Source organism: Crotalus tigris, unplaced genomic scaffold, assembly GCF_016545835.1.
Source record: "Crotalus tigris isolate CLP2741 ecotype Arizona unplaced genomic scaffold, ASM1654583v1 scf7180000019173.45859301935:6455823, whole genome shotgun sequence".
Lineage (NCBI taxonomy): Eukaryota > Metazoa > Chordata > Lepidosauria > Squamata > Viperidae > Crotalus > Crotalus tigris.
In genome coordinates, this window is record NW_024097414.1 from 886,495 (window position 1) to 1,948,465 (window position 1,061,971).

A 1,061,971-nucleotide genomic window follows, 5' to 3' on the forward strand; every position below is an offset into this window, starting at 1 on the left:
AAAAGGGGTTATTCCCAGGGAAGCTTCCTTGAGCTGGAGAACAAGCAGTGTTTTTTTTTCAATAATAATAATAATAATGAGGAGGAGGAGGAAGAAGAAGAAGGAGGAAGAAGAAGGAGGAAGAAGAGGAGGAGGAGGAGGAGGAGGAGGAGGAGGAGAAGAAGGAGAAGGAGAAGGAGAAGGAGAAGAAGAAGAAGAAGAAGAAGAACACCTGGCCATTGAAACTGCCGATTATGGATGAAGCGTGTAACAGTGGTACCCATTGTCATCGGGGCACTGGGAACTATGTCCAAAAACTTTGCAAAATACATCAAGAAACTGCAGCTTCCTGCAATAACTCCAGCAATATTATAAAAAACTGTGCTACTCGGAACATCTTATATTTTAAGGAGGTACCTGGTTGACACCTAGGATGCTGGTAGCAACCCGTGTCAACCATCAGTGCCAGCCAATTTGAATGCTCAGTTGACTGAGGTTCATGTTTAATGAATAAAAGATTATTATTGTTGTTGTTGTTGCTATCATCATTCTCCTCCTTCTCTTTCTCTTATTAGTCTTTCAAGGATCACGTGTATCCACCCCATCGACTCCAAAGAAAGTTCGGAATGGGCCAGGGGAAGAGGGTTGGACTAGAAGACCTCCCAGTTCCCTTATTCCTCTCTGTTCTACGTTCTTGAAACTCAGCAACTCAGGAAAGCCCTTGTTGTTGTTGTTGTTGTTGTTGTTGCATCCCCCAGCCCAGGCGGTTCATGAAGGAAAGCCCCATCCCTGGGCCGGGAAGGAGGCTCCCCAGAGACCCCCTGCTCAGCCTCCCCTCCGGGAAGAGCCGGCGCCCGCCCGCCGCCGCCGTCTCTGTCTGCTGCGCCTGTGCGCGCAGGGCAGGAGCGCCGGGGAGAGGAGGAGGAGGAGGCGGCGGGCGGGCGGGCGCCGGGAGTGGCCAGTGGCGCAGGGCCGGGGCGAGCGGGGGTGGGCAGAGCCGGGCGAGGGAGCGCCGGAGAGGTGGCGAGCGAAGCCGAGGCCGGGGGAGCATCACCGCCGCCGTCCTTCGTCTGCAAGCGGGCCGGCCGAGCAGGTGCGGCGGCGGCGGCGGCGGCGGAGGGGAGAGCCCGGGCTGCTGCTGCGGCGGCGGCGCCTCCGCCAAGATGTTGGAGATCCAGCTGGACGATGGCGGCGTCGGCGGCTACCCCGGGGACGACTACTGCTCGGGCTCGGTGATGTCGGAGCGCGTCTCGGGCCTGGCCAACAGCATCTACCGCGAGTTCGAGCGCCTGATCCGCTGCTACGACGAGGAGGTGGTCAAGGAGCTGATGCCGCTGGTGGTGACGGTGCTGGAGAACCTCGACTCGGTGCTGACCGACAACCAGGAGCACGAGGTGGAGCTGGAGCTGCTGCGGGAGGACAACGAGCAGCTGCTCACCCAGTACGAGCGGGAGAAGGCGCTGCGCAAGCAGGCCGAGGAGGTGAGCCGGACGGGCAAGACCCCCCACGGCCATCCCTCCCCCCCCCACCGAGGGCGAGCCGGAGGCCCGAACTTGGCCACGGAACGGGGGTGGGAAGGGTGCGAGGCCTTTCCGGCCCTCTGACTCGCGAGCAGAGCCGCAGGGCTTCCCCTCCGTTGCATCTGAGCATCCGTCCATCCTTCTCATCGGATCGGAGCCCTCAAAGGAGAAGCAGCTGCTTTATTATGCTGTGAGCCTTCGTAATCTTTGCCCCCGTTCTTTGGGCCCGAGCTCCAGCTATTCAGCTGTTTTCAGCCTGGCCTGTGTCTGAAAGAGGGCTCTGGCTCCTGTTTCTCTTAGGGTGGATTAAAATTAAAAAAAAAAAAAAAATGAAAGCAGGCTTAGAAAAGCATTGGATGAGGTGGCCTAAATCTGGAGGCATCTTGGAGCTTGAATTGGTTGGGAATTGGCTTTCCTGAAGGGCAAAGAGGAGAGAGGGTGACTGGGAAATCTTCCTTGATTTATGGAGAAAAGAAGGGAAAGGAGATGAAGTTGGCTTCCAATGAATAAATGGCATACTGGGGATGATTGGTTTTCCCCATCACTTTTCCCCCAAACCCCTCAAACTAACAGTTCTGGTGTCAGCCATCCCTTTTTCCTAGCTCCAGCGGGTCAATCATATTTCAGAAGTTTTTGCTTCTCATTCTCATCATCAACCTTGATCTGTTCTGCTCAAGATAATAGGAACTGTCATCCAACAGCTTGAGAGCCCCTTTTGGTCTAGTAGTTAAGAGACCAGGTTAGAAACCAGGAGATGGTGAATTCTAGTGCCGCCTTAGGCATGTAAATTGGCTGGGTGACTTTGGGCCAATCACCAGGAGACCGTGAGTTCTAATGCCCGCCTTGCGCATGAAAGCTAGTTGGATGATTTTGGGCCAATCACCAGGAGACCGTGAGTTCTAGTGCCCGCCTTGCGCATGAAAGCTAGTTGGATGATTTGGGGCCAATCACCAGGAGTTGGTGAGTTCTAATCCCACCTTAGGTATGAAAGCCAGGTGGGTGATTTTGGACCAATCACCAGGAGACCGTGAGTTCTAGTGCCCACCTTGCGCATGAAAGCTAGTTGGATGATTTGGGGCCAATCACCAGGAGTTGGTGAGTTCTAATCCCACCTTAGGTATGAAAGCCAGGTGGGTGATTTTGGACCAATCACCAGGAGACCGTGAGTTCTAGTGCCGCTTTAGGCATGAAAGTTGGCTGAGTGACCTTGGGCCAGCCAGTCTCTCTCAGCTCAGCCCACCTCACAAAGTTGTTGTGGGAAAAATAGGAGGAGGAGGAAGTATCATGTATATTCACCACCTTCAGTTATAAAAAATAATAACAGTGGGATTAAAAAACCCTTACAAAAATCAAAATCAGAGGTTGCTAGATGTGGGAACTCTTGGTATATTATGACGGCATTCATCCAAATGCCTTTTTCATCCCTCTTGGCAGCCAACCAAATAGATTGGCTTGTCCCTGTATTAATTCCTGTCTGAAAACTTAATAATTTATCTTTGGAGGACATCAGAAAGTCACCCAGCTGGTCTTTTGAAAAATACGTTTTATCTGTCCCAATTTTTGAAAATATGCTCTCTCTTTTTTTCTCTTCTCTAGATTTTCAATTTCAGAAGTTTAGCTTGCTTCCTAGCAACTGCCTTTTCTTCCACTTAGCATGTGGATGTACCATCCATGCCTTTCTTAGCCTAGTGAAAAGAACGTGTTGGGGCTGATAAAAATGCCAGCAAAAATATACTTTCAATCATTGCATGGAATAAAAAGATACATTTGTAAACATAGGAAGAACCAAATACAAAAAGGGCTTTATTTGGTGGTGGCAGGTGGCCAGAAAGCACATCTGAATAACATAGTAGATGCACTCGATCTGCAAGGATTTCTTGGCCCTGCTAAATTATGTGAAGTGCTATGTGAATCCAGCCGATCCAGCAACTTGGATTTTCTTGTTGAGAACAAAAACCAAAATGGAGTTACAAGACTGAATTCAATTCATGTGACCGATTCATTTAGTGTGCTCTTCTTAATATGTTAAGCGAGTTCAGATACTATTAGTTGCGAGCAATGGTTTCAATTTTCATGTGCCATGCAATCTTCATCAGATTCTTATTTTCTACACACCGTGTTTAGGCAATAAACACGTCTGGCTTTGGTGAGTGAATATATTTGGGACTTCCGAGAATCTTCAGATTGCTTTCGTACATCATGTTTATCTTCTAAAGTCCTCCAATTGCGTTCTGCAGTTTTGTAGATTGGAGTGTGGTTTTGATTTCATTATTTTAAAATGTTGCTTTATGGATGATGTCTTGCTGAGATGGAAGGCTAGGAGCTTTAATGTGGAAGATGGTGCTGTCAGGATGGATCTTTTTTTTATTTTTCAAGATTCATCTTTCTTGGATGTGTCTTTCTATTAAGTCAGCGGGGAGGCCTAGTCTCCCATTGTATTTCTACCCGTGGTGTGGCTTGGACTGTGATGGGCAGCTGTGCATTGAAACAGAAATGAGAGCTCCCAAATAATTACATCCCCATTTCTGTAAAAGCACTTTTGTGGCTAACGCACTCTGACAACCACTGAATTGCAAGTGTATTAATACAATTCCTTTAATCTTGCCCAAATTAGAAACAAATCCAATTTCTCATTCTCGACAAGTTTCGGTATATTTTTATGGCTGTGATCTTGCTTTATGTGAGGTAAGCTCACAAAATATTATCATCATGCTCCAGGAAAAGTCAAAACCAGTGGGATTTACCTTCTGTATGGGCATGTGTGTAGGCTTGTGTTATTGAGGTTGTGCTGATTTCAAATAACCATGTTAAAAGAGCTATCTGCTTCTTTGGATAAGACAATTAGAGACATTTGATGCTTTTTGTTTGGGCCAGGTCTCTAGATCCTAAGATTAGGAAAGAATTGGTTGGTTGTTACAAAATTATGACTATTACAGAAGTACAGAAAAAGAATGAGTTGCAAGGTGTTTTTATGTTACCTGGGTAAACACCTTAGCATAAATAATCTGGATATTTTGGTTTTTGTTTAGTTTATACTTGTGAACTAAAAGTATGTAAACCTATCAGTTATGGCTTAGTGCCATGTGCCTGTGCAACCATTATGACTCAATGAACCACGGTTAACATGAACTACAGCATAGTGGGAAATATGAATCTATGGTTTGTCAAACAGGTTTTTATTTGTTAATTTTTGCAATTTTCTGATGGACAGTTGTGAGAATGGTAGAAAAAAATAAGTGAAGTTGTGGTAGAAGAGGGGTGTGAGATGCGTATCTCCCCCAAATCCATAGAAATACACATAAAATTGTCCTGAATTGTTCTGAATTTTCCTGCTTCCTGAATTGATTTTTTCTAGGATTTCCTCTTCCCCCAAACTACCAGAGCAGAAAAGAAACCAACGCTGTGTGCTTTTCTCTTCCTTTTTTTCTTCGTGTGAACTAGGAAGGAGCTTGTCTTGAGATGTTTTCTCAAATTACTTTCTTGGCCCAAGGTCAAGCAACTTTTATCTGGCTTGGCTGTCCTCTTATCCTTCAAATCCATTTCCTTTGCCCTCTACACAAAGGTGTGTATATCTATTACAAACATTAAATTCCTGAAATTATTGATGGGGAAAGAGAATCTGTTAATCCGTGCATACTATACACATCTTTATTCACCTCAATGTCTGTATAGCAGAGTCTTCCAATCTAAGCAAATTCCAAATATGCTTCTTGAGGAATTCTGGGAGTTGAAATCCATACACTTCAAGCTGGAACTGGTTTAGTTTGGGAAACCCTGTTACCTATATGACCTCTACTGTCAGAATAGAGTAGATTTTAAGCCTTGATCTAATTTGTTTGATTTTGGCTTGGCTTCATAAATTTCACACATTTCAGTAAATCACGATTAAGCAAACCTAGACAATTGGGAACAATTTTGGTATTCCGTACAGTCATTGTACCTATTTAAAGCAATGTTAATTACTGGGTTGAGTTGCAGTGTTCTCAGAGATGTCCAGTGCTTTTCCACTACTTGGTCTAGCTAGAGACACCAGATATTCCACTTAGAAATTACACACACACACACACACACATACACACACACCAAGAAAAAAAAGCTTATTAATACTTGTTAATTTGTGAAACTGATTGCCACTGACATTTGAGAGAGGTCAAATTTAGAATGAGTTTATGCCTTTTGCCTATTTAGCAGCATATTGTTTAAACAGGAATATGGCTGTCTGGGACACAGCCAAAGGATTTTCACATCATCTGCTACTAGATTTTTTCTAAAATCAAAATATGTATTGGATCATTTTATCTTCAAAGTGTATACAGTTTCCACTGAGCTGTAATCCCTCCCCAACTAGGCATTTGCAGCTTATGACTTAAATAGGCGGAAAAGAAATAAAACTCCGGGGTGCTGAGACTCTGTAATAAAAGATTTTAGCATGGTTTGGCTTTGAATGATAATCACGTTTGTAGACATTGGTTCATTTCCACTTCTTTGCTAGCATAAAATTAGAATTATTCAGGTAGTCAAGATCTCTGGATTGGTCTGTTTTTATTAAGGATACAGTAGCATCATAGACTGATTACGAATACGTTGTTTTTACTATGTTACTATTTTGAAAACTAACTTTTCTCCAAGTTTCCAGCCAAAGAAAGGACAACAGAATAGAATTCAGTATTTTACTGACAAAAAATAAAGAGACCATAGGCATGTAATAGACTAGATTCCTTACCGTCTCCTTTCTCTGTTGGAACTTTCTGAAAGCCAGTGATGGATGTTAAACAAGAGTTTTTGTTGATTACTTGCCACTTCCCCAAATTTATCAGATGTAATCACTCTGTCATGTAAAAACAGTGAAGAAAAACAGTGTCATTCTGTCTGATCACAGAGCAGTGTCTTGATGGATGTTTTTCCACTAGGTAGTGTAGAGCAGGGGTCCCCAACCCCCGATCCATGGACCAGTACTAGGCCGCGCCATGCCGGCAATCGGTCTGCACAAACAAGCAAAGCCCCATCCACAGGATGCAGGCGGCATACAAAATCACGCCCCCTCTGGTCCACGGAAAAACCTCTCTCCGTGGAACTGGTCCCTGCTGCCCAAAAGGTTGGTATAGAGTGCTAAGAAAGGTTACAATTTCAAGGTGCTGGTTATCAGCTTTAAAGCCCTACGTGACTTTGGGCCAGGCTGTTTTGAAGGACTGTCTCTCCCCTAATACATCTACCCAGCCCACCAAGATGGGAAGGCAGGGTAAGTGACAAGGGGTGTACATCTGGTGGGACCACAAAAATGGGCCTTCTCAGTGGTGGCTCTTCTTTATGGAATATCATTGTCCCCAAGGTACAGGTGGCCCCCACCCTGTTGCTTTTTTCAAAGGGCCATTAAAAACATGGCTTTGTCAGCGAGCCTGGGGCCCTGAATGGAGCTGGAGCCAACCCAGTGGTTGATTTGATTGTGTTGTTGCTGTCATGGAAACTGAGGGATTGGGGGGGGGGTTAATGGGTTTTTACTATCTGATGGATTTTTTTTTTTTTAAAGAAATTGTAAATTTTGATGGGCGGCTGTGAAACTTCATTTAACAAATAAAGGGGAAATGGCAGAGCCAGAGGGGAATCAGCCGGTGACACTAGAATGGTTCAGCAGGGGGTCCCAACAAATGAAACCAAGATGAAATAGAAATCGGTAATGCAAACAGCCGGTTTTATAATGGAGACTTTTGTACCAGCATAAGGAGTGGGGGATAGATCGATAATGGGGAACTGGCCAAAGTTATGCAAGGCCTAAAGATTGTAGATATCTGTTACCGTCTTTGTGTTTGCCTTCGAGTCTGCATCCAGCACTGCAGAGAAAGGAAGAAATGTTACAGTGCAGACAAAGTTTTTTTCTGCAAAGCCAAAACAAAAAATAATAATAATATTTTTTTATAAAGAACAAGGCCTCAAAATACTGATTTGTTCCGATGACACATGCTTAAAAAACATGCATTTTCATAGAAAAAGTGCACTATTTGTAAGAAGAGACCGTCTTTGAAATGATGACAGCTCGTAGTAAAAAGTCACACTTTATCTGCTCACTTCACCCGTTTCTGTTATTTATGTCTTTAATAGAAATTCATTGAATTTGAAGATGCACTGGAACAGGAAAAGAAAGAGTTGCAGGTTCAGGTGGAGCACCTGGAATTTCAAACACGGCAGCTGGAGCTGAAGGCCAAGAATTATGCCGACCAGAGTGAGTAAAGCCGTTCCCAGAACTTGGCTATTCTACTGCATTCTGTATAGAGATTTTATTAAATTTGGTTGGATTTCCCTGGGTGCCTCATGAACTGCATCATGACAAACCCCTGGTTGGCTTCAGAGATAAAACATTTACTGGAATGTAAAAGGTTCCTGCTTCAGTGCCTGGCCCTCCAAATAAGTTTGCATAGGGAACCTAATCCAAATCTGTATAAAGAAGCCACTTGCATTAAATCAGCCTGTGGTCTGACTAGGCTCAGGGTGTGGCTATTTCTAGCTTGATGTAAAAGTTCAGAGACTGAATATAAGAAGTCTACCTGAAAAGTATGTGCTGTATCAATTAAGCCAGTGGGAAATCCGGGCACTACCTATTCTTTTGTTCATTTGTAATTTTATAACAAGGCCTTGGGAGTAAACCAGAGCAAGCTTGAAGACGTATTCTCATTCCATTTATAAAGTTGTTAGTATCATCTTTCTCAGAGTGCTCTGTTTCTCCTCAACCCGCTTTATTTTCTTTTTAAATAATGAACAGTTTCCCGGTTGGAGGAGCGTGAATCTGAAATGAAGAAAGAATACAACGCCCTACACCAGCGGCACACAGAGGTATCTCCTCTTTACTAGGAGTGGATGAAAAGTTGATTATTATTATTATTATTTGGAATGTACAGATCTAGGAGTAAATGACAGCAGTAACCCTAACTCCTTTCAGATTTGTGGGACTAGGTTCCCATCTTCTCTGATCTTCTGTTCTAGTGTGGTGGGTATTGGGGTACGATCATAGCTGGAAGTTTGTAAGTTCTGGTTCTGCTGTATAGAAAATCCAAAACAATTATTATTATTATTATTATTATTATTATTATTATTATTATTATTATTATTATTATTATTATTATTATTACTATTATTATTATAAAAGAAAAGCCATTTTCCAGATCAGTTAAAATGTTGGACTCTGGGTTGAAAAGCCATTTTCCAGATCAGAAAATGTTGGACTCGGGTTGGACAATTCTAAAGTGGAGTGGAAATCCGGATTAAGTACTATCTTTCTTTTTCTCCCCCTTCTTCTGCAGATGATCCAAACCTATGTGGAGCACATTGAGAGATCCAAGATGCAGCAGGTCGCTGGAAATAGTCAAAACGAGAGTGGTCTCTCTGGGAGAAGGTAGGGGGCCCCTTGGCTCTGCCCCCAAGGAAGTAGGGTTTCAAGGCGAAAACACTGTTCTGATCTTGCGTAGATGTTTCTCTTTAAGTAACTGAAATGAGCATCTTGGGAAGATACCTGAACCGGGCTGCATCCTTGAGCCTCAGCCATTTGGGAACAGGCTGGATTATGATGGTGGGACCCGCATGGGGAGAGAGTGAAGGAAAAATGCTTGAAATGCCTGTAGTTGTGTGACACAACATGTTTCACTGTCCCAGTTGGCACGGTCCTCGAAAAGCTGGTTTAGGCTTTTGTCTCCAGGGGTTCAGTACTTGGTCCAGATGTTGTGAAGCATGATTTCAAACAAAAGGATAGCGAATGAGAATGCATTTCGTATCACAGCAGAGTTAAAAAAAAAAACGATTTGAAAAGTTTGAATGTAAATTCCTTTAAGAAGTTTCCCCCCCCCCCTATTTTTTCCCCCAACTTACTATTTCCTTCTTAAGAAGTCTGGCTTCTCTGAGATTAGAAACAAACATTTTAAAGTAGAGTCCCAGAGGCCAAAAGGTTGCAAATTATATTCGTGTCTTCCCCGTCTAGCTGAAGAGCTATAAAGGTTATGCACACTTTGAAAATAATTTGGAAGAAGGACTTGCTGAGCACGAGAGTCAATAAATCCCCTTGAAGTTAAGGCAACTCTTAAAGCAGCTGTACCTTTTTTTAGGCTTGCAAGAAAATTATAAAAGGGCCAGGCTCCTTCACTGAAGAGCTATACTTGTACAGGCAGTCCTTGACATATGACCACAATTGAGCCCCAAATTTCTGTGGCTAAGTGGGACTGTTGCCCAGTGAATTTTGCCCATTTTATGGCCTTTCTTGCCACGGAATCACTGCAGTCGTTAAATCAATAACACGGTTGTGAAGTGGAGGTGGCTTCCCCCATTCACTTCGCTTATCAGAAGGTTGCAAAGGATGATCACATGACCCTGGGATGCTGCAACCGTCATAAATACGAGTCAGTTGCCAAGCGTTTGAATTTCGATACCGCAACGGTCATAAGTGTGAAAAACGGTCATGTCGCTTTTTCCAGTGCCGTTGTAACTTTGAACGGTCACTAGATGAATTGTTGTAAGTCGAGGACTGCCTGTACAAGGTCAAAAGCTCTTCTGATTCAGTCATAACAGCTTACAGCCTGTGGTGGGGAATGGATCCCAATAAAAATTATTATCGGCACTCTCTGGCTTTCAGCTGCCTTATGTCTTCGGCAGGGACAGACCCCCCCACACACATAAAATGCGGTTATAAGTTACAAAAATGGGGATAGAACTGAGATTGAGATCATGGAGGCAGCAGGGCCATTAATTTCTTCTACATTGGACAAGTTGTCCATCTTTGGAACGAATAGATGGATGACTTGCTTCCGGGGAAGAGAAAAGAATGTCATTTAATTAAATCCCAATGGGCTGTGGGGATTGGTATCCTGTGTAAATCTTCTGTGACCCCCCCCCCCCCAACCAGTGTCAGGAGTCTTTTTCCTTCATCCCAGTCAGTGCATGTTCTTTTGGATTTGGCTTGGGTCTGGCTGTGCTTGTATTCCGCAGTTCCTGTTGCTTATCTCACCTCTGCATGTGGTTTGCACTGTGATTGTGCTCAGGTTTTTATTTTAGAAAAAGCGGGGACATATGGTACCCTTCAGCACGTAAGTGTGTGTATGAGCACAGAACATGTTCCATAACTCCTGAGGTTATTGAGGATAAGGACATTTTTCCATGTGATGATGGGACCACGCAGACGTGCATTTCTTGGGACTTGCTTCCATTGGAGTTTCTTTCTATTTGTTCAAGAAGCTTACCTTGTTTTGTGCAAGCCAAAAATAATACGGCAACAACTGGTTCAGACAGGCAGATTTACTACAGGGTGAGCACAGGGATCGAGGATCCCTTTAAGACAGTGTTTCCCCATCTTGGCCACTTGAAGACGTGTGGACTTCAACTCCAGAATTCCCCAGCCAGCTCCCAGAATTTTGGGACTCGGGAGTCCACACTTCTCCAAGTGGCTGGGAAACCCCACCTTAGGAAAATATTATTGGAGTGTAATGAGATATAAGAACATATATTTTTCTGGTCTGCTTATGAAATTTGAATTCATCCACATATCTTGTGGATGAGAGGAACTCCTGAGATTTCAAAAACTGTTTATTTTATTGAGTATGGGAGAAGCTAGGCATAGGATGCATTAGATCAGACATGTCAAACACAAGGCCCAGGGGCTGGATGCAGCCCGCGAAGTGGTTTCATGTGGCCCGCGAAGCCATCCTGGAAGCAGTGAGGGAACGGCCCCCTCTGCCTTGGCCCTGGCCCAGGCTGGCCGGAAGCCAATGTACAATTTTGTGGTGGCCATCTATGCTGAAACGCATTCAGTCTTAGCTTCACAAGGCCATCTGGAAACAGCGAGAAACCAGCCCCTGCCACGTCGGCTCCGCCCCCTGGGTGCATGGTCTAGGAGAAACTTATCCTAACTCTAAGAAGATGTTGATAGTTACCATTGGGACATATAAATGTGGAATGCTGATCATTAAAATGTGAAATAATATAAAGCCAAACTTAAGAGTCATCCACCCTGTTTTCTGCTCTTTTTTCATTCTTGCTCTTTTTAAAATTTTGAGTTTTTCTCTGAAACTTTGGTAATTTCTAAGCCTTTTGGGGAATTCACTGATGGAATATATACCTCTGCCCCCAGTAAATAAATTTCTTGAGTTTTAGATGAAGGCAATCAGAAGCCAACCTATGAACTTACTTGCTTACCCAGTTGTCATCATTAGAAGGAAGTTGGCAGTTCTTATTAGCGCATACAGTATATCTACCCATGTGTGTTTCCAGGTACAACTTTAGGAGACTTAGAGAAAACTATCAATCTGCCAGATGAAATATTATATTGGAAAACCATAATTAGAACTTCAGAAGTATTTATTTCCACATAAAAGAAACTGATTGATTTTGGAATGTTTAATCTTCTCTCTCTCTCTCTGCTTTCATCATCTAAACTTAGCTCCATTGGATTAAAAAAGAAATCATACAGAGAGAAATACATATTTATATATCCCTGGGATTATGAAGAGAGTTGAGCATTAAGGGTTAAGTCCAGTGTGAGTCTTCCATTCAAGTCATCTCTGTCCTTCAATGTAAAATAACTACATTATGAGATCTAGTCATAGATCTTTCACGTGTAACTATTATCAAGTCCCAAAAAAAATATTCTTATTTGTCCCACTCCTAAGAAGAAGCTAGAGCTAAAAACTATGATGTGTTCCTTATTTCTGATCTCTGGCTTGTTTCAAATAATTCTACTCCAACACAAGAATTCTAGAAAACTTTGGCTTACTATATTTTGCAAATGCTATACAGTTGCCATCTTCTGCCATGAAAGCAGAGACCATTGGTTGAATGATAAAAGCGTGGAATCAGTGTCGAAACGACTATTTCCAATCTTTGCAAAATGTCATATGCTGATGTACACTAAAGAAACATCATTTTTCTTCAGATAAGAGACCAGCAATGCAGTGTAGCTATACATATGATAGTATCATCCTTGCTTCACACTGTGCTTGTGAGACTGTGGGCCGGTGTGTCAATCTCTATTCAAAGGAGCATGTTATCTGAGCATGTCGGTGCGTGCTTGCATGACTTTTGCACTCTAATGGTTATTCTCTTGTCTTGCTTCTTGTGCCATTACCTCTCTTGTGTTGGCTGTTCTCTGTTTGTCACTTCAGTCACCACCCATCATGGAGAAAAAGGTAATTTGACAGACTCTTCCAAAGGGGTTGAGTTTTCTCTTATCATCATCATCATGTTCATCATCATCATGAAACCTCTGATCACCAACCATATTTTGCTGTTCTGTACTGTTTTCTGAAGATCAGAGAAAAACATTCCTGGGCCATATTGAGCACAAGTTCAGAGTGTGAATCAGGCCTGGTAGCCATACCTATCGCTTCCATATGTTGTGTTTAGAGTGTTGGGAGGCCTACTTGCCCCAGTGTCTGCGCTGATCATCATATTTGAAGTAGCAACAATAGGCACCGTTTAAAATGGTTCTTATTTAGATTGGTAAGATCTCAATTCTGCAGTATTGGGTGATCTTATACTATTTACGGAGATCCCCCCCCAGTTTTTCAGCACTGGTGGGGTGTTGCAACTGTTGTTTTGATGCCCAGAGACAAAAATTAACTGGGGTACCATAAAATATAGGGAAAAGATAATTCTTTTTTTTTCCCTAAGAAGGTTGTAAGAGCCCCTCTTAGCCTTCTGCTAGGGCAGAAGTCCATGTCCTTGTGTGACAAAAATGTTGGAAAGGAGAGCAGTTTGCAGATTTTGTTGACTACCCACTAGTCAATTACATTTGTTCCTACTCATCCCCTTAATCTGACTTCCTCTCCACAGGGCAATTTAAGGGAATCTCATCGGCCTTTATCCCCACTGTTTCTTCCAAAACCTTCAGTTTTACATTTGAAGTTCTGGTTTGCTTCTCAGTTGGATTCAGTCCCCATTTGGAATCAGTCAAATGAAGCTGAGTCACAGGAGGAGAAGTTTGACTCTCATTTCAACAATCTCCACTCTTATCTTTAGGATAAGAAAGAAATATGTTTATAAAAACCTGGTTGAAACTGGAGTTCATTATCGTATCCAAATCTCTTCCTCCCTCAAACAAACTAAAAACATTGGTGAGATAGGGCTGGAAAAGGGCACTTTTTTGTGTGTGTGGGGGGGGAAGTCACCTCCTCCCCACATAGAGCTCTTTGGAAGAACCCTCCTCCCTGTTTTTTTTTTGGCTTGGCTAGCAGAAGAGATTAGACAAAAATGATGTTCGATATTTAGCATTTCAACGTGCTTTGGCTGTGTATAAACCACATTCTCATGTTGGGTCATAATAGGATTTCTTGAGGAATTCCACGTTATTTGAGCACATCAGTTGTATTTTGCTAAACCAGGAACTGGAGAATTTATATTTTTGCCCTTCTACTTTCAACTTTGAAAATGACAGCAACTGGAAGATGAAACACATCCCCACTGGGAAAAACAAGGGAAAAAGAAAGGATAGGAACCAGTCTTGGATAGATTTATGCTATCTGACTTTCATTCTTATCTGTCAATCTGTCCTAACATAGTCAAGATGGATCAAGCTACATATTAAGTGTCTTATAGCACCCCCTTGTTCTTTCTATTGTATTTTTATCTTATTTCTGTGTCAAAGTATTTGAGTCATGGGCTGAGCTTCTCCTTCTCTTTTATTTTCATAGCAACTCAACTAGCTTAAATAGGATGTTACTGAGGAACTGAACCCAAGATAATTTCAAGGCTAATCAAGGCTCTGGATTCTTACTTGATAGCTCCCCAAATTGTTGTCCATTGCTTTTAGCTACTCTGCCCCAGCCAATCTGTACTTGAGATTGAACAGAGAAAGAATAGAATGTTCTGTGCTTCTTGTCATGATTTAATGAATATGATTTGGGGCCATTTTTCATACATTCTTTTGATCTTAACAAGATCTACAATTCAGTGGCAGAGCACGTGTTTCGTATGCAAAAGGACTCGGTCTACCTCCTTGCACTTCCAAGACAATCTGAAAAAGGGTCTTGTTTAAAATGCTGACAAAACCCACATGCCATTTAGAGCAAGACAAGCAACGTTTGTTCCTAAGGGCATGGGCAAGATTTGAAACCCATTTTTCAATAAGCCAGTTACTAGCAAGGTCAACCTGTGCCCCTCCTCACAGCTTCCTGGTGAAGAGAGTGGCAGAGAAAAAAATGGGAGTAAAGATGAAAGATATTTTCATCTAGTTTTGGTGGCATCTGAACCCAGCCTGCATCAGTTTGCTTTAGTCTTGTCCATCAGACAGGCTTTAACAGAAGGCAGCCCTCAACACACCTTGAGGATCTGGTCTCTGTTAAACGTGATTGAACTTGGTTAGTACTTCGATGGGAGATCATAATTCTAGTACGACACCTATATTACTGCTACTTTGTCTATTAGAATGTGATAGAAACCAGAATTATTTGATATCTAACAGCAAATATAAGTGCTTAGCTAAATGTCATTAACCGTGAAAAGCTAAATGGAAAAATCCAATGACTGAGCACCTATGTGCTGTTGTCAAAAAAAACTCATATGGATGCAATCATTACACCACCAGAAATTGCACCCAGTTTCGAAACTTGAGTTTATTTGACTAAAAAGAACTAGTAGAGCAGCTTGCTGTATGCCTCCCAAGATTGCTTTTCGTGAGATGGGTGGCTATACAAATTTGATTAATAAATACACTTGGAATAAGGAATATTCTTACCTTAGTGATCAGGAATGTGGATAGGAAAGATCACCATGAAGTGTATTTATTCCCCAAGTGCTGGTGTTGAAGATTTCAGCATCTAGATATTTTCCCCAACTAACTTGGAAGTTGTTCTTTAAATGGGAAATGGCTGCCATTGTGAGACAGTTAAATCAGTTACCTGATGCCTCTAAGACAGTGTCTCCCAACCTCAGTAGTTGCAGAGTCTGAAAGACACTGCTCTAAGGAATGATATGGAAGCTTCTCTGGTATGCTCATCTCCCAAGAGTCTGTTTTGTTACGAGCTGGAATTACAAGGATTCATTTCAGCTCAAATTCAAATAAGAGGCAGGTTGATATACAATGGATCCTAAAGAGCACTTGAATGCAATTTCTAGGGTCCTGGATGCTCTGTAAGTTTGGTGGTTTTCTTGAAGACGTTTCATTACCCAACTAGGTAACATCATCAGGGCTAGGTGAGAGTGGGCTTACCACTGATCATGTTATCTAATTGGGTAATGAAACAAGCTCAGAGAAATCAAGGACCCCACAGTTCAACCCTAAGCTACAAATACTCTCTTCTACTGAGCATGGTCTCCTGTTTGAGCAGGGCGTTGGACTAGAAGATCTCCAAGTCCCAACACTGTTATTCTGAATGTTATTTACTATGGCAAGTTTTTTTTTTAAATTTTGTTGCTTTTCATACATTCAAGCCTTCCAGGCTTCACTGACAATTTCCCCTCTCTTTTCTCTTGCTCTCTCATTCTAGCATGAAGAGGCGTCCTAATTCTCTGAACATCCCCCTCACAGATGATATGGTACGTGGGCAGGTGGGGGCCAAGATTGCCCCCGCAGTGGACCACTGGCACCTGAGTGACCTCAGTCAGCTGCAGTCCAACTCCATCTACAAGGTTTTTTTTACAACTATCATGGAAATGAGAGCTTCCCGCCTACTTGTTGAATTGTGTTTTCCATCAGGGGAGAAGGACCCTTTGTGTCTGTAACCCTTTGCAGCCTAAACCATTCCCCCCCCCCTATCTTTTTCTACCTTTTGAGGAACAGGCAACGTACGGCCCTCCTAGAGGTGAAACTCGAAAAATTAGAATATCGTGCAAAAGTTCATTTATTTCAGTAAGGCAACTTAAAAGGCGAATCTAATATATGAGATAGACTCATTACATGCAAAGCAAGATAGTTCAAGCCGTGATTTGTCATAATTGTGATGATTATGGCTTACAGCTCATGAAAACCTCAAATCCACAATCTCAGAAAATTAGAATATTACATGCAATCAATAAAATAAGGATTGTACATAGAACAATATCGGACCTCTGAAAAGTATAAGCATGCTCAGTACTTGGTATGGGCCCCTTCTGCAGCAATTACTGCCTCAATGTGGCGTGGCATGGAAGCTATCAGCCTGTGGCACTGCTGAGGTGTTATGGAAGACCAGGATGCTTCAATAGCAGCCTTCAGCTCTTCTGCATTGTTCGGTCTCACGTCTCTCATCTTTCTCTTGGCAATGCCCCATAGATTCTCTATGGGGTTCAGGTCAGGCAAGTTTGCTGGCCAATCAAGCACAGGAACCCTTTGCAGGTGTTATGGCTTAATTAGCTGATTAGAGTGGGACACTTTGAGCCTAGAATATTGAACCTGTACACAATATTCTAATTTTCTGAGATTGTGGATTTGGGGCTCAGGAATTCTGGGAGTTGAAGTCCACAAGTCATAAAAGAGCCAAGGTTGCCTATCCCTGGCCTAGGCCTTGTATTTGTAAGATCACTTTAGACTAGTGGTCCCCTTGCCTTGGTGATATTGTTGGACTCAAAATTCATATCTGTCTCGGCTGCTAGAGTTGATTGCTATTAACGCTGTGCAGTTGAAAGATAAGCAACCTGCTGTCCCCCAAATGTTATGAACTTTTGATTTAATGCCAAGGGTTAGTGGGAATTGTTCAGAATAAGCAGAGGACAATGAGTTGCTCACCTCCGGTTTAATATATTGGAGGGTTTTTTGGAGATGATGAAAAGGAAGCAGTAATTAATTATGCGCCGTACCGTGAGTGGGATACGATACGGATTTTATAGCATATTTAGAGGCCTGCTTTAAGTCTCAGAAGAAGTTGTAAGGAGGTGCAGCCACTTCTAGGTACCGTGCGTGATCACTGACTTAATTTTGGAAACCCATCGCAAGCAAATAGAGTTGTAGCCAGAATAACCTGGCCCATTTCTAGCAGCCTGCTGGGCAGAAGGGAAGTTGCAGGGGAAAAAAATGTTTTGGGCACTTGCTCAGCTGGGCTTTGGCAATGCCAGCAGTCAGGCTCCAACAGATTCATTGCAAGATGTTACGGTCCTGACAACCAAAATGTTCCTCGACCATGAAACTTTGTGTCATATTGGCCCCCGTTGTTCATTTCATGGTTTCCATTACTGCTGCTTGGCGTCTTATGCTCGTACTTCTTAATGCTCCAAAGGCAGCAAAAGAGCCAGGAAAAAAATTGATTGGTGTGGCTATCTTGCCTTTTTTTTTCCCCCTTCTCCCCTCTCTGCAAACCACATTGCGCGCCAGTGCCCACCTGATGAAATGTCAGAATCTGGACAGTCCTCTGCAGCTGCCACGCCGAGCACCACGGGAACAAAATCGAATACCCCCACGTCATCGGTGCCCTCTGCTGCTGTGACGCCCCTGAACGAGAGCCTTCAGTCAATGAACGACTATGTCACTTCAAAAAATAACAAACGGTCACGGGAGAAACGGAACAGCCGAAATATGGAAGTGCAGGTGGTCCAGGAGACAAGGAACGTGAGCATAGGTAGAGTCGGTCTATCTGCTTAACTCCTTTACTGTGGGCACAACGGCACACCTCAGAAATGAAATTTAGTTGCCCGCTCTCAAAGTGAAACACATACATGATGCACACCTAAAACATACTATGTACAACAGAGGTATAGACCCACACCCCTACATATACATATACATAGCCAATAAATATTAAATACTGTCCATCTTGAATATATAATGAAAGGAGGAAGCTTGAGAGTGTCCAAATGTTAATCACGTGACTGTCGGGATGCTGTGAAGTATGAGGAGTGATTGTAATGTCACTTTCTTCAGTGCTGTTGTAACTTTGAATGGTCACTGAATGAGCGGTTGTAAGTCAAGGATTAACTTGTATGTATGTGAGAGAGACAAGATGACATGCCTTCTGGATTGAGGCCGGGTGATATTTCTGATGCCCTAAAACACAGATTGGGTTACTCGGTGTTTTTCAAGAGAAGGAGAAGAGCAATGACACGTGTTTAGTCCAAGTGCTTTGTGGGCTCCAGAGCATACATGGTTCCCCATGCCTTTGTTACAGGAATGGGAAGCAGTGACGAGGGATCGGACTTCCAAGATATTGACTCTACTCCAGAGTTGGACATGCAGGATCCTAGACTGGAGCGCACAGGGAACAGGTTGGAAAGCTTTGGGGGCAAACTTCATCATTTAAAGGGTTCAAATAGTGGGGAATCATTGAATCAGACACAGATAATTTACGAAGCTGGTCTGTTTCTACGCACTGTCATTTAAATCAACTACTTGTAGAGTAGCTGTCCTTCTTAAACAGTGTTTCTCAACCTTGGCAACTTTAAATGTGTGGAGGTCAAATCCCAGAATTTCCCAGGCCGGGGAATTTTTTTTTCCCCTCCATGGGATAAGGGTTAAAAAAAAAAATAATGGTATTTGGGGAGAAAAGCTGCCTTTTGTGATTAAGAGAGGAGAAAAATGACAATATTTCTTGCTGCGATGTATTTCTGACTTTTCTTCTTATGTAAATAGCCCAACACAAGGGATAGTGAATAAAGCCTTTGGCATCAATACTGATTCCTTGTATACCGAACTTACTGAAGTGGGCTCAGAGGCCATCGGAGACGTGGATGAAGGAGCAGATCTACTAGGTAAAGGTTATTTCAAAGGCATGGCTTTTAAAATCCTTGCCTTGATTATATCCTCACAACAATACTTTGAAATGGGTTTTTGACACAAATTTGTAAAATTTGTCGGTAGATATTTAACTGGATCATTTAAATATCTAGAGAAAGGGAAGAGGTGAAACCAATGAGTGATATTTGGATTCAAGTTTCAAGACGTATCTAATGTACGCCAGAGTGTGTAGGTATGAAAAAGGCAATTATTTACTCAGCAGGTTTATGCATTCTGCAGAATTCTGCAGTGGGAATAAATGCAGCCTCTTAAAACGTGCATGCATATTTTGTGTTCTGCATTTTCTAATTAATTTGCTTAATTTATTCCATTAGTTTCAAGATTGGGAAAGAGCTTTGTGGTATAATGATGCCTTGTTAACTCTTAGGCTACGAAGAATCTTGCCTATGCAATTCTCTTACATTTGAGGCAGTTATTCTTCCAAAGGATAGGACTTATATACCTTTAAAAGGTGTTGTTGTTTTCTTAAAAAAGCTGAATTTTCTGATCCGAATCATGTTCTTTTGTCACTTTTTCTCTATTTGCAAGGAATAGCAACCTATGTTAGAGGGTCAGATTTGTAGCAAAGATTTCAAAAAGCATTTAATAAAGTAAATAAACTATAGAGAGGATAGCTGATCAAGGAGTTTAAACAAGGCAAGTAGTTTTGTACAGTTGCAGTCACACCTAGCAACCACTTTATTTAACAATCAAGTTCCCGGTTCTAATTGTGGTCTCTAAATGAAGACGACCTTTATGTTGGGTGTACCCAGCCATTTTGATTTGTGAACAGTGTTTTATGAATTAATCTCAGCCAGTTAGGATTTATTTAAGAAACTACGATTAAACAAACCTTAGCTTACCAGTTGTTGCTTTTATATCTTTATTTGGCTTATAGGGCCGCCTATCTCCTATAATGATTCTAGGGCTGTTCACAAGCATCTATAAAACAAAGATTTATCAGACGAAACAGCCTCCCAGCTCAACCACCTCAACCTGGGGGAAGAACCAGGTTTTCACAGCACCTCACTCAGCTCATTTGTTCAATTCCTGGTCGGTTCCTTCCAGTCTTTTATTGTTGTGCTCATGTGGCATCTTATCGGATAGTTAGAAGGATGTTTGAGGCCCAAAGGAAACCCAAGAACAAACCAGAAAACTTAAAAACAGACCATACTCTCCATTTGCATGTCATGCTAAGCCACAGTTGCAATCAGTAAGCCCGTAGCAAGCCATGGTTACAGACTGCTTGCCCTCAAACAAACCATAACCTGCTCCATTCTCCTTCCCTCGTCCACACACCGTAGAAAGGTAGAAACGACAACAACAACAAAAAAAAACACATTAGACCATAATGTGATGCCTGAATCCAAACAATTCAAGAACACACATGAATATCCTATCGTGGGATGAGACAATGTCCTTTATAGACTTCTAAGGCGACATGCTTGAGGTTTTGGTGGAGCTGATGGGGACATTCCTAAGCATTTAGTGAGATTTCGGTTTCAAAAAATCATGTTTTTTTAACCTTTTGCTGTGCTGAAGCAGAACAATGCAAAGAAAGCAAGAGAAAATTCTTCCTGATTCTGGCTTAATGAAAACCAGATACTACGTGTGAGAAAACAAGGTTAAATGAGGGACCACATTTTCATCAAAAACATTAACCCTTCCCCTCTCACACCCCTCATGCTTTTTCCTCATGTAAATTCATGCTGTTTATGCTCACAGTGGACTTTGTCTTTATGATTTTACGCCTTTTGGTATGGAAATGGCAAAATCATTGTCTTGGGTTTGGGGGAGGGGGAGAGAGTTGTTTAAAAAAAATATATATCCAAGAATTATTTGTTGTTGTTGTTGGTTTTAGACATTGATTGACTTTTTTTCCCTCCCCCCCCCCCACTCCATTCCTTCCTCTCTCTGTGCTTCGTTGGACATGGCCCATAGGGGAATTTTCAGGTGTGTATTTCTCCTCTCCTTAGATTCCTGGTTTATTTTCTCTTTTTCCTTCCCCCCCCCCCCCTAGAATTTTAAATCACATGAAGAGGGTATTCATATGTAATATATCCTGTCACAGTTCATTTTGTTGACTTGGTTTCTACCTTTCCCTACTTTTATTAGCTTGGACAGTGGATGTTGGGAACCTGCCAGCTAGGCTGGAAGGAGGGGGTCAAGCAAGGACCTAGCTTGGAATCATTGTGCAGCCTACATGCAGCATAAGCTTGACCTCACCCAAGATCTATGAACCCTTATCTGGTCATTCCCAGGGAAAGGCAAGCAGTCTGGAGGATTCTTGTAACGTATGTGGCAAACAACAAAGTTACTGACTGGGTATTTTATGAAAGGCTATGGTTGCTTGCTCCTGACAGTTAGGTATCTGAGCAGAATTGATCACTTTCTGTTTTTTTGCTTACATTTCCTTTCTGCAATCTCCATCCACTCTGTCTACTTGAGTCCCATCTACTTTGGGATTTAAGATGGGAGGTGGAATATCCTGATAATATGGGATGAAGACTATACTTCCTTTGCTAATTGAGGCATGTCAGGACTCAAAGTCTGAAATTCAATATCCATCTCTTCTTAGGTGATTTTAAAAGAAACGTATTTGGGAGAATGGTGCTTAAGGCACCAGTTTCTAAAGTATAGCCCTGGGATGTAGTTGGGCTACAGGTTCCATCATCCCCAATCAGGTTAGTCTGCAGCCAAGGATAATGAGGATTATAGTCCTAGGGGTTGCCAGAATGAAATTACTGTCTTAATTAGTGCTAATTGGATGGGATCTGGCGCTACTTCTGATAAACTAACAATAAGGGGAAAAAAACTACTGGACAAGTGAGTTGGTTTGTGATGTTCTCCTTTTTTTCCAATTCTTAATAACAATCCTGGGACTTTTAGAGGAGAATACAAGAGATTGTTTTTCTTTGATCTCATATAATCAAAGACTAATTCACCTGAACAGTTGTAATGTCCCTTTCTTTTTGAAGGGGATATATATCTTTTCATTATATCTCTGAAATTGGAAGGTTGTTGGCAGGATAGGTAACCTGCAGCTCTTGAGTTATTTAGCCTCAGTCAAGACCCGGTTCTGTAGTTCTAATGGGCCAAACCTCATAAAGGGAAGAAGATAAGGAAATGGTACAAAAGAAAGTGAATTCCCAGGATGTGGCAGAGAGAGAGAAAGAAGCTGTGCTTTCACTTAGTGTTCTTCTAGCTCCTGGGAACATGGTCCCTGAGACATCATCCTCCCCCACCCTAAAAAAATTCAGCCTTCAATAGAGAAATCCCGGTTTGCTCTCTTTGTTTCTTCCAGTTTATATTCCTCTCCTTCTCCGAGGAAAGTAAAAATACTAGCATCTGCTCCTCCAAAGAGAGTGAAAATGCTAGGACTTTCCTCGTCCCATCCTCCTTCTCCTCCAGGAGAAGTTGAGATCTTCCTTAGTGTTTGGGTGTTTCTACTTTTTAATACTACAGAAGTGGGACTGCAACCTCAGGGTTGAATCCAAGCTATTTTATGATTTTGGTGGTTCCTCCACCACCGCTACCTCCCACTTTTTGTTTGTCACTTGGGCAGGCATAGAAATCTTGTTCAATAGGAGGAAAGATTCTGGCTGTTGTAACACACACAAAAAAAACAGGATCCTAGAGCAACAACATTCTTCATCTGCTATGCTCCAGTTCTCAGAGGTGGACCAAGGCTACACCGTGAGACGGATCCCCCAATTCTTTGTTCCTTGAACGCAAGGATCTGTTCCCAAAACCTCTCTTCCTCAAAAGGGAAGAACATTTGGGTCTAACCCACAAAAATTGGCGTATGATTTTGATTTGGGTTTCTTTAGAATTCGTTAGACAACACTTTAGAAGATAATATTGGTAGCTCAAGGTTGAACTATGGACTCCTTGGTGCTTTAGACCCAGAAGTTATAGTCTTCTGGAACTTCCCTGTGCTGAATTTTCTATTGCCATGTCCCTAATGAGCTGGAAACTGGTGGTTATTCAGCTGGAGAGAACAGTGATAGCCTCAGGAGTTGTCACTTGATTGGTTTCGCTCAAAAACCAGGTCCTTTCTACTGAGTTGGATCAGTCCGGTGAAGAATTGCCTTGCTGTCATGTAAATGATTTTTCCATACACATACGTGCTAAGACGGTGTCACCATTTGCTGAGTTGTATTTAATGGCTGCTTTTTCTCTCTCTCTCCCTGTCCTCCCCCTTTCCCCCTTTTTTTTCCTCTTCTGTATCTCTTCCCCTCTGGATCCTTCGCTCCTTCCCTTCCTCTTCTCTCATATGCAATGACTTTCATAGTACGGGATGATTTCTTTGGTAAGGCGAAAGCCAGTTTTAAAACATATGGGTGTTCCCCTTTCCTTTCACTTGGCATCTCTTCATTCTTTTTTTTTTTTGTCTTCTTTCTGGGATCCCTTGGGACTTGGTTTGTTTTTGTATTGATCCCCGTGATGGTAACGAAGGTGCTTTTTCGAGAAGCAGATCTTCTTCAGTTGCCATCGTCTAGGACAGTGTTTCTCAACCTTGACAATTTTAAGGCACGTGGACTTCAACTCCCAGAATTCCACAGCCAGCATTGCTGGCTGTGGAATTCTGGGAGTTGAAGTCCACATGCCTTAAAATTGTCAAGGTTGAGAAACACTGGACTCTAGGAGGTATTGTCCTCTGCCTCTTCTCTTGGGACTTTGGTGGTTATCCACTTTGATGTTTCAAGCAGCTTCCAAGAGGTGGCCATAAAATGTCTCCTTCCCTGTTGTTGTTGTTTTTTTTTTTGTTTTTGTTTTTGAAAATTGTGCCCCTGGGGCAACCTGATGGGAAGATTTGTCTAAGCAGCCCGCTTCCTTGTGATTCACTTAGCTTGACATACATGCTGATACTCTGGCCAGTTTTTCTTCACGCATGCTCTAAACTTTCCTTTTGAAAAACCACACCTTTCAGAAAATAAAGTGGGGAAAAAAAGGCTCTAGCTGGCTTTTTCTGAATTGCTAGCTTTTTTTTTTTTTTTTTGCAAGTAGAGATGTTCTATCATAGCTTCTTTCCACCTGAAGTTTGAAACAGCATCAGGTCATCTTCATCACAGATTTTTTAAAAAAAGAATATTAAAATATTGGCAATTAATTCTGAGGGATGTACTCAGAGATGACCCAATGATACTTGGCGCAGCAGCTGAGATTTCAGACTCCTATTTGTCTAGCAATACTGTTGATTAAAAATATCTTCCTATTCTAAATTGGGCTTCTAGAAGGACATATCTGAAGAAACTTGCATTCAGAGTCTTCATTAAATGTCAGGATTGGATGGCATGGACTAAGAGCCCCATTCTTGCCAGGGGCCCCATTGCTCACCTTTTCTCTCTGAGTCTTCAAAGTGAAGAGTAGACGTGTCATTCTTGGACTCTTCCACTATCCAGACTGGACTCGGAAGGAAAAGGCAAGACAAGGAACAGTTCCTTGTTAATGTCCTAAAAGATTTAGTTCTTGGTTGTGCTCTAAGAAACGGTGTGCAGATCAAATGCTGCCTGAAACATCAAAAGGGACTAATCTCCATGTCCCCTCAAAACAACTGCAGCTGCTTTTCCATTCTCCCTGGGAAGTGGACATTCCTCTGCCATCTCCAACTCATCTCCATCTGATTGTGGGAAGAAGGTCTGTGTACTGCCCTGGTGTGTTGTGATGTGTTCTCACTTCCTATGTATGCTGCCATGATTCTCTTGTTAGCTTTTCATTTGTCCTGAGTGTGCATTTGTCCCATGAAAGCAACCTAAACAGACCCCGCATTAAAAGAAAACCGAGTTTATTTTCCCTACACAGTGTGAAGTAGAAGAGAGTTTAGATGCTGGCAGAGGTTGGCTAGTCATTGATCCCATGCAGACCTCTTCTTTTAACATCTGGAAATGGGACAAAATTATTCAAAGTAGTGCCATTTTCATTTTGTGATTGAAGACATCTCTTTTTCTTCTCTGTTGAATTTTCAGTGCTATGAAGCAAAATCTGTCCCATAAAGAATGGACAATAGGACCATCCATAGGAACTTTTTCTTTCTATGAGCTATCTTAGATAAAGCTTAGGTGGTTCCAAGGTCACCAAATGGCTCTTCCATGGTTTGAGGTCCATCTAAATCAGATGTAGCATCTCAGTTTGTTCAGTCGCTGAGAGAGAAAGGTTGTTATTTGTGAAAAATGCTTAGAGATTCTCAAAAACCAAAGACTGCCATGTTTGGAATGCACCTATGGATATTCCTTCTCTCAGTACTGTATAGGCCTCTAGATTTCTAGAAAAGGAGATTCAGTACAGTGAGAATACAGACCTTTCAATGGCCTTGATAAATTCGGCAGTTGTCCTCTGGTTTAATGCATGTTTTATGTAAAGGAAGAATTAGGTTAAGAAAGAGCCAGGCGAAAGATGGTTTATAAGAACCAGAAAGCCTTGCAATGAGAGCATCAATTTAACAATTACAAGCCAAAGTAAGAAATGTGAAATCTCCTTCACGTTGAGCCTACGTTTGGTGGACTTCATGACCACCTTCATGTACATTTTTTGGGGGAAAGTAAGGACATAAGAAACGGTACTATTAGGATCTTTTCTTTCTTTCTCAATCTGGTCTATCTCCCAGAATTTCCTTCCATGTATTTCCCCATCTAAGAGCAAATCGGGACCAGTTCTATTTAGTACTTTTTTAATTCAGCCAAGGTTGGCAAGGTGTTGCTACCTGTGCAGAAGGCAAATTAAGGTTCCCTTGATGTAAACTCTTGATAAATTCAAAGACAAATTTGATACTCTTTCTTGCCAAGAGTATGAAGGTGATTTGCCACTGTCTTCTTCTGGCAAGTTTTTTTTGGACTTCCCACCATAGCTTAGTGGTTTTCTGTCCAAATAAGGACCAGGTCAAGGATGCTTGGCTTCCCAACCTTCCCATCAAAGGGGCTGCCATCCATAGTTAAGGTCCAAAGAAAATATTCATTATAATTATTCCCTGTTTGTATCAACTTTCCTTGAAGAGTAGCTTATATTATCGTTTTCTCCTTTTTTAAAAAAAAAAAATGCACCATTTCTTCTAGATGCTTAGACTGTGAATAGGTTCCTCACTTTGCTTCTGGGCTAAATGAGGAAATGAATCTAGGTTGCTGAATTCAGTGTATTGACCTCTGCCCCATTCTGCCTTCGCAGAACCATGATTATTTTAATCCAGAGTGAAAGCAAATCAGGGTAGTGTGAACTGGTCCTTGCCTAGACTTTTAAAAAGGACAGCCGTTTAGAGGATAGGCAGCAGATCTGTAGTCCAGCATTTCAAGCCCCCCCTCCCCCAAAATAATCTTCCACCTTAACTTCTGAAGGAAGTTTTGGGAGGAATGGGGTCCATCTTCTGATGCCATTCCTTCCATTCTTTGCAGCTAAGTAGAAGCTCTTGAACAAGAAAGTTATATCTCTTCAAAAAGGAAAGAGTTTTTTTTCCGCCAAAATGTGTGTGTCAAAATTTGTATGGCTCTCATTATTATTATTTATTTATTTATTTATTCCACCTCCCCCCCCCCAGGGATGGGCAAAGAAGTGGGGAATCTCTTGATGGAGAATACACAGCTGCTAGAGACCAAGTAAGCATTCTCCCTTTTTCTAAATAAAAGTTTTGTGCTTCCTTGTGAGTCTAGCATGAGTTTGTAGTTGATGAGATGCTGCATGTGGCTGTTTTGTTCAGTTTGTCTTGTCCTTGGATTTTTTTCATTCTGCTGAGATTGTTGCCCAGTGGGATTTTGCAGTTTTTTTGACCCAACCTACCCAACTAATTGTCAAAGGGAGAGGTGAAGAGCATTTTTAGCCCATACCACAGCCTTTCCTGTGACCCCAGGTATTGGTGGACTTCAACACCCAGACCGATAGCCATGCTGGGGAGGATTGTAGTTGACAATTTAGTGACCTGATTAGGAAAGACTGGAGTCTCTTTGTTTTTGTTGCATTGATAATTTGGCCCAAAGGTAATCCGAGTAATTAAAATGCAAGATCCAGTTTAAACGCCTGATGCTTTATCTGTGACTATCCATGATATTCTGTTGGTCCTTATGTTACCGATAAATATTTTTCCAAAAGCGTTCCCTATGATGTTAGCTGTATTTTGAGGCCAAGTATATTTCTGTTTCTGTTACTTGCCATGCTCCAGAAATGCTCTGAATATTGTGAAGGATGATTTAATTGCAAAAGTGGACCAGCTTACAGGAGAACAGGAGGTGTTAAAAGAAGAGCTGGAAGCAGCAAAGCAGGCAAAATCCAAAATGGAAGCACGTATCAAGGAACTTGAGGAAGAACTTAAAAAGTGAGTAGCCAGCTGCTTTTGGATTCATTTCTCCAGTGCTTTTTTTGTTAAAAAAACGGTGCCGTAACTCACATGTCATACAACCCGTCTTGCCTACCCTACAAGGTTCCATCCAAAAAAGGTGCCGGAACTCCATTCTGGGCGTTCTGTGAGAAAAAAAGCCCTGCATTTCTCAGGTGGGATTATTTATCTAGAGGTGAAACAGAGGCAGCGGAGATAGTAAGCACTCCTAAGTGTAACCCTATAAACCTACACATGAACACCAACATTTAAAACTGTCTAGGTAGAACCCCTTAAGTTGTGGAGGAAAAAGACTTTATGAGTTCCTTAGTCCATTTTAAAGTCCTTTTGAAAGATTCACAACATTTTACTGTACAGCTTTTATCTGTGTCCTATTTAATGTTCCAACTTTTCGTAGTTTTATTTACAATGTCGTAAGCTGCCCAGAGTCGATTGACAGTAAAATGGGCAGCATATAAATTTAATTTTTAATTTTATCTTCCAGATCTGATTCTCCCTCCATACTATTATTGTGAATGCAATTAAGAAATAAAACTCCACTGAATTGGGACTGATTGATCACATTCGGGGGGGGGAATGACTCTTAAAATTCTTGGTTACTCTTTTATATTTTTATTTATCTATTCTTTATGCCCCCCGAACTGGTTTACATCTTCAAGCTCCTCCGTTTTTCATAATAAAGAACATCATTTTATTTATTTATTAAGAAAACATATATGTCCCCCCCCCCACTCACAGTGACTCTGAGTAGCTTACAGAAATAAAACCCCAAAACCCAATAAACCCTCAATCTTTTGGTACCAACAATCAAATCAACCACTTGATGGCTCCATATCAACCTGGGGTCCCTAGCCCACTGGCAAAATCATGTCTTCAGGGCCTTTTGAAAGAATATCAAAATGGACCAATCTTATCTCAAGATGATGCAAAGATTTGGGGGGAAAGAGCCCCCCCCGCAACCTATCTGATCGTTGGAAATTCAAGTTTGTTTCAGTTCCGCCTCTATGTAACGTCTGAACTTGTTTCATAAATTTCATTCTTCTCCCCCCCTCCAGAGTGAAATCGGAGGTGATAGTTGCCCGCCGAGAGCCCAAAGAAGAGGTGGAGGATGTAAGCAGCTATCTCTGTACAGAATTGGTATATTACATTATTAAAATGCCTAGGGAAAGAGGGCTATGGGGAGGGAGGGTCTTTCTTTCCCATTTCCTTGGATAATGGCCCTGAATGAATGAATGAACGAACGAACACTGAGCATTTACATCAGAGCATTACCATGTCCACGGTCCCTGCGGTGGGGTGTATTCTCATGATCATGGGAATGGGTACCTTGTCATCCAGTCATTCCTGAGTGACATTCGCCTTATAGGTTGAGTGTATTGAAAACATCAGGAAGACTCATGTTAGAAAAACTGAATAGTAGTTACAGGAGGGCACTTTAAGAGTTCATCCCTCCTCCTCCTCCTCTTTCCTTTTTCTGATCTCATACTGTCTCATGCACAAGAGTCCGTGGCTTTAAAAAAACACACAACCACACTTAACTAATAGTCATTGACTACATGCTTCATCTTTTTGGGCCCTTTGAATTGCAAGGTAAAATAATGTAATCATCCAACTCACAAGCAACCAATGAATGTTCTCAGGAGAGCAGGCTGATTTTAATTTTGTGTACTAACTGCATGTTTCTTCAATCTTCTTTCTCATGTGGTTCCTTTTTGCACACCTGTATGCTGTTTTCTTTTTCTGATGCAAATCTCTCCCCAGTGATTCACGGTGTTATGGAATAGGCAGATATTATTATTACATTATTAAAATAATGTAAATAAAGAGGAGCTATGGGAAAGGAAGGTCATTTTCTTCAATAATGGCCCTGAAATTATGGCAAAACCATTGCATGTTTTATATTGGAGCATTGCTAAAATAGCAAGCCCTTATAAAACAGTCGTGCTACTCCCATCCCAATCCTGGAACTAAAATATCAGTGAAATTATTTCTGGAGAAATTAATAGTTGAATATAATGCATGGATAAGAATCATAAGTTACAGGAGGGAATAAAGTGGAATTTAGGCTCAGCTAAGCAATAATTGAATAGAAATTCAATCTACTGCTTTAAACAATTTTCCCTTCAGCAGTTCATCACATTTCCCCCAAAGCATCTCTCCTCCGTGTTAAAGCTGTTCAGTGGGTAGATTTAACTTAATTTAATTTCAACCTACTAACTCTTATTAACCTCTGAAGACAAAAAATCAAACCTGGGTGTTAATATTAGCTTGCAGAAAATCTGTAGGTTGGTGCAAAATGTTCCATTCCAGGGACTTCGAAAACATTCTGTTTCTTAAGATGTTTCTGAGCTGACCAGGAATTACGTTGAGAAAAATTGCTTCCAGGAAACTGCTGGACCACTTTGAGCAATCTGATTGGTGTGGTCTAGAGGAGGAAACAGAATCTGCCAAAGTCTCCTGAAACAATTTTACCTCCAAAATAAGATATTTCTGCCCATCCTTACAGTTAAGTTAACCTTTCGGTGCTTCCCCAGACAGAACGCTAGCCTTCGCTGAATGGGTTTGGAAGTAGGTTTTTCAGAAGCTCCAAATAAAAATCCATTGTTGGGAGTGGGTGGGATGAACAGAAGACCCAAAGGGAACTAATGTTTTTAACCTCCTCCTTTGGTGTTGTACTAATCTCCGTCCCCTTTCATTTCCCATGGGTTGAAGTCCTCCTCCTCCCCCCTGCAGGACAACATCCCTATTGCTCAGAGACGACGCTTCACCCGGGTGGAGATGGCTCGCGTCCTGATGGAGCGCAACCAGTACAAAGAAAGGTTGATGGAACTGCAGGAGGCTGTCAGGTGGACGGAGATGATCAGGTGAGGATGACCTCTCTGGTTTCAGCATTAGAGGTGGGGCTTCCCCCCCCCGTTACTGTTAATAACCTCATTACTATTGGTGGCTGCGCCAGACAGATTGCATTGACCTAAATCAGCCTAAATCAGTGATAGCGAACCTTTTAGAGACCGAGTGCCCCAAAACCGCCCCTGCTCCACCGCCCGACCCACTCCCGGCCACGCCACGCCCCTCAGGGCCACTTACCACCTCCATGGCCCGCTGCAGCAAATCACCCAGGCGGCCGAGCAGTGCCATGGTGGCCACGCCCTCCGGCTGCACCCCGCAGCATCGTGCGCAATGGGGCATGAGGGTGGAGTCTTGTCCCTGCTGCCCGGCTGCCATGTCCTTGGCTGCGCTGCTCCATGCGGGCATGACTCTCCTCCGGGGGGGCTGCTGGTGAGAAGGGGGCCGTGGGGGGAGGTGTGGCTGGGGCGACGGCACGTATGCCCACAGAGAGGGCTCTGAGTGCCGCTTCTGGCACCACTGGCCAAATTATAGGTAGTTCTTGACTTACAACCATATCTGGGTCCAGAGGTTCCATGGCAAGGCAAGGTGATTGTTAACCGAGTCACCTCTGATTTTTATGACTTCTTTTGCTATGGTTATTTGACAGCTGAAAATGCGAGGATTTATTTATTTATTTATGAGACTTATATACCGCTTTAAGTGCAGGCACTCTCTAAGCGATGTACACCAGTAAGCAATGTGTGTGTATATGTATATGTATATGTATATGTATATGTATATGTATGTATGTATGTATGTATGTATGTATGTATATATATATATATATATATATATATATATATATATATATATATATATATATATATATTATACATTGCCCCCAACAATCTGGGTCCTCATTTTACCTACCCCGGAAGGATGGAAGGCTGAGACAACCTTGAGCCGGTGAGATTTGAACCGCTGACCTGCTGAACACAGTCAGCTAAAGTGGCCTGCAGTACTGCACTCTAACTGCTGCGCCACAAGTGATTATGTCACTTTTTTTTACTGCCGTTGTTACTTTGAGCGGTCACCAAATGAATAGCTGTAAGTTGAGGACTACCTGTATTTCTCCCTTCCTCACCCATTTTTTATTATTATTATTTTCACGGTTCTTCCTCCCCCCCCCCACCCCAATCACCAAGTCTGTCAGGAATCTCTCCTTATTGCTGGAAGTCTCAACTGATTATGCACAGATGTATTTTGAATTTATGCTGAGGTTCAAAGGGGGTCCCCACCTTGGAGGTTAGCCATCTCTTTCAGCACCTTGGACAGAGCCCAGCAGAACTAAATGTCTAATAACTTCAGTGGCCATATTTAAAAAAAAAACAGTAAGAATTTAGATCTGGAGAGTTCAGGGTAATGTTTGCTAAAGAGGAAAAGTGAGCGAGTACTGAATGCTGCCCAATGACCCTAAAAATTGTTCACATTTTCACAAAATTAAGATGAACAGCTAAATTACTAGATGCCTCCAGGAATGTTGGACTTCTTTTGCTCCCTGGCTTTTTTTTAGTTCTGGCATTTGAAATAGACTATCAGTAGCTCCACACAACCATTAATAGCATTTATCAGGGGATATAGACTTCTTAGATCAGCAGTTCTCAACCTGTGGGTTGGGACCCCATTTGGGGTCGAATGACCATTTCACGGGGGTAGGCAAACAATGCAGTCCGCCATTTTTCCCCCCTTTTCCTTAGCTGTGCTACTCCCTTTTATTCTACTGGCTTTTGAAAGCCAGTAGAAGAGACTCTCTTGAATAGAGTCTAATTCTATTGGCTTTCAAAAGCCAATAGGAATTGTCCAGGCTGTCTCTGCCCTGCTGAGCCCGCCAAAAGTCCCATTCTGCAAACGGTGCTGCACCAGTTGAGTAGTCCTCGACTTACAACTGGTTGAGTAGTCCTTGACTTATGACTGGTTGGGGGTCGCGGCATTAAAAAGGTTGAGAACCACTGTCTTAGATGGTCAAGCTGTCCCAAGCTGGTGATTATGACCGGTGAGCTGGTAGCCATAGAAAAACTTTCATCAGTAATGTGAAACACAACATACAGATGATATAATTTAGCCCAAACTGGGCTCTTTCCCCAATTTTCTCCTTTTGATCCTCTACTTCAGTGTTTCTCAACCTTAACAATTTTGAGATGGGTGGCTTTCAACTCTCAGAATACCCCAGCCTGCAGTGCTCTACTTGGAGAGATGTTTTACATCTCCACATCTAGTGAGGCCACCTACTTCTTTCAGGCAAGGCATTTAAAGGAAGAAATAGCCGTGGCAAGGGTCATTGTGAACAGAAAATCAGCTGAATTTGTGACCCTATCCAGGGAGGGAGGGGTAGACAACTCGTGTTTTTGCCACACCCTGTTTCTGAATTTTCTGTTCTGTTTGTCTGCAGAGCCTCCCGGGAACATCCTTCCGTTCAAGAGAAGAAAAAATCCACCATTTGGCAGTTGTAAGTAGGGGAACTTACTTGTGAGATGTCAGCAAAGAGATTTGGGCAGATAGGATATTCTTGCAGTACAATATAGTATTGGAGGCATTTGGCATTTATGTCCTCTAAAGACAGCCTTTTTTTTTTTTGCAAATGGCACCCTGAATAGCACTGGGGAGAATCCTCCAGTTAAGGAGGATTCAAATAACTTTTATGTAGAAATATAATAAAGACTGATCAGAAACGATGTCAGACGCCAATCATCTTATCTTTTTGATAACATGGGTTAGGCTTTCTGCTTATTGTGAGAATACCCCATTAATCAACCAAAGGTCAGTACAGTTCTGTTTTTGTGGCTGGTTGCTTCTTAGTCTGCATTTAAAATACAAGTGCTAACTTAAGACAGTGTCTTCAAATGCCTAAGCAAGCAAGTAGGGAAGTCTATTTGAGGAGCCTCAGAAAAAACCCTACGCTGCCTCAGGTCTGTTTTGAGCAGGGAAAGTGTCAGATTTGGAATTCAAAACACCTTGCCTTCATCCCCTCTCCCTCCTCCCCAGCTTCAGCCGATTGTTCAGTTCCTCCTCCAGCCCTCCGCCAGCTAAAAGAAGCTACCCATCCGTGAATATTCACTATAAGTCTCCCACAGCAGCCGGGTTAAGCCAGCGCCGCAGCCACACCCTGTGTCAAATCTCTGCCGGGAACCGAACTCTTGAGTTTTTCCCAGATGAGTAAGTTTGGCTCTGATATTTTTACTGGAAACCAGAAGTACGTACATTTGTCGAACAGCTGAGTTAATCTATGGTAGCCAAAAAAATGGTTGAATGGTTGGAACGCTGGGCAGGAGGTTAGAAAGCCCGCATTTGAGACCTGAGCCCTAGGGCGGGATTGAGCTCTTGTCGTTCACTCCAGCCCCTGTTGGAGACATAACAGGAGCCCCCAACTGGGTACCCCTTCCTTGTCCTCTTGGTCTGTCCTTATCTTCCTCCCGATCCTTCTCTCCTCAGTGATTGCACATCTTCGGCACGTCGTGAGCAGAAGCGAGAGCAATACCGCCAGGTCCGTGAGCATGTCCGGAACGATGATGGCCGCTTACAGGCCTGTGGGTGGAGCCTGCCAGCCAAATACAAACAGGTAACATTTCTGTGCTGAGAAGGAGACAATTAGGGAGATACGTTAGGAAAGCAAGGAAGAGCGTTGTTCCCTTTCCACATTGATTCCTTCGTTGAGTTCCCAGTCCTTTATCATCAATACATTGCAAAGGATTGTAACGATTCTGCAATTAGCAGGCAGATTTATGTTTTAGGTTGCCATTTTAAGCACAAGCTAAGCATGGAAATTAAAAGATGCTTGCTCCTGGGGAGGAAAGCTATGGCAAATTTAGACAGCGTACTAAAAAGCAGAGACATCACCCTGCCAACAAAAGTGTGTATAGTCAAGGCCATGGTTTTCCCAGTTGCAATGTATGGCTGTGAAAGTTAGACTATAAGAAAGGCTGAGCGCCAAAGAATGGAGGCCGTTGAACTCTGGTGCTGGAGAAGACTCCTGCGAGTCCCCTGGACTGCAAGGCGATCAAACCGGTCAGTCCTAGAGGAGATCAACCCTGACTGCTCTTTAGAAAGCCAGATCCTGAAGTTGAAACTCAAGTACTTTGGCCACCTAGTGAGAAGGAAGGACTCACTGGAGAAGAGCCTGATGCTGGGAAAGATGGAGGGCAAGAGAAGAAGGGGACGACAGAGAATGAGGGGGCTGGATGAGTCCCTGAAGCAGGAGGCGTGAGCTTCAATGGACTCCAGAAGATGGTAGAGGACAGGAAGGCCTGGAGGAACGTTGTCCATGGGGTCGCGATAGGTCGGACACGACTTCGCAACTAACAACAACAAAGCATGGAAAATGTGGATATAATTGTTCTGATGGAAATTCCGGTTGGAATTTTGAGGAAAAAGGAAAGCTTGTGCTTTCCTTACTGATACCTTGAAGAAGAAAAAATTTTTCTTTCGCTGGGATAAACTGGAAGGAGTGATATTTACATATCAAGAACACGAAGATTTAGACTGAATTCTATAGAAAAAGCCAAGGACTTCCTGAGTAGAAAAATGGTCATCTTGAAATAGATTGATTCAGGTTGATCTTATAAGTGTGGGTGTTTGGGTGATTTTAGGCTCTAAAAGCCAAAAAATGGTGTTAAAAGACAGTAAAAGTGAAGAGCATGCTTTTCTGCCCCAAAACAGCAACACTTTGGACTTCGATAAAAATCTAACGTTTTGTTCCTTATTTCCTTATTTTAAGCAATATACAGTGCATATTTACCAATGGTTGCTCAGGACCCCCCTTCCTTCAGAGGAGCTAATAGAAAGCATATTTAAAATAGCAACTTCACTTCTTTGGTCAATGTTCTCCAATTTATCCCTCTATTAGTAAGGTGGGAGTACAATTCATATGGTTAAGCTTGTCACCTGAAGATGACAAGAATCAACATTTCCCAAAACCTCCCGCAACTTTCTTGCTGTAGAAACACACAGCTTTATGACATGAATGAACTGTGCTGTCTCTTCATCCTCAACAGTTGAGTCCCAACGGTGGCCAAGAAGATAATCGGATGAAAAATGTCCCTGTCCCTGTTTATTGTCGCCCCTTAGTGGAGAAGGACCCTACCATGAAGGTAATGTCAACCCTAAGCAAATTTTTCCCTTTCTTACATGGGAAGAGTTCCACCCTGCAGGTCAAGTGTGATTGCTGAATCACACTTATAGAAGACAGTTCACATCTCTTTAAGCGTTTCATTGTGACACTGTTCCTATCATTGTTGTGAACCACAACCTATGGGCAATGCAGAAATAAAGCCTGCATTTGATCTTCCATGTTTTCTCCTTTCCGTTTATAGTTATGGTGTGCAGCTGGTGTAAATTTGACAGGCTGGAAGCCCGGGTTGGAACCGGATGTTGCAAATGGTCAAAAGCCTGAACTGGGATGTGACCCACTGACATGTGATCGAGAGGTAGAAGGAGAGAATATGAAGAGTAATCACACTTCTCCAGAAAAGAAAAAGGTTGGGCATATAGTTGGCTCTGCTCATTATGTGTAGGCATTTTTTCGTTCAGGGCTGGATAATAATATAAAAAACCATTAAAATTTTTCTGGGCAGTATAATTAGCATAATAATCAGTATAATCAATAGAAGACAATGTCTTCCTTCTATTTGGAAACCGCTTCTGGACTTTGTGCTTGAGGTGGAAAAAAATGATGTCATGATTTTGGGTTTTACCGATTAGACCAGTGGTTCTCAACCTTTTTAATGCCGCGACCCCCAACCGGTCGTAAGTCGAGGACTACTCAACTGGTGCAGCACCGTTTGCAGAATGGGACTTTTGGCGGGCTCAGCAGGGCAGAGACAGCCTGGACAATTCCTATTGGCTTTTGAAAGCCAATAGAATTAGACTCTATTCAAGAGAGTCTATTCTATTGGCTTTCAAAAGCCAATAGAATAAAAGGGAGTAGCACAGCTAAAGAAAGGGGGGGGGGAAATGGCGGACAGCCTTGTTTGGTGACCCCCGTGAAATGGTCGTTCGACCCCAAATGGGGTCCCAACCCACAGGTTGAGAACCACTGGATTAGACTGATTTGCCGATGCAGAAATGGCTCAGGAATTATGGGAGTTGAAGTCCATGAGTCATCAAAGAGCCAAGGTTGCCTACCCCTGGGCTAGTGCATACTACTATAGAAATGTAAAAAGTTGAGATTTGATTTTAATGTCTGATTTTACTGCAACAGAGAGTCGGAAGTCAATGCCTTTTGTTTCTCCCCCCTCTTTCTTCACACCCTTTTTGTTTCCCTTTTTTCTACTGTTGTCCCCTACCTACTATTTGCTTTTGTATTTTCATATTTGATGTTATAAATGAATAAAACTTAATTAAAAAAAGACAGTATCTTCCTGAAAGATAAAGTCACACTGCACTTCAAGGCATAGCAGTGTTATTCACTTAATTTCTACACATAATGAATATTGAAGCTTCAGCATTCCTAAACATTTAGTTCAATAAAATTAGTGGCAGCTGAATTTCGTTGCTGAAACAATTACTCTTGTTCAGGATTTGAAGAATCTGACTGAAATTCCAAGCCTGCAGATTAGTGGGACAATCCACAGACGAGTGAGAAATACTGTACAGGGAGTAGACAGACCTCCCCAGATGTATTTATGATTTGGCTTGGCAACCAGCTTCATTTACAGCCATTTGCAACGTCTCACAGTCACGTGACTGTGTTGTATGATGTTTTTGCTGAAAACAATTGGTTTGCTTACCAGCATTTCCTTTGGGATTGCAGCGTTTGCTTAATGATTCCCGTAAAACAGGCCATAACGTCATAAAATTGGCCGGTGTGAATGACCCCGTTTTATGACCGTCATGACTTATGACCGGACAGACTCCATTACGGGTCGTAAGTTGAGAACTATCTGCACATTCTTGAACTGACATTCAATGGAATATCTTTTAGCAAGCTGATATTGCTTAGCTGTACTGCAGGAACTGTCCCACTCTAGATGGGTTCATTCATAAAGCAGAACCACAGTCAGCACAGGGAACATATCCAGTGATAACAAATGTGAGATGTTACTCTGGTAACATCCTGGAGCCAACTGAGAACTTAGGTTAACTGATACTGGGGTTCATTTCAGCAACATTTGGAGGCTCCCATGTCCCCTATTTCTAACTTATACGACAAAGTGCAGGAGCTGTAAGTTGGCCTTGGATGGAAGTCTGTCCAAAATCATGCCACAATATGATAGTCCAACGAGAGTTTCAGCCTGGAAGGTTGTTCTGATGCAACATGCAACTTCCCACTCTTTGCCCTCCCCCTGGCTATGTGCCTATTACCTTTTTGCTTTCTCACAGACCAAAGAATTGCACGAGATGGATGCCACCTCCAGTAGAGTATGGATCCTCACCAGCACCTTATCTACTAGCAAAGTGGTTATCATCGATGCCAACCAACCAGGAACGGTGGTGGATCATTTCACAGTTTGCAACGCCCACGTGCTTTGCATCTCCAGCATTCCAGGCAAGCGAAGACAGATCTTGGACTTTAAAAAAACAATTATTATTATTTACCACCTACCAGGCGACTCTGGGCAGCTTACAAAGGCTTGTCATTCCCTATCCTGGATAATGCTACGTTGGTCCATCAATGTTCAGTTGTTGCTTTCAAAGCTTGTAATTCATGAGGAATAGATTTAGAATAATATAGCAGTCTAGAATCAAAGATACTTTACAACATTCATAAAAAACAGTCGCCTTTTTCCATAAAACACAATACAGACCTTTATGGGCAAGCTTGAATGTTAATACGGAAGCTGGGACTTTATCTCCTGTATCTGTTAGTTTTTTGGGGGAGAAAAAAAGTCCTAGTCCTTATGATCTTCAGAAGCTTCCCAAGGGAAACTTGTTGTATTGTTAAGTCATATTTAAAGGGAAACTAGCTTTGGTAGCTAACATCCAAGCCTAAATTTGATTTGGTTAGACATAGTGGGATGGGATGATTTTTTAAACCCTGAATGTGAAGTAACTTTCATTCTCACTTGTTTCCAAATATAAATCCTAATCTTTTGGAAATTGAATGGATATTTTGCCTGGAAAAGTGGTGAATGGCAGGGTGAAGTTCACGGTATTTTCCAAACCTTAAAATACCATTGAGATTGCTTTACATGGATGTGACATGCTCACCTTGCCTGCAGGCTGGGGAATTCTGGGAGTTGAAATCCACTTATCTTCCAATGGCCAAAGTTACTTAAGATATCAATGAGGTTGCTTTAATACAGTGTAGCTTAAGATACCAATGATGCTGCTTTACGTAGATGTGGCCCGCTGATCTTGAAGCCTTCTGTTTCTCATCTTTGCAGCGGCCTGCGATTCCGACTATCCTCCTGGAGAAATCTTTCTGGAAAGGGACTTGAATCCTGAGGAATCTTCAGGAACGGATGGAGTCTTAGCAGGCATCACTTTAGTTGGCTGTGCAACTCGTTGCAATGTTCCTAGTAGCAATTGCTCCTCCCGTGGAGACACCCCCGTGTTGGATAAAGGACAAAGTATGTTTCCACTTGCTTTAAAGGACAGTTCCCCTCCCCCCAGCTTGCTTTTACTTAATTAAGCCTGTTTGCGGTTCGTTTACTAGATGAACAACCTTAAATTTAATTGTACAGGATTAAAATAGATTGACCAAATGGCTCAGTATATAATAAAATCTTGCTGTCCAGAACTAGCATATGATTATAATTATGAATGTGTCCTGCTTATCAAGAGGAAAAAGAAAACAGAAAACTACACACATTTAAGCTAATCACCACTGAATCTGGATCTGATCAGGATAATCTTAGTGAAGGAAAAAAGGCCATTGACGATACATTTTGGGTTGCAGTAGATTGTCCTTTTCAATGATCAGTATTCTGATAGAGATGATTTTTTTCTTTCTAATTAGCAAGTGCAATTCACTTATGACTCTACTTTTCTTTGTTGAAGCCCCCAATAAGTGACAATTAAAATTGTCTTCCATTTTCCTTCAAGTTACCAAATTATTTTAATAATAATGCAAAATCGCCACCTGTCAATTGCAAAAGCCATACTGTTTGGGTGCATTACATACTACACGGATACATTACAGCATCCTCTTGGGAAGAATTTGATGCGTATGAAGGCCAACACTAGCTAAAGAACTGGAAGCTGTCACTTCACAGTGTTGTGAACAGATAATAACATCTGTCTATCCAATTGGATAGTTGGATAAACATGCCAAACCCAGTCTAAACACCTGGATGACTATGTGACCAACCACATATTTTTAAATTTATATCCTGCCGGATTCCCAGCAGCTCTGGATGATTTTGTCTTTTAAAACTCATGATGTATTTTTGAGGGATGGGGCCTGTCTTCTCCGTTGGTAGCTGGACGGATATCTGTTAAAGGTAACCATTCTTTTTGTTCGTCTTTTTCTTCATCTTTAATGTCAGATTTTTATTTTTATTTTTTGCCTTTAGATGAAGTGGCTGCAACAAGCAATGCTAGGATTGATCAGTCCCAGTCCACTGAGGAGGCCACCGAAGCCACGGAGGTGCCAGAGAACGGCGGGAGTGAAACGGAGCTAGCCCAGGTCCGGACTGGCCCCCTTACAGAACATGTGTTTACCGATCCAGTTCCAGCTCAGGCACCTACAAGGCAGAACAGGTATAAAGGAGACGTTGCGTGTTCTTGTCCTGGAAAGTTCCAGCAACGAATTAGAATAAATGGAAAAGAGACAGTCAGTTACAGAATAGAGAACGCCATGTGAAAGAAGATCAAAGCTTGGCCAAATAAAAGTAGTTCCCAGCTTACATCCATTTGTTTACTGATTGTTCAAAGTTACAGTGGCATTGAACAAAATGATCTATGACCAACCCTCATACTTATAGTTGCAGCATCGCCAATTTTATGATTAAAATTCGGGCACTTGGTAACTAGCATGTATTTATGACAGCTGAAGCATCCCAGGGTCACTTGATCATCATTCGTGACTGTTGGCAGCCGGTTTCCTACAAGCAAAATCATTTGATTAAGCAAACTGCTTGATTCGCTTAAAAACTGCAATGATTCATTTAACAACCGTGGCGAAAAGGCCATAAAACCGGGCCTTGCTTAGCAACAGAAATTCTGGCCAAACTGTAGTCACAAGTCAAGGACTACCTGTATAAAGCCTTTTCTTTTCTGCACCAGCAGACACTTAAAAGGGGTATTTTTCTGCCCACAGTGAGAATGGACATCCAAAAATGGAGTCAAGCACAGTAGTGCAGGATCAAGAGGCAAATGGCAATACAGTGGGTGCTACCACCAGTGCTGCCCCCACCATGTGGCTTGGAGCACAGAATGGGTGGTAAGAATCTCAACCTTTGTTTGTGCAGCACACCTATTACTAACTCCGTCAGATCTCAGTTGGAGAACCAGTTTGGTCCAGTGCTTAAGGCACCAGGCTAGAAAGAAAGAGACCATGCGTTCAATGAAAGCCAGCTGGGTGACTCTGGGCCAATCACCGGGAGATGGGGAGTTCTAGTCCTGCCTTAGCCATGGAAGCTAACTGGGTGGGCCAATCACCAAGAGATGGTGAGTTCTAGTCCTGCCTTAGCCATGAAAGCCAGCTGGGTGATCTTAGGCCAGTCACTCTCTCTCAGCCCAACCCACCTCATGAGGTTATTGTTGTGGAGGAGGAAGGACTATTAGATATTTATTATTATTTATAAATAATAACAAAGACAGGATATAAATAGATAAGTCTCTCTCATAGGTGGTTCTGGTAGAACACTGTCACACAAATGATGTCACGAGGCTTGAGTGTCATAGGAAATGAGACTTTGGGTGGAGTGTTCTCTGTTACACTACATTTGAGGAAAGTCCTTCACAAACTGGACCTTCATCCAGAAAAGATCTATAGCGTTGTTTTTCAAACTCGGCAACTTTAAGATACATAGACTTCAATTCATACTGGATGGGGAATTCTGGGAGTTGAAATCCAGCCATCTTAAAGTTGCTGAATTTGAACAACATTGGTTATAATTAGGTAAAAATGTATTGTAAACTCTCCTTCAAATGGACTCAGTTTTTGACCATTTCACAAATGGTCAAAATTTTCTTGGCAACTTACCATTGGCTTATTTTAAGGGGTGTTTTTTTTTTCAGTGTCACATCTGGCTTATAGTAGAGAGTTTTGTTGATGATCTCCCATCCAAGTACCAACCAGAACTGGTTCTATTTAGCTTCTGAACCCAAAGAAGATTTACCAGATGCTTCTACTTGACTGCCAGCCTAAACCTATCCAATATTCCCTCTTGCCAGGTTGTATGTGCACTCAGCAGTGTCCAACTGGAAGAAGTGCCTACATTCTATCAAGTTGAAGGATTCAGTATTAAGTTTGGTGTAAGTAGACAAGATGAATTTGGGGGTCTTCTGGATAAATACGTATGGCATTACATATGACATTTCTTGTTAAAATAAAATGAAAAGAATCAGAACTTGAAAAGTCTATGACCGCCCATGACTTTGAAGAACTTGAGGTGGTAGAAGGTAGTGGACCAGATCAGACCTGATAGAAGAAATATAAAGAGGAAACCAGAATTCTGTACTATATTATAATATCTTTCACATCTCCAGTTAACAGGATAAAATAGCAGGATTAGAAAGTGACCATCAGTCAGAGCGGACAATGTTAGAATATATTTTGGCTAGATAATCTAAAATGATCTGGTAAAAGATAGCATCTTCAGAATGCAGGTCCATATTTGCATTAAAACTCTCTCTCTCCCTTTCCCTCTCTCCCTCTCTCATCTGTATCAAATTTATACACTGCCTAGCTCACCTGACTGATTCTGGGTGGTTTATTATATATATCACCTCCGGTCTCAAAAAAGCTAAATTAAATCCTACATTATTGATACTTGAAACTTTGCTGTTATTTTTCGCTAAATCCATAACTTGTTTCTATGATTGTCATAGAATTCTCAGATGCACATCATTCTGTTCTCTCTCAAAGATATCGCCTGGAACCTCCATGTAACCTCCCAATTTATGTTCCCCTTCCTATGTCCATTTAGGCATGTAAAAGGGCGTGTTCTTGTGGCTCTGGCAGACGGGACCCTTGCCATATTCCACCGGGGAGAAGGTAAGAGTCAGTTGCTATAAATGATACCCAGTTGCTGAAAATGACTGGAAACAGTAATTAATTAGGATTAATTACTTCTGGGGATATACTTGTAAAAATTACCTTGTCTCATGGCCACTTAACTCTGCAATTGTCAGAATCTGGCAGACAGGAAACATTGTGGTATGTTCCATAGAATTTTGGGATACGTATGCTCATATTTAGAGCTTCAGTTATTAACCTTGGCCTAGATTGGATTATGCTTCCAGAGTTCAGAGCGTGGAATAGTGGCCTTAAGTTACAAGAAAACAGATTCCAATTCAGTTGTATTAAAAAATGTCATACTATATGAGTGATTCGATTGTAGAACCAATTACTTCCTTTGCTGGACCAGGAGCTGGAGAAGCATGTGTTAGAGATGCTTTAATGAAGACTCCTAAAGCCAAGGTTGGATCCAGTCACCCGAATGGACCCTTTCGATTCAGTGGTTGTGTAATTCTTAACAAAGACGTGCTTGATTTCTCAAGAGGATGCCAGTATCAAAACAGCTCTTCCTCTTTTCTCCCCTTCCAACCTCTTTCCATTTTCCTCCAGATGGTCAATGGGATCTCAGCAACTACCATCTCATGGATCTAGGCCACACCCATCACTCCATTCGCTGCATGGCTGTGGTATACGACAGAGTGTGGTGTGGCTATAAGAACAAAATTCATGTCATCCAGCCAAAGACGATGCAGATTGAGGTACCAGGCGTATCTGATCAGGATTACTTTTAAGCAAGACAGCTGAGATGATTACTAGAAAAGCTATAATTTTAGAATATTGTTGCTGATACTTGAGGTTGTGATGTGCTGGTGGACATACAGGAAACCTAAGAAAGTTAGGTTTGTAACTCTCATGAAATCTTCCTTCCTTCATGGTTTTCCAGAAGTCCTTTGATGCACATCCTCGCCGGGAGAGCCAGATCCGGCAGCTGGCCTGGATTGGAGATGGGGTTTGGGTTTCCATCCGTCTGGACTCCACCCTACGGCTCTATCATGCCCACACTCATCAACATCTTCAGGATGTGGATATTGAGCCTTATGTCAGCAAAATGTTAGGTAAATTGAAATGGCATTGGAAACATCCATCCTTTGGAATCCTTTTAATTCTTTTTCCTTGCTGCTCCGTGTACTTAGCACTGCCTCCCACAACATTGTTCTTCTATGGTCCTTGAAGTCCCTGAGGAGCTTGGGTTAAACAGCTGTTAGGCCCAAGTAACCAGGAACAAGAGTTGAGTTCAAAGCAGTAAAAGTTTATTCCATGCTACTTATATGCAAGAATCTGACCCACTAATGGTCAAGGCAAATTGGCGATAAATCAAAGTCAATGGAATTCACATTGCAGGGCCTGGGTCTCTGGTGGCTATGTAAGGATTCCAAACTAATGATGTGTTTGACCCCGCCGTCCAGCTCCATCTGATGATTTCCTACAGGAGCTGGCTGATTTGCAACAGTTTGTTGGTAGATCTTTCTGGAACTTTGGGGGTTTGCTTGCACAATACCAACCAATGTTCATGTCGCTCTTCTGTTCAGGGACTGGAAAACTAGGTTTCTCCTTTGTGCGGATCACAGCTTTACTCATCGCTGGCAATCGCCTGTGGGTCGGCACGGGCAATGGAGTGGTCATTTCTATCCCTTTGACCGAGAGTAAGTGCCCGACGCTTTCATGATTTCACTTTTTTCCTCTGTTGTATAAAGAAACGCAGGATCTTCTCTAATGCATTTAATTCTCTCTCTGTGGGAAAAAAAAATAAATGACTTACCGTAAAATGATACGCGATTCTGCCAAGATTCCCTTTTAGCTGTTCTCCCAATAACCACTTTTTTCTTCTTTTCTGTTCTTTCTCTCTCTCCTCGCTTTCTCCTCTGCCTTAGCTGTAGTCCTTCACCGAGGTCAACTTCTTGGGCTCAGGGGTAAGTGCTAAACCAACAAGGGATTTCTAGGTTCAGATGTTAAAGCTTTCCATTCATTTTTCTATTGGTTGATTCGTCTGCTCGCGTGTCTTCTTTGGACCATTTATTCATCCCCCCCTTCTTTCACTCAAAAATTGCAGGGAAATGGAACAGCAGAAGTAGTGGGGTGAATCAGGTCAGTGGGTGACATGGATGGGAATGATTATAACCCACACTGCCTGAAAGTGTGAGATTAGGAGATTGTCCATAATATTTGGTAATTTCCCTTTCATTGTCTTTGAGCAATTGTTACAGGCAGTCCTCACTTAATGGCCTGTTGCCGGGTTGATAGGCTGCCCCCCAAAGGGACTTATGACCACCTGATTTCGAAGTGCAGATGGCTGCACGCACATATCCTCATGGTCGTTGAGCCAATCCAACTGTCCTTGTGGGAAACCAGGAAGGTCACAAATGGGGATCACATGACCCTGGAATGCTGCAAATGTTCTAAAAAAAAAAAAAAAGCCAGTTGCTAAACACCCAAATTTTGATCATGTGATTACGGGGATGCTGCGACAGTCCTAAGTGCAAAGACTGATCATAAGTCCCTTTTTTAAAATGCTGTTGTAATTTTGGTCACTAAATGAATGGTTGTATGTTGAGGACTGTCTGTATTGCTTGTCCTTGAGTCAGTTGGGTTTGCTCACAGAGCTCAACCTAGAAAAGAATGCCGTTGTCCTGAAGCATCCGCTTCTAAATAAGCCACATCTCTTTGAGGGTTAATGCCAGCCTTTCTCCTGGCATTAAACCAGGAGTGTCCAGCTTTGGAAACTTTAGAGCTTGTGGATGTCAAGTCCCAGAACTCCCCAGCCAGCCATGCTGGAATACTGGGAGCTGAAGTCCACAAATCTTAAAAGTTGCCAAAATTAGACCCCTCTCCATTAACCTCTTTGGAGCTTCCTAGAAAGAGACAATGGGCAAAACTACATTTCCCAGATGCCCCGTGAAATGAAGCTATGAATCAATCAGTTTTACGCCTGCAATGGGGAGATAACCATCCATCTTCTTCCATCTCATTTGTTGACTTCTGTTTCTCTTCCTTTGGTCTCAGCTAACAAGACCTCGCCAACATCTGGAGAAGGGAACCGCCCTGGAGGTGTCATCCATGTCTACGGCGGAGATGACAGCAATGACAAGTCCACCAGTAGCTTCATCCCCTATTGTTCTATGGCACAAGCCCAGCTCTGTTTCCATGGACACCGTGATGCAGTCAAGTTCTTTGTCTCTGTACCTGGTCAGTAGAATAGCTCTCGGTCTTTATATGGACAACTGCAACACCAACTTTCCCCAAGCAATTTGTGTTCCATGTATGCAGGTCCCAAAATAAGAGTAGCTTTCTGGAAAGACCTTACTGTATGCACAGTCTGAAAGATTTTTACACTGATACATAGAACCCTGGTAATCTGTGAACTGGATATATTTTTAAGTGTCCTGCAAAAAAGGGAACAGGTACTACATTTGACCTTAGCCAAAACACTGAAAAACAAATAGTTTTTATTTATATTTTATACTTATTAATGTTTTAGATGTATCATCTGGGTAACAACTGAGTATTGACATAGTAACAGAGAAGGGAATGTTATAATGTGTGATTTATCTTGCTAGCTATTAGTATATTATGTTTATTCGCCCGCCCTCTTTTTGTTTGTTTTGGCCTTCTAAATTTTTCTGACCATTGACTGAATAAATATTGATGGATTGATTGCAAAAAAAAAGGAACAAAACAAGTGATAATGCTGTATTTACTTCTACTATATGTTTGAATCACTGCATCTGTGACCCTGTGGTCTTTTTAATCAGAGTCATAATGTTCATATTATGGTGTTAGTCTTGCAGTTGCACGTCAGAGAACAGCGGGGAAGAGACAGGCTTGTGATTAGACGGCAAGATAGGGATCTCCACAAAACTGCTACACTGTGTAGAAGCATTTCAGATGAATAAGGAAGAACTGGCAGGGAAGAACAAATAATTATTTGCACAGTTGCATTTTCAAATCTTCACGGGCTGCCACATAGCTACTCAATTGCCCCGTGGTTTAGAAAAATAAATAATAATAATAATAATAATGAGGAGGAGGAGGAGGAGGTGGTGGTGGTGGTGGTTGGAAGGGACCATGGAGGTCATCTAGTCCAAACCCTATATCATTTCGGACAAATGGCCGTCCAGTCTCTTCTTAAAAATTTCCAATGTTGGAGCATTCACCGCTTCTGGAGACAGGCTATTCCACTGGTTAATTGTTCTCTCAGGAAGTTTCTCCTTAGTTCTAGGTTGCTTCTCTCCTTGGTTAGTTTCCGTCCGTTGCTTCTTGTCCTGCCTTCAGGCGCTTTGGAGAATAGCTTGACTCCCTCTTCTTTGGGGCAGCCCCTGAGATATTGGAAGACTGCTATCCTATCCCCCCTCGTCCTTCTCTTCATTAAATTAGACATCCCCAATTCCAGCAACTGTTCCTTATATGTTTTAGCCTCCAGTCCCCTAATCATTTTTGTTGCTCTTCTCTGCACTCTTTCTAGAGTCTCAACATCTTTTTTACATCGTGTTGACCAAAACTGGATGCAGGGTTCCAAGTGCGGCCTTACCAAGGCCTTGTAAAGTGGTATTAACCCTTCACGTGATCTTGATTCTCTCCCTCTGTTAGTATTTCCATGTCAATCCTGTTTCGCTTTGCTTCGAGCTGCTCTTCCAAAAAGCCTTATCCTCTTCTCAAAAGGTTGGGGTGGAGCTGCTACTAACCAGCTACTACGTCCTTGTAGGAAATGTCCTTGCCACTTTGAATGGGAGTGTCCTGGATAGTCCTTCAGAGAACCCCAGCACAGATGCCGTGGAGGAGGAAGAACAGAAGCTGAAAAATGTCCTGGTGTTAAGCGGTGGTGAAGGATACATTGACTTCCGGATTGGTGAGTTTCACGGGGCACTTTTGCCGCTGCGGTGGATAATGACCCGACGCTTATGGGATGGGGAAAGAAGAAACCACACAGAGGATTTGCTGATAAGGGCAGAACTGAGCTTCCCGTCTTTTCTTTCTTTGTGGCGGCCCTTCTTACACGCTCACTGTTTCTTCAGAGGTCTCAAATACTCGTTTGTCCACAATACTATCGCTGCTGTACAGGTAGTTCTCGACTTACGACCACAATTGAGCCCAAAATCTCTGTTGTTAAGTGAAATGTTTGTTCAGTGAGTTTTGCCCCAGTGTATGACTGCTCTTGCCACAGTTGTCAAGTGGATCGCTGAAGTTGTTAGGCATGCTAAGTTAAGTGACTCCGGCTTTCCCGTGGACTTTGCTTGTCAGAAGATGGCGTGACCTCGGGACTCTGCAACCGTCATAAGTACATGCCAGTTGCCAAGCATCCGAATTTTGATCACGTGACCCTGGGAATGCTGCAACGGTCGTAAGTGTGAAAAACTGTCCTAAGTCCCTTTTTCTCAATCCCCTTGTAACTTTGAACAGTCACTAAGTGAACTAGTATAAGTTGAGGACTACCTGTACCGCGCGAAACATAAATTCCTTGATAGTGAAAAGCTCTCTTGCAAATGCAAGGTCTCCACAGGGTTGCATTTGATCATCTGCTCGGTGGGATTTTGCTGCGAACGGAACTCCTCCATGCTCTGTTCTTTGGTTCCTCTCCCCTTTACAGGAGACGGAGAAGACGACGAGAGCGAAGACAACACGGGCGATGCTGTCCAGGTGAAGCCTATTCTCTCCAAGGCCGAACGAAGCCACATCATTGTCTGGCAGGTGTCCTACATCCCGGAATGAGCCTCTCTTCCGCCTCCAGCCAGTATAATGTTCCTCCCTTCTACCGACACCCGCTCCCTGAATGCCAAGATGTACATACAGAACTTTTGCATAATTCCTACCGCTGGCCAGTCCGACCCCGGATAACTACAACTCTTCCTGTGCCATAAAGTGGCTCCCTCCCTTTCCAGGTTTACAGTGATTGTCTTGAGCTGATGGACTTTCTAGACTGGCTGGGTTACCGTTGGTTTTCCGGCAGGAGGGAATCTTTGGATGAAGGCTGTTGCCATCAGAAGTCAAGACACAAAGGAAGACCACCCTTGGCTCAGAAGGACTGGACAACTTTTCCAAGGCAGCCCCCTCCTTCTCTTTTCCTTCCTTCCTTCCTTCCTTCCTTCCTTCCTTCCTTCCTTCCTTCCTTCCTTCCTTCCTACCTACCTACCTACCTACCTACCTACCTACCTGCATGGGGAAAAGTACCTGTGAACTGCTTAACTGGCTTATTCCCTTTGCCACCATGGAAACTGGGTTGACAGTTGGGGTTGGTCTCCAAGCCAGTACGAGTGAGATGTTTCTGAGAGCAAGCAACATCCCTTGTCCTTTCTCCTTCACTATTATTCTGTGAGGTCCAGACACGAGAAAAGCATTTGGGAGCAAGCTTGGCTAAAGTATCTTAAAATCTGTACCAGGAAGGTTTTGCAGGTATGTTTGGGGATTATAGCCACAGGTCAGCAGTTGGCATTGTATCTAGAATAGGGGCTCTGGGCACAGGATGAGTTCCCGTCACTAAGTTTATTTTAATTGGGCACTGGTGGGTTGGTTCACTGCGGTCTAGGCACCAGTCTGGAAGCTCTTGGGAGGAGCAGAAGGATACAGATGCAGGAAAGACAATAAAGCTTTACCAGGCAATCAAGGAAGCAATCTGAAAGAGGAATTGTCTTCTTGCGATTCTATACCTGCCTTATAGCAAATGACATTCTGAAGGATGGGAAGGCAAATGTACATGCTTAGCATCCTGCCTTCAGCAAACCAGAAAAATCTGAACTTCTTCACCCTTGAAATATTGTAGTATTCCAGAGCTGTGTTGGATGGATATTTTGGAGGCTGAAACGACCGTCGATGTATCTGGGGGTGCTCTGCTGGGAGCTGCTGGGATATAAGTCACAAAATGCGTCTTTCAGGCTATCTATCTCAGAAAAGAGAAAAATCAGGTTATAAGCCAGGAGAAATCAAGCAAACGTGGAGGACAAATGGATCAGAGAAGGTAGGAATGGAATCTGCAGAGAGATAGGCAATTGTCCGGGAGAAGGAAGTAGGGAAGAGGAGAAGTGAAAGACAGTTGGAGGTTGAGAAAGCCTTCCTTCTCAGACCACGACTGGTAGAAGTAGCAAGAGGAATCTGAGGCAGATGACGAGAGTGTTGTTTGAGTATAGTGATGTCCAAAAAAGCTGATCAGGAGATGAACTTTATCTTCCATACAGTGTTTGGAGGTGGCTCAAAGGATGATGAACTTGATCAGATTCCCATCTTGACAGCAGGGCCACCTCAGATGTGAAGAATGTCCTCTTCTAGCCTTTCCCAACTGGGTGCCTTCCAGCTGGGTCTACAAAAGCAATTACTCATTGAATTAAGGTCAGCTTCTAGGGTCTTCATCAACATGTCCGCGTGGCCGCCTTCTTCCCCTTCTTTCAACTGCCCAGTCTAGCCTACAACCCTGGGGTTTGTTGGTGGTCTCCCATCCCAGTCTGACCTGCTTGGCTTTTGGAGATCAGCCATGCTTCGCCAGGTGCTACCACCTATCTAGACATATCAGGACTACCTTTCCCCAAAGCTCTAAATCCACCTGGCCAAAAGGGAATTCAGAAAGTTGTACTTCCAACAGGAAGGGCAGCCAATTGAGGAAGGCTGATAGAGCACGACAACCCATCAAGCCAACAAAAAACGGCTCCACGGTTTAAGAACGAAAGGTTGATTGGAGCCATAGTGCTATTCATGTCTCATAGTTTGATGGGACGTGTTTTTGGATAAAGCTACAGAGCACTGCTTTTTCCCAAGGGAGGATGAACAAATGAACAAGCAAGCCTATATAAAGAGAGACAGAGTGCGCATGGGATGGGTACCCAGTGTTTCTGGACTACTTTAAGAAATTTGGACTTCCAGTGAGGGAGAATTCTGGGAGTTGAGGCCGACACTTCTTAAAGCGGCCGAGGTTAAGAAACTCTGCAAAGAAAAAAAAAACTAAGCAAAAATAAAACTTAGCAAAGGCACGAGAGCATATCCCGTTCTTACATGCATTTGAAACCACATTTGTTTCTGTCTTTGTTTTTAAAGTTTGACGAAGCCTCCAGCCTCTCTCATTTTTCTGGCACTTAATTAATTCTAACCTTGCTTGTCTGCTGCATCTGCTCCCAAGCCTTTTGCAGTTGGAAAGAAGCACACGTGTGACGGCATGGAGAGGAGGAGACGGTGAAGGAAACAGCACCCAAAGAACGGGCTCCTTTTTAGGGGTGATCAGCCAGCTTGGCGAAAGGCTGACTTGGTGGGCCTCACAGACGGACTTTTCCTGCTGCAATTCCACTGTGATGTATGTAAAGTTAACTTGTACGTTATAAAAGGATTTTTTAAAAAATGTGTCTTGAGGCTGTAAACTCTCTGCTGTTTGAAGATGTAAAGAGACGGCTGTATGGAAACACACCTCTCCCATGCTTTCGCCCTGATGTGCTACCAAACAAAGTGAAAATCATATCTGTTCTGTATGTAATAAAAATGTATTATCGTCACGGGTCTGAGAGCATTGCTGAGCCCCTGAGAAAGATGGAAGCATCCCACTTGCAAACCGCCGAGGCCTCGGCTTCTTATTGGAATACCCACCAGTGAAAAAAATGACATTGTCAAGCGTGTGTTCAGAGTTCTGATTGACTGGGGCATATTGTGCAGGCCACGGTGCTCTGAGCTGGCTTGTTTTCTTGCAGACATTTCGTGACCCAACTAGGTAACATCATCAGTGCTAGAAGGGAGTGGGGTTTGTGAAGAGAAGGGGAGGGGGAGGAGGAGGAAGGTGACTGTGGGCTCCTTGGTGCTCTCTGAGCTGGCTTGTTTTCTTGCAGACATTTCGTGACCCAACTAGGTAACATCATCAGTGCTCGAAGGGAGTGGGGTTTGTGAAGAGAAGGGGAGGGGGAGGAGGAGGAAGGTGACTGTGGGCTCCTTGGTGCTCTCTGAGCTGGCTTGTTTTCTTGCAGACATTTCGTGACCCAACTAGGTAACATCATCAGTGCTAGAAGGGAGTGGGGTTTGCTCTCTTTTTAATGTACTGGACTAGTGGCTTGCTTTGTCAGCATTCATAGGAGTGTTGTTCTTTCCTTGGTAGCTCCTTGGTTAGGCTGTTGTTTACTGTTTGTCTGAATTGGTAGCTTCTTCACTGTGGTATTATTGTTTGCTGCTTGATTTTTGGTGTGGTATTAATCCTTGTGTTAATTTCGGTTTATCTGGGTGTGGATTGCTGGCAAGGAAGTGTTTTGGTGAAGTAGATAAGCTAATCAAAGTAAACAGCCTAATCAAGGGGCTCCCAAGGAGAAAACAACACACTCACTGACAGGCTATATAAACGGAAAGCAAAGCCCTTCTAGCAGTGATGATGTGACCTAGCAGGGTAATGAAATGTCTGCAAGTCAACAATTGAGCTCAGAGAACATCATAGTTCAATGCTGAGCTACAAATATTCTCTTCTATTGGCTACTGGATTTATGAAAATCCAGCTGTGCAATTGCCATGATATTTGCTTGCTGAGTCCTCATTTTGCAATCCCTCAAGGGGGCAATCCTATTGTTGCCTTGCCTTCTCCAGACTCAACAATCCACAATCTCTAATTATACAACCTCTCTGAAAACAGAAGGAATGAAAACGGCAATCTTTCCCACATTTATTTTACAAAACAAAAGGCACTGTCGAAAAGCAATAGGCTTGTACAGCTAAACAAATATCCTTGGAAAGTATTTGCAAATAGAGCATTGTGTCTTGTTCCAGCATTTCAGTTGGTAATTTACTAGCATAGAAACCTAATAGATCTTGCAGGCCGCTCTCTTAATCAGGCATTAATTTGTTCCCTGTTCTATACATTTTTTTTTTTTTGCAATCCCAGCGGCTGAGCATAGCAGTAGAAATGAATTAAAGCACTTGTCCATCTTGAAGTATTAAAAACTCACTTTAGATAGGTGGAAAAATCAAACGGGGGGGAGGGGGGCAGAAATCCTGCCTTTTCAGCCATCATTATTTCCTGCCCCTTAAACTGAATATTTGCTTTAGCATTTAAACTGGAAAATAAATACCCCCCCCCCCCAAACAAAATCATACGGCTTTATTCCCTCTGCATCCTGCTAATTGGGAACAAGTTATTTTTCACTGCTTGGCAATCAAACTGCTCTGCTTTCTTTTATCCTGACGTTAATTAAATGAAAACTTAAAGGAATATTCCCCATCTTTGACCAGACAGCTCAAGCAACGAAACAACCAAATAAGAGATTGGAGTGAAGAACTTCATGGAGCCCTGTAAGAGGGACATTTGAAGAATAATATCTGATTGGAAGACTTCTGCGTATTTGTGCTTTTGTAGCTCACAGATATTATTCTAATGTTAGACTCCACAAATTTTCTCAACCAGGGCTCTATTCGACAGGAGTCAGTGTGCAATACATTCAGAAGATTCCGAGCAAACCCTGAGATTTTTTTTTTTGTGATGGTTATTCATAAATCCAGTGCTCTCTGCTATCTTTCCAACACACCAGCTCCTCAGAACGAAACCAGAGTGCAATTTCTCGCTGAGCGCTCTCTATCGAATCGCTGCCGTGAACGACGTTCCTGCAGAGAAGGAAACAGCAGTGTGTAAGGAGAAGTTGAATCCATTTGGAGAAAAACATATTACATAAAAGACGAGGCTCACCTCGCTCTATGTTACCCAGAAAAGTTCCTTATAATTCTACCTCCCATCATTTACAAGAGACGGAGACAAGGAGAAAGAAAAAAGCTACTTGATAACCACCCGTGCCTGGCTGAGGAATTCTGGGAGTTGAAGTCCACAAGTCATAAAAGGGCCAAGTTTGAAGACCCCTGTTGTAGAGACGATTCAAAAGGCACCAGGAGAGCTTTGCTTACACACAGGTTTTACAGTTGTAGCTATTTTTACGTCTCTGAATGACATTCTCAAGCTAAACTTGATAAACTTATGCAGGCTCTGTCTGGTGATGATAGTTGGGGTGTTCAAACAACTAATAACGTAGGGTTTGTTAATAAAGATGAAGCCAAGGGTACAGCTAGAGTGCTTTTAAAAAAGAGCAGTTTTTATCCCTTTAAATAGCTTACTTGCTAGGGACCGGAAGAGAGCCTGTGAACAGAAAGAAACTACAGGTAGTCTTTGACTTATAACAGTTCATTTAGTGACCGTTCGAAGTTACAACGGCACTGGAAAAAAGCGACGTATGACTTTTTCAGGCTTACGGCCAATCACATCCCCATGGTCACGTGACCAAAGCTCAGCCACTCATCAACTGACTCATATTTATCACTTAACAATTGCAATGATTCACTTCACTGTGGCAAGCAAGGTCATAAAATGGGGCAAAACTCACGCGACAAATGTCTCCCTTAGCAACAGAAATTTTGGGCTCAACTATGGTCGTCAGTCAAGGCCTCTACCTGCCATGACTTCGACTCACTTGTCCACTTCAATGCAGAAATCTCCTCGGATGGTTCCCGGTTTGGAATCGGCCGGGTTGGTTTCTCCAATCATCATCCGTGCAGTTTTCACTACCTCTTGCCCTTGCCAGACCTACAGAAAGCCAAGAAAGAACGGTGAAAAGCAACGATTTGGATACCTCTCTTTCAGCTACCTAAAACCTCTTGCAGGAATAATGTAACTTTGGTAAACTTTGGTCCTGTTTTTTTTTTTTGAATATTCTATTTTAAATATTTTATAAGGATGGGGAAGGGGTAGGATCGGTAAGGGTGTTGGATGGGGCTGGGGAGTGAGGTTGGGATAAGGGTAGGGAAAGATACCATAGTGGGTTTACCTTCCCCCCCCACACACAGTAATTCATCGCTTTAGCAAGGAGACTGTCATCTGGGTACAAATGTTAAATAACAGTAACGAAAATAATACTAAAAAAATTTATAATCACAAAAAATAATCGTAATCATAAAAAATAAAAGTTAGTTAATAAGTATCGTTTACCTACTAAATAAATAGTTAATGTAATACTGAGTAATTATAATCACTAATAATAAGTCATAAAAAACAGCTTAGTCAATAAATGTCATTTATCTTGTTAGCTTTAAATTAAATAACCTTAGTTAATATAATACTAAACAATTATAGTCGCCAAGAATGACAATGATCATAAGAAAAAAAAAAGAAAAGTTAATCAGTATCATTCATCTTAAATAGCAATAATTAACATCATACTAAATAATCATAATCGCTAATAACAATAATCATGAAAGTAAAGGCTAGTCAATAAATATCCTTCATCCTATTAGGTTTCACAATCCATTCCTGGTTTTTTTTTTGTTTTTTTTTTTAAATATAACTCTCCTGATGAAATAGAGAAGGCACACAGGTTAGTCCTGCCTCAATTGGCGGGTACGACTATGGCATCTCGTGAAAAGCAGTTAAGGCCAAGAAAAAGCCAGTGCCCAATAAAGACACAACAAAGCCTCAACCAAGTGCGCACCAAGTATTTTAAGTCACGAAAAATGCCAATATTGTTTTCAATTCAAGCTGTGTTGAAGCTGCCCTAGAAACTTCAGACGACGGATCAAAATATTCCAGGAGAGAACATTTGGGGCGTCTATAAATAGAGGAGGAAAAATTCTTGCAACTCAAAAGTCGCACTTGGCCAAGGTTGCTTGCCTTAACAAACGTCTCGGGCTGGGTCTGGAAAACTAGCTGAGCCCTTGGACTTCTGTTGTTTCTCAGTGAGGAGCATCTGACCGCAGGAAACTTAATGATTTGATATTTAGCATCTCATATCACTGTTCCTCACCATGGCCACAATGGGTCCCGAACTCATGAATTTCACCAAGCGGCTGAAGAAAGGACGCCCACGGAGAGAGATGTAATGTTCCTTCAGCAATTCTTCTGAAGCCTGAGCAAAAGATACATCAGATGCGATCAACGTGTTACAGACTTTCGTAAAAACACTGGATACTAAGCTCCCACCTGCAGATTGGGAAGGAATTAAGAATGCTGAGTGGGTTCCTCATCAAACTCAGCTTCAACACGTACTTGAAAGTTCAAAAGAGACTTTTTTTAAAAAAAAAATAAGGTCAACTGTTCTACAGAATGCATAAGGAACTATAATACGATGATACAAGATAAGGGATAAAAAGATCTCAGCCAGATTAGATCTCTATGTTTGTTACCTATCTGGCATTTTGCCTGAATCCGGTAGGAATGAAATGTTTTGAATTAGCAGATATAGAATGATAAAATGTTATTTGCCCCAAGTATCACCAAAGCGCCATAGAATTGAGGCCTTTGAACTCTGGTGCTGGAGAAGACTCCTGCGAGTCCCCTGGACTGCAAGGCATTCAAACCGGTCAGTCCTGGAGGAGATCAACCCCGACTGCTCCTTAGAAGGCCAGATCCTGAAGTTGAAACTCAAGTATTTTGGCCACCTAATGAGAAGGAAGGACTCACTGGAGAAGGGCCTGATGCTGGGAAAGATGGAGGGCAAGAGAAGAATGGGATGACAGAGAATGAGGTGGCTGGATGGAGTCACTGAAGCAGTAGGCGTGAGCTTCAATGGACTCCAGAAGATGGTAGAGGACAGGAAGGCCTGGAGGAACGTTGTCCATGGGGTTGCGATGGGTTGGACACGACTTCGCAATTAACAACAACAATCACCAAACCAGAGGAAGACTAATAATTATAATTAGTTTTGGTTTGATCAGCTTTCTCAACCTCAGCAACTTTAAGAGGGGTAATCTTCAACTCCAGAATTCACCCAGCCAGCATGACAATTGGGGGAATTCTGGGAATTCAAATTCACTCATCTTAAAAGGTGCTGAGATTGAGAAGCACTGGGTTAAATGGACAGAATCCATGATCTGCAAAATGGTATGAAAAAAGGATAATTAAACAGAACTTGGACTGGACATACCATGCCACTCAAGGCTGCTGTTGGCTCTGATTTTGCTGGCTTTCCAGAAAGTCCTTAAGATTGGCTATTTTCCCAGGCACGGAAGCCAGGAAAATAGTTGAGGTCATATTCACTGGCTTCACAGTTTCCTTGATGGCCATCTTGGGTTTTTGATCTCATTTATTGTTTTGCCTCCATCTTTGCAGGATCGATTCTGGGTCAGTCACCTGGACCAAAGGTTTAGTCTTCTGAGCTTTTGGACCTGTGCTGGAGTCCATCCTTGCAGAACCTCTCTCTGCAAGAGTGTGCTAGAGAGAAGTGAACTGACTAATTGGATCCTGCAACATTATCCTGGGACATATGTTCCCCTTCATTTGTCTTAATTTCTGTTAACCCGCCAGAGTTGCATTTAAAGAGATGGGTATTATTGAGATCTGTGAACTTCAATAAATAATAAAAGCTTCGTTGACAGTTGGACACCTCTAATTTAAAACAGATCAGGTCGCTCACAACGGGAAAGATCTCAGCTGCAGTCCTTGAGCGCCAAAGAAGCTATTTGGGGAGGTTTGCTGGCTGTTCTCACCTGCATGAGCTTCATCGCCACCAGCTTGAAGCCTTTCTTCTCAAAACGCCGGATGATCTCGCCGACCAGATGCCTCTGTACGCCATCTGGCTTGATGGCAAGGAAAGTGCGTTCGTTCACACCCGTAAAAGCTGGAAACAAGAACCAGGCGTTACGCATGAGCAAGGCCTGAAGACTCCAAGAATGGAGAGCCATCTAAGGCCCACCCTTGGTCTGGTAATCACGGATACCAAGTCACTCTCATTGCAGGTGGTCCTCAACAAACAGAAGCAGAACTTCCACTGCTAAGCAAGCCGCTTGTTAGGTTGTTGCCACGGTTACTGCGAACCACTGCAGTGGTTAAGTGAATCTTGTCGTCGTTAAGTGAACCCAGCTTCCCCCATTGACTTGGTTCGTCAACTGGAAAGGTAGCAAATGTCAAATCGACGTGACCCCAGGATGCTGGAACTGCTGTAAATACGTGCCAGTTGCCAAGCAGCTGAATCATGTGACTGGGGATGTAGTGATGGTTGTGAGTGTGAGGATTAGTCGCACATCACCTTTTTTTTTCTGTGATGTTTTTTTCAAGGCCATTTATGATCTTCCCAGCTGGCTTCTGACAAGCAAAGCCCATGGGCAGGGGTAGGCAACCTTGGCTCTTTTATGACTTGTGGACTTCAACTCCCAGAATTCCTGAGCCAGCATGGCTAAGCATGGAAACCTCTCCCTTTCCCCTCAGTGTGGCTGGCTCAGGAATTCTGGGAGTTGAAGTCCAGGAGTCATAAAAGAGCCAATGTTGCCTATCCCTGCCCTTGGGGTAGCCGGCAGGAGGTAGCAAGTTGCAGTCATATGTTGCACTTAACAACAAACAGTCCAGTCTCTTTTGTGATTGTAAACCGAGGACTGCTTGTAATAGCTTGTCTGTTGACAGCATCTTCAAGCCACGATAGCTCTGGGGGAAAAGGGTGGAGAGCTGCTTTTTCACAGCAAGGATATAAAGATGTTTTTTTTTTTTTTAAGAATTACTGAAGGCCAGCATCCCAAGGGCCTCGTCACCTTCCACACTCCTTCCTGCCCAGCCCAATCAGGCTAGCAACGGAGAAAAGGCGAATCCCTCCCGTCTGAAAGGGATCTGACCCCCTCGCCCTTTTAACGCCAGATTAACCTGCAGAGGCATCAGCCACGTTTGCAAAGGGGAGGCTTCCATTCCCCTTCGTTTTTTCTGGACTGAGGGTTGGGGTCGTTTGCACGTGGGGAGAGGAATACACACACACACACACACACACACACACACACACACACACACACCATCCGAATCTAGAAAGGACTAAGGGGTGTCAGGAAGACGCGACACGCAGCTTTGGGAGATCCAAGGGCAAGCAGCAGCAGAACAAATCACGATTAGTAGTTACTGAGACATCGACCTGGCGCCTTCCACTCCCTGCTCACCTGTTTGGAAGATGCTGGCGAAAAAGGCCAGCAAGAAAATCATGATGGGACCAGCGGCAACTAGCAGCGGCGGCGCCGGCGGCGGCAGCAGCAGCGGGGACGCGCAGGAACCCGGAAGGGAAGAGCAGGCCGGCCGGCCGGCCGGCGTCTGGATCTCTGCGAGTGCGCGTGCACGCGCCTTCGGCAGGGGCGGAGCTCTGCCCAGGACTTGGCTTTGGCGCGCGCGGCTGCCGCAATTCAAAACCGCAGATCTGCACCCTCGGAATGGGACTCTCTAAAGCCGGGGTGGCCTTAAGACCTTCAATTCCCAGATCCCACAGATCCTAAAGTGGCCAAGTTGGATATCCCTGCTTTAAACGGGGATATCCTTCCTTCCTTCCTTCCTTCCTTCCTTCCTTCCTTCCTTCCTTCCTTCCTTCCTTCCTTCCTTCCTTCCTTCCTTCCTTCCTTCCTTCCTTCCTCTCTTCTCCTTTCTCCTTTTCTCCCTTCCTAAAAAAATGGCAACATTGGATCCTGGATGCGGGGTGGGGGGTGGGGGGACTCCTGGCCATCCAAACCACCCCTTCCCTTCTGCTGTCTTAATCGTGGTGCAGGTCTTGACCATCCCTTCTGGCTTCTTGTGTTGTATACTTTTTAAAACTCTATTCCGATGCTCTATACTTATAAAGCCCTCTAGAACGGAGTTTCTCAACCTTAGCTACCTGAAGAAGTCTGGCTGGAGAATTTGGGGAGTTGAAGTCCAGACTTCTGAAAATGATTAAGAAACGCTGCAGAATATAATTGGCGTCCGGAGAGGCTAGACTAGATCAAACAATTGCAATAAAGCCTGAAACGATCAACTCGCTGACCGCTAGATGGCAGCGGAGTTTTCTGTATCTCTAATTGACGAGAGCAGCTCCGGCCGTTCCTCCTTTCGCAAGAGCCCTGCCCTCCCCCGCCGCATCCACAGAGGAGCTTCCGGCCTGAAAGGAGCGTCACCTTCCCACCACAGGAAGTTTCCGTTCGTGCGTCGCTCTACCTTGCGAGCGCGGGGGGTCCTCCCGGCGCATGCGCAGAGGGGGTGCTGGTGACAGCTGCCGGCCATGGCGGCCGGGCCGCCTCTGGAACACGAAACGCAGATTTTCTTGGATCTTTTCCACCAGGACGGGCTGGTCATCTGCGCCCGCGGGCTGGGCGTCGACCGCCTGCTTCTGCGCTTCCTTCGCCTCTACTGCGAGCCCACCCGGCTGGTGCTGGTGCTGAACACCAGCCCTGCGGAGGAGGTAGGCGCGACCCTCGCCCTCACCCGGGCCGAGTTCCCACGAGACGCTCAACCCGGGTTAACGCCGCGCCCTAGAGGAAGCCGCCGGCCCTGAGCGCCTGTAGAGGCCTAGAGGGCTTCTGTTCTGGGTTGGCCCAATTTAGGTGGGAAGGCCAGGCCGGTCATTGAGGGAGGAGGGAGGGCAGAGGCCTGTCCTGCCTTTATTTTGGTACAGGTCCAATGCTCCCGCTCTTATTTTCCCCACAAGAACAACAACCCTGTGAGGTAGGCTGGGCTGAGAGCGAGGGGCTGGCCCAAAGTCACCCAGCTGGCTTCCATGCCTAAGGCGGGACTAGAACTCACGGTCTCCTGGTGATTGGTCCAAAGTCACCCAGCTGGCTTTCATACCTAAGGCGGGACTAGAACTCACAGTCTCCTGGTGATTGGCCCAAAGTCACCCAGCTGGCTTTCATACCTAAGGCGGGACTAGAACTCACGGTCTCCTGGTGATTGGTCCAAAGTCACCCAGCTGGCTTTCATACCTAAGGTGGGACTAGAACTCACCGTCTCCTGGTGATTGGCCCAAAGTCACACAGTTGGCTTCCATGCCTAAGGCGGGACTAGAACTCCTACTCTCCAGTCTTTATTATTTGTATCAATAACTTGAGGTGGCAGACATATCTAAGACTGCTTCCTCCTGTTATTTTCCCCACAACAACAACCTTGTGAGGTGGGTTGGGCTAGCCTGTTGCTTTAACTTCTGCCCCAGCTTACTGTCCATCCATCCATCCATCGTGGCAGTTTTCTTAGCAAGATTTTCCGACGTGGTGGGCCTGTGTGCCTCAGGCCCACCTTCAGTTTCTAGCCTGGTGCCTTAACCACCAGCTCCTGAGGAGGGGCTGACATGAAAGGGGTTGAACCTGAGGTGGGCCTGGCCTTGTCCTGCCTCCTGGGTCCTTCCGAGAGTAGTTTGCACCAGTTATCTGTCTGAAGCTTAGTTCCCTTTCCATTTGAGCTGGTCTTTCTTGCAAGGAGCTCAGAACAAGTGAATTATTCCCGTTATTATTATTTTTATTAGAAACAACCATACAGTTTAAACTCAGAGGCAATTAAAGGAAGAAATAAATGTGTAATCAAATGTTAAAAATGTGCCAAATCTTAAGGCATCATCGAGGTTGTGAAATATTTAGTAACGTATAACATTTTATGTCTCCTAATGTCAACTAATGATATTCAAATGCCTACAAGCCTATGCATATCGACTCAAGAATAATTCCTCTGTTTAATTCAGTGGGCTCCATTACTTGACAAATATTGTGTAGCATTTTAACCTAAGGATGCCATAGAGAAAATTCAGATTTATAACATGATCTATGAATGCTTGCTTAGAAGTAAAGTGCACTTTTTCAATGGGGTTGCTTTTCCTATATGTGCCTAGAATTATGTCCAAATATAGATGAATAGATAGATAGATAGATAGATAGATAGATAGATAGATAGATAGATAGACAGACAGACAGACAGACAGACAGACAGATAGATAGATAGATAGATTCCTTAACTTCTGGATAATCAACTATATATATTAATAGCAAACATATTTGCTGAAAACCAATTCTGATATAGCCAAAATCCTCCACTTATGCTTAATAGTTGACCCTGAGTTTGGGGAGTCTAAGGTTTGTAGAAATAAAAAAAGAAATTTTTAAATAATTGCTCTAATAAGGAATTAGCCTAAGGAATACAAATCCTCAAAGTGGAGGTTGGGAAATATTCTGGAAAAGGCCAATGGGTGACCCAAGCTAGCCATCCTCGATAAGATCAGCCCACGATTCTACTGTAATGTTATTGGCATGTTACTGGACAATGCATTCAAAAAGCATCCTTTTTTTGTCTACCTGGCTTTCTCTGACTCATTTTTCCTTTTATCAGGTACATTTTAGTGACCAGTTAAAGACTGATAATGTTGCTTATCTTCCTCTTCACTCTGAATCATTTGTCGTTTGCCAGGAATATTTTATTGACCAGTTAAAGACTGATAATGTTGCTTATCTTCCTCTTCACTCTGAATCATTTGTCCTTTGCCAGGAATATTTTATTGACCAGTTAAAGACTGATAATGTTGCTTATCTTCCTCGCCGAGTTACAAATGAAATTGCCAGCAACAGCCGCTATGAAGTTTACACCCAAGGAGGAATTATTTTTGCCACTAGCCGAATCCTGGTGGTGGATTTTCTGACCGACAGGATTCCTACAGATCTTATCACGGGTAAGGAGTTTACAGCTGGGTGTCATTCCGGCCTCACGGCATGCCTTGCATAGTTTTGAGTCTAGACTGAAAAAAAATGTAGGTCTATTGTTCCTCTGGGTTCACATGAAGGCAAATTTCAAATAACGTTCTTTGTTTTATAGGGTTCGTTCCCACTAGAGGTCAGCATGAGAGAAGGTCTATTAAAAATGCAGCGTAAGCTAATAGCTTAGTCATGGGGACATGCCCAGGACATTCTTTCCTGCATTAAAAACCTGTGCCGCTTAGTTAGAGATAATGGCTGGAATTAGGTCATGAAGTTTGCAGGATCATCCTGAACTAGTCACTTTCTGTCTTTCTAAGCCAGGGTTTCACAATTTCTGCGACTTGAAGAAGTGTGGATTGCAACTCCCAGAATTTCCCAGCCAGCATGTGTAACATTTACCGCGCTGGCTGGGGAATTCTGGAAGTTGAAGCCCACCTATCTTCAAAGTTGGAAAAGACTGCTCTAAAGCCAACCGCTAAAACTGGAAATGGAGACTGCTGACCAGTTTTGAGGAAAGGTGGGAATAAAAATATCACATAATTTTTGGTCTGTGACTGTAGAATAAAAATTATTATTATTATATCACATAATACCGTAATCACAGCATTTTTGTGGCTGATCTGTAGCGTTAGGACAAAAATAGCTGGGTTCAGTCTTGGAAATCTTTATGATCCATCGATTGAAGATCTTTTTATTGAGAGAGATGCCCAACTGTTTAAAGGCGCATTCTGAAAAGGAAATGCTTTTCTGTGTGGCTTGTGGCTTTTCCTAGAGATTCTAGTTCAGGGGTCTTCAAACTTGGTAACTTTAAGACTTGTGGACTTCGACACCCAGAATTCCTCAGCCAGCCCTGGCTGGCTGAGGAATTCTGGGAGTCGAAGTCCACAAGTCTTAAAGTTGCCAGGTTTGAAGACCCCTGTTCTAGCTGATCATAGTGGTTGCTTCTTAATCCTATGAGCTTTTATCTGAGAGTAAATCCTGTTGTATTCCATGGGTCATATTTCTGAGTAGAGGCATCCCATAAAGCTTTGGTACTTCATTTGAATAAAACTTCTAAGACCAGGGAATACTTCTGCTTCTTGTTTGAATTTCATGAGCTGATCCTGTCCATCGCTGTCCTGAAGAAGGAATGAAAAGCGTCCCTTCTTGTCTCCCTGGAGGAGGTGCCAAAGGATAGTTAGAAAAAACATCTTACGCTGTTTCGTCGGCAAAGCCTTTAAAACTTCTTGACCTGTCTTGAAAAAACATTATGTCCTCTCCGTCTGTTTTGTTCTGGATTCCCCACCACCATCACCCCTGCTTCCAATTTATTCTTGTTATCCCGCCAGGAATTCTGGTGTACAAAGCCCACAGGATCATTGAGTCTTGCCAAGAAGCTTTCATCTTGCGGCTTTATCGGCAGAAGAACAAGCAAGGTTTCGTCAAAGCCTTCAGCGATAACCCGGTGGCTTTTAACACCGGCTTTTGTCACGTGGAAAGAGTCATGCGAAACCTCTTCGTGAGGAAGCTGTATCTCTGGCCAAGGTAAGGTGGCTTAAGGATGGAAAGGCTCCATGGAGATCCTCAATCATCCAGCTCACGGTTTCCCCAAAGGTGCTTTTTCCAAAAGGCAACTGGAATTCCTTGGGTTTTGTTTTTTTTTCCTCTGAAAACATTCTGCTTCTCATCCAGAACCAAAGAAGCTTCTCGGATAAGGAGCGAAACGTTTTCAAATAAATAAAAAAAAATCCCCAGAAAATCCAATTGTCTTTTGGAAAAAGCGCCTTTGGGATTGAAAAGATCCTTCCAACCGGAGGACTTAGATCATGTCAAGGTAATGATTTAGAAGCTAACCAGCTTGCGTAATGTGAGACGAACGATGCAATGTTAGGAATGACTCATCAGGAGTCTGTATCCCTTGAAGAGCTTGAGTACAAAAGGGAAGGCCTTGCTGGAGTCTTTCTCGCCTGTTTCCTGCTGTCATTGCTGTGCGTTGGAGTTTGCTGCGTTATCCCGTGTATGTATTTTATTTCTAGTGTACATTTGCAGGTAATGTGTGACATGAACCACGTTTAATACAAACCACTGTTTACTGTATTTACTCCTAGGTTACCTCAGCGCAATAAGACGGTGCATGCTCTGACAGATCAACTGTCCACAGCTAGAAACCAAGGACGGGGGTTGATTTGTGCACTTCGTTGCTGAGATCTTCCTGTCTTTCTCTTCTCCAGGTTTCACGCGGTGGTGCACTCTTGTTTAGAGCAACACAAGCCTGAAGTGGTGGAAATCCACATCACCATGACTTCAGCCATGCGTGCCATTCAGAGTTCCATATTGGACATCCTGAACGCGTGTCTGAAAGAACTGAAGCAGTGCAACCCTGCTCTGGAAGTGGAGGACCTGTCGTTAGAAAACGCCATTGGCATGGCATTTGAAAAGGTACCCCCTTCTCAGCTTGCCATATGGATTGTATTGATTTGTATGGGCATCGTCAGTCTGAGAGGAGTGGCGTCTCTTCCTTCGAATTGAAATGTTCTACTTTTAAACGGGCATTCTAAAGTTGGATTCACATTCAACTCTTGTTCAGTGAAGTTATCAAGGTTTCTCCTGACGAACCCAACCAAACAAACACCTTCGAGACATTTCGATCTTTTAATGTAAAATGTTATTGAGTACATCACTTTGGCACTAATGAAAGCAAAACCAGCTCTGGCAAGACCCCTCCCAAACCCATATAGTAAAAGCATTGAATTCTCCCTCCTCCCTCTGGGTCAGGTCACCTTGCCCAATCAAGTGGGAAAATATTGTTATGAGAAAGCATCTCTAGGCCTGGCCAGACACCTGGTGTGACGGCCTTGAGTCTCACGGTCTGGCTTCTTAATCTTTGAAGTCTGCGTTCCAAACCTCTCTCCTCTTCCCAAGTTCGTTAGGCAAGCTGAGTAGCAGTATTTGTCGCACTACAGCAAAACGCTGCTTCGAAACGTGACAGATGTTTCTGTGCTGCATTTGCAGGATCGAAGTTGGACTTCATTGTGGTTGAGCCTGGGGAAGCTTGTCGGGAGGGGGGGTGATCATTTAGTAATGAGATAACAGTCTGTGGAGCTGGAATGAAGAGCCTTCAGCTTCTCAAGCTTAGCAGTGGCATTTGAAGGATATTCCAGGACAGAATCAGCTCAGGTGAAATGTTTGGCTATAAGAAGGAAAAAATAGGTTTCTGTTGATTGTTGGCCATCCTAAGATGTGCCTCTTACATTCATTAATGGCAGTTTCCCTTCCCTTAATTTAGCAAAAGTCTCCTCAGATCATGCATCTGTTTCTTTTGGAAGGAATTCCGCTGTTTTTTTTATTATTATTATTTTATGGTTTGTGAAATGTCATGAGCTTCAGCAGCACCTAGTCAAAACTCTCCAGCTGAACTTTTCTCCTTTCTTACCAGCTGTGTTTAGTTTAGGGAGCGAAGTTTATCTTTTTTTTTTTAATGGAGGGGCTGACATCTGGTAATACTTGGACAGTGTTTTTATATAAAGGAATGTTTTATTAGTTCTCCAAGTCCCTGGCTTGCTTATCGTAAGCTCGTTAACAATGAAATAAATGTTCTTTTATTTGCCAGTTGTGTGCCAGGATCATAACATCATTGGAATCGGGATTCTTTTTATTTATTTATTTTAATAAGCACATTTTGGGCTAAACAGCCTTAATCTAAGATCCCTAAAATTTCAATGGAATCAGGTGTGGCTGTGAATGGGCAACACTGAGGAATGGAAACAAATCCATGATTTGATTCTTTTTAAAGGTTTGCAGGATCTCAATACTAAATACTGCATTAGAATGCCATATTGCAGGCAAACTCTGCCCACAGCCTGGAGTTCAATCCTGAGCGGCTCAAGGTTGACTCAGCCTTCCATCTTTCTGAGGTCAGTAAAATGAGGACCCAGATTGGGGGCAACAGGCTGACTCTGTAAACCGCTTAGAGAGGGCTGTAAAGCACTGTGAAGTGGCATATAAGTCTAAGTGCTATTGCCCTTCCTTCCTTCCTTCCTCCCTCCCTCCCTCCCTCCCTCCCTCCCTCCCTCCCTCCCTCCCTGTGGTTAGAATGCAGCGTTATAGGCTGACTCTGCCCATAGTCAGAAGTTCGATCCTGACTGGCTCAAGGTTGACTCAGCCTTCCAGCCTTCTGAGGTTAGTAAAATGAGGACCCAGAATGTTGGGGGCAACAGGCTGACTCTGTAAACTGCTTAGAGAGGGCTGTAAAGCACTGTGAAGCGGTATGTAAGTCTAAGTGCTATTGCTAAATCTGTTAAGAGGTTAGCTGACTTGGATCAAGTGTAGATCACTGCACCACACACTAACCATTATTCCCAATGCTGTACCTCCAGATAATTCGTCACTATTTAGATCCTCTTTGGCACCAGCTTGGATCCAAGACCAAATCTCTGGTCCAAGATTTGAAGATCCTTCGCACGCTACTACAGTACTTGACTCAGTATGATTGCGTCACTTTTCTTCATCTTCTGGAGTCCCTCAAAGCGTCGGAAAAAACTTTCGGTCACAATTCAGGTAGGAATAGCTCGAATGAAGGCAAATATACGTGTCCCAGGATAATGATGCGAAATAGAATTTGGGGCCAGTCACCGGGGACCAGAGATTTACCGGTGAATAATATAAACCAGTAAATCTCTGGTCCCAGTGACCCACCTAAATTCAAATTTTGCAGGAATCGTTCAGTTCACCTCGTGATAAAAAGCCAAGTTTTAATTAGAAGCAAAATAACAAACACATGCGCACAAATGTCCCCGAGTGTTCCCATCTATCCAGAAGGCTGGAGGACATGAAATATATTCAGCCTCCCACTTAACGGCTGTTGCTTGAAAAATGTATGCCGTTCGGATCAGATGCCTTAGTCATTATATAAGGAGGGCCACTGGGAGAAGAAGGGAAATGCAAGGATCTGGAAGCTGTGCTGTTTCAGGACATTTGTCCCACGTGGAAATTATTAGCGTTCCTGAGGCCATCCATCTGTTGGGGCAGGTTTCACGCCAAAAGCAAAATTAAAGTGGTAAATCTTTTTCTGGATTTGTAGGGAGGAGATCATGGCACATATGCCTGGCTCAAACCAGTATGTTGGGGTAAAAAAAATACTGGCTTATCCTTTGAGCTTTTTTTCTTTTTCTTTTTTTGAAACCCCCTCATTCTATTGACATATCAGTTTTGTCACAGTCGTGCACGTGTTAGGGCTCAGAATGAATTTCCTGGCTTGTTACACTGCCTGTGATAAGCGCACTTTATTAATGAACCATACACACTTTTTACGGCAATTTGTCAGCTTTGTAGAATCTTTGTTCCAAAGCAAAACTTGAAGGGTCAATATGGATTGGATTAGATCCCGGATTGATTGGACTAGACCTTTCCCTAGCTGGGGAGTTGTGGGAGTTGAGACCCACACCCCTTGAAATGGCCAGCTTTGCGAAACCCTTGATTAGATGGCGACGAACCTGTGGCTGGGTTTACACATTAAGCTAAGCCGTGGTGTGAATTATTTCCTTTGGGTTTCGTGTGAGATGGGAATGCCGCCATTGGCGAATAAGCCATGCCTTCCTTTGTCATAGGATTTTGAATGAATAAACTAGGCCATTCTTGCTTGTTCAGACAAGTGTGGGAAGTCACGTTAAGACTGTTCCCTGGCTCTATGCCAGTGATGGCGAACCTTTTAGAGACCGAGTGCCCAAACTGCAACCCAAAACCCACATTTGTTGTCGGGTGCCAGGTGGGCATGGCCCACTGGATGGGCATGGCTGTGGTGGTCATGGCAGATTGGGTGGGTGTGGCCAATGTTGGTGTGATCACCTCGATGTTGCTCGTGGGGAGGGACGTCTATGGGGGCCGGGCAGGGTTGAGGGAGATCCAGGGGGTCTCTGGCAGGTGGGGCGGTGGGCAGGAGGCTTGTCCTGTGGGGTGAGGCAAGGCAAGGCAGGGTGGGGGTGCCATTGTCACAGGGAAAGGTGCCTGGGATGCATCCAGCCATGTGGGACCTCAGCCAGTTAGCAGGCGGCTGGTTGAAGAGGGACGGTTGCCATCGCGGGCATGGCGTGCGTGCCCACAGAGAGGGCTCTGAGTGCCGCCTCTGGCACGCGTGCCATAGGTTCGCCACCACTGATCTATGCTGTGCATGCTAAATAATGGTGATTACAATGAAGCTGCAGCAAGAGAAGCTTAAAAAAGTCAATTAGGAGGCTAAGTACAGTAGTGGCCAAAAATTGTGGAAACCTTTTGGGAAAAGTGTATTTTTGAGGTTTGATGGCTAATAACATCACTTTTTTTTGGAGTAAAATTACATATCAATGGAAAGACAATTTAATCAAGAATGTAATGCAACAAAGTTTGTTCAATTATCTGTACTGTATTCTATGAAACGTTATAGTCAAATAACCAGAAAAAGGAAGCACCACTTGTTTAGGTTGATATCGGGTAGCTTTCCTTCATCTGATTGTAGCCAATGGGCATGAGTGTTTAGAGAGCCAATCGGCGATTTGCTTAACAACCACCATCCAAAAATTTTGTAAAATCGTATCAGTCACGTGAAGACCCCATTTACTCACGACTCACGAGACCCCTGCTCTATAATCTTATCTTTACTCATCTTCATCTCCTAGGCTGGCTTTTTCTCGATTCCAGCACTTCGATGTTTCTGAACGCCCGGAGCAGAGTTTATCGCCTGCCGGAAGATAACGCGAGTAAGAAAAAAAAAGCCTCCGAAAAAACGGACACAAAAGAAGTGAAAGGTACCGCACGCTCTTCTTCACGGACGTATCGCAAGGTGGACAGGTAGTCCTCGACTTACCACAGCATTTAGTGACTGCTCAAAGTTACGACGACACTGAAAAAAAAGGGACTTATGACCGTTTTTCATACTTAGAACCGTTGCAGCCTCCCCCGTGGTCACGTGATTTACATTCAGATGCTTGACCACTGACTCGCATTTATGACGGTCGCAGTGTCCCGGGGTCACGTGATCCCTTTCTTGCGACTTTCTGACAAGCAAAGTCAATGGAGGAGCCAGATTTACTTAACAACTGTGTTACTAACTTAACAATTGCAGTGATTCACTTAACAACTCTGGCAAGAAAGTTCGTAAAATGGGGTAAAATTCACTTGATAAGTTTCTCACTGAGCAACATAAATCCTGGGCTCAATTGTTGTAAGTTGAGGATTATCTGTATTAGGGTGGGTTTTTTTAGGGGGGTGGGAATCTGAGTATATAGGGCACACTACTCTCAAGGAATTTTTAATATACTTCCAAAATTGTGCTGGTGCTTCCGTATAAGCTTACATTCAGGAAATTAAAAGGAAAAAAAAAAGATTTGATGTTGAGCCGATGCTGAAAATCGATAAAGGTCATAATTTGTGTTCTCTTTCAGAACAGAAGCGGGAATTGGTCCTGGAAAGCAGTCCGAAGTGGGAAGCTCTGGGAGAAGTGCTGAAGGAGATTGAAAAGGAGAACGCCAACAGCGAAGCTCTGGGTGGGCCAGGTGAGGACCTGCATCCAGGCAAGGATGGACAGGGTGAGACAGCCAGGAACATCATTTGAGCATCTGCCCTGTGTATACACACCCCAAGGGGAGAGGCCTCTTTTAAAATTTGAAGTAGACTCCGCTCTACCTTGGAAAGAACTCTGTTGCCTCCAGCAAATAGTGTCTCGATGTAAAGATGTTTTGGGATGAGGAAAAAAATGTGATGTTGAAAAATAATCTGGGAGTCCTATGAAAACAGCTCAAAAGTCACCTGGTTGAGGCTTCCATCCCTAAGGCCCAGCCTCAGAAAGACACCATCTCTTGAGTCAGCCTGGACCATTAACTTTGCTGAAATCATAAATTTGTTGAAATCATTAAAAAAAAAATAGTTTTGGAGCTGTGTAAAGGGAGAGATTTTTCAGGGAGAATGGGAGGGAGGAAGCTATCATGGATGGATGGAAGGAAGGAAGGAAGGTATGGATGGAAGGAGGAAGGAAGGAATTTAGCTAGAAGGAAGGAAAGAGTTTATATGTATTCAAGGAAGGAAGGTATGGATGGAAGGAAGGAGGGGAGGGAGGGAGGGAGGGAGGGAGGGAGGAAGGAATTTAGCTAGAAGGAAAGAGTTTAGTTATATTTATTCAAGGAAGGAGGTTATGGATGGAAGGGAGGGAGGAAAGGATACCCCTTTATTTCACCCTGAAATTTCTTCAGTTGAACTTCAGATATAAAACTTTTGTTTCATGCTGTCTGAATCCCAAAACAGTAGCACTTTGGTTAAGGGATGAGGACAGCTGCACTATTTTGTGAAGACTCTAGACCAGAGGTCCCCAACCTTTTGGGCACCAGGGCACCGGTTCTGTGGAGGGAGGTTTTTCCGCGGACTGGAACATGCGTGGTTTTGTGTGCTGCGTGCATCCCACGGATGGGGTTTTGCTTGTTTGCGCGGACCATTTTTTTGGCATGCTGTGGTCCCCGGACCAGGAGTTGGGGACCCCTGCTCTACAGTTATTTTTTCGGTTAAAAATACAGATAGTCCTCGACTTAACAACCATTCATTTAGTGACTGTTCAGCGGTACTGGAAAAAGTGGACTTACAACTGGTCTTTGCCCTTCTGGCTGCTTCAGCATCCTCCCGGTCTCGTGATCCAAATTCGGTTCCTTGGCAGTCAGCATGTATCAGTCATGTGATCCCCATTTGTGACCTTCCCAGCCAGCTTCCATACCAGCAAAGTCCAGGAGGGAGGAAAGCTGGATTCGCTTAATGATTGCGTGACTCACTTATCAACTGCCACATTTCACTTAATCTTGGCAAACGTCATAAAATCAGGCACAGCCCCCTTAACACCTGGCCTAGCAACGGGAGTTCTGCTCCCAGCTCTGGTCGTTAAGTCGAGGACTATCTGTATGAGGTGGAAGGTTGACTCGCTTTCAAGCCATGAGCATGGGAACTCTCTCTCTTGGCTGCAGGGCGGGTGCTGGTTTGCGCCAACGATGACCAGACGTGTGCTCAGCTCAAAGAATACATCACTATCGGGGCCAAAGCCTATTTAACGAGGCTCTACCACAAAAGCTTTGGGCTGGAGAAGGAGGCTGGTGGGACCTGCCTGAAGAACAGGAGAGAGGCCAAGGGCCACGACAAGAATGGCCGCGAACCGCCGGCCAAAAAAGCGAAAACGGAAGCCTCCAAAGTGAAAAAGAGAAAGAAAAAAGCAGAGTTAACCCTGACGCAGATGTTGAGCAAAGAGGAGCAGGAAAATATCAAGGTGGAGGAGAAAGAAGAGGAAGAAGATTCTCGGGGCCTCAGCAGTAGCCAGGAGAGCAATGGGGAAAGATCAGAAGATCTCCAGTTAGAACTCTCCTCCTCCGACGCCTATTACGGCATCCTAAAGGAGCCGCTGACTGTGATCCATCCTTTAAACGGTTGTGGGGATCCATACGCCCTCACCTCCGTCTTGCACGAGGTGGAGCCGAGATACGTGGTCTTGTACGATGCAGAGCTGACTTTCGTTCGCCAGCTGGAAATTTACAAGGCTAGCAGACCAGGAAAGCCCTTAAGGTAACTTGGCATGAAAGGGAACAACGGCGGGAAGAGATTGTTCTGGCTGTGTTTGTGCTCCAGGCTAATTTGGACCCAAAAAATAAAAAAGTGAGGTCCTTGGTGCTCTCTGAGCTTGGCTGTTTTCTTGCAGACATTTCATTATCCAACTAGTGGCACTAAGAGTAGTAACAATGCCGTAGGGCAGAGATCCCCAACCTTTGGGGCACCAGGGACCGGTTCCGTGGAGAGAGGTTTTTCCATGGACCGGAGAGTTCGTGGTTTCGTGTGTTGCCTGCATCCCACGGATGGGGCTTTGCTTGTTTGTGCCGACCGATTGCTGGCATGCTGTGGCCCGGTTCTGGTCCACGGACCGGGGTTGGGGACCCCTGCTGTAGAGAACAGCTTAATCAAGAAGCCACCAAGAATATTCCCACCAACATTAACAGGGCAAACCATTGTATAAACAGAGGGCAAACTCCACTCCCTGTAGCTCTGATGGTGTTACCTAGTCGGGTCATGAAACGTCTGCAAGAAAATAACCAAGCTTAAGAGAGCGCCAAGGACCCCACAGTTCAACCCTGAGCTCCAAATATCGTCTTCTATTTATAAAAAAATAATGCAATTTCTTTTTTAAACAACAAAAAAAAAACAGACACAACCACATTTGGCCTGGAGAAATGAATACATGCTTATAGTCATTTTGCAGTATTTATCCAGAGTCTTATATGGAGGGAAGGATGTGTAGATGGGTAAATTTGATCAGGGCCTCTCCTTCTACAGAATGAATCACAGGCTTTAATTCTTATTAATGAGAGAGTCTATTCAAGAGAGTCTATTCTATTGGCTTTCAAAAGCCAATAAAATTAAAGGGAGTAGCACAGCTAAGGAAAAGGGGGAAAAAAATGGCGGACTGCGCTGTTTGGCGACCCCCGTGAAATGGTCGTTCGATCCCAAATGGGGTCCCGACCCACAGGTTGAGAACCACTGCCTTAACCTGATGTCCATTTGGTAGACTCTGGTCTTGTGATATATATGGTTCAGCATTATGAAGGTGCCCAGCCCTTGTGGGTTATTTTGCCAGCCAGGATTGGGTGTATTTGCAATCCAGCCAACGTCTTTTGGATTTGAGAAGGTCTTCTGTCTTCTTACCTTGCAGAGTTTATTTCCTTATCTATGGAGGATCGACGGAAGAGCAGCGCTACCTCACCACGCTGAGGAAAGAGAAGGAAGCCTTTGAAAAACTCATTCGGTAAAAGCCCTCCCGTGGGTTAACCTTTCAAAAAGATTCCTATTTCATGTTGTGTCAGCCACAGTTGGCTGTGGGGCACTTTGAGCAGCGCCCAACGGGGTTGGTGCTTCAGATCACTTGATCACTTGAGACAGCCTCTCTCCAGAGTACAACAAGGGAGAATTTGCCCGATACAATTACGGCTCGTCAGACGGTCTGCCAGATGTTCAGACCGGATTTGGCATTTTTGCTTACCTATCGAGTCTTTTCCAAGGGCCTGGGATAGGCAGATGTTGTTATTACAGGTGGTCCTCAACTTATTACAGTTCGATTAGTGACCGTTTGAAGTTACAGCAGCACTGAAAAAAAAATGACATGACTGTTTTCACACTTATGACCATGATGTTCGTGATTAAAATTCGGATACTTGACCATTGACTCATATTTAGGACAGTGGTAGCGTCCCGGGGTCATGTGATCCCCTTTTGCGACCTTCTGACAAGCAGAGTCAATGGAGAAGCCAGATTCACTTAACAACCGTTACTAACCGAACAGCTGCAGGGATTCACTAACAGCTATGGCAGGAAAGGTCATAAAATGGGGCAAAACTCACTTAACAAATGTCTCGCTTATTAGCAATGGAAACTTCCAGCTCAGTTGTGACTGTAAAGTGAGGATGACCTGTATTAAATGTGTTTGCTGCCTTTCCCTGGGGCTACTTTAGGTAGTTCACAACCATTTAACCCCCCCCCCCCCCGAAGAAATAAAAAAAGGAAGTTTAAACAAAGCAAAAGTAAAGAACAATAAAATAAAACAAGGGAAAAAAACAACAAAGAAAAGACACTGATATGATTAGTGGAAAAATAGATGGGTGAATTGGGAGGGGGGGAGGTGAAGAACTGCTGTCAATCTAGCAGCCACTTCAAGAGTCAAAATCCCCTATCAGGTCCCCAAGCCAATTTGAAGAGCCAGGTCTTTAGGTTAACACAATCAGTATGGTTTCCTAGACTGGTCTACCTCAAAGGGCTGAGTAATTCCTCCTCCTCCCCCCCCTTCTCCTCTTCCTCCTCCTCCTCCTCCTCCTCCTCCTCCTCCTCCTCCTCCTCCTCCTCCTCCTCTAAAATTGTCCAAGTTATAATGCCAATTCCTATCAATGCAATTATCTGCGAGAACTCCTCAAAAGATTCCCACCCATTTAGAAGACTGCTAGAGCTTTCTGTTGCTAGGAGGCCCGTGTCATTCTCCTCTCTTTCCATGTTTCCAAGGTAGCAAACTTATGTGAAAAGATGGAGAGGGGGAGCGATGAATTATATAACAAGTTAGAGGAGGGGTGCAGAGGGAGTCTTCCCGAAGTCTCTCCCATCCCTTTTATCGGCAGCAGCCGTAGGAGGCAAGCAGGTGTTTGTGTTTCTCTCTTTGGCGATGAAATGGTTTCTCTCTCTTTGGGATGTTAGATGGAGGGAATGGCAAATCATCGAAAGACATCAGAGGGATCTGAGCCTCTCCAGTTTTAATCCAGCGCTCTGACCGCTGCTGTGCGCTGTAATGCAACAAGAGAATGAGTCATTGGATAAAAGATGGGCAACAAATAAATTAGATAGGTAGATAGATAGATAGATAGATAGATAGATAGATAGATAGATAGATAGATAGACAGACAGATAGACAGACAGATAGAAGATAGATAGATAATAGATTAGATAGATAGATAGATAGATAGATAGATAGATAGATAGATAGACAGACAGATAGAAGATAGATAGATAATAGATTAGATAGATAGATAGATAGATAGATAGATAGATAGATAGATAGATAGAAGATAGACAGACAGATAGAAGATAGATAGATAATAGGATAGATAGATAGATAGATAGATAGATAGATAGATAGATAGATAGATAGATAGATAGATAGATAGATAGATAGATAGATGGGTGATAGATAGGCAGGCAGGCAGACAGACAGACAGACAGATGCTTGTAAGTCAAGGACTACTGTATTAATTGCCTACTAGTAAATTAAAAATATTTTTGTTACTCCTTCTTTCTCAGCTAGTGGTGAGTTACAAGCCAAACCTTCCCCAGTCAGATACAATATAACACCGTCCAATATCTTCAGGCAGAGTGGCCAGTGGCCGTGCACATTTAATACATATTTATTTATGTATTAAAACTTTTCTATAGACACCTATCTTATAACAAACTCTGGACAGCTCTCAGTCAAGAATTAAGACATGTCAATGGCTCTGGAGTAGACTCCCACATTCAAGCTGTACAGTTTTAGTGCTTAAAAATTAATTAATACTGTTGCATCCTCTTCCTCTTCTTCGTTTCAGAGAGAAAGCTGGCATGGTAATTCCAGAAGAAAGAGAAGGGCGAGATGAAACCAACTTAGATTTATCAAGAGATTCCACGGCAGCCCCCCTTTCGATCGATACCCGCAAAGCAGGTCTGTTTTGGACTCTCGGCAACCGTTCTTAAGACCTAATCTCAGTCTCTGTCCTTTTGGGGGTGGGATTCACATTGACTCATGACTCATTGACTCAGGCAGCAGGGACAAGACTCTGCCCTCGCACCCCGCTGCGCACAGATGATGCTGTGGGGTGCGGGTGGAGGGCGTGGCTGCTATGGCGCTGGAGGGCCGCCTGGGCAATCTGCGGTGGGCTGTGGAGGCGGTGGGTGGCCCTGCGGGCAGGTGGTGCAGGGGGCGGAGTGGGGAGCGACGTGGTTTTTGGATACTCGGTCTCTAAAAGGTTTGCCATCACTGCCTTAGGTGGCCAGCAGCAGAGCGTCGTGCAGCAGAGCATCGTGGTAGACATGCGTGAATTTCGTAGCGAGCTTCCCTCCTTGATCCACCGGCGGGGCATCGACATTGAGCCCGTGACGTTAGAAGTTGGGGACTACATTCTCACCCCCGACATCTGCGTGGAGCGGAAGAGCACCAGCGACCTCATCGGCTCGCTCAATAGCGGCCGGCTGTACACTCAGTGCGTTTCCATGTCTCGCTACTATAAACGGCCGGTTCTGCTCATTGAGTTTGATGCCAGCAAGCCCTTTTCTCTCACTCCCCGGGCTTCTCTCTACCAAGAGATCTCCAGCAGCGACGTGATCTCCAAACTCACCCTCCTGACGCTCCATTTCCCGCGCCTCCGGCTCCTGTGGTGCCCCTCGCCGCACGCCACGGCCGAGCTGTTTGAGGAATTGAAACAGAGCAGGCCTCAACCGGACGCAGCGGCAGCTTTGGCCATCACGGCCGATTCTGAGACTCTCCCCGAACGGGACAGATACAACCCTGGTCCTCAAGACTTCCTGCTCAAAATGCCTGGGATCAATTCCAAAAACTGCCGGGCCGTAATGAATCACGTCAAGAGCATCGCAGAGCTGATCGCTCTTGCTCAGGAGAAGTTGGCAGAGCTTCTGGGCAACGCTGCCAACGCTAAGCAGCTTTACGAGTTCATCCATCTGCCTTTCACAGAGGCCGTTTCTCAAGGCAAAACCAAGAGGTGATGATGTGTCAGGCCAGGCTTCAGAAGGTGCCGTGATCCATGGTGACTGTAACTTAGGAGTGACCCGTGCATACAATCTCTTTAAGGTGGGCCAGTTTACAGGGGGGACCTTTGACTGTCCAGATGTCCTTTTCTGATCAGCAGCCAGTCGCCAAACGTTCCCTGATATCAAAAAGTTCCTTCACCAAGTTTTTCTCGTGGATGCCAAGCTGTCTACCCTACCCCCGGTTTATTTTTAAGATGAGGAGCTGCAGTTTCTCCTTTGGCTTTTGAAGAAGGCGATTATGGATTCTGACAGGTGCCTGGCTCCAGGAAGCATTGGGTAAAGATATCTACAGGGGTGTGTGTGTGACTGCCTGTGTGTGTGTCTGTGTGTGAAAATCTGCAAGATGCGGTGTCTGCCATTTTGCAAATCTTAACATTCTTCCAGATGCTATATTGGAGTTTTTTTTTTCTGGTTACAAGTTTTAAAGCAAGGGTGTGCAACTTTGAGATGGTGTAGGTCAGGGGTAGGCAACCTTGGCTCTTTTAGGACTCGTGGACTTCAACCCCCAGAATTCCTGAGCCAGCCATGCTGAGGGGAAAGAGAGGTTTCCAAGCTGAGCCATGCTGGCTCAGGAATTCTGGGAGTCGAAGTCCACCAGTCATAAAAGAGCCAAGGTTGCCTACCCCTGGTATAGGTTCTCCTACTTGAGCAGGGGGCTGGACTACAAGACCTCCAAGGTCCCTTCCAGCTCTATACTATTCTAACTATGGCAATTTTATGACCTGTGGACTTCAACTCCCATGCTGGCTCAGGAATTCTGAGAGTTGAAGTCCATAGGTCATAAAATTGCCATAGTTGCCTACCCCTGCTTTAGAGGAAGTGTTTTAAAACGAGCAGATAGTTTTGGGCATAATATCTATAATAAATTCATTCCTAATCTCTTTTTTTTTTTGTCAGACTTTGTCACACTTCACTTTTTTCACTTTTTTTCTTCTTGCTTGCTTGGCTTTGGAAGTTATATAACACGCAACTGCCGTAGGATTATTGTTGAAAGAAATAGCTGTGTTTCGCAGTCCACATTTACTTGAAAAGAGGTGGGAGGATAGACTAAGTAGATTTCAGCTCCTGCGCCTTTTGAGATTCATCCACATTTTATTTAAACATAAATGAACATTTTATAAATATTGACTTAAAGGGCTTTAAAGGCTGTCAAAAGCTATACCGAGGATATCACAAATGCCCTTTATTAGTTAAAACATCTCTAACAGAAATAGGTTTCATTTTTGTTTAATTGATGTTTCGGATAAAAAAAAAGGAAAATTGCAGATATTTAGGACTTTTTATGCATTGATACTTGTTTGGATTGCCTATCATCTCTTTACGGCTGCTGGCAGCTGTTGTGAGCACCAAATGTATAACAAGTGTGCTTTAAAAAAATATTGAATGAATTACTCAAATTGATCCAAAGTTTTAATCCGTAAAATACAGTACAACCTTATTGATCAGATTTTTAATATTATTGCTTTTCATATTCATGTTTATGGAAACAATAAAGGGAAATTTTCTATTTTAGAAGATGAATTGTATAAGCTGTCATGCAGAAGAAAGTAAGTGTATTTTAAGATAGTGCCTGGACTTATTTATAAACAGTACTCTATTGTCTTTCTTTGTATTGCAACTATTTTTATTCCAGGCAAATGTATGCAGATTTACTTAATTTCACATATAGGCCCTGAAATACTTGCAAATCTAATTCTTTGTCTTTACAGGATCTTAGCATATTTATCTATCTTCAACTTCCTATCATTTCTGCTCTGCAAATCTAAGAAATCTAATTCATGCTTTAGGTGCATTCCATTTATGTTTAAATCAGCTTGAGATAGTAAAACAGATGAATTTCTGAGAGGAGATAAATTGCCGGCAGATAAATAATCATTGTTGGGGGGGGGCAGATCCAAATGCCCTTAATGCATTGCTAAAAATGAATTCAGTTATTTATGTGACACATACAGATATGTTTACACAATATTTCTCAACCTTGGCAGGACTTCAGCTCCCAGAATTCCCTATGGCTGAGGGATTCTGGGAGTTGAAGTCCGCCCATCTTAAACCTGCGGAGGTTGAAAAACAGTGTTAAAGTATAGGCCTAAATGTATGACTAGGAATAATTATTCAAACTATTGAAACAGAAATGCAGTACTTGTCATTAAAGGGAAGTCTTTTATGCATGTCCAGATAATTGCCCAGAGTCCTTGCTAGTAGGGAGTACCATCGGAGAGAGATTCTGCTCACTCTTTTAAAGTTATTTATCTGTAAACCAGGTTTGAGCTGTGCAGCCTAAATGAAGAACTCTTGTAGGATGAAAGACTTTTTATTGGTCTTCTGTAAAATAGGCACAATGCTTTCCCCCATTTTTCTTACTGCCAAATCTCTCTCTGGAAGGAGAGATGGTATGCCAGTCATTTTGTGTTTTTGGAAACTGAATAGGAATGACTTTTCTACTGCAGCCCTGGGGGGAAAAAACTGTAAATAAATAAAGATAAAGAAGAGTGGACATGCTTCTTTGTTCATAATAGGCAGTACGCAAAAAGCCTAAAAACTGCTCATGAGCCCAGTCAGCGCTTGTTTTTAATCCTGATGATAAAGGCAGATGGAAGATTATTTTTTTTTTTGTTTCTGAATATTTCACATTGCGGTGGGAGGCGTTTGGTTTTTGTAGAAATCACAAAAATGCAAATATCTGGGATTCAGGTCTACTGTGGATAGGATGTGCATTACTAATAGAATTTGGATTTTTATACGATTCTGTAATGAATTGGGATATCTACCGTTTTCAAGTGTCCTACCAACATTGGAATTTTTGTGATTAAAACTATTTTTTGTAGTTGCATTAAAAGAAAGTTCACCATCGGAACAGTTAATTTCTGCTCCATTTAGAAATAAGTCAAGGTGGCAAAAATACATAATACTCCTTCCTTCCTCCTATTTTCTCCACAACAACAACAATCCTTTGAGGTGGTTTGAATGAGAGAGAGGGACTGAGCCAAAGTCACCCAGTCAGCTTTTATGCCTAAGGTGGACTAGAACTCACCGTCTCCTGGTGATTGGCCCAAAGTCACCCAATTGGCTTTCAAATCTAAGGTGGATCAAGAGCTCACCTCTCCTTGTGTCTAGTCTGATGCTTTCACCACTAGACCAAATATTAGCCTGATTCAAATCCGTCTTTCAAAGGGGATCTGGGCATTCTCAGGCCATATATTTGAATTCGAATTCTTTGATTTGTATCCTATCATGACCCGAAACCCATTGGTAAGCATTAAGCCATACAAAGCCAACATGTACTATTCATAGACAGAGCTAAGTTCATCAGCATGGAAACCTGGGAATCTGCAGAAGTATAAAAATATATATGGGTTAAAAATTCTAAGATGTTTAAAGTAGTGGACACTGGAACAGTCAAATGAGCATTAAGCACGTTTAGCACTGACAGATTACTAAATAGATGATGAAATGAATAAGTAGTCTTCATGTAACACTGAGTTGCAGATCCACCATGTCTGCTCCTGTTTGTGGGTACACCCTGTGGAAACCAGCAGGGCTTGACAAAATCTGCACGAAGAATCTTAAAGGAAAACCATATGGCCTGATATCTATGTTATTTTAAGCCCTTCTTTTGGCAAAGAGCCAATGTGGTGTTAATGACGTGTTTTTCAGAAACGAAGGGAGAAAAATGTGCTCCATTTGCTGATTATCAATAACAGATGACTCTTTAAGATCCTCTTAAAAATTACCTCATTATTTATTCTGGGTATCGTCTGCAAATTAAACAAACCGTTTCTATATTTAAAGCAGAGTCACCGGAGCTAAAGTTTCCAGGCGTCGTTCTCTTAAAAACAGGTATTGTCTCACATTACCAACACAGAAAGAATCCTGGCTTTTGTAGAGTTTCTGTTGTCAGGCTAGGGCAATCCTCTTGGTGACATTTCGGAGGAACCCCTGTGGATGACGTAGCCTAAAAGACTTTCACTGCTTTGGCTTGAATGACTGATCTGTGCAGGCCATTAATCTAAATCCCAGGAATTCTAACATGGTTCAACTTAAGTTGCATGGGTTGGCCAGCCCCCAAAAGGGAAATGCAGCCGGCCTCACCCGCTTTCCTTTGCTTTGAAGAAATTGGGCGTTGAAGCCTTTCATAGCATGAAGATAAAATTGGGCTGCTTCAGATTTTTCCCCAATTAGTACTCTGGAACAAAAGGGTCCTAACCTTCATGGGGGTTAAGAAAGTTCTGTTTGGCAGGAGAAGAAAGGAAATTGGAATATATCCTAACGCTGTTTTTTTCTTCAGTAACCAATGACATATTTCCACTTTTCTAGAGCTATGTCAATAAATTGCTTTCAGATCTTCCTGCCTGGGATGTTTTAGTTGTTTTATACCCCATCTTTCATTCAGGAGCTCAAGGTGTACCTAGTACAATTTGCAACAACATACAGGGTTGTTTGCACTGGCAGTCAGTGTCACTGTGAGAGTTTCTGTGGCTGACATTGGATCACAAACGATCTCCCTGATCCCTCCTCCGAAAGACATCATTAGAAAGAGATCAAGAGCTTTCTCTACAAGGGCCACACCCTCCAAAACAGCTTTGCTCTGCAAAGTGAAGAAGGAGTTGTCAGTTATCTGCTCATTCAGTTATAACTGATTGCTAGTCATTTATTTATTTATCCATTTATCAATCAAATTTATTGGCTGCCTATCTTGCGTTTCAGGCTACTGAGCAATTACGATTTATTGTATTAATTCTTGAGTCAACTAGAGCAGTGATGGCGAACCTTTTAGAGACTGAGTGCCCAAACTGCAACTCAAAATCCACTTATTTATCGCCAAGTGCCAGGGCTGCATCAGCATTGTGTGCCCTCGGGGACGGGGGGCATGGCCAACTGGGTGGGTGTGGCTGCAGTGGTTACTGCAGACTGGGTGAGCATGGCCGGGGCCAGAGCAGTGGGGGCCAGTCCCTTGCCATCTCTGGGGCATCCCCGGGGGGCCAACGCCACTTGCTCACTCACTTCCTGCCCCGTCACTTCCAAACGCCACGTGCTGGCTACTCTGGAGAACTCTGCAGGGGCAACGGCACACGTGCCCACAGAGAGGGCTCTGAGTGCCGCCTCTGGCACGCGTGCCATAGGTTCGCCACCACTCAACTAGAGCATCTAACTGAAGTGCCCTAAACATTTTATAAGTAAAAAAAAACAACAACCCACCAGATTGGGGGCAGTTAGTTAAACTTACCTGTTTTTACCAACAGAGATTTGGTCATTCTCCATCCACAAAAAGAGCTTTCAAAATGTGGCATTGGTAGCTCAATTATAAACTGTCAGCTTCTTTCTCAAAGTTCTGCTCAAATCTCACTTTTTATAAAAGGCTCTAAGTGTCGCCTCCCTTTCTAACACCTGGTGTGGCCCTTGCCCTTGTTTTGTTCCCAAAGGGTTAAGTGGTTGTAATCTCTGGTTACAACCACTCCAAACATAATCTTATGGCCTATTACAACATCCTTTTTACGCTCCTAAAAGATGATGTTATCAGGCAGGTAGTTCAAACTTGCAGAGTAAAAAGCCTGAGGCTGGGAGCAAAATTTCTTAGGAAGTTACTGGAGAAATCCCCTGGAAGGAGGCAGTTGATTTCAAATACTGACTTATTTTCTTCCTGGGTCAGATGTGCTTATTTCATAATGCCTACACTTTGCCTCTTCAAATTCTTTGATCCTCTGGACTTTTACAGATTAAAGTTTTGTACTCAGTCTGATACAAGCATCTTCCTTCAATTTCTATTTTATGTTGTCTTTTTTTCCAATGACTGCTTAGCTGTGTCCTATAAAAGGGAACAGTAGTTTCTGAGAGAGAAGGGAGAAAGAGAAAGGAATGTCAGCAGTAAGTACAATTGAGGATAACACTAAGGGGTCTAACTTATTGGACTTTCTGTTCATAAGAGTAAATTATTCCTCTGATCTCTGCTGATCTCTGCTAATTAGCCAAACATATTTTCCTTTCAGAAAAAAAAAAAGGAAATCTGGTTGTTTAAATGATACTTTAACCCCAGGATCCCAGGCCATCTAAAAAAATGGGGGGTAGGAAAATACCAAATTTAATTAGTAAAATTATTGCTGCAAACAATAGATATTGTCCAATTAATCCCTCATACATTTTCCTATTCCAAATTTATGATTTCTTTAGAAAGATCTAACAAGCCTTTCATCTTGATTTTGTTTTTGAAAACTAGAATCTTTCTGAGAAGCCAGGTTTATTATGCAATAAAATCTGTTTGCTTACTTTTGGAAATACACAATTGTAAGGGACTTAAAGGAGAATCAATTGTAAGACTTTGTTTACAGAAAGGTTAACTAGTTTAGCCTTGTTCCTTTGGGCGTTCTTTCAAATCTCTGCACATAGTTTATGAAGCTTATTCAGGATAAATCTAACTGAATTTTCCATAAAGTACATGCAGAGATTTACAAGTGGAGACCTGCCACAAAACATTGTTTACAAAGCATACAACTACAGGAATTATGGAACACCCTTCCTACGACTTCTTCCTGATATATTTTATATAAATGGCTCAACATTGGGGGCAGTTTTCATATCATTAAAATGTCACCGAGAAAAGCATTGCTTGCACAGTTCTATTCTTTGTAGTTATAAATATATCACTGCATCTGAATATCTTTTCCCAAGTGTTAGTTTGAAGCATATTTCTTCATTGTTGGTTCCTTTATGATGACGATCCTAAAAGGCAGAAGATATCCATCACTTCGGTGTTTTCATTGTCCATTCAAAGGCCAGTTGCCTTTGTTGGTCTAATTATTAGTTTGGTTTTTACATTTCACCTTAGTCCCATTTTTTCACTGCACTGCTTGACTTTTATTCCTTAGAGCCTGAAGATCATTTGCATTTTCAGCTCTTAGGGCGGTGTCATCAGCATAGCCGAGTTACTCATTGTCTTCCTTGTTTAACACACCCATCTCTTCTTCCAGTATTAAGTCAGTGAATAAATAAAAAATGTAGAGCATTGTCTCACTCCTTTGTTGATTTGGAGCCAGTCTGCTTCACCATCTATTGTCTAGACTGTGGCTTTATGTCCTTTGTATAAATTTTACCTAAAGACATGAGATGTCCTGGGATTCCCATTTTTTTCAATCCACATTCTACATGTCTATGGAGATTCTCAGTCATCCAGGTCATAATTATCCCCAAAATGCTTTTTCATGAGGCAACTGGACTTTTTGTTTTTCTTTGAAGACGCTTCGCTTCTCATCCATTCCCCACCATCTAGTCAGAGCGGAAGAAGCTTCTTGAATGAGAAGTGAAATGTCTTCAAAGAAAAACAAGAAAGTTGAGTTGCCTCATGAAAAAGCACCTTTGGGACCACATTCTACAGTTTGATAACACAGTTGGAGACCTTTCTATAATCGATGAAGCAAATATTTACTACTTTTTCATGGGTTTCTCAATTATCCAATGTCTATCAGCAATAATGTCTTGTGTTCCTGTCTGAACTTCTGGCACATCTTTTTTCCATGCAAAGTTCAGATCTTTATGGGAAGACCTTAGAATTATTTTGCTAGCTTGTGAAATTAAAGATAATGAATGACAGCTTACACCCTCTTTTTTTGATACTAGTGTGAAGACTGACCACTTCCAATCCGTTGGCCATTATGTCATTCTCCAGATTTGCAGGTTGCAAATATACACGTATCCGTATATATTCCATAAATTCCTTCTAAAATTTATCTGAACTTGAGAAAGAAGCTAGGCAGCATCTGGATACAACATTTATCTAGATTCCATGACATAAGCAGGTCTAGGAGGCTTGGGGATTCTGAAAGTTGAAATCTACGCATCTTGGAAGTGACCAAGTTTCAAAAACACTGGTTTAAGGCTTGGCATAAACCCAGGCAGTGTAATGTAATTAATATGCAATAATCAGTTTGATCAGTTTAGTCTGCCTTTCAGGGGTGACAAGCTTGGATAGTGATGTCAATATCGATGAAGTCCAACTTTGTACAGTATTGCACGGTATGGGTTACGTGGGAATTGTGAAGAGCACTGAGAAAATGGAAGAGAAAAAGCTCCCAAAAGCTTTTGTTGGCTCTAATGCTGTTTACTTTCATTCAGTATGAAGAGGCAGTCAAGAACTCTTTCTAGATATTAATATTCCTTAGTCCTAAACTTTTTTCTCCAAATCCTGTTGTCCACCACAGTCTTCTTGTGGAAAACGAAAGACTTTTACGAATTCCAAAGGGTATAACAGAGAGGTTTATTTGCGCACGGTTCAGAAGCGATTAACAACCAGCAATTCTGAACAAAGGGGACGGGTCCAAACTACAGTTTTATAGCTGTCCCTTTCTCAGGAACAAAGAAGCACACATGGAATCTACATTGTATATCATTCGGTTAGTTTCTCACACATTAGGTTCATTTCTCATGGGAATACAACGAAGAGAGTTTTACTTTATACAATGTTTTTCAGTGTGCATTAGGTCAGTCACGTATTGTTAACACAGCTTTTGCTAACAGCTTTCTTCCAGGAATTGTGCAGACACATCATTTTACTTGAATAATGATTTTTCGTCATCATTATTATTATTCTACTTTATTCTTCACTATTCTACTTTATTCTATTTCATTCTACTTTAGTGTTGCCAGGCTGCTTTTCCTCAAAATTAAAACATACTGCCCTTAATCCATAAATATTTCTGAAGGATACAAGGGACACCTCCAGGCTTTCCTGCTTAAGCAGGGGGTTGGACTAGAAGACCTCCAAGGTCCCTTCCAACTCGTCATTCTCTAATTTCAATTTTTTTTTTTTTACAAGACGGAGAAACGAAAAAAACGACCCTTGACGAAGGACTTTGTTCATTTATTTTGCTTTTTATTAACCACAAAGGCAAGACGCCCTCTCCATCACCTCAGACAGAGCTACTCTCACAACCTGGCTCGAGAGGCATCTGAGGGGGAAAATACCCGGATGGAGGAGGCGGAGCCCCTTGACACGAGAGGGAAGCCTAAGTCCCTTCCCTCCCCGACGCCTCTTTGCGCCAATCACAGGGCGAGGCGCGCAGGCCCATCCTCCACCGCGCCTTCGTCCCGCCTCCGGTTCTAAACCGCCGGGCGCGCGCCTCTGACCGCTCCCCCCTCCCCCCCGCGACGTGCGGCTAGTACAGTATTCTTTCACCCTCTCCTCCTCCTCCCGCACGCGCTAGGGCCGAAATCCCGCCACCAAAACTCGCGAGAGGACATGTCCGCGGCGGCGGCGGCCGGAGAGGGTGAGTGAGGGCGGATTTGAGGCCGGCGGGGCTTTGCCTCCGGGACACGGTAGCGACGGGCGTAGGGTTGGCTCTCCTTCGCGGGCGACTCAGAGCGGTTGAGGCAAAAGTCAAGGGGAAGGAAGGGAGAAGAACTTCCCTCCCTGCAGCCCGCCCCCTTGGGCGGCTCAGGCGAACGGCTGCGGGGTTTTGTCCCCGGTTTGGGGTATTTTTTTTTTTTTTTTGGTCGCCTCAGAATGGGGGCGGAGTTTGAGGCTGAGCACGCGAGGCCCCGCCCCCGGCGGCTGCATTCCAAGCCCCGCCCCCTGACATCAGGGTGGGAGGGGCTGGCTGCACGTTGCCTGCCCTCTGCGGGCTCTTGAGCAGTGATAGGCGGAGGAGGAAGATAGGGGCGGGATCAGTGGGCATTTAATTAATGAAATTATGTAATTAATATTTAAATGATTGCCATTTCTGGGCCACCCCACTTCAAAACCTCTTTATTAGGCGTGCCACTCTTTGCCTCCTTGGTGCCATCAGTAGTGGTCATTCGGATAGTAGCCTCAATGCCTCTGCTGCTTGCCATTTAACCATAGCTTAAAGGACCTGACCATTTAAAAACAAAAATGTCATAGTAAAATCAACCGGTACAAGCCCCGTAGAAGAAATGTTGAATAAAGTGGTGAGATCAGGAGAAAATCAAGTCCTTTACTTCCCCCCTTTTATTATTATTATTTTGGATCATCGCACAATCAGCCAGATGTTCAGACTGGATTTGGCATTTTGTCTACCTATGGAGTCCTTACCCAGGACCTGGGATAGGCCAGTGGTTCTCAACCTGTGGGTCGGGACCCCATTTGGGGTCGAATGACCATTTCACGGGGGTCGCCAAACAACGCAGTCCGCCTTTTTCCCCCCCTTTTCCTTAGCTGTGCTACTTTTTATTCTGTTGGCTTTTGAAAGCCAATAGAATAGACTCTCTTGAATAGAGTCTAATTCTATTGGCTTTCAAAAGCCAATGGGAATTGTCCAGGCTGTCTCTGCCCTGCTGAGCCTGTCAAAAGTCCCATTCTGCAAACGGTGCTGCACCAGTTGAGTAGTCCTCGACTTACGACCGGTTGAGTAGTCCTCGACTTACGACCGGTTGGGGGTCGCGGCATTAAAAAGGTTGAGAACCACTGGGATAGGCAGATGTGGATGTTTGATGGTATTACAGATATCGTTGCAGGATGGAAGCAGTTCCTAGTAAGGCCATCTTTTGCAATTGACTAATAGCGAATTTGTCAATGCCAATGGTGTTCAAGTGGTGCTCCAGTTGTTTTGGGATTGCACCCAAGGAGCCTATTACGTACTATTGGTACTTCCCTTGCTTGCTTTTGCCACAGTCTTTCTATTTCTATTTGTAGGTCTTATTGGTATTGTTGTTGTTGTTATTATCATCCTCATCATTATTATCCTCATTATTAATAATAATAACAATGTGGCTTTGCATCTGCATCTGCATCTACACTGAGTGCTTCTTTACCAAATTCCATGTGTGTCTAATCACACTTGGCAAATAAAGTAGTCATGTCAAGTCAGAAAGATTCACTGGACATCCTAGGGATCGGTTTGGTTAGGCAGGTCGTAAAATGGATGTCAGGATACCGTGATGCAAACAAACATTGTCACTTTCTACAGGTAGTCCTTGATGTGCGACCACATTTGAGTCCAATATTTCCAACCAAAGAAATATAGATTGTGTAAACTTGGCCAATTGTGACTTAATCAAACCTGGTTAACCCATGACTTATTACACAGTCTTTAAATTAAGGCCACTGAGGAAGGCTTTTATGAAGAGAATCAGAAAAAAGTTGTTGTGTAGCTTTTGTGTTTATTTCTTATTAGATAACAACAAGTATGGTTGTATTGTTAAAAATATAATCTGTAGTAAAGGTATATTTTTATTATGCATTTGATCTTTATTTACCTTTATTTGATCATATTTTAATTAAATAAATAATATTTATTATTTACATTTATTTGATCCTATTTGCTCTACCCATAGATTGATTACTAAATAAAATGCTTAACTTTATTACAGTTTAAGAAATTCAGTTTGTGTTTAGTAACTATAACTTGCAGCTTTGTGTGACTGAATTATTCCTGGCTTTTAAAAGTATTAGAACTTGCTTTCTTTTTTTAAGAAAGGATATTTTGAGATGATCTTGCAACATAATCCTGGCTTCATTTCAGGCAAAATTGGAAGAAATTCGTGAAATAGTGTATCTCCATATTTGCAATGACTTTCATTATTCAATTTATGGCAGACTTTAAAAAGGGATGCCAATTCCCATGAAGGGAAATAGTAATAAAATCATGAAAAATACCAGTGTCTTGGGATTTTTGTATGCCAACGATTAAAAGCCATTTTTTAAATCTTGATGACCAAAGTTGGATGCTAACATGACACACAATATTCTTGTCAGTATGAGGGCAGTGAAGATCTATTATTGAAAGGTTAAAAACCCATTTGACTTGACGAACTGGCAACCACAATGGACAGTTGTTTCCTTCTGTGATGATGGTGGCGGTTAAATAATAACAATAACTGGATTTGGACTATCACTTTCTCTCAACCAGAGCAGAGGGTCATCATTGTGGGGGGAAATAGTTTCAGACTGTGCTTAGACATAAGCAATACCAGAGGAAATTACTATACTACATAGTATAATACAGTGGTTCTCAACCTGTGGGTCGGGACCCCATTTGGGGTCGAACGACCATTTCACGGGGGTCGCCAAACAACGCAGTCTGCCATTTTTTCCCCCTTTTCCTTAGCTGTGCTACTCCCTTTTATTCTATTGGCTTTTGAAAGCCAATAGAATAGACTCTCTTGCATAGAGTCTAATTCTATTGGCTTTCAAAAGCCAATAGGAATTGTCCAGGCTGTCTCTGCCCTGCTGAGCCCCTGAAAAGTCCCATTCTGCAAACGGTGCTGCACCAGTTGAGTAGTCCTCGACTTACGACCGGTTGAGTAGTCCTCGACTTACGACCGGTTGGGGGTCGCGGCATTAAAAAGGTTGAGAACTATTGGTATAATAGAATATGTCCATTTTACCCCTAATATAATAATCTTGAATGAGCGATTGGCCTGACGTCACCAGATTAATCTGTGCAACCTGTTGACTTCTTTTATCTTGCATGTATTCAAGTCTCGCTGAAAGTTTCTCGAACAGATTTTAAAGATGTATGATATATTTGATATGTTAGGGTACGTACTCCTGCTGGGATGGGCAGCAAACAAATTTTATAAATAAAATAAACATATTTGCTTTATTTGAATATTGAACATCCAGTTCTTGTTCAATAGCTTACTTCTTGACTGAATCCTTTACTGTTGATATAGGAGTATTGTGGTCATGTAGTAGGGTGGTTTGCCTTTTTGCTATTCTCAGAATCCGTTATTGTTGCTAGGGCCTTTAAAATGTGATGCTGGGAGCCTCCTTATAAAAACAACGGATTTGTTGGTAAACTCATGGCTGAGCTATAGCATTTAAATTGCAGTCGGGCACATAAATTGAATGTTCCTACACAGCAAAAGAGTGCAAAATATTTGAACCCCAAATCTTGTCGTGCAATGTTGTATCAAGTAAGTTCCCTCCTATGGTTTTTTTTTATGTGTGACTGAAAGAACAATTATAATCACTGCTGCCAGTCCAGTATGTTTGCAGGAAATTCAGTGGATGTAGGAGTATTGCTGATGGTATTCCTGTTTGCAATCAGGATGTATGTAACATTCTTTGATTTTATCAGAGGCGATTTTGAATTTTGGTGACTTTGAATCTTCTAAATGCAAAAAACACTCTTGCAGTTTTGAAGGTCCAAAACTGAATTTCCTAGTTGCACTAGCCTGAAATTGCATTTCAGGGGTCCCCAAAATCAAAATTGCTCACCAGCCTATGTTGAAAAATGATACAATTTTAAAATCCCACCAACAACTGTGAGAAGTGGTAACAGCAGTGAAAGTATCTGATATTTTTAATAGAGTAAACATCAGTGAATATAATCCATACAAATGGAAAGCTCTTTGGGGTCCTCCATAATTTTTAAAAGTGGGAAGGGGTTCTGAAAAAAAAAACATTTAAGAAACACTGCATTAGACCATCTGAACAGATGGTTTTCTAGCCTGTTTGAAGATTTCATTGTACAGCCTTTCTTGCCACAATTGTTAAGTTATAATCACTGCAATTGTTAAGTTAGTAACACAGTTGTTAAAATGAATCTTGCTTCCCCATTGACTTTGCTTGTCAGAAATCCCAAAAGGGGATCACGTGACCCCGGGACACTGCGACCATCATAAATATGAGTTGGTTGCCAAGCATCTGAATTTTGATCAAATGACCACGGGTGCAACAGTCATAAGTGTGAAAAACGGTCATAAGTCACTTTTTTCAGTGCTGTCGTAACTTTGAATGGTCACTAAATGAACTGTTGTAAGTCGAGGACTACAGTATATACACGTGAACAAGATCTGTAATAATTAAAGTATCCTTTTGATATTATTTATTTGTGTATATCCTGTATTGAGAAATATACAAGAACCTAAAATACACAATGCTGTTTGCAGCCTGTATATTTGGACTGGGATTTTAAAAAAAAAAAACCCTAAATAACGGATAGGAAGCTAACCAATAATATCCTCAAATGAACCCTTATTCATTGAGGTTAAGTTTAGATATAGTGCATTTTTTTGTATATTGAAACAAAAGTTTGACACAAAACAGTTCTGCCCAGAGCACTATTCACATCTGCTTCATAACAAAATGTACATATTTCTACTCTTGTTTTTTCATTTGATACATTTTGCTTCAGTAGCATTTACTGCTATATACAATTGTCTAGTATTTCCCACAACAATTTTAGCTAAAGCTAAAATAGTTGGAATGCAAGTGTTTATGTATCATTGAAAACATTCCCAAGTATTTTACTGAAAATTCATGTTTTAAAATGTTTATTATTATTATTATTATTATTATTATTGAGCCCCAAACAAAAATAATACAGTGAGACAGCTATTAGTCCAAAATGGTATAGGGTCTCCTGCCTGAGCAGGGGGTGGATTAGATGACCTCCATGGTCCCTTCCAACTTATTATTATTATTATTATTATTATTATTATTATTATTATTATTATTATTTGGGACAAAGTGCAAATACTAATAAAATTACCCCATAAGTATAGCTTATGAAATATCTGTTTTAGTTAACGTTCATCATCCAGTTAAATCATTAGATGCTGTGCTTTGGTGTTATAGTCAACTAAGACCTCACAAATCTATTAAAAATAATTCTATTTTTTCTGTGTATTAGTTCAAAAAGGAAAACAGGGTAGCTCAGCTATACAAAATACTATAGCTTCCTGCACTAGAAGCTAGGATTATTTTTTAAAGAAAAAATGTTAAAAGCTTATTTTAGATTTTGTCTTTTCGCCTTTCAGATTGACAAGACAGTGGGTTGAAACAGACTATAAGGAGCATTGTTACAAGTGATTATTACCCAGGTAAGTGGTTTTATGTTTTGGCATGAATTAGTGAACTTTGTACTGTATAATTTTTTGAAGCTTATTACTGAAATTGAGAAATTTAGTTTGCAGACCTATCCAGTTCATCACCTCTCAAGATACTTAATAACATTTCTTCATGGCGTGAACTTTTGATAAGACCGCAGTTTTCATTATTTTATTTATATAAAATATATATATCGTATTCAAAGAACATTTGTGAAACAATATGACCATTACTGCCCTAGAACAGAAGTTCCATATACTTCTAACCTTTTTTGGAATTTAAAACATACCCATAAATGGAAGGACAGTAATTTTAGTGCATCTTATATTTCTAAAACTATTTATTTATCATGCTTAGGAAATAAAAATCTATTTGCCTTATTTTACCGGGCCATTAAAAAAAACACCTGTGGAAACAGTACATAATTCATGTGTTCAGTAAAATGATGCATCATGAGATAAATACAGTAGAAGAAAAAAATATATAGTGACTTGGTATCATTTATCTTAGGCTTGATCTAACGTCCACCAAAACAAACTTTTATGTAGAGAAAGGTGCTTTGGTTCCTTCTGCTTTTATGTGGGGCTGTGCTATAAGAATTTCTACCATCATGAAGGGAGTCGTTTTTACATGGGTACTGTAGATGAAATGTTTAAAACGCCTCTTCTAGCCTATAAAAAAAATCTGTTTGCATGGATAAAGTTAATGATACAAAGAAATACTGCGCTTTGGAATAAATGTTTGAAAGATCAAACCGGTAACACAATAAAAGCAGAGGAAAGATAATTGAATGTAGGAGTTTCGTTTCGCACATTCCTTTGTCTTTATTATATGTGAGAGAGGGAGCAGAGATGGGCACTTATAAAGAATCTCTGTGAACTCTTTTGGCATTAAAATATCACTTTCTTACGAGGCAGTTATTGTCAAATAACAGCTTAAGTTGTTTACTGTGTATTTTTTATTGAAACTCTTTTTGTCTGTTCCCCCACCTCCCCACTAAGTTATATCATCATCCCTTGTTACTAGGCTTGCAATCCAAAGGAGCATTATATAAAAGAAAAAAGGGAAGGGGGAGAAAAGATAAATCTGTATAGTCCCGTAACAGCCATCTGTAATGGCTGTTTCGGGGGTGGAATTAAGTACCAGCATCCTTGACTTACAACCATTCATTTAGTGTTCATTCAAAGTTACAACAGCACTGAAAAGAATTGACTTACCACCATTTTTCTCAATGCTTGTAGCATTGCAGCCCCACAGCATTCCCACGGTCACATGATCAAAATTTGGGCGCTTTGTTTAATACTACACGTACTAACGGCAGCAAGAATTGTATTTGCCCAAAACTGGAAAAATGAAAACTTACCAGCTGAAGAAGTACTAATTAAGAAAATTCTAGAGTGTGCAGAAATGGATAGATTGAGTTTAAAGATAAAAGAGAAAGAAGACTCAGTGCACTTTAGAACATGGGATAATTTCTATCAATGGCCAGAATTAGAGAGAAAGGAATGTGATATGTAATTCTGAATATATATTAGCAAGAGTGAGTGGTTAATTAACATATTGTTTATGACAATTAACTATTTTCTATTATTGTTTGTTAAATACACAAACCCAGACATTATGCTGTTTGCTAAATATTGAGAATTTTACTTGGAAAAACCCCAACCCTAATCTTAATCCTAACCTTAACCTAAATCCCAACCCTGACCCCACTTTATTCCTAACTCCATAAAAACTAATAAAATCTATACAAAAAATAAAAAAAACCTGGGCACTTTACAACTGGCTTGTATTTACAATGGTTGCACCGTCCCAAGGTCACGTGATCTCCATTTTTAACCTTTGAACAAGTGTGGGGCAACTAGATCCGCTTAATGACTGCATGATTTACTTAACAGCCACAGTGATTTGCTTAACAACGGTGGCAAAAAGGGTGCAAAATGGGGCAAAACACACTTAACAACTGCCTTGCTTAACAATGGAAATTTAGGGCTCATTGTGGTTGTAAGTCAAGGACTACCTGTATTCTTCTCTCTTATGTTCTTGTTCATAGGACATTTAATTATGAGAGCTTCCGTGAGAAGGACATATTGATCCAGGCGGCAATAGCAATAGTCGGCAGTCAAAATTACAATTCTAGCCCCAGATTAAATGTTGGGTAGTAAACGAAATCTAATTCCATGTATAACAATTGAGAAATCATAGCCGTGTTAGCTGGGAGCTTTAACTGGATGTTTCAGAGACATGCATTGGTAATTAGAGATTCTTGCTCTGGCTTTAAGGATCTAAATCTTCATCCCATCTTTTTACAGTGAATTAAAGATAGAAACTGATAGCATGAGCCCCATAAGAGGCTTAATACTTGTGTGGAGAATGCTCTTTAACATTTTTGTTGGTTATTTAATCGCCCCTCTTTCAGCTCTGTAGTCATAAAGTTGAATATAGAAATAAAAGGCCACATGCTTTAAAATAATTTATATTAGTTTATCACCAATAAATACCATTAGCGTGAAAATATAAGCAAAATGTTCATTTTTATAAGTGGAAAACATCTCTCACTAGATTTAAAAATTTTAACTATCCAAGTCTTACACAAGGTTGCAGCATGTATTAATGGGGATCTTAGTGCACAAAATAGAATTTATTAAGGTGAAGATTTATGAGAATTATAGAGAAATAGGGTGATGAAAACATATTTGCTTTCCTTATTTAATAATTTGGGGTATCTTATTCCTGGAACAAGCATCCAAATAGAGAGCAGGGAATATATGCAGAAAAAATGAACCTTTAAGTGGATTTGTACTTGGCTTTTATAATTCTTCTATCACTAAATAAAATGTTCACTTATAACGTTGGATCAAGCCTTAGGCAGTTGGACCTGAGTGTCTTAATCGGCAAAAACATTCTTATAATTCAGAGAATCAAGGGAGAGCCAAAAATAGCTTCATCCTTATGTAATTCTACTTTAAAATCTCCAAGTCCCCCACACTTGGAAGAAAATATCTGCTAAGCTTTTATTTTATCAGGATGATAAAATATTTTATTTAGCAGTGGTAGTATATAGTTCTCTACTAGGATTAACTCAGATTATTTGCAGAACCTAATAAAAGGTGCTTCTGAAATTATGTTTCTAATAGGCCATTAGTACTGAGAATTTTACTTACGTTTTTAAAATGACTGCCTTATGAAGTATGGATTCTGCAAAGCCTGAAAGCAATTAGCCCCATATTAAAATTAACACTTCAGTTTAAAATATAAAAGCAGATATTGCAGTTAGAATGTTCTACAGAAATGCGACCTATAAATTAACATATTTAACACATGTTTTATTTTTGTCTGTTTGATTAAAACAGTTACCTTCCACTACATTTTTCACAAGGACATTTTCTTCAGAAAAAGAACCCTCCTTGTTATAAGATTCACATTGGTAAAGTCTTTTTCTAATAAAAATGGGATTTAGGTTTTAAGGAATGTTGGATTGCACTCGGAAACAAATTGGAAACCAAAACATGCTATCTTAATGCAAATTATACCCCTTGTAATTCATGATTCTGTTTCATGTCGAATTAATAGAAGGTTTTGGACAGTCTCCAGATGCGACCCCAATTAAAACATGTTATAATAATTTATTCTCATTGGTTATGAAGTCACAGGTATCACCAGGCTTGTAAGACATTTGTCATGGCTTTGTAGAAAAATGTGTCATTTAAAAATATTTCTGATTGTAGCAGCCATCTAAGGGTCCAGGACCTGCCCACAAACCTCCCTCTTCACATATGAAGTTCAGGCTGGTTCAGGGGAAACTCAAGTCATGAGTCTTTTCAGTCATCTTGAGAGGAGTGAACCACAATTTATTCACCCGTATCCACTTGGTACTGATATCAGCATTTCCTGTGCTATCCCGAATTAAGGATTTACAGGGTGATCAAAAAGGAGCAGAAACAGCAAAGTTTTCAGTTCATTAGACTGTCTCTGAAACATAAAGTAGGTGTGAGAAAGCATAAGGGGGGGGGGAGGATAACATAAATCTCATAGAATTGAACAGCAAACTCAACTTCTGACCTCTGCCTGAGAAACAGGAACAGAATCATGACAATAAAGTTTTTCCTGCTCCCAGCCCTACTGTAAGAGACAATATCGCACGCAATAATGTGGAAAGCAGCTGAGATGTTCTAGTCTAGAGAATCCAAAGCTTTATGCCTCTTGTATCTTTTCTGGCAGCAAGTAATACGTTAAGCCAAACAGGATAGTTTCAGTCTAAAAACAAGTCTGAAGCCAGATTGAGCTGGATCACTTTAATCTGCATTTTCCAAAAGACTCTGGTGCTTTGTGGCCATCATCTGCTTGATAGCCTTGGTTTAAGACAGGGGTAGGCAACCTTGGCTCTTTTATGACTCGTGGACTTCATCTCCCAGAATTCCTGAGCCAGCATGGCTCAGCTTGGAAACCTGTCCCTTTCCCCTCAGCGTGCCTGACTCAGGAATTCTGGGAGTTGAAGTCCACAGGTCATAAAAGAGCCAAGGTTGCCTACCCCTGGTTTAGGATGTCAGAGTGTATCTGGTGCAAGAGATCTTAATGTCCCCTGCAGAACTTTTCAAGTTTTCTCTTTCAAGGGAAGCAAGTGCAAATTCCTTCTAACGATCAACTGTTCTGTCTAATACAAGCCAATAGCAAGGCTCCTTTGGTCATCTTTGGGAGAACTTAGGTGCCTCTGCTAAGTGGACTAAAGACAAGCTTCAATGAAGAGGTTCTTAGTTGTGGGTCCTCAACTTACGGAATGTCCACACTAGAGAGACACGTCTAGCAGTTTGGTTCCGTGCTAAGACAATCCCTTCTTGCCAGCATTTTTAAATTTGTAGTCAGATCGGGTGTGACTACAATATATGGCAGTAGTGGCTTTTCTATTTTTATTTGTTTTTCTGTCCTGTATTCATTGTGTGTGTGGCTTTTCATTCTGGCTTTTAATGTTCTTAGTAATTCAATATTGACAGAGAACTTGTGAAGTGGCTGAGAATAATAATCGCCACCAGCGCTAACTCCTATTCACAGAGCACATTAATATGCAGGAATGAAACCCACATCCAAAAATCACGTGCAGCATACATTGGCTACTTTCAAGACAGAGACAGCTTTAAGATGGTGCAGTGTGGGCATGGTTTGCTTTCCTCCCTCTTTTAAATTGCTTGAGTTACAACTTTGGTGTTACATGGCTTGGTTATTACGGGATCAATTCTCAAAGGAGCCGTACTGCTTAGGGTTTTGTGGAACGCCACAGGGCATGCTTTGCTGCTCCTCCATCCTGATAAATGACCTCAGCTGCCTTGTAAGACCATTGGCTAATCTAAAATCACCAAATGAGCTTCCTGAACAAGTAGTGGTTACCCCCAACATTTCTCGTTCATGATAGGCAAACATGATCTGTTGACCATACCACTAGCCATTAGTGAAGTTTCATGTGCAAGACCTTTTGTCAAATCAGTATTAGACCTGGAAAGGATTTTAACTTAGTTACAGAATAGAATTGGAAGGGACCTTGGAGGTCTTCTAGTCCAACCCCCAGCTCAAGCAGGAGACCTTATACCAGTGATGGTGAACCTTTTAGAGACCGAGTGCCCAAAAACTGGCCCCGCCCTCGCTCCACCCCCTGCCCTGCCCCCGCTCTGCCCCCTATCCCCTGCCCCCCCTGACCTCAGGACCACTCACTGCCTCCAGGGCCCACCGCAGATCGCCCAGGCAGCCCAGCAGCACTATGTCGGCCACACCCTCTGCCCGCGCCCTGCAGCATCAACTGCATGATGAGGTGTGAGGACAGAGTCTTGTCTACGCTGCCTGGCTGCCATGTCCTTGGCTGCGCTGCTCCGTGTGGGCCACGCTCGGGGGCGACTCTCCTACAGGGGGGCTGCTGGAGAGGAGGGGGTCATGGGCGGAGGCAAGGCTGGGGCAACGGCACGGGTGCCCACAGAGAGGGCTCCGAGTGCCGCCTCTGGTACCCGTGCCATAGGTTCGCCACCACTGCCCTATACCATTTCAGACAAGTGGCTGTCCAGTCTCTTCTTAAAAGCCTCCAGTGATGGAGCACCCACAACTTCTGAAGGCAAGTCCTCCCACTGGTTAATTGTCCTCACTGTCAGGAAGCTTCTCCTTAGTTCTAGGTTGCTTCTACCCTTCATTAGTTTCCATCCATTGTTTCTTGTCCTGGTGCTTTGGAAAGCAGGCAGCCCCTCAAATACTGGAATACTGCTATTATGTCATCCCTAATCCTTCTTTTCTCTAGGGTTTTTTGGGGGGGGAAATTAGCTTAATAATAATAATGATAAAGTTGGAAGGGACCTTGGAGGTCATCTAGTCCAACCCCCTGCTCAGGCAGGAAACCCTATACCATTTCGGACAAATGGCTGTCCAGTCTCTTCTTAAAAACTTCCAGTGTTGGAGCATTCACCGCTTCTGGTTAATTGTTCTCACTGTCAGGAAGCTTCTCCTTAGTTCTAGGTTGCTTCTACCCTTCATTAGTTTCCATCCATTGTTTCTTGTCTTACCTTCTGAAAATGTACAGATCTTTCAGAAGGCAATTGAATGTCTTGCCAGCTAAAACATGTACAAATGCTTCATGATGCCACTTTTTAGAATTTGGTAATAATAAACATTGAAATTACAGGTAAGTGTGAGCTTACGTGCCCTTTGGATTCTTGATATCACTTCTGCTCAACTAAAATGGCTTCTATAATTAACAGCTCCGGTTCTTGGGTTTCAAAAATCTGTTTCACATGTTGCGGCTAGTAAACATATGAATATAATTAATCAGGTACCAGAGTAATATGGTAATGGCAGTCATATAAATATATCTGAAAGAGATTTCAGGCTATTCTTTTTGTGACAAGGCAGAAGAGGGAGATGGCATAAGAGCTGGTGGTGTTATAAAGTCCATGAATGCTGCTTGTAGTGTAGGTGTGTGTTTGTAGCAAAGAATTGGGAAAAATACAAGTTGTGTATCGCCCTTAGGGAATAAATAGGCGAGAAATTCAAAGAAATATTCAAGATTAGATGTTAAGTTTGATCGTTAATTTTGAAAAGCAGTTTTTAGTACTGCAGTAAGTAATGGGATCAATTTTCGAGGAAGCCGGTTCTTAAGCCTTGCATCTTTTGCAAACTGAAAATAATTACAAGGGTATAAGTCACAATGGTTCAAATGTGTGGGAAGCGTGTTCTTTGGCTTAAAAGTATTAATTATGCCCTCTTAATATAATAGGTAAGTGATGTATTGGTATGCTAAACAGTTATTGTGAGGACAGGGGGGCACAAGGCTAAGTAATCCTATAGAGGCAGCACTTTATTAATTAAAAGAAAAGTACATTTTCCTCAATAACTTCCAACCAATGAGGGTTTGCGAAAAAGTGCTGTCAAGAAATGGTGATAGTGAACAGGCCGTCATCCTACAAATCTTTCCTTCTCAAAAACCGCTCTTTCGCTGTATTCCTACTGTCTTTGTAGGTGTTTGTTCTATTCATACCTTGAACCCAACACACACACTATTGTTTGTGGCAATAGGATGGGACAGAGAGAGCGGTGTCTTCTTTTCTCCCTGAAAGCCACCATGGGGCTGAAAACTACCACTGCTGACATTGGAACCACTGGACTGCTACAGAGGAACCACGGCTGATTTTCCCAGTGAATTCCAGAAAGCCCGCGTTAGGCACTGTGTGGGATTGTAGTATCTCAGTTAGGTGGAATTTTAGAATTCAAACAAAGGGTTGCTTTAACACTTGGGGGAATGGAGACCAAGGGTATCCTCCGAAGCTTGCACTAGCTCAACATTTATTTATTTATTTATTTATTTATTTATTTATGTGACTTATATACCGCTTTAAGTGCGAGCACTCTCTAAGCGGTGTACACCAGTAAGCAATGTATATATATATTTACATTGCCCCCAACACTCTGGATCCTCATTTTACCTACCTCAGAAGGATGGAAGGCTGAGTCAACCTTGAGCCGGTGAGATTTGAACCGCTGACCTGCTGAACACAAGTCAGCTAAAGTGGCCTGCAGTCCTGCACTCTAACTGCTGCGCCACCTCGGCTCATTTTTAAAGACTGCGGGGGAAGTTTGGTTTGTGGGAAAAATGACTTTGAATGTAGATAAATATTTGCTTTCCCGTAGAGCAGCTTGCACAAAATGTGCTTATGCATTTGAGGTGGAAAGAAGACATGCTCATTCTTTAGGAATAAATATTGTTGATAAAATTTCCACTGCGGAGTAGACTTGGTCAAGAAAACAGCTGGAAATGTGCTTGTTGTACACATGGGAAGCAAACCTGAACTTCCTTCCTCCCTGGTTGGATTCTAATGTTTTCCTCACTTTGTTTGGTTTAAGAGCTTGCTGGATATGAATCAACAGGGGAACACCTGCAGGTTGTCCTTAAATGAAAATATCTGGCCAGCTTAGCATAACGGTGAAATCATAAATAAATTTAACCAGCAAATGCCCAGCACCATTAAGAGAGTTCAGGCATATCAGTAGCATTGTAGATCATCTTGAATGTAAATGTGAAAATATTGTCAAAGATTTTTGAAATTTGAGCTTATCCCAACATAATGGAAGAAGTTATGCCCCTTTGTTAAAGTAAACACCCCTTGGTATAGTTCATGTTAATCACTCAGACCGTTACTTCCTTAACAAAGAAAAACTCTTCAATATTTTTAGTTTTTGTGAGTGCAGTTGAGTTATAATTAACAAGGACAAGATATCCTGAGGCCTTGTTAATCACAGCTTGAGGTGTCTATGGCGATTCTCAATCATTCAGCTCAGTTGCCTTTTGAAAAGCACTTTTGGGACAGGGTTTGAGATACATTTTGAATAAAATAAAATATTGTTTTGGAATCCAGAGGGAAAAAGACATAGTCTATCTGCTTAGAACCAAAATGAATGGGAGGGAACCCATAAGCTTGATGATTGCTATGAACACATGCTGAGGGTCATACTTTTACATGGATAGTTTTAATGATAGCTGCTAGTTTTAAAGTTGGTGCACTACTTTCAGAAACAAAAGCAAATCATAGATAATGGTTGCTAGGAAACAACAATAAGGAAGACTATTTCTAAGGACATCTAGGGACATCTGGTTGCACAAAATGCTGGAGTAGATAGAACGTCACTTGACTACAAATAGCTCTTCTTAAGGTCTTGTGTTTGCTTCTAATGCTTTGTCATTAGCGTTTGACCTGAGCCTTTGCCCGCCACAGGTAGACTTACAACAGTCTGTTTAGTGACTGTTTGAACTTACAAAAGCACTAAAAAAAAAGTGACTTACAACCATTTTTCACACGACTGTTGCTGCGTCCCCATGGTCCCGTGATCAAAATTCAGATGCTTGGCAGTTGACTCATATTTATGACGGTTGCAGTGTCCCGGGGTCACGTGATCCCCTTTTGCAACCTTCTGACAAAGTCAATGGGGAAGCCAGATTCACTTCACAACCGTGTTACCAATTTAACAACTGCAGTGATTCACTTAACAACGGTGGCAAGAAAAGCCGTAAAGTGGGGCAAAACTGACTTAACAAATTTCTCACTTAGCCATAGAAATCCCGGGCTCCATTGTCGTTGTAAGTCAAGGACTATCTGTATTTCTACAGTACCTATCCTAAGAAGAAAGCAAATTGTGTAATATTTTTCTCTGGTTAAACAGCTTTGGAATGCTGTTTATTCCTTGCAAAATGTCTCAGAGAGATAATGATGCTTAGTATTTTTTTCCTTGTGTCTATATTTCCTAGGGAGCTGTTTATTATGTATACTGAAAAAGGCTACACGTATCAGTTAAAAGGATTAGGTTGCGTGGACTAGCGCTTATTTAACTTAATTGTGTGCAAACAGTTTTTAGTAAACCTTTTTAAAGCTAGCACACTACGTTTAGTTTGTAGAATTAGCATTTGTCAAAGAGGAATTTAGATACTTGGAAGGGTAAACCTTGTAGAATATGTGCTGCCTTAAATTTTAGATATGGAAAGTCTCATAGTTCTTTTTTTAAAAATGTGATTGGACAGCCAAGGTACCTGATAGCTATATTTTTGTTTTTGTTTTTTTGAGTGAGGAAAATATCACAATTCATTTTTTTCCTTTAAAATCATTTTGTGAGTGGCTCCTAAAAAAAATTAACCTGAATACTTTATTTTAACCTGAGCACCTGAAGACTGTATTTTTAAAATTCTGTGCATAAGGTTTGAAAACTTGCTGCTAAATTTTGGTTCTTTGGAATTTGCAAGAATGTGTAGTTCTGCATTGGAGATATTTTGGAATGAGCAACTTAATTATTTTTCCTCTCCTTGACTAGCTAAATTTTCATATTCTCTTTGTAACTGTTGTCCAGTTCTGCCTCTATTTAATGTAATGCTAGTTTCTAAAGAGTTCGCTTGCTGAATCTTTTTTCTTACTCATACAATTTGCTTTTCTCTAATAATGATTCTTTTTATATTACATGTAACCATAGTAATGAGAATGGGAAGCAACTGTTGCTAAGTACCATATTTCAATGCATATTTCAATAAGCAGGCCTCTTTGCCTAATGAATATAGCAAAGATAGCAGTTAAATCATGAGTTATATAATTAAGCACTTCAATCAGAGGAAGTTTGGAATTTCAAAGCAAGAGGCTAATTTGCCTATTTAATATGGTTCTAGCTTTATTTAGTTAATTTCATTCAGTTTCTGATGGCACAAATGTACAGCACTGTTGATTTGCTATCAAATAGATTTCTCGATCTTAAATAGTTTCAGTAAAATGTAGACTCGTATGAGCTTGTGCAATTAAAATAACTGCTTTTGATGGATAAGATGCTGAAGCTACCAAGATAGTAATTTGCATTTACTTAGAACTTTAACAGGGACTCTTCTCTGAAATGACTCTTCTAATGAGCTACCTGTTCGAACGTGCGTGGGTGCTTGGGAGAACATATAATGACATAAAATGGAACTGACAGGAGGAATATAGAAAGCTAATTGTTAAGCAATAGCAACCGCATATTATTGTACATTTGGTTAAATTCCAAAATCCTATTTTAATGTTTCTTTCCTGTATCTGTAAATCTAATGCTTATGTTTAACAGGAAGTTTTGGTTGTTCATAAGCTACAGCTACAATGTGCAGGTTGTGAAATGCAGGAGTGCTTAGGGTTCTAAAATACAGGTAGTCCTCAACTTACGACCACAACTGAGCCCAACATTTGTTGTTAAGTGAGAAATCGGTTAAGTGAGTTTTCCTCCATTTTACGATTTTTCTCGCCACACTTGTTAAGTGAATCACTGCGGTTCTTAAATTAGTAACACTGTTGTTAAGAGAATCTGGTTTCCCCATGGATTTTGCTCGTCAGAAGGTCACAAAAATGGGATCATGTGACTCTGGGACACTTTGACTGTCATAAATATGAGTCAATTGTCAAGCCTCCGAATGTAAATCATGTGGGTATACTGCAACGGTGGTACCTCTGAAAAATGGCCATAAGTTGCTTTTTTCCAATGCCGTTGTAACTTTGAATGGTCACTAAATGAACTGTTGTAAGTCAAGGACTACCTATATGCTGTCTTCTTCTTCAGAGCCTCCACTTGATAGACAAAAATCTAACAAAAAATGGCATCTCGTGACTCCAGCAAAGAATATGTTGGAAGACTAGGGGGCAAAGCATTCATAAGCTACGGCAGCACTCAGATCAGCACATCAAGGCCAGGCTGGTATGTTTGAAAATGATGGATAGTCAGTAAATAGAAGGAATCAAAAGAACACTTTGCAGAAGAATGGAAGAGAAGGAAGGTAGAAAATGGAAAATACTTCGGAAGCACCGTGAAATATAAAGAGAGAAAAGCTTGACAAACAATACACCCACCATCTACCATGAGTACCATTTTATCTCCTGAGTACATCCTTTGAGAAATTATGTAAGAATTTAAAATGTTCTTACTTATTACGAGAAGAAAAAGCAGATAGCTGAAATGTTATTATTATTATTTTTTTTTTTTTGCAGTGAACATGCTGGTTACATGAAAGCAGGTAGTTCTTGATTTGCGATCGTTACTTAACCGTTCAAAATTGTAATGGACTCAAAAAACAATTACTTGTGACCCTTCTTTGAAATTAAGACTGCTTCATCTCCCCCGTGGCCACACGATTGCATTTTGGGTGCTTGGCAACAGGCACGCATTTACGAGCGGTTGCTGTGTCCCAGGGGCACACGATCACATTTTGCAATTCCCCCATTTTTCAGCAAAAAATACCCATTGGGACAAAATGGATTCACACTGATGACCACATGGTTTGCTTATTGACCACGTGGTTTGCTTAAGGAATCCGGTGACTTGCTTAAGGACTGTCATAAAAATGGTTGTAAAATTGCCTCCAGTCATGTGGTGCCTTAGCCTACGATTGCAACAACATACGGCCAAAATTCTGGTCTCACTTGAGGTCATAAGTGTGAAACTACCTGTAACTTTGACAGTTGAATAAGTAGTTTTGATGCCGAGTTAGGCTTCAAAATGAGGAGTCACGTGAAGATAGTAATATGACATTCTTTATGGTACATGGTAGATTTAGCAGTAATAATTCAACTCTTGGTGTGAATGGGTTCCCCCATCGTGCTGAACTTCCACTAAAAGTTTAATTAGTTAAGATACCTATCAGTACTGCGTACAATATTTGCTCTCTCCTTCCATTTTCCTGTTGCCTTGCTCAAGCAGCAAATAACCCAAGATTCGGCACTTATTGTAAATCTACATTCCAGTTGTTTGTGAACTGAGAATTTTAGATCAGTGTTTCTAAACAAGTGAGGAACTGTACACTGAAGCTAAAATTGGGTACATTTTAGCTTTTCGGCTTTCCATGTCATTGAAAGTGTCTACTGTGAAAGATTAGGGTAAACCCCCATTTTAAAGAAGCTGCACTTCTGAATTCCAAAGCAATCAGAATCTCTATCAGAATTCAGTCAGAATTTCACGGGCCCTGGTGACGCAGTGGTTAGAATGCAGTATTGCAGGCTAATTCTGCCCGCAGTCAGAAGTTTGATCCTGACTGGCTCAAGGTCGACTCAGTTTTCCATCCTTCCGAGGTCAGTAAAATGAGGACCCAGATTGTTGGGGGCAAGAGGCTGATTCTGTAAACCACTTAGAGAGGGCTATAAAGTACTGTGAAGTGGTATATAAGTCTAAGTGCTGTTACTATCCAAATCATTTTATTCTAATCATGAAGCTTATATATTGTCCAATACCATTACCTCTTGTCTTTTTCCCTCTTTTGTTGTAACAGTCTAAATTTATAGTATTTCCAGCTGATTAGTTAACGTAAGCACCTCTTGTGTCTTTGGAGAAATATATTTAATGTCAGGTCCAAAGTTAAATAGGCTACTGGTGATACCCTTGTCAATTTACCTTGTTTGAAAAAAAAAAAATGGTTTGTTTGAGGATTCTTTAACTCACATAATTAACAAACAAACTGGATTAACACCTAACAAACTATTTCTCTGCTAGTGGAATGAAATGGTCCTAGTCTCATAACTACAATTTGATGCCTTTTCCTTAGATGGTGAATAGAGAAATGATGCAGAACAGGCTGGGAAGTGTTTAGCACCTTCTCCATCTGCCATTGCTCTATATCATATTCCACTTAGACGTTCAAATAAACACCCTGAAAACTCCTTAGAGCAGAAATAATATAGCTTGTAAGAAAAGACTAAAACCACCTGTCACTTTCCTTACATTTCTTCAGTCACTTTCTCTCCGTTTCTCAAGTTTAAAAAGGATTATGGCTGTACATGTTTGCATTATCGTTTATTTTGTTTCTGAATTGGTGTCTGCTTGGTTTTATACTGTAATTTAAAACAGTATAGTAGATTGATGGTCTTCTCTGGCAGCTAAGAATTCCACCTTGCTCTGCATAACATCTAGATTTGAGAAGTCTAGTTTATTGTTTTGTTTCTGAATGTTTAAATACTTGGGTTGAGCCAAAAAGGAGTGCCAGATCAACCTCCCTGTAGTCTTAAAAATAAAATATCGAAGAAGAAGGAAAAATGAAATGGGGAAGAAAAATACATACTCAGGCACCACTTTTTAAAGTAGTTTCATCAGTCTATAATGTTGTGGTGGCAATGAGTTTCTTAGGAAGGGCTGACTATTTTCTTAGAGCCCAGTGTTGCTCTTTACAACACAACTTGTGCCAGCTTGTTTTAAATAGCTACGTAGTTACGTTAAGACAATGTTTAATGAATCCATCTAGCTACCTGAAGTTACTAGGACAATTAATATTATGCAAAGTGTTGGAAACAACACTTTTGTGTTATTGTATTTTTCTGGCTATAGCAAGAGTTCCCCCATAGAATCAAAGCTGTTCTTGAACAATTTATCCTCAAATGAAGGAAAAGTGAGTATCACATATGAGCCAGCATATCAAAATTGCCCATTTTTGCATGTTTTTAAAATCTCTCTCTCTCTCTCTCTCTCTCTCTCTCTCTGTGTGCGTGTGTGTGTGTGTGTGTGTGTCTCACACACACACACACACTTTGAATGTTGGGAATTTTATTCCAGTCAAGTGCTCCTTCTTGCTAAGCAACATTCTTTCAGCAGATTTCTAACCTCGGCGTTATTTGTATATACCAACATGGTTTGTTTTTAATTAGTCAAAATTTAGCAAAAGCCAAGAACTTGGTGTTCTGTCAAGGCTGAATTATCTGTATTAAGTTTAAAGGAGGTCCCTTGACTGGATTGAAGAGGAAGTATGCTGACAAAGCTGCTAAAGAAAAATTATAGTACTGATATCCCATAGATACATATGGTATTATTCATCAAGAGGTTATTATTAAACATAATACCATTTATTTTCAGCTGTGCTATTTGACTGTTTGTGCATTGTTGGTTATTTTTATTATAAAATGGAGGAAGATGCAATACTGTATAGGTTGCACGTTGGACTAATCTGATGTAATCTGCCAAGAGGATTCACATGATACAATTTACTTGGTTTTGGGATAGTTTATTACATATCCTCACCTTTGGTTTACATATCACGATTGATAGTGCATTAATCCAGCCAACTATGTCCAGATAAGTCCATGTGAAGGAATAATTTTAGTTAACTGATTTGAGGAGATAAGCCACATTTGATTAAAAGGCAATCAATTTGTCACAGAAACGGATTGTCCTACCTATTAAGATTTTACAAACCTCAAGAAACTAAAACCCACAAAAATGGAGTTTGGGGATAGAGTTTGTCCACATGTACAAGCAAGGCAGAGGACATGGTCTAAAGTCCACAGGATGTGACTTCAGTCATAAAAAAGAGCAGAGCATTTTCGAAGCAAGAAAATCTTTTTAAGTAGCTGAGATGGTTGAGCTGGAGAAAGAGAATTTATAGCCATTTACTATCTGCAAACAAGCGTAGAAAAATACATGGCGTATATCATATAGAGTGCTGAGTGCTAAACTGAAGAATTGAATATTTGTAATTATTCTGTGTGAACAGCTTTGTCAATCTGCTTCCAATAAGTCATTTTTTGTTGTCACTATCTCCAGTTGCTAGACCACAATGGAACATAAGGGGACAGTGGACCTGGAAGATGATTTGGGATTATTATCACGCCTTGCCCCTAGTCCTCACAGTGAAGCAGTTGCCCATGAATTTCAAGAACTCTCTTTGCATCCAAACCAGTATTTGCCTCCTCTCAAAGAAAGGAAGAATGGTAAGTATGCAACACGGCTGATGCCAAGTTTAAGTTTGTTTTTTTTTAACCAAAGTAAGCTACCCTTTGGTTTTATACCCATTTACAAGAGAAGTGGCTAAACGTTCTGTAATGTTGCAAAATGTCATAAACGTAGGATTTCCAGATGCAGCGATCCTCCAGTGCTTACATAATGTACTAATTACTCATGTAGGCAGTGCTCCTCTAATGAACGTTCTCTATATTTTAATATCTAGTTTTGGAATGTTAGTTTCATTGGTCATTTATAGAACTTAACGGATGTTTGTTTTCATGTCTTCCTGTACTGTTTCTTTTGGCGAGAAAACCGGAGGCTTAATCTGGGCATGTCTAGTCTGAAAACTGAACATGTTTCCATTTGGTGTGATCTTCATTCTTTGCATCCGTTTGGGAAAACACACACTTGCATATGGTCTTTTACTGCGGCATGCTTGTCTAGCGATTCCTTACATCTTTTTAACAGCTGTTTTAGTCTGAAATATCAGGGTTTATCTTGAAAAATCTCCACGACGTCAGGCCTTCTAACTTTGCCTCTTCCTAATAGTGAATTTAATTCTGCTTCTTTAACTACCTTTTTTTAAAAAAATCTCATGGAGATAGCTATGCAGATATTTGCAGGGAATTGGACCTGATATGTTAAAGAAGACTAATAAATCTCTCTTTCTGTAGCAGCACAACAATTGTGAGACAGTTGCCTGTGCCACTATGGCTCATGCTTTCATAAAAGTCAGATAGCAGTAGTGCATGCGATGTGTAGTAACTGTTTTAGATTGTGGGACCATGATTTCACTTATGCCCCCTGAAAGGTATTTTAATGCAGTACTCATTCAGGCAGTTATCTTCACCTTCTCAGATAATGCCAAAGGTAATACAGTTCTAGAGCCTGTGTTTAGAATTACAGGAGCCAATGTTTACTTGAGAATGAACTATTAAAATAATAGTCTTGTGCAGCTTTCTAATATTCCCTGGCTTTGTCCTTTTCCAGCATAGGGGAGTTAGCTTTGCTCAAGAAGCTCTAACAAGTCCATTCAGATCCCGAAAATGTATGCTTAGAATGTATAGCTTATAATTGGCCATGTATCCTGAACTCTCTGGATTTCGTCCAATAAGCTTTTCATCCTAGTTTTCAAACAGGTTTTATTATAATCCCTTTTGCAGCCTGAAATGGATTATTCATCCTTTGCTCGTTGTGACTTGATTTTACAGTTCACATTAATAATCAACAGTTTATTTTTTTTGGGGGGGGGACAAAAAAAAAGCAAAAAGCAAAAAAAAAACCAAAAACCCACCCCAAACCATTCTTTATGATGTTGGCAGAATTGCTTGTGCACAAAACTTTGATTAAAAACTACAGATCAAACAGTGATAGGTTCCAATTTTTTTTAAAAAAAAAAATACTTTCTATATTCAACATTTATTTCTTTCATTTTAGTCATCCCATTTGACTAAAAATCTATTCTGACAAGGATCTCTTTATGTCTTAACAATACAGTGGTATCAGATGGGACTGAAATATATTGTGTGGAGCCCAGTGATTTATTATTATTATTATTTTTGCCCCTGTTTGAACATTTAAACTATTATTGCAGCAACTCATTGTTCAGCTCTATCTTTTAGGCTTCTTTAATGGAGGTTGGTCCAATATATTTTTTCCATTGCTGCCTTAGTTTGAAATACAGAGCATGAAAACAATGTTGTATATCTTGTCAACGGGAATTCATTGTGTCATGAGGCATTGCCTTGTTTTTGTATTAAAAATGCAGGCTTAAAGTTCATTTATCTTCTTAGCATGAATTTAGGAAATGCAGTATGTTAAGTTATCCAGAGTCCATAGGGAATTCCACACAAATTAGAAGTGATCTAAAAGGAAGTATGACATTTTTTGGCTTCTAAGCTAGTTGTTATTTTATAAAGTTGAGTACAAATCAACTGTTGGCAAGAGCAGTCTTCCAAAAATATAATTCCTCCAAAGTCTTTCATCAAAAAGCTTTTAGTACTGATCCGAGATTTTGGTTTTGAAAGTTACTTTGCTTACAGTTAGTCTTCAAATCCTTTACTCTCCGGCTTTCATTTTAAAAATCACCGTTTTTAACCTTTATCATCCCAAGTCCACTGTTCCTCGTGGTCTTTAAATGAGAAAAAACAAATGGTCGCAAATAAATTTGATATCCCCCTGATACGCAAACCTATCTTTTAAACCCAGTTCTGTTGTTTTTAAAGTTTTAATATTTTAATTATTGCTGTTTAAGCCCGTATTTTATGATCAGTGCTGCTCCATGATATAAATACAAAATTGCAGTATGTAATGAAATTCACTCAGGGTCCAATATTATAAAAATGGAGGGGCAGGAAACTGTGACGTGTGAATCATTTGGTCAACGTGGGCTTTTTATCTAAGCCAGTGGTTCTCAACCTTTTTAATGCCGTGACCCCCCCCCAACCGGTCGTAAGTCGAGGACTACTCAACCGGTCGTAAGTTGAGGACTACTCAACTGGTGCAGCACCGTTTGCAGAATGGGACTTTTGGCGGGCTCAGCAGGGCAGAGACAGCCTGGACAATTCCTATTGGCTTTTGAAAGCCAATAGAATTAGACTCTATTCAAGAGAGTCTATTCTATTGGCTTTCAAAAGCCAATAGAATAAAAGGGAGTAGCACAGCTAAGGAAAAGGGGGAAAAAAATGGCGGACTGCATTGTTTGCCTACCCCCGTGAAATGGTCATTCGACCCCAAATGGGGTCCCGACCCACAGGTTGAGAACCATTGGTCTAAGCCATGACGTCTCTTAGCTTATAAAGAAGGAGGAGGCAGTTCTTATATGTGCTATTTCCCATTTAGCCTGTCATTGTTCTCAGTACTGCCAGTTCCCACAACTCCAGCATTCCCAAGGCATCTGTCAATGTCTGCAAGGAACAGATTTCAAATATTAAAGCATGTGAAAAGACCCACAGGCCAAGCTCCAGTGGTCTCCAGAGATTTGATCTCTAAAATCAACTCTCTTCTAACATTTTCACAGGCTTCTTTAAAAGAATTTCTGTACAGTCGTTTCATTTGGTAAACACTTAAGTTAAATCTCTGTCACTTTTAGTGAGATTTATTAGCGACTCTGTCCCCTTGCTTTAGCAAAATAACCAGAAATGCAATTAACGTCCAAATTTTAACAGTTTTAAAACAACAAGAAAAAAATTATATTGATATTTAATCTTAATGTAAGTTTCCAGATCTTTTTTTTTTTTTTTGGGTGGATAAAAACATTATTTATTTGGAAAGTAGTTTAGCATTTACTGAAAGAGTTTTTTTTTAAAAAAAAAAAATCCCCAAAGGAAATCATTGAATTCAGGATGTTCCTTTTCCTGAAATATTAAAAATCTTGAGTGTGGAGATTGGGTGAATGAGGTTTCAAACAAATGGCTTGTCAAAATGCTATGATGCTAATATCATATAAATGACCTAAAAGAAAACAGTAACGGGAAATAACTTCCAATGGGTCAGAATGTTTTTCCTTCATGTGAAAAATGGGTTGCAGCTTAATATATATTCAAGCGAGGCAGTAAATAAAACGCAGAAATAAAATAGGGCTGTGAATAAACTTGCGAAGATTCCTGGATATTTATGATTAGGGAGAATGGAGAAGCTTGACATTAAGTTCAGTAAGCAAACATAAGGTGTGTGGTTTGTTTGTAAAACATTTCTGGGGAAAGCCCATTTAATTGAGACATCAAAGTGAGAGTAGCAGTAGATACTTGAGACATTTGTCTCATACCATGAGGTCATTGGAATAGCATCTTCCTTAGGGCAAATAGGGTTTTAAACAAGAACTGTGTGTGTGTGTGTGTGTGTGTGTGTAAGAGAGAGAATGAGGGAGAGAGAGAGAGAGGGATATTGATCTAATACAGGCACGCTGGCTGAGGAATTCTGGGAGTTGAAGTCCACAAGTCATAAAAGGGCCAAGTTTGAAGACCCCTGATCTAACAACTAGGTACAATAACTTTGAAGCTGCTGTATTCTTAGTTAATAAAATTAAATGTTAATTTTTAAAAGCTGAATATTTTTGGTTTCTATCAATCAGACTATCAGTTGAACTACGGTAAGAATCTTTTTAGGATACATTTGTAAGACTTGTCACAGAAATATTTTTAGAATGTCTCTCTTCCTCATTCCCAGTTGAAGAAAGGATGCTGTTTCATGTTGGCCTTGTAAAACGTGTGAGTAATATTGTTTCCTTGATAGAAAAGTCCCATTTGTAAAAACAAAAAAAAGGAGAAATTGAAAAGCTTATCTGTTCGGAAAACAGCTTCAAGTATAATTTTTTGGATTCCTTCTAAAATCAGCAGTGTCATTGTCATTAAGGTTTGTGTTCTAAGAAGTGGAGTTAATTAGCTCACAAACAAGAGGTATATAAAAATCTCATGCCTTCTGTGTCATCTTTAGCTTTAATTTCATTTAAAAGAGTCTTCTATCAGCATCTTTAAAGCACTGCTCAAAAGAGGGGAAGTCAATTTGAGCAATCCTGAGTAATCTCTTATCTGGAAGGAATGAGTTAGTAGTTTTCCACCAAATGGCATAGTAGTTGCTCAACCAGTTTCACCATCTCCAGATGGGATAATAGCTTTCTTTCATGCGGTGGGATAATCTCTCTTTAGATTGTGTGTCTTTCAAGAAATTCTATTATTAACAGACGGAAGCTGATGTAGGTAGGCTTCGTTTCTGCATTCTATGAAGCTGAGCTGTGTGATCTGATGGCATGGCAAAAACATCTTGCTAGCTTATTATCTAGCAGCTATGTAAATGTTTTAAATGAAAAAATAATTCTTGAGCAGATATGAGATAGTGGCACGTTAAGATGAATACTGTACTAATAGCTTCTAGCAGGGCTTTTTTTCTCATAGAACGCCCAGAACGGAGTTCCGGCACCGTTTTTGGATGGAACCTTGTAGGATAGGCAAGGCGGGTTGTATGACGTGTGTGAGTTCCAGCACCTTTTTTTTTTTTTTAAGAAAAAAAGCACTGGCTTCTAGTACTGACAGCGTTGTACATAGTAGGATGGGATATAGGGGTGATCAAGCTTGGATACAATGCATTTTAAAATATATCTATATATTTTAAAGTATTTTTTGCCACCACAGAGCAAGCAACATAAGCATTTAAGAAGAGACAATCAGTCTTCAATTTACAACCACAACTGAGCCCAAAATTTATATTGCTAAGTGAGACATTTGTTAAGTGAATTTTGCCCTGTTTTATGACCTTTCTTGCCACAATTGTTAAGCAAAATCACTGTAGTCAAGTTACTAACGTGGTTGTTAAGTGAATCTGGCTTCCCCCATTGACTTTGCTTGTCAGAAGGTCACAAAAGGGGATCACGTGACCCCGGGACACTGCGGCCGTCATAAATACGAGTCTGTTACCAAACGCCTGAATTTTGATCACCTGACGCTGGGGATGCTGCAACAGCCCTAACTATGAAAAATGGGCCTAAGCCACTTTTTTTACACTGCCATGGTAACTTCAAGCGGTCACTAAATGAACCGTTATAAGTCGAGGACAAACTGTACCAGAGGCAACTTAAAAACCTTTTTCAAAACTTGGTATCCTAGAGAGCTACCTACATAAGTCTGGGAAGAATGGAAATGATATAAATCCAGGAAAGATGGAAATTGTTGCCATTTTTTTTCTCTATGGGTTCCAAAATAATGCTGTTGAAACAACATGGTGCAGCTGTCTGTGGCAAAGCAGAAATCCTGGGGAATTTTGCATTTCTGCTTTTGTTCTGTGCTCTCCTGCTGTCTCTATATTTTGTAAGAATTCTACATAAATATCCAGTGATTGTGAATGAGCCAGGAAGCGTAAGAGTATTATGAGTAAATAAATAGAAACCCTCTAACCAGAAGTCCAGTAGAGAAATAGTACGTGTTCTTGGTCAGTGCTATAAGAGCAAGTGCAAATAATGGTAAACATAAAGGAAGTGGCCTTTATTTAAAGACTTTATTTAAGACTGAAACCCGCAATAAACACATTGGTGTTTCACAATTATGTTTGGTTTCTAATTTTTCTTTGTTGCCTTTTTTTTTAAATCCCACCAATCTGAAACGTTGTTCCTTTGTGCACCTGAAGATTCAACAGTGTGCATGTTATCCATCTTCTTCGAAAATCAGATGCTTTCCTAATTTGTTCCATAAAACAGTCCTTATTTATTTAATTCCATATTTTTGTTACCCGTTTCCCTCTGTGAGTTCAGGGCAGAGTTGCTTTTCAGGGTAAGATGGGCGGCATGTAAATTTAATAAACAAATAACTAAATATGATTGATCACGCACTCCTCCAATTTTTCCGTTACTCTTTGAAGTCAGAAGGGGTCTGAGTGACTTGCCCAGAATTACTGCGTCCCCTGCCCTAACTCCATAACTGCTACATCACATTGGCCCTTTACTCATCTTCAACTGCAAAAATTGGCTAAAGAAAAAAATCTTTCACTCGTGAGAATAAAAGATGCTCTCAAGAGCTATGCTACTAGAAATATCTCCTTGAGTTAATACTTAAATTTATCAGGGTCTGCTATTTCTAATAGACCTCTGTCCTCCTTGCCCAACAGTTAAAGAGTTAAATAAACTCTTTTTATTTTAAGTGGAAAGTTTAATTTCATTTTTAATTGGAAGGTGTTAATCGGAAGGACCAACTTAAGTTGGTCCTTCAATAATATCTTTTTTTCATGGGAGAATTTCTCTGTGACTGGACAGACAATATTGTCTGTAGCTTCACGTTCTGAGCAAACACAGAATTTATCATTATTTTCTAAATTGCACCATTCTGTTAGATTCAGAATGATTCATTGGTTCTGAGGTATCTGTATTTGTTTAAAATGCTTTGAATTCCATTATTTCTCTTCCCCATAGTTTTTGTACTTCTCAGAGTCTACATGCTTTGAAGGTATGTCATTATCCATGTAAGTAAAATCTCCAGGATTCTTTTCTCTCTCAGGTAATTCCACTTTCATTTTCATGGTTAAAAAAAAAGAGAGCAAAACTTCTCTTTATTTTAGGACACCTGATGGAAACTCATTCTACAATTCCTTCTTTAAAATGTATTTGAAAAGATACTTCCATGTTTTGAAAGAAGAAAAAAAGGTCAGTTTTGAAATGGCAGTGTGTCTTTGCACTATGCAAGCAGTTAAAAAAAAATAATCTTCAGCTGTTGCAATTATGCCAGCATTTCCATTAAGGCAGGAATAACTTCATTTGCGTAAATGCCAAGCGTTCTGTCAAACTGTGCTGTTAATGTTACTTGATAAAATGTTCTGGCTTTGAAACGACGTGGTGAAAATTGGCACGCCTAGGATCTTTTCAAAAGACGGCCTCCTTAAAATGTGTCTTCTGTATGTTTTTTTTTAAAAAAATACCTGTGCACTGAAATACAATGAAATAGCTCTTTGTTAGCTTGTAGTGAAAAAGGCTCACTATATAAAGATATGTAAATCGATGTTATGAATAAAATCATATTATATGTAATAAGATGTCATGTAATAAATGGTGTACAGGTAGTTTTATGTATAGTGTGCAAACTAACCATTTGGTGATTAAGTTGCAAAAAACTATGAATCCTGCTTTAGGGAATAGAGACAAGGGATGCAGAAAGTACTTGGCTCCCATTTGAGAGTGAACCACTATAATTTAATTTGTTTTCAGGTGCAGTTTTTCCTCGATTTGAAGAGCAGTCTTGGCTCAAATATTCAAATTACAGAAAGATTCGTGCAAAACTGTATGTTAGGAAAAGATGCGTACATTAGCAACTGGGTTGTTCTATTGTTCTAGATTTTTAAAAATAATACAGTCCAGAAATATAGAACAACAAAGAATCAAACGCATGAAAAATAAAATAATTGGCTATAAAGTAATTTGTATACTGTACATTGAGTTGGGACAGCTTCGGTTTCAAGCGTGGTCAGAACGTGTACACACAATGGATACGTTTTATTCATTCCCATTGACCTGGAATATGATCCAACTATATATTTTCTTAACTGGTTTTTGCCATAGTGGGCAATTTCATCTTGAACGGAGTCCCCAGTAAAGGTCTTGGGCTATGCTCAACTGAAAGCAAGTTCTTAATTTGGAAAATCTTAACTTAATGGTGGCCAGAGCTGATTGAAACACTTTCCTACATGTGGCATCCTTTTTTCTTAGAATTTTTCAGTGTACTAAACTATACAGAACAAACAAAAACAAAAGACAGAAAATAAGAATAGAGAAAAAAAGATTTTATTTAAAAGAAGAAAAAACCATCCAGTTATGTCTTCCACCCTTCTTTCTGTCAAATATCATCTGAAACCTTTCCCCAACCTCTTTGTCCATATATGGATTCCAGTCTTTTAAAAAAAGTTTATCCTTTTTTTTTCTGACCAAACTGATCAGCTTCAACCATTTCTGCAAGTTCGGTTAATTTTTATAAATGGGACAGTCCTAACATGGTAACAAATATATTGCATTTCATGTAATTATCATCTTATTCTGTCAATACTGTAATTTTTTTTCAAGAGGGCATTAAATGTGAGGGAGAATTTAGATTTAAACTATGTCTTGCACTGAACTCCTTTGGTGATAACCTGCCTATATTTGTCTGTATTGTGCTGAATATACAGTGAAGAGTTTCATACGAGGAAAATAATCTTGTTTCCATGGAGACTTTGAACTATTCTTCTGCAAATTCTGTCGTAATCATTTTGTTTGACTAATTTTACTTCAGATTTCCTTTATGTATAATGTTTTATTCAATTGTTTGATTTGTTTATAACTGCTGAAATTTAAGTCGTACTGTATAACTCTTGAGTGCTTAATGTTGATTTCCCAGTGATTATAATTTTTTTTATTGAAGAATTTGTTTGCAAGTTATTGTATACAGATGCATTTGTAGGTTGGAGGCAAGAGGTGGAATGTGATGTATTTATATATTTAATGACTAACAGCGTCTAAAGGAACTCATCTACAATATATATTGAAAAGGCTAGAGAGGTAGATCCAATCAGAATATTAGCTAGACTTGTAGTGAAATATGCATAGCCATTAGTGGGCTAGGTATGCATGTTTTGCTAAGTGCCAGCCTCTGATCTCAATCCAATTCTAATTTTATTTGTAGAAGTGAGAAGCTGGCATTGTTTTTATTAGCAAGGAAGGATCTACCTAAGTTACACATTCTTAGAAAATTGAACATGGATGCATGGCTGTCAACCAAAACTGTATAATAGGGATCTAGAAATATCTCACTGATTCAGAAATTCAGTGTTTTGGAAATTTTAGAACACTGTGTTTCCTATAAGGACCATGCCAAACTTGGACTGGGCAGGGAAATAGATCATTCAAGAACCCCTTTTAGTTTTGAGGATTTATTTGCAGACGTTGCAAAACACACAGTAGTTGAGGTGACTTGCCTCATGGCCTGGAGAGAGGTTTTTCAGTTCGTGAGTTGGGTGCTTCGCTATTTCAGAAATATGTGCTTGCTCCCTCTGCAAATCAAGTTAAAAGAAACTGTAGAGTTAAAGAGCCTCCAAGGGAGATAAAAGACGTAGTGGGAAAGAATTGATGAGTCGATATTTTGTAACAAGCTACAATTCCATATTTGTCTCCATCAATACCCAGAACATCAAATCCGTATGTAGGCATCAGCCAGAAGGATGTGGTCCAACTAATACTAGGACTTTCACATAAGTGAATTTAAGCTTTCTGCTGTTAAATATAATGTATCTCCTCTGAAAAATATTTTTTCCCTGTTGATGCTCTATACTTCTTATTGGTAAACAAATAAACAAACCACTTTATGTAGTTGGAAGATAGACCAGGGATAATGCAGCTATTGAGGGCATAGAGTTTTATTCTGGAGTTGATTCTCTTGGAGGAGCCTTGCTTATTAATATGCATTGATTGTGATGTCATTTTATGGCTGATGTCTTTATGACAAATCATTGTCTCGTCTGCCTTTAGTCAACGAAATAGGCAGTCTACTAATAACTAACAACTAATAACTAAATTCCAGATGACTTCAGGGCATTGCTGTCAATCTACGAAATGACCTATTTACAATATAAAGTACTAAGACTGATGCTTCAGTTGAAGTAATGTGTTGCTAGTGAGCTATATCTTGCTTGTCTGAACATGTCTGAAACATGTTTGAAAATCTCTTCTGCTCCCAAATTACTGACTTATGGTTTTTATAGAAAAGAGTTGTTTCTTGTTCCAGTAAGACGTTTTGCAAGCTTCTTCTAAGAACATAAGAACAAGGCAGCTCAACTCAACGTTTAGTTGCTGTATAGCAAATGCTCAATTGCAGCCATGTAGTGTTTACCTCATGGATGATTGTATGATTTTAATAAATTATCTGTCCATAAATTCCTCTGGTATTTATTGGTGTTCATTCTGGGAAGCCTTAGAAAAGATCATAAAAAATGAAGAAGCGATTAAAGGATTGTCACTGTTGATTCAAGTTTGGGCTTCATGAAGGGATCTTCATTTTAATCTTGCTATTTATATACCCATTTTGGAAAACATTTGTCTTGTGTTTCCTGTTTCACTTTAAATTGTTCTGGCAATGCTTGATGGTAACTCCATTGGGATAAAAATAGCCTTAACTAATTTGTAGGTGGTGACCTTTGTTAAAAGAAAGTAATTATTTCTAAGTTTGTAAAAAGGCTCTCTGAAGAGAACTAACCACAGAACATTGAAAAGATATGTGTAAAACTGCAATTCCTTTTCCAACTTGCCTTGTATCAGTCCAAGGCGTTGTAATCTATTCAGATAATATATACTTTATCTTCATATGTTAAAAAGCTTGAAACCAGAATAGCTAATGTAAATGTAAAAGAGATTTGAATTTGTCCTGTTAATTTGAAAATATGTTATGGTTTATTGGGGGGAAAACTATGCAGAATAATTACTTTAGTTTTTCTAGATGCTGACCTTTAAAAAATTCATTGCTCACTCTAATTGTTTATGAATGAGCTTAAATATAAATATACAATTCATTATAGTGATTCCATACAATGCTGATTTATTGTATTAGATGAATTAAAAGGAACCCAAAACATATGTGCAGTTGCTTTTTTGTAAACTGAAAAATTAACGAACTTTTTAGTATAACTTTTTAACGTAACTCAAAAGCATATAAATGCTTGCATCAGAGTCCATTTTAATAATTCCTGTGTCTTTGATGGGACATTAAAATCTAGAAAATTCAATGGAAAAAAACATTTAAAAGTGTTTCACTTCTTCCCTTCCCTTCCTAAATCATGTTAAGAACCCAAGTCTCTGGTACATTACCAAACTGTTATTTTTATCTATTGAAGATAAGCAAGCAGATACATTATTTAAAATCAATACTATATACATATTTCTTGCAATTAAATATGTGGGCCAACAATTCTTTCTTTAAAAAAATGAACTTGTAAAAAATAATCATCTGGAGTAATTGTCTCAGCATTACACTGATCCTGCCAAACTTGATAGATGTCCCTGGGGTATTTGTTTGTTTTTTACTGCAGTTGCCAAGAAAACTTTTATTTAGGTCTACTTCTAACTTCTCAACAGTAAGAGTTCTTCTTCTCAGGCTCACAGTGAAGTAATGGGAAAACAAAGTTGATTTATGTACCAAAATGTTTTTTGATGAGTAAGACATCACCATACAGTATACAAAAGAGAGTTTTTGCACTGATTCATCCCTTTAGGGGTAGAAAGATGAGGTCGTCCGAGAAACATATACTTGGTCAACATATGTTGTTCATGTTACTAAAGGGGAGAATGGGTTCAAAATATATGACATGCATTCTGTATAAATCGGTTGCGGCATTGATGGCAGTGATGTATGACCATCTCTGTCACGATAACCATAATTAAAGCAAATTCATGTTTTATAAATGCAGTCTTTGAAATTCAAATGAATGCTCGGTGGAAAATTCTCTGAGCTTGTGCAGATGTAATATACTGTATATGTGGTAGAGTAAATCCATACTTTAGTGTCGTGGCAGAGAGAATACTGATCTTAATTTTGAGGGTCTGGGGGATATTTTGTATTATAAAAGTTGCCCATATTTGCATGTTTTTAAAATCAATCTCTCTCTCTTCCTCTCCCTCTCTCTCTCTCTCTCTCTGTGTGAATATGTGTACAATTAATTACTTTCAGTTGTTTGTAGTCTGATGCATATCATTTACTCAGTATTGACTGTTAAACTCTTGTGTTGTTATGAGCCTATGTTGCTTTTTTTTGTTGTTGTTGTTATCCAAATTTTCATTTGCTTCTAGTTTTTCCAAGCACAGGTAGTCCTTGATTTACGGCCACAAATGAGCTCCAGATTTCCATCGCTAAATGAAACATTTGTTAAGTGAGTTTTGCCCCATTTTATGGTCTTTCTTGCCAGTGTCGTTAAGTGAGTGACAGCAATTGTTAAGTGAATCTGGCTTCCCCATTGTCTTTGCTTGTCAGAAGGTTGCAAAAGGGGATCGATATAAGGGGCAAAGGGAAACACTAGCAGGCTTTCAAGTTTGTGTTAATGTACCCAGAACAATAAAGAAGCATTTTTGTCTTTTTCCTGCTGTGGTTTATCTTGAAGGGCTGACAGTAATATCCTTCTCTGATATATATCCCTAGTGTCCTCAGGAATTTTCTCCAACAGCAAAGTTCAAAAGCAGCAATGCTTTTCTCTCCAGCTCTCTCCAAAGACCGTAATTTACACTGTTTATACTAATTATAACTGGATTGATTAACTTGGATGGAGAAGGAACTATGAATTTGGTAAAGGGATTGGATGAACCGATAGCCTATTATATCGCTCCCAAAGTGGCAGGACAAATTAACTGGCAGTAAAGCACAAAATCATTTCTTTTTCTCTGAAAAATTGGTTTTCAATAATAATTGCAGGGACCCATTAAGGAAAATTGTTTTCGCTGATTGGATGGCTTATTTCAGAAGCTGCTTTTGATTACTAACTGAAAGGATTAAAAGAGTGCTTATGTTGAAAATAAGAGATTAAAAAACCCAAAGAGAGGGAGGAGGTAGTTATCTGGAGTGATTTAATGAGGATAAGTGCTGCAGCATAAAGGAAGTATTAGTATTTTGCCACTTAAGAAATGTCATACAAAATAAAAAGAGAATAAACTCATGAAACTCATCCTAGAAGAGAACCTTTTTATGTTATTTAGATGTCATTCAAATGTTGGAATTGCCTATTAATTCCTGGTCGAAAAGATGGACTTTCAGCTAAGTTAAATAATACCTCCCTCAATTTTATTATTTATTTAATTTATACCTAGCTTTCAATACTGCAAGGTGCTCAAGTGTGTGTGTTGTGTGTGTGTGTGTGTGTGTGTAGATAGATAGATAGATAGATAGATAGATAGATAGATAGATAGATAGATAGATAGATAGATAGATAGATAGATAGATAATGCCCCCATATTTTATTTCCCCCCACAAATCTGTAAGGTAGGTTGGTTATTAAGAAAGATGTCTATGGAGGTTCTTAATCATCCAGTCATGGTTGTCCCAAAGGTGCTTTTCCAAAAGGCAACTGGACTTTCTTAGTTTTTTTTCTTGAAAACTGAAGAAGTTTCTTGGATGAGAAGCAAAACCTTTTCAAGGGAAAAAAAATCCCAAGAAAGTCCAGTTGCCTTTTGGAAAAGCCCCTTTAAGTCACTCAGAGAGAGGGACCAGCCCAATTTACCCAGGGAGCTTATGTGGCTGAGCTCAGGGCCCCCCCACCCCTTCCCCAACATAGATAAGATAAGATAAGATAAGATAAGATAAGATAAGATAACCTTTATTGTCATTTTTTTACTGTGGGCACAACGGCACATATCAAAAATGAAATTTAGTTGCCCGCTCTCAAAGTGAAACACATACATGACACACACCTAAACATACTATACACAACATATGTATAGACCCACACCCCTACATATACATAACAAATAAATATTAAATACTGTCGATCTTGAATATATAACGGAAGGAGGAACACAATACAACAGCTCTCTCCTTTTTACTATTTGGTTGGCTGAACTGGTGGTTCTTGATTGGGTGGTTGGTCATTCCTTGGATTTATAGGCGGATAGAATGACTGTCGAAACAAAAAAAATAAATGGTGAGTACTTGTACAGTCACCAAACCTCTGGGGTGATGGCATATCTGTTGTTGTTTTTTTTTTTTTTGGTCTTTCAATAAGTTTCTTTCCCTTCTACATTATATCACTTGAGTCTGTTTCCATTCTGGAGCAGCTGTTTTGTTTTGCCTCTGCATAACCAGGTGAACATTTTTTGTTGCACAAATGAACAGGGGTTGTTGTGCAGGAGCAAATCTGTTTGTTGTTCTTGTGGTCTCTTACACGTGCCTCTATTTATTTCCTACTGACAGCTGAGGTGTGTTGATTGAGTGGGGCGGTTATCTGCTATCCCGGGTGGCTTGTAGAAAAAAAAAAAGCTGGCTTTGCACAAAGATGGTGAAGACTTTCTCCGCAGGAGGTTTTAAACAAGGGGTGTGTGCGTATGCTTGTGCGCAGGGAGCTCCTTTCATTCTTTTTGAGATTATTCCACATTGCTCAGGCATTTTTCTTCCCCTGGTCAAAGCCAGCAAAATAGACCAGGAAAAGGTGACTGGTAGATAGGCAAAAACACACAACATGTTAATACTCTATAATTGGCGAATCAAATCTCACAGATCTCTGTTTAAATATAGTTTTAACTTATGACCACTTTAGCTTATGTACAAACCTCTTTTCCGTTAGAATATTAAGATTAGTACAATCCGTATTCGAAATTGAAGAAAGAATGCAACACGTCAGGCAGCCTAAAGTCTTTCTTAAAAAAAAAAAAAAACCTTCATGAAAAAAAGAGACCCCAGTAGGAGTTTTGTCATCTCAGGTACAGCTTCGCCAAATGTTGCTCCTTCTGCAAGGGCTGGGATTTATTTATTTTTTTTCCCTTTGGGGGGGGGGAGATTTATTTTTAACTGCTTGACTCAGTGTTTTGTCAGATGATTCTGACCATCCAACTGCATATTGAATGCAAAGCACACCGGAGGAGAACCAGGGTGGCTGAAAAGGGGAGGGATCCGGAGCAGTTGCCTGGGAAAGGAAGGTGGGGTTTAGGAGCTCAGCCTTCCTCCTTCTCCGAGCGCTTTGAGTCATTTGAATCTTTCGGGTCAAGCTGGGAAGTGAAGGCTGATGGCTGCTTTCAGATGCTCTAAAGACATAATTGCTCAATTATTGCCAAAGTGACTGGAAGGAGCAGCCACACAGCTGGCTCGTAGATTGGTTTCTTTCCCCTCGCTAGATGCTGCCTCTCTTAGGAGTCCCACCATGATCGATAGCTCCAAGAAGCAGCCACAGAGTTTTCCACAGTTTTTACCTTTGGAAGATATTGAATCGTTAAAGGGAAAGGAATGCCTTGATCCAGACATCCCGAAGTGTCTTAAGGAAGGTCAGTTCTGGGGTTGAGGAAAGAAGAACACTCCGCATTAAATACTGTTTTTTTTGGAGGGGGGGGGGGAGCGGGGAAGGGAGGCATATAGATAGGTGGCTATGGAATCTGTGCAAAGCGATAGTTATGAATATGAAGAGGGGGGTGGTGGATGCATGGCTGTTCTCCAGTTCCAATTCTTGAAGCACAATTAATCTTTTCACAATGTACTCTCTTTAGTTTCTGTTGGGTTTTACAGCTGAGACCATCCAGAGCAAATAGAACCGAAGTATTGAAGTATTTTTGTGGTATCGTTACTGTTGATTTCCTTGAGTGTCTCCTGCTTTGATAGAGCTTGGTTTTTCTGCCCGTGTATTTTGTAGTTCAATTTTCTAAAGCTTAGAGCCTTCTCATGTTAAAGGATTATAATAAAAATGATCGAGTAGGGAGATCAATAAATATTCAGTGATGCCATCTGAGCTAATGAGAGCTGATGTGCAATACTTTCAAGAGTAGGAAAAGGTATGTCCGTTCCCCGAATCAACCTGTGCATGCATTTATATTTTACAAGCTAAAGCGTTTTCGCAGGATTATTTTATCCGTCAAGTATTTGTCTTCGACATTGAATGTGTGTTACCTTAGTCTTCCATGTATAATGCAAAGTCCTGTTAATACCTTTCCTCCTGCTCATACTTCTCCCAACAGAGACATACAGCTTCCTTTACCAATCTCAGTCTAGTTTTCTCTTTTGGAAAAGGCTGAGAAGTATTTGGTAGAGAGCCAAAGAACAGGGTTTGTTTCCTTTGATATACAATTGGCACTTCCTTCAAATCAGCTAATGTTTTTTTTTTTTTTCCTACTGAACCATATACCGTAAATGTAGAGAATAAATCTGGTAAACACTGAGGAAACGGCAGCTGCTTTGTGGTCCACGCTAAGCAGAAATATATATCTTAATGTTGAAATTTTGCAATTGCATCCATTCCAGTCTGAAAGTTGTCTTATATTTTTCACTGTCATCTTCCTTAAAGATCAACATTTTTCTTGCATGAGCGGAAAGCAATAGAAAAACAGGATGTCTGGAATATCCATAATTTAGTCCAAGACAATAGCTCTGCCTTATCATAGAAGGACATAATACTGTAGTTAATAAAAAAAATATTAAGAGAAAACCTACACTGGATTGTGGGAAAGTTGGAAGTGGTTTTTTTATTGGTTTTAAGATTTTGTCTTACTGTTACCTTATATCTCTTCCTTATTACTACAGAAGGGTATTTACAATTATTCCTAAAATTTTCCTGCTAGAAAAACCCAAAGGACAGAGAAATTATTTGATTTGTATCAAAATTTTCTCCTTTTCTGTGATTATAGATAGATTGTGGAGATGATCAGAGATGCCTGATACCACGTCAGTTTAATTTGGTTGCAGCTGTCATTTCTTCCTGTCTGTTTGTCCTTGATAATCACCGTAGCATCCCATTGTTTGTCCAAAGAGTTCAGAATAGTTTATTTTTCATGCAACTACTCTTATGCAATAAGTTAGACTGAGATGTACTGATTGACCAAAAGTCACTTGTTGAGCTTCAAGATTGACCAAAACTTATGCTGAGACATGTTATGTTAACACCCAACTTAACAGAGCAAATAATAGAGCAACAATGGGTGATTTCTCCCTTAAAACCATGAATGTTAGTTGACTGTGACAGTTCTTGTTTCAGGCTAAGTGCCAGGGTCTTCTTGGAAGATTAGCTGAGTAGCTGCAATAGCTTTCTGTCTTTGAGGCAAAATTGAATGTGTTGGCTTTTGCAAATATTTTTTTTTGTTTAGTTCTGGGGTATATTCAAAGATTAATGCATGTGTTCTTTTACTAAGAGATAATTTCCTTCTCTAGATGTCATTCTCTTCAATTTTCTTTGTAAGATGCAAACAGCCACCTCAGGATGGCATGACTTTATTCACACATTATTTGAATTGGTTTTATTGAAAAAAAAAAACCCATAGCTGGCTTGGCTCATGCAAGACAACATAGCAATAAAACACAGGGAATGCGTTCAATGCAACGTGCTGAACTAAGATCAGTAATTGTATAGCTAAGCACAGTGTATTCAGTGCTTTTCATAGTTAAATAGTTTTAATCTCTTACTGATTATCTTATAACTGTTTTGAAAGGATTGTGTTAGTCATACTTCAATGCAAGGAAAGCTAATCTGCAGGTTCCGTGCACTTCCATGTGTTTGCTTTGATTCTTAAAATAATCAGAATGTGTGTGTGTGTTTTAATTCTTATTGCAAAACAGCAACAAGATTCTAGCACCACAAAATTTAAGAAAAAAATATTTAAATGATTGTCACATTTCATATTGTGCATCCATTTGGAGATGAATATTTCTAATAGCTCATGTCAAGATTGTTTTTGTTTAAATCTTTTTATGTAACAATTCTGCTTTAAGGGTAACAAAATCAATCCAGCCTATCACCCTTCTGTGGCTTGTCATTTACTTCAATTGTGTAAATGTTTAGCCGGTTTCTTCTAGTACTTTGTAATACAATTCCATCGTGGCCCTTAGTTTTGGCATCAAGTTATATCCACTGCTGATTCCTCCGTACTTTTTCAGTTTTTCATCTTCCATTTTCTTTCACGCATCAGAATAGAATAGCTAACATTTAATCAAGAATTTATGCACGCTTATCATTCTTTGCAGTACATACGATGCATTTTTTAAAAATCTGTTGCTAAAAAAAAGGGAAATAATTCTATTTACATATTTTATGATGCGGCTAAAAATGGAGTGCAGGATAGTAGGTGGAGAATTTTCTGAATTTCTTTGCTGCTGTTTCGTGGCCAGCTGGATGCAAGGCAACTGAAAGGCTTCTTGTCAATTCCCCACTGTTTGTCCTACTGCTGAAACATCTGAATCTGTTTCCATCTTGTTTTGGTCAAACCATGAAGCGCCAAATCAACTTCATTCATTCTATATTCATTCTAGAATAGGTTGGTGGAATCTTTAGATCTCAGTGTTCTTGTTTTGAGCTTGAAAGAAAACATTTCTGCATAACTTAACCACCGTGTTATGGATTTAACAACTGAAATGATTCACTGAACAGCTGTGGCAAGGAAGGTCGTAAAATAAGGGAAAACTCACTGAACCACAGTCTCGGTTTGCAACAGAAATTTTGGGCTCAATAGTGGTCCTAAGTCAAGGGCTACTTGTACGGTCTTGTGAAGGTGGCCAAAAGGGCAAAAGCTGGTAGAGCTTTCTCTGACCAGAGAGTTGGAAGGTATTCTTGTGGAGGCTGAAGTGTTGGATTGCAACAGTTGATGGATGCAACAGTTGAGAGTCTAACTCAGGGTCTTCAAACTTGGCAACTTTAAGACTTATGGACTTCAGCCAGGGGAATTCTGGGAGTTGAAGTCCATAAGTCTTAAAGTTGCCAAGTTTGAAGACCTCTGGTCTAACTGGTGTCTGTTCCACCCCTGCTGCAAGTCTTCTCAGGAGGTTCTGGCAAGCAGGTTGGGCTTCAGTTGTTGGCATGGTTAGATTCCTACTTAGATTGTCCTGCTCTGGAGCTCATGTTGTCTTTGGTTTACCTGGGTGAGCTATGAGATCAGATGACGTGTGACCTTGCAGAGTGAGAAGTTCCATCCTTCATCCTTCTGGGCACTTAGTGAAGGGGGGACCTAAAGAAGAGGACTGACATTAAATAGTTTGGGGAATAGAAGGGAATATCAGGGATGGAAGGGACCTTGTAGGACATCCTCATCCAACTCCCTGCTCAAGCAGGTGACCCTAGACCTTTTTCTTTGGCAAAAACAACCCGGTGTGATGAAATGGCATTATGATATTGTTTGGGGCCTGGTTCTTCCAGTGGAGTTTGCCCATGGCTTAGGTAGCATTGGGTTTCTGGCAGCAATAAATATTTTGGTAATCCATATAACAAATAGGATTTCTGCTTAGCTATGTCATTTGTACTTTTGGCAGCAGTTGTTCTTACAATTGCTAGGGTTTTTTTTTTTTTTTGCAATAGAGTCAATACAGGTCGTCCTTGAGTTAGGACCACAGCTGGGCCCAAAATTCATGTTGCTAAATGAAACATTAGATAATAATGATGATGATGATGATGTTGGAAGGGACCTTGGAGGTCATCTAGTCCAACCCCCTGCTCGGGCAGGAAACCCTATAGTACCATTTCAGACAAATGGCTGTCCAGTCTCTTCTTAAAAACTTCCAGTGTTGGAGCATTCACCGCTTCTGAAGGCAGGTTGTTCCACTGGTTAATTGTTCTCACTGTTAGGAAGTTTCTCCTTAGTTCTAGGTTGCTTCTCTCCTTGGTTAGTTTCCATCCATTGCTTCTTGTCCTGCCTTCAGGTGCTTTGGAGAATAGCTTGACTCCCTCTTCTTTGGGGCAGCCCCTGAGATACTGGAAGACTGCTATCATGTCCCCCCTCCTCCTCCTTCTCTTCATTAAATTAAACATGCCCAATTCCAGCAACCGTTCTTCGTATGTTTCAGCCTCCAGTACCCTGATCCTCTTTGTTGCTCTTCTCTGTATTCTTTCTAGAGTCTTAACATCTAGTTAAGTGAGTTTGCTTCATTTTATGACTTTCCTTGCCATAGTTGTTAAGTGAATCATTTCATTTGCCATGTTAATAACATGGCTGTTATGTGAATCTGGTTTCCCCATTGACTGCTTGTCAGAAGGTCATAAAAGGGGATTGTATGACCCTGGGACATTGCAACTGTCATAAGTACGAACCAGTTGCCAAGCATCTGAATTTTGATCACGTGACCACGGGGATGCTGCAACGATTGTAAGTGTGAAAAACGGTCGTAAGTCCCTTTTTTCAGTGTCGTAACTTCAAACAGCCACTAAATGAATTGTTGTAATTTGAGGACTATTTGTACTAAGAGCAGCAATCTCCAGTGACTTTCTCAATACCTTAATAAACGGGTAGATTTCGCAGCATTGTGCTAGATGCAGATGTTTGGCATTGTAACACGGCTGAACTCTTTGACATAATTGTAACTTAAATAGTTGATGTTCAAAGTTTTTAAAAGATTAGTTACAGTTCTCCAGCATGATGACTGAAGAATCCACCAATGGTTATTTCAGTCCTCCTGACCAATCAGACTATGTTGTCAAGTTGTCATGCCCCTCTTTGACCGGGACCTCCCAGTTTCATCTTAGTTTTTCACCCATGAGGACGTGATAACTCCATCATGTTCACAGGCCCCAACTGATTCCCACCCATAGGGACTCCTGGAGCTTTGGTACGACCCATTGGTGGATTCTTCAGCCATCATGCTGGAGAAGGAGCGTTGGCTTACCTGAATGCCTGTTCTCAGCATGATGATGAAGAATCCATGCCCTCCCTTCTAGTGGTTAATTAGGTAAGGGTTGGGGGCCTGTTCCCTTTCTTGTTTTTTGGGGGGGGGATACCTGCTTGTCATTGGCTACGCCGTCGATGAAACTAGGAGATCCTGGTCAAAGAGGGGCATGACAACTTGACAACTTAGTCTGATTGGGCAGGAAGACTGAAATAACCCATTGGTGGATTCTTCATCATCATGCTGAGAACAGGCGTTCAGGTAAGCCAATGCTCCTTTCCTAATAATTTGTGTTTGTTCTTAGGCCTCGCTGACTTGGCCTCTGCAAGAAGTGGACAGAGTTACAGCCCAACTTCCTTTCGAGTTATTTTCTGTTGCCAAGGAAAAATTAGCACAGCATACAAAAGGCTTTGAAAAAAATAAGGAAATGAGTCGCCTTTCCTTATATTAAAAAACTGGCTTCTGTTTTGACTTTTTATCCTAACTGTAGCTATATATGATGAAGTTTTTTCCTTTTTGTATTGTGTCTTAATATTATGGCATAGCTGCAGGTTGAAATCCTCCAGAAATACATTCAATCCTTACATGTGTTCGTTTCTGTGTTTGTTTGTTTTTATTAAACAAGATTACTGTATATAGCTGCCCAACTCACATTTAGGTGACTTCAAGAAGCTTACAAAATTTCAAAATTCCATATATAAAAGTCTTTGCTGATGGAGGTATACTAGCTAATTCTGAATTGAAAAATAAATTTGTGTACTTCTAGGTAGAGAAGTCGTACATTTCTTACTTTTGGATAAAGCAGTGGTTCTCAACCTTTTTAATGCCATGACCCCCCAACCGGTCGTAGGTCAAGGACTACTCAACCAGTCGTAAGTCGAGGACTACTCAACTGATGCAGCACCATTTGCAGAATGGGACTTTTGGCGGGCTCAGCAGGGCAGAGACAGCCTGGACAATTCCTATTGGCTTTTGAAAGCCAATAGAATTAGACTCTATTCAAGAGAGTCTATTCTATTGGCTTTCAAAAGCCAATAGAAGAAAAGGGAGTAGCACAGCTAAGGAAAAGGAATATATTTATATTTTTCTTTCTGGAAAAACGAGAATACCATTCTGTGGGGATTGTTTTTAATATACTTTAGCAGCAAGATTACTTATTTTGTTAATTGGATGCTTTTGTTTTTAATACCTTAATATTATTTTGATTTGAATGTACCGTACTCTTTTTTTTTTTAAGGAAGAGAATAAAGGTATTGTACATAGATTCCCAGTTCAAAATATTTTGCAACCATTGCTAAAAAGAGAGATAAAGTCTTGCTTACAAAATTTTATTTTCCTACTGTAAATCAGATCCAGGGGTAAACATTAACATGTAACTGGAAACTGATAAAAAGTAGATTGCACAGAAAATAAAATTCTCCTTTCTGTTGATCTGGAACGCTTATAAAATTGTGGATGCTATAAACATGTGGCTCTCCCTTATTCCTCTTTCTCCATGTCCCTGACTCACCCCATAGGTGTGGTAGAGAGAATAGCGCTGTCCCAAAGAGTCCAAGTTTTTTGCTGGAGACAAGCCAGCTAGTATTCTTGTCCCGTTTCCAGGTTGAACTCTAAGGGCTGTTGCAAAGAACATTGATGACTGAGATTGCCTTTGGCTTATGATGCATTCACAAGCGTTAATAGCACCAGACAAGAGCATCTGTAATAATTATGCTAGTTGGGTTTCAGTGATGTGTTTGTGCATATATACATGTTGATCAGAACAATGTCTTCTCTGTTGTTGTTAGTTGCGAAGTCGTGTCTGACCCATCGCGACCTCATGGACAACGTTCCTCCAGGTCTTCCTGTCCTCTACTATCTTCTGGAGTCCCTTGAAGCTCACGCCTCCTGCTTCAGGGACTCCACCCAGCCACCTCATTCTCTGTCGTCCCCTTCTTCTCTTGCCCTCCATCTTTCCCAGTATCAGGCTCTTCTCCAGTGAGTCCTTCCTTCTCATTAGGTGGCCAAAGTACTTGAGTTTCAACTTCAGGATCTGGCCTTCTAAAGAGCAGTCGGGGTTGATTTCCTCTAGGACTGACCGCTTTGATTGCCTTGCAGTCCAGGGGACTCGCAGGAATCTTCTCCAGCACCATAGTTCAAAGGCCTCCATTCTTTGTCACTCAGCCTTTCTTATGGTCCAACTTTCACATCCATACATTGCAACTGGGAAAACCATGGCCTTGCCATGGAGAAGGAAATGGCAACCCACTCCAGTATCTTTGCCACGAAAACCCCATGGACAGTCTTCTCTGTACATTGGCTTTAATATTTGTGGTGCCGAGCTGTGTGTGTGTAGGAGAAATAACGCCGGCCTAAGTGTTTGTCTATTGCAGAATGTGACTCTTATGAAGCCACACTGGAGAGACTGTATATTGTTGCCCATAAAAACATTTGTATCTTAGAGATTCTCTATCCTAATCACCAAAACATCAGATGATAATCATCTGTGTTGTGTACACACACTACCGAGAGTCCTTGACTTAGGACTACAGTTGAGCCAAAAAATTTCCGTTGCTAAGCAAGACAGTCGTTCAGCGAGTTTTGCCCCATTGTATGTCCTTTCTTCACCTCTGGGACATGCAGCCGTCATAAGTACATGCCAGTTGCAAGCCTCTGAATTTTGATCACGTGACCCTGGGGGATGCTGCGACGGTTGCAAGTGTGAAAAGCGGTCCTAAGTCACTTTTTTTTAGAGCCGTTGTGACTTTGAACAGTTGTGATGAGGGTTGCCTGTACACAGTCTCACTATCTGAGCAGTAAACGTATCCTGGATCCGATTAAACATTTAATTTTAAGGATTGATGCCAGCTAGTATTGAGCTCTCTAAAGAATGCAGCCGTTATAACTGTGGGACAGAGTTCCCATCTTGTCAAGTAATAAATCCCTTTTCTCTGTTGCCAGTTCTTCAGTTGAAGCTACAGCAAAGGCGCACAAGAGAGCAGCTGGTGGACCAGGGAATCATGCCACGTAAGGCTAATTTTATTTTCTGAAGCTTGCGTAACCTTGAGTGCTTAGATGTCTTATTAAAGATGAAAGGGAATAGATGATAATATTCAGTCCCCAGCCAAATTTAAAGGCAGGGTGACAACTCTGTAAATACGACTTCTGCTAATATCTGAAAATGAAAGGAAATTGATAGAAAATATATTACCTTATTAAACCCGGAATTCATTACAATTAAATTATGAGCAATTGGAAATTAAATAAGGGGGAAATGATTTATAATAATTTAATCTGGTATGCAGAAATGAGACTCTAATTTTTTGTGTCTGGACGAAGCAAGAGGATCAAGACTCGACAGATTAAAGACAAACCCTGGGTTTGTTTTCTGCTGTCCTCTTGAGTGGAGGTTCCCTTCTCTTGTACCCTAAAGTTGGTGAACTAAGTTTCCTGTGGCTTCATTTTTTTCCAAGCATGTTCTGCAAGGGTATGCAGATGTATTTGCCACTCGTCTCTTGCTGTGATTGAGTGCAAGGATTCACTATTTTTTATTAGCCAACATAGTTGGCTAATAGTTGTGTTTCTTTGCTTTTCATGTATCATGCAAGCGCCATCTTGTTTACCTTGTGCTGTCATAGCTGAGGTTTGCCTGAGAAAAATATGGCTGTAATGGTAACAGATCCATGAATACGTCAGGCTATATCATGGCATTAAACAAGCTGCCCTAATTTGCTTCCCGTCTCATGTTGGACCTTGAGTTGAAAGAGATGCCAAAAAGAGTATCTTAATACTCTAGGGCAGGGGTGTCCAACCTTGGCAACTTTAGGACTGGTGGAGCTCAACTCCCAACATTCATGGCTGGCTGGGGAATTCTGGGAATTGAAGTCCAAAGGTCTTAAACGTTGCCAAGGTTGGACACCCTTGCTTTAGGGCCTTCAGTGACCACCTAACGAGGAAAAAAAATATTACTGGGATTGTTTATCTTGGTCTGGCTTGAAAACTCTAGGAAATAGCAGAACTTTGTTCGTTATTATTGGGCCTACTTGCCATTCTGCCAGGTTGCGTGGAAATTACTCACAATGGCCTTAGGATCCCGTCATTATCTGTTGTGCTATTTGTTTATATGGTGTAACTGTATTGCTGGGGTGTTTTTGTTTTTTGTTTTTGTTTCCAACCTAAAGCATACAGGAAATGCAATACTATTTTTTAAAAATACTTAGTAAGCAGAGTACAGAATATGAAAAGAGAGAATGAAGAAACTATGCCGGTGTTAATTATCCCTGTTCATTTGACACCAGGCTCCTGATGCAAGACAGATATTTTTACTATTACTACTATTATTATAGCTGTTACATAATTGGTCTACATATTAAGAGTAGTGTGAAAAGGCCATTTTCTGCTCATCTTTTAGCTAATACTCCATATTTATGAAGTTAATTAAAGTGTTTGGAATCCAGCACAATGCAGCTAGGGCGATTTTATTACAGCTACTGTCAGCCAATCTTTCTGTACAGGTCAGTTAGCATCCTACTAAGCTAGCTGAAACAAACCTACTTGAATGTAAGATAATTCATATATGCCTTCATGATCTCCTGGCTTCATGACTCTTTTTCATTTCCTTCTTTTAGCTTTGAAGAGCCCAGCTGTGTTTCATGAGCAAATAAAGAGTTTGGAAAGAGCCAGGGTGAGAAATCAAGTCGGAACATGATATTTCATTCTTTGCATATGCTTGTCTTGGGGGAAAGTGTTATACAAAGAGCTTTTGGAAATGAGGAGAAATTGTTACAGATTTTTGGAAAAGAAACTTGAGTTCTTTCTGTAATGAAATTGAGGGAGAACTGATTCAAACCATTCAAACATCAGCAACAGCTTGAATAACCACATATTCCTACAAACACTTTCAAAATTAGTTAAACTAATCCTTGCGATGAGACAATATATACTCTCTAGTAAGGTGTGCTTCATACCTGGCCGTTGAAGTATTGCATTTGGAAGCCAATAATTATTCATGATATATTTAATTATTAACTCTCAGAATTCTTTTTGGCAAAGGCCGTTATAGTAATTATCTATTTCTTCAACTAAAGATAAAGAATTGAAATTATTTGTTAAATAGTTAAAACCAGGCCATCTTCTCTCATAGTTCTAAACTTGAGAAGTCAAAGTATAAGTTTAAATTATCATCTGAATTTTCAAAACTTAATTGATGAGGATACAAAAGTGCTACACAATTGTCTTCACTTTTTTCTTGAAGGGCAATCTCTTTGTTTTATTACATTTGCTTAGAAACCAAGAGAAATAGGGAAATAGCTTGGTGATTTATTATTAAAAACAAATTTAAAAACACCCATAGGTATATGGACATTTTTTAATGTTCATAATGTTTTAGACTGTGTTTTGATACTTGTAATATATTGTAAGCTTTTGTGAACAAGTAATGCAGGTTAAGTGAAAAAACAACTCACATTTCCTCTGATAGATACATTAATACAGCTTAAAGTACTCAATATAAATGCTCAGAAAAATAAACTACATTATAAGGAAAAATGACAACTGTTTTAAAATTCAAAGTCTGTTCAATAATATCCCTGTGGTTGCATCTGTGGCAGATTTGGTAAGAATTTCAGATTATAGACTAATTAGCATTCTACTTCTGTATAAAGATAGAATTCTGATTGTGTTATTGCTTTGAAAAGTAGAAGCACGTGATCTGTAAGAATAAGTTTCTTGTTCTTGAATGCAGCGAAATTTGGAATATAAAATTTGAAGTGGTTCAGTTTTCATTTTACACCTTGCGGAATGGATGATCAAGAACCTGAATTTTTGGATGATTTAAAATAAATAAATAGTAAACATAGTTTTGTTATATCGGGCAACATCTTGCAAAGCATTGTCAGATAATGAAATTGCTGTCAGACAGTGCTTTGCGGTTTCCATCAATGTCAGCAAAACGGGGACTATTTTGTGCTTATTACCAGTTAAATGTAGTGTGAATATTTTTATCTGTTTTCTTCCAGACTGAAAACTTTCTGAAACATAAAATACGCAGTAGGCCTGATCGATCAGAATTAGTCAGGATGCATATTCTTGAAGGTGAGAAATCCCCTTTGATTTCCTATTTCCTGATTAAATTTCTGAATAGATAAATGAAACTTCTCAGCAAAAAACGCAAGGCTGCCTTTTTACCATATGTTTTCCCACATTACCAACCCCAACAACAGGTTTTAAAAAGTGTGACTTTCTACACCAGGGGTCTTCAAACTTGGCCCTTTTATGACTTGTGGACTTCAACTCCCAGAATTCCTCAGCCAGGCACGCATGCCTGGCTGAGGAATTCTGGGAGTGGAAGTCCACAAGTCATAAAAGGGCCATGTTTGAGGACCCCTGTTCTACACCAACTAAACGGCAGTGGGTATATCCAAGCACAATATGGTTTGTTGGACTTTGGTTTAATATGTTGTGCGTGTGAATTTAATTATTACAGGTTATAAGCTGAAGGTTATAGTTCACCTTATTGTCAGAACCAAGCTCAGCAAGTGAGAACTGGATTTAAAACCCAGATTTAAAACAATTTCTTGCCTTCATCTGGGATGCAAAATGTTACAAGTTTAACTAAGTAGGATTAAAACGTAGTTCATTGGAGCTGTGATTTTTACATAGAAAGTGTCTCACTTCAGATTTGTTCTGTCTGCTGTAATAGGGAAGCTCTGGAGTGTTCTCTTATTCTCTTTTTCTAGTTCTACACTATCTGCTTTACTATCTCCATTACAACTTTAGATAAACATGCACTAAACATTGAAGGTAGAATTTATGTAGCATTTCAGAGTTTTTTAACCGTTGTAGTCCTTTTCCCCCAGAAACGTTTGCAGAACCCTCTCTCCAGGCTACTCAGATGAAGTTAAAGAGGGCGCGACTTGCAGATGACTTAAACGAGAAGATCGCTCAGAGGCCGGGCCCTATGGAACTGGTGGAGAAGAATATTCTCCCTGTAGACTCCAGCGTCAAAGAAGCCATTATAGGCAAGTAGGACCGCCAGGTCTATTGTTGCCAGAAATCATAGATCGTGAAAATCTGAAGCCTGAAGTGTTGCAATACCCATCATAAATGGGCCTTTGTGTTATTGTGACACTTCCTCTAGAGAGCATTCTTGGTGTGTCACTCAAGAGAGCAGTCTATTAAGACTGGAAACATAAATAAAAATAGACGAATGGAAAAGGAAAAAAGAATACGCAAATGTGTGTGTATGTCTCTGCGTGTGTCTGTCTAACATAATTTTTTTTTTTTTGTATTTCAACAAAGTATTCATTTTGGAATTGTATGGAAGAATATTGTTCAGCTTTTCTAGTGCACTGGTGGAAGTGATTCTACGATTCTAAATCGTAGGCAGTGAGTGAACACGTACCATCTGGATGGTTTTCCCCTGTAAAAGAATCATCTATTCTACTCCATCACCTTGGCTTGATAAAGCCATTGTCTTTTTCTAAAAAGAGATAACAAAAAGAAAAATCAGAAACAATCTATATGTGAAGATCTATGGATTAGAATAAAAGCAATTGGGAACACAAGCCTATACTTCCAGTTGTACAATAATCACTGTACAATACGTTCTCTGCTTACAACCACTTATTTAGTAACCACTCAGAGTGACAATGGCACTGGAAAAAAGTGACCAATGACCAATCTTCACAGCGTCCCCATGGTGCCATGATCAAAATTCAGGCCCTTGGCAAGTATTTATGATGGCTGCAGCATCCTTGGGGTCAACGCGATTGCTATTTGCACTCCCCCAGTTAGCTTCTGACAAGCAGAGTCGATGAGAGAAGCCGGATTCGTGAGTAATTGTGATTCACTTAACCCTGGCGAGGAAGTTTGCAAAAACGGGCTTGACTCATTTAGCAACCGCCTTGCTTAGCAACAAAAATCCTGGTCACGATTGTGCTTGTAAGCTGAGGACCACCCGTATTCGCCCGTGTCTCCTCTCTCTGTAATGACTTAACTAAAAGAAGAATCCTTGTCTTTTCTTAGCGGTTGGTCAGGAGAACTATCCTCAAGCTGTGGATGATTTCTCGTTTGACGAAGATAGCAGTGATGCTTTATCTCCCGATCAGCCTGGTAGTCAGGAGTCCCAAGGGTCAACCGCTTCCCCCGGAGAGCCCAAAGCGAAAGAAGTACCCTCGCCAGTCACCCCAGCTTCTTCCGCCACACAGGTACGCTGCCAGCCATTTGAAATGTTGCTGTCTTCTGATATGAACCAAGCAGTTTCTCTCCCGCTAATACAGGGGTGTCAAACTCAATTTCATTGAGGGCTGCATCAGCACTGCGGTTGCCCTCGGGGGGAGGGTGGTGTGTGTGTGGCCAGGGTGGGTGCGGCCTACTGGGTGGATGTGGCCAGTCTACATTGTTCGCATCAGGGGGGCCTGTGGGGGCCTGGGCAGGAGTGGGACAGATCTGTGGGTCTCTGGCAGAAGGGGGTGGGACCGGGGCAAGCGCCAAGGCATGGTCCATTTCTTCATTCCTCAGAAAGGGTGACACCTCCCCAGCATGCATCCAGGGGGCGGGGCCGACACGGCAGGGGCCGGTCCCTTGCTGTTTCCAGACAGTCTTGTGGAGCTAGGACTGAATGTGTTTCAGCATAGATGGCCACCACAAAATTGTACATTGGCTCCTGACCGGCCTGGGCCAGGGCCAAGGCAGCGGGGGCCGTCCCCTCACTGTTTCCAGAATGGCTTCGTGGGCCACATGAAACCACTTTGCGGGCCGCATCCGGCCCCCGGGCCTTGTGTTTGACATGTCTGCACTAATAGCTGTGTCTTTCTAGCTTCGGATTCAAATATTACCCATTTTTATATCCTCATATCCCCCTCCAGAGAAAAGTCAGAGGTCCAGTTGGACACTTTTGTCACAAATAAAGAAAGAGCTAATCAAATCAGAAAGATGGCTTGTTTATGGTTGAGCATAATTAGCCTTCCAACCTATGTGGGAACAGCATTCAATACTTCATTATGCCAATTTGTTGAAATAGGCTGTTTCCTATGCCTGAATTTTTTCTACCCATTTTATAATAACGTCTTTAGTATTGAGAGTAAAATACCTTCTCAATCATCATTTCTCTGTCCTTACAATTAGCACAGCGGTCCCCAACCTTTGTGGCTTGGCAGCTCGGCTGGGGGGAGGGGAGAAGAGACCAGGCTGCATGAGTGGTGGGCTGGTGCATGTGTGCACCCAGGGAGCTCCATTCACGCAAAAGTGTGATGTGACGTGTTGCATAGGAAGCAGTGCAGAGTTGTTGGCTGTAAACGGAAAGGTTATTCTGGCACGATAGCTGCCTTTATATTTAATAGTTCTTTAATATTAAGAGCCATGGTTGTACAATAGTTAGAATGCAGTACTACAGGCTACTTCTGCTGACTGCCAACTGCCAGCAGTTCGTTTGGCAGTTCGATTTTCACTGGCTTAAGGGTTATTCAGCCTTCCATCTGTCTGAAGTCAGTAAAATGGGGACCCAGATTGTTGGGGGCAATATGCTGACTCCATAAACTGCTTAGAGAAGGGCTGTAAAGCATTGTGAAGCGGTCTATAACTCTAAGCGCTATTGATATTTATCAGCTAGCTAGGAAAGAGAAGAAACTAGCTTTCATACAGTTGATATATAATAAATAAGCATTTTCTCCTTCCAAAATATGATTAAACTTTCATGCAGTTTTCAGAATCAAAAGGCATATACAGGTAAGGCATACAGATGTTCCCAAATTTATTTTAAGGAAAAGAAAAGCTTACTGCACAAAGCAAAATTAATTCATAAATATATTTGGATTGATCATTGAACAATGACAGTTTTCCTGAATTTCATTAGACAGCTTTTAGGGGAATATAGCTATAATGAAATACCATGATGTCGCTGTGAAAAGCTGACACTTACTGAAGGCCGGAAAATGTTTAAATAGCTGCTTCTCATTTTGTTTTCTTCTCAGTATCCCCCCATAGCATTACCAGGACCTGACTTTTTGAAGCCACCTGTCACAGATCAGCATGTCACACGCACAACTGCTGCTCCTCTTACCACAAATTCTGTGACTGCCACAAAACCCTGCAGTGGGCCAACACTAATAAAGGTAGGGCAGAACAAAAACAGTGGGTGTTGGTTTAATTATACCACTTTCCTCAACAAAAAAAATGAACATTTTAAACAGGAATAATAAGATATATAATTAGTTGGGCAAGAGCTTTTTAAAACTTTAGGGGGGAAAACCCACATGTATGCATTGGCAAGCAAGCATGAAATCTTCATCGCCATCCAGCACTGCAGTAACTATTAATCATTTTCCTAAAATAAATATTTTTTACCTCGGGTATTGATATTGTAAATATAGTAATTGCATTTTTCAGAATGTCGCCAGCTGGATTAGTGGTTTTGCAGATGACTGCAGGAAAGGAGCTACATCTGCCAGTTTCTATAAAATTGTTTTTATAAGATATCTCACTGAATCGAGTAGACAAAAGGTTGACATCACCTTTAAGTTATGCCGACTTTTGCTAGAGTCCTTAGCCTGGAGCTAAGCTTTTAACACTTAAATCACAATTTAAGAGACACTGACCTAAATTTTAGGATAATAATTTCTGACTGGTGAGGCGAAGCTACAATTCTGACAACCTACATTATTAAAGTACTAACGTTTCAGTCTCAATAATTAGCAAGACAGAATGCAGAGCAGTATTTTCCTGTTGAGTTTGGTCTGCTTTGGAGAGATAGTTAAGTGAAATGGTTAAAAGCAGCTACTAAAGTGAAAAGAATCAGCTCCAAAGATAATCATCTTCTCGATTATAGATAGATAACTGAATTCAGTCTGGAATTCTTACTGTTGAATCTATAAATATCCCTCTTTTCCAAATCAAGAACCAGTGCAGTATAATGGTACGTATACAGATAGCCCTCAACTTACAACCATCCATTTAGCAACCATTCAAAGTTACAACGGAACTGAAAAAAGTAACTTAGTCAGTTGGTCCTCACACTTATAACCATTGCAGCATCCCCATCGTCATGTGATCAGAATTCGGGCATCTGGCAGTCAACGTGTATTTACAATGGTTGCCACATCCTAGCAACATGTGATTTTCAATCTTTCCAGCTGGCTTCCAATGAGCAAAGTCAAGGGGAGAAGCCGGATATGCTTAACGACTGCATGATTCACTTAACAACCGCTGCAATTTGCTTAACGACCGTGGCAAAAAAAAGGTTGTAAAAATTGGGCATAGCCCACTTAGCTTTCTTAGCAACAGAATTTCAGATCTTCCATTTTGGTTGTAAGTCAAGGACTACCTGTATTGGTCAAATCCATGCACAGCCATGAACACTCACTCGGTGACTTTATAATGATAATATTAAAGTTGGAAGGGACCTTGGAGGTCATCTAGTCCAACCCCCTGCTCAGGCAGGATACCCTATACCATTTCAGACAAAGGGCTGTCCAGTCTCTTCTTAAAAACTTCCAGTGTTGGAGCATTCACAGCTTCTGGAGGCAGATTAACTGTTCTAACTAATTTCTCCTTAGTTCTAGGTTGCTTCTCTCTTTGGTTAGTTTCCCTCCATTTGGAACTTTGGGCCAATCATTTATCTTCCTCACATTCTTGTAGCTGTTGGGATGAAATTGGAGGGCAAGGTCACTTGCCTCTTGACTTCCTGGAGAAAGGAATGTAAGGCAGAGGTCTTCAAACGTGGCAACTTTTAAGACTCGTGGACTTCCATTCCCTGAATTCCCCAGTCAGTCCACGAATCTTAAAGTTGCCAAGTTTGGAAGCCCCTGGTCTTTACGGACAAAGGAACAAACAAACAAACAAACAAAATCTCTACTGTAACACAGAACGGCAGTTTTGGATTGAGCTTCAGCTCTGGATCAAAGCGTCGCTTTTTATTATTCTCTTTCTGAAAATAGCAACTTCACCCCAAGAACTCCAGTGACAGACCTCGGAGCAAGAAAAGCAAAGAACCGAAGCCCAGAGTGAAGAAACTGAAGTATCATCAGTATATTCCCCCCGACCAGAAAGGAGAGAAAAACGAGCCCCCGATGGACACCAACTATGCTCGTTTGCTGCAGCAGCAGCAACTGTTTTTGCAACTGCAAATCCTGAGCCAACAGCAGCAACATTACAATTACCAGACAATTCTCCCTGCACCACTCAAGTAGGTGAATCTTGGACGGTTCTGCGTTTGTTCGATTTCCTCATCTCTCCAGTGAGTGTGAAGAGTCCCTTTCCTCCACTCTGTCAGCAGTCCTCCTCCACTGGTGTCAACCAGCCTCTTCCTCAGGGCTATTTGCACTTTGGCTAAATTTGCACTTTGGGATCCAAGCTGTTCTTTCCATTTCTCCTCTTCGCCAATGGGAGGAAGGTTTGGCAGGACATTGGCAAGGAAAGGATTAGGCAAGAGGTTAAGTTCTCCTCCCCATGGCCAGGAGACAATCATACTTCCCCAAAACTAAGTGGACAACAGGTTGTTGTTGTTGTTTTTTAAAAAGTAAATAAATTGCGTTCATGCAAACGATACTGCATCTAACTTGGTCCAAAGAGTACCTAATGCAGATACTGATCATATAGCTTTCCTATATTGTATTTTGGTATAAGCTCTATACCAGAGGTCTCCAACCTTTTAGGCACCAGAGACCGGTCCATGGAGAATGTTTTTTCCATGGACTGGAGGGTGCCTGGTTTTGTGTGCTGCCTGCATCCTGCAGATGGGGCTTTGCATGTTTATGCGACCCAGTTGCTGACATGCCACGGCCCGGTACTGGTCCACGGACTGGGGGGTTGGGGACCCCTGCTCTATACAGCGGCTACACAGGATAAGCATGGATTGTACATGTTTAGAACCTGCTCTGCAGGATGGTAAAATCCCTCCTGAACAGCTTGATCAATAAGAGAAGTAGATCTGTTCCATTATTGATGAAAAGTGGGCTGGAATAGAGAAATTCTTTCCCCTATTTTAATTTTTAATTTTCCGGGAAAGGCCAGGCCATTCATTCCTTGTATGTCTTTTTGTGTGATGAATGTGGTCTATCTGTCTCCACACTGCAGTTTAGTCTAGGGAGTCACGTTAACAGAATAAAATAATCTTCGAAGCTAATAAACAAGATTATTTTGAAGCTTTCAAATGGCATTTCTCTATTCTGGCCCACTCCTAATAGATAGAATGTTTGGTGGCTAAAGGGGGGGAAAAAATGGCAGGACGTGTTGAACGAAATAGATGGAAAAGATGGTTTTGAAGGTTGATCTTCTTCTTCTTCTTCCTCTTTTTCCTTTGAAGGCCAGTAAATGACAAACAGGGTAACACTGGGAATGTACCACTGACTACTTTGAACAACAGCACATCTCCAGTAGCGGTCAGCACACTAAGACAGAACACTAATATTTTAAACAGAAAGCCAGGACCACTTCCTCCCAGCTTGGATGATTTGAAGGTAAAATAATAAAATCAACCAGTGTAGTGTGAAGCGTCTTCCAAGGGTCCAGAAAAAGGTGTTCCTTGTGACCCCAGAATGACTTCTAACTCACCTGACTTTTGAATCATTTCATTTTTCCCCAGTTTATCCCTCTGGCAGATGCCAACTCACCCACATGGAAAATGGTCAAAATGTAGTATTGTTTTCAGTTTACAAAAAAATGTAGCTTTAGATCTAGAGCAGGGCTCTCCAACCTTGGCAACTTTAAGACTTGTGGACTTCAACTCCCAGAATTCCTCAGCCAGCTTTGAAGTCCACAAGTCTTAAAGTTGCCAAGGTTGGAGGGCCCTGATCTAGAGTGTCTCCATACATTTCTGCATGCCAGATTTCAGTGGAAAACGATGGGGAATTTCAGATACGAAGAACAGCCGAGGAGGCCGGTCCATATCGCATGTGGGTGGGGCTGTGTGAGTTTTTTTCTCTTTTTTTGCATGACACCCAATCACAATCTTGCTGTCTTCTTCTATCACAGTGGTTCTCAACCTGTGGGTCAGGACCCCATTTGGGGTCGAACGACCATTTCACGGGGGTCGCCAAACAACGCAGTCCGCCATTTTTTCCCCCTTTTCCTTAGCTGTGCTACTCCCTTTTATTCTATTGGCTTTTGAAAGCCAATAGAATAGACTCTCTTGAATAGAGTCTAATTCTATTGGCTTTCAAAAGCCAATAGGAATTGTCCAGGCTGTCTCCGCCCTGCTGAGCCCGCCAAAAGTCCCATTCTGCAAACGGTGCTGCACCAGTTGAGTAGTCCTCGACTTACGACCGGTTGAGTAGTCCTAGACTTACGACCGGTTGGGGGTCGCGGCATTAAAAAGGTTGAGAACCACTGTTCTATCACAAGCAGGGTGTTTGCCCAAGAAGAATGCAATGAGAAGTCCATGAATACGTAGAAATTAGATTAAACAAGTTGTGCTAATTTGCTTCCCTTCGGTAGAGGATAACCACAGCATTGTCTCTCCAACTTGGCAACTTGAAGATTGTGGGCTTCAGCTGCCAGAATTTCTTGCCAAGCTTGAGAAACCCTGAGGGCCTTGAAGGACAGAGGGAAGATCACTTACTATGTCAATGAAATAAAAGAAAGGAAGCTTAAGTCCAGGTCAAGGAAGTTCACAAACACCTCAGACAGTCCTTCCTCCCCATTTCACAATTAGTTAAAGGAGGGAGATAGAGGGAATCTCATTCAAGATTGCAAGATTCTGTTACCATAGCTAGTCTGATGGAAGTAGCTTTAGGTCTACATGGTGTCTGATTCTTAGTCTGGTCTACGTTATAAGGCTAAACTCAGACATGTTGGTGCCGAGTTGAAAAATATGCTGAAAAGAGCACTTAACTACTCTAAGGACACAGGCAACTACCTGATTTTTTGGAGCGGAGGGGAATGGGGAGAGAAATATATTGCTACTTTAAAAGCAATAATAACAACATAAGAGACGTTAATAAAATTATGCACAATGCAGGGGAGGTAGATGACAACAAATTCTGCAAATAACAGCTATGAACTAGGGTTAGAATGGCAGAGGAGATCGTTCCCTAGATACGGACTGCAGAGAGCTGGCCATGATCTTTCAGCTTATCTTGTCTGTAGTGGTGATTAAGTGGATAAACGGGATCGGATAGCAGGACACAAAGGATGTTTAACCCAGTGATTTAGAAAGGCAGGCAAGAGGGGATAATTTTAGCATTCTGCCTTCAAGTACTTGCCTATTAATAGTTCTGCTTCATACAGCTGGGAAAACGAAATTGCAGCTGTTAGCCGTTAACGTTTTAAAAAGGATAGAGGGTTAATCCCTCAGATGCAATTAGACCCGCTCTTTTTGGTATTGACCTATTCTGCTATAAACAGAAATATTTTCTGTAGCCTTTTTAGCGTGGAATAAACTCCTGGGGCAGAGATTCTTAAACTGTGGATCAGGGCTTGTTTTGGAATCATGAGCACTTCCCGGGTGTCCCATTTTTTATTTTTTTTAACCTGATCAGGCATGCCCAGGCTGAGTGAGCCTTGCCAGAATTCATTCCCGCCTTTGTGTCTTGTTTTGCCTGCTGCAGCCTCGTGTCTGGCTGCAGGACCACAAAGTGGGGGACCCCCGCCATCAACCGATTAAAATTTAATTGTTAAAAGTAAATGGTATGTTTATTTCTAGCCCAACCCTAACCCTAAAGAAATAATGAGTCTTATTCGTGTGGGCTTTACTACAAATCCATTGTTCATTTTAGGGGGGATCTGCTCGTATTAATTATGACAGGGAGAAGTGAAGCTGATGGACTATAAGCTTCTACAAAAGGGTTCAAGTATAAAAAGATTGCCATCTTTTGAGTCTCACTCCCTTTTTAAACTATAGCTGAAATCCTGTAACTTCGGAACGCGTTCAGTTAACATTGTAAATAACCAAACTGCAAGGACTGTCCGTAGGGATATTACAGAAGTCTTTTGGCAACTACACAAATTAATGCTGCTGTCTGTATAGCTGCCTCTTCTCTCACCTCCGGAGATTATACCTATAAATAGTAATATTTTTCACTGTTTGGATTGAGATGGTTTCTTGGTTTCAGGAACCTCACTCAGTAAGACTTTGGAACTATTAAACCAAAATAACCTGTTTTTCTTCTTGGCTTTCAAATACATGCAGAATTGAAGCTGCTCTAAAAATGCATTCTTTCAAAAGGGAATGAAAATTAAATATTATCCAGCCCAGACGTCAGAGCTCTGTTGGCATTCTTACTGTACAGCTTGTCCATCAGCAGAGAGGTAGATGTATACAGAAGTAGAGATGTACAGGTATAGATACAGGGAATTTTCAAAAAAGCCCTGAGTTCGAACATCTTCTTTAGGCGGGATCCACACGGCTCCATTGCTTCTAGTCATTTTAATATTTCATGCCCATTATTCAGGGCACGTTAGACCAGCGGTTCTCAACCTGTGGGTCGGGACCCCATTTGGGGTCGAACGACCATTTCACGGGGGGTCGCCAAACAACGCAGTCCGCCATTTTTCCCCCCCTTTTCCTTAGCTGTGCTATTCCCTTTTATTCTATTGGCTTTTGAAAGCCAATAGAAGAGACTCTCTTGAATAGAGTCTAATTCTATTGGCTTTCAAAAGCCAATAGGAATTGTCCAGGCTGTCTCTGCCCTGCTGAGCCTGCCAAAATTCTGCAAACGGTGCTGCACCAGTTGAGTAGTCCTCGACTTAACGACCGGTTGGGGGGTCACAGCATTAAAAAGGTTGAGAACCACTGCGTTAGACTTTTCGGTTTTATTCTGCAGGATTTAAGTAAACGATCCATTGCGGGTGGTGTTGCCTCCAGTGGTGGTCATTTCTTCATTGGATTGCTTCATCCTAGTGACTTCATTTCTGTTAAAAAAAATCACCCTCTCCTCTTCCCTCCCCCCTCCCCCATTTCAGGTAGCTGAACTGAAAATGGAATTAAAGCTTAGAGGATTGCCTGTGTCTGGAACTAAAATAGATCTCATTGAGCGCCTGAAACCCTATCAGGATCTTAACAATAATTCTGTTGGCACAAGTAACACAGTGGCAGCAACTGCTTCCAGTAACGGAACCAGTAAACCTGGAGAAGTCACTACTCCATTCCCCGCCGCGCCATTAAATAAGCAGGCCATGAATTCTGCTCCCAGTTCCTCTTCGGAAACGACACCTGTTGCGACTGGCAACAAAATGGGACCCCCGGAACACGTGGGCTCCCCTTTGCCCATCTCGCCCTCTCCTTCGGAACAGTCCAGTCTCAGAACGGACGATGCTAACATGGCCGACACTTTGACGGAAATCATAACCATGATGTCTCCGTCGCAGTTCCCAAGCGCTTCCCCTCTTCGAGCCGCCGCGAACGAAGACCCCGGAAATACGTCCGGCATGGACTTGGACACCACTGAGAAGGACCGCAAGCTTCAAGAGAAAGAGAAGCAGATCGAAGAGCTGAAAAGAAAACTGGAACAAGAACAGAAGTTAGTGGAAGTGTTGAAAATGCAACTGGAGGTCGAGAAGCGGAGTCATCCTCCTCCTCCTCAGGCTTCTGCTCAAACGCCGATGCCTTTGAACCGGCAGCAGAACAACCCCTCTGTTAAAGAAGAAGGCACCCTGGCAGACAGCGCTAAGGCAAGGCAGTTGCTCTCTGATACCAGCCATGTTTTAGGGCAGCCCAGGCCAGCCGTTCTCCAAAATCTAGTTGCTAAAAAGGCCCTGGTTATCAAGCAAGAGATACCTTTAGCCAAAGCTGAGCCACAAAAGGTCATCTCTCAGTTCTTTGTGAGTTCACAGAGACAGCCACAAACGGCGGTCGTGGCCCATCCCCAAGCGCTTCTGGCTGCCCCAGGAACTGCCCAGCTGTTACTGCCACTCTCTCTGCAGGGTCCAAATTCAGCCACTTCAGTGCAGCTGCCTGCAAGCAACATCCAGGTACATTTGGGGTTACCTTAATCTGCTGGCCGCTACTAGTCAAGGAGAAATTCGGGAATGCCATTTGAGATACGCTAGCAGCTGTTCCTCCCCAAGTTATGTGGAGGAACCTGGAAGCTTCCTGTTGTATTTTGTGGAAAAAACAGATTCTAGTTCTGGAGGCAAATGAATCGTGGTTTAATATCCCTTGGCAGAAACGTGCACGATTGTTTGGTGTAACATGCTGTCTCGGGGAATTACGGTAAAAGTTAAACAACTCCCTGTAAGCCTGATTGCCCTTCAAATCATCTCCAGTATTGCCTAACAATTACAAGGATTTTGACTGATAAATTGATGCAATTGAGGGTGCTTTGTGTTCCTTCATTTTCAAAGAAATTACAAGTTCTTGTCATGAGTGGAAAACTGACAACACCATAAACTCAATCCTTCTACCTTTTCCAATGAAGTGCTATAGAATTGGGGCTGAAATAGTAATAGGGAATCTAATAGGCAATCTAAATGGGATTGGGGGTTTATACCACCTCTGTTTTCTAAGGCAAAATTAGTGAGCAAAAATCCAGATGCACACTTTGAGCTAAAAAAGGTTCTTATCCAATTAATATATTAAACAGGTGCCTGGTTTTGACTATACTTTTTCTATTATCCCAAAAAAGGGTCTTATCATCGTAAGGCAATGCATGTGCATACAGGCAGACACGCACATTTTCCATGTGATAAAATTTCTCTTTGAATTTAGCTGCAGAAAAGGTTATTATGGCATCCCCATGTGTCCAGTTCACTAGATTGTAGTATATGGTAGTTGATACATAACCATTTTATTCCATATAGTTTTGCGCAAAAATTTCAGAGGGGCTTAAATTTGATAGAAGTCCTGCATAGTGGGTTTTTTTTTTTCATTTTAAAATAGATTTGAGGTCTGCAGAGTGAAAAATAATGCCATCTTGGCTGCCTTGATGTTAATGCAATTATCTTCTGTATCCGGCAAATTGAAGACGTACTTTTTTTTATCCTCTAGGTTCAAACACAAGCTGGTATTCCAGCCATCGCACAAGTCTCTACTTCTGGTTTGGCCCCCAAAGTGCCACAGATGCACATGTCAGCCCCCAAGCAAAATGTTTCCCCACAGCATGCAGCTGGCCAAACCTCAGAGAACAGAAAGGTTGGTGAAGGTTTATGTACAAAGGGATTATGTCCTGTACCTAAAGTTCTGTATTCTATTACTTGTACGGGCTCATACAGTCACTCTTCAATAAAATAAGATCCAGGATGGAATAACATGCAGATTTAACTATAGCAATAGCCCTTATACTTATATACCGCTTCACAATGCTTTACAGCCCTCTCTCAGCGGTTTACAGAGTCAGCTTATTGCCCCCAACAATCTGGGTCCTCTTTTTATCAACCTCAGAAGGATGGAAGGCTGAGTCAACTTTGAGCCGGGTCAGGATCGAACTCCTGGCGGTGGGCAGTGAGTTAGCCTGCAGTACAGCATTCTAATCACTGCGCCACCACGGCTCCTTTATTTAATCATGCGTCGTCCTGTTGTGATGTTCAAATTTAGCCAGAATCTTTGTCCCCTGTTTGAAAAATAAAATGCTTGATTTACTTTGCACGGACAAGCACATGTGTTTTTATGTTTTGGGTGCAAAGACAGTAGGAATTTTCCTCTGCAAGTTTTTGGCCGTTCGACATCTTCACACCTCACACCCAGGGAGAGTCATGTTGTTTGGAAACAATACAAGGGCTAACTAAAATAACCTTCTTAAGGAAAGTATTCGGATTCTTTTCTGGACCGATTGGGCTCAGTTTAAGTTTTATTATCGTGCTAATAAATATTAGGGGTCCTTTTTAGTGTTTTGCTATCCACCCTGCCTTTTTTAGTTTAACATTTTTTACAGAGAGGTTTCTCCATCATGTTTTTGGTTTTTTTACAGGTATTTCCCCCTACCTCACCTAACACAGTGTTTTCCTATCAGAATCCGTCGGCTCCCAACCTGCAGCAACCTTTGTTTAAGCAAGCCTCAAACACGACGTCTCACTCAGGGAACCAAGCATCCTTAGTGCAAAATGGACCGAATCCTCTTCAGAAGGTAGAACTTATTCTCCATTGTAGAGACCTGTCCTGCCGAAAGAGCACTGCCTGGAAGTTAGGGTGATCCATGGGATGCCTCTTTGCACTGTGGGGGAGCAGAACAATAATTAACACTATCTTTGCATAAGGGCTCTTAATCTCAAGGACATGGTGGAAGAGAATGAGATTTATTTATTTATTTATTAAAAAGGTAAATTCATAGCAGGCTACATAATCACTTAAGCCCTGGGATGTATCTCGTTCTTACATTGTAGGGACCATGTGCAAGGGGTAGGCATTTGTCACAAGCATGAACGCTCTTGCACATACAGGCATTTTACATACCTAGAACATTCTTTTTTAGACACAGGCACATATCCCCTATCACCATCACGGTAATAGCAATAGCACTTAGACTTATATACCGCCTCATGGTGCTTTACAGCCCTCTCTAAGGGCGGTACAGAATATCAACACCTTGATTTGAGATGGCTTTTAAGGACAAAGCGGGATCAATATGCCACATGTCATAGTGCAGTGATGGCGAACTTATGGCACGTGTGCCAGAGGCGGCACTCAGAGCCCTTTCTGTGAGCACGCCTGCCACTGACACCAGCATCTCACACAGGTCCATTAGGCTGCCACCGGCGCCCGGAGCAACAGCCCCGCCCAGCACAAAGGAGGCAAAGCGGCCGGCTAGCAAGCTCGAGTAGAGGTGCACTCGCTGGCCTCTGTGTGTGGGGGCCGATGGTATCAGGCAGCAGCCGCCCCTGCCTCGCCTTGCCTTGCCCTGCAGCAGTAGCACCCCCACCACACACTGCAGGAAAAGCCTCCTGCCCACCGCCCCACCCACAAGACCCCCTGGATCTCTCCCAATCCTGCCCAGCCCCCACAGGCGTCCCCCCCACGAGCAACATCGAGATGGCCATGCCCACCCAGTCTGCCATGATCACTGCAGCCACACCCACCCAATGGCCATGCCCCCCTGCTGCCCCCTGAGGGAACCACAATGCTGATGCAGCCCTGGCACTTTGCAATAAATAAGTGGGTTTTGGGTTGCAATTTGGCCACTCGGTCTCTAAAAGGTTTGCCATCACTGTCATAGTGAGTGAATTAATAAAATAAAATAAACAAGGAGAGCCGGGTCTCTTTAAAGACATTATTTAAAATCTGTCTGCTGACTGAATCCGTTGTTTCTGACAGCCACCTTCCCCAGCTCAGTCCCAACAATACCTTTTGCACCAGTCCTTGTTCAACAGTTCAGGAACCAAAACAAAAGACCCTCCACGCTACGAAGAAGCCATCAAACAGACTCGCAGCCTGCAGTCTTCTCAGCGAGAAGTAAGTCGAATAAGCAGTTAACATTTACTCTAATATGTGTTATTGGGGCACCCAGCTTCAGTAAGGAACCAATAAAGAGATGTGATGAGCAGCCCATTGCTGCTCAATCCTAAAAAAAAAAAAAAAACAGAGGTGAAGATGTTGAGACTCTAGAAAGAGTACAGAGAAGAGCAACAAAGATGATTAGAGGTCTGGAGGCTAAAACATATAAGGAACGGTTGCTAGAATTGGGTATGTCTAGTTTAATGAAGAGAAGGGCGAGGGGGACATGATAGCAGAGTTCCAATATCTCAGGGGCTGCCCCAAAGAAGAGGGAGTCAAGCTCTTCTCCAAAGTGCCTGAAGTCAGGACAAGAAGCAACAGATGGAAACTAATCCAGGAGAGAAGCAACCTGGAACTAAGGAGAAACTTCCTGACATTGAGAACAATTAACCAGTGGAACAACCTGCCTCCAGAAATGGTGAATGCTCCAACACTGGAAGTCTTTAAGAAGAGACGGGACAGCCACTTGTCTGGAATGGTATAGGGTCTCCTGCTCAAACGGGGTTGGACTAGAAGATCTCCAAGGTCCCTTCCAACTTTATTACTATTGTTGTTATTATTATTATTATTGCAATTTTCTGAAATCTTAAAATGAATTGGTTTCTGGAGTGTCTGCCATGTTATGCCATGTCAACATTCCCTCAGAGGGCAGGCAAAGATAGCCATGCCAAACCGTGGAATTGGGGTTTGGCTCAATTAACGCTTCAAACCCAAAGAGAGTTTTCTTTGTAAAGGGAGACCAAAAATGTGTTAAGAAAGAAAAGCAAGGTCGTCTAAGGACAGGGCCTCTGGGACAAGATAAAATCCCTGCTTACTCGCGGGTACAGCTGATGGAATATGACTTTTAACAGTCTCAGGCAGCCAGTTGAGCGACCCGCTTTTTCACAAGGCTGTCAAGGATCAAAGAGAACGGGGGGGGGGATTTCTAGTAGGGGAGGAAGGAAGCCAGATACTGGATTGCTTCAGCAAGAAATTCTGCTTGGCAGATCATGACAGATGCTGCTGTTAGGTTCAGTACTGAAGAAATTGTACTTTCTCTCTCCTTAACGTGGGCGAAGAATCTGCCAAGTTTTGCTAAAAACCACCAGCTGGAAGGGCGTTGGCACACAAAGCTTTTTAGTTGGCATTACCCAATGGAGCTTGCCAGCGAAAAAGAGAATTTATTTCGATTTCTTCACAAAAGTACTTTAAAGCTTTGTCCCTGTTGTTTTTCTTTGATTTTTGTTCTCCGTTGCTCCTTTCTGATGTTTTTGCTTTATTGGCCAGAAGACTAAAAATTGCAAGCGACTGTATAACTAATTCTGAAAATAAAGGTGCCCGAGCAAATAAAAAGCCAGTTCAAAAAAGGAGTCCTGTGGTACACCATACAATTAGACTCAGTACTATTCTCAATTATTTTGTTCCGTTAAAAGATCAGTGCAGCTTTCAGATAAGGTGGTTTTCCTTATTTGGATGCAGGTTGACTAATATTAAGGATGCCACTATGAATTTACTGGCAAGGTAGAGTCTGGCAGTCAATAGATATTGTTGGCAACAGACATGGATGGGAGCTGGTCATCCATGATATGATGATCCATGGTCATCCAGTGGTATGATCTTTCCTGTAGTTGTTCCACAAGACAGAACAATATGAAAATTTGGGACAAAAGTCAATGCACCTGGACATCCATGGCAGAAAAGCATCTTACCTGACTAACTGTAATTGGCTTGCTGCTTTTTTTCTGTTATAGTAAATGCTGTAATGAACATGCTTTGAACGGATGTTCCTTGCCAGGTCCTTTTATTTTGATTTCTGCTATCTGTTACATAGTAGACCTCTTTGTACCATAGAAGACTGTTGTTGTTGTTTTTTTCTCAGAAAGGCTGTTTTGCAAACATATTTCTCAGAAATGTGTTCTGCGAACATATTTCACGTTTACTCCAATTGAATTCAGCGGGGCCTATTTCTAATTAGGTATGTGTTTGGACTTTAGTTTTAGCAGAATGAATTCTTAGCAATTAATCTCGAATCTGCAATATGTCCCTGGCTTTCTAATGCATTAATAGAGATACGTATCAGACTATTAATTCTTCAGGAGCTAGTGGGATTTTTTTGTATACCTGTAGCTTAAATGCAAATGATAATAATGAAAATAATGATAATGAGGAGGAGGAAGAGGAGGAGAAGGAGGAGGAAGGGAGCTTGGGGGTCATCTAGTCCAACCCCCTGCTCAGGCAGGAAACCCTGTACCATTTCAGACAAAGGGCTGTCCAGTCTCTTCTTAAAAACTTCCAGTGTTGGAGCATTCACAGCTTCTGGAGGCAGGTTGATTCTAAGCTATCATAGAATACAAATCATCGTTGTACTTTGGGAAACGGTATGGTAAAATAAACAAGAATTTTCCTTTGTTGACAGATTTCCAATGCCCACAGCCAGCATATGGACGATCTTTTTGATATCCTCATTAAGAGCGGAGGTGAGACGCATATGACTCTGTTTGAGGGTTTGGTTTTTGAGTGTCTTTCATCCAGACTAGAGGACCATGTTATGAGTGTTCTAAAGAATAAGATATAGAATCCATTGCTTTTATTTCAATGGGAGAACAACTTGTATCTGTTATTGGACAGAATTTATAGCACTGCAAAATTAGTCCAGGAACAGAACATTGTTCCCTCTGGACCACGCCAAACCTCCTCCCAAACCATAGTGTTCCAGGGGCATTTTGGCAGTTTCTGAAAGTGAATCATTTGAACTGGAAGTGGTTCCCAGGGATCTAGCCAAGCCATCATGTTTTGAATGTAACAGGCAGGCTTAAGGCCAGAGGTTTTTCAGAATATCCTGTGGCTGGCACATCTGTAGGTGGACCATTTTGGCTGAATCAGGTCAAACATGGCGATTCACTTTTGTTGCTCTGGCCAGGAGAAGTGATTAAACAGAGTGTGAAACCTCCAGTCGCGGTTTAATGTAATATCTGAATCAGGATTCCTAGATGGTTTGTTTTCTGACATCAGAATCTGAATCCAGGAATTTGGTCCTTTGGGATTCAGCCTTGCGAGGAAAGCAGCGAAATGGGGAACCTGAGTCAGATGTAATGCTAACCAAAAGGCAAAACCTCTGATTTCTTTGGCCAACTCTCAAGCGTTCTGTTTTAGGATTGTATCAGTACCAGATTATTTGTGTTGTTTGTTATTCAACACCGAAAATTGGTTTATTATCTCTTTATTTGTCTTGGTATCTTGAAACCATCTCAATTTGGCTTGGTCACAGTTTCTGTCTCAGATCAGACAATTATTGATAATTGGCAAATGGAAGGGTAGTCACAAAAAAGTCTTGGGAGGAAAAAAACTCAAATAATTGATTTGCTGACATGGTTATCTGTTTAATAATAAACAGATAACAATTTCAGTTCAATTCATGGATTATAGTCCTAAATTATTTCCCTTGATAGAAGGCAATAATAATGTTTTGTGGCAAGCTTTTTCCCAGGGGAATCATTTAGGACTGTAGTTCCTGCAAAAATCTTTTTGTATACCAGTACTGTTGGTAAGTTATTTATATCAAAGTACAGAAGTCAAGATTGACTCAGAGGCTTAAGAATAATGGAAGTTTAGGGCATCCAAAAAATTACGTATTTTGTTAAAGCAATCCATTAAAGTGAGCTGTTTTGCTTTTACTTTATGGATTCAGTGAAATATAGAGCTGGATAGGTCTAGTACAGGGGTCTACAAACTTGGCCCTTTTATGACTTGTGGACTGCAACTCCCAGAATCCCTCAGCCAGGCACACTGGCTGAGGATTTCTGGGAGTTAAAGTCCACAAGTCATAAAAGGACCAAGTTTGAAGACCCCTGGTCTAGTGGTTAAGGCGTCAGCCTGGAAACCAGGAGAGGAGAATTCTAGTTCCACTTTAGACATGAAAATTTGCTGGGTGATGTTGGGCCAATCCCCAGGCGATGTGAGTTCTAGTCCCACCTTAGGCATGACAGCCGGCTGGGTCTGTTTCAGGCCAACCCATCTCACAGGCTTTCCTGTTGTGGTCAAAATAAGAAGAGGAAGGAGCATTAAGTTTGTCCACCAGCTTGAAATATTTATGAAAACAATAAAGGCTGCATAAAAATAAAATTACTGATTTTATCCGCCACTGTCTTTTCTGCAGAGATCTCTATGCCTATGAAGGAAGAACCTGCTCTGATTTCCAAGATGAGGCCAGTCACCGCCAACATCAGCACCATGCCAGTCAACACCGTGGTGTCACGCCCACCCCCACAAGTCCAGATGGCCCCTCCTCTCTCCTTAGAACCCACCAGCAATTTCTCTTTGTCTCTGGAGAATCAGTTAGAAGCACTTTTGGAAGGAACTCTACCCTCAGGTAACGGGATGCCTCACCTGACCAGCGGTAACGAGGACAAGGAGTCCTTCTCGGTCATTGAGGATCTACAGAATGACCTCCTTAATCATACTGGTATACTAGATCACTCTCACTCCCCAATGGAGACTTCTGAGTCACAGTTCACTCCCAGTTCGTGTTTATCTCTGGACCTCCCAGATCCCAATTTAGACAATATGGAGTGGTTAGACCTCACCATGCCAGCCGCTTCCTCGGGATTAACGCCGCTCAGCTCGACGGCTCCCAGCATGTTTTCAACAGATTTCCTGGATCCACAAGATCTGCAGTTGCACTGGGATTAAACCGACTTGGCCCCAGGGTTTTTCAAAGCTCCACTTATAACAAGGTCCATTGTTTCACTCTCCTTTTGTTCTCAAGCTCATCTCTATAATTATCTTAGCGCAAGATTTTTTTTAAAAAAAAAACAAAAGATTTAAGAATGTTCCAAGAAAGGATTGTGATTGTTGTAAGCTTATGAGAATGTGTCGCGAGCAACGATTCAGGTGAGTGGGCACATTGAGAACAAACTGCTTGGCTTAAGAACGACGACGTCGCGCCTTTTCTGTCTCCGCGGACACCCTCGACAAAGCGTTCGTTTGCATTGTGAGAAACCTTTTGACTGAGCTAAAACCAATGGGGATTTTATACAAGGGATGAAACTAGACTTACGTTTGGATTTCTTCATGATTTAAAAAGCTTCTCTCTCCCACTAGTCTATTCTTTTAAAAAAGACGAGCAGATGTTTCCTTTTAGACTTGCCGCTTTTATTTGTGGCGCTGCTAAATCCTATGCATCTTTATTCAGAAATCACCCCCATTCTATTCTATTCAGCTCTTTCTCCTATAACAGGGGTAGGCAACCTTGGCTCTTTTATGACTCGTAGACTTCAACTCCCAGAATTCCTGAGCCAGCATGGCTAAGCATGGAAACCTCTCCCTTTCCCTTCAGCATGGCTGGCTCAGGAATTCTGGGAGTTGAAGTCCACCAGTCATAAAAGAGCCAAGGTTGCCTACTCCTGTCCTATAAGAATGCATAGAATTTCAGCTTTAAACTGGCCGTATTACTTGAAAATAGTATTTGACAGGTTAAAAAAAGGTTCTTTCAGTTCTTTTTGACCTTTTTTATGATTAGTATTATTTTTGTGATACCCATAATTGTATAACCTGCAGTCGGAAAGTGTGCCACTATGGAAATCTTCTTTCATGCGTGAAAAAGGGACTGTCTTGTGTGCAGCATCGGAAAGAAAAATAAAGGAAGTATTTTTTTTTCTTCCCCTTGACAGTTACTGGCTTATCTCAAGGGCAAACCTCTGTAAATGTGTGCATTGTCACGGCGTGTAATAATCAGTTATATTTATGGTAAAACTTTGATTCAGTTTGTGCAGAGGGTATGCAGGAACTGGTGTATATTGGGAAAAATATTTCACACACTTCCCCCGCCCTGGTGTTTGGGAGACCTCAGTTGTCATCTTAAAATATTTAAAGGACTTAAAATCAGTATTGTTGTTTTTTTTAGTCTGCTGTTCCCATTAATTTGGATTAGAGGATACCCTCAATCTTTTGGGCACCAGGGACTGGTTGCATGGAGAGAAGTTTTTCCATGGACTGGAAGGCGTGATTTCGCCTGTTGCCTGCATCCCGCGGATGGGGCTTCACATGTTTTCTCAGACCAGTTTCTGCATGCTGCAATGCTGGTCCACGGACCAGGGGTTGGAGACCCCTGCCCTGTGGCATTTAAAAAACTAAAAGTATTTCTATTCTAGGAAAGCTGCTTTCTTTTACAGTTATTTTTACTAAGCCCTTTTGAAAAAAGAAACATAAACCAAGAAAGATAAGGGACATATAAAAAGAATAGAGTAGTAAAAGACAAATAACGAAATATAAATAAGTAAACATGGGATCTAAAATGTCTGGGAGATTATGTTTTTTTTTTCCCAGTATGCCATTATTTAGAAAACAATTGAAACCCCATTGTTAAAAGAAAATTAAAAATCACCGTTAAACTTTAAATTGAGGATAATCGGTTAATACAGTAAAAATTGCTAACTGAATTATTAAAGGATGGGGGCTGTTTAAATGTTACATTTCTTTAAAATTAAAGTTCTTGGAATGTTATTCTTTATTCTAGAATTTAGTATTGTGCTTATGGAGCACTGCTCATGATTAGGTGTTTTTTCCAGTTGATCCATCCTATGGATTTTGAATTAAGTTTAATAGTTTACCTTTTAAATGAAACCTGGAATTTATAACTGCTGTGAAAAAGAAACATGGAGGACAGAAATTCTGTCTGACAAAAGTAGTGTCATCGCAATGCAAGCCCCACTCCTTTTGTGCATAGGTTGTGAAGTTGCACACCTATCCCAAAGGAGCTGGCAATGCTCCTTTCCTAGATTTGACAAAAGCAAGCAGATCTGCAGACCTCCATGTTCCAGTGTGTTCATTCTACCACCATAGTCCGGTTGTTCTAAAACTTCTCAGAATTTCCCATTTTTTATTTAAATATCATATGTATTAATGAGGGCCATCACCCATATAACAGTTTGAATTAGTTCTATCCAAAAGGGAAGGGAGCATGTGCTTCCCAGTAGACTGCAGAATTCCAGAATTTCACAACACGGGTTGCTTGATGTCCTTTGGATATGCCAGGAATTTCTGCATGGAATGAAAAATTGACAAAAGAAATCCCTTCAACATCATCTGCTTTTGAACACCATCAGAGCTATTCAGATCTTTTATATTGGTTTTTTCTTTTTCTTTTGAAGATGGGGATTTTAAAAAAACTGTCAACAGGTTCCAGCTTCTGTTTGTAAATCTCAGTTAGCGGTCTTTTTAATCATGAAGAAATTTAAAGCGAAATCAGCAACCTTCTACAGTAATGTTTCCCAACCTTGGCTATTTCCAGGTATGTAGACTTCCAGTTCAGTCCCATAATTCCACATGAGCATCACCCTTGACAGAATTCTGGGGGGTGAAAGTCCACACACAAATGAAGCTGCCAAGGGGAAGCACTGCTCTAAAAGATTGCTCCATCGGGTTTTTCAAGCCAAAGTTCTCTTTTCATTCCCCAGAACCAGATGAATTTGATTTTTTTGAGAAAAAAAAAATAGAACTTTGTCAAAATTTGGATGGTTTCTCGTTAAAACAGTACTTGGTTCTGCAGGTGGGAGCTTTTTTGCTTGTGCCCTTAGGCACCCCATAGAATGGTCATTGATTCAAGGAGAACAAATCCAGTCGTGTCAAGCAGTGTCAAGCAATGCACAATATTTTGAGCCGATTGTCTATTTGCAGTGCACAGTTGCCGTTTGTTTTCTCCTAAAAGGCATAACTGTGAAGATGCCAATTGTTGAGACGAGACGAGGAAATATTCCTGGTGTCGAGGTAGCTCCAGGCCAAAGCCAAAAACATCAGCAACTTTCCCCTAAATACCAGTTTGGGATCTTTCTTTGGAACAACATCTTTATGCCATCTTGCGTTTTGTTTTAGAGCTAAACTTTATTTCTGGTTTAGCCTACAGCTAGGAGTGTTTTCAGTCAGACAGTCTGAAATGACTTTGAGAGAAAGTAAGTATTTTTACCTTTACCATTCCATTTCCCCATCCTTTGAGGGAGAACAATCTTTTGATATGCTAAGCGTCTTCCACTAAATACCTTTTTCTCCCACAGACACCAGTTTGAAATAAGATATTTAATACTCTACCCTGGCTTCAATAGGAACAGCTATGAGATACGAGCTCTACATTGCCGTCAATTAGAATATTTCCATAGATGCATCACGTATGATGTTTTAATCCAAAGAAGAGCAGATCTGCTGACTGCATCTTTATGCTTAAATATGGATGTTTAGCAAATCTGACTCTCCATCCCCAACTCCCATTGGATTTAAGGGACAGTTTGTCTTTTTCGGCAGGATGTGCTGATCTACATACCTCTTTTCTTTGAATTCTACCCCAGAGCAAATTGAGAACAAAGAAAAGTCCCCAGAGAAACCAGGAAAGGCTGATATAAGGCTGTTTCATTAGCTTTCCCTGGTTTGGTACTTTTAGCAGTGACAGGCTTCTAATTTTCTGATCTCCTTGGCCCCTTAGCAGTTACAGAAACATGCTAGGCTGGAGAGTTGACGTACATCATTACATAATATTTGTTATACATGGTGCATCTCACTACTTTCAAAATTGGTTCTACCTGAATACCCGTAAATGTAAATGAATCCTCTTTTCCAAGCAGCTCCCCTCCCATCCTCCTGACTGTCAGATCAGTTGTTGACACTGAACAAGCTTCTTCATCTTTTGCCATTTTAAAATGTTAATACTGTATAGGCAGCATGTATTGGAGTTAGAATGGAAGCATGAAATCCATAGAGCTTATAAAAACGTGTCACCAGCCTGGCTTTCAAAAGCCTCCCCTGGTAATGCGGGTGTGTGTCTCTCTCACTGTGTAATCCAGTTGGAACCTATCAAGGATCTGACTATTGAGCCTGATCCACACAGTTAGAGAAGTTAATTTCTTATAGCTTGTAAGCAATAGCTTGTCCTTTCCTGCTCATCGGCTACATCTCTCTTGCTTAGAATGTGCCACAATTGTCAAGACTTTTTTTGTCCTCTTACTGACCAGGCTGCCATTGCAGAGAGCATGTACATAGAGCTTTAAAAAATTAAATAGTATTATGTGGTGCCATGCTACACAAATGCCTTCATGCCCAGAGTGCTATCCAAGCCATGCGGGAGCATGTACAACAACAACAAAAAAAAAGCAAACTCAGCCTGGAATAAAATCCAGACAGCAAAGTGTGATAACCAGTGTGAAACTTCCTTCTATGGGGAAAAAAACAAACATTAAGGGATCATGAACATTTATAACGGAATCTTATTTATTTTTAGGTTAAGAGTGTGTGTTGTTTTCTGTGCATTTCGAAGCAGAACTTTATTATAAAACATATCTGGGTAATGGTTTGCTTTTAATAAGACATCCTGAGATGTGCAATCTTTACCAAGTGTATGTGAATCTGGTATTTGTGAACAGTTTCTTTATATTTATATTTATATATATATATATATATACAGACATATATATTATTGCTTGGATAATTTCTGTACACTTGATTTTTTTTTTTTTAGTAATATGAACATTTGGCTCCTTATCTTTGATTACAAATTGCACTGCTAGCCTCGTCTTTCTCTGCACACAAACACTTGGAATTTGTTTAGTAGCACTAAGCATGCCTTCTGATCAGATATCAAATTTACTGCAGCTACGTGATTCTTCATTTGCTTAGTTTTGCCTGCTTTTTTTTTTTTCATTTATGAGATTGGTCCACTCATGGGAATTTCAGGATCACCCCACCTGCAGTTACAGCATCTGGAAGATCATATTTTGAAGAGTGGGCTAGAGTGAAAACTACTGTTGCCTAGGTCTGCTTGCTTCTTTCTAAAACTGTGAAGGAAGAGAGTAGCAAAGATTATTGCAGGCTAAGCTTATTTGCCAGCTGTTCTTGTGTGTCTAGAATATACATGCTTGCAATGTAATCTCAAACATGGCTGCTCAGAAGTCAGATAGGGATGACTAAGTTGTAAGTTTGAGATAAGGCTATGGCACCCTTCTCCATATTGCAAATTAATTTAATATAGAAGCATAGCTAGATTTGCTGTTTGCAGGTATACAAAGGAAGAATAACTTTGTCAGGTGTTCTGTCTGTTTATGCCAGTCTCACTTTCCCATCCTAGATGAAGTTGTGAAATGGATCACAAAGAAACAACGGTTACCAATTTTTCTGCAATTCATTTCTGGTTATAGTTTTCTTGTTGATTGCAGAAAAAAAACATAAGAGAACAAATAAGCAAAATGAGGCCAGTTTCTGCTGTAGGGATATATATTTCTTCAATCTCCTCCAAGATAGAGGTTTCAAACTAGCATGTTATTGTTATGCCTAATCGTGTACTGTATATCTGATGCCATGTGATATTTCAGTGATGGCATTCTATTACTGTTTTCAGAAACTAGAAATTATGGACATAATTGGATAAGTCTGTGCACTTGTGCATGGAGAGAAAGTTAATATTTATGTCATGGTTATGATTTCCAGGTTGGAGTTTTTTTTATACAGGCAAAAAATTCTGCTTAACAAATCTATTTGGGTGGGCATTTCAAGCTGTTGTGTAGCCAAATAGGAACAGACTATAAAAATGTTACTTATCAGCCTCTCTTTTTAAAAATACTTCAGATTGTTGATTCAGCAGCAGCAGTTAAGAAGAAAGTGGGTCGACAGTCTTGGTTCCTTTGACTAAGAAAATAAGTTCAGTTATTTTATTGGGACTGACTTCTGAGTAAACTTACTTTGAATTGCACTGCAGGCATATATATATTGCACACACAAAGATGACTTTTATAGTCATAGCTATAACTCCAGAACCAATTAGTTAATCTCTTTATATTTAATGGGTTACTCTCCAAAACCTGTTCTTCCTCTAAGTTTTCAAACTGCTTTTTATTCTGAAAAGCAGAGGGTCATCAAGGATTTCTGTAATACTTCTGGACAAAGTAAGTAGTAGTTGATGTGCACAGTCTGTACACGGCCTAGACCCACTAACCACGATAAAGCCAAAGTACTCCAGGTAATCCATGGGATTCTAAAGTGTTTTATTTTGGCTGGATGATACCTCATTGATCAAGTCAGCGGAACTATTCCTAACACACTGCATTGGAATTCAATTGCTATCAAATAATAATAGTTGTAAAGTTCTGTTAGAACTGGAATACGGAAATGAAGTTGCACCTGTTTTCTGGATGAGCAAACGACGTAGTTAGACAAAGCTAATATACAGTAGTATTGAATTTTGATTGTCCTTTTTTATAACAAATCACAGCCATTGGCAGCTCTTTACCTCCTTGCCCCTTCCCAGGTGTTTTTTTTTTTTTTGTACAGCGAATTATAGTCTACGTTGGCAGGACATGCAAAGTATGGTTTCTGCATAATTGTCAAAATTGGGAGGAAAATACCTTGTAAAAACGGAAGCGATTTGTTTCATGAATTAGGTTTATAATCTGCAAACAAATGGTGTAGTGCGTTGACAAACCTAAAAGGTCTTTCAGATATATGCACATCTAATTGGAGTTTGGGGAGCCTTTTAGCTCGGTGTACAGCCGAGATCAGAATGTGTCTGAATTAATACAAGGTCCTAGCCTAAAACAACAACAACAACTGGCAAGTGCCATCACAACGGAAGGTTTCTTTGTGCCTTCGTTGTTTTTGTAACACGAATCGAGAAACATTTTGTATTTTTTTTCCCAATTTTTCATGACGATGCAGATTCAGAAATCCAGAGCCTTAAAAGAAGTGGTAATTGCAAAAATTGCCAGGGAAGAACCAAAGCATTTTTCCGCTTCTCTCGCCAAGGCCCACACACACCCCTTATTATTTTTTTTAATCTACCAGGAAAATAAAATAGAAGTTTTTTCTGCACTGTCCTCCGGAGGAGGAAGGGATTTTATTTTATATTGAAGATGTAGATATTTCCGAGGTCGCTTCTGTCTTCGTGTCAAATAATAGGAATACCCTCTTTTTTTGATTGTGAAACTGAATTAAGACATGAGCACAGATCTCTGTGGTCAGGGAGATTTATTTTTATTTTTTATTCCACTGTACTGCTTGCGGTAGACATCGTGCTTCGCATGGCAAGTGTTCCTCTTCTTCTTTTCATACTCCCAATTATGTCTAAGCATCTCACTTTATGAAAATAAGAAGATGAATACACCGGTCTGTAAAAGGTTGCCTCGTTAACGGCTAGATTTTTTTTTTTTTAAGGAAAAGGAAAAAAAAAAAACCCTCACGCTGGTGAGCTGAGCATCCAGTGGTTTTATTGCCTTTGTAAAAGAGACCATGATGCCTTCGTATTTGCTGTTTGCACCCCTACAATCAATTCCATATGTTGACTTTTGCCATGTTTTGCACATTGTACTGTATATATGTAATGCATATTGTATTTTTATATGTGTAGTACATTTATCATATATTTTGTACATAGTGGCAAGATTGTAGCTAAGGAAAAAAAAGATATCTCAGCAATTTTGCAATTGGTGTGTCAAATAAACAAGTTAATAGACGTGCTGGTGATTTGTTACGTTTGTTTAACAACTCTTGTCTCTTAAAATGGGTGTTCTAATGCCATGGAAAAATGGATGGGCCTTACACCATCCAGGTACAAGGAAAAGTAGATGCTAAGTATTATATGATAATATTATAAGTCATATTTAATTTCTCTAAAGTAAGGTGAATGATGGGTGGGGATGAGCGGCTGAACAGACAGAACAAAGTTCCTGAATCTCCATATATACAATGCTGGATCCAGATTTAGTCATACATTTAGCACGCACTTTGAAATTAACTGGAATTCAATTAGCCGTTAATTGAATTAAGTCCTGCTGATTTCATTGAAACTGTTCTAAACCTTAATAGTTGCATTGATATAATTTTCATTTTGTCTTTTGGTGAAAGGTTGAAGAGTTGCTAGGTTATTATGTATTGTTAGGTTATTATGACGAAAGGAATGAATGAATGAATAAAGGAAGGGAAGGAAGGAAGGACCGTGCAAGGAAGAAAGGAAGGAAGGACCGTGCAAGGAAGAAAGGAAGGAAGGAAGGAAGGAAGGAAGGAAGGAAGGAAGGAAGGAAGGAAGGAAGGAAGGAAGGAAGGACCGTGCAAGGAAGGAAGGAAGGAAGGAAGGAAGGAAGGACCGACCGTGCATACAACTCCTGTAAGCAAATGATGGAACAAAGAAGATGATCACATGTTTAAAACATGAATTTCCTAATAGAACTAAGAAAACTTTGTATTGACAGAAAAGGGGAATGGGAACATAGTATAAATCTAGCCCCATGGAAGCAGCTCCTGGGGGGAGAAAAAAGGATGGAGAAAGAAAGGGATATATAACAGCCCCAATTTCAACTGAAAGTCAGGGCTGTTACCTCACCTGCTGACATCACAGAGATACTTACATAATCCAGATATTTCTCTTTGTTTCCAGTGCTCCTCATCTGAAGGGAGAGTTTGAGTATCGGAGAAAGAAAAGGGCTCCTCTGTCGATATGGAGGTGACTCGATATCAGTTCTCTAGGTCAGCCAACAATTCTGAGGAAAGGTAAATTAAATTAAATATATCCAAAATAACAGGGGTAAAGACTGTATTACTGGGGACAGGGAAAACGTGTTGATTTAGTTCAAACGTGGAAATATCTAGAATTGCTCAGGATTTGATTTTCAATATTTAACGGGAGATTAGGCTGTATTAAAATAGGTTGAAGGCTAAAAGCTAGAAACCATAAGAATAGATGGGAGAGATATTCAGTATTATTAAAATGGCAATTGTTTATGCATTAGGAAAAATGAATATTTTGTGGAGCACAACAAAGGAGTGGGATACCGTTTTTAACATATATTCCAACGCTGTTTAAAAAAATACTTAGAAAATATTTAGAATGTCAAGTAGGTATAAACATCAAGGGTGGTGATAATGGACAATTTACATTATGCACATTATGCTGTTCTAAGAAATACTAAGCAAGATTTGTAAATTTTATTCCAGTTAGTTATATGAATCAAGCAAATGTTAGGAGCTAAACATAAATCAGAAGAAAATATTTAAACTGGTTATTATGCTAGAAGTAAAAGCACAGACAGTGGGACAAGATAAATACTTGAGCTGCATTTTGAATAGCAGATATAAGAAGAGCATAAAAAAATGGAACCGGACTGAACAGAGGAGAGTAGCTTTTAAAATAAACAAGTGTGCATGTTTGCTGTTGGACTTAAGATTGGAACTGAGTTGTATGCCTGGTGGAGTTCCTTGGTGCTCTTTGAGTTTGGTTGTTTCATTGCAGATGTTGCATTAACCAACTAGGTAACGTTATCAATGCTAATGTCTGCCCCCCCCAAAAAAACCCAATTAAACTCAAAGAGCACCAAAGGCCTCACTGTTTACCCCTGAGCTAGAAAAACAATGTAGAGAGCCATGAAGATTGCTTTGAAAGAAATATTCCAAAGTTGTTACTGAAAAAACAAGGCAGTAGCGTTGCTTAAGTCCAGTGGTGGGATTCAAATATGTGAACAACCGGTTCTCTGTGTGGATGCTGCTTCTGGAAGTCCATTCTGGGCCTGGGCAACCAAAAATTATCTAGTGGTGTGAACTGGCTGAATCCCACCACTGCTAAAGTCCCAGAAAAGGAGATAACATCAGGAAGACACTCATGGTGACTCCTTACTGGAATAGAAGAAAGAAGAAAGGGAAAACACAAACTTTCAAAATCATTCTGTAATCTGTCTCAATAAAGTAGAGTTTCAGTCTTCCTTAGAGTTGGTTTCCTGGTCTGGTGCAGCTCAGAAGGCTGACAGACAATGAGAAAACTGCAGTCAGGAAGGTAGAAACCTCTCAAATCCAGAAATGAACAATTAAAGTATCTTCAATGAATTATACAAGAAAAGTTTCAAGGCACACACAGCACTGGAAGCTGACGCATATGCAGGAAAAACGGAGTGCGTGGTTTGGCAAAGATAAGATTGTCCCTGTCTCAAGCAACAACATCAAAAGAACAAAGAATATTGAATGTCCTCTTTAAGACAACACTAACAGGAGAAGAAATTTCTGGCAGTTTTCTGTATCAGTGTCCTAACATCTCACTTGGACAAGTTGAGATGTGGTTGCAACCAAGGGGCAGGTGTTCATGGCACTAGGACAACAGAAAACAGTTTCTCAATCTGGACAGCTTGAAGAGACATGGACTTCAACTCCCAGAATCCCCTAGAGAGTCCACATCTCTTCAAATGGTCCAGGTTGGGAAACACTGCAGTAGAATGATCTAGCTTGACTTGTCCTTCCTAGGAAGTCTCCCTCTCTTCCCCTTGAGGTGCATTATAATCTTCTGCTCCATCTGTTGTATTTCCAGGGTCCTCGCTCACTATAGTGAAGTGGTATTATTTCTGGAAGGAGAACCAGATATTCCAGAAGAACTGCGAGGAGCCAAGAAGGGGATGCTGTACCTCACTCAATACAAAGTAAGAGCTCTTGGCCCAGAGGCTAAAACATATAAGGAACAGTTGCTGTAATTGGGTATGTCTAGTCTAACGAAGAGAAGGACGAGGGGTGACATGATAGCAGTGTTCCAATATCTCAGGGGCTGCCCCAAAGAAGAGGGAGTCAAGCTATACTCCAAAGCTCCTGAAGGCAAGACAAGAAGCAACGGATGGAAACTCATCAAGGAGAGAAGCAACCTAGAACTAAGGAGAAACTTCCTGTCAGTCAGAACAATTAACCAGTGGAACAACCTGCCTCCAGAAGCGGTGAATGCTCCAACCCTGGAAGTTTTTAAGAAGAGACTGGACAACCGTTTGTCTGAAATGGTGTAGGCTTTCGTGCCTGAGCGGGGGGTTGGACTAGATGACCTCCAAGGTCCCTTCCAACTTTATTATTATTATTAAGATGGCTGAAGAAGGCAGCAGCTTCTCTTTGATAAGAAACATAATAGTCCATCTTTCATTTCTGGTGGGTGAATTTGACCAGGACCATTATTAGTCTTTGAGAGAGCGTTTGAATAAGTCTCCTTATAGGTTAGTGATTTCCTCCATCAACTATCTGAAATAGTATAGGGTTTCCTGCCTGAGCAGGGGGTTGGACTAGAAGACCTCCAAGGTCCTTTCCAACTCTATTATTATTGTTGTTGTTGTTATTATTAACTTGTAAGCAGCCCACCTTGTATGGAAAAGGACGTTAGACGTATTTTACACGTAGCCCTCAACTTACAACCACCATTGAGCCCATTGCTAAGCAAGGTAGTTGTTAAGTGAATTAGGTGGTCATTAAGCAAATCTGGCTAAATCTTTGCTTGTCAGAAGCCTGCTGGGAAAGTCACAGTCTACCTGTACTTTCCTTAAGGTAAGCGTTGGAGTGGGTACATTTGCAGGCATTTGCTTCCCAGGCTAACTCTCGTGAAATTATCCTGATTTCTCGAGATGGACAGTGATTAATATTTATATGTTACTTATATGTAAGGGTCTAGGTCTATACATATGTGGTATATAGTATGTTTTAAATGTGTGTTGTGTATGTGTACACTTGAGAGCAAGCAACCGAATTTCATTTTTAATGCGGGCCGTTGTGCCCACAGGGGAAAAAAATGACAATAAAGGTTATCTGAATTTGAATCTGAATTACATTCCTAGATAATATTCCAGCATAAAGATAAGGGGTCGACCATCATTCGTTTTCCTCTGCAGCTGTTGGGAGATTGCTTTCTGGAGGAAGAGCCCGACTCCAAACCTCAACACATCCAAGGAACTCTGAGTAGGTTCCATAATTGGTTTATCTGTTTATCCGTCTTTTCAGCTAAATGTCTAGTTCTGTTCTCTTCTCTCTCTGATAAGACAGCCAGTTGGTGGAAATGGTCAGGGATTGGGACAGAAAAATATATACCCCATTGGTATAATATCCCGGGCTCACTAGGATGACAATTCCCTTTATTTGTCACCCAATCCCTTGATAACCAGAACGAGTGAATCAACAGAGGAAAGTAATAGCAAACTTGGGGAAATCCTAAAGTTTTTTCCCAAAAACGCAACATTTTATGCAGGAGCTCTGCAAAATCAGGAGACAGACAAGTTCACGCTGCAGGCTGGCTATTTGTTGCGTGAAAGAGAAAGAACAGGCAGGTGGGAAAAGGTTGGGAGAGAGAGAGAGAGAGAGACCTTGAAGACCCCACATCTGTACAGGTAGATATTATCTACCCAAAATATCCATCAAGAGGTAAATATATTTGATAGAGATCAGTAGTTTTGCCCATCTTTTGATTTCCTTTGTCTTTAATTGTATTTTTTCAACTCAGCGTTCTCAGCCTGGCAGCTTGGCTGGGTTAGACTGAAACAAAATAAGGCTTCCTCTAGCTCAGTCTTATTCGAACTTGACCTTGAAAACTTGGAAGACCGGTAGTCCTCCATTTGCAACCATTCGTTTAGCGACCAGCCGCCCTTACGACAGCACCGAAAAAAGGCACAGTCAGTCCTCCAAATTACAACCATTGCAATCTCCCCATGGTCACGTGATCAAAATCCAGGTGTATGGCAACTGGCATGCATTGTAACATCCTGGGTTTATGGCAGGGGTGGGGAATCTTGGCTCTTTTATGGCTCGTGGACTTTAACTCCCAGAATTCCTGAGCCAGCCATGCTGAGGGGAAAGGGAGAGCTTTCCAAGCTGAGCCATGCTGGCTCAGGAATTCTGGGAGCTGAAGTCCACGAGTCATAAAAGAGCCAAGGTTGCCTACCCCTGGATCACTATTTGTAACCTAAGCCAAGATTCACTTAACCGCCGCGTGATTCATTTAACAGCTGCAGTGATTGGCTTAACAACCGTGGCAGGAAGAGGTAAAATGGGTTGCAAGCCACTTAACAACTGTCTTACTTAGCAATGGAAAATCTGGTTCCAATTGTCGTAAGTTGAGGACTGCCTGTACAGTTCTCATCGTTGTCTTTTGAACACATCTGGAAAGGCCCAGGAGAGAGAGGCAGACAGGACAGGAAGAGGCCTAGATTATGTCTTCTGTAATGATGCCTCAGCCTTGATTTAAGATCTCAGCATAGACTTTTCTTCTCAGCTTCCACCCAGGGACTTCTTGTTTTCAAATTCACTTTCCAGTATGGAGCTTCGGATTGCCTAAACATGATTAAAGATCTAGTAGATTCAGGTAAGTTGTTTTTCCCAAACAGTTATCTAAGATTTATTCTTTCTCTTTTGCTCTCTCTGGCAAGAAAGGAAGGGGCCTCCTGATTCAAAACGCACAAATAGTTGAAGGGCAGCAAGTTTATTTTATTTTATTTTTTTATATTTCTACAGAGAGCATTTTACTTTACGAATTATTATCCATCCAGCTTTCTCCAACGTGATAGCCACGTGGGAGATACAGTCCAACAAAACGGGAAAGAACGAGGTTATGGAAGGTTCCACAAAGCCACCAAAAGAGAGTGTAATAGTGCCACAATTAATTAATGCCCCTGTGACAGCATGTTAGACTAGGATTCAGGAAAGTCTGGTTCAAATATTCATAAAGCCGTAACATTTGCCACATGATGTGGTGAAGAGAGAGCGTGCTGCTTACCATAACTACATTGATGTTATTCCTTTGGAAGAAGATAGGATAAAAATGGGGCAGATGAACTGATAGATCAGGGGTCTTCACTCTTGGCCCTTTTATGACTGGTGGACAGGCACGCTGGCTGAGGAATTCTGGGAGTTGAAGTCCACCAGTCTTGAAGGAGCCAAGTTTGAGGACCCCTGGCGTATGCATTTAATCTCAGTGATTATGCAACCTTTACCTTTTTCCTTAACACAACAGATATTTTGAAAGAGGCGACCAATCTCCAAGAATACCCCACCGCCTCCATCTATACCTACGCCCACCCTGCGGCGCCACAGACAACCCGTGAGTGCCGGCGTGCAGGATTTGTGTTACCAAATGCTACTTGTTTGTTCTTCTCCCCAGAAAAAACGCTTAACGAAACCAGCCTCTTCCCTGACTGCAGAAAAGTTTAGCATCCTTATCGCAATGAAAGGAACGTACAAAGTGGGTTTCCTTCTGTTTTGCCCAGTCTGGTTGAAATTACAGGCAGTCCTCAACTTACAGCCAGTTGTAACTTTGTAAAGTCACAGCAGCACTGGAAAAAAAGGGACTTAATGACCAGTTTCCCCACTTAACGGCCGTTGCAGCATCCCGATAGTCACATGATCAAAGTTTGGGCGTTTGGCAACTGGCATGTACTTATGACGGTTGCACTGTCCCAGGGTCATGGGATCGCCCTTTGTCACCTCTTCCCAGCTGCTTTCCGACAAGCAAAGTCAATGGGGGGGGAGTTGGATTCGCTTAACGACTGCATGATTCACTTAACAACTGCAGGGATTCACTTAACAATTGTAGCAAGAAGGTCGTAACAAGGGGGAGGCGATTCATTTAACAACCACCTTACTTAGCAATGGAAATTTGGGGCTGAATTGTGATCGTAAGTTGAGGGCTACCTAGACTGGCGATGATTCTCCAGGATTTATGACTGATGTCTTTTTTTTTTCACCCTTACCTATGCAACATTCTCTTGCACGCAAAGCTTCCTTCCACCAAGCTATGGCTCCTGAAAGCTTTCTACTTATGTCAGTGTCAACGCTGCTAATATCGGATGTTTTTGCACTGACAACAGATGGAGATGCAACCATTTTCTTCTTTTTGCTTTTAGAGTTAGATGGTGCTGGGGAGGGGGGAGGAATGTGCATGAGAGTCTATCTAGACATAACAACACTGAACCTAGTGTGAGAACCAAGGTTATTGAAACAAGAGATGATAAAGAATTGGCGGGCTGGAGAGCTGGAGGGGAAGCTGGTGTTTCAAACTAATTGGGGAATGTGATTTATGACTGTTAACTGGAGGAGAGAATTGTGCTTTGATACCACGTGCTCAGGGGAGGGGAGTTCAGTTTTTGGCTTCGACTGTGTTAGTGCCGATGCTATGCTATTCAAATAAAGATGCTTTAAGGTAAACAATACCTCGAAGTTTTTTGAAGAATTTCATCTGTCGGAACCATGACAGTCAGCTTTTCTTTGCAAAAAAACCCAAATCAATTCTCAACAAGAAGCATTTCTTTTTAGGTGCAGGGACCCTAACCCAGTCAGCCTTGTGTCTAAGGAGCATGGTTCTTCTCTCCGTGCAGAGGTCGTAGCAGGGAGGGAGGAAATAGAGACCACCTCCCTCCATTTCACACCACACAGACTGTTCATTCCCAGTTCCCTCTGCTGAAGGACAGCGTTGTCCCCAGTCCTAAGGGCAGCCAGCTGAGAAAGATATGAAGATAGGCTGTGGTTCAGAGGTATCTCTTTAGGCTGGTTATCTGCCGTCTAAGGCATCTGAGACTGGGCATAAGAGGCTAAGTCAATATCCACTTTGGTCTGCTGCTCGGGGAGAGTGACAGTTCAGTGAGAAAGCCGTGTGGGTTCTCTGCAGATCTCAAAGGCCTGATATTAAAGCTTGCAAAGTTCTTGTTTTGTAAGTTGCATCCTCAAAATCTGGAAGGCTCCAAGCTAGAAAAGTTTAAAGGAGGCACTGCCCTAGCCAGTTAAGTCGCTGTTCTACAGATAGTCTACAGGTATATGTGTGTGTGCGTGTGCGTGTGGGTATATGCATAACCTTTTGTCATGATTATGTAGTGTATATCAGAGGTGGTTACCCTTTGAGAGCTGAATGCAATGAAATTTCATTTTAATGTATGCTGATTAGTGTACATTTAAACTGATAGTAAAGCTATTCTGTTCTGTTCTGTTCCGTTCCATTATTCTATTCTATTCTATTCTATTCTATTCTATTCTATTCTATTCTATTCTATTCTATTCTATTCTATTCTATTCTATTCTATTCTAATACTGTTCTATTCTATTCTATTCTTATACTGTTCTATTCTATTCTATTCTATTCTATTGATACGATGATTTTTTTTAACCCCGCAGGTTCTCTCAACATGTTACCACTGTGGCCTCCCCCTTACCCTGGCCCCCCAGAGCTCCCCCCACCCTATTCTGAAGTGGAAGCAGAATCTCCAGGAAGAAGCAGAGAGACAGGTAAATCAGCAAGGCAGAGATCACCCATCAGATTGGAGACCAATTGGTCCGATCACAAGAAAGGGGATTTTGACTAAGCGTTTAGAGGTACCCGAAAACTGGATAGGTTGCTCTGCAGGTTCGTGGCTTGTGCTTCATTACTGATTTGTAACAGAGAAGGGACAACCAGAACATTAATGAGAGCCAGTTTGGAGTAATGGCTGGTGTAGCATTTATTCCACTTTGGAGTAAGGTGCTGGCCTAGAAACCAGGTGCCTGTGATTTCTAGGCCTACCCTAGGTATAAAAGCCAGCTGGGTGACGCTGGGCCAGTGTCTTTGTCTCTCTCAGCCTAGGAAGAAGAAAGTAAGGGCAAGCTCCTTCTGTTGGAAAACCCGCTGGGTATAATGCTTGAAGGCACCAGACTAAAAATCAGGACACCCTGGCTTGTAGGCCTGCCTTAGACAAGCCAGCTGGATGACTTTGGGCCAATCCCTCGCTCTCATCCCAAAACTATCTTGCAGAGATGTTCTTTGGAAAATAGATGGCAGGGGTATTAAACATGTTCACTGCTTTGCGTTTATTCCCCCCCTCCCCTCCCAAATGCAGGATAAACAGATGATGATAGATGGCGGCTTCCAGAAGGCCATCTGCCAAAGATACTTGGGCTGCAGCCATCACCCAAAAAAATAGTAGGAAAAAGCCAGGGTTTCAAAGAACAGGAGAGAGAGGGAGGACCAAATCATGATAAAGCGCTTCGAGATTACCCACTTGCATGTTCAGGAACGTACTCATTCAGTGCACGTCCTTACAGTCAGATCTAGTTTGCCCCTTTAGAATACGTCTATAGCTCAGGCTGCCTGCATTAGTTACGGCAGGATGTAAACCAAAGGAGGGAATGAAAAACGTATGATGTTTAAAAAAAAAACAACAACACAGAAGTCAGTATTAATTTTCTCTCTCTTTTTTCCCCCCACTTCATAGAGATCCAGGAAACCTGTTGCCATTGCAGAGGACAAATGGTTCAGAATCCAGCAAACAGGCTGGACTAAACATGTTACAGGTGCCTACGTGTTCCTTTTCTGTAAGAACGAGGGCCGGTTCTTACTTTTTATTTATTTATTTATTTATTATTTAATTTTTACAATTTTCCCGGTCGGGCTGCATTTCAACCGTTAAGATCGCTCTTATTAGCAGGAGGAAGTGAGAAATCCTTGCCAACGTTTTACAATTCATAACATACCTTGAGGTATGGCCCAGCATTGCTGCTGCTAAGCCAGACAGTTGTTAAGCGAGTTTTGCCCCATTTTACCATTTTTCTTGCCATAGTTGTTAAGGGAATCGCTGCGGTTGTTGTTAGTAACACGGTTGTTAATTGAAGTCGGTTTCCCCATTGACTTTGCTTGTCAGAAGTTCACCAAAAGGGATCACGTCACACACACACACACACACACCGGGATACTGCAACCGCCGTAAATATGAACCGGTTGCCATCTGAATTTTGATCCCGTGACCCTGGGGATGTCGTACATGTGAAAAACGCTTACAAGTCACTCTTTAAAGTGCCGTTGTGACGTGGAACGGTCACCAAACGAATAGTTTTAACTCGAGGACTGCCTGTGCCAAATCTAGATCCACTTTCCGTCCACTTCTTTGGCTGAGAGAAGCCCTGCGGGGTTTTAAAACAAGCTCTGCCGGGATTTGGAATGGCTAAAGGATTCACATTGAGGTTATTCTGAGTGTAAAGTGAATGCTTACCTTGATCACGAACCCATGTTTGTTTGGATAGCTGACTTTTCATCCCCACACCCTCACTGCCCAGAAAGTCAGGTAGTCACAAGGACGCCTGTTTTCAACAAAAGGTTGACTTCTTTTCTCGCCAATGTCAATTTTACATTGGACAATGGTTATCTAATCTGATTGGGCAACACACCCTGTCCCTACAAACGAATTCCTAGAAGAAACAATAATGGGAAGCGCCCCCCCCCTTTGGGCACCAGCAGAAGCTGATTGCAGCCTGAGGTGAAATGTGATGACGCACACCCTACAAGTCCACGCCACAAGGGAGTGTCTCAGGACAAACCTATCTGGGTTTCGTTACTTCCAGAGATCACATCCCTAAAAATATGCTGACCATATTGGGAGGTGGCCTTCCATAAAGGAGGCTGTTTGTAGCTTGGGGTTGAAATGAGGGGTCTTCAGTGCTCTCTGAACTTGGTGGTTTTCTTGCGGACGTTTCGTGACCCAAACTTGGTAACATCACCAGTGCTGCTGATGTTATTAAGTTTGGGTAAGGAAACGTCAGCAAGAAAACCACCAAGCTCAGAGAGCACCACGGATCCCACAGTGCTCCTCCACTTCCTTCTCCTTCTCGCCTTCCTCCTCTCCGCAAACCGCTCTCCCTTCTAGCACTGATGATGTTACCTAGTTTGGATAACGAAACGTCAGCAAGAAAACCACCGTTCAGAGAGCACCAAGGACCCCTCAGGATGCTAAGAATGCTGTCCTAATTGTAATCAAGTTGTGTCTTGCAGTCCGTTGGCCAATGTCTTGGCTTGGCTCTTGGCTCCTCTTTCCACTGGGAGTGACAACGCAAACTACCAAAGCTCCTTCTATGGTTAAGACCATCACATCCAAATCAAGAGTCTTTTTCAAACAAACCAGGAATGAGAAGCTAATAGCAAACTATAGTTTCTGGGACTTAAGGGGAGGAGTAGTCTAGTGTCAGGGGTCATGATCAGCAAACAGCAGGAGGCATTTCCGCAAGTCTATTCATCCAGTCTCGCCAACGGGGCTGGCACCAAGGAGGAGCCAGATAGAAATGCTGCTTGCTTAATGCCCTACTACATGAACATAGTCCTAGTTTTGTAACCTTTGGTTTTTCTTAAACTACCACTTGAACGAAACACGGAAGTCAGCTACTAACCTAGTTGTAGAACCTCGTTAGTGGTTCTGGCAATGACACTTAACAACTCCAGGGACCTGGAAAACAGATAATTCACTTCTTTGAGTCTTGTCTGGTCTCTTACGAAACCTTGTATCTCAGGCGAGTAACGGCAAGCATCGTTGCATCCTCGTTGGCTCAGTAGGCAATAGGAGGTGTGATTAAGTAATGTTTGGAAGGTGTTTTTTGTGATCTGTTATGATACATTTTGAGCGTGAGTTCAATAATGGAGAGACTTGCCTTTTCGGATCTTCATGACCATCCTTTTTTTCCTTCCGGTGACTGATTGGGGACAGTCATGAAATTGCCCCTACTTTGATGAGTTGCGCCAAAGAGTTTGCAAGGCACAGCCAAGTGGAGAAGAATCTCACGGCTGTTTAAGATGACCACTAACCATCTCTTGCCCCACTATTGTGGTTTGAGATTCACCTTCTATAGTCACCCTCCTTTGATATAATGAAATGAGTGGTGTGTGACCCCAACTTTCCAGTAAGACAAAAGCGAACGAAAGAAGCACTCTCTACCCCTGAATGTCATTTGGGAATTGGGAATGGCTAGTCTAATGAAGAGAAGGACAAGGGGTGACATGATAGCCGTGTTCCAATATCTCAGGGGCTGCCCCAAAGAAGAGGGAGTCAAGCTATTCTCCAAAGCCCCTGAACAGGCAGCACAAGAAGCAACGGATGGAAGCTAACCAAGGAGTGAAGCAACCTAGAACTAAGGAGAAACTTCCTGACAGTTAGAACAATTAATCAGTGGAACAACCTGCCTCCAGAAGCAGTGAATGCTCCAACACTGGAAGTCTTTAAGAAGAGACTGGACAGCCATTTGGCACTGTACCAGTTGGATGGATGATTGTTCTAGAATAAATAGATGGGTGTTTGACGCACATCGCAACTTTACGTTCCAAAACTGTCGAGTTAAAAATGATTGGCTTTCAGTTCCCTGGAAAACCAAAGGATTTGTTGGAAGTGTTGAAGAGGAGAGAGAAGGGGGGGGGAGGCAAACCCACGACTCTCAAAATGCTGCTGAATTATAATTCTCAGAATTCCTCCCTTTATTTTATTATTTTACTTTATTATTTTATTTTATTTTATTTTGCTATGTTTCCAACCCCATCACAATCCAAAGATTCTAAGCAGATTACAAAGACGACGGGGGAAAAGAATATCTGTGGTAATCAAGATTATTAAAAAATAACAAAGCAACCTAAGCGAAACCTACAACAAGCAATTAAAATAGAGAATAAAGATGGCCTAATCAAATAGGGAAATGAGCCATTCCTGCTGGCAGTTGTAATTCAGCAACAACTTTAGGATTGCAGATCTCCCCCCCCACACACTTTTCTTCTATATGTAATAATAATAATAATAAAGTTGGAAGGCACCTTAGAGGTCATCTACTCCAACCCCCTGCTCAGGCAGGAAACCCTACATCATTTCGGACAAATGGCTGTCCAGTCTCTCCTTAAAAACCTCCAGTGTTGGAGCATTCACCGCTTCTGGAGGCAGGTTGTGCCCAAGTGACTCCTGTCAGCTGCCTGCAGTTTTCTTAGCAAGACTTCAGAAGTGGTTTCTCACTGCTGCTTTCCTAGGGCTAAGAGAGAGCAACTGTACCCAACAGACCTTGTGCGCCTAAGGCAGGACTAGAACTCTCAGTCTCCTTTCCAGCCTGGTGCCTTAACCACCACCCCAAACCGGCTCTCCCTACCTATTTACTCCCCAGTATTTTGGCTAGCATCGGGCTTGAGGTTAGTGCCCCTCACAAACCCTGTTTCGTCCTACTTTATGAACTTAACCTGACAGCCATGGCGAATTTCAACGACCTGCTCTTTAAAATGTCAATCGCCTGACCTAACGTTATTGTGGAGGGCCTGAAATCCTACACTTGAAGTCTGAAGATGAGACTCTAGAAAGAGTACAGAGAAGAGCCACAAAGATGATCAGGGGACTGGAGGCTAAAATGTATAAGGAACGGTTGCTGGAATTGGGTATGTCTAGTTTAACGAAGAGAAAGACAAGGGGGGACGTGATAGCAGTATTCCAATATCTCAGGGGCTGCCATAAAGAAGAGGGAATCAAGCTATTCTCCAAAGCGCCTGAAGGCAGGACAAGAAGCAACGGGTGGAAACTCATCAAAGAGAGAAGCAACCTAGAACTAAGGAGAAACTTCCTGACAGTGAGAACAATTAATCAGTGGAACAGCCTGCCTCCAGAAGCAGTGAATGCTCCAGCACTGGAAGTCTTTAAGAAGAGACTGGACAGCCACTTGTCCGAAATGGTGTAGGGTTTCCTGCCCGAGCAAGGGGTTGGACTAGATGACCTCCAAGGTCCCTTCCAACTTTACTACTATTACTATTACTGGCCAGGACTTGCTAACTCTGTGTCGCTTTTAGAGAAAGCTGCCATTCATGGTTCAGTGTGGCCCTTGAAAACTAGTTTAAGGGCAAAATTCCAGGTGGCGGTTAAATTGCCCACTTGAAGCTCTTGAATGTCTCTTCCCATTGATGCCTCCATTTGTAAGTAATGCAGAGTTTCAGTCCTCCTATTAATATTATTTCAGCTAATACTCCTACTGTTGACACTCCTTACGATATAGAATATTTTATTCTATTGCTACTTATGTGCCACTGTTTTGTTTTTCTTCTTTTACAGATCCTGTGGAAACAGGGATAATTTATGCTAATGGTGTATTAAAATGAAAATTAATAACAACTTACCAACAAGTGTAGGATGTTTTCCCCTTCCACTAGTCATTTTTGGTAGCCTTCCTTCTAATCATGCAGAAGATTCAAGACATTATAATCAGGAGTGGAATTCATTGTGCTTAATTATATTGTTCCTCTTGCGTTTGAAATCCGGCTGGTTAGCAAATTAGGAAGATGTTTCTAGTTTGACTCACCTGGTTAGTACATCAAGTTCTGTATTATTGATATTGGCTAGCAGAGGTTCTCCAGAGTTTAAGGCAGAAATCTTTTTGAGCCATTCCTAGAAGTGCCAGGAACCAAAACTGTATTTGTTCCATATCTTAGTTTAATATTTGAAAAGATATTCCCTGGAGCAGAACATTTGAATGAATTGGAAGTGACTGCAATTGAAAAACTAGGGTGGCACATTTTGAGAACATGACACTAGAAATCAACTTACGTATTGCTATGAAACATTATTTAGGACAGTTCCATATATCATCTTTGGGTTAACTCAGATTGATTTGATTTTGACTGCCTGCTTCCTTCTGAATGGTGAAGAGTTTCAGCATCAGTGAACCACCCTTGGGAGGACAAGACAGTTGAGGTTCAAACATTTATATAACACCTGGGTTCCTTTACAAATTGCAGAAAAATAACAGAGCTTCTACAAAACTATTGTGATTGCTCCACATTAGATTCTTAGAGAGAGATTTCATGGTAAAAATTGTCTCTCTATATTTTTTTTAAAGAAAAAATCAGTTATTTTACAGACAAACACACACACATGTGGAATGTGAAATGGTATGTACTTGTTTCCTATAAGGTGGATGAATTAAGGATCTATGTAAAAATCAGCTTTGCCCGTATAGCTTCCTAAAGATATTTCCAGATTGTTTCCATTGTAAACAGCATACAAGTATCCCTCACTTACTAACCACATGTTCAGAGATAGTTTCAGTGGTGCTGAAAAGAATAGCATGCTACACAGCTTATGATATTCTCTTGAAATCTCTTTCTCTCCAATCTCTCTGCTTTCTGGGTATGTGTGTGGGAGACGGGTCAGTCAAATGAGAGATTTGCCTATAGAAATTACTTGCCTTTTCTCTCCCCCTCTCCTGCAGAGCAGAGAGATTGGAGAGAAAGGGATTTCAAGAGAGCAAGCTGTTTGCATAGCATTCCATTCTAGCTCCCAGCCTCCGGCTGCCAATGCATCACAATGCTTTTGATGTATACAAAACAGTAAGCAGGCACTCACGCATTTCAAAGGGTAAGGAAGTGGCTAGGAGACAAAAAGAAACTGAAGGTGGGAAACTGAATAGTCTCTTTCTAGCTGGAAAGCACAGTTTACGGCCATGTGATTTCCGACCTAGTAGTAAAGTTGCAGGTCCCAGTTGGGATCATTAAGGACTACCTTACTTTTTTTTTTTTAATAACAGGAATAATTGTTGAACTTGAGGGTCAGCTATTAAGGAACTTTAATCCAACTTGGATTTCAATTCTCCATAAGCATAGCCATTGCTCATGCTGTCTAAGGGTTATTCGAACTGATGCCTAACACATCTGGCTGCTTTAATAAGTCCTTTTCTGGAATCTGGCTCCTTTAATAAGTCCTTTTCCTATTCTCATCTCCTGGTCACCACCTCCTACAGATTCAAGTGGTAGTGATTGCACAATTCTTCCATTTCCTTTCAGATTGTCTTGGGTTGTCTAATTGCTCCTAATTACATTTACTACCCGCTTATATCACTCCAAAGGCAGCCCTCTGTGTAGGACATGCAAAAATAATGCCCTCAAATACAAGGCAATAAAATCTGAAACCAATCAGAAAAGTCACAGAAGGAAACTCAAACTGACCAGCTAGGAACATCATACATGCAAGACACCCCAAGGGCATCACAAAAATCACAATGCAAATGCATTCAGTCTGCAATCCGTGTCTTTGTGGGATGACATCACAATGCTTGACGTTACTTGCTCTCCCATAAATCCATCCCACCGATGTCCACGATACAGAGCTTAAATTAAAAGCACAAATAACGGTTCCTCTGTCTTATTATTAGATCTTATATGCTACCTCCTTCATACTGCTCTGATCCGCTTGCATAATCGAAGACCAACAAAAAAATACAACCTAACTAAATCAATACACCAGTAAATAACCTAATAACATTCCTAATTCAGCACGTATGGGGGAAAAGATCACTGTAAATCAGGAAACGCTTCCATCCTCTGTAATGTTTGAATTGTTTTCCTGGATATTATCACGGATGGGGCCCTTTGTGGTGGTCTCGACAAGCTAAGCTATTCTGGGAGAACAGACCCCTAGCTTTCCATAAAAAAAGCTGGATTCTAGTCCCTTACCTGTTTTACATCCAGGTGTGTCCAGATGGGTGTGGATGAGGATGGGAACTCACAGCATGTCTGCATTCTCTATGCCTACAACATAGGAGGCGGGTAGATTTTTACCTGGAGAAGGTAATCTCAAGAACATGCCTTTTTCAAGGCTTTGTGAAACTTCGGGAATTGTCATTGCAAATCAGTAGTTCAGATGCTGCAATCCCATGCCAGGAAAGTATAACCATCTTAACAGTTTCTGCAAACCAGTTGAATGCAACCTGGCTTTCCTTATCACTCCCTTCCCTGACTTTGTCCCTTAGTTTATTTCTTTTGTCTGTAGGGCCTCTGTCTTTTCTCCTGCCGAACACGGCGATTTTGTTGACAGCTAAAATCAAAAGGCAACCCGGAGCTACTTCCATTGCCCAGAGTTGTTTTTCAGAGTGAGATGGGTAGCATATAAATTTTTAAAAATAAATAAATCGAGTGCATGGAGAAAGCTGTTTATTAATTATAAAAGGTGCTGTTTTGCACATCATTTTTAAAACAAAAAACAAAAAAAAACCAATAACCCTGGATAATCCTATAACTGTCTATAGAAATGAAGTGCCTAATGAAATTTCAGATGTTATCTTTCTTGGCTCCAAGGTCCCTGCTGACTCAGGTTTTTTTTTTTCTCTCCTCTCTCTGTCTCTCTTGTCTGTCTGTCTGTCTCTCTCTCTCTTTGTTTCTGAGCACTGTGTCAATATGTACTTAGCGTCTATGAGATTGTATGTGTGTGTCTCTCTCATTTTGCCCTTTTGGTCTATAATTTCCAAGAATAGAATGTTAAAATAGACAAGAGAAGTGGGGGGGGGAAATGTAAATTAAATAGAGAAGAAATGTGGAATGACAGGAAGGACAAACTGTGGAAGGCATGTATCTCCATTCTCCTTTTCTCTCTGTCTTCCTTTCCTTCTAAAACTTCATGCTCTTGCAGATCCGTGCATGCCACCTTCCCTAAAGAGCTTTTCAATGTTTGAAAACTTTTGTCAAAGCAAATACAGGAATAGGTGGTATTTCATTAACGAGGTGGGATCCTGCACCCTTTCAACCAGACCGTGTTCCTTTCTTAAGCAGCCATACATACTTTGAACACTCAGACACCCCCAGGCTGCATTCCTGCCTCTGTGATATTAAGTATAGCCAAGGGAAGCCAAGCCAGAGATAGGCATCTCCATGGAGCTTCAAGTTCTTGAATATTCCTTTTGATCAGTACTAATATCTGGATTAATAGTTTCTTGTTAGATCTTTCCTTCTCAAAGAAGTTGTCTTGTATCAAGTTAGATCACAATCCATGTCTGCATATCACAGTAAGCCACATAAGAATTGTGGGTTACGTTCTGGGGTCCTCAGGCAAGTAGATCATTCTGCTTGACTCTTCCATGGTCAGACAAACTGCAGGAACCTGCTCTGTGCTTTGTTTTAGCAGCTGGATGGGCACCTAGAATTTGAACAACACCTTGATAGTTGTTGATTGTGTATGCAGCTGAGCAGGACACCCAATGTGTCTACCCAGGGAAGAAATATCCACTTTATCATCGTCATCCTAATGGGACCACTGTAACCTTAAGAAGCAGGATGGAATCGGATCTGTGCTATAAGAAGGAGGCCAAGAGAATTTGCCTTTTCTTTAAATGGCTATGGCGTTGATATTTGATTTCTGGCTAGCACTAGAAATGGAAACCCGCAACCTGTGCCCTATTAGTAGGGGAAAGAATGTGGGAATCTGTGTGTTAACAAAAGCGCTACAAAAAGTTCAGTTAAGGACTGTGTTAGTCCTGTAGGAATTGGCAATTCAGTCTGTTCCTTCCCCAAAAGTTTAAGCTGGGATGTGGACCTGTTTACATGGAGTGATTCATTTCACCAGAAGACATGGTTGAAGTCCTAACCAGCATATCCAATAGCAAGGGGTGATGGGAACTGCAGTCCGCTTTTAACCTTCCCATCCATGTCATAGTCACTCCAGCTAGCAGGGTAAGTAGGGGATAACTAAGCAGTAGGAGCCAAGATGGCGAAGAGGCAGCAAAGGCTGTAAAGAGCTCCTCCAAAAGTAAAAAGGGTTTTTTTAAAAAAAATATTTTATTTTAGCAAAAGTAACTCAGCAGTACAATATGCCCCAGCATCTGTTCACCAGTTTATTGTGTTATTCATGCATTCAAATCTGGCTTTCCTAAAGTTGCCACATTGACCAATGGCAGCTCCCTGGGCTTTCATGTCTTTTGCAAACCTATCTGGAAAGGTGGGGGTTAAACCAAAGGGCAGAGTTACGGCCCTTTCCCCTCCAAGAAACTTTTAAGGAGGACCCATATCTTCGATCTGTTCACACCTTCATCCCCAGGAGAATTAATACATGGCCCTTGCCCTAGGGTTGATTCTTGGAGACTGCTACACCCAGGACTCACAGTCATAAGAACCCAGCCAACAGGCGTACCAGCATTTGGCCCCCACCTAGTGCCCCATTCGCATGCCTCTTGAGAAATCCAGAAGCCACCTCTAACGTCTTTCTAGGCTTCCTCTCCTCCAGCACCCCGCTCTCCATCCCCTTTGACCTCGTATTCAAAAGATCAACCTGGAGATTCCACTTCGCTGCTCCAGCAGGCCAGAACTTTGATGAAGCAGGATTAATTCAAAGGTCTACATTTTTTAAAAAAATATTTTTGCAGTGGCCAACCAGATGGCTTGGGAAGACCCCCTTGCCAAGGCAACTCCAGAGAGACTTATTCTTCAAGCATCGTCCCTTCCCAGGAGGTGAACACTGTCCAGGTTCCTCTCTGGAAGGCATTCAGTGCTCCGTGCCAGTAAATGATGGGTTAAAAGCAGACAGCCGGACAAGGCACAGGGTGCTAGAGGCTGAACTGCTCTATTTGTATCAGGGGTGGAAACACAGAGGACAGCATTACCTGAGGTTGCTTGCAAGACCGTTGACTTTTCACACTTCGGCCAGAGAGTACCAGAATGCGTGAAGGTAGGAACATTCCCGCCCCCCCCCCTAAAAATGCGATCCAGTGTTTTGGTTTTACTTCGGCCTGGGCAGAAAAAGGAAAAGATTTTGCAGGCTTTGCCTGTTTGTTCCTACAGTTTTAATTTTTCTCCCTACGGGGGGGGTCTAAGGTGAAGCATTCCACGGTTTGGACTGCAGCACAGAATTTGTGCAGCTCTTTTTGGAGTGGGATTCGTTTGCAAAGGGTCCTAGCTTTACCCCGCTGTGTGTTGCCAGTTACAAAGATCAGCGTTGTAGGAAAAAGGGCACACCCTGGGGAGATCGTGCCAATGTGTCCCCTTTGCCCTATGGTTGTTTTAAAAGACTGCAAACTGCTTAAACGTTTTGTAGCAAATGGGCAGGAGCATCAGGTCGGAAAAGAAGAAATTGAAGAGGAATATAATAATAATAATAATAATAAAGTTGGAAGGGACCTTGGAGGTCATCTAGTCCAACCACCTGCTCAGTCAGGAAACCTTATACCATTTCAGACAAATGGCTGTCCAGTCTCTTCTTAAAACCTTCCAGTGTTGGAGCATTCACCGCTTCTGGAGGCAGGTTGTCCTTCTGGTTAATTGTTCTAACTGTCAGGCAGTTTCTCCTTAGTTCCAGGTTGCTTCTCTCCTTGATGAGTTTCCATCCGTTGCTTCTTGTCCTGCCTTCAGGTGCTTTGGAGAATAGCTTGACTACCTCTTCTTTAGGGCAACCCCTGAGATATTGGAGCACTGCTATCATGTCCCCCCTCGTCCTTCTCTTCATTAAACATATATTAGAGCAGAATTGAGCAGAAATATGATGCAGGCAGATGAAGCTGTTCGGTTTGGCTCAATTTCACGAGGGAAAAAGAACGGGACCAAAAGAAAAAAGGGAAGGCAAGCAACACAACTCAAACCCAACCATGTGCTTCTTATGTCCTCATTGCCATATTGACCTGCATGGTATTAAAATACCAGTTACATTCTCAGAATGTATATGAAACCTTCACAGCCGCCAGAATGATTTCCTTAATTCTTGGGGTACTATGGGGCACATAAAAAAACCTGGCCACTGGTTTTGCCTAACCTTGCTCTTGCAATGATGTATGGAAAATAATTGCCAGGGGCTCCATAGCACTTCTGTTCCTTATGCATATAAGAGGAGGGGGAAAACCCTACAAGCTTGAAGCGATGATTATTATTTCTCAAAATGTACATTTCTTAGTGTTGGCCATGTTTGGAGGATGTGTTGCAGGGTGCCTGAATTAAATATGTGATATTTTATTAAGTCTGAAAAACTCCACTTTAAAAACTTGAAATGCCCCAGATTGCATCCACTACTTATTTCTTTTTGGTCTAGTAGAGGCTTTTTTGAATGGAAGATGAGGGTAGGTAATTTTTAATCCATTTCCCCCATTCTCTTTCACACAATTTCAATATTTGTAGCCTTCTGAACGTTTCTGCCAATTGCCATTATATCATAAGCACGATAAGTATGCATTTTGCCACCTTATATGCACTTCCATAGCTTGGAAATGAATGGCTGTTGGTGCTTATCTCCATAAGGTTCATGTCCACAGAGGTTTATATTTTGGATTTATGGATACTGGAATCTATAGCTACAAGCCTTGGTTTCAGATTTCAGTTTCTGTAAACCCCAAATGGTGGTCATTTCAGATTTGAATGGTGCTATCTATGTTGGCAGTGACATAGCGAAGTGTGGCAGTAGCACGCTTGGTCTGAATTATTATCACCTGAGCATGTTACATGGCACACATTAAACAACTGTTTAATCTTTTTTTAATTACTGTATATTTGTTATTTTATTTTTATCCTCTAAGCCACCCAGAGCTGAATTGGATTCAGGCAACATCTAAGTCAAATAAATAAATAAAACTGAACCAGCTTCTTTACTGGCTGATAAAAATGTAACTTCTATTAAATACTGTCTGAAAAATTATTTATTTGTGGATTTTAACTCGGTTTTAAATGCATTAGATTGCATCCATTATTTCACTCTTGATGAGTCCTTCCAATTTTTTTGGCATTTTTTTTTTCCAGCAGTGGTTTGCCCTCGCCTCTTTCTTCCCAGGGCATAGAAAGAGGGTCTAGCTCAGGGGGGTCTTCAAACTTGGCCCTTTTATGTCTTGTGGACTTCAACTCCCAGAATTCCTCAGCCAGGCACGCTGGTCTGGCCCAAGTTTACCCAGCTGACATTGTGCCTAAGGAAGGACTAGGACTTATGGTCTCCCACCTTAAGTGCCTTAACCACTACACAAAACTGGTTCTCCGTAAAAATATATATATGCTGTGGTGTTTCCTAAGTGCGTTCAGTAGTATAGGAGGACCATCAACTCACTGCAATCTTCTGTGCACAAATCTACCTTGACCTTAAAACTATCCTTAAACTATCCTTAAACTATCCTTATGCATTCGGGTTAAAAGTCTCTCTTCGCCCTGTCGCACTGATAACTTTCAGATAAATCACAAGGGTGTAGTAACATACTCATCACCTGAACACCCTTGCGTGTGCGGATGAGCGAGGAGGGATTTAATCCCAGCGGTTTCATAATGATACCTCATATAGAAGTTGCCGGCATTCTTTCTCTCTGTTAACGCTGCCTTTTCGTTCAAAATTTAGAATTTCCTTCTACCTCATCCTTTCTCAAATTGCGTCCCGTTTTAAAAAAAAAAAATAGTTCAGAGATTATTTTGAGTTTCCAAGCTTCTGTCGTTTAACGGATTATTTTTTTTTTATGTAACACATTTATTTAAAAAAAAAAGTAGCGGTAGCAGGAAATGCCAAGTGACATTTTATTTAGGATTCTTTCACTAGATCACTTTGGAGGAATGGGTGGTGACCCTCAATATTTCTTATCGACTGTACATTTTAAATAATCGTGTGCATGTGCGAAATCTCACTGCTCCCTTCTAAGAGGACAGCTTCCCTGTACACAATAGTATTCCCCCAAAAATATGTTGCTGTTGTGAGTCTCCTGTGTTGTTTCCTGTTACACTGAGCACCAGGAGACATCAAGTCGTTAACTTCATCGTCTTTGAGATGAAGTTAGACGTGGGTCAGGTGTAATTCCATGGGGCTCAAGTGCTCTACTGAGAATTGAACATAGGATATACCCTGTGTGTATCCTGTGTGTAAAGAGGATGAGGGTATGAACATCATGTAAGACCTTCTTCATGAGGCTATCACATAATGGAACATCTATCTATATTTGTTCTGAGATCTGAAGGGAAGATGGGCTATACATACCATTCTGCTAGATCAGTGGTTCTCAACCTTTTTAATGCCGCGACCCCCAACCGGTCGTAAGTCGAGGACTACTCAACCGGTCGTAAGTCGAGGACTACTCAACTGGTGCAGCACCGTTTGCAGAATGGGACTTTTGGCGGGCTCAGCAGGGCAGAGACAGCCTGGACAATTCCTATTGGCTTTTGAAAGCCAATAGAATTAGACTCTATTCAAGAGAGTCTATTCTATTGGCTTTCAAAAGCCAATAGAATAAAAGGGAGTAGCACAGCTAAGGAAAAGGGGGAAAAAATGGCGGACTGCGTTGTTTGGCGACCCCTGGTGAAATGGTCGTTCGACCCCAAATGGGGTCCCGACCCACAGGTTGAGAACCACTGTGCTAGATTCACTAGGACAGAGTGAGTATTGAGCACTACCGATTGAATACTATTAAGGAAGAGCTGAGTTGCTATGATTTTTGTGTGCTTCCTCGTTTCCATTATCTTCTCCTTAGCTCCCCTGTTCACCACAAGAGAGGACAGACCAAAGAGGTTGTGCTTTCTTCTCTTTTTCCTGAGTATTGCTTGTGAAGTTGGAGATGGCAAGCACAGCGGCAGGGAAGGCCCAGGCTCGAGATGCCTCCCAAGAAGCCATGGACTCTTTTTGAGATGTGGCCCTCACGATATTGATCTGATATTTGCCTCCCAACAACAACCCCGTTCTTGAGATGTGCTCAAAATTCTTCACACTGTTCTACATCTGCTTGCTTGCTTGTCCCAAGTTTGATAGCTTTCTTATTTTTTTTCCCTCTCTTTTAATTATCCATCCAGCAGGAGCAGCCTCCACGTGGACCCTTGTTTGGGCGTTGGTGACAACGCTTCTGCATCCTGAAGCAAGAATGCTGAAAGAATGCACCAGTCCTGAAGGTCAGAAATGCCCCACCCTATGCGCTTGTAGCTTTGACGACTGCAACGATGATCTGAGTGTCTACTGCAGTGCACGGAACCTTACCACCTTGCCCGAAGACGTGCCCAGAAGTACAAGGATGCTGTGGCTGGATGGGAACAATTTCACAACCTTGCCCGCTCTTGCTTTTAGGAACCTCTCCAACCTGGAATTTCTTAACTTTCAGGGCAGTCAGTTATCAGGGATTGAACAACATGCCTTCCATGGTTTGGAAGAACTGTACTCTTTGCTCCTGGAACGGAATCGGCTGAAGTCACTGGCACCCAATATCTTCCTCCACCTTCAGAATTTGGCTTCCTTACGCCTCAACAACAACCAGTTCAGCAAGATCGAAGAAGGTGTGTTTGCTGGACTTTCCAACCTCTGGTATTTAAACCTAGGGTGGAATTCCTTGGTGGTCCTGCCAGACAAAGTGTTCCATGACCTACCCAATTTAAGGGAGATGGTCCTGGCTGGAAACAAGCTGCACTATCTCCAACACCAATTGTTCTACAGTCTCAGCGAGTTGCGGGAACTGGATCTGAGTTGGAATTCCCTCAAGGGCATCAAAGGTAACATCTTCACAAAGCTTCAAAAGCTGCTGAAACTTTACCTGAACCAGAACCAAATCAACGCCATCGCTCCGAGGGCCTTTTGGGGCATGAAATCTTTGAGATGGTTAGATCTCTCCCACAACCGTCTTGCTACCCTTTTTGAAGACACGTTCCTGGGTCTTTCGAGCCTTCACGTCTTGCGTCTCTCCAGCAATTCCATCACTAGCTTGAGTCCCCGGACTTTTAAAGACCTGCAGTTCCTGGAAGAACTGCAGCTAGGAAACAACAAGATTCGCACCTTGATGGAAAAGAGCTTTGATAAATTGGCTCAACTGGAGGTTCTTACTCTAAACGACAACCAGATTCAGGAGATCAGGCCTGGGGCGTTTCTCGGACTCTCCAACGTGGCTGTGATGAACCTATCGGGGAATTGCCTTACCACTTTCCCTGATTTCACTTTCAGGGGTCTCAGCCATCTCCACAGCCTCCATCTGGAAAACTGCTGCCTCACCAGGATCAGACCGCAAATGTTTTCTGATCTCTCCAGTCTGCGAAGGCTCTTTTTGCGATTCAACCCCATCTCCGTCATTGAAGATCACAGCTTGAACGATTTACACGAGCTGCTTGACTTGGATCTCAAGCACAACCGGCTGAGAAGTCTCTCCCCAAATCAGTTTGCAGGCCTAAGGAATCTCGAATATCTCCTCCTGTCCTTCAACCAGCTGGTAGATCTCTCTCCTGAGGCCTTCGTCCCGTTGTCGCGTCTCTCCTGGCTTGATCTCTCCAACAACTTCCTGGAGACCTTGGACGGTGGCACCTTGGCGTCTTTCTCAAAACTGACCTATCTGAACATCAGGAACAACTCTCTGAAAACCTTCTCGGTGGATTGGCTCGGCCCGTCACCTACACTGGTTCAGCTGTGGCTAGAAGGGAACAAATGGGAGTGCAATTGCTCGCTCAAGGATCTCCGAGACTTCGCTCTGCAGCAACCCAGTGTGGTCCTGCGGTACACACAATCCATCACAGAAGAAGCACCTGAATATACCTACAACAACATCACTTGCCTTAGCCCAGCGGAAGTGGTAGGACTTGATCTACGAGATATTCAAGAAGATCATTTTGCGGATTGTTAAGTGTTTTGTCGCCTTCTTGCTTTCTTTCAAGAAACGTTCTCCTTTCTAGGGAACAGTACCAACTCAATCTTCTACGGGTTTGGACTTGCGAAGCCATCAGGAACCAAGCACAACTTGAATGTGTATATTCAAGCGTATTCAAGTCATCACAAAGGTCTATTGCAAGTGTCCTTGGCTGGTCTCAAAAACACTATCAGACCAGATGTTTTTAGAGTCCAGCAGGCCTTTCTAGAGTTGTAGATCAGACTGGGAAGTTAAAACAATTCAGGTGACAAACTTTGCATACTGCTTCCACAAAATCTGCGCAGACTTCATTCAATCACCTACTCAGGTTTGATTTAACGGAGAATGACCTTAACATTTAGGAAAATTAATTAAGGAAAATAATTAATATCAAGTAATGTTCTGAATCACAGAGTGGTATCATTTGCAACTTCCTTAGATATATTTAAGCCTTTAGGACTCAAATATCCCAGCAAGTTGGTTAATATTTCCTTTTCCTCCTCCTCCCCTTTATAAAGTTTTTTTTTTTTTTTTTGGATTTTCTACTGCCCCTGGAGATGGGTGGGGAATATGGGTGCTGCCGTTTTCTCATAATGCCCACTTATCACTTGGAAACAAGTTTTTTTTTTTCCAAACCAGGTTCTGCAATAACTTGATAGGCTCCATAACAGGGGGAAAAAAAGGAATTCAACTAATTTTGATATATGCATTTGCCTGTCAGTGGTGGCGAACCTATGGCATCAGTCAATTTCAACTTCTCGTGGGAAAAAAAAAGATCTTGCAAAGTTGGAATTGATTGATTGAACTTTTTAGTCCCACCTAGTCTGCCGTTACCACTGCAGCCACGTGAGATGCTTAAAATAGAGACGAAAGGTAAGTAAACCTTTTAAGGAATCCATAAACTGCATTTCTTGATAATTCCTGTACAAGGAAATCAGGCTGTTGTGGTTTTCTAAATTATCACCTAAGGGAAGCCCTACTGTTACACAATCTGAACTTACTACTCTGTGCATGTGTGTCTGTGTGTGTGCGGGCGCGTGTGTATAATCTTAGACAGCACCAATACAGGTTACTTGCATATGAAAAATAAAGTAGAATACACAGGCACAAGCCTTGATTGCAGTTGGAAACAATTTAATAGATAATTCAGTTACTAAAAAAAAAAAAAATCCTGATTCATGATCAATTAGGCACAGCAATAGAGAATGCTGACTTTGAGTTTCACTGATTGACATGCACTGATTTAAAAGGCCTCAATGCACGGTGATACAGGATGAGATCCAGAATGTAAGCACCCACAGTTTTTTCCATCTCTGTCTGTCTCAGAAACATGTATCTAAATAAGGCCATATTCTCAGATGTAAAACAGGTTCTTCATGGGTGAAATTGAAATAATTTAAGGACCGACAAAATTAACTACAGGATAGATCACTCCAAAGCACAAAGTGGGTCACTTCGTCTGCCAGGGGAAGAATGCACCAATATCCATTTGAGGGATCATAATTTGCTCCACTGAAGTCTCCTTCTGCAAGAGACGGTCTCCCATTTCCCGATCAGATTCATTCACTTCTGCTTGAGCAACAAGGAGACGTTAGCCGTTAGGAACTCCACTCTTCGTTGCTCTGGAGCTATGGGGTGGAGGCCTCAGCCAAAAGATGCTGGGCAATATCTGTTAATGCCGAGAAGGCTAAACTCTTGGGGAATTCCTGAAGAAAGTCTCTGCCTTCTTCCAAACTTTGTGTAAGTTGTGGATCCAGAGGTACACAGCCTGTTGAAAGGAGAATGCCAAAAAGCCAGCATGAGGAGAAGCGAACAATGCTTTTCTTCCTTCCACTCCCCAAAGGAAAAATACGTCACTTTTCCATTTCTGATGCCCTGGTTGTCCTTCTACATCTCCTGTTTTATCACTGACCAGGTTTAGATATTATGCTAAGTTAGAGTTGGCTTTAAGTATGGTTTCTAGAAGAAGTCACAACCGGCAGGGTTTGCAAAGAACGCTAAGTAATAAGCCACAAAGATTATGTCCATGCAACTTGCTAAGATAAAACCAAACACACCGTATTATTATATTAGTGTGCAAGTTACATGCAAATACAGAAATTGCCTCTTGAAATCTCTATTCTCCCAGCTGTAATTCTAGGAGAAATTTGGCAATTGGACAATATGATGTTGAAAATGATTGTTCTCCACCGAGACACCCTTGAATAGTGGAGTTTGCACAGTTGTGTTGGCTAGTTACTAGCTAATTACAGGTTAATATTCACTGAGAAAATACTCACCCAGGAATGGGACGCCTGCATGTTTGGCCAGTTCCTGCCCACCTCCTTTGGAAAAAACATTTGTGCATTCCTGGAAGGATACAAAACTTTTGTTATAAAGGCAGGTGACGACAAAGGCTGTATTTGTAAGAAGAATGTTAAAAATTCTTTTTACACACAAATTCATTTTACACACATCCATACAGTTATGGCCGCTTTTTCCTAAATGCAAGAAGAGAGCTGCTGCTGCAATGGGCAGCTGGATCCATCTCTGTATGCCACAGAAGCACCCAGCAGATGCTTCCTCAAAGTTTCCCAGCAGTTGTAACTGAGAAGTTGCTCTGCTCTAGTACAGCTTAAGTTTAAGCCACGGATACCCATCATTTACAGAGTCTGGCCATCAAAATACAACTGCACGTCTCTAAAAGTGAGGATTTAACTTTTCAGCTCGTGCTGCTTTTGGAGAGAGAGTCTGGTGTGGTTAAGGCATCAAGCTAGAAACCAGGAGATGTGAGTTCTAATCCCCCTTAAGCATAGAACCAGTTGGGTAATATTGAGCCAGTCACTCTTTCTCTGACTTTGGAAAGAGGAGGCAAAGGCAAGTCACTTCCAAAACCTTGCCAAGAAAACCACAAAGACCTGTTGGGTGGAAGCTCAGATTTTCGGATTTTTTTCAGATTATTTTTTCAGATCTTCACCTCTCTAGGCAAAAAGGGCCCAAGATTAAAAGAAGCTTCCCCTACATGTAATTCAGTCTGGTTAAGGTGCAGGAGAGCAATTAACTATACCCAAGCACCATTGGAAGTAATTCTATCTTTCCTTTTGGCCCCAGGTTTAGAAACCCTTAAGCTGCCACTAGCTTCAGTATCAGATCCACCATCCAAACAAGGCTTGGCACCCAATCCTCACCGAGCAATGGGGACAGATGAAGCCGCTCATGTTCTCCACAATCCCGAGGACCCGCAGGCCGGTTTTCTTGCAGAATGTCAGTTCTCGCCTTACGTCTCCCACCGCCACTTCCTACAGGAAGGAAAGAAACTCAGTTAAGGGGGAAACGGTTCAAAGCATAAACTGCTTTGGCTAGAAACTTATCATTCGCCATCCATCCATTGTAGGTACACTGGAACGTATCTACTAAAAGATCATCTTGGAAGGGAGAGCTATCCAGACGGTGAACTTTGCCAGATCTTCATGTAGCACCATGGAATGGCAGAAAGATTACATCCAGCCATCCCTGCGTATCATGGACAAGTGAGGGATGTAGCACTCGGTATCATGTTCCTCAAGATCTCCCAGATAACTGCTGGCTTCTCACCCTGCATTTCAGTTTATTTTATTTGGACTTGATTCGGGCCAGCTGATTAAACCTCACTAATCACGGTTAATTACTTTGTTCAGAGTTTAGCACGAAAGGCTAACCCCGCCAACAAGGCGTCTGCTGATTTCAGAAACTTCAGACCCTGCCTTGAAACCCAGATGCTGCTCCAGCAGTTGCACTGGAAAAATACTGGAGGGGGAATCATCTCTTGTTCTTAGTGAGACAGGTACAAAATGCAGAATGTCAAGATTTGGGGCGCGAACATGGGGATGCTCAGATAAAGGGTCCCATTTTTTCTGGATCCTGGTGATGTGAGTCAGCGGAATGTCCGAAGCCGGCAGTGCCTGTACCTGGGGTGTGGTCACCAAAACTGCCCCAAGAGGTTTAAAAGGCCGGAGGGATTCGACTGTGGAAATGTGCTCGTCGGAAGTCCCAGGCGGCGTGTCCACAATCAAGAAGTCAAGTTCTCCCCAGGTAACGTCGGCGACGAATTGCTTTATTAAAGCTGTGAAGGCACAATATGCAAATGAGGACCACTGACCGGAATACGAGAGACACGTTCCCACATTTCGTCACCAAAGTGGTACTTGCTTTGCGGGGGGGGGGCAGCGGAAACATCATTCCGTACCGTTTTTCTTTGGTCCTCTCCACACCACGGCGTCATCTGGCTTCTCCAGAAGGAAGCCTATAGACATCAGAGCAATGCTTTTGTCCTGGTCAACGAAGACCGGCACCCAGCCACTGTCACACTGGTGGACATCTCGGTCCTGCGCATTCAGCATGCGAGGGATGCTGGGGCCACAAAGGTCCACATCCAGGATCCCGACCTAGAAAAACAAGCAGTCGGTTTTTTTTTTTTTTTAAAGAAAGATCTCAGGAGGCTTTTGCCTGGAGTAATGTCCTCCAATCCACAGTTCAGACACTGCTGGTGGTCTGCGAGGTTTAACAATAGTACAGGGAACTACGGAATCTGTCCAAAAGTTGGCACTCTTGCCAGACATTGCCCATTTACATGAAATTCTGCAATTCCACAGATACGACGGAAGTTGAGATCAGGTAAACTGTAGTTCCCTGTGAACACTATACAGTTTACACGATCTCGACTTCCCTTTATTTTCCTAGGAAATGAATAGAAAATAAGGAACGGACTTCTAAAACTCCCGAAACCAAATCGACCGACCAACTGCAAAGGAAATCTGGGCATCTAGAGTTGTCTTCGTTTGGGAAATGTGCATAGGAGCAGGCAAGGCCGAAGACTAAAGAATGAAATTATCAGGCTAGAGTAATTAGACGGCTAGTGTGGGAGCTGTGAAACAGTTGGGTCAAAAGGTACACACTGTCTATGCAAAGCTCAAAAGGTAGAGCAAATAATCTTATCACGGATACCTCTTGCATTTCACAGATCTCCTGACACAATGTTTACCTCCCCCCCCTTATACAATAAGCTGGCAAACCTATACAACTTCCAATATTAGACCAGCTGCCATCAATCCCAACAAGTACAGCCAACAGCAAGAAACCCTACATCCCTCTGCTCCGTGCTTTGACTTGCATTGGATGTGGATCATCTAACTTTCTGAGGCTGTACTTACTGAGCAGCTAACAACTGCAATGGGCAGGGCAGGCATTTTTCTTTAACGGGGATCTGGAGTGTTCAGTTCATTTTTCTAAATGATGGCAGGCTTCCTTTAAAACCTATCACAGAGGCTTTGTATGTTTTCCATTTCAGAACAGCAGGAAACCATGCCACTCATTTTGGCCAATTGAATCAGCAAGATGTCTCTAAAAATGGAGGGGGGGGGAGAAACAAGAACCAAGTGCAGCTTTAATGCCTCACTCTATCCACCATGCCTTAGAGCAGTGGTTCTCCACCTGCGGGTTGGGAACCCATTTGGGATCGAATGACCATTTCACGGGGGTTGCCAAACAACACAGTCCGCCATTTTTTCCCCTTTTCCTTAGCTGTGCTGCTCCCTTTTATTCTATTGGCTTTTGAAAGCCAATAGAATAGACTCTCTTGAATAGAGTCTAATTCTATTGGCTTTCAAAAGCCAATAGGAATTGTCCAGGCTGTCTCTGCCCTGCTGAGCCCGCCAAAAGTCCCATTCTGCAAACGGTGCTGCACCAGTTGAGTAGTCCTCGACTTACGACCGGTTGAGTAGTCCTCGACTTACGACCGGTTGGGGGTCGCAGCATTAAAAAGGTTGAGAACCACTGCCTTAGAGGGAGATGACTCTACCACAGGTAAATGACTCATGCCATCCGCTTCCTTAAGCTGCCTTCAGTCTAAAGCTTCCTAAGTTGAATGTTGGAAGCCTTCTGTTTCCCAGTCCAACCAGCTGTGGTAATCCTAGCAGAATATACGGAAACAAACTGGTATCAAATCACATTGTTGGTCTAATACGTGCAGCACTATCAAATCTGTAGATTTCCAAGTTTCAGCCAGAAATCTCTAACCTATATCGGGATGTCCAATCTTGGCAATTTTAAGACCTGTGGACTTCAACTCCCAGAATTCCTAGCCAGGCATGCTGCCTGGGGAAGTCTAAGAGCTGTAGTCTACAAGTGTTAAAAATTGCCAAGTTTGGAGAGTGCTGGCCTACCACAAAGGGCTGGGTGTGGACAACCTGCAGCCCTTATTTCTCTTTTTTGTGACCCCCCCCCAAAAGCTTCTCTGAAATCAATGGAAATTCAGTGGAAAACACTGACTGGCAGTGGAATTATGATCATCGCTGTAATAAAGAAACACTCGTCAAAGTAGGAAATCCTAAAGGCTGAATTTCTCAGGCAGTGTGGCTAAATCTGGAAGCTCCAAAGTTTGTGTATGGAGGCAGTAGGGCTGCTCTAACGTTTGTACCGCACTGTCTTGGAATGGCACATACCTTTTTCCCAGCGTGCTTGAAAGCCAAAGCCAGTTCAGTGGAGATGGTGCTCTTTCCAACACCTCCTTTCCCTGACAGCACCAGGATTATGTGCTGGACTCCAGCCAAATTGCCTCTTTCTGCCAGGAACAAGAGAAAATAAGCAGAGACAATTCAAGCAATGTCTGACAGAAATGGGAAAAGGAAAAATAAGCTGAGGAGGATCAACGACAACCCAAGCCTTCTTTCCAATGCTGATGGTGACTAGAATGGCATTCTGTACATTCCTATAACTTACAAAATCAGGGCAAATCAGGGCAAAATACGCCCCGATTCAAGGTGATCAGCTAGTGTCTGGGCCAAAATAAACTTAAAATCCAAATCAGGTAGTGTCTGGGCCAAATTAAAAAAGAAGCAGGACTGTGCTCAAGCAGAATACAGTCAAGAGTCTGGTGTACCCAGAAGAACATTTGAAATATATCAAGAACAAATCTATTTATCCCTATAGGTGCACAAGACCCTTGTTTGATTTAGCTATCAAAAGCTAATAAAAGTTTCCAGGGTGGAAAGGGCTGGAGAATATTCTTTATAACTGCACTGCTGGGGCCATTAGGATACTGATGATGTTGATGATGATGATGCCTAAAACACAAACTTCCATAATTCAGGAAGCAATTCCTTCCCTTTTCCCAGAAGTCCAGCAGGGCAATATTTACCAGCCGGAAATACAGTAGATTTTATATTTTATATTTCCCAAAAAAGCCGGAAACTTTTTTTTTTTTTAACTGGTATAGAAGCAAGACTCTGGATTACAAAGCGCCACTGTAAACAGGTGGCTGTAGAAGTGACAGGAAGTCAAGAATGGATTCATATCCCACACTAACCTATGTGGTTAACCGTGGTTGGACCAAACCACAATTGGCCAGGATCACACACTGCACTAAGTCAAAGCCAAATAAGACAAGTTATGATTTAATCTGAGGCATGAATGCAACTATACAACAAGCTTCCTGAAACTGAATCAAACGTGCACTGTGGACTACAATTCCTGTCATTCCAGCATGAAAAATAAAAGTTGTCATACATCAGCCGACTACCAAACTGGGAAGCTGGTCTAATACGTGAGGGCATGCTGCAAAAAAATTGAATGCCCTTTTTTCTGACATTCTCTGTACCTCCTGGTGTCATATTAAGTATATGCATTCCTCTTTGCATAGCCTAATGAATACTTCTGAATAGAAACTCAAGCCTTATTGTTGGCTAATAACAGAAAGGTCAGCCAGCAATTAGGTTGATATACAACCTTACCCTACATGGCAACCTGAAGATTTGGGTGTGCAGTTCCCAGAATTTCCTATTCACATGACCTTGTTGGCTAGGAAATTCAGAGAGCTGCGCATCTGGATTGCATCAAACTGGGAAAACAATCAAACAGTGTAAATTTTTAGATTAGAGAGATTGCACAACTAACCGAAAACATTTATTTCTCTGATTTATCACCCAAAAGCTCTCTGTGCGGGCTACATTTTCACCAAAACTTTCATGTTTTGTCTATATCATCCAAGGACAAATGAAATCAAGTCCTGAGAATATGATCAGAGAACAGAGCAACTGTCTTAAAATGATTCCTGCCCTATATTTCGTGCTTCTATATATTTAAATTATAAGCAAGATTAGCAGAAAAACATTAAAAATAATAAACAGATTAGGTAGAGAAAAAAAGCAAAAAGGTAAAACCTCATAATTCTAAGCACAAGTGGATAGCCAACAAGCTTAACTGGGTTATTGAGTTAACCCATTTTCAGAGTCTGTATAATGGACTGGATCATAAATTCACCAGAAAAATTGGCTTTGCAGAATGTATGAAATTATACAAGACTAGTCAAGGCTAAAACCATTTCGTTGAATGCTGCCTCAAGGCCTGATCTGGTTAAGCAAGAATAAGCCCAGCTGTTTGTTCGGATCCAAATTCAACTATCTAGATTTTGTTTGCCATTAAGTCACAAGCAACTTACTCCACTGATTTCAGGAGGAACCAAGTTCACATAATTTAATTTTGATTCAGACCGCCATTATTGGTTTGGAATATGTACATTAGAATTAATTTCTGAATTAACATTTCAGTGTTCAATGAAAGTAATTTCATTATGTCTGCCTTCACTGGCATGTTTAAAACTCAAGATTCATAAATTACAATATAGAACAAGCATGCCTAGCTCCTCTGCTGTCCATATTCACAATGCTCTCATTTAACAGCTGTAATTGGTACTAACATTTCCAACACTTCCTATATCTGGTGGAAGCCAAATTCCAAACAACCCGATGATTAGAATTCCATGGCTTCTCAGTCATTGGGTCTTATAATGAAGACATCCAAGATGTAAACACGTCTAGTATGTGATCAGAGACTCGGAGAAGGAAAAGGTGAATAAGTATGTAGATGCTGAGTCACCCAGGAATTTCCTGCAATTTAACCCAGCTAGGCTGAAGAACATCATAATGAGTTACTCAGCTGCATTATAAGAGGAAGAAACCGTCTCCCGGACAGAGAATTTTGAACACCCCAAAATGTATGAAGAAAATGAAAACTAGCAAACAGGACTCCTGAAACCCTGGTGGGGGACAAAGCTATTCAGTGGGAAGGCTGGACAATTTCCTGGAAATGGAGCCTTCCATGACATTGGCGGAACTCATCAGAAAATCCACAGAAGGTAATGTTGGGGGGTAACTGCCTCTCTTTCTCGGCTACTAAATTCATTGGGACAAAGGTTCAGCTGCCATTCTCTTTTAAAATGGATGTCGTCCGAAGAGAATGCCTTGATTGGAATTTGTTATCAAGTAGGGAAACAAGAAGTCGGGACTGGAAATATAATATTCAACAGCAAAGGCCAACTAGGAGGACATCTCTGATAGTTCTCGGCTTACGATCGTTGGTTTAGTGAACATTCAAAGTTACAATGGTGCTGAAAAAAGTTAGGACTGATCCCCGGACTTACAACCGTCATAGCTTCCCCATCCTCATATGATCACCATTTATGACCGTCCCAAATGGCTTCTGATAAGCAAAGATAATGAGGAAGCTGATAGGAGGTTGCAAGTCATAGTCATGTGATGTTTCGCTTAACGACTGTGGCAAAAGGATATAAAATTGAAGCAATCACATGACACCTCGCTTAATGACCACACGTTTTTCAGTCCCTATTGTGGTCATAAGAAGTACTGTGTTACTATATGAACAGCACACTGACCTATCATTTTGATCCGTGTTCAAAGATTTAGTCAATGTATACACTATTCAAAGACTGGGCAACCTTTACAGAACGGGGTGGTGGAATCACCAAAGGGGAAGTGGAGAATTTTTTTTTCAGACTTCTTTTATTATAAATTTCTTGGTGGCATTACCATCGAGAAAAATGCTCCATTATCCCATTGCTGAAATTTGGATATTTGTTGCCAAATATCACTAGCACAATCTGGAGATCCAGATGGACCACATCCAGACTGATGGGTAAATAAACGATCTAAACAATGTGTACACTTAGGCAAAACATTAGACATGAAATGTTATACTGAATACCAATAGAGAATATTTGTAACTCGGGGTTGAACTGTGAAATATAACTGCAGAGCCTAATGAATAATTATAAATAAGAGCATGCATTTTAATTGTGTTTATTTTATGCCTTAATGAATTCTATTTCCCATACAGTCCTATAAGGAAAATCTCAAATAGATAACAAATTATTGCAGGAACAGCTGATTAACTTAAGGCTATAAACTAAAATCCAGAAATAAATGCATGGCATCTGTGCTTTAAATGCTTATGCCATCTGGTCTCTCTCCTGATTCTCCCACTTCCCCTCCAATTAATCACATGGATTTCAATTTAATTAAATATACTCACATTTGCTCTGTCATTGTTAGACATAATGGATTTAAGTGATGACAGTATTTAGTTTGAGTTGTGAGACCAGATATAATTTTTCGCTTGGCCATTAGCAGCACTGACCAGAGATTCCAATATGTCAGGCAAGTTACCTGATCAGAGAAACTTGGCTTGACACTTATTGAAAATAACTCTGCTAAAAAAATGAGTTATGAGTATTTTTTGGTTTCAAAGTAAGAATGGTGTTGGTTTGCCTCCTAGAGGCCTCATTCTCATCTTTAATTCACCTATTGGTGACATCACCTTGTCAATGAATAATTTCCTGTACTCTCCTCTAGAAAACTGGGGGACCATTAGTTTGCAGTCTGTCAGAAGTTAAGCATCCCTGCATTAAGGCAAAACTTTAGGAAATAGAAACATCAATAATTTCTGCTGACGCTTGTCCTAAGAATTTACTGTTTTCTAATGGTACTTTTTGGGATGCAACTGCAAAATATTTTCATCTGTTATTCTTATAAAAAAAAGGCTTTTATTTGTATACTCCCACTATGGATAAAACCAAGACATATTATTAATTAACCCCACTGATAGAATAAATATTGGGTTAACCAGATTTACATCCCAGAAATCTCATGTTTAGTTTAAGCAGATGCCACAGGTATTACAAATGGGTTCAGAACAGGTTCTAGCCACTTAAAAAATATAAGTGAACTTCCCACTTCAATTCCATTTTCTGCCAGTCACCTCTGTGCAACTGGATAGCCATGTGGTTGGTTGTAATCTCATACAATTTGATATTGTGACAGAGCACAATGTTAATAGGCAAGGAAGGGCAGATAGGTTGATTGCAGTGATTGTATAAGTGTACCACAGCAACCCCAAAAAGGAAGAAAAAGGTCTAAATCTGGAACAAAGACAAAAGGACTGAGCTGAGTTCATGTATGTAACACTCAACAAAATGCAAGGGCTGAGTTGAAGTAATGTGCTACATCCCCCCACCAAAAAAATACTACCAATGTTTTAAATGTATCAATAATTTTGAATGTCTTAATATATTTTTAACCTTGGCAACTCTGTGTTTTTAAACTTCCAAGTTTTTTTTTTTAAAAAATCTTTAAATCTTTTTAACTTTGGCAACTTTAAAATGCCATGGACTTCCAACTCTTTCACATCTTACTTAGCACTTCCAAGATTGAAAAACATTTTGCACTCACTGTATTTACTTATTCTCTTTTGCAATCTGTAGTAATTTACTCTGCTCTAAAGCCTTTAATTTAAGGCAGGGGTCTTCAAACTTGGCCCTTTGATGACTTGTGGACTTCAACTCCCAGAAGCACATGTGCCTGGCTGAGGAATTCTGGGAGTTGAAGTCCACAAGTCATCAAAGGGCCAAGTTTGAAGACCCCTGCTTTAAGTGGTCCACATAAAGAAAAGCATTAAACTCCGAATAATTATAACCATATTAAACACGATCACAATCAGGGGCAAAAAAAAATAACACAAAGATGACAGATCCATTAAACGGATAGATAGATAGATAGATAGATAGATAGATAGATAGATAGATAGATAGATAGATAGATAGATAGATAAATAGTTGATAGGCAGGTAGATAGATAGATAAATAGTTGATAGGTAGGTAGGTAGGTAAATAGTTGATAGGAAGGTAGGTAGGTAGGTAGATAAAAGGTAGGTAGGTAGATAAATAGGTAGGTAGGTAGATAAATAGTTGATAGGTAGGTAGGTAGGTAGGTAGATAGATACAGGACAGCATCTTTATCCTCACGCGACCCCCTGGTTCACTCAATCGCCGCCCACCCCAGTCCGGTTCGCAGTCCACCCCGAACCAACCTCCCCCATTGAGTCCTGACACGCGTGTTGGCTTCAGGAGGCCGACCCAGGGCTGGTCGTGTGAATAGGGAGACCTCCCTTCCCGAACGTGGGGCGATCCCGTCCCCCCATCGCCCGGATCCCAGGGGCCGGGCCAGGGCAGGGCAGGGCGTGGGTCAGAAAGGGGATCCTCGGAAGGTTTCCCCACACGAGGACCTCGAGATCGGAGGATGACAGAGGAGCGAAAGGGGCAGCAGGACCGCCACAGGCCGGTGTTCGTCGGGGAAAGCGTTTCTCCCTGAGGGGGCAGAGCTTCACCTGTTGAGCTTCGCTCAGGGAAGCCCCCCCCCATCGCGGGGCCTTCCCTCACGTACTCACCCTCCTCCTCCTCCTCCATGTTGCTTCCGTTCGCCTTCCCTCGCGCTGCCCTCTTGGGGGAGGAGTGATACCACTGTTGTCCAATCAGGCGTCTCTCCTGAATGACCACCCCCTTTTTCAGGCCAATAGGAAGGCAAGCGCGGACAACGTCTCCCGCCTTCGTGAATTGGCTCAAAAGGCGATTGGAAGGAGGGAGATACTGTGGGCGGGACCGAGTCCCCCCCTCTTTTCTCAGCCAGTCAGCTTTTATTTAATTACACGAGGAAGCCGCTTGTCCTCCTTTACTTTCGGCAGCTGAGGGGGGTGTGGTGTGGTGGTGGTGACGTCACTGAAGCAGCCGCCCACACACCGCTGGGAAAGCCAATGAGAACCCGAGAGGCGAGCGTCTCTCTCTCGCGCGCGCGCGAGCCTTCCTCTTGCGGCCGGGGGAGGGGAGGAGCGAGACTGAGCAACGACGCCCCTCCCCACATGGAAGCGGGACGTGGGAGCCTCTCGCGAGGGACGTGCCCAATGGGAGGAGAGCGAGAGGGCGGCTCCGCCCCTTCCTCGCGCGAGAAGGGGCGGGGCGAAAGCAGCGCGATGACGCAGGTAGGCGGTGTGGAGGCGGAGGGAGTGGAGAGGCCGCGTCGCCTGGATTTGGGGGTGACGCGCCGGCGGGAAGGAAAGGCAAGGCGGGAGCCCGGGCGGAGGTCCCGGGGAATCAGGGAACGCCGGCGGGAAGAGTCGTCCTCGGAGAAACGAGGCCGGCGGGCGCGCCCCCGTGAGGTAAACGGGGCCTGCGGCCTACCGATCTTCCGATTAACAGTAAAGCGTTTCTAGCGCCTTTCGCAAAGCTTGCTGGGAATTCCCGCAAGGGATGCTGGGTAGAGAATTCCCCCCCCCCCGGAGTCCAGTACCCCGAGCTCTTCCCTCCTCCCCCGCCGATGGGGCGTCTTCTGCCCCCGTAAAGGGGGAAGGAAGGAAGGAAGGGCGGCCTGCGCGTTGCCTTCTCGGGCAGCCCCGGAGGGCCCGCGCCTCTCCCCGTAATTGAAACCCGTTGCCGTCGGGCGGGAGGACGCCCTTCCTGAAGCCGCCTAATCCTCTGTGACCTGCATTGGCCTCGTTTCCTCCTCTCTCTGCTTAACGCTTCCCCGCCTGCCTTCTTCCTCCTTGGGGTGTTACCACGCCTCGTTCTCTCGGACAGTCGCCGCAGTTTTATTTATCGGAGGCGGCTCTTCCATCCTGACTAGGCGGTGTGGCTTCTCTGTGTCACAGAATATATGTGGGTATATGCAGGTTGTTTTGGGTCCTGTATATTGGAGGGGGGGGGAGACCCTTTGCCAGCTGCGTGCAACGAAATGTCATTTTGCTGTATGGCGGTTAGTGTGTATTTAAAGGGACAATAAAGTTAGTCTAAGTCTTAAGTCGTCCCCTACCTGCTTAGATTAGCTGTATAACACGAAAGGGGCAGCTGCACCCTCCCCGCCTTGGAAAAGTGCATTGAAATGCTAACCTAAAGTTATTTTAAGGTTTTTAAGACAAATGGCTGTCCGGTCTCTTCTTAAAAACCTCCAGTGTTAGAGCATCCACTGGTTAATTGTTCTAACTGTCAGGCAGTTTCTCCTTAGTTCCAGGTTACTTCTCTCCTTGATTAGTTTCCATCCGTTGCTTCTTGTCCTGCCTTCAGGCGCCTTGGAAAATAGCTTGACTCCCTCTTCTTTGGGGCAGACCTTGAGAGATTGGAACCCTGCTATCATGTCCCCCCTTGTCCTTTTCTCCGTTAAACTAGATATACCCAATTCCAGCAACCGTTCTTTATGTGTTTTAGTCTCCAGTCCCCGATCACCTTTGTTGCTCTTCTCTGTACTCTTTTCCTGCCTGAGCAGAGGGTTGGACTAGATGACCTCCAAGGTCCCTTTCAACATCATCATTATTATTATTATCATCATCTTTTATTCATTAGACATGAACCTCAGTCAACTGAACATTCAAATTGGTTGGCGCTGATAGTTGACAGGGTTGCTACCAGCATCCTAGGTGTCAACCAGGTACCTCCTTAAAATATAAGATGTTCCCAGTAGCACAGTTTTTTATAATATTGCTGGAGTTATGACAGGAAGCTGCAGTTTCTTGATGTATTTTGCAAAGTTTTTAGACATAGTTCTCAGTGCCCTGATAATGGGTTACACGTTTCATCCATAATCGCGCAGTTTTGATGGCCAGGTTGCGATATTTCATAATTTTTTCCAGTTCTTTTTTTTTGACTTTGGCATCTCCTGGTACAGTGATATCAATCAGCTGTTATTATCATTATTATTATTTACGCGATGGTCTTTATTAGTCTGCTTCAACAGAACATGTGGATTTTAATAAAAAGTTGGGCACAGAAGCCCAAAGTCCCCCCTTGGAAATGATTTTTTTTCATGGATAATTTGGACTTGGCAAGGAATGAGGGAGGAAAAGGCTGTTAGGATTCTGAATCTCAATGTTCCTTTCCAAGATTTTGGAAAACGTGGGATTGGAGATGGTATGGAGCATGATAATTTTCTTTGGTAGTTTGAGTTGATAATTTTCTTTGGAAATAGAATAACAGAATAAAAGAGTTGGAAGGGACCTTGGAGGTCTTCTAGTCCAACCCCGTGCTCAAGCAGGAAACCTCATACCATTTCAGACAAATGGTTGTCCAATCCCTTCTTAAGAACTTCCAGGGTTAGATATATGCTTGATTCTTGTTTTCATATTTTCACAGTTAAAGCTATTTCATATTCTGCTTTCAGTTTACAAGGATGCTATCTATCCCTGGGTTTGAAACAAATTGAAAAAAAAATGCCTTTCAAGTGAGGACTAAAATAAACAAAAAGCCCATATTTTGCAAACAGAAATTTTGTTTACAGTTGGTGGTGACTATGTTTTTTGCAGCAAATATATTGAAGCCTGGCTGATATCTATTCTTTTGCATTTGTTTGCATATGGAAGTCATTGTTCATGGTTCCAGAAATGCAAATGTGCTTATCAAAGGAAATATGCTGTACATCTGTTCAGCTCCAAAACACAGAAGCTCTGAAAGACTCTCACCCAGCTTATCACCCAACATTGTTATGGGAAAAAATTGGAGGAAGGAGTGGTATGCACTCTTCTTGAGGGTGAGATATTAAAAAAAAGATACTAAGGCATTTTTTTCTGTTTTGAAATACTTAAGAGGGAAACTATCCATATCTGTAATAGATTTTGTTTGTTCTGTGATGCTAAACATTGTGTAGGACGGAGACCTTTTGCTGTCTTCACTAAGGTTGATCACTATTTTTTGACATTGTGAAGACATGCCAGCTAGACTAGATTATAAATCTAGATAGCCTGAAATATCAATTTTAGAATTATCAGAATTATTCTTATATCTTTTTCTTTCTCCATTCATATTCAAGCTTTTTTCCTTTTGATAATATAAGTTTTCTTACAGTGAAAGGCAGCTTTGGAACTAGCTGATTCAAATATTAAACAATTGATGCTTTGAATGTGCTTTAGTATACTTAGATTGCGATTAGTTGTTTGTGTTTAGCTCATTTTCTGTTTGGTCACTTTATCCCGCCCTAGTTTTTAACTACTGCTTTTACATACACTATATTGTTTGCAGTAATCTTCTCTCAGGCCAGCTCAGTTGTTGAGTTGTCTAGCAGAATTTATTGGATCACTGATTTGAGTCACTTTAATTACATTATAGTTTGCTGTTCATTATATGATGCTTGAGTTAGGCAGATCTGGGAGCATTAAGTATTGAGTACTCATTAGCTCAAGTAATGTTTAAGTCTCTCTCTGCTAATCATTGTGAAATGGCTGGAAGTGAGGAGTCCTAGAAAACATGTGAAAATTGGTAAGTTATGGGAGCATTTTGACACACTCCGGGAATGGTTAGGGTAGCTGTTATCTGCTGATCCATATCCCTACTACTATGGACTGAGATTAGAAAAAAGATTCATAAATTGCTTTGAAATTTTTTGAGTTGGATTGATTGAGCTCTGAAATAAATGGGAGAATATTGTAATAAGCTGGATATTATCCATATGCAGGAAGTACACATGGTCATTTCCCTGCTTACTAAACAGTGATTGAACTCAGTGATTGATCCAATGTCCTTAATAAGTACTTCAGTCTTATTTAAGAGCAGCTGTCTCATTTCCTGCTTTTGTATAACTGATTGCTTGTCTTCTACTGAAGGAGAATTTTGTTGGAAGAAAAAAAAAATCTGAGAATTGACTTTAAACATTGTGGGTTATTTCAAACCTGTTTGGAAACAAAATCAGTATTCTAGCCTTTGTTCTGTTCTGGTTGGTTTTGATCTCATTTGTCTTGGCCAAAGATTATTTACTGTCATATTTCCTATCCTTTTTTGTGATGGAATGCAAGTTTCTCAAAGTCTAGGGCAGTGATGGCAAACCTTTTAGAGACTGAGTGCCCAAAAAACGCCTCCACCTCACCTGCCCGCAGGGCCACCCACCACCTCCATGGCCCGCCTCAGATTGCCCAAGTGGCCCTGCAGCGCCATAGCAGCCATGCCCTCCACCTGTGCCGTGCAGCATCATCTGTGCGCAACAGGGTGTGAGGGCAGAGTCTTGTCCCCATTGCCCAGCTACCATGTCCGTGGCTGTGCTGCTCCATGCGGGCCGCGCCAGGGGGTGACTTTCCTCCAGGAGAGGAAGGCCCTGGTGAGGAAGGGCCACAGGGGGAGGCGGGGCTGGGGCAATGGTGTGCGTGCCCACAGAGAGGGCTCTGAGTGCCGCTTCTGGCACGGCGTGCCATAGGTTCACCACCACTGGTCTACGGTAATAAAATTGGCACTAGCTGATAAGTGGAGATTTCCTATGTATATAGTTTACTATATCTTCTCTCTCGGCACAAAATATACCTTAATATGTAATGTTTGTATGAAGGAAAAAAAATGTATGTTGAACTAATTAATTTGAAGAGGGCATTGTGAGTAAGATTTTGCTATGCTTTCCAGATTACCTCTCCAAAGAGGCCATGGCGCGACGCATGCGCAATAGCAGAGCTTGGCGATACGTTCTGAGTGGGGTACGCCGAGAATCGGATTCACGGACTTTAACAACGGCTTCTGGGACGCCTGGCTGGTCATCTGACACTGATGGGCAGGTGAAGTACCATTTGTTTTCTTGCAGGACTGCCTCAGATGTAATATCCCCTCGGACACTTGAGGCACTTTTGTGAGATTCTCATGATATAACTCAAGATTTTCCAGCATGCATTGTCAGGTGGTCTTCTCTGCATCGATAAATGGTTGTAAATTGTGACATAGTGGACGTTGATCCAGTGAACTGAATTCAGAGACCATACGCAGTGCTTAGAAGGCATGTCAATGCACACGTAATGCCTGCCAGGGATACGTTAACTTCAACACACAGGTTTTGGACTCATGCTTCACCTATGTGAGCCTGGAAAAATATGCAACTTCTTTTGCCTTAAATCACGTTTTCTTTTGAATATGGATCTCTGCGTACCCTTAGTTGATAACTAGGTTGGAATTGAATCAAACCTAAAAAAGTTTTAATGTTTTATACTGCACCTACTTCTTACCTGAGATACTAAATTGCTGGTTTTGTTGCTCTTCCCCCCCCCTCCTCTTTGGTTACTTTTTACCTTTTTTTAAACAATGGAAGCAGCTAACTAGAACAGGAAGGTCCTTTTATGGCTTATTAACAAAACCATCCTCATTGGGATTCATGGCTTCTTCCTTTTGAATAAACAATGAGAGTTTTTTTTTTTAAATGGAAAAAGCTTTAAATTTATACAAGCCATGGAAGGAAACAAGTTGCTCTTGCTGATAGAGTAAATGATCAGGCACAAAGTCAACTTTTTTTAGAATTATGCCTTAATGTAACTAGTACAAAGGCAGCTTGAGTGAAATATTTGTCTGGTGCTCTAACAGTTGTCCTGGAAAAAATAACGTGAGAAGTATATCTTCTACTTTTTTCTTTAATTTAGAAAAGGTAACAATGATTAAACCCTATTTTTAAAAACTATTATAAGCAAGACCCAGTGCTATGACTGTTTTATATGCTTGGTTATCAAACATCGATCTTTGTGTGTTTAACACTTCTTTAGCCCAATCTGCATAGAATCAAATATTTATGTTGCAATTAACTCCATGCTTAATCCTGGAGTTCATTAAGGCCAATTACCTTGAGTTTGGCAGGATTTAGTTTGATCCTAGTCAGAAAGATTGTTTAAAAATTAAAGACATATGGACTTTAGGACATAAGCATAGGGCTACGTGACATCCAGACCACATGGACCTTAAACGTTTCTCAGGGACACCTGTTGTTGCTAAATGTTTTCTTAGAATGAGAGGAAAAGGTAACCATTCTTTTTTCTTTCTCCAGCAGCACAGCGACTCTGATTCAGAGTCAGAATTTCCTTCTCAGTTGCCTTCCATACCCACAGCCATACCTGTGACAGGAGAATCTTACTGCAACTGCGAGAACCAGAACGAAACTCCATATTGCTCTAGCTTCCACATGGCTCATCGGATGAAAGATTGCCAGTGTGGAGAGGAAGATGATTGTGAGAAAGATCCTGTATTCCTTCTCTTGTTGATCATTTCAGTCTCAGCTTAGCTATAGGCGTATGAGTATATATTCTGAAAGAGACACACATGCACAGGAGAACATTTTGGGGGAATAGAAATCTCCCGTTTTTGCTATAATATGTACTGTGGAATATCCAGGAATATAGTTATAATTTTAGCCACTAAATCACTGTTTTTCAAACTTGGCCACTTTAAGATGTATGGGAGAATTCTGGGGGTTGAAGTCCACACCTCTTTAAAGTGGCTGCATTTGAAAAACACTGAACTATTGTATTCTTCAGCTAAGGGAAAATTGACACAACTTGAGGTGAAATGATTTGAAGTGTTCCCCATTCACATCACTTTTATCTCCCTGTCTTTCTCTTCAAAGATTTTGACTGGGTATGGGATGAATTGAACAAATCAGCAAATACTCTTTTGACCTGTGACAATCGTAAGGTAAATTTCCACATGGATTACAGTTGTGGGACCGCTGCCATCCGGGGGAACAAGGAGCTAGCAGAGGGCCAGCACTTCTGGGAAATCAAGATGACCTCACCTGTCTATGGCACTGACATGGTATGTTGGATAATACCTGAAAATAAAAAATAAAATATTTTTTAAAAAATCCAATAAGATTCGTCAGTAATTACATTTCAATGCTTTCTGTCACTGGGAGTTGGGCAACATTTACATCCAGTACATTATGGCTAGTAGTAGTAGCACTAATTGTTGTCTTTATTATTTTTTTTTAAGATCTATTTTGCTCCTCCAGCTCCCAAAAGTTTGTATCCAATTTTTCTTTTTTCTTTTAAAAAAAAAATGCAGTCAGATTTCACAGAGGATGGTCAAGTATCAACAAGGCCACTGTCTTGCTGGCATAAGCACCAGATAGCATTGAAATGGTGCCAGTATAGGAGAAGGGCAGGGACTGGATTTTACTGGTAGGAGGTAATTATGCTACATTTGTGTGAACTGAAAGTTTCTGTGAAGAAACCGCTTATATACACACGGACTGTGTACACAGTATACAGTAACATTCAGGCTGTTGTCCTTGTGACAGTCTCAACTAGAGTCCTCACAGTTTTTCCATATAGTGTCTTTGCTTTCTGGATGTGACACTGTTGTGGGAAGAGAATAATTGAATGGAGCCTTTTTAGTATATGGAAGATTTGGCATTTCTAGCTAAAAAAAACAGAGGATAAATATGTCTTAGAACACAATAGTACTGGATTAAATCACTAAATAAACCTGCTTCCTATAAGGCACGTAGCCATAGATCGTGATTTTTAAACCTCCAGAAATTGGGCTTGTATAGCATGCGAAATAATACATGACAGTGCCCAACTTACAATAACAGTTTGTCAGTTGCAGGTGCACTCATTAGGTGAATCACCGTGGGTTATTCATTATGATATCACGTGACTTTGACTTGTGACTTCCTTCTGGCTTTCCCACTGACATTGCTGCTTGGAAATCGGCTGTGAAAGATAGAAATAGTGATCACAGGACCTTGGGCTCCTGTGACTATTGTAATTGTGTCCAAGTGCCAAACACCCCAATTACGATCATGTGACTATAAGGATGTGCCATGCTTCTAACTCCTGATTTAGTGCTGCCTTAACTTTCAGCGGTCACTGAATGCATGGTTATTAAATAAGGACTACTTATATTTGACTCTGGTTAATGATCACTTTTGTGTTTCTTCCTTCCATCCCACGCCCTCTAGATGGTGGGAATTGGAACATCAGATGTGAACCTGGATAAATTCCGTCACACATTCTGTAGTCTGTTGGGAAAAGATGAAGACAGCTGGGGTCTTTCCTATACGGGTAATAGCAGCAAAGGTTTTATTTATTTATATCTAGATTTGTAACTTACATGTGAATTTTTGCAGGTATGCCTGAATATAAGAACTGTTTTTTTCCTGAAGTTTTGTGTGGATCTAACTGTCCCTTTGTAATAGTTGATTTGGAAATATTCTTTAGTTAATGTTAGAGAGCATTTTCTGACATGTACAGAGATCAATGGCTAAACATTTTGGGGGAAACTATTTTGGTGAAACATTAATAATGTTGAAAGGAAATGGATTGTTTTAGAAGATCTTAGACTTTGCTAAGACTTTAGGTAAGCAGATAATATCTGGTGAGAATATTGTTTTGCCTCTTGCATTACAAACTATCTTAAACAGAGTTAGATGAACTCTATAAGGTCCTTTTTACCTTTGCAGAAATTAGAAACCTACAAGGTTATAATTGCAAATGTCCCTTTCTCTGTAGGACTCCTCCAGCACAAGGGGGAACGGAACAATTTTTCGACAAGGTTTGGACAGGGCTCCATCATTGGGGTGCATCTGGACACATGGCATGGAACTTTAACCTTTTTCAAAAACAGGAAATGTATAGGTAAGGTGGAAGAGGCCAGATGAAATGTGGGAAATATATAGATAAAATTTATGGGAAGATTTTTAAAAGGCAGTTGATTGGTTCCCATTCCAGAGTCATAGACTTGTTTATTTTAATAGGGGAAAGATGGCATCTTGAGGTACATCTATCTGGAAAGGACCATCTATCTACCTGTTGAAAACTATCCTGGCACAGCATAATGTAGAGTAAAATAGAAGAGTATAATCCTACAATAAATCAGTTTAATTGATTGGTTGAGGGAAGGTGTCTCTGCTGGAGATGAAGCAAATAAGATTTTGTACCTATGTAAAATAATTTATGTCAGCTGCTCAGATACCGCACTTGTACAATTTCCTCAGAAGACTAAAAAAACTGTGCCTGGTCACTTTTCATTATTGGGTCCAGAGAAAAGGACAACAGAACCAAGCAGCTGTAATGTTGTTGTTAGTTGCAAAGTCATGTCCCATCCATCGTGACCCCATGGACGATGTTCCTCCAGGCCTTCCTGTCCTCTGCCATCTTCTGGAGTCCCTTGAAGCTCACGCCTCCTGCTTCAGTGACTCCATCCAGCCACCTCCTTCTCTGTCGTCCCCTTCTTCTATTGCCCCCCATCTTTCCCAGCATCAGGCTCTTCTCCAGTGAGTCCTTCCTTCTCCTTAGGTGGCCAAAGTACTTGAGTTTCAGCTTCAGGATCTGGCCTTCTAAAGAGCAGTCTGTAATGTATTTGTGGCCTAAAGTGAAAGATCCCATCGTAGAAACGCTAAGGAAGAAAGGTGGTGCAAACTTTACCCCCAGATAGTCTCTGTGTTGTCTCTTTTTCCCCCATCCCACACCTGCGTGTTAACCTGGGACCTCCTTGCTGATCTTTCGACTCAGGTGTGGCTGCCACCAAGCTCCAGAACAAGAGAGTGTACCCCATGGTGTGTTCAACGGCAGCCAAAAGTAGCATGAAGATCATCCGCTCCTGTGCCACCCCCACCTCTCTGCAGTACCTCTGCTGTTACCGTCTCCGCCAGCTGCTTCCCGACTACGTGGACACGCTAAAGGTTCTCCCCCTCCCTCCAGGACTCAAGCAGATTTTGCATAACAGGTTGGGCTGGGTGTTGAGCATGAACTGTGGCTCCCTCCAGTCCTCCTCCTCCCCCTCCCCCTCTTCCTCTACCTCCTCAGGGAGCGATTCAGACAGCTCTTGCGGCTCAGACGCTGAGGCGCGTCATCGGAAGAGATGCAGGTGGAGGACTTAATTCCCCCCCCCCCAATTTCAAAAGACGGTGTTGTCGTCGTGAAGGATGAGCTGTCTCCCCCCCCCCGTGTTACCGAGTGACGTTTACCTTCCTGATTGTTCCCTGTTTGAACACTAAAGCCCATTTCAACCTACCATTAAGAGACAAGCAATTTCCACGACGTTATTCTACCACCTAGCCAGCGGGTCATCAACTCTGCTTTGCCAAGATTTCTGGGACAGGTTGTTCGGCAGCCCAGTGTACCGATCAGATATCCTTCCTGAAGCGAAAGGAAACCTAAGAAGCTACCACGTGTGCTAGGTGAATTGCAGTAGATGGCGCCCGTGTTTTGGAGCGGAGCAGGCTATCCAAAGCCAAATGGTTCTCCTCGATCGTCAGTGCTTCGGCCCTTGATGAACATCCAGAAGAGAAGAACATTGACAGCGTAAGGGGTATCGTGAGCCCTGTACCTCTTCCACTTGCTTTGCATGTCTATTACTTCTCTTGTATTGAACTATACCCAGACGAATTAAAATATATACAGACTTTGTTCCCGTGATGATAGGCTAGTCCATCAACCTAACTGTCCCTCTCATCTAAGGTAATTCTAATCAGGTTCCCTAATTCTTCATTATTGGGAGTCAGACAATGCCAGGCTAGTAGTTGGAATTATGTGAATGAACTTCAGCGGTGGATGTCCCCCCCCCGCCACCCTTTCTTTTGGATCTTGAATCCTGCATTTCCTTCCACAGCTAGCCATAATCTACTTCTTTAGAGGTATTCCCATCCCATGTGTATTTAAATATTCCAATTCGTTCTTCGATTTTTGTCATAAAAAGGAACTGCAACGATGTGTACTGGCGGGGCATTTTGCAGTTTCAAAGCCAGTATTGGTTATGGTTTTTCCCTGTTTTACTTAACAGCTCTGAGGGGAGCCAGAAAAGGCTCTCTTTGATATTTTTAATGTATGGATAAGCACAAGGGCAATTACGTTCCCTTCGGTTTCTCCTGCGCATGACGAAGTGTGGTTCATTGTGAAAGGAGGTGTATGAAGGGAACAAAGCTGCATCATTTTGTAATAAACCATTATTAATTTCCGAATTTAACCATTGTGTGATTTGGCAGTATAACAGACTCCCAACTCCCTTGTTATCGTCTGATTAAATGAAAGCAGCACTGAGCTTTAGTTTCAGTGGAATTGATTATTTAACTGAGATTAGGGTTGCACTATAATAAGGGATTAGGTGTTCCTTTTTTATATATAATGTTTTCTGCAGCTAAAATAACCATTAGCCCTTTTACACACAAGCTAGGTTCTCTCAGAAATATTGCCACCATGCTACATTATGGTTTAATATATGAACCCCCAAAAATATGCCAAGGATGTCTTTACAAATTCAAACATGATATGTAATAATAGCGTAAAATAAATTATTCAGCAGAAGAATGGAGACTTTTAAAAAAAACAGTCAAGAGAATCTCATTTGATCGCATTTGTGCACAAAGACATTTATTGATTTTGCCAAACTCAATTTCTGCAATAAATCCTACAGCTTTGGCAGGAAGCTATAAGGCTAAGGAGCCATGACCCGGTGGTTAGAACAGCATAAGGTGCTTCAACAGCTTAAATCTAGGACAAGCTCTGGGTTTGTAGATACCATGAAAAGGTAGACCCGGCGAGATAGGTCTGGGCCAATCCGTCTCTCTGTTTTATTGTCCTCGGTCCTGATCTGGAGGTTGCTTAGGAGAAGTTGTCTGTCTGCATCTGTATTGCATTCTTGGTAGGCCTGGAAAAAAAAGGAAGGATACCCAATCGCCATGTATATCTGGTAATCTAGTTTCTGCCTGCTTGAGTTATTTCAGTGTTAACCCCCTTTCTCCCTAGCTTCGTTTTAAAACCATTGTCTAGTGCTTGATAGCAAAAATGATGGGACAGCTAGCCTGGTTTGCTACTAGAAGAACAGATCTGGGGCATCGCTAACAAGCCTTTGGCTTTGGGTTAAAAGATTAGGCAGAGTCCAGTGGAACCAATCAGTTCAATTACAGCTTCTCTTATTAGAGATCTAATCTACAGTTTGTTTCCTTAAGGAGGATCCTTAGGTAAACAGAACCCCCATAGCTAACAGGAAGCAAAGCCAGGGAAACAGTATTTACAGCAGTGGTTCTCAACCTGTGGGCCGGGACCCCATTTGGGGTCGAACAACCATTTCACGGGGGTCGTCAAACAACGCAGTCCGTCATTTTTTTCCCCTTTTCCTTAGCTGTGCTACTCCCTTTTATTCTATTGGCTTTTGAAAGCCAATAGGAATTGTCCAGGCTGTCTTTGCCCTGCTGAACCCGCCAAAAGTCCCATTCTGCAAACGGTGCTGCAAGTTGTCTGCAGCGAAGGTGAGCTGTCTGGAAGTTTCCACCCCACCCTGCTGAGCAACTACTAAAAATGTAAGTAAAAGAGGGCCAGGGGTGGGAGGTGGGAGGCCGGCGGGCACAGGGAGGGTTGGTGCGCGTGGGGCCCGGCGGGTGCCTTACCTCCCTTGGGCTGGGCCAGCTGGTGGCCCAGCTGGTGGTCGGCCTGCGCCATCTCTGCCGCTTGCCAGCTACGCTTCGGCCGGCGCAGGGGGCGGCACCGGCAGGGAAAGTCCTCGACTTACAACCGGTTGTGTAGTCCTCGACTTACGACCGGTTGTGTAGTCCTCGACTTATGACCGGTTGGGGGTCGTGGCATTAAAAAGGTTGAGAACCACTGATTTAGAGGCAGGGGGGAAAAAAAAACCCTAGCCCAGAAATGCTTCTTCACCCAGGAGAACTCAACAGGCTTGGAATAATCAGAGAAATATGGAGGGAGAATGGAATGAAGGTTATTAGGAGTCCCTTATCCAGCCTCCATAGTAATTCTCGACTGCAACATCTGAGTAAACGTCCCACCAGTATGATTTTCCTCTTCGCTGATGTCTCCGTGCCTTTTGCTTGCAGTCTACTTAACCCTACGCTGAGACAACAGAAACCTGGCCCCTATTCTTGAGAATCGCCTCCCTTGATTTCCCCTCTCTACCGCCAAGACAAAGCGACTGGTGGAACGAACTGACCTGTAGCAGCAGACTTGGCGAAGGGAAGGCTTGGGCAATGGCTGCTGCCATGGCTGGACTGACTCGATTGAACTGCTGGATCTGTTTCAGCCAGGTCTCCTGGAGCCCTTTCCCGCCCTTGCTAATATGCACACCACTAGCCCACTTGCCTTTGGCGCAGAAGGAGAAAAGCTGCTTTTCCTGATGTTTCCTGTCGAAGAAACCGTTACGTACAGGTTATACACAGGTTACCATTTTGGCTTAAAATGCCTGAACTGACCTCATAGTAACCTGTTCCGAGGGTTGTCTTGAGTCTTGACTGTTTCCGTGCTGGTCAGAACGTCCCATTCCTAAGATTGGGCTGGGACCATTTGGGGCTCAGAATGTTCCCTGCCAAAATACTGTTTAACGCGAAGTAAATACTATCCACGGACCACGCAAGACTAACTGTTGCAAGCGAAGCGGAACAAAACATGCAAAAGCATACTTTGTGACTTGTTCTGAATACAGTACAACGTAAATCAAGCAGCTGTACCAGTATAACGCTAAATGTTTTTTAAAGAATCTCATTGTATTATCTTTGGTCCTGCAAAGACAAAGTCACACAAAAACCTTATTTACAGGTTAATGTTTTTTTTTTAATGAAAGGATTGTGGGATAGTCTTTTGGTTCCTACTTCACGGCTCCAAAGCTTTGCCAAGGCAACACGACAACTGACACTCACTTATAGGGACGCTGTGCTACAGCTCTGGTCACTGCAGAAACATGCTGGGCCAATTCCTGCCATGTTTCCAGGAATAAGACGTGTATGTTACCCCGGAGTTGCAACACCACCAGAGCCTGCAGGAGAAAGTTGTAGAGACTCAAACAAGAAGAAAAAAAAATATATTTGGCTTTCTGCATACCGGGTGAAGTTCTGGGGTTCAACACTCTTCCCATCCATCTCGGCTAAGGTTCAGCAATGATGAACTGGTAATTCCTATTTTAGTGTTTTTGCTGTATTATCCTTGATGTGGTGTAGGGGTGTAAATTAAATCAGGCAAGGAATGAGAGTGATAACCCGGATGCCCCCGAGGGAATGGACCCCTTTGTTGTGGTTGATAAAGTCATCGTTATGTTTACCTCCTCAATTTGATGCCGTGTCATGGACTGTTCTGGACCAAGTTGCAATGTTGCATTCTCCAGTCCAGTGATCAGTTCTTGCGGAAGCTGACGATTCTGGTTATACCTAGGCAGTTCAGAGGAGAACCACAATTCGAGAATTAATATTTTGGTACAATGGTTAAAGGTACCAAGCTAGAACCCAGAAGACTAGTTCTGTCTTAGGCACAAAGCCAGCTGGCTAATTTTAGCCCAGTCTCTTTTTCCATCCTGGGAAGAAGGCAGCATGAAACCACTTCCAAAATTCTTACTAAGAAAAGAGCAAGGACTTGTTCAATCACCAAGAGTCAAGACTGAGTCGAAGACCTAAAATTATTTTTGTCGAGCTACTGTAGCTTGGAAACTTGCATGCAAGGAAAGTATGTTAATTTAAAAACCACCGAGGCAGTTGATAGTAAAGAATGAACTTGTCTTACTGCCTTTCGTTGTTAGAAGTGTTGCTGCTGCTTCCTAAGAATCTTACATGAGCTTGAAAATGCTAAGCAGGATTAGATTGGTTAATACTTGGAAAGGATGCAGCCAGGAAATCCCAGCATTATAAAAAAGACTGGAAAGCTAAATTAACATCCGGAAGAAGGTAACAGAATCGGGAGACGTGGTGCACTTGAGTCTTCCTGTCAGTATTTGAGTTTGTTCTGTATTTAGTACCAGTTTATCCTTTAACCAGAAAGCCGGCTATATGGCTGAAATCGCAGAATCCGAAGCCCAGAGCTAGACTTAACTACTTCCCTGCCTCAAATAGCCTTAAGTGAAAAAGCACAAGCAAGACTGTGTTTACACAATACCTTTTGAATTAATTTTCCCCAGTTAAGTGGGGGGATAGCATGTTTATACTATCTGTTTCCATTATTTGTTGGAAATCTGCAGTATAAAAAACCCAAGATTGTCATGAAACAAATGTAAGGGTCAACAACGAAGACCTGCAATTCTGTATGTCAAGAACACCGTGAGAACGTGTTGCTCTTTGGGACCCACAACTCAAGACAGCCCTTCCAATCCCATGTACCATTGGTAGGTGTCTAGTCCGATGACAACCACGCTGTAAGATACTATAGAAGGATCTTCCAAATTGTGAAAGGGACACAGATGAGTAAGATCTGGAGCACTCTGCTGGCTATCAGGATTTGCATTCTAAAATTAGAACAAGATTTTAGAATAAAAAAATCATCCACTTTTACATATGAATTTAAAAACTATTTTGTATTCCACCGGTGAAGGAGTTCCAACCTCAAATGGGTTTGCATTAGTTTTCTTAGGTGGAAAAGACAACATTAAACTCCCAGGTAAGTGCATTAGAGTCATTTTACCAATGGTTATCAATGGCATGAACCTCCCCTGGTGTGCCTTTTGAGGTTGGATTATTGTGATGGATTCTTTTCAAAATTGGTTCCTCTCAGCATAAATACTGTCATAATTGTTTGTAATTTGAACCATCTTCCTTTGTATTAATACCCACCACTTGGCTATCTTTCATCAGTCAGTTGAATATACTTGTGTTCTATTTCCAGGTGCAACTATAGTACGCCAGTACCTATTATATCTCACTTACAAATTTGAACAGTAAACTGAGGCAGAGCAGGGGAACCCTTTTACTCTCCTGGCTGAGTCTATGCAGTGTACATTTTTTTTTAAATGTGAGAAATAAAATTACCATACTTTTTTCCATCATATGTCTTGGCTCACCTTTTTTCCCTGCTCACCTTTTTTTTTGCTTAGTGATTCCAGTACTGTCCTCTTGGATTCTGCCTGCTGTCAATCTAGCTTTCTATTGCATTTCCTCTCAATTATTAAGCTTCATCTCCCTGGGTGTTTGGAAATAAGATAAAACTCTGAAACACACCATCATCTTCTCTCCTCATCCTTCTTGTCATGTAAGGCATAACAAGCAGAGAATCGGGGCAAAGGGGGCCAGTAAAAATGGAGCAAAAGAGGACAGTTAAGCAACTGGGAAGGAAAGCTTACGCCATTTAGATTCATATTCACAAATTAAGGGTATTGTACAGCACCTGCACCGATGATGACAGTTGTCTGAGGAAATATGAAGGCTGCATCACTAACAGGACCTCCTTTTCCACTGCAGTCTCTTCTTGACAACCATCCTGCAGAAATAAAGTTAATCTTTTGCCAGAAGAGAAAAAAAGAATAGTTTTGCTAGCTCAAACTAAGAACTTACTACACCCAGCATCCGCTCCCAACGGTGGTTTACTGAAACAGAAGAGATCCTGAAAGTGCTCTTAGTTTAGTCTTCATTCACCTCATGCTTGTATTCTCTTATCTACTCTCGTGGATTTCAAATTGTTTTAAAATTCACGGTCATAGACTAGCTCACATCCCAGTTTTTAGTGCAAGAGTCTAAAGATGTCGCCCATTTATAGCAATAACGGAATCAATGATAAAAAAAGGTTCTGATAAAAGTTGACTGCCCTTGCCTCCCGCAAATCATAACCTGTAGTAGGTAAACCTAGGTTTTAAATATATGGGCTTTAAATACTAGGAAGTTTGGCAAGTCAGACTGATTTATTAATTGAACAGCCACAGAACTATCAAAATCAATGAGTTTCATAGCTGACACATCCATTAGGGAACAAATATGGCGTAAGTGAGCCAAGCCCAACAGAGACTGAGTCTGGACTCTCGTTGTAGCTACTACTATCTTCCTTGACTGCTTTGTGTCGGTTTCTTCTATTAATCTCTGAGCTGGAATTTAGCAGCTATGGCAAAACAGGTTAATGAATCAGCAGTAATCCATATAGGCCACAGAGAAGCACTTTGCACATGGCTGTCCTCCACTTCCAATAGAGAAATCCATTCTATATGAAATATGTTGCTGGATTTTCCTTCAAAGCGCATCAACAATAATGTGTTTATTGGAGCTGGGCCAACTCCCTTTGATGTGATGCAGAAGCAACCCTAAATGAATGCAAACCTTGAAGGACTGAAAAGCAGATGAGCAGAGTAAGGAATCAGTTGTAACACACACAGAGACACACACGATGTTGTTTCTTTGGCTATCAATGGAGTTTTGATTCAGATGCTTACTGAATTAGGCGTCCTGCTGAATATTTTTCTCTTCCAGGTTATGCTATGTGGAATTCTCTGACTTTCAATATAGTATTTACAGTCCAAAGAGTCCAAAACTTCCAGCAAGTTATCAGAACCAAGGTGCTCTAGAAGACCTGAAGAGGAAGGATAACAAATGATCTTTTGATGCCATGTAAAATCTACAGCATAGTACTATGCCAAAATCTTTCCCCCTAATTCCCTCTCGGTAAAATACAGGCACAAAATGGATAGGTTGGTGTCGTCTTTAAGGCAGAGGTCGCCAAACCTTTGGGAACCAGGGACCGGTTCCGTGGAAAGGTTTTTCTGTGGACTGGAGGGTGCGTGGTTTTGTGAGCTGCCTGCATCCCACGGATGGGGCTTTGTTTGTGTGGACCGGTTGCTGACATGCCGTGGCCCAGTACTGGTCCACAGACCGGGGGTTGGGGAGCCCTGCTTTAAGGCATTGAAGACTGAGTTCTGGTCCCACCTTAGGCACAAAGCCAGATGAATGATTTGGGCCTGGTCATTTTCTTCACCCTAGTAAGGAGGCAATGGCTAATTGCTCCCAAAACTCTTGTCAAGAAAAGTGCCATTTGGGTGTAGTGGTTAAAGGTACTGGGCTAGAAATGAAAGCGTTTTAAGTTTAGTCCTGCCTTAGGACTCTAGCTGGGTTTTCTTCTGAAATCTTGCCAAGAAAACTGCAGGGACTGATGTAAAGGCACTAATAATACCAAACCAAAAGTGGAAATGAATAATCATGCAATGTAAACAAACTACCTGAATCCACACAGACAATCATTTGCTTCATGCACTGATCAGGCCGAAGGAATTTTAAGGCAGATGCTGCTTCCTTTTGTCTCTGTTTCTCAGCTGCAATCTGCTGTTTTATCCTCATTTTCTCTTCTTTTTTGTGCAAGCTCTTCTGTTTTTCTTCTGTTTTTATCTGGGCCATCTTGCTTTTTTCCAGCGACTGCTTTTTCTTCTTTCTCTCTGGCGTTGAATTACAGGATACTATTTGTGTCAACGGTGTAAGCAAAGGTACTGCTTTTGCCTCCATCAGTGCCACTGGGCAGGGCTCTAATTTTTGTTTGTCTGAGCAGCCCTCCTTGTCAACATCTGAATAATTAGCAAAAACAGTTGAGGATTCTGGTTCAACATCACTGCCTTCCTCAGAATCAGAGATTTCCCATGTGATCGCTCTTTTAACAAACTGGCAGTTTTCATCAAGAGCAACACTCTTTTTTCCCTCCATGGTTTAAGTTTACCCTCTTGCTAGTCTATATTTTCAACTGAAAATGTTAAGGAAATCAGCAGCAGTCACAGAATCGCAGCTATGTAAAACTATCAAAAGCTGGGCATTTAAGGAAACTTGCAGGAAAGCTCCCATGTGTAATCAAGATAAGAATCTACGTTCTCCTCAATATAAACAGGCTATGGTCATTGCCAAGCCACTCTTCAAGTACCCTAATTAAATGTTGGCTACCAGTCAACACACTCAATTTGATCAGAAAGACAGGCTCACCTGATTTCCTTTCATTAACAGAAAGTTTTTTTTTCAAACCAAGTCCTACTCAAAGAGCTCTCTCTCTCACACAATTTGGATCCTGTGGATACAAATACTGTAAATAGAAGCCAGCTTATTTATAGAATCTGAAGTCTCTACACTTGGAAATTTTTGCTTATGCCCTCCAGTTGAGCAAAGTTTTTCCCCACCACTAGGCATTTCCATCAATGCAGCAACAGTTGATCAAGTGTTTTATCTGGGTCGCTTGAGCAGGACCAAGGTAGAAAATATTGTAGGTCATCGCTCGGGGAAGGGGCGGGGTGGGGGAGATAAAAGGCAGCAAGGAAGCCACACGTCCAGAGTGCCCCTCGGGCGTACCCGCTACAGCATTTCCAACCCTGGAAGTGAAATAAGACGATGCATTTCACTAGCAAAGGCAGTTTCTAGGCACACGTATCCCTCCATCTATCCTGGTCTCAATGATTGAGAAAAGGCTTTTCAAGCAACCTTTTGCTACTCGGAGCGTGACAAAAGGACCATTTCGCCGAAGAGGAAAAACAGCCGCCAAACACGAGGAGGAGGAAAGCGAAGAGAAGAAGCAAAGCAGCTCGGAGGAGTCATCGGGATCGTCTTTTGAAAAAAAATAAATAAAATGAAAATCCCTTTAGGAAAGCAGCGGAAGTGTTGCCTGCCGGATCGTTTATAGCGACGGACCTCCCTTCTTTCCTGAGCGTCTAACAACCTAAGGCCGGAAGCAACAAGAGCGACTATTCGTGGGCGGCCGGATGATTTATAGGGACGGACCAGCCTCGGCTGAATTTGAGACTATTCAAAAAAAAAAAAAAATGCCGGGGCGGAAGTGTTCTTCGCCGGGCGTCATATGAGGTTGCACCATCCCTGCCGGAGCTTCTGCGAAGGTTTGGGATTCAAGCAAAGGCCGAAGAGGGGCGGAAGTGTGGCTCGGGGGAGGATTTAGGGAGCGGGGCCGCCCTTGGTCGGAGCGGTGCCTTTGAGTCGCCGGGGAATCAGGAGCGAGAGAAGGAAGCCCAGGGCTGCTAAAAGGAGCCGGGTTTGTTAAGGTGCAGGACTTCTTTGGTCTACCCAACAATAACCCTGCGAGGTAGGCTTAGGGAGAGAGAGAGAGAGAGAGAGAGAGAGAGACGGAGGGACGGGGAGAGAGAGGGAGGGATGGAGAGAGAGAGGGAGGGAGGAAGAGAGACGGATGGAGAGAAGGAGGAAGGGAGAGAGGGAGGGATGGAGAGAGGGAGGGAGGAAGAGAGACGGATGGGGAGAAGGAGGAAGGGAGAGAGGGAGGGATGGAGAGAGGGAGGAAGAAAGGGAGGGATGGAGGGAGGGGGAGGGGGAGAGAGACTCAAGCTTTCCCTGGACAACCATTTGCCCATTTATAGGGTCCCCTGCTTGAGCAGGGGGTTGGACTAGAAGATCTCCATGGTCCCTTCCAGCCCTGTTATTATTCTGTGTTCTAATTTAAACTTCTGGAAGGAAACGAAGGCAATGCTTTGGCGACATTGGGTGTGTTAATAGAATAATGCCGGGATTTGTCTAAAACTGGTAAATGCTAACAGAACTGCAGGCACCTGCCCAGGGCTGATTTTAAATCAAAATTCGTTTGTAGCATTAGAATGGCTTAACAATCCTGTGTTATCATTCCATAGGCAGCGATGGGTCGTTACAAGGGATATCGCCCGATTGCAGCCAAGGCCAAGAAAATCCGCGAATACTGGGCTTTAAAAAATCGACCTCGTGACTCCCAGCGTTATGAGGTGGACTACGAAAAGATGACCCGGGCCTTCACAGGCAAGCGCCTCCCTGTGCTGGCCTGGGAAGATGTGAGGAATGAGAACCGGCTTTTTATGCTGCTCTCCCGCTTGCACCTCTTCGGTATCGGCAGGATGGTCACACGCAAATCCTGGATATGGGAATACGATGAGCCTTGCTATTGGGTCATTACTAAAGTAAAACTGGATTATACAGCTGAGGTGAGTGTTTCCACTGGCTGGAGAAAGGGGAAAATTCAGGCATCCTAGAACAGGGAGTCCTCGACTTACAGCAATTAGTTTGGTGACTGTTCAAAGTTACAACAGCACTGAATAAAGTGATTTATGACTGTTTTTCACACTTGCGACCATCACAGCATCCCTCCCCCATGGTTATGTGATCAAAATTCAGATGCTTGGCAACTGGTTCATATTTATGACGGGGTCGCAGTGTCCCGGGATCATGTGATCAATCTTTTGGGACCTTCTGACAAGCAAAGTCAAGGGTGAAGCCAGATTCACTTAACGAAGATGGCAAAAAAAAACCTTAAAATGGGGCAAAACTCACTTAACAAATGTCTCATTTAGCAACATAAATTTTGGGCTCAGTTATGGATGTATATCGAGAACTACCTGTAAACAAGTTGTTTATTCATTCACTTTATTTTTATTTGTAAAATTCATTAGCTGCCCATCTTATAATAAGATAACTCGGGTCGGCTTACAATATTAAAAGATGAAACTGTACACAACCTGATGATATAAATAAAATCAACCTCGCTAACAAGATGGGGAGTAAGGGAGTAGGATGAGAAGAGGAGGGGGTGGGATCTGTTGTAAATCTGTCGACCGCATCCAATGTGAAAATCCTTAGTTGGAACCCCAGGCCAACAGGCAGAGCCAGTTCTTTTAAGCTCTTACAAAAGGCAAGGAGGTTTGGAGCTTCAAGATGTTTCAAAGGGCAGGCACAATCCTCATTTAACAACCTTAATTGGGTTGGAATTTCTTGAAAATCGACTTTTAGTTTTGGTTTAAATTCAGACACTCCCTCTTCCCTTCATCTTGAATGGACTATAATCATTTGATGTTCTTTCTTACAGAAAATGGAACATGGGAAGGCCTGGGGATATTTGACATTTAGAGGTAAGGGAAGATTTGCTTTTATGGATGAAGATTTCATGATGAAGCCTTTAGCAAGGACGAGGTTTCATGAGAGAGAGAGAGAGAGAGAGCAAATCTTTTGGGCTCGGGGGATCAAAAATTAAGAAATGCCTAATTTGATTCTCCTGATGTATCAACTCCCCCCCAACTCTGAACAAAAAAGAATTCTTTATGCATTTATATATAAAAATGTACAGTCAAATCGTGTGGCATTGTGCATTATGTAAAGAAACATAATTTCAGAAACATAATCCAAGTAAAACCAACCGCATGCAGTCTATGCTTTCAGATCTGTCTTTTCACCGCGTGTTCCATCCTGGCAAGACTTGCCTGCATTTATCAGGACCTCTCTCTTCCTCTTCTCAATTGCTTCTTAGGCAAGCCCGAAAACGAAGAGAAAGAAATAGACAAAGTAATGTACCACGACTGGCGCATGGTACCCAAACATGAGGAGGAAGCCTTTAAGAAATTTACCCCTCCCGTGGAAGAAGAAAAAATCCGCTATGTCCTCTATCCCCCGCTGCTGCGGGCCATGATCCTTGCGCAGAGGCAGAAAGAAGGTAAATCAACGGAAGAACCATTGCTTGACTTAGAGCCAGCTGTTCACCTCCTAAACGCGTCCCCCGGAAACCAAGCTGAAGGGACCCCGGTCTGAAGACTTGAGGACTTCGAAATGGCACTTGGTTTGTTACCTTCTCAGGTGTGATCACACAGCTCAACTTTCTTATTCTGCCTTGCACTGAGGTGTTTTTGGGAAATACGATCCTGTCACTGAGGCTGGGGAAAAAAAAAACCCCACCAGTAAAATTATAAGATAATTTTGCTACTGAAATCTTCCATTGACATTTCCCCAATTATCCTGTCTTGTTTTTTAGATTTGTTTTTATTTCCCATTCCTGTGTTTCTTGTGGCTACCTGATCAGGTCCGAGGAGAGCACAGGGCATCAATCTATTTGTTTTAATAATGAGGCAATATAAATTAAAGAGAGTCCTAATTAAAATAACGGATTGGAACGGAGATCAATCTCTGTCCTAGCACGGCACCATCTTCCTCTCCTGAATCCAGTCACAACCTTAAAATGTGCTGTTGTGTTACTGAATGCCATTTAAAAAAACAACAACAACAACAGCCTCACTCTCTTCTTTATGATGTGGCATTGTTTTTTCCTGCATTTTCAAATGTATTGGTGAAATGAAACGGGGTTGTTATGGGGAAAAGAAGAGGACAAAGGAGTATTAGGTATGTTTGCTGCCTTGAGTTATTTGTAAAAATAATAAAAGTAGGATACAAATGAATAAAAAAATGTTAAAATCGCTGTCCTCTGAAACAGACGCACACTATGAACTGGATTGGTGGAGAAACGGTGTCACTCCTGAATGGGAGGATTTCCTTGGCCAACATTGCACTGCAGCATCACTAAGTTTTTTACATGTGTGTTTCATGTATGTATTAGTGTTTCTAAATGCCTCCGCTCTTTACCCCAGAGCACATAACAGTAAGATCACCGCCCCTTAGAAAGTAATCAAATAGAAAGCCATGGGACTCTTGCTAGCTCTTACAGTGGCACCCACTGGAAATGTTGATGAAACTTCTTTTCCAAAATTAATAACTGACCGTCTTTGGTTTTCTTTTTAATGTGCAATTTAATTTCATTTTAAGGGCAAAACAATCAGCAAAGAGGGGAGGGGTTGACGTTGATGGACCCCTCATCTGCATAATAACAGGGGTTCCCCTGAAAAGCCAATAATGTCTTGTGCTTTTGGTTGTTGTTGTTTTTGACGATAACCTTGATGTTATCTATTCAGCTGTATCCAATTCTTTTTTTCTAATTTTATACAATTAACTTTCCATTACTGAATTGCGGAAGAGTTGATTCTTCTGGGAGAAAACAGATCCTGAACCAACCAGAAGCTTTGAAGAGCTTTTTCATCTTAGAAACCAGGACAGATTGTTCATTTTTTCTTTTTCTTTTTTTTTTGTGGCTGATAAAATAAACAATTTTGAAGTGCAAAATCCTCAACTTACGATCATAACGAAGCCCAAAATTTCTGTTGCTGAGCAAGGCAGTTAAGTGAGTTTTGCTTCATTTTACAACCGTTTTGCCACCGTTGTTAAATGAATCCCTGCCATAGGCACGTTAATAACACGGTTGTTAAATAACGTAGCTTCCCCATTGACTTAGAAGGTGATCACATGACCCCAGGACATGTCATAAATATGAGCCAGTTGCCAAGGGTTCGAATTTTCTTCATGTGACCATTAGGGATGCTGCAGTGGTCATCAGTGTGAAAAGCCCTCATAAGTCACTTTTTCCAGTGCCGTTGTAATTTTGAACAGCCACTAAATGAACTGTCGTAAGTCGGAGATTATCTGTACATTGGGGGTTTTTTTTTAAGCTGCCCAGAGCTTGAGCAGGTGGCCATTCCAATTTTCTTAAATAAATATAGAAATAAACTTCCTTCCTGAACCTCCCGGGAATATAGACCAGTCTTTTAGATTCTGTGGCCTGGAGATAATTGGATTTTAGTGGCCAGTAGCTCCTGCCATTATGTCCAAGGATGATGGGTGCTGAAATCTAAGCTTTGGAGAGCCTCTGGTTCCTTAGTCCCCCCTCAATATCCTCTGAAGCTTTTCATCTGGATTAAGTATGAGTGGTTTAAGATTTAGGCTTGAAAGCAGCAGAAGGAGTGTGAAAAATGACACCGTATTTTGAATCTGCGTATCAGTGTTAAATATAATGCTGCTTTGCCGCTTAGTACAATGCACACATTCTATCAAGCCTCTTTAACATTCTGTCAACCGTCTCCCCTGTTAGGAGGTTTAATTTTCTCCAATGAGAAAGTAATTTGGTACGAAAACTCGGCAGCCTGACAATTAAAAAAAAACATTTTTGTATTAATTTGAAACCTGCGACTGGAATTTTAGGCGGTGTGATTGACTTTGCTAATCGCCCTGCTTGTTTATATCCTATTAGAGCCGAGGCGCGCCACCACAATCATTTTACACAATGAAAGACAACAATGGGAATTACTCTTTGCCGTTATTCACCCCGTTGCAAAACTGGCTTGGTTTGAAATTTAAAAAGGTGGTGTGACACGTACACCAAGAAAATTGGGTTAACTGAGTACAACACAATCCGAAAGCTCGTAAGATTCCATCTCTGGTCCCGGTGACCGACCCAGACTGGATCCTGAGTACAACACTGTTTAAAATGGAGAAATCTTCGGGCAAGCAAGTTTTTTGGATCCAACTGAGCTTTGGAAAAATTATAATCAGGTCGTCCTCAATTTGCAACCATTTCTTTTTTTAGTGCCCATTCAAATATAATAATAATAATAATGTTGGAAGGGACCTTGGAGGTCATCTAGTCCAACCCCCTGCTCAGGCAGGAAACCCTATACCATTTCAGACAAATGGCTATCCAGTCTCTTCTTAAAAACTTCCAGTGTTGGAGCATTCACCGCTTCAGGAGGCAGGTTGTTCCACTGGTTAATTGTTCTAACTGTCAGGAAGTTTCTCCTTAGTTCTAGGTTGCTTCTCTCCTTGCTTAGTTTCCATCCATTCTTTCTTGTCCTGCCTTCAGGCGCCTTGGAAAATAGCTTGACTCCCTCTTCTTTGTGGCAGCCCCTTGGATATTGGAACACTGCTATCATGTTCCCCCTCGTCCTTCTCTTCATGAAACTAGACATACCCAATTCCAGCAGCCTTTCCTTTAGCCTCCAGTCCCCTGATCATCTTTGTGGCTCTTCTCTGCACTCTTTTTAGAGTCTCAACATCTTTTTTTACATCGCGGTGAGCAAAACTGGATGCAGTATTCCAAGGGTGGCCTTACCAAGCCATTGTAAAGTGTAAAGTTACAACGGCACTGAAAAAAGTGACTTCCAACTGTTTCTCATACTTACGACCATCACAGCATCCCCACAGTCTGTACTTAACGACTGTTGCAGCGTCCCAGGATCATGTGATCACCGTTTGCGACCATCCCAGCCGGCTTCTGATCAGCAAAGTCAATGGGAGAAGCCAGATTTGCTGAACAACCCCAAGATTCGCTTAACAACTGCAGTGATTCATTTAACTCTACAGTAGCAAATGTAGGTCATAAAACTGAACATGACTCAACGTAACAATCGTGTTTAGCAAGGAAAATCGTGGTCTCAGTTGTCGTAAGTTGAGGATTCCTTGTACAGGCGTAAGGAGGAATATTCTGTTTCCCTATGGACTTTGTGTGTGTGTGTGTGTGAGTGTTAAAGCCTCTTTCTTTGCTGGTATCATAATTAAACACATTTGTAACTGGCCATTCTTTGATTTTTGGCAAACCTTTTTTCTTTCTTTCTTTCCCCCCTTCCCCTTCCTTCAGCTGCTTATCAAAAGCGAACAAAATACTTTAATTCCTTTGTGAAGCCTGTCTGGAGGGTTAATGAATTAATGTCGTGTCAAGTGCTCTGCAAATTACAACTCCTTACAGGCTCTTTAGGGCTGGCAGAGTGCTGCGTTGAATATGCAAGAACTCTGCAGTTTGTCTGCTTTTGATGCCAAGCTTTTCAATCCTGCTGCACCTTCCCCTTCTTTCAATTCCCCTGGTACTCAGAGGACGACAAACACTGCCAAGAAAGAAAAAAAAATTCCCCAAAGAAGAGATTTTGTTTTAGATGGAAATAATAGTAATCCTTATCCTTATCAGCACATCTTGAAATATATTAAACTGGCAAGGCTGTCTTCCCCCACCGATTGGAGGGCATCGATATGCTGTAGAAATGGAGTGAAATTTTACACAGCGGCGTTAATAGCACAACTTCCCTATGGGCAATGAACCAAACATTTTTTTATTGATTTAACAAAGGAAATTTGAACGAGAGAGACTTGAATTTATACCCGCACATATCATAGCAACTGTTAGATGGCAGCAAAGAGATTCTGAAGACCTGAACCCTCCACTGCCATCTAGTGGCTTCCTGTTTTCTTGCAGCCTAGATGTGACAGCTGCAACATAGTACACAGCCCTTGATATTTGGTGATGAATGCTGAATATCGATAACAATATTATGCAATTCCTATTATATGTCGTCATGCAGGTTTTAAAGAAGAGACTGGACCGTCACTTGTCTGAAATGGTATAGGGTCCTGCTTGAGCAGGGGGTTGGACTAGAAGACCTCCAAGGTCCCTTCCGGCTCTGATTGATTGATTGATTGAATTAATAATTGATCAGATTAACCCAATGAGAGCTAATGAATAGATTATTTAACAAACCATGATTGGCTGGCTTAACCTAGCAAGCTAGGCCAAGCAGCATATTTGGGCTATGTTTATAAGATATCCCAAACCATAATTTGCTACTTAATAGCTTTTCAGCAAGTCACCATTGATTGCATTTGAGCCAGAAACCAGTTCACAAACCACAGTGTCTCATTCAGACAACATACCAAGATGAAACCATAGAGAAATAAATTCAGATTAGAGACGGGGGAGAAATTTCCAGGTGATGACACCTGTCAACCAGCGGAATAGATTGCTTCGTTGGATGGCGTGTTCCCCTTCATTAGTTGTCAACAGAACAGGCCATTTCTCTAAATACTTTACAGATCCTGCACTGAGCAAGAGATTGGACTGCTACATGACCTCTGAGATCCCTTTCCAGTTTATGATTCTATGAAAACCAAGGAAATCACATTTTCAATGGGCGTAGGTTATCTAGGACCCAACGGTACAGCCTACAACCCAAAAACTAGGAAAAAGACCAACAAGTCCATTAGAAACAAGAACAATCTTGTAACATTATACACAGGTAGTCCTTGATTTACAACCACAATTGACCCCAAAATTTGTGTTGCTAAGTAAAACATTTTAAGTGAAATTTGCTCCATTTTACGACCTTTCTTACCACAGTTATTAAGTGAATCACTGCAGTTGTTAAGTTAGTAACATGGTGGTTAAGTGGATCTGGCTTCCTCACTGACTTGGCTCCTCAGAAAGTCGCAAAAGGGAATCACAAGATCCCAGGACACTGCGACCGTCATAAATATGAGTCGGTTGCCAAACGTCTGCATTTTGATCACGTGATCATGGGGAGGCTGCAACGGTCATAAGTGTGAAAAATGGTCATAAGTCACTTTTTTCAGTGCCATTGTAACTTTGAATGGTCAAGGACTACCAGTACATGCTGGGGAAAAAAAAAAGATACTCTTGTTTGAATAAACTCACTTCCTTGGCCATCTGTGCTCGTATAGAAAAACAAATCTTAAAACTCATAAAACAGATGATAAAAAAGAAGCAAAATGAGGTTATAATGACAGTGATGTATTAGCTTTAAAAATGCACCTTACTTTGATAACCACATAAAAAGTCTACTGAAAACCAAAACTTAGAGAATTAATTCTGGGCAAAAGGAAAAAAAAAAATCTACCTCACACAGGTGTTTGCAATTTGCATTATTGACAAGCACCTGCAGTGGCAATCCAGAAGCGTCTGTCGGCAATTCCCCTTGTGAGGAATTGTGTAATGGTCAAACCCAACACTGAGAAATCCTTTTGAGAAAACCTTGAAGCAACTTCCACCTCTCCAGGGAAGGCAAACAACTCTCCTGGTAAGTAATTTATGGATTACCTTTGTAGTATTTAACTGGGAGTGATTAAAACAAACAAACAAACATAATGGGGACGAGGGAAAAACATTTACTGTAGGGTTCTTGATCTGTCTAGCCCACCATTTTGTTTTTTTTTTAGGGCATAGAGATGCATTGGAAAGTTTTGCTTGTCACAGTTCAAATATTTTTCTCTAAAGCCTACATCCCCCCCCCCCAATGTAGTAAAGTATATTCTTTGTTCTATTGCCAGTAGTAAATACACAAAGGGGCTGTTTCATTACTGTGCGATGAAATTTCTCTGGACTTGTTAGGTGTTTGTACTTCAATGTCTCTGGAGAATGTGCCTGACACTTAGATACATACATTGCTTCCTTCAGTTGTGTAGTTTGGAGACCGACCAATGTTGGGTTGTATAAGTCAGGGCTGTCCAACCTTGGTGACTTTAAGACTTGTGGACTTCAACTCCCAGAATTCTAGGAGTCGAAGTCCACAGGTCTGAAAGTCATCAAGGTTGGACACCCCTGTTCTAAACTAAAGGGCTGACTGGGGAATTCTGGAAGTCGAAGTCCACAGGTCTGAAAGTCACCAAGGTTGGACAGCCCTGATTGAAGTTGATCCTTAGAGGGAATTAATACAATCTGCAATGAAATATTACAGTATTTTCTCATGGGGAAGGCGTGCTTTGATTCAGTTTGCTAGTCAGCCTGCCCCACAAGTGGGTATTTCTGTCAGGCTGTAAACCAGAGGTCTTCAAACTTGGCCCTTTGATCACTAGTGGACTTCAACTCCCAGAATTCCTCAGCCAGGCATGCGTGCCTGGCTGAGGAATTCTGGGAGTTGAAGTCCACAAGTCATCAAAGGGCCAGGTTTGAAGACCCCTGCCCTAAACCAAGAACAACATGAGGCAGTTCTTCCAAGCTGGCTATTGTTTTCACACCTGCGGTCAAAATCTTGCCAGACTGAGCACTCTACTCTCTGCATCTACAATATACAGGTCATCCTCGACTTGTGACAGTTCATCTAGGGACTGTTCGAAGTTACAGCAGCACTGAAAAAAAGTGACTTATGACCATTTTTTCACACTTACGACCGTTGCAGCATCCCCAGGGTCACCAGATCAAACCTCAGATGCTTGACTCGTAGTTATGACGGTTGCAGTGTCCCAGGGTCATGTGGCCCTCTTTTGTGGCATAGTCATTGGGGAATCCAGGTTCATTTAACAACCGTGTTACTTATTTAACAACTGCAAGGATTCACATAACAACTGCGGCCAGAAAGATTGTAAAATGGGGCAGAACTCACTTAAGAACAGTCTCACTTAGCAACGGAAATGTCGGGCTCTGTTGTAGTTGTAAGTGTAAGATGAGCTGTAGTCTGTGAACTATTAGGGAGACGCTTTCTTTGCCCTCTTTCTCTCACACTTAACATCCAGACAGAGTTGCCCCTTATTCCTGTGGGTTGCTCCCACCTGGAGGTCCACCTCCCCTTTAAATTCCACCACATTTTAATTTCTTCTCTCCAATTTCTATAAAAAAACAAAATGGCTCCTGGGTGTGAAACTGGGGGTGCCCCATCCATATATTCTCTCTGCAAACTTGAAAATATGCAATTCTCTCCTCCACCATCCTTTCCTTTCCCATTAAGCCTGCACGAGCTCCGATGACCTCAAGGTGGCAATTCTTGAGAAAACAAATTACACAGTCCAATTAGATCACCGAAAATGAGGGAGCTTCATTTCCTTCGCAGGTTCAATGCTCTTTCTCATGGATTAAACATAGATAAAGGCTATTTGTCACCCCTATTAACTAATTGCTAGTTTGTGTGCTGCCAAAGTGAGCACAATTAATTGTTAATTAACTGCTCAGTGCAAAGACTCTGGATCACACCTAACCTCTATTAATATCTGGCCATTAAAGCAATTTCGGACTTCTGCTTTCTCTTCGCTGGTTCCATTTTTTAAAAAAAAAAATCTCCGTCAAGGCAGGATGAGGTGTTAAGAAATTCCTTTGTCCCTGAGATGCTGTGGGATGGTAGTTTTTTTTTTATTGAAGAGTTTTATAAAAGTTACAATATAAACCCCAAAACCAACCCACCCTAACCCCCCCCCCTCTCCCCCACTTCCCAGAGCTGAGTACAGGGTTACAATTATAATAATCATAATCTAACTAACATTAACCAATTATATAAATAATCAAGTCCATAATGCGCTTTAACTCCCCTTTAGCATAAATATAAACAAATTAAAAGTAAACATAATACTAATAAAAACATAAACAAACATAATATCCTAATTATTAAACTAGTTATTAAACAATACAATATCCAAATTGTTAAACAATACTAATACTAATAATATATAATTAAAACTAAAATTCCACTATAATAAGCTATTAATAATAATAATATTCTAAAATTTACTCATAAACTAAGTGGAACTTTTTAATCCCATATTTATTCTGAATATAATCTATCCATCTTCTCCAAACCAAAATGTATCTTTCTTGTGAATGATCCTTCAAATAAGCAGAAATCTCAGCCATTTCTGCTAAGTTTGACACTTTGAGGTGGGATTTTTTAAAATTATTGATCGATTGATATAAAGGTAGCCATCAACTTATGACAACAACTGTTGCTAAGCGAGACGTTAAGTGAGTTTTGCCCCATTTTATCACCTTTGTTACCACAGTGGCTAAGCGAATCACTGCAATTGTTAAGTTAGCAACACGGTTGTGAAGTGAATCTGGCTTCCCCGTCTGAAGGTCGCAAAAAAGGATCACATGAGCCCTGGGACACAGCGACCGTCATAAATATGAGTCGGTTGCCAAGCGTCTGAATTTTGATCACGTGACCCTGGGGATGCTGCAACGGTCGTAAGCATGAAAAATGGTCGTAAGTCACTTTTTTCAATGCCGTTGTAACTTTGAACAATCACTGAGCCAACGGTTGTAAGTCAAGGACTTATTACGGTCACTATGATCGCTTTGTGAAGTAAGTTGGCCTCTGTTTCCTGTGGTTAGAGCAATTTTGCGCCTTTGTCTTTGACCTGTCAGCTCATCAGTCTATTTCCAACCCAACGTGACTATCCCATCCATGTCTATTGTCACTTACTACCTGAATGGGCTATCAGAGTTAATTGAAGTGGTGGAACATGAGCCAGTATTTTAAATTTACTGGTGCTTTTGGGTTCTGCAGTAGAAAAATGGATTTTTTTCCCCCCAATTGGGAAGTCAGCATTTTCCAAGAGACCAGGAGCTATCTTGACAGTCTTGAGATGGAGGTAATGAGCTTAGAAGGAAGTTGTGAAGCTGGAAAGAAGCTAACAAGAAGGAAGGAAGACGTGGGAAAGGATGGTGTTATTAGGAGAGAGCTCCTGCTTAAAGACATCATGGTGGGCCAGGCAATTATTGTGGAGACCGCTGACTGCCGTGTGACACACAAATTATTCAAAGAACAAGCACAGGTCCTGTCTCCCTAGGAATTAAAAAAAAATCCTTCCCCCCCCCAATATATCAGGACTTTGTTTCATTAAAACTCTATTGTTCATCTGAGTTAACTGCCTCTTGACTTACGATAATGACTCTGCCTTTTCTTAATTGACAAGTAAACTCTTCCAAAGATTCCTGTTTCAAAATTTTAAATAAATCTATGGGTAAGCAAAAGCTGGTTTCTTGTTAGTTCGGTCCCAGAAAGAGATTCTAGGTCTGATGCACAGTCCCCTCCCCAAAAAAGGAATGTTTTCTTTTTTCTTTTTAAAATACTTTACATATATTTACTTGCATTTCTGCATCTGTGGTATTTAAAATTGTATTCTACAAAATTTGCATACTTTCTATTTGTGCTAGGCCAACTATTTATTTTAGATGATATTGATTTTGCATTTCATGTATTCACATCGTCTGGACGTTTATTTTATATGCATTTCTGTGCGCTTTCAAATCAGACTAAAACAGAAAGTTTGGAGGTAATTGTGGCTGTAAGTTTCTACCTGTAGAAGGAACCTGTACAGGAAATACAAACCAGGAGAATATCTTGCAATAACATATTATTTTTGGAGAAAACCAATCTCTTTGCAATGAAAAGCTTAGTTTCATTGTTTCCTGAGTTTATATATCTTTGATGAATGTTTTGTGATATAAGGTTGGTGAACTTACTATTATGTCCTTGCCATAGAAATAATAAATGTCCCGTTCTTCCTAAAATCAAATCTATCAGGAACATGTTTCCACACATTGGATGTATTTGAGCTTATGGCAAAAGTCTTACCCACTTACCCAAAAGCTATTCCCCATATCAAATTATTTTCTAATGACTTGCTCTGCATTTTTTGTAAACATAGAAGAACACCACTTTAAAGTTTAAAAACAAAAATAAAAAGGTGCCAGTAACAAGATCTTTCGTACATGTCTCAGATTACATCATCGAAATTTCCCTATTTCCCTTGATGATTATACCACATTCAAATGAATGCATTTCTAATTATAACTCAATCAATTAAGGCATTTATCAATATATTTTAACTTATACATATCTGTGTCCTGTTTTTAAATTTTACCCATTTTCAATTACAGTATTCCAATTTAGCCTTTAATATCCATAATATTTAGATTTCAGGTATCCCAAATTTCCCTTATTTCATTACAAAATAATTGTCATATCTAAAAATTGTTTACTTAAATACATTCTTACTTTATTTCACAAATATATTCTATTTCTCATCCTAGTACATCATTACTTACTAATAAAGTATCGTTTATGGTCTCAATCCAATTTCCATATTATAATTCAAAAACTATATTCTAATGGCTAATTTTCATTTCTCTTATAAATCTAAGTCCTAAATATTAAATCAATTAACTGGACTATTGATTACCCAATCACCACGCTGATTCCTAAATATGTGGATGTAAAACTGGAAAATTAATAAAACTTGTTTTTTAAAAAAAGGTTCCTTGGATGGCAGTATTTGTTTTCATTCAGTTGAATGTTGAACTGTCAGGCATAAAGAACCAGGGCTACACATTAAGTTCCATTTAAGATTAATTATTTTTCATGCCGATACACAAGAATCTAGTCAACCAACAGTCAGAACTAGATTGGTGGTGGATAAGAATCAACAGAATTCAAGAGAGGTTGAACTTAGACCGCTTGTAGGAATGTAACGAGTCCAGGTTGATTCCTCTCTTGACTCCACCCCTAGTTCTGCTTGCTCTTCTCTTACATGAACAGAACGAACTTTGATAACATGCTAAAAATTGTAATTGCATTAGATTTTCTGAAAGATCACTGGAGAATTAAATTCCCCAAACCAAGTTTTTCTGTTTTTCTCCTGAAAAAAGCTCGGCGCACTGTAGGAGTATGTTTTTTCCTGCCTAAAGAAGCAAAAAAATACATTTGACTCTCAAGAAAAAAAATCTTTAACATATAGGCTGACTTGTGATACCCACTAACGTACCTCTGTTTTGGCATTTATTTATTTTTAATTTTTTTTTTTTTTTTTTTTTTATTGAAATTTTTCAAAAGTTTTACAAATAAAAATCCACCCCCCCCTCCCAAACCACCCCACCCCCCCCCCGACTTCCCAGAACTGAATATAGGATTATTTAACAAATATTTTAAAAATAACATTTGCAATTTATAAAATAATTAATAATAATAATAAAAATCACAGTAATAATATATATAGAAATAATATACATAACATAAACTTTAAAATGAATAGTATATACTAAAAAAGAAAAAAAATAAAAAATAAAAAGAGAAGAGAGAGAGAGAAAGAAAAAAGAAGAAAGTAGACGAAAAATAAAGCATATATATATATATAAAAAAAAAAAAATATATGAATAATAATACATTAAAAATGTATATATATAAAAAAGAAAAAGAAGAAAGAAAGAAAGAAAAAACAATCATTACAAATTATAAAAAGGCTAAATAATATTTTTCCATATCCAAATTATGTTGTATAAAATTTATCCATTTTTCCCATACCGCAAAAAATTTTTCTTGAGATTGCTCCTTTAAGAAAGCCGAAATCTTTGCCATTTCTGCCAAATACGAAACTTTATGAAACCATTCTTGTAAAGTAGGCAAAGATTCCTTCTTCCAATATTGTCCTATTAACAACCTAGCGGCTGTAATCAAATTTAACATCAATATAACCTCCTTAGCATCACAGTCAATAACAATACCTAGTAAAAATAATTGCGGAGTAAATTTTACCCTCCTTTTAAAAATTCTTTGAATATTCCACCATATCTTAATCCAAAAAGCTTTTATATGCTTACACGTCCACCAAATATGGTAATAGGTAGCATCCAAATATCCACATCTCCAGCATTTCGGCTGTAGATTAGGGTACATAATGGACATTTTCTTTGGGTCAAGGTGCCATCTATAAAACATCTTATAAAAATTCTCTCTTAAATTTTGCGCTTGTGTGAATTTAACATTTCTTATCCAAATAAGTTCCCAAGTATCCATTGAAATCGTTTCACCAATATTCTGTGCCCATTTAATCATACAATCTTTAACTAGTTCAAGTTCTGAATCTAATTCCACTAAAACCCCATAAACTCTCTTAATATGGGTTGGCCTTTGATCTCTTACTTGTTTTAAAAAAATTCCATCTTCTCTAAGCCAGCCCATTTTACAATCCATCTTCCATCTATCCACTATTTGTCTATATTGGAACCATGAATAAGTTAAGTTTTCATGTGTTAATTCTTCCAAAGATTTTAACTGCCAGTCTTGGCCATCCCATCTTAGTAACTGTACGTAAGAGACCTTGTCCATATTTACCCCTTTCCTTATACCTTCTATGGCATGCCGAGGTATAGCCCATAATGGTATTTTGAAGTCACTTTTATAATACTTTCTCCACACTCTTAGCAAAGAGTTTCTTATAATATGAGACTTAAAAACCCAATCCACTTTTTTATTAAATATTAAATAGGCATGCCATCCAAAAAATAGGTCCCAGCCTTCCAAATGAAGTATTTCTGTATTTGTTAAATTCACCCAGTCGCTAATCAATGTCAATACTACAGCATCATAATACAATTTCATATTTGGTACCTTGAGTCCACCTCTCTCACGAAAATCTTGCATTATTTTAAGTTTCACCCTTGGTTTTTTCCCTGCCCAAACAAATTTATTAATACCTTTTTGCCATTCATCTAAATTACGTTCGTTCTTTAAGATAGGTAACATTTGGAACAAAAAAATAAACTTTGGCAGGACATTCATTTTAATAACTGCAATTCTGCCCATAAGGGATAACTGTAAATTATTCCAGTTTTTTAAATCCTTCTGTACCTCCATCCACAGCTTTTCATAATTATTTTTATACAATTTTACATTAGAAGCAGATAATGTAACCCCCAAATATTTTACCTTATCAACAATTTCAAAGTCTGTTAAGTTAACTAGAGCCTGTTTATCACCAGTAGTCATGTTTTTAGCTAATATTTTGGTCTTATTATTATTAATTTTAAAGCCAGAAACACGTCCATATTGTTGAATCAATTGTAATAATTTCACCACCGAAGAAACAGGTTGAGACAAAGTAACAACCAAGTCATCTGCAAAGGCTCTTAATTTATATTCTTTTTTATTAATTTCTATTCCTTTTATTTCTTGAGACTCCCGAATTTTAATCAACAAAATTTCCAGTGTTAAAACAAACAATAACGGAGACAACGGGCATCCCTGTCTTGTTCCTTTTTCTATTACAAAAGCCTCTGACAAACCCCCATTTACAATAATTTGAGCAGTCTGTTTTTGATATATATTGGATAATACTTGTAATATATTTTGTCCAAAATTCATCTCCTTGATTAAACACAGCATAAACTGCCAATTCACTTGATCAAAGGCTTTTTCAGCATCCAAAAATATCAAGCCTGCAGAGACTTGGTTATTCTTTTCTAAATACTCTAATAAATTAATAATTTGTCTAACGTTATTCTTCATATACCTTCCAGTTATAAAACCCGATTGATCCCTATGTATAAACTGCTGCAAGATCCCCATAAGCCTGTTAGCTAAAATTTTTGCAAAAATTTTATAATCCACATTTAAAAGAGATATAGGCCTATAATTTTTAGGCAAAGTAAGATCTTGACTATCTTTTGGAATCAATGATATAAATGCATTACGCCAGGATGGAGGGATCTCTAACCCCTGTAATAAATTATTAAACAGTTCACACAACGGTTGGATCATCTCTTCTACTAAAGCTTTATAATAAATAGATGTCAACCCATCCGTACCCGGCGCTTTGCCCAATTTCAATTGTTTAATAGCTGTAACAATTTCTTCCTTAGTAATTAAACCGTTAATCTTTTTTTCCTGATCTTCTGTTAATTTAGGAAAGTTGACTTTGCCTAAATAATTATTTATATCTGTAATTTGAATATTGGTACCCTTATATAATTTTTGATAGTATTCTAAAAAAGATTTCTTAATCAATTCTTTCTGATAAACCAATTTACCATTATAATTTATTTTATCTATATTCCTCTGTTTCTGTTTTTTTCTTAACTGATAAGCCAACCATCTCCCTGGTTTATTAGCATTACAAAATGTATTTTGTTTCATAAATAGCAAATTAGTTGCAGCTTGATCAGCCATCAGCATGTTAAATTGTGTTTTTAACAATTTTAAAGCTCCTTTAATCTTTTCATCTAAGGGATTTGAAATTAAAAGTTTCTCTTTTAATTTAATCTCCTCTTCCAAGTCTTTCCGTTTCTGAATCTGTTTCTGTCTATGCAAATTATTCATTTTTATCAAAATACCACGCATAAAAGCTTTACTTGCATCCCAGACCATTGACATTGATGTTCCCTTGTTCATATTTAAAATAAAATATTCCTTTAAACATTCCTTTAATTTATGAACATTTTTTTCTTGTTTAAATAAATTCTCATTCACCCTCCAGGATCTCCTATCTTCCTTCTCTACAAACAGTTCCATCCAAACTGGACTATGATCGGACAATGTCCTAGGAAAATTTTTTACATTCTTCACCCTGTTGTATAAATCTGTTGTGATCAAAAAGAAATCAATTCTTGAGAAAGATTGGTGTCTATCTGAGAAAAACGTAAAATCCTTTTCTTCTTGATTACGTTCACGCCAATAGTCTCTCAATTCCCAATCTTCTTTCATATCAAAAAAGGCTTTAGGTAATTTAGCCTGTTTAAAAAAAGTAGAAGAGCCTTTTTTGTCCATTTGTATATCTAAGACACCATTCCAGTCTCCCATTAAAATCACGGATCTATAGTCCAACAAAGTTATTTTCTGATGTCGTAACCTATAAAATTGCTCCTGTTGCTGGTTTGGTGCATACAACCCCACAATAAGAATTTTCTTGCCATATAAACCAAGTTCAAGCATAACATATCTTCCATAAGGATCTGATTCTAACAAGGTAGCAAATAAATTCTGTTTAACATAGATTACCACACCCCCTTTCTTCCCAGGGGCGGGAGATACAAAATGAGATCCCAAGCGAGGATTATTTAAATATTTGTGATCTTTAGCTGTAATATGAGTTTCTTGCAAGCAAATAATATCATTGTTGTGTTGTTTCAAATAGTGGTAAATTTTTTTTCTCTTTTGAGGAATGTTTAATCCATTAACATTCAAGGACAGGAGCTTTGCCATCTCCCTTGGCCTTCAGCCTGGAGAAGATCCGATCAAATTCTGCTGCTGATGAATATGTAGCAGAGCTTTTGGGTCTTGCTCCTCCCACCGGCACTGAAGCAATTTGCTGAGTAGATTCTTCAATTTCTTTTTCTTTTTCTTTTTTCTGTTGTTCTTTTTCTTTAAGTTTATGTGCTGCACGGGTCATTCTCTGTTCTTTAACCTCTGGTTGAGACATCCATACCACCTGTCCAGCAGTCATCATCCCTGTACCTTCAGATTTCTGTTCCATCTCTTTGTCACTCAAGACTTTATGCATCATGGGCAAAGGAGAGCCTGCTCCCAGGACCGTTTTATAAAATTCCTTAGCTTTAGCAACTGTATTAAGTCTATAACGTGTCCCCGCATGGCTCAAAACAATGCCCATCGGAATCTCCCATCTAAATGGCATTTGTCTTGCTTTAAGTTCATTTACTAAAAAAGCAAAATCTTTTCTGCTTCTTAAAATTTTAGGTGGAATTTCCTTTAAAATAATAATATCTTGGGCAGCAATCTGAAATCTTTTATTATAAAAAGTTTGTAGAATCTGATTTCGCAAAGACTTCTTAGCAAAATATATCACCACATCTCTAGGCAAATTCCTCTGTTTTGCAATCCAAGAATTAACTCTATAAATTCTTTCCACATCCCCACGTAACTCTTCTTTATCAATATTCAAAATAACAGCCAAGTCATTAATCACCATTTCCATCAAATCTTGAGTTTTATCTTCTTTCAGACCCCTTATTCTCAAAGCATATTCCATCTGTCTATACTGGAACATAAGAATATCATCTTGTGAAGTCTCCACTTTTTTCTCCATATCTTGAAATTTATAATCCAAAAGTTCAACTGTTTCTTCAATTTCCTGAAGAGTTTTATAAAAGTTACAATATAAACCCCAAAACCAACCCACCCTAACCCCCCCCCCTCTCCCCCACTTCCCAGAGCTGAGTACAGGGTTACAATTATAATAATCATAATCTAACTAACATTAACCAATTATATAAATAACCAAGTCCATAATGCGCTTTAACTCCCCTTTAGCATAAATATAAACAAATTAAAAGTAAACATAATACTAATAAAAACATAAACAAACATAATATCCTAATTATTAAACTAGTTATTAAACAATACAATATCCAAATTGTTAAACAATACTAATACTAATAATATATAATTAAAACTAAAATTCCACTATAATAAGCTATTAATAATAATAATATTCTAAAATTTACTCATAAACTAAGTGGAACTTTTTAATCCCATATTTATTCTGAATATAATCTATCCATCTTCTCCAAACCAAAATGTATCTTTCTTGTGAATGATCCTTCAAATAAGCAGAAATCTCAGCCATTTCTGCTAAGTTTGACACTTTGAGGTGGGATTTTTTAAAATTATTGATCGATTGATATAAAGGTAGCCATCAACTTATGACAACAACTGTTGCTAAGCGAGACGTTAAGTGAGTTTTGCCCCATTTTATCACCTTTGTTACCACAGTGGCTAAGCGAATCACTGCAATTGTTAAGTTAGCAACACGGTTGTGAAGTGAATCTGGCTTCCCCGTCTGAAGGTCGCAAAAAAGGATCACATGAGCCCTGGGACACAGCGACCGTCATAAATATGAGTCGGTTGCCAAGCGTCTGAATTTTGATCACGTGACCCTGGGGATGCTGCAACGGTCGTAAGCATGAAAAATGGTCGTAAGTCACTTTTTTCAATGCCGTTGTAACTTTGAACAATCACTGAGCCAACGGTTGTAAGTCAAGGACTTATTACGGTCACTATGATCGCTTTGTGAAGTAAGTTGGCCTCTGTTTCCTGTGGTTAGAGCAATTTTGCGCCTTTGTCTTTGACCTGTCAGCTCATCAGTCTATTTCCAACCCAACGTGACTATCCCATCCATGTCTATTGTCACTTACTACCTGAATGGGCTATCAGAGTTAATTGAAGTGGTGGAACATGAGCCAGTATTTTAAATTTACTGGTGCTTTTGGGTTCTGCAGTAGAAAAATGGATTTTTTTCCCCCCAATTGGGAAGTCAGCATTTTCCAAGAGACCAGGAGCTATCTTGACAGTCTTGAGATGGAGGTAATGAGCTTAGAAGGAAGTTGTGAAGCTGGAAAGAAGCTAACAAGAAGGAAGGAAGACGTGGGAAAGGATGGTGTTATTAGGAGAGAGCTCCTGCTTAAAGACATCATGGTGGGCCAGGCAATTATTGTGGAGACCGCTGACTGCCGTGTGACACACAAATTATTCAAAGAACAAGCACAGGTCCTGTCTCCCTAGGAATTAAAAAAAAATCCTTCCCCCCCCAATATATCAGGACTTTGTTTCATTAAAACTCTATTGTTCATCTGAGTTAACTGCCTCTTGACTTACGATAATGACTCTGCCTTTTCTTAATTGACAAGTAAACTCTTCCAAAGATTCCTGTTTCAAAATTTTAAATAAATCTATGGGTAAGCAAAAGCTGGTTTCTTGTTAGTTCGGTCCCAGAAAGAGATTCTAGGTCTGATGCACAGTCCCCTCCCCAAAAAAGGAATGTTTTCTTTTTTCTTTTTAAAATACTTTACATATATTTACTTGCATTTCTGCATCTGTGGTATTTAAAATTGTATTCTACAAAATTTGCATACTTTCTATTTGTGCTAGGCCAACTATTTATTTTAGATGATATTGATTTTGCATTTCATGTATTCACATCGTCTGGACGTTTATTTTATATGCATTTCTGTGCGCTTTCAAATCAGACTAAAACACAAAGTTTGGAGGTAATTGTGGCTGTAAGTTTCTACCTGTAGAAGGAACCTGTACAGGAAATACAAACCAGGAGAATATCTTGCAATAACATATTATTTTTGGAGAAAACCAATCTCTTTGCAATGAAAAGCTTAGTTTCATTGTTTCCTGAGTTTATATATCTTTGATGAATGTTTTGTGATATAAGGTTGGTGAACTTACTATTATGTCCTTGCCATAGAAATAATAAATGTCCCGTTCTTCCTAAAATCAAATCTATCAGGAACATGTTTCCACACATTGGATGTATTTGAGCTTATGGCAAAAGTCTTACCCACTTACCCAAAAGCTATTCCCCATATCAAATTATTTTCTAATGACTTGCTCTGCATTTTTTGTAAACATAGAAGAACACCACTTTAAAGTTTAAAAACAAAAATAAAAAGGTGCCAGTAACAAGATCTTTCGTACATGTCTCAGATTACATCATCGAAATTTCCCTATTTCCCTTGATGATTATACCACATTCAAATGAATGCATTTCTAATTATAACTCAATCAATTAAGGCATTTATCAATATATTTTAACTTATACATATCTGTGTCCTGTTTTTAAATTTTACCCATTTTCAATTACAGTATTCCAATTTAGCCTTTAATATCCATAATATTTAGATTTCAGGTATCCCAAATTTCCCTTATTTCATTACAAAATAATTGTCATATCTAAAAATTGTTTACTTAAATACATTCTTACTTTATTTCACAAATATATTCTATTTCTCATCCTAGTACATCATTACTTACTAATAAAGTATCGTTTATGGTCTCAATCCAATTTCCATATTATAATTCAAAAACTATATTCTAATGGCTAATTTTCATTTCTCTTATAAATCTAAGTCCTAAATATTAAATCAATTAACTGGACTATTGATTACCCAATCACCACGCTGATTCCTAAATATGTGGATGTAAAACTGGAAAATTAATAAAACTTGTTTTTTAAAAAAAGGTTCCTTGGATGGCAGTATTTGTTTTCATTCAGTTGAATGTTGAACTGTCAGGCATAAAGAACCAGGGCTACACATTAAGTTCCATTTAAGATTAATTATTTTTCATGCCGATACACAAGAATCTAGTCAACCAACAGTCAGAACTAGATTGGTGGTGGATAAGAATCAACAGAATTCAAGAGAGGTTGAACTTAGACCGCTTGTAGGAATGTAACGAGTCCAGGTTGATTCCTCTCTTGACTCCACCCCTAGTTCTGCTTGCTCTTCTCTTACATGAACAGAACGAACTTTGATAACATGCTAAAAATTGTAATTGCATTAGATTTTCTGAAAGATCACTGGAGAATTAAATTCCCCAAACCAAGTTTTTCTGTTTTTCTCCTGAAAAAAGCTCGGCGCACTGTAGGAGTATGTTTTTTCCTGCCTAAAGAAGCAAAAAAATACATTTGACTCTCAAGAAAAAAAATCTTTAACATATAGGCTGACTTGTGATACCCACTAACGTACCTCTGTTTTGGCATTTATTTATTTTTAATTTTTGTTTATGCGTGTGGCGGTGGGGAGTGGGAGGTGAGGGAAACAAACGAAGTCCTGTCAAATTTTGCATGCACAAGGAATATTCTCATTATCTTCGCAAGGCAAACAAATGGGTTGTTTTTCTCAGTCAGACAGGATGTTTGATGCATGAAATGAAGCCTTATTTTCTCTCTTCCCACAGAGTTCTTTGGACTTTCTATTAAAACAGGCTGTTACAACTTTACTCTCCTCTAGCATTAAGTTACAAGTGGAGAACAGTTGGTGCACTATGGGGATTGAAATATAGTTCCCATCATCCCTGGCTAGAATGGCACCAGAGGAGGAAGCTGAAAATTTTGTTTTAGCAGTATTTCTGCTCTAAATTTTAGCGGTGTGGTGGCCTAGAGGCGAAGATGCTCACCTCACGGTTGGCAGGTTGTGAGTTCAATCCTAGGCAGCGACAGGTATTTATCAGGGTGCAAAGAGAAAAATATCTGCTGTGAACTCCATGTAGGCGTCAGGAAGGGCATCCAGCCAGTAAATACTCAGCTCCATTCAGTCGCCCCGAGTCCATTCAATCAAAGAGATTATAGGGTGGTAAAAAGTTTTAAGGACAGTCTGTTGCTGAAGCAACATTTCAGTTAATTTACAAATGGTGTTGTTTGTGTCTTCCATGGAGTTGTCTGGGATTCTGCCTCTTCAGCATCTTGGACAGCTCCACAGAAGACCCAAGAAGGGCCCTTCTGAACTGATTCAGGGACTGTTTGTAGTGATTGTCTGTTCAGTACATTGGACAGCTCCATGGAGCAAAGGCCCCCAACCTTTTGGATATCATGGACCGGTTCCATGGAGAGAAGTTTTCCACAGACCGGAGAGTGCGTGGTTTTGTATGCTACCTGCATCCCACAGATGGAGCTTTGCTTGTTTGTGCAGACCGGTTGCTGGCATGCCCAGTACCGGTCCATGGACCAGGGGCTGGGGATCCCTACCATAGAGCAGGGCTTTTCAACCAGTGGTATGGGTACCACCTGTGGTACATTGGCACCTGGCAGGTGGTACACGACCATCCTAGAAAAGTGGTAGCAGGGGAGGGGAATGAGCTGAACCGATGGCAGCATTGCACAAGCCTGAGCGAGAGATGGCTGGAGCTGCAGGGCTGTCAGGGCTTAGCGGAAACACCAGGATCAGGGCCACTTTCCAGCTGATCAGCGCTTCTTCGGGCTGTCAGGGCTCAGTGGAAGCACCAGGATCAGTGCTAAGCTCCAGCTGGAGCTCGGCGCTGATCCTGGCGCTTCCGCTGAGCCCAGAAGAAGCGCCAATCAGCTGGAATGTTGCAGCCTCTCCAGGGTCTTGTGATTTACATTCAGATGCTTGGCAACTGATTCATATTTATGACGGTCACAGTGTCCCAGGGTCATGTGAAATGACCAAAACCTGCTGCAACCACCCAGTAGACGGGTGGAATAAAAACCAAACACCCCTCACTCCACCCCTGCTGCCAATCTTCAACAGAAATATTCACAACAATGAAAACCTCGGACAGGAGGAAGAGCATCGCCGGGTGGGCAGGCAGGTTTCTTGCTTGGCTGTGCCTTGGGGGGCACTTTTTTCAGTGCCATTGTAACTTCGAACAGTCATTAAGCGAACTGTTGTAAGTCAAGGACTACCTGTACTTTATCACTTTTTTGGGGGGGTCATCAAGTTTTTGACACCTTGCTAGCGACTGGTGGTACTCGGATGTTGCCATATCCTAAAAGTGGTACAATGGGTGAAAAGGTTGAAAAGCCTTGCCATAAAGGATCCATGCAGATCATTTCTTGCCTGATTCAAATGTTGCTTCTGCAGCAGGCTCCCCAATTGGAGAATTCAAATTTTTTTCACTTGACTCTTTCAGAAGCTTTTGGTTCCAGAAATTTCATGACAGAATTAAAATCCTTTTCCATCTCAATCTTGGACCTTTGGATGGCAAATCCTTGTGTGTGCCTATGAAGTCTACATGATTAAAGCTTTAGATTGCAGCAGGAAACAGCTCACAGCATTCTCAGCCCCAAAATCCATTGGGGGGGGGGGAAACCCAGATTTGGATGGCCTTTCCTTTTTTTTTATTTGTGAAAGGAACAGAAATTTAATTGATTGGGGAAAAGATTTTTTAAAAGTATTGGTTTAGTTCTTCAGTGGCCAGTAAGATTTTTCTCTACTTCTGCAAAATGCGTTTGATCATTTCTAGAACAACAGAAGGTCCACAAGATGGCACTGTCAGATTTCTGCATCTGGATTCAGCCTTCTGACTCCCAGGCTTTCATTGCTGCCTCTTCCCATTTTTCATAGTAGTAACTATTCACTGCAGCACACACTTGTGCTTAAGGTTTTTATCCTAGCTTTTTGTTGTTGTTGAGAAACCCAAGGCAACCAGAAGAGAGAGCCAGAGGAAAGAGAAAGCTGCTCAAACTTGCAGATGTACACTCACCTGGGATTAAGGGCTGCGTTGTAAATAAGAAGTTCACAATTACGACCGGCTTTCATGTCAACGCTTCACAATAGTCTCTTACAAGTACAAAAGACTTAGCATTTCTCGTTTCCTATGTTACAAAAGGAGAAAAAGAGAGGGAGAGAAATAAAAATGTGCATATCTCTAATGAGTTCTCTATTCAAACTTGGTTGAGTAGGGGGTGGATACATAACTCTTTGTTTTAGCGATGTTCTATATCAGGGGTCTTCCAACTCGGCCCTTTGATGACTCATGGACTTCAACTCCCAGAATTCCTCAGCCAGGCACGTTGGCTGAGGAATTCTGGAAGTTGAAGTCCACGAGTCATCAAAGGGCCGAGTTGGAAGACCCCTGTTCTATATGCTTTTGAAACTCTACTAGGTTGATTTGGCTGAGCTCTACTATTAGAGTATTTTTACAATGGGGATATGAACCTACCAGCTTTATGGAGAGGAAGAAGAGACGATCTTGCTCCAAAGATCGTAAAATAACAACCATCACGACTTATGACTAATGGGCAGGCTCCCTTAGGGCTGTAAGTTGAGGACTACTTGTATAGCGTGTTCATTTTACAGAAAGATACAGATATCCATTAAAAAAAAAAGCAGATGAATCTAGAGAACTGCTTTAGCCACTTTCATTTTAAGCCCTAAAACGAAAATTAGAAATAGCTAAACTGTTCAAGGCATCGGTCTAATTTCTGCAACAGGAAATAAATAATTTTGCTACATTTAACGAAGAGGGTTTGCTGGGCAGCCAAGTTAAACAACCTAACAGATGTAAAAGCAAAAACACTATATATGTATTTCAAGGTATTGTAAGTATAGTGCAACCCACACACTTCAATCAACCAGCGGTAGGCTTTAATAAGCAATAATAAAATAGAAAAGGGGTGGGTTTTCTCAGATGGATAGAAAAGTTATATCCTTGTATAATTACACACCCCGAAAAATTCAACAAATGAAAACAGACACACCATGTTGCCTGTTATTATGCCACTCAAAGTCAGCAGTGGCAACTGGGTGTAAATTAGAATGAGGCAACACTGGATCCAGTTGCTAAGACTCCAATGGTGAAAGATGGGTTACAAGAGATTGATGCGAAGAGGTGACAATTAGTAAAAAAAAAAAAAAGGGGGGGGGCAGCTTTTCTCAACCAACTGAAGTGACCTCAGTTGCATGACTGCAGAGCATTTCCATGTGAAAGGGGACCGTAGCTATTTAAGGTTCTTATATAACTGAGGCAAGCCTTTGCACAAATGTCTGGGCATACAGGCCAACTTTGTTTGTTGAACTGCTAGAAGAAGAGCTAACCAACACATCTGGAGTTGGTCAAAGCCAGGGGTAGGCAACCTTGGCTCTTTTATGACTCGTGGACTTCAACTCCCAGAATTCCTAAGCCAGCATGGCTCAGCTTGGAAACCTCTCCCTTTCCCCTCAGCATGGCTGGCTCCGGAATTCTGGGAGTTGAAGTCCACCAGTCATAAAAGAGCCAAGGTTGCCTACCCCTAGTCAAAGCCAATAGGTTTGTTCATAGTATCTTTAGAAATTCATCTCTGAGGGTGTATATCAGAGTGTTAAAAAAATAAATTGCTCTGGAATCCCTGTGAACAGAATAAGAGAATCAATTTGGTCCAGTGGTTAAAATACGAAGTTAGAAACCAAGAGTCCGTGAATTCTAGTCCTGCCTTATCCATGAAAGCCAACTGGGTGACCTTGGGCCAGTTATTCTCTCTCAGACCAATTCACCTAATAGGGTCATTGTAGGGAAAATAGGAGAGAGAAGGTGTGTTGGATCTGTTCACGGCCTGGAGTTATTCGTAAAAATAATAAAGGCAGGATACAAATAAATAATACAGGTTGCATTCCTTTCAATTGCAGATATTCTTGACGGTCCAACTTTTTGGATCTAAACATGTGGAACGTCAAAGCTTGAACATCTGGATGAACAAGAGATCTTTCCATACAGTTAGGACACAGCCGACGGAGCACCAGAATCTGTGGATAGCTCTTGAAGTCCATATAATTACGTCTCCCAAGTCCTTCATGCGGAAATGTTGCCAGTGGCATCCTTTGAAGCATGGTCAAGGCCCCTTTAAAATATATCGAGGATTTCAATCAAGAGATGCTTTTGAGGGAGAAGCAACACTGTCACACTATCAGATACAAGGCTGTGGTGAGTCTTAATTTCCTGCAGCTGTCTCTAAAGGTGGAGAGGGCTGCTGGTGGTTGTCATATCATGTGAATTAAATCTCCTTTTTCAAAGGATCGGGTTTCTCTCGTCGTCAGGCATGTCAACTGAAGCAATTTTCTTGCCAACCACTTTGCAAGCCAAATGGATATGTTTTTACCATCTTTGATTTCCTTGGATATTTTGCGGTTGCTTTCCATTGCTACCCCAATAATCAAAGGCAGGTCACTCCGGTCTTAGAAAGCAACAAATGTGAAGGAAACAAATGTTGTCTCCCTTCCAGGCTGGTGTAACTGTCAAAGTTCAGCCAAATTACTGAAAAACTTTTACCCCACAGGCCTTTGGAAAGGGATTGTCCATATACCTGATGGGTTCTTCTGCTAGGAGGTGAGGTCCACAAACCGGGGGTTGGGGACCCCGATCTAGTCAACGAATGGTCATCACTAAATTGGCGCCAGTTAAGAGTCAACCATAAGAAAGGCTGAGTGCAAAAGAATGGAGGCCTTTGAACTACAGTGCTGGAGAAGACTCCTGCGAGTCCCCTGGACTGCAAGGCGATCAAACCGGTCAGTCCTAGAGGAGATCCACCCTGACTGCTCTTTAGAAGGCCAGATCCTGAAGTCGAAACTCAAGTACTTTGGCCACCTAATGAGAAGGAAGGACTCGCTGGAGAAGAGCCTAATGCTGGGAAAGATGGAGGGCAAGAGAAGAAGGGGACGACAGAGAACGAGGTGGCTGGATGGAGTCCCTGAAGCAGTAGGCGTGAGCTTAAATGGACTCCAGAATATGGTAGAGGACAGGAAGGCCTGGATTAATGTTGTCCATGGGTCGCAATGGGTCGGACACGACTTTGCAACTAACAACAACAACAAGAGTCAACCAAATTCAAGAGGGATTGGACTTGGAATGCTTGTGGGAACATAACGATGTCAGGCTGATTTCTCTCTTGACTCTGACCCCAGGCTCTGCTGTACTTTTCCTACAAGCACTTTGATTTTGTAATACCCATTTGCTGCAAAATTATCTTCCTTAATTAAACGGTGTAATTCAGATGAATTCATTGTAGCTGGGCAAACCGCAAAAAACTTGGTAGAAGATCAGTGGATTTATTTCAGTTGCATCCACAAGCTCTACTATTCCATATAAAGTATATCAATAGCCTTGGAAAGCACTTTTAAATGTCTGCAGGAATTTTATTTTTTAATGTCCTCAGTATTATCCTCAGTAATGTTGTTATGTGACAAATGTACACATTTACAACATCTACAGTCATTCAAGCCTAGTCATTGAGCTTTTTTGACGTACCAAAATGATCTCTCAAGCGCTCTAAACACCGATGATTAAGAATTGTGTAATGTGTTATAATGAATTCACAATATTTATGGAAAGATGCTTTCTCCCCATATTTTAATATTTCTGACCTTGTCATATGCTTCGGATTAAGTACAGACATCTATGTGAAAAAAACACCCACAACTGAGTTTGGAGAACAAATTGTCTAAACATAAATTACGTAAAATGAATGTATTATATTCAGACCCCAGCTAAATACTAAATAATACTAAAATGGAATGGAAGAATACATATAAAAATGGAAGAAAACATATAAAAAAGGTGTGTGGGGGTGCGGTTAAATAAAGAAGGAAGAATGTTTTTGGATGTTTAAAAATAAACTAACTAATTTTATTAGCTTTATAAACAGCAGGCAGAATTCTGGTTTCAGAGCAGAGCTACTGCATGGTTTTTGAACTTGTCCAAAAATTGGTATTATTAATTGCCTTTGGGATGTATATGCCATGCCAGATATTGATAGCTGATAGCTCAGCTATTGATAGAGATTGATATTACATTTTTCTCAGGTTTGACAGAGTTCTGTAAGGGAATAAATCCTTTCGGTTAATTTTATTTTTTTATTGATGAATATGCATGTATATATTTATACAGATGGTTCTTGACTTATAGCCATTTATGTAAAAAAGTGAGTTATGACTGGTCCTTGCACTTTACAGCCATTGAAGCAAACCCCATGGTCACATCAAAATTTGGACACTTGGTAACTGGCATGTGTTTACAATGGTTTACAACAGGGGTCTTCAAACTTGGCCCTTTGATGACTTGTGGACTTCAACTCCCAGAATTCCTCAGCTGGCATGCCTGGCTGAGGAATTCTGGAAGTTGAAGTCCACAAGTCATCAAAGGGCCAAGTTTGAAGACCCATGGTTTACAGTATCTTGGGTTCACATGATTTTCGTTTGAGACCTTCCCAGCTGACAAGCAATCAATGGGGAAAGCTAGATTCACTTAACAACTGCATGGTTCACTTAATGGCTGCAGCCAAAAGGGTTGTAAAATTGAGCATGATTCATTTTATGACCGCCTGGCTTAGCAACAGAAATTCTTCATCCCAACTGTGGTTATAAGGTCCACCTGCGTCTCTGTGTTTGTCTGCAGCCACGTGTCTTCCTATAATCTTTGTTTTTTTTTATATGGCTATTCCAAGTTTATGCTATCCAGATGGCTAATTTTAATTTCTTCTCGTATAGGTTGTAGCCTGAGCAAGTCTTTTAGCATTTTTGATTTGATATTTGTCTTTTAGCCATTTTTTTTTTTTTTTTGCCTGCATGTGCTTATCCTGGCGATGTCAATGTGGATGTTTGGATGTTTGGATGTTTTCAATGTTTGAATAGCAATTATCTTGTGTGGCTTAATGACCCCAATAAAGTTAAGTAAGTAAGTAAGGTTAATTTTGGAATGGAATTCTAATTCAACAAATGGTAAGATAACAGCTGTTTGCTAACTCTAAAGCTATTTTACAGCACGGGAAAGATAAAAAAAATCAAGCAAGGAAATGGAAAACTGACGGAGACATACAGGTAGTCCCCGACTTATGACTAGACCAGAATTTCTGTTGCTAAGCAAGATGATCGTCATGCCTGATTTTTTTTTCTTTTTTGCAACAGTTAAACATCTGGTAGTTAAGCATATCCAGCTTTCCCCATTAACTTTGCTTGTTGGAAGTTGACTGGGAAAGTCACAAATGAAAATCACACGATCTCTGGACGCTTCAAGCATTGTAGAGACATCGGTGGCCAAAATTACATGACCAAGGGATTGTATGTGTGAGGACCAGTCGTAAAGTCACTTCTGACAGTAACCTCGGTCACTAAACGAATGGTTGTAAGTCAAGGACTATTTGTATTAATCAACCCAATGCATTTAATCCATTATTAACAAAGTCATTAAGTCTTCTTTCCGTGGGTCAGAAATATCCAGCTTATGAACGGAGTTAATTTGATCGCCAGACAATGGACACATTTCTGCAAAGAGCTTCAGAGATGAGAAATTTCAAATTAGGACACGATTTTATAATATTGATTTGATGCTCGGAGTTTTGTGTAGCGACTGGGGAGTTTATAATTACAGCGTTTGAAAATGATCAGGAACTAAATGATAATACTGCAAGCCTATGATTAATACGGCTTCTCGCCGTTTGATTTTTTGCTTTCTCCCTTTGTAGGAATTTGCTGTTCTTCAAGGCAGAGATAGTAGTAAAGCAAGGGGAAATAACATAAAAGCAAAACTTTAGAAAGGAAAATGCCCTAATATGTGAGAAAGGAATTTGCTAGGAGTTCCCAGCAGAGCAAGCATTTGTTACGGACTTAGGATGCTCCCTGGATAAAACCTTAGCCTTGGCCTCTGGATTTAGTGAAAATTAATCCTAGATCATAAAAAACTCTCTGTCTTTTCCTCTATGTCAAGCTAAGCCCAGGAATGAAGTGGAACAGTTCGGGTTGAGTTCTGTCCATGGCTGACAGACAATAGACAGAATCTTGCCATACTCAACCCTTATATTCTCACCCTGATGGATACACCCTGGGAGATTCTAGGGAGTGGCTATCCTGACTCTCAGAGAAGAGCAGCAAAGATGATGAGGGGACTGGAAGCTAAAACATATGAAAAACAGTTTCAGGAATTGGGTGGTTGTTGCAAAGTCGTGTCCGACCCATCGCGACCCCATGGACCACGTTCCTCCAGGCCTTCCTGTCCTCTACTATCTTCTGGAGTCCATTGAAGCTCACGCCTCCTGCTTCAGTGACTCCATCCAGCCACCTCGTTCTCTGTCCTCCCCTTCTTCTATTGCCCTCAATCTTTCCCAGCATCAGGCTCTTCTCCAGTGAGTCCTTCCTTCTCATTAGGCCTGGTGGTACAGTGGTTAGAATGCAGTACTGCAAGCTAATTGTGCTCACAGCCAGGAGTTTGATCCTGACCGGCTCAAGGTTGATGCAGCCTTCCATCTTTCTGAATTTAGAAAATTGTTGGGCAATAGGCTGCCATTGTAAACCACTCAGAGAGTGCTGTAAAGCACTATGAAGTGGTATATAAGTCTAAGTGCTATTTCTTTCATGAAGAGAAGGACGAGGGGTGAATATGATAGCAGTGTTCCAATATCTCAGGGGCTGCCACAAAGAAGAGGGAGGGGTCAACCTATTCTCCAAAGCGCCTGAAGGCAGGACAAAAAGCAACAGATAGAAATTAATCAAGGAGAGAAGCAACCTAGAACTAAGGAGAAACTTCCTGAAATTAAGAACAATTAACCAGTGGAACAACCTGCCTCCAGAAGCGGTGAATGCTCCAACACTGGAGGTTTTTAAGAAGAGACTGGACAGCCATTGTCTGAAATGGTATAGGGTTTCCTGCCTGAGCAGGGGGTTGGACTAGATGACCTCCAAGGTACCTTCCAACTCTCTTATTCTTCCTATGTCTCCTATCCAGCTCTGGGCTGTGCTGCCTCTTAGCTTGACCTCCTTTCTGAAGCCTTTTCCCTTCCTTCCTTCCTTCCTTCCTTCCTTCCTTCCTTCCTTCCTTCCTTCCTTCCTTCCTTCCTTCCTTCCTTCCTTCCTTCCTTCCTGGGTATCTTTATGTCCCTATGTTCATGAGTAGAGCTGAACATGACTAGATAGTCAAACCAAACTCATTAAAAAATGGACTCACTGATCATCTCATAACATAAGCTGTGTCTCAAGTATACTTAAGACCCTGACACCAGGGCCTTGGAAGTATAAAACACTTTAGAGTAATTTGGGGCCTGTTCTGATTTGCGTGGAAAGATTTTTTGTTTTTCTGCTCTTGCTCGAGCTCCTTAATTAGACTGATTCCCTGTGTATAATTAAAAAGAAATGCATGTATGTTGAAGGCAGTAATTTTTACGCGTGTGGAAGCTGTGATTATTCAACGGCTAGGGCTGCCGGGTGGCTTGCGCAAATGCAGAACGTAATTAAGCTTGCTACTTCCCCAGAATAAAGTTGGCTGCTAATCTTTATAAAGAAGTTAGAGAGAAACGAACTGGATGCTGAGAACTTTGTCCAAGTGTCCTTCCTTGATCTCTTGTAACTTCATCTTCTTATCCACAGAGTGTCTGCCTATCAATCAGTGTTTTCTTTAAAAAACAAAACAAAACAAAACCCTAAACAAGATGCAAATGAAGCTACGTTCTTCCAGATGTAACTCTTGTGAAGCTCCATTTCTGGAGCTACGATTTTCCAATTAAACACAGTTTGAGCGAGATTTGCAATTCCAGGGACATAGTAGCCAAAGATGTATTTATAGATGAAGCAAAGGAAGGGGAAAGGAATAACTGGGCCTGCCTATCTGGCCACAGAATCCCAATAAAAGGCTTTTCCGTTGAGTTCCGTTTCCCTTGGCAACGATTAGGCAAGTGTCTTGCATAACCTCACCTAGATGCTAATGGTTATTTTATTTTATTTTCCCCCCCTCTAGCGTTCTTGGTTTTCTTTTCTCTCATCTCTCTCCCATGGACTAAAGATGAATGAGTTAATATGTGCGGAAGGTACAGTGTGAGTGCTAAGTGTTACCGTAATACGGAGGGCATAAGCGAGAGAAGTTTAAATGAATCACAGATGTAGATAGCCAATTGCAGCTTCCCCCCCCCCCAGAGAACAACCACAAAGGTTTGGATAAGGCCCCAGAGACTAATACTTTAATATTAATGTCAGATGAATCATAAGTGCAATTCTTATTTCAGGGAAAAATTCCCCAAAGGAATGCTTCTGAAATATTCAGTACTCTTGGATTTATTAGGACTGGAGGGGGGGTAGTTTTCCTCTTGGTTGAATTGCTTCTACATCACCAGCAATTGCTCTTCGTCCCTTGGGAGACCTCAACAGGGATCTGGATTAACAAAATTTGGGGTGAACGTGGAGGGAGGGAAGAGGAACCCCCCCAAGTTTTTTTTAAGGGAGTTATCATTCTTTGAGTGGTTAGAGTTTACAGTATTTATTGTTTGTTTATTTATTCAATGTATTTGGGGCTACTCTAAGCAGTTTACGATAAATAATCAGGAAGAAAATGAAAGACGTGTAAACAGAACAGAAGTAAAATACAGTAAAGGAGAACAGGGTCAAACTGTGGGGTCCTTGGTGCTCTTTGAACTTGGTGGTTTTCTTACAGACGTTTCATGACCCAACTAGATAACATCATCAATGCATCATCACTAGCGCTGTTTGGGTCATGAAACATCTGCAAGAAAATGACCCAGCTCAGAGAGCACCAAGGATCCCTCCGATGCAAAATAATAGAACAATAAAATAAACAAGGGAAAAGAACACAACAAGGATACATCCACACGACAAGCAATTTTTTTTGCATTTTGCTTTTGGCAGGGCTAGGCTTCCTCTCCTGTACTGCAACTTTAATTTGTTTGTTTGTTCATTTAATAAATTTATATGGCCGCCCAACTCACAAATAGGTGATTCCAGGCAGGTTCCAATGTTAAACATCATAACAACCCCACCCCTTCCAGAACACAATCTGTGGAAGCAGCAACACAATCAAATCAACCACAGCTCCATCTCCATTCGTGGTTCCCAAGGCCACTGACAAAATCACATCTTCAGAACCTTTTGGAAAAGCAGCAGGGCGGGGGCCAGCCATACCTTGGTGGGGGGAACGTTGTTCCATAAAGAAGGAGCCACAACCCAAAAGTCCCTTTTTCATAGTCCCACCAGATGTACATGCCCAACTGATGGGACATGTAGCACACCCTGCCTTCCTGTCTTGTTTGGATGTAATAAGGGCGAGGCGGTCCTTCAAATAGCCTGTCCCATTTTGCAAAGCATGTATTTACTTTAAAGAGTTTAGTTGGGTTTGCCCAGCATCCTAAACTCCGATTTATTTATTTGTAATGATTTTTTGTTGGATTCACGCAGCTTTTATTGATCTGCAGCGGATAGTGGAGACACTTGAAGTCAATCAATTGTACTGTTGAGATGGTTGCATTCTATCAATATATCTCTATCTCTATCTTATCTATCTATCTATCTATCTATCTATCTATCTATCTATCTATCTATCTATCTATCTATCTATCTATCTATCTATCTATACATATATAGACACACAAACACACACCCCAAGTTTCCCCTCCATTTATTTACATGTCACATGCAAACTGTTAACCTAAATACAGATGGATAATAGACTGTGTTCTCAAGAGTTTGGGATTGCCGTGGTAATAATAAGCATACTTGAAAATGCAAAATCTCAGCAAGGGAAGTTTCATTAAGATAGCTTTCTCTTGCAATTATGGAGAGATTTTCAGAAGCACGCTGTGAAGCAGCTTCCCTCCCCACACCTCCCCTGCTCAAAGTAACTTAAAGACACAGAGGAGACTCATTTATCATTGACAGGAAACTGGGAACAGATTGCTCCTGGAGCACAGCCTCCAAAAGATAAGCACACCACACAACTGACAACCTTTTGGCCAACACAACTTTGACATGATGGTTGATGAAGTTCTAGAAGAGAAGAGCAACAAAGAGGATCAGGGGACTGGAGGCTAAAACATATAAGGAACGGTTACTGGAATTGGGCATGTCTAGTTTAATAAAGAGAAGGACGAGGGGGGACATGATAGCATTCTTCCAATATCTCAGAGTCCAAATGATAACAGATCTGCAGTGAGTCTGAAGGAAAACCTTAACTTCTTCTGCACTCTACTTTTTCAAGCCTTTCCTTTCCTTTCCCTTCCCTTCCCTTCCCTTCCTTTCCTTTCCTTTCCTTTCCTTTCCTTTCCTTTCCTTTCCTTTCCTTTCCTTTCCTTTCCTTTCCTTTCCTTCCCTTCCCTTCCCTTCCCTTCCCTTTCCTTCCCTTCCCTTCCCTTCCTTTCCTTTCCTTTCCTTTCCCTTCCCTTCCCTCCTCTCTGCCCAGTAACATTAACCTAGTTCAAAGGAGCATGGCTAATCAATCACACTAACCCCACATTGCTTATCTGCTCCATCTGTGAGACTTTCCCAAGCAATCAATTGATTTTGGGCTTCTAAAGACCATCCTCCCCTACCTATTCTGCAGACTTGCTGTGTATAAAAAAGATTAAAAGCTATCCAGAATTCACCCTTCAGCCTGGCAACTCGGTTTTTCAACGATTTAATGTGTGTGGAACAGACTTTGGGCAGGCTTGCTCAGCTGTTTAATAGCCACCATCAGTCAGACCTTTTCCAGCTCTTCTGCCAACACAGAATTATATTTTTCCCCTTCTCCAATAGTGTGACTATTGTTTGAGTCAAACCGCAGCTGCTGGTAAGAACATCTTAGAAATACTAGAGAGTGCATTAATTAAGAGAGTCAAATACGGCAGATGTTCAGGATAGAAAGGAGCAGAAAATATGGTAATGGTTATCACCAACAGTCAATTATGTCAATAGTCCACTTCTTTAAAATCTCCATGTAGTAGAACTTGACTCTGATCTCTTTATGGACATCCCCATAAAAAGGGCCTCTTTATCTAAGGGTGTTTGAGGAAGCCACTGCAATTCCAAATTCAGAACTTTCTTCTGATGGGGTACCAGGAAAAGATCTGGTAAAAAAGATGGAAAATAAAATATTTTGGAAGCTAAGGACTGCCTGTGGTTTAAAGTAGCAAGCAGTGAAAATAGGGCAAAAATTTAATTTAAGATAATTGCAATGACTGTGGCATTTTGCCAAGAATTTAATGCTTTTATTCTTTTCTTACATTGAGCGTTATGGGAAGGGCTGGGATCCCACCATGTTAAATTCTAACAAAATAACCTCTGTGTTCATATAAGGATTGATTGATTGATTGATTGATAGATTATGTGCCATCAAGTGGCTGTTGACCTTTATCAACCACTTCTATTTTTTCTATGACAATCTATCCCTAACCTGATGTTTCAGATCTTCCAATGACTCTTATAACTTGTAATGTCCCGTCATATCTAATGGCTTAATATGATGCCTGGGGTCAGAGAGCATGCAAAAACAGATATCTTGTCTTCCCCTGACATCCTGAACTACAAACCACACTACCACAATTAGAGTTAACTTGCGCAAGTTCAACCACTATTGTTTTTGCTGATCTTTTGCTGGTTAGAATCCAACTGATTAAGATGAACACCTCCAAGAAACAGGTCCGTGTTGCTAACTTAACAACTGCAGTGATCCACTTAATGACTGTAGATTGCAAAATGGGGGCAAAACCCACTTAACAACTGTCTCTCTTGGCAACATAAATGTTGGACTCAATTGTGGTTCGTAAGCTGAGGATGACCTCCATGTGGAACATCTTGAGAAGTTCTCACCCCTCCTGCTAGAGGCTAAGTCTCGCCGTGTTCAACTCCCACCCCCAGCTCCACTTTCAAATGTTCCTTTTTCTTATGAAAGCTTTACAGAGTTTCACATCCTGAGTCATAATTTTATTTCAAGTGTCCCTTCTGCGGGTGTTCTGGCATTAATTTTAAAGAGAAACCACTTGGGGATTAACCTATTGAGCAAAATACTATCTTTGGTGTGCATGCTAATAGCATGTCATGGCTCTTTTGTTCTTGCTCTTAACTTCCTCATCTTCTGCCGATCCTACACTATAATCAGCTCTCCCCATCTTTTTCATCCTTATCTGCTGTATTATTATTATTATTATTACATAAAGTCATACTGGCTCTTTTTTATCGGAGAAAAAAAAAGTGTGATGTGATGAATTAAGGCAAGGAGTTAAAAAGCTTAATTTATGCTTCCCTCCTTCCTTCCCATAACTACGGTCTGCCTACTTTGATAGTGAAGACATTCCCCACCCTACATTGAGTTAGTACAGGGTCTTCAAACTTGGCCCTTTTATGACTTGTAGACTTAAACTCCCAGAATTCCTCAGCCAGTCATAAAAGGGCCAAGTTTGAAGACCCCTGATTTAGTAGTTTACTCCTATATTTTCAAGGAAGCAGTCAGGTTTTTGTAATACAGGTAGTCCTTGAATTATGACAGTTCATTTAGTGACCGTTCTAAGTCAGAACAGCACTGAAAAAAGTGATTTATGGCTATTTTTCATACTTATCACCATTGCAGCATCTCCATGGTCATGTAATCCAAATTCAGATGCTTGGCAACTGGCTCGTATTTATGACAGTTGCAGCATCCACTTTTGTGACCTTCTGACAAGCAAAGTCAATGGAGAAACCACATCCACTTAATGGCCGTGTCACTAGCTTAACAACTGCAGTGATTCTCTTAATAACTGTGGCAAGAAAGATCGCAAAGAGGAAAACTCACTTAACAAATATCTCACTTAACAACCTAAAATGTTGGGCTCAATTGTTGGGAACTGCCTGTATGTCACCATTTATATCACAGTTTAATACCTGCTCAGTATTTATTTGCTTATTTTTGAAATGAGGTTTGTTTTGTTGACTCTGGGGAAGGAATGGAGAGATTGCAAATTGAATCTTCTATAGTTTAAGGGCCCTAAGTTATTAAAAAAAGGAAGCAAATAGAAGGCCAAATTGATAAAAACCAGAAATTGCCAATTTCAAAGTTTCCTCAAATGAAACGAAGCTTGTGTAAAAACAAGAACTGATTGAAGTTCATTTCTTTTTCTTTTTTCCCATTTCTCTATCCTGCAGCAAAAGAATAAAAGGAAGATAATTTGCTTGACTTCTGGTAACTTAATCATAGCTTTGAGGTTCTCATAATTGGTTCACTGTCGGAGGGGCTAACCCTAAGGACAACTTCCTTGTCATCACTAACGTATGGCTGAAACCTCCTGTCAAATTAATAGTTTGAATTTTAATTTATGTTTTCCTTGGGATTTTTGGAAGGTGTAAAATAAATATAACATATTTTAAGGACATTATTTCTTAGGCTTTTCAAGAAGCAGAAAATAAAATTTCCTTCCTTCCTTCCTTCCTTCCTTTCTTCCTTCCTTCCTTCCTTCCTTCCTTCCTTCCTTCCTTCCTTCCTTCCTTCCTTCCTTCCTTCCTCCCTTCTCATTCACTCAGGACATTCAAGTGGTTTCATCTCAGGCAGATGTTGAATGGTTTCTGCTTTTTAGAAAACCAGAGATAAACTCCGAAGGAGTGCTCATCATTTCAAGCACCCAGCCTGGCAGGGAGGAGGGATGAAGTGCAGAGCTAGCCTGGAATCACTGCACAAAACCACAAAAACATAAACTTCCTCCAAAATCACTTGGAGGAAGACTAGAGAAAATAGAGAATAGAGCTGGAAGGGACCTTGGAGGTCTTCTAGTCCAGGCCCCTGCTCAAGCAGGAGAACCCATACCATCTCAGACAGGTGAATGTTCAGTCTCTTCTTAAAAACCTCCAGTGATGGAGCGCCCACGATTTCTGGAGGCAAGCTGTTCCACTGGTTGATTGTCCTCACTGTCAGGAAGTTTCTCCTTAATTCCAGGTTGCTTCTCTCTTTGATCAGTTTCTCGTCGTTCCCTCTGGTGCTTCGGTGAACAACCTGGCCCCCTCTTCTTTATGGCAGCCCCTCAAGATACTGAAACACTGCTATCATGTCTCCTTTATTTCTTCTTTTCTTTAGACTGGCCAAACCCAAGTCCTGCAGCCGTTCTTCATATGTTTTGGCCTCCAGGCCTTTGATCATCTTAGTGGCTCTTCTCTGAATTTTTTCCAGACTCTTTCTTGAAGACTAGACTTGCTGTTTGTTTGTTTCCTTGTTTGTTTGTTTCATTATCCAACTAGATCACATTATCAGTGCTAGAAGGGGGTGACCTGCAAATCAATGATGTTACCTAGTTGGGTAATGAAACATCTGTAAGTAAACACCCAGGTTCAGAATAACATCAAGGTCCCACCTGTCTGAATCTATTGAATCATCCACATGGTGTTACAGTAGTAATTGTATTTCATTGACCAGATTCTCCTTGTTATAATCATGTGGCAGATAGTGGCAACTTGGAGTTTTCCCTGTTGAGAAGGATTTATCTCTTGCACTGAAGTTTCTTTGATTATTCTGATGTTCATTTCATAGTAAGACACCCTATAAAAGTAGAGGGAGGGTTATAATGAGGTTTCCTTTTTCAGGGCGCATACTGTTACTGTTAACACTTCTCATTGTGCTTGAAAGAATTTAATGTTATCCTAGTTTGTATGAAATCCAGAATGAGTCAAAAAGATTATAGAATGAAGGTGTGTGTATGTGTATGTGGGGGGGAGAAATCTTGTCATCTGCTAATTTGACACGGCTTTAATTATCTATTGCATAAGACTTCGGAGAAGGCAGATGGTAACCAAATCAGCAGTTTAATTGTATTTGGGATATTAGCTTGCCATGGTTTCACATTCTATAGAAAATTGAGCCTTCTGACCAGGTGGCATAAGGCAAACAATAGATGAATACTAGTGGAAGATGTGGAATAGAATAGAATAGAATAGAATAGAATAGAATAGAATAGAATAGAATAGAATAGAATAGAATAGAGTAGAGTACAATAGGACATAGAATAGAATAGAATAGAATAGAATAGAATAGAATAGAATAGAATAGAATAGAATAGAATAGAATAGGACAGAGAATAGAGTAGAGTAGAATAGAATAGAATAGAGTAGAGTAGAGTACAATAGGACATAGAATAGAATAGAATAGAATAGAATAGAATAGAATAGAATAGAATAGAATAGAACAGAGTAGAGGAATATGACAGAATAGACAGAATAGAATAGAGTAGAATAGGACAGAGAATAGAGTAGAGTAGAGTAGGACAGAGAATAGAATAGAATAGAATAGAATAGAATAGAATAGAATAGAATAGAATAGAATAGAATAGAATAGAATATAGGGGATTGACTTATTCTTCAAAACATCAGAAGGTGGAAGCTTGTTAAGGACAGATCCAGTCTAGAAATAAGGAGAAATTTCCTGACAGTGAGAATGATTAATTAAGGAATAGCTTGCCTCCTGGGGTTGTGGGTGCTCCATCCCTGGAGGTTTTCAAAAGTAGACTGGACAGCTATTTGACTAGGATGGTATAGTGTCTCCTGCCTTGAGTAGGGGGTTGGACTAGAAGACCTTTGAGATCCCTGCCAGCCCTATGAGTTTAGGTTCTATGTTCTAGCAGTAGCAATGACAACAGCACTTAGTGCTTTTGTTCACAGTGCTTTTACAACCCTCTCTAAGCGGTTTACAGAGTCAGCCTGTTGCCCCCAACAAGCTGGGTCCTCATTTTACTGACCTCAGAAGGATGGAAGGCTGAGTCAACCTTGAGCCAGTCAGGATCAAACTTCTGACTGTGGGCAGAGTCAGCCTATAACGCTGCATTCTAACCACTGGGAGGGAGGGAGGGAGGAAGGGAGGAAGGAAGGAAGGAAGGAAGGGCAATAGCACTTAGACTTATATGCCGCTTCACAGTGCTTTACAGCCCTCTCTAAGCGGTTTACAGAGTCAGCCTGTTGCCCCCAACAAGCTGGGTCCTCATTTTATCAACCTTAAGGTTGACTCAGATGGAAGGCTGTCAACCTTAAACCCTGCCAGGATCAAACACCAGACTGTGGGCAGAGTCAGCCTGCAATACTGCATTCTAACCACTGTGCCCCCAGGGCTCCTATGCTTCCATGTTCTACATCCATATCTATGTGCGTACACACACACAAACACACAAACTTTACTAGCTGAGCGTGCTCCAAGAAATTGGAAGAGTTCATCTAGGTTTTTGACAGCAATCCATTGTGAGTCAGGCTGGCATAACGTATCTGTTGCACCCTAGAACTTCATCCTACTTGTCCATCTCCCTCCGCACCCTGGAACTTAAAACTTGTATAATGTGTATAAACAATAGGCACTCAGCAAAAGTGAGTGTGTCATCCTGAATTCGGCTGAGCGTTAATTTGTAATGGAAAGTTAAGTATTGAGCTAACGCCCCTGCAGCTAATGTTTACAGAATCTTTCAAAGAATGAGCAACACTTTTTAAACGATACGGAAAGAACACGTTTTTGCTGATTTCAAATCTGCTTCTTTTGCTCTGCCAACTTGACGGTCTCAAAAGTTGTGATTGATTAAGGCTGATTAAGAGAGGGAGAGAGAGAGGGAGCGAGGGAGAGGGAGAGAGGGAGGGAGGAAGGGAGAGAGAGAGAGAGGAAGGGAGAAGGAGAGAGAGGAAGGGAGAGAGGGAGGGAGGAAGGGAGAGAGAGAGAGAGAGGAAGGGAGAAGGAGAGAGAGGAAGGGAGAGAGAGAGAGAGGGAGGAAGGGAGGGAGGGAGAAGGAGAGAGAGAGAGAGGAAGGGAGAGAGAGAAAGAGGGAGGAAGGGAGAAGGAGAGAGAGAAAGGAAGGGAGAGGGAGAGGGAGAGGGAGAGGGAGAGGGAGAGGGAGAGGGAGAGGGAGGGAGGTTATCATTGCATTATGGACAAACGCTGCTGACATGGCAGCTGAAAGGGACAACAGGGCATTATGTAATTGTGTTAGGATGTTTAACCCAAGTACCTGAGATGTGCCCTTAACACGATGACACGATGCTCACATTGGCATTGGCTGCCCTTGTGATGTCTTCCTGAAAGGACGTTACACTGGGATCTGAACCAAGGACTGTCCTATTTCTTCCTGGACTCTAATCTACGTATACATTGTGAAAAGAACTGCTGAGTTTATACTTAAGGCGGTTGCGCTAAGAACCCCTCATATTGAACAGATCGGAGTGTGCTATGAAGGTGACGTGCTTATCTAATGGTTAATTCTCTTTATTTATCACATGTATATTTTACGACTGTTATTTTTTAAATCTATTTTATTTGCTAGAAGACCTCTGGGAATCACATAGCTCTTGCATTTGTTTTTGTTTTGTTTTATTTTATTGATATGATGGCAAGACTAATCATTCCATAAAATATCTACTATCTATCTGCTTTCCTCGGATCTCTGGATAGTGAGATGGGCAGCATATAAATTCAGTAAGAACCAGTTTGCTGTAGTAGTGAAGGTGCTGGCCTAGAAACAAGAAGACGGTGAGTTCTAGTCCCACCTTGGGCATGAAAGCTGCTGAGTGACTTTGGGCCAATCACCAGGTGATGGTGAGTTCTAGTCCTTCCTTAGCCATGAAAGCCAGCTGGGTGACTTTAGGCCAATTGCCAGGAGATGGTGAATTCTAATCCTGCCTTAGCCATAAAAGCTAGCCTGGTGAGTTTGGGCCAATCGCTCTTTCTCAGCCCAACCAACCTCACAGGTTTGTTGTTGTGGGGGACAAAGAAGAAAGTATGGTCGTGTGTAAGTCTTTAGCCCCAATTACACAAAGGCTGACTCATCTACCCGAAAAGCTGGCCCAGAACCAGCCGTTTCTGGTTGGTAGTTGCAATTATGTCCAGCTAATGAGTTCATCCTGTATATTTTCCTGGAGCTTTTTCCTCTCTAATGCGGGAGAAGACCCTAGATTTTAACATATGCAAGCAGTAATATATATTATGTACAAACAAGCCCAGGTTGCATGGAAGTAGGACCTTGAAATCTTTCTGGAGCGTTTTCCTCCTCTCTGTAGCAAACATTACCTTAGTCTTTGATTATTGAAAGCAGACTCCCAGGGTTTTCCAGGCCCTGAGATGAAGCTGAGCAAATTGCCAAGAAAAACAACATCCATCGGCTGCCAAAAGCTGTTGCACTCAAAAACGCTCGCAGAGAACTTGAATAGGGAAGCCGACTCCTGCCGACAAAGCTTAGCCTCCGTGCAAAAATAAGTAGGATGCTTGACTTGTCCATCAACACACCGATAACCTTGAACATTGCGGTGGGTTCCACCCATTTCGCAACGCGATGTGTTTGTGGGTCAGGAGCGTCCACAGGAAAAGCCAATGTTTATTGGAAAAATATACCTATGTGGTTAGAAAAAATATTGGGCGAACAAGTGGATTTTAAACCTGAACTTTTTCTACTAGGCATTATCCCTGAAAAGACTAATAAGCAGAAATTATATTTAATTTTACACATCACCACAGCAGCAAGAATAAATTTTGCACAATACCGGAAGAATGAAGGATTGCCATCAGAGGAAGAAATAATCAGGAAAATACTGGAATGTCCAGAGATGGACAGATTAACTATGAGGTTGAAAGACAAAGAAGATACAGACTACTATCAAATTGGGAATTTATTTTATTCTTGGTTAGAGAAAAAAATGAAGGATTAGGAATTGAACGTGTATTAGCTTACCAAACTCCAGACAACTTTGTTGATTGGAAAAAGTAACATATGTTGATGAAAAAAAATTAATAAAAAATAAATAAATAAAATAAAGGAAAAGCCAATGATGGCAGCCATATTGAAGGTCAGCACATACAAATCAGGCATATCCCAACCACACCCCATGGACATCCCTGGTTTGTGGGCTTCCCAAATGCTCTTGGTTGGCTATTGTAGTGTAGGAGATAGCCAGGCTGAGCCTGAGGGTGGGGCCAAATGCCTCATCAATTTGGGGTCTCCATGTCCCTTAAGACAGAGGTCCCCAACCTTTTGGGCACCAGGGACCGGTTCCGTGGAGAGAGGTTTTTCTGTGGACCGGAGGGTGCGTGGTTTTGTGTGCTGCCTGCATCTCGCAGATGGAGCTTTGTTTGTTTGTGCGGACCGGTTGCTGGCATGCCGCGGCCTGTACCGGTCCACGGAACTGGGGGTTAGGGACCCCTTCCTTAAGAGACCTAAATTCAGCCCCCCCCCCAGTTGAAGTGAGCCGAGGTGGCGCAGCAGTTAGAGTGCAGTACTGCAGGCCACTTTAGCTGACTGTGTTTAGCAGGTCAGCGGTTCAAATCTCACCAGCTCAAGGTTGACTCAGCCTTCCATCCTTCCGGGGTAGGTAAAATGAGGACCCAGATTGTTGGGGGCAATGTAAAATATATATATACATTGCTTATTGGTGTACACCGCTTAGAGAGTGCTTGCACTTAAAGCGGTATATAAGTCTCATAAATAAATAAATAAATAAATAAATAAATAAATTGCGTTGACTTCTATCTGGCATTAATTCTCATTGACCTTGGAGATGTTCTGCTAGACGGAATCAAAGTGAGATCATTTTATGGCACGTGGCACTCCTGACGAGTGGTTAAACACAGCCCTTTCTGGGCGGGATGCGCTGATTGTGGTACGCAGGGGTGCTATTAAAATCAGTGCAGGGAGGAGAGGGAGGCACTGAGAGGTGGGAAGGAAGGCTGATGGGTGAGGCCAATGTACTTCCTGCAGTGTGAGTGTAGGGAAGGATTTTGTAGGCTTGAAGAGATGGACCAACAGCTTCTCTCCGAAGCAGGGCTGTCAAACTTGCAACCTCACATGATGTGTCGTGACATATTGTGACTTTTTTGCCATTGCCGGTTTTGCTAGGATGCATCCGGCCTGCGGGCCGGCAGTTTAACACGCCTGCTCCAAAGGGATGCAGAAGAATGGAGTTTTGATAGTAGGCATCATCTCCATCCTCTTCCTCCTCCTCCTCCTCCTCCTCTTCCTCCTTCTCCTCCTCCTCCTGAGGTCCATTAGCCTGAGTCCCTAGGGGAAGACAGGATAGAGATTGTAGAAGACACACAACATACCTTTGGAACTTCAGACTTCTGCCTTTATATGAGGTGACATGTTGCTGACAGATCATAAGTAGCAGCCACTGGCCCTCAAAAGCCTTTGAAGGTCTGTTTGGCATTAAAAATACCTCTGGCAATCTATGGGGGGGGGAACTCCAGAAGAGGCATTCCTAGTCCACCCTGCATTCATCGGGCAGTGCCTTTTTAAGGGTGGGTTTTACGTGTTTCCTTTTTTTCATTTATTTGCTTCCATCCTAAATTTTGCAAACCATTTCATCTATTTTTAAATGTTGCATACACCTCTCTCTCTCTCTCTCCCTCCCTCTCTCTCTCTCTCCCTTTCTCTCTCCCTCCCTCTCTCTCTCCCTCTCTCTCTCCCTCCCTCTCTCTCTCCCTCTCCCTTTCTCTCTCTCCCTCCCTCCCTCTCTCTCCCTCCCTCTCTCTCTCCCCCTCTCTCTCCCTCCCTCTCTCTCTTCCTCTCCCTCTCTCTCTCCCTCCCTCTCTCTCTCCTCTCTCTCTCCCTCTCTCCTCTCCCCCTCCCTCTCTATCTCCCTCCCTCTCTCTCCCTCCCTCTCTCTCCCTCCCTCTCTCGCTCTCTCCCTCCCTCTCTCTCTCTCTCCCTCCTCTCTCCCTCCCTCCCTCTCTCTCTCTCTCTCCCTCTCTCTCTCCCCCTCCCTCTCTCTCTCCCTCTCCCTCTCCCTCCCTCCCTCTCCCTCTCCCTCTTTCCCTCTTCCCCCCCACTGTCTGTGTTTCTGTAGGGCTCACATTTTGATCTCTTTCTCTCTAATAAAATGGCACTGGCAAAAAAATGAACACTGAAAGGAAAAGGTGCAGTTTGGTTAGAAAACTGTAGATTTTGGAAGCGTTGGAATTAAAAATAAAAATGGAATGGATTTCCTCTTCCTTTCTGTTTCTGTACACTCACTGCTCCGTGCTTAGTTTATGACTGGATAAATTTTAAATAAACATGTTAGATTAGGGCAAAGCAATGCAAACAAAATCTATATTTCATCTACAGCTCTTGATCTCCGCCTGAGTTTTGTTTAATCCCAAAAAAGTGCTTAGGACGAACAGTTGCTCCCCTGAAGACAAAAATGAGTAAATGTTAGGAACTTGGCTTCGATTTTAAAGGAAGCAATTTTTAATTAGGTTGGAGAGATGGCAAATTAATCAACGTAATTAATTTATAACACAGTGCTTCTCTTATACAGGGAGTCCTCAGCTTATGACCACGATTGGAAACAGAATTTTGTTAAGGGAGGATTTTATGAACTTTGGTGCCATGGTGGTTAAATGAATGACATGGTTGTTAAATGAATCCAGCTTGCCTTGTTGACTTTCTTGACAGAAACCAGCTGGGAAGGAACGTTGGATCATGCGGCTTTTTGCAATTTTTCTTGCTTGTGCCACTTCTGGCAACTGAACAGCCATTAACTAGGCTTATGTCCCTTAAGTTCCAGCTAAGCTGATTTATTGCTTATGCCTATGCAGAAGAATCTAATCAACTGACTGTCAGCACTGAGTTGGTGCTAGAGAGGAATTAACAGAATTCAAGAGGATAAAATCAGTGGTGGGATTCAGCCAGTTTGCACCACTTTGGCAGAACCGGTAGCTAATTCTTTGTTGCCCAGGCCCAGAATGGACTTCTGGAAGTGGCATCCACACAGAGAACCGGTTATTCACATATTTGAATCCTACCACTGGATAAAATACATGGGAAAATCCCATTGGGGATAAACTCACTTAGGGTTACGGACACTGTAGCTCTCCATGAATTCGGAGAGCCGAAGGATTTGTAGCAGATCAATATGCTTTGGAGGGTTCTGACTTTTTATCTAGGTCTCCCAGTAGAATACATGGGAAAATCCCATTGGGGGCAAAATTCACTTAGGGTTAGCTCTCCATGAACTCGGCGAGCAAAATAGACATCTCCAACAGATTCATACTGGATCTGTCAAACAAGGAATATGAGATGTAGAGATGAAATTGGCTGTAGCGGATAACACAAGGATTTGTTCTTGGCTTTCCCCAAAGGCAGGGTTAATGGACCTCTGGCCTTAAGTTACAAGAAGGTAGATTTTGATTGATTGTGAGGAGAAACATCTAGAGACTCAGAAGAGCTGAGCAATGGAGTTTGAAGATTACAGCACAGCTGGAACTTTTGGTTGAGAAGAAGGAACAAGGCTGGCCATCCTGCCTTGGGGCCTTTCCATTCCTGTTCTTCTGCTACAGGCTCAGAGGGCTATCAGCTGGAGCTAAAACTTCCATGGGAGAAATCCAATTGAAGATAGCCAGATTTCCTTTGAAATTCTTTTTTGATTAAGGAGAGGAGTCTATCTTGCATGGATTTTGCCTGGAGGTTGGTTGGTTGTCGGGTTTCCCCCCACCCCTTTCAAACATTGATTGGCAAGCTGCTCTTTTTTTCCTTTCCAAAAGCATGCAGAAGCAAGCATCAGTTGGAAATGACTCTCGCAATGCAAAGAATGGAGTGTTTCCAGTCAACAGCTTGGCACAATTGATAAGGAACAGAGAGCAAGAAATATCAGTGCAAATGTATTTTAAATTCAACAAATGAGAGAGTCTGTTTGTGGGCCTGATACAGTGGCATTCTAAATTCATACCTCCCTTATCTTCAAAAGTAGATGTTTCTTTGGCTAAAATAGCTTTTAATTTAGTATATCTGTTGGGGAACTTGCTTAGACCCAGATGACAGTGTCTACTGTACATGATAGTGTATGTTTGTAAAGAAGAAGAGCTACTGAATCTTGTGAGTCAGTAAAGCAAAGCGGAGAACTTAGTTCTCTTTTCTTGCATCTCCTATGGATCTTGCTTGGGTTTAGACATGATTTCAAAGACACAGCAAATATGTTTTTTAACCGAGGGCCACCCACTTTCTCTTGTGGTCTGTGTTAGCCATTGTACACAATGGAGAGGCAGACTTCTCAATCTCTTTTTTGTTCTTTCTCTTCACACCCCGTCTTTTTGGGTAGCAGACAACTGAGCTGGAATTGCAAGCTCAGCGTTGAATGTTGGACCATTGCAGCTCAGAATAGATTCAGGTTTGTTGGGATGAAACGGGAAGCCATGGCTTCTCCCAAGCAAACCATCACTAGCGTCGTCATGAGAAGAATGACTTAGGTATGGGTTGGTGTTATTGGTAAAGTTGTATGACTACAAGGTCCTTTGTGAAAGGGTGAGATTTAGGGCAGGGGTGTCCAATCTTGGCAAACTTTAAGACCCATGGACTTCAACTCCCAGGATTCCCCAGCCAGCCATGCTTCATCTGGGAATTGAAGCCCACAAGTTTTAAAGTTGCCGAGATTGGACAGCCCTGATTTAGGGCAAGATTCCAGCCCTTCAAAGACCACCCCTCATCACCATTCTTTTCACACGTCTTTAGATTGCCTTCCCTTTGGAGATTGTGTGTAGGCTGGCTTCCCTTTGATATGGGTCAGTCTAAACACTTGTAATCATTCTCCCCATTAGGTGGCTTTTGTGCCACCTTCATAATGAGAGAGCTTCAATCTTAGACATAGGACTGTAATCAGGCCTTGTTGGGTCCCACCACGCTCTATTAAATGCTGTGTCGAACCTGGTGGCCAACTTGGAGCAAATCATTCCAAGCATCTACTGATCTCACATTCTGCATGTGGGCAGCTTTCCACCAACCCTACCCAACCCTGTGTTTTGGGCAAGCTTGGCACCGTTTTCCTTGGAACATTTGCCAGGCATCTGGTGGGATCTTGTGCAGAAGGCCATGACAGGTGTTGAAAGTTTCAGAGACCCCACGGCTTCCATTGGCCTGATCTTGTCATTCTACTTCTGTCTCTGATAGTGTAGAAGAGCAGGCAGGGCTGGGGGGGGGGGCTGAGTTAAGCAGGTAATCAGCTTTGACTCATTATGTTGCCACAAGCGATCCAGGTTTGGCCTCACCCTCTTGAATTCTGTTGACCCTTATTTGGTACTGATCCAGATTTGAACTTTAGTTGACTAGATTAACGTCAGGTGCGAAGGATGAGGACCATTCAGTAAGTTGCAGTTCAGAGAGATTTATTGCCTATACACAAGAATTTAAGTAATTAAATTCAAATCTGAATTGGTGCCAGATGAAGAAGGTCAATGGATTTCAAGATGTGGCAATGTAATGACTCTAAGCTAATGACACCCTTCACTCCTCCCCCCAGCTCTGCCTGCTCTTCTCCTACACACACACACACACACACACACACACACACACACAAAATGAAGCTGACCACAGTGGTTTATTTCATAATTAATGATTACATAAGCTTACCTGTAGCCCACCATCTTGGTCTAAAAATAAAATCTGTTCCTGCTGTCTGATCAGACCAGAAGCAATTAACAAAACATCAGCTTGATCAGAGGCATCCACAAGATATATGTGTCCATGTAATAAAAGCCACAGTGAGCATGCCATAGAAATCCTGCCCTAGGCCGCTATGTTGACTTATTTTGAGTTCTGCAGACACCTTTGAGTTCCATTCCTGTGGAAGGTCTCCCGTGGCTCAAAAAATAAAGCAGGAGAGAGATATAGCTACCACCACCCAGTTATTTTAGAGTCGATTCTAAAACTCTTATTAGCCATAAATGATTCCTTGGCTGGCATTCTTGAAAAGCCGGCTTAATTCCGAGTCCAATGTATCTGTGATCAGCGTTAATTGCAGAGTAGCTGTAGCCAATAAAATGTAGCGGGGTTATGACATGAAGGCAAATTATATAGCTTTGATCCCCCCCCCCAAATTGCATTGTAAGACCGATTAGTCATATTCATTTTGAGTGCTAAGTACCCAACAGCCAGCACTGGTCCAGGCTGTGAATTGTAGCTTTTGATTTTATTCCAAATTGGGGCTGGGATATACCCTCTGAGGGCAATAACAGCCTTTCTTTTTGATGGGATTACTGATGGCTTCACCTTCCTAGTTTGACAGTAAAGGAGGCATTCCAGGGCACTTGTTTACATAGTGTGAGTAGGCAGTTGTCAGGCTTCTAGGAACTCTTTTTTGAAAACAACAAGAAGAGATCCATCAGTACAGAATAACAGAACAGAACAATAGAATGGGAAGGGGCCATGGAGGTCTTCTAGTCCAGCCCCCTGTTCCAGCAGGAGACACTATACCATTCTGGACAAATGGTTGTCCAGTCTCTTCTTAAAAAGCTCCAGTGATGGAGCACCCACAACTTCTGGAGGCAAGTTGTTCCACTAATTAATTGTTCTCACTGTCAGGAAATTTCTCCTTAATTCTAGGTTGGTTCTCTCCTTGATTAGATTCCATCCGTTGCTTCTTGTCCTGCCTTCTGCTGCTTTGGAGAACAGGTTGATCACCTCTTCTTTGTGGCAGACCCTCAAATATTGGAACACTGCTATCATGTCTCCCCTGGTCTTTCTTTTCATTAGACTAGACATACCCAATTCCTGGAACCCTTCTTTGTATGTTTTAGCCTTTAGTACAATAGGAAAGGAGAGCGATAAACATTCTTCATCAGATTTAGCCTCCAGACCCTGTATCATCTTTCTGCAGAGAAGAATGCTGGCTAGGGAATTCTGGGACTTGAAGTCCACAGGTTGCCAAGTCTGGAGATCCCTGATCTAGTGCAGGGGTAGGCAACCTTGGCTCTTTTATGACTCGTGGATTTCAATTCCTGAACCAGAATTCTGGGAATTGAAGTCCACGAGTCATAAAAGAGCCAAGGTTGCCTACCCCTGGTCTAGTATATAATAAATTTCCATCTCCCCATCCGATGCACAGGCATTCCATTACTCCTGGTGAGTGGTACATGCACATTTGTGTGAACCCTGTTCATTTATTCATGGAGGTGCCACGGGAAGTGAAAGCTGGCACGAATGCCACAAGACGGGCTTTCAAACGATCCTCTGCTCTTTGCTTCGTCTCTCCAGAGCTCTGTTGGCAAAGGAAGAACATAGGATATTTCCATTTCTAAATGCTGAATTCCCCTTTCCTAAAACATCACCCCAAAAGATAAATAGCTTAGAAAACCGAGTCACATGGGGATTCTTGAGAAGCATCAAAGCTTGCCAAAATTCATTAAGAACCACATGGAATTGCAGAAGCAGCCCGCACTGCAATAGAGGGACTGGATAAAGAGACAGACGTGCAAACACGCAGACACAGATACACAGACATAGACATGCACAGACACGTGGACATAGAGACACACAGACACACACATACGGATAGACGCACAGCCAAGTTTCTTGTTTTATCATTGTTTTGGTGTTTTTCGTGACCTGCCTCTGCTTACCTTGATCTCAAGGTCAACGTTCCATTCACATATATTCTACAGACTGAACACTCCACTGCCCTAAAATGAACTTTGGCTTTTTGTACCCAAAGATGACCATGCCCCTCCCCTGTAAATTGTGCTTGTGTAACAATTAACTTTATGGTGTAGGTCTTGGTAACTTACAGGACCACTTAGTCAAGAAAGAGAGAGAATTTATCCAAAGAGGATAAAACTGCCTCCCCTTGGCAGTTACAGAGTATTGATCCCCCAAGCAGGGCTTTGCTATCATGGCCCCCACCCTTCTTTCATGTATTACCCTTGGAGGAGAACTCCCAACTCTGGTCATTTTACTAAATGTCTATGATCTGCTTCTTTAAGACAGGCTAAGAACTATGTGTGGGATTTAATTTTAAACCCATAAGTATGGGTTATTTTCAAATGCTGCGTTGTTATTTTATTTTCAAATGCTGCGTTGTTATTTTATTGTCAGATGTTTTAAAAGTACCTGATAGTAACTTCAGTTTTTGGAGCAGAACAGGACACACGTGGATAGATGAATAGATAGCTAAATAAATGACTGGTGATAGATGGGTGGATAGATGAATAGATTTATTTATTTGTTTGTATTCCGTCTATATTATTTTTTTTACAAAGAAGTCAAAGTGGTGAACATATCCAATGCATCTTCCTCCTCCTATCCACCCATCTATCATCCATCATTTATTTACCTATCTATTCAGGTTGGGATGAGAAAGGAGGACTGGCTCAAAGTCACCCAGCTGGCTTTCATGGCTAAAACAGGACTAGAACTCCCAATCTCCTGGTGATTGGCCCAAAGTCACCACCTGGCTTTCATGGCTAAAACAGGACTAGAACTCCCAATCTCCTGGTGATTGGCCCAAAGTCACCACCTGGCTTTCATGGCTAATACAGGACTAGAACTCAAGAGTTGCTTGCCTTAACCACTAGACGCCCCCAGGACAGTTTTGTGATTGGCACAATCTACTCCCTTCCAGTAGCATTTGTCTTTATAGGATGCAAATCAAAGGATTGATGATATCAACTCTACTGAGTTTTAATTGAAATTTAAATGGGACTCAAGCAAAATTAGATTTTTGTCCTGACCCCGCTCGCTATTTTTGAAAACAAAGTCTAGTTATGTCACTCAGAAATGAAATATGGCCCTCAGCCCAGGAAAGGTTACGATACAGACAGCTTTCCCTGTTAAGAAGTATTTATTGTCTTGGAAGATTCACTGCTCATAATTTGTTCTTGTTTTCTGGAAGGGGTGGGGTGGGATTTCATTTGAAGAACGGGATAGAAATAGATCAAAGACAGGAAAAATCAAGACAGAGGGGAGGGGAAAAAAGATATCCTTTCTTCTCCATATCCCTTTCTTCCTTTTGACTGGCAGCCTTGCTGTTTGGAAAAATGTATTTTTGAATTGCTTTGCCTGCTTAAAATAACACACTGGTAGCCTGCAGAGTTTCATTGCCGAATGAGGAATGTACAGATCCTTTAAAACTTGTTGATGCTATTTTTTCCTCTTTCTTGCATGAATTGCTAAGTGATGGGGAAGGGAAGAGATGGAGAAGATGGAGAAGGAAAAGTCTCTCTCTCTCTCTCTCTCTCTCTCTCTCTCTCTCTCTCTCTCTCTCTCTCTCTCTCTCTCTCTCTCTCTCTCTGTATTACTGCACTGGTTCATTTCATTTCTCTCTTAAAGAGATTAGGCTAATCAAGACTGGATTCAGTTGTAAAATCTATATAGCTCGTATATGCTGATTGACTACATTGGTGGCGTTGTGGAGCTGGTAAATGTGTTCTCTTGTAAATATCTTAATTGAAGGTAACCAAAGCATAACGTCACAATTTGTTTTGGGATTATTCAGAGAGGAATAACAGTCAAGCTTTAATGAGATCGTCTAATGAGTATTGAAAACTGCTACTTGCTCACTTTGATACATCGTCTTAACCAAATGAGACTGTCCACAAGGGGTGATAAATGTAATATCTTAAAACGTATGTAAGGAATGCGAAAAATAATGCTTCTAATTTCCTAGGAGAGTGATCTTTTCTATCTTGAAAGAAAAGGCTCAGAATTTGCGGTCAGGGTTGGCTGATGTAGATCTGTTTTATTCCCAACTACTTCAAAAACAGAAAAACGGATGGAAAATAGATGGATTCTTGCCAAGAAATGAAAAAAGCGATAGCTTGATGATAACCTAGTTAATTTCTTCAGGTAGGCTCCAAATGTCCATAATCTGAATGTGGTCAAATAGATGCTGTGTTGAGGAATGGTGATTGATCCTAATTGTCATGGATAGAAACAGAATTCCACATTCTTAAGGATTTTTTTTTCTCCTTGATTTGGGAAGGGAAGCTTCTAGAAACTATTCAAAGCTGGATTCAGTCTCGAGAGAAAAAGCTGAAGCTGCATCAGATCTTGTCTGTTATTTATTTAAAATAGAACGTGTCTGTTATTTATTTATATATTGTATCCCGTGGTTATTATTTTTGCAAATAACTCAAGATGGTGAACATATGCAACACACTTTCCTCCTCCTCCTCTTATTGTTGCTGTTGTTGTGGTGGGGAAAATAGGAGGAGGAAAGCATGTTGGATACATTTGCTGCCTTGAGTTATTTATAAAATTAATAAAGGCAGGATATATATGAATGAATGAATAACGGATGAGTGAACGCAATCCAGAAGGTGAATATCATACAGTAGTTGCGTGTTCAGCACCATGGACAAGTCTCTTGATTGAGCCTTTGGAAAGTTGAAAGTCGTTTCACTAAGTCATATTGTTGGCCTCTATTGCTCAGCACCACATGGCTAAATATATCCCTCTCCTTGAAAAATACCATACCTTTGCTCCAGGAGCTCAAGCTGTTCTCTGTGGCTCTTTCTTCTTCTCCCAACCCCCCCCCCTAGCTCTATTATCTGGAAATGACACCGTGAAATAGATTGAGCTGAGAGACGGCAGCTCTATTAAAATGAACTAATGTGACATTCTTCCAATGTCCGGCAACCGAACCAACTTTCCATTAAGATAGAACACCCTGTACAATGGAAGCTGATTTATATCAGCTCGGTAAATTGGCCCATTAACTCCAATGAGTAGGTTTCCTTGGACTTATAACAATAGATGTCTGGAATTTTAGGTAGAGAAAGAATTCCTGCACAGGGAAGTGGGTTGAACTAAATATAAGGACAGCTATGGGGTTAGTTTAATGGATTTTTCCACATTTTGCAAAGGGTTGGGCTACATTATTCCTTCCAAGAGTTTTATGATCTCTTCCCACTTTTTCTTTCTATTGTTCTATAACTGTCAGGACCTCCGAGAACTAAGAGAGAGACACACATAATTACTTCTGAGTAGTTTCCATTATTGTTCCTAACCTATAGATAGAAATCTTGCCAAAATAAAGCATCTGTTTGCATTACTATAGATATATTCTGGGAATCACAAGGGAAGATCAGGCTTAACCCTCTTCCTCCCAACCAAACATTCGCTGCCTCTAGAATGCAGCCCCTCCCTCCTGGGAATCCAGACTACATTCACCACAATAATAAGATTAAATATGGAACTTCAGCATGTGTGGCTTTAAGATGGAGTTGGGGAACTAGCTCCTGAATAACAGAATAACAAAGTTGGAAGGGATCTTGGAGGTCTTCTAGTCCAACCCAGGAAACCCTATAACATTTCAGACAAATGGTTGTCCAGTCTCTTCTTAAAAGCCTCCAATGTTGGAGCACCCACAACTTCTCGAGGCAGGTTGTTCCACTGGTTAATTGTTCTCACTGTCAGGAAGTTTATCTTTAGTTCTATGTTGGTTCTCTCCTTGATTAGTTTCCATCTGTTGCTTCTTGTCCTGCTTTGAAGGGCTTTGCTCTTCTTTGTGACAGCCCCTCAGATATTGGAACACTGCCGTTATGTCACCCCTAATCCTTCTTTTCATTAAAGTAGACATACCCATTTCCTGCAACTCTCTAGAATACATTGGGACTTGGATATTGGAGCAAAGAGAGGAAAAAAGAAATATGATAGAAAGTATAAAATCACACATAGGTTGAAAATCATGATAAGGGAAGTGTTTTTCTTACTTTAATGTTCAAATTTGGGATTGTTTATTGAAATCCTTGTGATTTGTTTCAGGGAATGCCTTTATGAACTGTTAGCCACGGGAACAATCTGCCACATGAAGTGGTGGCTCCCTTTTTTTTACTAGAGATCTTCAAATGGAGGCTGGATGGTCATCTGCCCAGAATTCTCTAGTGGGTCATGTACTGACCAGGGGTTAGGCTAGATGACTCTAAGGTACTTTCCAATTTTGTGATTCTACGACTCTGGCAAGTCAAACACACCCTTTGCTCCTAAGTTGTGATTCCTTCTCAACATGCTCCAGTGGCTGTAGATGACTACATATTCTAAATGTAGGACACCAAAAGAGCCCTTGCTAAGAGTCACCAGTGCATGATGGAAAGTAGCTTAATAAATTATGGATTACCATCGGCTGTTCAATTTCAATTACAGAAAAGCATCATTTGCACATGTAATTACCCAAGAAATTACCATAGAAGCAGCTCTGTTCACTGAATTACAGGATATTACATCTCTGTCTGATTACATCTTTCATTTCTGGGACAGCTAGCAAGAAAACAGACTGAGATTCGACAATTCAGGGTTTGGAGAAACACAAGCAGATTTAGGAATGGGAAAACAGCTGATAAGAAACCATTGATTTTCAACTTGCTAAGAAAATGAAGAAATGAAGTCAACTGTAGCTTGAGCACTCTGTTGGAAGCAGTCATGTTGGTGAGAGGTGTAGCTAAATTTAGTTATCTTTTTAAGTGGTAGTACTTAGATGGTTCTATCTGGGATTGAAAACTTGGTAGGGCTGGGACTAGGCTGGGCTGGGGCTTGGTAGGACTCTGATGGGATCTCATCAGAGTAGGACTTCTCAATCTTGACAACTTGAAGATGGGTGGACTTCAACTCCCAGAACTGGGAACCAGTTGGGGCTGGTTGGAGAGAATTGGGAGCCACTTGGCTGGGGAATTCTGGGAGTTGAAGTCTACCCATCATCAAGTTGCCAAGGTTGAGAAACACTGCTTCAGAGAATACTAGGGTTGTAGATTAGATTAAGAGGTTGAAAAAAAAAGAACTTGGTAAAAGATGGCGGCAAACCATATGGATGGGTCTATGAAATCATCTTTGACTTGAAGGAGATTTCCCTTCCCCCTTCCTCCTTTCCCCTTCTTCCTTCCCTTCCCTTCCCTTCCCTTCCCTTCCCTTCCCTTCCCTTCCCTTCCCTTCCCTGGAAGTGAGATAAGAATGAGAGACAATTTTTGAATCCCCCAATGCTAACAGAGAGATAATAAATAAAATTGGCCTTAGTTACAAAATCAGACCCTAGAAAGAAATTATAATCAGACTCCTAAGTGGTTGTAATCCATATCGAACAGAAAAGGAAGTTATTTAAATAATGCTCCAGCTGCAGGCATTTTGATGAGCTTATGCACGTGTCTTGATGTCTTCATTTCTTTATGTTGAAATTACAATAGTGGATGTCCTGTCCTGTTTTGTTTTTTAAAAGGGGTTTCTCATCTCTTCCCTGGCTGAATGCACACTAGGACTTTCCGACTGTGAAAGTATCTAAAAGATTAAGTAGCTGATTTCCATACAGAAGAACTGAGCATTGGACAACCAGGGATCCTACATTCCTGGCTACCAGGAAAGCATATTCTGTAGAGCTTTGTGCAAATGATCTCTTGGGGTTCTCCAGAGTCTAAATAAAAATGAGGACAAGGATGGGAAATATTTGATTCCATTTTTGAAACAGTCACTTTTTAATATCTGTGGTTTGACTGGATTCAGCTCAACTATGATACGAAAAAAAGAGGAACTTGTAAAGAGGAAGGAGAGGAAGCACAATCAGACTTGAAAAAGTATGTTCTCAATTAAAGTAGGTTTTAGCTTTCCATCTCTTTCTTGATCTGCTGACAGTTCCCTTGATGATATGATTGATGCTTGCTGAATTTTGGATCCATTTTCTCTTAGACATTCTCGATGGGTTTAGGGTTTTGATTTTATAATTGTTGTGAACTACCACAGAATAATATGCAAATAGTTGTGTCACACATACTGTTATATGGGGAACCAATCATATCCTAAACCAGTGTTTCTCAATTTTGGCAACCTTAAGATGGGTGGACTTCAGTGCTCAGAATTCCCCAGCTGAATGTTCACACTTCTTAATGTTGTCAAGTTTGAAAAATGTAGATATAGAGGTTGGGTCAGTCCTAGAAGAGATCAACCCCGACTGCTCTTTAGAAGGCCAGATCCTGAAGTTGAAACTCAAGTACTTTGGCCACCTAATGAGAAGGAAGGACTCACTGGAGAAGAGCCTAATGCTGGGAAAGATGGAGGGCAAGAGAAGAAGGGGATGACAGAGAATGAGGTGGCTGGATGGAGTCACTGAAGCAGTAGGCGTGAGTTAAATGGACTCCAGAAGATGGTAGAGAGGACAGGAAGGCCTGGAGGAACGTTGTCCATGGGGTTGCAATGGGTCGGACATGACTTTGCAACTAACAACAACAAGAGGTTGGGTTGGACTAAGGAAGACCAGGTTCACAAAACTTGACCACTTATTCACAAAACTCAGCGACAAGTTTATGGATTGTTGTGAGGCTGAATGAGTAAATGAGTAAATTATCCATAACTGAGTGGAATGGATTTTCTTTGGTTAACAACACACAAACCCATTGCCTATCACAACAGGGACACTTAAATTGGCTTAAAGATTGCCATGTATGCTAAAATATAACTAGTGCAAGATCGGAAGATGTGGAGAGACCCGGTCCATAGAATTGCCAAATGTCAGACACAATGGATAACATCATCGTCACTCAAATATAGTTGACAACCTCTCAAGACAAACATTGATGTAGTTACCAATGGCAACTTGTTGAAATGACATAAAGATCATTCAATCAAGTTACGAGTTACAAACATTTGTTCTGCAACTGTTTGAAGTTACAATGAGGATGAAAGAAGAAGCTTAGAACCAACCCTTGAAGTTCCATAAGTCTTTCTGATAAGCCCCTTTTTGGCAATAAAGAGAAAGCTTTGGGAAGCCCTGGCTGGGAGAAAGAAGTGTAATAAATCAAAATAATGACATACAGTAAATCTCTGTTCATTGATGATTTGACTGGAATATTGGCAATCTCATACCTATGTCTCGCTTTTGACTCTGTTGAATTGCCTGCGCAACTGTATCCCTGTCAGCAAATTAGTTAAGTCTTCGTTGAGATATATTCATCTTATTTTCAGCTTCAGTGAGTGTCCCAAGAGGTTTCGTGACAATTGTTTGAAAACCAAAATATAAGCAGAACGGAATAATGATAGAGTACAGCAAACTAGAGTGGGACAGGAACCATTAATAATGACAGGTCAGGAAGGACCTGTGCTTAATCAAAAAGCCAGCAAAAACAAAACAAGAATAGGCAAACTTTAGCCCTGTTTTTACATGAAAGATAGGTTCCTTACCTGGAAAGAATTTAAAAAGTAGCAATAGCAATAGCACTTAGATTTTTATACCGCTTCATAGTGCTTCACAGCCCTCTCTAAGTGGTTTACAGAGACAGTGTATTGCCTCCAACAATCTGGGTCTCATTTTGCCAACCTCGGAAGGATGGAAGGCTGAGTCAACCTTGAGCCAGTCAGGATCAGAAAGAAGGAAGGAAGGAAGGAAGGAAGGAAGGAAGGAAGGAAGGAAGGAAGGAAGGAAGGAAGGAAGGGCAATAGCAATAGCACTTAGACTTATATACCGCTTCATAGTGCCTTATAGCCCTCTCTAAGTGGTTTACAGGGTCAGCCTATTGCCCCAACAATCTGGGTCCTCATTTTGCCAACCTCAGAAGGATGGAAGGCTGAGTTAACCTTGAACTGGTGAGGATCGAACTGCTGAACTGCTGGCAGGCAGCAGTCAGCAAAATTAGCCTGCAATACTGCATTCTAACCACTGTGCCACCAGGGCTCTTATGAAGTGGACACATTTCTGTATTCTTAATTTTCACTTATACAGGTATAATGTATTGATAGAGACCATGTATCTATGAATGCCTGAAAATTTCAGCTTATGAGAAGCCATTGTGGTCTGTCAACCTTGTCTTTGTGCCTTAATGTCCTCTGTGAGTCATCCAGTTGTGGGTTTGTTTAACAGACTTCAATTAAGATTGTCAACGTGATGCCCAGACATGATTATAGCGGTCTGGTTCACACATTGCACTACTTTTCTGCTTCCTTAGCCATGGCTTTTTGAATAAACCATCATTGTCTGCATTCCCACATCACAATAAGCCACGAATAATGGTTTTAAAATCACAGCGACTGCTTTTAGATGATTAATGCTTCAGCACAGTCTTTGGACTCAATCCAAACGTGTATCTTCCTTGGAAGTATCTCTATGTTTAAGCGTTTAAAAAAAACTACATTAGAAACCATAAGCATCAAATTACCTTTTGTGCAGCTGCACACTTAGTATTCAAACACAATTATCGCCTAATCAGAAAAAAATGCAAATTCAGTCACTGGATCTGTAAAGCTGAGGATACCCCCGCCCTCCCCATATAATCATTTTAATAAGTTTTCTGTTTCTATAGAACGCTTCCTGAAGAATTTAGATCTTATTAATAATCTCCTAATTTATGTATTTGTTAAACTATATGTCCTGGCATTATTTCAGAACTGAAAGTTTCCTTCTTTCAGTGTCTGTCTGTGTGTCTGTCTGTTTGCCTGTCTGTCTGCCTGCCTGCGTACCCGCCCGTCCGTCTGTCCATCTACTATCTGTCTGCCCTGCCCTGCCCTGCCCTGCCCTGCCCTGCCCTGCCCTGCCCTGCCCTGCCCTGCCTGCCTGCCTGCCTGCCTATCTATCTATCTATCTATCTATCTATCTATCTATCTATCTATCTATCTATCTATCTATCCATCCATCCATCCATCCATCCATCCATCCATCTATCTATCTATCTATCCATCTATCCATCTATCCATCTATCTACCTATCTACCTATCTACCTACTTAAGTATCCGGGCTTCTCTGCTTCTTTGCTTTTGGCAACCAAGAACCTCCTATTTATTTATTTATTTATTTATTTATTTATTTATTTATAAAATTTATTTGCTGCCCATCTCATCTCATCTGGGTGGCTTGCAACCTAGAAACACTGAAAAACATTAAAATCTTACGCCGTTAAAAAAAACATAGCAGATAAAAAACATTAACAGATAAACAGTTATTCCACAACATTACCTCTGTAGGGCCTGGTTGATTTCCTGCGGACATGGAACATGAAACGTCCGCAAGAAAACAAGCAAGTTCAGAAAGGACCCAGGATCCCATGGTCCTCCTCCTCCTCCTCCCCACCACAAATCCCCTCCCTTCTAACACTGATGATGTTCTCTAGTTGGGTAATGAAATGTCTGCAGGAAAGCAAGCAAGCTCAGAGAGCACTCCACCATTTCATACAAAGGGTGAGCCCAGCCCTTAGGGGTGTGTGTGTTTGTGTGTGTGTGGGGGGGGAGGAAGTGAGTATGGACATCTTACCCATTCAACCATATTGTTCCATAGAGATGAGTAGATCAGTGGTACCTCCAAAGTAGGTCTGGATACAGATTTCCAGGGCCCTCTGCCATGGACTGAGCTTTGCTGAGTCTGAAATAAAACACATTTCCATCTGCAAAGCAGGAGATTCTTGGTATACATTATTTGCACCAGTGACAGATTGTGCAATTGACAGCTAAACTTGTGCAAATTATGTTGACTTCATGCTGGATGAACTTGATAAACTGAGGCCAGGCAAATTTTCACCCCCCTCCCCATTTTGGGCTACAGTTTTATTTTCTGACATTGGAGGTACATGGCAGTGATATCACCGGAGCAGCTCCAGGCTGTGATTGTCCTTCTTTCTTAACTTTTTGGAGTATGTTCTGACCCCTAAAATAAGTGCATTAACCTTGCCATGCTGTAGACTTAAAGTGTCTGTTTCATTTCTGTTTACAAAAAAAGAGAAAAAAAGAGGAACAAACCAAAATAAAACATCTCATTACAATGATTTGATGCTGTAATCTATGGGGAGAAATTGATGGAAGTGTAATAACAAATTAAGATGCTGGGGGTAGGCTGTAGGTTGCCCACCCTTTGATAAACAGATGGTCTTCTAAATATTTTAGACAACAACACATAGAACACATAGAATAATACGGTCTGACCTTGGACAAATGGCTGTCCAGTCTCTTCTTAAAAACTTCCAGTGTTGGAGCATTCACTGCTTCTGGAGGCAGGTTGTTCTGCTGATTAATTGTTCTAACTGTCAAGAAGTTTCTCCTTAGTTCCAGGTTGCTTCTCTCCTTGATTAGTTTCCATCTGTTGCTTCTTGTCCTGCTTTCAGGCGCTTTGGAGGTTGACTCTGTCTTCTCTGTGGCAGTCCCTACTGGAAGATTGCTATCAATGTCCTCCCGATCTGTCTTTTCACTAAACTAGACAAACCCAATTCTAGCAATCATTCTTTATATGTTTTAGCCTCCAGTTCCCCAATCAACTTTGCTGCTCTTCTCTGCACTCTTTCTAGAGTTACAACATTTTTTTTATATTGTACTTTGGAGAACAAGTTGATCCCCTCCACCTCTCTGTGATAGCCCCTCAAATATTGGAAGACTGCTATCATATCATTCCTACTCCTTCTCTTCATTGGACTACTAGACACACCTAGTTCCCTCAATTGTTATTCTCCATCTGTGCTGCTAGTTGGGGATGATGGGACAGTACCTGCAGGGAAAGCTGGGCGTGCGTTTGTGTATTTATCCTGATCTGTAATTAGCTGCATACGCAGATCAGCATTAGTTCCACCAGCTGGGAAGGAACAGCAACAGAAGACGCGATCGTTAAAAATGGTTCCTTTCAGCTGCCAGCTGAGTGAAATTGTTAACCTGTCACTCCAGAACTGTCTCTCTTATTTAAATGCCTTGTTTTTATGCCATGTTTTGTGACAGGTGGGCCTCTCTTGGCAGGGTGGACCACCAGCCACAAATCACCAATGAACTAGGTGGCCAAAAGTATTTGCAATGCAAAATATTTGGGCCCACCCGTTGGTATTTTGCATACAGGTCAACCAACCAAACAAACAAAAGTCATAAATTGTGGTCTTGTGATCAGGAAATGCTGCAAATAGCTGCATAGGTGAGCAGGTTGCTAAGTACCCAAACTGTGATTATGTATGTACAGACATCATGAGCCAAAAAATGGTTGATATGTAGCTCTGGGAATGTCTGTTGAAACTTTGACCAGTTAAGTGACTAATTGTAAGTCAAGGCTTGGGCTACCTGTACTTTAACTTAGAGATTTATTACATTGCATTGAGATGGTATGAATCATACAAGAGAGTTGAATTAAGACTTTTTCTGCTTTATTCCCACTTTTTAAGGAGAAGGAAGGAAGGAAGGAAGGAAGGAAGGAAGGAAGGAAGGAAGGAAGGAAGGAAGGAAGGAAGGCTTTTCCCAAACATATATATGATGGAACAGAACAACGGATTTCAGAAACCCTTTTTTCCAACAACTATTAACTTCAGGGGGTAAGTACCATTTTCTCTTTCTTAAAGTTTTCATGCCTTTGCTTTAATACTCTGATACTCTTAGTGTGCTGCTATGCTTTTTCAACCATGTGCTGTGGGGTGTTTTACCATCTCTATGACAACTGTGGTTTCCCGTGATGCTTCATCTTAAAGCAATTGGATGACTTTTGGAACATATGGAGATGTTTGGTGCTATTGCTGGAAAAAGCTCAAGGAAGTTTTTTTTTTCTTTTTTAAATGTCATTAACAGTTGCTTACAAAGGAATGGGAATTGCACAAATGCAAATCCTTACTTGACAACTTACTACATATGGAATATAATGGCACGTGTGCCCAGGTCTGCCCCATGATCCCTCTGTTGTGCAGTTGTGCTTCTGCCATATGGGACCTCTGGTTGTGCAGTTGCAGTTCTGCCATATGGTATGGTATTTCTGTTGTGCAGTTGTGGTTCTACCATGTGGTACCTCTGTTGGGCATTCCAATTGAGGTTGTAAGTCAAGGACTACACATACGTATGCATGTGTGTGTGTATGTGTAGATAGATAGATAGATAGATAGATAGATAGATAGATAGATAGATAGACAGATAGACAGACAGACAGACAGATAGAGATGGAGATGATAGAGATAGAGATGATAGAGATAGATAGATAGATGGATAGATAGATAGATAGATAGATAGATAGATAGATAGATAGATAGGAGAGAGATGTAGATAGATAGATGTAGATAAATATGGAGAGAGAGAGAGAGAGAGAGAGAGAGAGAGAGATTCTTTTTTGATATACATTCAAAAACCCTTGGGAGAAAAAAAGATAGAACAGGATTCCCCCCCCCCCAATATCTGTCTTCTTAACTGTCCTCAACTCCTGCAGTGGTGCTTGTTTTGTTTTTGCATTTAAAATCAGGTAGCATTTGGTGCTAAAAAGCATGGTCCTAGCTTCATTAAAATTATTACATAGCTTTGAGTGCATTGCAAACCTTGTGTCAGTGGATAATATTACACAGCATTTGCTGCGTTGGAAAGCTTACTCTTGTCTTCGTTAATATTACATATCCTGACAATGCATTTGATGTTTTTTCCCTAAAAAAAATAAATAAATCTCCCTGCGTATTTATTCTGTTGCAATCTATTATAAATGTGCTCCCCCACTCCTCCCCTTACTGAATTCCATTGTTTGAATGCAAAGCACAGCTCATTACCAGGCAACATTTATTTTAGGACACTGCTTTGAGAAATATTATTTACCATGTGTGGAAAGTTGCATGCTAATGTTGGGAATGGGAAATAACACCGCCGCCACCAATAACAGCAACAACAATATAATGTATCGTGAGAATAGGTGTTTTATTTAAACTTGGGAAATGTAAAATTAAATCTTTAGGGCTCTATTTTTAGCTCTCTAGTTGAGGAGCCGTGTTGCTTATTTGCTAATTCTTGAAGCTATATGGTGGGGTTTTGGCGGAAGGCAATGAAGTTGTAGATAGAAGATGCTTCAAATTGGAGCAATTGGGTTGAATTTATATCTCACAGGATAGCTTGAATGTCAACAGTTTCCATGATCTACTCAAATGGATGGGTTTCCCCCCACAAACTGTTGAAAGAACCGTGTTTGGTGATGCTCTGTGCTGATAACACTCAAAGACGTTGGACACGTTTGCTCCCACAAAGGTCACACAGCCAATTTTGCCAGGTTGCGATATCTCACTTTTCATTGTAAATTTCTTGATTTCTGGGATCCAACCACAAGTGGGGGACTTCAAAAGGATGTGATGGCTAATTCCTGTGAGAAACCACAGGATAAATAATCTGATGATTGTAAAAACTAAGGCAAGATGGAGGTACACCACCAAGAGGTTCATGACTTGCAAGAAACGAAAACAACACTCATGTTTTTAAGCTTTGTATTTCTGTCTCTCTCTCTCTCTCTCTCTCTCTCTTAGGGCTTGTCCTTGACTCATGGTCTTTCTTGAAATTCCTTAGTTTTGACTTCTTACTTTCCTCAATAAATCTCACTGTTCTGAAGTTCTTGGATTCTGGTTGCCTAAGTTATCCATTCCTCTCTGAACCCAGCCTACATCTCAGAGCTATTGTAACGAAAACTTGTAGAAGGAGCTATATGCACACATCTATATAAATATAATTGAAAGAATAATTACTTTGGAAAATCAATATGATATGGTGGTGAAGGTGCTGGAACAGAAGCAGGAAGAGCTCTGTTGACATCTACGGATGCTGGATGACCTGGGTCAGTGCCTTTTACTCAGACCGGCCTACTTCACAAGGCTTTTCTCGTGAGAAACACTGAAGGAAGTTGCGTCTACTCCTTGAGTAAAACACCTTTTATTTCTGAGTGAGACATGGCCGAGCTTTTCAAAGACTAAAATGCTCTAAGAAATACACAATAAGCCAATAAATTTTCTTTGGGCAAAGTTTGAAGAAGTGAATGAGCTTTTTTATTGTGATCATGAGAGTTGTTTCAGTTTTTTAAAAAACCAAACATCTTCCAAAACTATATTTTTGTCTAGACAACGGTAAAAGGTAATCATTTGGATTCTGCGTGAGCAGAACTGTATCATTAGCTGGATGGTAGCCATCTCTTTTTGACTTTTGAAATATTGATACCTTGGGTATTATTGAATAGCTGCTGTAAACTTTCAGCTTTTTCCTTCTTCCTCCCCACCTTGCCTGCACATTTTTATTTTCAGCCAGATTTTTTGTTGTTGTTTGTTTGAGAGCAGCTGGCCCAGCATTTATTTTCCAACTGCAAAAGAGCGGACAGAAAGGGCATTTGAAGTGGGAACTGACACAGAGATTCATGTATTAATCAAGAATGTTTCTTTTAATGTTTCTCTGTCAGAGTTTATTAGAAATTTGATTTGGAATGCTTTTTTTGTGGGGGAAAGGTGTGTGTGATTTATTTGCAGGCATGGTGGACGTTATTTGCAAGAGGCATTATATGCATTTTCCTCTCGGCTTCCCACAAATAAATATTTCTGTGAAAGCAAACAAGCCCCTCTTTTTCTGATTGCAAATGAATATATTATTTCACCAGCCAGGGAGCTTGTGAAATTCCAGACAGAGAGATTATTAAATTATGGGGTCTCTAAGCTTGTTTTTTTTCTTACAGGTATTTCATTACCCAACTAAGTAACATCTTCAGCGCTAGACCACGTAGTGCTCATCTAACTATTTTAATCTAGTGCTGAAGTTATTATCTAGTTGGGTAATGAAATATCTGCAAGAAAACCACCAAGCCCAGAGAGCACCAAGGACTCCACAGTTCAGCCCTGAAGCTACAGAGATTCTCTTTTATTGGAACAATAAGTGGTTGTGAACTCTGACAAGTGTCGCCTGCAATTCAAGAAGGTGTTCATTTTGGTAGATTCGGAAATCTAACAAAAATAGATTATGAATGGTATCACCAATAAAATATACAGTTAAATGTCCTTCAGCTCACATCAACAGGAAGAACCTCTTTGAGAACTTGTAGGCTAACTCTTCTCTTCTTTGGGAGAAATCTGAAGGAATCTTTTATTTAAGTTGTCTGCCTTCAACCTGGGTGAAGGATTTCAAAATTGATGTCCCTCACAGAAAATAAATGGAAAACAATAATTTTCCTAGCCAACCCCCCAAAGTCTTAGGTAGTCCATATAAACAAGTTCACTTTGTTATGGGAACCGTCTGCTTCAAATCCACCCCTGTTATGATGTCCTTGAAAAGGTTTCAGGCTCCCACAGTCTTCAGGGGGAATCATAGAAGTTTTGTTGCTCCATCTAACCCACTTGAAAGTAACATCTCCCCCTCCTTACTCTAAAGGCAAGTTGAAACACAGAAGCATGTAATTGCCAAAGTTTCATCCTTGACAAAGACATAGGGAATAAAGATGATTTAGACTGGGAAGAGACATTGAAAGCCCCTTAGATTGTGGGAATAGGCCAGCTCAGCACTATCAACTCCACACCGAGTCTTTGCCATTTAATTATTTTAAGGAATCATTTGTGCTAGTCCTTTAATGTGTGAACAATGTACTTCACTTGGCTTTAGAAATTCAAGGTAAAGCATCTTCTCTCTCTAAAAAAAAAAAATTGGATGTAATTACTGACTGGGACACAAAGCAGAGAACCAGTGTGATTCAAGGTAGAGCACCTCCTGTGTCTTCAACAGAGGGTTCAGAAATGTATGCTCTGCTTAAAAATGATTTAATTGCTTCTCCTTTTCTTTGAAAAAGAATAATGCTCTAAGCTTTCCTTCCCTGTAGTGGGATAATGTTTGAAAGGTTCTAAATCAAAGCAGAAAATCAGACATATTAATTGAATCAGGTCAGAGGGATGCAAGACATTGCAATTAGCCTCGAGTTCTGCTTTTGAAATATTAAAAGTGTGTGTGTGTGTGTGTGTGTCTCTGTGTGTGTGTTTTCTAGAAGCATTGGAAAGTAGAAAGCAAATTTATTCTCTTCTCATGTTCTTCAGCTCTTGAGCCATTTGCTGATGCCAACAACAAAGATATTCCGCAAGAAATGTACTTAACACAATGTTAAACACTGACTTGCCATCTCATTGTTTTATGATCAAGTGGATATGGCCTCTTTTAAATTGCTTCAGAGGTGAAGATTGAATGATAAGATATGGCCTCTTAATACACAATTACCAAAGAAATATCCCGTGCAGATAAATACAGGTAGTCCTCAACTTACAACAAGGGTCTTCAAACTCGGCCCTTTGATGACTTGTGGGCTTCAACTCCCAGAATTCCTCAGCCTGGCACATGTGCCTGGCTGAGGAATTCTGGGAGTTGAAGTCCATAAGTCATCAAAGGGCCAAGTTTGAAGACCCCTGCTTGTGGACTTCAACTTCCAGAATTCCTCAGCCAGGCATGCCGGCTGAGAAATTCTGGGAGTTGAAGTCCGCAAGTCATCAAAGGGCCAAGTTTGAAGATCCCTGATGTACAAGAATTGAGCACTAAATCTGTGTTGCTAAGCAGGACACTTGTTCAGTGAGTTTTGCCCCATTTTACGACCTTCCCTGCCATAGCTGTTAAGTCAATCCCTGCAGTAATTAAGTTAGTAACATGGTTGTTAAGTGAATCCGGCTGTCCCACTGACTTTGCTCATCCGAAGATCACGAAAGGTGACGCCAAGACAACGCAACGGTCATAAATATGAGTCAGCTGCCAAGTGTCCAAATTTTGATCATATGACCCCAGGGATTTTGCAAAAGTCTGAAAAATGGTCATAAGTCACTTTTTTTCCAGTGCCATTGTTACTTTGGACAGTCACTAAAAGAACTGTCGTAAGTTGAGGATTACCTGTACTATGGAAGAGGTAGAAATTTGGGATTGCTCAGAAAATGATCTATTTGAGGGAGACAGGCTTCCAGAGAGGTTAACAGTGATATGGAGCAGCTGGAAAAAAATGAAGGTGACTGGCAGAATCCTGCTCAAAGGAACACTGCTCTTTTAATGATTTCTGTTTTGAACACATATTCATCATTTTTCAAATGGCAGCTTCCATTAATGCTGCCTGAAAAGCACCTCTTATTTTAATAAAGGCTGTTAGCTGTTCACTCTGTTGACAGGGTAATCTTCTAATGTAAAAGATAGGCCAGTGACAGGAAAATCTCATATGGGTAGCCCCCGAAATAAATTCCAACTTAGTTTTGTGGGATCTGCACTCAGACGAATAAAGCCCAGGGCCGAATAGCGGCTAGACTAGGATGTCAAGAAACTTAGTTTGTGCCGGATGGTGTTACATGGTTGGTAAATGAAATGTCTGCAAGAAAACCACCAAGCTCAGAGTGGACCCCAATGATAAATATTCCCCATAATAATAGAGAATATTTGTAGCTCAAGGCTGCACTGGGGGATCCTTGGTGCTCTCTGACCTTGATTGTTGGCTGGCAGGCAATTCATTAGCCAAGCAGATAATATCTTCAATGGTGGTGACCAATGTAAAAAAGATGTTGAGACTCTAGAAAGAGTGCAGAGAAGAGCAACAAAGATGGTCAGGGGATTGGAGGCTAAAACATAAAGAGCGGCGGCTGGAATTGGGGATGTCTAGTTTAATGAAGTCAACTGGATGTTGAAGCCAACACATCTTCAGATGGCGATAGGTAGGTAGATAGGTAGGTAGGTAGGTAGGTAGGTAGGTAGATAGATAGATAGATAGATAGATAGATAGATAGATAGATAGATAGATAGATAGATAGATCAGGGGTAGACAACCTTGGCTTTTTTATGACTCATGGACTTCAACTCCAAAATTCTGGGAGTTGAAATCCACGAGTCATAAAAGAGCCAAGGTTGCCTACCCCTGAGATGATAGATAGATAGATAGATAGATAGATAGATAGATAGATAGATAGATAGATAGATAGATAGATAGCAGGAGGTTGGATTGGAAGACCTTTATGGTCCCTGCCAACTCTGTTATTCTGTTATTCTGATCACATAAAAGCAAGCATGATAGTCATTTAAAGCTAAACGTAGGACATTCTCTTTTGTTTCCACATACGCACGTAATAAACTCCTTCTAGTCCAGAGGCTGGTTCTTTTCCAAGTTCTAATCAAATGCCCTTCCTTCTCTCATTCTAATGCCCTCAGTTGAAGAAAGACATATAAGTGCTTTGGTGAGACGTTTATGAAATACACCTACATGGAAAAGATCCTTAATTCTCTGATCAGTCCCCACGGAGATGTGAAGTAGCAACAAATATAAATTTTGGAAAAAGAAAAAAATAAGCAGGCTGAAGACTCTAGGACTGTGACTTTAGAAGCAGACATATCTGTGATTAAATCATTTCTTCTTAATGACAACACTTGAGCTCTAAGTCTGTGTGGGATTATACTCCTAAAATGGGTGCTAATAACTGTACTTGTTTTCCCTTTCTATTTTTCCCAAACAGCAGAAGACATTCTTTTCAAGGGAAAATTACTTATAATTTGATGAAATTACTGTATTTAGATATGCTTTGTGACAACACCGGAATCTTCTATTGCTTTGGTATTTAAATAAGTTCATGCGAAAGATGGATGCCACAATTATAACCTAATGCACATTTCTCTCTCTCTCTCTCTCTCGCCTACCCTTTAAGTTTCCTGTGTGACAAACACAGTCGATAAATTTCACTTGAGAATCCTTCGGTATTCTGTTTTTGGAAAATTGACCTGGATCGAGAAATCAAATGGTAGAAAATACTTTACAACCTGCATGAAACCTCACAGTTATTTTTACTAATTTCAGCCTACTATGATGGGTGAATTCATCCACAATAGCTTAGCATTATGGGTGAAACACATCTTTATATCTTCCACCAATTACAGCTGCAACAAACCATGATGAAGTGCCTGTAGCAATGAAGTGATTAGCTGGACGTATACACTGCTTTTAGCTATATTGCCGTTTCTTTGACTTAACATCACATATGAAGCCAAGCTGTGACTATGGCTTGATCCATTCATGCATTGAAGCAAATCATGGCTTGCTGTAACAGGTAAACAATTGTTTATAGAGGTTAGCGAAGCTTATTGTGATGGAATGTAGTAAGGAGGAAGATCCAAAGGAGGAGGGGTGCAGTCCAAAGAAGCAATTAGGCTGCATCAACAGAGGGCTAGTTTCAAGATCTGTTGAAGTGAAGTGGTAGTACTGCTTTAGATTGCACTGGTGGGATTCATTTGAAAACTAAACCCAGTTCTGGCCATCACAATACAAAAAGAAAGATGTTGAGACCCTCGAAAGAGTGCGGAGAAGAGCAACAAAGATGGCAAGGCATCTGGAGGCTAAAGCATACAATGAACAATTGAGGGAACTGGTGACTATTGGTGACATGATAGCAGTCTTCCAATATTTGAGGGGCTGCAACAGAGAACAGGGGATCGACCCATTCTCCAAAGCACTTGAGGGCAGGACAAGAAGTAATGGGTAGAAGATCATGAAAGAGAGATGCAACCTAGAACTAAGAAGAAATTTCCTGACAGTGAGAACAATTAATCAGTGGAACAGCTTGCCTTCAGAAGATGTTGGTGCTCCATCACTGGAGGCGTTCAAGAAGAGACTGGACAGACATTTGTCTGAAATGGTATAGGGTTTTCTATTTGAGAAGGGGGTTGGACTAGAAAACCTCCAAGGTCTCTTCCTATCCTATTATTATTATCTATGGTCTGTGTTCTTTCACTTTCTCTGACTATTGTGTGGAGACCTTGGTGTTCTTTGATTGTTGTGTCCCTAAAGGTCCCCAGTTCTTTGACCTGGGACTTTTGTCCCCCTTGCTAAGCCATATGATTTCTTCTCTATCAAATTCAATCTGGGGTAGTCACAGTCTAATAGTCTTGTAGAAAAAGGGTTAATGCAAATTTCAGACTGTTAATGCAATCAAACTGAGCCCAGGGCATATGGGAATGGGCTGAACATTTGAACAGAATAATATTTTTTTTAAAAAAAAAATCATTTCAAGTTTCTCCTTACCAGCATATATCTTCTGGAGGGCAGCTCTCATACTGGAATTCAATTATTGAAAAGGTGCCCTTCCTTAAAAGAAAAAGAAATGCAATTAAAAGACTGAAAATACGAATCTCTCACCCCCCTCCCTTTCCTTATAGAGGTTTAAAAACCTTCCTAAGTGGGTTGAAACCAAATGTGCCTCCCATCTTTTGGAGAGGAAAGAAAAAAATGACAATAAGGAAAGATGTACTTTGATGAAATGCCAAAGAAGACCAACCTGGGGCAATAAAGAAATTGCATTCTTGTTTTCTGTTTTTTTTTAAGACTTCAACATCTTTCAAAATTAAAAATAGAACATGGAACAGTGATTTATTTATTACCTAAATATGATACATTTTACATGGAAGATGCCTGGGCATTTGACAAGCAGGCTATAAGCCTGAAGTGAAGAACAGTTTCAGAGTTTCTGATTGACAGGGAACACAGCTAAGTAATAAAGTATAAAGCGGTGTTTTCCAAACTTAGCGACGTTAAGGTGCATGGAATTAAGGTGCACGGTCAGCATAACTGGCTGGGGAATTCTGGAAACTGAAGTCTACTCATCTTAATATAGCCAAGTTTGAAAAACGCTGTTATAAAGCATAATGTAGAACAGTGGTGGCGAATCTATGGCACGGGTGCCAGAAGTGGCACTCAGAGCCCTCTCTGTGGGCACGTGTGCCGTCGCCCCAGTCCTAGGCCTTCAGCTGGGTTTTATAAAACCTTTTCGCTTTAGGCCTCCGCCGCCATGTGCAAAAATAAAAAAAAAGTTTCAATCAATCAGTCAATTTCAACTTCTTGCAGAAAAAAAAAGATCTTGCAAAGTTGGAATTGATTGATTGAACTTTTTAGTCCCACCCAGTCTGCCATTACAACCGCAGCCATGCCCACCCAATTGGCCACGCCCACCCAATGGGCCATATCTACCCAATGGGCCACACCCACCCGGCACTCGATGATGCATAAGTGGGTTTTGGGTTGCAGTTTGGGCACTCAGTCTCTAAAAGGTTCGCCATCACTGATGTAGAAGGTCAGTTCTGCTGATCTCTTACAGCGACATAGCACATCTATCTAATAATGGTTGAGACAAGGACAGGTAGGGGAAAAACATTGCTAAAACAAGGCGTCTGACCGTACCCACCTTTCAGTTTTGCTCTTAGCTGTACCAGCGGGCAGAAGAGAAAGCTGTAATCCTCAGGTATCTGAACAACATTTGACTGGAGATGGTAGATATTAAAAACAAATCACCTTAACGGAACGACAGCCAAAGTCATCCAAGCTGATCATCGCTTGCCTTGTTACAAGGATAGATCCGATTACAAGCAATTAGGGGCTTGATCATAAATTGTTTGTCAGCCTGAAGATGATATCCTGAAAGCCAGGGACTCTCTAGGTATTAATCAACCGGGCAATTGTCTGCCATATAAATCTGCTCTAAGCTGATGGGATTTCCCCCCCCCCAGGAGAAATGAGGGATGCAAAACTAATTTCACACACATACATGCATGCCAGAGGTGGGGAAGAAAGGACTGCATGAGATCTTTCCATTTAAAGAGAGAGGGGTCTAGTTGTTGTTTTTTTAAGTGTGTCCCTTAAGCTAAGACAAACCTCTGGAATCAAATGATGACCCTTTGTCTCCGGAGCTCCCCAACAATCTGAATGTTGGGCTGTCGGTTTGACCTCTGAGCTTGGCACTTTGGATGCAAACGTTTCATCTCCGTTTGGGGGGACATCGCCAAGCTCAGAGATCAAACCAACTAATATACTAATATTCAAACACATCTCAATCTGAATGTTCCTGGGCTGCCCCACCAAGTTTAGAAGAAAGGAACGAGAAGCTATCACCTTCAATCTCTCCCTGTGGAATCTTCTGAGCCAGAAGACTTTGCCTTACTAGGTCTAATGGTTCCTAAGAGAAAGACAAGATTGATTGATTGACCAATTGATTGTAATGGCTGTGAAGTCCTTGGTGCTCTCAGCGCTTGGTGGTTTTCTTGCAGATGTTTCATTACCCAACTAGATAACATTATCAGTGCTAGAAGGGAATGGGATTTTGCAGAGAGGAGGAGGAGGAGGAGAAGAGGATCTGGAGGAAAAGGAAGAGGTGAACAATGACTGTGGGGTCCTTGGTGCTCTTTGACCTTGGTTCTTTTCTTGCAGACATTTCGTTATCCAACTAGATAACACCGTTAGTCTTCAAGGATGGGGTTTGCTGTCTGTTTCTATACAAGTGGCTTGCCCTGTCAAGGATTCTTTGTGATTCCTTGATCAGGCTGTTGTTTATTGCTTGACGGTTCATATATTCTCTTCTCTTCCTTGTAGTGATTTGTGGGAATCCCTGTCAGCCTTACAGAAACCTCAACCTTCAGGTGGGGTTAAAATTATCCATGGTGGCTCCTTGAAACTTGTCAATGAATAACAAACCTTCAAAACTTAGAGAAAGCACCCATAGTATCTCTTCTGTGATCTACTGATCTCATATTGGGTTTAACTACCAGTCATGTCATGGAGTTTGAGGAAATGTGAAGAGGCTGAAATTTACACATTAAGGTAGGCTGTACACTTGACACTACTTATCTAAATCTCATTCAAACTCTTTCATTATAGTGCCAGGTTGCATATTTTATTCTGAAATAATTGCAGGGATTCTGAACTGGATACAAGATAATGGAGTTCCCTCTCTCTCTCTCTCTCTCTCTCTCTCTCTCTCTCTCTCTCTCTCTCTCTCTCTCTCTCTCTCTCTCTCTCTCTCTCTCTCTCTCTCTCTCATTTTTTACAAAAATAAAGAGCTTTGGCAGCAATTCAGCATGGTGGATACATTCCATCATGATAGCTTACCTTTAATTAAAAGCTAAAAGGCTGGTGGAGTAACCTTCAAAATATTAAAGAATAGGAAAACCGTTGCACAAAAAAAAATTAATCCTGCCTCTTGGCTAGAATTTTTTCCCCCCTTTTTCCTTCCCTCACCATAATTATATCTATCTGCACTGGCCCAGAAAGAAGCAATTATGCATATGAGCAGGTTAATTTACTTAAAAGGTATGCAAATTCAGAATTATTTACTGTAGGGCTCTTTTGGATGCTCCTCACTTCAGTTTCTAATTCAGAAATGGTTATTTGATAAGGCTGGCTTTTCTGGGGCCATTATAACCGAAAATATCTCACGCATACACAAAAATACATATATTTATATTTAGAGAAGTCATAATCGGCTCTTTTGCTTCTAGGGCTTTGGCGACGCCGTTCTATAGGTTGGGTTTTCTGAATATGTCAGATGGCAATCAGGAAATATATAATAGTTTCTAATTTCTAGCAAAACATACAGGTAGTCCTCAACTTACAACAGTCCATTTAGTGACCGTTCAAAGTCACAAAGGCACTGAAAAAAGGGACTTATGACCTTTGCAGCATCCCCAGGGTCACGTGATCAAAATTCAGAGGCTTGGCAACTGGTTCATACTTATGACCGTTCCTGTGTCCCAGGATCATGCGATCCCCTTCTGCGACCTTCTGACAAAGCAAAGTCAACGGGGGAAGCCAGATTCACTTAACCATCAGGTTACTAACACCAGAAGGAAGGATGAGAAACAATGGTGGGAAGCTGACCAAAGAGTGAAGCAACCTAGAATTAAGGAGAAACTTCCTGACAGTGAGGACAATCAACCAGTGGAACAGCTTGCCACCAGAAATTGTGGGCGCTCCATCACTGGAGGTTTTTAAGAAGAGCCTAAACAATCACTTGTCTGAGATGGTGTAGGTGCTCCTGCTTGAGCAGAGAGCTGGACTAGAAGACCTCCAAGGTCCCTTCCAGCTTCTATTCTATTCTATTCTATTCTATTCTATTCTATTCTATTCTATTCTATTCTATTCTATTCTATTTTCTATTCTATTTTCTATTTTCTATTCTATTTCATTCTATTCTATTCTATTCTTTTTTCTGTTTTCTATTTTCTATTTTCTATTCTATTCTATTCTATTCTATTCTATTCTATTCTATTCTATTCTATTCTATCCTATTCTCTGTTTTCTGTTTTCTATTCTATTCTATTCTATTATTTCTATATTCTATTCTATTCTATTTCTATATTCTCTTCTCTTCTATTCTGTTTTGTATTTTCTGTTTTCTGTTTTCTATTTTCTATTCTATTTCTATTTCATTCTATTCTATTCTATTCTGTTTTCTATTTTCTATTCTATTTCTATTTCATTCTATTCTATTCTATTCTATTTTCTATTTTCTATTTTCTATTTTCTGTTTTCTGTTTTCTATTTTCTATTCTATTTCTATTTCATTCTATTCTATTCTGTTTTCTATTTTCTATTCTATTTCTATTTCATTCTATTCTATTCTATTTTCTGTTTTCTGTTTTCTGTTTTCTATTTTCTATTCTATTCTATTCTATTCTATTCTATTCTATTCTATTCTATTCTATTCTATTCTATTCTATTCTATTCTATTGTTTTCTGTTTTTTGTTTTCTATTCTATTTCTATTTCGTTCTGTTCTGTTCCGTTCCGTTCCATTCCATTCCATTCCATTCCATTCCATTCTATTCTATTCTATTCTATTCTATTCTATTCTATTCTATTCTATTCTATTTCTATATTCTATTCTATATTCTATCTGGCTTTCCCCACTGATTTTGCTTTTCAGGAGCTGGCTGGGAAAGTTGCAAATGGCAATTGCTTCACCCCAGTTGCCAAGTACCTGAGTTCTGATCCCATGACGGTGGGGAATGCTGTGACGGTCGTAAGTGCGAGGACTGGTTATAAGTCCCTTCTTTTGGTGCCGTTGTAACTTCAAAAGTTGACTAAACAAACGGTGGAAAGCTGAGGGCCACCTGTAATACGGACCAATGCGTGGATATGTACACAATGAATGCCGGCAGGTTTTATTTATTTATTTATTTATTTATTAAAAATTGTTCATTTGGAGTGGCATTGTTTAATAAAATAAAACTGCCTTACCCATTGGAATTGCATTTCAAGGAAAGAGGCCCGGTGCTTAATATAGATCGATTAGGTTTTCTAGGCGAAACAGCAGAGATTTTTTTCCCCACGGTGAACCCATTCCTCTGGAATTTGCTTGGCCATGATTTATGGTGATTGTCCATATTTCATTTCATTTCACTTCACTTCATGCCTTTATAGCCTGGTCTACCTCTAAGGGGGAGAAAAGGCATCATCCCTCATTTTAGAACCCAGCTAGTTCTAAAATCGTCCAATTGAAAATAAGTTCTCCCAGTCTCACTATTATGGTATCCTAATCTGTGAAATGAATAGAATATAATAGAGCTGGAAGGGACCTTAGAGGGCTTCTAGTCCAGCCCCCTGCTCGAGCAGGAAAACCTATACCAACTCAGACAGGTGGATGTCCAGTCTCTTCTTAAAAATCTCCAGTGATGGAGCGCCCACGATTTCTGGAGACAAGCTGTTCCACTGGTTGATTGTCCTCACTGTCAGGAAATTTCTCCTTAATTCCAGGTTGCTTCTCTCTTTGATCAGTTACCAACCATTGTTTCTCATCCTTCCCTTTGGTGCTTTGGTGAACAACCTGGCCCCCTCTGCCTTGTGGCAGCCCCACCGTAAAAGCCCGCTTTGGATTCATTTGTTGACTTAAACCTATTCTCCATTATTGTTTCCATATTTCTTCTCTTTCCCACCTTTCCAACTCCAGGTCTTATGTGTGTTGATCCATATCCTGAATTCTTCAGCTTTGCGGTGTTTGGAAACCCAGGATTATAAATATTGCCCTAATTAATCTTGTGGTATTCCAACCACTAAACAGTTTGTAAAATTGAAAGCAATAACCTCATTTTTAGTAGGACAACGCCTACATAATCACTAAAAGATATACAGGTAGTCCTCAACTGAGCCCAAAATTTATGTTGTTAAGTGAGAAATTTGTTAAGCGGGTTTTGCCCAATCTTATGACTTTTCTTGCCACATTTGTTAAGTGAATCACTGCAGTTATTCAGTTCGTAACATGGTTGTTAACTGAATCCAGCTTCCCTACTGACTTGTCAGAAAGTTGCAAAAGATGGTCACATACCCCCGGGACACTGCAACTGTCATAAATATGAACTAGTTGTCAAGCATCTGAATGTAAATCACATGACCATGGGGATGCTGAAACGGTCATAAATGTGAAAAATGGTCATAAGTCACTTTTTTCAGTGCCTTGTAGCTTTGAATGGTTACTAAATGAATTGTTGTAAGTCAAAGACTATCTGTACTTTATGCTCTATGTCAGTGGTGGCGAACCTTTTAGAGACTGAGTGCCCAAACTGCAACCCAAAACCACTCATGTATCATCGGGTGCCGGGTGGGCGTGGCTCATTGGATGGGCGTAGCTTTGGTGGTAATATCAAACTGGGTGGGACTAAAAAGTTCAATCGATCAATTCCAACTTTGCAAGATCTTTTTTTTTCCCCAGCGAGAAGTTGAAATTGACTGATTGATTGAACCTTTTTTTGTACACGGTGGTGGAGGACTAAAGCGAAAAGGTTGTATAAAACCCAGCTGAAGGCCTAGGACTGGGGCGACGGCGCGCGTGCCCACAGAAAGGGCTCATAGGTTTGCCACCACTGCTCGATGTTGTAATACTGATTGTCAAGCGCTGGGAAAATCAGGAGATTCGGGCCATTCAAATTAGTATAAAGATTTATTATAAGCTTAAGCTCTCTACAAAAATCTGAACTATTAACCGTCAAGGGAAATGATCGGGAATAAGGAAGGAATTCAAGATGGGCTGGGCTTAGGCCTTTTGTGGGTGCGCAGAGATTCATGATTGATGACGCGTTTGACCCCTCCCTCAGGCTCACCTTGGTCATCTCCTATACTGAACTTTATGTAGCCAAGATGGTACCATGTTCCTGTAAGAGATGGTATCATTTCATGGCAGATGTAACAGTGGGGTGAAGATGTTAGTCTAGGAGTGAGGAGACGCTCATCCAGAAAAGGTCCCTGGGGAATTCTGTGCTAGTCTTTCTCTCAACCCAAGAGCCAACGTAGGGCTGTAGAAAGTCAAGACAAATAGATCTGTTAACAAAGCAATGAGGAGCTTGAGTCCAAATCAAGAAGCTACGAGTAAACATCTTACTGATTGATTGATTGGTTGATCATATGCCATCAAGTCAATGTCACCTCTTGATGACCACATACTGTAGATAGATCTTCTCCATATTGACCTGGGCCCAACATGGTCCTCCAGACAGACAGTACACCCATCATTGCTGTAACTGAGTCTATGTATTTTGCTATTTGAATTAACATTATTTTAAACACTTCTGTTGATATAAATCATCATCCACTTGTATGGGGTCAAGAGAAAAAGAGAGAGTGAACACATGCTTTCTGAACGCTGCAGTGCAGAAAATCAGCATTCATTTGTGGCGCTTTGACGTTCTTGAACAACTTACACTCTGAAACAATTCTATCCCCTTGAGTGTTTTTTTTTTAACTTCCCACATCCTTTTCTTTACACATCCAACTATCTCAGACCATTAATGCTACTCAAGATATGATCTGAATAGTCCTTTCATTATAGAATATCTCAGAAAAGTCCTTGGATAACAAGGAAGGCAATTAAGGCTCCACTTGCAATGCGGGGCTCAGAATAACAACACAAGAGCTATAAATGCATATGTTTCATCTTGTAAATCAGCCTAAATTAATTCTCAGGGAGTGGCGTCAGATTTGGGCAAAGAAGCTTACAAACCTTCGGAGCATGCAAGGAAGCAGTTTTTTTTTTGTAGCTGCCTCACTCTTGCGTTTGTAAGGATCATGTCGCCAACGTTGCATAAAATTGTCCTAAACCTGTATTGAGCAATCAGCTGCTCCCGGTGTGTGGGAAAAGTTCGGGATCTAGTCACCTGACCCCCTCCTGTTATTGCAGTTGGCACGCCAGCAATAACAATGGGAAGAAGAAATAAACAGGGCTGCTATAAATCTATTAATAGCCAGGCATGGATTGATGTAGCTCTATTGATTTACTCAACCTTGGCCCAAAGCTATTATGAAGTGATCACGGAGAGGTGAAGAACTGCAAATGACATTATGGGATTTCCCTCTGCCAAAGAATCTTATCGGATTTACCAGCTGAGATACAATTAAAGGAGGCTGGAAACTTCTTCCTCCAAAGAATTGGAAAGGAGAAGCCCCTGGACACAGGCTTCAAAAGATGCCTCCAAGTGGTTATCTTGCTTTTGCCACTTTGAGCTAGGGTAGACAAGCTATGAGAGATAGACAGTAGGGTTGTAAGTCCAGTTCATTTACAAAGTTCATTTAGTGGGCGTTCAAAGTTGCAACGGCACTGAAAAAATGACCGTTTTTCACCCTTACAGCCATTGCAGCATCCCCAGGGGCCACGTGATCAGAATCCAGAGGCTTGACTCGTATTTATGACGGCCGCCGTGTCCCGGGATCATGTGATCCCTTTTTGTGACCTTCTCACAAGCAAAGACAACAGAGAAACCAGTTGCACTTAACAATTGTGTTACTAACTTAACAATTAATAATAATAATAATAGTAAAGTTGGAAGGGACTTTGGAGGTCATCTAGTCCAACCCCCTGCTCGGGCAGGAAACCCTACACCATTTCGGACAAATGGCTGTCCAGTCTCTTCTTAAAAACTTCCAGTGTTGGAGCATTTACTGCTTCTGGAGGCAAGCTGTTCCACTGATTAATTGTTCTCACTGTCAATTGTAGTGATTCACTTAACAACTATGGCAGGAAAGCTCGTAAAACGGGACAAAGCTCAGTTAACAACTGTCTCACTTAGCCACAGAAATATGGACTCCACTGCAGTCATAAATTGAGGACAACCTGTATTTCATGTGGTATCAGGAACTTAATGAGATGTGATAGTCAACAGAGGCTCATCACTGATGGCAGATTTGGCCAGGCTGAAGTGAAGCTAGGCCTTGAGTTCCAAAGGGTTTTGGATTGACAAAATGGAACATCTGTGTCCAATTCTAGGAATAACAACAACAACAAAAAAGTCTCCTGGGAGTTGTACATATTCCCAACATCCATGTAACAACTAAAGAAGCTTTTAGCATGCAAAACATCCTTATCTTTATCCCATTAGTTTCCACATCATTCTTGTTTTTATGGAGAGGAAAAATTAGCTAGCCACTGGGACCGTATTGTGTCATCTGTGAGAAATTCAGAGCTTTGGGCTCATGGCTAAGGTGCAATGATTAAAAAGGGAGAAATAAAACAAAATAGAGGTTTTGGAAAACACTGGTCCATTCTGCCCAGAGGATCTTGTTATCTGCAGCCAACTGGCGAATGACATATTGTAGATGTACAAGCAAAAAAGGCCCTAGGAATTTAGAAGATTGGTTGGTTAGGTTTGGGCTGCTTCTGGGAAATTCTTGCTGAAGTAATTCTTCTTTTTTTAAACCGAGCACAGAAGCTAAAAAGGGTGCATTTAAGAAAACAACCTGTTTGACAACAACTGGGGACTTTGAATAGCTTTTGGGGGCTGTCCCCCAAATTTTGATAGAAGTTAGATAGGTTGGCCCAGACCCTTCTCTTTCACATTTATATGGATGATTTTAAACAAATAGGATCATTTATTAATGTGTTATATAAAGGTCATCTACATATGCATGAATCTATTTGTCCCTCCTTCCATATATAGGTAGCCCTCTACTCACAAACTTTGGTTTAACAACCATTAAAAGTTACAGTGGCACTGACCAAAGTGACTTACAAGCGGTCCTCACATTTACAACCACCGCAGCATCCTCTGTGACATGTGATCAAAATTCAGACGCTTGGCGACCCTACCTGTATTGATTACGATTGCATGATTCCAGGGTCATGTGGTCACTATTTGCGACCTTCCCCAAGCAAACTCGAGAGGGGAGGGGAAATTCATTTAATAACCAGGTGATTCTCTTTAAAGTGGCAGTGATTTACTTAATCATGGCAAGAAATTGTAAAATCAGGTTTGACTCATTTAGCAACAGCAGCTGAAATTCTGGACCCAGTTGAGGACTACCTGTGTATAATTTTACTGCTCTTGTTCCTTTCATTGCTTCCGTTTCCTTTTGCAGTTGTTTTATTTATTTTCTCTTTGTTCTGGATTTTTTTTTTATGTTTCTGAAAACAGCACCCTATAGCTACAGCTGTCCGTTAAAGCAGGGGTCCCCAACCCCTGGTCCATGGACTGGCACTGGGCCATGGCATGCCAGCAACTGGTCCACATAAACAAGCAAAGCTCTATCCGTGGGATGCAGGCAGCACACAAAACCATGCACTCTCTGGTCTATGGAAAAATCTTTCTCCACGGAACCGGTCCCTAGTGCTGTCCAAAAGGTTGGGGACCTCTGTCTGAAAGAGATGGTGCCCCCTGAAAACTAATCTGCATTTCTGCATGGCTGATACGGATCTATGAATGAACGACTAAACTCATTGCAAAACTCACATTTTGTTCTGCCTTTGCTTTGTTTTCTTTTAACAATAGGGAAAAACCCTAAAACTAAAATGAGGCAAGGCACGAGATGCTTAGAAGAACAGATGCTCTGATTTCCATTTTTTCCAACATTAAAGAATGGGCCTCTTTTGTCAAACTGTCTGCAACGCTTGTCTCAGGACCAGTGTGATGAGACATCAGCCTTCTTAATGGGCGCAAATCAATGCTAACCTGTTTTTGGTTGGAATTTCATCTTTGAAAGAGTTTTGTCTTAGATGAAGAATGAGGGCTGCATGGCGTATACTTGCCGAGATGTTTTCAAGGGGAGGAATGATGTATTAGTGTGAAGCACTTATCTGGTCAAGCTTTCTCTCTCTCTTTTGAAAAATTACAGATAGTTCTCGACTTACAACCGTTTGAAGTTACAGTGGTGCTGAAAAATGTGTCTTAGGACCAGTGGTGGGATTCAAATGTGTGAACAACCGGTTCTCTATGTGGATGCTGCTTCCGGAAGTCCATTCTGGGCTTGGGCAACAAGCATAGTGCCTCGGTAAGAATATTACATCCAGTTTTGTCATCATGATATAAAAAAGATGTTGAGACTCTAGAAAGAGTGCAGAGAAGAGCAATGAAGATGTTTGGGGGACTGGAGACTAAAACATATAAGGAACGGTTGCTGGAATTGGATGTGTCTAGTTTAATGAGAAGAAGGACTAGTGGAAACATGACATCGTGTTCCAATAGCTAAGAAGTTGCCACAAAGAAGAGGTAATCAATCTATTCTCCAAAGCACATGAAGGCAGGACAAGACACAACAGATGGAAACAAAATTAAAACAAGAACTAACCTAGACACAAGGAGAAATTTTCTGACAGTTACTCACTGGAATAACTTGCCTTCATTAATTGTGGACAACCATTTGTCTGAAACAGTATAGAGTCTCCCACTTGAGGAGGGGGGTGGACTAGAAGACGTCCAAGGCCCCTTCCAACTCTGTTATATTCTGTTACACAATGAGTAATCAACTACAACCACATTGGAAGCTTTGCTTAATCCAGTAAAATTTGGTTGCTTGGCTTGTGTTCAGGGTCTTGTGTGAACATAGCTTGGATATCAGCAGGTGGTGAGGGCCATTTTTATTTCTTTGCAAACTATGGCTTGGATCACATTATGTTGCCTCAGACTGATATTCTGAACACTAGCCTGCCAAACGTTTAAAAATATGAGCTGAAACCGTGCCAATCACAGTGTTTTGTCCTTTTAACAAATGGTGTAATAAAGACAAATGCCACTTGACCAATTTGTGAATTACCCGCCCAGTTTTGCCAACATCCTCTGAAAATGGTTTGGGCCTAGTCTTAGCTAGGATTAGAGGCATGCTCCCTGGTCACCTGTGGCTCAGGTCCCACACTCCCAAATAGCTCAACCTGCAAACATGTTTTATTTTTGTTGACTTTCTCCAAGATGGAGAAGGAACTTGTGAATTCTGAGTGGAAATGGAGAACTGGTAAATAATTATGTCCCAGGACTATTTTTCTAATAGCAAATCCCCCAGAACTGGGAAATAATCAGAGATGAGGAGTATTTTTATCTCTCTGTAGCTCAGCAACTCTCAACTTTGGCAGTTTTAAGATGTGTGGACTTCAACTCCCAGAATTCCTCAGCCAAAAATTCTGGGAGTTGAAGTCCACACATCTTGAAGCGACCAAGATTAAGAAGTAATCTTGGCATCAGAGAAATTAATAGCTTTCCTGAAATGGTCTCCTAGTTAAAGCAGGGATTCTTAATTTGGGGGGGGGCTGTGGACCCCGTGGAAAGTCTGGTGAAATCTAGGGGCCCTTTCAGAGAAATGGATTTGAAAGGATAGCGGAAAACTGGAAACAGAACTGGACAGTGTCAGTAAAGTGGTAGTTGTACACTGAATTTCCCCACAATCCTACTTGCAAGCAAGAATCAAGTTCTAGATCAGGGATGTCAAACTTGCAACATCACCTGACGTGTCACGACGTATCGCGACTTTCCCCCCATTGCCGGCAATGGGGTGGGCGCAATTTTGGTGTGACACATCCGGCCCACGGGCCAGCAGTTTGATACCCCTGTTCTAGATCATGGCCATAATCTAAAGCCAACAAGGAGAAGGAGCAGAGAAACACTAACTAGTTTTTTTTTTAATGCTTAGCTGCTGGACAGCCCCTCTACGAATTTAAATAAGTATTTCTACTTTATAGGCAAATTCTGTGTAAAATTTGGATTAACCCAGCAAGGCAGACTGGGATAGAACTGAAACCACAGGCAACAGTAGCAATTTTGACCAATTTCTTGCTTTGAAGTGCATGCTTTCCTGATGCTTCAAATGGGGTAGAGATTTATCACACAGAGGCTACTGTGGTGTCCCATTTAAAGCATGATTGAGATGTTTTTCAGGTCTCCTTGGGAAATGCAGAAAGAATTTATAATAGCCCCTCATGTAGCCTTCTGAAAGAATGCTCCTGTTCTGTGATATCCTTTATTTTGTGAGTTAATTTTCCTTAACTGGGCTTTCCTCAGGATGTAGATAATGAATTTCTCTTCAGAACTGCTGAGGCAAATCGTCAATTATCTGGAATCACATTATTCTTCACCCTCATGCAAGTGCCTATTTGTAGATTATCTATTCTCCTCCTTCGCAGGACTTGGTTGAAATTAGAACAGCTTGTGGTCCATATGGCCCAGGAGACTTCCTCCTGACCTTGTGAAGAAATGCTCTTTGGGTCAACCTATATGTTGCATTAACTTTGCAGCATGCAGATGACCCGGACAATTCTAATTAGCACAGAGGTAACAAACATAGGGAAAGCCCATTGGATGTAGGGATGGAAATATCTGTCCAGAAATCAGGAGATTGTGAACTCTACTTCTACCTTAGATGCAAAGCCAGATGGGGTGATCTTGGTCCTTCTTTTTCATAAAAGGACACCTATTTCCAGAAAATGCCACCAAGAAAACTACAGTGGGAATCCTGAAGAGTCCAGACAGACCTGAAGGCACTATCTAGAAATATAGGTAGATGACCATATTTGGGCTACAAACATCTGGATGACTCCTAGATTGCAGCAAAGAAACCTTTGCTACAATCTAGTGCAGAGGTCTCTGAACTTAGCAACTTTAAGATTTGTGGTCTTGAACTCCTAGAATTCCTCAGTCAGTCTTGCTGGCTGGGGAATTCTGGGTGTTGAAGTCCACAAGTCTTCAAGTTGCCAACTTTGGAGACTCCTGATCTAGTGGCTTCCTGGATTCTGGCAGCCCTATGTAACTCATGGTTCCGACTAATGAAAGAACTTCCAGGCATGTCTATCCCAAAGCCTTTATTATCAGTGTTACAAATTGACGGCACATCATGGAGGTTTATGCCAGAATCTGAATTCCTCTTGCTGGCATCTAACTTTTCTTGCTAAGCCCCTCCCTTATCTTGCAGTCACAAGTCACATCTTCCAATTAGCCCAGAGGGCAGAGATTCACTTCCCTTCCTTTTCCCGGGCTTTTGTTATTTCCCCTCCCTTTTCTCTGTCATCTGAATGAACTCTAAAAATACCAGACAGTTCTACATATTTTGTCAAAGCAAGAATATTCAACATTAGCACCGTAGACACCCTAACTATACAGAGTCCAGATCTAAACTGATTCAGCAGGGATCATTACGCTGTCTACTCTGTTTCCAAAGCCTCTACCCTTTCGTTGCGAAGACCACATTTTTAGCTTTACATTTTAAACGGGAGGATAACTTCCCAACAGGGGCATAGGTTGAAATCTAGGCCACCTTATCCTTTTTTTTTTTCATAACTTTTTAATATAAGGCTTTTAAGGCTTCTAGACACTTAATCCGCCTAATGTCATTTCCTCCTAAAGATAGGTAAGAAAGCATGCTGGTATTACTCCAAATTTTGCTATTAAATTTTGGTGAGGGTGCTGGAAAAACAAAACAGAGACTGTTTTGCCCAATCCTGCTCTAGAAAATATTCAAGGAAAAAATAAAAGCTCCATTTCCTAGCGATAGGAATAGCAGTAACCTTTGAAAAGTTGAGAACGATGGATTGCAAGGAAGGCTCCTGGTGACTGTGATATTGTCCAGACACACACACACACACACACACACACACACACACACACAACTAGAAAGGAAGAGCTAGATGTCACTTAACCTGGCACTCAATTGCATTACATTTTCCCTCTGAATAACTCCAAAGGGTGTGTGTGTGTGGGGGGGGAACACAAGGCATGTCCATGCTGCCTTAACTATTAAGAGTTGTACAGATCTTCAAAAGGCTGCTTTGCTTTGATGGCTTACATGAAGCCCTCTTTTGAAGCTGCTCTATAAAGTAATATACTCACACACTTCTAAAAGCAAAAGGGCTACCCGGCTTTCTTTTCGCAGGCCTCTTGCAATTGTTTCAACAGTTTTAAGAGGCTTTCCTGCATCTGTAACCACCTCTTTGATAGCTTCTAGGCAACACTTGAAGATTTTTCTGGCTCCTAGAATTGCGGGCAGAGGCTTTGAATCAAAAAGAAAAAAACCTTTGTTAAGTGGTATTGTATTGTCACTTAGTTTTGATGGGGACAATTACATTAGCTCTGTAAGGTGAAAATGCCTTCTACGGACATTCTAAGAACAGGAATTGGAAACGGGGAGGAGGGAAGAATCAAAACGGAAGCCAACATGAAGGCAAAACTCAACAGAATGAAGGGTGGCCTCAATTGATGAGACGACTAAGCTGCAGAAGAGGGAGAGAGAGAGAGAGAGAGAGAGAGAGAGAGAGAGAGAGAGAGAGAGAGAGAGAGAGAGAAACAGAGAGAAACACACACAGAGAGAGAAACAGAGATAAAGAGAGAGAGCGAAAAAGAGAGAAAAAGAGAGGGGGGGGGGCAAAGAGAGAAATAGAATAGAATTAAAGCAGCTCCCATAAATAAAAATTGGAGCCTATTTGGGCTTTCCATGAATGCTTTCAAATATGCCACTTAAAAGCTGCATTAAATGCCTGTTATTGGAAAAGATTAGATGTCATGGTGATAGGAGCTTTTAAAGCGCCTTTAAATGCTATACAGATTAAAGAAACAATGCTGCCCAGTATAAAACAGTTTTTAGCTTTCTTTCCTGTAAAAGTAGGCTCCTGTTATAATGAATCGCTCCAGATTCCTATTTCAGGAAGGCTATTGAAGGGCACTTTGAAAGCCCGAGCCAGTCATAAGGAAAAAAAAATAAAAGAAAAGAAACATGAAAGTTATTACATGATTGATTCCATGCCAATCCTCAATAAAATAAAACAAAAAAACAAAACAAAAACAAAAATGAGCAAACAAATGCTTTAGCAGCTTCTGAGAAATGCCACTTTCCAATGTATATATTCTTGATGGTTTCAAAGCAGGCTCTCCTGAATTCTGCTTCCCTCTGTTATTTATTTTGCTATCTTCACGGATTGCTTGTTTGCAAAATAAATAAATGGAAGGAAAGAAAGAAAGAAAGAAAGAAAAAAATTCCATTCCTGCTATTGTAAAGTTTGCTAGGCTGCATTGGGAACCCAGGAGGGAACGTTTCTGAATAAGACTCGTTGAATTGCTCCAAGATGCCTAGGAGAATTTAGATGCGCCTCTTCCTTCCGTCTTCTCCAGCTGCCACGAAACATCAAAGCGGCTTTTCTTCCCCTGCTCCTTTCCTGCAAGAAGAAAAATTGCATGTACCGGTGGGATGTGGGACACAGTTACAAACAATTTCTGATGTTGCCGTACATGTTGGTTGTGGCGCAAGGGCTTGTTAAGCACCGTCTCTCTCTTTTTTGTTTCCCAAGCACCCGAGACGTGAATTAAAATTGCATGGGAAATGCGTAGATCGGTGTACCGTGCACAACACTCAAGAGGCTTCAGATTTAGAACTAGAGTTTGCTGGGAGCTCTCCCAAACTCTGCAATGCTCTTATTTAATGATGGGGAAAACCTCAGCAACCTCTCCCCTAAATACAACATTACATTAGGGTAGTTGTTGTTTCGATCCCTCCGTTCGCAGATGTTTATTTATTGATTTAATTGGCAACCTGTCTTTATTATATTTACAAATAAGGTGGTAAAAATATCCAACTCAACTTCCTCCTCTTATTTTCCCACATCAATGACCTTCTGAGGTAGGTTGGGCTGAGGGTTACTGGCCCAAAACCACCTAGTTGGCTTTCACACCCGAGGCCGGACTACTGTAGAATAACATGGGACAGGAGGAGTGCCGGCTGTCAGAACTTTGAATCGAGATCTTTTTTGGGTCCATTGTAACTTTGAGCTGTTGCTAAGCAACCCCTCGTAAGTTGAGGACGAACCGTAATATGAGTAGTTCTACTCTGAATGCTGGAGAAAGGCGATGAATTCTGTAGCACCCCGGGAACTGCCGTATTGTGTCTTTTAGAAACCACAATCTATTTGGCTAGGTTTCCGAGCTGTTGCTTCACATTCCTTGCAGTGCTCTGCTCCGACGTTATTCTGTAGCTTCGTGGGAAGTTTATGTGGCCATTCTGTTACCAGGCTGAATTCTCACAAGGCCCTGGAGCAAAGACGTGTTATGGGCACAGTGGGTCATTTAAAATGACAGCTCATAGATGCTTGCTGTTTTGGCCAGCTGAGTCTAGGAAAAAGGGCCAGAACTGTCAGAGAGAACTACCGGATGGTGTTACATGAAAAGCCCTTCAGATCCAGAATGAAGTCTGTGGTGATATCTGCTCGGTGGCTTCTCATGTCCTCTCCCCATCTGAAAGTGGGGCCTGTTCTTCTTGATGGCTTGCAGGAGCTTAAAGACTTTCTTCTTGAGAAGTTCTCTTGCTTTGGAGCTCACGTTGAGGTTGGGATGTGTAGCAAGTCGTTTGCTGTTGTTTTCTGTTCTGTAATGCACCAATGAAGATTCTCAGTCACCCAGGTGGACTTGTCTGGAAGTTGAGTCAAGGCAACCAAACATTTATTCTTCTTCTTTTTATTTGGTTTGAAACAGTCTGTAATTTTTGTCCCATGGTTTCCCATTGCTATCAAGCTTCTTTGACTCCCCTACATGTTGGGAAACTACCAGCCAGGCAGGGAGGGAGGGGTCAAGTGGGGAACTAGCTTGAGTCTTTGCACAGCAACAAAAGACATAGGCCTGATCCCTCCTCCCCATGTCCCATGAATCCTGATCTATTTATTCCCAATAGAAAGTAAGCAGACTGGGAAGATTCTTGTAATATAGGTAGATTGCAATAAAGGAGCTAGTTTCAACCTTGCATGAATGGAACAGACTGCTTGCGCCTGACCACGTATTTCCCTGTGTAAATAATGCCCCACAATGCTTCTTACTGGGGACCTGAATGGGTTTAAGGGAGTTAGGTATTGATGATACTTTAATTTGAATTGGATTCTTTTATGGAACAGTGGCTGTGTCTTAGTGTAGCCTCTTTCTAGTCAGTGATTCTATGAAGAATAAATGTAAAGTGATTATTTGAGCCAACACTCTACACAAATAATGTAGCCCACATTATCTGGTGATTTATACATCGCAGATTCGTAAGTTCTCTGATCAATAGTTGTAAATGAAAGAAAAATCTTTTATAATATAATAATCCAAAGGATTATATGAATAATATAATATCTGGAAAACTAATGTTGGATTGTCCGTCATCTGAAGTGAAATTGCTTGGAGTGTTTTCATTAAATGTTAGCAGAATAACAGAGTTGGAACGGACCTTGGAGGCCTTCTAGTCCAATTAACAATTAACCCTTTGACAATTAACCCCCTTAATTGTCAAGAACAAAGATTGTGATAAGGGGGGTGTAAATGCAATGATTATATCCATGTATCCACAACCAACTTTAAGGTTATGAGTGATACTGTACTCCTATAAGCATAATAATTATATTGCGTATTCTAGGGCTTGTTAACTTCGACCATGAATTAAAATTAAAGAATTCAGTAAAAAAAATAAAGCATCTTTTTTTCCTTCTATTTAAGCTCCTGATAATATTTAATAACCCTAAGTTCAAAAAGCGAGTCAAAGACATATAAAGAAAAATATGGGATATGTATGATGTTAAAGAAAATAAACTGTTTTGATATCTGGAAATAGCTCTATTAGAACGTGAATATTTATGTCTCATAATACTCTGGGTATCCAGCTAAATTGTTAACGAAACAATAAGATTTCATGAGCTGAAGCATTTCTTTCTGCTAATTCATAGGGATTCATTTTCATTGTAACCGTAAGATACATTTTGCGGACACTGCTTATAAATAACACAGAACAATAGATTTCATTTCCCTCTCCCTTAATTTTTGCTAGATAGCATCCAGTTCCACAGATAGTACTATTTATTATAAACGCAAAACAATGCTAAATTAATATTGGCTTATTAAGCAACTGTGGAGAGGCGTTATCTGCAAAAACTTTCTTTCCTGTTATTTTCATTATTTAAAGATTGAATATTGATTGATTATTGAATACGCTTAGTAAAAGAAGCTGAGATTTGGTCTGTAGAGGTGGGGTTTTTTTTTTTTTAAACTCTAAAATGGAATCTGGAAAATCAGTTAAGCTTATTAACTCCTCCCTCTCCTTATTCTTGTGTAGCTGTGAACTTCACAAAACAAGCAACTCAGTTACAACCTTCAGGTTAAGTTTTAAACTTGTTCTAAATTGGGTAAAGCTTCGTTTGTGCCATTTAGCAAATATTCCTTGGATTCTGAAGCCCCAGTATCTTGCACACCGATCTAGAAATGGGTTAATTCTTTAACCAGGTTAAATAGGCTGCATAAAAGAGCTACTCTCTCCCTGGGTCGGAGGTTTCTCTGTTTCTCAATTTCCTCAACATATGATTGAAAAAGAAAAAAAGCATGCTTGAGGTGATCTTTCATATAATCACATCAAGATTCATAAGGGCAACATTTAGTGAGGGCACAGAAGCATTTGCTGTGCATTGATGGAAGAGAATTCCTGATGCAATTATATGGCAGAATGCATCAAGATTGGATGGAAAAGCTGCCCTGGCTTCTATGTGTACTTCCACACATGGGTATCGGGGGGGGGGCAGTGGGGGTGGGGAGAGAAAGGAAGAAAGTGTCAGAAGCTGATCTGGACAAGGTGTGCCAATTTTGGTTGCGACTGTAACATTAAAAGTTAGCTTTAATTTCAGGAGCTCAAGGTGCAGAGTGAAGAGCAGTTTCAGACCATTGTAGGAAACAAATGCAGGTAGTCATCAGTCAATCAGAATAGAGCTGGAAGGTTGGTCCTTTGTAACCTTGAGTAGTTGCTAAGAAACCTGTGCTTGCTTCTACTTCAGGGGCAGGCAACCTTGGCTCTTTTATGACTCGTCGACTTCAACTCCCAGAATTCCTGAGCCAGCATGGCTCAGCTTGGAAACCTCTCTCTTTTCCCTCAGCATGGCTGGCTCAGGAATTCTGGGAGTTGAAGTCCACCAGTCATAAAAGAGCCAAGGTTGCCTATCCCTGCCCTATACCATTTCAGGCAAATGGCTGTCCAGTCTCTTCTTTGAACTCTTCAGTGGTAGAGCATCAACAATTAAATTTTGGACCTAGTAGGTGGCTGGTGACAAACCATGAAGATGTCCAAAGAGTAACATGTGTCCTGAAGTCACACGTTGTCCTTTGACTCCTCTTGTGGAGACCTATGTGCAGTCTTTTTTTATAGGAATGGTCAAGCTAGCTGGAAGTGGCTCAGCTGGCATTCGGCTGTCCTTTGAACCTAGATGACAATGTCTTCTTTTATTTTTCCATGATCTTCCAGCACTGTCTTGTCCCTTGTCTCCTTGTCAAGAGTAACAAATGCCTCTCTATCAAAGCAATGAAAATTAAGCAACGAAAGGAGATACAGGAAAAGAAGCATGCATAATAATATTCCAATAGGTTCAATATTATCCTGTGATGCATAAGCTTACCTTATGCCCTCCTGGGGAATTTTAATGATACAGCATTCCCTTTGGAGTTTCTAGCATATGGCACATGCCCATAACATTGTCTGTCAGGATATATTGTTCCAGAACCAGTAGGACTGATCAACCTGTCCCTTTTGGTTCATCTTAAGCTTTTCTTGGATAGGGACACTCCAAGCTAATGACACATTTGGCCCCGCCCTCAGGCTCAGCTTGATCATCTCCTACATCATGTTTTCAGATCAGTTTTGGCCCGCTTTACTCGTGCATCCCCCAAACTCCTAATAATGGTCCTTTACTTCCATGAAATGAGAAGGATGGATGCCCACAGGGATTGTTTTTCTATTGGAACACCTGGAATTTGGAACAGTGTCCCACTCCAAGTTTAATAGGCTCCTCATGTTGATCTGGAAAGTTTGGTAGGCCACGAGCTTCTTCTTGTCTCTGTCCTAAGGTATGGTGGATTATGTTTAATCCAGATTTGTGTCCAGATTATGCAGATTTGGTTATAGTTCTCTTCAGCCTTTCCAAATAGACATGACCTTAGCCATCGTTACATATTGTGCAGATGGACCCCAAATAAAAACTCCACCATACCATGACGGAAATTTTGCTCCATTCTGCAGGGCGACCGTTTACAGATCTCTTTTGCCAGTTTATCTTTGGCCTGAGATGAGGATTTATTACAAAGTGGGATTTTAAATACAGCTCCTTTACTAGGTCCATTACATCGCAAAGCTTGTCAACATGGAGAATTTGATTTCTTGCTCCTTCTTCCGTGTTTTGGCACTGAATACCTTGAGCCGAGATTATATCACGGAGTCTGAAAAGCAAGAAAAACCTAAAGCCAGTGCACGTCTCCCAGAATACAAGTAGGAAATCCTTCTTTACGTGAAACGAAGGAACTGTGAATCAGAGGTGAACAAACATACATCAAGATGCATTCTCGTGGTCCATCTGTTAGCATCCTGAGAATTTAGAACACAGTGGTGGTGATGGGGAAAGGAATAGTATTTTTTTTAATGGATGGATCCTTCTTTTTTTTAACCCCTGTTTAAAAAAAACACGCTATAATTAGCTTAAAGACATCCATATGGTGACTTTTACAATCCCAGATGGGTTTCTGTCATCTTGCTCATGATCTTTGCTTCTCTTATGAAAGAAAAATGAGTAATCTTGGAAATATTAATCTGACTCTGGCTATATTTATCCTTTTGAACAACAGCAAGAGATGACACATGTTTGAATTATTTTGTGGGATGGCTTGACGGAAGTCCTCAGTTTGATTTCGTTTACGGCGAGGAGATGTAACATTGGTAGGTGGAGCAAAACTCAACAGATGCTTCACCCTTCTTTGAACCCAAGGAAGCCAGCATAATGGAGGACTTGGGGAGAATACTGGGGGGGGGAGAGATGAATTTCACACACGTGTCATCATGTTAGTTCTTTCTACTCAGCTGGTTTAACACTGGAGAAGAGCCCTTTGAAAGAATTGTTTTTAGTATTTGTAGAAAAGCAAACAATGGTGGTGGGGCCTATTAAACTTGGAGTAGGACACTGTTCCAAATTCCAGGTGTTCCAGTAGAAAAACAATCCCTGTGGGCATCCATCCTTCTCATTTCATGGAAGTAGAGGACCATTGTTAGGAGTTTGGGGGGATGCGCGAGTAAAACGGTCCAAAACTGATCTGAAAACATGATGTAGGAGATGACCAAGCAGAGCCTGAAGGCGGGGTCAAATGCGTCATTAGCTTGGAGTCACTATGCTCTCACAAGAGGCCCAAGTTGAGCCCCTCCCAACCGCCATGAATTCCGTTCAGCTCCAGTTGAATGAGATTTTATTTTTTTCTCCTTCCAAGAAGAGCACTGAAAACTTTGGACAAACATGAATTTCAGAGGATAATTGCAAGCCATTTCATATCGATCTTAAAAAAAAAAAGAATGGATTTGCTGACTTCATATCCAACTGCACACAAAGATTTTCCCCAGTTCACAGATACTCTGCAAACTGTTGGGGAGCAATGGCACAATTGAGGTGGCTATTTCAAAAACACATTAGGAGATCACCAAAGGGCAGCAACAAAGGGAGAGGGGTTTGCAGAAAGGAGGAGGAGGAGGAGGAGGAGGAGGAGGAGGAGGAGGAGGAGGAGGAGAAAAGGATTGTGGAGTCCTTGTGCTCTCTGAGCTTGGGTGTTTTCTTGCAGATGTTTCATGACCCAACTAGGTAATATCATCAGTGTCAGAAGGGAGTTATTGTTAAAATCAATATCTTTAGGCCAATTTGTATTTCAAAGTATTTAGAATCCTAATACATTGGGGGGGGGGGTCAGGTCTTCTAAAGTTCCAAAGCAATGGAATAAAACTTAAGAAAGGGAAGGAGCAAAAGAGGAACTGAAATGAACAGATAGGTACTTGGTAGAGAAGTCGTATTTATATTATTATAGAAGTATTATTTATATTATTTATTACAATATGCATAGACTGCCCTCAGTCTCTGACAGCAGGACAGTTTACAGCAGGGGTCTTCAAACTTGTCCCTTTGATGACTTGTGGACTTCAACTCCCAGAATTCCTCAGCCGGGCACGCTGGGAATTGAAGTCCACAAGTCATAAAAGGGCCAAGTTTGAAGTTCTGTGGTTTACAGTCAGTTAAAACAATAAAACGGCATACCATCTCATAAAACTCCAACATCATTTCCAAGGCTTCTCATGAAACTGAAATCAGGTGGATATAAATTAAGCCGGGAAAAGAAAAAAAAATGCTTATTATGTTGCCTAAGCCCCCAAATCATCTTTGAAATAATATGCAAATATATATATCTTAAAATAGTCGAGATAAAGCTGTGTGTTTTGAAGTAATAGAGCTGTTTGCGAGGAGGGTTCAAAGAGTCAAAAACCCTAAAGGGTTTACAATTTTTCCTTCTCACAAAGGTCGAAGCAGGTTGGGAAACATTTGCAACTCAAAGGTTTTTGACAGGCAAGGTGCAATTAATGTCAGCAAGTAGCAAATTAATTATACAAAAGCCTAATGCTCAATAATTTTATTGAGTCTAATTTGCTCCCATCACATTTGTGTCAGCCAAATGCATTCTGAATTAGCAGTGAAGGTGAATTTATTTTTATGTTGTTTCCCCCTCCACACCCCCACCCATGTTCTTCTATATTCCTTCATCAAGCCTATTTCTTTAAAAAAAAATGTTTTGCACCAAAAGGTCTTAAAAAAACTGTAACAATCAGAAAATTGAGACTGGAATTTCCCATGGCACCTAATTGTGGCATTCACTGCTTCAGAAGGATCCCTGTTGGCTTAAGGACTCTGCAGTTGTGAAATTAGGTTTCGTTCTGTTTCCTACACAGTTATCTCCGCCATATGAAACTTAGTTCAATAGCAGTAACTGTGAGAGGGATTTCAGAGTCCTAGTGGACGGTCCAATATCTAAGAGACTGCCACAAAGAGGAAGAGATCTATCTATTCTCCAAAGCCCCTGAAGGCAGAACAAGAAGCAACGGATGGAAACTAATCAAGGAGAGAAGCAACCTGGAACTAAGGAGGAATTTCCTGATACTGAGAACCATCAACCAGTAGAACAGCTTGACTCCAGAAGTTGTGGGTGCTCCAACACTGGAGGCTTTTAAGAAGAGACTGGTCAGTCATTTGTCCAGGATTTTATAGGGTCTCCTGCTCAAGGAGATAGGTTGTACTAGCGGATCTCCAAGGTCCCTTCCAAATCTGAAATGTATAGTGTGGTAAAATCTACCTTACCTTTACATTTTCCAGATTTTTTCCCCTGCAAAAGAGGCATCGCCTGTTCTACTTTCCTGGTTTTATCAGAATTTATTTTTGAGTTCTCTTGGCCTTTTTAATATAACTTTTGTTGTTGTTGCAGGTGTTGGGAGATGTTAGTGCTGAAGCCTTTTGCTATTTTTTTATTTATGTGTTAAATTTAGTTGCCTCCTATCTCACCATGGGGCAACTTCAGGAAGCTTACAACAATAAAAAAAAGGAAGAAACAGAGTATAAACAAAACAGAAGTAAAATAAAGAAAAACAATAGAACAATAAAATAAACAATAGAAAAGAAAACGTGAATTCATCAATACGATACTAATATAATAAACAATAAATAATCAAGATGATAATAAGTGTTATTGTCTGTTGGACACCTTTCCAAAATTTTCTGGCTGCTTACATTTCCTACAATGTGAATAAGCCTCTTAGAGGGATTTCTCCTATATCAGCGGTGGCGAACCTATGGCACGCAGCTCTCAGAGCCCTGTCTGTGGGCAGGCACACCATGCCCTAGAGATGGCAATCGTCCCCCTTCAATCAGCTGCCTAACTCGCTGAGGTCCCATGTGGCTGGATGCATCCCAGCATGGCTGGTTTCCCTCCCCCCCTCCCATCCCTCCTGGCCTCGCATGCTCTCTTTTCCTGGGCACAACCCACTGCATCGCCTCCTCAGCTGTCGGGCGGCCATCCAGCTCAGAGGCAGCTTCTCTGAACTGCTGGCGGCGGGCTGCGGAGCCCCAGAGTGTGCCAGTCAAGGGGCCAGTAGGCTGTGGCTGCTGACGGACACTGTCAGCCCCCATGTGCTCGCTGGCCTCTGTGTGCGGGGGCCGATGGTGTCAGGCAGCAGCTGCCCCGGCCCCTGCCTCGCCTTGCCCTGCGACAATGGCACCCCTGCCCTGCCTCGCCTTACCTCACCCTGCAGGACAAGCCTCCTGCCCACCGCCCCACCTGTCAGAGACCCCCTGGATCTCTCCCAACCCTGTCCGGCCCCCACTGGCATCCCTCCCCACAAGCAACATTGAGGTGACCACACCTAGCTTGGCCACACCCAGCCAGTCTGCCATGACCACAGCCATGCCCACTCAGTGGGCCCCACCCACCTGGCACCTGGCGATAAATAAGTGGGTTTTGGGTTGCAGTTTGGGCACTTGGTCTCTAAAAGGTTCGCCATCACTGTCCTATATTGTCATTTTTAAGGATTTACCAGTAGTATGGGAAGCCAAATGATTGGTAAGCCATTAGAGAGACAAAAAACATTCACACATACAGTATCCCTTGACGCCTCATTATTCCATACGTTCCAGAGTCTCCCAATCCACCCAGGAGAAGTTTACTCAAAGTTTCTTCTTTTCTGAAAGCAAAACTTAAAGTCAATTCTTTATTCAAAACCGAAGAAACAGAGTAAGAAGAAACTGAGAAGAACGCTTACATATTTTAATCTGAAAATGACAGGGTCCACTTGATCTTGTGTTTTCTCCTCTAGGCTCCATAGGCTACCATCTAGAACATCATGCACCATCTCTAGAGAAACTTGAAAAAATTTACTTATGACTGTTTTTCACATTTACAACCGTTGTAGCATCCTCATAGTCAGGTGATCAAAACTCAGATACTTGGCAATTGACTCATATTTATGATGGGTTGCAGTGTCCCGGGGTCATGTGATCCCCTTTTGACAAAATCAATGGGGAAGCTGGATTCACTTAGCATCCATGTTACTAACTTGACAACCAAAGTGATTCTGTTAGCAACTGTGACCAGAAAGGCCATCAAATGGAGCAAAACGCTCTTAACAATTGTTCTCACTTAGCAACAGAAATTTTGGGCTCAGTTGTGGTTGTAAGTCAAGGACTGCCTATATACACATAGCTACTACTTCTTCCCTCATTGAAAACTTGGAGAAATCGTACAAATATAAAAATGGCAGTTTCCATTTTTTAAAATTTCCTATCCAATATTTCCCATCATCTGATGATTCTGGGCCAATATTATCAGCCTCCCTTTACCAACCAGCGATGGTCAACCAGCAAGGGTGCATAACAATGCCAATCCATGCCTAAAATAGCATCCTTGGGAGCAAACTCCCACTCCTTGTGACATCACTGTTGTCCTCAATCACTGAAGAACATCTAGCTCAGCTCCATTCGTGGTGGATGGAACACACACCAGCTGGCTCTTGCGAAAGCCTACTTCCTGGCATGTGGGCTCCAGACTCAAGGTTGTCAAGAATTCCCTTGCTTGCTTGCCTGCCATATGTGCTGTGGGTACATTTTTGGTGCCCACCGTCTTCCCTCGGCTTTCAGCTTGTGCTTTGTTTTCATCAGTTGGGAAATGTCAGAGTCTGTCACGTTTCTTCCAGTATCACAGTGGCCAAAACTGTTGTGGCCTTCCAGAGGCTCTGCAGTTTTATTCAAATAGGGGAAATGGGAGGGCTGGAACTCTTAGACTGGTGTCCTGCATGGATCCCATGGTTCTTATGGGTGTGTCTACTGATCTCTGGTTGACTCATGCACCCAAGCTGATGTGCTCCAGTTTACTATTCTCCAAAGCACCTGAAATCAGGACAAGAAGCAAAGGGTGGAAAGTAGAGGAGAGAAGCAACTTAGAACTAAGGAGACATTTCCTGACCGTGAGAACAATTGACCAGTGGAACAACTTGCCTCCAGAAGTTGTGGGTGCTCCAACACTGGAGGCTTTTCAGAAGAGACTATTTTTATAAATTACTCAAGGCCGTGAATCCCCACAACACTCCTTCCTCCTCCTATTTTCCTTCGAATAACGAACCTGTGAGGTGAGTTGTCTTAGAGACAATACTGGCCTAAGGTCACCCAGTCAGATTTCATTCCTAGGCAGGACTAGAACTCACCGTCTCCTGATGATTGGCCCCCCCCCAGCTGGATTTCATACCTAAGACAGGACTAGAACTCACAGACTCCTGGTTTTTCGCTTGGTGCCACTAGGCCCAATTGTGTGTATGCCTTCAAGTCATTGTTGGCTCCCATCCTTGAAATTTACTTGGCAAGATTTCAGAAGTGGTTTGCCATTGCCTCTTTCCTAGGGCTGAGAGAGAGGGACTGGCCCAAAGTCATTCAGCTAACTTCGTGCCTAAGGTGGAACTAGGACTCACCATCTTCTGGTTTCTAACTTGCTGCTTTAACCACTAGACCGAAGTGGGTCTAAACTCACTCAGTTTAGCATTTTAATATGGTTCCTGAAGTTTGTTTGTTTTTTCTTTCTTTTCCAAATCAGACTGCAGCTGGGATGATCCTTTCTCCTCCACGAGTCTCCTTACTAAACATGCCTTATACTTTAATCCTCCTCAGGACTTTGAGGCTGAAATAGGAAATAAATCACAGTGGCTCTCGGGTGCCAAAGTTTCTGAAACGAACAGCAGTTGGGTCTGCAGTTTTCCTCCTCTTTTCCTTCCTTCAACTCTATTTAGAATTCTGGACAGCGTTTCAAGCTGATCATAGCTCCCAAATCAGAAAGTTCAACTAGTGAAAAATTTGTGAACAATTTGATCCTTAGGACACTCAATAATGCTACTCTTATTCTGAATAAAAATGGCCAGATTGATTTTTTTGTTTGTTTGTTTTAAAAGTTTGAGAGTAAGACAAGATGATCCTTCCTCTTAGCTCTTAATCAACCCACCAAAAGAGACTACCGGAGGGAGGGAGAGTTGAGCCTTTGTCATAGAAGATGCGACCATCATAGCTTCTCGTTCTTCCACTTTAATCTCATTCTTCAAGTACAGGTAATCCGCGACTTCATTTGGTGCCTGTTCAAAGTTACAACGCCACTGTAAACAGTGACTTATGACTGTTTTGCATGCTTAGGTCTTTACACAACTTGCTTGAAGAAGGATAACTTCAGCCTGGTCCTTTGTCCCTTGAGTAAGAATTCATGGTTGGATTGTTGAACAATCCATTTGTTCATAATTGTTCTCCTCAGAAGTCTTCTCCAAGACCAAATTTCAGAAGCATCAATTTAAGAGTATTTCATACTTCTTCAGCTCTGACTGGATGGTGGGGAATGGAAGGAAGGACCAGTTGTCTGCAAGGAGTATAAATCCTGCCATTCCCCATCATCCAGTCAGAGCTGAAGAAGCTTCTTGGATGAGAAGTGAAATGTCTTCAAAGAAAAACAAGAAAGTCCAGTTCCCTCTTGAGAAAAAACACCTTTGGGTCAACCATGACCTGGATGACTGAGCATCTCCATACACATTTGAAACCAGAACATCATGGAAAACCTAGCCATCCTTCAAAACCCAAACATTTCTGGATGCTTCATGCAATAATGCCAATTAAAAAAAGAAAGAATACACGTCTTAAGGAAACGTCTGTAGAATAAAAGTATCTTTGTAGAAGCTTCCATCCCATTGGAGAGTTTGCTTTGAAAGCTGCCCAGCTGCAAAGCAAAATCTGTGGGAGAAGACACGTATCTCAAATGAAGATCGATTTGTACCTCAGTGTGTGCTTTTTTTGAATACAGAAGAGAAAAAAAACCCTACAAAATAATTTTCAGAAATTGGAAAACTGAACTCTGGAAAATGGAGAATAGAGGGGAAATTGGGGTTCCTGAGATGGGAAGTGACACCTGTCACTGCTGTGACAAACCGAACTGAATCCATTTCCATTTTGTCTTTGTTGCCACGTATTTAGTTAGAAGAAGGAATGGGGGGCTGCAGTTCTCAGTTAGCCAAAACAATTCATATGCATGGGAATCAAGGTCATCACTGATAACATTTTGGCAGGCTGGAGAGCTGGAAGGAGTGCCAGAGTTTTGTAACAATTGGTGAATGTGATTTATGACAACAAATTGTGATGGGAATTGCAACTTGCAACTTTGTAACCTAGGGGAGGGGAATTTAGTCTTGGGTTCACCTTTGTACATGCCATTATGTTGTAACCAAACAAAAAAGTTATTTAAGGAAGAATTTCTTGCCTTGAAGTTCTTTTAAATGGCCTCATCTATCGGAACTATGACAGCATCTGTATCACATCTGGGCACGACGGGAGTTGGACTGCTCTCCTTTAACCAGAACATGATGGAAAGGCAAGCTTGATTTGACTTGGAAGGAAAAAGAGTGGGTGGGAAAGGGAAGTGATGGTTAATCAACAGATCCAGGCTGACATCAAAGTGGTATCTTGTCTTCATGCTGTCTAATTACGGTGCATTTATCTTGCTGGCAGTGCCTTGTAATGAATTCAAATGAATCACCCTGGAAGTTGAGACCTAGATAAATGGTAGCTGACATAGCCCGGCTGGAGATGGCCAACAGGACCCAGCAATCAGGGGGGAGGGAAGAAGGAGCCCCCCACACACTGCTTTTCTGCCTTTCCGGTTACAGCTCGGCCTGGAACGGGAGACCAGAGAGAGGAAGGAGAAAAACATACACTAAATAATCTTTGTGCTGGCAGCCAAGACTGATCGGATGCCCCTTGGATGCAAAGAATTGCGAATGGTTTTAAGATCACATGTCACATCCATTCTCCATCCTTTCTGTTTTATTCCAGCAGCCCATGAAGGGAAGGAAGATGTAGGCAACTAAATTAAACATGAGAACTGCAGCAGTGCCTGCTGTCTTGTCATCCTGAGGAGCTGTCAAAAAGCTGGAGTTTTCTTTGTTTTAACCAGGTGAGGGATTTTTCATCTGCTGGGTGCTGCTTTCCCTCATGAGGCCACTGGCAAGTCACAGATGGGTGGGTGGAGCTACAGCTAAATTTGAAGACACCACCTCAAATCTCTTGCTGATACCACCTTCTCTTCCTCTTGTTTGCTCCAGGACATGACGCAAACATCTTGACACCGATCTGATTATTTACCCAGAGATTTTCAAATTAGATCAAGAGATGCATGGCTGCATTGTCTGTTTCTGTTGAGGAAGGTCTAGAAAAGCTTGGCGAACAGTAGCTGCGCTGTGCGTAGAAAGTCCCTTAATTTCTTCAATTGAAGGATCAACTAGCATAGAACATAGAACCATAGGGCTGGAGGGGAACTTGGAGGTCCTCTAGTCTAGTCCAACATCCCTATACCATGCCAATCAAATGGCTGTCCAATCTCTTCTTAAAAACCTCCAGTGATGGAACATCCACAGCTTCTGGAGGCAAGCCGTTCCAATGATTCATTGTTCTTTTTTCTTAGTTCCAAGTTGGATTTCTCTTTGATAAGCTTCCATCCATTGCTTCTTGTCCTGACCTCAAGTGCTTTGGAGGATAGTCCACCCCCTCTTCTCTGTGAGAGCTTCTCAACTACTAGAAGACTGCTATCAAATCACCTCTAGTCCTTCTCTTTGTTAGACTAGACCTACCTAGTTTCCTCAATAGTTTATGGTTTCTGACCTACATTTTTTAATCTGTTGGTTCCACGGGAATGTATAATTTGAGAGACACAACAAGTATCACTCCATTGCTGACTCCTTTGTGGCAAACCGTCTGTATCTCCATGGAGAATTAAGGATCTCAGCAAGAACTGCTGAACAAATGCAGCATGATAGGTCTGCAAACATCATGCCAGACACATGGATGGAAAAGAAAAAATAGAACGCAATCAATTGTTTTAATGACAAAAAAATACAGGAATGTTAACTTAAGTTCATTTGACCCATAGGATTTACAAGAGCTATGGTAAGAATGCAGTATTGCAGACAAATTATGCCCACTGCCAGGAGTTTGATCCTGACCGGCTCAAGGTTGACTGAGCCTCCCATCCTTCCAAGGTTGGTAAAATGAGGACCCAGATGGTTGGGAGGGGCAAATAGGCTGACTTTGTTAACTGCTTAAGAGAGGGCTGTAAAGCATTGTGAAGTGGTACATAAGTCTAAGGGATATTGCTAGTGCCTTCCTTCCTTCCTTCCTTCCTTCCTTCCTTCCTTCCTTCCTTCCTTCCTTCCTTCCTTCCTTCCTTCCTTCCTTCCTTCCTTTCCTCCTAGTAGTTAGAATGCAGCGTTATAGGCTGATTCTGCCCACAGTCAGAAGTTCGATCCTGACTGGCTCAGCCTTCCAGCCTTCTGAGGTCAGTAAAATGAGGACCCGGATTGTTGGGGGCAAAAGGCTGACTCTGTAAACTGCTTAGAGAGGGCTGTAAAGCACTGTGAAGCGGTATATAACTCTAAGTGCTATTGCTAAGTGCTAATAGTCAGCAAAGGAGATTCTCAACTCTGGCCAAATAATAATCACATTCAGCAACTCTTTGATCTATAGTGGTGGGATCCAAACATTAGGTTATGACCTTGAGGGAAAGTAGGTCACAGACTACCAAGTAAATTGCTAGTTACGGCCCATTACTCCTGGGAGTGAATTGACTGAGATGTTTGCCTGACTCACAAAGCCTCTTAGATTCACTCTCCTGTGATATAACGTACCCATTATCCTTTGCTTCCAGCTTTGCCAAAAGGCACATTTTAACAGGCAGCTTTCTTCAAGCAGTTAGTCCCAAATCGCCGTTCTCCCCATTGCTAAGTGAAGCTCTGAACGAGAAGTTGTGGAAAGAACATGTAGGACTGTTAATGCTTCTGGCGGCTAAATATTCCAACCAGCCCACCTTGCCTTCTTTCCTAATTTCCCCCCTCCTCTCAGTTTTATTTCTCTCCCCCTACATAATCAGCTGTCATTCCAGGACCCATAAATACCAACCATCTGGACCAGCCTTGGCACTAGCAGAAAATAAAGCAGGCAGTAGATTTTAGGAAGTCATGGTGGTTGTGTTGAAGTCCTGTTCCGCATATTATATCTAAATGGCCATGTCGGCATTGAAGAAACGGGACCTGCTTACCCAGCTTATTGAACATAGAGTGGAAAGGGTAACAAAACAACAGTGTTGGAGGGCATTTTGGAGGTCTTCTAGTCCAACACCCTGCTTAGGCAGGAAACCCTCTACCATTCCAGACAAATGGCTGCCCAGTCTCTTCTTGAAAACCTCCAGTGTTGGAGCATTCACCCCTTCTAGAGGTAGGTTGTTCCACAGGTTAATTGTTCTTACTGAGGGGTCCTTGGTGCTCTTTGAGCTTGCTTGCTTTCTTGCAGATGTTTCATTACCCAAACTAAGTAACATCATCACTGATAGTCTGATATCATCACTGATAGCAGTCGGTGCAATAACCACTGCTAGTCATCAACGTACTGATGATATTACCTAGTTTAGGTAATGAAATATCCGCAAGAAAACAACCACGTTTAGAGAACACGAAGGACCTCTAATTTCAACCTTGAGCTACAAAATTCCAACTAACTGTTCTAGGTTGGTTCTCTCCTTGGTTAGTTTCCATCCCTTGCTTCTTGTCCTGCCTTCAGGTGCTTTGGAGAATAGCTTGACTCCCTCTTCTTTGGGGCAACCCCTGAGATATTGGAAGACTGCCATCCTGTCCCCCCTCGTCCTTCTTTTCACTAAACTAGACATACCCAATTCCTGCAACCGTTCTTATACCATGTCTAGACTAGTACAAAGTCTCATGTTTGAGCAGGGGGCTGGACTAGAAAACCTCCAGGGTCCCTTCCAACTCTACTAGGTTTTATGACTTATTTGGAGTAGATATTGTGACTGGAGATAGCTCCCACAGCAGCCATTTTGTGAGTAGGTTTAGAATGTTCAAGTTTGTGACAGGGCCTGCTCTTCTCTTTAAAGTTCTCAACTCTAGTCCTGAATCAAAAAGTCTGAAGAGACATTAGCATGTTACCTGTTTGACCAAGTTAAAAACCTAGTGCAGTGATGGCGAACCTTTTAGAGACCGAGTGCCCAAACTGCAACCCAAAACCCACTTATGCATCATCGGGTGCCGGGTGGGTGTGGCCCATTGCTGGGTGTGGCCCATTGGGTGGGCATGACCAATTGGGTGGGCATGGCTGCGGTGGTAACAGCAGACTGGGTGGGACTAAAAAGTTCAACCAATCAATTCCAACTTTGCAAGAACTTTTTTTTCCCACAAGAAGTTGAAATTGACTGATTGATTGAACCTTCTTTTTTTTTTGCACACGGCGGAAGCCTAAAACGAAAAGGTTTTATAAAACCCAGCTGAAGGCCTAGGACTGGGGTGATGGCGTGCGTGCCCACAGAGATGGCTCTAAGTGCTGCCTCTGGCACCTGTGCCATATGTTCGCCATCACTGACCTAACAGATACCAGCACCCAACATCCTTAATGTAGTTAGTGTTAATTTTGGATCGGTATTATGTTTTAGGAGATTGTGTGCTAGCTGGAGAATTCTGGGAGTTGAAGTCCACACATCTTCAAGTTGTCAAGGTTGAAAAATACCAGTCCAGTCATTGAGTCATAAACCAGAGTTTATGAGTTTAGCCTCCGAATGAGATCGTTAGTCCTCACCTTTCCATCACATACTGTGTTATTCAAAGTTTCACCACTTATTATTTCTTGTTCCACACTTTGCAGCTCTAGGTCATCAAATCTGAAGTACACTTGAAGTACGCATTACGTCTTGACATTTATTCTACTAATTATTCACCTTCAGAAAATCTAAAGCTGAGGACGGGGAGGAAGAAAGAAGCATGTCATAAATAAACAGTATAATTGGTAGAGTAATTACGCAGTGTCAAAGTGACACTTGGAGTCACAATGTTCATTTCAAGCTGTAGAAAACTTTCAGACTTTTAAGTCCACTCTGTAGGAACATGGAGAGATAGATTGTTCAAGGTCCCATTACTAGGAAACACGATCAAAGGAGCAGGGACCAGAAATAAAGCTTACAACGCAATATGATAATGAGAATCAGTCTGGTATAGTGGCTAGAACACTGAGCTAAAACTAGGAGGCTGTAAGTTCTAGTCCCGCCTTAGGTATGAAACCAGCTGGGTGACCTTTGGTCAGTCTTCCCTGGGAGGAAGGCAGCAAGGAGTGACCCCCTCCTGAAGTTCATGCATGGACCTATCCAGGCAGTTGCCAGGAATCAGGACAGGTGCACAGAAATATACACAAACAAACATATAACATCCATCCACAAACAATACCTACATCAGCTTATTCCTATGATACGAGTCACAGCAGGTCTTCAATCCTCTGTGTCAGATTTGCCACCATGTTGCTTCAGCCTTGCTTTGCTTTGATGGCATCCTTCCATAAAAAGAGGGAAGAGGGAGAGTAGGAGAATATAGGGAAGGGGGATGACAGGAACAAGAGGTGCGGTCCTGAGACAGGAGCCAACAGTTGAAAGATCCATGAAAATGGAATGCAAATGCCCAGCAAAGAAGCAACACACTTCAGAACTGTTACCAGAACACTTAGTTTCAATATCATTGGACGTTAACAAAATGACCAAGGGGAGAAGGGCCCGGCAGGAGAAGGGAAAACCATTGGATTTACACAGGAATATTCAGATCTGGCTTTGCTTACACTGTAAGCACTTGGCTTTAGTAAAAGTGTACCTTTGACTATGAAAGGAGGAGGGTCTATCTTTCCTAAATGCCCAGGCTGGAACAGGCCTGACACTCTTGAGTTGGGTTCACATATATATGGATCTTTCCAACTTTTCTCTAAAATGTATACAAAATCCCATCCTGTGACCCAAAATAAATAAAATAGAGGAAACCCAATTTGGGTGTGTGAGTTAGGCTCGGCCTCTCTTTTGCCTTCGCATTCAAGTCCAGCTCTTTATCGGTGAACTTTTGGCTCAGCTGGAGATTTGAGCACATAAAACAAGAAGAATAGAAGACAACAGCGATGCTTGAACGATGAATTGTTACTCCCCATCCGGACATCACGCCTCTGAAAAAGAGAGCCCGGCTCAAGCAGGAAACAGGCTTTCCCATTCTGCCACCTGCAATCACTCACCAGCCCAAAGGAAATCTTGGCTGCAGAAAAATCAGCTCTGTTACTAGCACAAAGCATTTTCAAGAGGCCCTTGGAAACAACAAGAGAGATAAGGGGAAACTACCGCAGCAAGATAAACATTGCAGATTGCTCATGGGTGGTTTTTTTTTTTTTAAATGTCTGTGCAATTCACTACAAATATAAAAAGCCTTGAATCCCTGTAAAGTTCCACTGCAGTGTTTCTCAACCTCAGCAGGTTGAAGATGTGTGGATTTCAAGTCTCAGAATTCCTCAGCCATCATTACTGGGGTAATGAAATGTCTGCAAGGAAACATCCAAGCTCAGAGAGCACCAAGGACTCCATAGTGCAGCCCTGAACTACGGATATGTTGGAAAGAGACCAATAAACCAAGCAGTAAACAACAGCCTAATAAGGAACTTCCAAGGTTAAAGCCAAATTCACACTGATAGGCTACTCTATATAAACCGGGCAAACCCCATGCTCGCTATCCCTGATGATGTTACCTAGTCAGGTAATGAAATGTCTGCAAGCAAACAACCAAACTCAGAGAGCACCAGGCACTCCACATGTGGATGAACACTAGATGGCAGCAAAGAGATGAAAGGTAGCTGCCACCTGCTGGTCACCCTAGTACAGGGGTAGGCAACCTTGGCTCTTTTATGACTCGTGGACTTCAACTCCCAGAATTCCTGAGCCAGCATGGCTCAGCTTGGAAACCTCTCCCTTTCCCCTCAGCGTGGCTGGCTCAGGAATTCTGGGAGTTGAAGTCCACGAGTCATAAAAGAGCCAAGGTTGCCTATCCCTGCCCTAGTAAGTATAAACTGCGGGTGTCTTCTCCTCTGTGCCCCTATTGGTATGCCCTAGATCAGGGGTCTTCAAACTCAGCCCTTTTATGACTCATGGACTTCAACTCCCAGAATTCCTCAGGCAGTGCGCCTGGCTGAGGAATTCTGGGAGTTGAAGTCCACGAGTCATAAAAGGGCCAAGTTTCAAGACCCCTACCCTAGATAAATGACTAGATTCCTATTTGACCACACACCAGCCATGCAGAAGATCACAACATGGTTGGGGTTTTTTTTTCAAAAATCAAAGGACTGACTGGGGTCTTCGGTGCTGACAAGTCCCAAAGCAGCTCTGAACTCCTCCTATGGCTGATGTTACTTAGTTGGGTAATGAAATGCCTGCAAGTCAACCACCAAACTTGGAGAGCACCAAGTACTCCACATTCATGAACCTTTGAGCAGGATCAAAGCTTGAATCAACTAACCACTCTCTGGCTAAGAAGCCTAGAAGAAGAAAAGGACGCTGTAGCTAATGAGATCTTGACTTTAATGTTGAGGATTGAAAACCGATGGTGCTCTGTTGAGCTGTAGGCCTTCTGAGAGAGTCCAAATGAGGGGTCTTCAAACTCGGCCCTTTGATGACTGGTGGACTTCAACTCCCAGAATTCCTCAGTCAGCGTGCCTGGCTGAGGAATTCTGGGAGTTGAAGTCCACGAGTCATCAAAGGGCCAAGTTTGAAGATCCCTGGTCCAAACAAATGAAGTCCTCGCTGGAGAAATCTCTGGATTTCTCATCCTGAGAAATCTTCCCTTTGTCTTATTTTCAGAGCAGATTCCTGCATCCTACAAGAATGAGCAGTGACATTAGAATGGATTTTATGTCTAATTAGTACCATTCTTTTTTTTTTTTTTCCCCTTATTCCTAAGCTGGGATGGATAGGCATTTCCATACTTGGTTTTAAGGAGACAGATTTATTTCTAAGAGGAGGATATTGATCCATTTAATTTATGGGCAAATTGAACCGATCACCTGCTGATTGTTTAGACCAAAGCTGTATTTGTTAAGAAGTTAATTACTTCTTAGGAGGGATTCCTGCTAAGAGTATTAAGTTGGGTTTGCAGGCAATCAATTATCAGAGTGGTCTGTTGTGGAGCCTCTTCTACTGTGTGTGCGTGTATGGTCAAGCACTCCCTACAGTGTTTTTTAGACTGGAGGTCATCTCTTTTGATTAATCGATTCCTATATAGATTTCTCCAGGGTTTTTCTGCATGTTGCTAGTATTTGCAGGCAAGGCTGCAGCATCGCTCGAATTGTGGGCATGCTACACAGGATATACGCCGTGAGAAATGAAACGTTCCTCAAAAGATGCCAGCAATATTTTTCACACTGAAATGTGAAAAAGAGTGTAGCAACTCTTTTGCTCCGTTTGTTTTTAAGAAAAGGGGATTCTTTTTCTTTATATATGCATACGTTTTTATGAAGGATTTTCACAGAAGCAAAAGATAAACATGGAATTGTCTAGAGACTGTAATTAAGAAAGAAAGATAAAATAGAAGAGGCAGAAAAGGCAGTGCAGATAGGAGGGGAAAAAAGGAAGAAAAAAAATGTATGAAGAAGGGACTTTTGGAAGGTTGGTCCGTTGTAACCTTGAGTGGTCGCTAAGAGATCTGTGCTTGCTTCTATTTCAGGGGTAGGCAACCTTGGCTCTTTTATGACGCGTGGACTTCGACTCCCAGAATTCCTGAGCCAGCATGGCTCAGCTTGGAAACCTCTCCCTTTTCCCTCAGCATGGCTGGCTCAGGAATTCTGGGAGTTGAAGTCCATGAGTCATAAAAGAGCCAAGGTTGCCTACCCCTGTTCTAGTTGGTAAACATTTTCTTCATTTTGCAAGTCCTCCAAGCTTTCGTTATAAAACCAAAAGGGAGATCAGTTAACCCACACCTGGCTGAGGAATTCTGGGAGTTGAAGTCCACAAGTCATAAAAGGGCCACCTTTGAAGATCCCTGGGTTAACAGAAGCAACATTTTTCTGGAAACATTCTGGCTTTGCCATGGAAAACAGCCACCTGACAGTTTTGATTGATTCAGATCAAGGGTGAGGGAACGCCCGTGTGGCAGCAAACAGAAGACTGTTAATTGGCTCACCCAATTAACTTGCTGGAATTAGACTGAATCACCAATAAATACTTTAGCTGTCTTCTTTGGAGCGCTAGTAACATCCTCTAGCGATCTGTGTTGCAGAAACGAGTGTAAAAAAAAAAAAAAACCAGCAGCACATCAATAATTCAGTCGCTCCGACTTGTGCAGTGCTGGTGAATGGAGGTGAGTCAACTGACTGAGCAGAATATTCAATGTAAGCCAAGGGAGGGAGCAATAAGGGACTTCTGAGCTGGCAGAAGCCTAAGTATTGAGCTTTGAGTGATGAAATTTAGGGCACTCTTGGTCATGTATAGCAGGGGTCCCCAACCCCTGGGCCATGGACCGGTACTGGGCCACAGCATGCCAGCAACCGGGCTGCACAAACAAGCGAAGCCCCAACCGCGGGATGCAGGCAGCACACAAAACCACACCCCCTCTGGTCCTCAGAAAAACCTCTCTCCACTTAACTGATCCCTGGTGCCCAAAAGGTTGGGGTCCTCTGGGCTAAAATATTGGGCTAATAGTCACCAGACTACCCATGACCCATTGGGTCATCCTTTCAGAAGTATTTCTTCACCAGACTCCTCAGTCCTTTCAACAATGACGGAGCTTCTAACCTACAGCATTCCCTGGAAAAGTTGGGAATATGTTCAGAGATGGATCAGCCTTGAAAACATAGCACGTTGAACTATATAGCAAGTCAAACATCAGCATAGGAAATATTCTAGGACATTTTGGACTATGTCAGAAACTCTTTATGATAATGTTTGTGGCAAGGGTCTCCAACCCCCGGTCTGTGGACCGGTACTGGGCCGCAGCATGCCAGCAACCGGTCCACACAAACAAGCAAAGCCCCATCCGCGGGAGGTAGGCAGCACACAAAACCACACACCCTCTGGTCCTCGGAAGAACCTCACTCCACATAACTGGTCCCTGGTGCCCAAAAGGTTGGGGTCCTCTGGTGTATAGCAATTACAGGCAGGTGAGAGGGATGTCAAAATGATGGAACATGTATTCCAGTGTCACAAAGCAAACTATGAAGCATCTGATATGAGGACGCAGGTCTGAAAAAACCATCGTGTTTTATGTTGGCACCTTGTTATACATCTTTCATTATTTTTTCATCAGGCCATTTGTATCAGACACCTACCTGCTTTCCATGAAAAGAAAGCAGTGTTTCATGTCTTTATCCCTCCCCTTCCTCAGCTTGTGCACTACGAAAGGCTTTTTCCTGGATAAGTACCATGGATGGGTTCTGGAGCCCTGGTGGTGCAGGGGTTAGAATGCAGTATTGCAGGCTAATCATGCTGACTGCTGGCTGACAGCAGTTCTGCAGTTCAATCCCAACTGGTTCAAGGTTGACTCAGCCTTCCATCCTTCCAAGGTCGATATAATGAGGACCCAGATTGTTGGTGGCAAGATGCTGACTCTGTAAACCACTTAGAGAGGGCTGTAAGGCACTGTGAAGCAGTATATAAGTTTAAGTGCTATTGCCCTTCCTTCCTTCCTCCCTTCCTTCCTTCCTTCCTTCCTTCCTTCCTTCCTTCCTTCCTTCCTTCCTTCCTTCCTTCCTTCCTTCTGATCCTGACTGGCTCAAAGTTGACTCAGCCTTCCATCCTTCCAAGGTTGGTAAAATGAGGACCCAGATTGTTGGGGGCAACAGGCTGACTCTGTAAACCGCTTAGAGAGGGCAGTAAAGCACCGTGGAGCAGTATGTAAGTCTAAGTGCTGTTGCTATTGCTGTCAAGCCATGTAGTTAATGATGACTTTCAATGGGAGGAAATGACTGTATGCAGTTCTTGGTGCTCTGAGGCATCAACATTAAGAGCACTGATGCTGATGATGTCACCTAGTTGGGTAATAAAACATCTGCAGATAAAGAACCAAGCAAACAATGAAACTCTGAGACCATCCAGAACTTTGCAATGCTGACTTTCTACTGATTTGCCACTGGTAGTTTTTTCTGAACTTCCTTTTTGGAACCTTTTCTCAATAGATCTACCTTTCTCTCTACTTCATGTGAAACAATGTGAAGTTAAATTTTCTTTTACTTTCAAGTCCCAGCATATTCTCTGCTTACTGTCAGGCAAAGTATTCTTTCAAATCACAGACCTTATGATTTTAACTTAAATATTTATCACCATGCTGAACATAATTAGGGTTCAGGGATGTTTGGGTATTGTTTTAGCCTAGTTCGACGGAATCCACAGAAAGAGGGAAAAATATATATTTCAATTTGGGATTGTTTTAGTTATGAGGGAGGCTCCCACTGTGTTTTGACTTGGCACTGTTCTTCTGTTGGTGTGTACAGCCAGGAAGATGTTTTCAAAGCATCTCCTGCAAACACTTCTCTCCTAGTTTTTTCCCTCCCATTTCTATTGACATTTTGGGAAGTTGAAACACCTTGCAATATTCAGGAAAAGAAAAGAAGACCTATTAATTAGCTGGTAGCAGGGCAGTGAGTCATCCCTGTTTATTCCTGATCCAGCTAAGCTCAGATGTCTATCATTGCACACTCTGAAATTGGAGAGGGGGGGGGAAGGAGGACTGATAGGGGGAGATATGAACAATCATAGGGGGTATGGGGTGTTAAGGATGGGAGAACTTGTCCTTTGGTCCCACCTAGGACTCAGCTCTCATCTGTGGCTCCCTGCAGCTGTTTTCATGCAGCAATATGAGTAGAGTAGCCTAGAATAGCCCATGGCAAGATAACAGAATAACAGAGTTGGAAGGGACCTTGAAGGTCATCTAGTCCAACCCCCTGCTCAAGCAGGAGCTCCTATACCATTCCTGATAAATGGCTGTCCAGTCTCTTCTTAAGAACTTCCAATGTTGGAGCACCCATGACTTCTGAAGGCAAGCCGTTTCAGTGATTAATTGTTATAACTGTCAGGAAATTTCTCCTTAGTTCCAGGTTGCTTCTCTCTTTGATTAGTTTCCATCTGTTGCTTCTTGTCCTGCCTTCAGGTGCTTTGGAGAATAGCTTGACCCACTCTTCTTTGTGGCAGCCCCTTAGATAGATATGGAAAAGTGCTGTCATGTCACCCCATAGGAAAAACCTTTGCAAATAAAGATAACAGCAACAATAACAGCCTTCTGGGCAATGGCTTTGACAGGTGAAGGTAGCTGATGGGTCTTGAAAGACCCTATGTCAGCAAGTGAAGACATATTGTGGAGAATTGATTTATAGAGAAACTCACTGAGTTTTTTTTCCATTTTTCCATTATTATTATTTTTTGGGGGAAGAAAGGATCCGTTCCTCAAGAACTTCAAGATGCTTCTACTCTATATCCCTACAAGAAAAAGGGCAATCAGCAAGTATGTGACAACCACTGTGGAATCTTGCTGTGTTCTCCATCACAGGAAGAATCCTTGCAAGAGTCATGCTAAATCATTTGGCCACCTGTCTGGAGCTGGGCTTGCTGCCAAAGCCACAGTGTGGCTCCTACAGAGGTTGTGGGTCTATTAGCATGCTTCAATTTCATGAGAAATGTCGGGAGCACTTGTAAATTCTGCACAATCTTTATTGACCTCACAGAAGCTTTCAATACTGTCAGTTGTCGAGCCATCTGTCTGCCTGCCTGTCTGTCCATCAATCATCTGTTCATCTGTGTGTCAGTCTGTATGTCGCTCTGTCCTTCTGTCCATCCACCCATCTGACTCTCTGTCTGCCTGTCCGTCCATCTGTTCATTTGTTCACCCATCTGTTTGCTTGTCCATTTGTCTGTCCATCCACTCATCTGTCTAGGTGTCACCTATAGATCCTTTGCCCTATGCAGTAGATCATATTTTTGAGGAGGAGTGAATTGATATGGAGGGGGGGGGGAGAGCCTCGAGCTACCCATTTTGTGAGATAGATTGCAAACAACGGAATGGTGAACAGACAACATGAAAAGCCAAGCACAACTCAAAGCAGCCAACACCACCACAGCAACAGTTGGACTGTTCCCTATCACAACCATATAACAAGCTTATGTAGAAAAAAATTGAGCAGGCTTGGGATTCTGGAAAGCTCCCAGTTCAAATTGGAAGGAGTAAGAAACAACCAATTTTGCTAAACAGAGAGATTTTTAGATAATTCTGGGAAACAAAACAGGCCAGAATGAAGAACTCTTGAGTTGTTATCAACTGAAATTTTTGAAGCGTTTGGTGAAAGCAGAAGAAAACAAAATGAAAATGGACCGCTGGTGTTATTGGCCAAATCTTCTGGAAGACATTTGTCCTTGTAATCTAGAAGTTGATTGTAGCACTACTGTGAGATCTTCTCCTTGTAATTTGGCCCAGAAGCAAAATTAACCACTTCAAGAGTCCTTGAGGAAATACCAGGACACCCAATCAAATGAAAAAAAAAATATATTGTTCGGAGCTCTAAAAACCCTTGTGTGAATCTTGACAAAACTGCCTAAGTTTTTAAAAGAGACTGGACAGCCATCTGTCCGAAATGGTGTAGGGTTTCCTGCCTGAGCAGGGGGTTGGACTCGATGACCTCCAAGGTCCCTTCCAACTTTATTATTATGGATCATCGCACAGTCAGCCAGATGTTCAGACTGGATTTGGCATTTTGTCTACCTATCGAGTCCTTACCCAGGACCTGGGATAGGCAGATGTGGATGTTTGATGGCATTACAGGTATTGTCGGAGGATGGAAGCAGTTCCTAGTAAGGCCGCCTTGCGCAATTGACTAGTGGCAAATTTGTCAATGCCGAGGATTGTGTTCAAGTTGTGCTCCAGTTGTTTTGGGATTGCACCCAAGGCACCTATTACTATTGGTACTACCCTTGCTTGCTTTTGCCACAGTCTTTCTATTTCTATTTGTAGGTTTTTGTATTTTGTCCACTATCCAGACTTTTTTGTCTTTCTTATCAACAATTGTTAAGTCCAGGGTGTTATGTTGCAGGTGCTATTATTATTATTATTAAAAAACTGAGGTGCACTCCAGTCCTCTTGTCAATAATTTTGTCGTCTAGATAATTTGCCTTCTACGAATTATTGGAGTTGATGACCCATCTTCTCCAAAACCTCAAGGGTGAAGTCAATGGAGGGATAGTTGCTGATGATGGTTTCCCCATCAAGAATGTCAAGCGATACAGTTCTGCTTTTGAAAGGGTGCTAAGGCTGGTCCAAGCGATACTTTGCATTTTAGGTCAACGAAGTTGACACCTTCCACACTTGCCCAAGGGCATGTATTCTATCGCAGCACTTTGCTAGGAGAAAAATGTAAATAGTAACTAGAGATAGCAACACATTTTTTTCCCCCGACGTGTGAAAGTTATATTTTGTTTGGCTTCAGTTGTTTTTTTTCCCTTTCATTGTAGAAACCCACTTTCGGACACCCAGGATATTTTGAGCTGCAAGATACATCTCTCGAGATATCACTTCTACAAGTAGAAAAACGGTATGGGCCTATGTTTTTTTCTCTCTCTAATAAATTGGTACTTTGTAAGGCATGGCCATCCCTATCAAACTGACATCCAGCGGCTTTAAATAGAATAACAGAATAACAGAGTTGAAAGGTACATTGGAGGTCATCTAGTCCAACCCCTGCTCAAGTAGGAAACTCTGTACTATTTCAGACAAGTGGTTGTCCAGTGTCTTTTTAAGAACTTCCAATGTCTGAGCAACCATGACTTCTGAAGGCAAGCTGTTCCAGTGATTAATTGTTCTCATTGTCAGGAAATTTCTCCTTAGTTCTGGATTGCTTCTTTCCTTGATTATTTTCCGCCCGTTGCTTCTTGTCCTGCCTTCAGGTGCTTTGGGGAACAGGTTGACCCCCTATTCTTTGTGACAGCTCAAGTAGGAAACCCTGAATGGCAATGAGCAGGTGGGCACGGGTAAATTCTGCCTTTGGGAAACTGCTGGAGAATTTATAAATAATAATAGTAGTAGTAGTAATAGTAATAGTAATAATAATAATAATAATAAAGTTGAAGGGATCTTGCAGGTCATCTAGTCCAACCCCCTGCTCAGGCAGGAAACCCTATACTATTTCAGACAAATGGCTGTCCAGTCTCTTCTTAAAAACTTCCAGTGTTGGAGCATTCACCGCTTCTGGAGGCAGGTCGTTCCACTGGTTAATTGTTTTAACTGTCAGAAAATTCCTCTTTAGTTCCAGGTTGCTTCTCTCCTTGATTAGTTTCCATCTATTTGTTTCCTGTCCTGCCTTCAGGGGCTTTGGAAAATAGCTTGACTCCCTCTTCTTTGTGGCAGCCCCTGAGATATTGGAACATTGTTATCATTTATCCTCCTCTGGAGGAATTCAGAGAAATGGCCCATCCAAACGAACTAGTCGTAATTGCTTATGTTCAGTTGTTCAGCTGCATATTTTGTGCCTTACAGTTGTTTCAGGCAACCCAGAGTGTTGCGTCGTGGTGGTTTCGCAAATAAGATGCTCTTTTCACTTTCCTTCCCTAAAAATGGTACCCAATGAAAATTCCCACTGAGTCGTTTCAGTGACACACATTTTAAAAAAAGAAATTCAGAGACGATTAATGCAGGGTGAGTTGCTAACCGACAAAAAACATCTTTCGAGATAGACAAAACTTGGTAGAAAAAAACCCATGAATCTTCCTCCCCCACCCCATTGATTGGATGCTTTCAGATCCTCCAGATAATGTTGATCCAATCCATACTTGAAGGAAATTCAGGCCAGGAGCTGAAGAGCCCATTTCTAAAGTATTTTTTTTTTCAAGCAATGCACGGAACCAAAGCTAGGGAAGAGGAACAGAAGAACAGGAGATATTCTGCAGCAAAGGCAGCCTATTAATAGCCACCCTGTTCCAAATCTAGAATATCTTGAAAGCCAATGAACCAATCAGGGGGACCGATTAAGAACCAATTGGAATCTGAGAATGCTCTGTTGCCATCGGACAGACTTAAAGCCCATACCCATGGCAACTGTGGGATGTAGAAATATAAGTTCTTCTGAGCCATTTCTGGTTTTTAAAAAGCTCCTTCTTTTGAAAACACTATTGATGTTTCAGTAAGAAGATGGTTCCCTGAAACTATGTGTAAATATTGCAACACAGTACCAGATTTTCATAATTCTTGAAAATCTATCTATCTATCTATCTATCTATCTATCTATCTATCTATCTATCTATCTATCTATCTATCTATCATCTCATTCATCTATCTATCTCTCTATCTCTATCTCTCTACTATTTTATCCTCTATATCTATCTATCTATCTATCTATCTATCTATCTATCTATCTATCTATCTATCTATCTATCTACCTACCTACCTACCTACCTACCTACCTATCTAACTATCTATCTATCAATCATCTCATTCATCTATCTACTCTATCTCTCTATCTATATCTCTCTACTATTTTATTCAATCTATCTATCTATCTATCTATCTATCTATCTATCTATCTATCTATCTATCTATCTATCTATCATCTCATTCATCTATATATCTCTCTACTATTTTATCCTATCATCCATCTATCTATCTATCTATCTATCTATCTATCTATCTATCTATCTATCTATCTATCTATCTATCTATCATCTCCTGGCTTATTCTTTCCAATTCCTGTTTTGTATTGATTGACACCCACTGCTGTTTAGTCTGCTATTAAAATAACATCGCTTTCTTAAATGAAATATTCCTTTTAGACCATTATCCTAGCTAACCAGGAAACAGGACCTAGAGAAACGGACATGGAGAGGCATGGAACTGTATGCAAAATTTACCCACATCCTTTTAGTTCTGCTTGATGGCCCAGCAAATCTCAGTAGGGTGCTACCAGCTTTATTCTGCAGAAGTTCACCAAAAGCACCATTATATGATGGTTTAATATTGCTCCCTCATTCCAGATGTAAGTCAAATCTCTATCTGGAGCAATAGCAAGCAAAGAACATTTTTTAAAGTAAAAAGAAAAGAAAATTAAAATGCGGTGCCAGAAACAGACAGTGAGAAAAGGGCAGGAATGCAGGAGGGCTTAATTCAGAAAAGCTGCTTTGAAAAGTGCAAAGTGTTAAGATGACAATGGAAGTGAGGGGCTGGAGGGGAAAGGGAGGGTTTCACCAGGAGTGGAAGCAGAAAGTTCAAATGGATGTAATTAATCACCTTGGCAGAAGTTAATAAAACCCCATTAAAGAGATTATCCAGAGCTCTGAGTTTGTCGGAGAGCCTCAGAAGAAACTCACTTTTTTATGAACCTTCATTTCAGGGCACAAAAACCTTCTCAATCTCTACCTTTGCATTGGGACGGGAAATCCCATTCTGCTGGGGTTTCAGATCTTTGTTTGCTCCGATTTTATTTTATTTTACTTTTGGCCTTTAACTGACTGGAAAATCTAGGCATCCGTTGAAAAGGCTCTGCAGTTGCTGTGAAGGTGTGAGCTGTGTGTCAGAAAGAAAAGAGCGAAACGCAAAAAAATTTCAAGGAGGTGACGTAGGAGAACATTTTAATAGAATATAAGGCTGGAAGGGACCTTGGAGGTCGTCTAGTCCAGGGCTTTTCAACCTTTTCACCCATTGTACCACTTTTAGGATATGGCAACATCCGAAGACCACCAGTCGCCTAGCAAGGTGTCAAAAACTTGATAACCAAAAAAAGAAAAAAAAGGAAAAAAGTGATAAAGTACAGGTAGTCCTCGACTTACAACAGTTCACTTAGTGACTTTTTGAAGTTACAATGGCACTGAAAAAAGTGCCCCCCAAGTCACAGCCGAGCAACACAGTGCCCGGCGGCGCTCTTCCTCCTGTCCGAGGTTTTCATCGTTGTGAGCATTTCTGTTGAGGATTGGCAGTGGGGTGGGGTGGGGGGTGTTTGGTTTTATTCCCCCCCCCACCCGTCTGCTGGGTAGTTGCAGCAGGTTTTGGTCACTTCACATGACCCTGGGACACTGTGACCGTCATAAATATGAAACAATTGCCAAGCATCTGAATGTAAATCACAAGACCCTGGAGATGCTGCAACATTCTAGCTGATAGGTGTCTTTGACCATGTGGCTAAAGCCATATCCTCTAATTCTATGCATCACATTCTTATAAAAAAGGGCCTTGTACTATGTGATCATGGCTGTCATCTTGAATCATTGTTGGGGTGGGCTTTTTTTGGCCAATCTCTTTTTGTGATCGCTTGATTTCTGGAGAACAGTGGCATTTGTGTGCCCATCCTTGGGAAGAATGTTAGAAGGTGTGTATGCATCTAAAATAGCTGTGTATTTGTGTAAATACCCTGTGGCAGATATTGCCCTGGAGATAATGTAGCTGTGAAGAGGAAAAATCCCAGAAAATTGCCATAGCCACAATGGAGTCACTAGTGGCTCAGGTTGGCATTTACAGATGGACCTCACCATTTACACTCACATAGAATCGGTTTTTATTGCCCAGTAAGAAATTCATATTAATATAGTGAATACATATGTTTACAAATAAACAAATTTAAAAAAACAAACATATTTTTTTAAGGGTAGGAAGTGATCTCAAACTCTGTTTTCGTTAACAATTATTAACACGTGTACTTACAGAACATACATTTACTAAAGTTGCGTCCACATAAAAAGATGCCCAAATTTACACAAAGAAAACCTTGAGGGGGTTGTTTGAGTGCAGTTGCAGTGTGTTCCTTAAGCACGTGAAGGAAACGGCGACATTCCACTTGGGGGGGGTGGTCAAAGGTAGAGTCTGGTTTCACATCGCAAGGAAATGGCAGCTGAGAAATGCACAAGCTGTGCGCTTCGGCCAGGGGCTGTGTGCAAATAGCCTTTCACATTTCTCTGTTTCCTTTGCAGCTGGAGAAGTTGGAAGACAGTCATTGCACTGACAATTTCTCCAAGAATTACACAGGAGGAAGATTGGGAGGTTGAGTAGAACTCTTTGAGTCCCAAGGCAAAGCTCTCTGGTGGAACCCCCATCCATATCATTGGGGTGTTATGGATGTATAGTATCTGGAGAGAATGTATTTAGCTCAGAGTTGAACAGTGGAGTCCTTAGTGCTCTCTGGAATTGGCTATTTGCTTGCAGATGTTTTATGACCCAACTAGATAAATTCACCAGTGCTACAAAAAGACCAGAATGCATCCTCCCCAGATAAGCAGGGATTAACACCAGACAAACAATCCAGCAGAAAACAATTCTTAAAGCAAGAAACTAACAAGGATAAAACCATACCCCCATAAGTATTGGCAATGGAAGCTACTGTATACAAACAGGGAGCCCATCCCATACCCAGTAGCACTGATGATGTTAGCTAGTCAGATAATGAAACATCTGCAAGTAAAAAACCAAGCTCGGAGAACACCATGGACTCCATATGTGAATGACCACTTGAGGGCAGTAAAGAGATGAAGTGTAGCTGCCATCTGGTGGTCATTCTAGATGTGTTGAAAAAAAAATTGAAGGACTGACTGGAGTCTTCTATGTTGACAAGTCCCAGAGCAACTCTTTACTCTTCCTGGACTATATTTCTGCTGAAGAAGATAATTCTCCAACAATTTTCCCAGCACTTTTTCTAGGAGTAAAATAATTCTCTAAGAATTGTTCTTCAAAAAAAATCCCAATATTATTTAACAGTTTCTCCAGCAAATTTCTGGGATAAAAGGCAATCCAGCAATAATCTCTGAAGGCAGAGGGGAAAATTTGGAGACATTCTCAAGACTATCTCTAGGGTGGGGTATCCATTTATTTTTTAAATGAGGAGAAATTCCCCTTCAGAACAAAAGGTGGACAGGTTCCCAACAGTTTTAGAGTAATAATGATATTTTAGGGGAAAGGTGTTACAAATAGAAGAGACAGAAGCATCAATATTTTACCATTTTGCAAACTGACCCTCTACTTTAAATTTATCATAATTCTAAATTGTGGAAAGGACACCAGAAAGTTCAATAAATAACGGCAGAGGATATTTATAAAAATCATGTAAAGCAGCGTTATTCAAACTTGGCCACCTTAAGATGTATGGATTTCAACTCCCAGAATTCCTCAGCCAGCATATAAAATATCCTTGGAAGATGGTGAAGGACAGAAATCAGAACATCTAAAAACGCATTCTGAAATACTTTGGTTCAGATCTATGTTTCCATATGACGAAGTCCCCGATTTCCTTTTGAATAGTAACCAGAAATAGAGAAGGTAGGAAAATAGGACGGTTGAAAATGGGATCATTTTTGCCTTTGATCACGTTGCTCTTTTAGCATTCAGTTGGAACGAACCGGGAGGCAGGCCCTAAAATTGACAAAAGCAGTTGAGTTGGAAATGGTTTAAAACAGGGGTGTCAAACTGCCGGCCTGTGGGCTGGATGCGTCACGCCGAAACCGTGCCCGCCCCATTGCCGGCAATGGGGGGAAAGTCACGATAGGTCACAACACGTCACGTGACGTTGCATGTTTGACAGTCCTGGTTTAAAAGGAAAGGGTGAAAGGATCAGAAAAGTAGGAGGGTGGATCTGTGGCAAGATGATCTAACCAGGACTGTGCTGGACTGCTTCGGGCTCCCCTAGAGATATTTCCACCCCTTTTTATGTGACGGAAGTATATGATATTGTACGCAGATACTCCTCGACATACAACCACACATGAGCCCAACATTTATGTTGCTAAGTGAGACAGTTGTTAAGTGAGTTTGGCCCCCTTTTACGAGCTTTCTTACCACCGTTGTTTATTGAATCACTGCAGTTGTTAAGTCAGTAACACAGTTGTTAAGTGAATCTGGCTTCCCCATTGACTTTGCTTGTCAGAAGGTCACAAAAGAGGATCACGTGACCCTGGGACATGGCAACCGTCATAAATATGAACCAGTCGCCAACTGTCACGTGACCATGAGGATGCTGCAGTGGTCGTAAATGTGAAAAATGATCATAAGACACTTTTTTCAGTGCGGTTATACCTTCGATCCCTAGTTGAGTGGTTGTAAGTTGAGAATTACCTGTGTGTACAATACATACATAGAAACAAATGGATTTTATTCAGGTCCTTTTCATTTCTTGGCTGAGTTTTGGGCTAAGGCTAGTCTAAAAAAAAAGAAGGAGACATGATAGCAGTATTCCAGTATCTGAGGGGCTGCCACAAGGCAGAGGGGGCCAGGTTGTTTACCAAAGCATCAGAGGACAGGACAAGAAACAATGATTGGAAACTGATCAAAGAGAGAAGCAACCTGGAATTAAGGAGAAACTTCCTGACAGTGAGGACAATCAACCAGTGGAACAGCTTACTCCCAGAAATCGTGGGCGCTCCATCACTGAAAATTTTTAAGAAGAGACTGGACATTCACCTGTCTGAGACTGTATAGGTTCTCCTGCTTGAGCAGGGGGCTGGACTAGAAGACCTCCAAGGTCCCTTCTATTCTATTCTATTCTATTCTATTCTATTCTATTCTATTCTATTCTATTCTATTCTATTCTATTCTATAGAAGCTTCTTCAGTTCTTCAATTAGAACTGAAGAAGCTTCTTGGACGAGAAACAAAACATTTTAAAATTAAAAACCAAAGGAGTCCAGTTGCCTGTTGAAAAAAGCTCCTTTGGGACAGAAACTCTGGAGTCCTTTTTATTCCACCCATACAACAGACTAGTCTCTGCTGGCTGCAAGCTGTTTTGTCATCGTTTTTCTTTTGGGTTGCTTCCTTATGCTGTGTTCTTCCTTTTTTGGAGGAAAACGGTGCTTGTGTTTCTAGACTTTCTGAAGCAATTAACCGAGAAATTAATTGCAAAAGCTTCTGGAAGTTACCCCGTTTCCAAATTGCTTTCAGCCAGCAGCTTTCCAAACTTCACCGGAGGTGTTGTGGTATGCCGGGCTCCAACTGATTTTAGCCCGCTGAAATGGCTCTTAAGCCAGGCATGTTCTGAAGGCCTGATTGCTGGTGAGGGGGAAAGAAATTCCAAAATCAAACAGATTTTCTACACATTGTTTGAGAAACGACGTTTGTTTCCTTGACTGGAGGTTAAAGCCATGTAAACCAGTGTTTCTCAACCTTGACAATTTTAAGGCATGTGGACTTCAATTCTGGGAGTTGAAGTCCACATGCCTTAAAATTGTCAAGGTTGAGAAACACTGGTGTAAACCAATCTTACGAGAAGACGAAAGAGGGACCTCAGACTAAGGAGCTAGGAAGGTGCTGTGGATAGAGTTGCAACTCTGCAGGGTTTTTTTTGAGGATGTGTGTGTGTGACAGCACCAATGAGATCAGCAGGGCTTACTTTGGAACAGATATGTATAAAACCACACTGTTAAAGACATTGAGAAATGAATTAGAAAGTCCCTGATTTCTGTTTGGTCTTCACCTGAAGAGAAGGACTGTAGCTCAGCAGGAGAAAATGGGTGCAGAAGCTCCCCAATGAAAGCCCTGAACATCTACTTCCAAAGCAAGCAGGAAGTAAGGGATGGGCAGTACCCTTCTCTTGACATAGAAAGTCACCACCAGCAAATGCTCTTTAGATCTTGGTTTCCGTCCTTTTAGCCACAACAACTAGAGCTAACGGATGTGGTAGTCCGAAGCTTCAGAGAGAGGCACCAGTTTGGGCAAGGGCGAAGCAGCCTGTTAGGAATGAGATGTAGGGACCAACCAATCTGGTGCCAGGCGAATTTCTATATTCTTTCTTTGAACTTCCCATTCGCTTGAGGCCTGATCAGTTGATCTTCCTTCTTCTACTCTTTCCCACAAGGCAGGGTTACAAACACCACTGACCTACCAGGAAGTTTTTGCAAGATCAACGACATAATGAGAGAGTGAAGCACTTATTTCAAGCAAAAGGTTAGCCATTACATTCAGTAGAGGTGGGGAAGCCTTTGACTGGCTGGTAGAAGCCAACAGAAACCCATCAGAAATCTATAAAAGGGGCAGAAACAGCATAGAAAAAGCTATTTCCCAGATTTAAGAGAGGACTGCCATGGAGTGCCTGATCTAGTACAAGCTCTCTCCAACCACGACCCTTTGAGGGATCACATTTTTACGATAGGTCGGCAGGGTGCCTCTTTCATACGGGCTTTGCTGCTTAAGATGCAAGCTTAAAAATTGGGGTGCTGTTTTTCACAAAACTCTCTTGAATGAACGAAGCTCAGAAATTAACTCCACAAAGCTTCAGACCAGGATTAAGCTTAGAAAGTGCCCACATTCTTCCCTAACTAGGATGAAGCTCGGTCATCAAATGAGATTAATCTTTGTTACAGACGTAGATCGGCTGATTCTCAACCATTGTCACCTCCCCCTCAATCTTCTGAATGTGGTCCTCAGTCCAGGTTCTTCACCAGCCCTTTGCTCTTATAACCATCCTGCTGCCCTTCCACTTCTGTCCTGGTTTTTTCAAGGAGCCCATGTGCCAAAAACGGATGAAATGGGAATAAATTTATCTCTAATTCTCTCCCTCCCCAGCCCATCTTCGTAAGGGTGTAAAACAGTGGATCGAAATGACTAGCAACGAGCATCGGTTTAATGTCAGCAAGTACAATTCTTTGGCAACCAATCCATAAATACTTCTATCTCCCCTGGTTTGTCTACTGGAAAAGGGCAGGAAGATGGATTAAGAGTCAGACGGGAAGTATGGCAGAAACAGTGAGTAGCCCTACTTAAAAAAGCTTACGAGTTTTCCATTGGTGGCAACGGCTCCAGTCCTAGTAGCAAGCACTATCCATTAGGGAAGAGGGAAAACCAAGTCACCCACTCTTGGGCAGACCAGTTCTGGGGTGAAGAAATCCAGATGATCCTTATTTGGCCAAAACAGATACAGGAAGTCCTCGACTTACGATCACAATTGGGATCAGAATTTCCAGATAAGTGAGTCACGCCCGATTTTAACAACCATTTTTTTGCCTGCGGTTGTTAAGTGAATCCCTTCCATTAGTAAGTGATCCATGTGGTCTTTAAGCACATCTGGCTTCCCTCACCGAAACCCGGCTGGGAAGATCACAAACGACACTCACACGATCCTGGGGCTCTGTAGCCATCACAAATTCACGCCCAGTGTATTTATTTTGATCCTGTGAATTTTGATCATGTGACGCGCGTGGATGTTCAGTGGTCATAAGTGTCAGGACTGGATGTGAACCACTTTTTCCCAGTGCTGTTGGAACTCTGAATGGCCACCAAGCAAATGGCTGTAAGTCGAGGACTCTCTGTAGGTGTCACGCAGGGGTCATAAGGACTTTCTGCAACTTGGATCTGATAATACTAGATCAGGCCTAGAGAACTAGAGAACAGAAAGACTTGCTGGTCAAGATATTGTAAATGCACAGTGATTGTGGAAATTTTGAGACCACCAAAATCAGGGGTCCAGGAGACACCCTTTGTTCAACTTTGGTGTCACCCATCCAAGCAGTCCCTTAACATCCCCAGCTGTTTCTGTGGGTTTATTTACATGAACAAACACATTGAAATAACTATATTTTTAAACAATTTTTTTTTTTACATACAGCCTTCTTTTAAGGGGAAGTGATCACAGGCCACATTCTCCAACCCGCGTGTGCCTTTCTTCCCTCAGAGACCTGCAAATAACAATCAGCAGAGAGAGAGAGAGAGAGAGCGAGAGAGAGAGAGAGAGAGAGAGAGAGAGAGAGAGAGAGAGAGAAGGGAAGGGAGGAAGGAAGGAAGGAAGGAAGGAAGGAAGGAAGGAAGGAAGGAAGGAAGGAAGGAAGAAGGAAGGAAGAGAGAAATATTCAAAACAGACTTAAACAAGTTTTAAGGGAACATAAACAGCAACAACAAAATACTCCGAAAATCAGAGGGCAGAGGAAGTCAGTTTTCAACAGGAGAAAAGACCATGAAGGAATGACAATTCCAGGCTTTGCAAACAAAACAACACAAAATCCATTGTAAAATGTGACGTTCTCAGCTTTAAAAAAAGGAAAAGAAAGAAGGACATTTGGGAATAGAAGCCTTAGAGGTGAGGGAAGCATCTGAAATCGGTACAGATTTCACTTAAAAACAAGACAGTCATCAAACATTAATAATACAGTAAAGGCACCACCCACGCTTAGTTATTGTCAGTCCCAAAGTAATTGAAAACTTGGAATAATTAACTAGGTTAAGAAAAAAAAATGCCAAGCAGGCTGGAGAGAAACTAACTTGAGTGCACAGCTGTGGGATGAAGGGTTTAGGGCAGGATAAGGGGTTCCTGACCATGTCACTCTTGGCCTGTACGAATCTGGAAAAACGGATGACATAAGACTGAAAAACACAAAGCTTTTCAATTGATGAGAAAGTCTTAGTAATTCCTTGAATGGTAACAGTCTTGTAAAGTTTGCACAAGAGTCTCTGCTCTTTCGTAACGCGAGATGTGTGATCTCCACGTTTTTTTTTTTGCTTGCTTGCTTGCTTTGTTAAGCGGTGGTACCAAAAACAACCGGACACTCATCAGGATTATGCCCTGTCGGTCTTTGCTCTCAGTTTCAGCCTTCTGTTGTTCATAGATTGAGTGACTAGAGAACATTCTGAAAAGTTGTAGCAAAACAAAATAATAATAATCCTCGTAATAACAGGAATAATCCTGACTGTATCAAAGTCTTCCCCTCCCCTCCTGGAAGGCGGAAAGATTTCTCAAGCCAATGGATGGTGTCTCTAAATTGTGCTACTTTCTCATCATGGATCTCAGTTTGGAGAAGGAAGAGAAATTCAGTTGGAAGGGGGTCAGTTTCCCAGGTGAAATAGAAAAGTTTCAGCAAACTTCGGAATATTGCTATATAGCGCTGACCCAGTCTTTGACAAGTGCTTTCCTTGAAGAGATGCCCCCACCTGTCTTCAACCAGGGACGTTGGACTTGCCTCCCTTCAAGTTAAACCTGGGTTGTTGTTGTTGTAGTTGTTCCATGGTGGTCCTCTGACAGATCTTTGTTTTATTTTTAATTTTTTAAAAAAGGAGCCCAGAGGGAATTTGTTCTCAAACAGTCACTTCTGTCTTGCTGTTAGTGATGAAATATGGCTGTGTGGGTAAATAGTGCTGACTCCGTGTGGTCAGTGGGTCTCTGGCGGTGGGATCGCCCATGAGATTCCTCCCTTTGGTGGCGTAGGCTTGCCTCCGAAGGGACTGGTCGCTAGGATCCCAGGTCTTGTAAGCCAAGGGGTGCATATGTGGCCTGGCGGCTTTGGACTTCTGTCCATTTTGTTTCATGGTGCCCCCTTCCAAAATGTAGGGCCGGTCCTCTTCCACGTGAACCGGGTGCAGAGGTAAGCTCCCTTTCGCAGCCAGCTCGGCCAGATGACGCCGTTTGGAGTAGAAATCGTCGCTACCTTTGTCTGCTAGTTTTGAAAGAAGGAGAAAAGAAAGGGAGGGTTAGCCCTGAGGTAGGAAAACGAGGTTTTAAAATAAAACATACCATTGCCAGACTGCAAGGTATAAATAGACAGTGGGGTGGGCTAAAATTAAGATCTCCTTCCAGATGGAGATAACAGCCGGATCATAAATAGGATTTGTAAGAAATTACAAGCCTCTTTCCTTGTAGGGACCAGCGGAATCTTAGCAGCAGAGAGCATTGTAAACTCCTGGCAGCTAGTCAAGAATTCATATAGTTATTGGAGGCTTATCTTACACACACATGTGTGTGCGTGTGCACGCACACACACACACAAGAGAAAACAAATGAGAGAGAGAGAGAGAGAGAGAGAGAGAGAGAGAGAGAGAGAGAGAGAGAGAGAGAGAGAGAGAGAGAGAAATTGTTTTCAATGGCTTTGCTCTCTCATTTATCTGTGCAAATGAAAGACTAATTCAACCACAGCACACTTCTGCTGGGTGGATCCCTATCTCTGGAGCTTCCCTTTTGAAGAAGTCCAGCACCAAGATAGTTCTAGACATTCTTAATATTTCTCAGGAAGGTGGAGGAGAAAGGCTCCTTCACCATATGGTGGGAAATTAAAAATAAAAGCAAAGACCCAGTTGCCTTGCACTTCACTGCAGGCAACATCTGCAGCAAACAAGTCACAGATGAACAAAATAGGTCACTAGAGGATTCGGCACCCAAGGCCTCCATCCTGTATCCAGGATCAAGCTTGGAACTAAACCTGACTTTTTGTCATATGCAGTTTCTTGCCCAAAAATGTCTACTGAAGAGTCTTGCAGTCAATGGGGAACCACTTTCTAATTCTTGAATTTAAGTGGAGTTGAGATGTTACTTGAATCTTTGTGAAGCATAAAAGATGCTAGAGTGTTTCAATGCTTCTAGTTATCTGGAAAGGGACTGTAAATCAGAATAAATAACAGAATAACAGAGTTGGAAGGGACCTTGGTGGTCTTCTAATCCAACGCCCTGCTCAACCAGGAGACCCCATATCATTTCAGACAAATAGCTGTCCAGCCTCTTCTTAAAAGCCTACACTGATGGAGCACCCACAACTTTTGAAGGCAAATCGTTCCACTGATTAATTGTCCTCACTGTCAGGAAATTTATCTTTGCTTCTAAGTTGTTTCTCTCCCTGATTAGTTTCCATCCATTGTTTCTTGTCTTGCCTTCTGGTGCTTTTGAAAATAGGTTGACCCCTCTTCTTTGTGGCAGTCCCTCAAATACTGGAACACTGCTACCCTGTCACCCCTTCTTCATAAAATAGTTTTAAAACTGAAAATGTCTGGGTAATCAAAGGTTCTTCCTATAGATAAATGGACTTAGGACATATATGCTGTGTCCAGGATCAAATTTGGAACCAAACCTATTTTTCATATGGTAGTTTCCTGCCCAGCAGTGTTTACTGAAGGATCTTGCAACCAATGGAGAACTCACTTTTTAATAATTGAACTAAACTGGAGATGGGATGAGATGTAACTTGGAATTTTGTGAAGCACAAAATATGCTAAAATGTTTCAATGCTTCCAGTTATCTAGAAAAAGACTGTAAATCCTAATTTATTAAATTGTATTCAATTTTAGATATATAGACTGGGGACTGGAGGCTAAAACATATAAAGAACGGTTGCTGGAATTGGGTATGTCTAGTTTAATGAAAAGAAGGGCTAGGGGTGATGTCAAGGTATTGATTTAACAGCTAACAGCTTACGTAATGTAAGATTTAAGATGTAATGATGGGAGTGACTCAGCAGGGTCTGTGTCTCTTTAAGAGCTTTTGTATAAATGGAAGGCTTTGCTGATGCGTTCTTCCTCTTCCGTTTCCTGCTGTAACTGTGGTTTGTTGGCTCCTGCTGTATTAGCACATATATGTATATTGTTCCTGGTGTATGATATTGTAGATAGTGTAAGATAAATCACAATTTAATATATACTACTGTTTACTGTGTTTACTCCTGTGTTTACTCCTCACACAATAAGACTGTGCACACTCTGACAGCTGACATGATAGCATTGTTCCAATATCTAAGGGGCAATGGATGGAAGCTAAGGAGAGAACCAACCAAGAAACTAACGAGAAATTTCTTGACAATTAGAACAATTATTCAGTGGAATGGCTTGCCTTCAGAAGTTTTGGATGCTCCAACACTGGACATTTTAAAGAAGATATCCTTTGTCCGAAATGGTATAGGGTTTCCTGCCTGGGCTGGGCATTGGACTAGAAGATCTCCAAGGTCCCTTCCCACTAATTCTGTTATTCTGTTCTAATAATATTAAAATAATAGTTTTAATCTTGAGAATGCTCTCTGGATGCTCAAAGTCTCCTCAGATGGAACCCTGGAAGGAGTTAATGAGTTCCAGATCCAACAGATGGGCCCTGGGCTCAGTGTAAACTTCATCTGCAGCTCTGGCATCTTAGCCTTTATTGGCAAGGAACGAGGGCATGTAGCTGTTTAACAGCCTCCTACATGGGAGTTTCTTTTGGGTACCATAATGCATGTCTTCTTCAGAGGGATGCTTCTTTTCTTTTTGCTTCTTCCTCCTCCTCCTCTTCCAGATGAATTTAAATTGCTTCTGAAAAAGCCCATGTTGTCAAATTATACTCTACATGCTTTACCTGCCTCCATCTGTCTCCTGGTTAATTGGCATCTTAGTGCTTTTATATAACATGCAGGTGCATGTTTTAATTAAAACATGGAATGCAGCTAATGGCTCGTTCCCATTTCAGAATAGGATCTGAGATCAGAAGAGAGAGCATTCTTCAATGCCTCCTCTTAGAGAGATCAGGAACTGATTAACCAGGCATGTTGTGTGGGCTAATCTCATTCTGTTGTGCCATGTTTGCAACTAGGATGCCATGGGGGGTGTCGTCCTTATTTACAGTCATGCCACGTGCAAATGGAAAACCTGGCAACAGGAGAAGCTACCTTGGCTAGACTGCATATCCCCTGACAAAGGACGCAGCATCCGTTCAAACGGCAGCAATATATCCTGAATTTTGCTGAAAAGGCAGTGCTAAGTGACAGCACTCAGACCTCGATTTTATCATTTTGTAACACATTTTCTACTAGGTGAGAAATCCCCAATGGCTTGACAGACAAGTATTCTAGAAAAGTTAATAAAGATGACACCAGATCCTGACTGAGTTGAAGGCAACCTACCTCACCATCAGGTTTCTCACGAGAGCCAAAAAAAGTGCCTAGATTGGTGGCTTAAAGAAAAGCTTAATTATAATGAATCTGGGGGGGGGGGTTTCTTAAATTCTTTGAAAGGCATTTGATGCCCTCATGCATTATTGTTAACAATGTTAGCTTGGTGATTTCCTCTTTGTTTGCTTCATTTGACTGCATACTTTGGGAGACACCGTTTCTTATCATCAATGGATATCCTCGCGGTATTCCAGGATCATGAACTGATTACTGTATGCCTCTATCAGCAGTTGACCTAAAACTGCAAATGAAATATTGGCTGCCTTCATTTGGCTTATATGGATATTACACATATTTAAGGTGACCAACTTTTTTACAATAAAAAGGAGGACTACAAATACATTGAAGAAAAAAAATTGTAAATAAAAGAAACATTTTATTCATTGCAACAATAATAGAGACAACTTGCATGTGCAAAGTTTGCCAGCCGGGTGTTTTGGCACGCTCAGCAGCAATTCCTATTGGCTTTCGAAAGCCAATAGGGGGAGAAGCACAGCTCATACAAAAGTTAAAAAAAAAAACCCATCAAAAAAAGGTGCCGGAACGCCATTCTGAGCGTTTTATGAGGAAAAAAAAAAGCCCTGCAGATTAGTCTTCAAATATCGAAAAGGAGGACATGAAGGAGGACACTTTTTGAGGGAGGACAGAACTTACAAAAGGAGGACTGTCCTCCCTAAAGGGGGACGGTTGGTCACCTTAACATATTATTTCCAGAGGGGGAAAAAAAAAACATATTGTTCCATTAATCCTAAGGAGTTTAGTTTTGGCCCCAAACAGAGGTGAACTTGTTGGGAACTGAATTAACTTCTCCCTCTGTCAACTAATGCTCAGCAGCGGTGTCCAACCTTGGCAACTTTAAGGCCTGGGGACTTCAATTCCTAGCATGCCTGGCAGGGGAATTGTGGGAGCTGAAGTCCCCAAGTCTTAAAGTTACCAAGGTTAGGCACCCCTGATTTAAAGGTAGGGGTCTGTCTTGACAGCGGTCATCAAGTGAAAAGTCCTAGAGGGCCCCCATACAGTAGACCTCTCTGGGCAGTCTTCTCTCTATAGCTTTTAGGGATTTCATATTTTGCAACCACAGACAATTGAAAAAAAAAAAGAGAGGCAGAAATGAGTGGTAGGTTCCTATTGTGCCAAACCATTATTTTTTTAATCATTGGGAAGGGAAAATGAATGACAAATACAGGACTTAGATAGGGAAACAGTAGCTTCCTTTTGGGGACTGTTAGTAGCTGGCTGATCAACTTACTTATCCAAGATTGTATGGGGTAAATCTTATCATGGTCTTTGACCAGGATGGAGATTGTATGGATTAAACCAAGGGTCTTCAAACTTGGCCCTTTTATGACCTGTGGACTTCAACTCCCAGAATTCCTCAGCCAGCATGTTTGGCTGAGGAATTCTGAGAGCTGAAGTCCACAAGTCATAAAAGGGCCAAGTTTGAAGATGGCCGGATTAAACCCATTTGGATATGACATTTCATGCCCCTCTTTTTCTCAGCTAAATTTAAACATTCTCATCATTCCAGTTCAGTTCCATTCCTTCATTCTGTTTAATGCTGAGACTGTTTTTCTTTGGGGAAGATTTGGAAGAACATTTCAATCTTCATAGGATTTTATTTTTTACATTTCCTCCCATTAAAAACAGGTACCATCTCCAAGGAGCACCTGAGAGTAACAATCGTTTCCATCAACCTTGATGGCTGACTTTTTCCCCACTATTGGAAAACTGCTCAGAAACGCTGAGAGATATCATGGGATGGGCTGTTAGAACTAATTCATCTCTGGATATTTCAGACAGATATTTCTTAGATAAAATATCGGAAGGGAAAACCCCGCTAGTTTAAAGCAATTCAAAGAGTTTCCATTCAAGACTTCCTAAACACTCGTCTTCTGCCAGCACAATGTTCTCCATATCGTGCTAAACAATTTCTTTTCATGACTAAAATGTTCTTTCTGATTCAGTCAAAGTGGAAAAAAAGTGGGATATGCAGCTCCCGGGGACTGAAATGCCTGTTGTCTCCCTGACAGCCAGAATGTCTTCTTAATGGATCTTAGTAACAGAAAGACAACTTTTTAATGTGCAGTTTTGTCACATCAGCAAGAACATCTCACTAAGTGCTTGGAGGGTGACTCCATGTTTCTTTTCTGCAGACAATGGTGCACTGAAACTATTGGGCCTGTTGGACTCCCCACCCTTCCCCCCATATATACACATAACTGGATAGTCATTTCAAAACCTAGCTAGTGAAAAATACCTTGAGTTTTTCCACAAGAAAAATAATGGAGACCAAGATCACCACCAACATAGGAGTCAAGTACAGGAAATTCAGGAAATCCAGAAAGTTCAGACAAATATAACGGTTTATTGTTAAGAATCTGAACTACTAACGATCAAAGCAAATTGGCAGTAGATAAGAGCCAATGGAATGCAAGGTGGGCTGGATTTAAATCTTTTGTGGGTGCAAAGGTACTCGAGATTAATGACATGTTTGACCCCTCCCGCAGGCTCAGCCCGGTCATCTCCTACAATAGGCTTAATTCAGAATGAAATGGTAGACCTGCCTCTTGTCCAAATCGCTTCCAATTTTTAAAAATTATTATTATTATCACGAAACTTATCAAAGTACAAAATACAAGTAAATATAAAGATAGTTGGAAGGAAAGGAACGGATTTGGGGAGAGAGAAGTGTAGGGTGAAGGGAAAAAAAGAATTTCAATTCTTTTCAGCTCAGGGGAATAAAAGTAATAACATTACAACCTCAACTTTTTATTTTTGTGTACTTAATATATATTAGCCATTTCTACAACAACAAATTTATTTAAGCAGCATATCCCAAATTCAGAGTTTCTTTTCCCCCTGCTATCTGAGGCATAAAATTTAGAAACGGTTTCCAAATTCTTGATGGTTCCTCCAGACCAAAACTCAAAATACCAATGGATGAAATGAATGCTGAATTCAGTTCCAGCCCAACAGGCATACAGTCTTGAAAATGACATACAATGCTGATGGTATTCAAGAGGTTATTATTATTAGAAAAGATGTTAATTTGCTAACTAGGTTATTTATTACCCACGCTCCTTACAATGTTTACAAGCCATCATAAAACCTTCCCAACTATCAAACATTCATGTCCAGTTCCAGCAATACAGTCTTCATGGTTTTATGGATGGTTGTAAACAGCTAAGAGTCCCTAAGGAGATGGTGGTATATAAACATTGTAAGAAACATCTCCACATAAATAAAATGTGAGCTCTATGGCTTTCTTTGCCTGCCCCCCTCTCTGAATTCAAATCCCAGTTTGGAATTCATCTCCTTGATAGATTGGTCAAGCCAGTTTGTAGAGATGAAGCAATCAATATGCGAGGAATTATGGATAAGCAATATGGCTGGTCTGGGAACACGTTTTCCAAAACAGCTCTGCATTTGAATTATTATATGCAGCAGTGGTGTCATGAAAGACAAATACTAATGACCCAAATATTGTTGCCTTCTGGAAAGACTTGAAGATCGGGATCTGTCATCTAATTTGGGCAATATGGTATGGAGCCTGTAAAATGATTGTGTCACTGTTAGAAGCAAATTTTTGTAGCTCAGGGTTGAACTGTGGGGCCCTTAGTGCTCTTTGAGCTTGGTGGTTCTCTTGCAGATATTTTATTACCCTTAGCCCTGATGATGTTATATAGTTTGGTAAGGAAATATCTGCAAGAAAACCAGCAAGTTCAGACAGCACCCCAACAGATGGTTGTATTGTCAGCAAAACTCATTTTTTAAAATGGTTTTATTGTTTTAAATGGTTTTAAAACCTTTTGGCTGCTGTTTCTTTGTCGTTTGTTGTAACTTTATGCAGTTTTAACTTTATGAATTTTGATCACGTGACCATGGGGCTGCTGCAATGGTCGTAAGTGTGAAAAACGGTCATAAGTCACTTTTCCAGTGCCGTTGTAACTTCAAATGGTCACTAAATGAACTATTGTAAGTCGAGGACTATCTGTATGCTCTCCAGTGTTTCATCTAGGAGATGGGGGGGGCTACATAAATTTATCAAATAAATAAATTAGTCTCAAAAGCTCTATCAACTGATGAATTTCCATCAAAACAGAGAAGAAAAGGAGTAAAGATAGAAGGAGCTGCCCATCTTTAGCAGATTCTTTTTTAACCTTCCTTCTTCTCCATCTTACGATGATCTATTGGTTGAAGGTTTTTCTCCCTGGCTTCATTCATCTGGTACCCCAAGAAGACGGTGACAACAATTGCTGGGCAAACATACAGCCCTATCCCACATCCCTGAGACAGATTGGCTCCTTTGCCACCTCTTCTAATTCTTGATATCCTTGAAACATCTTGCGTGAAATGATGGATCCCTTGAGTGTTTTGGTCTGATTGTCCTCGTCCTTGAAACGAGTTCTTTAAGTCTACCCGGAATGGTTTCCTTTGATCTAATGGTTCCCAGAGCTATTTTCACACCACATTTCAGACAAGGATGCTCTGAAGTGTAAATGTCCAGTGTGAAACTGTTGAATTTCTCACCCCTATCCCCAATTCTTCCCAAAGGACGCCTGCTGGAAAATCAGTTAGGCACACTTTAGTCTGAACAGAGAGCATCCATTTATTGCTGTCAAATCCAGCTCTTCCTTTCTCCACTCCCTTTGTATAGGGGACTCCATATTTTAAACCAGAGTTAGGGAAAACAATGCCTGACTGCCTTTAATGTGGCCTCTGAAATTCTCAATCTTCTTGACCTATTCACTTTTAAAATTCTTTTAATTAAAAGACAAGTGAATTGGAAGCCAAGCACTTGAAGCTTTGTTCCTAGCAGTTCCTAACAATTTGAGGCCCAGAATGGCCCCTCTGATTTTATCCATCTGTTATTTCTGGTCCTGCCTTCAGATGCTTTGGAGAAATAGGTTGACCTCCTCTTCTCTGTGACCTCTTCAAATGTTGGAAGGCTGCTATTGTATCACCCCTAGACCTTCTCTTTGTTAGACTAGATATATTCAATTCCTGCAACTGTTCTTCCTATACTTTATAGCCTCCAGCCCTCTAATCATCTTTGTTGCTCTTCTCTGCACTCTTCGTAGAGTCTCAACATCTTTTTTTCTCTCATGGGGATCAAAACTGATTGCAATATTCCAACAGGTAGAATCAGTTCTTTCCTGGTAAACAAGTGCATCACAGTTGGCTGTGTCCTTCAAAAGTACAATTTTGCCCACTACGTACTTTGAAATTCTACACGTACTTCAGTTTTCAAGGATTTGCCTATCCTTATTAATATTCATCTCAGATGTTGACAATCAAAGCAGGTTTACTTTGCTCTTTTCCTTTTTTTGTAAAAGAAAAAGGTAGAGGAACAGGGAGAAATCTGTTGAGGATTTAAGAAGAAAGATGCATAGATGCAACCAGAAAGATGGAAGGATGCTCCAGAAATTGAGGCGATCCTTCTGACTAAGACTTTTCAACATTATTTCAAAATCATTTCCCCTCCTACTGGACATGGTTCCCTCATTTCTGCTCTGTATCTTTACATCTGAATCCAAATAGATATCTAGACTTGTTTCAGGCATTTTTTTTTAAGCGCAAAAGGCCACATTTTCTTCTGTATGACCTGCCTCTATAACACATCTGTGATGTGATATTTTGTCCCCATTAGCTACATAGTTCTGAGGACAATTCGCCCTAATAGACAGGTTTTGTTGTGCAACTTTTCCTGATGCACTTACTCATGTAGGCAAGTTTTGAACTGGGAGCTGCATTGGTCAAAACAGAAAATATAACTGGGAATGGATTTTATGTACGTTATCAACGCTGCAAATATTGTATATTCTTGCTTTTGACAATATGCAGAGTTGTCTGGTAAATATGGGGTTAATAAAGAGCAGAAGGGGCGTTGGGGGTAAAGCCCGGGAAAGAAAGAGGAAGAAAACATTTGACCTTTACACTAATTGGATAGTATGAGATATGACGGCTAATTTAGGGAGGGAACATGCTGATAATTTAACTGCTCAGAGGAAGAGAACTTAGATCCTAGCATCCTTTCGTTATTCATGTGCTGACATTTTGTAACAATAAAAGTCTTTTAGGAAAATCAATGCCTGGAAGTTCTTTGGAACGTTTCATTAGCCGGAACCTCAACATACGTATTATTGGACCCAAGGAAAAAAAATAATAATTGAAAAATCCAAGTGCTTCATTTGAAACGGAAAGGGACAACTCACCCCAGTCCCCTCTTGCAATAGCCAATTCACTGCAGCCAACTTGCCAGGCGGCTACTCACTGCAGAACAATTCAACAAGGATTTAATGATTTAAAATCATTTTAAAAAATATCTCAACAAGCAAAGACATCAACAAGATAATTCACTCTTTGTGTGTTGAGCTGAAAAATAAAATAATAAAATATCAAGGGCAGAGACAATTCTCTTGAGAACAGTGTCAATCCGACTAAAATATTTCCATCATATAAATAAAGGAGCTGTCAGATTTGTAAGCTATATAACTGAGAAGCAGATTACCTTTAACCTTTCTTCTGGTTTAAAACTGTCAGCTAATCTTTGGTTTATCTTGACACTTGATTTAACCAGATTTCCATCCTCCCGGAGCCCTTTTCAGATTTGTTTGTATTATTTCTTTGCTCATCTAAATAATTTGAGCTTGCTTTATCCAGTTGATGCACCTCTGATTATTCTCTATCCTGTTTAAAACTTCCTCTGGGTTTATACTCAACTCTTCATTATTAGCTGTCACACAGACACAATTCGTTGCTGCGTGTTTTTTTTTCGTCGTGGCACTACTGTGGTTGAATCAGTAGGCTGAATCTGGACACCGAAGAGAGGAAATCTAGATAAGAACAGAGCATTCTGACTGTGTTTTTCATATTTGGCAACTTGAAAAATTTGTGTAGACTTCAGCTCTCAGAATCCCCTAACCAGCATGCTAGCTGGAGAATTCTGGGCGTTGAAGTCCACATATCTTTAAGGGAGCTTGGAAAGATGGCATATACGGTGTGCCTGCATGTGTGTACACTTGTGCTAAATTTTGAGAGAATTGGTGATGCCTATATGTATCAGGCAGAACTGTCTATAACTGATTGATTTATCTTTATCTGGCCTTTTATTATTTTTATAAATAGCTCAAGGAGACAAACATACTTAATACTCTTTTCCCCACAACAATAACCCCATGAGATGGATTGGGCTGAGAGAAAGGGACTGGCCCCAAGTCACCCAGTTGGCTTTCATGCCTAAGGCGGGACTAGAACTCAGCATCTCCTGGTGATTGGCCCCAAGTCACCCAGCTAGCTTTCATACCTAAGGCAGGACTAGAACTCACCCTCTCCTGGTGATTGGCCCAAAGTCACCCAGCTGGCTTTCATGCCTAAAGCGGGACTAGAACTCACCGTCTCCTGGTGATTGGCCCAAAGTCACCCAGCTGGCTTTCATGCCTAAAGCGGGACTAGAACTCACCGTCTCCTGGTGATTGGCCCAAAGTCACCCAGCTAGCTTTCTTACCTAAGGCAGGACTAGAACTCAGCATCTCCTGGTGATTGGCCCAAAGTCACCCAGCTGGCTTTCATGCCTAAGGCGGGACTAGAACTCACCATCTCCTGGTGATTGGCCCAAAGTCACCCAGCTGGCTTTCATGCCTAAGGCAGGACTAGAACTCACCATCTCCTGGTGATTGGCCCAAAGTCACCCAGCTGGCTTTCATGCCTAAGGCGGGACTAGAACTCACCGTCTCCTGGTGATTGGCCCAAAGTCACCCAATTGGCTTTCATGCTTAAGGCAGGACTAGAACTGACCATAACCTCTGGAGATTGACCCAAAATCCCCAAGCTACTTTCACATCTATGATGGAACTAGAACTCACAATCTCCTGATTCTAGTCTGATTACTTTCATCACCAGACCAAACTGGTTCTCAAGGTTTCTTTCTTTTTTTTTTGCATCATTTTACTTTGATCATCAGCATAGCAAATATAATATTTGAAATGGAATCCTTTAAATCTCCGGTACCTGTGCAACTTTCCCCCCCTCCTGATGAACATTTGGCTGTACTAAAACAGTGGAGAACTTTATTCAAATGAAATAGCAGACGCTCAGCTCTTGCTATTTATAAGAGAGAAAGGAAGGTTGCAATGATTATTTGCTTAATTATTCCATGCCCGTTATAAAGCACGCATATCTGACGTCTACATCTCTCCACATGTCAAAATCTGGGGAACTATTAAAAGCATCTTTGGGTTTTTGAATGGTTTCCTATCATGTGAAGAACAAAAGAGCACAGATCTACACACCTTCCTGGACTTTAAAATTGTGCATTGTAGACAAATGGCTCTTATTACATCCTGACGAGATCATAAAAACAGCTTCGCCTCTTTCTTCCGATTTAATTTTGGTTCGTCCCCAATGTATCTCTTCTTAAGTGGAGCCTGTGGCTGCATTCATTAAAAAAAATGTCAAGCTGGCTACTGAATTAAGCCATTGTCTGGCTTCACACAATACAGCAAACCACAAACTACCCAATGGACTTCCTTCATAACACTCTCAGCTAGAAGGAACCACATTAGATGCTGTAATTTGCTGTGAAGTCTGCTTTAGTGAGGGCAAAAACTCGAAATGAAGATGCTTACTAATATCACCTTTGCATCACATCTGGCCAAACCAATTTTGTACGGTAATTTTGAAAATCGCTCTAATCTGTTGTCATTAAGACTGATTTTTTTTTTTTTTTGCAAAGCATGAGTATTGTAATTCCCTAGTTAGGAGTTGTGATTTGGACACTTTATGCAAGAGAGGAGATCTAATGCTGGGAAGGATGGAAGCGAAGAGAAAAAGATAATAATCAACAGATGGTGGATGGACTGTTACAGCTATGATGGTTGCACCAATGGAAGACCTAAAGATTAGGGACATCTCCTCCTAAAGCAGGGGTAGGCAACCTTGGCTCTTTTATGACTCGTGGACTTCAACTCCCAGAATTCCTGAGCCAGCACAGCTGGTTCAGGAATTCTGGGAGTTGAAGTCCACGAGTCATAAAAGAGCCAAGGTTGCCTACCCCTGCCCTAGAGAAACCGTATCTACATGATGGTAGGAATCTATAATACGTTGATGGAACATAATGAATTGAACAATGGAAAAGCTCATCTCCCTTATGAAGGCCACGGTGGTGGGAAAGGTGGAAGGACAGAGAAGAGGATGACCAAAAGCAAGGTGGATGGATTCAAATTAGAGCAATGATGGGTTGGAAGACCTGAAGACCAAGTTAGGGACTGATCATCATGGAGAAAACCATTCTGTGTATTCGCTAAGTGTTGACACCAACTTGATGACACACAACTGATGTTGGAGAGCAACTGTCCCCATTAAGAGGAAGGCTCAAACTACACAAACACAAAAGAGCTAGGTCTGCTCTGCCCTGAATGTCTTTGAACCTTATCTGGTCTTCCCCAGATGAAAGCTTTCAGTTTGGGGAGGTTCCTGTGGAACAGGCATAGAGAATAAAGTAGCAGGTTTAAACTCTACATATGTAGATCTAGTTGTTGCCCCTGACAATCAATCGAGTTAGACGTATGGAAATATTTAGTGCCCAATGATAGCTGAGTCTGGAAAATGAAGGTGCTGGGGGGAGGGTCCCATGTTTCCTCTTTTTGACATACTTTTTCCTACCTTCTATTTTCCTCTTTTCCCCTTCTACATTTCTGTTTCTCCACACTGTAGGAAGAAGAGTTGGAACTTCTTCTGAATGATTTAAACTGATAGCTTGCAGTAGACTTTTGAAATAAGGCTGAGGAAAATGTGCCCCACCCCCCGGGAGCTACCAATTGCCAGCGCTTTCCACCTTGATCTACCAAAGATTTTGATCTCCCTTTGGTCTTCTGCTCAAGCAATTCACTCAGAACACCAGAGGAAAATAGTGATGATACAATCAGAAAAAAATGCTCTCAATTTCTTCCCCTGGAGAAAGTACTTTCATTTATGACCCTCATTTTTTCAACCTGGTCTTTTAAACACATCTCTCCATGCTCAGAAGCTTGTCAGGTTGTCTGAATTCCCTGAACTGGAAGATCAGGTCAAACTCAGCTTGGGTGTCCTGCCTGCTTCAAATGGTGAGAATACACCGAAGTTCACTAGCATTGTTGCAGATTGATCTGGTCATACAAGATAGAAATATGAGGAGCCATGGCTCACACTGATTTGATTAAATTTATTTCCTCTAGGTACTTCTAGAAGCTGCAAATTCAAGAAATTGCAGCATAGGCAAAGAGGAAACCGATGATCTGCTACTTAGTCTGCAGAGCCTGACGGAGATCACATTTTTACAAGTCTAGCATCACAGAGGTTAACAAAGGGGGATGTGTTAGAATGCACAGCCTCAATTCCCCCTTTTCCAAACAGCATCAAAACAGATTTTGCCCTGCAGCCATGTTTGGGTTTCCCCTTTTATTGACTTTATAAGAAAGCTGTGCAGTTTCTTAGAGGGCAAAACATCTTCCATTCTTCTATTCCTAAGATTTGCTTTATATCCACCCACAATGTAGCAAAGAATAACAAAATTGGAAGGGACCTTGGAGGTCTTTTAGTCCAGCCCCTTTCTCAAGCAGGAGACCTTATACCCTTTCAGACAAGTGACTGTCCCGTCTCTTCTTAAAAGCCTCCAGTGATGGAGCACCCACAACTTCCGAAGGCAAGCCGTTCCACTGGTTAATTTTCCCCACTGTTAGGAAGTTTCAAGTGCTGATTGGAAGGACCACGTACTTATTCCATCTTCCAGAAGTAAATCTCATATAGCTTCTCAGATTTATTGATATGGAGGCATCACAAAATTGCATCTCTGGAAGCAATGTTCCCTGTCCTCTTCAATGGGGAAAATTTTCATCCCATTCTTGCAATCCCTCAAATTAGAGAGAATATATTTGCAAGGGATAAGCATCTTGAGCTGTGATGGCATAGTGGTTAGAATGTAGTATTGCAGGTTAACTCTGCCGACTGCCATGAGTTCGATCCTCATCAGCTCAAGCCTTCTATTCTCCTGAGGTCAGTAAAATGAGGAGCCAGATGGCTGGGGGCAACAGGCTGACTCTGTAAACCACTTAGAGAGAGCTGTAAAGCACTATGATGTGGTATATAAGTCTAAGTGCTATTGCCCTTCCTTCCTTCCTTCCTTCCTTCCTTCCTTCCTTCCTTCCTTCCCTCCCTCCCTCCCTCCCTCCCAGTTGTTAGAATGCAGCGTTATAGGCTGACTCTGCCCACAGTCAGAAGTTCGATCCTGACTGGCTTAAGCTTGACTCAGCCTTCCATCCTTCTGAGGTCAGTAAAATGAGGGCTCAGATTGTTGGGGGCAACAGGCTGACTCTGTAAACCGCTTAGAGAGGGCTGTAAAGCACTGTGAAGTGGCATATACATCTAAGTGCTATTGCCCTTCCTTCCTTCCTTCCTTCCTTCCTTCCTTCCTTCCTTCCTTCCTTCCTTCCTTCCTTCCTTCCTTCCCTCCCTCCCTCCCTCCCAGTGGTTAGAATGCAGCGTTATAGGCTGACTCTGCCCACAGTCAGAAGTTTGATCCTGACTTTGGGAAAGAAGCCCCCTCCGCCACCCACCTCAGAATTATCTGAGTGACCAAAAGCAAGCCAGGTTGGAAATAGTTATGCAGCCCTGGACCTCAGAATGATCAACAATGAACTCCTTTCTCCAGCCAAATGTGATGAATGAATTCAGCTTTGTTCTGCTCACATCCCGGGCATGTGAATGAGCAGTGACCATTTAAATACGAGAGTAAAAAAAACCCCAACTGCCCCAAGTTTGATTAATCAGAGGGAAAAAAAAAAGAATCTTTCCACATTCAGCAGTTTTTCCACATGAATAATAAAGTGCTACAGAAACCCCCAAGAGACCACCAAAACCCTAGCACGAAGAGAAGCCTGAAAAGCAGGCTTTTGACTTATTATTTTCTTTTAACAATCTCACTGGGAGAAGTGAGTAGTGCAATTAGTTATTCGTCTTCCTTCGGTGCTGGAGAAGTCAAGGGGTTGCAAGACATGCAATTTCCTTGTGCTAAGAGAAAAACATATCCTGCGTTTAAATAGGCTGCTCTTGGATAGCAAATAGATTTCCCCTAATTAATGGGCCCATCATCCTCGGTGGCATCTTCATAACAGCCACAAGTATTCGCATTGTTCACGAGAGCATTTGCAAACACACACTTATCTGACTTCACTCATATCCACAACTGACAGGAAGTACCGTATTTTCCGGCGTATTAGATGACTCGGCGTATAAGACGACCCCCGACTTTGGAGCCGATTTGCATGCTTAGAAAGTCGTCTTATATGCCGGAAACTACCGTAATTTCCGGCGTTTAAGACGACTCGGCGTATAAGACGACCCCCGACTTCAGAGCCGATTTGCATGCTTTAGAAAGTCATCTTATACGCCAGAAAATACGGTAGCATAATTTTGGGAAGGCAGCATCTTCATAACCGCCACAAGTATTTGTATTGTTCGCGAGAGCATTTGCAAACACACACTTATCCGACTTCACTCATATCCACACAACCGACAGGAAGTAGCATGATCTTTGGAAGGCATTTGTGGAGCACATCCTGAAATGGGGAGGACAGGAAGTTGTGAGCAATCTGTTTGGCGGGTGGGATTATAGTGTACTGCTTCTTTGGATGATGGGTCCACTAAACTAAAGGTCAGCAACTCCTACGAACAATAACTTCTCTTAGTAATAGACAATGAAATCCCCAGACGGTACCCCTTCGACACTAGTTCTTCACTTCTCAGTTGAACGGATTCAACCGTGGGAAATAAAGTTCTTATAGAAGAGAATCTTTGTAGCTCAGGGATGAACTGTGAGGATCTTAGTGCTCTCTGAACCTTGTTGTTTTGTTGCAGATGTTTCATTGCTCAACCAGGTAACATCATCAGTGGTAGAGGAGAGTGAGGTTTGTGGGGGGGGGAGGAGGAGGGAGGAGGAGGAGGAGGAGGGAGGAGGAGGAGGAGGACTGTCAGGTCATTGGTGCTTTCTGAGCTTGCAGACATTTTATTATCCAGCTAGGTAACATCATCAGTGCTAGAAGGGAATGGGGTTTGCAAGGAGGAGGAGGAGGTCTATGGGGTCCTTGGTGCTCTCTGAGCTTGGCTTTCTTGCAGATGTTTCATGACCCAACTAGATAACATCATCAGTGCTAGAAGGGAGTGGGGTTTCCAGAGAGGAGGAGGAGGAGGAGAACAACTATGGGGTCCTTGGTGCTCTCTGAGCTTGGCTTTCTTGCAGATGTTTCATGACCCAACTAGGTAACATCATCAGTGCTAGAAGGGAATGAGGTTTGCTGTCTGTTTATATGCAACCAAGTCACAAGCAACAGCTCAACAAAGCCTCAATCAAGGAATCACCAATCAAACAATCTTCTAATCCAGGATCCACCAAGAACATTCCAACCAACACTGACAGGGCAAGTCGCTTGTATATAAACAGAGAGCAAACCCTCTCCCTTCTAACATTGATGATTTATCTAATCATCATTGCCTAATGAAACATTGCGTAATGAAACATCTGCAACAAAACAACCAAGCTCAGAGAGCACCAAGGACCCCCGCAATAAGACACGTCCTAGGCTTCACTGTAGACAAGGCCTTTATGCATGCTCCAGTCTTCAAGACCATGTCTCTGTCTTCACAGCGTCCTCCCTTCACCTCACCCTTGCTTTGTTTTAAGCAAATGAAAAGTTGTGAAGCCGAGGTTCTGTTAGGCAGAGTGAACCTTCATGTCTCCCTTGGGGGAAAAAAAAAAGTGGCTTAGCCTTTCTGGAAGACCTTGGGTTATTTTGCACGAATTCTTAGAGCTACAGCTAATTACAAGGTGAAATTACAGGCCTGGGGAGGGAAAGAGGTCTGCTTTTGTTCTTTGAAATGTATCCATATAAAATCTCGTGGTATTTAAATCTGAGACACATAATAGCCTTTTCAGCTCTGACCGCCCTCTGGGAGCTGAAACAGGTGCTCTCTCCGCTTTTAGCCTCCTCATTAATTAACAACACTCTCTCCCCCTTTGATAACTCCTCTGAGGTTCTCTGAGCACAATACTTTCTCTTTGCATACTCCTAGATGCCTGGCGGTGCCAGTCCTGAGGAATGGAGGTGGTTAATTTGCTTAAAGGTTAAGGATTCCCTCCCCCCCCCACTTTCCAAATTTTGCTGGACAAGCAAATTGTAAACATCAGGTAGAGACACTTGATCCTCCAGATGTGACTGGAAGACAAGTTGACTTCTACTTTCCATTCTTTTCTCTTCCCTTGCTTTTTCACCCTACAATGGGTGAAAAAGCAAGGGAAGAGAAAAGAATGGAAAGTAGAAGTCAACTTGTCTTCCAAGTTGGAAATATGCGCACCTATCGGGATCAAACTGGAGGTGGGCCTAAAACGGAATTCAGGGCACCCTAATGGTTTGAGCCGAGTATTCTACTCAGCTCAGCATTTTCATAGCCTGAATACATAATCCGGTCTTCAGTTTTGGACTTGCTTTCAGGATTGTTTTCCCATAGCTTGTCCTGCTGCACAGATTTGCTGGCGTCTTGGATTATAGAAGTTAACATAACTCTTTAAGAACCAAAACATCAAAAGGCAGGAGTTATATGAATAGCAAGCCCTGTCAGCTTATCTATCAGCTTATATATCAGCATCTCTCTCTTCTCTCTCTCTCTTTCTTTCTTTCTATCTTCATTATTATCTACACACACAAACATTTAAGAGACTTCTCTCTCTCTCTTCATCTATCTATCTATCTATCATCTACCATCTATCATCTACACATACTTAGGATGGTACTCTCTATCACTATCTCTCTCTCTCTCTCTCTCTCTCTCTCTCTCTCTCTCTCTCTCTCTATCTATCGATATATATCTCCATCTTCTATCTATCTATCTATCCATCTATCTATCTATCTATCTATCTATCTATCTATCTATCTATCTATCTATCTATCTCTACATATACATCTATCTATCTACTATCTATCTATCTATCTATCTATCTATCTATCTATCTATCTATCTATCTATCATCTACCATCTACACACACTTAGGATGGTACTCTCTCTCTCTCTCTCTCTCTTTATCTATCTATCGATATATATATCTCCATCTTCTATCTATCTATCTATCTATCTATCATCTATCTATCTATCTATCTATCTATCTATCTATCTATCTATCTCTACATATACATCTATCTATCTATCTACTATCTATCTACTATCTATCTATCTATCTATCTATCTATCTATCTATCTATCTATCTATCTTATCTATCTATTACCTATTATCTATCATCCACACACACAAACCCCACTCATGAATCTGAACATACCTAGCATCCCTGCTTCCTGTTTTTCCCACAACAACAACTCTAGACAGAGCTGAGAGAAACCTAGCTGGCTTCCATGCCTAAGGAAGGTCTAGAACTCATGTTCTCCTGGCTTCTAGGCCAGCACCTTGACCATTACTCCAAATTGTTACTCTTAATGCTTTATTTGTTTTAAAATCATTGCTGGAATAATGACTCTGCTTATATATTCTGGACAATGATATCCTGGGCTATGTCCACCTGTAGAAGGGGTAAAATGATTAGAATATTAGATTTTTCCAGTTTTCTTAGGGCCCGTTTGCATTACACAGCCAGCTCCTGGCTCTCCTAGTCAAAACATCTTCCTATACTCGCAAGAGATATTCCAGGATAACTGGGAAGGTTTGGCCAATAACTGTATTTTTAGTACTCACCGCTGCTGGTATTCTGGGGAATATAGGGCTTCACTGCCCACTTCTTTTCTTTCCAAAAATGGGGGGAAATCGTTTAAAAATCCTACTTCAGTTAGAGTTGCAAACACTACCGAGGATTGCCTTAAGCACCCATGTCCATTTCTGCCACTTTGTCACCTTCGTATGGCACCAGACAGCAAGAACTACTTCACTGGAGAGAGACTGGAAGAATTAATTGGGTTTTGGAGTTTACAAAACACATGCAACCTTATGTTTGAGTCAAGCACATTGGGCAAATAGTCTTAATATCTCTCTTTTCCAGACTTTTGCTGAAGCAGCATCTCTGCTAGCGAGAACAAACACCAAGATCAATTTACCCCCATTAGCGCTGTCAAAGGTCCTGAAGTTTCTGGTCAACTGCACAAAGCAACCACTCATTTAATCATTTTGCTAGTTTGAAGTTCCAACAGTCATGGAAAAAGTGACTTTAAAAGAGAATATTTGCAGCTCAGGGTTGAAATGAAGGGTCCTCATTGCTCTCTGAGCTTGGCTGTTTTCTTACAGATGTTTCATTATCTAAACCAAGTAACATCATCACTTTACAACCGATCCCTGTACTGTATTTATGATCTTCTCAGGTCTGTAAAGCAAAGGAAAGCTAAAACCAGATTGTAAGCACAGTTGTGTCTATGGAGATTCTCCATCATCCAGGTCCTGGTTGTCCCAAAAGTGCTTTTCAACAGGCAACTAGACTTTCTTGTGTGTTTTTTTTCCCTCGTGAAATTATTTCACTTCTTATCCAAGAAGTCTCTTCAGTTCTGAAGTGAACTGAAGAAACCTCTTGGATCAGAAGTCAAACATATTCAAAGAGAAACCAAGAAAATCCAGTTGCTTTTTGAAAAGTACCTTTGGAAGCAATTAGTGATTGCTTTGCTTAATGGCCAAGTTGCTCTTCCCGATTGTTGGTCAGTAAAAGAGGATGCCCTGTAATCCATCACTCCCATGAACGTTGAACCTGCAAAATTGATCTATCTAGAGATTTCTTCTGGAATATTAAAAACCAATGAGATATTTTGAAACTGCTGATGGGACACACAAAGTCAAGAGAAAATGGCATTTTACAGTGCTTACCTACTGCTTTCAGGGATGCATACTTATTCAGCTCCTTTCCTGGAGGCTGCTGTTCATATGGATTTGTAATCTGCCCCATGCTTGGGAAAGAATGTGGGTGAGCCAGTTGTGGAAGTAGAGGTGATGTCGGCATAACATTATTCATCTGGGTTGCGTCTGTGGAAAAAAAATAAATAGAAGAAGTCACCTTTCTGAAAACAAATAGGAGTTCAACCAGAATCCAAGCACGTACCCCCCCCCCCAAAAAAAACCAATTATGATTAACACTGCAGGCCAGCTTATTAGCTTGGCCATACCAAATAGTCATTCGTATTTTTCCATGTCTAACTGTTTAATGGGTGAGATATAAACACCAAACAACCCAGTCCTTTAACTGACTCCAACCTGTTCATTATTATTATTATAAGCCAGAAGGTGTCCCTGTGTTTCAAGCCCTGTGTGAAAGGAACTTGAGCACTCCTCCAATCACTATGCCATTTTTCCTTTCTTTATTATATTGCATAGTATCACTAGAAGATAATGCTTATAGCTCAGGATTGGACTGTGAGGTCCTTGGTGCTCTCTGAACTTGGTTGTTTACTTGCAGACGTTTCAATATCTAACTAGGTAACATCATCAGTGCTAGGAGGGAACGTGGGGTGTCTGGAGAAGAGGAGATGGAGGACTATGGAATTATTGGCGCTCTCTAAACTTGGTTATCTGCTTACAGACATTTCATTACCTAACTAGGTAATATCATCAATGCTAGAAAGGAACGGGGCTTGTTCTCTTCTTTGTATCGTATTTAAACATTTGTTTGCAACCACAGCTATTAGCAAGTTGCGTACAGCAATCATATCAGTTCAATGCATCTGCTTTAACATTAACAGCACTATTTGCCAGAAGATGCCTTCGTACTTTCTTTGCAGTCATTGCCAACAATGCAATTCGTTTTATCACATGCTTCTCTTCATCAGACAACAACAATGGAAAAAAATAGATGTTTTTTCTTCTTCTTCTAAGCTAGACTGATTCCATTGGATTAACAAGGGCGTAATGAATTTAGCTCTAGGTTCCTAGCAAAATTTGCACGGTAGTAAGTAATGGGTCATATTACCATCAAAGATGATTAGGGGACTGGAGGCTAAAGCATACAAGGAACAGCTGCTGGAATTGGGTAGGTCTAGTTTAACGAAGAGAAGGACGAGGGGGGACAGGATAGCAGTGTTCCAGTATCTCAGGGGCTGCCCCAAAGAAGAAGGAGTCAAGCTATTCTCCAAAGCGCCTGAAGGCAGGACAAGAAGCAATGGATGGAAACTAACCAAGGAGAGAAGCAACCTGGAACTAAGGAGAAACTTCCTGACAGTTAGAACAATTAACCAATGGAACAACCTGCCTCCAGAAGCGGTGAATGCTCCAACACTGGAAGTTTTTAAGAAGAGACTAGACAGCCATTTGTCCGAAATGGTATAGGGTTTCCTGCCTGAGCAGTGGGTTGGACTAGATGACCTCCAAGGCCCCTTCCAACTTTATCATTATTATTATTACCTCTGATTACAAGCCAGAAGATGTCCCTGGGTTACAAGATGACTGTGAACAAAGCTTGGCCATACCTCTAACTACTCTACCATTCTCCCTTTCTTGCGTTCAAACCCTCTTCCCAGAAGCCCACGAGGAAAACAGCCCCAAAAATAAATAAAAATGAAATGATTGCTCGGGGCGTGCCTGAGTTTGGCTGTGTTTTTCTCTCTCTCTCAATGGAGCCTCAAGTGCTTATGCCCCCCAAAGGAGGAATTGTCAACAAGAGAAGCAGAGAGCCGGGTGTGCCTGTGCCGAGTAAGGCGAGACAGAGAAAAGAATCAGGAAACAGAATCTATTACTAAATAAGCAGTTGCAAAGAGAGTAGAAAATGAAAGGAGACAAGAAACGGAAGAAAACAAGTCGGGGAGTTAGGAGAGGGTGGAGAAAGAAAGTTAAATATATTTTTTTCCCCTCCTTCTCTTGTATCCTTGAAGTCAGCTCTGCAATTTCACCCCGTAATCTTTAAAGAGAGATGGAGGAAGAGAAGAGATCGTCACCTAATTTTTGTGGGGTCCGCATCAGAAGGATATTACAAAGTAGAACTGGCTTGCAAGGGGGAATATATATATATATATTCTTGAATGGCTAGATACACATTCTGGAGGATGTAATTAAAAATGGGGTGAGGATCGTTTGAAAAATGGCAGAAAAGTTTCATTCAAATGTCAAACCTTGACGGATCTTTGAAATTAATCGGAAGGGGTTTTAAATACTACAGCACATTAGAGGCCACAGTGTCAACCCTTGATACGAAAAGATGGTGCCGTCTGCAGGAGTTTGCTGCCTTTGTCAGAAGGAAGCAACAGAAGTACACATAGTCCTTGACTTATGACCACAGCTGAGCCCAACATCACTGCAGTTGTTAAGTTAGTAACATGGTTGTTAAGTGGCTTCCCCCCTGACCTTGTTTGTCAGAAGGTCATAAAGGATGATCACATGATCCCAGGACATGGCAACCATCATAAATATGAGCCCGTTGCTGAGCATCTGAATTTTAATCACATGACCACTGGGATGCTGCAAAGGTCATAAGTGTGAAAAATGGTCATAAATCATTTTTTTCACTGTTGTAACTTTGAACAGCTACTAAAGGAATGGTTGCAACTCAAGGGCGACCTGTACAGAAAAGCCTGAGCTTGCAAGGTGATGCTGCCGTACCAATTTTATCATTCTTCTGCCATCCTTGCCCATCCCCAGATTGCATTATAATGTCTGGACATACTGCAGTCCTGCCCATGTGTTGACAACGGTCTCTGAGGTCTGGCTCCCCATCAATCAGAGCATCTCATTCTGCTTTCCCATCTTGCTAATGACAATTAATCAATAAAAGCCTCCCAGTGGATGACAATAGAAAACCATTTTCATCTCCCTGCCAAGAAATGACGTGGACATGTCTATGAAATCAGCCAATGGAGCAAACAGAGAGGAGACGTGACAGTTATACCATTACGTCGTCCAAAGGTTTATTTTTAAAGGCCTCCTCCCCAAATTCTGATCACTCAAAAGAGTTTTGATCCATCTAGGTGTATGACGTGGTCCTGCCCACTTTGCAGCGCCATTCCATCCACTGTGATCCTCAAGGCTGTAGGCAATCTACATCACAGACTGTATAGCAAGGGTCTTCAAACTTGGCTTTTTTATGACTTGTGGACTTCAACTCCCAGAATTCCTCAGCCAGCGTGCCTGGCTGAGGAATTCTGGGAGTTGAAGTCCACAAGTCATAAAAGGGCCAAATTTGAAGACCCCTGCTGTATAGCATAGATATCAGTGGCTAGAGAGTCATCGTGGGAAATGATGTCAGCTCTTTTGCCCATGCTTGTGAGGTTCATTGATCCCTTTGGTTGGCCACTGTGAGACCTAGAAGAATTAGATGGGATCTCTTTAGGTTCTTCTTGTGCTCTTTTGCTCATTCTGGATAAGACGCGTGAGTCCTTTAAGTATCGGCATCTACATTTTGAGTTGCAGAAGGCCCAGCCTTTAAGAATAGCAAATATTTACAAGTATTGTCAACCGAAGAGAAGGTCTAACACAGTCTTGTTTTGCTGTTCCTATTCTCTATTAGGAAAGGAATCCTCTTGTCCATCATCATCAACAGCCTGTCCTCTGGGATCGCGTTAGAATTCACAATGTGAAAAAGGCACTCGCCCATACAGCCTCTAATTATTTGTCATGTTCAAATGCTGCTCAGGTCGTTGTATACCAGGAAGAAAAAAAGAGAGAGAAGCAGCTACACAAGATATCTGAGATCATCTTTTTCTTCCTTTCTATATCCAGAGATTTAAAACAAGCTATAATACATCAGAGAGAGAGAGAGAGAAAGGGCAAGAAAAAAAATGGAGTCCATAGGCAGAAGGACAACATGATGTAGTAATCAAAAGTAGATTTAATAAATGCAATTTTGCATTTACGGTTAGCTCTCAACTTACAACCATTCGTTTAGTGACACTGAAAAGAAGTGACTTGCGACTATTTTTCACACTTATGCCTATGGTAGCATCCTCCTGTCCAAGGAATCAAAATTCAGGTGCTTGGCAACTAGCGTGCATTTATGACAGATGACACTGTCCTGGTCTCCTGTGATCACCGTTTGCAGCCTTCCCAGCTGGATTCAGACAAGCCAGGTTCATTGGGGAAACTAGATTTGCTTAACAACTGCATGATTCACTTAGTGGCAGTGATTTGCTTAATAACCATGCCCAAAAGGTGGTAAAATGGAGTGCAACTCATTCAACAACTGTCTTGCTTAACAATGGGAATTTTGGCTTCAGCTGTGGTTGGAAGTCGAAGACTGCCTATTCTTTGTAGACCAGCCTAACATAAAGGACTGGAGGAGCAGAAATGAAAACTTATGGTGGACCATTAATCTATGGTCTTTTGAAATTCACTGTTTGGTAGTCTTCCCCGGATACGTTTAATCAAGCAGCGTTGATTCATGTACTGTTGGCATGTCCAAAAAGGGTCTAAGGCAGGGGTCTTCAAACTTGGCCCTTTTATGACTTGTGGACTTCAACTCCCAGAATTCCTCAGCCAGGCACGCGTGGCTGGCTGAGGAATTCTGGGAGCTGAAGTCCACAAGTCATAAAAGGGTCAAGTTTGAAGACCCCTGGTCTAAGGGAACTAGACTGAATCCAAAGAAGACTAAATCTTTCATAGAATTAAACCAGCTCCACCAAATCAGCTCTCTTACCCTTCCCATGTTATGTAAAAAAGATGAAGACAGCCCGCTAAAGAGCACTCCTGCTGATTAAATCTCCCACCCCAAATTGTGTGTTTCTGCATGCACAGGAGATGTTTGATCACCATCTATAAAATGTTTGAAGGCAGGGGAACATGTTATCTGTGAGCTGTCTTTCTCCAATTGTTTTTTTTTTTTTTTTTTTTTTGCCATCTCGCCAGATCTAGAACAACAAAGATGATTAGGGGACTGGAGGCTAAAACATATAAAGAACGGTTGCTGGAATTGGGTATGTCTAATTTAATGAAGAGAAGGATTAGGAGTGGCATGATAGCTGTCTTCCAATATTTGAGGGGCTGCCACAAAGAAGGGGGGGGGGCAACCTATTCTCCAAAAGCACCTGGGAGCAGGACAAGAAGCAACGGATGCAAACTAATCAAGGAGAGAAGCAACCTAGAAGTAAGGAGAACTTCCTGACAGTGAGAACAATGAACCAGTGGAACGACTTGCCTCCAAAAGTGCTCCATAACTGGAGGTTTTTAAGAAGAGACTGGACAGCCATTTGTCTTGTAATGACATAGGGTTTCCTGCTTGAGTAGGAGGTTGGACTGGAAGATCTCCAAGGTCCCTTCCAACTCTATTATTGTGCATGCTCTGGATCCCACTTATTAAATAGTGCCATCTAGCAGGACCTGGGTTTTCCTACCTGGCCACCGCCAGCATTCCTGCCACGTTAGCAACAGCAGCTTGCAGTTGTACACATTAATACCCTTCTTTAATGTGACTTTATTGTGCTGAACTAATTGGCAAGGAAGGATATGTGCATACAGCTGTGTTAATGAATAATATAGCTTCAATAGTTCTAATGAAGGTAGAAAAAAGAGGGGAACAGGGGAAGAAAAATTGTTATGTACAGAACAAAAAAAATGACTAAATTGCTTGGCAGTTTTCTTGGTGCTCTTGTCAAAAAAGAAAACAAAAATGAATTCAAGTGCTGACAGTCAACACATGTCAACAATCTATTGCTGCAAATTAGATGATGGTTCTCCTTCCCATGTGGCCGGATCGTTCCTTAGCCCACCCTTGTGCCTGCAAAATTCACAGTTCTTGAGATTCTGATGGATTCCAGACATTGAAGATAAAGCCAAGAAATATGTACTAACACCCAGAAAGTGATACCAAGAGACTCATTTATACCCATCTTTGCATCTCTCTCTCTCTCTGTAACAGTAGCAGAAAAGTCTCTATTTTTAATTAATTAATTAATTCATTCATTCATTCAATGGTAGCCTTGAGTCTACATCCCCAAATTCTTGCCAAATTAATTACACACTTTTGGTGAATGGGTCTACCAAATCTCCAGCTCTATGTCCCCCATCTAAATAATAATTAATAAATAATCATTTCCCCAGCTGCTATGGGTCCTAGATATGGAGAAATACAAGTGTGAGAGGAGAATGCAACATAGAAGAAAATCTTAGCTTTTCACACGAGCCCAAGTGGCAACCGCTCTTTAAGGGGTTGAGAGATCATTCAAAGGAATCAGTTTGTTTGATTAGCTGTAATTCTTGAAGATGGGAATCTGAACGTTGCAAATTCAAATCTGGTATCATCTTAATTAGGATTAAACAAAAAGAAGTGTATCTGTCACGTATACTGTATAAACCATGAGTCCATCTGTGCCGTTTCTGCATTAGGAAGTATGCAAATATTAGGATTTTAAAATATGAAAACACGCCCCACACAAAATTAGCCCGGTTTGTCATTCTTGCCTTGATTGTTACTACAATCTTCTGTAGCAACATAATTCAAGCTGAGACTGAGTGCGCCTCCCTTTTTGATCATGCACATTATATGACTGAGAATTGACATCCCATCTTCTTGCGCGTGGACAGGTATTGATGGCTAAAGGCAAAGGCTGTACAAAAATAGCCAAAGATCCATAAAGCTACGTTCTGCAGGGAGAGCACCATGCTATACACTTCCTGATGATCAGCCTGGATTAGAGGCAGTGAATCCACTGGATAAATCACTGAGAGTTCGGACGAGGAATATTTATTAAGAGAAGAACGCAAGAGCAGAATTCCAGCAAGGACCTAAGATGCTTAGACATGTAGCAAAGTGTAATTAATATGATAATAAGAGGTAGTCCTCGGCTTACCTCATTTGGTTCATTTAGTGACCGTTCATAGTTACAACGGCACTGAAAAAAGTGATTTATTACCATTGTTCACAGTTACAACCTTTGCAGCATCCCCAGGGTCACGTGATCAAAAATTCAGATGCTTGGCAACTGACTCGTACTTATGAAGGTTGCAGTGTGTCCCCTTTTGCGACCTTCTGACAAGCAAAGTCAATGGGGGAAGCTAGATTCACTTAACAACCAGGTTGCTAACTTATCCACCGCAGTGATTCACTTAACAACTAGGGCAAGGAAGGTGGTAAAATGGGGGGAAAGTCACTTAACAAATGTCTCGCTTAACAATAGAAATTCTGGGCTCAGTTGTGGTCATAAGTTGAGGACTACCTGTATTATTAATAGAAAGGTATAACTGATGTATGGAAGCAAAGCCATTTTCTTACGCTTTTAGGATAAAAGAGGCTGGAAGTTGTTTTTTTTTACGACAGAAGTTTTTGCAACTGCTAGTTTGACTATCTAGCTGTTGCATTGTGTCAGTGTGAGAAGTAAAACTCACACAAAACACATTCCCATTGAAGGATTTGGGTGATGTTTCTCTGCAAATGAGAGAGAGAGAGAGAGAGAGAGAGATTCCTATTATTTTTGATCTAGTTAATTCCCATTTTTAAAAAACTAACAATGTAGGAGATGAACAGGTTGAGCCAGAGGGAAGGGTCAAATTTGTCATAAGTCATGAGTCCCTGCATGCCCACAAGAGATCTAAGTCCAGCCCACCTTAAATGCCTTCTTAATTCCCGCACATTTCCCTTGACCGTTAGTAGGTCAGATTCTTGCAGAGACCTTAAGCTTGCAATAAATTTTTATACTCATTTGAACTGCCTGAATCTCCTGGTTTCCCCGGCGCTTGACCGACATATAATATTTGATGGACAAAGCAGAATCTCAGTCCCTAATTTAAAGAGGTATCTTTAAATGCATTGTTTCCATTCTACCTGGGTTTTTTCTTAGAATGCATCCTTTTAATTGTATTTTAACAGAGCTGAAACATGCTAGGATAGTGGTCCCCAACCTTTATGGCTTGGCGGCCCGGGGGGGGGGGAAGGGAAACCAGCCCACTGCTTGTGCGAATCAAACTGTGCACAGTCATGTGCTGGCCAGCCACTCGCCTGGCCAAATTCTGAACAGACCATGGTCCAAAACAGAGTCACAGCCCAGGGGTTGGGGACCCCTGTCCTAGGATGTTCAGAATGGACAGCGTGGATCAATTTGTTTCAGTCAGGATATTAGGCTAGGCCATCACCTAGTGCAATGCCCAAATATCACATCCCAACTTCTGCCTTATTTTAATATTCTTCTCTGCTTCTTTCTCAATTCCTTGCAGGGATCATTTAGTGTGGGGGAAAAAACTGCTCAGCTGGCAAGGTGAAAGAGCTGCTTCTAGTTTTTAAAAAGTCATTTCTGAAGCATTAAACTTCATTAGTCCTTATGTTTTTGTTTCTGTATTACTGCAGAGAGCTCTCAATTGCAGGCCTCCGATAATGATATTCAAGAATATTTGCTGGTAGAATAACAAATGACCCAACGAGAGATTAGGAGATGCATTATTAAGCTCCGGAGAAGTAATTATATCACAAACATGGGTGGTGGGGGGGGAAGGGGGTAGACTCACCAAAACACTTTAAATATTCTGAAGATTAAGTTGTTATGATTTGAAGTCAGAGACCAAGAATTTGTCTCTTTTTATTTCTTTATTTATGAGACTTGAGAATGAATTGGCTTTGAATGGCATGCAACTTCCCAGCTCTGCAATCTGAATTAAAACAAAAGCCTAATGGCCAAAAATTAAAAATTGAAAATGCCCAGCATGTCACCAGGGGAACTTCTGTTGAGGTCATGGTGAGCTAGACTTCCTTGAAAGATGGCATTACAGTGGAGATTGGCACCGGAGGGTGGATCCTGGTTTGCAAAATCTCCCTGGAGAAAGGAGAGATTATGAGATTGCCCAAATGTGCTCCTTTGCTAGTAGATGGCAGGAACTGAGATTTCTGGTTGGCTGGTGAACTGAGTAGCTGGGAGTTGAGGGATTCCAACAAAGCTCATAATAACAAAGTTGTTATTCTGTTACTTGGTTGGTATTCTGTTATTCTGTTGTTATTCTGTTATTCTGTTGTCATTCTGTCATTCTATTATTCTGTTATTATTCTGTTATTCTGTTGTCATTCTGTCATTCTGTTATTCTGTTGTTATTCTGTTATTCTGTTGTCATTCTGTTATTCTGTTGTTATTCTGTTATTCTGTTTGGATGGAGACTATGCCATTGCACACGTTTTACTGTGTTGTGATTGACGCTAAGATTACAAAATCCTGGGATAACCAGACCAATGTTGCTTGAACTAATATATGGAAATTTCCCGTATTCATGTCTATAACTTTTGTTATTAAACAGTGGCCTCATTTGGGGCACCACAGCCTCGAGACCAAAATGGGCGATTTACTCGTCACTGTTCATCTCCTTTTCTCTCCCACCAGGCCTTTAACATTCTTGTGCTTTGCAATCCAAACAGCAAACATTCCAAATTATTTATGAAAATGACCCCTTAGTCAGGAAAACATAAAAGCTTGATGATCGTAAAGCAAAACTTCCCTAATTAACACCACTGGGATTTTCCACCTCCCCGCCTTTCCACCCAAAAGTAATGGTTTCTTCATGCTAAACTGTTTTTAATGTTATGGTAAAATATGTTAACTACGGAAACAGCCTGACTTGATAGATGAAAAGATGCAAAAAACGTAATCTGTCACCTGCCGCTCTTATGCCACCTAGAAATGTTGCTGTTTTCTGTATTTACATAATGTGAGGACATTTAGCTTGGTTACTAATTGCACCGGCATCTGAAAGCTATTCATCTTCCCTTTAGGTTATTAGCACCGAGGGTACCGTGGGAGAAGAAAGTGCACCTAGAACTGAGAAAAGTAGGATTATACAGGGAAGAGAGTTTTTTTGTTTTTTTGTTTTTTTTGAGAACATCCAGGCAAGTCCCTTCCACAACAGAGAAGCTGCATTGCCATGGTGCAAAGCTTTGATCTAATCTAAATTTTCTTGATTGAAATGGATGGCTCAAATTGCCTGGGTGAATCAAAAGAGAACGCTTTGTAGACAATCAAATCAACCTGATTCAAGCCTTTGTCACAAAGGGAGAAAGCGAAAGGGCTTCATATTTCCAAAAGTATGCAGATTTCGGCTAAGGGGTTGGGGTGCACGAAGTCTTCCCCCCAGAATCTGTTCCCCACCAGAAGCATCCCACGGTCTTCTCAATAGAGGTAGTCTAATGTGCAGCTGAAGCCTATTCAAGTCCCATTTAGACTCTGAAAAATCCCCCCCTTTTCAAAATGCCCCCTTCCAAAAGCATTGGGGTGGGGTGGGAGGAAATGTGGGCTTCTCCATTTCTGGGGAGCTCTGGGGAAAGAGCAGAAAAGTGATGTTGGCACTCTCCATTTCTGTACCTCTGCTTTAAGACTTGGCTTCCTACATGACTGCTCTGTATTACTTTTTCAAATTACCTGCAAATGTTCTCTCTCTCTCTCTCTCTCTCTCTCTCTGTATGTATGTAGATCTTTAGTTATTTGGGTTTTCTCCCGTGTCAAATTGGAAGTGTCTTGGCGACGTTTCGACGAAGCACGAAGAAGCACGAAGCCGAAGACACCAGCCTGAAGATGACGAATGAGACTTATATATATTTAAATGCAAGCCTAGATATGAAATTAGTTCTGGCTAGGCACAGGGTATTAAATATGAAATCCAACCTTCAGAAGACAAGGGTCCCTCCAAGCAGAATTGGAGGAGAAGTTAGGATATCCCCTTTTTTCCTTTGAAGAAACCGAAGCTGTGCCATGGCAGGATGGCGGAGGAGCAATATTAAATTTTCAAAGAGGAACGCCAAAAAAGGAAAAATAATAATAAAAAAAATCCTTTGAGGCACAGAAATCCTCGCTGCACCTTGGCGTGGTGGGTACATTTGTCTCTCCAAAGGGGGCATCTCCCCATGCATGTTTGAAAAGATGAAAATGAAGACTGACAACTCGGCACGCAAAATGTGTCCACAGGGCTGTTTGGCGGGCGTGCTTTTCTTTCTACCTCGATGCTTGATGAGAAATAATTCGTTCCCAGAAGACACCTCCCCAAATCCCTCATATTCTAGACTCTCAGGGGTGGGGTGAGGGCGGAAAGTTAAAACAAAAAACCCAGAAAAACAAAAATAGAGCGCTCGTCATTCTCATTTGTGATCTAGATAAAAGAGAGAGTTCTGATAGCAAAAGCTTGTTTTTCAGCCATTTGAGCTAAAGCGCGGCGGTCAAATGAAGGAGAGGAAGCTGCAAGGATAGAAAGAGGAGGAGGAAGCCGAGAGTGACACAGCTTCTCAGCTATGGACGCTAGTTTTGTGAGTTGGGGCTATTTAAAGGCCTTGGGAGACCATCTTCTGGCGGACTGATCTAGCTCATTAAACCAGACATACCCAATTCAAACCCTCAAATTTAATGACTGGAGGGATCTTTTGATTTGGAATACCTAGATCAATGTTCCTTGACTTCAGCAACTTTAAGTTGTGCGGACCTCAACTCCAGACTTCTCTAGCCAGCCATGGAATTCTCAGAGCCGAAGTCAAGAGATTTTAAGCTTGCTAAGGTTTTGAACTTTAACCCAAGTTAAATAGGTTATATCAAGAGCATCAGTGGAGAGAACGCTTTTGAGACTAGACTAGACTAGACTAGACTAGAAGAATAGAATAGAATAGAAGAATAAACTAGATTAGACTAGACTAGAAGAATAGAATAGAATAGAATAGAATAGAATAGAATAGAATAGAATAGAATAGAATAGAATAGAATAGAATAGACTAGGGAATGGGGTATAGAATAGAATAGAATAGAATAGGGAATAGAATAGAATAGAATAGAATAGAATAGAATAGAATAGAATAGAATAGAATAGAATAGAATAGAAAATGGGGAATAGAATAGAGAATGGGGAATAGAATAGAATAGAATAGAGAATGGGGAATAGAATAGCATAGCATAGCATAGCATAGCATAGCATAGCATAGCATAGCATAGCATAGAATAGAATAGAATAGAATAGAATAGAATAGAATAGAATAGAATAGGAAATAAAACAGAATAGAAATAGAAACCGAATATTCTTTTATCAGTCGACTGTGATTGGATGCCTGAGGAATTTGTCTCTGGTGCCTAAGCTGTTAGCAACAAAGTGATAAATCATAAATCATAAGATACAACCATAAATCATAAGATACAACCAACAAGTGATAGTCATAAGATACCAATAGGAGTATCTTACAGAGATCTATGATGTATCTAGTTTCCATTGCTAGAGAATTGTTATGAGAGGGCTGAATTATCTGAAGCTGAAGGGATCTTGCAATTCTAGCCGAACCGTCGTTATAAATTGTTCTCTGAAGATGTCTTGTAACTGATACGTACTTCTTTGGAGGAAAACCCTGGTGGGTTTAGTAGAGCTTCTTTAGTTAGTACATTTAGTTAGTTCATTTCTGTACATATGATCAATTTATATGGCTTTCATTTCTGAGAGATCCCAGCGAGAACTGGGATCTCTCACTCTATTCAAAGGCATCCAGTACAATCCATGATGAAGGCTCCTCCATCATGTCATCATTGTGCAAATGAAATAATCCGTACCATTTGTGTGAGGATGTCATGATACTCATGAGGTCACATGGATTATTCGCCAACTCCTGTGGGAAAAACCCTTAACTACAACCAAAAGTCTTCTTTAAAAAGAGCCAAATAGAACTCTTTTTATTAGCCTGTAGTTTTCCCCTATACAGAGATATACATGCAGATATACATTTCTTAATTGTATACTAATTATGCAATTAAGAATCCAGTAACCAAGAATAAATTAGGAAAATGATTCTCTTAATAGGATAAGCATCTCTAGGGAGGTAGAGGCTGCTGTTTGTTGAAACCCGCAAAAGGTTGTGGTAGTGAACTTGGCTGATCCATCAAGGGTCAGGTTGCAGGTTGTTGCTAAGGAAGAACCTTGATAATCAGGTGCTAAGGTCTTGTCAGGAGGCACATCAGAAGCCATTAATTCTAGGGCACAAATTACACTCTCCGGTCTGAGCAGTTGTGTGACGAAGCACTCATGCAATGTGCCACAATTATCCTCTAAATTTAGTTATCTAATTATAGGAATAGCATCAAGAGGAAGAAGCTTAACTATGACTTATTGAAGCTCAGCACTTCTTTTATTGCATCCGGAAAGAAGAAGAAGATGTCTTGCCACGTTCCTCAAGCTGCCCAGATGCAGTGGAGTGTGTGTTTGTGTGTGTGTGTGTGTGTTTGTGTGTGTGTCAAACAGCCTCCTTCAATTATTGTGACGACACCCATCCCAACCCATAGGCATAGACACTGAGACTGGCAGATGAGTCATCTTTCAATATGGACAGGGTTCTCCACCTTAGGTGAGATGTTAGCCAGTTGCAAAGTGGTGGGAATTTTCAGTTCAGAAATGATATTAGCAGGTGATACGGTCAGATCTTTGAACTGAGTTGACTCAGTGTGGTGATTCAGAAGGTCTTCTGCCTAGGTGTCAGGACCCTTTCATTCACTGACTCAGATTGACTTGATTTTCCAAATCAAATCATATTTTCAGACCAAACTGAATCAACACAGTAGCCTAAACTGAATTAATGACCCATAATGACCCTTAGAGACTTGGTTAATGGGGACAGAGCAGGACAGTCTTCCAACTTCCAAGACAGTCAGAGGAAAAAAAGAAAAGCATCCAGACCAGAGAAGGAACTTGAGAAAATGTCTCAGACTAGACCTTCCCCAGGTCTCCTGAAGATATGGAGAAGGAGAGGGGGGCAAATTCAGATTCTGTTACCCTAATCTTATAAGAAAAGTAGTTTTAGTATTTTTAGTTTTCATAACGTTGGTTTCCTAGTCTGGTCTACTTCAAACGGGTGACATCACAGGACCCAATTTTAATTCATTTAAAATCAAATGACAGTTCCTATCCACAGAAGAAGATCTACCATACCCTTCAGTCGTACCTGATCCAAACCACATGCCATTAATTCAGTGTGGTGGAGAAACAATCCTTGTTGCATTAAGACATCTTGACAACTATCATATTAAAACGTTCTCCTGCATTTTCCCCTTATCTTTTAATGACAGTGAATTCACGTTCAATGTTTTCAGCAAAGGAAAAATTACCAACCAGGCAATGAGGGGTTATCAAGTGGGGAATTAGCTTTGAATCTTTATGTAGCCACCAGAGAGCAAGACTGACTGCGGAACATCTACAGCTTCTGAAGGCAAGCTATTCCATTGGTTGATTGCTCTCACCATTAGGAAATTTCTCCTTAGTTCTGGGTTGCTTCTGTCCTAGTTTAGTTTCCATCCATTATTTCTCATCTTGCCTTTTGTTGCTTTGGACAATAGTTTGACTCCCACATCTTTATAGGAGCCCCTCAAATATTGGAACACTGTCTCTCCTAGTCCTTCTTTTCATTAGACTACTCATACCCGATTCGGGTAACCGTTCTGAAACCACCAAGAGAAATTTGAAAGAAATCCTCATGCACTCTGAGAATATGGGAATAAAACCGAGACTGCCTTTGCAGACAGAGGATTTGCAAAGCCAATCCTGGCAGTCTTCAGAAGCAGCCTTCTTTGATTTCTCCATGAAAGCAACACACTGGCATCAGAATGCTGAAGACGCTCTTTGGAAGGTGCCTAGGGCTATGATATCAGATGCCAAAGTGATGGCTTTTGAAATGTCATAACATTGATACAGATAACACAGCCAGTGAAACACTGCCACGGGAAGCTTATTCATCCCCAAACACTGCACAGTTCTCACAAACTGCCGCAACAACAGCACTTCTAGAATCAGGCTGAGAAATCACACTGCTTCATTAGTTCTCGTAATTGCATAATCCAACAATGTTTGGCCAAAAGCCTAAACCTGGGCCGTGGGATACAAGAATACATTGCCGTCAAGTCCATGAGAGGCCACTCTGGTTCAAGAGAAGATGGCAATAAGCAAATTAAGGATGCAAATGAGCTCAAGCGGATCACCCGTGGATTGTCCATCTTTTAGACGGGACAACTCAGCGAGACTGACTTTTCAAAAAATCAAACTAGGTCAAGAACAAGTCTGAAGCCTTAAGAAACACAGAAAATTGCTGACAAAAATCCAATCCACCGTTAACTCGTGAAGAACATTACATTTTATTGGATTTTTGTTTGCTGGTTTTGGAGTTGCTTCCAAAATCTGACAGTTTAAGTGGACTATCAATCATATGTATCCATGTAGACACCCACAAATGGAATGGAGAATGGAGAATGGAGAATGGAGAATAGAATAGAGTAGAGTAGAGTAGAATTCTTTATTGGCCAAGTGTGATTGGACATACAAGGAATTTGTCTCCGGTGCATAAGCTCTCAGTGTACATACAAAATAGTAAGTCATAGATCATAAATCATAACATACAATCATAATCATAAGATACAAACAAGTGATAATCATAAGATACCAATAGGAGAAGGTAGTAGGAAAGATGAGAAGATGAAAAGGATAATAGCAATACAGCCCTACTATATGGTTAAATATCTTGAGGCATAAGACAGTGCTGTGGGAGTTAGGTGTTTAGCAGAGCGATGGCATGGGGGGGAAAAACCTTATCTTTGTGTCTAATTGTCTTGGCATGCAATGCTCTGTAGTGGCATCCTGAGGGGAGAAGTTGAAACAGTTTATGTCCAGGATGTGAGGAGTCTGTAGATATTTTCTCAGCCCTCTTTCTGGTTCGTGCAGTATATATGTCCTGTATACTGCATGAATAAAAGGGATTTTGTGCATCAGTCCAGACTGTAGGAATTAAAGAGATAGGGAAAAATAAATCCCCTCGATTGGACAACCAACCTACTAATGCAACATTATTTTAAAAATCGGTTTGGCTGGATAGAACATGTTCTACCCATTTCCAGGACTGTTCCTTTTTCCACCCAGGATCTGATCAAACACTTCCGAGGATTTTAAAGAAAGAAAGAAAGAAATTCATTAATTCCTGTCTTTTGAGCTTGTTCTGGCTTCTGAAGTTTGGCATTTGGAGGTTTATAAAGGTTTATAAAAATTATAAGAGTGTAATCCATACGCAAGCAACCTTTGCAGGCTTGAGACACACTAGGATTGTTGAGAACCGGTGGGGAGGGGCACTCACAAAAGAGTTGCAAGAGGGTGTTTGGGTCTTGACCAGTCACAGAACCGATTGAGCCCTTGCTTGAAAGTTTGACTATTGATTTTTATTGTTTGCCTTTCGATGCGCTCAGCAGTTGCACATTATGTATTTTTATTGGATTTCATGTGGATTTGGGGGAGGAAGCACCCTGTAAATTTCTTTGATACTCAAAAAGAGCCATCAGCATGCTAAATGAATGTTTGCAAAAAAGACCCTCTTTTCAAGGACAGTTCTATTAATCCTTTACTCTGTTCCCAAATATTTCTAAGAGCAGCATGAATTCCAAATGGAATAGACACAGTTTCTTGGTCATTTATTTTCATGAAAACCTATATGTTTAAAAACTGAACGTTTTCTGTATTGAAATTAGATGGGGAAACCAAAGGTTACTTCTGGGTTTTTGGCAAAAGTATGTCATAGCGAAAGCAACGGGTTTGCTTAAAACTCTGGTATTTGTTTAATGACCACTGCAAAGTGGTCATTAAACTTCAGGCTCTATTATGTCTGTATGTTGAGGACTACCAGTACTACAATCAAACTATATAAATCCCAAAGGAGACACGGATTTTTTCATACATCAGTATACACTGATTTTTGCAAACGTTACTAAGCAGAAACAAACTCAGCAGATTACTCTGGATTTATTACTGCCACTGTGGGCTGTTGCTGAATCTACTTCAGCAGACACAACTTTATACATTATCAATCCACGATATATTTATTTTATATCCTGAAGCTGCAGCTTCTGCAGCTCATGCGTTCCCTTTGGTTTTGAAGTCATTGTCTCTGCTTCGAATTACTATTTCAAAAGCCCCTTCCTTGAGCAACAGCTGATGAAATAGCTTACTGCCTTAATAAACCAAGCAAATAAATAAATACAGATAGCCCTCAACACTGGATGTGCCACTGATTTGCATGAAATCAGCAATGTAACTCGCCTTGGCTTCAACACAGAAATGTGATTTAGCCTAATGAGAAATTAGCTGTATTTTAATAGTGAGAGCTTCTACTGTATTTTCTTTTTCCTGAACCCAATATATTTGCATACACTTTCTCCTAACAAACACAGTTTTGGAAAAAAAAAACCTCTACAAAAGGAATTCCCCTCTCAAAGGAGGCGTGGGAAGTTAAGGAGGCTGGAGGAGAGACAGAGAGAGACAGAGAGAGAGAGAGAGAAAGAGAGAGAAAGAGAGAAAGAAAGAAAGAAAAAGAAAGAGAGAGAGAGATTGTATACAAAAGATTGGATAATCATATCTACTTCAGTTCCTTTATTATTAAATCGATGCAAAAGATCACATTCCCTTAGGAGAATTTCACCCACGGTGAAATTTTCTTTTCCTTGGAGAGCAATTTCAAAAACAACTCCCCTTTCATCCAAATTGAAGATGAACTTCGGGGAGAGAAAAAAAGGGAAATTTATCTGCTTAGCATTACCCTTGCTTCCTGGGATGAATTCTCCCTACAAGCATCCCTCTCTGATGGCCAACACTAAATATGTGGTTCCAGGTTTTCACCTGGTGGCTCCCTACAGTTTGCTACACCTGGTGAAAGACACAGAATCTGTTTTGGTATTGGGAGATTGTCCTTACCATCTTAGTTGGGGAGATAGTACCAATCTTTCAATATCTTAACTGTTTTGCTTTTGCTTGAAGATAGAACATAGAATCACAGGGCTGGAAGGCGGTTGGAGTAGAAGACTGCAGAGGTCTACTCCAATCTCCTGCTTAAGGCAGGAGATCTTTTACCATCTTGGTCAAATGGTTGTCCACACTATTTTTGAATAGAGCACCCACAACTCCGGAGGCAAGTTGTTCCACTGATTAATTGTTCTCACTGTCCAAAAAATTTCTACTTAATACTAGGTTGGACCCTGTTTTGCTTTTGCTTGAAGATAGAACATAGACTCACAGGGCTGGAAGGCAGTTGGAGTAGAAGACTGCAGAGGTCTACTCCAATCTCCTGCTTAAGGCAGGAGATCTTTTACCATCTTGGTCAAATGGTTGTCCACACTATTTTTGAATAGAGCACCCACAACTCCAGAGGCAAGTTGTTCCACTGATTAATTGTTCTCACTGTCAAAAAAAATTCTACTTAATACTAGGTTGGACCTCTCTTTGACAAGTTTCCACCATTGCTTCTTGCCTTGCCCTCTGGTGCTTGGAGAATCAATCAATCAATCCCCTTTTCTCTGTGACAAAGTACTGGAAGACAGTTAACTTGTCTCCCCTAATCCTTCTCTTTGATAGGCTACGCATACATAACTCCCTCAACTGTTCTTCATATGATTCAGCCTCCAGTCTCTTTATGAAGGTGGTTAAGAACAGTCTAGTTAAATGAAAAGAAAGACTAGGGTTAATGTGATAGCAAAGTTCCAGTATCTAAAGGGCTGCCACAAAGAAGAGGGGACTGGTCAAGTTATTCTCCAAAGCACCTAAAGACAGGACAAGAAACCATGGATGGAAACTAACCAAGGAGAGAACCAATCTAAAAATAAGGAGAAATTTCCCAACAGTGAGAACAATCCATCAGTGGAATGAGTCGTGTTCAGAAGTTGTGGGTGCTCTAACCCTGGAAGTTTGTAAGAAGAGATTGGACAAATACTTGTCTGAAATGCTTGAGTAGGGCGTTAGACCAGAAGACCTCCAAAGTACCTACCAATTAGTTAGTTGTTAGTTGTGCTGAGTTTGGCTAATACCCATCTTAATTTCTCACAGAGGACAATCTGGCATGCTGCTATGATCAGAGAGACAATATTGTTCCCCCTCAACTAATATATGGAAGTTTGCCTTCCCCAATGCAGAAGTAACACTGAATCTTGATAGATAGATAGATAGATAGATAGATAGATAGATAGATAGATAGATAGATAGATAATGATAGATAATAGATTGATCAAGGGATAGATAATGATAGACAGATAGAAAGATAATGATGATTGATTGATAGACAAATAGAAGATAGATAGATAGATAGATAGATAGATAGATAGATAGATAGATAGATAGACGGACAGACAGACGGATAGACAGACAGACAGATAGATTGATCGATAGATAATAGATTGATTGAGATACATAGAAATAGACAGATAATAGATTGATATAATAGATAGATAGGTAGCTAGGTAGGTAGGTAGGTAGGTAGGTGGGTGGGTGGATGATAGAAATAGATAGATATTTAGATAGATAAATAGATAGATGGATGATAGATAGATAGATAGATAGATAGATAGATAGATAGATAGATAGATAGATAGATAGATAGATAGATAGATAGATAGATAGATAGATAGATGACCTTTATTGTCATTTTTTACTGTGGGCACAATGGCACACATTAAAATGAAATTTAGTTGCTTGCTCTCAAAGTGTAAACATACATAACAGACATTTAAATATACTATATACAACATATGTATAGATCTACACTCTTACATATAAGTAACATATAAATATTAATCACTGTCCATCTTGAATACATAACGGAAGGAGGAAGCTTTAGAGTTCACAAGGTTAATACTGTATGGCACAAAACTGACTGTGACCCGATCTGGATCCTCTGATGATCCCCATTGAGGAACATTTTGCTTCTATATGAATTCCACCTGCAGTCCTTCTTAGGCATTACTTTCTCTTTTTGAAATGTAAATCTGTACACAATAAGACAAAGTTACTGAAAAACCGTATGTGTTTTTTCAACGTGAGCTCTGAAAGACACTTCACCAACTCTTTAGATTTTTCATTTAAATCTACCTGTTGTAAATAAATGGATTATTTGTAATAAAATCTTTTAAAAATGAGGAAATTGAATCCTTGGACAAGCTCAGCAAGGACCAGTAGATAAGGCAAAGAAGGTTATAGGCAAAATGCTGTCAGTTGGTCATGAAGATCTTTAGATACAATGCCATTTTCTTGCAGTTTAGAAAAAGAAGACATTTATACAAGTTGTTTCCTTGAGAACAACTAATCAGTGGAACGGTTTGCCTTCAGAAGTTGTGGATGATCCATCACTGGAGGCTTTCAAGAAAAGACTCGACAGCCATTTGTCCAGAATGAGTCTCCTGCTTGAGCAAGGAGTTGAATTAGAAGACCGCCAAGGTCCCTTCCAACTCTCTTATTTTACCTTCTGTGTTCTGTCTATGTAGTTGCAGGAGTCCACATTGTCTCTAAGGTTCATACTGAGAAGAAATAATTTGCATTTCACCAAGGAGAACAAAAGAAGGAAATTAATTTAGACCAAGATGAGATGAGGTCTGTTGAAGTTCCGTTCAACCCAGTGATTCCCCAGGTGGACAACTGGAAGGACCAGGCTGGCTAGGAATTCTGGGATTTGCAGTCCACACAGCTGCAGGTTGCTCAGATTGGGAAGCGCTGATGTGCAACCCCTTCTGGATGAAGTGGCTGGATCAATCTGCTGAGTTTGGGAGTTCACAGGGCGCACTCACCAATGCAACATGACCCAGTTAAGCATGTCATGCCAACAGGACTCAGATGCATTAACCCACAGCAGGCATGCCAATCAATTTCATGCCTCTGTATGCAGCCTACAAACAGTTTTTCAGTTGCCACACTGTATGATTTCTAAGTGTTCCTAATGTCATTAAAAAGGGGAGATCTTTTCTTCCCCCTGAGTTTATTTTCTTTCCAAAGTGTCTCATTTAATTTACAAAACAGAAAATCTGAGCATTATTCTTAGCATCTCTTTTGAAGACACCCTTGTGTGCAAATGGGAATGACTACAACACACACATTCCAGAGGCTCATGTTAATAAGATGGCGGGCAGGATTTGAAATGCTGTCATTTGGGGGGGGCTGGGGGGGGCAAAGGGGGTGTTTCTTTGAGGGCTGATGCAACTTTCTTATTTTTCAGGGAACGTATGTGGTCTTCAAGAACCGATGCATCGAAACAACAACTGCAGTGATGGGCAGAAGGATTAAAACAACCCTGTGTGTATTGTGTTACCACTGCATGATGTTGCTCATACTCTATGTCTAAAGCATGGGTGTGCATCTGATGGGCTGCTATCATAGGGAGATGTATTTTGGGACAGCAGGAAGTTAGAACATCGATCTATTCTGGACCACTTTCAAAGCAAGGATGATCCATTTGTGCCACAATGTTTGTGATAAGGCAATTTCAGGGCTGGAAAAAAAATGCTAAGAGATGGGGGTATATGGTGCGTGTTTAACAAAATCTAACAAATCAGACATTTTGGCGAGTCTCCATTTTCACCACGTGTACGTTTCAGTTGGTTCCCGTTTCACGTTATGCCAAAATGTAAATTGTTTGGCTTTGACTTCAGATTGGATGTGAGTGCCGCCATTATCATTTGCAAACCATGATTTCAGGAGTTAGAGCAGCCTAGCCAATTTATAGAAAAAACTATCTTTCTGTGATGGGCAGACCCCACTGTGGCATGCTAGAAGGATTTTACAAGGAGTTTGAACAAACTGTGGGTTTCCTTTGGCCCAGAATGGAAAGAGCAGAAGAGATCTCCCAGGCCGGAAAAGATTGAGAACCACTAGAGCAGTGGTTCTCAATCTTTTTAATGCTGCGACCCCCAACCGGTCGTAAGTTGAGGACTACTCAACCGGTCGTAAGTCGAGGACGACTCAACTGGTGCAGCACCGTTTGCAGAATGGGACTTTTGGTGGGCTCAGCAGGCAGAGACAGCCTGGACAATTCCTATTGGCTTTTGAAAGCCAATAGAATTAGACTCTATTCAAGAGAGTCTATTCTATTGGCTTTCAAAAGCCAATAGAATAAAAGGGAGTAGCACAGCTAAGGAAAAGGGGGAAAAAAATGGCAGATTGCGTTGTTTGGCGACCCCCGTGAAATGGTCGTTCGACCCCAAATGGGGTCTCGACCCACAGGTTGAGAACCACTGTCCTAGAAACAAGTGTATTTGCAAATCTCTTTCTTTTCAACAAGGGTTGGCATCATTTTCACATCTGTTTGGTGCATGTGTGTGAGAGAGGATCCAGACACACACAAACGCACACACCAAGTAACACCCCTCATAAATAGGGCAAGGAGAGCTTTCGCTGTTACTATGGTGATGCTTGGTGCACAACTCTTGAGATAGATGGATGTGCAGAACAAAAAGCCTTTCAGAAAGACATCTCGGCGATTTCAAGGGGTTACCTAGGCAGATGCGAAGCACGAAAGTGCTGAGAAATGCACACTCTGGAAGATAATGCTCTCCCTCATGGTACAGCTTGCACGAGGGTCTTCCCTTCGCAGGAGAAAGGTGCAGATCATGGGGGGGGGGTGTTGCAGAGAGACACAAAAGGCTGCTCAGATGCTCCAGAGATTACAGATTTTTTTCCAACAGTCTATTAAATCTATCTATCTATCTATCTATCTATCTATCTATCTATCTATCTATCTATCTATCTATATCTAACTACCTGTCTGTCTGTCTGTCTGTCTGTCTATCTATCTATCTATCTATCATTATCATCATTATCTATATCTATCATCTATCAATCATCTGTCAATCAATCATTATCTATTGATCATTATATCTATCTACTATCAATCAATCTATTATCTCTCTATCTATCTATTTTTATATGTATCTATCATCTATCATCAATCAATCATTTTCTATTGATCATTATATCTATCAATCTATTATCTATCTATCTATCATGTATCAGTCATTATCTATCAATATATCTATTATATTAATCAATTATCCGTCTATTTCTATGTATCTCAATCAATCTATTTTCTGATCAATCTATCCATCTGTCTGTCTATTATATCTATCTATCTATCTATCTATCTATCTATCTATCTATCTATCTATCTATCTATCTATCTATTTGTCTATTTATCAATCAATCTATTTACTATCATTATATTTCTGCCTATCATTATCTATCTCTTATGATGGGGTCAAGAGGGAGGTCAACCTATTTTCCAAAGCACCTGAAGGCAGGACAAGAAACGATGGATGAAACTGATCAAGGAGAGAAGCAACCTAGAACTAAGGAGAAACTTCCTGACAGTTAGAACAATTAACCAGTGGAACAACCTGCCTCCAGAAGCGGTGAATGCTCCAACACTGGAAGTTTTTAAGAAGAGACTGGACAGCCATTTGTCTGAAATGGTATAAGGTTTCCTGCCTGAGCAGGGGGCTGGACTAGAAGACCTCCAAGGTCCCTTCCAACTCTGTTATTCTCTTGCGCACATTTTTTTTACATCCACAGCTTCACTATTCCACCAGGACAAAATTTTCTGTCCTGCTCTGTCATAGAATTCCTGTTCTAGTAGCTTCCATGCTGTTTTTAATATAGATCCACTTTCTGTTCATTCTAAATAATCAACTTTTAATTCTACAGGGCTCATATTTTCTCTTCGTCACAGAACTTTTGTTGAAAAAAACTCCTTTTGCTGAGTCATGTACTGGGAAAACAAATTTTCAATCCAAATGCCTTTCAGTTGCTTATACTTCAGCCACAATTAGATATTATTACAGTAATTAAATCTGGCTCATTGGAGCATTAAGGGATAGCTGCCCTGAAAGAATCAGTCTTGAAAAATGCTTTTATAATTTCTATACTGGAAACTTTTTCTGTTCAGCGTTGAGCTCTTCAGGGCTATTTCATAATAGTATAATAGTATAAATCAGTGTTTCCAAACTTTAAGCTGTGTGGACTTCAACTCTTAGAATTCTCCAGCATGTATGCTGACTGTAGAATTTTGGGAGTTGAAGTCCACACATCTTAAAGTTGCCAAGTTTGAAAAATACTGATATAAATAGTGCATACAGATAAACAAGCATGTATATATCTTCAATGTCTTATCCTTATGTTTAATAATGGATAAATAATTTTGATCATCACTTCAGGTAGAGATTCATCATGGTTCTTAAACAATCAAGTAACTTCAAAAAGGAAAAACAGGAGATTCCTGATTTTTCTTTCATAAGATTAGCACCAATGAAGCCTATGTCCATCTCAAAGAATCTGAGGAATCTACCACAGGATTCCAATAAGTGGATTCCAGATTCCAGAAAAGATTGGGAATAACTGAAGTAGCTCCACTAAAGAAGTCCTTACCACCTTAAGCTCTGTTGCCTAGGAGATGCCAAAAGCAGCAGTTATAGCACAGATGTAAACAACATCTGTCAAAAGTTTTTAGTCATTTTAGTTCGCAACTTTCCCTAATGTATAGAGATTGGAATGGAACGGAATGGAATGGAACGGAATGAAATAGAGTAGGGTAGGATAGGATGGAAGAATATAGAATAGAATAGAATAGAATAGAATAGAATAGAATAGAATAGAATAGAATAGAATAATAATAAGAATAATAACAACAATAATACTACTATTACTAGTACTACTACTAATAATAATGCTACATCCATACAACATGGGATGCTGCAATGCTTAATAAGTGGGAAAAACAGTTGTAAGTCACTTTTTTCAGTGCTGTTGTAACTTTGAACAGTTGCTAAGTGAACTGTTGTAAGTCAAGGACTACCTGTAGTTCCTATTACCTTTTAAAAATTATTTTTTGAACAACAAAACAATTAAAATTACATCCCACAAAATTCTCTCTCTCGCTCTCTTGCACCCACCCATTCACCCACCCACCCACCCACCTACCTACCTACCTATCCCTCCATCCCTCCATCTCCCCATCTTTCTCTCCCTCTCTCTCCTCTCTGTCTGTTTGTTTCTCTCTCCATCTCTTTGAAATGCTTATGAAGACAACCCCCCTGCCCAAAATAACCTTTTGGCAAACTTCAGAGGAGTTTGTCAGTTCAGGAGCCATAAATTTGGATTCAACCCATAAACAACAAGCCTGCATTTTCTGGTCCCCTTCTTACTAAATCATATTTGACCCATTTACACAAAGCACATTCATCGCACAATCCTAGAAGGCCCACTCAGAAAATAAATAAATCTCGTTGTGCTCAGCAAGACTTTGCGTCTACCAGCTTGGGAGCAATCCTTCAAGATAATCAATCCCACCAGGTAGAGCATTCTTACAAGAGCAGAATTAAATGAGGCTGCTAAGGGCAAAGGAAGAAATCAGAGTGTGGTGTGCAGAAAACGCACACCAAGTCGTTGAAAAGGAAAATTCGATGGGGTGGTCTTCCTCCATAGCATTGTCCACCTGCAGAATTCTTTTGAATTTGACCAGGGGTCTTCAAACTTGGCCTTTTTATGACTTGTGGACTTCAACTCCCAGAATTCCTCAACCAGCGTGCCTGGCTGAGGAATTCTGGGAGTTGAAGTCCATAAGTCATAAAAGGGCCAAGTTTCAAGACCCCTGGATTTGACCCTGCCTTATTACTGACCTGATCCCAACTCTCATGGTTTCTGACATTAGGTTGATGTTAAAGATTTTGGATGATTTAATTTGAAGACACACATGCTTACTGTGTCAAGTGCTCCATTCGCTGTGGTGGAGCAGTGGTGAGAATGCAGTATTGCAGGCTAACTCTGCCCACTGCCATGAGTTCGATCTTGTCATGTTCAGCCTTCCATCCTTCCAAGGTCAGTAAAATCAGGAGCCAGATTGCTGGGGGACAATGTGGTGACCTTTGTAAACCACCCAGAGAGTGCTGTGAAGCACTATGGAGTGGTATATAAGTGTAAGTGTTATTGCTATTTCTGAAATGGTATAGGGCTTCCTGCCTGAGTAGGGGGTTGGACTAGAAGACCTCCAAGGTCCCTTCCAGCTCTGTTATTCTGCTATTCTGCTATTGCTATTATCTCTTGGGAGTGCAAAGGCAGCCAAGCAAAATCAAGCAATAGGTGACATCAAAACCAAAAGGAGTGCAAGGATCTGTTCCTTCTTGACGAACCCTTTCTTTCCTTCCTGGCCACCTTCTTTTCCTTGTTCTGATAATGAAGGGATGAGTTATCATTCAGTGGAGAACGTCTTCCAGGACCGAGATGCAGAAGATGAATATTAAAAGCAGAATTAGTGCCCGACTCTGAATATGCTGTGGAGAAATACTCTGCATCAAATATCCACAGCTTGGCTTCCCATTATTGCCCAAGATTATTGGGGAATCAGGTGTGTTTTGAAAAGAGTTTTGAAAAAAAAATTAAATGAAAGCTTGGAGCAATTGAATTGCCTGTGCAAACTTCTTGCTGTGCAGCTTTTCAAGGTTTCATTCTTTCTCTTCTTCTCTCTTTCCCTGGATGAGTTCCAAAAGCAATGATATTTAGGTGGCAGCAAATAATATTTGGAAACATAGCAGAAAGGTAACTCAAGAGACTTACTAAACTATATACCGGTGAGACTTTCCAAAGTTTTTTTTTTTTTTGACTCAGTGTTTGTTTATTTATTGTCCACCACAGAGACAGAAGAAGTCAAGATGGTGGCCACCCTCACAGAACTGAAGCCCTGCTCCTCTTATATATACAATACTCATAAAAAAAGGACGGAATTTCCTGGCAACCAGCTTGATTTGATCTTCCCCTAGATACCCCCGGTTCCCATCCATTTTGCCCCACCACAAAGTTTACCCCACTGAATGTGGAAAATTTTTGTGGGGACACATTTGCTGCCAAAATTACTCTCTTTAACCAGCATTTCTCACACATCTCTGGACTTTATAAAATATAGACCCGGTTTTAGGAATGTGGAAGGCATGTAAACCATGAAAGGATTTGTGGGGACCAGCAAAAGAAATGACATGGTACTAGGAAAGAAGAAAGGGTGAGAAAGAAACTCTAAGACCTGCTCGATTCTATTTGGCATAAGGTGGGACAAAGAGAAGCCTAAACAAGCTTCCAAGATTCAGTTATTCTACCTTACAACAATAAAACATTCCTGGAAGCTCGACATGCCTGCCACCTACTACATGAAATAGCCCCAAGAGAGAGTCTGTAATGGAATGAGAGGATGAACTTGGAAGATGAGACTGGGGAAGAGAGGCTGCATGGGGAAGGATCAGATAAAAAGGTAAGGAGCCCTCAACAGAGTAACATAGAGAAAGAAGCTTAGGAAGGATCCACCCAAACTACTGTGTTTCCCCCCAAATAAGACCCAACTGGAAAATAAGCCCTGTAATATAATCCCCCCCGCCAAGCATCAAAGAATTGAGGCCTTTGAACTCTGGTGCTGGAGAAGACTCCTGCGAGTCCCCTGGACTGCAAGGCGATCCAACCGGTCAGTCCTGGAGGAGATCAACCCTGACCGCTCTTTAGAAGGCCAGATCCTGAAGTTGAAACTCAAGTACTTTGGCCACCTAATGAGAAGGAAGGACTCACTGGAGAAGGGCCTAATGCTGGGAAAGATGGAGGGCAAGAGAAGAAGGGGACGACAGAGAACGAGGTGGCTGGATGGAGTCCCTGAAGCAGTAGGCATGAGCTTCAATGGACTCCAGAAGATGGTAGAGGGCAGGAAGGCATGGGGTTGCGATGGGTCGGACACGACTTTGTAACTAACAACAACAATGATATAAGCCCCACCCCACGAATAAGCCCCAGTGAAGATTGTCAGCCAGATGGATGCATTTAGTCCCGTATTTCCCTGAAAATAAGACCTAACCGGAAAATAATCCCTAATGCGTCTTTTGAAGCAAAAATTAATATAAGACTCAGTCTTATTTTGGGGGAAACACGATAGGTGGTAGAAAAAAGATTTGCACTTTCAGATTTGCAAGGTTCTGGTAATGTAGCCTTGTAACAAAATAGAAATAGCTCATCTGGCCGTCTGATCTATTTGGGAGGCTGACATCAATCTTGCATGTCTAAAAGCATGCCGATGAAAGCCTGAAAAGATACAGCAAACAAAATCTTCCTGCCAAGATCTGAGGCTAAACTGTAACTTTTAAGAACACAAAGGAATCCGGTTGGTCTGGTGGATTGGGTCAGCCTCCATCTTTTCAAAGCAAATTGCTCAGAATAATCCACCTTGACCGACTTCCCGGATGGCCAGAGAATTTAATTCATTGAATTAAGAGCTCATACACATGTACAGCATGCCTAATTTAAGTACATAATAGCTATAATCACGGGCGTTTTAAAGATCACCCGACCAAGCTTGATTTCCCCCCAATTTGCCTCTCCTTCCAATGGCGAAACCGCCCCATTCTAAAATTTGTATACGCTTCTTTACAAACTGTTTCTTTTTCACCGGAGGTTTTTACGGCCTCGAGCAAAACAGGGCTGTGGACTTCTTACCACTGTTTCTGCCCTGAGCAGAAACCTTTCAATCTTGCATTGGCATAAACACAGAGGGGAGGGGGGTTATTTGCTGACAACACAGATGTAATCCAGAGCAAATAATGACAAGCTGTGTTCTACTTTAATTACCCATACTGCCCTGCCAAGCCATGGATTGATAGCCGCGTTTTATTAAATAAAGCATAATCAACTGCCCATAAAACACGCCATGTTTTGCATCCCATCCCATTTAATGAAGAGAAGGACGAGGGGGGACATGATAGCAGAGTTCCAATATTTCAGGGGCTGCCCCAAAGAAGAGGGAGTCAAGCTGTTCTCCAAAGCATTTGATTAGAACAATTAACCAGTGGAACAACCTGCCTCCAGAAGCGGTGAATGCTCCAACACTGGAAGTTTTAAAGAAGAAACTGGACAGCCATTTGTCCAAAATCGTATAGGGTTACCTGCCTGAGCAGGGGGTTGGACTAGATGACCTCCAAGGTCCCTTCCAACATTATTATTATTATTATTACTACTACTACTACTACTACTACTATCCCCACTCCATTAAACGAGCCGAACTGATCACAAGGAATGGAAATTAGTACTATTGCCTTTTACAAAATACCATAAAAATTGTATCCCTCTCTCTGCATCTCTTCCACTTTCCCCCCCCAAAAGATATTGTGGGTCTTTGTGCCTATGGGGATTTCAGTCATCCAGATCACAGTTGTCCCAAAGGTGCTTTTTCAAAAGGCAATTGGACTTTTCTTGGGGTTTTTTCCCCCCTTGAAAACATTTCACTTCTCATTCAAGAAGCTTCTTCAGTTCTGGGCTAAAGAACTAATGAAGCTTCTTCCCAGAATAGCAGAGCTAGAAGGTACCTTGGAGGTCATTTAGTCCAACCCTCTGCTCAAGCAAGAGACCTTATACCATTCCAGACAAATGGCTGTCCAATTTCTTCTTGAAAGAAGAAGTGATGGAGCACCCACAATTTCTGGAGGGAAGGCATTCCACTGGTTAATTGTTCTCACTGTTAGAAAATTTCATATTTTCCCACTGTTATTTCCACTTTTTTATTCCACTGTCATGACATTTCTTTCCTTCCTTCCTTCCTTCCTTCCTTCCTTCCTTCCTTCCTTCCTTCCTTCCTTCCTTCCTTCCTTCCTTCCTTCCTCCCTTTCTTCCCGGAATAACAGAGTTAGAAGCGAGGAGAAGTGAAAACAAAAAACAAGAAAAGTCCAGTTGCCTTTTGAAAAAGCACCTTTGAGACCTTGTGGGTCTTCTTTTTCATATAACATAACTGACCAGCCTTGAAGTTGCTTAGTCCTTAATACAAGACCCACGCTGGGTGTCTTTGGATTCTCCTCTGTCATTGATATTAGAACCATACCAGCATGCAGTGGGCTTTTCATTTGAAAAATCTGATTTACCCAGCAGGTAATTTGGCAAAGGCGTTGAACCATTCCCTCAGAGGCCCAAAGGAAATGGTGCATATAGCAGCCTAGAGGGCAATTCTTGTGGATTCCTGTTTGTAAGCTCAAGAGAAAGGAGCATCTCATGGAGAAATCAATGATACAGCCAACAATTTCTTTCGCAGAAGGACATGCCATCCTCGTGATTGATGCTTGCAACGGAGATCGACCTCTGAATTTTGTCCCAAGCCAAACTTCAAGGCATCTTTGGAAGACCCAGCTCAGATAGAACATGGAAAGAATGTTTGGGAGGGGAGATTAAAATGAAGAGAGCAGAAGATCTTTATATCTTGGCCCAGGACCCACAGAAAAAAAAAGTCCATCCTTCTAAAAGGGAGAATGGAACTTGTTAATGTGCATTCTTGTCTTTCACCAGCATTATCAAGAAATGATTGCAGCATTCGGTACAGCTTTCCTTTTTCAAAAGAGGATGAAACTATTTAGAGACCTTTAAGTGACTTTCTACCACCATTTCTAGTAGGAAATACAGGTTGTCCTCAACATGACCACAATTACCTCAACATTTTGTTGCTAAGCAAGACATTTGTTTAAGCGAGTCACTTTTTTCAGTGCTGTTGTAACTTTAGTAACAGTCACTAAATGAACAGTTGTAAGTCAAGGACTACGTGTACATGGGTCTGGTCCCCGTACCTAAGTAACTCGTTGACAAGGATTCTAGAAAAATGTCTATGATTGAGAGATGCCTTCTTGCATTTATATAGTGATGAAGTAGCCAAGCAGATCTATGAATGTCTTGCCTTTGTTGTAATGCCTTCTCCCCTTTGGTCAGCAGCTTACACTTGTGTCCAATCCTGGGAGATAATAGCAGAAAAGTAATCCATTAATGGATCTTCTGCATTAGTAGTGGTGGTGTTCCAAAGATCAGCTAACCCCAGTTTTATAAACATGCCCTTTGTGAGAACAATCTGAGCTTACCAAGTGTATTGACTACAGTTGTGTGGAATGGATGGATGGGTGGATGGACAGACAGATGGAAAGATAGATGATAGAAAGGTAGAAAGATAGAAAAAGATGGTAGAAAGATAGATGATAAATAGCTAGATAGATAGATGATAAATGATAGATAGATAGATGAAAAGGTAGAAAGATGCAGAGAGAAATAGATGATAGAAAGATGGATGATAGATAGATGAGAGAGAGAGAGAGAGAGAGAGAGAGAGAGAGATTTACTGTTGTTGCAGACCAACAATCCAATGGTAAAGAATACATCAAGTAGACTCTTTACATTCTAGACCAAGTCAGAATCCAAAAATGCTACAGAAGTTCTGGAAACTTGCCATTCAGACAAACTATGTCCATAGAGATAAACGTCATCTACAAAGCATTTTTTAAAATAAACAACAAAAAACAAGGAAGAACAAACAGTCTGGAGACTTGTCCTGCAGCAGCCAACAGTCAGATAAGCTAAACAATCACGGAAAAAAACAACATCCTAGTCAAGGAACTATCAAGGAAGAAGCTACACCCCAAATAGAGCAATTTGTATATAAACAGCCAGAAAATTGCATTCGCCACGATGTTACCTACTCCAGTGATACAACATTTGCATGGAAACAATCTCAGAAAACACCAAGAATAGCAGTTCATTTAACAGCAACGTTATGTTTTCTAATCATTTAATATTTTCCTTGACATAATCAATTAATGATGCCTACTTATCTTGTTTGGTGAGATTAGTAGATTAAAAGGAATGAAAAAAGTGTATAAGCATCTCTGCATAAAACTCAGTATAGACTATTTCAGTGTATTATTTTGGCTATTATTGTTGCTGAAACAGGATATCAAAGTGCTGCACATAAAAATACATATCTTGACATTCAAAATGAGCAAGTTTACAATAATGCTTTTTTTTGGGGGGGAGGGCCAGTTCCATGAAATTTATCTGCTCCTTGAAACCAAACAAGCGAAAGATGTTACGATTAAGTGGATTGCAAAATTTGCAAGAGGACAATTATCATTCAACAATGTTAATTTCAATGGAAGAAAAATATTAAATTTGCAACGAATATCAAGCTTAAAGAAAACTGACAATTAGACATTTTACCAAAAATGTATAACTACAGCACTGGTTGCTAAAATTGATAACTCGTTTTCTGAAACTTGATGGAAATGTAACATTCAGGTTAAACCATTCTTATTTTTGTAAATTGTTGTAAAGTCCAACCATTTTTAAAGTAGAATTAGGCAATCCATGCCCCCTTTGGGTCATTGTTTCAGAGATATTTCCTTACCTAAACAGTGAAACAGAATAACCATAAACAGTGGAAGCAGGAGCAACTTCTGATTTCCTGCTGGCTTCCCCATTGAATTTCCTTGTGGTAATTTGGCTGGAAGCATTGGACATCTCCTTTCTCTTTCCTTCCCTTCTCTTCCATCTGGATTTCTCTTAATATAGAGCTCTAACATTTAAGTCATTTAACATTTTTTTAAAAAGGGTAAATTTCCTATTGACTAAATAAGACAGTTGTTTTCCACTTTAACCTATATTTCTGCTGATTACTGTCACCGATACTCATATTAACTTGATTTTAATAATGATCTGTGGTTTAATGATGTATTCAGCTACACGAAACTTAATGTTATTCTGAAAAGGTGTATTTTACTTAATCTTATGATGCTCATTTTTTCTTTTTTTTTATTCTGCCTTTTTTATGTTCAGTAACATGCTATATGTTCAATAAAATTCAATCAATTTTTCGGCTTGATTTTAACTAACAAAACAAAACATAAATTACTTCCCACTTTTTATAATATGTGTCTCTTCTTAGGAGAACCAGCTCGGTATTGTGGTTAAAGGTACCAAGCTAGAAATTAAGAGACTATGATGAGAACTTAGGATCATATGACTGGAAGGAACCTTGGAGGTCTTCTAGCCAAACTCTTGTTCAAGGAAGAATCTTGCACCATCCCAGTCAAATGATTGTCTGGTCCATTTCTGAAAACTTCCAGCGATGGGATATCCAGGAAGCGAGCTGTTCCATTGATTAATTGTTCTCACTGTCAGAAAACTTCTCCGTACTTCTAGGCTGGATCTCATTTAACAAGCTCCCACCAATTACTTCTTGTCCTGCCTTCTTCTGGTCCTTTGGAGAAGTCAGTCCCTCTTCTCTGTGACAGCCCCTCATAGTCCTACTTTAGCCCTGAAGGGGACTGAGTGACTTAAGATCAGTTTACTCCCTCTGAGACTTAGGAAGGAAGCCAACGACAATGCCACGTCCAAAAACATTGCCGAGATAACTGCAGGGACTCATCCAGGCAGTTGCTAGGAATCAAGAATCCACACAAACAAAATTTCTGCCTATACTTTTTTCTCCAAAGAGATGATTTGTTGTATTTAAGCATGATCACTGTTTCTTTAGGACCATCTAAATTTCTAAGAAACAGCTGCTTTTAAAATGACAGATGCTCCATTACCCTCAATTTTAAGGTCCTAAAGAACTCCATTTCAGCAGTAATTGAAGATTGTGATAGAATGGATTCAGATGTTTCCCCATCTTTTCCCTTCCTTGGGGATATTTAAGAGACTGATAAAGGAGAATATTTGTAGCTTAGGATTGAATTGTGGGGTCCTTGGTGCTCCCTGAGCTTGCTTGTTTTCTTGCAGACGTTTCATTACCCAGCTAGGTAACATTATCAGTGCTAGTAAGGAATGGGGTTTGCCTTCAATTTATAATCTAGTGGCTTGCCCTGTCAGTGTTGGTGGGGGTGGTCTTAGAGATTCTTTGATTGGGTGGTTTGCTGTTGGCTTGTTTGGCAGTTTCCTGATTGGGGTGTCACTTACTCGATTGTTGGCCTGATGTTAACCTTGGAGTTAATCTATGCTGATCTGGGGCATTGATTGCTGGTGGAGAGGTGTTTTGGTCTTTGTGTTGCCTTTTTGATATTGTTGATTGTCTCTTTTGCACAGCACATAGATGTGGTTTATGTCTATGTGTCTACTGATGACCAATTTGTCAGAGTGCCAGGCTTCCAGGAGTTCTCCAGGGTTTTCGGTCTTAGCGTGATCTAAGATGGTCCCAGTTTCCGACTTTTAGGAAGGGAAGTTCTTTCCTCGCTCAAACGCTGTCATACATATTCCGTAAAATCAGAATGTACAACTTTTTCTAAACTCCCAGACAACTTGATCTTTGAGTTGTGTGCGGTGACCTGTACTTCTAAAAGAAGAGACTGCCGAGAAGGACAACTAAATTTGGTTATGCTTCTTTTATCTTTAAACAGACAGGAAATACCCTTGATGGGGCTGATCTCCCGGCAATTATTGAATCATTTCTCCTTTAAAACATGTCAGTTTGGTAGCATTGTTTGGAAACCTCTGTGGGGACAGTCTGCCTCCAAATCTTATCCCAACCACACATTGCTTGAGGAACCTCAAGAGACGCAACACTGATTTATCCTAACATTTAGCTATTTTTATTTGGCAAACAATTAAAGCAGGCCTCCCGAGTTGAATTTTTTATCAAAGAAAACTATAATCTCTCTCTCCAGAGTCATTTTGGCATAGATACCAACTCTCTTCTCTCCCCGTTTTGCTTCTCAATCTTTTATCATTTTGCAAGAAGCAAGTGTAAGTAATCTGCCACTTACAACCACAAGTTGGGACTAGAATTTCCATTACTAAGGAGAACAGTTTATGACCTTTTTTCCATGGTCGTTAAGTGAGTCACTGTGGCTCTTAATGAATCATGTAGTCATTAACTGAACCCAACTTCCCTCATTGGATTTCTTTATTGAAAGCCGGTTGGAAAGATCACAAATGGTGATCACAGGACCCCGGGATGCTGCAGCTGTCAAAATACATTCTGGTTACCAAGTGCATGAATTTTGGTCATGTGACCAGGGCGATGGTGTGACAGTCATAATTGTGAGGATTGGTCATAAATAGCTTTTTCAGTACCGTTTTAACTTCAAACAGTCGCTAAAGCAATGGTTGTAAGCTAAGGACTACCTGTAGTGAACTAAGGACTTTAGAAGGGAGAATTCGGAGGTGTGAAGGGATCCGATGTGATCCAACTCAAATGGTAGATGTAGGAGAAAGACAGGCAGAGCCTGAGGGAAGAGTCAAGAGAGGAATCAGCCTAGAGTTCCTACAATTCGTCTTGAATTCCGTCGACTCTTATCTAGCACAAATTTATCTAGCACAAAGTGGGCACAGCAGCCCCTGCATTTTCTGTGTCACATTGGAAAAGCACATCTTCCTTCCCCTGTCCTGACCACTTTCTACAGAGGGACGATTGAGAGCATCCTGTCCTACAGCATCACAGTCTGGTTTGGAAGCATCACCGCTTCAGACAGGAAGATGGTGCAGAGAGTGGTGAGGATTGGCAGTTCCCTCCCTTCCATCCAGGACGTAGCACAGAAGCGTTGCTTAGGGTCCATAAGATTGTCTGGGACACGACACATCCTCTTCACAACCTGTTTTCCTTGTTCCCTTCTGGGAGGAGGGGGCTCCGTGGTATCTGAAGCAGAACATCCAGATTCAGTCACAGTTTTGTGCCATACAGTATTAACCTTGTGAACTCTAAAGCTTCCTCTTTCCGTTATGTATTCAAGATGGACAGTGATTAATATTTACTTTTACTTACAGTATATGTAAGGTCGTATGTTTAAATGTGTGTTGAGTACGTGACTCAGCCTTCCATCCTTCCGAGGTGGGTAAAATGGGGACCCAGATTGTTGAGGGCAGTAGGCTGCTTAGAGAGGGCTGTAAAGCACTATGAAGCGGTATATAAGCCTGCTGCTATAAAGAAATAAATCAGTTTAACTGGAGCTTAATGTATGGGGCTGCTTCTTTGCACCTGACCTTACATGTGATTTGGTTTTCTTATTCTGTTGAGAAAAAGACTTGGATCCCTGCCCAAAGTATATCGGATTCTGCTTGACTAAGTGACTGACTCAGTCCAGAGATTCAAACGGGTGGCATTCCAAATTAATCTTCAGACTAAATCCTTGCCTCCTCTTACTATTTCCACCCACTGCTTCGTCCTAAGACTGTGATTTTCAAAAACATGGTCCTGGATGGGCTTCTTAGGTTCACCTCTGCTTTGACTTCCTCTCTGCATCTGTGCCTCCTATGCCAAGATGCCCTTGTGCAAATTTCCCTCTTGGACTTGTTTCTAGCAACCGAACCGCCAGCTGAACTCCCATTAGTTTATGCCAAGCTGTTAGTCGGTACATCTGCCGCAGCTGTGGCCTAGGGTGGCACTGTGTTCTTGTAAATAACTGCTTTTCTTAGAAACCCTTTTTCAGAGGGTAAGGCTTAGCACTTTGCCGTTTCCCCAGAAATAGGCTCTTTCAAAGTCAGCTGGCAAGAAAGAGGGGGAAGAACAGGGGAGGAGGGGGTGAAGAAGAGAAGCGAGCAATGTCCCAACCCAAACAGTCTCAGATCTGAAAACCTGGAGCTTACAAGGTTATAGATCTCTTTCCAATCTCGTTCTTGTTCCATCGTCAGCCGTGAATCTCTCCAAAAGCGCAGTGGTTTCATCCGGGCAGAAATTGGAAATATTTTTAAATGTGCATGAAAAGATCATTTTGTCTTGGAAGAAGAGCAGTTAGCTCCTTCTGAAATCTGGGTCGGATAACCATTAATTACTGTGTGAATCTTTGTCAGTGTCATTTCTGGCAACTGCACACTGTGCACTTATTTTGGCAAGATTTTGGAAGTTTTTTGCCTGTGCCTTTTTCCTAGGGCAAACTTAAGAGAAGGGGGACTGGCCCAAAGTCACCCAGCTGGCTTGTACATTCTGTCTAGGACAGAAGTAGAACACACTAGGTTTATGGAACTAGAACTCCTGGTTTATAGCCTGGTGCCTTAATCCCTACACCAAACAACCATTCATTTAGTAACCGCTTGAAGTTACAACAGCACTGGAAAAAGTGACATGACCCATTTTCACACTTATCCCCCACAGTCACCTAATCAAAATTCAGACGGTTAATATGGCAAAACTCACTTAACAACTTTCTCACTGAGCAACAGAAATGTTGGGCTCAGTTTGCAGTCATAATTCAAGGTCTACTTGTATGCACATTAAAAGGTGCTATAGCCACGGAAAACCCTGCCCAATAAGTACAGTAGAGACCGATGATGAATTCCATATATATATATACTCATTCGTCATCTTCAGGCTGGTGTTTTCGGCTTCGTGCTTCTAGGAGCACAAAGCCGAAAACACCAGCCTGAAGATGACGAATGAGACTTCATCGAAACGTCGCCAAGACACTTCCAATTTGACGCGGGAGAAAACCCGAATAACCAAAACCTACATATAAACACCCGCGAAAACCTCAGAAAACACACACATACACACACACACACACACACACACATATATATGTAGGTATTTGGTTGTTCGGGTTTTCTCCCGTGTAAAATTGGAAGTGTCTTGGTGACGTTTCGACGAAGTCCCATTCGTCATCTTCAGGCTGGTGTTTTCAGCTTCGTGCTTCAAGGAGCAATTTTACGCGGGAGAAAACCCGAACAACCAAAGACCTACATACAAACACCTGCGAAAACCTCAGAAAACAAATATGTATGTATGTATGTATGTATGTATGTATATATGTATATGTATATATGTGTGTGTGTGTGTTTTTAGTTTGAATGAATTGGTTTTAATCCATGAAGGAGCCAACTGCTAAATATGGGAAGGAGTGGAGTGGGGGACGTGGAGAGAAAAAAAATGAATGGTAGACCTTAGAAGGGCCCTCATTCTCCATTCTTCTCTGCTGGGTTCCTTAATTGCCACAACTTGGTTGCTACGTTATTAAGGCAAAGAGGAAGGGGAGGGTTCTTCTGCGCTACAGAAGTTTTATAATTATAGTCTATCCAGGTTTATCCGTGTGAAATGTTGTAGTCACGTCCCATTAAAGAACTGCGGATGTGGGGGCAGGGGACTCATTAAAGCATCAATACTTCAGCAAAGCATGGTGTCGGACGTGTGTGTGTGTGTGTGTGTGTGTGTGTGTGTGTGTGTGTGTGTGCATGCGTGCTTGAGGATGTGTACTTTCTGAAACGGGTCTGCAGAGCATAAATCCTGGGGAAAAAAAAGCCTTTGGAAGCTATCCTTTGAAGTTTTGGAAAGCCCCTTTGATGTGGTTAAGTATGCAAATATTTCACTACATTAAGCTCTTTTGTAAGAGAACGAACTACAGCGCTTAACTATATTTCAGCAAGAATTGGGTACCTTTTAGGATCACAAAGGCACCTGAAAGATGCCCCTCAGGACACACACACTCACACACACACAAACACACACACTGCGTTGGTACAGCTGGAATGTCTGATCAGCCCTCCCCAAACCTTTGCTAAAACATGGAAATGAAAGCAGAAGTTTCCCCATGATAGAAGCATGGTGCAATGGATTGGGGCCACTGAGAATCCAGTGGATCTCATTGTTGACCACAGCATGATCCTGATCAACATGATTCTGATCCATTGATTCCACGAGCAGCACCAGACAATGAAGGCTCCTGAAATCTAAGCTTTACAAAGAATTGGGAGGTGCTTGGTGATTATTATTTTTTTTGCAGATGTTTCATTACCCAACTAGGTAACATTATCAGTGCTAGAAAGGAGTGGAGTTTGAGGAGAGGAAGAGGACTGTGGGGCCCTTAGTGCTCTCTGTTCTCTTACAGACTTTTCATTACCTAAACTAAGTAACATCATCAGTGCTGGGAGGGAAGGAGGGAGGGAGGGAGGGAGGAGGAGGAGGAGGAGGACAACTGTCAAGTCCTTGGTGCTCTCTGAGCTTGATTTGATTTTTTGCAGACGTTTCATTACCCAATTAGATAACATCATCAGTGTTACAAAGGAATGGAGATTGCTCTCTGTTTATATTCAGGTGGCTTAAACACTTGTTTATGCCTTAATGTCTTTTATGAATCTAACATTTTTATCCAATCGGTAAATCACGGTTAAAGTAAGTTGTGGTTTAACTGTTTGTCTTGTTATGTTTTATGTGTTTTTATTGTTAGCCGCCCAGAGTCCTCCGGGAGTGGGGCGGCTTATAAATTTTAAAAATAAAATAAAATAAAATAAACATGAAGTGTGACCCAATCCCTGACTAACGCTGATTTTCAAATATACCATCTCGACACTATACGCCAGATCAATAAGGACTACCTCTGCTACGTACTCCCTAACCTAGTGCAAATGTGTAACTAATGGTCCTTTTAGTCTATAAGAAACAACAAAAGAGTTTTGTGTTCCCACATTTACATTTAGAGGCCCTTCATAACGAATGACTTTTTTTTAATTGAAAATTTTTACAATTTTACAATAAAATAATCCCCCTCTCCCCCCCTTCCCCCCATACCCTCCTCCCTCCTTCCCAGAGCTGAATACAGGGTTAATAAAAACTAAAAAAAAAAAAACCTTACAACTTAAATAAACATCAAACAATTAAATACATTCAAAAAACAAAATTTTAAATACTTTAACTCCAATATATCATAACGAATGACTTTTGAACTATCTTCATTTTATCTTCCTGATGGCGCCAGGCTTCCAACTTTTGGGCTATTTTTTTTTAACAAAAAAACAATCCAAAATCTCAGAACAGAACCAGGACTTGTTCCAAACCAATCCAGATTCAATCAGCTGATGAGATAAAGGTTATCTGTTCCTACCTCTTGTTTCCATCCCTGCTCAGACCTGTCAACTGTAAATATACATTTTTAAAACAAATACTTAAGATGTTCTCTGGTCAAAGCGAGGTCATAATTCATCCACAGTTCTCTCCATCAAGCAGCAGCCTCCAATAAATCATCCTAGCACCTTCGAAGCAACAATGTCATTAACTACATTTCAGTTTCCTGTTCCTTATGGGGGGGGGGAAACTGAGATGGATGCATTTAGTAATGATAAACAACCAGTTCTGTCACCTGTAATTAAGCCTCAGAAACATTGTCAGTATTCACTGTGGAGAAGGGAGAAGGAAACAGTGAGATATTATTTCAGTGCTTTGCTGGATGTCTTATTTATTTTATTTATTTATTGAGAAAATGCATATGGTCACCCAACTCACTCACGGTGACTCCTGGCGACTTATAGCAGTAAAACCCCAAATACAAAACCCAATAAACCTTCACACACACACACACACACACACACACACACCATTGACAACATTCAAACCAATCTCTTGATGGGCTCCGTATCATCTTGGGGTCCCCAAGTCTGCTGGTCAAATCAGTTTTCAGGGCCTTTGAAAGTGTATCATGGTGAGAGTCAATCTTATCTCCAAAGGGATGATGTTCCACAGGGAGGGAGCCACCACGGAGAAGGCCCTTCTTCTTGGTCTAACTAGATAGGCCTCCTTAAGAGAGGGGACCCATAATATCCCCTGCCTCCCTGATGTGGGTGGCATGGGTCAACATGGGGAAAAGACAGCCCTTCAAATAACCCCAAGCCATGAAGGATTTAAAGGTGAGAAGCAACACTCTGAATTGAACCCAGAAGCAAACTGGCAACCAATGCACCTCCTGCAAGCGAAATCACACCTGTGAAAATCTAGACTAGCACTCAACCATGGGGGCTGCTGCATTTTGAGCCAATGGAAGCTTCCGAATACTTTTCAAGGACAGCCCCATGTAGAATGCCTCACAGTAGTCAAGGTGCAAAATGATTAGAGTGTGGATGACCATGAGCAGGGCTTGTTGATCCAGGAAAGGGCATTTATTGGCTTATTATCATTTTAAACAGTTGTATGTGTAACCCGGAACCTTCCGCAACAAGTCTGAAAATCTTTGAGAAATGAAGAGACAAGACAGTTCTAATATGTAGTTGTCTGTTTAGGTCAGAGTCTACAAATCTTCAGATGAACCATTCCAGGATGATCTACCTAGAGTCTGATTGTCAAGAAGTTCCAAATGCAAACAACAAAGGTAGGCCTGGATCATCATCCTGGATATTTCCAGCAGTGGTGAGCTTTGTAACATCCCTATGTTGTCTGTAAAGTTGTGTTGCTCTTAACTCACCAGTTATTGAGGCAAGGCAAGTGACATCTTGTTACTGAGGCTGAAAGAGACTCATACACTTGGGTAAATGATCTGCCAAATTTGCCCCCCAAAATACAACTACCAATTTAACACCTAGCCATTTTGGTCTAATGAGTAAGACACAAGACTAGAAACTAGGAGTCAGTGAGTGCTAGTTTCATCTTAGGCATGAAAGCTGCTGGGTGACTTTGGGCTAATCATCAGGAGACTGTGAGTTCTAGTCCTGCCTTAGGCATGAAAGCCAGTTGGATGATCTTGGACCAGTCACTGCCCAACCCGCCTCACAGGTTTTTTTTCATGTAATGTAAATAAGAGGAGGAAGGAATATTAATTATGTTTGTTGCCTTGAGTTATTTACACAAATAATAAAGGGGGATAGAAACAACCAAATGAAACTAAATAAATTTGGCAGTTCCACTTGGGATATTTGAATCAGTTCTGAAAATGCCATTTCTGTGCCAAGCCTTTGAGGTTGTTTAAATTCAATACAGAGGCCATTCAAATCAGCTTTCCAATTTGCTTCAGAAAGTCAATGAGTTCTATTTTTTAATTATTTACCCTGGCGTATTTTTCATTATTTCCATCTCGAAAGTCCTTGTTGTATATTTTACTTTCTTCTTTCCCTCCCTCTGCCCTCTGTTCACATTTAGCATTTCCCAACTTGCTAAGCTATCTCACATCTAAAAGATAAAAGAACAAAGCTTTACAGAACACATCCTTCCGAGGCTGTGAAAATAATTGCTTGCGACATCAGAGGGTACCAAACTTTTATATATATATAAAAAATGAGGGCAGGCTTTCTCTTTGACGTTAGTGAAATGTCTTGTCTTTGTTAAAGGTGAGGTCAGATTCCCGTTCCTAGTTGGACCCCCTTGAAGAGATTAAAAATTATATTTGTCTTCAGGCTTAAAGGATGCACGAAAGGTGACATTTGTGTGAACCCATCCACTTTTATCCTCTTAACAACAACTTTCTCTAACAAACCATTGGTGTTTGTCTCACAAGGAACTCAAACCGGGCAACTCAGGGTCCCAGAGCATATTCTGAGACAATTCTGCTATCGGTTCTTTTTTATTTAGTTATAAGGAAGAGGAGGAAAGAAAATAAAGAATCTCAAATTATCTCAAGTAAAAATTAAAGCTTTTGGAAGGACTTTTTCTCTGCTGTAGCACTGACTTTGGCTTTAGGGGGGATGAAAATGATTTCAACCGACTACAGCTAACCAGTCACCAATATATTTTTTATTTATTTATATAGAACATAAAATAATAAGTCTTGTAGTCCAACCCCCTTCTCAATCAGGAGATCTTATACCATTCCGGACAGGGCTGTCCATTCTCTTTTTGAAAACTTCCAGTGACGGAGCACCCACAACTTTTGGAGGCAAGCCGTTCCACTGGTTAATTGTTCTCAGTCACAGTAAATTTCTCCTTAATTTGGACTATCTCTGTGATAGTCCTCCAGCCATTACTTCTTGTCCTGCCCTCAGATGCTTTGGAGAATGGGTTCCCTCTTCCCTGTGACAGCTCCTCAAGTATTGGAAAACTGCTGTCATGTCACCTCTAGTCCTTCTCTTCATTAAACTGGACATACTTGAGTTCCCTCAATCGTTCATGGTATGGTTTAGCCTCCAGACCCCTTATCATCTTTATTCTTCTTCTCTGCACCGTTTCTAAGGTCTCAACATCTTTTTTTGTATCTCGTTGACCAGAACTGTCAAACTGCAGTATGAAGTGATACTGTTGTTTTGATGGGAGTCATTTGAGTTAAGTCCACAGGCAGTGATGCAATGACTAATGACTAGTTTAAGTAGTGTGCATCAGGGAGCAATTGGTTTAGTGTGATTCTTCTTCTCCCCTCCCACGTTGTATGTTGAATATGCAAGATCTACATTCTCCCCCTCTCACTAATCACTAATCACTATCAGACTTCAGAAAGACAGCTGGTTCTGAAGCTGGAGATGATTTAGCTGTGTTCCCTTTTTGATAGTGCTAGCAATCTTCTCAAAGTTTTGATCTAATTTTCTTGCATTGCTTTGATTTTTCTAGAACAGATTTCCCCAACATGGTGTCTCCTCCCAGTTATGATGGTGCTCCTGTTCTCTGTTTTCTCAACTAAATGTACAGTGCAAAGAAACAAAGAAAAGCATAATATGCCAAGCTCAGCTCCTCTCTCCCTTCCTCTCTCCCTTCTTCTTTCTTTCTTTTTCTTTCCTTCCTCCCTCTCTCCCTCCCTCCCTCCCTTCTTTGAATATCTATAGCTAAATTTCCTTCCTTCCTCCCTCCCTTTCTTTCTTTCTTTCTTTCTCTTCCTTCCTTCCCTCCCTTCTTTGAATATCTATAGCTAAATTTCCTTCCTTCCTTCCTTCCTTCCTTCCTTCCTTCCTTCCTTCCTTCCTTCCTCCCTCCTCTTTCTTTCTTTCTTTCTTTCTTTCTTTCCCTTCCTTCCTTCCTTCCCTCCCTTCTTTGAATATCTATAGCTAAATTTCCTTCCTTCCTTCCTTCCTTCCTTCCTTCCTTCCTTCCTTCCTTCCTTCCTTCCCTCCCTTCTTTGAATATCTATAGCTAAATTTCCTTCCTTCCTTCCTTCCTTCCTTCCTTCCTTCCTCCCTCTCCGCAATCAAAGAGACTCTTAGTAGCTTCCACAGACTATAGAACCCTCCCATAAAAGTGTTACTTTTAATACAACAGCAACCATCAACCAAACAAAAAGAATGCAACTTATAAAACAGAAGTTAGAGAGGACACGTTGAAACCAGGAGAACACTCTTTGAAACAACAACTCCATCTTTAGTATTTTCTGAAAAATTAATAAGGAAGGGAAGAGAATAGTGACCTAGTTCACCTTAGTTGCAGTTTGAATAAATCATACTTGGCTGGGCTCCACATTTCCCCCCCCCCCACACACACACGCACACACTTTCATTTGGGGCTTCTTAGCCACTGCCTGACAAAGCTATCGGTCCCTTAGATCTCTTTCCATGGCTGTTCCTACGTCTACACTCTGAGTTTAAAAGTTTGAGCTGGATTGTTGGTTAGTTTTCTATCCTGCTCTACTTGGTATTGTAACCAACCAGGCAGTCTTCTGACAGCATGTTTGCTATAATCCTTCCCACTTAAAATAGTAAAATAACCTATATTAGCTTATTATGTGAATGCATCTGCTGCGTCTGGGGTGGTTAAGATATGACCTATCAGCAAAACCCAACAGACACACACAGCCACCCCCAGCACTTCAAATAACCCATCACTGAAATTCAGGGACCATATACCGTTTCCTGATAGTGAGAACAATTAGCCAGTGGAACAGCCTGCCTCCAGAAGCTGTGGGTGCTCCAACACTGGAGGTTTTTAAGAAGAAACTGGACAGCCATTTGTCTGGAATGGTATGGGGCAGGGGTAGGCAACCTTGGCTCTTTTATGACTCGTGGACTTCAACTCCCAGAATTCCTGAGCCAGCCATGCTGAGGGGAAAGAGAGAGGTTTCCAAGCTGAGCCATGCTGGCTCAGGAATTCTGGGAGTTGAAGGGTCTCCTGCATGAGCAGGGGGTTGGACTAGATGATCTCCAAGATCCCTTCCCACCCTGTTATTCTGCTACTTTAGGAGAACATTGAAGACATAAATGACCAGACTTAAACTATCGTATTTGAGAGACATTTTTGTGAAAATCCAGCTCCCTTGAGAAGGAGCTAACGCTGGAAAGAGTGGAAGGAAAGAGTCAAAGAGGATAACCAGGAACCAGGTGGATCAACTCAATTTCCCTAAAACAGATTTAAAAAAAAATTAAAAATCTGTGGCTTCTCAGATGTTTTTGCACTGTAATTCTCGTACGCCATTGCCCGTGCCAACGTGGATTGTGGTGCTTCATCCCAATGACAGCTGGAGAAGACTCATCTCCTTCTAATAAGCATCCCAATGTCAATTTATAGACATAAAAGGGGGAAGGGAGGCCTTGTGGCTATAAATAGTCATGGAAATGGATAACGCAACATCTGTGATGCACAATGTAAGGAATAAAGGATGGAGAAGAAGTACTTTCCCTTTGGAAATCTCAAAATATCACATTAGAGTAATGCAACATGTGCTGCTAACATATTGTGATTATGCTCAATTAATGTTTTCCATACTTTGCAGGCCATCATAAAATGGTAAATTTCTATTTTTGTTGCCATTACAGACAGCCAGAATTGTAGAATACATATTGTCATGTATGCATATGTATGAGCGTATGGAGGTGTGTGTGTGTGTATGTTTGTGTGTGTGTGTGTATTTTAAAAAAACTACTAAAAGACTGCTAAAATGCTGGTCTCCGGAACGAAAAAAAATTATTCAATACTAAGCTTTCGTCAACAGCTGTTGACGTTGTCAAAGTGTGAGCTAGGCTCTCGGTCCACCCACCCCCTATGGATGTCGGCTAGCACAGCTGAATCAAGATCAACACAACCAATTATGGGAAGGCGTGGGGCAGGTGGATTGACGATACGCTCAATGGCCAGGTTGTTAACATCCAAAGGGCTATAAGGATGAACATTCCCAAAGCCTAGCTCACACTTTGACAATGTCAATAACTGTTGACGAAAGCTTAGTATTGAATAAAGTTTTTTCGTCCCAGAGATCAGCAGTCTTTTAGTAGTCTTTTTAAATGGCTATACCTAATTTTTAGAATAATTGCAGATATAAATATAGATATAGACATAGATGCATAGACACACATACTTGAAGCTGAGAATATTTGTTCTGGATCGTGTAACCCTGACTAGAGCATGTAGATCTGTATGTTAGAATGTTTAGCATTTATTGCATTAAGTGCTGTCTCCTTAAGAGATGGCTTATGGGTAATGTAGTTTAGCTAGTCAGCAATTCCATGTTAACAGGTATGTGGGAGGAGTTACTGAGCTCTTTACAGTTTGTCAATGCCTTTGTCTCATGCAGCCTCATGGCTCCTAGACCCACGGCTTGGAGGTCCTATGCCAACATGTGAGTCTTATGCAAAAGAAGAGAGGAAAATCCATTATCAAATTACCTGTGTTATCAATTTTGCCCAGACAGACAGACAGACAGAACTTTAATATGGTCATTGACAAAAAAAAAATACAATCAATAAAATGAATAACACAAAGCTATCCCCTAACAATAAGAACTATTGGCAATCATTTGTGGGCAAACATACACATAATGTAACAAAATTTCGCTACTTTTAGAGAAATAAATTTATCCTGATTATTTAATGGATAGTGCAAATAAAAGCTATCAGGCTACTCTGATGCTTGGATGTTTTCTTGCAGACGTTTCATGACCCAACTAAGTAACATCATCAGTGCTAGAAGGCAGTGTGTTTTGTCCTGCTTGAACTGAAGATGTTACCTAGTTTGGGCAATGAAACGTCTGCAAGAAAACAAGCAAGCTCAGAGAGCACCAAGGACCCCACAGTCCTCCTCCTCTTCCTCCTCAACTCCGCAAACCTAATTTAAACCTAAGTTAACTTACATTTAATCAAGCTTCTCTGCCCTTTCAACTCTATACCCTTCACTCAACATTAACTACTTCACTTCACTAACATTATAATAGCTTTATATTGTTATAAGAATTGCTATTAACAATAACAGTAATAACACCCAGTTAGAATGCTTGTTATTTAGCTCACCTAACTATTATTCTCTCTCCTACACAATCCCCCCTCCCCCAAAATCAAAATGCTCAAAAAATGGATAGGAAAACCAGGACTAGATTTTTGTATGGAAAAAAAGAAAGAAAAGAAAAAGGCCCCAAAGATCAATTCTAATGCTTTTTTAAAAAGGAAACTTTTATTTTTAAATGTAAATTTTTAAATATAGCCAGCAGTCCGCATTGGACCCGCCAATTCTCCCCCCAAAAAGCTTAGCTTTGTCTTCATCTACTTTGCATCATCTGCCTTCCAGTCGTAGCCATCCTTTCTCCAAAAAACATTTTAAAATGTTAATCATTTCCCCTGGCCACCAAAAACATTGCCCAGGCCCCATTAAGGCTTTTGAGGCAGACATCATTTCCAGTCTCTGTCTGTCTCATTTTCTTGTACGAAATCCCATCCATGTAATAATGTAATACTTACCAGGGGGGAATGGATGTAAAATTGCCTAATCAAGGAGAGAAGCAACCTAGAACTAAGGAGAACAATTAACCAGTGGAACAACCTGCCTCCAGAAGTGGTGAATGCTTCAACACTGGAAGTTTTTAAGAAGAGACTGGACAGCCATTTGTCTGAAATGGTATAGGGTTTCTTGCCTTAGCAGGGGGTTGGACTAGATGACCTCCAAGGTCCCTTCCAACTTTATGATTATTATGGTTATTATTATGGTTATTATTATGGCTATTATTATGGTTATTATTATGGTTATTGTTGTTGTTGTTGTTATTATTATTATTATTATTTTAAGTTGTCAGCCCTCCAGGGTAAACCAGACAGGAAACATGAGTGGTTGAGCTAAATCGACTTTATTGGAAGGCTACATTAGCAGAACCTTGCAAATTTGAAAGTGCAAACTTCCCACGGTTATTTTTAACTGCCTGATCGATTAGAGCGGCGTCTTTTCTAACTTTCTTCCTGTGACGGTTAAGCCACTGGGGACTCCTCCCTCTCTTATCTCAACAAAAGATGTTGAGACTCTAGAAAGAGTACAGAGAAGAGCAACAAAGATGATTAGGGGACTGGAGGCTAAAATATACAAGGAACGGTTACTGGAATTGGGTATGTCTAGTTTAATGAAGAGAAGGATTGTGGGTGACAGGATAGCAGTGTTCCAATATCTCAGGGGCTGCCACAAAGAAGAGGGTGTCAAGCTATTCTCCAAAGCATCTGAAGGCAGGACAAGAAGCAACGGATGGAAACTCATCAAGGAGAGAAGCAACCTGGAACTAAGGAGAAATTTCCTGACAGTAAGAACAAATAATCAGTGAATTAATCAACTTGCCTCCAGAAGTTGTGAGTGCTCCAATACTGGAAGTTTTTAAGAAGAGACTGAACAGCCATTTGTCTGAAATGGTGTAGGGTTTCCTGCCTGAGCAGGGGGTTGGACTAAAACATCTCCAAGATCTTTTCCAATTCTATTATTCTGTTCTGTTCTTTTCTTAAATGTCTTGGTTTCTTATAGTTGCCTGGTTTGGCAGCTGAACAATGACCAGAGCTGGATGGTTGAAAAGGCAGGGGAAGGAAGAGAGGGAGACAAAAATAAAAAAAAATACAGACCTCACTCTGTTTCTGGATGTAGACAAGCCCATATGCCTGCTGAGATGTAGTGTCAATGGAGCGACAATTTCATTTATTTAACACTCAGTGGAAGACACCCCACCCCAATCTCTGTCTGATGTTCTTTTCCGAACAAACAATGCCTTCATTCCAGCCCATTGGAAGATTCAAAGCTTTGCACAAAAACCATCTATCCATTTCCAAGGGGTTCCAGATGCTACGCCTGATCTTAGCCAAAAGGTCACACGTTTAAATAAATAAAATAGTTACATCCAAAGTTTGCTATTGATTCGTCTCTACTTTCACTGGTCCAGTCTGAAAAACTAACGTCTAGCTAAACTTGATCTACCAGTCCAAGATTTCACGGCTCATACAAACTTTGGATGCTTCGTTTCACAAACCCACTGCTTGAGCAGGAGACCCTATACCATTCCAGACAAATGGTTGTCCAGTCTTTTTTTGAAAGCTTCCAGTGATGGAGCACCCACAACTTTTGAAGGCAAGCTGTTCCACTGGTTGATTGCTCTCACCATTAGGACATTTCTCCTTCATTCTAGGTTGCTTCTCTCCCTCGTCAGTTTCCAGCCATTGTTTCTTGTCTTGCCTTTTGATGCTTTGGAAAATAGTTTGACCGCCCCCCCCCCAAATATTGGAACACTGACACATTGGAACATTTAACTGGAGAATAATTGCATCCAAAACATTTCATTATTATTCTATATAATCATTAGTGCAATGAAATCCTTTTTCATCTTTCCTCTAGAAGAGAAACCTTGAAGCACAGTTCTCCACATAGGCAAGGCAAGACGCTACTCGAGTGAGATGACTAACTCAGGGCTCCTGATTAGCATTTAATCAGCTCAATTATGGATCTAGTGGCTGTGATTAGCCAACATGTGATGCTTGCTTGAGTGTTAACCTCAATTCAGCTTTCTTGTAGCTTCATCTGGGGTGGAAATCCAGCTTACTCGGTTAGTTTTTAATTCAATATGTTGTGCAAAGCCAGAAATAAAAATTAATTCAGCAGCCAAATGGAGCATGTTGCCGTCTTGCTTTACGTGTGTTACACAACACAGCCAGTTATGCATTTCTATATTGTGGCTGAATTTAAGCTGCGTCTAGGTTTATAAGTGTTTGGAAGCAACACCAAAAGAGCTAGATCCCGGTGCCAAGGCGCGCGTCTTCTCCTTCATTGACAAAGTCATATGTTTTAAAATGCACTAAGTGAACGCAATGTAAAGATGTGTTCTCTGTACAAATCATTCTTGACTTAACAACGGTTTATTTAGCGACCGTTCAAAGTTACAACGGCACTATAAAAAAGTGACTTTGGACTGTTTTTCACCTGTACGGCTGCTGCAGCCTCCCCAGGGTCACGTGATCAAAATTGACTCCTATTTATGACGGCTGCAGCATCCCAAGGTCATGTGATCCCCTTTTGCAACCTCATGACAAGCAAAGTCAGTTGGGAAACCAGATTCACTTAACAATCAGGTCACCAACTTAACCACTCTAGCAAGAAAGGTCGTAAAATGGGGCAAAAATTCACTTAACAACTGCCTTGCTTAGCAGCAGAAATTTTGGACTCCGTTGCGGTCGAAAGTCAAGGACTACCTGTTTTTCTCTCCCAGTGACAAAGTCACACATTTCAGAATGCACGGAGTGAACATGATGTATAGTTGTGTTCTCTGTACGTGGCAGATTCTGATTGCCTATTTATTTATATTCTGCAAAGTTATCACACGGTATGACATTTTTCTTCCATGCATATTTTGAGCCAATCAACCAGGTAATAATGCTACACATATTAATCTGGGAATAAGGTCCACCAGATTCAGTGATGGATGCTTTTAAACTCCTGAGTTCAAGTAAAATGCAGCGAGCTTTGCCCAAAGATGCTCAGCTAAGTGAGATTCAGCTGTAATTAAACTTGGATGACAATCTTGCAAAGATTTCCCATCCCCATCTGTTTTCTTTTCTGTGTCATTGCTTTTTCGATTGTAAGCTTACGAGCAGGAAATCTCTTGGTTTTGTTTTGTTTTATTATTAATCTTGAGGCCACTTCTTGAGGGCTCTCGCTGGAGAACAGGATCTAAATTCTTCCGAGCAAGCAAGCAATCTTGATTTTTAATTGGATAACAAAATAACAGAATGGGAAGGGACCTTGGCAGGGGACCCTATACCATTTCAGACAAATAGCTGTCCAGTCTCTTCTTTATTTATTGATTTGTATCCTGCCTTTATTATTTTTACAAATAACTCGAGGCAACAAACATATCCAACAGACTTTTCTCTTCCTCCTATTTTCCATCAACATCAACCCTGTGAGGCGAATTGGGCTGAGACAGAGGGTCAGACCCAAGGTCACCCAGCTGGCTTTCATGGCTAAGGCAGGACTAGAACTCCCAGTCTCCTGGTGATTGGCCCAAAGCCACTCAACTGGCTTTTGTGCCTAAGGCAGGGCTAGAAGTCATCATATCTTGGTGATTGGCCCAAAGTCATCCAGTTGGTTTGTATGGCAAAAGCAGGACTAAAATTCACCGTCTCCTTATGATTGGCCCGAAACCATCCAGCTAGCTTTCATGGCTAAGGCGGGATGTGGTAGAACTTGAACTCATGGCCTCCCATTTTCTAGCCTGGTGTCTTAACCACTAGATCAGTGATGGCGAACCTTTTAGAGACTGAGTACCCAAACTGCAACCCAAAACCCACTTATGCATCGTTGAGTGCCGGGTGGGTGTGGCCCATTGGTTGGGTGTGGCCAATTGGCTGGGCGTGGCCAATTGGCTGGGCATGGCTGCAGTGGTAACGGCAGACTGGGTGGGACTAAAAAGTTCAATCAATCAATTCCAACTTTGCAAGATCTTTTTTTTCCTACGAGAAGTTGAAATTGACTGATTGAACCTCTTTTTTTTTTTGCACACAGCGGCGGAGGCCTAGAGCAAAAAGGTTTTATAAAACCCAGCTGAAGACCTAGGACTGGGGCGACGTGCCCACAGAGAGGGCTCTGAGTGCCGTCTCTGGCACCCGTGCCATAGGTTCGCCACCACTGCACTAGACCAATGGTCTTCAAACCTGGCCCTTTTATCACTTGTGGACGTCAACTCCCAGAATTCCTCAGCCAGGCATGCTGGCTGAGGAATTGTGGGAGTTGACGTCCACAAGTCATAAAAGGGCCAAGTTTGAAGACCCCTGCACTAGACCAAACCAGCTCTCCAGATATGGAGGAAGGAGAAACATTTTTCCCTTTGACTAAGTTTAATATCTCAGCTCCATGCTTGGATCATGCCTGATGCCAAGGGATGTGAGGGATGTGAGATTTTGAGTAAAAGCACCAAACAGAACCAGGGAAATGGACCAATTCTGCAGGATGGTTGTCCAGGAGCTACTGGTGGGGAAAAAAAGCAACTCTCTTCCAGCACATAAAGAAACAAAGTGAGTTTCATCTCCTCTGTCCCCATTACAGTATCCAGAGATAGAGATTTGACACTTGTCCTAATTTCCAGTCATTCTAGAGAGTGGCGCACATACACACACACAAAAATCACCTGCGTGGGTGGCCGTGTGGAGTGGCAGAAGAAAAGAACCCAGCTCGCTGAAGCTGATGTGGAGTGGGTTGCTGATTGGGTTGCTGCTTCATCAGCCCAGCCACAGAAGGAAGCCTGCCAGACTCAAAAAGAGAGATGTTTCCACTAAATTTCTGGTGGAAATTCCCTGAAACCTAATTGCTATCCTTCTCCTCGCCCCACCTCTCCCGGCTTCAAAAAACACCTCCATCACCTCAGCACATCTGTCTCGGGGATCAACAAATGCTGGTCCTCATTTTCCAGTTTGAAAAGGCAGCCAGTCCCATCCTCTTTGATGGCTGTTTCCTAGGTAACCAGTACATACGGTATCTATGAGAACTTCACGGCGATGCACTGAGTTTGAAAAATATGGGAGAAAAGCTTGCAGGGTTTTACACAAGCAGGCAGATTCGGACACACACACACACACACACACACACACACACTTTTGAAAGAAATTGATAGTGGTGAAACTCTAGGTAGGTTAGCTATGCCTTAGAAGAGAGATTTTAGAGAACAACATCCTTGGGGTCAGCTTGAAGCTCCATCCAAATTAAAATTTGCAGCTGAAGCTTTTGGGAATCTAGAGATGCCTCTTACATCTATTGGAAGTTCTGGAGAAGCTCTGGAGAAGGCCATAAGGCTTGGATAGAGGCTCCTCTGAATCCTTTGGCTGAGCAACCTTTCAAAACTTTGAACAACAGGTGGTTAATAGAAGCCAGCACTGGAGTGAAGGAACATTCCATTTTCTTTTTGTCAGTTGGCCAAGATCAAATCTAAATGTATTTATTAGAGCCCTGAGGCCAAATAGAAACAAGATATTGAAAGAGGTATTACTGTAGGAGGTAGAATGGCAGAATCGGAGGGAGGGGTGAAAAAAGGAACTAGCCTAGAATCCGTACACAGCTGCAAATGAACTAAATCTAACCCATCTTGATTGTTGTTGACCCTTATCCAATTTTAATTCGGGATAGAATACCAGGTTAAACAGCAAGACCAAACATCTCTGATTTTAAGCCACATTGACAATGAACACCACCAGTTCTTGGGAAGGAACAAAAATCATTGGGCATGCCGCCACACACATGAATTCTGACGTTTTTAAAAAGAGACTGGACAATCACCTGTCTGAGATGGTGTAAGTCCTCCTGTTTGAGTGGGGGGCGGGACTAGAAGACCTCCAAGGTCCCTTCCAGCTCTATTCTAGCTTATTCTATTGAAACAAGCTTGGAGAGCAAACCACCGCCAAAATGTAAAAGCTGAGATACAAGTATTTTCTATTATTTCAAAGTTTATCTGAATTCCTGTTAACTATTCCAGGGCAAATGGCTAATAGGTAGCTTTCCAACTAATTGGCAATATTTCCAGATCACCTGGAAGTGGTTAGTTTCTGGGTGAAAACTAATCAAGGAGAGAAGCAACCTAGAACTAAGGAGGAATTTTCTGACAGTTAGAACAATTAACCAGTGGAACAACCTGCTCTAGAAGTTGTGGATGCTCCAACACTGGAAGTTTTTAAGAAGAGACTGGACAGCCATTTGTCTGAAATGGTATAGGGTTTCCTGCCTGAGCTGGGGGTTGGACTAGATGATCTCCAAGGTCCCTTCCAACTTTATGATTATTATGGTTATTGTGATTATTATGATTATTATGATCATTACCTATCTATAACATCCCTAAATTTTGCCACTTAGCTTTAAGACTCTGACAGGAGACTCTTCCTAATGATCATGTTCCACCCATATAAACCTTGCTTGTATTTATATTCCTCTTTACATTTGTCCGCCTTCCTGGCTTCTGGCCACGATCATGTTTTATTCATCTGTCTAATCCAGCATGGTGCCTTTCAGACATCTTTGCCTAAAATCCACATAGCCCTCTGCTGTATTCCCACAGGAATTCAAATTTATGACAGTCTTTAAGGCCAGATGCAAACAAAATATTAAGTAAAAGAAGGATTACCCCCGTCTATAGGTATAAATATCTACGTGTGTATAAGAGAAAAACGGTAAGTACAACTGTGTCCAAAAATAATGAAGAACATAGCTACGAAAATAAATCCAAATAAAATACTATCTATAAGACATCCCAATCCTAACTAATGGTGTGGCGTTATCATACAAATGGAAGCACAGAACTGGGTGACTCGAGAAGCTATTGTCATATCCTTATCTGAGAATAATGGTCTTAAACAGAAATCACATTTCCTACCTGGAAATTTCTTCAAGACGGTATGTGTAAGGGTGTCAGGCACAAAAGACCAGTTCCATATCTGAAAGTACAATTACCGTATTTTCCGGCGTATAAGGCGACCCGGCGTACAAGACGACCCCGACTTCAGCGCCGAGTTACATGCATAGAAAGTCATCTTATATGCCGGAAACTACCGTAATTTCCGGCATATAAGACGACTCGGCGCATAAGATGACCCTCGACTTCAGCGCCGATTTCAACGCTTTAAAAAGTCATCTTATACGCCGGAAAATACGGTAAACTAATGATTTGCTGAAAGCCTGTGCGCAGGAATCTTCTCAGCTAATTGCTTAGAATTACATACGGGCTAATGGCACTCAAGGAGAGTTTGACTTAGTTCTGTTGTGGCTACGTAGGGATTCTAGGCTGATTCCTCTTTTTCTGCCACCTCCAGGTTCTGCCATTCCTTCTCCTATAAAGGATCTCCCTAGAGTTCTTCTATAAGGAACAGTATAATAGCCTGCGGCTGAGAGATTTCTACGCAGGAGCCAGTTTCTACTTTTCTTGAATTATTGTTCTAGTTACCACCTAGAACAGGTGCCATTTTTGGTGCTAGGTAGGGTCCCAAAACGTACTGTGGGTAGTTTTCCCACAATGCACTTTGGGGCCCCATCAAGCACCAGGATGACACCCTTTGCAGGCGGCAACTAGGTCAGTAATTTGAAGAAAGTAGAAACTGGCTCCTTGTATAGAAAACAAGAATTTGACATTTTTGATCTGACAGCAAAAGGTTGGCAAGTCAACAGAACCAATTGACAAACTGGCAAATGAAAGATTACTTTGGAGAGGTGTGTGTGTATGTGTGTTGGATAGCTCCAACTGAAATTTGTTACATAATATGAAGAGAGATCTTAAAATATCTAAATACATAACCTTGAGAGCATCTGAGGACAAGCTGAGCAGAAGATCGCTAGCCTGGGTAGAGAAGGGAAGCACATCAAATTCCAAAGCAACTATAAACTACAAGAATTTCTCTTTTGGAAAAAAGAAAAAAAGTAGCTGTGACTTCTCAGTTTGGTTAAATGTGTGCTCGGCGTTCACATCACAACAAGCTGCTTCTCTTGCAGAACGAAAAGCAAAAGAGCTGGCCAGAGCGAGCATACGGCAGGGATCCTGCAGTGTGCAAAATCCGAAACCAGATACAGATACTCCTTGAATGACAACCACAAGCAAGGCAGTGGGTCTTGCCCGATTTTACAACCATTTTTACCACGTTTTTTAAATGAATCGCTGCAAATCTGGCTTCCCACATTGACTTAACTTGTCAGAAGCTGGGAAAGGTCTCAAATGGCGCTCACATGACCCTGGGACGCTGCAACTGTCATAAATACATCCTAGTTGCCAAGTGCTTGAATTTTGATCATGTGACCCTGGGGATGTTGATATTTTGGGTGCTTAGCAACTGGCCCACATCTACAGCCATTTGGCAGCACTCCGCCATCAGGGTAATGGCCATTTATAATGATTTTGACATTTACTTACAGTTTCCAACAACAAATTGGAAATATGAGCCAGCCGTGTGCTGCAGCTGCCAAAAAAGCCAACACACTGCCAGGCTGCATTAACAGAGGGACAGAATCAAGATCACGTGAAGGGTTAATACCACTTTATGATGCCTTGGTAAAGCCACACTTGGAATACTGCATCCAGTTTTGGTCACCACAATGTAAAAAAAGATGTTGAGACTCTAGAAAGAGTACAGAGAAGAGCAACAAAGATGATTAGGGGTCTGGAGGGTAAAACATACAAGGAACGGTTGCTGGAATTGAGTATGTCTAGTTTAATGAAGAGAAGGACGAGGGGGGACATGATAGCAGTATTCCACTATCTCAGGGACTGCCCCAAAGAAGAGGGAGTCAAGCTATTCTCCAAACACCTGAAGGCAGGAAAAGAAGCAACAGATGGAAACTAACCAAGGAGAGAAGCAACCTAGAACTAAGGAGAAACTTCCTGACAGTGATAACAATTAACCAGTGGAACAGCCTGCCTCCAGAAGCTGTGAATGCTCCAACACTGGCAGTTTTTAAGAAGAGACTGGACAGCCATTTGTCTGAAATGGAATAGGATTTCCTGCCTGAGCAGGGGGTTGGACTAGATGACCTCCAAGGTCCCTTCCAACTTTATTATTGTTATTATAATAAACGCCCAGGGCAAACAATGGGTTTGTTTAATGACCGTGGTGTTCGCTTAACAATTGTGGCAGAAAAGGTCATAAAACTGGTCCCATGATGACTCACTTAATGACTTACAACCACAATGGTGGGCTCAGTTATGCTCGTAAGCTGAGGACTACCTGTATTTATAAGGAGCTCACAATCACAACACAGATCGCAGGCCCACAGTAGTAAACAAATGGTACCAGTGGGCTCGGTTAATCGGATAAACACCTCGACACAAAGACCAAACTCACAACCTTTTATTTTCTACGTGGCTTGGTTTTTGATTATCTTTCCCCTCTGATACCAATATAGCTTTTTAAATATATATATATTGTGGCAATTCATAACACAGACACCTTGTTCAGCTTAACGGTAGGCGAAGGGATAATTACAGTGTGATGGGCCAGTGGAGAAACACACACAATCTAGACTGTATCAAAATATAATGCGAGTGGTGGATTAAGTAGGGAAGCAACGGTTCAGAGCACCTATTTGCTCAGGTCTTAAATAAACCTGCAGCCAAGTTAGAAAGCAGAGAATCTTGAACCAAACCCTGAAGAGCACCATTATGGCGAAGAAGGGCAGGCTCAGAAATTAAACGCACCCCTTGTAAAATTCAGAGTAGGCACATCCCATTGTCCTTTTTAATTGCCCACAACTGGAGCCAAATTCTCTTGGTTTCTTCCTCTATATATTCCAGCCAGGCTTTAATTAGCAGAGCTTAGTCTGTCCAATTCTTAGGCAAAAGCAGGGTTTTACCGAATTTGGCAACTTTAAAAGACTTGTGGACTTCGACTCCCAGAATTCCCCAGCTAGCCTGGGGAATGCTGACTGAGGAATTCTGGGAGTTGAAGTCCACAAGATGCCTCGTTTGGAGTGCCCTGGGCAGAAGCTATGGATTTCACCTGTTCATTTAGAGCAGTGGTTCTCAACCTGTGGGTCGGGACTTCATTTGGGGTCGAACGACCATTTTACGTGGGTCGCCAAACAACGCAGTCCGCCATTTTTCCCCCCTTGTCCTTAGATGTGCTACTCCCTTTTATTCTATTGGCTTTTGAAAGCCAATAGAATAGACTCTCTTGAACAGAGTCTAATTCTATTGGCTTTCAAAAGCCAATAGGAATTGTCCAGGCTGTCTCTACCCTGCTGAGCCCGCCAAAAGTCTCATTCTGCAGACGGTGCTGCACCAGTTGAGTAGTCCTCAACTTACAACTGGTTGAGTAGTCCTCGACTTACAACCGGTTGGGGGTCGCGGCATTAAAAAGGTTGAGAACCACTGATTTAGAGGGTTGCAACTGTTGGAGAAGACCTATCCAGCTCCCAATGAGTCTCTTTCCAGCTGGCACATTTTATGAAAAATTAATAAGCTTTGGTGAGCTACGGCTACTCTCTTCAGATGCATGGAGCGGTTAGATCAAGAAAAAGAAATGGTAAACGGAATAAAACCCAGCAATGAACGTGACCAATGTTATTTCCGATTCTCATTTTCCACTCCTAGGCTGTTCCACCACTATCCCAACTACCCTTGAAATTCACAATTTACATGTTGCTTTTTAACTGCAATTGGTACCTTTAAAAATATTATCAAATCTCACCATGGCAACATTGTTCAGCTAATCTTATTTATAGTAAGAGAAAGAAAAAAAGAGAAAGAAGGGGGAAAAAAACAGCCTGAAAATAACAATAACAACAATAATCGTGATGACGTTGATATTGAGTCCAGATTGTTCAGACTAGACCCATGATTAAACTCACACAGGTCGCAATGATTAAACCTGTGGGGTTAAATCTGAACCCACCCAATAATAGCAATGATTTGCAAAGGTAGGCTAAACTGATCAGATTTACCAGGAAACCAGATATGACCTATTGATAAAACAACACTACGGGTAGTTCTCAAATTACGGCCAAAATTGAAACCAGAATGATTTTACAAGCTTTTCCCTATGGTTGTTAAGCAAATAACGGACACAGTTAAGTGAATCATGCTGTTGTTAAATGAATCCAGATTCATCCCATTGACTTTGTGTCCACGCTGCTAACATCGGATGTTTTGCATTGACAACAGATGGAAATGTAGCCATCTCTTTCCCTTTCGCTTTTACAGTTGGAGGCAGGGGGGATGTGAATGAGAATCTAGCTAGACATAACACTAAACTTAGCATGAGAATCAAGGTTATTGAACCCAGAGCTGATAAAGAATTGGCGGGCTGGAGAACTGAAGAGGAAGCCCGTGCTTCAAGCTAATTGGGAAATGTGATTTATGACTGTTAATTGGAGGAGGGAATTGTGCTTTGATACTATGTGCCCAGGGGAGAGGAATTCAGTTTTTTGCTTCAATTATGTAGTGCCGATATTATGCTACTTGAATAAAAGATTCTTTAAGGTAAACAATGCCTCGAAGTTCTTTCGAAGAGTTTCATCTGTCGGAACTATGACACCTTGCTTGTTGGAAGCTAGTTAGGAAGGAATGGCGATCCCATGACTACAATCATTGTAAATTCATGCCAGTTGCCAAGTCCATGGATTTTGTTCACTTGACCTTGGGGACGCTGTGACCATCACATCGCTGCTTCTTTTTAATTAAATTACTTTTTAGTATGAGTTTCTATCGTGCCTGTTGTTGTTGTTGTTGTTATTTATATGTTCTCATTTTATTTTAATGCATTCCATAATTTGTAATTTACCATGCCATCAGAATGCTGGGCAGGACACCATGACAGATAAGACTTGACTTACGACCACAGCTGAGCCCAACATTTCTGTTGTTAAGCGAGGCAGTTGCTAAGTGAGTTTTGCCCCCATTTTACGACCTTTCTTGTTGCATTTGTTAAGTGAATCACTGCAATTATTGAATTAGTAACCAGTGGAACAGCTTGCCTTCAGAAGCTGTGTGGCTGCTTCATGGCTGGAGGCTTTTAAGAAGAGATGGACAGCCATTTGTCTGGAATGGTATTGGGTCTCCTGCTTGAGCAGGGGGGGTGGACTAGTAGACCTCCAAGAGCCCTTCCAGCTCTATTCTGATTGAGTGGTTGTTAAGTGAATCTGGCTTCCCCAATTGACTGTGCTTGTCAGACGGTCACAAAAGAGGACCACACGATTCTGGGACACTGCAACTGTCATAAATGTGAGTCAGTTGCCAAGTGAATTTTAATCCCGTGACCCTGAGGATGTTGCAACGGTCGTATGAGTGAAAAAGGATCATCAGTCACATTTTTCAATGCCATGGTAACTTTGAATGGTTGCTAAAGGACCTGTACCGGTACCAATCATTTGGGGGGGGGGGTTTCTGATAGCTGTGAATACCATCTCCGTTAAACACAGCAACAGAAACATTTATTTCAGCACTTTCCAAAGTCTTCCCAAGAAGAAAAATATTTTTGCCTACCTATATACGCCTCCAACTTGTTTAAACAAAGACTTTCCTTATTTCCAGTAAATGGAGAAGAGAGTGAATGAGGAATATCCCTTGCTTAAAAAAAAAAAATCACCAAAAAAAGAGAACTCCAGTTATTTTTACCCTTCCATGAGTCTTTCATTATTTCTTCCTACAACTCACCTCCTGTTGTTTTCCAGCTCTTCCATAAATTTGTTCCTCTTTTTGATAGGAAAAGCAACAATAGCCGAAAGAGAGCTAAAAGGTCTTGTTTTTTCAATCAACAGGTAAACGAAGGGCTTTCTCACAGTCTCTCTCTCTCTCTCTCTCTCTCTCTCTCAAATCAGAGATATAAAATTATCCATTTTCTCACTTTCAGGTGAACCTGTGAGTCAAAACATATGTATCCTTCAAAATTCACACTTCTCAAAATTTAGCACGGTGGTTCTCCTATTTTATAATTATTATTATTATTATTTAAAAGGCACAAAACTAAATCCATTAGGAAAAAGTTAGTCAGAAATGCATTTCGGTACAAGCGGTACATAAAGAGCATTCATATTAGCAAAATATTGCTTGCTGAACTGCGTGTTTTAGGGGAAAGAGCATGAAGAGGAAAACAAATGAGCTTCAGAAATGAAGACTGAGCAATCTAATGCGTTCGTCACCAGAAGAAATGAGCAAACGAGTCTTCACCACCTTAATTTGAAGAGCAACAAGGGATCATTTAGTTTTTCTTACTTTAGACTGTTTTTTTTTAATCTTGCCTTTATTATTTGTCCTCTTCCTCCTCCTTTTTGTAAATCCCACCCCCTTCTAGCACTGCTGATGTTCCCTAGTTGAGTAATGGAACGTCTGCAAGAAAACAATCAAGTTCAGAGAGCACCAAGGACCCCACAGGACTCACCACCTCCTGGTTTTTCACTTGATGCCTTAACCTCTAGATCAAATGGGGCTCTGTGATCAGTCCTTGGGTATTTGAACACCACTGTCACATCTCCCCTTAAGGTCCTAATAATAGTATTCATTAATATTTTTCAGTGGACCACCGATTTTGATATCATGTTTTGGATACACTGCGGTTTGTCAAACGTCTCCTGAAAACGCGGCTTCCAATATAAGTCAGTAGCTATGTGTACACAAAACCCTTCCCATATTTATTACAGTGACCCACTTTCCATCTTTTTTCCCTCATACCCTAAACTATAAATGAATCAAAAGGGCCGAGTGTGCAAACTATATGGAGCCAGACAACACAAGGCAGAATCAACACTTTGCAAGCTTACCTGTCTGTCTGTCTATCAATCTATTTGCAGTTTTTCTATACGGCTTATTTCAGCTCAAAAACTGCTGGTAGTTTACAATACACATAAAATGATGCATAAAAACCGTAGAACAATACAATGAAAACAAATTCAGTTCAGGCATCCATAATTCATGAGGGCAACTTTTACATATCAAAGGCTCCACCAAGTAATTCTTTGACAGCCTTCTGATATGTTAAATAGGGAGCTGCCATGTTAGTCTTCCCAAGAAATGGGGTAGCAATAAAAATATATTATCTCCTTGACTTCTTCACACTTTTCCCCAAAGCCTCAACATCTTTTTTGTAATGTGGTGACGCGGCAGGGGCTGATTCCTCGCTGTTTCCAGACGGCCTTGTGGAGCTAGGACTGAATGCGTTTCAGCATAGATGGCCACCACAAAATTGTACATTGGCTTCCGGCCGGCCTGGGCCAGGGCCAAGGCAGCGGGGGCCGTTCCCTCACTGTTTCCAGGATGGCTTCGCGGGCCACATGAAACCACTTTGCGGGCCGCATCCGGCCCCCGGGGTTTGTGTTTGACATGTCTGGTCTAGTCCCTTTGCTTTCTTCCTGGCTTTTTAAATTCTCTTTTTTGAATGATGTCTAAATGCAGTTTACCTCTACATGTCTTGTTGTTGTTTAAAGCTTGTTGTTCAAGTTTTGTTCATTTAAAATTAGAAAGTAAATAGTAGTAAGAGGTTCTTTGGGCATCCCTTTAGAGAACTGAATAGAATAACTGAGCGGTATTAATTATTGGAATCAACCAAAATGAAGCCAAGGTTTATCAATAAGATGATTACTGTCTTCTTAGGTATGAGAACGAAACAGACAGCGATAAACACAGGCCCACACACAAAGCCTGGAGGGATCTCCACTAGGGTTTTTGCAAAACTCAAGTTGGCTTAAGATGGTATTTTAATATGTGACTATTTGATGATCCGCAGTTTGAATGACAACAACTAAAAGATTTTGCAGGTTATTAATCCACAATAAATAGATAATCAATGAATTTAGGGACCTTCTGGGAGCTTTCGAAGCTTTTATCCTGAATCAGATTATACCGCAGGCTTCATGCAAGAACAATAGCGATTTTAATCACTCGAAAACAATCTTATCACTGAAACCTGGAAATGAAAGTTAAGGCAGGTTTGAAACCGTACCGAAGAAATTAATTCTTTCCATTTTTACAATGCCTTCAGGTTTGTTTAACTAAAATTTGATCATTTGTATGCTTCTGGAATAGCAAACTCATTAAAGAGCATTAAGCTGACTTATTGGAAACAGGAGGAAGAAAATGGTTGATTTCTTAACTAAAGCAATTGAAACAACATAATATAATATCTACAAACAAAGATGCTAGGTGTGACTCATGATGACTCAGGTGCTATTAATTTTCAATTCTCAGGTTTGAAAAAAAAACAAAACCAAACACTTGATCTGCTTCCCAAACTCATCTCAACTGAACTAACTGCCAAAGTTTGGGATTTCTGAATGAACTGTTTTTAATTCCATAATGAAACCCATTCCGATTAAAAAAAAACCCCAAACTTTCATTTTCCTAACTGAATGCCATTGTCTCAAAATGCCACTTAAAAAAATTAATTTCGAAAAAGGGGTAACTGTTTCTATAAAATCATCTTATATACCATCGCTGAAATAAGTCAGTCGCACCTCAACTGTTTACAGTAGAGATGGGGGCTTCAGAATTTTGTTTTTTTAAAATGTAAAATAAAATTAAAATGTGGTATCTTTCTTTTGGCTGAAATTCCCAAGAAAGCAAGTTATTACGAGAAAGCTCAATTGTAATATTCATTCCTTCTTTTAAATAAAAATACTAATCTTAATGCTTGATGTTGCTAATAATAGCGTATTTCACCGATGAAATGTCACAGATATTGCTCAAATGCAGAAAATCCTCTATTTACAACTATTTGTTTAGTAATTCAAAGTTGTGATGGACCTATCTGGGGGTACTTAAATGACTGCATTTGGGACCACCTTGATGGCTGTTTACAGCATCCCTATGGGCAAAATCACGCCCACAGAAAAACATTGGTTCCCTTAATGATCACTTTAGCAAAAATGTTTAAAAATATGTCAGACAGATGTTGGAAATGCAAACACAAGTCAAGTTCTTATTATCATGTATGGTGAACATGTGTTAAAGCAAAGAGGTATTGGACAAAAATACATACTTGGCTAGAAAAGATGTTTGGAAAAGATGTAGATTTTAAACCTGAACTTGTTTATTAGGTATAATGCCAGGAAAGATTGATAAACAAAGCGCATACTTGATTTTACATGGGATAACAGCGTCAAGAATCATGTTTGCACAACACTGGAAAATGAAGAAACACCACCAGAGGAAGAAAAAATTAAAAAAAATACTGGAATGTGCCAAAATGGACAGACTCACTTTGAGTTTGAAAGAAAAAGAAGAAACAGAATACTTTCAAACTTGGGACTTATTTTATCAATGGCTGGAAAAAGAATAATGGGTTAGGAATTAAATGTGTACTAGTGAACGATAAACTCAGACAACATGTTTGTTAAATAAGTGCTCCTGAATGGTATGAAAATATTAATAAAAACTTTATAAAAATGATCACGTTGATTCGCTTAACGAATCAGGTCAGTTTGACATCTGTTGTGCGCTATGACCATAATGGGCAGGATCCATTAGAGCAGGGCTTTTCAACCAGTGGTATGGGTACCACCTGTGGTACATTGGCACCTGGCAGGGGGTACGTGACCATCCTAGAAAAGTGATAGCGGGGGAGGGGAATGAGCTGAACTGGTGGCAGCACCGCACAAGCCTGAACGAGAGATGGCTGGAGCTGCAGGGCTGTCAGGGCTCAGCGGAAGCACCAGGATCAGTGCCAGGCTCCAGCTAGAGCTCGGCACTGATCCTGGCGCTTCTGCTGAGCCCCAAAGAAGCGCCGATCATCTGGAATGTTGCAGCATCTCCAGGGTCTCGTGATTTACATTCAGATCTTGGCAACTGATTCATATTTATGACGGTCACAGTGTCCCAGGGTCATGTGAAGTGACCAAAACCTGCTGCAACCACCCAGCAAACAGGGAGAATAAAAACCAAACACGCCCCCACCCTACCCCCCCGCTGCCAATCCTCAACAGAAATGCTCACAACAATGAAAACCTCGGACAGGAGGAAGAGCGCCGCCAGGTGGGCAGGCAGGTGTCTTGCTCGGCTGTGGCTTTGGGGGGCACTTTTTTCAGTGCCATTGTAACTTCGAACAGTCACTAAGCAAACTGTTGTAAGTCAAGGACTACCTGTACTTTATCACTTTTTTCCTTTTTTTTTTTTTTTGGTCATCAAGTTTTTGACACCTTGCTGGGCGACTGGTGGTACTCGGATGTTGCCATATCCTAAAAGTGGTACAATGGGTGGAAAGGTTGAAAAGCCCTGCATTAGAGTCATAATTCAAGGACCTCTCTATAGTATTTAGCTTTGGGAAGGAAAACTTGTGGGAAGAATCCAAGGTAGGGCTCCCACGGTTTGTCCTCCTGATCATCGGAGAACTGTTGACGGAAGAATGCCTAGCCTTCTCTTTGGCTTCCTCTTGTGTCCTCTTGGTCTCTCCTAGAGCACATCCTCAATAATTCATGACCGTCACAAACTGTAAACGTATGAAAATTTCATGCCCTCTCCAAGCCTTGGCAGCGCTGAAAGGCACAATTCACAAGGCGACAGATGAGGCCCAGCAAATGAACCTCAGTGTTAGGAGGAAGGTGGACGGGTTATGGAATTCAGAACATTCTACTTGACAATTTACCTTATCAAGCAGCTTGAAAAGAGTCGGTTAGCACCAAGGAAGCGGTAGGCCTTATCAGCTGAAAAAAAAAACAAACCCAACTCTTTTTGCTCGAGTAGCACAGACAAGCACGGCAGATTATTCTATCCTGGATCCGTTAGAAAAATAACCTGGGTTGTTGTTTTTTTAAGCTCTTGTATGGACTTATTCTTGTTTCATCCGTGCAAGATAGCCATGATTGGTTTTAGCCGAGATTTGAGTTTGCTGAAGAAACGATCACAGTTGCATTTACGCCTACCACGATAATCTATAAATCACATTTGATCAATCACACAGTGTCAGACACAAAAGACCCAATGCAATTAAACTGATTTATTGCTAAACTGCCTGCGCATAGGAATCTTCTCAACTAATGGTTAGTACTTGCTTAGGGTTAGATAAGGGTCAACTGCAAGGTTGGTCTTAGACATTTGTGGCAATGTAATGACTCTAGGCTGATGACTTGCTTAACACTGCCCCCTCCGCTCTACCAGTTCTTCTCCTATAGATTCTGATCCAAGAGGCACTGTTTATTATGTAAAGGAAACTTAACATAGCTCCATGCTTCTGTGAAGCTTTCTGAATTAAACCAAATTAAGAAGGATTGGAGCCCCAGAGCCAAGAATCGAAGAAGGAAAGGAAAGTCATTCTTTCTTTTACACTCACCTCCCTGGACTATAAATTTCTCCGTCAGGTGCTAACTCAGAGGATAAAGATTTTCTTCATCAGACAGACCCTAAATGGTCCTATTCGTTTCCCCTCCATTTAATTCAGGAAATATTCAGTGATGAATGCTGCAAACAAGATTAAAAGGAAGGATGTGATTATATACTATATGCTTGGAGGGAGAGGGGGGGGAAATAAAAAGAGGTGAGGAGATCATTAAAGATGTTCTAAATAAATACAAGGCTCTTCTCAAGATTAATGTAGTGTTTCTAATGAGATTGTTACTTGGAAAAGCAACCACAGGCAGAAGCCTTGTTTCAGAGATTCAGCTTCACAGCTTGGACATTGTCCCAACCTGAGGTCCCCTAAGATACATTGGAAGTACACATCCTATAATTCCCACCTCACACAGCCAATTGAATGCTGGAACTTGTCATGCCTACCTTTCCAAAGAGCATTAAATTTGCAGAAGGCTTAATTGAAAACTCCCAGAGGCACTGGTCCTAAGTCATCCAACTGACTTTATATCTTCCTTCCTTCCTTCCTTCCTTCCTTCCTTCCTTCCTTCCTTCCTTCCTTCCTTCCTTCCTTCCTTCCTTCCTTCCTTCCTTCCTTCTCTCCTCTTCTCTCCTCTCCTTCTTCCTTCTCCTTCCCCCTTTCTCTTCCCTTTCACTTTCTCTTCTTTTCTCCTATCCTATCCTATCATCTTATCTTATCTTTCTTTTTTTTCAATAGTGCTGTTCCTGCTGCTGTTAGGTAGAATGGTGCCCTTGACAAATAGTTGAAGAACTCCCCGCAGGATAAATGTAGAGAAATTATCCAGCCAATTTGTCTGGCCAACAGTTGGAGGAGAATTTCCAAAGGCTCTCTGCATCCATTACTGGCCGCAGCCTTGTCCTTTGGGTTGCAAAATTGCTTAGAACCATGTTATTGTGCTTTGCAATCATCTCAGCTTTTTTGCTTCCTTGCCTTTGGATCAGGGGACTGACCTGGCTCTTTGACTTTGTTGGTTTTGTATTACTGAAATGTGGTTTTCTGAACTCCAGCCTGCTTAATTGACTTTGCTCCTGGCGACCGACTTCGCTCTCATATAAACATTGGAACTAGCAAGGAAGTTGACATTGCTGTGACACCCCCCCCCCCCGAGGATTGTGCTTTCTCTCGTGACTCCCATGGACAAATATTTCAGCTGAAGAAGAGAGGCAGGGAGAGTTGTATGGGGAAGACCTAAAGGTTGTGGAGGGCTCAAAACCGGTATCCCAAGAATGGTGTTGCTACTGTGTGTCAGACCGCCAACAACCGGAACCTCTAAATAGAAATGATCCATGGCTCCATTTGTTGAGAACGGTATAGTTTTATTAGAGATCAAGTATATTGCAGTACTGCAAAGTCAGAACTGAGAATCGTGCGCCAAAATCCCTAAGTTCTACTTGTCCTTCCTTTCACCATCTCTCATTGCTCCTCTCAGTGTAACCAATCTGGTTCAGGCAAGATGTTTCCCTAATAGTCAGCTCAAACGCAGTTGAGTCAGTGGCTCCATCCTTCTTCCAACTGGGTGACCTTGAGGCAGCGTCTCAAGGAGCTATAGCACCTACTTTCAATTTCCCAAGCATTCTCCCCTCCCCACAGTTCATGGCGCTCTGTCATGGCATAGCAGCGAAGTACAGCAAGCCTAAGGTGACCGCTGACACTGTGTAACACAGCAAGAAAGAGAACAGGGCAGAATGACAAGGCTACCAAGCTAGGTTCCTTAGAATTACTGTTTGTTTGGGAATCAGGACTTTCTCTTGGGAAAACTGTTCTCTATTGTGGGCTGAATTTGGGCTGAGTTTTCAGTGGCTTTGGACAAAAAGCATCCAAACCAAGCTTGATAAAAGTCTCCTTGTATTTGCATAGAGAGGACATACAGTAATATTATTGTAGATACTTATGTGGCCAAGAGATACAGATAGTTCTCAATTTACAACCAGTTGCTTAACAACTGTTTGAAGCTACAACAGTTCTCCCCAGGGCTACCTATGATCCATTTTTTCAAGTTACAATGGTTGTACCTCTCCTGACCCCATGGTCAGGTTATTACCTTCCTGATTTATAAGAAATATTCTAGATTTATAAGAAATATTCTAGATTTCTGCTTTTTGATCCCTGGAACACCATTAAGGTATCCTTACTATTTGCTCTCCTCTGAAAGGATGTTGGGTGTCCTTAATTACAACTTCTCAGCATGTACTCTGTCACTTGCACATCCATGGGCAGGACACTGACTTGGCCAAGTAGGATAGCTGTATATCTCAGGGGGAGACATCCACTGGTCCTCACCAAAGAAACGACGGAAGATCCTTAAAATTGTAGGGTCCTTGGTGATTGCTGAAATTGGTAGTTTTCTTGCAGAGGTTTCATTATCCAATTAGGAGCAAATCGTAAGAGCAAGCCCCATTCCCTTCCAGCATTGATGATGTTACCTAGTTGGGTAATGAATCATCTACAAGAAAACCACCAAGTTCAGAGAACACCAAGGACCCATCAGTCGTCATCCTCCTCCTCCTCCTCTCTACAAAGCTCACTACCTTCTAGCACTGATGACATTCCCTAGTTGGGTCATGAAATGTCTGCAAGAAAACCACCAAGCTCAGAGAGCACCAAATACCGCAAAGCTCAACCGTCAGCTACATATATTCTCTTTCATCAATCCTTCAAATGAAGGCATGGCAAAGGAAGGACATGGGTCCAAGTACCCACAGTTTGCTTCATTTAGTCTCCTCCTACCCACCCATCATCTCTTCACAGCCCTTGGGTTTTCTAGCCATCACCACCCGAAGGGATGGGGAGGAGACATGAACTTTGCAAAGCTCTTTAAAGTCAGGGGAAAAGAAACGACTCACCAATATTGCAAGTTTCTGAAAGTCTGTCAGACAGAAACTTTGAACAGATGGTCAATATAAATTACATCTTTTTGAGGGGGGGGAAATGGGGGGAGGGAAATGAAACCCTCCTGTAGGTCTTAAAAAGGCACCTTGCAATTTCAAAGACCAGGCGATGGAAACATAAGGAGCGCTCGCACAATCTGCCGATACTCCAGCACTCCTCTGAAGTTTAATGCAGTAGAAGGTATCTAATATCTAGGTGGTTCCAGATGCCCTTTGCAGAATTTGACAATATGCCACTACATAATGGATGTGAAACCCTGTTTCATATGTTCAGTTTGCCATCTGGAGGCTTGGAGATGCAAAGTTTGATGGATGGAGTTTTCTCGAAATATATGTTGCTTCCGTGAAAGACTTATCAATCTCTGTCTGCAGCGAGCAAATATCTTCCTTTGCAAAACAATGTGGGGTTTTTGAAAACCGAAGGGAACCAAAAGCTGCTGAGAAACGCTGGGTAGTTTTCAGGGAGAGATTTTGTTGCCGAAGAGAGAAATAAACTGGCAAGGTCCATTCCAATTATTATTATTATTTTAAAAAAAGCAAGTCAGGCCTTCTTGTTCTGATTTTTTTCTGATTTTTTTTTAACTGGAGTTTTTTTTAGGAAAACGATTGGACAACCATTTGTCTGGAATAGCTTGAGCAGGGGATTGGACTAGAAAACCTCCAAGGTCTCCTCCAGCTCTGTTATTTTGTTATGTACTCTAGATATACTGGAGGTTGACCTTCAGATTCACTATCATCATGGTTAATAAGAATACTGGGATTCGTAGGCCAACTTACCTGGAGGGCCTCAGGTTGGGAAGTGTGGTTTTGAGTCCAATATGAAATACATTTCTAAATTCAGGAGGGTGAATGCACATTGCACCTTCTTCCCAAGGATGGATCAGGAGATTCTAGTAAAACAATCAAAGAAGCTTCAAATCTGCCGATTCTAATCAATACGCTAAGAACCCTATAAAATAAACCAAGATAAAATTAACCAAGATTAATTTGTTGCTATGAAGGAACTAGATCTTGTCCTATCTTGATTATTTTTTTTTAATGTAGACTAAACACTACCTTCCCATATCCATAATTGTTTTGCTTTCTGTTGGGTTTATCTGGGGTTTAAATTTCCGTTGGTAATTATTTTGGATGGTTGACATTGTTTGGAGGGAAGGGTTCTATTTATTAATGCTGGATTCTTTAAAAAGCCACCAACCAGGGTATCTTCTTGCCTTTCTCTGCTCTATCTGCTTTTATTTTTTATTAATACATCTCTGCTTTCCAAATGTCTAAGACTTTAATTCCCATCCTTTGGAGTCAGCACCCCCCAATGAGAATTTGTTCAAAACACACTGAATCAAAACAGAATCAAAATTCCAGAGTTAAATAGGGGACACTGAGAAAGGCCCCCAGCTCTGCAGTGTGATTGAAGGTGGGGCAAAACAAAAATTAAAAACCACATTGACCCAAAACAGTTGGATTGGCACAACGTGTCAATAAGGAGTTTGTTACTTGTAATCCAATGGTTGTATTCTCTAAAATATATATATATATATATATATATATATATATATATATATATATATATATATATATAATCAGCTTGGTGGAACAACACATTTTCGCTTTGATAGTGAGATGGGCAACATATAAATTTAATAAATAAATAACAATACACTAGACCCCCCAAACTAGGTAAACCATGTGTGCGCAACACCCGAAGACACCTACTCTGCAAAAATAATAGAGTAACGACGTTGGAAGGGGCTTTGGAGATCTTCCAGTCCAACCCCCTGCTCAACCAGGAAAGCTTGTACCATTTGAGACAAATGGTTGTCCAATCTCTTCTTAAAAACCACCAGTGTGGGAGCACCGAATATTGGACCGTGATTTAGCCTATTCAAGATGGTATGTACATGCAACCACAATGTCTTCACGTGGCTGACCTGCTTAAGCCACAAGCCAGTGTCAGCACAAGCCAGTATATTGTGCAGATCCATTCCCTGGATGTTCAGCTTGAACCCAACGATGGGTGAATTTCGTCAATGCATTAGTTACATTGAGACTTCTATTCTAGAACTGTTTCCTTCTACCCATAGGACTGCCTCTCTCTTATTCCCTGGATGATTCAATTAAATTTGAATTATCCCTCTATTTTAAAATAACAAGTCCGCTGAAAGGACACATCTGTCTTGCACCGAGGAGGCTCTCGAGAGAAAAATGGCATATTTTTTTCCCTTTTGCCTTTTCCAAGCCTTTACAGCATCTTGAATAGTTCCATCCAGCAAGAGTAATTAGGCATATTGCATCATTTATCTCAATGGAATGAGGGCCATCTTTGACAGCCACTGCCTATTGCATTGGAAGCTTAAATCCACTTTATCACAGAAAAAGCTTTAAGCAAGCAGACTGCTCAACAGCTAAATGTCCCGAAAGGAGGCTGATGTATTTACTTGGTTTTGGCCTCTTGACAAAAAAACAAACGTAACATCTTTTGTCCTCCCTTATTACATTATCCTAATTTATCTGCTAGACATAGTTTTCTCCTTACCTGTCATCCGGCCTTAAACATTATGTGTTGAAAACTAATGCACTTCAGAATAAGATAAAAGTCAGAACAGGATGTTATTTTCCCCTTTATTTTAGGAACAAAAGCAGGGAAAAAAAAGCCCACCTGCCATAAATATATATTTGAACCAAGAAGTTAAATTGGCTCTTTTGACCTTAATAGACCTTCCTTCTTCTCCATATACAAATTGCAACATCTGGATACAATAAAAACAGACAGACTGCGGACTCCCAACACCTCGGGAAAGACCAAGAGGTCCTTCAAGGACCAAGATCAGGAAGACCAAGAAGAGGGGAACAAATTATTCTCCAAAGCATCTGAAGGCAGGACAAGAAGCAACGGATGGAAACTTATCATGGAGAGATTCAACCGAGAAGTAAGGAGGAATTTCCTGACAGTGAGAACAATTAATCAGTGGAATGACTTGCCTCCATCATTGGAGGTTTTGAAGAAGAGATTGGATAGCCATTTGTCTGGAATGGTTTAGGGCAGGGGTCTTCAAACTTGGCCCTTTTATGACTTGTGGACCTCAACTCCCAGAATTCTGGCTGAGGAATTTTGGGAGTTGAAGTCCACAAGTCATAAAAGGGCCAAGTTTGAAAACCTCTGGTTTAGGGTTTCCTGTTTTGGGCAGGGGTTGAACTAGAAGACCTCCAAGGTCTCTTCTAACCCAAAGATTCTATGATTTCCTAAATCTGAATCTTACCGCATCTAAAACCCAGTACTGCATCCATTCAAGTTCATTTAATGAGCTTTACGCTTTCCTTCTCAAGAATTATGCTGCCATCTCGTCATCCCCACCCATCGCCTCCTGTCACACAGACTCTCTGAAGTGTTTGTGTTCTTCTAAAGCCCTGATGTATTTCTCTAAGGAGGACAGAAACTTGATTTTCAAGGTTCGCCCAGAAATAACTGCTCACATTTGAAACCCAACCCCCAAAAAGCAGGATTACTTGATCCTTTGAAAATCGCCCAGCGTCCTTGGATTGAAAAGGAAACACAGCACCTCAAAGGAATCTCTGCCTCTTTGTCATGATTATTAGTCAAATGCAAGAAACAAAGGTGTGATTAAAGCAGTCTTTGATCCTGTCTAACTTTGGAATTCTAATTTGAGAGGGGAATCAAGGAAAGGAAACAGATCAGTGGAACGGGATAATAAAATTAGTGGCTGCTGAAATCCAGCTATTGATTTTCCAAACATCAATCTCACTTCTGATTTTTGGATTGGGGGGAGTTTCTCTCACTTGATTTCACAGAACCACAGAAGGGAGGTGTTGGTAGGACCGTGAAGACCATCTAATTCAGGGGGTCCCCAAATTTGGCAGCTTTAAGACTTGTGGACTTCCTCTGCCAACTTTAAGACTTGTGGACTTCAACTCCCAGAATTCCTCAGCCACCAAGTCTTAAAAGTTTCTGAGGTTGGAGACCACTGATCTAATTCAATCTCCTCCATCTCTGAGCACTTAGCATCCCAACTGATGGCTGTTTAAACATCTCCAGTGAAGGAGAGGTCACTAACCAAACGGCATTTTTCCAATGTTGATCAGCGCTAACCATCAGGGATGCATTTTCCTGCAAATACTTCCTTGCAATTTTGACCTAACCGACTGTTTTTGGTCCAGTCCTCTGGAACAACTCCAAAGAATTCTGCCTTATCTTCTAAATGACAGCCTTTCAGACAATTGAAGACAGCTACTATATCATGTCTCCCTGTAGATTTTTTTTTTCTCCTGTCCAGCCCACTCATACCCCAAGTGTCAGGGGCAAGATATATGGGGCCAGGATAGAGTCCAAAAGCACTACAGGTTTGTTTCATGCTACCTCTACACAAGAATCTGATCTACTAACTGTCAAGGCAAATTGGTGCCAAATAAGAATCAATGGACTTCAAGAGGGCTGAATGTAGATCTTTTAGAGGAGTGTAGAGATTCCAAACTGATGATGCATTTGACCCTCCCCTCAGGCTCAGCCTCTATCTTCTATATATATATCATACCTCAAACCATTCCTCATGGGTTATCCTTTCCATGCTCTTGGGGATCCAAAGTGGGTACAATATTCAAGGTGTGGACTGACCAATGCAAAATAATAAAGAATGAGCAGAATAACACAGTTGGAAGGGAACCTGGGAGTCTTCTAGTCCAACCCCCTGCTCAAGCAGAAAGCCTTATATTATTTCAGACAAATGCTTGTCCAATCTCTTCTTAAAAACTTCCAGCATTGGAGCATTCCCAACTTCTGGAGGCCAATTGTTCCACTGATTAATTGTTCTCCCTGTCAGGAAATTTCTCCTTAATTCCAGGTTGCTTCTCTCCTTGATTAGTTTCCGTCCGTTGCTTCTTGTCCTGCCTTCTGGTGCTTTGGAGAACAGGTTGATCCCCTCTTCTTTGTGGCAGACCCTCAAATATTGGAAAACAGATATCATATCTCACCTAGTTTTTCTCTTTATTAGACTAGACATACCCAATTCCTGCAGCTGTTGGACTGTTGATGTTTTCTTGGAATCTTCTCTTGATGCAGCCTGGAATTGCATCTGCTTTTCCCCCTCCCACCCCTTTCTTTTGCTGCTGTATCACATTGCTGGCTTGTTTTCCTTTTGTGACCAATTCACTTTCATTTTGCATGAACTGCAGTCTTGGGTGGTTCCTCCTCTTCATGCTCTTTATTATTCTTCCTGAATGCAGGAATCTGGCTCACTTTGCTGCTAAACCAATATCCGGCCACCACACTGGACTATCATTTGATTTATTTGGCTCTTGTGTGTTACATGAACACAAAATTGTGGTTTCTTAACCAAGGTTTACTCACGGCAATTAATTTGCTACCTCCCACTCCCTAGAATTCTGTTGGCGAAGTTCAGTAACAAGGGGGTCAATTTGCTGTTTTATTAGGGTCAGTTTTGAGGGGGGGGGAGGATTTAACAGTGTTGCATAAGGGTTCCAATCTTGACACTTTCCAAAATGAAAAAAAAAACCTTGAAAAGGTTGATTTTTGAGAGCTGAGCTATTCAAGATTCAGATGATCTTGCAGAGGTATACCCAAAAAATTTTATTTCCTAGACAACCTCATTTGTTGCAGCATTATTGGTCTGAAGCAATAAAAACTGATCAGCGTAACTGGGAGGGGAAAAAAATCTGTTCTCTGAAGTACAAAATAACCACAGCAAGGGGGCACATCCAAGGCGTAAAAAGAATTCTAGTCTTCCTGCAGTGACTACTTGTCAGGAATTTTATCCCAAGCAATTTTGTCTCATTTTGGCAGACCAACATTTTATTTTTCAACCAAGACACTGCAGCTTCTTTCACTGATGGCGACAAAAACACTGCAGAAAAATCCTTCAGCTCATTTCACTTGCAGTCACAATGGGAAGAGGGAGGAGGAGGAGGAGGAGGAGGAGGAGGAGGAGGAGGAGGAGGAGGAGGAGGAGGAGGAGAAGGGAAGCTTCCAGAAAAAGCTTTTTATCAGTAGAATTAATAGTGGAACATTTACTTTGCCACTACAGAATAAAAGAATTGGAGGGAAACTTGCAGGCTGGGGAATTCTGGGAGTTGAAGTCCACAAATTGCCAACATTGGACACCTCTGCTTTAAGAGCTGTTACAAATGGTAGCAAACTTCAAAAATAGTTAGACGGAGCCACCAACCAATTTGACCGGCACTGCTGACCCAACTTTTCCTTTCTACTGATCTACTGTCAGAATGCTCCATTCTTCTCTAATGTCTTACTGATTTTGGGAAGACCTCCAAAAGCAACAGAATTGGAATAATCATATGAGAAATGTGCCAGGTTTGCATAGCCAGGAGCATTTCATTTCTTTCCTAATCTTCGGCATGCCAGGTTTCCCCCCCCCCCCACCTAATTCCATAGCTTTTGGTCCCGACAAGTGTTTGTTCATTTCTTTTATTTGATGAATAGGGGTAGAAAGATGGTGCTTCCATGAAACTGAGCATAAACAGGAGTTGGTAGTAATTAAAATACTAGAGTGAATGAATTATAGACTTGGAAGGACTCATAAAGATAATCTTCCAATTCTCTGCAATATGCAGGACAATCCATCCATCCATCCATGCATCCATTGTCAAGAGAGGTCTATTTACCCTTCTTAAGAAAATCCAGAGAAGGGAAACCACAGCTTTCAAAGCTAGATTGTTCCACTGTCGTGTAGATCTTAACAATGAAGACATTTTTCCTTACAGTGTATTTAAACAAAAACCTGGTGAAGTGGAATGTAATCTGGATTCCCGGGAAGGAGGGGCTGCTTTCCATAGGGGAAAGAGGCAACTGAGCTTGGAAAATTTGGTCGGCAGGATGAAGATTCAGATGGCTCCTCCCTAGCTATTCCCAGAGTATATCAATAATTGCTTTAGTCTGTAATCTGTCTGTAGGTGAAGAACAATAAAGGCTACTACTCTTAAGTAACTCCATGTGTCACTCTTGGTTCTTGAGGCCTGACACCTGGGTAGCTACAACTTATAGCATTGCTTCTGGTCCTAGTTTCCAAAGCGACAGAAAATAGCTCTTGGCCGTTTTCCTTGTACATGCATACATATTTAAAAAATAAACACTAAAACCAGTACAGGCAATAATAATAACTAAACACCTGATAAAAAAAGAGAAAAGGGGGGGATGTTGACTAATTTTCTAAAAATGAAGAAAAGGGGAAAATGCATTCCAAGGCTCAGGAGAAGACCTCTCCTGGCATTATGGAGCAACAGCCCACGGAAAAGAACCATTCCAAAAAATAATTTTTCCAAATCTTTGGGATTTGATGAACTTTTCCACAGCACTGGTATCAAAGCAAGAACACCCAATGTTCTATGAAGAGTTTCATATGTCGGAACCATGACAACTGGATCATGTGATCCAAGTTGGACACTTGGCCACCCTCATGCAGAATCCGAGGGGGTCTCCTGATCCCCATTTGAGACCTTCCCAGCTGACTTTCAACAAGTAAAGTCAACGATGGAAAGCGGATTCATTTAACAACCATGGCCAAAAAAAACCCCACTGTCAAATCGAGTGATTCACTTATCAAACACTCTGCTTAGCAACAGACGTTCTGATCCCAGCAGTGTTAATAATTCAAGGACTGCTTGTATTTGAAATGTTGACATTATACAGCAAACATAGTTAGGATAAATGGTGCATTTCAAAATTGTTTTCTCTCTGTCTTTTTTTTTTAGGAGGGGGGGGAATCGTTCAAGGAAAGCTCTTTGCAAGAAGTACCATGGAAATCAGTGAAACAATTAGTCATCATGACTAATTTAAATCCCATTAATTTCAGTGGGACTTCATTTAAAAAAAATGTATTGATGAAATACAATAAGAAGCAAAATAAGGAGTACCACGGCGAAAACGCAATCATAAAAAAAATACAGAATCATGATTTGAAAAGTACTGCAACTGAAAATAATATCCATATAAATTAGCACCGAACTAGCTTAATCATATAGCTTAGTTCAGTATTTCTCAATCTTTCTCAACTTTAAGCAGGCTCGGGAATTCTGGGAGTCCACCCATCTTTAATAATAATAATAATAATAATAATAGTAACAACAACAACAATAAAGTTGGAAGGGATCTTGGAGATCATCTAGTCCAACCCTCTGCTCAGGCAGGAAACACTATGCCATTTCAGACAAATGGCTGTCCAGTCTCTTCTTAAAAACTTCCAGTGTTGGAGCACCTACAATTTCTGGAGGCAGGTTGTTCTACTGGTTAATTGTTCTCACTGTCAGGAAGTTTCTCCTTAGTTCCAAGTTGCTTCTCTCCTTGATTGCCAAGGTTGAGAAACACTTGCTTGGTCAAATGCATCATTAAATCTGGACTATATAGAAATATATGTCTCCATTATCTTATATTTACAATATAAAGACACTTCAAAAATCAATAAGAAAAGCATCTCTTGAATCCACTGTTTAATATCTGGACTCTTAGTTTCTTTCCACCAATGTAGGAAAATTCTTTTTACTAAAGCTAAGGGCTGTTATATGTTCGAATGGTCACCAAGCAAATGCTTCTAAATCAAGGACTACCTATAATGTATACAGATGCCAGATTAAACTAAAATTAGTCTTTGCACTTATGATCCACATTTCCCAAGGCCAGAATTGTTTCTGTCAGGAGCAAAAGATCAGGTTCACAAGTGAAGTTCCAGTTAGCAATTTATTGCTACTCATGCCTATGCACAGGAATTTTTCTCAAGTAACGGTTAGCATCTGCTAAGAGTTAAATATGGGTCAACAGAATTCAAGAGAGGTTGGACTTATTAGCTTGTGCCTATGTAGAGATTCTATTCTATTCTATTCTATTCTATTCTATTCTATTCTATTCTATTCTATTCTATTCTATTCTATTCTATGGTGCTGGAGAAGACTCCTGCGAATCCCTTGGACTGCAAGGCGATCAAACCAGTCAGTCCTGGAGGAGATCAACCCTGACTTCTCTTTAGAAGAACAGATCCTGAAGTTGAAACTCAAATACTTTGGCCACCTAATGAGAAGGAAGGACTCACTGGAGAAGGGCCTAATCCTGGGAAAGATTGAGGGCAATAGAAGAAGGGGTCGACGAGAATAAGGTGGCTGGATGGAGTCACTGATGCAGTAGGCGTGAGCTTCAATGGACTCCAGAAGATGGCAGAGAACAGGAAGGCCTGGAGGAATGTTGTCCATGGGGTCGCAATGGGTCGGACATGACTTTGCAACTAACAACAACAAATGTAGAGATTCTAGGCTGATTCCTCTTTTAACTCCACCCCCCAGATTCTGCCAGCCCTTCTCCTACAGTACCTTAATAGCTTGAATATTTGAACCTTGTACAACACCTAAATCTTACAGCACAAGAAACACAGAAGAGGGGGCAAATCTATTAGGATTGCCCAGTTTCCATGTTCCACAGCAATCTCTGTGACTTCCAGATGGGAAAACTTTCTTCTGGCTCCGGATTTATATCCATTTCATTCTTCACGCGGATCCTCCAACGTGGGAGAAATGCCCAACTTTTTTTAACAAGAAGAGACCCAACACTTTTTAATGTGACCAAAATTTAAATATACCCCTTTGCTGGAAGAAGTTGGGTAAGATCATCCCGTCCAGGTTGCTAGCACTTGTCCTCAAAGCAACTGAAGAACTATCACTTTGAATCTCAACCCAAGAGAATTTCAACTCAATCAGTTGCGACACTTCATCTGATCCGCTTATATGTGGGAGTGTTAAGTCAATCAGGTGAATTAACGAGGGCAAAACAGACAAGCTGAAACTCTATCGCAGCTTCATCCTATAAGGCAGATGCATAGAAAATATCTAGTGTGACATTTCCTTGGGAAATTTCATTTTTTTCAAAATGAGAGCTTTCAAAGAAAATGGAAAATGGAAATCCTTGCTAGCGGAACAGAAGCAGCCAGCAATGGCGTGCCTTGGGTTAGAAATGCCTGTGCTGAAATTTTAATCTTTCAGGGAGGTTAACAGAATAACCAAATAACAGAGTTGGAAGCGACCTTGGAGGTCATCTAGTCCAACCCGCTGATCAGGCAGGAAACCCTATGCCATTTCAGACAAATGGCTATCCAGTCTCTTCTTAAAAACTTCCAGTGTTGGAGCACCTACAATTTCTGGAGGCAGGTTGTTCTACTGGTTAATTGTTCTCACTGCCAGGAAGTTTCTCCTTAGTTCCAAGTTGCTTCTCTCCTTGATTAGTTTCCATCTTGTCCTGCCTTCAGGCGCTTTGGAAAATAGCTTGACTCCCTCTTCTTTGTGGCAACCCCTTAGATATTGGAACACTGCTATCATGTCATCCCTAGTCCTTATTTTCATTAGACTAGACCTACCCAGTTCCTGCAACCCCTCAAATATCTGAAGCGCTGAACAATCGCACCGCCATTATATTTGGGAAGGCTAGTCTAAAAGATGGCAAATACATGTTATTTTTTTTTACTGCAGCAAGCTACACTAGAACTGCTGGTTTGCTGTTTATATTTGCCACCCGTTGGAAAAAGATAGAGGTTTGGACACCAGCCCTTAACTACTTTTCATGGATTTCCCAGAGGCATTGGCCAGAATGCTAACCTTTGATCTGATCCAGAAAAGATTCATTTCATCTTCTTACAGGAACAAGTTTAACTGGACCTTAAGGACTGGGTTTTTTTTTCAGTACATAATTATTTAGTTGAGATCAGTTATTGTGGAAACAAGACACAGCAAAATTGTTCCATAAAGTGGTTTGCGCCAGGCAGACTTCATAAAAATGATGATAAATCATTTTCAGGAAGCAGGACCAAGTAGGCACAAAACCTGTGAAACCCACTTCAGTATCCATCCGTGTTCTTCCACATAGCCCAGATGTTTTGTTAAGTTTCACATCCGCCCTGTCTGTTGCATGCATCTTTTTCCTTTTAAGTGCTGCTTTGTGAATGTTGTGAGTCAAATGCCTCCCTATCTTAAGCCCTATGACCCATGGAATGGAATGGAATGGAATAGGATAGGATAGGATAGGATAGGAGCAAAATAATAGAATAGAATAAAATATAGAATAGAATAAAATAGAATAGAATAGAATATGGAATAGAATAGAATAGAATAGCACAGAATAGAACAGATTATAGAATAGAACAGATTATAGAATAGAATAGAACAGAACAGATTATAGAATAGAATAGAATAGAACAGAACAGATTATAGAATAGAATAGAATAGAATAGAATAGAATAGAATAGAATAGAATAGAACAGAACAGAACAGAACAGAACAGAACAGAATAGCTTTATTTGGCCAAGTGTAATTAGACAAACAAGGAATTTGTCTCTGGTACTTGTAAAACAACAGAAAAAATAATAGTAATTATATTAAAAGAATTCTCTAGACCAGTGATGGCGAACCTTTTAGAGACCGAGTACCCAAAACCCACCTCCGTCCCTGCTCTGCCCTGCCCACTGGGCCACTCACCACCTCCACGGCCCACCAAAGATCACCCAGGCAGCCCAGCAGTGTCATGGCGGCCATGCCCCCTGCCCATGCCCCGCAGCATCATCTGCGTGCGACGGGTCGCAAGGGCAGAGTCTTCTCCCGGCTGCCTGGTTACCATGTCCTTGGCTGTGTTGCTTCACGTGGGCCGCACCCAGGGGTGACTCTCCTCCAGGGGGGCTGCTGGTGAGGAGGGGGCCGTGGGAGGAGGCAGGACTGGGGAGACGGTGTGTGTACCCACAGAGAGGGCTCCAAGTGTCACCTCTGGCACCCATGCTATAGGTTCGCCACCACTGCTCTAAAACCTTCAACCCTCAACCTGTTCTTATCCAGGATGGAGGAAGGACACAAAGCGTGCCTGGATTCAGACAACATGCAAAACCCTAAAACTAATTGAAGAAACCCAGCTGAGGTGTTCACAAACGTACTCCAACTAACCAAATTATGGCATAAAATGATCCAATGTACATAACATTCAAGAGACTGACAGGGACTCCACAATACACTGGTCATAGGCTGTGCAGACCCCAGAACTGGGCCAAGGCATGCCAGCAACCGGTCCGCACAAACAAGCAAAGCCCCATCCACGGGATGCAGGCAGCACACAAAACCACGCAACCTCCGGTCCGCGGAAAAACCTCTCTCCATGGAACCGGTCCCTGGTGCCTCTGGTATAGAGAGCGTTCTTACTAGAACAAAATCCTTACTCGTCCTACAGCTGGACTTTTCCAGATATGCCAAACGTTAAAAAAAGGAACGAGAAACACAAAAGCTTTCAACTCTCACTGACTGATCAAAACTAATCTGAAATAATTAGCATGGCATGAATAGACGCCCAGACAGGCATAACTGCAATATTTCAGTTTACTGAAAAAGAGGAAAGGGGAAATGAAGCTTATAAACAGAATATACCCATACTTGTCAGGTTGATCCCTTTGGGGATAAGCAATGATGTGCAAAGGGCAGGTAAGGAGGGAGAAGTAGTAAGCCAAAAGAGAGAGAGAGAGAGAGAGAGAGAGAGAGAGAGAGAGAGAGAGAGAGAGAGAGAAATTACAGGCACAAGGTAAAAGAAAGGAATATAGCTAAATCGCATTTAAATTAGCACAAATCATTGTACATCCCCATAACTTTCTGTCCTTGAAGTCGCAATTCTTTTTCAGGGTTTTTTTTTTTTTTAACAACTCATTGTCTCCATGCAACCCAAACACTAGTGGTCCTCGACTTACGATCACAGTCCAAAATTTGCATTGCTAAGCCAGACAGTTGTTAAATGAGCTTTGCCCCATTTTACAACTTTTCTTATCCCAATGGGTTCATTTAATGACTGCTGTACTTACTTAATGATTGCCACAAAAAGTTCATAAAATTTGGGCAAACTTCATGACTGACGTAGCTTATGACCAAAATTCTTTCTTATTTTGACTTTGGGTCTTCCTCTGTAAAACTCCCACCCATTGGTTCTTGGTCTACTTTTCAGGAATTACTAAAACAAAACAAAACACCACCTACACTAGGGGTAGGCAACCTTGGCTCTTTTATGACTCATGGACCTCAACTCCCAGAATTCCTGAGCCAGCATCCAATATCCTAGGATCCTTTAACTCTTTCTTGCAGAATTTGGCCTCCAAGCCCTTCGCTATCTTCAGTGTACAATTTTGCACAGATAACTGATCGGTTAATTGCTTTCACTTAAAAAGAAGCGGACTCTGCAAATCCTACACACCTCTGAGCTGTAACCTCTTTTACAGATTGTGCCAGTTTGCCTGGAAGGAAACCTGTAGTAGATTTTCTTTTACATCCTGTAAAGGCCCCCATAAAGTATACACAGACCCCAGCCCCACCACATCTTTCCAGGTCTAAAAAAATTATAGGAAGCCGTTTGTTCTCTTTGTCCTTGATTCTACAGATTGCGTCGCTTTGCCTGGTCTGAAACCAGCCGTAGATTTTTTTTTCTCTTTTACATCCTTAATGTGCATATAAGGCCCCCATACAATATGCAAAGACCCCAGCCCCTTCACACCTTCCCCGTCTAAAAAAAACTATAAGAAGCCGTTCTTCTCTTTTGCCCTGTTCTCCTTTTCCTAAGATCTCCAAAGTCGACAAGGAGACAACAGCAAAGTCAATCAGGTGATCAAAGATTAGCTAGAGACAAACTCCCACGGGTTCAAAGGACGCTTGGGAGATATGCAAAAGGAGTTTGACAGCATCTTTTCCAACTAGCCTATTTGAATAAAAAGCACAAACTTCGCAATCTGCAGCTCATTGTGTCAGTCCACGCCAGTTTGAATCACTTATCTCTGTCTAGCCATTCTCTACATCTGAAGATTGAAGTCCGAGCAGGAGATGGAACTTTATTACCTAAATATCCATTTCCCAGGCTAAGATTGTATCGTTTTATGGTGTCCCCCCCCCCCCGCCTCTCTGCACATGTACATCCTTAAGAAGAAGTACAACATTATTGCTCAAGCCGACAGAGAATTCAAGGTCTCCTGCTGTGATTTCTCACACCTACAGCAGTTTTTGACTGTGAAATACTAACAAGCCAGCAGCCCACGTGATCCTGAATCCCCTGACTTGGAAAAAGTTTTAAATTGTGCTGTTGTGAGTTGTACCGTACAGGTTTAGGTACAAGGTTTTTGTTTTTGTTTTTTACTCAATGACGCCATCCATAAAAGGCCACCACGGAAACTTATCCTTTGGCACGGCAGTCCAAAACCATGCTTGACCCTGCAATTTAATTAACTTTTTTTTCTGGCTCTGCAAAATGCATTGAACCGCGCATTAATCAGTCAGCCCAAAGTTTGCCCAGCACAATCAACTTTCCTGCCCCCCTCTCCCCACAAAAATATTTCATTAAGTTATCACACCGTCCAATGTTTCAATTAAGAGCAGCCCACGGTTTACTGTAAGACGGGCAGGTATATAAATAAAAGATGGGATTGGGAGGGACCTCAGAGGTCTTCTAGCCCAACCCTTTACTCAAGGCAGGAGACCTCATGCCATCCTGGTCAAACGGTTGTCCAGTCTATTTCTGAAAACCTCCAGCGATGGTGGTTTTAGGTACGTAGATAAAACTTAATGTTTAAGTAAATAGATAAAATAGCATACAGTACAAATGCAGCTTCTTTGTTGGCCAAGAGGTTGATGGAAGGTGCTTCCTGTGGAGGAGTCCTATGGCCAAAATTCACACCCTTGTTGATCCCAGGACGCTTGGACCTCCAGAGACTTGAGTGAACCTTCTATGATGGCTCTTGAAGGCCACTTATAGTCCTCATGGACATTAAAAAGTGCAGCAGCCCTGATTTAGAGGGGTTGTCATGAGGGCTGAAATGTCTACAGACATGAAGTGAGCAAGGGTACTATCTGTCTTCTGCTCTAGGGGTCCTTGGTGCTCTCTGAGCTTGGTGATTTTCTTGCAGACATTTCATTACAAAGTAGGTAACCTCATTAGTGTAATTGTTACTTGGGGAATGAAATGTCTGCAAGAAAATCACCAAGCTCAGAGAGCACCAAGGATCCCATAGTCGTTGTCGTCCTCCTCCTCCTCCTCCTTCTCCTCCTCCTCTCGATTCCATTCCATTCCAGGAATGATGATGTTACCTAGTTGGGTAATGAAACGTCTGCAAGAAAGCCACCAAGTTCAGAGAGCATACAGGACCCCACATTTCAACTCTGAGCTACAAATATTGTCTTCTACTCTAATTTGTTTTCAATATCCCCATTTCTCCCTAGCCGTAGCATCCATGGCTACACAAACTTCTATATTTTGATTAAGAAGATGACACAGGTGTATTTGCAATAATTTTGGCATCCAAAAAGTATGTGCTACCAAATGCAATATTTCAGTTGCAATAATAATTAGTTTCTAATGAAACTAAAGGGAAATATAGCTTTCTTTTTTACTCCTTTCCATACATTGCTGAACCTTCCCTTGGAGGAACTACTTAATTGAAACAATTAAGCTATAACAGAAAATGTCACAACATCATTTGAGATTAAGAAAAAAACAAACCAATATCAGCCAAGGCAATTTTAAGGGAATTCTCAAATCTCCTGAGAATAAGATACAAAAAATGACCTCTGTATACGTGACTCTGTCAAGGATTGTCTTGCTTAGACATTTCTAGTGTTGCCCTCTGTTGCTTCTGGAATACCCTAAAAGTTTATTTTACTGTTATTTTCCAAGAGAGGGGAGAATCTGGCTCAATTTTTGATTAAAGCAAAATAACAATATTTTTGACAGCAATGTCGTCAGGGTGCAGATATCTGACAGGTTGGATAAACTTGCTAGCATTTTACCCTTGAGCTGTACAATTCTAGGAGACTATCCTTGTTGAGCTGGAGTTGTATTTTGCTATGCTCCACAATTAATGATCACAATAAAACTCAAAAGCTGCTAATTATAACCTTGGTCCAAACCACAAGGGAACCCTTGCTGGGGTAAAGATTGGTAATAATTCAAGAGAGTACCAAACTATGAGGAGGAGGAGGAGGAGGAGGAGGAGGAGGAGGAGGAGGAGGAGGAGGAGGAGGAGGAGGAGGAGGAGGACAAAGAAGAAGGAAGAAGAAGGAAGAAGGAAGAAGGAAGAAGGAAGAAAGAAGAAGAAGAACAAGAAGAAGAACAAGAAGAAGAACAAGAAGAAGAAGAAGAACAACAACAACAACAATAACAACAACAACTTTGGTCTTGCCCATAGATGTACCCCAATTCTAACTATGTTACTCATCATTCTGCAGTTTATAGTTCCCTCAAAGTTTTACGGTACTTCCTGCCATTGAATGCAAAAATATAAGCAGATAAGCAGATACTGAATACTGTTTAAAGTGTCCTGCAGAATTACTTGAAGTACAAAAACATAAAAGCAGCAGAGAAAGGGAAAGAAAGCAGAAAAGCTAACTCTAACATTCGTTTTATCATTGAGCAGAATTTTCATTCATAACAGCCAATAGGAAACAGTTGGGAAAAGCAACTGACAGGGTTGGTCTCTCCAGATGCATACCAGAAGTAGTCCTTACCCCAAGCTAACATTCTCTGTTGCCACCTGGTGTAACGGCTGCTATCTGGTGACAGCGGGAGGGATGCCCTTTGAAAGATTATGAGTAGCTGCCCAATCTTGTTCTCTTTGCAACCTCCGTACAAAAGAGACAAGTTACAAACGATGACAGATAAAGCAACCTCTCCAAGCGTGAGTCTTGGGTATCTTCTACCTGACGCTCGTCCTATCTCATTTAGTTCCACATTATCTCTTTTCATCCCGATAATTCAACAACAATGCTGGCTGCCATTTTGAAACAAAAGCTCAATCTGTAAGTGTCAAGACAACCTCCGAATGAAGGATGGCCACACGGCCTCAGAATTTGAGGAATGAGCGGACGAACCTTCCAGGACTTATTTTTTGTGATTAAGCCTGTTTCGCATTTGCTCATTAATAGCTGAATATTAAAGCAACCCGGCTTAGTCTCCTCTTTTTGCCTGATTGATTAAATTTAAATTGCTCCGAAGATAAATGCTCTGGCAGTACAAGATGCTAGCAAAACTTTTGATTATTATTACAAGCAGGGCCCGTAACTTATCAGCAGTGCAGTGCAACAGCTTTTTCACAATACAGACAATCCTCAACTGAGTCCAACACGTCCGTTCTTAAGCAAGACAATTTCCTGCCACAGTTCTTAAGTGAAACATTGCAGTTGTTAAGTTAATAACGCGGTTGTGAAGTGAATCTGGCTTCCCCATTTACTTTGCTTGTGAGAAGGTCCCCCCAAAGGGGATCACGTGACCCTGGGATGGTGCAACCGTCGTAAATATGAACCAGTTGCCCAGCGTCCAAATTTTGATCACCTGACTCAGGGGATGCTGCAACAGTCGTAGGTGTGAAAAACAGTAAGTCACTTTTTTCAGGACCCTTGTAGCTTTGAACGGACACAAACGAATGGGTATAACTTGGGGACTAGCTGTATACAGGTTTGGATTGTGGGGTTGTTCTTGTTGTTGTTTTGTGACCAACCAGATTATTTATGTAGAAGTTTTGGGAAGAGGGTTGTATTAACCTACGACGGCATTTGATGAAGTGAGCTTCGATTCGCAAACGCTTTTAACTTTTTATAGTGTCGTCAGAAAAGATCCTACCAGATTCCTCCTGGATGTGTGTAGAGGTAGTCACGTAAGGCTTCCAGATCTATGATCATAACCAAAGATTTTGGTTTTGATTCATGTAATGTTTTTGAAAGCCGGGGGGGGGGGGGAACGCTGTTTGTCTCTTTCTTCCTGCAAACTTCAAAGGTGCGAAAGGTGACCGAAAAGTGTCATCTATCACAAGATTCAGCAAAGATCAGAAGACATCTTCATGCACACCCATCAAACAAAAAAAAAAATGCCCTTCTGCAGTGTTTTTAGTTTAGTAGCCTGTATCCTCACATCTCATCTAACTAAGCTGAGCTAAAGAAATAAGGAGAAACTTCCTGACAGTGAGGACAATTAATCAGTGGGAAGACTTGCCTTCAGAAGTTCTGGGTGCTCCAATTGGCAATTGTTGTGGCATTGCAATGGAGAAGAAAAGGCTTTGCATTAGACCCGGGGTAGGCAACCTTGGCTCTTTTATGACTCGTGAACTTCAACTCCCAAAATTCCTGAGCCAGCATTGCTGGCTCAGGAATTCTGGGACTTGAAGTCCATGAGTCATAAAAGAGCCAAGGTTGCCTACCCCTGCATTAGACCAACTAACATCTATTGCACACCCAATTTTTTTTTTTTAGAGGGAGGGATATTGGACAACAGAGATATTCATCAACTCTCTATCCGAATGGAAATTGAGTCCCTGAAGGAGCAATATTTATTACTGGGATGAGCCTCTTAGGAAACACGAGAGGTCTTCCTTTCTTCTCCTTGCCTTGGGGAAAAGGAAGATAAAAATGGTTCTCTGTTGTTCCCCAGCCTAGCAGGTTTCCTAAGACAACAGAACCAAACCTCCCTTGCATAAATACAACAATGTGAATTTAATTAGCTCGGATGCTTATTCGGCATGTATAAATATTTAATGAGTCTCATTCAAAACCCTAACCTATTCCCAACTCGCTATTTCGCTTTTTTCCCACATAAATCCATTCCAGGGGGTTAGCAGGGAGGAGGAAGCTGTTTTAAAGTACCTTAAAATATTTTTTTTTTTAACCACTTGGGCTTAGCTCATATGAAATTAGAACTAACAAATTTCAAAGTAGGGCACACTCTAGCTGCAGCCTTTGTCATCTCAAGGCTCCTGGTTTTCAGACGGTTCCTATTATTCCCTTGTTGTTGTTGTTGTTAGTTGCGAAGTCGTGTCCAACCCATCGCGAGCCTGCGGACAACGTTCCTCCGGGCCTTCCTGTCCTCTGCCATCTTCTGGAGTCCATTGAAGCTCACGCCTCCTGCTTCAGGGACTCCATCCAGCCACCTCCTTCTCTGTCGTCCCCGTCTTCTCTTGCCCTCCATTTTTCCCAGCATTAGGCTCTTCTCCATTAGGTGGCCAAAGTATTTGGATTATTCCCTATTAACAGTTTAACAGAATAACAGCACCTCATCTGAGATAGAACATCAAATAACAGAGTTGTAGGGAACCTTGGCAGTCTTCTGGTCCAACCCCCTGCTCAAACAGGAGATCCTCTACCATTCCAGATAAGAATCTGCTACTGTGGCTTTACAATAAAAATAGTACCGACGTACACGACATAGAATTCCTTAACTGAGCTACCTTGAAACTCTGACAGTGCGGATGTTCCCATTGGTTGTGACAGACTAGCCAGTAAATGCACATAAGGCGGTGATTCTTAAACCGAGGGTAATTACTCCCAAGGGGATGATTTGGGCATATCCTGGGGGTAAAGGAGCAATTTGTAATAGCTTGTTTGTGAATCAAGGATCCAGTTTGGGACTGCCGTTGCTAAGACACTTGTGCAAAACAACAGAGTCAGGGGTTTTCTTTGGTGGGATTCACGATTTTATTCAAGATCAGGAAACAGATAATTGGGTCAGGCTGTTTAAGAACCACTGACATAAACGAAATAGATCATTTTGATTAAGATAGCAACAGAGACTATTTGCTGAAATGGTGAGCACATATTTAACTCTGCAAGCAATCCAGTGGGGTTTGGAAGTGGGCTCAACTGCCCCCCAAAATCCCGACAAGGAAACAAGGATGCTGTCAGGTGCAAAGAATCAAGACCACCCATTAAGTTCCAATTCAGCTGATTTATTGCTCATGGCTCTACATAAAAATCTAGTCAACTAATGGTCCTAGACCATTTGTGGGAACATAATGACTCTGGGATGATTCCTCTCTTGACTCCGCCACCAGGCTCTGCCTGTCCTTCTCCCACAGATGGTAAGAAACACTTATAGGCTATAGGGAACAGCAAGGAGCTCCTAGCCAGCGCACTAGTCATCAAATTTCCCATTTTCTCTTCTCCCTGGGCCCCCAATCAAATTCTCTACTAAGGCATTATGGAAAGAAAACACGCATTGTCAAAACAATAGAGAACTTTCTCTCATTTGAAATTCTTTGGGTGAGGTTAGCAAAAAGAAAAAATCCTAGACACTTACTTTGAGATAAGGTAGGGAGATGCATTCTTAGAAATTTCAGCTCAGCTCTGAAAAGAACAGTAGAAACATTTAATTTTTCCTGCCCTAGGAATCAATGCCGAATACTAACAGCATCCTTATTTAAAACAAACGCTGATTGCTCCCAGAGTTAACTTGACGGAGTTGCGGTAAATGATTGTGGTTTTTTTTTTGTAGGCATTCTCAGTAGCATCCTTTAGTTCACTAAATACAGCCTGATTTGTCTCAATTTCTATGGCAGCAAAGGCTCATTGGCTCAAATTGGGTCAATTCTAACGCAATCAGCTCTTGGTTTGGAAATTCATCTGGCAAATTAACTGGAACAGCTAGTAGGAGTTATAAAGCACAAAGTTGTGAGTCGGCACTCAGCCTGGGACAAAAATATTTTTTTTTCTCTAGGTATGTCCTTTCATTTTGTTATTTTGGCATCGAGCTCCAAAACGCTAAGCAGAAACAGTCTAAAAATGCATTTAGACAAAGACAGCTTTTTAGGCTTCTTTAATGTTATTTGTTTGGTGGCAGCAGCCATTTTTCTCCCATAATACTCTGGGACAATCACACAAAAAGGAGAGGGGAAGCAAATTGGGGCCTGGGGAGCCAACTGTGGCTTCTCCCAGCACTTCCATCAGCAACAAGAAAAAATTCAACAGTCACCTGACGTGTATTATCCAAACTTTGAATCACTGTGAAAGATTGAATCACTGTGAAAACAGAGTTGGAAGGGACCTTGGAGGTCATCTAGTCCAATCCCCTGCTCAGGCAGGAAACCCTATACCAGTGATGGCGATCCTTTTAGAGAACGAGTGCCCAAACTGCAACCCCAAACCCATTGTCAGGTGCCGGGCAGGTGTGGCCCATTGGGTGGGTATGGCCCATTGGGTGGGCGTGGCTGCGGTGGTAACGGCAGACTGGATGGGACTAAAAAGTTCAATCAATCAATTCCAACTTTGCAAGATCTTTTTTTTCCTGCAAGAAGTTGAAATTAACTCATTGATTGAACCTTTTTTTTTTTTTTTGCACACGGCGGCGGAGGCCTAAAGCAAAAAGGTTTTATTAAAACCCAGCTGAAGGCCTAGGACTGGGGCGACAGCGTGCGTGCCCACAGAGAGGGCTCTGAGTGCCGCCTCTGGCACCCGTGCCATAGGTTCGCCACCACTGCCCTGTACCATTTCAGACAAATGGTTGTCCCATCTCTTCTTGAAAACCTCCAGTGATGGAGCAATCTTTCCTTTTGAGAATGTTTAGAGCTACTTTAGAGTTCGCTTTTATTGTTGGGAAGGTGGCGAAAAGTATGATTGGGATGTTTTTATTTCCCATGATGCCCTCCACCATTCTATAAGCTCTTTTCAACCATATTAAGAGTACAGACAGTCCTGAACTTACGAGTAGGTGCTATGTGACCGTTCAAATTTGCAGTGGAGCTTTCTGGGTTGCCTACAACCCATTTTCATTGTCAGGTGACCGTATATCAGACACTCGGCACCTGGCCGGCACTTAGGGCGGTTTGCAGCATTTCATGTTCATGTGACCATGTTGTATGATGGTTTTCCTAAAAATCGACTTTTACTTCCACTTTTTGGCAAAACCAGCTCATAGTGAACAAAGGTAGGTAAAACAAGTAATACCTTCAGTGATAGAAGGAAGTGGGTTTTGCTTCATTTATATACTAGTTGCTTGCCCTAATCAGTGTTGGTGGGAGCGTTGTTTTCCTCTTAGTAGTTCCTTCATTAGGCTGTTGATGTAGGAGAAGAAATGGCAGAACCTGGGTGTCATGGTTCTGACAGATGAAACTCTTCAAAGAACTTTGAGGCATTATTTACCTTAAAGAATCTTTATTCAAGTAGCATAACTTCGGCACTTATATAGTCAAAGCCAAAATCTGACTTCCCTTCCCCTGAGCACATAGTATCAAAGCACAATTCCCTCCTCTAATTCACAGTCATAAATCACATGATCCAATTAGTTTGAAATACAGGCTCTCCCTCCAGTTCTCCAGCCCGCCAATTCTTATCATCTCTTATTTCAATAACCTTGGTTCACACACTAGTTACAGTATTGTTATGTCTAACTAAACTCCCATGCACATTCCTCCTCCTCCTCCCCCCCCCAGTATCATCTAATTCTATCTCTAATTCTAAGAGTAAAACACAAGAAGGAAAATGGTTGCAACTTCATATGTTGTCAAAGCAAAAAATCCGATGTTAGCAGTGTTGACACTGGGGAAGGAGTCAAAAGAGGGATCAGCCTGGAATCTCTACATAGCTACGAGAGAACAAATTCCAACTCTCCTTGAATTCCATTGTCTCTTATCTAACTCTAAGCAGGCGCCAAACATTAGTTGAGAAGCTTCCTGTGTGTAGGCTTTTAGAAATAAATCAGCTTAATGGAACCTTCACATGTGGACCTAATCTTTTGCGCCTGGCAGTTTGTTTCTTATTTGATTGTTTGTCTGAGCTGGTAGTTTCTTGACTGAGGCATTGTTTACTGCAACAGCTATTACTGAAGTGAAAGGGGCTAAAGCAGATTTTAAAGTCCAACCTGTCGAGATAACATTTGGAAGAGTCTCGGACAGAGATCTCCCTCATTCATTGAAGCAGGGGGAGGCGGCACAGCATGATTAGACTTGCAAAAATCTGTTATTATAGTCTATTTCCATAAAAGTAGTTTAGCCTTCCTGTGGAGTTGATTTCATGGGCAGTCTACCTAATGGGGCTGACATAAAGAGGAGACAGCAGCAGCAGCAACCGTAATAATACTATATATGATATAGCATTATTAGCCATGCTGTTTTCTTTTTCCCAAATATTTCTGGGAACAACGCCATGTCAGATGATGTCCCTATCCTCAGGAATACCATTTGAGCAGATGGTGGAGCTTTATAAAAAGAAAAAGGAAAGAAAGGAGAAAAGCAACAACAAATACTCCCAGTATTCTAAAAGGAGTAAAAGCACAATTTCATTGCTCTCTGTTATCCAGCCTCATTTCCACTGTGAAGTAATGATCCTGACTAAATAGCCCCGATTTCCAAATCTTTCACATTGCTCTGGGGAAACTTGGTTTGGAAAAATGTACTACTGTCTTTCGATTCAAAGGCTGGGTTTGTGTAGGATTGGATGCACAACCTAACCACACCACCAATAAGTCCAATAACGTTAGCTCAGAACCCAGTAAACAAATATTAACACAAGAATGACCAATAAGCAATATAATTAAAGCTATCAAGTGCCAGGGAAATCAGGAGATTTGGGCACTTCAGATGAATATAAAGATATATTGCAAGTTTAAGCACTCTACAAAAATCTGACATACTAACAGTCAAAGGAAATGCGCGGGAATTAAGAAGGCATTTAAGGTGGGCTGGAGATCTCTTGTGAGCTCACAGGGACCCTTGACTTATGATGCATTTGACCCCTCACTTGGGTTCAGCCTGTTCATCTCCTACACAAACATACCCTAGGGTAGGACTGAGTGTATGTACTGTAGAGAGTAAGGAAGGTATTCTTGATAGATATGTAAGAACAATTGCTATAGAGAAGGGGGGCTGAAATATTTTTTTAAGTCCAGAGCATTAAGATATGCTTGGGAATGGCTCAGACTAACACTGTCAGGTACAATAAACCAGGAATAGAACTAGACTTCAAAACACTAAAAGTTTATTTCATGCTATCTATACACAAGAATCTTATCTACCAATGGTCAAGCCAAATTGGCACTAGATAAGGGTCAACGGAATTCATGGAGGCTGGACTTAGGTCTTGTGGGAACATAATGATTCCAAACTGATGAGGCACTTGACCCACCTTCAGGTTCCGCCTAGTAATCTCCCACAGACACCTTCCTAATTCACAGAAGCCTAAGGAGGAGAAGGCAGTTCACACAATAAGACTTGCATGATGCTATTATAGACAACCTCAGTAAAAATAGTCTTAGCCGTCACATGGAGTTGATTTCCTGATCTGATCTATTTAGTGCAGCTGACAAAAGCATGCACGTAAAAAAGCTATAGTTTCCTCCATTCCTCCTTCAAAACCCCCAAGGTTGAGACAAATGCAACTGGGGCAAGTTGGGAGCCCTGAAGATAAAGAAGAGAGAAACTCCGAAGATGATGGGCAGTATATGATCAGCCTCAAAACATGACTTTCTTGGTTTGACTTGCATTTGACTAAAGGTAGCAGAGAACCGGTGTGAGGATATATTAGTAAGTCATTCCATCACAGTTAACCATGCATCAAGTTGACCAGTTGATCAAGCATCAAGGTCAGTTAATCAAGCATCAAGATCAGTTGACCAAGCATCAAGATCAGTTGACCAAAAGATGAGTCTCATCAGCATAATAATGATACCAGGAGGCCTGGTCATTAATCAGGGCACCCAAGTCAAAAGTATAAAGGGACACAAAAGAGGCTCCAAGTCTGATCCCTGGTGGTTACCTGCTTCAGGAAAAAATCCCCAGGACTGAAATCCATCCTGCAAAGTTGCAAAAATAAATAAATCCATTGTCCAAAACTGTATAAACAAGCAACCCAATGCAGAAACAACAAAAATCAAACCAATTACTGATGCTCAAAAATTGTAACCTAGACAATATCTAATAACCAAATGCTTCTCTCAGATCTAACACTGAAGTAAGGTGCTGGAACTTAGTTATCTGATTGTCGTTCAAAATTTGAGAAGTCATGTCTCAGCTGAGCAGTCTGCTTGAGGCCCCGATTGATACCAGTCAAGAAGGTGAATAGAGGACAAATGAAGACTCAATGATAAGTTGGAACTCCATCAAAAACTTAAATAACAAAGGAAGCAGAGACGGAGATTGGTAACGTGAGCCCCAAGAAGGATCCAAGGACAATTCCTTCAGTAAGGGACCAAAAAAAAAAGCATGTTTAACAGAATGTAGAAAAGTAGAAGAACAACAGTTCACCAGGCAAGCAATTTAGGACAAGAAACCAGGTCAGGGAAAAGGAGAAAGGAAGAAGGAGAAAGAATCACCAAGAAAAGTTATATAAGTGTTTTGTTCAGTTTGGAAACGTGTTAAGGTTTTGGAAGATCCTACTGACCACTGGAGTGAAGGCTGAAAGGCACCATGGAGCAATCAAAATCCCATAAGCCACTGATTCCCAACCTTAGCAACTTTTAGTTGTGTGGACTTCAACTTCCAGAATTCCCCAGCCAGCATGCTTTCTGGAGGACTTCTGGATTTGAAGTCCACGCATTTTAATTCTGAGAACTGAAGTTTACTGGGAACTAAATTTGTCAAATGTCAACCTTCAAAATTGAGATAAATCCAGAATCAGGAAGACTAGAAGAAGACAGAAGCACGAGAAAGACAATCTTAGCAGGACAAAAAAAACCAAAACGGAGCAAAATTCCTCCACTATTAAAGGACTAATTTTCCCAAGCACATAATAATTTTAAAACGCTGGGTTTATACAATATTCTGAACCATAAACTGCTGAAAAAGCATGTTATGGCTTCTCTAGACACCCTCGCCAATTCTTTGTACATCCATTTTTTGGTACTTGGGCAAAAGAAAATAAAATTAATTCCTTTATCCTGAGATGCCATGAATTCAACTCCAGCACATTTCAACTCTTGCTGCCATTTTGCCCTGGGTACATGTAATTATTTTTTGTAGAAAAGCTCTTTCTGATTATTTCTGCAGCAGTATGTCATTCCAGCAAGGAAACAAAACAAAAAAAGTCATAGCTGTGCTATTTCTAAAAATGAAACCGGGCAGGTGAGACCAGGCAAAACAGCGAGTTCAAGAAGACTATGTTTTGGGGTCATGAGATGAGACGGGAAATAAATCATGTCGCATGCAGGGATATATCGCACCAGACACATCTAAATAGAGACTCCTTACGAGCTCAAACTAAAAGACACAGGTATATGCAAAAGAGGGGATATTCTGTGCACCTGGCTGGGCCAGCTTCAAATATCCTAAGCATATACTAAGCCCAAGGAGCTGTTGATGCAATTCTACCGAGGAATTATTGAGTCTGTCATTTGTACCTTGACAACTGTCTGGTTTGGCACAGCAGCCACACAGGACAGGTACAGACTTCAATGAATAGTTAGGACACTTGGAATACTGCATCCAGTTTTGGTCACCACGATGTAAAAAAGATGAGACTCTAGAAAGAGTGCAGAGAAGAGCCACAAAGATGATTAGAGGACTGGAGGCTAAACCATATCAAGAATGGCTGCTGGAATTGGCTATGTCTAGTTTAACGAAGAGAAGGACGAGGGGGGACAGGATAGCAGCCTTCCAGTATCTCAGGGGCTGTCCCAAAGAAGAGAGAGTCAAGCGATTCTCCAAAGCCACTGAAGGCAGGACAATCAAGGAGAGAAGTAACCTAGAACTAAGGAGAAACTTCCTGACGGTGAGAACAATTAACCAGTGGAACAACCTGGCTCCAGTGGCCAGTAGGACCTTTCAAAAACCTTAAAAGACTTTCCAATTTGAAACATTTTCACTTCCACCCATAGCACCTGTTGTGACAGCCATTTCAATATTTTTATGAATGTTACTTTCATATAGGTATTAGAAAAGAAAATTAAAGTAACACCCATTTATACCAAAGGAAGCCTTTACCAAAAAAAAAAGCTTTAATAACATACTTGACGAAACATTAAAATCAATATTATGAGAATCTGTGATTATTAATAACACTTGGCAAGCTATCATTGGAGATTTGTGGCTGTTATACTGTGCATCATCCCCCACCAACAATGTAGCAATTCATAAATATTAAATATATTCCACCCCCCTTCCTGGTATTCTTTTATAATAATTGAACTAGCAGCATGATACATTTCAGGGCAAATCCTATTATAAACCAGCAAACATGGATTAAAAGGATTAAGAGGTACCGAAGCATCATAGAAAGACACGTGCAGGGAAAAAATACTGCATTCATATTTCACAATTACTACAATGTGTAATTGTGTAACAGTTACTAAACTGGGCATTCATAAGCTCCTCGTCTTCGGCAGCTAGCCCTTTCCATTTATTTTGTGCACACTAAAATCGAATGCAGGTGGTAAATCTGGGGTGGACAGATTAAAAGGCTGAAAGAGGACATTCATCACTAAAGGGGTTTTAAATTTAGCTTTAAGAATTTAGTTAACACCATTCCAAAAAGCTACGAGTCAAATTTCTGCAGTCTGACCATTTCAACTTGGCACCGATTCAGCTCTGCTCATTTATATTTTTAGGAATTTGCGTGGTCACCCAGCTCACACCGGGCCCATGAGATGGGCGTCTATTTATAGGGTTTCTTGTTGTCCTCTACTGCTGTTATATGTACATTTGCCATGATAACTATTTTTATTTATTTGTTTATTTTTTATTTTTTGCTTTTGGGAGATTGGCTGCCTGTGGTTTTCTGGGCAAGAATTCAGAAGTGGATTGCCATTGTCTCCTTCTTAGGGCTAAGAAAGAGGGACTGGCCCAAGATTAATCAGCTGGCTTTGTATTGCAGAGGTCCCCAATCTTTTGGTCACCAGGGACCGGTTTTGTGGAGAGAGGTTTTTCCGCGGACCGGAGGGTGCGTGGTTTTGTGTGCTGCCTGCATCCCGCAGATGGGGCTTTGCTTGTTTGTGCGAACCAGTTGCTGCCATGCCCGGCCCTGTACTGGTCCACAGCCCGGGGATTGGGGACCCCTGTTGTATTGCAGTTATGACCATAGCAGCATCCCCAGAGTCACAGGGTCACCGTTTGTGACCTTCCCAGCCAGCTTACAACAGCTCAAGTCAAGGGAGGGGACGGGTGGGGGGGACAGTTAATAACTGCAGTGTTTTCCTTAATAGCTATGGCAAAAAAAAAAAAAGGCCATACAATCAGGTCTGCCTTCCTTAGCAACCAAAACCCTGGTCCCAATTGCAGTTATTAATCAAAGGCTACCTGCATAGCATTCTTTTCTAATTTCTCTTCTTAACTCTCTGCAACCCGTCCTGATTCTTCTGAGTCCCAGCTGAAGGAGCACCGAAGAATCAATGGCTGCTTTGCGTCAGCTTTTAATTTTTTCCTAGCCATATGTTGCCTCAACAACTTTTTTTTGACTCCTTGCTCTCCAAAATGGCAGAATTGCTCTCCAAAATGGCACGGGTGGTCAGTCACCATTTTTAGGGACGTTGTCGTTTTGAATGGTTGTTAAATGAGCGGTTGTAAGTTGAGAACTAGCTGCATTAGGAGAAGAATCCATGGGGCACATTTGCCCCCCTCTCCCCACAAAGTTTTCTATAGCAGGGGGTTTCCAACCTTGGCAACTTTAAGACTGGAGGACTTCAACTCTAGCTGAGGAATTCTGGGAGTCAAAGTCTACAAATCTTAAAGTTGCCCACATTCAGTGGTGGGATTCAAATACGTGAACGACCGGTTCTCTGCATGGATGCCACTTCCGGAAGTCCATTCTGGGCCTGGGCAACAAAAAAATTAGCTACTGGTTGTGCCAAAGTGGTGCAAACCAGCTCAATCCCATCACAAGAAGGAAGGAAAGAAGGAAAGAAGGAAAGAAGGAAGGAAGGAAGGAAGGAAGGAAGGAAGGAAGGAAGGAAGGAAGGAAGGAAGGAAGGAAGGAAGGAAGGAAGGAGAGTAGTGGTGGGACTCAAATACGTGAACGACCGGTTCTCTGCGTGGATGCCGCTTCCGGAAGTCCATTCTGGGTCTGGGCAACAAAAAAATTAGCTACCGGTTCTGTTGAAGTGGTGCGAACCGGCTGAATCCCACCACTGCCCACATTAGAGAGTCTTGTTCTTCAGCACTGCCCCCTCTGCTCCTCCAATAAAATGTCGAGATTCAGAAGACCATAGGTGACAAATCTGTCTGACATCAGGCCTCTGGAAGAAGACAAAGCTTTTAATCCCACCCAAACACGTTCTTTTAGTGACGCTTACAAAGAAAACAAAGTGGATGAATAAAATCGTTTACATCGCTCCTAGCCAACAGTTTGACTTCTGGAGACTTCATTAAAAACATCCATACAAGTTGCCTGGCATGTTCCCAGCAAAGGAACCAAAACAGAACAGAGACTATGGAAGTCGCAGAATGCAGCATACAAAAAAATAAAAAAATGAAAAAAAAAATAACTCCCAAAGCATAATACAGCCGCCTACACAACATTAATTATGTTAAAGCAATTCATTTTTAAAAAAATAAAATAAAATAAATAAAACTTTAATTAAGCTTTGCCTAGGTGGAATTATTTTGATATATTGATCGGTCTCATCCTTAGGCTGATAGTCAGTTCTAAAGCTGTACATCAGGGGTCTTCAAACTTGGCTGCTTTAAGACTTGTGGACTTCAATTCCCAGAATTCCTTAGCCAGCCAGGCATGAACACGTCGCTTCGATCACCAGATGTTGAGCACCCTGGCGCAGAGCCGAGCTAATCATCTGGACTTTGTCTCCAAGTGCAGTCATTGAACCAAATGTACTGTTCAGCTACCCATATGCTGAACGCTACGGAGATCTTGTCACAGGCGCACACCCACAACGCAGTGCCATACACACCCTGCTGTTCAGAGGAACAGTAATATTCCTCAGAAACAATAGCCAGACCTAGCTCGTCGTATCTCAGCAAAATCCCCAGCATCAACGTCTTATGAAATGTAAATTAATTATATTTTACATTAAAGAGCTTGCAGAAAGTGGTTAAATACAAACTCAGGAGTAATTAATCAACAACATGGGGAGATTAATGAGGCTGAGTAAATCACGAAGGAAATCAAGGAGATAAATAATCATCCTCCGAGAAAGCTTGTGGAGTCTTTCTAGAGTTCCAGACTCTAGGTATTAAAGGCATAGTCCAGGAATTCTTAAATAAAGGTACTCCGACCCCAGAGGAGCCATGAGTAAATTTAGAGGGAGGGGTTGCACTCCCTCCCACTTTGCTTGGACCTGAATAGCCTCTAATGAATTTCTGGCACACAAGGCAGAAGATTCAGGCTGTCCTCCAACAGCCTGGGTGCTTATCGGAGAAAGACTGGCCAAGCCAAGGGAGGAGGAGTCAAATGGGGAATTAGTCTGGAATCTCTAGGTGGGCAGAAAAGGGCAAAGTCCAAGCCCTCTTGAATGTCATTGATTTAGTTTTATTCAGGGGCAAACTGTCAGCCTGAGAAGAGCAATAAAACAGCTAAGGAAGTCTTCTCCTGTGGACAGTTTTTGAGATCACAGCCAGTGCAGAAGTCCCGTCTTACCTCCATCCTGCTCCAAAGGCATCCAGCCAGGATGACGTTCTTGCATAGTCTATGTGTTGTTCAGTGGTCTTTTACTCTTTGTGATCCCATGGACCGTAGCACACCAGCCCCCCCCCCCCCCGTCCTCCACCATCTGCCAGAGTTTACTCAAATTCATGTTCATTGCGTCCATGACCCTATCTGGCCGTGTCATCTTTTGCTATCCCTATCTCCTTTTGCCAGTCTTTTGGTACAGGCCATGGGGTTTTCTTGGCGAGAATATCGGGGTGGGTTGTCATTTCCTTCTCCAATGGACCCGTTTTGTCAGAACTCTCCACCGTGACCCAAAGGGTGGTTTTCAAAAGGCAACTGGACTTTCTTGGTTGTTGTTGTCTTTCTTTTTTTTCCTCATTCAAGAAGCTTCTTCGGTTCTGATTGAATGGTGGGGAATGGAAGGATTTGTTTACTTTGCAGTCACCTGGTCATTAGTACTCTGAAGATTGCTCATTAGGTCTCATTTTCAAGGCGGGGGACCCCCCCCAAAAGTCCTGTTCCCTTTTGAAACGCACCTTTTGGGACACCTGTGACCTCGATGAGGGAGAATCTCCATAGACATCGCCACTGTCAATTGTCTGTTTTGGGTGGCCCTGCACGGGCTTAGCTGATGGCTTCTTTGAGCTGCGTAAGCTCCTTCAGCACGATAAGGCAGTGATCCATGAAGGAGTCCATGTGACTAGCAAGTTCTATCATTGGGAGGCAACTTTTGGAGATTTCTAGGGTCAAAGCAAAGTCTTTGAGAAGCAACTTACAGCCATGGGGGATCAGATAGGCAGCTTTAATGGAGAAAGACAGGTGGAAAAGAGAAATGGGAAACCAGAGTGAGGGCAAGGAAGAGAAATGAACAAGGTGTCTTGCTTAAAGGGACTTGCACGTCAGCCAACCTGAACAGCGTTATTAGAAAGGATGCAGAACATTTTGTAGTAGGTCAGGTCTGGTTGTTGTTGTTTTTCCTTAGCGACAGCTGCTTTGGAAGCTTGTTATCAGGCAGAAGGATGAGACAGATGTATTCTAGATACATAGTCCTTGGTTTACAACCAAAATTAAGCCCAATATTTCTATTGCTAAGCAGGACAGTTGATAAGTGAATCCTGTCCTGTTTTATAATATTTCGACTCATATGGGCCTTAAGCAAATCTGAACAACTGTGTTACTAAGCAATAGCAATAGCATCTAGACTTTTACATCACTTCACAATGCTTTCCAGCCCTCTCTACGAGGTTTACAGAGTCAGCCTATGGCCCCCAGCAATCTGGCTCCTCATTTTACTGACCTCGGAAAAATGGAAAGCTGAGTCAACCTTGAGACGGTCAGGATCGAACTCCTGGCAGTGGGCAGAGTCAGACTGCAATACGGCATTCTAACCACTGCACCACCATGGCAGTAGAATAGAACAGAACAGCCATAGCAGTAGCACTTAGACTTATATACCGCTTCACAGTGCTTTACAGCACTCTCTAAGCAGGTTACAGAGTCAGCCTCAGAGTCAGAGTCAGCCCCCCCAGCAATCTAGGTCCTTATTTTACTGACCTCAGAAGGATGGAAGGCTGAGTCAACCTTGAGCCAGTCAGGATCAAACTTCTGACTGTGGGCAGAGCCAGCCTCTAATGCAGCATTCTAACCACTGGGGAGGGAGGAAGGAAGGAAGGAAGGAAGGAAGGAAGGAAGGAAGGAAGGAAGGAAGGAAGGAAGGAAGGAAGGAAGGGTAATAGCAATAGCACTTAGACTTATATACCGCTCCACAGTGCTTTACAGCCCTCTCTAAGCAGGTTACAGAGTTAGCCTCTTGCCTACAACAATCTGAGTCCTCATTTTACTGACCTCGGAAGGATGGAAGGCTGAGTCAGCCTTAACTTTACTAACTTAACAACTAGCAGCGGTTCACTTAAAAACTGTGACAAGAAAGGTCATAAAATGGGGCAAAACTCCCTTAACAACTGTCTTGCTAAGCAACAGAAGTGTGGGGGCTTCTTTGTGGTTGTAAGTCAAGGACTGCCTGTAATGGGTATAAGGTGCAGCTGCCTTTTTTAAATTACATATAAGGGGAAAAAAATTACTTTCTCTAATTCTCTCAGTCAGCTCTATGCAACAGTAGAACAATCTATCAAAAAGATTCTGGGTTCTCCATCTCTGGAGATTTTTTTTTAAAGAAAACATTGGAGATGAACCCTTCATGGGTGGTTTAATTGGTTCTCCTGCCAGTGGCAGGATTGGACTTGATAATCCTGCGGTCCTTTCCTGTTCTATGAATCATGCCATTTGTGCAGAAGCCACCTGTCAAACTTCCCACATGCTAGAATTCATGGATTTACCTCATTGTTCTTGGCCATTTTTCAAGCTACAATTAACTTTGCTCTACCAGCAAAGAGAGCAACGCTGATCATCTCAACCAGCTTCAGATAGGTCGAATAGGAAAGATGCTACACAGAATCCAGCACATCAGGAAAAGAAAAACATGCAGGTTTTTTTTATCCATCAGGCTAAGCTTATATAGATTCCCGAGACCTCATCTGGTTTGTTTTGCTCAGCTTGCTGGGTAAATTGTGCCACTGGGCCTTGGAAATGTGGCTTAAGTTTTTCAGTACATGAACTCCGTCAGTTACTCCAAAAACAAAGGTAGGCTAATCACCAATTAGAGAATGGAATGGAATGGAATGGAATGGAATAGAATAGAATAGAATAGAATAGAATAGAATAGAATAGAATAGAATAGAATAGAATAGAATAGAATAGAGAAATATAGAATGGAATGGAATGAAATAGAATAGAATGGAATGGAATGGAATAAATATAGAATAGAATAAATATAGAATAGAATAGAACACAATGGAATGGAATAGAATAGAATAGAATAGAATAGAATAGAATAGAATAGAATAGAATAGAATAGAATAGAATAGAATAGAATAGAATGGAATGGAATGGAATGGAATGGAATGGAATGGAATAAATATAGAATAGAATAAATATAGAATAGAATAGAACACAATGGAATGGAATGGAATAAATATAGAATAGAATAGAATAGAATAGAATAGAATAGAATAGAATAGAATAGAATAGAATAGAATAGAATAGAGAAATATAGAATGGAATGGAATGAAATAGAATAGAATGGAATGGAATAAATATAGAATAAATATAGAATAGAATGGAACAGAATGGAATGGAATAAATATAGAATAGAATGGAATGGAATGGAATGGAATGGAATAGAATAGAATAGAATAGAATAGAATAGAATAGAATAGAATAGAATAGAATAGAATAGAAAAATATAGAATGGAATGGAATGGAATGAAATAGAATAGAATGGAATGGAATAAATATAGAATAAATATAGAACAGAATGGAATGGAATGGAATGGAATAGAATAGAATAGAATAGAATAGAATAGAATAGAATAGAATAGAATAGAATAGAAGTTGGAAGGGACCTTGGAGATCTTCTAGTCCAGCCCCCTGTTTACGCAGGAAACCCTGTAGTACCATTTCAGGCAAAGTAGATTAAAAAGGGAGAGTTGCCAATTGGGGATATGGAAAAAGAGAGAGGGGCCCAGTCATTAAAACTGCTGCGTGAAGCTATCAGTCAACACATGTATTTTAATAGCTTGTTCTTGTCACAAAAACCTGGGAGACAGGAGTGACGGAATACATTTCATTAAAAGTCCTAAAACACTTCCCGCTATTTAATGTTGTTCCCCTACTTATTTCCTTGTATCTTTGGGCATAAACTAAATTTGGAGCAATGCTCAAAAATGGAGGAAGGGCACTTTAAAACAGCTTGGCTTAATAAATTGCAAAGATGTGATTCAGAGATGCAGCTCACAGATTGGAACCCATTCTTATCAGTCAGAAGAAAAGGCCTATTAATGTTCATTCTTTTAATATCACCAATGTCAAACGCCATTCAGTTTGTTTCCTGATTTGTTTTGCTTGGTGCAGAGATAAAAAAAAAATAAACATAAGAAATCAGGATAAAGCCAGATTTATCTTTACCTGTAGCAAGAGCAAGGGATGCTGGACACATTCAGAAATGAATGTATAAACTTATCTGAAAGAATTAAGTCTTGCTGTATCAGCTTATTTTAGACTAAGAAAAAAGCTGCACAGAAGATCAGGTGGTATGGGAAGAAGAAGAATTTTATTTCAACAGATTTAAAAGTTAGTGGAGGGAGTATGAGAATGGCAAAAATACATCATCCTGAATGTATGTTCATAAACATCTATAAATGTGGGTCAGGATCAAAGATAATTACATGCCTGTAGCACAATTTATTCACTAGGTTTCTATCTGGCCTTTCAATCAGGAAATCCAGGCAATAAATGTTTCTTCTTTCCATCATCTCCAACCATCACTCTGAACGGTAGAATGGGCTAAGAATAAGTGACTACCCAAACTCCCCCAGAGAGTTTTGATGATTGAGTATCAACTCAAAGTAGAGTCCTTCTATTTCTAGTTGGGCATCTTCACCACAACTCCACACTAAGGTAGTCCTTGTCTTACAATTGCTCAGTTAGTGACCATTCAAAGTTACTATGGCACTGAAAGGAGGAGGAGGAGGAGGAAGAAGAAGGAGGAGGAGGAGGAGGAGGAGGAGGAGGAGGAGAAGAAGAAGAAGAAGAAGAAGAAGAAGAAGAAGAAGAAGAAGAAGAAGAAGAAGAAGAAGAAGAAGAAGAAGAAGAAGAAGAAGAAGAAGGAAGAAGAAGGAGAAGAATAGAATTACTATTGCGAGGTGTAGTTGAACAGGGACGAGAGGCCAAGACAGCTAAAACTAAGTCATCAATGTTCTTGGATTCAAATAAAACAATTCTCGGAAGATCCTTTTTTTTTTTTCCTTCTCCCTCTTTCTCTTCCCATGCACAGCTAGGGAGAACTTCAACAGCATCTTTCTCTCTTTTTAAAAAGACAATTAAGAAAGAAGCCGAAGGGAAAGGTCAGGGCCATAAAAATGCCATCTGTCTGAATGAAGATGTTCATGGAATATCTTACTGGCCTTTGCTAGACCCATCATCATTGGCATTCAAAGAGGAAAGGGCAGAAAGAGAAAGCAAATTTCGAATCCCTTTCTGTTTTTAGACCCAGGGAGAACACTTTTATGTTTAAGTGGCCCACAGCCCTTGGTCCACACCATAGGCATTTTGTACCCATGAAGAGCAAGTGTCATCATCAAAATCCATGTGCCTTTTTTTGCCATCAGCCCCTGTTGAAATACTAGGTGGAAAGATGTACCTGCCCTTTGGGGGTTTATGTCTTATTCAACTAGAGGAGAGACAATCGGATTTTGAGTTAACGCCTGCGCTCGACTCCTGGACCGTGTAATAGGTCCATGTCGGCCAATCCTAGCATAGTCGAGCGCAGGCGTTAACTTACATATAATGTTTACTCCCATTGATTTGTGTACGCCCTGATGAAGTTGGCAGGAGCCAATGAAAGCTAGGTTGCTAACTTTTTAAAACTTTTAATGTTTTTATTTAAAACTTCTGTTTTATATTAAAACTTTTAATGTTTTAACTTTTCCTGGTGATCATATTTTATTCTCACCATATACACACCCAGGAATCATGCTTTTATTTTTAATATTCTTTTTAATATGTGTATATATATATATATATATATATATATATATATATATATATATATATATATATATTTTCTGAGGTTTTCGCGGGTATTTGTATATAGGTCTTTGGTTGTTCGGGTTTTCTCCCACGTAAAATTGGAAGTGTCTTGACACTTCCAATTTTACGTGGAAGAAAACCCGAACAACCAAAGACCTATATATATATATATATATATATATATACACACACACACACACACACACATACATACACATACATACATAGATACATACCTTAGGGGCAGAGATAAGAAGCCGAAGGCAAGATTGGTACAGCGGTAGCATCTTCTCCGTTAATTCACCAGCCACGTCCAATATTGAACGCCCCCCTCAAGACCCCATGCTAACTGGCAAAGCCAGGTTTTAATGCTCTTCCAGGAGGTCAAAGCAGTGGTGGGATTCAAATAGGTGAACCACTGGTTTTCTGTGTGGATGCCGCTTCCGGAAGTCCATTCTGGGCCTGGGCAACAAAAAAATTAGCTACCGGTTCTGCCGAAGTGGTGCAAACCGGCTGAATTCCATCGCTGTATCTATTTCTATCTATCTATCTATCTATCTATCTATCTATCTATCTATCTATCTATCTATCTATCTATCTATCTATCTCTATTCAGTGGTGGAATTCAAATATGTGAACAACTGATTCTCTGTGTGGATGCCGCTTCCGGAAGTCCATTCTGGGCCCGGGCAACCAATCATTAGCTACTGGTTCTGCCGAAGTGGTGCGAACCGACTGAATCCCACCACTGGGTCAAAGGGATGGGGGCAGACCTCACTCTAGGCAGAGAGATATTCCAAAGAATTGGGAAGGGTCAAAGTAGAAAAGCCCCCCTTTTTAAACCCCACCAGTCAAAACTCTTTGAACAGCTGAGCCCATGACATTCACCCAATATGACAGGCTCAGTTACTATTGAAGTATCTTTGAGATTATGCTCAATATGCCAAACCAGAGTGTTTGGTTAATGGATGATTCAGTATATAGAAAGTCCTTGACTTACAACAGTACATTTAGTGACAGCTCAAAGTTACAACAGGACCGAAAAAAGGGACTTATGGCCATGGCAGTATCCCTGCGGTCACGTGATTGAAATCCAGATGCTTGGCAACTGGTTCATATTTATGACGGTTGCAGCATCCTGAGGTCATGTGATCTCCTTCTGTGGACCTTCTGACAAGGCAAGTCAATGGGGGAAGCCTGATTCCCTTAACAACTGTGTTGCTAAGTTAACAACTGCAGGGAATCACTTAACAACAGGGGCAAGAAAAGTCGTAAAACGGGGCCAAACTCACTCAACGAATGTTTCACTTAGCAGCATGAATTTTGGGCTCCATTGTGGTCATAGGTCGAGCGCTACCTGGTCTGTGTGAACATCCAAAAATGAGTTAATTCCAGAAACACCTTGAACAGATTCCACAAAAAGCCTCTAAGCACCTTTTCCAACCAATATCAGCAGCAACGTTAGTCTGGTGTTGGTTCTTACAGCTTCAACGTGCGTTTCCTGTCACTCGTATTTTAATCAACACGCAGTTATTTTCGGCTTCTTAAGTTCTAGTTGGATTCATCCAATTCACACAAATGAAACCCATTCATGTCACCCAATTTTCTTCTTCAACACCTCCAGAAAGCAACAGCCAAAAAACAACTATGAACGCATCAATTAAAAGTGGCTGCCTTAAAATACTCCACTTTTCAAAGACCGGCAAAATTCTTCATCAGGAGGGAGACAAATCCATTAAAAAAAAAAAAACACTTCTCCAGGTAGCATGGATAAAAAAGATGATTGAGAAACAATGCCTACTTAACAACGACAACACACACAAAAAAACTCATTTTCAGGAGATCATCAGGGAGTGGTGAAGAATTGCTCAAACAAGCTGTTTTCCATAAGATCAATGCAGAGGTTCCAATTTTGACACCTACCCTGAAAATATAAACGTGCAGCAGTAACATCTTGCTCTGCTGAGTTGCGTTTTCACAGTCAGTGAAGGAACCCTGGATGGCTACAAATCTATCTATCTATCTATCTATCTATCTATCTATCTATCTATCTATCTATCTAGATGTAGATGTAGATAGATAGATGATAGATAGATAGATAGATAGATATGGATGGATGGATGGATGGATAGATAGATAGATAGATAGATAGATAGATAGATAGATAGATAGATAGATATAGATAGATAGATATGATATATATCATATTTTCTGGCGTATAAGACGACTTTCTAAAGCATGCAAATCGGCACCGAAGTCGGGGGTTGTCTTATACGCCGAGTCATCTTATACGCCAGAAATTATGGTAGTTTCCGGTGCATAAGATGACTTTATAGGTATGATCCAGAGCAGGGGTCTTCAAACTTGGCCCTTTTATGACTTGTGGACTTCAACTGGCTAGCTGAATCAGGATCACCTGAGTGGTGCAAATGGGTGATCTATCTATTTCCAGTTTACAACACAGTCCTTTCAGCAGTTCTAAGAAAGCTCCACACCTATTTGCACACCTATTCAGGTGATCCTGAAGACACAGATACACCTCCAAGTGGCCTCAACGGCTCTCTAGAAAAAGGCAAATGACCAGCTGTCTGCAAGGACTATAAAGCCTTCCATTCCCCACCATCCAGTCAGAGTCGAAGAAGCTTCTTGTATGAGAAGAAAAATGTCTTCAAAGAAAAACAAGAAAGTCCAGTTGCCTCCTGAAAAAAAGCACCTTTGAGACAACCATGACCTGGAGAATCCCTATAGACACCAGCAACTAAACCAAAGGTCAGAATTTGGCCAACTCTTAGTGCTGGATTTAGCGAGGCAAGACAAAGCCTGTCTCTCATGGGCATTAGGGAGGGATGCCAAGGTCACCAAGTGAAACACCAAAACTGTCACACTTACGTAAGTTGTTAGCAGGTGCTCTCGTCTCCATGTTCTCGTAATGCTGCATGTGAACCACAATATTGAGATCGGTTTCCATGTGATCTGTCATGCAGGCACCTTCTGGTCGCATCACATCTGCCAGAGCTCTGAGGGGTTGTGAAAAGAGAAGAGAATTAAGTTCACGCGCTTCACAACTCTTGTGTCCTGGTTCCAATAGATGAGACCAGTAGAAATAAGAACTCCGAGGCAATTGCTTTCCTCAAAGAACACATTTAATGGCTACATTTTATCTGCATGAACAAAGGTGAAACCAAGACTGAAAGTTCCCCCTCCCAAGGTTCAAAGTAAAACATTGAACTTCCCATCCCTGCAGTAGATCATAAATCACAACCCCCAATTAACTACTTTGGTGGGCTTTCTAATGGAAACTTCAGCCTGCCAAAACTTAAATAACTTGACCTTGGTTCCCACAGAAATAACAATAACTGTTCTGTGGGAACCAAGGTCAAGTTACCGAAGTTTTGGTGGGCTGAAGCTTCCGTTAGAAAGCCCGCCAAAATAGTTAATTGTAGACATAACAATGTCTAAATTAAGAGAATGCATCTTCTCCCTCCCATCACTGTGGCAACCGCTCAGGCTTGTGCAGTGCTGCCACCGGTTCAGCTCATTCCCCTCCCCCGCTACCAATTTTCTAGGATGGTTATGTACCACCTGCCAAGTGCCAATGTACCACAGGTGGTACCCGTACCACTGGTTGAAAAGCCCTATATTATATGGACTACAGAATTATAGAAATTAATTGTTATTGAATGTTTTTCTAAAATATTAACCACGACAACATTTACCAAATGTTAAGGTGTATGTTAAAAATCAATAAAACATATTTTTTTTTTAAAAAAAAAAGAGGAGTATCAAACCACCGCAGAGAGGATGGTGCCATGAAGGAGATGAAAAACCCTCAGCAAGCTTGTAACTGAAGAAGCGAACAAACGCTCTTATTCTCCACTCGGTGAAAAACCCTCAGCTGTTCCCTTTACTTTTAACAGAACTATCAAAAGCAAATTCTGTGATATTAGAATGAAAGAGAAGTAGAAATGGAATAAAAAGCAGGTTTCTCTCTCCCCAGCTTTCACCTCAGTGCTGGCCAGAGAATCTAGATGTCTGCATTTGTTTAAAACAAATAGCTCCCTATCGTGGCAAATTGGGGGGCTTTGGGGGCTGAAAGCATTGAAATCCCAGAGTTCTAGAACTGAACTTCTAGGACAGTGGTGGCGAACCTATGGCACGGGTGCCAGAGGCGGCACTCAGAGCCCTCTCTGTGGGCACGCACGCCGTCGCCCCAGTCCTAGGCCTTCAGCTGAGTTTTATAAAACCTTTTCGCTTTAGGCCTCCGTTGCCGTGTGCAAAAAAAAAAAAAAGGTTTAATCAGTCAATTTCATCTTCTCACGGGGAAAAAAAGTTCTTGCAAAGTTGGAATTGATTGATTGAACTTTTTAGTCCCACCTAGTCTGCCGTTACCACCGCAGCCACGCCCACCCAATGGACCACACCCACCCAATGGGCCACGCCCACCCGGCACCCCACGATGCATAAGTGGGTTTTGGGTTGCAGTTTGGGCACTCGGTCTCTAAAAGGTTCGCCATCCCTGTTCTAGGAAAAAAGAAGAGGGATGAAATAGGCTGCTTTGGAAGAATACTAGATTGGTTCCTTGGGTTTTTCTAAAGGTTCTGAATATTCAGATCCCTTAAGAAAAACGAGAAAAGGATGAGTCTGCCTGATCCAAAAAGGCAAATTAGGGAGGGAGGAAAAAGAAAGGAAAATCTTAAAGGAAAGACTCAGAATAAGTTGAGGAGCTTAGAAAGCTGGAGTGTTAGCCTACATAACAGAGAAAAATCACAGAACTGGCCACAGCTTCAAAGAGCTGAGCAACTGAGCTCTTAAGAGGGAAATGTTATTATACTGTGATCTGCAGTTCTGGGCAAAGCCTAACTCCTGAAAAATAAAAATCGCATACATACAAACACCTGCCTACAAAGAAGCAGTCAATTAACCCAGCTTTTTGGACAGATGAAAAAGAAAGTAAGTAAGTTGGCAAAGCTAGCTATAAATATATTAAAATGCCAGAGACAGCAACCCTGTTTAGTAGGAGAATGTGAAGTGCAAGAAAGACCCAAATCTTATTTTCAAATGGGAACAAAATAAATAAAGGGCACCATCTTTGCAGAAAGGCCTGCAGAGCTTCCTTTGACTCTGTGCTGTATTTAAAAGCCAAGTAAGTGACATTAAGCACATCCAATTGTCTAGGTATAAAACTCATAACCAGCTCTGAAATTTCCCCCTCCAAATTTTCATTCCCTTGGAGAGAAATTTCCAAAGCAAACTTACATAGAAGATTTTGGGGGGGGGGAAACAAGGGATGTTTTTTGAGCAGATCTAGACTTTGGGAAGGTACTAGATCAGCTAATCCCAACCTAACACATCCACTCCAATCTTTTTTTGAAACCCAACTTCCGTCTCCATTAAGAAACAGCGTGAAGAAAAAGCATTAAGGCAAGCAACAGTAAGTCAAAATTCTGGCTGGATTATGATTTAAAAACATAAATTTAGTGGGATCCAATTTGAGTCGGTCACCAGGACCAAAGGATCCTGCTACATTATTGTGGGACACATATATTTGCCTTCATTCACATAAATTAATCCCTATGATTATGAGATTAAATTTGAACAGGTAGTGCTTATTCTAAGAAAAGCATCCTTGGCATTCTAGATTTAATTGGTGTTTGAAAATGCAACAATTAAGTGGAAGGAGGAGAAGGAGGAGGAGGAGGGAGGGAAGGAAGGAAGGAAAGGAGGGAGGGAAGAAAGGAAGGAAGGAAGGAAGGAAGGAAGGAAGGAAGGAAGGAAGGAAGGAAGGAAGGAAGGAGGAAAGAAAGAGAAAAATGCAATTTGAAATTTCCTAGAATTGGGAATTTCTGCTTGTGCCTCTCCCAAATCATAAGAAAATGAGCAGCTACACAGAAAGAGAAGCTGAGCTAAATAGATGAAAAAAAAAAAAAAAAAAAAACCACCAAGCAGTGTTCATGGCATGAATTATAGCTGAACTCCTCCAGTTTTCTCTGCCTTTTTGGATGGGAAACCCTTCTGAATCCTCCTTGGCAGAACTCCCATGTTGGTGGAGATATTCCCACGTGGCTAATGAGTAACACCAAATTCTTCTATCAGCAAAGTATTATGAGTGTATCACATTTTTCTTTGGCATATATTTTAAATCATGCTTTAAAGCAGAAATGGGCAATCATCAGACTTGTAAGATCTAGGCTAGGTTCAGATTCTAAGTCGAGAAGGTGGATTCGACCAGGGTTTAATGAATAAACAACACGGGCTGGATTCAGACCCCAAGCTAAGCCACAAGGAAGCCATCCTTATTTCGGTTTAGTATGATGTTGGCTTCTCGGAAATCTTGTTCTATCTTCTTGCAGATGTTCTTACGGATGTTTCGTCACCAGGGTTGGTAATGAGATGTCTGCAAGAAGGAAAGCCAGTCCAGGAAACACCAAGAACCCAACAATATAGATCACCCAGCTCTTTATTCTCCATTAGCCCAATTTTCCAGCTGGGACTCAAATCCCTAACAATGCTTATCTTGAGGAGCAGATTATAGCCATGTCTGGGAGAAAAGTTGAGGAAAATGACACTGGGCGGATAGCCAGTTTAGGCCCAAGAGAATGGCACTAGAGCAAAGCTTACAAACAAACAGACCACAATCGTCTCTGCCGTTTTCCCTCCAGCCACGTAGCTCATCGCTTTTTTAAAAAAATTTGATTCTTGCAATTTTTAGGTCTTTAGTTATAAGACATTTTTACTGAACTGTTGCATATCATGGAGATGTCACTGTGGACCATAGCCCCTTCTTGCCTCCTCACCTATTGGCCTGGTTTACGCCATACAATCAACCCTACACCAGTTGTTACATTTATACAATACATGATGCCTATTGAAATAAACCTTATTATGGGCTGCTCTTCCAACCTGGGCTCAGCAGTTAAGACACCCAGCTTGTTGGTTGGAAAGCAGTCATGGTCGAAACCCAAGCACCATGTGGTGGGGGTGAGCTCCCGTTCCAGGCCCAGCTGCTGCCAGCCTTGCAGTTTGAAAGCATGCAAATGCGAGTAGATAAATAGGTATCACTTCGGTGGGAAGGGAACAGTGCTCCATGACATACATCATTCTGGTCACATGAACATGGAAATGTCTTCAGACAGTGCTGGATCAATGGCCTTGAAACAGAGATAAGTATTGCCCCCTACAGTCAGAAACAACAATCGGAATAAAATTTGCAGGGATTCCTGTATCTTTTACCTTCCAACTTGTGAAGCCACAAACAAACAGATGACATACAAGTTTAGCTAGCTTTTCAAGGATCTACAAGGCAGATCATCACGGTCATCCCTGACAAATCCTCAACACCCATTTCAGCTTGAAGTCTATATCTTCACTACCTTCCACGTCATCAACACCCAATTTCACAAGTACTTTGTTCCCTTTCCTCTCTCTTTTTCAATCTACATCTGTCTAACGTTCAGTCAATGCTATATGGCTTTAAAATATCTCAACTTTCAACCTAGCTCAAACGTTTGACCTATGTTTTTATTCTTCTTTTGTTCTTCTTCTGGAGAAAATAGCTGGGATCTTCCCTTATGGGAGTTTTAGACTCACTTAAGTCACGATAACTGGCTGGGTGACTTTGGGTCAGTCATCAGGAGACTGTGAGTTCTAGTCCCATCCTAGGCACAAAGGTTGGCTGGGTGACTTTGGCCCATCATCAGGAGATTGTGCATTCTAGTCCCACCTTAGCCATGAAAGGCAGCTGGGTGAGTTTGGGTACAATTGTAAGTCCCTCTTTATAGGAGAAGGACAGATAGAGCCTGAGGGTGGAGTCAAGAGAGCAATCAACCTAGAGTAATTATGTTCCCACAAATGGTCTAGATCCAATCCCTCTTGAATTCTGTTGATTCCTATCTAGCCCATATTTAGTGCTGGCCATTAATTAACTAGATTCTTATGAGCAATAAATTAGCTAACTGGAACCTAATGTGTGGTCCTGATACTTTGCATCTGACATGCTCCGTATTCCAGCAAGGCAGCATCAGGAATCAGAGAACCGGGGGGCTCCACAAGGTATATGATCACTGACAAAATCTTCTTCCCCCCACCCCACCCCTAAAGAAAAAAAAAGCATCTGAGCCCAGTAAAAACACCCTAGAATCCATCTCCATGTAGTAGTAACTATGGAGTGAGCAGGTGCACCCCAACCGTTGGCACCAGCTGGCTGCTTGGAAACAGAACGTGGAATCACAACAGGGAAGAAAGATGCAGGAGGCTTAGCCAAGGCCAGTGGTGGTTGCAGCCTTTAACAAAAGCACAAATCCAAACAAAGCCTGAGAATTCACACACACATGGCATCCAGCAATCTCTGGAAGAAATCAAACCATCTTCCAGCAGAGAGGACTTTGAGAACCGATTTTGCAATGCTCTGCCCACAGCTTGGCTTCAAGCGATTAAACATCTTTACCCACAAGCAGAGTTCTGCCTGGGAGAAATTATCCCCTTTGATTTCTTAGATGGATCTGATTTCTCCTGGCTATGGATGGGGCCTATGTTCTCCAGTGCTTCCACTCGTGGGTAGCTCAACAATTTCCCACAGAGTAGGCCGTCTATGCTGGGTTCATTCCCACATGCTGGTGGTCAATCAGACCTTGTCTCTACCCATTGCCAGGGTTTGTACAGCACTCAATCGTAAGCTAACTACCTAGATTTGAGATGCTGGCTAAAAATGGTTGGCTAGTTTATGTTTTATTGGTCATATGAATTCGGCCCAAAGATAAGAGATTAAGATTCCTTTCTATCTCTCTGTTGTGTTCTGATTTAAGACTAGAGTTAGTCATAGGCAGAGATAGATAAAGATAGAGATAAATAGATAAATAGAGATAGAGATAGAGATGCTAGAGATAGAGATAGATAGATAGATAGATAGATAGATAGATAGATAGATAGATAGATAGATAGATAGATAGATAGATATGGTAGACAGATGATAGAGAAATAGATGATAAATAGATACATAGATACTGTAGATAGATAGATAGATAGATAGATAGATAGATAGATAGATAGATAGATAGATAGATAGATAGATAGATACTGTAGATAGATGATAGAGAAATGAATAGATGATAAATAGATACAGAGATATGATGGATGGATGGATGGATGGATGGATGGATTAGATAGATAGATAGATAGATAGATAGATAGATAGATAGATAGATAGATAGATAGATAGATAGAGAGATGTTTCTCCTTGTAAAAGCTTTGGTTATTTTGTCCTCTAATACCTATTTTATCTTCATATCTATTTTCTATTTTATCTTCATATCTATCTGTCTGTCTGTCTATCATCTATCTATAATCTGCCATCTTTCATCTATCTATCATTTAAGTCCAGAATTCACAGTCTTCCAGTTTCTAGCCTGATACCTTAGCCATTACACCAAGCTGGCTCTCCTATTTTTTCTACAATTCCCTTACAATTCTATAGACTTATTTCAGATTTTTTTTTCACTAGTGTTCTGTTGTATGCTTTGTTCAAACTTTTCCTAAGTTTTTCTGCCTCTTCTCTTTTGGGCTGCTGCTTGCCTTTCCATCAGTCTAGGTTTGTCCAGACTTTTCACTGTCAAGAAGGGCTGGGAAACAGACCAGAACATTCCTCTTTCTTTTTTCCAACCTTCAAACCTCCAACCATAACAGACCCAAAACAGAGTCAAAGGGAAGGTGCCAGGAACAGAGAATTAGCTTAGCCAAAAGAACAAGATTTCAGAATTGAAGGAGAGTGAATCCCTTGCTTGCTTTCGTGCACTAAATAGGTGGGCATCCCGCTATTTTTACCACTGAAGATTTATTGGCTTATTGAGAGTGATTGGCCCAAGTGTTACCCAATTGGTTTGTGAACTAGAATTCACTTTCTCCCAGGTTCTAGCCTAATGCCTAAGCACTACAACACCAAATAGAATATATCACAAATCCCCAATGGGGTGATTAAAGTTGAAAATAAGCAATGTAGAAGCACAAAAGAAGAAGACAAAAAATGCCATTAATCTCAACTATTGCTCCATGATGCCACATGTCCACGGAATAATTAACCTTCTATTCTATCTCCATATGTTCTCTTAAAGATCTAATTTTCACCCCCTTCCAAAGTACCAATGGTTCTAGCTTTCTAGGCCTTCAGATCTAGAAAGCTAACTTGGACAGAGGCAGGACTCAAGGAGGACTCAAACACCTAATTTCTTACCATTTGCAGCCATATGTATTAATGCCATTAATAAATAGTCACATTAATGCCTGGTGAATGCCATGCAACATCTCCGCTATAATGTGTTTAATGCTAGCAAGGAGTTTAAGCTTGGATCAATGCAAAAGCTGTTAAGTATCCTCAATAAATAAAAAAAAGGAAGATTGAGTTGTATAAATTGCCCTTTTTCAGCCTGAAATGATTATCTTTCAACTACACTCGCTGCACTAGCTTAACCAGGTCAGAAAAAACCTTGGGGTCTTCTTCTCTGTGGAAAGCTCGGTATGTGTTTATCGTGATTAGGCTAGATAGATGGTAGAGAGGAACAGACACACGTCCACACGTGCAAACATCCATGCACAAAACATACACATTTACTAAGAGAAAGAGGCTTAATGTGTGAATCCGTTCTATCTGGTGAACTTAGGATGGGTTTTGCACATCTGTAGTGCCAACCCAAAAAAAAGATTAATTCAGTTACCAGGTAAAATAAGTTACGTGAATGATGCGTTCATCATTGTAATAGTTTTGGATGCTGCAAGAATGTGAAACTAACATGAAAAGTTGCCTGGCTGTTAGAGAGGCCAAGGAATCATAGGATGGTTTAAATAAAGTTCTGCCTTGGGCACCTAGCAAGGAGCCCAACTGCTTCTTCAACCACAGAACAGAATAACAGAGTTGGAAGGGACCTCCAACAGGGACATCTGTTGGAGGTCTCTCTTATTCTGTTCTGTCCATTCTGTCCTGTTCTGCTTTGTCCATTTTAGAACACAGAATGTAGAATAGGAAGGAACCTTGGAGGTCTTTCAGTCCAACCCCCTGCAAATGGCAGGAGATCCTATGCTATTTTGTTCAATATCATCTTCTCAACACCTTGACCTGTGGACTCTTTAACTGGACATTGTTTGAGATGGAATGTGGGATACACCAGCCTAGACTTACTCGCGACTCTGCCGCTCAGGTTGAAGAGATGCCCCCATTCACCAGTTCCGTTTTGTACCCTTAGACTCCTGAAGTCAGAGGTGAGATTGTCTCCATTACAGATGGCCGGTCTCCTGATAAGAAGAGGTTTTAAGGCCGGGGTGGGTCAAAGGCCAGTCAAGATCTACTGTCAAGTCTCTGGCAACTTAGATCAGCAGGAATCTTGGATCCCAACAGAGAACAGCAAAATCCAACAAATCTCCTCTCCACACACAGCTGAAGGGAGTGAGCTTGGAATAACCAGGAGAAATTTGGTTGTGAAAAAATTAGGAGTAAAATACATTTTGGAGCATCTGAAGAGATTCCTGACTTCCGTATAGTCTTACAGACATTCTGTTCAGAACCAGTTCACTGTTGCTTATAATGTACTCTACTTGATTGATCTCAGGACTGTCGCAATCACAAAACAGACTCTAACGAACCTTGCCATTGCCTTTCTCTGGTTTAAGGTGTCCTGTTTGGGCAATCGTAGCTTCCATTCCTTCCTTTAGTCCTCAGTCAGGATTGCCTGCAGGAAGCACACACACCCAGCCCACTAGTCCCCAAGGAAATTATTTTCTAAAAGTTAGCTTTTTGGAAACAACAAGCAGTGGATATAGGCAAATAACACCTTACAACGGTGGAGGGGAAAAAAATGGAAGAATGTTCAGTTAGGTCTTCCTGGAGAATTTAGATTTCAAGGAAAGGTTTGATCACAGAGAGGACAACTCCCTTCTGGAAAGGAGAATTAAGCAGAAGGGACGACGACAGCCAAGAAGCAAATGATCAAAACTGGGGCCTTGTTTAACTGCACCGAACCTCAGATTCTGCAGGATGTGTGTAAACACATCGGTTCCCATTCTTTCTTCTTTCCGCAATAACATGATATGGTGACCTCGGTGTTTTACATTACACCTGTATTGATATAATATAGAGACTACAGAAACACGGAGATCTGAATAAGGGGAAGGAAGGATCTTTTTCCAATCTTTTCAAAAAGCAGAAGACAGAAAGGCATCCTTGAACTTTCTTGGCCTGGAGTTAGTGGATTAGATGCCTCACCATGGACAGGAGCAAGCTCTCTCTGTCTCACTCTCCCCCCCCCCCCCTAACAAACCTTAGAGAAGATCACAGGAGCTTTGGGTCCCTACCAATGCCTGTACTATGGCTTTCTTCTTGGTAGTAAAAAAATGATCTCCCATCAGCCAGTTTATAAATAGCAAATAATTGCTAGTGAAAGGAATGGGTGATGCATTCTGAGAACTATTTTGGGTGCCTGAATGCAGAGGGGAGCTGTTAATCACAAAGCAAACTGCAGGATCCCAGGCTGGAAAGGTACTCCAGGTATTTAATCCATCCTGAAGGTTGGGGGATGGAGGAGAGAGAGAGAGAGAGAGAGAGAGAGAGAGAGAGAGAATGGGAAGGGAGATAGACCCCAGATGGAGAACCTTGACTGGCCATCACTCACTTCATCTGCACCCAATAAAAAAGCATTTTCTGGTGAGACCATTGTTCCTCTTGAGAACTTCTTCCGTAAGCAGATATCCATCTGATATGGCACAGAAAAGCTACCTGGTTGTTGACAACAGTTCTCACCTCCATTACCCAACCCAAGGAGAACACGCACCACAAAGCACCCTTGCTTTCTTACTTCTCCAATGAAGCTATTTGCTCTGTTTCTCTCTCCCCCTCCTCCTTTTTTTTGGTTGCTTTTAATTGTTTTTATTTGATCTACAAAATGTCTCTCCCCATCTGCTTTGCTTTCATGTGTTGGGGATTAGCATAATGAATCAGACAGACCCTCTAACTTGACAAATGCATTGCAACTTTGAGTCCCTCCTGTTGCCATCAGGGTGGGGGAGAGCAGGGAAATTTGGTGGGGAGATGCTGGATGGAATTTCAAGAAGAGGCAACAGGCCAAAAACAGATTCCACCAGCCCAGTCCTTGCCCCCTGAGGCGGTTGGAGTTACAAACAGCTTGAACCCAGCAGCATTGTTTGGCAAGAGAAGTGAGTGTAGGTTTGAACTAAGCCAGCCATTGCTCAGTGGGTATAGCTCTGAAATAAATGGGTGCACCACAAACACATCCACACACTGCTTTTCACCCAGTGTCTGTTCTCATCAGACAGCAGAATATGCATGTGATGTTATCATGCTATTGAGCATCCCTATCTTTACTGTAGGGACCAAGCTTTTGCAAATTTACACCTCCAGGGTGGGTTTTTGTGAATTGGACCACCTGGAATTGCATAGTTATCTGATGGATTCCATGTTAGGGTATATCTCTGCTTTTGTTGAGCTCTGGATTGGAAGGAGACTGATTGGGAATTACAGGAAAGGCCCCCATTTTTTTGAGCCCAAGTAGCAAAGTGATAAAAGGGGTGTGTGCATGCAGACACATGTGAGTGTATGTGTGTGTTGGTGGATGGGCATACTGCTGGGTGTTGATTTGTCCCCCGCAGAGGATTTGGTCCTACACATCCATCAGAGTTCCAACAGATGCAATGGGGAAAAATCTTTCTATGGTTCTGGCTACCTTAACCCAACAACCTTAATGGTTTTCGTCATTGCTGCTTCTCCAACATCTGCAAGTGCATGTGACTTCTTTCCTGTCCACCTCACTCTTGAAGCCACAATTGCACAAGACCGTGTGTGTTGACTGCCCCTGCAAAACCTCCCCCTCGCTTTTGACAGAGAGGACATGCACTTATCCCCACAGACACACTCCAAGAAGAGAAGATGTTCACCCCATCGTGGCTGGGAGGGGTTTCCCTCCCCAAGGCCAAAACAGCAGAACAGGCCTGCAGCAGGTGGCATATGGCATCGGGGGGGGAGGTGGAGTGGGTTGGGAAGGGGAGGATCCCTGAAAGGAAGGAGGAGGGAAGGGGCTCAGCTTACCTGGACATGTGTTCCCGCTGGGGCCGGTGTGCTTTCTCCAGCCCCAGTTTGGTGAAGATGCCCACCAAAACCATCACAGCAACCACCCCACAGATGATGTAGACAAGGAGATTGGTCTTGTCACGGGTGGGGTCATGGGATGAGTCCATGGGGCGGTTGGTCATCTTGCGCCCGTTAAGCCAGGGGGGCTTGATATAGTTGGTGCAAACGTCCTGGTCCAGCCGCCTCTTCTGATCCTGGCAGCAGAAACGGAAGCCACACGTGCCACAGCAAAATGGGTAGCCGCGGACGCTGCAGTTGAAAGCCTCGTCCCACTGGCCCATCACATCAAAGTAGCCCCGGCATGCTTCCGGGCTGGGGGGCGGCTCCGAGGCGTCGGCGGGTGGAGGCTCACCCGCTCGGCTGTGGTTCCCGCCGGAGTCGAACAGCATCACGATGCTGCCCAGGTGTTGCCCGACTTTCTCCTGCGCCTGACACAGGAGAGGGGGGAGGAGGTCTGCTGCCAGGTAGCCCAAAACCAAACGGAGGAAGCCCTTCATCCTTCGCAGCGCAACACCAGGACACCTGAGGTTGCCTCTCCTGCTGCTGTCGCCGCTGCCGCCGCCGCCGCCGCAATTCAAGGCTCCCGACGCTCCGGCGCTGCGCCAAGGATTGTACATAAAGGGGGGTCTCTCTCGGGCAGGCTCCGTCGGCACGCTCTTCCGCTTTTCTCCCCGCAGTTCGTAGCTAGGGCTGGCTGTCAGCACCGCGGACAGCTCCGGGGTTTCAGGACCGCGGACAGCTCCGCGCAGCTTTGCAGGGCCGCCTCTGCCGAGCATGCGGGGTTGGGGGGGGCGGGGTACCCCTCCTCCTCCTCCCCGCCAGACCCCCCTCCTCGCCTCTTCCCACCTTCTCACAGCTTCCAAAGCTGGGGAGGGAAGTGTGAGCGCGGCGGCACTTGTAGAGTGTGGAGAGACACCCAGAGAGAGTGAATGAGTGGCCAAAAGAAGGAGGGGGGAGGAGCAGGAGCGGCAAGAGTCGGGGGGAGGGGGGAACTGGGGGGAGGACTCACGCCGTTGGGAAGGCCGGGGGGGGGGGAATCAAAAGACCCGCCAGAGACGGAGAGTGGAGGGGGAGGAGGTGGAGAAGGGAAGGAGGCTGGAGAAAGAACGGAATGGATTGGTTTTGGGGTTTTTTTTTTTGCAAAGGGAAAGCGGATCGCGGGGAAGGGGGGGCGAGGAGAAAAAAAGAGTCAAGTCCCTTCTCTCTCCCTTCTCCCTTCAGTGTCCCCACTCCTCCTCCACCACCGTCGGCGCCGCCGCCGCCACACACCCCCCGCCGCCAGAGCGCTGGCCAAGTTCTCCAGCGGGGAAAAGTCTTGCTAGGAAACGCGCGCCCCCCTCCCCTGCAAGGAGGAGGGGCGGAGACTGGGGCTGCTGCAGCTTCTCTAAAAAAGACCTGCATGGGAGTCGGGAGCGAAGCGTGGGTCTCTTCTTCTGCTTCCCTCCCCCCCAACTAAGGCGCACGAAGACACACAAACACACACACGCACGCACGTGAGCGCCCGCGTCCTGCCCATGGAGAAGGAAACGGGCAGAGAATGGAGTAAGAGCCAGAGGCAATTTTGACGGGGGGGGGGCGGTAATGGGGGGCAGGCGCCTCTAGTCTGCTTCCGAGTGACTTTCTTGCACCTTTAAACCTTCCACCAAGGTCCTGTAGAAGGAGTAGCGGTGGCAGTGGGGTGGGGGGAGAAGTGGGGCTGTTGGATCAATGACTAAAAAAACAAAAAAAATAACTGGAAGGAGAAGCAGGAATGGGATAGCGACCTTTAGGACCAGGGAAGGAAAGGTCTTGGTTGCAAAGTGACCCCCCCCCCAAAAAAAACCAGTCAAAGGCACTATTCAGACAACATGCTTAAACCAATTAAAAAAGCAAAGCAAAATTTGATCCGAGTTCACCTCCCTTGGGTTCTTCCTGGCCTGACATTGCAAATAAATATTTCCTGTTTGCTTCGTGCATGGATCGGTATATTGTGCCCAGTCAGAAGTGGGTTCCTTCTGAATACAGATCTGAGCATCCGGGGTGAAAATAGCATTTATGTCCAATCTCAGAGCGTTACTAAAAGGGGCAGAGGAAAGAATATATCAAGCTTCACACAGCACTTTAAAGCCAGGTTTTAAAAACACCTTTCTTGTTTTCTGGCAGACGTTTCATTACCAAACTAGATAACGTCATCAGTGTGAGCTCAACCCTGAGCTGCAAATATTCTCTTTTATCAACACCTTTCTTGTGTTTGCAACCAAATGACTTCATTAGTGGTCTGGTTCACACTCACTGCCAAGACAATGGCCAGGTTTCCAGGAGATGCCAAATCATAGGCTAATCATTCCATTCCATCTAGCACGCTTTGCAACTGGGCTTGTATGTAGTCCTGCATGGTAAAGATAGAATGTAAAGGAAATGAGTAGGCACTTATGGATTCATTTAAGACAGTGTTTCCCAACCTATCGTCCTCTTTCTCAGGGTTTCCTCAATCTTGGCAATGTTGAGATACGCGGACTTCAACTCCCACAATTGGCCAGCCAGCATGCTTCCCACAGTCTGTTGAAAACACCTGGTTGTAGTGGCTTGGTTTACTTTTCCAAAATGTGGACTTTCTAGTGTACCGACTACAACACCCAGAACTCTGAACATTTGGGGCAACTGAAGTCTACCCTGGAGGTTGTCTAAGCAAAGGTGATTCAGATAATAAGCTACTGTATATGAATCCGGGCATTGGGGTTAATTCTGAAAACCAGGATTTAACTTGCTAAGTTAACCTTGGGTTGTCATGTTGAACTCGCACAAGAAAAGAAGAAGAAAATATATTATTCATGTGATTGACAAACTGTGTATTTACTCAGAAAGCACTTCCTGGCAATAATAACTATTAATGATTTTGTTTCTTACCATCCAAACCAAACCATGTGTAACAGCCAAACTCAACAGGTGCATTCAGCTCCTTCCTTCCTTCCTTCCTTCCTTCCTCCCTCCCTCCCTCCCTCCCTCCCTCCCTTTCTTTCCTCCCTCCCCCCTTCCTTTCCTTCTTCCTTCCTTCCTTCCTTCCTTCCTTCCTTCCTTCCTTCCTTCCTTCCTTCCTTCCTTCCTCCCTCCCTCCCTCTCTCTCTCTCTCCCTTCCTTCCTCTCTCTTAAATTATAACCTTTTTGATCAGGCTTTGGAACTTTCTTTATTCCTTATTCCCCTATTATATATATATATATATATATAAACCCTCAGGACTCAGATTGAGTAGAAATGGCTCACACTTTCCCTGTTGTGGTTTGGGGACAATCAGCTCTTGAGATTGCAAAAATGGATCTGGAGAGGCTAAGCACAAAACGACTTGCTGAGATTGTTGCAACAGACTGATAAAATAACCCCTTGGGGTGCCAGCATTTCATTGAGGTTGGGTTGGCACTTCCATCCAGGAGGGAAGCAGAGGCTCTATTGAGCCTCCGCTGAGACCCAGTCCCTCATCTGACATTTTACAAGAAGGATCGAAGTGAAAACATCCACCATGAACTCTTTGGCGTTATCCTGTTCTTACAATCAACTTAAAAGGCACTGGGATAAATGACTTCTATATTTCAGCCCAGGCAGCAGCCTTCTGTTGTAGCAAGAAGAACAGGGCAATCAATTAAGGCACAATAATTATGAGCTAAACTGAAAGCTGAGTGAAGTGTAATGGGTTATAGATGGAATATTCGTTCTCAAGGGACGCTCTGCGTTCCAACTGCAATCACTATACGAAAACATCTATATTTCAAGATTGAGTTCACATTCCAGGTTTCAGGGCATTCCTGGGGAAAATGAAAGGCTGTTTCAGGATCAAATCCAGAAATAATCATTTCTACCCAGGCAATTGTTATAAAGAATCAAATCGCCTCGCTGTGATTTTTATTTTATTTTTTGAAGTGAAGTTTGTGGTGTAAAGATAGTCCTAGATTTATGACTAGAATTTCCATTGCTAAAACAAGGTAGTTGTTCAATGAGTTGCATCTGATTTAACAACTTTTTTTGGCATGGTTGTTAGGCAAATCACTGCAGAACAGAATATTAAACATATGCTAACTCCGTAAAGCAATGGCTCTCAAAATTTGGGCGTCAGGGACCAGTTCTGTGGAGACAGGTTTTTCCACAGACCAGAGAGAGTGTGATTTTGTGTGTTGCCTACATCCTGTATGTTTGCAGATGGGGTTTTGCTCATTTGTGCAGCCCAGTTTCCGGTGTGCTATGGACTGGTGCTGGTCTGTGGCCCAGGGGTTGGGGACCCCTGCTACAAACCACTTAGAGAGGGCTGTAAAGCACTACGAAGCAGTATATAATTCTAATTGTTATTGCTATTTTAGTGCGGTGCTTCTCAACTTCAGCAACTTTAAGAGGTGTGAATTTCAACTCCTAGAATTCCCTGGCTGGGGAATTCTGGGAGTTGCAAGTCCACAGATCTTAAATTTGCTAAGGTTGAAAAACACAGCTGTAGCGATTCCCCAAGGGGGGGGGGGAATACAAGTTAATAAAAGACTTCTGAGCTTTCTTGATTCTTTCAGGATATCTGTTTTCCCCGAACCAAGCACGAAAGAGGTCTCAGAGGCCTTTTGTTAATAAAATGAACTCTAATATGATTCAAAAAAAAAAAAAAAAGCAAAATTCCCCACATGAAGCTACCGGTGAGTATAATCTTGCATTTTCTGTATTTTCTTAGAGCCCTGCAAATAAAAAGGAAAAGCAGAGATTCATGAGAAGCCCTGAAGAATTCAGCCCTCATGCACAAAAATCCCCCCTAAAAAACAGATTTTCTTCCCTTCCCCCATTCTTCCCTTGTTTAGAATCCAGTCAATCTTCAGAATATCAGTTGAATTAACTCTGAGAGATTTGTTTAGCTGGTCTCCAGGGTGATAACTGGAGTTGCAAACAGCGGTTCTCGGTTCTCGAAGGAAAGGCACAGAGGCCGAAATGGGGGGAAAAGGAAGCAGCTGAAGAAAAACAGGCATTCATTCATTCTCTCTCTCTCTCTCTCTCTCTCTCTCTCTCTCTCTCTCTCTCTCTGTGCTAAGTGACCCTTTTAATTTGGATGCCAGTTGGGGGTGACCTTCTTCAAAATGGGGGAGGGGGGTGAGCCCAAACAAATGGCCAAAATTGGTCTGATCTTGGTTTTTCACTTGGTTTTCAATGGTTGTGCAGATAGTTCTTGAGTTACAACCATTCGTTTAGCAGCCGTTCAAAGTGATAACGACCCTGAGGGAAGTAATTTATTGAACGATCCTTGTGCTTACAGCCATCTCAGCATCCCAGCTGGTCAAAATTTGGCCACTCGGCACCCAGCATGTGTTATGACAGTTGCAGTGTCATGTCATCACCGGTTGAAGGATCATGTCTAGTATAATGAAGAGAAGGACGAGGGGTGACAGGATAGCAGTCTTCCAACGTCTAAGGGGCTGCCCCAAAGAAGAGGAAGTCAAGCTGTTCTCCAAAGCGCCTGAAGGCAGGACAAGAAGCAACGGATGGAAACCGATCAAGGAGAGAAGCAACCTAGAACTAAGGAGGAATTTCCTGACAGTGAGAACAATTAACCGGTGGAACAACTTGCCTCCAGAAACTGGAAGTTTTTAAGAAGAAACTGGACAAGCACTTGTCTGAAATGGTATAGGGTTTCCTGCCTGAGCAGAGGGTTGGACTAGAAGACCTCCAAGGTCCCTTCTCTTCTTCTCTCTCTTCTCTCCTCTTTTTTCTCTTCTCTTCTCTTCTCTTTTCTAACCTTTCCTATCCATGTTATCACCATTTCCGATCCCAGCCAGCTTCCAACAAGCAAACTCAATGGAGGAGTCTGGATTTGCCTAACAATGATACTCTTAACAACCAGTGATTTGCTTAACAACTGTGGCAGGGGGAAAGGTCATAAAATTGGGCACAACTCACAATGTCTTGCTTAGCAACGGAAATCCTGGTTTTAATTGTGGTCAAAAGTCAAGGACTACCTGTAACCATCAAGCACCATCTTTGACAGCCTACTCCTGGCAGGAGAGAAGACTGTTGGCCACCAAATGGTGGACTAAGGTGGTCCTTGACCGGATTCAATTGGGCTACTCTGGCATTTCTTATGATTTCAGTGTCTTGGAGGACTTAGACATTCTGCACACGTGTCTTTATGGCAATATTTCGTGACAATTTTCAGGCCATCAAAGAAGAACATAGTGGCTGGGCACCATCAAAGCTGACACCAACCAGAGCACAGAAAGACTCAAGTAGTACAAGACAGGAAGATGCGGAGAGATCTGGCCCATAGAATTGCCAAGATTTGGATTCAACTGAAAGGATAACGTCATCATCAACCTTATTCATGACAATATAATGAAATGGTTCTGTGTTTCAAAGGTAGCCTGCCAGCTGACCATCTAAGTCAAATCTTGCCTGACCTTCAGTTTGACTTTCTGAAACTCAATTCTTCTCACCGCCCTGTGAAATCCAGGATCACCTTCCACGTGCAAGGAGATATCCATCATTGTTTTGGTATCTCTTACATGAATTGTGTCAGCCTGCTGAAAACAATGGCAGCACTTGGGAAATCATCCATGTTCTAGTCTTTCAACTCAGGATATAAATTAGTTTTGCTTTCTTTGCCCTCCGGAGGAGCTTGAAAGAAAGCAGTCTCTGGACTCCAAAACAAAGGGCCAGGAGAAAATGTTATATCCCTTAAAACTAAACTAAACTGGATTAAATACCTACCCAGTTTAACCCCCAGAATGCCTGGAGAGAGGAATGGTCCAGGCTACCTTCTTGTGGCCTGACCATTAGTGATCCCTCTACCAAACCACCTGGTTTTCACCTACCTTGCTCTGCTGGTCAAAACTGAACAGAATTACGTATGATACCGAAAGGGCCTCGGCCCTATAGCAGTGGGGACTGGAAATATTCCCCTTGTTGCAATTGTGATGCTGATGTGCGAGCTGTTAAACAAATTGTGCGAGCTTGCCCACCATGTGCATCCTCTGGATCCCCAGAAGTTCTGCACGAAGCCACCCCAGAGGGATAGCTGAATGGGACATCCAGTTACGAGGACACTGCCGTAGCCCTGTAGACGTTTTGCAAATAATTACGCGAATTGTATGTATGTTTACTTCTCTTGTGTCATGTTCTCATCATGCGCTAAATAAATAAATAACCCCCGGTAAAAGCAGGCTTATGAGTTCAGAGAAATGGCCCAAGAATCTTGTTTTGAGTCCTTCCAATTAGGACCCTCTTTCTACCCTTTGAAATGGTTTCAGATGTACTTATTTAATAACATGCCTTTATTATTTTTACAAATAACTTAAGCCAGTGACCGCATCCAGCACACCTGGACGTAGGCTTAGGTTTAGAATGCGACTTAGATTTTTAGATTTGGGTTTAGATTTAGAGAAAAAACCAACAGTTTTTTGCTTTTTAAAAAGATATACATTTCCAGCACTTTTTTTACATCTAAATTTATATAGTGCCTCTTATTAAATATCTCTTTTTATCGCCGCTGTTTGATATCAAGAACGAAGCACAGGTTGTTTAAACTCAAGTCATTGTGGCTTGGAAACCGCCGTTTACGTTCTGACTGTCCAGCAGCTGAAGTGTTCGTGCATGTCCTGGATTTTATTCAATTATGAGATGATTCTTTGGTTCAGTCATGTATTTAAAAAATGAAGGTTTTCACCAAAGGAGGGAAGTTATATATTCTGATGCTGTAATTTGCTGAAGACGGAGAAAGGGTTAGCAGAAAGAGAATATTATCCAAGGACAAATAAAACGGATGTGTGGCAAGGAACATTTCTCTCTCAAAATTATGTTCCTAATTCCCGTATTTTGTTACACCGTGAGGGTTGAGTATGAATAATGAATCTGCAGCTCACCGTCAAAAGTATGGAGGGAATATTTTAAATGTTTAATTATTCAAATGAAGGAATTAACGTGCCATCCTCCCCTTCACAGTTCTGCTAGTGATCTCAGGCTCCATGGAAAAGCTAGTGAGGAACACGGGAGGGAAGGATAACAAAGATGGCAAACAATGAGAAGCAAAATAAAATAAAATATGAAAATATTAATTACTTCGAAATAAAGAAATTTGGATTTCTGGAAAGTCCACCTTTCTTCCTTGGAGATCCCAAAGTAGTATGCGCAGATTGAATGTCCGGTTGACAAGATTCAATGCTTCGTTTGGAAGGAGGTCTGTCTTCTCAAGAGAAAACAAGAATTGGAGATGGTCAAGAGCAACCTAGAGAGTTATAAACCTGGCAGCAGATAGAGAATACCAAAGTTGGAAGGGATCTTGGAGATCTTCTAGTCCAGTGGTTCTCAACCTATGGGTCGCGACCCCATTTGGGGTCGATCGACCATTTCACGGGGCTCGCCAAGCAAGGCTGTCTGCCATTTTTTTCCCCCTTTTCCAGCGGGTGCCTTACCTCCCTTGGGCTGGGCCAGCTGGTGGCCCATCCGGTGGTCGGCCTGCTCCGTCTCTGCCACTTGCCAGCTATGCCTCGGCCGGCGCAGGGGGCGGCACCACGCATGTGTGGTGCTCCCGCGCAGGGAAAGTCCTCGACTTACGACCGGTTGGGTAGTCCTTGACTTACGACCGGTTTAGTCCTCGACTTACGACCAGTTGGGGGTCGCGGCATTAAAAAGGTTGAGAACCACTGTTCTAGTCTAACCCTCTGCTTAAGCAGGAGAATCTATACCGACTGCCTACTAGGCAGTCGTAAAGCGAATCCAACATCCCCCCCCCCCATTGATTTTTCTTATCGGAAGGCACTGGAGGTCACAAATGGGGATCACATGACCCCCGGGACAATGCAACCGTCGCAAGTACATGCCAGTTGCCAAGCGCTTGGATTTTGATCACATGACTGTCGGCTTGCCGCAATGTGTGAAGACCAGCCACCAGTTCCTTTTTTCAGTGCTGTCGCTGCTTTGAACAATGACTAAATGAATGGTCATGAAGTCGAGGACTTCTTGTACCAGGGCTGTTATCCGGGGACTCAGCCAGCTATCTACAATTCCAATTAAAGTATCGATGTTTCTCTTTTCTTCTCTTTGACCTTGGCAGTGAAGTACTGTGACCAGAAACTGGGCGTGGAAAATTCCAGTGATCTAGAACAAAAGGGACAGGAAGCCGAGGTCTTTCTCCTTCCTGATGTCTTTGGGAGAGTCGGTGGTCATCCTGAGCGACGTCTCAGGGTGAGCCTAGCCTGACATGTGTCCGCCAGAGATCTCGGTGACGGGCTGGCTGCTCAGAGACCTTATAAGAGAGAGAAATTGAATGTTTGCCTCACCAAAGGGAAATCCAATTAAGCCGAAAATTGGATTGCAAGTGCTTGTTTAATTTAGAAATGCATTTTGAGATGAAATATTGGCAGAGGAAGACGCCAGCAAATTGTCCAGCAGGATAAATTACGCAAGGTGGGAATACAGACAGTTTAACGGCTTTCTTGGAGAACGATTTTCCTTCCTCCAAGAGGACGGAGAACTTGGCCAGGGTTCTACAAGGACCTTGTTAGAATCGTCGCATGGGAAAACGGGAGGCTGTACATGTCATAAACAGCTGGGCCAAAACACTCCTCAAAAATCTTGGCCAGAAGACAGAAGCATTCCATTCACCTTTGGAGTCTAACAGGAGAAAGGTAGTCCTCAACGTACAACAGTTTATTTAGCGACCGTTCAAAATTGCAACGGCACTGAAGTGACTTATGATCGCTGTTTACACTTACGACCGTTGCAGCCTCCCCAAGATCATGTGATCAAAATTCAGACGCTTGGCAACTGACTCCTATTTATAACGGCCGCAGTTATTCAGAGTAAAGGAATTTCTTCTTACTTCCTGTCGGAGTCTGATGGTTAAAATTAGGATACTGTCACAATTTCTGCCATTGACACGATAACAAAATAGTACCAATAAAGTAGAATATTTATAGCTCGGGGTTAAAATGAGGGGAAGCTTGGTGTTTTCCGGGGTTGGTTGTTTTCTTGCAGACATTTCATTACCCAACAATATAACATCATCCGTGCTAGCACTAATTCATTTGGGTAATGAAACATCTAGAAGAAGAAAATGAAGCGCAGAGAGCGCTAAGGACCCCTCATTAGCAAAATAATTGATGACATAAGGTTTGGAAGCAGTTTTATGAACATATTCTGCACCTTCAACCCCCAGCTAGAATGTAGCTCAGGCTCACTCAAAACACTTCATCACAAGCTCACATATCATGTTGGCTTAGCACAAAGGTCCAGTTCACAGTCGCTCCGTGATAAAATACAAGCCTTGCATACAAAACGCCTCCAGTTCAATCCGTGCTACTTCTTCAGATACGGGTCCAGAAAGAAGACATTCTAGCACTACGTTTTGACAGGTAGAATATAAAAAAAATTCAACGACAGTCCCTAAATCAATAAGTATGCTGAAGCACAGTCTACCCAAAGACAGAATGGCTTCGTTTATAGTGTGGCACAACTCACCCCCCCCACGCACCATAGCTGCCACACATCAATGCAAAGACACCGTCGTACATAATGCAGTTTAGAATGTGACAGCTGAAAAAATAATAAGCCACTGAACAGAATAAGAGAAAGCCTGTTAAATGCAATCCTGTGGAACGATAAGTATTATCCGAGGTCTTCCAACAGCAAGGATACTCAACTCTACAAACAAAATAATTCTCAAAATGTCAGGCTTCCTAAGATACGATGCTCTCCTCCGGTTGCGTTCATGATTGCAAACCCCAGAGGCATTTTTTTGTATCACTACTCACTAGCCTTGGTAGGATTGACTGTCCGGAGATGGTTATTAGAAGACACATTTTATTTATTGTACTCAAGTTATAGTCCGTCTTTATTATGTTATAAGGAACTGAAGGTGGCAAACATACATAATATTCCTCTGCAGGAAGAAGTGATAAGAAAAATCCTGGACTGTGCTGAGATGGACAAATTAACAAAAGAGATAAAAGAAAAGGAAGACACAGAGTACTATCTAACATGGAACAAGTGGTATGACTGGTGGGAGACTAGAAATAATAGAGAATAAATATGGAAAGGTCAAAAGTGAAAATATGTGTATAATAATGTGTAATAATAATAATATGAATTATTCTTAGTAAGAAGTAGAATATGAAGGAAGAAAAATGTAAATAAGAAACGAGGCAATAAGGACAAATACCGTAAATGCCGGTGTACAAGGCAACCCGGCGTATAAGACGACCCCCGTCTTTATAGCCGGGCCGCATTCCTAGAACGTCGTCTTATAAGCCGGAAACTACCAGTATTTCCGGCGTATAAGACGACTCGGCGTATAAGACGACCCCCGTCTCTGGCGCCAATTTCAGCGCTCGCGGAAGTCGCCTTATACGCCGGCATTTACGGTATTCTAAAGAAGAATAAGGGGGAGAAATGTAAATAATAGAAGATTACCGTTACATAATCATTGTTTAAAAAAAGGGGAGGAGTATATACTGTGTATGTATGTGTGTTTTGTTTTGTTGGTTTAAAAATAAAAAATATATACAAAAAAAAATACTCCTCTACGAGGTGGGCTGGGCAGAGAGAGACAGAGAATGACCCAAAGTCACCCAGTCAACTGTCATAGCTAAGGGGGGGGGGGACTAGAACTCACTGTCTCCTGGGGATTGCCCCAAGGTCACCCAGCTGGCTTTCAGGACTAGAATTTGGAGTCTCATTATGATTAGTCCAAAGTCACTCAGCTGGCTTTTGCGCCTAAGGCAGGACTAAAACTCACCATCTCCTGGTGACTGACCCAAAGTCACCCAGACAGCTTTCATATCTAAAGTAGGACTAGAAATCCCAGGTTTCTCCTGGTTTCTAGGCCAGCACTTTAATCACTACATTAAACTGTACCGCCATTTCTATCATTGGATGCAAACAGAACTAAGGCATTTTTCAGCTCAGAAACTGGGTGACTGTAGCCCAGGTAGTTCCTTCTTCTTTCCTCTTTTTAAGGGCAGACCTCCCCCCCCACACACACACACACAGCTTTGCTGGGGATTGATGGGTTGGTTGGTTGGTTGATTGATGGTCAACAGCATCACTCATGCTCTTGTGCATTGGCTCAGAGGTTGCCAGGAGAATGTCAGGAAGATACTATGTGCCTCAGAGATGGCGCAGGGAATGTTCGTTTTGGAATCTGGAGGCAGACCCAGACGAGACAAAGACACAGCCTGGAGTTGGGAGATAGTACACAAGATACTCAGAGGCAAAAGGAAGAAAATCAGCTTCTCTCTCTCTCTCTCTCTCTCTCCCTCCCTCCCTCCCTCTCTCTCTCTCTCTCTCCCTCCCTCTCTCTCTCTCTCTCCCTCTCTCTCTCCCCTTTCAGCTGAACAGATCACGCTGCTTCTGTCTGCAGGCTGTTAACGTCCATATGCCTGCCAGAATTTGACAACAATGAAAATGTCCCCTGAATGCTATAAACCCATCTGGAGAAGTGGGACTCGGTTAATTCGTTAGTTTTGATTGCCTTGCAGTGACAATTAAATTTCTCTTTTTCTCTTCCTCTTTTTTTTCCCCCTTCCTAAAAAGGTCCTGCCCCTTGAATCAAAGTGAGCAGAGAATATTTCCCAGGAGAGAAGGCTGTCTTGTATTCTCAGCATCAAAATGGGAAGAAATCCTTGCTGCTCTCTGAGCTTGGCTGTTTTCTTGCAAGATATTCCATTATCCAAGTAGGTAACATCGTCAGTGCTAGAAAGGAATGGGGTTTTCAAGTGGAGGAGAAGGGGGGAGGAGGAGGAGGAGGGCTGTGTGGTCCTTGGTGCTCTCTGAGCTTGGTGGTTTTCTTGCAGACGTTTCATGACCTAACTAGGTAACATCATCAGTGATAGAAAGGAGTGGGGTTTGCAGAATGGAGGAGGAGGAGGACGACGACAGTGGGGTCCTTGGTACTCTCTGAACTTGGTTGTTTTCTTGCAGATGTTTCATGACCCAACTGGGTAACATCATCAGATCTCCTCCTCCTCCACCCCTTCTTCTTCTTCTTCTTCTTCTTCTTCTTCTTCTTCTTCTTCTTCTTCTTCTTCTTCTTCTTCTTATTCTTCTTCTTCTTCTTCTTCTTCTTCTTCTTATTCTTCTTCTTCTTCTTCTTCTTCTTCTTCTTCTTCTTCTTCTTCTTCTTCTTTTTCCTCTTCCTCCTCCTCCTCCTCTTCTTCTTCTCCTCCTCCTCTTCTTCTTCTTCTTCTTCTTCTTCTTTTTCCTCCTCCTCCTCCTCCTCCTCCTCCTCCTCCTCCTCCTCCTCCTCCTCCTCTTCTTCTTCTTCTTCTTCTTCTTCTTCTTCTTCTTCTTCTTCTTCTTCTTCTTCTTCTTCTTCTTCTTCTTCTTCTCCTCCTCCTCCTCCACAAACCCTTCTTTCCTAGCACTGATGATGTTACCTAGTTGGGTAATGAAACATCTGCAAGAAAAGAACCAAGCTCAGAGAGCACCAAGGACTCCACAGTTCAGAAGCTACAAACATTCTCCTTTATGGGTATAAATCCACTTCTCTTTCTATAAAGATTCAGATCTACTTAGCCTGGGATTTCCATACAGACTAGTTATATTCCCAAGCACCCTAATCCTCTGGAGCCTCTTGGTTATCCATTCCTGGTTTAAACCTTTCCCCAGAAGAAAATAACCAGGTTTGGACAGTGATCTAAACAGGGAGAAATGTCCCCTAAAGGGGGTCCTCTTCCTGATAAGAGACTGAAAATGTAGGAATTGAGCCTCTCTATATGCAAACTGGCGAAACTGTAAAAATTGATTGGTTTGATTACCTCATCTCTTTCCTCTGCTCATGAATACAGTGAGGCAAAGAGTGCAGTGAGGTTTCTTGAGCAAACGGAGGCTGCCCACATTCTGTGATTCAGATAAAAATCAATTAGCGTGGATTAGCGGTGGAAACAATCAATGCCGGCCTGGTGTTACACTCTGGCAACCACCACAACAGATAGAGGAGGCCTGGCAAACAAAAAGCCACCCAGTCTTTGGGACACAAAGCCAACATTGGCGGCACCTTGAAATACCCTGAAGAGTCCTTCCGCATTTCATCTGTGCGGTGTGTTTGTAGACACTGCAAAAGAAGAAGCAAAGTGCATCATCCCTCTCGTTAGAGTGACTCATTCACACTTATATCATTGTACGGCACTAGGGTGTCCCATTATCCGAAGAAAGTTCGGTCTCTGCTAAGACTGCAGCTTGAACGGGTGCCAGGGTGCTGTCGCACAGATGCCAGCCTCAAGTAAGGATAAGGAGGGCTGGCTTTAATCGCTTCACCAAAAGCAGCAGACGGCCGTCATCTTTGCAAGGCGATGGAATTGGCTGGACAGAAATGATGTAAGGTAGCAGTCCTTGACTAACAAACACAATTGTACCGCTGTTAAGCATGGCGGTTGTTAAGGATCCAGTCCAAGCCGGGAATAAACTACATGGCGACTGCTTTAGACAGAAGGTTGCAGTTTCTTGAAGAGGAGAGCCGGACAGAAAGATGGCTCTGGCAGAAAAGAGAGCGAACACATGTAGGGAGTGGGTTTTTATACCCTCTTGGAACTTTCCTGTTCCTATTGGAGGCTTTGTATTTCCTGTGTCATGTACTTTGACCTGAGTCTGAGTGTGCCCCTTTGGCATCTGTGAGTTAATCCTATTATGTCCTGTCTTAAGAGTTTGGGTGAGGTATGTACATTTTAAGAGTCTTGGTCTTCCTGATCTCTTCAGCTTCTAGCTGAAGAGCTCCAGACTTCCTGAATGGATTATTACATCTGCATTTCTAAAAGCTGGTTTCTGCTGAGTTGTCTGGCTGGTGTGTGTGTATATGTGGGTGTGGAGACGTTTCTGCCTTTTTAAAGATCTTCTCCATTATTCCTTTGGGGAAATATATTCTGCCTTTTTAATATTCCCCAAAATATTTTTCTCAGGATTGTTCCCACAGTAATAACAACAACAATAGAGTTGGAAAGGAAATTGGAGGTCTTCTAGTCCAACCCCCTGCTCAGGCAGGAAACCCTATATCAGGGGTAGGCAACCTTGGCTCATGACTCATGGACTTCAACTCCCAGAATTCCTGAGCCAGAATGGCTCAGCTTGGAAACCTCTCCCTTTCCTCTCAGCATGGCTGGCTTAGGAATTCTGGGAGTTGAAGTCCACGAGTCATAAAAGAGCCAAGGTTGCTTACCCCTGTTCAAATGCCTGAATTTTGATCATGTGACCGTGAGGGAAAAATATCTACATATTTAAACCAGAGGTCTTCAAACTTAGCCCTTTTATGACTCGTGGACTTCAACTCCCAGAATTCCTGCGCCAGCATGGCTCAGCTTGGAAACCTCTCCCTTTCCCCTCAGCATGGCTGGCTCAGGAATTCTGGGAGTTGAAGTCCACGAATCATAAAAGAGCCAAGGTTGCCTACCCCTGCCCTATACCATTGTTAAAGGATATAACTGCGGCTGTGAATCATACCGCCATTAAGCAAATATGGCTTCCCTTATTCACTTTGCTTGCTGAAGCTGGCTGGGAAGTTGCAACTGGTGATCACGTGACCCTAGGATGTTGCAACTGTCATATATACCTGCCAGTTCCCAAGTGCCTGAATTTTGCTCATGTGACTATGAGAATACTGTGACGGTCAAAAGTGTGAGAATCTGTCGTAAATCAGTGTTTCTGATGCCATTGTAACTTCAAATAGTTGCTAAACTCATGAATGAAGGCAAATTAGTTGCTGAAGTAATCATTATAAGCCAAGAACTATCTGTAAAAATGACCATGCATGAACTTTTGATTTCCAATGGCCCCAATTTTAGTTTCGGATAAAACTTTGCAGGATTCGCAAAGAACACTAAACGGATTTATAGGGAATGGGAGGGGGAAAAAATGAGAATAAGATTTTAAAACTTGCAGGATTGAAAGGAAAGAGATGACCATGGCTTTTTTAACCTTAAATGATACTACTGTGCTGGCTTTCTATCATGGATAATAAAATGAATAAAATCCCCTTACAGCAGAATATCAATCACAGATCGAGCTAGCTTAGCCAATTGTTTTCATAGGGACTTACAGTATGAGTCAACCAAAGAAGAAAAGAATTTGAAACACCAGAGGACATTTGACTAAAAAAAAAAAAAAAATGGAATCTTTTAAAAACAAGAATAAGACAGACAACTTCAACATTAGCATCACAGTCAAATGTCTTTTACTTCAGCAATAACTATAGTAACAAAGATTTAATTGCTTATGCCGATACGTGTGTTACATCAAGATTCAGGAAACAGGCTAAAGAGACAAATGTTTGATGAATGTACGAATTTATTGTGGCTGATGTACTCACGTATTGCTGGAAAAATAAAAAATGACCTCGGGAAAGGAGAGATTTTGAGAAAGTTGGCAGAATTTAAAATATTTATAAAATACCAAGGTCACCTATTAGGACGGATATACAAATTGCCAAGGAAATATGACACAGTAATAGAACAAATCCAAAACTGAATGATAAATGAATGTAAAACTTCCAAAAGCCAATCATAGCACAACAATGGGAAAATCTATGGAAGAATCAATAATTTTTTCCCAGATTATAATTTAAGGGAAAATTGATATAAAACGATTCACAGAAGGTATATGAATTACTTATAAAGGCAGGATAAAAGCAAAATCTAAAGCTAAAATCTAAATAACTCAGTTAATAATGATAACTGATCTTCCTCAAATAAAAAACAGTGCAGTTGCCTTTTGAAGAAGAAAAAAGCATCTTTGAGGCCACTCGGTTAAGAATTACCGAGCAAGTCAAATCATATAACAATAAACGTTGGAAATTCCATAACAAAGAAGGAACACTTTTTCATATGTGGTGATCATGTTAAAAACAACAACAAGAGTTTCAAGAGTGCTGGAAAGAAGTACACCAACATTTTCAGAAAATCCTAAAAATAAAATCTGAACCCCCACGTATTAGACATAATTGCAGAGAATTTAAATGAAAAATATCACAAAGATTTATGCTGAAAGCTGCAAGAAAAAAAAATTAAGAACAACACTGGGAAAAAAAAGAGATATCAGATTGGGAAGCCAAAATCGAAATATAGTCTGGCAAAATACATTGGCAAAATTGACATTATATATCCACAAGCAAGAATGGCTCTCATATATACGACACATTATCCAGCAGGAGAAATGTAGACATTTAGAATATTGTTTTTAGGAAGAAAGTTGTGAGGCCAATAAAAATAATTAGATAAAAAGATTTAAAGAGGTATTAGTAACACTCTTTAATGTTTAATATAAAGCATAAATATCTAGGCTGTGTTCAGCAGTTGGCAAACTCAGTGGAAGGGAAAGAGAAAATGTATTATTAGAAAGTGTTTCCAGAATGTTTTTATTGATATTGATAGTTGGTCTTTTTTAATCTTTCTTGATTGTTACCACCCAGTGTTTTTTGCCTTTGTGCTTTATTATTCTTTGAAAAACAAGTATCTTTATTTTGTTTTTTGTTTTTACATTTTGATGTTGCCATGTTCAACCTGCAACATTAATCACATAACAAAACTGGTACTACAGCCGAAAGAACTGATTGTTGATGAACTACCCATGGTTAATTGTGGAAGTGGTTTTTTTTTTTTCAAAATTAGCCACTTTTAAGATGAGTGGATCCACGTGCCCAAGGCAAGAATGGAGTTCAGAGTCTTCTGCTCCCAGTCCAGCACAACCTCTACATCCTCAATAAGAATAAATCCCTCTAGTTTTCTTGGCCACATTTTCAAAGGCAATTTATTATGACATTTCTACACAGCTCATCTTACAAAGTGACTGTCCTGCCTTAGACAGGAAAGCCGGCTGGGTGACTGTGGGCCAGTCACCAGGAGACGGTGAGTTCTAGTCCCACCTTAGCAGATAAGCCAGCTGGGTGACTCTGAGCCAATGACCAAGAGACTGAAAGTTCTAGTCCTGCCTTGGGCATGAAAGCCAGCTGGGTGCCTTTAACCACTAGACCAAACTGGCTCTCCTTAGACACACTTATAGCCCTTCCAAAACACACAAGGCCATGACAGAACCAAATTAGTCGCAAATACAGGTTTCATTCTCTCTCCCTCCCTCTCAGTCCAACCTACCTCACAGGCTTGGGGAAAACAGGAGGAAAGAGAATTAGGTGTGTTCGCTGCCTTGACTTACCTATAAAAATGATAAAGCCAAGATGTAATAATAATTAAAAATATAAACACGTGACTAAATGCACAATGTAAAATCCAGTTAAGAACAAGGTTAAAATTCAACCTTGCCTTCTTTCCAGGGCTGATTGAGAGATGGGGGGAGGGAACTGGCCCCAAGACCCCAGCGGAGTTGTCTGCTAAGGCAAGCCCAGCGCTCCCACTTGTCCACTTTCAGCCCAGTGCCTTTAACCACGAGTAGGAGCCCACCCCAATCTGTTTCCTGTCTCACTGTCTTTTGCAAAGGGAGCAGCTGCCTCTGAGCATCAGCAGAGCGCTCCTCCCGCCCAAGCCCAACCCAGGCACTCCTCAAAGTTGGAACCAATCTTGTTGTAAGCGTCGCAAACCTGTGCTCGCCACACGAGGAAACTCCAAAGAAATGCAATGCAAGAAATGCATTTTCCCAATGCAAGGAAATGCAATTCTACCCGGGCCGAAAAGTTCAATTCCCCCCCCCCCCGTGTTCCAGGGGTGGGGGCAACCTGCTCGGTCCCAGCCCCGCCCCTAGCTTCCTAGACCACGCCTCCCCCATTAGCCTTCGCCCCTTCGCCTGCCAAGTTCCTGACTTTTTCCTCCTGTCCGTTTTTTTTTTAAGGTCTGCTTTTGCTCCCCGGAAGGGATCGGCCTGCTTGCGCTCCTCATGGCTGAGAAAGGACAAAATGAGTTGCTAAAAGCCCGAAACAGGACCCTGAGCGTCTTCCGCGAAGGTATATTAGAGATTTATACATTGCATTCCTGAGATTAAATTTGCAATCGCTGCCGTAGGCAAAGCGGCGGAACCTTTGCGTGCGGAGCGCGGCTGGCCCGGAGGCTTATCCGCGTCGTACTGCTGGACACTGGGGGACCGAAATAGGCTTGCACCGAAGTCCAGGGAAAGCAAGCGGGGAGTGGGAAGCGTGATTTTTCCTGTGCATTTGAGACAATGGGAGCGAAGAGTACAGGGGGGCCAAATGTTGCAGTGTAGCAACTCAGCCAGGTTTCCCTGGGTTGGTTGGGGATAATGGACATTGTAGTTCAGCCAGTCCAGCTAGTTTGAAGGGGTGGAAGGGTCAACTCTTTTGGAAAAGGAGAGGGCATGAGTTTTTAATAATCCTTCCTGATTCTTCAGACTTGCTAGATCAGGGGTCTTCAAACTTGGCCCTTTTATGACTTGTGGACTTCAACTCCCAGAATTCCTCAGCAGGCTGAGGAATTCTGGGAGTTGAAGTCCACAAGTCATAAAAGGGCCAAGTTTGAAGACCCCTGGTCTGGATCCAAGCCTGCAGTTTCATCAAAATGGCTGACTGAGGAATTCTGGGAGTTGAAGTCCACAAGTCATAAAAGGGCCAAGCTTGAAGACCCCTGTGCTAGAGGGTGATGCTGACTCCTGCCTCGTCTCTTCTTCTCCACACCTTCCCTCTGCCCAGAAATTAGTGCAGGTAGTCCTTGACTTACAACCACAATTGAACCCAATTTTTTTGTTGCTAAGCGAGACATTTGTTAAGTGGGTTTTGCCCTGTTTTACAATCTTTCTTGCCATAGTTGTTAAGTGAATCACTGCAGTTGTTAAGTTATGGTCATAAAGCGAATCTGGCTTCCCCAATATCAGAAGGTTGCAAAAGCAGACCCCATGACCTTGGAATCCTGAAACAGCCATTAATATGAACCAGTTGCTAAGCATCCAAATTTTGATCATGTGATCACGGGAATGCTGCAATGGTCATAAGTGTGAGAAATGGCCAGAAGTCTCTTTTTCCACTTTGAATGGTCACTAAACAAATGGCTGTAAGTTGAGGTACTTACAAGTAGTATCCTTGCTTGTACAGGAAAGGATTAATGCCACCTTGTTCCTTCCCGGATGGAAGAAGAAGCAAAAGGGGGGAAAGCAAAGGTTGTGGGCACCTGCCCAGCTTAATCTCTGTGGAGGGAACAGTTGGAAGCATAAAATAACCCATGTTCTAATGCCACACAAAACTTTACCAAGGTTAACACTCAACCAGCTTAGCACCTTCAAAGGTGTGCACTCACCTGCCATGGTTGATTGGTTTGCAAACTATATCATGGGGAATTGCAAAGCTTCAGCTTGTTGAATGTTTTCCTGGAAGATAGTTGGTGTGATAAGTAGAAGAGTCTGGTGATAACTTTTTTGAAACTTAACATATTTACTATCCCTAAATCCTATTGCTATAGAACCCAAATATTTTTTTCAATATTTTATATATATAAAAACACAGTTATTGCAGTTGAGACAGCTAAGGAATGGATTGATTAAATACATATTTTTAAAGAAATATCAAGGTGTTATCTAATGCAAGAGTGTGATTTTGGATTTTAGGAAAATGTGTAGTTAAAACTGCTTAGGCAGTTTTCATTCTCAACATTGTAGCATATTTACCTCAATCTTTTGGCTAGTGAGTAACAAACCCACCAGTTACAAAAATAAATAGAAATCAATGTGATTGCATCTGGTTTTCCTCTTACTGTGTAATTTCCTGACAATTTAATCTGACTGAATTCAGATAAAGTATGGATAAAATTGCTGCAGTGCCTGTCAAGAACAGCAACTATAAAAAATCACTTCCGTGTATATTAAATTGCTACACACCTCAATATTTTGTTATTTACTCATTTCACAGAAGAAACTCTCAAAATTCTACTCCCATACTTAGCATACATTATAGAGAGCAACTAGTGTCTGTGTGTTTTACAGCATGTTGTGCTCAAATTAGTTTATATTACAGTAAAAATAATGAAACATAATGATGTATGTTTATGCTTCTGAAGAACGAGGAATAAAAAGTATATAAATTTTTAAGTTGAAATTGAGTGTTACTATTACACTCATGCTCTTAGTAATAATGAGGCTATCACACTTTCCCATATACTTTAGTTTGTGATGTTAAAATACAGTAATGCTAAACTCATTTTTGTTTGTTATTCTTTGAAATTAAATTACCACTTGTAGCAGTGGCAAAACTTGTAAATAAATGTTGTATACAAGGAAAGCAGCACCGTGCATTTGAGAATGTTAAGGAAGTTGCCAATTTTAATATTTAGACCTTTGGGTGAGTTGGCTTTAAAATGATGTAATTAGCTGTAACACAACTAGGGGTTTCCAAAAAACCTATGTTTAGCTCACTTGTTTCCAGAAATCTTGATGTTAATCACAATAAATCTGTTGATCTTTGGAACTAATAGGCTGGATTAGTTCCCTGTGAGGACTGTTCTGCCTATACCTGGGAACAGTATGTGTTACCTTGTAGTGGATAATAGTTTTTCAGTTCAAGGACTCTTTTACTGTGAGGTTAAATAAGAATTAAGTAAATTCAACTGGGCTGATATTTAGCTCCTACTGTCTTAATTCCATCAATGCTGTACAGTTATCTTCACTAGCAACCATCACTGGCCTACCTGTATGACTTTGCTTTCTATCCTTTTAAAATTGTCTAAACTGATAATTGCTACTATACAGGTAGTCCTTGATGTACGTCCACAACTGAGCCCAAAATTTATGTTGCTAGATGAGATATTTGTTAAGTGAGTTTTGCCCCATTTGACGACCTTTCATGCCACAATTATTATGTGGATTACTGCAGTTGCTAAGTTAGTAACATAGTTGTTAAGTGAATCTGGCTTCCCCGTTGATTTTGCTTCTCAAAAGGTTGCCAAAGGTGATCACATGGCCCCCAGGACACTTGGCAACCAGTTGCCAAGGTCTGACTTTTGATCATGTGACCATGGCAATGCTGCCATGGTCGTAAGTGTGAAAAATGGTCATAAGTCATTGTAAATTCAGATGGTCACTAAACGAACTATTGTAAATCAAGGAGTACCTGTATCTGTGCTAAAATTATCCAGGTTTTTAAGAAAAGCCTCCGTGGTTTTTTTTTATGATTATTTGAAATGTATTTTATTTATATAGCGCTTTTTAATGCTACCATATGGCAGATTAGGATTCTTGGCAATGGGCATGTAAAACAATAAAATGCCACCAACTAGGCTGGCTGGAGAATTCTGGCAATTGAAGTGCACACACATCTTAAGGTTGCCAAGGTTAAAAAAATACTGAGTTAATCTCATTATCAGGAGACACGCGTGCAAAATAATTTTGCTTTAGCACCTCTGGGTCTTAGTATTGTGAAAATGCTAGAATTCCTTAATTCCTCCCTCATTCTTAATGTGTTTTTTTTTTCCTTTTCTTGAAATCTTCAAAATGTTCAAAATTAAACCACCACCCCTTTTTTAAACTCGTGCATATACAAATAAATACATCCCTTTCTCTTTACCAAATATGATTTGCATAAATTACACTAATGAAAAAAAGTGACTTACGACACTTATGATCCTTGCTGCATCCCCTTGGTCACATGATCAAAATTTGAGCGCTGGTTCATCTGTATGACGGTCGCAGTGTCCCGAGGTCACGTGATCCCCTTCTGCAAACTTCTGCCAAGCAAAGTCATTGGGGAAGCCAGATTCACTTAACGATCATGTTACTAAGTGAACTTAATCCCTGTGGCAAGAAAGGTCGTAAAATGGGGCAAAACTCAACTGTGTCGCTTAGCAGCAGAAAATTTTGGGCTCAGTTGTAGTTGTAAGTTGAAGGCTATCTGTACTTCAGTCCTAGACAGTAGAATAGAATACAGCTGGAAGGGACCTTGGAGATCTTCTAGTCCAGCCCACTGCTCAGGCCGGAGAACCTATACCATATCAGACAGGTGACTGTCTAGCCTCTTCTTAAAAACCTCCAGTGATGGAGCACCCATGATTTCTGGAGGCAAGATGTTCCACTGGTTGATTGTCCTCACTGTCAGGAAGTTTCTCCTTAATTCCAGGTTGCTTCTCTCCTTGATCAGTTTCCAACCATTGTTTCTTGTCCTGCCCTCTGGTGCTTTGGAGAATAGCTTGACTCCCTCTTCTTTGTGGCAGCCCCTCAAATACTTGAACACTGCTATCAGGTCTCCCCTATTTCTTCTTTTCTTTAGATTAGCCAAACCCAAGTTCCGCAGCCGTTCTTCATATGTTTTAGTCTCCAGGCCTTGGATCCTCTTAGTTGCTCTTCTCTGAAATTTTTCCAAACTCTCAACATCTTTTTTGTGATATGGTGACCAAAATTGGCTGCAGTATTCCAAGTGTGGTCTTAATAGGGTTTTATAAAGTGGTACTAATACTTTGCGTGATCTTGATTCTGTGCCTCTGTTTATACAACCCTGTATAAGTGGAAGGCATAAGAAAGAAAATTAAAATTACCCCACTTTGATTAGATTTGCTATAAGATGGGTCAGAGAGAAAGAGAGAGAGTCTTTCCAGATTCTGTTATTTTACCCTACATTTTTTTTTTTTTTCAAAAAAAAAGAGAAACATTCTTAAAATCCCTGCTATGTCTTGTTTCTTGATCTGGCTTCCCATGAAAGTCTGACTAACTGAATTTACTAAATTAGCAAATCAAGAAACAGCATGATGCATTGTCAGTCCGCAGCTCTTTCCAAAGTTTGTTTATCGCATTTTAATGAGATGATGCTTTTGGACAACATTTGCTAACTAGTGCTGAGAATACAAAGGGATATGGCTGTAAAACAATGCTGGGTGTCAAATTTGGAAGGCTCCAGTGCCTGGTTCACAGTTTTGTGAACATGCCTGGTAAACAAGCACCCTGTCAAATTCTATGATCATGTCAAGCTGAGTCCTTAAGCAATATTTTACTAATAAGCTACAAGGAGTGGATTCCTACTGTAAGCTAAACCATGATCAAACAGGTTCTTGGGCATTTTAAGTGCAGTGGGTAAATCCAGTACATGGATCCTTCCACCCTCCATGTCCAAATAGGCACAAGAATGAAACCTGTGTTTGCTACTAACTTGGTTCTGTCATGGCCTTTGTGTTTTGGAAGGGCTATAAGTGTGTCTAAGGAGAGCCAGTTTAGTCTAGTGGTTAAAGGCACCCAGCTGGCTTTCATGCCCAAGGCAGGACTAGAACTCACTGTCTCTTGGTAATTAGCCCAAAGTCACCCAGCTGGCTTTCAAGTGTAAGGCAGGACTAGAACATACCATCACCTAGAAATTAGCCCAAAGTCACCTGGCTGGCTTTCATGCAGAAGGCAGGATTAGAACTCAAAGTCTCTTGGTGATTGGTCCAAAGTCACCTGTCTGGCTTTCATGCAGAAGGCAGGACTAGAATTCACCGTCTCCGGGTGCAAAGTCACTCTGCCAGCTTTCATGCCTAAGGTGCAACTAAAACTCACCGTCTCCTGGTTAATAGCTTGATGCCTGAGGGGTAGGCAACCAACAGTTTGATCTAGTGCAGGGGTAGGCCACCTTGGCTCTTTTATGACTTGTGGACTTCAACTCCCAGAATTCCTGATCCAGCATGGCTCAGCTTGGAAACTTTCCCTTTCTCCTCAGCATGGCTGGCTCAGGAATTCTGGGAGTTGAAGTCCACGAGTCATAAAAGAGCCAAGGTGGCCTACCCCTGTTATAGACCAAATTGTGCTGACTGGGGAATTCTGGGACTTGAAGTCCACACATCTTAAAGCTGCCAGGGTTGAGAAGAAACACTGCTCTGATTAATCAGATATGTCCCTCCCTCCCTGTTTTATTTTATTTCCAGAAGCAGAACGGGAATGGAAGGCCCCTTTCTATTTTATTCAAGGGGCGGATCCTCAGTTTGGACTGATGAAGGCCTACAGCATCGGCGATTGCAGCAGCGGTGGGGACGAATGGGAAGCCGAATTGCAACTCACCCGACAAGCTGTGGAAGCCATTAACCGCCTGAACCCGCCACCCAAATTCTTTGTCCTCTGCGGAGATTTAATACACGGCATGCCTGGTAAGGCAGTTCAAACTCTTGATCAGGAAGGATCACGGTTTGACCCCTTTTTCCCCCAAGCTGCATTGCAAGCAGTGTGTTGTGATGGGAGCTTTGTCACTGTGTTTGTTCGTTTGTTTTTAAGAAGAGGCATCTCCGTATTCTTCAACTTACAACCATTTGTTTAGTGAAAAAAGTAATAGCGCTTAGACTTCTATGCCACTTCGTAGTGCTTTACAGCCCACTCTAGGTGGTTTACAGAGCCAGCCTATTTGCCCCCAACAATCTGGCTCCTCATTTTAGCTACCTCGGAAAGATGGAAGGCTGAGTCAACCTTGAAATGGTCAGGATCAAACTCCTGGCAGTGGGCAGAGTTTGCTTGCAATGCTGCATTCTAACCACTGCGCCACCATGGCTCTCACAAATAAATAAGTGTACAAAAACACGCAGACACACATATATGAACATACATACATACATACAGGCATGTATACCTATATATGTATGCATACACATGCACAAACAAACATACATAGATTTACAAATATTTACCTACTTTTCACATAATTTTAGCCGACCAGTTTTGAGCGGGCCAAGGCAGCTTGCCGGCGGCCACTTGCCAACCCCTTTTGCAATGGAACGTCTACACCCGAGTCGGCTTTTTGTTAAGGCTGGATTAGCAGACAGACTGTGAGCCGCGCGCTTTGCTTTCCTCAACACGTCCGCGTGGAGTAATCTTGTTAGTATCATCAAAAAAAACCCCACGTTCAGCCATCTCTCCATTATTGTAGCCGAGGCCTGAACGCTTCCAAATGCAATCATCGCAAGCTGGCCCCGAAGGGTGCCAGAATAAAACCAGCTTTTTGAATTCGCCTGGCCCATTTGTTTCGTTTCGGTCTGTGGCGCACGGCGTTTCTCTGACAGGCAAATATTTTGGGTTGGGTTCTGCTGGCTTGAAAGGAAAGGGAGAGAATGAGGCGTTGCTGTTTCTACTGAAGCGAAAGAGCGAGGGGAAAGGGGGAGAATTTGGAAAATCCAAATGGCATTTGTGGCTGGTAGGAATGATCCTGGAATTCGAGCGGAGTACAGACTAATGGAGTTGGAAGGGACCCTGGAGGTCTTGTAGTCCATCCCCTTCTCAGGCAGCAGGCCATTCTAGGCAAGTGGCTGTCTAGTCTCTTCTTAAAAGTGATGGAGCACCCACAACTTCTGGAGGCAGGTTGTTCCACTGGTTGATTGTTCTCCCCGTCGGGAAATTTCTCCTTAATTCTAGGTTGCTTCCCTCCTTGATTAGTTTTCCATCCGTTGCTTCTTGTCCTGCCTTCAGGGGCTTTGGAGAAGAGATCCACCCTTTCTTCTTTGTGGCAGCCCCCCTAGTCCTTCTCTTCAGTAGACTAGACAAGGGGTAGGCAACCTTGGCTCTTTTATGACTCATGGACTTCTACTCCCAGAATTCCTGAGCCAGCACGAGAGAAATATGGCCCCTTGATGACTAGTAGACTTCAACTCCCAGAATTCCTGAGCCAGCATGGGGGAACTATGGCCCCTTCATGACTCGTGGATTTCAACTCCTGGAATTCCTGAGCCAGCATGGGGGAACTATGGGCCCCTCATGACTTGCAGACTTCAATTCCCAGAATTCCTGAGCCAGCATGGGGGAACTATGGGCCCCTCATGACTTGCGGACTTCAACTCCCAGAATTCCTGAGCCGGCATGGGGGAACTATGGCCCCTTCATGACTCGTGGACCTCAACTCCCAGAATTCCTGAGCCAGCCTGGCTCAGCTTGGAAACCTCTCCCTTTCCCCTCAGCATGGCTGGCTCAGGAATTCTGGGAGTTGAAGTCCACGAGTCATAAAAGAGCCAAGGTTGCCTACCCCCTCGCCTAGACATACTCAATTCCTGCAACCTTCAAGTAGAAGGCTTACTCAAGAAAATCCTGGCGCATTTTTTAATTGGTTACATTGACATTTCATCTTTCCTCCAAGCTGCGCAAGCTGGCGTGGAATCGCCCCTGTGTTTTCTCCTTGCAAGGTAGGCTGGGGGGGGAGGGGGGAGGGCTAAGTTTGTCACAAACTCATTCCATCAGCAAGAGAGTAAAATCCGTGGGGAAGCCAGATTTGTTTAACATCTGCGGTTACGAATATCACAACTGCAGTGATTCAGCTGTGGGAAGAAAGGGTGTAAAACGGAGTGGAATGTACTTAATCATGGTCTCACTTAGCAACAGAAATTTTGGGCTCCACCCCTTGGGGTCATAAATTGAGGACTAGTGTCCCTTCCTCTCTGGGAGTGAGGGACAATGCTCAGCTGCTCCTCACCAGCCTTGTAAATATAACAAAAGTCTTTGGCTTTTAAGACGCCTGGGAGAACTGCAGCAAAAAAAAAAAAAAGCATCATCAGCTAAAGTGGGCTGCAATCAAGCAAAACACTTGGAGCCGTTTACGAACCCGTTAAAGGGACTAAGTAATCAGCGTCAGTGTCTTCGGTTATGTAAATGGTGATTAAATGGGGGGGGGCTTGGATTATCATTACTAGTACAGCAGGGATGGGTTCCCCCCCCCCCTTTCTCTTGATTGTATGGATGTGTGTGTGACGATACCAAGAATAATCAGCGCGTGCTATCGCAAGACCAGATCGGGAGTGTCGTTACAGCTTTGTGGCCTGCAACACTGCCGCGCAACGTCACTGCTTGGTTGTTAAGCGTTGGCAAAGCTCTGCAGGTGTTGGGGTGCTCGTTGAAAATCTTAAGAAGCTCCCCTTCCACAAGGGGGACCTCCAGATTGATAGGTGCTCAATTACAGTAGTTGAACAATGCTTTGTGGGGTCCTTGGTGCTCTCTGAGCTTAGGCCTTTCCTCGAAGATGTTTCGTGACCCAACTAGGTGACCTCACCGGTGCTAGAAGAGAGTGGGGTTTGCAGGGAGGAGGAGGTGCTCTCTAAGCTTGGTGGTTTTCTTGCAGATGTTTCATTGCCCAACTAGGTGACCTCCTCAGTGCTAGAACGGAGTGGGGTTTGGGAGGAGGAGGAGGGGGGGAGGAGGAGGAGGAGGAGGAAGAAGAAGGAGGAGGAGGAGGAGGAGGAGGAGGAGGAGGAGGAGGAGGAGGAGGAGAAGTAGTTGTCCTTGGTGCTCTCTGAGCTTGGTGGTTTTCTTGCAGATGTTTCATTGCCCAACTAGGTGACCTCATCAGTTGTAGAACGGAGTGGGGTTTGCGAGGAGGAGGAGAGTTGACCTGCTGGGTCCTTGGTACTCTCTGAACTTGTTTCTTTTCTTGCAGATGTCTTATCACCCAACTAGATAACATCATCAGTACTAGAAGAGAATGGTACTTGCAAAGAGGAGGAGGAGGAGGAGAACTGTGGGGTCTTTGGTGTTCTCTGAGTTTGGTTGTTTTCTTGCAGGTCTTTCATTGCCCAACTAGGTGACGTCATCAGTGCTAGAAGGGAGGGGGGCTGCTCTCTCTTTATATACAAGTGACTAGCGGATCAGGGTTGGTGGGAATGCTCTTGGTAGTTCCTTAATTAAGCTGTTGTTTATGGAGCAAGTCTCACTCCTTTTTAGCCCTGTTGATGCTACCTAATTGGATAATGAAACATCTGCAAGAAAACAACCAAGCTCAGAGAGCACCAAGGACCCCCCAGGTCAACTCTTGAGTTATGCATATTCTCTCCTGTTGGTAACTCTGCTTTGAAATCTCTTTTTATTTCTCCGGTTGCAAGAGGTGGCCAAGTTTTTTTTAAGAAGAGACAGAGCTGTCTACAATGCTTCCACGCTAGAAAGGTGAACAATAGGAGGCAGGGAAATATACAGCTAGTCCTTGACTTGCAACATCATCATTTAGCGACCAATCAAAGTTACAGAGGCACTGAAAAAAAGTGACCTGTGACCGTTTTTCACAACAACAACCGTCGCAACATCCCCACGGTCAAACAATCAAAATTCAGATGCTTGGCAATTTGACTCGTATTTAGGACAGTTTCAGCATCCCGGGGTGATGTGATCCCCTTTTCCAATCTTCTGACAAACAATGGGGAAACCAGATTCCCTTAACAACCGTGCAGCAGTGATTCACTTAATGACTGTGGCAAGGGAGGTCATAAAGGGGGGGAACCTGCTGCCTTGGCAACAGAAAGTTTGAGCTCAATTGTGGTCATAAGTCAATTTCTACCTCTACGTAGAAACTTTGAGCAACTAAGAGGATTAAAGGCCTGGAGACCAAAACATATAAAGAGCAATTGCCAGAATTGGCTATGGCCAATCTAGAGAAAAGAAGGACGAGGGGGGGACATGATAGCCATATTTCAGTATCGGAGGGGCTGCCGCAAAGAAGAGGAGGTCAACTTATTTACCAAAGCACCCTGAAGGCAGGACAAGAAACACTGGATGGAAACTAGTCAAGGAGAGAAGCAACCAGGATGCTTAAAAGTTGCCACAATTGAAAAAAAGAACTGTGGGTGGACTTTTACTTAAATCCATTCTTCTGTCTCCTGCATGGTGATCAAGAGAAGACAGATCCTGACCACCTTCTGCAGGATATCTGCTATATAATATCTGGGCCATACCCGAGGGACTGTCTTTTTCCAAGAGTCAGAATAATAGAGTTTGAAGAGAACTTGGAGGTCTTCTAGTCCAGCCCCCTGCTCAAGCAGGAAACCCTATACCATTTCAGACAAATAGTGGTTTAATCTGTTCTTGAAAACCTGCAGTGATGGAGCACCCACAACTTCCGGAGGCAAGCCATTCCACTGATTGATGGTTCTCACGGTCAGGAAATTCCTCCTTAATTTTAGGGCGGTTCTCTCTTTGATTAACGTCAATCCATTACTTCTTGTCCCGTCTTTGGAGAAGAGGTTGACCCCCGCTCTTCTTTCTGGCAGCCCCTCAGATTGCTTGCCTTCTCTTGGGAGCAGAGAGATGAGGCTCTATGGAGCTGAGGGCAGGTCAGTTCTGGATCTCTTTTGGCTACGCAACGATTCTAGGCTAATTCCTCGCTTGAGACTCCCTCCCTGTCTGGTTGAGCATTTCCCAACATCCTGCAACTTAACCTCTCGTAAGAATTCACTCTTCTCGTTTTGCAGGGACGGAATGGAGGGAGGCCCAAATTCGGGATCTAAGAAACGTCCTGAAGGACCTTCGAAGCGACATCCCTCTGGTTTTTGTCAGTGGCAATCACGACCTGGGGAATACGCCCACGCCGGAGACGGTCAGCGATTATTGCCAGCAGTGGGGTGATGATTACTTCAGCTTTTGGGTCGGCGGCGTCTTCTTTCTCGTGTTGAATTCCCAGCTATATTTCGATGCTTCTCAGTGCTCAGAACTAAAGGCGGTGCAGGACGCCTGGCTGGAGCAGCAGCTGGCCGTGGCGGGAAAAAAACAATGCCGCCATGCCATCGTCTTTCAACACATCCCCTTCTTCGTCAACGAACCTGAAGAAGACCACAACTACTTCAATTTGGAGAAGGCTGTTCGACACGAGCTCCTAGAAAAATTCTGCCGAGCAGGTATTGTTTTGCCCGTGGAATTCAGTTTTTATATATTTCTAGATAGTGCTAAGGGTTTCTGAAATAAATTATATAAAAAGTTTTACAGAAAACGTTAAAATAATAAATAAAAACTAACACAAGCTAATATAGAAAAGAGAGAGGAAGGAAGGAAGGAAGGAAGGAAGGAAGGAAGGAAGGAAGGAAGGAAGGAAGGAAGGAAGGAAGGAAGGAAGGAAGGAAGGGAGGGTAGGGAAAGGAAAGGAAAGGAAGTTCCAATTTCTTCTGCAGCAAATCTGAATACACTTACAAAATTATTTCTTACTCTATAATTACAAAAACAGCTTACTTTTTACTATTACCATTGTACCCCTGATCATCAAAACCACAAGGTCAGGGAATGTACATCTGACTGGAAACCCCTTATAGACTTTTTGCATGAAATGGGGAAAAATGCACCTCTTGAGAATGTTTATTAATATATCAGTCACTAGCCAGTATTGGTTTATACACTAAACCATTATTAAGTAAACTATGGTTCATCCTATGTGAAGCTGGTCATTACAAATTCTTTCATTCATAATTATTTGTTTTATAGCAGCCTTCTGTTTCACTGAAGTACTCTCATTTTTTCCCCTAAAACAACCTGTTTGTATTTATTCTGTTTGAAGTCCCCCATGAAACAAAAACGTTTGTCTGTTTGTTGTTTAATTGGATTTCTTCAACGGCCCATTCATTTTACGCCAGAGAGCTAAACTTGAGCTTCAGTAGCTACATCTGGTGTGAAATGCAGAGCTTCCTTTCTCACTTTACAAGTGTCCCTAACAGTTGGGCTAATTAAAAATAAAATTGCATCCTTATCATAAATATTTGTCAATTGAAAAATCTGGCACTTTTTAATTTCACCGTTAAGCCATGAAGATGATTGAGCGCTATCAAAAAACTATCATGGTGGTTAAGGAGAGACAAAAAGATGACCGAAGAATCTGATCTTGAAAAGATCATTTTTTTCCTTAATATTAGATCAGGGGTCTTCAAACTTGGCCCTTTGATGACTTATGGACTTCCACTCCCAGAATTCCTCAGCCAGGCACGCTGGCTGAGGAATTCTGGGAGTTGAAGTCCACAAGTCATGAAGGGGCCATGGTTCCCCCATGCTGGTTGAGGAATTCTGGGAGTGGAAGTCCACAAGTCATAAAAGGGCCAAGTTTAGAAGATCCCTGCATTAGATGGTTCTTGTAGGAATCCTACCTGAAGTATTTCAAGGTAGCAGATATTTAGCTGAATTAGAACAATCAAAGAGGTGGTTAGAAAGCCGATTTGTTTTCCCCAATCCATTTTATATAAGCCAAGCCAGTGTGTCAACGATAACAGGACCATGAGTTTTTTAATAGGTAGGACCCAAAACACCAGTGGGTTGAGTTGGCTTGACCCCCAACTTAGCAGTCCTCCGGTTCCCCAGTTGATTCTTTCACTCTTGGGTGGTGTCAATCCTGCCCAACAAACAAGATCGCATTTGCTATTGCAGACATTTCCATAACAGACCATTGTGTAGTAAATCTGCCAAGTGTGCAAGATACAATCCACACTGGAATGCATGAGAAGGCTGCTAACATAAATTCTGGAAAAGAAGATGAAGCTATAAACCAATCCACTATTAAAGCAGAATGCTAAAGAAGGCACCCACATAACAAAACAAAAAAAAAGACAACATTGAAATACATACCGATTCAGAATCTAAATTGTCTATGGAGATTCTCAGTCATCCAGGTCATAGTTATCCCAAAGGTGCTTTTTCACAAGGCAACTGGACGTTCTTCTTTGAAGACATTTCGCTTCTCCTCCAACAAGCTTCTTCAGCTCTGACTGGATGGTGGGGAATGGAAGGATTTACGCTCCTTGCGGAGAGCTGTTCATTTGCTTTCTTTTAGAGAGTCATTAAAGTTACCAATTTTCTTACAGAGGTTTCATTAGCAAACTAGCATGATGTTACCTAGTTTGGTAATGAAACATCTGCAAGTAAACCACTAAGCTCAGAAAGCACCAAGGACCCCCCAGTCATCGTCCTCCTCCTTCACCACAAACACACATTCCCTTCTCTTCTAGCATTGATGTTACCTAGTTTGGTAATGAAACATATACAAGGAAACCACCAAGCTCAGAGAGCACCAAGGACCCCACAGTTGTCGTCCTCGTCCTCCTCCTCCTCCTCCTCCTCCTCCTCCTCCTCCTCCTCCTCCACAAACACACATTCCCTTCCCTTCTAGCATTGATGTTACCTAGTTTGGTAATGAAACATCTGCAAGGAAACCACCAAGCTCAGAGAGCACCAAGGACCCCACAGTTGTTATCCTCCTCCTCCTCCTCCTCCACAAACACACATTCCCTTCTCTTCTAGCATTGATGTTACCTTGCTAATGAAACATCTGCAAGGAAACCACCAAGCTCAGAGAGCACCAAGGACCCTACAGTTCAACCCTGCGCTACACATATTCTCTTGTATTGATCTTCTGTTATTGATGGACAACCTTGATCAGGAAGGGTTGAAAGCAACTGAATGAACAAAAGCAATCATGACTTAATCTGATACGGCCTAGATGCCTAGCTGCTCTTTCCTCTCTGGAATGCCTTTAGGATTCCAACTTCCCCCTGTCAGGAGTATCGACAAGTCCCAACAGTTGAGGTACACCGAACTCCAGCGCAACCTTTGTGATGGGACTCATAGCACATCACAAAGAGTATAACTCTCAACCACACACACAGACACACACAGGCTCCAAAACACATTCCAAAACAAAACCTAAGAACTGGCTATCTCATTCACAAGGGACAGTGAGTGATGGCTCCAGGATGCCTCGAGCAGAAGACATTTCACAGATCATAACGCAGAACCGATTCGTTGCTAATCAGATGACGGGAATGCAACTTACTGGTTGTTCCAGATAGCTGCTTCTCGCCTATTCCCCACTGTGTTTTCTTCATTAAAAGTTTCTTTTGAGGTGTGTCAGACCAGAATGTTAAAATGCTCTGGAAGTTCTGCCAAGGATTTTGATTAAAAACAACAAAATAAAAAAGCCGACTCAGCTTGAAAAACCCAGCCCCGAGTCACAAAACCAGCTTTTTGAAGTTTATGGCACTGAATTATAGATACGATGACTACCCTGGACAGATTAACTTTGATGGAGCCGTGTTCAGCGAAGGAACTTCGGGGAGATCTGAAAACCAGGCTGGGTAAGTGACAGAGAGCCGAAAAACCAAGTGACTGTTGTGCTGTCAGTTTTTATGGATGATCTTTTTTTTTTTTTTTTTGCCTGTGTTTGTTGTGTATGTGGGTTGCTTTTCAATTACTCACAGCACCTTCCTTGAAGAGACAAATTTGAAAATCCAGCAGAAAGCTGCAGAAGAAAAACAGGTGGCGGGTGGCAAAGCCCCAGAGGATAGGGTGTCATGTCAGTCTTGCTGCTAGAAAACTCACCTCCCCAAAGGAACTTTTCCTCTTGTTTTGATTCTCTGCCTTAAACCTTTCCTCGAAAGAAAGACAAAAAAAAAAAAAAAAAGCATCAAAGAAGGACAATTCTTATCTTCTGTCTTTGGGAAGGAGAACATCTGGCCCCCGCGTAATTCAGAAGGACCTAACTTCAGCCTTAGGTCTTGTCTCCAAACCTCTCCAGAAGTTCTACATTTGGATGTATTTATGGGGAGGGGGTTCTGATGTGCCCCAGGGGACACTTGCCACAACAGTATTTCATTCAGTGCAGTTTGCATTGAAATCAAATCAAATGTAGTTTATGCCCTAGCTAAGCTCACTTTTGGGGCTGTGATTGCCCTTTTGAAATCTGAGTGCAACCTTCAGCTAGAACAACTGAGACCAATTGTTCTCCCCCCCCCCAAAAAAAAATTGGATTAAATGTTTCAGGAAGTGCTTGCCAATTCAAACATCAGGATGTTTATTTTACAGCGTTAGATTAACCACAGACCGTTCTCCTTTTCTACCCGGCTCTTAAGAGGGAATGGATATGTCTCCCATATTAGGCAACCATTTCCTAATCCATTAGATGATTCTCAACCTTGGCAACTTTAAGATGGATGGACTTCAACTCCCAGAATTCTCCAGCCAGCTGACGCTAAGGCTAATGCTGGTTTGGGAATTTGGGGAATTGAAGTCCACACATTTTAATCTTGCCAAGGTTGAGAAACACTGAGCTAGACCATTCTATCCCCCTAACCCAGGGGCCTTCAAACTTGGCCCTTTTATGACTTGTGGACTTCAACTCCCAGAATTCCTCAGCCAGCCTCCATTTTGTTTGTTAGATTTAAGACAGGGGCCTTCAAACTTGGCCCTTTTATGACTTGTGGACTTCAACTCCCAGAATTCCTCAGCCAGTGTGCCTCAGAAAAATCAGTTCATCAAAAGTTTAAATGATGAACAAGCCATGGAAAACTCCTTTTCCCTCCTTTAATGAAAAACCTTTCAAATAAAAAAATCCTTGTCAAACAACCTGGGAGGTTGGGTGGGACTCAAAGTCATCATCTTGGACCATCTAAGATTTTTTTTTTAAAAAATAAAATAAAATTGGGAAACCATGCCCGTTCTGGAATTCTTTCAGCTTGAGCCCAAATAATGGCTTGGTTTGGTTTGTTTTCCAACAGGTATTAAAACGGTATTTTCTGGACACCTTCACAAGAATGCTGGAGGAACATACAAAGATCTCGACATGATCATTTCATCGGCCATCGGATGCCAGCTAGGAGATGACAGCCACGGTGTGCGGATGGTGGGGGTCACCGCAGAAAAGATCATCCATCGATATTACAGTCTGAGCGAGCTGAGTAACCAAGCAAAAATCGAAAAAGAGTTTATGGCGTTGATAAAACCAAATTAGTTCTAGGTTCTGAATAGCATTTTTCTTTCTGTTTCCGTGATTTTGTTTTTTTTAAATCATAGCTTTGATTGTTATTTGCTAAGGAAACATCTCACAGCTGAAAAGAATACAGATATGCAAACTCTGAATACTTTCTCCCAGTCATGGAAAGATCTCGACTTTCATTATTGAATAGTGACACCCCTCTAGAATTTGTAACCAAGACAAGAAAATACGGGGAATGTCCCACTCTTAGAAAACAAGCAGCTCTTTTTTTTTTTTTTTTTGCATGCAAAGGCCCTTGTGGATAAGCAAGATAATTCTGTCTCTTTAGCAAACCAACAAGGCTGGAACAGGCTATGATATCATGGGGACCGTAAAAAAGGAATCTCTGCTATTTCAGAGCAGATGGCGGGCATCATTATGCCCTTATATAATAGATCAAATTAAATTCACATTTTCTCTGCACGATTTTTGCTGAGTTACAGACTTCCGTCACAGCTAGGGCTTCTCAAATGATGCCACGTACCAATTTTGTGCCTTTTGCCTCTCGGAGATTAGCACGCTTTGCCCTCTTCCGTAAATATACCTGTAGGCAGGATCAGGAAGGGCTAAATAAGTGGCAGTTGAGAAGAAGTCATTTCCTAATTCACATTTAATGGATTGAGAATGGGGTGGAATAACTAAATTGGTGAGTGGGTGGGTGGGTGGGTGGTTTCCTGGAAGAATGACATTACGGCAATTGCATTCTGCGATTAAAATGGCACCCATTGGTTGGCCAGTTTGTTCACTGAAAAAATGGGAGGGAGATTTTGTAACTGCTGGCCCCTAAAAACAGTGAATAATTATGGTCCACCCAAAGTGTAGCAGTATTAAATCCTGATTTGCTAACACTGTGTCAGAGTGGACCATCTAGCACAGATGGAGGACCTGTAACTTCCTAAAGTTTGTAACAGTCTTTGTTGGGTGAAAAATTAAATGTTGTTACAGCTATATTGCCAAGGGCAAGTGTGATGCTGTGTGATATAGGTGGTGTCAAAACTGAGTAAATGTTTGTTTCTGCTTAAGTGGTAAAGGAGTTCTCTCACACATGCATACACCATCCCTCCCTCCATCTATTAATTCTGTTTTTACAAGCATTTATACATTGCCAGATGAAAATAAGACCTGCAATTGTTCACGCAGCTGACCTTTAAATCTGTTGGACCCATGGAAATCAATAAACACACGAGTGAAAAACCTCCTGCCTTGACCATTTTTATGTCTACAACAGTAAAAACTAAACTATTTCCATATGCACCTGTTATTTTTAAGCGCAGAGGATATGATGATCATGCCTCACACATATTTGCAGGAAAGGGAAATTGGTGAAAATTACTTTCCATTAGAAAGGAAATTGCTTTGGGCTGTAACTCAAGGTTTTCTGCTTATTACAAAGGGCTCTATATGCAAGGAAAAGTGCTGTGATTTCATATCACGATGTCTTCGGTGCCACTGGGATGCCGGGCCTTTTACTGAGAAGAGCCTGGAAGAAGAGCAAAAGCATTGGACTTGAAATAAATTCACTTCGGAGTAATGCACAAAACTTTGCTTTGCCAAGCTAATACTTTGCTTTTTGTACAAAACTAGAGGTATTCTCTTTCTTTGCCTGATCCTAGAGATAAGGCACTTTCTGTTTTGCTCCTCAATTATCTATCTATCTATCTATCTATCTATCTATCTATCTATCTATCTATCTATCTATCTATCTATATCTCATCTATGATCCATATCATCTGTCATCTACATCTATCTATCTATCTATCTATCTATCTATCTATCTACTATCCTATCAATATCTCATCTATGATCCATATCATCTGTCATCCATATCATCTGTCTCAATTATCTATCTATCTATCTATCTATCTATCTATCTATCTATCTATCTATCTATCTATCATCTATCTGTCCTATCAATATCTATGATCCATATCATCTGTCATCTACATCTATCTATCTATCTATCTGGCTATCTCTATCCTATCAATATCTCATGTATCATCTGTCTATCGTTCATATCATCTGTCATCTACATCTATCTATGTATCTATCTATCTATCTATTCTATCAATATCTCATCTATCATCTGTCTATCATCCACATCATCTCTCTCTCTCTCTATCTATCTATCTATCTATCTATCTATCTATCTATCTATCTGTCTATCTATCTGTCTATCTATCTGTCTATCTAATTTATTGGTTGCCCGTCTTACCATAAGCTTTTGCCTTATCTAGGAGCCCAGTAACTGTTAGACACTTGAAACACGTCGTCCTTCATTTATAATCCAAAGCACTAAAAAAAGTGGTCATCAGTCTTGAACCCCTTTGGGCCCACAAGGAATCTCATGCAAATCACCTTGAATTCCAGGTACCCCCAACTTGCTTTGACCATCAGCAGTTCAGATTCTTGTGGAAAGTTTTAGCATGCAATAAACCTGTAGTCATTTGAACCTCCTTGCTTCCTAATTTATTGCTCCTGACACCATCTAGCTGATTGGGAAAAGAGCAGGTCAACGTAAGCAGATAGAATCAGAAAGAAGGAGAAACAATAGTTCTAAATTCCCTCCCACTGACCAAAGTTCCCATCCCATCAGTTGGACAAGCGTGAAAAAGAAAGTTGGTGTTTAAAATTTGGATAATCGTAGGAAAAATGAGATGTCCTCAGAAGCAACATACATTCACATTCCTGCAGGTTTAGAGGTAGTCCTTGACTTACAGTTATTTGTTTAGTGACCATGCAAGGTTACAATAGCACTCAAAAAAAGTGACATAACTCTTTTTCACATGGCTGTTGCAGTATCCCGGAGGTCACACGATCAAAACTCAGACGCTTGGCAACTGATTCATATTTATGACCACTTGCTGTATCCCCAGGGTCCTGGCAAGCAAAAGTCAAAGGGGGGGGAGCCAGTTTCACTTAACAACCCGGTTACTATCTTAACAACTGCAATGGCAAGAAAAGTTGTCAAATGGGTCAAAACTCCACAAACGTCTCACTTAGCAACATAAATTTTGGGCTCAGTTGCAGTCGTAAGTCAAGGGCTACCCTGCAATGAAATCTGTAGGGTAGGAATTGGATTGAACACTAAAATGTGGATGACACCGAGAAGTTGCATTCCAGTTACAAACGCTTGGCCAACTCCGTGTTACAATCCAATTTCCATCTGCAAAGTCACTGAGGGAGAACTTGGGTTGGCTACGGCTGGCCAATTTTATTTTATTTATTTTTTTAAAAAAAAAGGCAAGATTAATACTGATGTTGATGCCTCTCCTAATCAGAGGTGGCAAAGGCCTCTGTGGTCACACAGTATTTTCCCTTCATTTGTTTATGTGGAACAAAATAGCTCCTGCTGAGTAGAGTTAGGAAACAAACCACCCACAGAGACACTCTAATTATCACCAAAGGAAGCAAGCTTTTGATCTGCGGAAGATAATATTTCTATCTTTTTTTCCAAGGAGACTGGTGGTTGTAAATAGTTCTTAAAGCAGGGGTGTCCAACCTTGGCAACTTGAAAACTTGTGGACTTCGACTCCCAGAATTCCTCAGCCAGCCATGCTGGCTGGCTGGGGAATTCTGAAAGTTGGAAGTCCACAAGACTTTGAAGTTTCAAAATTGGACACCCTTATCTTAAAGTATGGAAGGCTGGGGAAGTATTTCTTAAAGGGTGGGGGTTATGTTTGTCGCTTCCAACTATGAATGGAGACCACTCTATGGTTGGTGGTGGCTTGAGAAGAATGAATTGACCCTCAGGGGGAAGGATCACACCCGCCTGAAATATCTCAAATCAGGGGTCACATACTTGACCTTAATGAAAAGGGTGAGTTCAGATGAATCTACTTACCTCTCTCTTCATCACTCCTGTAAGCTGCAACCATAAGGACATCCAAAGAGTCATAAAACATTAAAACACAAAATTTAATAACAACGTTGGTATCCTCCATGGCTGAGGGTGGACTATCCATAAATTGTGAAAAGTAAGCTGTTTCTTACGCCTTTGGAAACCTACTTGCAGTGATTAAGTTTGGTTGATTCTAGAATTGCATTTAGATTATTTCGTTTGGTTGCTTTTCTTGCTGAATGTTTAAATTCCTGGTTTGTTTGTTTTTTATATTGGACTCTTTAAATAGTGGAATACCTGAAAACAACAGAAGAGAAAGAACTGGAGAAAACCACACATACGAAGACATGCAAATAGAAGTGGAATGACTGCGGCAAAAGAAAGCAAAGATAGTACCAATGGGGATAGGCGCCTTGGCTGCAACCCCAAAACATCTGGAGGATCCCTTGAACACCATCGGCACTGACAAAATCACCACCAGTCAATTGCAAAAGGCAGCTTTACTAGGAATAGCTTACATCCTGCCTTTGTGATGTATACTGCCTTTATGGATACCTTTAATGCCATCAAACACCATCTGCCTACCCCAGGTCTTTAGGACGGACTCGATAGGTGGATAAAAATGCCAAAGCCAGTCTAAACATCTGGCTGACTGTATGATGAACCATGATAATAATGAGGAGGAGGAGGAGGAGGAGGAGGTGGTGAAGTCCTTTTGCTCCTTCTAACGAAAAAGAAGTCAATCAATAATCAGAATAGAGGTGGAAGAGACCATGGAGGTCTTCTAATCCACCCCCCTGCTCAAGCAGCAGACCCTATACCCTTTCAGATTGTATTTATTGCAAAGAGGTGTGGGAGTTACAGCTTGGGCTGTCAGGAAAAGCTGGCCCAAACATTGATCCAGAATCGCAAGACAGATTGGATGCCCCTGAATCAGATCAGATCATTTAGACCAGTGGTTCTTAACCTTTTTGAACGAATCGCCCCCTTGAGCCAATGAGGAAGTTATCATCGCCCCCCTCCCCCAACATAACTTCTCAATCACAACATAGGAAATAATTCTTCGATTTACGCGAACACTTTTTTTGTTTTCTTTAAAATTGTCACCAGGACATATCGATGCAAATAATTTATTTCCAGTCTTTTTCCCATATCTCCCATATTCTGGCCAATGGCGCGCCACTGTATGGGTAGAGGCTGCTGTGCAACGCGCATGAAGATAAGCGATGTGTATTCACATATGTACGGTGTTCCGTACTGAAGCTAGCTGGAGGAACATTTGAAAGCACAATTCAATCCACCAATAGCGAGCGATCTGATGTTTTTGTATGACAGATATACAGTGATTCACTGTACGAAAACGTCTCAAACGTGTCCCCAAAACTTCTCGCTCCATCACCCCCATATTGCCCCCTTTTCATTCCTTCACTCCCACGTCGCCCCTTTTCATTCCATCGCCCCCCTGAAAAATGAAATCGCCCCCTGGGGGGCAATATCGCCCAGGTTAAGAACCACTGATTTAGACCCAGCCGAAGGTATGCCAAAATTGCTTCCCCCAAACTCTTCCCCAAAATCCATGTTGAAACTTTGGAAACCCACACAAGTCTGGCATCTCATCTGACCCCAAGATCTTTGCTGCAGGACATCTGAAGAGGCGTCGGGGAATCCTGATGTTCCAGAGAATTTGGGGGCCCGGCTTTTCACGTGCCCCCGTGATCAGCTGCGAAAGACCTTCGAAGCCCTTTGCTTTAACAGCTCTGCAGGCTCTTCCTGGCGAATTAGTACAAAGAGACTCTGTCTCCTGCCAAATTGCCCAACTGGGTCAGGCCTTCACAAAAGAGCCGGTAATTTCTTCTCATAAGCTGCTGCCGCATTGTGCAAAAACCTCTTTTGTTGCCGTTTCTTTCTGTCACAGGAACAGCCAGGCATCAAATTTTAATTCCCCCATTGAATGTGCAGAGGGAGACAAGCCCCCTCTTTCTATTTTTCCAACACATCCTGCAAAACATACCGCCTTTGCGGAGCGATCAGATGAACTCCGGCTTTTGTTAACGGCAACAACAAAACAAAAGGGGGCGAGAGCAAAGGTACAGGGTTCAATTCCGAGAAGCCATGAAATAATTTTCCACCCCTGCCATTTGATCTTGATGTGCATTGTGGCTCTAGGAGGGCCTTTTCCAGGCTTTTTGAAGTACTTTAGAAGAGTCTGAGTCCTTCATAAATGTATTTATAAGAGGATAATCCCACGGTGCAGATTCTTCTTCATTCCGACAATCGTGGGCTAGCATGAGTTAGATTGGTGACCCAATCTTTTGCACGGGGAACTTTGTATCCCTTGGAAGAAGAGGGGGTCAACCTATTTTCCAAAGCCCCTGAAGGCAGAAAAAGAAATAAGGGATGAAAACTAATCAGGAAAAGAAGCAACCTAGGATTAAAGAGACATTTCATGACAGTGAGAGCAATTGATCAGTGGAACGGCTTGCCTTCAGAAGTTGTGGGTGCTCCATCACTGGAGGTCTTTGAAAAGAAACTGGACAGCCATTTGTCTGAAGTAGTATAGGATTGCCTGCTTGAGCAGGGGGGTTGGACTAGAAGACCTTCAAGGTCCCTTCCAACTCTTCTGTTATTCGAAAATTACAGGAGAAGTTAACTGGGCCACAGCAAAAATCCCACTGGAGGTGGGATTAACCTTTAATCTATAGTCAGTGCATATATATATAAAAAATATTATTCTGCATTCAAAAGTTGGGGAGAAAGGGAGGACATGATATGCTTTGATCTGTCATTCTTGCCCAACTTTCATTCTTATCATCTTAAAGTTAGGATGGCAATGTTGTGTAGGAGACGAGCAGGCAGAGCTGGAGGGTGGCGTTAAATGTGCCATCAGTTTAGAATATTTGCCTTGAATTCCACTGGCCATTATCTAGGCCAGTTCAGTGCTGACCTTAGTTGACCAGATTCTTGTGTATAGGCTTCAATAAGTGATTTGTGCTGCAACCTGCATGAATGGTCCTGATTCTTTGAGCCTGATCTGGATTTAGGATCTGCTTTGCATGGAGCTGCCTTGAGGACTATTCAACAGCTGGAATTGAGACAAACTGTAACAACCTGCTTGCTAGTCACTCAGAGAATACTGGTATTGCTGGTCTGGTTTCTGATAAGTCTTTGGTTGCCACTGAGTTGACCTCTATGTCTTGCTTCTCTGAAGGTCACCTCCTACAGGATCATCTCCTACAAGCAGAACTGTCCTTCCTTGTCTGAACATCCTGGGAAGGGAAACTTAAGATCCTTCTCTTCAAGAGATTAGTGCAGGAGAGCCAAAGACGTTATTTCTGATTTGGACTAGCCTGTTGAGGTCCAGTTGATGCTTACCTTGGGACCTTTTCAAATAGGTGTTTAAAATGGTTGCTTTGGGAGATGAGATTGTTGCTATCCAACTGGAAATCAGTACAGGATACTATTACCCTGCCTTTAAATTAAATTAAATTAAACTAAATTATATGCCACATGATATCCAACAATGCTGGGCTGTTAAGCTTTTATTTCAAAAATATGGCAACCACTGGGAGAAGCTCCTGGGATGAGGCTGTCTACAAAAGCGGTAATTAAATTAGGTTGAAGACAAACTTTGCTGAAGCAGAAGAGTTCAGAGAGAGTTCAGTATCTTTATCCAATTGTACACTCATCCACAAATATGTGCCAAGAAAAAAAAAAAAAAAACCAAACACACGCACCACTATTTAGATTGGGAAGATGGAAACTTTCATGGTACACTCCTTCCTTCAGGATGGACTTTCCCCTCCCAGTCCCAAATCACATTTGAGCTGGAAAGAAAATACATCTCAATCTTTGGAATTGTCTGCTGCCACATCTCCCAGTGATGAGCCTGGTTCTGTAAGTGTCCAGTTGATGAAGGGACTGCCATGCCCTTGGGGGGGGGGGAGGTCTGGCTCAATGCAGATTGCCCAATAAAGTCACTTGCTACCCCCTCCCTCAGCAATTCCTCCTGGGATCTCTGCACCTTGCTGAAGGGCGCGACTCACGAACAAGCAACATTATGCTGAACGCAACAAGAAGATTTGACCCTTGTTGTTCGTAGTCAAAATCACAAAACTGCATCTCACTTACTGTGGGCGTGTCCTGTGGGGGAATTCACTGAACAAAGTGATTATGTTTGGAAGAGTTAGCAGTAAAAGGATACCAGGCTATCAAAGAACACGGTTTCGGGACACCGTCAAAGCTGACACCAGCCACAGCATAGGACAGTGATGGCGAACCTTTTAGAGACTGAGTGCCCAAAAACTGCCTTCGCCCCCACCCACAGGGCCATTCACCACCTTCACAGCCCACCACAGCAGATCGCCCAGGCAGCCCATCAGCGCAATGGCGGCCATGCCCTCCACCCGCGCCCTGCAGCATCATCTGCAAGCGACGGGGCGCGAGAGTGGAGTCTTGTCCCCACTGCCCGGCTGCCATGTCCTTGGTTATGCTGCTCCGCATGGGTTGCATTCATGGGCGACTCTCCTCCGAGGGGGCTGCTGGTGAGAGGGGGCCACGGGGAGAGGCTAAGGCGACGACGCACTTGCCCACAGAAAGGGCTCTGAATGCTCTCTATGGCACACGTGCCATAGGTTCACCACCACTGGCATAGGACAACTCAAAGAAGCGTACAAGATTGGAAGACGTGGAGACACCTGGCCCATAAACTCTCCAAATGTCAGACTCGACTGAATGGATAATATCATTATATCGTCATGCTCATACTCAGTAGAGGGAGTATTTAAGTTCCCATGGGAGCAATGGGTCTCTTGCTAGAAGCAACTCCAGCATCTGGCTTGTCTATTGTGACCCTTGGAATCTAGTTATTTACAGCCCCACCTTGTTGACACTAGCTCACTCTCTCCTTTGATCTGATATCGTAAATCTCCGGCTTAACTTTCTACCACTCAGCTTGGAAAGTTACCTTGTTCATCTAAGCCTTATCTACAGAAAATGCTTCTTTCCTTCTGCCTCGCCTTGCACATTCAGACCTGCAAGACTCCTGTAATCTTACAATTACAAATAGTAATAGCGTGAGGGTGAAGGCTGGTTGTAGGTCGATGTGTCTGTTGATGGAATTGCTTCTGGAGGGCCAGGCTAGTATTAGCATTAGCTTTGGTTTCCTGGTCTGGCTGACAATGAGAGATTCCCCAGTGGTCCCAGTTAGACATCCCAAAAAAAGATAACAGCAAGATGCTTATCCAAACCACCCTCCCTTGTAGCACGGATGATGCCGCCTAGTTTGGTAATGAAATGTCTGCAAGAAAACCACCAAGTTCAGAGAGCACCAAGGACTCCACAGTTCTCCTCCTCTTTCTCTCTCTCTTCTTCTTCCACTTTGCAAACCCTACTCCCTCCTAGCACGGATGAGGCCATCTAGTTTGGTAATGAAACGTCTGCAAGAAAACCAGCAAACTCAGAGAGCACCAAGGACCCCACAGTTCTCCTCCTCCTCCTCTTTCTCTCCTCCTCCTCCTCCTCCTCCTCTTTCTCTCCTCCTCCTCTTTCTCTCCTCCTCCTCTTTCTCTCCTTCCTCCTCTTTGCAAACCCTACTCCCTTCTAGCACTGAAGAGGCCATCTAGTTTGGTAATGAAACGTCTGCAAGAAAACCACCAAGCTCAGAGAGCACCAAGAAGTCTTATACTCACCATACTAACCGGGAAGCTTTGGTATCTTCTTGGCCTACTAACACTTTTAAAAAAAAAGGCATTGAGAACCAACAATATTACAATAATGAACTTAGATGTGGAGTCGGTGCTCTGAGCTTGATTGTTGGCTTGCAGACATTTCACTACTCAAACGTCTGCCAACAAATAATAAAACTCAGAGACCCCCAAGAAGTCTGCAATTCAATCCTGCACTACAGATATTCTCTTCTGTTGGAATTTGGATGCATTAATTGAAGCGGATGGAGTAGTAACGTTATTAAACTGCTTTCTTTCCGCCACGCCAATATTGCATGACGAAATTAAATAAACAGGACCGGGGAGGTAGCGATTTCTCCAGAAAGGTGAATTCCTCTAGTACACAAAAGAGAGATAGTTCATTTTGCCGTGTCGTCTGTTACATTTTTTCCTCCTTTGCTTTTTCAAAAAAACATTATCCTAAAATCAATACTGTTTGCATTATTCAGATGTCTCATTCCGGGCTGCCAAAAGACGGGAAGGTTAAAATGACAAAGAGGTCTCGTCTCTACAGATTATTCATGGTCTCTTCTCATTATCTTCTGTTAAATAGGGCTTTGTAAAATCAATATCACAGAAACCTTTTGCTTTTCTTTTCTTATTCCTTCTCTCTCCTTTAGTGGGGAAGGAGAAGGAGAGGAGAGAAGTTTTTATTTGATCTGTGATACATAAATGCATTTCGAGAACTAATCAGGCTCCATCCTTGGAAGGGGTAGAATCAAACCCTGCGTTGGCAGAACTGAACGTGAACTGGTTCACCAGCTCGAATATTGTGCTCGGGGGGTCGCAGAGCTACCAGGTGATCTATCCCGCTTCCCTGCACCCAGGAAAAATTCACCATCCTCTTCTTCTTTCACTCACTTTGATCTCCTGCCTTCCCCCTTTTTCTGCCCCTCACCCACCCACCCACCAGCATGCAACATCATAAAAATAAATACATCAAATGGCAAGCGCCACTGTAGGATGTTGGAAGCCGTAGCTCCATTCAAAGATCGTAAAACTCTCCTAGCTAAAGACGGTTAGATCTGGCTGGGTCAAGGCATTTGTCTGTGGGAGGCTCAGAAGCCGGTGCCCCCCTCCCCCCCAGATCCACACTCAGATGCTCAAAAGGTCAGCAATGGATTCTGACATCATCTCTGCTTAGGGCCATCTGGGGGTCATTAAGGTACAGCTCCCAGACCTCCAGAAGTTGCTATCAAATGGAAATTATGAAATAGGTGACTAAAGGATAACAAGATGAAGGAGGAGTCTCCTGGCACTTGAATTTCGTGCTGGGTGACTTTGTGACACAATCATGGAGTCTGTTTGGCAGCAATAAGTAAGTAGTTTGGGATATCTACTGTCTGTCTGTCTATCCATCTATCTATCTGTCTTTCATCTGTCTATCTACCATCATCTATTATCCATCATCTATCTAATCTATCTATCTATCTATCTATCTATCTATCTATCTATCTATCTATCTATCTATCTATCTATCATTTATCTAATATCTATCTATCTATCTATCTATCTATCTATCTATCTATCTATCTATCTATCTATCTATCTATCTACAGTATCTATCTATCATCTCTATTTCTATATCTATCTATCAATCCATCCATCCATCTCAGGATAATGTTGCAGTATCCAATCTGAGTCGGTCAGACCAACATTTTTTTCTTACAAGCTTTTGGGCTCATGCTAAAGCCCATCATCATTAGGGAACTTCTCTCTCTCTCCAGAATATGTGCACTGGCCTGTACTATACATTATATATGGTTGCTGGTTGTGTGTAGCTTTTATTTGTTAATTAGAATGTTGATGGGATTTTGCAAATCTAAAAGTACACATCTCCCACCCTCTCTTTTACAGCCTGAGAAGGTTAGGGATGGAAACTAATCAAAGAGAGAAGTAGCCTAGAACTAAGGAAAAATTTCCAGACAGAACAATTAACCAGTGGAACGACTTGCCTCCAGAAGTTGTGGGTGCTCCCTCACTGGAGGCTTTTAAGAAAAGATTGGACAGCCATTTGTCTGAAATGATCTCCTGATTGAGCAGGGGGTTGGACTAGAATACCTCCAAGATTCTTTACAATTCTGTTGTTCTATTAATCTGTTGTGGTAGGGAGGTCTCTTCTGAGCCCTTTCCCCCTCCCATTATGCATCTGCAGGCTAGGTACTCTCTTATCCAACCCTTCTTAAGCAACATTTCTTCACTTCTCAAGGTCTTTTTCACATATTATAAGAAGAGACCCATCTCTCCCTGGTTTGTCTTTTTCATTTTCTTTTCCAAAAGACTGTTCAAACTTGAGCACACATCAGAGGTTTCCTGAGCATGTCCACACTTCTTCATTATTTCTCCAGAGACTGCTAGGGCTGGGATCCCACTGCCGTTCCCCAGTTCAGTGCGGCATTGAAGGAAGCGATTCCCAGCCAGTCAAGGGACGTTGAATATTTTAATACTCTTTTTATGTATATTCAATTTGTCTACATGTGGAGATCAGATGGATGGGTGGTGGTGTGTTTTTTTTAATTCAAGTTTTATTCTCTTATTTCTGCGCTGACCTGCATATCTTTTCTGGGAGCAAGGGAGAGAGATCAGGGATGCTTTTTTTCCTTGCTTTCCTAGAATAACTATTTTTTAATGTTTTGAAATGCAACTCTTGCTTTCTACAGGGGGTGGAAGCGTAATGATCTCTGCCTCTCATAAATAATGAGCAAAAATATGGCTCATTGATATAGACTCAAGAATCCAGGCGCATGACAGTCTCTGCTCCCTGACTCATAATGGGTGAATTATACGCCCACTCCTCTCAAGGGCAACACTGAATGTTTGTCCCTGCCGGATTTGGGAACAAAATATTTAGGTGATTTCAAAGGCATGTGTTTTTAAAAAGGTGATTAAAAAATGAGGTGGATCATGGAAAGCTTGAGATTCCGAGAGCAGGATCTCTTGATCCGCAGTTTGAAATTCCAAAGATGTTTTTTTTTTCCCAAAAGGCAATTGGACTTTTTTTTCCCCTTGAAGCCATTTCACTTCTCATTCAAGAAGCTTCTTCAGTTCTGACTTCAAGAAGCTTCAATCAGAACAGGTGAGAAGTGAAATATTTTCTAAGGAAAAACAACAATAAGAAGAAAATCCAGTTGCCTTTTGGAAAAAAGCCCCTTTGGGACTTGAATGACTATGATTTGAGTGATCAAATCTACCATTTAGGTGAGCAAAAACTAATGCCCAGGTAACAATGTCAAACAGTCTATGGAGATTCTCAGTCATCCAGATCATGGTTGTCCCAAAGGTGTTTTTTTTTTAAAGGTAACTGGATTTTCTTGTTTTTTTCTTTAGAAAATAATAATAATAATAATAATAATAATAATAACAACAACAACAACAACAATAATAAAGTTGGAAGGGACCTTGGAGGTCATCTAGTCCAACCCCCTGCTCAGGCAGGAAACCCTATACCATTTCAGACAAACAGCTGTGCAGTCTCTTCTTAAAAACTTCCAGTTTTGGAGCACTCACAGCTTCTGGAGGCAAGGGGTTCCACTGGTTAATTGTCCTCACTGTCAGGAAGTTTCTCCTTAGTTCTAGGTTGCTTCTCTCCTTGATCAGTTTCCATCCATTGCTTCTTCTCCTGCCTTCAGGTGCTTTGGAGAATAGCTTGACTCCCTCTTCTTTGGGGCAGACCCTGAGATATTGGAACAGTGTTATAACGTCACCCCTTGTCCTTCTCTTTCACTTCTCATCTAACAAGCTTCTTCACTTCAGAACTGAAGAAGCGTCTTGGATGAGAAGCGAAAGATTTTCAAAGAAAAAAACAACAAGAATGTCCTGTTGCCTTTTGAAAAGCACCTTTAGGGCAACCATGACCTGGATGACTGAGAATCTCCGTAGACATAGTCATTTAAGTTTTCAAATCTGGGCAGCGGAATTTATCTGTGCTTATCTCCCTTTTGTCAATGCCGCCAACATCGGATGTTTTTGCATTGACAATAGATGGAATTGTCTTTTTCCCTTTTGCTTTTAGAGTTAGATGATGCTGGGAGGTGGGGGGATGTGAATGAGAGTCCAGTTAGACATAACAACACTAAACGTAATGTGAGAATCAAGGTTATTGAGCCCAGAACTGATAAAAAATTGGGCTGGAGTGCTGGAGAGGAAGCCCGCGCTTCAAGCTAATTGGGGAATGTGATTTATGACTGTTAATTGGAGAAGGGAATTGTGCTTTGATGCTATGTGCTCAGGAGGAGGGGAATTCAGTTTTTGGCTTCGATTATGTAAGTGTCGATATTCTGCTACTCAAATAAAATATCCTTTAAGGTAAACAAGCTTCAAAGTTCTTTTGAAGAGTTTCATCTGTCGGAACCATGACACCTTTTCTGGTTTCCATATAGAGAGATGAAGGGAAAGAGAGATTAGAAAAATGATCCCTTTAGATCATTCTTTTGCCCAGTCTCTTCTTTCAGTTTTGACTTCTATTAAGCCACATATTATTTTTTTAATGAAACTATATCTAAATAATGAAACTTCTTTATTTCAATAAAGAAGCAAAAAATATCCCAGGAGAAAGTTGACAAACTTCCCCCCCCAAAAAAAATCTTTCATGGATGAATCCATGTCAGCTGGCAGGAGCTGAGCTCTATTTGAAATTGACTAGACATTTTTTTAAAGGGAAATGTCAGTCCGCTTAGCCACCATAAAGTTGGCTTTGACACCAGTCCCAAGAGTGGACAATCCACTGCCTGACTATAGTACACACAATGAAGGTCCAATTAAACTGATTTATTGCTACTCCTGCCTACACACCGGAATGTTCTCAAGTAACAGTTAGTCCCTGCTTGGAGTAAGATAAGGGTCAATGGAATTCAAGGGAGGTTGAACTTTGGTTCCTTGTGACTATGTAGGGAGTCTAGGCTGATCCCTCTTTTGACTCCACCCTCAGGCTCTGCCACTCCTTTTCCTACAAGGTGGGTCTAAGCCGTTCTTGATGCATTTTGCATTTGTCTTGATAAGACACAGGCTCACTCGTAAACACACAACACCCTCCCCTCCCAGGATATAGAGAAGAAGCTGGTGGAAAAAGCTCCTTATGCTATCTCCAGGAAGTGTGTATATTATATGATTCAGAGTTCTCATTATATACAAAACACAGAAATGAACTCTCGGCAGCTAGGGAAAGATTACCTAATGAGGGGCACATTTGCATATGTGTATGTGTGTATTTCATTTATCACATCCTCAGCAGAATCAGCATGTAGTAGGGAAGCTGTGCTTAATGCAAACTGGTTGGTCGGGATCTGCTCTGCCGTTGGTGGAATTTAAAATTCTGTTTGCCTTGTGCTGGCAAGGGGACAGGTGTCTTCCGCTTAAGTGCAGGCTGAGTATTAAAATAAACATTGGTTTTTTTTAAGAAAAAAACATATATCTATGAAGAATTCTACATGATTTAAAGACAAATCTAAAGAAAAAAGAAAAAGAAGAAAAATGATGTCAGAAGGAAAAAGAAAAGAAACTAAAATTATGGGCTTTAATGATTTCTGAACTTGTCTATAACACATAATTGCATAAATTGCATAATTGAATTAATAGAATAGTTTACTCAGACAAGTGGCACTGATCTCGTGAGATTAGAAGCTAAGTCATTGGTTTTGATACTTTGCAAAATTTCCTAATAATACGTTATTATTGGAGTCACTGATCGGCATTTTATGTCATTAATGTATTGTAAATCCATAGATATAAGCCAAATAATATACTGTAAACCTTTAGATCAGGGCTTTTCAACCTTTTCACCCATTGTACCACTTTTAGGATATGGCAATATCCGAGTACCACCAGTCACCTAGCAAGGTGTCAAAAACTTGATGACCAAAAAAAAAAAAAGGAAAAAAGTGATAAAGTACAGGTAGTCCTTGACTTACAACAGTTCCCTAAATGACTGTTCGAAGTTACAACAGCACTGAAAAACGTGCCCCCCCCCCAAGGCACAGCCGAGCAAGACACCTGCCTGCAGCGCTCTTCCTGCTGTCCGAGGTTTTCATTATTGTGAGGCATTTTCTGTTGAGGATTGGCAGCAGGGGTGGAGTTGGGGATGTTTGGTTTTTATTCCCCCCCCCCCATCTGCTGGATGGTTGCAGCAGGTTTTGGTCACTTCACATGACCCTGGGACACTGTGACCATCATAAATATGAATCAACTGCCAATTGCATATCAATTGTGGCAACTTTCTAGCTGATTGGTGCTTCTTCAGGGCTCAGCAGAAGCACCAGGATCAATGCCGCGCTCCAGCTGGAGCCTGGTGCTGATCCTGGTGCTTCTGCTGAGCCCTGACAGCCTTGAAGAAGCGCTGATCAGCTGGAAAGTGGCACTGATCCTGGCACTTCCGCTGAGCCCTGACAGCCCTGCAGCTCCAGCCATCTTCCGTTCAGGCTTGTGCGGTGCTGCCACCGGTTCAGCTCATTCCCCTCCCCTGCTACCACTTTTCTAGGATGGCCGCGTACTACCTGCCAGGTGCCAATGTACCACAGGTGGAACCCGTACCACTGGTTGAAAAGCCCTGCGTTGGATGTAGATAATAAAATACAAAGGCCTCTCACTCTAAAAATCATTGACAGGATTATAAAACTACGTGGTGGATAAAAATTAAAACGCTCACTTCTAAATACTAAGCTGCGGAGTGAATATGTATGTTCCTATCAGTAAACGTACATAGATCTTATTAGGCTCAGTGGCTGGTAAAACATCAAATGCTAAAGTCATCTAAAAGGCATTTTTAAAAGAGGGGGAAAAAATGAATTATATATTTGTGGGTCCCTAAACATTAAAGTTTTCTGTGTACAGAGATGGCAGCTGAAAGAAATTTTGTCATTCTTCTAGAGAGGTTAAAGGTCCAGTCCAGAAATAAGAAGCTGATCAAGATGTCCTCAGAACGAATGAATCTTCAACTATCTTGACAGTTCTAGGATTCTGCCAGACAGTTGGATTTATGGATGTTCTGGCCAAATGTAGCCTCGGTGTGATAAATTCTAACTGCTTTGATATCTGTGTGATTCTTGAGGCTAATACATCTTAAGAGACACATCTCTTAACTTCTTCCTTGATCAAATGACTGGTAAAGACCAAAATGAAGCTGACACGTGGCTAATGTAGGACAAGGCCAATAACAGTGAAACCTTTGCAAGCCAAGGTGTCAATTTGGGTTTCTCGCTCCCACTCTTGCAGAAAGAGCTTGTGAAAAATGAGACGGGCCGGGTCTGTTGGCTTCTAGAGGTCAGGTTCTTCTCAACGAATCCACGTGGCAGACAAAAGTGCAATCTATTTTCTTCCTTCTCCCTCTCTCCCACCCCCAATAAGACTGACAGATTCAGCTGCAACAGCAGATGGAAAAATCCAATTTCTTGGCTAGTCAAGGAAAAGAATAAGAACATCTCCACAGCAGGCTCAATAACTGAAGTCAAAGGCAACGCTAAGGAAGGATTCAAAGTTGACTCCCCATAGCTCTGTTGACTTAGAAACTCATCTTGGTGAGTTGAGTGAACTTCAAGAAAATGACCTACCTAGACCTGCTCATTTTTCAGAAGTGTTCTAATTCAGCCTACACCATTCTCAACATAACTCCCAAGAGGCAAGAGAGCCAATGCTGTTTTTTTTTTTCTCCAGCCATAGGCATTTTTGCTACTCCCAGTGAATTAGATATTTTGTCTGATTTATTTGATTCCCGGGGATAAAAATAGAAGACGCCTCAAAAGCTTTGGGTCAAAGATTAGATCCCATTGTTAGTCTGGTCCTCTCTTGCTTTCTCCCACCTTTTGGGGGCCAACCACCACAAAGGCATATATGTAACTGCTTGCAACGTTGCTTCCTCTTGGCAAGTCCATTTGTTTAAAAACACAACCTCAGCTTTTACAGGGAAAACTGCAATTTCTACTCAGAAACTGCGGGAAACACTGTAACCATCATAAATACGTGCCAGTAGCCAAGCGTCTGAATCCAACTGACCATGGGGATTCTGCCGTGGTGGTTAAGTGTGAAAAAGAATCATAAGTCACTTCTCAGTGACGTTGTAACTTTGAATTGTCATTAAACCAACAGTTGGGGACTACCTGTACTTAGAATCACTGCACCTTAGATCATGAGATGGAAGAGTCCTCTATGGAGGTCAATTTAGCATCACAAGTTGGGAAAGAGGGTTTCCACTGGACCTATCTTCCAAAATGTCCTTTCTGCTCATCTTTATTCTTCAGGAAGTTCTGAGAAGAGCTGAACAGAAATCAGACAACTTTATGGATTACAAAATGGCTTCCAAGCTCCTGCAATAACAACAACAACAAAATCTAGATAGTATTCAAGCAGATGGAATCTCCTGCTCCAGGCTAGCAATTTTAGGCAAACTCTGCAAATTTTTTGGGTTGCTTCATATCTTTGTGCACAGTCATCCAAGAGGAATGGGGCAAATTATCAGTCTTATACACACACACACACACACACACACACACCCCTTTTAACCTGCCAGAAGAGGTAGGAATTCTTGGAGAAGACATCTTATCTTTTGGGAGTCTTCTCCCTTTCTCTAAGTAGCCCAAACTTTCAGAGTTGGTAAAGCCGAGATTTGATTCATCTTGCAAAGACAGAAGGAGATGGAGATGATGGTGTCCTTGAGACATCTGTTGTATTTACGGTCAGACAAGCAGAGCAAAACCATCGTCTTGAAGAATGGCTCAAAGCTTCAGAAAAATTGCAGCACTTTTTTTTTTTGAACTGTGTTTGCCCTGCACAGCAAATCACAAACAGACAAACTAACGTTAGCCTTATGCACCGTGTCAGAAGGTCACAAAATTTAACATATGTCGTTAGATGATGGTTCAGTGTGCCATGCACACCCAGAAAATTAGGTTTGGTAAACCATGATTCAGTTAAACACAGCTTGTGTGTGTGTGTGTGTGTGTGTGTGTGCGCGCGCGCGCAAATACAATCTTTTCCTTGTTTTTTTTTCCCCCTCTCGTTTCCAACAGGTTTGAACTGATTTTGGTCCTTTATTGCTAGCTGCTGCTATTTTAAAACACCCACAGTGTCCCGATGCAGAATTTTTTAGAAGCATAGTGGGAAATTAAAAGTAGCAGGCCAACATCCCCTCAACCAGAGGCTCCCAACCTTTTGGGCACCAGGGACCGGTTCCATGGAGAAAGGTTTTTCTGCAGACTGGAGCGTGTGTGTGGTTTTGGGTGCTGCCTGCATCCCATAGATGGGGCTTTGCTTGTTTGTGCGGACCGGTTGCTGGCATGCTGCAGCATGGTGCTGGTTCACAGCCCAGGGTTTGGGGACCCCTGATCTAGGCAATGCCAGGCCGTTAAACCATCCTGAAATTGCTAGCTTAGTGTTAAGGGCAAATGCAGCCAATAGTTACAATAGCCATGCTTGTAGAGCGGAGATCCCCAACCTTTTGGGCACCAGGGACCGGTTCCATGGAGAGAGGTTTTTCCACAGACTGGACAGTGCGTGGTTTTGTGTGCTGCCTGCATCCCGCAGATGGGGCTTTGCTTGTTTGTGTGGACCAGTTGCTGGCGTGCCGCGGCCCGGTGCTGGTCCATGCACCGGGAGTTGGGGACGCCTGCCCTAAACCAACCAGCTAATTCTTTGAGTCCCACTCTCCTCTCCACGTTCTCCAAGAAGTGATTTCAAATAGCTTTTCCATGTTCCCCTGCAATGCAGCCCAAAACATTTTACTGCCTGCGTTGAAAGCAAATTGGTCCTCCGTCATTTCATTTACAAAAACTGACATGGCCAGGAGCTGAATCCTAGTTCTATACTGCTGATATGTCACTATTCTTCTCCCCACCTGTAGGTGGTTCAGAAGTTGGCCAAGAGTTCACAGATCAGAGCTGGCAGTTTTGTCACTATTCAATGGCCACCTTAAATGCCACCAACAACAGGTCCATAATTCATGGGAATGGCAGGAAGAAAAAAAAAACTACCGTTTACGGTTAGAAGCCACATTTGCACATTCATGCTAGCAGAAGGCAATTAACTGTTTCATTTGGCTGCATTCTTGTTGGCAATGAGGAATCTTGTCTAAGCAAGGCGGTCCTCTTCAGCCAAGTCTTTGTGTAGGAAATGCGTTTAGCTGGGCAAGCTTTGAAGGGTTCTGATTTACTACCCAGATCTGGTTGGAGAAAAATCACAGCCAGCATGCTAGCTCAGAAGATAGAAGGAAAAATATCCAGAAAGAACACGCTCCTGAATGCTAGCAGAGAGAAACCAGCTAGGACAGTGATGGCGAACCTTTTAGAGACCGAGTGCCCAAAAACTGGCCATGCCCCCGCTCCACCCCCTGCCCCACCCCTGCTGCGCTCTCACCCGCCTGCCTGCAGGGCCGCTCACCGCCTCCAGGGTCCACCGCAGATCCCCCAGCAGCGCCATGGCGGCCACGCCCTCTGCCCGCGCCCTGCAGCATCAACGGTGCGCGATGGGGCGTGAGGGCAGAGTCTTGTCTACGCTACCTGGCTGCCATGTCCTTGGCTGCACTGCTTCACATGGGCCATGCTCGGGGGTGACTCTCCTCCAGGGGGACTGCTGGAGAGGAGGGGGTTGTGGGGGGAGGCAAGGCTGGGGCAACGGCACGTGTGCCCACAGAGAGGGCTCTGAGTGCCGCCTCTGGCACCCGTGCCATAGGTTCGCCACCACTGAGCTAGGAGGTTCTCCTGATGCCCTTCCCATCTGTCACCCGAGACAACCTGGAAGCCTGGAAAAATGGACGATAGTTTGAAAGTCTGACTTACCATATATGCCGACGTATAAGGCGACTTCCGCAAGCGTTAAAATCGGCGCCAAAGACGGGGGTCATCTTATACGCCGAGTCGTCTTATACGCCGGAAATACTGGTAGTTTCCGGCGTGTAAGATGACGTTCTAGGAATGCGACTCGGCGACAAAGACGGGGGTCGTCTTATACGCCGGGTCGCCTTGTACGCCGGCATATACGGTACTTTTAATATAATGTTTATTTTAATATTTTCAAGAAGAGACTGAACAGCCATTTGTCTGGAATAGGATCTCCTGACATGGGCAGGAGGCTAGACTAGAAGATCTCCATGGTTCCTTCCAACCCTATTAATCTATGTTCTATCAGGGAAGACGTGGAAACTTCCCTACCATGTGAAGAGGAGATGATGTGGGAAGATCAAAGAGTTTCTAATAAATGCTGTGCTGAAGCCCCTATATTCAGGGTTCAGGGTTCTGCAACTTAGCCCTCCCTCCCTTTAAAATAAATCGGATTGATAAGACGGTGCATATCTGGTTTTCTTGCTGGTGACTGCTAGGGACTTGATGCAAATCTTCACACTGAACAGAGCTTTCCTGACATTGTTCCCGAGCATGAAATGGTACTGCGCATAAAGGCACAGTTTTTAAAGATGCTTGCAACCAAACTCATAGCAAGCAAAAATAAATAGCCTCTGGCCAAAAAATCAAGAATGGAGGTAAATAATGCACTGGTCTGCCTTCAGGTTTTGGAAAGCCTACGGCAAAAGCTTTCCTGAAATGTTGAGCCTGTTGGTTTGGGTTCCAGTTATTGATCAAGCACGGCCAGTAGCCCGCTGCCCACCTTTTTCTAAGAAATGGAACATACCTGATTAAGTTGCCATCCCAATTAAAGACAATCAGATGGAGAAAATGAGAAAAATTTGTAATTACTGACTTAACGTCAGCACCTGGATAAAGAAGTGTTTGGTTTTTCCTCTTTTCTTTTTCTTTCTTTCTCTTTCTTTCTTTCTTTCTTTCTTTTTCTTTCTTCTTTCCTTCCTTTCCTTCCTTCTTTTCTTTCTTTCTTTCTTTCTTTTTTCTTTCCTTCCTTCTTCTTTTTCTTTTCTTCCTTCCTTTTTCTTTCCTTCCTTCTTCTTTTCCTTCCTTGCTCTTTCCTTCCTTCCTTCCTTTTTCTTTTCTTTCCTTCCTTCCTTTCCTTCCTTTTTTTCTTTTCCTTCCTTCCTTCCTCTTTCCTCCCTCCCTCCCTTCCTCCCTCCCTCCCTCTCTCTCTCTCTCTCCTTTCCTCTCTGCTAAAAAGCCCTTGTTTTCCTTTTTAAATTTGAGGGCACCACCCTTTAATACTCATCTCTCTATATAAAAATATTTTTTTTAGCACTTAGGATTGAATTAAGTCCTAGCAGTTCTATCAGGACCTTAAATTTGCTAACTTGTCACCAAACGTTCCAAGGCACACTGTAACCAACCTGGAGGTTATATTTATTACGGCTATCAAAAAAAACAAAAAAACAAAAAAACAAAAAAACCCTAGCAGGACTGTTGCTGGATTAATTCACCTAGCGTCTTCTTGTATATAGCATTAAGAGTAAAAGCAACGGATGCAAGCATCCTCTTCTATCATTGCTCTCCTGGGCTTCTGGAGATATAACTTGCAAAGCAGCTGTATTAGCAAAAGAGAGCATTACTCTCTATCATTCTGATGTTCAGCATTTAAGTTAGTGGCTATCACTACATATTCTGATGGTTTCCCAGGTGAAAAAGCCATACCTTTTTTCCCCCCTTCTTCTTTCCAGCCTTATTCTAATGGTTTCCACTGAATTAAACTGGAAAAAAAAAAAAGCCCACTACAGATGCTCAAATTTCCTTCTTAACTTCTTATCTTGGAGAACCAATGACTTACAGAAAAACGTACCTGGAGTCTATTTGGCCTCCTTTTACCTCCCATTCCTTTTAACCCAGAGTTAGTGACTATCACAACATATCACTAGATATTTCGTCTAGTAATACTGGTGCTACAATCCCTCCATTTTTAATCATGCAAACTGTCAGGCGCGAGCAACTGGAACCATTCGTGAATCATCTCGAGCAGAAGCTTTATTGTTAGTCACCTAAGTTACAAGAAACTTGCCAGACTGACTGCATTTCCCTGGGAACGGTCAGATAACACTGCAGGGATATGAGGGGGAAGGGGAGAGATGAAGCTCGTACCCCTTTCTACAGTCAAGGATTCTAAGCTTGTCCCCTTCTTAACGCCTCCCTCCAGTCTAGTTGGACATTCCACCACACTTATTGGATAAGTGTGGATTGGATTGTTAGATTTTATTGGATTGTTAGACCAATTTATTTTGCAGAGACAGAATGTTCCTTTGGAGTGAACACACAGTGAACTGTAAAAAACAGAGTACACTTTTGATACGGGAAAAGATTCATACCGTTGGTCATGTGGAATGGAGCATCAGGAAAGGATCATCCAGCTTTGGAGGTATCATGAAAAAAAAAGATATAATCATTCTTCTCAGTGGTAAATCAAGGGTTAAGCCACGCTTTGATATGGCATTGCCCCTTGTCCACCAAGAAAGAGACTCACTGCCCTATTGTCCTCTTTGTCAGGTAGGAAAGATCAGGTTCACACATAAAGGTCCAACTAAACTGAGTTATTGCTATTCATGCTTATGCACAGGAACATTCTCACCTAACGGTTAGCACCTGCTTGGAATTAAATAAAGATCAATGAAATTCAAGGGAGGTGGACTTAAGTTTGCTTGTGGTTATGTAGGGATTCTAGGCTGAACCCTCTTTTGACTCCATCCCCCCCAGGTTCTGCAACTCATTCACCTACATCTTTCTGCTAATCAAGAAACTCATTGCCCCCTTTTCACCCAAAAAGAAGAAATGCTGCTTTCTTCCCACCAGAAAAGCATTGTGTCCTCCCTCCAGGAATGCAAACAGCAACACCACAATTAATCCATTGCTGAATAGATGAATGGGCAGCCCGGGGGGGGGGGGGGAATAGAAACATCCGATTTTATATTCACAGCTTTTGATTGCATTTTGACCGTATGCAATGCCTGTTCGTTCACATTACCTCCAGAAATAAAGGCAGGGGGTAAATTTCATCAGTGACAGGGTTGCCAAGTGTATTTGGAAGGTTGTCAAGTTTCTGGAACACACTGGACACTTTGCGGTTAACAAGGTCATTGATCAGTTATTCCCCATTCTCTGAGGAGGTGGAAAGCTCACTTTTTAGAAGCGGCTTTCCCTTCCAGCTCACTTGCCTGAGTCTCAGGCAGAAAACCTCCCTAGTAAGGTATTAAAATTCTCTGCTTGCTTTGTCCTCAATTGTGTAATAAGCAAACAGCGATAGCAATCTTGATAGAGAGGCTGTCGCGCCTCGCTTAATATGGTGTAAATATTCAAGAGTTCAAGATCATGAGTGCTCCCTAATCTCTAAATGTAAGAACTACAGTGTGTGAGACAGGAACAGCGATGTATAAGCACATACGTGTCTTTTTCATTAACAATGGATAAAAAAAACCCTGTCTTTATTTTTATTTATTTTTCAAATTTATTTGCTGCCCATCTCACGATTCAAGCCAACTGTTGGGTTTATTCTTCATTCTTGTTTGCAAGAGAGATTATTATACATAGACAAGCTGAGTTTGTTTCTAGTTAAAGAGGAATCAAGCGAAGGTCTGAAAAGTCAGGAATCCTGAGATTGCTCACTCTTCTTCCATATTATGGTTGTTATTATTAAAAGAGGTAAATCTCATTCCTTCTAGCTCAGTGGTTCTCAACCTGTGGGTCGGGACTCCATTTGGGGTCGAACGACCATTTCACGGGGGTCGCCAAACAACGCAGTCCGCCATTTTTTCCCCCCTTTTCCTTAGCTGTGCTACTCCCTTTTATTCTATTGGCTTTTGAAAGCCAATAGAAAGACTCTCTTGAATAGAGTCTAATTCTATTGGCTTTCAAAAGCCAATAGGAATTGTCCAGGCTGTCTCTGCCCTGCTGAGCCTGCCAAAAGTCCCATTCTGCAAATGGTGCTGCACCAGTTGAGTAGTCCTCGACTTACGACCGGTTGAGTAGTCCTTGACTTACGACCGGTTGGGGGTCGCGGCATTAAAAAGATTGAGAACCACTGTTCTAGCTAATATCACATCCATCCTTGGATTTGGTAGAAAACTTACCTGTTTCCCCAACTAGGTGCCTCTCAAAAATCGCCGAGACGGCCTGTAGCTCAGTACTCTTCCTGCTTGATTGATATGCTTCCTTATCAAATCAAGTTAAATACCTTTATTACGTTCCTTGACCAGCCCTTATAATAAAAGAGTACAGTTAAAAAAAAGAGAAATAGTTTAACGCAACAATTTGATACCTTTACCATTAGGTTTAAAATAGGAGATAATGTGGTAGATCACTTTTCACTGATGAAGGAGAGAGTCAACCTAGAACTAAGGAGAAACTTCCTGACAGTTTGAACAATTCACCAGTGGAACCACCTGCCTCCAGAAGTGGTGAATGCTCCAAAACTGGAGGTTTTTAAGAAGAGACCGGACAGCCATTTGTCTGAAATGGTGTAGGGATTCCTGCCTGAGCAGGGGGTTGGACTAGATGACCTCCAAGGTCCCTTCCAACTCTGTGATTCTGTTATATTGGGGGAAGGGAAAAATAATAGGACAATAAAACAACATATCTAATGAGACGTTCTGCAAAGTTAGTGCAGGGATTTGGCCCCCTTCTGTATCGTTTTATTTCACTTTCAGAGTTTTGCTCTCTCCTTTCCCAAGGCTGGGATCCTGCATTCACTCAAAAGACCTTCAAGGATTTTGGGACAACTTCCATCATCTCTAGCAGCCAAGCCAATACTGATGCACAGGCAAAAAAAAAAAAAAAAAAAAGGAAATCTACGCCCAACTTGACAAAGGAACAGCTAAAGAATATTTTCAAGAAGAACAATTCAATTCCTCTTGGCAATTCCATTTTCTTGCCTGGTATAGTATACTTTCACGTTAAGTATTGCTTGCTTTTTACTGGCGATACTTCAGACCCTGGGATTCCTTAATATTTGCATAATTTTGGAAGATGAATTTAATATATATATATGGGGTTTTTTTAAACACCCTTACCGCTTTATTATTTGTATTTCGTTTGTTTTAAAAAGCTCTCTCACGAACACACACACACACAAACAAACACACGTGCTAATTCCCTCTCTTGATTTGCATTAAATTTTTGTCACCTTTGTGTTGCATCCTGACATGTTAAAGGCAGCTAAGTGGATTGTTGCCTTTTACATTTCTGGCATTTAGTTCTGGGGTTCCCCCCCCCCTTTCTATTTTACAAATGGCTTACAGGAATGGGAGCAAATTGTCGCTTGCTTCAGATTCGTTATTCACTGTTTTCCATAGTAGCAAGATGGAGAAAAATCCAATAGGTTTCAGCTCGGTTGTGTAGTCTTCTAACCTATTCACTTGACTCTCCCAAATTAGTTTTATTTATTGTCGCGTGTGTGTATGTGACAATATGCTTTATGTATTATTATATGGGTACAATAATGAAATATAAATGTCAGCCTATCTATCATTTCACTGATATGTGCCATTATGAAATGCTAGGTTCTGGAAGCAGTTTAAGAGGAGGAGTGGGAAGAATAATAGAATAACAGAATAACCGAGTTGGAAGGGACCTTGGAGGTCATCTAGTCCAACTCCTGCTCAAGCAGGAAACCCCATACCATTCCAGACAAATGGTCATCCAGTCTCTTCTTTAAAAACCTCAATTGATGGAGCACCCAAATCGTTTCGTTGGTTAATTGTTCCAACTGTCAGGAAATTTCTCCTTGGTTCTAGGTTGCTTCTCTCCTTGATTATTTTCCATCCGTTGTTTCTTGTCCTGCCCTCTGGTGCTTTAGAGAATAGGTTAAGCCAGAATAACAGAATCACAGATTCTTAAAGTACAGATTGTTTTATTGTCCTATTATTCTTCGCTTCCCCCAATATAACAGAATAAGAGAAATCACAGGGAGCTTAGAGGTCTTCTAGTCCAACCCCCTGCTCAAGCAGGAGAGTCTGAAATAGCATGTCAGACAAATGGTCGTCCAATCTCTTCTTTAAAAAATCTCCAGGGTTGGAGCATCCACAACTTCCGTTTCACATTCAATACACAGTGGTACCTCGGTACTCAACTGCTTTGATTTTGACATGAAAACGTTGTCCCAAGTGCTCATCCTTTGTTTGGTACTCAATGCACAAGCTAGAACTTGTCAGTGTTGGCTGCCATGTGACTCACGACATGATTCCTTAAGAGGAAAAAAAAAAAGTTTGGTACTCATCATTTTTGATACTCATCATGCCTCCCGGAAAAAAAATTTAGTGAATCTGCCTTCCCAACTGACTTTTCTTGTCAGAAGATTGCAAAAGGTGATTATGTGACCTCAGGATACTGCAAACCGTCATAAATATTTTGCTTCTAAAAATTTAAATTCTTAAAAGTCAGTACAATCCAGAATACTTAATCAAGCTGGCCATATGATAAAAAGCTTTTAAATATACAAAATGTCATTTATTTCATCCATTGCAAACTAGCCTTTTTAGCCAGGTTATAACAAAATGGCCACACAGCACTTTTCTTTCCAAAAGAAATATTAATACAAGGGAAGTGGGTTTTTTCTTTTTTTAGAAAATTATATATACATAAGGTTTAGAATTATGTAACAGATCATGGGTTAAAATAATACTTATATTAATAGAAGCGGTTTTGGCTACATTATATACATATATCAGAATTAATACCTTTTTTTTTCTTTACGCTCAAACCTGAACAGATCAAAAACACCAATATACTGCTCATCCTTTGCCTAGTCCCAGGTATAAAAGTATTACTTCAGGATAGGGCATATTACAAACGAGGATAGGAGTTGCAAAGTAGGAATGTTCTATTTTCCATCATTTCATTAGATTTAAGAGCCATCTTAAGCCATTGTAGAGCAACTTTATGCAAATAAGGTAAGGCTGTTTTTTCCTTCCGAAGCTTCATGGAGAATGATTCAGTCAATATTAGGGAAGGGAAAGGATGATGAAGGGAAGGGAAAGGAAGGGATGGGGAACGGAAAAGGAAGGTAAGGGATGAGAAAGGGAAAGGGAAAAGAGAAGGGATGAAGAAGGGAAGGGATGAGGAAGAGATGGGGAAGGGAAAGGGAAAGGGAAGAGAAAGGAAGAGAAGGGATGAGGAAGGGAAGGGATGAGAAAAGGAAGGGATGAGGAAGGGATGGGGAAGGGGAAGGGAAGAGAAGAGAAGAGTAGAGCAGAGCAGAGCAGAGAAGAGAAGAGAGAAGAGAAGGGATGAAGAGAAGGAATGAAGGGGATGAGGAAGGGATGGGGAAGGGAAAAGAAGAGAAGAGAAGGGATGGGGAAAGGGAAGGGAAAGGAAGAGAAGAGATAAGGAAGGGAAGGGAAGAGAAGGGAGGAGGAAGGGAAGGGGGGAGGAAGGAGAGGGAGGAAGAATGAGGAATGGAAGGGAATCCCAGGGATGAGGAAGGGAAGGGAATCCCAGGAGAGAAATGGAGCAAAATATTTCTCAGAACTTTTCCCCATGTAAGGATGGATTAAGTATAAAAACATCAAACACATTTTTTAAAACTTGAACGTATGGATCGGTTTTAACATGCAGCAAGTTATCCATGATGACGTTATTGGTCTAGCAGAAACAGTCACAGAGACTGAGCAAATAGGAGGGGAGGGGGGAGGAGGCATCCAGATTCAACACCCTGCCGAGAGGCAGAAAACCACAAACCACCCAGAAACAAGAGAGTGGAGATTTCCAAAACTAAATCACTAGGGTCAAGGCAAACTTCCAGAAACCAGTAAAACCAGCTTACTCATGAAGAGTTCTCCTTTGAGGCTGGAGCCCTCCTGGCCTGCTAGGGCAAGAGCTGTTCAAATAGCATCAGCTCTTGAGCTCCATCAAGCTTGGAGCAACGCGTTGCACACCATTCTCCTGAAGCAGCTGAAGACTGAAATCAATTTGGAGACAGCCTGCACAAAAACGTAAGAGCCAAAACTGCAATTTTAAGCCACTGTTGGGACCGGTCAATATTCCTGACAGAGAAAAGGAACAGGGAGGGTGCAAAAACCAGCTGGGTGAACAACTGTGCCACAATCAATCCCATTTCATCTTTCAGATCCTATGGCCCTGTGGATCTCAATTCCTAGAATTCCTCAGCTGGCTGGGGAATTTCTGACAGTTGAAGTCCACAGGTCTTAAAAGTTGCCAAGTTTGGAGACCGCCCGCCTCATCTAGAACATCATCAGAGGATCCATGTTCTCTACTGCATGGCTTTAAGTGTTCAGAACCACAGGTCTATCTCCTTTCACAACACTGATCCTTGGGACAATTCAAGGAACGGATGTTCTTAATTCTATTAATCTCTTTTTTGGGGGGGAAAAGTTATGCCTCGGTTCTCTGTAAGCTTCAAATACGGAAAAGGATTCTCTTCCCATCAGTGTTGCCAAGGAACAAACTCAACTGAGCAATGGAAGTGAAGAAGAGTTTCCACTTAAGGACAAGAGACAATTTAGCATCTCCATCGGGAACCAAGCTAGAAACAGGGTCCTCCAATTCCTAGCCAGCCACGACTACTATATGGCTACTATATCGGAAGGCATTCAGTTTGGGAAGGTCAAGCGGAAGAGTAAGCAAGAAGTGGGATGACTCCCATCTTTTCTTCCTCCGAGGCACATTCTCACACCCCTGTGTCTAGCTCTGACCCCATTTTTCCAGACTTGAAATTTCTCCAAGCAGGTAACCGTTTCCGTCCTCATTAATATGACTCGACAAGTAATTTCTCATTACTGACTGAGATGTTTGCACAGTCCAAATCTCATTCATTATTGCTTCTGTGAGCGGTCCAGTCAACACTGCCTTTTAATAGCCTCCTATTCATTTCATTTGACAGCTAACAACTAAACATCTCTTCCTATATGATGAAGTATGCATGTCAGGGCCCCAAGCTGAACCTTTATGCACACAGGTTTGCTCTGCCAGTCAACTTTTAAATTTATTGCCAGGGTGTCTTATCTCTTGACCGCTGGCCACATTAAACTCCATCAGTGTGTTTTTACAACCAGCAGACTCTTTTGAAAAGCAAGACAAGGGCGTTGACTGCCATTGTGCAATAGGAGAGGCTTAGGAAAGTACTAATCTTCTCCAATGAGGTGTGATTTGTTAAGCCCGCACAATGGTTTTTATTATGTGGCTTGAGACAAATTTAGAATGTTTCCAGGAATGAGGAGCTGAGTTGAATAAGTGTGCTGAAAGTCCTTATGCAGGGCGCACCAGATACCTAGTTAGAAGAAGAGGAAGTGATAAAAAATATATATATTCTGGCTACGATTTGGAGGTTGAGAAGAAGATTCATTTCTCGCTTCCCCAAAAGAAGCTATTTTTTCCTTTGTATTTTTTTTTTCACCTTTACCTAGCTCAGGGGTAGGCAACCTTGGCTCCTCTTTTATGACTCATGGACTTCAACTCTCAGAATTCCTGAGCCAGCATGGGGGAACTATGGCCCCCTCATGACTCATGGACTTCGACTCCCAGAATTCCTGAGCCAGCCTGGCTCAGCTTGGAAACCTCTCTTTCCCCTCAGCATGGCTGGCTCAGGAATTCTGGGAATTGAAGTCCACAAGTCATAAAAGAGCCCAGGTTGCCTACCCCGACTTAGCTCTTTGCCACTCATTAAAGAAAATTAGATAGACAACCAGGCTGTGGCTGTCTTATTTTAGAGTACTCTAGTCTTTCTCAACTTTAGCAACTTGAAGAGATGTGGACTTCAGTTCCCAGAATTCCCTCGTGAATTTAGCTGGCGGGGGGGGGGGAGGAATCTGAGAATGGAAGTCCATACCTTTTCAACTTGAGAAACACTGGTTTTGAGATGCGTTTCAGAACAGAGGGATAGAAATGAAATATACATTGCATTTGCACTCATGTGCCTTGAATTCTCATGAAGCTTGATCTCTCCACGGCTTAAGTCCAGCTGTAATCAACGAGACGGGCCCCAAAGCTTGAATTCGCACAACACAATGGCATGCTTTGGCCATGAGAATTATATGAAAAAGCCACTTATTTCTAAGCAGCAAAACCACTCTAGGCACGCTACGAAATCCCTCCTCTATTGTATCAATCCCTGTCCACAGCCCTGCCTGGTTAGAAGAAGACATATAATCTCTTGCCCGTCCAGCCCTCAAAAAATGGAAAGCTAGGAACTTCCAAGGAGCTAAAAAATGCAGATTTGATGGCTTGGGAGCAGGTGATTCCCCCCCCCCCCTTAGCAGTTTTCCCATTCCTCATTCTTGGCATGCAAGTCCTAACAGAATACCATCTCTTAATGCGATTTCTGCTAATGCCTCATTGGTCATATTTTTCTTTTCTTTAAAAAAAGAGATAGCCTTGATAGCCTTGCGCCTTCAAAGTAACCTCCTTCTATGTTCCTGAGTCAAATTTTGGCTGGCTCCTGTGACTGCTTTCTCCAATTGCCTTTGATCTAGGTAGGCTTTGAGGAAGCAAAAGTCCTTGGCGGAGACTGTTGATCAAAAGATCTGCCAGGTCTTACCATTGGGAAAAAAATAAGAAGGGGAATAAGAATGCAAAGATAACATTTTCATTATTCAGCCAAGCTCAAAACGAGTCATTGCCGAGCACCTAGAATCCATCTCATCTTGATTTCAGCTGCAATGTGGCTGCCCCCAAAACTTGGGAGATTGTCCACAAGGCCAGCGCAATCAACCCTGGGCAGGAATCCCACCCAGTTCCTCGTGGTCTGTTATTCACACTTAGTCTCGCTGATTTGTGCTAATTCAGACAGATGTAACTCCCCAAAAGTTGATTACTCCATGCTCTTTTGAGCTAACTACCAGCTTGCTCAACCGTTCATGAATCCGTCCGTTATTTGGAAACAGAGAGAGTGCAAAAAAACTATCTGCGTGCAAATGCTTTTCTGGGAAACTGCTTTGATATTCAACAAGGGGAGGGTCAGCCCATTATAGGGAGTTTAATAGAATAAAATAGAGGTGTACCCTATTTAAATATTGACGGGAGACGTGGATGCTCTTTCAAGGAAGGGTAGGCACCATCCTTGCTGAGCGTTGAGAGAAGGGTCTTGAAGAAGAGCTGAGTTATGATTGACAGCCCAGGCAAGCGTAGGGTGTTCTGAGTGAACTGGGCTCCGTTTTCCCCTTCAGCTGTCCCATCGCTTCTGTTTGGACCCCTTGAGTCATTTTTACGAGAAAACCTTTCAGTTAATGGGGACGAGCCCCGGTTGTTTCATTTTTGAAGGCTTTGCCAAGCTGATTTCCATTCCCTTCTTTCTTTTTTTTAAGAGGATGAAAAGAACAGCCTGAAGCGGTCCACTTATTTTGATGCTGAGAGAGGCCTTTTGTCAACATGCTCCCCCCAAAAATCAATAGTGGAAGTTCAGGCAAACAGGTGGAAAGTTTCTGCTCGGGAAGCTTTTTCCCGCCCCCCCCCCCCCGCCCGGCTCATCGTTAATAATTCCACTTCAAAAGAATGATGAATGTCAAACGGCCTCAACATCAAAGCAAAGATGATTCATCAATGAATCGGTGGTTTTGGCCTGACAAGATCGGAGATGAATGGCAGAGAAACATGAAAACCATCTCCCTGTTGCTTCTTACTGCTCCAACGTGGGAGAAAAAAAGAGAGCAAAAATAAAGGATAGTGGGGGGGGGAGGGCTTAAAATAAATAGCTCGATAATGCTCACTATAGGTGCAGTTATGGGAAATGTCATTCTGAGGAATCTGGAAGGCGAAGAGAACCATTCTGGTTCCAAAGGAAACTGTATCACCATCGTAAGATGTATAAAAACTCTCACAGATGAAAATGAAGCCATGGTGCTTATGGGATTAATCAAAGAAAATGGAAAGTTTCTTTCTTTCTTTCTTTCTTTCTTTCTTTCTTTCTTTCTTTCTTTCTTTCTTTCTTTTTCTTCTTTTCCTTCCTTCGTTTCTTTCCACCCTTCCTTTTTTCTCCCTCCCTCTCTCGCTGCATTTCTCCAGCTCGAGAATTTTAAAATGGGTGGACTTCAACTCCCAGAGTACCCCAATCTGCACGAGGAATGGCTGGCTGGGGAATTCTGGGAGTTGCAGTTCACACAACTTAAGAGCAGAAAACACTGCCCTAGGGCAAAAGAGAGCCCACCCTGTTTTGGGAAAGGGCTGCGACTCTGAAGGTGGCTTTTCCAATTGGGCAATGGAGCCTTTCAACAGGGCGGTATTTTTTCGGAGGATCGCTTCCATCCCGTTGTTGGCTGCTTCTTGTCGCCTCACACAGACTTGGATCCTCAGGGCAAACTCAACGGCTGCCTACATGACGAGGTCCTTGCAGGGGTCACAGGTCAAAGGTCACCACTTTGAGGTTCCGGATTGCGGGGTTCCCTGGTGTGGTTCCGAGACAGCCTTGAGAAGTGGGGGGTGGCTCGCCGGTAACTGGTTTTGGTGGCCGATTCTCCTGCAGGCTGGAAGTCCCTAAAAGTGGAAAGAGATAAGTTATGAGCACAAACATTCAAGATGGTGCTGTCAACCTCCAGCTTGAATATCCAAATAAAGCCCAAGCTTTCCTTCATATCTGAAGATCTTACTATTAATGGAATACATGACAAGGTATAGGCCAGGGGTGGGGAACCTTGACTCTTTTATGACTTGTGGACTTCAACTCCCAGAAGTCCACAAGTCATAAAAGAGCCAAGGTTCCCCACCCCTGGCATAGGTGAAGGAAAACTAACTCTAAAATCCCAAGATGTCTAACCAAAGCATATAACAATGGCGTTCCCAGCCAAGCCTCCCAGATGTCCATGTCGTTCATGTAAACACCTTCTCGTTGTTTGGAGAACCTTCTGCTATCTTCTTCTCCACGGTTAGAATGTCCTCGACAAATTTCCATACTTCTGTGTTTCAAGAAACATCTGCACAACTGGAGAGGTTTTGTTTCTCTAACTAACTGATCTGAAGCCACCCCTCCCAATCCCCCCTTACTCTAATGACCAGATGAACACAATAAGGCATGTAGCTGCCAAGTTTTCACTCTTGACACGCTGCCCCCCCCCCCCAGAGAAGAAAGAACCTGGGGAAAAAAAACAATAAAACCAGCCTCTTTTTCCATCATAGATCATAGAATCACAAGAGTACAGAGAAGAGGAACAAAAATGATTAGAGGATTGGAAGCTAAAACATATAAGGAACAGTTGCTGGAATTGGGAATGTCTAGTCTAATGAAAGAAGGACGAGGGGGGACAGGATAGCAGTGTTCCAGTATCTCAGGGGCTGCCCCAAAGAAGAGGGAGTCAAGCTATTCTCCAAAGCCCCTGAAGGCAGGACAAGAAGCAATGGATGGAAAGTCATCAAGGAGAGAAGCAACCTGGAACTAAGGACCACTGATGATGTTATCTAGTTGGGTCATGAAATGTCTGCAAGAAAACATCCAAGCTCAGAGAGCACCAAGGACCCCACAGTCCTCCTCCTCCTGCTCCTTCTTCTCCTCCATTGCACAAACCCCACTCCCTTCTAGCACTGATGATGTTACCTAGTTAGGTCATGAAATGTCTGCAAAAAAACAAGCGCAGAGAGCACCAAGGACCCCACATACTATTTGTTTTAAAAAAGATACAATCCAAAACTAAAGAAGGGAACAAAGTTCACAACACATTTTTAGCAGCCAATGTCCAGATCAGGAAAGATCAGTAGTAGATAAACAGATAATCAAGGACCTGTATCCTGATTCAAACTCTCCTAAACTGAGAGATTTATTTCTTTTTTCTTTCTTTCTTTCTTTCTTTCTTTCTTTCTTTCTTTCTTTCTTTCTTTCTTTCTTTCTTTCTTTCTTTCTTTTTTCTTTCTCTCTTTCTCTTTCTCTCTTTCTTTCTTTCTTTTTCTTTCTTTCTTTCTTTCTTTCTTTCTTTCTTTCTTCTTTTCCAAATGTATGTGATCTTTCTGAAGATATGACTAAGCATTAAGGAAAGGAGATGGTAATATTGAGGCACTTGAACAAGACAGCTAGGGCTGAGATGTCATGTTGTAGTGACTAGGCTAGCCCCAAATCTATTTTGACGGGGCCACAATGAACTAGGACACTTTTACCTAGCCAAGAGACTCTAGGGTTAAAGAACAAACAAACAAAAAGCAGGGACAGAGTGAGAAGTAAAAAAATCTAAGGTCCAGAAAGGGAAGTTATTTGCACAACACCCAGGGCTGTTCTTCAATACGGCAGCTCCTCCTGCTGGCACATTCAAGAAACAAATTTCACACTGACCCACAGAGTAAGCCCTTGGCTATGCCTGGAAGACAGCTAACATTTAATTCTTTTTAATTAAATAACAATAATAGTAATAATAGTAATAGTTAATACTGAAGGAGAGAGAAAAGTTCTCCGTCGCACAAAATGGGTCTTTCTACACGACGGAAAGCTGGAATTCCAGTGATGGGCAAAGAAGACACAGAACCAAATCTTTTGACGTAGGGTAGATTCTTCCTGATTATTTCTACCAACCTCTTATTGAGGATGGTCACAAAATGGCATCATCAGCTGCTGCTATGCTTGGAGGGCAGGCAATCCTATGCAGGTCCACACTGAATGAATCTCCAGGATATCTAACAAGAGTGTTTCTCCAGGAGAATGGACATATGTTTGTAGCATGATAATCCGTGTCGTTCTCCACTTTAGGGAGCTGGAGGTTAAAACATATGAAGAATGGTTACAGGAAAGCAGAAGAAGAAGCAACGGATGGAAACTAACCAAGGAGAGAAGCAACCTGGAACTAAGGAGAAATTTCCTGACAGTGAGAACAATTAACCAGGGGAACAACCTGCCTCCAGAAGTTGGGAATGCTCCAACAATGGAAGTTTTGAAGAAGAGACTGGACAGCCATTTGTCTGAAATCGTATAAAGTTTCCGCTGAGCAGGGAGTTGGACTAGATGACCTCCAGGATCCCTTCCAACTTTATTATTATGGATCATCGCACAGTCAGCCAGATGTTCAGACTGGATTTGGCATTTTCTCTACCTATTGAGTCCTTACCCAGGACCTGGGATAGGCAGATGTGGATGTTTGATGGTATTACAGATATCGTCGCAGGATGGAAGCAGTTCCTAGTAAGGCCGCCTTTTGCAATTGACTAATAGCGAATTTGTCAATGCCAATGGTGTTCAAGTGGTGCTCCAGTTGTTTTGGGATTGCACCCAAGGAGCCTATGACTATTGGTACTACCCTTGATTGCTTTTGCCACAGTCTTTCTATTTCTATTTGTAGGTCTTTGTATCTTGTTATCTTCTCCAGTTCTTTCTCGTCTATTCTGCTGTCTCCAGGCACTGCCACGTCCACTATCCAGACTTTTTTGTCTTTCTTATCGACAATTGTTAAGTCTGGGGTGTTATGTTGCAGGTGCTTGTCTGTTTGAATTCTGAAGTCCCAGTATTATTATTATTATTAATAATTAATTAACGGGGGCTGGTTTCTTATGGGGGAATAGAGATTCCAAACTAATGATGTGTTTGACTCTGCCTTCAGCTCAGCCTGATCATTTCCTACACAGCCCTTGATTTCCCATTGAACTGAACATTGACACTAGGAAGAGATGGCCTAAATAGCTCTTGGCCCAAAGAAACTCTCCCCAAGAAAAGAGTTACTAGACCCGAACAGTATTTTCAGCTGCCAATATCCAGATCTGCTTCCATGGAAACAAAATGCTATCTGGGCAAAAAATAAGATAAAAGCGTTAAAACACGTACATTCATTTAAAGGTTGTTAAAAGCGGGACCCCGTGTTTTATCTATCAGCTCTCACAACTTCCCAGCTTCTCCAGGAAATCGGAGGGGGAAATCTGTCAAGCTTCACACCCACAACCTCTTGTCAGTTTCCCACCACAGCCTGCTTGCCAAGCAGGAAAGGTAATGGCCTGTGAAAAGTCAGCAAACTGCGACTAAACTTAAAATAAAACAAAGACCAGTTTATAAGCAGCCGCACGGGAAAGGTGGGGGCAAAAAAACTCTTGCAGCACTTTCTTCTCCCTGTCCAGGGAGGCTGTGCTTTCTGATCCCACCTCTGCTCATGTTGTTGTTGTTGTTAGTTGCAAAGTCGTATCCGACCCATCGCGACCCCATGGGCAACGTTCCTCCAGGCCTTCCCATCCTCTACCATCTTCTGGAGTCCATTGAAACTCACGCCTACTGCTTCAGTGACTCCATCCAGCCCCCTCATTCTCTGTCATCCCCTTCTTCTCTTGCCCTCCATCTTTCCCAGCATCAGGCTCTTCTCCAGTGAGTCCTTCCTTCTCATTAGGTGGTCAAAGTACTTGAGTTTCCACTTCAGGATCTGGCCTTGTAAAGAACAGTCAGGGTTGATCTCCTCTAGGACTGACCGGTTGGATTGCCTTGCAGTCCAGGGGACTCGCCGGAGTCTTCTCCAGCACCAGAGTTCAAAGGCCTCCATTCTTTGGCACTCCGCCTTTCTTATGGTCCAACTTAAACAACCATACATTGCAACTGGGAAAACCACAGCCTTGACTATACGCACTTTTGTTGGCAGGGTGATGTCTCTGCAAACTCCTTGCACCATGAAAGAGATACTCTGAGAACTTTGAGGGTGGAGCCATCTAAACCAGAGGTCCCCAACCTTTTGGGCACCAGGGACCGGTTCCGTGGAGAGAGGTTTTTCCGTGGATAGGAGGGTGCATGGGGCTTTGCTTGTTTGTGCGGCCCGGTTGCTGGCAGGCCACAGCCCAGTACTGGTCCACAGATCAGGGACTGGGGACACCTGATCTAGACCTTCTTCCTCCCAACCAAACTATCTAAATAACTGCTTGTTGCTAAAGAGAATGTTCTCTTCGCCATTACTAAGGCAATGGACCACTCACTTTACATTTCTATCTGTGGAATATCACTGTAAGGTCTTAGAATATTATTCTATAGTAAGTATTTTCTTTAGGGAAAAAAAAATGCAATTTCACTATAAGTGAGTCCAAGCCATTCCAGGTGTGATTTCACTTGCACAACAGCGTTTATACCAGAGATGAAATCCAGGTATTTGCTTCTTCCTTTCTCCTAAAAATAAAACCCTTTCCATAGTTGGTTTTTTTTTCAGCAACTGAAGGGATGAATACAGCTGACCTAATTACATCTGCCACCACCATTTTCCATCACTGCCATCCTTGCCATCTCAAGCTTTTCCGAAAGTAAAGAATTTTTTTGGGCCACTTGCAGACTTTTAAACGCGATTGCAAACGTTGGCTGTTCTCAATAAGTACTCGGTTAAAAAAAAAAAAAAGGCTATGATTTTCATCACAGCGCTTTTGTGATCTGGATCCCAAAATGTTCTTGGAGAAAGAGCCTCTTTGTACCAACAGTTGGTACAAAACCACATCTTCACCTTAAGGCAGAAGTTATTCCAATCTCTCTTGTGAAATGAGCCTCAAAGGCTTCCGTACGCATTATTGTTCTTCCTAGAAAATTATTATAACACACTGATAATTTGCCGTCTTTATTTATTTATTTATGAGACTTATATACCGCTTTAAGTGCAAGCACTCTCTAAGCGGTGCACACCAGTAAGCAATGTATTTACATTGCCCCCAACAATCTGGGTCCTCATTTTACCTACCCTGGAAGGATGGAAGGCTGAGTCAACCTTGAGCCGGTAAGATTTGAACCGCTGACCTGCTGAACACAGTCAGCTAAAGTGGCCTGCAGTACTGCACTCTAACTGCTGCGTCATCTCGTCTTTGTACTGGGGTGCAGATGCTCTCTCTCTATATATATATTATTTATATTTATAGAAGGGTTGCAGGAATTGGGGTATGTCTAGCCTAGTGAAAAGAAGGACTAGGGATGACATGATAGCAGTGTTCCAATATCTCAGGGGCTGCCCCAAAGAAGAGGGAGTCAAGCTATTCTCCAAAGCGCCTGAAGGCAGGACAAGAAGCAACGGATGGAAACTCATCAAGGAGAGAAGCAACCTAGAACTAAGGAGAAACTTCCCATCAACAGAACAATCAACCAGTGGAACAACCTGCCTTCAGAAGTTGTGGGTGCTCCATCACTGGAGGTTTTTAAGAAGAGACTGGACAACCATTTGTCTGGAATGGGATAGGGTCTCTTGCTTGAGCAGGGGGTTGGACTAGGAGACCTCCAAAGTCCCTTCCAGCTCTATTCTATTTGTGTGTTTGTGTGTCATCCTATTCTCCAAAGCATATGAAGGCAAGAGAAGAAGCAACAGATGTCCTCAGATAGCACAACTAATGGCTAAGACCAGGAAAAGAAACGTGCAAAAAGAAAGAAAAGCTATCTTCAAGAAGAATGAGTTTTGCAAAGAAAATTCATGGAAAGGGCAAGAATTCCAGGTATCAGCTACTGAACAAAAATGACAGCTAGAGAGATTTTCTCTCCTTTAAATTAAGCTGCCAAAAAGGAATGTAGCAGGAAAACCAGGAATGCATTTTTGCAGGACCGGACTCAGAATTTGGTTCTCATGCCGATCAAAAACTGAAGTGGCTGGTTAACATTTTTGTGGTTCCAGCCAAAATAAAAAAATAAGAATAAGAATAAAAAGATAAAGTAGTTCCACGGAATGCAAAATCTTTTCATTCCTCATTGCAATTGAGGTTTGCTTTCAAATATTCCAAAAATGCAGATGTCCCAAGACAAAACACAGACATCCCATTCCAAATAGATTGGTCGTTTTCATATCCATTTTTTTAAAAAAATAATAATAATATTTCTGTTACGGAATAGGTACTCGTGTAAGATGTTTCTTTTATTGCATAAAGAATGAAATAGTCAACAGCAAACGGCACTGGGCGTTTGATTATCCTGGAGAACCACAGCGCCGTGTTTCAATCTGACAAAAATCAAACTCGAAATTCTATCCGTGTTTCAAAGCTGGAAATGTAAATTGGAACCAATGTGATTGCATCTCTTTGTTTCCCAAGCAAAATTTCTACGGTTGCAAAAGTTTGGAACCCACTAACTCTGCAACCAAAACCACTTGTAAACCTTAAATCCAAGAGGGGTATAAAGGACTCTAAATTATTATTGCAGTGAGCTATTTAACTCAATACATAACTCCATAGTCCTTGGTATGCTGTATGGCAGAGAAAACCCTAGTGAGATACAGGGAGGCAATTTTCAGATACATCTCTGGAAAAGCACCTTTTTTATTCCACACAAATAGAATCGCTGAGCAAAGGAGCTTTGGGGGTTTTTCACCTATAAATTATTGTTGACACAACAACCGGAGAAGGTTTGAAGAAACCCCAAAGACAGATGTGTACCTTGAATTAATTATAAACAGAATATTCCTGCAGAACAATCCCCAGAGACACAATTTCTCTCTCCTTCTCTCCGGCTCTCTCTCTCTCTCTTTACAAAACTTGTGGGTTTGTTGTTTTTTTTCAGTTGAAATGGCAACTTTTGAAAAGTTGCTCCTTAAAAAAAACAAAACAGCAAAAGTTTATAAAAAGTATGATGATAAGATTCTGACAATGTGATTCAAGACCTCGTGAGGTTTTTAAGTCATCCCGCATGATACCAGGATAATCAACTTTCCATCAACCTCAGTATTTGAGGGTCTGCCACAAAGACGAAGGGGGCACGTTAGTCTCCAAAGCATCAGAGGGCAGGACAAGAAACAATGGATGGAAACTGATCAAGGAGAGAAGCAACCTGGAATTAAGGAGAAACTTCCTGACAGGGAGGACAATCAACCAGTGGGACAGCTTGCCTCCAGAAATCGTGGGCGCTCCATCACTGGAGATTTCTAAGAAGAGGCTAGACAGTCACTTGTCTGAGATGGTATAGGTCCTCCTGCTTGAGTAGGGGGCTGGACTAGAAGACCTCCAAGGTCCCTTCCAACTCTATTCTATTCTATGGTGACAGATAATGTTATGGATTCTGTAAACAAGAAATAGATCTTTATGGTTTCACACCAACACATTAATGCATTTTTCAAGAATCAAAAGCATTTTTGGAAGAGGTTTCAACACTCATCTAATCTACCCAACACAAAGCTTTCCATGAAGGTTAGAACTTGAGCGACGAAGCAGAATCGATTCTGCATTCTTCTCATCTAACTATAGAAGCTACTTGTTTCTAATGGGATCCCAATTAGGGAATTTCTGTATGAGAAGGGAGAGCTGCTTGCCTCCATTTGTCTGCAATGGTGAAGAAACTCCTACTTCAGCAGAGGGTTGGACTAGAAGACCTCCAAGGTCCCTTCCACTCTGTTCTAATATTTCTAAAATGTCTCCTTTTCTGTTAAGATGGACGGCAGGGTGGCAGTGATGAGTACGTTTGATAGATTCTCAAGGCCAACATGAACACAAAAGGTCGCCTTGTTCAAAGGTCCTGCAGAACTGGAATGAAGAGGCCGCAGCTCCTTCTTGTGAGCTTCCATTTTTTTTTATTGCTGTTTTTGACAGCTGAGACTGTCAAAATTTTCTTTTTAAAACTCAAAAGAAAAGAGAAGAACTGCATTTGTTCTCCTAAGCCAGTGATGGCGAACCTTTTAGAGACTGAGTGCCCAAATTGCAACCTAAAACCCACTTATGCATTGTCGGGTGCTGGGTGGGTGTGGCCCATTGGGTGGGTGTGGCCCATTGGGTGGGTGTGGCCCATTGGGTGGATGTGGCCCATTGGGTGGGCGTGGCTGCAGTGGTAACGGCAGACTGGGTGGGATTAAAAAGTTCAATCAATCAATTCCTACTTTGCAAGATCTTTTTTTTTCCCGCGAGAAGTTGAAATTGACTGATTGATTGAATCTTTTTTTTGTATACGGTGGCGGAGGCCTAAAGCGAAAAGGTTTTATAAAACCCAGCTGAAGGCCTGGAACTGGGGCGACGGCGCGCGTGCCCACAGAGAGGGCTCTGAGTGCCACCTCTGGCACCCGTGCCATAGGTTCGCCACCACTGTCCTAAGCAACGAAGAGAAGACAGTCTCCATAGGACTTCTCCTTCTCCTCCTCCTCCTCCTCTTCCTCCTCTTTGTCCATTAAAAGTTCATGACTGACAGCCTGTTTCTTCAGAATCTGCCAAACGTTTGCAGCCAAATTTATTCATGGCACGGACTCAGGGCCTTGTTCTGAAAACAGAGTTCCTAACCGAGCGTCACTATATTTAAGCGCACGCACATTGCCGCTTGCATTATCATGTCAGCTTTGGAGATCTTTTGGAGATGAAATCCCAACCCATCAGGACCAGAGGGAGGGAGGGAGTGGGGAGAGAGCTTGCTTTTCCCAGCTGAAGGTAAAAGGCAGGTGGAGACATCTGCTCAGCTTTGGCATCTTTTTTGACTTCACAGAAAGCAGATTCTCCACTTAGCTTCAATATGGCAAGCTAAGGCATGTGCAGGTATGGACAGGCTCACAATGATATTAAAAGACAAATGTGGATCAGTTTGTTATGAAACCTGGGATAAATTTTACCACTGGAGGAATGTGAAGGGGACGGTCGGGATTAAAAGTTGAATGTTAAGATAGAAATATATGTCATTTTAGAACAAGTATTGTATATAAAACTTAGATGCATATGTAGAGATGAAGAATTGATTGTAAAAAGTGGAATAATCTGATAAGAATGTATATACTGGAATGTCACGTTAAATCCAACGTTTGTTTGTTTTTAACTGCATTATAAATAAAATTTGAAAAATAATATATTGCAAGCTATGGGAGAGCCTTCTGCACCATCCATCTCACTTGTTCTTCCTCTGAGCACGTGTGCATCTTAAACTGAGGACTACCACGTGCATAGCCACGACCGCTGGCAATTCCAAACATCTTGGCACGCGAGCGATTAAAAAAACACCTCGTTTGCAATCAAGACGCCAAGATTACATTTCATTTTGCATCCATATTAATTCCGCGCACCCTCTCCTTTTTTTTTCTTTTTTTCTTTTCTCTTTTTTTAGTAAAATGCCACCAGCAGCATTCTGGAGGTTTTCTTCAGGAGCTTTCCCCCCCCCCCAGGGGACTATTTCTAACTGTGACTTTTTTTTTTCCCTTCCCCAAAATAACAGATGCCTCCAGGTCTGCTGCAGTTCTCAAAACTAAATTTGACATCTCCGCGGCGCGAAAAAAAAAAGGTAGAAGTTGCGTTATCGGTGCCAATTTTTCTCGTTCCGTCGTCCCGGCCAGAGTTAAAATTATTCTTGGCTGGCGTGTTTATTCGACGTTTCTGAATTTAGAGGCCGCGCTCTTATTATTCTCCCCAATCTCACACTCCGCTGCCTGGCTCCAAAAATTTGCTTGCAAGTTCGGTGGCAAGCCACTTCTGCTAGAAATTAATCTGCCTTCCTCGTTGACGGCACAGAAAATCTTACGGTAACGAGGTTATCCGAGGCCTCGGCTAATAAAGTTACTCTGCAATTTTAGAAAGCATTTATAATAATTAAAACCCCCATATTCTCTAAGAACTCATTTGCTGTAATAGTAGTTCTGTTTCCCCCCCCCCCCGCTTAAATATTCTCGGCTTTGCTGTTCACTTGAAGGGCTCTCTAAAGTTTTGGATAGCATTTCCAATAACTTTAATGGGCTCTGGATAAGCTTTCTAATTAACCCTAAAGAAGAAAGACACACTGGGCTTATTTTATTTTAGACTTAGCAAACGTTAGCCAGGGAAAACAGTTAATGTTCCAAAGACCAATTTCTGTACTTATGCTAAACTCGGGGTGAGTTCTCTGCTGAAAATGTACATGGTGGCTTAGCTCTTGCAGTGGGCTACTTAGACAAAACAACAACAACAAAAACAACAACAACAATAATAATAAAGTTGGAAGGGACCTTGGAGGTCATCTAGTCCAACCCCCTGCTCAGGCAGGAAACCCTATGCCATTTCAGACAAATGGCTGTCCCGTCTCTTCTTAAAACCTTCCAGTGTTGGAGCATTCACAACTTCTGGAGGCAGGTTGTTCCACTGGTTAATTGTTCTCACTGTCAGGAAGTTTCTCCTTAGTTCTAGGTTGCGTCTCTCCTTGATGAGTTTCCATCTGTTGCTTCTTGTCCTGCCTTCAGATGCTTTGGAGAATAGCTTGACTCCCTCTTCTTTGGGGCAGCCCCTGATCTATTGGAAGACTGCTATCATATCCCCCCTTGTCCTTCTCTTTGTTAAACTAGACCTACCCAATTCCAGCAACCGTTCCTTGTATGTTTTAGCCTCCAGTCCCCTAATCATCTTTGTTGCTCTTCTCTGTACTCTTTCTAGAGTCTCCACATCTTTTTTACATAGTGGTGACTAAAACAGATGCTGATCTGCTCCTTCCACAATGCCAACACAACCTTTTAAAAACTATCCTTGGTTATTATTGATAGAGGAGAATATTTGTAGCTCAGGGTTAGATCTGTGGGGTCCTCGGCAAATGGTTGAAGCCTTCTTTGGTGGCCAGAATTGCTACTGTAAGTGTTCAACTCCGCTCTAAACATCCCTGAATATTTTTGGAATCCAATTTCAGCCCTCTGCCTTTGTGAGCATCTTTTACTCCCACAGGTGTATAACTTCATCTGTCAGGGAACTAATACAAATATTGCCCCGAGCTTATTCATTCCGAAGGTTTACTGAAACGAGTGGAAGAAGCTGGCATTCTATCTTAAGCCTTTAACCATCTCCAATTACCTCTATCTGTGTGGGAACGCCGGTAGTCCTCAACCTACGACCGCAGCTGGGCCCAAAGTTTCTGTCATGAAGGGAGACATTTGTGAAGTGAGTTTTGCCTCGTTTTACGACCTTCCTGGTCACAGTCGTTAAGCAAATCGCCGCGGTTGTTAAGTGAGAAACACAGTCGTTAAATGAATCTGGCTTCCCACAGGGCACTTTGTGTGTCAGATGGTCGCAAAAGGGGATCACGTGACACCCCCGGGACACTGCAAAGGTCATCAAGAGGAGTCGGTTGCCCAGCGTCTGAATTTGGATCACGTGTGACCATGCGGAGGCTGCGAGGGTCGTAAGTGTGAAAAACGGTCGTTAAAAAAAAGTGACTTTTTTCAGTGCCGTTGTAACTTTGAACGGTCACTAAACGAACGGTTGTACATCGAGGAGTATCTGGGTCCAATCCTGCCTGCTATTTTGGCTGGAGCAGCTTCCCCCAAGCAGGGCAGCCAAAGTTGTTTTTGTTTTTGTTTTGCCTTTTAAACTTTTAGTAGCTAATCAAGAGCAACAGAAGACGTCGTCGGAAATGTCCCCAGCCTTGACCCATCTGACAGTTCGCAAGACGTTTTAGTGTCCTGGTTTTTTTACATGGGCACTGGAAAGCTAGCAATTTTATTTCAGACACATTTCTGGGTAATGTGTCTTTTTTTTTATAGTTAGGGATGGATGGGTTTCATTCCACTGTTACTTCGTTGTTCTGTACGCTGCCTTGAGTGTTGGGAGAAGGTGGTGTAAAAACGGGGAAAGATAAAATAAAAATGGTTTGGTGATTCATCTTAGACTGGCGAACAAACTTTTACGTGCCTTTGAATGGTTAAATTTCCTTCCTTCCTTCCTTCCTTCCTTCCTTCCTTCCTTCCTTCCTTCCTTCCTTCCTTCCTTCCTTCCTTCCTTCCTCAATCCCCTCCACCTCCCTCCCTCCGTCCACCTCCCTCTCTCCCTCCCTCCCTCCCCTTCCTTCCTTCTTCCTTCCTTCATCCCCTCCACCTCCCTTGCTCCTTCCCTCCCTCCCTCCTTTCCTTCCTTCCTTCCTTCCTCAATCCCCTCCTCCCTCCCTCCACCTCCCTCTCCCTCCCTCCCCTTCCTTCCTTCTTCCGTCCTCATTCCCTCCATCTCCCTCCTTCCTTTCCTTTCCTTCCTTCTTCCTTCCTCAATTCCCTCCATTCCTCCCTCCTTCCTTCCTTCCTTCCTCAATTCCCTCCACCTCCCTCCTTCCCTTTTCCTTCCTTCTTCCCTTCCTTCCTTCCTTCCTTCCTTCCTTCCTTCCTTCCTTCCTTCCTTCCTTCCTTCCTTCCTTCCTTGCTTCCTCCCTCCCTCCTTCCCTCCCTCCCTCCTTCCCCATCCCTCCCTTTCTGTCTGATTGCTCTTTGAATTAACTGACCATTGACCAGGGTATCTATAGAGATCTATCAACATATGTGGAAGGAAAAGAGAGCTGGCAGTTTTGCAGATGTTGCTAAGTTACAGTTCCCCCAATGTCTCACTCTGGGCCATGCTAGCTGGCATTCCCGGGGCGTTTGGTTCAGTAACGTCTGGAGGATCCCACATTGTTCTTCGCCTGCCTCCTTTTTGCCCTCCAATCCAAAAGTGCTCTGCATTGCAGTGATTTGAGTCCCCCCAACCTTTGCGATGCGCAAACAACTGGCAGGCTGGCCGTAAAAGAAAGAACAGTTTACACAGATATCTCCCGGCTTTAACAGCTTATAAATATTTTAGAAGGAGAAGCATGTTCTTGTTTGCTAGATATCTGTAATCTAAAGCGGTGAAGGACAATACTCTTTGTGCCCCATTACAAACTGATCAAATAGAAGGAAACGGAAGGCCCTTCATAAAATAAAGCCCATTTCTAAGTCGCAAGAAGTTATGGAAGGCAGAATACCTTAGCACCAGAAAAGACTATTGGACAATCACCTTTCCAAAGCCCCAGAAGGCAGGACAAGAAGCAACGGATGGAAGCTAAGCAAGGAGAGAAGCAACCTAGAACTAAGGAGAAACTTCCTGACAGTCAGAACAATTAACCAGGGGAACAACCTGCCTCCAGAAGTGGTGGGTGCTCCAACACTGGAAGGTTTTGAAGAAGAGACCGGCCAGCCATTTGTCTGAAATGGTACAGGGTCTCCTGCTTGAAGCAGGAGGTTGGACTAGATGACCTCCAGGGTCCCTTCCAATTCGCTTATTCTGTTCTCCAGACAACCAACGCTTTGGCTGTGTCCTCCAGCCTTCTCGTTAACCTCAGTATTGTGACTCTGAAACTTGCCTTGCCTGCCTTTTCAGATGCTTCCGGGGGCTTCAGCTAAAAGCCCCCGGGATCAAGAGCTGATCCGACTACTTTCTCAGCTTTTTTTGACCTCCGGCTCTGGAATTGCCTTGGAATTTGCTTTCCGGTTGCTAGTGAGATCCGAGGCTATTTAAAGACCATGCAATTAATTTCTCACGAATGTTAACGGCTAGGTTTGGGCCATGGGCACAGCTATTCGGCAAGTGTGAGTGGAGCCCTTATTAAAGAAGGGACTCAGCCAATAGCTTCAGGGGCCTTCAGGGCAGGGAGAACGGCCTCAAAATCAGAGCTGCCTGTGGATAAACCTCTCCCGTTTGCTGCCAAATCAGGTGGAAGAAGGAAAAAGATTGCAAGGTGTATGTGAAAATGCACTGAGCGGGTTGCACTAACCCGGCCACTAGAACATAGCAGAATGTGTGTTTAGTTTGTTTCTGTACAGTGTATTCTGCAAAGCTGGTCGTGTCGTTTGCTGACCATAATTCGTGGTTTGTGTGTTGCATGAACTCAAGCATATAGAATCAAATGGAATATAAGCGAAGTTTCATAATGGCTCCTTTCCACCTTGTTACTTCAGGTTACCTTAACATCGTTATCAGGGGAAGAGGAAGGGGAAGGAAGGGAAGGGAAGGAAGGGAAAGGAATGGAAAGGAAAGAGAAAGGAAAGGAAAGGAAAGGAAAGAGAAAGGAAAGGAAAGGAAAGGAAAGAGAAAGGAAAGAGAAAGGAAAGAGAAAGGAAAGGAAAGGAAAGAAAAAAGGAAGGAGAAGGGAAAGGAAAGAGAAAGGAAGGAGAAAGGAAAGGAAAGGAAAGAGAAAGGAAAGGAAAGGAAAGAGAAAGGAAGGAGAAAGGAAAGGAAAGGAAAGGAAAGGAAGGAGAAAGGAAAGGAAAGAAAAGAGAAAGGAAGGAAGGAGAAAGGAAAGGAGAGGAGAGGAGAATCTGGGTGGACTATACTGACCAAAGGGTTAATAATAATTTAATGCACCATTGAAAACAATTAACAGGCTAAATCAATGCAAGGAAATTAATACAATACCATTCCTCTTAAAGCTTTTGTGAAATAATTCCTAGAAGGGAATATATAAAGTAAAAAAAAAAAGAAAGCTAATTGATCCTTGGAGAAATAACGGGCAAAAATATTTCAGAGCCCTATCTTAGTAAATCTGGCAGGCATTTAATCCCAAATGAGCCCTTCTCTTCCCGTACCCATCTTTGGACTTCATTGCCCAGGACAGTTCGTCAAGGTACAGTGTCTCTCAACCTTAGCACCTTTTCAGATGGGTGGACTTCGACTCCCAGAATTCCCCAGCCAGATGACAACTCTGGGCTACAAACCCTGCATCAACGCCGAGAAATACATTGGGACCCAGAGATGTTCCTGGTCACTTGTAATCTTTTTCTCCAGGGAGAGACAAAATCCTAGCCAGTACTGGAAGGGCAGGAAGGGCATTGATCTAAGTGGAAAACCAATGATTGGAAAAAGCTGCCAGAAGACCAGTTAATCCGTGTCATTGCCCAGTTTGCAGCGACAAGCCCAGAGGATCCAAAGCATGCTCTGCCTGAGTTAAAATCCGTCACATTTTCCAGCCGAGATTGCTTCAGGCTTGAGACAAAGAAAAAAGGAATACACCGAGATTTACAAAGAGAATGAGTCAATTGGGGTTTTCCACAGAAATCAGGATTCTCGGGTGGGACATAAGACATCGAGAGCCAGCTTGTTAAAAAAAATAAAAAAAACCTCATTCATATATTTATATCTTGCTCGGTTTTAAAGGGAAAGCCACATATATGAACAACTTGAAGATTATGGGAATTCCTTTGCCAGGAAGCCCCAGCTGATGGGGGGCTAAGAAGTGCATCTTAAAAAACATCTCCCTGTCCTTTTGGGGAGTCAAACTTCTCTTTCTACAGACCGCCTTAAAAAAAAAAAAAAACCCGTCTCTATTCTTCAGCTAAATGATTTTTGCCTGCACAAATGTGCCACCGGGGAACAGAGTGTTCCAATTAAAGACATGGAAAAGGTAAGGATTTTCACCTTGTTGTAACTTCTTCCAAGTGACTGTCCATTAGATTGATAGCTCACCTTTCCTCCTGTTCACCTGTGGTAGCCTGGCTCACTTAAAAACATTAATCACTTGGAAGATACAACACCCCCCCCAAATGTATTAAGTATGCAAATAGCTACAGTATGCAGGTAGTCAATTGTCTAAGGACAGCCATGGAGAGCAGAATATCCATGGTTAAGCAATGTGGTTGTAAAGCAGAACCACCGCACTGCTTAGCGACAGTAATCCCTGCCCTTTCTTTTGCTATTGTTATGGGAATGCCATGTCATTAAGGGAGAGGTAAATTCCTGCTGGCTTCTCACAGCCAAAGCCAGTGGAAAGTTGCAAGTCCCGGGGCCACAGGACAGTATGGGACGATGTAGGACAGCGGTCCCCAACCTTTACAGCTTAATGGCCTGGCGGGGGGGAGGAGAACCGGGCTGTGTGAACAATGGGCCAGTGTGCGCATGTGTGCGTGCACACCAGCCCGCTGCTCACGTAAGTCAAACTGTGTATGCTGTGCATGTGTGCTGGCACACCGCTCATGTAAGTCGCTTTATGCGCCCATGCACCAGCCCTGGGCTCACCTGGCCCAGTTCTGAACCCCAGTTCCCAAGGGTTGGGGGACCCCTGATGTAGGAGATGGCTGGGATGAACCTGAGGGAGGAGTCAAACATGTCATCAGTCATGAGTCCCTTCACGTTCACAAGAGAACCACGTCCAGCCCGCCATTCCTTCTAGCCTTATCTACCGCCAACATGCTTTGACTGTTAGTAGCTCAGATTCTTGCAGAGAGCTTAACCTTGCAATCCATCTTTTTGCCCATGTGAGCAGCCTGGATCTTCTCATTTCCCTGGTGCTTGACATGATACGCGTGCGAGTCAGGGGAACTGCGCAGGGGTGTGCAAGGAAGGTGCGGCGCAGGTTGGGGAGTGTGCATGGAAGCACACTGGTGGTCGGTGTGGTATGAACATTGCAGTGTCCCGCGGTCACGTGATTACCATTTGTGGGCTTCGCAAAAAGCAGAGCGAATAGAAAAGGCATAAAATTGTAAGGCGCAGTTCGGTGAAGTTTTGTTAATGCCCCACAGTGATTCGCTTAACATTCAAAGGGGAAATAAGGTCATAAGCCCACTGAAATCACATGACACTTTGCACTTAGTGATGGCATTGTCACTCTCAACTGTGGCCGCTAAGTGAGGACTACTTATACTAATCTAAGATTGAGGCACAGCTTCCAGTTTCATAGTCTGGCTGAAAAAGAGGGTCTTCCCACTCTCCTAAAATCTATTTCCAATGCTGTTCCTCCAAACGGATAGCTGTTTCCCCCCCCTCTTACAATTCTATTCATCGCTAAAGATTTATTTACTCTTATCAATGCGATCTAATCACACTTCAAATGAAGTAGTGCTGTTGATGTTGTTTTAAAATTCCTTTTCTCTCTCTCAAAACAAAAGGTTTAAACCTTTTTGTGCTGGATGAAGAATGCTTCTTGAATCACACTCCAAGTTGTGACAACTTTACAGAAGAAAGAAAAATACCACTTGATGCGCATTAAACAATCAATCCTTTCGAGAGATACTTACACAAAAAAGGGCATCAGTTGGATGAGAGTCTCCTTTTTGGGGCTGGCAATGAATTCTGGCAGAGTCTGGATGACTTTGTTCATCACGTTTCTTAAGTAGTTCTGCAACTGCTTCCGTCGTTCCTCCACAAACTTTGCATCCTAAAGGAAAGGAGGAGAGAAGAGAAAGCAGATCAGCATGCCTGGATTCACACACTAATATGTCCGTCCTTTGTACAAGCAAAAAACGCTCCACTGGAGTCAAAGTGGCAATCACAGGCCAGGCAGCCTACTGGAGTCCAGATGTTCTGAACTGCAACTCCCAGTATCCTTCATCAGTGGCCATTGGACGCTATCATTCAACAACAGCTGGAGAGTCACGGATATTCCAGACATGTAAGAGAAGGAGAGGCAGAGTCTGGGAGCGAAGTCAAGAGAGGACTTAGCCTGGCATCATTACATTCCCACGAGTGGTCCAAGTCCAATCCCTTTTGAATTACGTTGAGCACCAATTTAATGCTGACCATTAGTTGACTAGATGTTTGTGTAGATGCAGGAGCAATAAATCAGTTTAACTGGAACTTTAACATAAGGTCCTGATTCTTCAGGTCTTGACAGTTTCCACATAAGAAACAGGTTCAGAACTCAACTGTATGCAACAAGTGAAACAAGGGCTCACTCTGGGGGTGGTTTTGCCAAAAATCGGAAGTAAGGGTCACTTTTTTGGCAAAACTGTCACAAAACGTGGTAACGAGATTGCCGGATGCTGCAAACTGGCCGTAAATGGGGTTGTGTTGAGGAGCACTCGAAGCTCAGTAAAATGACTGTGAAGAAGGCCAGATCGTCAAAACTTGGAATCTGAGGCCGTAAGTCCTCTTTTCCAGGCCAGCCTCTTGAAAAAACAACCCCGGGAACAACCGATCCAAAGTGGAAGACTTTAGGTTCAGGTCTCCATGTGTGTGTAAATATAAAACTGCAACATGTGCAACTCATCTGCCCGATATCTAAATACAGGTGAAACTCGAAAAATTAGAATATCATGCAAAAGTTCATTTATTTCAGTAATGCAACTTAAAAGGTGAAACTAATATATGAGATAGACTCATTACATGCAAAGCAAGATAGTTCAAGCCGTGATGTGTCATAATTGAGATGATTATGGCTTACAGCTCATGGAAACCCCAAATCCACAATCTCAGAAAATTAGAATATTGTGTACAGGTTCAATATTCTAGGCTCAAAAGTGTCCCACTCTAATCAGCTAATTAAGCCATAACACCTGCAAAGGGTTCCTGTGCTTGATTGGCCAGCAAACCTGCCTGACCTGAACCCCATAGAGAATCTATGGGGCATTGCCAAGAGAAAGATGAGAGACGTGAGACCGAACAATGCAGAAGAGCTGAAGGCTGCTATTGAAGCATCCTGGTCTTCCATAACTCCTCAGCAGTGCCACAGGCTGATAGCTTCCATGCCACGCCGCATTGAGGCAGTAATTGCTGCAAAGGGGGCCCATACCAAGTACTGAGCATGCTTATACTTTTCAGAGGTCCAATATTGTTCTATGTACAATCCTTGTTTTATTGATTGCATGTAATATTCTAATTTTCTGAGATTGTAGATTTGGGGTTTTCATGAGCTGTAAGCCATAATCATCACAATTATGACAAATCATGGCTTGAACTATTTTGCTTTGCATGTAATGAGTCTATCTCATATATTAGATTCACCTTTTAAGTTGCATTACTGAAATAAATGAACTTTTGCACGATATTCTAATTTTTCGAGTTTCACCTTACATATTTCAACAGCAACCAAAATGACTTCTAAAGTAACGAAGCAACAAATTGTTAATTGCTCCAAAGAGGCCTATATAAGTATTGGTAGACAATATTGCACAAATATGTGCAGGTTTTTCTTATTGTCAGCTTAAAAAAAAAACCCCAGGGAGATGTGGCTGTTCAATGAACAGGAAACCTTCATAGGCCTATTTAATGATTTTTGCAAGAAATCGCTATTCGGGGAGCTTTAAGTACATCGATCAAACTATTAACAGGAAACGTAACAGAGCAGATTCCGTTTTAGAAAGCAACGGCTTTGATTTTTGCAGTCCTCGGCTTACAACCCTTTGTGGAATGACTGTTGGAAGTTAGGATAGGGCTAAAAAAAGGGGTCCTCACACTTACAGCCATGCTGTGTGGGCGTTTTTCTATCTCGATGGCTTCTCTGATTATTCTGTTATTAAAGTGTTCAGTTTTGGCGATAGTCCTGGTCTTTTTAAAGTCAATTTCATGTCATTAATAATTTCTGCCTTAGCCTTGAGCAGCTATAGGAACCCCAGTCTCTAGAGCAGTGGTGGCGAACCCATGGCACGCGTGCCAGAGACGGCACTCAGAGCCCTCTCTGTGGGCACGCGCACTGTCGCCCCAGTCCTAGGCCTTCAGCTGGGTTTTACAAAACCTTTTCCCTTTAGGCCTCCACCACCATGTACAAAAAAAGAGGTTCAATCAATCAGTCAATTTCAACTTCTCGCAGAAAAAAAAAGATCTTGCAAAGTTGGAATTGATTGATTGAACTTTTTAGTCCCACCCAGTCTGCCGTTACCACCGCAGCCACGCCCACCCAATGGGCCACACCCACCCAATGGGCCACACCCACCCGGCACCCGACGATGCATAAGTAGGTTTTGGGTTGCAGTTTGGGCACTCGGTCTCTAAAAGGCTCGCCATCACTGCTCTAGAGAATGCTTAGAATGATGGTAGCATTGTCTGATAATTCCTTTACCATCTTTTGATCTTTTTTTTTTTTCCCCAGCCTCCATGGGAGCAAGTTTTAGTCAAGGTTTTTATCAGCTGCCATTATTTAAAATAACAAAGTGGGGTGAGATGCTCCTCCAACATAAGCGGTGTAATTTTATTCTCTTATTCCACAATCGATCTGCAAAATGTTTTCGCAGAATAAGTCTCTCAAGTGGCTAATCTACCGTCAGCACTTAGTGTGACCCAGTTTTTACTGGGTTGCATTTCCTTGTTTCGAAGCGCCAATATTTTTGTATTTATTCTGCTGGATTTCCAGAGCATCAAGGAAAGAGGGGAGCAGAAATTCTAGGAAGAACAATTAAAACAATTGCTTATTATCGAAGATTGCAAAGCCCGAATCCATAAATCAACAACTTCATAATTGCTTCCTTTCCTTTACCGAAAAGTGACTGTATTCATAAATCAAAACCTTAAATATTGATTGGTACACTTCAAAAAGAATTCATGTTTGGAAAGTTTCATTCACTTTGTACCTTGGGGAAATTTGCAACTGTGGTGTTTTTGTTTTGTTTTCCTTCTAAAAAAAAATAATAATAAAAAATCTGTTCACAATTGCTGCTGTTTTTGACCTGTGACGGTTACAGATGGTCCTTCCTCCCTAACAAAGCAACTGAGAAAGAATGATTCAAATCAAGGCCACTGAATTGCAACAGCCCACCAGCCAAGGGAGAAACTGCCATTCATGCTATGCTCTTCCTGAACAGAACATCCAGATCCAAATTGAAATGAGTCGCCTGTTGAAATATTAAACCTTGACCTCTGCTTTTCAGAGCCCAGTCTTCTTTTAGAAGGGGGGAAAAATAACATTCCATTATCATTAACCTGAACACATTGGATTGAAAAATGATTCCCTGAAAAGAAGCCGACATCTGAATGGCTGGGTGTACATAATACATCCATGTTTTCACAGAGGTAACATTTCCTACAAGCTCAGCAGCCCCCAAAGATCAGCTGTCGCAGGAAGAGTTAGCAGGGGAGGTTGACCTCCATTCACAAGACCCTGGTTTTTCAAAGAGCAAGTGATAATGACAGGGGTATGAAGCATCATTAAGGTCTTCCCTAAACACCCAATACTGTGGACAGGCTCCATTAGACAAGATCCTTTCCAGACTGGACTGGGAAGTTATTTTTTTAAAAAAAAACTTGCAAAAAATACATTTTTTTTTCTTACTTTCCAGTCTAGTCTCAGCAGGATAAATCAAAGGACTTGTCTAGTAGAGTTTGTCCATGATGTTGGGTGTTTAGAGAAGAAGAAAAGTAATTTGTAATTTGTGTCTGCATGTACACACAAACACACACACGCACTCCTATCAGACAAACTCTAAATTACTGCACAGTACATGTCATGCCCTTCTCAAATGAAATTAATTTCCTCAAATCGGGCAAAATCCTTTCTTTCTGAACCGGAGAAAATTCTTGGATAAAGCAGTCGAGACAAGAGAATGGCAAGACTTTTATGTATTATACTTCCCTGATCTTATTAAATAGATAATGTGAGTAATATAAGCAAACTGTGATCAGAATGCCATTAAAAAAAAAAAATAGCCCACAGCATGTTCTCTGGAAACCCCTTCAGTGAGATCATTTCTAAGCCGTATTTTTAGTAGAACTGCTGAACTCCCGTGGTTAATTTTAGAAGCTTATGCTTCCTTTCTAAAAGAAAGCTTATGAGTTAGAAATAAGCACGTGGGTGCATAGAAATGTCTAAAATTGGAAGGATGTCACTTCATCGTTGGGATAGTGGTTTTGTCTCCAAAATGTTGTGATTAATGTTGGAAGTATTTCAGATATGATGATGATGATGATGATGATGATGATGATGATGATGATGATGATGATAATGTTGAAAGGGACCTTGGGGGTCTTCTAGTCCAACCCCCCTGCTCAGGCAGGAAACCCTATACCATTTCGGACAAATGGCTGTCCAGTTTCTTCTTAAAAACTTCCAGTGTTGGAGCATTCACCGCTTCTGGAGGCAGGTTAATTGTCCTCACTGTCAGGAAGTTTCTCCTTAGTTCTAGGTTGCTTCTCTCCTTGATTAGTTTCCATCTGTTGCTTCTTCTCCTGCCTTCAGGTGCTTTGGAGAACAGCTTGACTCCCTCTTCTTTGGGGCGTCCCCTGAGATACTGGAACACTGCTATCATATCCCCCCTCGTCCTTCTCTTCATTAAACTAGACATACCCAATTCCAGCAGCCTTTCCTTATATGTTTTAGCCTCCAGTCCCCTGATCATCTTTGTTGCACTCTTTCTAAAGACTCAACATCTTTTTTACATTGTGGTGACCAAAACTGGATGCAGTATTCCAAGTGTGGCCTTACCAAGGCGTTGTAAAGTGGTAATGTTGTGATTAATGTTGGAAGCATTTCAGATACGATGCTACTACGATTTCCAGCCACTCGTTCCAGCCACCCTTAAATGGGGCAAAACTCCGTCTGCACAAACAGAGCTTGCTAGGCCTTGGGGGTCACACACACACACACACACACACACACGTACACACACACACGCGCGCACACACACACACACACACACACACACACACCTCCAAAGTGTTGCACTTCCACGTAGGAATATTTTTCTGGAATAGCTGTGTTCCCTAGCGTCACGAGAGAAGGAAGAAAAATGTTTCTCTTTCAGCTAATATAAACGTTTAGGTTCCTGCAGAGCTGATCTTGACAGCAACCGACTTGCAGCTAAAAGTAGCAATGTTCATTTGTTTGGCATAAAAAGGCGAAGACAAGGGTATCACAAATGGAATTTATCCTGCTCCTCTCTATAACTCGCAGCTTTCAACAGATTTGGATTGCTTTTTTTTTTTTTTAAAGTCTTCATCTGGCCCTGGATTACAAATACGAATCACGTCTTTTTTTATTATTATTATTTTTCCTTTCTTTTTAATGGCCCTTGGAATCAAAGAGCAAAAAAGACATGAGTCTTCCAGGGGGAAAGCCTTGGAGGAATTAGTGTGAAAATGATCTCCTAATAAGAACTAATGAGACGAGGAAAGCTTCAGAGGAGAGTTTTATAAAGATGCAGCATCTGTGAAAAAAGACCACCTGAACTGAAAGTGATAAAGGAGAAGTCAGCAATGGAGAGGTGGAACATTTAGACAGATGGCAAAGAATCCTCCTGCATTGGTGGCACGGGCGGAGAGAAATGAAGGATAACAGAAACAGAATAAGAATAGGAAGGAGCCTTGGAGGTCTTCTAGTCCAACCCCTTGCTCAAGCAGGAGACCCTATACCATTCCGGACAAATGGCTGCCAGTCTCTTCTTAAAAACTTCCAGCGTTGGAGCATTCACCGTTTCTGGAGGCAGGTTGTTCCACTGGTTAATTGTTCTAACTGTCAGGAAGTTTCTCCTTAGTTCTAGGTTGCTTCTCTTTTTGGTTAGTTTCCACCTGTTGCTTCTTGTCCTGCCTTCAGGTGCTTCGGAGAATAGCTTGACTCCCTCTTCTTTGGGGCAGCCCCTGAGATATTGGAACACTGCTATCATCATCCTTCTCTTCATTAAACTAGATAGACCCAATTCCAGCAACTGTTCCTTATATGTTTTAGCCTTCAATCCCCTGATCATCTTTGTTGCTCTTCTCTGTACTCTTTCTAGAGTCTCAACCTCCTTTTTACATCGTGGTGACCAAAACTGGATGCAGGATTCCAAGTGTTATAAAGTGGTATTAACACTTCACAGTAAACAATACCCCAATCAGGAAACTGCCAAAGAAGCCAACAGCAAATAGCCCAATCAAAGAATCTCTAAGACCACCTCCATCAACACCGACAGGGCAAGCCACTAGAATATAAACTGACAGCAAACTGACAGTTATTAGCACTGATGATGTTACCTAGTTTGGGTCATGAAACGTCTGCAAGAAAACAAGCAAGCTCAGAGAGCGCCACGGACCCCACAGTGTCAATCTCTTCCCAAGAGCAGTCATCATATTTGGCTTACATAAACGCTGTTTTCCTGAAGATGATATACGATTCACTGATCTATTCTTTCATATCAGACAATACCTCCTCTATCACAGCAAGGCTTCCTAACCCTGGCAATTCTCAGAGTATCTCTTTAATAATGCAAATCGTTTGCTTTAGTTTGGCAAGATTTCTCTCCGTAGGTGATCAACAATAAACTGCTCAGAAATAATTCTATGTGATTTTTGGGGGGGTGGCTTGGGGGCCTGACAATTACCTTGTTTCCAATAGCTTTCTTGGGTGGGAAGTTAAAGCTTCGTACTTGGTGGTGCCTCATCTGCAACTTGTGGTGAAGCCCCCTAAATTCCGTATATCTTCGATAGACATTCCACTCGTCGTCTTTGATCCTGATATATACCTGTTAGAAACAGAGAGACGGGATCAATCGGTTTTATCCAAAACCAGGATACTAGATCTAGATCAGTGGTTCTCAACCTTTTTAATGCCCCAACCCCCAACTGGTCATAAGTCGAGGACTACTCAACTGGTGCAGCACCGTTTGCAGAATGGGACTTTTGGCGGGCTCAGCAGGGCAGAGACAGCCTGGACAATTCCTATTGGCTTTTGAAAGCCAATAGAATTAGACTCTATTCAAGAGAGTCTATTCTATTGGCTTTCAAAAGCCAATAGAATAAAAGGGAGTAGCACAGCTAAGGAAAAGGGGGAAAAAATGGCGGACTGCGTTGTTTGGTGACCCCCGTGAAATGGTCGTTCAACCCCAAATGGGGTCCCAACCCACAGGTTGAGAACCACTGATCTAGATCTTGGATGGGAAAGATACCAATCTGGCAACAGTCTTCCCAGATCAATTACCAAAACACTTCGTTTGTGTGTTTGTTTGTTTGAATCCTGCTTTTATACGAGTCAGTTGCCAGGCGTCCGAATTTTGATCACGTGACCGCGGCAGTGGTTGTAAGTGGGGAAAATGGTCATAAGTCTCCTTTTTCAGGGCCGTAACTCTGAATGGTCACTAAACAAAATGGTTGTAAGTCACCAACACCTGTACAATTGAAGTTCGGGGATCACGAAGCAGGATTGGACCTGGCTAGAACTTAGATGGAAAAGCACTTGGAAAACCTCAGAGAACTCAACTATTATGAGACAAAGATAGCAAATCACATTTGTGCGGTTGTCAAGGAAGCTATGTGGATTTGCTGAGTGCAAAAGAGCCTTATTTCCATTTTCTTCCAAAAAATGAGATATGTTTCAACTGCAACAGACATATGTGCACGCATAACTCTATATTCAGAATTTTCATTCCGTTTTGGTCTCCAGATCTTTCATTAAAAAGTAAAGGCAAAGAGACAGAAGAATATAAGGCATCAGCCACAAATTGCCACATCCACTGAGCAACTGACATATAGAATATATGGACCTTACATACAGGGCATTATTCACTTAACAACTGTGGCAAAAAGGGCCGTAAAACGGGGCAAAACTGACTTAACAATGGTCTCACTTAGCAATGGAGATTGTGGGTTCTTTTGTGGTCGTTAAGTCAAATGACTACCTGTATGACAAGGGCAATTACGTTTACCATCAATAAACTCAACTTAGCTGCACTTCTTAACGTAAAAACAACAGCAAGTTATTTGGTGTAGGCTTTGTTCTTACCTGATCAAAACCAGAAAGAAGATATGTGACATAAACAATCTTTTGTCCTACTTGGGGATAAGGCCAGGGAAGAATCTACAGCACGCACTTGATGCTATCATAAAAAAGTACATTTCAGCAACAATAGGATTCAATTATCTCCATCTCACAAGGGCATGCTCTCAATTCCAAAAGAATCTTCTTAAAACCAACACAAGATTTTAAAACCATGACTTCAGGAGCAAGTTACTGTCCAGTTGTCTGGTTCAAAGAGATTAAGGGACTCCTTAAGAGATAAGTTCACACAGTATGCAAAACCAAACGATCAAACAACATCTTACGGCTTACCACTGGGTGTTGGTTGAACCAAAAAAAAAAAAAAAAAAACAAGTGCAGAGAAGAGCAACTAAGATGATTAAAGGCCTGGAGACAAAAAACTATGCAGGATTTGGGTTTGGCTAGTCTAGAGAAAAGAAGGATTAGGGGGGACATGACAGCAGTCTTCCAGTATTTGAGAGGTTGTCACCAAGAGAAGGGGGTCAATTTATATACTAACGCACTTGTAGGCAGGACGAGAAACAATGGTTGGAAACTGATCAAAGAGAGAAGCAACCTGGAACTAAGGAGAAACTTCCTAACAGTGAGGATAATTAATCAGTGGAACAGCTTGCCATCAGAAGCTGTGGGTGGAGGTTTTTAAGAAGAGACTGGACAATCACTTGTCTGAAATGGTGTAGTCTCCTGCTTGAGCAGGGGGTTGGACTAGAAGACCCCCCAAGGTCCCTTCCAGCTCTATTCTGATTGATTGATTGATTGACTGATTGATTGATTGAAATACTGACAATCATTAATCCACTGATACCAAGTAGGACAAACATTAGAAGCACACTTTAATCAGGAGTTTATGATAGAAGAAATCTGCTTTAATTTATTTCAAACTGCTAGTGATTTGGGAGGTTCCCCCCGGGGACTATTGAGATTCAGGATATTATTGTTTTATGGGAAGTATAAGCGCTCCCAAACTTCTCCATCTTGACAGCTTACATTCCCCGATTGCTAAATGCAGCTGTCATAAATGTCTGTGCTATTAATTTTGTGCCTGAACAAAACACTAACATCTCTGCAACAGCTCGGCAGATTTGGAAATCTTGGGAGGGAAGGAAACAAGGAGCGCCGGAGCACAAAACTGGTGCGGGCCACGCGGTTGAGTTGAAAGGCTTTTGAAGGTGGGGTTCCTGCAGTCAAATCCATGTGCAGTGTTGAAGTGTCCAACTTCTGCACCTCTTAACCAGCCCCCAGTTGCCTAAATCTACTCCAAATTATTATGGATGGACATCGCCGCCCTGAAAGGGTTCTGTTTTCTCACGCTGCGGGTTTTCAATCTTTCCTATCTGAAGGCTTATAAATCATCTTCTCAACCACCTGGATCCCACGAGGATGTAAATAAAAGCCAATTTTGTCCAAGAAGAACATAAATATGCAGGTGGGCAGTCTTTAGGGTGTTGTATTTATCAAGCGGGGTCAATTTTAAGGTCATCATCAATGGCAATAATAATACCGCTGCCAAGACTACTTTGATTGCAACATAATAAGTGAGAGCCAGTGTTAGCCGTAAAGTCGCCAAGATCCGTTAGCCTGGTATTCCACATTCCACATGGAGAATTTCTGTGTAATTCAAAGAACTAGAAACACTAATCAAAGAGACTGACCTCCCCCATCACTAACTGGGGTTAAAAATATCCTTTGCTATTGTGGGGGACACTCTTTCCTTAACTAAGTTAAGGATGGGAGACAACTGCTTTCTTTAGCTTTATTGTAACCTTAACCAACTAAAACTTTCTAAGGGCTAAGTTTCTTCATTGTTAGTACTCTCCCTTTTTTTACAGCTATCTATCCCCTTTTTTAAAGTGTAGTGTGACCTATTGCGCTGTATTAAAAAAAAAATCTGCTAAAGTAATTGTTTTAGCTAAGCCATTAGCTTATCGGTGGCCAGACACATTTAGAGATTTTTTATTTTTTTTTAGTGTCTGGTGTTTAGGACTTGTGTCTCCTTAGGTCTTAGAAGCCTAATATTTATTTTAAATTACTTTCTATGGCAGGGAGGGCATTTATTTCCTTGTTTTACTAAAACATCATCTATTTCATGTTTCAACAAGCTAGAGCGGTATCAAAAGACTGATGCTCACACGCCATATTTAGCATTTCTGTGCCAGGATTTATAAAACTAATTGCCTATAAAATCTGAGGGAACGAGCTTTCCATTTCAAAGAGCCCAAATTGTTTTCTATATATGTTCTTTCTTTCAAAAACCTAATTATCACTTCATAATTCATGCTTACGTTTGTCAGTTATGAACAGATTACCTGAGTTAACATTACTCTCTTCCTAAATCATGAAACATCCTGGTGGGTATTTTTTTTTAAAAATATGTCAATGTCCTTGTTTGCTAAGGTAATTCCAGTTGAACGAGGAGCCAGCAATGTGAGGCAGCAGCCAAAAAAGCCAACATAATCCTAGGTCAGTGGTGGCAAACCTATGGCACGGGTGCCAGAGGCGGCACTCAGAGTCCTCTCTGTGGGCACGTGTGCTGTCGCCCCAGTCCTAGGCCTTCAGCTGGGTTTTATAAAACCTTTTCACTTTAGGCCTGCACCACCATGTGCAAAAAAAAAAAAAGGTTCAATCAATCAATTTCAACTTCTCGCAGGGAAAAAAAAGATCTTGCAAAGTTGGAATTGATTAATTGAACTTTTTAGTCCCACCCAGTCTGCCATTACCACCGCAGCCACGCCCACCCAATGGGCCACACCCAGCCAATGGGCCACACCCACCCAGCACCCGACCTTGCATAAGTGGGTTTTGGGTTGCAGTTTGGGCACTCGGTCTTTTAAAGGTTCGCCATCACTGTATAACAGAGGGATAGAATCAAGATCACGTGACATATTAGTACCACTTTATAAAGCCTTAGTAAGATCACACTTAAAATACTGCATCTTGTTTTGGCCACCGTATTATAAAAAAGATGTAGAGACTCTGGAAAAAATGCAGAACAAAGCAACAAAGATGATTAGGAGGCTGGAGGCTAAAATATATGAAGGACGGTTGCAGGAATTGAGTTTGTCTAGTCTAGTAAAAAAGAAGGACCAGGGGGACATGAGAGCTGTCTTCCAATATTTGAGGAGCTGCCACAAAGAAGCGCCTTTTATTCTCCAAAGCACCTGAAGGCAGGATAAGAAAAAATGGATGGAAACTAATCAAAGAGGGATCCAACCTAGAACTAAGAAGGAATTTTCTAACCATTAGAACAATTAATTTGTGGAATGGTTTGCCTTCAGAAGTTGTGGGTGCTCCATCATTGGGTTTTTTTTTTTAAAGAAAAGATTGGATAGCCAATTGTCTGGAATGATATAAGGCCTCTTGCTTGAGCAGGGGGTGGACTAGAAGACCTCCAAGGTCCCTTCCAACTCTATTATTCTGTTAAAAAATGTAGTTTTTGTCTTTTTTTAATCAAGCAAGTCAACTTGCCATCTCTGCAAATTCTATCATCTTCGCCAACCGTTCTTCCGTTGTGGATGTTTCAGGTTCTTTCCGTCTTTGTGCATATAATAATCGTTGTGCATGGACATAAAAAGTTGTGTATAATACATCCATAAGTCCCAACAGGAAAAGTTCTGGTTTTAGTTGAATGCTAACCTTAAACATTATTTATATCACTCTATATACTTGTATCTAAAATTTTGTAGCTTTTTTTTTTTTTACAAATCCACCAAGCATAATAATATGGCCCTTCGTGTTTTTCCACATATCTGGCATAGATCTGAGGTACCTTTATACATTCTAGAACGTTCTGTAGTTGCTGAGAGGAAAAGAGGAGGAAGGAATATTATGTATGTTCACCGCTGTCAGCTATAAAGCAATAAAGGTAGGATAAACATCTAATAAATAATATCTTGTCTGAAATGATATAGGGTTTCCTGCTTGAGTGGGGGGGGGAGGTCTAAAGTCCCTTCCAAACTTTGTTATTCTGTTAGTATATAAATAAATAAATCATACCAGCTTCAGACAATCTGGTTTTTCTTCCTAGTTCCAACCCGTGCTCATTGTTTTCCAAGTAAGTTAGCTATTAACTAGGTTGCAACTTTAAATTTATGCCAAGATAAATATGCAAGCCCGGAGCTGCAATTTGAAATATCTTCACTTAGAATTAGTAATTTCTGTTTGAGGTAGCGAAGATGATCTCAATTTCTTTATTTCTTTGAGAGAAAAGAAACGCACTATGCTTTCCAATATTTAATTTTATTGGGGCTAAAGGTCCAAGGCTAAGCTCATTTAAAAAAAAAGCATGGTTTTAAAACAATGCTCTTTTTTGGGGGGGGGGGTTTAAACTAACCCTGAGTGCCTTACGTGAGAAATGAATACATATTTCTACCATCTCTTAAAAATTAAATTACAGTGTATTGGAATCTTTAATTACTTAACAACAGGTTGTGGCTTAATATGCAACCCTGAACTCTGTGATTTACCAGCACTGTGATTTTCTCAGTAGTGGTGTGCGTTTTTTTTGTTTTTTTTTAAGACAGGATTTTTTGTTTAAAATCCGATTAGGAAGGAAAAAAGCAACTAAAACAGATGAAGAATGGTTGTAGGAATGGGATATTTCTAATAAAGAGAAGGGGTGACATGATAGCAGTCTTCCAATATTTGAGTGGCTGCCTCAAAGAAGAGGGGGTCAGCCTATTCTCCAAAGTGCCTGAAGGCAGGACAAGAAGTAATGGATGGAAACCAATCAAGGAGAGAAGCAACCTAGAACTAAGGAGAAATTTCCTCCCATTTTTGAGAAAGTAAGGACTGCTAAGTTGAAGACTTGCTTAACTCCACCTCCCACCAGCTCTGCCTGCTCTTCTAAACACAATTAGCAAACCAGCAATATGCTGGGACTTAATTCTTAAAGCAAAATATTGTGTAGTCACAGATCAAGCCTGAACATCATGCAAAGCCAAATGCAAACCACAAGATGGGCCTGACCACTGTGCAAATCCATCATGGTATCATTTGTAATACTAATGTCTTCTAATTGCCTCATTTTTCTATTAGAAGTGTGATCAGAAACTCTTGAGACCGTAAAGGGCAAATACAACATAGCCTATTTGTCTAGTTAATCCAGAGTTGTCTTTTCTAATTCAGCAGCAACTTCTGGGAGTCTTGCAAAAAATCATCCTTTCCTTCACTTACTAGCTGATTCTTTGCTGGGGAAAAAAAATTACAGAACTGAACTCTTGACTTTCCCCAAGAAAAGTGTCTTTCCACTAAGCCTTGGTTACTCCTCCAATTTATAGCACACAAAAGCCAAATGAGCCATCTCGTTTACTGGCCTCGTTATATTGCAATTATTGGTCTTGCACACTCTACAGAGAGACTGAAGGAAACAAGTCGTTGTGGTTAAATATTTCAATTAAATACGTTATTTCTGAGAACTGGCACGTGCCCAAACAGGAGAACATTTTCCAAAGCTTCAAGGCTATACTTGCTTAACAATAGCCACCTTACCTGAAACAGTTACTAAGCAGCAACAACAGATCAAATTACATTGCGGGTACAGAAATGTAAGCTAGATGTTATCTCTATCCCACATCTACTAAAGAACTGCCTCACAAATTATGATATAGACCTCCTGTCTCAAAGAACCCATCCTTAGCATCCTTCTCTGCCCTTCATCATTTTGTCTCATCCCTCATTTATCTTCATAGCAAGGAGTTGGCAAGTGAAACTCATTGTAGAGAGCAGATTCAACACTGGCATCGTAGGAGACATCCAAAGAGTCTCCTCACTGCATAAGGACTGAAGATTGTAGGACTACTTCCTCCTTTTGGGGTGAGAACATTTTTCAAGAGGCAAAGGACTGTATTCCTGAGTAGGTTGAAAAAGAAAGAAAGAAAGAAAGAAAGAAAGAAAGAAAGAAAGAAAGAAAGAAAGAAAGAAAGAAAGAAAGAAAGAAAGAAAGAGGAAGGAAGGAAGGAAGGAAGGAAGGAAGGAAAGAAAGAAAGAGGAAGGAAGGAAGGAAGGAAGGAAAGAAAAAAGAAAGAAAAAGAAAGAAAGAAAGAAAGAAAGAAAGAAAGAGGAAGGAGGAAAAAAGAAAAAGAAAGAAAAAGAAGGAAAGAAAGAAAGGAAGGAAAGAAGGAAAGAAAGAAAAAAAGAAAGAAAGAAAGAAAGAGGAAGGAAGGAAGAAAAAGAAAGAAAGAAAGAAAGAGGAAGGAAGGAGGAAAAAAGAAAAAGAAAGAAGGAAAGAAATAAAGAGGAAGGAAAGAAGGAAGGAAAGAAAGAAAGAAAGAAAAAAGAAAGAAGGAAAGAAAGAGGGAAGGAAGGAAGGAAAGAAAAAAGAAAGAAAAAAGGAAAGAAAGAAAGAAAGAAAGAAAGAAAGAAAGAAAGAAAGAAAGAGGAAGGAAAGAAGGAAGGAAGGAAGGAAGGAAGGAAAGGAAGGAAGGAAGGAAGGAAGGAAGGAAGGAAGGAAGGAAGGAAGGAAGGAAGGAAGGAAGGTAGGAAGGAAGGAAATACTGACTGATATAGCATAAATAACCACATAGGATGATGGATGATGCCTTTGGGGGCAATATATTAAACAATCTTAAAATCAAAGGGCCATGTAAGAAGGATCAGAGTTGTTCAGTATTAGGCTAAGTCCAGGAATGACAAAGAGCAAGTCAGCCAGCGTTCTGTTCTTAATTGGTAGACAGACAGAATCTTGCCAGTCTAAATCTATATTACTCTCATTCCAACAGATACTGTATACACTGGGAGATTCCAGGGTGTGGCTCTTCAGACTCTATTCTTCTGCCTCTGGGCTGGGCTGCCTCTTATCTCATTCCCTTTTCTAGAACATGCTCCCTCCTTCCAGGGCAATTGCTGCTTTGCCATAATCCATCACACCGGCTCCCCTCCGTGGGTACCATCCCTCCCACTCCACGCCAGAGGAACTCACTTCCAACTTTCAAAACAGACTCCCAAGTTCTTAGCCCTGGAAGTCAAGTATGACTTGAGCTAGGAAGGTCTTACGCCGCTCGTCTTTACCAAGCCACCTGTAGGAAGGCAGATGAGCGATATTCAGATTAATAAGAAACAGAGTGCCTGTAGGACCGTCTGCTTCGCCTTGTTTATTTTCCAGGCCAGAAGACCGAAGACGGCTGGGGTTTATCACCTGTCCCTTGTGCTTGTCTCCTCTGGCTTAGATTCCACTCTCATTTCACATCAGGCTTCGACTGTTCATTCTCTGCTTAACAGCAGGGACAGCCAATTCTCTTAACGAGCTACACAGAAGAAGAAGCCAAGATACACAAAGAATAAAATATACGAATATCTGTGGGGGGTGAAAACAGCAATGGCGGTAATCTGATGACAATTTACATCTAAACGACGAGGGGTGCTGGATTGCAAAGAGCAATAAAACACGGCAATGCGGATTAGAGGGCTATTCTCAAGCAATAAAGAGGCACCAATAAAAAATAAATTAATCTTTTTTTAAAAAAATCAGGCAGTTCAGCCAGCAGGGAAAATTAAAAAACATTAAAAGCGCTCTCAGGAAATTCTGGCCCCTGCTTTAGCCAAACTGGGGGGGGGGGTTAATTTGATACGGCCTCGGAAATGTCCTCTTTTCATTCACTGAATATTTTGGCTCAGTGACTTCACCCATTAAAGCAAAACAAAAACCATAAGATGTATTCTTGTTTTCTTTTTTTTTTCTTTTTATTTATGCGGGTGTCGATGTTATTTAATCTGGGAGGCTCGGCATAATCAAAAACGACAAAAACACCAACCAGAGGTTTGCAGGATGGGTTTGGGTGGCTGACCACAAACACATTTTTGCTGCCCTGTTGTTGGTAAATCTTAAGGTTCACCTTTGCCCGGTGAACTTGTCTTTAGCAGCTAGTTACATTCAACAAGTTAGATGCAGGGGTCTTCAAACTTGGCCCTTTTATGACTTGAGGACTTCAACTCCCAGAATTCCTCAGCCAGCAAACTCATCCAGGATTAAGAAGAAACTTCCTAACAGTGAGGACAATTAACCAGTGGAACAGCTTGCCTCCAGAAATCGTGGGCGCTCCATCACTGGAGGTTTTTAAGAAGAGGCTGGACAGTCACTTGTCTGAGATGGTATAGGTTCTTCTCCTGCTTGAGCAGGGGGCTGGACTAGAAGACCTCCAAGGTCCCTTCCAGCTCTGCTCTATTCTATTCTATTCTATTCTATTCTGTTCTGTTCTGTTCTGTTCTGTTCTATTCCATTCCATTCCCCATTGCATCTATTCTGTTCTGTTCTACTCTATTCTATTCTATTCCATTCCATTCCATTCCCCATTGCATCTATTCTATTCTAAATCTATTCTATTCTATTCTAAACTCTATTCTATTTTATTCTATTCTATTTATTCTATTCTATTCCATTCCATTCCATTCCTTTCCTTTCCATTCAGCCCCTCCTGGACAAGAAGACTACAAAGAGTTTCCAATTCAGGCTTAACTTTGATTCTCTTCTTGAATTTCCTATTCTTTGCTTCATTCTAGTGCTCTGGGCTTCACCTCCATGACTTAACGGTCCTTAAAGCTGATTATTTCACAAAGAGCTCTCATTATTTAAGTTATGCAAATGATAAACAGGAATCTGGGCAGGAAGCAAACCAGCTCATCTGCAGTGATTCTCAAGGACTTTTTAGAAATAAACAATTACATAACACGAACTTCCCCCATCATTCTGTGGCAACAACAGCTCCACTGATGTTTGCTTCTATACATCTGTAGAAACTTGTTTTGGGTCAGAGCTGGTTCTGAGATTGGGGCCTGTAAGAGAACCAGATTGTGTGCCAACTTACAGGAGAACCTTAATTACCCGTTTATATCCATGGATTGCAAAAGGCTTTTCACATACAGAAAGGCCTGGGGGGGGGGGTCACAAAAGTGGGGACAAGCTCCTTCTTCACATCAAAAGTGAGGACAAGTTCACAGCTCACCCAAATAGCCACCCAGTTTGGTCTAGTGGTTAAGGCACCAGGTTAGAAAGCAGGAGATGGTGAGTTCTAGTCCTGCCTTAGGCATAAAAGCCAGCTGGGTGACTTTGGGCCAATCACCAGGAGACTGGGAGTTCTAGTCCCGCTTTAGGCATGCAAGCTGGCTGGGTGACTTTGGGCCAATCACCAGGAGACGGTGAGTTCTAGTCCTGCCTTAGACATGAAAGCAAGCTGGATGACTCTGGGCCAATCCCTTTCTCTCAGCTCAACTGGGGTTGTTGTAAAAAAAAAAAAAATAGTAGGAGGAAGGTGTATTAGACATGTTTGCCACCTTAAGTAATTTATAAAAATAATGAAGGCAGGAAATAAATAAATAAAATAATAATAAAATAATAAAATAAAATAAAAATAAAATAAAATCCTGCCCTTTATTCCTGCATGCTGTCTTTCAGATTCTTCAATAGCCACCCTGGCTTGAAATAATGGGAGTTGTAGTACAAGTTCTCAGGAGCTTAGGGGAAACTGTTATTTGCTCACAAAACAGTTTTATTCAAGTGCTGTAGATCTGTGGAATTTTCTAATGAGCATTGTTCCTGTTGATGCCTTTTTCTTCTTTTTTTAAAGGGTTCTAAATGCAAAATTGGGGGTGGTAGGGGGGGTAGGGATCAGAGAACAGTTAACAGATCCTATTTTCATCTCTCCAGGCATTGGATAAGGTTGCATTCTCACACCTCTGTTATTTAATTTATATGTTAATTACGCTGTTAAAAGCTACAAGGTGCTTCTTTTTTTCTTTGCTGTTAACTTCACAGATCAGAAACTAACAGGGGATGATAGATTTCTGCTTTCCCAGAAACACAGATGCCTCTGGTACATTTTGCGGAACTGTAAATTAGAAGTTGCTATCCTGTGGAACGCGGTTGAGTTACAAGGGTGTTAAGTGTTACACTCTGTGATAATTGTACTTGTTCTGAGGCTACACTGCTTCAGTTCAGAAGACCATGGTCCAAATGGTGATGGTTAGGGTTCCACTGTCCAACGAACGATACTGACGCTTCACAGTGATTTGGACAAGATGATGGTATTTTTGTTTATTTATTTCCCACCTTTATTATTTTTACAAATAAGTCAAGGCAGAGAACATATCCAATACACCTCCCTTCTCCTACTCTGACCATGGTGGCACAGTGGTTAGAGCGCAGTATTGCAAGCTGACTCTGCTCATTGCCAGAAATTTGATCCTGACCAGCTCAAGGTGGACTCAGCCTTCCATCCTTCTGAGGTTGGTAAATTGAGAAACCAGATTATTGGGGGGCAAATATGCTGATTCTGTAAACCGCTTAGAGAGGGCTGTAAAGCCCAGTGAAGCGGTATATAAGTCTAGGTGCTCTTGCTACTGCTACTTTCCCCACAACAACGACCCTGAGAAGTGAGTTAAGCTGAGAGACAGTAATTGAATCAAGATCAATCTACTAGCTTTCATGCCTAAGGCAGGTCTAGAACTCAGCATCTCCTGGTGATTAGTTTAAAGTCACCCAATCAGCTTTCATGCCTAAGGCAGGACTAGAATTCACCTTCTCCTGGTTCCTAGCTGGAGCCTTAACCACCTTTGGTGGTTAACCAGCCTTAACCACCAACACTGCACAATCTACATTAGCACAGAGAAGAGCAACAAAGATGATTAGGGGACTGGAGGCTAAAACATACAAGGAACGGTTGCTGGAATTGGGAATGTCTAGTTTAATGAAGAGAAGGACGAGGGGGTACAGGATAGCAGTGTTCCAATATCTCAGGGGCTGCCCCAAAGAAGAGGGAGTCAAGCTCTTCTCCAAAGCGCCTGAAGGCAGGACAAGCAGCAACGGATGGAAACTCATCAAGGAGAGAAGCAACCTAGAACTAAGGAGAAACTTCCTGACAGTGAGAACAATTAACCACTGAAACAACCTGCCTTCAGAAGCTGTGGGTGCTCCAACACTGGAGGTTTTTAAGAAGAGATCGGACAGCCATTTGTCTGAAATGGTGTAGGGTTTCCTGCCTGAGCATGGGGTTGGACTCGATGACCTCCAAGGTCCCTTCCAACTTTTATTATCATTATCATTATTATCTGATGCTGACCTGCAAGAGCCACGGAAGATTTCTTCCTATCCAAACCAGGCTTAAGCCACTCAAAATATGAAAAAAAGAATAACTGGAGCCAGAGTTAAACTCAAGCTTGCTTTGCTGAATAAGCCAGAAATAGTCCATCTCCAGCCCTCAGCAAGGCAAATTCTAGGTCTGGAACTGTCCAGGGTGCTGAAGCTTCAGCCTGACTTCAACTTGGATGTCAGATCATCCTTGACATTTGTTTATCTGCCATTTGAAGTTATAACAGCACTGAAAAAAGTGATTTATGACCACTCCTCACACTTATGACCATGGCAGCATCCCCTCATTATATGATCAAAGGATGCTTGGTAACCACCCTGTATTTGTGATGGTTGCAGTGTCCTGAATTCACGTGATCACAATTTGCCATCTTCCCAACCAGCTTCCAACAAGCAAATTCAACAGAGGAAGCCAGAGGTGCTTAAAAAACATGTGCTTCACTTAGCAACTACCATGATTCACTTCCCAATCATGGCTGTAAAATCAGGCGCAATTCACTTAACCATGGAAATGCTGGTTCCATTTGTGGTTATAAATCAAGAACTACCTTCAGAGAAAGTTCAAATGCTTTGTGTTCATTTATACTTAACAGCAACCTCACCACAGCTGCTAATTTTACAGGTAGAGTAACTCATTCAGCTGTGCTGATTAGAAAAATTTAGCACCAATATCAGAAATTATTCCCATCTGTACTGTTCATATACTAGTAAAAAAAATGTATACACTACTAACGTAACTCTACAGTAACAGCTACTGTATAAAATCCTCCCTCAAACAATATTACAAAGAGCGTTTATGTTCCCAATAATTTATCAATGTTTGATATGTCAACACCTGCCCACTGAAGGGGACTATTAAATTTACTATAGTGTCTGTGGAAGATTTGCGGAGGAGGTGAGACTTGACTCAGAAACAGAATGAGACTGTAAACACAGATATGTCCACAAGAATTATTTGGTTCCTGCCAAAGCATTAAGTAGGCTTCTGGTAGCTATCACCACCTAGAGGTTAGTTGTAAATGAAACTTTGAAGTGTCTCTCCAAGAAAGTTGAGTAAAAAACTTGACTCACTACAAAACGAGTCTAAGAAATGTTCTTAATAGCCAGTCACCAGGAACAACAGAAACAGACATGAAACAAGAACTAATATTGGCTCGAAAACCCAACATCCAAAAATATAGAGGAGATGCCAGCCTATCAGCCCTCAATGCTTTGTATGCCACTGAGCCAATATGATTTTTTTCATTTGGGCTCAGTGAGCTGTAGAGCTTAGCCACCGTAGCTCATAAACTCCGAGTTATGACTTAGTGTTTAGAAAACTGAACCAATTCTGTCTTCCTGCACAAATCATAATCAAGCAGATCACAGGCAACATATCAACCAGAGTGAAGGCCACATGGTACATAGAAAGATTATCCATAATTGCCTGAATTTATAGATCAACCAAGCCAAGATTTATTGAATGGCTGCAGTCACACAGCACATAAACAACCTTCCATCATTGTTTACAAATTATAAAGACTTGACAGTGCACTAAATCAAAGCCAAGGAACCCAACCATGTTCAGTTTTAATATGCTGGACAAACCCTCCAATTTCAGAGTAACAAAATAAAAATAAAAATGGCAGGCTTTAAGTATCAGCTGATAATCTTCTGGCTGGAAGTCCAGTGGGTGACTTTGATGTTTCGGTCACATCAAGTGTTTGAAGATGCCAAGTATCTTCCCTGGGCTTAAAGTCAGCTTATCTCCAAGTACTTGCAAAACAATTTCCACACTGTCATTCCTGTAGACAAGTAATGTGGGAACACGCACAAGTAAAGGAGGGAAACATATTTTTCCCCCTTCTTATCAATGACCCAAGGATGACAGCTCCAATACTAAATGCATCCTTGCCTCATTAAAAGGAGATAATTGCTACGCAATGAAATATGCTGGCACATATGTTTTTTTCCCTGCTTAAGTACCAGCAGTTTTGTTTAAATGTGGGAAAATAGACGACAAATATACCCTGGCTGGAAGAGGCTTTCCTTTTCGAAGCTACCATAGCGCTGACAAAGAGGACTTACAAGTGGTCCTACACTTACAATCGTTGCAGCATCCCCACGGTCACGTGATCAACATTTTGGATGCTTGACAATCAGTGTATATTGAGATGGGTTGTGGCATCCCAGGGTCACGTGTTTTATCTATCTATCTATCTATCTATCTATCTATCTATCTATCTATCTATCATTCATTCATAAAATGCATTTGCCACCCATCTCGTATCCAACAACTCCGGGCGACTTACAGCATAAATGACTGCCATTTGTGATCTTCCCAATCAGCTACCAACAAGCAAAGTCAGTAGGGGAAGCCGGATTTGTTTAACCATGACCACCACCTCTTCCTCCTCCTCTTCCTCCTCCTCTCCTTCTCCACCTTGTCCTTGTCCTCCTCCTGCTTCTTCTGCTTCCTCCTCCACCTCTCCTTCTCCACCTTGTCCTTATCCTTGTCCTCCTCCTGCTTCCTCCTCCTCCTCCTCCTCCTCCTCCACCACCACCACCACCACCCATGTCTAGATCAAACTTTAAGCTGCCAAAATGAAGCCAAACTTCTTGGCGCCGGAGGCACCATGTTCCCAAAACATCGGAACAGGACCTGATTGGATTACTCTCGCAGGGTCCAGGATTTTGGGGACATTGGGGATCGCTTTCAATATATGATTTTCATCCCATTTTCTTCCGGAGCTTGCCTCGCTCACACTGCACTCGACATCTCTAGTAAAAATACTTTTTCTTTAATACCCATGGAGTCAAGGCTGGCTCTTTCCTAAGGAACAAACTGGGGCCGGTCTGACACTAGGATAATGAGAGTCATCCAATATACCCTCACTGAACAGAACGCTTACTTGATAAACATGAAATGCATTTGCTGCTTTCCCACGGAGAAAGACTGAAGGAATCCAGACGTTTATAAGTGCTCGGTTTGATCTGGGTGACAAAAAAGATATAGATATATATATATATAAGTCAGTTGATAATAACATTAAAAATGTGAACCCTGGGTATGTCCATATTTGAAATAAAAGTGAGCACCAGGGAAGTTAAAACTGTAAAAAGTTTAATTAAAAAACGCCAAGCTTTCACCGGCATCTGCCAACATCATCAGGGCTTAAAATGCTAGGAAGTGAGGAAGTCCTTTTATAGGTCAGCTGAGATCTGCACCCAGAGCACAATTTACTCAATTAGGTCCGGTAACAAGATCGAGGAGCCAGGCGCAGATCTCAGCTGACCTATAAAAGGACTTCCTCACTTCCTAGCATTTTAAGCCCTGACGATGCCAGCAGATGCCAGCGAAAGCTTGGCGTTTTTTAATTAAACTTTTTACAGTTTTAACTTCCCGGGTGTTCACTTTTATTTCAAATATAAGTCAGTATATACAATCTTGCATGGAAGTACAAACAGGCCATAAGACAGACTCCACTGGTAGATGCTACCAATAATCAAAGCACATGGAATAAGGAGCCAAATCAAGAAGGCCACGGTTATGTTACAAAGTGGGGAATACATTCCCCAGACAGAAAGAACCCTGAATTATGACTCATTTACTTGAAAATCGCTCTTTTGAAGCCATTGCGGGGATGAGATAAACACATCAAACTTTCTAACAACTTACATTTCAAAATCTGACAGGCTTTGATCTTCAGAGGTTTGACTGAGATCTCCGGGAACCTAGGCAATAAAAGGAAGGAAGGAAAAATATAATTAAACGCTGGGCCTACTTCACCGATTGTCTTAAAGAGCGGAGAAGGGTGGCCTGAGCCACAGCAAATCTCCCAAAATTAATTCCTAAATCCAACAGCCTCTGTTCCTATCATTCCCAGGGGAATCATAAGGCCACACTTGGAATATTTTGGTCACCACGATGTAAAAAAGATGTTGAGACTCAAGAAAGAGTGCAGAGAAGAGCAACAAAGATGATTAGGGGACTGGAGGCAAAAACATGTAAGGAATGGCTGCTGGAATTGGGAATGTCTAGTTTAATGAAGAGAAGGACGAAGGGGGACATGATAGCAGTCTTCCAATATCTCAGGGGCTGCCCCAAAGAAGAGGGAGTCAAGCTATTCTCCAAAGCACCAGAAGGCAAGAGAAGAAGCTTGGAAACTAACCCAAGAGAGAAGCAACCTAGAACTAAGGAGAAACTTCCTGACAGTGAGAACAATTAACCAGTGGAACAACCTGCCTCCAGAAGTAGTGAATGCTCCAACACTGGAGGTTTTTAAGAAGAGACTGGACAGCCATTTGTCTGAAATGGTATAGGTTTTCCTGCCTGAGCAGGGGGTTGGACTAGATGACCTCCAAGGTCCCTTCCAACTTCATCATCATCATCATCATCATCATCATCATCATCATTATTATTATTAATACTACTATAGAAATCTCGGCACAGCTTGGACAATATTGCAGTTTTATAGATCATTCCTGCATCTTGGCAAACACTTCCTTCAAAAAATAAGAATGCTCAAGAGTTTCAAAAGCCTGAGAGCTGACCATCTTATTGCAGACAGCACGAACGCTGCAGTAAGATTCAAAACATGCGAGTCTTAAAGAAACGGGAATTTAAATTTAGGAAAGTCAATGAAAGAGATTTTGGACTGGTTCCCAAATTCAGTGTTTCTTTCATGCTCCAATATTTCCAGTTTCTTCATAATACCAAAAGTGAGCTCCTTATCTTTTATTTCCTTTCACATAGGATCTTTCAGTGTGGGCTCTGCAACCTTACTCTTCCCGATTTGAGGGGCCTCACAATGTTCTGACTGGCAAAACATGGGTGCGTTTGTGGAACAGAAGCTTTACGCCATTTTTACTTGGCTGCTTTGCTTACGTTCTGAGAAAAATGGCATTTTATTTTGGATCTGATGACAGCTATCGTCCAACGCTGATAATCAAGAACATTATTTTCCTTACTGTCTAATCAAAATATACTCTCACAAAGATAGAGGGGCTGGATTTGTGGAGATAGCTCACAAAGGAAAGGAAGCTCTTGAAAAGGCGAATTGTGAAGAGGATCTATTGTTTCTTCTTAGAAATCTAAAAGATTATACTAATTTAGTGAAATCAAGAGAGCTTTAGTTTAGAGCAGTGGTTCTCAACCTGTGGGTCGGGACCCCATTTGGGGTCGAATGACCATTTCACGGGGGTCACCAAACAACGCAGTCCGCCATTTTTCCCCCCCTTTTCCTTAGCTGTGCTACTCCCTTTTATTCTATTGGCTTTTGAAAGCCAATAGAATAGACTCTCTTGAATAGAGTCTAATTCTATTGGCTTTCAAAAGCCAATAGGAATTGTCCAGGCTGTCTCTGCCCTGCTGAGCCCGCCAAAAGTCCCATTCTGCAAACGGTGCTGCACCAGTTGAGTAGTCCTCGACTTACGACCGGTTGAGTAGTCCTCGACTTACGACCGGTTGGGGGTCGCGGCACTTAAAAGGTTGAGAACCACTGGTTTAGAGCGATGTTTCTCACACTTGGGAGACTTTAAGATGTGTGTGTGGACTTCAACTCCCAGAATTTGCAAGTCAGCCATGCTGGCCGGGGAATTCTGGGAGTTGAAGTCCACATACCTTCAAGTTGCAAGTTTGAGAAACACTGGTTTAGAAGGTGCCAAACATCAAGCATTCCATACCATGATCTTTTGGAAACTAAGGATAATATTAAAAAGCTTCTCCAATTACAACTAGGAACCCCCAGTTCAAAATAAGTCCAAATCTCAATATCTCCCTTAGCCGTGCGATGTAGTATTCATTAATTTAAAACAAAAATTGGGAAGAAAGGGTACCCTAAAAGAAAGAAATAGCCTCAAGTACCACCTTTAATTCCAAGAATGGATTTAGACCCTGCATATGCCTAACGCAGGGGTCTTCACACTTGGCCCTTTTGTGACTTGTGGACTTCAACTCTCAGAATTCCTCAGCCAGCATGCCTGGTTGAGGAATTCTGGGAGTTGAAGTCCATTCCTCTTAAAGTCTATATCAGGGGTCTTCAGATTTGACCCTTTTGTGACTTGTGGACTTCAACTCTCAGAATTCCTCAGCCAGGCACGCCACAGCCCCATACTTCAAGTAAAAAGGTTACCTGAAGGTGATCAATAGGATTGTTAAAATTTGTGAATTTCATTCCCGCTCTTTTTAGACTTAATGACTCAGATAATTAAAACACAGTGACCTAGAATGTAGCACACTTACTTGTCATTAGAACTACAGCATATTTCTTATGCTCTCTTGATGTGTTAGATTGCCTTAATCTAAGTGCACTCTGGACATTAATAGCCATTATAAAATCATGCACTTTTTCCAGGCAAGCATAGCATTTTTAAAAATTGCAGTTATTCCTCTTGATCCTGTCATTATTACTATTGTATGCTGTCATTTCAAAGTTTTAGCTATTATTGACAGCCCCCTTAAAAGCTCCCACCATGAGCGTGGAAATTATAAGACCAATTATTTTACTCAATCCTTCCACTAGGATCAAAGTTCCAACTAGATCCTTCAACAAGCTCCAACATAACAACATTAGAAGTAAATCTTGCCCCCATCTGCTTAATAGCAACTCTAATTAAACCTAATAATTTGTCACTATGTCTTAAAAAAGAGATGTATGTATCCATTTAATGGGTGTGCTGAAATCTGACAAGCTCAAGACAGTTTGCAATTAAACAAAACTACCGGTAGCACAATGTTCCAAAACAAGCCTAAGACAAATACTGTTAATATTTCACAATATTGAATAGTAACAGCTGTAATAATTCCAACATTAATTATTAAGAATATCCACCCAACAAAATAATCCGTAGTAATTCAGAACGAAAATCATACTAGATATAAAAATATGTAAAGGAGAATATTGGTAGCTTGGGGTTAAATGAGGGCTCCATGGTGCTCTCTAGGCTTGGTGGTTTTCTTGCAGACGTTTCATGACCCAACTAGGTAACATCATCAGTGCTAGAAGGGAGTGGGCTTTGTGAAGTGGAAGAGGAGGAGGAGGATGGGTTCCTTGGTGCTCTCTGAGCTTGGATGTTTTCTTGCAGATGTTTCATGACCCAACTAGATAACATCATCAGTGCTAGAAGGGAGGAGGAGGTGGAGGAGGAGGAGGAGGAGGAGGAAGAGGGGTTCCTTGATGCTCTCTCAGCTTGGATGTTTTCTTGCAGATGTTTCATGACCCAACTAGGTAACATCATCAGTGCTAGAAGGGAGTGGGCTTTGTGAAGTGGAAGAGGAGGAGGAGGATGGGTTCCTTGGTGCTCTCTGAGCTTGGATGTTTTCTTGCAGATGTTTCATGACCCAACTAGATAACATCATCAGTGCTAGAAGGGAGGAGGAGGTGGAGGAGGAGGAGGAGGAGGAGGAAGAGGGGTTCCTTGATGCTCTCTCAGCTTGGATGTTTTCTTGCAGATGTTTCATGACCCAACTAGGTAACATCATCAGTGCTAGAAGGGGTTGGGCTTTGTGAAATGGAAGAGAAAGGAAGGAAGAGGAGGAGAAGGAAGAGGAGGAGAGTGACTATGGGTTCCTTGGTGCTCTCTGAGCTTGGTGGTTTTCTTGCAGACGTTGCATTACCCAACTAGGTAACCTCATCAGTGCATCATCACTACACTGATGATGTTACCTAGCTTGGGTAATTAAATGTCTGCAAGAAAATAACCAAGCTCAGAGAGCACCAAGCACCCCACAGTCCTCCTCCTCCTCTCCTCAAAGCCCATCCCTTCTAGCACTGATGATGTTACCTAGTTGAATAATGAGACGCCTGCAAGAAAACAACCAAGCTCAGAGAGCACCAAGGACCCTTCATAAAAAATCTTTATCATAAAGTTCAAGTAACAAATCTCTGTCAAGATGAGGATGGTGGCGAGGCATACAGTAATGACAACAACAAAACCCAAGTGTTTGTTTAGCACACATTAATCCAGTTCAAAAGTCAGCATCTGAACTTTCGGACTTCAGGAACCCAACCATTAAAATGATCTTTCAAGCCACGTCTTTTCAAATTTCGCATTTCTTCTGTATTATAACCATGATGGCCAGGCTCTATTATGGTCGTAAGTCAAGGATCAACTGACATCTTTGTTGCCCAACATCCTCCAGAGAGCAATGGATAGGAAAAAAAAACACACAAATCAAATTCATGTAAAGTCTTCATTTTTATTTTTATTTTGCATGAAAGAACTGTGAATTCAGTACAGTTCTGGCCCGGGGGTACGTGGGGGTAGGAAGGAATAACAAGCACAAAAGAACCCTATCATTTAATTTACGAATCGGCAGCCTGCTGCTCTCCAGGGATTGTGGGACTGTGAGTTAATTCTTGCACCAACTTCTGACAAGGCACGCGATAACAATTCCAACATCCATTTCAGAGGCATCTGCTTTACACCTGGGTCCGCTAGTGAGCCCCAAAAGAGGACCATTAAGCGTCCAATATTTTTTCCTCCCTAGCCTCAAACTTACCTGCCTGCCTGCTTGCCAATTTCTGGGTGGAAGCGCACACAGCTGGGCTGTGTACAATTTTGTGTGTTTTGTTCTCCTCTCTTTTCATTATGCATGTACACATCCAAACACGCACACATGGAGAGAGAGACAGAGTCAGATGGATGGCTGACAGCATATATAATTTTGTCACTTAGCAGAACAAATTTTGTGCAGAAAGGTTATTTTGAAAGCCTCTTTGCCGTTTCAGTTCAGCTTGATTTTTTAAAGACCTTTTTTTTATTAAAAAAGAAAGAAAAACCACCCTCGCCACTCTTACCAAAGAGATTGGCTTTGGAGCCAGTAAGAGATAAATAAGCCAGCTTTTAAAATGTCACTAAAAAAAACAATAGGCCACTTTACAGACTGAACAGAGGTGACCTCTCCTCTCCAACAGTTAAGCAAAAACAAGAGTTCTCCGGCATTTCCTTCACTTTTGGTGAAACAAAAAGTACTGCAAGGCCCATCCCAGATGAATTCCACATTTCTAATTTGGATGTAGGGGTACAAGCAATCCTCGACCTACTCAGTTAAAACCTGAATTTCTATTAAATCACAACCGATTTTATGATCTTTTCTGCCACGGTTGTTAAGCGAATCACTGCAGTTGTTAAGCAAGTCCAGCTATTCCCGTTGACTTTGCTTGTTGGAAGCCAGCTGGGAAGACGGCAAATGGTGATTGTGTGAACCTGGGACACTGCGGCTGTTTGAAGACATGCTGATTGCCAAGCACCCGAATTCCGAACACGTGAGTATTTAGAATTTACAACAGAATAGAGCTGGAAGGGACCTTGGAGGTCTTCTAGTCCAGCCCACTGCTCAAGCAGGAGGACCTATACCATCTGAGTCAGGTGACTGTTCAGTCTCTTCTTGAAAACTTCCAGTGATGGAGCGCCCACGATTTCTGGAGGCAAGCTGTTCCACTGGTTGATTATCCTCACTGTCAGGAAGTTTCTCCTTAATTCCAGGTTGCTTCTCTCTTTGATCAGCTTCCAACCATTGTTTCTCGTCCTTCCCTCTGGTGCTCTGGTGAACAACCTGGCCCCCTCTGCCTTGTGGCAGCCTCTCAGATACTGGAACACTGCTATCATGTCTCCCCTGTTTCTTCTTTACTTTAGACTGGCCAAACCCAAGTCCCGCAGCCGTTCTTCGTATGTTTTAGTCTCCAGGCCTTGGATCATCTTAGTTGCTCTTCTCTGATTTTTTTTCCAGACTCTCAAATCTCTTTTTTGTGATATGGTGACCACAACTGGCTGCAGTATTGTGTGGTGTGGTCTTACTGGGACTTTATAAAGCGGCACTAGTACTTTGCGTGATCTTGATTCTGTGCCTCTATGTATTCTATGCATGGGGATGCTGTTATGGCTGTAAGCCGAGGACTTGTATAAAAACTGCACTCCTGAAAGCGACGATCATTCAGATGTTACGAAAGCTGGCTTGGCACACTGTGCTGTCCTCCCTTTTAAATACAGGCTGCATTTGCATCTGTTGGAATGTAAGGTTCCCACTTGTTTATCACACTAGGGCAGGAATCTTTTGGACCACTCATACACAAAACACAGTCACAAAATTCACACAAGATGTGAAGCCACAGGCAAAAGAAAACTCAAAGCCCTTTATGGCTTGGAATTATACACGAACCAGGTTGATATTCTGTGCAGTCTTTCAAATCAGCATCACAGAGTTGTAACTCAAAGCAAATACTTGGCTCAAAGCCTTTCTCTCCCCCCCCCCTTTACAATCCCTTTAAAAAATAATAAAAATGTACATCCCCCAAAGTTAACACGATGGTTCTAGGAAGGGAAAACATTATTGAGGGTGTATTATTTGAGAAATATTTTACAGGACTCTCTTGAATGAGGACCTCTATAGAGGTTAGAAATTCAGGAAATTTTTTAGTCTTTATACTGCTGCAGCTTGAAAGCCTAGAAAGATGTTTAAAATCTGGTTTGCTCTATGGCTTATTCAAAGTGGCAGAGGGAACGGAGCCCCACCCAGTCTCTCCCAATTCCCCTTCATGCTTTGAAAATTGTAAAGACATTCGGCTGATATATAGGGCTTATTATTCAGCGCCTCTCCAAAACTGGATGTTCTTGTCTTTCCAAACATATTTGAAGTTGAGTGTGCTTGACGAGCAGAAGGAATAAAAAATACGGAGTGTACTTTTTTGGTGGGATAAATTAACCGAATGGAATAACAGAGTTGGAAGGGGCCTTGGAGGTCATCTAGTCCAACCCCCTGCTCAGGCAGGAGACCCTAGGCCATTCCGGACGAATGGCTGGCTAATCTCTTCTTAAAGACCTCCAGCGATGGAGCACCCACAACTTCTGGAGGCAAGCCGTTCCACTGATTAATTAGTGTAACCATCAGGAAATGTTATCATGGATGTTTTAAATGTACAGCTTATGTCTGCAGCTGTAAAAGGGCAGGGAGAAATCAGAACCCATCCTAGAAATGCAGGCAGAGAAAAAAGGCATTAGCCCATCAAATAGTTGGAGAACGGCAGCTGAAAATACTTGAGGAATATCGCCCGAGATGTATTTATGATTCTCATTTATTTTCTATATATTATTTAGGACTATATTTAGAATAGAATAGAATAGAATAGAATAGAATAGAATAGAATAGAATAGAATAGAATAGAAAAAATGAGTAGAGTAGAGTAGAATAGAATAGAATAGTTGGAAGGGACCTTGTAGGTCATCTAGTCCAGCCCCCTCCGCCCATGCAGGCGCCACTAAGGCAGACATGTCAAACACAAGGCCCGGGGGCCGGATGCGGCCCACAAAGTGGTTTCACGTGGCTTGTGAAGCCATCCTGGAAACAGTGAGGGAACGGTCCCCACTGCCTTGGCCCTGGCCCAGGCTGGCCGGCCGGGAGCCAATGTACAATTTTGTGGTGGCCATCTATGTTGAAACGCATTCAGTCTCCCCCTGACTTTGCCCTAGTACCCATCATGAGCAACCTGGCTAAGGAGAGCAAGCACAGCAGCAGCAGCCTTGAGGAGGAGGTAAGTGCAGCTGGGCACCCCTTGGGGAAGTGGGGCTGGGCTTGGTGCCATGGGTGCTCGAGGGCCAGGCTGGGCGTTTGACCTCTGCTGCCCAGGGCCGGATCCGGGCAGCTCACACCATCATCCAGCCCTCCCATGGCCTGAGAGGAACAGTGAGGCTCCTCCAGTGGACCATGCCTTGGCGCTTGCCCTGGTCCCACCCTCTTCTGCCAGAGACCCTCAGATCTGTCCCACTCCTGCCCAGGCCCCCACAGGCACCCTTGACGCGAATGATGTAGAGCTGGCCACACCCACCCAGTAGGCCACACCCACTCCAGCCACGCCCACCCAATAGGCCGCATCCACTCTGACCACACCCATCCAGCCCCCCAAGGGCAACTGCAATGCTGATGCGGCCCTCAATGAAATTGATTTGACATCCCTGGACTACACCATTTCTGACAGATGGCGTTCCAGTCTCTTCTTGGAAGCTCCCACAACTTCTGAAGGCCATCTGTTCCATTGGCTGACGGTTCTCACTGTCAGAACATCTCCCCTTATTTCTAGAATATTATTATATTTTATAATACATAAATTATTATGTTTCATCACACCAATATACACAATATTTCTAGACGGCTATTTCTATTTCTATCCAGCCTTGCCCCTGGAAATTCACGGCTCACAACCATCGATCATTTTGCATGCATAACAACGTTCATAGTGGGTCGTTAAACAGGACCCAGTTGCCAAGCGGCTGAATTTTGATCACGTGACCATGGGGATGACGCAACTGGTCGTTAAGCGTGAAAAAAAAAAGATCATAAGTCGCTTTTTTCCCAATGCCGTTGTAACTTCAAAACAGTCAGTCAAGGACTGCCTGTGTATTGCCAGTAATAAAATGGTGGCTCGGAACAAACTGTGAATTGAGCCACTCTGATCTGATTACAGGATGTTAACAATTAAAAATAATAATAATAATAATAATAAACCAGGGTCTGAAAAGGCTTCCAGGTCTCTTGACTCCGAACGGCATTTCTAGACTCCTGAATGTGGGCTGAGCTTATATGTCGACGTTCTGAAGAAGCAAAATGGTCTGCTGGAAATGAAGTAATCACAAGATGATTATGAGACACAAGGGGACTGTGTCCTTCGCAATAATGGTGCCATATAAAATGATCTGGTGGCAGATTTCTTTATGGCCCTGCCTCGCCAGTACATTGGGGTGGACAAGAGTTTAATTGAAGCGCTGCTGGCTATAAATTTTGGAATAAAATCTTAAGGGGGAGATAAACATAATGCTACAGGAGGCATCAGGATTTGCAAACCAAATAGCTCTCCGTTTAATTGAGTGCAGGACTTTGGAGGCAAGACGTTAGCTTCTCGGATCGCGTTTCCTTTCGCTTTGCCGGACTGGGCTCAAGGCAGACTCAGCCTTCCAGCTTTCTGAGGACCCAGATTGTTGGGGACAATAGGCTGGCTCTGAAAACCACTCAGAGAGGGCTGTAAAGCACTGTGAAGCAGTATATAAGTCTACGTGCTATTGCTATCTAAGCCGTGGTGGTGCAGTGGTTAGAATGCAGTATGGCAGGCTAACTCTGCCCACAGCCGGGAGTTCAATCTTGACTGGCTCAAGGTGGACTTTAGACCAGGGGTAGGCAACCTTGGCTCTTTTATGACTCGTGGACTTCAACTCCCAGAATTCCTGAGCCAGCATGGCTCAGCTTGGAAACCTCTCTCTTTCCCCTCAGCGTGGCTGGCTCAGGAATTCTGGGAGTTGAAGTCCATGAGTCATAAAAGAGCCAAGGTTGCCTACCCCTGCTCTAGACACAGCAACCATCCTGTGTGTGTGTGTGTATCTCTATCTCTATCTGTACCTGTATGCATGCCAAGCACCTGAATTTTGATCACATGACCACAAGGATGACTGGCTGCAGGTCATTGTTTACAGCGCCATCATAACTTTGAATGGTCATTAAGTGGATAGTTATAACTTAAAGGGTCATTAAGTGGATGTTTGTGAGTCGAGAACTACTTTTCCTTGTCTCCAGTGTAAAAAAAAGTGCCCCCTTGCTTATCCCAACGATGACGGTGATGGGGATTATTTAGAAGACTATGATTACCGGTCCTCTCAGGTCTATGAGTTCTTGTCTCATCTGAGTCACGAGAGCCTCTTTGGCCATCAAGGCCCGATGGAGACGTTCGTTGAATTCAATCAGTTCCCCGTGCATTTCCGCCACCTGGAACACACACACAAACACAAACACAAAAGCGACAGGTTCAGCTCTGGGGAATGAGCATTCGGTCATCCAAGATGTGAATCAACAAAGAAATTGTCTCTGCTTCTACGTTAAGGCCCAAAGAAAACAGCCCAAACAGATGGTCAACTCTACTGCAAATAACGTGAACGAGAGCATCCCTAAAATGCAGGTAATCCTCAACTTATAACCATTCGTTTAGTGACCATTGGAAGTTACAACGGCACTGGGAAAAGTGGCCTAGGACCCCTTTTCCATGTTTATGACGGTTGCAGCATCACCACGATCACATGATCAAAATTCGGACTCTGGGCAACTGGCTCCTATTTATGACGGTTGCAGGGGTGATTTTGATCTTTTTGCGACCTTCTGACAAGCAAAATCAACCGGGGGGGGGGGCAGCCAGATCCACTTCACAACTGTGTTACTACATTAACAGGAAGGTTGTAAAACAGAGCAAAATTCACTTAACAGCTGTCTTGTTTAGCAACAGAAATTCTGGGCCCCGCTATGGTGCTAAGCTGAGGTCTGCCTGTATCTGTATCTTTCAGCTGTCCTATGGGGAGCCATCAGTTCAAAGTCATGCCATTTGGACTACAAGGGGCCCCAGCTGTATTTATGCAGAATAATAAAAGATTCTTTTAGAGGAATAAGCCTCAAAGTTCTTTGAAAATCTGTTTCTTTCGGAACCATGACACTGTACTTCTGAGAAAGTGAATTAAAGCAGGAAGCTACATTTCACCCCTCTGCAATTGTGGTTAGCTGCCCCCAGACAAACTACAATCAGAACCCGACTGTAACCCAGAAAGCGACTGATCTAAGATGGTTTTCTGCTTCAATTGCGCTCTTGCGCAATGGGGAATATCAGCTTCTTGAATGCTCCGCGTTTTTAAAAGCCAGTTTTCATGGCCTATTATGCTGAGTAAAGACCGCCCTGAGATCTCCAAATATTCTTTTGTTATGTGTCGCATGCTTTTCTGCTTAATTGCATTAAAGGGGATTCAATTCGCAACCTCCTTTGATTTAATTAAAAACATCCTACTTAATTACTCTAGACTGGGTTGACTGAATAAGATCAAGCATAATATGTCCTCTGTGCAAATGATATATATATATAAATATATATGTCCTTAATATCATTAATATATAAAAATCTGTATTCATTTGCCATTTGAACCATCCCCAGGAAGATGTTTCCCATTTTGAACCAGTTCACATCCTTAAACAAAGAATTCAGTCAAACTACCATTTTAAGAAGAAGCATTAATATTATTAACGATGGAACATAGGACCATATCCCCAGCCACAGAGCATGCCAGCTCTTATGCCAACTTCATAATTCAAACACTGAGATTTATAACACGTCCCGAATTGACAAAAAAATACATTTGTGTGTGTGTGGTATTTTTATTAATAGGGATTCTTTTAAACCTCAAAATTCAGTTTTTACTCTGAGCGTTGTGAAGACTTCTTAATCCCTTTTCACTTTGGACAGGCAATCCTCTGCTTACAATCCGAACTGATCCCAAAATTTCCATCGCTAAGCAAGATAGCCGCTAAGCGAGTTTTGCCCCATTTTATGACCTTTTTAATGCTACAATTGTTCAAGGCCTCATGAGGTTGTTAAGTAAATCTGATTTTGCTTATCGGAAGCCAACTGGGAAGGCCGCAAATGGTGATTACAGGTAGTTCTCAACTTATGAGAACTGAGGCCAAAATTTCTGTCACTAAGTGAGACAGCTGTTAAGTGAGTTCTGCTTGGTTTGATGACTTTCCTTGCCTCATTTGTTAAGTGAATCGCTGCAGTTGATAAGTTCGTAACCCGGTTGTTAAGTGAATCAGGCTTCCCCATTGACTTTGCTTGTCAGAAGGTGGCAAAAGGAGATCACGTGACCCCAGGACACTGCAACCGTTGTAAATACGAGTCAGTTGTGAAAGTCTGAATTTTGATCACGTGACCATGGGGAGGCTACAATGGCCCTAAATGTAAAAAGCACATAAGTCACATTTTTTCCAGTGCCGTTGTAACTTTGAACAGTCACTAAACGAAACTGTTGTGAGTCTAGCAACTGGCAGAGCTTTACATCTGGATTGTAAATAGCATCTTCTCCCCCCCCCCCATACCCACCCGTGGGTCTGGCCAAACTGTGAATGATTGCTAAGCAAACAGTCGTAAGTCGAGGATTACCTGTACCAATCTTTTCATATTGTTGGGTTGCTGAGTCATCACATCGTTCTAATGCAAAACCTTCTAAAAAACAACCCTAAAAGGTGTTAGATAAAAAGAGGGGGGGGGGAAATGACTTCCAATGTTAACCCTTCTGAAACGAGCCACGAATCTCAAATCAATGTGAAATGAAATCTACACTGTGGAGGGGGAAGACTGGTGGGGGGGAAGAGACATAGGACGGATACTCTATTATTTCTGGAAGACTAAGAACATCTCAGTGATTGCCTGGTGGTGACAGATCGCATAATAACCAGCATGATAACGTCATGCGGAGTCGCGGCAAAGATCTTTCAAAAGGTCAGGTTTATCATCTGCGTAATCGCAGGTGACACATAAAATCTAAATCAACTCAAGAAGGAGACTTGCCTGAAGGAAAAGTAGCAAAAGCTGAAATATAAATTTGGCTTCTGAATGCTGGAGGATTGCTGTCTGTCTGTCTGTCTGTCTGACTGACTGACTGACTGACTGACTGACTGACTGACTGTCAACCTACCTACCTACCTACCTACCTATCTATCTTATAGATCTATCTCTATCTATCTATATCTATCTATCTATCTATCTATCTATCTATCTATCTATCTATCTATCTATCTATCTATCTATCTATCTTATAGATCTATCTCTATAGATCTATATATCTATCATCTATAGATCTATCTATAAATATATCTATCATCTATAGATATATCTATCTATCTATCTATCTTGTAGATCTATCTATATCTATCTATAGATTATCTATCTATCTATAGATCTATCTATCTATCTAGAGCTGCTTAGAGTGTGCAGAAATGGATAGATTGACATTGAAAATGAAAGAGAAATAAAATTCAGTATACTTTAGAACATGGGATACCTTTTATCAATGGCTAGAAAAATGAGGTAGAGAGAAAAGAATTTAACATGTATTAGTAAGTTAAATGTTGGAACCCAGAGAAGATGTTGCTGATAAAATATTAAGCATTTGTGATTATAATCTATAGAGCTGCACATCTCACAAAAAAAGCAACTGATAAATCATAAATATTTACAGAAACAAGTTGGGATGTTTATTTCTCTTTTCTTTTCTTTTCTTTTTTTTCTTTTCTTTCTCCATATAAGAAAAAAAAAATCAAAAGTGCAGAAGAATTGACCTGACATGCTGTACGGTTTAATTTACCTGATTGAATCCGACGGAGATCAACCTCGCTTACAAAAGCAGCTGAAAGAGAATCACCCAGTTCCGGTTTAAAATGTCTTCGGCTTTCTAATTATCCTAAATTTCCTACGGGTGCTTTTCCCTTTCCCCAACCATCAATCCATTCCTCCCCCCCCCCCCGTTCCTTCAGCATCTAATTTCTTTCCTGTCACAGTACTTTTTAAAAAAAGAAAAGAATGCGCTTAATAGCTACTCTAATTAAGATTCCTTTTGTAAAAAAAAAAGCCAACAGATCGTTCGAATTACATAGTAATTAAAAAGGCTAAGATGTATTATTAAAAAAACACGCCCCCACCCCATCCTTCATTTTGTCATGTCATTCTGAGAGACTTCAATCCCTTGAGGAAACTCCAAGGAGCCCTTGACGTACGACCAGAACTGAGCCCAAAATTTCTGTTGCTAAGCAAGACAGCTGTTAAGTGAGTTTTGCCCCATTTTATCACCTTCCCACATTTGTTAAGCGAGTTAACAAGTATTGGTCCATTCGCCAAGGACCCCACAGATCTAGCCCTGAGCTACAAATATTCTCCTCTATCAATAATAACCAAGGATAGTTTTTAAGAGGTTGTGTTGGCATTGTGGAAGGAGCACACCATCAGAAGAGGGAATCAAGCTATTTTCCAAAGCACCTGAAGGCAGGACAAGAAGCAATGGGTGGAAACTAATCAAGGAGAGAAGCAACCTAGAACTAAGGAGAAACTTCCTGACAGTGAGAACAATTAATCAGTGGAACAACCTGCCTCCAAAAGCAGTAAATGCTCCAACACTGAAAGTTTTTAAGAAGAGACTGGACAGCCATTTGTCCAAAATGGTGTAGGGTTTCCTGCCTGAGCAAGGGGTTGGACTAGAAGACCTCCAAGGTCCCTTCCAACTTTACTATTATTATTATTATTATTATTTATTATTATCTGTAAAAAAGATGTTAAAACTCTGGAAAGAGTGCAGAGAAGAGCAACAAAGGCGATCAGGGGACTGGAGGCTGAAACATACAAGGAACGGTTGCTGGAATTGGGTCTGTCTAGTTCAGTGGTGGCGAACCTCTGGCACCCGTGCCAGAGGCAGCATTTAGAGCCCTCTCTGTGGCACGCGCGCCATGCCTGGGAGATGGCAACCGTCTCTCTTCAACCACCCTCCTGCTAACTCACTGAAGTCCCACGTGGCCGGATCTGTCCCAGCACGTCTGGTTTCCCTCCCTCCCGTCCCGTCGTTCCTGGTCTTGCATGCTCTCCTTTTCCCAGGCACAACGCACTGCATCGCCTCCTCAGTCATCGGTCAGCCATCCAGCTCAGAGATGGCTTCTTTGAACTGCTAGCGGAGGGCTGTGGAGCCCCAGAGTGCACCGCCCGAGGGGCCGGCAGGCTGTGGCTGCTGACGGACACCATCGGCCCCCATGCGCTCGCTGGCCTCTGTGTGCGGGGGCCGATGCTGTCAGTCAGCAGCCACCCCGGCCCATGCCTTGCCCCATGGCAATGGTACCCCCGCCCTGCCTCACCTCACCCTGCAGGACGAGCCTCCTGCCTTCCACCCCACCTGCCAGAGACCCTCTGGATCTCCCCCAAACCTGCCCACCCCCCACATAGGCTTCCCTCCCCACAAGCAACACTGACGTGACCACCTCCACCTTGGCCACCCCCACCCAATCTGCCATAACCACCACAGCCACCCCCACCCAGTGGGCCACGCCCACCTGGCACCCAGCAATAAATAAGTGGGTTTTGGGTTGCAGTTTGGGCACTCGGTCTCTAAAAGGTTTGCCATCACTGGTCTAGTCTAATGAAGAGAAGGACGAGGGGGGACATGATAGCAGTCTTCCAATATCTCAGGGGCTGCCCCAAAGAAGAGGGAGTCAAGCTATTCTCCAAAGCACCTGAAGGCAAGAGAAGAAGCAACGGATGAAAACTAACCCAAGAGAGAAACAACCTAGAACTAAGGAGAAACTTCCTGACAGTTAGAACAATCAACCAGTGGAGCAACCTGCTTCCAGAAGCGGTGAATGCTCCAACACTGGAAGTTTTTAAGAAGAGACTGGACAGCCATTTGTCCGAAATGGTATAGGGTTTCCTGCCTGAGCAGGGGGTTGGATTAGATGACCTCCAAGGCCCCTTCCAACTGTATTATCATTATTATTATTATCTGCCATGCTGGTCCAGTGAGGGTTGGCAGATGTGAAGAACTGTTGATTTTAAGATGCTAAGGGAAGAATGGATGGCAGGTGGACCAAGGCAGCCATAGAATGAATCCCACTTGATCAAAAATGTCCACGAAAGAGACCTAAAACAAAATTTATCGGGAACATCAGCAAGTATTACCCGCCCAGTTGGGAAAAAAAAAAAAGCTTTAGATTGTATTGGTTGGAAACATACAGAAGAAGCCTTTATCCTGCAGTGGATACACAATGGGTAGAATTAGGATGACGAGTTTTTTAAGAATATAATTAAATATTGTACAGGCCAGCTATAAAAAAACAAACCCAAAGCTTGAATATTGTGCTTGCTATTTGTACTGGGAACATCTAGAGGGTTTTTTTTCCCCTTCCTTTCCCAGAGATATTTCGATTTTATTATAAGCAGAGTGAAAAAGCCAGTTTGGTCCATCAAGCAACCATAAAATTGGAAGTAAAAAAAAAAAACTAAAAAAAAAAATTACTCTTGTTCCCATAGGCTGAAAAACAAGTAATGCAAGGAAGAGACCAGGCCCAGATTCCAACAATTTAGGAACCTGTCATGTTATTCTGCTGCCATGCACAGCAAAGGGTTCCACTAAAAACTAACATTAAGTTTGGTAATAACCATCATTTCATTCCCGCACATAAAAGATTAGCAGGCTTAACTAGTAGTGACTCAAGCTCTCAAGAAGAATGCAGCTAGAAATATAAAAGCTCAAAAAATACATATATTTTTAAAAAATTCATTAAGGGAAAAAAAACCACCGGTAAGAGATTTTTCCAAAGAAGATGATTCATAGCTGTTGCTGGCAAGCAAGCCATTCCTAAATCTATAATTTGAAGTCCGGGAAGCTTAAAACAAAGATACATTAAATATTAAAATGCTCCCCAGAGGTAGTCAAAAGCTGGTGAGAAGGTCAGGAAAAGTAGTAAATTTCTTACCGTTTATGGCAGGAAAAAAGAAGAAGAAGGGGAATGGTTACTGAGACAGAAAAAGACAACAAAAAGCAGCGCCACAATTCCAACGCAAATAGTAGCACAACCTTAATGAGTCACACTTTTTGTGTGATCTGGAAAACAAAAAAACGCCCACCACATCTCCTTCTTGCCTCTCATCTTGACCCTGAATGGAATTTCCCAAGAGGCAAAAATCTCCAGATCTGAAATATCCAAATCTAGCCCAAGAAAACTCTAGGTCGTTTTTGTGACACCCTTTCCTCAATTAACCACCTCCGGTTGTGCCTGGCATTGTCGGTCAATTTATTTCTGAATAATGCATGAAGTTATCCCATTATCAGCCCTTGTTAAGAAAACCGGACAGAAAACACAACTAGATGAGCTAACTCTACGTTCAGGGGTCTCCAAGCTCGGCAACTGTTAAGACTTGTGGACTTCAATGCCCAGAATTCTTCAGCCAGCATGGAAGACTGAGGGATTTCAAGCTGAGGCGTTTGAGGAGTTGAAGTTCACAAGTCTTAACAGTTCACAGGTTTGGACAGCCTTGCTCTGGTTGATTGTAAGGCTACAAAACACTGCAAGTCTGAAGGCACAACTTCCTACTTCCGCTTTTAACACCCTGGTCCATTAGGACGGGTCCTCCCTAAGCTTCTTCCTCTGTCCATTAGGTAACTGAAGGCTCTTCCTTCTCTTATCTGATTGTTCCTTAAGCAGCATCTCTTTCCCTCGTCCTTCAAAGTCATCACTTTTAACCCTCTGATTGATTAGGGCAGGTCCTTCCTGAGCTTCTTCCTCTGACTGTTAAGCCTCTGGGGCTCCCTCCATCTCTTGTCTGTTTCCTAGGCAACATCTCTTTCCCTCATCCCTCAAGCTGACCACTTTTAACCATCTGACCCATCGGGTCACCATTAAGCCATTGGGGGCTCCCGCCTCTTTTCTCTGATTGTTTCTAGACTGCATTTCTCACCCTTGTTCCCCAAGGTCATCCAGACAGTCCATTACACCCAGTAAGACAAGAGTGGGCAGGGCAAACATGCAAGGGACAAGTCCCCAGAGAAGGTCCATTTTTTTACATGGGCAATGAGAAGCTCGGAGAAGTTCTCCTCTGGGCCCAGCCAGGTTACCTCTGAGTCAGCTGTTGCCGGCTGATGGTGTGGAAAGCAGGGCTCACCCCACTGACCTTCCAACCAAGCATCAGGAGGATCTCTTATTTGCCATCAGGATAAAGCCTTGAGCATCCATTTCCAGTGATGGAGCGCCCACGATTTCTGGAACAGCTTACCCCCAGAAATCGTGGGCGCTCCATCCCTGGAAAACTTTCAGAAGAGACTGGACAATCACCTGTCTGAGATGGTATAGGTTCTCCTACTTGAGCAGGGGGCTAAACTAGAAGACCCTCCAAGGTCCCTTCCAGCTCGATTCTATTCTAATTCTATTCAGGTTTGAGTTACGGGACCGATCTTGCGCTTGAGTAAGTTTCTCTCCATTTGCAGGAAACGATTTTGTTCTGAGGAGCCCTTGAAACCCACGCGGTGCATCCAACGAGCACTGATGGATCCTTCAGCAACGGAATGAAATATTCTCCTTTTGAACAGGCAATCAAAAGCTACCTCGTAAAGGGAAACGTCTTTAGAAGTGCCTTTATTCTCACAATGTTATTATTTAACCTTGCTGGAAAATCATGGCCAGCCATGGCGTTACTGAAGGCAGCTCTCACAAAAGAGTCCTCCTCAAAGTGATCACATGTCCCCGCCTAGGAAGGCGAGAATGAAGACCTCTCTACAAAGCCTTTGTGTTTTCTCTTGGGGCGGAAACACCATCTGGGAGAAAAAGGTGGGAAGGAATAAAAGTGAGAGGAAGACATGTTTGGTTCCCTACAGTGTTAACCTTGTGAACTCTCAAGCTTCCTCTGTCTGCTATGTATTCAAGATGGCCAGTGATTGATATTTGTATGTGTTTTTATGTAAGGGTGTAGGTAGATACATACGTTGCATATAGCATGTTTATATGTGTGCTATGTCTGTGAACACTTTAGAGAGCAGGTGACAGAATTTCATTTGTAATGTGTGCTAGTGTGCCCACAGTAAAAAATGACAATAAAGGTTATCTTTATCTTTACCTTACCTTATCTCTTACCTTATCATCTTATCTTCTTATCTTATCTATCTCATCTTACCCTACCTTGCCTTATCATCTTATCTTACCTTATCATCTTATCTATCATATCTTACCCTACCTTACCTTGCCTTATCATCTTATCTATCCTATCCTATCCTATCCTATCCTATCCTATCCTATCCTATCCTATCCTATCCTATCTTATTATCTTATCTTACCTTATATCTTATCTTACTTTATCATGTTTTATCTTATCTATCTTATCTTACCCTACCTTACCTCATCATCTTATCTTATCTTACCTTATCATATCTTACCTTATCATCTTATCTATCTTATCTTACCTTACCTTGCCTTATCATCTTATCTTATCTTATCTTATCTTATCATATCATATCTTACTTTATCTTATCCTATCATCTCATCTCATCTCATCTTATCTTACTTTACCTTACCCTATCATCTTATCTTATCTTATCTTACCCTACCGTACCTTATTATCTTATCTTATCCTTACCTTATGCACAAATAACAGCAGATAAGTGCAGGTATACAACCGTAATTGAGCCCAAAGTTTTTGTTGATAAGTGAGACATTTGTTAAGTGAGTTTTGCGCCATTGTATGATCTTTCTTGCCAAAGACTATTAATGGCTGACTATTAAGTCATTGGCCGTTAAAACCCCAATCAACAACTAAAAAGCCACACACACAACAGGCACCATATACATACCCCACACAGAATAGCCCAAAGCACACACTCTGGTCCTGGTTACTGATCCAGATTGGATCCTGCAACGTTATCCTGGGGGACGTGTATTTGCCTTCATTCGTGAATGATGTTTTTCTTCGGGAAACGACTCTTCTAAATTAAAAAAAAGCAACCCCCCAAAACCAAAGAGCCATCTGGGGAACCAACACTCTGCAGCAACTGGAACACGCTGGCAAAAGCCAGGTTGGCTATTGATATCAGGCAAAGAAGAAGTCGACGCGGAGAGGCTCCTGGGAGCCGTCTTCCAACACTGCATGTCTCTTGCCAACTTTGTGCCAGACGCGGCTTAGAATCCAGCAGAGACCGAAAAAAGCACCCTTACAGCCAGTGATGGGAAGAGACGAGCCACCAGGGAAAGTCTCCCCTTGACGATCCAACGGGGTCTTGCCACTGGAAAGTTCTCAGAGCTCCCTAAGGTGTTCTTCAGTCTGCATTAAACAGTAAGGGGAATCTGTCCTCCTCTTTGGAACGGAGGCTGTAAAAACCTAACCTTCCCCAACAAGATCTCACGAGCGGAAGACATTAGCTAGCTAATAGGTGACTCTTCAGGGGGAGACACCCCGCGGTGCTTCATCAGCAGCTGCTCAGATACCCATAAAATCTATTGCTCCAAGGCAGACTGTGAGAGAGAGGGTTATGCCCCATTCTCCACCACTGCGATTCCTCAGACAAAGATGATTAGGGGAACTGGAGGATAAAACATAAGGTTGCAGGGAACTGGGTATGTCTAACGAAGAGAAAGCCGAGGGAAGAGATGATGGCATATTCTGGTATTTGAGGGGCTGTCACGGAGAAGAAGACATTGACCTATTCTCCAAAGCAGCTGAGGGCAGGACAAGAAGTAACGGACGGAAGCTTATCACGGAGAGATCCAAGCTAGGAAGAAGAAGAAACTTCCTGCCAGTGAGAACAATTAAGCAACGTCCTCTAAGTTTGCTTCAGAGGATTCCCCGGTGCACACAACACAGGGGCTAGGTGAAATCCTTTTTACTAGCAGATGGAATTTTATTTATCTGAGCAGGAGCTACTAGCTCTGATTGATTATGGTCTAATGCAGATGGATGATGCCAGCTTACTCAACTATGAAGGGCATCATTTTGGTGTTATGAAATAAAAAAAGGAGAGTTATTGGAGGGTAGTAGAAATCAAGGAACATTTATCTTACAACTCTGTAAAGATTGGTAGGGCCAGCTTTCTGTTCCTGGTTTTCACATGCAGTGATAGTCCATAATATATTAATTAGGATCAGCAGCCAGCGCTGTAGAGAAACATCTTTTTAATGGAAAGAGTTTCTAATAGAAAAACAACACAACATGCACGGACACACACACACGAACACATACTTCTATCTGAAAGGTCCAGCCACAGGGAACAATTTGAAGGACACAGCCAAACACATTTGTTTATTCTCTCTGTTTCTCTCTGCCTTGTAAACATTGCCAAATATTATAGCAGAGCTTAATTTTTTTTCAGAAATATAGCCACCTAAGCTATAACAGTTAATTTTTCGTGTTTTCAATCTTCAAGCCTCCAATTAATTTATGAACATACACGTTGATTGAATTTGAGGCCATCCAATCTAATCCAAATAGAAAATTATCCATTGTCCGTGTCCTTTATTCGGCCTGTAAGGTAGACAACTGTATAAGCTTGACCAAAATAAACTCATTTTACTTTGGCTCACGACAAAGTTATCAAACCAACGTGCTGGAAGGAAGAGGTCATTTCATATTTTTAAGAGGGGCCAACTCCTTCATTTAAAAAAGTCTATACAGGCTCTGAATTTCCAAGCTACAAATAAGAAGAAAATAAATAAAGGCTCCAAAGAAGGGAATAGCAAAAAAGTATATCGGAATTCACTCATAAGTTTCAGCCACGATGTAATTTGTTCAATTTGGACTCAGTACTATATATGAGCCCAGTCACCGCAGTTTGTAAACTTATGGTTTATGGATTAAACCGTTGTGTGACTTTGGGCGGCCCTATAAACTCATCATATTAACTCACTGAATGGTACCCATGGCTAACCCAAAGTGATGGCCATTGATTGAAATCAGCTTCTTATTCCAAAATAAATGTTTCTGAAGACACCTCTAAAACACTGATAAATGTTCTGGTTTTTTTTTAATAAGTGGGAAACTGTTCAGAGTCATAGAGACAACCTTGAGAGAAACAAAGAAAAGGTTTTATGTTCCCGCAAGAGAAGAATGGACGGAAAAAGCAAAAGGATGGGAAAAGCAGGCCAGAAATTGAAATTCATTAGAATTATCTCAAGGTTTCTTGGGCCTTTGTTCAACCCAGGATGACTTTCCTGAGCTTTTCAAATCAATCTGTGCTGTTAAGATGCTGTGTTCGCATTCTGTGCCGAGGCATTGCATAATGTTTGTCGTCACAGTTTCTTTAATAAACCAAAGTTAAACAACCCTGACTTAGCATTATGGGACCTCAAGGTGGATTGCACTGAGAAAGTATTGATTTTTTTGGACTCAGTCTCCTTCAAATGACATATTGCTTAAATTCCAGGTAATGACTTGGATATCAAAAGAAACCTCTAAAAGGATTTAGAGTTGACCATGGAGAAGGCTATTAAGGACTTGGAGATATTGAAGGATGTGAGAAATAAAATCAGAATAATTCCACCTTGATTTTTAATGGGATAGAGAGAAACTTGGACAGACTTTCAAGATTCAGTGATTATATCCAATGACAATCAAGCAATATTCCTGGAATCTTTGCAGTGTCTATTTCTGTGTTGACCCCCCTTAAAGGGCTGACACATGCCTTCAACACGTATTTTCCTTCTTTGCTTGCAACTTATCTCCAGCCCCCTCATTTGCAACAACCTTCATTTGTCATGTTCACCACTGTTAACACTACCCTGATTGCTGCAAGCCCATCTCTTTTGATCCCACGCACCCAACCCCACGGAGTTCTCACCATCGTGAAGGTTATTTGAGCTATCCTGGGGGAACAAAACGCTCACACTTTTTCAAGGGGCAACTGTACTTTCTTTGTCTTTCCTTGAAGAAGTTTCACTTCTCATCCTAGAAACTTCTTCAGTTCTCACTGAATGGTAGGGAAATGGAAGAATTTGTATTCCTTGCAGTCATCTGGTCGTTAGTTCTCTTTCTGAGAGTTGTTGAGAACACTTGGAGGTTTATCTGTGCCCTCAGGGTCACCTGAATAGTGCACAATGGGTGTGGAACCTTTTTGGAACTGCTAAAAGGACTGTGTTGTAAACAAAAGATAGGTGGTGTCGTATCAACAGAAGGGGATCTCCTAGCTCCCATCTGCTGTTTACAACATAATCCTTTCAACAATTCCCAAAAGATTCCACTTCCTGGAAAAGTCTGTGGTTTGTTTCATGCATTTGTATCCTGCCTTTATTGTTTTTATACAATATAACACACCTTTCCTCTTCCTGGTTTCCCCACCACAACAAAGCTGTGAGATGGTAGGGCTGAGAGCGAGTGACTGGGTCAAGTCTCCCAGCCGACTTCATGATTAAAGTGGCACTAGAACTTATTGACTGCTGGCGATTGAACCCAAAGTCACCCAGCAGGCTTTCATAGCAATAGCAATAGCCCTTAGACTTATATACCGCTTTGCAGTGCTTTACAGCCCTCTCTGAGCAGTTTACAGAGTCAGCCTGTTGCCCCCAATAAAGGCAGGATACAAATGCATGAAACAAACCACAGACTTTTCCACAACCCAGTCCTTTTGGCAGTTCCAAAAAGGTTCCACACCCATTGTGCACTATTCAGGTGACCCTGAGGGCACAGATAAACCTCCAAGTGTTCTCAACGACTCTCATAAAGAGAACTAACGACCAGATGACTGCAAGGAATACAAATCCTTCTATTTCCCCACCATTCAGTGAGAACTGAAGAAGCTTCTAGGATGAGAAGTGAAACTTCTTCAAGGAAAGACGAAGAAAGTACAGTGGCCCCTTGAAAAAGTGTGAGCGTTTTGTTCTCCCAGGATAGCTCAAATAACCTTCATGATGGTGAAAACTCATGAAGGCTGAGTCAATCTTGAGCTGGTGAGCTTCGAACTGCTGAATTGCTGGCAGTGGGCAGTCAACAGAAGTAGCCTGCAGTACTGCATTCTAACCATTGCGCCACCAATTGGTCCATGACTAAGATGATACTAGAACTCACAGTCTCCTGGTGGATGACCCAAAGTCACCCATTTGCACTATTCACGTGACCCTGAGGGCAGAGATAAACCTCCATGGGGCTTCCACGATTCTCAGAAAGAGTGCTAATGACCGGATGACTGCAAGGAATATAAATATCTAGCCAGCCGTGTGCTGCAGCTGCTAAAAAGGCCAACACAGTGCTAGGCTGCATTAACAGAGGGATAGAATCAAGATCACATGAAGTATTAATACCACTCTACAATGCCTTGGTAAGGCCACACTTGGAATACTGCATCCAGTTTTGGTCACCACGATGTAAAAAAGATGTTGAGACTCTAGAAAGAGTACAGAGAAGAGCAACAAAGATGATTAGGGGACTGGAGGCTACAACATATAAGGAACGGTTGCGAGAATTGGGTATGTCTAGTTTAACGAAGAGAAGGACAAGGGGGGACATGATAGCAGTATTCCAATATCTCAGGGGCTGCCATAAAGAAGAGGGAATCAAGCTATTTTCCAAAGCACCTGAAGGCAGGACAAGAAGCAACGGGTGGAAACTAATCAAGGAGAGAAGCAACCTAGAACTAAGGAGAGACTTCCTGACAGTGAGAACAATTAATCAGTGGAACAGCTTGCCTCCAGAAGCAGTAAATGCTCCAACACTGGAAGTTTTTAAGAAGAGACTGGACAGCCCTTTGTCCGAAATGGTGTAGGGTTTCCTGCCTGAGCAGGGGGTTGGACTAGATGACCTCCAAGGTCCCTTCCAACTTTACTACTATTATATTATATTAAATCCTTCCATTCCCCACCATTCAGTCAGAATGGAAGAAGCTTCTTGGACGAGAAGTGAAACTTCTTCAAGGGAAAACAAAGAAAGTCCAGGTGCGTCTTGAAAAACCACCCTTGGGACCACCCTGACCTGGATGATGAGAATCTCCACAGACAAAAGACCCAGACCTACAACTGCAAGCAACGTAAGAATCCACACACAGGCAAGCTAAGAAAATGGGAGGCCCGAACCGTTTAAGTGTGCATTTTTCGTTTAAGCCAGCTCCACCTCCAAGTCAGCCTTCATTATAGCCATAACGGTTTCTTTCCTTGCGCAGGCAGCTGGTGTTTGCCTGAATTTGACTTTTCAGAGAAATGTTCTGTGATTGATTGCCTGCTGAACTCCGGTGCCCACATACCAAATTTCCTGGATATAATTATAGGCTATTGGAAGTTCGACTCTGAAAATGATTTACGCAAAACGTCTGATTGGATCAGGATCCTGTGATCGGCTTTCTCTATATTGTTATGATTAAGACATTTCATAACTATTTATCCATTGTTCGGTGTGTCCCTTCCCGCCAGGACAGCTGTGCATCAGATATTTTTGTTTGTTAATTATAAGGTGGTTTTGCGTGTGTGTGTGTGTGTGTGTGTGTGTGTGTGTGTGTGTGATTTTTCTATATATATATAGAAATTTTAGAAATGTATATAATGTCACAGTTGTGACTGCTGCCTGTGGATGGCTCTAGTTTGAGCTGATACCAGGCAAAAGATTTCTCTCTCCCATATTTGGGCAACAGGGTGTAACATACAGCATTCTAGATAGAATATATATATATGTGAATATATATGTATGTATGTATGTATATAAAAATATATCTATGCAAAAATATCTTATAACACACACACACACACACACATACATATATACAGAGAGAGGAGAGAATTGCAAGACGAGTGACAGATAATCTAGATCAGTGGTTCTCAACCTTTTTAATGCCGCGATCCCCAACCGGTCGTAAGTCGAGGACTACTCAGCCAGTCGTAAGTCGAGGACTACTCAACTGGTGCAGCACCGTTTGCAGAATGGGACTTTTGGCAGGCTCAGCAGAGCAGAGACAGCCTGGACCATTCCTATTGGCTTTTGAAAGCCAATAGAATTAGACTCTATTCAAGAGAGTCTATTCTATTGGCTTTCAAAAGCCAATAGAATAAAAGGGAGTAGCACAGCTAAGGAAAAGGGGGAAAAAAATGGCAGACTGCGTTGTTTGGCGACCCCCCCTGAAATGGTCGTTCGACCCCAAATGGGGTCCCAACCCACAGGTTGAGAACCACTGATCTAGATCAAGGAGAAAAGCAACCTAGAATTAAGGAGAAACGTCCTAACAGTCAGGACAATTAACCAATGGAACAGCGCCCAGAAATCGTGGGCGCTCCATCACTGGAGGTTTTTAAGAAGAGACTGGACAATCACCTGTCTGAGATGATATAGGTTCTCCTGCTTGAGCAGGGGGCTGAACTAGAAGACCTCCAAGGTCCCTTCCAGCTCTATTCTACTCTAAGTATTTTCTACCATTCATTTATGTCTAGTTTAATGAAAAGGAGGAGTAGGGGTGACATGATAGCAGTCTTCCAATATCTCAGGGATTGCCCCAAAGAAGAGGGAGTCCACCTATTCTCCAAAGCACCTGAGGGCAGGTCAAGAAGCAATGGATGGAAAAGAGCCAACCTAAAATTAAGGAGAAATTTCCTGACAAAGAGACCAATTAACTAGTGAAACAACTTGCCTCCAGAAGTTGTGGGTGCTCCATCACTGGAGGAATTTAAGGAGTATTTTCATAAGGGTGAAAACCGGTCACTTTCTTCCCGTACCGTTGTAACTTTGAACAGTCACTAAATGTTGTAAGTCCAGGACTACCTGTGGCCCTTGATTATGCCAAGAAGTGAACAGGAAACAAGTGACCGGTTTGCCTACCTAGGATTTGAAGCCAGGCCGTGAAATCACAAGAAGTTACAAAAAAAGAAGAAAGAAAGAAAGAAAGAAAGAAAGAAAGAAAGAAAGAAAGAAAGAAAGAAAGAAAGAAAGAAAGAAAGAAAGAAAGAAAGAGAGAGAAGAACAAAGAAACAAAGTTGGAGAAGGGAGGAGATTTATACAATTCAGGGCATTGGCTTTTCAACCTTTCCTCTTCTCTATCTTTTATTCCTTGCTCTTAGAAACAAAGGACCATGTTTCTCTCCCTGGGCCTCATCAAGCCGTGCACTGGGTCACCTCAAAGATCAGCTCTGATTCAATAGTGCGTTTTAAGCCTGATGAGCTTCCTGATTCAACCATCAATAAAGCTCCATTATGAAGAGCATCCGGTCTTATAAAAGGCCGGCAAAACCTACAAAGGAAGCCACATTCTGCTTTCTCATTCTACAGGGTCGTCTTGTCGATCAACCCTGCCTTCTCTGGCTCCAACACAAAACAATGGATGAGGTCCGCCACCGAATTTTAGAAAAAAAGGCTTGCTAGTGGTAGACAGAGGAATCGGTACTATGGGTATTATGGTCCAAGTCGAGGCTAAGTAGCCATCGGTCAGGAAGGCTTTGATCTGAATTCCCATCCGTAGGAAACAGTTTGAGGTCCATCAACTCAAATTATGTGATTCCAGGTTACCTACAGGAGAAACAAGTGGATCCAGTTGCTGTAGATATCAACAATTAAGCCCAGATTAATATAGCTAATATGTGTAGGCAGACATCGCTTCAAATCCAGCCAGTTTTCTCTTCTTACCTGAGCTACCTCTGCAACAGACAAAGCTGCATATTTCCTTCAAACTGATGTCAGAATGGTGGCTTGCCAATTTGTCCTACATCTTTACCAGTGACATAGCACTCCAGAATGAATAGAATATAGAATATAGAATATAGAATATAGAATAGAATAGAATAGAATAGAATAGAATAGAATAGAATAGAATAGAATAGAATAGAATAGAATAGAACTGGAAGGGACCTTGGAGGTCTTCTAGTCCAGCCCCCTGCTCAAGCAGGAAAACCTATACCATCTCAGACAAATGATTGGCTAGCTTCTTCTTAAAAATCTCCAGTGATGGAGCGCCCACGGTTTCTGGAGGCAAGATGTTCCATTGCTGCGAAGTTTGGAAATTAACATTCAAAACCTCTGATTTTTTTTCCTCTTACAGACCTAGTCCAGGATGTCAGTAGTGTAGAATCTTAGGGATGTAGCCTCAGTAATTAACTGGAGGATCTCCATTTATATTAATATTGTGTGTGTGTGCGTGTGTGTGCGTGTGTGTGCGTGTGTGTGTGTGTGTGTGTGTGTGACTGAGATTCCCATAATTCCTACCTGGCCGAGGTAGTTTTGTGTAGGAAAAGCTACATGGTTTGAGGACATCTACCGGGCGTAATAATCCCTGACAATTAGCATGCAATAAATCCTCCCTTTTGGGAAAAAAAAAATACTAGCTGACACAGAAGACATAAGATCGTGCCCCTGTTTGTAAAACAAATGCTAACCTTCCGAAGAAGCCACAATTAAAGAATCATTAAATGTTATGACATAAAGGCTGGAAGAACTGCAGGAACGTCTTCCACCTAAAACCTTTTCTTACCTCAATCAGCTTCCTTTCATAAGAGTTTGCGCGCTCTTCGTTGTTTTCAACTTGCTTTTGTTCAGGAATAGAGAATTCGCTCTCTACATTCCAAAGGTTTGGCAAGACTAGAAGCAAAACAGAACACAGGCTGCCGTCAGTGAGGAGCAAATCCGTTTTGAATTTTCAGCTTTTTCATGAAATCGATCCAATCGCCCCAGATCATCTGATGTTTAGAAGAGGTGGTCAAGCTATTCCCCAAAGCGCCTGAAGGCAGGACAAGAAGCAATGGGTGGAAACTCATCAAGGAGAGAAGCAACCTGGAACTAAGGAGAAACTTCCTGACTGTGGGAACAATCAACCAGTGGAACAACCTGCCTCCAGAAGCGGTGAATGCTCCAATGTTGGAAGATTTTAAGAAGAGACTGGACAGCCATTTGCCTGAAATGGTATAGGGTTTCCTGCCTGAGCAGGGGGTTGGACTAGATGACCTCCAAGGCCCCTTTCAGCTTCTTCTTCTCGTGTTGAACCAAGCCCAAAGAAAACAGCAGGGGTGCTCTAAAATCCATTTGCTTAACCAAGACCCACAATAACAACAAACATCCCACCCCCCTTTGCTATAGCTTAAAGCAATGAACTCAGCGGTGGCTGTGTTTACAGTATATTATGTGCTTAACCAGATTGCTGAATTAACTCATTTTCCGGGCTTACGCAGTGTATCAAATCATACTTCAACCAAATGGCCTAGATTCACACCAGACAGTAATTCACACACACAAAACCCGAGAGCTGAAAAAAAAAAAAACCCGAAAACTAATCACATTCTGTGTGGTTTTTGTCATGGTGATGCATTCAGGCTCTCTGTAGGGGCACGTACATTCGACAGAAAGATTATTTTTTTATTCTAGTTGTGGAAAAAGAATCCCCAAACAAGGGAGGGAAAATATTCTGGTTAATGGAAGATAAAACAGCAATGTTGATCTCTTAATGGCCCTCCTTGCCATTGGCAACCTTAAACCGGCAGCTCAATATTTCTGATAAAACAGCAGCTATGCAATGAGCGATGAAATGGCTTATGATTTTTTCCCAAAAATGGAGCGAATTGAAGCCCTAGATACACTATTTCTCATCTCCACCCCAGAGATAAGAAATGCCTAGAACTTCTTGGCACATTTGTAGGTCTTAAAACCTGCTTCAATCACATCAACTCTGAATGTGTCAAACTCTCCAAATCCATCACTTGGGATGACCAGCAAAAAGGAATGCAACTTCATGAAGATCGTCAATAATAAAAATAAAATTAATGGAGATAATCCAATAATAAAAATTAGATCATAATAATAATCCCTCTCTTCCTTTCCCCCTCCCTCCCTCTGCCTTTCCTTCCTTCCTTCCTTCCTTCCTTCCTTCCTTCCTTCCTTCCTTCCTTCCTTCCTTCCTTCCTTCCTTCCTTCCTTCCCTCCCTCCCCTGAATATCTAAAGCTAGATTTCCTTTCTTCTTTCCTTCCTTCCATCCCTCCCTCCATCTTCCTTTCTTCCCTCCCTTCCTTCCTTGAATATCTATAGCTAGATTTCATTCCTTCTTTCCTTCATTCATTCCTCCCTCCATTTCCCTTCCTTCCTTCCTCCCTCCTCCATCTTCCTTCCTTCCTCCCTCCCTCCATTTCCCTTTCTCCCTCCCTCCTCCATCTTCCTTCCTTCCTTCCTTCCTTCCTTCCTTCCTTCCTTCCTTCCTTCCTTCCTTCCTTCCTTCCTTCCTCTCACCCTTTCCAAACAAAGGAGTCATCTACCCTTTTTTTCCTTTTAGGTATGTCTATAGATCCCTTGGAGCCATTCTTGTAAACAAAGACAAACTTTGAGGTTAAAACATTCTTCATCAGCAGGCCAAGAATACGTATTAAATCCAAACCAGGACAGTATACAGATTATTCACTCTCAGGCCATCTGTGTCACCCTCACAGTTAAAACAGATAGGAATCACACTCCGAGGAGCCAATTCCACTTTACTGTAAGGCTACATTGGCAGAATCTTGCAAGTCCCCTATACAGTCCGAGAAACTAGAGAAGGTCCCTCGTGATTTTCTTTCTCTACCCGTTGTGCAGCTGCGGGCTATGCTACCTCTTCTCTCACCATTCCCTTGGCAGCGTCTCTTCGCTCGGTCTCCCAAGGTCTTTCCCACGTGCCATGTCAATCTGGAAGCTTCGTCGCCTCATTGTACATTGAAACTCAATTTAAAACTGTACTAACAAACAGACTGTAGGCAGTGCCAAACTTAAGCAAATGTACTTTATTTTGCAGCTGCTTGTTTGGTTCCAAGCCAAATCGCTCAGCTAGCTCTGGGAAGTGTTCAGTACCAGGCACTGACAGTTAACTCGCAATATGCATGCACACACTCCTCTAGCCCTTTCCCTTGTGCAAGGGAGGGAGTGGGGGGGGTGGACTTCTGAATAAACACAATTATTACCCAATGATTTGAACAGATCCTATGTAAATCCGGCCTTCTATTTGCTAAACAAAAGAAGGTCAAGTCTGCTGGACCACCCTGGAAACAAAAGTTCCCCAAACCCTACCACACAAAACCGTAAAGCTGCGCAAAACTGCCAAGGAAGAGCAGTTTCCCTTCTGCCCCATACAGAAAACCAAACTGTTCCATGTCGTTAATCAGGGTTGACTCAGGAGAGCACAAGAGGACCCTTGGAGAAAGGCATTCAGAAAGTCCAAAAGCATCCGGTAGAAGCTAGGAAAAAAAACAGAAAGGAAGAACTGTTCCTGCTTTTTTTCTAAACAGTTGCCCTCACCGTGACAATCCTGTTAGGATGGGCCACCACCTCTAAGGCAGCTACTTTGAGAGAAGACCCACAGCACGCTCTCCAAATCTCAAGAGGGCAAGAGATGTAGAAAGCTCTGGCAGTACGTTTATGGATGGATTTGGTTGATGTTTCTTCACCAGGATCTCAAAACAGCATCCTAATAGTAGAGCAATAGAGAAGGTTCTAGCCCACCTTCATCCATGGAGATTCTGGAACTTGGGTTGTTCAAGTTCCAGAATCTCCATGGATTCTGACAAGAAGCAACGGGTGGAAACTAATCAAGGAGAGAAGCAACCTGGAACTAAGGAGAAACTTCCTGACAGTGAGAACAATTAACCAGTGGAACAACCTGCCTCCAGAAGCAGTAAATGCTCCAAAACTGGAAGTCTTTAAGAAGAGACTGGACAACCATTGTCCGAAATGGTGTAGGGTTTCCTGCCTGAGCAGGAGGTTGGACTAGATGACCTCCAAGGTCCCTTCCAACTTTACTATTATTATTATTATCAATCATCGCACAGTCAGCCAGATGTTCAGACTGGATTTGGCATTTTGTCTACCTATCGAGTCCTTACCCAGGACCTGGGATAGGCAGATGTAGATGTTTGATGGTATTACAGGTATCGTCGCAGGTATTATTATTATTATTATTATTGTTGTTGTTGTTGTTGTTGTTGTTGTTATTATTATTATTATTATTATTATAACTTCCCAAATAGAATGGATCCTGTCCAAGATTGAAACTTCAACTGAACAATAGAAGCCTTGTTCTAAAACTCAGGCTAATATATCTGTTTTGTGGTTGTTGTTTTTAGAACAGGGATAGAGGAAAAACATGTTGGTTCTAAATGGACTCCAGAAGATGGTAGAGGACAGGAAGACCTGGAGGAACGTTGTCCATGGGGTCGCGATGGGTGGACACGACTTCGCAATTAAAAACAAAAATAATCCATGTTATGTTGAGACACTTCCTGCTCCCACATTAAGTCCCAGAAGCATTACATCTCAAATTCGCTGTGTCTTTCATTAATGCAGGAAGAGAAAAAAAGATTACTTGCTAATTACGTAACTGATTAATCATCAAATACTACTAATTAATTAATTACCAAATACTAATTAATTAATTACCAATCATCTACTGACTTTGATGGAGAAGAGCAACGAATGAAAATCTCTACGCCGGTGGGTCTCGCATTCTCAAGGACAGCCAAAAGGATGAGGCTGGATGCCAGATTCAAAACACATAATTCTATCACCCATATAGCTTATGAAATTTAAAAAAAAAAAACTCAGAAAAGCAGCTCTATTGACTTTCAATTCAACATCTAAGAGGACGTTTCTGCAATGGTATATGGGAATGACCTTGAAAGAGAAGAGGAACAAATGCTGCCTAGCTGACATTCAGACAAAGGGTGAGGAAGCTTGCAGCTGCATAGCAGGCAAAAAAAGGAACAGAGAAAGGAACGGTCTTAATTTTCCAGGCTGTAAAAAGATTTGTACTTTAAGATTGTAGATTCCTACCTATAGGTGAATATGGGTAGGAATCTGAGTGAATCCTCTTGTCCTTCTTGGTTCCTGGCCTCTGATAGTAATCATTCCAGACTAAACCCTATTCTGCATACCTATGAGATGTATGAGGGGTCCTTTGTGCTCTCTGAGCTTGGTGGCTGTCTTGCAGACCAAACTAGGTAACATCCAGATAAAAACTAGGACAGTGGTGGCGAACCTATGGCACGCGTGCCAGAGGCGGCACTCAGAGCCCTCTCTGTGGGCACGTGCGCCATGCCCCGGAGATAGCAACCATCCCTCTTCAACCAGCTCCCTGCTAACTCGCTGAGGTCCCACATGGCTGGATGCATCCCAGCACCCATGCGCTTGCTGGCCTGTGTGTGCAAGGGCTGATGGTGTCAAACAGCAGCCGTCCCTGGCCCCTGCCTCACCTTGTGACAATGGCACCCCCACCCTGCCTCGCCTCACCCCGCAGGACGAGTCTCCTGCCCACCACCCCACCTGCCAGAGACCCCCTGAATCTCCCCCAACCCTGCCCGGCCCCCACAGGTGTCCCTCCCCATGAGCAACATCGAGGTGATCATGCCCACCTTGGTCACACCCACCCAATCTGCCATGACCACCACAGCCACGCCCACCCAGTGGGCCACGCCCACCTGGCACCCGGCGATAAATAAGTGGGTTTTAGGTTGCAGTTTGGGCAATCGGTCTCTAAAAGGTTCGCCATCACTGAATTAGGATGTTACCTAGTTTGGGTAATGAAATGGCTGCAAGAAAACACTCAAGCTCAGAGAGCACCAAGGGTCCCTTATTTCAATACTCTCCTTTTTTGGTATTAGACATATCCTGTGTGTTAGGTGCAAAGGATCAAGGCCATACAGAAGGAGGCAGTGTAGATGATTTATTGAAGCCTATACATAAGAATCTAGATCAACTAAAGGTCAGCGCTAAATTGGTGTTAGATAAGAGTCAACAGAATAGAAGAGGCTGGGCTCAGGTCTCTTGTGGAAATGCAAGGACTCTAAACTGATGACGTGTTTAACGCCTCCCTCCCAGCTCAGCCTGCTCTTCCCCTCCATCTGAAAGGTGAGGGAGGGTTCACCTTGACACATTTCCTACATACGAAGGATTCCAGGCCGATTTGCCTCTTAGCTTCTTAGGGAATATCCCACTTTGCATCACGTTCCACCACATCTTCAAGCTTTCTTCTACAGATGTTTTTTTTTTCTTTTTTGACTTAACTATTGTGCCAACCCAAAACAGAAAAACCTTGTTGAACACTGGGTAGCTATAGTACATCTGATTGCTCCCCTTCAATCAAACACCCTGCATCCAGATGTGTCCTAATGCAGCCATCCCTAACAAAAAAGCAGTCCTGAACCATTAAAAAAAAAAAAAAAGGAGTGGTATCTTTGAATCTTATGCAATATAAAACACACGCAGCTCAAGTTTATTTTTAGTATCTGCAGTGGAAATTTTAGTCCACAGCTGGGGAAAGCCAACTAAAAGGCACGGCGCAGAACCACCCATTTTTTAGAAAGGTTTTGCGATCGTTCTATCACCATCTCCTCTTTTTTTTCTTTTTCCTTCTATAAAATCTGACCATCCCACTCAATTTCTCTGGTTACTGTGCCTTTGTTTACATATAATTCTAACACAGCAGAATGCAGCAGCCAAGGTTTCTCCTCCGTAATTATACGAATCAGAAAAAAACAGCCAGCGCCTAATGAAGGATAATTTCTCATATTATAGTCAGCTTAAAAATATCCTCTTCATGAATAATTTTTAATACAAACCGGCAACGGTTGAACACCTGTACTGCGGCGTTTGTGGAGAACTGAATCAAAATCATGCAGATCTAAGTGCTACCAGGTACAGTTCAAGGTGTTGGTTATCACCTTTAAAGCCCTTCATGGCTTGGGTCCAGGCTATAAGAGGAACCATCTCACCACACTAGGATTGGTCCTCCCCAATCAGCCTGCAGAAGGGGCCTGCTGTGGACCCCACCAGTCAAGATATTCAGCTGGTGGGATCCAGGAGAAGAGCTTTCCCTGCCGTTGCTCTGGCCCTTTGGAACATTGTGCCTCCGAGTAATTGGAAACCACTATTAAGTTACAGGTGATCCTCAATGACCGCAATTCAGCCCAAAATTTCTGTCGTCAAATGAGACCTTGGTGAAGTGAATCCTGCCCCGTTTTACGACCTTTCTTGTCACGAGGGTGAAGTTGTGCGGCAGTTGTGAAGTTAGTGTCACAGTGGTTAAGAGGCTTTCCCCTCTTAAGTCGCAAAAGGGGATCACAGCAACCCCAGGACCGTTCTAAATGTGAGTCAGTTGCCAAGAGTTTGAATTGTGATCCTGTGACCGTGGGGATGTCGTGACGGTCGCAAATGGTTAAAAACGGTCGTAAGTCACTCTTTTCAGTGGCATTGTAAATTTGAAGGGTCACGAAATGAACTGTTGTAAGTTGAGGACTTTTTAAAATAAATTTGGAAGGGACCTTGGAGGTCCTCTAGTCCAACCCCCTGCTCAGGCAGGAAACCCTATACCATTTCGGACAAATGGCTGTCCAGTCTCTTCTTGAAAACTTCCAGTGTTGGAGCATTCACCACTTCTGGAGGCAGGTTGTTCCACTGGTTAATTGTTCTCACTGTCAGGAAGTTTCTCCTTAGTTCCAGGTTGCTTCTCTCCTTGGTTAGTTTCCATCTGTTGCTTCTTGTCCTGCCTTTAGGCGCTTTGGAGAATAGCTTGACTCCCTCTTCTTTGGGGCAGCCCCTGAGATATTGGAACACTGCTATCATGTCCTGTAGTTCAAGAAAACAACATGGATGTATCTATGTATTCTCCAGAGTCCAGCTTGAGTTGAGCCAGTCTGTTTTAAGAGGCTATCTGCAGCTGCCAATCTTGGCTTTTAATTGGCAGGGTACTATTTTTTTTTCTTTCATGGATGCTTTCAGCATATTTTTAATTCATTTGGTTCTTTACGGTGTTGATTGTTAGCTTCTTTGAGCATCCTTCTTTGATGGAAAGGTTGGGTATATAAACCAGCGAAGTCACTAAAACGTTCAGAGACACCATCAAAGCACAGATTGAGAAGCAGAATCGTGTTATCTAATATTAAACCAGGAAGAAACGTCTGCAGAAATCCATGTGAATCTTTGCTTTCCGACTTGCAAGCATGTAATAAAACTTTCAAAGAGGATTTTTTTTTCCCGTAACGGAGAGGGAAGTTTCATTTTGTAAGTACATTTGGAAAAAACAAAGACACCAACAAGCTTACTGTACATATTTAGTTAATCCTTGCTTGAAAAATGACACAGTAACGCTTTTAAGAAGCAGTGCGGGTCTATATTGATTTTCACTGTTTCCCAAACAGAAATTAAGTCTTTTAATTCCTGCAGGAGCTCAGCAAAGTCTCTGACTGGAAGACTCCAGCTGTGAATGCCAACAGGAAATTATTTCTATAGCTTAAGCACTGGAAGAGAAATAAAAGGATTTTTTTAAAACTGCTTGTCAAAGGATTAAATTTCCTCCAACAAGAAAATGAGTTATTAAACTAATTTGATATTACTTTTTAAACAAGCATACCTCCTTCTTTCAGGCACCTAGTTATTCGACACAGCGCTCAGTGCCACTTAATTTACTTCCAAAATTAAGTGCCACTTAATTTACTTCCAAAAATAAACTTGGAAGAGGACAAAAAATGGTTTTAATGGGGTACAGGGGTAATTAAATGTTTGGAATGAGGGGAAAAGTGGTCCTATATATGTGCTGTATTCGCTAAATGGGTATTCGCCATTATTTCTAACATTTGCAACTCCTGAAATCACAAAAGGCCCCTCAATATTCAGTGATAAATAAGGTACATTATGGGATGTAGATTCTCTATCACTGGAGGTTTTCAAGAAGAGACTGGACAGCCATTTGTCCATGATTGTATAGGGCAGAGGTAGGCAATCTTGGTTCTTTTATGGACTTCAACTCCCAGAATTCCTGAGCCAGCCATGCTGAGGGGAAACGGAGAGGTTTCCAAACTGAGCCATGCTGGCTCAGGAATTCTGGGAGTTGAAGTCCATGAGTCATAAAAGAGCCAAGGTTGCCTACCCCTGCTATAGGGTCTCCTGCCTGAGCAAGGGGTTGGACTGGAAGACCTCCAAGGTCCCATCCAACCCTATTAGTCTATGTTCTGTGTTCTGTGAATAAATGTATCAGCAAAAATTGACACTTTTGAACACTGGCGTTGGAAAGGACTCTTGAGGATACCATGGACAGCCAAGAATAAAACAAATGGATCATCCAATAAATCAACCCAACAATTTCATGACACACACACACACATGATGAGGTTCCATTAATCACATATTTGTGGCATGAAAATGAGACTCGACTCCCTTAAGAAGTGGAAAGAGAGAGAAGGAGAGAACAACCAGCCACAAGGTGGATGGACTCAATTACATCCATGATGAATGGATGAGTTGGAAGAGCCAAAGGTCCACAATGGGCACAGATCCACTTGGAGAAAGTCAACATATGTGGTTGTTAAGAATCAACACCAGCTTCATGCCACCCCATAATCCACCCCGTCCCACTTAGCCTGTCCAAGCAAAATTTCCCTGTATATGGGTAGTCCTCAACTTACAATCACAATTGACCAGAATTTTGTTGTCATTAAGTGAAGAACATCTGATTTGATGACCTTTATGTTGTGGTCATTAAGCAAATCAAACAGCTGCTTTATGATTTATCTTGATTGCTTATTTAGTATCCTATGACTCTCACTAAGTGTTATATCTTATGATTTATAATGAATGTATTTTTATGATGATCATGATTTATTGCTTGTTGCATGTATGTACACTGAGCACTTATGCACCAGAGACAAATTCCTTATGTGTCAATAAAGAATCCTCTTATCTCCTCTCCTTTCCTCTCCTCTCCTCTATCCTCTCCTCTCCTCTATTCTATCCTCTCCTCTCCTCTATTCTCTCCTCTCCTCTCTCCTCTCCTGTATTCTATCCTCTCCTCTCTTTATCCTCTCCTCTCCCCTCCTGTATTCTATCCTCTCCTCTCTCCTTTCTTCTATCCTCTCCTCTCCTCTCCCCTCCTGTATTCTATCCTCTCCTCTCCTGTATTCTATCCTCTCCTCCCTTCTATCCTCTCCCCTGCCTTCCCCTCTCCTGTATTCTATCCTTTTCTCTCCTCTATCCTATCCTCTCCTCTCCTCTATCCTATCCTATCGCCAATCCAGCTTCCCCCACTGGCTCTGCTTGTTGGAAGCCAACAAAAGAGGGAGATTCTGTTTATACGAACGGAGAACCCCACTCACCGTCCATGGTTTGACCTTCTCTTTTCAACATCTGGACAGCACCCACGTATTTCTTTAGCTGGACTTTGAGCACCTCATTCTCCCTGCAAGTACAAAAACAGGAAGACGGTTAAGGCGGCTGAGGGCTTCCCCACTGGCTTTTCTTTAATAAGTTGCCAATGCAGAGATCTACTCAATGCCAATGGATTTTTTTTCAACTGCTTTGCAACTGCCTATCTGGCAAAGGAATACGCATTACATAACAATGAAATTTTAATGAAGCTCCTGAAGGCATTTTAAGCAGCCGATTGTTCTGATTTCCTAGGAGTGGAGAGGCAGAAAACAGCACTGGGAGTTGGTGAGAGAGCAACTGGGCTAAGCTGATCAGTCGAGGCCAAGAATCAACACACTTCGCTTATTGAAAGCATTTTAGTCTTTAGAAAGTAGCCAGCTAGGGCAAGGCTTATAAATTGGTTCCTTTATTATCATTTGGGAGCTCCATATAGCAATGGTAAAAGATGGTGAGTGATTGTGCGGTTGTGAGTTGTAGTCCCGCCTCACCCAGGAAACCCAAAGCAAGACCATCACCTAGCCCAAATCCGCTACCTTGCCAAGGCCTGAATCCTCACTGTGTGGTGTTCTTCGTGCTCTGAAGCTTTCTTCTTCAGGTTGTCCACCTCTTGACGGAGTCCTGCCGAATGTTCCATCTCCCCCTCCAGGAGGCTCCGCAAGGAACTGCAGAGAAGAAAAGCGTAGAGTGAAACGGGATTGTCTGAAATCTAACATTTGTCAAGACCAAACAAGACAAGAGACTGCACGGGGGAAGGTAGAAAGGGGTTCAGGGTAGCCACACCTGAGAATGTCTCAGAGTAAATCTAACAGGTTAGAAGGTTATAACTTTACGCTGGCAAGATGCTGTCGATTCTGTGTAAGCAAATCAAGGATTGGATTCGGCTGGATTTCACGGTGTTGTCTTTTGGGGTTTGGGCCTGATAAGGGTAGAACTACTGGGCCTCAGATCTGCTGTTCTCTTTGTATGTCAGCCTAAAAAATTACTCAGCCTCAGATCAACTTCAAGTCAATCTCTGTCCACCTATAATGACAATCCATAGAACTGACCCGAAGCATCATTGTTTTACCTGTTCTGTTCTTCCAGCTCATGTTTTCTGTTCATCATGGCTACAATAGCTTGCCGAAGTTCCGCTTGGGGGGAAAAAAATAGACAAAATTAAGTCTATTATTCTTTGTAATGAACACTTAGTCATCTCATGCAGAACGGTTTTTAAATTCATGCCTCATAAGCACAGATATTTGTGTTTCGGTTAGAGTTGGGTTGACTTCATTTTTCTTATTTTAACGGTTTCAGTTAACACAAACGGCCATCAGCACTTTCTAAAACAATTACCCCCAACCTAAAACCCTCCAAACTCTCAAAGACTGTGCTGGTTTCAAGAGAAGGGAAATACTCTATTCTAGACCAGTATCTTTCAAAATACAGAAGGGCTGATAGAAGAGAATATTTGTAGCTCAGGGCTGAACAGTGAGGTCCTTGATGCCCCCTGGGTTTGGTCATTTTCTTGCAGATGTTTCATGACCCAGCTAGGTAACATCATCAGTGCTAGAAGGGAGGAGGGTTTGTGGAGAGGAGGAGGAGGAGGAAGAGGAGGAGGAGGAAGAGAAGGAGGAGGAGGAGGAGGAGGAGGAGGAGGAGGAGGAGGAGGAGGAAGACAATAATTATGGGGTCCTTGGTGTTCTCTGAGCTTGTTTTCTTGCAGATGTTTCATTACACAACTAGGTAACATCAGTGCTAGAAGGGAGGGAGGGAGAGAGGGAGGAGGAGGAGGAGGAGGAGGAGGAGGAGGAGGAGGAGGAGGAGGAGGAGGAGGAGGAGGAGGAGGAGGAGGAGGAGGAGAAAGAACTCTCTGAGTTTGGTTGTTTTTTTGCTGATGTTTCATGACCCAGCTAGGTAACATCATCAGTGCTAGAAGAGAGTGGGGTTTGTGGAGAGGAGGAGGAGGAGGAGGAGGACAACTGTGGAATGCTTGGTGATTTCTGAGCTAGTTTACCTGCAGCTGTTTCATGACCCAACTAGGTAACATCATCAGTGCTAGAAGAGAGTTGACCGGCCAAACCACTTGTATATAAACAGAGAGCAAGCCCTTCCAGCACTGATGATATTACCTAGTTGGGTCATGAAACATCTGCAAGAAAGCAACCAAGCTCAGAGAACACCCAAGAGCCCAGAATTTAGAAAGAGCTTAGCAAAGATTTCCTCTATAAACGGTTGGCATCAAATGCACGCACTGCATTTCCCCCCCCAAAGTCTCCAGTTAAACCCAGGGAAGCTTTTACTTATCCAAATTAGCGCATTTGAATGGCTTATCTGCAGAAAACAAAATGAGCCTGTTTGCAAGCACACAACCATCTCCCTAGGCCAAGGTGTTAACTTGAAACACTTTTGATGGCTAATATAAACAACAGACACTCTTGAGAATGATGGGAAAGTGAAACCATTTATCAAACTTTTTAGGTGTATTCATAAAATAGTATCCCAATGAAAAATAAACAGTTGCTTTCAGGCTTGGCAAAAACTCAAAAACTGGGGGCTTTTAATTTTGGATTAAATTCTCAGGGACAAAGTATTGGGAGTATGCATTAAGTTGCAGTTCAGACGATTTATTGCTTAAGCCTACACCCAAGAATCTAGTCAACTAAAATTCAATACTAAATTGGCGCCAGATAAAGAACAGAAATCAAGAGGGGTTGAATTTGAACCATTTGTGGCAATGTAAGGATTCTAAGCCGAGGACACACTTAACTCTACCCCTCAAACTCTGCCTGCTCTTCTCCTACATTCATGGACAAACAAATAGAAACTTCTTATGGAACTTTGTTTTTATATAGGAGGTGGGACTTTTATATGCTCAAAGACAGAAGGACTTACACATGCCTACAATGCAACAATGGACTCTGAAACTGATAGAATTGGCAGAGATGGAGAAATGGACAGCCTGGATTAAAAAAAAAAAGACTTTGGCAAATTTTATTTCTGCTTGAAATCATGATTGTACTTTTTGTGAGGAAGTGAAAGAACTGAAAACCTGATTTGGGGGATTTGATGATTAGCATTATATGGGATTATCAAAAGAATGTACACAAATGTTCATCTTAAGGTAAGAGTTTGATGGCGTCTTATATTTTATCTGTACCAAAGAAAGTCAGAAGTCGTTCTTTTCCATCTTCCTTCCTTTCTTTCTTTCTTTCTTTCTTTCTTTCTTTCTTTCTTTCTTTCTTTCTTTCTTTCTTTCTTTCTTTTTTCTTTTCCTTCCTTCCTTCCTTCCTTCCTTCCTTCCTTCCTTCCTTCCTTCCTCTCTCTCTCTCTCTCTCTCTCTCTTTCTCTCCCCTCTATTTATATATACTGTGTTTGTGTGTCTATTGGTTGGAAACATGCAGAAGGAGCCTTCATCCTGCAGTGGATAGACAATGGCTAATATTCTAGTTGTATTTATCTTTTAACTTTGTGTCCTTTTTTGAAATTATTTTAAAATTATTTAAAATAATGAACTTGGAAGACAGGGAAGGCTCTTCCTCAGCTCACACATGTTGCAATCACTGCCTTCAAAAACGTGGCTGTTAAAAAAACCACTTGTCGGAAGAACTGACATGGCTTTGACATCATCCCGTATTCCATATGTTACACCTGCTACATGTTTAGCAAGTTAAGTTGCTATGCAACAGGCTGGAAGCTTCATTATTCAGAAGCTGTTCCCTTGGGGAAAAAAGAAGTGAAAAAAAAGCTATTCATTAAAAAACAAATCTTTTGCATAGGTGTGTGTGTGTGTGTGTGTGTGTGTGTGTGCCCCCACGCTAATTTTTTTGGGGGGGATTGCTAACGAAGAGTTGAAGGGGGACTGGGATAGCTATTTCAAGCTAATTAGCTCTCATCAGCCAGCCAAAGATTTTTTCCTCCCATATTTGGGCCAACAGGGTGCATCAAAGAAACACTCAAGACCTCAGTGGTCTGCTTCAACCATAATGGGCTCAATCAGCCATAACATTGTAGGTAGAAACCTACTCAACTGTGTTAAGCTTTAGCAAAATGGGAGATGACCCATTTTGCCGGACACCTGAATTCAAACACAAACCTGGGGCAGGGAAGGAACATTTTATCTGTCTAAACCAGTGTTTCTCAACCTTTGGCCATTCTCAGATACGTGGGGTTCAATTCTCAGAATCCGTCATCCAGCCATGGGAATTCTGGGCATTGAGGTCCAGTGGTCTGAAAGTTATCAAGGCTGAGAAACCCAGGTCTAAAGACTTATATGCAGTCGTTTCCATACCTCGCAAGAAAATAAAGCTACTAAAATTAGGACTTTTAAGCAACGAGAAAAGTGCCCATTGTTTACCAAGCCTGGCTTAATAAATTTTCAGATGCCAAGGGTCACTGAGTCACTTAGTCCCTCAGCACAACCAGGTCAATATCCAAAGAGCAGGCAGAACTAACTCTGAACTTTTCATTGGTTTCTTTTCTAACGCAAGCAACTTATAGTGGATATGTAGCAGCTGGTTCTTATTCAAGCTGCTTTTGACACCAGATTGCATCCAAAATCACAATCATAAACTTGAAGGCTGTAAATATTTTGCTTAAGAGTTAGAAGAAGTGTGTTTGCAATTTGTGTGGACGTAGCATCCCTCCGCTGTTCATTAAAGTTGCCCAACTTTTTTCAAGCTTCGGCAAAAAAAAAAAAAAAAACCAAACACAACAATCTTGAATCAATTCAACAAAAGCTACTGCTTCAAGAAATCCCTTTGAGCAGGTCATTGTGGATCTCAAAGCCAGATCACGTAGAAACTCGGAGGGAAACAAGTTACCTGTTTTAATGTTTTAATGAGATTTATAGCATTCGTGCGAGCAGGTCTTCGGGATCTTTTTTCAAACATTCACAACCCTGCTGCGTTAAATTTTTAAATTTTACACTGAAGTCATCTTCCTGGATACCTGTCAAATCAGGTTTACTGTCATCCACTTAAATGCTCAAAGCCATTAGGGGGAAAAAAAATCAACTGCTGGATAGAGATATACAATCAACAAACACAAAGGCAATGGTGCCCCCTGCTGGACAACTGATGTTAGTAATCTTCCACGGGTCTAAAACAGGGGTCTTCAAACTTGGCAACTTTTAAGACTTGTGGACTTCAACTCCCAGAATTCCTTGGCTGAGGAATTCTGGGAGTTGAAGTCCACAAGTCATAAAAGGGCCTAGATCAAGCAATCTGGTCCCTCCTTCAGCAATGAATTTAAATGTTTGTGGTTTAGGCAGAATTCCTAAACATATTTAGCGGCAAGAGCAGCAAATATAAGCCTTGACAAACCTAGCTTTGAGGGTCTCCTCAGATGAAAACATGTCCTGATGAAACTTTTTCCACGGATCAAAAGGATTAAATACAGTCGAATAGCTACCTACCCACAGTCATTGTTTCTGGCACGCTGTCTGAAGGCAGAAGTTCAGTTAATGCATTCTTATGAACAGGAGAACTGCTTTCTACCCTAAATATAAAAATAGAGAGGGAGATTGGTTTAAAAAAAAAAAAAAAGCAACCTAAAACAATTAGAACGACTGAAACAAGTGTAAAAACAATTCATTCCAGCCTAATCAAATTATTCTGCGGGAGCCTTTGCAGACAGGAAGCCTCAATTCTCATTAATATGGATTGGGCTATCCAAGGAAGTCTTATATAGACAACACAGGCCACTATCCTCATTCAAATCTAAACTCTGGCATCAAGACGTATGAATGTAAGAGGGTTTAGCTCAGGGGTCTTCAGACGTGGCCCTTTTATGACTTGTGGACTTCAACCCCCAGAATTCCTCAGCCAGGCACGCTGGCTTGAGGAATTCTGGGAGTTGAAGTCCACAAGTCGTAAAAGGGCCACGTTTGAAGACCCCTGGTTTAGCTCAACTTAGCTGATTTCAGAACGGCCAGCTTTAAAAACAGCACGACAAATATAAGAACGTTCCGATCAGACTGACGTAACAAGCAAGCATTGCTCGCTTCCTAGAGCCAAGAGAGAGGGACTGGACTGAGGTCACACAGTCAGCCAACTTTTATGCTAAAGGAGGACTAGAACTCCCAAACTCCCGGTTTTTAGCCTGAGGTCTTAACCACGACAGACGCCAAACATGTCTCCTCTAAGCCAACTCTTTGTTAGGCTAAACCAGGGGTAGGCAACCTTGGCTCTTTTATGATTCGTGGACTTCAAAACTCCCAGAATTCCTGAGCCAGCATGGCTCAGCTTGGACACCTCCCTTTCCCCTCAGCGTGGCTGGCTCAGGAATTCTGGGAGTTGAAGTCCATGAGTCCTAAAAGAGCCAAGGTTGCCTACCCCTGGGCTAAACATACAGAATCTAGTTCCCTTAGCCTACTTCCCCTTCTTCCTTCAGCCCTCCTTTACTCCTGACCCTTCCCCATGTTTCAAGTCCCCCCACATGTTGGTCCTTCCCCTGGCATGCTCCCAAAAAAATAAAACAAAAAAAAAAAGCACTGGGTTGCATCCACCTACTGATTTATTAGCATCTCTCATTATTTATTTATTGGGATACAGAAACATTCTTACAGTGATATTGGAGGTTTAGCAGCCCCCATATACCCACACACAGCCCTGAACAGGCAAAAAAATTTCGCCTTTTTAAAAATTAAAACTTTGTAGGCCGAAATATATTTAGGAGAAGCTGGGATACTTGCAGGCACCAGCAGAAATGTCCATGAAAAGCAGAACACCTATCCAATCCAGTACTGTAGGCTGCTCATTTTTGTTGAATGACCTTTTAATTGATTAGTTACCTGTAGTGCAATTCAGCATTGCTCTGAGTCAATTCTACTGAAAAATCTGCCCTTCCGTGTTCGTTGCCATCCTCCAGATTTTCTAAAGGAGTCATAGAAATGTACGGTATGTTAGTAAAAATATTCTTTTCCTTGGCTTACGGCTCTTCCCTTTTTCAACTCTACACACATATACAAAAGAATGACTAAGGGTAACATGATAGCAGTCTTTCAATATCTCAGGGGCTGCCCCAAAGAAGAGGGAGTCAAGCTATTCTCCAAAGCATCTGAAAGCAGGACAAGAAGCAGCGGATGGAAACTAACCAAGGAGAGAAGCAACCTAGAACTAAGGAGAAACTTCCTGACAGTGAGAACAATTAACCAGTGGAACAACCTGCCTCCAGAAGCGGTGAATGCTCCAACACTGGAGGTTTTTAAGAAGAGACTGGACAGCCATTTGTCTGCTTGAGCAGGGGGTTGGATTAGAAGACCTCCAAAGTCCCTTCAAACTCTATTATTCTGTTATTTCTGTTATCGCACACGTTCTCACACGTTCTCTTTTGTGTGCTGACTTGTTAAATTCCACTCCAAATTCAACTGTGTCGGGGAAATTCCCCCCGGATAAAAATTTCAAGGTGGAGAAATAGCAATACGTTAAATTAAACATTGGAAGGAGTCTGGCAGCATTAACAAGTTTATTAAAAGGTGTAAGCTTTGCATGAAAACTTATATCTTGAGAACAAATACATGTTAGCTGGAAAAGGTGCTACTAAATTCTTTCTGGTTTTTAGCTACCATACATTAACACCCCTCTCTTTCTGCAATATCTGCAAACTAAATGCTTATTACTTGTTATTTGCATGTACTGAAAGTTTATGCACCGGAAACAAATTCCTTGTGTGTCCAACTGCACTTGGCCAATATAGAATTGAATTGAATTGAATTGAATTGAATTGAATTCTATTCTATTCTATTCTATTCTATTCTATTCTATTCTATTCTAAACTCTATTCTATTCTAAATTCTATTCTATTCTAAATCTATTCTATTCTATTCTAAATTCTATTCTATTCTAAATTCTATTCTAGTCTATTCTAAACTCTATTCTATTCTATTCTATTCTAAATTCTAAATTCTAAATTCTATTCTATTCTATTCTATTCTATTCTAAATTCTATTCTATTCTAAACTCTATTCTATTCTAAATTCTATTCTATTCTAAATCTATTCTATTCTATTCTAAATTCTATTCTATTCTAAATTCTATTCTAGTCTATTCTAAACTCTATTCTATTCTATTCTAAATTCTAAATTCTAAATTCTAAATTCTATTCTATTCTATTCTATTCTATTCTATTCTATTCTATATTCCACTCCACTCTACTCTATTCTACTCTACTCTACTCTATAATTGGGAGGTTGAAATTTATTGCATCCCTTTATTTAAGATTGAAAACCTCCTTTGCTAAGAATTATACAGCTCACACCCTCAACATGGAAGAGCAAGCTTACTCAGATGGTGAATACTACAAGGAGTAAAACTACCATCCACAAATCTCGTTAGCCTGGATGTGATTTGTTCAGCTCGGCAGCATCATCCTTTGTAAACACAAACAATGGCTGTTTATCTCAAAGATCATGATTAAGCAGACCACAGCTTAATGCTATTTGGAAACCTAGTTTTAGATTGTCCACTTGATTATGTCTTTAGACCTTCTTTAGACTTTAGACTCTACCCCATAGACGGGTAGTTTTTGATAGCCAGGGATCAGAGTATTTTGTGCTGGGAAATGGAAAATGAAAACAAATGGATAAAAAAAATTTCTCCCTACACCATGAATAATGTTATAGACCTCAGGCCTAACCTTCCTTGTATAATGTCCTAAACATGAACTCTCCTCATCAAATGTGGCTTGGGCGTAATTGAATTTTATTATTGCTTTTTCCCTTTATGGCTGCTGCATAATGGCTTCCCTCCTCTCTATTAGATTTTTAAATAATTCATGCTCTAAATTGTCCGCTGCGCTGGAATTCCCCATAATGAATGGCGTGGGAAGGAAATAAAAGCATAATTTATAAATAATAATAATAATAATGACTAGCTGGCACAGAATTCTTTTTTTTTTAAAAAAAAAGGTTCCTGCATTTTGCAACTTCAGCACTGAAATGCTGGAATACGTCAGGCTCTGGAAGGTAGGAACAAAGTCGCTAACCCCCCCCCCCCCCCGCCCAGTTCTTCACTACAACCACAACTGAGCTCAAAATTTCCATTGCTAAACAAGACAGTTGTTCAGTGAGTTTTGCCCCATTATATGACCTTTCTTGGCCACACTCGTTAAGTGAATCCCTGCAGGTGTTAAGTTAGCAACACGGTTGTGAAGGGTATCTGGCTTCTCCGTGGACTTTGCTTATCAGAAGGTCACAAACGATCCTGAGACGTTGCAACTGTCATAGGTACACGCCAGTTGCCAAGCATCTGAATTTTGATCACGTGACCCCGGGGGAGGCTGCAACGGTCGCAAGGGTGAATAATGGTCATCGGTCATTTTTTTTCAGAGCTGTTGTAACTTCAAACGGTCACTAAAAGAATGGGTTGTGATTCCTCGCCAGCCAGTGGACCCGGCAGCTGAGTCTGAGGAATCAGAGGAGGAGGAGGAGGGGGGGGCTGGAGTGATATCAGAGTCAGAGGAAGGCTCTGAGGAGCTCCGTCTGACGAGGAGCCTGGCCCCTCTACTTGCGCTCAGGCTGAGACACAGCTGTGCTGGGAGCCTGAGTTGGACAGTGATGAATCACAGCTGGGAGATATCCAGGATGCACAAATTCACCGGGAAGAGAAGAGAGTAGGACAGAGGAATGTAATGGGGCGGCTCCAAAGGCCAAGGAGAAGGCATTAGAAAGCCTTTTTTTCAAAGGAAAAAATAAAAACCAAGAAAGTCCAGTTGGAAAAAAAGGCCCTGTGGGACCCACAGAAGAGATGTGGGGATATCAAACCTACTTACCAGTCTGGGAGAAAGAACCCACAGCGCTGACTGGGAATAATTCATCCAAGTCGTCGTTCAGCATTTGCAGAGGAGTCTCCGTGCAAACCAATGAATGGGACGTCACACCTTCAGCAGGTCTAGTTAAGCCAAAAAATAGGTCTAGTTAAACCAAAAATGTCTCCTCAAAACACTGCCTCAAGGTCACCCAGCTGGAAGAAGCAAAGGGCCGCATGCCAATCTGGGCTTGGACTGACCGTTATGAAAACATCTTGCCTGAACCTGATTGGTTACCCTGGGGTGGGTAATGAGAGATAAGTTAAGGGAGGGAAAAGCAGAACTTCGGGATTTGGGCCCGCGGTTCTCACTTCTGGTTTTGCAATACTGCCAATACAATTGATCTCTAATTAAACTATACAACAAATGGAGCCAAGGATTGCTTTTTGTTTTTTTTTAATTTGGAGGTTAAAGTTGTGGCAGGTCCGACAATAATGTAACCACCAGGGGGGTTTGGGGTACAGCAGTTGTCACTTCAAGGACAGATAGTAAGCATCTTTTGAGGGGGGGTCTGTCGTTAATTCAAACAGGTCGTCAAGCGAGAACTACCTGTATTCGGACCAGACTCACTTTGTAAGCACCTCTGTGTCTTCCATCACACTGTGGTTCCTCAATGTCCTGGTGGTGTTGTCCTCATTGTCCTCAGCCTCTTCATCGTCTATACTTTTGACATCCAGTTTCAGGTAGCCGCAGTCCCCGTTCAGATACTCAGAAGGATGCTTGAGTGACGTCCCAGCCTCGTTGCCGTGCAGAGTGTCCATCTGTTCAGTTACAGAAGACGCTCCCGAGGCTGAAAGTCTCTCGCCACAATCTTCAGAGTCTTCTCCTGCCGCTGTCCCCCGTAAGGAGGTCCCTAGAAGTTGGCCCTCTTCGTCGTCGAACGAAATGATTTTGGTGATTTTCTTCTTTTTCTTCGTTCGGTCTTTCCGGCATTTTAAATCTGAAGGAAGGAACAGAGGCCCCAAAGGGAAGACCTTCAACTCAAGGGTGTCCAAGCTTTGGCAGCTTTAAAGACCTGTGTGGACTTCGACTCCCAGAATTCCTCAGCCAACCTTGCTGGGAATTGAATTCTGGAAGTAGAAGTCTATCCTAGGTCTTAAAGTGGCCAAGGTTGGATACCCCAGCCTTCATGCAAAAAGCTTGCAAGAGATATATGTATGTAATGTCATGTGTGTATCTTCAACGTATGATCGCCTGCAACTTCTCTTGTAAGTGATGACACTTATCAGTTGAGGCATCCATGTGACCTGACCTGAATTTACGACTTTTTGTGTGGCAATCGTGAAGCAAACACCGTGATTATTAAGTGAAGGCTATGGTAATGCTCCTGGGGAGGAAAGCTATGGCAAATCTAGACAGCATACTAAAAAGCAGAGACGTCACCCTGCCAAGAAACGTGCGTATAGCCAAGGCCATGGTTTTCCCAGTTGCAATGTATGGCTGGGAAAGTTGGACCATAAAAAAGGCAGAGCGCCAAAGAATCGAGACCTTTGAACTCTAGTGCTGGAGAAGACTCCTGCGAGTCCCCTGGACTGCAAGGCGATCCAACCGGTCAGTCCTAGAGGAGATCAACCTTGACTGCTCTTTAGAAGGCCAGATCCTGAAGTTCAAACTCAAGTACTTTGGCCACCTAATGAGGAGGAAGGACTCCCTGGAGAAGGGCCTAATGCTGGGAAAGATGGAGGGCAATAGAAGAAGGGGACGACAGAGAATGAGGTGGCTGGATGGAGACCCTGAAGCAGTAGGCGTGAGCTTAAAGGGACTCTAGAAGATGGTAGAGGACAGGAAGGCCTGGAGGAATGTTGTCCATGGGGTTGTGATGGGTCGGACACGACTTCGCAACTAACAATAACATGGTCATTAAGTGAAACAATGTATTCCTATGAGCTTTTTTTGCCAGAAACTGACAAAATACATTGTCAATCATGGTCGCACAACTGCAGAACACATGCAACTGGCCATAAACATTAGTTGGTTGCCAAGTCTTCGTAATGTGGTTGTGGGACTTCAGGGAGGGGTGTGTCTGTGCAGCTGTCAGAACTCCAGAATCCGGTCATAAGTAGGGTTTTGGGGGGGGGCAGTTGTTCTAACTTTAAACAGTCACTAAGCAACTAGTCCTTAAGTGAAGGCTATCTATATTCCTAGCAGCACTTACCGCCACTGACACACTTGGATAAAATAGGCAGCAGGTCAGCATCTTGATCGGATTTGATTAACATGGAAACAGGGGACGAAGCTGTGATCTCCCGGAAGAGGGTGCTGACACCTTGGGTGGATTCTTTGAGCAAAGAGGTCACGTTCTGGGTGGATTCCTTGAGAAGGTCAGAGACGGAGGGCGGGCACTTGCTCGGTCCATTTAAATCCTTATTATCAATGTTGATTGCAAAGAGAATGGAGTTCAGCCCTTTGGGTAAAGAGAAAACAAAAGGAAACAAAACAAAACCAAACCACAATCTTTTAGGTCAGCTAAATCAGGGGTCTTCAAACTTGGTCCTTTTATGACATGCGGACTTCAACTCCCAGAATTCCTCAGCCAGCGTGCCTGGCTGAAGAATTCTGGGAGTTGAAGTCCACAAGCAGGGGTCTTCAAACCTGGCCCTTTTATGACTTGTGGACTTCAACTCCCAGGATTCCTCAGCCAAAAGTCATAAAAGGGCCAGGTTTGAAGATCTCTGGCCTAAATTCACTCCAATGGGACTGAAATAAAACAGCCTTCTCAATCATCTTTTATAAATACTTTTAGCTCAGGTTTTAGATGCCACAAACTCCAGTGGGCTGGGATAGGTGAGGAAAACAAAAAACAAAAAACAAAAAAACAAATTAGGATTGGCCAGAGGGAAATGAGATAGAACTATAGACATCAGGGGCGTCCAACCTCGAAGACTAAGATTTATGGACTTCAACTCCCAAAATTCCCCAGCCAGCATGTCTAGCTGGGGGATTCTGGGAGCTGAAGTCCACAGATCTTAAAAGTCACCAAGGTTGGACACCCCGGATTTATACAGAAGAAGTTCTTCATTATCAGTCAGATTTGATCAGTTGCTTTACCTGGCCGCTAATCTACCTGGGACCTCACGCCCACTCCTTAGCCACGCCCGGCAATTCCTTAAGACGCAGCAGAAATTGAATTCCCAGGAGAGACAGCATGACAGCAGCTCCTACTTCACAGTGAAGCTGTTATGGCTTGTAAACAATAATTTGTGGTTCAGGCTGGTACTCAACCTTTGCTGCAGATTGTTCAGTAGGACGCAGCTAAATGATTTGCTGAAATCATAGCCAGACTATGAATGAGTCCAGAAGGTTTCAAGTCTAGATGTTGGTCCATGCTTACCGGCTGCCATGATGGGAATCATACTGGATCGTTCTTCGTCCATCAGGAAGGACCAGTCTTCATAGAAGACACTGAAAAGGCGGAGTAAAAAAAATAAACAAATCTACGCATAGGAAAGGTCTTACAGCTTACCCCCAGAAATCGTGGGCGCTCCATCACTGGAGATTTATAAGGAAAGACTAGACAATCACCTGTCCGAGATGGTGTAGGTAGGTTCTCCTGCTTGAGCAGGGGGCTGGACTAGAAGACCTCCAGAGTCCCTTCCAGCTCTATACTCTACTCTACTCCATTTATCCTATCCTATCCTATCCTATCCTATCCTACCCTATCTTATCCTATCTTATCCTATCCTATATTCTATCCTATCCTATCCTAGCAAGAAATGGGCCACAACTCACATAGTAGTAGTAGTAATAATAATAATAATAATAATAATAATAATAATAATAATAATAATAATAATAAAGTTGGAGCAACTGTCTTGCTTAGCAATGAAAATTTTTTGATCTGCCAGAAAACAACCAAGCGCAGACAAAGCTCACAGTTCAACCTTGACCTGTAATTATTCTCTGTATCTACCTAAAAGTCCTACTTTTAAAACCATGCCCACCTTCCCCACGAAGAAGAGCATTTAGAAAACGTACCTGAGATGATTTTTATCTGCAAGCAACATATGCAAATATCTTTCTAAGGAATGTTCATTGAGAGCGCAGCGGAGCCAGGCTCGGCCTCGACCCGTATCCGTTGTGATATTCCTCAGAGAATAGAAACGCTGCAGCTCATGTTTATTAAGAACTTCCTTCACATAGTACCAAAATATGGATTCTGGGAAGAGAAAAAAAATAGGTTCACAAGTAGCCTGGAAATTTGACTACTCGTCTCGTTATCACAACTCTGGGCAGCTAAGAATGGATGGAGAGCATGGAACTCTCCAGCTATTATATTCCTAATATTTTTACACTGTCACAATTACAAATCTCAAACCATAAACATTTTTTCAAAATCATAATTACTCTCAGAAAATAGCAATAAAATTTAAACTAGCCTGCAGCCAGTCACCTAGGACAATGTTTCTCAACCTCGGAGGTTTTAAGACGCGTGGACTTCTACTCCCAGAATTCCTGGAATCCACGAATTTCCAAAAATCACATAGGGACTTCAACTCCCAGAATTCATGCTGGCTGGGAGAATCAGCTGACAAAGTTGGATAACCTGGCCTTATCTCAAAAGAGTTTGCAAGATAAGCTGTTCTACTATTTTAGAAATTTCAATTTATATCTTGTTGAAGTTAGGTTGTCCAAACGGAGTTCATTCACAAGCTCATTTGCGGCTGAATGCCTTAATCACAGGGAGATTAAGAAATTGTGTGTGGACTTCAACTCCCAGAATTCATGCTGGCTGGGGAATTCTGGGCGTTGGAGTCCACACATCTTAAAGCCACCAACACTGGAAAACACTGATATAGGAAGCAAAGCATAGCTGCCATTCTCCAAAAATCATCGACGTATTTTAAGAGTTATCTGAAAAGTGGCTTGACTTGTCAAGGAAAAGGCACCAATGTATTGCAGAGTGAGGGGCAATGATCAAGGAATATTTCTTCCTGACCACAACCCTCTTCAGCCCCCAAAATGAGTTCCCAGAATCTCAGATCACTAACCACGATGCAAAGAACCACGATCCTCAGAAACCAACTCAGGGAGAGCTAGGGTTATTCCACCGTCGTACGTGTCATTTTTCGCATTTATCACCTGCTTTTTAGGAAAGAGATCTTGCAGCCAAGCTTTCTTTCCAACAGAGTCACCCCCAGGCACACAACCATAATAGAACAGATGTGGCTGACGTGGGAGGCAATAACCATTATAAGGAGGCCCATCCAAGCCTCAGCTCAGATAGGAGAAGCAATCGTCTCTTCCTCCCCCACGATGCTGTTGAAAGGAGTTCAGTTGCCAGCGATTGGCACGGAAGGAAGACTGCCAAAGCATTGTTCAATTTTTAAAAAAAAAAAATGAGGAAGAGGCAAGCATGCTAGAAGGCTGAATTACCCATTTCAGTTTTACTGGAGAATCCGGTAACTTGCTTGATGGCGGCTGCAGTTAAAGCTAACCCCCGGGTCCTCTTCAAGCCATGCTGAAGGACGGACTCAAACTGCGCGCAGAGGCACGTAACTCTGAAAGACAGCGGCGGTTGAATGGGAAACGCTGCGCAAAATGGAGGAAAGCAGAGACCGAGCGCTACGTTGTGAAGGCGACAGAGGCGAACTGGCGCCTGGCGATGCCAAAGTGGTACAGATCTTCGAGCTTAGCATGGGAAAATGCCCCATGGCAGGGGGGGGGAGGCACAGTCCAATCTCAAATGGGCATCGTGGGCATCCTCCCCACAGAGTTTTTATGTTGGGAAAGACGGGGGGAAGAAGTACTTTTTTTTTCAAAATGTCTTTAAGACCTTAAGAAACACTGGAAAAGGAAGGAAAATCTAAGATAAGGCCTTCCCAGGCAACCCAAAAGCCAGATTTGATGCATTTATTTCATGAAATTGGTAAGGCTGCCCAGCTCCATATAACGTAGGATCCCTGGTGGTGAGAATGCAGTATTGCAGGTTAACTCTGCCCACTGCCGGGAGTTTGATCCAGATGGGCCTCAAGGTTGACTCAGCTTTCCCTCCTTCCGAAATCGATCAAATGAGCAGCCAAGTGGTTAGAGACGATACGCTGACACTGTAAACTATCTAGAGAGACCGGTAAAGGACTATGGGATAATCATTAAGTCTATTGCTATAATATGTTTGGGTGGTTTATGCTGTTTAAAAGTTGGTTTGGAACATTAAAATATAGAAAAGAGCAAGCGACATCCAGGAAGAGCAAAAATAAACGCTCTCTTCATGTAAAACTTTCTCACTCTATTTTTTCTTTCTTTCTTTCGATTGCCTCTGATTATACCTGGACAAGTCTCCACAATTATCTTGGCAAGGTTTCCAGAAGTGGTTTACTGTTGCCTCCTTTCTAGGGTTGAGAAAGAGTAACTGAAACAGTGTTTCTCAACTTTGGGAATTTTAAACTGGCTGGGGAATTCTCGGAGTTGATGTCCACCCGGCTCAAAGTTCTCAGAGTTGATAAACACTAGTCTAGGACAGGGGTAGACAACCTCGGCTCTTTTATGACTCGTGGACTTCAACTCCCAGAATTCCTGAGCCAGCATGGCTCAGCTTGGAAACCTCTCCCTTTCCTCTCAGCACGGCTGGCTCAGGGATTCTGGGAGTTGAAGTCCACGAGTCCTAAAAGAGCCAAGGTTGCCTAACCCTGGTCTAGGATGATAAAAGATAATCCCCTCTCTCTTTTGTTCATTTTTAGAAAGGACAACGGTCAAACCACACGTTCAGTGAACATAATCGGGGTAAACCCCACTCCAGAGCTACGGAGCTGCCATCTTCTCTTCCTAATTCTCTTCTTATCAAGGGCTTAAAAGTTTTCTAAATGGTGAATGTGTACAGCAAGGCAAAACTATCTCAGCCTGCAGGTTCATTTTATAATAGTCATAACATGAAAAGGAAGAAGAAGAAGAAGAAGAAGAAGAAGAAGAAGAAGAAGAAGAAGAAGAAGAAGAAGAAGAAGAAGAAGAAGAAGAAGAAGAAGAAGAAGAAGGAAGAAGAAGAAGAAGAAGAAGAAGAAGAAGAAGAAGAAGAATAAGAAGAAGAAGAAGAAGAAGAAGAAGAAGAAGAAGAAGAAGAAGAAGAAGAAGAAGAAGAAGAAGAAGAAGAAGAGAAACAAGACTTTAAAATACAGCTGCTTTTCTGGAGAAACAGACAGGATGCAATAACAACAGAAATCCCCTGAAAATTATTGCTAAGTATTATGTCCCTAACCGCAAAACAGAGAAGAGAAACTGAGGCGTGTAGAAACTTCTTACCTCAATTTCCTCCAAACTAAGTGGGAATTTGGCCCCATACAGCTACTGCCAAGAATTTGCAAGGAGGTGCAGAAATATAATCCATTTTCTCTCTCTCTCTCTCTCTCTCTCTCTCTGCACACACATAAGGTGAATTCCCTGCTGTGTAATACCTGTGCTTTAAAGGGATTCCCAGAACAAGCCTGAGTGATTATATATCACTTTCATTTTCAAGCCTCTTCTCCATCTTACAGTTTGGAACAAGGTAAAAAGAGGATGACAAGGACAAAAGAGAAGGGGAGGTTTGCTAAAGGTGAGGTCTCTTGCTTAAAGACATATTTTGGAGCTCGTCAAACTGTCTGGGTCATAGTCAAGTCACTGGTGAGAAGTCCCATCAAACCATCTCCAGATGTTGGGCTAACTGCATCTCCTATCAGCTGAAAAAAAGGACAAAATTGACAAGAGAAGCCAGACATTTTCAATGAGGGGAGGGGAGGCTGGCTGGCTGGGGAATTCTGGGAGTGGAAATCCACAAGCTTCAAAGTTGCCAAGGTTGGATGCCCCTGTGTTAAAAGGTCTTGGCTCAGCTGCTCCATAAAAAATGGATTATTAAGGATTGACTTTGGGCCAGTCCCTCTCTCTCGGCCCCAGGAAGAAGGCAATGGCAAACCACTTCTGAAAACCACACGGACTCGTTTCCTGTAGACTCCAGGAGACATAAATGACTTGGTGGACCATAACAAGAAGAAGCCTAATTTAAGACAAATACTTCAGTCACTTGGGCAGTTCCTGCCGCAACAGGCAAGAAATAAACCATCACCAACCAACAGTGATCATGGACAGACTTGTCCCCAAAGGTGCTTTTTCACGAGGCAACTGGACTTTCTTTTTTCTCTCGGAAGACATTTCGTTCCCATCCAAGAAGGTTCTTCAGCTTTGATGAGAAGCAAAATGTCTTCTCAGAGAAAAAGAAGAAACAGTCCAGTTGCCTTGTGAAAAAGCATCTTTGGGACAACCACAACCTGGATGGCTGAGAATCTCTGTAGATATTTAGCCGTGGACAGACTTGTTTGAGGAATACGAAATAAAGCCCTGAAAAGCTCAGATGATGCTCCTCTGTTGCAGAGGCTCTCCATTTCTCTTGAGCAGCGGTCTTCAAACTTGGCCCTTTTATCACTAGTGGACTTCAACTCCCAGAATTCCTCAGTCGGCCATTTTGATGAAACCGCTTAGATCCAGACCATGGGTCTTCAAACTTGGCCCTTTTATCACTTGTGGACTTCAACTCCCAGAATTCCTCAGTCGGCCATTTTGATGAAACCGTGGGCTTTGATCCAGACCATGGGTCTTCAAACTTGGCCCTTTTATCACTTGTGGACTTCAACTCCCAGAATTCCTCAGTCGGTGATTTTGATGAAACCGCTTAGATCCAGACCATGGGTCTTCAAACTTGGCCCTTTTATGACTTGTCGACTTCAACTCCCAGAATTCCTCAGTCAGCCATTTTGATGAAACCGTGGGCTTGGATCCAGACCAGGGGTCTTCAAACTTGGCCCTTTGATGACCTGTGGACTTCAACTCCCAGAATTCCTCAGCCAGGCACATGTGGACTTCAACTCTGGGAGTTGAAGTCCACAAGTCATCAAAGGGCCAAGTTTGAAGATCCCTGTTCTTGAGACTTCATGCCCACCATAAAACACCTGCAGATTGAACTTCTCGTTCCCCCCCCCCCCCAAAAAAATCATGTTACTTCAAACTTACCGGCTATCTGAATCCGAAGCGATCTCTTTCCTTCCCCCAAATCTGATCTGGCACTGTAAGACAACGTTTGTAAGTTAACAACAAAGCTGCTTGGATAAACTTTCAGGTATTGAACAGGATGCGTGAGACGCTGTAAAGGTTTTAAACGTGAGAACCAGACATAAGTCACTTTTTTCAAGGTTGGTTTTTTTTCCCGGACAGTTGGAAGTTTTAATTTCTCACCTGTTTAACTGCATCCAATAAACGCTCAAGTAAAAATTGTCTTCGGGCACCACTGTTCTGCAACCCTAAAATTCAAGCACACACACACACACACAAACATGTTATATTAAATATCTTTCCACTTGCAAATAGCGGGAATGAATGAAACGTGACTTTGCAAAACCAGGCCGCTTCTTCCCCTTTTCCAAGAGGAGAATTGCTAATTGAACCATTTCTACATATAAACACATAGATAGATAGATAGATAGATAGATAGATAGATAGATAGATAGATAGATAGATGAGAGAGAGAGAAAGGGAAAGAGAGAAAAAGAAAAAGAAAGAGGAGAGAGAGAGAAAGGGAAAGAAAGAGAAAGAGAGAAAAGGGAGAGAGAGAGAAAGGAGAGAAAGGGAAAGAGAGAAAGAAAGGGGAAAGAGAGAGAGAGAGAGAGAGAGAGAGAGAGAGAGAGAGGGAGGGAGAGGGATCCATAATACATCCAAAGTAAGTATAAAGGTGAGAAGGTTACTTGGCCCACTTGATATAATGCAGAAAGAAGTTTTATGCATTCGCCGTTTATTGAGAAATGTAGATTTCAAGCCCCATAATCCACTTCTAATAACAGGCTTGGGTGCCCAGCTTGGAACAGAGCCGGAAGGATTATCAAGAAGCAAAATGGAACATGGGCAGTCTTGAATAAAACTTTCACAATTTGTATTATCCTGGAAGAAAATACCAGCTAAATCCAAAACATTTCAAAGTCCACTAAAAGATGCTACATTCAATATTTCCTTTCGTTTCAAGATACACCCCCAGTTTTTTAAATGGGTGAAACTAGGCAAGGCAGCATAGCATGCCAGACAGGAGTGGCCTCAGGCAGGCGTTCTCACCCCAAAATCTCACAGGTCCCCCTTTCAATTCTTATTCAGCAAAGAACAGCCTGGGTTCAATTTATACTAAATCATCACCTTTAAAACTTCACACGGCACAGGGCCAGCTTGTCTGTGGGATGCTCTTCCCTAAGCACAACTACAGATAGCCCTCAAAATTGAGCCCAAATTTCTTGGTTGCTAAATGAGGCAGCTGTTAAGTGACTTTTCCCCCATTTGACGACTATTCTTGCCATCGTTGTTACGTGAATCACTGCAGTTGACAAGTTAGTGACTCAGTTTTTAAGTGAATCTGGCTTCCCTCGTTGACTTTGTTTGTCAGAAGGTCGCAAAAGGGGACACACTGCAACCATCATAAGTACGAGTCAGTTGCCAAGCATCTGAATTTTTGATCACGTGACTCTGGGGATGCTGCAAAGGTTGTAACTCTGAACAATGGTCATAAATCACTTTTTTTCAGTGCCGTTGTAACTATGAATGGTCACTAAATGAACCAAATGAGGTAAGCCGAGGACTACCTCTTATTATCATATTAATTACACCTTGCTACATGTCTAAGCATCTTAGGTCCTTGCTGGAATTCCGCTCTTGCGTTCTTTTCTTAATATTATTCCTCGTCCGAACTCTCAGCGATTTATCCAGTGGACTAACTGCCTCTAATCCAGGCTGATCATCAGGAAGTATATAGCACGGTGCTCTCTCTGCAGAACGTAGCTTTATGGATCTTTGGCTATTTTTGTACAGCCTTTGCCTTTAGCCATCAATACCTGTCCACGTGCAAGAAGATGGGATGTCAATTCTCAGTCATATAATGTGCATGATCAAAAAGGGAGGCGCACTCAGTCTCAGCTTGAATTATGTTGCTACAGAACGGTCGCTAAATGAACAGTTGTAAACTGAGGACTACCTGTACCATCCTACCAGAACAGATGGGGTTGGCATGCTCCTGGTCCCTTCCTCTAAATACCACCATCTGGTGGAAGCTAAGAAGACTGCCTTTTCCGTGGCAGCCCCTGCCCCATTTAATTTTGCCAGGCCTCAACCCTCTTAGTCAAGGGTCTTCAAACTTGGCCCTTTGATGACTTGTGGACTTCAACTCCCAGAATTCCTCAGCCAGCATGCGCTGAGAGTTGAAGTCCACAAGTCATAAAAGGGCCAAGTTTGAAAATGCCTGTTCTTAGTCTACTGTAAAGCTTTGAAGATCTTCCTTTCCTTCTAAGTCAGTGGTTCTCAACCTGTGGGTCAGGACCCCATTTGGGGTCGAACGACCATTTCACGGGGGTCGCCAAACAACGCAGTCCGCCATTTTTTCCCCCTTTTCCTTAGCTGTGCTACTCCCTTTTATTCTATTGGCTTTTGAAAGCCAATAGAATAGACTCTCTTGAATAGAGTCTAATTCTATTGGCTTTCAAAAGCCAGTAGGAATTGTCCAGGCTGTCTCTGCCCTGCTGAGCCTGCCAAAAGTCCCATTCTGCCAACGGTGCTGCCCCAGTTGAGTAGTCCTCGACTTACGACCGGTTGAGTAGTCCTCGACTTACAACCGGTTGGGGGTCACGGCATTAAAAAGATTGAGAACCACTGATCTAAGTGCTTCAACAAAAGACTGCAGTTTATGACGGCTCCAGGTTTTTGTTGTTTTGAAGGTGCTTAGTTTTATAGCTTTATTATGATTTCTATGGTGTTTTCAATTTTGATTGGCAGCCGTCCAGAGTTGGTTTGAAGATGGGAGGCTAGATAAATGTTTTAAATCAACAAACACTCAAAACGTATCTCATGTCCTCCCCAAGGGCCAATCAAATAGAGGTGGTGAATATGTTTCCAATTCAAAAAAGAGCCAAGCTCGAAATTCTCCATTTTGTGTTCAAATCAGTTGCTTTTTATTTTCAAGGCTTATTCAGCAATCTACCAAAGATATCATATGGAAAAATAAGCTTTCTGATCACAAACCGTCAGGGTTCAAAGTTGAAACAGGAATTTCAAGCACAGGCTATTTTGAGCTCAGAAAATTTATGGGATTGTCAGCAGAGTGTCGTAACTCTTTCCATAAGATTAGAACCCTGTTTTCAATTTGAAAACACACACTAGCAGGGTGCTTCAAAGGCAAAATATTTGATACACCCCTATTAATTAGAGGAAGCACAAAATGATTATACACAGGCAAAATGTATATCGATTCCTTCATGTTTCAGTGTCTCAGAATTAATCTACAAGGTTTTCAAGAAAGATTGTGAACCAAAAAGCTAATCAGCGCTTATGGAAACTGCTATTAATGGCCAAATAATCAGAAAGATCCATCTTGTTCCCAGGTCTCAGTTAGCTAAGTTGCTAATTTTGCATTCTGTCACACTCATGTGATTTCTGAGAACTACAGATTCCAACTTTGGACTCCTGTCTCCAGCTGATTTCTATATAAGTTACCAATTATTCCTTAAATATTTCAAGGAAGCGGAGAGGTAGGAGGAAGGAAAGAAAAAAAAACCCAGTCATATCTGTTATCAAGTTGTTGTCTTGCTAAGTCTACCACTTTTCATCCTTACTCCGCTGCTGCACATTTTATTCCTAAACGCCAAACAAGCCTCAACACATCAATGATTCAGCTAGAGTACATTGACTCTACACAAAGTACAGGTATCAAGTTATGGTGCTTAGAGGAGTCGACGCTTCTCCAGAGTACATGACTTGCAAAATTATATTAGGAATATCTCCATTTTGGCCAAAGCCCTTGGTTCCCACAAGATCCTCTTCTTGATATGGGGTAAAAAGAAAAAAAGAGAAAGAAATTAAGGCTGTTTGCCAACAGATTGTAATTTTCAATATAACAGAAGGGAGGAGCAAAAAAAAAACAAACACATGAAGTGTTTAATTAAGAGCATTTTCTAAGCCACTGCTTCTCAGTTGGTGTTATGGATACCACGGTGAAATTCTGATATATTCTAAATGGAATCTAGGAGGAAAATCGCTTAAACTGTAATGTAATAACAGCATGCCTGTGAATCTAAGTCTTTTTTAAAAAAAATATGAGCTTTTTATTATGCTGGGATGCAGATATTTTCCTAAAGTAACAGATGGGATTCAGTTACTGCAGGCAACAGTCCATTTGCAGAAGGAGTTAAAGGATATTTGAAACTATAATATCCATTTACTCATACAAGACAGTTTGCTTACTATGCAACATTCAGCAAACAATGTAAAATATCAAGTCAGCATGAGAAACAAAGTTACTCGAATACAACAACACAAAAAAATGCTGTTGATTCTTTCCACCAGATTCTCTCAAGCAAACAATGTAAAATATCAAGTCTACATGAGAAACAAAGTTACTCAAAAACAACACAGACACACACATACAGAGAGACAAAATGCTGTTGGTTCTTTCCTTCAGATTCCCTCAAGAGGTAAACCAATATTTAGGTAACTGCAGTGAAAACTGAAAAGATCAAAAGTGACTGAATACGCGGGTGAGCGTGCAAATAAATGAATTTGGATTTCCTGTTTGAGTGCACACTTTATGGTTCCGTTAAAAAGAAATCTGCTTGACAATTCTATTGTCAAATAACCACATCCAGGCACTCACTCCACCATCAGCATAAAGGAGGCAAGCATCATGTCACTTAGCTCTGAAAAGCTGACTGACAGTCAGTTCAGACAGCAAGTTGACGTTTAACAAAAGGCTTAACCTACATCTTCATTCCCACTTTCACAACCAAAGCAAAAAAATCACAGCACTTGGAAAGATGCAGAAGGGTTTACACCTCAAAGTAAGAGAAATAGGAGGGTGTCTACGGAGATTCTCCATCATCCAGGTGATGATTGCCCCAAAGGTGTATTTCAAAAGGCAACTGGATTTTATTGGATTTTTTTTTCCCCTTGAAGACATTTCGCTTCTCCGCTAAGAAACTTCTTCAGTTCTGAAGAACAGAACTGAACAGAACTGAAGAAGCTTCTTGGAGTAGAAGCAAAATGTTTTCAAGGGAAAAAAAAAAACCCAACAGAAGCCCAGTTGCCTTTTGAAAAGCATCTTTGGGAGAAATAGGAAGGCGTCCCTGAGCAGGTAGAGAGTGGCCAGAATCATATCAATTCCTTAAGAAAACTGGAAGAATCTGAGCAAATGCAGAGGGCCTAAAGCTTCATTAACCTCTTAAGAAAAGTGGCAAGAGTGCCTCTGGGCGGGTACAGAGTGCCCAGAGCCACATCATCCCCTTAAGAAAATTGATAAAAGGGGAAAGATTTATATGATCTGAGGAGAAACCAGAGAATATTGGCTCTACAAAGGGTCCCTAGAGAGTCTCCTCAAGCCCTTAAGAAAACTGGCAAAGCCTCTGAGCCGGCACAGAGTGCCCATAGCCTCATCAACTCCTGAATAAAATGGGCAGAGACCCTCTGAGCGGGTACAGAGTGACGGAAAACCTCCTCAACCCCTTCAGAAAATGGGCAGAATGCCTCTCAAGCAGGCAAAGCGTGCCCACAACCTCAACCACCTAAGAAAAACGAGCAGAACTCCTCTGAGCGGGTACAGAGTGCCCAGAGCCTCAACAAATCTCTTCATAAAAAAATGGGCAGAGAGCCTCTGAGCGGGTACAGAGCGCTTCCTGCCGGCCCCGCCCCCCCCCCAGAAAAACAACAGTGCCTGTCATTCCCAAAGCAGGAAAAGTGCCTCTGAGAGAGTGCAGAGCGCCCTGCCCGTAGGAAAGCCAAGCCAAGCCAGGAAGGGCGACCAAAGCAAGAAACAAAAGCGAGGGGCAGCGTACCTCTGAGCATACGCCAAGTGCCGGGAGCTTTCGAGGGACTTCTAAAGGATCAGGGGAAGCCCCGAGCGCAGAGGGGAGGGAGGGCTAACCACCGGCAAGGGCGCCCCTGGGCATGTGCAGAGCGCCTCCTCCTCTTCCCTCCCCCCCCCGTCCTCGGCAGCCCCACTCACCGCTCATGGTGCCCGCGAAGCTGGAGCGACTCGCCCCCCCCCCACCGCCCGGACTCCGAGAGCAGGGCGGCAGCCGCCGCCGCCGCCACCGGAAGTGACCCTCCACCCCGGAAGCAAAACACGCGGAACCCGGAAGCGTCCTGCAAAGAGTGGGTGGCGGAGGATGGATCGTGGCTTGGGTGCCCCGCCTTCCTTGATGGCGGTGGGGAAGGTATAGGAGCCCCCCACCCAATTCATCCGGGAAGGATGAATAAGAGGATAATCCAGGGGTCTTCCCACTTGGCCCTTTGATGACTTGTGGACTTCAAGTCCCAGAATTCCTCAGCCAGGCACGCGTGTGCCTGGCTGAGGAATTCTGGGAGTTGAAGTCCACAAGTCATCAAAGGGCCAAGTGGGAAGACCCCTGCTTGTGGACTTCAGCTCCCAGAATTCCTCAGCCAGCATGCCTGGCTGAGGAATTCTGGGAGTTGAAGTCCACAAGTCATCAAAGGGCCAAGAGGGAAGACCCCTGCTTGTGGACTTCAACTCCCAGAATTCCTCAGCCAGCATGCCTGGCTGAGGAATTCTGGGAGTTGAAGTCCACAAGTCATCAAAGGACTAAGTTGGAAGACCCCCTGAGATAACAGATTTGGAAAGGGGCCTTGGAGGTCTTCTAGTCCAGCCCCTGGATGAAAAATTCTTCCCTTCCTTCTTGCCCTCTTCACGTTTTTATAGCCATCGTGACAGCCATCCCAGTCACCAAGCCAGTTGGGAGAAGCAGCCAGGTTCGTCCTTGGGAACACAGGTTCCATTATCCCGAGTCACCAGCCAGAGGGAGGAGGGGGATCGAATGGGGAGTGCTTCCTCGTCTGGGGGGTGTTGGGAAAAAAAAGGGTTAGGCAACATGGATGGCCTGTAGGTTTCATCCCTAAATGAAAAGGAAAAAGAAATAAAAATTAAAGCAGGCAAAGTGCCACGTTTTCATTCCCTTTCTTCACTGCGCGGCTGAAATGTTGATAAATATGGCTGTAGATGGGGGGGGTTATCCTTCTTGGCGCATTAGATTATTTGAGTGTAAGAAAAATAGAAGAACTGTCTATGGAGATTCTCAGTCATCCAGGTCATGGTTGTCCCAAAGGGGCTTTTTTCAAGAGGCAACTTTGAAGACATTCTGCTTCTCACCCAAGAGGTTTCTGCAGCTCAGAGCTGGAAACTTTGAAAATTGTATGACTCAAGAGTGACATCCAGTGATAGTTAGGCAAAACGGTTTCCCGGTTTGTGACATGCCATTGGCAGTAGAAAAAAAAACACCTGGATACATTAGATCAGGGGTGTCAAACTCAATTTCATTCGCGTCAAGGGTGCCTGTGGGGGCCTGGGCAGAAGTGGGATAGATCAGAGGGTCTCTGGCAAAAGGGGGTGGGACCGGGGCAAGCGCCAAGATGGCCACCACAAAATTGTACATTGGCTCCCGGCTGGCCTGGGCCAGGGCCAAGGCAGAGGAGGCTGTTCCCTCACTGTTTCCAGGATGGCTTCGCCGGCCGCATCCGGTCCACGGGCCTTGTGTTTGACATGTCTGCATTAGATGGAAAAGTAGCAGTAGCTTCCAAATGGATTTTAGCTCAAATATTTTCTTCTAATAACAACTGATGCAGGTAGTCCTCATTTAGTGACTGCCTCGTATAGGACCGTTCCTAGTTACGAGGGTGATCAAAAAGTAACTTTGCACTAATCCTCACTTTTACGACCTTCACAGGTTTATGAAGCAAAGCCAGATCACAAGCATAGTAGTTTTGCTTAGCTACCACTTTGCTGAATTACTGAGTTGCTAGTGCTGATTGTGGTCACTAAACAAGAACTAAGGAGAAACTTCCTGACAGTTAGCACAATTAACCAGTGGAACAACCTGCCTCCAGAAGCGGTGAATGCTCCAACAATGGAAGTTTTTAAGAAGAGACTGGACAGCCATTTATCTGAAATGGTCTGGGCAGGGGGTTGGACTAGATGACCTCCGAGGTCCCTTCCAACTTTATTATTATCACCGTATCAAAACACAGTTCATTTGGTTTTGACTGAGCACGATGCCTAAATCCCTGCCATTGTGACTTGTAAACTGTGGCACATTGCTTTTTATTTTATAAGCGCTCAGTGAACCATGATTCAGTCAGTTCTTAAAGCACGTTGATGTGTTCAATGAACCATAGTTTACTCAACACCATATTCGGGACTGGTATAAGTAAACTATGAATGTGCTTAAGTAAACTGAAGTTCATTGAACATTGAATTAGCAAGTCCAGCAAACACAGCCACTATCATTCAGCCTAACCTACCTCACAGGGCTGCTGTAAGGATTACATGAAGCGAAAGACTTGTTCAAGGAAAGGCGAGTGAGAAATTAATCTAAAAACGTAAGTGCAACCACTTCACATCCTTGGAAAACATTTTATTCTCCTTCCTTGGCGACAAGTCTCAATCAACTCCCCCTTTTCCAGCGCAAGCCACGTTTCCACGAAATACATCCATGACCGCTCAACTCCCACACTTCCTTGCAATAATAACACCTCCTTTGCAAATGAAATCAGAAAAATTCCCATTGATTCTCTTTCTTCCGGAGAGGGAAGAAGGGAGAAACAAAAGAGCGCGTGCGCAAGGCAAGAACCACGCGAGGGCTGCTGGGGATTTTTTTTTTTTTTTTTTTGCCGAGACTCGGAAGAATCCCACGCCGGCGCAAAGGGAGGGGAGGGAGCGGAAAGAGAGCAGTGAGTTGTGCTTCCCGTGCGGCCCGGCCACTTAGTCCCGCTGCGGCGCGCGCAGCCTTTCGGGAGTTGTAGTCATCAGTCCCGGCGGCGCCCATAGGTCGCAAGGGCCTACGCGCCGACGCAGGACTACCGAGCGTCTAGGCGGCGCCCGCGCACGCGCAGGGGGGACGGAAGGCGAGGCGTACGGCAGCTGAGGGAGGCCATACTGCGTCGGGGCGGAGGGGCACACGCGGAGCGTGGCCGGAGCGAGGACTGGGTCGCTGCCTCCGCCGCCGCCTTCCGCCGTCCGTCGGTCCGTCGCCGCCGCTCGGGGCCTTCCCTCCCTCCCTTCCGCGCCGGGGAGGCGCTTCGGCCGCAGAGAGGCTCGTGAGGGGCCCGGCGGGCGCGCGCACAAAATGGAGGCGAACGGCAGCGGGAGCAGCAGCGACTCGGCGCCCGATTGCTGGGACCAGGCGGACCTGGAGCCGGGCAACGGGAGCGCCGCCGCCGCCGCCGCCGTGGAGGAGGAGGAGGAGGAAGAAGAAGCCGCAGTGGCGGCGGCGGCGGCGCCCGGTTCGGCCCAGCTGGAGGGCGAGGAAGAGCAGCTCCTGGGCGCGGCCTTCAGCCGGCACCTCAACGTCAACGCCAAGCCCTTCGTGCCCAACGTCCACGCCGCAGAGTTCGTGCCGGCCTTCCTGAGGGGCGGCCCGGGGCAGCCCGCGCCGCCGCCCCCGCCTCCCTCGCCCCCGCCGGGCCTGCCGCCGCCGCCGCCGCCCCCGTCGTTGACACACGGTGAGCCCGCGGAACGGCCCGACACGGGACGGGCCTTGTGGCGGGGGCCCTTTCTAAAGCGCGCCCAAGTGCGGCTGAGTAAGACACCCCCATTATTGCCCTATGCCTTGGGAGGGGGGTTAGGCAGTTCTTGGAGGTCCCTTCAGTCTCTTTTAACCCCCCCAACACAGACAAAATAACCTTGTGAGGAAGGTCGCCCAGAGTCAGATAACCCCCCCCAAGGAACCCCCATGGCTGAGAAGGGATGCAAAGCTGCCCTTGCCCACCCCAAGGGCACCTTTGCCCCCCATTCTTTCCAATGGGGTGCTGCCATACACATACACACCCTTAATATATGGGAGTCGACCCGGGGAGGGTTGGTTGCCTCTAAAAGCAATGGGTGGAAACTAATCAAGGAGAGAAGCAACCTAGAACTAAGGAGAAACTTCCTGACAGTGAGAACAATGAATCAGTGGAACAGCCTGCCTCCAGAAGCAGTGAATGCTCCAACACTGGAAGTTTTTAAGAAGAGACTGGACAGCCACTTGTCCGAAATGGTGTAGGGTTTCCTGCCCGAGCAGGGGGTTGGACTAGATGACCTCCAAGGTCCCTTCCAACTTTACTACTATGGTTGGTTACCAGCAGTATGGAGTTTCTCCCAAAACGGGGCTCAGTAGAGAAAGGATTGTGCCCTGAAGATGTCCACAAACAGCCCTGCAAGGTAGGTCAGTGTCTAAACCAGGGGTGTCCAACCTTGGCAACTTTTAAGACCGGTGGACTTCAACTCGCAGAATTCCCTAGCTCGGTGTGCCAGTCTTAAAGTTGCCAAGGTTGAACACACACACACCCAGTTCAATTCTGGGAGTTGAAGTCCACCAGTCTTTTAAGTTGCCACGGTTGGGCACCCCTGGTCTAAACCCAAGAAGAAGAGTCAGTTGGCCTGAGGACATCCTGACTGGGAGAGGCTGGCCTTCTGCTCCCTTTCCTTCTGAGAATTAGACAGCTTGATGCTTGCATGATCGCTTGACCCATATTTTCTGGGCATCTGCCAAGGTGGCATGATTGGGGTTGCACAACGAAACTCCCTGAGGGAGCGCACAGCTCGCCCTGGTTCTTAGTGTTTTGCCCCCCTTGTTGAAAGAGGAGGAGGGCAGGGATAAAAAAGCAGAGCAATCATCCTAGCCATCCCAGGAGCGTCTGAACAGTGATGGAGAAGCCCTTCCCCTGGTCATCAAGGCAACCTTCTTGAGGACTTTTAGAGGGATATTTTCAGAGTTCAGTCTTCAGCAGGTGGGATAGGAGAGCCTCCGGGTGATTCTGCAAGACAGGTTTCCCTGCTTGTGGTAGAGCATTCAGCCGTCTATGGGGAGGCTGAGCCAAGAAATGACTCAAGAAATGGCCTTTGATGCAATCTTGATCAGTGGAGAGACGTCACCTTTTTTTTTGGCAGCAGAGAAAGAGGGAAAAATTATTTCCTGGTAGTCCAGCGGTTGCTGTGAAACCGCTCAGAGCTTCATTCTCAAGCCACTTTTCAAATAGGCTGTTAGTTGGTGGTGATTTTTCTTGACTTTTTCCACAAGGTTACTTACTCCCTCTTGGTGTAAAACTTGGATCTTTGAGATAAGAAATAAAAAGAGGTGGGCTGTTTTTTCAGGACTATAGGCTGGTTCAGTTACCTGTAGGCCAGCAAGCCTCAGGGCGACAAAAAGTAAAAGTGTTTTAAAAGGAGGAGGAGGAGAAAGAAAAAATGATAAAAGAGCCCTAAGACCTTTACAATTCACATTTCTAATATTCTAGAATCTTCAGATTTTAGAAAACCTTCAGGTTTCCAATGTTTCAGCAAAACTGGCTTTGTGAAGAGGTGATTGCGGAATTCAGTTTTCTCTTATTGGGATTTCAGAAAAGAGGATAGTAAACAGACGTTTGATACAGTCATACCCATGGCCGTGATGCTCAAGGCTGAAATAAAATCTAGAATGAAGCTTAAGGATGCAGATAAATCCTGTGTTGGTTTCTTTTCATCCAGTTTTGCTAACTGGGAGCAGAAAAGCAATGGAGACTCTGAAAAGGGTGCATAACAGAGCAACAAAGATGCTTGGGGGCTAGAGGCTAAACTATATGAAGAACAAGGATGAGGGGTGACATAACAGTGTTCCAATATTTGAAAGGCTGCTACAAAGACGAGGGTGTCAAACTATTTTCCAAAGCACTTGAAGGACAAGAAGCAACGGATGGAAACTAATCAAGGAGAGAAGCAACCTAGAACTAAGGAGAAACTTCCTGACAGTGGGAACAATTAACCAGTGGAACCACTTGCCTTCATCCAGTTAGCAAAACAGGACGAAAAGAAACTAACACATGATTTATCTTGTCCTGCCTTCAGGTGCCTTGGAAAATAGTGAGTGAGCGCTCCACAACTGGAGGTTTTCAAGAAGAGACTGGACAGCCACTTGTCTGGAATTGTACAGGGTCTCCCACTTGAGCAGGGGGTTGGACTAGATGACCTCCAAGGTGCCTTCCAACTCTTGTTATTCTGTCGAAAGGTGTCCAAGGAAAGTTAGATGCCTTCTGGTGTGCGTTGCAGAATTTGCAAGTGTTGTTAATTGCGAAGTTGTGTCCGACCCATCGTGACCCCATGGACAACGTTCCTCCAGGCCTTCCTGTCCTCTACCATCTTCTGGAGTCCGTTGAAGCTCACGCCTCCTGCTTCAGGGACTCCATCCAGCCACCTCTTTCTCTGTCGTCCCCTTCTTCTCTTGCCCTCCATCTTTCCCAGCATCAGGCTTTTCTCCAGTGAGTCCTTCCTTCTCATTAGGTGGCCAAAGTACTTGAGTTTCAACTTCAGGATCTGGCCTTCTAAAGAGCAATCAGGGTAATTGCTGCAATTTCAGGATAGCAGCAGGCCTGGCGTCTCTTTTACTCCGTGTTGAACCTAAGATACTGGTTGAGTTGCTGACCATCACATTACTCCCAATGGCAGGCGGAAGGCATGTTATCAACCGGTGTTCAGAAACACAGGCTGTACCTCCGATAAGGGTGCAGAAGCCCACGCTCAGCCCTTAAACAGATTGGGACTGGGTGCCCCACAGGTTGCAGAATAGAGAGGATGGGGATTTCCCCTCCCTCTTTTTCATCTTTAATGAACCTTGATGGGAACAGAGCCTCCAGCAGCCAGAAATTCATTCCAAGTCAGAACATTTGTATTTTCTGCTTTCCTATCTAAATAAGCATTTCTCCCCTATTCAGGGTCAGTAAGTTGCTGACCCGATTGTGACCTGTTTTGTATGCAGATAAGCATCTGAAGATTACAAAAGTGATTTTGCACCAAAGAAAGCGCAAAAATAAAATAAAGGGGAAAAAACAACAACAAGGGTCTGCTAGCAGTTCTTCCAGCTAACGAATTTTATTAAAAGCAGAAGCTTTTGTGAGCGGCAGCTCGCTAATTGACTAGAGGCAGGAAACGTAGCTCATGAAAGCTTGTGCCTTTTAGTAAAATTTGGAAAAAGTGCTAACAGATTCCCAATTTCCCCCCACACAGATACCATAATAACATGTCTCTCCTCCTATAAAGAAAGTACAGTGACTCTAATTGGACTTCATTAAGTGCTTAGCTTTACCTTGGACTTGATTCAATCATGACAGAGAAGATGATTCCTGTTTTTCTGCTTAGCTCACATTTCTTTGTGTGTGTGTTTCTTTGGTGCTGCTTGCTTCAGTCTGCAGAATGGTGGCAATAGTTGATAAGCTAGCCCAGAGTAATCTGCTCTGACTGACTTCTGCTTTCCAAGAAAAAGGCACAGGTAGGAGAGATTGCTAGGGAATAATGTAACTTTTGCAGAACTATGAAGCGATGGTTCCTAAAATTAGGAGAGGATCTCTCTATGCAGCCAGCTGCTAGCAGGAGGTTATATATTTTCAGGCTCTTAATGAAAACTGCCTATGCCGACATAAATAGAGGTTACCAGCGGTCACAGAATCTCTTTGAGGATGGCAACTACAGGTAGTCCTTAACTTACAACCATTTGTTTAGTGACCATTCAAAGTTACAATAGCACCTTCCTCCTCCTACGGCATTTATCTCCTAAGAACAAGTCACCCAATTGGCTTTCATGGTTAAGGCGGGACTTGAACTCACCGTCTCCTGCTTTCTAGCCTGGTGCCTTAACCATTAAAGCCAAACCGGCATGTTTGGGAATCTTGACTTTAGAAAACTTATTTCAGCCCAGGCTCTCATTACATGCTTTTTTCCCAAACCTTCTCTAACCTGTTCAAAAGATTTGCAGTTTGTGTTTTTCCTATTTTTTTCTTTCTTTTTTCTTTGCTTTTTTTTTTTTTTTTTGGTGCCTTCAAGTCAGTCTTAATTACATAGATAAATTCCTGCAGTTTTGTTGGCAGCAATTTTAGAAGGGTTTTTCTTAGGGCTGAGAAAGAATAACTTGCTCTTTTTTAAAAAAAAAAAAAATTAGAATTGCTTTTTAAAAAAACCTGACCAACCTGCAACCATCAAAAAATAACCAGGACTTTCCTTCTCCAGGAAAAGCAAAGATCTTCCATTTGGACCGGAACATCAAATTCTCACTTGCGTTCTACTAATAACAGGTTTCACAACTTTAACAAGCAACACCTAAGTGATATCCTTGGCCCTGCTTCAAATTAATATCTGAAACAATATTGCTCAGCAGTTTGATCCAAATTCCCAGGTTCCATGTTTTAATGGAACAATTCTGACAAGTATTCCTCAGTTGGGGCTTATATTTCCATGGTAAAATTGTTGGTTTTCATGTGTTGTTGTTGCATTGATATAAACGCTGAGGCTAATGTGCTTAGATCAATTTGTGTTATGCTCACAAGCTTGTGAGATGGCTTAGGCCAGAGGTCTGGACACCAACTCCCAGAATTCCTCAGCCAGCCAGGCACGCTGGCTGAGGAATTCTGGGAGTTGAAGTCCACAAGTCATGAAAGGGCCAAGTTTGAAGACCCTTGGCTTAGGCTAAGACATGGCTTGTGACCCATTGAGCATCATCTTGGTGTTTGGAATCTGGATCTCCCCGAGAGTCCACTGTAACTGTATTTATTTATATAGAATATATGTGCTCACTAATTAAATTCTGAAAACAAATGGTAATATGGTCCTTGGATGGTCTGAAAATGGAGGAAAAGCTTCAAGAGCTTCCAACTCAAGCTATCTTATACGGAGCAAGCAAACGCTTTTTTACAAGTTTGGTAAAACACCGTCCAGTGTTTGCACAAAAAATTTTTCCTTTGCAAAGAGAATGGAAAAATCCTGCAGATTTAAGTATTTATCGCAGCCAGGTTGTGCAATAGTCACAAACAAAGTACACATTGATGCTTCAACAGAGCTACGCAGAATTCTTTTAAGAGCATGGCAGCTTAATACGTCACATTTCCTGCATCAGAGTTGGTGCAACTTGTATTCTGCTCTTCCAAAAGTATATGAGGTCACAATTTCCCTGTCTTGATAGTTTTCAAGAGTTGATTCTCTGAAAACACTACTTGTCGGGATTGGGTGTTCCTGAAAGGATGGTTAATCTTTTAAGAACTGTGCTGAATTTTTTTTTTCTTTAACCGGAAGCTGGAGGTGGTGAGTGCTCTGGATCCAGATTTTGTGAATATCCATGGATCTCAATAGCTTTTCAGGTGCAAAGATTTTGAGTTGGGTTTGTTCAGCCCTGACAGCTTTGTATAACAGTCCTCCTGGAAAATGGAAGAGTAGCATTGTTGAAACATGTCTTATTTTGGAAAGGAAACAACATTCTAGAGCAGGGGTGTGAAACTGCCGGCCCACGGGCCGGACACATCACGCGGAAGCTGCACCCATCCCATTCCCGGCAATGGCAAAACAGTCCCAATACGTCGCGCGACATCATGTGACATCTTGCGTTTGACATGTCTGTTCTAGAGTATTTTGAAGGAAGTATGCTGACTGGGGGATTCTGGGAGTTGAAGCCCACAAGTCTTCAACATTGCCAAGGTTGGACACCACTGAGTTGACACAAAGGCAGGGGATGAGACTGGATAGCCATTTGTCCAGAATGGGACAAGGGGTCTCCAATCATCCAAAAAAAACAACAACAGTTTTGTTCTTGAATTTTCCCTGGAGTTACGCCAAATATTTATTTCAGTGTTGATATGTTTTTTTTGAAGGGGCGTCGGCAGAATCATCACACGAACACCTGCCGTCTTGTGAAGGTAATACATTTTCTTTTTTTGTGTGTATGTGAGACAAACGTAAAGCTGAGCTGTTGGGATTAGGAAACATATTTGTGAAGCCTTTACACAATCAGAAGTAATCGAGAACATCATAGCCCTCTAGGTGAGATCTGCCCCCACCCTCTTGGCCTTCTGACAGGGCCTCAAAACCTGGCTCTGCTACCTGGCTTGGGGCCCCACTGGAGGCATTTCATGCTGGGGGTGGTGAGTGGATTAAAAAGAAGACCCTCTCCCACCCCACGCTGTTGTGTACTGGTTCCTATCTTAGCTCATTTTTATTAGTTCGATGTTTTATATTGTTGTTTTTGTCACGTTGTAAGCCACCCAGAGTTGCTTGACAGTGAGATGGGCAGCATATAAATTTAATAATAATAATAATAGCACCAATAGTAATAGGAACCTTGGGTGCAATCCCAAAACAATTGGAGCATCCCTTGAACACCACTGGCATTGACAAGATCACCATTAGTCAATTGCAAAAGGCAGCTTTGCTTGAAACAGCTTACATCCTGCAACCTATAACTGTAACAGCATCCGCCATCCACATTTGTCTATCCTAGGTGCTTGGGAAGGACTCGCGAGGTGGACAGAAATGCCAAATCCAGTCTGCATCTAACCTGACTGTGCAATGAACAAATAACAATTAGTCTGGTGCTCAAAAAGAATATGAACTGGGACGATTGAGCCAATGCTACCTCTTTAACCTACTTCTTTCTATTTTTCTAGGGTCAAACGTTGCCATTGGTATGGAAATCTCCGAACCAGTTGGTAAGAAACCACATAGCATAGCTTAAACTGACTCCCCCCCCCTTTTGCCTTGCAACCTGGATGTTCTTCCCAATTGGTCTCTTATTATGATTCTCTCTGGTGTGTGGAACTGCTAGGCCAATTTGAAAAGCTAGGTGCTGAGAGATGATTCCATTTGCAGTTCTTGTAGAATGGTATGTTGTTCCCTGGCTAGTGGTGGGTCCCAGAGGCTCTGCAGTAGATGTGCAAAGGTTCATTTTAGTAATACCAGCAACAGCCACTTTTCCCATTCTTGAGAAGTAGTGCTTGGGGTGTGTGTGAGTATTTGTGCACACGTCCACAGCAGAGGCAGAAGAGAAGATCAGTAATTTCAGGAGCCATATGGAGAAAGCAATGCTGACATCAGGACACCCCCTCAGTGAGATCCAGGGCTTGCATTTACACTTGTTTAATAAAGCTATTCCAAATCACAGAATGGCAGCTAACCCTCCCCTTGTCAGCCTTTTCCAGCCTTGGTGTCCTTACAGCTAAGCATTATGGAAACTGTCAACTATCCCCATCAGGAAAGATTGGGCTGGTAGCTTGCTTTTAATTCCTAAATGGATACAACCCGTACTTTCGGTTTCCATAGGAAAATAAACAGAGAACGAGAAAGGAAAGACGACTAGCGTTCAGTAGCTGTCATAAACAGCTCCTTTAGTGAATTCCAGCATACTGTTTACTAAAACATTATGGTCTGGAGGTTGTTTTCAGCATTCCTACCCCTGTAGTTGAGAAAAGGGCTTCTGTGTTAAAATAGCCAAATCTCATGAATAGTAGCTTGCTTGACTTTATTTACTTACAATCAGCCTCCAAGTGGGGGCTGCGAAAATGAAATTTTAAATGTGCGTGCACCTCAACACTCAGCCAGTGGGACAGAGGAAAATAAATGAAAACTGGAACTTAAAACAGGCAACCCCTCTGTAGTAGTCTTGCTAAGCCTTCTCCTCTCCTTCCCAGGAAAGCCACTGAAAAACGTTCCTCTCCTTCAAGTAACTATTTGCGTTTTACATTTAGAACAGAGCTGGAAGAGACCTTGGAGGTCATCTAGTCCAGCTCCCTGCTCAAGCAGGAGAACCTATCCCAGTGGTTCTCAACCTGTGGGTCGGGACCCCATTTGGGGTCGAACGACCATTTCACGGGGGTCGCCAAACAACGCAGTCCACCATTCCCCCCCCTTTTCCTTAGCTGTGCTACTCCCTTTTATTCTATTGGCTTTTGAAAGCCAATAGAATAGACTCTTGAATAGAGTCTAATTCTATTGGCTTTCAAAAGCCAATAGGAATTGTCCAGGCTGTCTCTGCCCTGCTGAGCCCGCCAAAAGTCCCATTCTGCAAACGGTGCTGCACCAGTTGAGTAGTCCTCGACTTACGACCGGTTGAGTAGTCCTCGACTTACGACCGGTTGGGGGGTCACGGCATTAAAAAGGTTGAGAACCACTGACCTATACCATTTCAGATGAGCGAGACTCTAGTCTCCAGCTGTTCCACTGGTTAATTGTCCTGACTGTTAGGATGTTTCTCCTTTATTCTTTATTCCATCCTAGTAGAAAATGGAGAAACGGCGGCGTCCCCTGAGGAATCGTGGGACCACAAAGAAGAAACCATTGAACCCGAATTAGCAAGTGGCCCTTCTGGCGACGCAGGGCCCATCGAAGAGAGTACCCAGGAAATGATGGAGGAAGAGGAGGAGATGCCAAAACCCAAATCCATGGTAGCGCCCCCTGGCGCTCCGAAGAAGGAACACGTGAACGTGGTGTTCATTGGACACGTAGGTAAGCTGCGCTAGAGAGCCCGAGAAGTGACTTTGAAGGCAATATTCAGACAGCGAAGGGTCCTCCATGGACTTGCCTCCCTGATTTGATCCACTGTGGGAGAAGAGCAGGCAGGGCTGAGGGCGGCGTGAAGCATGTCATCAGTTTAGAGTAGTTATATTGCCATAAACGGCTCAAGTCTAAGCCATCTTGAATTCTGTTGACCCTTCTCTGGCACCAATTTCGTATTGAACTTTAGTTGTCTAGATTTTTGTGCCTAGGCTTGAGCAGTCAAGCTTTGAACCGCAACCTAACGGATGGTCCCGATCCTTCGCATCTCTAAGTGTATTAAAAGAACACAGTCAAGGATGGGCCCCCTGTTCTTCTTCAGATGTTGAAATGCCATTTCCCAGCATCCCTCTTGCTGGCTGAGGTTGCAGGGAATTCTAGCTCAGAAACATCTGTTGAGCCAGAGGTGCCGTGCCTGTAGTTGAATAGAATAGGCTTGCTTTTCATAGTTAAAATTTCAAAGAAAAAGGTCCCTGAAAAAAATGGTTTGTTTGATTGATTACGTGCCATCAACTTGTTTTTAACTGCTAGACCTGGCATGAATGGGTAGACCATATTGACAGATAGAAAATGGTTTACATATCAATTGTAATACAACTAGCACTACATCAGAAATTTCCCAGGTATATAATCTGAACAGGATGCTTCTTCAGAGGAAAAAAAAAATCCATCCTAAATTATTAGTTCTGTGCGATTATATAGGACAAAGGCATATGCTGATGGGACAATTGAGTCCTTTACAAAAAGGAATTAAATAGCTTAGCTGCTCACGAAGAGCTAGTTTTAAATATCTTTTGTCTACCTTTTTATTTTTTTAGACGCTGGAAAATCAACAATTGGAGGGCAAATAATGTAAGTAATTTTTCCCCCCAAATACTTGATTCAGTCATCTTAAGCTCCCTTTTAGCTGGCCTTTTGGTCTGAATCAAAAGGTATAATTATAATCAAAGAATACTGCAGCTGATAATCTGACATGCTTTTATTACAAAATAACTTTCCATTTTTGTGAGAGCTTGTTAAAACGTTGGTCGGCATTGCTGCTGTTCTCTCCACTTCGTAACGGGCCACCTCTTGATCTTCCTAATTCGTCGGAGGGAAAGTTTTGAACACTTTATTTTATCTGCAGCTGTGCATTCTTGAAACCATAGACTGCCCAAATAGGGTTCGGTTTCTGTTCAAGCCATTTCATTCCATAAGTAGAATTCAACTTACAAATTTATAGTCATAAGTGTTGATGGTTGTAAAATGGGGCACCTGTCAGGTCTGATTTTACAACCTTTTTGTGGTAGCCATTAAGCAAACACCCATGGTTGTATAGCAAACGCTACAGTCGTAAAACAAGCATTGCAGTCGTAAAGCAGACCTTTTTAAAATTGTGGTTACGTGACCAGGGGACACGTTGCCGAGGACTCAAAATTTGGTCATGTGATTTCGGGGGGGTATTGGAATGTTGGAACTGGGCTGTAAGTGCCTTTTGGGGCGAGGTCCATCGTAACTTCAGACCGTCACTAAGGGGACTGGTCATAAGTTAAGGAAACCTATTCTTACTCTTTTTCTAAAACAAAACTGCAACTCTTTTAAAACTGCTTTCTACTTCATGTGCTCCTTCTTCATGTCTCACGTACCGAATTGTTTTCAGGTATTTGACCGGCATGGTTGATAAAAGAACGCTTGAGAAATATGAAAGAGAAGCTAAAGAAAAAAACAGAGAAACCTGGTACGAAGCCTACATTTTAAAATTTAACCCCCGTTAAATGATGATAGCCTCTCCTTGCCTCGTGTCCTCCAGATGTGCTTGAACTAGCTTTCAGAATCCCTGAGTGTTTGAACCGGATCCTGGCTTGCTCGCTCCAGAAGACACGAGAAATTGTGCATTAAGATAAAATTAGGCTTCCAGTTCTATAAATAAATGCAACAGGGTTAACACAATTTCTAGGTTGTTTCATCATGGAGCTAGCTGGAAAAAAGAGAGCGGGGTGAATGGGCTGCATGGGTGCACAGCATAGTCTGGGAGAATTCTGGGAGCTGACGTCCACACCTCTTAAGGTTGAGAAACACTGAACTTGAGCATTGTCTGCGCAAGGAATGGATGTAATGCCAATTAAAAGCTGTAATCCCAAACATCCCCCTTGCCTGCTTGAGGAATTCCCAGTGTTGGTATAATATCATCACAATTTTAATTTAGGTTCTTGCGCAGTTCATTATAAATTTGATTTGTAATTGTCTGGGTTCATTTTCCAGAGGAAAATTAGCTCTTCTGCCAAGTTCTGAGCAATTAGCAGCTAAGAAAGTATTTTTGCAATCAGGAAGAAGCAGTAAGTTGGCAAAAACCCAATAAAGGGTAGACAGAGTCTTATACCTCAGTGGAATCTAAGTTGTCCTGAGAGAACACACCACACAGAGTAGATTTTTCCCTAGGAAAGGAAATCTGGTTGTCCCTTGGAAGAGAGAAGAGACTTCAAACCTGTAATCTGGACTGAGAAATTGATAACAATCTAGAACAGGGGTTCTCAACCTTGGCAACTTTCCACAAGTATTAAAGTTGCCAAGGTTGAGAACCCCTGATCTAGAAGAACGGAGTACCAACCCACATATATCAATTGCAAATTTAGACCTGTATTCGCCATTCGCAACAGATGTACACAGGGGTGTGGCTTCAATCACATGGTTGTGACCCCCATCTTGACTTGTTTTACTCCCCTGCCTGCAGATAATCTCTTGCACATCCCATTTCCTGAGACACATGCCAGAGCCCAAAATAAAACCCACAACTGCATAGAATAGGGCTGTCTAGTCTTGGCAACTTTTAAGCCGTGTGGACTTCAACTCCCAGAATTCCCCCACCAGTAAGTGGGGGGGGGGGTTGGACACCCTTGGTATAGAAGCATTTCGCGTAGCTGTTGGGAAGGCTGAGAATGTTTGAATAAAGTTTTAGGATAGAACCTATCATAAATTCTCCCAGGAACGAGTGTAATTAATCAATTTTATATCACATATTTCCCTTATTATTATTTTTTAATAGGTATCTCTCTTGGGCCTTAGACACAAACCAGGAAGAGCGGGACAAGGGGAAAACGGTGGAAGTAGGCCGTGCGTATTTTGAAACAGAAAAGAAACACTTCACAATTTTAGATGCTCCAGGGCATAAGAGCTTTGTTCCAAATATGATAGGTGGTGCTTCTCAAGCTGATTTAGCTGTATTGGTAAGAGCCTTTCTTGTTTATGGATCAGTTGGAGAACTGTTTTAATCCATCTAGCTTTTTTTATATAGTTATGTTCTTTATTTTAAAATTGCCCAGTAGCTGGTAAGCTGGCGCTGAAACATTAACAGTAAAGCAGATTAAAAAATACAATAAAAATATGTATTAGATTCTCTATCAATCTTTGAAATGTTCTTCTACTGGAGAAATAAGAAAATGAAGCAGTGTTTTTCAGCATGGTCTCAAGTTATTAACAAGGGAAAGGTTGAGTTTGCCTATATATTAATATTTTTCCTCGGGACTGGTTCTGTAGGCTTTTGCCCTTTTCATTTTGTTGTTGTTTTTTATTGTATTGTCATTGTGTAGTTTATTTTTGCTGTTAAGTCCATTAATTATAGAAATGGCTATTTAATTATTGTGCTTTAGCAGTCTATAAAGGACCCGTGCAGTTCTTGTAGCTACTGTATATATAGTAACCTGCTTGGTTACACCTTTTTAGCTCACCTGTTCAGGAGATTGATATTGTGAAACTGGTGATAAAAATTGCTCAGGTAGACACCCCGTGGGCTTGTCGTAATTCTCAGCATAAAACCTTAAAGCCAAGCCTTTAGTTTGAGAGCTGTCTGGTAATCATCTTACTACCCAGAGGCAAACCAGATTGCATTGTAGCCCGAACGTCCAAAGCTTTAATTAGATTTATTCTTTCAATCAGGTAATCTCTGCGAGAAAAGGGGAATTTGAAACAGGTTTCGAGAAAGGAGGGCAGACAAGAGAGCACGCCATGCTAGCAAAAACGGCGGGTGTAAAACACTTAATAGTTCTCATTAACAAAATGGACGACCCAACTGTGAACTGGAGTAACGAAAGGCAAGTACTTGAGTTCAGTTCTGCTTTGTGCCAAAATTGCACGTTAAAGAGTAGCGAGTATTTGGCTGATAATTTCCAGAAATGGAGCCAGGCTCATACACTTTGGATGGAGAAAGTCCAAAGATCAGGTGTAATTACCCTAATGAAAGCACGTATGTGTGGCTCTATTTTGAGGTGGAACATGCATGATGGTGGGGATGGTGATGGGAGACTGACAACGCTGGACCACCGAATATTCTTTTTATCGGCTTCGTGCTCCTAGAAGCACGAAGCCGAAAGCACCAGCCTGAAGATGACGAATGAGACTTCGTCGAAATGTCGCCAAGATACTTCCAATTTGACGCGGGAGAAAACCCGAATAACCAAAGACCTATGTGTGTGTGTGTGTGTGTGTAAAATTTTTATTAATTTTCAAATTTTACATTTAGGTATTTAAAAAGCAACCTGGTGGCTGGGTTAATCAATAGTTCAGTACTATGCAAAATGTTTTGATACGAATCTCAAACTACAACCTCCAATATTTCCTCTCTTTTTCCCTTAATATCTACTATCTCATATTTAAGCCAATGCAGTTCTTATTATGTCAACGAAATAAAAACATCCTTATTACATTTATCAATATGTTTTTAGCTTGTGCATGTCTGAATTACTTTTACATTCAGTCTTTACGTTCACTCAATGTCCTGCTATTAGTTTTATTCTGTTCTTAGCCAGCCTCTCTGGCTAAGTGGTTTGATGGCTCTTCTCAGCCTCTCATATTTTTTTTTCTCCCCCGTGGCCAATCTTTCAGGTATGAAGAATGTAAAGAAAAACTGGTGCCATTCTTGAAGAAAGTGGGGTTCAACCCCAAAAAGGACATTCACTTCATGCCCTGCTCAGGACTGACTGGCGCGAATCTCAAGGAGCCCTCTGACTTTTGTCCTTGGTATATGTAGGTATCTCATTTTGCCACATATTTTTTTTCTTTCTTTCTACGACCCTGTAATTCAGGGGTCTTCAAGGGCTGGCTGAGGACTTCTGGGAGTTGAAGTCCACAGCTCTTAAAGTTGCCAAGTTTGAAGACCCCTGCTGTAATTCCTTGTATCACTCCCTTTGGGGTGGAGACAGGGCGACTGGAGCCAGGGGAATTCTGGGAGTGGAAGTCCACGCATCTTAAAAGGTACCAAGGTAGAGAAACATTCCTCTAGTGCAGGGGTGTCAAACTGCCAGCCCACGGGCTGGATGCATCATAACAAAACCGCGCCCACCCTATTACCAACAACAGCAAAAAAAGTTGCGACACGTCATGTGACATTGCGAGTTTGACACCCCTGCTCTAGTGCAAGTGGCTCCCAAGTGATCTTTCTGTGCAATTACTGTTTTGGCCGAGGATTATGGGGATTGGGGCCCCAGACACCAGAGGCTGCCAAGTTAAGGACCCTCTCACTGCGGTGCATGTTTCTGAAGATCAGACAGGGGCCCACAAGAGCATATCTAACACAAGCAGACAACTTGGCTATGAAGTATTGGCACATTTCAGTTTGCCCAAAGAGAATCAAGGTGTTCATTTGATATTTGAGCATAGAACACTCTGTTCATTGAATTCTTCACGTTCTCCGTAGTTGCTGATAAAAAGGCATGACTTAACTCCTGCAGCCCCATCCAGTACCTCCACATCTCACAAAGAACCTTGCTCTGTTTAGATGTTAGTTGCATCTTGGACAGAAATTTTGTCCATAATCAAAAACGTACTATAGATTTTGATCCTGTATTCCTCTTTTTTTTTTTTTTCTTCCTTCAGCGGGCTACCATTTATTCCATATCTGGATAACTTGCCAAACTTCAACCGATCAGTTGATGGACCAATCAGGCTGCCAATTGTTGATAAATATAAGGTACGCAACTACATAAATATTAGATACATTTGTGTTGATAAATAAAAGGTACAATTCCGACACTAATGTAGGAGTAGGTACGCAACTTAACCTGGAAAGTATAATGCTTTAGGGGGGCAGTCACATGACACAGTTAACACTTGATAAGGGAATCAGACCCTGTTTTGACCATATTCTCTTAACCTGGTGGTTGTTTTCTCATTCTCTCCCTCCCCCACGTGAAGGATATGGGCACGGTGGTGTTGGGTAAGCTGGAATCTGGGTCTATTTGCAAAGGACAGCAGCTCGTGATGATGCCAAACAAGGTATGTCGTATTTTATCTTTAAGTCTCTTTCAGTTCATCTAGCAAATATTTAATTCTGGAGCGTTCGGCCTTGGCAGCTTTAAGACTTGGGGAATTCAGCTCCCAGAATTGAAGCAGGGGTGTCCAGCCTTGGCAACTTTAAGACTTGGGGACTTCAACTCCCAGAATTCCTTAGCCAGTTGGACACCCCGGTTTAGTTAAAGGAACTCTTTAAATTTGGTCTGCTGCTTTATAATAGCAGATAGTGGGTTACCAATCGCAACTGGCAAGGCGGAGGATGAATTTTGCAGGGAATATCGATAAGCTGAAGACCAGATTGCATTATTAGATCAAAGTCTGATATGCAAAGTTTCTTTTCTTCCTCTTTCCTGTAAAAGAACGTGACAGCCCTGTTAGTTTAAAAAAAGAAAGTAAACAGATACTCCTATTACAGTATTGAATTCTGGAACCTCCCATTTCCCACAGGAATTGTTTAACAATGAGGTTGTTGCTCACTTGGGTTTTTGTTTTCTCCTCAAACGTCCCAGAATGGTTGGCCTTTAAGATTTGAGCCCGTCCTGTGTTCTGCAGTATCCTTGAATCTCTGCAGTCAAGCAGGAGGTAGAGATAAAAAAGCAGTTCTTGGCAAAACCAGTCCCAGGTTTGCAGATACATTCTAGAAATAGAAGCTTGAACGAAGCAAAAAAATAATGGAGGTTGCTAGAATGCAGCTTTTCTATTTCTGTGACCAGCCTTTTTCAGTGTTTTCACACAAAGAAAGTACAAATGTAGAGATACAGTATTAACAACTCCCCAGTGCATAGATCTGGACAGAAGATGCACCCCAAAAGCAATATTTGGATAGAAATTACCATCAAGAGGTAGGATTCAGAAGAAACTTGGCACAAATCTTTTTAAAGCTCAGAAACAATTAAAACAAAATAAGAAGCAGGGAAATAGAAAATACAGGCAGATTACTCTGAATATTTCAAAACGGATTGTTTGAAAAAAGCGATTTCCGATGTTAATTAGGTGCTCGCACCGCTCGGAAGGTGCTTACCCTTCGCTGAATTTTAACTGAGAAATATGTGAGGGTTAACTTCCTAGCCATCTGCTTTTCCACTCCAAAAAAGCCTGCTCAGCAAGGACGGAGTTTGGGTCATCAAAACCTCGAGCAGATGTTCCCTTAACGCTTATCCTTTCCCAGAAATGTTCCTGAAAGGGGGTTCAAATTTCATGCAGTTGCATAAATGTCCTATTTCCTGAACAGTTGGCAGGAAAGCAAAAACCGAATGTCATCTGTCTTCGGTAAACGATATGCCAGAGATGGGCAAACTTTTCAGAGTGAGGAACACTGCTTAAGTGTTCAGGATTTAATGGGGGGAAACTGTGGACCAAATGTAGCTTTTCACTATTTTCAGGAGAGGCTGGGGTAGGGTGCCTAAGTTCACAGTGATAAAAAACGCAGTCTCATTTAAGGCTTACGGTAAAATCTTCCTATGTTCTCACTCTCGCTCTGAAAGAAAATTAGATTTTTTTTTAAATTTTCGTTCGAGCTGGAGACAGTGCCCAAATCCTAAAGATGGGCTCAGAAGCTCCGTATTTCTCCCTGAAATCCGTGAAAAATCCGCAGTACTACTGTTAGGATGTGGAAAGCCAACAAGGAAAATAGTTCTTAAGGCCAGTGATGGTTATTAAATAGCTCTCTGCTCCTGCCTGGCATTCTTTCTACCCTGATTCTTGCCTTTAAAACACATATTTCTCAGCATGTTTGCCTTCAAGCAAGGGACTTCGTTTCGCAACTTTTGGCTCTCCACCAGTCCTCAAATTTTAGTGGATGGGATGTGGTTTCTGAAGTTATAAATAACCGGTATGAGGGTTGTCTTGTCTGGCTTAGGGCCATGTTTTAGGTCCTAGTTTTCAAAAGATTGAAGACCAATCCTACCCGATTTTGTTGGGGCAGTCAAAACAGCAGGTTCGTAACAAAAAGAGGGACAGTTCTGTCCCCCACCCCAAGGGTTTTTAATTCAAAATACAGTAACACGTTTCATATGTGTGTCTTAAAAACGGAATGTTTTCCTACATTGTTCAGTTTGCTTGCCAAAGGGAAAAAACATTGGTTGTGAGTTCCTTAAGAAAAGAACACGGAAAATTCCAAGTTAAAAATTCAGAAGTTATAGTTCCTTAGACAGGGACAGCGCTGGCTCAATGGAGTATTATTTCTGGGATAATAAAGTGACAGCAAGTGAAGTGTCAGGATGATGAGGATAATTTCTTAAATTTATATGCCACCCAACTTCAGAAATTAAAGTAGAATAGGTAACACCATCAGTGCTAGGTAATCCTTATCGTCATCAGTGCTAGATAATATCAGTGCTACTTAGCACTGATGATGTTACCTGGCTGGGTAATGAAACGTCTGCGAAAAAAAAAAAACAATCAAGCTCAGAGAGCCCCAAGGACCCCACAATTCAGTCCTGAGCTACAAATATTCTCTTCTATTGGCATTCCTGGATGTACCAAGTTGAAATAAGATAGAAGCATAGACTTTTACATGCAGAAATATTTATTTGGGAGAGCATGATGTAATTGTAAACCCAAAAAGCAAGACGATCTAAAACAATGCTGTTATTTCATGAGATATTAATCTTGGTATCCCCCCCCCCAAAATCACCCAGTATGTAGATGGCAGGTAACAACTCAGCCTTTTGCACAGCCCTAAAATATTGTTAAGCATGCACGACACGTCATGGAGACACGATCTCTTTTTTTCCAGCACAACGTGGAAGTCCTTGGGATCCTTTCCGACGACGTAGAGACCGAGTCTGTAGCTCCAGGTGAAAATCTGAAGATCCGACTGAAAGGAATCGAAGAGGAGGAAATTCTCCCGGGGTTTATACTCTGTGATCTTAATAACCTGTGTCATTCTGGACGCACATTTGATGCTCAGGTATGCCTCCTGAAGGAGGACTGCTCGCTAATTCGGAATCGCTGTTGCCGACTATAAGGGGCAGCGCCCATCTCTGTTTCAAGGCTATTTCTGTGGCCATGTGGCCAGCATGATGTCATGGAGCTCTGTTCCCTTCCCACCAAATTGGTACCTATTTATCTACTCGCAGTTGCATGCTTTCAAATTGCCGGGTTGGCAGGAGCTGGAGCGAGGACAGGAGCTCATCCCATCTCCTGGCGCTTGGGTCTCAAACCTGGGTTGATGGCTTTCCAGCTGACAAGCCCAGTGTCTTAACTGGACTAACCTTTGGACTAGATGACCTCCAAGGCCCCTTCCAACTTTATTATTATTATTAACCACTGAGCCATCACGCCACCCAATTTGGAATAGGCATTACTGAAACCAGATTGATTGAACTGGCCTCTTCTTGATTACAGATAGTGATCATTGAACACAAATCCATCATCTGCCCAGGTTACAATGCGGTGCTGCATATTCATACCTGCATTGAAGAAGTCGAGATTACAGTAAGTGTTTGGGGATCGACAAATTCCCGCTTGTGGCAAAGACAGCGAAGGGGCTATTAACTAGCCTTCTTTAGGGCAAATGTCTTTGGTTAAAAAGGATCCAAGGGGAAAAGGCAAGTTTTGCCTAGCTGTTCCCAAAGGTGCTTTTTCAAACTTTTGTTTTTCCTTGAAGGCATTTCTCTCCTCATCCAAGAAGCTCCTTCAGTTCTGCTCCAGAACTGAAGAAGCTTCTGGGATGAGAAGTGAAATTGTCTTCAAGGAAAAACAAAGTCCAGTTGCCTTTTGAAAAAGCCCCTTTGGGACAACCATGGTCTGGATGCCTGAGAATCTCTGCAGACGTTTAGCCTAGCTTCGTGTTGTTTTCACGAGGTCTTCATAAGTTGGATTTATCCAAAGTAAACCGTAAGCTTTAGTACATAACCCGCATTGGCTAGAGTCACACAGCCTGCTAAATCGACCAGAATCAGCTCAGCTCCTTCGATCTAGTAGAGAGAAGCTGCTTCAAAAGTTCCACATTTTGGAGGAAGGATAAAAACGAGAAGGTGCTGCTTTTTCTAGGACAGCAGCAAATGCTTTGGAGTAGATGGCAAGATCTTGGGAGGAAATGTTAAAACGGAGAGCATTCCTTTAGGCTTCCGCTTGTTAAATGAGTGTGACACACACACACACACACACACACACACACACACACACACACACACACGGGGTTTTCTTTTTCCTTCCGCAGGCCTTAATCTGCCTGGTAGACAAGAAATCAGGAGAGAAGAGCAAAACACGGCCCCGTTTTGTCAAACAAGATCAAGTATGCATTGCCCGTTTACGGACGGCAGGAACGATCTGCCTTGAGACCTTCAAAGACTTCCCTCAAATGGGCCGCTTCACCTTAAGAGACGAAGGTAGGACAGGCATAAATGGTTCTTGTTGTTTTGGGGGAAGATCCAGATCTCCGGACAGCGGCACTTCAAATCTACAAGTAGTCCCCGACTTGCAAACCATTCCTTCAGTGACCTTGTGCTTATTTTTGATTATTTATATTCCGCCTTATCATTTTTTACAAATGGCAAAAGATACAAGGTGGCCAATGTACCCAAAACCCCTTCCTCCTTCAATTTCTCCCACAGAAACAATCCCACGAGGTGAGTTGGGCTGAGAGAGAGTGGTCAGCCCAAGGTCACCCAGCTGGTTTTCATGGTGAGGCGGAACTAGAACTCACTGTCTTCTGGTGACTGGCCCAAATCACCCAGCTGACTTTCATGCCTAAGGCAGGACTAAAACTGATTGTCACTTGGTGATTGGCTCAAAGTCACCAGGCCAGCTTTCTGGTCTAAGGTGGGACTTGAATTCACGGTCGCTTGCTTTTTAACCTGGTGCCTTAGCCACTAGACCAGGGGTAGGCAGCCTTGGCTCTTTTATGACTCGTGGACTTCAACTCCCAGAATTCCTCAGCCAGCATGGGGAAAATATGGCCCTTTTATGACTTGTGGACTTCAACTCCCAGAATTCCTCAGCCAGCATGGGGGAAATATGGCCCTTTTATGAATTGTGGACTTCAACTCCCAGAATTCCTCAGCCAGCATGGGGGAAATATGGCCGCTTCATGACTCGTGGACTTCAACTCCCAGAATTCCTGAGCCAGCATGGCTCAGCTGGAAAACCTTTCCCCTCAGCATGGCTGGCTCAGGAATTCTGGGAGTTGAAGTCCACGAGTCATAAAAGAGCCAAGGTTGCCTACCCCTGCCCTAGACCAAACCGGCCGTCATATTTTGCTTTATTTGATGTGAGACCCTGAGGAAAAAAACCCCATTTCCTAATGGTGCTTTTCTGACCTTTTTTTTTTAGGTAAAACCATTGCAATTGGTAAAGTTCTGAAATTGGTTCCAGAGAAGGACTAAGCATTGTTTTTGACAAGCCTGCACAAATACTGTAAGGAGGGGGGGGAAATGACTTTGCAGAGCCCTATTCCACATTGCCTTCTTTCTTTTCTTCCCATTGCCCCCCCCCCTTTTGCAAAGATGAGATTTCACAGCAAAGGTCCACATTGTCAGCTTTCTCATATTGAGAGCTTTGCTATGCCACTGTTGAATTTTTACCCCTGAAAAATTTCATTATTTTTTTTTGTTTTGTTTTGGTTGTTCCTCCTCCTTCTCTTCCCCCCCCCCCTTCCTAAATTCAGCTCCCTCGGAAAGATTTGGCAATAGCTTTGTAAGTGATGTGGACATAATTGCCTAGAATTATGAAAAAAAAAATAAGTCTACAGGATTTCTGTTTAATTGTCCCCTCCCATCAGACGGAAGCATTTTTCAAGGCAGATCATTCAGGTGTGTGCATGCGTGCACATGTTACAAATTACCATGTTAATAAACTCTCCAATTTGAAATCTTTCTTTGGGGGGTATCTTAATTACTTCGGAATAACGTTTCTATCCAGATGTAATGCCTGCCGCATTCACGTTTAACCTGCAGAGTTAACATTTGACGATTTGGGGTTTTCTAGGGGGGAAAAAAATGGGTTTCTACCTTTGACAGATCCCTGACTGTGTTTTAAATGAAGCAATTAGACCAGTGTTTCTCAACCTCGGCAACTTTTAAGGTATGTGTGGACTTCCAACTCCCAGAATTCCCCAGTAAGCACGACTGGCTGGGGAATTCTGAGAGTTGAAGTCCACATACCTTAAAAGTTGCCGTGATTGAGAAACACCGAGTTAGATCATTGACAAAACTCATATTAAAGTTTCCTCTGCCCCTTTTCAGGGGTTCAAAACCCATCCAAATAGCTTCATGCAAATATGGTACTATTTCATTAGCGATACATCAATATATCTCAAAACTTAATCTAACACAAATTTGCAGGCACAGGGTAAAAGTAAGATCTTCCAACTCTGTCCTGGAGAATATCATCGTTATTGTCTTTTTTTTTTTTTTTCCTAGCAGCACAGGCTGGTGACTAAAACAAGTAGGACTGTTATATCACAACTCTTGCAATAATTCTGGCACGCCATCGTGTTCAGTATGAAAACTGAACTCAGGCACCAGCTTAGGATTTTAAAACTTCCTCTGCTACCTTCCTTGGAAGCCTGGAGAATCTTTGTAGTTTTTTTCTTTTTTGGAGAGGTTGATTTGAAGGGAAGGCGATGAGTGAGAGAGGCGTATAATCCTCTTCAATCAACAACTGGATGTTGTCTCGGTAATTGCCACTTTGTCCTCAAAGGGAAGTCATTTAAATCTCAGTCGAATCAAGCAGAGTCTGTAATTTTTTGTGTGCATACCAGGCAATGTGAGGTGGCTTCACCTTCCCCAAATGGTTTTCTGGAGATCTATCCAAGTTCCAGTTCTCCGATGTTGGGGTTGAGTTTTCGGAAAGTGACAGCCCCAACACAGTTTCCGGGCGCTTGGATGAGGAAATTTCAAGAACCTACAAGGAAGCAAAGCTGAATGATAGGACGTGGATTGAGACCTGTGCTTCCCAACTTTGGCAGCTTGAAGATGTGTAGACTTTAACTCTTGGAATTCTCCAGCCAGCCTTCAATTCTGGGAGCTGCAGTCCACACACCTGCAAGTTGCCAAGGCTGAGAAACACTGCATTGGGTAGTTGGTAAGACTAGGATACTAAGCTTGTATCTTGGGCAAGGAGTGGCAGGCAGCATCACTACCATTGCTAGGAATATAAGCTGTAAGAGAATAACAGTGGTGCTTATACTTATTTAATTGTATTTCCTAGTCTAGAATTCATTACAGACAGCCAGTTTTCCAAATGCAAAGTTCAAAATGCTTTTCCAAACTGGTTGGCATGTTCCAAGGAGAATGTGCCCCATTTCTAAAAAAATAAAAATAAAAAAAAATAGGCAGTCACACAACCATTTCATTTTACACAGCTCTAAATTTAAAATGTTGCCACCCTCCCTTTTTTTTTTTTTTTGTCCTTTGTAACTGTGGAACGTCCCATTTCATGTAAGGCCACATTGTACGGACGAAGCAAAGTTGATTGTCCTTCAAATTCATATGACTACAGTTGTAGCTACCATAATGCATGGAAATTTAAATAAATTTTATGTCTGCAAATATCTGGGCTTTTAATTTTTTTTGCAGTAATACGAAAGCTTTACATTATCGTAACTTTTTCAGCAAAACTATTTGTGGACCATTCCTTGTTTTTAAGTAACAAATTGGGGTGAAAGGAGCTTTTTTAAAAGGAAAAAAAAGGCTAGGAGAGTAGACAACATTCTATTGTCTGGCACTCTGACATGTTGGATTACTAACTGTATTTGGGAATAAACATTCACACTAGAGCAAAACTTTCTGTGTAGAGTTCCAGAACTTAAAAAAGAGCCTGACATGGCATGCAGAAGAAAGAGAGATAATATACTGGTATCAAGCCAATCGCCCTGTCATTCCCCAATCCCAACAAAACAATAGTTCCCTGAGAATTGTGTAAGCATGCACCCACACTTGGAGAATGCCTGATCCAAAAAAAAAAAAAAAAAAGCTGGGCTAGGCTAGCTGCCATCTTGAACGTACTCATTCCAAAATCTAACTGAAACAAAAAAAAAAAAACAAAAAACATGTTCTCAAAACAATCAGATGGCTTTGTGTTCAAGGGAGACTAGGACTCACAGTCTCCTGTTTTCCAGCCTGGTGTCTTCATCTCTGCACCAAAGTCTCAATAAGTCTTTGTAGTTTTCCCAGCAAAGTGGTTTGGCATTGCCTCCTTACTAGGACCAAGAGAGAAGGACTAGCCCTAAGGCCACCACAGTTGACTTTTATGCCTAAGGTGGGACTAGAACCGACAGTCTTTCAATTTCTAGTCAAGTGCCTTAAGTATTCCACATTGTCTGTCACTATCTATGGAGATTCTCAGTCATCCAGGTCATAATTGTCCCAAATATGCTTTTTCAGGAGGTAACTGGACTTTCTTGATTTTCTTTGAAGATGTTTCACTTCTCATACAAGAAGCTTCTTCAGCTCTCACTGGATGATGGGGAATGGAAGGATTTATGATCAGCTGTCTGCAAGGAGTATAAATCTTTCCATTCCCCACCATCCAGTCAGAGCTGAAGAAGCTTCTTGGATGAGAAGCGAAACGTCTTCAAAGGAAAAATGATGTGAAAAAGCATCTTTGAGCCTGTCTCTCACTCCAGCTGCAGCAGAATTTACTGCATAGCCGCCTCAGTTGACCCCCCTCAGCCCCATATATGTGGGAGAAGGATGCTGCCGATTGACTTGGCTGTCTTCAGATTCAAATATTCACTCTGACCTTTATGACCCATGGGATGCTTGCCTCTGAACATTAATGAAATGTTTAATAGAAAGGTGGGAGGTCAGCAAAATAAATTTGGCAAGGTGAATTGTGCTGATTATCTGTTTCTTGGCTGAAGAACTGAGAGTTATTTCTGATCTTGGAGCACTTGAATCTTGAGAATCCCGTTTCCCCTCTTCATATAAGCAGAGTCACAGTAAGAAGCATCAATTAATGACCTTGGCTGGTTTTGTAAAAGCTAAGCAGTGTCACAACTAGTGGAGGCTAGTGAAAAGATACTATCAAGAGTGTATTGTGCCATACCTTAAGTAAATACTTTTATATATGTATTTATTTATTGTGATCTCTTGGGGGTCACCAGCAAATTTTAGGGGCCGTCACAAATTTGGAGGTCAACCCTGGAGTCCAATTTAATACAGTTCCTGCTTTCCCTGGATAAACCATTTGGTTATCTGCAAACTGCATGCAGGCTGGGGAATTCTGGGGCTTGAAGTCCACAAAAGTCGCCAAGTTTGAGAAACGCTGGATGACTTACAGAGATTAAACTTGTCCCATGCTGGCTGGGAATGGATATGCAATACTCTGTGACGCTCCACCTTTGGCGGGGCTTTTATATAGGGCACCCCCAATGCAATCCAGATTTCCGCATTGTCTTTTTCCTTAACTCTTCCTCCATATATGCTCCAGGAAAATCGGAAGTCCTGGTTCTATCGGCCTCTCTAGCATTCCCACCTGTGCTTCCGGTTTCATTTCTATGGCGATTCCCAAGTTCGACGGTTTAAAGAGCGGAAGTCTCTGCCTTCCGCATTCCTTTCCTACCTCTATGGTGCCTTTCCGCTTCTCTGGCGAAAGAGGGGGCGCGCCTTCTGATTGCGTCACAGACCGGCGACGCCCCCGAGAAGGCTGTCCCACGTGGAAGGAGAAGGATGGAGGAGGCAAAGGTGGAGCCGGCGGCGCTGCTGCTTTTGGATCAAGGCCAGGTGAGGCGGGGGCTTCAGGGAAGGGACCCCGAATCTGCCGCTGGACGCTGCCTTTTCATGGGCGGCGTGATTACTAGGAGTTGCGTTCCCACGACACGCGTTGCCCGATGAACTCAATTGCCCGGGTTCGCACTGCCTCCTATTAACATCACCGCAGGGAGTCGGGCGGTTAGTAAATTATTGCTGTTATTCTTAATATTATTTGGTGCTTTCGACTTAATCTCGTCTCCTGACCAAATCCCTGCGGTTTTCTTGGCAAGTTTTTTTTTCCCCAGCTGTGGTTAGAATAGAATAACCGAGTTGGAAGGGACCTTGGAGGTCATCTAGTCCAACCCCCTGCTTAGGCAGGCAACCCTATACCATTTCAGACAAATGGTTTGCCATTGCTTCCTTCCTAGGGCCGAGAGAGAGTGACTGGCCCAAAGCTGGTTTTGGAGTGAGTGACTGACCCAGATGGCTTTTCTGCCTCTAAAAGCAAGACTAGAACTCACAGCCTCTCACTTTCTAGTCTGGTGCCTTAACCACTAGACCAGTGGTTCTCAACCTTTCTAATGCCACGACCCCATAATACAGTTCCCCATGTTGTGGTGACCCCCAACCACTTATACATCACCGGGTGCCAGGGGCGTGGCCAAAGGGGGGAAAAATGGCGGACAGCCTTGTTTGGCGACCCCCGTGAAATGGTCGTTCGACCCCAAATGAGGTCCCGACCCACAGGTTGAGAACCACTGCACTAGACCAAAGCTGCTCTAAATTTTGCATATTTTTTTTTAATTCAGCCTTTGTTATTTTTATAAATAACTCAAGGTGACAAATATATCTAATGCTACTTCCTCTTATTGTCAGCATGCAGCAACAACCATAGGGTTAGGGTTAGACTTAAGCTGACTGAGAGAGGAATTAGTCCAAAGTGGTACTAAAACTCAGCCCCGCCCCATTTCTAGCCTGGCACCTTAACTTCCACCCCAATGTGACAGTTTCCTTTGTAAGACTTTTAGCAGTGGTAGCCCCTTGTTTTTTCCCCGGGGCTGCCTAGCTTCAAGTCTCAGGCTGGACTAGAACTCTTGGTTTATTCCTTCAGCACCACAGAGAAATTGTATCCTATACTATACACTTGCAATCAGTGTTAGATTACAATGCCTTTATTTGCCAACCTGTTTGGCCAATTTGATTAAGGGCTGTGGGAAAACAACACATCTGGATCAAAGTGTTGTGCTTGGCTTTGAGATATGGTGATTCTATGAGCGATCACAATTTTTGTTCCAGATCAAAAAAGCCACTCAGGCTTTGCTTGCATATAATGCAGACAAACAGAAGTCCGGAGACAAAGTGCTGTTGGACGTAAACCAGAATGTCTTTTTGATGGTTACTGTCTGGAAAATCCCACCAAAGGAGCAAGTAATCAAAATGTAAGGCTACCTCTGTATTTTAGTTCTGCTTTTTCACCCCCGTGAAACTATATTCATGAATGGGCATGCTAGGAAGATTAGAAATTAAGATGCAGCAAGAAACTAGCCCAGTTTCAAACATAGAGGTCTTATATGTAGAGCAGGCATGTCCAACTTTGGCAGCTTTAAGACCTGTGAACTTCATCTCCCAGAATTCTGCATAGCTGGCTGAGGAATTTTGGAAGTTGAAGTCCACAGGTCTCAAAAGTTGCCAAGATTGGCCAGCCCTGAAGTTGAATAAAGGACAACAATACAGGTAGACCTCCGCTTACGGCCGTAATTGAGCCCAGCATTTATGTGCTAAGCAAGACAGTTAAGTGAGTTTTGCCCCATTTTACAAACTTTCTTGTCACGTGTTAAGTGAATCATTGCAGTTGTTAATAGCATATATGTTAAATGAATCTGGCTTCCCCTTTGACTTTGCTTGTCAAAAGGTAATCATAATCAGTAATAGAGTTGGGACCTTGGAGATCTTCTAGTCCAACCCCCTGCTCAGGCAGGAGACCCTACAGCAGGGGTAGGCAATCTTGGCTCTTTTATGACTCGTGGACTTCAACTCCCAGAATTCCTGAGCCAGAATGGCTCAGCTTGGAAACCTCTCCCTTTCCCCTCAGCATGGCTGGCTCAGGAATTCTGGGAGTTGAAGTCCACGAGTCATAAAAGAGCCAAGGTGGCCTACCCCTGGCCTATACCATTTCAGACAAGGTTTGCAAAAAGTGATCTTGTGACCTTGCAGCCGTCATGAGGTCAGTTGCCAAGCGTCTGAATCTGGAGCACGCGACCATAGAAATGCTGCAACCGTCACTAAGTGTGCAAAAGGGTCATTTTTTCAGTGCTGCTGTAACTTCAGACAGTGACTAAATTAACTGCTGTAAGTCGAGGACTGCCTTTAATTGCATCTTCTAGCGGTCCCACCGCTGTTGCTTTGCTGAAGGCTGCGGTCTGTTTGGTGTCCTAGAAACCTGCCTCATAGCATTCTGCCAGACACATCTGAGGTTTGCCTCTTCACCAAAGATGAACCTGGCTTAACCGCGGAACAGACTGAGACCATGTACAAGAAGCTGCTGGACCAACATGGGATCACACGCATCAATGAGGTATGGAAACTTTAATGAAAGCTGTGCTTTGTCCTATATCTGCTGTCTCTATTTTGTGAACGGAGCAAAACATTGGCCTGGTCCAAAGATGGTGCCCGCCAGAGTTTCTTTAAACTTGTAGTTATGACTTGCTGAGTAAACCATAGTTGCACTGCTTATCTAAAGGTCTATGAAGATTCTTAGTCATCCAGGTCATGGTTTGCCCCAAAGGTGCTTTTTTAAGAGGCAGCTGGACTTTCTTTGTTTTTTTTCCTTTGAAGACATTTCACTTCTCATTCCAAGAAGTTTCTTCAGCTTCTTGGATGTACTGGTTGCACAGTTGCACTGGATTCGTGTGACTTTTAGCTTGCTTTGTACAAATAATCCTCAACTTACTTATTAAATTAATATACTAGCCAGTGTCAAGCAAGTCTGGGTGGCTTACAAAGATCATAAAAACAAAGGTACATTAAGATGTTAAATATTAGATAAACAGGGATGAATAAACAGTATTACTTGGTCTGTTGGGTGGATTTTTGGGTGGTCTTAGGGGTGGGGAACTGCGGTGGGTGGGAATGTGTTTGGGGATTATGTGTGTGGGACCTGGTCTTTGGGTGTCAAGTAAAATTGTATACACATACAATGACAATAAAGTTTATTAATAGAAATAGACTTGCATCCATTGATTTATGCAATTATATTAGCACTGGAAAAAGTGAAATACATACTGTGTAACCAGGAAGCTGGAGGAACAGGGGCTCCCAGTGGTGCTTTTTTCCCCTTCTGTTTTTTGCAGGTCATCTCCTATAAAACATTCAAAACGGAATACAAGCCCTTTGAAGCGAAACGTCGCCTCCTGAACCGCTTTGCCCTATTCTTGTCTGATGATCGTATTAGAAGATTGCTACCTTCGCAGATGGGAAAACATTTCTATCAGTGTAAAAAGTAAAACTCTGCCCTCCTTTTTATTTATCAAATTTATACAGCCGCCCAATTCACAAAAAGGGACTCTGGCAGCTTACCGTGAACCGCGTATACATATGTATTTAAAACGATCAAAAAGCCAACATTAAAGAAAGTGAATTGAATTAAAATTAGAAATAGATCAACCTATCAATAGATCTGCCATCAATAGCGGAGCCATCTATACATGGCTCCTGTTTTCTAGGTCTTGCCTGGAGACACAACCAGGTTCTGAGGACCTTAGGGAACATCAAAAGGAATGGAGCTTGCCTAATTTATGTTGTTTTGCTCCGTTTTCCTTTCAGTTGGCCTTGAGGCCTTTAGATACATTGAGTTCCATTCCCCATCATCCCCCAACTGGGATTAATTTGGTCTGGCCCGTTATGAGGCCGCTGAATTTGAAGCCGTAGAAATCTCACTTCCTACCATCTCTCTCCAATACCAGGGCACCTCTCTGTGTGGATCTGAAAGCCAAGGACCTAGCTAAGGAAATCAATAAACGCATCCATGGGACGATCCTCCCAGTCACTAACAAGGGCAGTTGCTAGTAAGTAGCTTGACTAGACATCTTACAGCTGAAATGTTTATTTCCTGTATTAATAGGGGTGCCTCTCTAGTCCTGGGGGGGGGGCACGGTGGCTCAGCAGTTAAGATGCTGGGCTAGAAAGTCAGCAGTTCAGGTTCGAAACCCCGAGCACCACGCGATGGGGTGAGGTCCCGTCCTTGCCTCAGCTCCTGCCAAACCTAGCAGTTTGAAAGCGTGCAAATGCGAGTAGATAAATGGGTACCACTTTGGTGGGAAGGTAATAGCGCTCTGTGTTGTCATGCTGGCCACAGGCCCACGGAAATGTTTTCAGACAGCGTTGGCTCAGTGGTTTGAAATGGAGATGAGCACCGCCCTCTGTAGTCAGCAACAAGTAGCGGAGTAAAATCCACAGGGACGCGTTTACCTTTTTTACTCTAGTCCAGGGGTTCTGAGCAGCTTAGAGGGGAATGGCAGGCAAGCCAAGAGGGCTGCCAAAAGGGGGAAAAAATGGGAATCTCTGATGTGATGATGCTGAGGTTAGGTTTTTTGTGAAGAGTGGGCAGTTTGTAGGTCGTCCATAGCATGCAGACCTCAAGCCCCTTCCTTTGTGATCCTGAGAATAGCGCAAGATGGTGCTACTGTAATCCAACAGGAAGAATTTCTGGATTTCTTTCAGCATGGTTCGCATTGGGCACACCAGCATGGAAGCGTCAGAGATCACTGAAAATGTTATGGCAGCTGCCAAAGCAATAGCTATCAAAGCTCCACAGGTAAAGCTATTCAGTGATGTAAGAGAAGAGCAGGCAGAGTTGGATGGGTGGTGGAGTTAAATGAGTTATTAGCCTAGAATCATTACATTGCCACAAATGATCTAAGTCCAGCCCCTCTTGAATTCTGTTGACCCTTATCTGAATTCGATTTAGTGTTGAACTTTTTATTTTATTTTTTTAATTAATTTTCTAATTTTACATTTAAATATTTGAAAAGCAACGTGGCGGCTGAGTTGGTCAATAATTCAATAGTATACAAATATCTTTGGTACAGATCTCAAACTATTAAATAATTCCTCTCTTTTCCCCTTAGTATTTACTGTCTCGTATTTAAATTAATACAATTCTCAGGATTCCATTTCAAAATTCCCAAAGCAATTTAATGCGATTTATTTTTTGGCTTTGCTCTTTCGCTTGATTGCTTTACGTCACTACAGATGCTTTTTTTTTTTTTTTCATCTTTATGTTGCTCCAGATCTGGAAAAGCGTGAAAGTTCTTCACCTCAAAACCAGCAAATCTATTGCACTTCCTGTCTTTCACTCTTCTCTCCATGGTGTGGCTGCTGTTCAGAAAAAGAAGGGAGCCGGAATCCAACGGGTGAGATCCTGAGCGGCACAATCAGCCAGTCAGCCTCACGGGGCTGGGTGTTCCCTATACATTGTGTGACAAAATGTCTATTTAAGCAGGCATTGTAGTGTGAATCTCAGTCTTGTAGCCTCTTGGCCTGTGTTCAGCAGCAATCCAGGCTCTTGCCTGTAAAAAAATTTTATTGTGCTGATTGCAGAGCTTAGTAATATTTCATTGCCGTTATCATCGGCAATTAGGTACAAATATTCTTAGAAATCATCTAAACTGGTGGTTCTCAATCTGTGGTCCACGGAGCTCTGGGGATCCACAATGGCATTACGGCAGACATGACAAGCTCATGACATCACGCAACGTATTGGGATGGTTTTGCCATTGTCGGCAATGGAGTGGGTGCAGCTTCCGCATGACGTGTCCGGCCCACAGGCCGGCACTTTGACACCCCTGCATTATGGGGTCCACGAAGGGTTGAAGAAATGTTATGATTTAAATCTTGGGAGTTAAGTCTTGGGGGTCTGTGGCCATAACAGGTATTTAAAGGGGGTCTGTTGTGAAGAAAAGGTTGAGAACCACTGATCTAAACACTTAACAACCAGTCAAGTGGGGAAAGTGCCACACTAGAAGGGTTGTCAAAATATATTTGTTTAGCACGATGCCCATCTTAAAACGAAGGGCTGCCACCTTAACAATTTCTCCTTTTTTAAGACTGTGAAAAGAAAGAAAAAGAGAAGTAAGACTAAGCCGAAGACCACAGATCAGGCGAACACAAAAGACAACGTGAGTGGGGCTCTTGAAGCTGACATGCCTAAAATGGACGGGGTGGAACCCACTGCCTTGGAATCAAAAGAGGAAGAAGAGGAAGACATTCCACAACTGGTTCCTATGGAAACGCAGCCCGCTGAGAAAAAGGAGGAGCAGGTATTTATTTCGCCTCAGCTGAATTGTGCCAGAAACTGATCTCCTCCACAGGGAAAGGCCTAAAGCAGGAGTCTTCAAACTTGGCCCTTTTATGACTTGTGGACTTCAACTCCCAGAATTCCTCAGCCAGCCTCCATTTTCTTTGTTAGATTTAAGACTGGGCTCTTCAAACGTGGCCCTTTTGTGACTTGTGGACTTCAACTTCCAGAATTCCTCAGCCAGCGTGCCTGGCTGAGGAATTCTGGGAGTTGAAGTCCACAAGTCATAAAAGGGCCACGTTTGAAGAGCCCTGGCCTAAAGCTTCTCAATTTAGTGCAGTGTCTCCTGGCCTTAGCAACTTTTAAGGCGTGTGGACTTCAACTCCCAGAATTCCTCAGCCAGTTTTTCTCTGAATGTGTCTTTCTTTCTGTCTTGGTTTTCACTCTTGCAAATAGGTGGCAAAACTGAGAGTGAGTGAAAAAAACCAGCTGGAGACGGGCTTGCCGAGGCTCCGTAGCAAAAGGAAGACCAGTTTGTCAGCAGAGATTCCTGTTTCACAGCCAGAAATACCTGGAGAGGCCACAGCCATAGAGAAATCAAATCAACAGAGGCCTGGTCGAAAATCCAAGATGCCCAAGGAAGATTTTTTGGGAAAAATGCAGAGCAAGGATGCCCAGCAGTCCTTGGCGAAACCAACTGTGGTTCCTAAAAGGCTAAAAGCTCCTAAATCAGACAAGAAACCTAAAACCCCCAAACGGGAATTGAGAAAAATGAAATTGCCGCTGTCCCTTTGAGTGGAGGAAAATGGGCTATTTTCATACCAAGATCAAAGCAAGGTTGGCAAAGAAGACATTTATTCGATGCTGGCTCACTTATAAAAACATCCTGTGTTTTGTTTTTTCATTGTGGGAATAAAACAACGTCCTATTTTATTTTGTTCTCTGAAGCTGAATTTTCCAAAGAGCTGCCTTTTCCGTCTGGATGTAGATATGAATGTGACGGTCTCCTGTTGCGTATATAATCACATTTCAGAATTAGGACCAGCTTTACACATCTGGACCTTTATACAAACCAGCAGTCCGTATAAAACATCTTTACCTTTCTCAAGCCACTAACCTTTCAGTGCAAAGGAAAGGCAGGTTCAATCTTCTTTCTCCCTCTTGCCGTTTTTAGAATTTGATAAATGTAAAAAAAAAAAAAAAATCTAGGATGCTGCACAATTTACAACCTTTTTCGTACAAAGATACAGGCTTTTCTAAATTAAAAAAAAATTTCTGGATGGCCAACTAGGTGAGAAGGGGGCAGGTCTCTGCAGTGTGAGGGATGTGGCCCAGCCTCAGTGCTCCAGATGTGAAGGGTTCCATCGTGATCATCTTCGTGGCCAATGGGGGGAAAGGGGGGGTCTCAGGTGTGAGGAGCATGGCCCTCCTTCAGCTGCAGGTGTGACCGGGCATATCCTGTCTCAATAACCAACTAGGTGAGAAGGGTTCTATCTTTGCGGATATGTAGGGCAGGGCCCTTCATCCCAACAGGCACGAGTATGTGCGTCTCCATCTCTAGCAGGTGTGAAGTACATAGCCCTCAAAGTGTAAGAGTGAGTATGTCTTGGTAACCAACTAGGCGAAAAGGCGACCAGCCAGGTGAAAAAGGGACCTATGTCCCCACAAGGTGTGAGAGGGGTTGTGGCTTGCCTTACCCCAGTTGAGGCTTCAGGTATAAGTGGGCGTGTCTTATCTCCATCTTGGTGACCAACCTGGGGAGAAAGGGATGTGTCCCTGCCTCAGTGCAGGAGCTCCAGGTGAGCCCCACCTGCAGCTCAGTGACCAAGGAGGGAGGAAGGGGAAGTGCCCCCCTGCAAGTTGGGGGGGCTTGCCCTGCCTCCCACCTGCTGGTCCTCCAAGCAGGAGTGGACACCTCCCCTCCTCCATCTCCCTGGACAACTGGGCGAGCAGGGGGCTTCAGGTAGTGTCCCTGCCTCAACACAGGAGCGCCAGGTGTGTCCCAACTGCACCTCAGGGACTAACTAGGGAGGACGGGGATGCTCTCTCGCAACTGGGCGCGCAGGGGGCTCCGGGCGCACCTCGTTTAGGTGCGCCCCGCTCAGGTGGGCGTCTCCAGGGGGATGACGCGAGGCCCTCCGCCCCCGAGGTAGGCTAGGGTAGGGGGTCTCCGGCCCAGGGCTGTTGCAGGGGCGGATGGCGTCGGAGACCCTCCGGCGCAAGTGGGGCCGGTGCGGGTGCGCGCTGGGGCTGGCGCTCTTCTTCGACGCGCTGGGCTTGGCGGGGCTGGTGGTAGGCAGCTTGCTGGACACGTCCGTCTCCGACCTGCTCATCTACCTGGGCGGCGTGAGCGTCTTCTTCAGCCTGCCCTGGTGGGTCTTCTGGCACGTGGGCAACCTGGAGGTGCCGCCGGACGAGCTGCGGGACGACGTGGGGCTGGGCTCCCGAAGCGGCGACGCCTGGAGCCTGGAAAGCTGGCGGGTCCGGCGTCTGGCTCTCCTCGCCCGCGCCTTCAGCACCCACTTCTCCTTGCCCTCCTCCATCGCCTCCTCCTCCGCCCCGTCCCAGGCCGGCCGCCTCCGCGCCCACTTCGCCGCCTCCAGTATCAGCACCAGCACCGGCCCCGACGAGGCGGAGAAGCTGCAGCAGCCGTCCCAGCAATCCCAGCAGTTCCTGCCCCCCCAGGACGGGGCATCCGATCCGGCTCTTGCAAGAGGCAGCACGCCCCCCTCCCTGCCCACCATCTCCCTTTCCAACGTCGGCGCAATAACCCTGCAGAGTAGGTCATAATGACTGGCTGTTTGGCTACTTGGAGAGAGCCGGGCTTTGCCCAGGGCGCTCAGCCCTGGCTAAAAATCAAAGAATCGCATAAGTTAAAGAACTTAAGAAAAACTATGCAAAAGAGTCAGTGTAGTGGTGTAGGATAAGAGCCCAGGCTGGAATGGAATAGAATTAGAATTATTAGAATTGGAAGAGGAATAGAATAGAAAGAGAAATAGAATAGAATAGAATAGAATAGAATAGAATAGAATAGAATAGAATAGAATAGAATAGAATAGAATAGAATAGAATCTGCAAAAGACCATGGAGGTCTTCTAGTCCAACCTATACCATTTCAGACAAATGATACAAGGCAGATGTGAATTCTAGTCCTGCCTTAGGCGTGAAAGCCAGTTGGGTGACTTTGGCCCATCACCAGGAGATGGTGAGTTCTAGTTCCACTTTAACCATGAAAACCAGCTGGGTGACTTTGGGCCAGTCCCTGGCTCTCAGCCAACTCACCTCACAGGGTTGTTTCTGTGGAGAAAATAGCAGGAAGGACGAATATTAGGTATGTCTGCTACCTTGGGTTATTTACAAAAATGACAAAGGGGGGATTAAAAATCTCCTAAATGTCGAAGAGGGGGCAGTTTGTAGCAGACCACTTCTGCATTTGAACTCTGGAGCCTCGTCCAAGCCTCTCCCACTTTGTCCATTTCATAACTACTTTACTAAGGCAATGTTCCAAGAATAGCAGAAATAACCTGTGGAATTTGTTTTCTTTTCCAGGTTTGATTGGAAGCTTTAATTCATGGAAAGATCGTGGAAAACAAGAATCCTCAAAGTCACTGGATACCACAAAATGACATAAACATACCTTCTCTGACACAGTTTATAACACCCTGGAAACACTATTTATGCCTCCAAGTGACAGTCGAACTGCATCATAAAAGGACTGTGCTCAGTTACTGAAGCGAAAGTTAATTTATGGGCCTGGACAAGGTTGATGTCCATTATATAATAGACGGACCAGCACTAGGGCTTCTGAACTTAAAATTTTAAAGTAAACATATTCACCAAATTGTCAAAGCACTCATCATTTTGAAGCTAAAGTCAAAAAAGTCTATAAAACTCCCTTCGGTGCCCAACAACACATTTTAAAAATAAATAAAAGTTTTACTGCCTGTTGAGTCACCCTGAGACTTGGATCCAAATGGAAGGGGGTTGAAAATAGATCCCCTTGGAATCCACTGACCTCCGAGATCCATACCTGACTTGTACTTTGCCTTTTTAAGGGAAGCTTAAAATCAGCGACTTTAAACCTTCCAGCCCGTGGGAAACTTTTGACGACTGCAATATATTGCATTGATTTGTAAAAAATATACCTAGCCTTTCTTTTTTTTTTTGAAACTGGTCTAAAAGTAACCAAAAGAAAGCAAAAAAAAAAAAAAAGCAATACCGTGGAAAATGTGAAGTTGTTGACTATTTGCAAGCTATTGCATTTATTTCCAAAAGAAAAAGGCTTTTTTTTTTTTCAAAGCGTAAACATTAACTCCCGTATTGAATACTGGACAATCCCTGCGCTACCATGCCGCCGCTCGTTTCTGCGCAGGCGCACCAGAGATTCCTGCAAATGCGGCGTTCGATCGCGAGCCGGAAGAGGCGGCGCGCCTGGCCTCTCTCCTTCAGGACCGGAGCGGAAGTGGCATTTCGCTTCCGGTGCCGGGCGGAAGCGGCTGTGGCTGCGTGCGCACCGGGTTCTCTACGCTCGGGGAGCATGAGGGGGAAGAGGCGGCGGCGCTGGCGGAGGTTTGTCGAGGCGAGGACGGAACGCGACTGAGCCGGCGGAGCTGCCGAGCGGGGAGAGGAGGTGCAGGCCGCAAGGGGAGGGGAAAGGGCTCGGGGGTCTTTCGCTCTCCCTCTTCTGTGTCGTCTACTTCACAACAGCCTTGTGAGGTAGGCCAGACTGAGGAGTCCTGTCTTCTATGTGACTCTGCGCGATGGGATTTTGTTGGCCCTCCAGGGCCGAGGCTCGGAGGGTAGATTCTCTGCCAGAACGAGATTCCACTACAACTCCCATTATCCCCAGCACCACGGTTGTATATTGGGCTGCAGGATGCGGAGAGTTGCAGTCCTCGACTGGGGTGAAGCAAAGCAGGACAGATAATGATAGAAATTATAGATAGATGATTGATTGATTGATAGAAATGAGGGAGAGACATAATGATAGAGGTGATAGATAAAGAGAAAGAGATGAGAGAGATGAGAAAGAGGATGGATAGATAGATAGATAGATGATAGGGATGGATACAGATAGATGTAATAGATGTAGATATAAAGTCACACCGCTGATTGATTTCACACATTGTGTTAGAAAGGCAGAATGTAATTGATTTGATTTCCACAATGTTGTTTTTGGATTGATAGAAGCAAAGATTTAATAAAGGTTCAAGGCTGCTCATCTTGCAAGCAGAAGCAAAATAATAAAAGCAGCGAGAATTAAAAGCCATCCAAATGAGATAAAGATAGCAGATGGGAATACTCAGAAACCCTCCAACTAGCCTTGATGCAGGTCTCCCACTGGCCAGTCCTGAATATGTCTGAATTCATTCTCCAACAAGCCCTCCTTGTCACAGGAGCATCTCAACAAGGAGCAAAAAAAAAAAAAAAAGGCTGTCATAAAGCCTGAACCCAAGATTGATTGGCTTACACCGCCTTCAAAAGATGGAACTGTAAGCCACAGTCTGTACTTGGTAGCTGTACCCTGTTCTGACTTGTTGACAACAGTTGCAGTTTGTGGGCTTCAGATAATAGCTTTAAGCAGGACTAACCAAGCTGTGCTAAATGGGTTGTGTGTTAAAGCTCCAGTGGGCTAGTAAGTTCAGCCAGGAGATGGTGAATTCTAGTCCTGCCTTAGGCACGAGCCAGGCGTGTGACTTTGGGACACCAGGAGACTGAATTTTAGTCCCACTGGAAGCATGAAAGCGGGCTGGGTGACTTTAGATCAATCACCAGGAGATGCTGAGTTATAGTCCTGCCTTAGGCACCAAAGCCAGCTGAGGGACTTTATCCAGTCCTATTTCACAGCCCATTTCACCTCACAAGGTAGTTATTCTTAGGAAAAATAGGATTGTGTTTATTCACTGCTTTGAGTTATTTATAAAACTAATACAAGCAGGATATACATAAATACGTAAATAACTGGTTGGTTATCATAGTGGATTCATCAAAATCGAATGTTTTCCCCTGTAATGGTCATATGCCAAACTTACATTGCAATTTTTTAGGATTTTCTGACATGTTGGCTGAGGATGAATTTCTGAGTTCGCCACCAAGGAAGACGGTTAGATTTGGTGGTACTTTGACAGAGATTCTACTGAAGTATCAACAGGTAATGCTGTGGGCAGTGCCTGCAAGGAAAAATACATCAGATGAATGGGATGCATGCATAACATTTTCTGTTTTTAATACTGATGGGTTCACCCTCAAGTGTTTATTTTATTTTATTTTTCTCTGCTGCTGAGGGAATTATTACTACTGTATATCTGGAAAGAGGATTTCTGGAGTTCTTTAGTGAAAAGTTGCCGTTTTCTCTTTCAGGGCAAAACCACTGAGTTTGATTTGCTGAAGCATCAGCTGTTGGATCCAGACATAAAAGTAAGATTTCCATAATATTCAAATACTCTGAAATACCTTCTTTAGATTTAAGAAAAGAATGAAATAATCTGAATTTTTTTTTTAGTATTCTTTATGTGTTATAGTGTATAATTAGTGAGCAGAATATTACCCAAACACAGCCTAGAATGTGAATAAAATAAAATATTACACACTCTTCTTAAATCCGCCATTGTTTGTCAGGTTTAACAATCATAAGTTTACTCAATACTGTCACATGTCAGTTATGTTGGGAAAACTATATTACCCAGTGCTCTTTGCCTCTTGCAAATAGTCATCCTAGTACGGCAGACATTTCTGCTGAGAGGGACTACATCTCCTTTTCCTCTCTATGGCAAAATAATAATAAAGTTGGAAGGGACCTTGGAGGTCATCTAGTCCAACCCCCTGCTCAGGCAGGAAACCCTATACCATTTCAAACAAATGGCTGTCTAGTCTCTTCTTAAAAACTTCCAGTGTTGGAGCATTCACCGCTTCTGGAGGCAGGTTGTTCCATTGGTTAATTGTTCTCTCAGGAAGTTTCTCCTTAGTTCTTAGTTGCTTCTCTCCTTGACCAGTTTCCATCCGTTGCTTCTTGTCCTGCCTTCGGGTGCTTTGGAGAATAGCTTGACTCCCTCTTCTTTGGGGCAGCCCCTGAGATATTGGAAGATTGCTATCATGTCCCCCTTCGTCCTTCTCTTCATTAAAATAGACATACCCAATTCCAGTAACAATAGTAATTAATAGTAACAATATGATAACATGTTTTAGATGCATATGCTGGAGCGGGGGGTCTAATTTATTGGGTCTCTTTGAACATCCAACTAAACTACACAAATGCTTGGTTTCTCCCATTCTGCCTTTAATGGAGGGAGCCGGCAAACAGATTTCCTGGGAAAGTGCAGGACAAAACTCTTTAACTACAAATATTTGTTTTGCTCAAGGTTGAACTGTGAAGTCCTTCATGCTCTCTGAGTTTGGTTGTTTTCTTGCAGACATTTTATTACCCAATTAGATAACATCAGTGCTAAAAGGGAGACAAAGAGCAAATCTCACTCCTAGCACTGATGATTTTACCTAGTTGGGTAATGAAATGTCTTCAGGAAAACAACCAACCTCAGACAGCACCAAGGACCCCACAAAACTTCTGCTATTTCAAAACTGAGAGGCTAATCTAGTTGCCACACTTAATTGTGGCAAGCAATGTGTGAGCAAAGTGGCAGGCTATTGGTCTGATGGTTTTTATCTTAAAAACAACCCTTCACCTCCCCCAGGTAAAACCTTTGACAGCCAGTGCAGTTCAGTAATTAAGATATGATGGCTTCTATTTTTAGGATGATCAGATTATTAACTGGCTGTCTGAATTCCGGTCTTCTATCACGTTTTTGACCAAGGAGTTTGAACAACTAATTTCCATCCTGTTGGTAAGAATCCTCTAGTTACATTGGATGCGCTTCTTACTTTTTGATTTGGGGGACACAACAGGAGCTCCAACTTCTGATCCTGTTTTCTCTAAAAATGCAGAAAGTGCCCTGGTTGAGGAGAAGTCAGCCTGTGGTGGAAGAGTATCTAGCTTTCCTGAGTAACTTAGTGTCTGCTCAGACCATCTATCTTAGGCCATGCCTGGTGATGATCGTCTCACACTTTGTGCCACGTGAGTATTTTTTTCCCCCCAGCTTTACTGAAAGAAATAGAAGATGAAATATTTTAAAAGCCAAGGAAAAAAATGAACCCTCCATCCCAAAGGACACAGCTATCCAACTCCCAAAACAAAAACTAGAAACAGAAACATGGAAAGACTCTCTGTATACATCACCTAAGATAGAATGAATCTACTTTGGAGGAGGGAAGAATGATGCTCCAGTGTTAACCCAAAAATAAATAAACAAAATCTGTCTTACCAAAAAACCCTACTGATTAGCAGATAAAATTGCCTTTTTGCCCAGAGGAATAATAGCAGCTGGGGTTTCTCATTTGTTGAGTTTAGAATTCATAATAGGAATTAAAAGCAAGGAAATTTGGATTCAAGCCTGGGTTGACAGCCCCCCAAGACTCTGTGGGAGACTGCTATAAACCTGTAAAGGAAAGCTGTGTTTCTTACTGATTGATTATAAAATTTTCTGCAAGATTTTTTGGAGATGAACAAGGTAACTATTTACAAGCCTCTCTGTTTCTATCCAGCCCGAATAATCATCCGGGAAAATGATGTGGACATCTCTGATTCAGACGACGATGAAAGTGAGTACTTCTGTTTTTTTGTATTTATTGGTTGACTCTTTTATCCGTACTCTGTCCATTTTGTATTATTATTTTTATTGCTAGTTGTGTTTGTGTAGCAAGAAAGTGTTACTTGATTTGGTGTGGTTGTTCTGTCCCAGCCTACATGTTATCCTCACAAGGAGAAGCCTCTCTTCCAAGAAACAGGCAGGAACCGAACCGCAAGAAAAAACTAACCCCTTTTATTCTCACAGACCTGAGTCAGTGTCCAAGGCAAACAAAACACAGTTCACAGAAACTCCATCCTCAACACGAACGATTGCCTTTGGCAACCAGCCCCTCCCACAATATAAGTAGCAACGAAACCGCGCTCAAAATTGGAAGAAGGTCTTGACCACGCCTAAAATAGAAGCCTGCTTATATCCATGATCTTTCTGGGTTAACAGATGTGTTGATTTTCAATCTCTGCAGATGTTGTCGAGAGCTTCACCACCTGCCACAGAGCTTTACAAACAATTGTGAAATATGTCCCTTTGTAAGTTAAATATCTTTGATTTTTTTTATGGGCCGGAGATGGCATTGTCTAACACAAACTGCTTATTTGTTGCCCAGAGGGAGGAGAAAGATTGGCAGAACCTAGGGGCGGAGTGAAAAGGGGGATCAGCCTAGAATACCTACGTAATCACAACCCTCTTGAGTGATGTTGGCCCTTATCTGATTCTAAGCTGATGCCAACCATTAATCAAGGAGATTCCTGTGCATAGGCCTTTAGCAGTGAATCAGTTTAATTGAACCGTCATATGTGGACCTGCTCTTTCCACTTAACGTTACATGGCTCCATCCAAACAGGATTCCAGAAATTATCAGCAATCTCGTGCCATGTGTTAAATTGGGAAAGATATGAATATCCCACCTTATAAACATATTACAGTTAAAAAGCAAACCCCTGACTTCTCACCATAAACCCAGCCCTATACATAACAGGTGATAAGGCCTCATCCTATCCAGTGTTAAGTCCTGATCACTCAAATATTGCCACTTCACGTTACGTCTTCAAAGTGAATGTTTATTATTTTCTGACTTATTAAATAATTTTCTATGGCTGCCCAGCTCTCACACAGGTGACTCTGGTCAGCTTTTACAATATTAAAAATCCACAACATAAAAACCCATAACCCCCACCATACCTCTTGGCAGCAGCAATGGGGTCAAGTCACCAAATCATCACCACATTGCTCTTCTAGACTTTTGTTGCATTCTTAACATTGTACTCATCACGACAAAATGAATGAAGGCTGGGTTTGCTTATCTGTTGCTTATATTTTCTGCGTTGTAGGACACCACAATTTCTGATGCCAGTGCTGGCCGAAAAATTTCCCTTTATTAATAAATCAGAAAGAACTTTAGTAAGTACCTGATTTTCTGCCAATGAGGGTTCTTTAGTGCTTTTGGTATCTGCTGTTCATTTAATTGAAAGATCTCTTGAAAATCTGTGATTGGATCTTGATGTCTCAGAAACACCCTGAAGGGTCATCATGATTGTCCTTCAAAGGAAGTTTTCTTCTCCTTTGAATATTTAATGATTGATTTCATTTATCTTTGCTAAGCCCAACATGTTTCCTTCAGTTTTCCTGTTCTCTAGAAGTGTCATGATTTCAATTTGTACATCATGGCTTATGACTTACCATTATATGTGAAATAAAGAAATTGCAACTTAATAAACCATAAATAAATCAATCATGTATGAGCCCAGTCTTGCTTTCTTGGATAAAATATCTCCAATAGACATACTATTGGATCCGAGCAGTATCATTAAAAACTGGATTTTAAAAAAAGGCTGTTTAAATCTGTAATGATTCTAAAATTGGATGTAAAAAATGGAAGGTCCTGAAATTTATTTCTCTTAATTTAATTCTTTTTATAGTGTTTTCATGGGGAACTCTTTCATTTCAGCAATGTTACCTCCATAATGTACTGCGAATAAGCGTATATATCCCAGCGTTGAGGCGTGACATTTTGGAGCTGGTCGTTGAGAAGCTGCTAAAAATCGATGTAAGTATAGAATGCTGTAAATTGGGGGTTTTATACAGAGTCTCTGTAGTTCCCTTGTGAAAACTGTTTTAACTTTACAAACTTCATATTCTTCAGTAAGTGATGCTGATACGTATGTATTTACTAAACTGTTGGGCAGTAAGATAAGAGAACGAATATGCTTGTTATACATTGATAAAGCCGAATATTTGTAGATCAGGGTTGAAATGAGGAGTCCTTGGTGCTGTCTGAGCTTGGTGGTTTTCTTGCAGACGTTTCATTACCCAAACTAGGTAACATCATCAGTGCTAGAGGAGTAAGGAACCTAGAGCAAAGCTCACTCCTAGCACTGATGATGTTAGATAGCTGGGTAATGAAATATCTGCAAGAAAACAACCAAGCTCAGAGAGCACCAAGGACCCCACAATTTTCCTCCTCCTCCTCCTCTTGTCCACAAACCCCACTCTTTCCTAGTACTGATGATGTTACCTAGTTGGGTAATGAAACGTCTGCGAGAAAGCAACCAAGCTCAGAGAGGACCAAAGTCCCTTCACTTATTATACAGTTCTATACCTTGACTATATTACATTAAATATTAAAAAATATTCAAGGTCATCCCATTTTAATTCAACAGGTAAGTGCTCCAAGAAAAGATATTGAAGCTGCCGAAGAAGATGAAGAGGGAAACAGTGAGAAGGGACTCTTCAATATGGTACATTTGTTCATTAAACAATATTAATAGACACACACGCGCGCACACTTGGGACACTGTAACGGTTGCAAGTGTGAAAAAACAGTCATAAGGGCTGTTGTCACTTTGAACCGTCACTAAATGAACTGTTGTAAGTGGAGGACTGTCTATTTAGCCGGGTTTTGGTTTTTAACAGGATGAAGATGGAGAGAATCCGGAGAAGAGTGACATCATGGCTCACCCCATTGCGGAACGCCTTGACATCTTGATGAGTGTGATGTTTTCCTACATTAAAGATGTGTGCTACGTTAATGGTAATAAAACCTGGGGCAGTTTCCCAGCATTATTTGGCAGCAGGAAGCCCACATAGTTGAGCTGAGCATTCGGGCTTAATGCAGGCGACCGCTTGAAAGGAAATCCTTGATGTGGTAGTGTATTGCCCTCATTCATAATTTGGGCATGTAGGTGGAAAATGTGTCATCCTTTAGTTCAGGGGTCTTCAAACTTGGCAACTTTAAGACTTGTGGACTTCAACTCCCAGAATTCCTCAGCCAGCCAGGGCTGGCTGAGGAATTCTGGGAGTTGAAGTCCACAAGTCTTAAAGTTGCCAAGTTTGAAGACCCCTGCTTTAGTTCCAGGACTTCTGTTCCTCTTCAGCCACTTCGAATTCTTCGAATTAAGAGCAGTCATTCTTCCCAGCTTCATGCTTTTCGAAGGAAGCGCCTTTTGGCGTATTGATGAAAAAACGTTCAGCCTCTGAGAGTTGGGCAAACTAGCATCCTGTTTAAAAGCTCATTTGTCTTAGCGCAGTGGTTCTCAACCTTTTTAATGCCGCGACCCCCAACCGGTCGTAAGTCGAGGACTACTCAACCGGTCGTAAGTCGAGGACTACTCAACTGGTGCAGCATCGTTTGCAGAATGGGACTTTTGGCGGGTCAGCAGGGCAGAGACAGCCTGGACAATTCCTATTGGCTTTTGAAAGGCAATAGAATTAGACACTATTCAAGAGAGTCTATTCTATTGGCTTTCAAAAGCCAATAGAATAAAAGGGAGTAGCACAGCTAAGGAAAAGGGGGGGAAAATGGCGGACTGCGTTGTTTGACGACCCCCGTGAAATGGTCGTTCGACCCCAAATGGGGTCCCGACCCACAGGTTGAGAACCACTGTCTTAGCGTATAATTCTAGGAACATAAATGTTTTTATTCCTAGGGAAAATTGAGGTTGGCAACACCAAAGACTTATACCGAGACCTGGTGGCTGTATTTGATAAGCTGATTTTAACAACCCATGGATCGTGTCACGTGCAGTTCATCATGTTCTATCTTTCTAGTTTTAAATTGGTAAGTAGTCAAATTTTTATTCCCTTCTTATGTTTTTTCCTCCTTTAACTGGATATTCTTGTCCTTTATTCCAAGGAAACATGAAACTGGAAAATACTTACCAAGTTACCTCCTGTATCCTACAGGTAATCGCAGAAGCTTTCGTGGAACATCTCTGGAAAAAGCTACAGAACCCAAATGTTCCCGCTGTCATCCGGCAAACCTCCGGGAACTACATTGGCAGCTTTTTGGCACGGGCCAATTTTATTCCCATTGTGTAAGTAGTTCACAAGAGTGATCCTTGGACAGATGAATCTGCCAAGTAGGGCTGCATCCAAAAGAGTAGATTATATCCTTGTAGAACCTTAGGAAGAAGGCTAAGGCTGAGAGGCAGTCTGAATTTCTAAGACTGGATCTTCAATCTTGCCATTCCTAATCCAGGGTGTCAACCCACTTCTGGTTACTTAGCCAGGTTCTTTCTTTCTTTTTTTTTTTAATTATTTCAGGACAGTGAAAGCCTGCCTAGATCTCCTGGTCAGCTGGCTGCACACCTACATCGACAACCAGGGCACGGGGTCCCGAGCATTTTGCGACGTTGCGCTCCATGGTCCGTTCTACTCAGCCTGCCAGGCTGTGTTCTACATAGTCATCTTTCGCCACAAGCAGATCCTGGATGGAAACCTCAAGAAAGGTGAGCAGGAATTTGCCAGAATAGGAGAAGAGGAGGGCAGAAAATCTCTGTTTCTGGCCTAGATGTCAGAGAAGGACAGACAGAGCCTGCGGGTGGAGTCAAGAGAGGAATCAGCTTAGAGTCATTACATTCCCACAAACCGTCCACTTTTTTCAGTGCTGGTTCAAACTTTTTCAGTGCTTTTGTAACTTCGAAAAGTCATTAAACAAATGATTGTAAATCAAGGACTACCTGCATGCACTGTTCACATTGATCCACTAAGGATCTGCTAAGCCATGTTTCCCAGAGAATAGTGTCTTTTAGAAACCTCTGCAACGTCAGAATAATTTAGATGTGTTCCTCTTAGAATTAAATTTTGTAAAATGTAGCACTGCATAGAAAGCTCAGACTCAATGTAGTGAATTCCTCTGGTCTTCTGTTTACAAGGTTTGGCCTACCTACAAAGTTTAAACTTTGAGCGCATTGTTCTGTGTCAGCTAAATCCCCTGAAGGTCTGCCTGCCAACCATTGTGAGTCTCTTTGCGGCCCTTACCAGGTACAATTGTTTTCTCTCTTGCAAAGTGTATTTATTAAATGTACTTACATCAACAATCTCTAAAATTTGGAGAGCGTTAATAGAGGGACTCTGTCCATTTATTGCATGCATATAGAAATGGGGTGATCGTGGGAACGCATTTTTTTCCTTCTTTCTTCTGTGTTTTAAATCAGTCTCAGGCAGGAGTGTCCAGCCTTGGCAACTTTAAGACCTGTGGACTTCAACTCCCAGAATTCTCCATCCAGCCATGGAGATTTCTGGGAGTTTGAAGTCCACAAATCTTAAAAGTTGCCAAGGTTGAACATCCTTGGTCTAAGGCACTTCTTGAATGCAAAAATGTAGAGATATCTCTTCTGCTGCTCCTGCTTTTGCTCAAACAGAGAAAGGATTTGATGCATCCAGAAATTACCCTGTTGAAACAAACGGGGGGGGGGGGGTAGGGGAGATGATCCAGATCTTGGGCCTACTCCAGTGATGGCGAACCTTTTAGAGACCGAGTGCCCAAACTGCAACCCAAAACCCACTTGTGCCTCGTCGGGTGTGGCCCATTGGCTGGGTATGGCTCATTGGCTGGATGTGGCCTATTGGGTGGGCGTGGCTACGGTGGTAACGGCAGACTGGGTGGGACTAAAAAGTTCAATCGATCAATTCCAACTTTGCAAGATCTTTTTTTTTCCCCATGAGAAGTTGAAATTGACTGATTGAACCTTTTGTGGGTTTTTTTTTTGCACACAGCAGCAGAGGCCTAAAGTGAAAAGGTTTTATAAAACCCAGCTGAAGGCCTAGGACTGGGGCGACGGCGCGCGTGCCCACAGAGAGGGCTCTGAGTGCCGCCTCTGGCACCCGTGCCATAGATTCGCCACCACTGGCCTACTCCATTTCCACGTTCCTAGCCCAGCCCGTGGAAGGATAGCAACCTCATATTTCCTTCTCTGAACCTGGAGGAAGGGGAAGATACTTGTTTGAGATGGAAAAACGTTTCTCTTTCATGGCAGAAATTCCACCCTTGTTTCACTGACATCCTGGGGTTCTTTTCCCAAGCATTTCAGACCTTGTTATCAACAAAAGGAGGAAAGCTAAGGAAAGAGAAAATAGTAGCTAATGATATGGTCTCTTTACTAACCCCGAAGAAGGCAGCTAATATTGGAATGAGGAAAGAGAAGCTGCCAGGGCGCCAAGGGACAAGAGGTGTCCATACCTTGCCTTCAGAAGCTCTTCTGTGAAATGGGTTGATGGCTGGTTTGTGAATTTTTAAAAAAAACAACAACTCAGTTTTTCTCCTTTCCTCTTCCTCCTCCTTCTAGGAAGTACCAGGTGGCCTTCTGTGACACCATCATTGAGAGAAACCGGCGACAAGTCCTACCAGTTGTCCGAAGCAGCTGTGGAGGAGAGTCTGTTGAGACAGTCACAAACCCCCTTGACAGTTTTTTCCCGTTCGATCCTTACATCCTTAAAAGGTACCTTGTTGAGAAGCGGGTAACCCTCAGCTGAAAGATGCCTTTTTGTTGTTGTTGTTCTTCTTTTCAATTCCGGCGGGCAAGCTGTAATATTTTTCCCTGTGTGTCTCATTTCCTGCCCTCCAGACACACCGGATATTCACTGTCAGCAGTCATAGCCAATGGCTCTGCTGGCTAGGGATCGTGGGAATTGAAGTCCATCATGTCTGGAAAGGGTCAGGTAGTGAAATGCTGATCTATCAACTTTGAAAAGTTCAAGACGACTCAATTTTGCCCACGTGACATACGTAAAAAAGGGATCGTGCTTTATCGGTTGTGTAAGGTTATAAGAAGAGCAAAAATGACAGGCGGTGGTGACCTCTGAATGTTTATACAAAAAAAATATTTAGCAATGCTTTATTATATTTTGAAATATACAGCCCATCTCCTAACTCAGTGGTTCTTAACCTTTTTGAGCAAATCGCCCCCTTGAGCCAATGAGGAAGTTGTCATCGCCCCCCTCCCCCAACATAACCTCTCAATCACAACATAGGAAATAATTCTTCCATTTACGCAAACACTTTTTTGTTTTGTTTTCTTTAAAATTGTCATCAGGACCTATCGATGCAAATCATTTATTTCCAGTCTTTTCCCCATATCGCCCATATTCTGGCCAATGGCGTTCCTCTGTATGGGTAGAGGCTGCTGCGCAACACGCATGAAGATAAGCGATGCGTATTCTCATATGTACGGCGTTCTGTACTGAAGCTAGCTGGAGGAACATTTGAAAACACAATCCGCTAATAGCGAGCGATCTGATGTTTTTGTACGACAGGTATACAGCGATTCACTGTACGAAAAAGGTCTCAAAAGTGTCCCCAAAACCTCTCGCTCCATCGCCCCCATTTCGCCCCCTTTTTGTTCTTTTGCCCCCACGTTGCCCCTTTTCGTTCCATCGCCCCCTTGAAAAATGAAATCGCCCCCTGGGGGGCAATATCGCCCAGGTTAAGAACCACTGTCCTAACTGACCGTCGAGGTTGCTGTATTTTTGCGCCAGCTGAGACCCCTAATCGAGAGCCAACCTTGAAAGACCATTTCTCCTTATAAGTTGTGTATTTTCAACTCTACCGTTCCTGTTAAGCAACAGCCCGTGTTTGTCTTTCCCTCTTCAGCCCTCTTCCTTATCCCCTCTTTCTCGTGTGCGTTACAGATCAAAGAACACAATCAATCCTTTGTATCAGTTTTGGGAAGAGCAGAGTGCCGAGGACCTCAAAGAGACGACAGAACCCATCAGTGAGGTGAGCAGTTTCATTCAAGCTCCATCCGCACGTTTCCTTGTGAAGGATGCTGGAGCTGGGAAGTTTGCCAATTCCGGCATATCGGAAGGAGGTCATCTTAGATCAGTTGAAGGAGGTCATCTTAGATCAGCAGCGAGGAACCTGCAAGTTCCAGACGTTGTGTGAACGCCAGCATCTCACCATCCTTCAACACTGGCCGTACCAGCAACCACCCCACAAATCCAGGAGAGAGAAAAATAGTGACAAACAAATTGGAAAGTGGTTGTGTTTTCTTCCTTTAAAGCAGCGTTTCCAACCCTTGGCCATTTTTGAAGATGTGTGGACTTGAACGCCCAGAATTCTGGAAGTTGAAAGTCCACACATTATCAAATGGCCGAATTTGGGAGGCACTGCTGCTTTAAGGCATCCTATTGCCATTTTCTTTTTCTCTTGAACTGTTGTGTGTTTCTGCACAGGGCAAAGGTGAAGAGGAAGACGATTTTTTGAGGGGGGAAACTCCCCAAAATGATGGCCTGATCAGCGTGACGCCAAGCTCCTTCAACGCTCTTGTTCAGAATTCAGAAACCAATCTTGGATCGCCACCAGTTGAACTGCAGTTGCACCTCTGATCTTTTGACAACCACAGTTAGCAACGACATTTATGTTTGAGAGACCCTCGGCAGGAGGGGGGGGAGACCGTTTCTAAGTTCCTCATTTCTTGCAATAATTCAGATATCAAAACTGAAAGTTTGACTCACGGACAGGATGATACATTAGGCTTTTTGTACTTATTTACTGCAAAAAGCCTTTCGCATTCATTTTTGTTTTCCTTTTGTATTTCCCTATTTTAGGGCAGATCCCCTAAGATTAAACACAGGACTGTGATGCAGAGAATGATAGCGTATGGATTAAAAAAGCCCCCCAAAATGCTACAGTTTTAAAAGCAAACTTGCTAATCAGAACACAGAGATCTGCTTCTTTGGGTTAAAAAAAAAAGAGGCCTACTTTGAAGAGAGCTTTTACAAGATTCCTGCTTAATCCGAGAATAATGATAAGGGTCAAAAGTTATGCCAAAACAATTTGAGAGCTTCATATTCACGGAAGTTGCATAAAATGAGACTTATGCTTACTCTGATTTCATTGCTGAACTTGTCCATGTCAGAAGGACAGGAGAGTACCTGATTTGCTTTGTATACAAACATACTGGCAGGACAACTGACCACCAAAACCATCATCCAGTGGTCCGTGCCACTGAACAGAAAAGAAGCAAGCCAGCTGAAGTGGTATTTAGCCAGCCGTGTGGCACACCACTAAAACCTTGCTGTTATCCCACAGCTGCTACCAGGAGTGATACTCCCTCTGCTTAGAGCCAGCCCTAACTGTTGTTTAGCCTACCGACTCTAAAAGTTTTAGCTTCAGTAGTGTGTGTGGTTTATCGTGAAAAAAAAAATCACAGAAAGAGGACTTGCCAAGATTGAAATTTCGATAGACAGCCTGTTCACCCGTTCCGCCAAATTCCAGCAATTCAGATTTCAAATGATGGCTTTTGGGAGCTGTTTTCCGGCATTATGGAAGTATCTCTCCAAAGACAGGTAACGATGTAGTTCCCAAACACTGGCTTGCAAGCCCCTAGATGGGACAGAAGTAAATCTGAGGCAGGAGGGAGACACAAATTGGGAGGGGTGAACGACTTGTAGATGCTAAGCAGGGTATTTTTAAGATTTCACTCATATCTCATGTCTAGCTGATAATACTGGGCACGGAGTAAAGTGCCAGCTTTGTACCCAAAGCTGGATCACTGTCTTCAGATCGCAACTCCCATTCTGCTTGGGCAGACCAAAAAACAAAATGTACAATTTCTGCTATTTAAAAAAAATAGACCAATGTGGAACATGAAGCAAGAGTGGTCATCTCAGAAAAGGAAACCCACGTCTCGGGAATCATGCAAGCAAATAATGATTTTCATTAAAATAAATTAAGGTTTTGTTTTATTTCTAATGAAAATGTTTCATTTTACAAAGCTTGAAGATTATGTCATTATAGAGATTAAACATTATTTATTAAAAGTGAATGTTTTTTCTTTGCTCAACCCTTACCCCTCTGAAATTATTAGCATACAAATCTATTTCTTAGTTTAGAGCAGTGGTGGCGAACCTATGGCATGGGTGCCAGAGGTGGCACTCAGAGCCCTCTCTGTGTGCACGCATGCCATTGCCCCAATCCCAGGCCTTCACCTGGGTTTTATAAATCCTTTTCGCTTTAGGCCTCTGCCGCTGTGTGCAAAAAAACCCCAAAAAACAAAAAAATAAGGTTCAATCAGTCAATTGCAACTTCTCGCGGGGGGAAAAAAAATCTTGCAAAGTTGGAATTGATTGATTGAACTTTGTAGTCCCACTCAGTCTGCCTTTACCACCGTAGCCACGCCCACCCAATGAGCCACACCCACCCAGCACCCAATGATGCATAAGTGGGTTTTGGGTTGCAGTTTGGGCACTCGGTCTCTAAAAGGTTCGCCATCACTGGTTTAGGGGATTTCTTAAGTTTTCTAACGAGCAATTTCTCGGCCTTCTGCTTACGTGGGCATCGGTCTAAACAAGTCCAAATTCAACTCTAAATTAGAAGCTTGCCATCAAATGTTGCATTGCCGCTTATTAACAGAATTTCCACTCGCCTTGGGTTGCAATAAAGATGGTCATTTTTCTGCAGCAGATTTTCTACAGCCACACCACGAAAACATCTGGGAGGATCTCAAGAGGAAGGTTGATCTGCTTAAGAGATGACCATCCACAATGGTTTGCCCTAGAGCAGATCCTTCTTAGTTTCTTTCTGAAATATGGCTGAGAAAGTTTGAGTCGGAAAGCCAACTTGGTAGAAAGGTTAAAGTGCCAGCCTAGAAAGTAGGAGACTGAGATGTAGTATTGTTAGGCATGAAAGCCAGCTGGCTGCCTGGATCAGTTCCTCTGTCTCTCAGCCCAAGTCACCTCAGCATCATTGTGGGGAGAGTAGGAGGAGGAAGGTGTATTATGTATGTTCCCTGCCTTGAGTTGTGTATATAAAAGTGGTATTAAAAAAAAAAAAAATTAAGAGAATGTTCCCATCTTCCCCCTAGTGGTAAGGGTTGGTAAAACCTGCACAGATCAAAGCAGGAAGCTGTCTATTAAAGGCACAAGAGCCCCAACAGGATAAAGGGATGAAACTTTTGCCTTTGCATTTTTTTTTTTATGACTCACTGGCACTGGGTTGCTTGCACTCCTAAGTTAAGAGAAAACGAAGGGAGAGTATGTACAACTCAATTCAGTGAAGAACAAGCAACTTCACAATATCCTTCACTAGCAAAGTCGGGCACGTACAGGGTAAAGAATATAGAAAGGAAGCAAAGTCAAGGTCCCACGTAGAGGATTCTTTCGCAAAAGCGTATTTGCACATTTGAAACAAAAATACCTCAAAATCAGCCTGTGCAAGCATCCAAATATGATCTAAGAGATACCAATTTCTGTGCTTTTAAGAACGAGACCTTAAAACAGATTTATCGGGACTTTTTCAAAGGGCTGCTTGCCCCTTTAAGGGCAAAAGATTCTTCCTGTATAATTAACTTCACCTTCTTACCTTCACAGCTCTTACCGGGGTTGTCTTTGCTGCGTTGAAAAAGTGAGTCCGAGTGCTTTCCTTAGAAAGTTTGAAATGAATTTGATTGTTCTACTGTGTTCTACAATGTTCTACTGTTTTTGTCGCTCCCAACAAGCAGTCAATAAGTGTGGAGGGACAGCTACCACATTCGTCTCCTCTGAAGACTTCCATTGGGCAATGTACAATCAGGAAGGAGAGGAACTCTAGATAAAGGTGAACAAGCCATGTTTGGCTTAAGTTGCGGTTGTGTGAGTAAGCTACATGCTTTTATGACCCGCACTCATTAGCTCCAGGCGATGAAGCCAGCATTTACTTTCTCTTGATCACCCTCAAGACAAGATGAATGATATCAGCTATTAAAGTAATAAAGACCCCATTGGCTCTGCCAAATGAATGAGGTAATAATGAAGCTTTCATATTTTAAGGTGTGCAAAGATTAAGATGGACAAAAAGTAGACAAAACAAGCAGAGACTGCACTCTTTATTTGGACAGACTTCATGATGTACAGTTTTAGGATAATGAATCTTTGTAAGTCTGCATTTTTGATTAACAACTAAGGTTCCATAGTCTTTCTTAAAACCAGGGTTTCATGAATTAAATCTGTTACTCAAAGTAAGTGCATTGGCCTCAATGGAGCCTGATTCCTACTAAATTTAAATTAGGATTAGAATAGAATAGAGCTGGAAGGGACCTTGGAGATCTTCTAGTCCAGCCTCCTGCTCAAGCAGGAGAACCTATACCATTTCAGACAGGTGTCTAGCCTCTTCTTAAAAACCTCCACTGATGGAGCGCCCACGATTTCTGGAGGCAAGCTGTTCCACTGGTTAATTGTCCTCACTGTCAGGAAGTTTCTCCTTAATTCCAAGTTGCTTCTCTCTTTGATCAGTTTCCAGCCATTGTTTCTTGTCCTCCCTTCAGGTGCTTTGGAGAATAGATAGACCCCCTGTTCTTTGCCCCCCCAACCCATAATCTGGATATGCCTTTTGCTAGTGTCTGTTTTATGCACATTTTAACTAGCATATTAACTAGTCAACTAGTTTTTCTACTCCTTTGAGTAGAATTTACGGGGAAGCAAGTTCAATATGCATCAATATTTTATCAGGAACTTGCTTGGGAATTTAGCTACCGAGGGCATCCTGGTTTATTACCTGTACTTCGAGTTGTCCCCGTAGCCCTTTTGGGAAAAGAGTTTTTGCAAAAGATTCAAAGGAAGAGACAAAGAGATTGGACCCTGTTTGTGTTGCCCTCTAGCAATCTGATGGGAATGGGTAGGCAGCACCCCCAAATTCCCTGTTTTTTTAGCAAAACGAAAATCTTGCTTGCACCAGGAGGTCTTAAGCCCAGCTTAAGCCTGCATGTCAGTTTCTGCTTATCCCTGACACTGTGTTTTTAATAACTGCAGATAGGTAAACCGTTAGCATTGGGTGGAAAAGGACATCCCTACCTGAGTTAGCTCAGGTTACTGATAAACAACTGGAGAACAGCAGCCCTGCTTCCCACTTCCCCTTTAGGACTTCCTTGAGGCAAGTAAGCTCTCCAGCCAGTGTCTGTCCTCCTCTTTCAGGAGTCATTGAAACAACTTCTTGAGATGTTGCCGTCTTCTTCTTGGGAGCCTCAAAATATCACCGCAGGCTGTTTGCCCTTTGAAAGCTATTTCTCCTTCGCAGGCATCACAGGTGAGTTTTGAGAAGCAAACCCACCGCGAAAAAGCAAAGCACTCAAACAAACCCACAAAGGAAGTCTTATAATTGAAATTACTCCCCCCACTGAAGTTGCTGGCAGCACAGAAAGTTCCTTCCTACGTCTGAAGCTAGTTAATACGTAGCCTGGCTACAGAGCTACTCCCCTTTCCAACTTGGTGTAAGACCTTGAGTCATAAACTAACCAAGTGGCTGAAATCACACAAAAATAACTCCTCGTGGTTTTTAACCAAACTTGTCCATTTGCAGCTGCTAGGCCCTTGAGTGATCTGGCTAGTATTTCTATCTGCATCAGTTCTAAAAATGCTTCCTTTGCATCCTATACCTGCAGATATTTTTGCTGAACTTCACAGACTTGGAAGGCATCCCCTCAAAACGATCTCATTCAAAAGCTTACGGCAGTCTCTTTCTTTGCAGACTCAGAAACACCGAAATTAACAACAGAGAAGCCACAGGTAGATGCCATGTATTTAGGAGACCCCTTGCAAGGAGCATCAACTGGAGTCAACGTGCTGAACATGTAAGTGACGTCATCAGCCTCCACTTCACTGGTTCTCATCTCTGGAGGTTGAAATAGTGGGAGATGTCACCTAGGGTGATGCTTTACATGCATAATATTCTAGGTTGAGTCCCTCACATCTCCAGAGAAGATGGAGAACACTCTTTGTGAAATGCTGGAGAACTCCTTAGTCAGTTACTCATTGGGATTGAACAGTGCAAACTACGTTTTAACTATAGCTTGCTAAACAGTGGGAAAGGTGGTGAACCTCAACAAGATAAACTTGAGATTCTAGTGGATGACAAATGTCCTGTCTTCATTGACCCAGGTTTACCCAGCCCAGAGACATTCAGAAACTTCAGAGGAGGAACATACCAAGAAAGATGCGTTGGACCCCAAAGAATACGCTTGTCTTGGAAATGGTAAAGCTCTGCAAACCTGTTACTTCTCCAATAGTTGAAGGAAATCGGCTACTTCCCTTCAACTTTCATTTAGGGTTATGTCCGTTGCATGTAACCAATTCTAAAAACTGACTTGAGTGGAGATACTTTGAGATCCAGCATTTGAGATAACTTCTTTTAAACAAAATACAATCGGAATCCTTCATTTTGAAGGTGACGTAATACGATTATCTCCACAAACCTTGCTTTGGACTCGTTCCATGGGAAATACGTAGAATTTCTGGATTCACTCCAGGTTTATAGCTGTTCTCCCCAGTTCCAACTGCATTTTGCCGGTTAATTCTTCCTCTTCATTTGAAGACCGAAGAGATGTTTCATAGCTAGCAAGAAATGACCTAGCAGTTTGTAGAACATCTGCATGAAGTTTGCTGTCCCAAGTCAAAGATATTTTCCTGCTTTTGAGGTGTCTCAACCTCAAAGATCTCCTGCGCTGAAGGTCATTCTTACATAAGACTCTTATGCAAAACACTAGCTCATGTTTGAATCTCCAGCATTGTTTCACTGGTGTCTTCTGCAGGAAGGGACTCTGGCCTTGTCCTCCTTGACAGCTGTCTGGGATGATGCCTCAACATTCACCACACCTTTCCAGGACAGGTGTTACCAGGTGAGTATCTATGCAGACAGAGGTCCATTTTTATCAGGACATGAGGCCCCAGCTGGAGAACATTTCTGAAAATCTGCATAGTTGCCTTCAGACATTATTCAAAGCAACGTGGATTTGTCTTTCTATCTTTAGTTCAGGTAGTCCTCAACGTACAGCCACAAGTGAGCCCAAAATTTACGTTGCTAAGTGAGTTTTGCCCCATTTTACGACTTTTCTTGCCACACTTGTTAAGGGAACCTTTTCTTTATTAAGTTAGGAACACGGTTGTTAAGTGGATCCGGCTACTCCCATCGGCTTTGCTTGTCAGAAAGCCGCAAAGGGGAGGAATCACGTGGCCCCGGGACATTGGAACCGTCATAAATACGAGTCAGTTGCCAAGCGTCTGAATTTTGATCACATAACCGTGGGGATGCTGCAACGGTTGTGTCAAAAAAACAGTCATAAGTCGGTTTTTTTCAATACCGTCGTAATTTTGAACGGCCGCTAAAGGAACTTTTGTAACTCAAGGACTACGTAGCCAGTTCCTGGTTTATATGACAACACTTATCTGGTGTAGTATTGAAAGTGCTGAAACTAGAAAACGGGAGATTGTGAGTTTTAGGCTAGTTCTAGTGCTTACACCAACACACACGGATACATGTGTTGGCATACATTCCTTTGGTAGCTTATTTTTTTTAATGAAAATTCTAATTTAAGAAAGATAGAAGAATTAATATGTACAAAGCAAAATCTCTAAGACCTCACTATTCTTTACAGTGGGCATTTTTGGACAGTAAGAATGACTCTGTTTAGAGCGAGAAAGGACAATTTAATTTGGAAGTAGCCAATCACCTTATCTTCATAACCTCCGTTCAATCTTCAGCGACTGGAAATCCTTTTAAGTTATTGTGAGTTTATCTGGGTTGCGGTGAGGGACTGAACTGTCCTCTCACTTCACTTTCCTGACTCTTGTGTCTTTGAGGTTTCCATAAAGCTGAGACCACACCTTCCTGAATTTCTAGAAGCCCTGGCCAAAATCTATGAGGTAAGCGCTCTACCACAATTAAATGTGACCTGTGCGGAATTGAATATGATGCAGAAGATCTGTAGAAGATGGCTAGGGATTCAAGAAGGGGCCAGAGTCCAGAGACAGGCCGTGGGTCTTCCTAGCAAAAGAATCCCAAGTTCAGGTTCCATGCTAGGCTAAAAGACAACGAAGCTGGGTTCCCAAGGTTTATTTAACTTTGGCATGGTCACGGTTGACCACGATTGCGCAATAAGCTAAGCCATGAATCATATGAATCATCCAGTCAGAGCTGAAGAAGCGCCTTGTTGCCCACCTCAAATCAGAGCCTGAGCTAAAATAATCCTTAAAATTGTTTTTATAGCTCTATGATAAAGGCAAAAGAGCAGTTGGGAATTCTCTCTGGATCACTTGCTGAACGATTTTGGCTCAAATTCTTCAGCTAACCCTTAAAGCCGATGAGAAGAGGTTGAGGGAAGAGAAGCCTAGCATCTCAGCTGCTTTGGTTACAATCAATCGTCCGTAACAATGTCGAAGGATTACTTTGAATGTTCCACAACTTGCTAAGAAAGCCTTCTTGCTATTTCCTTTTAGATTTTTGTGTTTACTACTGCCAAGCAAGATTATGCGGATCAAATGTTGAAGGTCCTTGGACCCCAGAGGAAGCTAATCAGGTGATGAAGGCTTTGGAACAAATTCCAGGGCTTGAAGAAAGTTGAATTTCTTGGATGATTGTTCTTCCCTTGTGCTGCCTGTCCTCAGCTCTTAAATACCTGATAAGCTGGTGGTACATCAGCACTCCTGATGGTTGACAAGGGGCCCGTTTCCCAGTGCTTTAATCATTTCCCTGGCTATTTTTGTCCTTACTCAGCCAACAATTTTAATAGCTGCAAAGTTGAATGTATGTCCTTATTCATTGCAATGGGAGCTGCCAATGAGTTTGTCTTCTTTTCTTGTTTTCTTCCAAGGCACCAGCTATATCAAGAGGACTGTCTCTGTAGCCATGGTTCCTATGTAAAGGACCTGTCAGTAGTGGAAAGAGATCTAGACAGGACTGTGGCAGTTGCAACTTACCTGCAAGCGTTTCCCTACCAGGTGATGCTCAGGTGTGGTACTCCAACATGACACGGGAGGATACTGTTCCATAGCAAGCCATCCCGTGGAGTTCTCTAGCTTGGGACAAAGTACTTTGCCCTGGAACCGTTCTCTTCAGGGTCTCTGGTAGACATTTTCTCCATCAACCAGTCTCTATTTTTTTTTTATATATAATGAGGAAGATGTGTCCTGATTGAATGTGAACCTGGATCCCTTGGGTTCAATCAAATGCTTTCAAATTGGTGGTTGACAGCATTTCAAAAGTCAGGGCTAGCTGTTAATAATTTAGAGCAGTGTTTTTCCACCTTGGCAACTTTAAGATGTGTAAAACTTCAGCTCCCAGTGCTGGCTGGGGAATTCTGGGAGTTGAAGTCCACCCACTTTAAAGTTGTGCAAAGCTGAAATGTAGGATCCTTGATGTTCTCCAAGCTTAGTGGTTTTCTTGCAGACATTTCATGACCAGCTAAATAACATCAACAGTGCACTGATGGGTCATGAAATGTCTGCAAGAAAACAACCAAGGGCTCCACAGTTCTCCTCCTCCACCTCCTCCTCCTCCTCCTCCTCCTCCTCCTCCTCCTCCTCCTCCTCCTCCTCCTCGCAAACCTCACTCTCTTCTAGCACTGATGATGTTACTAGTTGGGTCATGAAACATCTGCAAGAAAAAAACCAAGCTCAAAGAGCACCAAGGACCCCACAGTCGTCGTTGTTGTTGTTGTCGTCGTCATCCTCCTCCTCCTCTCTTCCACTTCTAGTTCTAGTTCTCTTCTCCACTCTATAAACCCATTCCAGCACTGATGATATTACGTAGTTGCATCATGAAACGTCAGCTACCTGCCCAAACATTACAACGTCTGAGAACTTCTGATTTATGCTTGGCCTCGAATGAATGTTCTTGTCTCTCCGTAGATGTCCAATGTGGTAGTGGTCCCTAAATGGGAGGGCGATTCTCAAGACAAAGAATTGCTTCGCCTTATTCCCGTGCTCCAAACTATTAGTCAGGCAGTAAGTAAACGACTTTGTATCAGTCCAAATGAATGGAGAAGCCACAGAGCTGAATGTTTAGATTGCTTAAGAGCGGTGAAATTATATACTAAAAAGTTTCCAGCTTTTAATGCTTCCCAACCTCTTAACCGGAAACTTCAAATGGAATCGTAATTAAACCCACCAGCAGAAGGCTATCCACCTTTTTTTAAAAAAAATTGAACAAGAACGGTTATCGCTTTAGGCTGATGGTGCCAGTAATGAATTGATTGAATGGAAAGACGTATCTGCTTCAAAAACAGCCTAACCTTTTAAAATGAAAGATAAACCAGGGTGAAAGGACTTAAAATGACTGTAGGCCAGGGATGTCCAACCTTGGTAACTTTAAGACCTGTGGACTTCAACGCCCAGAATTCCCCAGCCAGCATGCTGGCTGGCTGGGGAATTCTGGGCGTTGAAGTCCACAGGTCTTAAAGTTACCAAGGCTGGACATCCCTGCTGTAGCCAGTAATGCTGGGAATTGAAATTTTACTTTCCTTCATTTGTCCATGTTGCATTTACAGGTTGACATTCGCACTGAAATAGAGAGAAAACGTCGTGGCCGGGGGAATGTTCAGCATTAATGCCTGCTTCCATTATAAGTCTCCCCTTCAAAGCTGATTTGGAACCTCCAGACTTTAAATCACAACCTAGTTTGGATATTTTGGGCAAGCTATTTTGGGGTACCCGATTCATTTCTGTTGCTTTGAAATAGATAGAAATTCAGGGACTGATTTCATCGCTAGACACATTTTTTTTTTTTTACCAATTCGAGGAAACGATGGATGCTCAAACATTTTTGTTTTTGAATGGAGAGAAAAACCAGTATTGTCCCATCCACTATGTAGCCGCACATTTTTCTCCCGTTTGCAATGTAGGTTGAGGTGCGCTTGAAGGAGCATCTTCCAACTTTCTAGATTTATTCCTTGGCTTCTGCAAATGCACAAAGCAGACATAAATAGAAGGTTCCTGAGCCATCAAAAAGTTTTCATATGAAGTTATTTTTTAAGAGGCCGGGCTTTGCAGAAGAAATTCTTTGTCTTAAAAGATTTCTTTTGTGTTTTATTTCTTTCCACCCAAAGAGCGATTTCATGCACAAGCAATAAAATGAATTTTGTCTTCAGCTTATGCATTTTTACTACGCTAACCCTCCTACTCTCTTTCAATCTGAGCCTTCGTTCTTTCCTCTGCAAGGAAGTAATACGGGCATTTCTCGTTTAGTGACCGCATCGTTTAGCAACTGTCTCATTTAGCAGCCCTTCACATTTATGATGCTGATGAAAAAGTATCCTTTTATTGACTGTCTTTGCAGGTCTGTGAAGCAAAGGAAAGGTGAAGTCGGATCATGAGCAAAGTTGCATTATACTTCATGTAAATAAGCTCTCCGAGTAAACCAGACAGGAAACATGACCATTTGAGTTAAATCTACTTTATTATAAGGCTGTATTAACAGAATGTTGCAAGTCTGCAAGGATAAAATTCCTGTTGCCAGTTTTAATTGCAGAGCAGTTCCTAAATTTCTTCCTCTAACCGTTAAGCTTCTGTGGGCTCCTCCGTTTCTTATCTACCATCCTTAGGTAGAAGCACCTCTTTCCCTCGTCCCCCAAGGCCATCCACACTTTACATCAGCGGTTCTCAACCTATGGGTCGCGACCCCATTTGGGGTCGATCGCCCATTTTTGGGGGGTCGCCAAAGGCGGCGATCCGCCATTTTTCGCGGCGCCGTGCACGCGCACCGCGCATGGGGGTGGCGCTGCGCATACGCACCGCGCATGGGGGCCGCGCTGCGCATGCGCACCACGCATGGGGCGGCACCGTGCACACGTGCCGCGCATGGGGGGCAGCGCCACGCATGCACGCCGCGCATGGGGGGGCCGTCGCGTATGCGTGTCGCACGTGGGGGCCCCGCCCCCATGCGTGCGGCCCGGCGCATGCGCAGAACGTTTGTGTGACGGGGGTCGCCGTCACACAAACGTTGAGAAGCACTGCTTTACATCTAGCAACAGCTTCACTTAATGATCAAATTGCTGGTCCCAATTGTGCTTGCTAAACGAGGACCACCTCTACTCTTCCATGGATTCTTGACCCTTTGGGAACAATGAAATTTGAGGGTGTGTGTGTTTGTGTGTGTGTGAACTGTGGGGCCCTTGGTGCTCTCCGAGCTAGGTTGTTGGCTTGCAAACCTTTCATAACCCAGCTAGGTAACGTTGTCAGTACTAGAAGAGAGTGGGAGTTATGGAGTGAAAGAGGAGGACTAGAATTGTGGTGTCCTTGATGCTCTCTGAACTAGGTTGTTGGCTTGCAAAGGTTTCATAACCCCAAAGTTTTGTTAGTGCTAGAAGAGAGTGGGAGTTATGGAGTGGAGGAAGAGGAGGAGGAAGATGGTGAGGTCGTTAGTGCTATCCGATCCAGGCTCTTGGGTTGCAGACCTTTCACGACCCAACTAGGTAACATTGTCAGTGCTAGAAGCCAGTGGGAATTATGGAGAGGAGGAGGAGGAGGAGGAGGAGGGAGATAGTGGGGTCCTTGGTGCTCTCCGATTCAGGCTTGGCTTGCAGCGAGGCAACACCAGGGCTGCACAAGATTCACCCCTCCAGATGTTGCAGCACCTCCCTTTCCCAGCTGTGCAAGGTTGGGAAGCCACCTGAGAACTGCCCAGCCCTGGCAGAGCCCAGGATCAGGGGTAGGCGACCTTGGCTCTTTTATGACTTGTGCACTTCAATACCCAGAATTCCTGAACCAGCTATGCTGACTTAGGCCTTCTGCGAGTTGAAGTCCACGAGTCATAAAAGAGCCAAGGTTGCCTACCCCTGGCCCAGGTGGACCAACCCACCTGCAGGACACAGCCTTGGGGAGCCCCAGCAAGCCCACCTGGACTGGCCACTGCCCAGGGTTGCAAACCATTGGAGTCCCTGAACCCTCCCCCCCCCACGGGATGGATATGAGGGGGGGTTCCTCTTTGGCTCCAACCCCCCTCCGAACTACATTTCCCAGGGCCCTTGGCGGGCGGGGCGGGGCCTGAGCCCAGCTGGCTGCTCCGAGCAGGAACTCGCCCCGCAGCTCCGGCGAGGAAGCTGCTCGACATGCCTCTGCTGGTGGAAGGGCGGCGGCTCGACCCGGACCGGCCCCTCCGGGAGCTGCTGCGCGCCTTCCCGGAGCTGGAGGTGAGTGGGGGGTGGGTGGGGGTGGGCTCCCGCGCCCAGGTGAGGGCAGGCGATCGCCGCTGCGGGGCTCAGGTGCGCGGGGCGGGCAGGGGGGGATGGCTGGCTTTGGGGCTTTGAGAACCTCGCCCGGGAGATCCCCTCCCGGGCTGGCCTGCAAACTGGGGGCGTCTTTCTCTTGTGCAAAGCGGGGGGGAGTCCTTGGGGCAGGCGGGACTGGGGATCCCCCCTGGCACCTAGAAGGGGAATCTAGGTGTGTGTGTGTGGGGGGGTGGCAGGTATTTGCAAGGGGGTTTACCTGCGAGAGGGAGTGCCTGCCTGCCTCCCTCAAACTATGTTTTTGCCCCACCTGCTAAGCCAGTATTTCTCAATCTGGGTAGCCTTGAAGAGATGTGGACTTCAATTCCCAGAATGCCCCAGCCAGTCTGCTTTAAGAGAGATGTGGACATCAACGCCCAGAATTTCCCAGCTAGCATGCTTTAAGAGATACGTGGACTTCAACTCCGAGAATTCCCCAGCTAGCATGCTTTAAGAGATATGTGGACATCAACTCCCAGAATTCCCCAGCTAGCATGCTTTAAGAGATATGTGGACTTCAACTCCCAGAATTCCCCAGCTAGCATGCTTTAAGAGATATGTGGACATCAACTCCCAGAATTTCCCAGCTAGCATGCTTTAAGAGATATGTGGACATCAACTCCCAGAATTCCCCAGCTAGCATGCTTTAAGAGATATGTGGACATCAACTCCCAGAATTCCCCAGCTAGCATGCTTTAAGAGATATGTGGACTTCAATTCTCAGAATCGGAATGCTGCCTGGGGGGGAATCCTGGGAGTTGAAGTCCACACCTTTTCAAATTGACAAGGTTGAAAAACACTATGCTAAGCCATAATGGGACTTAATACGGTGGCCGAGTATTTTGCATGATCCCAAGCCCTTATGGCTGCAAACCCTGATTTGTGGGTGAACATAATGCCTAGATCCACGCGATTGGACCTTAGTGGGCTAGGAACATCCCATGATGGAGAGCGAGGTAGGCATATCATCCTGAGGATCTTGTGAATGGTATAATACACTTGGGGAGAGCTAGTTTGGCCTAGTGGTTAAGGCAGCAGGCTAGAAACCAATGTTGGCTTAGCTTGAGGCCTTAGTTCTTCAAACTAAGAGGAACTGGCTAACTTTTCAGGAATCTTCATAAAGTGCCCTAGCACCTCCAGGGATCCAGACTCATTCCCTATTCTCATAATTGATTCTTGCTTGTATGTTTGTGGGAATAAACTGGTACAGCTGAAGCAATTCCCAGTTTATGTGAAGCTTTCTTTGGTTTCCAGATCTTGGAAGAGGCGTTAGCTATGTTTCTTATGTTAGACGCCCAGATCAGAGAATTTTTGATAGCTGCTTTGCTGAAGCTGTGTTGTGTGTGAACCATGTACAAACAAAAACTCTTGTTCCCCAATCAGGAGCAAGCCAAACAGTTCCGCAGCCAACCTGCTCAAGCGGTGGGACCAAAAGGACTTCTCTACGTCCAGCAAAGAGAATTTGCTGCTACCACATCCAAAGATGGTAGGTGGACTTCGAGGGAGTGTAAACGCTCAGTTCAAGAGAAGACAGCCAAGATCTTACATGATGTTCTCCCGCTTTCTTGATAGGTTCCGTTTCCATTCTTGGCTCAGACGATGCTACAACATGCCATTTTGTGGTTCTGAGACACACAGGTGCTGCCATAACTGGGAAATCCCTGGTTTGGATCCCATGGTCTATAATTAGACATTTATAAAGTTTGAGGTTGCTGGTTTAGAACTGGAACACGAGCTTTATGGAAGTCCTTGAGACTGAAGTTTTTGTCCTCCTGGCTCCATTGTTTAGAAGAAGTACAACATAAACCCACAGATCTTGTCACAACCGGCCATAACTCCAGTGTCTTCCAGTTGAGCGATCTTCAGCTCCTCAAAATTCCTTTGGCTCATATATCTCTCACATGCGCTTTGATAAGTCTGTTCTAAATAGAGAAATGTTCTTTATAGTTATAGTTGCCCATAAGATGCAAATTCTCATATTATTATTATTATTTTTAGGGAGTGGAGCCATTTGTCTAACTCACTGTGATGGATCAGACACCGAAACAGAAGTTCTGCTGGTGATAAATGCAGTAAAAGTTCTTTCTCCAAGCACTGACTGTGGAAGGTCAGTTGTTTTTTGTTTTTTTTAAAATAGTTCTGTTAAATAATCTGGTGAAAAGTTGGGGCTTCATGCTTCTCAGCTGCCTTCTACCTCTTCAGCGTAATAGTTAAATTCGGGTAGTCCTCAAATGCTAAACCATTTGTTTAGCGAACATTTGAAATTACAGCAGCAGTGGAAAAAAATTATGACCGCTTCTCACACTAAGGCCATCACATCATCCCCATGGTTGCGTGATAAAAACTAGGATCCTATGGCTATAAGTCAAGTACTTATTTATAAATAACAGAATGTCCCTGATATGCATTCTATGTTGTAGTACTTATCCTGGACCAGAATAGATTCATAGTGAGAAATATGATGATGGTAATAATAATAAACAGGTGAGCTTTTAACAAACAGGTGAACTTTTAACATTCAGCCTGTTAATTCGAATTTAATCCAAAAGGGATTGAAAAATTGAATGTTTCTGGATTTTCTGTCTGCTAGGTTGGAGTTGCATCTGATTGGAGGTTTTTGTGATGACAGACGCCTGTCTCAGCGCCTTACCAGTCAACTCTTAAGTAAGTTTGTGTTTCGGTTTTGCTGGGGTCTTTGTGACATTTTGAGGTTCTCGTTGAAGTAGAATAAAGTTGGCCAGTTGCGTGAGCTAGTGGGAATTTTGTGGACTCCAGAGCACCCACCCACTCCCCAAAAAACATTTCTGCTTTAGGGCAAGGACTTACATGATGTAGGTTGAAATAAAGGGAGCCAATTACATTTATGGAGGAGAAGAGATCTGTTGGTGATGACTCATGTTGATACCTACAGAATATATGATACCATCGGTAGGAAGAGTACAATGCTGGACTGTTAGTTTTGGGTCAAAATTCCTCAGGATAATTTCCTTGGAACTGATTGGTTGATTGGATTTTTGATTAAGCTAGAAACTTCATGTCCTATGGAGTCTTGATTCAGGAATGGATTAATGGTAGTGGGCATAGGGGGGCAGTTGTCCTAGATGAGAAGCTGTGGGATTTGGTATCTTGATAATCCCATTTTGGAAATAGAGTGGAGCTACTGAAATATTTGAATAATAAAATCATCTTTCGTTGTAGTTTATATATTTTTTTTCCTGAGTGTATGAGTTCATGATCTTTCCTTTTGTGTTCTTAGGAGCGTTTGACCGTCTGCTAGATAATGTTTATTTGATGACATTCTGTGTCACAGGTAATTATATATATGTCTTTGACTTAATTGTCTTGTCTGAATCAGTTTGTAATGCAACCCACTCATGTTCTGAAATTTGGCCATCAATTTTACAATCCTGGGACCAGCAAAAAGTCCATAAAGCATTGCCACAATTTCATAAAAACATGACTTATTTTAATCTTGGTCAAATAAACCAACTTTACATCCCTTCCTTTTACTTACGAAGATCTTAATAATTCATTCATTCAAACGTTATTGTCGGATTTGATCTCCCTTCAATTCTTTGTCCTATTGCAAAGGAAAATTGTTTTCTCAACAAGGATTAGCTAAAGGAAGGATTAAATCTATGAGCTAATTTCTCCTCTAAGTTTCTGGGTGTGCTCAAGGGCCCTTAAAAATACTAGCAAGCTGGAATTCGTAATACGGCAGAAGGGAAAAACCAGAAAAACAATGCACTCTGTTCTGAAATGACCCAGCTGTGCCATGATTTCCAATTTATCACTTTTTTTTTGATAAAGTCAGTTTCTATGTGTTCATTTCAGAACTGAATGACCTTCAGGAAAATGGCAGGCATTTGCCATATATTTACGGAATTGGTGAGTTTAACGCTTCTTGCATTTGAGGTCAGGATTAAAAACTGTGGTTTACAATTGTGAGCTTGGATATGCCACCTTTATTTTATTTTTTTTTAAAAAATGACTCATTAAGATACCAATGAATGCAAATAAAAGGTGCATGTTTTGTTTAACACTTAAAGAGAGGCAGTTTCACAGGTTTTCCTGTCAGTCAACTCTCTCTGTCCTTCAGAAGGATCTTAATTTCTTATTGTGTGGCTCCTTCCCTTTCAGCTGCGAATGTTAAAACTGGTGAGATTTTCCACGCCACGTTTCCAGACCGAGGCCCTGATGAAGACATGCGGTCTGCCAGGGTCTTAGCAGGAGCAAAGGTTAGCAACGATTGTACAAAAGGATGAGAAAGGGAACAACGCTTAAAGATAAAACGTAGAAGAGAATATAGTAGCTAGGGAATGAATTACAGAATTCTTGATATTCTTTAAGCTTGGTTGTTTGCTTGTAGACATTTCCTTACCCAACTAGATATCATCAGTGTGAGGAACGGTGGGTGGGTGGGTGGGTGGGTGGGTGGATAGGTGGATAGACAGACAGACAGACAGACATAGACAGAGAAACAGAAAGACAGATGAGAGGATAGATGAGAGAGAGAAGATAGAGATAATATAGACACAGACAGACAGACAGACAGATAGATGAGAGGATAGATGAGAGAGAGAAGATAGAGATGATATAGATAGATAGACAGATAGATAGATATAGACAGACAGAGACAGAGATAGATGATATGATTTGATAGAGATAGGCAGGCAGGCAGACAGACAGACAGAAAGACAGATGAGAGGATAGATGAGAGAGAGAAGATAGAGAAGATATAGACAGACAGACAGACAGATAGATGAGAGGATAGATGAGAGAGAGAAGATAGAGATGATATAGATAGACAGACAGACAGACACAGACAGATAGATATAGACAGACAGAGACAGATGATAGATATGATTAGATAGAGATAGGCAGGCAGACAGACAGACAGACAGACATAGGCAGACATAATAGCTTGCCCTGTCATTATTGGCATGTGGTTTCTCCTGGGAGAAAACCGATAGGAGAGTTGGAGCAAGGAACTTAAATGAACATAAATAAGAATCAGAGAAAGATATAAATGGGAAGTGGCAACACAATGGGGCAGGATTAACACAGCATCTGGTTCTGCCAAGTAACCACGGTTTGTGCTGCGTTCGCTCCTGTTTGGTCTGCAGTAACCTGCTGAAACTGTATTATCTCTTGTAGATGATCAGCATTTATGACTCAAAGAAGGAACAACTTTGCATTGGGCCTTACTACTGGATGCCTTTTCCCCACGTGGATTTCTGGTTGGAGCAGAGCAACCAGAGCATCTTACAGGTAACTGGAGTTTGTCAAGGACATCAGGGACCCCAGCTGGAGAAAGCAAGGCTGAAAGATTGCTGAGTTCATATTCTATGTTAAGAAGAACTATTGTGGAGTCCTTGGTGCTCTCTGAGCTGGGTTATTTCCTTGCAGACATTTCATTACCAAAGTAGGTAACATCATCCGTGCTAAAGGGAATGCAGTTTGCAAAGGGGAGTAAGGAGAGAAGGAAGAGGAGGTGGAGGAGAACTGTGGACTCCTTGGTGCTCTCTGAGCTTGCTTGTTTTCTTGCAGATGTTTCATGACCCAACTAGGTGACATCATCAGGGCTAGTAAGGGAGTGGGGTTTGTTCTCTGTTTATATACCTGTGACCTGCCCTGCCAGTGTTGGTGGGCAATGAAACGTTGGCAATGAAAAGAAGCCAAGCTCAGAGAATTCTCACCAGTCAAGTTTCCTTACATATTCCTTTTCGTATCTTTGCAGAATCTCTCCACTTCGCCTCTGGCGGAGCCACCCCATTTTGTGGCCCACATCCGAGCTACTCTGCTCTATCTCAGAGAACATCCGTTCCCCGATAAGACTCTCTTCCCCACACAGAAACCTCGCCTCTACAAAAAAAATGCGGAGGGCTTGTGGGAGAGAGTCTCTGGCCAGATCTGACCCAAAGCAGAGGAACCAGGAGCGCTCTGGAAGTGAAAATCAAGGAAGGTTGTCAGAGACCTTCCCTGTGACGTGCACATTCACCTTTGTGAGCCCCACAGAGACATCGGGGAAAACCAGTCTGTGGCATTTACGTGGCGGTCTTGCGTGCCCACTCCAAATATCCCGTGTTTTCCAAAACAGCCAGCCAATTCGGTGCAAAATTAGGAAATCTTTACACATTTCATGAGGTTGGGTCCAAAGTTCTCAAGAACATAAAATGGGCCTCTGTAGTATTGCAAAGGAGGTGGAACCTGATTGTGTTACTCCCATCCTTGCTCCCTCAAGTTTTCTGGCTTTCATCATCTCTTCAGGACGTCAAAGTAGCCATTATGCTTCCTTCATCAGAGCTAGGTCCTTGATAAAATATCAGCTGGAGAACCTTCCCATGCTGCAATGAAGCGTTCTGGTCCCTGTTCTAGAGTACAGATGGTCTGATTCAAGGCCTGATCTGCTTCAGTAAGATTGGAATGACCCAACACGAGGACGCTTCAGGTAGGTTAGAACATGACCTTGACACAAGATGTTTCGGTGAAGACCTTCTGACCTCTCTGGAACTCTTCTCAGTAGTGTTGGAGGAGCTTTCAAATGAAGCTAGACCTTGTTGGTGCCACATCAGAAGAAGCTGCTCCAGACTAATAATAGAGATCTGTGTTGAGGCTCCGAGCAATAGCTGAAGAATGTTGACCATGACATTCTTCTTGGACTGAGGACCAAATGTATGCAAGCAAATATGTTGGGTGGGACTTGCCTACATACCTATCCTCTGATAGGGACTTTGGATCTTCATGCAGCTCAATGTGTGTGTGTGTGATTCTCCTCAATTCCTTTTTAAAGTTGATTTTTCTACCATGAATCTCCATAACTGGTCATTGTTCCAGCAAAAAAACCACATGGCTTCAGGTACGACTTTCAAGGCACACGTCTGTATGGACAACGTTCAAGTTTTTGTTCCGGCTTTTTCAGGCTGTACTTTTCTCCACTGTTCAGCTTCCTGTTCTGTCGAAGAGAAACTGAGAGAATCTGGCCTGAATCTCACTGTCGCTGTGTCTTGCAGCACCCAAGGTGGTGGGGTTTTCATTTAACCAGATCCATCAAACCGTTGAATGTAGCCAAAATAACATGACGATTAAAGGCAGTCCCCACTTAAATCTTCTCCATTTGCTTAAAAAAAAACATGTCTTTTATTATACCCATTTCTAAGCAAGGATCTGACCATTTTATCAAATGTGTTGGCTTTTGTTAACTAAACCCAAAAGCTTTTCCAAACACCTCTGCATGTAATGAAACTTTTAAAACTGTTTGATGATTTAATCTGGTTTTCTTTTGAAGTATTTATGTGTCTCTGAAGTAGGTATGTTTTTTCTTCGCTGTTGTTCTACAATTTCTGGACAAGGCTGAACATCCTCTGAGGTATTTGTGAATGTGCCAGACCTAAAGAAGCTAATTATAGGGAAGCAGCCATTGGAACTTCAGAACCTGGTTGTAAGTACCTTTGAGGGGTCCATTGTAATGTTGAATGATCACTAAGTGACTGATTGTTAAGCTGAGGACTACATGTGTGGCACTTTTAAGCTATATTTTTTAGCTGGATTCACCTACAGTGCTTAATTGTAAAGTGATATGGGGTGGTGATGGTGGTGACTAAGTGTAATTAACAATCTTGTTCAGTGAATAAAATACAATTCATTTAAGGGCAATAGAACAATTAAAAACCTAGATTGGTTACTGACTTGCTCTTTCAAGTCTGATTTGGTTATGTAGCAGTAGGAAAACACAACTGGTGTTGTGGTTTTTCTGGCTGGGTTTTTGTGTCCTGCTCAGGGATCTGTAGCCAGAAGGCAAGTACAGTTTTAAAAACAAAGACAAAACGAACCATAAACAGAGAGCAAACCCTGCTCCCTTCTAGCACTGATGATGTTACCTAGTTGGGTCATGAAACGTCTGCAAGAAAACCAAGGTCCGAAAACACCACAATTTAGAAATTATCCAAATTTCTAGACCTTGATTCCATTTGCAGGGCTGTCTTTAACTTGTTCAATTTGAAGATACTTAAAACCACATATGGTTTATATCAGGGGTCTTCAAACTTGGCGTGCCTAGCTGAGGAATTCTGGGAGTTGAAGTCCACAAGTCATAAAAGGGCCAGGTTTGAAGACCCCTGATTTATACGATGTGTGAATCCAACCCCTGCCAGAAATAGCAACCTTCTGGATTAAATAATTACAATTTTCTGATGTGTATATTCCCTACTTTTCTAGGATTTTGCTAATTGGTTCTTTTAACCATCACAAACTCAAGATACAACAAGTTGAAGAACTTTTATTGAAGCATTTAGGAAGTATCTAAATTAGGACTGTATTCTAGCAAAACTGCCAGCTTGATATAAAACCTTTAAAATTTATATTAACAATTATAACTTTAACCTTTTCCCCCTCCATGAACCCAAGTTAATATAAATCATTGCACTAAATAAACAGTCAAAAGGAAGACAATTCAATTTACACTTTGGAAAAAAATCAACCCTTAATAGTTCGGAGTTAACTGTACATTTAACCAGCAATAATCCTCAATTAAGAAAGAACAAGCTGTTGTTAACCTTGAACAAACATTTTGGTCATTAAAAGCCCACTGTTGCAGTACTCATGGAAGAGCTTCAATCAGTTCTAGCTGAGCTTGAAGAAACAGGTTACCTAAAGTAAACTAGATATGTTGATCATTACCTCTCAACTTCCATAAATAATAATAAGCAAAGCTTGAACCCTTAATGCCCACTTGAGTGCAAAGGATAACAGATCCTCAAGTAAATTATTAAAAGAGAGGAGAATATTCTAGCATTCGCTGTAAGATCTAGTTTGGTGAGATCTCCATAACTTATGTGAATCATGTCTGGATACTTGGGTTTTAAAGCAGAAAAATCTCCCAATTCCAAATTAGCAATTTCTACTATTACGACTACGTGGGTCTGTTTTTGGACTTTTTTGGGGGGGGGGTTTGAGGGAATGGCAATTTTTCTGCTTAGGATGACTTACAGTCTCAGCATTGGACTATATTACCACCAACAACGAAATAATTTTGAGAATAACCACTCCTTAATTCATTATATGTGTTAGAACGGGATTGACTTCTTCAACTGCTGAGAATAAAATTGTCCCTTAGCTTACACTAGCTTTATTAATTAAATCGAAATGGAACTCTATTAAATGCCACACTGTTCCCCAACTGTTACTGTCTCATTCAGGATGTTGAAATTCATTTCCCCAAATTCTTGGGTTTCTGGATGGAAACAAGTCCAGTGAACCCAAATAGCAGCCGATTTGGGGAAAACTGCACTATAGAGAAATGTTGCTCCAAAAAAATATTTTTGTCTGTGTGAAACATCTATTTTAAATCAGAACAAGGGGTGAGCAGGGGAAGAGAGATCAAGTTCAGCCAATTCTCTTAGGGAATGAAGTTGCTGTGTTTAACAGAGAAAGAGCTAAATCTGTCTCAGAAAATAGAAGGCGTCATTAATCACCTGGGTGAGGAATCAAGGCTTGAATATCTACTCTCAACTTTCAAAACCAAATCAGCTTAGTATGTGTATTTCTTTTCCATAGTGCAGTACTGTATGATAAGCTAATTTCTCTGAATATTTACAATATTTAACAAACGCAACCAACCAATGAGAAAAGCTAAAACAGCAAGGGGGGGGGAAACCCTCACCAATATGCCACCATCTGGAGGTAATGCCATCTCCTCAAAAAGGCAGCGTGGAGCAATAAGGATGGATGTCCCTTCAACGCAAACCTTTCAAACTGGATTTTGGCCTGTGTGATTTTTTTCCTACATTTTTAAACTGCCAGTTAAGTTTGGCTCGGGCAAGCAACATCTAAAGCTAGGACCCTGTGAAATGGATAAATCTTATTCTCCCCCTCTCTCCCTCTCTCTGTCCAACAGGGCTGGAAAAGGAGTGGACGGATGGTGAATTGAGGCAAAAGATTTGGGGAATCCGAAAGCCACTTATATCCCCCAAAGTAGCGCCACGTTAACGGTAAAGACGGCGAGGCTTTGAAAAATATTTTAAACACTTGTTGAATAAAAATAGCCAGCGGCTGGTGGGGGCTCAGCAAATTAGTTTAATCCCAGCACAGAATGCAATCCTATTTAGAAAACCCAGAAAAAGTCTGTGGAAAGCACCTTTTTAATTAATTTTTTTTTAAAAAAATCAGGCATTTTGGGGGACGCCTCTTTGGCTCCTCATTCTTGCATGTTCCTGGTAAAGAAGGAAAACGTCCCTCAGCCACCCAGATCCAACCTTGGCACTAAACGGGCGTGCAGGACAGAATGAGAAGAATCGGAACCAAGCAGACGAGTAAAGAGAGAGAGAGAGAGAGAGAAAAAGCAGCCTTCCACTAATTTTTGTGCAAAATCTCCAGCCAATCACACATGAATAGCAATATCGTACTGACTACCGCTGGCAGAGTTCACATTTTAAACGCATCGTTCAGTTTTCTGCAGCGAAGTGCACTTCCCCCCCCCCGCCTCCCCTGCACAAAGTCTTAATGCGCAGATTCTTGATTTTTATCTAAGACTCTCTTTCTCCTCGGATGGCGAGGGGTCAGTTCCCGAGGCCTGAGCCTTGGTGCCTGGGGAAGCGCTGGAGGCTTCCTGGGTGCAAGGCATCATGCCTTCGCTCGACGGCTCCGCATTCTCCGGCTTGACGGGAGAAGCTGCGAATTCTCCTCTGTCTAAATCGGCAGCTTGGTTCAGGGAACTGGTCTCGCTGACCCCATCCGAGTTCCTCCCGGCCCGTCTAAACAGTTTTTGACCTGCAAGGGAACACGAGGAATGAAGAAGGTTTGCTTCTGTTAGCCTTGTCTGCCTAAGACAGGGGTAGGCAACCTTGGCTCTTTTATGACTCGTGGACTTCAATTCCCAGAATTCCTGAGCCAGCATGGGGGAACTATGGCCCCTTCATAACTTGTGGACTTCAACTCCCAGAATTCCTGAGCCAGCCTGGCCCAACTTGGAAACCTCTCCCTTTCCCCTCAGCGTGGCTGGCTCAGGAATTCTGAGAGTTGAAGTCCACGAGTCCTAAAAGAGCCAAGGTTGCCTACCCCTGGCCTAAGACGTACACCCAGAAGAATAGGTAGTTCTCGGTTTATAGTTCTTTTAAGAGACCGTTCAAAGTTTCAACAGCACTGAAAATTGTGACCGACGACTGTTTTTTTAACAGTTGCCGCCCTTGTAGCATCCTCACGATCATGGGATCGAAATCCAGAGGCTTGGCAACTGGCATGTACTTAGGACAGTTGCAGTGTCTGGGGTCATGGGATCACTTTTTGGTGACCCTCTGTCAAGCAAAGTCAACTTAACAACCGGGTTACTAACTCCTCGACTGCCGTGATTTGATTAACAACTGTGACAAGAAAGGTCGTAAAATGGGGGGAAAAACTCACTTAACAAATGTCTCACTTAACCACAGAAAATTTGGGCTCAATCGTGGTCGTAAGTCCAAGGTTACTTGTACTAGCTCTGTCTTGGTTGTTAAGGTTACCTTAGCGGAATCTTGCAAGTCTAAAAGGACATTTCCTTCCCCCCCCCCTTTATAGTAAAAAAAACTAGGGAGATGTTTGCCACACCTCTTTCCTTCTCTGGGTTCAGCTGCCTCTTATCTGACTGTAGCTCTTCCTCCTGTCACCCAAGGTCATTCACACATTCCCCCTCTTGTTTCACTGGGCTATGAATTTCTTCAGCCTTTACAAACTATGTTAGTTTACTGTTTTTACAGCCTGCTCAATAGTGAGGATTACCAAAGTAGATTTTGAAGAAAAACCATTGTTGATTTTTTTATTATTATTATTATTTTTAGAAGAGTCCATGAAATAGAATTTGGCTCTTGGTGACTACCTGAGCACATTCCTGTAGCATGATTAGGTCCTTTTTTTAAAACAAAAAATAAAATAAAACCGAAGATGAAACCAACTTACCAGGAAACTTCTGTTTAGCACGGCTTGACGTGGGAGTGGGAGGCGGGGTGATCCCCGTGCCCTGGACTTTGGATACGTATGTTGTCTCTGTGGATTCTAAAGAACCTGGCAAAGAAAGGGGTGCAAACACATCAGATCTGGAGAAACGCATCCTTCACGGCTGGCTGAGGAATTCTGAGAATTGGAAGTCCACTCATCTTCAAGTGGCCAAGCTTGGAGGCCCCCTGATCTAGCCAAGCTCCAAACATCCTACTTTTGACAATGGTCAACCCTTACGTCCAAGCAAGGGTGGAAAAATGAAAGGGGAAAAAACCTGGATGTTGGCTAGGAATGTCCTTCAAGCTGGTGAACTGCAAAGCTTCCAGTGTTTCTCTTATCTCAGGATAATTAATCCTGGCTCAAGACCCAGCCAGTCAAATTCCATCTCACCTGCTGTTAGGTTAAAAGTCTGTCCCTTCGCTGAGGCATGAAGTGGGGAAAACCAGTTGAGGACAGAGCCCACCATAGGAATTTGTCGAAGCAAACCCTGGAAGGAACAGGAGAATCAAAAAAAATGAAGGGTTCTTGCCCAGCAAAATATCAAGAAGAGGTATGCCGGCAAGGAGAAGACTTCCCACAATCTGCTCACCTCTTCCAGAAGGCGTTCCTCATTAGCTTTCTGCAACTGAACCTGGGCGTCTTGGATGCCTTTTCGAACCACCTCAGTCATGTTTTCCAAAAGCTGGTCAGAAAGAGAACCAATTGAATATGAGAAATGTCACTTGAGTTTCTAGTATCCAATCTTGGCAACTTTTTGTGGACTTCAACTCTAAGTCCGTTGACAACTGGGACTCAGGAGAAGGAGGAGAAATGGAGGCATATTCTGCCCAGGTGATGTCAGGGTTCAACGTAGCACAACTACAGAGCACTTCCCGTCATCAAGTGGGTATGTCTAGAAAAGAAGGACGGGGGGGGGGGTGACATAAGAGCGTTCCCATATCTCAGGGGCTGCCCCAAAGAAGAGGGAGTCAAGCTATTCTCCAAAGCGCCTGAAGGCAGGACAAGAAGCAACAGATGGAAACTAACCAAAGAGAGAAACAACCTAGAACTAAGGAGGAATTTCCTGATAGTTAGAACAATTAATCAGTGGAACAACCTGCCTCCAGAAGTTGTGGGTGCTCCAACACTTGAGATTTTTAAGAAGAGATTGGACCGCCATTTGTCTGAAATGGTAATAGAGTTTCCTGCTTGAGCAGGGGGTTGGACTAGACGACCTCCAAGGTCCCTTCCAACTCTTATTATTCTTTTATTCTGTTCCTCATTTGTTGTGGCTCCCTAATGTGGCACTCTTCATAGCATACAAATGTGCAACGACACAGTGGATAAAAACGGCTGCACTACAAGCGCTGCAATTAGGAGTAGCGGAGGCTATGGGGGGGGGCAGGATAGATATGACCTATGTTCTTGGAGCTTCCGTACACACCTTCGAATTTTCTTCAATTTCACGGCCACTTGCTGCAATAGTTTCCACCAGCTCAGGGACATCTAGATCCTCGGTGACCATCCCGATATAAATGCAGTTCTTCTCTGCTCCAAATTCTGGCCCTAGAAGGAAGAACAGACTGTCAAGATTTGTACCCTGGCAGTCTCTTTCAAGCTGCTTTAAAATACAAATTGGGCTGAGTGTCTGATCAAAGATAGAAGGAAGGAAGGAAGGAAGGAAGGAAGGAAGGAAGGAAGGAAGGAAGGAAGGAAGGAAGGAAGGAAGGAAGGAAGGAAGGAAGCCGAGGTAGTAAGCGACTGCTTTGCTACAATATTCTTTTTTAAAATGTTATCAAAAGATCACTGGGGTGATTTGGCAAACGAGGTACGGAATTTTTATCTTGAACGTAACATTGAACGCATGGAGAGAACCACGAAAGATTCCTTCTGGGCATTTTTGGGATGGTAACCCTGCTCACAATGCCAGGATCTTTCGAAAAATGAAACAAAGGAAAAAAAAGACCCCTTGATCAATAATTCCAAGAAGAGAGATTAAATACATAAATGCAAATTTTGTCTGTGGTGGGACTACTGGTGGCTGGGCAGGGATTATTTTTTAGATTGTTTTTTTTTTAACCCAGCTTTATTGTTTTTATAAATAACTCAAGGAGAAGAATATGCATACTACTTCTCCCTTCTCTTATTTTCCCCACAATAATTCTGTGAGATGTGATTGGCCCAAAGCACCTGGCAGTCTTTCATGCCTAAAGTGGACTAGGACTCACTGTCTCCTGGTGATTGGCCCAAAGTCATCCAGTTTGCTTTGATGCCTAAGGTGGACTATAATGTAAGGGCCATTCAGTTTCTAAACCAAGCTGACTAATGCAGAATCAGAATAGAGCTGGAAGGGACCTTGGAGATCTTCTAGTCCAGCCCCCTGCTCAAGCAGGAGACCCTATATCATCTTTCTGACATACCCATTTCATAGATAGCCAATTACCTAAAGAAAATAACAGGTCTGATTCCAGTTCGTTGAGCTTCTTCAAAAGGCAGCTGTTTATCTTCTCCGCGTCTTTCTCTGGCATCTCTTCATTTTGGCCCTTATACCTTTCAAAACCAAGTCAAAAGGTTTAGTAAATGCTGATTTACTTCCATTCCTGTTCCATTCCCCCACCCCCAATCCCTATTGATCTGTGGTCAGATTACCAAACTAGGTAACATCATCAGTGCTATGAGGGAGTAGGGCTTGCTGTTATTTTATAGGCTAAGTGGCTTGCCCTGCTTCGGCAGATCACGCATACCTGACCACCCCAAGGCCAGGCCAGCTAAAATCTTCCACATAGGACAAGCCGACGGTTCTCTTCACTTCCTGTTCGAATTCCTCTCTCAGCTGCAAAGTGCAGTTCAGAACCGGGACCTTCATTTTTAAGCAGTCCATCAACTGATCCACGTCTTGAACTTCAGTGCCTAAAACTGAAAAGATTCGACACGTTAGCGGGTCGTCTTCCTTTAGCAGAAGGACACCATCTGCACGTCATCCTGCAACCCAAGCAAATACAGGTAGCCCTCAACTTATAATCATTTAGTGACCACTGGAAGTTGCAACAGCAACTGAAAAATTGACCTATGACCGTTTTTCACACAACCACTGCAGCTCCCCCACGGTTACATGATCCAAATGGCAGATTCTTGCCAACAGACTCATGTTTATGACGGTTACAATGTCCCAGATGTTTGTAAAGAGATTTAAATCATACTAGTGATCCATTTGGTTGAGCTATTGAGTGTGATTGTTTTCCTTTAGCACCATAAGTAAATAGAAGGAGGGAGGGAGGAGAGAGGGAGTGAGGAAGGAAGGAAAGGAAAGGAAGAGGAAAGATGAGGAAGGGAAGGGAAGGAAAGGAAAGGAGGAAAGATGAAGGGAAGGAAAGGAAAAGGAAAGATGAGGAAGAGAAGGGACCGACCTCAGGATGGAAGGCTGTGTCAACCTGGAACCGGTCAGGATCGAACTGCTGGCAGTCAGCAGAATTAGCCTGCAATACTGCCTTCTAACCACTGCGCCACCACGGCTCTAATGACGCTATTTAAGGAAGCACATCATTTGTCACATATATGAAAATTGCCCATTGGATACAAAAGGGAGCCGGTTACCTGCAGAAGTCATTAAAGGGCTGAAACGCACGCAGGTGCCTTCGTCCTCCAGATCCACCAGATCCACCCCACTGGCAGGGACCAACTGAGCCAGTTGCTCTCCAAGCTAAAAAAATAAAAATAAAAGCAAGCAAGCAAGCCCTGGTCAAGGAAAGTAACAAATCTCCCACTCACTGCACATAAATTACAAGCTGTCTTCTGGTCTGTGAACGCTCCAAAATAGGCTTCTATTGTCTGCAAGCTGATTTTTGCATGCTCAAACTTGCTCTGAATTAAAGATGCCTGAAGTGGTGCCATAGCTGCCTACCCCTGCCCTAGAAGAATGCAATCAGAACATGGGCACCAGTAGAGTAGAGTAATAGAATAGAATAGAAATAGAATAGAATAGAACCTTGGAGGTCATCTAGTCCAACCCCCTGCTCAGGCAGGAAACCCTATACCATTTCAGATAAATGGCTGTCCAGTCTCTTCTTAAAAACTTCCAGTGTTGGAGCATTCACAAGTTCTGGAGGCAGGTTGTTCCACTGATTAATTGTTCTAACTGTCAGAAAATTTCTCCTTGGTTGTAGGTGATAATCCACACAAGTCACTTATTTTCAGAGCCACTGTAACTTTGAACTATCACTAAAGGGAACTGTTGTAAGTCAAGGACTACCTGTACTGGATTATTTTTCACCCCTGGAAAAAAATCAGGATTTGAGTCCCAAACTACACACTGTTAAGAAAGAACTCTACCTACCCACTGGTTAAAGGTATCACAAATGTCTCCCTCGTTCCCGGTAACCGATGACAATTGTGCAGCTTGTAGCATCTGATCTGAATTCAAAAGAGAAAGAAGAGAAATGGATTTAGCAGGAAGAAATTAACACATCTTTTGAAATGTTTTTTTTTCCTCAACAGCTAGAGTTTCTCAGAGTTATTTTTATGCACATTAAGATGGCACCATTTAATTCTTTACAGATTTCAATATACAAACACAGCACAGGTGCGCATTAAAATAATATTCCAATAATTTTCTAGGCGATGGGTAGCAGACGAGCTTAATCAATCAGTCAATAAATAAAATAATATGGGATATAAAAAGCATACAGCCCTGTAGATATCTGGCTTATTTTGCTCATGTGAGCAGCGGATGTCATAATATCAAACAGTTCTTTTGTAGAACTTTTTGAAAGCAATTGCATAGGTAACAATTTGAAGATCTATCTTTAATATACGTAAAAATTCAATTATCCTAAATTATCCTTTTATGATCTGTATTTGGCAGGATATTAGAAAACAGGAACCTAAAATTAGCGAAGTACAAAAGCTCTTTTCTCATAAAATGTCTGATTTTCTCACTTGCTGATGCTCAAACAAGCACCAGCATGAATGAGAATAGATTAACGACAAAACTATTGGCACAATTGCTAGTTTTTCAACAAAATAAAGGTCTGTAGATCATGAGAAGGGGGCCTTCCTTCTGCAAATCCTCACCTAAATGTGACTTTTCTGGGGAAAACTTGAACACCACCACAGGAGAGCTAAATTCATCTTCAACCTGGAAAACAAAATTTGGGAAAATAAGGTGAAGTCTTAACACGATATTTAAATCAACTTTCCCCAACTGGACTATATTTTTTTTGGGGGGGGGGGGGGAAGCATAGGTTGAAAATAGAAACGTACTGAGGTTCGAATAAAATCTTGGTTCTTCAGGTTTTCCAGTAGCCGCTGACTCTAAAGAAACAAATGTATAAAATCAGGGAAACTACTCCAAAGGTAAATGGGCACCAGGTTTGTGTACCTTTACATAAAACGTGAAGCGACGCATTCAAGTCGAATGGCGATATTGAGGTACGCTAACATTTCAAACTCAAAATGTTTTTGCATAGTTTTACTATTCTGTTGAGCGCGGTTTCTCAACCGTGGCAACTTGAAAATGGTGTGGACTTCAACCCTGGCGATCAATGGGGTGACAAACCGGAGACATTACTATTAGGAATACTAGAGAAAAATGTAAATAAAGAGGACACATATTTAATTATCCATGTGGTCACAGCAGCAAGGATACTATTTGCTCAAAAGTAGAAAGCAATGGAAGTACCGAGTGGGAAAGCACTAATAAAGAAAATTATGTATTGTGCAGAACTAGATAGGATAACTAAAAAATTAAAAAATCAGGAAGAAACAGAATTTTATCGAATATGGAATAAATTTTATAGAGGAGGGGGAAAAAATGGAGGTCCCAGTAAAGAGATAAACTGAGACAGAGACAAGAAATGTATAGTTGTATATAGGTATATTATATGTAATTAATGTACAATATGGACTGAGATGTCAGTCAAAGATGATTTACCATGTTCAATGTTTTTAATTCTTTCTTTCTTTGTACTTAATAAAAATTAAAAAAAAAAGAAAAGAAAATGGTGTGGACTTCAACTCCCAGAATTCCCAGCCAGGCCGTGGCTAATCACCACAGCCAACTCGCCGTGGCCAACTTGCTGAGGGACAACCGGCCACGGACAACTCACTGCGGGGGGACAAGAGTTACATTAATATCGAAGAAACGGTGGAACAGAATCATTAAAGAAAGGATGCCAAACAGAGGGACAAAATGAAATGTAAATGACAAAAATTAAAATCGTGTTTAAAATTATTTTAAATAATTAAATTGAATTGTTGAATTGTCCCGCAGCAAGTTTATCCTAGGGGTGAGTTGGCCGTGGTGAGTTGTCCCATTCCAGGCTGAGGAATTCTGGGGGCTGAAGTCCACACTGGCTGGCTGGGGAATCCTGGGAGTTGAAGTCCAGACATCTTCAAGTCACCAAGGTTGAGACCTTGCTTTTGACACTCTGTTTTCTCTCCCACTGCTGGCACCCTTGGAAGAGAAGGAAACAAGTCTTTTTGTGCCCATAAATCTGAGGGCCCGAGTCCTGTGAACAAATCAAATCACATTCTGAGGAAGACCCAGAACCCAGACCGATCGGCGCTCCTTACCAGTTGGGAGGCATGCTTAATTCTTTCTACGATCCCATCGTGGCCGAGATACTGCAAGGACAGCCAGAGGGACAGAGCACGCAGTTTCTCTGCTACCTGGCTGGAGGTCAGGCCTGCTGCTAACGACTGCAAGAAACCCAATAAAGAGGTAAACGCCAGATGTATTTTACCCCTCTTGTTTCGTCAATGGAGTTCAGGAGGGTTGGAGTTAGACCATTTGTGGGAACGTCATGACTTCAGGCTGACGCCTCTCTTGACTCCCCCCAGGCTCTGCCTGTCCTTTTCCTACATCCAGCAAATGGCAGCTCATCCATCTCATGTTGTGTTTGGCCATTTGGGCCATTTAGAGCCCCTACCAAGGATCAAGAACAGATTTTATGAAATGGTCTACTCCATGAAATATCTACAGGGCTGAATTTGGCTTGAGTGGGACCGTACATGTTCTCAACACAGACAAGTCCTGAGTTCAAACATCATCATCGGTTTAAAAAAAAATCATGGAGTAGATGTTAGTCTTTCCCAGGGGTAGGCAACCTTGGCTCTTTTATGACCCAGAATTCCTGAGCCAGCATGGCTCAGCTTGGAAACCTCTCCCTTTCCCCTCAGCATGGCTGGCTCAGGAATTCTGGGAGTTGAAGTCCACGAGTCATAAAAGAGCCAAGGTGGCCTACCCCTGGTCTTTCCCAAGGATGATGAGCAACTGGACTCCTTGAGTGGCAATCAACTACAATTTACTGCCACCAGTCATGAGCTGCTGAGAGCTTCAGGGCCCGCCTCCTTCTGCCATTGCATCATGGGCCAACCGCTTACCAAAGAAGGATCCTCCTGTCGGTAAAGAGTCACTGCAGGCACTGCTGGAAGACCCAGCCACGGTCCAAGCGTCAGTGTCATGCTGTCACATTTGGTTGCTGCCTGTAAAAAGGGGGCGGGGTTAGAGGATCAGAAATGCAGTTTTTTTTTTTTTTCCACGCATCTAAAAAACAAGCTAAGGTTATCTCTAAGAAGACATGGCTGAGTCCGGAGAAGAGGCAAAGAACGATCCAAAATAACTCCCTTTCACTTTATTTGAGAGAAAAGATTGATATACTTGGTTCAATCTGAAAAATATTCGCTTTTTGTCCAAACCAAGCATGGACGTTCTCCCTGTTTAAAGCTCGGTTCAACTGTGGAAGGTTTTACAGCATTTAAACAAAAACGATCTTAACTTCTGATTTATGGATAATTTTTGATGACAATAGAGCCAAGTCCTTCATCTCCTTTCTAGAGGGGGAAAAATCCATTCTGAGAATTTAAGAGTAATGAATAAGCAAAACGATTTGGGAGCATTGGAAGAGCTCAAAGTTCAGAAATTGACTCTTTCCAGGTTATTTTTCATCTTAAAAGTAGATGACAGTGGAAGTAAATTAAATCATTTACAAACAGCGCCTTTCTGCTTTTGGGAAGAATATAAAGCAGTGCTTTTGGTTAAAGAGAAACACCAGCAAATATGTCAGAACAAGAACAAATGCACAACATACCAGTATGGAAGATGAGACGTAACCCAAAGCCAGAGTGGCTAGATTCACCCTGAAACAAACAAGCGAGTCCTTTTCAGTAGATTGACCATAACACACATTTTAATTTATAATAAATTTGAAAATAAATAGATAACATAAATAGGATTTATAATAGGGGAGTCAGTTCAGCCTACTGGTAAAGGCACCAGTCTAGAAACAAGGAATTCTAGTTTCTGCCATAGGCATGAAAGCCAGCTGGGTGACTTTGGACCAATCACCAGGTGATTAAGAGTCCTAGTTCTGCTTTTGGCATGAAAGCCAGTTGAGTGACTTTGGACCAATCACCAGGAGACCGAGAGTTCTAGTCCCGCCTTTGTCATGAAAGCCAGCTGGGTGACTTTGGACCAATCCCCAGGAGACCGAGAGTTCTAGTCCCGCCTTTGGCATGAAAGCCAGCTGAGTGATTTTGGCCAATCACCAGGAAACTGACAGTTCTAGTCCCACCTTAGGCATGATGAAAGCCAGCTGGGTAGCCCAATGGGCGAAGAGAGGTTTAGCATTGAGGTCTCTCTCCAAAACTCGGCATTCTAAGTAGGTCTTTTTAAACTATATCTGTGTTCAGCATATAAAGTAGAAGAAGGATCCAGCTGGCTGCAACCTGCCACTATTATAAATTGCTCCCATCAGGAGTGCCTTTCTCCATTCCCTTTTCTGTCCAGCACCGTGTATTATTCTGACAGCTGCAGCGATAACCTCCTCAATCTGCATGAACCAGCCCTGGTCTGCCTACTAGGCGTGCCTGATTGAGCGTGTCATATAAAACGGTTCTAAGAGTGACACCGTACCCTTCAACGTGGAGCCACATGCCGTGTTGCCGGCACAGTTCCCGGAGTCGCCCGAGTTTGTCTGTGTGCCCTGCCCCTGGGGTGCCTGTATGGAAAGGAAATAGCAAAGGGAGAACGGAAAGGATGACAGCGCTGTTGAGGTAGAGCTGAACAACCAGGTGCTCTTCCAAGGTTTTGGATCACAGGCCCCATCACTCCCTCCCTTCCCCAGGGGAGTTGTAAACCAGGGCTTCTAGAAAACCTCCACTGGCTTTTCTCTGGTCTTCTAAATGTCTAGGGAGTTCTCAATCATCCACGGTCGTCTCAAGGGGCTTGTTTGTTCCTTGAACAAGTTTCGCTTCTCAACCAAGAAGCACCGCAGAAAAACCAGCTTGTTTATGTTTGCTCAAATCACCCACCGGCATTGGCCACCAGCAAGATAGGCAGCTTTCCAGATTCAAGGTCTTCCTTGATCAGTCTGTCCAACAAAGCAACATCCTGTCACCAAGCAAAAATAAAAATAAATAAATAACAACAACAACACGAAGAAAGCATACAATTAAGCAACGCCAGTATGACTATTTGGGGTTTTGTTTTTGTTTTTTTATAAAACAAACCTCACCATTTGATGCTGGGAGCCAAACATGGTGTTACACGGCACTCGACACACGCAGGAAAGAGGTAAGCCGAGCTGCAGAAAGAGATACAAAATCCAGACCAGTCCTTGTTTTACGGCCAGTCATTTAGTGACCATTAAAAGTTACTATGGGCCCCACCAAAGATATTGACTACATAATGGTTTTCCTTTGGGCCACAGTCAAAATTATGATTTACGGACAGTTTTGGGGGGTCTCTGGCAGCTGTATTCCAGATGTTGGGACTATTGCAAAGTGGTTTAGTTTAAACCAGCGGTTCTCAACCTATGGGTCGCGACCCCATTTGGGGTCGATCGACCTCTTTTGCGGGGTCGCCAAACGCGGCGATCCGCCATTTTGTCCCCTCCGGGGGCGCGCCGCGCCTCCGGGGGGGTGGTGCTGCGCACGCGCGCTGCGCGTGGGGGCAGCGGCGCGCCCCCACGCGCCGCGCACGGGGTGGCGCCACGCATGCGCACCGTGCACGGGGCCCCCGCCCCCATGCGCGCCGTGCCGCGCATGCGCCTAACGTTTGTGTGACGGGGGTCGCCGTCACACAAACGTTGAGAACCGCTGGTTTAAACTTTCTGCACTGACCATTTCCAACTCTATGGTTGTGGCCTACCATGATTTTAAACTAAAACACTTCACTCATAAGAACATTGCAAGTACAAATGATTAAGAGTCTGCTCTAGTGGTTAAGGCACCAAGCTAGAAAGACTATAAGTTTCAATCCCACCTTAGCCATGGAAGCCAACTGGGTGACTTTGGGCTAATTGCCAGGAGATTGTGAGTTCTAGTCCCGTCTTAGGCGTGAACGCCAACTGGGTGACTTTGGGCCAATCATCAGGAGACTGTAAGTTCTAGTCCCACCTTAGCCATGAAAGCCAACTGGGTGACTTTGGGGCAATCACCAGGAGACTGTAAGTTCTAGTCCCACCTTAGCCATGAAAGCCAACTGGGTGACTTTGGGCCAATCATCAGGAGACTGTGAGTTCTAGTCCCACCTTAGCCATGAAAGCCAGCTGGGTGACTTTGGGGCAATCATCAGGAGACTGTAAGTTCTAGTCCCACCTTAGCCATGAAAGCCAGCTGGGTGACTTTGGGGCAATCACCAGGAGACTGTGAGTTCTAGTCCCGTCTTAGCCATGAAAGCCAACTGGGTGATTTTGGGCTAATTGCCCGGAGATTGTGAGTTCCAGTCCCATTTTAGGCTTGAAAGCCAGCTGGATGACTTTGGGCCAATTGCTAGGGGCTATGAATTCTAGTCCCGCCTTAGCCATGAAAGTCAACTGGGTAGCTTTCAACCACTCAGTAGGAGACTGTGAGTCCTAATTCCGCTTTAGTCATGAAAGCAGTTTGGTGACCTTGGACCAGGTTGTTGTTGTGGGGAAGATAAGAGGAAAGAGGAGTATTATGGGATATAAACCAATCGATCAAATTAACAGAGGTTTACTGAATAAGACGAGGGCGAAGGAGGAGGAAACAATGATTGGCATGCCAAAAAATTTGCACCTCTTTCAACTTACCTGACTACAGAGGAATTGGCCCAAGCCAGTTCTTGCGGCAGCACTGATGTACACCACCGGCTGCTTGTTATATAAGGCAATAAACCCTTCAGTGGCATAATCGTCATAGCGGGAGTGAATCCCCAGCTTGCAGACTTTTAAAAGCCCTTCGCGATCGTCTTCATGGTAATAGGCTGACCCATTTTCAAATCTGTTAAGAGCAATGATGAATTAAACATGAGCATCCTGGAAAAGGGGGCCCAGCTCACTTGCTTCCCATTAAAGGGAAGCAATTATTCACAGCGTTCTCTTCAGTTTGTCATTTTCACGGCTGAAAGACCCAGGAAAAAACGGTCTGTAAAAAGGGCAGAACGAGAGGCAACCAGAGCTGATCTCCAACTGAACCGCACTGTTTATTCACCGACAATCAGCGGTGCCGTGGCTCAGTGGCTTAGATCACACTGCAGATGGTCTCGGCTCCGGCAATTCGAGTCCTAGCGCTGTGTGGCAGGATGAGCTCCCGTCATTTGCCTCAGCTTCTCTCCACCTAACACAGGTGTCTTCAAACTTGGCCCTTTTATGACTTGTGGACTTCAACTCCCAGAATTCCTCAGCCAGGCACGCGTGCCTGGCTGAGGAATTCTGGGAGTTGAAGTCCGCAAGTCATAAAAGGGCCAAGTTTGAAGACCCCGACCTAACAGTTTGAAAACTGTTCTATGCAAGTAGATAGATAGGTACCACTTTGGTGGGGAGGCGAGCTGATGCTCTGTGCAGGCAGTCAGATTCCTGCCGACTCTGAACCTTCCTGATGCGGTGCCCGTTTTTGAGGCAGCTCTGGGAAGGGAGGGGGCCTTGGGTGCCACATAATCTTTCTCTCTGGTGTGAAGCCAGCTCAACCTCCTGTGGTGCATCTTGGGAAGCGCACATGCATGCCTTATAACAGGGCTGGTACCTTGGGAAGTCAAATTGCTACTCTGCAACAGCATTGTGATCTCCTGGCTACTGTAACACCACCATAGGCCAGTGATGGCAAACCTTTTAGAGGACAAGTGCCCAAAAACGGCGCCTGCCCCATCCGCCCATCCACAAGGCCACCCACCACCTCCACGGCCCATCACAGCCGATCGCCCAGGTGACCCTGCAGCACCATGGCAGCCATGCCTTCCGCCCACGCCCCGCAGCATCATCAGTGTGCGACGGAGCGCGAGGGCGAAGTCTTGTCCCCGCTGCCCAGCTGCCACATCCTTGGCTGCGCTGCTCCGCACGGGCCGCACCTGAGGGCAACTCTCTGGGGGGGGGGGCTGCTGGTGAGGAGGGGGCTGTGGGGGGAAGTGGGTCTAAGGTGACAGCGTGCATGCCCACAGAGAGGGCTCTGGGTGCCCCCTGTGGCATGCGTGCCATGGGTTCGCCACCACTGCCGTAGGCTAATAACAACAATAATACTGACGGTAAAAGCAGCCTTTTGTTTTCCTAATTAGTTTCTGGAGATTTAGATGAAATGCAACTTTCTTTCCTGCGTACTTCTGATAAAAGGGTACACTCCAAAGTATTAGTTAACACGAAGGTTACCTGAAGAGCCTACAAAGCCACAGAGTTGTATCCGAAAGGATCTTGGTAGTAAGTTTTCTCAGTCTGTCCCTGTCCAGGATGGAAATATAAGCCGCCAAGCTGTGTCCTAAGAGAGCCATATGTCCCTGTTCTCCCACATTTTGAAGCCTGCAAACCAGAAGGAAAAAAAAAACTGAGACTACAACACAAATCACACATTTGTAGCTGGAAAAAAAAGCCTTTCTTAATATATAGAAAAATGACCAGGGGGCATTTTACTGAATGTATTATAATTAAGCAGTATTCGTTCTCTGTCTGAAAGAGTGATTAGACAAGCTGGTGATGGCTTAAGACCAAGTTAAAATCCAATCCACTGTATGTTGTAGATTGGATTTTAACTTGCTTTTAAGCCATCATTGGCTTGATGGCTTCTTTCCTCTGAAGGCTCATAGTCAAGTGATCGTCCACTAGGACTCCACTGTCCCTCTCACAGTTACTGTTTTTAAGTCAGGTCTCGCCCAATCTGTATTTGTACTTTTGGTTTTTCCTGCCTAAATGTAAGATTTTGCTTTTCTCCACACTGAAACTCATTTTGTTAGATAGGGCCCATGGTTCAAGTTTGTCAAGATCTTTTTGGATCCTGAGTTTGTCTTCTGGGGTGTTGGCTACTCCTGTCAGTTTGGTGTCATCTGCCAATTTGATGAGTTCCCCTTCAATTCCCTCATCTAAGTCATTTATGAAGATAATTGAAGAGTACTGGGCCTAAAACGGGACCTTGTGGTACCCCACTGCTTACTTCTCTCTTCTAAAGGTTTCTAAGGATCTTTTCTTTTCAAGAGAACATCTGGTGTAGACTTCAGTTCCTCTGCCACCTGACACTTTTAAAGATTTTTTTTAACTTTTTAATATTTTTAAGAAGTTTGGCCAGGTACTTTTTCCATCTTCCTTGAAGCTATTACTATTTTTTTACTAATCTATCTATTTTTCATGAGAAGCAAGAAATCAAACCTGTAGATCAGAAAGCACGGACTTCCATCAATTTGTCATCACTTTAATCTTCTCAAAGATGCTGGAGTCCACCCACTCAAGGCATAAGAATATTTGCAAAACCTGATATCCTTGGATTTTGCTTTAAGTATGCTTTTTTAAATATTCCTTTAAAAAAACATGCTTAAAGCAAAATCCAAGGAAATCATTAGATATATTATGTGTTAGAGAGAATCTTAAAGGGAATGACTTTGGATCCCAGAAAACATGAGCAAAAGTAGTCCTTCTGTCAGAGAAGAGGTAGAGGCGGAGTCAAGCAAGTACTCTGCCTGGAATCATTACGTGTCCACAAGTGCTATAACTCCAACCCCTCTTGAATTCCGTTGACTCTTATCTAGCACCAATTTGGTGCTGACCCTTAATTGACTAGATTCTTGAGTACAGATTGAGCAATAAATCTTAAGCCAGAACTTAAGGTCTGGTCCTGATTCTTTGTGCCTGACATCTTCAGCCCTATCCACAATCTTTTTAAGTTTTTTTATTTATAAAACAGTTAAAACAAAGATGGACATAACATAACATTCCAGTGTATATATTCCTAACAATTTGTTCCTCATCATACATATAATTCTTAATCTCTATATATACATATTTTTCTATACAATACAGTCTCTAATTTGTTTCTCTATATACTAACATACAGTTTTATATATCTCTATCTTAACACTAATTTAAAACCCGAACAGTTCTCCTTGATTCACACTAACAATAGAATTTGTCCCAGATTTCAAAGTAATCTGACTCTGTCTTGTCCTTCATTTCCATTGTGAGCCTATCCATATCAGCACACGATAGGATTTTATATAAAATCTCTTCTTCTGCTGGAATTTCTTTATTCCTCCAGTTTTGTGCATACGCCAATCTAGCAGCTGTGAGAATATGTAGCATCAAGTAAAGTATCCCTTTGTCATATTTCTGCGTAGTTATGCCTAGTAGGGAGAGTTCTGGTTTTAACACTACCTCTATCATTAGTATTTCTTCCAGCCATTTTTTAACCTTGTTCCAAAAGTCACGGGCTTTTGAGCACTCCCACCACATGTGATAATATGTCCCTCTTGCCAATTTACATTTTCAGCACCTGGAAGAAATATTGGGACCTATTTTAGCTAATCTTCAGCCCTATCCACAACCTTGAAAGGTCTCTATTTAACAAAGAGTTACCGATAAGACTGTAGTGATTCTTCTTCTTCATCTCCGTGCATTAGAGTCTGAACAAACTGGAGAATGCTCACCATATCCTGTCCGCTGGAGGAAGGGAGACAAAACACAGATCCATGGTCACGAGGCATGAGATGACTTTAAAGTAGACACGCTTAATGCAGACAGTCCTCGATTTACAATCATTTGTTTAGCAGCCACCGAAAGTTACGACGGCTCTGAGAAAAGTGACTTACAACCAGTTCCCACACTTACAACTGTTGTGTCCCCGTGGTCCCAGGATGAAAATTCAGACACTTGGCAACCAGCATCTCAAAAGTTACAGGATCGCTATTTTAATAAGCAAAGTCAACAGAGAGAGCTGTTTTTTGCTTAATGGCCCCGTGATTCACTTAACAACCAGTGATTTGCTTAACGACTGTGGCAAGTCGAAGTCCACCCATCTTATAGTTGCTAAGAACCCTTTTATGAGGGAGATGGGCGGCTAAGAAGTTTGATATAGAAACAAAATAAAGTTTAAAAAAGACTGAGAAACACCGATTTAGACTGTTGTATTGAGCATGAAATTGGAGTCAGTTGCCTGAATGGCCTCTTCAGGTTTACACAAATCAACGATCCATTTGCCCCGACGTTGGCAACAATCACACATCACCTTTATGACAATTATTGTGGTTATCAGTTACCAACATCACACAATTTGGCAAATGAATTCAGATTATTTTCATTCCCCAGCTCCAATTCGCAAAAATCAAAATAGCCAGATTATTAGCAGGAAAAAACAAACAAACCATATAAACAGAGAGGGGAAAGTCCTAATTCAAGATCGCTTACCTGCCTTGAAGTGGCCCAGGAATATCCTTCCTTTTGTAGTTCTTTTCATTTTCTTCTTCTACTTTCCTAATTTTAATATAAAACAGCAAGAATTGGTGATAGATTGGGCAATATACAGTTATGTTTCCTGCTACAGTTGCTTTGTGTTGTTTTATTCAAAAGAGCCACATTGGATTAGCTGCAGGGCTGCCAGAGTGCTGAATCCGATCCTTTTTAATGAAATGACAGGTTAAAATATATCTCATGCCAGACAACATTTGTCAGCCAGGGATATTTATTTATTTATCCCATTGTGTACTGTCTTAATCAAAGGATGACTCATCTGTCTTATCAAAAGCAAAGCAGATTCCGTTGATTCGTAACGGGAAATGTCATCCTGACCTCTGAATACTGCAACTTTTGTGCTTTTTTTTTTTTTTAACAAAATCAGCTTTGCACAATTTTCGCAGGAAGACGTGAAACCAAAAATATCCTTCCCCCCCCCCTCCCAACAATAGGATAGGCAAGAAAATCTTCAGATGACTAAGAAAATATCTGTAATATGCCATCGGCTGTTTAAAATTTATTTTAGTGTGACTGCTTAGCTGTGGTGACGTAACTTTCCACAAGTAGAAAAACACGATTCCTCTGTTCTTTTCAGTCAACTTTCACATTAAAAAAAAACCCACAGGGTTCTAATGAATGTCTCCTACCTATCATCTCCACCTTTAACTGCACCTTTATAGAGGTATTTAGAGGTGGGAGAGACAGCTGAGCTACCCCTCAATACACTGTAGTGTATTACCAATAAACTCAATAAATAATAACAAACTCTAGTTTATTATGGTCTTTTGGCTTTTAGCCTTGGGTTAAATGAGTCCTGCACAATCAGAAACAGGGTGCAGTTTGGATACATCAGACAAGTATCTGTTGTTAGTTGCGAAGTCATGTCCGACCCATGGCGACCCCATGGACAACATTCCTCCAGGCCTTCCTGTCCTCTGCCATCTTCTGGAGTCCGTTTAAGCTCACACCTCCTGCTTCAGGGACTCCATCCAGCCACCTCCTTCTCTGTCGTCCCCTTCTTCTCTTGCCCTCCATTTTTCCCAGCATCAGGCTCTTCTCCAGTGAGTCCTTCCTTCTCATTAGGTGGCCAAAGTACTTGAGTTTCAACTTCAGGATCTGGCCTTCTAAAGGGCAGTCAGGGTTGATCTCCTCTAGGACTGACCAGTTTGATCGCCTTGCAGTCCAGAGGACTCGCAGGAGTCTTCTCCAGCATCAGAGTTCAAAGGCCTCAATTCTTTGGCGCTCAGCCTTTCTTATGGTCTAAGTATATATTTCCCCAAAACAGGATCTTCAAGCACAATTAGTCATCCTCTTCAGTTCTGCCAAGCCAAGACTATTAAAATACCTGTGATTATCTTCAAGCAGCTTCATGGCCTCGCTGAGATTCTTTCCCATTTCTGCTAAGGTAGGGTCAACCACCTGTTATTTAGAAAGAGAAGATGAAAAAACAAACAAACCAATGTCAATTATGTGGTCAAGTTCTAATTCTTCTCACGTCCCCCAACCTCATAAACCATAGAAAGAAGCTATAATAGCTTCTCTTGAGCCATTTCTGGACTCCTGCCCACATGAGTTGGATATCACAATCCGCGGTAGGCATAGTGCTAGCAATGATAGCAATAGCCCTTAGACTTATATACCTTTTCGTAGTGCTTTACAGCCCTCTCTAAGTGGTTTACAGAGTCAGCCTATGCCCCCTCCCCCAGCAATCTGGGTCCTCATTTTACCAAGTTCAGAAGGATGGAAGGCTGAGTCCACCTTGAGCCAGTCAGGATAGGAAGGAAGGAAGGAAGGAAGGAAGGAAGGAAGGAAGGAAGGAAGGAAGGAAGGAAGGAAGGAAGGAAGGAAGGAAGACAATAGCAATAGCACTGAGACTTAAATACCACTTCACAGTGCTTTCCAGCCCTCTCTAAGTGGTTTACAGAGCCAGCCTGTTGCCCCCAACAATCTGGGTCCTCATTTTACCATCCTCGGAAGGAGGGAAGGCTGAGTCAACTTCAAGCCCATCAGGATCAAACTGCTGGCAATTGGCAGAGTCAGCCTGCAATACTGCATTCTAACCACTGCACCACCACGGCTCATGATGGGAAGTCAGGAAGTTTCTCCTCAGTTCCAGGTTGCTTCTCTCTTTGATCAGCTTCCAGCCATTGTTTCTTGTCCTGCCCTCTGGGGCTTTGAAGAATAACGTGACCCCCCTCTGCCTTGTGGCAGCCCCTCAGATACTGGAACACGGCTATCATGTCTCCCCTGTTTCTTCTTTTCTTTAGACTGGCCAAACCCAAGTCCCGCAGCCGTTCTTCTTCATATGTTTTAGTCTCCAGGCCTTCGATCATCTTAGTTGCTCTTCCCTGAATTTTTTTTCCCAACCCTCAACATTGAGAGGTTGAGTAGAAATCGACTTCAACAAATGGTTATCTCCCGCTTGATTGAAGTCTCCTGCTTGAGCTGGGGGTTGGACTAGAAGACCTCCAAGGTCCCTTCCAACTCTGTTCTTCTGTTATTTGAGCCCCTTCCTATATCTTTTTTCCCCTCCTAGGGGTACCTTGTAATGTTTTTTTTAAATATACTTTGGAGCTGATCCACCTTTAAAATAAGAAAACAAAGGATCAAAGAGCTGGTGGCATCTCACAGCTGCATCAACAGTGCTGGGCTGCAGATGTTACTAGAAACTGTATTCCCAACGGGGAGTCTGTAAGCATTTGTTTTCAATGTTTATCAAGCACAGGGAGAGAGATTCCTGCTGGCGTTTGGTTAAAGTCTCCCAGTTTAACCGAGTCCCTTCTATATAAATTAATGTTAATTTCTTTTCTTGAAAGACCGTTGGGCTAATCATGGTATAATATTCCTGGCGTGCTGCTTCAATAATAAGCTTACTTCATTCTTTCACTTGCTACAGGAGAATATTTTTTAATCTCACTTAATATGACTTGGCAGAGGCAAAGATTTTTAAACAAACCTGTGCTAAATTCTTATTCACCTGATAAAAATGGAGATGTCGTTATTGCAAAAATAAAAAAAAAATTATGTCATGAGTAAGGTTGGGGGGCGAATGCCAAGGGATGACAAATAAACCAAGTACAATTTGTGTTGTTTTGTCAGGATGTGGCAAATAAAGGCCCGGGGGTGGGGTGGGGGGAAATCTGCCTTTTTCTAAGAAACCACTGGCTAATTTGAGAATTCTGTCATTGCTTTTTAATATTTAAAAAGTCATGTTGTTCTCTATTTCCATTTTTGTATGTCAGATTTCCATCAAAAATATTTTGGACAGGTCCATCAAAAGGGAAGTCACAAGTTTACCAGCTCTCACTCTAATTAATCTAATTAATCAAACCCACTAGGAGTGCCAGTTGGGCAAGACAAGTCCCAACTGTCTTGGGCAGGACCACGACATGGATGAAAGTATAGGTCAGGGGTAGGCAACCGTGGCTCTTTTATGACTCGTGGACTTCAACTCCCAGAATTCCTGAGCCAGTTATGCTGGCTCAGGAATTCTGGGAGTTGGAGTCCACGAGTCCTAAAAGAGCCAAGGTTGCCTACCCCTGGTATAGGTAGTCCTTGACTTACAACCACAATTGAGCCTAAGATTTTACGACCTTTCTTGCCACAGTGGTTAAGTGAATCACTGCGTTGTTAAGCGAGCAACACGGTTGTGAAGTGAATCTGGCTTCCCCATTGACTTGGCTTGTCAGAAGGCTGCAAAAGGAGATCGCGTGACCCCGGGACACTGCGACCGTCATAACACGAGTCAGTTGCGAAGAATCTGAATTTTGATCATGTGACCTGGGGACAGAGGCTGCAACAGTTGTGTCAAAAATGGTCATCCATCCCTTTTTTCAGTGCTGTTGTAACTCTGAGCAGTCACTAAACGAACTGTCATTAAGTAGGACTATCTGTACCAGGCACAACACCACACCTGGGCTTTGGATCCTGAGAAAAGCATCCTTGTTCATCAATACTGTGAGCCTTGTGGCTTTCCATCCGTCAAGGAAGCAGAGCCAAAGCATCACAATGTCTATCAAATATTGTGTCGCTTTTTCCACCATCGGCTTCTCACGCACACTGGACCCCTCCAGCAGCAAAGCAAAGTTATGCTCACAACCACACTGACCAAGAAGGGAACCACCAGAGGAAATAAAGAGCCCGTGCTGACATTTCATTGAACCCATCAGAAAGAACTTTGGACTCTATTAAATGTGAACAAACTGGTTTGAAATCCTGATTCCGGAACCGCAAGCAAACACAGGGCATGCTCTTCCTTATTCTGTCAGGAACTTTTATTTTATGGAATAAAAAGACAGTTGTTTTGGCTTTTAATGGTTGTTTCCATGCCTTTTGCATGAAAGACACTAAACTTAACCGAGACTTCAGCTCGGAAAATAATCTCACAATATTAAGTGACATCCAATGAAATACCCGACCGAGCAATTTTCACATGATTTATCAGATCCTCCTAATGTATTCCAGTTCCTTCAGAACTGAGAACTGAGGTCAGACGTCTTCCATTCATTGGACCATGTGCTTCCTATCTTATTCATAGGAGCATGAAAATAGCTCAGAAAGCTTTTGACACAACGAAAAAAAACCCTGAATAAATTGCTCTAGCATTCAAAACATGACATCTCTCAATTGTAGTCATGTGAAAAGGCTAAGAGATGCTTAAGCATTCAACAGTATCAGATCAAATTACAATTCCTCTTCCTTGTGCTAGTTACTTATCATTAAGCTCAGGAGCATTAATGACTTCCCTATCAATAAAGCCATGGTTTTCCCAGTTGCAATGTATGACTGTGAAAGTTGGACCCTAAGAAAGGCTGAGCGCCAAAGAATTGAGGCCTTTGAACTATGGTGCTGGAGAAGACTCCTGCGAGTCCCTTGGACTGCAAGGCGATCCAACCAGTCAGTCCTAGAGATCAACCCTGATCTTTACAAGGCCAGATCCTGAAGTTGAAACTCAAGTACTTTGGCCACCTAATGAGAAGGAAGGATTCCCTGGAGAAGAGCCTAATGCTGGGAAAGATGGAGGGCAAGAGAAGAATGGGACAATAGAGAATGAGGTGGCTGGATGGAGTCCCTGAAGCAGGAGGCGTGAGCTTCAATGGACTCCAAAAGATGGTAGATATCTTTGCGATTAGAGATCTCAGCACCAAAGTCTGAATCTAGAGCTTACATAGGAATCCATTCGCAAAAGATTAACAGAAAACAAAAGTGACTGACTTTTTCTTCCCCTGCTGGAGTTATATCCATTTCAGACAAGACTGCAAGTAACTTTATCAAACAAACGGAGAGATTTATATACAGTTACATACTTGTCCACATTTACCATATAAATGGCATTGGAAACTGAAAACTGCATGCCACAAATTTGCCAGAAGCCTGCTTGTTAGTATAAATTAAAACCAAACACCAACTCTAAACATATGATTTGCATATATCATTTTTTCCCACAATTGGAGCCGTTCAGAGAATTCAGAACTGCAGTTTCAGGACACTTGAAAGGCCCAGAATTAAGGGATCTGGGTCTCCCCACTCCTAGCCCACCACCTTCCCCAGTGCGCCTGTGGACTTTGGGCCAAAGTCAGCCAATGACCTTATGGGATGAGGGGAGACTAGTCTCTGGGTCTCCCCACTCCTAGCCCAGCTCCTTCCCCGCTGAACCACCCTACTGGCTCTCTCTAAACACAGATGCAGTGATGTAAGTAGAAGCACATCATGTAATGAACAGAATCCATTTAATGTATTAATTGAATGAAGTTAGTGGTGTAACAAATAGATGCTTAAATACATATGCACATATACATGCAGCTATGTGCACACACATAAACACATTTGTGTTTGTGCAACATATATAATATATATAAAATTAATGCACATCTATACATTAATGTACACAGATACATATAAATACATAACACATACACGCATGCACACACACACATATATAATATTGAGGCAATACACACACACATATATACACACATATATATATATAAAAAGGCAATACACTCATATATAGATATATATAAAGGCAATACACACATATGTATTAAGGCAATACACATGTACATACACATATATAATATTAAAGCAATATACACACGCAGATATATACATACACACACACATATATTAAGGCAATACACACACACACACACACATATATATAAAGGCAATACACACACATATATTAAGGCAATACACACACACATGTATTAAGGCAATACACATGTCCACATACATATATAATATTAAGGCAACATACACATGCAGATATACATACATACACACACACACACACACATATATATATATATAAGCAAACACACACATATATTATTAAGCCAATATATACACACATATATATAATATTAAGGCAATACACACACACACATATATATTAAGGCAATACACACACACACACACACACACACACACACACAAAATTTTATATGCAAAGACCCCTAGAGTCACAGAAGTGTGATGGGCAGTTCAAAAATGTGATAAACCCGTAATAAATCCGTATATTTTAAATGCACAAACGAACGTATAATTAATGATTAGTGCACACACAACACACACACACACACACACACACACACACACAGTGGGGGATATCACGTCTACCCACACCCATACAGCCTACCTCTACATACCCCTATTATTTATTAATGCACAACTCATCGCTGCTGCATCTGCCGGTGCCCGATCCTCCAGGATGCCCATGTTTTATCCGCGATGCACAGGATCGCACCACAGAGCGGGCATCGCTTCCCTTCGCGAGACGCATCTCTCCCCCCTCCCCCATTTGGGCTCATATTGCGCCCCCCCTCCCTTGATCAGCGCCCCTCCCCCCCCGGGGAATCCCTGGCGGGGCGCCCACCGTCTCCAAGGAGCCCTCCATGGCCGCAGGTGCTCCGGCGGCGGCGGCGCCCGAGGACTCCGGCTCCTCCGCCCGGCTACTTCCGCCTTGGCCGCGGCCTCGGCCGGCTCCACGTCGGCAGCCGCGCTGACGGAGCGGCGAGAGGGCGTGGCTGGGGAGGGGCGGGCAGCCGCTCGCCCACCCAGGCTCCAGACCAGGCCCCAGAGCCGCTTCGGCTTCCGTAGCGCGCCAGATTGACAGGAGGCGCGGCGGGTGTGGGCGGAGCTAGAGCGGGGGACGTACCAAACAAAACACACACACACCCCAAAAAAGGAAAAAAGAATAAGCTCCAAGACGGGGGGGGGGAAATAACGCTAAATTTTCAAACCGCTGAGTGAAAAAAAATCTTGGACAATTGCCACTGGGAGATTTTAATGCTTTGGCAAAATCTCCTCCTCCTCCTCCTCCTTTGGCGAATGGAACGTTCCTCATGAGGGCTTGAGGAAAGAGATGACGTCGTCCCCCGAGGGAGCATGCGCGGTGGAGGATGAGTTTCCAAGCGGGTTTGGTTTGAGTTTTGTGAGAGCTGAGCAGCTGCCTGGGCTGGGCGCGTTCCGTCGCTGCGGGCGATGTGGCCCAGAATGGAGGCTGCTTGGGGTGGGATTTAGGCCTAGTATCTTGCAGTTGGCTTGGACCAGGGGGGGTCTTCAAACTTGGCCCTTTGATGACTTGTGGACTTCAACTCCCAGAATTCCTCAGTCAGAGTGCCTGGCTGAGGAATTCTGGGAGTTGAAGTCCACAAGTCATCAAAGGGCCAAGTTGGAAGACCCCTGACCTGTGGTATCCAGAGACTTTCCGGGGTTCCGATGGACCCAAACCTTGGTTTCCTCCCCCCCCCCCAACCAGGGCAGGAAGCCTGGAGCCCTTCTGGGCTGGGCCCCGGGGGCAATTAATTAATCAGTGGAACAACCTGCCTCCAGAAGCTGTGGATGCTCCCACACTGGAAGTTTTAAAGAAGAAATTGGACAACCATTTGTCTGAAATAGTATAGGGTTTCCTGCCTGAGCAGGGGTTGGACTAGAGGACCTCCAAGGTCCCTTCCAGATCCTATTCCTATTCCTATTCTATTCTATTCTATTCATTATTCTAGTCTATTCCATTCTATTCCATTCCATTCCATTCCATTCTACCTCCGAGGTCCCTCCCAATTCTTTAATTCTGCAATTTTTTTTCCCATTCTGAACTTGACTGTTCTCCAAAAATGCTAAGTGGGTATAACCACGGTTAGCTCTTAAATGGATAATGACTAAGTCCGGGAAGTTGGCACATAAATTCCGTACGAAGGTAACGGCAAACTATTTTCATGTTGTTGCCAGGAAGCTGTACGAATGTGTCTGAAACGATAATGGGGTGTGTGTGTGTGTGTAGGGATAGACTAGAAGACCTCCGAGGTCCCTTCCAACTCTTGCTGTTCTATTCCACTCCCTTCTGGCGACTCCGGGGGCTGCGGGCTGTTTCCAGGCAAGGGAGGCAGCGCCGACGACCCGCCTGCAGGGAGTGGCGTGTGCGCGGCTCGTGGTGACGGGGGCGGCGGGGACGGCTTTTGGGCGCAGGTGCAGGGGGGCAAAAAGCCCCGGGCGAGGATGCAACGCTTGGCGCGCCTGGTGCGCCGCTCGCCCTGGGTCTGCAACGCGCTGCTCTACGGCAGCCTCTTCGCGGCGGGCGACGCCGTCCAGCAGCAGCTCCGCCGCCGGCCGGGCCAGCGCGCCGACTGGGCTCAGACGGGGCGGGTGGCGCTGGTGGCGCTGACCTTCCACGCCAACTTCAATTACCTCTGGCTGCGGGGGCTGGAGCGGCTCCTGCCCGGACGCGCCCCGGCGGCCGTGCTGGCCAAGGTGGGCTGCGACCAGCTGGTGGGCGCCCCCGTAGCCATCCTGGCTTTCTACTCCGGTGAGTTGACTGGGGAGGGGAGGGAAGGGCAGAGCCTAGCCTGCTTGACTCGCTGGCGCCTCCCTGCCTCTGAGCACGTGCAGAGGGCTCTGCCGGGGGGGGGGGAGGAACACCCCTTTCCCCACCACCACACACACACAGAGCCAGGAGCCGCAACAGTCGCTGGGGAGGCGACAGCTGGAGTTGACCCGTCCCCCCAACACACAGACACACACACACACACACACGGAGCCGTAACAGTCGCTGGAGAGGCGGTGGGCGACAGCACAGTCGCTGGGGAGGCAGTGGGCAATAGCTGGAGTTGACCCGTTCCCCCAACACTCTCTCTCTCTCTCTCTCTCTCTCTCTCTCTCTCTCTCTCTCTCTCTCTCACACACACACACACACACACACACACACACACACACACACACACACACGGTGTCGCAACAGCCGCTGGGGAGGTGGTGGGCGATAGCTGGAGTTGACCCGTCCCCCCCCCCACACACACGGAGTCGCAACAGCCGCTGGGGAGGCGGTGGGCGACAGCTGGAGTTCAACGTCTCTCGCGGGCGCCCGGTTGCAAAGCCAAAGAGGGAGATGCCCTTCTTTGGAGGGAGCGCTGTGATTTCTAAGGCCAGCCATCGCGAGCTATGCTGGGTCCGTGCACGACTTAGGGGGGGGGGAGAGAAAGAGGGGGCTGGGAAGGCGATGGGAGTTGTAGTCCGGCAGCCGCAGAGGGTGCTAGAGTTTAGGACAAGCTGGTGCAGGGCATCCTCAACTTACAACATTTCATTTAGTGACCATTCCAAGTTACAACTCCACCATCTTGTGGTCAGGTGAGGAGAAACAGAATGGGGGGGGGGCCTGGAGGAAGAGGATGCTCTCTTAGCCTGGTAGTTTTCTTGCAGATGTCTCATGATCCACCTAGGTAGCATCATCAGTTCTAGCTGCCATTTTCATTTCCTATAAACTGTGACTTTGTGAGAAAATTAAGATAATTGATCTTTGCTCTCCAGGAGTCATACAGAAGCACAATTTTTGCTTTACAAGGCCATCTGTTTTCTTTTCTTTTTCTTTTTGCAAGACCCATATGCAGTTGGAGTAGATGTGTCCACCATTCCGTTTCTAACGTCTCCTTTTCGTTTAAAACCATTTTTGACCAGGCATGAGAATGCTTCAAGGAAAAGAGGATATTTTTGCTGACTGCCGGCAGAAATTCTGGAACACCTATAAGGTAAGCGCTGGCCTGTCTCTCATACACAGAGGTGCCTACCAATACCTCACATGAAGCTTCTAACATTATGAGATATTTTACATCAGGGGTCTTCAAACTTAGCCCCTGCATAACTTGTGGACGGTGGCTGAGGAATTCTGGGAGTTGAAGTCCACAAGTCATAAAAGGGCCAAGTTTGAAAACCCCTGGTTTACATCCATTTTCTGGACAAAATCTGCTTCTCTCTGTTAGTCATTATGCTAAAATAATCTTGTTCACTTTGTTCATATCAGTGAAAAAAACCCAAGTAGTAACTAACACCTTCCAAGTACAGGTAGTCCTCAACTTATGACTGCAATTGAGCCTAGAATTTCTGTTGCTAAGTGAGACAGTTGTTAAGTGAGTTTTGCCCCATTTTACGACGTTTCTTGCCACAGTTGTTAAATGAATCACTGCAGTTGTTAAGTTAGTAACACAGTTGTTAAGTGATCCCGGCTTGCCCAATGACTTTGCTTGTCAGAAGGTCACAAAAAGTGATCACATGACCCCGGGACACTGCGGACGTCATAAATGTGAGTCAGTTGCCAAGCGCCTGAATTTTGATCACTTGATCATGGGGATGCTGCAATGGTCATAAGTGTGAAAAACGGTCATAAGTCCTTTTTTTCAGCGCCGCTGTCATTTTGAACAGTCACTAAATGAACTGTTGTAACTTGAGTACTATTTGTAGCAGATCCATACTTGCCTTTTTTTAGCAGATGGTTTGTCCAAGTACTTTGTTCTAATTCTAGAAATAATATATAGCCGTTAGGATTAGCAGCCATTGACAGGTGCTCTCCTTTTTTCCATGAAATCAGCTTGATTTCTTTTTTCCCAGAGGGCAGTTTGATAGGAGGTGAAATCGGGAGATCAAAACAAACGTTTCTCTTGCAAAACATTGAGGGGAAAAGGCTGCCTTTTGAACAAAGTTTGTTATTGCAGAATCCTGGAAATCTAAAATACATTTTTCATTGGATCAGCAGCTTAGGGAATTGCATTGGCTGAAAAATTAATGCATCTGTAAAGAGCTTTCCAAAAGCCTACAAGGCAGAATAGAAGACAGAATACATTTATTCAAATTAGTCCCCATGTATCAACCATGTTTTTTTTTTAACAAATTGCCTTTGTATGGACTGTATGCGCAGGATAAGAATATTTCCCATTAAAATTACAGGTCTCTTTTTCTCTCCTAGTTCCCTTTTTTCATTTTTAAGTCTGTTTACTTTTTGCCTTCTCCCTCTAATTCTTAATCACTATAAGTTTGCAAATGTTTAAATGGAAAAACGAGGCTGAATTACCTTTATCTAGGTAGCCAGAAACAAAAGCAGAAAACTGAGTGTGTTTGAAAAATAAACTGAATTTCGTGCGAGATTGAAAAAAAATATAGTATGCGCTTTCCTTGTAGGATAAGCTAGCCAGCTGATTGAGACAAATAGATATCAGTTTACACTACTGTAAACTGTGTACTGTTTACACTATTACACCTCTAAGTGTGTTGCGTAATTCTATAGTCTCTGTTAAGTCATGGTCCCCCAACAGCGATCAGAGGTCTCCAAAATCAACATTATCTGCCAGTCCATGTTGAAAAATCATACAGTATTAAAATCTCAACCAGCAATTGTGAGAAATGGTAGGGGCAGCAAGCGTGTCAATTTTTAAATTAAAAGATTATTTTTTAAAATTTTAATTTAGTTGAATAAATATCAATAAATATAACCCATAACAAAGAAAACCTCTTGGGGGGGGGGTTTCTGAGAGGAAAAAAAAATGTTTCAGAAACACTATTATAGATTATGAAATAAACAAGCCCTGTTAAGTGAAAATGGTAGAGTCTTGCTTTAAAAAAAAAAGAGGAGGGGGGGGGAGAAAGTGAATGTTTGCGGACCAGGCTTAATCAGGCACAGATATCCTTTTGTGATTGCGTAACTGCTTTATATCACACTTCATTTAATTGCTCAGATTTCAGGTCTCTTGAAACGCCTAGGAGAAACCCAAGAGAAGAAAAAAAATTTCCTTGTGAAAGAAAGACAGCCATTCAATAATAATAATAATAATAATAATAAAGTTGGAAGGGACCTTGGAGGTCATCTAGTCCAACTCCCTGCTTAGGCAGGAAACCCTATACCATTTCAGACAAATGGCCATTCAGTCTCTTCTTAAAAACTTCCAGAAGGGGGCTTGTCTTGTTTGCTAATCAAAGAACCCTTAATTTCTTGAAAAGTTTGTTTACCAATCTGGCAAAGGGACAAACATATTGGCTGTGCTGTAATTTTGGCTTTTCTTAAAGTGGAGCAATCCAAATCAGAATGTTTTAAGAACACTTAAAAACACAAATTTCACACCCACGTGCATATGCTGGCTTGACACGTGGCATTAAGCCGTGATTTGCAAATTAGGATTTCTTATGTAAAGCCAAATGAGCTGGGTGTGTAAAGCATATTCAATCCTAAGCCGCACTCTGCACACCACAACGGATTGCATTAATCTGAAACACGACATCCTGAGTTATATAGCTGGGAGCAGTGTATGAATATAATCAGTGTTTCCTTCCACATTTTTTTTTTTTGCAATAGTCTTGGCTCATAATATTCAAATAAAATTCATCGCGTCCGCCGTTATTTTAGCTAGCGGCTGCAAATAACCAGCAGACTGGATCCCCCACAATGTGATGGAACCAAACTCAGGAACCAAAGCAATTAATCAAGACTTAGACTGCAGTGTTTATTAGACAACATGTGCTGGTGGAACCTGTTTCAAATGATATTGAGAGATCCATCCTTAACAAAAGAGCTTGGTTGTTTTCTTGCAGACATTTTATCATCCAGCTAGGTAACATCATCAGTGTTAGAAGTGGGGGGGGGGTTGCCCTTGTAGCACTGATGAGGTTATGTATTTGAGTAATGAAACGTCTGCAAGAAAATCAGCAAGCTTAAAGGGCACCAAAAACCCCACTGTTCAACCCTGAGCTTCAAATGTTGTATCAACTCCTTTTTATACATTTCAGAAAAGCAGGAGAGTCTAACACATAAACAATAGATGATGTAAAAGTACATATTCATAAGGCTGTTCAATTATTATTGGTCAGGGGTAGGCAACCTTGGCTCTTTTATGACTCGTAGACTTCAACTCCCAGAATTCCTTAGCCAGCATGGGGGAACTATGGGCCCCTCATGACTCGTGGACTTCAACTCCCAGAATTCCTGAGCCAGCATGGCTCAGCTTGGAAACCTCTCCCTTTCCCTCAGCATGGCTGGCTCAGGAATTCTGGGAGTTGAAGTCCACGAGTCATGAGGGGGCCAAAGTTCCCCCATGCTGGCTCAGGAATTCTGGGAGTTGAAGTCCACGAGTCATGAGGGGGCCAAAGTTGCCTACCCCTGCTATAGGTAATGGAGCTCAGGTTACATCCTGCCCTTGTTTTCTTTCAGAAACCAAAAAGGGAGGAATAAAGTAATAAAACAATAGTACTAGCACTTAGACTTATATACCTCTTCACAGTGCTTTACAGCCTTCTCTAAGTGGTTTACAGAGTCAGCCTCTTGCCCCCAACATTCTGGCCCTCATTTTACCAACCTCGGAAGGATGGAAGGCTGCAGTAAAATAAGGAGTGAAGCATCTCCCTTTAATCAAGAGGAAAGGGCAATTTGGAAGGCCAGATTTCCCCCCCCCCAAAAAAAACCACCCAATTCCCATTGCAAATCTATGGGATTATTCTAATGAAATGGCAAACTTTGGCCTTGTTATATTTATCAGCTTGGTTTAATCGATTCCACCCATCTAAAAACTGATTTTCCCCATAATGTTCAGCTATTAAACCCTACTTTACCGAGCGCAGTAGCTGGGGTTAGGCTACACACTGACCAAATCGAAGCAAATGACACAACAGCATAGCGCGAGATTGAAACATAAGAACTGCGGACAACTCATTCCATACATTAAAATACATTTGCATCCCGTTGGGATTCTTGGATGCCGTGTCTGCGCTTTGAACAGCCTGTACCAAGAGCAAGCTTGCAGGATTGCAACAGGCAGCTAGTTATTTACAAGCTGGGCACAGAAAGATGTCATTTTTCTTCTGAGTGCAGAATGCTTTATTTTTAAAACAACCTGTTTGTAATTTCCCCCCCCCCCGCCATCTTGATTATCTATTTTAAACATAAGCAGGAGGCTTTATGGGAGGTAAATGGATAATTTTTCTCATATTCCCCATTTGCATGACTCTAATCCAAGAACTGTTGTTTTTTGTTTTATTATTCCAGACAGGGTTGATGTACTGGCCTTTTGTACAGGTGAGTGTCGGCCTTACCTGGGATGCAAGAACCTAACGCTGTGTTGAAATCCGCCTTGCGGTTTCCTTATAAGAGTTCCACCCCTTTGTAAAGATGCTTCTGGTTTTCCATTTTGTTCTTAAGGCATTCTCTTGTTAGAAGCTGTAGTAGAGGGTGGGTCTCTATGGGGGGTTGACTTTCTGTTGGACCTTTGGTATTCTCAACCTTGTGAGAATATTTCCTGCCTTCATTTGGGTTAAGAGCAGACAAAAATGAAGGTTTAATGAAAGACAGAGCATTCATCCACATTCTATGGTTAAATTACCACTAAATTACCAAGGATCCCATAGTCTTCCTCCTCCTCCTCCTCCTCTTCCTCCCCTTCTCCTCCTCCCTGTTCTCTTCCTCTGCCATCTCTTCCTCCCCCTCTCCCTCCTCCGCCATCTCTTCCTCCTCCTCCGACTTCCCACCTTCTCCACCTTCTCTTCCTTCTCCTATCCCTCCTTCTGCTCTTTCTCCTCCTGCTTCGCCTTCTCCTCCTCATTGGATAATGAAACGTCTGCAAGAAGCCAACCAAGCTCAGAGAACACCAAGGACGCCACGGTTCTCCTCACTTCCTCCTCCTCTTCTTTCTCCACTCTGTAAACCCCACTCCCTCCTAGCACTGATGAAGTTACCTAGTTGGATAATGAAATGTCTGCAAGACAACAGCCAAGCTCAGAGAGCACCAGGGACCCCTCATTTCAACCCCAAGCTACAGATATTCTCTTCTATCAATGTCTGTAAGTCCTGAGACCTTGCTGGAGTCCTCTTGGCAAAATCTTTCTTCAGTCTTCCTTCCTTTCCTTCCAACAGCTTTCCAACTTCAGCTTGGTTCCGGTGTACCTGAGAACAGCGTTTACTGGTGTCTGTGGCTTCCTCTGGGCCATTTTCCTTTGCTTTTCACAACAAAGTGGTGACGGAACAGCGACGTCCGTTTTCCAGCTGTTCCACGCGGAGAAGATGGAGGCAGGCAAGCCCTCGTCGGGGAAATAAACCGTCAACGGAACCAAGACGATCAAGACTTATCACCAATCTCTCATTGATAACCCTCGCAACATTCCTACGATCACAGGATCAACATTTGGGCCCTTGACAACCAGCACATATTTACCTCAGGGGTAATGCCCCAGGGCCATGTGATCACAATTTCCAACCGACTTCCGACAAGCAAAATCATTGGATTTGCTTAACAGCCTCATGTTTTGCTTAACAACTGCAGCGATTCACCTGACAATCGTAGCATTAAAAAAAAAAGGCCATAGAATCAGGTGCAACTGAGTTAACAGCCAATTCTGGCCCCAGTTACGCTCGTAAGTCAAGGACTACCTGTAGGTATCTTGTAGCTGTAGTTGTTAGTGATTAAGATTTTTATGGGTCATATTTTCTATATATGCTGGAACATATTGGTATTGGAAAAAAACCCATAAAAAGCAGTCTAAATAAAGTGCAAAGATTGATTTGTAAGGACCCCCCCCCTTTACAAATATATTGAAGGCGGGGCGTGTTCTTAAAATTTTCTTTTACTCAACAATACAGTGAGGAGTAAAATATTTCAATCTTGTTAGCTGTACCGTAATTCCCTTATTTTTAACGCTGTAAAAGATGTGGTATGACAGGTTGCATGCTGCGTAATATATTTCCTAGGTAATTTTTAGTCTTATCCAGGTTTTTCCAAACAGTGTGTCTTACTCTGCAAAATCCCTCTTGCTCTTTTTTTTTTTCCAAAATGTTGTTACTAATAGGGGGGGCTGGTAATTTTGTTAATTAAGCAATCTCCTGTAGTTCAGTGCATGCATGTTTAATGATCTCTAGATAATGGAAAAATTGGAGAGCAAACTCTCACGTCCGCTGTTTGAAACTGCTGAAATACTTTCCCGTCTCCTGTGGCAATTTTGTTTTTTTCCCCAGCTACAGAAACCTGAATGCAATCCGTGATTACAGAAAAGGCCGTGTCAAATGGCTTACTTAATCTTTTTAACGGCTTTAATAATGGCTTGTTAATGGTGCCTGTGTGTGCATTCGTAAATATCTCTGTGCCTCACATGTGTGAGGGAAATCAGTGTTCATGCTGTGTTAACTAAATGAGGCAGGGGGCAGATAACACACACCTGAAGCTCTCCCCAAATTATCCTTAAATTAAGGTTCATAAAATGCTTGAGAAGAAGAGAAAGAAGAACAGCACTGCTTTTGCAAAGGAAACTGCATGATCCAGATGCCTGGTGCACTTTGGCACAAGCAGTTTGGAATCTAGCTGCAGAGAAGCAAATAACCTTGCTGGTAAGGCTGTTTACAACTTTTTTTTACAGACAGGGGCAAGGAAAAAGCCACCAGTTCTCTTTCCCACCTTTTAAGTCTTCTTAGTTTCTCATTTGCAGGAAAATAATAGAGTTGGAAGGGAACTTGGAGGTCATCTAGTCCAGCCCCCTGCTCAGGGAGGAAACCCTATACCATTTCAGACAACTGGTTGTCCAGTCTCTTCTTAAAAACTTCCAGTGTTGGAGCATTCACTACTACTAGAGGCAGGTTGTTCCACTGGTTAATTGTTCTAACTGTCAGGAAGCTTCTCCTTAGTTCTAGGTTGCTTCTCTCCTTGATGAGTTTCCATCCGTTGCTTCTTCTCCTGACTTCAGGTGCTTTGGAGAATAGCTTGACTCCCTCTTCTTTGGGGCTGCCCCTGAGATACTGGAAGACTGCTATCATGTCCCCCCTTGTCCTTCTCTTCATTAAACCAGACATACCCAGTTCCAGCAACCGTTCCTTATATGCTTTAGCCTCCAGCCCCCTGATCATCTTTGTTGCTCTTCTCTGTACTCTTTCTAGAGTCTCAACATCTTTTGTGCTTTGTGAGAGAAACTCTCACAAAGGAAGGACTAAGTTAACCCCTTAGCTTTGCAGAACCACGTGCTGTAAAAACCAATATAAAACGAAAATAAAAAAAAAATAAATCGTTCCTTAGCTATATCAACTTGCTAAGGACAGGAGCTGGAGCAGAAAACTGTCCTTTTATACTCCTTGTGATGAATCACACCACCATTTCCGGGATCAAAATTACAGGTCTGGTCTGCGATAGCCCCCACTTGATCAAATTCTTCTCTGCCAGAAGGAGATAACAGGCCTCCACTTTGCTGCAGTTCCCAGCTGCAATTTCAAAATTAATGCCAACCCATCAAAAGTAAACCCAGTCAAGAAAGAGACACCGCAGAAATTCCAGGAATGCAGCTTTCTTATAGCAGGACATCATAATTGTCAGCTCTTCTAGGAAATCAACTCTGCAGGAAGTCTAAAACTACATTTAGTGAAATTGGCTAGAATAACAGAATCTTGTGACTCTAACTGTGCTGTTCCTCCTTTCTTGTTACAGATCAGAGAATCAGGGCGGCTTCTGTTTGAGTCACTGCCAAATGTTAATCTCGTTCTGTCTCATCCTCTTTTTTTTGCCTAGGTAACGTTTTTTGTAAATTTCCATCAAGGTTGTCTTCTCCCTACAATTACAGAATTTTGAAAGATCTGAGTTTCTTTATCTCCTTAAAGCAGGAGTCCCTAAACTCTTCAGCTCATTGATCAATTTCAGATGGGTCACTGGCTCCTAAACATTTACAATATGAAGATAATTTAATAAACACTACCTTGTTGTTGTTAATTGCGAAGTCGTGTCCGACCCGTCGTGACCCCATGGACAATGTTCCTCCAGGTCTTCCTGTCCTCTACCATCTTCTGGAGTCCATTTAAATTCACACCTACTGCTTCAGTGACTCCATCCAGCCATCTCATTCTCTGTCGTCCCCTTCTTCTATTGCCCTCAATCTTTCCCAGCATTAGGCCCTTCTCCAGTGAGTCCTTCCTTCTCATTAGGTGGCCAAAGTATTTGAGTTTCAACTTCAGGATCTGGCCTTCTAAAGAGCAGTCGGGGTTGATCTCTTCTAGGACTGACCGGTTTGAACGCCTTGCAGTCCAAGGGACTCGCAGGAGTCTTCTCCAGCACCATAGTTCAAAGGCCTCAATTCTTTGGCGCTCAGCCTTTCTTATGGTCCAACTTTCACAGCCATACATTGCAACTGGGAAAACCATGGCCTGGACTATACGCACTTTTGTTGGCAGGGTGATGTCTCTGCTTTTTAGAATGCTGTTTAGATTTGCCATAGCTTTCCTCCCCAGGAGCAAGCGTCTTTTAATTTCTTGGCTGCAGTCCCCATCTGAGGTGATCTTTGAGCCCAGAAAAATAAAATCTGTCACTACCTCCATTTCTTCCCCATCTATTTGCCAGGAATTGAGAGGGCCGAATGCCATGAAACACTACCTTAACTAACATTATTGCAAATAATAATCACATCCACTATCCAGATGTTTTTGTGATATCCGGACTCCACTTGAATACCAGTGGCATTGACAAAAATCACCATTGGTCAATTGCAAAAGGCAGCTTGACTTGGAGCAGCTGACATCCTACGATGATACTGTATATGCCGGCGTATAAGGCGACCCGGCGTATAAGACGACCCCCGTCTTTGGTGCCGAGTCGCATGCCTAGAACGTCGTCCTATACGTCGGAAACTACCAGTATTTCCGGCGTATAAGACGACTCGCCGTATAAGACGACCCCTGACTTTGGTGCCGATTTTAACGCTTGCGGAAGTCGCCTTATACGCCGGCATATACGGTACCTTTAAAACCGTCAAAAACAACATCTGCCTATCGCAAGTCCTTGGGAAGGACTTGATAGGTGGACAAAAAGGCCAAATTCAGTCTGAACTCTAAGGATTGGTCATTAGCTGTCCGAGAGTCATTGAGACCATTTGGGGATTTATCTGTATATGAAGAGGAGATGTTCATCTGTTTACAATACAGTCCAAGCAGGTTCCACACCCATTTACTCTCTGATTCACATGACTCTGAGGGCACAGATAAACCTCCAAGTGGCCTCAAGGACTCTGTTAAGAGCTAAGAGCCATGGTGGTGCAGTGGTTAGAATGCAGCATTGCAGGCTGACTCTGCCCACAGCCTGGAGTTCGATCCTGACTGGTTCACGGTTGACTCAGCCTTCCATCCTTCCGAGGTCACTAAAATGAGGATCCCAGATTGTCAGGGCCAATAGGCTGACTCTGTAAATTGTTTAAAGAGGGCTGTAGAGCCCTGTGAAGCGATATATACAGTAAGTCTTAAGTGCTATTGCTAACATCCAGATGACTGTAAAGAATATAAATCCTTCCATTCCATTCTAATCAGTCAGTTAGAACTGAAGAAGTTTCTTGGAATGAGAAGTGAAATGTTTTCAAAGGAAAAAAAAAATCCCTAAGAAAGTCCAGTTGTCTTTTGGAAAAGTATCTTTGGGTCATTGTTTAAGGGCATTTTCATCCCGAGGTGATCTCTAGATTCCTTTAAGATGAGATGAGATGAGATGAAATGAGATAACCTTTATTGTCATTCTTTTACTGTGGGCACAATGGCACATCAAATATGAAGTTTAGTTGCCCACTTTCAAAGTGAAACACATACATACATACATACATTCATAAATACATACATACGTAAAATAAATAATATATGACCACATAGATAGATAGATAGATAGATAGACAGACAGATAGATTAGATAGATAGATTATTGATTTTTTAAAAACTAACCACCTGGTTCTTAGTAAACAGCATATTGTCTGGGTTCACATTTCACAACAATCAACAATAGCCAATTTCTATCATATCGTACTCTTCATAGCAGCTTTCCTTGATTTTCTCTTCTTCCCATATTGTTTTCTTCTGCAAATATTAGCTCACTGGTTCTCAACCTGTGGGTCGGGACCCCATTTGGGGTCGAACGACCATTTCACGGGGGTCGCCAAACAACGCAGTCTGCCATTTTTTTCCCCCTTTTCCTTAGCTGTGCTACTGCCTTTTATTCTATTGGCTTTTGAAAGCCAAAATAGAATAGACTCTCTTGAATAGAGTCTAATTCTATTGGCTTTCAAAAGCCAATAGGAATTGTCCAGGCTGTCTCTGCCTTGCTGAGCCCGCCAAAAGTCCCATTCTGCAAACGGTGCTGCACCAGTTGAGTAGTCCTCGACTTATGACCGGTTGAGTAGTCCTCGACTTACGACCAGTTGGGGATTGTGGCATTAAAAAGGTTGAGAACCACTGCATTAGGATAATACAGTTCTTAGTATTTTAGTAACAAAGAGGTTAACTATGAACATTTTTCTAACGTTTATCCAATTAGCAATAGCATCCATACAAAACTTCTTCTCTAGTTAGTCCTCTTGGTTGCGTTATATTTGTCCCGTTTTCAACATCCTCATTTAGACTTTTCCCCCCCACAAAATTGAAATCATTTTCACCTGTTAACAGATAGGATGTAATGCTTTTAACAGAACACCTTGGCTCACGCTACCTGCCCAAACCATGCCCAATTCAGTTGGCAGAATCACAGTCAACCCCCCTCCCCCCCTTTCACCTGGTCTACGTGTTGTACAACCCAACTGAACATCCACTCTAATAACAGGGTCTGAATATTAATTTACCCTGCTCTCCAGCCCAATCAAAATCAGTCTCTTGGCGGTGTGAAGCGGGGGGGGGGGGAAGCTGGCCAAAAGCAGGCCGGCTTGAACCCACACCCTTCCCAGGATGGAAGCCATGCTCCTCTGAAGATCTACCTCGCTGACCCCCAACAGTTGGATACCATCACATCCAAGAGGTGAGTTCATCCTTTCTCTCTCCCCACCCCTCCCCAAAAGCGAGCAGAGAGCGGCAAAGATGCAGTCAAAGATCTGAGTTGGTCTTCTCTTGCTGCTTTCCCCCCCCCCTTTTTTTTTTACGCCTGCCTGATTTTCAAGGCTGTTTCATGGGCTTCTCGACCCCTCTTCCCTGCGTCCCATTGTTTGCCTGCTTCCCTTCCTTTCCCTTCCCTGTGTTCCCTTGGGAGGGGGAGGGCTTACAGAGCATCTTCCCTCTGAGTCTGCGCACTGCATTCCTGTCCCCTCTCCTCCTAGGGTACCAACACAAGGGAAGGATGCAGTGAGCTCAACCGGGCTTGCCAATCTGGCAGCAGCAGGAATTAAAGGAAAAAACAAACAAACAAACACACACAATACAATACAATAACAGCCCACAACAAGCACTGGAAGACCAGACCGAGCGATCCTTCCTCCTCCTTTCCCACCCTGCATTTCTCCTCCTCCTCCACCTCTTCTTCTCCTCTCTTTTCTCTCCAGCTGGGATGGACTAAGAGGAAGTGGGTCCCAGTCCGGCTGAAGTCTCGAAGAGCAAACGGGGCCCAGGTAGCCTCCAACCACAGCATGGAATTAAAGCAATCCATCTCCAGCGGCTTGGGAGCCGAGAAACCGCCGAGGAGCTATGGGGCGGTGAAAGAGACCGAGTGGAAACCCACCGATGGGTTCGGGAAAAGTAAGTGGAAGGGGCTTGGGTCTCTCTCTCTTTCACTCACACACACATGCACACCCGCCTCGCCCCTCCAAGCAAACCAAAGGGGAAATTTCTGCACGCAGGGAGGGAGGGAAGGAAGGAAGGAAGGAACCCCGGCCAGCTGTTTGCACCAGCACTTTGAAAGGAAAGCGATTGTGACATTCACAACCCGTCGCTCTTTCTCCCTCTGCTCCAGTCTTGTCCTGTTGGTTTCCTAGGAACAAAAGGAAAGGTGGTGGTGGTGGGGGGGGGGGGGGAAGAGGGTGGTTTCTGACTTGCTGGGTGTCCCAGAAATCTTTAATTCAAACATTTGTTCTTGGTGCGGGCTGGACAGTGAAGATATGCCTCTTAGCATCCCTAAGGAGATGGGGGATTAGTCAGAGAAGGTGGATTCCAGCGGTTGGTAACCTTCAGGGTTTGGTCTTTGTTTTCCCATCTCCCCTAGACGCCGAAGACCCCCTTACTTATGGTGGTCTTGTGACCACCAAACCCAAGGCAATCTGGAGAGTGTTTGTCCTCTGTGATCCCAGCAAGGGATTCACTCTCAGCAGCATCGCGATTTATTCTGATAAACAAGGTTGCGAAGAAGCAAGATGGAATGTCCTGAGGGTGTGTTTTTTTTTCCCAAAAGGCAACTGGACTTTCTTGGGGTTTTTTTTTTTTTTGCCCTTGAAAACAATTCACTGCTCATCCAGGATGCTTCTTCCATTCGGTTGATAACCTTGGTCTTTGTTTTCCTATCTCCTCTGTACTTGGAAGATCCCTTGCCGTGGTCTTGTGTGACAAACAAAGCTGAAGGAATGTTCTTCAGAAGAACTGAAATGTTATCAACGAGGGGAAAAAAATACCAAGAAAGTCCAGTTTTTCCCTTTTGGAAAAAAGCTCCTTTGGGACATCCATGATCTGGATGTTTGAGAATCTCTAGAGACACGAGTCAATGACCGTTTTCTTATTAGGAAGGTGGTAGAGGATAGCGGGGGGGGGGGGAAATTCCTATATTTTATAGGATCCTTAACCAATGTTGGAAGCTCAGTTGGTTTAGCCTTGGTTTGTAGTTTGATGGAGGACTGTTTGAGAATTCTAGGGACATAGATGGACTCATAAATCCAAGACAATCTGAGATTAGGGCAGATAAAGTCGTCCAGAAAAATGCACGGTTGAAATTAACGGAAGTCAAGTTTGCCTTGAGGATGTTGTGATGGGTTTTTTTTTTTTTCATTTCAAGACATGCTGAATCAAAACAACCTGGGAATGCAAAAACTGCTCCTTTTCCCTTCTTCCCCAGAATAGAGCTTTAATGTTTTAAACTCCTAAAATGAACGGGAGGGGAATCTAAGAAAGTGTTTGTTTGAGTCAAAAGTTCACTTCTTGGGACAATGAAGATCGGTATGCTATATCCCTTTGCCGTTTTCATGGTTGGAAAAGTTGCCAGTTGTTTTGCCTATCTGAAGATGCTGGGGGAGAAAAAAAAAAATGAGCTACCGAAGTTTTGGGTAGCGTAGATTTTATGAAAGCAGTTTAGCTATGATTTCTTCCTTGGTAACGGTAAGGCATGTCTAGTCTAACCAAGAGAAGGACCAGGGATGACATGATAGCTGTCTTCCAATATTTGAGAGGCTGCCACAAAGAAGAGGGGGATCAACCTATTTTCCAAAGCACCAGAGGGGCCAGTTGGAAATTAATCAACCTAGAACTAAGGAGAAATTTCTTGACAGTTAGAACTATCAAATCAGTGGAACGGCTTGACTTCAGAAGTTGTGGGTGCTCCATCACTGGAAGTTTTAGGAAGAGATTGGACAACCATTTGTCTGGAATGGTACAACAATAGCACTTAGACTTATATACCGCTTCACAGTGCTTTACAACCCTCTCTAAGCAGTTTACAAAGTCAGCATTTCACCGACCTCGGAAGGATGGAAGGCTGAGTTAACCTTGAGCTGGTCAGGATCGAACTCCTGGCAGTCGGCAGAGTTAGTCTGCAATACTGCATTCTAACTACTGCGCCATCACCTTAGTCCCGTGGTGGTGAACCTATGGCACACGTGCCACAGGTGGCACACAGAGCCCTCTCTGTGGGCACATGTGCTGTCACCCCAGTCCTAGACCTTCAGCTGGGTTTTATAAAACCTTTTCATTTTAACCCTCTGAGGCCGTTTGCCAAAAAAAAAAAGATTCAATCAATCAATTTCAATTTCCCGCGGGGAAAAAAAATCTCGCAAAGTTGGAATTGATTAATTGAACTTTTTAGTCCCACCCAGTCTGCCGTTACCATTGCAGCCACGCCCACCCAATGGGCCACGCCCACCCGGCACCCGACGATACATAAGTGGGTTTTGGGTGGCAGTTTGGGTACTCGGTCTCTAAAAGGTTCGCCATCACTGCCTTAGTCCATTATGGGATAGGTAGTTCTCATTTAGCAACCACAATTTTGACCAGCAACTTGGTTGTTAAGTGAAGTGGAGCACCCACAATTTCTGAAGTTAAGCCATTTTGGAGTTTTGAGACACTGAATTAAAAAGGTTGGCCAGATCATTGTTGGCCTCCTGGGATAAAGTAGATAGGGATCACATTACATTTCTTTCTTTCTTTCTTTCCTTCCTTCCTTCCTTCCTCCCTCCCTCCCTCCCTCCCTCCCTCCCTTCCTCCCTCCCTCCCTCCTTCCTTCCTTCCTTCCTTCCTTCCTTCCTTCCTTCCTTCCTTCCTTCCTTCTTTCTTTCTTTCTTTCTTTCTTTCTTTCTTTCTTTCTTTCTTTCTTTCCCTTTTATACATACAGATGATAATGATGTTAGCCTCTTGCCCCACCCATTATCCAGCCGAGGACTATGCTATCTCTTATCTGACTGTTCCCTTGTCAGCATCTCTTGATCTAGTCCCCCAAGGTCTTTCCCCCATACCATTACGTCACTGAGTGTAGCCTATACTAAGAGCAGGATTTATTTTATTTTTTAATGATGATCTCTATCTGGGTCCTTCAGCTCTTCCAACAGGGGGTCCCATCACCACTGTCACGGAGTCCTTCCGCCTTGGTGCTGTTCGTAATTGTCTTTTTTTCTTCTACCTTTCCCAGCACCTAGCCTACCAGTGAAGTTTCATTAGTTAGGGGATGCTGAAAATCCACTCTTTTGCCCCTGCAAGGAGGGAGCAAAACTACATGTCAACTGCCCCACTATGTTAGACAGCAAAAGAAGATGGGACATTGTTTTTTTTTTTTTTTACCAAGAGTATCACTTTACAGAAGATTCCATGTGGTTACCGAAGTAGGAAAGCCAGTTCTGACGATTTTGCGTGAAAACAGCACTGGAAAACTTTCCCTTCCTCCCCCCCCCCCCAGACTTCCCATTGTCCATTGTCCACCAATCACTTGCACCCTCTTTATTTTGGGAGTGATATGTCTGCCTCGGACTTCCCCAGCTGGGCGACCGTGACATGTGGGGTCTGTCTCAGGCTTCCAGCGGGCATCCTTGCATTGCAAAATTTCCCTCCCAAACTTCCCTTACGTTCCCGTGCCTTCTTTGCCCCCCTCCCATTAGAGTTGTCTGGTTGCAAGCCAGGCTGTGTAGCGAGCCCACCGTGACACTATTAAAATTTTTTTAAATGTTCCAAGATCTTTGTGTATTTTGGCAGTGGGAAGATTCCAGAAATGAGTGGGCAAAACTGTAGCTTACTGGTCTCGCCAGCAAAAACCCCCTGGGGATCTGGCATTCTGGCAGAACTTGCGTGCACATGGATTTTTTTTTTTTTTTTAGGGAAGACAATGTGACATCGGCTTCATATTTCACAAGCTTGGATTTTGAGAAATTCTCTAGCTGCTATTGAGATAGGGGGTCGATTTTTGATTTAGGTTTTCTTTTCCCCCTTCTTCTATTTGTCCTCTGTAGCTCCTGGCCGTGCACAGGGTAAAGGTCACAGATTTCTGCACGGAAATCAATTTATTTCTTGTCCTTGAGAGTGAGTATCTGCCCCCTATTTTCCCTCTGTTAAGCACTTTCTCTCAAAAAAGAAAGAAAGAAAAGAAACAGGGATATGGTTAAGATGAAAGAGAAGAGAGAAAAAAAAAATAACCAGGATATGATATAAATTAGAGAGTCAGTTTAGTCTAGTGGTTAAAAACTATTCTATTCTATTCTATTCTATTCTATTCTATTCTATTCTATTCTATTCTATTCTATTCTATTCTACCCTACCCTACCCTACCCTACCCTACCCTACCCTACCCTACCCTACCCTACCCTACCCTACCCTACCCTACTCTATTTCCCCATCCATAATGTCTATTCTATTCTATTCTATTCTATTCTATTCTGTTCTATTCTATTCTATTCTATTCTATTCCATTCTCTATTCTCTATTCTCTTTTATCCTACTCTACTCTACTCTATTCTATTTCCCCATCCATAATGTTCATTTCTATTCTATTCTATATTCTATTCCATTCCATTCTCTATTCTCTATCCTCTTCTCTTCTATCCTAGTCTATTCTATTCTGTTTCCCCATCCATAATGTTCATTCTATTCCATTCCATTCCATTCCATTCTCTATTCTATTCTATTCCAAACACAAGGGATGACTTTGGCCAAGTTGAAACCAGATCTTTGCTTGAGGAGACTCATCTGTGGCCATGCTGTGGTGTAAATTAATGCTATCGCTACTTCACAGGCTTTGCTTGCCGCGCATGGCTGCACAATTCAGCCCAGGAATGAGCCTGCAAAGGCCAGCTGTGACAGAGCATCTGTTTGTTTTTTGTCTTCATCTTACAAATAATGATTAAACTGGGGCTATGGATACTCATGAAGCTCTTTGCAAACCACCCAGTGATATGCCAGTAGATCTCTAAACCGTTCTCTATAGTTCCTAGAGAAACCCCTGGCCTTAATGACTCATTGGACTGGGCCAATGTTTTTTTAAGCTTGACAACTTTAAGAGGATTGGATTTCAACTCCCAGAATTCCCCAGCCAGCGTGCTGGGTGAAGAGTTCTGCCACTTTGAAAAACCAGGTCAAAGCACCATCAGTAAATAAACCGATGTGGCATAAATGTCAAGGGGTGTAATGCCTTGTTTGGTACAAAAAGGGAAGGTTTTGCCAAACTCTCTTTCGCATCCGTCAAATATCCTCCGGCAGGTGTTATATTGAGCGGGTGCCTTCATTCGCCTTGGAAGTGCTAAGCACCTGCTGTGAAAGGGAAGCAATTAAATCCTGCATAAAATAACCTTAAATTGAGGCAATCAGGTCTGAAATGAAAGCTGTGTGTTTATTTTTTTTGAAGGGGGACGGTGCAGACAATTCAAAAAGCATTGCTTGAAAGTCAGTGTCTTCATTGTTCGGGAAATGGGGAGATGGGAAATGTTTTTGGGGAAGGCAAAGGGGGTCAAAGAATACCAATTGAGCATGTCTGGGTAATGGTGATTGCGGTACCCAGCCAGCAGTGAAATAGGAATACTTCTTATTTTACAAAAATCTAATATATTAAAATACTAGCATAGCTTTCAAGAGACCTGTTCAGTAAAGCAGGAGGTAAATTCAGATGTTCCGAAAGTATCTTGGGTTATATGTTGGATAGAGAATGCCGCACAAATACATTTTTTAAAATAAATATCAATCTAGTGCTCTATCTATCTCTCTATCTCTCTATCTATCTATCTATCTATCTATCTATCTATCTATCTATCTGTCTATCTATTTATCTATCTATCTATCTATCTGAAACTACTCTAAAAATCCGAGTCCCAGATACATTTTTGGGACAGAAAGTTTTATTAAGCACTAAGCTTTCATTAGCCACTGCTAACATTGTCAAAGTGTAAGCTAACATTGGAAAGAGTTGTTTTATAGCTCTTTAAATGTCAGTAATTTGGCCATTGAGCGCGTAATAAGTCCGTCAGTCTTCCGCCCACGTGTGATTGGACGTATTGATCTCGGTTCGGTTGTATTAGCCGGCATCCGCCTAGCTCTCGCTGCTCTATCTATCTATCTATCTATCTATCTATCTATCTATCTATCTATCTATCTATCTATCTATCTATCTATCTATCCATATATCATCTCTCTCTCTCTCTCTCTCTCTCTCTCTCTCTCTCTCTCTCTCTCTCTCTTTCTATCTCATCTATTTCCCAACTTTATTATTTTTCTAAGTAACTCAGGGCAACAGTGTATATATTACCAGTCTGAACCTAGTTTTTCTTGATTCCAGACTTAATTCCTTACTAAATTGGCTCTTGCATTCATTTGGATAAATGCACGTACACACACATTTATTCTCAAGTATTCCAACACCACCCCCTCAACAAAATCAAAGTTGCAACCATCAGCAGCAATTAAAAATTAAGCAATAATTAATAAATAATAAAACCAAGTAAGAACAATGTCCCATAATACCTATTCAAGGTAATAGAAATAGCGGAGAAACCATTCATAGAATGATGAGGTCATCTAAAGATGTTGCAGTTAAGCTGCTGTTTCAGAAAAAAATACTTAAAAAGAGAGCAGGATGAAAGTCCACAGTTAAGGGGCTACTGCTGAAAATTTCTAATTTTTGGCTCTCGTTCATTAAACCTGCCTCCACCTCCTATAGAGGAGAAACAAAACAAGATTTAATGATCCATAGCTAAAGCTGGAAGTTTTCACTCATTTAGACTTGCACGAATTCCTTTATGCAATCTATTTTTGGAGTCGCTAGCTGGGATTATGATCAAGACTATAAAGAGACATCAGTAGCACGGACAATGGATGACAGCCATGTTAATCTATGATGCTGAAAAAAACCAGGAGTTTGGTGGCACCTTTTCACACTAAAAATATGATTAAAAACTATCTTTTCATGTGACTCAGAAAAGCTGGTGCTGTTTCATAAGATTTGATAGTCTGGAAAGGAATTTATTTATGTACTTAGACAGGATTTATTGACCAACCATTTTTTTATTATTATGATTAAATTTTATTATAAGATAAAAACACAAAAAGAAACAAAAGTTGGAAAGCTAAGAAAAAGAAAGAGAAGGGGGCAAAGAGAAAGAAAAAAGAACATCTGGAACCAGTAACAACTATAAAACAGTAAAATGCTCGAACAGAAACAATTCCCCCCCCCCGTCCCCTCCTTTTAATCATGTTACTTTTGAGTATTATTAGAATTCTCACTTTCAGGACCATGGACAGGGATTTCTCCCTAATAGCCTTGGGCTGTGTCCCCACTTTAATAGCATCTTCAAAACATCACCCAGCTGTCGCTGAAGGGGCATAAAGCTTGTCCTCATTATTGTTATTTTCAGCACAACGATGGCCGACTGGCTCTAGCCAATACTTTAAGTTGCCAGCGGGAGAAATTACTAAGTTAAAAAATAAAATCTTCAACGCGAGCTCAGCTCCTGGTGCCTTCGACCAAGAAAGCTATTAGAGATATGCATATAGAAGCAGATAACTGCTTGCTCATTATGTTATTATGTAGTTTAATCCACTCAATAACATTTCTATGGGTAGTTTGTATCACTGATGGACATTAGCATTCCAGAACAGCTTTGGATTTTTTTTTTTTTTTGTCTTTTAAATATATGTCCTCCTTCAAAACCAGGTTTTGAGCTACACCCAATTCACTTCTTAAAACTGTGCATTCTGTTTGTGTGGTGCTCTCTCCTTGCGCTCTTTGCTTGGTTGTTTGCTTGTAGATGTTTCATCACCCAGCTAGGTAACATCATCAGTGCTAGAAGGGAGTGAGGTTTGTGGAGAGGAGGAGGAGGAGGAGGTGCAGGATTACGAGGTCCTTGGTATTCTCTGAGCTTGGTTGTTCACTTGTAGATGTTTCATTACCCAGCTACGTAACATCATCAGTGTTAGAAGGAGTGCTAGAAGGAGTGGGGTTTGAAAGGAGGAGGAGGAGGAGGAGGAGGAGGAGGTGGTGGTGGTGGTGGTCCTTGGTATTCTCTGAGCTTGATTGTTTGCTTGTTGACATCTCATTACCCAACTAGGTAACATCATCAGTGTTAGTGAGGGTGGAATTTGGTCCTTGTTTATATACAATAGCTGGTGGATTTAAGGATGGTTCACCATCATTTCACATTCTTTGTTCCCAAAATCCTTCCAGAACATCTTTTGAAGATAGAGCTGGCAGGGAGAAATCTCCTTGTCTTATTGGGTCTACATCTGAAGGATTCAGAATTAATTTTTTTCTTCTTCTGAAGAGGAATCGGTTAATATTGCAGGACGTTTTGCAGCTGTAAAAATACAAAGGGCAACAAAAAATTTCTAACTCCTCATTCATTTCCAGTGGCTGTGCCTGTTTTCACAATCCGGTGATGGTAGATTTGGGTTTATGATATCCCCATCCAGGTAAAAAGAGGGATAATAATTTCCCAAGGAAGGCTGAGAGGAAAGATCAATGAAAAACGGACAAGGCATTATGTGGTGGAATAATTGCAGACATGTGCCGTTGCATCAGTTGGAGAATTCCGATCTGCAGGATACGGTTGCCAGAATATATTAAGTACATATGAACCAAATTCCATCCTCTTAAGTAGTTAGTGATAAAAGTCCTGTGACAGGCGGAGAGGCCAGCAAACAACAAGCTGCTTTAAAGCTTCCCTTTAATAGCTGCCAGCTTAAAACTTCATAGTCCTGAGCCAGCCCAGAAAATATATCATAGCACAGAGCGGGGGAGGCTTTGCCCAGTTACAGCTCTGGATTGCAAGTCCAAATTATCCAGTGCAACTGGAAAGACAGACTATCTGAATTCTCACATCCTTTGGAGACCTGGTTTATGTTTTACAGGTAGTCCTTGACCATGTTTGGGAATAGAATTTCCATTGCTAAGCAAAGCAGTTGTTAAGTGAATCATACCTGATTTTATGAACCTTTTTTTTCCCAACGATTGTGGTAAAAACTCGAGGGTAATTTTATCTTTGGCCTTTTCAAATTCTACATTCTGGGCTGCATCATTTCTTCAAATATTTCTCCCTTACTTTCTCTCCTGCCCTAATAATAATGATGATGATGATGTTGGAAGGGACCTTGGAGGTCATCTAGCATTCACCGCTTCTGGAGGCAGGTTGTTTCACTGGTTAATTGTTCTAACTGTCAGGAAGTTTCTTCTTAGTTCTCTTCTTTGTGGCAGCCCCTGAGATATTGGAAGACTACTATCCTGTCCCCCCTCATCCTTCTCTTCATTAGACTAGACATACCCAATTCTAGCAACCGTTCCTTATATGTTTTAGCCTCCAGTCCCCTGATCATCTTTGTTGCTCTTCTCTGTGCTCTTTCTAGAGTCTCAACATCTTTTTTGCATCGTGGTGACCAAAACTGGATGCCGTATTCCAAGTGTGGCCTTACCAAGGCATTGTAAAGTGGTATTAACACTTTACGTGATCTTGATTCTGTCCCTCTGTTAATGCAGCCTAGCACTGTGTTGGCTTTTTTGGCAGCTGCAGCACACTGCTGGCTCATAATTTAAGTGATTGTCCACTAGGACTCCAAGATCCCTCTCACAATTGCTACTATACTTGTGCTATACTATATCACATGCCATTCAGAGTTTTAAGCCTGTGTGAAAATGGGATGTTTCAAGTGCACCAACCATGTTTCCTTTCAACCTCTGATTTCCTGCATGCTTCAGCATCCCATGGACATCAGTTATGGATGAACTTAAGTTCTTTGGTTTAACATCATCGTTGTCCCCAAATGCACACCTCTCTGGGCTCAAGATGTGAAGCAAAATGGTGCCAAGAGGTGTTTGAAATGAGCTGTTGAATAATTAACATTTTCAGAGAAGCTGGTTCTATTTCCACTGGGAATATTTATGTGGCTGATTCGTGTACCCCACTCAGCTATGGTTTATTTACTTGCGGTCTATGGAATAATCCACCATTGGTTGGATTCACACAACTCATTAAGCACCTTCATGAACATCTGGAACTTTGCAATGCCCACTTTAATTTTGGTGTAGCCTGGTTTTAATTTTAACATTTATTTTAACTTATATACTTAGGGAAGTGATTTATGTTTTATTTATGAATTCTGCAAACTGCCAAGAATTTGTATCCTTTGGCAGTATGTCTAAATTCTCAGAAATAAATGCATTAAACTAATTAGCTCTGGGCTATGATTTATACCCTACACAGAACACAAAGCAAAAGCCAGCATTATGTCTTAGCATGTGATGTAAAGCAAATCTAAAACAGATTGTCATGGTTAAGACAAGAGTATGGTAGAGCTGACCTATCATCTGCAACCCTTGGGATGACGCCAGATGGCTGCAGAGCATCAGACCTTTCTGACTTTCCATTGCCCCTCAGTGTTCACATATGTTTTTGCGGCTGTGAGGATGATCTTGGCAGACAGGAGGAAGAATCTAACCCTAACATTTGAGAACATCAGTGTAAAGACAGAACTACTTCTTCCTTTCTTCAATCTGATCTCTGCCACGCTCAGTTGCTCCCAAGGAGATGTTTCCCCCCTGTCTATTTCAGTCCCACGATGTCCCTGGTAATATCATCTGTGATTCTCAGGGTAGGAGAAGGAGTGGAAGAACATAGGATGGAGTTAAAAGGGGGAGTAGCCTAGTATCCCTACCTAGCCACAAGTGAATGAAGGCCAACTTTCCGTGAATTCCATTGACCCTTGGCTAACTCTAAACAGCTGCTAACTGTTAACTGAGACAATTCTTGTGCGTAACATGAGTAGCAATCGATCAGTTTAATTGGGCCTTCGTGTGTGGACCTGATCTTTTGCACCTGACACGCAAGAGACAAAATCATCATTTGGTTGGTTTTGTGTGGCACCTGGTTGCATAAAAGTTGCCCCTTTCCAATTGTTTATGTCCAGCCATCTATTCAAGGGAAGGCAACAGAAAACCTGAGGAATGGATGGAGCATGGCATACAATGTGTCAGGAGGAGACTTGGTTGATTGGTTGTGTTTTCACTTCTTTGAAGGATCCAACCCATATTGATACTGCAACTTCATCCTGGGACACATACATTTGCCTTCATTCACAATGTCTCCCCTTTTCTCTCTACCTTGCATCTCTGCAGATCAACTCGACATCATTTCAATGGCAGAAACAAGCATGATGCCCGAGGAGATAGAGATGGAAATGGCAAAGATTCAAAGACTTCGGGAAGTCTTGGTCCGAAGAGAATCCGAACTGAGATTTATGTAAGTTAAGAGTAGCTTTTGTGGAAAGTCGGGAATCAAATGGGACATGGAATGCTAGAGTTGGAAAAGGCTGTTGAACTCTCCTGGGGGAAAAAAAAAATCTGATCAGCTGGTTAATCCAACAATCTTTCTCTGAGTCGGTAGTTGTTCTGTGAACTGCTTTTAATTCAAGGAATAATTTTTTTTAACATTCAACCTGAATCTGATTTAATTTAAGGCATTATTTTGCATCTGTATGCAAAAACAGGCATAGTGGGGAATCAAGGAATGATATGGAATGGAATGGAATATAGAATGGAATGGAATAGAATAGAATAGATGTAACAGAGAATAGAATAGAATAGAGTAGAGGAGAGGAGAGGAGAGGAGAGGAGAGGAGAGGAGAGGAGAGGAGAGGAGAGGAGAGTAGAATAGATGCAATGGAGAATAGGATAGGATAGATGCAATGGAGATTAGAATAGAATAGAATAGAATAGAATAGAATAGAATAGAATAGAATAGAATAGAATAGAATAGAATAGAACAGAATATTCTTTATTGGCCAGGTGTGATTGGACACACAAGGAATTTTCTCCAGTGCAGAAGTTCTCAGTGTACATACAAACAACAAAGTAATATAATCATAAGATACCAATAGTAGAAAAGATGAGAAGGGTAATAGTAATTCAGCCATACCACACAGGTAAACAAATTCTTGAAAGACTTTCTTAGTGCCCCTTCTTGTACCAAACAAAATCAAAGTGGGGTTATTTTGAGTTTCTTTCTCACACTGTCTTCTTTCTCCGGTGAATAATCTTTTCACGAAGTCCCTTTTATTGGCCGACTCATTTCTTTGCTATTCCCCAAGATTAGATCTGCATTCCTTTAGAACTTGATGGTCAAGAAGTTTGACTTTTGGATAAGGTTGGGGTATTCCTGACTCAAATTGAATGTTAAGATAAAGTAGCGTAAGCAAATTAATGAATTAACGAAAGGAATGGGTGAAATGAGCCAATTAATGAAATGAAAGAATTAATGAAACAAAACTAACCAATTAATGAAATGAAAGTAACAATTAATGAAATGACTGGGGATGGTGGTGTGCTCTCCTTTGTTGCATGTCCTAAAGAAAAGAGCAGATTGCCCAGTTATCAGTCTGGGGTGCTTTAATCTGCACTGACCATAGAGCTGGACTGGATGATCTCACTTCTATGATGAGACCCAATTCATTGTTTTTCCCCCTTCTTTTCCCATTTCTTAGGATGGACGACATCCAGTTGTGCAAAGACATTATGACTCTTAAGAAAGAGCTGCAGAATTTAGTAGCTGTCCCAGGTAATTGCTGTGTGGATATGACTCGGAGGTGTGCAGGAACAAGTGGGAACCATCCCAAAGCAATTGAGGAGTTCAAATTGCAGTTAAATGCAATTAAATGATTTGTGAAGATGAAATCTCTCTCTCTCAAAAATGGGAAGAGTTCTTGGACTCAACCCCCTCCTCTCTCTCCTTCTCCCTCTCTCTCCTTCTCCCTCTCCCTCTCTTTTACAAAAATAGGAAGCGTTCCTGGAAACCTTAAAAACCTTTTCTCTGTCATTTTGTGGTGGCCTTGGTTTGCAAAACACAACTCTTTATTGATTGTGCAATGAGTGAAGTGCCGGGTTTTGCAGAGGTAGTTGATATACCACCTTCCTGTACTTGCCTTATGCAACCAGAAGCAGTTTGGGGAAACATTGAGTTTCTTTCTTTCTTTCTTTCTTTCTTTCTTTCTTTCTTTCTTTCTTTCTTTCTTTCTTTTCTTTTCTTTTCTTTTCTTTTCTTTTCTTTCTCTTTCTTTCTCGTTCTTTCTCTTTCTTTCTTTCCTTCTTTCTTTCTTGCTTTCTTTCTTTTCTCTCTCTCTCTCTCTCTCTCTCTCTCTCTCTCAGAAAAAGACAAGACTAAGCTGCAGAATCAAAGAGAGGATGAATTGATCCAGAAAATCCATAAATTAGTGCAGAAAAGAGACTTTCTTGTTGATGATGCCGAAGTGGAGAGATTGAGGTAAGAGAAGTTAAGGTGAAGAACCTTCAAGCTGAATTGAACTCTTGATGATGACTTCATGGTCTTATTCACGTAGCTTTCCTGGCAAAGCAATATTGCTTTCTTCTGAGAGTTGTTAAAAAAAAAAACACAACCCTACTCCAGTCAATTCTCTTATACTAAGCCAGTCTAAACCTAATTAACATTTTTCAAGGTCAATTAGATGGCTGCCCCAGCTTTTCCTAACTTGACTCCATACAGATGGATATTAATTTATCCTTTTCTATCTTTTCTTGATAGAATTTTCTTGATGTTGGCTAGAATTTTCCAATTCTTTTCCACCAGTTGTGCAATTCATTTTTTAAAAAAAACATAGCAGAACAAAATCTTTTCTAACTTTTAACAATATGTTATTTTACTTTGAAACAGAGAGAAGGAAGAAGACAAGGAGATAGCTGATTTCCTACGGATTAAATTGAGACCTTTGGACAATGTTGTACAGTCTCCCACTAGTACGTGATTTTCTACGCTTATGTGATTTTCTACGCTTATGACTTTCTACATGTGGAAAGCCAAGCGATAAGGCTTACAGTATAAACCCTGGTTTGTGGCCAATTATAGTTGTTTCCATAAACCACAGAAGCAAACAATGGCTTAGCGTATTATGGGATTGTATAATTCAAGTGATTTCAATCTCAGCCCTTTAAGAACTGCTGCTGATCCAGATCTCAGTTACAGCTACTTACACCTCTGTGATGACTCCTACTGCTTGTCCCAAAGTAGAGCTTATGCATTGTACACTGACATTCTTAAGATCCATATATAAAGAGTCCAGCTATGTTGGTTTATTTTATTTGTGTGACTTAAGAGTGGTGAGATGGTCTAGTGGTGAAGAGTTCCCCTCCCTCTCAGAAAGTTGAGAGTTTAACCCTAGGTAGTGGCAGATGTTTCTCTCCTAGGACACAAAGAAAAAATATCTGCTCTGAACTCTGCATAGGCATCAGGAAGGGCATCCGGCTAGTAAATGCTCAGCTGCGTCCAATTGCCCTGACTCTACCCCTAATAGGGACTACGGGGTCATAAAAAAGGAGATTTTTTTTTCAATTTGTCTGACTTAAAAGTCAGTTTATTTGCATGAAGAGTCCTGGTGGCGCAGTGGTTAGAACGCAGTATTGCAGGCAAACTGCGCCCACCACCTGGAGTTTGATCCTGCTGGGACTCAAAAGTGGAATCAGCCTTCCATCCTTCTGTGGTCGATAAAATGAGGACCCAGATTGTTGGGAGCCATAGGCTGACATTGTAAACCGCCTAGAGCAGGGGTCTTCAGACTTATGACTTGTGGACTTCAACTCCCAGAATTCCTCAGCAGCGTGCCTGGCTGAGGAATTCTGGGAGTTGAAGTCCACAAGTCATAAAAGGGCCAGGTTTGAAGACCCCTGGCCTAGAGAGTGCTGTAACTCTCTACGGGGGGTCTATGACAAGTTGCCACAGCCAACTCCCCACGGCCAACTCATTGCTGGACAATTCGCTATCGCCAACTCACCATGGGACAACCCATTGCAAGACAAAAGTTACACTAATATCAAAGAAATGATGAAGAAGAATCCTTCGAGAAAGGATGCAAAAGGAAGGACAGAATGAAATGTGAGTGGTAAAAATGCAAATAATTTTTATTTTATTTTAAATAATTAAATAGAATTGTTAAATTGTCCCGTGGCAAGTTGGCTTTGGCAAGTTGGCCATGTGAGTTGGCACAATGCGTTGGCTGTGGCAAGTTGTCCCCTTCCCCTCTACGGGGCACCATATTAAGTCTAAGTCAGTGGTTCTCAACCTTTTTAATGCCGCGACCCCCAACCAGTCGTAAGTCGAGGACTACTCAACCGGTCGTAAGTCGAGGACTACTCAACTGGGGCAGCACCGTTGGCAGAATGGGACTTTTGGCGGGCTCAGCAGGGCAGAGACAGCCTGGACAATTCCTATTGGCTTTTGAAGGCCAATAGAATTAGACTCTATTCAAGAAAGTCTATTCTATTGGCTTTCAAAGGCCAATAGAATAAAAGGGAGTAGCACAGCTAAGGAAAAGGGGGAAAAAATGGCGGACTGCGTTGTTTGGCGACCCCCGTGAAATGGTCGTTCGACCCCAAATGGGGTCCTGACCCACAGGTTGAGAACCACTGGTCTAAGTGCTGTTGCTAGTGCTATCATCTGGTCGATTTTTATTTGTGCATGGATAAGTAGCTGGATTCACCCACTGGTCCATGATGGTTTGCTTGGGTTAGGGTTAGGGTTCAGAAACCTGAATCTGGCAATGAATGATGCTCTCCCTTCTGACCTTGGCAGGGGTACCGACGACAGAGAAGCAAGCTGAGCCTCCTCCACCACCACCATTTCCTCCCAACAAGCCCACCATTGCCAAAACCAGCGCTGCTCTCATTAAGGATTGCTGTGGGATGACCCAATGCGCCATCATGTAGCTCCAGCATCTCTCTCGGGCAGCGTCTTCTGCTCGACCCACTTCCCCCTTGCCCCCCCCAAAAACCCCTGGTGGGCAAAGGAATCAGGACATCAAGCACCCAGATATTCTTGATCGTTGAATCTCCTGTTGTATTTCTTACAGTAACTTATGTGCCGAAATGTGCTATTCTTGGTGACTCCTTGGTGTTGCATGGACCTCGGTGAGCATGCCCTAGGTTAAGACGAGGAGTAGATGTTAACTGTACCCAGAACGCAGAGAAGACCTGTGAGGCGTAGACGGGGGAGTGGCTTATGGCTTGCAGGTAACATCAGGGGGCCATCTGTATGTCTAGAGCTGTGTCCAGACCGTCCACCCAGGCTTGATCTGGCTTGTGAGTCAACTCACTTTCTGGTTTTGCACAAGATGCTAAGTCATCTCCATAAGGTAGGAAGAACAGCCAAGATGAACACTGGGCTTAGCATGCTGTGTGAATATATCTGCTACCGTAGGTCTTGACCTGACGTGGTAAAGCATGGTCTGAATCCAGCTGATAGGTAAATTCTGCATATGGGTAGGACCGATTCTTAGCCTAATGCCAGCTGTGAAGTAGGAACAACATGTAGCAGTTTTAATGGTCTGTTGTGCACTGGATACATCTCACACCGTCTTCCTTTAGCAGGCAGTATTTGATCGGTGGGCAAACGGAGGCAAGCGCCCTCCGTGTGGCTGGGTTGGGTCCTTTTCGCAATGACATGTGTGTTAATAAAAATGCTAAATAGAATAGCTAATAGTTTATCAGAAGCTGACCGCAATCTGTTTTGTTCTGGTTTGCAGTGGCTTCTTAGCCGATCCGCAGGATCGCTCTTGTGCAAGGGACAATAAGTTGTGTTATTTTAAAAATTGGTAATGACTTCCATGGTCCCAGTTCATTGTTCTGTGACATTTGGGAGGGGCAGAGCTGCAACTGAGGAAATGACGTTGTGTTTCAATTTCAACATTTTGTTCGTTTGTCAAAGTGTAAAATACAAGGATAAATGAAAATAAAGGTAAAATAGGTGAGAAAAAAGGGAAGAGAGCAGAGTGTAGGGTGGGGGGGGGGAGAAAGAAAAAGCACTGACTTCCAACTTCTTTTCGTGCAGTAGAATAAGATAATCACGTGAAAGCTCAACTTTTTAGTTTTATATAATAATATATACTAACCATTTCTAGAACATCAAATCAGCCAAACCCAAAAGCAAAGTTTCATTTTTTTCCCCACCTCAAGCAATAAGCCCCAAAGTGGTTTCCTAACAGAAACAGAATGAATTGTAGGAAACAATTATGTTGATGATGTAGTTATTCATTCAGTTGCCTCTGACTTTTGGCATTTCCTTCACCCAGGTCTCTCTCCATATCCCATCTTACACTATTGTACTTGATTTTTCCTATGCTCTGGCTAGTGTCAGCTTTGACGGTGTCCAGCCACCATGTTCTTCGGTGGCCTGGTTTTCTTTTACCATTAACTCTTCCAAACATAACTGCTTTCTCCAATGAATTTCTCTGCATGACACGGGCCAAAATATGTGAGGTGCAGTCCTGTGATTAAGTAGGAAATACAAATTGCCCGTATGTTTAAATATGTAAGAAGGGGCGGAAGGAGCTAGATGAGACCAATTGCTCCTTCTTTTTGTCCAACAATCTCCAGCATTTGGAATTTCTCTAACTTTTATCTCGCTGAGCTCCAGGAAGTTAACCAAGTAATACCAAGATTCACAATGAGGCAGAACTTTGAACACACAACTGTTCAAACTACGGCAGATCTTGCCAGGTTGTTCTTGATTCAACCAAGCTCCTCCAACTTTTAGAAGGTGCATCCAGTAGAGGTTAGGTTGGAGACAGATCAGCCTAATACATTTATGGAACAGTCCATCTGCTTAAAATTATCTTCAAAAAGAGAGCCGGACTATATACAGCGCAAGTAGTCCTTGACCTACAACAATTGGGACCAAAATTTCCATTGCTAAGTCAAGTTCTACCGATATATTTACTGGGGAAAAAAAATGGACAGAGAAAGTCACTTGCTTGCTTGAAATTTTTATTGACAACTGCTTGGTCCCAACGCACAAAATACCACTTGACCCACAAAAGTGCCCAAACAAATTAGACAAATTTATATGCCGCATTGTCGCTTTTCACCCACCCAGAGTGCATAGTTGAAGGCTGCCTTGATCGGTTTCATTTCAGAACAGTAAAGAAATCAAAATGACCAAAGTGTTAAAGTTAATTTCATCATCTTAATTTATGTTCGAATCAGTCAAGTTACATTATTTTTTTCAAGCCTCTGTATGTTTTGGGTTTTTTTTTTTTTATAAAAAAACTTCATTAAATAATCTTGAGCTGTGAGAGGAAAAAAAAAAAAACCCTTCAAATTTATCCAAAACAGCATTGCATAACTTTCAAACAGCAATTTCGTTCAGAATGCCACATGGAATCCATTAATGATGGGATTATTCTCTACAGATCACCTGGCGACCTCTGTATTTCAAATACAGAACACTACTGGACTTTTGATTTCTTTCTTTTTTTTTTCTCCCCAAAAAACTTGGCTCTCGCTTTTTTTTTTTTTTAAGATGACTTGCAATCACACCTCAGAACAGCAAAAGGTTCTGCTTAGCACAACCCACAATTGAGGCCTTTGTTTTATGCAGGTTATACATAAAGCTACAGAGAGATGATCTCACAAATATTCGAAAAACACTAGAGGGAAAGGGAAAAAAAATATCTAACAACTGTTCCTATAAGCCCTAGGTCTGTAGAGGAACTGTAAGCCTGGCCAACATACTGTGTCGTGTCTCAATCTCAGAAAAAAAGCTTCCATTGTTTCCTTGAGTTCATAATGGCTATATAATTCAGAAAGGTTTAATAGATGGCTTTGTTTAAAAATCCTCTTTTAAACAAAATCCATTAAAAAAAAACACAACAGTACCTATAGCCATCAGTTGCTGGCTGTGAAAACCCCAGCCTTGTTTTTCCAACCTTGTCCATTATAAAATATAATTCTTACAAAATATATATATATTTCTGCATCCAGCCAGTGGAAACCTCTTAATAGGTTCTTTTCCTTTTGACAAGCAGTACAAAAATTTTTCTTTCCTGGCAAATACAATCCATTGTAAGTACCAGATTTACCCGGGCAGGGGTATAACACCTTCGGAAGACGTTTTTAAAGTTTCTCTCTCTCTCTCTCTCTCTCTAAAAAGAAGGCAAAAGGATCCCACTGACTTCTGTTAAGGCTGGCCCTTCTAAAAGCCAACAACTGCCACAACCACAACAACCACAGAAAAAATACCCCCATTAAGAACTGGAAGCGAAAAATGACGACACACAAGAGCAGCTTTCAATACCAGGAAGGATAAAAAAACCAGACACCATTAAAAAACCTTTTTATCGATTCAAATTTAAGCTTCCCATTTATTCCACGTTTAAAAATTTTTTGCAAACAAGGTTAGGCCTTTAACCTTGGCGTTTCTACCTCCTGCTCCCGTTTCAGCACTGCGGAAGCATCATCGCCTTTCCTATCTTAAAAAACTTCCCCTCACCTCGTGGCGATTCATGATTTATGCATTTCGATGCATATTTTGTTTTCTTGAAATCTCAGCGGCCCCCAGCAAGCTCGAGGGAACAACTGCAACCCGAGGCTCCTCAAGGTGCCTTCAAAATACCCGGCACTCAAATGACTTTCTCTCCAACGACTTCCTCTCAAATCAGCATCCACTGGCAGCACTCATAAAAGGGAAGCTTAAAACCATTTCTTACAAGTTTCCAGGACGGAACTAAATGATCACAGAAGGCCTTTAAAACGACTTCTCCTATGATCGGGGTTTTGGGGTGGGTGTTTTTTTGTTTTTGGCAATAGTTAATTACAAGTCATCGAAAAAAAAAATTAAAATACAAAAACACACCGGTTCCCAAGTTTTGCCCTTACAAAGCTAACTGTGAAAGACCCCACCGTGCATTCCCACCTAAGTGACCGTTTTTAAAAAGGCTCTCGAAAGGCCGTTCCGCACGACAAAATTACACACTGCATTGTTATTTCCCCGACAACAACATCGCAAATTAGAAACCGCCCGAGAGGTTTATGCAGGACGTGTAGAATTTGACATCGCCCTTGGGGGATCAGAAACTTAAAAATCCGTTCTCTTTGTCAAGGCTTCTCGCATCTGCTTTTTGTCCATACGGGACAGAATAAAAAAGGGTAAAATGTTTAGATCGCTCTTAACAAATATTTGAAGTCCCAATAATAATTATAATTATAAAAAAAAAAAACCAGCTAACTTCGGTTGAGATTGTGCAACGTTTCCACAGAAGGCAGTCACAATGACAAAGGAAACGGATTGGTGGCTTTCCCCCTCCAGAAAGTGATTAAAAATTAAAAAAAAAAAAAAAAAGAATAGCCGACTTTATTTCCTGTGTAATCTAACAATACGATGCTTCTCACACCAGGAGGAGATTTAAAGCTTGGTTACGGGTGCAAAGGAGAAGTTGGCGGCCAATTTGACTCGGCTCTTCGGCTGCTTCTGAGCTGGACTTTCCGTGGCTTCTCTGCATCCCGGATGTTCGGATGCAAAACAGGGAGTAGCTAAGATATTTTCCGTAGCTTTAGATGCTTCAGAGAAGTGACCGATTTCTTTACGAACTTCTGAATGACCAGCAGCCTTCTTCTCTTCAGGATCTGTCGTAATCTCTGGAACAAAAAGGAGGACTGTTTAGTTTTGAAACTAAAGGTAAAGGAGTCCCTGAGGATTTTACTCTTGTTAGTCGTTGCCTAGAGGGAGTGAGGGTCACCTGCGTTTCAAGGTCATTGAGCCAACGCTGCCCAAAGAAATTTCTGTGGTCATTTGCCCGGCATGAAGTCACACAGAATGCTGTTACTGTCATGGTTCCAATTAGGGGAATACTTCAAAGAACTTCGAGGCATTGTTTAAAGTCTCTGAATTAGTACAGCACTCTTCCGCATGAACATGGTGGATGGCAAGATATGAATTCCCCTCCCCTGAGCACATAATATTCAAGCACAATTCCCTCCTCCAATTAGCAGTCATAAATCACGTTCTCCAATCAGTCGGAAGGGCAAAGTTTCCCTTCTGTTCTGTAGCCTGCGGTTTCTTATCTTAACTCAGTGGTGGCGAACCTATGGCACGGGTGCCAGAGGCGGCACTCAGAGCCCTCTCTGTGGGCACGCGCGCCGTCGCCCCAGTCCTAGGCCTTCAACTGGGTTTTATAAAACCTTTTCGCTTTAGGCCTCCGTGTACAAAAAAAAAAAAGGTTCAATCAATCAGTCGATTTCAACTTCTCGCGGGGAAAAACAAAGATCTTGCAAAGTTGGTATTGATTGATTGAACTTTTTAGTCCCACCCAGTCTGCCATCACCACCGTAGCCACGCCCACCCAATGGGCCACACCCACCCAATGGGCCACACCCACCCGGCACCCGATGATGCATAAGTGGGTTTGGGGTTGCAGTTTGGCACTCGGTCTCTAAAAGGTTTGCCATCACTGTCTTAACTAATCCCCACACATATTCTTTCTCCTCCCCTCCCAGCATCATCTAATTTAACTCTAAAAGTACCACCCAGCTTATACAGAGAGTGGCTGCCTCTTCATATTTTGTCAAAGCAAGAACATCCAATGTTAGCAGCGTTGACAGTTACCTTCCCACCGAAGTGGTACCTATTTATCTACTCGCATTTTCAGGCTTTTGAACTGCTAGTCTGGCAGGAGCTGGGCCGAGGACGGGAGCTCAACCCTGTCGCATGTTGCTCGGGTCTCAAAGCTGAGCTGTTAGCTTTTCAGCCGACAAGCTATTTATTGATTCTTCAGACATCCCTATGACTTTAAGGGTAAACACAACACAGTCCCATTTCACAATCCCTTGGACTGCAAGGAGATCAAATCAGGCACCAACCTGAGTCAGTCACCAGAAAGAGAAACTTAAATCTTCCAAGCTTTTGCACTCATGCTTAGGAGACTAAACTTCTGGTCCCGGTGACCGACTCAGACTAGATTCTGCAACATTATCCTGGGACATGAATATTTGCCTTCGTTTGTGAGATCCAATCAATCACTCCTAAAGGAAAGCAACCCTGACTGTCAGGACTTCTGCTACTATTGAATGGAGCCAGATTTTTTAAAGGGAACAGTAACCTTTATCAGAAGGGGTCGGTGAGTGCTCTTCAAAACGGATGAGATCTGTTGATTCAAGAACCACTGGATCTGGTCTCAGCTGTGGGGAGGGAAGGCAGGAAGGGACCGGCTGGCATAATAGATCAACAGGTGAGGCATTGGTGAGGCAAAGCAGCTCTTCCTCGGCTTGACTGGAGACTGCAGAGGAGGAAGAAAATTAAGGCAACTCCTTAGAAACTCACAAGAGCAGTGAATGACTCACGTTAAAGCAAGCTTGCAAAATCACGCTGATTTCTTTAGTAAGGTCTAGTGAAGACACCCTGCTAGCGAGTGGGAGACCTAAGTTCTAGTCTCATCTTAGCCACGAAAGCTAGCTGGGTGACCTTAGGCCAGTCAGTCACTATCAGCCCAAATCCCTCTCATGGGGTTGTTATTGTGGAGAAAATAGGAAGAGGATGGCGTGCTGGATACGTTCGCTGCCTTGATTTACAGTATTTGCAAAGAATGGCGGGTCACAAATTGATAAAAAAGAGGAGAATGGGCTGGGAGATGAAAATGGAAAAAGACAAGTGAAACACAACTATAATTCTGGTCCATGGCTTATTCTCTCTTCTTAGATAACAATTATTACTGAATAAATATTATTAGATATTATTATTATCTATTATCTTTTTTGGCTTATCTATTCAAGGCCAAAAGACAAAAGACTCAACATTTACTAGGTGCCAAATAGCGGCCAGCAATCAATCAGTTACCGATGTTGGGTGCTTCCAGGATTAAATCTAAGGATCTCTCCACTCCTGCTGCTTTTGTGGATTGTCCATCGCCATCGGCCACTTCATTTTCGTAACTTTCGTCAGCCAGGGGAAGACTGGGAGAGTTGAAACGAGCTAAAGAAGGGAGGAGATTAGCAACTGTTCCATTTGACAGACAGTTCCCCCCCCCCAAAAGGAGAAAAGTTAACTCCATTACTTACTTTTCATGTCATTCTTCAGAACAACAATCCTCTTATGACCGTGGCCCTTTATCCATACTACCTAATTAAAAGCAAGGAAGACGACAGGTGAGATGCAAGTTAAGATGAACCTAGGTAAGCTTCTTGCTGCCTTAAAGTCTTCTTATACTCATTATTCCTGCAATCTTCCCTTCTATGTTAATTGCAATTGGAGAATAGCTTGACTCCCTCTTCTTTGGGGCAGTCCCTGAGATATTGGAACACTGCTATCATAGTCCCCTTCATCCTTAATGAAGAGACAGACATGATAGCAGTCTTCCCATATCTCAGGGGCTGCCCCAAAGAAGAGGGAGTCAAGCTATTCTCCAAAGCGCCTGAAGGCAGGACAAGAAGCAACGGATGGAAACGAACCAAAGAGAGAAGCAACCTAGAACTAAGGAGAAACTTCCCGACAGTTAGAACAATTAACCAGTGGAACAACCTGCCTCCAGAAGCGGTGAATGCTCCAACACTGAAGGTTTTTAAGAGACTGGACGGCCATTTGTCTGAAATGGTATAGGGTTTCCTGCCAGAGCAGGGGGTTGGACTAGATGACCTCCAAGGTCCCTTTCAACTTTATTATTATTATTATTACTCCAACTTGGACTGGATGAGTTCCACGAAAACATTGGAAAATTAGCCCAAATCACAATTTCGTGGCATTATAAAGCTAGATGGCAGATGTTGTTGTGCCCCAGTTTAATACCAGCAATCCTTGATAGCAACAGAACATTTCGGCTCAATTGTAATCGTAAGTCGAGCACTGCCTGTATAGGTCTGCAAATAAATGGATGAATAAAGCAAGCTATTTTTTTCTGAAAAAAACAAAAACAAAAAAGGGATGACAACTTTTAACAAAAAGTATTTGAAACCAAAGGCCCCTGAAACAATACAGCTGCCATAACACCATGAGCTTCCTTACTGAGAGTTTTAATCACAGACTTCTGAAAGGCCCACGGTCTTCACTTTATTGTCTATGAACTTTATAGGTAAGATATAAAGATATAAAATGATATAAAGCTATAAAATGAACATTTTCAGGGAGAACGTCAAGCTCTTGGCTAACAGGATGATGGGCCCAATTATGACATCATAGGAAAAATAACTTATTTAATTTCTTACCATGTTATTCTAAGTGACAATAGGGCGGCCAGGGGTCTATGGGACTGTCTGGTTACGACTACTATGAAAAGCTACAACTTGGATGTAAGAATCCTGCACATTTTAAGAGAAAAGAGAAAAGCTGCAGATACAAACCGATGGAATTGCCCCTAAAAGTTCCTCAAGGTTATTGTAGCCATATGTGTTGGGATGAAGTTCTTCTCCTGTGTATTTGCTGTAGGCTGTTGAGAACTCGTGGAGGAAGATCTGCTGGTAATGGTAGGTGTGAAGCAACATCCTCACTTTCTTGGCAAACACATACAGATCTGTAAGCTTCACATATTCTGCATTGCCATCAATAAAAACCTGTAAAGGGGGGGGGGCAAAGTAAGTAGTCCTTCTCCTTTTACAAATGGAAGAATATTTTTGAATAAAGGAAATAGAGGATGAAATCTATTTAGAAACCAAAAGATTCCATTCTTGACATGGCCGTGTCACACCATCCAGATGTGGCTTATAGTCACCTGGACTGTGGGGTCCTTATTACTCTCTGAGCTTGGTTGTTTTCTTCCAGATGTTTCATTACCCAACTAGGTAACCTCATCAGCACTGGTGATGCTACCTAGTTGGGTAATGCAATGTCTGCCAGAAAACCACGAAGCTCAGAGAGCACCAAGGACCCCACAGTTCAACCCTCTCTTCTATCCCCACCTGGATCCCACAACTGCAAGTTATGATCCATGCTGAGGTCACACTACTCCTAGGAACGTTGGCACCATCCATGCCAACCTCAAAAGACTTCCAAGGAGATCAGAAGAGTTTGTATCAAAAATAGAAATGGGTGGCTGGGATGTTTTGACTCTGACAAGGGTCGCACAGCTCCAATCTTAAAAAAAAAACAACAATCACAGCCCTGGTATTCCAATTCCAACTCATCTGTTAGGCTGGAGAATGGCTAGGTCTATATATAGAGAAAAGTAGACAAGTGAAATGGTAACTATTAGGGACTGGATACCACAGTGAGCTTTGCTCTCCATAGCCTCTGTGTTAAGAGGTCTTCTCTCACCTCGATAAAATAAGGCACGCTCATCAGAAGCTCGATAAAGGTCATGAAGCCATATTCACACGGGTTGAGGACAGCCCCCTGGGCAGCCTCGTAACGCCTTTTAAGCTCCTGCACAGAAACCACAGTGGCTTCATCCAAGGTCATGAGAAGCACCAGAAGATGCGAAGTGAGCGTCCGGAGGGACTTTTTATTGATCAGCTGAAGCTGTTTCCCAGATTCTACATGGACCACCTGGAGGAGTTGAAAGAAGAGAAGCAGCTATCAGCCTTCTACCCTATTGACTACAAGTCCCATAACTGCCAGAGCTACAGCAAGTGGGAATTCTGGAAGGAGGACAGGAGATTGGGGAAGAGAGCCATCCCCATCATTTAGAATTCTAGAAGGAAAATCTCTCAGGGTATTTTGAGTTGCTCAAAATGTGGTTTGGATTCTCCCTTGCTCAGCCAACCCACCTCCCCCATTAAGATCACCATCACGGTCGTTTTTCCTCACGTGGCACCTGAAAACCTAACCTTGATGACATGGCAAAGCTTCTGCACCAGGGCTGGAACGGAGCCAACGTCGTAGTCCTGGAGACGCAAAGGGTAGCCGAACGTTTTAGCGTATTCGGCAAGGACATCTGCCATCATGAGACATTTATCCTTCTGGGAACGGAGCAACTTCACCAGCTGAGCAGCTAAAGCTTTGACTTGTTCCGCCTCGGTTAGCATTAGGATTTTCTCCTCGCCGCATTCCAAGACCTGGAGATGAAGGTCAGCTTGGTTATTTAAGAGCGACTGGAGAAGGCAGTGCTAGAATATTGAGAGCAACTGTAGGATCCAAAGCTCGGTAAGTTTTTTCTTTCAAAGGCCATGGAAGACAAAGATAACAGGGTAATGTCTCCCTTGAGTTAAGTTGGATTTCCAGCAAGCTCATGGACATACCGGTAGTCCTCATTTAGCGACCCTACACCCAGAAGAAGCCGATTATGGAGAAAAGCTGCCTAGAACATTATCATCATGCACATTCTATGCACATTGGCTACCCCCTGCATTGAGTTATTCTAAACACCCTTATCATACAATCCACATGTGTTTCAGTAATGTGAAATGCAGTTCTTTTGTGACTACGTAGGGATTCTAGGCCGATTCCCCCCCCTTTTTTTTTACTCCACCCCCATAAGGATCCGCCATCCCTTCTCTCTTACAATTGCCTACCTGCAAGACGTCGGGTATGGCTTCAAAAAGTTCAAGTAGTTTGGTAAATCCGTAATGTGCAAGTTTGCACTGGCGCCCAAAGTGATGGTGATAGCACGGGATGAATTTGTTGAAGGGCATGCGGAAATAGGGCTGGTGGCGTAGCAAATCAATCACTTCTTTGCAGAACTGTTTCGTCCTTTCCATTTCTTCCTTGGTGCGTTCTGAAGATGGAAAAGGAGCGTCTCTCTCTTATTAGAGAGTAGTCCGAGGACACCCCCCCCCCCGCTGTTCCCTCCAAGCTGCTCTCGGGGCCCCCGCAAAAATCAAGTTTATTTATTTGTATTCCACTCTCGTTATTTTTATAAATAACTCAAGATGGTGAACGTACGTCATACTTCTTCCTCTTCCTTCCCACCCCCCCCCCCACAACTGTGTGGTAGGTTGAGGGGGAGAAATCGACCGGCCCAAAGTTACCGAGCTGGCTTTCATGGCTAAGGTAAGATTCGAACTCGCAACCTCCTGATGATTGGATCATAGTCACCCAACAGGCTTTTGTGCCTAAGACGGGACCAGAACTCAGTGTTTCTAGAACACCTTAACCAAAGTTATTTGCCAGGTACTGAAGATATTTTCAAAGATTTAAATCTCTCTCTCTCTCTCTCCTAGCATTTCAGGGGTTCATTCATTTCCCATTTTCATTCATTTACTCTCTTTTGGAAAGATTTATTGAGCAAAATTGGAGGATGGGGTGGAGGTCACAAGAATTCCCGCAGCTGAATTCTTTTCTCTCTAACAGTCAGTCTATTCCATTCGGGTGGAAATAGCTTTATCTTCTCACTAGCTACAGTCCTAGTCGATTGAGACAATAAATAAACCTCAGCAATCAATAAGTAGCAGCCTGCTCAGGAACCAGCAAAATGGGCAATCTTTTTTTCCTGATAACTCAGCTGGGGATTTACACAGCTGTCTCCTGGATCTTTACCACTCCTGAGAATATAGCAACTTCTCCTCTGATGTCTCATCACAATAGAGGTAGTCATAAAAACGGTCCTAAGTCACCTTCTTCACTGCTGTTATAATCCTGAATGGTCACTAAATGAACTACCTGTGTCCACCTTGTTTGGCAGGCAACGCTGAGCGAGAGAGACCCAAGAATTTTCCTGAAGTTTTCAGCGACCACAACATACCTCTCTTGGGGATACAAATGACCATTTCATTGTCTTGCAGCGACAAAGAAATAGTGGTGTCGGGAATTTCGGATATCAGATCAACCAATTCACACACTCCGTATTCTGTGACATCCCAGTCTTTCGAAAAACACCTGCAAGATGAATAATTCAGGAAACACTTGGGGGAAAAAAAAAACCCACTGCCTTAAGATAGAACTGTAGAACTAGTTACACAAACACAAAACTGAAGCTTTCTACTTGCCCGTGGCAAGCCTCTGCAGGAAATCAAAAGGAAAGCAAAATATTTTTTTGAGGTTTAAACCCAGTACTGAGAAAAATATTTTTTGCAATGTAATAATCGTTGGTCAAGCTATGTATTTACTGGAATGCTGTAAGGCATTTCTGTAAATCTTGACTTTAGTGTACATGCAGTTATCGCCTCTGGGTTAAAAATCCCAGAGTGATGATGTTAGGGTAGTTTGATGGAAATGATTACATTAAAAAAAATACCCCACAGATATATTTAGGAAGAGACCCCCCCCAAAAAAGATTGGCTCATTTCTGGCGTCCCATCTTTAACAGCAGCCAAATTTTAAAATCAACTCATTTCAATTTCTTCTATTCTATAAACCTCTAAACCTGGAGGATTTTGCTGCTGCCTTTTAATTTTAATTCCGAGAGAAGAAATCGGTGTCTCCCTTCCCGTGAAAATATATGACTTGCTTTAAATGCCCAAGCTGCTAAATTAAAAAGAAAATACACACACACACACAATGCAGATATTTTTACATTTGCAGTTGGAAATGTAAAATGATGCGTTGGCACAGCTCTGCATACCTACCAATGATAAGCATGTAAGAATTCTTTGACTATCACTCGCTTACTGGCCTGGGACTTCAGGAGCTTTAGTAAGTCTTGAGTGAATCGCTTCACTTGAGCCCTGTGTGTTAAGGTTAACAAACGCTTGGTTCCTATCCCGAGAATCTGAGAAGTAGAAGAAAAAAAAAGTTTGCACGTAGATCTACGGCGAAATCTGAGCGCGCGCCAATCAAGTTATATTTCTCTTGATTAGTGTGAAGGACTGGGACCAAAATCTAAAGGCCAAACTCTACAAAGCTGGGCAAGACCAAGTCAACAGGCACTACAAGGAGAACTCAATTTACGATCGCAATTTGGACTAGCATTTCCGTTGCAAAGCAGAATGGTAGGTGAGTGTACACTGTCAGCTACCTAGAGTTGCTTTTTCATGTTTCTCATGATGCCGGCCCCCCTTTCAAAGCCAGCTCTTGGGAGGCCAACATCGCTGGCAAGGAAGCAGAACGTCTGAACTCACCTGCAGGACATGAGGCACCGATTCCAGCAGCTCTATTAACTTGGAATAGCCATAATCCGACACACGGCATTGTTTGGCAAAATGGTGATGGTACATGGGGATGAACTTGTTGACGGACATAATGCAGGAGGGCTGGTTTTTCAGGAGATCAATCACTTCTCTACTGAACTGGATGAGTTGTGGGTTGCCCACGGGGCTCTTTGAACGCAACAGCCAAGGTTCTGGAGTAGAGGAAAGAAGATCCCCACCCAAGAAGGCACCTTTATTGGGAGGAACGCACGAGAAGGCAATAAACATGACGGTCAAGGAGCAGAAATTGGAAGTACCCCATTGGTAAGACTAACTGTAGGAGGAGAGGCAGAGCCTGGGAGAGGAGTCAAGAGAGGAATCAGCCTGGGATCATTGTGTTCCCACAAGCGGTCCATTGAATTCCGTTGACTCTTAACACCAGTTTAGTGCTGACTGTTAAGTTGACTAGATTCTTGTCCATAGGCATCAGCAACAAATCATCTTAATTGAAAAGTAACATGTGGTCCTGATTCTTCGTACCTGTTCAAGGTATTAATCCCATTTATTGGAAATGGGAAAAGGAAAAAGAATAATCTGACGTGGGAGTAAATTACTGTTCTTTTCCAATGTTTGAAAGGACAACTCCCTTTAGGCTATCTGTCATGGATGGACCTGAAGTCCAAAACACCAGGAGAACATTGGGTTATCTGAAAGCAAGCTTACATTAGGTTAAAAAGTTAAGGCACCAGGCTAGAAAAGTGGGAGTCCATGAGTTCAACTACCGCTTTAGCCATGAAAGCCAGCTGGGTGATCTTGGGCTAGTCCAGGGGTAGGCAACCTTGGCTCTTTTATGACTCGTGGACTTCAACTCCCAGAATTCCTGAGCCAGCTTGGCTGGCTCAAGAATTCTGGGAGTTGAAGTCCACGAGTCATAAAAGAGGCAAGATTGCCTACCTCTGGGCTAGTCCCTCTTTCCCAGCCCAACACAGCTCACAAAGACTGTTGCTGTGGGGAAAATAGGAAGACGTGTTGGACATCTTAGGTGGTTTGTAAAAGCAATAAAGGCAGGATACAAATGAACACAAACAAATAAAATCTCGGTCAAATAAGTTCATGGTTGCCATGGCAATCTTGGTAGGCTGGGAAGAAAAACCTCATCTAGGTGGGAAGTCTCCTGCTTCACAGGTTGTCTTTGCAAATTCAGACAACAGGGGAGAAAAGGAACGAATGATCAAGGTCAGGCAGCTAACTAAGACAGCAACCAAGGAATAATATACATACCTGTGGCAGGAGGAGGTGGTTTATTATGTATCCACTTGACAACTTTGATGCCATTTTGCGCGATAGCAATATTAACACCAGGAACACAGGAGATAAGGTGCTCCAGAGGAACACCTCCTTGGCCTTCTTGAACCATTTCTAGACTGTTAAATTCTGAAGCATAACAGTCTTGGAAACTACAAAAAAAAGGGGGGGAGGGAGAAGTGAACATAAAAGAATTAGCTCAACGCTGATAGGGCCGTTTCTCTTTCTCTGCCTGTCAACAAACTTTGTGTAACTACTGGAGATCAAACACAAACAGCCCCCTTTCGTATTTTCTAATCGTAACAGGCAATGGAGTGACTTTGATTTCATCCTAATTATAGCAATAATGGGTTAGTAAAAACCAGTAAGGATCCCGATCGTGGGCACTGCAGAGTCACCTCGGTTCTGAATATTCTATTATTAATTTGAAGAGCTGGATGCATCTCAACCCTTTGGGTGTCAGAGTAATGGTTTACCTGAGTAGTGGTACTGTCCCCTCGTGGGTCTGTAACAAGCTATGAACTTGAGGAGCAAATGCCTTCAGAGAATGAACCACAAAGGGAATTTTGTAGGAGTCAGGATCAAAGTCGTGCTCGCTAAAAACCAACGACAAAGTTAAGTTTTATTGGAAGCCGAGCAAAGAAAATCTGCCTGTATAACTTTACCCAGTATAGCCCACAGCTTACATGTTCAATGCTTGAAGCTTTATTTTTCCCAACTTCTACAATAACTGGAAAGAATCCAAACCAGACTTATTTTTCTCCCATAAAGTGTTAAGAGGTTCAATCAAAAATTCTTTCTCCTAGTACAGGTAGTTCCTCGATTAATGATTTTTCATAGCTCCAGGGTGACTGACGACCCAGATTTGAAGTTCCGACGGTCGTCCCCTGCCCCCTCCCCCCCGCAGCCACGTGATCCCATTTTGCGGGGTGAGCAACTGGCCCCTATTTATGGCTGCTTGCAGAGTTCCACTGTCGTGTGAATGCAATTTATGATGTTTCTATTGGAAACTGGCTTTTACTTCCAGTTTATGGCAAAAAAAAAAAAAAAAAGGCCCGTTGTGGACAATGGAATCGCTTAATGATTGTGGCATTAGCTTAATGATGGTTGGTGATTCCCTTAAAAAACTGCAAAAAAAGTCAACAAATCAAATTGTAAAATTAAGCAATCTGATGGTGACTTGCTTAACAAGCAGCATGAATTTACAGCCATAATTCCAGGCTCAGTTGGTCGTAAGTCAAGGATTTCCTGCATGCCGAAGAGTGGATTTAATCCATGTTGGTTTGACAATACCCACAACTACGAAAGGAGGGAAATGGATCTAAGATCAGTGGCAAAGCATTTGCTTTGCACATATAAAGCCCCAGCCTTTCTATTGGAAGAAGCACTAAATGGTTTTAAAAAGCTGTGGTGGTGCAGTGGTTAAAATGCAGTATTGCAGGCTGACACTGCCCACTGCCAGCAGTTCGATCCTGACCGGTTCACAGTTGACTCAGCCTTCCATCCTTCCGAGGTCAGTAAAATGAGGACTAGATTGTTGGGAGGCAATAGGGTGACTCTGTAAACCCCTTAGAGAGTGCTATAAAGCATTATGAAGCAATATATAAGTCTAGGTGCTATCGCTTTTGCTAAATCCAACAGACTCAATGGCGAACAATTCCTATGCTCGTAAGGACTTACTCTGCTTTGAAAACCAGCCAAAAACCCAGTTATTTCAAAGGATTTCAAAGAGAATAAAACCCACCAGTTCTGCTTTAAAGACCCTGATTCAGAAACCAATTTAATCAAGTGTAACTTTCTGGGCTATTCAGTTTTGATGGCAGAGCTTGACTGCCAAGAAGGGGAAGCAAATTTACCTGAAGTCTTTGTTCACACAATGCCGTTTGCAGACAGGCTCATGATATTCCAGTTCTTCGAAGATGACGGGGCTGCAGTTAGCAGAGGAGCCGTCGTGCGACTGCGAAGATCCTAATGGGCTCTGCCTCGCTTGGCTGCTGGGTAAGAGGCAAAGCAGCCGACCGTTGCCTTGATCACGGATCGCTACTATGTCTGTTAATTTGTGCAAGTCCGACACATTCAGTTTGTGTCCGAACCTAGAAACCAAAAGCAGAAATGGCTTAGTGAAATGAAAAAAGCTAAAAGAAGCAATCTGCAGCTCTTACAGACATCCTGGAATAGCAGGGATTAAATCCCGGATCCAGGTGACCGCAAACAGCAAGTCTGGAGTTGGTCGGAATCGGCAGCCTTGCGTGCAAAATTTCCCACTTACTTTTTCTCGTAAATCTCGGTGAATTTGGAAAGGGGGAGGCAGCAGGCTGGGGCGTCCTGAAGAATGGACACTGCTTCTGAACTGTAAAAAGAGAGAGCACGTCAAGAAACAGCAGCACTGGGCATCGCTGAATCCTTTCTTTGCAGAATTGTGAGACTGTTCTTGAAAGCAACGAGGTTTACAAGCAGCAAAGATTCTTTATGAGCCTCAATAGGCCAAGTCTGTGAGTGAAACAGATATTTAAAAAGGGCCAAAGATCGACTAAATCTTATTTCCAATACGCTCTAAATAAGGTCGACCGGCAGAGCTAATTTGGTGTAGCGGTTAAGGCACCAGACTAAAAACCCAGAAACGGTTGAGTTCTAGTCCTGCCTTAAGGCTTGGGGCCAGCCTCTCTTTCTCAGCCCTAGGAAGGAGACAATGGCAAACCACTTCTGAAAAATCATGCTAAGAAAACAGCAGAGAGCGATCCAGGCAGTCTCCAAGAATCGGACGTGATAAACGAAAGAAAGAAAAAAAGGCCAACATACAAAGTAAAACCGCGCCGCTGCAACTTTGAACGGCCACTAAACAAATGGTTGTAAATTGAGGACTACCTGTGTTGCTTATTTCCTATCTCCTCCATCCCAAAAGAATGAGACTGCTTCCCCTTTTTGCAATCCCCTAGGCAAAAACATGCCCCAGTTTTCTCAAATTATCCCTCTAGTCCAGAAACCCCCAACCTTTGGGGCACCAGGGATCAGTTCCGTGGAGAGGTTTTCCCATGGACTGGAGGGGCCGTGGTTTCGCGTATCGCCTGCATCCCACTGATGGGGCTTTGCTTGTTTGTGCAGCCTGGTTGCTGGCATGCCGCGGCCCAGTGCTGATCCACAGAACGGGAGCTGGGGACCCCTACTCTAGTCCACAGAAGATTTTTAGTTCAAAGACATTAAGTGCTACAGTATTATAGTGGCTGTCGTTTTGTTGACCCGGACATAAGAGGACAGTATCAACTGTGAATATATGCAGATAGCCCCGCTATCTCTGGCCACTTGCACAACCATGAATGCAAGGTCATAAAAGGACAGCAAAGGAAACACCCAATATCCTAACCCACCTGGGAACATATGGTGGAAACACCCAAAAGGGAACATTTTTAGCTACTTCTGCTCTCTCCCTTCTTATCTACAGTGTGCCAGCCTTAAAGGGCGAAGTCTTTACCTTATGTGTGCCAGCTTGGCTGGGTGAATGGCTTATGTAATCAAAGAGGGTATAAAAATAAGGCTTTTCTGATATTTGGGGCTTTTTCTCTCTTTTAGAGAAGCCCGTTATTTGTTCAGCTGAATAAAAACGTAAAGCTTGAAGGCAACTTCCGGTTACCTGTATTTTGTATCAAGCAAAACCTCAGACCCCGCACAGCAGTTTTACCTAATCAGTGCCAGACATTTGCTGGCAGCTCCTGTGGCTAATGAGACCTGGATCCTCTTGTTACCAATTTTGTATCTGTGCAAGCTGTTGACAGCAGTGATGGCTTCTTGGAGATTCTCCATCTGAACAACAGCCTTCAACTGGTAGTCAGTGTGAGGACTAAGTTCTACGTTCTTTACCTGATTAAAAAAAAAAAAAGACGAAAATTGGAGGCGAGTACGATCTTCAAGGTAGAATTAAAGCAATTTTGTAACTCACGTACTTATGGAGCTACTAAAACAGCCAGGGTTGGGCTTATAAATTCTAAAATTCTAAAGCAATTAAAACCATTTTAAAAGACGTTTCAACAAGAAACAACACCCACACCGAAAGTTAAGTATAAACAGCGGCCTTGTAAGATGGGTGGAATTGTTTACCTTGCCGTGCTTACTGAAGGTATCCTGCAAAGATTGTTGAAGCTCTTTTCGGGAGAGCCGGTAATCCAGATTGCTAATCTGAATGTCTGCTCCATTTGCAAAGGGATCTGGGCAGTCTGCATGGCTGGAAGAATTGGTGACGTTCAAAGCGAGCGGAGAAGACCGGTTGGAAACGCTTGGAGACACGCTCCTGCGGCCGAGGGGAGGAAAGAGAATCTGGAATCATTCATTCTGTAGTATACAGGTAGTCCTCGACGTACAACCGCAATTGAGCCCAAGACTTATGTTTCTGAGTGAGTATTTTGTTAACTCAGTTTTGCCCCATTTTACGACTTTCCTTGCCACTGTCATGGTTCCGACAGACGAAACTCTTCAAAAGAACTTCGAGGTATTGTGAACCTTAAAGAATCTTTATTTTGAGCAGCATAACATCGGCTCTGCATAACCGAAGCCAAAAACTGAATTCCCCTCCGTAGTATCAAAGCACAATTCCCTCCTCCAATTAACAGACATAAATCACGTTCCCCAATTAGCTTGAAACACGGGCTTCCTCTCCAGTTCTCCAGCCGCCAATTCCTTATCAGCTTTGGTTACAATAACCTTGATTCTCACTCTAGGTTTAGTGTTGTTCAACTCCCACAATTCTGGGAGTTGAAATCCACAAGTCATCAAAGGGCCAGGTTTGAAGACCCCTGCACTAAATGGAAGTCAAATGTGGCGTTCCTCTCTAAAAAAAACAGTGCACAGCCGCGTGACGCAATGACACCTACCTCGATGACCAACAACTCTGAGAGATAAGAATGGGACTGTGCTGTCTGGAGGCCGTCAGCATGCTGAAAGCTGAAGGAAAGCTGACCTGGAAGGCGTTCTCCTTCTCCTTCTTGTCCACTGGGGAGCTGTTGATACTTCTGGCTGCCATCATCTCTTTCCTGGGCGAAGGAGAAAGGCTTAATTAAAGCCTCACACTGACAGAGCCTTTGACGAGTATCTGCCTTGGAGATTCTCAGTCATCCAGGTCATGGTTGTCCCAAAGGTGCTTTTTCAAGAAGCAACTGGACTTTCGTTTTTCTCTTGGAACATTTTGGACAGAGAGGACCGCTGGTTTGAAAGAGGGGTCAAAGAGGCCATCTAGGTCAAAATTGGACAGCCCCCTCTCAACAGAGGGGGAGGGATACAACATCATCTATCTCCCGTCTACAACACAGTCCTTTCAGCAATTTCAAGAAGGTTCCACACTCATTTGCACTACTCAGGTGATTCTGAGGACACAGATAAACCTCCAAGTGGCCTCAACGGCCCTCTAAAAGGATGCAAATGACCAGCTGTCTGCAAGGAGTATAAATCCTTCCATTCCCTCACCATCCGGTCAGAGCTGAAGAAGCTTCTTGGATGAGAAGCGAAACGTCTTCAAAGAGAAACAAGAAAGTCCAGTTGCATCGTGACAAAAACACCTTTAGGTCTGCCTTGTTCTCAACATACTTTTGATTGTTCTTATGGTGACCAGGTTCTCCTGCTCCTGCTTTCTTGGTCGCCTGAAGTACAGAGCTGGCCGGGGTAGAACTGCTGTTTGATGAAGGAACTCCCTCTTTTAGCTGATCTTGGCGGTGTTCAGAGCTTCTTCCCGGTTTCGATTCAAGGCGACACAGTTCCTTGGGAAACAAAAAAAAAAAAAAAAGGGGGGGGGGGCTACAGGTGATCCTCAATTTACAAGAGTTGATTTAGTGACCATTCAAAGTTACAACAGCTCTGAGGAAAGCGGCTCATGACCGTTTGTCACACAACCGTTGCAGCATCTCCGTGGTCACGTGATCAAAATTCAGACACTTGGCAACTGGCATGTACTTATGACAGTTGCAGTGTCCCGGGGTTACGTAATCACCTTTTGTGACCTTCTGACAAGCCAAATCAATGGGGGAAGCCAGATTCACTGAACTTAACAACTGCAGTAGTCACTTAAAACGGCTGCGGCAAGAAAGGTCGCAGAAAAAAGTGGCAAAATTCACTTCACAACCGTCTCGCTTAGTCATGGAAATTTGGGGCTCAGTTGTGGTCATAAAAAGAACTACCTGTCATCAGCAAGGGGATTTAAAAAAGCACAAGATGTCTCTGTGCCAGGGGTCTTCAAACTTGGCCCTTTTGTGACTTGTGGACTTCAATTCCCAGAATTCCTCAACCAGCATGCTTGGCTGAGGAATTCTGGGAGTTGAAGTCCACAAGTCACAAAAGGGCCAAGTCTGAAGACCCCTGGTATAGACTTTAAGAGGAATGGAGTTCAACTCCCAGAATTCCTCAGCCAAGCATGCTGGTTGAAGAATTCTGGGAGCTGAAGTCCACAAGTCATCAAAGGGCCAAGTTTGAAGAGCCTTGCTGTAAACAAATGTTTGGCACATTTATGTCCAAAGTACACCTTAAAAAAAAAACACCCAAAACTTTGCGAAGACCGATTAGATCAGAAAGGAAGGAATGCTTTTAATTTTTCAAAAGAGGCATACACTGGAAAGCCACCCCACCTGCAAGCTTTTAACAGTGGTGTTTTTCGGAGCGGATCCATGCCCTTGAGGGCCTTTTGAGGCCGCAGCCTTGGTGGTGGCAGATGGGTCGTTCGCCGTTTTGCTCATGAGGCACAGCTTGGCGTTCCGGTTGACTTTCTTGGGCGACTTGGCTTTGTCTGCCACAGAAGAGCCCGCGTTCTTGGCTTCTGCCAGCTCTCGGTTTTTGGGGGTGAAAGACACGGTTATCCTGTTGCCGAAGACATCTTCGTTCTCCATCCGCTTCTGGGCTCGCTCGGCGCTATCTTGACTGAGGAAACGGAGGATGGCGCTGCTGCCGGAGATGGTCAAGACTTTCCCCCCACAATTGTCCGATAGGCGCCGAAGTCTCAGGCAGACACTTTTGCTATCTCGGTTGGTGGGCAAGTTGTAAACATATAACAGAGTATGACACGCCTGTTTCAGAGAATTAAAAAAAAAAAGGGCTCAGATATGCTTCTCAAGAGGCCAGGGCAAAACAACATAGCTGAACACTTGGACAATTTAAAATAGAAAGAATCCTCAGATCAATAAACCCGCAGAGACAAAAGACACCTCGGGCCAAACCCGGATAGGCCTGTTCCGTAAGGACTCTTCTTCTTGTGCCCTATCTGTTATCGGACACTGGTGATCATGTTGGTGATCCTGTTCTTATCAGCAGCCGCGTGAAAAAGTGCTGCTGAGTTTTGTCCAAACCAGTCCCTTAGATTTTGAAGCCAAATCCGTAAGAATTGCTTGAATTAATCAAAAGCTGTAGAAATTGAACCCTGATGTCTACAGACAGGGCAACTTCGGCTTCCATAATTCCCCAGCCAGGATGCTGATGGGAGAATTCTGGGAGTTCTGGGAGTTGAAGCTCACACATCGTAGTTGCCCAGGTTGAGAAAGTGCCTTGCAGGCATGAAATGTTTTACAGGATTGCCGACAGTCAGAACCTGCTTCGTACTAAGGGACAACAGGTGTTTTAAACTGTTATCTGAATTGTGAAAGAGGTGAGTCACTCTCTAACAGTAAATTCCAACAGTCCTCAACTTACAACCAATTTGTTTAGTGAATTTTTGAAGTTACAACAGCCCCTGAATAAAGAGTTTATGACATTTTGTTTCCCTACGTGACCATTGCAGCACTCTCGTGGTCCAAATTGGGACAATTGGCAACTAGCACATCTTTAGGATGGTCCCGGGATCTGGTGATCCCCTTTTGAGACCTTCTGACAGGCAAAGTCAATAGGGAAGCCAGTTTCGGTTAACAACCGTGTTACTAACTGAACAACTGAAGGACTTAACAATGATGTCAAGAAAGGCAAAACTTGCTTAATACCTGTTTTGCTTAGCAACCAAAATTTCTGGGCTCAACCATGGTCATAAGCTGAGGACTGCCTTTACTACTTGTATTTCCAACTTTATTTCCCCATTAATAACTGCAGCCGACAGGTAAAGCAGGAGGAATCCATGGCATGGATTTAAAAATTTAAATGCCCGTCCACCTCCCTGACGACACTTCAAAGCCTCACCAGTGATCAGCCACTTACTGTTTTCTTCAAGGGTAATCTTGGGGGCAAATCTGAAATAAATTCTTCAAATCGGATTAGCTTGTGGGCGTGGTGCAAAAGTGCTTCGGAAGCCTGGTTTTTATGAACCAGGATGATGTGGAAACCGTGGCGGTGCCTCAAGTCGCTGAGTTCCAGGGCAAAGTTGACATCAGCTGGGGAAAAAAAAAAAAAGACCCAAACCCCAAGTCAGTGGCTTTGGGAGGTTCTGATACTTGACACAAGAGTGCATTTTTCATGAGCATCTGCAGGGCAACTTCAGAGGGCAAAATACTGGCTTTAAACTTGAAACTGCTCTTGTGCTGCTGACCTCAACAAAACCAGCCAAAAGTCATCGCAGAAAAGCAACTATTTAAAGCGAGATCATTTCAAAGAGATAGGAGAAAAACAAAACAAAACACTACCCAGTTAATTGGTTCTCAAGCCTGAGTGGAGTTTATGCCGCAATGCAAATAACACTGCAATGAGCATTGGTTAGGGGTTTTTTTTTTTATCCTGCCTTTATTATTTTATAAGTAACTGAAGGCAGTGAACATATATATTGCTCCTGCCTCCTCTTATTTTCCCCACAAGAGCTGTGAGATGGGTTGAGCTGTTGAGGTGGACTGGGCTGAGAACGAGGGACTAACCTAAAGACACTCAGCTGGCTTTCGTATCTAAGGCAGGACTAGAACTCCCAGGCTCCTGGTGATTGGCCCAGTCACCCAGCCAGCTTTCCTGCTTAACATAGGACTAGAACTCCCAGCCTTCTAGCAATTGGTTCAGTCACCCAGCTGGCTTTCAATTCTAAGGCAGGGCTAGAACTCCCAGCATCCTGGTGATTGGCCCAAAGTCACCCAGCCAGCTTTCCTGCTTAAGGCAGGACTAGAACTCCCAGCCTCCGAGCAATTGGTCCAAAGTCACCCAGCTGGCTTTCAATTCTAAGGCAGGGCTAGAACTCCCAGCCTCCTGGTGATCGGCCCAAAGTCACCCAGCCAGCTTTCATATTTAAGGCAGGACTAGAATTCCCAGTCTCCTGGCTTCTAGCCTGGAGCTTTAATCAATAAACCAAGCCGGCTCTCTTAATTGTGAAGCTCCCATTATTTAGGCCTTTGAATGCAACTAAGTCGATGGATTTCGAATCTGAGCAAGGATCCAAATGACTCCCAAATGAAGCACCGTTGATACGTACTTGAGACAAGCACCACGGTGGCTGGTGCAGCATGGGTATCTGCAAACCTCCTAAGGCTCTGTCGGAGTTTGTCATCAGCAGCATTTTTGGCTGTGGCATTGATGTGTGCAACAGTCACCTAAAGGGGGAGGGGAGGAGAAAGGAAAATTACATTTCGAGGAAAGATTAAACACAGCAGGTCCAGAGTGGATGGATCCCCCCCCCAAATCTTTTGAGCGCGCACCTGGCAATTGTTCAGCTCCTCAATCACTTCCTTGTTTTCCTTACTAATGTCACACACGCAAATGAATTCGGCCTCTCGGTGGCCTTTAAAAAACTTTTCCCGGATGCGCTGGACCACCGCCACGGCGGAACGACCAGACGGGACTGAACAGTTTTCGATATCCCAGAAGACCCCAATGGGAGGCAGGTTTTCCAGCAACTGGTTCGCGATGGCAATTTCTGGAGAGCCTGCATTCAGAAGGAGAAAAGATCCAGCACCTTAAAATAACCGCGCTTCTCCGATGAGCTCCATTTCCCAGCCTTTGCAACTTTAAGGTGGGCGGGACTTCAAGTCCCAGAAATCCCCCAGCTGACTGAGGAATTCTGGGAATCTGAAAAAGTTGCCCAGCTTGGGACACACTGGATGAACTGGACGGTTAACTTTAAAAGGATGAAGTCAAAGGATATGAATTACCGTGTTTGGGGGTCAGCCGGCCAAAGCTACTGGCTAAGAGAAGGCTCTTCTCTTTCCTTGTTCCTTTGGTTCCACAGCCATTACACATTGGGAGAGAAAGGGGTGCCACCTGGGCACTGGGAGGAGGAATATCTGGCCACATTTTAGCTGCTTCTACCACGTTTTCTTGCGACGACTGTGGAGGAAAAACATGCACCATGGCCTTAGCACGACGACACTGCACAGAAACCAACTTCTACCAGCAGTTCTAGCTCCCACAGAGGTATTCTTAAACATCCTTTATTTCTTCAACATTACAGGGGGCCCTCGGCTTACATTCGTTTAGTCACCAAAGTTACAAAGCCCCCCCCCCCCAAAAAGTGCCTCACCAGAGTTTTTCATACTTATGACCTTCGCCCGCATACCCGTGGTCCAGGTGGTCAAAATTCAGACGCACGTATTTAGGACGGCTGCAGCGTCCTGGGGTCATGTGATCCCCTTTCGCGACCAGATTCACTTAACAAACGTGTGTTACTAACTTAACAACTGCGTTGATCCAGTTCAAAAACAAACAAAAAGAAGAGGAAGTCAAGCTATTCTCCAAAGCGCCTGAAGGCAGGACAAGAAGCAACGGATGGAAACTAGCCAAGGAGAGAAGCAACCTGGAACTAAGGAGAAACTTCCTGACAGTGAGAACAATTAACCACTGGAACAACCTGCCTCCGGAAGCGGTGAATGCTCCAACACTGCAAGTTTTTAAGAAGAGACTGGACAGCCATTTGTCTGAAATGATGTAGGGTTTCCTGCCTGAGCAGGGGGTTGGACTTGATGACTTCCAAGGTCCCTTCCAACTTTATTATTATTATTAACTAATTATTATTATTAATTAGTTATTAATTATTAGTTATTATTATTAATAACTCATTTGGCAACTGTCTTGCTTAGCAATGGAAATTTTGGGCTCAAAAGTTGAGGGTTACCTGTAACAGCCAACCCGTGGCAGCCATTTTGAAAAACCTGGACGTACCTGGACTGATGCTAAGACCAGGCTGACCCTTGGACCAAAGTGCCCGCCTGGCCTCTAGGAGCCGATTTACCTTCCCAAATCGCATTAATGGATTAAAAAGAGGAAGTACGAACCTTGCTTAAACACTCCGTGCAGTGGTGGGAGCCCTTTAAGCAAAGGGGAGGTGAAACCTTTAGGTGCAACGAGTTGGTGCAAACGCAAGACATTCGTTCCGGCTGGGCCAGGTGTTCCTCGGACAGTCCCGCCGCCCCACTCAATTCAGAGCAGGAAAAGTAGCCAGGAGCCGTGCAGCCCGGATGGGGGGGAAACGGACGCATTTTGTGCAGGTTCCCGGGACAGGCTTGGAAGTGGACTTTCCCGCAGCAGGAAAAGTGGGAGCACTGAGGGACCGGGTTTTCCCGGCACAGGCCAGCCATGTTGCTTCTTGCGGGGTTGTTCTTGAGCGAAGAGGAGGACTGGCAAGCCAACTCTGAGCCTATCTGCCAAGTGATTGTCCCAGTGCCGGGGGTGCTTAAGACCGTGCCAGGGTGAATCAAGCTGCCGCTGCCGCCGCTGCTGTTGCTACCACCACCGCCACCACCGATGTTGCCGCCGCCGTTGCTGCCACCACCAAAGTGCAACTGAGGAACCCGAGGGGAGGAGTCAGAGCCATGAGAACAGCAGCTTACTTTAGGGTTGAGGGAAAGCTGGATTTGCTTTGGCTGGAGAGAGTGGACGTCGGGGAGGGGAAGGGCCGCGAATGGCTGCAGAGGAGCGTGGCGAGCCGAGGGATCCTCCTTCAACTCTGCAGCACCTCTTCTGCTCTCCATGGGCTTGTTCTGAGGGGAGAGAAAGAGGGAGGGAAGGGGAGAGAGAGAGAGAGAGAGAGAGAGAGAGAGAGAGAGAGAGAGAGAGAGAGAGAGATGGGGATATGACAAACAGGGGCCAGGTTAGGTTGCTGAAGATTTGCAAAAAGGATTTCAGACTGGAAAACATCAAGCTCACTAGAAGCGCAGGCAGTCCTTGACTTATGACCAGCTGTTTAGCGACCGTTTGAAGCTACGCCACCCACCCAAAAAGGTACTTAGGACCTTTTTATTTGTAATATTACAAACTTGGCCATGGCTGTTTGCAGCACCTCAGTCACATGACCATGGGCTCTATGGGTTTTTCTTTTTTGCTTGCCAGTTTCTGGCAAAATACAGCCATCATAGACAATGGGTTTGCTTAACAAACGTGGATTCGCTTTAAAAACCACGGTGATTCCTTTAACCACGACCACAAAAAAAAAATCATGCAATCAGGCGGGTCACATGATGACCTGCTTAACAACCAGCACGACTTATAACTGTAATTCCAGGCTGAATTAGTCATAAATCAAGGACTACCTGTATTCCATGTCTGAAGGGCTCCGGGACCCTAAGGGTTGAAAGAGCCATTTGGGAACTTTGCTCTGTTTCACAAAAAATTATAATGTAAAACAATTCCTATTCATTTTGAAGCATCTTTGGCTTTAATGCTTTTGCTGAAGCAGAACAGCAGGCAAGAGAAGTGCGGTGCAAACAACGTATATAGACAACAAACCCTGCAGGACACAGGGCGCTGTCCCAGAAGCAGGCACCATTTTTGAAGTGGCCACGATTCATTGCAGTCACTCCCAAAATGGTGCCCCTTTCCAAGATGGAACTAGACAACCTAGGGATGCAGTGGTCCGTTCTCCTTCCACAACGTGAACTCCAGAGATCTACAGAAGGTAAGTGTATGACTGCTGAGGAAGCTGGTGTGTGTGTGTGTGTGTTGAGGAGGGAATGGGAAGCAAGGCCAAGGTCTGAGGGGACCCTGATGGGTGAGGATGGGTGAGAGATAGATGGAGGAAGCCAGGGTGAATTTGCCCAAATTTTGTTCACGTAGGGGATGCTTCAATGGCTTTAACTTCAAAGCCAGATCATAAGTAGTTTTTTTTTTAGGGGAGTCTATTTTAACTCTGGCCACTGAGCAACCAGTTGCAAGTTGAGGACTACTTGCATATCAATTTAGCATTTCACTTAATAAACATTTAAGTCCATACTCTACCGTTTTTGCAGTGAGGGGAAAATTCTGTTCAGTAATTGAAAAGCAGTTAGAAAATTTCCAGAGCCAGGGCTTCTCATCATTATCTTGCAGCTGAAGCCATCCGAGTGATCTAGGACAGACGTTCTGAGCTATTTTTCCTTCCATTATATGTCCAAACAGAAGTCAACATTCTCCTCTCTTTCCTTTCTTTCATTCTAACTGCGAAAAATGTGTAGATTGCACAAGGTCAGATTACATGCCATCGAAATACCTAGTTATTCAACATGCCCGATACATTTATATCACCTTTTTGAATGGCTAAGCAAAAGGCAGAATTCTTTAAAAAAAAAACAATAACAAATATTGATTTTCAGAAATCATGCAGGTGTGCAGAAGGGAAAGGGATTCAGCAAAGGAACCGCCACTGAAGAAATTAAAACTGGTACTTTCCCCCCCCTTTTTTTCTACAGTTTGTAGAAAAATATTTTATTAGATTATAGAATAAAATACAACAATACAAAAGCAAATAGGGAGGAAAAAGGGGGGGAAAGTGAGGGGGAGAAGGGAAAAAGAACAGACTTCCTCTGTTGCAGTAGAACAGGGGTCTTCAAACTTGGCCTTTTGATGACTTGTTGAAATCCACAAGTCATAAAAAGGGCCACGTTTGAAGACCCCAGCTTGTGGACTTCAACTCCCAGCTTGTGCTGGCTGAGGAATTCTGGGAGTTGAAGTCCACAAGTCATCAAAGGGCCAAATTTGAAGACCCCTGATATAGACTTTAAGAGGAATGGACTTCAACTCCCAGAATTCCTCAGCCAGGCCCGCTGGCTGAGGAATTCTGGGAGTTGAAGTCCACAAGCCATCAAAGACCCCTGCTGTAGGAAGGAAGCATTAACCTTGAACCTCAACTTTTTTACTTTCCCATAATATTACAAAGTAGCCATTTCTATAACCACAAATGGATCTAACCAGTAAAGCCCAAAATCCCCCCCCCGCTTTTTTTTAAAAAAAAGTCATCAACTTTTTGACACCTGGCTAAGCACTGCTGGTACTCACATATTGTCACGTCCTAAAAGTGGTGCAATCTGTGCAGAGGTTGAAAAGCCCTGATCTAGAGCCCCCCTGCAATACTTCTTTCCCCCTCCCAGGTTACCTTTAGGGGGGCACCCCAGAAAGGCTTCTGAGCCCCTGGCAGAGACGCCCAGAGAAGAGTTGGCGCCCGCCTGGAGAGCCAATATTGACCCAGCCCGGGCTTCCCTCGCTGCAGCCGGAGCTCCAAGGGCGGCAGGCAGGCAGGCAAGGGCGGCGTCCCCAGAGCAAAGTCCACCACTCCCGTGGAGGAACCACCGCCTTCCTTCCTTCCTGGGCGGGCTCGTTTCCCCTGGCCGGCGCTCCAGCCCAGCCCACCTTGGGCTCACCCCCTCCCCAGTCTCCTCCCGCGGCGAGGCTCACCCCCGACCCTGAAGCAGGCCGGCTGCAACTCCGGCGGCTGGGCTAGGCCCGGCCGGGCAGGGAGGCGTGTCGTGTCGTGTCGTGTGAATGCGCGCCAAGGAGCCACTCACCGCCCTCCGTCGCATCCCAGCACCCACCGCCGCCGCCGCCGCCTCTTCTTTGTTTTGCTCCCGCTGCGCCCTCCCCCTCCCTCCCCCGCGCGCTTCCGCTTCCGCGGCGACAAGCGGCGCTTCCGGCCGCCGAGAGAAGGAGGGCGAGAGAGCGCTGTCGTAAAAGCGTCGCAAATGTTTGTTGTTGTTTTTTTTTCCCGCATCCCATCTAGCTGCGCCTCTCGTTGGTCCTGGGAGGTGGGGTCGCCTTTTCCATGGCGTTGGCTGGAAAGAGGCGAGGCGGCCTCTCCGGGCCCAGATGGTGTGGGACTCCAGGTCCCAGTATTCCCAGCCAGTGTGTGTGTGGGGGGGTGCGGGGTGATGGTGGGGGTTGGAGTCCTGAATGGCTGCTTGTAGTTTTCTAAGCAACGATATATATATATCATATAAATGGTTAATTGCGAAGTCGTGTCCGACTCCATGGACAACGTTCCTCCGGGCCTTCCTGTCCTCTACCATCTTCTGGAGTCCATTGAAGCTCACGCCTGCTGCTTCAGTGACTCCATCCAGCCACCTCATTCTCTGTTGTCCCCTTCTTCTCTTGCCCTCCATCTTCCCCAGCATCAGGCTCCTCTCCAGTGGGAGAATATATATATATATTATTTACACTATTTAATATATAAGTATTTTTATAATATATTTATATATAATATTAAAAGGAAGCCATATGTTTCCTCTAACTTTGTGTGTGTGTTTGTATGTATATATATGTATAAGGAGCTTGAAATAGCTATACCAGCTTCCCTTTAACTGTTAGCAATCCAAATTTAACATACTTATATGCACACACACACACACACACACACACACACATATATGTATATATGTGTGGGTGTGTATATATGTGTGTGTATGTGTATATGTATATGTATATTATTTACACACATGCATATATATATATATATATGTGTGTGTGTGTGTGTATATATGTGTATATGTATATATGTGTATATATATAGGTCTTTGGTTATTCGGTTTTCTCCCGCGTAAAATTGGAAGATATATATATGTATATGTATATTTGTATATATGTGTTTATATGTGTAATATATATATATGTATATGTGTGTGTATATATGTGTGTGTGTGTGTGTGTGTATATATATATATATGTAGGTCTTTGGTTATTCGGGTTTTATATATATATATGAAACATGGTTTCCTTTTTATAATATTAACATTCTATCCTTTTATTCTATATTATTTATATTCTATTAAATGGGCACACACATATCAGCAATAAAACAACTACAACCATTTCACATTTTAATTTTGCTTTTTATTTAACTATTCTGCTTTTTATTTAACTATTTTGTTTTTGGTTCTAAAGTCCTATAGCAAGTCAGAGATTCCTCAGAGATTGTTTTCAGGGCGTGTTTAAGTATGTTCTATGCAGGGGGTTTAAAAGTTTCCAGAAGAGTGGATTTTTGTATCATCTGAAAATGGGAAGATTCCGAAGAATAAGCTGCTGTACAGAACACGAAGCGGAAAGGTGATTTCAGCCACCAAGGCCCTTCCAATTCAACATGATTTATCTCAGACATGGTTGAATATAAACGAAACCTTATTTGGTCATTAGGAGCAGCAGGAAAAAAAAAATCTAGAACAAGTCTTCTCCAAAATTATTCTAAACTGATGACTACAAGGAGATCTAATTTAACATTCTTCATCTCTTTCAGGAGAACCCTTTGCCAGATACTTTTCAAGTTGTATCTTCTTTAATATGGCAAACACAAGCAGAAGCAGTTTGAGGACTTCTTCCAGATGGTGGAGCAGTTGGTAGCTATTGCAACAGTCAAAGCTTATTTTTAACAGCATCTCCAGTCTTTTCATTGTGCCAACACAGGACTAAGTTTGTAAGATGAAGCTGATGATCTTGTTAGAGTTGAGCTTGGACTGATGGGAAATTTAAGTAGGAGGGCCCTCCCTTTAGTCGATTGCAAGCAACCAGCTGCTTCTCGGTCTCACTTTGCCGTCTCTAAAATGAAATAAAATTGTCATTTATTTACTTAGTCATCCATTTTACATGACTCTAGGCCGCTTGCAGTGCAGAGAGTCCTCAGTTTATGTGGCTGGAATTTCCATTGCTAACAAGACAGTTGTTTAAGTGAATGACGCCCAATTTTACGACCGTTTTTGCCTGGGGTTGTTCAGCAAATCCGGTTTCCCCCATTGGCTTATTGAAAGCTGGCTGGGAAAGTTGTAAATGGTGATCACGCGATCCCAGGACCCTGCACCTCTTGTAAATGCATGCTGGTTGCCAAGCACCCATATTTGGATCATGTGGCCACGGGGACGCTGCAACAGTTGGAAGCACGAGGAGGCAGTTGTAAGTCACTATTTTCAGGGTCAACTTAACTTCATACAGTTGCTAAACGAACGGTTGTAAACTTGTAATGATTGTAATGTGGCAGATATTTGAGCCGCCAGGTATGACAGCTCTAAATAAACGTGTCCCAAAGGATGCTTTTTTTCAGGAGGCAACTGGACTTTTCGTTTTTTCTCTTTGAAGATGTTTCACTTCTCATCCAAGAAGCTTCTTCAGCACTGACTGGATGGTGGGGAGTGGAAGGATTTCTATTCCTGGCTTACAGCTGGTCATTTGCATTCTTTGAGAGAGTCGTTGAGGCTACTTGGAGGTGAGTCTGTGTCCTCAGGGTCACCTGAGTAATGCAAATGGGTGGGGAGCCTTCTCGGCTGCAGGATGTTTCTGCCCTGGGTCCCTTCCCTGTTGAAGACAGGCGCAGGCTGTTGGGGATGAGTCTGTGCTGTCTGCAACCCAAACTGAAGCACAAATGGCTCCACACCCATTTGCACTACTCAGGTGACCCTGAGGACACAGATAAACCTCCAAGTGGCCTCAACGACTCTCAGAAAGAGAACTAACGATCAGATGACTGCAAAGGAATATAAATCCTTCCATCCCCCACCATCCAGTCAGAGCTGAAGAAGCTTCTTGGATGAGAAGCGAAACGTCTGCAAAGAAAAACAAGAAAGCCCCGTTTGCCTCCTGAAAAAGCATCTTTGGGACAACCAGGACCTGGACGACTGAGCACCTCCATAGACACCTCTAAATAAACCGTTTTAAAATCCCTAATTTATTTGGTGGTGTGTTGGGGAGGTGGGACACCTTACCACACCGAAGAGGCATCTCTACTGGGACAAAATTTCGACTGCACAGGTGCCTGAAGGCTGCAGCTAAATTACAGGCTGCTTTGATGCTCTGCACTTCACACAGATCAGCTTTGCACCAGTGGTAGAACGGTTCAGGATTCACCTTTTGAGAAAAGGACGAGAAAAATGTTCAGATATTTATTGGGTAAATGCAGCGTTCTCTTTTAGTCTGGCTCAAGTGAAGAACATCTGTTTGAACATGCTGGTAAAACACAGAAGTACAAGTATTTTTTTTTAAGCAGGAAAGGCATCCCTACAGCTGTTGTGTGAACCAATGAGGGAGAAAGAAAGAAAAAGAAAGGAGAAAGAAAGAAAGACAGAGAAAAAGAAAGGAAAGAAAAAGAAAGGAGAAAAGAGAAAGAGAAAGAAAGAGAAGAAAGAAAGAAAAAATAAGAAAAAAAGAGGAGAAAAAGAAAAAGAAAGAAAGAAAGAAAGGAGAAAAAAGAAAGAAAGAATCAAAGGTGCAAAACAAAAGAACATTGAAAAAGTAGCTTCCCAATTTTTTTTACAGCAGTTATAATCCTAGGTATAAATGTGCTTCTTATTCTGTGATTACAACATAGAAACATTGGGCTGGAAGGGACCTTGGGAGATCTTCTAGTCTAACCCCCCTGCCAATGGCAATTCTTACATCATCCCAGACAAATGTTTCCAATTCACTTTTTTCTATTTTTTTTCTTAAGAACCAATCCCTAAATCATTTATACATCATTAGCATTATATTCTTACCACTCCAAAACAGTTCCTAAAAGGGGAGGTGGACTCCTGGAAAAAAGTCTGACAGATTTCAGCGCTCTGCGCATGGATGCAAGATTTGTCATCTCTCTTGACCTCACTGCAACGGCCGTTCACCTTGGAGGAGAAAAATCAAACACACCGCTGTCAGTATAAGCAATTCAGAGTTTGCGTTGGATAGCCTACGCCTGCCTTGAAGGACAAGGTTATTTACCCAGCATGAACGGTTATGCATTCAGCAAATACCACATCTCTAAAGACACCAGCCATTCGTACATATTTTATGAGTTCCACCATCGGCACTTTGTTCGTTGGCTTTGTCGCTACGTTCAGCTGTTTCTTGACCGTTTCTTGACAGTACAAAATTTCCGTCGCTAAGCGAGACAGTTCAGTGAGTTTTGCCTCATTTTGCAACCTTTCTGGCCACCGTTGTGAAGGGAATCGTGGCAGTTGTGAAGCCAGCAACACAGCGTTTAAGGGGATCTGGCTTCCCCATGGACTTGGCTTGTCAGAAGGACACAAATATCTGCAGTTCAGGATTGGAATGAAGGATCCTTGGTGCTCTCTGAGCTTGGCTGTTTTCTTGCAGACGCCTCATTGCCCACTAATGACGTTAGCTAGTTTGGCTAATGAAGCGTCTGCGAGAAAACAACCAAGCTCAGAGAGCACCAAGCACCTACAGTTGTTGTTGTTGTTATTGTTCTCCTCCTCCTCCTCCTCCTCCTCCTCCCCCCTGCAAATCCCACTCCCTCCTAGCACTGATGATGTTACCTAATTTGGCTAATGAAATGTCTGCAAGAAAACAACCAAGCTCAGAGAGTGACAAGGATCACTCATACAGCCCTATCTTAGTCAACAGTTATTGCATCTCTCCTTTTAGGCTAAGAAAGATAAAGGTTTCCTGGTCTAGTCGTATCCCACTTTAGGGCATGGTGCCCATCTCCCTTTCTTGGATGAGGAAGCCAGCATTTTCCAAAGACATTTTCCATGGCCATGTGACCAGCATGTGATACGTCAAAGGCACATGGAACACCATTAGCTTCCCACCGAAGTGGCACCTATTTATCTACTCGCATTTGCATGCTAGGTGGGCAGGAGCTGGAGCAAATAACAGGGACTCACCCCATCATCCAGTGCTCGGGCCTTGAACCCAGGCTATCAGCTTTCCAGCTGATAAGCTCAGTGTCTTCGACCACTGAGCTATTGTGCCCCCTAGCCCTATCTTAGACGATGGTTATAGCATCTTTCCTTTTAGGTTACTAAAGTTCAGTATTTCCTCTGCTAAATACCTGCCAGGCTTGTATGAATTCTGACAAGCTCTTAGCCAGGGAGCGGTCCGGAAGCATCCATTCATTGCCAGCTTCATTATCGTTGGTACCCAAAAGACCAGCAGACACACCTAGAAAGAACGGGGAAAAATGAAACGCTGCAGATTACAAGGGCAGCTTTGGCAGAATCAGAGAACGTCCCGTGCTGCTATATTATTTTAATGTTCTAAGAAGGCATTTAGGAACATCCGTTCATTCTTAAAGGGAATGCTTATGTCATATCTGAATGCTTCGGACAAACCATGATGCCATCCATCCAAGGTGAAGGTGCAGAAGTCGTAGCCAAGGTCACAGAAAATCAAGGCTCCATCAGCTGCAATCATTTCAACATGGTTTGTGTCCACCTGGACGGTGGTGCCATTTCCTTGGAGAGGAATGTCAAAACTCCCGCAGTCCTTCAGCAGGGAAGTGTTGTACTGCTTGTAGATCTATTTGAAAAGAAAGTTAAAAAAAAATCCAATTTTGGGAGATTGCTTGCAAAGGGCTAAATGCAAGCCAGTGAAAATATATGGTTGATTTAGGTTACTCTTAAATCTTAGCTGAGTATGTAGACTGAGTCACTTTTCCAACCTAAATTGAACTCAATCTAAGGTTGACCTAGGTGATCCAACTGAGATCCAATCTAGAACTAAGGAGAAATTGGGAGAACAAATCATCAATGGAATGGCTTGCTTCCATATGGGTGTTCCATCACTGGAGGTTTTCAAGAAGAGATTGGAAAACCATTTGTCCAGAATGGTATGAGGTCTCCTGCTCAAGCAAGGGGGTTGGACTAGATGACCTTCAAGAACCCTTCCAAGTCTATTCATTATTCTGTGTTCTATGAACCCAAATTCTTGGTTTAGTGCCTTGGGATTTGTTGTTATGTTATCCAAAATAGGAAAGGGTGGATAGTTGACATACATATCACCGGGTTGGAAATATCAAAAAATACCTAAAAGCTTAGATGCACGTTTAATTTACTTTAGCATCTCCATCCATCCATTTTGCTTCTGTCTGGACTGATAATAGCTAAAACTTTAACTCAAGATCCAACTTTTACCTTCTGTTCAGGGTAAAGGATGACCACTCTTTTGTTCATGTTGAGGTATAGAGACCTGTCCACACCACTGCTCTGGTTTAGGATGACTGTAAAGGCATTCTGGGAAAAATCTTTGGCCAGCAGTATACTACAGTTGGAGGTCAAGCTGTACATTTTCCCATCAAATGTCCACAGGTGCTTGGTACCCATCAACAAGGCATGATCTGGATGGAGTCCAAACATAGAATCACACAGTTACTTCAAGGAGTCCAATCTTGGCCACTTTAAGACCTCAGCTGTGGACTTCAACTCCCAGAGTTCCCCAGCCAGCATGGCCGTTGGGTCAGAAAAAGATTAGACTTTTGGACTCCCCGACTAAACCCTAATATTATTCTGAAATAAGGCCTTGAATTCAGATTTTATCCTAACTTTCTTTGAGACTAGTCTTCATTGTCTAGAAGCCATCTAGATGCCTCCATCCTTCAACTATGGAATGGAAGAGTTTATAATTTAGAGCAGGAGTGTCCAAGCTTAGCCGCTTTTAAGACCTGTGGACTTCAACTCCCAGAAATCCCCAGCCAGGTCTTCAAGTTGCCAAGGTTGGACACCCCTGAGTTACTTGTTGGTTTTGTAGAGTCCCTTGTGGGGAGGAGGACCTCTTCAGTGGGGGGAAACTCATAACCACCGTGTTACAAACAAACAAACCCTAGCTTCTTCTTCTTCATCATCATCATCTTTCAAGGGCTGTAAAAGAAGCAGAGGGATCAAAATGAAGGTGCTCCAAGAACTTACGTTCAAAAGGGCTCTCCATGATGGCTCGCTTGAATTTGTAATATTCTGCAGCCAGATTGATGTGATATAGGCCTCTAAGGGACTTCATGACTTTCTCTTCGATGATGTGGTTTGTGAGGTTGACCAAATCTAATGTGGCTTCTCCTTCGGGCATGGCAGGCAAACTCAGGGCCACAGAACAGTTCCTGCAAGGCACCCACGCGGATGAATTATTGACTTGAAGCAGCTTTCAAAATGCACCCATAAAACTCAAGAGCCTGCAGAACCCATGATAGGTAGTCCTCGACTTAACAGTCATAACTGGGCTCATAATTCTATTGCTAAGTGAGTTTGGCTTCATTTTATGACTTTTTGTTTGCCACAGCGGCTAACGACTGCAGCTTAATGAGCAACCCGGTTGTAAAGCTAGCTTCCCCATGGACCTTGCTTGTCAGAAAATCACAAAAGGGGATGACCTTTTATTGCAACCATCATAAATATGCGTCAGTTGCTAAGTGTCTGAATTTGGATCACGCGGCCGTGGGGATGCTGCCAGGGTCATATGCGTGAAAGTTAGTCACAAGTCACTTTTTTTCCTGTGCTGTTGTAACTTCAGATACTGTCGCCACTAAATGAATGGTTGTGTTGATCAGGAATGCAATGACAGCCTTGAAGGAAGATATGTGCAGCTAACTCAGTGGCCTCAGCAGGCCTTTAAAGTCATGGAAAGTTCCCCAGGGATCAGCCAATGTCCCTGAGATACCACCAGTGGTGGGATTCAAATATGTGAACAGCCGGTTCTCTGCGTGGATGCTGCTTCCGGAAGACTGTTCTGGGCCTGGGCAACATAAAATTAGCTACCAGTTCTGCCGAAGTGGTGCGAACCGGCTGAATCCCACCACAGGAAGGAAGGAAGGAAGGAAGGAAGGAAGGAAGGAAGGAAGGACGGAAGGAAGGAAGGAAGGAAGGAAGGAAGGAAGGAAGGAAGGAAGGAAGGAAGGAAGGAAGGAAGGAAGGAGTGGTGGGATTCAAATATGTGAACAACCGGTTCTCTGCGTGGATGCTGCTTCCAGAAGTCCGTTCCGGGCCTGGGCAACATAAAATTAGCTACCGGTTCTGCCGAAGTGGTGCGAACCGGCTGAATCCCACCACTGGATACCACCCAATATCCTTGGAATCCCACCAAGGGAGGTGGTGGACTATTTCTGTACTTCTTGATCTTATCTACTGAGTGCCAGCTTGCAATGTGACTCCATGTGTGACACCCCCTGTGTGACAAAGTGATAAGCAAGGAAAGCATAAATATGTGTGTGATCTTCTGTTCAAGGTTCTCTCTTGCTTGGAGGGACGCCATCTTTAATCAGCTGAATGAACGTGTATCAAAGCAAATACCTGGACTCTTATTTTACCAAGCCACACTTGAAAACCAGCCAAACTGTTGTAAGTTGAGGACTACCTGAAAAGTCTGTTAGAGTGGAGGGAAGATAGTCCTCAATATACAACTACAGTTGGGACATAATCAGAGGCAAAACAAGGAGAAGACAGCTATGTAATAAGAAATCATAAAAGAGAGGGGGAAAAAGTCCACAGTTTGCTACCTGGATGAAAATCTGTACAGATTCGATATAGATTTTCGGAACTTGCTCAACATTCGGGATAATTTGGCTTCTGCCCAGTGTAGTATCTGTTGGGTTGCCTGTTATCATGATAAAATAATAATCAGGTATAGATTTTATTATTAAAACAGAATTAAGCATTTAAACGCCAAACGAACATATGTTTATTTATTCATTATATTTTTATAATGAATAAATAAACATATTTATTCATTATTGTACAACTCTCCCTGGTTTACGAGGAAAACAGGCACTACAGAAATAATTAAAAACCATCAGAACAAATATTTAATTGATCTTTAAACCGGAGGACAGGAACTGTGGGTCTGTGAAAAGAAGAAATGGTTCAAAATAAAAATCAAAATTCTAATCCTGTACTTCTTTCCTTCCTTGACGTGTATTTCTGAGTGTGGAATTGTATTCCCAAATTCTCAGCCCAGGAACAGAGCCGGGGAAGGATAAGGAAAGTCTGCAACTTGGACAGACCTTCTCAGAATAATTTATTCCAGGGTGAAGATTCTTCTTGTCAAACGTTGCTCAGAAAAGGCAGTCCAAACAAGAGTCCATCAGTTGTGGGTGACAAACATTCATTTACATTTTCCATGAAACCCCGGAGCATCATCATAAACATGGATATCTAAGGAAAGATTGAAATCTACAAGGTGGCAGGAAGGACATTGAATCACCATTGGATGCACATCCAAATGGGATGGGGGTTTGATCACAACACCGTGCCTGCCATCTTGCAGGTTTTGACACCACCACCTAAAATTAAAACAATGACTTCCAGATCATTTATGTTCAGCAGAAGAATTGGGATCCATTGCCTAGCAGAGGTCCTGTTGAGAAACTGCCAGCCAGGCTTGAAGGAGGATCAAACAGGGACCTAGCCTGGAGTCCTTGCGATTGTTGTTAGGGGAAAGCAAAGAGTGTGCAGTGATTTTTGTAGTATAGGTAGAAAGCAATAAAGTTGCTGATTAAAGCTAGTCACTGGTCACTTGAGTCCGACAGATCCCTATTCACTAGATAAGGTTTGGACAGGAATCTGATTTCATTTTATTTGTGGAAGCCATATATAACAGGAAGTGGGAGATTTTACTCACAAGATCCGGCCAAGCACATGGAAGCATGCACCCTCAGCGTTCTCTTTGAGAGGATCAAGGCAGCATCCTTGCAGCCTGTTAAGAAAAGTCCTACACGGAACTGTGTGCAAGAGAAAGTATATAATACCAACCATATCAAAGCCAGTTTTCAGAAATCTCATTGCAACCTGGATGGGTTCCATCAGCCATACGTCTTTCACAACATTGGGCACCAGTGCCTGAAGTTTCTTCAGATACGCATCGGTCTTCTGTTGCCAAACTTCATCCAACGGTTTCAAAGTCACATCATAGTAGGCATCTTTTAGGGTGGTTAGTGGCTCTTGAGTAAGATGTTTTAAAAACACAATAAGAACAAAACTATTAAAATCATGAAGATCTACCATAAAGCCCTATCATCCTGAAGGAGCTTTAATAGATATTTTCCAAGAACTTAATGGCCGATGTCCTTCACATCTGCTAAAATCCACGTAATTCTTTCTCAGGGCAATCCCCACGGTGTTTTCTTTAGCAAGATTTGTTGACACAAATGGAATGAGATTGCAAGACTTCCAGCACCTAAATTATTTTGAGTTTAAAGCCATGTATCCAGTGGTGGAATTTAAATACCTGAACAACCGGTTCTCTTATTCGATGCAGGCCTGGGCCTCCGAGGCCTAGAATGGACTTCCAGAAGTGGCATCCATGCACTTTTGGCGGGTCGTTCTAGGCCTAGGAGGCCTCCAAAGCCTAGAACAGACTTCCAGAAGTGGCATCCATGCACTTCCAGCAGGCTGTGCTAGGTCTGGGAGGTCTTCTCCAGATCTCTGAGACCTAGACTGGACTTCTGGAAGCCAACCAGTTCTTTGAATACAGCAAAATTTAGTTACTGTTGGGTGGCACCAGAATGCTAGAGGTGGGCACAATGTTAAGGTATAAAGCCTGCTTCAAAGATTTGGGTGTTGCCACCTGGCCCAGCTGTCATACTTAATGACTGCTGTCCGTTTGGTCCTTATTGCAATAGGTTGTTGAAATGTAAGTGCTGAATTTAAATAAACGTCTGGATACTAAAATGAGAATTTTGTTGTGTGTTGTCTCTTGTTTCTTTTTAACAAATTTTTCCCATGACAAAGATAAGTGGAAAGAGCCTTATTTATGTTTACCACCATGCATTACCTAAAAAGTAATAAAGATGGGATAACAATTTAATAAATAATAATAATAAATAGATTTCCTGCCAATCTGCATGTGTTTCTCTCCCCCTCCCTTTATCTTTGTATGAAGTAAGAAGGATGTTGACTCATGTTACTTTCTTGGCTGGGACTCAGGACTCTTTTATCTGATCACTGCCTTCTTCCTGTCCCTCAAGGCTGCTATTCCCTCTGTATTTTATATCTTTCTTTTGCCCATCTGTGCTTACTTTGCAGCTCCAGTTGGATCTGTTGTAGGATGCTTTGAAGCTTCCTCAGGTACATGGGGAGATGATCCCGTAGGAGTTGCTTAAATCCACTCTGCTCCCACATCTGAGCAATGTGGCTTGTCCCACTGTGCAGGAGTTGTACCATCTCTTGGGAGGCTTCTAAAGACCAGCTGACAGCATCATACAGAAATTCAATGTGCTGGATCTATAGTACAAACCATATTGAAAAAAAGGTAATTTGATCTCTCTGGATTTCTGTGTATCTCTCGCGCCCAAAATGGTCTTCATAAAATGTCAAATTCATGTCTGTGAATTTGAGTGTGTTCACAAATCCCGTTTTTCACGTTCACCAGGTTATCTCGAACTAAGGAGAGAGAGAAGCACCCTGAAACTAAGGAGAAATTTCCTTAGACCAATTAACCAGTGGAACAACCTGCCTCCAGAAATTGTGAATGCTCCAACACTGGAAGTTGTTAAGAAGTGATTGGACAAGCATTTGTCTGAAATGTTGAACGCAATTCATTTAACAACTACCGTGATTTGCTTAAGAACCATGGCAAAATGATCATAAAATTGGACATGATTCCTTTAACACCTGCTTTGCTTAGGAACAGAAATTCTGATCCCAGTTGTGTTCATAATTTGAGGATTACCTATATTTGTTTTTTTTTTTAAAGTAAATATGTAAAGTTGATAGACATCAGGGAGCTGCATAATTTTTCTTTCCAAGAAAATAAATCTCAGTTTGATCCAGGATTCAACGCATCGTTAGAAAATCTGAACGGAATCCAGATTTTTGTATGGAATTAGGGTTACTTCCTTGAATAAAAGATTAAACTACAGAGTTGGGTGCTTAAAAATGAGATTCACATACACACATGCACACAGTCGCTACCTAATATCTTACCGATTTTCTGAAGTCCTGAATACGTTCCTCCCCTTTTTTTATTTTTGCCGCCAGTCTGTGCTGGAGATCAGATGCAATCTCACCCAGTTTTGACTGTAAGAATTGGAAAGACTCTTAAGGTAATTAATATAGTAAATTAATAGGAAGAGAGGGAAGGAGGAAGGAAGAAGATATAAAGAGGCAGGAAAGCAGAAAGAAAGAGGGAGGGAGGGAGGAAAGAAGGAAGGAAAGAAAGAAAAAGAGAAAGAAAAAAGAAGGAGGGTGGAATAAATATTGATGAGGACATTTCTATGACAATGAATATCACAGTAGTTAATGGTCGTTCTGATGCTAAAGCTAAAAACTGAAACTGTTGGACTTGGAGAAAGGAAAGATAAATGTCTTAAAATTATGGATTTGTCATTGCTTATTAGAGTCCCGTGGACTGCAAGAAGAAGCCATTGATCAGTCCCAGACAAATAAAGGCTGACTTACGAGATGAAGACCGGTAAGCAGACATTGATATATTTTGAGCATGCAATGTTGATGGATTAAAAAAAACCACAAAGATTATTCTTGACAAGTTTGAAGGAATTGGAAGAAGGGGAAGACACTGAATGAAATCAAGGAGATATCTGGAATGTCCATCAAAATACTATGGGTTATAACTGAAGATTGAGTAAGGTGGTAAGAATTGAACATACTGTACAGGCACCAAGAGCTGAAGTCAACTTAATTGCATCTAACTACCATAATTAAAGATTAATTTGTTTGAGAGAGGCCGTCACATAGGGATTTTCTTAAAATGTGGGCTCCAACACAGTTATAGCATGGATCCAATTTGTTAACAAGGTCAGCTACAAATCTAGTACTGTAGCTGCATCTCTACGACCTTTTACATGCACTTACTTTTTAAGCTAAATTTGTTTATTGGTTTGCCACGTAGGAAACTGAATGAGAGAAAGACAGACCAGGTCCTTTTTTGACGAATGGCATCTCACCTCAGTCTTCATGATGAGATCCCAACAGCCATGGGCCTTCAGATTTAGACTTTGGTTAGATGCTTCCATGGTGACATATCCTGTTTCTTCATGTCTGTTTACAAGGAGGCGAGCGTTGAGTGCCACATGCTTTTGACCATTCATACAAGCTGCAAATTCTAGTCTGTCCTCAGAATTTCCTATGAGAAAGAGAGGAAGGCAGGATGGCAGAAAGAAAGAGGAAGGAAGGAAGAAGGAAAGAAGGAAGGAAGGAAGGAGATATAAAGAGCCAGGAAGGCAAAAAGAAAGAAAGAAAGAAGGAGGGAGAGAGAGAGGGAGAGAGGAAGGAGGCAGAATGAAAGAGGCAGGAAAGCAGAAAGAAAGAAAGAAAGATTGAAAGAAAAAAAGAAAGAAAGATTGAAAGAAAGAAAGAAAGAAAGAAAGAAAGAAAGAAAGAAAGAAAGAAAGAAAGAAAGAAAGAAAAAGGGAGGGAGGGAGGGAGGGTAGGAGGGAGGGAGGAAGGAAGAAAGGAAGGAGGGAAAATTTTTGTAGTAATTCCTTTCAGAAGAGGCAAATTTTGAAAATCAAGGAAGGGAATAGGCACCTATATTGTTGAATTTACCTTTCAAGTATCCTGTGTAATACCGAAGACACCCTTTCCCTTTGATGGCTATTATTTTCACTTTCTCGTTTGGTTGATCCATCTTTCCCTCAACAAGGACTTGGCTTTGATCAACTGAAGAGGTCACATAGGCCTTCACATCCATCCAAATAGCCTCAGGTCCTTTTAGCTATGCAAGGGAGACAAATCTCACATGTACACTACAGGGTAAAATAGTGTAATTATGGGAAAAAAATTAGAGAGTTACCATCTTTGGTCCCTGAGCTAGATTGTTTATGCCTAGCAACAACTAACTCTTTGCTGGATCTGCTCTTTCACCAATATTTTTGTTCCATCCAACACCATTTCAAGTTTAAGTTTCAAGAAGGATTCAGCCCATGTCTACTTTCTCATCGGCTTTGGGAGAAGGTTAAAAACATGGCTTGGGGAGAAAGCATTATGGACATCATCAGTTCCCATTTCTGCTTTCAGGATAACTGTGATTTTACAAACTCGTGGGAGAGTTGATGATGGATGTCATAATAAGAGGGGTGTTTTTGGCTCATATGGATTGTGGATTCTCCTCTTGATGTAAACTGTTGACTATCTCGATCATGAGGTGGCAGTGTATACTCACTAACCCGTTGAATGGTATGTTAAAAAGATGTTTCAGGCAGCTACTGTATAACTAATCTCCTGATAGTTGCATTTATCTTGGGAGGGAGGCTTTTGCAGTCAAAAATTGCTCAGAACAGGATGCACAGATATACCTTTGCTTGTTTTTCCCAAAGCTTAAGAGACTTCATATCACCACCTCATTCAGCTATGTTCCTGCTAAGTTTCCCCATTCTCCTTCTCCTCCTCCTCCTCCTCCTATTATTATTATTATTATTATTACTACTACTACTACTACTACTACTACTACTACTACTATTTTCTTTGAGCAGCATGGTGGCCTATCAGGAGGCTGTGAATTCAATCCTAGGGAGTGGCAGATATATTTCTCTCTTGGGATGCAAAAAGAAAATATCTGCTCTGAGCTCCACATAGGTGTTGGGAAGAGCATCCAGCCAGTAAACGCTCAGCTCCATTCAGTTGCCCCAATTCCACCCCAATACAAGGGATTATGGGGTCATTAAAAGAAAAAAAATTCTATTCTATTCTATTCTATTCTAGTACAAAATGGTACACATTTGTCTTTAAGATAAGCCACATCATGCCCCCTCCCCTTTTCCCATAGTCACCTTCTGGGGCAATCTAAGATGAGAAAACAGCATTGCTATCTTTTTATGAGTTCAAAGAAGAAGAAAAAAGAACCAGAAAGATGCAGCATTTCCCCTTATTAGTTACCACCAGCTCACTGAAAATTCCGCCGAGTAGTTCCTCATTTCCAGCTTGCTGTTGTTCTGTAAAGCCACCATAATTGCCCCTTCATTGTCTCCAAGGCTGATTTTCCCTTCGGATCGTACGGCAGTGTCTCCCTGGTTTAGTTGGAATTTTCCGGAAAGAGCAATTGCCTAGAGGGTACGAAGCAAATAAGGTCAGGGACGGTCAGTCTTCAGAAAACAATGGACAATTGGAGAGCTCTAGGTTGGAACCCAGAACACATTCAGAAGTAGCAATAAAAGAGAATATTTGCAGCTTAGAGTTGAAATGAGGGGTCCTTGGTGCTCTCTGAGCTTGGTTGTTTTCTTGCAGATATTTCATTGCCCAACTAGGTAACATCATCAGTGCTAGAAGGGAGTGGGGTTTACAAAGTGGAGAGAAAGAGAATGGGAGGGGGAGGGGGAGGGGGAAGGGGAGGAGGAGGGGGGGAGGAGGAGGAAGAGGAGGACAATGACTGTGGGGTCCTTGGTGCTGTCTGATCCCGATTGTTTTCTTGCAGACGTTTCATTACCAAACTAGATAACATCATCAGTGCTGGTAATGGAATAGGGTTACTAGTAATGAGATATTATGTAAGAAAACAACCAGCATCAAGGACCCCTCACATCCAGAAGTTATTAAAATACTTTCTGGCTGAAACCCTTCCAAATCATCACTCACATTTGGGAGATCACACATCCCGAGTCTCACGTCATAGTTTAGCCAAGACGAATAATCCGTTTCAACTTTTCCCAGAATACGCTGATGGGAACACGAGGTCAAGAGATTCTTTAAAGTAGCTTGTACCAGCATTTTATCCTGATGCAACTTTTGGCTTCTCTGCAGTCAAAGAAAAGAAGGAGGCAGAAATAAAACTGTGGCACATTCTGAGAAGGGGGTGACAAAAAGGACCTACATTGTTATGTATTTTTTTTTTCTTTCCGGAAATGTTTAATACAATAATTAAAATAAAATGATTGGGACAGAGGCCCAGAATCACAGCAGAATTCACATACATTGTAAACACATTCGTTCTGTTTCACTTCATTATTATTCCCCTGTCCTTTAAAATTCAAAGCATTGAATCTAGAGAGTCTGTGTATGTATCTTTTCTTCATTGTATTCAACTACAATAATTTAGTTTATTTGAATTGAGACCCAAAGACAAGCAATGAGCTCCATGTTTGAATGGGAACTTAATTGAATTAATTATCTCAGAGAAATGTTTAGGTAGAGATATAATCTCTCCTAGCACATTTATAAAAACATTGTAATCCAATCTTAATTTCACATCATAAAAAGCCCCACAATTATATTGCCACTTTGTTGGGTGAAGGTCTCTTTTCTTCTTGTGTTAGCAGGTTGGAAGCTGCAGGTCCCATGACACGTGTTGCTTCCCCAATTAAGCCAAATGTTGCTTGAAAAACACTCCAGGAGGAGAGCTGATGAAATTTCATGAGAAATTTGTTGATATCTCATGAGAGTTTACTGACTCTTCTGAGATTTGTGCAGACCTGGAACAAGTAACCAGTGGAATAACTTGCCTCAAGAAGTTGTGGGTACTCCAACACTAGAAATTTTTAAGAAGAGATTGGACCACAATTTGTCTGAAATAGTATAGGGTTTCCTGTCTGAGCAGGGGGTTGGACTAGAAGACCTCCAAGGTCCCTTCAACTCTGTTATTCCATGTTCTTGATTTGAGATTTTACCAAACCTTACCGGAGTTGTGGGTATCTAAGGGTGCAGTAATGTGCCTGTACATCAAGGTTGTATGACTGCAGTTAGAAGCCGTATTGGTTCCTGACCTTTGTTTTATATCTGAGGATTGTTGGCAAGTAACTCATCCTGGACTTGATTCTTTTCCAAGCGATATTATCCCAGTTTTCGTTAGCAAGATTTGTTGAGATGAAAAGAATGGTGTTACGTGAATTCCACCGAGTGAACTGTTTTCCACCTAGAGTCAATATATTATGATGTATATTCGCTGGTCCACTAATTTAACAAAACAACAGAATTGGAAGGGACCTTGGAGGTCTTCTAGTCCAACCCCCTGATCAATCAGGAGACCTATACCATTTCAGATAAATGGCTGTCCAATTTCTTCTTAAAAACCTCCAGTGATGAAGCACCCACAACTTCTGGAGGCAAGCTGTTCCACTGGTTAATTGTCCTCACCATTAGGAAGTTTCTCCTTAATTCCAGATTGCTTCTCTCCTTGATTAGTTTCCATCCGTTGTTTCTTATCCTGCTCTCTGGTGCTTTGGAAAACAAGGTTGATCCCCTCTTCTTTCAAATATTAGAACACCGCTATCATGTCATCTCTAGTCCTTCTTTTCACTAGACTAGATTATTCTGCAAAGATTTCCTGATTGTCTTTTGGCGGCTGTTTATTTACGCCTCTGAATCTTTATCAGAGACCCAGGATCACACACACTTTGTGTTCCAAGAACTACAAATCCTGCCTTCAGTAAGCAGGGAGACTGAAAGTTTGATGACGAAACCAGCTTTCCTTTACCTCATAGGTCAGATGTTGTACAACCATCTTGTTATCCCATGTAAGATCTAGGTGCTGATTCAACATGGCTGCTGTCTGCTTAAGGGAGCCACAGGCCTGGAGACTTGCAATAGTTAGGATGTTTTTAAGCTGCCAAAAAAGAATGTAAAACATTGTTGGAGGCCACCTTTTGGCTCACTAGCCCTGGAGAAAAATTGAATCAATTCTTTTGGCATAAAGCACATTCTGTTTCCCAGGTGTTCTTTCTTGATTTCCCAGGAATTTTTCTGAAGCTTCCTCAAGCTTCTGAAGAGGACCATTCCTGAGGTCTACAGTAAAGCAAAACCAGTTTATTAGAGTCCTTCTCCACCCTGATCGCGCACTCTTTAAATTATTTGAATTTAAAGATTTTGCTGTATCAAACTCAAAAGAAGTGGGCCATGTTGGGGCAGTGCTTAGAATGCAATACCGCAGACTAACTCTGTCCACTGCCAGCAGTTCGATCCTGACCGGCTCAAGGTTGACTCAGCCTTCCATCCTTCCGAAGTCGGTAAAATGAGAACCCAGATTGTTGGGGGGGGGTCAATATGCTGACTCTGTAAACTGCTTAGAGAGGGTTATAAAGCACTGTGAAGTGATATATAAGTCTCGGTGTTATTGCTACTTCTATCAAACTCAAAGATACACTTACAGTAATGCCACATCTGATTTGTCTCCCCAAATTATGTTATTCCTTTCCACTGTTTATATCTTTTTTGTGTCTCTGGATAGTCCACTCACTGCCCAACCCTGAAATCCCTTTTTGCTGAAAGCCAACATTCATACCTGTCCAGAAGAAGCTGTGATACAAGTATCCCAAAATGTGTCCCTCACCCTGGACTTGTCTCCAAACGTGAAGTTCATCCAGGCCGGCTGGCCATGGTTCCAAGCTATTTGCATCTAAAACTCAGAAAAGAAATTTCTCTTGAAAGCTCAAAGGGGACAACAATATCTCCACACAATTTGGCTGCAAGAGAGGGATGCTCCAAAGTCATCTGACAAACTGCACAGACTTCACAACCTATGTGCCGACTTCAACCTAGATCTCTCTGATCCCAACTCAAAGTCAACCATGATATCATGTTGGTTGTTTAACACTGGATATTAGGGAACCTTTGTTTCTTAGTACTATTCAAGAAAAACCATCAGCTCCCATTACTGCATTTCTCAAACCAGTTATGTTTTGAAACATTTTCATTTTTATTTACAGAGTGTAACTCCATTCCAGGCAGCTAATTCTCTGGTCAAATTTAAGTGGATCCAGCTTCACAATATCTCATTCCTTAGAAGAAGGAATGGTTGGACTTAATCAGATACATTTATTTTTGAACAAATTAATGCAGAGTAGAACACCTTGGAGATCATTCTCTCCAATTACCTGTTGCGCATATGCTCCTTTGTGGCTTTGGGTCAGGGAGCTAACCTCAATGTGCTTCATCGTGAAGTTAAAAGGCTGTGCGATAATGGCAGAATAAGCAATCTGGGCTCTTCCACGCTTGAGAGAAGAAGACACCAAGGCCTGTGGTTATCAGCAGAAAGAGATGTCACATAATGGAGTAATGTAACCTTCACTTTTGGCAAAGAGGCTAGGAAATGATTTGGTTCTTTTCACGCAGGATTGGATGAGAGTGGCTGGATTTTTACCGGAAATGTAAATGTGGGGGAACAAGGTCATGCTTTGTTGTTGTAATTGCGAAGTCGTGTCCAACCCATCGCGACCCCATGGACAATATTCCTCCAGGTCTTCCTGTCCTCTACCATCTTCTGGAGTCCATTTAAGTTCACACCTACTGCTTCAGTGACTCCATCCAGCCATCTCATTCTCTGTTGTCCCCTTCTTCTATTGCCCTCAATCTTTACCAGCATTAGGCCCTTCTCCAGTGAGTCCTTCCTTCTCATTAGGTGGCCAAAGTATTTGAGTTTCAAAGGTCATGCTTTATTTTGGATTAAGAGATTAAGATTGGAAAGCTTCATCTTCTCATCATTCCTCCCACAGTTTTGCAAGAATGGAGGTCATCATTACAAGATCACAACCTTGTTTTTTCCTAAGATAAATTGGGGTTGTTGTTTTTTTTGTCCAGTTCTTCGTAGGAACTGTACAACTTATCCAAGGAGCAAATAGAGCATTGGTCATCTTTGACATCTGAGCATAAAGCCCTTGTTTAAAAGAAGTCTGGTCCTGTTTATGCCAATGTCTAGTCTATTGAAAAGAAGGACCAGGGGGGACATGATGGTAGTGTTTCAATATCTCAGGGGCTGCCACAAAGAAGAGGGGGTCAAGCTATTCTCCAAAGCACCTGAAGGCAGGACAAGAAGCAATGGATGGAATCTAATCAAGGAGAGAAGCAACCTAAAACTAAGGAGAAATCTCCTGACAGTGAGAACAATTAATCAGTGGAACGGCTTGCCGTCAGAAGTTGTGGGTGTTCCAACATTGGAGGTTTTAAAGAAGAGATTGAACAACCATTTGTCTGAAATGGTATAGCGTCTCCTGGTCAAGCATGAGGCTGGATTAGAAGACCTCCAAAGTTATTCTATGTTTCTGTGGTTAGTTGTTTGGAAAATCTTACTTTTACATACGTCTTTTTTCCTAACCTGTGGGGTTCACCTGCGATGGAGGCAGCCAACTCATGTAACCTGAAACCTAAATCAAAGAAAGTGTGGTTTACCTGCTTGCCATCCACCTTGAATTGAAGCAGCCTTTCACAAAGGTTCCTACTCTTTTCTGAAATTAAATCCACTTCTGTCCTTGCAGGAATGCCAGAGTGAGTGGCCCCTTTGATGTGTTGATCCAGAAGTGCGTGAAATTCTTGTCTAGTCTGCAGGAAATATGATCAAACGAAATCAAGTGTGCCAGTGAACAAAAAACTACAGGTACTCGACTTACATCAATTCATTTAGTTGACCATTTGAAGTTACAATGGCAATGAAAAAAAGGGACTTATGACAGTTTTTCACATATATGACCCTTGCGGTATCCTCATGGTCACATGATCAAAATTCAGGCATAGAGTAGAATAGAAACTTTAAATGTAAACTAATCAGCATAAATTAAAATGAAATTTTGTTGCATACAGCTCTCAAAAAAATACCATTTTGCATACACACACATATATGTATACGACACAGATGAGGATATCATCATCATCATCATTATTATTATTATTATTCACACAGTAGGCCAGATGTTCAGACTGGGATTGGCATTTTTGTCTACCTAACGAGTCCTTTCCAAGGACCTGGGATAGGCAGATATGGATTATTATTTCTCTATTAATTTGCAAATACACCGAGTGCTTCTATACTGGCAACAAATTCCTTAGGTGCCTTACATTAGGCCAGGGATAGGCAACCTTGGCTTTTTTATGACTCGTGGACCAGAATTCCTGAGCCAGCCATGCTGAGGGAAAAGAGAGAGGTTTCCAAGCTGAGCCATGCTGGCTCAGGAATTCTGGGAATTGAAGTCACAAGTCATAAAAGAGCTAAGGTTGCCTATCCCTGCATTAGCCATCCAGCTCATTGAAAGCCCTGATTTTCTCTAGCAAATAAAAGATGACAATCGAAAGAAGCAAGCCAAATCGGGCTTAGCAATAGCCCTACACTCCACGTTCAAAAGTCATTCAGTCTGGCCGAGCAATTACTTACAGCCGTGCCTTTTAATAGGAGGAATGCAGCGACAGTGTTTCCACCAACAGTAAGCACCACTTGAGAATCAAGATTGACCTTATCCTTTAATACGTGCCCTGATCCATTCATTTTTGTTGGGATTCCAAGATCCTGAAATGAAAACGAGAGCTTCACCACAGCACCCCCTAAGGAGGGTTATTATTGAACCATAGCTAAATGTGCTCTCTCAGTTCCAGTTTGGCAGAACTTTCTTCCGCTAGAAATGCAAGTCTAATATCAGGTCACCTTCCTTACTCTGTCCACTGGCCAAGATTATACCTGTATCATGTGGCAGGAGTTCTCCATCACTGCTTGCCACTGGGATCGGTTTCCTGCATTGATCTCCAAGCTGGCTTGGAGTTGGCAAAGTCCAGATTTCAGTTCCAAGCTTAGGGCATGCTTGAGTCGTCTCCCACAATGGACAATCAGCTTATTTTCTTTTGGGACCCTGCTGAAGAATGAAAGCCCGTGTCTTAGCTCCATTTCTAAAATGAACTTTGGCTGGCACTTGGTTGTTATTGTGAAATAGGACTCTTGGTCTCCCACTTGCAGGCTGCTGAAGAACTCTGTTCGGCCACCCTCCTTCAGAAGCGATCCATTGACCTGTGCGTAATTTGGGAAGCCACGATCCTATTGTGAGACACAAAACAAAAACGTGTGAAGGCAATCCATTTCTAATCTTTGACCTGGATGAGATAGGACACAGAAGACAGAGTTGGAAGGGACCTTGGAGGTCTTCTAATCCAACCCCTTGCTCAAGCAAGAGACCCTATACCATTTCAGACAAATGGCTATCCGGTCTCTTCTTGAAAACCTCCAAATTGTCCCAAAGTCATCCAGCCGGCTTGCATGCCTAAGCCAGGACTAGAACTAGTTTAATGAAGAGAAGGACGAGGGGGGACAGGATAGCAGTCTTCCAATATCTCAGGGGCTGCCCCAAAGAAGAGGGAGTCAAGCTATTCTCCAAAGCGCCTGAAGGCAGGAGAAGAAGCAACGGGTGGAAACTAACCAAGGAGAGAAACAACCTGGAACTAAGGAGAAACTTCCTGACTGTGAGAACAATTAACCAGTGGAACAACCTGCCTCCAGAGGTGGTGAATACTCCTATACTGGAAGTTTTTAAGAAGAGACTGGATGGCCATTTGTCTTAAACGATATAGGGTTTCCTGCCTGAGCAGGGGGTTGGACTAGATGACCTCTAAGGTCCCTTCCAACTTTATTATTATTATTAACTCAGGATCTCCCAGTTTCTAACTTGGTGCCTTGATCACTGGACCAAACTGGCTATAATTATAATTTATAAATAAATACATAATTTATAAGTTATAATATCATATCTGCTACTATGCTGCTTTTCACGGACTGTGTGAGACCTCTTCTCATCTACTCTCTTGAGCTTGAGAAACTCTTAGAAGAAAGTCTTGCATGATCACCTCCAAAGCACCAGATTTGTTCAGAAAAGTCACCCTCCATTCTGCAGCTGTTCCTCCAGCCTCAGCACTCAGATCTCCATAGCCCATCCACTTGCAACTTCCCAGAGCGATTTCTACAAGGACTTTGTGTGGATCCCCTCTTGTGATGGCCATTTTCACCCTATTCTCTTGGGCGAGGCCCAGAGACTTAAGATAAGGCCAAGCATGGCTGAAGCTGGTTTCCAGAACATACTCCAGGTTGCATGCTGTGTGGCTACACCATGGAGCAAAACTGCTATTAGAAAACATTTCCTTCATTACACTGGGTGCAGAGTCATTGGACACCTCTGGTCCATGGAGCAATGCTCTTAATGATGCCTACAAGAGAAAAGGATCAAAGTGTCACCTTAGTTTTTCCCCGATCTAGACAAATACACAAATTGGGTACGTGAGCCAGTCAGTCTATTATCTATCTCTGAGTCTAAAGTTAGTGAGGTTAATTTTCATGGTCGATGCTATCATTGCCCAAACTTGGAGAAAAAAGTCTTGTACCTCTAAAGAATGATTTGCCAACTCTCCACTACATTGGACAGAAAGCCGATGAGATCCGAGTTCTCCATCACACTGGACCTGTAGAATATCAACAAGGATGATACAGCTGAAATACAAGCCATGTTTTGATGTAGGCCAGGAAAGATTTATAGCTCGGTGGCAGAGCAGTAGACGGGCATAGAAAAGTTCTAAGGTGTGATGGTGTGTGGAGATGACTTTGGGAGATTGGGTGAAGAGATGCTGCTTAGGGGATTATCAGATAAGAGGCTACATAGCCTACAGCTGGATAGTAGGTAAGACAAGGAGATCTTTCCTAGTATCTTGCACTGTAAAGGAGATGGGAGAGAATAGTACTTCCACACTTGTGAGTTTCTGTTAATCTTACAATAAAGTAGAATTGGATGATCTGGTTATATTTCTTATCTGCTGTACCTGTAAGGTTGACATCTGTCTTGCCAGATTGAAGTACAATTCTGTTCCCCTATTCTTTTCCCCTGAGAAATTAGAGATAGTCTCTTATGAGCCTCTTGCCCCGACCACTATCAAGCTGTACTTTAGGCTGACTCAAGAAGTGATGAGGGTCAAATTCCTGTTTTGCAGCAATTAGTTAATCTCCGACTAATTGTTTCCCTTACTTGATAGTAACAGATGCATTGTACCTGAGATGGAAGGCCATGTTTCTTCAGCTCTGCAATACTATGGTTAATGACGGCAGTGAACTGGGTTTGAAGGGCTTCTGGATGCAACTTCTCAACTTCAAACATGACACTAATCTTCTGGTTGCCCCCTTGAAGGTCCACAGTTACTGTCTGGTAAGTATCATTGTGACCATACATGGCCTTGATGCTACTTTCCATGGGAAGTCCTGGAGAAGACAATGGAGAAGGAGACAGTTTAGTGGAGAGCTCAACCTCCTAGCCTGACGGTTTTTCTGAACCAACAAAAAGTTAAGTGTCCTTGTGGAGAAGAACTGAACAAAAAAATCCAATCCTCACAACGCAGTGATGGATGAAGCTTTAAATTCTAGCTAGTATGAATTCAAGGAACTTTCTCAAAGATTCTAAAATGAAGAAGCAAACCATTCAACATTCATTACCTATTGCATAGCAGTGGCTGATGTTGTGTGTGAGTGTGCCTGTGAATCCAACCTCATTCTGAAGGAAAATATCTGCAGGGTCAACACAGAGAGCTCTTGCACCCTTCTGGACATGGGCTTCATCCCTTTGGATTCTTCGTTTCAATTCCAGGGAATTTTTCAGTTTGCCCTGGGCTGAAAAGATATTACCGCCATCCTGGGTCACAGTCACCCTCATGCTAGAGAAGCTTTCATTTCCAAACAGACATTTCCTTCGGACATGAATGGAAAAAATGGAGCGGTTCACTGCAACGGTCACAAGACCTGTTAGACACAAGTAAGGGAATCAGGGTTGAATCAGGACGGCATAAACCAAGGTTATGAGATTACAGCCTTGCCACAGTTGCCAGAGAAATTGTAACTCTCGACAGATTGTCCTCGGCTTACAACCATGGATTTGGGAATCCTTCAAAATTACTGAAAAAAGTGTCCTACAATTGTAACAGCATCCCCATGGCCACGTCATCAAAACTGGGATGTAGGCAGTCCTCAACTTACAACAGTTCATTTCGTGACCATTCAAAGTTACAACGGCACTGAAAAAAGTGACTTACGACCGTTTTTCGCATTTACGACCTCTGCAGCATCCTCCACGGTCACAGTGATCCAAATTGGCAACTGGCTCATATTTATATGACAGTTGCAGGATCCTGGTCTTCTGACAAGCAAAGTCGATGGGAAAACCAGATTCACTTAACAACCGTGTTACTAATTTAACAACCACAGTGATTCACTTAACAACTGTGGCAGGAAAGGTCATAAAACGGAGCAACTTTCACTTAATAAATGTGTCTCTTAGCAACAAAAACTTTGGGGCTCAATTGTGGTTGTGAGTCAAGGACTACCTGTGCTTGGCAAGCAGCATGCATTTACGATGGTTGCAGCCTCCCGTGTCATGTGGCCTCCCCATTACAACCCGATTACCATGAGGCTTCACCACAGAAGGTTGTTAACCTTTGTTCTCCCCAAAGCAGCAGAAGTTGAAAATCCTAGATCTACCTGGTAGCATTCAGTGTGGCCCTGATTATCTGATTGTCCTGTGGGAAGTCAGCCCCCCAGAGAAGGAAATATTAAAAGGGCAGAAAAATATATTTCCTCAAAGGATCTTAAAGAGGCAGAAAATTATGCCCAGTTTTCTTAATGGTCCCGGGTCTCTCTTCCCCAGGCAGAGGCCAGCTCTGTAGAAATGCAGATGCAAATCCAGGAAGATGGAAGCTAGAAGATTAAGAAGACAAAGACACCTAAAATCTACATACCTCACCCAAACTCTAAGAGTCATCAGCCCCAGGGAAGCAGGATATGACCTTTGGGACATAATAGGATTAACCCATAACCATCAGAATACCAGAAAAGCACACCCAGACTCAGGTCAGAATACATGACACAGGAAATAGCCTCAAAGAGGAACAGGAAACAACTCCAAACAAAAGGCTCCAGAGGGTATAAAAACCCACTCCCTACATGTGCTCTCTCTCTTTTCTGCTGGAGCCATCTTTCTGTCTGGCTCTCCTCCTCAATAAACTGCAATTTTCTTTCTAAAGCAGTCGCCATGTTTATTCCCAGCTTGGACTGAACTACGATGAAGACTTTTCTTTCAGCAGTCCAAACCAACAGAGATGCTCTACCTTCGTTAAAATTGATTCGGTGCTTCAGAGAACCATTAAGGGAGAAATCTTGAGGTACGATGAGCCGTATGCTTTCGAGGTTGTGTTGCACGTGGCCACGGAGGGTCACCACACCGGCTTTCTGTTCCTTGGATCCTGAAACGCCCACCTGGAAGGAACGATGATTCAACTTTACTGATGATGTCAACAGCAGCCTGTTGTAAGAAAGAAACGGATGAGAAATCAACATTATCGGTATTCTAAAAAGGCTAAGAAAGCAGCCGGTACAATTTTACACCGAAATAAAGGAGCTTTCTATAATGTTTACAATTCTGCAGAACTACGGAAAGGTCATTTCGACGAGTCAAGATGTTCTGCTTTTGTTTTTCCTCTGAGTACAGATATAAAGTTTCTTTCAAGCCATCTCTGGATTATCAGCCACCCTCACTTTATTTACCTTGATGGTGTCACCTTACTCAGGAACTGCAGCCCCAGGTATTTAAGTTGATCTAGAACATCTTGCTTTAGGGCAGCGCTCGCACGAAAGGCTCGGATGTTTCTTTTTATCTCATTGGCAAAATTGGCCTCCAGGAATATTAGATTCCGTGAATTGGTGTGGAGGTCAAAAGATCCGTTGAGGCGGTTTTGGCCGTGACAGCTTAGACTGGCCTGGGCCTAAAGCATCAGGAAAACAGAGTCAAAAGATCGCGCTAAAGTCCTTGGTTGGCCCAAAATCAATGCCCCAGATGCCAAAAGAAGCATGATGAGAACGGGAGAAGAAAGTATGTAAAGATACTATCCTCAAACAATGGGCGCATTTTGCAAATCACAGATCCTACCAATAGAAGAGAATATTTGTAGCTGAGGGTTGAATTGTGCAATCCTTAGTGCTAGCTGAACTTAATGGGGTTTTTTTTGCAGATGTTTCATTATCAAACTAGGCAACATCATCAGTGATATAAAGGAGTGGGTTTTATGGAGTAGAGGAGGAAGAGGAGGAGGAGGAGGAGGACTGTGGTCCTTGATGCTTTCTGAACTTGGTTGTTTTCTTGCAGATGTTTTATTACCCAACTAGGTAACATCATCATTGCTAGAAGAGAGGGAGGGAGGGAAGGAGGAGGAGGAAGAGGACGACAACGACAACTATGGGGTCCTGGGTGCTCTCTGAGCTTGGTTATTTTCTTGTAGATGTTTTATTACCCAACTAGGTAACATCATCAGTGCTAGAACACCAGTGTTAGCTGATCATGTAACTAGTAACAACGATCACAAGGTCACCAGCTCGATTTTCTTCTTTTGACCAAACTGTGGTGTTGGTTCGGTGTTTTGGTTTAGTGAATGGATAGAATTGGGGAAGAAAAAAAGGCAAAAGAGTCAACTTAAATGATGGCAGGTGACTGTGGAGAATATCTTTTCCAGTACCTGAATAGTTTGCGGGAAATGTGACCAATTCTGTTGAAGAAATTGAGGGTAGAGTTCAAATCCAGAGTCTGGTCCATTAAGCCAAATGTTGAACTGTTGGATTACCTGTTTTTTAAAAAAGGAGTTAAAAGAAGCTTAACTGTGCTTATGACACAGATCAGCTTTTCCCAAACCTTCTAGAGATGTTGGATCCCTAAACCTAGCTCAGCATTTGTTTTCCTTGATTATGACATACCTCCAGACCTGGCTTCTGCTTTCTCCTTTGGGATTGATTCAGTTTTAATCCTAAATTGTTAATATGGTTATATGTACCTGGAATGAATGGGTGACATCCAGTTGTATTAGATGGTGGGATTGGCCCATGCTAGATTTATTTTGGTATTTTCCCAGGAAGCTCAGTACTTCTTCTTGACTGATTTTCAGTTTCACTTCAAGCTCTTGATTAGCCTGTAGGATTTGATAGTTTCATGGTTTCAAACTGCTGGCTCAACAAAGAAACACCTAAATTTGGAATCTCAGAGACTATGCAGAACTCAAGGATTAAGATTAGTGTCAAGATAAGGAAAACTGGTGCTAAGACCACATGGGTCTTGGATGGTAGACCCCAAGCTTATCGTCTTCTAGTTGGCTTCAGAACTCCTAGTAAATTCTTCTAGCTCCCTGACCACACGTTCACTGATTCACTTACCATTTCTGACTATGGAAACAAGGACAGAGAACTTGTAGACTTCTCTGGTAGACCTACAACTTGCAGCATCCTTCTCTTTTTGGTCTGTTGGCTGGTGTTATTGGGGACTTGAATTTAGCCACCCTTGCAGGGTCCCAGAGAGAGAGAAAGCAATCCATTTGCCCCAGATCATTCTAGCAATTGAATTATTATTATGGGTAAGGAAACATAAGCTTGAGAACATCAGTAGAAGACTCAAACAGACACACAGTCCATAATTTGAAAGCCATCTGACTAAGGTTCTTCTAGAATCTGAACTATAATTGTGAGTAAGAAAACAAAACCTGGGGCCATCTCTAGAAGGACTCCAGTAGGCACACAGTCCATAATATGGAAGCCATTTGGCCAAGATTCTTCTAGAACGTGAACTATTATAGTGGCTAAGAAAAAAACAAGCTTGGAGCCATCTCTAGAAGGACTCCAGTAGGCACACAGTCCATAATTTGGAGGCCATTTGGCCAAGATTCTTTTAGAATCTGAACTACTATTGTGGGTAAGAATACGCAAGCTTGGGGGCCATCTTTAGAAAAATTTGAACAGGCCCAGAGCTCCTAGTTTACATTTGGCAAAATTGTTCCCCTCTGCTCTGCCTCCAACTTACATGGGTGAGATTCCGCACTATCATGCACGCTTCTGTATTTTGAGGGGAAATGCTGCTGTTATAGGGGTGAGTCAACCTTGCACACACCTAGAGATGGAAGGAAGATAATTCTACAGCTCTTGAGAAGAGCAAGAATGACTCTCCCCCCCCCTCCTCCCTGCTTCTGTCCATGCTCATCACTTACATATGGATTTTTAGCTGAATAGCCCAAGGTGAGATTTAAAATGGAGTCTTCCCGCTCGTCAATCTCCAGTCTGGTTTCCAAAGAGTAGTGCTTCTCCTTCTTGTTCACTGTGAATGTTTCCTGGAGAAGAAGACTTTGTGGAATGGAGAGACTTAGCGGATGCCTAGGATGCCAAGGAAAAGAAGCAGGGGTCTCGGTTGAGATGGAGATAGGGGCTGCTGAGGGGGTCTCCTCAGGAAATGAAGAAGACTTGGGAGCAGGACTGCAGTGTCCCTTGGCAGGATGACTAACACTTTTAGGAGTTAAAAGTTGAAAAAAAAAAAAGTAAAGGTAGCAGAACCATGGTCTGGTCCTGGAAGGCAAGGAAGGAGATGAACGAGGGAAGAAAACTTGAGGAAATGTCATCAGCTTCATTTAAGAAAAATATGTGTGAAGTTTTCAGTTAAGCCAGGAGCTTTTGGTCTGCATTAGGCAATAATTCAAGTCCATGCAGATTTCTTGGCATGGTTCTGTCAGAAGTAATAAGCCAGGGGTCTTCAAACCTGGCCTTTTTATGACTTGTGGACTTCAACTCCCAGAATTCCTGGCTGAGGAATTCTGGGAGTTGAAGTCCACAAGTCATAAAAGGACCAAGTTTGAGGACCCCTGTAATAAGCCATTGCTTCCTTCTTAAAGCTGAGAGAAAGTGACCAGCTCAAGGTCATCTGGCTGGCTTTGTGCCTTAGACCGAACTAGAACTCACAGTCTCCTGATTTCTAGTCTGATGCTTTAACCACTACACCTAACTGGCTCTCTCAGGTAACCTATCCCTGCTGTAGATTCTAATGGATACGGGCAGGTGAGAAGGGAACCAATGTACCTTAACAGGAGAGTTCCACGTTTCTGATAAAGCATTTTTTCTTTCTTCACTTCTTCTAGCTGCGCCTCAAACCGCAGGACAAGAGGTGGGTTCTTATGGTCTGTCCACATAACGGATGTAGAAATGTTTGATTTTCTAGGCTGAAAACAAGAAGCCATTACTAAGCTACTTAAGGAAAAAAACAAACAAACAAACAAACAAACAAACATTATACAATGAAAAGTGAATGGTATTAACTCAACAAACACAAAGCTGAAAGGCTAGACAGGGCTCTCCAAACTTATCAGCTTCAAGACTTGTGGACTTCAGCTCCCAGAATTCCCCAGCCAGCATTGTGTCCCTTCGTAGTTCCCATCACTCCTGTTCTTCTTTGCAACCCCCCCGCTCTCTACTGATCACCTTACCGCTTCCAAGTGGCAGTAAGCTGCCGTCAGATTAAATTCCTTCTTTGCAGACGTCAGTCTAAAACGAAGAAACTTGGAATGTTCATTATTTTGCAGGAAAACCTCGTGCTTTATCAGCTGGCTCCACAACGACATTATTTCGTTCTGGCTGTGCAGGAAATCTTTCACGAAACGGTTGATTGTGGACGCCTAATAAGTCAAAGGAATAAGTTCATTCTGAGAAATAAAGAGAATTCTAGAAGCAATGCTTGGCTTTATCGGACATCGTCTCCCTATTATTTAATCCTGACGCTTCAGTTAAGAATAATTCCATGTGGTTAAGCTTGTTAACTAGTAACTTAATTTGCCCATTTGCTCAGCTCTATAATACAGTGTAAGCTTAGTTTAATAGATCCTCATTTACAGGACTCTGAATTGAGCAGGCTAAATTTCTGCCTGGTTGCCCTCCAGAAATGACAGATAAGTCCATGTAATCTGAAGTAGTTCACAATTTGAATGTGTGAAACTATCCTGAGACTGAAAGAAGAGAGGCTGTTATCATTAGTAGATTGGAGAGCTTGTTTTTGGCTTTTTGGAGGAATGGATTCCTAGCCCAGGATGCCAACTCTTTGGAAAAATGATATTTAAACCCTTGAAGGAGACTCCACCTTCATGAACAATTGTATTTTGTTTAGTACAAAAGGGCTGGAAGATCCCTAACTCAGCTCTCAAAGTTTGTTACTCTAACCCCTTCCTTCTTGGTACTAAAACTAACTAAAAGAAGTCCATATGAACCTGGCTTCTAAAACCAGGACTTCTGCAGCAGAATGAAGAACCAGTGAGTAGACAGGCTCTTCCAAATTCCTCTCTGGACTAGGAGAAGACTTGAGATCACCCCCAAATGCTCCAGACAGCTGTTCCTTGCAAGGAGACCACAATATAGCAGTCTTCAGTGGGCTTAGCACTCTGGGAGAGGCGGGAATAACCATCTCGCTCAAACTATGATTGGCACATTTGCTATGACACTCAGTTCAAATACTTCCTTTCAAATCATTTTTGGAAATGGCTTGCTAACTGCTCTGCAATTGAAGCATTTCACCCGATACTTTTATATTCAGAATATTGTCACAGTGGCTACTTGGCAACATGCCAGTCTACAATTGCAACTGAAAAAAGAGGGAATCAACTGAGGCAGCCAAGAGGAAGGAACTAACTCTCAGATATGTGGTTGTCGATGTGCGGATCACAATCCTGCCTTCTTTCTCAGCGTCGTTGTCTTTGCAAAAGAGCTCCAGGATTAAACCCTTGACAACAAAAGCTTTACCGACGGTTAATTCAGCAGTGGTGAAGAAAGCCGAACGCTGGAACTGGTGGAATTTGTGAGTGGCATACAGATACAGCCAGGGTGTGTCCATGTTGAATGTACCTATAAAGAAGAGAGAAAACTTCATTTCTGAAAGCTGCCCTTTAGGTTTATTTATTTTTCAATAACTCCAATTGGTTCTTTATTGGCCTCACTTAATTTTTCCCATGCAAAGGGAACCACTTAATGGAGAATCTTTCATATTCTGGTGAAAAATAAGGAGCTTGAACGGTCTTTTTAAAATAAATGTGCATTAATTGTTTTAGATTTTTTTAGTTTGTCAATCATCTGTCTGTCTGTCTGTCTGTCTGTCTGTCTAATCTATCTATATTACCTATCTGTCTGTCTGTCTGTTTAATCTATCTATATTATCTGTCTGTCTATATTATCTATCTGTCTGTCTGTCTATATTATCTATCTATCTATCTATCCATCTATCTATCTACAGTATTATCCATCCATCCATCCATCCATCCATCCATCTATCTTATCTAGCTATCTAGCTATCTAATTCAATTTCTATAGCCGCTCATCTCAAATACATGTTTTTGTAAAGTTTATCTTGGTTTGATTCTTGAATGTATGTTTGTAAAGCAACACTATATAAACATAAACAATTGAAATGTTTTTTTTTCTTGATTGACCTCTGAGGCTGGTCCTTTATTTTTTGTTTTCCAGTAAAAAAAACCATCACCATCAGCATGAGACTTTCAGGATATGCACACGATCAAATCTTACCTTCCCACTTCTTCAGCAAACGGCCAGAAATATTTTTCCACTGAAGGTCGGCTATAAAAGGGATGCGGTTGTTATAATGCACCTTGAAACTGGTGCTGCATTCAAGAGAAGGGTGGAAAGAACTAGAATGCTGCAGCCGGGTCCTGTAATCCAGATTCTTTTCAGGCACTTGAATCATGAACTAGAAGGAAAAATGAATCGTGCCCGTGTTATAGGAAAAGAATGCAACGGGACAGTGGCTACAGATAACCCTTGACTTGCAACCAGAATCCATCGCTAAGCAAGGTATTTGTTAAGTTAATCACGCTTGATTTCACAGCCTTCTTTGCCACTCTTGTTTAGCGAAGCACTTCAGCTGTTAAATGAGTTGTTCAGTGAATTCAGCTACCCCTGTTGATTTTGCTTCTTGGAGGCCAGTTGGGGAAATTTGCAAATGGCGAACACATGACCCAGGATGCTGCATCTGTCATTGCAGAAAGCTCAAGATGATTTCCAAGAGAGTCTTTGGTAGAACTGTCATTTTGTGAGGAAGGCTGGAGTGATACAACAGCTGCCCCAAAGCCTTCTCTATGGGGTCTCCTCTCGCTTTATCATCATCATGACCTTGCAAAGTAGGTTCATGGCTGATGCTCAAGTGGAGATCCCTGTCTAACTTGCCTAATCGCCTTCCAACACCACCCAAACCCACCCAAAATATGTGACCCGATTCAGTCCTGCTATTCCTACCTCCATGAAGTAGCTCCTCAGAGTGGCCTGGGAATGATTTTTGAACATCTGGCTGATGATCACCTTCCTCATATTGTTGGCTTTATCCCAGTGTTTCCCGTAGTTAGCCTCCAAGCGGGAATGCAGCTGGGTTGCAGTGTCTTCATGGTGCAAATGGACCTGGAGAAAGGTTACAGGTTGAGCATTTAGCATCTTCCCTCGTAACAACTGCTGTTCCAAGAAAAATCTTGGAGGAAATCCTGGATTATGATAGTTGTGTCAGGTCCTAGTCATCCGTTGTAGAGAATAACGAAGATGACCTAGATCCGGGGTAGGCAACCTTGGCTCTTTTATGACTTGTGGACTTCAACTCCCAGAATTCTTGAGCCACCCATGCTGAGGGGAAAGGAAGAGGAATTCTGGGAGTTGAAGTCCACGAGTCACAAAAGAGCCAAGGTTGCCTACACCTGACCTAGATGGAGATATGCAAGATCTCCAAAGCAATGAGGAATGAAGCAAATCTCCATTGAAGCTCAGACAGACACCACGTAAGTATAAGAAGGGGAAGAGTATCACACAGTCAGACTTTCAAGAATCTGTTGTTGCAACCGCTCTCGATAAAAGTTGTTTCAGCTTTCCTGTAGAATTAATGTCCTGGTCGGGTCTACCTGTAAGGGCTGAGCCTCATCCAGATGGCTTCTCAGCATGCGTCATCATTCCATGGTTTCTTCCCACCATTGTCTGTCTTCACACCCAACTTCCACCCAATCCCCCGGCATCCCTTACTGTGTTTAGCACCTCTTTACCTTGTGATTGTAAATTAGATTCTGAGTGCAGTGAAATTTGTGCTCTACATCCAGTCTGTAAGCATCTGGCAAGTTGTTCTCCAGCTTTAACTTCTGAGCCATGTTGCATTCATGCTGAAGCTTCTTGCCATCTCCTTCTCCAGTGAAACATGCATATAGGGATAGAGGAATATCTGCTTTACAAACCGGAACGATATATTTTTCTGTCTTTCCTGATCTGCTATTTGCCCGAGATTTAGATCAGTTCCCAACATTGCTAATGATCATGGAACTTGATCCCATAGATCGCCATCTTGAATTTTCCATAAGTCTTTATGAGCATTTATATAGATTTTCCATTTTTCCTAAGAATATGCATTAAGCGGGCCAACCTCCTGACCTGACTTGGTTTTACGACCATTTAATGCAGTTGTTAATGAATCAATGCAGTTGTGAATCAAATTACACGAACGTTAAGTGATCTATATGGTCATTAAGAGAATCCATCCTCCTGAATGGACATTTTTTTTTAAATATCACCCATAGAGATGAGATGGGAATTTTTATAAATAGAATAGAATAGAATAAAAAATAGAAAATAATAGAAAATAGAATAGAATAGAAAATAGAATAGAATAGAAATAGAGAATAGAATAGAAAATAGAAGAGAAGAGAAGAGAAGAGAGAAGAGAATATAGAATAGAATAGAATAGAATAGAATAGAATAGAATAGAATAGAATAGAATAGAATAGTGTAACAGAGTTGAAAGGGATCTTGGAGGTCATCTAGTCCAACCCCCCCCCCTTAGGCAGGAAACCCTATACCATTTCAAACAAATGGTTGTCCAATCTCTTCTTAAAAACTTCCAGTGTTATATATAAAATACTAGTACAGTACCAAACAACCCATATTTAATTCTTAGGATGTTGGACCAGAGTTGTTCTCGTTGTTGCAGAAGAAAAATGATGTGAGACCCCAAAACACCAGGAATGTGGGTTTCTCCTTCCAGGGAATAGTGCCTTAGTTCATTATCTGCCTTTCTCTCGAAACACACTAAGAAAGAGACACAAAGCAATTGAAATCAGAGGTGCATTAAGTAGGAGCAGAATATAGGTAGTCCTTGACTTACAATCATTCATTTGGTCAAATTCAGACACTTGGCAACTGGCATGTACTTAGGACGGTTGCCATGTCCCGGTGTGTATGTGTGTGTGTGTGTCACATGACCCCCTTTTGCGACCTGACAAGCAAAGACAACGGGGAAGCCAAATTCACTTCACAACCGTGTGACTAACTGAATAACTACAGCAATCCACTTAACAACGATGGCAAGAAACGTTGTAAAATGGAGCCAAACTCGCCGAGCAACTGTCTTGCTTAGCTCAATTGTGGTTGTACGTTGAGGACTACCTCTACAAACCATCTTGCAGGCAGTGCTGAGGAGTGGACCTTGAAGTTGAGACGGAAGGGAGCAATTTATTTATTTTTTGCAAAAAGAGCATAACTATACCCTCAAGTGCAGAGAATGTTAGGACTTTCTTTTTATCCATTAGAAAACAGTCTCTCTCTCTCTCTCTCTCTCTCTCTCTCTCTCTCTCTCTCTCTCTCTCTCTCTGTGTGTGTGTGTGTCTGTGTGTGTGTGTGTGTTGGGGGAGAGAGGTTATATTGTGAAAATGGCTTTTAGCATTCACACATTGTGTTGGCTTTCTTTCTGCTCCTTTGGGCATTTTTATGAAAACGTAGCGTTCACAGGCTCTTGACCGGTGACCCATTTTCCAGACTCACTTGCGGTCTTTACCTTTCCCAGATTAGATATTGCTTGTTTTGTTTGTTCGTTTTTAATCCACCTAATTTTTGCAGCAGATTTGTTTCTGTAAGGAGGAAGGCTTTTTTTGTCTGCCCCCAGTTTTACCCAGGTTGTCTCTGAGGCTGTTGTGTCCTTACCTGCAAAGAACGCCACATCCTTCAGCAGGTTAACCAAGGATACTGAAAGTGACACTTTCCGGCTAAGCAGTTTGGTGAGGTTTCCTGCGAGGACAATAGGACTTCCATGTCTTAGCAGTTTAGCTTCCAGACGGATGGCGTATCTTTGCTCCCCAGCCACGGATTGCAAATCGGTCCTGCCCTAAAGAAATCAGATGTACCTCATTGATTTTGGTTGGTTAAAACATCTGATCAGAGACCCCCAAGAGGCAGTTTGTCAATCGAAGATATACTGGCTGGGTCTTTGGTTCCAGGCCAGGTGAGACACCTACCTTGATGTAATAAATGGTGTTATCATTGATGATCAATTCCAAATGCCCAGCACGAGAGTATTTTGAGATTTCAATTTTGCCTAATAAAGAAAAAAAAGTATAAATTAATTCCTGCTTGTGTTTTCCCACGGAGAGATAGTTTAATGCGAAATGGAACGCAACTTTAAGACATGTGGACTCCCAGAATTCTTCAGCCAGCCTAAACTTCAGCTCACAAGATCTTCTCACGAAAGATCCCTTTCCTAACTCCTTCCTATTTTTTCTTCCAATTGCCTAATAGAGGGATCAAAATGTGTTATTTTTTCAATAAATAATGGTGAATTGTTTTGTAAATCTCCCAAAGGTTGTTCCAGAAGATCTTCAGTTGACTTCTCCCTTTTTCAGTTTCCAGTTCTAGGAGACTCGGAGTCAAAAACTACATCTTTGCCATGGGACTCTCAGCAGCATTCATCAGATAATACACCATTTTTTAAATCTCATGTTTTCAAATTTTGCAAGATATGAGGATGACAGTGAGGTTGACATTGAGGAGGAGGAGGAGGAGGAGGAGGAAGAAGAAGAAGAAGAAGAAGAAGAAGAAGAAGAAGAAGAAGAAGAAGAAGAAGAAGAAGAAGAAGAAGAAGAAGAGGAGGAGGAGGAGGAGGAGGAGGAGGAGGAGGAGGAGGAGGAGGAGGAGGAGGAGGAAGAGGAAGAGGAGGAGGAGACCTAAATAAATATGCTATACAGTGTTCAAGATGAAACTCTACTGTTGTGTGCTTCATTATATGGAGATGACTTAGAGCTCCCAACAGATGGACACCAAGGAGTTGTAATTGGACATTAATTCTTCTCACCATTCAGTAACATTTTTGCCTTGGGCTCGACGAATTCAATTCTGATTTTTTTCTGAGGGATGTTCCAGTGGAAGTCAAAAGCAACGTTTCTCTTCAGCTCCGATTCCGGAGTCCCCATAAAGAAACGGAGGCTGGCTTCATTTGGAATCCAGGAACCTTTCTGAAAGGTAAGTCATAAGACTAACAAGATCAAAGGAAGACTCAAAGTGTCAATTTCGAAACTGACCAACTACCCATGTATTCCTGTACATTGCAAACTATACAAGGAGTCCTCGACCTTACGACTTTTTGTTCAGCAACCATTTGAAATGACAATGGCACTACTTAAGCGACTTAAAGCCAGTCTTCGCACTTAGGACGGTTGTACAATCCCCACTTCACATATGTTTACAATGGTTGTAGCATCTGGGATCGCCATTTGGGACCTTCCCAGACGGATTCTAGCAAGCGAAGTCAATGGGGGAAGCCCAATTTGCTTAACGACCGCACAATTCACAATCAGGTGTGTCTCACTTAACAGCCACCTGGCTTAGCAACGGAAATTTTGGTTCCAGTTATGGTTGTAAGTCAAGGACTACATTTACTGCAAGACTGAGTTCTTAACATTGTATGTGTTGCTTCTGTCTGTCTGTCTCTAAACCAGACAGAAGTCAAGAACCACACCTGAGCAACATAGTGATACGCTGCTTTTATTAAATACTGCTTTAGGCTCTTGTCCTGCTTTCTTAGTGTAACGGTGACTTTGACAGGTCCAGGGAATGGAAGCAGGAAGCTGCTGGCCTTGTCATCAGGGAGAAAAACTTCTGAACACAGCTGCCAGCCGAACGTCTTTGACGCTGCAGTTAAAACCAAAAAGAACAAAACAGTTTTAAAAAGTGAAGGACATTCTTTTGTGCTATTCATGCAGGAAAATATTCTTAGCGTCTAACCAGCCATGACTTGTTCTAAGATGGAAATGCATTATATGTGAAATGCCTTCTTCTTTTTTAGGGGTTCAATATTTTATTAATTTTTTTATCATCACAAATTCTTAATATTTTATCAGCAACATATTGTCTGGGTTTTAATATTTAGCTTACTGATACATGTTAAACTCCTTTCTCTCTACCTTGTTTTTCTAGCCATGATAAAATGCTGTTCTAAAGTATTCTGAATCTTCTTTCTCTTTCATTTTCAGTGTCAGTCTGTCCCTTTCTGCACAATCTAAAATTTTCTTAATTATCTCTTCCTCCACTGGTCATTCTTCTTCTTTCCAATATTGGGCAAATACAATTCTCGCTGCAGTTCATACATGTAACATTAAATATACACATCCCTTCTCATAATTTCCTACAATTATACCTGACAAAAATAACTGCAAAATACGACATCGGAAGGCGATGGATGCCAAATTTGCTAGTCACCTTACCTTCCTCACTAGTGCATAGTTCAGCTTGGCCCGGGAAACGGCCAATGGTTTTTTTTCTCTCCCTTGTAGTAACGTAGAGTTTAGAGCTATAAAACAGGGAGAGAATCAGAATTCCTATAAGACAGCTTACTGAGCAGTTTTGAAACACAGGAATCACAAAAACAGCTTTGTGTGATTATTTGGCACATAATTATCCTACCTAAATAGAAGTGTCTCACCCCATTTGATCACCATTTCAGCCTCTGTTGATGCAAGTTCATTTTATGCAATGCACAGACCGATTTCTGGAAAGCTGAATATTTTATTTTAACTCCAACCCCCATCCCTGCAAAACTCCCTAGATTGGCTGAGCTGAGATTCCAGAAACATTTAACTGACCGCTGGTTCTGTGTATTTTGTGTCTTGTTTTACCTGAAATGTACAATTTCCATAGCATCTTCGGGAGTGTTCCAAAAAAATTTAAATTCTTTCCCCTTTTTCACCTGGATTCCTCCATCAAGGTTGGTTGAGGATCTCAAGACGGTTGACCACTTCAAACCAGAGTCCCCCAGAACTCCTACAATTCCCATCTGGGCAGAAATCTGTAGAATAACACTGCCAAAATATATAGAGAAGAAGATTTCATTGTAAGAGTTTGACACAGAGTTTTATTATTTTATTTTTGTTAATGTCTTTACATGGCTGACGGAGTCTCAAATCCATTGAGATAATTTATCTTTCAATTCTTCTACAAATAGTCCTTGACTTACGGCCACAATTGAGCCCAAACTTTCTGTTGTTAAGTGAGATTTGCCCCAGTTTATGATTTTTCTTGCTAACTAAATGACCGCAGTAGCTAAGTTAGCAAAATGGTTGCTTCTCTCTTGACTTTGCTTGTGGGATGGTGGCAAAAGGGGATCACATGACTCCCCCGGGGACACTGCGACTGTCATAAATGTGAGTCAGTTGCCAAGCAGCCAACTTTTGATCACATGACCGTGGGAATACCACAACAGTCATAAGTGTGAAAAGCGGTCCTTCAGTCGTTTTTTTCCAGTGCCATTGTGGCTTAGAAGGGTCACAAAATGAAGGGCTGTAAATTGAAGATTACCTGTATTGGGTTGGAAATAATGCGAAGAACGAAGACAATTAGTATTTGGAAAGATAACACAGTTCTGGAAGCTCACTACCTTGGCTTGAGGTAGCCACTGATGAAAAAATGGTTGTGTTTCTTGAAGCTTGTGTCTCCTCTGGCGGTCAGGTTGACAGCTGCTGAAGCATTAAACCCCAGAAGGACAGGCAACCCTGAGATGGTTGGAAACTGCACTTCTTCTGTTGCCAGACTCAATCTTTTATTCCACTGGACTTCTTGGCCCTGTTGGGAAGTTAGTAAACATGACGATAAGTCAACTGACCAGTGGGAAGGGCTGGTGAATTGGCATAGAGCAATAAAATACCAATTTTTAACATGACTTGGAGTTATTTTCTCTACTACAGTCAGGTATGGATGCTGGAAGTGGGGAAACAGAGTGAGAGGAACCTTCTCAAGACGTTTGATGGTTGTCCTACTGAAGTTTCCTAACTGTGTCAGAGGCCTGGAGATCACCAATTGGAAATGATTGCACTGATCACATTTCCCTTACCTTCAAAACCTTCATGGTTAGCTCTGCCAGGTTCAAAGAGTAACGTTTTGCTTGGCCTCTGAGATCGCTGCAGTCAAGAATCATCAACTCATTTCCAAAGATTTTGAGACTAACTCTGCATTTAGGCTTCTTCTTTTTCCCCATTTTTTGGGTGAACTGAAGCATAAGCAAGAAGAAAGAGAGAGAGAAAGAGAGGAGTGACCATATCCAACACAGTTGCAAAAAAAAATTATGAAAAAACCCAACGCTTTGAAGCCATCAGAGGTTTCAGATTAAGCCTACAGTATATCAAAAGTTAGCCAGAAGCAGCTATCAGATAGCTGATAACTGGCTGCTCTCAAGGATCAATGGAGACATGATAGCAGTCTTCCAATACTTGAAGAGTTGTCACAGGAAAGAGTGTGTTGATTTATTCTCCATAGCACCTGAGGGCAGGACAAGAAACATTGAGTGGAAGTTCATGAGAAGGAGACCTAACCTGTAAATAAGGAGGAATTTCCTGGCAATGAGAATGATTAGAATGAGAAGAACAGGTTGCTTCTCAGAGTTATGGGTGCTGCATCACTGGAGGTGCTCAAGAAAAAATGAGCAACTGTTTATTCAGGATGGTATAAGGACTCCTGTCCTGGACAGGAGATTGGACTAGAAGACCTCTAAGATCCCTTTCAGCCCTATGATTGGTTGAAACTCTCCAGGAATGTGAACAGAGCACTTTCTTCATTCTACTACATCAAGGTGTAGTAGAGGTGGCGCAGCAGTTAGAGGGCAGTACTGCAGGCCACTTTAGCTGACTGTGTTCAGCAGGTCAGCGGTTCAAATCTCACCGGCTCAAGGTTGACTCAGCCTTCCATCCTTCCGGGGTAGGTAAAATGAGGACCCAGATTGTTGGGGGCAATGTAAATATATATATACATTGCTTACTGGTGTACACCGCTTAGAGAGTGCTTGCACTTAAAGCGGTATATAAGTCTCAAAAATCAATCAATCAATCAATCAATCAATCAATTCATGGAAGATGTCAGGAATTGGACCAGTGAGCTTCTGCATGAAATTGTGTGCTTTCTGCAAAGATATGGGCCTTCTAGGAAAAAAAAAATATTTAATCCAAACCATGCTGGGTCAGACCAAGGAAGGATAGTTAAATGCTATGGTCAAGATAGCTGTAGATCTCTTTCATTGTTTTCCAACTTCAGAGCTATAGAAGTAGAATATAGTCACCTTACCTATTAGTAGTCCTGTCTGACATTTTCTTGATTTTTTCCTGCTCTCCTTGGATGTGAAATAACCTAATCTAGATGCTACTCAAACATGGGAACCCTCCCAAGACAATCCTTGTTCGGATATAAGTGATCCTAAATGGAACAAGCAAACATCCACGGATGACACATTAACGTACCTTTTTCACAAAGTCATTAATCTTATGGTATTGTCCACTTGGACAATCGCTTTCCATTCTCAGTGCAGTTTTATTTCCTTTAGGTAGGTGACTCTTCAAATTGAATTGCTTGGATAACGGCTTATTTGGAGGAATCCTGTTCACCATCTCCATTGGAGATTCTGGCTTAACACGTCTTCCTTTGGTGTCTTGAAAGTCAAAAAATGTCCGGACAACATCTTCCATATTGTCCAAGCTGACTCTAACCTAAAAATAATGGTTGTGTAATATTTAGAAGGCCACAGGATCAGATATTTTGCTAAAGGACAATGTTGGCTTTTAATCTTAAAACCCTAAATACTTGGTAGATCAGTTACCTGTTTACTTCCTTCCGTATTTTGCCATTGGGGTACTTTTGTGGCTGACCCCATCAAATGAGAAGGACCATCAATGAAAAAGGGTTTATTTAATACTAATGTGACATATGTTAAAAGCTTTTCTTTCAACACTAGAGAAGGATCTTTTTATCTTCCCAGGCATTTTAGGGAACCTTTAGAACGATCGAAAAACAATTTCAATATTTTATAGTTATACTGATTTTTATACCTCATGTTTATTATCATCAGTACACAGATTGCTATAATTGGTACTCATTTGTCTTTTGGTGCTATTATTATCAAATCATATTGGCTAGTATTATATTTTGTATGAAAGTGTTGACCGATAATCGTTCAGGAGACAGCTGCATAAATAAACTCTTGCCATTATTGGCAACACGAACTCGCTCTTTGCCTGATCATGGAAGAACTGTTAAAAATAAATTCTGAAAAGTTCTGCCTTATTTATTTCTCTTCAGAGATAAATCAGTGCTAGCAGGAAGAGGTTTAATTGCTGAAATTCTTGTGAACTCCATCAATTCATCTTGTTAGGAAGAGTCTTAGGAGTCTAGCCTAGGAAAAAAAGATCACTCTTCACCTGAATTCAGAGCCATGGACTTTTATTTATTTATGAAAAATTATATGGCTGCCCACTTACTTCCAGTGCCTCTGGGCGGCTTACAATATATTTTCAACACATCCATAACTAATTTTTCAGATTTTGGAAATCAACCACAACAAAACGCAAAATAGACCCAAACTGAATTCTAATTCTGCATTTGATGGAACCCGGTTGATTAAATCCTGCTTCAACATTGAAAGAAAGGAAGGAAGGTAGCTACGATTATGGAGGGCAAAGCTTTTGATGTCTGTTGGGTAGGAGCCAACTGCCAGCTGTTGGTTCCTGCCTATCTAGAGGGACATCAGCCTGGAGATGCTGGTCGTGGCTGGATCAATGACCTGGCTTAGGATAAAGAAATTTCTTCTGTTCCTAAGAATACAAACCTGGATTCCTGCATGTGTTAAATTTACCCGCAGCATTCTACGTAGGAATTGGTTCTTAGTGTATTTCAGGTTACTTGCCTCTAAAAGATTGATCGCCTGTCCCAGCAGATGGATTGTGAAATTAGTCAGGATCAAATGTGGGATAAAAGAAGTAGGTGAGAAGATGACCTGGGCCTCAGCATTTCCACTGGCCATTGCTGGAATGGAAAGAGTTCCCGAAAAACATCAGTAAGAAGAAAAACTCATCTTATTGAAGTGTCCAACTTTGTATACAACACACACACACACACACACCTGCCCTTTGTTTTCCTGATCAGTGCAGGATCAGGACCTCATGGCACAGGACAGAACACAGTTAATGTTGTTAGTTTCTGGGCAAGATTTCTTTAACTTGTACATATTTTAATCTTTATTTTATATATTAAATTTGATGTTGTCTAGTAGCCCTATTTTAATTAATTTAATTTTAATTTAATTTGTGATGCTTCTGACATGAATAAACAAACAGTGCATCTTGATTATACAGATTCACATTTCACATACGTGATTGAGTCATTACGTGACTGTATTTTCTACACAGGTAGAAGACAACCTGTATTTAAAAAGATTAAAAAGATGCAGATTCTACGGATATGATGACCACATTTTTTTATAAACTGAAAAAAGCTCTACAGATAATTTCAGATATCTGAAGAAATGTGGTTCAAGCAGCCAATTACTGATCATCCTGTGTTGCCCAAGATTTAAGGCCTAATGCATTAAAACCCAAAGACTTAATCTGATATTCGTTCATTCATTCATTCATTCTTCCTAAAGCATGGTACTTAATGCATTTATCTACCTGAGTGGAAGGTAACATCTGTGTAGGAAGAAAATTTCCATGTTTCCCAATCAAATTCCTTGAGAATGATGTCTTCTGGCAGAAAGTTCCTAAGATGCTGTTTCAGTGGGTCTTCTGTTCTTAAGATCTCAGAAAGATGACTCCAGACAAAAGAACCCACTTAAAAATATATATACAGACACCCAAAATAACCTAGGTCAACTATTGGAAAATAGAGAATACAACAAAATTCCCCCTAACTTCAAAACCTCAGAGATGCTGGATTACTACAAAAATCGAAAATGTTATGACCAACATTTGGGGCAGTCACTAATCTTCATCAACCATAGTGCAGACTAGTCAATCAACTGTTTAATCAATCTGAAGTTTAACAAAAGTAGGTGAACAGGCCTACAGCTATCCAAAGACATTTTGTACATTGTAGTCCCAAGCGTATCTTCCTAAAAATAGAGTCCTGTTGAATTCAATGGCACTTTCCCCCAATTAAATATGGATATGTTTGCAGCCTAAATAATGCAATACTATAATGTATTTATTCATAAACAAACCCTTTAGAATTCAGTGATGCTTGGAATCAAATTCTTGAACTTAGGATGATAGCCAATTCTTCCAGAGGTGAGGAATATTTAGGGAAAGACCTCCCCTTACCTTGGCTGGATCTTTCCTGCTTTAAAGTCCATTTAATGATGTTAAATAAGTCTTTGCTAGGACATTTCATGGCCATAAGATAAGAAGCAATTCTTATCTCAACTTTCTCTTCGTAGGTTTGAAACAGATGGACCAATGCAGCACGCTAATGTGAAAGAACATAGGGTAAAGAAACAGTTTATCAAATGTTGGTCACATCCCTTCATATCTCATTTCCATTTCCCAAGAACCTCATTCACAATTGATTAGCCCTTAGTACAAGATTTTGCTAAAGGTTGATATTCAAACATTTCTTATTTTTTGGTAGAAGAGACCAACTACTAAGTGCCAGCCAGGCAGCTATTCTGAAGTACGTATTTCATAACATGTCATTAAAGCATATATAGATTATGTTAACTCTAGTCTGAAAATCTATCATGCCTTTGTAAGCCATTGGGGGGGGGGAAATCCTAGGTTTTAAAATAGGCTTGCAAATTTAAAATTTCAAGTAAAGTATTTAAAATAAAGCAAGAAAATGATGATAAGATGGTAAGGTAAAGTAAGGTAATATAAGAGAGAAGAGATGATAAGAGAAGAGAAGAAAGGAGAGAAGAGAAGAGGGGAGGGGAGGGGGAGGGGGAGGGGAGAGGAGATAAAACAGTTGACCAATATATAGTGCAACCACATTTAGAATTTTGCACTCAGTTCTGCTCACATCAAAAGAATATTATAGAATTGGAAAAGATTAAGGGTGACTTATACAATTGCAAAGCTAGCATCCACTTTAGTTTGTAATAACTTGGTTTATCTATCAGCTAAGCTCTAAGGATTTGGGCTTTCACCATGGGGTCTGAAAATCATGGCTTAGATCTATGGCAATGTCCGATTTGGATCCTCATTATCTAACAATCAAACCATTAATGGCTTCTTAAAGAACCACGATTAAGATAACCATGGTTACCAATGTAGCATTTTAGCTCAAATCAAAAGCTAGTGAAGAAAGTAAATCAATACAGTAGATCCCACTTTCATAATACTAGATCCCAGGATCATTCAGCGAATAGGAAGAGAGTTGGATCTTGTGGCCCTATGTTCAGATCCAGCAGTCATGTCTTTAACATCTAATTTGCTCCTTTTTTTCCCCCTCTACCATACCGACGGTATGTTTTATTGACAATGGGATAGACAATCAACTCTACATGACCCACGTTGGCTGCACAGGGGATGCGCCGGAAAGCTTCAACGGCTGCCAGTCGGATTTCAGTGGGGTTGGTTTTCAGCACCGCGCAGGAAGTCAGGAGGGTCGTCAAAGATGTTGCCGCCAGCCCTGCGTTTCCAATTGCATTTAAGATCAGTTCCATCTGAGAAGCCGAAGTGAAGTTGAGTGAGACATCCCGCAAATAGATCTCAAAACAAAAGAAGACTCAGTTTCTTCATCTTTAACCAAACAGAAGATGCTACCTGAGCAGTTCCCCCCGATCTGGACCCAGCACATTTCCTTCCTAAGCGTCTTCCCAGAATTTTCATAATTCTCAGTACGGCTGGTACTTGGTCACAGCTGGTTCTTGCGGAGCAGAAGTGATGCAGCAAAGATGTCAACCCTAGGAAGGTTATTTGTCGTTCTTTGGGTAACTCTAACAGAGGCTGAACAAGAGAGAGGTAGGAAAATAAGTCCATTATATTATATAATTGGGGACGGGGGAAAATCAAGTTAGATTGAGATAGACCTGGAGACAAATGTAAGGAAGAACCTCAAGAGAGAGTCTGGAGAGCATGACAGAAGATCAAATACTGGGTTGTATAGACTAATGGTGTGACCTAAAAGAAGGCATCTCATGCCAGTCTTAATCAATTATAAAGATTTGGAGCAACCCAGGAGTTGAACCAAAATGTCACTATTTTTTACCTCCTCTCCTTAAAATTGAGCCTTGGTACTTTTGACATGTGGTCTAAAGTTCTAATTCTCAAATTGAAAATCTCTCTCTCTCTCTCTCTCTCTCTCTCTCTCTCTCATTTATTTTTCAAATGTCAACCTGCACGCTCCTGATAAAGCTAGCTTACAGGGGTTTACAACATTAGACAAGCAGGGAACAATGTTAAAACACATAAACCTATCGATCAGCAAGAAAAGCAATCATGTCACAATTAAAAATATCCATGGGTTCAAATACGTGAGTTTTAGGAAACCACACCAGCTTATAAAACACAGGTGTACAATGATAAAAGTTGAGATCCAGCATATCCAGAGGATATTGCGTTGCTTGTTCCTTGTATAAATAATTCTATACTATAGTACTGTACCCATGACTAGGTTTTCAAATAAAGTTAAACCATATGCCCTGTTTAAGACATATAGTATGCTGGGTAAGTCATTCAATATGCCCCATCCATCCATCCATCCATCCACCCACCCACCCATCCATCCAACCAACCAACCAACCAACCAACCAACCAACTAACCAACTTTATTTAATTGAGATGGTCATCAGATTCATACAACAACCGCTGATTTTCCTGATGATTCTGGTTTACCCATTTTGGTTTCTGCCCTGGTTTTTTTTTTTTAAGATTAGCCTCTTATGTGAATACAGCTGATGCATCTACACAAGCAGCCACAATCAAGCCATCGGCTATCCATGCTTACAGCTAAAGCATCGATCATGCCTGCAGTGGGCTCTGGGATGAAGGCGAGGGACCTCAGAAAACGCTCAAGGTGGTCCTCTTCTACTTCTTGCAAAACAATCAGCTTTTTCATCAGGACGACACAGGGCTCAGTCGCACAAAAGGGAAGTGCCTCCAAGAGAGGCTGCCTGAAAGAAATGTGAGAATGGTGACACAACTGAAGTGTGTAAAGAATGGACGATTTGCTAGGTTGCTCGGTGGAGACTGATAGGTTGATAGACTGGTTGATCCTTGAGGCTCATAAACTTATAGGTTGAGATTCGTAAGGGGGTGGATGGGTTGAGATTCATGGACTGGGCTTGAATCCTGATTAATTTATGGGACATAAATGTTGTTAGATGAGACGGGTGGTGTATAAATTTAATAAATAAAATAAAATAAAAATTAGAAATAAACTCAGTCTTAAGATAGGCAGATGGCTGATCTAGACAGGTTATTCTTATAAGAAGTCAAAGGGTGTTTTCTTCCATCCATGAATTCAGTATTGTTGATTAGCCCCAGTTGGATTCTTACAACTAAGGAAACCCAATTCCCACAAAGGCTCATTTGATTTATTAAAAAGAAAATGGGGTGTTACAGAAACTGGGAATTGGATACGTGTGTGTGGATGTAAAGTTTGAGCCTCTCTGATCTTCTTGATCTTCTTTCTGACTATCTCTTGATTTCAAGAAGAAGTTGCTACCCCTTTAAAAAAGATAAATCCATTGGTTGTTATTAGTAAATTTTTTTGCAAGCATCCATTTTTGTTTTCAGAAATCCATTCCATGGAGGCTGAAAGATCTGATACAACAGAAATAATTCAGTTATCTCTTCCTTTGACGTAGGAGCTTTTTTCATGAAATTCCACTAAATAGATTTCTCAGTAAGACAGAATCAAATTCCTCTGGAGACCAGCACAGCCATCTACTGCTTAAGAGGAAAACTAGCTATGAACTCTAGGTTTGGTATAACTAGGTTTGGTATAAAGAGCTCAGGAGGACCTGTTCATCTCTCTCAGTCTCTGTGTTTGAACATATCTGTGAGCATCCTTGACATGGAATTAATTGAATTTCTTCTGCATCATATTGAAAGGTAAAGTATCTATTGCCATCAGTGTAAATACCCATCTAGGTGGAGCAGGGTGAGAGATCTTGGGGCTGACTTTGATAAATCCTAATTAAATGTTCCACATTACCTTCTGAGCTACTTCTGGACCTGTTTTTAGCTACCTTACCAGTTATCTTGACATCTGGATGAAGGACTCTGCCATAGGTCCATTAAGGCATCAGTGGAGGCCTCTCGAAGTGCAAACACCAAATTCAGGAATAGCTCTGTAGGCTGAAGAGAAAAAGAGACCCAGATTAGTGTTTTGTTGTTGTTAGTTGTGAAGTCGTGTCCGACCCATCGTGACCCCATGGACAATGTTCCTCCAGGCCTTCCTGTCCTCTACCATCTTGTGGAGTCCATTTAAGCTCACGCCTACTGCTTCAGTGACTCCATCCAGCCACCTCCTTCTCTGTCGTCCCCTTCTTCTATTGCCCTCAATCTTTCCCAGCATCAGGTTCTTCTCCAGTGAGTCCTTCCTTCTCATTAGGTGGCCAAAGTACTTGAGTTTCAACTTCAGGATCCGGCCTTCTAAAGAGCAGTCGGGGTTGATCTCCTCTAGGACTGACCGTTTTGATCGCCTTGCAGTCCAAGGGACCCGCAGGAGTCTTCTCCAGCACCATTGTTCAAAGCCTCAATTCTTTGTCGCTCAGATTAGTGTTTATACATTTAAAAATCAATACTCTGAAAAATGTCAACCCAAAGTCTTGTCACTTTTGAGGGGAATCTAACTCACATGGAGTTCCCATCCCCCCCCCCAGCCAACTCTTTGTGTAGCTTCCTCTTTCTCCCTGTCTGCCCCAGAGCCTTTTGCTCAATTCACAGCCCATTATTTAATCGGCATTTAAATTCAATCTGTTCCTGCAGTGGGTGGGCAGCCACTCTATAGAGGCTCCCCTGTGAGTGACAAGCATTTCCTCCTCTGCTTTCAATGGGGGTGAGGGAGATTCCTCCCGGCCTCCTTTCATTCAGTTTTGTTTTGCTTGTCTGAATAGCATGTATAATCTCACCCCATCTAAAAGCAAAATAATAGCAGGGAACAAGGGAGACTATGCCTGGCTAGTAAAGATGGGGTTTCCACGGCAATCTTGTGGACATTTCCCATAGGTCTATTCCCAGGCAAGAGGATTTTTTTTGTTAAAGGATGCAGATTTGGAGATAAGAAGAGTAGGTTGGAGCAGAGAATATAACAAGAAGCTAAGCCTACGGAGATGTGGTCAACACAGGACATAGGAAGAATAGTAGGCTGACCTGTGCTCATAATAACATCTTCATTTTCTATTACTTTGCCTATTTTGAAAAACACTGGAGGAGTTCATAATCACCAGGAGCCAACCCTAACTTGAAGGCAAATAATAATCATAATATCTGCAAGAAATATCACTTGCCTGCAAGAATGAACTGGTCAGGCCACAAAACAGATGGAATCGTAAAAAAATGATGAAACTAAAGGAGTCTGTGACTTTAGAATCCAAACAGACAAACATCTGCCACATAACACCCCAGAGTTAACAACTGTCAATAAGAAAGACAAAAAAAGTCTGGATAGTGGATGTGGCAGTACCCAGAGAGAGCAGAATAGAATAGAAGATAACAAGAAGCAATGGATGGGCAAGAAGCAACGGATGGAAACTCATCAAGAAGAGAAGCAACCTAGAACTAAGACGAAATTTCCTGACAGTCAGAACAATTAACCAGTGAAACAACTTGCCTCCAAAAGTTGTGAATGCTTCAACACTGGGAGTTTTAAAGAAGAGACTGGACAGCCATTTGTCTGAAATGGTATAGGGTTTCCTGCTTGAGCAGGGGGTTGGACTAGAAGATCTCCAAGGTCCCTTCCAACTCTGTTATTCTATTCTATTCTAAAATAAAAAGACCTGCAAATAGAAATAAAACGACTATGGCAAAAGCAAGCAAAAGTCCAACGCTAGCGCTCATGTCACACCTTCAATAAGCTACCTCAGTATCCATGACAGGTTTCACGCAGAGCTTCTGAAGAACATCAACTACTTCTTTCATTTCCTCCTCTTTGGACAATGTTGTCCTTTTCTCTTTTTCATAGAGCAGGCTGCTTTCATAGAGGTCACTAGTGGTTACTAGAGAAATGAAACCCGCGTTACATTACAGATATAGGAAATACACAGAAAGCATCGTTCAAAGATATTTGTTCCCTAACATGGAGCAATAAATTCCATTCATCTTCCTTGGTGAATGGAAGTACCCAACCTATTTTATTTTGGGATCCAACGAGAAGCAACATCTCCAACCAACTGTCCAGAAACTGAATTAAAGCAGTAACAAATCACTTTTCTTTGGCTCTACCCCATAGAAGGGTTGGCCATGCAACAGTCATCCCATTAATTTGTACTTGCTTGGAAACATCAACCAACCTTTTTCCTGGGATATGCTATGAACTTCAGTTTGGAAGAGCTTCAAAACTGTCCGAGTGTGCATTTTCACTCCACTGGCCTTCCTTGCAGGAGGTGTAACGAGGTGGGACTCCATACATTTGATTTCTGCAAGGATTCCTTTTTCCTCAAATCTCTGGACACATTCAGATTTGGAAGACAGAAACTGCTCCTGGGAGTGAAGCAGACACGTGTGATCTACTGGATCAGTGATGCGGATCTAATCAAAGCCATTTTAAACAACACAAAATGGAGGCCAATTATGCTTCATTTAGTGATGCTATTTCTAACTGACATCACAGTTGCTAAAAAGCATCCCAAAGCAGGACACAATTAAAGGGGGGGGAATAACAACAGGGTCAGTTGTAATAATGTTCAACCTCAATAAATAACTTGTGAATTCAATTCAATAAAATCCAACATATTTAAAACCTTATCCCCTCCACAACATATAATGACATAAAACATGACAGAACGGGACTCTGGTGATTCCCAAAATATGGGATCCCCTTTTATTTATTTATTGAATTTGGATTATAATTGGTGGTTCACCTTACATACACAGTTAGACCCTTAGTTGAATGGAGAAAAAGGCACTGTCTGTTACTCCCAACGGTCTGTTAAATCCAAAAATGCATCATTTGTATTGGTTACATCAATTCCATCATTAGGTTGTGATGAAATGATGTAAATAATCTAGACTGTTCTGGATACCACAGATTTAGCTGTGAAATTTCGAAAGTGTGCAGATGGCAAACCTGAACGTTATATGAAAAAGCCATCAAACAGAAGAAATGGTTTTTATACAGTGATGTAGACCTGATCAACAGCCAAACAAAATAGGGGGAAAGTAAGAATTTCTTACTGCATGAATGAACACCAAGGATGACCCATACCTGACATGGCTGCACATTTAACCAACTTGACATGTCCTTCTAATTTCTAGACTCTGCTTCCAAACTCACACTCACTAGCCCTGATGATGTTACCTAGTTTGGGTAATGAAATGTTTGCAAACATGCAACCAAGCTCAGATAATACTCTACAGTATCTAAACTTTTTAAGTGCTTTGTAATCAGCCCCTTGTGGTAAAGAAATTAAGCTTTGGTGCCATTGTCCTCACCAATGCATTGGGAAGAGCCACAGATCTCAGGAAAGTAAATGCAGAAAAATGATGAGAACACAAGTTGAAATCTTTTGTCTTCAGAAGGACGATACCTCTCTGTTGGTATTGAGTGGGACATTTCCCTGAAATATCCACCTGAAGTAACAGCATATAAGGAAAACAAAGTCAGGATTACTGTCCTTAGTTACCCAAAATGTAATTCTTACCCATAACTTACTGGAAAGAAATGAGATAGGTAAGAAACGCCACTAAATTGGTAAAATGAGATCCTTCTGAGCATAGCCTTATGAATGGGCTAAACTATGCCTTGCGATCTAAGAACTTCACCTCATCCACACTGTTGTTGGCAACAGCTCCCAACGATGATGTCTGGAGAGCACTGAGGATACCCCGTTTGACGTTTAGGGCCCAAGTTGACTCATTCTTCTGAGGAAATATCTTCAGAACTTTCCCATTATGAAAACAAAACCACACTGGGTATCGCTCCAATATTTCCCTGGAAGACAATAAGAAGAAGATTTTATAAGCTAAGGAAATGAAGAAGGTGAAGACCTAATCCTCTGGAGTACTCTATGATGTTTAGGAAGGGAAGAGAAGAAGATAATGACCAACACATAGAAAGGAACTCAATCATAATAAGCCATTGGAAGACCTGATCATGGAGAAAATCTATCTATGTGGCCTTTTAGAGTTGACACTAACTCGAGAGCACATAATCAATCAATCAATCAATACAAAGATGTAATTCTCTGGAGAAGGCTGAAAAACTGGGAAAGGTAGAAAAAAAGAGAAGAAGAGGTCGACCAACAGCAAGATCGGTGGACTTAATTACTGTATAATTAACGAGGCACCGAGGGAAGGTTGGAATCCTAGAGTAGTATTCTACTTAGTAAGTTCTTGCCCATCTTGCTCAAAGATTGTTTTTGGGACCCAAAGCTGTTTTACCTTAAATTGTCATTTTCATTCATCAACTTCACCTCGGATTCAAAGATGGTTTTGATCTGTACTCTTTGCAACTAGGGATAAGAACAGATGTCAACACAATACAACTCTCAAGTAGTTCAAGAGAGATAGATGGATAGATAGATAGATAGATAGATAGATAGATAGATAGATAGACAGACAGATGATAAATGATGTTGGATGGATGGATGGATGGATGGATGGAAGAGAGAGAGAGAGAGAGAGAGAGAACTTAGGATGGGTAGATAGATAGGTGGGTGGGTGGGTAGATAGACAGACAGATAGACTATGGAAAATAGTCCATAGAGCAATTTTTGAGACTTGAATCCAGAGAAGATCTGCCCTTTTTGTATGATGATTTTAGGGTTTTTAATACACACATACAGCTGCCTTACCCCAATTGCTTTTATTTCCAGGGAAGAAAACGAATGCTCCCTCGAATGGTTCAACCCACTTGATTGCACTACTCACTTTTAAAATTCGATGACAATTTGCCAACACCTTGACCACAACTGTACTTTCCAGGATGATGCCACTTCTCTGGTAGGCCCTTCCTTGAAGGAACGTAGTGGTAGATGTTGAGTAGCTATAGCTAAATCTGGATCCCACGGAAACAGTGCTAAAACCTGTGAAAGCAAAGCTGGGTTCTGAGACAGTGTCTTCATGGAGCCCAGTTGTTTAAAGCAGCTTTGGAGGAGATCCTTTAGGTCAGGGGTCCCCAACCCCTGATCCATGGACCAGCACCGGTCCATGGCATGCTAGAAACCAGGCCGCCCAAACAAGCAAAGCCCCATCCACCAGATGTAGGCAGCACGCAAAACCACGCCTCTTGCAGTCCACAGAAAAACCTCTCTCCATGGAACCGGTCCCTAGTGCCTCAAAGGTTGGGGGCCACTGTTTGAGGTGGATGCAATAAATTAGTCCATGTGATTAGGCGTTAGAGAATATTAGACAGATAACTTTTGCAACTCTTCCTGAATGTCCACAGGACACGGTCAAAAAAGTGAAGATGGCAGCTATGAAGATGCATTCAAAGCTCTACCCATTTTGATTGCCTTATTAATTTCTAAACATGTCAAGATAATTTTTGGAATGGGGCATTAGAATGGATTGCCTTGGGAGTTGCAAACACCAGCAGGAATATGATATTCTGATCTTTTGGGGACTGAGAAGGCATCCTACGTTCCTGGGATCTCATTTTATGAAGTCCTTAGCATGCTATCAACTCAGAAGAAGAAAACAGGAGGGGTGCCCACCAAAGGTTTGCACTGGTCCCATTCAAACCAACCCACCAGGGTTCAAACCCTGCATCCTTCTGAAGGTGTTAACATGTCTAACGCCCCTGTGTTTCAACTTAAGGTTTAGCTCTTACACGGATTGCACAAATTCAGATGGCTGATATTTGGATTAATCAGTGAAGGGACATGGAAGGGACTAGCAGATTCATATATCTTATATTTGCTTGTGTTTTCTTACTGAAAATTTGCTTCATCCTCTTACCTGCACACTGGGATGAACAAGAGTATTTGTGCTGGAAATTTTCTGGGCTTCCTGAAACGATAAACCAATAGCAATGGTCGGAAAAGCATTTGCAAGCTTCTTGACTTGGGGATTCTGCAACTGTTTATTTACCGTAGGTCTAGGAAAACGTTCAAGGAGCAACGTAACATTTGCAGAAAGTCACGCCGGTCGTCTTGGAAACTGCCACATTTATACAAGGATGGGATGAATGGATTCAGGAGTGGGGGAAACAGAACAAGCATCTGTTGTAGTGGCACTGACTCCCAGCTTCAAGGACAGAAGGATTAAGGCATCAACCACTTGTCTGATTAACCTTGGAGGGGATCCAAGGCCTCCCCTCCCTTCTAAATAGATCATCAGCTGGAGGACTTCACATCAGCAAACTACAGCTAGTTCTCCACTTACGACCACCATGGAGCCCAAAATTTAGGTTGCTAAGAGTGATGTTGGTTAAGTGAGCTTTGCCCCCTTTTACGATTTTTCTTCCCACGCTTGTTAAGGGAATCGCTTAATTGTTAACTTAGCAACACGGTCGTTAAGTGAATCTGGCTACCCCCACTGACTTTGCTGGTCAGAAAGGTCGCCCAAGGGGACCACACGATCCCAGTGATACTGCCACTGTCAAAAATTCAGCGTCTGAATTTCAATCACATGACCCTGGGGACACTGCAACGGTTGTAAGTGGGGAAAACGGTCATCCTTTATTTTTTTCCAGTGACGTTGTAACTTTAAACAGTCACTAAATGGACTGTTGTAAGTCGAGGACTGCCTGTGCAGGTTCACGGCAAGAGAAAAGTTGGAAAATGGGAAAACAGAGATGAGGAGCAGTGAAGGCTGGTATTGCGGGAGGCAGACCCAGATGCTGAAATTGTAAACAGGAGCCCTTTTGTTCAGAGGCTGTGATCCGAAGGTTTTAATCTCTTCATTGACACCCCCTCCTCCGTCTCTTTCCTGCAGCCTCAAGAAAACCCCACTATTTTATTCACATCTATTTGGAGAAAAAAAAGATCTCTACGTACTCAATAAAATGAGAGGATCAGGGTGGATTGTATAATCATGGTAGGAACTTTCTAACTGAAGGCAGGAGCGATTTTTTCCTCTGATCCAGATGTTGTTCTTTTGATTCCACCCCGTTTCTCCATTCCAACCACCCTCTTGTTACCTATCATAAAAGTATAAATTATCTCTGGAGGATCAAGAACGAGTTTAACAAGTGCTGAAAACTGTTTTCTGCAAAATTCAGAGGAAAAAAAAAAAGATTTGGGGAAAAGCCAAATCCTATTCTGTGTGTTCCTTCCAGGAGACACAGTTAAGAGCCTTTTCAAACTACCAGTTTGGGGAAAATCCAGTTCTTCCAACATCTGTGTTGACAAAACAATTTATTCAAGTCAGATTCTCTTTGTTTTTTTCTCCCCCCCCCCAGCTTAAATTTAGCTTGTCCTATTGCTGTAAGCTTTTCTTAATGCTTGGGTGAGACCTTTAAAAGTTTTTTTCGCCAAAGTTCATATAAAAAATAGGCATGCATGTACCCTGGCTAATATACATTTGCTTGAATGTCATTTTCCAGACAAATATGCAGCGTTCACACCCTCCTAAATACAATAAATTGTGAGCAAGCCTCCCTGATATACATGTTTAAAAAAACTATTTTCTATACAAATTTTCTGGGTTTTTTTTGTTTTATAGTTTTATTAGAGTTTTGGGATACAATAAATGCATACAGAAAAGATAGTGAGAAAAAGAAAAAAAAGGAACGAAAAGAGAACACATAGTGATGCCTTTTGCTGTTCTATTGAGTAATTAGCATCTCATCCTTTTCTCCATCCTGTTTAGCCCCTTTTATCCCCAAATCATCAGTTCAATCTTTTCTTTTTTCTCAGCAGAAAGTCCACGTAAGATTTCCAGTTATTCAAAAAAAGAAAAGTCTTTGGGTTTTTTTCCCACCCCTGACCAGGTAAGCAGCCTTCATTTTTGACTGGTGACTTCAACCAGAATAGCGAGAGAAACATAAACTGCAAAGCTAGATATGTGGTGTCTTAGGTAAGATACAGAAAGCATGGAAGATTTACAAAACTGGTATTAAAAGCAATCAAAATCATTTTTGAGAAGATTAACCCCTTGGCTGGCTTTTGAACCCTTGAAGTTGAAGTTGATGGGTGTGATTTTACTCAACCTTGGCCAACTTTGATAGCCCATCACCATCTCTCTCTCTCTCTCTCTCTCTCTCTCTCTCTCTCTCTCTCTCTCTCTCACTCTCTCTCTCATATTAAATACCACAAACTCTTCTATTAAAATGGCATGGCTGGAGAAAATCAGATGAGACACTGGCCAAGGGACCCTGAGGAAACACACACACAACACACACACAACAGATAGATAGATAGATAGATAGATAGATAGATAGATAGATAGATAGATAGATAGATAGATAGATAGATAGAGAGGAGATTCCATGGTTCCTTTTACTTACGCTTTGAGTTGCCAACCATAAACATGGAGAACAGAACCATCACTTGCTGTAGCTCCATGATTTTGGAAACCAGCTCGGCTTTAGCAAAACCACATCAGGCCTCTCCTTTCAGAGGCAGCTCTGATGCAGGAGGGGAGGGAAAGGAGATCCCCCTTTACAAAGACGGGCTTGAGTATTTCAGCTCTTTTTTGCAAGCTGGAGGAGGGGCTGAGAAGGGTGAATCAGAGAGGGACAGAGAAAGAGAGAGAGAAGGAGGCAGAATGGACGATGAGAAGGCATCTCAACTGCCCTGTGCTAGTTGATTTTTTGCTTCAATACATGATTGCCATCAAGGTTAGATCAAGGTGTTAACGCTGTTCGGGCACCCACCCTGAGCCACCCCAGGAATATGAGGTGAGGGGACAATAGCATCTTCTGAAAGGCTGAGTTTGCAACGTGTACAAAAATATACAAAAAAAATGGATGCTGTGGAAAGAGAGCAGAGAAGAGCAAGAAAGATGATTAGGGGAGTGGAGGCTAAAACATATGAAGAACGGCTGCAGGAATTGGGCATGGTCAGTCTAGAGAAAAGAAAGGTTAGGGGTGACATGACAGCAGTGTTCCAATATCTAAGGATATTGGATATCCTCAGTCACTGAGGGACTCCTCAGAGATGGGATTCAAATATGTGAACAACCGGTTGTCTGTGTGGATGCCGCTTCCGGAAGTCCATTCTGGGCCTGGGCAACAAAAAATTAGCTACCGGTTCTGCCAAACTGGTGCAAACTGGCTGAATGCCATCACTGGGACTCCTACAAAGACAAGAAGAGTCAAACTATTTTCCAAAGCACCCGAAGGCAGGACAAGAAGCAATAGATGGAAACTAATCAAGGAGAGAAGCAACCTAGAACTAAGGAGAAAATTTCCTGATAGAGAGAACAATCAACCAGTGTAACGGCTTGCGTCCAGAAGTTGTGGGTGTTCCATCACTGGAAGTTTTTAAGAAGAGACTGGATTTCTACTTGTCTGGAGTGGTATAGGCTCCCCTGCTCAAGCAGGGGGTTGGACTAGAAGACCTCCAAAGTCCCTCCCAACTCTGTTATTCCGATGTTCTGCTATTTCATCCAGTCTCCAGCGGGATACGATACAGTAGTTGGCTCCGCTGATCAGTTTAGCATGTACTATTTCTGTAATTTCGTTGCTTTAATTGGGGACAAAGCAACAGTCAGTGAAGGAGATTATGAGTCAATGGGTGACATGATCACGCCAAAATGCAGGCCGGTGCAATGGGTCCTGGCAACCATCTGCACAGTGTTTTCGGCTGGCAGGGACGGCGTAGGCAGCGACCTCTGCTTGAGCCAGGCGTGGATCATGGTCAGTGCCTGCTGGTTTCAGCATTGTGGGTGCAGTAAAGGGCCCTGCTGAAATTAAGCTGGGAAGAGTCAGACTTCTGTTCCCCATCTGCTCTGCACTTAGGCAGCAAGAGAGAGCATCCATCGTCTTACAAGCCAAGGATTGAGCTCTCCCTGCTCACAGGCAGAAGCATGAGAAAATGTCCTTTTTCAGAAGAAGCAGCCATCCAGCCTGCTCTTTCCCCTCCGTCACCTCACCAGCCCTGAGTCCGCCGCCATTTTGTAGAATAGTCCCTTCTGAACTCTCAATGCTTCTGGGGTGTCGAATTCGGCCACTTGTCCATTTTCCATCACTAGAATTCTGCAAATATTAGAAACGAACATTAGTCTACAAGGCCACTGGATAAAAGCTACCTCAGTGACTCAGTCTCCTTAAGCAACGGCTTTCGGGCCTGCTAAACTTAGAGAAATGGGTGAACGTATTACAGGTAGTCCTCGACTTTTGACCACAATTCAGCCCCAAATATCCGTTGTTAAGCAAGGCAGTTATTAAGTGAGTTTTGCCCCGTTTTACAAGCTTCCTTGCCATAGTTGTTAAGTGAATCTGGCTTCCCCATTGACTTTGCTCATCAAAAGCCAGCTGGGATGGTTGCAAAGGGCAATTACATGATCTGAGACGCTGCAATTGTCATGCAACGGATGGAAACTAATCAAGGAGAGAAGCAATCTAGAACTAAGGAGAAATTTCCTGACAATCAGAACAATTAACCAGTGGAACAACCTGTCTCCAGAAGCGGTGAATGCTCCAACACTGGAAGTTTTTAAGAAGAGACTGGACAGCCATTTGTCTGAAATAGTATGGAGTTTCTTGCCTGAGTAGAGGATTGGACTAGATGACCTCCAAGGTCCCTTCCAACTTTATTATTATTATTATTGATCATCGCACAGTCAGCCAGATGTTCAGACTGGATTTGGCATTTTTGTCTATCTATCGAGTCCTTACCAAGGACCTGGGATAGGCAGATGTGGATGTTCGATGGTATTACAGATCTCATCTCAGGATGGAAGCAGTTCCTAGTAAGGCTGCCTTTTGCAATTGACTAATGGCGAATTTGTCAATGCCAATGATGGTGTTCAAGTGGTGCTCCAGTTGTTTTGGGATTGCACCCAAGGTGCCTATTACTATTGGTACTACCCTTGCTTGCCTTTGCCACAGTATTTCTATTTCTATTATTTCTATTTCTATTATATGCCAGTTGCCAAGTAACTGAATTTTGATCATGTCACTGTGGGGATTTTGCAATGGTTATAAATGCAAGGACTGGTCATAAGTCATTTTTTTTCAATGCTGTTGTAACTTCAAACAGTCACCAAACAAATGTTTGTAAGTCAAAGGCCACCTTTACTAGATAGTAATAGCTAGAATGTTGAAGATGTCTATTGATATTGAGTTCTGACTTGAGTTGAGGATGACCTTATTTTCTTTCTCTCCTCCTTTCCATTCTACATCTTTCTCTCTATTTTTGGCCCTTTGATAGATTTAAATTCTTATTTTCCAAGTGTATGTTCCAAATACATCTCCTCCTGTTTTTATTTTTCTGCTCCAATTTCAAATAATATCGCCACATCTCCCTCCGTTTCTTCAGGCCATTTTATCCATTCACTTGGGAATCCTCTTCAAAGCCACCTCTTACCGGTCAAATTCCATCATGGCGTTTAGCCGATGGGCAATGGTCAAAACTGTGCAGTCCTTGAACTGACTCCTTATGGTAGACTGAATCTGCAGGTCTGTTTCAAGGTCCACAGCTGTGGTGGCCTCATCCAGAATCAGGATTTTGGCTTTCCGAAGTAGACCCCGGGCCAGGCAGATGAGCTGCTGTTGACCAACACTGGAAGAAAATGGGGAGACAATGAAAATCCAAGGTAATCCCTATCTACAGAATAGCAGAGTTGGAAGGGACCTTGGTGGTCTTCTAGTCCAACCCCCTGCTCAGGCAGGAAACCTTATATCATTTCAGACAAATGATTGTCCAGTCTCTTCTTAAAAACCTCCAGTGTTGGAGCATCCATAACTTCTGAAGGCAAGTTGTGACCCTGATTAATTGTTCTCCCTGTCAGGAAATTTCTCCTTAATTCTAGGTTGGTTCTCTCCTTTGGTTTCCATCCATTCCTTCTTGTCCTGCCTTCAAGTACTCCGCAGAATAGGTTGACCCTCTCTTCTTTGTGGCAGCCCCTCAAATATTATAACAATGCTATCATATTCTCCCTAGTCCTTCTTTTCATTAAATTTTCATCTCGTCAAATAGGAGAGCTTGGTGGTTTTCTTGCAGACATTTTATTACCCACCTAGGTAACATCATCAGTGCACCTAGTTGGGTAACAGAATGTCTGCAAGAAAGTAACCAAGCTCAGAGAGCACCAAGCATGCCACAAAACCAAATGCACCACAGATCTGTGCAATGCCTCAGATCTGATTACAAAATGATTTTTTGGAACACAAGTGTGGCCTACAACTGATTTAACCAACCCCCAATTTAGTACATTTTAGTACAGACCCACACTCCCCTCAACATATCCAATCCCCTCCGCCCACCCTCTGCCAATACTATATGAGTCTCTTGCATCCAGAGTATTCTGGTTGAAACTCTTAAATTTACATTAATTTGAACTGTATACAATTTGCCGCAATTCATGGCATTTACATAATGATGTCATTATGCAAATGACATCAATCACCACAAATGACAACATTTGCAACTTAGGCAGGGTGACGGGCACCGCTTTCCCCAAACACTCTGTTAAATCAAAAGTTCCCTAGGCTGTTATTTTAAGTGCTTTTCAGTGGTCCTCTCTTTGAGGATAACCTCAAAAGGTTAGGAATAAAAGTGTTAGGAATTAAACCACAATCGGCCTCTGGGTCTAATCTCCCATCGATTACAATCCATCTCAAAATTGTAAACCCAAGTTGAAGCAAGGCACGGTCATCAGAAACATCGATGAGCCCATAACTCGAAAAACAAACAAACAAACCAAGCCCCCAAATCACAACAGAAGAGATGTTTCTTCTTTCCATCTCTGGTTTGAGTACCTTAGATCTCCACCTCCTTCAGAGCACTCATAGGCCAGCTGACCTGGCAGATCTGAAACAAAGCTCTTGAGTTGGGTCTGCTCCAAAGCAGTCCAGATATCCCCATCCGAGTATTGGTCCAAGGGATCGAGGTTCTCTCTCAAAGAACCCCCGAACAAGACTGGGTCCTGAGCACAAGAAGAGAAGAAACACAAGATATGGAGTCTATTTTCCATAGCACAGGAGCGAAGCTATCCTTGGGGATCCAGTAGATGAAGAAAGGTGAACACATGGATATCACAAGGTCGCTAAAGTGTACAGATATGAGAAGATGCAACCCAAAATGCATATATAACGTTGACTTTGCGAGGCGTTGAAAGAAAAAAAAACATTGGAGAACTGATTTGAGAGGAATATGCGCCCCTGTGTAAATATTTAGTTGCAATTCTCTTTTTGCCTTCTTTATGCTGACTTGTGTAGGAAATGAGCAGGCTGAGCTCAAGGATGGGGTTAAAGGCATCATCAGTTTGGAATCACCGTGCAGCCACAAAAGAGCCAAGTCCAGTCTCCTGTGAATTTCACTGACCCACATCTAGTGCCAATTTGACTTGACCGTTAGTAGACCAGATTCTTGTATATGGGTAGTATGTAATAAACTTTTAGTGCTTTGAACTCAACTCAAGTTACTTGTACCTGACAACTTTGGGTTATTGCGATGGAGGTTATCTACAACATCCTACAAGATCATGCAAAAGATCTTGACCCCCATCATGAAAGACCGAATGAAACATCGGTGTCTGTTGAAGGTGTGGCTTGGGATATCAATATTATTGGGGGGCGGGGGGGAATAGAACAATAACAAGTGAAAGGGATAAACTGACTTCATACCTGTGGGACAATCGTAATCTTGCTTCTCAGGTTGTGCAGGCCCATTTGGGCAATGTTGATTCCGTCGATCACAATCTCCCCATCAGCAGCTTCCACAAGTCTCAGAAGCCCCATTGCAAGGGACGATTTCCCAGCCCCTGTTCTTCCAACGATGCCCACCTACAAGAGAAAAACAGAGGTTGGAGAAGGAAGAGCCACCTGATGGGAAACAAGGAGAGAGAATTACTCTTCCTTATCCTGCTTTCTCAAATATAGAGGAGTATCTCCTTGTTACGTTCTCACCACAACCACCGCATGAACTTTGCTTATTAAAAAAATAAAACCGGTTCAAATATACTTGTGGATTCACTGGTCCAGCAAGGACTTCCATCTGTATCTCACAGGTCCAAAATCAACAGCTTAGTCCCTACTGAATGCTGGATGTTTTAAGGGACCAAACTTTCTAGTGCAAGGAATAAGACTTTGGACGAGATCTGGGGTCTCCAAACCTGTCCACTTTAAGTCTTGTGGACTTCAATTCCCAGAATTCCCCCCCTGCTGGGGAATTCTGGGAGTTGAAGTCCACAAGACTTAAATTTGCCAAGTTCGGAGTCCCCTGGACTAGGTGATCTTTCATGCTGGCTGGGGAATTCTGGGAGTTGAAGTCCAGATATCTTTGTTGTCCAGGATGAGAAACATTGCTCTATTAAGTCTTACCTTTTCATGAGGTTTGATCTTTAGGTTGATATTCTTCAGAGCTAGGCTTAATTCTGGCCTGTATCGTAAACTATAGCCTCTGAGTTCAATGGCTCCTTCAGTGGGCCAGCTGCCACCCTGGAGAGGATCATCCAAAGTCCATGGAGCCTGAAAGAGATGCAACGACAATGCTAGCTCATATTAGCAAATCCCAAGAGAAGCTCAAAGAGGCAAAACTACACACACACAAACACACACACACACACACACACACACACACAAAACAAGATCTGATTGCAGCAGTAAGGACTTAAAACTACTTGGGTTGGCTTTTTTTCAGGCGAGTGAATGACAGACGTGCTTCCGACCCCACAATTGGGATACGTGCTACTTTGCAGTGAACCACAGTATCATCTTTTCATTTTGGTGTGGTACGATGCACAAACGGGATTATTCTGATTTGCCAACCAGGGAGTGTCCAATCATATGCATGACCGTGAGGGATGAAGGGGAAAGAGAGCAATAGAAACAGCAATAGCACTGAGACTTATACACTGCTTCATAGTGCTTTACAGCACTCTTTAAGCTGTTTATAAAGTCAGCCTCTTGCCCCCAACAATCCGGGTCCTCATTTTACGCATCTCGGAAGGAGGGAAGGTTGAGTCAATGGCAATAGCACTTAGATTTATATACAGCTTCACAATACTTTACAGCTTGCTCTAAGCGGTTTACAAAGTCAGCCTATGGCCCCCAACAATCTGGGCCCTCATTTTACCAACCTCGGAAGGACGGGAGGCTGAGTCCACCTTAAACCTATCATAATTGAACTCCAGACTGAGGGCAGAGTTAGTCTGCAATACTGCATTCTAACTACTGTGCCACCAGGGCTCATATAAGACAAGAGACTACACAATTGCTTAACGGGCAAAGAAAGAAACGCAAGTAAGATCCACTTAACATTTCAGACTGATAAAAGTGACAGCAGGAGATTTGCATTTTCAGATTTGCAAGATACTGCAGCCTTACAACAAAATAGAATTAGATGGTTTAGTGTTCTATTGCTAGTTTACCTGGGAGGGCTGACAGACAGACAGGTTAGGTGGGCAGACAGACAGGAGATCCAGGGTTAACTAAATGAGGAAATGAGCTGGGCCATTTTGTGACTGATGAGAAGAAAGACTTACCTCTTTGGGGCTCTGTGAATAATCTCTCACTCTTTCCACAGACATGATTTGGTTATCAATTTCCGCCGAGGCACGCACCATCCAGTTCAGGACGCCAGTGATCTGGCAAAGAAGAAGGGGAGTCTATGACCCCAGGCCATTGAAAGCCCACACAAAACCTCAGAAGTAAATGCATTGCCTAAAGTTCTATTATGCTGCCTACCCAGAGCTTACCTGAAGAGCAGAGGAGATGGAAAAGCCCACCGTGCCAGGACTGAGATGGGCTTTGTACACCACAGCGAGCAAAGCTGCAAAGAGGACAATGGTGTTCCCCAGAATCTCAATGTTGGTGGCAAGCCATCTGGAATAGGAAATAGGGAGGGGAGGGGAGGGGAGGGAGGCAAGGGAAGGAGGAAGGGAAGATGGAAAATGGATGAGGAAGGGAAGGAGGAAGAGAAGGTGGAGAATGGATGAGGAAAGGAAGGCAAGGCAAGGCAAGGGAAGATGGAGAATGGATGAGGAAGGGAAGGGAAGAAGGAAGGGAAGGTGGAGAATGGATGGGGAAGGGAAGGAGGAAGGGAAGGTGGAGAATGGATGAGGAAGGGAAGGGAAGGAGGAAGGGAAGGTGGAGAATGGATGAAGGGAAGGGAAGATGGAGAATGGATGAGGAAGGGAAGGGAAGGAAGAAGGGAAGGTGGAGAATGGATGAGGAAGGGAAGGGAAGGAGGAAGGGAAGGTGGAGAATGGATGAAGGGAAGGGAAGATGGAGAATGGATGAGGAAGGGAAGGGAAGGAAGAAGGGAAGGTGGAGAATGGATGAGGAAGGGAAGGAAAGGAAAGGGAAGATGGAAAATGGATGCAGAAGGGAAGGGAAGGAGGAAGGAAAGGTGGAGAATGGATGAGGAAGGAAGGGAAGGGGGAGAGGAGAGAAGAAGAGAAAGAAAACATTGCTCCAGGTCTAACTAGGCTGAGAGAGCAGGCACTGTCCCCTTTAACAAGTTGTCTGAACAAGGTGTTTTCTTCCCTCCCAGCCAGTGAAATTCTTTATACCTGTCAGCAACCACTGCAGGGAAAGACATCTTCTGGTTTTCATCTACTCTGACATCATTCTGGACAACAAAACGCTGCTGGGCTCTGAAAGCACGAATGAGGCTGCTCCCTTCAAAGGTCTCGGAGACGTGGGAATAGATGGGTGAGCGGCTTGCGGCTTCCAAGCGTTTCAGTTGGCAGGAGGTGGTGACAAAAAAGACCTGCGCAGGGAAAGGAAGAAAGAAGAGGCCGCTAAAGAAGGAAGTCCATATTGATCCCAAGGGCTTGGGTTTGGCTTGGAGGGAGCTCAGCCTTAGCGCAAGGGAGGTGGGAGGTGGGATCTCTCCTACATTGGGGAGAAGATTGGGAACTCTAGCACATTATTTGTAGGGAAAGTGCCCTCCAAGGAGAAGAAGAAGGAAAAGGAGCAGGACTTTCTCTGCCTTCCATAAATTTTTGCTTTTTGGTTGAAAAAGTTTCCACGGGAGGTTCCAAAGCCTCCATCACGAAAATTTACATATTTTATTTCTATCTCTATCTCTGTTTCTGTCTATATCTCAAAGAGATGTCTGTGTGTATAAATAGATACTTCTAGTTCTAGTTCCTGTTCTAGTTCTAGTTCCTGTTCTATTTCTATCCACACAGAGAGTTAAGTAGACGATAAGTTCTAGTTCCAGTTCCAGTTTCAATTCCAGTTTTAGTGCCATCCATACACACAATTAAATAGATAGTTCTATCTAGCTCTGGTTCTGGATTCTGGTTCAGGTTCTAATTCTATCTAAAAAAATAAAATAAATAGATAGATAAATAAATGATAAATATAGTAAAGTATATTTTTATATTTATACTCTCCTGGTGTTCGTATTTTATTTGTACCATATATATATATATATGTATGTATGTATGTATGTATGTATGTATGTATGTATATATGTGTATATATGTATGTAGTTCTAGTTAGTTCTAGTTCTTGATCTTGATCTTGTTCTAGTTCTATCCATACACAATAGTTCTAGTTCTAGTTCTATCTATAGGTAAACAGATAGATCAAGTTTTCTAGTTAGTTCTAGTTCTGAAGACGCTACACACCTGAAAAGCAATGTATAAGGCTGACAGAGGCAAAATAGCCACCAAAACCATTGGGGTGGCCGCCACAATCACAACATAGATCTCCAGAAGGTTAAATAGGAAGCCCAGCAGAGACTTCAGCTTGTCTGGGATGATGGAATCAATTGCGTCCATTTCTTTGGAGAAACGGTTGAGTAGGTTACCGCTGGGAGTCTGCTCAAAGAAGATCATTGGAGACCGGAGAACATCCCACAGGAGCTGCTGGAAGAGCTTACGGGAAGCCACGATCCCGGCCAAAAACACAGCAGCAACAGATCCGAATTTCCCAATGGCTGCAACAAAAGATGAAAGATTCCCGCTGTTTCAGGCAGCTGGGGCCTGTTTCTTTTCAGAATTATCCTCAGGTAAAAGTGAGATGGGTGGCTATATACATTGATTAATTGATTGATGGAATGAATGAATCAGGGACATCCAACCTTGGCAACTTTAAGAATTCTGGGAGTTCCAGTCCACAGGTCTTAAAGTTAGTGAAGTTGGACCTCCCTGGAAGAAATGAATGAATAAAATATTTGGTGGTGATACTTTTACATGAACGAATTTAAGGTCCAGATTTCTGCTGTTTGTGAGGGGCACCTAAGATAGGTCACCATCATAAATTAAAATCAAAAATAACCATTAGATGACAGAAAATACTAAAGGGAGCAAGAGAGGGTAACTTTTAAGTTATGTGGACTTCAACTCCCAGAATTCCATGCTGTCTTCTGCAAGGGAGTTAGCCAAACCTTGCGTGAATCCTAGGAGAAAAAAGATGCCCACGCGGAGCTGGGTATGAGGCTGTGTCCCATTGGAAATGGGGTCATTGGCCCACAGGCTGAGCCAATAGCCACGGCAGAATGAGAAAACTTGCTGGCAGGCAAACAGGAGTACAATATAAACCCAGAAGAGGGAACCTGCTGTTCTCAGGTACATCAGGTATACGGAAATCTTTACCTAAATCAAGGGAAAGAAATAAGAATAAGAACTGGCATTGACAAAAATCACCATCGGTCAATTGCAAAAGGCAGCTTGACTTACATCTTTCCACGATACCTTTAACACCATAAAATAACATCTACCCATCCCAGGTCCTTGGGAAGAACTCGATAGGTAGATGAAAAATGCCAAATCTAAACATCCAACTGACTGTGCAACAAACCATCATCATCATCATCATCGGAATATTGGGTGCAATCTCAAAACTTCAGGAGCTTGACTTGAACACCATCGGCATTGACAAAAACACCATCAGTCAATGGCAAAAGGCAGCTTGACCTGGAACAACTTGTATCTTGTGACACTACCTTAAAATAACATCTACCCATCCCAGGTCCTTGGGAAGAACTCGATAGGTAGATAAAAATGCCAAATCTAATGTAAACATCCAACTGACTGTGCAACAAACCATCATCATCATCATCATCGGAATATTGGGTACACTCTCAAAACTTCAGGAGCTTGACTTGAACACCATCAGCACTGACAAAATCACTGTCGGTCAATTGCAAAAGGCAGCTTGACTTGGAACAGCTTGCATCTTGCGATGAAATCTTTAACAATATCAAACATCCACATCTGCTTATCCCAGGACCTTGGGAAGAACTCGATAGTTGGACAAAAATGCCAAATCCGGTCTGAACATCTGGCTGACTGTGCAAGAATGATAATTGACCATAATATTCAAAGGATGAAAGCCCAAACTGCTTGAAAGCGAAGAAGGCCCCCAACTGAATAAAATTGTGAAGTTCATCCTCACGCAAGAACCGAATAAGCAGATCCTTTAACTTACCCGTCCAGTCTTTTGCTTCTTGTCTTCTGTCATTAGTCTTTTTCCTTGCTCATCTGTCGGCTTATAACTGTCTCTCTTGGCCAAAGGCTGACTTGTCCTTTGTTCAAAGAAAAGTAAGATGCATCAACTGCCTGCATTTTAGAAAAGAACTTGCCATCTTCCAGTTTCTAGGCTGATGCCTTAACCCAGGGGTCTTCAAACAAATAAAGAAATAAATCACTTACTTTCCAGGGGTTTCATCCTGTGTCACAGGAGCTGTGGAGATTCTCTTAATGTTTCCCACATCTGTGGAGTCAAGATGGATCAAAGTCTCAGAAAAGACATGATAGAGAGACCTTAGAAGAATAACCCCCAGATTTTGAGAAAATGTATGGATTTGGGACCCGGAAATAGTAATCACATAGGACTTCTTCGCCATAATCCATGGGGTAGTAATTTCACAAGATTATCAACATGATGCAATCATGACCATCCACAGAAGGGAAGGGAGAAATGAAAACCAGAAATAACTCAAATTACACATTATTTGTGCAGTGATGCCACTGTGGTTTCTTTTCCCTTCTTCATGGCCACTTTAATTGTGTAGCTGTATAATTCTACACACCCTACTCACTATAACTGTAGCATTAAGAACAGCTTGCCTTCAGAAGTGGTAGGTGCTCCATCACTGGAGATTTAATAAAAGACTGTACAGCCACTTGTCTGAAATGATATAGGGTCTCCTGCTTGAGCAGGGGGCTGGACTAGAAGACCTCTAAGTTCCCTTCCAGCTCTGTTATTCTGTTCTGTTTTATCATATCTGGTTCTGCCTTCTACCAATCTTGGCTTCCAGATGACTTTTGCTAGGGGGTCAAGAGCCCTCTGAAGAACACATGAATACATTGTGTGAAGGGTTTTGTCAGAAACCCCAAAGAATACATGAAGTGGCTCCAATTCTAACAAGTCTGTTCATGGATAATAATACTCAGTTGTATCAACTGTTAAGTACGGATGACCTTTGAGATGACCAGCAGTCATTTGCAAATCCTGGTGGTCTTTTTCTTCACGGTTCTGGGACCTCAAGAAGTCTGAAAATGCCCCTTGCTTTTGTATCAGTTCTTGCCAAGAGCCCATCTCACACAGTTCTCCATTCACCATCACAATGATGTTGTCCACTTTGGGAAGAACGTGGATGGAGTTGGTTACCAGGATGCGAGTCTGGAAAACAAGAGGACAATCCCTGAGATACTGACCAAATGAGCTTTGAAATGTTGATTACAAGAGGGGGGCAGGCCAAATGGTGAACTCCATAAATGGCTGAACTGTAAATAGTAGACTCCCTGTAATGCATCAGATCCTGTTCCGACAAACATAGGAGACTTTGGAACACCAAGTACCTTTTCCTTCAACAAGCCATTTGGTCCAAGAACTTGGCTGAAAATGTGCCGGCCAACTGGAGCATCCACAGCAGAGAGGGGATCATCCAGGAGGTAAACTGAGGCCTTCATATAAACTGCACGAGCCAGGCTCAGCCTCTGCTTTTGCCCTCCAGAAAGATTCATGCCCTGTAGCAGCAAAAAAAAAAAAAAGTCCTCAATCATCTTCCATTATCTCTCACTATAGACCATGCAAGCTAAAGCTTCTGGGGAGAGAACTAGCAATCTTTGGAGGGTGCCAGGTCCTCTTCCCTACTTCCCCACTCCACACTGACTGGGAAAAGGACTCAAAGATTTATTTAAAATAAACATAAGGTTTTGTTTGCCCTGTGGAGATGCTGGGGTTTGAGCTGGAACTCTTTGAGTGCAAAGCCGATGCTCTTTCATCACAACTCAACCATTAGGGAGTTGTTTCATTTCACTGGTCTAGAGAGAGGTATATATCATGCTTGAGTGACAGCAGTAAAATTTTGAGAGGTTTTTTCCAAAGGATTTCTAAGAGGAGGAGGAGAAGGAGGAGAAAGAGAAGGAGAAGAGCAAAAGAAGGAGGAGGAGGAGGAGGAAGAGAAGAAGAAGAAGAAGAAGAAGAAGAAGAAGAAGAAGAAGAAGAAGAAGAAGAAGAAGAAGAAGAAGAAGAAGAAGAAGAAGAAGAAGAAGATTATCAACAATACCACCATATTCCATATTCTTAGATATGTTACTAGATAAATAACAAATAATGATCCAGTACCTTATCTCCAATTTCTGTCTGGCTTCCAGCTGGAAAACTGTCTATGTCGGGCTGCAGGGCGCAAGCTTTGACTACCTCCTTGTACCATGCCCTCTCCATTTTTTTCCCAAATACGATATTGTCTTCCACAGAAGCATTTTGTATCCAGGATATCTGGGGAGCAAACGCTGTGGTGCCCTTTAAAAAGAAAAGTAGTGAAACTCACCAAGTTAGAGAGAGAGAGAGAGAGAGAGAGAGAGAGAGAGAGAGAGAGAGAGAGAGAGAGAGAGAGAGAGAGAGACTTGCATCTGCTGAAGTCAAAGTTTCTATGTTTCCCAAAAGAGGTCCTAAAATGGTGCCTTTTCACCAAGCCAGGCATGAGTTCCAACAGAGATGACAACTTCTTAAGGACACCCCTAAAAAGCCCAGTTTTGAAAGTGGTGGATCCCTTGATTGAAAGCCACCACTGAAGGGATTCAAACTACTAAAACCATACATGAAACACTAGAATTACAACGCACAAAAATAAACTAGATCCTAAAGCAGATTGTCCCAGTCTGGTTGTCCTTTCAAAGTGGTCCTCTCAGTTCCTAGAGTTCCCGAGACAATGAGGCCATGGCTGAGAATTCTGGGCGTTGAAGTCTACATATTCAGAGGATGCTTGGGTTGGGGAAGGCTAACCACACCTTGAATAAATTTGGTTTTAAAGTGCTTTACCTTGATTACTACAGAACCTTCCATTCTGTGCAGTTCACCAAGTAACGCTGAGAGCAGGGAGGATTTGCCAGCCCCCACTTGACCCACCACAGCACACAGACTGCCCCGAGGTACCGTAAGATTTATCCTATAAAGGTAAAAATGTACATCTTAGTCATCTTCAAGCTGTATTGTGGGTGGGAAGATCCTGGCACCAGCCAGACTAAATTCAAGGTGGAGATCTGGAGGTACAGAAAGGGACAGGAAATAATAGCAATAGCATTAGCACTTAGATTTATATACCACTTCACGGTGCTTTGCAGCCCTCTCTAAGCAGTTTACAGAGTCAGCCTCTTGCCCCCAACAACCTGAGTCCCCATTTTACCCATCTCGGAAGGATGGAAGGCTGAGTTACTGGCAATAGCATTAGCACTTAGACTTATATACCGCTTCACAGTGCTTTACAGCCCTCTCTAAGTGGTTTACAGAATCAGCCTGTTGCCCCCAACAATCTGGGTCCTCATTTTACCGGCCTCAGAAGGCTGGAAGGCTGAGTCAACCTGGAGCCGGTCAGGATCGAACTCCTAGCAGTGGGCAGAGTCAGACTGCAATACTGCATTCTAACCACTGCACCACCACAATGTGGATGTTATGAAGAGGCAGATTGAAAATACAGGCAGATTGGTTTTTCCCTGTGGTTCCAGCCTGCCTGTTGGAAGAAGGGTTTCTCCTTATGAGCTTAACAAGGACTCACGTAGGCTGGGACAGAACAATAGGCAAAGCAAAAGGCTCAGATGGGACCCTCCCTAGTTTCTTCTGCCGTAAAGGAGGGGAAGAGAATTGTACTTCCAATTGAACCACTGACATTTTACCTATTCAGGCATGGACTGCCTTCTCTGCACCAGCTGAAAGTTCCATTCGTGACCATAATGCAGTTGGAATCTAACAGAGAAATGCATGAATCAGCACACGTTTGGGGATGATGGTCTGCTTTCGATATTATTTCGAAAAAGTGTATAACCCAGTTACGAGGCCACTGCCACCCCCACAGAAGATGTTGTATACAATTACGTGAATTATATGCTTTTGTGTATTGCTCTTTTGTCAGGTTCTCATCATACACTGAATAATAATAATATGGCAATTCTTGACTGAAGAGCATCGGTTTAAGGAGAATCCAAAGTCAGGACGACACAGAGAAAAGGGACTTGAATCAGTCCTAGCACTTATGACTGTCACAGTGTCAAGGGATCAGAACTCAGGCACTTGCCAACCATATTGTCTATATGGCAGTTGCAGCCTCCCAGGGTGTCATGATTACTACTTCCCAGGGGGCTTCTGACAAGCAAAGTAAATAGGGGGGGGCAGGTGCCTGGCTGAGGAATTCTGGGAGTTGAAGTCCAGAAGTCATCAAAGGGCCAAGTTTGAAGATCCCTTGATTAGTCACTTGAGGGATTGCAGTGGCTAATCTGGTCCCACCCAACCATCCTCAGTGACATGAAGGTCCTCAAACTGCATGGCTGGGAGAAAAACTTCATAAGCAAAGTTCTGGGCATCCGAATTCAAGAATGTCAAGCTTTCAAGATGATGTTCAGGCTTTAATTCTCAGGATAATCAATCATGTTTACGCCGATTGGAAATTCTAAATCACCCATTTGGAGGAAACACAAAGTCAATACTTACTGCGGTCCGAAGACTCAACATCCACCTGTGTTGGATCTAATTCTTCAAGAGAAAGAAAGGTAGCTAAGCGACGGATGGAAACTTTTGCCTAGAACAAAATACACGTCGACACCACACAGTTAACAAAAGGTTTGGATATGGTTCTCCAAAGTGATCAATATTCAATGAGACCAACAGTCAATGAGACCATCCAAGTGGTCCATAAATGATTGGAGGTCAAAAGGGAGCCATTAAATGTCTGGGAGGTCAGTAGGCAAAGGATAAAAGGTCAATTGGGATCAATTAAGTTTTTGGAGTTTCATGTAGAGCAGGGTTCTTCAAACTTGGCCCTTTGATGACTTGTGGACTTCAACTCCCAGAATTCCTTAGCCAGGCATGCTAAGGCTGAGGAATTCTGGGAATTGAAGTCCACAAGTCATCAAAGGGCCAGGTTTGAAGACCCCTGATGTAGAGCTTCAGCCCAGTTTGTAGACCTGAAGGTGAGATGAGACATTATTACTCAAGGTTGGATGGTCAGCTGCTAGAGTGGCCTTTAGTTGTCTCTATCAGCCATGTGATATGACTGGCCTTGTTTATTTATTATTATTATGATTATGTTGTTGTTATTTGTACTACTATCAGTTAAAGGAGTCTTTATTAAATTATTTTCAAGATAAATGCTTAGGGGTCAAGGAACACTTTTGAGCTGAAGAATTTGGAGACTCCTGGTCTAGAAGAAAACCAGCATTTAAATCATTTTTGGACGATGGTTCATGTAGACAGTCCTCCTTCCCTTGCTGTGGGATCTCATCAGGAAGATGAGAAAAAGAGCAAGATGATTTCTTTGGAGATGTCAACATGTTTGAAGCAACTGCCTAATAGAAGGACCACTTGAAGAAATGCAGAACTGATGTGCCTGGGATGATGACCAACCCCCAGTGAAACCGATGCAACGTAGTCAAAGCAACTCACCTGGACAACAGCATTAATGGAAAATGGAAGAAAGGAATGAGCAGTATTGAGAATGTTGACCAAGCTAAGAGAAACAAAAGCTTTCTTAGCATCCAAGACATTTGTCTTATCCGACAACGTGTAGACCGCAAAGACGATGAACGAAATCTGTAGAGAAGCAAGCAGGAGAAGGGGTGAAACCCTATCAAAACCATATGGCATTTTGGGGAGGTCAACCTGCAGGGCTCACCAGAAAAGTGGATGACTGGAAAGACGCAAGAGAAGCTGAGAAGAGGAACTGAGACGTTTTGAGAGCTTGAAGTTCTTGAGTTCGGATGCCCAGCACTTTGCTTATGAAGTTCTTCTCCCAGCCATGCAGTTTGAGGACCTTCACGTCACTGAGGATGGTGCTGGTAAGTTTTGCACGGCTGTCCTTATACTTTATCTGAACTTCCTGAAAGATGGAGTTCAGGTTTGTAGCACCAATAAGACAATTGGAATTGTAACACTTAGTAATAATTACACCACGACACTCAGACACAAACACAAATGGAGTTCTTCTCAGCCCCGACCCTTCTTGCATTTTACAAGCTCTGAAGATCAAATCCCCCAAGCATATGTCTGACCTTGGTTGGTTAGAAGATCCAACTTAGAGTATTCGTATTTATCTTATTTTATTAAGTTATATTACTTCTTACAGATTTTTTTGCTTTGTTTTACATTGTCCCAGCTGGCATGACTGAAGTGATTGACAACATTGTTATATAAGAAAAAACACAAAGTCCTGGCAAAGAGTCATAGATGGACAGAAGGGGTCTACCTGAAACCTTGGATATAAATTATCCATTGGGGCACACCCAAAGTTGGTCAACTTCAGGCTTAGACTTCTTATTAGAACCCAAAACAATTTCCCCCCCAAATTTCAGCCAAATTTCAGCAAACAATATGAAATTAAAGATGTGTGTCCAGCAATGACTTCATTCAGTAGCTTCTGGTTCACCTCTGCCCACTGATAACAATGAAACAATGTTCTTATGTAAGAATTGTGTTCCTGGTCGAGGTTCTCCATCTGGAAGTCCTTGTGTAAGACTACAACTCCCAAGATGCCCGGCTTTTAGTTGCCGTTTGTAGGAATTCTTGGCCAACATCTTTGGATGTCACCAGGTGACACAGGTTCAGTCTAAGGAAGGGAATTAAACTTACTTATTTACTGAAGTATTTTAGGCCCCATACCTGGAGCTGGCTTCTCTTCTTGCTGATCACAAAGTTCAGAGGTAAGAGAACTAAAAATATGACGACAGCAGACAAAGCAGATGGTCCGAGGAGCTAATGGATGCAGAAACCAGAATGTAAATGAAGAGAACACAGAATATTATTATTTTTTTGTGCATCTCTTTCTATTGAACAGGAAGGAAATAGCACCAGAGTTGAAATATTCATGAGAAAGATGATTAACAACTCAAGTCTGTTTCCTTGGTGGAGCTTTTCAACATTTTTAACGAGCTAATGGAGACATCTAGTGGCCAGGTGAACAGAACCCAGGAAGGATTCAATTCTTTCGGCATCTCAAGGAGGAAAGACTTCCCAGATCTGTGAATAAGATATACAAAATATATATCTTATCTGTTGGGTGAGGCACCCGGTCTACCAAATATAAATCAGTCTGTTCTGCATTTTGCTCCAATCTAGGAGCGGGCAGCTTGCTTGTTAGGCAGCTGCCCAGGTTCAAATCCCTGAAGGGTATGACTAGCTGATGAGAACTAATGAGCCTGAAATAGCTATACTAGTCTCCCACTAACTCTTTGCCAGCCAGAAACTGCATTGTTATGGATTAAGAAGGCATGACCATATAATCAGAGCTGATGTAATCAGAGACAACCATGATCTGGATGACTGAGAATCTCCATAGACAATGTTGTGTTTGTTTGTTTTTTTTTACCTGCCAAAGGAAGACAAAGCAGATGACAATCCGGATAGGAGCAAGCCAAGTCCCATTAAAATAAATAATCAGGTCCATCAGCTTCTGCACGTCGACAGATACCAGGTTGACAATCTCACCCACAGATGACGCATTTTTGGCTGCATTGGACAGGACCAGGATCTACAGGACAAAAGCCAGACCCCTCCCCTTGTTAGTAGGGATCCCTGCTGTTATGACAGCCACTTATTAATACAAGTAGTCGTGTTTTAGAGCTGATGCTTTGGTTGGGTCTACCTAGTAAGTCTGATATCAATCTGGACTTCATCTCTTCCCCCTCTTATACTCATGTGAATTAAGGAGGTGTCTAAGAACTGCTTTCACATTCCACCTGCATATTTTGGGTTTAAGAGGGGCTGTTCTCCTAATACCTTTGGTAACTCATCTCCCCTAACGTCTCTCTGTCAAGGTCATCTTCTATACTGTCTATACGGGTAGTCCTCGACGTAAGACCATAACTGAGCCCCAAATTTATAGTGCTAAGTGAGACATTAGTTAAGCGAATTTTGCCCCGTTTCTTGCCACGGTTGTTAAGTGAATCGTTGCTGTTGTTAAATTAGTCACACGGTCGTTAAGTGCATCTGGGCTTCCCTCGTTGATTTTGCTTGTGACAAGGTCACAAAAGGGGATCACGTGACCCCCGGGACACTGTAACTGTCATAAATATGAGCCAGTTGCCAAGCATCCAAATTTTGATCATGTGACCATGGGGATGTGGTCGTAAGTGTGAAAAACGGTCATAAGTCACTTTTTTCAGTGCTGTTGTAACTTTGAACAGTCACTTAACAAACTGTTGTAAGCCGAGGACTACCTGTATGTCACCAGTGTCCTTTGCAACTTCAGTACTCCAGTTCTGCTCCATCCTTCCATCCCTTTGAAACTGACCCCCCTTCGGACAGGCCTAAATGTACTTCACAGGAGCACCACAGAGTTTTAAAAAAAAAAGATCAACAAAGAGCAGGATTTACCTTCCGATAAACAAGGCCGGTGATGGCTGTCTTTAACCTCATGCCCAGCATGAAACATATATACATGTACCGCTGCTCAAACAACGTCTGCAGACAAGCCAAAAGGAACATTGTGGCAGCATAGAAATAACCTATCCAAAGAGGAGCTTCTTGGTCATTGATAAAATCTAGGAAAAGACTACAAGAAGAATAAAAGTAAATCTACTGTCCTTGAACCAGAACCACAACAGCCCATAAACCTTTAGGACAGGGGTGTCAAACTCAATTTCATTGAGGGCCACATCAGCATTGCGGTTGCCCTCAGGGGGCCGGGTGGATGTGGCCAGGGTGGGTGCAGCCTACTGAGTGGGCATGGATGGAGTTGGGTGTGGCCTACTGGGTGGGTGTGGCCAGCTCTTCATCGTTCGCGTCAAGGGTGCCTGTGGGGGCCTGGGCAGGAGTGGGATAGATCTGAGGGTCTCTGGCAGAAGGGGGTGGGACCGGGGCAAGTGCCAAGCATGGTCCACTGGAGGAGCCTCACTGTTCCTCTCAGGCCATGCGGGGGGAGGGTGCTTATGGAGCTAAGACTGAATGCGTTTCAGCATAGATGGCCACCACAAAATTGTACATTGGCTCCCGGCTGGCCTGGGCCAGGGCCAAGGCAGCGGGGGCCTTTCTGTCACTGTTTCCAGGATGGCTTCGTGGGCCACATGAAACCACTTCACGGGCCGCATTTGGCCCCCGGGCCTTGTGTTTGACATGTCTGCTTTAGGACAACGGTGGCCATTAGGATCTTAAAAAGTTTTCTTCTTCCAAGTTCGATTATCGCTGTATTTGTCTCGATTCGAACAGAGAAATATGACCTAACAGTGGCATCTATATAAAGTTAAAAAACTTGGCTCATCTTAATCTTGGCTAGTTTTGAGATTTGTATATGGTCAAACCCAAGGAAATGGGTTAAATGAGCCATTAAGTTAATTGTGTTAGGTGAATTCAGTTTATTTTTAGCTCGGCAGACAGGACAGGGCTCTCTATATGTAGGAGAAGAACAGATAGAGCTGGGGGCGGAGTTAAGCGAGTCATTAGCCTGGAGTCATTATGTTCCCACAAAGTCCAAGTCCAGGCCATCTCGAATTCTGTTGAGTCTTATCTAGCACCAATTTAGGCATGATTATTAGATGACTAGATTCTTGTGTATAGGTTTGAGCAATACACCTTCTTAACTACAACATAACCTATGGTCCTGATTCTGATTCTTCATGCCTGACACTAAAATCCCAAATGGATGCATATCTTTTCCACCCCCCATTACCTGGTCCTTTCAACTAAAGATGTCAGGATGCTGTTTGCCAAGATGTGTCTGGCGCGTGAACGATTGTCTCATCTAGTATTATTTACTCTGATGGCCGCTACTTTCCTGGATCAAACTCCAGAGCAAAGAGAAGTTGGGATTAGATGGCCCTCAAAGACTCTTGGCAATCCCTCTTTGGAAACAAAAGTTTCACGTCCACATACCTCAGTATCTTTGGAACCGAAAACAAGAAGACATCGCAGGTGAGCAAACAGAGGGTTGCCAGAAGAAAATGAATTCCAAAAACACTCCAGAAACTTTTTAGAAGCTCTTTGCTCTTGCTAGCTTCCGGATGGAGCAAGGTGGCCGTCTCATTAGCATTTTCCCTCTGGGTTTGCCTTCTTTTCAATCTTACACATGTGGTTGTTCTGCAGGAAACACACATCAGTGTGTGTCTGTGAGTGTCGTTTCCAGTATTTTGCCAATTGCTAAGTCTCTCCACAAAAGAGAAATCCGATTAAAAGAGGAATAGGGAGAAACCGAGAGCTAAAAAGCCATCCAGCGTCACCTTAATCAACAGGACAGCCAGAAAAAACAGACATAAACACAAAACAACCTACTGTTCGGTTCTTGGAGAGTGTTTATCCCAAGCGTCCTTCACCTTGTCAATGATTTCTTCAGAAGAGTTGTCTCTGGCCAGTGACCACAGGTCTTCTGGCTGTACGGGTGTCCAGTAGCCTTTCCAGATCAGCCTGTATGGAACAAAAAGAAAAATCACAAGCGGAGGAAAAAGAAACGATATGCAACAGTTTAATCTGTTGTTGTGTTTGGTCTTGGACTGGAAATAAAGGTTGGTTGATATGCAGTTCTTACTAGATGCCCATGAATCATCCCAGATCCATTATGAATCATGGACTGAATGAGTTGGGTCAACCTGGATGATGGTTTCAAGGACAGGGGTTCACCTCTATGAGCAGGACTCCAGGAAACAAACTGACGGGAAGGGACTTGATAAACTGTTTCAACTCCTCTCCTTGGGATGGCGCTATAGGGCATTGCATGCCAAAACAACTAGACACAGGGAATTCTTTTTCCCTCGTGCCATCACTCTGCTGAACATTTAATTTTCACAGTGCTGTCTAATGTCTATGTGTATTTACCCTGTAGTATGGCTCTAGTTTTATTATTTATCCTTATTATCTTCTTTACTCCCCCCTCTTATTGGTGTTATTATTATGATTATCATTATTCTGTTGCTTTGCAGTACACTGAATGCTTCTGTACCAGAGACAAATTCCTTGTCTGTTTAATCACATTTGGCCAAATAAAGCATTCTATTCTATTCTATTCTATTCTATTCTATTCTATTCTATTCTATTCTATTCTGTTCTGTTCTGTTCTGTTCTGTTCTGTTCTGTTCTGTTCTATTCTATTCTATTCTATTCTATTCTATTCTATTCTATTCTATTCTGTGATTCTATTCTATTCTATTCTATTCTATTCTATTCTATTCTATTCTATTCTATTCTATTCTATTCTATTCTATTCTATTCTATTCTATTCTATTCCAGTCAGTCTAGTCTAATCTTCAATCTTCTCTTCTCTTCTCTCCAGTCTAGTCTAGTCTAGTCTAGTCTAGTCTAGTCTAGTCTAGTCTAGTCTAGTCTAGTCTATAGTCTAGTCTAGTCTAGTCTAATCTAGTCTAGTCTTCAATATTCTATTCTATTCTGTTCCTGTTCCGTTCCATTCCATTCCATTCCATTCCATTCCACTCTATTCTACTCTATTCAATTCTGTTCTGCATTGTATTCCATCCCATCCCATTCCATTCCAGAACTGGATTGAAAGGAAATTTTCAGCTCAGCAGCCTTCAAACCAAGACTGTGCACAGCACTAGTTATTTGCAAGCCTTACAAGTTGTGACGTCTCTCGGGTTGCTCAAACAAGACTGCAATGCTTTGGTTTCCAAAGGCTCAAGGTGCTTTGAGGTAGCACAGAGCACTCCTCTTGTTTACCTTCTGTCAAATGTTGAAATTATATCTGCACTGTGTTCTTTGGGTCTTTTAGCCGTAAAAAGGAAAAAATAAATAAAAACCACTTTTTGCTGCAGCTCCTTAATTTAAGGCCTGAATCCCCCAGATTGCTCTGCAAACTGCCTCTCTGCAGAGGCATAATATTACTGTCAGCTCCCCATAATGATGTTTGCTTCCAAGAGCAGCTTTGATTAACAGCAGAAGGCAGCCTGGCTTAACTCGGAGCAGGAAAATGCTTGGCAAAAAAATATCTTGCCCAGTCAAACAGATGGATCAGACAGCCATCGCTTGTCACTTAAAAGCCGGGGGGCAATAGTGTTTGAATTCTTACCGAGCAAACCACCAGAAAGTGAGTTTGGAAACAAAAGAGGCTCCAGATTCAGGACAGGGATTCTGCGAATGTTTAAAGAAAAAGACCATTCTCAAATTTGCATACATCAACGCTGAGGACATAGCCTGAGTTTATGCATTTACCCCACTATCAAATTTACACTTTTCTGTTGTACAAGGAATGGATGTTAATAGGACGAGTTTAGGAAATAGTGAAAATTACAACAAATGGAAATGTTTAAAATCTACTCTTTGGGAGAAAGACTGCTGAGACAGAACCCACCAATGTCTAGAGCGGGGGAAGGCAACCTTGGCTTTTTTATGACTCGTGGACCTCAGCTCCCAGAATTCCTCAGCCAGCGTGGCTCAGCTCGGAAACCTCTCCCTTTCCCCTCAGCATGGCTGGCTCAGGAATTCTGGGAGTTGAAGTCCACGAGTCATAAAAGAGCCAAGGTTGCCTACCCCTGGTCTAGAGTCCAAGAAAAAGTACCAAGACCCTAAAATCTATCCCAAGCTCTATAAAGAAACAACCAAAAATATCTGCTACTTACCAAGTCATTGCTAACGCTGGAAAAGAAAGGTGGTGGATCTTTAAAACAGCACAACACCAGTTCCAAGAAAACCAGGACAAAGTAAATGTACACAGAAAGATGGTGGAGTGGCTGTTCTTGGAATCCCTGTCAATCAATCAATCAATCAATGAAATAATCTGCCAACGTTCTTATTTTCATAATGACTAGAAGACCTCTGAGGTTCTTTCCAGCTGTATCATTCTATGTTCTAAATGTCTCTGTCCTAGTTTCTGGGAACTGTAAAAGCAAGGGTGGAGGAGAGAGACATGCCTTCCAACCTGTAAGCTTCTGTTAAGATACCTTACAATTAAGATACTAGAGCTAATACGTCTCTCTGGCTGTGCTCCTTGTCCGAACTGTCTCACCAGGCTGAAGAGAGGCAGACTTACCCCTTGCATAGCACGGTGCATTTTGAAGCTGAAGGAGAGACTAGAAGAGAGGAGAGACAGCAGCCAAAAGACCATCAAAATGCCCGAGGATTGGACCCCTTTCATCCGTTCCATCTGGGTGAGAAAAATCACTAGGATCTAAGAGGGGGGGGGGAAAGGAGGAGAAATGCTAAATATAAAGGACGTGTGGGGTAGGGTTGAACTCCAATCGGCTTTTGAGGAACCAGTTCAACCACGCAGAATGCAGGGATCCAGAATATTCCCCAGTGAAGGTGTTTTACATAAACCTCAACTTTCTGTTAGGTTTGTCTCCTGGTTAAACTCTGAGTCAAACGGTTTCTCTGAAATTTCAGATGAACTCTACCTTCCTGTCGTTTTTGCCCATTATATGGAAGTCTAATGTCTTCCAGGGCTGAGATTAACGTCTCTATTCCCTTGAAGTAAGGAAGCAAATTCTCCAAGAGGAAGGAGGATTCTGATACGAACAAGGACTGTACAAAGAAGTCTAGTAACTTGCCAATTCCTTATGCCTCATTATATTGTAAAAACCACGCCTCCTGAATATGAGGATGGGCATTAACAAGATCGAACTATGAATATTACGGGATGCTATTAAATGTGACATGTTAAATGGGTAATGTCAGCAAGGAGTCCAACGATGCTAACGAAAGAACTTGTTCCAAGCCCAATGTGTTTGAACTATATCTAAAGTGATCCCCTACCTTCTCACTTATTATTTGTGGGGTAGTTTCTCCTTGCTTATGAATAAATAAAGAGATATTCAACCATCTTTCTGGCTTGGATTTTCATTAGGCAAGGTACAAAAGGCTAACACAGAAGTCCCCAACCTTTTGGGCACCAGGGACAGGTTCCGTGGAGAGAGTTTTTTCCATGGACTGGAGGGTGTGTGGTTTTGTGTGCTGCCTGCATCCCGCGGATGGAACTTTGCTTTTTTTGTGTGGACTGGCTGCTGGCATGCCACAGCCCGCTACTGGTCAACGGACCAGGGGCTGGGGATCCCTGGGCTAATGGATCTTGCCTGCATTTATGGCTAATAATATCAAGTTTCTCCTTCTGATGATCACAAGTTCTGAAGTTCTGAGACAATTGGAGCATGAAAAATAGAGACAAATGAAATTGTCCCAACGGTGTTTTTTCACGAGGCAGTTGGACTTTCTTCTTCTTTTTTTTGGAAGACATTTTTGCTTCTCATCCCAGAAGCTTCTTCAGTTCTGACGGAATGGTGGAGAATTCCACCAGAACTGAAGAAGTTTCTGGGATGAGAAGCGAAACGTCTTCAAAGAAAAACAAGAAAGTCCAACTGCCTCGTGAAACAGCACCTTTGGGAACAGCGATGAGAATCTCCATTGATCGACAAATGAATTGTTCTCACCATGGTGACGAGTTGAACTGTAGGGCTAATGATGAGTCCGGGCGCTGGGGAAACCCTTTGGCTAGTTTCCCAAAGGAGGTAGGAGACGGTGGAGAAGCACAGCACTGACAAGGCAAAGCCCAGAATCTAAAGAGACGTAAAAAAGCACCGTCAGAAAAATTTGCTCCTGAGATCCGTTTCCAACTGTTATTACAGAGTTGTCATTACAGGGGATCTTCGACTTAACAACTATTCATTTAGCGACATTCCAAACTACAATAGCACTGAGAAAAGGGACTGACAACCAGTCCTCACACTTAATAACCGTTGTAGCCTCCCAACGACCATGTCATCAAAACTCACGCATTTGGGAAACTTCATGTATTTATAACGATTGTAGCATCATTGGAAGTTTTCAAGACGAGACTGGTCAGCTGTTTGTCTGAAATGGTGTAGGGTTTCCTGCCTGAGAAGGGGGTTGGACTAGATGACCTCCAAGGTCCCTTCCAAAATCATCATCATCATCATCACCTCGGGGTCATGCAATTGCCATTTCTGACCTTCCATCTTGCTTCCATCAAGATGGATTCCAGATTCACTTAACAACCCATGATTTGCCTAACAACCGTGGCCAAAAGTTTGTAAAGTCAGACACGACTCCCCCGCTTAGCCATGGAAATTCTGGCCCCAATCTGAGTTGCATGTAGTGGTGGGATTCAGCCGGTTCGCACCACTTCAGCAGAACTGGTAGCTAATTTTTTGTGGCCCAGGCTCAGAATGGACTTCCGGAAGCGGCATCCACGCAGAGAACCGGTTGGTCACCTATTTGAATCCCACCACTGGTCGTATGCCAAAGGCTACCTGTATTTTAAATTGTATTTCTGCTGCTTTATCATTCTTATTTGTGTCTTTGGCCATCTTGAGCGCTCTAGGATGAAAAAGAAGAGCATAACAATGGCGATAACCGCAGTCTGGATTGAACTGGATGTTTTTAATGTTGTTGGGGTTTTTTTTAACCGGTTTTACTGGTTTTTGTTTTAAAGCAGTTTTTAAATTTTTAATTGTAATATATTTTATGAAGGGTAAGCCCTCCAGATTGAACAAATAAACAAACAGACAGACATTGTTTATTTATCTATGTCTGGAATCCTTCTCCCGGGGGTTTAAACCTTACCATTTTTGCTTTGAAGACAGCCGACATCCTGATGTAACCCCTGCCGTTTTTCCGCAGGTAAAGATAATAGAAGGGGAAAGAAGCCCAAAGATAAAAACAAGGGACCCAAATTGCAACCGTGTTTTGAAAACATGCTGCAAAGCCTGGGAGATCCATCCACCACGTCTGGTTCTGGTTCTACAAAAACACAAGATCACACACACAAAAAAGGCAAAAATCACAACTGTTGAGATTAAAAGGTCTACTCTGTCGTTGTCCAATTTCCATCCAGAAAGACCAGTTAAACCGGTTCAACCAATGTCAAACACAAACTGTTTTAAAACCCCAAGCCAGCCATTAATGGTATTTATTAACCTGAAAGTTGAAAGGAAAATGACTTGTCCCTTCAGATAAGTCCGACGGAATAGATTTAAGTTGTCAATTTAAATGGTCAAATGTCCAGGCTCTTTTCGCCTGCTTTTCTAGGCTAAGGAACTCTTAGCTGCCTTTTTGGCTAAAAGGGTTGCAATTTCCATCTGTTTCCTGTTTTGATCACAGCTGGACCTGCTACCATCGTGACTTCCGTCTCTCTTGATAGTGCACGTGGTCCTCCAACTCTTACCCCGAAAGCATTTTGAGGAACGTCCAGAAGTCCAAAATTTCTTGACTTCTATTATTTTTTTCCCCTCCTCTCTTGCGTCCAGTCTACAAGGCAAAGTTTCCCAGTTCCCCAGATCAGTTTTCCCTTCTGTTAGTTACTTCCAAATCTGATTTGAGGAAGGAACTAGGACAGTGGTTCTCAACCTTTTTAATGCCGCGACCCCCAACCGGTCGTAAGTCGAGGACTACTCAACCGATCGTAAGCCGAGGACTACTCAACTGGTGCAGCACCGTTTGCAGAATGGGACTTTTGGCGGGCTCAGCAGGGCAGAGACAGCCTGGACAATTCCTACTGGCTTTTGAAAGCCAAGAGAATTAGACTCTGTTCAAGAGAGTCTATTCCATTGGCTTTCAAAAGCCAATAGAATAAAAGGGAGTAGCACAGCTAAGGAAAAGGGGGGGGGGAATGGCGGACTGCGTTGTTTGGCGACCCCCGTGAAATGGTCATTCGACCCCAAATGGGGTCCCGACCCACAGGTTGAGAACCACTGAACTAGGAAGTATGAATTGAAAGGGTGGGGGGGAAACAACTTTACAAGAAAGAGAACAGATGGTCAGAGTCCCTTACCGGTGAGTGGGCATGCATAAATTTGTACGTGGAAAACAATCAGGGCTGCATGCTCCTGACCCTTCATTTGGACCAGGCTGATCCAGTTTCTACGCATGTTAAAGGTACCCAGCATGAAACCCATATCAATCAATAGCCAGAAAGGAACGCTGCTTTCTGCTCACCCCCAGTCCAGCTGTTGGATCCTGCTGAGAGCTACATAACCCCTGTGCCCAGCTCATCTTCTCAGTCTTCTGCTTTGCGCCTTTTCAGATCCAGCGGCTGCCTCCACTCCTTTCTACAGTGCTTCTCTTCTTTGCCTCGGGTGCTGGATTCTGCTGAGAACTACATATCCCAGGCACCCAGATCATCGTATCAGTGGATGAGGCTTCTGTCTTGTGCGGATCTGCCTGCTGCCTGTCATTCTGCAATATTTATCTTCTTTGGTTCCATGCCGAGTTCTGCCCCTTCCAGGGAGGGTGAGGATTTAGAGTCTAGAATAACAAGGTTGGAAAGGGTCTTAGAGATCTTCTAGTCCAACCCCCTGCTTGAGCAGAAGAACCCATTCCATTCAGGACAAATGGTTGTCCAGTCTCTTATTAAAAACCTCCAGTGATGGAGCACCCACAACTTCTGGAGAGAAGCCATTCCACTGATAATTGTTCTGTCAGGAAATTTCTCTGGATCTTTCTTTGATGAACTTCCATCCGTTACTTCTTGTCCTGCCCTCAGCTGCTTTGGAGAAGAAGTCAATCCTGTCTTTTCTGTGACCGCTCCTCCAGTATTGGAAGACTGCTATCGTATCTCCCCTCATCTGTTTCCTCATTAGATTAAGCATACCCAGTTCCCACAACCATTCATCGTACGGCTTAGCCTCCAGAACCTTTATCATCTTTGTTGCTCTTCTCTGCACCCTTTCTGGAATCTCAGCATCCAGAGCTCCTTTCCCACTTGCTCTTCTCTGCACCCTTTCTGGAGTCTTACCATCCAGAGCTCCTTTACCTACTGCAGGTAAAAGCAAATCCATAGATCAACTATGGAGGAGAGAATGGCGTTGCAGCTGGTCTACAAAATAGAAGTCCATGCTAAATTTACTACGGGCAGAGAATTCTATCAACGCTGTTTCTCAAGCCTATGACAAAAACGTCGACTAGAACTTGAAAAAACCTAACTCACCTTAGATGGATTCCCTCACTGTATGAAGCCCTGATTTCTCTAATCATGTTTTGATAAATCAACCACAGTGGCTGGGTTCTCAGTTCTAAATCTTGGTTTGCAATATACAGTGAGGAAGGGTTATTGAAAACCAGAAACACAAACCACTCTGAAGGGCATTCGTGGGGATGGGCTGTTTTAAACAAACAGTGCTTTGGGTATGTAGTAGTAAAGTCCACTGAAGGTTAGACGCCTGGCTTGGTGTAAACTAATCAATAAACCAGCCTGGTAAATGATTCTCTTAAATTGAAAAGCAGTCTAGGATTGACGCAATGGCTTAGAGACCTGCTTTAGTTGATAAATCAACCATGTGTGCTGAGAACGTAAATACTGCTAGACTCAGCATCTGGCTGAGACATTGGAAAGCTTGAAAAGAACAATAAGGTTCCCCATCTTTCTTTGTGTTGAATTGAACATCAATAAGAATTGGTGGTTGAACTAAAACCACGGCAGGAAAACCCAGATTCAAATAGGTTTGTGCTAGTGGATCTCTCTCAGCCACATAATGTGGCTATTGAGAACTAGTTTGGTCTCATGGTGAAGGCAATAGACTAGAAACCAAGAGAAAGTAAGTTCTAGTCCCAGCTTAGGCATGAAAGCCAGCTGGGTGATCTTGTAGGCCAATCACCAGGTGTCAGTGAGTTCTACTCCCGGCTTCGCCATGAAAGCCAGTTGGGTAACTTTGAGTCAGTCCCTCCCTTTCAGCCCAACCCACCTCACAGGGTTATTGTTTGGGGGAAAAATAGGAGGATGTTCACTGCCTTGAGTTATTTATAAAAATAATAAAGGTGCGGAAGTTTTTTTGTGGTTCATTGTGTTGGGAATTTCACCCAATAAAGGGCTGGCTGGCGATGGTCAAATGACATAACCATGTAGATGTCATGACAAATATGAGTTCAAGACATATTTGCAATAGTTGTAGGGACTCCAGAACTAAGCTGCAACCTTTGTGGCATGACATCATGAAGCTTCACATCATCCTAGGGACCAGTTTGTTGCAATAACACACAACCCCTGTGTAAACACAACCCATCTGATTATTGTTCATCACACTGTGCAAATTCACAAAATGGGCTGCTTGTACGAACACAGCCCACCTGCACACCTCCAGTCTTTTATCAACCTCATGTTCAGAAATCCTTCTCCATTGGATGGATATTTCCCCACAATCTCCATCATTATCTGCTCCTGCAGATCCAGCTATTGATCTGCCCTCTTCAGGAAGAGCTGCAATGACAGTCTAGTAGCCAAATGCTCTGCAATTCATTCATCAGCAGTGATTTCAACAGTAAACTATGATTAAGCAAACAATGGCTTGACATTGGGCGAATGGAAGCAATTGCACCCTAGTCAATAAATTTGAATGTGCAAATTCAGGTATGATGTGAGCAAAGCTGTAAACCACCAAAACTGTGGGTGCGCCTTTCGTTTGTTTAATTTTTTCATATCTCAAGTTTTAAATCTGTTCTTAACTGTTTTAATTTATGCTTTTTATTCTGCTGTGTTTTTTTTTATTATAAAACGCCTAGTCACTTAGATGGAATGGGTGGCGTAGAAGTATAATCAATAAGCAAACAGATAAATAAACAAACAGATAAATAAACAAATAAACAGAATCACCATAGACATAATCAATATTTTAAAAAATTGCAAAAACCCAAAGCATTCCCCTCTGTCAATTATCTTAATATCCTGCCTCTTAAAGCCTCCGAAGCAACCGAGACGAAAACGCCTCCCCGGCTAGCACGGTCCGAGGTAACTTCAGCTTTCCTGGTCCCGCGCTCGCTTCCGCCCTGCCGCTCTTGCCCCTAAGAAGGAACCATCGAGCGCGGCGGGCGCATGCGCCTTGGCTCTTCCTGAGTCAGCGCTGGCCTGCCGCGGCTGCTCCGCGTGTTACGACGGGCGGTTCCGCGATGCTGCGGCGGGGGACGCCGGCGTGGGGATGCTGGTGGTGGGCACTGTGCGGAGCCCTCTGGGCCGGGGCCTGGGGCTCCGAGGACATCGTGGTGGGCTGCGGGGGCTTCGTCAGGTCCGACGTCGAGATCAACTACTCCCTGATCGAGGTGAGCGCCCTCCCTGCTAGGTAGGCCAGTGGGGGAGGGGACTTGGATGGAGGGGGCAGGGAGCGAAGTTTGGTGGTATTCTTTTAAAAAAATGTTAGGGTTTAGGGTTTTATTAAATCTTAACATTTATTTTTATTGTATGTTATTATATTATATACATATATTATTATATATTATTGAACTATACATATATATATACATACACACACACACACACACACACACACACACACACACACACACACAGTTCAATAATATATAATCCTTGAACTCCAGGAGGAATATAAATTAGCTGTTTATTGTTAAAAATTTTAAAACAATAAAAGCAACTATTTACAATATTAAAACAAACTTAGCTCCCGGAGTTGGAGGATTGTATATTATTGAACAGATAACCATTATCTGTCATTAAGTCATTAAGGATATACATACATACATACATACATATAATATTTTATATTTTGATGCACCCTGTCAGCCCAGGAGTTGTGTTTAATTGCAGCAGGATCGAAGTATCGTAAATCAAGTGCTCTGCCAGAATAATTCTCTTTTTTTTTGGTCCCTTTCAATGTTTCTTATGCAGGTTAAATTGTACACCAAGCACGGCACCCTGAAATACCAAACTGACTGTGCTCCAAATAATGGTTACTTTATGATTCCTCTGTATGATAAGGTGAGAGGCTATCTAATAATTTACATTAGGTGGCATTACGTTTCAGGACCGTGTTTAAAGGCAACCTTACTGAAGCTGGTTTCTTCAATTTAACACTTGCCACTCTGTGGGTGGCTATGGGTGATGGATGGGAAGGGGGTGTGTGAAAATCCACCGTGAAATTCATGAAAGCTAGATGGTTGTTTATTTTTTTAAGAAAAAGATTCGAAAGGTAAATAATAAGTTTTCAAAATGTGTTGAAATTTAGAGGTAGGTCAATGACTGAGCAGGGATTCCTCCAGGAGCTTTCTTTGTCCCTGTCCAAAATCTTAATCGCAATATGGCCTGTCAATATTTAAGATAAAGAATTGAACTGCAATACAGTATAACTATAGCATTTTTTTCTGTTTTTCTTTTTTAGGGGGATTTTGTCCTTAAAATTGAGCCTCCCCTAGGGTGGAGCTTTGGTAAGTTGCTATTTTTATAGAAAAATCTTCCAGTTGATTTGAAGCCTATTGTAGTTGTGTATTTGTTTATAAGCTATGTTTATAATAAACGTTGTTTATTGTAGTTGTTTATTGAAGCCCATCCCAAGATGTCTTTCTCATCTGTCCGATGACTGAAGTCTAAAGCATTTAGAATCTTTTAATTTTCCAAGAGCTGTGATTGTGTATTCACCCTTCATTGAAAGAACTGCAGTTTTGGGCGGGTTTTTTGTTTTATGTCCATATTACCATTTCTGAATCTCTGCAGCTCAGGGTTGAATTCTGGAATTCTTGGTGTTTGTTGGCAGATGTTTCATTTATAGATGAATAGGCATTTATAGTTGTTTCATATATAGGCCTTTGCTTGCAGATGTTTCATGTGTATAATCAGGGAGCAAGCCCCATCCTCTCTTGCACTGCTGACATTACCTAGTTGGGTAATGAAACATCTGCAAGTAAACAGGCAAGCTGAGAGAGCACCAAGGCCTGAACTGATAAGAAGTATTTATGCTCAAAACAGTTCCTAAATCTACTTTCTAGGCTTATTTGCTTCCATTGCCAAAGTCTAATGCCTTTTTACCAGTTGATAAGCTATCATGAATCTAGAGATGGATTGGATTGTGCTCTAGGTGGCCTGTAAGAATTGGGTTTAGCAAAAAGACAGTTCAAGACCTGAACTCTTATTTAATAATAATAATAATAATAATAATAATAATAATAATAATAATAATAAAGTTGGAAGGGACCTTGGAGATCATCTAGTCCAACCCCCCTGCTCAGGCAGGAAACCCTATATCATTTCAGACAAGTGGCTGTCCAGTCTCTTCTTAAAAACTTCCAGTGTTGGAGCATTCACAGCTTCTGGAGGCAGGTTGTTCCATTGGTTAATTGTTCTAACTGTCGGGAAGTTTCTCCTTAGTTCTAGGTTGCTTCTCTCCTTGATGAGTTTCCATCCATTGCTTCTTGTCCTGCCTTCAGGCGCTTTGGAGAATAGCTTGGCTCCCTCTTCTTTGTGGCAGCCCCTGAGATATTGGAACACTGCTACGATTTCAATTATTTGAAAAAAAAAAATTGCTACTTTTAGCGGGAAAGGATCACGTTGGCGGGTTTTCATCTTCCTTTCCAGAGCCAACGAGCGTGGACATCCATGTTGACGGCGTCAACGACATTTGCACTAAAGGAGGCGATATCAATTTTGTTTTCACTGGCTTCTCTGTAAACGGGAAGGTAAGGGTTCCTCTTTTTAATTTTTTATTTTTTTTGACAGTTACCTGTGTTACTTTGCCTGTATAGACCTGCTTGTTTCTTAAGACTGGTTCATAACCTGTGCTGAAGACGATCATTAAGGCTCCATGTCTTTGTGGGGCCTTCCTCTTGCGTGATAGGTATTTTGTTTTTAAATTTTAAACATGGTTGAACATAATGCCTTTTTTCTGCAAGTGGAAAGGTAGTTCTGTTCGTTCGTTCCTTGCAGGTTCTTAGCAAAGGCAAGTCTCTGGGTCCTGCTGGCGTCCTCGTTTTGCTCAGAAGTCCCAGCACAGGAGTGACCTTACAGAGCACAATCACTCAGCCTGGAGGAAAGTGAGTGTGAATTTTGTTGAGATCTCAGAAGAATTTGCAGCAAATGTTTCTGAAGAATTGAACAGTATCAGCAACCTGTTGTACTCTCCCGCCTCCCCTTTCCTCAACCAGGATGTGGAAATAGCTAAATGTTGGTGGATGGGGGGGTCAGTATTTTTCAACCTGGGCAACTTTAAGAGATGTGAGTTTCAACTCCCAGAATTCCCCAGCCAGAACTCCATGCATCTTAAAAGTTGCCCAGGTTGAAAAACACTTGTCTAGATGGAGAAAGGTGTAGGAATAACCATTCTGGTAGGAATGCCTGGCTGGTATTTTGAGTACTTCTGGAGAATATCCAACTGGGAACACGGATTTTTATTGTGCCGTTGGTCCCACAAACTAGAGGAGGAAGTGAATTTGTCCACTGAATTTTATTTCAACAGACAGGAATGTTCCACGTGGACTATTTTGGTATTTTTTCTTTTTCCCAGGTATGCCTTTTTAAAAGTGCTTCCTGGAGAATACGAAGTCTTTGCTTCTCATCCCACCTGGACTCTGAAAGAGGTAAGCACGACTGTCGGCCTCTTTAGCCCGAGTCCCAAACGGAAAGTGATTCTTTCCCAGCTCAGTTCTCCCAAGTTGTCTTTAGCAAGACTTATTGAAACGAAAGCAACCAGGTCATAAGAATTCCAGGAGCTGAAAGTCCTTTACATATTGAGCCAGTTTTTATCCCAGTGGATATCAGGGTGGAGATTTTTCAGTTTTGTTCCTAACAGCCTGCCTGTGAACTAGTAATAATGGGGAGGTTTGTAGCTGCTTGTTTACATGACAGTCTCCTGGATCTTTATTGATCTGGAGGCAGTCATTACACTCTGAAGTGGATGGCTTAAGGAGATCCTATCCATATCTTGAGTAGATTTCTTCAAAAGGGACAACCTGTTTTCCTTGTTCCCTTCTGGGAGGAGGGGGCTCTGTGGTACCCGTAGCAGAACATCCGGATGGATTCAGCCAGAGTTTCATTCCATACAGCATTAACCTTGTGAACTCTCAAGCTTCCTCCTTCCGTTATATATTCAGGATGGTCAGTGTTTAATATTTATTTGCTATGTACATGTAGGGGTGTGAGTCTATACATATGTTGTACATAGTATGTTTAGGTGTGTGTCATGTATGTGTTTCACTTCGAGAGCGGGCAACTAAATTTCATTTTTGTTGTGTGCCGTTGTGCCCGCAGTAAAAAAAAATGACAATAAAGGTTGTCGTAAGTCATAGAGTAGACCTTTTCTGCCTTTCCTGTTTTCTTTCGAGTGGGTGAATAGCAATACCATTTAGACTTAAATGCCGCTTCACAGAGCGGTTTTCTAAGCGGTTTACAGAGTCAGCCTGTGGCCCCCAACAACCTGGCTCCTCATTTTACTGATCTGGGAAGGATGGAAGGCTGAGTCAGTGGCAATAGCAATAGTACTTAGACTTATATACTGCTTTACAGCCCTCTCTAAGTGGTTTACAAAGCCAGCATATTGCCCCCAACAATCTGGGTCCTCATTTTGCTGACCTTGAGAGGATGGAAGGCTGAGTCAACCTCCAGCCCCATCAGGGTCGAACTCCAGGCTGTAGGCAGAGTTTGCCTGCAATACTGCACTCTAACCATTGCTCCCCCAGGGCTTGATGCAGCGCTATATCTTGCATCATTTTGGGTCTTCACCTGTTGCTCTTGGTATTTCAGGCCACTACCAGTGTGCGAGTCACCAGCTCCAATGCCTACGCTTCCAATCCACTCATCGTAGCCGGGTACAATGTGTCTGGATCTGTCCGAAGTGATGGCGAGCCCATGAAAGGAGTCATGTTTCTCCTTTTCTCCTCTTCAGTGGCAAAGGAGGTCAGCCAAATGTTACGAATTAGAACTATCATTGTTAATTAGCTGCTTAATGAATAGGTCCTTCTGCCTTTGGTTCTTATAGTACTTGATGAATGCAGTTTCATGAAAGGAGACTCATTAGGCTGAGTCTGTTCAGGGACCAATTAATTATTGACTCCTGTTGTAGGTGGCAGAATGGGTTGTACCGTTCTGCCTGTAGGGATTAATGTCGTAACTTGAGGACTACTGTAGATGCTGTAACTCGAGATCTACCTGTAGGGATTAATGCCGTAACTCAAGGACTACTGTAGGGATTAAAGTCATAACTCAAGGTCTGCCTGTAGGGATTAATGCCGTAACTTGAGGTCTACCTGTAGCGATTAATGCTGTAACTCAAGGTCTACCTGTAGTAATTGATGCTGTAATTCAAGGACTACTGTAGGGATTAATGCCGTAACTCCAGGTCTGCCTGTAGGGATTAATGTCGTAACTCAAGGTCTACCTGTAGGGATTAATGCTGTAACTCAAGGTCTTTCTGTGGGGATTAATGCTATAACTCCAGGTGTGCCTGTAGGGATTAATGCTGTAACTCGGGGTCTACCTGTAGGGATTAATGCCCTAACTCAAGAACTACTGTAGGGATTAAAGTCATAACTCAAGGTCTACCTGTAGGGATTAATGCTGTAGCTCAAGGTCTACCTGTAGCAATTAATGTCCTAACTCAAGGTCTATCTCTAGAGATTAATGTTGTAACTCAAGGACTATCTGTAGGGATTAATGTCGTAACTCAAGGACTATCTGTAGGGATTAATATTATCTCTTTATACAGGACATCATGGGTTGCAATTCTTCTCCAGTTGATGGTTTTCCCGCAAGGGAAGATTCTCTCGCTTACCTTTGCAATGTGATTTCCAAAGAGGACGGTACGTTTACCTTCCAGTCTCTGCCGAGTGGCAAGTACGCCGTGGTGAGTAAACTGCCAGAAGATTTTTCTCCAAAGGAGGGTGGCTTCCGACTGTGTGCTTCAGACAGGCAGTCTGCTCTAAATCCTGCCTTGTGCAGTGAAAGCATTGACTGATTCTCTTCGGAATTTGCGGAGGACTAGCGAAACTTAAATTTGGAGAGGATTTCACATCCCCCCCCAAAGCAGGATTCATCTGACCTGCAATATCAAAAATAACATCAAGCTTTGATGAAAACGAACGGGATAATCTGTCCAGAGTGTCAGGCATCAGGCACATTATTTCCACTTAGGGATTTCTGCGTTAATGTCGTCTCGTCAAGCTCGGCAAGAGATCTTTTAGCAACGTTTATGGTTATTAAATCTGATTTCATGTTTTCAGCTGGGTTCCCCCCCCTAGTTTTGGACGCCACCCAACATCTGTTGGAGGTGGGGAAACTAATCAGTGTTGACTAATAAACTGATGATTGGTCCCAGTGGTTATATCAAAAAATCTTGAGCTGCATTTCTGCTTATATCCTCAGATTCTACCTTCATCATTCTTAGGTCTTGCTTTGGATGGTTCACACTTGAATTATTTAGTTTCCACCAGTCTGTGAATCTGATTATAATACATTAACGAGAAAGGATACAGAGTTTTTTCCCCCTTAGATAGAAGATTTTACTCACTGTGCAAATAATCAGTTCTTTTCAACTCAAAAAGCTGGTACAGTAAACTAATTTTATTACAGATAGTCATCATCAACAACAACAACAACAAAAGCCCCAACCCTAAACCAAGGTTTTCTAGCCCAGGTACTAACCATGGATAGGAAAGGATTCTGGCTAGGCCCTATATACAGATATATCCCATAGGATTGGGAAGGATCTAGACTGAATTTGAACATTACAAGTCATTTGAAGCTCTTGCTTGCTGTCTCCTTCTAGATACCCTTTTACAGGGGGGAGAGAATTACGTTTGACGTCGCCCCGTCCAAATTGGATTTTGTTGTGGAGCACGATAGTCTCAAAATTGAGGTAGGTTTTGCTGGAAAACTGTAAAGGTAGTCCTTGACTTAACGACCAGAATTGAGCCCCCCAAAAATTTACGTGGCCAAGTGAGAAATTTGTGAAGTGAGTTTTGCCCCATTTTATGACTTCTCTCGCCACTTTTGTTAAAGTGAATTGCTGCAGTTTTTAAATTAATAACACACGTTGTTCAGCGAACCCGCTCTCCCCGTGGACTTTGTCGGAAGGTCACAAAAGGGGGAGTCACATGACCCTGGGATGCTGCGTCCGTCATAAATGTGAGTCGGTTGTCAAGCATCCCAGTGTACATCACATGACCATGGGGATGCTGCAGTGGTCATAAACGTGAACAACAATGGTTCTAAGTCTCTTTTTCCAGTGGCGTTGTAGCTTTGAATCGTCACTAAATGAATTGTTGTAAGCCGAGGACCATCCGTATCAGCACCCTTTCGTAAATTCCATTGGAGAGGCCCTCCTTTGGGGAAATGGACTTTTGGAACCGTTTCAAAAAGGAGAGAGATGATAAAAGTCCAACAGGGTTCAAGTTCTGTTCATCCTTTTCAGCCAGTCTTCCACGTCATGGGCTTCTCGGTTACCGGCAGGATTTTGAACAGCCCCGAGGGTGAAGGGGTGCCCGATGCCACCGTGATCCTGAACAGCCAGATTAAAGGTGGGTATCAGTTTTGAGATTGACCTAGGTCAGGGAGGTTAAACCTTTAAGACTTGTGGACTTCAATTCCCGCTGGCTGGGGAATTCTGGGAGTTGCCAAGGTTGGACACCCCTGGAAAGTTTTGTTTAGAAGCAACAGTTGTATAAAAGGCAACGCAGCGTTGTTGCCAAGTCTTAGAAGAAATTGTGGGGTTCAAAGGCTTGAAGAGGTGCTAAGATTATTGTCTTTTTAGAATTCCTGATCTGTAGCCAGGAAAGCCAGTAGGAATTCTGGAAATTCCAAGTCCCGGTTTCTTTGGAGATTGATAGATTCCCTTTATTTTTTCTCACGCGTGCTTGCTTGTTCCTTTTTCCGATTCCAGTTCTAGGCTGTAGGGGTGTAGGTCTATACATATGTTGCATATAGTATGCGTATGTTGTATACAGTATGTTTAGGTGTGTGTCATGTATGTGGTTCCCTTTGAGAGCAGACAACTTTCATTTTTGATGTGTGTTGTGCCCACAGTAGAAAATGACAATAAAAGTTATCTTATCTCCTCTTGCCTTACCTTATCTTACCTTACCTTACTTTATCTTATTTTACCTTACCTTACCTTATCAGTTACTACCAGATCGGATGGCTCTTTCCGCCTTGAAAACATCACCACCGGCACATACACCATCCAGGCTCATAAAGACCACCTCTTCTTTGATACCCTGACGGTGAAGATTGCTCCCAATACCCCACAGCTGGCTGATATCATAGTAACAGAGTGAGTGTCCGTGGGGGGAGGGATGTGTGTGAAGGAAAGAGAGTCTTCCGTTTTTGAAGGGTGTGGAATCGGGATGTGCAAAATGTCCCAAGCTTTAGAACAGTTATTTTGAAGTGTTCCAGGCATGAAACCAAGTATTTTCTGTCTGTTGGTGCACCCTTATGTTGTTGTTTTTTTAAAAAAATATATTTTATTGATTTTTTTAACATAAACACCTTTGTATTTGGTAAACAGCATGTTGTCTGGGCTTATCTTTACAAAGCAATCACTAACCATCAGTTTCTATATTCCAAAGTCCACATAATAGCTTTGATTGTCCTCTTCTTCCAATAATATTCTCAGTGCCTATCTTGAATTAGTTATTAGTTTGATAGGTAACAATTAAATATAAAGATTTTTCTAAAATTTCTACCAGTAATAATCACATCAGTATCATGTTTCTTTTCTATCTGATCATAGAAAAGAAGAAGGGAAGGAAAGAGGGAGGGAGGGGAGAAGGAAGAAAAGGAATGGAGGGAGGAAAGAAGAGGTGGAAGGAAGGAAAGGAAGGAAGGAAGGAAGGGAGAATAGAGTTAAGAGGGAGAGGAAATGAAGGGAGGGAAAGAGGGAAGGTGGGTAGAAGGAAGGGAAGAGGGAGAGAGGAGACAAGAAAATGAGCAAAGGAACAGAGGGAGGAAAAAAGGGAAGGAGGGTAGGAAGAGGAAAGGGAAGTCCTTTGCAGCATTCCCATTGGTCAGGTGATCAAAATTCAGATGAGCTCAATTGTGGTCAAGGACTCCCTGTATGAATTTACTATTCAGCTCTAGTGGCAACTTCATTTATTTTATTTTATTTTATTTATGAGACTTATATACCGCTTTAAGTGCAAGCACTCTAAGCGGTGTACACCAGTAAGCAATGTATATATATATTTACATTGCCCCCAACAATCTGGGTCCTCATTTTACCTACCCCGGAAGGATGGAAGCTGAGTCAACCTTGAGCCTTCTTTGCTGAGTCTTCTGTGTGCAACTGTGTTAAACTGAGTTGGCCATATTCAGGCCTCTGTGTGAACTTGGCATTTGTTTCTTCCTCTTTTTTTTAAAAAAAAAAACAACCACCCAGATTCAGCGTCTGCGGGCAGATCTCAGTCACCCGGTTCCCCGATTCAGTCAAGCAGATCAACAAATACAAAGTGAACATGTGGCCACAGGATAAGGATAATAAGGCTGTGCTGAAGAGTACCGAAACAGATGCTCGTGGCGGGTTTTGTTTCAAGGCAAGACCGGGGTTGTATGTTCTGCAGGTATTAGCAATTTCTGCTCTTTTGGTTTGTTTGTTTGTTTACTGTTGTTCTTCTGTTCTTTTTTTTTCCCTGTTACAAATGCAGTCAATCTTGTTTCCTTGGGATTTTTCTACTAGAAACAGGAAAGTTTTTTTTTTTTTTAACAGATTACGAACTGCTTGTTTCCACTTTGCAGATGGACATTTTGGCTGTCTTTTATTTTCTCAACTTCCTGATAGTGTCGGTTTCTCTGCTGTAATTTTGTTAATCTAAAGACCATTCACACCAATTTTTTTTTAAACTCCAAAAACAGAGAAACTGGGGCTTTTAATCTTTTGGACCATGCCCCTTCCTTCATTTCATCTAGATTGTATTGTTGTTATTCCATTTTTGTTTCACTGTCGGCAGTAAGAATGTCTTCTGATTCAGCTTGTGGTTGCTGCAGAGAGCAAAGGGGGTCAATAGGCAATCTTGCATCGTTTCGGCTACAGTTCCCTCAATCTCCTAGGAGAGTATGAGGCTGAGCAGGATTGAGGTTTAGAGGGCACCAGGGAATTAACTCTGCGTCCTTCCTGATTTGTTTACCTGCTTTTTCTGAGTATAGAAACAGTGGGCTGCATGCAATTTATTAAGCCAGGATTCCTCGTTTATCATATGCGAGGATCTGCTATGTTGCAGTGCACGGGAGTCTGATACCTGCTACTTGCATGTGGCTGCAATAACAGAAAAGGGAAAATCTTCTGTGGTCCTAAGACAATAGGTTAAAAAAAGTAGAGTAGATTGCAACGGTTATGGCAAACATCACCAAAAAGAGCCATCGGCTGACAGGAAATGCCTAGAAATTTTTATTTTTTCCATTGGGTGTTTGGTTTCTCCAGAATCTATCCTGGACTCCAGAGTTGCTTTCTTGCAGGTCATTGTTCCCGACGCAGAAATGAGAGCAGGACTGGCTTTAAAACCCAAAGTATTTCCTGTTACAGTGGCTTCCAAACCAGTGCTGGATGTGATCTTCTCTCAGTTCTTGGCTTCTGTTTCCGGAAAGATCACTTGTTTGGGTAAGCTATTTCCCACTCCTGGTCCATGAAAAACACACACAGTTTGACATGTCTTGCCCTATCACGGCTTCTGTTGCATTAGGCCAGTGATGGCGAACCTTTTAGAGACCGAGTGCCCCAAAACAGGCCCCGCCCCCACCTTGCCCGCTCGGCCCCCACCTTGGCCCCATCCCGCCCCCTGTCCCGCCTGCCCACAGGGCCACCTACTGCCTCCACAGATCACCCAGGTGACCCGGCAGCGCCTTGGCAGCCAGGCCCTCTGCCCCGCAGAATCAACTGCGCGCAACGGGGCACAAGGGCGGAGTCTTGTCCCCGCTGCCTGGCTGCCACGTTTGTGGCTGCGCTGCTCCACGTGGGCCACGCTCGGGGGCAACTCTCCTCCGCGGGGGCTGCTGGTGAGGTGGCCGCAGGCAGAGGGGGGCTGGGACGACAGCGCACGTACCCACAGAGAGGGCTCTGAGTGCCACCTCTGGCACGCACGCCATAGGTTCGCCACCACTGCATTAGGCAGCTCACAGTCTTGGTGGTCACCTTCTGATGATCCAAGAAGTTGAAATACCAAGGCAGCCAGAACTCCAGAGGATGGGGCTGAATTCACTGAGCCAGACTTTTATGGCTCATCTGTTCTCATTCCTAATTTCTCTTTCCGCAGATGCTTGTGGGGAATTGATGGTGATACTTCAGTCCATCATTCGGCCAGGAGAAAAACGCAGCCTCCAACTTACAGCCAAGTCAACGTCCTTGGCTTTTACCTTTGAAAATGTCCTGCCGGGCAAATACAAAAGTAAGTCTCTAGCACGTCCTTCATCTTTTTAGCCCGGCATTTATATCAGATTACCTTTTCGGCTTATTTCTGTCTAAATATTTGGCCGAGGAGCAGTTTGGCCTAGCAGTGGAAGGAGTTCGGCAGTACAGCTTCTCTCGGTTGCTCATTAAAGCAGCTGCATCATTTGGCAGGTTGCTATTTGTGTGTGAAAAAAATACCCGTGTGTGATGGAATCTAAAGCAGTTGCCATATTAACACGTCAGTTTTAATAAATAACCTCTCCATGATTCCCCCTCCCCCTTTTTTTTTTAAATTTAAAGTGAGCATTATCCAAGAAGACTGGTGTTGGAAGAATAAATCCTTGGAGATAGAAGTTGTGGAAGAGGATGTATCGGGCATCGAATTTCGCCAAACGGGGTACATGCTACGATGTTCTCTTTCCCATGCCATTACTCTGGTAGGTAATCCAATCAAATGTTTGTAGTAAATATTAAATTTTTGTAACCATTCATCCCCCTTACCAAGGGATTCTGGCGGTGTGGTGTGCAAGTAAAAAATATTGAGACATAAAAAGAGCATATAAAACATACAATTTAAAAAGGCAGGGAGGGATTAAAAGTTAATATGAATAGAATAGAATAGAATAGAATAGAATAATAGGAATAGAATAGAATAATAGGAATAGAATAGAATAGAATAATAGGAATAGAATAGAATAAAATAGAATAGAATAGAATAATAGGAATAGAATGGAATAGCATAGAATAATAGGAATAGAATAGAATAATAGGAATAGAATAGAATAAAATAGAATAGAATAATAGGAATAGAATGGAATAGCATAGAATAGAATAATAGAAATAGAATAGAATAATAGGAATAGAATAGAATAGAATAATAGGAATAGAATAGAATAGAATAATAGGAATAGAATAGAATAAAATAGAATAGAATAGAATAATAGGAATAGAATGGAATAGAATAGAGACTTATGACCATTTTTCCCACTTACGGCTGTCGCAGCATCCTGGTCACGTGATCGAAATTCAGATGCTTAGCAACTGGCTCACATTTATGACAGATGCCGTGTCCCGGGATCACATGATCCCCTTTGATGACCTCCTCACAAGCAAAGCCAATGGGGAAGCCAGATTCACTTAAGAACCTTGTAACTAACTTAACAAATTCAATGATTTACCTAACGCCGTGGCAAGAAAGCTCATAAAATGGGGCAAAATTCACTTAGAAAATGTTTCGTTTAGCAAGAAAAATTTGGGGGGCTCTTTGAAAGCTTTGCCTTCCACTTATTTAGCTCTCCATCCTTTGACTGGGATTTTAATGCTCCTTAGGAGTTCTATCAAGATGGAAATGGACCGGAAAACGTTGGTGTTTACAACCTGTCCAAAGGTGTGAACAGGTTCTGCCTCTCCAAGCCAGGTAGGGGACAAGTTGGAAATGACAGACGTTTCTTTGCAGGATATTTTGGAGATAAAGATAGATGAACAGAGAGAAGATATTTTGGGAGATAAAATATTTAAAGCGACGGTCAGAAAAAATGAGAGGCACGCATTATGGCTCCTAAAGCACAGGTTTGGTTTGTGACATTTTGACTGTGTGTGTGTGTGTGTGGTGAGAACCGGCCATTTCTGATTAATTCAGCAGATAGCCCTGGTTTACGTGATATCTGAACCAGGTCAGAGAAAAAGCAAGTTGACTTGAGGACTTTTATTTAAGGTGACAGTTGAGCAGAAAGGCGTGAAGGTCAAGAAGAAGAAAAGCCAGAGGTCCTCCTGTTTTTCTTAGCCTCAAAGAAATAGGAACTTGATACAGGTTTCCGGGCAAACCTGGATTAGATTAACTATAGTTGGATGCAATCTCAGGCATAGTTAATAATCGGAAAACAGCAGAAGAACCTGTGGGTTGAAAGAGTTTGGAAGTGGTGGCTTGGACTGTCTTTGTGTAGTTGACAAAACTCAAGAACCGTGTGGATTTCAGAAAAGGTTACGGTAAAAATATAAACCTTGAAAGCTCAAAAAAAGTTCCCAGGCAGACTTAACAGCGTGCCAATTAAGGCAGAGTCTCTGAAGAATTTCGTTACCTTAGCTTTTTTGAGGCTGAGTCCATTTTTGAGACTAGTCAAACTCCTTTGCCAGCTTCTTGCAGGCTTGAACAATTTTGAAGTACGAGGCGTTCCATTGCAGTGTTTGTTCATCCTCTCCAGGTGTGTATGAAGTAACGCCCCGCTCCTGCCACCGATTCGAGCATGAATATTACACCTATGACACGTAAGCATAGTTGATGGGGAAATATTTTGGATGGTGTCTATCAGGAATCTTCCAAAGGAAGCAGTTCGAGGGCTGATTTGATGTGGGGGAAGATGTGGAGCTTTTTTGCAGGTTCTAAAACGTTTCAGCTTCAGAAGATGGGGGAGGCCATCTTGCCTTGAGGGAGATGGGTCCTTTGTGACTAGCCAGGCTCACCTTGGCAGCCATTTTGTGAATAATTTAACTCCACCCAGGCTGACATTTTATGGATAAGCAGGAGCCTCCCTGGAGCAGCCATTTTATGAGACTTCCCAAAAGCTCATCAATTTCCAAATGTTCCTTTGCGATAAGTTCTTTATTGTAAAATAATTTGATAAACGTTCCATACGTTTTAGACTTGAAACCCAACTGTAGTGAAATGTATTTTCTTTTCTAAATGTCTATAATCTATAGAGGTGGTTGTTGTCTATAGTGGTTCTAGATTTTTATAATCTGTAGAGGTCAAGCTGCAGGGGTTTTCAGAAAGTTTCCTGCCAATAAGGTCATGGCTTCTTGTATCCAAAATCTGATACCAGATTTTGAGTAAGTTTTCACTGTGAAATTCCACTTTTTGGTTGGATTATTGATCCAGGTCTGCTCCAAGTATCTTGACCCTGACTGCAATTCGTCACCACGTGCTTGGAACGATTACCACCGACAAACTAATGGATGTGATGGTTACCATTCGGTAAGAGTCTGATGGCCTTCTGAAGGCCGTCCTTGAATTCTTTTTCAACTTTGGCCAAGTATTGGTTCTCCCATAGACCAGGATGGAGGAATTGGTATCTATTCTGGCATCGTTATCTCTCTAGATTTCAAATCTATTTTCTCACTTAATAGAAGTTAATAGAACCTAGGAATGTCAGATGTTCTCAAGATGTTGCTGAATTGGCACCAAGAACATTTGGCCAGCATAGTGATGGGTTCTGGGAACTGCATTGCAGCAGTGTTTGAAAGTCTACAAAGTCCTACCAGAGCATGTAGTATGTTGGTTACAAGATCCCCCTAGTCCAGACTGCCCCATCTTCGAACTGATGATCAAACTCAAAGTTGGAGTAGGAGCTCCTTCATTGGGAAGTAACAGTAACTCAGCATTGATTCATTTGCTTTGAATGAAGGAATGATGGGTTCTTGACATCTTTAGGTAAGATGACCAGAACATTGAATGTGTTATATGTTCTTCCTTGTTGACATGGGGATGGAATTCTCCAGTACATCTTTGGTGTGCTAGGTTGGGACGCTGGTTCCATTTAGTCTTTCAACGAAAATAGTTGACTTCTAGGATTAAAGAACCTGCAGTGGTTTTCACAAGGCCACATTCCCCTCTCCTAGGTCTTCAATCGACAGTGAACCTGATTTGGTGCTTGGGCCATTGAAATCCCAACAAGAGCTACGTCAGGAGCAGCAACGGGCTGAAATAGAAGCTCGCCGGCAGGAGAGAGAGAAGAAGGGACCAGATGAAGAAGGATCTAAGCCACCAGTGCAGGAAGTGGTGGAGGAGCTCGTGGGGCCATTCCACTATGACTTTTCCTATTGGGCAAGGTGTGTTGAAAACTCTTTTGTGTGTTTGTTTATCTATATTCCACCTTTATTATTTTTACAAATAACCTATTGAGCCCCTCCAAAAGAACTTCCTCCTCCTATTTTCCTGTGAGGTGAGTTGGGCTGAGAGAGAATGACTAGCCCAAGGTCCCCCAACTGGCTTTCATGGCTAAGGTGGGACTAGAACTCACAGTCTCCTGGTGATTGACCCAGAGTTACCCAGCTAGCTTTCATGGCTAAGGTGGGACTAGAACTCACAGTCTCCTGGTAATTGACCCAAAGTTACCCAGCTAGCTTTCATGGATAAGGTGGGACTAGAACTCACAGTCTCCTGGTGATTGACCCAGAGTTACCCAGCTAGCTTTCATGGCTAAGGTGGGACTAGAACTCACAGTCTCCTGGTAATTGACCCAGAGTCACCCAGCTAGCTTTCATGACTAAAGTGGGCTTAGAACTCACAGTCTTCTGGTGATTGGCCCAAAGTCACTCAACTGGCTTTCATGGCTAAGGTAGGACTAGAACTCTTGGTCTCTTACATTCATAGTCTCTGTTGATTGTGAAGGAGCTTTGCTGGAACAGCTGGAAGGGGGTTCTTTCAAATTGCCTTGGAAAGACAGTTTAGACTAAACCAGTATAAAAAGTCGTTGGAAATTTTGGACCAAATAGTCTTTAAGGTCCAACCCTTTTATTGTGTGATTTGTAGATCCGGGGAGAAAATCACGGTGACACCATCATCTAAAGAACTTCTTTTCTACCCTCCTTCCATTGAAGCCGTGGTCAGTGGTGGTAAGTCTTGGCAGTCATTCCGCTGTGTTTTCAAGGCATCTCCAAGTGGGGCAGGAGGGAATCCAGAAAAATATCATCTAGAAATCCGAGAAAATGATCACAAGTTAAAGTGAACAGTGTCAGTCCCCCCAAGCCCAAGAAAGACAAAATTACTTCTAAGAAACTTCCTTTATTAATTGTTTTTCCACTGATAGACAGATTCTTGCCAAACTAAAGCAAACGACTTGAAGCATTAAAGATATACTCTTGAGAACTTCTAAGGAGGAGTTGTCTTAACTCTCTTCCTCCCAACCACACTATCTAAATTTCACTGCTCCTTCCCCCTGGGAATCCAGGCTACATCCCACTTACACCTGCAACTACAGCTCCCAGCATCCCGCTACTTTGGCCAAGCTCTCCATAAGCCGGCTGGAACTGTAGTTCAACAATTGTAGGAGAAGAGCAGGCAGAGCCTAGGGATGGAGTCAAGCGAGTAATAAGCTGAGAATCCTTACGTTCCCACAAACAGTCTTAATAAGTCCAACCCCACTTGCATTCCACTGACTCTTACCTGGTGCCAATTTAGCGCTGATCATTAGCTGACTAGATTCTTATGTCTAGGCCTGAACAATAAGTCAGCAAGTAGAACTTCATGAGTGGTCCCGATTCTTTATGCCTGGCACCAATAACTGGAGAGGTGGTTTTCCTACAGTGGGGACAATGTCCTGTAAACTGGTTTGTTCCTCCACTTGTTCCCTCAGATACAAATCTCTTTCTAAAATGAGAGAGAGCATCGTCATTGTCTCAAGCCATCTCTTGCTTTCTCCTCTCGTTGGATAATGCACATACTGTCCATTAACCACTTTAACCTACTTTGAAGTGACACCTTTCATCTTCTGTAGTCTTTCAGACAAATCAAAACATCCTGGATGGTTGAGTCAGAACAACTTGTGGAGGGCAAAATTGTCCATCTTTGATGCAACGTACTTTGCATGGATCAAAATGTCTCACCTGTTAAAGGGTCTATCTCTGTAGATGATACACGGCATAATTGAATGATCATTCATTTGTAACTAACATCCTTCTCCTTCCCCAATTAATTTCCAATGCGTTTCAATAGTAGTGAACCTTGCAGGGTTGCTGGTAATATCTTCACGTTCCTGTTAGTGCCTAAATCTTGGCAACTTCTTCACCGGTTTTCTTTTTTCCTTTGTTCCAGAAAGCTGTCCTGGGAAGCTGATAGAGATATACGGCAAAGCGGGTCTCTTCCTGGAAGGACAGATTCATCCCGAATTGGAGGGGGTCGAAATCATAATTTCTGAAAAAGGAGCGCCTTCCCCCCTGATTACAGTTTTCACAGATGATAAAGGTTCCTACAGGTAAATTCTAGTCCAGGGAGTTTGACTAGAACAGGGGTCCCCAACACCCCCCCCCCGGTCCGTGGACCAGTACCGGGCCGTGGCATGCCAGCAACCGGGCCGCACAAACAAGCAGAGCCCCATCTGTGGGATGCAGGCAGCACACAAAACCACACACTCTCCGGTCCGTGGAAAAATCTCTTTCTACAGAACCGGTGCCCAAAAGATGTTGAGACTCTCTAGAAAGTACAGAGAAGAGCAACAAAGATGATTAGGGGACTGGAGGCTAAAGCATATAAGGAACGGCTGCTGGAATTGGGTATGTCTAGTTCAATGAAGAGAAGGACGAGGGGGAACAGGATAGCAGTGTTCCAATATCTCGGGGGCTGCCCCAAAGAAGAGGGAGTCAAGCTATTCTCCAAAGGCGTCTGAAGGCAGGACAAGAAGCAATGATTGGAAACTAACCAAGGAGAGAAGCAACCTGGAACTAAGGAGAAACTTCCTGACAGTGAGAACAATTAACCAGTGGAACAACCTGCCTCCAGAAGTGGTGAATGCTCCAACACTGGAAGTTTTTAAGAAGAGACTGGACAGCCATTTGTCTGAAATGCTGTAGGGTTTCCTGCCTGAGCAGGGGGTTGGACTAGATGACCTCCAAGGTCCCTTCCAACGCTGTTATTCTGTTATTCCATATTCTTAATTTGAGATTTTACCGAACTTTACAGGAGTTGTGGGTATTTGAAGGTACAGTAACGTGCCTATACATCAACTTTATTATTGTTGTTGCTGTTATTATCATCGTCGTCATTGTTACTTTGGGGAAAATTGTGTTGCCTTATGATGGGTTTTTGGATAGCCAGTTCCTCACTTGTCCATTGAGATTCTCCGCTTTGTCTTTCTTCCTCCCCCCCCCCCAATCCCTCCTCCCCAATAAAGTGTGGGACCGCTTCACAGTGATCTGGAATACACCGTAACTGCTCAGAAAGAAGGTTTCATTTTGAGCGCCGTGGACGAGACCCTTGGAGATTTCAAAGCTTTTGCTCTTGCTGGGGTCACTTTTGAGGTAAACCTTTCTTGCTTCCCCCACCCCTCTCCCCGTTTCTTGACAATTTGGGTTCTGTCTTCGTGGCAGGGGGGGAATAACGGACAAGTGATGGTTTATCACTTAACTGCTTTTATGTACAGTGAGAGCTTATGTACCAGAGACAGATTCCTTGGGTGTCCAGCCACACTTGACCAATAAAGAATTCTATGCTGTCTGAGACTATAGTACTTCTTGATTTATGACCACAATTGGGATCAGATCACAATTTTAGTGTCAAGCAAAGGGCCAGATAGGTTCCTTTGCAAACTTCTTAATCTAGGTCAGGGGTGGGGAACCTTGGCTCTTTTATGACTTGTGGACTTCAACTCCCAGAATTCCTGAACCTGCCATGATCTCATCTGGAAGGATGAGATGCTGGCTTAGGAATTCTTGGGAGTTGAAGTCTACAAGTCACAAAAGAGCCAAGGTTCCCCCCATCCTTGATCTAGGTAGTACAATTTTCTTTCCATCTAAATCTACAGCAATTTATGTTTAACTTTCTTCCTCAACCTGCCTAGTTTGGATTTTGGTTGACCTGGGGAAGATTGAGTGCCCCAAGTGGAGGCCATTTGTGAGGGGTCCTTGGTGCTCTCTGACCTTGCTGGTTTTCTTGCAGACGTTTCATTACCAAACTAAGTAATATCATTAGTGCTACTGTAGAAGGGAGTGGAGTTTGAGAACAAGCCTCACTCCTTTACTAGCACCGATGATGCTATCGCGTTGGGCCACGAAACACCTGCAAGAAAGCAGCCAAGCTCAGAGGGCACCAAAGACACCGCAGTTCAACCCTGGCATTTCTCCCTTGGCTATTCCTTGGGTCCTATTTGGGTCCTATTTGAAGATCTCCAGACAAGAGCTCACCATTCCTAGGACTTGTTATAGTCTCTTTAGGGCCGCTTAGAGTGGAAAGAGATCTGTTGGGTGGACCATTGTTCAGCTTCAAAACATGTTGCTGATGTTCTTCTCTTCCCTCTCCCTTCCAAAAGTCAAATTCATCCTTTAATCTGGACCACTGAGGTTGCACCGAGCCCGCTTGATTGCATGTTGCTTACATTTTTCGTTTGGACGCAGATCAAATCTGAAGATGGCCATCCCCTTGCAGGCGTTCTCCTTTCGCTCAGCGGTGGTACATTTCGCTCCAACCTCCTGACTCAGGACAACGGCATGCTGACGTTCGCCAACCTGGTATGGCTTTTATGGTGTACAGTTTTGGGCCAGGTCACTCAAGGGGAAAAGTCCACCCAGTTGCCTCTCCTTCAGAAAGATTGCCCCAATCGCTGTCATCACCTCCAGCCGGTTTGGCTTTTGGGGGATGTTGAGAATTGTGGTCCAGTTTGGATGGCCGCAAGTTGAGGTTGGCTGGAGTAGAGCCTTAGTGACTCTGAGGTTACAATAAAGGTAGTCCTAGATTTACAAGCACAATTGGGATCGGGATTTTCACTGAATTGTAGCGCCTCTCTGCCTTGGGTGTAAATAGGTTGGGGGGGGGGAATACTAGTAAACAAATGGGTCTCCTTTCACAGAGCCCTGGGCAGTACTACTTCAAACCCATGATGAAAGAATTTCGCTTTGAGCCCTCATCTCAGATGATCGAAGTGCAGGAAGGCCAAAATGTTAAAATCGCCATTGTTGGGCACCGTACGGCTTACAGGTCAGTAAATGTGAGCTTCAGGATTAGTTAGGGCTGGAAAATCAGGGTTGAGTCTGGTGGAATTAACCTGAACCAACCAGTAGGAATGTAGAGAATGTAAAGAGGTTTTCTTCAAGGGATAGGATGGTAGAGATAAGATGTCTAGATCTTCTCTTCTGAGAGGCCGTGTTGAAAGAGAGACGAAGGAGCTGAGATCCGCCTGAATATAAATTCTGAATACCATCCTTACTTTGCTTTGAAACTCGACTGTCTCACCCATCTACTTTTCCTTCCAAAATAAAAAACACAAATGGCCTGGTTTGTCTTTATCTCTGGGAGCTTGACACCATTCCATCCTGGAAGACTTCTGTCTCCATTAGACAGTTTTGAGTTATGATATTTTTATCCTCCTTAATTACTTCAATAAAGCTCAAGTAAATCAAGGCAGCAAGCATACCTAATACTCTTCCTCCTACTCTTTCCCCACAACAACAACCCTGTATGGTGGGTTGGGTTCAGAGAGAGTGACTGCCCAAGGTCACCCACTTGGCTCTCATGCTTAAGACAGGACTAGAACTCCCAGTCTCCTGGTGATTGGCCCAAGGTCACCCACTTGGCTTTGTATCTAAGGCGGAAGTAGAACTCGCCGTCTTCTGGTGATTGGCTCAAAGTCACCTGACTTTCATGCCTAAGGCGGGACTAGAACTCACCACGTCCTTGTGATTGGCCCAAGGTCACCCTGCCGGTTTTTCATGCTTAAGACAGGACTAGAACTCACTGTCTCCCAGTTCTAGGCCAGCACTTTAACCACCACACCAAGTCTTAATTCAAGGGTGTTACTTGAACCTTACCTTTCTCCTTTTACTCCAGCTGCTACGGAACCGTTTCTTCTCTGAACGGGGAACCCGAGCAAGGGATTGCGGTGGAAGCAGTAGGACAGGAGGAGTGTGCCACCTACGGAGAAGACACGGTCACGGATGAAGAGGGGAGATTCCGGCTACGGGGTCTGCTGGTGAGTCTCATAAAAATGGCAGAATTGGTGCAAGCTCTGTTGGGTTTGAGTTAAGCCAGTGCAGGGGCTGTAAGGAGGGCTGTAACTCGAAAGCCTAAATTTACTCATGGTCCTAAACCATAATATGTTGGGCAAACTCAGCTCTTTTAATTAGAAAATATGGATTTATGGATTAGCGTCAGGTGAATCCAGCTACTTACGTCTTCTTCCACACCTTGTGATTCAGTTAACTCATGATTGGTACGAAAGCAGTTGCGTGTGTCATAACAACACTGGGAATGTTAAGCTGCCTTGTTTTTCTTAATTTTATGCATAAAAAGCCATCCTGTCTGTATCACGTTCAACTGAAAGCCGAAGGCAACGATCACATCGAAAGAGCTCTGCCACAGTATTCTGCTATCCAGGTAATTCTGTCCTTTTTATTAGAACAAATGAATGAATTAATGAATGAATGAAATCATGATCACTGCTCAAAAGAATGTTCCAGAAGCAAGGCGCACAACAATTACAGGCAGTCCTCAATAATTTCTGATCTCCTCAGAAAGTAAAACTCTCCACTCCATTTGGTTGAAGTGAAAAGGCACTTTTACTAAGAAATGCCGATTGCAGTAGATCCAGAACTTAACCCCCTTGGTCCTCTCAGCCCTTTCTCCCCCCCCCCCATTGTCCTGATTGCGTGCAGCCAATCTGGCACTGTCAAGGTGTTTTGGGAAACGCTGAGGTGTTTGGGCTGGTGGAATTCCACTCTCAGGGAAAATGGCCTTGAAGACGCCAGCACGGACCGGATTCCAAAACACTCTGTTTTTTCTCAACTGTCAATCCTCCCCTCCCAATGGAGGTATATGGCTTTATTGCAAGAGCCACGGTGATGCAGTGGTTAGAATGAAGTATTGCAGGTTGACTCTGCCCACTGCCTGACCGGCTCAAGGTTGACTCAGCTTTCCATCCTTCTGAGGTTGGTAAAATGAGGACCCAGATTGTTATGGACAATAGGCTGAGTCTGTAAATCGCTTAGGGCTGTAAAGCACTGTGAAGCGGTATGTCTGTGGGGATTCTCAGTCATCCAGATCCTGGTTGTCCCAAAGGTGCTTTCTCAAGAGGCAACTGGACTTGCTTGTTTTCATCTGAAGACGTTTCACTTCTCATCCAAGAAGCTTCAGAGCTGAAGAAGCTTCTTGGATGAGAAGCGGGACATCTTCAAAGAAAAACAAAGTCCAGTTGCCTCATGAAAAAGCACCTTTGGGCTATGAAGCGGTATATAAGTCTAAGTGCTACGGCTATTGCCCATTTGTGTCCCCCTCCCTTCTACGATGGATGGCAGGATGCCAACCAGACGCCAAGCTGAAAGTGGCAAATCTGACTAGGTTTGCATAACGACTACAGCGCTCTCCTAATGATCACAGATTCATTTAATGACCATAAGGATCCACTTAACAACTGGTGCAAAAAAGGTGGTGGAATTGGGCCAGTCTACAAACTTCACGATTTACAACCCTAACTGGCAGACTCCATTTTGGTTGTAAGTTGAGGACTACCAATAACCAGAATTTTTCATATAGGAAATTAGTTCCAAAATAGGAATTCACCACGGGGAGGTAGGAGAGAGAACTTACTGAGAAGTTAACCCAGTTTTGTTTTAAATGAGGTGATTATCTTTAGCCCAGTGTGTACGGGCCTCCCGTGTTTCAATTTTGAAGTTTAACACTTTGGGACTCCTTGAGCTCTGAAGTTCCTTCCTTGAGAGAATTGCACACTTCGCCTTCTTCCCCCACAACACACCCAGGAGTTTGAATATTCCTTTTTTTAGCCGCAGATTTGATGAGGCAGTTGACCTGAATGGCATTCCTTTTCTCCTGAGTCTTCCTTTCTCGACCCATCACGCTTCTCCTCCCAAATTGTAGGTCGGCAGCGATGACATTGACAACGTGAATATCATTGCTTTTCGCCAAATTAACCAATTTGATCTGAGTGGAAACGTGATTGCCCCTTCCGAGTACCTCCCTACCTTATGGGTGAGTAAGCTGGGGTAGATTTCTCTTGTTTTCTCAGGGTGCAGAAGGAAAAAGTGAACTAAACTGGGAGTAAAAGAAATATCTATCTATTTGCTGTTCTGATGCAGCACGAGAGCAGTCATAGAACCTGCTCATTGCTACCGGGCCTTGGAGGGGAAAAAAAATGAAGTTTCTTAAGGAGCTGCTGATAGCTACAGCTAGCACAGCCATGCCAGATCTGAATGCAGTTTATTTAGCGACCATTCAAAGTGACAACATCACTCAAAAAAAAAATGACCTACCACAGTTTTGTTCTGCCCCAGCCTACATGAGTCCTTGTTATGCTCACAAGGAGAAACCCCTCTTCCAACAGGCAGGCTGGAACCACAGGGAAAAAACCAACCTCTTTTTATTATTCACAGACCTGAGTCAGTGTCCAAGGTAAACAAACACAGTCCACAGAAATTCGATCCTCAACACAAACGGCTGCCTTCAGCCACCAGCACCTCCCACACCTTCCCTTTTATTATGCAGCCAAGGCGTGGCTTCCTAATGCCTTCTCCTTTGCCTTTGGAGCTGCCCCATTGCCTTCCTCTGTCCTACTTTCTTTACTTGTTGGCGTTTTCATGCATCCTGGATATCTCCCAGTTGTAATTCATCACTATCCAACTCAGACTCCCAGCACAGCTGTGCCTGAGCGCGATAGAGGGGCCAGGCTCCTCGTCCAACTGTAAGTCTTGGAGCTCCTCAGAGCCTTCCTCTGACTCTGATATCACTGCAGGCCCCTCCTCTTCCTCCTCTGATTCCTGTGACTCAGCTGCCGGGTCCACTGGCTGGCGAGGAATCACAACACGTTTTTCACATTTATGACCATTGCAGCATCCCCACGGTCACGTGATAAAAATTAAGAGACTGGGCAACTGGTACGAATTTACGAAGCTGCGATGTCCCGGGGTCATATTGTGACCTCTGAGAAGCGGAGGCAATGGGGAAGTCAGATTTATTTCACAAACGTGTTGCTCACTTGATAGCTGCAGTGATTCTACTTAATAATCGTGAGAAAGATTGTAGAATGGGGCAAAGCTCACTGAACTGTCTTACATAGCAGTGGAAAATTTGGGCTCAATTGTAGTCGTAAGTCAAGAACTACCCGTAGTTTGCCCATCTCCAGCCAGAAATAATTATATTGATGCTCAGTTCAGCTGAGGTGAGGGTTAGCTTTTGACTACCCCACCTCTCAAGTATACCAACCGCCATCATTTGTGTGTGTCTGTGTGTTTTCTTTTCTCCCCAGGTGAAACTTTACAAGAGTGAAAACTTGGACAATCCAGTTCACACAGTCTCGCTAGGCCAATCATTATTCTTTCATTTCCCCCCTCTGTTGCGGGATGGAGAGGTAATCTCTTTCATGTATTTAAAAAAAGAAAAGACAAATCTAAAAGAAACGTTATTGGGGAATAGGCCTGTCTTTACTGAACAGGGATTGTTTCCTTCTGTTTCCACTTGGCCATCTTTTAAAACATCTTCAAGGGAGATGAGTTCTTAGTAGTCCTGGGATGAGGTTTCTCCATACGGGATGTATTTTTCCCCTTCGGCTGCAGAAAAGTTAAAGAGTTTTCCTTTGCTGTCCATCGTAATCCTGAATTTTGGAAAAAAATAGAGGGAAAGTTACTGACCTATAGAAATGATGTTAAAAATCTGCTGCAGCAGTGATGCCTGTCTGCCTTCAGGATTTAAAAGAACCCAGGCATAAAGAAGGAGAATATGGTTCAGCATTTGTTGTCCTTTTTTGTTAAAGAGGATTTTATTATTATTATTTTTTCCTTTCTCCATCCCATCTCTCGTTCTTTTCCTGCTAGAATTACATGGTGCTTTTAGATTCCACGCTGTCCAAGTCCCAGTATGACTACACCCTACCTCAAGTTTCATTCACCACCATCGGATACCACAAGCACATCACCTTGGTGTTTAATCCTATGGTAAGGTTCTGCAAATTTCTAGAGAGGGGGGGGGAGGGAGGGAGGGAGAGAAAGAAGGGAGAGAGAGAAGAGAGAGAGGAGAGAGAGAGAGAGAGAGAGAAGTGGAAATCACCCCCAGCATAAAACCATGGTGGGTTTGCTTTGTCGCATACACCGGTGGGCTGGCATCCATGATTTGTGCCTGGCCAGGATAGATGAACCTAGCCGATGGAGATTTATTCACAGCAAACCATGGTGAATCCAGGCAAAGAACGTTGATACGATATTGTAGGAGAAGGGTAGGCAGAGTTGGGGGAGTGGAATTAAGCTTGTCATCAGCCTGGAGTCATTACGTTCCCACAAAGACTAACCCTCTCTTGAATTCTGTTGACCCTTATCTGGTGCTAATTTAGTATTGAACTTCAGTTGAATAGATTCTTGTATGTAGGCTTGAGCGATACAGCTTCTGAATTGTACCTTAACGGATGGTCCTGATTCTTACACAATGTCTTTGTTGAGTTCTACGGGACCACGTAACACCACTGCCCTTGGCAAGGTGGGGATTTCTCTGGGCCCTTAATGACCAAAAGTATTCTAAGACTAGAGCTATCTTCCTTTTCAGAGAAAACTGCCAGAACAGGATATTGCCCAAGGATCCTACATCGCCCTTCCGTTGACACTACTCCTTTTGTTAGCTGGCTACAACCACGATAAGGTAATGGAGAATTTTTTTATAACGATGCCAGTGTAGTCTTGGTTATGCTTTGGGTTGAGTTGCTTCCTTTTTTTTGTTTTTTGTTTTTGTTGACCCAATGAACATCATTTTGCCAGGATGGCCTCCCTTTGTTTTGTACCAAGCTACAAAGACGTTGGTGCTGGGATTGAGGTTTTGATAGATGGACTGTGGTTGGGATCACTGTCTTTCATCAGTTTGACCAATCAGAGGCATCAGCTAATTCTCAAGAGTGCGATACTACTTCCTTCCCGGTGCTTCTAAGTGCATGTATTTATTTTGCCAAACTTACATCTGGAAGAAGGGCTGTTGGAAAGTTGCCGAATCTGGGTTTCTCGACTTCCGCAACGTCAAAGTGTGTGGACTTTCAAGTCCTAGAATTTCTCAGCCAGCAAGTGTGGAGCTGAAGTCCACCCTTCTTGACGTTGCTGAGGTTGAGAAACACTGGCCTAAACCTTCATGGCCTCTAGCTTGAGTAGCTTTATAAGGGGGTGAGAAAAAATGTGTGGTGGGGGCTGGCTGGATCCAACCCCTAATAAAGGGCACCAATGGGAGAAAAATAACCTTGATTTCATTCTTGGCTTACCACGCATCCAAGAGTTGGGATGGAGAAGATTGGCGACCTTGTGGAGACCTGGCTAATGGTGGGTCTGCTGGTTGACTCCCAGGAATATACGATTGTCTATTTAAGTGTGGTGGGATTATTGAGCTAGGGGGCCAGATGGATTGAACCATCAACTACATGTTAATGCACCTATAGAAGATAATATTTGTAGCTTGGGGTTGAACTGTGGACTCCTTGGTGCTCTCCAAGCTTGGTGGTTTTCTCACTGACGTTTCTTGACCCAGCTAGGTGACATCCTCAGTGCTTGAAGGGAATGGAGTTTGCTGTCTGCTTCTTATCTCTTCTTGCACTGAGAATGTTACCTAGTTGGATCGCGAAACGTCTGCGAGAAATCAACCAAGTTCAAGAGAGCACCAAGGACTCACGTTCTAATGCACCCTTGATGAACCAGAAGAGCCTTCACACTGCTTGGTAATGTGGGTTGATGACTTGAATAATGGTGTCATGTTGATCTTCTGGGTAGAATTTCCCTTTCCTTGGGCCAAAACGGTAGCCTGTTTTCTGTTCCTCCAGTTGATTCCCTTGCTGCTTCAGTTAACCAGTCGTCTCCAAGGGGTGTATGCTCTTGGACAGGCGGGGGCCGATACAGGAGGCCTTGAGGATGTCAAGAGGCAAGCCAAGAAACAGAAGACGAGACGGACGTGAGAATGGATGTCCCATTCAGATGCGTTGGTTCTACTTCCTCCTCCTTCTCCTCCTCCTCTTCGCCTGGCTGCTAAAGAGAGACTTTCTGGGTTACAGCAAAGAGATTCCTTGCACTGGACACCTTGACCCAGAGTTGGTTTGTCACGGGTATGATTTTTTTTACATGGAGTATCTTGAATATCACCGAAGTCCTTTTAAGAGAAAGCCCCTGTCCTAAAAGGCAGTGTTGGGGTCATAAATGATGGTCAGGTTTGGAAGAAGGCCGACCAATTAAATTCGTTTTCACCTCCAACTCAAGACTAATTTCTTAATTTTCAGACATCCTTGTTGCTACTCTGTTTCTGATTTGTTTCCTATTTATGTTTTTCCTTTCCAAGCTCTGATCTCTTTCAAGTAGCATCCTGGAAAGTACAACAGGAAGGGAACTTGGCAATCCTCTGGTCAAATTCTATGTTCAGAATTTGAGCCCACTGTGTCCATTTCATTCCAACCTTCTTCAAGCTGGCCACCATCCAGATGTATGGGTTCTCTCTCCCGTAATTCTCCAGCTCGTATGGTTGTTACTGAAGATTCTGAAAGTTGGAATCCACACACCATGTAGATTCACTTCTAGATGCTGTAACCCACCTTCTACAGCTTAATGAAGTCCATGAGTGCTGGCTTCAACTCCCATTGGTTCCACTAACCATAATGTCCAATGGCTCCCTCGGTATTGTTTGTCTAACAAATCTAGACTTAGAACACAAGAAGGCTGCTCTATGTCTTACAGTATTGGCCAGAAGCAGGTTCTTGAGATGTACTCTGGGTGGTTTTGTTGTTGTTAGTTGCAAAGTCATGTCTGACCCATCGCGACCCCATGGACAACGTTCCTCCAGGCCTTCCTGTCCTCTACCACCTTCTGGAGTCCATTGAAGCTCATGCCTACTGCTTCAGTGACTCCATCCAGCCACCTCCTTCTCTGCCGTTCCCTTCTTCTATTGCCCTCCATCTTTCCCAGCATTAGGCTCTTCTCCAGTGAGTCCTTCCTTCTCATTAGGTAGCCAGGAGATGGTGAGTTCTAAACCACTTTAGGCATGAAAGCTGACTGGATGACTGGCCAATCACCGGGAGATGGTGAGTTCTAGTTCCGCTTTAAGCATGAAAGGTAGCTGGAGACTTTGGGCCAATCACCGGGAGATGGTGAGTTCTAGTCCTGCTTTAGACATGAAAGCCAGCTGGGTGATTTTGGGCCAGTCCCCCTCTCTCTCAGCCCAGCCCACCTCAAAGGGTGGTTGTGGAGAAAATAGGAGGAAAAAAGGAGTACTACATATGTTTGCCACTTTGAGTTATTTCTAAAATCAATAAAGGCAAGATAATAAGATAGCTTTTTGCAACACGTTCCGATGAACAAAAAAACGAGGTTATATGTAAAGCACCTGCACTCCCGTATCTTTCCTTTTCCTGACCTACACAAAATACCATGATCCTTCCTCTTGAATTCCCTTTCTGGAAATAACTTCCTCTAAAAATCAGGGAAAAAGATCAAATATTCTGTCTGCAAACACCGTCAGCAGAGAGACTCCCAAGTCTTGTTATTGCATATTGCCAGTGAAACGCATCCGTCATGTTCCTCTTAAGATGCCGTTTGCAGCGTTAAAAAGAGAGAGAGAGAAAAAGGGGTTGGAATTAATAATCACTCCAGTCGAGGGTGAGCAGAGCTGGAGGAGGATTTTTTTACATCCATAATGGAGCAGGTTGGAAGTGTTTATTAAATTGCTTTTGAAGATGGTGCCAATTATTTTGCCATCTCCTGCGGGTGGTGGTGATGGCCCTGAGCCTGTCAAAACAAAAACGCCAATCCAGAGAAGAAGCCTATTTTTTATTTTTTAAAAAAATTGCATGATTCCCTCGTGGTGTGTGCGGTTCGAAAACCTGGATGATGAGTTGAAATCGTTCAAACAATGGACTTGGCAAAGCGGAAGGAGGCAGATTGGTCTTTTGGTCGCAACTATAACGGGCAGAGTGATCCTTTCCAGCTTGACACCAATTTGCAACATTCAGATGAACCGATACGTGACAGCTCGTTTGGAAAAGTTCAAAACACAGCCTTTGTTTTCTAATCCATTACGAGTTTTAATCTTCAGTTCAATTCAGGTTGGCTGGAGCGTTTTCTTTGGGGGGGGGGGATGATGTAACACAATGAGCCCAAAATTGCTGCCAAAGACAGGACAAGATAAGTTAACCTTTATTGTCATTTTTTTCTGGCACACAGTAAAAATGAAATACTGTTGCCTGCTCTCAAAGGAAAGTATATATCTACCCATACACATACGTGACACATATATACACATGCTATAGACATACCTATATATACACTCTACACCCATACATATGTTGTTCGTCCATCGATTTTGATGAAGACCTTGACATCTTGTGGGTTATGGGCCATCAACGATGTGTCCGTAGGTGGCTGATAAGACCGATGTTAGCACGGAATGTTCTGCTACATACTGAACAAAGAAATGTAGACACTGTTACTTCAGCATTTGCAGCTCTGGCTTTGCGGAGTGCTTGCTTTTCTTGTGCCAAGATTGTCCTTCTGTGTTCAGAACACCCATACGTATACATATGGTAGTTTATCCCAAAGGTGTTTTTTCAAGAGGCAACTGGACTTTCTTGTTTTTCTTTGGAGACGTTTCACTTCTCGTCCAAGAAGATTCTTGAACTCTGGCTGGATGGTAGGGAGTGGAAGGATTTATACTCCTTGCAGACAGCTGATCGTTTGCATCCTTTTAGAGAGTTGTTGATGCTATTGGAGGTTTACCCGTGTCCTCAGGGTCACCTGAGTGGTGCAAATGGGTCTGGAGCCTTCTTGGAACTGCTGAAAGGAATGTCAGTGTGTGCGTGTGATCAAAAACATCCCAACGGAGCTGCTTCAAAACTTCTTGGGTACGCCTAGCAGTGTGCGGGTGAGCATTATCGTGAACCAACACCACACTGGAAGTGGTGCCATAAAAAAGCCATAGGAAATGTGAAGATGCTGAAGGACTAACTGCTAGTGAAGTTCACGGAGCGTGGTTCGAGCCTCAATTCAGACGTCTACTGTGAAACATTGCGAAAACTCAAATGAGGCATCCATAACAAGCCGACTTCCGGTGTGGTGTTGGTTCACGATAATGCTCACCCATACACCGCTACACGCACACAAGAACTTTTGAAGCAGTTCCTTTGGGATGCTTTTGATCACCCCCTGAAGAACCCAGATTTGATGCCGAGCGACTACTACTAAGGAGTTTCAAATCTTGTAAAACGTTATGACAAGGGCCTCAATTTGAACGGCGACTACGTTGAAAAGTCATGTAGTTTTCTAACTTGTGTAATAAAAGTTCTGTATCTGCGAGTGTCTCAGTGATAACCCAACGGAGGTTTATTTCTGAATTGCCCCCGTATTTCAGTGGCCCTGTCTGAGCAGAGGAGCTTAAGAAGGCATCTTCTTTGCCACACGTCTGAGCGAGTTAACTTTCTCCTTTCAAAGCTACTTTGCCAAATCAGATCACTCATCTCTCCTGCTCCCCCCCCCCCATTTTCCCATTTATTCAGTTTGCAAATTAATCTTTCTCCTCTGACATCACTTTCCTGCTGTCTTGGCTTAATGAAAACAAATGAATTCACAGATCCATTTTAGTTCGCTGCCTCGTGTGGATTCATCGTTATCGTCTCTCAGTGCGAGGGCTCGTTCCAAACAAACAAATCAGGGTTGCTCCTGGGAAGGCAGCAATATGCAAAATATTAGGGATAAAAGGATTAGAAGTAAGAGGGAAGACGGATTTGGAGAAGGCACCCTCCGTGGTTTGTACTTGTACCGGAGGTTTGATAACTACAACGGCGATAATTGCTCTTTTAATTTCTCAGAATATCTGGGGGGAGGAGGAACAGGGGAGACAAACAAACTGGAGCTCCCAGCACCCCTAACCCCCAAGATTGCACTGCTAGGAATTGAAGCTTAGCATAAAACGTTCAACTTGGGTTAGTTCATTTGTGTATGCGTAATCTTTGATTTACGACCACGGTGGGAACTGGAACTTCCATTGCTAAACGATGTGATCGTTGAGTGGCACCTAATTTTACAACTGCTATCATGTCACTCCTAATCTTTCTTTTCTCTAGACTGGTCATATCCAATTCCTGTTTTTGTCTCCAGGCCCTTAATCATCTCGGTTGCTCTTCTTTGCACTTTTTCCAAAGTCTCAACATCTTTTTTGTAATGTGGTGGAACCGGTCTTTTTTTTTTTTTTTAAAGTCACATTCAATATTTCTGTCCCCAAAGACATGCGTGTAAGTGGATGAAATCTCTGAGGAGATTTTAAAGCTATTTCCCCCAGCTATTAATCTCTGTTTGCAAAATAATTCATGATCGAAGCGAAGCTAAGAACAAATTAAAGAACTGAATAGTAAGTTCATAGGGAAGACAGAAGATGGAATAATAATAATAATATAAAAACCTTGGAAGGGGCCTTGGAGGTCATCTAGTCCAATCCCCTGCTCAGGCAGGAAACCCTATACCATTTCAGACAAGTGGCTGTCCAGTCTCTTCTTTGAAAATTCCAGTGTTGGAACATTCACCGCTTCTGGAGGCAGGTTGTTCCACTGGTTAACTGTTAACTGCAGTGTTTTTTCCGCTCCAAATAATTCTAGCCAGCTTCATTGTATTAGGAAGCAATTTCATAGATGGCTTTTGCATGAATATGGGGTAGTCTATGCTAAAGGCAGTGATTCATAGCTAAAAGTGGCACCGAAGATAATGCCGGCTTCTGAGCCCTTCTTGGTATTAAATTATGTTTTCAAATGACACCAGCTCCCTTTGCAAAGCCGGGAGACGGATGAATGAAGTCCCTTGCCAATTGTTTTATCTCGGAATGCAGTTTTGATAATGACACGATGACCTTGTAGGAGCAAAGCAAAGGGAAAAGCAGAGACAGAAAGGGAGTAATTTATATGTGCAAAGGAAACACGCAATATACAAATCAGAGGAGAGATAAAGAGATCTCCAGACCAGCAGTGACGGTCCTCTTTCTGTGTATGTGTGTGTGTGTGTGTAGGGTGTGTGTGTTTGGGTGCCAGGAATATTATCACAAGACAGTCTAGCTCCTTTATCAAGCGCTGATGCTTGCATTCAAATCGTGTGCAGGCTTAAGCCACTCCAGTGGCAGGATGGAGGAGAAATGAATTTCTGAGCGATGAGCAATTGTGTTTTAAATCCATAGGAAATAGAAAAGAGAACGTTCTTGGCAACTGTGAAGTCTGCTCGACAGGCTAAAGCAGCATTCCGACAACATGCTAGGCTAAAGTCGGGTTCGCAGAGCCCACCAGCTGCCTAATTGCGGAGCCCATGCAAGGAAGTAGGATTCTCGTGGACATTTTAAAACGAGATTGTTAACGATTTAGTTTAAAACAAATGCCTTTCCAAAATAAGACAATGGCTATAGACGGACAGATGGCTATGAGGGTGGAAGAATCAACGCTCAATATAACATGAATGTCAGTTTTTAATGCCAGGAAGAAGGGATAACATACAGAATCTTGAGAACCAATTTAGGAACCTCACAGTCTTCATTTATTTAGGCATGGCAACTGTCATAAGTGCATGTCAGTTGCCAAGCGTCTGAATGTTGACCACATGATTAGGGAGATGCTGCAACGTTAGGTGGAAACTGGCCAGAAGCCACTTTTATCAGCGCCTTTCTAACTTTGAACGGTCACTTAACAAATGCTTATAAGTCGAGGACTCCCTATACTTCAACAATTTCAGCATTCTGTGTCATCTAAAGGCTGACTAGATGCCTCCACGAACTCCTTAAGTAGGGATTAAGGCGATCTCGCCCTGCTAAATTTTTGACAATTACTATTTTTTGATTTGATTTGATTTGGAGAATTTATGTGGCCGCTCACTCACTTTCAGTGACCCTGGCTGGTTTACAAAAAAAAGATTTAGTGAACTTTACTCTTGGGTTTTGGAAGGATCCCACCAATATCTGAACTATTGCTCAAGATTGATCGTTCCCAGCGCGTATGGAAGATTTTCTTGTCTCAATTATCCCCAGTCTAAATCTTTCTGAGTTTTCTAAGTATGACAAATATTGCATGATACCCTTTGTTTTAATCCAAAGGATTAAAGACTCTTTCTTCCCCCCCCCCCCAACCTTCCAGCTTTGAGCTCATTTCCATATTCCTCAATACTCGGGAGTGTTTACTTTTGAACACTGTCTAATTGGTAATATTTGCATTGTCTTGTTTATCTTTGAAATGCAGAATTAGCAGGGAGATGCTAATCCCTCTCTTGCCTTTATCAGTTATTTGCAAAATGGCTAATTTAGCAGCCCTGATTCACGTTTTATCAAGCAAGCAAGCAAGCAAGCAAAAACTACAGCAACTAGGAGAAAACAATAATGCATTGAATGCCAGCGCAGTGATTTCCCAGTTCTCGCCCTCCTGTTTGCAAATATTTTGTACACAGAGTCATTCAAGTTATGAGAGCTGGGGAAAAAAATGATAAGGGAGGAAAAGCAGCATTTGGTTCTCAAGTGGATCATTAGCATATCTCAGCTGAAATGCACTGCTTGGGCCGTGTGCGCCGGGCTGCACTAACAAGGATGTGCCTGAATTATTTGCTAATGAAAACAAAACGCACCAAGATTAATCCCTTCTGTTTTGAGGATGCCAGAGTACCAGGGAGCTCAGTTTTACTCGTCAGAGTTTCTGGTGTGGTTTGCAATTGGCACCATCTTCTGTGTTTGCAGTTAACGCTAGCTTCTGAGTTTGTAATTGACACCCTCTTCTTTGATTGCAATTGACACCCTCTTCTCTGATTGCAATTGACACCCTCTTCTCCGATTGCAATTGACACCCTCTTCTGTGTTTGCAATTGACACCCTCTTCTGTGTTTGCAATTGACGCCATCTTCTCTGTTTTCAAATAGTGCCATCTTCCATGTTGGCAATTGACGCCATCTTCTGTGTTGGCAGTTGATGCAAAATGAGGCTTGGAGAATCCGTATCCTGTTTCTTCCCCAACTAGAAGTCCAGAAGGAATGAAGTGGGGAATGTGTTTAAATGATCTGAGTGGGCAAAGTCCATCATCTGGCATCTTTTCTTATTTTGTGGATTTTTGAATGGGCAAATGGGTCCTTAAGACAGCTTCCCTTCTTCTGAGTTACCAAATCTGGCTTGCAAACCTCTCTATGGCCACCCAATGGCAGCAAAGTAATGCAGCAATCTCTACCTCTTTGCTGTCCTTTAGTGGTCATTTAGATCCATGCAGGCCTCCTCGTTCTACTTTCAAAAAAACCCCAAGAGCAAGCTTCACCCCTAAATTGCCCCAAAGCTAAAAGAAAAATTGGATCCAGCTTCTTCAGCCTCTTTTACTCCAAGAAGGCTGAGAGGGTTACAGTGGGGTTCGAGAGACTTGTTTGGTGCCCTTCACTGGTCTAGAGCCCTCAACTCCTTAACAGTCTTCAAGACATGGAAACACCACCAAATTCTGCTTCAATCTACAAAGCTGGATGTACAGTCTATCTCTATATATTTTTTCTTCTTACAACGCAATGGCCTCTTAAAACACCGGAGGCTGTAAATGCGTCTTATGTACACCCGAGGAAGGAATTTGGTGCAGATTATATTGAGCGCTCCAGGAGCTACAGAATATTGAGTTGAGGTGCAGATAAAAATCGTAATAAGCCCGGCTCTGATTTTTGAAGGCAGCAGCCAGCATTTGCGGCTTTTGACAGATGTGCAAAGCCAGGAAGCTGCTGAGCGAACAGTGGAAACCACCAGAGAGCTAAAAAAAAAAAAAAAAAAAACATTCAGAAGCACAAGTTATCTGATAAAGAGGCATAGATGGGGAACCGTGTACTTAAAAGTTGGTACGGTTTTTATTCCTCTTTTCCCTGGACACCCGTTTTGGCTGCATAAAAACCCCTCTTCCATTGCTGGCTGGGGGATCAGACGAGACCGGCAGATCGGTGCTTGTTTTGATTTCCGTCAATATGCTGTTACCCTGCTTTGGGGATGCGGCAGGCAATTAAAATAGTGGCTAAATTCAGTCGGGCGTTACAATTTCGGGCTCAAACCTTGGATGCTATCAGAGAATCACATCCTATCAGCCCACAGACCTGTAAGCCCCCGGTATAGGTGTTATATTCCGTTTACTTGATAAAGAGACAGAGAAGTTAGATTTTGTGCGATGGTGTGTTTACTTATTTGCTAAGTTTATTTGCTGCCTGTCTCGCCGGGAGCCTTCTTTAGGCGGCCAAATGTATTGGTAGTCCTTCACTTACGACCAGTTGCTTAGGGACTGAAGTTCCGATGGATCCCCTGAGAAGTATTTATGACCCAGTTCCGAAGTTCTGACAGCCATCCTCTCCCCATGGGTCATGTGATCGCATTTTGGATGCTCGGCAATTTGCCTGCATTTGCAGTCATTTCTAACATCCCACAGTCATGAGACCCCAATTTATGACTTTTTTTTTTTACCAAAAACTAACATTTACTTCCAGTTTCTAGCAAAAATGCCCCATAGAATAGAATAGAATAGAATAGAATAGAATAGAATAGAATAGAATAGAATAGACAGATTGTAAAACAGAATAGAATAGAATTAGAATAGACAGATTGTAGAATAGAGTAGAGTAGAGTAGAGTAGAGTAGAGTAGAGTAGAGTAGAGTAGAGTAGAGTAGAGTAGAATAGAAGCTGGAAGGGATCTTGAGGGTCTTCAAATCCAGCCCTCTGCTCAAGCAGGAGAACCTATACCATCTCAAACAGGTGATTGTCCAGTCTCTTCTTGAAAACTGATGGAGCACCCACAATTTCTGGAGGCAAGCTGTTCCACTGGTTGATTGTCCTCACTGTCAGGAAGTTTTTTTCTTAATTCCAGGTTGCTTCTCTCTTTGATCAGTTTCTAACCATTGTTTCTCGTCCTTCCTTCTGGGGCTCTGGAAACAACCTGACCCCCTCTGCCTTGTGGCAGCCCCTCAGATACTGGAACGCTGCTATCATGTCTCCCCTATTTCTTCTTTTCTTTAGACTGTCCAAACCCAAGTCCTGCAACCGTTCTTCGTTCTTTGTATGTTTTGGTCTCTAGGTCTTTGCTCAACTTAGTGAACAATGGATTAGTTTAATGACTACTGCAGTAGCTTAAGGATGCTGTCATTAAAAAAAAGGTCATTAAGGTTGTGTGATGATCTGCTTTATGACTGTCAAAGGCTCAATGACCGTCCTAAGTTGAGGATGGCTTGAATGCTTTTGTGGCTTTTACACATTTATTTGTTTTGGGACAGAGCTGTTCTAAATCAACCACCTAATTAAAAAAACAACCTATTTGCATTGCTGAATGTTATTAACGTTATCAATTTTATGTTCTTAGTGTTAATCTAATGTTATTAAAGAGGCCCCAGTCCTCCAGCTACTGTAATGCATTAGCAATCCCTAAAACTAAAATAAATAAAAAAAATAACAAACTCTCAACTACAGATAGGAACCCCGTTATGTTGCTTCTACCACTTTGACTGTGGGGTAAAACGAAACGCAATAGAAATATCAATAAACAACTTTAATGGGGTCTGACGGGGGATTGTCATTTAAACAAAATTAGCCTAACAACCTTCAGAGAGCAATAAATAATCAACATTTCTTTACTGTTTTGCTTAAGTCAAAAATGTGGTTTGACAGTTTCCACAAACATTAACAATAATTTTTTTTCCCCTTCAGGCACATCTTGATCATATCGTAAATAGATTTAGCATTGTGTCAAAGCTCCTTCCTCTCTAATTTGATGGCTCGCCAATGGCTCTGATGACTTATTGATGCTTGATCGATACCTTCTGATGGTTAGTAGATGTTTCTTTCAGGAGCATTGATGGATGGCTGGAAAGCAACTCTCTCTCTCTCTCTCTCTCTCTCTCTCTCTCTCTCTCTCTCTCTCTCTCTCTCTCTCTCTCTCCCTCTGTGTCTCTCTGTGTCTCTCTTCCTCTCTCTCTTTTTCTTCCTCTCTCTCTCTCTCTCTCTCTCTCTCTCTCTCTCTCTCTCTCTCTCTCTCTCTCTCTCTCTCTCTCTCTCTCTCTCTCTCTCTTTCTCTCTCTCTCTCCCTCCCTCCCTCCCACTCCCCTTTCAAAGTTGGAGCCAAAGCAGAGAGAAAGTTGGAGGGGGGGGGAGCTTGGTTGAAGGCATTAACAGTGAACCGTACAAAAATAGATTTTGTGATGGTCTCTGAGGTGTTTTGGTGAAGGCCTATGTGTCACGCATCAAAGATGTATCTTTTTGTGCCATTTCCCTATTTCTCATGTGACCAATAGCTAAAATCCAGATAAATAGGGGGAGAGGAATATCAATCAAATGAAGCTTCGGATGATTGGGTGGTAATTAATGATTTGGGACAAGACTGTGTGTTTTTTTTTTTTAAAGGTATCACCAAGGCATTCTAGAGGTCATTACATTTGTGTCAGGTGTTCCTTTGTGTGCAACATGTTAGGGGTTCAACAGGGTTGAACTGTGGGGTCCTTGGTGTTCTCTGAGTTTGGTGGTTTTCTTGCAGATGTTTCATGACCCAGCGAGGTAACATCATCAGTGCTGCTAAAAAGAGTTTGGCCTACAGGCAGATTTTCCCCCATTTGCATGCTTTATGAAGCATATGACACCCATAGGTGGTCCCGATGGAATAGAATACCTGTAGTTCAATGTTAAATTATGGGGTCCTTGATGCTCTCTGAGCTTGGTAGCTTTCTTGCAGATGTTACATGACCCAAATAGGTCTTAGAAGGGAATGAGATTGGGGGGAGAGGAGGAGGAGGAGGAGGAGGAGGAGGTCCTTGAAGGTCTATGAGTTTGGTGTTTGTTTTTTGCAGACATTACCAACGGATAAAGAGCTGGATCCAATAACAGCTTCCCGTGTTCTCAACAAAGATCTGTAAGCTTGTCAGTTGGTGACAAAGCACATGCCTTGAACATGAATGATCTTGAGTTCAACCTGAAGTATCTCCAAGTCAAATTGAAAGATCCTCTCTCAGAAATCCACGGAAAATCACCCCTAAGAAACGTTGCAAAGGTAAATATAAAGGTTTTCCCTGCCCAGTCGTGTCCAACTCTTGGGGGGGGGGGTGTCCTCATCTCTGTTTCTTAGCTGAGGGAGCCTATGTTGTCCGAAGATACTTCTGTTATCAATGGGCCAGCATGACTATATACCCAGGCGCACAGAACATCCCATCCCATCCAGGGGTGGGATTCAAATAGGTGAACAAGCGGTTCTCTGTGTGGATGCCGCTTCTGGAAGTCCATTCTGGGCCTGGGTAACAAAAAATTTAGCTACCGGTTCTGCCAAAGTGGTGCAAACCGGCTGAATCCCACCACAGGAAGAAAGGAAGGAAGGAAGGAAGGAAGGAAGGAAGGAAGGAAGGAGTGGTGGGATTCAAATATGTGAACAACCGGTTCTCTGTGTGGATGCCGTTTCTGGAAGTCCATTCCGGGCCCGGGCAACAAAAAATTAGCTACCGGTTCTGCCAAAGTGGTGCGAACTGGCTGAATCCCACCACTGGATCCCATCCCATCTTTTTCTGGAATTACCATGGAGTGGTTAACCCAAGAAAAGTTTTAACAGTGCCCGAAAACAGAAGCCATGAACGTAGGAAGAGAGATCGAAAAAGAAGCCGCTTTAGACCCACTAAGTATAGGAGATGTTCTTGTGAGGTGGGCGTGTTGGTGGATCACCACCAGGCAGCTTAGCTTCTATGTATATTCGGGTCCGCGATGGATTTTAATAACTCCAGAAGCAAATTTGGATAGACGGCCAGCCACGCATTGTCAAAGCAGAGGAATGCTTTAAAAAAAAAAATTAAATGTTTTATTTATAGTGAGTTAATAAAGGAGCAGAGTGGGCTACGCATGAAAATGCCAGTCCCGAAATAAATTTGGAAAAATGGTTCTTGCAGAACCATTTTTGCAACGCTGGATGGCTTGTCCGCTTCGGGCTGTATTCTCTGAGATGGGGGCTGTTTTTAAATTTAAACTAGTCGGTCCGGCCCACACTTCCAAACTTGAATGCTTCCAAGTGTGTCGTTTATTTATTTTAAGCAGGCGAGCGAAATCGGGTTCCAGATTAATAGAAGTTCTTGTGCTTTTAGGAGGCCGGTGGAAGACTGTTTCTCCTGCGTGTACAGATAGACTTTGACTTACAGGCATTTATTAGCAATGGTCATGGCCGCCTTGAAAAAAAGGGGCTTATGATTGGTTCTTACGCTTACAAATGTCACAGCATCCCCATAGTCCTGGGAGCAAAAATTGTGTGCTTGGAAATTGGCATGTATTTAGGACGGTCACCGTGTCCCGGGTTACGTGATCCCCTTTTGCGACCTTCTAACAAGCCAACTCAACGGGGGACGCCAGGGTCAACACTGCTAACATCGGATGTTTTGGCATTGACAAGAGATGGAGATGCAGCCATGTTCTTCTTTTCGCTTTTAGAGCTAGATGATGCTGGGGAGAGGGGGGGATGTGCAGCCAAACCAGGGGTAGGCAACCTCGACTCTTTTATGACTCATGGATTTCAACTCCCAGAATTCCTGAGTCAGCTGACTCAGGAATTCTGGGAGTTGAAGTCCACGAGTCATAAAAGAGCCGAGGTTGCTTACCCCTGAGCTAGACATAACAATACTGAACTTAGCGTGAGAATCAAGGTCATTGAAATAAGAGATGATAAGAAGGAGAAAGCCTGCACTTTAAACTAATTGGGGAATGTGATTTATGACTGTTAATTGGAGGAGGGAATTGTGCTCAAGGAGGGGGGGAATTCAGTTTTTGGCTTCGATTATGTTAGTGCCGATGCTATGCTACTTGAATAGAGATTCTTTAAGGTAAACAATGCCTCAAAGTTCTTTGAAGAGTTTCATCTGTCGTAACCATGACAGCCAGATTCACTTAACAACCAGGCTACTAACTGAGCAACTGAGGTAATTCCCTTAATAACTGTGGCAAAAAAGGTCGTACAATGAGGCAAAATTCACTTAACAACTCTCTCACTTAGCAAGAGAAATTTTGGGCTCAATTGTGGCCGTATGATGAGGACTACCTGTAAGAAAAAAAAAAACCCAGAAGCCTCTTTCACAAGGGGATAAGGAGTGTTAGAGACTGGACAGCTTTGTGTCTGAAATGATATAGGGTTTCCTGCCTGAGCAGGGGGTTGGAGTAGATGACCTCCAAGGTCCCTTCCAACTCTGTTATTCTGCAATAGTGTTTTTTTAATGAATTCCTACAAAAGGAAGCTGTTGGCTGTGACTCCCAGCACACACTCGGGAAGACAGCACCTTCTAGCAGACAACGGCACAAAGAACATGATGTGTGGTTGGTGCCTTCCTCCTTAACTCTCCCAGAGTCATTCTTTTTTTTATGATTATTATTATTTACAGCTTTCCCAATTACAAAGACAAGATGAATTTATTACCACGAAAGGCCATGACGAATTGACGTTAAGCGGTCTGTAATCCATGAGTAATATGGAGTGAAATTTATGTTAAGGATGAGGCACAGACACCCTATATCTTTAGCAACCTTTCAGCGATAAAAAGGGGAGGAAATATGGCTCGCTTTATGAAGGCAATATCACAAAGCAGAGGCATCTCCATCCTTCTTCTCGTCATCCATTACCGCAAAATTAATGTCCGGATTAGAAAAGGAAAATAATTAGGTCTATCGGTCAGCAATTGCGTCCTTCTTTGACCCTCTCGTGTTCTTCAAGGATACCCAAAATATTTATAAGGTCCATCTTTGGAAGAGGATGATTTGGGAGAGGTCTTGAATTGTTTCCAAACCAAGATAAAACGCTCTTGTGGTCAAATAAAATAAAATAAAATAAAAAATGGAGCAAAAATGCACTTCTCAAAATATTTTTCTAATAGATCGTAGGGCAAAACTACGACCTGAGACTGTCAAGCATGGAAATCAGGAAATCCAAGCTGTTCAAATGAATGTAAGGATTTATTGCAAGCTGAAGCTCTCTGCAAGAATCTGAACTACTAATGGTCAAAGCAAATTGGTGGTAGAGAAGAGTCAATGGAATTCAAGGGGGGCTGGAGTTAGATCTCTCGTGAGTGCAAAGGGACTCAAAACTCATGACCCGTTTGACTCCTCTCTCGGGCTCAGCCTAGTCATCTCCAACAGAGTCCATGTTATCTGAAGGGCCTCCTGTCTCCTGCTGGTTCTGTCCATCCAGTAAGAGTCAACAGAGTGGACCAATGCCAGTTCCCCCTGCTTGAAGAGTTCAATTAACTGTTCTATTTCTTAAGCCTGTATACATGAATCTTCTCAGACTGATGGTTTGCGCTTGGGTGAGCCTAGATAAGGTTCAAGGGAATTCAGCAGAGGTGGGACTTCATCCTCTTGGTATCATTATTATGATTATTATCCTTTATAATTATGGTTTGTATTATTTGTTTTTTGCATGTAAACTGAGAATTTATGCATGGGAGACAAATTCCTTATGTATCAAACACATTTGGTCAAGAAAGTATTCTATTCTATTCTATTCTATTCTATTCTATTCTATTCTATTCTATTCTATTCTATTCTATTCTATTCTATTCCATTCCATTCCATTCCATTCCATTCCATTCCATTCCATTCCCCATTGCATCTATTCTATTCTATTCTATTCTATTCTATTCTATTCTATTCTATTCTATTCTATTCTATTCTATTCCATTCCATTCCATTCCATTCCATTCCATTCTCCATTGCATCTATTCTATTCTATTCTATTCTATTCTATTCTATTCTATTCTATTCTATTCTATTCTATTCTATTCTATTCTATTCTATTCCATTCCATTCCACTCCACTCCACTCCACTCCACTCCTGTTTGTGACTACGTAGAGACTCTAAACTGATTCCTTACTTGACTCCTCCCCCTGGCTCAGCCAGTCTCTCTTCTACAGTCCTTGATCAAACAGTCCCATCTTTTGGGATCTAGGGACCGTTCCTTCTTTGTTGCAGCACCTACCCTCTGGAATGAGGTTCCTCCTGAGATCATGACATCCCATGTTGGTCTAGGACTGTAAAAAAGATTGGATTCGATTTGTATGTGGGTGTACATGTGTGCCTGTGAGTGTAAGCAGATGATCTCTCGCACGTCTCAACTCTGAACACCAGGATAACCAATCTGAGAATGGACAAATTTATTATTGACTGCTGCAGTCCAGGGATTGCACTAGCTTAACGGAGGAAAGGAATGAAATCCTATTTGTTGCTGCTCTTGTAAAACCTCTGGGATCAGAAGTCATTCTTGATCTCTGCTATAGACTTGTTCTCCCCCCCCCCCTTATCCCCAAATGATGCTAAGCCTATTTTATAGTCTAGGCCAGAGCTGTTGCTGTTTCCTTCTTCAGCACGGCAGCAAGCTTGCCAGCTTGATTTGTTTATTTATCAAATTTATATGGCCGCCTGCCTCATAAATGTGACTCTGAGCAACATACAATAAAACGATTGAAAATAAAACCCGAAGAACCGGTAAACCATAAAGACATAAATACAGATAGTCCTTGACTTATGAGCCCAAAGTTTCTGTTGCTAAGTGAAGGGAACCACTGCAGTTGTTAAATTAGTAGGGTGAGACATTTGTTAACTGAGCTTTGCCCTGTTTTGCAACTTTTTTTGCCGCAGTTGTTAAGCTAGTAACACGGTTGTGAAGTGAACCTGGTTTCCCCTTTGTCTTTGCTTGTCAGAAGGTCGCAAAAGGGGATCACATGACCCCAGGACACGGCCACCATCATAAAAACGAGTCAGTTGCCAAGCACCCGAATTTTGATCACGTGATCACGGGCATGCTGCAATGGTCATACATGTAAAAAATGGTCACAAGTCCATTTTTTCGCTGCCATTGTAACCTTGAACAGTCACTAAAGAGGGGGACAACTCATATTTGTTTTCCCTGTCAAAACCATTTCCCCTCTTCCCCCCCAATTTCCCAAACCGAGATTCCCAGATGTCAAGTACTAATTGACTCATTCAATTATGTCAGAATTAACTTGCCGCTTTGCACGTGGCCAATGTACAACTGAATACAAATTAAATCACAGTGATTTGACGGGGATGGCTGGCTCACCAGAGAATTACAGAAAGGACGTTACAAAAGTGGAGAGCAGCTGATGACGCTCGTGCAGGATGAAAATCGCTCAATCTCTCGGTTCAGATTGGGAAAGGGATCCGATCAATGATTCCGACTCTCAGGACCGGTTTTAACGATCGCTGTTGATGATGGTCCTCAGAGTGGTGCAACTGTAAAAGGTCAAAATTGTGATTAGCCATGATAAATGGATCTTTGTGAGTCTATCAGTTCTGCTTGCTAATGAAGTGTTCTGGTTCCTGTCCAGTTTGCAAATCACCAATGAGCTGCATTGGTAATAATAATAATTTAAAAAGGCATTCAAAGCTTTGGCTCCAATAGAAAATACAGTGCTCCTAATTAGAACATGGAACGTAGAATATTAGGAAGGGACTGTATCATTTCAGACGAACAGTTGTTCTATAGAAGAACAGGCAGAGACCGGGGGTGGAGTTAAGCGAGTCATCAGCCTAGAATTGTTATGTCCCCACAAACAGTCTCAGTCTGACCTCTTTTGCATTTTGTTGACTTCATCTAATTTGAACATAGAACATAGAATAACAGCGTTGGAAGGGAAGGACATAAAAAAATCAAGATAGTAGCTATAGGTCAGGGGTCTTCAAACTTGGCCCTTTTATGACTTGTGGACTCAACTCCCAGAATTCCTCAGCTAGGCATGCTGGCTGAGGAATTCTGGGAGTTGAAGTCCACAAGTCATAAAAGGGCCAAGTTTGAAAACCCCTGCTATAGGTGCACCATCCTAGCCCCGCCCCTTTTTACACAGGCCATGTTTTTTGGACCCCCTAGAGATTCCTCCCCCCAAGAGTACATTTGACAATTGAATGGGTAATGTTGTACTGTCTGGGTGCCAGGAGGAACACAATCTACATCTCATCTTTGGCTGGTCTACCAGTCGCTTATAGACCTTGCACTATAATGAGAGTTGGTTTGTGTTCCCTGTTGCATGAGAATCAAAAGAGCAAAACTGTTCAGAATGGGGGTCTCGTGGTCCCCTCATTAATACCTCCTGAAGGTAAAAAATAAATAAAAGTTATTAGTTGCAAAAGGGAGAGATTACTATCTCGCATTAATGTCCAAACCGTAAATGTGCCACTTGCTATTGACTTGGATTGGATTTATGCCTAGACAAAATACAATTAGGGTGCTTATTTTAGTTAAGCCTGCCGTTTTGGATTCTGTCATTTCTTCATTTAGTTACAGGGACTCTCTGGACGATTCTAAAAATTCAAAGTTGGTTGGGCAGAGCGTTAATAAATGACTCATCCAGAGTCTAAAATAAACCTATATGGGCGACCCCATCAGCCAGCGTGAGAGGCGGGTTGGTGGTGGCCATCAGGTTGGTTGGGGCCAACCTCACATGGGGGGGAGATGTTCCAGAAGGCAAGAACAACAGCAAAGAAGTCCTTCCTCCTGGACTCCACCAGCCAGAATAACTGGACCTGCAGCATACTTCCTCTGGACAATCCCACCAGGATAAGATGCTCCTTCCAGTAGCCTGGACCCCTGCCATGGAGGGCTTTAAAGGCGATGGCCAAGACCTTGAGTCCCACCTGGAAGCACACCGGCAGCCAGTGCAGTTCGCAAAGCAGTGGTATTACAGGGGCCATTCTTGCCCCCCCCCCCAAAAAAAACTCCCTGCGCTGCCAAACTCTGCACCAGCTATAGTTTCCAGGTGCTGTTCAAGGGTAGCCCCATGTGGAATGCATTACAGCGGTCCAACTGTGTGATGATCAGGGACTGAGCTACTGAGCACAAGGAAATCCTGATCCATAAAGAGTCTGTTTTGCAGATGAGGGCCTTCCTGGGTGAGCTTCTTCCATCTCCTGCTTGCGCCAGGTGCCACCCCATTCCAGATTGTATCTTGGCAAAGGGAGATTATTATTATTATTATTATTATTATTATTATTTAGGGAACGGAGCAATGAGTTACTAACCCTGCTGTATATATATTTTTTATTGGCTGTGGAAACAGGTAGATGCAGCCAGCCAACTGTACTGGCAATTCAACAAAACATCACACTGGGGAAATATTAAAAGCTTTTAAGTTGGCTGTCGAGAAGTGAGACCATCCAATTTTGAAAGCAGAGCATTTGTCTTATAAATGGAAGAACTTCAACAGAGATAAATTCCTTTAGCTAAGTTTGTTGCTGTCCCCAAATCTTTGGCTATTAATCCTGGCTTGGCTTTGACGCTTCTGGGGATTTGGCTGAATTCAGATCAATTTATGCCATTGTTGTGTTGCAAAAACCGCTCCGTTCAATGTGCGCATTGGCTTAGGATCTCAGCTGTCTGCTGGAGGAGGGAAAAAACATTATCTTGATTTATGATCTCGGCTGGTCACGGAGATGATGACACAACTCTGCTCTCTGGAAGGGTATCAGTTTTGAGAGATTCGTAATTTAAGGTGTACGTGTTAAATATTGAACCTTTCAGCGCTGAATCTTGGAAGGAGAAGAAATGAGGAATTGGTTACATGCCATTCTTAGATACTGTGCTGTTGGGAAGTAAGGGAAACTGTAACCCAGGATCAGCTAAAGATGATAATTAAAAAAAAAAACAGTAGCTGATTTCTCATGATATATTAGAGTACTGCAGGAATCCAGAGATAATGGTTAGCTTATAATTGACAGTTCAGTGTGTGCTGTTATTAAGAGTTCTTTTAAGAACCAGCTGACTCCTTAAATGGAACTTCTGGAGCTTTCATTGCTGATCCACTCTATCCTCTTGATCTCTGGATTGTTCTTGGAAGGTGCCTTGGATTCTCACTTGGCTGGTTGCCTCACTTTTTGTATCCAAACTTGCATTTGACTTCCAGTCTTGCTTACACTAGAGCAGGGGTGTCAAACTCGCCGTGTCACGTGACGTGTCACAACATATCACAACTTTTTTCCCCTTGCCGGACTGGGGTGGGTGCGGCTTCCGCGTGTCACATCCAGCTCGTGGACTGGCAGTTTGATGGTGAATGTTGGTCTGCTCTTCAGCTTCTTGATTTCGTCAAACGGACGAGAGAGAGAAACTCCTGCAAAAAACTTCCCTTTTATACTCAGACTCTTAAAGGGATACACACGCCTGCTGAGTCATTCCTATTATTGCATCATCCTCATTTCATTACATCTTTACATAAGCTGCTTAGCTGTTAAATCATTAAACCTTCCTGGCTGGGGGAAGAATGAAGCGATGGAACAGCTTACCTCCTAGAATTATGAGTGCTCCATCATTGGAGACTTTTAAGCAAAGCCTGGGTAACATTTGAGTGGGATGGTCTGAAGATTGCTGAACAAACACAGGTAGACTAGAAGACCTCCAGGTTCTTTTCTAATGCTTTGACTCCATGAGTGTAAGTAGCACGGAGTTTCTCTTCAGACTGGGATATTGCCTGCACAACATTTGTCCAGTGGTTTAGCCATGACACAGAATTACAACAGACCCCTACACAAAACCTCAACAGTCTTCTAGATATTTTGGGCTGCAGTTCACATAAAAGCCAATGATCAGAGGCTCGTGGGAGCTCTATTCTAAACATCTGGAGGGCATCAGACTTCTTATTTTTCTCGAAATGGACATGCCTGTCAAAGACCAGAATGAATAAGAAACACTTGCCTTATGGGTGAGATTATCTGATAATTAAAAAGTCAACCAATCTGAGTTAAGGGTGTGGATTAATTAGCTAGATCACCAGCAAAACCAATTTGCCTCGTAATTGCCTTTAATCCAGGCTGTGCTAGATTTTATTGTTTCTCTAAAGCTTGTCTGAATGAAATCCCTGTTAATTATCCTCCAGCAGAACAGATTCTGATTTCTCTGCTTTTCTTGTTATGATTTATCTTATTTGTAAACAAATTAATGTCTTTGGCAGTGCAAGAAACTGTGGGTTTGGAATATTTGCAAAGTCGGAAACAAAAAAAAAAAAAAAAGACACACGAAAGACAAACACACCATATTTCTGAGATGGCTTTTGGTTTTGGTGAGACTTATTCCTAAATAATCGCCGGCAGGACTTGAATCCGTGCCAAGATTGAATAATGTAGTTTTATTTATTTTTTCTCAGCCCCGACCCTGAGAGTTGAAATCAATGACAGTACTGATTGATGGGTACGAAATGAAGGAATGATTTTACCCATTTTGAGTTTCATCAGCTCTTCTCATCTTTTACCTTCTTTCTTTGCGCTTCCGATAAAGAGTAATTGCCATCTCACCACCGTGATTTAATTTGCATTCAGTTGTAAATTGGCCATGCTTAAAATGGCACCTTAATTCTGACATCATTTAGGGAATCAATTAGTATTGACATTTGGGGATTCCTGGGAAATTGGAGGGAGGGAGAAATGATAGCAGTGTTGCAATATCTAAGGGGCTGCCACAAAGAAGAGGTGGGGGGGGGTCAACCTCTTTCCCAAAGCACCTGAAAGCAGGGCAAGAAACAACAGATGGAAACTAATCAAGGAGAGAAGCAACCTAGAACCTAGGAGAAATTTCCTGATAGTTGGAACAATTAACTAGTGGAACAGCCCGCCTTCAGACTGTTCCAACACTGGAAGTTTTTAAGAAGAGACTGGACAACCATTTGTCTGGAATGGTATAGGATCTCCTGCCTGAGCGGGGAGTTGGACTAGATGACCTCCAAGTCCCTTCCATCTACTCTACTCTACTCTACTCTACTCTACTCTACTCTACTCTACTCTACTCTACTCTATTCTATTCTATTCTATTCTTCTTTAGGATTGACTGATTGGATCTCCTTCCACTCCAAGGGACTCTCAAGAGTCTTCTCCAACATACCAGGCATTATAAATACCATATTTTTTAAAGCAGGAGGTCCACATGAAAATGTTTTTTTTCATCCTCTCGCTAATGGGGGAAAGCAGCTTTATTATGCTCGCTTCTATTTGGAATGTGGGTATTCTCACAAAATGGCTGACATTGGAAACTGAGTCTCACAATGCTGATGAAATTGGAACATTCTAGTTTATCATCATCATCATCATCATCTTTTCTTTGTTCCTTTTATTTCTTCTCAAATTGCTTTGGATGCATTGTGAACTGAATTATCTATCCCCACTTATGGTTTCCCTGGGCAAAATCTCTTCTGGATTCCTTCTTTGGATAAACAGATACATTTTCAAACTGCCATCTGCTAAAAGCAGGTCTCCATCTCTCAAGGCTTAAACGAAACAAACAGACACACAACAACAACAACAACAACAACGAAAAGTTTGGCTTTATCACCAACTCTGAATTCCATAAAGTCCATGCCAACAAACTGGAACAATGTTTGAGCATCCATCCAAAACCGCTTCTTCTTCTTCTTCTTCTCCTCCTCCTCCTCCTCCTCCTCCTCCTCCTCCTCCTCCTCCTTCTTTAATGTTTGGATCGAGGCTTAAAATTCAGACGTGATGCTGTTTGTTCATGCTAAAATATAGATGAGATGCAAAGCAACACGTGCTGGTGGTGTGTTGAATTGTGAAACGCTTCAAGGAAATGGACACCATGAATATTAATAAAGAAAGACGATTGCTATAAATATAGAATTGTAGCAGAGGGTCAGAGGGCTACAGCACCTGGCAAGGGTGAAAATAAACAAATCCTTTTCCTCAACTGCCTTTTAACAATCCAGAGACTGCTTGAAATGAAGTGCTTGAGCTATTTTAAAAAATAATAATAAAGTGCCGTTTAATGCAAAGAATGCATTAGAACGGCACTTCTTGGTTTTCTTTTTACAGCTGAGAGGGTTGGTGAGTTTCTCCACCCAACCAAATCTGATGCTTGATATTTGCTTAATGTGGAATATAGTACCACTTGCTAGTGCCACTTTATAATGCCTTGGTAAGATCACACTTGGAGTATTGCATCCAGTTTTGGTCACCATGATACGAAAAAAATGTTGAGACTCTGGAAGGAGTGCAGAGAAGAGCAACAAAGATGATCAGGGGACTGGAGGCTAAAACATATGAAGAACAATTGCAGGAATTGGGATGTCTAGTCTAGAGAAAAGAAGACCAGGGGTGACATGATAGTAGTGTTTCAATATCTCAGGGGCTGCCACAAAGAAGGGGGAGTCAAGCTATTCTCCAAAGCGCCTGAAGGCAGGACAAGAAGCAATGGATGGAAACTAAGCAAGGAGAGAAGCAACCTAGAACTAAGGAGGAATTTCCCGACAGTGAGAACAATTAATTGGTAGAACAGCTTACCTCGAGAGGTTGTGGGTGCTTCAAAACTGGAGGTTTTAAAGACGAGATTGGACACTCATTTGTTTGAAATGGTATGGGGGTTTCCTGCTTGAGCAGGGGGTTAGACTAGAAGACCTCCAAGGTGCCTTCCAACTGTGTTATTGGTTTACAGGTAGCTCCTAGTTAATGACAGTAAATGAGACTGGAATTCCCATCTTTAAGGCATCTGGCTATAAGCCATCGTGTCACATAAGATTTTCTCTGTTTAGCCAAACAAGAATACCATAATGATAAAAGAGAATATTTGTAGCTCAGGGCTGAAGTGAGGGATCCTTGGTAATCACTGAGCTTGGTTGTTTTCTTGCAGACATTTTATTACCCAACTAGGTAACATTATCAGTGGGGTTATTTCCTTCTAGCACTGATGAAGTTACCTATTTGGGGTAATGAAACCTCTGCAAAAAAAACAACAACAACCAAGTTCAGTTCAGAGAGCACCAAGGACCCCACAGTTCTCCTCCTCCTCCTCCTCCTCCTCCTCCCATACCCCACTCCCTTCTAGAACTGATGAAGTTACCTACAGTAGTCGGAGCAATGAAACGTCTGCAAAAAAAAACAACAACCAAGTTTGAAGAATACCGTGTCAGAGAATACGAGTAGACAAATGTTTCATTGGCTAGACAATGGAAAGCCCAGGGTTGTGTGCAGATCAGATGGCAAATGGGGATGTTGTGGGCGGTCATGTGACTCCATAGAGGAGCAGCTGCTTGATGAGAAGGTTTGACAATAAAACCACAAGCATCCCATTTGATGTAATTTATTCAATTTCATATGCTCTTTATCCCATTTGCCATATGCCACGGGATATAAATGTCCTGTGTACATTCCGTGTGTTTTCCTTAGTTGACAATGTGCTGATCTCACATACATGCTATAAAATAAATTAAAATCAAGTTCCAACGTTGATGGGGATATTTATAACAGAGCTAGTCAACCTTGAACTCTCTCCCTCTCTTTTTTTTTTAGTGGCTCCAGTATTTTTCCTCAATTCTCCTGGCTTGAAAATCAGTTTTGCGGTTTCCCACTGTGTTTCAGTCAGGACACACACACACACACACACACACACACACACACACACACACAATGTGTTTGCCCCCAAATAGGCTGAATGGTTTAAAAGAACATAAATAAAAACTTCAAACTCCCAGGAAGCAAAGAAGCAGAAAATCGGATCCCCGCCCACGAGTGATATACTCTTAAATACTTTGCCTCTTTGCCACACTCATCACAGCTCCTGTCTAACAAATGGTTGTGCATCTCTGATCTTGTGAGTTGGAAGCCAAACATTGCTGAGATGAGAGAATTTTGCTTTCTGAGAACAACCCATGCCTGGTACACCAGTATGAAAACACAATCCCTATTAATCTCCAAGATCACGTGAACTATTAATACCACTTTACAATACCTTGGTAAGGCCACACTTTGAATACGGCATCCAGTTTTGGTCACCATGATGTAAAAAAGATGTTGAGACTCTAGAAAGAGTGCAGAGAAGAGCAACAAAGATCATCAGGGGACTGGAGGCTAAAGCATATAAGGAACGGTTGCTGGAATTGGGTCTATCTAGTTTAATAAAGAGAAGGACGGTGATAGCAGCGTTCTAATATCTCAGGGGCTGCCCCAAAGAAGAGGGAGTCAAGTTATTCTCCAAAGCACATGATGGCAGGACAAGAAGCAACGGATGGAAACTAACCAAAGAGAGAAGCAACCTAGAAGTAAGGAGAAACTTCCTGGCAGTGAGAACAATTAACCAATGGAACAACCTGCCTCCAGAAGCGATGAATGCTCCAACACTGGAAGTTTTTAAGAAGAGAATGGACAGCCATTTGTCAGAAATGGTATAGGGTTTCCTGGCTGAGCAGGGGGTTGGACTAGATGACTTCCAAGGTCCCTTCCAACTTTTTTATTACTACTACTACTACGACTACTACTACTACGACTACTACTACTACTACTACTACTACTACTACTATTATTAGCCATTTTAAAATCAGTAGATTGGGACGGACCTTGAAAGACCTCTGCTCCTTCCCATACCCAAAGTAGGAACCATCAAACCATCTCAGATGACGGACTGTCTAATTTTCCTAGTTTTACATGTTGTCTCAGGCGGTGGGCTTATGGTCGCTCCCTCACATTTAAAATAATAGCAACTCCTTACTGGTGATTTGCTCTTTCTCATTTCTGCACACACACACACACACACACACTCTCTCACACACACACCTACACTTGCTCATGTCCTACTGCTGGCAGGTACTCGCCAGAGGAACAGAATCTGCCAAATCTGGATCCAAAGATGATTCAAAGAATGGATACGTTTCAGGATTCCTTTTATCCTTCAAAGTCCTTGATTTGTTGATTGGCAAAACTGGCCTTGCAACTCTTGCCTTTACATGTCTGGTAGGGGTGGGATTTGGGGAGGGGTTTCCCATGTGCCCAGACCCAATTTCTTTGGCCTTCTTCAAGTGACATTTTTCCTTGGTTTCCTTAACAACTCGGTTCCTTCTTAATGGCCTCCCCGAAGGGATCTTTCAAACAAGATTCCCGAGTTTTGTCCACCCTGTTTACGTGCCTGCTTCATCTTTAAGCATGGCAGCTTCAACCTATAACAAAATAACAGAGTTGGAAGTTACCTTGGAGGTCTTCTAGTCCAACCCCCTGCTCAAGCAGGAAAACTTACACCAATTCAGACAAATGCTTGTCCAGTCTCTTCTTAAAAACCTCCAGTGACGGAGTACTCACAACTTCTGGAGGCAAGTCATTCCACTGGTTAATTGTTCTGACTGCCAGGAAATTTCTCCTTAGTTCTAGGTTGCTTCTCTCCTTGATTAGTTTCCATCCATTGCTTCTTGTCCTGCCTTCTGGTGCTTTGGAAAACAGGTTGACCCAGAATAACAGAGTTGGAAGGGGCCTTGGAGATCTTCTAGTCTAACCCCCTACTCAGGCAGGAAACCCTATACCATTTCAGACAAATGCTTGTCCAGTCTCTTCTTAAAAACTTCCAGTGTTGGAGCACTCACCACTTCTGGAGGCAGGTTGTTCCACTGGTTAACTGTTCTAACTGTCAGGAAGTTTCTCCTTAGTTCTAGGTTGCTTCTCTCCTTGATGAGTTTCCATCTGTTGCTTCTTATCCTGCCTTCAGGTGCTTTGGAGAATAGGTTGACCCCTCTTCTTGGGGGCAGCCGCTTAGAAAGACTAGACTCACACAGATTATGGAAGGCTGACTGACCTATGCTATGTTGGGCTTTAGGGCTTATTGACCATGGCTATAAAAGCAGGTAGTCGGTCAATCCTTGCTCAATTGTCTGCAGTCTGTGATCTTGCCTCTGAAGATAATCAACCACAGTTGCCAGTGAAATGTAAAGAAATCTGTTGTCATTAAACCATAGTCACTAAACCTAGAAACCCAACAGAGCCCAACAGATCCAGTCCAGGAACGCCTACATCAAGATATTAAACTATGATACCCCATCCAGGGTATTTTCTGCACAGATTTTTTTTTACGGCTTTAAAACTTTTAAGCTTCTTCTGACTGTGGATCCTCATTTCACATTAAGTTGCGAAGTTTTGGGCACTTCTTGTTTTTTATCGACGGCTTGATGGATCCTTTGATTGTTTCAATCTGCTGTTTTCCTGTTGGCTGTTTTTCATCACTATAGCCTTTTTATTGACAATATGTTATTATTATTTTTTACAAGAATAGCTATGAGATTTAGCAGGGCTTTTAAATGTTAACAATTTTATTAGTAGTTTTTTTTAAAGTGCCTTGTTTATATCTTTTGTTTTACAAGGTGTTTGCTAAAATATTGTTTGTCACCTTGCACGTTCAGCTGAGCGATTGGCCTCAAGAGACTCGCCCTTCCAACATTATTTTAACAGGCCCATCATATCACCTAAAGGTTCATTTGAGAGTATGATTAATGAATACGAATCTAATTAACTTGATATTTCTCATTTGTGTCTCGTATATTGGAGAAAGGCAGGAGAAAATTATGGGCTCCGAAATGAACAGAGCGGAAGTTAGAAATGCAAGCATCGTTCATCCAAGTCCTGAATCATTTGTAGAAAAGCAAAGAGTGAAATGATGGGCTAAGGAAAGAGGGGGGGGGAAAACCTTAAAAAATTAAGGAACAAAATGTGAAATAGGAAAGAACAAAGCTTCACAGTTAAATTAAATATCCAATTAAGCTATCTGCTTGGCTGCAAAATATCTTTTTGACAGATGATTAGTTCTGGGCAAGTCAAAACAGTTCAGTGATACATCCGCATAAGGCAATTAAAGGAAGTAATTTATATTCTCTACGTGAAAAGTTGGGTATGTGCTGGAAAGTTTTATGATTGGTTTGTTCATTCAGATGGAGCTGGCTACCTGATTCTCCCATGGACTGGTTGGACAAAGTCAGTTGACTTTCCTTTGATGGTCTAACATCAGCTTGTAAAACTTTTTCCAGAATTGTGGAAACATCTTGAAAATCTGGATCAGACTCTATTAAGTTGATGGGGTCTCCAAACTTGGCAACTTTTAAGACTTATGGACTTTGACTCCCAGAATTCCCCAGCCAGTATGAGGGTGGAAGTGAGTGGGTAGAATAACAACAACAATAATAATAATATACAGTTGGAAGGGTTCTGCCAAAGTGGTGCGAACTGGCTGAATCCCACCACTGCACAAAACACTTCACCGTGTCAGTTTAAAGATGAAATGCCTCCAATTGCTTAGTCTAACATGATTCATTTGTTTGTGGTTTAGCAAAAGCTCAGCCTTCTAAATTTGTCCACTCTGTTGCGTGAGTCCTGAATAAGGGTAAATTCAATTACAACATAGGGCAAAAAATAGCTGTTTGGCTATTGGTGGCTTTCAGTTGTGTCAAAATCTGCAAGACGTTAGGGATAGTGTTGTGAACCAAGCTCTACCGCATTTTTGTGCACATGCGTAAGGGATAAATCTACAATCTTAGATATGCAGAGATTCTCATTCTCTCTCTCTCTCTCTCTCTCTCTCTCTCTCTCTCTCATCAGCACCACGTTCTGCCTGCAAAAGCTGCTGGTTAGATCCATTCTTTATGCACATGTTGATTGAAAACAGCCCTGATTGCAAAAAGGCCTACCCTAACAAAAATGAATATATTATTCATGAGCAAGTATTGACTTGTAGACAACTGCTGATGTGTTTTGCCTTCCATTTTGAGAGCTTTCATTTATCTTCCTTACACCTTGACATTTTAAAAGTCTCTCCGGGCCCTGCAGCTCACACTTTGCTTCTCCTCATCGGAATTTCAGGTGTGTTTGACCTTGCTTATTAAGTCCGCCTGCTTTTATCCGTTGGAACCAGCCAGAAAGTGGCAATCTCTAAACGTTATCCTTTGCTGACTAATGTCCCAGCAGGTGGGAGCACTTCACAGACTTTGTTTAGGCTTAGAAGCTAAGCAGGGTCAAGTCTGGTTAGTACTTGAAAGGGAGACTTGTCTGGGAACCCCAGGCCCATAGGTCAGGCTGGAAAGTCCAAACAACGTGGTAAACCCTGTCCATATTGCTGTGAAGAAGACACACTCAGCAGGAGAGAAAGGTCAACTTGAAGAAGACAACGTTACCATAGAGAAGAAGATGGACATAGCACGGTAGAGTAGAGGTTTCTGAGGAGGAATGGTGCTCAGCTAAACTTTCTCTCCCTGGATAGAAGAGAACATTTGTAGGTTGAACTGTGGGGTCCTTGGTGCTCTCTGAGCTTGGTGGTTTTCTTGCGGACGTTTCATGACTCAACTAAGCAACACCATCAGTGCACTTCTCCATGTTTTTCCCCTCTCTCTGTCTAAATGATTTTGTGCCTCCAGCTTGTGGTCCTCAACCTTTCCCTGCAAAACTAAAAGGTCCTTAGTAGGTCCTTCTCTAAGGCGGAAATTTACACCAGTGTCCTTTCCTATATGACTGTCAGAAAAGGATGGTGGGAACAAAAGTGTCTCGGATTCAAATGCAGTCCAAAACGTGGTTCTGAAAGAGACTATTCCTGAACTTGCAGCGGGGAGAACATTTTAGCAGAGGCTAAACTAGGTCAGGCTGGGAAGCCCAAATAGCATTGTGAAAGAAGACCATGGTAACCTTGTCCATATTGTTGGGAAGAAAAGCTGTGCAATCTTTCATCCTTCTTGAGTGAAGACTTCCCATCTCTTCTGGCCCCTGTATAAGCAACCCCCGACCCCATCTTTTTACTCAAGGGGTGGGCAAGCTTCTCTTTTGGCCCGCAGAGCACATAATCCTGAGATTGGCAGGCCATTCATATGATGCCAACCAAGAATGTCTCGAATCTGGAGAAGACTCCTTTGACAGAATCCATCTCTTCTGTATTCATGGAGAACCCAACGGAGTCTTGATGGCCAAGAGGAGCAAATGTCCCCTTTGACCATTGGATGGGGTAGCCACTTTGTTTTCCTAGCCCTTGACCCACCTCCCTTGCCCCACAACTCATCCTTCCCAAAGCCCCAAAACAGGTGTCAGGATGATCTATGGAAGCTGCTTTATGCAAACCCATTTCCTATTTGTATTCTGCTGCCACGCGGCTGGTACATTTCCCGGAGGGTTATCAAGACAATTTAAAAACTGTGCAAACTGCTGTTGGTTTTGATGAGGAACTGAAAGGCAGGTGAATTAAAATGGGGGTGAGGTGGGGAGGTGGGGGGTAGCAAGGAGGAGAACTCCTGAATAATTCAGAGCTCGGCCTTGGAAATAGCTCCAATGCATGTTGTTTCCCCATTCCAGTGTTTTGAAGAACCGGCTTTTGGGTTTTACATCCGCCTCTTAGAAGCTGACTTTTCTGCAATGATGGACAGCTCTTTTTTGGAGTGTGACAGTCCCCTTCTGAAGCCAGTTGTGTTGCCCCAGGGCAAAAGTTACCCTGCAGGGAGAATAGTTTCCAAATTAATTGGCCTGGATCAAGTTGATTAATAAGTTTATTATTATGACTGCAGAGGAGAAAGAGGAGGAGGCACGCAGGAGAACGAACACGGAACCAGGGCTAAAGCTGAGAGCTTAAAATCTCTTTCCAGATTTTTTTTTTTAAAAAAAGTATGGCCAATATAATACAGGTAATCCTTGACTTACAACAGGGGTGTCAAACGCGCAACATCACGTGATGTGTCGCGACGTATCACGACTTTTCCCCTATTGCCAGAGCTGGAGTGGGTGCGGTTTCGGCATGACGCATCCGGCCCACAGGCCGGCAGTGTGACACCCCTGACTTACAATCATTTGTTTAGTGACTGGAATTACAATGGCACTGGAAAAAAGTGACTTATGACCAGTTTTCGCACTTATGACCGTTGCAGCCTCCCCCTGGTCACGTGATCAAAATTCGGAGGCTCGGCAACTGGCATGTACTTATGACGGTTTGCAGTGTCCCGGGGTCATGTCATCCCCTTTTGCGACCTTTTGACAAGCAAAGTCAATGAGGGGAAGCCAGATTCACCTAACAACCGTGTTACTCACGTAACAACAGCAGTGGTTCACTTAACAACTTTGGCAAGAAAAGTCGTAAAATAGGCAAAACTCACTTCACAAATATTTTACTTAGCGAGAGAAATGTTGGGGCTCAGTTGTGGTGGTAAGTCAAGGACTACCTGTAGTTGAATACTGATTAATACATTACTACAATTTTAGTTCTACACAGTGGTGGGATTCAAATATGTGAATAACTGGTTCTCTGCATGGATGCCACTTCCGGAAGTCCATTCTGGGCCTGGGCAACAAAAAATTAGCTACCAGTTCTACCGAACTGGTACAAACTGGCTGAATCGCACCATAGGAAGGAAGGAAAGAAGGAAGGAAGGAAGGAAGGAAGGAAGGAAGGAAGGAAGGAAGGAAGGAAGGAAGGAAGGAAGGAAGGAAGGAAGGAAGGAGTGGTGAGATTCAGATATGTCAACAACCAGTTCTCTGCATGGATGCCGCTTCCAGAAGTCCATTCTGGGCCTGGGCAACAAAAAATTAGCTACCGGTTCTGCCGAACTGGTACAAACTGGCTGAATTGCACCACTGGTTCTACAATTAAACAACTTTCACGTAGTATCTCAATGAAATGCCAACCACATAACCCATCTGCTGTTCACTGACCACTGTTTGCCCTTGCCTGAAAATGACAGTGGTTTACTGTTGTGTCGTACCTTACAAATCATTGTTTAATGTGATAGCAAACTCTCCAAGGAAGCAAAGTCAGGTATGATTAACTAACGAACATTCCATTTATTATATTTCAGTGTCACCTGACGAGGACCAGCTGTATTTGGATGGGGCCAGAGGCCACTGAGATTTGGAGACCAAGCACGGCTTGATTGTGGCTGCTGAAATCACCCCCCTTGTGTGAAGATTTTGTTGTTTAACTCAAAGTTGACAAATTTTCTTAGAACATCTGGTGAGTCTTCCTGTCTGCATTTATGATGTTTTGTTGGGTTTTTCAACTTAATCCTGATGTATTTGCTTGCTTCTTGAAGCTAGATAAATTCAGCGGCTGGTAAAGCCTCTACAAAGCCCCACTTGGGAGAATGGGTGTTGTTTGCTTATGGTTCACTGAAGGAAGCACAATTTGTGTGGCTTCTCAAACTGGGCTTTGTCTTGCTGTGGTTAGACTACAGCAATGAATTCTCTGTAGGGCTGTTTTTGAAGATGACTTAGGAGCAGTGGTGGGATTCAGCAAGTTTGCACCAGTTCAGCAGAACAGGTAGCTAATTTTTTGTTGCCCAGGCCTAGAACAGACTTCTGGAAGCCACATCCACACAGAGAACTGGTTGTTCACGTATTTGAATCCCACCACTGCTTAGGAGTTTCAAACAGTTCAAAATAGAGGGACTTGTTTGCCCCTAGCATTTAGCCATTTCTGCATTCAGTTCAAAGAATAGATGTTTATCTACTTGGCTCAGCTCCCAGGTATCTACAGGAGCATCAGTTCCACCCATGTTCAGCCTTGTCCTATGTGAACCTTAAAGGAATGAATATGGAGGGTTCCTACCCTATGAGAGACGGGAACTCAACCAGACATCGTCCCATCCCACCTTGTCAGTCAGGGAAGGCATGTCGCAGATCCCACCAATTAAAGAATTTTCATGGCAGGATCCAGGAAGAGAACCCACTCTGCCATCATCCCACCCTTTGGAACACCTAACCCTTAGAGGTAAGGCGGGTCCCATCTTCTGGCCTTCAGAAAGAGTGTTTGGACTTGGCTCTGCCAATTGGTGTGTGCGTCCCTGCATGCGTTTGTGTGTGAAAGAGTGTGTGTGAAAGAGTCATATGCAACCTCAGGGATGCCTGCCATCCTGAAGATGTCCTCTCCACCTTTCTAACGTCTAATTTTGAACCCTAACCTTTTACATTCTGTTTTCAACTTTGTTCGTATTCACCTTTGGTATTATGATGTCCTTTTGATGGTAAACAACCCAGCATCACCTGGAGGAGATGGGTGGTATTAGAAATGGGATGAATGAATCTTCGTTGTGTGCTAAGGAAGAATGGTCTTGACCACGGGTAGGCAACCTTGGCTCTTTTATGACTCGTGGACTTCAACTCCCAGAATTCCTGAGCCAGCATGGCTCAGCTTGGAAACCTCTCCCTTTCCCCTCAGCGTGGCTGGCTCAGGAATTCTGGGAGTTGAAATCCACAAGTCATAAAAGAACCAAGGTTGCCTACCCCTGGTCTTGACATTGTTTAATGGCCATTGTGTAAAGTTCAACAGTGATACATGATAATGGCACTGTTAAATAACGATTGGAACATTTGACACAATCTTGTTTATATTGTGCCGTGATTTTTTTTTTAGTGCTGTTTGTATTGTGATTACACAACACACTAAAAACAGGGCACTTCAAACCTGGCAACTTTAAGACTTGTGGACTTCAACTCCCAGAATTCCTCAGCCAGCCAGTTTAACGCTGACTGTTAGTTGACTAGATGGCTGACTGAGGAATTCTGGGAGTTGAAGTCCACAAGTCTTAAATTTGCCAGGTTTGGAGACCCTTGCATTAAACCACAAAAAAATAAGCTGTGGTTATTCAAATTAAACTATGTTCCCATCTCGGTGAATCCAGCTGCTCGATCTAGGACGTAACGACCTTGTGAAGTGTTCTCTATATATTATGCATCATCCTTGGAATCAGATATTGTAAATTAAGTTTAACTATCTCTTGCTGTTGACTTAGATGTGAGGTTTAACTACAGGCATAGTAGGGCTGCGTTGCTGGAATAATTTCAAACCAAGCAATAAGTAATTCCCTTTTTTCTCCTTTCTGCCTCTTGGGTGAAAAAGACCACAAGAGATGGTTTTTATAAGTTCTACTGGAGTTTTAAGCACAACAACAATCAATATTTGTTCCCACTGAGGCATTGTATTTGAAGAAAAAAAATCATTCTTTATTTTGCATCTCAGTTAAATATGATTCCGTTTGTTTGCCTTTTTCGTAATCACCCAACCTTGAAATGAATATGAGTTTTGACAGGCTAACCAGCATATTAGTTTTGCAATGAGTAAAATGCTTCTCCTATGGATGTTTTTTTGATGATGTTGTTGTTGTTCTGTTGAAGTATTTTTATGCTCCTTATATGGCAGGAGTGGGGAGCTCAATCTTCTTTTCTCTCCCCCCCCCCCCAATATCTTGAGTGTCGCTGGCAGCCTCTTTGCAATTGTGAATTTTGTTTTTGTTCTGTTTACTTGCATGCCTCCCTTTGACTCAACACTCTTCTTCATATTTATGGCTGGATATTGGATGCATTCTGATGAAAAAAAAAATCCCCCTCCACAATGATGGATTTAGGCTTTAAGTGAAATTGTGCTCCACAAACTGTGAAGCAAAGATGTGTAAGTCATTTTCGGCCCCTCGCATTTCAACAAAAATTATCCTTCGTGCTTTGTGTCTGTGCCCTATCGTCTTACCGAATGTCTCCGTGCATGTCATCCGTCAGCTCCGCCAAAGGTGACGAGGGAAACTCATTGGAAATTCTAAAATGCAAATCATGGCTTCAGTTGAAGAATGCAACGGACACTGTAGTTGTGGTCTTCCTCATTTTTGGGGGGAGGGTGCCTTTGAGTCAAGTCAACTTGGGGCGAATGCTTGGACTAAGCTCTGCAGTTTTCTTGACAAGGTTTTTCAAAAATGATTTGCCATTGTCTGCTTCTGAGGACTGATAGAGAGAGTGCCCGGCCCAAGGTCCCCCAGCTGTCTTCATGTCTACGGTGGGATTTAGAACTCCCAGTCGCCCTAACTAGATTCCCTAATTCCTCCCTAACTAGGTACCCAGGATCACCAACTTTCTTGTCTCTTGGTTTCTAGCCTGGTGCCTTAGCCTCTATCAAAACTGGTTCTCTATTGTGACGTTTTGGTTTAATTTGTTATTCCTGGCATTTTTCTTGGCAAGATGTGGGAAACGGTTGGCTCTTGCCATCTGTGATGACCCAGGGCCCCGAACGGAGGCAAAGCACTTAGCTGGTCAGAATAATTGTCTTTGTAAGCACTGCCAACATTCACCCAACAGCCCCCACATATGCTGGCACAAGTTCAATCAAACAGTCAACGGAGTTAAACAGTTCTTTAAAGTAAAACAGATAACAAAGTATGATCTTTTCCACGCCCAGCTTGCCTGTAACCTGCAAACTGCAAAACTGAGGACAGCAAGGAGAACTCAGCAGGAAACAAACTTGATCCAAAATACAAAGAGTCCAGGTACAAGAGCTCACATCACAAGAGTTCACGTTTGTTCCCGGCAAATGCCCCACCCTACAGCGTCTCCTTAAATACCTACTCCCCAGGTGTGCCTTGTGAAGTGGGGCGGGACGCTCTCCTCCCAAGCAAGTGAGCCTGCCTCCGTTGTTCCTTCCTCCTCTCTGCTCTCCTTGTTCTGGGATCTGGTGGGGAGGGGCCTTGCTCCTCGCCTGAGCTCTGCCTTCTCTGTTCCAAACTTGAAGGGCCCTGGCCTGCTTCAGCCTGCTCTTCCCCACAGTCCTCCGAAGCCACAGACACCCCCTCCTGGCCCTCAACAGGGAACTCCATGTCATCCTCAGAGTCAGGCTCGGACGGAGGCATGACACCACCTTCTTCTCCAGGCTGAGGGACAGGGACCAGGCCAAAGTCATCCAATTGGCTTCATGTCTCAGGTGGAACTAGAACTCCCAGTCTCTAGCCTGGCGCATTCAACCCTCAACCCTCCTAGCCTTCCATAAAGCTTTGAAGACCTGACATTTTCTCCAAGTTTTGAGAGGAGACTAGATAGTCACACATCAGAGCTTTGATTTGACACCAGATTTTTTTTAGTGTTTTAATGGGCTTAGTTTTATAGTTTTAATATGATTTTATAGGACAATCTGATCGGGAGCTCCCCGGGGTTGGTTGGAAGAAGGGCAGCTATATAAACCTTTTAAATAAATAAACTAAATTTAGTTTTCTCAAGACTGAGACCAGTTGTAGAGAAACCCAGCCCAAAATGGAAGGTTGCTAAAGACCTTTGAGGGGGATTCCTATGTCTATGAAGGAGAGGAGCAGGCAGAGCTGTGGGGGGCAGAGTTAAACATGTCATCAGCTTAGAGTCCTTATGTTGTCACAAATGCTTCAAGTCAGCTCCCCTCAAATTCTGTTGACCTTTATCTAGCGCCAGTTTAGTGCTGACCATCCGTTGACTAGAATGTTGTGTACAAGCCTGAATAATAAATCTTCTGTGCTGCAACTTAACGTACGGCCCCTCCCCATCCTTCGCACCTGACAGTCTGTCGGATTCTAACGAGCTTCCGTGGCTTGATAAAGTCAGCCAGGTGCTCCGGCAGCACTGAGAGGCGTACCGCTTCAGACGGAATGTGGGATCCGATATGGAAATTGAATTCCTTTATTTATAGAGGAGCAACCAAGCTTAAAAATCCCTCTTGTAAGGGAGGAAGATCACCCCCCCCTTTTTTTTTTTTACATTTAGAGAGTGTTTTTAAGTTTAAGGTGCAAGGGATTACTCTGCATGTTACACACCCAAGGCAAAGCAAAGTAGCTGAGATCTAGCCCTCTCTTAATGAACATTCAGCTCTACCCGAAGCTTTCCAGCCCAGCATGCACCCTGTAAAACCTCCGTCTGCATCCCGCAGGGTTATTGTGCAGCTGGAGCAGGCTTTTCCAGTAATGGGATGTCAGGAAGACAGAGTTGAACTCCACCATCGAAAATAGCAAGAGCAGAAAACAGACACTGACAGATTCGCCTCGTGATCAAAACCAACATCATTTCTGCTCAAGCGGACAATTTTGATTTAGAGGCATATCTGCTGGTGGTTTGCTTTTTTCCCCCTAGCTGTCAATCAAAGGAAGCCGAGGGCTCGGGAGAACTTGCTTCAGTACATTAGATCTCACCTTTTCCACTGACAGCTCTGTCTGTTCCGTTTGCTTTGGTCTCTCTGGAAACCCCTGCGGGCGAGAAGAGGGAGAAGCTTTAAGGAAACGTTGCAATCTTCCTCCAGGAGAATAAGCCACCTTGCCTGGCAACAAGACTTGACTTGCAGAGGAGAGCAACAAAGATGATTAGGGAACTGGAGGCTAAAACATAGGAAGAATGGTTGCTGGAATTGGGTAGGTCTAGTTTAATGAAGAGAAGGACCGGGGGGGGGGGACAGGATAGCAGCCTTCCAATATCTCAGGGGCTGCCCCAAAGAAGAGGGAGTCAAGCTATTTTCCAAAGCACCTGAAGGCAGGACAAGAAGCAACGGGTGGAAACTAATCAAGGAGAGAAGCAACCTAGAACTAAGGAGAAACTTCCTGACAGTTAGAACAATTAACCAGTGGAACAGCCTGCCTCAGAAACTGTGAATGCTCCAACACTGGATGTTTTTATGAAGAGACTGGATAGCCATTTGTCTGACATGATATAGGGTTTCCTGCCTGAGCAGGGGGTTGGACTAGAACAGTGTTTCCCAAACTTGACAATTTTAAGGCATGTGGACTTCAACTCCCAGAATTCCACAGCCAGCAACGCTGGCTGTGGAATTCTGGGAGTTGAAGTCCACATGCCTTAAAATTGTCAAGTTTGGGAAACACTAGACTAGATGACCTTCAAGGTCCCTCCCATCATCATCATCATCATCATCATCATCATCATCAATGCTTAAACTGATTTGAACTGCAGGGCCCATCTACACTTCAAAGGATTTGCCCAATCAAGGTCCATGGGCCTTTTCATGGATCTCCTCTGTGTCTTAAAGTTGCTTTTAGCAGGGGAGGTGTGATTGATTACTGATTTTGAGACTCTGGAAAGAGTGCAGAGAAGAGCAACAAAGATGATTAGGGGACTGGAGGCTAAAACATACAAGGAACGGTTGCTGGAATTGGGTATGTCTAGTTTAACGAAGAGAAGGACGAGGGGGGACAGGATAGCAGCCTTCCAGTATCTCAGGGGCTGCCCCAAAGAAGAGGGAGTCAAGCTATTCTCCAAAGCACCTGAAGGCAGGACAAGAAGCAACCGATGGAAACTCATCAAGGAGAAAAACAACCTGGAACTGAGAAGAAATTTCCTGACAGAACAGTTAACCAAAAGTTGTGAATGCTCCAACACTGGAAGTTTTTAAGAAGGAACTGGACAACCATTTGTCTGAAATGGTACAAGGCTTCCTGTCTGAGCAGGGGGTTGGACTAGAAGACCTGCAAGGTCCCTTCCAACTCTGTTGTTCCATGTTTTATGTTTGCAAAATGGGCATTTGAACAAATGAAGATGAATGTGCCTTTCTAAGCCTCATTTTTTTTCTATCTCAAGAACCTTTTTTTCTATCTCGAGAGCCTCTCATTGTTTCCCCCCCCCCGGAAATGACCTACTGGTTGGAGAACTCTAGTTTCCCAGAGTATTTAATTAACCATAATTATCTGATTTGATTTCATTTCAATAGGGATATTGTTTAAAGAAGACAAGGTCAACACGGCCCAACCTCTCTTTGACAACTGTTGCCAAGGATGAACAAATCTTTAGTGCAACTGGGTCTTCTCAAAGAACACTTTCAACTTTGACTGAGATTTAAATCTTTGTTTCCTGTGTTGGATTCACTTGGGAAAGAGACTTAGGAAAGCAGCCATGAATGTGGGGTATAAAACTTCTTTCACGAAGTAAACCCTGCCAAGCGTCAAGCCTGGTCCTGTGATGAATTCAGCATAATTCAGAAGCTTGCCTAAGCGTCAAGCCAACACAAATTGCTCTAAGAAAAGCAATGGCTTCTATGTCAGTTCCGAAGTGTAATTTTAGTCATGCCAAAATAATGCATTTATTTTTGTCCTATCTCTTCCAACTCTCCTGGCAGATTCGTATCCAATACCCGGAGCTTGAAAAATCAACATGAATGTTTGGAATTAAAAAGCCAACAGGCAGGCAGGTTTTTTGTTTTGTTCTAGCAATTTTTGCCCAGCAAATTGCTGCAATCTTTTTTCCCCCCTTTTGCATTATGTGCCTTCAAGGTTGAATTGTCTGTTTATTAAATGAGGTGCAGGGATCACTCATTTTCGGCTCTGTTTTTCTCCTCCTTTTCTAAATTTGTGTCAGGGTAAAATAAACTACAATACACAGTGGTCTCATTGTCTGGGCCACTGGCAGCATACAGAGTTAGCATCTCTCTTTTCCTTCTGTGGGCTGGGAAAGCTTTGATTGCAATTTCCCAGATATTGGAGGAAAAGAGAAGGCAGAACTGGGTGGTGAAGTTAAACAGGTCATCAGTTTAGAATCCTTACATTGCCACAAATGGTCTTTTAATCCAGCTCCTCCTGAATTCCGTTGACCCTTATCTGATGTCAATTTAGTACTGAACCTTAGTTGATTATATATTCTTTTGTATAGGATTGAGCAGTAAATCATCTAAATTGGTCCTGATTTCTTTGCACCTGACAGCTATCTGGAATTCTTCCCGTGCTCCTAAATATATTTTTTGAACACCTAAGGAGAAACCCCTCTTCTCGTTTTGCCCTCTCAAAATATGAAGACCAGTTTTTGGAAGGATTTAATATCAAAAGCTCTGATGGAGTTAGACGGCAAGAATAACATTTGATTTCAGTTGCAGCAGATGTCTCCTACACTCTTTCCCGTAAAAATGTTCATTACTTACCAATTTTCATCTTGAGTTTACGTTCAAGATTTATACTGCACTAGTGAGGCCACAGTTGGAATACTGGGTCCCGTTCTGGTCACCATAATACAAAAAAAGATGCGGAGACTCTAGAAAGTATACAGAGAAGAGCAACAAAGATAACAAGGAGTCTGGAGGCTAAATTATATGAGGAAGAGTTGAGAGAACTAGGTATATCTAGCCTCTCAAAGAGAAGCATCCCGGGAAAATAGAATAACTCTTCCAATACTTGTGGGGAAGTCATAGAATAGAGTAGAGTAGAGTAGAGTAGGTAGAGTAGAGTAGAGTAGAGTAGACTAGAATAGAATAGGTAGAGTAGCGTAGAGTAGCGTAGAGTAGAGTAGAATAGAATAGAATAAGTAGATTAGAGTAGAGTAGAGAGTAGAGTGGAATAGTTGGAAGGGACCTTGGAAGTCTTTTAGTCCAACCCCCTGCTCAGGCAGGAAACCCTATACATTTCAGATACATTTTTGGTTGTCCAATCTCTTCTTAAAAACGTCCAGTGTTGGAGCATTCACAACTTCTGGAGGCAGGTTGTTCCACTGGGTTATTTATTCTAACTGTCAGGAAATTTCTCCTTAGTTCTAGGTTGTTTTTCTTCTTGATGAGTTTCCATCCATTTTTTCTTGTCCTGCCTTCAGGGGCTTTGGAGAATAGCTTGACTCCCTCTTCTTTGTGGCAGCCCCCGAGATATTGGAAGGCTGCTATCATGTCACCCCTCATCCTTCTCTTCATTAAAGTAGACATAGCCAATTCCAGCAACCGTTCTTTATATGTTTTAGCCCTCTAGTCCCCTGATCACACAGAGAAGTTGGGATTGACTCATTCTGCATAGCATCTAGAGTAGGAAAAGAAGTAATGGGTGGAAGCTTATTAAAGAGAGCTCCCACTGGAATTAAAGAAATTTTTTACGACAGAGAGAACAATTAATAAATGGAATAGGTTACTTTCCTGAGTTATGGGTGCTCCATCATTGGAGGTTTTCAAAAATAGACTGGACTACCATGGGATCGGGATGGTGTAAGTTCTCCTACCTTAAACAGGGGGTTGGACTAGAAGACCTCTGAGGACCCTCCCCCCTGTGTTTCTATGTTCTGAGTTCTATTTACATCTTGATGTAGGTTCGCATCTTCCTATCACTTACTTGCTGGCATAAAACTGCAACTGCAACCATTCCATCAAGACCTTCTGCATTGTGTTCCATTACAAGATGTGCTTGGACACGATCGCCCGGCAAATAAAATTTTACCTGCTGAGTGCTTGATGTCTAAGATTAGGCCGAGCAAATTATAGGATATTTATCGAGAGAGTGAAGTTCTTTAGTTCACAGAATTTTATTAAAGATTTTTTGAAAAGATATAAACTAATATCAAGTGAGAAAATGGAAAGAGAAATAAATTGAACAGAAATCTGCAAGTGCAAGAAAAGAAGAAAGTAAAAGAAAAATAGGAAAGAAAGAAAAAAGACAAGAAGTATCTTCTTCTTCCTTCCTTCCTTCCTTCCTTCCCTTCCTTCCTTCCTTCCTTCCTTCCTTTTTTTTTTCTTTCTTTCTTTCTTTCTTTCTTTCTTTCTTTCTTTCTTTCTTTCTTTCTCTTTCTTTCTCTTTCCTTCCTTCCCTTTCTCCTGTTCTTTCTTCTCTCTTCCTTTTCTCTCCTTCCTTCCTTCTCCTTCCTTCCTTCTCTTTCCTTCGTTCCCCCCTTCCTTCCTTCCTTCCTTCCTTCAAGGTGTTTTTGGAAGAAAAAAAGAAGTCTCACTGCCACTTGTAATGCAGTAGAGTTCCAGACAGCCTTGCTATATTACATTCTATCACTCCCCCGAGTATGTCGCAAAGTACAGCCAGCCCAAAGCCTCAAGAGAAATGTTGTGCTGATACAAGCTGTCGCAAGGGTTTAATTTAAAAGGAAAAGAGAAGAGAGAGAAAAAACCCCTCTAAACCTACTAGTTGCCTCCTAAAATCAAGCCAGGCGTAGACTTCTTTCATATCTAACTGTTTCACAAGTATATTTGCCCCCCAAACCCACCTCCAAATACTACTAGCCTAAGAAGTCAGATCCTGTGTCCATGAACTGATGAGATAACACTAGCAATAGTACTTATATACCGCTTCATTGTGCTTTACAGAAAGCAAGATCACCCACTGCACACACACCCCCCAAATAACCTTCGGGTTGTGTAGGATTGGATCCCCATCTGCCTCAGCGCAGCAAGCAGCAAGAACTCATAAATTTTAATTCCAAGTATCAGGCCATCATTATTCACAACACTATTGTGTGATGTGCCCAGATAAATACTCTTGAGCGGTCTGTTTGTATATTAAGCAAACATCCTATCGTAGAAACTCAAAGGAGTATCGTGCAAGTTTTCTCCTTTAATGTTGGAAGGGTATAAAAAAGAGGTCCAAATCTTGTTTATACTAATTTGCCTATATACAGTATAGAGTTCACATTTGAAAATCGGGTCCTGGATGGGATCGGTGGGTTGTTTCTTTAAGTATTTTCTTAATCGTTCTTATTTAAGCGGTTGTTTCACAACAGACCTTTGCTGACAATTTAATTTAGAAAAGTCAAGTTTACACATCTCATTTTAAGCCTGATACCACCTTTTTCTCTTTTTTTCTTTGCTTCACAAAAATAGCTTTGGCCATACTCAACAGGCTAGATTTGCCCTATGCTCACAGTCACAATAACTAACCAAATGAACTCTAATAAAGCTTAGCAGGATTGTGAAACTCAACTAGAGAGTAAGCCGAGAATGTTAGACTCTAAAATACCCCCCCTCCCCCAAATTGGCTTATACCTGAGTCTATATGGTAGTATCTTTTAAAAGTACCTATATGTACTTGCGGATAAACTGAACCAAATCACTGTGAATAATGTGCCACCCGTGGATAGAGAACTGTGAAAACCTACTGTAAAATGGAATCTGTTCTGGAAAATGACATTTATTGATACAAAACAGGAAAACAAATGAAGCCCTTCAGAATATATTGGGGGGGGGGAAGGGAGTTGGCTTATCTGCAAATGGACACCCATAAATATATGCAGCTGACCAAAGCCATCACTGAATCTCAGAAGTTCTTTGCTCAACTGTGACAACAATTTAACATTCCTGTTGAGCAGGGGTCTTCAGACTTGGCCCTTTTATGACTTGTGGACTTCAACTCCCAGAATTCCTCAGCAGGGCATGCTGGCTGAGGAATTCTGGGAGCTGAAGTCCACAAGTCACAAAAAGGCCAAGTTTGAAGACCCCTACTGTTGAGGAATTCCTTTCTCTGCCCTTACTGTGTCCCAGTGTGTCAGCCATGGCCTTGTTTGGGATCACCTGGTTTGATCTGGTACAGGAAGGCTTGAGTGACCATCTTCAAGGCCGTGCAAAGGAATGGGTGGAACACTTGATGACAAAAATCACTCAGATTCATTCCCAGTTGGAACCCATGTGTTATGCGGGTCCGTGTGAGATGCCCGAGAAAAAGGTCTTAGCCAGTTGTCTGGAAATTGTTCAATCCTGTTGGACCTGATGAAGCGGACAGGATTCTCAGTTTCCAATAGTGGCGAATATCTCAGTGCAACTACCTATCAGTTAAACCAGGGCTCTCCAAACTTGTCAACTTTAAGACTTGTGGACTTCAACTCCCAGAATTCCTCAGCCATGAGAATTGAAGTCCACAAGTCTTGAAGTTGACAAGTTTGGAGACTCCTGAATCAGATCCCTGTCCCTCCTGGTTAGTGAAAACCTCCAGTATCATGACAATTAGGTGGTTTCAAGGAAGTGGTAAATTCTTCACTTCAGGAGGGGGATATTTCTGGGACCTTTTAAGAAGGTCCTGGTTGGTCACCTCCTTAAAAAAAAAAACCCATCTTTTGATCCCACCAGTGTGGACAATGCCCAAGGTAATATTTCAACCACTGACTTAGGCAAAGAATATCTTCATTTCAGAAGTTTATTGTTTGGTTTTAATTGAGAAGGACACTGTCAAGCAACTAAACTATCCACCAACTTTCTTTAATTAAGAAGGGATGAGGTGGTGGAAGTTAAATTATCTGTCCTAAAAAAAAGTTATAAAAACCCCTAAATGCTTTCCATCAGTCTTCATGGTTTGGTGCTGGGGACATTTATTTGCGTAGGCCATCTGTACAGCGGTGGATTCATTAAAATGACTTATCAGCCTATGTTACAGCTTGGCGAAGATGCAGCTTGTATGCAAATAGAAAGCTAAAAGCCCAATAGTAAATAATACATGCACTAGAGACAATGTAAGTTTCCCATTACGATTGTCACACTATTCGTGCTCATTCTAACTGCAAATTAATTTCCCAAAAAGATCAACCAAAGAGTTGAAATGCCTGGACAAAACAGATCAATTCAAGATGAGCTGTAGCTTGTGGGCTTTGACCCCTGGATTAACAGAATAACAAGAGTTGGAAGGACCTCAGAGGTCTTCTAGTCCAGCTCCCTGCTTAAGGCAGGAGAACTTATACCATCTGGTTTTTGAAAACCTCCAATGATGGAGCACCCACAACTTCTGGAGGCAAGCCATTCCACTGGTTGATTGTTCTTCCTGTTAGGAAATTTCTCTTTAGTTCTAGGTTGCTTCTCTCCTTGATTAGTTTCCATCTATAGTTCTTGTGTTGCCTTCTGGTGCTTTGGGAAATAAGTTCACCCCCTTTTCTTTGTGGCAACCTCTGAGATATTGGAACAGTGCTATCATGTCTCCTCTAGCCCTGCTTTTCATTAAACTAGACATAGCCAATTCCTACAAATGTTCCTCATATGTTTTAGCTGTCAATGCTGCTAACATCGGATGTTTTTGCTTTGACAACTGATGGAGATACAACCATTTTCTTCTTATGTTTTACTCTTAGTTAGAGTTAGATGATGCAGAGGGGAGGAATGTGCATGAGAGTTTAGCTAGACATAACAATACTGAACCTAGTATAAGAACCAAGGTTATTGAAATAAGAGATGATAAGAATTGGCAGCCTGGAGAACTGGAGGGGAAGCCTGCATTTCAAACTAATTGGAGAATGTGATTTATAACTGTTAATTGGAGGAGGGAATTGTGTTTTGATACTATGTGTTCAGGGGAGGGGAACTCAGTTTTTGGCTTCAACTATGTTAGTGCTGATGCTATGCTACTCAAATAAAGATTCTTTAAGGTAAACAATGCCTTGAAGAGTTTCATCTGTCGAACCATGACATTAGCCTTCAGTTATTCAGCTGTGGTTGACTTGCAGATAACTGCTTCTTTAAAAAGAAACTTTTCAAAAAGCTGAAAATAGTTTATGTGCCAAGTAGCTCTCCTCAGTGCCACAATATTTGAAGGGGCTCTGGGTTTTTCCCTGATTCTTTTGAAACATCCATAAACAGGGCATCCATTTTAGTAGCTTTCCAGTTGGTACTCAAGGAATTCTGGGAGTTGAAGTCTTCAAGCGTCCATGGTTGAGACACACTGGTCAACGCCACACAGATAGTCCTTGGCATACAACCACAAACGAGCCCCAAATTTCTGTCGGTAAGCGAGACATTTGTGAAGTGAGTTTTGCCTATTTTATGGCCTTTCTTGCCACAGTTGTGCAGTGTTATGTTTGTGAAGTGAATCTGACTTTGCTTGTCAGAAGGTCGCAAAAGGGGACCACACGATTTCAGGACGTCATAAATATGCGTCGGTTGCCAAGCATTTGAATTTCGATCATGTGACCACGGGGATGCCGCAACAGTCGTCGGTGTGAAAAACAGTCCTAAGTCACTCGTTTCATTGCCTTTATAACTTCAGTCACTAACGGAATGGTTGTAAGTTGAGGACTGCCTGTAATGAGAAGAGGAACTTGGGGTTGTTTCCCTTTAGCGTTACCGCAATGTAAATTCCTTCATCATCTTAACTCCCCAAGGCAGCCATTTGCCACTTAAGAAGATAGACTTCTTTGGGCTGTTGTCATGGAAACTGTCAAGGAAAAGAATACTTGGAACAGCCCCACAGCTTCTGCCCGAGAATTCCGATTTCTTCCTCATCTTTGTTATTTCCCCATCCGGACTTGCTAAATATAGAAAGTATGGAGGAAGGTGGGAAGCATGTGAAGAACCATATGCTAAGGGGAAAAAAAAAACAAACCAGAAGGAGTTGGTTTTGGTTTTGTTTTTCCCGGAGAAGAGAGAAATGATGGGATGTTTTTTTGGGGAGGAAACTTCAAATGTCCTGCAGAGGATAGGAAAGGCCCCTTTCCTGGATGCTCCAGAAGTCCACCCAGAACTAATGAATGAAAAACAGGAGAAACAGAGTCATCCTCAACTTACGACTGTTTATAGGTGAGTCCTCGACTTACAACAGTTCATTTAGTGACTGGAGTTACAATGGCACTGAAAAAACACGACTTACGACGGATTTTTGCACAAGCTTCGTGGCATTTTCACGCAATCCAACTTCAGACACTTGGCAACTGACTCGTATTTATGATGGTTTGCAGTGTCCCAGGGTCACATGACACACACTCCCTTTTGCCACCTTCTGACCAGCAAAGTCAACGCGGAAGCCGGATTCACTTAACAACCGTGTTACCAATTTAACAACTGCCGTGATTCATTTAACAACGGTGGTCAAAGGGGGCAAATTTTCACTTAACAAATGTCTCACTTAGCTGTAGAAATTTTGGGCTGAGTGGCGGCTGTATGTTGTGGCGTTACCTGTATAGGTATGAATAAATCTTCTATGCTGCAACTTAACAGACGGTCTTGATTCTTTGCTCCTGACAACTGCCATTCAGCAAATCAGCCGACGACACCTAAAGTTGTGACAATGAGATTGGATGGATGTTAGGAATTCATCTTCTTTTTTATAAGGTTTTATTAATTTTTTTTCCATACATACAATAATAATTTTTCAACCAACGTGCTGCCTGAGTTTAAATACGCGAATACATATTTAATTCCTAATCCTTTATTCTTTCCTCTAGCCATCGGTAAGATAAGTCCCACGTTTGATAATATCCTGTTTCTTCTTTTTCTTTCAGTCTCCTAGTCAATCTGTCCATCTCTGCGCATTCTAGTATTTTTTTTATTATTTCTTCATCTGGTGATATTCCTTCATTTTTCCAATATTGCGCAAATAATATTCTTGCCGCGGTTGTGATGTATAAAATCAAATATAGCCTTTGTTTGTTAGTCTTTTCTGGCATTATATCTAATAAAAAAAGTTCAGATTTAAAATCTACATGTTCTCCAATATATTTTCTAACCAAATATGTATCTTTTTCCAATAATTCTTTACTTTATCACATGTCCACCAAACATGATAATACGTGCCTGACTTATGTTTACTTTTCCAACATCTATCGGACATTTATCATTTAACAACAACAACAACAACAACAACAACAATAATAATAATAAAGTTGGAAGGGACCTTGGAGGTCATCGAGTCCAACCCCTGCTCAGGCAGGAAACCCTACATCATTTCGGACAAATGGCTGTCCAGTCTCTTCTTAAAAACTTCCAGTGTTGGAGCATTCACCGTTTCTAGAGGCAGGTTGTTCCACTGGTTAATTGTTCTAACTGTCAGGAAGTTTCTCCTTAGTTCTAGGTTGCTTCTCTCCTTGATGAGTTTCCATCCGTTGCTTCTTGTCCTGCCTTCAGGCGCTTTGGAGAATATCATATTTTTAAACATTAAATATCATATTTTTAAACATTAAAGATCATATTTTTAAACATTAAAAAAGGATGTTAGGAGTTCCAATACCCATTTTGGTCCTGAGCATAAAACCCGCCTCCCATTGGGTCCCTGCGTTCACAATGCTGCCGCCATACCTTGAACTATAGTTTAATAATCTCCCTCACACGGGAAATGGGAACAGCTGCATATGGCACAATGTTTTGCCAAGTTAATCTCCTCTGATTTACAGCCTACGCCTAATCTGTTTGGAGGCGGATATGAATACTCAAATGTCATTTGGAAAGAACTGATCAGAGTTGTGAGCAACTGGGGAGACCAGCTTCCTGCAGTATGAGAATAGCACACCTGCCTAAGAAGTAGAAAGCAGGCATGGTGGGTGCATTTATCTTACCACACACACACACAATCTCACTGCAATTTTGTTTTCAGGAATACAAAGAAAACAAAATGCCAGCAATTCCCCCCCCCCCAAAAATGCCACTGTGTGGTTTCTCCCATTGCTGAAGGAAGCTGTCAGAGGCGACTGTGTAAATGTCACAGGTGAAAAATTAAGGCTGTCGAGAGAGGTAGACAGGTTGGGCATTAAAACGAAACCTTCTGAGTGAGATTTTAATAACGGCGTTAAAGGATCAGGAGAGCGCTGCGTGGCAAAGCGACCTTGCCATCCCTCCACCGTAGCGGTCCCTTGCCACTTCCAATAATAGAGCATCGAGAGAAATTAGAAATGAATTCTCAAACTCCTTGAGGAGGTGCAGAAAAACAAATGGATGTGAGCCTTTCTCTCAGGGGAAGACGTTTGAGAAATTGCAATTTTTGACTCGGTTTTAATCGTGCCGTTAAAGCTGGCAGCTTTAAGACTTGTGGATCCCCAGCCAGAGTTATCTTGTGGTAAAATGGGCGGCCTATAAATTTTATATATAAATAAATAAACATTTTAAGATGTGGGGACCTCAACTCCCAGAATTCCCCAGCCAGCAATTTGCTAAGGTTGAGAAACACTGAGGATGATGCTAGTTATGATCGGGCTGGGGCATCAGCATTTTTTTGTACTCCGAGACCCGAATTAAAGTCCAAAATGCCAAGCAAGATTGAATAAGTCTGTGGAGCCATTTCATTTTTTTTCATAGTAATTTTACAATTAAAAATATAGCCATACAAACTTTAAAAAAGAAAAAGAAAAATTAAAATTGCAGAAAAGAGAGAATGCATCTATGTACAAATCCTCCTTCATAACAGGTATAAAGAGTTTTAACAACTTATAACTTCCCTTGAAAATGATGAATAAATAAAATCTTCTTCCCACATTTCATCTCTTAAATGTAAATGCATATTTAAAACCTCATCCTTCAGTTCCAGCCAGCAAACATTCATTAAGGGTTACCAGAGACAACAACGTATCTGTTTTAGCCATGATCAAATAAACCAATTTTATATTCCTTCCTTCACTTTTAACTTTTAACCATCTCAATTCTTTTCGTCCTTTCAAGTAAAATCCTGGAAGTCAAATTCCTTTCATTTTTTTCTTTGGCCCATCTCATAAAATTCTTCACAACTTTAATAGGTAAATAGTAATAGGTAATAGGTACAGTAAATAGCCAAATCCAGTATATTTATTTATTTGTAAAATTTATTGGCTACCCATTTTACCACAGGGTAATTTATAACAGGGTACAAGAAAGTTATCCAGGTCACTCTTTTGTTTTGGCACAACATCAACTTGTTTCAGTGATACATCCATTGTAGTATCTCCTACATTCTCAGGGACTGTCACTTCTTAATTCCCTTTTCCAAATAGACTCAGTCTAATCTGCAAAAGTTTGTTCCTTTCCCATCTCATTTTTCGAACATGGTCTGTTTATAAGGTCAGACATTTTTAAAATTAACTTCTGAGTCATTTCAGATGAATAAATGACCTTAAAAATGAGGGCCTTTTGGCCAAGGCATGCAGATTTTGAGATAAGGAATAATTACACAACTGCCATATTGTCTTTGGAAGATGAAAGAGCCCAGCTTAATCGCCATAGCAACCCGAGTGTTTTGCGCTTCTGCATCCAAGTTGCCGGGAAGACTTGCCAAATTGTTAAACTCAATTCTGGTAGGCAGTTAAGAAACCAAGAAGAATTATGCCTTGAAGAGATGGGTTCGAGGATGTAATTAACCAGGCCCTTCTTAAATGCTATTTTTTTTTATGCTATTACCTATTTTGGCAGGTGAAAATGAAAGCAAAATATAACAGTTGGGTTTTTTTTATGGTTTGGGCTTCAGCTCTAAAAAAAAAAATCAACTCAAGAGAGGAAGTCATTTGTTAGTTAGGATCTATTTTCATTTATGACATATTTCCCACCACCAAAAATCAGTTGATTCTTCTTGTTCTCTGAAGATTTTGTTTTGAAAAGTACCTTCTAGATAGTCCTTCCACAAGATGCTGATCTCTTTTATGTTCTGCTCGGGTTCTATCATTTTCAATAATAAAGTGAAACTCATGCACCTCTTTCAAAATATCACTCTCTTCTAGAGAGAGGTTATTCATTCCCAGGATTTGGGTCTCGGTGTCCTGCCATCAAAAGGTGAAGACTGGGCTTTGCAAGCTTCACTTTTGTGAGTCAGAGTGGTGACCTCATGGGTGAGAGACTCGTTGGAATGAAGAACTTGTAATATCTTGAGGGAATTTTTTTTATTTAGTTAAGTGGATGAGTTTTGCCAATTTTATCTATGTCAAGATGTGCTTTGTCGGATTCAGCCTAAATATCAGACTAGCCTAAATGGCCTTCGGTTCTATTGTCCTAGAGCAGGGGTAGGCAACCTTGGTTCTTTTATGACTCATGGACTTCAGCTCCCAGAATTCCTGAGACAGCATGGCTCAGCTTGGAAACCTCTCCCTTTACCCTCAGCATGGCTGGCTCAGGAATTCTGGGAGTTGAAGTCCACGAGTCATAAAAGAGCCAAGGTTGCCTACCCCTGTCCTAGAGCAAGGGCCTCCAAATTTGGCAACTTGAAGACTTGTCCAGCCAGCATGGTTGGCTGAGGAATTCTGGGAATTGAAGTCCACAAGTCTTCAAGTTGCCAAGCTTGAAGACCCCCATCCCAGAGTTCATTGGAAGATCAAGTAAAGTGATGTAGGAGCAGGACTTTGATCTTCTACCTATTTCTTATCTTATTTAATCTGGTGCTTCTCAACCTTGACAACTTTAAGAGATGCGTGGACTTCAGCTCCTAGACTTAACACAGACCTAGCCTGTTAAGCTAGTCAGTTAATTAATTTAATTGCTGGTCCATCATTGGGAATAATTCGGCAAAGTTTGGAGATTGCCCCCAAAGGATTATTTTTCAGTAGTTAAGAGAGCATACGGTGAAGGTCAATTTCTCAGGATGGTTAACAGCAGATCTATCGGTGTTCCTCTGCTGGATTTAATGGTACCTAGTTAAATGTATTTTAGAAGTCTAAAGTGCAGCTCCTTCAGCAACACCAAGGGTGAAAATTGCAGGTACTCGTGATTTCATCCTGATTGCCTCCTCCAAATTTTTATTGCTTCCTTTAAATGAAGGGGGAGAAAATCTTTCTGAAAGACTAAGTGGAGGAAACGTGTCCTCCTACTGAAGCAGTTTCATCTGCATCTCTGCTTCCATTAATTTACGTACAGCAAAAGCTCTAAGTTTAAAGAGATGATATTTGATCAAGGACACTTATTCCATTTATCTAATCCTTCTTTAAGCCATCGGTGTATGTGGAGGAGACATTTAAAATTCCCCAGCAGTCATTGCTCTCCTGCATGCAGTCAATTTAAGTTTATGGATCGGGCGATGGAGGGAAACTGATTCTTACTTTGGCCTCCCCAGCCTAAATCCAAAAGATACAATGCCATTTGTGACTGGCAGCTCTTTCATTTTTTTTTTAAATGCAGAGCAACAGAGCAAAAACCCAAGAATCAGTCTAGAAAGGGGTTTTTCATCTGTCTTTGTGTATGAAGGTCTTCTCTTCCTCTCTGAAAGCATCTGGATTTGATGACATCACCATGAAAGAAACATATATTTGTTAAAATTCCACTCATCTACCAGGCGTGAAGAATCGAGACCACAGATTCCAGTTAAGGTGATTTATTGCTCCAGCTTGTACACAAAAATCTAGCCAACTAATAGTCAGCAGAAAATAATGTTAAATATGAGTCAGCAGAATTCAAGGGGGGGGGGTTGGATTTAGATTTGTGGGAACGACGATGCCAGGCTGATTACTCATTTGACTCCACCCTCAGGCTCTGCCTGATCTTCGATGCCATCTTTCTTTTTCCTGAAGTACGCGGTGGCATAATGCTACTCTAGTCCTCTAACTTTATCCTCCCAATAACATGATTGGATAGGCTGGATTGAAGGATTTTAAGAAGAGACTGGACAGCCACTTGTCTGAAATGGCAGAGGGTCTCCTGCTTGAGCAGGGGGTTGGACTAGAAGACCTCCCAGGTCCCTTCCAGCTCTATTCTGATTGACTGAGAATGAAGGCTGGGTTTATTCAAGAAGTTGAACTGTGACTATACCGTTTGCGGTTCTAAGAGTTACCCAGGCCTGGATCTGTGGTTGTTTGCTGATTTGGTGCATTGTGCAAACTCAAGCTATTGGATGAATTAACAAAATCATCATTAACGAAGCATTTGTTGTCACACAAACATAGTCCTTTAGCTTCTCTCAGGAAACCTCCTGCACAAAGCTGTGTTTAAAACGGGATCTCTTATCATCCTAGTCTAACATTTTGAAATGAGGTTGGTTGCAAATTTGAGAGGGAGCAATGAAATGGTTTAAAAAGATGAAATCACAGGTCTTTACCCTCCTTACACACAGAGCTACCCCACGTACAGAAAGCAAACCGTAAATCAGCTAAAGCAATAAAGAGCTTTCCCTCCTCCTCAAGTACTTTCCATAATGTCTGGTAACTCCTTCTTGCTTTTAAATAAATCTCTTCTGGGCACTCAGGATTATTTATGACACTTTTCCTAGCCTTTTGCAAAACTGGCATTTAGGACAATCCGCAGAGCTAGGAGCATCACGGCAACGTAACTATTCATTTGGTTTGATTTCTGGATTTAGAAATGAGAAAACAGGCCGTTTTTACAACAGAGCTCAGATAGCTCCAATCAAATATAATCGAACCTTATCCTGTTTGATCATCAGTTGCTTAATCCACGTTTATCTGCTCTCAGAAAATTTGAATTGCTCTTCTCGCTCCCCAAATAAGCGCAAATTGTCCGACAAAAGAGGAATGAATCTCAGTTTGGTCTCTGTTCTCTCTCTTTGCTTTTGATGCTTAACCCTAGTGGTGTTGGGTGTGAGGAATCAGGACCACACCCTGAGTTCCAGTTAAGATGCTTTATTGACCATGCCTGTTCACAAGAATCTAATCGACTAAGGCAAAAAAAGGAAGAGGGTCCCTGCAGATTTTATTCCGCTAGTCATTGCTGACTCTAGAGGTCAATGCTTATCTCCGTTTCAAGGCCATTGAGCTAGCACTGTCCGAAGACATTTCCACAGTCACGTGGCCAGCATGATATCACAGAGCACTGTTACCTTCCCACCGAAGTGGTACCTATTTATCTACTCACATTTGCATGCTTTCAAATTGCTAGGTTGGCAGGAGCTGAGGTGAGGACAGGAGCTCAACCCTGTCACATGGTGCTTGGGTCTCAAACCTGGGCTGCCGGCTTTCCAGCTGACAAGCCCAGCATCTTAACCACCTAGCCACCATGCCGCCCGACTGTTAACTAAGTCAACTAAGGTCAACACTACATTGGCACTAGGTAAGAGTCAACGGAATTCAAGGGGGATTGGACTTGGATTGTTTGGAGAATGAAGGATGCCAGGCTGATGATCTTCTTGACTCCATCCACCAGGCTCTTCCTGCTCTTCTCCTACACCGAATTTTCACCTACTCTCTGATCAATCCAAAGATTACCAATAGAAAAGAATATCAGTAATACTGCTTTACTAGCACTGGTGATGTTACCTAGTTTGCTAATGAAATGTGTGCAAGAAAACAGTCAAGCTCAGAGACCATCATAGCCCCACTGATCCAAAGATTGATGGTGCCACATCAGAATTGCTTGATTAGGGACCTCAAATCTGTACATAAACTGTACAGAAACATCCAGATATTGTTACAAGACCGATTTTCTTTTATGACAGAGAGAAATTAAATAAATGGGAGATTGGAAAGCAATAATCAACAAGCATGGATTAAGTCAGAACCAGGAAACATTTTTTCTATTGATTGTATTTCTCAGAAATTTTATTTCTCCTTCAGGTTTGTTTATTGAATGGAATTAGTCTGATTTGGAAAGGCAATTCATTTTTGGGGGAGAGGGGGGAGGACTTTCTATTCAGAAGCAAAAATTCCCTGAATGATCAGTTTGATTCAGAGGCAGATAATCTGATTCCATAGTTGGATTTATTGTCCAATTTGGCGATTTGATCCAATTGCCTTCAAAGTGAACTTTCAAGCTGAACCTTCTTGTAACCCTAGTAATCAAATGATGGGATTTGATTTTAATTAAAAATGAAATGGAAATGAAATCGAATTTAGCTTTTGTTCTGATCCATTTTCTTGTAATGCATCCTATAATGATTGAACAATGAGATTTTATGTTTTGTCTATTGATAAGAGAAGAGATATGGGAACAAGAGATCTTTTATTAAAATATTACCGAAAGTAATACGTTGTTTGTTCTTGTGTGGAGGAAGGGAGGAATCATTTGTCCGTGTGTGTGTGTGTGTGTGTGTGTGTGTGTATGTGTGTGTACACACACAAACACAGTACCTACATACCTACAGATAGAAATATATAGAGATAGAAATAGAGATAGAGACACATACACACAATATATACAAACATGCCTGTATGTATTCTTTTTCTCTGCAAATTTTTATTTTTTACTTTTCATATTCTTCCTAGTTTCTATTAGTTTTTTATCCTTTTAGTGGTAAACTTTAATAAAAAATTATTATAAAAAAGAAGAATGGGTGGCTGTTGGCTAATAAAAAGTTATGAATTCCAGTTTTATTTTTTTTATACATAGGAAAATCTTTGGGGACAAAGATCAGTTGGGTTAATGCAGAAGAAACAACTCAATGAAATTTCTGATGCGCCCAGCAAAACAGGGCAAAAGTTTTTTTGTGATTGTCGTTCAAAATTGGAATCAGCAGCTGCTTGCCAGCCACAGGGGGGGTGATGATGTCATATCGTCACCAGAGGCAATGGGCTTTGGGACTTGATTTCCCCTGCAAAATATTTAAGTGAATTAAACCAACGGGACCTCATACTGCAGTTTTTCTTTAGTCCCTAAGCAAAAATCAATGGAAAAAGGCATCCCAGTTTGGTTATTGTTGAATTTTGCTGTTGTGTTGGCGCTGGGATTCCTTCCACATGTATGTATATGCAAGATGGCTTCAGAAAGAGTACAATGCCTCTTGCTGGATACCCCCATGTATTAAAGCTATGTACTTGGAAGGTATAACGTCTACTTTGATGCCAAACTAAGATTCTTTCAAGAGAATTTGGGTCATTCTCTCAACTCTTCTTGAAAAATGGGAACATTAATTCTACCCTACTTTCTTCTTCCCCTTCAAAGAAATGTATTGCTTTAGTTGGGAAAAAAAACCCCATTGAATAGCATCTTAGAGACTGGGATTTCATTTGATGGGATCTGCCATTCTGCCCTGTTTTCCCCATTCCTCTCAAAAGGCTGATCTCAGCGTTCTGTAAAATTGTTGATGGTTTTTTACTCCCACCATTGGATTGTGCCGTGTACAGTATTTTATAGCTGGCTCTCTAGAAGATTTAAACACTCTGATCACAATGCAACCACCCTCAAGTTTCTCTCTCTCTCTCTTTCTCTCTCTCTCTCTTTCTCTCTCTTGCTTAGTTGCTTCTGCAGAAAATAATAAATGGAGGGAGGATCTGTGCCTAACTCTCATTTCCCCCCACAATGCCTGTGTGTCTGAAAAGACCTTTCATGAATTCAGATGAACACTTGAGTGTTGAGATCAGGGTAGAGGATGGAGAAGAGAGTTTATTTGTCGTAGAGGGCTTTACATGGGGATGACTTTTGGGGAGCTGACAAGCACCCTGGGATATCATGGTAGCTTTACAGCAGGGGTGTCAAACTCAATTTCACTGAGGGCCGCATTAGCATTGCGGTTGCCCTTGGGGGGGCGGGGGGGTGGCCAGGGTGGGTGCGGCCTACTGGGTGGGTGTGAAGTGGCTGTGGCCTATTGAGTGGGTGTGGCCAGCTCTACATCGTTCGCGTCAAGGGTGCCTGTGGGGGCCTGGGCAGGAGTGGGACAGATCTGGGGGTCTCTGGCAGAAGGGGGTGGGACCAGGGCAAGCGCCAAGGCATGGTCCACTGGAGGAGCCTCACTGTTCCTCTCAGGCCATGGGGGGGCTGGATGATGGTGTGAGCTGCCTGGAGTCCTGGACAGCAGAGGTCAAACACCCAGCCTGACCCTCGAGGACCCGTGGCACCAAGCCCAGCCCCACATCCCCAAGGGGGTGCCCAGCTGCTGCTGTGCTTGCTCTCCTTAGCCAGATTGCTCATGATGGGTACGAGGGCCAAGTCAGAGGGAGGCCCATTCCTTCTCCATGGGAGGAGACCCAGCTTTGTATCCAAAGCTTTCTTAGCAATAGGATGGGAGAACCCCAGGATAGGCCAGGAGGAGGGGGCAAGGGGATGGTGAAAGGGCAGCAGGGCAGGACTAAGGCAGGACTGCCCTCAGACCCTCCCTCTTCTTCTTTCCTTCTTTCCTTTTTTCTTTCCTAAGTACAGAGTGGTGGGAAAATATTTGAGATGAGGGAGAGAGAAAAACAGGCAAGAAACGCAGCCAGGGCCAGGGCCAAGGCAGTGGGGGCCGTTCCCTCACTGTTTCCAGGATGGCTTTGCGGGCCACATGAAACCACTTTGCGGGCCACATCTGGTCCCCGGGCCTTGTGTTTGACGTGTCTGCTTTACAGCCTGCCGTGAAGGAAATCTCTGTCTTAATGCAGCAATCCAGAGTGTCATGCCTGGAAGATCATGGTCAACGTGCCAAGATCTCTTCCATTTGATCACCCAAAGCCTCATCATCCAAAATGCAATATCACCTCTTAATTATTAACGTCCAGCACTCATGCACTCATTTGTCTACAAGACCTATAAGACAACATAAGATGGATGATTGTAGGAGAAGAGCAAGCAGAGTTGGGGAGCGGAGTTAAGTGTGTTATCAGCCTAGAATCGTCGATGGCGTGGTGGTTAGAATATAGAAGGGCAGGCTAAGTCCGCTCACTGTCTGGGGTTTGACCCTCACCAGCTCAAGGATGACTCAACCTTCCATCCTTCCGAGGTCGGTAAAATGAGGACCCAGATTGTTGGAGGCAAGAGAAAGACTCTGTAAACCGCTTAGAGAGGGCTGTAAAGCACAATGAAGCGGTATATAAGTCTAAGTGCTATTGCTATTGTTATTGTTATTGACTCAGCCTTCCATCCTGCCAAGGTTGGTAAAATGAGGACTCAGATTGTTGGGGGCAAGGTGCTGACTCTGTAAACTGCTTAGAGAGGGCTGTAAAGCACAATGATAATAATAAAGTTGGAAGGGACCTTGGAGGTCATCAAGTCCAACCCCCTGCTCAGGCGGGAAACCCTCTACCATTTTGGACAAATGGCTGTCCAGTCTCTTCTTAAAAACTTCCAATGTTGGAGCATTCACCGCTTCTGGAGGCAGGTTGTTCCCCTGGTTAATTTTTCTAACTGTCAGGAAGTTTCTCCTTAGTTCCAGGTTGCTTCTCTCCTTGGTTAGTTCCCATCCGTTGCTTCTTGTCCTGCGGTATATACGTTTAAGTACTATTGCTAGTGCTATCTCGTCAACTCATGCACACAGGATCTGACTTCTTAGGCTAGTAGAATTTGGAGGTGGGCTTTGAGGGCTGTAAAGCGGCGTATAAGTCTAAGTGCTATTGCTGATCCTTTGCGCCTGACAGTGGCATAATTCATACCCCCACGTTCCACCCCGAACATACCAGTATTTCAATCTTTCTATTTTTGTTTAAGCAAGATGACGAGTGGGGGTTGGGGGTGGGAAGGGGGGAAAATGTGGTTGCGTGCTGGCTGGGTTGGGGCTCGTTAATTTTTAATCAACCTTTATTTGCCACGGCTTTAGAAATGAACTGTTACTAATGGCTAGTCATATGTCAGTCTAATGAATGGGATACAGATTTCCATTAAAATAATAAAATTACTTTGTTGGGAGATGTGTTACATTGCGGTGGCACAGAGCCCAAGCAATTACGGGCACTGCCTGTGCCTGCTGCTCTGACGCCTGTTTATTTTTTAAAAAAGTCTTTAAAGGAAAGGAAATCTGAGTGTCAGGCTCAAATAACCAGGAACAGGAGCTGAGTTCGAAGCACCAAGGGTTCATTCTTGCCACCTGTACTGCTTCTGGAGGCAGGTTGTTCCACTGGTTAATTGTTCTAACTGTCAGGAAATTTCTCCTTAGTTCTAGGTTGCTTCTCTCCTTGGTTAGTTTCCATCCGTTGCTTTTTCTCCTGACTTCAGGTGCTTTGGAGAATAGCTTGACTCCCTGTTCTTTGGGGCAGCCCCTGAGATACTGGAAGGCTGCTATCATGTCCCCCCTTGTCCTTCTCTTCATTAAACTACACCTACCCAATTCCAACAACCGTTCCTTATATGTTTTAGCCTCCAGTCCCCTAATCATCTTTGTTGCTCTTCTCTGCACTCTTTCTAGAGTTAAGGGGAAGCCCGAGTCACGTAACCGCATTACTAACAGTTGCAAATATTCACTTAACAACTGGGGCAAGAAAGGTTGTAAAAAGGGGCAAAACCTGCAACAACGATCTCTCTTAGCAGCAGAAATTTTGGGCTCAATTGTGGTTGTAAGTTGAGGAGTACCTGCATGCTTCTCTAATTTACTCTCCATTACTCCTAGATAGGGTGACGATTGATTCCAAAACCTAAGAATAGCTAACTATCTTCTGTGAAAGAATTCAGTTTCCAGATTGGAATTCCATGATGCTTCCTTCGAAGTGCACTCAGAGCAAGTCCAGGGCCACTCCGTGGTCCTCAAAAGCGTTGTGCACGAACCCAGTTCTCCAAAGTTATCACCCCATTATTATTTTCCATGCTTCGACGCCAAAAACACAGTGTATTTGACACAGATGCGCTGCAAGCCGGTTTACAAGCAGCATTCTTCCGTTTCTCTCTTGTACAGGAGTGAATCCTTCTCCTAAGATTGGAGTTTTAGGTCTTAAGTTTTCCCAGGAATTTTTCTGCCTCCAGGTTCCTCAAGCATGGCCTGCTACCATCTTGCGGATTAATCAATCATGATAGCATCTCTGTCTGTTTTTTCTTAAACCAGGATTTGGCAAAAAACAAAAATGGGGAAGTCCAGCCATCTTTGAAAAGCCATCCAGTTTGTTTGTTTAATTAGGAAAGGCAGTTGAGCCATGCACTGTGGCAGATGTTGCTCTGTGTAACGTAATAAGTAAGTGTCTTTATGGGACCTGCTAGGCGTGCTGAACTTTCCGTTTAGCAGATGGCAAAATATTAAAGTGACAGGGAGATAATTTAGTTGATGGAGTCCTATGGACCTTGACTAGGTAGCATGGAAAGATGGATCGTAGTAGTCTAGAAGGGAGCAGGTGGCTTCTGGCTTTTGCTGGTTTGTTTTCTTAAATACAGCCTGAGGTTCAAAGAATGAGCTGAAGCTCTTGCTAGTGGATCTTGTGGCTGATGTCTTCTGAACCTCGAGAAGGAAATTCTTGGGAGAACTTTTGTTGACCTTCTTCCTGCTCGCCTCTGTTTGATCTTTCTGCTTGGAAGGTCTGAGCAAGCCCTCTGCATGTTCTGAGATCCTACAGAGAAGTCCAACATTAGCTTGATGGGGTGGAACGTAGTCTGGATTCCCAAGGTGGGAGGGACTGCATTCCAGAGGAACAAAAGACAGCAAAACTTAAATAGTTTAGGCGGGAAGAAGAAAGTTAAGACTGCTCGTCCCTAGAAGTTCTCAGAGGATACATTTAACGGGGCAAGTAGTTAACGGTGCTTTAGTTTGGCAAGAAATCTGTGTATAGGTGACGCAGAATAAAAGAAGTTCCTTAGAACAGGGTCTCCGACCTCGGCAACTTTAACTTTTCAGAAAAGTAAAATAAAAGCCCAAGTCAGAAAAAGTTCCAAGCTTCCTGAATTAGATAAGTGTGAATGTCAGGGAGATTATAAAGTATGAGGAAAGCATCAGGCTGATGGATCACAGTGGGGTTTCGCCTGCCTTCCAAACATCTCAGCTGCTGCGCCTACAAATTCAACTTCATAAATAAAAGATATGCGTGTGTGTGTGTCCGTGTTTAAAAAGTACCCTTTGCTCCTTTTTTGGCATACTTCCTCAGTTGTTTACTTTCCCTGATGACAGCCTTACATCTGAAGCAGGTCCAGCTTTTCCTCTCTAATGTTACAGTCTACTTTTCACTACCTACACCAGCATTTCTCAGCCTTGGCAACTTTAAGATGTATGGATGTATGAACTTACTTCAAACCCCAGAATTCCCCAGTCAATCGAGCTGGGAGAGTGGAGGGGAAGAGGAGAGAGAGGAGGGGAGAGGAGGGCTAAAATATATTTTAAACTTCTGCTAGGATTAAAGAAGTAGGGAGCAAAATGTAGATTTCCTTGTAGAGTTCTTGGTGCTCTCTGAGCTTGGCTGTTTGCTTGCAGGTTTTTCATTACCCAACTAGGTAACACTATCAGTATGAGTGTGGAGTTTTCCCTGTTTATATACAATAGCTTGCTCTCGCAGGGTTGGTGAGAGTGTGGTTTTTCTGCTTGGTAGTTCCTTAATTTGAGTTTTGTTTTCTGCTTGATCGTTTGTCTGGTGTTAATCCCTGCTTATCTGGTGTGTGGTCTGGTGAAGGAGAAACATTCTGGCCTTTTTGTAACACTGAAGATGTTACCTAGTCTGGTAACGAAACGTCTACAAGCAGACTACTAAGTTCAGAGAGCACCAAGGACTCCGCAATCCAGCCCCAAGCTACATGAACCTGTGGCCTAGAGGTTAATACAACTGCCTAACATGCAAGCTGCCCAGGTTCAAATCTCGGAAGGGCATGGCTAGCTGTTGAGAGCCAAATAGCTCGAAATAGCTATACTAGTCTCCCTTTAACTCATTGTCAGCATATACAGGTATATATATTAACACAGCTTAGGGTCTGATGGGGTTTGGTTTCTTCTGAATCCTGGCCTTCAAAGAAGATGCTGCTAGGAGGAAAAATGATTGGCAAGGGCGCAACAACAGCAGTCGATAGTAAGCATGGGATATTTTGCAGCAGCTGCACTTTCACATTTTAGCATGCGCACGGGAGCATGCCTTGCATGGCTCTGTGCTAATTCCTCATGCCTTCAAGATTTGACATTGTTTTGGCAAAGAGCTTGATGCAATTATCAGACTCAATTTCAGTTGCAGAAGGGGGAAGCAGGAGAAGTCTGTCAGGCTTCAAGTCTCAAGTGATGGATGAATTATCCAGGCTATATGGATTAATTATCTTTCTCCCTTTCCCCATAATAATAAGGATGAGCTCACCTCTGGTTTGCTGTTGATTGCTCCGCAGGCTTGCTCTTTTAATCCTTCTTCTCAAATCTGGCTTGACTGGAAAAATGCCTCACTCAATAGATCTGCCTTATGTTGAGTCAAGTTCATTGTCCTTCTGGTTGTTAGCATCCTATGTTGAGGAAGACCTTGTGTTGGGTCTTGCAGCACTATGGGTCAGGCTCAACCATCTAGAACAGGGGTGTCAAACTGCCGGCCCATGGGCCGGACACATCATGTGGAAGGCGCTGGCAAAATTGTCCCGATACGTGACGTCATGAGTTTGAAATGTCTGATCTAGAACCGCTCACGGACAGGCTCAAGTAGATACAGGTAGTCCTTGACTTACAACAATTCTTTTAGTGACCGTTCGAAGTTAAACGGCATTGAAAAAAGTGACTTATGACTGTGTTTCACACTTACAACCATTGCAGCATCCCCATGGTCACGTGATCAAAATTCAAATGCTTGGCAACCGACTCCTATTTATGACGGTTGCAGTGTTCTGGGGTTTTGCAATCCCTTTTGGTGACCTTCTGACAAGCAAAGTCAGATTCACTGAACAACCAGGTTGCTAATTTAATAACTGCAGTGATTCACTTAATAACTCTGACCAGGTTGTAAAATGGGTCAAAGCCCGCTTAGCAACTGCCTTGCTTAACAATAAAAATTGGGGGCTCAGTCGTGTTTGTAAATTGAGGACTACCTGTATTATATTGTATTACATGAATCTCACCAGATTGTCTACCTTCCCTTGGCAGATATAGACATGAGGATTTGACCCCAGACATCCCCCCCTCTTAAACAGATTCTAAACTGGAATATCTCTTTACTCCCTCTAAAGGACCCCTCCCCTTCAGCTAGTGTTTCCACCACATTCCCCTCTCTAGACATGCTCTCTCCTTTTTCCTCCTCTCCTTTGCTACACCAGCCCAATGAATTGTGGCTTCTCTCCTTGATGAGTTTCCATCTATTGCTTCCTCTCCCGCCACCAGGTGCTCTGGAGAATAGGTTGACCCCCCTCCCTCTTCTTTGTGGCAGCCCCTTAGATATTGCAACATTGCTATCATGTCTCCCCTGGTTCTTCTTTTCATTAAACTACACATACCCAATTAACAAGGGGAAATAAAAGTGATAAGAGGATTATTCTTCTTCTTCTTTGTTGTGAAGCAGTTTTGTTTGTGTGAACGTGTGTCCTTTGGGAGGGATGTCTGGCTGATGTCCCTTGGCTTCATCCACAGATGCCCTTTTGAGCATCTTGCTTACGAGCAATACGGCTTTGGGATTATTTTTTGTGCTTCCTATAGGAGCATCGGACCGTTTGCATCACAGCGCATTGATCTAAATGCCAAGCCTTCCCAGCGGTGAAAATATTATGAAGGAGATTATGGGGAGCTGATTTTTTTTGGTCTTCTTGGCTGGCATTTTCCCCATCCTTTGTTTTATTTCTGGCTGAGATCAACTATTTGCCTTCCTCCCCCTCCTCCTCCTCCTCCTAGCGTTTGGTGATTGGGGGGCTCACTGCAACCCAGATCAGCACAGATAGCTTGAAAGAAAATTGGAGCCTGTAGGCTTATTGAGAAAACCCCACTGGTTCCAGGAACGCTCTCCCTTTAAAGGGCGCAAAGGCTTTGCAGTATTAAGTTGACAAGTGGTTGCTACATTTTTATGAGCTCCCATTAGTGCTGTCACTCAAAGACAGAAGTAGATCCTGTTTTCCACAGCGAGATCTTCTTCTGCACCTTATTTTGTTACTGCGAGGAGGGAGGAGATGCTGAAAACGACCTTGCTTTGATCCTGACATCACTCTAATCTCCTTGAAGCCCACCCCCCCCATGTCTTCATCCGCAATCCCAACAAAGGCAGAGAAGCTGCAGAAACGACGCTTAAGAGAAAGAAAAGTTGCTTGAATGCCCAAACTGGGGAGGGTGTTCCCTTGCATTTAGTCCCCGAGGGAGGGAATTTTTATTATATTTTATTAATCGCTACCCCGAACATTCTTGGCAGGTGGAAAAGTGAAATAGAAATAATAATAAGACTCAAGGGAAGGAAGGTATGAATTAAGGGTCATGCGTCACACTAAGCCATAATTAGAAGAGAATATTTGTAGCTCAGGGCTGAACTGTGGGGTCCTTGGTGCTCTCTGAGCTTGGTGGTTTTCTTGCAGATGTCTCATTATCCAGCTAGGTAACATCATCAGTGCTAGAAGGGAGTGGGCTTTGTGAAGTGGAAGAGAAGGAAAAGGAAGAGAGCTGTGGGGTCCTTGGTGTTCTCTGAGCTTGGTTGTTTTCTTGTAGACCTTTCATTACCAAACTAGGTAACCTCCGTGCTAGTAAGAGAATAGATTTGGCTCTAATTTTATATACAAGTGCCCTGCCCTGTCAGTGTTGGTGGGAGTGGATTTGCTGGTTCCTTGACTGGGTCTTGTTAACTTTAACTTGTTTATCTGAGTTGGCAGTTTCCTGATTGTGGGTCGAGTGTTAATCTTGGATTTAATCTCTTGTCATTGCTAGTGAGGAACATGGGCAGACTCGACCATAGTTTCATTAGAGAATTTCTGGAAGCCTGGCACTCAGACAAATTGGCTATCAACAGGCCCATAGAGATAAGCAACATCTACATACCATTCAAAAGAGACAAGCAAAAAGCCAAAAAGGAAACAAAAAGACCTAAACACCTCCTCGCCAGCAATCGACATGTGCTAGTACTGATGATGTTACCTAGTTTGGTAATGAAACATCTTCAAGAGAAGAACCAAGTTTAGAGAGCACCAAGGACCCCGTAATCTTCTAATTCTGATCTGTTGACCAAGCTATCTAGATCTGATGTACACAGAGGGCACAATGATAAATTATCATTTACTAGTCACAATGACTCTCTTTGTCCAGGCAAATTCCTACCTTTGGAGTTGTCCAAGGTACTGGTTTTTTCTAACAATTAGCTGATTAACCTAGCTATCTATATAACAACAGACAGGATGCCACTTTTTGATGAAGCCAAATGTCTAATACAATGCACAATAGATACAACTTTATTTTGGCTTAATACATCTGCCAAACATTTTGCCCTTGCTCTTGTTGAGCTGTACAAATGTCAAAAGCATGTAACCTTGGGTCATTTAAAAAAAAGCCTTAAAAATTATTATGTGACACAAAATGTATGTAATTCTTCCAACCTCTGGTAAATCCAGGAGAGGAAGGGAAGAGAAACATTATATGACTATGCTGGAGAAGAAGGCTTGGGTTACAAGAAAGGTGCTGCTCAATGCAATGTGTCCTTTCTTTATAAATGTGACCGCCACAGTCACAAGCGGTCTCCAGTCAAGATTCCTGTGCAATGCTAATGAAAGTTGATGATTAGAATCAAATATTTAGACTATCCCAATATTCAGATAGCTATTATTTTGGGTCCTCATTTGCTGGTTTGATCTGTCAGCATTATTAAATGACCCATCTCGGGGAGAAGATTACATAGCTGAGTGGCCTGGAATTCCTAATGGGAGACTTACATGCATGAACAAAGAAATCTTCCAATTGCTAAAAGGCAACTTTATAAAAATAGAATCATTTTATTATGCATGAGAATTAAAAAGAGAAAAATAACAAAATGATAGAAAAGAGGAAAGAAAGAAAAATAAGAATATAGTAAAGAAAAAGAATATCTATCCATCCATCCATCCATCCATCCATCCATCTATCTATCTATTTATCTATCTATCTATCTCTATCCCTATCTCTCTCTCTCTCTCTCTCTCTCTCTCTCTCTCTCTCTATCTATCTATCTATCTATCTCTATCCCTATCTCTCTTTCTATATTGTCTGTCTGTCTGTCTGTCTATCTATCTGTCTATCTATCTATCTATCTATCTATCTATCTATCTATCTATCTATCTATCCTATCTAATCTTATTTAATACTTTTTCTGCTCACTTCCAAGTTAGTCAATTCTTCATTTTTCTGGGTTCAGTTGTCTTATATAGAAAAACTCTTAAATGAGAACCAAGATTCCTCTCCTTTGTTTTTTTTTCTCCCTCCCTTCTCTTTCCTCCCCTCCCCTCTTATGAAATTAAGCTGAAAGCCGATAGAAGCTGGGCCAAAGGCTTATGTACCCCCAAGGCTCCAGTTTAAAAGACGATGCATTGAGTGATGGAAAAGGCCCTGAGTTTTTTGTTTCGTTGTTTCTTTGAAACCCTGAATATGTACTGCTGGCTGGATAAAAGGCCTTTTTTTAAATATACAGCCCCCTTCCTATCTTCTTGACGGTTCCTGCTATTGCCTCTTCAATCATCTCTACACACTGGTGCCTTTCACACCCTTACAATCACAGGTCTACAAAATGGGGTGTCATTCTTTAGAAGGGGGGAGTCACACCTTAGGCCCCCCAAACCCGCCCTCCCATGCTTTAGAAAGAGTTAAATCAATCCCACTGCCAGCTTGGCATAATTAGTGGTTAATAGCTAGAGACCAAGTTTCCACGCTGTAAATTGTTTCTCTATTGATCTGAGTTTGCGTCGTCAGCAATCTGGAATGGCTGAACTTTGAAATGCTTAATTCAGCCCTATTCAGCCGATAATTTTGTTTTTATCCTCCCAAACATAAATGCCTTGCCTCACTCTATTTTTCCTGCAAGTAATAAAATCAATTAAAGCTATCTTCATTTCCCCCACCTCCTTTCCCAACCACCCCCCTAATCTAGACGTAGCCTTTTCGGTTTGGAGACATTTGCAAATGTCAGCATGTTCCAAGTCTTTTCTTTTTTGGGGAGAGAGGATGTTTTAAATTCAACGCTCTTGCATTCAAAGAATAGAACAGAATAGAAACCAGGGAAATTGGGAGGACAATCTGAAGTTATTGTTGAAGGGAAGGTTAACATATCCGTTGTGACCATTTCCAGGTACTGTGATTATGTATTTATTTACTGGAGTTTTATCCCACCTTTCACAGAGTCACAAACTTGGAAGGGGTCTTGTAGGTCATCTAGTCCAACCCCCTGCTCATGCAGTTGGCTTTCATGGCTAAGGCGGGACTAAAACTCCCCATCTCCTGGTGATTGGCCCAAAGTCACCCAGATGGCTTTCATGCTGAAGGCAGGACTAGAACTCACTGTCGCCTGGTGATTGGCCCAAAGTCCCCCAGTTGGCTTTCATGGCTAAGGCTGGACTAAAACTCCCCATCTCCTGGTGATTGGCCCAAAGTCACCCAACCGACTTTCATGCTGAAAGCATACTAGAACTCATTGTCTCCTAGTTTCCAGCCTGATGCCTTAACAGCTAGACTAAAGAGGCTCCCATTGAGGATTAAGGATGCTCAAGGACTTTATCTGGGTCTTTTACAGAGAATTGACCTCATCCAAGCCTCCTGGAGAAATGGATGGATCCAAGCACAATATCAAACAATATATGCAAATTTTGAAAACAGTTTAGGGAGAAATTTAAGGATACAAATATAGAAGGGGCAAGAAAGGCCATCCCCCACAAAGCTAGCTGTGAATGTAAGTATTTAAAATATTTCCCTTTTTAAAATGTGAAAACAGGGCACATCAGACTTGCAAATGAGCCTATATGAAACTGACAAGGACCGGGAGAAATTTAATGTGTGATTGGATGAGATGTAATTGCTGCTGGAGAGCTGCAGGGGGGAAAAAAATCCATACAATTTTAAAGATTAAAATTCAAATACAACCGCTAACCTTGAGCGCCTTTCCTGAAAACCTTGACCTGGGCCCACAGTATATACTACACCGTGCTGTTTAACACCCTGGATATAGAGGATGGACCACAACTGGCCAAGTTAATATATAATTACGGTTAAATAAACCTCCCTGTTGCCTAACAGCCTTTGTCCTTACAGATGAAATGGTCCTTTCTCTCCCCAGTTTTCCCACTGACAAATAGAATTGGGGTGTATGTGTGTTAGTGGCTATAACAACAACAACAACAATAATAATGTTGGAAGGGACCTTGGAGGTCATCTAGTCCAACCCCCTGCTCAGGCAGGAAACCCTATACCATTTCAGACAAATGGTTGTCCAGTTTCTTCTTAAAGACTTCCAGTGTTGGAGCATTCACCACTTCTGGAGGCAGGTTGTTCCATTGGTTAATTGTTCTCACTGTCAGGAAGTTTCTCCTTAGTTCTAGGTTGCTTCTCTCCTTGATTAGTTTCCACCCGTTGCTTCTTGTCCTGCCTTCAGCACTTTGGAGAATAACTTGACTCCATCTTCTTTGGGGCAGCCCCTGAGTTATTGGAAGATTGCTATCATGTCCCCCTTCATCCTTCTCTTTGTTAAACTAGACATTCCCAATTCCAGCAACCGTTCCTTATATGCTTTAGCCTCCAGTCCCCTGATCATCTTTGTTGCTCTTCTCTGTACTCTTTCCAGAGTCTCAACATCTTTTTTACATCGTGGTGACCAAAACTAGATGCAATTTCCATATTGCTGTTCATCTGACTTATACCCTACAGGCTGTCCTCAACTTAGGACTCCAACTGAGCCAAGAGCACTTGTGAAGTTCATCTTGCCCCATCTTGCCATCTTTTTTTTTTGCTACAATTGTTAAGCAAATGACTACAGTTGTTAAATGAATCACGTGGTCATTACGTGAAATTAAGTCCCCCCCATGACTTAACTTGTCTCGGAAGGTGGCAAATGGCGATCAGATGACCTCAGGATCCTGCATCCGTCATAAGTGCTTGCCTGTTGCCAAATGCCCGAATTTTGATCACGTGACCATGAAGATGCTGCAACAGCCGTTAAATGTGAACGACAGTAGTACATTGCTTTTTTTCAGAGCTGTTATATCTTTGAACAGTCACAAATGGCTATGAATCGAGGACTCCTCACCCCGACAATAAGCGGGTACATTTTAGTGACCTCCCAAACAACCGGCTTGTTTGAATGTGTTCCCCAAAAGTTGTATAGGAACCCCAGAGTTGTGGTACAGTTGGAGCTAAGACATACAGTACCAATATTTTAAGGAAAACAAAAAACAACATGGAATTGGTAGTAGTTCTCCCTCCCAACCCCCCCCCCAAAAAAAACTTTTTAAGGCTTTGAAATGCAACCCCAGAAACCAACAAGATTCCTAAAGGTTTTTCTCAGACCAAGAGTGAGGAAGTCGAAGTACCTAACACTTAAAAGAATAGTTTCAATTTACCCTTTTACTTAACATTCCTTTTTTTTCCTTGTTCCTTTCAATGTGCTGGCTTTGATTTTGTTTTGTTTTGTTTAAATGACTCTGAACGGTTTGGGAGCAGAAAATTGCTTCCAATAGATATGTTTCCAATACTGGAGATGGGAATTGAACTGGGTGGATGGCCATAAGATCCCTAGGCCCAATTCTGGGCTACCCACTAATTTTTTTCCATTCTGCCTTGCAATTGACTAGACTTGAAGAAATCGACCCTGTTTTTAACTCAAGAAACATGGCTCAGAGTTAAATTTTACGAATTTCAATTTATGGAAATGATAACAGCAATAATGACGCTTAACACAATATTGCCTGCCCCTAATTACTTTAGTGGGCAAACGTTTCCACGCTCCTTTCTCCCAGTTCAGAATTGGTTTTTGTAATAAATTTTAGTAGCACTGAACACCGTTAGATCTGGCGTTAACAATGACAAATGGTTTAGTCACTTTAACGGCTACAAGCTTTTGGGTGGCCCAATTCCAATTATGGAAGAAGAAAACTTAAATGCTTGCATCATAATAAAGCAAAAGAAAGGGTTTTTTTTTCTTCAAAAAATGCCCTACAGACTTTTTTTTTTTTAGCCAATACAGTGGGTTTCCGTCTCATGAGCAGCCTTTGGTGTTTCAGTGTTGGATTAAAATCTCAGGATAAGTGGTCCTGTGTTAATCATGCTATGGTTGTTAAAGGGGGAAAAAAAACCCTAAGAATTTTGGAGAAATGGGGGGGTGGGGGTGGGGAAATCCCACAGCTGCCTATTCATTAAGATCTATTCAGTTAAAGGTTTTTAAAAAAAGCAGAGCTGCACATCTGTTTAGTGAAAAGAGTCTCCCCACCAGCTTGTTATTATCCTGGTAAGTGTCTAATATACAAGGACTTCCTGTGAGTCACCAGGAAGACTTATGAAAGGGCTGCTTTATACCAAAATCTTTGAAAGCAACTCCTAGAATTAGGGATGCAACGGTCAAAACAGTTCCAATCTGTTTAAAGTAAAAACCTCTTTGAGTTGCCTTCAGTGTTATAACTTCACTGATGGAGGATAGATTAGATGGATGGATGGATGGATGGATGGATGGATGGATAGATAATAACGATGATGATGATGGAAGGAAGGAAGGAAGGAAGGAAGGAAGGAAGGAAGGAAGGAAGAGAAAAAGAAGGAAGGAAGGAAGGAAGGAAGGAAGGAAGGAAGGAAGGAAGGAAGGAAGGAAGGAAGGAAGGAAGGAAGGAAGCAGAGCTGGGGATGGAGTTAAGGGAGTCATTAGCCTGGAGTCATTGCGTTCCCAAAATGGTTTATGTCCAATCCCCCTTGAATTCCATTGACTCTTATCTAGAGCCAATGTAGTGCTGAACGTTAGTTGACCAGAGTCTTGTGTATATGCATGAGCAATAAATCAGCTAGATTGGAACTTAACGTGTGGTCCTCATTCTTCACACCTGACAATAGAAGTGTTTGCGATTGCTTTCATGTAAATTATGGTTTCTGATTTCCCCAAGGTAATCTATAGATTTTGGGATTCTTGATGGTTTCCCATCCAGGTAGAAAGCCGGTCTGACTCTGCTGAGATTTTGTGATCAGGCAACGTGGTCTGAAGTTTGGTTATTTTTTGTGATAGTCATGTCACCATTTTAATTACTTCAGAGCTTAATCCAGAGCTGAAATGAATGGTTATTATAAGCAAAGAAGACTGAATGAAATTCTATGCAGTATAAAATGAACTGAGCTAATTGCAAATTAAATACAGAGTAGTGATATAGCGATAGAAAGAATGAAGTGTCTAATTTATTGATCTTCAATGCCTTGCATCCTTTATTAGTCTTCATCTTCATTTGAGATTGGGTCCCCCCCCCAAAGTTTGATCTCCTTGGTAATTATATTATTGGCTAAACTTGGATTAAGTCTGCTTGAGTCCATTTTGACAGTGCTTTTTCACACAAGGGGAGAGTCACTTAATCTGATCGCTGAGTTAATCTATTTTCTGAGTCTGCACAATACTCAGAGAAAGCAAAGAGACTGAATAAGACACCATCCAGATATACAAACACAACACAACTAACCAACTTTACCTTTGGAGAATGTAGTTTGTCAAGACTTTAATTGACTCTATTTTTTTTTTTACGGTGCTGTGTATATATATATATTTCAAAAAGTGGTCAAGCTAGCTGGGGCCAATGGATCTTGAAGCCAAAAATAGCCACAAGCTCCCAGTTCCTGCTTTATATTAAAATCTAGTTTTCTTGATTTTCCTGTGCCAACCAGAAACCTTTTATGTAACATGTCCAGGTGGAGAAACTGGTGCAGGGTCAAGAATTTGGAGAGCTCGTTGCAAAGAACCAAAAGGTCAACTCAAGAGAAGATCCATTCTTCTAGCATCTGCATCTGGACAACTGAGGGCTTCAGGTGGCTGAGAAAGATGGACAAATGGAAAAAAGCAAATGAGACAGATAATCTTACACGAAGACAAAGGTAACTGACCTCAACTACAAACAGAAGTATTTCATACTCAGAATCGTATCCCCCTTTTAGAACCCACCATTGCTATCGCCATTCATGTATTTTTTGTACGAGATTTGTTAAGCCCATTTCAATATTTTTAATCGGGATTTTTTTTTGTTTTGTTGTTGTTGCCTGTTGCTCTTTTCTAACATCCCAAAGCCTGCTGGCCAGTTAATAAGAATGGGTTCCCAAGGCACCCTATTAAACCCAGTGCAATTTTTGCAGGATTTGTAAATGGACAGTGTCCTCTCTCTCCCTCTGCTCCTTCAAATGTTCTTCTGTTGATAAGAGATGAAGGGACCAGATAGAATGGTGATGGCGAACCTTTTAGAGACCGAGTGCCCAAACTGCAACCCAAAACCCACTTACGCATCATCGGGTGCCGGGTGGGTGTGGCCCATTGGCTTGGTGTGGCCCATTGGGTGGGCGTGGCTGCGGTGGTGATGTCAGACTGGGTGGGACTAAAAGGTTCAATCAATTCCAACTTTGCAAGATCTTTTTTTCCCCGCGAGAAGTTGAAATTGACTGACTGATTGAACCCCCCCCCTTTTTTTTTGCACACGGTGGCGGAGGCCTAAAGCGAAAAGATTTTATAAAACCCAGCTGAAGGCCTAGGACTAGGGTGATGGTGCGCATGCCCACAGAGAGAGCTCTGAGTGCCACCTCTGGCACCCGTGCCATAGATTCGCCACCACTGAGGTAGAAGTTCTCCTTTCTCCGTTTCCTGCTTTCTTGTGGTATGGTGGTTTTTCATGCTTGGCCTTCTTTTACACCTCCTCCAAAAGATTCTGGTCTGATACTTGAAGCCTTCGCCCACTTAAGAAGCTGCAGTGGTCATTGCAATTTGTCCTGAGCAGAGAGAAACTCATTTGGAAGGGAATTGGGTTTTTTTTTTCTCTTAATACACTTCAGAGGTCATCTATTTCTTCCTGAAGACTTGCTGTTCTGTCATTCCTTAGCAAACGGTTTGCATTGATAGTTGTGAAGGATCATTTTTTGCCTCAGTTTTTAAGGCCAGGGAAAAGTGAAGAATATGGAAAAGAAGGAAGGAAGAAAGGAAGGAAGGGAGGGGGGAGGAAGGAAGGGGAAGGGAAGAGAAGAGAGAAGAGAAATATAGAAGAGAAGAGAGGAGGAGGGAGGGAGGGAGGGAGGGAGGGAGGGAGGAAGGAAGGAAGGAAGGAAGGAGAAGAGGGAAAGGAAAGGAGGGAGAAAGGAAGAAAAGGGGGGAGGGAGGGAGGGAGGGAGGAAGGAAGGAAGGAAGGAAGGAAGGAAGGAAGGAAGGAAGGAAGGAAGGAAGGAAGGAAAAAAGGGTGAGGACACCAATTGCAAGTCTCTTTTTTTAGTGCCATTGTAATTCAGTCACTAAACAAATGGTTGTAAGTTGAGGACTACTTGTATCATAAACAACTTTAAGAAAATCCAGATCAGTAGGATATTGGCCTTCCAATACAGACAGTAAAATGAAACTAGATATTTTTTTTAAATGGATCAAGAGAGCTGGACAATCAAAGCATTGTGATGGACAGAATTCTGTGTTTAATATGCCACTTTGGCTCAATTAAGCCAATTAACAATTGCCTGCAGGCTGTAACTACAAATCCGTGAAGTCGTTTGAGTACATCTTTCAGGAGAGACATCAGTCAGGGTTGGACAAGCACTGCTCTCTCTCTCTCTATACAGTACATATCTGTGTCTAATTACTATGACCAATAAATCTTGTTTGTAATGCTTTTTAAGAAATAGACTACAAGGGGACACTGTTAGCCAAGAAAGAAAATGAAAGCGGTTTTGAGTAATGGAAATACTAATGTCTAACATTGAATTAAATATTACATTTGCATCGGAGATTTACAAAATCTGAAAGGCTGAACTTGACCCCAATGAACCAAAACTCATTGCAACACAGTGTATACCAGGGGTGTACAATCCTGGGCAACTTTAAGACCTGTGGACTTCAACTCCCAGAATTCTCCAGTCAACCATGCATAACCGGCTGAGGAATTCTGGGAGAAAGGAAAGAAAGAAAGAAAGAAAGGGAGGGAGGGAAGGAGGGAGAGAGAAGAAAGGAAGGAAGGAAGGAAGGAAGGAAAGGAAGGAAGGAAGGAAGGAAGGAAGAAAAGGGAGGGAGGGAGGGAGGGAGGGAGGGAAGGAGGAAGAAGGCAGGAAGGGCCCTGGGCAAGTGCATTTAATTTCCCAACAACTTTTTAAATTAATCAGAGAGACACCTCTAAGTAGATGTTTGGAGTTGGGGTGATACCGAAGCTATTGCTGAAATCTGCAATCCGATCCATTCCCATCAAGGTGGTAACAAGGCTGTAAATTTGAAATGGAATGGAAAGGCCTGATAATTGGATCAATAAGCTGCTAATGACGGAATTGAATCACCCCTCCTCCGTTTGATGAGCGATACGATAGAAATGGTCATAGTAATGTATGAGCTCTGTAGTTACCAAGAGGGTAAGATTCTATTTCACTGTGCAAAGATGAGTTGAATGTTGGGCATGCCAAAAAGAGAACAAGAGTAAATTAAATGTCTCCTTGCTTTTCCTCTGCATAATATCTGATTCCTTTTCTGCTGCTCAGTACTTTATTTTCCCACGGGCAATTGATCTGCTGAAACCGTAGATTGGAGAACTAGGAAAAAGGGCAATTGACTATTGTTAGAGCCGGTCAAGACAAGCCGACAAAACAGCAACTCAGTTGGTCAATATGGACAAAATTCCTTGGGCAGACTCCCATTCAGGATTTAATAGGGTTTTGAAGGAGATATCTCCCAAACTTTCCTGCACAGGAGAAGCAACATCTGTTCTGTCTCAGCCTACGAGAGTCCTTGCTATGCTCACAAGGAGAAACCCCTCTTCCAAGAAACAGGCAGGAATTGCAAGAAAAAACCAACCTCTTTTATTCTCACAGACCTGAGTCAATGTCCAAGGCAAACAAACACAGTTCACAGAAACTCCATCCTCAACATGAACGGTTGCCTTTGGCAACCAGCACCTCCACATCTTTCTTTTTATAATTCAGCCAAGGCGTGGCTTACTAATGCCTTCTCCTTTGCCTTTGGAGCCGCCCCATTGCATTCCTCTGTCCTACTCACTTCACTTGCCTGTGCCTTCGTGCATCCTGGATTTGTCCCAGCTGTTCTTCATCACTGTCCAACTCAGACTCCCAGCACAGCTGTGTCTCAGCCTGAGTGCGAGTAGAGGGGTCAGGCTCCTCGTCCAACTGTAAGTCTTGGAGCTCCTCAGAGCCTTCCTCTGACTCTGATGTCACTCCAGACCCCCCCTTCCTCCTCTGATTCCTCAGCTGCTGGATCCATAGGCTGGCGAGGAATCACAACACTATCACCCAAAATATTCTACCAAGAATCTATGTCCTTAAATGGGAACGATTGATCAAGTTTGACAGCCAGCTCAGAGTAGCGGTGAAGATGCTGGCCTAGAAACCAGAGGAAGGGGGAGAATTCTAATCCCACCTTAGGCATGAAGGATAGATGGGTAAGCTTGGGCCATTCACTCCCTCTAAACCCAACTTACTTCACAGGGATGTTGTTGGGAAAATAGGAGGAAGGAGTATTAGCTGTGTTAACATTCCTGGTTACACTCGAATGAAAGACTATCTAAGAGCAGAGTCTTTCAGATTTTCCAAATTTAAGAGGTGTGGCCTTCCACTCCCAGAATTCTGACTGAGGGATTCTGGGAGTTGAAGTTCACACATCTCACCGTGGTCAAGACTGAGGAACATTCACCTAAAAATTCACCAGCCCAGGAAGTTGAAAAGCATCCTAAAGCACAAAGACAACTCACATCCATCCTTTTTTTAGCACCAGTGATGATGCATCCAGCAATTGTTCCTTAATATTCTAGGTGGTTTGTATTCAATCAAGACCAGTGATTTGAAAAGCAGGGAAAACAGGACGTGTGAATCAGCCTGCTGTGGTTAAAAACATTTGGCTCACTCAGTGGGTTCAGGGATTCCATTCTCCCTCCGTGAAAATTCTCCATTCTTCTTGTCCTTTGGAGGAGAAAAAAATGGCAGGAGAATTTTTCTAGATGGCTCTCATTCCTAAGTCAAAGGAGAAAAAAAAAAAAACAGCTGGCCGAGTAGCTATTATGGATGCGATTCTTTTTTGAGGGTGAATGCTTAGTCTCTCCTCCTAATCGCCAATGTCATGTGAATTTGCAGCTTTCCACCGGTCTCGTGGGGTAAAGGGAGATAATTACCGTGGGGAAAAATAGCTGTGTTCTCAAGATCATTTACTATTTGGAAATATGTGTCAGCAAAGGGATTCGTCTCATGCATTTCAGTATCGTTAACCCAGAGAACTGCTGTGCATTTCATCTGTCTGGGAGAGAGAGTCTTCTCCCCTTTTCCTCCATGCAGCTAGTCCTCAACTGTAATGGAGGCCTGCTTGTTACGGCTGTAAGTCGTAACAGTCATAAAAATGGGTTGGTCATAGGATTTTACAAGGCAGTCCTAAGCGTGAACATCATGGTTGTTAAGTGAATTGTTTGTTTGCTATGGCCCGATTTTGCCAAAAACTGGAAGTAAGTTCTCTTCTTTTTCCATTCTGCCTCTCCTCTCCTCTGTCTCTCCCCTCTCTCCTCTCCTTTCCTCTCTCTCCTCTCCTTTCTCTCTCTTCTCCCTCTCCTCTCCCTCTCTCTCTCCTCTCTCTCTCTCCTCCCCTCTCCTCTCTCCTCTCCTCTCCTCTCTCTCACTCTCCTCTCCCTCTCCCTCTCTCTCTCCTCTCCTTTATCTTGTCTCATCTCGTCTCCTCTCTCTCTCCTCTCCCTCCTCTCCTCTCTCTCTCTCCTCTCAACTCTCCTTTTCCTTTTCCTTTCCTTTTCTCCTTCTCTGTTTTATGCTCTCAACAACTCTGCAAGGTAGGGTTAGGCGGTGTCAGAAATGAACAACCAAACCCACACATGTAGAATTCAAGCTAGATACTTTATTGTTCTATGGTTATTTCACAGGAATCTCCCCAGACTGGCAGATTCACCTGGGAAAGACCAGATAAGGTTCAAAAGCCTTGAAGGGGGGAGTATTTTAAGGACATTGACCTCTGGTGTTTATATAATGTGTCCAAGCTAATTCCTCATTTAACCCCTCCTCCTACATGAGGACAGTTGTTCTCCAATAGGTGGAGAGTTAGTGGTTGGCTCACGGTCATCCATGAGGGTTGGGGGTGAGAACCAGAGCGAATTCCCTTTTCCACACATGTTTCCATTAGCCACAAATATAACAAATAAATACTGGACAGAACTCCTGTTCTTACAAAGGGGTTACCCCAATCTTGCAAGGAAGGGCTGCACGGGGGGGTCTTTCCAAGGACTATTGTTCCAGACACCTCTGCATTAGAAGTAAAATTGGCTTGGAGTGAGCAGCTGCTCCTGGATGTAAGTCATTTTTATGTCAAACCCTTGGCAAGTAATTGCTTTAAAAGCCTACTTTATTGCAGGCTCATGGTTTAATCTAGCTGTCAACGTGAGCCATATTGGGAATGAACGCAGAGAATATCCAACAAGCTTTAAATCTGGCTTCTCTCTGGTTTACATGTATTTAACTTTGCTTCCCAAGAAACTAATCCTCATTCCAGCTTCCCTACGTCAAGCCAGCACATGATGTTGGATCTATTTCTCCTCCTGCCCCGTGTTTCTTTTTCTCCTCCTGCCCCAGCTCAATTTCCCGCAGATCGTTAATTCATATTGTCATCTAAACGAAAGGGGAAACGTACCTGTACATTTTAAGCATACATACATAATCACAGGCACACACATTGTATTCACTAGGTTTGGTCCAATGACAATCAGCATCCCAGATGCTACATTAAAGGTGTTGTTTTTTTTTACTGTGCACACATCTGGAATACAAATGTGGCTTGACTGATGGAAAATCACCTGCCTAAATTGATGTTTGCAGTGTTCCTGCTGGAAAACACTGGCTTTTACGGGAAGATAAATACCTTATAAGTTCCACAGGAAGTTTTGTTGCAGAAGGACTGGGTTATAGATAGCTGCAGCTTGTTCCTCGCTGCCTAATTACGGGAGGTTGCTAGTGAATGTCAGATGGGCTTGTATGAAATTAAGGTTTTGATTTACTAAACTGTGTTTATTTCCCATTTGCCCAGGGGTTTTCTTGCCTCTTGTAAAACAATTTGACAAGGAGAAGGAAGACTGTTGGGTCCTTAGTGCTCTCTGAGCTTGGTTCTTTTCTTGCAAACATTTCATGACCTATCTAGGTAACATCATCAGTGTTAGAAGGGAGTGGGATTTGTGGAGAGGAGGAGGAGGACTGTGGGGTCCTTGGTACTCTCTGAGCTTGGGTTGTTTTCTTGCAGACGTCTTACTACCCAACTAGGGAACATCATCAGTGCTAGAAAGAAATGGGGTTTGCTCTCTTGTCTATATAAAGTGACTTACTCTGTTGGTGGAAGTGTTCTTGGTGCTTCCTTGATTAGGCTGTTGGTTACTGTTAGCTTGCTTGTTTCATTTGTTAGTTTCTTGATTGGAATATTTGCAGCTTGATTATTGGTCTGGTATTAATCCCGGTGTTAATCTCTGCTTATCTGGGTGTTGATTGCTAGCTGGGAGGTGTTTTGGACTTTTTCTTTCTTTTTTAGCTTTTGTATTTAAGGACTCCCCAACTGCCTTAAAAAATGAAGTCTTTCAAGCACTGTCTAGAGCAGGGGTAGGCAACCTTGGCTCTTTTATGACTTGTGGATTTCAACTCCCAGAATTCCTGAGCCAGCATGGCTCAGCTTGGAAACCTCTCCCTTTTCCTTCAGCGTGGCTGGCTCAGGAATTCTGGGAGTTGAAGTCCATGAGTCATAAAAGAGTCAAGGTTGCCTACCCCTGGTCTAGAGGAAGCAGAAGTCAAAACGCCATAGATTAGTCACAGCCATCAACACTCACTGGACAAAATTTGTCAAAAGTCACCTGAATGGCTAGCAGAGAGGAAACAATGCACCGTCCAAAAACTCACACCTGAGTTCCCTCAGAAGACATTTCTGTGTCCTAGAACTGTATTCTGAACATTCTCCTCTGTCCGTGGTCCTGAAAATTGATTTAGAATAGATCGCTAAGTCTAACTGATTTTTATGGAGCTTTATAAGGAACGCAGGATGGGGCCTGAATAGGACTAGATCAGAGATTCCCCAGCCAACCCCAATTTTGTAGGTTAGATGGAAAAGTTGAATTAGCATCTGCAAATCATATTGTCACCAAGGCAACCACGTGGATGTTCCTCAAACACCAGTTCATAGAATTAAACAATAATTTCTCCAGCCAAACCCCCACCCTCTCACGCAGTTCATGTAAACCAGACATGTCAAACACAAGGCCCGGGGGCCAGATGTGGCCCGTGAAGTGGTTTCATGTGGCCCGCGAAGCCATCCTGGAAACAGTGAGGGAACGGCCCCTGCTGCCTTGGCCCTGTAAAATTTTGTGGTGGCCATCTATGCTGAAATGCATTCAATCTTAGCTCCACAAGGCTGTCTAGAAACAGCAAGGAACCAGCCCCTGCTGTGTTGGCCCTGCCCCCTGGGTGCATGCTGGGGAGTTGTCACCCTTTGTGAGGAATGAAGAAATGGACCATGCCTTGGCGCTTGCCCCGGTCCCACCCCCTTCTGTCAGAGACCCTCAGATCTGTCCCACTCCTGCCCAGGCCCCCACAGGCACCCTTGACATGAACGATGTAGAGCTGGCCATGCCCACCCAGTAGGCCATGCCCACCCATAGGCCGCACCCACCCGTCCCCTGAGGGCAACCGCAATGCTGATGCAGTCCTCAATGAAATTGAGTTTGACACCCCTGATGTAAACAATTTCACTTTGCTATGGGAACCGTCTGTTTCCTCTCCAGAGCTGCTGCACTGTCCTTGGAAAGGTTTTCAGGCTCTCACGATCTTCCAACGGAATCTTGTGATTTGCTTAATAACCATGGCAAAAAAAAGGTCATAAAATTGGGCATGAGTCACCTGAAAGCCGCCTTGTTTAACCATGGAAATTCTGGCCCCAAATTTGCTCATAAGTCAAGGACTGCCTGCAATCTAATCACAAGGCCACAAACCTTAGAAAAATTCTTGCCAATTCAAAATAGACTCCAAACTCACTCTTTCTCTTTAAAATTGCTCTTCATCTCTCTCTGCCTTAGGTCTCCTGAGATGTTCAGTACATTCCGCCCACGTGGCTAATAACCAGATATATAATTCTTAAAAGAATTCTTTTAAGCAGATAGCATCTTTCTGATTTATATGGATCAAAGCACAGAGCTGCTTCTAACCTTTTTTCTAACAAAGTTTAGCAGTTAATTGCTTTGAAACCTTACTAGTGGTGGGGTTGAAAGTAAATCTCTTGGGTGGGATCCTTAATTATCTTTATTAATAGGTTTTCCCCCTTATTAATGGATTTCTCTCACCCTCGTCTGCCTGAGTATCTTTTGACCCTTTGATACAATCAGGCTGATAATTGTAAAAATGTGCTGAACATCAGCTACTGTTTTGCATTATGGCTGCTTTGCACTGTCTTGGAAGGAAATTTAACATATGGATAAAACTTGTTGGCGACAATAGTGTCCTGTCTGAACGGAAGAAAATTCAGATTTAATTCCATATGCCCAGAGAACTGGTACCCTAGAGCAGTGGTAGGCAACCTTTGTTCTTTTATGACTGGTGGACTTCAACTCCCAGAATTCCTGAGCCAACATGGCTCAGCTTGGAAAACTCTCTCTTTCCCCTCAGCATGGCTGGTTCAGGAATTCTGGGAGTTGAAGTCCACATGCCTTAAAGTAGCAAAGGTTGAGAAATACTGCCCTAGATAGTCTTTTATGCAGACATAACTAGGATTATACATGGTTTTATCCATTCAGAATTTTATTCACAGATTAGAAAATGTTCAGAGGCGATCGGAGAAGATGACACCAGGACTTGAACACAGGCCCTACAAAAGTACATGGAAGGAACTTGAGAACACTCTAGGACAGTATTTCTGAACCTTATCAGTTTGAAGATGGGTGGACTTCAACTCCCAAAATTTCTCAGCCAGGAATTCTGGGAGTTGAAGTCCACCCATCTTCAAGAGGCCATGTTTGAAAAAAATCTCTCCTCTAGGATAAAACAAGATCTCGGGGTTTGTTTGTTTTTTGAAGTTATATTGTGGGTACCTTACAGTACAGGGAGTGAATAATTCAGTACGATTCGACTCAGCGTGATTGCATCAGCTCCCGGTTAGTGTGCTCTGCAAACAGAGGCATAGTTTTCACCTTGAAGGAAGCCTTTCTTGTTTCCCTTCGCCCATGCATATGGAACAGACAGAAGTGTTTGCCATCTTCTCCTTGGGGCCAATTTGTGTACTAAAAATAAAGACTGCAACATTTCATCAATTAATCAGCCAGAAAAGTCTTTCAAAAGATCTGAAACGCAAGGAGAATGCTCACAGCAATGGTATAGGGGTGAGCGTTTCAATACACACACAGACACACACACACACAGAGACACACAAATGCCCACAGAGCTGGGTAGAGCCCAGAAGTAGCTGCTGGTTTTTAAAAAATTAAATACACCAAGCTTGTTCTCTTGCATTGTGAAAGTTGCAAAAGGGGATCATATGACCCCGGGACACTGCAACCACCATAAATATGAGTCAATTTTGATCACATGACCCTGGGGATGCTGCAATGGTCATAGGTGTGACAAAGGGTCATAAGTTGCTTTTTTCAATGATGTTGTCACTTTGAATGGTCACTGAATGAATTATTATAAGTCTTGTAGTGCAAGATCAGAAGATGTAGAGAGACCTGGCCCATAGAATCACCATGAGGCGGATTCAACTGAACAGATAACATCAGAATGGAATGGAATGGAACGGAACTGAATGAATGGAGAAGAGTAGAATAGAATAGAATAGAATAGAATAGAATAGAATAGAATAGAATAGAATAGAATAGAATAGAATAGAACAGAATAGAATAGAATAGAATAGAATAGAATAGAATAGAATAGAATAGACCTTGGAGGTCATCTAGTCCAATCCCCTGCTCAGCCATTCAGACAAATGGCTGTCCAGTCTCTTCTTAAAAACTTCCAGTGATGGAGCATTCACCAATTCTGGAGACAGGTTGTTCCACTGATTAATTGTTCTCACTGTCAGGAAGTTTCTCCTTAGTTCCAGGTTGCTTCTCTCCTTGATTAGTTTCCATCCGTTGCTTCTTGTCCTGCCTTCGGGTGCTTTGGAGAATCAACCTATGTATATTTCCCCCCAGATTATACTGTTGGTATGCAGCGCGATAGCAAGTCCCCCCAAATAAGTTCTCAGGAAGTATTTGCAGACAGACTCTAATGGATTCTGCCCATGGCGTGCCTGTTCCTGCAGCTCACCCTGAAAAAAAAAAAAAAAGTTCTGCCTCCAGGTATCTTGGCTGCGGAGAGATTAAAGTGTGTCAGCTGTGCAATTATTTGCATTTTCAAGACAACAAAAGCTGCCATATGGAGGAGGCTACAATTCTGCCTTACGGCAAAATTAATGGATCTAAAAATATCCTGTATTTTGGAGGTGGTTTACTGGCCCAGACATGTGAATGGATACGGAAAAAAGAAGATTGCCTCTTTAGACACATCTTGGGAAATTCTGCAAAGGTTTCTTCGATTCCTTTCATATATATAGGTAGTCCTTGACTTATGACCATAATAGAGCTGAATTTTGGCCACGTGACCATGGGGGAACGCTGCAACGGTCGTAAGTGTGGAAAACAGTCATAAGTAACTTTTTTTCAGTGCCGTTGTAACTTCAAACGGTCACTAAGCAAACTGTTATAAGTCAAGGACTACCTGTATATATAAAATTGGTCGTTCCTATCTGTGAATGGGCACAGACACAGTCTACCATGGAAAGCCCAGAGTCAGTCACTACAAGGCGGGCAACAAATAAAATTAATAAATAAGCAATCAATAAATATTCTTTACCAAGAAAAAAGGGACAAAATTAACACCTTCTCTCACATGGTTATATAAGAGAAGGGGGGGGAATCCTCTTTGTTTTTCTTCCTCCCCCCCCCCAATTTGCAACATTCCAATTTGGAAGTTTAATTGGGGATAGCAAATGTTACACCCTTTGCACTGAAAAACAAAAAAGCGGTTTTCCTCAGAGCCGAAAGCGTCTTAATTGGGTGAAGAAAAGTTGGTCAGCGGACGTGGGCACCAGCAGGAGACCTTAATGCCATGCCAATTTAATTTAAATGAAGTTGCTAGGATCACGAATTGTGTGTGTGTGTGTGTGTGTGTGTTTTAACGAGGCTTTTTCCAGGAAGGCTTGACATGGTGGATGCAAGATATTAAAAGATAATTATATCAAACCAGCCTTCTGAACTTAAGGGAGATTTAACAGGTTCAAACGCAGCCATGTGTTAATTTAAGATAAATGGGAAGAAGAAAGAAGAAGAACTGTTTCAAGGGGAGGAAAAAAGGCTATTACCTTTCTCTGGGTGTGTATTTGTGTGTGTGTGTGTGTGTGTGTGTGTGTGTGTGTGTGCTGTATGCTGAGAGGTTCAGACAACTAGGCAATCTTTGCCTAGGGGAGAGGAATTGCCGTTGCTAAGCGAGGTTAACTGACTCCGGCTTCATTCTACGACCTTTTTGTCATGGGTATTAAGCAAATTACTGCGGTTGCTAAGGGAATCATGTGGCTGGCAGTCGTTAAGCAAATTCAGCTTCCCCCAATTGACTTTGCTTGCTGGAAATCAGCTGGAAAGTTTGCAAAGGGCGGCCGTGTGATCCTGGCACCCTGCAATTGTCACAAATACAGGATGGGGTGGGGTGGGATGGGGTGGGGTGGGGTAGGGTAGGGTAGGGTAGAGTAGAATAGAATAGGATAGGATAGGATAGGATAGAATAGAATAGAATAGAATAGAATAGAATAGAATAGAATAGAATAGAATAGAATAGAATAGAATAGAATAGAATAGAATAAATATTGGACTATAGAATAGAATAAATATTGGACTATAGAATAGAATAAAATAAATATTGGACTATAGAATAAAACAGAATAGAATAGAATAGAATAGAATAGAATAGAATCTGGAAGGGACCTTGAAGGTCTTCTAGTCCAGCCCCCTGCTCAAGCAGGAGAACCTACACCATCTCTGACAAGTGACTGTCTAGCCTCTTCTTAAAAATCTCCAGGGATGGAGCGCCCATGATTTCTGGGGGCAAGCTGTTCCACTGGTTGATTGTCCTCACTGTCAGGATGTTTCTCCTTAATTCCAGGTTGCTTCTCTCTTTGATCAGCTTCCAACCATTGTTTCTTGTCCTGCCCTCTGGTGCTCTGGTGAACAACCTGACCCCCTCTTCCTTGTGGCAGCCCCTCAGATACTGGAACGGTGCTATCATGTCTCCCCTCTTTCTTCTTTTCTTTAGACTAGCCAAACCCAAGTCCCGCAGCCGTTCTTTGTATGTTTTAGCCTCCAGGCCTTGGATCATCTTAGTTGCTCTTCTCTGAATTTTTTCCAAACTCTCAACCTCTTTTCTGTGATGCGGCTGCAGCATTCCAGGTGTGGTCTTAACTAGGGTTTTATAAAGCGGTACTAATACCTCATATGATCTTGATTCTGTGCCAGAAGAGAATACAGTTAATTTTTTTTCTATTTGGAAATCTCTACTGGTCTTTGTGCTTGGGGTAGGTGGGGTAAAAAAAAAATGAAACATTGATTTCAGGTTTGGTTGTTTAGATAGGTTTGTTATTATGGAAATGACTTCTGCTTTCTTTTGCCTGGCTAAGTGGTTTTGGAAGACCCAGAATAAAGGTTTAGGTGTCCACCGTTCTTTTTTGCTCCTTTGCTTTCTTTTCTTCATCCTGAATTTTTTTTTCAGAAGCTGAAGATGTTTTGCTGCTTGAAACACAAGACGACCTTTAGATTCCTCCCCCCCCCCTCCGCAGCCTACAGAAAGAAACAGATTGAATTAAAAAGCAGAGATGGGAGTTTGCTTTGATGGAAACTGCTTGTAGACCAGAACCCCCAGAAAAAGCCTCTTGTTGAACTGCTGATAGCTTGACAGTGGCAAAATTACACTGGAAAGAAAGCTTAACGTTTGGAGCATCCTTTTTTTTCCCCAAGAGAGTATTCTTGGGGCTGCCAGCTTTCATGGAAGGAAGAGTGAAGATAAGCCTTATGTAACAGGGTGATAGAAATGCCAGGATTATTGAAGTTATAGCTAAGAGCCTTTTCTTCTATGATGGAGAGAGTGAGTGAGTGAGTTAGGTAAGTAGCTGAACTGTGCACAGGTCAAAAGCAAAGCAAAAAAAAAGGATTGCCTCGAATACGATGAAAACTCTTAAAAATCTCTCTCTGTTTCTCTATCAATTAGGAAGGGTGTTACATAAAGACTTGGGAAGTCTTTTAGGAGAGGAATGGAGATTGAAATGGAGAGAGATGAACCCTGTCCTTGGTGGTCAATAAAAGTGCAGTAAAATTGGCTGTGTGAAGTTGGATTCCAGCCTTTCAGGTAGCTGGTATTATCTAAGGAGGCTTGGAGGCAGAGCTGTTATCCAAGTGGTTCATGGGATCCAGTTGTTCAATCCTTGTGCTTCCTCTTGAGGAACACCATGATGGAACTTGGCCTTGAACCTGCAGACTTTCTCCAAGTTATGCTTTCTCACCTGCTAGTCCATCTCACGTGTCGGTATGTCCCCATGCCTGTCTCATTGGTGTATCGCTGTTTGGCCGTGAAGAGGAATTAGAATCAAAATTACCGGTTACCTTATTGATTTAGTAGCCCTGTTTTCAAAGAGCATGAAGGACTTTAGAGAAGCTAAATAGCTTATCACAGCCAAGCCACCTCATCTGTCTGCTCGAATTTGAATTTCCACCTAGGATTGAACAGGGGAGCATCTGACAGGAACTGATGGTCTTGGGAGATGCAAGACTCTTCATGTGGCTTCAACAATTCTTGGCTTCTTTGGGCAGATGCTTCACCCTGTCTCATGGGTTCTCCTTCCAGTGGTGACCTGGGAAGAAGCTGGTAGGCCTAAACTGAGCCACATCAGGCTGGCTGGGGCTGTCAAGCCCAAGAAATTCAAAAATCCAGGCAATTCCAATGAATATAAGAGTTTATTGCAAGCTTAAGCTCTCTATAAGAATCTGAACTGCTAGCATCCAAAGCAAATTGAGGGTAGATAAGAATTCAGTGGAATTCATGATGGGGTGGACTTAGATCTCCTGTGGGCTCAAAGGGACTCAAGACTAATGACACATTTGACCCCCTCCTTTGGGCTCAGCCTGGTCACCTCCTACAGTGGCTACAGTTCTGCTGGACACCTGACCAGCTCATTGAGACATCCCCAAGTTCCAGCTTTAGGGCTCTCTTTCATTAATTTTTCTCTCCTTCTATGACCAGTGTCCTCTTTGCTTCTGCAGACAGTTCCTCCCAACATTTGCATGGGGTGATTAATTTCTGACACCGCTCATCCTGTAAGAACAAACCCAGAGGTAAAGCAAATTAGTGGCTATTTAATGTGTCACAACGGTTGGCATAAAAGATGTCCTCAAAGCCTCTTGAGGTCTTTTGTGGAAGCAGCAAGCGACAACGAATTTAGCAAATTAATTGGAATACCAAAAATATTATATCCAGGGAGACATGGCCTGACTAGCCAAGATTATAGGTTTATACTTGGGGGTGGGGTGGGGTGGAATTAACCTGGCCTGCTCCACTTCAACCAGCTACCTTGTTTTAAGCAGATCAATTCTGGGACTGTGAAAAGTAGCCCCCTTTTCTTGAGCAAAGAGCTAATAAAGGGTCAGCTTCTCTTTGTTGAAATCCTTCAGGTGAGGCTTCATTGATGCAAAGCCTCCTTTGAAGCTAGGCCCAGTTAACAACAGCAAGAGCACTTAGACTTATATACCGCTTTGCGGTGCTTTACAGCACTCTCTAAGCCAGGGGTAGGCAACCTTGGCTCTTTTACGAGTCATAAAAGAGCCAAGGTTGCCTACCCCTGCTCTAAGCTGTATACAGAATCAGCATATTGTCCCCAACAATCTCAGTCCTCATTTTATCGACCTCGTAAAGCTGGAAGGCTGTGTCGACCCTGGGCCTGTCAGGATTGAACTCCTGGCAGTGAGCAGAGTCAGCCTGCAAGACTGCATCCTAACCACCGTGCCACCACAGCTCTGACAATCTGCACAGCTGTGGTCACACAACAGCCTTTACTTGAACTGACCTCTTTTCTACATAATGGAATGCAGTGATTAGTTATGACGGAGTGTAGTGAGGAGATGGATCTCCAGGAAGAAGGAAACACAGAGTAGTTGAGGGTATATTTTAGACCTACCATTTTTTCCCCCTCCATGCAGGTCCTTCTTCCATTGTCTCTCTCCGATGACACACAGCATCTGAGAAATTCGACACCTTCTCCCAGCCTTCCGTTGTGTGGTAAGTAAAACTTGATCTATTAATTAATGAGCTGTCTTTCTGGTTTTGACCAATGCTTCTGGCTGTCATGGGGACAAATCATTGAAGCATTTCTCCTCTTTCTGGAGCTGGGAAAGGACGATGGGAAATCACTCATCTACCCACCAGCCACTTGCTACCAAGGGCCACTTCTTCACAGAGGAAATATAGCATCCATTTTTTTTTTACTAATTGATCTCTGAAAAAGAAAATGTATGTTCTTTGACAAATGTGAGGTTGACGCGATCACTTCTCCTTAAAAAGGCTGACTATCCCAAAGAAAAAAATCAAAGTAAACAGCCTTTGGATCAAAACAAAACAGCCTCCTGACCTTTATTAGTATAGGTTCATGAGGTCAACCAGAATGGACAAGCATTTGCCCCCCAAAACAGGCAAGGGGACTCACCCAATTTAGCTGGACTAGCCTGCCACGTTAGGAACCTTTGTTGCATCCTTTCAACACCTGAACAGGACAACCTGTAGTGAGAAGGACACCAAGAAGGAAGAATAACTGAACTTCAAGAGAACCAAGTCCTTCAATCCCACACGTCTATTCCTGGTAAAACCTGGAGTGAATTTCTTTGATATTCGGGACCAGGATCCCACCCGTACATCCCTGCTTCCTAACCAGGCGATGCCTGCTTGCTATTTACAACCCCGCCTTTTGCAAGAGAGCATATTAGCCCCCCTTTGTTATTTCACCAGGGGAGTGATTTAATAATTGCAAAGGAGAGCCTGGGCCTGGCGCAGGGGTGGCAGGAAAATGGATGGCTGTGTTTTTTTAAAGGAGGAACTAACGAGTAAATAAAGAGGGCGTTAGCATATCTCTCTTCTAGAAAATGGGGAGCCGTACTAAAGTCGCGACACTATTTTGTTCTTTGTTTGTCATTGTCAAGGTAAGTTACGCTTAGGTGCCACTCCATGGCACCCCCTATACCTGCTTTTGTGTATAATTTATTTTCACTGGAGCATGCGTTAACCTTTGGCAGGGAACAGCACTACGGGCGTCCATTAAGTCTCAGGGGAACCGAGGTTAGGAGGGAGGGAAACGGGATCCCCTAGGAGTGTTTTGTGCTACCAAAGGAAACTGCTGTCACTTCACAGCAAAGGCCTCTGGGTCATTATTCTTCTCTTCTAGCCCACCCTGGCAGAGGAAGTACATATGTGCCAGCCTTGCGAGGTGGTCCAGAGGTGACGCATAGCCAGGAGCATTGGCTCTATCTTTACCGATAAAGGAAAATATTTGTGGCTTAGGGTTGACATGAGGGTTCCTTGTTGGGTGGTGGCCTTGAGGCATCACAAAAATAACCTGGCTGTCCTTTTTCCACCCTCTTCTCCCTCCACCATTTTTTCCCCTTTCTGCAAAGAGAGGTTTTACTCTATCACTGTCCATCAATTTCCATTCTCCCCTGAGCAAATTGTCAGAAAAAAACACACACACACAGACAAAACCTTTCCAGCATCTAAACTGATTATTTGCCCAGGATGTTTCCAATTCAGTGAAGAGTTTTGGATTGTCCATTGCAATTAGGAGGATAGCTGATGTCTAAATTTGTGCCAGGTTCATTCCCACATGATTCTTTCTCTTTTACTCCGGGGCAAAATGAAAAGCCATCTGAGGTTTGGCACCTGATTTGGGACAGCTGATCCCCCGCGTCCATTAGAAGAGCCTCATTGAGCTCTGAATAAAAAGGTAACGATGCAGAATCTGGAAAATGATGAACTTCTGACTCCCTTTTCAGCTCCATAAATGTGGGGGTGGTGAGGCAATAGACCTCTAAGCTGTATAGGCGAGGAATATTTGTGTAACATACAGCATTCTAGATAACTCCTCCCCTGTTTCTTCCCTCCCTAACACAGCTGGCAAAAGTGAGACAGAGCCTGTGGCCTAGAGGTTTAATACAGCTGCCTAACATGCAGACAGCCCAGGTTCGAATCTCAGAAGGGTATGTCTGGTTGAAAAGAGCTAAAGAGTTCGAAATAGCTGTTCCAGTTCTCCCTTAATTCTTTGCTAGCAATCCAAATTTTAGAAATGTATATGATGTCACAGTTGTGACTGCTGCCTGTGGATGGCTCTAGTTTGAGCTGATACGAGGCAAAAGATTTCTCTCTCCCATATTTGGGTCAACAGGGTGTAACATACAGCATTCTCTCTCTCTCTCTCTCTCTCTCTCTCTCTCTCTCTCTCTATATATATATATATATATATATATATATATATATATATATATATATATATATATAGAGTTTTCGCGGGTGTTTGTATGTAGGTCTTTGGTTATTCGGGTTTTCTCCCGCGTCAAATTGGAAGTGTCTTGGCGACGTTTCGACAAAGTCTCATTCGTCATCTTCAGGCTGGTGTTTTCGGCCTCGTGCTTCTATATATACAGTGAAAGAATTAAATAATAAGCCATTTTATTCCCCAGTTAAACAGACACAGCCCCAAGTGCTCAAACGTTTCTTCTTGTAGTTGAAAGCAGCTGTAAAACCTGACTTAATTTCCAAATTCCAGATCGTCAGAGAAAAATAACAGAGGCGGTTATTTCCAATGAGGCTTGCTTGCTTCCCCTTGGATGATTTTTAATAGAGTGTCTGAATCCTCTAGTCAAATTAATCAAGCCTGGACTTGATTGGGTCCCGTTAACGATCCTTGGACATAAACTGTCTCTATTCCATCTGTTCAGGAGGCGTCAGAGACAGAGGTGTGCACGAAACACTGCGGTCTTTCAAATGGAAATGAAGATAGTCCTTGACGTACGTCCACAATTGAGCACAACGTTTGTGTGGCTAACTGAGACAGTTTGTTAAGTGAGGTTTGTCCCGTTTTACGACCGTTCTTGCTGCATTTGTTAAGCGAATCACTGCACTTGTTAAGCCATTAACATGGTTGTTAAGTGAACCCCCCATTGCTTGTCAGAAAGTCGCAAAAGGGGACATCGCAACCGTCATAAGTATGAATCAGTTGCCAAGTGTCTAAATTTTGATCACGTGACCCCGGAGATACTGCAGCGGTCGTAAGTGTGAAAAATGGTCATAAGTCACTTTTTTCAGTGCTGCTGTAACTTCAAACAAATTGTCATAGGTTGAGGACTATCTGTGCAGAAGCAAAGATTGAGAAAGGGTGACCAAAAAAGGCACATTTTGAATGCTTTCCTCAAGGGAACTATTCCCCAAATACAGTAGTGGTTTGCCACTGCTTATTTTCCAAACTTTTTATTTTTTTTAACCTTTGAATCTCTCCTTATTGCTCTCAAATTTTCCTACAGTCTCTTAGCCAAGATCTAACCAGGGCTACCTTAATACTGGACTAGGTACATTTGTGCAAAAGCGGTTTGTAGAGTCAGCCTGTTGCCCTCAACAATCTGGGTCCTCCTTTTACTGGAAGGATGGGAGGCTGAGTCAACCTTGAGCTGGTCAAGATTGAACAGTCATTTGTTTGAAATGGTATAGGATCTCCTGTTTGAGTCGGGGGTTGGACTAGAACTCTTCCAACTCTGTTAGTCTGTTAAATGTTTTTATAGCTGTGCCCCCAACAATTTGGGTCCTCATTTTACCGACCTGAGAAGGATGGAAGGCTGAGTCAACCTTGAGCCGGCAGGCAGCAGAAGTAGCCTGCAGTACCGCATTCTAACCACTGCACCACAACTGCAAAAATGAAGGAACTTGTTGGAAAATTTCCACATAAAGTTTCCTGTACTGAGGTCCAGTAACTTGAGGCTTAATTCTAATAAGACAAGGAACATTTCCTTTCATTCGCCAGGCAATCCTTGACAAAACAAAAGCAAAAATCAAGTTTTATCAATAACCTTCCCATATTTTTTTCCCACCGGACTCATCCGACTTAAAGTAGCTCATCCAGTAATAATCTCAGGTTACTGTTTTTAAGTGGACGTCATGGGCTTATTTGGCTAACTTAATTAACACCGCATTTATTAGAGGATTTTATTGGCTCTTAAGTACATTCCGCAAAGCTTCACCACAACGTTTAATAGTCACAATTAGCTTTCTTTTATTTATTTATTTATTCTTTGTTTACTATTAGCTACGGATGCGCAACCCGCTCAATTTAGCTCAGCATGTTGAAACAACTTATCCTACCTAGTCAGTCAGCAGTTCAACATCTCCCAGGAAATAGCTGCAATCAACTCAGCCTCGGTTCATTTAAAGATGGGGCAAACATGTATGCAAACAGCCAATGTGAACAAGGGAAGGCAATAGCACGCATTATTGTGTGTTTGCTAAGAACTCAAGTGAGCAAGACCTCCTGTCTCTAATCAAGATATGAGGTCAGAAGAAAAAAAGTGCAGAGGAGAGCAGCAAAGTTGGTGAGGGGACTGGAAGCCAAAACATACAAAGAATGGTTGCAGGAATTGGGTCTGTCTAGTTTAATGAAAAGAAGAACTAGGAGTGACATGATAGCAGTCTTCCAATATCTAAGGGGCTGCCACAAAGAAGAGAGGGTCAAGCTATTCTCCAAAGCACCTGAAGACAGGACAAGAAGCAACGGATGGAAACTAACCAGAGAGAGAAGCAACCTAGAACTAAGGAGAAATTTCCTGACAGCTAGAACAATTAACCAGTGGAACAACCTGCCTCCAGAAGCAGTGAATGCGCCAACACTGGAGGTTTTTAAGAAGAGACTGGACAGCCATTTGTCTGAAATGGTATAGGGTTTCCTGCCTGAGCAGGGGGTTGGACTAGAGAGATCCTTCTAGGGTCTAAAATTCTCATAATGCTTAGAACAGAAATCAGACTGGGTGGGCACCGAGTCTCCTATGCCCAGGCTGAGGAGATCACCCTTTTTTCCCCTAACACATATTTTAAAGATCTCCCTAAGGAATTAGATTCTCTAGGGCAGATTGATGGGTAGGGGTGGGGAATTACAAAGGGAAAGATGTCATTAGTGTATATCACAGAAGTAATTCTGAACCTGGGACGACAAGCTACAATAATATGACACATTATTCCTTTACTGCCTGAGGTTTATATATGCTACTGTCACTTTTATATGTTCTCCACCACCAGTAATTTTCTCTCAATCTAATTTTTATTTCCCCAAGGGTTTGCCAAGGTTAAAGTGCTAGAAAACCAATGACTGTTCACTTGCTAAAGGGTGATAAATTAAGTTAACAGTCGTTGGGTGGCTAGCTTCTGGCTGGTCAGGGCTATTTATATGTAAATAAGCGTAGGGATGCTGATGGGCATGTATGTAAATTTTAACAGCCTGTTTCTCCTGCACAAGATGGTTAAAAGTTGGGTAGTTAGAATTTTCAGCGCGTTTCCTAAACAAAACCTGCTTCGTACACCCGACATTTAAGATTCTTCGCTATAACCAGACTTTATTTTGGTTAATACCACTATTACTAAGATCTAAATCTCATTACAGGTAGTTCTCAACTTATAACCATTTATTTAACGACTATTCAAAGATACAACAGTACTGGAAAAAGTGGCTTACGATTGTTTTTCTCGTTTATGATTGTTGAACTACAGTTTTCATTTTATTCCCAGGTTCAAAAAAAGTAGTGCATCTTATTGATGGCAATTCTGGACCAAAGGAGTTCTGGAAAGCGCAAACGAGTGACACAAAAGTGACTGTAAAAATAATAATAATAATAATCAGAATAATGAAGTTAGCTCTCATTCCTATTCCACTGCATTTCTCTCGGTTGCGTTTGCTTATTTTGATCTATTCTCGATCGCAATTAAGCCATTGGTGCAACATTTCAATACGTTCTACATGAATTTTGCCCCAAGCTTGTATGGCAAGAGTTTTTTTTCCCCCTCTCTCTGCTGATTCACAGATAAAGCAAAATGGAAGCTTTTTAATAACAGGCGTATTTTTATAACCCTTATTAGGAAGACCAAAATAATGTCTCAAGTCGCAATTTCTGGAATTCCCTTTCGTCTTCTTTTTCCAAGAGAGTGCTTGGAATTGAACGGCGCATTTTAAGTAATAGATAAACAATAATTGGAGACGTTTGTGCCTCCGAGAGTTTCTGGTGGGTCTTTTTGAATCCTTGGTGAGAAAGCAGGGAGAAAGAAAAGTCTTTTTCTCAAACTAAGCTGACTGACATTTAGCAGTTTTCGGCAGTTTTGGTAAGAGTTATGGATCCTTCCCCAAGGGCTGAATGGAGACAACAACTTTCAAAATGTGAAGTTGACTTATAGAGGAGGAATCTCACCGTGCCAGGAATTCAGCTGAAGAATTATCATGTCTTTCCTTCATGTCTTTTGAAGAATGATATGGAGGGTGGCAGAAAAAGGAAGAGGGTTGTTATGAAAGATATACATTACAGGAATCTAAGCTGACAAGGATGAGTTTGGCCTAAGATCTTGGATTTTTGATAGTTAGCTGAATGAAAATAGTCAAGGCACAGGGCAAGTGCTGTTTGAGAAATAAATTCCCTTCTAGGGGAAAAGAGTAGAACGATGTATTCTGTTTTCATTAGGACCATAACTGAGCTCAAAATTTCTGTTGCTAAGTGGGACATTTGTTAAGCGAGTTTTGCCTCATTTTACGACCTTTCTTGTCACAGTTGCTAAGTGAATCACTGCAGTTGTGAAATTAATAACACCATTGTTCAGTGAATCTGGCTTCCTTATTAACCTGGCTAGTCAGAAGGTTGCAAAAAAGATGTCAACGCTGCTAACATCGAATGTTTTTGCTTTGACAACAGATGGAGATGCAACCATTTTCTTCTTATGTTTTACTCTTAAAGTTAGAGTTAGATGATGCTGGGGGGGAGGAATGTGCATGAGAGTTTAGCTGGACATAACAATACTAGACCTAGTGTGAGAACCTAGGTTATTGAAAGAAGAGATGATAAGAATTGGCAGGGCTGGAGAACTGGAGGGGAAGCCTGCATTTCAAACTAATTGGAGAATGTGATTTATGACTGTTAATTGGAGGAGGGAATTGTGCTTTGATACTATGTGCTCAGGGGAGGGGAATCCAGATTTTGTTTTCGGTTGTGTTAGTGCCGATGCTATGCTCCTCAAATAAAGATTCTTTAAGGTAAACAATGCCTCGAAGTTCTTTGAAGAGTTTCATCTGTTGGAACCATGACAAAAGGATGGCATGACCTCAGGATACCCCAACTATCATACGTGCATGCCAGTTGCCAAGCATCCGAATTTTGATCAAGTGACCCCAGGGATACCGCAACGGTCATTAGTGTGAAAAATGTTCACAAGTCCCTTTTTTTTCAGTGCCATGGAAAACCACGTCCTTGTTTTCGAAAGACTATTGCCAAATGTGCTGAAAAATCAGAAAACTTATGGAAGATTTAGGTTCTAGTTGAAGAAGAATATACATCTAACAAGTAAACCATCAACTATCAAATCATTCCTCTTTGCAAACAGCTTGCCTTATAAAAGTTTAGGAGTTTTTCAGAAATAGAAAACAAGGAACCACACAGAAGGGACTAGTGCCTCATCCCTAAATGAAAAGATTTAATTAAATTTCCAACAAAATAATTAGCGCGCTTATCTCAAAAGGCTGCTTCCAATCAATACAATCCTGAGGACAAAATGAGTTCTCTCTGTCATCGAAGATCAAAGCTATGAGGGAAAAAAAAATGAGGTCGAGGAATGAAACTTCTGCCAACTGCTGGAAGAAGCTGATTGAAGCGTTGGATATTTTCTGCCTTGTGGACCCCCGTTTACAAATTGATTTGACACTGGAAAGATCCCAGGGGAAGCTTTAAAGCGGTAACTTTACATTCTCATTAATGACATGGCGTTGGACATTCGTCTTTTCTCCAAATTATAAATCATTAGGGAGAAGAAGAAGAAAGGGGAAACAAAATTGGAATTTTTGATGGTTCATTTAAGCCTTGATATAATGTCATTCTCTCTCTATATATGTTTGATTCTCTTTCTTCTTGTCTTTGATTGAAACAGCAGCTGAGTTGAAGGCAAGACTTCTATAGTGTGACTTTTTGGCCAAATCCTAGGTGTGATTCTTAATTTGGGGCAGACAGGATGGCTGAGGAATTCTGGGAGTTGAAGTCCTCAAGTCTTAAAGTTGCCAGGAATGGAGACCCCTGGTCTAGGCAATCCAGTCCATTCCTGCCCCTCACTTTCCTCCTGTTCTTATTGCAATTAGCATTCCAAACATGTAGAGTGCTATTTTGAAGAGCAAACTCAATTCTTACTAGAGGGAGGGAAGGGGCAATGTTTGGGCTGGCTTTCTGCCATGTTATCATGTTAGCAGCTACATAAATATGTGCTACTTTGCATATCTATAAATTGCGACACTTGGTAAGTGCCGTTCTGGGCTCTGGTTCAAAATCCTTTCTTGAGCAATCAGCGGAGAGTGGAGGCAACTGTGAACCATTGCTCTCCAAGGACAGGAGAAAGGTGGTGAGCCAAAGTGGGAAGCTGGGCTGGCACAAAGGAAGCTTCCACTACACAAGTCACTCATGTCTGCATTCACACACTGCATGGGATCATTAATTCCTCCAGTGTTTACCCTTGCCACATCCTTCTTTCTCCTCCCTTTTTTGACATGATTGCCACTCTCTCTGGCACCCGCCAAAGGTCCTAGCTTCCCAACAAAATGAACTAAGGTGAGAACTAACCCAGCTTCGTCATTTCCTGGGTTCACACAATTGATTGAACTGCCATTGAACCAGCAGGTTGAGTTTGCCCAACGTGCAATGGTGGGATTCAGCCGGTTTGCATCACTTCGGCAGAACGGGTAGCTAATTTTTTGTGGCCCAAGCCCAGAATGGATTTCCAGAAGTGGCACACAGAGAACCGGTTGTTTACATATTTGAATCCCACCACTGACAATGTGCCAGCCACTGAACATCGGCGGGTGTGTGAACCCAGCTTCGTATGACTCGTTGCTAGGTCTCTCACTAAGTTGAGAAACAGCCAGAGGAGAAAAATGAATGTCAGAGAGATTGATAGCAAATACAGTTACCATAAAAGAAGGGTTAAGGAATGTGAGCCCCAAATAATTCAGACTGATTCTTTCCAGGAAACCACCCCACAAAGCCCCCAAATTTTGGGGGTAAAACAAAAAGAGACTGCAATTCTGCAGTAAAAGGAGAGGCGCCCCTCCTTTGGCTGAACAATAAAGATTTGAATAATTAAATTAATTAAGGAAGTTGTGCCAATGCTCTATGTCAATGCAACCCCAGGAAATGCCAAATGGAAGAAAAATTCTCTCGTTTTCCCTCTTCGGTCCTAAAATTGTGCTTTTGTTTGCATTTCTTTAATTTGTGGAGTCGAGCTATAAGGCTGTCACAGTCCCTCTCTTCTTTATTTACTCTTGTTTGCAGCAGTAATTGTTTGGAAGTCTCATTAAAAATTGAATCCAAATGCTCTTGAAAGTAGGAAGTGCTTGATTTCCATACAGCCCGTAATCTACGCTGTTGGGTTTGTGTTTCTGTTTGATTTGGCGGCGATCTTCAGGGGATAAAATGCAGAGTGACAGGATTGCATTCGGTCCTTGTTAAATTGTGGTTTGTTGAAGTGGGGTTTATTGTGCAGAGGCGCATCTAACTGGGTTCACACAGCATGCTAAACAAGGCTTTTGGTAAGCGAGGACTACTTGTCCGTCATTTAGGAAAGAAGTTAAGAAATAATGATGATGATGATAATAATAACAATAAAGTTGGAAGGGACCTTGGAGGTCATCTAGTCCAACCCCCTGCTCAAGCAGGAACCCTACACCATTTCAGACAAATGGCTGTCCAGTCTCTTCTTCAAAACTTCCAGTGTTGGAGCATTCACAGCTTCTGGAGGCAGGTTGTTCCATTGGTTAATTGTTCTAACTGTCAGGAAGTTTCTCCTTAGTTCTAAATTGCTTTTCTCCTTGATCAGTTTCCATCCGTTGCTTCTCGTCCTGCCTTCAGGCGCCTTGGAGAATAGCCTTCCAACTTTCCTAGCTTCTCTATAATCTTTCCCAGGCCCCAAGACAGTTTTGAAGGTCTGGCCATCACTTTTCAAGACCTTCATAGTTCAGCCCCCAGATGACTGCAGAATTCCCACCTTCAGTTGGAACTAACCCATCTAGTAGGCTCATTCCAGAGTAGAAGCTTGAGGGTTCCTCACACAAGCAAGGTAAGAAAAATAGGGTGTTCATAGAATATTTGTGGCTTAGGGTTGAATTGTGGGGTCCTCAGCCCTGAGGACCCACAGGTAGAGTACCAAAAGCAGTGTCTTTCTGGGGTGTCCCCCAGCTGGTGGAACAGCCTCCCACCCAAAGTTTAAGTGCCACTTTGCATGAACATCTTCCCATGAGTGCTTAAAATGAAAGACAATTCAATTGTCAAGAATGAAACTTTGGCAGCTATGTGCCTTTTTGTTTCAACTTGCCATTAGAGTTTGAGGGGTGGAGAGGTGTTACTTTAGAAGGGTTTAGATGGAGAAATGAAACTTCTATGATTCCACTGAAGACCGTAAGAGCCTGAAACATTTTCAAGGACACTGCAGCAGGCGTGGAAGAGAAGCGGACGGTTCCCATAACAAATTGAAATTGTTTACAGAGACTATGTGAGAGGGTGGTGGTTTGGCTGGAGAGATTATTGTTTAATTCTATGACTTGGTATCTGGGAACCTCAGAGTTAGTTTTGCTTCGATATTGCCAGGCCGTGTATTCAATAAACAGTAAGAATTTCGGAAATGGAATGAATCTGGTCTTTTATTTGGAGCTTCGAGATGGATGTTGACATCAATATGTATTCGTAATTAAGGTTGGTGCCCTCCTCTGGCCAGCTACTTAGTTTTCCAGTTCAACATATTGTTTAACTCTCTTATTTCTGATCTTGTTGCATGTTATTGCAACTCATCAGGACTCATCCTTGATTCCAGCCGCAGAGATCCTGAATAAATAAAACACTGACCTTGTGAACCAGCTGTTTATTTGTAATAACATCACCCGCTGCTGAGTTTTCGCCAGTCTAGAAGTGTGGGCTTTTTATGAATATGGTTTATTTATGAGAGCAGTGTTTGTTTTCCTTTATTATTATTATTATTATTATTATTTAAAGGTGGGGCAAAATTGCACCGAATGCAAAAAACAAAAACAAAACCCAAATGAAAGCTGAGAAGGCTTTAATTCTGTGCTTGATGCACCTGGGGTAATTGAGTCTTTTTGTCCTCACGAAGGCTTTTTTCCTTTGATTCAATCTAGAGGGAGGGGAGGTCAAGGCAAGTCCACAGAAGAATTCATTAGCGCAGTTTCCACTCAGCCCTTTTAACAGAAGCAGGCAGGTGGTTATGGCATCTTCCATTCAGATACATTCCAGCACCACTTTAAAAACAAGAGGAGAAAATCCGGAAGGCTTCAGGCAAAGACATGTTCGACAGAATAGCTTCTGGCTATGTCCCTGCTCCTTTTTTGGGGGGACCCCTCCCCTCTTTCAGGTTTTTTTTTCCTATCGTTGTTTTGTAACGTGTAGGTAAGGTTTTGATTAGCGGTGGCTCAGCAGAGCTTCACACCAGGAGAAGAACTTGAGTGGGAGAAAAAGAGGGCAAGAATTATCAGTCTAAAGCTGTCTTTTGCTAACATCTCTTTCTCTCCTTTCCCTTCCCCTCCCTCTCCTCTCCTCTCTCATTCACCCTCTCCTCCCCTCCCCTTCCCTCTCCTCTCCTCTCTTCTCTTCTCCTCTCCCAGTCACCCTCTCCTCTTCTCCCCTCCCTCTCCTCTCCTCTCTCATTCACCCTCTCCTCTTCTCCCCTCCCCTTCCCTCTCCTCTCCTCTTCTCTCCTCTCCTCTCCTCTCTTCTCCTCTCCCACTCACCCTCTCCTCTCCTCCCTCCTCCCTCCTCCCTCCCCCCAAAGTAAGTGAGCACTGCAGCAAAAATATCTTGTGGATATATTTCTAAAGCAAATCTTCCGACACATTGAATAAGAACCTGTTAGATGACATTACTGGACAACTTCTGTACCTAGGCTCCAAAACTTCAACATTGGGCTAACTGGCAAGATTTTGGCTGCTAGGAGACTCCCTCGTTTGTGTTATGCTGGCTACTGATGCTGGGATGGAGGAAAAGAACCTTTGCCAAGGGTCAGCCCAAAATGTTCAGTCACCGTGGTAACCTGCTTTTTTTCCCCCTTCCAGACTTTGCATTTGTTCTGAAAGGCAAGAGAGTACATGAAAATGTCTAACAAGGTCCAAGGGAGATATGCAAATCAATATCTGCCAGGCTGATAACACTGCTATTAATTATCATGAAGGTCTGGTCTGGCTTTGGTGAATGAACAGCAAAAGGATCCTTGCCCTCCTGGGAGGCTGACTCATGCACTAAGTCTCTTAATAAAATTAGCGGGAATTAATTAAGCGGTTCCACTGTCACTCTTTAAACTGTAATCCCGTATCATAAAAGCATCGGATTAAATTTGCAACAGAAGCTGTTCACAGGAGAACCCTATTTCTAAATTCACATGTAATCCAACTCCCTCTGTGTTCCTCAAAGGCTGTCCTGCCCAAGCTTGATTAAATCATGATTAATAAATTGTAGGCCTCCTCTTTTACCATCGTAAGGGCTGTAAATCAGGGATGGACATTTTCATGAGGACATAACAGGATTTCTCCTTGGCATTGCTAACAGGGCTGGTAAAAAGCTCTTTATGGGCCTCTCAAGAGCTCTTCAAGGATTAAGTTAAGCACTCTGTGGCTTGTTGGGTTTGACGTGGGTTTGAGACATGAAGGGGTGGCTTAAAAATGAGGACTCAATGCAATGTCTGAGCTCAGCTAGGTTAAATTAGGGGAGGCAGTGTAGAATTCTGTTTTGTTGTTGTTAGTTCTTTTAAGAAGAGCCAGTTTGATACCAGGCTAGAAACCAGGAGATTGTGAGTTCGAGTCCAGCTTTAGGCCACTGGGTGACTTGGGACCAATCACCAGGAGACTGTAAATTCTAGTTCCGGCTTAGCCATGAAAGCCAGTTGCATAACTTTGGATCAATCACTCTCTCTCTCAGACCAACTCCCCTTGTAGGGTTATTGTTGTGGGGAAAATAGGATATCCTTCCAGTGTTTTAGGAGCTGCTGAGAAATTCAGAAGAGTTTCTTAAGAGTCCTGGTGGCCCAGTGGTTAGAATGCAGTACTGCAGGCTAACTCTGTCCACTGCCAGCAGTTTGATCCTAACCGGCTCACAGTTAACTCAGCCTTCCCCATTCAAGTTCATATTAAAAGTAAAGTAGATTCCACCACTGATGCTAGTTCTGTTTTCCTTTCTTCTGGGTTAACATGCAAACTTCCCTTCTAAAAAGGGGGATCCAGCTTCTCGGCCAAGTGGCAATCAGACGAACGGGGAAACAATATTGTTGTCGGTGTGTTGTCGAACCTCCCCGTGGCCTGTAAGTTCCTTCTGCTTCAGTGAACAAAAGCATGGATTTTACTAGCCACGGAAAATGAAACATTGAAAGTAGCTCAGGATCTCTTTATTTTAAGTCATTGCACTGCCCATCTCACTCACAATGGAAGTTGAAGAAGAATTTTTATTGTACTACACAAGGAAGCAGCCAGCTGTGAATCCTTGGCCTGGCTCAGCTGGTGAGCTATTGATGTTTTGCTGCATTTAATTATGATCAATGAACTCATGCGCAAGCAAAGGATCTGAAACAGTCAAGCACCGAGGCAATCCACTTGGGGTTGCAAACGGGAAGAGTGGAAGAGTTGAAGAACAAATTGATTGTAGTATTAATACACATTCAACCAAATCGGGTCAAGGCATAGCAGGAGCATTCCCATAAGATGCTAAACATGGTTAGCATTGATCCTGGTTAGGTTTCAGAAAACCGTACGCTACGTCTCCTGTCTTCCTTTGAAATGAGGGCTGTTGCCAAGCATAAATTTGAGATGATCAAGCACGGCTGCTATAAATGATCTTTTTTTTTCCTATGTTATGAATTGTGGTTCAACCACAAATGGTGCCTGAAAACCTCGGAGCTTTGGGGAACTCAGGAAGGGGAAGAAAAAGAGGAGGAGGAGAAGGAGGAGGAGGAGAAGGAGAAGGAAGGTATGTTGGATATGTCTGCTGCCTTGAGTTATTTGTAAAAATGAAGGCAGGATGCAAAATCAATCCATCCAAATTGTGACGCATCTCCTGGACATGGAATTTGAACTAATCAACAGAAGAACCTTTTTGCGTTCAGAATTGGCAGAGGACCAGGCTTCGTGCTACACTTTTGGAGAGAAGAAGACACGATCACGATGGCCCCATAGAATCACATTCCTTGGCTGGATTTCACACAGGGGCTCAGCGGTGGTCATAAATAGAGGACTACCTGCCCCTTTTAGTTAGAGAGATTGAGGTGATTATATATACCTATGTGTCTTCCCTCTGCTATTTGGCAAGACCGGATCAAGACAGCTTCTTGAGGAAAACCAAAAGGAGGGGAGAGCTTCTCCCACCCTCTCACCCGGGGGCCTTGCCAATCAACTTGACCTTGTAATTCCATCCTGGACGTCAACATGCCAACATGGAGGGAGACGTGACAGATGGAAATCGAACGGTTGTCGATATGGCTCTTTCCCCTTCCTGGCTTGATTGTTTGGGGAATTGGGAGAGTCATAAATAAAGGTCAGAGATTAAATTTCTCCGAGTGGAGACAAATGAGTTCTTTTAGCAACCTCTTGAAGTGAGGAATGGCAAGGTGGCTGGGCAGTTGGGCTGGCGGTAATTGGGGTGGGGTGGGGGAAGGACTTCAGGTGATGAACTGCCTTAAGATAGACAACTCCTTCAAGAGAGTCACTCTTCAACAGAATTGCTGGAAGAGACCCAGAGCGGTTATTTATCTCTTGGCTAGTTTGCATTTTTTTTTTCCCCTGTGCTGCTCTCTCCAGGCACTTTACCAAGAAAATCCAATCCTTAATGAAATCATTGGAAAACGAGGCTTAAATCCTTGAAGAAAAACACTGAAGTAGGAATAAAACAACCCCTGAAAGCTTGGGCACTGATTTATTTATTTATTTATTACAATTATTTTTTTACAGGGAAGTATAACAAAGAACAAGAGGGTTTGGAGGGAGGCTCTTTTTGAAGTAGCTTTATCTTCTTAAAACGGATGGAGTTATGGTTTTTAATGTCGGACCCTCAGTGTTGATATTTATGATCCTTTAAAATAGAGTTGCGCCATCTCAGCCACGCCTATGACTTTCTTTGGGCTTGATGGGATGGATACACACGTGATCACAGAAAGAATAACAGAACAACAGAACAAGATAATAGAGTTGGAAGGATGCCAAGAGTACTCCGTCAACCTCCCCACCCCCACCCAAGCAGGAGACCCTGTACCCTTTCGGACAAATGGTGGTCTCTTCTTGAAACCTGGAGTGATGGACCATCCACCCACTTCTGGAGACCAGCCGCTCTACTGATAAATCGTTCTAACCCTCAGGAGGTTTCTCCTTAGTTCTAGGTTGCTTCTCTCTTTAAGATCCTTCCCTCAATTTCATCTCACTCTACCCGTAGATTCTTTGGAGAATAGGGTGACCCCCCTCTTCTCTGTGACAGCCCCTCAAATATTGGAAGACTGCTATTTTTTAGATAGATAGATAGATAGATAGATAGATAGATAGATAGATAGATAGAATAAAAATCATATATCTGTAAACTCTATCAGTATTCTCTATCTCTATTTCTCTTTCTATCTCTATCATCTCTATCTGTAACTGTATTTTTATCTATCTATCTATCTATCTACAACATGTGTCTATCTACAATATCTCTATATCTATTTATCTATTTCTCTATCATCTACCAACTATATCTGTCTGTCTGTCTGTCTATCTATCTATATCTATCTATCTATCTATCTATCTATCTATCTATATCTAGTCTGTGTGTCTCTCTGTCTATCTATCTATCTATCTACAACATGTGTCTATCTACAATATCTCTATATCTATTTATCATCTATTTCTCTATCATCTACCAACTATATCTGTCTGTCTGTCTATCCATCTATCTATCTATCTATCTATCTATCTATCTATCTATCTATCTATCTATCTATCTATCTATGTATCTATCTATCTATCTAGTCTGTCTGTCTCTCTGTCTATCTATCTATCTATCTATCTATCTATCTATCTATCTATCTACAACATCTGTCTATCTACAATATCTCTATATCTATTTATCTATTTCTCTATCATCTACCAACTATATCTGTCTGTCTGTCTGTCTATATCTATCTATCTATCTATCTATCTATCTATCTATCTATCTATCTATCTATCTATCTCCCAGCCAGCCAACCAGCCAGCCACATCCAGCCTCCGCTTATTTGCTTTTTAATCTTTTTAATCCACTTATTTTACTTTTTACTATTTTACTTCTTAATTTTTTTAAAAAAAACTTATTTACTTCAGCAAAACTTTGTTTGGTTCCACCAGTCCTCTTTCAGCTTTTTTTTTAATTATTATTCTGGCAGCAGCTGAACCCGGGGGAAGCCGACCCCTGCCTCAGCCTTTAAGAACTCTCGACGCCTCAAAATTACGAGCTCCTGAAGCGTCCCACTCAACCACTTCTAAAGGCAGCTTGCCTTCCTGGGGCCTTGATGGCGCCTTATCCCCCTGACACCGCCAGGCGACTGACAGCTTTCCTGCTGGGCTGCTACTTTCAAAAGTTTGCAGGGCTGCCAGTTTCTGGCTGTCACTCAGTCCCCAAGAACAGCAGGGATCGCCTCTGATGAGCAGAAAAACAGATGAGCAATTTAATCTCTTAATATACTTATTGCGGCATGTCGCTGTAACTGCTGGAGAACTGCAAGATGGCAACCTTAACCTTGCAAAGGGTTGCGGCTAATAGTTGTGCTCAAATCTGCTCTTTTTTTAAAAAAAGAGAGAGTATTTCTTTCCTAACATTTTCTAGTCCATCCTTTTTTGTGTGTGGGGGGGAGTTTATTTTTATTTATTTATCGACTTTATGTAGCTCTTGCCATTTCACGCTTTCAACTCTGGGCAGCGCACCCAATTAAAACACAAAGCTAAACAATCCTCCTAATTAAAACAAAGCCATTAAAATACAGTAAAAACAGTTTTAAAAACTATAAAGACAGGGGTGAGGACATTCTAAACAGACATACCGTGCAACTCTTTGATTGTTGAGAGAAAAACTTCTGTTTTTGCCAAATTCTGCTCAGGATGCGTAAGATTTTTGCTTTTTTTTCGGGGAAAATGAGTTTTTTTTAGGGGATGGGGTGGTTAAAGTTTTCTTATTATAGCCCCAAAGCAGGAGAGGTTATTTTTTTAAGCTGGTCTCATTGTCTTGTCTGGAAAAAAAATAAAATAAAAGGTCAGAGAAAAGTTTTCCCTTTGGAGAAATCACCCCATGTATTTTCATAAGTGGAATATTCAAATCCAGCAAAGAAACATGAAAAGTTCACTCCTGAAAGAACACAGTGTACAATTTACTAAAATCTTGTCGGATTGGTCTTTATATCATTCCCATAGCAACCTCTAGACAGATATTAGTTACATCCTTCTTTTTTAAAAATAATAATAATAACATTCCTCCCTTCTCTCACAACACAACACAACACAACACAACACGGAAGGTTTTCCTGAATTTCAAATGATTCTGGAAATAACTTTCCAAGGGTTTGGCTCTAAATTAGCCTATATATCATGCTATTGGCAGTTTCTCCTGTGGTTTTCACCGGATCAATTTGGGTGTAGCGTGTTGGAAATGTTTTGTAGCTAATTAGTAAGAACAAGCTTAGGTGGAAAGGACGAAATGTGGAGATGGAGGTTCAAAAGACCTACAGAAGTATTCTACAATAAATGGCTATGTGGGATCACAACTCCCCTCATTTCCTACTGGAGTGATAGTAGGCAGATAATGGATGTGGTGTGCAACTATCTAGATGGTTGACATCAACTCTTTCCAGCATGGATGTATGTGGATAAGAGTACCCATCATTCTCAGATACCATGCCCAGAGATCAAAGAGGAAGCTTGGATGTTTTGTCAGGAAAAAGAAAACTATTCTGAAGAATACGGATTATTCCTATTATGATTATTACGAATATGGATAATTGTACTTGCACGATCAAGTCAATTATTAGGAATTCATAATTTATCATTTGGGTAATGAGACTAGGAAAAGCTGCCGTTCTGGTTGGAATATCACGGAAGGAGAAATGGAATGTTCTGGAATATTCCAGAAAGTTCCATTTCTCCTTCTTGGGACAGTCCAACAGGTTTCTAGAAGTTAATTTTACAGACAGTTGTGGTTTGTGGTCTTCCAGCTATTCTATCCATCCTTGCTCAAGCTCCTCATTGCTTCTGTGTTTTTGACCACACAGAAAGTCCTCGATTTAGAATCAGTTACTTAGCAACCATTCAGAGTTACAACAGACCTCCCAACTCAGTTCTGTACTGGTGGAAGTGTCCTTGGTGGTTCCTTGATTAAGTTGTTATTTAATGTTTGATTGTTCTTCTGAGTTGGTAGTTTATTGACTGGGGTATAGTTGACTTCTGAAAAGGATTTCTTGAATCTTCCTGTGTTTAGTTTCCATAACGGGGTACAGAAACCCAGCCTGCCTTTCCCCATAATTTCTGCAGGAGAAGAAGACCTGGTTTAGAGGAAGGAAGGAGTGGATGGCAATCCTTAGAACCATTAATCCTTTCCAAAGTCTCCTTCTGTCAAAACATCTCAGTGAGAGGACACCTCAGAATGAAAAGCCCATCAAAAGGGGGGGGGACAGATGTGCTCAACTTGACAACAGGCCTGACACCTCTCCCAGATCCAAGAAGCTGTCACTCTTTCTTGTCTGAAGCCTGTCTCGATCCCAGAAGGAGAAACACTTTTGACAAGTCCTTTTGCGTCTCTCAAAGGATTAACTTGAGGCATCCCGCACGGAATAACAATGAGCAACTGGGTATTGATCCACGGACAATATGTCTTGCTCAACTTGTGCAACGTTTAAAGTCACCAGAATTCCCGTTCCACTCTTTGGCAGGGCAGAGCCGAATAACAGAATACCATTAACAGAGTTGAAAGGGGTCTCGGAGGTCTTCTAGTCCAGCTCCCTGCTTGAGCAGGGGACCCTATACCATTTCAGACAGAACTAGCTGTATTCTCTATTCACTCAATTATTCAAAATTAAATCCTCACAGTTCCTCATAGAGAAAGCTTCTCTCTCTCTCTCTCTCTCTCTCTCTCTCTCTCTCTCTCTCTCTCTCTCTCTCTCTCTCTCCCTCTATCCATTATTTCAGAAGGAGGAGAAAATGCTAAATGGTGAATTGAAATCCATATCTGGAATAAAAAATTAATGTCAGGGAAAAAGATGAGCTCCATATACACTAAAGAGAAATGATTGCGCTGCATTAGGAGGGTTATAAATCTTCACATATTACACCACCTTTCAAATCACAGATAGGAATCCCAAATTATGCAATTAATGTCCGCATAAATATTACATTTTTCATTCGTGACTAAGAAGTGTAAGGATTTGCTTGCTGAAGTGTAAGAAAGGAAGAAGGGAGAAAGTGGGGGTGGGGTGGGGTTGGATGTCAAAATGGAGTTTTAAAAGCTTTGAAAAGAAAAGCTCTGGTTCCATTTGGAGGAGGAAAATGTTGCTGTGATGATTTCTTCAAAGACAAAAGAAATTGGGTTTCTCTGTAGAGAGGAGGAGTCAAATATGTCATCAGTCTCGAGTCCCTTTGCGCTAAGATCTAAGTCCAGCCCACCTTGAATTCCATTGACTCTTCTCTACTGCCAATTTGCCTTGACCGTTAGTAGTTCAGGTTCTTGTGGAACAGTTGCTGAAACTGGGTATATCTACTTTGATGAAAAGAAGGACTAGGGATGACAGGATGGCAGTCTTCCAATATCTCAGGGGTCACCACCAAGAAGAGGGAGTCAAGCTATACTCCAAAGCACCAGAAGGCAGGACAAGAAGCAACGGATGGGAACTAATCAAGGAGAGAAGCAACCTAGAACTAAGGAGAAATTTCCTGACAGTGAGAACAATCTATCAGTGGGAGGACTTGCTTCCAGAAGTTGTGGGTGCTCCATCACTGGAGGTTTCTAAAAAGAGACTGGACAGCCATTTGTCTGAAATGGTACTATAGGGTTTCCTGCCTGAGCAGGAGGTTGGACTAGATTGGACTAGACTCCAATCTCCTTCCAACTCTGCTATTCTGCTAGAGAGCATCAGTTTGCAATAAATCTTTACACTCATTGGAATTGCCTAGATCTTCTGATTTCCCTGGTACTTGACACCATGGTTGAGATCTCAACCCAAACTGAACGTGAGAAGGATACCTCAGGATGCAAGGAGAGACACCCAGCTCCTCTCTTCGTAGAATTTCTGTTCTGTTCTGTTCTGCATTCGTGATTTGCTTGTACTTTTTAGAATGCCAACTCTCGGTGGTCTCTTAGGAATTCACAGTAAAAAATATAAACCCAGGGATAAACCCAGAGCTATTGAAATAGCCATTAAATATTAAAACGATTAAATATTGAAACCCTCAATAATTAAAACCCTGCTCAGAAAGAGAGATTCTGAATGCTTGGTAGGAAGCAGTTGAATCCTGGATATGCCCTAGAGAAGAATGCCGCATCATTGTCTAGCCTCGTAGAAGGACTTAGAGCTCTTCCTGCATTTCTAGATGAATGAATTCAAATCCTAGAAGCAGAATGTGGTAAAAGAGCAGGCACCACCATCCAGTCAGAGCTGAAGAAGCTTCTTGGAGGAGAAGCGAAACGTCTTCAAAGAAAAACAAGAACGTCCAGTTGCCTCCTGAAAAAGTTCACCTGAAATCTTAGGAAAAGTGTTGCCATCTGTGTTTTGGTGGAATCAGGCAGGTAGGATCCCCTCAGATCCAAGTACCTGTAATTATAGTGGCAGATCATGAACTTTGGAGGGGACCCTGCATTCAGTTCTTAGGCAGTGGATTGTCATCTGATTGCCATACCAGTTGGAGCAGTGGTGGGAGTCAAACAGGTGAACCACCGGTTCTCTGTGTGGATGCCGCTTCCGGAAGTCCGTTGTGGGCCTGGGCAACAAAAAGTTAGCTACCAGTTCTGCCGAAGTGATGCAAACTGGCTGAATCCCACCACTGAGTTGGAGTATCATTTAGATGATCATCTGGACCTCGGGGATTTTTGTATGAGAAACAAGTCAATAAACCAAGGGCTAACCAGTAGACACATCTGGAATCTTGAGAGCCTTTTACAGGTTCGTTCCCAAAATGGCTACTATGGAAGGCCATAAGCCTGGTCAATAGACCAACTTGCTGATCCAGAGCCTCAAATCTGAGAAATGGTGGGATAGTTGCTCCCGTTTTGGAAACACTGGTGTAACATTCCCTTCTGCCGTGTTTAATAACTGTTTTATTCAAGTCAATTGTGCATGAATACAGGACGATCAGAGAGCAAAGGAGGAGAGCCGGGAAGGAAATGGATCCAGGGAGAATTTTTAAGAGATCAGTGCTTCTTTGAATCATAACCAGGCAGTTTCAGCCCTCCAGAATCTAGGAGAAGACATCTGGAATTCTCCCTCACCGCTTGAGGCAGAGGGGTAGCGCTGAAGCTGAGAGCTGAAGCTGGAAGCCTGATTGTTTAACTAGCAAACTAATGAACTTCAGAGTCATTGATTGACTTTGCCAGACTCTTTATGAATACCAACCACAGGCTTTCTGCAGCCGTGAGGGGCATTGAAATCCATCTTTAGAGAGTTGTGCAGGTTTTTTTTTTTTAAGGCCCAATGTAACCTTTGTTTCAGTTTCTCCTGGCTGCTTGGAAGCTATGCAGATTCAGAGCATGCATGACACAACAACAAGGAGGAGGAGGAGGAGGAGGAGGAGGAGGAGGAGGAGGAGGAGGAGGAGGAGGAGGAGGAGGAGGAGGAGGAGAAGAAGAAGAAGAAGAAGAAGAAGAAGAAGAAGAAGAAGAAGAAGAAGAAGACGAAGAAGAAGAAGAAGAAGAAGAAGAAGAAGAAGAAGAAGAAGAAGAAGAAGAAGAAGAAGAAGAAGAAGAAGAAGAAGAAGAAGAAGAAGAAGAAGAACAATGTAGGAAGGAACCTTGGAGGTCATTTAGTCCAACCTCCTGTTCAGGCAGGAAACCCTATACCATTTCAGACAAATGGCTGTCCAGTCTCTTCTTAAAGACTTCCAGTGTTGGAACATTCACCACTTCTGGAGGCAGGCTGTTCCACTGGTTAATTGTTCTAACTGTCAGGAAGTTTCTCCTTAATTCTAGGTTGCTTCTCTCCTTGATTAGTTTCCATCCGTTGCTTCTTGTCCTGCCTTCAGGCGCTTTGGAGAATAGCTTGACTCCCTTTTCTTTGGGGCAGCCCCTGACATATTGGGACACAGCTATCATGTCCCCCCTCGTCCTTCTCTTCGTTAAACTAGACATACCCAATTCTAGCCACTGTTCCTTGTATGTTTTAGCCTCCAGTCCCCTGATCATCTTTGTTGCTCTTCTCTGCACTCTTTCTAGAGTCTCAACATCTTTTTTACGTCGCGGTGACCAAAACTAGATGCAGTATTCCAGGTGCATTGTAAAGTGGTATTCATGCTCTCTAATTGTCCTCCCTCTCCACCTTCAAAGGACCTCTAGTAGAAAAAGAAGACTCCAGGGCTGACTGGTTAAGGTTTCCTCCTTGAAACGTTAGCTAATGTATGATATATACTGTAATGTTGATCAAAAAAAATTCCTCAGGGTTGGCTGTCATATAGAACCGTAGGAACAGAAGGGAGCTTGTAAGCCAACCAGTGGTTCTTTCTGGTTGAGTGGTGGTTTAATCGTAGTACAGGGCTAGTCTCTAGTTTGCACCCCTTAAGTTCAACTTCTTTGCAATTTTCTCGAGAAAAGTGCCAAATCAGAAAGCAAATGGAGGGAAGGGCAGGACGAGGAGAGAAATTCAATCGGAGCTCAGGGGGAAAAAAAAATTGAAAAGGCAATTGTTGTCCCTGGGAGGACTTCGCTATGATATTGCATTCCTCCCCCCACTTCCTTCTTTATGACAGCCAAAGCTATTTTCATTTATTTTAAACATGTTCATTTTCTTCTGCTCCTTCAATTTCCTTTTTGTCAGCGGCGAGAAAGGAAGGTCCGTTTATTCTCTGCCTAGAAAGGCAAATTTGTCTGGGGAAAAAAAATCAGATAAAAGTTGAATGAGTGGGGGGGGGGAGATCTCCAAATCCTATTTGAAGCGGCCTCCAGTCCTTTCAAATATATTTCGAATTTAAGGAATCTTGCCCTTAAGGGTTTCAAATGGCCTTCTCTCTGTTTTTTTTAAAAAAAGATGCCTTCTCATTCAAGAATTCTCTATTCCCCCCACAAGAAGACCTAAATCTACCCCCCTTGAAGTCCATTGATTCTTATCTGGAGTCCATTTGCCTTGACCGTTAGTAGATCAGACTCTTGTGTCTTGTCGTTAGTTGCGAAGTTATGTTCGACCCATTGCGACCCCATGGACGATGTTCCTCCAGGCCTTCCTGTCCCCTGCCATCTTCTGGAGTCCATTTAAGCTCACTCCTCCTGCTTCAGGGACTCCATCCAGCCGCCTCATTCTCTGTCATCCCCTTCTTCTATTGCCCTCAATCTTTCCCAGCATCAGGCTCTTCTCCAGTTAGTCCTTCCTTCTCATTAGGTGGCCAAAGTACTTGAGTTTCAACTTCAGGATCTGGCCTTCTAAAGAGCAGTCGGGGTTGATCTCCTCTAGGACTGACCGGTATGAACGCCTTGCAGTCCAGGGGACTCGCAGGAATCTTCTCCAGCACCAGAGTTCAAAGGCCTCCATTCTTTGGCGCTCAACCTTTCTTATGGTCCAACTTTCACAGCCATCCATTGCAACTGGGAAAACCATGGCCTTGACTATACGTATTTTTGTTAGCAGGGTGATGTCTCTGCTTTTTAGTATGCTGCCTAGATTTGCCATAGCTTTCCTCCCCAGGAGCAAGCGTCTTCTAATTTCTTGGCTGCAGTTCCCATCTGCGGTGAACTTGGAGCCCAGGAAGATAAAATCTGTCACTACCTCCATTTCTTCCCCATCTATTTGCCAGGAATTGAGAGGGCCGGATGCCATGATCTTGGTTTCCTTAATAAATTCGTAGTACTTTTGAACGCTATCCTGGGTCCTGAATTCTGGCACCTGACATGTGGAGTGACAATTGGGTGCCGTTTGAAAGCCTCCTTCAATTTCCTGGTACAAATCCCCAAACATTTTTACTTCAAGCCAGTTCCCCTCCTCCCCAGTCCTGCCCAGATCCAGGTTGTCTAAATTTATTCAGATTTACACAAGTAGCCCTGTGGTGAGACTTGAAAGACTTAAATAGGTATCCCAAAGTAGCTCAGGCTGGATATGAGCAGTAAGGCTGAGTTAGCTTCCTTTGAAGCTGGAGGTGAAGGGTCAGAGGGCACTGCTACACACGGTGTTGTGGGATTTAAACTTGGACGTTTTGATTTTTAAACCCCAAGAGCATTTCCCGTGGCTTTTGCACCCTCTGCAAATTGGACACAGTTGTTCCAAATGCGGAACTGGGAGGTTGGCAGTGGTTCTTTGTATTCCAGTGGGATTTGAGTGGAATCAGAAGTGCTTCCTAAGGCCATCCTCTGAATCTGGGACAGCAATTGCTTTACAATTCCTTAAGACTCTCCAGTTCTGTTCTCGATGGAAACAACCTGGCAGTAAAGTACAACATCCCAAAACTTAGTAGGAGTAACAAAGCGCTTCCCCAGAGCCCACCCATTGATTATGCGTCTCCTCTTTCAGGAGCTTGTTTTTAACTGCGGTCATCCCGTACTTTGACAATGTTGGCCATAAATGTGCGAGATATCATGGAGTTCTCCAGAAGCTTGCTACAAGCAGTGGCAACAGCACTTAGACTTCTACACCGCTTCACAGTGCTTTTACAGCCCTCTCTAAGTGGTTTACAGAGTCAGCATATTGTCCCCAACTATCTGGGTCCTCATTTTACTGACCTCAGAAGGATGGGAGGCTGAGTCAACCCTGAGCCAGTGGGAGGTTAAGCCAGCAGTCAGTAGAAGTGGCCTGCAGTACTGCATTGTAGTCCCTGCGCCACCACGGCTCAGTAGGCAAGTCATTGCACCCGAACTTTCCTGTGGGAGAGGGAGGAGGAGAAGAAGAAGGGGAGAGGGAGCAGCAGGAGGAAGAGAAGAGGGAGAAAGAGAAGAGGGAGAAGGAGGAAGAGGAGGAGAAGGAGAAAGGGGAGAGGAGGGAGGAGGAAGAGAAGGAGGAGGGAGAAGGAGAAGAGTGAGGAAGGAGAAGAAGGAGGAGAAGAGGGAGAGGGAGAGGGAGGAGGAGGGGAGAGGGAGGAGAAGGAGGAGAGGGAGAAGGGGAGAGGGAGGAGGAAGAGGAAAAGGGGGAGAGGGAGGAGGAGGAGAAGACTTCTTTCCCCGATGTATCTCCAGCCTACCCATGCTTTCTTGTAAAGTCTCCCATTAATGTATGTTTGATTCTGGTTTGCATTTCTACCCCTCTCCATTTTATTAGAAACAGCAGCATTGGCTGGCACTTGATCTTCTTGTTCTGCCCTTTGAGTTCCCCCAAATACCTCAGATCTTTACACTGTCATCACACTGTCACCCTATGATCTAATCATCCTATTTCCCCTTCCTCGCTTCCTTATAGCTTCGTCTAGACACAAATGACAAAATAGCAGTGATTTGCAGAGATGGGCAAGAGTGCCTGCAAACAGCAGAGAGAGAGAGAGAGAGAGAGGGAGGGAGAGAGAGAGGGAGGGAAGAAGTAAGCGCTGAAAATCCCTATGAACTAGCAAAGCTCATTATTGGCTTTGGTCAATTAAGGAGAAAGAAACGGACACTTTTCTTTCTTTGGGCAGAAGCTCTGCATGAGAAGCCTTGGAGAAAGTGATCTGTGGGGCAAGAGTGCTGTTGGGCAGTCAGACATGAGTGAAAAAACAGAAAAAAAAACTGAAGGCAGTAAGAACAAAGTCTGTCCATCAAAGCAGAACAGCTGGCCTCTGGGAAAATCAGATCCTCATGATGGTTTCTTGAGTGCCTGATCTGTTGGAGCAGTTGCTTCAGAAGATGGCTCTCCACTTTGAACATTTCTAGAGTGGTTCTTTTTCTCAATTCTTCCCCTTCCACCAAAGAGGGCGCCTTCCTTCCTTCCTTCCTTCCTTCCTTCCTTCCTTCCTTCCTTCCTTCCTTCCTTCCTTCCTTCCTTCCTTCTTTACTTCCTTCCTCCCTCCCTCCTTCCTTCCTTCCTTCTGTGGGAAGAATCCAGAGAAAGAAATATTTGGGGGAATATTAAAAAGGCAGACTATATTTCCCCAAAGGACTAATAGAAAATCTTAGGCAGAAACCACCAGTCTACAACAGAGATCTCCAACCTTGGCAACTTTAAGACTTGTGGACTTCAACTCGCAGAATTCCTCAGCCAGCTTGGCTGGCTGAGGAATTCTGGGAGTTGAAGTCCACAAGTCTTAAAGTTGCTAAGGTTGGGGACCTCTGGTCTACAACATAGTCCTTTCAGCAGTTCCAAGAAGGCTCCACACCCATTTGAACCACTCAGGAGACTCTGACGACACAGCTAAACTTCCAAGTGGCCTCAACGACTCTCTAAAAGGATGCCAATGACCAGTTGTCTGCAAGGAGTATAAATCCTTCCATTCCCCGCCATCCAGTTCAAGCTGAAGAAGCTTCTTGGTTGAGAAGTGAAACATCTTCAGAGAAAAACAAGAAAATCCAGCTGCTTCATGAAAAAGCATCTTTGGGATAACTATGACCTGGATGACTGAGAATCTCCGTAAATATTTATCTACTCCCATTTGCATGCTTTCCAACTGTTGGGTGGGCAGAAGCTGGAGCAAGGGACGGGAGCTCACCCCATCACAAGGCACTCAGGTCTCAAACCTGAGCTATCAAGCTCAACATCTTTAACCGTTTAGCCATCGCGCCTCCTTAAAAATAAAACACCCCAAACAAAATTGGGACTAGGACAGGGCGCAGAAATGCAGGACTCCCTAAAACCTTTGGGACTCAGAAGCTCAACATCTTTAACCGTTTAGCCATCGCGCCTCCTTAAAAATAAAACACCCCAAACAAAATTGGGACTAGGACAGGGCGCAGAAATGCAGGACTCCCTAAAACCTTTGGGACTCAGAAGCAGATCCAAAGGATTGCATCCTAAATTAAACAATTTTATCCAGGAGGATTTTTGTGGTAAGTTCAGCTCGGGCTAACTGCCAGTTTGCTTGTTTTTCAAAGGCATTTTATGATAGGACACATGGGCATCTGGCATTCAGTGCCACAGTCTTCAATATCTCTTGGGTACACCTCCATCCTTGAGGATGGCTGGAAGAGTATTTGGACGCCAGCCTGGGAATACAAAAGCTACATCTCTACAGCAAGACAATGTGAATTCTTATCTCATTAGGCACAAAAGTCTGTTATTTCCCTAGTTCCAGCAAAAAAAGAAGGAAGGACAGTATTGGTTGCCTAGAAACGATCAGTCATGTTTTTTCCAGCTATATCTTGTATCATGTACAGCTCTGATATACTATTCTTTGTGTGTGAGAGAGAGTGAGTGTTTGTGTCTATGTGTTTGTATGAGGGTTTTTTTTTTGGCTGGCATATACATTTAATCCTGCGTGTGTGTGTGTGTGTGTGTGTGTGTGTGTGCACGCAGCACAGTTTTCTTCAAGATAAACTGCTTTCCATTCCATTCCCATTCTATTCTATTCTACTCTACTCTACTCTACTCTAATTCTAATTCTAACCATTTCAATCATTTCAGGAAAAATTCTGTTCACGATGGAGTTTACAGTTTACGTGAGATACTCCATCCAAGACAACCTACTCACAAGATGCTTTGGGTAGAAATGGATAAATCAGGTTGGAAAAAATAGGAATTCTAACTCAAAATGGCATCTAGCACTAAAGGAAGCATTTTAAAAGAATTTCATGCCTGGAATTGAACCCACTTAATAAGTCCCTGCACTTTTATTATACAGCAAACTGTTATTTATTCTTTTTTAAAAAATTAACTTATTACATAATGACTAGTTTTCAGCTAGCCTTTAATGTTTTTTTTTAAAAAAAGAAACATCCAATTAAAAGCCAATAAGTAATAGTTAACTACATATTGCTTGGAATCTGTAATGAAGTATTTTTATTTCTCCCTGTCATATGAATAGTTTTCAAAGGTTGGATCAGAGGGGCATCGAGACGAGGCTACCCAATCATCCTGAATGACAACAAAGGGTGTCAAGGGATGACACAAGCATTTTGACAACCTCAAGCAAATATTGTGACTTACATGCTTGTGTCAGGTCTCATGATATCCTTGTTTTAAGTGTCTGATGGTACGTAAACAATCATTTTGATGTCACAGCAGCTTGAAAGATACACCTGTACTTGGGTTTCAGGGAACCTATTAGTTATAGTAGATGTAATAACAATATCCTTCCCACCTAGCATGATGATGCAAGTAGATAAATAGGTACCACTTCATTGGGAAGGGAGCAACGTTCTGTGTTTCGCCTCAGACTTTGTGCTGCAGCTTGATGTCTTGTTGGAAACATCTTTAGACATGGCTCCCTCAGCTAGGAAACAGAGATGAGCATTGCCTCCTAAAGTTGGACACGGCTGGATAGAAGAGAAACCTTAACCTTTAATTACAATATACCTGCAAAAATCTATGCCTTCAAATATCAGAATCATGCAAACCATGGCATTCCCTGGGACACTCCATGGAAGTGAAAGTTGGACTTTAAACAAGCAGGATAGGGAAAGTATGATGCCTTTGAAACTTTTCCATTGGAGAAGACTCCTGAGTAGAAGGTGGACAACCAAGAAAACAAATCAACGGATCATTGAACGGACCAACTCAGAGTTCTCGCTAGTCCCAGCAGTGTTCTTGGCAAAATTGTGGAAGTGGTTTGCCATTGCCTGCTTCCTAGGGTTGAGGGATATGAACTGGCCAAGGTTACCCATCTAGCTCTCATGTCTAAGGCAGGACTAGAACTCACAGTCTCCTGGTGATTGGCCCAATCACCTTTTCTTGCTTTCTAGCCTGTTGACTCAGCCTCTATACCAAATTGTTTCTCAAGCCCTTGCACGTTTCAGCAAAAATGGAAGACCAGGCAGGTATAAAAGACAGCCTTATCTATTTCCCGTGTTGGTCTCCCTGAAAAGGTTTAACAACCATCCCTGGTTTAGTTTCTGACGCCAGCAGATGTTCACATACATTTCAGCTCATTATTCACAATATTCTTCCAGCTGTACGGAAGATCATACGGCCCTTGGAAATCTTGCTTCCGACGCAAATTTTGTTGGAAATGCTGATGTTTATTTTGACACAGTACTTCCGCTTTTTTGTTGTTGTTGTTCAGTCCTGCTTTAATTCATCTTAGCTATTGTCTCCATGCCATGGGTTTCATTGGAGTCTACTCTAATATCACAATTCAAGCTCAGAGACACAGGAAGAATTCCCGTGTAAGAAAGAGTGTATCAAAAGTGGTTTCAAATCTACTGGACCAAGAAATTTTGAGTGTTGGAGTTGTTGTTGTTGTTAGAGCTTAGAGAGCTCTAACAAGCTCAGAGAGCACCAAGGATCCCACAGTCTTTCTTCCTCCTCCTCCTCTTCTTCTTCTTCTTCTTCTTCTTCTTCTTCTTCTTCTTCTTCTTCTTCTTCTTCTTCTTCTTCTTCTTCTTCTTCTTCTTCTTCTTCTTCTTCTTCTTCTTCTTCTTCTCCTCCTCCTCCTCCTCCTCCTCCTTCTTCTCCTTCCTCTTCTTCTCCTCCTCCTCCTCCTCTTTTCTGGTTCTTGCTCTCAATCATTGTTATTTGACGCAGTTGTAGCATGTCTTTGATGTCATCTCTCCATCGTCTTCTGGGTCTGCCTCATGTTCTTTGACCTTCTCTTTTGGTATATGCCTTGTACAGTATGGAATCCCATGACATCCTCTCCAGGTGAGCAAACCACTCCATTTGCTATTTTTGTGTGTAGTTTAAAATCAGTTCTGTGCCAATGCTTCCTCTTGTGCTCTCATTTCTGATTTTATCTCTTCTGGTCACTCCAGCAGCTCTCCTCGTATATCTCATTTCCATGGTCAGTAACTTTCACTTATGTTTTGCTGTAAGTGGCCATGTTTGGCACTGGTCACAGAGGGTGGGGATGAATATGCTTTGTATGAGATGTCTCCTATAAACAAAGGGATAACTGGAAAAATCCAGGCTGGATCTAAAGCAGGGGTCTTCAAACGGCCCTTTTATGGCTTGTGGACTTCAACTCCCAGAATTCCTCAGCCAGGAATAATGATGTTATCATTATCCGTGTGATGTTGTTTGGAGCTCGGTCCATTATTGTTTGGGGTCCCTGCCAAGAGAAGTGTTTTCTTCTCCTTTTATGTTTCTTTAGCCATGTTTTTAGAACTCTCTTGGTGCATCTGCTTTATATAATCAGCCCTGTTAGCTATAAATTATCTCAACTGCACCTTGTCTTCTGTGTGTTCATTGCCTGATTGAATCCAGGAACCTGTCTCATTAATCCTGGCACTACACCGGTTTGGCCAAAATTGTCATATATATTTAAGACCAAGGTATTTGATAGATAGCATTCAGCCATGTAAACCTGCCTACACATTGAGAGTTTAACTGCATTTTTGATCAATTGTATCTTTCCTCCATTAATCTTCATAGAATCAACCCAAAGAAAGCCATATAATTGGTTTTGGGGGGAGGGAAGGGGGATATATTACTCTTCCAAGCTACAAAGTTTTCTTGGTATAACAATATATGTATATATCTTCAAACCAGAGCTCATGGGCGGGGATATGGATGACGTTTGTTCAGTTCTGCTTATTTGTATTATGGTGAATTCTTAAGGAAGTAGGATGCCTTCAGGTGAATGGCTTCACCTGTCATTCGTGAAGGGAAACTGAGGCAGGCAACAGAGAAGTGATGGGGTGGAAGCCTTCATGTTGGAGCATTGCTATGCTTTTTGCAAGAGAATGAACTTCAAGGGAGAAACTTTTCAACTATGAAAAGAATATCCGCCTCTAACGTTGTTCCCAGGGAGATATCCACATTGTAGACTTTGCTGTTGGCACTCAGTTGGTTCTTGGCCTTTGAAAAGCTATATGTCATTCCCCTTGTCTGGCTATCTTCTTCAACATGGACATTGGGGGCCCTATAGCTGAGGACTCTCAATATTTTCATTTATGCACTCTGTGATTTCAAAATTGAGAACGTCTGAAAACTGTTATGTAGAGCAGTCATTGGCAAGAGGGTGTTTTGGTCACAATGATATGAATGTCTTGCACTCCAAGTAGCACCAGCAACATTAATTGTTTTTATGTCCAAGTTTTATCAGAAGGCTGATGTAGGAAAAGAGCTGGAGGGCGGAGTTAAACAAGTCATCAGCTTAGAGTCGCTATGTTGCCACAACTGGTCTAAGTTCAATCCCTCTTGAATTCTATTGACCCTTATCTGGTGCCAATTTAGTGCTGACTGTTCGTTGACTAGATTCTTGTGGTATAAATATTGAGCAACAAATATTCTGAACTGCAACTTAATGCATGGTCCTGGTTCTTTGCATCTGATAGCCAATGATTTGGCATTCGCAGGTACACCCTTGAGAAATTCAGGTTAAGACTACCAACATCTTGTGCAATATTTTTTAGGCTAATGCAGCTTGGATAAAGCAATCAGCAAAACTCAAGTCTCAGAGCTATTCACAGTTGAGATTGCTTGGCAAATCATAAATCAACTTCTGTCTTCAGTTATAAATGACACAAGCAATCATCATGGGTTGGTTGGAGCTGGCCACCCACAAACTGTCCAGGTTTATGGGGCAACCCAGCCCACCAGCATGGGGTAAAAGATTAGCAATAGGGAGCCTGTGATTTAAGCCCACCTTCATTGGCTAAGGCAACCTTTGACCACACCCTACACACCTCCCTAAAACTGGCTATTTTCTAGCAAACATGATCAGTATGTTATCCAAGAGCTGGGAAAATAGAAGTGGAGAGGGACATGTCATATGTCACAGGTTGCCAACTCATTCTATAGATCAGGAATGTCCAACCTTGGCAACTTTAAGGATCGTGGATTTCAACTCCCAGAATTCTCCAGCCAGCATGACTGGGAGTTGAAGACCACAGATCTAAAAGTTGCCACGGTCGGACGCCCCTGCTATAGATGCTGTTAGACAACAGCTCCCATCATTCATCAGCATTGGTCATGCTTAGAGCTTGTGGGAGATGTAATTAGGATCTAGATGGCTACATATTGCCCATTGTTATTCCGTAATATTAATTATATCTTGATTCACAGAGATCTGTCCTTGCCAGACTGGATTCTATACAAAAGTAGTAGAATGTTGTTACAGCAACCTATCTTGAATTTTTGGACAGTCTACCTAATTGGGAGTTAGTTAACTGATATGCAGTGGGACACATTTGTTTTATTGAGTTCCAAGCTTCCTTTCTCTTCTTTGCAATGTTTTATAATAAGCCTATGAAATGCAAACTTTCCTTTTGGATTTTAGAGAGTAGAAATAATTGGTTACAATAGCAAGGTCATTGTTCACTCTGCTCTTAACATTTGTTCTGAGAATTCTGCCTTGTACACAGCAGCTTGACAGGATGACAAAGGGAAAAAAAATAATGCCTCTCAGCTCCTTCAAACTGACTTGGAGACTGCAATCAGTTCCAAAATCAATGCAACTCCCCAAAACCACAGGGGGATAACCTGAACGTTGCCTTGTGGATCTTCACTGGAATCAGGACACCCAAATGCCTCAACTATTAGAATACTGTTATCATGTCAGCCCTAGTCCTTTAGTAGAAAAAAGGATTATAGTGGTATTCTAGTATTTGAGGGGCTGCCACAAAGAAAAGGAATTGGAATGGAACTGGAAGGGACCTTGGAGGTCTTCCAGTCCAGCTCCCTGCTCAAGCAGGAGATCCTCTACCATTTCAGACTAGTGACTGTCCAGTCTCTTCTTCAAAACCTCCAGTGGATGGAGCACCCACAACTTCTGGAGGCAAGCTCTTCCACTGATTAATTGTCCTTGCCGTTTGGAAGTTTCTCCTTAATTCCAGGTTGCTTCTCTCCTGGATTAGTTTCCATCCATGGTTTCTTGTCCTGCCCCGCTGGTGCTTTGGAAAACAAAGAAGGGGTCAACTTATTTTCCAAAGCACCAGAGGGCAGGACAAGAAAAAAAAAATGAATGGAAACTAATCAAGGAGAGAAGTAACTTGGAATTAAGGAGAAACTTTCTCACAGTGAGAACAATCAACCAGAGGAACAGCTTGCCTCCAGAAGTTGTGGGTGCTCCAACATTGGAGGTTTTTAAGAAGAGACTAGATAGCTATTTCTCTGAAATAGTATAGGCATTCCTGCTTGAGCAAGGGGTTGGACTAGAAGACCTCCAAGGTCCCTTCCAGCTGTATTCTATTCTAGATTTCTAGATATATGACTAATATGGTAAAATAATAAATAAAATTAGTTAGGATATGGGGAGAAAAACTGGAAGTTTTTAAGAAGAGACTGGACAGCCATTTGTCTGAAACGGTATAGGGTTTCCTGCCTGAGCAGGGGGTTGGACTAGATGACCTCAAAGGTCCCTTCCAACTTTATTATTATTATTATTGTTGCTGTTGTTGTTGTTGTTTTATCTGAAGTCCAAAACAAGCAAACAGTATGCATATGACTCAGATAGACAGCCAGATTCACTTAACAACCATGTTACTAACTTAATTTAACAACTGCAGTGATTCACTTAACAACTGTGGCAAGAAAGGTTGTAAAATGGGGTTAAACTCACAACAAATGTCTCATTTAGCAACAGAAACGTTGGAGTCAGTGTTGGAAGTTGAGGACTATCTATCTCATTGAGTACTCTTTTCCTTAATTAAAATCTAACCTCTGTTCAGTATATAGACCAGCTAGCAAGCCAAATTGTCATTAACGCGGCTTGGAGAACATACTGTTGATATTCTTGGCCACCCCCACTCCAGGATTCCTCGGAGTTCAGACTGAGCCAGCTTTCACTCCTCCTGCTTTTTGGCCTTTGAAACTCTTCCAAACTAAGTGCTGCCGAATTTTTCTTTGATTACTAACACCGTTTTGATCCGCAGATGTTCAACCCAACCTCCGCCTTGTGATTAATTAAGGAGGAAGATATTTATGGAGAAAGGCATGAAGCATGCTGTTCTTGAATAGTCCACCATGGTTGAAATTTCACACCCAGTAAATCACTAATGAAAATGTCATTCCCCTGCTGAGCTTACCTGAGCCTCTATTAATCTTACGTTTCCATTAGAAACAGAATTACTGTCAGATTTACAACAAAAGGGGGAAAAAAGCTGTCTGCATGTGTACTGAAATAATTATATTGGAAGGCTAAGAAACTTTTTACACGTTTGCTGGGATCCTTTGTGCTCTGGAAGCTTGGTGGTTTTCTTGCAGACATTTCATTACCCAACTAAGTAACATCATCAGGGTTAGACTGGAGTGAGGCAAAACACCCCTGATTGGCAAAACATGTTTTAGACCGTTGGGAAGGAAAAGCAGACTTTGAGGACAGCTAGGCTCTTGAAAAGGATGAACAAGTATTTTGGATGGTGGTTCCAGATATTTAGGATATCTGCGATAAAGAGGAAGAGTTGGTTCATGGAGCAGAAGACTTTCAAATGGCTGATGTTGGTAGATCTGGTTGGGTGAACCCAGGAAGATAGGGAACTACTGGCATATATGCTTGATACATCCTCTCACTCCAAACCCATCATGGTTATCTCCACACTCTCAAGAACAAACATGCTCATGGCTCAAAATATTTCATTACCCAGCTAGGTAACATCATCAGTGCAAGTAAGGAAGTGGGGTTTGCAGAATGATGGAGAAGGAGAAGGAGAGCTATAGGTTCCTTGGTGCTCTCTGAGCTTGGTTGTTTTCTTGTAGACCTTTCATTACCAAACTAGGTAATGAATATCGGTGCTAATAAGAGAGTAGGTTTTACTCTAATTTAATATACAAGTGGCCTGCCCTGTCAGGGTTGGTGGGAGTGGATTTGTTGGTTCCTTGATTGGGTCTTGTTAACTTTAGCTTGTTGGCAGTTTCCTGATTGTTGGTCAAGTGTTAATCCTGGATTTAATCTCTTGTCATTGCTGGTGAGGAACATGGACAGACTCAACCATAGTTTCATTAGAGAATTCCTGGAAGTCTGGCACTCAGGCAAATTGGCCATCAACAGGCCCATAGAGATAAGCAACATCTACATAGCATTCAAAAGAGACAATCTAAAAGCCCCTAAAGCCCAAAACATCTCCCCATCAGCAATCAACAGAACAACAACAACTGATATTTACACCAAGATCAATATTAGGACAACAGTCAACAAGTCAACAGTACCCAATTAAGGGACCAGAGAATACAGACAAGAAAACTTAAGAATAAGCAATGGCCTAATCAAGGAAGCACCAAAAACACTCCACCAATGCTGACAGGGTGAACCAACAATATATAAAAAGAGAGGAAACCCTACTGTCTTCTAGCACTGATGATGTTACCTAGCTAGGTAATGAAACATCTGCAAGAAAACAAGCTCAGAGAGCACCACAGACCCCTTCCAACAAACATGCTATTATGCTCAATAGGAGGAGTGCAGCATCTCGGACACATGTGAGTCATCCTCCTAAGGAGAAAACATAATCTGGATCATAACTGAAATCAGAATCCATGCAGAAATGCAACAGGAACCTCGCCTATCCAGCTGTTGAACGGATCGACGGATCAGCCATTGCTAAAACAACATCTGTATTGGCAATGCTCCTCTATTAACCTGAAGATCTCTCCTGGAGCTGCATGAACATGTCTGAAGGTCATCACTTTGGGTTCAGCTTACCCGGATGGTTAAAAACGAGGCAAGAGGCTAGATAATGTTGAGACATCTTTGTGTAGCTAACTCTATTTTCAGATGCTAGCAGCCCAGGGGTTAAGGGAAGGAGGCAACAATAGGTGTAGAAACGTGATTTGAGATTAGGCATTGTTAGCCACACAAAAACAGAACAGCCTGTTTTCTGTTTGTACTAACATGGGTCACTTCCCTGAAATGCCAATCATCTTGTTTTCGGTTCCCACCAAATGTCCCCAGATCAGGTCAGCTAACCCGTTGGTGTGTTGCTATGGAAGCAATTATAGGAAGATAGATTATAGCGTTTAGACGCATAATAAATTTCCTTCACCTGATTTATAGGCTGCATGCTTTCTTCCAGCATCCTTCTCTCTCTCTCTCTCTCTCTCTCTCTCTCTCTCTCTCTCTCTCTCTCTCTCTCTCTCTCTCTCTCTCTCTCTCTCTCTCTCTCTCTCTCTCTCTCTCTCTCTCTCTCTTTTCCCTGATATGTACAATTTATAATGTTGCCATCTGGCTACTTCACACATAAGGAGCAAGAGAAAAAACAAAGATTTTTCCCAAACTCAGTTCTTCCCCTGGTCTTACAGAGGGTCCAAAACACATCTCCCAATCCCCCTCCTTTCGATCTTAGCCACGTTGATGTGTGTGGACTTCAACTCCCAGAAGTCCCCACCCAGCATACTTGGACTTGGAGTTAAAGTCCACGCCAAGTTTGCGTTCGAGAAATCCCGTTCTAGAAAATACAGATAATCCTCGCCTTACGATCACAATTGAGCTCAAAAGTGCTGCAACTGTCATTAAGTGTGAAAAACGGTCCTAAGTCACTTTTTTTCAGTGCCGTTGTGACTTTGGACGGTCACTAAATGAACTGTTGTAAGTTGAGGACTGTCTGTCACTTTGTTAATATTCTCTGATCTTAGCTGTCTGGGACCTTTCCAAGGATTTTTTTCCCCCCTTCCTGGAAATTTTAATGCTAGACGATCAATTATTATCCACTTTTCAGATGTGGATATTCACTTTTGTTTCTATGCAACATCTCTCCTGGTAGGCCAATGTTCGCCTGTGGTGGTTTTGTATTCCTGACCTTTACCGATGGCGCCTCTGGTCTGAATGCCCCCTGCATTTTCTTTTGTTATGTTTCTCAGATGCGATGCTCAAAAAGTACTTTGTGTTGCACTCAAAGGCACAAAGGCACAAACTGGATGAGAATCTTAAGAATTGCCTGCTCGATCAAAGCCAGTCTCTTGCTAGAGTCCACAGAGTCCAAAAAGGACATTCAGATACAACTGATGTATAGAGAGAGTGTCATGGGTCCGACAGATGAAACTCTTCAAAGAACTTCGAGGCATTGTTTACCTTAAAGAATCTTTATTTGAGAAGCATAGCATCGGCACTAACACCGTCGTAGCCAAAAATTGAATTCCCCTCCCCTGAGCACATAGTATCAAAGGACAATTCCCTCCTCCAATTAACAGTCACAAATCACATTCTCCACTTAGTTTGAAATGCAGGCTTTCCCTCCAGTTCTCCAACCCGCCAATTCTTATCATCTCTTATTTCAATAACCTTGGTTCCCACACTAGGTCCAGTATTGTTATGTCTAGCTAAACTCTCATGCACATTCCTCCCCCCAGCATCATCTAACTCTAAGAGTAAAACATAAGAAGAAAATGGTTGCATCTCCATCTGTTGTCAAAGCAAAAACATCCGATGTTAGCAGCGTTGACATCTAGTTCTTAACTTATAACCACAGCTGGGATATCTGTGGCTAAGCAAGACAGTTGTTAAGTGAGTCATGATTTTATGACCTTTTGGACATGGTCATTAAGTGAATCAGTGCCCTTTTTAAGGGAATCACACAGTCATTAACGGAATGCTCTCATTGACTTTGTTAATCAGAAGCTGGCTAGCAAGGTAGCCAATGGCAATCAGATGACCCTGGAACACTGCAACCGTCATAAATGCATGCCAGTGGCCAAGCACCTGAATTTTGATCATGTGACCTAGGATAGGCAAATGTTGATGTTTTGTGATGTAAGATGCGTGGCTGCAGGATGTAAGCTATTCTGAGCCAAGCTGCCTTTTGCAATTGACTGATGGTGAATTTGTGAATGTCAGTGGTGTTCAAATGTTGCTCCAGTTGTTTTGGGATTGCACCCTAAGGTGCCTATTATTATTATTATTAGTACATTTTATATTATTATTGTTGTTATTGTTATTATTATTAATATTATTGTTATTATTATTATCATCCTCATCATCATCAAATTTGTCTGCAGCTCATTTTGCAGTTCAAAGTGACTCTAAGTGACATTTCTTCTCGATTGCTTGCCGTTTCTTAAAGATACTCTCCAGCTTGTGATGCAAGTTACATCTCTGATTCCAGGCCAGTAATTGTAATCTGAGGTTAGAGAAACCCAGTTTCTATAAGCAGGTTAATTAAAAAAAAAAAGTACTCAGTCTTGAAGCTAACAGCTTTCAGAAATTCAATGCAAGTTGTTTGACGGAGCTGAAATAAAAGAGGAGGCATTGTTTTAATTAAAATGGAAATTGATCTCCTTCATAAGACGGGCTAAAAAGAAATGATATAAATGGATTTAATCAGATGGAGAAGCAGAGGAATACCATAATCTTATGCTGGTCACTGATTGAGCTAATCCTAGTTAAAGGCGATCCAGAATAAGATATCCTTCTGGTGATTTACGGGGAAAAATATTGCTCTCAGCATTTTTATTTTGCTTCTGGCCATCCTTGAAGCCTGGATGACTTTAACAAGAAGGAAGTTAATGTATACTGCTACAAGATTTGTGATTTGTGTGTGAGTTTTTAATATGACTCAATTCCAGTTCTCGTCTAAAAATGGTGGCTAAAAGGGGCAAAGAATCTTAATGTCTGGATGGAGGGTTCTGATTTTCATTAGGGGCAGAATTTTGGAAGAGCAATTGAGTGTTTATTGCCACTCCTACTTTGCTTTCCTATTTGTGTACAGGTAGTCCTTGACTTACAACTGTTCATTTAGTGACTTCAAAGTTACAACAGCACTGAAAAAAGTGGCTTAGGACCATTTTGCACACTTACAACCATTGCAGCATTCCCCTGGTCACATGATCAAAATTAGGGCGCTTGGCAATTGACCACGATGTAAAAAAGACGTTGAGACTCTAAAAAGAGTGCAGAGAAGAGCCACAAAGATGATCAGGGGACTGGAGGCTAAAACATATAAGGAACGGCTGCTGGAATTGAGCAAGTCCAATTTAATGAAGAGAAGGGAGAGGGTGACATGATAGCAGTGTTCCAGTATCTCAGGGGCTACCCCAAAGAAGAAGGAGTCAAGCTATTCTCCAAAGCCCTTGAAGGCAAAACAAGAAGCAACGGATGGAAACTAACCAAGGAGAGAAGCAACCTGGAACTAAGGAGAAATTTCCTGACAGTTAGAACAATTAACCAGTGGAACAACCTGCCACCAGAAGCAGTGAATGCTCCAACACTGGAAGTTTTTAAGAAGAGACTGGACAGCCATTTGTCTGAAATGGTATCGGGTCTCCAGCTTAAGCAGGGGGCTGGACTAGATGACCTCCAAGGTCCCTTCCAACTTGATGATGATGATGATGTTGGTTGCAGCATCCCGTGATCCCATTTTGCGACCTTCTGACAAGCAAAGTCAATGGGGGGGGAGCCCAGATTCCCTTAAAACTGTGTGACTAACTTAACAACTGCAGTGATTCCACTTAACAAATGTTAAAACGGGGTAAAATTCGCCTAGCCGCTGTCTTGCTTAGCAACGGAAATTTTGGGCTCCAAAATTGTGGTTGTAAGTCAAGGACTACCTTGCGTTGTATTTTTTTTGTTTAAATAATCCTGCAATAGATGGGATAATTGTGTGGTGTTTTTTTTTTTTTAATCTAAATGAGCAGTGCCACTGCCAAAGCTCATAATCTCGCCTAGCATTTGAATTTCATTTAGAAAGATTAAGAAATGAACCCTCTCCTTGATTTCTGGTATCCTCCTTTTTGAAAGAGCAAGGAAGACATAAAAATGTTCACAGAAAAGGGAGCTGAGCGTCTCTAGATCTGGCATAGATACCGGCCACTGCCCTCTGCTGATATAGACGGATGCTTAGAGATTACTGTATTAAAGATGTGCGTGGGTTGAGCCCCACGCATGTTTCCTCTCCTTAGACATTCTTTGACATTCCAGAAAACCCAAACTGGTGGATATCGTTCCCTTGGTTACCTACCACACAGGATTCTCAAATTAATTTCTCAGGTGGTTGGCAAAAAGTTGGCTTCTACTTGGACCTGGCATCTGGAGATTCTCAGTCATCTAGGTCAGGGGTCTTCAAACTTGGCCCTTTGATGACTTGTGGACTTCGACTCCCAGAATTCCTCAGCCAGGCACGCAAATTCTTCAAATTCTGGGGGTCGAAGTCCACAAGTCATCAAAGGGCCAAGTTTGAAGACCCCTGATCTAGGTCATGGTTGTCCCAAAGGTGCTTTTCAAAAGACAACTGGGCTTTCTTATTTTTTTGTTTTCCTTGAAAACATTTCACTTCCAATCCAGAACTGAAGAAGTTTCTTGGGTGAGAAGTGAAACGTTTTCTGGGGGAGGGGGGAAACAAACAAACAAAACAAACAAAACAAAGTGAAACGTTTTCCGGGGGGGTGAAACAAACAAAAAAGTGCAGTTGCCTTCTTTAGGGCCACAAGGACCGATGAAAAGGAAAGAGCTTTGGCTGAGTCTGATGTGTCAGCCCTTCTAACCAAACTAGGAAACCCAACTGATGTAGGTCAATGTTAGTTAGACTGTCAAGTTATTTTAAGTCTCCCAGGTCTGAATCCATCTCTCCCTAATCCCCTATACATTTATCTTCACAAGAGCTTGGGAGGGTCAAATCTGAGGTGCTTTCTCAAATTACATTTGTGCCCTGGACTCAATCTTCTATTATCTGACTGTTTCCTTGATAGTAACACACTCTCTCTCTCTCTCTCTCTCTCTCTCTCTCTCTCTCTCTCTCTCTCTCTCTCTCTCTCTCTCTCTCTCTCTCTCTCTCTCTCCCTCTCTCTCTCCTTCTCTCTCTCCTCTCTCCCAAGGCCATTCCTTCTACCTCTCCATCAACCTTTCTTAAACTTCTTTTCTCTCAGGACCCCCTCCCATTTTTAAAGATTACGGAGGACCCCTCCCCCAAGGAGCATGTGCTTGTACATATGTGTAGGCAGCCTGATTTGCAAATGCAAATCTGAGATGTGGTTTTGGAGTGGAAAGAGAGGCAAAGCTCCATATTGACGGTACAGAAAGTCAAGCCAGGCAGATTCAGATTCAAGAATATACACTCTCAGCCATGGCAATTCAACCCTTGTGGGGATGTTGAGGTGGCGATAAATTGAAGGCCAGCTTCTAGTCCTCAAGAAATAAGTCCATGCTTAGCAGAACAGTTGGTTTTAAAGAACTAGAAGCAGCATCAATAGGATTAGATTGGCAATCTCGTTTTGACAAAAGTTATTTTTTTTAAAGCAGCCATGGAGGTGGGGTGGGGGGGTGGCCTTTTTCAGGGGTCTTGAAGAGGAGGACACATTGATTGAAACATCAGTGCAGCCAAGTACCCCTTAAAACAGGAGTGGGCAATTAATTTTCCAAAGGGGAACGAGAAATTGGGACAGTTGCGGAGAGTCGCACCAATAGGACTGTGAAGGCATACACATATGTAAATTTTTAAAAAATCACATTCAAAATCAAAGCAATGGAGTTATACTGCTAGCAAGGTGTACTCTTTATTGACATTTGATTTCTAATTTCCCATGGACCTCACACAGCCAGACAGGCATAGTCAAAGGGCCAGATATGACTCAAGGGCTGTAAAATGCCCAGGTCTGCTTTAAAACTTTGCAGGGCTCTAATAAGCAAAGACAGTTAACAGACTCGCTAAATGTTTCCTGCTGACTATTTGTATTCATAAAAAAAAAATAGACTGGAGCTTACTTACATAAGACTAGGAAGTGTGGTGTTTCCTGTCTTAAATATTGGGCTTTGATGAAAAACAGGGTTTTTTTTTTCCTGGTGCCAGAATGGATATAATGATCGTGTAATTCACAAAATATATGAGCCATTAAAATCCCGTGACATCTCTTCTCTGTGCTAAAGACTGTAAGCGGATTAATGGGCCCAATAAATCTATTCCCATAAGGAAGACTGTAACAAAAACACACACGCACGCGCGCACACACACACACACACACACACACTTACAAAATAGAAAATGGGAGGAAATAAAGCCCACCTGGTAGGTTCACATCAGGGGTGTCCAATTTTGGCAATTTTAAGACCTGTGGACTTCAACTCCCAGAATTCCCCTGTCAGCTTTGTGCCTAAAGTAGGACTAGAATTCACGGTCTCCCAGTTTTTAAGCTAGTGCCTGAACCACTATCCCAATTGGCTCTTCATTATTATAATTATTTATTCCGGCAGTTTTCCTGGCAAGATTTTCAGTAGTAGCTGGTCCTTTCCTTCTTTCCAGGGCTGAGAGAGAGTGACTGGCCCAAAGTCACCCAGCTGGCTTTGTGCCCAAGGCAAGACTAGAACTCACAGTCTCCCAGTTCCTACTTTAACGCCTTAAACATTACACCATAGTGTAATCTCTCTCTCTCTCTCTCTTTTCCCCCTTTAGTCCAGAATAAAAACTGAACAGAACTATGTTTAGATTGAAAAAAATGGGAACTGGATACATCTCTGTATACTTTGTAGACGGCAAACAACAAAATCGTATATTACATATTGAGAAAGTCAGTCCACTCACCTTTTAAATTATCATTAAATCCCAGCTACACAAAAGAATATTGATTAACCTTTATATTGCAATAGTAGAGAACCAGTTCATAAGCAGAAAGTGAGCACATCATTGATCTGAGATTGGATTTTTTTTTTCCTTCTTCTTTAGATTCGGGGGGGGGGGCTTTTTAAAAGCTTTTTGTCTTTTTCCTGCCTCCTCCTCCACCTTTATTTAAATTATTAACGGTCTTTAAAAAAAACAAAAAGGGGAGACGACCCGATCCATGTTTAATCAATAAGACGGACGTTGTCTGGCGAGAATTGAGAAAGCAGCTTAGTGTCACGGTTCCGATAGATGAGACCAGCTAAAAGGGCTTCAAGGGGAGGAATTCTTCCTCAAAGAACATTTTTATTTGGCTACAAAAGAACGGCAGGTACAAAGGTAAACCCAGACTAAATTCTCCTCCCCCTTGTTACAAAGTTGTTGTTAGTTGCAAAGTCGTGTCCGACCCATTGCGACCTCATGGACAATGTTCCTCCAGGCCTTCCTGTCCTCTGCCATCTTCTGGAATCCATTTAAGCTCACGCCTCCTGCTTCAGGGACTCCATCCAGCCATCTCCTTCTCTGTCGTCCTCTTCTTCTGTTGCCCTCCATCTTCCCCAGCATTAGGCCCTTCTCCAGTGAGTCCTTCTTTCTCATTAGGTGGCCAAAGTGCTTGAGTTTCAACTTCAGGATCTGGCCTTCTAAAGAGCAGTCAGGGTTGATCTCCTCTAGGATTGGCCGGTTGGATCGCCTTGCAGTCCAGGGGACTCGCAGGAGTCTTCTCCAGCACCAGTGTTCAAAGGCCTCAATTCTTTGGCACTCAGCCTTTCTTATGGTCCAACTTTCACAGCCATACCTTGCAACTGGGAAAACCATGGCCTTGACTATACGTATTTTTGTTAGCAGGGTGATGTCTCTGCTTTTTGTATGCTGTCTAGATTTGCCATAGCTTTCCTCCCCAGGAGCAAATATCTTTTAAAGTTGCAATTTCCACCCCAATTTGATGTCATCAATCACATCCACCCATTATTACTAAACGCGGCCACTCCTCCCAGCTCTCCAGCCCGCCAAAATGTAATCAGCAATGACTTTGGTTCCCATACTTGAGAATTGTTATGGCGAACTTAAAACTATACTTTCCCCCCTTCTAAAAATGTGGCAACTGGAAGCAAAGTGAAAATGGCTTCAATTCAATTTGTTGCAGCATTGACACTTAGCTGAATGTGATGTACACAGTCTTAGCCTTGAAATGTTTTTTTTTTTCGGGGGGGGGGGGGAACATCCCTTTGGATCTGACACACAATCGACCCAGAGTGTTGAGGGTTGATGCGGCTGCCAAGTTTTTTTTTTTTATCATCCCAAAAGGAAATTCTGGTCGTTGTTGACATGCTCTTGACTGCCTTGCTTTATGTATACTTGAATTAGACATTTTAATGTTTCTCTTACCATTTGGATGCTTTTTATGCTTTGAAGATGTTTTTAGAATTTTAATTGCAATGTATGCTTCAGAGTGTGAGCCTCCCAGAGTTGCTTGCTGAGATGGGTGGCGAGAGAAATCCAATACTTAAATAAGGTTGATTGCTTTATAGATCCCTCCTGCTATGTTCATTTTTGCCGATCTTGAACAGAATAACGGGGTTGGAAGAGACCTTGGAAATCGTCTAGTCCAGTGTTTCTCAACCTTGACAATTTTAAGGCATGCGGACTTCAACTCCCAGAATTCCACAGCCAGCAATGCTGGCTGTGGAATTCTGGGAGTTGAAGTCCGCATGCCTTAAAATTGTCAAGGTTGAGAAACACTGGTCTAGTCCAACCCCCTGCTCAGGCAGGAAACCCTATACCATTTCAAACAAATAACTGCCCATTATCTTCTTCTCCAGTGATGGAGCACCCACAATCTCTGGAGGCAAGTTGTTCCCCTGATTAATTGTTCTCGCTGTCAGGAAATTTCTCCTTAGTTCTACCATGGGTTGCTTCTCTCCCTGATTAGTTTCCATCTGTTGCTTCTTGTCCTGCCTTCAGGTGCTTTGGAGAATAGCTTGACTCCCTCTTCTTTTTGGCAACCCCTGAGATATTGGAAGACTGCTATCCTGTCCTCCCTCGTCCTTCTCTTCGTTAAACTAGACATACCCAATTCCAGCAACTGTTCTTTATGTGTTCTAGCCTCCAGTCCCCTAATCCTCTCTGTTGCTCTTCTCTGCAGTCTTTCTGGAGTCTCAACATCTTATATTGCTACCACAGCATCCTTAGAGTTTCCCTCTTCCTCAGACAAGGCTCATTTCCCTCTAAGACACCCTCATGAATGTATTCTTCTCATTTCCATTCAGGCAACAACGGTAAACGATGTCCTTTCTTGTAATGTTTAAGCATCCCTGCTGGCACTGATGCATTTCAGGGATGCACTTTTAATATGCGTTCAATCAATAAGACGAGGCGAGGCACCCCTGCGTCTTTTCAAAGGAGAGAGCTATACGTCAGAGGGAAAGAGAGGAGGCGGCAGATACTTAATGGAGATCAAACACTGCCGTTCCGTTTTATCGCAAGGCTGGTTGAAAGCGTTCAGGACCTTGGTCAGCTCCCTTAGCAGCCAATGGAGTGCTGAAAAAGAGGCAAAAGAGGCTTTAAATTAGGGGTGTCAAACTCAATTTCATTGAGGGCCGTATGAGCATTGTGGTTGTCTTGGGGTGGGTGGGTGGGTGTGGCCAAAGTGGGTGTGACCTACTGGGTGGGCGTGGCCTACTGGGTGGGCGTGGCCAGTTCTACATCATTCGCGTCAAGGGTGCCTGTGGGGGCCTGGGCAGGAGTGGGACAGATCTGAGGGTCTCTGGCAGAAGGGGGTGGGACCCGGGCAAGTGCCAAGGCATGGTCCACCGGGGCAAGTACCAAGATGGCCACCACAAAATTGTACATTGGCTCCCTCCCGGCTGGCCAAGGCAGCGGGGGCCGTTCCCTCACTGTTTCCAGGATGGCTTTGTGGGCCATATGAAACCACTTCGCAGGCTGCATCCGGCCCCCGGGCCTTGTGTTTGACATGTCTGCTTTAAAGCAAGTTTGAAGGAAATTCGGCAAACAAAACTCAGAACATAAAGGGTGAAACTTTTACAAAACATCAGAAATGGAGAAAGGCTTTCTCTCTCTCTTTCTCTTTTTCTGCTATCTTTTCTTTTTTCCTTTTATTCTTTTGCATTTCTTCCCCTCCCCTCCTCCAGCTTTCCTTTTATGTCTGCCTAGTTTTTAAACCTTAGGTAAAATTTTATTTTAATTAAAGAGTAACAGAGGAACAATATAAAAAATGGCGAGAAGCCAGAAGCTTTGCAGGAGTTTCCTTCTTTATTTACAAGATAGGCCGTTTTCGCTTAGCAAGCACAACTGGGACTGGCAACAGGATATTTTGAGATGAACTTTCAATAGGCAGTCTTTGAATTGAGCTCCTAAGTTTCAGGCTCACCTTGGGAAAATTTTTCAATTTTTCCTACCCAGACAGCTTCCAAAAATGAATTGCATTTACACAAGGTAGCATTTATATTTATTTTATTTTTTAAAAAAAGAATGGAAACAAAGAAAATGCGACATTAATCTAAGCCCCTGCCAGTATCCCAAATGTCCAGATCCCAAGCTAAATGTCCTTAAATCCAAAAATTGTGACCAGAAAAGTGTTTTTCCCCTTCTGTGCACCTCACTTCATTTAGATAAACAATGGCAATTAAGCAGTACCCAAAAAAGCCCCAGTCTTTTTTCTCCTAATTAAGGTGATTAATCAGCTAATTAAGAAACAGCTTAAAGGGCTAATTCATTAAAAAAATTACACTGGCAGCATAAGCAGTTTTCACCCACATGTGTGAGGACAAAAAGATTAGAAGTGGACCAAGAGCAAAGCTGAATTCAGACACACCGGACTCCATTCCTCGTGGTTAAGCTTGGTGTAATTTGAGGCACGAAAGACTAACTTCATAGATCAATGAGAAAATTGGAAACCACTTCTGGACTTTGTACCTGGGGTGGGAAAAAATATGAAACTTTGACTTTAGATTTTGCTTAGGAGAAAGGTTTGTTCTTACTGAAATGGTTTGTACATAATATTATATAAAAGCAAAAAAACCAACGCTGTATCTTATTACCTTTCTCTACTGCGTTAAAAAGTCAAAAGTCAATCCTTTTTTTTTCTTTTTCCCTTACACTTTTCCCTCTTCCCTCTTCTCCTCCCTTACTTTCCTTTTGCTTTCCTTTTTCTTTGTGTTTTATATTTTGATAAACTTACAAAATCTGTGGAGAGCAACCTTATTGGACTATCCAGAAGAAACGTCAATAAACTTCAAGGAAACCAGTGTAAAGTTTTGCCCTGGGCTCCTCACCTCCCTATCTCTATCTTAATAGTAGCAGTAGCAGTAGCAGTAATAATAATAATAATAATAGTTGGAAGAGATCTTGGAGGTCATCTAGTCCAACCCCCTGCTCAGGTAGGAAACCCTATAGTACCATTTCAGACAAATGGCTGTCCAGTCTCTTTTTAAAAACTTCCAGTGTTGGAGCATTCACCACTTCTGGAGGCAGGTTGTTCCACTGGTTAATTGTTCTCACTGTCAGGAAGTTTCTCCTTATTTTGAGGTTGCTTCTCTCTTTGGTTAGTTTCTTGGACCTTTGTTGTGTCGCTCCAGCATGTGTGACAGCCAAGTGTAAATGTTGGCCCATAAAATATTACAGGAAGTCCTCAACTTACAGCAGTTCATTTAGTGACCATTTGTAGTTACAACAGCACTGGAAAAAATGATTTACAACCATTCTTCACACTTACAACCATTGCAGCATCCCCAGAGTCACGTGATCACGTGATTGGCAACTGACTCATATTTACGACAGCTGCCATGTCCCTGGGGGGTCACGTGATCCCCTTTTGCGACTGTCTTACGGGCGAAGTCAACGGGGGAAGCCAGATTCACTTAACAACTGTGTCACTAACTTAACAACTGCAGTGATTCACTTAACAACTGTGGCACGAAGGTTCACAAAATGGGACAAAATTCACTTAACAAATGTCTCGCTTAGCAATAGAAATTTTGGGTCAGTTGTGGTCGTAAGTTGAGGACTACCTGTAAGCGCTAGTAATGTAGGTGTCTGATCAGAGTTTATGCCATGTTCTTCAGCAGATCAGAGCAAGGCAGCTGTTTGCACAGCTGGCAAAGTTGGTTCTACATTAAGTTAGGTTCTTTCATTCTTTTAAGGGAGGGGATGTCACTTAAGCCTAACCCTTTCCAGCAGTTTATGATTCAGCCTACTGTGTGAATCCAAACATGCTTCAACTTGATAAATACAGCTGAAGACTGGGTGCAATGAGGCTTTAATCCAAGAAGCTTTGGGTAGTTGATTGTAAGGAATCTGTATAAACAGAGTTCCCTTAAAGAATTTGGATGCAATCATATGAGAAGGTTTTGTGACCTGAAAGGGGAGAGGCAGAGAGAGGGACACCCTACTGAGATTTGTAAATAAGCAGTAAAAACTGGGAGAATTAAAAAAAAAAAAAAGCCAACGAGAGAAGGAATATGGAGGGGGGGGGAAATAAGTTTATATTCACGGCGTGCCAAGGAAAACAAATCAAACAATCAACCTGTTCAAGAGTGAAGCAAGGAAGCAAGATGAAAGCCAAACAATATTAATAAGAGATAAAATGAAAATTCAGACCGGTGAAAATTCAGGCTGGTGTACCGCATCCAGTTTGCTCACCACCTTATAAAAAAAAGATATTGAGATTCTGGAAAGAGTGCAGAGAAGAGCAACAAAGATGATTAGGGAACTGGAGGCTAAAACGTACAAAGAACAGTTGCAGGAATTGGGAATGTCTAGTTTTAATGAAGAGAAGGACTAGGGGGGACATGATAGCAGTGTTCCAATATCTCAGGGGCTGCCCCAAAGAAGAGGGAGTCAAGCTCTTCTCCAAAGCCCTTGAAGGCAGGACAAGAAGCAATGGATGGAAACTAATCAAGGAGAGAAGCAACCTGGAACTAAGGAGAAACTTCCTGACAGTTAGAACATTTAACCAGTGGAACAACCTGCCTCCAGAAGCGGTGAATGCTGGAAGTTGAACACTGGAAGTTTTTAAGAAGAGACTGGACAGCCATTTTATCTGGAATGGTATAGGGTTTCCTGCCTGAGCAGGGGGTTGGACTAGATGACCTCCAAGGTCCCTTCCAATTCTGATATTCTGTTACTCTCCTTTTGGAATCTTATTAAGCAGGAAGGCTTGGATCTGAGCAATTATTGCCACATGGAAGGTGACAAGACTTAACCAAGGAATTAATACAGTCCAAGCATGAGAGATCTGAATCAAGAGCAACACCCAGATGAGTTGCTGGAGGACAGGCTGGAGAAAGGACATCATTACAAACATGGAAAAGGAGAGAGGGGACAAGCTAGGTCACAATTCCATAAAATGTTCTGCATCACGGTGAAATTTTTGTCTTGCTTTTGACTGAGAGGTGAGTAGAATCTGAAAGAGAGTTGACTGTCACTAGTCGGGCAAAATCAGAATAACAGAAGAAGAGAGTTGGAAGGAATCTTGGAGGTCTTCTAGTCCAACCCCCTGCTCAAGCAGGAAATGCTATACCCTTTCAGATAAATGGTTGTCCAATCTCCTCTTAAAAACCTCCAGTGTTGAAGCACCCACAATTTCTGAAGGCAAGTTGTTCCAGTAATTTCCTGTCAGGAAATTTCTCCTTAGGTCTAGGTTGCTTCTCTCCTTGATTAGTTTCCATCCGTTGCGTCTTCTTCTGCCTTCTGGTGCTTTGGAGACTAGGCTGACCCTCCCTCTTCTTTGGGGCAGGCCCTCAAATATTGGAACACTGCTATCATGTCACCCCTAGTCCTTCATTTCATTAAACTAGACACAACCAATTCCTGCAGCTGTTCTTTGTACGTTTTAGCCTCCAGTTCCCTAATCATCTTTGTTGCTCTTCTCTGCACTTTTCCTAGAGCCTCAACATTATTATTATCTCTTGAATTTTGTTCATTGGACAGGGGCGGATGCTGCGATGGTCTAAGTATGAGAATCAGTCATAAATGATTTTTTTTCCCAGTGCCTCTGTAACTCTGAGCAGTTGCTGAACAAAGGACGGTAAGTTGAGGACTACGTATTTCATATTTAAAATTTTAATAGTGTCTTCTGGCGAGGGGGAACTTTTTGTTGGGCTTGTGTTCCATTTTTGAGAAGACAGGAAAGGGAAGGGCTGGTGGGCAGACCAGGAAACCGGCTCCCACTTTTATTCTCATCTCAAGTCACACTTTTCTCATTCTTAACAATTCCGCAGATGCACAGCAGGCCTGGTGGGTGGTTGATTGGAGCGAGAGAAAACCCAAATAACGGCGTTAAAAAAATAAAAGCCAGACAATATTCCAGAGTGTGGCAGCTGGGAAGGAGGAGAGAGCAATGAGGGAGACGGAGGAAGATGAATGAGAGACATTCTTCGCTTATGGATGCCAACTGGTCTTCTCACGAACAGTTGTTGTGCTGTCTCAGGCAGGCGGAGACCTTCATTTTGGAGGTGAGGGCTCAAAGACGAAGGAGGACAAAGACAAGAGGGTATGCAGGTAGTCCTAGACTTGAAAGACTTCGTTTAATGACCGTTCAAAGTTACGACGACGGCACTGAAAAAAGTGACTTGTGACCTTTTCGTTTATACT

General features: G+C 42.3%; 25 protein-coding genes and 2 long non-coding RNA genes across 85 annotated transcripts; 17 read left to right on the forward strand and 10 right to left on the reverse strand.

Moving 5' to 3' along the window:
• Positions 1–974: 974 nt before the first annotated feature.
• On the forward strand, positions 975–50,938 carry MAPK8IP3 (mitogen-activated protein kinase 8 interacting protein 3). 17 transcript variants are annotated; one of them, XM_039360590.1, is made up of 33 exons: positions 975–1,460; positions 7,596–7,716; positions 8,254–8,324; positions 8,792–8,883; positions 12,632–12,655; positions 15,953–16,094; positions 17,752–17,995; positions 18,542–18,638; positions 19,003–19,121; positions 21,088–21,099; positions 23,441–23,458; positions 26,675–26,732; positions 27,293–27,445; positions 28,522–28,603; positions 30,179–30,330; positions 32,745–32,801; positions 33,338–33,508; positions 33,785–33,911; positions 35,344–35,439; positions 35,662–35,826; positions 37,670–37,835; positions 38,674–38,859; positions 39,805–39,991; positions 40,551–40,673; positions 41,630–41,710; positions 42,385–42,452; positions 43,026–43,174; positions 43,360–43,531; positions 44,006–44,119; positions 44,348–44,386; positions 45,477–45,659; positions 47,176–47,319; positions 48,058–50,938. In XM_039360590.1, exons 1-33 carry the CDS (start codon positions 1,143–1,145, stop codon positions 48,177–48,179), a joined length of 4,053 nt encoding a protein of 1,350 aa, XP_039216524.1. In that variant the 5' UTR covers positions 975–1,142; the 3' UTR covers positions 48,180–50,938. The 17 variants fall into 17 exon arrangements, with proteins under 17 accessions (XP_039216524.1, XP_039216528.1, XP_039216530.1 ...); XM_039360594.1 differs by having other exon boundaries at positions 30,200–30,330; XM_039360596.1 differs by having other exon boundaries at positions 28,522–28,576.
• A 1,128-nt stretch (positions 50,939–52,066) lies between these two features.
• Positions 52,067–58,481, reverse strand: NME3 (NME/NM23 nucleoside diphosphate kinase 3). The gene is made up of 5 exons (XM_039360841.1): positions 58,305–58,481; positions 56,877–57,007; positions 55,196–55,297; positions 53,870–53,982; positions 52,067–53,015 (listed from the first exon to the last, which is right to left on the reverse strand). The coding sequence occupies exons 1-5, from the start codon at positions 58,345–58,347 to the stop codon at positions 52,898–52,900; spliced, it is 507 nt and encodes a 168-aa protein (XP_039216775.1). The 5' UTR covers positions 58,348–58,481; the 3' UTR covers positions 52,067–52,897.
• Positions 58,482–59,331: 850 nt separating this feature from the next.
• ERCC4 (ERCC excision repair 4, endonuclease catalytic subunit) lies at positions 59,332–76,697 on the forward strand. 2 transcript variants are annotated; one of them, XM_039360730.1, is made up of 11 exons: positions 59,332–59,566; positions 61,633–61,813; positions 63,167–63,362; positions 64,049–64,256; positions 66,194–66,374; positions 68,468–68,596; positions 69,233–69,376; positions 70,793–71,381; positions 72,520–72,612; positions 74,930–75,042; positions 75,367–76,697. In XM_039360730.1, exons 1-11 carry the CDS (start codon positions 59,387–59,389, stop codon positions 76,098–76,100), a joined length of 2,748 nt encoding a protein of 915 aa, XP_039216664.1. In that variant the 5' UTR covers positions 59,332–59,386; the 3' UTR covers positions 76,101–76,697. The 2 variants fall into 2 exon arrangements, with proteins under 2 accessions (XP_039216664.1, XP_039216665.1); XM_039360731.1 differs by having other exon boundaries at positions 69,233–69,343.
• An 8,309-nt stretch (positions 76,698–85,006) lies between these two features.
• On the forward strand, positions 85,007–161,203 carry MRTFB (myocardin related transcription factor B). 3 transcript variants are annotated; one of them, XM_039360350.1, is made up of 17 exons: positions 85,007–85,399; positions 90,858–90,920; positions 106,468–106,634; positions 130,347–130,412; positions 132,014–132,069; positions 133,403–133,478; positions 134,243–134,404; positions 135,411–135,592; positions 137,357–137,497; positions 139,319–139,566; positions 140,686–140,839; positions 144,282–144,989; positions 146,305–146,448; positions 147,224–147,379; positions 148,564–148,701; positions 151,139–151,199; positions 152,879–161,203. In XM_039360350.1, the coding sequence occupies exons 3-17, from the start codon at positions 106,481–106,483 to the stop codon at positions 153,409–153,411; spliced, it is 2,979 nt and encodes a 992-aa protein (XP_039216284.1). In that variant the 5' UTR covers positions 85,007–85,399; positions 90,858–90,920; positions 106,468–106,480; the 3' UTR covers positions 153,412–161,203. The 3 variants fall into 3 exon arrangements, with proteins under 3 accessions (XP_039216284.1, XP_039216282.1, XP_039216283.1); XM_039360348.1 differs by having other exon boundaries at positions 85,009–85,399; positions 144,282–145,289; XM_039360349.1 differs by lacking the exons at positions 85,007–85,399; positions 90,858–90,920; positions 106,468–106,634 and adding an exon at positions 121,601–122,101 and having other exon boundaries at positions 144,282–145,289.
• Positions 161,204–161,794: 591 nt separating this feature from the next.
• On the forward strand, positions 161,795–175,559 carry LOC120315870 (WW domain-binding protein 2-like). Of its 2 annotated transcripts, XM_039360871.1 has the most exons (8): positions 161,795–162,237; positions 164,039–164,147; positions 165,312–165,432; positions 166,739–166,828; positions 167,477–167,563; positions 169,627–169,737; positions 170,700–170,778; positions 175,314–175,559. In XM_039360871.1, exons 1-7 carry the CDS (start codon positions 162,185–162,187, stop codon positions 170,765–170,767), a joined length of 639 nt encoding a protein of 212 aa, XP_039216805.1. In that variant the 5' UTR covers positions 161,795–162,184; the 3' UTR covers positions 170,768–170,778; positions 175,314–175,559. The 2 variants fall into 2 exon arrangements, with proteins under 2 accessions (XP_039216805.1, XP_039216806.1); XM_039360872.1 differs by lacking the exons at positions 167,477–167,563; positions 169,627–169,737; positions 170,700–170,778.
• A 5,014-nt stretch (positions 175,560–180,573) lies between these two features.
• Positions 180,574–188,167, forward strand: IGFALS (insulin like growth factor binding protein acid labile subunit). Of its 2 annotated transcripts, none has more exons than XM_039360746.1 (2): positions 180,574–180,689; positions 184,754–188,167. In XM_039360746.1, the coding sequence occupies exons 1-2, from the start codon at positions 180,680–180,682 to the stop codon at positions 186,553–186,555; spliced, it is 1,812 nt and encodes a 603-aa protein (XP_039216680.1). In that variant the 5' UTR covers positions 180,574–180,679; the 3' UTR covers positions 186,556–188,167. The 2 variants fall into 2 exon arrangements, with proteins under 2 accessions (XP_039216680.1, XP_039216681.1); XM_039360747.1 differs by having other exon boundaries at positions 180,613–180,689; positions 184,757–188,167.
• NUBP2 (nucleotide binding protein 2) lies at positions 187,676–199,202 on the reverse strand. The gene is made up of 7 exons (XM_039360748.1): positions 199,090–199,202; positions 193,017–193,135; positions 190,763–190,961; positions 190,485–190,639; positions 189,726–189,836; positions 188,838–188,907; positions 187,676–188,326 (listed from the first exon to the last, which is right to left on the reverse strand). The coding sequence occupies exons 1-7, from the start codon at positions 199,106–199,108 to the stop codon at positions 188,187–188,189; spliced, it is 813 nt and encodes a 270-aa protein (XP_039216682.1). The 5' UTR covers positions 199,109–199,202; the 3' UTR covers positions 187,676–188,186.
• A 320-nt stretch (positions 199,203–199,522) lies between these two features.
• Positions 199,523–210,374, forward strand: SPSB3 (splA/ryanodine receptor domain and SOCS box containing 3). 4 transcript variants are annotated; one of them, XM_039360440.1, is made up of 7 exons: positions 199,523–199,677; positions 204,065–204,213; positions 205,461–205,641; positions 206,037–206,224; positions 207,375–207,477; positions 207,925–208,050; positions 208,927–210,374. In XM_039360440.1, the coding sequence occupies exons 2-7, from the start codon at positions 204,085–204,087 to the stop codon at positions 209,292–209,294; spliced, it is 1,095 nt and encodes a 364-aa protein (XP_039216374.1). In that variant the 5' UTR covers positions 199,523–199,677; positions 204,065–204,084; the 3' UTR covers positions 209,295–210,374. The 4 variants fall into 4 exon arrangements, with proteins under 4 accessions (XP_039216374.1, XP_039216373.1, XP_039216376.1 ...); XM_039360439.1 differs by lacking the exon at positions 199,523–199,677 and adding an exon at positions 199,685–199,854; XM_039360442.1 differs by lacking the exon at positions 199,523–199,677 and adding an exon at positions 199,685–199,854 and having other exon boundaries at positions 205,464–205,641.
• A 382-nt stretch (positions 210,375–210,756) lies between these two features.
• On the reverse strand, positions 210,757–218,719 carry EME2 (essential meiotic structure-specific endonuclease subunit 2). Of its 6 annotated transcripts, none has more exons than XM_039360436.1 (9): positions 218,550–218,719; positions 217,316–217,654; positions 216,536–216,672; positions 215,503–215,595; positions 214,503–214,627; positions 213,458–213,563; positions 213,060–213,175; positions 212,357–212,546; positions 210,757–211,060 (listed from the first exon to the last, which is right to left on the reverse strand). In XM_039360436.1, exons 2-9 carry the CDS (start codon positions 217,593–217,595, stop codon positions 210,890–210,892), a joined length of 1,218 nt encoding a protein of 405 aa, XP_039216370.1. In that variant the 5' UTR covers positions 217,596–217,654; positions 218,550–218,719; the 3' UTR covers positions 210,757–210,889. The 6 variants fall into 6 exon arrangements, with proteins under 6 accessions (XP_039216370.1, XP_039216367.1, XP_039216369.1 ...); XM_039360433.1 differs by having other exon boundaries at positions 217,316–218,440; XM_039360435.1 differs by having other exon boundaries at positions 218,061–218,706.
• Positions 218,720–218,822: 103 nt separating this feature from the next.
• MRPS34 (mitochondrial ribosomal protein S34) lies at positions 218,823–222,297 on the forward strand. 3 transcript variants are annotated; one of them, XM_039360445.1, is made up of 4 exons: positions 218,823–218,959; positions 219,719–220,042; positions 220,921–220,963; positions 221,359–222,297. In XM_039360445.1, exons 2-4 carry the CDS (start codon positions 219,725–219,727, stop codon positions 221,634–221,636), a joined length of 639 nt encoding a protein of 212 aa, XP_039216379.1. In that variant the 5' UTR covers positions 218,823–218,959; positions 219,719–219,724; the 3' UTR covers positions 221,637–222,297. The 3 variants fall into 3 exon arrangements, with proteins under 3 accessions (XP_039216379.1, XP_039216377.1, XP_039216378.1); XM_039360443.1 differs by lacking the exon at positions 218,823–218,959 and adding an exon at positions 218,966–219,162; XM_039360444.1 differs by lacking the exon at positions 218,823–218,959 and adding an exon at positions 218,966–219,121.
• A 121,515-nt stretch (positions 222,298–343,812) lies between these two features.
• On the reverse strand, positions 343,813–484,341 carry SHISA9 (shisa family member 9). The gene is made up of 4 exons (XM_039360714.1): positions 483,644–484,341; positions 472,453–472,580; positions 365,525–365,680; positions 343,813–345,399 (listed from the first exon to the last, which is right to left on the reverse strand). The coding sequence occupies exons 1-4, from the start codon at positions 484,300–484,302 to the stop codon at positions 345,041–345,043; spliced, it is 1,302 nt and encodes a 433-aa protein (XP_039216648.1). The 5' UTR covers positions 484,303–484,341; the 3' UTR covers positions 343,813–345,040.
• A 10,916-nt stretch (positions 484,342–495,257) lies between these two features.
• Positions 495,258–502,292, reverse strand: LOC120315788. The gene is made up of 3 exons (XR_005558777.1): positions 502,189–502,292; positions 497,429–497,724; positions 495,258–495,847 (listed from the first exon to the last, which is right to left on the reverse strand). It is a non-coding gene; the product is annotated as an uncharacterized LOC120315788 (long non-coding RNA).
• An 84-nt stretch (positions 502,293–502,376) lies between these two features.
• Positions 502,377–519,637, forward strand: CPPED1 (calcineurin like phosphoesterase domain containing 1). Of its 2 annotated transcripts, XM_039360715.1 has the most exons (5): positions 502,377–502,548; positions 508,427–508,645; positions 513,704–514,126; positions 517,253–517,336; positions 518,756–519,637. In XM_039360715.1, exons 1-5 carry the CDS (start codon positions 502,482–502,484, stop codon positions 518,986–518,988), a joined length of 1,026 nt encoding a protein of 341 aa, XP_039216649.1. In that variant the 5' UTR covers positions 502,377–502,481; the 3' UTR covers positions 518,989–519,637. The 2 variants fall into 2 exon arrangements, with proteins under 2 accessions (XP_039216649.1, XP_039216650.1); XM_039360716.1 differs by lacking the exon at positions 517,253–517,336.
• A 25,623-nt stretch (positions 519,638–545,260) lies between these two features.
• SNX29 (sorting nexin 29) lies at positions 545,261–654,644 on the reverse strand. 6 transcript variants are annotated; one of them, XR_005558736.1, is made up of 23 exons: positions 654,558–654,644; positions 648,773–648,837; positions 648,551–648,603; positions 644,951–645,075; positions 643,553–643,733; positions 642,909–642,979; positions 641,733–641,981; positions 640,148–640,517; positions 639,542–639,660; positions 636,564–636,645; positions 635,187–635,269; positions 630,861–630,924; positions 630,328–630,456; positions 629,743–629,825; positions 620,123–620,229; positions 602,019–602,135; positions 592,065–592,120; positions 591,298–591,379; positions 575,897–576,037; positions 568,910–569,049; positions 562,974–563,034; positions 550,382–551,849; positions 545,261–545,610 (listed from the first exon to the last, which is right to left on the reverse strand). XR_005558736.1 is itself a non-coding variant. In XM_039360361.1 (22 exons), exons 1-22 carry the CDS (start codon positions 654,562–654,564, stop codon positions 551,727–551,729), a joined length of 2,508 nt encoding a protein of 835 aa, XP_039216295.1. In that variant the 5' UTR covers positions 654,565–654,644; the 3' UTR covers positions 549,951–551,726. The 6 variants fall into 6 exon arrangements, 5 of the variants coding, with proteins under 5 accessions (XP_039216295.1, XP_039216297.1, XP_039216296.1 ...); XM_039360361.1 differs by lacking the exon at positions 545,261–545,610 and having other exon boundaries at positions 549,951–551,849; XM_039360363.1 differs by lacking the exons at positions 545,261–545,610; positions 562,974–563,034 and having other exon boundaries at positions 549,951–551,849; positions 654,558–654,643.
• A 2,824-nt stretch (positions 654,645–657,468) lies between these two features.
• GSPT1 (G1 to S phase transition 1) lies at positions 657,469–680,646 on the forward strand. 4 transcript variants are annotated; one of them, XM_039360461.1, is made up of 16 exons: positions 657,470–658,066; positions 664,211–664,255; positions 665,003–665,044; positions 666,609–666,836; positions 667,703–667,736; positions 668,524–668,601; positions 669,907–670,087; positions 670,797–670,951; positions 671,742–671,882; positions 672,732–672,825; positions 673,050–673,130; positions 675,886–676,059; positions 676,497–676,586; positions 677,314–677,482; positions 678,426–678,509; positions 679,514–680,646. In XM_039360461.1, the coding sequence occupies exons 1-15, from the start codon at positions 657,691–657,693 to the stop codon at positions 678,476–678,478; spliced, it is 1,941 nt and encodes a 646-aa protein (XP_039216395.1). In that variant the 5' UTR covers positions 657,470–657,690; the 3' UTR covers positions 678,479–678,509; positions 679,514–680,646. The 4 variants fall into 4 exon arrangements, with proteins under 4 accessions (XP_039216396.1, XP_039216395.1, XP_039216394.1 ...); XM_039360460.1 differs by having other exon boundaries at positions 679,517–680,646; XM_039360462.1 differs by having other exon boundaries at positions 657,469–658,066; positions 666,612–666,836; positions 678,426–680,646.
• Positions 680,647–682,529: 1,883 nt separating this feature from the next.
• On the forward strand, positions 682,530–690,017 carry RSL1D1 (ribosomal L1 domain containing 1). The gene is made up of 9 exons (XM_039360790.1): positions 682,530–682,819; positions 684,086–684,228; positions 685,226–685,364; positions 686,140–686,288; positions 686,752–686,853; positions 687,509–687,602; positions 688,078–688,200; positions 688,894–689,106; positions 689,541–690,017. The coding sequence occupies exons 1-9, from the start codon at positions 682,766–682,768 to the stop codon at positions 689,877–689,879; spliced, it is 1,356 nt and encodes a 451-aa protein (XP_039216724.1). The 5' UTR covers positions 682,530–682,765; the 3' UTR covers positions 689,880–690,017.
• A 139-nt stretch (positions 690,018–690,156) lies between these two features.
• On the forward strand, positions 690,157–692,806 carry LOC120315826 (transmembrane protein 238-like). The gene is made up of 2 exons (XM_039360791.1): positions 690,157–691,863; positions 692,634–692,806. Exons 1-2 carry the CDS (start codon positions 691,281–691,283, stop codon positions 692,708–692,710), a joined length of 660 nt encoding a protein of 219 aa, XP_039216725.1. The 5' UTR covers positions 690,157–691,280; the 3' UTR covers positions 692,711–692,806.
• A 751-nt stretch (positions 692,807–693,557) lies between these two features.
• On the forward strand, positions 693,558–707,761 carry RRN3 (RRN3 homolog, RNA polymerase I transcription factor). 4 transcript variants are annotated; one of them, XM_039360854.1, is made up of 18 exons: positions 693,558–693,653; positions 695,132–695,235; positions 695,445–695,501; positions 696,833–696,922; positions 697,023–697,152; positions 697,680–697,736; positions 698,187–698,250; positions 699,052–699,121; positions 699,669–699,767; positions 700,381–700,458; positions 700,634–700,751; positions 701,647–701,777; positions 701,903–702,033; positions 702,263–702,447; positions 702,874–702,982; positions 704,287–704,439; positions 705,629–705,716; positions 706,172–707,761. In XM_039360854.1, the coding sequence occupies exons 2-18, from the start codon at positions 695,143–695,145 to the stop codon at positions 706,322–706,324; spliced, it is 1,806 nt and encodes a 601-aa protein (XP_039216788.1). In that variant the 5' UTR covers positions 693,558–693,653; positions 695,132–695,142; the 3' UTR covers positions 706,325–707,761. The 4 variants fall into 4 exon arrangements, with proteins under 4 accessions (XP_039216788.1, XP_039216790.1, XP_039216789.1 ...); XM_039360856.1 differs by having other exon boundaries at positions 693,576–693,714; XM_039360853.1 differs by lacking the exon at positions 693,558–693,653 and adding an exon at positions 693,665–693,800.
• On the forward strand, positions 707,154–726,603 carry NTAN1 (N-terminal asparagine amidase). 7 transcript variants are annotated; one of them, XM_039360862.1, is made up of 19 exons: positions 707,179–707,287; positions 709,310–709,343; positions 709,441–709,535; positions 710,888–710,999; positions 711,441–711,543; positions 711,851–711,944; positions 712,501–712,587; positions 713,549–713,611; positions 714,185–714,264; positions 714,559–714,685; positions 720,331–720,433; positions 720,520–720,585; positions 720,946–721,054; positions 721,538–721,611; positions 722,204–722,257; positions 722,782–722,835; positions 723,088–723,185; positions 724,105–724,218; positions 724,688–726,603. In XM_039360862.1, the coding sequence occupies exons 4-19, from the start codon at positions 710,912–710,914 to the stop codon at positions 724,862–724,864; spliced, it is 1,491 nt and encodes a 496-aa protein (XP_039216796.1). In that variant the 5' UTR covers positions 707,179–707,287; positions 709,310–709,343; positions 709,441–709,535; positions 710,888–710,911; the 3' UTR covers positions 724,865–726,603. The 7 variants fall into 7 exon arrangements, with proteins under 7 accessions (XP_039216791.1, XP_039216792.1, XP_039216793.1 ...); XM_039360857.1 differs by lacking the exon at positions 709,441–709,535 and having other exon boundaries at positions 707,154–707,287; XM_039360859.1 differs by having other exon boundaries at positions 707,172–707,287; positions 709,310–709,720.
• A 606-nt stretch (positions 726,604–727,209) lies between these two features.
• On the reverse strand, positions 727,210–753,625 carry PDXDC1 (pyridoxal dependent decarboxylase domain containing 1). The gene is made up of 23 exons (XM_039360852.1): positions 753,430–753,625; positions 747,898–747,971; positions 746,508–746,573; positions 745,680–745,763; positions 743,493–743,639; positions 741,945–742,134; positions 740,406–740,474; positions 740,203–740,281; positions 739,805–739,889; positions 738,981–739,029; positions 738,274–738,375; positions 737,464–737,589; positions 736,153–736,203; positions 735,964–736,027; positions 735,227–735,303; positions 734,488–734,593; positions 733,638–733,809; positions 733,337–733,443; positions 732,338–732,459; positions 731,504–731,596; positions 731,305–731,401; positions 730,876–730,980; positions 727,210–729,714 (listed from the first exon to the last, which is right to left on the reverse strand). Exons 1-23 carry the CDS (start codon positions 753,448–753,450, stop codon positions 729,467–729,469), a joined length of 2,334 nt encoding a protein of 777 aa, XP_039216786.1. The 5' UTR covers positions 753,451–753,625; the 3' UTR covers positions 727,210–729,466.
• Positions 753,626–754,762: 1,137 nt separating this feature from the next.
• On the forward strand, positions 754,763–761,924 carry MPV17L (MPV17 mitochondrial inner membrane protein like). Its single transcript, XM_039360373.1, has 4 exons — positions 754,763–755,358; positions 756,504–756,574; positions 760,849–760,878; positions 761,713–761,924. The coding sequence occupies exons 1-4, from the start codon at positions 755,052–755,054 to the stop codon at positions 761,890–761,892; spliced, it is 588 nt and encodes a 195-aa protein (XP_039216307.1). The 5' UTR covers positions 754,763–755,051; the 3' UTR covers positions 761,893–761,924.
• A 1,122-nt stretch (positions 761,925–763,046) lies between these two features.
• On the forward strand, positions 763,047–786,520 carry BMERB1 (bMERB domain containing 1). Of its 2 annotated transcripts, none has more exons than XM_039360371.1 (7): positions 763,047–763,176; positions 768,102–768,294; positions 779,327–779,450; positions 780,691–780,764; positions 781,352–781,466; positions 781,875–781,957; positions 783,786–786,520. In XM_039360371.1, the coding sequence occupies exons 2-7, from the start codon at positions 768,186–768,188 to the stop codon at positions 783,917–783,919; spliced, it is 639 nt and encodes a 212-aa protein (XP_039216305.1). In that variant the 5' UTR covers positions 763,047–763,176; positions 768,102–768,185; the 3' UTR covers positions 783,920–786,520. The 2 variants fall into 2 exon arrangements, with proteins under 2 accessions (XP_039216305.1, XP_039216306.1); XM_039360372.1 differs by lacking the exon at positions 763,047–763,176 and adding an exon at positions 766,926–767,584.
• Positions 785,958–812,917, reverse strand: MARF1 (meiosis regulator and mRNA stability factor 1). 4 transcript variants are annotated; one of them, XM_039360370.1, is made up of 27 exons: positions 812,833–812,917; positions 811,292–811,489; positions 809,908–810,057; positions 808,234–808,408; positions 807,781–808,007; positions 807,558–807,675; positions 806,369–806,541; positions 804,820–805,254; positions 803,789–803,958; positions 803,080–803,238; positions 802,310–802,499; positions 801,894–802,072; positions 800,487–800,567; positions 800,074–800,310; positions 798,694–798,813; positions 798,194–798,369; positions 796,904–797,124; positions 796,412–796,554; positions 795,589–795,722; positions 794,420–794,622; positions 793,736–793,963; positions 793,224–793,454; positions 792,314–792,523; positions 791,039–791,099; positions 790,818–790,952; positions 790,084–790,260; positions 785,958–788,623 (listed from the first exon to the last, which is right to left on the reverse strand). In XM_039360370.1, the coding sequence occupies exons 2-27, from the start codon at positions 811,433–811,435 to the stop codon at positions 788,391–788,393; spliced, it is 4,710 nt and encodes a 1,569-aa protein (XP_039216304.1). In that variant the 5' UTR covers positions 811,436–811,489; positions 812,833–812,917; the 3' UTR covers positions 785,958–788,390. The 4 variants fall into 4 exon arrangements, with proteins under 4 accessions (XP_039216304.1, XP_039216301.1, XP_039216302.1 ...); XM_039360367.1 differs by having other exon boundaries at positions 809,353–810,057; XM_039360368.1 differs by having other exon boundaries at positions 809,353–810,057; positions 811,292–811,485; positions 812,833–812,909.
• A 1,211-nt stretch (positions 812,918–814,128) lies between these two features.
• LOC120315652 lies at positions 814,129–851,565 on the reverse strand. The gene is made up of 43 exons (XM_039360366.1): positions 851,496–851,565; positions 851,014–851,099; positions 850,269–850,441; positions 849,606–849,765; positions 848,773–848,852; positions 848,462–848,642; positions 847,415–847,570; positions 846,538–846,671; positions 845,753–845,911; positions 845,027–845,207; positions 844,140–844,351; positions 842,947–843,135; positions 842,543–842,682; positions 841,684–841,846; positions 841,500–841,586; positions 840,484–840,618; positions 840,172–840,276; positions 839,207–839,424; positions 838,771–838,964; positions 837,107–837,409; positions 836,670–836,875; positions 836,011–836,088; positions 834,326–834,676; positions 834,026–834,157; positions 833,050–833,199; positions 831,759–831,899; positions 831,167–831,280; positions 830,363–830,491; positions 828,529–828,687; positions 827,844–827,999; positions 826,504–826,672; positions 825,903–826,081; positions 824,923–825,015; positions 824,016–824,220; positions 822,751–822,938; positions 821,499–821,596; positions 819,922–820,106; positions 819,151–819,353; positions 818,350–818,536; positions 818,070–818,179; positions 816,775–816,897; positions 816,007–816,148; positions 814,129–814,849 (listed from the first exon to the last, which is right to left on the reverse strand). The coding sequence occupies exons 1-43, from the start codon at positions 851,507–851,509 to the stop codon at positions 814,836–814,838; spliced, it is 6,582 nt and encodes a 2,193-aa protein (XP_039216300.1). The 5' UTR covers positions 851,510–851,565; the 3' UTR covers positions 814,129–814,835.
• An 18,507-nt stretch (positions 851,566–870,072) lies between these two features.
• On the reverse strand, positions 870,073–898,178 carry LOC120315816 (multidrug resistance-associated protein 6-like). 6 transcript variants are annotated; one of them, XM_039360774.1, is made up of 32 exons: positions 898,041–898,175; positions 897,050–897,358; positions 895,679–895,855; positions 894,526–894,651; positions 893,133–893,270; positions 892,723–892,848; positions 892,173–892,234; positions 890,429–890,560; positions 890,033–890,236; positions 888,539–888,716; positions 887,532–887,693; positions 886,826–886,918; positions 885,843–886,046; positions 885,614–885,760; positions 884,663–884,750; positions 883,852–883,921; positions 883,001–883,127; positions 882,305–882,481; positions 881,536–881,703; positions 881,155–881,356; positions 880,384–880,444; positions 880,160–880,256; positions 879,117–879,324; positions 878,356–878,666; positions 877,288–877,487; positions 876,472–876,598; positions 876,259–876,360; positions 875,096–875,242; positions 874,400–874,558; positions 873,533–873,699; positions 872,139–872,333; positions 870,073–870,805 (listed from the first exon to the last, which is right to left on the reverse strand). In XM_039360774.1, exons 2-32 carry the CDS (start codon positions 897,104–897,106, stop codon positions 870,694–870,696), a joined length of 4,524 nt encoding a protein of 1,507 aa, XP_039216708.1. In that variant the 5' UTR covers positions 897,107–897,358; positions 898,041–898,175; the 3' UTR covers positions 870,073–870,693. The 6 variants fall into 6 exon arrangements, with proteins under 6 accessions (XP_039216708.1, XP_039216710.1, XP_039216713.1 ...); XM_039360776.1 differs by lacking the exon at positions 897,050–897,358 and having other exon boundaries at positions 898,041–898,178; XM_039360779.1 differs by lacking the exon at positions 893,133–893,270.
• A 1,730-nt stretch (positions 898,179–899,908) lies between these two features.
• Positions 899,909–927,111, forward strand: LOC120315764 (nodal modulator 3-like). Its single transcript, XM_039360639.1, has 31 exons — positions 899,909–900,142; positions 900,726–900,815; positions 901,216–901,261; positions 902,406–902,506; positions 902,754–902,860; positions 903,331–903,403; positions 904,566–904,718; positions 905,527–905,664; positions 906,586–906,675; positions 907,231–907,336; positions 907,938–908,088; positions 909,193–909,373; positions 910,266–910,407; positions 911,060–911,191; positions 911,494–911,630; positions 912,523–912,610; positions 913,395–913,458; positions 914,069–914,164; positions 914,809–915,018; positions 915,722–915,804; positions 917,003–917,162; positions 918,078–918,204; positions 919,297–919,410; positions 919,749–919,876; positions 920,726–920,867; positions 921,188–921,271; positions 922,769–922,879; positions 924,153–924,254; positions 924,718–924,837; positions 925,439–925,531; positions 926,688–927,111. Exons 1-31 carry the CDS (start codon positions 899,993–899,995, stop codon positions 926,817–926,819), a joined length of 3,651 nt encoding a protein of 1,216 aa, XP_039216573.1. The 5' UTR covers positions 899,909–899,992; the 3' UTR covers positions 926,820–927,111.
• Positions 927,112–936,559: 9,448 nt separating this feature from the next.
• LOC120315869 lies at positions 936,560–1,011,650 on the forward strand. Its single transcript, XR_005558805.1, has 5 exons — positions 936,560–936,679; positions 937,694–937,893; positions 957,432–957,586; positions 996,021–996,203; positions 1,011,572–1,011,650. It is a non-coding gene; the product is annotated as an uncharacterized LOC120315869 (long non-coding RNA).
• Positions 1,011,651–1,061,971: the final 50,321 nt, after the last annotated feature.

Bases quoted from the DNA above. Each gene is read 5' to 3' on its own strand.
- MPV17L (XM_039360373.1), top strand. From the start codon at position 755,052: ATGCAACGCTTGGCGCGCCTGGTGCGCCGCTCGCCCTGGGTCTGCAAC. The intron at 756,575-760,848 runs GTAAGCGCTGGC...TTATTATTCCAG, and splicing joins AATTCTGGAACACCTATAAG to ACAGGGTTGATGTACTGGCC. The intron at 760,879-761,712 runs GTGAGTGTCGGC...TCCTTCCAACAG, and splicing joins TGTACTGGCCTTTTGTACAG to CTTTCCAACTTCAGCTTGGT.
- MRTFB (XM_039360348.1), top strand. From the start codon at position 106,481: ATGGAACATAAGGGGACAGTGGACCTGGAAGATGATTTGGGATTATTA. The intron at 130,413-132,013 runs GTAAGGCTAATT...TCCTTCTTTTAG, and splicing joins GGACCAGGGAATCATGCCAC to CTTTGAAGAGCCCAGCTGTG. The intron at 145,290-146,304 runs GTACATTTGGGG...TTTATCCTCTAG, and splicing joins TGCCTGCAAGCAACATCCAG to GTTCAAACACAAGCTGGTAT.
- RRN3 (XM_039360854.1), top strand. From the start codon at position 695,143: ATGTTGGCTGAGGATGAATTTCTGAGTTCGCCACCAAGGAAGACGGTT. The intron at 695,502-696,832 runs GTAAGATTTCCA...TTCTATTTTTAG, and splicing joins TGTTGGATCCAGACATAAAA to GATGATCAGATTATTAACTG. The intron at 701,778-701,902 runs GTAAGTAGTCAA...TGTATCCTACAG, and splicing joins ATCTTTCTAGTTTTAAATTG to GTAATCGCAGAAGCTTTCGT.
- LOC120315816 (XM_039360774.1), bottom strand. From the start codon at position 897,106: ATGAGCTGGGCACAGGGGTTATGTAGCTCTCAGCAGGATCCAACAGCT. The intron at 883,922-884,662 runs GTAAGTATTGAC...TTTCTCTGTTAG, and splicing joins TGTTGAGTCTTCGGACCGCA to ATTCCAACTGCATTATGGTC. The intron at 878,667-879,116 runs GTTTGGCTAACT...CTTTTGTTGCAG, and splicing joins TCTCCTAGGATTCACGCAAG to CCATTGGGAAATTCGGATCT.
- GSPT1 (XM_039360459.1), top strand. From the start codon at position 657,691: ATGGAGGCGAACGGCAGCGGGAGCAGCAGCGACTCGGCGCCCGATTGC. The intron at 668,602-669,906 runs GTACGAAGCCTA...ATTTTTTAATAG, and splicing joins GAAAAAAACAGAGAAACCTG to GTATCTCTCTTGGGCCTTAG. The intron at 676,587-677,313 runs GTAAGTGTTTGG...TTCCTTCCGCAG, and splicing joins TTGAAGAAGTCGAGATTACA to GCCTTAATCTGCCTGGTAGA.
- LOC120315870 (XM_039360871.1), top strand. From the start codon at position 162,185: ATGGAGGTGACTCGATATCAGTTCTCTAGGTCAGCCAACAATTCTGAG. The intron at 166,829-167,476 runs GTAAGTTGTTTT...TTAACACAACAG, and splicing joins TAAAGATCTAGTAGATTCAG to ATATTTTGAAAGAGGCGACC. The intron at 167,564-169,626 runs GTGAGTGCCGGC...TTAACCCCGCAG, and splicing joins TGCGGCGCCACAGACAACCC to GTTCTCTCAACATGTTACCA.
- SPSB3 (XM_039360440.1), top strand. From the start codon at position 204,085: ATGGCGCGACGCATGCGCAATAGCAGAGCTTGGCGATACGTTCTGAGT. The intron at 206,225-207,374 runs GTATGTTGGATA...CACGCCCTCTAG, and splicing joins CTGTCTATGGCACTGACATG to ATGGTGGGAATTGGAACATC. The intron at 208,051-208,926 runs GTAAGGTGGAAG...CTTTCGACTCAG, and splicing joins CAAAAACAGGAAATGTATAG to GTGTGGCTGCCACCAAGCTC.
- MARF1 (XM_039360367.1), bottom strand. From the start codon at position 811,435: ATGGAAGGAAAAATAGCTCAGAACGTCTGTCCTAGATCACTCGGATGG. The intron at 808,008-808,233 runs GTAATTCATATC...TTCTGAATGCAG, and splicing joins CCGGCTGACCCCCAAACACG to GCTCTCCAGAAATTGCCATC. The intron at 790,261-790,817 runs GTAACTGATTGA...CCTCCTCTGCAG, and splicing joins CCTGGAAGCACCCAACATCG to TCTCCAGTCAAGCCGAGGAA.
- PDXDC1 (XM_039360852.1), bottom strand. From the start codon at position 753,450: ATGGAGGGCTCCTTGGAGACG. The intron at 747,972-753,429 runs GTGGGCGCCCCG...TCTAAATAACAG, and splicing joins TGGAGGGCTCCTTGGAGACG to GTGGTTGACCCTACCTTAGC. The intron at 745,764-746,507 runs GTAAGCGATCTT...CCCTTCCTCCAG, and splicing joins CCTGGGCCACTTCAAGGCAG to CGGACAGGATATGGTGAGCA.
- EME2 (XM_039360433.1), bottom strand. From the start codon at position 217,790: ATGGAGGGAAAAAAGAGTGTTGCTCTTGATGAAAACTGCCAGTTTGTT. The intron at 216,673-217,315 runs GTAGTTTGTTTA...CTTCCTCTTCAG, and splicing joins GATTGTCTGTGTGGATTCAG to GTCTTCTAGAGCACCTTGGT. The intron at 212,547-213,059 runs GTGAGTGTCAGT...TTTCTTCGACAG, and splicing joins GTAGCACAGCGTCCCTATAA to GAAACATCAGGAAAAGCAGC.
- NME3 (XM_039360841.1), bottom strand. From the start codon at position 58,347: ATGATTTTCTTGCTGGCCTTTTTCGCCAGCATCTTCCAAACAG. The intron at 53,983-55,195 runs GTGAGGAACAGT...GGCTTTCTGTAG, and splicing joins CGGGACCCATTGTGGCCATG to GTCTGGCAAGGGCAAGAGGT. The intron at 53,016-53,869 runs GTGAGTCGAAGT...CCTTCTCTGCAG, and splicing joins TTCTGCATTGAAGTGGACAA to GAACGTCGTTCACGGCAGCG.
- CPPED1 (XM_039360715.1), top strand. From the start codon at position 502,482: ATGGCTGAGAAAGGACAAAATGAGTTGCTAAAAGCCCGAAACAGGACC. The intron at 508,646-513,703 runs GTAAGGCAGTTC...CTCGTTTTGCAG, and splicing joins TTTAATACACGGCATGCCTG to GGACGGAATGGAGGGAGGCC. The intron at 514,127-517,252 runs GTATTGTTTTGC...ACTGAATTATAG, and splicing joins AGAAAAATTCTGCCGAGCAG to ATACGATGACTACCCTGGAC.
- MRPS34 (XM_039360445.1), top strand. From the start codon at position 219,725: ATGGGTCGTTACAAGGGATATCGCCCGATTGCAGCCAAGGCCAAGAAA. The intron at 220,043-220,920 runs GTGAGTGTTTCC...TCTTTCTTACAG, and splicing joins AACTGGATTATACAGCTGAG to AAAATGGAACATGGGAAGGC. The intron at 220,964-221,358 runs GTAAGGGAAGAT...ATTGCTTCTTAG, and splicing joins GGGATATTTGACATTTAGAG to GCAAGCCCGAAAACGAAGAG.
- SHISA9 (XM_039360714.1), bottom strand. From the start codon at position 484,302: ATGTACAATCCTTGGCGCAGCGCCGGAGCGTCGGGAGCCTTGAATTGC. The intron at 365,681-472,452 runs GTAAGTGTGACA...TTTTTTCCACAG, and splicing joins AGCACCTGCTAACAACTTAC to ACGCAACCCAGATGAATAAT. The intron at 345,400-365,524 runs GTAAGCACTGTA...TTTCAAAACTAG, and splicing joins TGCATCCCTGAAAGCAGTAG to CAGACAAAGGTAGCGACGAT.
- MAPK8IP3 (XM_039360590.1), top strand. From the start codon at position 1,143: ATGTTGGAGATCCAGCTGGACGATGGCGGCGTCGGCGGCTACCCCGGG. The intron at 27,446-28,521 runs GTGAGTAGCCAG...CCCCCCCTCCAG, and splicing joins CTTGAGGAAGAACTTAAAAA to AGTGAAATCGGAGGTGATAG. The intron at 28,604-30,178 runs GTATATTACATT...CATGGGTTGAAG, and splicing joins GCTATCTCTGTACAGAATTG to TCCTCCTCCTCCCCCCTGCA.
- SNX29 (XM_039360361.1), bottom strand. The intron at 645,076-648,550 runs GTAAGTTTGAAG...GCTGTCTTTCAG, and splicing joins GCTTCGGATTCAGATAGCCG to AGTTACGTGCCTCTGCGCGC. The intron at 563,035-568,909 runs GTAAGTATCTCT...CCTTCATGACAG, and splicing joins CAACTGATGCCCTTTTTTGT to AAACTTTGGGCCCAGCTGCG.
- LOC120315826 (XM_039360791.1), top strand. From the start codon at position 691,281: ATGGCGTCGGAGACCCTCCGGCGCAAGTGGGGCCGGTGCGGGTGCGCG. The intron at 691,864-692,633 runs GTAGGTCATAAT...TTTCTTTTCCAG, and splicing joins CGGCGCAATAACCCTGCAGA to GTTTGATTGGAAGCTTTAAT.
- ERCC4 (XM_039360730.1), top strand. From the start codon at position 59,387: ATGGCGGCCGGGCCGCCTCTGGAACACGAAACGCAGATTTTCTTGGAT. The intron at 59,567-61,632 runs GTAGGCGCGACC...GTCCTTTGCCAG, and splicing joins ACACCAGCCCTGCGGAGGAG to GAATATTTTATTGACCAGTT. The intron at 66,375-68,467 runs GTAGGAATAGCT...TTCATCTCCTAG, and splicing joins AACTTTCGGTCACAATTCAG to GCTGGCTTTTTCTCGATTCC.
- LOC120315764 (XM_039360639.1), top strand. From the start codon at position 899,993: ATGCTGCGGCGGGGGACGCCGGCGTGGGGATGCTGGTGGTGGGCACTG. The intron at 920,868-921,187 runs GTGAGTCTCATA...ATGCATAAAAAG, and splicing joins TCCGGCTACGGGGTCTGCTG to CCATCCTGTCTGTATCACGT. The intron at 922,880-924,152 runs GTGAGTAAGCTG...TTTTCTCCCCAG, and splicing joins AGTACCTCCCTACCTTATGG to GTGAAACTTTACAAGAGTGA.
- BMERB1 (XM_039360371.1), top strand. From the start codon at position 768,186: ATGGAATTAAAGCAATCCATCTCCAGCGGCTTGGGAGCCGAGAAACCG. The intron at 779,451-780,690 runs GTAAGTTAAGAG...CCCATTTCTTAG, and splicing joins GAATCCGAACTGAGATTTAT to GATGGACGACATCCAGTTGT. The intron at 780,765-781,351 runs GTAATTGCTGTG...TCTCTCTCTCAG, and splicing joins GAATTTAGTAGCTGTCCCAG to AAAAAGACAAGACTAAGCTG.
- LOC120315652 (XM_039360366.1), bottom strand. The intron at 845,912-846,537 runs GTAAAGAGGTGC...ACCTTTCTCCAG, and splicing joins ATCTAATTTACAATCACAAG to GTCCATTTGCACCATGAAGA. The intron at 821,597-822,750 runs GTTGGTATTATA...TCATGATAACAG, and splicing joins TGAAAACTGGCTTTGATATG to GCAACCCAACAGATACTACA.
- NUBP2 (XM_039360748.1), bottom strand. The intron at 189,837-190,484 runs GTACAGGCACTG...TCCTTCCTGTAG, and splicing joins TTTTGGTGACCACACCCCAG to GAAGTGGCGGTGGGAGACGT. The intron at 188,908-189,725 runs GTGAGGATTGGG...GTATCCTTCCAG, and splicing joins TCATCTGTCCCCATTGCTCG to GAATGCACAAATGTTTTTTC.
- NTAN1 (XM_039360857.1), top strand. From the start codon at position 707,232: ATGATGGCTTTTGGGAGCTGTTTTCCGGCATTATGGAAGTATCTCTCC. The intron at 707,288-709,309 runs GTAACGATGTAG...TTACCTTCACAG, and splicing joins AAGTATCTCTCCAAAGACAG to CTCTTACCGGGGTTGTCTTT. The intron at 712,588-713,548 runs GTGAGTATCTAT...TGTGTCTTTGAG, and splicing joins TCCAGGACAGGTGTTACCAG to GTTTCCATAAAGCTGAGACC.
- RSL1D1 (XM_039360790.1), top strand. From the start codon at position 682,766: ATGGAGGAGGCAAAGGTGGAGCCGGCGGCGCTGCTGCTTTTGGATCAA. The intron at 682,820-684,085 runs GTGAGGCGGGGG...TTTTTGTTCCAG, and splicing joins TGCTTTTGGATCAAGGCCAG to ATCAAAAAAGCCACTCAGGC. The intron at 689,107-689,540 runs GTATTTATTTCG...TCTTGCAAATAG, and splicing joins CTGAGAAAAAGGAGGAGCAG to GTGGCAAAACTGAGAGTGAG.